The sequence below is a fragment of the Saimiri boliviensis genome, chromosome 11 (genome assembly GCF_048565385.1).
Source record: "Saimiri boliviensis isolate mSaiBol1 chromosome 11, mSaiBol1.pri, whole genome shotgun sequence".
Taxonomy (NCBI): Eukaryota; Metazoa; Chordata; class Mammalia; order Primates; family Cebidae; genus Saimiri; species Saimiri boliviensis.
Window position 1 is genome coordinate 62,018,031 of NC_133459.1, and position 1,072,435 is coordinate 63,090,465.

At 40.6% G+C, this 1,072,435-nt stretch overlaps 3 protein-coding genes, 4 non-coding genes and 4 pseudogenes across 7 annotated transcripts; 4 read left to right on the forward strand and 7 right to left on the reverse strand.

Moving 5' to 3' along the window:
* The first annotated feature begins 24,795 nt into the window (after nt 1-24,795).
* LOC120366025 (large ribosomal subunit protein uL4 pseudogene) lies at nt 24,796-26,221 on the forward strand (annotated as a pseudogene).
* A 70,610-nt stretch (nt 26,222-96,831) lies between these two features.
* Nucleotides 96,832-512,534, forward strand: ROR1 (receptor tyrosine kinase like orphan receptor 1). The gene is made up of 9 exons (XM_039474389.2): nt 96,832-97,362; nt 330,553-330,624; nt 367,726-368,013; nt 368,719-368,749; nt 458,857-458,984; nt 461,441-461,758; nt 463,750-463,995; nt 480,415-480,626; nt 499,141-512,534. Exons 1-9 carry the CDS (start codon nt 97,272-97,274, stop codon nt 500,566-500,568), a joined length of 2,814 nt encoding a protein of 937 aa, XP_039330323.1. The 5' UTR covers nt 96,832-97,271; the 3' UTR covers nt 500,569-512,534.
* On the reverse strand, nt 165,223-208,125 carry LOC104653222 (cofilin-1-like; annotated as a pseudogene).
* LOC120366150 (U6 spliceosomal RNA) lies at nt 345,917-346,023 on the reverse strand. The gene has a single exon (XR_005580898.2). It is a non-coding gene; the product is annotated as a U6 spliceosomal RNA (small nuclear RNA).
* Nucleotides 512,535-521,436: 8,902 nt separating the features above from the next.
* Nucleotides 521,437-588,645, forward strand: UBE2U (ubiquitin conjugating enzyme E2 U). Its single transcript, XM_039474196.2, has 10 exons — nt 521,437-521,943; nt 523,637-523,718; nt 524,766-524,858; nt 527,111-527,208; nt 531,490-531,607; nt 538,300-538,348; nt 552,835-552,923; nt 560,981-561,062; nt 578,551-578,645; nt 586,326-588,645. The coding sequence occupies exons 1-10, from the start codon at nt 521,878-521,880 to the stop codon at nt 586,523-586,525; spliced, it is 972 nt and encodes a 323-aa protein (XP_039330130.1). The 5' UTR covers nt 521,437-521,877; the 3' UTR covers nt 586,526-588,645.
* Nucleotides 546,197-546,304, reverse strand: LOC120366145 (U6 spliceosomal RNA). Its single transcript, XR_005580893.1, has one exon. It is a non-coding gene; the product is annotated as a U6 spliceosomal RNA (small nuclear RNA).
* A 17,888-nt stretch (nt 588,646-606,533) lies between the features above and the next one.
* On the reverse strand, nt 606,534-608,287 carry LOC141580447 (ataxin-2 pseudogene; annotated as a pseudogene).
* A 205-nt stretch (nt 608,288-608,492) lies between these two features.
* LOC101028113 (ataxin-2 pseudogene) lies at nt 608,493-609,285 on the reverse strand (annotated as a pseudogene).
* Nucleotides 609,251-609,357, reverse strand: LOC120366133 (U6 spliceosomal RNA). Its single transcript, XR_005580882.1, has one exon. It is a non-coding gene; the product is annotated as a U6 spliceosomal RNA (small nuclear RNA).
* A 101,446-nt stretch (nt 609,358-710,803) lies between these two features.
* Nucleotides 710,804-710,864, reverse strand: LOC120366201 (U7 small nuclear RNA). The gene has a single exon (XR_005580940.1). It is a non-coding gene; the product is annotated as a U7 small nuclear RNA (small nuclear RNA).
* Nucleotides 710,865-796,924: 86,060 nt separating this feature from the next.
* CACHD1 (cache domain containing 1) lies at nt 796,925-1,023,358 on the forward strand. Its single transcript, XM_003921472.4, has 27 exons — nt 796,925-797,784; nt 878,202-878,264; nt 908,169-908,317; nt 930,363-930,469; nt 956,589-956,715; nt 959,850-959,994; nt 961,298-961,514; nt 968,337-968,486; nt 973,554-973,787; nt 978,146-978,295; nt 980,048-980,171; nt 980,971-981,088; nt 984,985-985,153; nt 990,342-990,484; nt 991,140-991,321; nt 992,390-992,500; nt 998,064-998,186; nt 999,601-999,700; nt 999,791-999,907; nt 1,002,261-1,002,421; nt 1,002,757-1,002,843; nt 1,003,727-1,003,843; nt 1,004,982-1,005,133; nt 1,006,398-1,006,559; nt 1,008,074-1,008,151; nt 1,008,817-1,008,918; nt 1,018,039-1,023,358. Exons 1-27 carry the CDS (start codon nt 797,539-797,541, stop codon nt 1,018,275-1,018,277), a joined length of 3,873 nt encoding a protein of 1,290 aa, XP_003921521.2. The 5' UTR covers nt 796,925-797,538; the 3' UTR covers nt 1,018,278-1,023,358.
* Nucleotides 1,023,359-1,072,435: the final 49,077 nt, after the last annotated feature.

Below are 1,072,435 nucleotides of genomic sequence, written 5' to 3' on the forward strand. Positions count from 1 at the left end.
GAGGCTGGCACCTCCCTTGTCTCCTTGCTTCTACTGTCAGCATGTGATCTCTGCACACACTGGCTATACTTTATCTTCTACCATGAATGGAAGCAACCTGAAGCCCTCACCAGAAGCAAGTGCTGACACCATGCTTCCTGTACGGCCTGCAGACCTGAGAGCCAAATAAACCTCCTAAAAAAAATAAATTACCCAGCCTCAAGTACACCTTTATAACAACACAAATGGAGTAAGACAACGACTTTACCCATTGTGTCTAAATCTTTCTTTTTTCTTCATTATCTCAGGATACAATTAGACCATCCACTCAAACTGTCTTATTCATTATGGATGATTGTGTTTCATCACCTTGAGTAGGCTGCTAACTCTCTGAGAACAAGTTAAATATGTTTGATGCTTTGGTGTCATGCCCTTCTCATGGGAACTTGTGAAGCCCAGGTGAGCTGATGTTAAGTTTTGTGTCCCAAAAGTCAGAGTTGGGCACAGAACTCTCACCACAATGACCAGGAGTACAAACCACTAGAAGAAGGGCCGAGCCAGAGTTCTTGGAATTATCCAAAGATCAAACTGCAGAACTATTATTTTGGTGCAAAAGTCATTGCATTTTTCATAATTGTGTTTTTTGCAATTAAAAGAAATTGCAAAGGCTGCAGTTACTTTTGCACCAACCTAATATCTCTATGGGTGCCCTGAACAGGAGCATGTGGCATCAGGATCTGGACAGAAATGGGCTCTTCTCTTCTCAGGCATTCAGACTTGGACTGGAGCTATACCACCAGCTCTCCTCAGTCTCTAGTTGCCACTGTAGATCTCAGACTTCTCAGCTTCCATAATCACATGAGCCAATTTCTCTCTCTCTCTCTCTCTCTCTCTCGTGTGTGTGTGTGTGTGTGTGTGTGTGTGTGTGTGTGTGTGCGCGCGTGTGTGTTCTGTTTCTCTGGAGAACCCAGACCAATATATATAGTTTGTCCCATCTCAATAAATAATCCCCAGGCATCCAGATGCTCAGGCCAAAAATCTAGGACCTATCCTTCAATTCTTTCCGTTCAGTGTACCTGAGAGTATCATCAACTTGACCTCAGAAATATACTAAACTCTCCACTTTTCTCCGCTGGTGCCACCACAATTTGAGGTACCTGGATTACAGCAATGGATAATCCACAGCTTCCATTCCTACCTTGCCCCCATTCTCCACACAGTAGCCAAAATGAACTCTTAAAAACAAAACCACAGCATGCCACTCTCTTTTTAAAAACCTCTAATGACTTCACAACACACTTGAAATAAAAACCAAACATCTAGCCCCAGCTCATAAACCTTGCAGGATCTCACCCTGATGACCTTTTCAACCTCCTCGCCTGGTGCTCTGGCTGCCCTGGCCTTTCATGGGTTCCTTGCACACTTTGAGCTTCTTTTTATTGAGACAAAGTCTCATTCTGTCACCCAGGCTGGAGTGCAGTGGCACGATCTTGGCTCACTCCAACCTCTGCCCCCCCAGTTCAAATGATTCTCATGCCTGAGCCTCCTGAGTAGCTGGGATTACAGGCATGAGCCACCACATCCAGCTAATTCTGTATTTTTAGTAGAGATGGGATTTCATCATGTTGTCCAGGCTGGTCTTGAATTCCTGAACTTAAGTGATCTGCTTGCCTTGGCCTCTCAAAGTGCTGAGATTCTAGGTGTGAGCCACCGCACCCAGCCTCAAGCTCCTTTTTGATGGACTCTGCACTAGCTGCTTCCTTTTTGCAGAATCCCCTTCATGTCAAAATTCTCATGATGTCTCCGTGAACTTCAGATCTCTGCAAATGCCACCTCCTCAGAGAAGTCTTCCCTGACCAGACATCCTGAAGCAGCTGCTTCCTCAGTTACATCCCCACAGTGCAATTGTCAGTGTGAGTGGTATCCACTACTAGCAAACAAGTTGTCTTGTGTTTTTGTGTGTTCATTTCTTTATTTATTGTCTCCCCGTTACAAGAGTATACAGTTCCTGAGAGAGAGACAAGGTCTGCCTTGATCACCATTCTCTATTCCGTTCTGAGACAATACCAGAGCCATGGTGAGGGCCTGACAGGCATTTGTTGAATGACTCCTCTGTGGCTTTGAGATGTATATTCATGGCTCTTTGGATTATGCAGGTGGATCAGCCTGTTTTAAAAACAGAGGGTTGGACAGACATTGGCTCCTGATACATGGTTGATATGTGACAAGCATTCCTGAGGGCCCATGCCACAGCCCCAGAGCCCACCTCTGATTTCAGCTGCAGCTGTGGTGGGCAGTTCTAAACTTCCTACTCCCTAGCGTTTTTGTTTTTGCGTTTTTTGAGATGGAGTCGCACTCTGTTGCCCAAGCTGGAGTTCAGTGGCATGATCTCGGCTCACTGCAACCTCCTCCTCCTGGGTTCAAGCGATTCTCCTGCCTCAGCCTCCCAAGTAGCTGGAATTACACCAGAGGCCACCATGTCTGACTAATTTTTGTATTTTTAGTAGAGATAGGGTTTCACCATGTTGGTCAAGCAGGTTTCTAACTCCTGACCTCAAGTGATCCTCCTGCCTCAGCCTCCCAACGTGCTGGAATTACAGGCATGAGCCACTGCACCTGGCCATAACTTTTCTTAGGGCTTTTCAAGAAACAAGGCAAGGAAAAGCAAAAAGAAAAAGGTATGGTCTGGAAGAGCAAGAGAGTCTCTGCCCCTAGGACTATCTTCAACAAATGAGAGGCGAGAGTTTATGGATAAAACGCCTCCAGTCTTACAGAGGAACTATCCAAGGTGTATACTACACAGTTTTTCACAGGAGCTCCCACAGAAGTGAACCAGTCACACTCTCCTATTGGCTGATCCTCCTCTGTCTTCCTTTCCCTGTCCCCTCATCTCTGTTTTCTGGCTCACCTCCCAAATAAACTACCTGCATCCAAATCTTTGTCCTGGGCTCTGCTTTCAGGGGATAAGATAACGCTGAATAGTTTTTGGATGCATGAATGATTCAATTGTGGTAGATGATTTCAAAGCAATTGAAGAAGTATTCCTTGCCGTATACATGGAAAATATTGTGAAAAGCTATTCTCAGCTGCTTGTATAGCCTATAGATCAGTATGTTTTCTTTATGCTGTTCCTTTTTAAAAAATAGATTCTTATTTGTATGGATAATATCGATTTACAAAAGAATAATTTAGATTTACATACTTAAAATTTCTGAGGTACCTTCTTTCCCATGGAATTCATTTGACTGTTAGACTCTGATTATTCTAGTCTGTATGACCTTGACCAAAACAGTTCTCATTCTCCCTGCATATAAAATGAATGAGCTAGATACTTTCCGCTGTATATTTAGGTGCTGAGGTTCCGTAGGTCTATATGTAAGACCAGATTGTGTTTATTGAAAGCAAAACAGTCCTATTTCGAGGCAGGGGCTCCTTCCTATGACCAGAGGTGGATGTATCATGAAGCTAGTGAAGCCTAAGCTTCAGGGTCCTGCCCTTGCTCTGGCCCATGTTAAGTCCCACTGGGAAGTACCCTAGCAATGTGCTCATGGGGTTCTGTGCTTTGGTAAAATATGCAATCATAATATTGTTTCTTGTTTTTCTTGATGAAGGTCCCCAATTCTTATAAACTATGTGAGCCTGGAGCTACCCCAGGCTTTTCCTGTGCCCTGGTTAAAGTCTGTCATGACTTCTTGCTGTGGCCACAGTGTAGCTGCAATGACTGCAGCGTGAGGGGTCCCCATGGAGAGATGCAATGCACTTTTATTTGCTGTGTAAGCAAACAGTGGGTGCATTTAGGTTTCAAAATGACTATCTTCGAAGTCCCTGAATTGAAGTCCTTGAGCAGCTGAACTATTTTGGATTTTAGAATCTGGATGGTTCCAAGCCTTAATCAGCATACTTTAGTCTAGACTGCTTCTGTCTCCCTGAAAATGGTTTTAACGAATGATAGGTCATGCTTGTTAGGTAGGCTCTTGGCCACAAAAAGGCCTCAAATTAATCAGCTCAACAGTATTTATTTATATGTGAAGTTTACCTATCATTATTCAGTGTTAGGCACTGTGTTAAGAGCTTTAAATGCATTGGTTCATTCACTCCTCTGAAGAATTTTGTAAAGCATTATCCCCAACATATAGATGAAGAAACTGAGGCCCAGAGAGGTTAAGAAAATTCCCGAAAATCACAAAGCTTGGAAATGGTAAAGTATAATTTTTTTTTCTTTTTCTTTTTTAGACAGATCTTGCTCTGTTGCTTAGGCTGGAGTGCAGTGGCACGATCTCAGCTCACTGCAACCTCTGCCTCCCAGTTTCAAGCAATTCTCCTGCCTCAGCCCAGCCCAAAGTACAAATTTAAAACAAAGTTTAAAAACCCTCCTGGCAAAATATTCATAGACTTTTGGAGCTGACACATTTGAGGGACAACAGTGGTTTTCAAGTTAAGATCTTGGTATACTTGTTAAAAATCACTTCTATTTATATATTTATTTATTTATTGAGACAGTCTTGCTGTGTCATCCAGCAGGAGTGCAGTGGCATGATCTTGGCTTACTGAAACCTCTGTCTCCTGGGTTCAAGCAATTCTCCTGCCTCAGCCTCTCAAGTAGCTGGGACTGCAGGTGCGTGCTGCCATGCCTGGCTAATTTTATATTTTTAGTAGAGATGGGGTTTTGCCATGTTGACCAGGTTGGTCTTGAACTCCTGATCTCAGGTGATCCACCTGCCTTGGCCTCCCAAATTGCTGAGATTACAGGTGTAAGCCACTGCGCTCTGCCGAAAATCACTACCATTTTTGTACTCCTGTTTTATAAATGACTATCATGCCATATATGCAGTGACATCACCATTCATTCCTTCATTTATACATCCACCCCTTCATCCATTCACCTACTGATCCATCCATCCATCCATCCATCCATCCATCCATCCATCCATCCTACAATCCTCCCTGCACCAGGTCCTATTCTAGGTGCCAGACATCACACATCCATTTTCATGACACATTGTCTTTCATATTATTTCTCATGCTCAGAACAACGTCCCTCCTCCTCTCTGTCCATCCAAATATTACCAGCTCTCACACGCAATTCAGATTCCTCATCTGCCTTGAAATTTTCTCTCCCTACATTAAACCAAATAATTTCAGTTCAACTCTGGATTTGATGTAATATGAAGACCACAAGTCTGGGTGTGGCAGCTCACATCTGTGTGAGGCACTTTGGGAGGCTGGGATGGGAGGGAGGATTGCTTGAACCCAGGAATTTGAGAAAAAGTTGGGCAACATAGTGAGACCCTGTCTGTACAAAAAGAAAAAAATCAGCTGGCTGTGGTGGCATGTGCCTGTGGTCCTAGCTACTGGGGAGGCTAAGGTGGGAGGATTGCTTGAACCTAGGAGGTCAAGGCTGCAGTGAGCCATGATTGTACCACTGCATTCCAGCCTGAGTGACAGACAGAGACTCTGTCTCCCCCGCCAAAAAAAATCTGCAAGACTTAGGATTTGACAGATTTGGCTTAAAATTCCAGCTCTGCCCCTTCAATGGCTATGTAACCAAATTGTTTTATTCTCAATCTCTAGTTTCCTCATTTGTTAAATGGAAATAAGAACAATTAGCATAGTGATAATGATAATGTCTATCTTAAAGGTGATTGGAACAGTCAATGAGCAGTTGAACATGAAATACGTAGCAGGAAGTAGATGTTTAATAAAAGTTATTTTCTCTGTTTCCATGTTCCCCTTCCTTCTCCAAGAAATTGACCCAGTGGTCTATATTGCAACCGACTTAGATTCAGGCTGTTAATCATTTAATGTGTTTAAATCATTTATCTAACAAGAAGCCTATGAATTCCTCAAATCATAGACTACATCTTATGAATCTGAAACATCTTTCGCTCTGCATGTGGATCCATATGCCTCCTAGGGACATAGGCGATGCCTCCTAAGTAGTTGTCAGTTCAAATTGGATTCTGTGTTTCACTCACTTCCCTCAGTTGCCATGAAAAAAAAGAAGGAGTGAGGAAGCTGTACAGGAGGTTCTAGAGACCTCAAACCAGCCAGGGGGTCCCGCATGCCTGCTTGCTCCTGGTTCCCAGCAAGACTGCTCATGTCCTGGGGGTCTCTCTGTCATGGAGACTCTTATCTCCCACCCAGAGTTTGGGGAAGGGATGAGGGTCAGGTGGAGAGGCAGGTGGTTGCAGAAGTCATGTCCTAAGTCTGAGTCATGTGCAAGGCTCAGCTTGGCATCTGGCCGTGGAGCCCCAAAGCTCTTGTCTATCAGGAGCTCTTAATGCTGAAGGGAGGGCCACCCAGACAGCACCAAGAAGGCAGGTGAGGGTGAATGCAGGGACTGCCAGGCAGCGGACAGCCAGGATGCTGCATTACATAGGGGACCGAGACATTATGGGGTTAAACTGGCAAGATGTAAACTGGTTCTGCTCCCACCAAGGGAGATAGCGACCATCAGTGGGGATGGAATGAAGCACACTAGCTGGCCCGGGCTAATCTCTGCTGGGTTTTTGTGAAACTCAAAATTTATGTGTATGTGGGACTCTTACATAATCTGCTGAAGTTCTGAAAACCATAGGACAAATGCATGGCTTGTGCCGTTTGCTGGGAACTTTCTAATTTTCAAAAGCTTCTAAAGTGCCTCTTTAAGAAGTCCACTTCAGGAAGTCAGCAAGGAAAACCCAAGAGGGAACCAGAACTCCAGAAGGGGTGGAAATACTGTCAGATTTTCCTGAACACAGATTCTGCTTTAGCCAATAAACAAGAGGTAGTAATTAGGTTGTTTATGTAAATAGTATTTATTTGTAGGACATTTGTAGGATTTCCTGTACCCTTATGACATTTGTTTACAGGAAATCCCCAGCCCCACTTTATAGCTGTTGAATGAATAATTTGAGAATAATATTTAGTAGCACAGCAAGCGATTGCTGCCAGGGTGTGCCTCTGAGGGCAGGGATGTGAACTTTGTACTCAGTTCGCCTTGAGGGGTTTCCTCACAGGCTGACTCCAAGACTAAGATTCTGGTGCAAATGTTTTATTTAGACAGTGGTCTCAGGCAATTCTTGTAGGGGTGTAGGGAAGCGAGGGGTGGAAGGGAAGGAGGCCAGTGGAGACTGAATTTTTTAATCACCTTACCATCTGGGAAGCTGGAGCTTAACCCCAGTGGAGCATACGCTGATGACGTTATTCTCTCCCAGAGACTCTGATCTGTTGGGCTGCCCTCAAGATCCTCAGCAACTAGCACAGTAACTGTCGCAGAGCAGATAGTGAGAAATACTGTGGAATTGAATTAAGACATTTGTATTCTCCCGTGTCGATGAACTCATCACTTTCTCCCCTTCTACCCCAAAATTGGAGTTTACTTCCAATGTCCTGAGCAAGTAAAACTTGAACTGAAAGTTTACATGAAGCAAACTTCATGCACCAAGCACCAAGGTGGGGACAGATTTACCAATTTTAGCTTTGTGCCAGGCACTGGGAGCTAATGTCAAATACTGCCTTAAAGTTTACCTGCCCGAGGATTGCGGGAGCTAGAGCTGCCCCGTGGGGTGTGAATTCTAAGACTTGTCTGTCTTGTCTTGTATATGGGTACAGCAGGTTCCCTCCACTGAAAAAAAAGAAAGGCCTTAAAGCAAAGAGTCTGTTGGGTCAGTTCACCCCGAAATGAGAAGATCTGAGGGGGCATAGCAGCTCTGCCACCCTGCCCCTGTGGTATCACCAACCCCTAGCACAGTGCCTGGCCACAACAGGCACTCTGTGTTTTTCCACTAAATGAATGAATCCACAACAGCACACATTTTAGAATGGTCACAGTGAAGGCTGGAGAGGTTACACAACATGCAATGTCAGGGCACCCATGTGCAGGCATTTCTTCATAGCACAGGCTTGTGGCTACAACTATAAGATGACTTTGACTTGGGTACCTGGGATTCCATTGTGATGGAGATGAAGAAAAGACTTAAAATTCTAAAACTGGCTAAAGCTGGAGAAGAAACAAGATATTCACCCAAGTCCAGAAATCTTCCTACATATGTCCAGGAAATGCTGCCCCAGACGGATACTGTGTTTGCATCTTAGACCCAGAATCAAAAGCAGTGCCTCATTTAGGAACCAAGCCAGTTGGTGTGGGAGGCAACATTTTATGGTATTAGAATCGGATATCAGAAGAGGTGAGATGGAGAATGGGGCCAGAAGAGAGGCAGGGGTTTGAGAAGCCTAATGACCTTAATTTAAATAATGTCAGGCATTCGATTCTGCTCAGCTACAGGAAAAAGAGGAAAAGGAAAAAAATAATTTTTACCCTGATTTTAGAACCTGCTGATGAAAATTTGGAAGCATTTGTTGATGACAAAACCAAATGTGGCTTTCTGCAGTTTGCCAGGAGCTGAGAGACATACAGAAAATCTACCTCTGTTGGCCAGGTGTGGTGGCTCACGCCTGTAATCCTAGCACTTTGGAGGCCAAGGCAGGCGGATCACTTGAGCTCAGGAGTTTGAGACCATCTTGGGTAACATAGTGAGACCTCATCTCAAAAAAAAAAAAAAAAAAAAATTAAAAGAAAATCTCCTCCCTCTGGAGCTCCCTTCCTTCTCTCTTCCTTTCATGCTTTAATTAATTTCCACTACATGTATTCAGTGAACATTTATTGTGTAACCACCCTGTCTCCAAACCTGTGCTAGGTATAGAGGAAACGAAGATGAAAAATGGATTTCCTTAGGAGAAGCTCTGATGCAGTGAAATTGTAGGATATGAATATGATACAATGAAACTAAGAGTTGCGGTACAATTAGTCCTGCAGGGCTCTGAAAAGTGGGGAAAGATTTTCATTTAGGTGGGTAAATCGAGCCTGCCAAAGACTGGCAGATTTGCTATTGAAAACAAAATGTTCTTAGCTACAAAAGGAACTGAATGTTTTCAAGGCAAAAAGCCTCCGCTCCCTAGCCTTACAGAACAAGTCACCTTCCATCTGTCACCACTAGAAGGCGACAACACGATGGATTAAAACTGTCCTTGGCAAAGGAAACAAACAGGCAACATATAACTTTCTATGTAAGAGCTGGAAAAATTGCCTAGCAGTAAAATATTTTCTTTCTTTCTTTCTTTTTTCCTTGTAGAAAGCTGTTTCAAAACTTTATAATCTGTTCTCAGGGAGTAGGCCGTTATGTTAGTGAGGGAGGAAATTCACATAAAGAAATCAGGTCCAGTGTAAAATCAATGGGACTTAGGCTATAATAAAAGCCTAGGAGACCAAAAACCTTACAAAAATATTCCTTATTGTTAGATATAATATGTCTTTATGCACCAATTGGTTAACGGTATTTATGGAACAACTACTTGGTGGCATTCTAGGGACCCAGGGGTGTTCAGAAAAGGTAACCCTTCGAGAGAAATATGAATTTCAAGGTGTTTTTCTTTTAAGCACATGACATTTTTATTTTGGGCTGTACTTTATTTAGGTATGAAATGTAAATGGGATTTACAGTCACTGTTTCTGCAATGTAACTTTGGGCTGCTGGTTTATACAAACACCTCCATACTCAAAAAAAGGCAAGATTATTTCTGTAGTTGAGTCATCTTGTTAATCGACTAATTAATCAATACTGCATAAGCACCCATGTGTTAGAATACTGAGGTTTCAAAGGCACATTCTCTTTCCAGAAGGAAATTGCAATCCAGCTAGAAAAGAAAACCATGGGAACAAACGTACTATTTAATAACAAGTAAAGGCCCTGGCGTGGTGGCTCACACCTGTAATCCCAGCACTTAGGGAGGCTCACATGGGCAGATCACTTGAGGTTAGGAGTTTGAGACCAGCCTGGCCAATGTGGTGATGGACTGAGACTGTCTCAAAAAAAAGAAAGAAAAGAAAAAGAAATAATAAGAGGATGGCCACTTAAAAGGCACTCCAACATATTGCAAGCTCTGTGAGACCAGAGACCATTTTGACTGCTTCATCAAACACCTTTCAAAGAGCTGGCATTTAGCAGAAGTTCTAAACATGTTTATAGAGTCAGTGAATCAACACACACATGAATGAATGCCACAAAAAGGTAGAGAATAATTCATGAATGAAATAATGTGAGGGCCAGGCATGGTGGATTACACCTGTAATCCCAGTACTTTGGGAGACTGAGGAGGGTGGATCACTTGAGGTCACCTAGCCAACATGGCAAATCCCTGTCTCTACTAAAAATACACAAATTGACCAAGTGTGGTGGTGGTGGGGAGTGCCTGTAATCCCAGCTACTCTGGAGGCCGAGGCAGGAGAATTGCTTGGACCCGAGTGTCAGAGGTTGCAGTGAGCAGAGATCCTTCTACTGTACTCCAGCCTAAGCGACACAGTGCAACTCTGCCTCAATAAAATAAAATAAAATAAAATAAAACAACCAAGAAAAAGAACCAAGTGAGTGCTTTGGTTGGACAGTTGGGTGATGGAAGACTGTCAAGAGCAGGGGTGAAGCATGAGCTTTCAGATCAGCAGGGACCTGATTCTGCCTGTGCTTGGGGATGACCCTGGGCAAGTCATCATCCTTACTGGGAAGCGAATGGGGCTGGGTTTGATCCTGGATGTGTGACCTAATCTCTATGGAAATTTGAGTAAGTTCACCATTCTGAGCCTCAGGTTTCTTGTCAGTTCAGTGAAAATTATAGTAACAGTACCAACTTAATGAGACTGTTGTGAGGATAATCTAGATAATCCATGGAAAGAATTTAACCCACTGTCTAGTACACAATTAGCTCTTTGTTGATGGGGATTTCATCCCCTTTTCTGTAAACTGGGGATAACAACAGCCCACATTTGATAAGCCTTTTGTAAAGATTAAGTAATAAATGTGAACATATTTTACATTTATTACATATAACTAGTGCATGAATGTAAATTGGCAAGCACAGTTCTTGGCATACAACAGGTATTCAAGAACTGCTGCTAGTGAAAGTAAAGACCGCTTATGCCAGGATAGTCAGGGGAGGCTTCCTGGAGGAAAAGAGGCATGAAGGATGGATCATCTTTGGAAAGATTACAGAAGCAGGCATTCTAGCAGGGGCCCAGGCATATAAGCAAGGCATGGAGATAATATATGAAAGATATGTGCTCGAGAAAAAACAGAATCCCTAAAGGAAGCACCTGATCAAATCAGAAACTTCGAAAGGCCATTAGACTCAAGAATGGTCACACTTGCAGAAGTCAAAATTGTGACTGGGTCATGAGATGAATCACTTCAACAAGCCACTTTCCTCTCTGAGCCTCAGTTTCTGGGTTGGTAGGGTTAGTCAGGAATGGTTCCTCATCAGGGACTCTTTTAGTGCTAACATTCAGTAAGTTCAAGTTTGCTCCCACAGTGCCATGTGAGCACACGTTTATGCAACCCCAGAGGACTTTAAAATTGACGCATGAATGTCTTCAATGATTACATAGAGGCTAGGTTTCCTTCAAGCCATTCACTCATTCAGCCATTTTTCTAAGCATACTAGGCTCTGACTATGTGCAAAACATTGTTCTAGATACCAGGTTTTTCTCTCTAAAACCATGATCTGACAGCATCCCAGCCCTTCTTAGATACTTTCAGTGACTTCTCGTTCACAAGCGCAAACTCCAGGCCACACAAACCATGTCCTTTCCTATCACCATGTCTTGCTTTTGTTCCGCAGTTTTCTCTCTCTAGATTGTCCCTAAAGGTCATCCAGACTGAACAGCATCTAATGATCCAGACTCGTTTAAAATTTCCCTTCCTTTCTGAAGATGTCACCAAATCTGCTTGGTCCTTGTCCGTATCTCACACTGGTGTAGTGCTCTCTCCTCTGCACTTACACAGCACTTAGTATCACCTCTGTTACTGCGCTTGTCACTTTTTTAGTTCATTGTTTGTGTGGCTTTTTTTTCCTGCTAGATTTTCAATACCACGAGGCAGGAACAGTGTTTTATTCATCTTTGAAACCTCAGCACCTGGAGTTCTGCTTGGCACATAAGCGATAATTAAACGTTTGATGAATGAGTTTGTTGAAGCTTTGGAAGTGAAGGAGAATGGGCATATGAATAATATGACAATAATAGTGACAATTTTATATCATGTACTTCTTATACACTGAACTCTGAGCCAAGTGCTCTACATTCATGATCTGTTTAGTTTTAATCCTCACAGCATGCTGTGAGGTAGAGGCATAGGGGATTGGTGAGATATGGTGTCTCTGGAGTTAGAGAAGCCAGGTTTGAATTCTGGCTCCATGAGTGCCTTGTACACTATTGTACCTTTGATGCCTTGCAGAAGGGGGCTTGGTTAAGGAGATGAGTGGGGCTCAATGATCCCTCTGCTTACCAAACCAAGTACTCTGAAATGGGGCCGCACCTGCCCAGAGGAAAGCCAGTGCCTGCCTGTAAGGTACCTTTTTGGAAGTGGATGAGAATGGTGATTTCATATTTGAAAAAGGGTACCCTATGGGCAGGCACTGGCCTTGTCTAGCTCCAACCCATGCCAGCTGTGTGGTGTTGCACAACTTACTTAACCTGCTTTTTGCCTAGCCTTTCTCATCTTTATAATGAGAACATGATACCACTAACCTCATGGTGCTTTTTGTTAGGGTTAGGCGGGATAATGCATGTAGTATGCTTGGCACTTGTCTTAGATACGTATTCCATAGATGTTAGTTTTTATTAGCAGTAGCAATAATAGCCCTATTTGCCAAAAAAACAAAGTGAGAGAGAAAAGAGTTGGCTGAGAGCAGAATAGGGGGCCACTCCTCCATTTAGAGGCAGCACAAAGAACCAGAAGAGAGAAGGGCTGAAAACATGGTGCAAGTAAGTTAGAGGAGAGGCTGGCCAGGTGTCGGGAACTTCAGAAAGATTAAGCTGGAAAAGGCCTGCAAACAGTCCCCTGGACTTGACAGTAGGAGATCACTAATGATCTTCAAATTAGAAGTATCAAGACAGCAGTGGAAGAGGAAGCCAGATTGCTGTGGGCTAAGGCATCAGTGAGTCATCAGGTAGAAAGAATAACTGACCTTTTCATCAGAGATTAGCTTGTGAAATGCTATGGTTGAATGTTTCTGTGCCCCCAAATTCATACGTTGAAATCCCCAACCCTAAGGTGATGGTGTTAGGAGGTGGGGCCTTTGGGAGGTGATTGGATCATGAGGTTGGAGCCCTCATAGATGGAGTTAGTGCCCTTATAAAAGAAGCCTGAGGCTTGGCATAGTGGCTCATGCCTGTAATCCCAGGACTTTGGAAGGCCGAGGTGGGTGGATCACCTGAAGTCAAGAGTTTGAGACCAACCTGGCCAACATGGCAAAATCCTGTCTGTACTAGAAATACAAAAATTAGCTGGGCTTGGTGGCATGCACCTATAGTCCCAGCTAAGTGGGAGTCTGAGGCAGGAAAATTGCTTGAACCTGGGAGGCGAGGGTTGTAGTGAGCCGAGATCATGACACTGCACTTCAGCCTGGGTGAAAAAGCGAAACTCCATCTCAAAACAAAATAAAGCAAAACAAAACACAGCAAGAAACCTCTTGTCCCTTCTGCCATGTGGAAGGAGCTGTCTATAAGCCAAAAATTGGGCCCCACCAGACACTGAATCTGCCTTGATCGGGGACTCTTCAGCCTCCAGAACTGCAAGAAATAAATTCTTGTTGTTTATAAACTACTCGATTATGATATTTTGTTATAGAAGCCCAAATGGACTAAGACACAAAGGATCAGAGGCAAATAGGTCAGTTGCTTTAGGGGGATTCAAATCGGTAAACCCCTTCCACATACTTTATTTTTTAGAAATTTTACCCTCATGTTTATTTTAGGTGATAGTATCCCCTTCAAAGGGCCAGATCAGGGGAGCCCTAGGGAGACATGGACCCCTGCCCAAACCCCAAGTCTATCTGGAGAATCTGGCTATCTCTCCAGACTCCTGGTATGATAAGGAGGAGAATTTGTCTCAACTACCCAAACACTGAATGGGACTCTCTTGTATTTAAGGAGCGAAGAGAGTTGAATGTATTTTTTTAGGCACAGTACAGTCAACAGAATGCAAAGCAATAGAAGGATGAGATCAAGGTCCCAGGTGGATAGATTCATCCTGATGAGTGGTGGGCATGGAGAATGCGAGGGTGAAGACAAATAGACAAGTCAAGGATGCAGCAGAAGGAAGACGAAGGACTCTCTGATGGTCTACCTTTCTTGGGACAGAAAAAGGTAAGGTCTGCTGGGAGTGCAGGGAGCAAAAGGTGAAGGGCCGTACATTGGTCAGGACAGGTTAAATGCTTTAACAAACATTCCCCAAGTTTTAGTGGCTTAGGCTTACTATAATGAAAGTGTATTTCTCTTCATATCAAGTCCAGATAACATGGAGTTGGAGGAGCCTGTGCTCCATGCAGTGATCAAGGATCCAGTATCCATCTATTTTATGGCTCCCTCATTTTGTGGGGCCTCAAATCCTTTCCTGAACCTTCTTCATCTGCTGGCAAAAGCAGGAAAAAATAAAACATGGTTGACTGTGTAGGAGAATTTATAGGCCATACCTGGAGGTGTCACATATCACTTTTGCTTATGTTTTATTGGCCAAACCTCAGTACATGACCAATCTTATCTGCAGGGGAGGCTAGGAAGCATCATCAGTGTGCACAGTACCATCTTGTCTGTGTCCTCAGTGCCCACTGCCTTGCACAATGTGTGGGCAATAGTGTATACTCAGAAACATCATTGAATAAGGACATAGGTGAACATCATCTCATCTGGTCCTCACCATTCTCTCTACTGCCACCCTGCTTGAGGTTCAAAGACAGCATAGACCTAATGTCCTAGATATGAGCTAAAGGTTGGGCTTATGCTTCAAGCTGATCTTCCTGTGATGCTGATGTACTGCAGGGATCCACTCATACTCTCTGCACTGGCATATTTGTTAGCTGGCATTAGACCTGAAGTCTGGGGCAGAATCATACTGTATTCCTCTACGGGAAAGAAAGATCAGAGTCTTTCGTTCAAAGCCCAGCAGTATACTAAGTTGAGCTAATGAGTCTACAAGTACATTAACCAACTATAATTTCCAATCCAAATGTGAGATAACCAGCCCATGATTTGGCTAACTAGATCCTACCTGAGCCATCCAGCCCCTTGTTAAACTAGCAAGTCCCAAGATGAACAGACATGTTACTGACTGAGCTGACAAGTCCTCAGTTAAGCTAACTAGCTCCTAAGGCTACAAGATACCACTGATTCAACTGTGTCCTACAGAGAAAGTTTAAAACCCAGGCCTGGATTAATGTTCTCCATGACCTTTATAATGACCCTTTTTATGGATAAGATGCACTCCAGAAGGGAAGAAAAGGTGGTGATGTGAACCATAACTTTCCTAAAGGTCAAATAAAGGGCTCCTTATCAGGCTGGCGAAGCTTGCCTGCAAGTGCAGCCTGACGCAGAACCGCATTGGGCAGGGAATGCCAAGGATATTTTTATAAACAACTCCAGAGCCATCAATAATGTGGGGCTGGTGCAGAGATTCCCATATTTGCAGATGATATTTCATGAGCCAGGGTGCCTGTGAATGAGAGTGAGTGCCAACAAGCCCAAGAAGGAGAAGGAAGCAGAGGCAGGAAGCTCTAAAACAAGTCAGTGTTTCAGGCTTGTGGAGACATAGGGGCTGAGGCTGACATTTCTGACTCACTCAGCCTTGCATGGGGCAGTAGAGGCAGGGCTGGGTAGCAGGGTGTTGGTGGATGGGAAGGGGGTAGGGAATCCTAGTGCCAGGAGTCCTGCCCAGACTGCAGAAGGTAGCTGGGCCCATAAGGTTAAGAGTTGTGATGGCAAGGAGATGGGTATCGCATTCAAAGGGAAGATCCATGGAGCCCTCAAGGAACACGGATCCCCCCTGCCTAAACCCCAAGTCATTTGGAAAATCTGACCATCTCTCCCTCCTGAGATGACAAGGAGGATGAATTTCCTCAACTACCCAACTCCAGACAGAACTGTGTCCCGTCTCGTGATAAGGTAACTTCAAAGCAATTTAAGGTCCAGGCTTTGGAGTCAATGGAATCTAAGTCCCCAGTTACCATCTAGTAGCTATGTGGCCATGGGCAATTCATTCAACATTTCAGGGCTTCAGTTTCCTCTTCTATATAATAGTAATACTATTTTGCAGGTTAGCGAAGATTTAATGAGATTGCATGAACAAAGCCTAACCAACTGCCGAGAAAGCAGTAGGTATATAATATACAAGTTTGATTCCCTACCCCTCAAGCCTGGCTTAGTGCTCTCTGGACCAGGCTTAGGCCTTCTCTTGTCACAGTGGAGCCCTAGATAGGCCTGTGGCATCACTTCTACAGTGCCCACCTCCACTAGCCTGCCCATCAGATGTGGGATCCTGCCTTGCTTCCCTGGCCCATGTGGGCCTGCTGATGGCTTCAGCCTGCCTGGCAGGAGTTCTCAGGCTGTGATCATTCTGAGATCTTTCAGGCTTACAGAGACATAGAGGCTAAGTCCTCATTCTCAGGCTATGATCAAGACTCACACCCAGCATACTTATTCTTGGAAATAGCAGAGTACAGGAAGGCAAGGTACTGGCAGGTATGGATCAAGTCTGGGAACCTCCGCCAGACTTCACATAAAGAACTAGAGCCTGCTCATGAATGAAGGCAGGTGTGGCCGGGCTGCCCTCTCCCTCATTGTCTCTTTCTAACAATGTCCAGATTAGTGTCCCCCAGTTCTGCAGAGGAAACATTCTAAAGCATGGTAGTTTGACCTAAAGAAGGACTAAAAGTCAGGCAAAACGTCTACCATGTGATTTATATGTGCTGAGCTGATGTGGATGGGAACATGTTTGTGGTCAACCAGGGAGCCTTCTACATTCTTGAGTCAAGTTGGAGTGGTGTTTATTGTGGTGTAGGAATCTCTTTGGACAGGCAAGACTCCAGGCCAGTGTTTATGACAATGGGGGATCTTTAGAGCACCTTTCCTGGCACATGTGCATACTAAATTTTGGGATCTCTAGTCTTCCTTCTTTTTTTTTTTTTTTTGAGACAGGTTGCCCAGGCTGAAGTGCAGGGTGTGATCTCGGCTTCCTGCAACCTCTGCCTCCTGGGCTCAAGTGATTCTCCTGCCCCAGTCTCCTGAGTAGCTGGAATTATAGGCAGACACCACCACACCTGACCAATATTTGTATTTTTAGTAGAGACAGGGTTTCACTATGTTGGCCAGGCTGGTCTTGAATGCCTGACCTCAAATGATCTGCCTGCTTTGGCCTCCCAAAGTGCAAGGGTTATAGGCATGAGCCACCGCGCCTGGCTTCTCCTTCCTTCTTGACTCCATCTCCATCCTTCTCCACTCACTCTGCACCAGCCACCATGGTCTTCCCAACTGGAGCACCCTAAGCATTACCCTGGAGTCTTTGTTTCCACTTTTCCTCTTAACTGGGAACTCTTTCTTCCCTCATCTCCTTCAGGACTCACCAGAGAGCATCTCACTGACCATCCTTTATAAAACAGCACCCCCTAAACTTCTGTTCCCTTGTCATGGCGATTTTTCTTCTTACAACTTAGCTTCAGACCTATTACGACTTATTTTTTACTTACCGTCTGTCTGTCCCCCACAGAATCAAGCTCCGTGAAGACAGGTTTTTGTTTTCATTTTGTTCACTGCCATCTTCTCGGTTCTTAAAACAGCCAGGCCCCTAGTAGGTGAATAGGTGTGGGACTGGACCTTTAATTTGGTCTGTGGTCCATGTATAGTGAATTAGGTAGAAAGCTATCATTAATCACTTCACACAGATGAGGAAACTGAAGTTCAGAGGGTTAAGTGACTTGGCCAGGGTCACCAACTAATTAGAGAGAAGGTCATAACCAGAACCCAGATATCTTGAGTCTCAGTGTTACGCAAATGGTGTGAGCCATTTGTGGCTCCTTAATTCTTCAGCCCATCTCCCAAAGGACAGCGTGTCGTGTTGCCTTAAAGACTGCCTTTAAACAGAGGACTGACTCCATTTAAGCTTGACTGATTGGGCTCACAGACTTCTCAGAAATTGGAATTTAGAGGTAATAGGCAGAGACTAGTGCTTTTTAGTACAAACCACTTTTCAGTTTGCCCAGCGTCTACTCTGAACTCTGTTTATTTCACGTCTACTGCAGAAAATACATGCACTAAAAAACAAATTAAAAATAAACGATAAGTGAATTAGAAACTGCCTGAGGCTGTCAGGAACTTATGCACCGTGCTATGTGGCTTTTGAGTAAATATTTGCTTTGCAAGCCAGGAAGCAATATGTATTTACCAAGGCAGTCTCCGGCTGAAGGGCACACATGCTACTTCTGGGTCTTGGTGCAATCTCTCTAGAGCAGTGTGCATGCGGGCCTAAGCACCACAGCGTTCTACAGAGAGGAGGCAGCTTGGCATCAGAGACCTGAGTTCTTGTTTGAATTCTGTTCCTCTCTTGTTGGGCAAATTTGGGCAACTTACTATTCTCTCTGGACCTTTTTAGCCCTTAGTGTCCTATGACTTTAAGACAGGCCTGAAAGAGTTTTAACAAAATAAAAATAGTTAGAATAATAAGACCTAGTATTTGATAGCACAACAGGATGACTGTAATCAATAATAATTTCACTGAACATTTAGAAATAACAAGAAGAGTATAACTGGATTGTATCATTTATAATTATACAATATAATTACACAGATGAGGACATCAAAGTTCAGAGAGGTTAAGTGACTTGCCCAGGGTCATCAGCTAGTTAGAGAGAAGGTTGTGACCAGAACCCAGATATCTTAACACAAGACATAAATGCTTGAAGGGTTGGATACCCCATTTTCCATGATGTGTTTATTACACATTGTGTGCCTGTATTGGAACATCTCATGTACCTCATAAATATATACACCTACTATGTAGCCACAAAAATAAGAAACAATAAAATAATTAAAAGTAAAAATCATGAAATAGTTTTCTGCCTAGCAAATGGCTCGGATGTGATGGGGCAGAGAAGAGGTTTTGGCTGCTTTTCTGTCTCTTTCTTCTGTCTTTTCCGTTGAGTTAACTCTTTTCTTTCCTGTTTTCAACTCTCAATTCAAGCGTCTCTTTCTCTAAGTGCTTGTAACCAGTGCCAGAACTTTCTGAGAGCCTTTGCTGTGTTCTTAAACAAGAGATGGTACCTTTGCAAAAAACAATCTGCGCTCGCAGGATAAGTGGTCGCCTATGTGGGGTGAGGCTGCAGGCAGCCCCTAGAGGTTCCTCTGTCTAAAACATCACTCACCAGATCACACAGTGAGCAAGATGCTCACTGAACACATTCACTCAGCAGCTGCTTATTGAGCTCCTTCCGGAGGGATACACCAGCCAACGGAGCTCAGGTTGGCCCTCGTGAAGCTTAAGGTCTGGCAATGGAGAGATGGTTAGGGAATCAGCCCTAGTTCATGCTCCCGTGAAACCACTACAGGGAGCTGTAACCACAGGAGGGGTAACCCACTCCAATCTCAGTCTTGGGGAAAACTCTGGCAAACCTTTCCAAGGTATAATACACGGCCTCGTTTTAAAACAAGATCTGAAATTATTCAGATAATTTCACTTAATAACTTTAGAGAGCTGAAGTTATTCAGGCAAAGGTGAAGAGGGAGAAAGTGTTCTGGGCTGACAGTGTATGTGTGTGTGTAAATACAGAGGCCAGGCTGGGGGTGGATGGAGTGAAAGAAGGCAGAGAGCAGGGGGCAGGAGTGCAGACTGGGAGAGTGGGGCAGGAGATGAGGTCAGAGAGGAAAGGGGTGGGCTGGGTCTTGCCTAGAGCCTGTGAGCACTTGAAAGAGTTTGGGCTGGCCAGGCGCGGTGGCTCACACCTGTAATCCCAGCACTTTGGGAGGCTGAGGTGGTTGGATCACCTGAAGTCAGGAGTTTGAGACCAGCCTGTCCTACGTGGTGAAACCCTGTCTCTACTAAAAATTTAAAAATTAGCTGGGTGTGGTGGCATGCGCCTGTAGTTCCAGCTACTCAGGAGGCTGAGGCAGGAGAATCGTTTGAACTAGGAGTCAGAGGTTGCAGTGAGCTGAGATCGTGCCACTGTACTCCGGCCTGGGTGACAGAGCGAGACTCTGTCTCAAAAAAAAAAAAAAAAAAAGAGCTGCAGTGGGCAGTTCCTGGAGCTTGGGAATGTCACATTCAGATTCATACTTTAGCAAGGCCACTCCGCCTCTGCAGATTACACAGCCCCTCTCTGGAGAGAGACAAGGCTGGAAAACCAGAGACTGAGTGACTGGGTGAGAGAAATCATAGCGCAGAGGGATCTTTTGACCCAAGAGCAGGTCCAGGCTGTGGAGCTTCCAGAACAGTTTTTGTCTCCTGCCCTTTCTCAAACCCCAATGGTTCCTTTTGTCCATGTGGCCACGGCATTCTCAAACTGGATTTTAATACATTCTGGGACTTTGTCACATTAGAACAATGGGATCCAACCCCTTTGAGCATGAGAACTGTTCTTAATGTAATTCACCCCCACGTCACAGTCCTGGTGCTTTTAGTATCTGTTAATTGAGAAAATAACTAAAGAACAAAGCCTCCAGGAGATGGAGGCACACTTGAGAATTACGCCCACATCTATAAGGGAGCCAGGATTTAACCAGTCTGTTGACATGGCTGTTGTAACATAGGCATCCCTGGAGCCATCTGAAAGAACTCTGTTCTCCCCACCCCCGAGGGGTTGGGAACCATTGCGCTGGAACATGTGTGTTAAGAAGCCACATAGACATCTGTCCCCAGAGTGCAGTGCATGGCTGCCTTCTCTGTAAACTGTGGGGTGCATAAACTCAGCTGGTTCTAATTGCACAGGGCATGCCATATTGTTGCCCGATGTAATGTCAATTTTTATTTATTTGTGTTTGTGAAAAGCAGGGCTGATTAGACCACTTAAAACTACACAGGCTGGTTAGAGCTAGGCTGGCGTTAGTGATTTCAGCTGCCCTCCCTAAAGTCATCAGTGCTCCCAGCTCTCAGCCTCCCTCTGAGAATGTAAACTTGGGGCCTTGTGCTATCATGATTTCTATTTCATCCTGACTCTTATAAACTACCATATAAAAAGCAGCCGCTGATTTTTTTTTTTTTTTTACTTTTCAATTTCATTTTGAGGCTTGGAAAATCACAAAATAAAAATAGCCCTGAGAGTGGAAAGTTTGGGGGGAATTTGTTTAGCTTTCTTTGAAATGTTCTTTGCAAAGAAATAAGTCAGTCATGAGATGTCTTTTGGTGGAGTGCTTCACCGGTGGCGTAATTTTTCACATCGCTTTCTCCTGTGTAATCCTCAGGGAGACCCTGTGAAGTATGAATGATTACTATCCTCATTCTGCAAATGAGTCAGAAGCTCAGAGATATTAAAAGACTGGTCTGGGCCAAGATGGCATGACCGGGCATGGCAGAGTCGGTCCAGGTAAATCCTTACCCCAAATCCTGGCCTCTCCTTGCAATCTTACATCTCTCCATGCCCGGTTCCTGCCTTCCTCCTTCCTCAGGAGGGAGTGGGGTCCAGAACACGTCTGGACAAGCACAGGCTCTGGGTTAGTCACCAGGCATCTTATTCCCTGCCAAGAAACCTACTGCTCAGTATAAGACTATTTACTTACAGACTCTCTGGGTCCCCTTGCAGGTGGCCAGCTCCTTGAGGACAGGGCATTTGGCTTTGTCACCCCTGTGTCCTTAGGACACAGGACAGAGTTTAGTACAGAGGAGATACTTGGTAAATGTCCTCCAAATGGAAACATTGTTGAATAAGAAAGTTTAAAAAAAATCATTCTATGTCATTCCATTTTTGTCCTGATTATAAATTGGCCATTAAGAGATTGATTAAAAGTCTTGAGGTTATTACTGTGCTTATCATTTTCCAAACTGTGTTTTGAGGAATGTTCTGATACATATCAATAGGCATTCCCCCCAAATGAAAATTTCCATGGTCATAGAAGTTTGGGGAATACTGATTAAATAAATTCAACAGAGGTTTTTTAATTGCAGATGTTCTCAAAGCATGGATCCTTCTCCAGGTCTGGTTTCCTTCAAGATCTCCCCATCTGTATGAGTTGCAGGCATACTTTTCCATTCTCACGGTTGTTTAATGAGTAACTTTTAAACACACACATCTGCACTGTACAGGGAGCTTTTGTCCTGAGCAGCCCATCATTTTCAGGGCTGCTTCTCTCATGGTGTCACCAGTTCTCAGCAAAGGTGTGAGTGTGTATGTTTCTCTCCCTTACCACCTTCTCTGCCTCCATGCAGAGCCAGGCCATAGACCTCCTAGTGCCTGAAAAACTCCCTTCTCTTTCGCCTAAAAAGTATTAAAGTCTCCTTTATTTGAAGAAATATTTCCTTGTTCATACTACTTCCTCAGGCTGTGGCTCCCTTTACTTCTCTTTGACTTCAAACTTCCTTGAGGAGTTGAGCACATCCGATGTCACAACGCCTTCCTGAGCACAGTCTGCCTCCAATGAGTAGTGAACACAGAGGAGTCAAGCCAGCCTCTTTGCTCCAAGTCAGGATTACTCTGCAGGTCCAACCAAGCTCCAGAGCTCCACCTGGGATTAGCTGGGACCTTTGCTTCAACACGCCAGCTTCTTCCTCTGCCTAATTCTGTTCCTTCATGTCTGTCAAGTTATGTATTCCAAGAGTGCTCCTCAGTTCCTATATGCTGACGTCCATCTCCAAGTCTGCTTCCTAGGAAATCCGACCTGCAGCAGTTTGTTCTTGGAGTAGCCAAGAATGTAAATGTTAATGGGAAAATTTTCAGCTGAATTTTGAGCTGGCAGTAAGAACGCCATCATTGGTGGTAGACAACATAAGAGATGTCTTCTGGCACAAAGTAGCAGTACAGGTGTTAAAACTGTCACCATGCTGAGCTGGAAAGATATACACATGCAAGGAATATTGCCATGGGCCAGGTATTTGGGTAATATGGAATCATAAAGAGAATGAAGTTAGATGGATGTGGCTGAGAGTGACTGATGCTTTTGAGAAAGATAATGGAGGGCTGAGGGTAAATATTTAGCAGCATAGAAAGATATTCTCATCTCCTGAGATCCAGAATAGAAAGAGCCGAGGATCAGGCCCAGGATTTACTTATAAGAGCAGTAGAGCTTCTAGACCCAGACAGGGCTAGTCCATCAAGGTTGAGTCCCAGCTGGGAAGAAACGGAACCTGTATTATGGCAGGAGGACATCTGGGTTGATACACTTGAAAATCTTGAGTGTCCAGATTCCCCTGAATCCTTTGGGCTGGCAGAAGTAGCTCCCTGCTCCCCGTTAGAGGCTAGAGTTTCCCCCTTGCTTGTAGACAAGGTGGCAGCCACAACCCTGCAAGGTTACATATGACCTCCCTCTTTACCCACCTTTTGGCTGCCAGATTAAAAAAAAAGATAGAATTAAATCAAAACATACCCTTGCCAGGAAAGTACTGAGCCTATTCAGGGAAGAAAGAAACTATATTTCAGAGAAGCTGTAGGATCTAACCCACAAGTACAGAAGTTGGGAGAGTATGTGTGGGCCTGGACTCTGGGAGTTCTGGATCAAGGAGAGATTGACCATATACACCTGGATGAGGGAGAGTTTATAGGTATGGCAGCACTCACCCTGCCTGGGACCCTAGTAGACAGTGCTAGCACACTTCCAGGTGACTCTTAGAAGGCTAGAGAGAGCTATAACCCACATAAGTGAAGTGGAAATACCAGAGTCACTATGGAAGATACTGAAAGGAGAAACTGAATGACTCAGAGAACTGTGCATACCAGAATGAATAAACTATGTAAAGTTGGTAAATCCACCAGAAGACTGTTGGGCCCACGAGTGGGCTCCGAAAACACTTCATTTGTCACAGCAGTAAGCAACACACTGAAAAAAGACATCATCACAGAGAAGCTGAGTGATGGCTGCTCTCTACAGATCAGAGCTGTTGCTGGGAGATTTGGGCTTCTAATAGCAATAGAGATGATAGGATCTCAGTAACAGAGGCCAGGTGTCAGCATTTAACTGTGAGAAGCAAGGGAGGGGCAATTATCATAGTACATGGCAAGACAGGAAAGCCCAATTTGTATGGCGATGGCATATGTCCCCAGTAGGTCAAATACGCAGGTCTAGTTACCAAGGGGTTTGTGTAGGAGTAGCTCCCTTCTCATCAGTCTCAGTTATTCACTTGGGGCATTCATTTTCACAACCCTGGTTTCTAGAGGCTTAGCAGTGTTAGCTCACGGAGGGGAAAATGCTTCCAGCAGGGACAAAGCAAGAATCCCATTAAACGTGAAGCCCCATCTTTCTCTCTGGTCCCTTCAGGCTCTTGGCAGGAGTAACTGATCCCGATCATCAGAAAGAGGTAGCACTGATGTTACACAGTGGCGCAGGGAAGAATATGTTTGGCACCCAGCTGATCTATTTAAGTGTTTCTTGATGCTTTTTTGCCCAGTTTTGATGGTAAATAGATTAAGTGTAGCAATCGTTGCCTGAGAAGGGCAGAGTGAACAAGAGTTCAGATCCCTCGGATATGAAGGTCTGGGTCACTCCCACCAGGTAAGCCGTCTAAAGCTGCAGAGGTATAGCTGAGACTGAGGGGAGTGACAGTCTATGAAGAAGATGCTGAGCATCTGTTGTGTCCTTGGGACCAGGTGTGGAAGGCAACACATTAGTTTACAGCATTAACCTTCCTCTTTTAAGTTTCTCTAGAAAAAGAGGTCTTTCCTGAAAGACCTGCTTTCAGGAAACCCAGTAAAGGAGTGGATCTGAGCATCAGGAAGCATGGACTGGAGTGGATGCTGTGGTGCCCCAGCCAAATTCTGTCTCCCCACTCCCAGGACCAAAGCACTCCTTACCCCCGCTACTAAGAGTGTGGGTAGCTTTTCCTGTGGCAGCTGCCGGGTAGAGAGGAGCGTGGCTGTCTCCTCTCTCCGCCATGGCGTGTGCTCGCCCACTGATATCGGTGTATTCCGAAAAGGGGGAGTCATCTGGCAAAAATGTCACTTTGCCTGCTGTATTCAAGGCTCCTATTCGACCAGATATTGTGAACTTTGTTCACACCAACTTGCGCAAAAACAACAGACAGCCCTATGCTGTCAGCGAATTAGCAGGTCATCAGACTAGTGCTGAGTCTTGGGGTACTGGCAGAGCTGTGGCTCGAATTCCCAGAGTTCGAGGTGGTGGGACTCACCGTTCTGGCCAGGGTGCTTTTGGAAATATGTGTCGTGGAGGCCGAATGTTTGCACCGACCAAAACCTGGCGCCGTTGGCATCGTAGAGTGAACACAACCCAAAAACGATATGCCATCTGTTCTGCCCTGGCTGCCTCAGCCTTACCAGCACTGGTCATGTCTAAAGGTCATCGTATCGAGGAAGTTCCTGAACTTCCTGTGGTAGTCGAAGATAAAGTTGAAGGCTACAAGAAGACCAAGGAGGCTGTTTTGCTTCTTAAGAAACTTAAAGCCTGGAATGATATCAAAAAGGTCTATGCCTCTCAGCGAATGAGAGCTGGCAAGGGCAAAATGAGAAACCGTCGCCGTATCCAGCGCAGAGGCCCCTGCATCATCTACAATGAAGATAATGGTATCATCAAGGCCTTCAGAAACATCCCTGGAATTACTCTGCTTAATGTAAGCAAACTGAACATTTTGAAGCTTGCTCCTGGTGGGCATGTGGGACGTTTCTGCATTTGGACCGAAAGTGCTTTCCGGAAGTTAGATGAATTGTATGGCACTTGGCGTAAAGCTGCTTCCCTCAAGAGTAACTACAATCTCCCCATGCACAAGATGATCAATACAGATCTCAGCAGAATCTTGAAAAGCCCAGAGATCCAAAGAGCCCTTCGAGCACCACGCAAGAAGATTCATCGCAGAGTCCTAAAGAAGAACCCACTGAAAAACCTGAGAATCATGTTGAAGCTGAACCCATACGCAAAGACCATGCGCCGGAACACCATTCTTCGCCAGGCCAGGAATCACAAGCTCCGGGTGGATAAGGCGGCCGCGGCAGCAGCAGCACGAGAAGCCAAATCAGATGAGAAGGGAGTTGCAGGCAAGAAGCCTGTTGTAGTAGGTAAGAAAGGAAAGAAGGCTGCTGTTGGTGTTAAGAAGCAGAAGAAGCCTCCAGTAGGAAAAAAGGCAGCAGCAGCCAAGAAACCAGCCCTTGAAAAGAAGCCAGCAGAAAAGAAACCCACTACAGAGGAAAAGAAGCCTGCTGCATAAACTCTTAAATTTGGTTATTCCATAAAGGTCAAATCATTTTGGACAGCTTCTTCTGAATAAAGACCTGATCGAACAGGCAGAGAAAAAAAAAAAAAAAAGAGTGTGGGTAATTGACAGGGTATGGCTGAGTCCAGTCCCAGAGACTGCCCTCAGCTGAAGAGAGTGGCCTTGCTCAATGCCAACACCTTCCTTAAGGACATCCCTGAGCCTAATGGGTCATTGCTGCGCAGGCATAAAGGCTCAGCCCCATTGCCCCAGTGAAGAACAATGCTTCAGGGCTGTTCAAATGCCAGGGCTCTCCGTGGAATGGGATGAGGGCTTTTTTGTGACCACATCACAGCCCAAATTCACCTGTGCCCAATCCTATTCCTTTGCTTCCTCTGCAGCTCCCAGTTCTGAGAGCTCTCCCCAGAGTTTTTGGCATGCTAATCTTCTACTCAGAGTCTATTTTCCAGAGAACAGGGAGGCAACACAAAGCAACCCTCAGTTCCAAACCACAATAAATCCCAAGCTGAATAATCAAAAAATATGTAATGTTTGTATGTGTATATATTAATATATATGTGGATATATACATATATAGGCAAATCATGGCACAACTTCAGAAAATCCAAAAAGATATTTAGAGATGGGGAGAAGGTGAAGATAATGTCAGAAAGACAGAACTTTTCTCAAAAGAGCAGCAATTTTTCTGAGGGTTGACTTCTTTAGAGAAAATACTGAAGCCAGAAAAGGGTGAAATAATATGGTCAATGCACTGACATAAAATAACCTAGAATCTCATACTCAGGAAAAGTACCAGTCAAGAATAAGGGCAAAATACAGAAAATTTCAGGAAAAAAAAATGCAGTAAGTTTACAAACAGCAGACACTTAATAAAATGTTTGTTAAGGAATATGCCTTAGACAGAATGGATGGAGGGTGCAAGGACAGATGGTGAATGTATATTTTGGTACATTTGCAGATAAAGCTAAGAAAAATTTATGAAATAATAATAATGTTTAATGTCTTTTGGGGTCAAAGAGCCTAGAATAGCTAAACGTAGCATGCGAATTTAGAAGAGTGTGAGATCAGATTTAAGGCATCCTGAAGTCATGGTATATTTGGAGAAAAAAATACTATTTAAACTTTGTTTAAAAGAATGACATAGCAGTTTAATTACTTAATTTCAAACATGTGGGGGGAGAATTAGGCTAGGGAAGAGATAAAAGGCCATCAATCCAAAGGAGGTAGGAAGGGTGAGTGTAAAACAGGAAAGGCAGAATGAATAGAAATGATAAATAGAAAAAAGAGAGTAGAAATAAATCCAAACAAGTCAGTAATCAAAATGAAGGGAAAAAAAAAATCTGGGCATGGTGGTGCACCCCTGTAATTCCACCTACTTGGGAGGCTGAGGTGGGAGAATTGCTGTAGCTCAGGAATTCAAGACCAGCCTGGGAAATATAGCAAGACTCCCATCTTGAAAGAAAAAGAAAGCAAGAAAGCAAGAAGGAAGGAAGGAAGGAAGGAAAGGATGGATGGAGGAAGGAAAGGAGGGACGGAGGTAAGAAGGAGGGGGAAGAAAGGAAGAAAGAAAAGGAGGGAAGAAAGTCAGAAGGAAAGAAAGAGAAAGGAGGGAAGGCAGGTAGGAGAGAAGGAAGGAAAGAAGGAAGGGGAAGGAAAAAAGAAAGAGAAAAGAAAGGAAATTTAAAAAGGAAATAAGGAAGAAAGATAAAGAGATGAGACAGAAAGAAACGAAAGCAAGGAAGAAAAAGAAGGAAATGGATTAAGAGTCCTGCTAAAGCGCAAAGCCCTTCAGACTGCATAGAAACAAACTCCAGCTATGTTCTTTCTACAAGAGACTAAATAAAACAAATGAACAAAAAAAGTTTGAATGTCAAAGCCTCGAAAAAATATGCCAGGAAAATATTAACCAGAAGAAAGCAGCAGACCTACAAAACAAAACAGACTTTGAGGAAAAAAGCATTTAAAAAGATAAAGAGAATCACTGCATAATGCTAAGAGGTTCAGTTTGTTAGGAACATAACAATAAAAAAACTTATGTTTATCTACTAGTATAGCTTCAAAACATATACACAAAAACCGTTGGGTCTATGAAGAGGCATTAACAAATCCTTCACTATCTTAAGAGTGCTTTCTTGGTTATTGGTAGATCAGGTAGAAAACCATATTGGCAAGGATACTTGAGATTTGAACAGCATGATTTAAAAGCTCTCAGGACCTTGCCTTGGTTTATCACCTCCCCCAGGTCTCCACTTCACCCCATGTATACTCCCATCGCTCTTGTCCTGACGTTTTCATTTGCGCATCTCGGGGTAGTCCTTGATTTGTGTCTGTACCACCAGTTTTATTATCTGCCTCTGGTTTGTGGCTTTACTCATACTCTCAATTTTGCCTTCATAGTTTCTTGAGCAACATTTTTATCTTCCAGTATCTTAGCCAAAGAGAAGCCTAAGCAGGGCTAGGCTTTAACCCCCTCGTCTTCCTCATGCTATACAAGGAGCCAGGGACAGGCTTAGACATCCATATAAGCGTTAGTGCCTGGCACATGTTAGGTATGTGCTCGTAAATGAATGTAGAACAAAAGCAATAAATATTAACTTATTTGAAGGATTTTTCTCCCAGCATCATTTAGTTCTAGACCAAAGTGCTTAGTCATATCAGACCCGAATCCCTAAATGCAGACAGCTTTATCAGTCTTCATTCTTCCAGCCCTGCATCCCTACACATTCCAGGTCTTTATCTTTCTTCTTTAGTCCCTATCTTCTACCACTCAGTGCCAATCACAGAATGTGAGAGGCTGGGGATGGTTATTCCAGTACAGCTCATGGCAGAGACAGCAGTGGTATATGGAAAAGGCCCATATCTACCTCATATTCAGCACCCTCCTCACTGACAGCCTTCTTAGAAAATGAGAATTCATCTGGCGATAAATAACAAGGGCTACAGAGCTGTTCCTACTCTTTGACCCAGTAATTCCACTTCTGGGAATTTTCCTAAGGAAATAACTTAAGGGGAAAAAAATTCATCTATCTAAAGATGTTCATAGCAGTTCAATTCATAAGAAAAGAAAACTGGAAACAATCCAAATTCCCAATAATGGGGAAATGGCAGAGCAGACTGTGACACATTATCACAGTGGAATACACTATAGCTATTACAAAGGACAATTATACTTACTAGACCAGTTCTTGGAAGTGTACTTGTGAAGTTACATTCTGAGAGAGCAGCATACTTGAGAACTCACCATTTATAGTCTATTGCATATAAGACCATTTATAGTCTATTGCATGTAAGACCATTTATAGTCTATTGCATGTAGAAACCTGGTTCTAAGGATGAGGAAACTGAGGTTCAAGGTGTTCCATGTCCTGCCTGGAGAGAAATTGGAATTCGAGACTAGATCTCCCTGATCCCAGCATCCATGTCCTCCTATACATGTAGCTCGCAGCTGTGTCTAATTTTCCAGCAAAGTAGAAAGGGAACAGAGAGTGATCCAAGCAGATTAGAGATTTTGTTTTGTTTTGTTTTGTTTTTGTCTTTTTTGAAATGGAATCTTGCTCTGTCACCAGGCTGGAGTGCAATGGTGCAATCTTGGCTTACAGCAGCCTCTGCCTCCTGAGTTCAAGTGATTCTTCTGCCTCAGCCTCCCGAGTAGCTGGGACTATAGGCACACACCACCATGCCCAGCTAATTTTTGTGCTTTTAGTAGAGACAGGATTTCACCGTGTTGGCCAGGATGGTCTCAATCTCTTGATCTCGCGATCCGCCTGCCTCAGCCTCCCAAAGTGCTGGGATTACAGGTGTGAGCTTCTGTGACCTGCATCAAGTTTATTTTTAATTGTCTTAATAATGAGAAATATTTATACTTAAAAAATAAAAGAGGAATGAAACAGATCTGTCTCATGAAGATCAAGCCCAACCATAACTTGATCCAAGGGTCTGTGCCATGTAGACACCCACATTAACTATCTCTCCATTATGTACCCGAATAACCTGAGGGTCTTGTTCAGTGCACACACTCCTTCCCTGGACCCCTGCCCTGCATGGAACTTTATGTCTATGACATAGTGAGCTACTGCTCATGGTAGAAATATGGATATTTATTTTTGGTTTGTTTGGAGCCAGAAAGATTGAAAATCACTGGTTAAAGCATTGTCCTCAAAAGGTCCCTGTGAACCCAGGAGCTTGTGACACAGATGAGAACAATGAACATTTTCCAGTTTTCAACATATGACTTGATATGGACACATTGGGTAAAACGGAGGATGCATGGGTTTTGTGTGAATTTTGGAGTAAGAGTGATTTATGTTCAAGTCTTGGCCCAATTGTAATTGTGGGTAAGATCTATTTTAAACACACACAGACACGCACACATACACACACACATACACACACACACACACACACACACACACACACTTGCCCTTAGAAACTATTAAAACAGCATGTCTACCTTTCCCTTTACCCTGATATTGAATTTTGCGACTGAGAAAATGTCCTGTTTCTTGGGTTAATGATGTCTCAGTGAAAGATAAGAATTAGAAATACTTTGTTTCTAAAGATCTTCTGTTCTTTGGCTGATGCCTGCATTTCTGTTCCTTGTCCTTTTCTAGTACGTTCACCAACCAAAGTTGCAATGGCAGGAGCCCTTCTGACTTCCCCCAGGGCCACCTGCGCCTGCCTGTGGAAGTCTGTAGAGCTTATATCCTGTTTGGGAGAGGCAAACAATAATCTGGAAGTCAGTCCAGATAGTAACTTCCCCATTTCCTCCTTAATTACTCCTCATTAGAGAAGCAATTGGATCACATGTTTGGATTGACCGATGAATAAAAGGCAAGGGGCCACTTCGAGATATTTTCAGTCTTAAAGAAACTGTAAAACCAACCCAGACACAGCAATGGCAGGGACTCCAGGCTCCAAGGTAGTAAGTCCAGAGGACACCGTGGCATCAGTGCATAAGCTTCAGAGTCGTGCTTCTTGGCTGTTCTTCAGAGTCAGCAGTTGTTCTCTCAATGACTTTGCAGAAGTGGCAAGATGAGGTTGGTGGGGAAAAACAAGTGCCATGGGTTTCTAAGAGTCTTGCTGTCAGCTGATCCACCTGCCCTGCTAGGTTCTTGCTGCTGTGACCACATCGTTCTAGCTAAAAGTAATATTGCCTGGGCACAGTGGCTCATGCTTGTAATCTCAGCACTTTGGGAGGCCAAGGCAGGTAGATCACGAGGTCAGGAGATCGAGACTATCCTGGCCAACATGGTGAAACCCCATCTATACTAAAAATAAAAAAAATTAGCTGGTCATGGTGGCGCATGCCTGTAGTCCCAGTTACTTAGGAGGCTGAGACAGGAGAATCACTTAAACCAAGACCACAGTGAGCCAAGAGGCTGCACTGAGCTGAGATCCAGCCTGGGTGACAGAACAAGACTCAAATAATAATAATAATAATAATAAGAAGAAGAAGAAGAAGAATACTTTCCTTCATATTTTATGGTAGATAGTTGGGACTTTTACTTTGCTGTTGGAAATACACAGAAAGGAAACAATAACCCCAGGGGTGAGGAGTGGGAAGGATAATTCAAGATGTTAAAGTCAGAACTGGGTCAGTGGGCAGGAATTAGAAGAGGAAGCTTGTGCTCTACATTCGTCTAAGAGCCACCAGCAAATAGAGTGTTTATTTGCAGTATGACTTTGAGAAAAACTTAACCTTTCTGACTTTGAGGTTCCTTATCTGTAGAATGGGCTAATCTTTCCCATGATGCAGAGTTGTTATAAATATCAGAGAAAATGTGTCCAACATACCTGGCTATTAGTAGCGCAGAGTGGCCTCAATATGGAAATAGCATCTGATTGGAATGAAGGGTCCCGCCCTCCGTGTGCCCTGAACACATACACAGTATAACTACAACCATGCACTATCCCACCATATCTTCATGACATGCCATCTCTCCCACTGGCGTGTAAACTGTGAGGAGAGACTGAGTCAGCTTCATCCCTGTGTCCTCAGGGTGTAGCCAGTACCTGGCACCATGTCAGGCTCAGAGTGGATACTTTTGTACTTCGAAGTTGTGAATTAGTATTTGGATGATGAAAACACCTCATTCTTTCTCTTTTTCATCTGCATTTGCCTCTTTTGTTTTTTAAACATAAAGGAATTTGAACCAAATAGGCTTTTTCTGATAGATTGGGATAGGCTGTGTTTCAGTAACAGCCCACTCTGAAATCTCAGTGGCTTAACAAAAGTTTGTTTCTGACTCATGCAAAGTCCCCTGTGGTTATGGCGACTCTCCAGGACAGCTGTTTTCCATACAGTGGCTCAGAAGCCCCAGGCGCCTTTGATTCAGTGGCTCCATCATCTCAGCACAAGGCAAGGCAAGAGCCCATGGAGAGCTGCACCCCGCAGGCTTTGCTTCAGCCAGAAGTGCTACCCGTCACTTCCCCTGCAGAGCCCCTTGGCCAGATGTGGTCACGTGGCCACATCGAACTGCAAGACTCCTGAGAAGAGTAGTTTTTCGTGTGCCCAGGACAGAGAGGAGAACCTGGGGTGTCCTAATCATGCCCAGCATAAGGGCTCAAGCTAAAATGCAAAACGGCCCAAAGCGAAAATGGAAAAATACCCACATTTTTTGTTCCTTTTATGAAACAAATTTACTTATTTATCCAATGAATATTTGTTGAAAACCTCCAGGGTACCAAGAATTGCTGTAAGTACTGGGGCATAGTGGTGAATAAAAAAAGGTCCCTGATATCATGGGCTTATATTCTGTTTGGGAGAGGCAAACAATAAATAGGTATATAAACTCTCAGATGGTTATATGTGCTTTGAAGAAAAATAGTAAAATAAGATAAAAGCATAGAAAAGGAGAAAGGAAGTTGCTATTTTGGATATGGTGACAGAGAAAGTCCTTGCTGATAAGAGACTTGATGAAGTAAGACATGACATGCCAGTACACTGGGTAGAGGAGAGGAAGCATTGTTACAGTCAAAGGGAAGACTCAGTGCAATGATTAGTTCATTCATTCATCAAACATTTATTGACCTCTTAACACTGTGACAGACATTCTCTAATAGAGTTGGTGATACGAATGTGAATAAAACTCAGACAGCAGCCTCCAGAAGTCCACAGTTCAGAAAGGGAGATATACATGCAAGCAAATATGTACACTGAGTCATAAGGAGTCAGATGGGACACAGAAGAAAGGGTGAAGTTTCCATTTGGTTGAAGAGAGTCAATGAAGATGTTATGCAGGAGGTGACTTAGTAGTCTAAATTAGAAATTATGAAAGTGGCAATTAAGATAAAAAATGTCATATGCATTATCTTTTGCTTTATAACACGATACCCCAAATTGCAGCTTAAACTATATTTTTTTGTTTCTCATAATTCTGTGGATTGGCTGGGCTCTGCTAGACAGTTCTTCTGGCACATCTTATATTAACCAGGTCACTCATAAGGATACACTCAGCTAGGAGTCTGGCAGGGCTGAATATCCAAGATGGCTTTATTCTCATGTCTGGTGCCTCACTGGGGGTGGCTAGAACATCTGGAGATGACTAGGTCTCTCTCTCTCTCTCTCTCTCTCTCTCTCCCCCTATGTGAGGTCTCTCATCTAGACTAACTTGAACTTCTTTACATGGTAGCTAGATCCTAAGAGAATGAACAAAGGCTACAAGGTCTCTTAAGAACTGGAAGTCGGCTGGGCATGGTGGCTCATGCCTGTAATCCCAGCACTTTGGGAGGCTAAGACGTATGCATCACCTGAGGTCAGGAGTTTGCAGCCAGCCTGACCAACATGGAAAAATCCCATCTGTGCTAAAAATACAAATGTAGCTGGGTGTGGTGGTACATGCCTGTAATCCCAGCTACTCAGGAGGCTGAGGCAGGAGAATCGCTTGAACCTTGGAGGTGGAGGTTGTGGTGAGTGGAGATTGTGCCATTGCACTCCAGCCTGGGCAGCAAGAATGAAACTCTGTCTCAAAAACAAACAAATAAAACAAAACAAAAAAAACCCTGGAAGTCACAGGATCATTTCCACTGCATTTTATTGGTCAAAGCCAATCAAAAAGGCAGCCCAAGGCTGGGAGCAGTGGCTCATGCCAGTAATCCTAGCACTTTGGGAGGCTGAGGTAGGAGGATCGCTTGAGCCCAAGAATCTGAGACCAGCCTAAGCAAGATGGTGAGACCCTGTCTCTATGAAAAACAAAACAAAACACAAAAAGCAGGCATGGTGGTATCCTAGCTACTTGGGAGGCTGAGGCAAGAGGATCCCTTGAGCTCAGGAGTTTGAGGTTGCAGTGAGATTCGAGAGGAGGGGAAACAGACTGAACCTCCAAGCCTGTCGGACTGGGAGGAATTTTTGGAGGCCACGTTTTCGTATGATCTATTAATACCTTGAACATTAATGGCACAGTAAAGCAGGTATGTCTATGTGCTTTCATGCTACCTATTCCCCACTGTATGAGCCTGTGCAGAAATTACTAATTGGTTTCAGCACACTTACCACTGAGTCTAGGCTCTTTCTCAACTTAGTACCTCAGGTAGATTGTCCAGAGTTGGGGCAAGGGATGGAACTCATTTACCATCCCAACCAGAAAGGAATATAGCAACCGCCAAAATTGTATCTGTGGTATGATTATACTGACTATATCTTTCTGCAAATGAAGGAGGATAGGACAAGTAATAAGATTGTGAGTCAAGCTTTTTGTTATATTTTTGTAATAAATAGGTAGTTTAAAATGCCGAGGGGATGTAAACATTTTTAAAAAAAGGTATTATAGGGCAAAGATAGAAAAAAGATTTAAAAAGTTCTCAACAAGGGGATTGGGTGAAGCAAGCATGGCTGACCCAGAGAGAAAGGAATTTGGAGGGACCCAGGAAGGGGAGCAGGTGACACAGCTCGTCAAGGGGTTCTGGAATGAGCAACTTTGGTATGAACTCAGGAAATAGTACTTGGTTTCCAGCCAGAATGAGCTTGGCACTCCCAAGCTCTGAGGTTTGGGTAACTAGTCTAGCTGAGCTTAGAGATATAACAGATTGGAAGGCAGAGGCAGCTTTATGTGTCCAACTGTGCTAGCTGAATTCTACAGCAGGGTTCAGTGCCTGCATTTGACCTGTTTCCATGGGGTTGGAATCCCCAGATGTGTCATAATGTTTTAAAATCAATTTTGTGCTCTAAACTGCTGAGAGTGTTGTATTTTGGGCACCTCATCGTAAAAGAAGGTTATAGAGGTTAGGGCTGCACCTGTAGGGACAGAGGCAAAGAAGAAATCTATGTTATTGCTTTTGGTGGTGGTGGCAGCTGAATTAACTAAGCTCCAAAGCAAGGGGCAAGGCGTCTTCTGAGAGACTGGACATATGGCATCTCTTGACCCTTAAGATTATAGATTATTTTAGCCCTACCTCTTCTGCAAAGCAAAATCCTCATGTAGAGGGACTGTGTGTAATTTAAGGCAAAATGTCTTTCTCTTTCCCCCAGCCAGGAGTGATGTGGTGGAAAGCACGTTAGATTTGGACTCACAAGGGGGATTACCTAAACAGCGGCTGTAGTGCAGGGTGGGTTCTGGTGTCATCTGGACCTGGACTTGAAGCCAGACTCTGCCATTTCCCAGCTGGATAACTGACATGACTTAGTTGACAAGTTTGTAAAGTGGTGGTAATGACACCTACTTTTCAGAGTCGTTGTGAAGATAAATATCTTCAAAGCACTAGTGATAAAGGAGCAGCATTTGCAGAGCTCTTGTCGTCTGGTGCTGTCTCTCATCATTTTATTAGTGCTTATCAGACTGCAGGCCTTCAAATGAATGAGTTTCTTTTGTAACTAAAGCATTTGAATTTGGCTGGAACTTAGAGGAAGCTAATCCAGTTGCCAAATGGTCTCAGAAGCAGTGGTTCAGATCCTCTCCCTAACAAGCAGAGAGAGATGCTTTTGTGGGGAGGCTTCAGATCAGACTATCTGTGAGGTCAGGTCACTGTAGGTCTGGAATTCAGGGAAAAACTGTTCCCCAGATAAAACAGAAAATCGCATTTCCTGACATCTCAGCCACCATCTGGGTTTCTTTCTACGTCAAGTACCATATTTTGGCTACTGTACCCTGTTAAAACATTTACCATAAACTCTCCCTCAGGATACTTCAAGGACCCGCCCCGTAAAACTTCCTAACCAGAAAAATTCCTTGGGAATACAAGGGATGGTCATGGATTAGGAGAGGGATCGAAACACTTCCATTCTTCATATTGCAAACTTTCTCTGGTGGGGCCTTCACGGGAATGTTTTATGGGAGATTCCTTCTTCTGTTTTATTATCAGTGTAATGTCACTTAACTCCAAAATATTTCCCTATTTCCATCTGCTATAGTGTTTGTCTGGTCCCTGTCTGGGCAAGGCTCAGGGCTTAGTTCAGATTCCCTCCTAAACATTCTGGAAATGCTCCCTGTGTGTCTCGTTTCAGGGTATTTGCCATTAAGTTTCAGTCTTACTGCTGCTCATGTGCTCTGGTGGCAGAGAGAAGCTGGGGGCTTATCACATTCAAGCAAGTACTGAGAGCCTACTGCAAGCCAGGCACTGTGCTAGACAGTGGGGTGTGGAAAGCCATGAGACAGACTCAGCCCCGGGGTGTTCACAGTCTGACCAAGGGCCTTTCCTGTTCTCAGAAAGGGGGTAACCTATCATGTGTAGTGTACCTTATTGGTCTACTGACAGTCTTTGACATGGAATGAATTACTCCACAACAACTCAGAACTTTGGCATTTTGGCCTCACCTGCCATATTTAGTTGAGATAATGCTAGATGTTGCAATAAACCCTGTAAAAGTCGAATGGATCAACAGAGTAGTTCATTTCTTGCTCACATTAAGCCCAAATGCCTGTTTCCAATTGCCAAGCTGCTCTTCTCCAAGCAGAGATGCGGAGGCTCAATGATTGAAGGAGCCCCTGTTTTTCCCAGTTGCTAAAAAGTGGTTAAAGAAGGTATCTCACTTCTGGAACACTCCAGCCCAGAAGCAACAGGCATCGCTTCTGTTCACCTTCCACTGGTGAGAATAAGTTACATGGGTACACCAAGATGCAAGGGGCAAGAGAGACCTTGGCCTAGCAGTCCCTTTCTGGCGACATCTCTCCACTGTGGAAGGGGAACGTAAACCTCAGCTGGACAGCTAGCTGTCTTTATCACATCCGCCCACCCCATCCATTGGTAGGTAAAAAACTGTGATTACTTCCCCCACTGATTTGCTTGTCTGGCTCCTTTTTATATCTCTGGTCATGTATCTTACTCAATGATCTTCTAATTTTCTTTCTAGTATGTGGTGATTAAAAGAACACTGAGCTAGAATCAGAAGACCTGGGTTCTGGAATTATTCACACTTCCTCACAGGATGATCTTGAGCTAGTCATTTTCCCTCATATGTATTTTTCCTTATCTGCAAAATAAAGACATTAATAGCTACTATACAAGGATGTTAGGAAGATGAAATGTGATTCACACCCGAAGTACGTAGTACAGTGCCTGACAAATAAGAGAAACTCGACATATATTTAGTTATTAACAGTGAATGATGAAAGAAACTTTTATCAGTCATTATCCCATCACCTTCCGCTGGTCCCTGTGGCTGTGTGTCTTTTTTATTCTTATTTTATTTTATTCTTTAAAGATGGGGCTTCACTGGGATAGCCAGGCTGGTCTTGAACTCCTGACCTGTGGTGATCCACCCACCTCAGCCTCCTAAAGTGCTAGGATTATAGGCATGAGCCACCGCGCCTGGCGTGGCTGTGTGTCTTAGCATTATTTAGATATACAGGGGCATCGGGAGGTGATGGGAGGCGAACTGGAGTTTTCCAGCTACTCAGTAAAGTCACTCAAGACAAAAACTGTGTGTGAGCTCCCTTTTATAGGTCCCCCTTCACATGGAGGGGATGCCTAGTAAACCGGTGAGTGCATTTTGTTGAAACATGGATGAGTGATTACACCATTGCCTCCAAGGGGCTGAATACTGAGGCAGCCACAGTTATGGCTGCACACCAGAGCTGGGGCTGCCTCATCTCCAAGAATCACACTGTGTTTGTTCTTCTGGTTCCCGGGTAAAAGGCAACGTTTCTAAGGTGGGAAGGTCAGTCCTGGTCCTTTCCTGACTGAAAATGTGATAGGACCCTTCTGTTCACCAGGCAGATGGCTTCTGGCCTCTGAGCTGACCTCAGCAGTGCCGTTGCCCACTTGGATATTCAAAGCAGTAAGTCCTAGCAAACCATAGGCAACTGCACTTGGGCTTGAGTTTGATATTCAGGTCCTGAATGAATGGGCCACTAACTTAACAGGGCTGAGTGGTCAAGTGAAAAGAGCAGGGGCTTTGCAGTTCAACAGCGCTGGCTTCAATTCTGGGCTTGGCAGGGAGGCTTTAGGCGACTTCTTCAGCCATCACAAGACTCAGTTTCTTTGTCTGCAAAATGAGCACCACCAGCCCACCACCCTCTCTTCCTTTCTCCTTCCCATACAGGGTTGCTGAGAAGCAGATTCATATAAAGATTGAGAGGTTACGCTCAGGAGGCAGACTCCTGGCTCATGTGACTGTGGCAAATTACCTAACCTTTCTTTGCCTCAAATTCCCCATATGTAAAATGGGACAATAATACTTCCTATTGTATGTGCTTGTGAGTTAGTTTAATGTGAAATGCCTGGATTAGTGCCTGGCAATTAATAATAAGCAATCATCTGTAATAAGTAATTAATAGCTATTATTTTAAAATCATTTATTTTGTTTTTTAATTGACAAGTAATTATTGTACATATTCATGGAGTACATAGTGATGTTTTGATACATATAATGTGTTGTGATTAGGTCAGGGTAATTAGCATAGATATCATCTCAAACATTTATCATCTTGTAATGTTTCGAATATTCTATATCCTCCTAGCTATGTGAAACTAAATATATTATTGTTAACTATAGTCTTCCTACAGTTGAATAGAACACTAGAGTGTATTCCTCCTACATAGCTATAATTTTGTATCCTTTAACAAATCTTGGCCAGGCATGGTGGCTCATGCCTGCACTTTGGGAGGCCGAAGTGGAAGGATTGCTTGAGCCCAGAAGTTCAAGACCAGCCTAAGATAACATAAGAAGACAACGTAAGAAGATCTTATATCCAGAAATAGAATTTTTAAAATTAGCTGAGTGTAGTAGCACATGCCTGTAGTCCGAGCTACTTGGAAGGCTGAGATGGGAGGATTGCTGGAGCCTGGGAGGTCAAGGGTATAGTGAGCTGTGACTGTGCCACTGCACCCCAGCCTAGGAGACAGAGCAAGACTCTGTCTCAAAACAAAAGCAAAAACAAAAATAAATCCCCTCCCTCCCTCTCCCCTACCCTTTTCAGCCTTAGTATCTTCTGTCTACTTTTTACTTCTCTGAGGTCAACTTTTTTTAGCTTCCACATATGAATAAGAACATGTGGTGTTTTCTACTGGCTTATTTCACATAACATAGTGTCCTCCAGTTTCATCCACATTGCCTGGAATGACAGGATCTCATTCTTTTTTATGGCTGAATGGTATTCCATTGTGCGTATGTACCACGTGTTCTTTATCCATTCATCTCTTGTTGGGCATCTAGATTGATTCCATATCTTGTATTGTGAATAGTACTGCAATAAACATGGGGGGTGCAGATGTCTCTTAATTGCTCTTATTAGAATTATGATTACTATTAGGAGAATTCCATGAATGTAGCATTGTTTGATAACTCTGAAGTCACAACCCTTAGATTTTATTACTAAAACAAGAGGCCTTCCCTGGTCCCCACTCAGTCATGCTGCTGCTCCACCCCTATTTTCTCATCTCTTGGCAACTGTGGGAAATTTCTCAGCACCAGTGGGGGCACTTGCTTGACTTTTATGATTCTCTTTGCTGTGGCTGAGAGCTGGTGGGCTTCTCTGCATCTGGGCCTGTGTGCTGGTGTATTCTATCCTACAGTATTTAGAATACGTGTTCCCTTCAGTACAACTCATTGCACTCACTGAAGCATTTCTGAGTGTTTATACTGTCCCTGGAGTAAGAGGGAACTGGCCCCAAGCCAACACCACAGATTGCAGAGGGAAAACTGGGGTGCCGGGATCTCTTTTAGTGTGAACTGTCTTCTGATACCCTGCTCTGGGAAACTGAGGGACATGGGGTTAGAGGAGGGAAACACATGGAGGTTAAGAGGGTGGGGCTTAGGATCCGACAAATCTGCATTTGAATCTGTTTCAACTTTCCATAGTTGAGTTATATTGGCTCATTGACTTCACCCTTCTGAGCCTCAATTTCTTAATCTATAAACTGGGCATAATAATACCTATTCCAAAGTGGTGTTCTGGATCAGATGATTCAGTAGCTGGCATGTAGCAAGTTTTCAACTAAAGCCAGTCGGCTATGAGTCAGCAAAACCAGGTCCTATGAAATCAGCTACAAATGTTCTGCAAAGCACCAGGCAAGACACTTAACAACTCGGGGTCTTCATTGTCTTTATCCACAAAGTACACATGGTGGCTTTATACCATGCCAGTTTACCTAAGCTGGAATGGTGTTTCCCAGAATTCCTTTTCCTGTGTGGGATCTGATTTTAGAGTTGGCCACAACACAAATCTGTGCTGGTTCTGGAAGGCGGAAGTAAAGCAGCAGCCATTTTTCTGCTGTGGTAGGCACTGGGCAGCACACACACTGTTGCTAATCTGCTTGCTCAGCTTGGTGTGGGGCTGCCCAGGTCCCACAGCTCCTTCAGCTCCTGCAAGATCCTTTAGCTTTCTCAAGTCTCGTGCCAGGGTGTGTGCAGTTGCATGCTGTATTAGTCAGCATTCCCTAGGGGGACAGAACTAATGGGATGTATGTGTGTGTGTGTGTGTGTGTGTGTGTGTGTGTGTATGTATACACACACACACATACACATATATGTATATATGTATATACACACACACATATACACACACATATACATCATATATGTATTTTATATATATATATATGAATTATACTAAGTATTAAGTCACATGATCATAAGGTCCCACAATAGGCCGTCGGCAAGCTGAGGAGCAAGGAGAGTCAGTCTGAGTCCCACAGCTGGAGAACTTGGAGTCTGACGTTCGAGGACTGGAAGCATCCAGCACAGGAAAAAGATGTCGGCTACGAGTCTAGACCAGTCTTGTCCTCACATTTTTCTCCCGGTCTTATATTCTAGCCATGCTGGCAGCTGATTAGATGGTGCTCACCCAGATTAAGGGTGGGTCTGCCTTCCCCAGCCCACTGACTCAAATGTTAATCTCCTTTGGCAACACCCTCACAGACACACCCAGGATCAATACTTTGCATCCTTCAATCAAGTTGATACTCAGTGTTAACCATCACACGTGCAAAGGGCACAGCTTCTCCTGCAGGTCCTGCACAACACCAAAGGTGGAGGACACAGTAGACAGATGTCTTCCAGTTTACCTTCCTTATTTTCCACATAGGTTCCAGTTCATTCTTGGTCTCCATCGCTTCATGTCCAGCTGTGCTTTCTGACTTCCAGCATGGCTGACCTGTATGAACTTGAGGCACAACACCTGACACAGACACTTCAGCAGCCAATGCAATTGTGTAAGATCTAATGTCTAGAACACATCCCGTATTCTATGTCAGTTAAAACTCTAACAGATGCAGTGGGGCTAGCAGCAGCAACCTCACAAGGTTACTTGAAGGATCAGATGGGATAATGGATGAAAAAGTTCTTTGAAAAGTATAATGTGTTTTAGGTGTGCCTCTTTAAAAAAGTCGCATATGGAAAAATGTATTAATGAAATTCAAAAGGATAATTCTTTCAGATATTTTAATAACAAAACAAAACTGCAGGCAGAACTCCTGGTCTTCCTAAGCCCTGCTCCACTGTCTTCTCTCCAGTATCTGAAGCCACGTTCCTAGACAGACTTTGACACCATTCTCTCCTACACACTCCTGCTCATATACCGAGCTTATTCACGTCTCATTGCCTACACTGCTAACACCCTGGTGCAAGCCACCATGCCCCTTCTCAGGATTATGGCAGCAGTCTTCTCCCTGGCTCCTTGCTTCCACTTTTGCCCCAAGTTATCTGGTAAAAACCTGAGTTAGATTATCTCATTCTCTGCTCAAAGCTCCCAGTGGCTCCTCTTCCCTCTTGGAGGAAAATCCAGATTCTCTCAATGACATGACAGGCGCTTGGCTCTTCCTGCATCTGTCATCTCTCTTCCTACCAGCTTTTCCCTCGCTCACTCGGCTCACCAGACTGGCTTCCTTGCTGCCCTTCAGATATGCCAAGAGTGTGCCATTTCTTAAAACCCTTTTTCCTGTTTTTCAGAGAGAAGGAATCAGACCCTGACATGATGACTCTCAGATGTGACTGTTGGCTTAGACACATCTGGGAGCTTGTTTGCCACCCATACACAGGCATGTGCCAGTAAACTATATGACCACAGACCAAAGGTGGATGTCATTCTGGAAAATACTTTTTACCAGGAGTGAAATGTGAAGCGAGGTTGCTGTTAGTCTTATGGCTAACAGTGACAATTTAGATTTTATTTATTACTGTCCACAACAGTTTGCATCTCTATAGCTATCCAGGGTTTTCAAAATGCTTTCATGTCTATTATTTGCTTTGATCCTCACAGCAGCACTAACAGTTGGGTATTATTTTCCCCTTTTTTACAGATAGGAAAACTAAGGCTCAGAGGAATCAATGAACTCCAGAGTCAAAGAGGTAGTGGTTGACAAGATTAACTTTCAGGCAGATTTGCTGATTCAAGGCTCTGTACTTTCTGTGCTACAATTAGGAGCTTGCTAGGAGAATCTTATGCATAAGTAGGGTCAGGTGCAATGCGAAGAGAGTTATTCTTGCCATTGCCACTGCATATGATTCAAAATGCTCCCAGCGTGCCAAAACTTTTGAAATTTTTTGCTTTCTTTTCAGTGCAAATATTCTTGGGATTTGTGTGCAGAGTCAACCAGTTTGCTTTCCTCCTGTGGTACCACCACAGCAGAAATGGCCTTTTTAAAATTAATTCACCAGGTGTGGTGGTGAGCCTGTAATCCCAGCTATTCAGGAGGCTGAGGCAGAATTACTTGAACCCAGGAAGGTGGAGGTTGCAATGAGCCAAGATCGTGCCACCGCACTCCAGCCTGGGCAACAGAGTGAGACTCTGTCTCAAAAAAAGAAATGGCCTATTTTGTTTTATGGGAAATTGAGGAAGAAAGAAAGGAGAAGTGTTAGGTGACAACAATTCTGTGCTTAATGAGACTTTAGTTGTGCTCCTGAACCTTCTCCTGGGCCCATCTGTACACTTTCTTATAAAATCCAGGTTTAACAAGAATCCTGCTAAGTCTTTTTAGCAAGAATGCTCCACTGTTCATATGTGATCAGGTTTCTCATTCTCTACCATCCCCCAGGTGACCTCAGACCACCCTGGCCTGCCTTCAGCAAGAATCCGGTTAGGTATGTGTATTAGTCAGTTCTTGCACTGCTATACAGAGGTACTCGAGACTGGGTAATTTATTTAAAAAAAAAAAAGAGGTTTAACTGCCTCTCCATTCTGCAGGCTGCAAGGAAGCATGATACTGGAATCTGCTTGGTTTCTGAAAGGCCTCAGGAAACTTACAATCATGGCAGATGGTCAAGAGGGAGCAGCATATCACATGGCTGGAGCAGAAGGAAAAGAGAGCAAGGGGAAGAGGTGCCACACATTTTTAAGCAACCAGGTCTTGCAATGGTCTCACTCACTATCCCAAGAACAGTACCAAAGGGATGGTGCTAAACTGTTCGTGAAGGACCACCCCATGATCCAGTCACCTCCCACCAGGCCCCACCTCCAATGTTGGGGATTATAATTCAACATGAGATTTGGTGGGAGCATAGATCCAAACCATGCTAGTCAGTTTAGCCAGGATTCTCCTTACTCCACTCTCTCTCTTGCTTCCTGTCTTGCCATGTGCCATCACTGTTCCCTCTTTGCTTTTTGCCATGAGTAAAAGCTTCCTGAGGCCTCAACAGAAGCTGAGCAGATGCTGGTGCCATGCTTGTACAGCCTGCAGAACCATGAGCCAAATAAACCTCTTTTCTTTATGTTACCCAGTCTCAGGAATTACTTCATAGCAATTGAAAATGGATGAACACAGAAGTGAACGCCCCATATTTCCTTGGGGCCTCCTCTTCAGCAGGCTCCCAGCATGAGGAGAGAAGACCTCCAAGGGTCTGCTGGGTCCATTTCTCCATCATCCGTCAGCTCAAGCTCCCTTGAGTGGCTTGGATAGGGCTCCCCAGTGAACCTGTGAGGAGAGCAGCTTAGGCCCTGTGGTAGGGGAAGGCAGAGAGTGAGGCGTGGAGGCAGGCAATAAGAGAAGAGAATGCTGCTGTTCCTGGGAGGTGGGATGGAGATACCGGGAACCCCAGGCTGGGTGTCAGATTCCCAAGATGTGCTGGTTTTGCATTTACATCCCTGTGTGGGCAGGACAGGGGGCCAGGGACCCAGGCAGTGCAGTCTCAGGCTGACTGTCACAGGGGCAACACTGGCAAGCGGGGGCTGGTAGCTCGGTTCTTCCAAGGGCTCAAGGGCACCATGGACCGTCTAGAGGTTTTGTGTTCTTTCTTGTGACAAAGTGTCTAAGGCCTCCAGGCTGCCCAAGCCTCAGGTCAGCGGAGGTATGAGAGAGTGTGGGGTGGAAAGGTCTGCCCCTATCAGATGAGGATGCTTCTCCTGTCTAGAGGGCTTGTGTGTGACTGCGGCTGTGGACCTACCCAGAGATGAGTGACGAGCACTGCTCTCCAAGCAGGTAAAGCCGTCTGCTCTCCCCAGCACAAACGAACACAAAGCAGCCAGATATCAGACCCTGCATTACCTCCGGCCTCCTGGTTAGCCCAAGAAGCTCCTGCAGCATCTGGCCTGAAGAACAGAGTTTAATTTTGAGTGTTTTTCAGTTGTCATTCATTATCTTTTCTAATGCTGGAAATATAAGCTGTTCATATTATTTGGTGAAAATGAGGGAAAAGATTCTGTCTACCACAATGACTTCCACAGTGCAAAAGAGCACAGTGTCTGACACGTAATAGTTGCTCAATAAATATTTGTTGAATGGCTGAATGAAGCTCATACAGGGAAAAAGACTTGAAGGAAAAAAGTCCCTCTAAAACGTTGTTATTGGTTGATGGTAGGATTAGTGGTGATGTTTTATATTTTCTCTATCCTCTGGAGTTTTGTATTATGGTAATAAGATTATCATAATAACAGGTAATTATGACCAAAAAGAAATTAGAGCCAAAATTAAGAGGTCATTTTCGTATGAAGCACAGGCCTGCTTGTAGCATCAGCAGTTCAGCTGTGAGAACCAAGGCCTGTTGAGGGGGACACATTTTTACATCTATTTCAGGTTATCTATTTCCACCTCTGCTCTTCCTCTTCAAAAAGAAGGAAATCTATCTGTACTTCAAGTGAACATATGCTGACCTTCTTCCTCCCTAAACTAATTAGTGCCTAGTCTAAAATCCTGCTGAGATTCTAGAGAGGCAAGATTTTATAGTAGTTAAGACAAGGGGCTTTAGGATAGACAGATCATCTGGGTGCCTTATAATGTACTGATAATTCTGAAAAAATATCTTCTCATGATGTATATTTTTTTCAAAAAGCCTTTTCTCCTGCTTTTAACACTGCACTACGACCTAGCTAAAGCTGGCAGTAAACAGTTGGTCCCTTTACTATGGACTAGCACACTCCTAAAGATTGCCGTCCAACCAAGGACAGATTAGATTGCGGAAAACCCTCACCCAGGCCTCCCTGTTCTTTTATGAGGAGTTGGTCCTGAAATATTTACCCATTATCTTCCAATCCCATGATGCCCCAGGCTAAAGTGAAGCCTGCTAAGGGAGCTGTGGCCATTTGAGGATTAGGCCAGAAGAGCAGGCTCCTGCGCTATATCGAGTGACAAGATTCAGAGACAACATAGAATCACCTTGCTCATCTCCTGAGACCTAGTCGCCAACTCTACGGGAAAGTTCCAGTTGCTGTGGTAACAGGCTACATAAGGCACACTGTCAGCTGACGTGCCATTTAAAAAATAATTCCACCTTTTCTTCTTTTCTTTCCTTTTTTGTTTTGAGACAGGATCTAGCTCTGTCACCCAGGCTGGAGAGCAGTGCCACCATCACAGCTTTCTGCAGCCTCTACCCTCTGGGCTCAAGCAGTTCTCCCCTGTCAGCCTCCTAAGTAACTGGGACTACGGGCATGCACCACCACGCCCAGCTAATTTATTTTTATTTTTTGTAGAGATGGAGTCTCATTAGGTTTCCCAGGCTGGTCTCGAACTCCTGGGTTCAAGGGTTCCTCCTGGCTCAGACTCCCAAAGTGCCGGGATTATAGGCATGAGCATGAGCACTACTCCCGGCCCTCCACCTTTCCTTAGACTATTCAGAAACCCTCTTTGACACAGGGTCAGGTTAAGGTGCTTGAACTTTTGGATAAAGAGCAAGGCCGGGTGTGGTGGCTCATTTCTGTCATCCTAGCACTTTGCGAGGCTGAGGAGGATGTATCATTTGACTCCAAGAATTCAAGACCAGACTGGGCAACATGGTGAAACCCAGTTTCTACAAAAAATAACAAAAACAAATTAGCCAGGTGTCACGGTGCATGCCTGTAGTTCCAGCTACTCAGGAGGCTGAGTGGGGAGGATTCCTTGAGCCTGGGAGGTTGAGGCTGCAGTGAGCCATGGTAGCATCACTGCATTCCAGCCTGAGTGATAGAGCCAGATCCTGGCAAAGAAGAAAAAGAAGGAGAAGAAGGAGGAAGAGGAGAAGGAGAAGGAGAAGAAAAAAAGAGAAGGGAAGAAGGGAAGGGAAGGGAAGGGAAAGGAAGGGAAGGATAGCTCGCCTGAGAATTCCTGATAGAGATTCCTGGAATGCATCCTTCACACCAGGGAATTTCCGTTCCATTCTTACTGGGCAGTCGTTATAGGGATCTGGATTTATTTCTGGCTCTCTCACTAACTTTTTGGGTGACTGTCATTCAAGTCAGTTTGCTTCTTGAGGTCTCAGTTTTCTCATCTGTAAAATGGGAACAATAATCCTCATCTCACAGGGTTGTTGTGCAGATGAAGTGAGATAAGGTATGTGAGAAGACTCCCTTTCCTCCCTTCTCTATGAACTGTCAGGACTGCACCTATCACAGGAGAACAGTAACGTTCTTCTCAGTCGATTGTCAACCGCTGCACCAACCTGTGCTAAGTCTGTCCACGCATACCACCTGAGTCAGAGCTTTTCATCAATGCCAGGGGAATTCCAGCTCAGCTCCCCAAGTCGAGGAGCTCTGAGGCATATTTCATCACGGATTTATTTCAGGAGTACTTTGGGAAAGAAGGACGCGTGCTGCTCTGAGGAACTGGGGCCACACCCTGGTGCTTGGGAATTGGTGGCGGTGGTTGCATTTTGTTGTTGCTTGTTTGTTTTAAAATAGCCACATCCTGTTCCACAGCTGGAGCATTGGAGCATAAAATCAAATTTTAGTTGTGGGATTTTGTTTACTTTATTCACTAGTTGGGAGGGTCAGGAGTTTAACGGAGGTCAATGCCTTTAATGTTGCTTGGATTCTGTAAAGAGAATTCTAGCAGTTTTTGGCTACTAAATCTCCTGGTGTAAAAGAGGACTTAAAAAAAAATTGGCCCACACGGTCGGGTTGCTTTTAAGATAAATTAATTTTTGTTTGGCTTATAAAAATAATAACTTCTGAAGGTTTATATGTTTTCATTTTGCACGGGAAGCTTTGGCAATAGAAAATTTTGGTGGAAAAAATAATTAAAGAAATAAATGTGGCAACTCTCACAACTGTAAGTCATTGATTTAGCCCCATTTGTTCCAACTCCACTCCCCAAGAAAACAAGAAAGAAAGGAGGGAGAGGAAGAAAGCGAGAAAAGAAAAAGAAGGAAAGAAAGATGATTAGCCTTGTTGCCAGAGGATGGTTCCCCGCCAGTTTTCAAAAATTTTCCTCATGTCCCTTTTCACAGAACATTTCAGAGGACTGGAAAGTATTTGATTTGTAAAGGCTGAAAGTAGGCAAAGTAGAGCTTCTTAAAAATATCTTTCAAAATTGAATAACATCCTGTGCAGTTTTCATGAAAAAACATAATGCTTGTTCATTCAAGGAAAATGAGAAAATATTGAAAAGCAGAAAGGGAAAGAATCCCTGTGCCCACCTGCAACTATGACTGACATCGGGTACATGTTCCAGCAGTCTTTTTACTTTTCCTGTGCCCTGTGCCCACCTGCAACTATGGCTGACATCGGGTACATGTTCCAGCAGTCTTTTTACTTTTCCTGTGCCTCCTCCCTTGTTTCTGATGGAAATAATGACGGGCGTGTGTGCATTTGCACTCTGGGTCTTTCACATAACAGGCAGCAGCATTTGCTGAAGCCTCGCGGTATGTGGGTACTGTCTTGCCACTGCTCAGAGCCTTTAAGCCAGGCTGACAGTCTCACATATCCACCGGCTCATTATCCACCACCAACAGCAGCAGCTACAGAACCACAATTCAGTTTCTCTCTGTTTCCTTGGCACCACAACATGTGAAAACACTGGATGAATTTCACTCAGTTTGAAGGATATTTGAAGGTGGTTTCACTTCATATATGGGGTATATGACATAACAGTTTCACCATGGGAAGGCCAGGGTGAAGGGGAACCTTGGGTTTTTATTTCCACTCAGAGGGAGGACTGTGACACTTCATTCTGAAGATTTCCCTGAGTTGAGTTCAGACATTTACCTTATTTAAAGTTTGCTCTAATTTTATGGATGAGGAAGCTTCCTGGGATCATTGTATTTCCCAAAATCATCACTTTTCCCCCAATGGGTGCCTATAAGAAATTATACCGGACTGAAACCCCTTTAAAGGCATTAATTGAATATCAGGAAGAAATTTTTTGAGAAGAAAACATTTTTAGAGTCTAAAATGTTAGTCAGACTGGGAAAGATATTTGAGACCCAAAGAAGAGATATGCAGTGAGATTTCACATGGCAGCTGGCCAAGAGAGATACACTTTTCCAAGGCACCTGGGGCAGATGTCTGACCCAGGCGTGTTGAAACACCCAAGTCGATGGGTATTCATCCTCCACAGCAATGAAACGTAGGTACAAAGAGGGGCCCTTATGATGCCAATTGGAAGAGACAGGTCATTGGATTAAGCTGCCAGGGACGTACAAAACCAATAGTGGTTTCAAACATGAGGCTTCACCCCAAATTTTTCTTGGCAGTTACTCCACAATATAACAATGAAACTGTTTCTCACATGGCAGCTCCATGGACTCTTCAGGATGGAACGTGAAGATGTGTTTATACAAATCCCAACAACTAAAGTGTGTTTTGTAAAATGTAAAGACATTTTTTTACTGAGCTGAAAATTATTAGAGGTCTGTTTGAATTATTGTATCTCTGAACATTAATTTTCATGTAGTTTCTATTAAACTTGATGATTCTTCTGAACAACGATCGTTTGAAATTATAACAATGGCTGTCACACTCACTAATACTCAGTTAGAAATACGATAGATTCTGTCCTTAATACACTACATGCTTCGTTTTGAATAATCCCTACAGCAATTCCAGGAGATAGATATAGGCACATCTCATGTTATTAAGCTTCACCTTTTTATTGTATTTAAAAAAATTTTTGTGGGTACACAGTAGATGTATATACTTATGAATTGCATGAGATGTTTTGATACAGGAATACGATGTGTAAAAATCACATCAGGGTAAATGGGATATCCATTACTTCAAGCATTTATCCTTTGTGTTACAAATAATCCAATTATACTCTTTTCATTATTTGAAAATGTACAATTAAGTTTTTGTATTTTTTTGTGGAGATGGGATTTGTCATGTTGCCCAGGCTGGTCTCAAACTCCTGGGCTCAAGCTATCCACCTGCCTCATCCTCCCAAAGTGTTGGGTTTATAGGCATGAGCCACTGCACCTGGCCTCTTTTGCCCTTTTATAAATCCGATTATTAGATATTTTCCTACAGAGTTATTTGAACTCCTTATATGTGCTGGTTATTAATCCCTTGTCAGATGGATAGTTGCAAATATTTCCCTCCATTCTGTGGGTTGTCTCTTTATTTTGTTGATTGTTTTCTTTGGCACACAGAAGCTTTTTAACTTGGTGTGATCCCATTTGTCCATTTTTGCTTTGGTTGCCTGTGCTTGTAGAATATTACTTAAGAAATCTTTGCCCCAGCCAGTGCCCTGAACAGTTTCCCCAATGTTTTCTTATAGGAGTTTGATAGTTTGGGGTCTTAGATTTGAGTCTTTAATCCATTTGGATTTGATATTTGTATATGGCAAGAAATAAGAGTCTAGTTTCATTCTTCTGCATATGGATATCCAATTTTCTGAACATCATTTATTAAAGAGACTGTCATTTCCCCAGTGTGTGTTCTTGGAATCTTTGTAGAAAATCAGTTTACTGTAGATAAATGGATTTGCTTCTGGGTTCTCTGTTCTGTTCCATTGGTCTATGAGTTTGTTTTTATGCCAGTGCCATGCGGTTTTTGTTTGTGTAGCTCTGTAGAATAATTTGAAGTCAGGTAATGTCATTCTTCCAGTTTTGTTCTTTTTGCTCATGATAGCTTTGGCTATTCTGGGTCTTTTGTGGTTCCATATCAATTAAAGATTTTTTTTATTTCTGTGAAGAATTTTATTGGTATTTGGATAGGGATTGCAATGAGTCTGTAGATTGGTTTGAGTAGTATGGACAATTTAACAATATCGGTTCTTCCAATCCATGAACATGGAATGTATTTTCCATTTTTTTGCATCCTTGTCAATTTCTTTCATCAATGTTTTACAGTTTTCATTGTAGGGATCTTTCACTTTTTTGATTAAGTTAATTCCTAGGTATTTAATTTCATTTGTACCTATTGTAAATGGAATTACTTTCTTAATTTCTTTTTCAGATTGTTCATTGTTGACATATAGACATGCTACTGACTTTTACATGACAGTTGTGTATTCTGCAACTTTACTAAATTTGTTCAGTTTTAATAGTTTCTTTTGGAGTCTAGGTTTTTCCTAATATAAGATCATATCATCTACAAACAAGGATAATCTGACTTCTTCCTTTCCAGTTTTGACGCCCTTTATTTGTTTATCTTGTCTGATTGTTTTGGCTAGGAATTTCAGTACTATGCTGAATAAAAATGATGAAAGTGAGCATCCTTGTCATATTACAGATCTTAGAGGAAAGGCTTTCAGTTTCCCCCATTCAGTATGATACTAGCAATGGGTCTGTTGTATATGGCTTATCTTATGTTGAAGTATGTTCCTTTTATATCTAGTTTTTTCAAGGTTTTTTTAGTCATGAAGGGATGTTGAGTTTTATCAAATGCTTTTTCAGTATCAATTGAAATGATCATGTAAGTTTTGTCCCTTATTCTGTTGATAAGATGTGTCACTTTGATTGGTTTGCATATGTTGAATCACCCTTGCATCCCTGGGGTAAATCCCATTTGGTCGTCATGAATGATCTTTTTAAATGTCCTGTTAAATTCACTTTTCTAGTATTTTGTTGAGGATTTTTGCATCGATGCTCATTAAAACTACTGGATATTGGCTTGTAGTTTTCTTCTTTAATTATCTTTGTTTTTGATATCAAGACCTTGTAGAATGTGTTTGGAAGCATTCCCTCCTCCTCTGTTTTTCAGAATAGTTTGAGAAGAACTGGTATTAGTTCTTCTTTAAATATTTGGTAGAAATGATCAGTGAAGCCAGGCTTTTTTTTGCCGGGAGACTTTTTATTAGGCCTTCAATCTTGTTACTTGTTAATAGTCTGTTCAGGTTCTGGATTTCTTCATGGTTAATTCTTGGTAGGTTGTATGTGTCTAGAGATTTATCCATTTATTTTAGGTTTTCCAATTTATTGCCATATAGTTGCTCAAAGTGACCTCTAAAGATCCTTTGCTTTTCTATAGTCTCGGTTATAATAGCTCCATTTTCATCTCTGATTTTATTTATTTGGGTGTTTTCTCTCTCTCTCTTTTTTTAGTCTGGCTAAAGGTTTATTAATTTTGTTTATCATTTTTAAAAAACAACTTTTTGTTTTGTTGATTTTTGTATTGTTTTCTTCATTTCAGTTTCATTTATTTCTGCTTTGATTTTGATTATTTCTTTTCTTCTACTAACTTTGGGTTTGGTTTGTTCTTGCTTTTGTACTTCTTTAAGATGCATCATTAGATTGCTGACTTTAAATTTTTCCTTCTTTTTTTTTTTTTTTTTTTTTTTTTTTTTAAGATGGAGTCTCAGTCTGTCATCTAGGCTGGAGTACAGTGGCTTGCTCCCGGCTCATTGAAGCCTCAACCTGTTGGGCTTAAACTATCCTCCTCCCTCAGCCTCCTGATTAGCTGGGACTACAGGTGCATGCCACCGTACCCAACTAAGTTTTTCTTTTTTGTATTTTTGGTAGAGACAGAGTTTTGACATGTTGCCCACCCAGACTGAGGGTGGGTCTGCCTCTCCCAATCCACTGACGAATGTTAATCTCCTTTGGCAACACCCTGCAGACACACTCAGAAACAATACTTTGTATCCTTCAGTCCGATCAAGTTGACACTCAGTATTAACCATCACAAATAGAAAGATAAAAGATGAACCTATCAAAAGTAATATCTACAATAACTTTTCAAGACATAAGAAGTACAATAAGATGTAAACAAGAACAGCAAAAATTTTTTAAAAGGGGAGACAGAGTTCTTAACACTTTTCAGTATGAAGAGGGAGGTTTACGGCTAAAAGAGCCTACATTTTAAAACAAACAAACAAACAAACAAAAAACTAGAGACCAGGCATGATGGCCCATGCCTATAATTCTGCACTTTAGGAAGCTAAGGATGGAGGAACGCTTGAGCTCAGGAGTTTGAGATTAGCTTGGACAACATGCCAAAACCCTGTCTCTACCAAAAACACTAGTGTTAAGTAAGTCCAAGAGTCCAAAAGCCAAAGAACCTGGAGTCTGATGTTTGAGGGCAGGAAGCATCCAGCATGGAAGAAAGATGAAGTCCAGAAGACTCAGCAAGTCAGTCCCTTCCACTTTCTTCCTTCTGCTTTATTCTAGCCACACTGGCCGCTGATTAGATGACTGTGCATTTTCAAATGGCCTGTCGTCAAGCTCACTAATTCATTTTTCTGCTTGATTAATTCTGCTATTAAGAGACCCTGACGAATTCTTCAGTATGTTGACTGCATTTTTTAACTCCAGAAGTTCTGTTTGATTATTTTTAACTATTTTAATTTCTTTGTTAAATGTATCTGATAAAAACCTGAATTCCTTCTGTGTGTTATCTTGGATTTCTTTGAGTTTCCTCAAAACAGTGAATTCTCTGTCTCTCTGGAATTGGCCCCTGGTACCTTATTTAGCTGGTTTGTTGAGGTCATGTTTTTCCAGACGGCCTTGATGCTGTGGATGTTCATCAGTGTCTGTTGACATGCCAGTGTCTGGGCATGGAAGAGTTAAGTATTTATGATAGTTTCACAATCTGGGCTTGTTTATACCTGTCCTTCTTGGGAATGCTTTCCAGGTACTCAACGGGACTTGGGTGTTGTCACTTAAGTTTTTGGCTACTGCAGCTTTACCTGTGTTGGGGGCACCCCAAGCCCAGTAACACTGTGTTTCTTGAAGACTTGTAGTGGTACCACCTTGGAGATCTAGAATAAGGTCTGAAAGAATTCTCTGGATGACTAGGCAGAGACTCTTGTTCTCTTCCCTTACTTTCTGTTAAACAAACAGTCTCTCTGTCCATGCTAAGCTCTCTGGAGCTGGGGAAGGCATGACACAAGCACCTCTGTGGCCACTATTGCTGGGACTGCACTGGGTCAGGCCTGAAGCTAGCGTGGCACTGTGACTCACTGAAGGCCCACTGTCAAAACTACCTGGCTACCACCCATGTTCTCTAAAGGACCCAGGGCTCTATAAACAGCAGGTGGCAAAGCTAGTCAGGCTTGTGTCCTTCCTTACAAGGCAACAAGTTCCCCTAGGCCCCAGGCAGGTCCAGAGATGCCATCCAGGAGCCAAAGCATGGAGTTGAAAATCTTAGAAACTATCTTTACTATATTCTGCTGCAGGTGAGCTGGCACCCAAGCCACAAGATAAAGTCCTTCCACTCTTCCATTTCCTTTTCCCAGGCAGAAGAGTCTCTCCCTGTGTCCACCATCATCACAGACTCATGGGAAGGACTATCAGGCTACTGCCAGTGTTCGTTTAGGCCCCCGGGTTCCCCATTCAGCTTGTGGCCAATGCTGCCAGGCCTGGGACTCACTCTTCAGAGAAATGGGCTCCCCTCTTCCCCCAGACAGGTCCAGAAATACCGTCCAAAAGCCAAGGCCCAGAGCTGGGGACCCCAAGAGCCTGCTTGGTGCTCCACTCCACTGTGGCTGCACTGGTACCTAAGCTGCAAAACAAAGTCCCCTTTACTCTTCTATATGCTTTTCTAAAGCAGAAGGAGTCCCTCCTTGTAGTCACCACAGCCGTGAATGTGCTGAGTCACAGTTGAAGCCACCATGTCTCAGAGCCTCACCCAATGCCCATTTTGTTCTACCTTGGTATCACTGCTGTTTATTAAGGGCTTAAGGGCTCTTCAGTCAGCAGGTGATGAATCCTGCCAGGACTGGGTTCTTCCCTTTAAGGCACTGGGTTCCCTTATGGTCCAGGGTCTATGTTGTCCAAGAGATGGAGCCTAAAATTGAAATCTCAGGACTCTGCCTGATGCCCTCTCTTACTGTGGCCAAGCTGGTATCCAAGCTGCAAGACAAAGTCCTCTTTAATCTTCCTTCTCTCCTCAAGTGCAAGGAGGGGTCTCTTTCAGAGCTACAAGCTATGCTGCCTGGGATTGGAGAGGGGTGGTGCAAGCACTCTCTTAGCTGAGTTGGCTTGTGTCTCATTAGGTTGCATGCACCAAGTCCACTGACTCTGACCCCAGCACAGCACTGGGATTTGCCTAGGAGTTACAGTCCTTGTGGCCTAGACTGCCTTTCAAATTTATTTAGAACCCCAGAGCACTTTAGCCTGTGTTGGCAAGGCATGCTGAAACTCAAGCCCCAACTGCTGGAATAGATAATTCCCCTCTGGCTAGAACTTGTCTAAATGCTCCCTCCACGGATGTTGTTCTGCTCAGTGTTGGCAGCACTGAGTTCCAATGCAAAGTTCCACAGTCACTGTGTTCTTCTTCCCTGAGGGCCACAGATTCTCTCTTCATGCCCTGTGCCACTGCTGGAGGATTGAGGAGGGGTGGTGTTGGCAATTCAAGATTGTCTTTCCTGCCCTCTTTGTTACCTACTTCTGCAATCTATAGGTAAAATTAGGTACTGTGTTTGCTCACTTGATTTTTGGTTCTTCTGAAGGTGCTTTTTTTTGTAGGTATTAAATTTGGTGATCCTGCGGGGAGGATGATTGATGAAAGTATGGGATTATAGGTGTGAGCCACTGTGCCTGGCCAAATGTGTGTGTTCTGACTGTTCTAAAGACCCACCATTCTCCCATCTCTCCCCCTCTACTTGGGCCTCCCTATTCCCTGAGAAACAGCAATATTAAAATTAGGTCAATTAATAGCCCTACAATGGTCTCCGAGTTTTCAAGTGATAGGAAGAATCACGTCTCTCACTTTAAAAACTATAAATAATTAAGCATAACAAGGAAGACATGTTGAAAGCTAAAATAGGCCAAAAGCTAGGCCACTTGTGCTAAATAGTGACATTGTGGATGCAAAGAAAAAGTTCTTGAAGAAAATTAAAAGTTCTACTCCAAGGAACACACAAATGATAAGAAAGCAAAATTATTTATTTATTAGTGATATGGAGAAAGTTTGAGTGGTCTGGATAGAAGATCAAACCAGCCACAACCATCCCTTAAGCCCAAGCCTAATCCAGAGCAAAGTCCTAATGCTCTTTCATCCTATGAAGAGTGAAAAAAATGAGGAAGCTGCAGAAGCTAGCAGAAATTGGTTGATAAGGTTTCAGGAAGAAGAGGAAGATAATAGAAGAGGAGGAGGAAGAGAAAGTTAAGGAGAAAGAGAAGAAGAAGGAAAAGAAGAAAAGGAGAAGGTGGAAGGGGAAAGGGGAGGGGGAGGAGGGAAAGAGGGAGGGAACGGAAGAGAAAAGGAATAGAGACAGGAGGGACAAAAGGCAGCAGTAACCTGGTGTCACTTGGGGATTGTGAAGGACTGAATCGCACTAAACATTTCCCTGATGAAGAGGAGGCTAAAAGATATTTTATATCTAGGAATATGTCTAACCAAGGAGGTGAAAGATCTCTACAATGAAAACTACAAAATATTGATGAAAAATATTGCAGATGACACAAACAAATGGAAAAATATCTTATGCTCATGGATCACAAGAATGAATATTGTTAAAAATGACCATACTGCCTAAAGCAGTCCACAGATTCAATCCAATTCCTATCTAAATAACAATGTCATTTTTCACAGATTAGAAAAGGCAATCCTAAAAATCATGTAGAACCAAAAAACAGCCTGAATAGCCTAACGATGCTAAGCAAAAAGGACAAAGCTAAAGGCATCACATTGTCTGACTTCAAATTATATTATAAGGCTATGGTAACCAAAACGGCATGGTACTGGTATAAGAATAGACACATAGGTCAGTGGAACAGTAGAGAATGCAGACGTTAAACCACATATCTGCAGTCAACTGGTCTTTAACAAGAACATACACAAAGCAAAGAATACCCTTTTCAATAGATGGTGTTGAGAGAATTGGATTGTCATATGCAGAAGAATGAAACTGGACCCCTCTCTCCCACTGTACACAGAAATCAACTCAAGATGGACTAAAGATTTAAATGTCAGACGTGAAACTATAAAAATACTAGAAGAAAACCCAGGGAAAACTCTTATGAACATTGGTCTAGGCAAAGAATTTGTGACTAAGACCTCAAAAACACAAGCAACAAAACCAAAAATAGACAAATGGGATTTAATTAAAGTAAAAAGGTTCTGCACAGCATAAGAAATAATCAACAGAGTGAACAGATAGCTTGCATAGTGGCAGAAAATATTTGCAAACTATGCATCTGACAGGGAACTGATCCAGAATTTACAAGGAACTCAACTCAACAACAGAAAAGCAAATGATTGCATTAAAAAGTGGGGAAAGGACACGAATAGATATTTTTCAAAAGAAGATAGGATTTTCATAGTCTTCTATACTACAAAAGCTTGGTATAAGGAGGGTTTTGTATAGGGAATGTGGGCAGGGCACAGCACCACTGCTAGGCCATGCTGTACATTTGTGTAAGTTAGTAAAAAGGACCCCATTCTGGATGGATGCAGAAGGTAAGCAGGACACGGGCTGGTTTTTTCAGAATGTCTTGCCCCCTTAGCTTGGTGCCCTTGAGCAGGGCACAATCTATACACCCCTATCCAGTGACCAGGGCCAACATTGTGCAGGCTAGAGGTAGTAGGCATAGAAGCAGGAGCTGAAGACAGGAAACCAGGAAAATATAGACCCTGAAGAATTCACAGAAGCCATGGGAAAGGCTTTGGACTTTCACAAAGTATAGAATAGGAAGTCAATGGGCCTTATCCAGCTCTATGGGACTGAGACCTGGATTGCCTATGTAAATACAAAACCACATCAAAGTATGATAAGTGTGCCAATAGAGATAGGTACTTAGTGTTATGGAGTCCAACACCAAACCTCCCTTAGGAGATCTGGGGGGACTTCCTGAAGGAGGTGACATTCAAGATGTCAGTCAAAGGCTAAGCTTGCTAGGAGTAGAAGTAAGAAAGAGACATTTCATGGGAAAGGGCATTTTGGGTTAGGGGCATGGTGAGGAAGTGGCATATCATGGGGATGGAAGAAAACCACAGGTGACATGTAAAAGGTCATACATGCAAGGTTTTGACTATCTTGTTAAGTGCTGGACAACTACTGAAAAATGTCTAATTAGCAAATTTTCTCTGGCACCAAATGAGAAGATGAAGCAGGGAGGAAAGAGTTGCCACGTTCCAGGTGAATCGGGGTGAGACCAGAACTAAGCCAAGAGTAGCAGAAATGGAGAACATGCACGTTGGGGAAATATCAATTAATGAGGGTTGCCAGGACTTGGTAAAAGCACCTGAGAAGGAGTTCCCAAGTAAAAGTGCAAATTGCTGTGTTTTGAAGGCCCATTTGCTCCTCCATGTCTTTCCTTTCGGATAGCAGAGAAATTATTTCTCAGCTCTTGGAGGGGTTGTGCACTCTTCAGTCTCTCCAGGCACAGGGTTAAACGAAGGGGGAGCGTTGGAACGGAGTGAGTCCAACGGCAGGGAAGCCACACACAATAAGCTGACTTCTTTTTGCATGTTCAGGGGTAGAGTGGCCATCCTCCCTTTTTAGATGGTGGCTGATGAAACAGGGAGGGGACAGAAAGTAAGAAGGAGTCCCTTGATGTATCTCTACTGGCTTCTGGAGAGCAGTGCAGATTAGCTGAGCATAGCACCCAGCATGAACACAGAAGAGTATGCTAGCATGGAATTAATGACACAGACACGCAAATAGAAGAAAACTAGTAGAGCAATAACTGGATTACACTCTCTCCTTCCAAATGCCCTATCCTTGTGGGTCAGCCTGAACCAAGGCTTGTTTCCAAGAGGGTTTCAGGGACAGGAAAGCCCATCTAAGGTCTGAAGTCAAAGGATCCAGTAAAATTACTGCTGTAGGTTTGAGAGGGAATATTGCTCCCACTTTCCAGGTGGTATCTGGGCAGGAAGAGTTAAGCCAATAACTATAGACAGTGCTCTGGTGGTATGTACTCATGCGTGCATTATTCTCAGCATTTAGTTTGAATTATGTTATCCCTGTGAGGTTGGTAGTTTTATTATCCCCATTTAATAGATGGGGAAATTAAGACAAAGAGAGGTCTTAATGTAACCTACCAAAGGTTATATAGCATATATTACAGTGCCAGAATTCAAATCCAGGCAATGGGACATCAGAGCATATGCCTGACCACTATGCTCCATTGACTTCAGCACCAGCCAAGTCTTCTGATTCCAAGCCCATTGCTCTTTCCAATACATTGTAACAGTCACTTCTTGGCATAAAAATGTCAAATATCATGCCAATAGTTTTATATGTAAGGGATTTCAAAGGTGTACCTCTGGGAAGCCTATGATCTCAGCCAAATTGTAGGAAATAAATTGCAGAAGTTCAGTGTCTTAAATTCAAATCACAAACATAGTATTAACAGTGGGATGGAAGTATTAGTAAAAATTCATCTTATTAAATGAACATCTGTTTCCTGGAATTTGACAGCATTCTCATACAAGTATGGCCGGGCTGGGATGGCTCACTGAGAAAGTTTAAGTATGCTTTCTAATGAAACTTTCATAGTTATAAAAACTACAGTGATGAAGTCAGATTGTAAAGAGTCTGAATTTTAGTACCTCTGAAAAAGAAGTCAGACACATTCTTTTATCTGCCGGATTCTAGATTCATTGTATCTCTCCCTTCCCAGTCTAGTGTTAACAAGATAGACAGACTGGACAGAGAAATGGTGGTTAATGGGCAAATGTTTTTGGTAGAGAAGTGGGCATAGTCCAGAATATTGGGAAATGCCACTGCCTTTCATCTATTTTTGGGACTGCGATGGGTTTCCACGTCCGACTGGTTGCAAAAAAATGGCTGCAATTTTTCAAACACTTTGCCATGTGACTTTGCCGGCAACTCCATTAAGAAATGGAGTCTATTTCCCTACCCCTTGAATCTGGGCTGTCTTGTGACTCACTTTTAGCCAAACTGCTTACTAGCAGAACTCCATGGAATCTAGTGTCTTAGGACCTGCTCTAATCTCTAGAATGTGGCAGAGGTAGTGGTATGTCAGTTCCAAGCCTAAGGTCTTGAACCAAGACCTCTTGGTCAATTCTAAGACTGACAGTTTTTGAACACTTCTCTCTTTCACCCCTCTGCCTTTATTAAGAGAACCATCGTAAAGTAGCCTGCTGGAAGATGAGACATCACATGAAGCAGAGCTGCATTTGCCCAGCTGAGGACATCCTAGATCAGCCAACTCCAGCAGACCTTCTAGCTGTTGGCAGTCACATAACAAGCTCTGTTGCATACTTTGAGCCCATCCTGGATCAGCACAGTTACTCAACCAGCTCCTAGATGCATGAGAAAAAGGTAAATGACTGTAGTTTAAAGACACTAGACATTGGGATGGTTTGCTATGCAGCATTATTGTAGCAATAGAGAGCTGATAAAAGCACCAGAGGAAAATCTCATCGGCGACGGGAAGTCTCCTCCCCGCTATCATGCCCTCTTTCCTATGCTTGTGGCTTTTGCATTTCCTTCTAATAGTGGCTGCAGCCCCACACTCACCCAGCCCCACAGAAACTCTGCAGTCAGGTCACTGGTTACCTACTGGGGAAAGGTGACCAATGCTTACATTACAAACACACAGAAGAAACCACACTCATAGTTTCTCCAGCCCAGAATAAGAAGTCAGCAACATGTGAGAAATCCAGACCTTCCTCCCTTGTTCCTTTTGTGTTTGCACTTTGGTCAGTTTTCCACCCAATTCCCACCATGGCTCTACTTTCTATTTAAAGACAGGTGTAGCAAAGGGTTTCCAATCAAGAGATCTGCAGTTGCACAGATATGGATTCACACCCTGGCTCAGCCGGCCTCCTGCTAGCTGTCTGCTCTCAGAAAAGTCACTCAGCTCATTGAGTCTGTTTCTTTGTACATAAAATGGGGATGAGAATTCCTAACCTATAGGAATTGTGGGGATTAAGTGAAGTGTGTTACTTAAGATGTATTAAATAATACATCAATAAATGGTAGTTTTGACTAATTGATGGGCCCTATCCTTTCCAGTTCTCAACTCGAGGGCTCCTTTCAGAATTCTAGTTTGGATTCAAACTGCTTGCTAGCAGAACTCCATGGAATCTAGTGTCTGAGGACCTGCTCTAATTTCTAGTCCCTGCGGGCACCCAGGTCGATGTATTAGAGTGTCCCTGTGCATGTTCCCTTTAGAACAGAAGAGAGTCAAAGCCCTTTTGCAAGTGGGTCAGTGGGCTAGCCTGCCTCCCCACACCCCAAGCTCTGCTGACCGCCTGCAATTATTTCCACATGATGCAATGTTCCCTCGCCCCTTGGGAGCAGTATTAGGTTTCCTCCCATTCCCATACACTTCAGAGACTGCTCCCCTCTCACATTTCAGACGCTGACCTGCTCCTTTGCACTTTTCCCCTCTGCTTGTCTGGAGACCTGCATAATGAAATTCAGACAGCGGTGACTAACTTCCCCTCCAAATGGGGTGGTGAGGGCTGGCAGGGAGCGTGCTTCTCCGAAGGCTGGGACATAAAGCTGGGTGAGAGGAAGCTTGGTGACTTCATTGCTTCGTGTTAGATGAGAGGTTCTTCGCTCTGAAGGGAAAGGCAAACACTTTTGATCTGACTATGGGAGGCAGGGAGAATACATGTGGTCTATAAAATGAAAGAGGCTATCCAAAAACAACAAGGCTGAATCATAAGAACTTACGTTTGTGGAACACTCTGCCATTTCCAAGGCTCTTTTCACACGCATTGTCTCATCTGAGTCTCACAGCAGCCCTGGGAGGCACAGGGGACAAGGATTAACGTCGCTGTTAGACCAATATTCCCACTAGACCTTCGAGGGGAGTGCTGAGGTCACACAGCAAGGAGGTGGCAGAGACTGGGCCCACCTACCAGTCTCTGGACCCCCCACCCGGCACTCGATCCTTTGTGTCATGCTGGCTTCTTTCTTGCACTTCAGACCATGACTAAGGCCATTTTTAAAGCTTTCCCCCATAAACACCCCTTATGGCAGAAGGGAATGAACATTTCTGATGCAAACTTACTCTCAAATCGGTGTCTTATCTAAAAAATTCATTTGAACTATGAATTTTATTACATTGATTGCCACATTTATATTAAACATATTTTATATTCTTCATGTAAAGGTAAAGCTTTTTATTTTTGCTTCCCTTAGATACAATAAATGTTTTGGGAAGACGGCTTTGCTTAGCCTCTGGTGACTTTAGGAGTCTGGGGCACCTGGTTCTAGATGCTTTCAACCAATGTGGAAGATTAGTGTGTGACACATATGCGACCACCTGAAGAGAGATGCTTTATTGAGCCCCCACCTCAGTAAGGATGTGATTTTTTAGTCAGTATTGTTGACTGGATCTTCCTTTAAACCGTATGCCCCAAACATTCCATGCTGCGTTCTTTGTCAATGGAAAGACACATGTTTGTAAGGTGTGTTTAGTGTCTGAGAAGCTGGAGGCAGGAGCTGTCGTGCATTCCCAGATGCACTGAATGCACTTGCAGAGCAGAAAACATGCACTTGAAGGAGGAACCAACGATGGGAGCAGGCCCAGCAAGAAGACCAGCTGCGCGTGGAGCTCAGCCGAGGGGTCTGAACACAAGATTTAGGGGCTCGGAATTGTTGTAACTCTATGCCATTCCTTACATCACCCTCCAGGCAGTTCTCTCATGGAAGGGCCTTGGAGAGGACTCGCACTGTTAGCCAGGGAGCATTCTCCTCTCTGTGACTTCCAGGAGGTACAAGATCTTTAAATCGTAACTGGAACTCCACAGGGCCCTGCCGTGCAAGCCTCAGCTGACTCTGGCTAGCCTTGCCAACTCCTGCTGTCTGTCCCACAGCTGGCTCAGCCCTTGCGAGTGGGCTGTTTGCTTCAGAGAGGACTCCTGGTACCACCCATCTGCAAAGTTAGTTGAGACAATTACAGCACACTTGTCAGAACAGATGGGATCAAAATCTCAAGTTAAAGGTGAGTGAAGTGACCATCATGAGGGCCAGCTCCTTTGGCATCGGTTTGAAGCAAATGGGAATATATTCCAAAGTGGTCTTGTAATTGTTTGCAACTATGGACTTGGGATTTGCTGAAGGAAAGAAAGGGAGTAATCCACAAGGACAGTCTCAACAGCTAGCATGTACTACAGTTTCTTAAGTGTGCCAGACACGGGCCTTAGCATCTTAAGTGCATTCATTCATTTACATCTCACAACGGTCTTACAAGGTAGGTACTAGTGTGACCTGTCCCATTTACACAGATAAGAACATGAAACCACAGAGACTATAAGTAACTTGCCTAAGGTAAACAACTAATATGTGGCAGAGCTGGGATTTGAACCCAGAACCTCCATACTTTTAACTACCACACTACACCGCTTCTCACTGTCTGCCCAATGTACCCACAAGTAATAGTAAATGAACTTTCTTTAGCCCTATTTTATACCAAGCAGTGTGCTGAATGCTTGACACGCCCTGCCTCTCACAATTTCGACAACATTCCTGGAAAGGAAATACTATCATCACTTCCATTTTCTAAATGACTTCCAGCTTCAAATAAGGAAACTGAGGCTGAGATGTTAACCTGCTGTGAGTTATATAGCTAGTCAATGACCCTAAAGTTCATACTCTTAATCATTCTATTTTGCTGCCTTCTATGTAAACTGCATAAACTGCAATTACCCCCAAAACAAATGACAGGGGTTTTGTGTGTGTGTGTGTGTGTGTGTGTGTGTGTGTGTGTGTGTGTGTGTGTGTGTTTAGAGAGTGTCTTCTGTATCCTGGACACTAAATAAGTGCATACTCATTTCCAAGAAAATGCTTATAGGATTTGAGATCTGGGCGGTAGACAGTATGGTGAAAGGCAAAGAACGCTGAGCTTGCAGTCAGGAGATCTAGGTCCAAGTCCTGTCTCTGGCACTTGGCTTCGCCGTTTTCTCATTTGTAAAATGGAGCAAATGAGAAAGCCTGCCTGTGGGAACTGAATGATGAGACATATGTGGTGCCGTTTTTATTTAACATATGGAAAGAGTTCTCTTTTTAGCCCAACTCCTTTCATTTTTTGTAGATGAGAAAATAGAATCCTAGAGAGGTTAAAAAAACTTTCTTGAGTCCCACAGCTAGTTTATGACAGTCAGGACTTGAAATCAACTCTTCAGCCTTCCAGTCCAGCATGTTAGCTACTTTACTGGGCTGATTTGCTGATATGCCTTAGAGTTTGTGTTTTAAGATTCTCTTCTCATTCGTTACTTGGATCCATTTGTTAAATTCTCTTTTATCTGTGGAATTAAGGATCAAAAAGAGTTTAGATAAGGCAAATGCACACTCTCCACAACTATCTAGTGGATTCCTGGTTTCCATTTGCAGAAAAGGGCAGCTAAAAAGCCATAAAATTAATAGATAGATCTTCGTCTCTCTGTCTCCTGTTCATCTTTTGTGGATATACCACCAAATGGTGATGTGAGCAGAAAGGCAAGGAAGGCACCATAGAGCTCTCTCAGGTGGTCTTGTCTGGTCTAGTGGCAGGTGTGGTGTTGCGGGAGAGGCAATTACTATGGAAGACATCAGTAAGGATCAGTGGAAATCCCATAGTTTGGTTTAAAACATCAACTGTACCCAATGCAGGGTAACTAGAATCGTTTACACAAAAATGACCTTGAGGTTTTAGTTGTATAAGCTTAATGAGAAATAATATTGCTATGGATTGGTCTAAAAATCAATTGCAATCTGAAAGTGTGTGGTAGCTAATTTTTTTGGGTCAACTTGAGTGGGAATGCCCAGATAGTTGTCAAAACATGATTTCTAGGTGTGTCTGTGAGGATGTTTTCAGAAGAGATTAGTCTTTGAATCTGTAGTCTGAGCACAGATGATCCACCTCACCAGTGTGAGTGGGCACCATCCAGTCCACTGAAGGCCCAAATAGAACAAAAAGGTGGAGGAAGGATGAATTCGCTCTTCCTTTCCTTGAGCTTGCACAGCCATCTTCCCCTGCCCTTGAACATCTTGGTTTTTGGGTCTTCGAACTCTGGGACTTACACTAGTGGCACCCCTCCTTCCAGGTTCCCATGCCTTTGGACTTTGAATTATACTGCTGGCTTTCCTGCTTTTCCAACTTGCAGACAGCATATGATGAGACTTCTTGGCTTCCATAATTGTGTGAACCAATTCCCATAATAAATCTCCTCTTATCTATCATCCATCTATCTATCTATCTATCTATCTATCTATCTATCTATCTATCTATCAATATCATCTATCTATCATCTATCCATCTCTCTTATTGTTTCTGTTTCACTGGAAAACACTGACTAATGCAGAGTGATTTAAGAGTTACTTTCTAGTTCCGGCCAAGCACTGTGGCTACACCTGTAATCCCAGCACTTTGGTAGGCCACGGCAGGCAGATTACCTGAGGTCAGAAGTTTGAGACCAGCTTGAGCAACATGGTGAAATCTTTGACCAATAGACCAGCTACTTAGGAGGCTGAGGTGGGAGAATCTCTTGAACCTGGGAGATGAAGGCTGCAGTGAGCCAAGGTCATGCCACTGCATTCCAACCTGGGAGACAGAGTGAGACTGTCTCAAAAACAAAAGTTACTTTCTAGTCCTGACCCTTTCACAAACTGGCTGAGGAACTCAAGCAAGTGTTTTAAAGCCCTCAGAATGAGAAATGGTATAGTCCCACTGTATTCTGTACTTAAGACGATGCATAGAAAGGCCTTTTTCAAACATCATATTTTAACATTATTTATAAGCTGGAGCATAACCAGAGGCTTCAGACTCAGCACTGGAAAGAATTCACCTTTGTGGGGGCTTTCCACATAGACTGGACACTGAGGTAGGGTTTTACCTATATGGTCTTAGTTGATATGCACATCACTGCTGAAATCTTTTTATTATTCTGAAAAAAAGAGTTGTTGTTTTTTTTAAATTGAAGAAACTTGCCCAAGATCACTCCCACTGAAGTGAAAGGGCTGACTCCTAAATGCATGTCCTTCCTACTACTAGGTTAGAAAAACACCTAAAAACCATGTCATGAGAGGGCCGCTGTGAACACCGGGCATAACAATAGCTATCCAAAGAATATATGCAGGACTGTTAGGTCCAGGGAAATAGATTTATTCCTTTTGATCCTAGAGAAACTTGATCCAGGGTAGGAAAATGGGCAGTTGGTGTCCAGAAGAGCTTTCTATTAAAGGCGATTCAAACAAAGACCCAGCTTCCTTTTCTCATCCTGAACATCCTTTGGCAGAAGAGATGCTGTCAGTACCAGGCAGTGTCCCCCCAGTTTGCACCCCTGCTGGGTGTGCTGAACCAGCCTCAATTGCCAGATCCTACGAATCTTTGCTTAAGGGCTTTCTCTGGTCATTGGAGCCCACCTACTTGCATACTGGAAGTGACAGCAGAATAATCATTTCCTCCAGCAGCTGACATGGAATGACTGATGGGATAGATGCCCTGGCCTTCTTGCCCCTCGTGGGATAACTCTGGGGTGTATGATCTATGCTATTCCCCAGGGTTCCCAGGAGGATGAAACTCCAGTTGGTGGAAACTTGTTCCATTGTGTTTTTCTCTTGCCTGTCTCACTGCTGCTCAACCAGTGTTCCCTGAAATGACTTCTCAAATAAGCCACTTGCATTTGAATCTTTGCCTGGGAGTCCACTTCTGTGGAATCCCAAAGTAAGGCAATCCCTGTGATTCATGAGCACTGGACTGAAAGTTAAGGGATTTATGTTTTCATCTTGCTTCCTGACCTTGTGCTTTTGGGCACATCACTAACTCTGTCTGGCTCCTCATTTTTTCATCTGAACTAGATGAAATATATTTGTGTCATTTATGTTCATGATCATGATCATGAGTACCAAGCACTTCAGTTTGTAGAGTCTTTGGCTGCTTTTGTTTTTATTTCTTTATTTTGAGACGGAGTCTCACTCTGCTGCCTGGGCTGCACAATCACAGCTCTCTTCAGCCTTGATCTCCCAGGCTCAAGTGATTCTCCCACCTTAGCCTCTTGAGTAGCTGGGATTACAGATGTGTGCTACCATGCCCAGCTAACTTTTAAATTTTTTGTGGGGATGGGATCCCACTATGCTACCCAGGCTAGTCTTGAACTCCTGATCTCTAGGGATCTTCCTGCCTCAGCCTCCCAAGAACTGGCATCATAAACGTAAGCCACTATGCCCGGCTCCTTTGCCTGCTTTTGAAAGGCCCTTCACATCCATGTCTCGTTTGATCTTCAAAATACTTTTATGAATTACACAAGGTATGAACAACTTCGCCCATGTAGAAGATTAGGTAATTGAACACAAGGTATTAGTGTCCTTTCTTCTTGTCTAAATATTTTAACTAATTTGCTCATATTATCCCCCAGTCTGAGTGATTCTTATGCCTTATTCTTCTAAATTTCCATTTCCAACTTTGATACATAGAACAAGTTTCCTGTTTCCTGATGGCAGGGAAACATTTGGAATTGTGGCCAAAATAAGAAGAGATTCAGAACATAAAATTCTACCTTCAACAGCCTCTGCTAGGTTAAGTGCTGTGTGAGACACGCATGTGGAGGTAGACATAGTTACTGGGCTTGGTGCTGGTGGGCTGGGGAGCTATGTATGTGTACTCTGAGAAGAGGTAGCATGGGACACGTTTCAGAAGTGACATAAAGTTTGGGCTCTGTGAGAGCTGCACTATGTGTGAGTGTGAGTGTGTTTGATCTCTGTATCATCCGTTTCTAAAACTGTACCTTGGATATAGTAGGCATTAAGTAAATATTTCTTAAGTGTTAATATATGCCTGCATAAGTGAATAATGGCACCCTGGGAATTCTGGAAAGATACTGTATTACTGCTAGAGTGGTCAGGGCAGCTTGCCAGAGGGAATGGATGAAGTCTAAAGTGGGCCTTTAATGACTGTCAATACTTCTGTTGTCAGAGAGGGCGTCCCAGGTGGAAAACATGGCATGGGCACCATAAGCAGAGACAAAAATACTCTAAGTATGTTCAAGAGGGTGGCCAAAGGCCTTGTGTGGCTGATGCACAATGTTAACATGGGGTATGATGGAGCCAGATTGGTGGAGGCCTTCATGGTCAGGAGGAGTTCAGGTTGAAGTGGTGAATTGCTAAGCGTTCTGAGTGGGAGAGGCATGGTCATGTCTAGGGAGGAAGTGTATTCAGGTGTCAGTGCAGAGTATGGACAGAGGAAAGGAGAGAGAATTACAGTAATTCTGGCAGGAATGCAAGGGAGTCTGAATTAGAGAGTGGAAGTGAAAATAGAAAAGGAAGAATGGATCCAGAATTCAGTAGAATATGGATTTTAGGAGCACAGGCTTTGGGGCAAAACAGCCTGGCACAAAATTCTTTCCTCGCTGTGCAATGTTAGAATTATGTATCCTCTGTTGTCTCATTTGCAAACATGGAGGCATAGGATGGTGGCAAGAATGAAATGAGATAATGTATTTAAAGGACAAAGCAAAGTGCTGTCACATATGTGCTACATTATAGAAGTTTCAAAAAATTATTATTTTATTAAAGAAAGGAGGACTCAGCTGCTGATGAATTACCCAGCATTTAGAGATGATTATTATTAGTGCCTCATACAGTCTGTCCACGGGAACTTTGTTGGTCCCCACACTGTTTCCCTAGATCCATGAAAAATGAAGTGTATAACTAGCACAGGCCAGAAACTCTAAAGAAAGTCAGTACCATGGGGTTCATGGGCACTATGGTAGTGTATTAGCCCATTCTCACACTGCTGTAAAGAACTGCCCCAGACTGGGTAATTTATAAAGGAAAGATGTTTAATTGACTCACAATTCCGCATGGCTAGGGAGGCCTCAGGAAACTTACAATTATAGCAGAACCAGAAGTAAACACAGGATTCTTCACAGGGCATCAGGAGAGAGAAGTGCCAAGAAAAGGGGGAAAAGTCCCTTATAAACCATCAGATCTTGTGAGAATGCACTCACTATCACAAGAACAGCATGGGGGTAACTGCCCCCATGATTCAATTACCTCCCACTGGGTCCACGACACATGGGAATTATAGGAACTATGATTCAAGATGAGATTTGGATGGGGACATAGCCACACCATATCAGGTAGTTATAATAATGACCCCCCAAGGATGTCTACATTCTAATCCCTGAAACCTATACATGTGCTACTTTATGTGACAAAAGGGACTTTTGAGAGGTGATTAAATTAAGGATGTTGAGATGGGGAGATTATCCAGTGGGTGGGCCCAATGTCATCACAAGGGTCTTTATAAGAGGGAGGCAGGAGTGTCAGAGTCAGAGAAGAGAATGTGACAATGAAAGCAGAGGTCAGAGTAAGACCGCTATGAGATGAGGAATGCAGGCAGCCTCTAGAAGCTGGAAAGTCAATGAAGCATTCTCTTCTAGGTCCTCTAGAAGGAACACAGCTCTGATGGCCCATGTTAGACTTGGGACCTCCAGAACTGTAAAATAATAGATTGGTGCTGTTGTAAGCCACCACATTTGTTGCAGCAGCAATAGGAAACGAATCCAGGCAGTAGATGGTATCTTCATGTTGAGCAGGAAGGTTTTTTCTAACTAATTTTGGTTGGTTGCATGAGTAATGTTCTGTCTCCACAACAGTGTAATTTGTGTTAGTTGCAGTAACAGTAGCTGCTATTTCAAAGAGACGGCAATAAAGAGTGACTTAAAGAATATTGATGCTGTTTCTTTTTTTTTTTTTTTTTTTTTTGAGAAGGAGTTTCGCTCTTGTTACCCAGGCTGGAGTGCAATGGCGCGATCTCGGCTCACCGCAACCTCCGCCTCCTGGGTTCAGGCAATTCTCCTGCCTCAGCCTCCTGAGTAGCTGGGATTATAGGCACACACCACCATGCCCAGCTAATTTTTTGTATTTTTAGTAGAGACGGGGTTTCACCATGTTGACCAGGTTGGTCTCGATCTCTCGACCTCGTGATCCACCCGCCTCGGCCTCCCAAAGTGCTGGGATTACAGGCTTGAGCCACCGCGCCCGGCCGATGCTGTTTCTTATGTAACACTCTGCAGTGAGTGTTTCAGGCCAGCAAGTGGTTCCACTCCATAGTTACTCAGAGAACTAGGCTAGTGGCGGCATGGCCACCTTCAATACCTGACTTCCAAGACTGCTAATTGCATGTAGCAGGCAGCCCTGGTTGTGCCATGACAGACACCGGGAAGTCAGGGGTTTTGGCGGGCAGTAGAAGAGGCAGACCTCACTTGGTGAGAACTTGGTCACAAGGCCACACTAGACACAAAAAGGTCTGTGCAGCCACATTCCAGTCAGAAACTATTACCATGGATGGAAAAAGAAAGAGCAAATTTTGGGGGCCACCTAGCCATCTCTGTCACATCTGACCTTTAGACTGCTGGTTTCCCAAAGCAAGGGCTGAGCTTTTGCTCACCCATTGCATCCCCAGTACTTGGGACAAGCGGTTAATACATGGTACTGCTCAAAAACTATGTGTTGAATGAATGAAGGAGTGAAGGAGTACATAAAAGGACAAGTGGACTTTTCTTTAAGAGCTGTGTGACTTCAAGCTTATCTCTTCAGCTCCCCACACCTTTACCTCCTCATCTAGAAAATGGGCCTAATGCAGACTCTGCTTGCCTCCCGGTGTTGTTTGAAGACAAAATATAAATGTAAGGAATAACTTTAAAAAAAATTTCTCTGCAGTTTACAGAAGCTCTTTCATATCTTTGGTCTCACTTGACTCCCACGAACTTGGGGGATGCTGTTATTTGTTATCCCCATTTTGATGGGCACATGGGCTGAGTGGGACTGCATGCATGTGATCAGTGTGAAACACCCATTAGCATGTAGAGGTGGATGCACATGCGGGTTGTCATGTTCAGGCATGTTCCCTAGGCAGCTGTGTTGTATGTGTTCTGATTCTGTGTAGAGTCACTCAGAGGTACTTTCCAGAATAAGCCAGGTGCACTCTGTTAAAACTGTGCCGTCATAAAAAAAGGAAGAGCAGGCCAGGTGTGGTAGCTCATGACTGTAATCCCAGCACTTTGGGAGGCTGAGGCGGGGGTATCACCTGAGGTCAGCAGTTCAAGACCAGCCTGGCCAACATGGTGAAATCCTGTATTTACTAAAAATACAAAAATTAGCTAGGCGTGGTGGTTGGCACCTGTAATCCCAGCTACTCTGGAGGCTGAGGCAGGAGAAATGCTTGAACCTGGGAGGTGGAGGTTGCAGTGAGCTGAGACAGCACCATTGCACTCCAGCCTGGATGACAGGGTGAAACTCTTATCTCAAAAAGAAAAGAAAAGAAGAAAAGAAAAAAGAAAGAGCAAAAATGATACTACAGAGTCCTTAAGTTACTATTAGATGACCATGTGTCATTCTGTAGAGAGCAAAACCAGACTTCAGCACTCCACCAAACCTTAGCTGTCATTCTGGTCCAAATTCCTCTTGGTCCAGAGAGGGGAGATAATTTTCTGAGACTGCACTACTCCTAGAGTGACTACCCATCGTGATTTGCACTAAAATTCTCCCCTCCCAGGAAACTCCTGAGTCCTGAGCAACTCAGGATGATTGGTCACCTACAATGGGTAAATGTTTTCAGATTCCCAAGTCTCCCTGATTCCAGAGAACTACTTGTTAACCACACTAGCACTAAATGAAATCACGAGTTGTTTACTTTGCCCCTCCAATCTTAAATTTTCCATCTGTAAAATAGAGGGACTGATACTGAACTTAAAGAATTGTCACATGGATTAATTTAGAAAATACGTATAAAGTGCTCCCTAAATTATAGATACCATGACTATTTACTATTATTTACCAGAACTAGAAACAGGTTATCTGAGCCTTCCAACTAACTCTATTTCTATTACTCTTGGTGGCCTCTGGTAGGATTAATAAATCATCATTATGGGAAATAAAGATATAATTAGAAATTTTTGTACTTATATGCTCCCCCCAAAAAAGTTTAGTGAACAAAAAGTTTTTGCTGTCCTTACTTAAAACCTCACCTTCCAAAAGGAATTTAGTCTACAGCTGAGCTATACCCACATGATTTCTTTTTTAGTTGCTGAGAACAAGCTACTGTCAAATATACTATAAAATGGAAGGATTTAGATGGTTCTGGCACCAAGGGTCTAACTAATGTTTATGGTGGGAGAGAATGACTGTTTCTTATATTATATTCAGTTACGTGTAGTAAAGGCTATTTTGGATCTAGCTACCCTCTGACCACATTTTTCTGTTGTTGCTGTGCCTGCCCAGGAAAATATGCTCTGTCGCATTATATAGAGAGAATAGCAAAATCTGGCATTTCATGCTAGATTTAGAAGGCTGCCTGTTCCCCTGTTGCAGTGCTCTGAGGGAGTGGTTGAACTCTGAAACACTGAAGACTGAGTCCCTCAAACAGACTGTCTCTGTATCTCAGTAGGAAACTCTCTGCTTCTCTTCTTCAGTTTCCTCAGCTGTAAACAAGAATTCTAATAATTCCCTCTAGCCCATGGATTCTTTGAGATAGCCTGTAAAATACAGAGAGATGAAAAACCCTGTAGTGACAATGCACGCCTAGTGTTGTGAATCTACAGCTCAGAGTTCCATGGAAAAAAAAAAAAAAAAAAAAAAAGATACAGCATCCAAGAGGAAAAGTCCAGCGTGCTCTCTGCTCAAACTATGGTGGTTTGTGTATAAATGTAGGGGATCAATTTCTGTGTAAGTTCCTAGGGTGATCTTGTAAATGTTTTTCTACTCTTTTCTTTAAAGGCAGTCCTCTAAGTTTTTTTTTAGGATTCTCTAAACACATGTCTCTCTCTTTTTTTTTTTTTTGTAATAAAAAAATGAATACAGCTTTCTTGCTCATTGTGGAGAACAAATCTGTATCTCTTTGGAAGCTTGTTGATCAAAAGATTTGTGTCATCTGTGTGTAGTACATTTCTCTGAGGGGAAAAAGCAGAGTAATCAAGAATGCTTCTCTTCTGAGAGGAAAACAGATGTACTGTGTGTGTAATGGGACTATGTTTTAAAAACAAAGTCAAGAGCCTGGGAGAATTATAATAGTGATCTCTCTGAAAATGTGTGGAGATAATGGTAGCTGGAAAAGAAATCCCCACATTCCAGAGTTTGGGGTGTCTGTGGTGAAAAGCAAAATAAATGTGTCAATAAAATCCGGCATTTATTAGAGAGACAGAGAAGTCTGGAGTAAATAGTGGACTCTGAGTAAGACAAGAAAAGGAAAATAGGAACATTTCTGTACCCTGATACCAACTTTTGCCTTGGGACTGCTGGAAGCTGTGTTTATTATTTAAAATTTATAATACACATGCTTAAAATGATACTGAATTTTGGAGTGCTCCCTTCCTGGCCTGGCAGTGTTTACAAACCACACCAGACAATAGATCTTTAATAATAGATCTGTTACTAAAAAAATAATTATAATTAATGGGTTTTGTATAGTACATTTTCTCTGGGGGAATGAAATCCAGAAAAATACTGACCACAAACATTTTACCGTTTAACAAGACAAAAATTGTAGACACACAAAGAATCAGCTGATTTTCCTCCCATGGGTGGCTCTTCCATAGCTGTGTATAACTGTTGAGGGCAATTATTCTCACAGTAACCTGTTTAAAAGTGGCAAAATCCAATATGATCAGAATACTTAAAACTTCAAGTTATTCTTTGTGTTTTGTAGTTACGAGGACAGACAAATAGGAATATGTATCTGTTTCTAGAATCTGGTTTCCAAACATGTTTTTAGATAGGATAGTACTATATAGTTGCATTGCAGGCTTCCTGATTCAGTGTTTACATTGAAAGAGGCAAAATATTTTGTACTGACAGAGAATCAAGAGCAGATGTACTCCAAGGTCTCAAGCACACGTTTTAACTTACAGTTGAATGCTGTGACGGACTATCTCAGAGCCAAGAAGTGATCTGTATTCACTAATTGTAGGCAGTTTGGTAGGTTTTACGTATAAAAAATAATGTTTTATGTGTTACCGCTGTTGGTTTTCCCCTCTTTCTTCCTATGTTTTGTGTGTTTACTTCATGAGCTTACTTAAGGTTGAATGTCTCAAGTCCTAGGCTGCACTGGTTTTTACGCCCATATGTTTCCTGAGGAAATTTAATGTGGTTCTTAAATTCTCCTGTTGGAGCACAGGTCCGTGGAAATGGGGCAGTTGCCAGGTAAATTTGATCAAGTTAGAATGTCAAGTTGGTTTATATGAGAGTCAGGACCTCCAAAATAGATACACTTCCGTGTCCAAAAAAAAAACAAAAACAAAAACAAAAACAAAAAACAAAAAAACCCTGACTGCATATCTACATTGCTGTAACATGCCGGAAGGTTGCCAGATCTCCACTTCAATTGGTGTGTGTATAAACTGCTTACATATGCAGCCTAAAGGGAGTGAATTCTGTTGAATGGCTGGCCGAATGTCAACACAGCTAATTGTCATTTCTAGATAACAAATCATAAACACGGTTGGTGCCCTAGAAATGAAGGTTAACTGCATGAGGCAGAATGGTGAAAAATGTGGGGTGCAAAAATCAATGCCTGCAGGGGCTAGGTTCTTGTTATAATGAGTGACGTGGGCCTAGTGTCAGAGCTGAGGAAATGATGGGGACCGTGAGGGTCTGAGGGGACCCACCTCGTGTGAAGGGGCATCTGCTCTTCCGCTCTGGCTCTCCCCTGCCCTTCCTCCATGAGGGCTCCGTGTTGTCCGATCTGTTCATTTTTTGCAAAACAAGCAGGAAATTCAGACTTTTACTTGAAATCTCTCAAAATCTAAATGTTGGCTTGAGTTTCTTAAAACACAATGCACTCAGAGTCTAACTACTTCAGAAGGCCACATATGGCCACTGGCTGCCACTTTGAGACCCCTGAGTTAGGTGACTCTTTGAGAAGAAAAGAACCTCCTGACTTCCCACCTACAGGCTTTTTTTTTTTTTTTTTCACAGAAACCTCAGTGGGTGTCGTTTTTATAACAGAACACGGGACTAAGAGTTGGGAGACTGGGTATTCCAACTCTCCCTTTCCTAACTGCATGACCCAGGGCAAGCCCTAAATTTCTTACGTCCTTGGCTTTATAAATCTATTAATTAATATATATTTCACTACTATCTCACAGATTAAATTCACCCAAGTGATATTTATTGAAAATGTACTTGAGCATATCCTATTTTATTTAATCCTCAAGAAGGCTTTATGAGATAGATATTTCTACCATGTGTGTAGAGATAAAGAAACAGATTCTGCAAACTAAGGAAATTGCTCAAGGTCATAGAGCTAATTGGTGATGGAGTGGAAATTCAGACCAGACCTTCTGATTTTTAGTTCTGCTTTTCATTGCAAAAGCAATGCTGAAAATAGATAAGTAGCTAAAATCCATTTAAATCATCATCATCGTCATCATCATCAACAACAACAACATTATTTTGGCCTTTTCTTATCCTACCTCTAAATATTGACTTTATAAACAGAATCTGCCCATGTCAAGTTACAATATCTCTCTAGGCATCAATTTTCTTAACTCTTAAATGGCAGGAGTAAGACTTGAGCAGAGGTGGCAAATTTGCATTTTAAGGGCTGAATTTAGCTTAGTAGTGTTTGGTTAGGCCTAAATATGTTTTTTTAAAGCAGGTTATTTACATACAGCTGACATAGTATAAAGCAACGTATTTTAAGTGTATACTTTGATAAATTTTATCACATGAACACATCCATAAAACCATCACTACAATCAGGATAATGAACATATCTATCACCCACAAAAGCTTCCTTGTGACTTGTAATCCATCTGTGTCTCTCCACACCTTGTTCCCAGTTCACCAAGGATCTGTTTTCTTTCACTATATATTTGTTTGTTTTATACAAGTGGCATCATATAGAATGTACTTTTCTTCATGCCAGGCTTCTTTCAATAAGCTTAAACATTTTGCTATCTATGCTGTTGTATGTATTATTATTGGTTCATTTCTTTTGATTGCTGATTAGTATTCCACCAAATGAATGTACCATAGTTTGTTTATTCACTCACCTGTTGATGAACATTTGGGCTGTTCCAGTTTGGGGGTATTACAAATGTAGTTACCATGACCATTCGTGTATAAGTCTTTGTATGAACATATGCTTTCATTACTCTGAAGAAAAAGCCTAGGAGTTGTTTGGCTGGGTCCTGTTGTAAGTGTGTATTTAACCTTGTAAGAAATTACCAAAATGTTTTCCAAAGTTCTACCATCTTACTTTCCCACCAACAGTGTATGAAGAGTTCTAGTTTCTCCCCATTCTTGTCAACACTTGGATGCACAGTCTTTTTTTTTGTTCCAATATGTAAGCAGTGGTGCCTTATTATGATATGAATTTGAAGTCCCTTAGTAATTAATGATGTTGAGCATCTCTTCATGTGTTTATTTGCCTTCCATATATCTTCTTTGGAGATATAGCTGAGTCTTTTGCTTATTTTTATTGCATTGTTTGTTTTTTAATTATTGAGTTTTGAATATCCTTTATATATTCAGAACACAAGACTTTTATCAGATAAATTATTGCAAATATTGTTTCCCAGTCTGTGGTTTGTCTTTTCATTTTCTTGACAGTGTCCTTTGAAGAACAGGAGTTTGAATTTTGATAAAGTCAAATTTATCAATTTATTCTTTTAGAAATTGGATTTTGGTGTCATTAATTAGGAAATATTTGCCTACTCCAAGATCACAGAAAATTTCTCCTATGTTTTCTACATAATTTTAAAATTACTTGACAACATTTAAATGTTGGAAGATTTCACATGAGAAATTCAAATTTACAGTTACTCATAAAGATGGCAGAGCATTCCACAGGAAGCTTCCCCGCTGGATATAAATTGTGTTCTAGCTTAGCAAGGTCCCACTGGACTGGCCTCAGACATTTACATTCCCTTCTTTGCTTTCATGAGTACCTATCTACCACCCCACAGCTAGATGCCCTCCATAACTGTTACGGTTCTAAGCTTTGGCAATTCTACAGATTTTCCATTCATTATACCTGTGAGTCTCCCTTAGGAGGTTAAGAGAGTGAGCTACCCTGCATTGGAGCTGGAATCAACCTGGAGATTCTGGAAAGATCACTGTAGTTAGTATCTTTATTTCTACGATAAGGGTGAGGTTTAACAATCTGGGAAAATTTTTGAAGTATTAATAGTAGATATGGAAAGCAGTGGGAGACTATCCAAGTCTTTCTCATTTTGTTTTCTGCTGTTAAGTTTCAAATATATATATTTCTTTAATTTAGAGACAGAGTCTTGCTCTGTTGCCCAGGCTGGAGTGCAGTGGAGTGATCCTAGCTCATGGCAGTTCAAACTCCTGGGCTGAGGCAATCCTCCTGTCTCAGCCTTCCGAGTAACTGGGACTACAGGTGCATACCACTACACCTAGCTAATTTTTAAAAATTTTGTAAAGACAGGATCTCACTCTGTTGTCCAGGCTTAAGGAAATTTTTGAGGTATAAGTATGTACCATAAAGTGCATATAACTTAAAATGTACAATTTAATGAATTTTGGAAAATGTAACTACCACCCAGTTATAAAAAAATGTATAGCATTCCCATCCCTTGTGAAATTTCCCACCTGTTCCTGTCCAATCTATTTGTCTCCCTCTGTAGAGTTAACCATTAATTCTAACCATAGATGAGATTTCTCTCTTTTTGAAATTCATAAAAATGGAAACACAGAGTAAGTACTGTTTTGTGTCTGACTTCTTCCTCTGAGTATAAAATTTTTGAGACTCATCTATGTTGTTGCATCCATCAGTAGTTTGTCCCTTTTTATTAATGAGGAGTGTTCCATCTGATGAAATACCATTGTTTATTTATTGTTATTGGACATTTAGATTATTTCCAATGTTTTGCTATTAGGAATAAAATCCAGTGAGCATTCATGTACAAATCTTTGGGCATACACATATTTTTATTTCCTTTGGGTAAATATCCCAGAGTAAAATTGTTGAATCATGATATAGTTATATATTTAGCTTTATGAGAAGCTTCTACAAAGTTTACTATAGGAGGTGTAACATTTTTCACTCTCACCAACAATGTAAAAGAAACCCAATGACTTTCTATTCTGTCTAACATTTGGTGTTTAAAATGTTATGATTTTAATCATTCTAGTGTATATGTAATGGTAGCTTATTGTGATTTTAGTTTGCATTTCCGTGATGACTAATAACACTGAGCATTTTTTCATGAATTTATTGATCATTTACATTCATATATTTTCTTTTATAAACTGTCCAAATCTTTGCTGTATTTAAAAAATTAAGTTACTTGTCATTTTATTATTGATTTTAAGAGTTCTTTATGTAATCTAGCTTTGTGCTATGTCAGATAAATGTATATAGCAAATATATTCTCCCAGTCTGGGAATTCTCTTCTTATTTTCTTAAAGGTGTTTTTTGATGAGCAGGTAATTTAAATTTTGCTGAGTTTCAGATTATCAATTTAAAAAAAAAGTTAGAGGCAGGGTCTAAAATATTTTTAAATTATTGCTTTCTGAAAAACTTTCTGAAAGTTCTGAAAACTTTGCCTTGCCCTCAATTACAAAGATAATCATTTCTACTTTATTCTTTGAGCTTCATAGTTTTAGCTTTACATTTATGCTTTAATTTATCTTAAGTTAATTTTTCTTTATGGTATAAAGTACAGATTATGGTTGATTTTTTTTCCCAGTTGGTTCAGCATAATTTGTTAGACTGTCATTTTTTCATTGAATTACATTGGTGCCTTTGCAGAAAAATCATTGTCTATATATGTGTGATCCTATTTCTGTACTCCGTATTCTGTTCCATGGATATATTTTTCTGCCTTTATGGCATGTTTATAGTATTGAATCTTTTAACATGTATACAACTCTCCCCTTCTTTAGGTCTTCTTTCATTTCTGTTAATAATATTTTGTAGATTTTTAGTTTAGGGGTCTTTTAAATTCTTTCATAAACTTTAGTTGTGGGATTCTTTATGGGTTTTGGTGCTATTGTAAATGAAATTTATTTAAAAATTTTATTTCCAGTTGTTTATTCCTAATATATAGACATAAAATGGATTTTTTTATATTGGACATGTATCCTGAGACTCTGCTAAATTCACTTACCAATTTAGTAGTAGGGTTTTAAAAACCTTGTTGTGTTAGGCCATGTGAGGTGCGTCACACCTAAGACTGGCGTTGTGGGAGGCCAAGGCGGGAGGATCACTTGTCTCCAAGAGTTCAAGACTAGCCTGGGCAGCAAAGCAGTACCCCGTCTCTACTAAAAATTAAAAAAGATTTAGCCAGGTGCGGTGTGGCCTGTGCCTGGAGTCCCAGCTACTTGGGAGACTGAGGTGGGAGAATCCCTTAAGCCCAGGAGTTTGAGCTGTAGTGAGCTATGGTCACACCACAGTACTCCAGCCTGTGCAACACAGTGAAACCGCGTCTCAGAAAGAACACACACACACACACACACACACACACACACACACGCACAGCACCCAAAACCCAAAATGTTATTGCGTTGATTCTTTGGAGTTTTCTGCATTTATTATCATTACCTACAAAAAATAGAATTTTGTTTCTTTCTCAATATTTATGCCTCTTATTTCTCTTTCTTGCCTTTTGCATGACATGCATGACATGGCTAATACCTCCAGTGTGATATTAAATATAAATAGTGAAAGTTTACATCCTTTGCCTTGTCCCCTACATTATGTGGACCATTTTTAATATTTCACTGTCAATTATGCTAACTTTAGGGTTTCCTTAGAAGCCTTTTATCAGATTTTTTTTTTTTTTTTTTTGACAGTCTCACTCCGTCACCCAGGCTGGAGTGCAGTGGTGCAATCTCACTTACTGCAATTTCCGCCTCATAGGTTCAAGCAATTCTCATGTCTCAGCCCTCCCAAGTAGCTGGGATTGAGGTGTGCACCACCACACCCAGCTAATTATTGTATTTTTAATAGAGGCAGCGTTTCACCATGTTGGCCAGGCTGTTCTCAAACTCCTGGCCTCAAGTCATCTGCCCATCTCGGCCTCCCAAATTGCTGGGATTACAGGCATGAGCTACTGCACCTGACCCCTTTTATCAGATTTTTCAGAGGTTCTCTTGTATTTTTAGTTTTATGGGAACTATTTCAAAATACATAAATGGGTGCTGGATTCTTTTTTAAGTGCTATTTTGCAATAATCATCGGATGATTTTTATTTTCTTGAAATGTCTTCTATCATATTGTTTTGGTGTCTGGGACATAGAAACTTATACAATGAATTAGGAATTGTTCCCTTCCCCTCTCTTTTGTAAGCGTTTGCTCAATATCGGAATATTTCTTTCTAAGATATTTGATAGAATTCACCTTTAAAGTCGTCTGGGCTAGGGGTTTTCTTTGTAAAAAAGTTTTAAATTAAGATTTCAATTGTTGAATCCTGGGAAGATGGCCGCCTAAGAACAGCTCAGGACTTCAGCTCCCAGTGAAGGTGCAGAGGGTGAGTGGACGCCGCATTTCCAGACGAACTCTTATTGCCCACAGACCAGGAGATACCCAGGCAGAGGGGTCGCCAGCGTCGCAGTCCCAGCCGGTGCGGCTGTTTTGGCCCCTGTGGGGCTGATTCTGCCCGCGGGGCTGCTGTGACCACTCCCTGTTGCTGCGGTTCTCCGTACAAAAGCCACTGGTCTGGGAGCCCTCTTAGCTGGCGAGCAGAGCCCTGAGACGGCAGAGTTGCCCATTCATCTGAAATAGCGAGTCAGGCCAGGAGATTCCTAGGCAAAAAATCCACCAGGAACCGGCGCCACAGTTGGAGCCGACTCCGTGAGTCGCAGCACGGGAGATCCCGGCGCCTTTTCAGCAGGCGACCGGAACGCAGTGTTGTTCAACTTAAAAGAAAAGACTCTGAGTCAGGGAGCCAGGTGATCAGGCTCGGTTGATCCCACCCCTCCACCCCCAACAACAACGAAAACAAAAACAGTAATTGGAAACCCTCTGGGTTGAGCCCTCCAAACCAAGCACAGCTGAACCGGGACGGTCCGGCTCCGTGGGGGAGGGGCTTCCGCCATTACTGACACTCTCCACCGCTACAGAGGCAGGCTGCCGTTGCCGAGGCAACCCGCCGTTGCCGAGGCAACCTGCCACAACAGAGAGAGTGCGCCATAACAGAGGCGGGGCCACCGTTGCCGAGACAGTTCTAACTACGCCCATATAAAAAAAGGACTACAGGGAAGAGCTCAGGGCAGCTGGGCGGAGCCCACAGCAGCTCAGCAAAGCACCTGCGGGCAGGCAGAGGCTGGGCATGCTGCTAGCTGGGCGGGTCAGACCTGAAAGAAAAATCAAAAAAGGCAGTAGTGCAACGGAAACTCATAAAGCTCCAACTCCCTGGGACAGAGACAGACAATAGGTGGATAAACCCACAAAAATGGGAAGAAACCAGCGCAAAAAGGATGAAAACTCCCGAAACCAGAACACCTCTCCTCCTAAAAGGGATCACAACTCCTCACCAGCAAGGGAACCAGACCGGATGGAGAAGGAGTGTGATGAAATGACAGAATCAGACTTCAGAAGGTGGGTAGTAAGAAACGACAATGAGCTAAAAGAACATCTTCTAACCCATCGCAAAGAAAATAGGAACCTTGAAAAAAGATTGGACGAACTGCTGACGAGAATGGCCAGCATAGAGAGGAGTATAAGTGAATTGATGGAGCTGAAAAACGCAACACGAGAACTTCGTGAAGCATGCACAAGCTTCAACAGCCGAATTGACCAAGCAGAAGAAAGGATATCAGAGGTCGAAGATCAACTCAATGAAATAAAAAGAGAAGGCAAGAACAGAGAAAAAAGCACAAAAAGGAATGAACAAAATCTTCAAGAAATGTGGGACTATGTGAAAAGACCTAATCTACGTCTGATAGGTGTACCTGAATGTGATGAAGAGAATGAATCCAAGCTGGAAAATACTCTTCAGGATATTATCCAGGAAAACTTCCCCAACCTAGCAAGGTAGACCAATATTCAAATCCAGGAAATACAGAGAACACCACAAAGATATTCCTCAAGAAGAGCAACCCCAAGGCACATAATCATCAGATTCACCAGGGTTGAAATGAAAGAGAAAATGCTAAGGGCAGCCAGAGAGAAAGGTCGGGTTACCCACAAAGGGAAGCCCATTAGACTCACAGCAGATCTCTCAGCAGAAACCCTACAAGCCAGAAGAGATTGGGGGCCAATATTCAACATCCTTAAAGAAAAGAACTTTCCACCCAGAATCTCCTATCCAGCCAAACTAAGCTTCATAAGTGAAGGAAAAATAAAATCCTTTGTGAACAAGCAAGCACTCAGAGATTTCATCACTACCAAACCTGCTCTACAAGAACTCCTGAAAGAGGCTCTACACATATAAAGGAACAACCAGTACCAGCCACTTCAAAAGCACACCAAATGGTAAAAGAGCATCAACACAATCAAGAAGCTGCATCAACTAACCAACAAAACAGCCAGGTAGCATCAAAATGACGGTATCAAATTCACACATAACAATACTATCCCTAAATGTCAATGGACTAAATGCCCCAATCAAAAGACACAGACTGGCAAATTGGATAAAAAGCCAAAACCCATCAGTGTGCTGTATCCAGGAAACCCATCTTACATGCAAGGATACACAAAGGCTCAAAATAAAGGGATGGAGGAAGATCTACCAAGCAAATGGAGAGCAAAAAAAGGCAGGAGTTGCAATTCTCATCTCTGATAAAATAGACTTTAAAGCAACAAAGATCAAAAGAGACAAAGAAGGACATTACATAATGGTAAAAGGATCACTGCAACAAGAAGAGCTAACGATCCTAAATATATACGCACCCAATACAGGAGCACCCAGATACATAAGGCAAGTTCTTAATGACTTACAAAGAGACTTAGACTCCCACACAATAATAGTGGGAGACTTTCCAATATCATACTGAATGGGCAAAAACTGGAAGCATTCCCTTTGAAATCTGGCACTAGACAAGGGTGCCCTCTCTCACCACTCCTATTCAATATAGTACTGGAAGTTCTAGCCAGAGCAATCAGGCAAGAAAAAGAAATAAAGGGTATCCAAATTGGAAAGGAGGAAATCAAATTGTCTCTATTTGCAGATGACATGATTGTATATCTGGAAGACCCCATCGTCTCAGCCCAAAATCTCCTGAAACTGATAAACAACTTCAGCAAAGTCTCAGGATACAAAATCAATGTGCAAAAATCACAAGCATTCCTATACACCAGTAATAGACTTCAAGAGAGCCAAATCAAGAACGAACTGCCATTCACAATTGCTACAAAGAGAATAAAGTACCTAGGAATACAACTAACAAGGAACGTAAAGGACCTCTTCAAGGAGAACTACAAGCCATTGCTCAACGAAATAAGAGAGGATACAAACAGATGGAGAAACATTCCATGTTCATGGTTAGGAAGAATCAACATCGTGAAAATGGCCATACTGCCCAAAGTAATTTACAGATTCAACGCTATTCCCATCAAGCTACCAATGACCTTCTTCACAGAACTGGAAAAAAACACCTTAAACTTCATATGGAACCAAAAGAGAGCCCGCATAGCCAAGTCAATTCTAAGCAAAAAGAACAAAGCAGGAGGCATCACACTACCGGACTTCAAGCTATACTACAAGGCTACAGTAATCAAAACAGCATGGTACTGGTACCAAAACAGAGATATAGACCAATGGAACAGAACAGAGGTCTCAGAGGAAATACAACATACCCACAACCATCTGATCTTCGACAAACCTGACAAAAACAAGCAATGGGGAAAGGACTCCCTGTTTAATAAATGGTGTTGGGAAAACTGGCTAGCCATGTGCAGAAAGCAGAAACAGGACCCCTTCCTGACACCTTACACCAAAATTAACTCCAGATGGATTAAAGACTTAAACATCAGACCTATTACCATAAAAACCTTAGAAGAAAATCTAGGCAAAACCATTCAGGACATAGGTGTAGGCAAGGACTTCATGACCAAAACGCCAAAAGCAATGGCAACAAAAGCCAAAATAGACAAATGGGACCTAATCAAACTCCACAGCTTCTGCACGGCAAAAGAAACAGTCAGTAGAGTGAATCGGCAACCAACAGAATGGGAAAAAAATTTTTGCAGCCTACCCATCTGACAAGGGGCTGATATCCAGAATTTACAAAGAACTAAAGCAGATCTACAAGAAAAAAACAAACAAGCCTATTCAAAATGGGCGAAGGATATGAACAGATACTTTACAAAAGAAGACATACAGGAGGCCAACAAACATATGAAAAAATGCTCATCATCACTGGTCATCAGAGAAATGCAAATCAAAACCACATTGAGATACCATCTCACACCAGTTAGAATGGCGATCATTAAAAAATCGGGAAACAACAGATGCTGGAGAGGATGTGGAGAAATAGGAACACTTTTACACTGTTGGTGGGGATGTAAATTAATTCAATCATTGTGGAAGACAGTGTGGCGATTCCTCAAGGACCTAAAAATAGAAATCCCATTTGACCCAGCAATCCCATTACTGGGTATATATCCAAAGGATTATAAATCATTCTACTACAAGGACACGTGCACACGAATGTTCATTGCAGCACTGTTTACAATAGCAAAGACCTGGAACCAACCCAAATGCCCAACGATGATGGACTGGATAGGGAAAATGTGGTACATATACACCATGGAATATTACGCAGCCATCAAAAACGATGAGTTCATGTCCTTTGTAGGGACATGGATGAACCTGGAAACCATCATTCTCAGCAAACTGACACAAGAGCAGAAAATCAAACACCGTATATTCTCACTCATAGGTGGGTGTTGAACAATGAGAACACATGGACACAGGGAGGGGAGCACTACACAGTGGGGTCCGTTGGGGGGAAATGGGGGAGGGGCGGGGGGGTGGGGAGGTGGGAAGAGATAGCATGGGGAGAAATGACAGATACAGGTGAGGGGACGGAAGGCAGCAAACCACACTGCCAAGTGTGTACCTATGCAACAATCTTGCATGTTCATCACATGTACCCCAAAACCTAAAATGTAATTAAAAAAAAAAAAAGATTTCAATTGTCTTTTATAGATACATAGCTAATTAGGAATTTTACTTATTCTTCTGTCTATCCATTGTGGTGAGTTGTGTTTTTCAAGGAATTTGTCCATTTCATCTACAACTTTATGTGTTGGCATAAAGTTATTCATATTAGTCCCTTATTGTCCTCTATTGTCTAAAGAACCTGTGGTTATAATCTCTCTCTCTCATGCCCTATGTTGGTAATTTGTGGGTTTTTCTCCTCTTATTTTCTTTGATATCACTTGGAGTTTCCCAGTTGTATTAATATTTTCAAAGAACAAACTTTCAGCTTTGTTGATGTTTGTTTATTATTTACTTGGTTTTTGTTTCATTAAATTTTCTTCTTATCCTCATTATTTTCTTCTGCTCACTTTGGATTTACTTTGCTCTTCCTTTTCAAGCTTGCTTGTTTTCTAATATAAATATTTAAAATTATGAATTTTCCTCTTTATATCACTTTAGCTGTGTCCCTCAAATTTCATTAGGCTATATTTTCCTTATCATTTAGTTTACATATTTTCTAATTTTTCATGTGAATTCTTCTTTGATTCTAGAGTTATTAAAATTTTTGATTAATTTTCAAATGTAAACTGATTTTCTACATATCTTTTTGCTGTTGATTTCTAATTTACTTGTGATCAGAGAACATAGTCTATGATTTCAATCTTTTTGAAATGTATTGACACATTTTGTTGCTCAGGAGATGGTCTATCTTGATGAGTGTTATGTAAGTGCTTGAAAAGAGTATGTTCTTTAGTTGTTGGAGGTAGCATTTCATAAACATCTACTAAATCAAATTAGTTGATAATGTTCCCATCTCTTACATCCTTACTGATTTTCTATGTTCTTTCTCTATCATTTACTGAGAGAGAAGTACTCAAGTCTCCGACTATGATTGTTCATTTTCTGTTCTCCCTTTACTTTTTTCAATTTTTGCTTTTTAAGCTCTATTTTTAGAAACATACATATAAACACACAAAAATTTAGGATTTTTATGTAAATTGGTTTTTAACTCTTTGTCTTCCTTCATTTTGTGTTTTTAACAGTATTTCTGTTTTATTTTAAAAATTCTAAGTTGACTCATAAAAGTTGCACAATTTATGGGATACATAGTGATGATGTGATTCATATAATGTATGGTGCTCTTTGATGATAGTAGAACCACAATAGTTTTTTAAATGATTACTGTTTGTATGGTACTTTTTTTGTGCTTTTGCTTTCAACCTATGTCTTTATATTTCAACTGTATTATCTCTTGAGTACTGAATATAGAACTGTGCTTCCCCTTCCCCATAATCTTGGACACTGTTCCCATTGAAAGAACTCTTCCACGAAGCTCACAACAAGAGAGCCCATCAAATTTGAAAGCTATAGCTGCAGTTCAGTTACTTTAGATTCCTCATGCCAAGAGACCTGACACTGAATAAAAAAAATTACAGTCCTGGCAAGAGTAATTACCCCTGACCATAAGCAGGGGGATGCTGTTTTTTGGACAGTAATTCTTTGCTACACATGGCATGCCCCTCAGACCCTTTAGAGATCTATCCTGTGATTCTCTGATTGATGGTTACCATTAATTTCATATAACATCTTTCCCTACTACAGATACTCTCCAATAACATAGGGGCTCCTGGCTTAAAGGGGCCAAAGCAGCAACAAGTTGGACAACAACTCATACTACAGATTGGTTCTGTGGAAGAGCTCTTTCTTTAATGCACTTGCTGTGTTGTAGGGAATTTCTTCTGAGGGTCTGACCTTTCATTTAGTCAGTGTATTCTGGATCAGAAAACTGGTCCTGGCCTAAAACCAAAAAACTACTGTGATATTTCACCAGGGAAGCTGTCTTCCACCTCCTTAATTTATTTTAGCCATGTGGTTTGAACAATGCCCTTGTTGGCTGCCAACATTTCCATATACCTGCCCCTAAGAATGCTGTGTTCCATTAACCATCCCCAGCGTACCCTGGTGGCTCCTCCAATCTCACTGCTCGTCACCTTGATTGTGTCTGTGCTGCTTTCACCTGGGCTTTATTTTGAAATATTATCATCCTCATTACTATTAGCTGTCGGGAACGGTCGGGATGGCACGTCTGCCGGGGATCTCTCGATCTGCAAGAGGGTCCCAATACCTGGAAGACAGAGTGTGCTTGAAGAAATAAAGAGAGACAGGAAGCGGGGTCTGGAGGGCTGAATAGGCAGTGCCCAAAACAGCAAATTTATTTTTCGAAGGCCTGGAATAAAAATATTTTCTCTGCTCTGGTTTATGTCACTGCAAGAGGAAATGCAAATCTATACCTTACATGGCCTATACAATAGAGAAGTCAGATACACCATCAGTGGTTGTAAAAAGTAATAGAATTTCCTGTGATCACAAAGGTTATTTACATCCAGACATTATTCCTCATGGCTGCAGGTATTTTTGGTTTGATCCTGTTTTAGGACTCACATGTGAAAAGGTTTTCTGGTTTTGCTCATCAGAATATCTGTTAACCAGATTCTCCTTTGTCTGCTCCTGACTCAACTTATCTCAACTCCCCCTATTCAGGCATCTCTTTGTCTGGGATCAAAACCTTCCATATAGTGGCATTTGCTTTGCAAATATCCACATGGTAGAGTTCCCCACAGTTAAACCATTATCTAGGGTACAAGGCAGTCATGCAAGTAAAGAAAAGGTTAAAGCGATTCTTAAAGAAAGAGTCATAAAAGTTAAAAGCAGAAACTGGTTGCTGGTATGGAGTCACTCAGTCTAGCAACACCGCATAGTTTAGGCCCAAACGATATCGTGGTTGATATTAGAAACTGATCAGTCATCTTTCAGTTCCTTCTTTCCAATAGCTCGACTGCCTCCCGCAGGAAACTGTGTTTGGGATCAAGTTCACCGTATAGTGAGACCCACGCCTTTTGGGGGTCTCACACGGGAACGTTCCACACAATTAGCAATCCCAGTTTCATAACAGCATTTGCTACCTCCAGCTCTGGCCTGGCCTACGGAGGAGAGCCACTACTGAGCTTCTCAATAATGCCAGTGTCCTCTGTAATCCAGTCTCCTTTTCCGCGTCTGTTTTGTGATTGCAGTGCTTTCAGTATTTAGCTTCAGGACCTTAAATAACATATAGCTACATCTTAACATTTCAGTGGCAGTATTACCTATTGACTTTCTACTATGAAATATGACCTCTCTTTTATAACCACCACCACCACCATACATTTCCCATCCTTCTGTGCTTCCATCGTAATTAGATCATAATTTTGGCTAGATTCAGTATTTACAGTAGTATGTCTATGCAATCTCTATCAACAGCTAAGCCATGTAATATACTATGTTTACATTTGTCTTTTTTGTATAACTTTTTGTATTCCATGGAACTAATAATTGTCTTATACTTGTGTTTGTTTAGTTTTCTATATGCTCATCACCACTTCATTCCAAAACTCTTCCTCAAAGCTGAAAGTCTCTTTCAGGCCTAAATCCATCTAGTAGCCTATTTGATGGTGACTTCTCACCCAGAGCCTTAGACCTGTTCCGATCTTGGCTAATTGTCTAATCAGTTATTTAGGTTTCCTCCTGGAACCTCCCCTCCTTATCACTTTGGGAATTTCCTTCACTTCCCTTTTTCCTGGATTTCATCACCTGCTTTTTTTTTTTTTTTTGGAAGGGGAAGGTGTTGCTTTCTTGAGTAGCTGGAGTTTATCCTCTGTTAAAATCTTTAGAAAGGTATGTGGTAGGCTGAGATCTCTATATCTGAATCCTCGAAATTTGTTAAGATGTTATCTTATGTATCAAAAGAGACTTTGCAGATGTGATTAGGTAAAAATTTTGTGTTGGTGATATTATCCTGGATTATCCAAGTGGGTCCTATGTAATTTCAAGGGTCCTTATAAGAAAGAAGGCATAGTGAAGATGGAAGCAGAGAGAGTTGAAGATGCTACATTGTGCGTTTTGAAGATTGATATTGTTCTCAGCTCCAAGTTCAGACTTTAATATATGCTCTATGATAAATAATGGAATTTCTTTAAGCATTTCTCCTTTAAAGTGAACTTTTAAAATAGAGGACTCTGGAGGGATATTGCAAGAGGAAAACCTTTTTGCAATTTCCAGCATGGGCCAAGTGCTATGGGTGTGAGAACATTTGATGGAGGCTGCCTCAGCCTCAGGCCCAGAACCCACTTTCTCTGCAGTCTTCTAGCCTTGGCCTGGTGATAATATTTCTCACAGCCTTCTCAACATGAAAACCAGAGCCTCGCTGGGCGCGGTGGCTCATGCCTGTAATCCCAGCACTTTGGGAGACTGAGGCGGGCAGATCACCTAAAGTCAGGAGTTCGAGACCACCATGGCCAACATGGAGAAACCCCATCTCTACTAAAAATACAAAACAATTAGCCAGGTGCAGTGGCGCATGCCTGTAATCCCAACCAATTGGGAGGCTGAGGCAAGAGAATCTCTTGAACCCGGTAGGCAGAGGTTGCAGTGACAGAGACAGACTCTGTCTCACAGAACAACAACAACAACAACAACAAAAAAAAACAGAAAGAAAGAAAGAAAGAAAACCAGAGCCTCAGTGTGGCTTGCATGCAGTCATCAGTGATTGGAGGGTCACACGCTGAGAAGCTGCTCCTTCTATAAGTCCCTAGAGCCCACCTGCAGCTGCAGGGTGGGAAAAGTACACACAGAGCTGCTGCTTCTTTGCAAGCTCCACATTGCCCATATGTTTTGAAGGCATACTGCCCACACCAGACTTTCACTGCATGCCCATGCCATTCGTTGCTGCTCCCTAGTCAGAAATTTAGGAAATTCCCTTTGCATTTCTCCTGAGGGTGGCCTATCCTTTGCCTTAGGCTGGTGATACCAGCAAACTTCTCTACTGTCCAGGGGTTGACCATGCCTTCTCCAATGAGGTCTGAACCTTTCCAAGATTGTAATTATTTTGGTGATCTTCCTTAGGGTACCATATATAGTTGCTTTTTATTTTATGAGTATTCTTTATATTACAGTTAATATTTCTTTCTTTCTGGTAAACCTCTGCTTAATCTACTGAGTGATTTCTATCTCCTGATTGGACCCAGATTGCCACAGTAAATTTTGACACAGGTATGTACCTGTGAAACATCATCACAGTGAAGATAATGAACAAATCCATCACCCCCATAAATGCCTCTAGGCCCTTCTGTCATTCAGCCTTCTATTTCTCTCACCCTGGGTAAACAGTTAGCTATTTTTTGGTCACTATAGGTTAGTTTGCATTTTCTAGAATTTTACAGAAATGAAATCAAGTAGTATATATTCTTTTAAAACTCCAAGTTTTTCACTCAGTGTATTTTGTTATTCATCCATATGGTTATATATATTGTAACTTATTTCTTGTTTCTGCTGAGTTTTATTATATGTCTACACCAGAGTTTTCCACTCACCTGTTGATGAACAGGGTTTGTTTCCAATTTTTGGCCATAACATATGTAACTACTGTATATTTTCATGTGTAAGTCTTTATGTGGACATATGCTTCCATTTCCCTTGGGTAAATATCTAGGAATAGAATGGTTGGTTTATCTAGCAGATAAAGATTTAGCTTTTAACCGCAAAACTCTTTCCCAGAGTATCTGTATCATTTTATTTTCCCATTAGCAATATATGAAAGCTCCACTTCTTCCAGATCCTTGCCAAAACTTGATATGGTTTATCTTTTTAATTATAGCCACTGTGTTAGGTATATAGGAGTTTCTGATTATGGTTTTAATTTGCATTTCCCTGATCACGAACGTTGTATAGCATCTTTTAATGTATTTTTTTTGCCATTATATCTTCATTGATGAACTGTTACTTCAATTATGTTGCCCATTTTAAAAAGTCAAGTTCTTAGTCTTCTTATCATTGAGTTGTTGTTAAGAGTTCTTTGTATATTGCAGATGTAAGTTCTTAGTCAGATCTAAGTTTTTCAAATATTTTTCCCTAGTCTGTGGCTTACCTTTTTATTTGCATAACAATGTCTTTAAAAAAATTTAAATTTAAATTAAAAAAAATTTAAGTTCTGGGATACATGTGCTGATCGTGCAGGTTTGTTACATAGGTATACATGTGCCATGGTGGTTTGCTGCACCTATCAACCCGTCATGTAGATTTTAAGCCCTGCATGCATTAGGTATTTGTCCTAATGCTCTTCCTGCCCTTGTCCCTCACCCCTGACAGACCCCAGTGAGTGATGTTCCCCCTTCTGTAGCCATGTGTTCTCAAACAATGTCTTTTGAAAAGCAAAGGTTTCAATTATGAAGGAATTCGATCTTTCTTTTTCTTTTTCTTTCTTTTCTCTGTCTTTCTTGCTTTCTTTTTCTTGCATTCTTTTCTTCTCCTTCCTTCCTTCCTTCCTTCTGTCTTTCCTTCTTTCCTTCTTTCTTGTCTCACTCTGTCTGGCACCATCTTGGCTCACTGTAACCTTCACCTCCTGGTGAAGACAGTCACCTCAAGTGATTGTCTCACTTCAGCCTCTTCAGTAGCTGGACCTGCAGGTCCCCACCACCACACCCAGCTAATTTTGGTGTGTTTTTGTAGAGACAGGGTTTCAGCATGTTGCCCAGGCTGGTCTCAAACTCTTGAGCTCAAGCCGTCTGCCCACCTTGGCCTCTGAAAGTGCTGGGATTACAGACATCAGCAACTGTACCTCGCCTTATCAAGTTTTTCTTTTATACTTCATGGTTTTTGTGATGTCAAGAATTTTTTTCCGAATCCAAGAATTTTAAAGATTTTTCTCCATTGCTTTCTTTCAGAAGTATTATAGTCTATAATGTCTTGGTAATAGCTTCACTAACAATCTCTTATTCTTAAGTTTCTTATTCATGAATTTCTGATGACACTACACATATTGTTTTTAATCTTCTTTTCTACTCATGTACAAATTGACCTAAGAGGCTAATGGAACAAAGTATATGAAATCAAGATTGTGCCAGAAATTCAGGTTGTATCATTACCAAATTTATGCTTCTCTCCCATCTCATAATGTAGTTTTAGAGAAAAAATAATAATTAGAATTTTTTGAGTAAGTAACATGCTAAACACTGTTTTTGTTGTTGTTGTTGTTGTTGTCGTTGGTTTTCATGGAGTCTTGCTCTTATTGCCCAGGCTGGAGTACAATGGTGCGATATCAGCTCACTGCAACCTCTGTCTCTCCAGTTCAAGCCGTTCTCCTGCCTCAGCCTCTCAAGTAGCTGGGATTACAGGCATGTGCCACCACACCCGGCTAATTTTGTATTTTTAGTAGAGCCCGGGTTTCTCCGTGTTGGTCAGGCTGGTCTTGATCTCCTAACTTCAGATCCACCTGCCTCTGCTTCCAAGAGTGCTGAGATTACAGGCATGAGCCACCATACCTGGCCTACACTGTTTTTAAATATATATATATATATATATATATATATATATATATATATATATATTCCTACAGAGATGGGGGTCTTGCTATATTGCCCAGGCTGGTCTCAAACTCCTTAGCTTAACAGATCCTCTCACCTTAGCCTCCCTAGTAGCTGGGATTATAGGCATAAGCCACCATACCCAGCTCCCCAAACACTGTTTTGTGACTTTTATATTCAAAGTATAAAGTACATTATTTTATACTAACATGATTTTATATGATTGGTTCTATTATCTGTCTATCTCTTCTTTTAGCAGATGAGAATGTTGTATCATAAATAAATTGAACAACTTGTTTAGGTCATCTAGGCAGCTCTGTTTAATGTTAGAGTTCATTCTCTTAATCACTACCAATAGTAGCTCATAAATACTGGCTGCTTACTGTGTGACAAGGACTGTGCTAAATTCTTTACAGGTATTAACTAATTTAATCCTTAGAACAAAGCTACACGTAGGTATTATTATTATGCCTCTGTATAGAAGAAGAAACCAAAATACAGGGACCCAGGTGTCACAACTATTGAAAGCAGAGCAGGATTTGAATCCATGCAATCTGGCTCCTGAGCCTTTTCTGGTAACCATCACACTACACTGTTTCTCCAAGAATAATTAATGGTTGTATTTATTGGGTAAAGCAAGCGGATGGCCCAAATGAGTCCCTGCCTCCAACAACTTTTTGAAATGAAACATAGTTTCTATTTAATGCTCCCTTTGCCATCTGACCCCATTTATTTGCTATTGTACTGCTCTTGCTCCGTTTTCCCACTCTGCCTTACAGTAATAATAAACAGAACCATGTGTGCCAATGTGAGAGGCCAGGGGAGATGAGTGCCTCCGTAAGTAGCAGGAGCCTCAGCTGGCCGGTACCTCAGCTTGAGCCAGGCCCCTGGGAAGAGAGTAGCGTCACCTGGATTTTCTAATCCATTTGTGCCAACTGCTGGCTTCCTAAAAGAGAGGTCAGGGCCATAAGAGGCTTGCAAGAGAAACATTTAGGTTGCATGGAGCTTTTCTCATAGCCCACCTGGAGTGTGAGACAACAGTGTATAGTATAGAGAGATATTTGACTTGGGCTGGAGTCCTGCCTTTGTGCTTTAATTTTTTTGACTTTGGGCAAGTTTTGACAACCCATTTCGCTTAGCTCATTTTTTTATAAATGGGCTAAGACCAACCTCATTTTGATGATATAAGTAGGTTCATGTAGTAAAAAAGATAATATCTACCATTTATTAAGTGCCTCTCTGTGTCAGATACTCATAATAGCACTTTATATGAGTTAACTCAATTAACACTAACCACAGCATAAAAAAGGTGCTATTATTATCATCAGCATTTTACAGGTGAGAAACAAAAGTATAGACAACTACGATATTTATCCACAGTCACTGAGCAGCAACCAGAGAAGCTGAAGCATGAGACTAAGCAGCCCAACTCCCAGCCTGTGCTCCTAAACACTGGTATTTACTGAACTTGCATAAGTAAATAAATAAATATATATATATATATGAGGTAAAATATATATACATATGAGGTAAAATATATGTGTGGGTATACACACTCAGATATATATATATATATATATATATATATATATTATATATGTATATATATACATACATATATATTATATATAAACATACATATATTATATATATATACACACACACACATATATATATATATATATATATATATATATATATATATATATATATACTTTTTTAAATAGGAAAAACCTTTTCTAACACCCCCGCCCCTGGCTATTTTTTTTTTTTTTTTTTTTTTGAGATTGAGTCTTCCTCTGTTGCCCAGGCTGGAGTGCAGTGATGCTATCTTGGCTCACTGCAACCTCCAACTCTCAGGCTCAAGTAATTCTCATGCCTCAGCCTGTAGCCGGGATTACAGTTGTGCCACCACACCTGGCTAATTTTTTGTAGAGATGGGGTTTCACCATGTTGGCCAGGACAGTCTTGAACTTCTGACCTCAAGCACTTCACCCACCTTGGCTTTCCAACGTGCTGGGATCGCAGGCGTGAGCCCCTGAACAGGACATTTCTAACCTCTTCTTTGGGAATGTGTGTGCTGTGGCTAAATGTAAGGAATCTGGGATGACCTGATAACAGTCCTTACCCAGGTCTGGACTGGTAGGTCTAGGTCCTAGTTTTGGCTCTGGCCAGCTTTGTGACCTTGGGCAAGGCAGTTTCACCTTTCTGAGTCCCACATTTCTCCTGTGTAAAATGTTGAGGGCGTGTACTAGTTAACTTCCAAAGCCCTTTCCGGCTCTCACATTCCTTATGTCTATGATTCTGTGATTAAGGTCCTGGAAGGTTAAGTACTGATAAAAGCGCCATTAAGATCTGTATACTCAGCCCTGGCAGTCGTCTGTTACCTAAGATACCTGGGCCCAGCAGTTATAGGGTGGGGGCTGGGGACAGGGTGGGTGGACGAGAAAGGCTCCTTGTCTGACAATTGTGTGTATTGACTGTAGACAGCAGAGGACTGCCCAGCACTGTGCCGTGTAACTGAGTATCCTCTGATTTCTGGGCTGTGATCTACTAAGGCTGACCATCAAAGGCTGTTCCCAACAAGAGAACCTTGTGCAGTAAGTTCCTCAGGCAAGAAGCGAGATAATTGAGACAGGATTGAATGGATCTCAGGCAGAGAAACTTGGGGGACAGATCAATGTAACTGATGAACTGGTTGACCCAAGGCCTCTCTGTCTATCATTTTTTGACCTCAGGTCAGAGCAATAGAAAGGGGGAAAGCTCACAACACAGCTCCTGCCATGAAGTCCTGGAGAAGAATAAGTGACTGTTTGTCCCACGTGGTTTAGTCATTCACCTGCCTGAAGGCAGAGTGCTGGGAGTCTGGGGTCCATGACCTGCTGGGACACACTTCGGGCTGCATTTTTTCCCCGTTCTAATGTCTCAGCTCTCAGGGATCTGCTTTTCCTGGTGCCAAACAGTATGGGTAAAATTTTATCCCTCCTCTGTGCACCCCTACAAAACAAATATGATGAGAAGTTAATATTTTCCAAATGATGACCTAACCTTTGTTCATTAATTGAGCTCCTATTGCCTTCCAGGTACTGTTAGAAGCCAGCAAGATGCCTAGATGACTGAGACAGAGTCCTTGCCCTCCATGAAGTGACTGTTCATTATAAAACCCTAAAGCTGGGTTCTTAGAGGCTACTGCAACAGCAACAACCCTGTGTGAGTGTTTATCATATGCCAGGCTCTGATATACTTTTAGCTCTCTCATGGGAAAGTGCCTGACTACTGGCTTGGCCCGCCCCATGTCTGTGTGACTGTGGGCAAGTCATTTACTTTCTTTTTCAGTTTCAATGTCTAAAACTGTAATCTGGGGATAATAGATGTAAAACAGCTTAGAAGTATATACTTTTTAATGACTCTTTTAGTGTCAATGGAGGATTTGTGAGCAAATGCATACAAAGCACAAGGCAAACAGAAGGTATTTAGTAAGTGGCCATGTGATTATTGATAGAGTATGGGTTTCTTCCTGTTCCTCCAGGGCAAGACTGACAGGTATCCTATTACCCTTGCATCTTCAGAGCTTAGAGCAGAGCCCTGAAAACAGCAGGTGCTCACTCACTTTATATGATCAAAGGCACTCTCCACAGGGAAAGTCAAATCATCATGGGTATTTATGAATTACAAAATCCATAAAGTTAAACTAGGAGAAATGAACAAAAACACACTAATCGTAGAGGTCCTTAATGACCCCTTGGCTCATGGCAGAGCAGCTGGACAGAAAAAAAAAATTAAAAAAAAAAAAAGCAAAGATTCAGAAGCCCTGAAAAAATAATGAATATAAAGAAGATCAAATCGATACAATATTCTGTCTTCACATTGGGAAGACAGAAACATCTTCTTTCAAGAAACCATGGGACATTGACAAAAATAACCACAGATAAGCCTCAATAAATCTTGAAAGGAGGCAGTACGGATGACATTGAATTCAGTGAAACTACAAATTTAAGACAAAAAGGCAAAGTATAAATTACTTGTGTAAGAACTCTCTCAACTCTTGGGTCTAATCAAAAGGGAAATTGTATGATAGCAATAAATGTTCCATTACCCAGAGCCACACAGCTAACAGTGACAGAGCTGAGGCTGCTAGAACCTGGGTCTCCTGTCATCCAGTCGCGAACTGGCTTGAGATTCCGGACAAGTCTCTCTGAGCCTCGATTTCCCCTTCTGTCAAGTAGCCTCGAAGGTCCCCCGGGCTCGGTTCGGTGGTGAGTTTGAGGCGTGTGGGGGAGGGGAGGGAGCGTGCGCGAGACGCGGGAGCCGCTACTGCTTTCTGCGAAGTCGGGGAGGGTGCGGGCGTTGGGAGGCGGCAGCAGAGGGCGCTGGGTCGCCGGCCTGGGCCGCGTCTGCCATTGGTCGGGGCTGGGGCGCTGGGTTGGAGAGTTAGTGGAAAGTGACAAGTTGAGCGAGAGAGGGAGCGCGGAGAGCGGGAGCAGCCGCTGCCGCTGCAGCCGCCGCCGAGGGAGCCCAGGGACGGCAGCGCCTGAGCGCAGGGTGCGCTCTTCTGGGAGTCCGAGCCTGGGCCACTCACACCCGCTGGTGCGACCCGGTCAGCCCGGGACTGACCCGCCAACCCAGGCGAGGCTGCAGCCAGAGGGCTGGGGAGGGATCGCGCTCGCGGCATCCAGAGGCGGCGGGGCGGAGGCGAGGCAGCAGGTTAGAGGGACAAAGAGCTGTGCAGACGCCCCCGGCGTCCCGCGAGCGCCAGCGGCCGGGACGAGGCTGCCAGGAGCCCGGCGAGAGCCCGTGGATGTTCTGCGCGCGGCCTGGGAGCCGCCACCGCCGCCGCGAGAGGAGGAATGCACCGGCCGCGCCGCCGCGGGACGCGCCTGCCGCTTCTGGCTCTTCTGGCCGCGCTGCTGCTGACCGCGCGCGGGGCTGCTGCCCAAGGTAAGAGGCGCCCGCCGGCCCCCGTCGACCCCGACCCCCTGGCCCGCGGCCACCCTCCCGTCGGCCAGCCGGACGCGGGACACGCAGGAAGCGCCGCGCTGGCTCCGGGCGCGCCCGGCCACCCGCCACGGGACTCGCCAGCGCCGCCAGGCCAGGGTTTGCCCCGGAGCCCCGCGGCGGGCCGGGGAGCGCCCAGGGACTGGTTCCTCGGCGCACAGCAGCGGTTGTCAGCGCTGACAGGAAGCGTGGAGGGGTTTGGGGGTCCTGGGGTGATCGGGGTACTTCCGTGCAGTGCGTCCCCTCATGTCTCCCCAGACCCCTAGCGCGCCCGGCTGGTGTTCAGGCAAGTCTATCCTGCCCCCAAGTTGCAAGCCGGCCCGGAAGGCGCGGTCCGGGAGGGAATTTGGATCTTCTGTGGTACCCGCCAGAGCCCAGGCGGCTCGCGGACCGACGCAAACAAAAGCCCTGTCCTCCTAGGGCTCCGGCGGCCTCGCATCGCCACCGCTCCCGGCCCTCCGGCCCTCCCGAGGGTCACCATGGAGGCCAAAACGTGTGCGCCGCTGCAGCCGCTGCCACTTTGTGCAAAATGTGCTGTCAGAGGCGGCCTGCGGCTCCAAAGTGCTTTAGTTGTGCACGCGCGCGCGCGCGCGCGCGCGTGTGTTTGCGTGTTGCAAACTAGAGGGGGAAAAGCCATCTAATGCATACTTGATTTTGGTAATCCCCAAAGACAATCGCAACGGTTAGAGAAAGACTTCACCGCAAGCCCCAGCGTCTTAGTTCGCTGCGGGAAGCTGGGGTCCTTGCTGCGTCTGAGCGGGTACACAATGAGAGGGAAGAGCCCGGCTGCGCCTGTGGAGACAACCGATTCATTCTTTGGAGGTTGGAGGGGGAAAGTTGATTAAAGTCTCCGGGGTCTCGGGCCTCACTTTTAACATGCATCCCTTGAGGGGGTGAGAAGCCCCTAGATGCTGCCCTCCCCCACTCCCAGCCCTAAACCTAAGCGGAGAAATAGGTCTCTGCTCTTTTATCATGCATCTTTCATTTTTAAGTTAGCACTGTGTTTAGGAAAAGAAAAGGCTCTGCACTACTTAGCAGTTGAGAGAAAGATGAATTCGCTACAAGACCACGAATACAGAATTAGTTTTTACTAAAAGTTAGCTGCCTTTCTTGGTAGAAAACACACTCTGGAAAGAAGCTGCGTGTGAATTTTGATTTCTTGGAGATGGTTTTTGGGAAGCTAGAGTAGTATTTTCTGAGGATGATTTCTGAAACTGATCCTACAATGTGGTCTTGCTAATCTGGAAGCTCCTGGGGGTAAATAGGGCTTCTAATTGTAATTAAGATGTACAACAGCAGGGAGTGTACCTTCCGATGAAAAATCCTAATGAAATGTAAACAGCTTGGTCACATAGATGTTTTGCTTGATGATGCCAAACATCTGGCCCTGCGCCACAACACCTGGGTGAAAAGTAAAAATGGGCCATACTGCCTATGTAATGTAAACATCCTTCTGAAGTTGGATTGCCCAGCAAATTGAGGTGGAGATAAGCAGGGTGATTCTAACTAAGGTGGGACTTTGATTAATTCAGTTATTTCCTCTGTGGACTCCTTTACTTTGTACTTTTCTTCAGTGGTTGCTTTCAGATCATAGCCTCTTGGGGAGGTGGGGGCCTCTTGTCTTTAAATAAATGGCCCTGCAATGATTTCCCTCACTGTAAGAAACCCTTGTTATCAGCAGCCACCCCAATTCTGTCTCCTTTGACTGTTTATAGCCTTTTAGAATTGTTTAAAAAGGGTATTTTCTATTCCATACTCTTTAGTAGTGAGCTCAAATCTGTTATTACTGTCTTATTTGTTGTTTTACAAATACCTTTCCATTTCTGTGAATGTTTAATTTTTTCTCTGGGGTCGAGACTTCTGGTGGAACTGACATTTACTTTCTCTTCTTGGATTCAAGGTTCCTAAGGTAGCCCAGCCAGTGGCTCAGGAAATCAGCTTAAGGGGAGACATGTTTCATGTATTTATTTAAAAAGATACAAAGCATTTCTCCCATCATTTTTCTATTTTGTTAGCCAGGAGAAGAAAACCTTTACATTTGTTTTTTTCTGGTCTGTCCGTTGTTGATTTCTTCTCTACCTCCCTCCTATGCAAAGAAGCTTACCTTATAACCACACCCAAGCCCGGGGCTTTAGGAACTTACCTGGCCTGTCTCAGAATCCTGTAGATTCTGTGGTTTGGCTGCTTGGAGCCAGAGGGAGGTGGCCTGCTACTGTGTTTGCTATCATTTTGTAAATCTTCCACTGCCATTTAAATAGGTGTTTGTCTGTACTTTTAGAATAGGAGTCTCTTGAGGGCAATAAGACTGTCAGCGTTTCCAGTGAAAACACTGAGAACCCAAGTCCACTTAGTCCCAACTTTATTAGAGATGTCTGAAAATCTTCCCTGGCTGGCTAGGGGGAGCCACACCAAGGTGGGTTGGGCAAAGGGTGTGGTCAAACTGCCTCCATCAGTTTTGGAAATATTTAATTTCCAATATTGATTCAGCATACTTGGTGGGCTGTTTTGCTACTCTGATGCCTGGGATTATCTGCCTGATATTTAGTTAGGGATCAGCTTTGCCCTACAGCATCCTTCCTCTTCTGTATCATGAGCATAGGCCCCCAGTTAGACTTTTGGAAAGTTTCTAAAAGTGTCACTTGCTCTGAAATTAGTATCAGGTTTGGCTGTGGTTTGACGGTGAACATCTACCCGATTTCAAATATCTTTTAAAATTGTACACAGCATCCTATGGAGAATGGAACACTTTGTAAGCTATATGTACTTTGATATAAATGAATATGTACAGATATATGGCGCATATATATATATATATATACACACACACACACATATATATGTACACAAACACATATATAGTAAGTGGTCCTAGATTTTCGTTGAATGAGTAGAGAATAACTATTTTGCTTGTATGCAAAATTCTGATATTTGCTTTGCTCAGTAAAAATGCAACATGGCATATTTTCAAGGATTTTTCCTTTCTTGTCCCATCTTCTAGTATGAAAGAAGTGTAGCAGAACTTGACAGTACAGCTTAAGGGTTACAAGTACAGGCTTTGGCATTTAACAGACCTGGATTTGAATCTTTTCTCTTTTGTATAATGGGTATGTCAGTTGTTTTTTCTGAGCCTTATGAGAGTGTTATGAGATTTAAGTGAAGCCATGCCTGGAGAGAAGCACCCAGCCTAGAAGTGAGTGCATGAAATTAACTTGGGGTACATGAAATTAAGCACATGTGAACTCCCAGAAATAATATAGAAAATTTTATGTGCATTTTTATGGTTCTGTATTTATAGCTATAGCTATAATCTGATTTTTCCAAGAAAAGTGTCCACCCCTGAAAGACAGGAACTGCTGACTTGGAGTGTTTGATGCCTGAAGCAATAGGTTTGCTTTCCTGGAGAGGTTGAAAGGGGTTGAGTGTTGGTGGCCAGTTCTAGGCCTTAGCCTCTACCTCTCACCTCCCAGTTTCCCTTCCACCAGGCAGGCTGTTAACTGGGCCTGAGAGAAGCTGAAGAATTGTGCCAAGTCCTTGTCACCTCAACTAAGAAAATATGTCCCTGAATCAAGCATTCTGAGATGCAGTTTGTGCAGTTTATTTAACAAACACTTATTTAATCCTTGCAATGGGCCAATCACTCTTCTAAGCCTTTTGCAAGTGTTAACTCACTGAATCCTCACAACAACTCTATAAGGGAGATGGCATAATTAGCTCATTTTACAGATACATAAAGAGAGGTTAAGTTACTTTCTTTAGATTACACTGCTAAAAAGTGGCATTACTGGGCTTATAGGCCCTAACAGTTCATGCTATTACTTTAATGGCTGTCCTAGACATTATCTCCTTGTTTAATTCTTACAATTTACATTCTTGTAATGGATGGAACAAAGGTGGTATTTTCCAAAGTTTTCCAATAGCAGCAAAGGGAAGCTTGCTTAGCCATGATCTAGAGGTTATGAGAAATTATTGGAGAGAGACAATTTCAATTTCCTTCCAGTGCTGGAATTCCGTAAGACGGTCTTGCTGAAACTCAGAGATAGACTGGAAGCACCTTGTTGGATGGCCTGGACTTTTGGTTCTGCAATAATTACATTTTTGTAATGAGCTTCAACTTTGCTGTGGTTTGAGAAGTGTGCTTGCCAGTTCCTTCCACCTATCAGTGAGATATATTTTGATGAAATGATTTTGTATTTGCATCTTGGTGGACAAGTAGGGTGAGGAGGGGGTGATTTATTAGAGTGCTCTCTAGTGGGACAGCCAGCTTGCCAGCTCAAGGTCCCAGTGAGGACCAGACCCTGGCAAATCCAGCCCCAGCTGAGAAACACTCAAGTCTTCAAGGCCTCTTTCTCAAACAGAAGGGCCTCAGCCAGGCTTCACCCATTCCCTGGGGTGTGACAGGAGAAACTGTTCTGTAGACACTCGAAGAGAAAGGAGAGTCTGAGAAAGTTCTCTGGAGTTGAAGGAGGAGGAGGGGATGGGGGCAACTCTTCGAAAATCCTTAACTAAATGCAGCTGCTTGTTACACGGAGACTGACTTGCATGCCAGGAATATCTAAAAAGCTAACGAATACAAAATAAAAATAAACAGCAGTAAAAAGGCTCTCTCTTTGTTGCAGTAAGCTCGGTTGGGGTTTTCAGTTTGTTTAGGAATGGGATAATTGTGGCATCCACTTTATTTTGGTAAGGCAGTGAAACGTGGATTAATGTTATGTCATTGGGATGCTACCAGCACCTGAACTTTTTCCTGCATCCCCCCTCCCCGTCCGCAGCTGCACCTCCCAGAACACCCAGGCATGGACACCCATAGGGCCTGAGTCCCAAACAGTTGCCCCTGAGTGAATTACACTGGAAGAGGGCAGATAATTTAATGGGATAATCTTGGCAGGGCCAGCAAATTTCACACCTCATCTCTCACTAATAGAAAGGCAGCAGAAGGCTACAACATCCTCAGATGAAAAGGTTGTATAAAAAGGCTCTGCTTAAGAGTAACTGTCTGTCCATAAATAAGGTTTTGTAGAGTCTTGATCCAAAAGCTGTTATTAAATACTGATAAGCCAAGCCTCATAATGTTTGGTCTCCTTACATTTCCTTTTTCCCCCTTCTCTCCATAGAACTATAGATTTTTTTACTTTTTTAAGAGAGAGAAGGGGGCTAAAATATCAACAGTCCAAACTTCGTTTTTTTCAAGTATATCTATACAGGATGAACATTCTTTGATAGCTGTTTAAAGAGGTGGCATGGAGTAATGGAAATAGAATGGGATTTGAGCCTGATAGGGAATGGGGGTTTGAATTGGGGCTTTGCTGCCTACTTGGGCAAAGTTACCTAATCTTTTCAGTCTCTGTTTTCTTTTCTATAAAATGGGAAGAGCAATAATATGTGATTTCCTGGGGGGTTTTGTGAGAATAAAAGAATGTTATGAACCTATAGCACCTAACACAGCGCCATGGACTTAGTGAACATGAAGTATGTTAGCAACCATCATTTTCAAGGGCTTACAGGAGAAATCTGAAAATTTCGCTTCAGAACAATGGTCCTGCTGCAAGATAGCAACCAAGGCTCAGAGAATAGCAAGTTTTACAAGGTTTTAGGACTCTAGAGTGCTTTGTTTTATAGGGAGCATGCAGACACTCTAGATCTGAGCAGTACCCAGGCCAGTGCTGGGGACCTGGATGGAAGGGATTCCACAGTGCAGTTTTGCAAAGCCTTAAAACAAAGGCTTTCTTCAGAACAGCAAGCTCTTTGGGGAAGAGCCACCCCTCCTGGGTGCTTGGTGTAATTCCAGAATCCTACAATGGGGAATGTTACATTTCAGGGACCTCCACTTGTAATCTGACCGTTTTTAGCTTCAATATCCAAATAATCTTTCTGAGCACAACTTGAAAGAGAAGGATAATGGCCAGAGGAAAGGATCCTGAGGTGCTCTGTTTGCCATTTAAATTTTCTAAGTAGAAGAAAGAAAGTTCATGTTTCCCAAAGAGAGAAGAGTAATGAAGTGTGTGGGAAGGGGGAGGGGTGATAAAAAGGACTTCTAAAGACAAAGCAGAGTTTGGGTTTGTTATTTTTATTTTTTAACAGTGAAGCTTGTCACTCAGTGTATTTCAACTAACATTTATTATATATTTATCACATACAAGATATAGTATTCATGTCCAGGAATAAAATATTATCTTTCCCCTCAAGGAGAGAGAAGGAGAAAAATTCTCACTTTTTCGAGCACCTGCTGTATGCCAGTATCTTTATTTTTTTAAGCTACTTATGCTTCTCAGCACTCTTTAGAATTTGGACTTCTGATCCTATTTTACAGACAAGGAAATCGAGGCTCAGAAAGGTAAGTGTCTCAGCCAACCTCATACAATTATTAAATTGGGATTTGGGATTTGAATCTAGGTATTTGGACTCTCAGGTGTGTGCTCTTTTTGTGATCCTTAAAGTGTGATTGAGGAGACACCAATGAGCAGATGTGTAACCTCCACACGCAACTATCTCTCCCACAAGTGAATTACAGGAAAAGATTGTAGAAAAAATGCTGTGGGAACATGGGAAGAATACATTAATTCTCAGGGGATTAGAGGGTCAGAGGAAGAACAGGAGTGCCTCCTTCATAGGCTTATGTGATGAGTCAATGAAATAATTCATGGAACACACTCAGACCATGCCACACACACATAGTGAGCGCTCAGTGAGTGTTCTGCTCTAGTTCTATAGTCAGCGAGAGGCCTGGTCAGAATCTGTCTGCCTCTAAAATCCATGTGCTCTTGCTCCACTGTGCACTTTTTCAACAGACACGTAGTTGTTGGAAAAGTAAGTAACTGTAGTCACCAAATGAAAGGGAAGACACCAATACAGTTGCTCTTATGTCTTCTTCACCTGCCCTAATCCTGGCTTTTAGGACATGACTCTGCTTTGGGTATGGGAGGGGATTTTTATAGGCGTGGAGAGAATCAAGAGGTCTCATCATGAACTACGGCACTCCTAGAACTCAGGCCAGGATTTACCACCTGCCCTCATTCATTCATTGAACATACAGTTTCTTTTTTTTTTTGAGACGGAGTTTCACTCTTGTTACCCAGGCTGCAGTGCAGTGGCATGATCTCGGCTCACCGCAACCTCCGCCTCCTGGATTCAGGCAATTCTCCTGCCTCAGCCTCCTGAGTAGCTGGGATTACAGGCATGCGCCACCATGCCCAGCTAATATTTTGTATTTTTAGTAGAGACGGGGTTTCACCATGTTGACCAGGATGGTCTCGATCTCTTGACCTTGTGATCCATCCGCCTCTGCCTCCCAAAGTGCTGGGATTACAGGCTTGAGTCACTGCGCCCGGCCGAGCATACAGTTTCTATGTGCTTACAGTGAACCAAATATTCTGATAGTCTCACTGGAGATATAAAGATGAATAAGGTTAGGTCATTGTCTTGGAGGGCTTTACAGTAGCAGATTTATGGCAGAGATTGCTAGCTGATCCCCAAATATGTTTCCATCTCTTCCGGTCACATGACAACATTTCTCAGCTTTCTCACAGTTGAAGCCATGTGACTAAATACTAGCCAATGAAATGAAATTGGAGGTAATTGTTGTCACTTGTAAGCTTGACCCTTAAAAAACTCCCTGAGGCAGAATCACTATGATCCTTCTTTGGTGGCTTGGCAACCTTAGAAGTCATGTGTTGAAAGTGACACAACATGGAAAGAGCGTGAGATTCTCCCTTAATCACTGTGTGGTGGAAGCCACACTTGTTTAGGTTTTGTGTGAACCAAAAACAAATGTCTATTGTTAAGGCTGAAATTTTGACAATTGTTGTTGTTATAGCTGCTAATGTTACCTTAAGTAACATGAGGTTGTAAATCACAGTGTGTGGTGAGATCAATTTAGTGGGTTAGGACCAGCATTTTTAGATAGAATAAAATAGAAAACTAGTTTGTGTCTGACCACTTCATGCAGAGCCTGGGGCTCCATCCAGTAAATTAAACCCCTTCCCAAATAATTTATGACACCTGTAGGGTTCCTCTAGCACTGCGGAGAATCTGGAAGAACTAAGGCTGGCCTTAGCCCTTGTGGAGTTTACCTTTTAGGGGCAATAAAATAGGCACTTTATACAGCCAGTGAATACAGAGTTGGCAGTTATATATGCCGAATCCCGAGAAGGGAGAGGTCTTTTGGGAGGAAGTAGATATGATTTGAGCCTTGAAGGAAGGATTGAGAGGGTACGGGATTGAAGGATGGGAGACGAGAAGAGGAGTTGGACGTTCCACTGCTGGGAAAGGGCTGGAGTGCCACAGCAGCCTGCAGCTGCTCTGGTGTCTCCATGGACTTGCTGAGACTATTCTGGGTTCTTAGACCAGGCCTTCACTGTGGAATAAAGCTGGTCTTCAGGGGATGGGAGAATGAAGAAAAGAAAGACAGCGTTGAATGAAGTCTGTTGTGTTTTTAGCATATGAAGAGCGGAGGAGGAGAGGGAAGGAAGCAGTTTCACCGGGAGCCTGAAGACTTATCTTTCTTCCCAAAGGGTGTCCTAGGGAGTTAAAAATGTGGTGCATTTCAGGGCTGCTTGTCAAAGGTATATGATTGTGTCTTATTCTCTCTGCTGGGACTGTTTTGTCTTCTAGTGCAAACTAGTTAATTCTAGTCCCCCTCTTGCCTGCTTGATGAAAATTATGATAGTAGACTAATAATTAACACACAGAGTATACTGTGAGCCAAGTAAGCACTATTCTAAGTTCTGTAAGTGTTTTAACTTGCATAGTCTTCAGGTCAACCCTGTGAGGTAAGCCAGAGTTCTAGGAGCATTATAGTTCACTATTAGGCATCTTGATTCTCTCCAGCTCCCCACCTGTGTGAATTTCCTACCATGCCCAAAGCAGAGTCCAGTCTAAAAGCCAGGATTAGGGCAGGTAGAGATAAAAGAGCAACTGTCTTTCTTGGTGTCTTCCCTTCCATTTGGTAACTACACAACTACTTACTCTACAACGACCACATGTCTGTTGAAAAAGTGCACAGCAGAGCAAGAGTATACGGGCTTTAGAAGCAGATTCATGCTGACCAGGCCTCTCACTGGCTGCAGAACACTCCTTGAACACTCACAATGCATGTGGCTAGGTCCTCAGTGTGTTCCATGATATCCCCATTTTCCAGATAAGGAAACTGAGGCACAGAGAAGATAAGTAACCTGCCCAAGACCACACAGGGAGTTAAATGGGAAAACTAGGATTCGAACCTACGTATCCTGAGGCCTGAGTTTTGTTCTTAATCATTATGCCATACTGCATTGCCCTTCTTTAATGTTTCTCAAGGGCAGGGGACTTTCTTATGCTCTGTGAAGGTTAACAGGGAGTTAAATGGGAAAACTAGGATTTGAACCTACCTATCCTGAGGCCTGGGTTTTGTTCTTAATCATTATGCCATACTGCATTTCACTTTTTTAAAACTCTGTCTGATGATTAAAATTCTGAGTAAGATCCCAGCCAAATAGCTGAGTCAAAATAATTATAATTAAATCCTCCATTTGTATAGGGCTTTGCAGCTTACAAAGTCATTTATGTACAGTATTACCTTTAATTTTCCAAAAAAATACAGTGAAATAGGATTTATTTCTCTCTCCCTTTTAAAATTAGGCGAGTGAGTTTGGCAGCTCATGCAAGGTCACTCTGTAGCTGTCGGAGCCAGTCTAAAACCCAGCTCCTTCAACTTAGAGCCCATTAAACTTTCTGCTCTAAAAGACTACTTTTGTATGGAATTTGTGCCTCTAATATACAGATATAGGACTATTTTCACTATTGTTTCACCAGCAGGTGAATTTGCCTGATTTTCACTTGTTTCATCCACAAAAATCCTTAAATAGCTGTTGTTTTTAGAAATAGTTGAAAGGCGTTTGTAGATGGGACCCGGTGCTGGGATTTCTGCAACCTAAAACAGGAGTTTCCTAAGTGGTTGGTGATTGTGTCAGGGAGAGGAGCCAGGGAGAGAAGGGCTTTGGCATCAGATGGACTAGGCTTGGTAATGCTCTGCCAGGTCAGCAAACTACATAACCTCTGAGACTGACTTTCCCCACCTGTAAAATGGGAGCCATAATGGTGCCTACCTTTGCAGAATGAGAAGGACCATGGGCAGTGTTTGGCACAGTGCCTGGGCCATAGTTGGTGGTTGGTGTGTGATCGAAGCTACACCTCCGAATGGAATGGAGAGCAGCAATCCTTCATTTAAGATTTTTCACAGGATGGGCTGGGGCAAAATTGCTAGTTCTCAGCACCTTGTTAGGCATGATTTTATAATACAGTCATCTCTGAGGCGGACTTTCTTAGCACCTGGAAGTCTTAGGTTATAATTATATTAATGTTTCTCAAGGGCAGGGACTTTCTTATGCTCTGTGGACGTTAAACATCATAAGGTAAAAATAGAACATGCTGCCTGAAATCCTAGATATCTTTGAAAGGCTCTTATCTGTTCTTCAAGGGATATTGACACCATTTCCGGATGGGTTTAGACAATGTACATGAAACTAACTTATTCTATTTTTCTCCATAAGACAGATTATACCCTTGCCTCTAGGATTTAATGCCAACTGGGGTATTTCATAGTTTTTTCATAATTTCCACACCCCCTGGAGGGTATTGGCTGCTTTTCTTTTTCCTGCCTGGACTTTCAGTGTGGTGATGGAAGGTATTAGCTCTTCATATGCCTACCTTAAAGAAGTAATGCTTAACCTAGTCCTGACTGTTTTATCTCCTCCCTTCAGAGAACTGTTGTGTGATGTATAGGGATTTTCAGTCCCAAGATATTGCCTGTTGGAGATTAACAAGCAGCAACAACTTTCAACGATGTTCTTAATCTACCAGTAATTTTCTTTCTTTTTCTCTGTGTGACTCATAGCGCTTTGCCCACTCACATCTGGCTGACTCCTCTTTCTCCTTTTTCGTGCGGACTGTGTCCCTAAGTCAAAGCATTGAAAGCTTTCCCTGTGACCAGATAGTCTTTGGTGGGTTAGAGTCTGCTGTCAGGGCCTCTCAGGGGACACTTGATAACTAATGTCCCTTTTCCCCACTGAGGCAGGGAGGAGCTGAACTGAGCATGTCCAGTTTGTGCTATCCAGCTCATCCATAAGTTGCAGCCTAGGATTGTGCTCCAAGCCCCTGCAAGAAGGTGTTAGTGAAGGTACAGAGAAAGTCCAGGACTTAACACTGATGAGTCTCCCTCCCAAGAAAGCAAGCACCAGGCACAGGGAATAAAGAAAGCATTTCCCCCCTTAACGCTGGCTACAACTTGATCTTTTTTTTTTTTTTTTTTAAGGAGTAGTTGTCAGATTTGATGGTCGTGTTGGGGTTAAAACTATATAGATAAGATGCTCAAAACCTTTTACAAATAATCCTCCCACATCTTTGCCTGAGGGCTCACATTTAGAAAGTTTCTTAGCCATTCTAGGATGTGGGTGAAAGTGGCTTCCCCCAGACTCATCAAATGCACAGAGCAATTGATCTGAGTGCTGGTGGATGGGAGGGCAGGAAAGGACCGGCCCAAGAGGAAAAGCTCCACCTGCACGAGGGAGATGACCTGTGTAAACTACCAAGAAGTCCCTGGTGCTTCCGTCTGGTTAAATATTGATTTAACAACTGAAAGGGATGCAGGAGAACTATATGGTAATATCCTCTCCTGTAAGAAGTTTACTGTTTTCCTTAGAGAGGCAAGAGTGATACACCCCAAATGGTATGGGAATAATGAATTGATCCAAGTGTCAGTGTTCTGCCCTTGGTTTAGGGCCCTTTGCCTATCTTGCAGCCTCTAGGAATTTCTACCCCTGCACTGGCCCACCTCCCTGGCGTATACTGCTCAGGCTCTTTCCTCTTTTCATTTCTTCTTGCTGAATTCTTACTTGTTTTCAGCCTCTGTTGACACCTGGGAAGGCACCCTGGCCTGCTTCAGCCTCTGTCAGTCCTTTTGGCCTCACCTTCCACCAGTATTCTCACATAGGCCATCTAAATCACACCTGCTTATTCTGATTTAGCCCAACACCTTTGCAATAATTTTCACTGTCAAGTATTAAGCATTGACTGTGGACTGAGCACCTGGCAAGGCATTGGCATTTTGCACTTTATAGCGGAATCCTATTTTCTCCCTGCAGAACTATTGCTTTGAGTTCTTTCCCCCCACCCCACCCCCGCCCCCACCTTTTTTTTTGAGACAGAGTCTTGCTGTGTCACACAGGCTGGAGTACAGTGGTATGATCTCAGCTCACTGCAACCTCCGCCTCCAGGGTTCAAGTGATTCCCAGCCTCAGCCTCCTGAGTAGGTGGAATTACAGGTGACTGCCACCATGCCTGGCTAATTTTTATATGTTTAAAAAATGGTTTTGCCATGTAGGCCAGGTTGGTCTCAAAATCATAGCCTCAAGTGATCCACCCACCTTTGCCTCCCAAAGTGCTGGGATTATAGGCGTGAGCCACCATGCCCAGCCTATTGCCCTGATTTCAATTCCTCATCCCTCACTCCTCCTTCTGGAAAATGCCCCTTCGTCACTTCCAAAAAGGAACTGCTGTAGCCCACACTAATCATAGTCTTTCCTTGGGATTTAGGGGCATCCCTTCTGGGATGGGGAAGCTGAGAGATGCCCTTTGTGGTGTCTGAGCCCAGGAAGGAAGCTGTTGTGTAGGAGAGAATGACTTCATATCCAGAGGCATTGCTGAGAGGCAGAAGAGGTCTGACGACAGCCTTCCAATCTCTTTTCCACCTCCCTCGAGTTTCCTTATCTGAGCCAGTAGACGCTGCTTTCATGAGGTTATTGTGTCCCTACAATGCACACAACCTTACCTCACTAATCCTCATAACAAAATGAAGTGGGTGTTATCTTTTTTTTTTTTTAACCTAAGGGGAAACAGTTTTATTGCTTTTTCTGAGGAGAAAATTTATATCCATTAAAAGCAAATTCAGAAATGTATAATGAAAATAAATTTCATCCATTATTCTACCATTCAGAGATAACTTTTGATTGTGTTGTTTATACATGTGGATTTATAAAAGGAGGTTATGCTTTTATTGCCAAAAGAAAACTGAGGCTCAGAGATGTTAAGTAACTCCTCCAGGGTTGAAACCAGCCCAAATCACTAAAACATGTTGACTGTTGAATTCAATGTAATTAAATGCCACAAGGAAGTTACAGGCAGTAGGTTTTGTGAATCAAGAAGGAGAGAGGCTGGCATTGATTGGAATTACTGGGAGGGTTTTCTGAAGGAGGTGGGGCTTGACAGTGATCTAATATAGATAGATAGATAGATAGATAGATAGATAGATAGATAGATAGATAAAGGCTTGTTGTATTTTAATGGCTGATCTATGTAATCACGGAGGCTAGTATGTACAGACAAAGGGGAAACTTTATTTCTTGGTCTCTTTCTCTTTGACAAAGTCTTGATGATCTCTTTCTGGGCCTAGAGACCCTCTTTACAGCGGTTGCCGTGCTTCCCAGGTCTTAGACCTGTGGGCCTCAGCCTGGTTAGCCAGGAGCTTCTTGCAGGCATTGTCTGCCTTCAGCCTGTGGATGTGTTCCATGAGAATTTGCTTGTTTTTTTTTTTTTTTTTTTTTTTTTTTAATACAGAGTTTTACTTTTATTGCTCAGGCTGGAGAGCAGTGGCATCATCCCAGCTCACTGCAACCTCCGCCTTCCGGGTTCAAGTGATTGTCCTGCCTCAGCCTCCCAAGTAGCTGGGATTACAAGCATGTGACACCACACCCAGCTAATTTTGTTTTTTTTTTTTTTTTTTTTTTTTTTTTTTTTTTTTTTTTAGTAGAGACGAGGTTTTTCCATGTTGGTCAGGCTGGTCTCGAACTCCCAACCTCAGGTGATCTGCCCTCCTCGTCCTCCCAAAGTGCTGAGATTACAGGCGTGAGCCACCACACCTGCCCGAGAATCCGCTTGTTTTTGAACGCATTCCCCTTCACCTTCAGGTACAGGCTGTGATACATCGGTGATCAATCTTAGATTTACGGTATCTTCTGAGCAGCCTGCGCAGAATCCTTAGTCTCCTCACCCACGTGATCCTCTCTGGCATTCAGGCATTGGCTGAACCCTTTTGCTTACCTATGACCCGCACCTGCCCTTCCGGCGGGCCAAGGTGTTTTTCTGGCATCGAGCCCGGGAGTGGACCGTCACAGGCTTTTCTCAGACCATCTTTGAGTTGGGATTGGCGATTTCATTGGTCTCATTGGGGTCCAACCAGACCTTCTTCTTGCCGCAGAGGAGGACACTGGAGGCGAGCCTCTTCTGAAGCCTGAGCATACTCGTGACTGCGGCCGCAGCAGTGAAAGGCGAGTGATCTAATATTGACTTGATTCCTTCCATTAAATGTCCTCTGAATGGGTAAAGCCAGTGAGTGGGGACACCTGAGCACTGCCTGCTGTCGGGGCTGGGCACTGCTGAAGACAATAATTAATTTTGAGCTTTTCTGAAATGCAAAAATTAAACTGAAAATAAGTCAGTGTGAACATGGCAAAGGGACGGAGGGAGTATCTAGAAGGAAGTTGGCAGGCAACAGGGTGCCAAGAAATGAAGACCTAAAGAAATAGAGTGGAGGAGTGGGAGGGTGGGGCCACACAGTGGATTGTGGTTTTGCATTTGAATCAGGAGGAGGAGAAAAAAACACCCATCCTTCCTCTCCTGTTTTTTGGGGGGTCTGTAAACAGGCACTGTCACTCTTTTTTGGAGTTACTTGTTTTTATGTTTGTCTCTCCCTCTACACTGTGAGATCTGGGAGAGGAGGAATGTCGTTTAATTCTCATGCGTATCTTCGGTGTTCAGCACAGTGAGCCTGGCAGAAATAAAGAGACACTCATTAAATATTTTTTCAAAGCAAAGATCCACTGACATGACTTTCAGGCTGGCCCTCCCAGGCTGTCTACAGCCGTCTCTCTGGTCTCATAGGGCACCTGTGCGCATTGTGGCTTTTCATGAGCTGTTCCTTCTCACAGGAGCACCTTTCTCCTACCCATCAGCTACAGTCTTTCTGCCCTGGCTCAGGTGTCACATTCCTGACTCAACAGGTGAGCTTGAATTTCCACTCACATGCCCTCCTAGCATGCTGTATTCTTAAATAGCCTTCATTATAATTTGTCATTGAATATTTATTTGTGTAATGACTGTGTTTTGGGATCTTCTCTATCACTGGGTTGGATGCTTCTTAGGGAAGGGTTTGGTTCTGGATCTCCTGAGCCTGGGCCATTTGAATGGATTCTACTTTTACTTTCTCTAAGCTTTGTTCTTCCTTCCTAGAGGTTGAGATAACTCCAGCTTACCTTGCTGTGACTATCTAGGAATTTAAAAATGTGTCTTTGAACAACTGAAAATCTCTAGGCTATCTCTTCCAACAGTTGAGGAATCCAGCCCTGTAAAAAGTCAATCAGACTAAATGACACCTGCTGTGAGTTCTGTTTGCAGGAGAGCAGTGGCCAGCTCTAGAGCTGGGGTGTTTTCCCAACGTGGAAAGTCTGTGATAACTCGGTTTTGCAGCTGTAAATTAGGGTTACACTGCTCTTAATTGGCAGCAAATTCAGATTCTCCCTTACAATCCTCATCGTTCTCCTTTTGCGTGTGGACTGTGTTTGAGAGAAGGTGTGGAAAATCCTGGTACCGTGCTGCAGGGACACTGCGCCTGCAGGCTAGGAATAGAGGTGGTGAGTGCTGGCTGCCGGCCCTCAGTTCCTTTGTTCTCCCTCCCTCCTGCTCTGCCCTTTCCTTTTCTCAGGCATTCTGAAAGCGGGTCTCATTACTGGGGAAATATCCCCTGGGGAGCTCTTCTTCTCTCTTCTTTCTCTCAATGAGTAGAGGGGGAAGTGTGCTCAGTTTTGAACCTGCAAGCCATCTGGATGCAAAGATGACCAGAAAAGCCCCTGTGTCTTTGGATTTCCTAGAGCAACTCTGCCTTAGCCCCCCCAGTGCCATCTGCTTCAGGCTAGGACATCTTTCCTTCATGCAGGAGAAAGGGGAGCTTAATAAAACTTGGCTCGGGTTTCTTGGGGGCTGAGGCAGTGGTGGGGAGAACAGAAGCCTGAGCTGTTTGATTTCTTGCCCGCCTGCTGTGAGTCAAGAGTGGTCCTTGGTCAGCAGGCACATGGAGGGCCTGCTGTGTGCCAGCCACTGGGCAGGTGTTGGGGTGACAGGATTTTCAGCTTGGAGCTGAAAGGCTGTCCTGGTGGGCAGCATGAAAATGATGGTGACACAGTGAGAGAGTTTGGCCACAGGTCATGGGAGGTGTGGGGAGAGAGCAGCTGAGCAGGCTCCTGTTAGAACACTGAAGGCAGAATCAGGAAAGGTGACTCAGGGGAGGCTTCACTGGAAAACATGTGTCTGGCAGGCATTAAAACAAGAGCCCATTATGCATTTTAAAATGATATTAGTAATAATGTATGGGTTTATTTGGAGAAATGAATTCACAAAATTCTGCTGCCTGTAATGTTGATTCTTGACTGAGTGATAAAACTCACTTCCCAGGCCTCTTTCTGTAAGCCAGTCCCTGCCATCCCCTTGAACCTCAGCTGCCCCACCAGGGCCAAAGCAACTCAGAAGGAGGCTGAGACTCCATGCCTCGTTGTCTGATCGATGGGCATGGGGAGTGGGCATGAGGGTGGGGTTCAAGACCTAAGCCTAGCATCTGTCTTTCCAGAATATTGCTCTGACCTTTCTGGGGACCAGAGGTCTTAGTTTCTTTATCTCTACAGTAGGAATTATAACCCATTCCCTGAAGATTATGGAAGGTTATAGGAGATGAAAGATATAAAGTCACCTTGTAAACCCAAAGTTCTCTCTGAGATCGAGGGTTTAGACAGCAAGCACAATTTTGTCTTCATTTCTTGATGGATCCGTGAAGACTCCTTCATTCACTCACCAGATATATAGGCATTGATAGGCATTGTTCTTGATGCTGAAGGTAAAGCTGTGAACAAAACAAAGACCCTAGTCATGGAGGAGTCAGGAAATACAGAAATATACATGACAGCAGGTAATGGGAAAGGCTAAGAGAAATGAAGCAGGGTAAAGAGCTTGTGATGGAAGAGGGGTGGATGCTGTCACATGGGGCAGTCTGAGAGGCTTCTAGGTTTAGGGGATTTGAGCAGAGACCGGTGTGAAAGGAAAGGCTGATCCCTGAGACTGTCTGAGGGAGGAGCAGTGAGTCTGGCTCAGAGGTGGGCAGTGAATGCAAATGGCTTGAAGTGGGAGTGTTACCAGTTTATAGCAAACCAGCAATTGCTTCTACTACCACTGGTAATATTTATAGATTCTATACTGTGTGCCAGGCAGTATTCAGGCACAAAGGCAACCCTATTCGGTAGGTCCTATTTTTATCCTCTCCCCATGTCACAGGTGCGGCATCCTTGGAACAAACCGTGCATCCAGATAATGGGAAGAGGGAGCAGTTCTCACTTACGTGGGGAGTGTATAATCGCAGCCTTCCACAGAAGGAAGAGTGTATGATTTGGAGAGAAAAGAATCTCAGTTTGGGCCTGGCCTGTAACTCATCTGCTGTTAGAGCAAGATGTTTCACTTCTCTGGGCTTCTGTTTCCTAATTTATAAAATGGGCTACTGAAATCTCAGAGGATTATTATGTATATTAAGTGAGATCCAGATGAAAGAATGTGGCAAACTGCAGGGCACCATGAGACTATCACTTTATTCTTATTATTACATCAATTCTCATTCCTTGCCTCTTGCAAAGAGAAAGAATGAGAGAAAACTGGAAACTTGCAACTTACATGACTTTTTTGGTTCTTTCCCCGAAAACTTATTTTCTACTTATGTCTCTGAGAGCGAATTTAAGTACCCAGTTGAATTGGCAAGTGTTTCCTGAAAGATCAAGGGATTGTGAGATAAAGTTGGTGCCGAGGATGCTCATATTTCTAAAGGAATCACTTGAGGTGCTAGAACTCCCAGTCTACCCTTCCATGATACCAGACAACCTGTAATCCCCAGACCCAGAATCTTAGGACAGCTTTCTCTGATTTCACATCATGAAGATAGTAGGTGTACAATAAATTTATGCAAAAAAGTAAGTGGTCTCAAATGGTGCCACCCTTTAAAATTATTCTATGCATTTGTCCCAGAGTCTTGTGGGATGAATGGCTAAATACTACTGGATTCGGTGAAATGGGTATTATTATCTGGGACTATGGAATGAAAACACTCAGGTGAAGGAAGTTATCCCAAGCTTCATAACTGATGGTGAGCCTGCATACTCATTCTCAAATCTAGTGAGGCACTGTTTGACATCAGGATGGCGATGGTAAGCTCATTTGTCAACCAAATGATCGACTGGCAGTAGGGTGATGATAGTTAACAATAATCTATTGTATGTTTCAAAATAGCTAGAAGAGAATCAGAATGTTTCCAGCATAACATTATGGCTATTTCAGTTGCCCTGATTTGATCTTTACACATTCTATGAATGTACCAAAATATCACATGTGCCCTGGAAATATGTACATCTAATATGTGTCAATATAAAAAGTTAACCAAATGATCGATGAACACCTACTATGTGCCAAGGATAATGCTGGGTGCTGAGAATATGACGGTGAATGAGACAGGGATCTGGTACTTGCTTTAGGGAATGCCCTTAGGAGAAGCTCAGGGTATGTTTTATTATTTGGAATGCTTTGCCGATGCCCTTCCCAGGACCTCCAGAAAGAAGTGGTGGTTGCTTCAGTGGTCACTTGCTTATGACTGGCAGGCGTGCACCCTTGTAGCTGGCACATCTGGTGCCTGTGATCAGAGCTGAGCCATCCAGTCTGAGCTTTGTTTTCCCCAGTGCAGCAGTGGCTTCCTGCAGTAAGCTCCATCTTGGCTGTGCTGCCTTCCCCGCTGGGGTTGGGATAACAGCCTCCTGGGGACTGTGGCTAATTTCAGGAGAAGCAGAGCCCCCAGGGAAAGACTCCTGTCTCTGTTGTGTGCACCTAGGATTAGGTAGAAGTGCTGCTAATGCAGTTAGGTAAAGACAACAGCCCTGGTTGCTGGGGAACCAAGAAGCAGAGGGTGAGCCTCCCATCTGCTGTCAGGGAAGGACGTCCCTTCACTGAGCAAATGAAAACACTGCTGTCTAGGGCCAAAGAGGCCTCTGACAAAGCTAATGTGACCAAAGTCAAAATACTGGCTTTGAGAGTTAGCCAAACCCATTCAACTCCCTGTTGATCTTGGGCAAACCTCAAAGCCTCAGTTTGCTCATCTGTAAAAATTGGGGTACTAATCATATCTACCTCATTACTTTCTGGTGAGGGTAAAATTAGATAATCTGACAGACACTGGTGTGTCCTGAGTGTGCATGGTGAGCCGTCCATCAACAAGAGCGCAGATGACCATGTTCCAGGTGAGGAACCCGAGGCCCACCTTGGCCTTGATCGGAAGTAACCACCCTGAATTCCTCAGTGCTGGAGTCTGGCATCGAAACTGGCTTCCCTGGCCTCCAGCACTAGGCCATGAAGGAACCAGTTTCTTTCTGTCACTGGTAGTGGCCTGCTGTGCCCTGCTGCCTGGGTCTGGAGAGAAAGAATGAGGAGGCACTCAGGACCAGTCATCAGAGGCCAGAGGGTGGCTCTCCAGCGAGGCCACTAGCAGGTCCACAGTGATGGAATCACCTGAAGGTCTTCTTCAGTTTCCTCATCTGTAAAACGAGGTGGCTTCACGCCCCTTCCAGCCCTAAAATTGTTTTAGGAAGCCCATTGGAGGAAGTGGCAAGCAAGAAGGGAGCAGTGGAGGGAACGTATCAATGTGATGTGAGAATAATAGCTCCCATTTTGTAAGTCCTGACTGCATGCCCGGGACGGTGCTGGGATACGCAAGGTCCAGCACATTATCCACTTTCTAGGGGCTCCCAGACTCATGAAACTGGTGGTAGTGGTGGGGTGCAGTCAAATGGGGTGGATGAAGAGACAAATCACTGGGGGAATTAGAATTTGTTTTGGTACCTGCCTGAAGAGAGATCTGCACAGTGACTTGTGGACCCCAGAAGAGGCTGCCTCTATGTGCAGAGCCTCAAATGCCATGCAGTGAAGGGAAGTTGGAACTCTGCAGGCGGGGAAGGGGACTCTGTGGTTGGGAGGGCAGGTTCAGGAAGGTTTCTGGTGGGAGGGTTGGCAGCCACACTAGTGCTCCAGGGGGCTGATGAATTACATTCTTCGAGTTAGAAATCATCAGAAGCCCCGCTGAGAGGGCTCTTGTGGCTTTGGAGCTATGCTGAGGTTCCCTCTTGGAAGGGGAAAAATTGGCTGTGCCTTTAAGTGTTATCCTTCTGTCTTCTCGGTTTCCTAGTGCGGCAAGATTCAAATTCAAAGTATTTGCATCAAATTTGTTAATTTCAACCAGTGGTAGAATAGAATAAGAAGTCTACAAGCCATTTTTTTCTTCCCTTTGTGGGTTTGTTTTCTGACCTTTTAAGGAAAATCTTGTCAAAACCTTGAAAACCTGTGACTCTAGGTGGTGGATTTGACACTGGGTCAGGGACATATTGTGGACCTGTCGTGTACTTGGACCTGAGCTGAGTAAGCTCATGAAGTAAGCTCTCTTGAACTCTTAAGATCGTGAAAACACAGTTCCAAGCCGCAGGAGCCCTTTGGAGTGATTCTGAATGGTGGGAGGGCAGAGAGGCTTTGAATGCTGTTTGAACACTTAGACTGCTAAGTGCAACTCTTCAGACACTTCACATGCCTTAAATGGTCTAGTGCAAAGGATATTCAGGAACATAAAATATCCTGCCGATACTGGAATAAAGAACCCTTATCTTCTGCCTCACTGTGGATTTAGAATAATAGCTTGTTTTGAACTTTCTCCCCATAAATTAAATTTTAATTTAGAAAATGCCATTGGGGAAACTTAGTATGTAAGTAGAGAAAGTTTTGGAGATGGGGGTGGCTGTTGAGAAGGGAGTCTTTAAAGAGATGAAAAAGGTTAAAAGCATTACTCTAATTGGAACATTTCATTGCAGTCCCCATCAGATGAATCCATTAACACATAGTTTTTGAGATCTTTTGTTTGCAACTCTGTGCTGGAAACGGAGAGAGAGAGAGTTTAGCTCTTGTCCTCTATGTATGTGTATATTTATATGTGTGTGGTATTTATTGTCTTTCATGGGAAAGGACAATGGGACTCTTTTTTTTTTCCAGAAACATTTTTCCCTCCTGCAAAGGATGATATCGAAGCATAGCAGAAAGAGCTCTGGACTGAAAGTCAATAAACTTGCGTTCATCGTTCATCTCCTAGCCCTATCTCTAACTAGCTGTGTGGCCCCAGGCAAAACACTTACTTGCCTTCTCTGATCCTCAAGTTCTCATCTGCAAAGCAATAAGGTTGGACCAAGCCCTGTGTACTGGCAGTGTCAGAGTCACCTGGGAGCTTGTTAGAAATGCAGGGTCTTAGGCTCCTTTTAACACCATCCCTGGTGATTTGTATGCAAATTAAAGAATCATGGCTTTAGAGAACCATTCCTGCTCTAATAATGTATTATTTTGTGTTTTTTTTCCAATTGCATGTTAAAATAGGGTTATGAAGAATTTATTCAAGACCGCATCAAACATTCTACATAAAGTGGGTGTATCATCTCTTACCCGTCAAAAGTTTGTACTTTGTGAGAAAAAAGGTTTAAAGGCAGAAAGAGGCACCAGCAGTCATACCTTCAGTTCCAGTGCTAGATATATATATTTCTTCCTTTTGCCTCCTTTGTGTTTTGGGCCTTGACAGTGTGGTAAGGGCAGCGGTGGAGGAGGAGTTGAGGAGTCAAGGTGAGAGGGGACTGAAGGTAGAGACGGCAATGCACTGAGCCCTGAGCTGGCAGGTGGTCCAGAGAGCAGCAGGCCCCAGCCCAGCTCCTCAGAAGCATTACAAGGGTTTGAGAATCCAGCATCATCAGTGATGAGAAAAATGTTCCACATTTTTCAAACATATGTGAAAGTGCTTTGATGAATTGAATGAAAATTCATAGTGATTTTTTTGATGTTCTATATTTTTCTAATTAATTGATACTAAATGTTAAACCAGTTAGATGGGAAGAGGTCTCTACTTCATTTCTGCATTAAATGGAGTCTGTCTTACTTGAAGCTGGTGGGAACTACTGGAAGAGGGCGTAATTGTAATGATGATGATAATAACTAACACATGCTGAGAACTTTCTAGGTGCCAGGCACTGTGCCTTGCAGGGAAGGACTTTGGGCATCTGTTAATTAATTTATGGATAAGGAAACTGAGGCTCAGAATGGTGAAGTGACTTGCTCTGAGTCATCCTACAAGTAATTGGTGGTTCCAGAGCTAGAACCACAGTGTCCTGGCTACTGGGCCAGCTTTTTTCTGCTGTGCTCGATTTTGTGGTTTGTCTGTCTGGTGCCCTGGAATAGCATGTATGGGAAGGCTGATTGGAAAGGCGTGAAATTTCCTGAGTTTCTCCTCTTGGAGTCACAGACTATCAGAGTCCAGAGGACTTCAAAAGCATGCAGACCACAAACTCCATTTACAGGCTAGCATATCCAACCCAGCAAGGGAAGGGAACTTGCCCAAGGTCAAACAATTAGTAGGGTTTGTTTGTTCTGGTCTCCCTCTACCTGAAATTCAGCTCTATTTGAACAAGTGAAACAAGCCCTTCTATGAAAGCAAATGAACATAGGTTTGAATATTGTATCTTAGGTTGCTGTGAGGACTATATATATCTTTAAAAGATTTAGCATAGTTACTGGCAATTGATAAATACTCAAATAATGTTTGTTATTGTTACCATTTTTGCCAAGCTTCACATACTAAATTTAGGGTCACTTTTGTTGTTTTTAAAAGCAGGACTGATTGTAGTTTGATCTTTTTTTTCCCATGTTTATCTCAAGGATAACCCATGAGAGCGCAGACCACCAAATTCCTTTTCATGGAATACTGCACTACCTAATCATTGGAAGCTATATACTGGGAAGGGAGAAAGTTGGCCCTTTGAGAGGCTGCATTCTGCATCTTATGAGCCCATGCCATGCCAGCTGTCATGGAGCCAAGAAGCTATCTTTGGCAGTAGGTCTCCTGACCCTGAAGATTTGAATGGAACAGACATTTTCTAAGTATCAATCAGGCATCTTTTCACTTTGCATACAATTGTTACCAACCTAGAGAAGCAGGAACGGGTTGAGAATCAGAGCCAGCTTCATAGCTATGCAACCTGTGCAACTGCACAGACCATCCGCATTGGAACCCCGTGGTTGGTTTAACGCACTGTGGGGAAATTGGAATTCTTCATATTATTTTCAACAAGAGGCCCCGCTTTTTAATTTTGCACTGGGCCCGTCAACTTAAGTAGGTACTCTTGGTTAGAATAATCTAGAACAGGACCAAGAGCCTCTGAGAAGCAAGTCAGTGGGGGGGTTGCACTTTTTGGGAGAGGAGGAAGAGGTCACAGATCTGACCCCTAGTATTATGTATGCGCTTGAGCCAGGCAGCATGCGGTCCGCTGCCATAGAGAGGAGGAAAGCAGGGTGGTTTGTTGTCTTGCCCACCCATCACTTTGCCTTGCTTTTATAGACGAATTACTAACTGCCTCTGCATGTCTCCTTTGCATCCCCACCCCTGATCACACATAGTACCCAGTGCATAGTAATCACTTAGCACATTGTGGCTATTTACTTTATTGCTGCTCTACAGTGAACCCTCTCTGGACTACTTTGAAAAAATAGATGAAGCATTGTGTGAGATGCAGTATAAACTTTACTATTTTTGGTGTCACTACTATACTTTACATCTTGGCTATTCAGGTACTTTTATGTTAATTTCCCTGCCAGTAACTTCTTCTTTTATTAATTCAACCAGCTGGATTAACTTACCCAGCTTCATCATTTATTAGCCATGTAACCTTCGACACATTTGCTTAATGTTTCTGAGTCTCAGTTGCTTCATCTGTAAAGGATGGTCATGTCTACCTTGAAAGGCTGTTAGGAAAATTAGAGATAATACATGTAAAGCCCCTGGAATAATAGTGACTGGCATGTAGTAGGTTTTGAGTCACTTTTCTAATTATAAAGTTGATACACAAACAGCTTTCATTGTGTCATTTCCCTTCCTCAAAAGAATCTTCAGTGGCTCCACATTGCCATGGCCCATGGAGGATCAAAACTCGTCATGATCTAGCTATGGTCTACATTGCCTGACTTCTCTCAACAGTGTTTAAAAAATTCTCCAATAGTAGCTGTGTTTTGTTCCCCAAAGCCATTGACCTTGGCAATAGAATTCTATGTTATCACTTGAGTGCCTAGTAGTGTGCCTGTCATAGTGTCTGTACAGTTCGTTGCTAACCACAGTGTATTTCAAGAATATTGTGCAATTCTGCTTTTTTCCCATTTGTTTATAGCTCTTAGTTCCTTTGAATTGGAAATGGATTATGGTTTTGCATTTAACTCAGTGGGAGGAAAAAAACAGTTTTTCCTCTCCTGTTTTTGTTTTTTTTTTTTTTGCTTTTAAACAGCTACTGTCACTCTTTTGGGATTATTTGTTTATATGCTTGTCCCTCTCTCTAGACTGTGAGATCTGGGTGAGGAGGAATGGTGTTTCATTCTCATGCATATCTTCAGTGTTCAGCACGTTGAGCCTGGCACAAATCAAAGAGACACTCATTAAATGTTTGTCCAATCAATGAATATTGGAAAGCTCAAGTTTTTATGGCAGACAAGGGAGACAGTGGGAGCTGCCTTTTTACTGGAAAAACATTGTTTATTAGATCTGTATGGATCATTTAGAAAATATGCAGTTGGATCTTTTTTATGGTCAAAGAAAAAAATCAGTAGAAATGCTTAATTAAAAGCAGGAGCTAACATTTCCCCTAGTAATGAAGGCAGGCTTGTGAATATTTTCCTTTCCTCAGCTTAGGAGATGGGCAGGCAGCCAGACTCAAAGACGGGAATGCTTCATTGACAAGATGAGAAGGTTTGACTTAGGAAGACTGAGTCCTGGGGTTACCCTGGGTCCATTATTGCTTTCTTGTTTCTCCTTATGGATGTTGAAAATGAGAATGAAGAGTGTCAACTCCTTAAGATCTTCTGATGACAGTGCCAACCGCTTTAAAGTGATTTTGCTGTTACCTATGAAATTACCACTTGCTTGTGAATTGATTATAATGGCATATTTTCAGGAGAAGATTCTGTATTGGAGATTAAAAATCCCTAAGAAGTGTGGGTCTTTTTCTTATTCTTCTTGGTGCTCATGTGCCTGGCACAGAGCAGGCCCTTAAAAGATGTGATGCCTGGAGCTCTTGTAAAGATATGATGTCTGGAGCTGTTATCCACTAGGCATCAGCAGAGTTGGTCCTGTCCTGGGTGTAGGAAACTGTTGAGGATTAGGAGTTAGCGAGGCAGAAAGGGCAATGATATTCTGAGTGGCTTCTGCCACTGGGAGGAAGTCAGGCCCTCTGAGACAGACAGTGATTGGATGTGCTGTACAGGACAGGAGGTGTGAGGACTGGCAACATCCACATTACCGGAGAGCTTGTTGAAAACGCAGAATCTCAGATGCACCTCAGACTTACTGAATCAGACACTGCAGTTTATCAAGATCCTCAGTTGATTAATCTGCACATTAACATCTGAGACACGCTGCTCTGATGAGAAAATCTGAGGACTTCCTGAACTTTGAGTCTCGATAGTCTGGATTTTGGTAATTCTAGGATGTAGCATGGTAAAGCTTGACTGACCTTGAATCTCAGAGTTACCACTGTGGGGATGTTAATTAACCTTTTAAATCTCAGATGTTTTTCATCTATAAAAAGTATATGTTGTATATTTTCCTAGGTTTATTTTAGTTTTTTTGGTAAAGGTTAAATAATACAATGCTCTTGGCATATAATAGGAGCTTAATAAATACTGCTTGTTACTGATTTTGTTATTTTATCTAAGCCCTGGTGCAGATGGTTCAGTTATTTATTATGATGGGAGAATGGCTATATTATCATCATTACAGTGTTGTAATTTTGCATCAACTTTGTCATTTGTATGATTTAATGAGTACTCCTTAAAGATTCAATAGCTTTTGAACTCTCATTTTAAACTATTTTTGAAGCTTCTACTTTTAACATGGATGTATTATGCGGCTGTATTTACGGGCATCATTTTGTTTTGTTTTGTTTTGTTTTGAGATGGAGTCTTGCTCTGTCGCCCAGGCTGAAGTGCAGTAGCGTGATCTCAGCTCACTGCAACTTCCACCTCCAGTGTTTAAGCAATTCTTCTGCCTCAGCCTCTTGAGTAGCTGGGATTACAGGCATGCACCACCACGCCTGGCTAGTTTTTGTATTTTAGGTAGAGACTGGTTTCACCATGTTGGCCAGGCTAGCCTTGAATTCCTGACCTCAAGTGATCCACCTGCCTCAGTCTCCCAAAGTGCGGAGATTACAGGTGTGAGCCACTGCGCCCGGCTGGGTATCATGTATTTTTTAACCACCACTGAATCACTTATATCTCATTTTTTTTATATTTCATTTTTGAGATTGCTTCCTCCCATTTTTAAATCTAGAACTCATTAAACAGTTATGAAAAAGGTTAGTAAAAATAGGGAGTGGGGAAATAGTGAAGAAATGAAAGAACTTATTAAACAGTTATGAAAGAACTCATTAAACAGTTATGAAAAAGGTTAGTAAATATAGGGAGTGAGGAAATAGTGAAGAAATGAAATTAATGATTTTTATCTCACTTTAACTGCCTAGCTGTACATTCATTTAATCTTGTAGCTTTTCCTTTGAGCTGAGTCTGATGTTTGGAGGGCGCTGTCTTCTTTCACATTCACACCTGTAATATGTCTTCTGTGGTATCCAGCTTTGTTTTCTTTAAAGTGGATTAGAAACTTAAAAGACACATGTAAAGCACTCTGAATGAAGAATTCTTTTAGATATGCATAACCCCCCCACCATGTGTTTATTCTTATCTTAGAGTTAACACCGTGGTAATTATTTGGTGGTGGGGGGAGTATTTTTATTTCACTTTCCAAATAATTGAACTTAATTTTCTTAGAAGCAACAACTCCTCTTACTCGTTTCATTGCTTTAAATTCTGTAAAGAGCAAAATTTCTAAAGAATCATATAATTGAAACTATATAACAAACTTTGGGATTAGACCCTCCTGAATCTTATCAGAATAGGACTCAAGAGGTGGGAATAGTGTACAGCTTGTCCAGTAGTGTCCACGGAGCATCCTTGGAGCTCAGGTGGGGTGCTCTATAGAGGAAATGGAGAGCCCTGACCCATCTAGTGAGTTAGTTAAGTGGAGGTTGGTTAAAAAAACTTCTGTATTTGTTTATTTGCATGCTACTTTATAGTTCTCAAAGTACTTTCAAATTGATCATGTCATTTAATTTTTACAACATTATGAAATAAGCAAGGCAAGAATTTAGAGGTGGGAAATTTAGGGAGGTTTGTAGAAGTTGAATTGTGTGAATATGAATAAGTAATTTCCTTGATGATATGTTGTAATCATAGTTCAGATTTTTTCAGTCTTAAGCCAGATCTCTACCCACTTTTCTTTGTCGCCTCTTTTCATGCTGTTTTGAAAGCAGTAATGAGACTTTGGTTTTATTTAGATATTTATGATTTTCTTATAACATTATGTTACCATCACAGGGCATATCAGTAACAGTAACATGCTGCATATGTCAATGCTAGACATTAATCACCTCTAGCAACTTGCAAGCAAATGGGGACAAAACTCCTCTGGACCGGCAAATAAGATTATATTTTATATTACTGTCCAATAAAATTATAATTTGAGCTACATATGTAATTGGAAATTTTCCTTTAGGCACATCACAAAAGAAAAAAGAAACAAATAAAATTAATTATATATTTTCTTTAACCAAGTAAGTCCAAAATATCATCATTTCAACATACAATCCTTATACAATTCTTACTGGGATATTTTGAACTCTTCTTTTTGTACGAAGTCTTTGAAGTCAGGTGTGTCTGTTACTTACAGCACAGTGCAGCCCAGACTAGCTGTATTTCAGGTGCTTACTTGCCACATATATTGAAAAACATACCTCTGGACTTTGAGGAGAATATCGTCACAAACACAGGCATGTGAATACTTTGAGCTCCAAGCCGCTAATACTTTGGGGCCATTTGATTTTGAGACAAATAGTTCTACAGATTTCAGTGGCTCCTAATAATGACTCCACATAATTAAAAATAAGATTAAATTATATCCATTGTATTTAAGAGGGCCAAGTATGGTATGAAATATGTATCTAGAATACTCTCCATCAAAAACATTTTTTAAAAAGGTTTGACATACGGCCCAGCAATTGTACTCCTGGACATTTGTCCCCAAAAAATGAAAACTTATTCCACACGAAAGCCTATATAGGATTGTTCATGGCAAGCTTGCTTGTAATAGCCAAAATCTATGTTGGGCAAACCAAATGCCCTTCAGTGGATAAATGGTTAAACAAACTATGCTACGTCCATGCCATGGAATACTTCACAATAAAAAGAAATGAACTATTGATGCACTCAACAACTTAGATGGGTCCAAAGGGAATTATGCTGAGGGAACAAAAACTCAGCAAAACTCAGTGAAAATAAAGTTTTACTGGGTAAAAAATTATGAGACATTTAAAAAATGTACCCTTTTGAGATTGTGCTGAGTAATCTGTAAAGGTTCTATTTATAGTACATTCCCAAAATTACAAAATTAAAGAAATAGAGAACAGATTAATGGTTGCCACAGTTAGGGGTGCAGGAGGGGGTGTCCTGGGAGGGCGATGCCTGTGACTGTCAAGGAGGATCATGAGGCAGCTCTGTGGTGGTGAAACAGTCCTGTATGGTGATTATAATGGTGGTTACACGATCCTCTGTGTGATAAAGTTGCACAGAACACACACACAAACACACATGAGTGTATATCAAACTGGTCCAGTCTGCCTAACACTTGTGGATGTATCAATGCTGATTTCCTGATTTTTCTGTTGTATTAGTGTTATAGAAGATGTTACCAGAGGGCAAAACTGAATGGCGGGTACATGAGACCTCTCTGTGCTATTTTTGCAACTTCCTCTGAATTTATAATTATTTCAAATTTAAAAAAAAGCCTGGTGCTTGAATGATGTTCTCTTATTTGTAAAGCCTCCTTCCTAGAACTCTGCAGTGAAGAACCCCAGTGAAGATGTATGAATGAGGATGAGGGTGGACATCTCTTCAGGGCTGCTTTTTATTTTATTTTATTTTTTACTCCCCCTTCCCTTCCTTTTCCTCCCCTCCCCTCCCCTTCTTCCTTGTTTCTTCGTTTCTTTGTTTCTTCTTATACTTTAAGTTCTGGGATACATGTGCAGAATGTGCAGGTTTGTTACACAGGTATACATGTGTAGGGCTGCTTTTTCTACAAGCTTGGGGCTGGGCTCACCTCAGTACAGAAGGGAATGGTTGTGGCCTAGCCGCAAACTCTCCCCAAAATAAGAAGGTACCCCTATAGCCAACCCTCCCAAGGGCATTCTTGTTCCAGTTTCTTGCTAAGGTTACTGCAGCAGAGGATGCTATCTCTAGGCCCCTGAATCAGTGTTCCCTGAGGTGCCATTGGGCTGTTTGACCCCACCTTGGGAATGCTAGAGCCTGAGATCTTGTCGCTTGCTCTTCACATTTTCATATTAATGTGTCACTGGCTTTCAGCAGTTGCCTCTCAGTAATGCATTTAGTCCCTGATAAGCATTTCATAGCCAGATGAACTTTAATCCCTGAATGTGTTGAGAGGGAGGGTTCCTTTTCCTCTTTTGAAGATTCTGCTTCCCTGTAAGAAAAGTGCATGATTTAATTAATGGATGAAAGAAGAGGGCCCAAATGGAGCCAAAAAAAGAGTCAGCAGCATTGCCGCCCACCTGCAGACACACAATAAGATAAAAGCAGCACCTGATCCTGGAGGGGAAGGACCCAGGAGGAAGAGGGACGGGCTTGGCCAAGGGTGTAGCCCGAAGTGGGGAAGCCTGTACCCCAGGACGAGCTCAGCCGCTGGCTCAATGTGACCTTCAAGTTCAGCCTCTGTGGGTTTTGTTTTCTTATCCTTTTAAAATGCAGGTGTTAATATAGATCCTTCCTACCTCCAGAAACATGTAGACAACAGAAAGAAGAAGGGGGCAATCTATGAAAGTATAAAATGTACTATAAAAAACTATAATGCAGTTTTTAAATGATTGCTTATAATGCATCACCTGGAGTGAAGCTAGCCAGAGTAAGAGAGTTGAGGGGAAGATGCAGAACTCCATTCTTATATCTTTTTAAAAAAGCACAAAAAGATGATGTGTGTTTTAAAGAGTAGTAGTTTGACATCTCTTGTCATGATAAGAATAGAATTATAGTGGTAACTGTCCATTTATCCACTTGGGATCCAAGCATTCCAAAGTATAAGATGCTTCATTACAGGCCAAGTATGGTGGCTCATGCCTGTAACCCCAGCCACTTTGGGAGGTGGAAGCAGGAGGATCTCTTAAGGCCAGGAGTTCATGACTAACCTGGGCAACATAGCAAGATCGTGTCTCTAAAATATATTTAAAAAATTAGCCTGGTGCAGTGGAATGCACCTGTAGTCCCAGCTACTGGGAAGGCTGAGGTGTGAGGACTGCTTGAACCCAGGAGTTAGAGGCTGCAGTGCGCTATAATTGTACTCCTACACTCAAGCCTGGACAACAAAGCAAGACTCTGTCTTAAAAAATAAATAAAAATGCTCCTTGGCTGTGTAAGACATATTTTTACTGCCCTTTTGGAGATTTATAATGAGCACAGTAAACCTTTGGAAAAATCCTGCAACAGAGAAATTGGTTTCACTTTGTTGAGTTCAGTAATTCCTTAGTTTATTATCCATGGACCCCTCTCCTGTGCCCTGACTTCCACCTAACTTATTACACTGCCCAGACAAGTCCCCTGGAACAAGGGTACTGCTCTGCAGAATTCTGAACTGAGGTCCTGGGGTTTTGCTGTTAGCTATTTTGTGCCTGTCAGACCATTTACATTTTGTGAATAATTTAGTGTTTTGTTTTTATTTTGGCCTCAAGGAAACTCAAAGAAAATTTGTACCTCAGGGTTAGTTTCCATTTTAGAATATTGTGATCTTTGTATCTTTCTACTGTTTTTGAAGTTTTCTTTCCTTGTCTTGACAGATTCACAGGCCCTGACTTAAAAATTCTTGTTACTGTATTGTTTGTTGTATCATAAGCCATTTCAGAATCTCTCTGGATTGAAATGGGATATGAATATAATTAAGACAAAAAAAACCCAAACTAATACAATTATAATAACAACTCTTTTCTGGGGGTCTATTATTTTTCAGGCACTGTACTGGTTTCTTTGCATAAATGATTTCTTCCTTAATGTGATCAAGGTGTTCCTCAGTTTTGTCCTAGGAGGTTTTAGATCTCATGGTTCTAATTTAGTTTCTTAGAATCTTACAACTGGGAAGGACTTTGAGAGCATCTGACCCTAAGAAATAACCTTGAGGGAGATGAAAGTCTAAACCAGCCAGGACAGATGGTCTTCTGAGACTCTCCATGGCAACCTGCAGCTAATCTCTGCCCTTCTGCCACTTCTGGGAAAATTGCTTTACGGAAATGCTGTTTTAACTGGGACCATGAAATTACTAATGATGGGCAAGGTGGGGGTGGCTGGCTTGTGTTTGGGAAATCAAGGTTCAGTGCCTGTCTCTCTGCAGGGAGCAGCTGCTGTGTGCTGGGATTACCTAGGACAGTTTCTGCCTGATGAGAGAAGGGGACAATGCCTTCTGCCACTCAGGTGGGTGAAGCAGGACTCTCAAATGTGCTGAGTCTGTGCTAGCATTAGTCTTTTCATTGCCCTGCCTTCACCTATCCTAGCGTCTCATCTAAGATCTGACCTGCCGTCATGAGCCAAGTGATGTCATTCTTCCTCATCCAGAGGCATTTCTGGCTGTCCTAGGCTTTAGGGAGCTTTCCCTTGCTTGGCACAGGGCTTTGCAACTTTTTGTTATATAATCTTTCCATACGTAAGTCCCATCTTGTCTCCTTGTGTAGACCGGGCATTCCTGAAGGCAGGGATGATGCCTTACGCATGGTGGTTTCTCAAGTTACAGTTCAGTATGAGGCGCATATTGGTCCTGGGTTGATATTTATTATTGCTACTGACTGACGTCAATATTTGCTAAATAGAGTGCAGGGATCAGGGATCTGTGCTGGTCTCTGGAGATACAAAGATGCATGGACACTTTTCAGCTCATAATAGTAACTCTGAGCTTCTTGTGGGGAGGGACTGAGATTTATTCATCTCTATCCAGCACTGTACGTGGCATATTGAAGTGTGGCAGAGGCTGCTACTTGTTCTTCCCAATATTATTATTATTGTCAGTGGTAGTTGTAGTGATAGTATTAATAGTAGTTTTCCCTCTCCTTCTCTTTCTTCCTCTTCCTCCAACTCCTTCTCTTCCTCTCTTTCTACCTTTTTCTCCTCCTCTTCCTGTAGTAATAGGAACTTCACCTGGGCACATTTGCCAGCCTTCCTTGCAGCTGAATATGGTCATGTGAGGTTCTGGTCAAAGAGACGTGAACAGAGGTGATAATTGTAACTATCAAGTTATACTTTAAAAGGAAAGCCATGGGCCGTCTGATTTTTCTTCTTCTGTTGGGCTAGAGCACAGGTGAGCCATCTTTGACCATATGAATAAAGGTCACACTTTTGTGATGGCAGAGCAACAAAGAAGGAGTCTGGGTCCTCGTCCTCACTGCACTGTCATCATGACCCTAGACTGAATAACTGAATTGTTTTTATTTGTAAGATAACGTTTACGTGAGAGACAAATATACTTCTATCTTGTTTAAACTTTTCTACCTTAGGGTACACAACCACTTGTTATAGCTGCCTAGTCTGTATCCTGATCAATTCAGTAGCTATTGGTAAATGTCTGTTAAATGGATGAATGAATTTCTGCCTTCCCTCATTATTGTGCAGCTTTTCTTTTTCTGAGTTGGAGTCTAGCTCTGTCACCAGACTGGAGTGCAGTGGCGCGATCTCAGTTCACTGCAGCATCCGCTTCCCGGGTTCAAGCGATTCTCCTGTCTCAGCCTCCTGAGTAGCTGGGATTACAGGCACACACCACCACGCCTGATTAATTTTTGTATTTTTGGTAGAAACAGGGTTTCACCATGTTGGCCAGGACGGTCTCAAACTCCTGACCTCATTATCTGCCTGCCTTGGCCTCCCAAAGTGCAGGGATTACAGGCGTGAACCACTGTGCCCGGCCTATTGTGCAGCTTTAATAGTGGTCAGCGTGCACATTTATATTGAGAAAGGAAGTTTCCTAAGTGACTTTCACTTGTATTTCATTGGTTAGAAATGTGTCATGTGGGTCTCTCAAGCTGCAAGGAAGCTGTGGATGTGAGTTTTATTTTCCAGTCACTGTAGATGAAGAAGGCGGGAAAGGGGTTGGAAAAAGGAGGAATGAGTGAACCACAATCTATAGTACCTGTCAGCAGCCACATACAGGAAAATTAGTTTTGATTTATTGATTTATTTTTAAAGAGTATAAGCCACCTAATTTGAATATTGCCAAGAAGAGATGTGCTTCTTATCCTAGTTGAACCAGATTTTGGCAAGACAAGACGTTTTCAAAAGAATAGATAATTATCAGCATGGACCTTGGGGCTAGATATAGTCATCTTGTTACACCACTTGGCCGTTTGGAACTGACTACAAAGGGATGGATGTTGATGCTGAGGCCACCTGGTACTTCAGTGTCTTAAATACTTTCTTTGGGGCCATAGCCAATTCCAGGCAAGGCATGGCAATCCCATAGCCTGTAGGTGATATGGAAAAGGTGGCATAAGGGCAGTCAGAAACCCTTAGCAAATACTTAAATACTTCTTTGCACCAGCAATGGTGGGTGTCAGGGTTCCCGTAAATGAGCTCTCTGCCATCAAGAGGGAGATGGAGAGGTAAACCGAAGAGTGTCCCCCAGGGTAATGAATGCCATACAGATTGTCTACGATGAGCGTTGGGAACAAAGTGGGAGAACAAGACAGAAAGTTTCCCTGGAAGAGCAATAGGAGGTACCTGGAACCTCTGTGTTTAGTTGCTAAAGAGATTTCAATACAGTGGGTCCGAAATACATAATCTGCTTCCAGATTGCGTTTAAATTAGCATCTTGTATATCACATATACATTGTACTTATTTGTCTGGGGAATGGAGAGTTTCAAAGAAGTCTAGAGTTGAGGGACTGTCCTTATCTGTGTCTAGGGAAGATGCTTAAGCAAACCTGAGTCTATTTCCAGTGTGGCATCTAAGCAGAGAAACCAAGGAAAGACCAAGTTTTAATAAATGAATGTTTCTCCTTTTTATTAAAGAAAGAAAGAAAGTTGCTCATGAATATACATCACTTCAAGCAGTGGGTATGGGATCCTGAAAATACCTGTGTAAGAAAATCTTTGTAAACAAAAATCATCTTCCACACCTTTCCAAAGTCAAGAATACGTTGGACATTTAGCATTTTAGGTTTTGGATTTTCTTAGAGCAAGGCAATCAAGAAGATCAAAGAAGGTGCACTGAGGTGTTGGCAAAGAAGTTACATGGAATTCAATTCTGCGGAACTCCTTTTACCAGAGAAATTTCATAAAACAAAGTAAACTCGTCAGTGGTTTAAGTCGCGAACCCTTGGATTCCAACGCAATGAGCAGGCTGGATGTAGGCAGCGTGCCCAGGCTCAATGGAGTTTAAAGGCCAGGTGTTTGTGTAGGGGAGGGAAAACATTGTCCTGCTCAGGAAAAATATATTCAAATAAGAAACAAGAAACCCATTTTGAGAATTTAGTGCATATGTTCATTTTATAGGTGTGTTGGTAAATTATCAGCAGATGAATGGGTTTGGTCACAAAGCCTTTGGGTTGATTTGGGGGAGGAATGTTGCTTCTTGGGAAACAGCTAGAGGAGGCAAAAGATATTTTTGAGAACATTCTAAAGTTTTCTCTTTCCTCTTTTTTGTTGATGGCTTCCAAGTTGTCTAGCCCTGAACCTCTTATGTGCATTGGGGAATCACATTGTGGTAGAAGGCACGTATCATTTCTTTACTTACCTGTGTGTCCAGAACCAGTGTTGAGTTCTGGAGATGAATAGACACACTTCAGCCTTTAAAGAACTGCTAGACAGGAGGGGGACCCACACATATAATCTATTTTTTTTTTTTTTTTTTTTTTGAGACGGAGTTTCGCTCTTGTTACCCAGGCTGGAGTGCAATGGCGTGATCTCGGCTCACCGCAATCTCCGCCTCCTGGGTTCAGGCAATTCTCCTGCCTCAGCCTCCTGAGTAGCTGGGATTACAGGCACGCACCACCATGCCCAGCTAGTTTTTTGTATTTTAAGTAGAGACGGGGTTTCACCATGTTGACCAGGATGGTCTTGATCTCTTGACCTCGTGATCCACCCGCCTCGGCCTCCCAAAGTGCTGGGATTACAGGCTTGAGCCACCGCGCCCGGCCATATAATCTAAATAATGTAATGTAATGCCATAAGTCGTATAAAAGCTTGTGGTTTTGGAGAAAAGAAACTGATTTACTGTCCTGAGGACATTAGAAAAGGCTTCACAGAAAAGATGGTATCGGAACTGGATACTGAAGGATCTTGAAGATGATTGCCAGGAGGAAGGGAGGAAAGGGCACAGCAGTTGGAGGTATCCATGTGTCCAAAGGCATGGAGGTGTGAAACAGATGATACCTGGGGGATGGCTCATTTAGCTGGAACAAGGGTTTTGGGAAGTCCATGGAGGCTATTTTGGGAAATAATACTGGATCACAAATGGCATGATATGCTTGCTAGTCTACAGAACTAAACTTGATCTTTTAGTAAGGAAATAACTTCTCTGTAGGAAAATAACTACAAATGATAAAGAAAGATGTGCTTGCCAAAAAGGCCAGAACTTCCGAATATGGACCCCAGGAATTCACATGGACTATCTGGTCTCTCCCAGTTTCTGGAGGGACAGCAGAGACCTGAATTTTACCTGGAAACTGACCCTAAGAGAGACAGGAATTACTGAGAGGGCACAGACCCGACCATCTGTAGAAAACTGTGGGATTGAGGTTAACATATAATTTGCTTTAACTTGGGTGAATGCGGAGTAGGGAGAGTGGCAAAATGTTAAGTTCATACTCATCTGTTTGTAACTGTGTGCTCTGAGCACCTTTTCCTTTAAAGTGGGCTGTACCCACAGAGAAAGGAACATTCTTCACACAGTTTGGGACTATACCTGAAAAGGGCGGTCTCGGAGCATCCAGGAGCTGAGCAGCCTGTGCTGGACAGCCCCTGTTTGTAGAGGAGTTAATGATCAGTGCTCCTAAAATTCTCACATAGGCAGCTGATTATGAGAAATTGGTCAAGCTATTTAAGTTACTTTTGAGATCAAAATTTTGTGTTTCGCCAGGGGAGTGAGTTGTCAAAAATCCCATATGGTAAAGGAAAGACTAGTAGCCTGTCCTGTGCCAAAACATTTCAAGCTTCTATGGGCAGGTGATTTTGATAGACCTTATAGGGAAACCCCTCACTCCACCTTTTTTCTTCTCCTTTCTACACTGAGATGTAGCAGAAAGGACCCTGGTCTTTGGAACTGGAGGTGTGGTTAGCTGAAAGTATGGTTCTGCTAGTTCCCTGGTGAACATAGAATGGCACTTCTTTTTTCTGGGCCTCAGTCTCCTCATCTGCGCTGTAAAAACATTCAGAGACTCAGTGTTTCTTATGACACGGATAAGCTGCGGTTCCACTCACCTTTCTGGCCTGTTTTGAGTTTTCCTGTATACTCGTGAGTGGCATATGATTTAGAAAGGTCTGGGTGGCTCAAGAAGTGGGCGTGAGAAGAAGAGCTGCTCCATCTTGGGCTCTGTCTCCTTAGGTCCAGGTTAGAGTCAAGTCCAATAAGCTAAAGAAGGCTTTCGGGAAATAAAACCAGAGGTTTTTATATCAGGAGTTGGCTAACTAAGGCCTGCAGGCCAAATCTGGCCTGGGGCCTGTTTTTATAAAGTTTTGTTAGAACACATTTCATCCACACACATTGTCTGTGCTTCCATGCTGCCAGTCAGAGTTGAGTAGTTAGTTGTACCAGAGACCATGTGGCCTGCAACGGTGAAAATATTTACTAGCTAGCCCTTTATAGAAGCATTTTGCTAACCCATGTCCTAGATCATAAACTCCAGGAGAGCTGGGGATATTGAAGGTATTCAGTAAGTTTTGATTGATTGATTGAATGAATGAATGAATGGATGGATGGATGAATGGGCAGGAAATCAGAATTTGTTGAATAAGTATGTAATTTGACAACAAATTTTTTATGACATACTTCAGGTTCCAGTTTCCCTTTAAATACACTAGGAACAGTGCTACCTATGAAACAGGCAGTACTTAACAGGATTATTTCCCATTAATACAACTTTGAATGTTTAAAATGCTATTAAAATATAACTACCATCTATGAAGCTTTATATGTGTTGAGCACTTTATTAAGAGCTTTATTTTTATTACCTCATTTAGTCCTCACAGCCACCCACTGTGAGGGAGGAATTATTGATCTTAGTTTATAGATGTAGGAGCTGAGCCCAGAGGGGCTAGGTTACTTGCTGAGGTCACAGAGCTGGTAAGGGATTGAGCACGGAGTCCAACCCCAGGGTGTCTGGTTCTAAAGCCTTCCCACCATGTCCCATTGCTTCTGAGTGCTGTTAGCCTGTTTTTTAAATAAAAGAGGCAGATAGCAATTTTGGAGAAGGGTCTTCAAGATAGAAACAGTAAAATGTTTTGAAAAAAAAAAAAAAAAAAGAGAGTTGGTTATCAAATCTTTTAAACCATTTATGTGATTTAGAAAACTGTGAAATTACTTATTAGAAGTGCATTTAAAAAAATTATCTTCCTTAAGGTTCAGCTCAGTGTGCTTTATGGAGAAAGCTAAATGGGGGAGCATGTTTTCCTTGGGAAAAACAATATAGGTAAGCTTTAGGGAGTTGGAGAATTTTCATTTGTTTAGCAATGATGTATGTAGTGGTAATACACATTTAAATGCTGCCTTCTCCCAGAAACCTTCCACTAATTCCACACATTGCTCGGAACTGGGAACCTAGGACATAGCAGACATTCAATAAATATTGAATGAATGAATGAGTACCTTCTAGCATTTCACACATACTGCCTTCCAGTACAGTTGGTTTTGTGTGTATGTATGCCCTTACCTATCAGAGAGTAAGCACTAGAAGAGCACTGGTGCCCTGCCCACTTCTTTGTTACCCCCTGTGGTGCCTAGCTAGCACAAGGGCTGGCAGTGAGTAGATGCTCAATAAACATTTGTGGAGTTATGCTGATGGACAGTCTGTGGTCCCCAAAGCTTTGTGGCTCAGTGAATGGTCCATTGAAAACTAGCATGATGATCAGATGGACTTCTCTCCGTCTCAGGGCATTGATTTAGACCCACATTTAAATTGAGGGTAGAAAAAGTCCAACAAAGACAAAGGAAAACATATTTATTGCTTTAGATAGAATTCATATTTGTTTCTTTCACTCTGAAAGATATATTCACATGAGGTCATGAGCTGTTTTTTCTTCCTGCTTAGTTGCCAGTCTGTGGGTTGGTATAAACTCACATGCTTTTAGCTTTTCAGTGAAACCTTCACAGTCTATGTGGCTCTGAATTGGAATTTCCCCCCATCTGCTTCTTTTGAAGCCAATAAGTTGTTTATCTCTTTTGGGTTTTACATCTGATCTATTATTTTGCACGCTGTTTTGGATGACTGAGGTAGCAACACCCAAATAGTTTCTGTGAACATTTTAGCTTTTGGGAGTCAGGCAGCTGCTCTGGGGCCTGCTTGAATCAGGCCAGGGTCAGAAATGTGCTTCTGCTTTTGTTTCCATGGAAGAAGTTGGCCTGGAACTCTGGAGAGACATGGGCACCTTCCGCACCCTCGGGCAACCAGAAAAGTAAAGTCATTCATCAATACTCCTTTCTTGATTTGTTGCATATGATTTCAGGCAGCTCTTTTAATGCAGCTATTCAGGCTGCCTATGGCAGCAGTCCCCAATCTTTCGAGCACCAGGAACCGGTTTCTTGGAATACAGTTCTTCCACAGACAGGGGAGCAGGTGGTGGTTTGCAGATGATTCAAGCACATTACGTTTATTGTGTACTTTATTTCTCTTATTATTACATTGCAATATATAATGAAATAATTACATAACACACCATAATGTAGAATCAGTGGGAGCCCTGAGCTTGTTTTCCTTCAAGTAGATGGACCCATCTGGGAATGATGGGAGATAGTGACAGATCATCTGGCATTAGATTCTCATAAGGAGTGCACAACTATATCCCTTGTATGCACAGTTCGCAATAGGGTTTGCTGTTATGAGAATCTAATGCCACCACTGGACTGACAGGAGGTGGAGTTCAGGTGGTAATGCAGGTGATGGGGAGCAGCTATAAACACAGATGAAGCTTCACTCACTTTCCCACAGCTCACCTCCTGCTCTGCAGTCAGATTCCTAACAAGCCATGGACCAGAAGGGGACCCCTGGCCTAATGGACTAGGACAGTGGCCAGTGCTTTTAATAGCCTCTTAGTACTTCTGGTAGAGTGTCTCTATTCCCCTCAATTCCCTCCTATTCCTCTAGGAGTTTGAATCTACTTTGCTCAGTTTTCTCCTGCCAGTCTTTTTCCTTTCACTGAATTGCCTTCACTTTTTGCCTATAGCTTTGATCTCTTTGGAAAAAATGGGCACCGGAGTATTACTACTGACTCTGTTTTTACATTATAGACCAACCCCTGCACTATGATTTGTGGTTGGTCTTTTGGCTAGCCTGAGACTACCTGACCCTCAGCAGTCGTAGTTCTCCCAGGTCATTCTAGAGTTTTGCCCATTTCTTTAATTAATGTTGGTGAGAGTCTCCTAGTGATGAAGACTTTTTGGATATGGAGAAAAGCAGAACCAGAGGTATACCAGTAATTACGCTAATCTGAGAGCATTAAGTCTTCAAATATGCATTTTTGGATAAGCAATTCTGTTGTTTTTGAAGTTTGATTGTCTTTTTGTTTCTGGGTGGTGGACTATAATTTTGTATTAAGGAAAGAATGCCTACCCTTATATACTAATGTGCTGTGGAACACAGGATTGGATTTTTTTTTTTCTTTTCCTTTTTCTTTTTTTTCCCTGAGTATTCATGAAAGAAAACAAGGAGAATATTTGGGTCTAATAATATACTTCCTTGCGCATGAAGATAAAACTAATAATTATATTATTACCACCTTCAGTAGTGAAATGCTTTAACCTTTCAAAACAATTCCTTTTCTGAACTTACTGTATTAGTTGGTGTGGTGACTTCAGGGCTATCCTCCGCCGTGATGATGGATCTGTGGGAGCTTTTCTGATTGTGTGGATGAATTTGAGAGACCCCATCCCAGTCATTCTTATTCAGGGGTGAGTATGGAATCACGTGAGGAACTGCCATGAATTATATATACCCAGGTCCTGCTCAGGACCTGCTGACACAGAGAGTCCTGGGGTGGGGGACCTGCCCATTTGGAAAACTTCCTGGGACTTCCTCAACTGGACCCTAGGAGGGATTGGAGAAATGCATTGCAGTCACCTGCCCAGGGTAGTGGGGCTGCCACATCATCTGTGACCAGAAGAGAGCGATGACTCATCTTGGGATCATGTAGAACCCACAGTGGCAGTCCCTCTTGGAAGTTGACCACAGGCTGCACTTTATTCATTATTTTAACAGCAACCAAACATTTGCTGTTTGCCCACTGGTGGCCGCTGGACAGTCTTCTCACCCTTTAGCTGATGTAATCATTTAAACCAGTTTCATCACCAGAGAAATGTGTTTACCAGCCCCTTGACGGACAGTGGGCCTTCAGTTGGTTTCAGGAGGTGTGGTCTGAGGAGAGGGATTGATTTGGTTTGGCTCTGTGTCCCCACCCAAATCTCATCTTGTAGCTCCCATAACTCCTACGTGTTGTGGGAGGGACCAGGTGGGAGATAGCAGAATCATGGCGGGTGGAGGGGGGGGGGTCTTTCCTATGCTGTTCTTGTGACAGTGAATAAGTCTCATGAGATGTGATGGTTTTAAAAATGTGAGTTTCCCTGCACAAGCTCTCTCTTTGCCTGCCACCATCCCTGTAAGATGTGACTTGTTCCTCTTTGCCTTCTGCCATAATGTGAGGCCTCCTCAGCCATTTGGAACTGTAAGTCCAGTAAATCTCTTTTTTCTTTTCAGTCTTGGTTATGTCTTTATCAGCAGTGTCAAAATGTACTAATAGAGTGATTTAATGAGTTTTACCAGCATGGGTTTCTTTAGCCTCAGTTTCTTTGTCTGCAGTATATGGGCTAATGATAAAAACCTTGAGGTATTTGAGAGAAAAGAGACAGGTTCAAGTGCTGCCTTTGTCTTACCAAACTTATGAAGCCTCCTTGAGTAGCCATATCTTCATTTGCAAGATGAGAATAAAAGCACCTGTTTTATGCGCTTTGTTGTAAGGATTGCATGTGGTCATGTAACAAAACCCCCTTGTATCCTGTGTAGTACCTTGCAGATGCTCAGTTGTTGGTAGGTATTTTCCTTGATACTTTCTACCGTAGGTCTCTGTGGATGGCAGGGGTGTGTTTTCTCAGCTGTCATCCTGGAATGTTCTGCACCCCTGGTAATTGCATAGCAAATGATGCTGATAATGGTAGTAGAAAGAGCTCACTTTATTGAGTACCTATTGTGTGCCAGGCACTGTGCTGGGCACTGGACTACAACAGGAAAGATAGACATGGTTCCTGACCTCACTGAGCTTAACAAAGAGAAGGCTCTAAGAGAAAGTTTTCAAAGCCTTACCCTTCTCTGTATATATAAGAGGAAAGCTTTAATGTTATAGGATGCCTTCTAAATATGTATTTTATAACATCGTAGGTAGAATGTGGAATGCGTCTTCTGGGAGGAAACTGGAGTTTTGCGTTTCCTGCCTGCTTGTGCTTTTGAATTTGTGGCTGTAATGCTGCCCTGCCTGAGGTTTCAGCAGTTCATATTTCCCAGGGCAGCATGATGTCAATGCCCTGTGGTCTCTTATCTACAAGAAGGGTATAGCCAGGGCAGAGGGAGAGAAAGAACTATTTTCAAAGTCTCTCTTGAAGACTTTGTTGAGCTTTAACTTAAACTTTTCCCCATCTCCTTCCTCAAATGTTTGTTCCTAGTGCTTGATATGCATAAACCATGCCAGTGTTTTGGAAGATTCAAGTTCGACTACCATAAAGTGGTTCATATTTCCAGCAGGGCAGTTATTTAATTTCCTGTTGGAAGTCTACAAAATGTTGGCACTGTTTGCTCTTTGGCGAAAGACTAAAACTCAGTACAGTATCATTAGCATGCTCTGGTACATAGATTAAAGCACAATTGTCTTTAATAAGAGGCCATCCCTATTTAGGATGGGGCATGGGGGACTGCAAGGGTGCAGGGAAACACAACAGAGCTTTCTAATCAAAATCAAAGTGCATTTACTGGGACTCCGTCAAGAGAAGGGTTAGAAGGAGGGCAGAAATCCAATTTCTTGTCTCAATTTCATTTGTTTGGGTTATTTTGCTTTAGAGTCTGGGAGTTTTGGAGGTCAGGGGCGGCTGGTTTGTGGGATGTCCTGGTCTGAGGCCCCAGGCTTCCTCTGCCTTCCTCCCTCTTGGCAGTATTGCTTACGGGAGAAGCCCACCTCTGAAGCCCATAGAGAAGTGCAGAGTGTCTCTACGGAGCCCATTATAGTAACTGAAATGTTATAATGGTGGGCATTTATAGAGGCTCTGTTATCAGTGAAGCACTTTATATACACATATCCAGTCTTTACAATATTACTGTGAGATATGTATTATTATTACTATTTTGAGGATGAAATTACTGAGATGAAAAGAGATTAAAGTATCTGTAGCCAGTGAGTATCTGAGCTGGGGTTAGAACCAAGTTCTGCTGCTTGGAAAGATTCTCTTTCTGTGTATACCCTAATAAGGGCCTGGGGAAGGAAAGGGTCTGAGTTTTCAAAAAAGTTTCAGAAAAATTTGCCTAACATAAATCTTGGGGAATTATTTCTAGAGGCTTCTTACCAGATTAGCTCTGTTTTTCTTTAGCAGCGTCCTTCAATGTTGTCTCTTTGGTAGAATGAGTATAGACATGTATTTTTTTCTATGAAGATTGTATCATGAAAAATGTCACACAGATTGAAAAGTTGAACACCACCTAGATTCTACTATTGCTGTCTTATTCTATTTGCTTTATTATCTATTTCTCTATCTATCTTCCAAGATCTATTTATATTTGTTAGAATATCTTTTCCCTCTGCCCTTCTGTACCTTTGATTGATGGCAGTAGCCTGATGGGAAGTAAGTCATAAAACCAGACGGAAAGTCCATGCTTAGAACAATCTTTTTTTTTAGGAAAAAGAGAAAATTGCTCTTATGTTTAGGTAAAGCCCCAAATGGGCATTTTCCCCCTCCTTAGGTTTGTTGTAGAGAAGAATTTACAGAAATAATGGTGATGAGGCTGATGGTGAATAGATAAGGTGTAACCTATTATTATTGTCTTCTGTGCACCAGGCACAGTGCTGACTGCTTTAGTAATCTTATCTCATTGATCCTTTCAACATTCCCAATTTACAGATGAGCAAACAGCCTAGAGAGGTTGACTTTCTGAGCTGGGATTTGAGACTGGTGTGTAGAGAGTGTTGTGTGATTTCTGTATTTTAAATTATGCTTCCCTATGCTTATATTCCAGGGTCTCAATGGGAGGTCCTAGAAGGTTACCACTAGTAAGGCAAAATTGCTAAAGCCCCAGAAATTGAAGGCTACCAGAACCTTCTGAAGATTGCCTGGGGCTAGACCTCATTCCTTTGAGGATCCTCATGAGGCAGTCTCCAGGGAATGGGGAGACGTTCTGCTCTCCCCAGTGTCATAGAAAGTTTCTGTGGCTTTTGGCTTCTCATGACTGATGCACATCTTCTTCTCCAGCTTAGAAGAAAATCCAAACACTACCTTTGGATCATCAGTTGGTTAATGTTGTTTTCTTTTTGTGGTAGTATCATCTATGGCCTCCTTAGACCTACACAAATAACATCTTTTCTTCCTGGGGAAGATCTCTTAGAAGTAGGAAATGGGGAAACTCAGGTACACCTTGAAACCTGAGTAGGATTTGGATGCATGAAATGGTCCAGTTCTGAAAGATTTTTACAAATATTACCACAGAATACATTGCAGGCATCAAGAAGCATGGTTGAAACTCAAGACTCTTCTTTCTTTTAATAAAACAAAGGTAGTGAACTTGTTGAGCCAAAAGTTCCAACTTGTTCAGTAAAATGTCATTGATAAGGTATCAAAATATCAGATATCATCTTGGTTGAAGCGCCAGTTGGCGAGGACCAGAGTGGAATTGCTAAGCTGGGTGACACGTTGGAGGCGATTGTAATGTTTCAGTGATCTCCAGAAGAGACGTCATGAGGTTGGTGGCACTCCCTGCCCTCCCTGCAACCCCTGTAATCTGGCAGCATTTTCTACACACTTGTTTGGCTGTTTCATGAAATGTATCCCCCTGTACTGCTGCAGGCCACAAAGAACAGTGTTCAGTAACATGGACTTTAGAAACTGTGGAAGGCTTTCATTGTTTTGTTTTGCTTTTAGTTTATGAAGGACTCTTGGAGATTAGGAAAAGGAAAATGCCCCAGTAGAACTGAAATTCTAGTCTAGCACCTGAAAAAAGTAAATTTTGCCTTCTCTTTTTTCTCTGCTACCTTGCAGTCATTTCTGCTGTGTGCAGATTCAGGTTTGATGTGAATTTTGAGTTTAGCTGGAATTAGTTCTTTTATGGCCTTGGGGAACATGCGAATACAAGAATGAGCATACCAAGACTTGACAGTAAAATTCAAAGGTCAGGTAAGGTTCTGCATGCATCCCCCTGCCTGGAGTAGTTGTGTAGTGATAGTGTTAGGACTTTAAAAGTCCTTTTCTCATATCATCCTTATCAGGAGCCTTAGAGATAAGTATTGTTTTTATTGCTGTTGTGCAGATGAGGAATGGAGAAGTTCAATAACCTGTGTGAGGTGGTACAGCTAGGAAGTGGCAGAGTTGGGACTTGAATTCAAATCTCTGACACCTAAGCCCTTCTGGCAATTGTGGTGGGATATGTTATCTCTGTTATAGGCTTCTCTTGTAACAAGCTGTGCTTGCTAGTGCTCCATAAGGAGCCCCTGGGAGCAAGGAGAAGGGAAGGACCTTATGTTCACTTTCCATCCCAACAGTCTATTTTATTCTCAAGATTATGCCGGGGGAGGAAGCACTAGAACTACTGGTGAATTAAGTATTCACATTGTACCTTGATTAAAGCAAGGTGCTCTGCATAATTCTCACATTTAACCATGCTATCATTATCCTTAGTTTATTGATTAACTTCAGAAAGTCAAGTTCCTTGCTCCCCAGGTTCACCCAGGGAGGAAGTACTGGTGATGAGATTTGAACACAGAATGAGTCCACCATCTTGCCTCCCTCTTCGGTTTTCAGTCACGTCTCCCTGACAGTCCTATGATGGCATTGATTTCAAAGACCCTTACAATTGTTGATGGTTGATAGGATTTGGTATCCACTGGAAACTGCCAAAAGTTTTCATTGCTGCATTTGGAAGAAAATCATAGTGAGTTGACATGTTAGTGATTCAGGACTTCTGGGAAACTGAGAGCACCCGTGTGTCTTATTTTGAGTCAATACTTTATGAATGACTTTGGCCCAAAAGGAGAAAAATTTGTCTTCTGCAATGGAGTGCAGGTCTCTTAGTGGCTTACCTCAGCAGGGAGCCAGTTATTACATAAGCTGAATACCAGGTCCGTGGGTTTCCCTAGCCTGAAAAAGAAGCAGCGACTGCAGTTATGAGGAAAACAGAAAGACCCATTTCTCTGTGGCGTGACACTGAACAGGCAGCTTCAGCCGTGAGGATATTTTGGCCGGAGGAAAATGTAGCTTAAGAAAAGTCCCAGCTGGTTCAAGTAACTTAAGCCCAGCTATTCATGAAATATTATCTGACAGTTCCCCCCTCTCCTCAAGTGGCTGGGGACAGAGTCAGAATTGCCTCAGAAACCTGTGGTCTCATACAGGATTTTGGTGTTCTAGGTTTACTCTACTGTGCACACTGGACAGCTTCACGAAAAGCTGTATTTGGTGCAGACATTTTCTTGTGATGATAAAAGCATTCAGTAAATATATTGGGAAGCTTGCCATGATGAATCCTTTTGTTAGGAAATTAACCAACATTAATTTCAAATGCAGGACTGTCCCATGTGCCCAGCATTGTGCTTGCTGATGTGGGGGTTCAGAGATTATGAGACATGTGAAACACTAGAATGGAATCTCCATGAAGGCAGTGATTTGTCTATTTTGTTTGCTGATGAAACCATTGTTTATGTAACAGTGTCTGGCACGTAGTGGATGTGAAATAGATATTTGTTGAACAAGTATAAGAGCTTGCATTAATCAGTCAACTAATTATTAATGAATGAATGATTTTATTCCTTTATTCTAGTTGGTGAGCATCCTGAAGTCCTCCATTTTATTAGGATATCTTTAATTCCTTTTATTATTTAAAAAAGTAAACATATGATATGTTTGTTATAGAAAATAAGAGCAAAGATGTAAAAAGAAATAATTGAGAATTATTTTTATTTAAGCTTATATCATTAGAAACTTTTTAAATGTAAATATCTGATTTTAAAAAATGAGTTTCATTCTCTTGCAAGTTGATTTTATAACTTGCTTCCCTTCCACTTATCAGTGTTATTGTGAACAGCTTTCCATATCAAAATACAGTGTTCTCAAATCATCAATTTTTAATCATCACACAATTTACCATTGCGTGTGATTGCATCATTGTTTTCTTAATCCCCATTTTTGAATTGTTGGGCATTTTTTTTCCTCCTTTTTTCTTCCTCCTTTTCTCTCTTTTTCTTTAGTATAAACAATGCTGTGATTATCTGTTAATTTTTGTGCGTATCCGTGATTATTTTCTTGGCAATAATCCTTAGAAGTGGAATTACTGAGTCAAAAGTAGAGTCTTTTGATCTACACAATCATTGTGCCTGCCATAAAGTTACAGAAATGCATCCCTCTCTCTGTGTTTTATGGAAATAAATGTTTTTTTTCTTTACGTATACTGAGACCATGTATTGTTATTTAAAAAAATACTCAGTTTTCTGGGTTAAAAAAGGGAATATTATTGCTATTTAAATTAATATACTTTTGATTACCGGTGATGTTAAAACCCTTTTTTTAAATCATTTGTATTTCTTCTTTTGTGAGTTACTGGTTTATATCCGTTTTCTTACTCAGAGACTTTTTGAGGACAGATTTTCTTTCCTTGGTCCCTCCCAACCCATGGTGGGACTTGCCATAGCATTTAGTCCACAGTTAGCTCCCAGTAAATGTTGAATCCTCCCATGTACCCACTCACCCATCCATCCATTGATCGATATGTCAATTTGTTCAATGAGTACTGAGGACCTAATAGATAGAAGATTTATAATTTAAGGTAGTGCTTTGAAAGTTTTTTTTTGATATTGCTGCTGTCTACTACAAATATTTTTCTTTTCTTTCTTTCTTAAGAAATAGGCTCTCACTCTGTCACAAGCTAGATTGCAGTGGTGTTATCATAGCTCACTGTAACCTCAGACTTCTGGGCTCAAGTGATCTTCCTGCCTCATCTTCCTGAGTAGCTGGGACTAAAAGTGCATACCACCACACCCAGCTAGTTGTTTTATTTTTTGTTCTTGGTATGTTTCGCAGGCTGGTCCTGAACTCCTGGCTTCAAGCAATCCTCTCACCTCAGCCTCCCAAAATGTTGAAATTATAGGCACATCCAGTCCAAATCTTACCTTTTAAGAAAATACATATTAACATGAATTAATATAATGAGCAACTAATCCAAAAAGTTTTTTTTCTCCTAATGAGTTTTTTTTTTTGGATAATAAAACTGATCTTGTCTTTTCTGTGCACCCATCAGGGTTGGGTGGACAGAAATCAACAAACATTTTCTGTAAAGGTCCAGATAGTAAAGATTTCAGGCTTTGTAGGCCAATTGTAGACTCTGTTGCCACTGTTTACTCAGCTCTAACAGCAGGAAAGCAGCCATAGATAATTTGTAAACAAATGACCATGGCTGTGCTCCAATAAAAACTTATATATAGAAGTAAAATTTGAATTTTATACAGCTTTCATCTGTCACAAAATATTATTTGTCTTTTGATTTTTTCCCCCTAGTCATTTAAAAATTTAAAAACCATTCTTAAGTTTGTAGGCCATATGAAAATAGACAGTGAGCTGGTTGGCCTGGGGTTTGCTGTTTGCTGATCCCTGGGGTGAGGTCTCAGAAGCATGCTTTGAGGCTGTGAGAAACGAATCTAGTTTTGCAAATTTTCTACGAACAACCCCGGAATGGATGATTCATAAATGAATGATAGAAATGAGTTTAGCTGAGGCTTGGATAAATATCCTACCTCTTAAGGACTGGCAATGCATAATTATTAGTGTTTTAACAATATTTTAAACTTATAAAAATATTTTTGTTACATATTTACTCATAAAAATTTTACAGTTATAAAAAAAGAAAAAAATGCTTTTCTATCCTTTGTCAATATTTTGATGTGCTTTTTTTCAGTCTTCATATATGTGTAGGGCTCACATATATATAAAGTCCTTTTTAAACTATGTTGAATTCTGCTTTATTTCTCTTAATAGTTTGTGGTAAATATTTCTCAGTGTTGTTGAATATTTGAATGTAAACTCAAACCACAATAACATACCACTAAATACCCAGAGAATGGCTATAATTAAGAAAACAACTAACACAACCAAACATTGGTAAGGATGTAGAGAAACTGAAATCCTCATCCATTTCTGGTAGGAATCTAAGACAGTGCAGCCACTTGGGACAACAATTTGGCAGTTTCTTTAAAAATTAAACTTAGCATATGACCCAGGAGCTCCAGTCCTAGGTATTTATCCAAAAGAAATGAAAACACATGCCCACACAAAGATATGTCTGCAGATATTCAAAGCAGCATATTTATAATAGCTAAAAAATAGAAACAAACCAAAGATTCATCAACTGGTGAATGGATAAATGAAATGTGGAATAGAATACTATTTAGTAATTAAAAGGAGCAAAATACAGATAGGCTACAACATGGATAAACCTCAAAAACATCATGCTAAGTGAAAGAAGTCAAGCACAAAAGACCACATATTGTGTGATTGTATGTACATTACATTTCTGGAAAAGGCAAAAAACTGGAGACAGAAAGCAGATCAGTGTTTGCCTCAGGCAAGGTGGGAATGGTTAGCAGTCACTTCGTGGAGCAGCAGAACTTTTGGGGATGATGGAAATGTTCTAAAAGTCAAATGTGGTGATTGTATGACTGTATATATTTACTAAAATTATTGTACACTAACTTTAGTTAGTGGGTGAATGTTATGTGAATTATACCTCGATATAACTGGTAAAAATATTATTTGAAAGCTAAATTTTTAATAGTGTCATATTATTCCATCATGTGAATGTTTTCTTTATCCTGTGTGACTTGGGAGAAATATTCAGTGTTTATTTTCTTTTAAGCCAAAATCCATGTTCAGTAGGTTCGATTTGAGCCATTGTACTTAAACAAGAATGACACCGTGGAATGAATTCTCATCCAGTTTTCAAGAAACCTAGTGTGGTCTCAATCCTGCCTTCAGCTGGGTGGACCTCAGTTTCCTCATCTGTAAGACCTAGAAAAGAAGTAAATACAAGAAATACTGGGCTCCAGGGAATAGAGGATTAGAAATAGAAAACAGTAGTGGCAGTAATGAATAAGACTGATTTCCCTAAAAGTAGGAGACCAGGCACTGATAGTTTTTATTTATTTATTTTTTTTATTTTTTATTTTTTTTTAGCTTTTATTTTAAGTTCAGGGGTACATGTGAAGGTTTGTTACATAGGTAAATGTGTGTTATGGGGGTTTGTTGTACAGATTATTTCAACATCTGGGTAAGCCTAGTACTCACTGGTTATTTTTCCTGATCCTTTCCTTTCTCTCACCCTTCACCTTCTTATATGCCCCAGTGTGTTTTTCCCCCTCTATGTGTTTATGTGTTCCCATTATTTAGTTCCCACTTAAAAGTGAGGACGTGCAATATTTGCTTTTCTATTCCTGTGTTAATTGGCTAAGGATAATGGCCTCCAGCTCCATCCATGTCCTTGCAAAGGACATGATCTCATTCTTTTTTATGGCTGTATAATATTCCATGGTGATATATATATATATATATATATATATATATATATGTCACATTTTCTTTATCCAGTCTATCATTGATGGGTATTTGGGTTGATTCCATGTCTTTGCTATTGTGAATAGTGCTGCAGTGAATATACGCTTGCATGAATCTTTATAATAGAATGATTTCTATTCGTTTAGGTACATACCCAGTAATGGGATTGCTGGGTGGGTGATATTTCAATTTTTAGGTCTTTGAGGAGTCGTCACACTGCCTTCCACAATGGTTGAACTAATTTACACTCCCACCAATGTACATAAGCATTCCTTTTTCTCCACAACCTCATCAGCTTTTGTTATTTTTTGACTTTTTACTAATAGCCATTCTTACTGGTGTTAGATGGCATCTCACTATGGTTTTGACTTGCATTTTTCTAGTGATCAGTGATATTGAACTTTTTTTCATGTGTTTATTGGCCACATGATAGACTGGATAAAGAAAATACGGTACGTATATATCATATCCTTTTTTTCATGTGACTAATGGCTGCATGTGCATCTGTTGAGAAGTGTCTGTTTATGTTGTTTGCCCTCTTTTTAATGTTTTGTTTTTTTTTTTGTAAATTTAAGTTCCTTATAGATGCTGGATATTAGACCTTTGCTGAATGCATAGTTTGTGAAAATTTTCTCCCATTCTGTAGGCAGTCTTTTTATTCTGGTGGTAGTTTCTTTTGCTGTGCAGAAGCTCTTTAGTTTAATTAGACCCCATTTGTCAATTTTTGCTTTTGTTGCAATTGCTTTTGCTGTCGTTGTGATGAAACCTTTGCCTACAGACACTGATTATTTACGCCCCTGTCCCAACCTTACCCGACTCCCTTTTTTTTTTTTCCTGGTGGCAAGTCAGTAAAAACTGTGGGTGGGGTTCTGAGGTGATCAATACAAAGGAGAATGTAAGAAATTAGAAGGGACTCAGGGGAGATGGAATGCTGACAAGGGGTTGGATGGAATTTGTTCCGTAAACTGGAAGCATTCTGCTCAGTCTCAGCACTTGCCAAGGCATTGATGATGCACAATTTGGATGATTTAATCACCAGGAAACTATCTAGGTTTCTTGTTCTGAAGTATGAGAGGAGAGCCTATTAAAGGAAGACCAAGGCTGCATTTGGTTTCCGAGGGGAGCTAGTGACCTGTTCACTACAGGGAAATTTAAACTGGGCAAAACTGACTGGTTTCCAATTCCTTGTGTTCTCCATTTCCAGCCAAGTTCCAGGTTTTCCTAGAGTACAGCTAGGAGCATCTGCACCCAGAGAACACAAAAGAAAACTGGAAACCAAACTCGTAAACGTTTTTTTCATTAACTTCAGGCTCCCAGCCACCAATAAACTGTAGGCTTTAAAAAATTCTGTATTATTTTGTGAGTTAAGAAAATGTGTATATTCCCCTTATATATATGCTCAGGACTTTCTTAAAATGTTACACATCAAGCATTTATCTGCTTAGCCACCCCAAAAGGTAACAGCATTTTAGTTTTGTACAAAAGAGGAAAAAAAAAACCCCTCTTAATAAACTTGCTGTAACTTGAACCTGTTGGTGGTCTTGGAGGAAACCCAAATCCAGGTTTGGTTGATACTGTGTAATGTGAATGCAATTAGTAGTGGTTTTTCTAAAGTAGAAAGAGATGTAGAAAAATAATGCACAGCAAATTTAGGTCAGAGCTGGGAAGCTTGTAAATCCTTATTTTTGTTTTCATTACTTTAAGTAATAGGGCTTTTGTCTTTATTATGTAATTTCCCTAGCAATAATACATTTTAAAACATTTTTCTGTTAATTTCATACATTTGATCAGAAAGCCACAGTTCATAATAAACCCCTGTGATGTCGCAGCTGGCACTGTTTATGTACAGAAGATGACTTCTTGTTCATCCCAGGGAGGCCAATGCAAAAATTACTGATGGGGGCAGCTTTCACTACCTGTTTTTTCATTTAGTAGAAGGTTTGCAAAGCAGTTTTCAGGGGATCGACATCGTCCTGATAGGCTGAGTGAACTGACTTTTACATGCATGGTCTATTTCAGAATATGTGACTTGATTTCAGCATATTTAAACCTAAGCAACTAGATTGTAATGTCTGTAAGGACAGATAATTTGTTTTTCTTGTTTATTACTCTATTCCCCTGGCACATAGCAGGTGCTCAGGAAATATTAGCTACTATTCTCCTCTTTAAGGTTTGAGATGCAGCTACTTTTATCCAGCTGCACTGTCCTTGCTGCTCCCCCTTGAACTTGCCAGGCTACTTCTGCTTCAGCGCCTTGGAGACCACAGACAAGCAGGGATCACTCCCTTACCTCTTCCAGGTCCTTGTTCAGATTATACCGTCTCAGTGAGGCCCTACCTATCTCCTTCCTTTATGTTTTTTTCCATCATATCATTGCCTTCTATATTAAAACAACCACTATCATGATATCAGATATATTGATATACTGATGTATTGATTTATTTATTTGGGAACATGAGCACCACCAGTACAAGGGTTTCTGTCTGATTTGGTTACTGCTGTATACCCAGTGCCTAGAACATAGTTGCTGTAATTTACATGGATAAATTGAGTAAATGGATGTTCTGCCACATACTGGCTGTGTAGTAATAGCTAATGCATCTGCTCTCTTGGATCCTTTGTTTGATTCCCCATTTGATTCATATGGCATATGTGGGTCAGAGGAAATGTTGCACATGAAAGCTCTTTTATGCTATGTGTTATGCAAATGTATTCATTCGTTTATTCATTTAATCAACCAGATGCAGTTCCTGCCTTCACAGAGCTTAATAATTGGACAAATCAGTAATTTCAGCAAAGTGGGATAGCGGGTGATAGGGATAGTATGATAGGGAATGTGCAGTGCCTTATGGAAGCACCCATGAAGGATTCCTAATTCAGATGTGGGGACAAGACCCTGGAAGCCTTCCAGGAGGAAGAGGCATAGAAGCTGAGATCTGGAGATGGAATGGGCATTCAACAGGAGAAGGGAGGGTGATGTAATTGGTGGTATGGAGAGTATTGCAGGCAGGAGGAATAATATGCAGAGTCTGGAAGTGCAGAACCACACAGTACTGGTGGAAATGAAAGTAATTCCATCCTTCTGGAACATACAGTGTGGGGGCAGATAAGTTGATAGGGAGGTGGCTTGTGATATAGTCTGGGGACAGATCGGGGAGTGCTTTGCAGGCCATGCCAGGGAACTTGGACTTGATCCTAAGGACAGTGTGGAGCCATGGACGTCTTCTAAGAAAGAAGTGACTTGGTCTGACTTTCATTTTCAACAGTCATTTTATGGAGTAAGACAGCATATTTCCTCGCCAAGGAACTTGAACACAAGCTCCCAGGAAGGGAGGTTGTGAAAACAGTGAAAGGGTGTTCCAGAAAGTAAATCCTTAAGCCCCATGAAATCAGTTGAAATTCTGTTGAATCTGACTGGTGTGTATCACAGCAATGAGGCCCAAAAAAAAATTCTTCATAAAAAGCTTAATTATCTTTGGGGCTATACCTCATACTTGAGAGAAGAGACATGGTAGTGCTACAGATACAGATATTTGCATTAACTTTTACACCCCTGTGGGGCAGACAACTAAAGCGGGAGTGGAAGAGTCAGAGCAGTTTTTAATCTGCTTTTTTTTTTTTTTTTGAGACCGAGTCTTGCTCTGTCACCAGTATGAAGTGCAGTGCCGCAATCTCGGCTCACTGCAACCTCCACCTTTCGGGTTTAAGCGATTACCCTGCCTCAGCCTCCCAAGTAGCTGAGACTACAGGCGTGCACCAACACACCCAGGTAATTTTTGTTTTTTTAGTAGAGATGGGGTTTCACCATGTTGGATAGGATGGTCTCAATCTCCTGACCTCATGATCTGCCTGCCTCAGCCTCCCAAAGTGCTGAGATTACAGGCGTGAGCCACTGCGCCTGGCCTGAATCTGCTTTTAAGGCCCAGAAAGTGTTAGAGTATCTCCTACCCAGAACTAGTTGCCAAAGTGAAAGAAAGTGGCAACAATAGGGAATAACGTGGTAGAGAAGAGGCTGGGCAGACCTTGGCCATATCCTTGCTCTGCACCTTACTTATCACCAGTGTATTCGTTTGTTTTTATACTGCTATAAAGACCACCTGAGAATGGGTAATTTATAAACAAAAGAGGTTTAATTGACTCAGAGTTCTGCGTGGCTGGGGAGGCCTCAGGAAACTTGCAATCATGGCAGAAGATGAAGTTAAAGCAAGGCACATTTTACATGGCAGAGCAGGAGAGAGAGTGCTAAGAGAAAAGTGCCACTTTTAAACCATCAGATCTTGTTGGTTTAAAACAACCACTATCATGAGAATAGCATGGAGGAAACTGCCCTCATGATCCAATCATCTCCCACCAGGTCCCTCCCTCAACAGATGGGGATTACAATTCGAGATGAGATTTGGGTGGGGACACAGAGTCAAACTATATCATTTTACCCCTGGCCCCTCCCAAACCTCATGTCTTCTTCACATTTAAAAACCAATCATGCCTTCCCACCATTTCTCCAAAGTCTTAACTCATCCCATCATTAAGCCAAAAAAGTTCAAGTCCAGAGTCTCATCTGAGACAAGGCAAGTCCCTTCTGCATATGCACCTGTAAAATCAAAAGCAAGTTAATTACTTCCAAGATACAATGGTGGACAGGAATTTGGTAAATGTTCCCATTCCAAACAGTAGAAATTGGTCAAAACAAAGTGGCAGCAGGCTCCATGCAAGTCCGAAAACCAGAAGGGCAGCCATTAAATCTTAAAGATCCAAAATCATCTCCTTTGACTTCACGTCTCACATCCATGGCATGCTGATGCAAGAGGTGGGCCTCCAAGGCCTTGGGAAGCTCTCTCCCTGTGGCTTTGCAGAATACAGCCCCCTCACAGCTGCTTTCATGGGCTGGTGTTAAGTGCCTTCAGCTTTTGCAGGTGCACAGGGCAAGCTGCCAGTGGATCCACCATTCTGGGATCTCCTCTCACAGTTCTACTAGGCAGTTCTCTAGTGGCAACTTTGTGTTTGGGCTACAACTCCATATTTCCACTCTGCCTGCCTTAGTAGAGGCTCCCCATCAGGACTCTCTTCCTGCAGCAGACTTCTGCCTGGACATCTAGACATTTTCATACATCCTCTGAAATCTAGGCAAAGGCTTCCAAAGCTTAACTCTTGTCTTCTCTGCACTCAGAGGCCCAATGTCAAATGGAGCCACCAAGGCTTGGGGCTTGCACCCTCTGAAGCAACACCCGAGCTGTACCTTGGCTCCTTTTAGCCATGGCTAAAACTGGAGTGGCTGAGACTCAGGGTGCCATGTCCTGAGGCTGCAAAGAGCAGGGAGTGCAGAGAGAGGCCCCTTATCCAGGAAACCAGTTTTCCCTTCTTGGTCTCTGGGCCTGTGATAGGAGGGGCTATGAAGATCTCTGAATTGCCCTGGAGACATTTTCCCCATTGTCTTGGCTATTAACATTCAGCTTCTCTTTACTTATGCAAATTTCTGCAGCTGACAGCTTAAATTTCTCTTCAGAAAATGGGTTTTTCTTTTCTACAACATGATAAGGCTACAAATGTTCTAAACTTTTATGTTCTGCATCCCTTTTAAACATAATTCCAACTTCAGCCATCTCTTTGTGAATGCCTATGACTTTATGCCTTCAGAAAAAGCCAGGTCACATCTTGAATGCTTTGCTGCTTAGAAATTTCTTCTACCAGATACTCAGATCACCTCTCTCAAGGTTAAAGTTCCACAGGTCTCTGGAGCAGGGATAAAATGCCACCAGTCTCTTTGCTAAAGCATAGCAAGCGTGACCTTTTACTCCAGTTCACAATAAGTTCTTCATTTCCATTTGAGACCACCTCAGACTGGACCTTATTGTCCATATCACAATGAGCATTTTGGTCAAAACCGTTTAACAAATCTCTAGGAAGTTCCAACCTTTCCCACATCTTCCAGTCTTCTTCTGAGCTCTTCAAACTATCCCATTCTCTACCCATTACCCAGTTCCTAAATCACTTCCACATTTACAGGTATCTCTATAGCAATACCCGACTTCTCTCAGGACCACTTTTCTGTATTAGTCTGTTTTCACACTGTTATAAAGAACTACCTGAGACTGGGTAATGGATAAACAAAAGAGGCTTAATTGACTCACTATTCCACATGGCTGTGGAGGCCTCAAGAAACTTACAATTATGGTGGAAGGCCAGGGAGAAGCAATCCCCTCCCTCAACACGTGGGGATTACAATTTGAGATGAGATTTGGGTGGGGACACAGAGCCAAACCATATCACAGAGCCCAAAAGGTGGCTTTGGGCATCATTTAACCTCTCTAAGCCCGTTTCCTTTTCTGGAACATGAAATTAGTACTAGCTATTTTTCAGTGTTTTAAGATTCAATGAGATAAAGCACAGTCAGTGCTGCTGTAACAATTGTTTTGAAAACACACAAATTTGTTCATAGCTGATCGATGTACTCTGGAAAATTTGAGGATAGCACAAATTTTGTGTTTACTTACATAGTCAGTTACATCCATGAAAAGCACTAGGTTGACTCAGAAGATAGTACTCAGCTAAAGTGAGCTGTGTGGCAGTAGACAAACACACACACAGGAAACATCTACCAACTCCCTCAGTTCACCAGGTGTATTGAGTTACACTCATCCACATCTGCTGTTATAACTTTCTGTCCATTTTCTGATAACCAGCCCTCCATTCACCACTTCACAATAACCCATAAGCTGTAACCCCTACAATGCCCATTTCCACAAGAAAATTTCAGGGATTTTTTTCAAGGTTATATGTGAAACTTACTGATGTAGTTATATATTTCTTAATCATTTAACGTGTGCAAGACTATGCTACCATTTAAACTAGATTTCTATCTTAAGTTTTGTGTCACTGATGTTTTTGAGTAGTGTCCCCCAATCCTGTTTTCCCATAAACTCTGCTGTTTTTACTGTGCAACTTTGCATAGTATGGTGATTTTTCAAAACTCATATGTTGTGTTATAGCAGAACTGACTCTGTCTAACACAAGTCCTGGCAGACAGCAGACACTCAGTAACAGGTAGCTGTTTTATTATTAATATTAATCCACCTAAGTACCATTAATGGTTGGGATAAGGATCACTAGTTACAATGTTTAGTTGCTTTGATTGTGAGTGTTAAGTGAAATGGACTGCCTGAGTGGAAGGGTTTTGGTGCTTTTATCTTTTCTAAGATGTGCTGGTCAGACCACTCTTGGGGTATTAACAGTGACAAACCAGATACGTCCAGAAAAGACCAAGCCAGAAAAAGAGAAGGCATGACAATGATCTGTAAATAGTTAGATGGCCATCTTGGAGAAAGATTGCATTGTTTTATGGAGCTTCAGGGTGACAAGGGGAAGCTAACAGGCACCAGGGTTTTGGCTAGCTCATGGAAGAACCTCAGAATGGTTCCTAGGGGGTGATATGTTCTCCCAGCTCTGACTGGCTGCTCTGGAAGGGGAGAGGGCAGAAAGGAGTCAAGCACAGGTTTGGAGCATCTACCTATAACGTTCCTTTTCTTTTTTTTTTTTTTTTCTTTTTCCTATAAGATAGTGTGTAAGGACAGATTCTACAGGGCTGACCAGAGTAAATTTCAGACAGAAACAAAACAAACTTTTCCAGCAATATTTGGACTTCGTGTGTGTGTTTTTTTGTGTGTGTTTTTTTTTTTTTGAGTGATCTAAGAGAATAGTTAGCACATGTGCATATTTACGCACTTTATTTTTATTTTTTATTTTTTTAGTTATGCCCTTGAACGTTGAAAATATAAAGACTATGCTTTACAGATATTTATGACTTCTGGCATGCTTAGGAATAGTGAAATTACATCAATGCTTTCCATCCCAAGGACTTTTTTTTTTTTTTTTTAACTTTTCTTCTTCTTTTTTTTTTTTTTTTGGTTTGTTTTTTTCCAACTTGGGGAGAAAGCTCAGTTAGTTACTGACCTGGCATTACTTTCTCTCTAACATCCTGGGTAGCTTTTGTCCTCTCCATCTAAGTAGGCTCTTAAGCGGTAGTAATAAGAAAGATGTTATCCTGGGCTTAGACCCTCTCAGTGGAGCTGAGATGGAGTGGTGTCAGGAAGCACGGGGCATTTGAGCTGAAGGTTGGCAGAGTCTGCTTCAGATATTTAAAGTGGGTTATTCTGAGCCTGCAAACTAGAGGGTTTAGTGTAGTGTCTCTAGAAGAATTACTTTTGTACCCCTAGGTGAATTAAACAGTAATTATGTTGAGTGTTTCATCTTGCCTGTATATGGATATATAAGGTTCCAGGTTTCTATTTGTTACTACTGTTAAGAACAGAAGACGTTTCAAACATATTTGATTTTATTAAATTAGTATTCCCTGTAATCATAGGAGGGGTACTGCTGTTTACATGCTAAATCTTAACAAAACTATAAAATAGCATTTTTTAAAAATGGCAGCTTTCCTGCTCTGATGCTTTGAAAATGAATGTTATCTCTTTTTGTTTCTATGAAGAGCACAAGGGACTTAGGCTTACTCTTAAAACTGATTTTTCCAAAACCAAGTGTCATTAAATCTCTTCCTCTGAGACAGAGTATTCAGGTCTCCTCCTCTTCTAGCACTCAATCTGGAAAATGTGGATAGTCTTTCCATGTGGGAGCTCTTGTGCTACGTGCATTGGTTTCAAGGTGGCAAGTGGACTGCTTTTTCGAGATCTGGGCCTGAAGCATTCCCATGGGCTCACCTGGACTTGTATATAATGATTGATTGGAAGGAATTGGCCTGCCCTGCCATTACCACCAGCCACTACCTGGTCAATTCTGCTTGGGAAATAGCTCTAATCAACATTCTTCTAGACCTGCTGTTTATGGCTGCAGGTGGCAGGCACATTGATCAATAATTGGATGGGGTGGTTGGCCCCACTGGTCAGCCTTCCTCCTTAAGCCTGGTCTATCTGTTGCTACCTCTTCTCCTAAAGTCACACAACTTCAAGTAAGGTGGTCACATCTATGTGGGACCACCTTATTTGTTTTCCCTTCTTTGTAACCTCCCATAATGGAAAGAACACAGGTCCCAGATGCCTGGTTTTAAATCCCAGTTCTGTTATTTATCAGCTTTGTAATTTTGGGCAAGTGACTTAATCTCTCTCAGCCCCTGCTTACTCATTTTAAAATAGTGTCACTCATCTCTATCAGAGCTATTGAGAAAACATCATGCAAACCATCTTGTACAGTGCCGGGCACATAGAAGGCCTTCTAGAACTGGAATCCACACATACCTTACCAATTACTTTTTGAGTAGGTCAATTGCCAGCATGTCTCCAGAGCAAAAAGATTAGTTGATCCTGCCTTCTTCTTTGTGCCAGGCTCTGCCCAAGCCCAGGGGCTATAGAGATGAGTAAGAGGAAGTTCCTACATATAAAGGCACTCCCAGTTTTGCTCAAATTCATTTTTCAAACTTATTTTGATACCTACTGTGTGCAAAATTTGTGTGTCTTTTGGGAGGATAATGAGATGACTCAGTCACTCATTTATTACTAGGTCATCTGTTGTGTACCAGATATTTTTAGAAGCACTCTGAGTAGAAACAACAGGCAAGACATTATCCTTCCTTTTGAGAAGCTCATAGTGCAGTAAAATACACTTAATTATGGGGAAAATAGATGGAAAGAGAATATGGTCTCATTGTTAAAAGGCACTTGTGTTGTTGGACAATATAGGCTGCATACAATAATGTGGATTTCATTTTTGCAAGTATTCAGATCTTGATAGAGCTTCATTGAGACAACCCTCTGATTTTAGAGCGGAGGAAATGGAGCTTGGGAGTGGTTAATATATCACACATTTAGGTACAAATAAAGCTGAGATTACCCCCACAGCAACTTTAATTTGTGTAGTGACTAAAGTGAAAACACTCTCTTTCTTGATTCTGTTGTCATCAGTAGCAGCAGAGATTTTATCATTTGAAAACATTGTTCCTTAGGTAGCCTCAAGAGGTAGAATTTCAGATCTCCTGCTTGCTTTTTGCAAACTATTGCATTCCATCCTCCCAGCGGCCCCACTGGGATCAGGACCATATTGAACTTAAAGAACTTGCCAAAGGTCACACAACTTGATGTACAAAGTCAGGATTTGAATCCAGGTCTGCCTGATTCTGGACTCCAAGCCCTAAGCCTCAACACCATAGTCCATTCATGATTCACCCTCATTGCAGAATCTGAAGGCTTTTGAGACTTTGTAGAAAAAAGCACATCTTAAATCATTTTTAGGACCTGCTTATCTGAACCAGTGGGAAAACTAAATTTATGAACCATAAATAGAGTCTATAGGTGTTGGAATGCCAATTGAGTTAGGATGTATTAATAAGTAGGAACAAAAGTTATGATCAAACGTTGTATTTTCTTATACCTAGTTTCTTAAGATTTCATAATTAGTGGGGGAATTCTGAGTGGATGAGTATAAAAAGGCCTCTACAGGTAGCCCAAGAGACAATACTAAAGTCCAGAGGTCATAAACAGAAGGAGGAACAGACACTGCAGATTTTTCTCTACCCCATGACGTCTTCTTGCAGAAATTCTGCACTTGGCACTAATCAGACCTAAAGTTAATTTCTCAAAATCACTGATGCCTTATTTAAAGAATTTAACATTCTGCATGTAGCTGCTCCACTGCCAAACAAAAACACCCCAGGTTCTTTCGTGACCACTAATGCAATTGACTTTCCATCTTTTTAATAATGCCTCCTCCTATCCCTCCATGTTTGCCTCTCAATTAATTTATGTTTATATTATAAAAAGCTTGTGGGCCTGTTGAGTTGATATCCCAAAAGGCTGACAATCACATAGAAGTACCTCTTACAGCAATGAAGTGTGTGTGTGTGGTTGAATTTTCTGTTAAGCAGCATCAAGACATTGGTGACCTGTCTTGAATGAATGGCAGAGGAGGCTGAGCTCAACTTGGCCAAAGCAGCATGGGGCTAATAGAATGTTTCTGTTCCCCGGAAAGAAAGGTAATCAAGCATCCGTACTTACCACTCCTGCTTTGAAAATTCTACTTGCCCTGTCAGTGAGAACCACATGACAAGTGCTCAGTATGTCAGATTTGTTTTCATCTTGTACTACGTGTGAATTTGACTTCCACATTAGGGCTGTGTTAATTTCCCAAAGCTCTTTCAATAATTGTATTCTTTTTAAAAATATGCATACTATTATTCTTTTTAGGATTGTGTTATGGTTGATGTTTTGAAAGTAGTTAAAGGATTACTGGTTGCACATGGAGTAATATGTACATCGTGCACATTTCCAGATGTAAACAGCCTTCAAAGTTCACTGTGTAGTTTGCATAGCTATTCTACTCATTTCATTAGACTGAACTCAGTACTTTCTGGCCAGCAGAGTAGGTTTTTTAATTTGGCAAAATTAAGTTTAGATAACTTTTTCTGAAATCAGTTTCAGTTTGTCATATTGACATTTATTATTGTTAATTAATTGTTTGTGACTGCCAAAAGAAAGTGTGTATCTTTGCTTGAGGCCAGGAGTTCCAGATCAGCCTGGTCAACAAAGTGAGACCTTGTTTCTACAAAAATTAGCTGGGCACAGTGGTGTGTGCCTGTAGCCCCAGCTGCTTGGGAGGCTGGGGTGGGAGAATCAACAGAGCCCAGGAGGTAAACGCTGCAGTGAGCTGTGATCGTGCCACTGCACTCTAGCCTGGGTGATAGAAAAGAGATTCTGTCTCTTAAAAAAAAGTATGTATGTAATTGTGTATGAGCTAAGTTACTCTTCCTGTCACAGTTGTATGGGAGCTACTACAGTCAGGCACTACATAATCATCTTTCTTTTTTTTTTTTTTTTTTTTTTTTTGAGACGGAGTTTCACTCTTGTTACCCAGGCTGGAGGGCAATGGCGCGATCTCGGCTCACCGCAACCTCCGCCTCCTGGGTTCAGGCAATTCTCCTGCCTCAGCCTCCTGAGTAGCTGGGATTACAGGTACGTGCCACCATGCCCAGCTAATGTTTTGTATTTTTAGTAGAGACGGGGTTTCACCATGTTGACCAGGATGGTCTCGATCTCTCGACCTCATGATCCACCCGCCTCGGCCTCCCAAAGTGCTGGGATTACAGGCTTGAGCCACCGTGCCCGGCCCATAATCATCTTTCAGTCAACGTTAGACTGCCTATAAGATGGTGGTCCAATAGGGTTATAAAGAAGCTAAAAAAAACCCCTAGTGAGACTGTAGCTGTTCTAATGTTGTAGCACAGTGCATTCCTCATGTGTTTGTGGTGATGTTGGTATAAACAAACCTGCCCTGTGAGTCCTGTAAAACTATAGTTCCTCCAGTTATATACCGTATACCTAATTGTACACTGAGAATAGTATGCTTGATACTTGATAATAGTAATAAACAACTGTGTTACTGGTTTATATATTTACTATACTTTTGATTATTATTTTAGAGTGTACTCCTTTTGCTTCTAAAATAAAACGTTACCTGTAAAACAGCCTCAGGCAGGTCCTTCAGGAGGTGTTTCAGAAGAAGGCATTGTTAACATAGCAGATGGCAGCTCCTGAGTGTTATTGCCCCTTGAAGAGCTTCCAGGGGACAAGATGTGGAGGGGGAAGACAGTGATATTGATGATCCTGACCATGTGTAGGCCTAGGCTAATGTGTGTGTGTGTGTCTTTATTTTTTAATGTCAAAATGTTTAAATAGGAAAACACTTACAGAATAAGGACATAAAGAAAATATTTTTGTACAGCTGTACGGTGTGTTTCTGTTTTAAGCTAAGCGTTATGACAAAAGGGTCCAAAGTTAAAAAATAAATTAAAAGCTTATAAAGTAAAAAAGTTACAGTAAGCTAAGTTTAATTTATTATTGAAGGAAGAAAAATACTTTATAAATTTAGTGTAGCCTAGGTGTATAGTGTTTATAAAGTCTGCAGTAGTGTATAGTAATGTCCTAGGCTTTCACTTCCATTTCCACTGACTCACCCAGAGCGACTTCTAATTCCTGCAAGCTCCATTCCTGATAAGTGCTTTCTACAGGTGTAACATTTTAAATCTTTTATTCTATATTTTTACTGCATCTTTTATATGTTTAGGTATGTTTAGCTATACAAATACCATTGTGTTACAGTCACCTACAGTATTCAGTATGGTAACATGCTATACAAGTTTGTAGCCTAAGGGCAACAGGCGCTATCATAAAGCCTATGTGTGTAGTAGCCTATACCATCTGTGTTTGTTTAATTATACTCTGTGATGTTCACATGACAACAAGCATATCAACTAAGGACGCTTTTCTCTGAACATACCTCTGTTGTTAAGCGACGCATGGCTGTAAAACATGCATTAATTGGTTACCTGTACCCTCTATTTAGGGCTTCAAAAGTTGGATCTGTCCATCTAAGATGCTTTTAAGTAACGTTTACCTTGAAGAAATAGATGGTTGATTGGTTTAAAGAAAGAGACAGCTGAGTTGAATGGGGAAGCCAGATTTTGACTGTATTTCTAAGAGGAGGCATTCTGTAATGTTTTGGTAAAAGAATGTCTGTTTCCATGTCATCCATCCATCTGTGCATCTGTCCATCCATCTATCCATCTGTCCATCTGTTTATCTAATTTGTCATTTACTTATCCATTAGTCTGTCTGTAATGCAAATATTCCAAACATTAAAAAAGTATAAGAAGACTCTGTAGTGCAATGGATAGCACATTGAACTTTTTTGTTGTTTTTATATTAGTTTACTGCAATTAAAAAATGTACAAATAATATAACCAAAGAAAATTCAGAAAACAAAGCAACATTGAGAAAGTGAAAGACTATTGAATCTCTCCTAAGATCCTATTATAAACACAAAAAATTACATTTAATATTCTGGTACATTTCCTTCTAGGCATTTTTGCTCTATGCATACATTTTATTCATAGATGTAATCATCTTGTCTATGCTGTTTTGTAGCAAGCCTTTTTTCACTTAATATGTAATATTATTTTTTCCAAGTCTTTATAGATACTGTTTTTCTTTTTTTTCTTGAGATGGGGTCTTGCTAAATTGCCCAGGCTGTACTTGAACTCCTGGGATCAAGTGATCTGCCTGCCTCAGCCTCCTGAGAAGTTGGGACTTCAGGTGCATGCCACCTTGCTTGGACAAATATTATCTTTAGTGTTTGTATGATGTAACACTGAGTGAGCACAGCCTACGTGATTTATTTAGCCATCACTCAGTGGTTGGATATTTAGGGTATTTCATCTTTATTGTCTTTGAAAATTAAATAAAACAAAATTTGATGAAAGTCCAAGGTGGCCCAACACAGTGGCTGAATATATCCTGTCAGTCTGTTGCATTTTCATGTGGAAATGGAAGCATAACTCTCCAAAACTCTGCATCTGCGAGGAATGTATATTAAATTAAACTTAAGGAAGTGCTTATGAACAGTAGGAAATGAGAGTTGGTAAATGGAGTCATTTTATTTCATAAAGATGCCTCAGAGCTTTAAGCCCAAGCCCCTACACTTTGAGTCACTTTGGATTGTGTACATTTGTCCATGATGCACCATGATTTTATCTTACACAGTGTTTGGCATGAAGCATTAAATCTTCTTTCCTTCACAGTTTTCAGAATCTGTGAAATAGGACCTGAGCCAGCCTAGAAAAGTCTATCTCCTTGTCTGTTTAGTGTTTTTTTTTTTTTTTTTTGAGGAGTTTCACCCTGTCTCTCTTTTTTTGAGACGTTTTCACCGGGCTGGAGTGCAGTGGTGCGATGTCAGCTCTCTGCAACCTCTGCCTCCCTGATTCAAGCGATTCTTCTGCCTCAGCCTCCCGAATATCTGGGACTACAGGCATGCGTCACCATGCCCAGCTAATTCTTTTGTGTTTTTGGTAGAGACGGGATTTTACCATGTTGGCCAGGCTGATCTCAAACTCTTGACCTCAGGTGATCCACCCACCTTGGCCTCCCAAAGTGCTGGGATTACTGGTGTGTGCCACTGGGCCCGGCCCTTTTAATTCTGAATAGAATAGTATTTATGTAATAGTTGTGAGTTGAAGGCAAATACTTTTAAAAAGTCTAGTTCTTTTCTTTTCAAAATATAAGTCATAAAAATGCATGATTCTCCCTGAGGAGCCAGCGTGGCATCAGACTCTGGAGCCAGACAACCTGGGTTTATTTCCTGTTCCACAACTTTCTGCTGGGTGAACCCGGGCAAGTTACTCGACTTGTCTAGATGTCAGTTTTCTCATCTAGTAAATGGGAATAATACTATTATAGGTTTCTAGGATGGTTTAAATAAGTTCAAACACAGTGTTAACTCCTACTCTTCTCAACAGGTTCCTAAGGGTCTGCGTTTGTAGTGCTTTACCATGTCAATAGCACTTATAATGTTCTGCAGTATCCCTTACTGAGTGGTTTTTCTATGAGTATTTCTGTGAGTGTTTCTTCTCCAACTATTTTATGATGATACTGGCCACCACTTTTGATGGAGTATTATAATACATATTCTACATGTATTATAAAATGTAAGTCTCATTGCCATTTATAAGGTATGCATTTTTGCTGTTTTCTTTTTATAAATTTAGTAACTAAAGGTTGTAGAGGTTAAGTAACTTGCTTAAGGTCCTAAAATTGCTAAATATGGAACTTGGAACTAAATTCTGGTCTGGTGCATATGCCACCAACCGTTTTTGTAAATTCCTTTAACAAAGGGACTTTTATGCTTTTTAGATCCCTTACAGATTTCAGCACAGTTTCTTGAACATAGTAGGTCCTAAGTTTTTTGTTTGAAGGTAGAAGTGATCCTGTGGATAATAGAACTTTTTTTTTTTTTCCAATGAGAAAACCAACAATATTGCTTTTTAATGACATGAAATTATGAGTCTTAGAATTTTGTTCCACTTCCATACTACATCTAAGAGAATGATGAGTTTGTAATTATTTGTGTATGAAACTGTTTGTATTCCATGTGAAACAAATGTAGAGATCCTGTATTTGAGACTCTGATTTGAGAAAACCTGGATTAGCATTACATTGGTAGCCATTGAAGCAATTTTAATTTAAATAAGGATTCAACTAATTCTGGATCTGTTTTTAGCCATTTGTTTAACAGACATTTATTGTGCATATACTTTGTGCAAAGCCCTCTGCAGGGGATTAAGGGTTTAAGGATGAATATGTTGGTTTCTATATGTAAGAAGATTTTATCCAATATCATGAGTTTAGCTATGCCCTGATGCTAATGACTCCTACATATCATTAACCCAGCCCCCACCCTTGCCTTCATTATTCAGCTCTGTGTTGGATACTTCCACATGGATGTTTCATAGCCCTCCAAAGTGAATTTATTATCTCATCCCCAGCACGCACTATACCTCATTATATATTACATTCCTGTAGGTGTTAAATATTCCACCTCTGTTGGTAACATCACTATCTAACCATTCAAACCACTGTCCAAACTTCCACCTTAAAACAAACAAACACAAAACAGAAGTAATCTTGGATTCCTTTTTCTCCCTAACACTCTAGATTTAGCTAATCCTGCTAATTTTTCCCCCCTAATTATTATTAAGACCTGTGAAGGATTTGAGACTTTTCTTACTTGCAAATGAACTTGCTTGCCACAGTTTCATGGATGCTGGCAAACGACACAGGATTCCTGGGTTAGAGACAAAAGGACTTTATTACTCATAGCAATAGCAGTAGCCAGAGTGTCAACATATTCATTCACTGTTTCTCTAAGACCCAGCTCGCATAGGATGTCATGAAGAGAGTCGAGTGACAGCCATACATGCAGTGCATTGTGTTACAGGAGAGGAATGCCAAACTTAGGGAACCCAAATCTTTTATATTGGGCAGTAAAGATGCTTCACCTTTGCTCCAGAGGGAGATCATTTCTTCCAAGGCTGTTCTCCATATAAACATCTTTGAAAAGATAGTCTGGAACCAAGGGCAGCCAGTGCTTTGCTCACAAGATGTGCAGAAACCTAAGGGACTCCTGGAGAATGCCTCCTAGCATATATATCTTGCATCTGTTCTCTCTGCTCCTTCCTTTTTTAAAATCGAAGATCCGTTACTGCTCCTGTTTCCGTGAGTAGCAGTGACCAGGGGAATAGGGAGAGGAACCAGCTGGCAAGGGATGGGTCATCTCCACAGCATTCCATTTATACACAGAACTAAACAGACAAGCACAGAGTCACTATTGCAGTTAGAAGCTGGCAGTGTGGGAAGGTGGAGGAACAGGTGGGGGGAGTGGGGATGTTGTTAAAAAAATACAGGCCCCTTCAAAACTGGGGTGCCTGGTGGGAATTTGGTCTACTTCAACCCAAAGAGAATCAGAAGATGAAAAGCAGTTTGGGAAGGCCAGAACCATCAGGGATGGAGGGAGGAGGATAATCCAGGGGGTGAGGGGTGTGTTTGGCGACTGGGGTGAAGGGATTGCCCTCCCCTGGCTGGGATTCCCCCCAGCCCAACTGGTCTGGCAGGAAGGGGCCAGCCTGCAATCCCCAAGGGCAGGTATAGGGCTGCTAGATGCTCAAGGCAGAGTGCCAGAGGGGCTCACAAAGGCTTGCCCTCCAGGGAGATGGTGGCACTGCCCCCCAGCTTCTCTGCCGGGGTGCAGTGGTTCTTGACCTCCTCGCAGAAGTTTGCTTGTAATTCATGCTTGATCCCTGTCAGCTTCTTCTTGACTGCATCCTTGGAGCTGGCATAGATTATTTTGCTCTTAAGGGGCCCAGACTCAGGGGCCCAGAAGATAAGCACCAGGTCCTCCTTCTTGCTCTCCTTGGTCTCATAGGTTGTGTCATAGAGGATGTAGTGGCAGTCCTTATCTGGCAGCATCTTGACAAAGGTGGCCTAGGAGTCATCCAGGTCTGGCCCACATTGCCCACCAGGATCTTCTTGCCCTCCTCCAGGATGGTGTTCTTCTTGCCCTCACTCAGGCAGAAGAGCTCCACCTTCTTGTGTCTTTTCACCTCCTCCGGCATTGAAGACTTAGGCACCTTTATGTGGTTGAACACCTTTATGACACCATCGGAGACAGCCACACCGGAGACCACATTTCTGAAAGTGAAAAGGAGAGGGCGTGGAGAGCCGCAGAAGCTCCAGCGCTGCTGGGACCTGACTGCCCTCTGCTCCTTCTTTGCACCATTAGATCAGACACATTGCCCATAGGAAGATTGCAACAACTTTTTAGCTGATTTCCCTAACTCAAGGTGGGGCCCTCTTCACATTCAGTCCCCTACACCTTGCTGAAGTAGCCTCCTGAGACACAAATCTGACTCTTTCCTGCTTAAAGCCATTTACTGCCTGCCCATTATCTATACGAAAAGCCCAAGCTCCTTAGCATGACACCAAAGGGATTTTCAGACCAGCCCTTGCTGATCCCCCGAGCGTCAGGGGGCAGCATATAAGAGTAATTATCTCCCTTACTGCCCCGGTGACTTAACCTTTGTGACCTCCTTTCCTCATTGCTAAATTAGGATGATAAAACTTACCTCATGGGTTGGTGAGAATTAATCAGCTCACACATGATTAGCCTTCAGTAAATGTTGCCTGTTAGGGTTGTGTCTTTCCACTCTCTGCCTCACACTTTAAGGTCTGGCTACATGGTTTTCTGCTCACTCTGTGTCCCTTTTCACCATGGTTAGTGCCTTTATTGCTGCGACCCACCCTTCTTGCAATGTCCTACAATCCCTATTGCCTGAGTTCACGCTGGTTAGTCATATCCTCTTCCTTCTCTTGGATGCTCCATGCAATATCGGCCATTGACCTATAAATATCTACTAATAAGTCAGTCTCTGCTGCTAGATTCTCAACTTTATGGCGGTTGTTTTATTTATCTTTGTGTTGCTAGCACATGGCATGTGTTGAGAAAAATGGTGAATGAATACCTGAAAGAACAGAAGGAATTCATAGTCTCCTAGGGTGTTTGGGGTCTAGGGATGAACAGTGGAAGGCAGCTAAGTAGCTTAATAATAACAGGTGAGAGAATCTGGGTAAAGTTGGGGCTGAGGTGAAAATTAGGCCCTATAGGAGTCCAGTCTAGGGAGTTTGCTTGTTGAGTGTGGTGCATGTGGTGAGGAAGCCTGTTTAAAGTTATCTCCTCGGTGACATAAAACAGCCCCTTCTAGGCAATCTTAATTACTCCCTTCCCTGAAAGAATCTATTGCAAATGGAAGGTCATGCAATCTGTCTTCTTGTAAGATCTGTTCCTCAGAATACAATGAGTTCTCTGTTACCTGGAAGAGTGGGTAGAACGGATCTTCTTTTTAATTAAATTGTCTCTGCAGCAGAAAGTGACTTTATCCCGCTTTTTGGAGTCTCCCCGTTCTCCTTGGCCTGGCTCAGATCACTGTTCTTGAATTTATTGTTACACTAGTGCACCCTGCATTGTGAGTTATAATTTAATGTGAGCATATCTAATTCCCTAATGAGATGGAGACTCTTTGGGAATTTATGTTTTTTTTCCCCCTGAAATGTTTAATGTCATGCTTTTGAATTAAGAAGGCCTTCTACATATATTTATAGACTGGCCGAGTTTTTCCATATATGTATTAAGAACTTTCACATAATTATAACACAGCCTGAATTTCAGAATGCCAGTGATCTTCTCCAGGGCTTCAGCTTCCTGAAGGAACAACTACTCAGCACCTATTATTAAATGTTTAATGTGCCATTTTTATTAACTTTGAAATAAAAACTGAAATATTTGGAAAATGTTGATAAATGAACAAACGAAAAAGCTCTGAAATAACCCTATTATAATAGTATTTGGAGTATGTGTCTGTAGTCTCTCTTCCTTGGCTTTGTGTTTTTGCTTCTCTTTCAGTGAATGGGGTCATCTTTTATCACTCAGCTGGCAATCTGATTTCTTCCCCTTCACATCAATAGATATTTATTAAAAGTATTGATGCTGGAGAACTTCTTTTAGTTCCTGTTTCAACCCTTGACCCACTGTTTTGCCTTGTTTGCCACTACCTGTCTTTCCTTGATTTCTGTTTGTCTCTCTGGATTGACCAGTATTGTGTTCTGATCTCTGATACCTGCATGCATCTTCATAGTAGGTTCCAATTTTGGGGAGTGTCTGCTGTGCCCCAGATACTTGCATGTGTTTTACATGCTTTAAAAATCTGTTTTCTGATAGACTGGATACTAGTAGTCTCCATTTCAGAGATGAGGAATTTGCTGTAGAGATTTAATTTATAAAAGATCATGAAGCCTTAGGTGGAGCCTGAACCTATGTTTTTATACTCAGCACCCCCTCTAGTATGTGAAACTGCCATCTTTAGCTTCAAACTCCTTCTGGAATACTGGTTTTTGGGTGCTATGTCTAATCAGCTTTCAGCTCTACGGTATTCCTTGAAGGGGCCGGGCGCGGTGGCTCAAGCCTGTAATCCCAGCACTTTGGGAGGCCGAGGCGGGCGGATCACAAGGTCAAGAGATCAAGACCATCCTGGTCAACATGGAGAAACCCGGTCTCTACTAAAAATACAAAAAATTAGCTGGGCATGGTAGCGCATGCCTGTAATCCCAGCTACTCAGGAGGCTGAGGCGGGAGAATTGCCTGACCCAGGAGGCAGAGGTTGCGGTGAGCCGAGATCGCGCCATTGCACTCCAGCCTGGGTAACAAGAGTGAATCTCTGTCTCAAAAAACAAAACAAAACAAAAAGTATTCCTTGAAGGGCACCACAACCCACACCCCTGGGCCAGCATAGTGAATTTTATATTTTTTATTTGAGAGAGATATATATAGAGATAGAATATGTGTGTGTGTGTGTGTGTGTGTGTGTGTGTGTGTGTGTGTGTGTGTGTTTGGGGAATCAGCTGTGGCTCTTGCTTTCACTCCTCATGGTAAGGAGATGGTCTACCTCTCACATCTGTTTTCAGCCCCCGTTCCTCAATACCAGAATTATTTTCTGTTAACTCAATGCACCTTTTCTTTGTAATTCATGTCGATTTTCCTCCAGCCACCTGCACGGTCTCTGGCTTGCTCTCAGGCTGTGAGTAAGTTCTTTGTGTACTTGCTGTTTTTGATAACCTCGGCCTAGGATTTAATGTCAAGGTGGGGGTCCTATTAAAGATGCCATGAATCATCCTGTCTTTGTTTGAAGATTTCCGTGTTGGCAAGTGGGCAGATAGAATTAGCTGTAGGTTTCCCAACCAGATGTAGTGGTAGCTGGGATGGGGGCGTTCGGCTGAAGTACATTCCTATCATTATTTGGCAAAGAAAGAGCCACGGAGATTAAGAGCGTAATCCTCGCTTGTGATCTGGCTTCATCGACGGAATCACAGAGCCTCCATGTTGTAAAGGTCCTTAAAATCACCTGCAACTGCACAACTTGATACTTGAGGAAACTAAGGCAATAGATAAAGGAAGTGATGTAAAGTTATAGAAAGCCAAGTCTTCAAGGGACTTTTGACGTGACCTAACTCTGCGCTCTTATTTTATGGGGAAGAATAATGAGCCCTTGAGAAGCTCACTAACACTCCTAACGTGGCACAGTGAGTCCCTTCCGAGCAAGGACTCTACTGAATACAGGCCCAGGACGGGGGCCCTGCAGATGAAGGCACTAAGGGGGATCAGTAGGATGTGGCTGGATCCAAGAGCTCTCTGCTGTCTCCTCGGGGCTGGCTTCCATGGGCCTCTGTTGAATTATCAGTCCGGTGTTCTTGCCTCTGTCCCCACAGACCTGTGGAGGTCTTCTTCCACCTGACAGATGGTGACTGTCTTCTTCAGAGTGATAGGAGTGAGGAACCAGTGAGGGGAAATCGGGAAACAGGAAGCCAGGGAGAGGAGCAAGGTGTTGGGGTGGTACGTGTTGGCTCCATGCCTTGGTGTTGTGGGTTTCTAGAGGATTTTAACTTTGTAGTAAAGACAGGACTTGTGGGAATTCTCTCCGTGGTAGGAGAGGAGTGTTCTCCACAGCCTTCACAAAGCATTCCCTACAAGAACTACTCGTCCTTCACGACCTAGTTCCATCATAGCAGTTCAGTCTTCCGCTGTTTTTTCTGGTACTAGCCTATGGATTGGGTAAGGAGAAAGATCAGGTTAGTGAAGAGATCTTTCTGGTCTCTCCAGTAATAAAGCCCCTTGGACAAGGGCCAGGGAGATTCATCTCCCAGAGACTCCTGTGCTCTAGGTGGTGGTAGAGGCTTCCTGCCAGAAGGATCTGAAGCAGAGGACGTGGATGGTGCCACGTTGGCGTCTCTGTGTGTCTGGCAGCGCAACAAAGGACTTCTGTCTGCCCTGCGAGGCTGAGTCGGTAAAACCCACTTCAATTGAAAGCCACCACACTTTAGCCAACTTGATAATTAAAATTCTAATATATGAATTAAAGAAAACAAGGGGCTCTGTTCCTGCCATATTAAAATACAGCTGCAGTGATTCCACTATTTTTTTCCTTTGACAGAGCTGTGGTTTTCCTACACACCTTTGTTTGAGGCTTTGATTCAGATATACTCCCTGCAGTTAATAGGCCCCTGGTGTCTACTCACCAGTTAGATGGTGTGTGGTGATGATTCTTCTGTGATGTGGAGAATCAAATATTGTGTCTTCAAGTTACATGAGGTGGCTAAGTGACATCTCATCGAGAGCAGAGGTAACAACAAAACTCACAGAAAAGGTGCTTCCTGAACTCCCTTTTTGTTTCCCTAGTGATTAAAAACAATAAAGGCCAAATTGAAGTGAAAACTTAAGAGCCAATACAGCCGATACCTGGACTTATGGATTGATTTATTTCCATGAACATTCGGGGAAAATGCCCACTTGTTGCTCTGTTATTAATAAAAAGGTCACTTTATCATTAGGCCTTTGAATCTGCATTTAATGGTGAAAGCCAGATGGTTATAATTTCTGACTTAGTGTGGCCACCTTATTAATAAAAAAGGACTGATGGAAAGGAAAAGGCGTCTTCATTTTTAACTCCAGAAGCATAACACAAATGTGTTCCAGTCTTTCTTTGTGTGGAAAGCAGACCGAGTGACTGCAATAAGATCCTGTTACACATTGAAAAAAGACTTTTGCAGAGTGGAGGTAACTCAGTTTGAATCCTTCTTTTGTTAAACTTTAAAAGGACACTATAAACATATGCCCCTTTCCTTGAAGAAGGTATTTTGAAGGAAGCTTCAGGATTATATTTAAAAGTAAATTAATATTTTAAAAACATTAGAAAACTAAAAAACACCTAATTTATTTCAGATAGTGGAGGCCTGTGGTACTTTCTAAAATTATTCTTTTTGCTTAAACTACTATAAACTGCTTTTTTGGATTTAATTACTAGGCTTAGATGAATGTGCCATGTATCTTATTCTGGTTCTTTTTATATTCACTTGGAATTTTTAAAAAGTCAATAATGGCAAAAATGCCTGGTAGTGGATTTCTGCTTGATTTCATCCAGCCTGTATATAATGGTCGGGAATTTGAAATCATGGTTATCATCCTGGCAGTTTTTTGTCCCCAAAGGGACAAACTTACGTTCGTGAAGACAGAATGATTTAGAATCTTAATGTACCCAGTAAACTGATTGAACAGAGCAGAAAAATGCTGGGAATTCTTCACATAGGCTCAGAAGAGCTCTTTAATTCACTCAGATACCTAAAGACTTATTTATATGTCAGGCTATTGGCAGCATCCTGGGACCTGTTATGGCAATGAACTCCTGGTCTTAGGTGACAAGAATAGGATGTGTGTGCTGCGCCTGGCTCTGAGATAAAGAAAAAACATGGAATTTTAAGGATCTTAAAGTCTTTAAAGCTTTCTTTGCCTACTTGTTTTCAATCTTTGTTTAATTAATAATGCCTTTCAGAAGAGCCGTCCATGGGCCCACATTTAGAAGTGGTTTGAATTTCAAATTATTAACGGTAATTGTTTTTTTTTTTTTCTATTTTCATTAACCAAAGGCGTGTATAACACCCATTCAGTTCATTTGTTCATTGATTTGTTCATTTATTCTTCAGTATTTAGCTTCTATTTACTTTTGGCTTGGCACCATGGCATGCACAGGATTACAGAGGAGTTTGTGATGGCCAGCCTTCTTTAAAAAGCCTAAAATAGGGTCAGGAGCAGTGGCTAACACCTGTAATCACAGCATTTTGGGAGGCCGAGGCTGTAGAATCACTTGAGCCCAGGAGTTTGAGACCAGCCTTGGCAACATAGGTATCTCATCAAGAGTAGACGTAACAACATTTCTACAACAAATAAAAAAAGTTAGTCAGGTGTGGTGGTATGCACCTGTGGTCCCAGCTACTCCAGAGGCTGAGGTGGGAAGATCATACTTGAGCCCAGGAGGTCAAGGCCACAGTGAGCAGTGATGGTGTCCCACATTCCAGCCTGAGTGATGGAGTGAGACCCTGTCTCAAAAAAAAAAAAAAATCAATAAATGAAAATCAACAGTAGATGCTCCAAAACAGTGGACAGATTTTTGTTTTTCCTCACATCTCAGATTCCTGGATGTCTAGACCAATCCTTGGCTAAGCCATCATGCTTTTTTTTTAAACTTTGAAATATTTTAAGTATACGGAAAAACAAAAGTGACAAAACCCATTTCAGATACAAATAATTTTTATGTTTCAGATTTTTTAAATAAATAAAACATTATAGACACTTCAGAAGCTCCCAGTGTACCCCTCCTAAATCCTGTCTCTCTTCTTTTCCAGAGATAATCTTTCTACTAAGTGTGATGTCTTTTCATTCCCATGCATGTTTTTATATCTTTGCTCTCTGTGCATAAATGCACTAATAGTGCTACTAAAAATAGTGCTTTGCCTGTTTTTAAATTGTATATAAATGAGAACTTACTGTACCTGTCATACATCTTGCGATTTCGCTCGGTGTTGTTTTTTATATTAACCTTGTGAAATTAGGAATTACATGTTGATCTAAGAAGTTATTTTAGTTGCTGTGCAGTAAGTATACTATCGGGTGACCATTTCAAAATTAATATACCGATTCTCCTGTCTTCATTTTTTGTGTATTATAAAACAATGCTGCCATGAAAAGTTTCACTTGTCTTTCCGTAAAAATGTGGGAAGTTTTTCTATGCTAAATTCTTAGGAATAGAATAGAGTATGCATGTCTTTGGCTTTCTTAGATGTTGGAGAATTGCTCTCCAAGGGACTTATGCCTCTGTGAACTCCTTCCTACAGTGTATGAGTTCCTGTTGCTCTTTGCCCTTTCCAATACTTCCTTGTTATTGGAAGTATTTTCAGATTTTGCTTATTCAACAAATATGATATAAACTATCCTAGTTTGAATTTATAAAGATATATCAGTTGAGTAAAGATGTTAGAGCAAAGACTGGAGATTTTTTCCCCCCTTTTCCTCCTGTTCTAGCTATGTTATAGGGCAAGTTTGAGTTTCCGGTTGTGTAGAATTATTTTCAGCAAAGCCTACTTTGGCCCAAATTAGTTTCCTTTACATCCATTTTACACAAAATGCATTATGTGCCTTTCTAAGGAATCGAAGAGATGAAGTCCAAACTCATAGAACCTATGTTGGGGGTGCATAGCAGGAGATACTAGGGCCCAATTTACAGTGGATGCATTGCACTGGCCAAGGAATTCACGGACCTTGCTCTAGCAAAGGTTGCTGCCTGTGTGGGTTTTTGGGTTTTAATGTTAACAAAATGAGAGATTGCATTAGTCATTCCTTCTTCAAGTGCAGATTTTCTTTTCTGCTTTCAAACTTCCATGCTTCTAAGTGGCATTGTCCCTTGGTACTTTAAAATGTCTTAAAAATCATGAATACTCAATTGGTATTGAGAACAGAGGAACTTAATGCAGGAGCCACCACTAAGTGAAGAGTAATTAAAAATGCTCAAAAGTCACCTTCAAAATCCTAATCTAAGTTAAAATTGTGTAAAAAAAGACCATGTCACTCACGTATAAAGATGACAGGGAAAAATAACAATGAATACACTGTGGGTGATTATTCCCCTCACTGCCCTATTTTTCTGTTTTCCAAAGCTTTTTTAATGGTCATGGAGTAATATTCTAGAAAGAAAATAATAAGCATATGTGAACAATTATAAGCTCATTTGGTAGGAAAAAAATGTGATTTATACAAACATGTGCTGGGCAAAGGGGAGAACACCTGTATATGAAAAATGATTTGTAATGATTTTGTAGATAATCCCTATAATCCTTCCTTGGGTTAAGATTGGTGGATGATAAGTGCTTTTCTTTCGGTTTTGCTGTTGGAAAGATCCAGGGAAGATGGAAGACAACTAGACTGGCATCTTCCCTGAGAGCAGTGGCACAGCAGCTGGTAGAACAACTTGAGCTTCTCTCATTGGGTTTTAAGACCAAAAGAAAAGGCAGAAAGCAGAACTAAAGAGATTTTATTCATTAGGTCACATAGATATTCCTATTTCAAAGGCCTATAACAAATCCGTAAGAGTGGAATTAATCATAATGCCTACCATATATTAAGTGTTAAATATATATATATATATTTTTTTTTTTTTTTTCTGAATTCTGGAATAGCTGTGAGATGTAGGAGTAACTGTACTGACTGATAGGGGAGAGATCAAATAGGTTAAGAAACTTGCTCTAGGTGCAGAGCTCATCAGTGGTACTGCCTGGACTCAGCCGCCATCTGCTTCACTCTGCTGGGGCATACATGTGTGTATACCCTTCCCCTGGCAAACACTTCCTTTTGTAGAGCTGAAAGCACCCCCCTGCAACTTTTCCATATATTTATTCTCATCCTGCCCTCCTGAGTCCCCCCCAGCCTTAGAAGTCTGCTCCCTCTTTCACACAACAGCCCTTCATATCTTCAAAGAGGACTATCGTGTCCGTTTCCCCACTTTCCCCCTCTCAGTCTGTCATCTTGGAAAAGCTCAGAGAGGTGTTTTTATTCACAGACGCCTTGAGAAATTTCATGGTTTTTAGACTCATGCTGAGTTTGTCCAGATGTGCCAATATTTGTCTTATATGATATAAATTAATTGTCCAGAAGAGGAAGAAACCTTTGTAGGCACTTACTAATGCAAACCAGTTCCTTTGAGTATTGATGGAAGGAAAAACACTAAAAAATGAAACAGATCATTTTCACTGGGAGAGTTTACTTGTTGAATTCACATTGTACTTTTAGGACAAATCTGTAGCGTGACAGTTCAGTCTTACCACATGCATTAACCATGGGAAACCCAGGATGACCTTGGTAATAGAGCCCTGCTTTTCTGTAAGGACTTTATACAGGTGGAGGAAGTATGATACTCTTACATTTTATTACCATGTTCTTTGGCCCAGGGTTTACAGCATAAGGTAGCAAACAATTTAGCTCCACTCAGATTTGGAAGAGCAACTGTTGTTATTGTAAGTAAGGTTTAAACTTATGGACAGGTACACACTCTTTCAGGAGAATTTTAAGACTAAGATGTATCATTATCAGTACCTGGCATAAATATGTGATCTGAGTTCTCAGAGAATCATAATGGAAAAGATGTCTAATATGGTTTAACCTCAAGATATTAACATGATTGCACCTGCTTCCTGCCCCCAGCATCATAGTCTCCAACTGCGGCAACAGCTGCTGCTAATGTTTTTTGAACTCTTGCGGTATGTGTGGTGATGTACTTTATATCAGCTGGCGCATTCTCAAAACTTGGGAAAGTACTACACATACCATAGTAAGCACTATTGTTAGCCTCATTTTATAGGTGAAAAAACTGAGAGATGAAGTATGCTACCTAAGATCATACATAGGTTGGGTATTTCTAATCTGAGAATACAAAATCTGAAATGTACCAAAATCTGAAATATTTTGCATGCCAACGTCATGCTCAAAGGTGTTCCTTGGAGCATTTCAGATTTTGGATTTTTGGATTAGGAATGCTCAGCTGACATAAACACATATATTCCAGAATCTTGAAGACATCTGAAACATTTCTGATCTCAAGCACTTTGGATAAGAGAGATACTCAACCTGTAATTTGTATATAGCAGAGTGAGAGTCTAGCTTATGCTTTGATCTTATATCTTGTTTCTTTCTTCAGCAAAATAGACTTTAAATTGAACATTAAACAGTGCGCTTGGGACACAGTAAGGAATCTTTCATTGCAAGTGGAATATGAATAAAAAGTTTCCAGATACGATGTTTCCTTAGTGAAAGACTCATTTTTAGGAAAACTGTTAAACCAAGGCTTATGATAAAGCATCCATTCCACATCCAAATACACCTTTCCTGTATTAGCATAATTCTCTATTAAAATCACAGCACAAATTTGTTCACTCTAAGAGGTGGATAAAGACTACATGGTTTAATGTAAAGATGGCCAGCTTCCCAGGAGTAGGATGATGGGAATTTTAACTTGATGCTGCTACTAACCTTCCTGTGGCTGTGACCTAGGCTATTACTGTCTCTGGATCTCAGAGGTCCCGTCTGTAGAATGTGAGCATTGGCCCCTGATCACAAATGTTCCTTCTAGCTTTGTATATTGCATACTGCATGCCTGCTAGCTTCAGAAAAAATAAAATGTTTTCAATGGAAATATCAAATCACCAATTTGATGCCAGTGAATTTTTTTATTCACTGAAGCTTTATGTCATATAAAAATGTATGACATATTACTGCTCTGCTGCCCATCTATTTAAGGCATTCTTCAACAGACTTGTCAGGGCTTATCTAAATCTTAGCACCTCCGAGGTGTGGCTGATTGCTTGGCAGGAGGAGGTTCCTGCATTTTCTTCCTCTATATTGAAATCAAGGGAAAAACTGCTTGGCTTTCTGTTTCCTTTCGTGGCAGGTAGACTTCTCTACATATTTTCAAGCAGTTCTTTTTGGCAGCCAAATCTGGAAACAGGGCAGTATGGAGGTTTTAGAAATAACACAGGTGACAGTTGTTTGTCTCATGAATTTCTTCTATTTCCTCTACCTAGTGGAGTTAACTGCCTCCTACCTACAACACTCTAAATGTACTTCCATCACAGAGTATCTAGCAGTGTGACCGATAGCTATTTCTCTCTTTTACCTTTTCTGGATTCTAAACTCATCATAGGTACAGATAGAACATGTCTGTGCAATAGAACATGTCTGTGCTTAGATGGTATCTGGCACGTACAGGTTGCTCAATTAATGGTGAATGAATGAATAAAGAAGAAAAAGTTATGAAAGAAGAAAAACTACAGCCGTCCTTTGATATCTGTGGCAGGTTTGTTGCAGGACCATGATGGATGCCAAAATCCTTGGATGCTCAAGTCTCTGATATAAAATGGCATAGTATTTGCATGTAACCTATGTATATTCTCCTGTATACTTTAAATTACCTTTAGGTTACTTATAATACCTAATATAATATAAATGCTATATATAAATAGTTGTTACACTGTATTTTAAAATTTCTATTATTTCTTTTTTTCTTTTTTTTTTTTTTTTGAGACGGAGTTTCGCTCTTGTTACCCAGGCTGGAGTGCAATGGCGCGATCTCGGCTCACCGCAACCTCCGCCTCCTGGGTTCAAGCAATTCTCCTGCCCCAGCCTCCTGAGTAGCTGGGATTACAGGCACACACCACCATGCCCAGCTAATTTTTTGTATTTTTAGTAGAGACGGGGTTTCACCATGTTGACCAGGATGGTCTCGATCTCTCGACCTTGTGATCCACCCGCCTCGGCCTCCCAAAGTGCTGGGATTACAGGCTTGAGCCACCGCGCCCGGCTCTATTATTTCTTATTGTTACTATTTATGTACTTATTTTTCCAAATATCTTTAATCTGTGGTTGATTGAACTCATGAGTGTGAAACCTGGGGATATAGAGGGCTGACTCTATACACTAATGAACGCTACTTTCAATTATATGAAAATACCCACTTATGAAGTGGACAATTCAAATGTTTCCTCTTTGATTATTTTTAAACTGCCTTCCAACATGAAGTAACCTTTTCCTCTCCTCTAAACAGTTATGTGTACTATGTGTTTGGTAATTAATTATGTACTGCCTCATGACATTTTTTTCTGTTCTTGTATTTTTTTATTTTCAAATACCTTATGACTTTTTTTTATTACAATTTGTTTTCCCATCAGGATTGTAAATGCTTGGAGGCAAGGGCAATTATTAAATACTATATTTGATATTTAATTGTCTCCTCTCCTTTGGGGGCTCTAGTTACATGTATATTAGGCCAGCTGAAGTTGTTCCCGAACTCACTGATTCTGTTTATTTTTTTAATTCTCTTTTTCCCCTCCGTATCTCTTTTTTGATAGTTTTGATTTTTGTGTTTTCAAGTTTACTAATATTTATCCTCTGCAATGTCTAATCTGATGTGAATCCCACCCAGTCTATTTTTCATTGCATGCATTGTAAATTTCACCTCTAGAAGTCTGATGTAGCTCTTTTTCATATCTTCAGTGTCTCCACTTAATTTTAGAACTTAGGGAATATAGTTATAATAACCATTTTAATATTCTGTCTGCTAATATTAACATCTGTGTCAGTTTCGATTGATCTTTTCCCCTCCTCATTGGGGGTTATATTTTCCTGCTGTATGCATGCCTGGTAATTTTTGATTAGATGCCAGACATTGTGAGTTTTCCTTGTGGGTACTGGCTATTTTTGTATTTCTGTAAATATTTTTGAATTTTGTTCTGGGATGCAGTTAAGTTATTTAGAAACAGTTTGATCCTTTTGCAAAGTCTTGCTTTGAAGATTTGGAAGACTAAAATAGTTGTACTTAGCCTAGAACTAATTATTTTCCATGACAGAGAAAATTGAATCCTATTTGTTCATTCATTCATTCCTTCAACAGTACTTCTCCTCCTTGCCTGGGGAATCATGAGGTTTTCCAATCTGGAAATATCCTTTTGGATATTTCTTTCCCCAGTTTTGGGTAGTTGCCATGCATGCATGCACTGATCAGCACTCTGCTGAATACTTGAGGAGGATTCTCTGTGGCTCTTTCTGCAGCATACTTTTCTCTGATACTTTGCCTTGCAAACTCTAGTTGCCTTGGTCTCCCTGGACTGTTAGCTCAATTCACTCATCTTAGGCAGTTCACTGAGCTCTGCCTCAATTCCCCCTTTTCTCCAGACATCTTGACCTAGAAGCTCTCTCAGGCAGTAAGCTGGAGGACTTGTAGGATTAATTTCGTTTGCCTTCCTTCTTCCAGGGATCACTGCCCTTCATTGACTGTTATCCCAGTCTTGACAATTATCCTGTTACTCCAGCTTGGCCAGAAATAGAAGTGATACATTTTATTCTATCTGAAATAATCCTCCATCCCCAGTGTTTCAATACTGCCATCCTTGACTCCATGTAACTGGGTTAGGAGTTTCCCATCATACCTGTGCTTACAATAACTTAGTGCAGCATTCCTCTCCCTGCATTGTTCTTGCATTTTTAAACCCTCTCTTTCCTCATCAGATTTTATTTCCTTGAGGACAGGGAATGTCTTTAATCTTGGGATTTCTAACACCTAACACAGACTTCAGCATGTAGCAGTTGCTTAATAAGTACTTGTTGAAGGAATGAATGAATGAACAAATAGGATTCAATTTTCAAAGTATCTTTTTAAACAACATTCAGAAGGTTGTTTTTTTTTTTTTAGATATACATCTTCATGCAATTGAAATATTTCTTAAATTTCTAGATAATTAGTTGTTGTTGATGGCTTGGACATGGTTTTCACCTATTTATTTTTTGTAGCCTCTCATTAGGAGGTGTTAATAAGAGCCACCTAGTTGATACTTGAAATAACATGTGGAGGTAAAGGGAACAAGAACAAGATAATCATATTTGATAAACAAAATGAAGACAACTTTTAGGTATCTATTTTATGGTTGACACTCAGGTGTGGTATATCTCAAGTCTGCAAGGAGGTTGTTTACCTGAAGTGCCTTATCCATGTTGGATGTACTTGGATGTCTTTTATCCAAGTAGACTCAGATGGTGTGCAAATAGTTGTATGGATTTGGTATTGGAAAACCTCATGGTTCCCCAGGCCATGGGGAGAGTACATAGATGAGTGTTTTCTCTGTCATAGAGAATAAATAGCTATGAGTCGGTGCATGCTTATCAACTGAAGACAACTGACAGTGGATATGTACCACTAGGGTTATGGTCAAGTGCAAGTTCATGCTATATTTGGATCTTTAAGAGTCAGTAGAATGAACCGTATTTGGTAAACCTCTCAAGACTATCTTGCTCCATTTCCTCAGCAGCACTTGCTTACCAAAGGTGACTCTGGAGCCCCACCTCCAAGTCTCTATCCTGCACAGTTGGCATGATGGAAATGGCTTGAGGTTCTTATTCTTTCAGATTCAGTATTTTCATCCATGCAGTATGATGTTAAGTAGGATAAGATATAATTTGTCAGGTTGCTATGAGGAATAAATAAAGTAATAAATGTTACTATCACAGTTTCAGGCACATGGGAATCCTCTCCCCCATCCCCAAACTTAATTGAAAAGATAGCCATCAGCCTCTGAAGTTGAATTTTGCTCAGCAGTTGCCAACATTAAAGACATACGGAGTTATTGTATCTCTATCTTTCACTTACCAGCTTTTCCTTGAAGGTTTAATGTGTGTTCCTTTGCTTTTAGGCCACATGCTTATTTTCCTAAAATGGTGTCTTCTTGACTTAAAGTACAGTTTTTGCTTTTTTGTTCTGTTTTCACTGTTCTTGCTTGGTGATCCAGTTGTTTAAAGATATCTCCATCCTTCCCTCTCCTTCCCCCTTCAGATCTATGGCCCAGACTGGGGGTGGCTTTAACTAACAACACCACTCTGCATTAGCTAAGTAGAGTGGAATTTCTCATTCTACCTCTGAAATATTAGTGAAACCTCTCTCTGATGCACAAATTAAGACTGGGTGTATTTTGCATATTTTCCTAGAATGACATAGTGATTCTGTGGCTAAACCAAGATTAGACTCTGCCACTTTAAAAAATCTGACTTTTTGCTTAAAGAGTAAACTGTGTTGCTTCTAAAAGTACTAGCTGAATTTAACTTTCAAATGTACTTTGTATTTAAATCTGATGATAGTGTTGTTTTGCCTTTTGTCTTGTTTAGATAAGGGTATTTTCTTCACTTTCACGACCCCTAGTGCATCAGTGACCTAGGCAGCTAGGTTTTTGATGCTGTCCAGATGCAAATTAAGCTATTTATTCTCTTTAGCCCTATTTGTTTATACTTGCAATTATGTCTTCCACTATACTAAGTGCAGTACTCCACACATAAAGAAATGTGTGAGTATGTGAATGTATGGGTGAATAAATCAATATATTTCTATAGTTATTGTTTTAAATGTTTTCTATCTTGGGATGTAAGATGGGATGATTGAATAGGAAATTAGCCTGTATGTGTTAAGGTAGTCAAAGTTCTTATGCTACCTTTGTACAAACTGCCCCTTCTGTTGTATGTGCGCTGACCCACGTCATGATTCTCAGCATGACTAGAGGAGTCCTGGTGTGTTTCTGTCCTCACTTGCTCCCTGGGTTGGGCGCCTCTCTGCAGGGTACAACCACCACAGTTATATGAAGACCCTCTGACTTTTGTTTCCTGACTGGCTGGGGGTTTTGGTATTGAGTGCTTTTAAGGAGGACAGTCACTTTATCCTACTCAGTGTTTTCATGAAGCACAGGCCCTGCGAAGTTGAAGATTCCCTGCTCTGTTTTGGTGACACTTTTGTGATGCTCTTATCTGTCTCTCCAAAGTCTGATTTAATGAAAATATGCCACTGCATCACCACATTCTACAAAGCTTATTTGATTTTAAAAAAATAAATAGTAAATATATTAGTACATGTTGATGCTACCACTCAGTGCATAGTTTCTACTCAATACTTAGCTATAATTATTACTTTATTTAAACTGCTTTAATCATTCATTCAATAATCACATGTCCCCTCTGTAGGCTCTTCTCCAGATCTGGGATGCAGACGTGGGTAAAGCTTGGAGCTTGTGTACAAGCAGCAGGGTTGATTGCCTGCCAGTTCACTGGAGAGATGCCATGCTTGGAGGGTAGACTGACCGTAAGGCCCTCCTAGTTGCCGGCGTCTAGGCTTCTAAGGTACCCTCCCTCACTGTACACCTGGTCAATGCGTGGCACTAGCAAGTGCAAAGGATTCGGTGTTGGATGAGTGTGGATTTGAATTCCACTTGTGATGTGGGCTAGCTCTGAGCTTCAGTCTCTTCCTCTTAAAATGGGAATAATAGGGTAGCTGCAATGTGTCATTGTTAACTAGGCCCTGGGCTAAGTTCTTTACTTGTGATTTTTTGAAATCCTCAAATAGTCCTCTGAGGTAAATCTTGTTAATGACTGTTTCTTATAGATGAGGAGCCTGAGGCACAGAAGGGTGAAGAAACCGGCCTAAGTGGTAGAGCTTTTCGCTGGACCTAGGCCTATTAGAGAACAGAGGCCATATTCTTCACTGTTAACACAATATCATGCTATCTGTCCAGACACGTTAAGATCCCTGTCACACAGGATCAGAGCAAATCGTAGCTATTATTCTTATTACTATTAATGTTCTAAAATTCAAGTCTGTCTTCACCACACTGACACTGAGTATTATATATTGTAGCTGTTCAATAAAACTTTATTGGATTTAATTGGTTATGAATTTCATATGTGGGAAGGTGGTTAACTTTTCAGTCTGTGAAGAGGAATGCTCAATAGAATATCTTAAAATGGGGGAAGTTATGAAAATATAAAAAAATAACCAGAGAGGCAAGCCAGTTTATGAGCTTCTGTATTGGAAAGCTGGAAAGAAGTTATTAATAAGAATAGAAGCTGGGCGCAGTGGTTCATGCCTGTAATCCCAGCACTTTGGGAGGTCGAGGCAGGAGGCTCACTTGAGGTCAGGAGTTCAAGACCAGCCTGGCCAACATAGTGAAACCCCATCTCTACTTAAAAAAAAAAAAAAAAAAAAAAAAAAAAAAAAGCCAGATGTGGTGGCATGAGCTTGTAATTCCAGCTACTTGGGAAGCTGAGGCAGGAGAATCACTTGAACCTGGGTGGTGAAGGTTGCAGTGAGCCAAGAATGCATCACTGCATTCTAGCCTGGCAACAGAGCAAGACTGTCTTGCGGGGGTCGGGGGTGGGGGGGAAGAAGTAGAAGAATGTCAGGGTACAATCTGGTGATAGACAGCATTTGAAAATATTCTGGCTAGCAAATAATGTTTTTGAGTAAAAGAAATAGACATGACGAATTACTCAGTTATGTGGTATCCCTTATAGCAATGATGAACAGATAGAAGGGTGTGCAGTCTTAAAGTTTAGAAACAAATTTGTCCTTCTAACATCCTTCCCTTCTCTTGACACACTGTTGGTAACGACCAAGATTCTGTTTTGCCTGATGGAGTTTTGAGTGAATTAAGTTAGGTTGTCTTGAAAATAGCTGGGCCAGAAAATAAGAAGGTTTTTTTCTCTTTGGAAAGGGGCTTTACTCCAGGGAAGAACACAGCTGTCCAGGAGGAATCCGGTACTGTTGAGTCCAGAAACTCCGACTCTCTCCACCCTTTCCCCAGTGTTTCACTAGTAGAAAAAGAATGTTATTAAAAGTCTGTGATGAAACAAAGCTGCACACTGAGACATGGCTGCCAGAACTTTTATTTTTATGGTTCTCTTGAGTTTGGGGAGAAATAATTAAATGTTGCAAATGTAAAAATTGGGGAGTAACATTTTCCATTTTGCCAATAATCATTCTTTTGGTTTTCCTTTGGATTTTATTTATTTCTTTCCCCTTTTGGGCATTACTCTGTCATAGCCTGCATAAGTATTATATCTCTAGGAAGGCCAGAACACCAGGCTTGGATGTTACATAGCCAAGAACATTGTGTAGCAGTGCCTGGTTTTGCAACAAGACAGGTCTGTAGGAAATACCGCTGCCACTACAGTCCAGCACATTGAACTGACTGCACTCAGGCATGAGATACTTCACCAGTAGGCTTATTGGAAGGCTTGTCTTTCTGCATCCATGATTTGCAGACGGGCATATGATTGCCTTGCTGTTGGAAACATGGGAAATACTGTTTTTGGGGATTTTACTTTAAAATAATGGTACTCATCAATGAAATGGGAAATTATAGTATCAGGATGTTAAAAAGGCCTTCAAAAGATTTTAGGAAATCTTGAAAGACAAATACCCTTTCTAATTAAGCCAGTAGGTCAGTCTTCTTAGGGTTTCTGTAATAATATGGGACTTTGGAGTAGAGTGGCCTTTCCTGACAAGTCTAGGATTGATTTATGTATTTGCTAAGATTTATTAAAATAAAATTAAATGGCATATTCTATAAGAAAAATGAATATTAATGGTATTTTAATTAAGCTTAAGCAATAAATAATGGGTATTACATAATTTTTATTTGTTATTCTTTACCGTATTTCAGGATCTTTTTTCTGTGACGTTTCAACGAAGTGTTTACAAATATATTTTGCTGGCCAGGCGTGGTGGCTCATGCTTGTAATCCCAGCGCTTTGGGAGGCCAAGGCAAGTGGATCATTTGAGCTTAGGAGTTCGAGACCAGCCTGGCCAACATGGTGAGACCCTGTCTCTACTAAAAATATGCAAAATTAGCCAGGTATGTTTGCAATCCTAGCAACTCAGGAGACTGAGGCAGGAGAAGTGCTTGAACTTGGGGGGCAGAGGTTGCAGTGAGCTGAGATCATATCATAGCACTCCACATGGGAGACAGAGGGAGACTGTCTCAAAAAAAACGTTTGCTTTATTGCAGGCAGGATACATTTCAAGAGGCTTACTTCCCCTTCTCTGTCTGATCTGTCTGCCAAATATCTTGGCTTTCTATTTCCCATAACCCATCTAATCTTCATGTAGCTGTGAAAGAAGTATATCTTTGAAAGTAGAATTTCGAGTAAAGAAACCTGGAAGTTAGGGACTGATAACCAGATTGCATGGCTCCTTGTTAATTTCAGCTTCAAGCCATGCCTCTCCTTGGGCCCTTACTCTACTGTTGAGCATGTCTTTTTCTTTCTTGGTATGAATTCTGCCTCTTGGTATAGGTGGTATTTGTTAACATCACTCTGACATAAACATGGAAACTTACTGTGTCTCATTGTCATTGTCTATAAAATGGGGTTATAGGGTATTTCCTGACCTACTTAAGGTTACTGTGAGGATTAGTGATCATATACAAAGAAGAATAAGTATAGTATAAGCATAAGGTGACATACAATGAACTATAACCTTTATTATTGAATTTCACTTTGTGACCTCATAAAATTTGATTCCTTTCAGCTCTATCAAGGACAGCATCTTGCCTAGTCATATTTTTTTTTTTCTTTTTAGAAAACTTAGGTGCTTGTCCAATGTGGCAAAGCAAGTTTGGGTAAGGTAGGGTAAAAGCTCCAATCTCCTAAGTACCACACTAGCAGGATACTCAGTTGTGATTTCTGCCTTACTTTACCACTTGGGTCATCTTTCAGTGAAGGAGGTAACTGTCTCTTCTTTCTTGCATTAAAATAATACCTTAGTAGAAGCAAAGAACACTATCACTTTAATTCTTTTCAACCTTCATTTGCTGTCACCTTCTGTGTCTAGGCATGCTGAGCTGGCCTGAAGGTGACAAGACAAGTATGATATATTCTGACCTCCAACGGACTGCCAAGTCTAGTGGAAGGAGGTAAACAAATAAACAGACAGATATTTGGGAGTCTGAGTTTCCGGTGCTGCTCCTTACACACAGGGTCTATCTGGGCAACTCATGTCTGTCTTTGGGCTCTGGTTTCTTAGCTGCATGTTAAGGTCCTAGACTAAATGTGCAGAATGATCATGATCACTTGAGACCCCTTCTAATTTGTCACCATCTATGGGTCTGTGATAAACCCAAGCTGTGTGCTTGCCAACTGAAACTGAAATAAAGGAAAGCGATTAATTCATTTTACAAACTGAAAGAATGGAAATCTCTTAATCTGATGGCATATTCTTCCTAATTATTATTTGTGATAAATTTCACAGACTACTTTTTCCAACATTCAGCACTACCATTGTATTGTATTGTATTGGAACATAGATGGTGATACTTGTTCAGTTAACCAAATGGTCAACTTTGCAAAAATAGCAGAAGCGGACATCTCATGATGATTTAATACGGGGCACAAAAATCAATGCTAGCATTAACTGCTATTCTTGGCCTTTCTGTAGTGTTTTTAAGCCACCTTTCTTTTTTCCTAAAAAGTACCATAGAATAATAGCAGCTAGAATTTATTTAGTGTTTTCCTGTGTGATAGGTAAGTGTTCTTTTAACTGCTTCCCATATAAAAACTCATTTAATCTTTACATTTTGAAGTAGGCATTATCATCCCTATTTTGGAGATTAGACAACCGAGGTACAAGAAATTAAGTAAAACTTATTCACAATTACACAGCTATTAAGTGGTGGAGGCAGGATTCAAACTCAGGCAGTCAGCCTCAGGCAGTCTCATGCTTTGCGGCTGGACGATTGCCTAAATGAAAGCTGCTCACTCCCAGCCCGTTGAGAACCTGGAGAAACTGGAGTTGTTATGCGGCCACAGGCTAAGAAAGTAGTGTATCAGCTTACTTGTGGCTCTAAACTTGGCCAGATCCTCAAGTCTAAGGATTCTGAGAACTATGCACAGGTGTTCTCAGTCTGGATTCATGTCTCAGGTGACTCATGAACCCTTGGAAATTGTGTGCCAAATGCATTTACATGTCCATGTGTGTTGTGTTGGTATGACGGGGTAGGCGACTTAATGGTTTTCTGCACAATATCAGAAGAGCTCCCACTCTGTCACTGGCAGGATCCTAGCTGTGCAGGCCTTTGTCAAATCTAAATCAAGATTCTGGGCTGGGAGTTAGGATATAACTAGGCATTGAACAAGTGAGTGGCTACAGGAACCTGGAAGAACCAGGCTTTCCAAATGTCCTCCCACCCCTTGGCGCTCTGCTGCTGTGGTGCGGTTGTACAATGTCCTTTTCTCTCTTTGAAGCTTTCCAAATTTTTCAGTCTTTTTTTTTTTTGCCTCCAGATTTTTGGAAAGTCAAAATTTCAAGTTTTTTTGTTTTTTTCCTTTTGTTTTACCTCTTCCTTTCTGGCATTGTTCAGAAATCAGACATCAATAAGCTTTTTATTACTCATCCAATCTGAGTTCAGTTTCCCGTTTAACTTTTATGAATGTTTTCTTTGTTAAGATGGGTTCTTTCAAACCCTGTAAAGAATGTTTTACTATATACTAACATAAAAATGAAGTGTTAAAACTAGAAAATCCAACTGGAAACACAAGCATACATATACATTTTCCCCTAGGCAATTTAGCTTCATGGAAATTGAGTGCATCTGCAAGGGAATTTTTTTTTAAATGTTTCTGGTAGTTTCGTTACTTGTATTACCTGTTTGGTCCTAGTCTTTATATTCGATGACTCTAGGTAGGTCTTTTTAGGATTGAAAATATGTTACACATATTATGCTGGTCCCGATATTAGAGAGATGATAAAATTCTATTACAAAGTAATTTTGTCATGCTTTTGGTCTAAATGAGTCATACAACTAGCATGTCCGATGTCATTTTTTTTGCTGTAATCTTGAAAACTTTTACTGTCTATCCCATCCTTATATACTGCAACAAACTTCTGTATTATTTCAGTTGCAGTTCAGGCATTGCCCCTGACAGGCTTAAGTTCAAGTCTCAGTTCTGCTACTTAGAAGCCATATGATTTTGGGCAAGTTTATTTAATTTTTTGGAGTCTTTTTTTTTTTTTCTACAGAAGGGGAAAACAATAATTATATGTTGCTCAAAGGGTTATGAGGAGTGAGGTCAGGCATGTTACATGTTTCACTCTGGCTTTTTGCAGAGTAAGCACTTGATAAATGATGCTCGTGTTATTGCTTGTCATCATCATCCTTAATATGTGTAATGTGCTAGGTACACTGCTTGGCCTATAGTGAGCACTAAACATATTTTATGGGATTTGATTGTACATAGTTAGTGCTTGTGACTGAATCAGAGGTTGCCAGGGATAGCATTTTGCTCAGTAGATGAACAAGAAGGACATTATTGAACAGAACAAATGATGGCTCTACCTTTAAGTCAACAAATTTCGTAGTGAGGTGGTATTGAATGCAAACAATGAAATGTGGCTAGTCTAGTGGAGAAAAAAACCCTAACAACCTTGAAGCTGTTTTAAGGAGTAGCTGTTGCCTAGTCACCCCAATTGCTGAAATTTTCCTTCTCTCCCTTGAATGAGGAGAAGAGAGGGGCAGAAAGGTTACTGGTTGTGTTCATTAATTTTCTTTCAAGAACTGCCACATGTCACCAGTGGTGCCCCCCCAGCACCAGTGCTGTTTGGCGGTCTTCTCTTTGCCCCAGAGAAGCCAAACTGTTAAATTGGTGGAGCTTACTAGATCTGACAGAGAAATTCTTCACGTCTGGCCTGGATGTCTAAGTAAATTTGGTGTACTCCTTGTGGTCTGGGGCAAATGCTGGAAGCTATTAGAATTCTGAACAAAACCCTCCATTCAAAGACTGCTCGTTTCCTGCTGGGGTAATCCAAGTATCAAACATTAAGAAATATGGGCAAGGCAAATGTGGCTGCTCAATGCAAAACCCACCAAGGTGTCTACGACATCTCCCCAAATGACTTAGAATGTTACTTCCACTTGATCATCTTGAATAAGTGGTTTCTTTTGAAACCAAGAGCTCTACTTTTCCTGCAGCAAGTATAGATGAGAATTGGCTCAATTTCCTCTCGTCAGTCAAATTTAGGAGAAGAAAGCTTTCTCCTTCCCTTGAAGTTCTAGGGACCTACTTGTGTGTGTGTGTGTGTGTGTGTGTGTGTGTGTGTGTGTGTGTGTGTGTGTATGTGTTGTTTTGTTTTGTTTCCTTCTCCTTTGTTGCATTTCCTTCTGAAATTTAAAAAAAAAAAGTATCTTTCATTAGTTATAGTTATGGATCTATTGTTTTAGACTAGGCCTGCTCAGTGGCTGGAAACGATTTTATTAAGAAGGCTTTATGGAGAAGCTGTGGTTTATCTTATGAAATATCTGAGTTTGTCATAAATTGTTTCCTTTCTGTACGGAAATTTATTTTCTGTGAAATTCCAGGTGTTCTTTTACATAGACTTGAAAGGAATAGATTTGATAGTCGGTTCAGGTTTTTTTCCCTAAGAAGAATATTTCCTTGTGATGGATTAATTGAGGATGAAATCAGATTAACATAGGTGAAATCACTGGGTAGGCATAGTGAAAACCATTATTTTAATTAATCTAGCTACAGTGTTTCTACAGCCAGCTATGCAGCTGAAGGCTGACATGTAGTAGCTGCTACGCTGTTTGGCTCCTGTACTTGAGACTGTATGGGGCCTCGTTTCTTAGACAATCGCACTCCTGCTAGACTGTAAACTTCTGGAGAATAGGGATAAAGCCTTGTTCATCAGAGTTTCCTGGTGTATTCCACTCTAATAGACATAGAATTAATACTTTTAAAAAGTGAACACATGAGTAAGACATTTGTACAAAACTTGAGTGTTAGACCAGGTGGTTTCACAAAACAAAGCGTTCATGGAGCTTTACTGGTTTTCCTTCTATGTCTTTGACCTTTTCCTTAGCTTGTGTCTATGCTTTGTTTCCTGTCTATGAGATGGTGGAGATGGCGAGCCCAGATTTCTTTCATCATTAAGGGATTCAACTACATTACTTAATCGTCCCAGTCGTGTTCCTTTCCCCCAAGAATCTGTGTATGAGATGTAAAATCCATGAAAATATAATGTTGAACAGGAAAAATTAACCTACTTTGCTGACTTTTAAGGAGTTCTAACTGTGCATGATAGCTGGCGACTACCTTGTCAGTAGGCAGCAGGCCTGTGTTTTGTCAGGAGTAACAAGGTGGCTCACTTGTGGAGAGTTTTTTGTCTTTTCCTTCAAGTTATGCTGACCTCTCCGATGAAAATATTCCCCATCTAATAAAAGTCAGAGCGAATTTATGGCCCTGCCCCTGACCACTTGTCCTTTATCCTTTAAAAGAAAAAATAAATCTAGGATAAGATCCATAGGTTACTGTTGGACCATGGAAACGGTGGGCAGGGGCCAAATATCCCACTTTTTTTGGTCTGCTTATCTTTTCCCAATTCTGGCTGTCTGGGGGATGCTGAAGCTTGTGGCACGAGGGTTACTGCTGAGTGTAGTCATGCCATTAGTTCTATTTGGAAACAAGCTGTTGCTGTCCCTGCCTGGAGGGCCACACGCCTTGGCACCACACTGAAAGAGATCTCAGGCGTGGCTGAAGTGAAGCTGCTAATCAAAAAGCAGCCATGGCAGGTCAGGACGAATCAAGCACAAAGGAAGATATTCTGTAATTAAAGGTCCGAAGAAATACTAGTGCGTTTTTTGTTTGTTTTTGTTTTTCAACGCTGTGACAATTGCTCTTTCTACCTGTTCCCGTGGCTTTTCTGTCATTTTATCACACATTCAACAAGTATTTATTAAGTCTCTGCTTTCTGTATGCTGTTTACCTGTGTGCTGTTCACTGTACTTCTGCGATTACTTAAAGCAGTTCTTCAACGAATGTCCTGCTCAGGAATGAGTCGAGTCCTTAGGGATCTTGTCACCTAGTATGAGAGAGAGAAATATGAGGCAGAGGGAGCCTGGTCCATAGGATATGGCAGGAGGCAGAGCCAAGGGCTCCAGAGTCTGATAGACCTGGGATCAAATTCAGGTTCTACCACTTACGAACACGTTTGGCTTTGGGCAAGTTACTTAATCTTGAACTTCAGTTTCTAAATCTTTGAATTGTGCATAACACACACCATCCTGGAAGAGTTGCTTCAGGATTGAAATAAGCTGTGAAAAGGGTCTGGCCTAGAGTCAGCACTTGACAAGTGGCCGCTCTTATTATTTTATTATCTCCAACGAGGTACTGATAACCATGTAAGTTCAGGGGAGGCAGTCACCACCCCCTGGACAGGAGTGAGAGGATCAGCAAGGGGATCAGGAGTTTCATGGGGAACATGCATCTGCACTGAGCTTGGGAGGATGAGTAGGATTTGGGAATGTAGTAAAGGAGAACAGAAAAGAAACTGTATTTAAGACATATGTTTTCACACATTTTGTTTTGTTTTTTAGCAAATGGGGACTTACTTTGCATAATTTTTCTTTGCAGTATGTGAATCAAATTGTGAGATTACTTAAGCCTTGGCTTGAATCCAAGGGCCAATAGTAGTGTATTTCCTTCTTCTGCTTTATTTTGTTGTTCTCCCCAACCTTCTCTGAACAGCATCTATTAAGTGATTTCAGAGCCTCCTGACTTGGCTGTGTTGGAATCTCTGCATTAGTGGGGACACCCTCCCAATTCCTTGTTAGGATGAGATGTGTTTTAGAGAAGGTGTCTGAATTCCAAGTTCTCTGTTGTTTCTTGGAACCATGAAAGCCTAGAGCTGTTACAGCAGGATGTCCCTAATGTGCATGGCAAGCCCTCGACAATTATTATGGCAGTTGTTACTATTATCGATTATTTGTAACTTCTAATAATCCAGAGTTTAAGTTTGTCAAAGACACACTGCTCCTTAGTGAGTCTGAATATACTGGTATCAGCCCAGTGTCCTTCCACACTGGTCTGCGTCTCACTGTGACTGGGCCAAAACCTGGCCTCTATACCAACCCGCCGAGTCCTTGAGCTGCTATGCACCTTACTATTTCTTGTCAGGCCTACTAAGAAGGGGGCTTGTGTCCTACAGATCAAGGAAGGACACAAGCCCCCTTAGCAGGCCTGACAATAGGAAGCCCTCACCACAAACTTGATTCACAGTACTTTCTCCTCTTTGCACTTTCTGACCTGAATCTTCCTCTCTTCCATACACATTTTTTCCCCTAGTACAGGACTTAGCTTTGTGGTGCGGGGTTTTTAAGGAATTCAACTTGTATCCACTGTAGTTATAATCTTGCTGGTCTTTCTCTGTGTTGCAAAACAGCACTCATGGAAGGCCTCATTCAATTATTGTAGAACACTTGTTGAGCTCCTAGTAGAGACAGAGTGCTGTCCACCAAATTTGTGGCTGATGGCACAGAGAATGATCAAAATAAATCTTGCAACTGGACATAGTTTCTTTAGACAGAGACAGAAGTAAGTCAGTCAGTCCAGATAAGTATCCTAACTCTTATTTTCCAAATGTTAATGCTTGACTAGCATGTTATAAAGGTAATTTGTTTTTAGTTGTGCCACGTAATTATATACTCTGTATATAATATGCTTTTGAAATTATTATTTAGTGCACAAATATTACAACAGAAACTGAACTCAAAACACGAGGAAAAATGTGTGGGGGCTCACCATTTGTACAAGTAAAACTTTTAATATATTTGTATGTTCACTCATAGTTCTTATCCTTGAATTCACAACTTTTGCACACAGTGGAAATCATATTATAGATACCATTTACAATTGGGTATTCTGTTTTTCCCATTCTTCTCTCCACATACATCATAATATTATTCATGCATGCTCTAATGATCTGCATGCAGACACTTAGCTGTCCTTAGAGAGCCCATAATTTGGACCTGAGCATCTGGAGGAAGCTGCTGGCCCCAGCCCACTTAGGTACTTTCTTTTCTTTTTGTGGTGAGAATAAGAATTAGGGATAGTAGCAAGAATGCCTAGGCTTCATCGTTGAAGGCTATGTTAGTATTTTCATCAGAAATCTAGAGGCATTGCCTACTAAAGCCTCTTTGCCTTTCTCATTCAAAGAAGAGAATTTAGAAGGAAATACTTGAAGGACTCTGAGATGCCCAGGAGAAAGATTCCAACACTATTACTTTTAGTTTAGGAACTAAAACATGTAGCAATTTGGTGTGTTCTGGAATGCTCTTGACTTGGGCTGAATACATTAGATTCTCTAGGTCTTCTCGCTGTCTCTATTTCTGTCTTCTGCCTGTCATTCTCCTATAAGGGTGAGTAGTATCCCTTCCCAGACTAAGAATGGAAATGTTGAGGGGTATAAAATGATAGCTCGAAGCTTTCCAAGAGTCCCCGAAGTGTGCATAATGCATATGAAATTATCTAAAAGGAGTAGAGGGAGCTGGAAGTGCCACTGGGAGTGAGAGGCAGGGGAACCAGTGGAATAGAGAATAGCATGGCTTGAAGTCACAGAGCAAGAGTGCAAAACTTTGCTCTGGCACTAGCTTGGTGGCCTTGGGCAAATTACTTAATGTTTCTGAATCTTTCCATGAGGAAGATAATTACAGTGCCCACCTCACTTGGTTGTGGTCGGTATTAAACTGGGTAATGTAAATAATGCACTTAGCACAATGCCTGGCATAAATAAGCACTCAATAAATGTGAGATGTTATTGTTGTTATTTCCTGCTTCACATTATAATTTTATTGCTTTCCAGACTAGTGTCTCTGAACTTAGGTAGTAGTGGAGTCTGTGAGCTGTTTTCAGTATTTCAAAATCTATGAAAGGTGACAGTTCTGGTCCCCATAATAAGCACGTGACAGACGGAGTCTTTGAAACATGTTACCCACAGGGGAAGAATCCACAAGGGGTCCTTTGTGTTGAAAAGTTGAGGCCTCAAGCTGAGGAAGTTAGCAAGTGCTTCAGTGAAAGCTTGTGGGTTTCCACTAATAATGGGAGTAAATAGAGGGACATCATGAGCAAAAAACTTGATTGGTTGCTATGAGGAATCCTTCTCCTGCAGAGCATCAGAAGTTGGTGCATTCTGGAGTCCCCCGTTGCTCTGTCATGTTTACCAGGTTGTAGAGTGTGTTATCACTGCCAAGCACCTTGGAAGCAGTGAGAAAACTGCTAGACAAATGGAAACCGGTTTCTCTACCCAACTTGGTAGAACATTTGCTCCGGGCAACCAGTCAGACTCCAGGAGACATTTGTCTTTACAGTGCCTTTTTTGTAAAGCTGTAATTTAAACTGACATCACTTGATTTTGACATTGCAACAAGGTGTCTGTAGACTTTACACTATGTTCCTTTTCCCATGCTCATCCCTACTGGAGATTGATGGGTTTACACCAGCATGGAAGCTGGTTGGAATGGAAACCATCCAGAAAATGATTAGGGAGCTTGAAGCTCTCTGAAACTGGGCATAGTGTGTATTAAGTCATTATTGTTTTCATGAAACTTGTCTTAGCTAGGGTCTCTTAACTACTTGTTTTCTAGTTTTAAATAATGAGTCACTAATTTACACTAATGAGATGCTGTTGAGATTAAACACCAAGCTTATACTGCATTTGTCAAAGTATAAGAGCTAACCTGAAATGTAGGTTTGCAAAATACTTTACTAAATAAACTTGGTGGAAAAATAGCAGCAAACAAACTGATTGGTTTCAGCAGAAACTTAACAGACACATCTGTGAAGAAATTCGTGTTTAATATTGGGGTGGCCTGTTTTAGGCCCCATTAGTAAACATTTAAATTTCACCTTCCCTGGTAAATTTGAATACCTATGTGTCTGTTCTGAAATGCTATACATATCCTCTTTTGATTTTCTGCCTGTGAATTCTCTACTATGAGAATTATGTCTTAAAATTGGGAAGTGGCAAGGCATAGTAGAATATAGGCATTGGTGACACACAGATTTAGCCCAGCTCCCAGTTGGTGGCCAGGTAAGTTCTTTCACCTCTTTTTGCCTAGATTATTTTTTTCTCCCTGCAACATGGGGGTGGTAGTACTCATAGGGCCATGCTCTCCAAACACTTAGTAGAGGTGATAATGTAAGTAGTGAGCTTAGCGCCTGACATATAGTTGCTGTTCCCTAAAGGATAGATTGAAAGATATGCATACCACCCAGTTGAATTCCTCTCTGATTTGTTCAAGGCCACCCAGCCTTTCTTGGCCTTTTCTCCTATGATTGGTTAGTGTGTGTTCTTGAAGGCAGTCTGATTTTATCGTTGGCTCAGAAAGCGGGGAAATATTTAGGAAGCCAAGCCTAATGTAAGAGAACTCATCTATTTTCCTGTAGTATCAAATACAAATGGTTTTTGGATTGTCTATTATTTATCTGTTACTTCTCTTCATTAGTGGTGCTAATGGAAACATAACTATCTTCATAGATTTTCTTAGTCAAAATCTCTTGGTTTCTTCAAATCCCACAATAGCAAGAATATGTTGTGGTTTTTATAATCTCTTTTGGCTCCCCAGACACAAAGGACAATGAGAGGGTGGGAGATGATTTGAGAGGATATTTACATTCCCAGGATTTTCATATATATTTATGATTTTATTTTCTTGGAGGCAGTGTTCCAATAGAGAGTTATTCTGTCTTCTCTTTTTTCTCTTCTCTGTCTTCTCCCCAAATTAAGGTAGTAAGTGATGGGAGAGACCTACTGTGACCTGCTGTCACCAGATCCTGCTGTGATTTCCCTTTGTACTTAGTTCTGGAGTCATCAAGGCTACATGGAGACATGTACCTTCCACTGATATGTTTGCTCCTTGATTCAGGGCTGAGTGCCTGCTTGAGTGATTCTGGCTACAACTAAATGGTGTTTCTGTTTCCAATGGTATTGTAAAGAGTAGAGTAAGAATTTCTTTTTGTTGTTGTTGTTGGGAGAGCTTGTTTTTCTTCTTAGTGTATTACCTCCCACTCTGCTCCTTCAACCTATTCTTTAAAAAACAAAACAAAACAAACAAAAACTTGTATTAAGGCAACACGCAGAAGGAGTGAGCCAGCCTAGGCTGGAGTCTTATCCTGACATGGTAGAATCCTGTTACCATCTCTTTGTAGACTAATTTAAAGTGTTTTGACTGATTTATATAACTCTCTCAGTCCGTTGATGAAATCAAAAGAAACAGTATCATTAAAAACTCACAGGATTCGTTCAGGCAGAATATTCTTTATTTATGTAAAATTCATTATCCTATCTGAAAGGATGTCTTGAAATTGCAGAAGATTTTTATTATTTTTTTTTCCAAGTAATACATGGTTCAAGAAAAAAGAAATTTTAAAAAGCCACACTAAGAGCAAAACTAAAATAAGCATGAATCTTAACAGTCTACAGTAGTCCATGGGAAGTATTGTCTGCCTTGAATTCAAAACCATTGCAGTGGTTTTGACTGGTTTTTTTACTTGGAAGTTCTGGAATGTGTTTATAGATCTTGACCTCAGATACTTCTCTTGACTCAGAAATTGTAAAATGTTTTGCTAGAATGAATAGTCAGCGGTGAGAGACCACTACTGCTATATGTTGGGCTCAGGGCTAACGTGTTAGAAGCTGGTCCTGTCATTCAGGGAGAACCATGATGCTGATGCCAGTTTCTTGTTCATGTAAAAACATTTTTAAATGGTCAAGACACTAAGTACAAGATAGTTATTATTGAGATATGTTTGTGAATAAATTAATGAGAGAGGAACTTGAGGTAAAGGAAATGGAGGAGAGAAACTGCATTTTTCCTGCATAACTACTCTCTTGTTTTAGAACATAAATAGTCCTTTGGCTTATTTTCAAAGTGTGGTATGTTTCACTTTTGTTCAAATTTGTCAAATTCTCAATGTAAAAGCCATTTAAAACATTTCTTTTTCCTTCTTTTTTGAAGGTTGCTTATTTTGGCCTCTTAAAGATAATTAAGAGTTGTAATTTGTGAGGATTTTGATGACTTTTTTGGCAGTGGTAGTGCAGGACAGGATACATGAATCATAGCATCTGCTATGAGCAATGTCTCATAGATCACTTGTCCAACTTTCTATCGAGTGCTGAGATGGTTGGTCTCTGTTATCTGTTCTTCCCACTTCTGCTGGATACATTATGGAAAAAGGATTTCATTGATGAGTGGGTGTACTTCCACTTCTGAAATACAAAAGTCATTAAGCTAGGGAGCATTTCCTTCATTTGACACTTACTGAACACTCAGTAAAAATTGATGAGCAAAGGAATGATGAATGAGTAAGGTCCCAGGGCTGCTTCCTACTTCTTAGAGCGCTTAAGCCGCTCTTGAAATTTTTGGAGGATGATAAATGTGTGCCCTTGAAGTTTCCTGGTCCAGGCCAAACAGCCCCAGTTTCTCTGTCACCTTTGGACATTGTTTCTTCATTTTCTCTTCTTGCTCCCTACAGTGCAAGTTTCATTTTGTCAGTGTTTTTTATAAAATACTATAAAGTTGTCTGAATGGAGTAGACCAGATAGAGTCTGATGAGTGTAGAGTATGGTGGAGCATTTCTCTTAAGGTTCTGGGTACTGCTATTATCCTACTAGTGGAACCAGCATTTGCTGGTCCTGGGGTTAGCATGCCTTACACAGGTGGATAATGTAATGGCATAGAGAACAGCCTGAAGCCAGCTGTCTTGGTTTGAATTCAGACTCACCATTTATGAAATGTTCAACTCTGGGCAAGTTGCTTAACCTCTTTGTAAACTTGCCCTCATTTGTAAAGTTGAGGATAATCATAGTACTTATTTATAAAGTTATTAAAAGTAGTAAATAAATTAGTTTGTGCCAAGTGCCTACAACAATGCCTGGAGTGAAATAAGCACACTGTGGTAGCTTTTATTGAACTTACAATGAAAAACATCCATATCTTACTATGTGAAGTGCAGTTAATTTTTTCAGCAAGTCTCTAGAATTAGACAGGGCTATGTTTAAATCTTAGCTCTGCTGTGAGTTTTGGGGCAAACTACTTCGCCTTTCTAAGCTTCTGTTTCCTCATCTGTTAAAAGGGCATTGAAGAAAAAAAATCAGTTGAATTTCTGAGCCTTAATTAAGATCCTTGAGGGTAGAGACGTGGTTTATACTTTGCTTTTTTTTTCTTTTTTAACTTTACCTGGTATGTCAGGTTTATAGTCACTGCTAAATTAAAATAGTAAATATTTAAACTGAGTTTTGCCTTCAGTCTACCTTGTAGTAGAAAAATGTAATTCTTCTGTTACTTAAAACTGTGCACTCACAAATTTATGGTGGTGTTTTGCCTGGTTGTTCTGAAGAATGTATTCTACTTGCCACCATGAACTGGGCTTCAGGATAAATAGGCTTCCTTGATCACTTCTCTCCTCATTAACTACTGTCTGGAATTTCGAAGGAATACATAGGCTTGTAGCCACATTGCCTACTAGTCTTGCAAATGGCCTGTAAGGTGGATAAGCAATCAGGTGAGTGACAAAGGTTATAGTCAATTTTCCTGGCACTCTGGGATTTATTTTTGTGTCCTTGAAGCTTTAAGCAAGTCAGTTTTAAGGTTGTTGAGAAAGTGGGAGACTATTTTTAAAAATGATTTATAATTATTAATATTTTCAAATCTTGGTGGGATTTTAAAGGTGGGTTAAACTGCTAAAGTGAATATAAGTTAAAGCCAGTTAAATAGAGGAGTCCCTCGTTCATTCTGTCTTTGGTGTGCTTAGGATTTCATAAATTTTATGCGTTTCAAAATCTTTGCCTTGTTTTGAATGTTTCTAATAAGATGGAGTGAAATGGCTTACACCTCATGAGACATGGAACCGTTACCCAGGAATGCTGCTTGGCACACATATAAAGAAAGCACTGGTCTATTGATTCATAAAAAATGTGTGGCTGATTTTCCTGGGACATGTGCATTATTTTCACAGAAGAATTTCATTTTTTACTTCCTCCCACCCTGTGCATCACTTGCACACGTTTGCAATTCATCAACTGTGATTTCCAAAACTTCTGGCCCCTCCTCTCCCTAACCACCCCCATCCAACTACCCAAAGAGAAAGATATTAGATGGGGAGGAGGGAAATTTTCTTAAATGCCTCATTTTTGTGTCTATAAGGGGCATGGTGAACTTGAGAAATGGTCTGAATGTTAGCCCAGATGACTCTATGCAATTATGAAACAAATTGGAAGCTGTTTCCATGAAAGGGAGTATACATGCATGTGTTTTCATGGAAGAGGGTGTGTGTGTATGTGTGTGTGTGTGTGTGTGTGTGTGTGTGAACATGTGTTTAGGTCAAGTCTTTGATTCGTTCTCTTTCTTCTTCTTTTTATTGTTTCAAGGCTATATTTTAGGTTGGCTGTACAGAAATGAGGTTGCATTGTAGAGCCTCATCCTATACAGCAAGTAGAAGACTGCTTAGCTCATCCAGTGAGAATCTCATGTGTTATACTCTTACTTGTCATTGAGCTGCTGGATAAAAATGAATAGCTTTGTCTTAGAAAGCAATTACTCTTCTGCAATGAAAATAGCATTAAAAAAAACTCTACCTGGTATGCTATGTGCATTATTTTTCCTTCTGAAAAAACTTTCTTAGAAAATGAGGGCATGCAATGATTAGTGCTAACTTTCTCTTTCACATGTCCAACTTAAGATTTTCTAGTGAGGCAGAGTAATGGAAAGCGCCTGGCTTTCAGTTTTGTTCGTATTTAGCTCTCAAGACCCGAAGAGTTAGTAACTTTGCCTAAAGTTGAAAGAAAAATCCCTCTGGGCACAGTCAAACTCTGGGTGGAAGGCCATAGCGGTTAAAAACTTAGGCTTCGGAGCCAGATCGACATGGATTCAGGTGTGCCTCTGCCACCCAATGTGTGACTAGGGCAAACTGCTGAGTCCAAGTCTCAGTTTCCTCATCTGTTTGATGGGGATCATGGTGCAAGTCACCTGATGTTGTAATGGTTGCACGACAGTGTGTATAAGGTACTTGTGTAAGATCTGGCACTTGGCAAGAGTAAAATGTGTTTTAGCCTATACTTTTTACTCTTCAGTTGTAGAATTGTAGTAAAGGGCTTGGCCCTGGAGGGAGTAGGGTGACGTTGTGTTTTCAGGAAGGTAGCACGAGAGTACGGGGAGGACAATAGACATGTATAGGCTGACTGAAGACTCAGTAAGTAAATGGCATTGCCTCTTACAGCAGGCCAGAGGAGACTTCTGTGTTTTTCTTTACTAGAGAAGATTTAGGGGATATTGATTTTTTAAGGGAAGATTTATATTTCAATTTTAAAGAGGAAAATTTGTCAGCTCCTATATTCAGAAGAAACAATTTATTAGACTTTTTTTTGGGTGGGGGGAGGTAACAGTAAATGAATGAGACTGGTCCCATTTGATGTATGCTGTCAAAGTTTATAAACTATCTGATGAATTAGTAAGAACATATCAAGACAAAGAGCCTCCTTGTTAATGTGCACAGGTGAGGCTTTGCAGGCTGCTTGTGGGTGAGGGTAAAACTTTCCTTAACCTCAAGCCTGGATTCTGACCACAGAAACATCCCTCCTGAGTGAGTAGTGCTTCTAGAGTACTTTCCTCCAAGGACCTCTCCAGCATCTGGTTCAATCGCATGCCATCTTTTTCTCCTTTTCATCTGCTTCCTTGCCCCACTTTAGCACCCAGCTAGAGTGTGGGCAGACGGTGTGGCCTTGGGGACTCAGAAAGGGCTTGCTGTCATTCAGCAGCATGGAGTGTATAGCAGGTTCTGCTGCGGGAGAACCAGGGAAGTGAAAGGGCCTTACAGGACTCATGTGGAATGCTTGTGAATGCTTTATTTCCAAATATCCCTGAGCATTCGCAAGCCTTTTTATATCCCTTTATTTCCATTTTGCTTTGACAACACCATTACCATTCCTTGGCTACGAGGAACTGATTGGAAATAAACCTAATTGTTATTTCCTTAACAGTTTCAAGATCTGCAGCTTGCAGCAGTCTCCTGACAGTCTCTGTACATTTTCTCTGTCTCCTTCTAATCTATTCACCACATTGTAACTGGAGTGATTCCTTTTTTTTTTTTCTTTTTTTTCTTTTTTTCCCCAGAAACAGAAATCTAATCATGAGACTTCTTGGTTTAAAACTTCTTCACAGCTGCCATTTGCTTACAGGCTAAGGACTGAAATCCTTGCCGTGGCTTGGCTTACAGGACTCTGTGAGTCTGGCCTCTGCTGACTTTGCTCCTCAGCACCAACCTATTCATCTTTTACCCTTCCCCTTTCCAGAAAACCTAATGGTGGAGCCCTCTCTATTCCATCTGCTTCCCTGGTTACTCTCACCCAGGGCATTCATTCTCTTTTGATAAGTACTTTAGAGGCCTTTGTCACAATCTGTTACTACTGCATAGTTATGTACTTATTTCTTGCCAGTCTCCCTCACAAGGCTGCAAAGTCATGAGAGTGCAGACCGCAGTCTGTGCAGTCCCTATGAAGCTTGTTGCATTATGAGTCCTGAGCCTCCATTTGTTAAATAATGTCGTCAATTAATTTCCTCTAAAGGGTGAGGAAACCCCAACTATTAAAACTTATATTGAAAGTACAACTTAATTTATAGGAAAATAAACTTTTAGAGGAGGGAGAGATAGAAGCCCCAGAAACTTGGAATGAGTCAGGTCTTACAGCTGAGCAGGAACATAAGCTTTGAGGGAAGCTTTATTTATTTAAACAACGGTCTCATAAGGAAGGCAGAAAAAGGAATCCCAAGCAGATGACTTGGTTCCTATTATCTGCTGAGAGGAAGCTCATCTGGAGTGATGACTCTTTCCTGGCACTAAATTTGACCTGAAAATTATAAAATGAATGCATAAAGAATAAAAAAATACCTTCCTGCTCCCATTATGGATGATGTTTTTTATTGTGGGTTGCCAAATGGACAGGGTTTGCAAGAGGGAGTGAGTTGAGAAGAGGTGGAAATGAAAGCCTGTATATAACTTAGAGAGAACTTTAGGCAAACTGGGAAGATACCTGTGGTCTGAGATGAGGGCCAAGGCCACAGATGTGGGGACCACGTTCCTTTCTGGCAGCATTTTCTCATGTGGATTCTGGGGGCCTTCAAGGTATTCTGTGACAAAAGCGTTCTCCTCTAGTCAGGTAGGTTTGCAAAATACTGCGTATTATATCCTGGCTCACCCTTGAAGATGTATAATGCATATAAATAAAGATTCTGAGAACTGAGAATCTTACAGTGAAGAGATGTTTAGCTATTTAATCCAGCATTTTTCAAGCATATTTGACCTCAGAAAACATAATCATAGAACTTCCCTTAGAGTAGACCTGAGTAATGCTAATTTAGGAGTTGGAGACAGCAAGAAGTACCAGCATGAGATCAAGGTAGGGAAACTCAATTTTCTTTGTAGAAACATTTCTACTTTGAAACAGAAATAGAATCATCTGAGCTGAAATATATTTTTGTGTGTGTTTTATTATATTAGTGGTTGGAATGGGGGTCCCCAAAAAGTAAAGATTAAGGGAGTGAAGATCTTTGCTTTATGAAAATGGTATGAACCATAGTCATTTAATGGAGGATTTTAGTGGTTAGGAGGACAGACTGCTGGGTGTGAATTCATGGTCTGCCATGTTTTAGCTGGATGATGTAAGAAATGTCCTACCATCACAGTGCCTCCTTCCTCATCTGTGAAATGTGGGTAATAATAGTAATGACTACAATTGCTCTTCTAAGAGTTAAATGTGATGATGCATGTATAATGCTGAGAACAGTGCCTGGTTCAAAGAGCTTAATAAATGATAGCTATTAGTATTGCTGATTAAAGAATGCTAAGGAATTAATAAGAGTGGAAAGATTGGAGACCTTCACTTGGAACAAAATCTAGAAATGTCTAATAGCCAAAATGTTCTTCTCATGGGGCCTTTTCCAGCTTGAGGCAAATGATACTATGTTTAGAAGCTGATGGGGTAATAGTTTCCTAGCTAGAGAAAAACCTGAGGCTTCACACAAGGAGAACCACATTGTGTGTTCCTGCAGTACTGCTGGGGAAGTCATGCTGATGACTGAACCCGAAGTCTTTCTTTATAATCTTTTAAATCACCTATTTAAAAGACACTTTTCCTATAAAAGAATCTGAATCTACTCAATTTACTCATGATTTAATTTGAGCTCTGTTTGTTAATTATGCCAGGTTGTTTTTGGTTTCTAGGCAGTTGAATCAAGAGATAGAATGTCTGGTTTTCTAGTTACCTTATACATGAACTTGCATATCCATCCATCCATCCATCCATCCATCCATCCATCCTTTCATCCTTCCATCCACCCATCCATCCAGTAATTATTTATCAATAAAGTACTACTAACCACTTCCAGTTTATGAAGCATCCTCACAAAGCCCCCAAATGTGTTTTGAATATAGCACTAGGAGTTCTTTAGACCTCTGAAAGTTACTTATGAAAATGAAGGAGACTGCTCTATCTTAATTTTCTTATCCTCCTAATTTATGAGTTATGTTCTGTGTACACTGTGACACTGTAAGAAGAATGTTGGAGACTAGATTAAATCTAAGACCTAAAATATTCTGTCCATAGGCAGAGATACACAAAGAATGGCTAATTACTAAATAATTAATAATGGTCGGTGATGCTGCTGGCCCTTATTTAACGTTTACATGAGCACAGCTGCCTCTGGACTCATCCCAGAGGCTATCTTTATCAACACTAGAGTGTGATAATAAATGAGTTTCTTTAGGAATTTCTCTTTTTGGTTAAGGCACTGTCTCTGAAGAGTGTTCCATGGGAAAACAGTCTTCATGATATACACTTTTTTTTAATATAGATAAAACTTTGGCAGACCCATTTTCAACCCTGGTATTCAGACCTCCTAAAATTGCTATCAGCTAATAGAGATTTAGGATATAGAAAGCTGGGAAAGCAGTCAAATTGCTTCCAGGCCACTGAGGCCCTGCATGGATATGTATCACATGAGGGCTATGGACACCAGACCAATCAGGCCAAGCTTTTCAGGAAGCTCTGCTCAGAATCAGGTGGAGAACATTCTTAAGCAGTAGTCAATTATTATTCTTGAATATTAATCACAATTAGTGCAAAAGACTACCTCTTGACACTACCAGAATTATTTTGTATATAGAGATCTTATATGAGCATGGGAAAACCTATTTTTTAAATGCTAGCTCTCTGGTAAACAAATTTATTTTTAAAATACTAGTTCTCTGGTAAACAAAGTCATTCATTCACCAGACATTTATTGAGTTAATTTTATGACAGACATTTTGCTAGGCCTACTGATACAAAGGTGAATGAGGCATGGCATCTGCCCTTAAGGAAATATAAAATAGTATAAAATAGCATAGAGTTTCAACTTAAGTGTCAGATCTAATCTACTGATTGGTAGTGGCTGCCTGGAGGATTGTGTTGGGAAGAATTCTGAGGATTTGTCTGGACATAGTGATTGATTAGAACACTCTTCCTTGAGGGTAGGTAGGGGATAATGGCAGATGTACCACCCATTTTCTCTGCCTAGTCTTCTGAGAGACAGGCAGGCAGTTGCAGCTCCATATGTTAGGTACTATAGGAGAGGATCATACAGGGTACTCTGAACACCTAATTCTGCACATGGAGCAGATAATAGACAGTTGCAACTTTGAGCTGAGACCTGAAAATTAGTAGGAGATCCCCTGGTGAATAAAAAAGAGAGGTGCATTTCAGGCAAAGAAGCAAAGCTGGACATGGAGGCAAGGAATAGTAGGATGTGTTATGAAAGGCAAATTGTTCTTTGTACCAGGAAACTTTGCCAAGACCAGATCTCACTGAAGGATTTGGGTGTCAAGCCCAGGAGGCCATGGAGGACTGTGAGACAGCATTAAAAAATACTGATCCTTGAAAAATATTAATCTGAAAAGAATACACTGGTGGCAGGCACCCTTTAGAGCTCTGGCCTCTGGCCTATTCTGTTCAACCTCAATACTGATGGCTTGGTTAGACAAAGATGACATGCATTTTGATCAAATTAATCGAAGACACAATGTTTGGAAGGTTTGTGAACCTGTGGATGACTTAATCTGAAACCAGATGTCTCAAACAGCTTGAATGATTCCACACCAGAGGATATTTACCGGGGAAAATATAAATTCCATACTCTGGCTCAAACAACCAATTGTACAAGAGCAGGATGGAGGAATATTTAGCCTGGCAATAATATGTGTGACAAGAGTCAGATTATGGTTACAAATGTCACTGGTCCACAATGTGACATGTCCACACTGAGAAAACAGTGCTGATGGAAATGGAGAGTTCTAAGAGCCCTGATCATCTTGTCCCTTTCAGTCATGGGCTGACTACAAAAGTTGTGTTCATTTTGGTGAAGATTTGAAGGTAAAAATTAGCTGGCATGAGTCCAGAGGAAAACATCCAAGCCTGGAAGATCTTTTGGTTGATGATTTTAGGGTTACTATACCCAGAAAAACATAAGGACTGTCTTCAGATGTTTTGAAGATAATTGGTAGCCTAACACTTATGTTTATGTTGTATGGAGTGATGAAAAATGGGTAGACATTCCTGGAAAGCAAATTTCAGCCCAGGTTCTTGATGAAACCTCCAATGATGGGAGCATCTCTGAAGTGGAAAGGGCAAATAATAAGCTTCCTCTCCTGGAAGTGAGGATGCAGAGAATGGTTAACACTTGCTGGAAAGATTGTAGAGGGATTTATAGATTAGATATTGTTTGAGCTCAAAGGCTTTTCCAACTCTTAGGTTTTTTTTCATTCTAGAGGAAAAAAAAATCTCTACACTGCACTGTCTTTGAAGCCCGGAAAAGAACATCTATAAATTTGAGCCCAACCTTTAAGTTGTAAGTCTTGTTGGGGCAGGCTCTTTGACTTGCTGTGATGACAGTGGAGTCTTTCTGTCCCTCATCTGGACTTTTCTTTTTGTAGTCTTAAAAGTCCTCTCTCTCTCTCTTTTTATTTATTTATTTTTAACATCTCCTTCCTCTGTTTTCTGGGCCACTCACTCAAAGACACCCCATAAAATATTTGCCCAGGAAACAAGGCACCTTCCAATAAAAATACCCATAACCTGGAGGACAAGACACAAAAGCCTCATTTCCCAGCTCTGAGCTTTTGTTAAAACCTGTGTTATGACTGGGTGAAATGAGCTGGCCTCAGAGAAAAGGCCAGAAAACACAGGGAATCCTTTTGCTGATTGGCATCCTCTGCCATTTGTGACTCTCCATAACCCATGTTGTTGTCTCTGGCCACCAGCACCCGTCAGATGTTTTGCCAGCTTGAGTTGAGTCTGATTTCTCATGCCAGGTTCATCTCGTTGTTGCTGAATAAAGGAGGTTCCCACCATCACCATACTCCTTCCCTCACCCCTAGGAGAAATCTTCCTCCAGAGGCATGGGCGGCCATATGGCTGAATGGGTTCCTGCTCAGAGGAGGGGAGGGGAGGAAGAAGATAGTGCATGCCCTGAGCAGAGATCCAGCTCCTACTCCTGGTTTCTTCCAAAACCTGCCTGTTAATCACCTGTTTACATTGCCCAGCATGCTTGACTGGGTAATGATAGTAGGGGAAAAAGCAGTGAAAGGAACATCATAGGTTTTACTCAAGTGAAGTAATCCCTTCCTGATTTACAGGCATTTCAGTGGCTTTGGTGCAGACAGAGTGGCTGGTCTCATTCTTTTCACACCAGTGGCCAGCAGCCCCCAGAAAGCAGTTGGACTCTTTGTACCCCTTTGATGTCCCCTCTCGGGTGATTTTCACGTGGAGGGTGGTGCCAGTGGGCTTGGTTGCAGTCTGCCACCCCACCTTCCTAGTTAGTGTTCCCGCCTGCTGTTTCAGATGACTCTCAGTAAAATCAGACTGATGGTGCCTGCACCTGTGGGTATGATGTGAGGGACACATGAAGACCAGTTTGCATCAAGTCTCTTCTCTCACTGGCCTGCTCCAGTGCCAGATCCTAAGATACCACAGCTGAAAGGGAACTCAGAGGTCATCGAGTCCGACACCTTCATTTTGGCAATAAGGCAACTAAGGACCAGAGAGGTGAAGTAAGTTGCTCAAGGTCACACAGCTAGTTGGTGACAGGGACTGCAGCCTCAGCCTTTTCATTCCCAAACCAGGGATCCTTTTTCTCTCTTAGGTTAAAGCATTTCCCCTTTTTAAATGAATATATTTATTTATTCAGAAATTCAACAAATATTTGTTGATCTGTGACAGAGATGAATAGAATGTGTCTCAGCAAGCAACTCGTAGACTATGGGGAGGAGACAGGGGATTATACAAATTGACTCAATGTGGGAAATGCTGGTAAATGGAGGTAAGAATAGAACACTACTCTTTCCCTTCTATGGGAAAAGAGGGGAAAGTGCCTGACTTGTGTTTTGGTTTTGGCGATTATTTTATTTTATTTTATTTTATTTTATTTTATTTTATTTTATTTTTGAGGAGAGTCAGGAAAGTCACTAAGGTAACCTGGAGATATAAAATAGCATAGTGACCCAGGAGATAAGCTCTGGAACCAGACCGCCTTCATGTGACTCCAAGCTTTGCTGCTCCACCTGCTGAGTAACATGGGCCAAGTTGCTTACTCTCTTTGTGCCTCTGATTTCCACTCTAAAAAAGTGGAAAAATTGATAATACTTATCTCCTAGATTTATTGCAGGAGTTCATTGAGTTAATGCATGGAAAGCACTTTAAAAGTATATTGGTATATAGAAAAAAAGCATATAGTAGCTATTATTATTTTCAAAAGCTGTATTTGAGTAGTATGCTGAGCAATGAGACAGATCCCTATGTTTCAATGGGGACCAAAGATTTAGAAATGTCAGCATAGTTTCCAGTGAAAGATGCTGGTTTTGCTTGGGGCTCCTTCTAGGGAAACCAGGCACATGGGTGGAAATGGACGGGTACAGTCTGGAAGCAATTGGTGCGAAGGAATTTGGGGAAGAAGGAAGCCTGAAGCCTGGTATTTCTTTTTTCCTTCATGGTTTTGTCTAAGTTGGGGCTACAGAGGGGTGAGTATTGTTCAGTTGAATGAACAGTGAGGTATGGCAGTATTTGAGGCTTTGGGGGAGAGTGGTCGTTTCTGGGTATGGCTTTTGTTCTAAAGGAGCTTCCTTCCAGAAGTGGGGAGAAGTGTACCCGCAGACACCTGTGCCCTGAAGAGGTACAGCAACGAGGTTTCTCTTTTGGGAAAGAGGAGAGAGACCAGTATCTTACGATGTTGTCATCTGGTTCCAGTTTTCTCTCTTCGCCTCTTTAGCATCTCTTATCTAATTGTTTGCTTCCTGAAAGCATTTTTCTCCCAAGATTAGATACCCAGAGATGCCCTTGGGTGTAGAATCAATTCAACCAAGCAGATTGATTCCTCTGAACATGAACCCTTATATGTGTGATATCAGTGGTCCCCAACCTTTTTGGCACCATGGACCAGTTTCATGCAAGGCAGTTCTTCAACAGACAGGGGTGCGGGGATGGTTTAGGGATGATTCAAGCACATGACATTTATTGTGCACTTTCTATTATTATTACATTGTAATATATAATGAAATAATTCTACAACTCACTGTAATGTAGAGTCAGTGGGAGCCTTGAGCTTGTTTTTCCACAACTATTTGGTCCCATCTGGGAGTGACAGGAGACAGTGTCAGATTATCAGACGTTAGATTCTCATAAGGAGCCGCAACCTAGATCCTTCACATGCGCAGTTCACAATAGTGTCTGTACTCCTATGGGAATCTAATGCTATCGCTAGCTGATCTGACAGGAGGTGGAGCTCAGGAGGTGATGCGAGCAATGGGGCGTGGCTGTAAATAGGATGAAGCTTCGCTCACTCACCCACCACTCACCTCTTGCTGTGCAACCCAGTTCCTAACAAGCCATGGACTAGTACCAGTCTGCAGCCCCGGGAGTTGGGGACCCCTGTGTTAGACCATTTCATTACGGGCTGCATTCTTTTTTGGAAAATGAGGTAGTTGCCGTGTATGGTTCCTAAGGTCCCTTCTTAGCACAAACATTCTTGTTCTTGGGCCCTGACATTATGGATTTTACACACATGGTTTTTGCTACTTGCCAGGGATCTGGGAAGGTCTGTGGCACCCAGTAATTTATAATTCTGCTGAGGCAAGGATTTGGCAAGAAGTGGTCACATGGCTGGTGAGTCAACCTAGCTGATCACCCAATCTCCTCACTCAGTTCCTGGCACTTACTAACCGAGGTTGCAAAGGTCTCTGATCTTCTCCTTCAGAATGTTGAAGGTTGGCTGCTGCAGGATTTTCCCTTAGATTTAGCAAAGAAAAGTTTTTCTGCTAGGGCTCATATTTCTCTCTTCTTCCATAGAGGCTTTTATTTAAAATATTAGGAAAGAAAACTCTCCATACTCAACCACCCACCTCCACACTGGCACAAATCCAGCCTCAATCAGAACCCTCAGCTCACCCCGAGACGGGCTGTGGATTTTTCTGCCAGGCAGGTGGGATGGGAATGGGAGTTGAAGTTTGAGCAACTTTGAATTATGGCAGTTACCAGGATATATGATGTTTTGCTGCTCTGAATTAAGTGGGCTGGAAGGATCCTCACTCTTCCACACTCTATCCTCCTCCCAAATGAATTTCCTGTTTGTTCGAGGTGCAGGATCGACGGCCCAGGAGACCTTGTGTCTCCCGCCACCTGGGCACGCCAAACAACGGTCCATGTCGGTGGCTTGGGGCATGTCTGTGGAAAGTGGGTACAGACCACCTTTGAGGGAGAGAGGGGTGGTTGTCTGAGGGTCCTTTTAGGAGCTCACCTTCCTTTGCCCATTTCCTGTTTTGAGTTTGGGGATGGGGCGCTGGGGATGTAGCAGGCTATCCTGTTCACCCTGAGTTGCTATCCTTCCTTCCAATGTCTGAAGAAAAAAGAGGAGAGTGGGCTTGAAATTATGACAGGGGCTAACACTTATTTTGAATACATGAGGTAATTTTTTTTGTATTTTTGTTGACTTTATTCTTTTAGTTGAGGTATGATTAACATAGATGAATTATGTGTTTGGTTCTGTCAGTTTGAACAGTCATGTCCACTCGTGAAACCACTACCTAAAGCAAGTTATAGAACATTTGCATCATTCCAGAAAGTTCCTTTTTGGCCCTTTCTAGTCAGTTGTCCCCCACCCCGGCCTCCCATCCCTACTCCCGCACCTCTACCCAAAGACAGTCACTTTCTGGCTTCTATCACCATAGTTTATACACAGGGCAATTTTAAAAAGCATATATTCACTGCAACCTATGTAAATCCAAAAAGGATTACAGTTCATATGGGACTGTTTTTAAAAAAATCAGAAGGCTGTAGTTAGGAGCAGCTTTACCCCTTAACTGGAGCAAATCTTTGATGATGATGGGCCTTGGTGACCTGATCTCTAAAACAAGTATAATAATAATTCCTACCGGGCCGGGTGCAGTGGCTCACGCCTGTAATCCCAACACTTCGGGAGGCCGAGGCAGGTGGATCACGAGGTCACGAGTTCGAGTTCGAGACCAGCCTCACCAACATGGTGAAACCCCGTCTCTACTAAAAATACAAAAACCAAGTAGCCAGGTGGGGTGGTGGGCGCCTGTAATCCTAGCTACTCAGGAGGCTGAGGCAGAAGAATTGCTTGTACCTGGGAGGCGGAGGTTGCAGTGAGCCGAGATCACGCCATTGCCCTCCAGCCTGGGTGCCGGAGTGAGACTGTCTCAAATAATAATAATAATAATAATAATAATAATAATTCCTACCACATAGCAGAAAATGATAATAATAGTTGCATACCTTTATTGACCACTTCATTCTTCTGAACATTTTACTTCATTATCATATTTAATCTTCAAAGTGACACCTTGAGATATGTACCATTTTTGCTATTTTAACACATGGCAAAACCAGAGCTTTAAGAAGGGAGAAGTAACTTGCTTAGGGCCACAGCTCAGTCAGTCATAATTCAAATTAGGAGCCTTCGAGCCCAGGGCTTTAACCCAGAGCAGGTCAATGAGGCATGGACTCTTGTGAACTTAGGTAGCAGCTAAGCAGAGGTCATTATTATTTTAAAAGCAGTATCTATTGGTCAGAGAGCACAGTCTTCCTTTTTTTCTGTTTCATTACCTTTTAAATAGAAAAAAGTCTAGTTTTCAGAATGCTTAACATCAGTGGGTATCTGCAAATTAGAACTGTGGGTACTAAGTTTAAGCCTTGTGCTGCTAACAGGAAACATGAAAAAAATCTGTCAATAAGACTGATGCCCCGCTGGGCACAATGGCCCACATCTGTAATCCTGGCACTTTGGGAAGATGAGGTGGAAGGATGGCTTGAGCCCAGGAGTTTGAGACCAGCCTGGACAACATAGGGAGATCCTATTCCTACAAAAAAAAAAAAACATTAAAAATTAGCCAGGCATGGTAGCATGTGCCTGTGGTCCCAGATACTTGGGAGGCTGAGACAGGAGGATCGCTTGAGCCCAGGAGATCAAGACTGGAATGAGCTATAATGGTACCACTGCACTCCAGCGTAGGTGACAGAGCAAGACCATGTCTCCAAAAAAAAAAAAAAGTCTGATGCTTCCTTTACTAGTTTCCTTGCCAGAAAGGCATTATGATGAGTGTATAATAAAATAATATTATTTATAAATATAAACAACAATAAAACTAAATAGTGATATAATTTAAATTTTTATAGCTATCATTTGAGCTCCTAATATGTGCCATGCATATGCTCATCATTTGACATATTATTTCAACATGTAATGCATTAGAGGCATTGTATTAGTTATCTATTGCTGCATAACCAGTAACCCCCACATTTAGCAGGTTAAACCAGTAAAAGTTCATTATCTCGTATAGTTTCTAAGGATCAAGAATTCATGTGCAGCTTCACTGAGTGATTTGTGAGATGCTGTCAGCTGTATCCATAAGGCTGATTAGGACATGGCATTCCTAGTGAGCCCAAGGTGGAAATCACAGTCTTTTATAATCTAATTTACAGAAGTGACATACCATCCCTTCTACCATATACTATTAGTCATAGAGTTTGACCATGGTAAAATATGGGAGAGAACTGCATAAGGATGTGAAAGCCCCGAGCTGGGAAAGCCAGAAGGTGGGAACACTGGGGTTAGCTCAAAGGCTGCTTACCATAGGCATAATTAGCCTCATTTTACTGCTGAGAAATGCATCCTCAGAGAGATTCCGTAAGTCATCTACCTAGGAAGTGAGCAGGCTGGGATTTGACCACTGATCTGGTGAACTACACTGCCTGTGTGCTTTCCAGAATGAATGCCCAAGGCGGAGAGTCCCGGAAGAACGAAGCACATGCAGCCCTGGCCTTGGGTGTTCTAGCGTGTTTCTTAGGGTGGCCCCAGTTAGCTGTTTGCTCACAGATACCTACCCTTGTATGGTTAGCATGTCCCTGAAGAGCTGGGCATAAACCAAAGATTTGCAAATTCAATTCGTTTAAAATGCGTTAGAGAAGTTCAATATTTAAGGGACTTCTGCTTATAGCTTCCTGTATCACTTGGTAGTTTATCATTGGCTTTTAAAAAGCATTCAGATAGTGGAGTATACCAGTAGTATTGCAACTGTGGGTGAATGAAACTACCCTGAAGGAAAGATTTTGCTTTCCCCTTCTAGGGTAAATGTGGAATCCAATCTTATTTAAAACTATTTTGAGATCCAAGGAGGTTACTAATAAACCATGTGAAAGTCTAGTTATTTGTAAGATTCTAGGTGGTTGGTGTATAGATGGTGTTTTCCTATACCATCCCAAGCCACCCTGGCTTACCACATCCAGAAAAGGGCATTTTTGTAGTTGCCTCCACTGCAAGAGGACCCGACCACTGAGATAAATATTCCTGTCATGACCTACTTAAGGGAATTTCATTTTAGGGAAAGAATTTGGGAAGATCATATGGTCTCTAGCTGGCCCATTAAAAATGTAAACATTTATCTGCCTTTTAATGTCCATACCAAGCAAATAATAAAAGTTTCACATACTTCTCAAACTCTTTTCTTTGGATATCTTGGACTATTTCATAGAAATGGGGAAATGTCACCTTTCTAATCCTGTTTACCAACTCCTTTTTCTTATGAATTTGCTAATCTGTCCTGCCTAGGTTAAGGGAATTTGTTATTCATCCTACTCATTCATTCACTTAACATTTATTTTACACCTGTCCTGTGCTAAAAGTAATAGGTGTAAAATTCCATAATAGATATTAGGGAAAAAAAGATGAAAAAGACTAATTTTCTGCCCTCAGAGAGCTCATAGTTCAACGGGAGATTCAACAAAGAGAAAGATGGTTACAACTTTGATATGTGAGGGATCATGCAGCAAAGAGTAATTTACTCTGGTTAGGGAGTGCTGAAAGCTTTCTCAGGGGTGATGATGCATCTAGAAGGATGAGGAGGAGTTTGCTAAAAGAAGCAGCAAGGAAGGGAAATGAAAGTTTGGGATGGTGGTAGAGGAATGTCAGGTAGAAGAAATCATTCACAAAGGCATAAAAGGTGAGAGACAGCCTGGTCCATTTTGGAACAAGAAAGCAGGCCATAACTGATTTTTGTTTCTCTTCCTTCTGTAGTCTTAGCAACTGGAATGTTTTTCTAGGACTGTTCCAAATCCAAATGTTGTATCATTTGTCCCCCAAACTATAGTGTTTTACAAGGAACTAAAAAATGGTTAGTTCTTCTTATTCTCATTGCCATGACTAATAATGTTTTAAAATTACATTTTTCTGCCTGGTGTTCATCATGACCCTTAGAGAAATATCTGTGACATGTCACATGGGCTTATCATGAGTCAGGTATGGGAATGTCACGTATCAAACTACTTTTGTTAATCAAATACACAAAATGCGGATTCCCTCAGTGTTCTTGAGATTTGCAGCAGTTATAAGTTCTAGTTTGTTAAGAAAATCTCCTGTGCCTGATTGGTTATATTATTATTTCCATCTCTTTGCCTCATTAGGGCCCTGTTGTTAAAAGAAATAGCAAAATAAAGGTCTTTCTCTTTTTGTTGTGGTAAATTGGAAATACCCTAGAGACTGTCAAAGAGAGATGTGAAAATACTTCAGAAATATTATTTCATGCCTTGTGACTACAGGGTGGTGGTGAGGACTCCTTAGTCTGAGGCACTTAGGGCTGCTGGAGGTCTGCTGCCTAGAAATGCACCTCAGGGGAAGACTTCCAGGTGTGAGAGGTTGCCTAGGAATGTCATTCAGGACTTGCAAGTGTGATGGTTAATTTTAGGTGTCACTTGACTGGGCTAAGGGATGCCCAGATAACTGGTAAAGCGTTATTTCTGGGTGTGTCTGTGAGGGTTTCCAGAATAAATTAGCATTTGAATCAGTAGACTGAGTACAGAATATCTGCCCTCAGATATTCGTGCATCAGGAAGGCATCATCCAATCTGCTGAGGGCCCAGTAGAACAGAAAGATGTAAGATGGGCAAATTTGATGTCACTTTGAGCTAGGATACTTCTTCTGTCCATGGGCATCAAAGATCCTAGTTCCTGGGCCTTTGGATTCTGGGACTTACACCAGTACTCCCTACTCCTGGTTCTTAGACCTTTGGACTCAGACTGCATTATACCACCGACTTTCCCGGTTCTCTCACTTGGCTTTTAGAGATGGCATTATGGTGGGACTGCTCAGCCTCCATGATTGTATGAGCCAACCCCCATAATAAATTTCTACATATATATATCTTCTTGGTTCTGTTTCACTGGAGAACTCTAATTCAGCAAGTCAAAGGAGGAAGGTATATTTGCCTTTAGTTTGTCCCTATCACAGTGATTTTATTCCTTCTACTTTAATTCAATAAGCATTCATTAATTCACTTCTAATGGGCCATGAATAGTGCTAGGTGCTGGAAATGCAAAAATTAATGGACTGTGACTTAGACACAGTCCATTTCCTTGAACCTCACAGTTGAATAGGGGAAAAGGTACAAGGAACAGCTATGCTATAGCGCACAGATAGATATGTGCAGGGGAGCTGGGCACCTCATTGCATCTGGGAGATTTTGAAGGAGATACTAGCAAATTGGATCTGAAAAGATGAGTAAGAATCTATCTGACCCAGAGGTCTCATGGGTCTTTAAGCACATTAAAGAGACTTGAATGTGGTTTATAAAGTATGATTTGTACAAAAAGCACAAATCATATTCCCATAAACACTTTAAAGCATCACAGTTGCTTTAAATCCATATAGTGAGCTGTAGCTACGTTTATTGTATATTTATTGTCTATTTTACAGATTTGAAAGCCTGAGAAGGCAGATAGATAAACGTTACTTGCCCTAGGTCACTAACCAGTGATTAGCCACTCTAGGACTGAAATCCAGTATTTTTTTTCTTACTGCAAAACCCATGCTTATAGAAGTCTGTATTGGACAGCAGTCCTGCGTGTGGCTAAGCTCTGCCACCACTAATAAGCCCGTAAACTTGGACAAGTTGCCAGATTTCTCTAACCTTAGGCTTTCTCATCTGCAGAGTGGAAAGAGCAGGACTTGATGCCCTTCTAGCTATGCTGTCTGTGATTTCTAGAGACAGAACCTAGAAGGGCAATATGGGAGAGACCAGCAGCTGCCGTTGCAAAGACTAGCTTTATGGCAAGCCTCGTTTCCCAAAAGCACAGGCCCTTCAGCGGCCAGTGAAACTGATGTTTTTGGATTTATCAAGTAGCTTTGCCAAGGATCAACTGGCAGAAGAAAGCGAAAAGCAAAACGGCAGATTTAAAGATGAGTTCTTTTCTATGGTGTCAGCCCCAGAGGGTGCGGTAGAGTGGTGGACACCATCTACAGTGGGAAGCATGTTTCTTCAAGGGGAGATTGACTGTGTGCTTAGGCAGTAAACATCTTCTGGGCACAGTGTCACTGGGAGGATTTTTGTATTGAGAGGGCAGTGAGGCATGAAACCTCAGACTTCTGTGGTACTTCCTGCCACCCAGTGATGTCAGAGGCTCGCTGCTCAGAGTCCCCTGCTCAGGGCCCTGTTTCTCCAGCTCTGCTTACACTGTGTGGGAGAGGAGCAGCAGTCAGGAGAAAACCTCACTCCTATGAGGGCAGAGATGGAGACTGGGAAAAAAGGCAAGGGGTGGGGGGTAGGGGAAGAATGCATTGCATTTGGCCTTGAAGACAGTTATTTACTTGTTTGCTGTGATTGCTAATATGCCAGATGAATAGAAAAGAGGCTGATTTTTGGTGATATTATTTCAAGTGTATTCTTCATGATGTCCAGATTAAAAGGTCTTTGTGGTCTTCTTAATTTTGTTGTTTACTGATTGGGCATGGACATATGAACTCTTTTTTTTTTTCTTCCTGGTTGCCTTTGCTACATTTACAGGCTTTCGTGTTTCTAAGAAACAAAGGAAGCAGCTGTCTTTTCATAAATTAATGATATCAAAAGTATCAGTAATCTCTGGATGGTGCTATACAAACTAGTTCAAGAGATGTACAGTGGTTCACCTTTATCTGTGTCCTGGGAATATGTTCCAGGACTCTTGGTGTAGGCAGTAGGGATACGCTGGACAAAGGGGTGACTCACAATCTGGGCAGGATGGAGCAGGATGGCCCTGGATTTCATTATGTTATTGAGAATGGTATATAATTTTAAACTTACGGATTATTTCTGGAATTTTCCATTTCATATTTTCGGACCATGGTGGACCTTGGGTAACTGAAACCATGGGAAACACCCTACAGATAAAGGGGGAAACTACTATATTCTAAAAGTTTATAAGATAAAGCAATTCGATGATGATATTAAATGCCATTGCACTGATCTCTGCAAAAGCCCCTCATTCATTAATCCATTCCTACATACATACAAATATAGCCTCCCATCGTCTTCATACACCATACACACCTTACATTTGTGCACTTGATTTTGGTGAAGCTGATGTTTATTCTGATCATGTTCAGAATGGGGCTCCTATAGCACAGGGGAGGTTTTTGGGATAGGTGGGTAAGAGAAATATAAGGAAGGAAGAGCAAAAAGGATTTGATTCTTTATTGTTTATACACCAGAACCACTGCCCTGCACATAATTCCTCCTTCTGGGCACTGGGTAGTGAGTTGGCAAAATGAGAAAGACAGAAATGGTAGTTACAAATATTTTACAAATTGTTAGAATAAACACTGGTTTTCATCTGAGTTGGCCATTAGGTTGGAATCTGCTTGGCCAAAAGGTCAAAACCCTTTCTCTGGCAAGAGTGATGCATCTTAAGTGTACTTTATTTTGCCAGGTAGACTAAAGACCTTCAAATCTTTGGCAGAGGTGTGAGAAATCCTACAGTGCATGTTTTCTCTCACTCTAGAAAAACTCCTGGACATGGATTACAGGAGCTTTTAGATCTTAGAATGCTCTTTATAAAATATATTTGGATGACACATGACATGGACAAAGTCTTATGGCATACTTCTGTTTTATTTAAGTATGTGATTGGATCAGGACTTAGGAAAGTTTATCAAGCTTTTTAGATACAATCTTGTAACCTCTAAAGATAGAGATGGCATTTAATGGCATGATAGTTGGCTGATAAAGATTACTGGACAATTTAATAGCATGTTGCATTCTTGTAATATATTCTTGTTCTTCTTTGAACACAGGACTATTACTCAGATTTAGAAATACAAATAATAGCTATCTGCATTTTTCTTCATTGTCTCTGTTAGACAGTGGGATATAGTATTGTCTTTAGTTTGGCTGCATTGCTGGACTTGAAACCCTGCGTAAACGCTCATACTCACTTAAGAAAATGAACCATGTATCTTGGTCTCATGAAGGAGATGGTTAGACCTGAGAAAGAGGATGACCTTTGTTGACTAAGCTGGAATTTGAAGTGGAGGTAGCGTGAAGTCAGGGTGAGGTTTTGGCTGTTTAGTCTCCCAGATAGAAAAGATGAAGACCGAGAATTGATATTCACACATCTTGATTAGGTACCTGGCATATCATTAGCCTTTCTTGAAGTCATTGAATCACAGGCTGTTTGGGCTGTTAGTAAATTTGGAGGTGCTCTGTTAATCTCTTCTCCCTCTCATTTTCCCATGAAGGAACCAAGTCTCAGACTTGAGATCACTGACATTTACCAGCTATTAAATGGACCTGTTCTTCTTTTGGTAATTTTTGAAAAACTTTAGAATTTTTTCTTTTCATGAAAAATTTCATTCTTACTGTTTTTATTTGATTTGATACTGTTTTGTGCTCAGAAAATAATGTCCAGAGGTGTCTTGGAATTGGCATCTGTGAGATTAGAGCTATGACCCCTCTAAGTTCTGAAGACCCTCTGTTCAGTAAAAGTGCTCACAGGTTGCTACAGGGACTTAGAGGTCCTGATATTCAACCTCCTCTAAGATGAATGCTTCCACCTATAGTGCCCTAGATGAGTGGATACCCATACTTGAGTCTTTCATTCACAACGTGCTTCCTCCTTAACCAAAACAGCCACTCCCATTATTATATAATCTATTTCTTATCGTATCATATTTAGCCAGTGACTTCTACTGGATTATTTAAAAATATACAAATGAATAGCACATGTGCCCTTTCTGAAGTTATTTTGACAGCTCCTTTGATAGCAGGTGGAATTTTTAAATGACGTCTTTGATGCCTGGATTGTCAGGACTTTGCATGGATTCTGGTGGCATTTCTGGAAATGTGACTAAAGACCCCTCTAGTGTTCTAGAATCTGTGTTCAATAACTTTGAACTCCATGCCATCTGAAGCCTTCTCCAGAGTGTGTGCTGGGTCCCTTGTTTACTCTGAAAGATTTCAGTAACACTCGGTAGACACTAAGGAATGCTTCCTCCACCTTCTTCATTTTAAACTCACCTGTTGGATTTAACAGTTCCTTTCTCATCTAATCAAGGAGCCGAATTCTGTTTCCCAATAATATAATCAGGGTAAGATGGTGATGTTGGCAAAGCACCAGAAGTGACTGGCAGGACACTGGAGAAAAGCTGACCAGTCTAACGTTTCCTTAGAAGGCAGCCTGAAATTGCTTACAAGCAGACGGGAGCAGGTCACTGAAAATGTAGACTCATGTATGAACACATTTAAGCCTCTCATTTGGGGGGTGTTCGGGGCTGCTTTCTGCAAAGCCCCTTAAGTATGCCTTGCACACCCACATCTCACCTTGAAGCCTTATTTCAGATGCAGAATAAAAAGACCAGAGTTCAAGTTCTGACTCTCTATTAATTATTAGCTGTTGAGCTTGGGTAAATCCCTTAATCTCTTTGAGGTTAATGATAACTACCCCAGAGAACTATTAAATGTGTCAAATGAAGTAATAGGTATGGGAATGCTTTGTTAACTCTACAAGGTCATAAAAAGGCAAGCTGCTATTATTAACACTATTTTCTGTAAGATTTTCCTGGCTAGTCCAGCTCTCAGGATTTTGCATTTCTCTTATTCACTGTTGGTACAGCCCTTTGGCCCTTTCAGTCTGTGATGTTGGTCAACCCTTCCCCTAGATAGAAATTTTCTCTCTGGCAAGTTTATTGCTTTTGTATTTTAAATTTTATATTATTTTAGAAAATGTAACCTTTGATAAAATCAAAGGATATATATATAGCATACATAAATTTTAAAGCATAAGACTGTGTTTTAGTCAACATTTATTGAGCACCTATGAAATGCTTTACATTGTGCCAGGTCCTGGGAATACCCAGACAAATAAGACAACCCTTGCCGTGAGACCTCTCCCTGTCTGAGATTGGGTGCAGAGGGCAGTGTTCATGTTCAATAAACAGGAAAAAGGGAAGAGAGGCTTTTCCACTCAGTGAAATTGAGGCTATGTTCTGAAAGTATTTACTGTTTTTCATGTAAAGTTTCCTTGTTTCTTTGTTCCTTCATTCTTTTTCGTAAAATGTAAACTCAATGAGTCTTGAAGCTATGTCTTCCACAAATATTTTTTGAACACCTACTCTGGAGCTAGGTACCCAACAGGACCTCAGCAGCAGAAGGGCAGATATCTTTGTCACTTGTTCACTGATATATCCCCAGACAATATGTGCTATCTAGAAGTACTTAATAAATATTTATCAAATGAACTGTCACATTGTATTAGTTAGGATAATACTAGCTCTCATAACTGATAATCCTTAGTAACCCAGCTTAATAAAATAAAAGCACAATTCTTGCTCATGTAAAGCCCAACTTGAAGTAGATTGGGTGACTCTGCTCCATACAGTCATTCAGGGACCCAGCCTGACAGAGGTTCTGCCATCTTCTGTGGCTTGTTTAGTTCACTTACTGTCAATCTGCAGCCAGGAGGCAGAGGAGGGGGAAGGAGTGGAGGGTTTCAAAAGGACCTTTTTGGCCAGAGCTCATTCTGTTGCCTGACTACATTTAGACAACTGGAGGAGTTGGGGCAAGAAATATAGATCCTTGCTGGTCTTATCTCAGCAATAATTTTGCATCTTGAAAGGAGTGCACAAATCTTTGAACAGCTGGTCATCTCTACCTTATGGACAAAATGCCATTTGTTTTCAATTCTGTTATCCCTAGCTCCCAGCAGTACAGAAGGTCAACAGATGGTTTCTGAATTGACATAAAAGAATAGGTTTTCTGTTGGGTATCGGACACTATAATAGATGTTTAAATTTTTTGGATAACGGGTTTAAAAAAAGGAAAGAATAAAGGAAGAAGAAGAAGAAGAAGCCATTTGCTATAATAAAGGTCTGCAAAGCATGATACCACGTTCCAGGATGGTAGGTGTTTAAGAAACACCTATTGAAAAAAGGTGAAAGAAACAGAAGAGAAAGAAAATGAAAGATAAGACAAAGGAAGAGGGAAAGAAAGAGGGACGGAAGGAGACAAAGAGAGAGAAAAGAAAAAGGAAAGAAGAGAGAAAAAGTAGAAAAGAGACAGAGGAAAGGAGAGGATGAAAGAGAAGTTGAACAGGAGAAAGAACAGGGAATGGAGTGAAAGAGGGAAAGAAAGGAAAGAGGAGAGAATGAGAACACAGGAGTTCCTGAGAGATAAGTTGCGTGGCGCCATACTCAATGCAGAGGGAGTTTTTCCCCTGCCTAGGAGGTCAGGGAAGGCTTCCCAGAGAGCCTTGCTCTTTGGGTTCTGCTCCTCTTGGTCCTTCTGGCCTAATTTCTGTAACTTTATGATCTGCCCACCCAATAGAGGACAAAAATATCTCCCTGTTGTCTGATGGGGAAATGAAGTTAATAAATCTCCTGGAAAGTTTGTGCGTCTCCATGGAAACAGTACATAAAGTACTCCTGCCACCCACCAAGAAGCACGGGGATGGGCAAAGCTCTCCGTCACACAGGACCTGCTCCTTCAAGCCTGCAGTTTCTCAGCCCAGGTTCTGTGCAGCCGAGACGCAGTTCAGAACTGGGGTGTGGAACAGGTGGTCCCAGAGGGCCTAAGAATACTCTCTTTTCTTTGCCTTCCTCATCAGTCTCTTTCATTCCTAACTCACGGAGTTTCTCCACAAAATCCACATTCAGACGCTTTTCAGTCATTTGACTGACTGTAGCCACATATGCAGGCATGAGTATACTGTGCCCAGATGCCTGCCGGAGTCCCCCAGCCACATACCCAACACACTGATAGTTGCATCCTTGCCATATACACAGTGGGATTTTTTGCCTTTTCTTTCCTTTTGTGCCTTTAACATTCTCCCCTTTGTATCCCCTGAACTTGCATAACTTGTAGCAGTTCTTCAAAAGCAGTATTAATATGCCCATTTTATAGATGAGGGATCTGAGGCTCAGCAAGGTTGAGTGTCTTGTTTATGCTGCCTGGCATCAGTCTGAATCGCTCCGAGCCTTAAGCTAAGCCTCTTTTCAACGATGCCGCAGCACTGCTGTCAAAGATGTACTTGTGAATTCAAAACAGCCCTTAGGCATATAGGTTACATTGGCACCAGGAAAACTAAGCAGTATTTCCATGACCAAATTCTAAGTGAATTCAGCACCTCAGGAGAAGAGGAAATGTTCTTTGCTGTCTGTGTAGATACCTCTTCTGCTTGCTTGGGTTTTATAACATTCTTCTAATTTTTATGTGTGATTGGACAATGCAGTTTTGGTACTGCTATAAAACTGCTAAAACCATGGACTGTTACTCTTGGTTTTAAATATCAAACCAGGTAAAGGAGAAGGAGGAACTTCTTAATGTAGAGAAGGGAAAAATCACTTAAATATCCAAACACACACCATATGGGAGACTTTTTACCCTCTTCTCCGTTAAAAACAGTGTGTTATTTCTCCCTCTAGTTTCCAGTTACTATTGAGGGATTTAGGATTTAGTGAGACTAGTGTTGCTGAATTAGCTTTGTAAGACAAGTCTGTTTACTTTTTACACTAATTTTCATGCTTACCACGGACTGACTCTGATTTAGTTCGAAGAAAGGTATTTCTAAAAAGCTGTTATTAACATTATGTAAAGGAAAAGTTGACCAGGCATGGTGGCTCATTCTTGTAATCCCAGCACTTTGGGGTGCCAAAGCAGGCATCACCTGAGGTCAGGAGTTTGAGACCAGCCTGGCCAACATAGTGAAACCTTGTCTCTATTAAAAATACAAAAATTAGTTAGATGTGGTGGTGGGTGCCTGTAGTCCCAGCTACCTGGGAGGCTAAGGCAGGAGAATCGCTTGAATCTGGGAAGTGGAGGTTGCAGTGAGCCAAGATGGCTCCATTACACTCCCGCCTGGACAACAGAGCAAGACTCCATCTCAAAGAAAAAGAAAAGAAAAGTTAATGATTTAATTTCCTTTAGTCGGGCATCTGGTAACCATGTATCAGAAGGTGAAGCATGTGTGGTACCTTAGAGATCATGCAATGCTGTTCCCATCCCATGAGTTAGGAAATTGAGGTCTGTGTAATTAATATGAATAAGTATTACTATTTTTCTTACAATAAAACGTATTAAAAACCGTGGAGAAAGACACGGATGGTCTGCAGTTCCATGTCTAAGTGGAAGCCCCTATTAATATTTTTATTTGCACTCATCTGTTTTCTATTCATGTACACTATATATTAATTTGACATCTTACTGTACATATCTGTTTTGAAATGTAATTTTTTAAAATTTAAATGTATCATGAAGATGCCTCATGTTATGGTTTTGTTCTTCATTCAGCAAATGTTAATCACTAACACTTAATATGGCTCTGTGGACCAGTTATTCTCCTGTGCGCATTACAAACAGTAAATCATGTATCCTCATAATGAGCTTCTGAGGTGGTAGCATTACTACCCTCTTTTACGGATGAGGATGCTGAGGCCCAGAGGGGTTACGTAACCTGCAGGGTTATGCGGTTAGGAAGTGGCAGAGCCAGAATGGGCACCCATTCTGTATGACTTCTCTGTCTCCCAGGACCTGGCCTGGCCCACGGTAGGCTAGCAAACGTGTGTGCTGAGTGAGTGCTGGTGTTTACAAGACTGACATGGTTTATGAGAACAGGGTCTTCCTGGTTTGGGGAATGGTACTGATTCACACCTGACATGTGAATTATTTCCTGAAGGTTCTATGGCCAGCAGAGCTCTAAGCCGACAATGTTTCTGAACCACTGATTGCCTCCAGGTGTGCAGAGGTTATGACACAGCAGTTTTAACACTTGACTTTGGGAGTTGTCTGGTTCCCCATTATCCCCAGTTTACACACTTTCACTAAGTCAGGATTCCATGTCTGTAGCTGTAATAGCAATGGAATAGCACTGTGCTCAAGGGCCTGGAGTGTTCCTTGATGTGTTTTGGGATTTCTAGCCAAATGAACTCAGCAAAAGTTAATCTCACTTTGCAGATTCCAATGATGTCTTTAGAGATTTTGTCCTAAATCAGTGAGCAGAATTTGATTACGAGTGAATTTAATCTGGGGTGGGGGGAACCCCACGCAGATATATACTTTCCTGCTTGTAGAGTAAAATCTCTCTTTATTATTACTTTTTTTCTGAAAGGGCATAACGTTAAGCCTTTTAATTATGTCTTTTGCTTTTCTAGGGGGTCCAGCATAACCTATTCTGTACAGATTATACATACTTCTTTCCATCATATATTAATGAATACAACTCCCTTTAGATGGAGATTGTGCTAGCTAGTATACAAAGTAGATAGGCTCTGCCCCTCAAGAAGTTAGCAAGCTAGTGAGAAAGATAAACAAAGATGCTGTGTTCTGTTTCTTTATCATAAGACATATGGATAAAGAATAAACAAAGGATACATGACTCTAAATATTGCAATACAGTACAGTGGAGGAAGGTTGAGTATGAACTTAGGAATAAGAAAAGAACTTTTTTTATGGTGATGTTATTGAAACATCCAAACCATGATATATTTAAGTTATCTTTTCAATGGTTGGACTTCCAAGACTTTTTTGAATGTATTCAGTCTAAGTCTGCAGAAATAGGAAAAGGGTTTATCCCTGACCTTAACAAATTCTTTGTTCATTAAATGGAGAAGAAGGAAGAATTGTCATATGCAACATTTTAAATGTAATTCAGAGTTTCATGTGAATTAGCGGAATTAACAGTAACCAAGGAAACTTCCCAGCCTGTTTGATCAGACCCTAGTTGGCAATAATAGACTGATATGGCAGGGAAGGGAAGGATTTTGTTTGTTTGTTTGTTTGTTTGTTTGAGAGAAAGAGAGAGTCTTGCTCTGTCACCTAGGCAGGAGGGCAGTGGCTCAGTCGTGACATGCTGCAGCCTCAACCTCTCAAGCTTAAGTGATCCTCCCATTTCAGCCTCCTGAATAGCTGGGACCACAGGCACATGCTACCATACCCAGCTATTTTTTAAATAAATTATTTACTGTAGATACAAGGACCCACCAGGTTTCCCAGGCTGGTCTCAAACTCTTGGCTCCAGCAAGTCTACTGCCTCCCAAAGTGCTGAAATTACAGGCATGACCCACTGTGCCCAGCCAAAAGGTGTGAATTATAAATCTAGCTGCATCACCAGCCACAGGTGTGTTCACAATCTGCATTCAGCTGTGAATTCAGACACCTGAAAAGTATTGGCTTAATAAGTTATGGCGAGTTCCCAAAACTCTTAATTTTCTCATGTAATGAAAAGAGGAGATAGGCATTAGACATTTCCATGGAAACAGACATTTCCATCCCATAATGTCTCTGGGACCCAGACACCTTTCCTCTTTCCCCCAATTATCCTTAGTGTGTGCTTCTCATCAGTAGTCATAAGGTTGCTGATTCTCCTTCTGCCACAAGTCCATGTTTTTGTTAGAAGAATGAGGCAGGCAAAGTGTAGGCACCAGCTGAATCAGCCCTCTTTCAAAAGCTTGCTCAGAAACCCTACCTAGTTACTTCCTAGTCTCTCACGTGCCAAAACCATGTCACATGACCACCCTCAGCTCCAAGGGAGGCTGGAAAAAGTTTTTTTTAGGGGAGCAAAGTGCTGTCTCCAATAAGATCAGGGTTCTGTTAAGATAAGGGAAAAGAGGGGCAGGATATCAGGTAGGAGTCTAATAACCTCTGTCCTATCAACTGGGAAATAAACTTAAACAGCATTTAGCTAACTTTTTTGAACACACCCTTGCTGCCTTTTCTTCATTAAATCTTCACAGACGCAGGTTCAGATTAAAGTGTATTTTCTGTAGTTGAAGTTGGCGTTGGGTTACCAGGGATATTTCTCCCTTCCATTCCCTCTTGATGATGCTATTCATTTGAAATATAGTTTGGTTCGTTTATTTAGTTTGTCTTCCATTTTCGGTTTATTTTTTACCTACCTTCACTGATTTTATTTATGTTTGTCTGTATATATGTGAATCTTCATATTTTTCAAGTCAAAACTATACAGAAAGAAATTGATGTTATTTGTCTGTTTATAGGTGGAACATTCATACGTTTTAAAAGTCAGGACTCTAGAAAAAGAAATACTCAAAGACATGTTACTCTCATCTTCCTTCTACTCCTTCCACCCTCCATCATTTCCACCTCATTCCTGCTCACCTGATGCCCAAAGGTGCTCAGTCTCATTTGTTTCTGTTTTAACTCCTGTGTTTGCTTTTGCAAAATGTGTACAGATTATATAAATATATAGGTATATAAATATATATCTATGTAGTTATGTAATATATATCTTTATATATAGATATGTTTTCTCATTTCCTTTTTTTCTTACACAACAGGTAGCATACTCTTTTTTACTCAGCAGTCTACGTAGATAGTTGTAAGAAATGAAATAATGGTCAGACCAGGGAGAATGACAGTCATCCGGTAAAAGAGGTAGAACCAAACAATGCAAGGGAGAGACCTCTGCTTAGGAAAGGTTTTATGAAGGAGGCTACATTTGAGCAAAGTCTTGAGAATGGAGGATATGGCAGGGAAGTGAAGGATTTTTCTAGACATTGATAGAGGAGGAGAACAACTAGGGAATGGCAGGGAAGTGGGGCCAGGTCAGGGATATATCAATTCAGGGGAGCCCCATGGTGGAGCTGAAGAATGCAAGTCTCTAGGGAAGAGGGTGACAAGATTGCGATGATACAGGGAATAATATCTGAGTGTTGCATGCTTTTCGTGGCTTATGGGGCTTTTAGAGAATTTAGAGACCATCTAATGATTTATTTTAAACTGACGCTGTGTGCCTGTGTTATAGAGGAGGAAACTGAGGCCCAGATAAACAGGGGTCTTTCTCAAGGTCTCATAGCCAGATGTTAGCAGAGTTGGAATAGCCACCCCCTTTCCTCACAGTCCCATCCAGTTTTCCTCAGGATTTCCCCCGGAAGTCAAGTGGGCCCTGTGCTTCACAGACCTGGCAGTTTTTCCTTTGCCAGCTTGTGTCTGGACTTCCCAATTCATTTAATACCAAGTCTCCAAATTCAACCAGACTAACAGCAACTTTAAACCAGCCTGTTACGAACTGAAGTGTGTCCCTCCCTCCTTCTCTTCAAATTCGTGTATTGAAGGCCTACCCCTAGTTCCTTAGGAAGAGACTGTATTTGGAGATGGGCCTTTAAACAGATTAAGTTAAAATGAAGTCATTAGGGTGAGCCCTAATCCTATTTGACTGTTGTCCTTGTAAGAAGAGAAGATTAGGAAACTCATCCCCATAGAAGAAAGACCATGTGAAGATGCAAAGAGAAGACAGAAGACAGCCAAGGAGAGAAGCTTCAGAGGAAGCCAACCTGCTGACATCTTGATCTCAGACTCCAAGCTTCCAGAATTGTGAGACATTCCTGTTGTGTGAGTCTGTGGCACTTTGTTATAGCAGCCCTAGCATATCAACTTATGCCTTCACCTACTCTTTTTATTTATTTATTTTTTTTGAGACGGAGTCTCACTCTTGTCACCAGGCTGGAGTGCAGTGGCGTGATCTTGGCTCACTGCAACCTCCGCCTCCTGGGTTCAAGTGATTCTCCTGCCTCAGCCTCCTGAGTAGCTGAGATTACAGGTGCATTTCCCCTTGCCCAACTATTTTTGTATTTTTAGTAGAGATGAGGTTTCACCATGTTGGCCAGGATGGTCTTGATCTCTTGACCTTGTGATCTGCCCCCCTCAGCCTCCCAAAGTGCTTACAGGCGTGAGCCACCGTGCCTGGCCTTGACCTACTTTTTAACTGGCTCCTTGTGGGATCACACATCCAGGCTGGTGTCTTAGCTCCTTATCCTTTTTGTCTCTAGGAGCCCCCTCTGGGCCCTGTCTTAGGTTACCCACTCAGCCATACTGCTTCAGAGGCAAGAGAGTAGTGGAGGGGGGTTTGTCCTAGTGCAGAGAATTAGGAGTCTGATGGAACCACTCACTGGCCAGGCAGATAAATCATCTAACCTTCTGGATTCAGTAGTGCCGTTGAACTAAGAATCTCGAAGCAATTTCCATCTCCTCAATTCTATAATTAATGTGGACATGAACTCAGGGCTTTAAAGGTATTTTAGGTGCATACTCTGGGATTTAAAGGTATTTAAAATATTTTTAGCTTTTTAAATATTCTTGAATGTTCTGCTTCACCACAGACCTTAATATACCCAGGATATTAACAAGTTTTAAAAATCAGGCAATGGGATTATAAGTTTTAATTTTTTTCCTTATGCTTTAAGTTCCTCTGTATGTGAAGAAAACTAATCAACTTTCTAATGCAAATAATAATGAAACAAAGGGTATACAAGTTTGTATCAATTGACATACAGCATGTAGAAATGGATATAGATTTTAAGATAAAACACGAAAACACTAGTCAAGTTGAGGATGGAAAAAGCTATCACAAGATACCTATGATTTGTTGTTTGGGTCATGGCAAAGCATATGTGGTAACAGACTGGCACCGTCATGGAAAAGCTCATCCTGTTGATGTTCTGGTTTGGCCTTAGGAAGAAGAGGGTGCAGATAAGAGTGTAATTTAAAATTAGAAAAAATGAGCTAGATTCAGAAATTATAGACAACCAAATAGTCTCATAAGAAAAAGGAGAAAATTGGCCGGGCGCGGTAACGCACGCCTGTAATCCCAGCACTTTGGGAGGCCGAGGCAGATGGATCACCAGGTCAGGAGTTCAAGAAAAAGGAGAAAAATTTGCTATAATTTATAGCTTAATTCCTTAACTAACAGGATTTTTTAGTTACTTAACTTGATAATAATAAAAACAAAGTAATGCACTTGAGGTTATTCGAACTTTGTAGATCAGGGAATATTATAATTATTGCTGACTCTTAGCTAAATGTAATCAAATGGTTCTATTTAGAATGTTTTTAGATACTTTGTGTTCTTGTTATTTCCTATGGACATCTTATAAGCAAAGGTGAAATGCAACGTGCTTATAATACTGGGAAGAACAGATCTTGGCAAATGGGATTGTTTTGAGGCCTTGTTCTAGAGCACTAACCAAAACAAACTAGATGAAAAGCCATCCACCTCTGTGAACATTTCAGAGTCGACTGCCTGTTCTTACACGCCCTCAGCCTCATAGATACAGGTCCCGATAACCCAGAGTCCTACCCTTTGGTATTGATTACAGGAGTGAGCTCTCCTCCTGTGTCCTCTTTTGTAGAAAGCAAGGATCATTTTGTAAACATCTGGTTTCACCCTAGAAGCACACGTGCTATCAAGATTTGTGTGTGTGTATGTGTGTGTTTGTAAAAGACGTTTTATGAATGTCTGTGAATGACCTTTCCAAGAATCTTGCACAGCTTGTGGCTATTCAGGCCTGTTCCATGGATTTTTCTTCAATGCAAATCCAGCTGTGTCAGTTCCCTTAACCCCTCCTGTGCCTGCTCAAGGTTAAGCGCTGCAGTCTGCTCTTTAGTAAGTGTCCAGAGGGTAATTACCCAGGTGCATCTGGGTGGGGTTTAACCCCTTTCACCCCCACCCTCTCTGCCAGAATCATGGGGAGATTTAGATGTGCAAGAGAGACACAGTTAGTGAAATCGATTCCCCCTCTTGGGGTAATTTGATCTTGTCAAACAATGCTTTTTACAGAACATGTGTGCTTTTGTTTTATTTTAAGGTTCTGAAATACCATTCTCCATTTGGCTCACCACTGAGGCAGATGTACAAATCTGAAAACCCTCTTGTTACGGGTGAAACTTTATTACTATTATTATTTTTTTGTGTCAAAAGAAAAGTCCTAAGTTTCCCAAATCCAAACAGAGCGAATGCTTCGATATTACTTTATCCAGAGCCATAGGCAGGAGAGAAAAGTTGTGAAAATCAAATTCAGGGAAGACCAAAAGGAAAACAAAATGATGGCCTCAGAAATGAGTATTTAGCTGTTGTTTGTTGGGTGGATTTGGGAGAAGAGAAGGTAAAATGGTTTTAAAGGCAAAATATTAAACTGCTCAGATTATGGACAGCTCTCTTCATAGCTTTTGCCCCCAGATACTCTGGGTCTTATGGTGGTAGAATATCGATCATGTCTCAGAGGCTAGGACATTCTAAACTGAGAGTGGTTATTATAATGTCTTGCCCAGGAGTACGCTGTGGGGAGCAGCACATTGGACAGGGACTTGGCCATGCTCCTGAAGGTAGGGTCTGGCAAATAATGAGCGCGGGGCTTGAGCAGCCGGCTGGTGATTCTGTTGTGTGACCCCACGCAAATTGCTTAAGCTTTCTGAGCCTCAGTTTCTTTCTCTGTAAAGGAGCCATTGATTCCCACCTCCTGGGATTATTTTAAAGATGAAATAAAGACAACTATGCTAAGTGTTCATTGCTTGCCAGGCACATTACACTTAAGTGGTAGCTATTATTTTATTATTTAAAAAGATAGCTTTGCCTCAAACCAGATATGTGACATTGAGTAAGTCATGCCGTGTAGGTGGCTGGGCTTTGGTTTTCTCATGTATAAAATGTGCAATTTAGAGCTACAGACCCTTCTAATTCTAAAATTCACTGAGCCTTTGAATCCCCTCTTAAGCCTTAGTTTACTGGAATAATAGTTTCTGTGCCTAGCAGTGTGCAGAGCTGCCAAAGTTCAGATTAAATTCTTACCAAGAGGTAACTAGAACTTGAAACACTTCCTGTCCGTGGATTTGAAAGGTTAAAACGCATGTTCCAGTCCTGGGCAGTGATATATTCCAGGGTCCAAGTGGGGTTACTAGCAAGTCTTAGGTCTCAGGCAGTTCTCTTTCTTCTGATACCAAAGCTAGATAAAAATCTGCTTTATTGCTCCTCAGTCTTATATGTGAATCTAAAAATCCTTCCATATCCAAAATCTGTATTATTCTGCATCTGAAACTTTTCTGATCTTTCTTACTCCTTTACAACAAAATTATCTAATGCATAGATAATGCATGCTTGCTTCCAGAATACTTCGATTTATGTCATTACACTCACTTGCTCCTCAGAACAGCTCCATGTTGGAGGTCTGTTATCTCCCCCAATTTACAGATATGGAAACTGAAGGCTAGATTTGCTGAGATCATATAGCCAAGAGTTGTTGGATATAGGGTACATGTTCATGTCTTGCACTGCAAAACACACATTTCTTCCCCCGAAGCAAGCTCCCTTTAAAGTGCCAGAGCGTTTTGTTTATGAATGAGGAGCAGCAAAGCAAAAGATGAGGTCACAATTGGAAATAGGATACAGAAATGCTGGTTCCTTCATGTCCCATAAGCTTAGATCTGTGATTCCTAGCACCTTTTTATAGGAGGAACTATTTTCCTTTAGTAAACAGAAGTTTATTATTTTATTGTATGGGAAAAATACAGATGCGCAAAAGAGAAATATGTTCATACTCTGGTGATTATCAGTGTTGACATTTTGGTGTCTTAACTTTCCCTCCTTGTGCCCCCATTTATGTATTTATATGTATATGAATGTGTGTTCACCAGAATGTCCTTAATTTGTGCGTACTGTTTGAGAACCCATCTTTACTAACAAAATGTGATGGATTGCCCACAGATAGTTGTATGGGACCTAGATTTTTGCATCTCCCCAGATAGGCCTCCCCTGCCTGCCACTTGCTGAGTTTTGTTGGAAAGTTGTTACTACCACCTTGTACTGTCTTATTCCCCAGGACAAAACTGCAGCTTAGTGTGCATAGCTCCGGGTGCAGCAGAGCCCAGCAGTGCCAGCTGCCAGGCCTGGTCTGGCCCCAACCGTAAAAGCCCTGACGTCTCTCACCATGCCAGGACTCAGATGAAGACTGTGCCAGGGAGTGGAAGTAGTGTCTCCAGTGGCTATCCATAGGGGCTAGCTGATACAACGCAGAAGTGCAGGGAGTTAAGGCCTACGGGTGAACCTTGGCCAAGGGAAGACAGAGGCACAGGAGACTGTTCTGAGCCATATGTGGTTCCCATATAGCCTTTGTCTTGGTGACCCAGCAAACCAGTACTTTCTTGTTAAGTTGTGACAGCTTAATAACGAATGTGTCACCCTATATTTGCTCTATCTCTGTTCCTATGTTGCCTCCCCTCGTACCCCGCCACAACCTGCTTTTCACCCTGGGATCCCCACTCCTGCCCTGATAAAGCTTGAGCACAAATACTTTTCCCTAGGTTATTTTCCCCCCCACCCTTTTAACTTAGGAAACCGAGCTGATGGTCATTACGTTTATAATATCTCTATTCAGTAAGTACTTGCAAACAAAAATTCAGTCGCTTTTAGTGAATGTGGATTTTATTAATTACCACAGCATCTGTATGCAGTTGAAAAAAGTAGTATACTGATGTTATCTTCAGATGCCATTTGGTGATAAATGAATTAAAGGACTCTTGAAGCTACTCTTTGCTTCTCTCTAAGTGCATGTCCCCAAGAAGGAGCTACAGTTGGGTTGTTTAGGTGAGATACAGGTCATCATAGCTATTTTACCCTAAACTTGACCTTCTTGCTGTAGTTAAAGACTCTCAGACAGAAACCTCAGTCCACCCAGTCTCTTCCTCCAGCGGCCTTTCAAGTGCGTGAAGTTTTGAAGTCTGCACACATTTTCTCAGGGTGAGGCACTGTACACATCTGGGTCAGCTTTATTCCAGTTTTCTTTTTTTTTTTTAGATATATAAAGTCAATCAGTGTGAGTAACTGCTACATGAGACCACGGAGAAAATGAAATAAATATGTTGGAAATGCTAGAAAGTGATCTGCAGTTGTTTATTCGCCTCAGTCTCACTTCCTGGGCTTATTTTAAAACATTCAAAGGGTTTGAACCATCTTTGAGTTGTTTGGCGTGCTGCAAAAAAAAAATATGGTCTGTTCTCTAATATGAAAGAATTTTACACTGTGCTTCCTGGCCTGGAAGTGTGTGGGAGAGTGAGGAGAAGAGGGGGGAAGCTAGTCTCAAGGGATGGGACCTCTCGTGCTGATTAACATTCTCTTAATAAGACACTTAATCTATTAAATATTTCAGTGTACTTCAGCTATTATGCAGTATTCACCAGGCTTCCTTTTGTTTCTTAAGGCCGGGGATACTGTCTTGTACATCTTTGCATCCTCTAATGGTGCTACATTTAACAGGTACTGACTGAACTCTGAGTGATGAGGTGGATAGTGAACTTTTCAGCTAGGTAAGTCAATGACAGGGAGTTGCACAAGATGCCCAAGTCACAAAGAACAAATGCTAGAAACAGAATTTATATTTGGACAAATGACTGAGCAAGACAGTGTCCTTGCTTGTACCGTGGACGTTGTTCAGGCAGAGCTCATTGGTTGTATTCACAGAAAAGGCTCATTGGCTGCATTCTACATAAGAGTTTTGGTTTTTTATGTCAGAGAAAAAGAAATGACTTTTGTGTAAGTCATTGACTCTCTCCAACTTGGGGACTGCAGGCTCATTGCCTGGCCTTCGGGTGTCTGATGGAAAGGGATCAAATGGTAAACACTTTGAACTTCTCTTTTGCCCATGATGCTTGGACACAAAACTTATGGCCTCAGTTTTTTAACCCAGGAGTCTTGTGGCATAACCTCTAGAGTTAAACAGGCCTGGGTTTGAACCTTGACTGTTACTCATGTCTGTGATATGGTCTAATCTCCTTATGCCTCAGTGTTCTCATCAGTAAAACGGGCATAACAATTACTACCTCTTAGAGTTGTTTGGGGCATTAGAATGATACTCTGTCTGTTAGTTCAGGGGTTCCCAACCCTGGTACCAGTCCAGAGCTTGTTGGGAATCAAGCTGCAGGCAGAAGGTGAGTGGTAGGTGAGCTAGCATTTACTACCTGAGCTCTGCCTTGTCTCAGATCAGCGGCGGCATTGGATACTCATAGGAGCACAAACCCTATTGTGAACTGTGCATGCCAGGGATCTAGGTTCCTTACGAGAAATCTAACTAACACCTGATTACCTGAGATGGAGCAGATCCTGAAACTGCCCCTCCCCCCACCCCTGGTCCATAGAAAAACTTGTCTTTTGTGAAATTGGTCCTTGTTGCCAAAAAGGGTGGGGACTGCTACAGATAGTAGATACTGTTGGTTGTAGTATTGTGTCATTATGTTGTTTGTACTAGTGAAATCACCAAGGCTCTAGTTCCAGGGAAAAGAAGAAGCAAAAAATTGAAGAAATAAGAAGTTTAAGCCACAAAGCATTAACAGGAACACTTTGACCTGTCCAAGGAATATGCTGAGGGAAATGGGGAAGGAATTCCTTCCTTCTCAAGCTGTAGGTATCAGGCTTTGGCCATGTGAAGATGACGCTGGATTTTCTACTCGTTCAGCAAACATTTCTGGAAACCCATCACTTGCCACATTTGTGTGCAGGTGCTGTGTGGGTATACAAAGGTGAATTAGGCTGTGGTTCTGGGTTGGGGACAGTGGCTGCCACCTGTAATCCCAGCACTTTGGAAGACCAAGGTGGAAGGCTTACTTGAGCTCAGAAGTTTGACACCGACCTGAGAAACATAGTGAGACCCCCATCTTTACAAAACAAAACAAAACAAAACAAAACAAAACAAAAAACACCACTAATTAGCTGAGCATGGTGGCATGTGCCTGCAGCTACTCAGCAGGCTGAGGTGGGAGGATCGCTTGAACCCAGAAACTCAAGGCTGCAGCAAGCCATGATAGCCATGATGGTACCCCTGCACTCCAGCCTGATCAAGAGTGAGACTCTGTCTCCAAAAAAACAAAAAGACATGGTCCTGATCTCTACCTTCAGGGTTTCATACTCTATTGGGGGAAGATAAAGATATTGTTATAATGCAAGGAGAAAACTGCTCTAAATGCAGTGTTTACCAAATGCTATGAAAGCACAGGAGTCTGTTTGAGGTAAGTGGAAAAAGGCAGAGCTGTTGCCATTTAAGTTGGGTCTTGGAGGACGAGTAGGAGTTCTTCAGGAGGGATCGGAAGGATAGATAACATGTACAAAGGCAAAGCAATGGAAAAATGCAATGGCATTATGGTGGCTGTGACTGGCATGTTACATTACAGGGCTGGGGAGAGAGAGTTAGCAGAACATTCAGCTGGAGTTGCTTCCTTGGTGCTGCTGGGCTAAGAGGCTGCATTGCCTCATTTTAGTTTGAGGAAGGCTGTGGACCTTTAAAAGGGAAGGTGTGATGTGGGCTGTTCTCATCCGATCCTTGTGCTTCTCTCCTCCCTGTTCTTTTGAGTTGGACTGCAGCCATGGAAGGGCAAAGGAGGGGAAATCTTCCAGCCGTCATGGGGAGACACAGATATCCTTTATCTTCGTTGGGATTAACAAAACAAATTAACTTTGGGTGTGAGGAGAAGGGCTTCAGATAAGAAACAGGCAAACTTGGCGGGGGTGCTGATAGTGATACCACATCTTCCCTATCTTTACTTGGGGGCCATTTATTCTTACTTTCCCCCTCTTTAAAAGCTGCTGTATCTCTGGGGATCAGGGGGAAGCTTCCACCTTCAGGAATGCAGTGTGATCTTACTTCTGGTAGATGAAGAAAATTTAGCTTCTGGATTTTTCCATGCTTGATAAAGGGTATAGTGTGTAAATGTAGGATACAAAACTATCTGTAACAGGATCTCAAATTTTAGGAAAGAAACACAAAAATATGCGTATATTAATGTGTAGTAGACATTGCACTTTGGGTTGCAAGTTTTTCTTCTATATTTTCCACATTTTTTTTTTTAGTGGAGAAAAAGAAAACTATTTTTTAAAAAAAGTTCTCAGTGAGTGTGATCTCCGTATTCAATCTTGGAAACAAAAACAATTTCTTGGGAGGAGGAAGAATAAAATTGGGGGTAGGCTGTGTATTTTGGGAATAATTTGGCTTCTTTCTTGCTGATACCTTTCACTAGTTGCTGAAGATTCAGGTGGTTCTTTCATTATTCATTTTACATGTATTTATTGAGCAACTACTTATCAACCAGCGGTACGTTTCTGGACAGGCTTATTTTGCACTGAAAGGCATTCCCTAGCCTGTCCCACGGCCTCCCCCTGAGATTTTCTTAGCTGTGCTCAGCGTGGCCACAACACCCCGTGATTCTGTCATCACCTCCCTTGCTGCGAGGCTGTTCCAGAGCCCTCCATAAACAAGCTATTCAGGCTGTTTGGATAAGAGCAGGGGAAAGACAAGAATAAACTCGGGAGGTTGGCATGACCAAGGTGGTTCACACTGGAGGTTTTTAATGTTTTTTTACACATGATGAGCACTTTATTGTCTGCAGTTTTATTAAACGCTGCCCTCACACGGTGGCTCTGTGAATGCCAGCCTTTCCCGGGGAGCCTTCCCTAGCAGTGCAGCCTCAAATTCGGGGTTGTTTCTTCTGAGAACAAATATCAGAAGATCCTTTGCCTGTGTCAGGAGCTCTAGGTTAGGTGTGTAAAAGTGATGGCTAAGTTTGGGAAGCTACATGAGTCTTTTCTTAAAAAAAGTTTTAAGGTAAAAAAATTTATTAGATTTCACTCGCTCTCACTTTCTCCGTTTTAGTACTGGCTGAATAACCAGAACCCAGAGCTGAACTTGAGTATTCAGGAAGGTGAAGCATAGAGGAAAATGTTTTATTAGAAGCAGACTTTCTAGCTGTGACAAATTATATGTGAAATTTCAAGTACAGACCCGCAGGGCTGTGACGACTTCAAGAACGATCACGTGTGGCCCAGCCTAGGAGGGTGGAGGGCTGGGAACCTCATGTGCCTGGTTTTTTGTGCGGCTTCACTTCCTAGGGGAGAGGGAGGCTGGAGGAGAGAAAAAGTAGCATGCTGCAGGGTGCTGCTGAGTTCAGGCTGTGGCTCTCCCCAGTATTTCAGCTCATGCCAGCCGTCAGAAGACCTCCGGGGAAGAGGGAGGAGCTGTTATGCAAAGTTGAGAACCTGTAACTCGAGTTAGGAATAAGACAGTTCAGATCCCTTCAGATGACTCTTGGGCTTCTAAAGTCTCATCCCAATTTATCTTTCCAGATTATTCTATCAACCTGGCCAAGCACCAAATCTTTTGTGTACACATGACCCTTGAAACCCTCTTCTCTGTTTGGCAAACTCCAAACCCTCCTTCAAAAACAAGTTCAAAGTGATCAGTGCAATCAGCCATTTTAAAAAATTGGTTTAAATCTGCACCCCGCCACCCCTGTTTCTGCTTCATCTCTCCCCAAGGCAGAATCAGTCTCTCTTCTCTGTTGCTTCCATGCAGCTTGGCCGATGGACACTGTTAGAATTGACGCTCACAGCTTGGGAGAGCAGATGGGGTCTGTGAGCGCCTCCCGAGTACATGGGCATGGGATCATACAAGACAATGTGTGAAAGTCATTTGTTAATTGCAAAGCACTCTACCAGTGTGTTCATAGCTACCCTTTATTGAATACATCATGTTTGGTCTTTTCTCATCAAATCCTCACAACAACCATTTGAAAGTAGGTATTATGGTCATATTCCTTTTAAAGATACAAAAACTGAGTCTCTAAGAGGTTGATAAGTGGGGCTGCCCATGGCCACATTAGACAGTAAGTGGCAAAGTTTCATTAAACCCAGTCGTGATTCTACCATCTCAACCCATGCCACCATTTTGCTGGGCCCGTGAGCAATGCAGATGCAAGGGAGACATGATCTTTGCTGTCAAAGCTTCCAATCCGAGTTGGAGCTGAGGCAGTCACTGCCAGCTGGTGCACAGCCTAAGGTGGAATCTAGGCTCTAAGAAGAGTTCACATACAAAGTGTTTGGAGAACAATAAAGAGACTTTGTGGAGAAAGCTTTCCTTCCCTGCACCTTGAGGAATGGGCAGGGTTTTTATAGTAGCTGTGGAGAATAGGGAATGGCAGAAACTCCATGAATAAAGGCTTAGGGGAGTGTAAGAAGAATGCAGTAGAGAGAGGGGTATGAGACTAAGGTTCTCTTGGTCATGTGACTGTCACTGAGGACTTAGAGCTCATAACATCTCCCACCCTGTGACCTCCATCCTTGGTCTTTTATGATAGGAGGCAGTTGCTAGCCTGCATGTAGGGATAGCTGTGCTTATAGATAGGTTCTCACCCAGAGTAGTAATGCTTTCCTGGGTTTGGAGGCATTTTTGATTGCCACAAAGATTGGCAGGGCATGGAGTGGGTTGGATGCATGTGAAGCGGGGGTGGTGTGCTGCAATTGGCACTTGGTGCTCCCTAAACCAAATATACTAAATGTCTTACAACGGACGTGTCAGTCCTGCCCAGGGAATGATTCACCCACCCCGAAGACCAGTATCTCCTGTGTGGGATCCTCCTCTAAGAGTATACATGTCAGCTTTCCCCTGGCCACCACAGTGTCCCTCTGGGAAACATGAATCTGTTCCTGGCATCTCTCTAGACACTCTAGAATGGTTCAGTTTTATCCCTATACATACGTGACCTCCAAAACCTGCTATTTATGCCATTCCCAAAGCTTAGAGCTGAAAGCAGACATTTCTACCCTATTTTTCTTCCCTTGAAATATCCTCTGGCTCCGAGGTCGTGTAAGGAATAGGCAGCCCTGGCAAAGTCTTGTAAGCTTCCTCTTAGCATAAACAATAACTGCAAAATGATCCATCTGATCTGGCTACCGTTGTGGAAGAGAAGGGGATAAAAAGAGCATTCATTGGGCCAGGTGCCTCCTCAAGAAGGGCTCATCAAGGTGGAAAACCAAGCGGCACATACTTGTGGACAAAGTCTGAAAGAAGTAGAGGTTAAGGGAGTGGTAGGGATTGAGGAAAAGCCTAATAACATGGTAATAGGAGATAACAGACCTCAAAACCCCTGTGAAACCAGGAATAAAGGAGCCCAGTGCTTTACAAATACAAGATTGAATGAGTTTCATGTTTAATGTAAATACACCTGCCATTTCTTCTCTGAAGCACTGGTTACAGGTTTTGAGATAAAATAGTTTTGAACATTGTGCCAGTGTAGTTTGCCTTTGCCCAGGCATAGACACTTTGTTCCTGAACAGTCCCCAGAGACAGAATAGTGCTCTGACCAGCTCAAAGGTCTCACCTCCTGAGGTGAGACCTCTGCTTCCACCTGGCCTGTATCTGAGACTCCTTGGCTACAGACAGAGTAGGGGAAAGGGAGGCAGCAGCCCAGGGTGCCAGTGATCTCATGGCCAAAGTGGATCATTTTACTCTCCTGCTTTGAAGTTACCCACTGCATTAAGGGTAAAGAGCAAAATGCTCAGTTTCTCCTGTAAAGCCCCATCCAACATTTTGCTTAAGTCTCACCATTGTCTTTGCAGTTGCTCAGGCCTGCATTTAGTTCCTAGACTGTTAACTGTGCAGGGTCCAGCCTCAGGGCCTCTGCTGTTTTCTGCGGGTGAGCCATTCTCCTCCCTTCTTCAGTTTTCAGATCCTCTTTCCTTAAGTCAACACTACATATTATTTCTCTAGGGATGCTTTCCCTGAACCCAGCCTCACAGCAGAAGACAGCAGGACACCCGTTGCACTGGTCATTGTGCACCATACTTTCCCCGTGGCTCTTGTCCCAGTTTATAATGATACATTTGTGTGATTACCTGATGAATGGCTCCTCTTCCGCTGGACTGTGAGTTCCATAAGGGGAATTCTGTTACTAAATTCAAGCCTGACACCTGGCAGGTACTCAACACGTATTTGTTTATAAATTAATAATTAAATTTATCATAGATACATCAGAAGGTGCAAATAAGCAAACAGGAAGAAAAAAAGCAATTGTAATTCTACAACTAAGAAAAACCACTTTCCATTTTTTGGCATATACTTTAAATTTTTTTTTCTGTTCTACAAGATAATGTGATTTTCCCTTAATAGTGTTGTAAACAGGATTAAGCATCCACGACATTCATTTACCATCATTTTACTCAACCAACCCCTATTGCTAGACTCAAATCATATTGTACGGTCTATCGTTTCATGCACACTGATGCAAAATTGCAAAAAATGAAATCATTTTTGCTTCTCGATCAGCATTTTACTTTATCCAATATGAGTATATGATGTGAAATCAAGAGTGACTGTCCAGGAAGATGGAGACTTGGTGGATGGAGCTGCAGACCGCGTGGGGAGAGCCCTGCCACAGGAAATGGCTGTGGTTGGTGGAGGGGAAAGTGTGGGGCAGTTAAGGAGTTGCCACCTGCCCCCAGGGGAGGCAGAAGTTGTTTTGTGGAAAGTGCATGGCATTATGGCAGGGCCTCTGCGGGCTCTGTGATGTGGGCAAACAAAATGGCTGCCTTGGGATTATCTGGAAGCTTCTGAAGGTGGTAGGGTGGTGACTAATTTATTGATGCTGCCCTCCCATCCTAGTGCTGGGGAGAGAGGATGAGAAAGCCAGCTCTGGGGAGAGAACTATTGTTCCAAAGTCAGGAGTCGCCAGCACCTGTCATCTCGCAGGCTCTTGTCTAGTGCCCCCTTGTGTCCATCCTTGTTCTTAGCCCTGACTTAGGTGCCCTGGCACCTGCCATAAGCCAAGCCAGACCCAGATTGCATTTGGGTGCCTACAACAGGAAGAAACTTTAGGAATTTATGTTGCAGATTCACCATGTTGTACTTTCTGCCGAAGCGTCTCTCCCTGAGTCAGAACAGTGGAAGGCTGACTGTTTTCCACCCACCGCCATGCACTGAATGCTTGTTGTGAGCAGTACATTATACGACAGGAATCTCACAGCAAAGCGGTGAGGTCGTTACCACTGTGCTCTCCACCTTATAGATGATGTACCTGAGCTTGGAAAGTGTCAAAACCAGAATTTGAATGCAGGTCTGTCTGACCCGAGATCTTTTGCTTTTTAAGCCACTCTTTATGACGAATCTCAGTAGGTTCTTAAGAATGGGGCGTGCTACTCTCTAGAGCGTTTGTGACCCAACACTATGAATTGAAACAAGGCAAGCTCTGTGCTCCCATTTGGGGAAAGTTAATATTTCACATGCTCTCAAGAATTTAGGAGCTTGGTAAAAACTTACTATTACACAGGGCTTTTCTTTAATTCCTTTTGTTTAAAGATTTTCTTGTGAAACACTCTATGTACTGTGCCTCCCTCTGAGACGTCAGTGGTGCCAGAGACCGTTAGGGAGTTTGTGTAAATAGAGAGAGGGCCAAATGCTGCCCACACAAGTAGTGAGGCATGAGGCTGAGTGTGTGGAACAGTTCCATAGCTAGCCCCAGTCCCTGAGGATTGTCCTGAGAGCTCATCTGGGTCCCAAAATCGGTGGGCAGTTCTGTCTCCAAGAGGCAGTGACTAGCATGAGGAAATATCTGTAACCATTCATCTTTTAAAAAATTTAAGTTTGCTAAGCAAATAAAACCAGTTAGCTTTGAAAGTTCAGTATTAATGAATGTTAATGCGTATCTCGATGATTTTTTTTTTTTTAACTGACAAATCTTGCAAGAGACAGGAATATCTAGAGGGTAAATAACAGGACCAAAATGCTTTGAAACATCTGAAATAATGGTTCAATGCATAGGGTCAAAGGGTAGGACTGGTTCTCTTCAAGCATTTTTTAAAAATGCTTCATTTTAATTTAACATTGTTTTGGGAAGGAGTGCATTATATTGACACATTGAGAAAAAAATCCTTTTTGTTTTTTTAAAACTAATAGGAGCTTAGGCATTATGATTAAGGACCAAAAAGAGCCAATGCCAATGAATGCCCTCTTTCTTCAGCTGTAAAATTTAATAGCCGCCACCGAGAGGTTTTTCTTTTAATCAGCAAAAAATTTATTTTGTCCTTGACGTTTTATGCCAAAAATCAGCCCAGAGAATGTGTTTTATAGCCTGAGTTGAATTGCCCTAAAGGTAGAGTTTTCCTGTGAGCAGTGTTCATTGAATTGGCTTTTTTTTTGCACTAGATAACAAACTATATTCATTTATTAGATAATCTTTTGATTGTTTCAGCAAGATAGAGGAAACTTAGGCAGAGACAGCCGAGCATAATGGGTGAGCATCTGAGTTCTTTTGGAGGACGAGATGCTGGGTTCCATTGGCCTCACTGCCTCCTATCTCTGTGACCTCGAGTGAATTATTCTTCCAGTGCTCGTTTCTTTGTTCAACTGGGGATCATAATAGTGCCACCATCATCATGCTGTAATGGTTAATGCACCTGAAGCATTTAGCACAGCTGTCAGCCTTTGAGTATTGACTAAATATTAGTGATGCACAGCTATCTATAACTTAAAACTTTGCCTCAGAGTATGCCTTCTTATGATCTGATAATAGTGGGAATCAGCAGAAAGTAAGGTGTTTCAACTATCTGGGAAAATTACCAACTATCTGCTCAGCAGAGGCAAAATAAATGCAGCTTAAATGCAGCTGAAAATACTGAAATCTGCTTTTGTTTCTCACATGTCATATAAATGCAGTTATTTTCATTAAAAGTGATGGGAAGTCCATCTGAAATCTCTTGTCTTTCTTGTATCTGTAAAAATAGCTCAGTAGATCCATAAATGCTGAGAACCCGTTCAGTATAAGGGACATTGTTGGGCAGGAATGGGAAAATTCAAAGAAACATCAGATGCAATCCCCGCTTTGGTGGAATTTTTGGTACAACTTGGAAAATTAAATGGAAAAAAAAAATTAAACAACAAAACAGCACCTCACTGCCAAATAAGTGAGGAAGGAAAGACCCAGCTGAAGCACTGGTGATGGGAAGAGGGATGGATTTGAGCTGGTTTTTAAAGGATGGGTAGGGGGAGAATAGCAGGAAAGCCTCTCATAGGTATGGTATAATAGCAAGAGCAAAGTCAGTGTAGTGGCAAAGAACAAGGCAAGAGGGAGGAGTGGTTAGCAAGTGAAGGCTCATTAACGCTTAAGGCTACCTTTTGAACCAGAAGTGTCTGTCTGACTGGATTCAGGAGGCCTGTCCATCACTCTCCACCATCATGATTCATTACTCCAGGGTCTCTTATCTTCAAATCAAAAGCAAGACGAGAGGCAGATACAGATATGAGGAAGTGCTTTGCTTTTCGCTACTCTGCCAAACATAGTTTACATACCAACGCTGATAATCTGACAGCCCACCTCTCCTGGACACTTAATCATTTCCCTGGAATCCACTGGAATAATTTTTTTTTATGCATTATGAAGTATGCTTTGGAGTGTCTGTTTCTTAAGATGAGTTTGCATTCCCTTAACCAAGTGGCATTCCCACAAAGCTCCAAGGTGGCCTGTGTTACACATTCCTTCTCACGGCCAAAGTGGCCAGTTGTGAAGGCAGCTACCTTCGTGGCCCGTTAGTGAGAATGTTGAATGCTCGTTGGGCACTTACTATGTGCGCGATACTGTTCTCAGTGCTTTACATGACCAAATTCATTTAACTCTCCAGAAGAGGGAGCAGTGGGAGAGAAGGGTGATGAACAGACCCTACAAATGGACTAACTTATTAAATAATGAACCAGCACCTAGTTCTTCTTTCTTTTTTATCTTTTTGGGATGGAGTCTTGCTCTGTGGCCTAGGCTGGAGTGTGGTGGCATGATCTCGGCTCACTGCAACCTCTGCCTCCCAGGTTCAAGCAATTCTCCTGCCTCAGCCTCCGAAGTAGCTGGGATTACAGGTGCCCACCACCACGCCCAGCTAATTTTTGTATTTTTAGTAGAGATGGAGTTTCAACATACTGGCCCGGCTGGTCTCAAACTCCTGACCTTGTGATTGGCCCGCCTCAGCATCCCAAAGTGCTGGGATTACAGGCGTGAGCCACCGCGCCTCGCAGAATCAGCAGTTAGTTCTAAAAATGTTTATGTAGTGCCTACTGTGTGCCAGACACCATGATTAAGCAACAATCGAAGTAACTCAGTAGTCACATCTGAACTGCCAGTATGGGTATTTTATCACCTTCCATGTTCTGTATTGATGGTTTATTGAACACATTTTGAGTTTTTCAGGGCAGTGTTTATTAAACTCGATGTGCATCTGAATCACCTGGGAATCTTGTTAAAATGCAGATTCTGATTTGGAAGTGCTGTAGTGGAGCCTTTGAATTTGCATTTCTAACAAGCTCCTCGGGGATGGTGACACTGCATGTCCAAGTGACCTCTTGAAGTAGCAAGAGCTTAGAGAACCAGGTAAATGGCAGAGGAAACACAAGCAGGATAAGACAGGAACATGTTGTCACTTTCACACCGGAAGAGGCAGCAGGCCTGGATTTAGCTCCAGGCCCCAGTTTAACATGATCATTATGGTCGTTGTCACTACCATGTGCACCAAAGGAATCTAGGAACTTGGAGCCTAATGGCCCAGTGGCACAGTTTATAGTTATAACACACCTTAAAGTTAAAGGAAGAATGTAAGCTACCCTAGGTACATGGTTCGTAAGTGCAGCAGAGAAAGCGGGGTTGGCGGGGTGGGGTGGGGGGCTAGAAGTCAGGAAACCTGTGTTCTCATCAGGGCTCATTTACAGACTCACTCTGTGACCTAGTTTAATCACCGAGCCTTTCAGTGTCCTGGTTTCCTTATCTGCAAAACAGACTGGTAACATCTGTTCTACCCACCCAAGACTGCAGAGTTGAGAGAGGGTGCGCAAAAGCTCACAGGAGAACCAAAGGAGCACTGCAAATGTGAATTTTTATGATTAAAAATATAGAGTCTTCAGCAGTACGCAGGAAAGAGGGGTATCTCAGGAGCTCCCACTTTGGTTTATGTCTCTCTGAGGGCTGGTTATGCCTCTCAGCCTATTCTGTATTCAGGAGATGCATAGAGCTTCTAGGGAAGCTGGCTTCATGCTGTTTCAGAGCAGGCCACTTCTGCAATAGAAACCCCTATTGGATCACAAGGTCAGGAGTTCATGACCAGCCTGACCAAGAGAGTCCACTAAAAATACAAAAATTAGCTGAGTTCGGTGGTGCATGCCTGTAATCCCAGCTACTCAGGAGGCTGAGGCAGGAGAATTGCTTGAACCCAGGAGGTGGAGGTTGCAGTGAGCCGTCATCAGGCCATTGCACTCTAGCGTGGGTGGCAACAGAGTGAGAGTCCATCTCAAAAAAAAAAAAAGAAACCCCTAGACTATCACGGCTTGTCCTTCCTGCATTGAACCCATTAAGAATAAAGGAGGTCTCTGGGCTGTGGAGGGGAAGGGAAGGGACGTAACATTTACTGAGTATTTTATGTGAGTTATTTTACTTAATTGTCACAACACTCCTAGGAGTAAGTAGTTTGAATTATCAAATTGTTCCACTTTCATAGATGAGGCACCTAAAACTCAGGCAGGCTCACATGCCTGGGGTTTGGTTTTGTTTCTCTTTGTAAAAGATCTTTTCAATTTGGTAGCCCAAAACACGTGATTCTTTCCTTTTCATGAGATTATAAAGTTAACAACCTCTGGTGTCTGGTTAACAGTTCACTTTGCGCAGGTTATTCCAGAGGTAGAGAGCGTGAATTCAGGTCAAAGCCAAGAATTTTGTGCTAATCACCCATCTCTTTCCAATAGAATTGGAGAATTGTTTCAGAATTCTTTGAATTCTTAACTTACAGAATTTCATAAAGAGTTCCACAGCTCACTTTTCCCAGGAATAGAGGAGAGTGGCAATTGAAGATAGCAGGCTTTTCCTTTTTAGTATTGATGCTGATACTGATGACGAGCTTTAACATGGATTCTCCAGGTAACTCTCATGTAGTCCTGTGAAGTTGGTGGTTTTGTTACCCATATATTAGAGTAGAGGAAAGTGGAGACATAGAGCGTTAAGAGACTTACACAGAGCCTGACTACTCCCAAGTGTTTAGGACGAAGTGAACTTTCATCCTGGTTTTTCCAGCTCCAACTCTAAGGCTTGTTCCCATAGTCCCTCATATCTCATGCGTTAGCCAGTATTGGTGACCATCTGACTTAGGAATTAGCGGTGGCTCTCAGTGGAAAAGAGCTACTTGATTCTAATGATAATAATAATGAAAACAAATGCCAGCTTCCTCTGCTGCTGTTAGGGCCTCCTGGGTTGGCCCTGTCACATCTCATCACGTCATGGGGCATGTGAGATCACGGGGCCGAAATAACCCTGGGTGACTGATGTAAAACAGATTGCATGTGACACCTGCCCTTGGGCTTCCCAGCATGGCACTTCAGCCCCTCTTGGCTCAGAGAGCTCTTAATATACCCACAGAGTGTGTGACTCTGGAACAGGATCCCAAGCCATATTGAATCTCGAAAAGGTGAATGACACTGGAGACACAAGGTCCTGTTGGCTTGGGCTGGTTGCTTAATGTCCCTGAGTCTCAGTTTTTCATCTGTAAATGGGAATAAGGATAGTACTCTGAGTCGTGAGGGTTAATTGAGCCAATGGTGTCAGATCCACAGTAGGTACACAGGCAAAGAGGACCATTGTAGCTTACTTTCTTCTGGATTATATCATCCTTAATTTTTCTCTTTCCATCTCTTCTCAGAAGTCATCACAAATTCTGTCACTTCTAAATTATGCCTTAAGAAGTAAAGTGCCTAGGTATATGGTGCCTAGTTATGACCTTAGTCTAAATCAGCTTCATCTCTAGCCTAGATTACTGTGCTAGCCTCCCCCTGGTCTCCTGCTTGTCCTCCCACTTAACAGAGCACCTAGAGTGATTTTATTAAAATATAAGCCAGATCATTCATTTGCTTTCCTAAACCTCTCCAGTGGTTACCAACAGCACTTTGACATAGTCTGTATCTCTTAACACAATCTGTACCTCTTACCCTGCAAACTGCCACCTGCTCTAGTCCCTGCCCACTTCCCCACCTCCACTGGATGCCCCTCTCTCCCCAGCTCACTGGGCCCTAACCATGATGACCTTCTTTTTGTTCCTTGGATGCACCAACACCAGCCGGTCTGAGGACCTTTGCAAGTGCTGTTTGTCCCCTTTGCCTGGAATGCTGTTCTCCATGATCTTTGCATAGATAGAAACTTTGTAGCTCGAAACAGGTGGTTCTTTCATTTTTGTAAGACTATAAAGTTAGCAACCTCTAGTGTCTGGTTAATAGTTTACTTTGTGCAGGTTATTCCAGAGGCGGACAGCATGGGTTTAGGTTGTCATTTAGAGAGCCACCTAACTTCTCCATGGAAACTCACCACATTCTCTTGCCCAATGACTTGCTAACACATTACAGTGTTTTAATTTTCTTTATGTTCTCAGCACTACTTGAAGTTTTCTCACCTATTTGTTGGCAGTTTATTTCCACCCACTGGAAGGTATACTCTGGCCAGGGTTACAGCACTAGTTCCAAGCAGTGTCTGCTGTATAACAGGCATTCAGCAAATCTTGATTGATTAAAATAAATGTTTTTTAAATTATCTATTAAAAATAAGTAGAAACAAGTTTTAAAAAATAACAGGGAATTCTTTCAGTATCTATGTTCAAGCTGAGGTTTGGGATCCAGTGGCCGTGGACAGGCTCGATAGGAAGGGGTGGGTGGAGGAATTGCTCATCTTCAGAGCGCTGAGGGATGGTGAGAGGCCATCTCATACAGCCTGCTGACTCTAGATACTTCCATTCGCTTGTTCAGTTATTTGACAAGAAGTTGCTGTGTGCTGCTCTATGTGCTGAACTCTGGGCTCGTAGCAACTAACCATGAGAGATGTGGCTCTGCCTTTGCTGAGCTTATTGTTTGACAGTGAAGACTGGCACTGAGTGCAAGAATTTTCTGCTGAAACAAGTATTTAACAAGAGAGCGGCAAAAGAGGTCCTGGGAGCATTTTGTAGGAGGCCCTGTTCTGGAGGATCAGGGAGGCATCTCTAAAGGGGTGACATTTAATCTAAATCTGCAAATCTGCAGCACGCCTGACTCTGTCCACATTTTCTCATAAATTTCTTATCATCAGCACTTAAGGAGGATGGAAGCTTTTGCAGACTGGACCAGCAAAGGGGATGCTTGCTTTTTTTTTTTTTTTTTTTTTTTTTTTTTTTTTTTTTTTTTTTTTTTTGAATTCCACCCAGATGACATCTTTTTCTTAAAAAAAATAAAATAAAAAACAGAGTAGAGGAAGGTTGGTATCCTCAATATAGATGAGGAAGCTGTGGCTCATGGAAGTAAGGCAGATTGTTCATATTCATACCACTAGTAACTGGGTGGGTTAGGCCCATGTTTCCATGACTTCAAAGCCCCACCCCTTTTCGGACACCTGTAGGTGTACCCACTCCATTGCAATCATGAGGAATTTAAGTTTCAGGACATTCCAACTTGCTGCTTTTGTTTCCTCAACTACTAGGACTGTTCTGGATGTTTAGGAGTTAAAATGTTGGCTGATGCTCTTTTCAATCCTAACAAAACATCTCACTATCCATAGTCCTTTGAGATCCCCTGGCAAGTGAGAAACCAAAATGTAAGGGGGTCCTTTTTTTTTTCCAGCTAGCCTAATGATTTGGCATGCTGGCAACTGCGTGGTTTTGAGCCATGAGGTTGCTCTGAGTACCTGCATCCTTCTCCTCATGTAAGTCACCTAAACTGTTTGTCAAATGGCCAATACCATCTTATACAGGGAGTCGGGGAAATGCTCCTGAGATTGATCTTGAAGCACTTGGCAATTGCAAGCACCGTAAGAATCCCGGGTAGGAGTAATTAACTTATTTTGGAGGATGGATTTACTTAGGAAAGCTCCAACTGCAGTGAGGGTGGGCCCTTTTCCCGTTGCTCCTGGCATGTGCTCTTCTCCAAGTAACATTTGCAGCAGTCTGGGTGGTTTGTCTGCTTACAGCCATCCAGAAAAGTTGGTGGGAAAAGCCAAGAGGCCATTGGCACTCACAGACTGGGGTTGGCACCAGTCATAGTGAGAGGCATTGCTTTTATTAGCAACTTAGTCATTTTACAGCAGGCGTGGCAGAAATACCTCCTATGCAGATGCAAGATGCTGATGTGGTTTTTAGGGTAAGAGGAGCAGATATGCCCAGTATCCCACAAAGGTCCCAAATTATAAACACAGCACACCTTTCAACCTTTCACTAATGTGGTGATAAGACTTAGTTTATAGACGTCCAGAAAGACCTGCTTTCAGTCTCTCCTAGGTCATGTGCTGTGATGTTTGAATCCTAATTCTGCCATTACTAACTATGGGACTTCATCATCACAAGACTAACTTCCGTGTTCTCATCTGTAAAATAAGGACATTAATGGCATCTACCTACTAGTATTGTCTCAAGGGATAAATGAGTTAATACAAGTAAAGCTCTCAGAACCGTGCCTGGCACTTAGTGCTCAGTGAGTCCTTGGGATAACCCTCCAGAGAGGCCAAGGTCTGGGCTGTGCTGCGGACAGCTCTACCTCGTCCTAACAATGAAAAGACACAGTGTGCCCTCCATCAGACACTGTTAGAGGCTGAAGCTCATAAAAGTCAGAGGGAGAGCTTTGGAAATTTAACCCAGCTGGGGCATCCCAGATGAAAAGGCTTAGTATTTAAAGACTCGCTACAGTTTATACCAGCAAACACACAAATAGGCAGATTGACACTTCCTGCCTCAGGGATGCGGGGCTTCCACAGTTTCCAGACTCCACAACCCGCCTCACTGTGTGTTTTCTCTTTCTTTCCTTTTCTTGTTTAATATAATGTTTGCTTCCTTTGCCCATCCGTAAGCACTGAATATTGGGCATCCATCCTGTAGAGGACTGGGATTGCCGGTGTGATAAGGGAAAGTTGTGATTCCTGACCTTGAATAATTTTGCAACGTTACAAGCAAGCTAGGAAATATACACTTATGTGTGAGCCTGTTTACCCTGGCCAAATCCCATTTATTCTTTAAATCCCGTCTCAAATATCACCTCTGATAGGAAGCTTTCCCAGAATTCTCCTAGCATAGTTTCAGTTTTCTCTTCCTCTCTCTCTCTCTCTCTCTCTCTCTCTCTCAGTTGCAAAAAAACTTTGCCTTTTACCTTATTGGAGATGTGATTACTTGTCTGACTCATATTAGATTAGGAGCCCCTTGAGGGCAGAGACCATGGAAAAACAGCCTAGGGGGATGTTGTATAGTTCTTATTTGTCTCTATAGTCTCTAGTACTTGGCTACACAGTATATGCTTGTTGGTCAAAATGATAAATAAATGTAAATGGTAAATAATAAAATAATAGTTAACACTGAGTACCTCTTGAAAAGCAGTTTTTATTCCTTCTCTGCTATAATGGTAACTAACATTTACTACAGGCTTCCTTTTGTTCAGTGTGCTTTTTCCTTCGGTAGCTCATGTGATCATCCTGCCTTAGGAGGAAGTATAATTAACAGATTATAAATGAAGAGACAAGAGGCACATGGAAGTTTTGGGCAACTCATGCTAGAATTCTGATCCAGCAATCTAGCCCAGAACCTGGTCTCTTAAGAACTACATTAATCCGCCTCTCACTGTGAGTCTGTAGACAGAGTTTTAGGCCTTTTAATGGGTTTTTCTCTCTCTTTCTTTAATGGCAGGGATTCTGGCTTATTGGACGCTGCTGTGAACTGACCAAAGTCATTATCTATTCAACAGTGATCAGGTTCTTTCTGGTGGGATTGGGAACTACATTTCCTCCCCCAAAACCCAAGTGACAATGAAAGGAAGTCATAGACTAAATTCTTCATGAGTACAAGCATTTATTGCCAGCAAGCGTAAAAATCATCATAAATCTCTTTTCTTTAGGCTCCAAGCAATCTTTCTGTCCTTGAGGCTCATGCACCATCCTTGGATAAAAAAAAATTCAGGATAAGACAAGCATAATATTCTGATATCAGGGTTGGCCAGTCTTCCAGCTGCAACTGGTGATAGACTTACTGGGTGGGGGACACAGGACCTGACAGAATTTTGGACCTAGCTACGACTCTCAAGTCTTGTTCATGCTAGAGTGGAGATGCCCATATGATGTTGTAGGCCAATCATTTTTCCTGACCATCACTTATTTTACAAATGAAAAATTATTTCCAATGTCCCATATTAATTGATACTTGTTACTGACTCCTCAAATGCAGAGTTAGATACCAGTATGTGAATTCCTAATTAGGGTACCCAAAGTGTTAATAATCATGTTGGGAATGTAGGTCCCTGTTTAGACTATGCAAATGTTAACTATCCATCCCTCAGAGGTAGATTAAACTTAACTTAGAAACACACATTTTCATCTCACTATCAGTACTCAAGACCTTTAAAGTAAATCATAGAGGGATGGGTGCAATGGCTCAGCTCATGCCTGTAATCCCAACATTTTGGGAGGCCAAGGCAGGTGGATCACTTGAGGTCAGGAGTTTGAGACCAGCCTGGTCAACATAGCAAAACCCTGTCTCTACTCAAAAGACAAAAAAATTAGCTGAGCATAGTGGCAGGCTTCTGTAATCTCATCTACTCTGGAGGCTGAGAATAGCTTGAACCTGGGAGGCGGAGGATGCAGTGAGCTGAGATGGCGCTACTACATTCCAGCCTGGGTGTTAGAGTGAGACTCTGTCACAAAACATAAAATAAAGTAAATCACAGCCAATATAACAGAGGTGCTTAGAGGTTGTGTAGAATCTTGGAAAGAGGTGTGCTCTTAGGTCAGACAGAATGAGTTCGAATCCCAGCTTCTTTGTGGCAGTAGGCCAGTGACCACATCTCAGAACCTCGATTACAGTAGTCTTCCTTTATCCAAGGTTTTGCTTTCCAAGGTTTCAGTTACCCTAGTCAACCATGGTCCAAAAATATTAAATGGAAGATTCCAGAAATAAACAACTTATAGGTTTAAAATTATATGCTGTTCCAAGTAGTATGGTGAAATCTCACCCCTTCCTGCTCAGTTCTGCCTGGGAACTGCATCCTCATTTTATCCTGCATAACTAAGCTGTCTATAATTTCTAGGGCCTATTAGTCATTTCATAGCCATCTGAGTTATCAGCTAGATCCTCACAGTATACTTATCTTGGTATCACAGTGCTTGTGTTCAAGTAATTCTTATTTTATTTAAAAATAGCCCCAAAGTGCAAGAGTAGTGATGATGGCATATTACTACCTTCTGTTTTATTAATTATTAGTGTTAATTTCTTACTGTTCCTAATTTATAAATTACACTTCATCACAGATATGTGCGTATAGGGAAAACATAGTATATATAGGGCTCCGTATTATCCATGATTTCAGGCATCCACCAGGATCTAGGATCATACCTGCTGTGGATAAGGCGAAACTGCTGTACTCATATTATGTACTCATAATAATGCCTACCTAACATGCTTCCAGTGAGGATTAAATTCGATAATATTTATAGAGCACCTAGCTCAGGAGCTGGCACTGAGCCATCTGATACATAAAGCCAGTATTATTAACCTCAATTCCTGTCCTGTAGCAAGATGCTCAATAAACCTGAGGAGAATGAGTGAAGGGGAGGTTGCCTGGTGTGAGAGGAAGTGGGGGGAAAAGGTGGAGGGTGGTAAACAGGATTCTTGGCTGGCCTCTGGGGGCCGCAGCTGAGTGGGAATGGAGAGGAAGTGGGTTGATGGAGTCCTATTACATGCAGAAAGAGGAATTCAGAGGGGACCTCTGTTTGGGTGGAAAATGAGGTAAAAGGCAGCACTCAGGTCTTGGCAAGAATAGCCCGGCCTCCCTTCCTTCAGCCCATCTTCTGAACTGGAAAAAGGCTGTTGGGTGCTATATGAGAGGTGAGGCCTACCGATTAGAGTCATCATTGTATAAATTCCCTACCATCCTGGCTTGGTGAGTAGCATTTCTACTGCAACCAAAGTCAAGGAAGAATGACACTCCTGATGGTGCTTCTCATTTAGAAGGGACTGCAGTTTATACACATTACCTTGCCTGGTTCTCAGCAGATGTCCTCAAGATATCATGATCTATCATTATTTTCCCTGCTTTATAGAAGGGAAAACAGTCTCAGAGGAGGCAGGTGACTCCTTCAGCCAGTAAGGGACAGAGGCAAGATTTGAACCTGCATCCAGCTGACTCCGTTGCTCTTGCTGTAGAGAAGAGGCAGTATATGGGTGTTCTCCTAGCTTGCTCAGGATTCATTTCACTGATTTTTACCTGCAGCTTGAAGACTGGAACTGGATGGTGGAATGGCAGGTGTAGGGCCAGAGCTGCTAGGGTGGGTGGTGACCCTTCTTGGCCCACCTGTCTGGCAGCTCTTTATCTTTGTAGTAATTGCCAAGAGTCCTGAAAGATGCCTCTTCCCTTCCCAGTTTCAAGGCCTGAGAATTGAGCCCAGGAACCTTGCCAACCTTAATTGACTTGTGTTGAAAAGCATAAGAACGGACCCCCTTTTTAATTTTCCCTAAATTAGGCACTGTGGAAAGATAAAGTGATGGAAATGACCAAGAGTCCTGAGAAAGGGTCATCCATCTGGCATCTGATGAAATTTGAGAGGCAAGGAAGCACAGTGGTGGTACCTGCTGCATCTTATAGCTGTGGGACCTTGGCCAAGCTTCTGGACCTTTCACAGGCCTCAGATGGTTGTGACAGTCATTGAGATTCTCCATGTTACCTGCATGGTACTAGGCAGGAACTTAATCAATGGCTCTTTACATCCCCAGAAGTGGACTTAAATAGCCCAGTAGGGGTATCAAACCCTCATTCAAATGTCTGGCACATAATAGGTGCTCAATAACTATTTGCTGAATGAATAAGCATGGTTGCTTTGTTCTCTTTTGCAAGTTTCCCAACTCTGTCACAGAAGGGTTGAGACCATTAAAATCCTGCCTTTTTATGAGCCGAGATGCTAACATTTATTGAACACCAACTGCTTTATATGTTTTATCTATTTATAACAATTCTGAAAAACTTTACTATGTCTGTATTTTAAATAAGGGCCTTGAGAGGTTCATTGAGAAAACCAAGGTTACCCAGCTAATTGGTGGAGTTGGGATCTGTAGGCAGAGCTGTGACTGCAAAGCCTGTGTTCCCACCAGTGAATGCCATGCTGTGTTGAACATATACATCCCAGATGAGACATGCCCTCTGCCTGAACTGAACATACAGGATCCATAGCAAGTTCTACACCCTCCTGTCTGGATGTAGGGTCAGTATAGCTTCCTCACAGTGACAGTGAATGAGGAAGTACAGAGAAGCATGGTGAGGGTTGATGGGTGCACCAATGCTTGGGAGCTGGGCTCTGTCTCAGACTCAGCCTCCAGCTAGCTACAGCTTCGCAGGTGCAGATTCAGTTTGGGTTCTAGGTGGTGGTGAGGAGCTATGTCAGGAAGAGCAATAAAACAGTGATAAACATCTCTCATGGTAAATCCCCTATGGTAAACATAAGGGATTTGATGATAAGAAAGAAGTCAAGATGCTTTGGGTGAACTCCATGGGCATGGACCTGGGTGGCTGGTATGGGGCAAGAGGCCTTGAGCTTCCCAGTGAGGGCCTGGCTCTTAGCTAGACTTCCCTTGTTTGAACCCAGCCATACCACTCACCCTTTCTGTGACTTTGGACAAGAGACTTACACTCATTAAGGCTCAGTTTGCTCATCTGTCAGATGGACATGATGCTGGTGACACCAACCTCATGGACTTGCTTTGTGGATCAAAATGGTTATCAGGCCCATACAATCTTTAGCATAGTACCTGGCTCTTATAGTAAGCATATAACAAATGCTAGGTGCTATCATTGAGAAAAAGGACACATTTTCAGCTTCACTTATTTCCTAAATGGATCCTGTTGGATGATTTTGACAGATAAAACTGTTTACCAAATTCTTAACCCTTAACTTGGACTTGCGAGGACTGCTAGGCAGAATCTAATTTCACACTTATTTAAATTTAACAGAAAGAAAACATTTGGGTTGGCTTTGGCAGGGTTTCCTTCTTTAAAAAAGTATATTTTATAGTTTTGGCTTTTGAGATATCAGGGTCTTGAGGGACAGACAGCCTATGTCTGATGTCTGGGCCTGAGAAGATCCTTATGAGACAGGTCTAAGGGGTCAAATTGGCCTTTCAGACGGAGCCTGCCATAGATTTTCTGAGGATTTAGATGATGTGAAGGGGAGTTAACCCATCCCACACTGTAAATTATTTTTTCAAAGGAAGGATGAAGGAGCCAAGAAACAATTTATCATGCTTCTTTTACATTTTGACTTGGCAAGAATTTAGCAATCTGCCATCAATCTCCAGCTCTGTTTGATTTGGGAGATTTTTTTTTTTTTTTTTTTTTTTTGTAGAGGGGAGAATGATCATAAACCAAATGTTGAAAAGTAGCCTGTTGGTTTTTTGTTGTAGTGTATAGTTCAGTAATTCATCGCCCAGCCTCCCTCCCCTGCGACCACCACCACCAAAGAAACAAAAACTAATGTCCATGTTCCTGTACAGCAAGCATTAATTTTCAGCTTTTGGTCTGGAAAACAGAATAGAGGGAACTTCATGAATTTCATGCTTGTAACTTAGTTCTGCAAGCCCAGGAGATCGTTGGTCAGCATCAGATGAGCTAAGCTGCAGTGCTGCAACTGCTGAAGACCAGGCCCTGTTGACAAATTCAGTGAAACTGTATCTGTCTTCAAACTTGAAACTGCATCTGTCTATGAACCGTTGAATAGTTGAATACAATACTCTCAAAATACAATGAGGAATTGAAGGTTTTTTACGAAGGGGACATAGAACTTAATAATATTGATTGTGATGATGATTAGACCTTTGTAATATTGATGATGATGTTGGAAGAGGAGTTAGGAGTAACTGCCATTTATGCAGTATCTATGCCAGTAACTTTCTGGACCTCATTGAATCATCATAACAGCAAATACCTGCTTGAAGCAGATTTTTTAAGTCTCAGTTACTAAATGTGGTAGGGAAAGGTCTCTGATATTAAGCATTTTGCCCAAGTCTACAGAGGAGTGAGTCGATCAGCTTGAATTCAGATCCAAATCTGCATTTTCGAAGACTGTGCTCAAAACCCTGATGCTACAGTACTGTCCAATGACTAAAGCAATATGGAAGGAAATCACTAGAATATGGTGTCATGTACATTAAAACAATGGTGTCCAAGGTGCTTTGGGATACAGATGAGAGATGCTCATCTTTGACTGGGATGCTGGGCGGGGTCTCCTAGACGAGGTTCCACTTAACATTACGCCTGGGGGGCAAGAGAGCAGGAGTTTCCACTAGTGAGGAAGGGGAGCGAAGGACTTGCCAGCAGAAGGCACAGCCTGTGCCAAGGTACAATTAATGGGAAGTCAGAGACAGAGTGAAGTGGTCAGGTTGATTGTAGAGGGTGGCACAGATCAGGCCTAGGTGTGCTGAACTAAGGAATGTCACATTTCTCTAATGGAAACCCCAACAGTGGATAAAACACAACCTCCTACTAATTATTTACCACGTGGTTTTTAAATTCTGTGGTTAGTTTACCAAGAAGGCCTCTTAGGATTATGTATAATGTCCACATACTTGATTACTGGGAAAGGAAACAAAGACCATATTTAATCATAAACTGTACAGTATCAGACAAAGTCCTGCTATCCTGTCTTGTCACTGCCCTGAGTGGCAGTAATTTATAGCTTGAAATAGCAGCTGGAGCAGGAAGGAGCCTTTAAAGCAGTCACATTTGTTGGTTAACTTTGGTTAACCTAGAGGTCAAAAGCAGTTTCTGTCTAGCACATTAGATAACTTCTGAAACGTTTGACATATTGCAGGTAGCATTACAGGAACATCCACACTTGTGATAAAAGGAGTTATTTATGAGGTAGCTGTGGTTTCAAATGTAAAGGAGAAAAAACGTCCTGTAAATTATGAAAGCTTTGGTAACAATCCCAAGTTGGATGCTGCTGGCATTTCTGAGAGGGTGAAAGGGATATTAACCAGAAATCAAATGGGAAAGTCCATTTAAGTACAGACTGGCATGCCAGTGGCATTACCTGCTGATTGAAAGACCATTATGGAGAAAGGATTAATGCCTTCGGCCTTCCCATTGGTTGTCTTTTGTGTCATGAGTTGCTCTGAAGAACTCTACTGCTGGTGCTTTCGAGCTGACCAAGTATTATCCAGAAATAAGTGAAAAGATATATTGGTTCCAAACACGTCATCACAGAGCACTTGTAATCTATTTATTTTCTGCCTTGGTTTATCAAAGCTAAGAAAGCGGTGCTCTAAAGGGAAAAAGTAGAGACGTCAGATCCAGCTGCTTTCTGAGGTCTCCCCCCTTCTCCCACAGAACAGTCATTGTTATATTTAATAACAAAGTGCACACTTTGGGGGAAATAATGACTGTTTTTTAAAACATCCTTAACTTAAATACTGGAAGTTTTTGCTGGAATGCTAACCTTCCAGCATTTAAGGACTATATGACTAAATTAAGAATTATTTTTTAACGCATGTTATGGGAAAGTTGAAGTTAATTGGAAAGAAAGAAATTTAACTTGACACCATTAGATTCTTTTCTTCCTCCTTCTTTCCTTCCTTGTCTACATTCAAGCCACACACCACATGATGTAGTGATCTGAGAAACAGCCTTGGAATAACATGTCCTGCCGATGCCATTTTTAGCTAGAGATCTGGGAGAGCTGATATTACCCTTCTGAGCTCTGGGAAACAATAAGCACTTGCCTTAGCTCCTTGTAAGGTTGCTATCGGAACAAATGAAATCCTATGTATAAGAGTCCCTCTGAACATTTGTAAAGTACTGAGTAGAGGTACAGCGGTGAATATAAATTCCCTGAGGGCAGGGGCCATCTCTGATTTTGGCCTCTTCATATTGCCATTACCAAAAACAGGGCCAATTTGTTGACTAAATGAGGCAGTCCGCCAGTAGACAACTTTATCTCATCAATAGCCCAGTTTTTATTATGTGTCCAGTATGTTTCCTGTCTGGAGCTTTGATAGTTTTTAGAGTTAGAAGCAAATGATATGGTTTCTCAATTAGGAGATATCTGATAATTGGCCAAGGAAAGGGGCCAAGATATTATTAATTTTCTGCTTCCTTCACTTGACTATATGCTCCTTCAGGCCAGGGGTCATGTCTCATTCATCTTTCTATCTCTTAGTCACCAACGCTTAGCACAATGCTTTGTACTTCTCAGTGAGCAGGCAATGCTTCTGGACAGAATGTTCAGTGGCCCTGGGCAGTCCCTTTACTGCCATCCCAGACCTGTTGCCACTACCCGTTCTGAATTGAGATCTAAACTTCAGCAGGTTTGTGGGTTTGCTCTTCTTCCACTCTGGGAATACCCTATCAGGTGCCAACAATATGAGGTGGACCCTCCTACATTCAGTGAGTTCATTGCATAATTTCTATTGCCCACTTTAGAGCGAAGACATCCTTCTAACTTCTGCAGATGTCATTGAAGGTTTCTTTGTTTTTAATTATATGGCTGAATCATTTACACATGTGTGGTGACCACATCTCATCTTCTAGTGCAAGCTGCTCTGGATAGCCATCTTGGGCATGGCTGACTCAGAGAAGTAAGTGGTCCTAGCATTGGATAGAGAAAGGAAGGAGCCACAATGGCAGTACAGTTCTAAATCAGAGCCTAAAAGTGCTTTTGGGAAATGAGGATTATCTGAACCTAGAGGCAAGAAATATGTCAGAGGAGGAAGTTAATATTTTGTTGGTGTGTTTTTAGTGTTCATATGACATGGATTGCAAAGGAGGAACTTACTGAGTCTATAGATGTTTATTAGTTACTTGTTCCAGTGTTTATGTAGTTCCTATTGATGTAGAGCCCATGTAGACAGGCATTTAGATTTGATTACACATTCAGAAGGTTCACAGTTGGTCCACTACAGTGCTCTTCTGCCTAAATGCCACCAGATTCTCCCTAGCCCTCCTTCCAAATCCTGTCTCCCTCTGCTTCCAGTGTAAGCTGAGATTTTTTACATCCTTAGGGAAGCCTTCCCTGATACCCCCCAGAGAATATATAGTTGGCCCTCCATATGCTTGGGTTCTGGATCGATGGATTCAACCAACCTCGAATGGAAAATATTAGAAAAAAAAAATGTGTCTGTGCTGAACGTGAACAGAATTGTTTCTTCTCATTATTCCCTAGACAATACAGTATAAAAACTATTTGTATAGCACTTACATTTTATTAGATGTTATAAGTGATCTAGAGATGATTTAAAGTATACTGGAGGATATGCATAGGTTATATGCAAATACTAAGCCCTTTTATATCAGGGTCTTGAGCATCCGTGGATTTTGCTATCTGAGGGGATCCTGAAGCTAATCTCTCTTGACGCTGAAGGGTGACTATATCTGGCTTTGTGCTCCAGAGCTCCCTGCACCTCCCCTTAGTGACATTCCCCACACTGACCACCGCTTACGGCCATTACCTTTTTACTCAAAGTCCTTGAGGCCTGAGTGTGTTCACTTGCTCCCCACCATGTTCCCAGGGTCTTGTAGGAGGAGTTGCTTCATAAATACTGTCCAGATTGCTGTTCAATGAAAATCTCAATGAAGCCCATAATATTAATCACATCTTTCACTAAGGTAGGTTTCAATTTTTTGTTTGCTCTTGTAAGTTTTGTTTTTAATTTTTAAAATTTGGAATTTAGGCTGGGTGCAGTGGTTCATGCCTATAATCCTAGCACTTTGGGAGGCCAAGGCAGGAGGATTGTTTCAGCCCTAGGGTTTGACACCACCCTGAACAACATAGGGAGATCCTGTCTCTACAACAAAACAGAACAAAGAGTCAGGTATGGTGGCACATGCCCGTAGTCCCAGCTACTCAGGAGGCTGAGGTAAGAGGATCACTGGGGCCCAGGAGGTGGAGGCTGAAGCGAGCAGTGATTGTGCCATTGCACTACAGCTTGGGTGACTAAATGAAACCCTGTCTCAAACAAACAAACAAACAAATAAATAAATAAATATAAAAATCGAAATTTTGCTAAGAAGCAAATTTCTGCTTTAATTTCATTTTATGTTATACCCTGGGTCATTGTCTGAAGGAAGAAGAGTCAGGTTGATTTTCAGAATTCCTGAATCCCACCTTAAATTTCTGAAACAATCGAGAAGCAATTGTCTCTCTCAGGTTGTTTTCATTTCAGCTGGCAGTTGTTTCCAACCTTTGCTGCACATGAGAATCATATAGGCATCTTTTAAAATTCCCCATGCCCAGGTCAGCTTTAAACCAATGAAATCCGATATATAGGGATGAGAACATATTTTTAAGATCCTAGGTGGTCGTAATGTGCAGCAAAGTTAAGGAATACAGGGTATGGATTATTTTTCCATGAGGGTGGTATGCCAGGTATATAATCACTAAGGAGTAAAAAACTTTGCTTATTTTCCTGAACTCTAGAGAAAAAAAAAAAACCTAAATAAATATTTTTGAAGAACACATTCTACACTGTATTTTAATGAAAATTTTTCCTGGCATATCAGAAACAATGTTATTCACAGAAACAATGTATGTTAAAAGACACAAATGTGAAGGAAAGTATCTACCTAATGGGCTTCTATAGTGTATTTCAAAGTACGTGCTTTGAATTTGGATTCTGATTTTACAGTTCGCAAATGTGTCAGCTTGAATAGGGAACATGATACCTCTCTGAAGCATGCAGAAAATAGAGATGAAAATACCTACCATGGAGGGGTGTTATAAAGATTAGAAGGAATGTCCTTGGAGGATCTAGTACTTAATTAATATGGCTCCATTTCTCCCTCTCTTTCCTGCATGTTTTGAGTTAATACATTCAGCTTCCTTTCCTAAACCTGTTATCACAGACAGGCCTGCTGCAAGGATCCCTGAAGTTTAGAGAGATTGACTTCCCCAAGTACTTTCTCTGTTACCAAGGATGGTTCATTCAGTGGGTTTCTACACTCATTTTCTAGTGAAGGAAGAAACATGACTGGGAAGGGAGGAAGTTAGAAGTTGGACCTGAGTATCGCGCATATAGGAGTGTCTGAAGTGTACTGTCTTGATCTGTCAATCTTTGAGGAAGAGTTCGGTGATGACTTTTCTGGCTCTGTAGTGACTCATGAGCCACACACGGAAGGCAGATTTTTATTCACCCAGTTATTTGATCCACAACTACATGCCAGACCAAGAAGTATCAGTTTATACCTTTTTTCACTCTAAACAATCAGGGGTCCTTAAGAAAAAAGGCTAATTCCACAGTTTGGGCAGGTAAGATACAAATTCAGCCTGGAGCATTTTATTGTACCAGGAAGTATGCAAACATAATCAGTGATGTCAAGAAGACAGAGAAACCGGCTTGAAGGGCTTCTGCTGGCCAAATCTGGGACAATTTGAGTGATGGAATAGATAAGGACAGCAACGGATTATGAGCCATTGAATAAAATATGAAGCCACAAGTCTGTTCTGTGGTAGGTAGGTTAAGTATGCAGATAGATAGATAGGTAGGTAGGTAGACAGATAACGTGGAGGAAAGGCAAGGGCTCCTCCTTACGGCGTAACTGACATGTGACATGTGATATATGTAGAGGAAGTGTTGAATTTGTAATGTCATCATTTTGCAATCCAAGAATTGTTGGGCAAAAATCATCAATGGATGTTAAATCTAGAGGGAGAGGGGTTGATAAGGAACAGGATATTTGTATGGTTTTAAAGTATCTCCCCACATATTGCTTATTGGCTGAGGTTGGGCAAATGGTAACTATACAGCAGAGAAAATGGACAACATCTCAGCGAGATGATCAGGTTAATATCACGAATGAGAAGCATATGGACATCACGAGGCATCCAGGTGTCCAGGTGCAGGTACGTGATGCACTGAGAAGGGCACAGCATCATTTGTGCAGTATTCTGACCAACACTGCATAACCTGAATTTAATCAGAAGGAAATATCAAGCAAACTGAGTGAAGACATTCTGCATAATAACTGTCCTGTATTTGTCACAGGCCAATGTCATGAAAAACAAAGGCTGAGGAACTGTTCCAAGTTAAAGGAGACTAAAAAGACCTAGCCACTAAATGCAATAGGTAACCCTGGACTGGGTTTTGTGCTGGAGAGTAAAAAAAAAATAATGCTACAGGTTGGACATGGTGGCTCACGCCTGTAATCCCAGCTCTTTGGGAGGGCGAGGTGGGCAGATCATGAGGTCAGGAGTTTAAAAGCAGCCTGGCCAATGTGGTGAAACCCCGTTTCTACCAAAAAAAAAGAAAAAAAGAAAAAATTAGCCCGGCATGGTGGTGGACACCTGTAATCCCAGCTACTCGGGAGGCTGAGGCAGGAGAATCGTTTGAACCCAGGAGGCGGAGGTTGCAGTGAGTTGAGATAGCACCATTGCACTCCAGCCTGGGCAACAGGGCAAGACTCCATCTCAAAAAGAAAAAAAAAAAGAAAAAAAGAAATGCTATGAAGTATAGGGGGAGACTCCGTCTCAAAAACAAAGCAAAACAAAACAAAAACTGCTATGAAGTACATTACAGAAACAATTGAAAACACTAGGATATGGCCTCTGGATTTTATATATATATATGTATACATACACACATCTATATATATATATATGTATATATATATGTATATATATATAGATGTGTATATATATATACATATATACATATATATAAAGATTATACACATATATTTAAAAATACATACTGAAATATTAAGGGGCAGAGGGATATGGCATATGCAACTTATTTTTCAATAGTTTAGAAAAAATAAATAGACGTACAGAATGATATAGCCATGTTGAAATGTTGAAATTGACAAGTCTGGGTAGATAAAGGGTATATAGGAGTTGTCTGGATTACTCTGGAGTTGTCTGGATTGTTCCCTAAATTTGAAATAATTTCAAAGTAAAAGGTTTTTAAAGTATTGGAGTACAGTAAATAAGTGGAGTCCAGCAGTCTGCCACCACTTAGCTGTCTTACTTTGGACAAGTCATTGAGCATTTCTCATCTCCAGTTTCCTTTCCTTTCAAGTAAGGATAACATAATACCAGTTCTTTTTGCATGATAGGGTTGTGTGCATGACAGGCTTTCTAACTGAAAAGATGTGTAGACATAGTTGGTGACATTTTAATCTAAACCCTTCCATTCCTCCAGGACTTTGTTATTGATCATAAGGCTTTGTCTCTTTCTGTGTAGTAGACACTTGTGTTTATAAACCATGAGGAAATGATACTACTGCCAGTACCATTAATAATATCTTGGCTAGCCTTAAAAAATAATAATCATACCTAACACATACATAGTATTCCAGCTTGAATAGTACTCATGAGCCTCCAGGTGCCAGACACTGTTCCAAGCACTTTGCATGCAATATCTTATTTAATCCTTTCAAAATTATCTCTATTTTACAGAGGAGGAAACTGTGGCAAGAAGAGGAGGCAGAGTGAAGATTCAAATTCAGGCATTCTACTCTCAGTTTATGTTTTTGGCCAGAGGCCTCCAGTAAAATCTGTATTTCCTGTGCCCAGCATGCTGCCTGGCACAGTCTGGTGCAGACATGATAAATGTCTATCGAGTGAATGGTGGGAAAAGAGTGTTTAGAAAATGTAAGGGCTCTGCAACTAGATGGACCTGACCTAGAATCTTCACTCTTCCTTCAGTTGCTACACTCAGCTTTTCTGAGCCTTGGTTTCCATGATTGATAAGAATAATCTTGGCAGAGAAGAGGTATTCAACAAATGGTCATGATTCTTCTTCTCCTTTGTCTTTTTCTTCTTATCTTTCCCTCTGAATATTTCCTTTTGTATAATGTTAATGCTACTTTTAACCAGGTGTTTCTCCTCTTTTGTGTCTATTATGATTTTTGTGTTCTATTTTTTTCATATTTGTGATGTCTTATTTTACCCAAGTACCTCTGCTTAGATTTTCTTGAGAGCAAGAGCCATGCCATTTTTATCTTTGTGTTCTTATTGCTGTGTATGATGCATGGCCTTAGGAGTAGGGCCATTGTTTAGCCCATTATCTCACTTCAGTGAAATTGGGAAAAAGGCAGTTCCTTTTAGAAAAAGGTCCTGCAGGCAGGAGACCTCATGGCCTTAGGAGTAGGGCAATTGTTTAGCCCATTATCTCACTTCAGTGAAACTGGGAAAAAGGCAGTTCCTTTTAGAAAAAGGTCCTGCAGGCAGGAGACCTGGTCAGCAGATACCTGTATGTGAAGTAAAGGTACCCTGTCCTTGGAGGACCACATTCCTCTGTTAGGAGGCACAGCTTGACAAGTAAAGCTGAATTATACCTCCTACTCTTCTCCACCACTGGGCATTTTGTGTAATTCACAAAATAAATGACTAAGCAGGCTTGGCATGGTAGCTCATGCCTGTAATTCCAGCACATTGGGAAGCTGAGGCCAGAGGATCATACAAGCTTAGGAGTTTGAGACCAGACTGGACAATACAGTAAGACCCTATCTCTACAAAAAATAATAAAATTAGCCAGGTGTGTTGGAGCATGGCAATTGTCCCAGCTACTCAGGAGGCTGAAGTGGGAGGATCATTTGAGCCCAGGAGATAGAGACTGCAGCATGCTGTGATCACACCACTGCACTCCAGCCTGAGCAACAGAGCAAGGCCCTGTCTTAAAAAAGAAAGCATTGACTACAGCCATGCCTATGAACTACTCAGGACATGTTGAATGAATGAATAGGTTCACAGATGACACCTCCTTCCTGGATTCTTTTATCTTTTCAGACTTAAGACTCCCATTTTGCCACAACTCACTCAGCCAGAGATATGATCCCAAGGCTGCTTGTTGAACTGTGGGAATGGTTGCTCCTCTGCAGCCATCCTTGAGCAAAGCCCAAGGGAGGACCAAACCTGAGCCCAGGCACCAACACCCAAACCCAAATTACCCTTCCCAGGTTAGAGCAGTTGGTCTCAACATGGATGCAGCTCAAAGCAAGCCCCTGCGCTTCACAGCCTTGGTCTTTAAGAAGTCCATAGAGGAAACCAGTTCCCCTGGTCCCTCACCAGTGTGGTTTCCAGTTCCTTCCTGGAGAGCCACTCTCCCCAGGCCCAGGAAGGGAAAAAAGCCCATTTGGTAACTGCTGACATTAGCAGAGCAGATTCCAGGTGAGAGCTCTGCCTCTGCAGGCTGGATGTGGAGCCATATGGTTAACTAACTACCCACTGCCTCCAAGACGGCTGGTCACATTTGCAGAGAGAATTTTGACTTTGTCATTTGATCATAGGTAGAGGCATTCCTACTTTTCACTTGTAATTTATTATTCTTTTTCCATTAAAATAATTTTCTTTTAAGATAGATAAGTATTTGTTATAGAAAAGTGAAATGAAAGCAAAGTGAAAAGAGAGAAACAAATAATACAACTCAGATATAATCACTGTAAATACCTGAGTTGATTCTTTCAGTCTCTCTGCACACAGGCACACACACACACATACACACATACACAACATAGCATCACCTCCATTTATTCATTGCGTTTTGGAAACTTCGTTTATTGCTTGGGAATTTAGAGATTACATTGATTTGTGAAAGCAGCTGAATGATCTATGAATATGAAGTATTATTAACTTGTTGGGAATGGTGGTAAGATTTATACCTTAAATTCCACAAATATATACTTCTAGTCTATCATGCCTGAAATAAACTGGAATGTGAGCCTTTTATGCCAAGCATTTGATACACAAAGAACCTACTTCCCAGGAGATTGGCTAAACCAAGCACGTTGTGTTCCATCTTTATGATGAAATACAGATTTCCCATTAAAAGGAAAATCTCTTCCTTCCAGAAGGTTTGAAAAGATGATACAAAAAAAAAAAAGGGAAGAAGGAAAAAAAAAGAATCCAGCTGGTTAAATTTAGGGCACTGAAAGAGATCCAATTGGCAGATAATCCCTGGCCATGGGCCCACAGCATTTTCATTTGATTGTGCATTGGATACATTTTCATTCATTTTAAGCCCTTGCCTTTCAGTATTTTGTTCCTTGGAGACAGACAAACTAGTATCAATAGCTCTCTTAGCCTACATCAAATGGTTTAATTTACTTAAGTGGTCTATTTCGTTATTGTAGTGAGGAGGAACTTGTATTTGTTGATGCATTTCTGAGAATGCTTGTGAAAAGAAATGCTGAGATTCTAACCATTTTTCTTCTGTCCTCTCTTGTCCTTCTGTCTTCTGTCATGCTCTTGTGTAAAATGGAAAGGTGTTGGGTAAAATGGGGTGAGTTTGGTATATGGGATGAGGGTGCTCTGGATGCAGTCAGGAGACCGGGCTTCTTATCCAGCTCTGACACTGACATCATGGATACAGCCTTGGCCAAATCTCCTAATTGCCTTGGGCCTTAATTTCCTTGTCTGAAAAGTTGGGATAATCATCTCTTCTCTGCTTTTCCCACAGGGGTGTTATAAGGATAAAATGACCTAATTCAGTGTCTCTCAACCTCTCTTGCACATTAAAATTACCTGGGGAGGTGTTAAAAAAAAATACCTTCTGTTAGGCCCCACCCAGACCACTCAGAATCCAGGGTGACCTGGGCTTTGGTAATTTTTTATATGCCAGGAGATTCCATTGTAGCAGAAGGATTGAAAATCAGGGAACATCAAGGAGATAATCTATTGGAAGTCCCAAGAACGCAAATTATGAGAAAAGATTAAAACTACCCACATTAGTATGGTCCTCTGCAGTTTTCAAATAGTGTCACATGAAGACTTGTTAAGGGTCTATAAGGCAAACTTCTTTGACTGTTAAACTAAGAAAAATCATATCTCATTATACACATTCAATAACATGTAAAAACACTCAGTTCCGTGTAAATACAGCTTTCATGGAACAATACATTCTGTGTGTGATTCACTCTAATATTTTTTCTAATTTTCTATTTCATTGCAGCTTAGAACCAGTCCATTTCATTTATTTCATTGTACGTGGGTGAAGAGCCATGGAATTGATTTAATGATCTGTTGTACAGTCCCCTGACCTACAGTTTGAAAAACTTTGATGAAGAGATGGGCTATTTCTAGGGAGCAGGCTCACCCACTGTTTGATGTTGATTCCTTCTAGTTCCAGAATCAGTCTACTGTTGCCTGGATCAACTTTCCCAGTCTCCCTCCCTTTTATACCTTTACTTGCTACATCAAACATACCCAGCAAGGTTGTCCTGGTTCTACACTTATTTGTCCCTTAATTGGGTGGCTTGGAGTCTTGCCTTCTCTTCCGCATTCTAATCCCTGAAGTGATAGATCTCAAACATTATGCTTTATTGCTCACATGAGATTTGTGAAACAAATTCAACCCATAATGTCAGTTGAATTATATAGTTTACTATATAGATTCTTAACAAAAATACGAGAAGGTGCAGTTCATAGATAGTTGTAACTGCAACATGGTGCTAGTGATAATTTTGGTCTCTTCACTTTGGAGAACTGGGGTGCCCCGAGGTCGTATCGTGGAGGAATCATCTCCCTCCTGTTCTGCCCAGATCTTTTCTTCCATGCTTCTTGGTCCTCCTAGGCAATTGTGCTGTTAGAAGTAAGTTTGTTTCAGCTACAGAGAAATCTCAGCTTCTCTCTTGCACTCATTAAAAGTTTGGCTGTCATAGCAGACTCATCCTCTGTGACATTCTTTATCCCTGGCTTGGTACTGCTTCTGTTGGCTGTTGTGTGGCTCTGGGCAGGTGCTTGAGGCTCATGGTTCTCTCTCAGGACAGACACTGTAATATTCAACCTATTATCAAGTAGCTATTGGTTTCTTCTCTTTGCTTTACTGCCAAGGGGACTAGAAGGTTTGGGCATAAATTTGGGCAGGAAGAGAACATCTTCCAGATATAACTGTCTCTGAAAACTTCCCCCAGTTTTTTCCCCAGTGTCTGTTTAACCAGTTTTGTGTCTGCTTAATTTATGCTATATTGCCTCTAACTTTGTTTGACAGTGGCACAGAATCAAATGTATTGAAGTTAAAAAAAACAGTTTTGTGGTGTACAACATGATGATTTGATATAAAGGTACACTGTGAATGGCTAAATCGATTTAAAACATATACTAAATAAGCATGTACCTTAACTTTTGTTTTTGTCATGCAATTTTTACGGCAATCTTTGAAGAAAGATATTGTAATTTCCACTATATGGAGGAAGTAACAGAGGCTCAGAGGGGTAAGACCACTTGTATGACTATTAAGTGTCAGAGGTAGGATTTGAATTCAGGTCTTTAGATTCTAAGTCATGGCTGCTTTCTTCTGCATCCAGGCTCTGTATATCTGTGACAGACACAGGTCATCCTTGTTTCTTCAAGGTGTGTTGGATCCAAGGCAGAAAAACTGGCACAAAGGATGCCATAATGCCAGGGATGATCTTGTCAAGGGTTGAGGTGGTGGATACCACCATGTGCCTGGCCCCTAATGGAGGGAGTAAGGCTTCACCAGACCCCTGGCCCTTCGGAAGCCATACCTTTCACAGTTAGGTTTGCCTGAGGCTACTGTGATTCACCAGTATACCAAATCCTTCCTGGCAGTGGAGGCTGAATTAGACTGGGAAAGGAACCTTGTGAAAAAATAGATCTACTTCTCCTGACCTGTGCTCTCCAGGGGATTCAGGGAGTCCTCTCTCAGACGTCTGTCTCGGTTCCACGGTGATAGGCGTCCTGAGTAAATACTCTGATAGACTAAACACACATTGCCCATGTTGGCCCAGGAGCAGCAGTCCGGGAGCGCGCCCAGTACAGTCCCCTGTGCGGCAGCCCAACTTGTTAATCATTGCACTGGCAGGCTAGCCAGAATGGGGATATTTAGCTTGGGGCTTATGCATTACTGCCTATGCTAATATGGCATTCTTAGAACTATAATTTCCGTTCTGACCTCCATGGACACTCCTTATAGAGAACACAGACATAAAACAATTCTTGAAATGTCAGGAAGAAATTGCATCTAATGGTGGGTACCTCTGCCAAGGAAAACATACTTCAGTGTTAAAGCATTCCCATCCAAACAGGGAAATTTGAAAACTGCTCTTGGATCTGCACTGAAGCCTGAGCACTTTTCCATGCCCTTTAATAACCTGTAATGTATGTACCAGCCAGCTCCACTGCAGGCTCCCCACTGACCAAGCGGGCTTACTTTGAAGGAAGTGGGGTGGCCGGCGGGAGGCGATAGCTGAGACCTGTGTGAGCTGGTATCAGCGAGGAGACCTTCCTGGGGGCTAAAGCAAGAAAATTTACGATGGGAACAGATACCACATACCATAATGTCCTACCTGCATCTGCTGCAGTGGAGAATATGATCTCCAGTTGGGTCTTGAACCCTTGGCCCTCCAGATATCTGATACCAATGAAGCATATTCTCCACCCTTTAGGATTTTATATTAGGAGGCACACAATCCGTCTTCTAAAATCGTGCTGGTGAACAGATACCACTTATTAATAATCATACTATGTTGCTAATAGTTGCTGTGATTATCAGTGTGTATAGTATGCCAGGAATAAATACTTTACCTAAATCATCTCACTTTTACCCTCTCAATAACACTGCATTGAGTACTGCTGTTTTCTCCATTTTACAGAGAAAACTGCAGCACAGAATCGTTAGATTGACCAAGGTCACAGAGGTAGTAAGTGACTGACCTGGAATTTTTAAAAAAATGTATATTCTAGACCTGTTCAAGTTGATCCCCTAGGATAACAAAACAAACAAAAAGCAATTGTCTTATCCTCTACACTATTTCTATTTTATATATATGTTTTACAACAGATACTATAATAGTATAGAACTTCACGTATGTAAGTTCTGAATAAACATACATACATACGTACATAATAGAGGTTTGTGGTCTATTTTTTTTTTTTTTTTTTACTAACTTACAAACAGATTTGGAGATTGCTATACTTATCTACAAAGTTCAGTGGAAAGAAGAGAGTTTCTTTTCCTGATAACTGATATTGATAATATTATGGGAAATCTGATACTTCCAGAGGGTGTAAGATCCTTGAAGCCAGATATTTTTGTCTTATTTGCTCACCACCATATTCCCAGTACCAAGCCTAATAATGCCTGGTAGATATTCAATAAAGAAGATGGCCATAAAGTTTGGAAACCAGTGAACATACATAATGCTGACTGAATGTTTGTGTCCGCTCCCCACCGCCACAGATTCTTACATTGAAACCCTAACCCCCAATATGATGGGATTAAAAGATGGGGCCTTTGGAAGGTGATTAGGTCCATGAGGACAGCAGCCTTCTGAATGGGATTAGTGCCTTTATAAAAGAAGGCCCAGAGAGCTCCCTTATTCTTTCCGCCATGTGAGATTTATAGCAAAAAGATAGCCCTGTATGAACCAGGAAGCAAGGCCTTGCCAGACTCTGAATCTGCCTCTGCTGGTGCCCTGATCCTAGACTTGCCAGGCTCCACAACCGTGAGATTTAAGTTTCTGTTGTGTATAAGCCACCCTGTCTATGATATTCTGTTTTGCCAGCCCAGGTGAAGACACACAGTAAACTGGTATTGCTATGACATGATAACTCACGGTATATAATGAGCCAGACTTCATGTGCTTCAGTGTGCTGTGCAGGACTGCAGTGAGCCAGGTAGCCCCGCTCAAGCATCTGAACCATCTGATATAATGAAGGCAGGAGTGAGCGCTTGTACAGAAGGGGGTTAGGACAAGTCAGAGACGTGGAAAAGAGCAAAGGAAAGGCTAAAATAAATGAAATCAGGTCCATATTCAATTTCATCAGGTGATTTTTTTCCTGATTACCTATTGCTCCTCACCTTCTTACCAGTGACTTTTTTTTTTCCCCCACTCTATCCCCCCACCACCTCCAGAGAAGGAAAGGTTTTTGCCTGAGTGGAGGTAAGGGGTAAGCTTCCATGAAGGGGGAAGATTTGAGCCTGGCTTTGGATAGGCAGGAGAAGAGCCACATTTGAATAGTGTTTCTGTAGACACCTGAACTTGTTTCATTCGGTGAGATAGCCTGGTTTTCTGTCCATTTTATGAAGTAAGAAACAGAGGCTTAGAGTGTTCCAGCGGCTTGCCGAAGTGTACCTGGAGGGTTTCCTGTTTACAGGTGCTATTTTCTGCACTCCTCCAGGAGCTGGACCACATTCACAGAATGTGTCTGGAAAGTGCCGTAATTCCTCCAGGTGCTAAGGGCTTAGTGATTCACTTCTTCAGTGTCCTGCCTGGTTGTCTGAAAATTGAAAATGATTCATGCTATTTTCAGACATGCTTAAGTTTCTCAAAGGGGATAGTCTGGGAACTTGAGACCTCAGTAGCTTTTCCTTCTTGAATGCCGCTATCCAGCCAGGGCCCTAACTTGTACAAATCAAACAAAATTGTGTGGGGTGGAGGTGGGGTGAATGTTTTCATTTTCATTAGGTGATATTTGTAAACATCCTTGTTTTTCCAGGGTTGGTCCAGTTGTCTTGACTTTTGTAAGTGTCTTGAAGATTCCTTTCTTATCCAAATCTCTTGTAATCACAGCAATTTCCAAACTTGGCTAAACATCAGAACTACCTGAGGTGCTTGTAAAACACAGGGAATGTCCTGATAGCCTCTGGAGAGTCTGATTAAGTGGACCTGTTACCAGAAAGCAGTCCCAATCCAGTCCCCCATGACAGGATTCTTGGAAAGAATTCGGGGTGAGTCTACAGAGTAAAGTGAAAGCAAAGATAACATGTAATTCAGGTTTAACATTAGGGGTTCTTTTTCTTCTGTTAAATATTGATGTATGCAATAAAAAATAAAAGACAAATTGGTAAAGTGGTTTACTGAAAAAAAAAAAAGAAATTAAAGGAATAAAAGAATGACTACTCCATAGGCAGAGGAGCCCCAGGGCTGCTGTTTGGCTGTTTATAATGGTTATATCTTGATCAGATGATAAATAAGGGGTGGATTATTCATGAGTTTTCTGGGAATTCTTCCTTTTAGACCGCATAGGGTAACTTCAAGATATTGCCATGGCATTTGTGAACTCCCGTGGTGCTGGTGGGAGTGTCTTTTAGTATGGTAAGGCACTCTAATTCACATGTAATGACCAGCGAGGAGGTCAAGACATCACTTTCATCGCCATCTTGGTTTTGGCTGGCTTCTTTACTGCATCCTGTTTTAGCAGCAGGGTCTTTGTGACCTGTATCTTGTGCCAACTTCCTGTGTCATCCTGTGACTATGAATGCCTGACCTCCAGGGAATACAGCCCAGAAGGTTTCAGCCTCATTTTACTCAAGCCTATTCAAGAGTAAATATATTTTTTCCTAGGGAGTAAATTTTTTCTCTCTTGAATAGGGAGTAAATTTTGTCATGTATTCATGGAGTCACTCTGGTTCCAAGGCCTCTGACAGACCTATGGCAAGTTCCCCAAATGTTTGTTTTTAGCAAGCACAACAGGTGAATGCAAGGGCAGCCAGACTTGGGAACCACTGGGGTATTGAACACTTTTAAGGGGAATTCATGAGAGATTCCCTGCAGGAGTTAAACTATTTTGAAGCCACAGTGAAGGGAGCAGAAAATGACATTGAAATTTCATCAAAGCTATACACCTACACAGGTAAGATTACCACTCATCATAGGAAAGTGTGATGAAAATACAACTCAGAGCCTTCATCAAACAATAATCTTCACTACATTTACTAGAAAATCCTAGCATCTCCAAAAATAACATGTGAAATAAAGCCCTGAACTCTGCATCCTTTAGGAGCAAGACGTTCTCTTTGGGGATTGGCGGAAGTAGAAGGAACCCCATGAGAGTAAGTAAGTGGTTCATTGTCTGTGGTCATTAGCAAAAGAATGACCGCAGCCCACCTCCGAGGTCACAGAGAGGGGAGGTAAAAGAGGACAGGTAATTTCTTTACCGGGATCCAATTTATCACTTGTGTTTTCAGAGAACATGGGAGGTGACTGTTGGGCTTGTTTTCTTTTGCAGCAAAGCTTCTTAGCGCATGACTATGAGGCAGACATCGTTCCAGGAATCCTGCACTGTTGCACTAGACAAAGTCCCTTAAGAACTGACATTTTTGTGGTAAAGACAGATAATAAACAAGTAAATGAAATACTAATATAGATCCTGTCAATCAATGAAAGTGATATGAGGAAGATAGGGTAACAAAGTGGGGCTGGGGAGAACTCATCTCTGAGGAGGAGACAACTTTGAACGAGGCCTGGCTGGCACAGCAGGCACCATCAGGAGACCTGAGAGAGAATGGTGTCTCGCAGAGAGGCAAAAGAGATAGGAATGTGCGCAGGAGGATTTCCCAGGGAGCCATGAAGGTGATGTTCTGGGCTCCACCCAGGGAGCCTGTCCAGTGACCTAGGAGGGGCTTTAGCTATTTTGCATTTGTAATTTCTCTTAAAGACACACTCCATCTGCCTACACACACCTAGTCATAGAAGCTTCTGGCCCCATAAAACCTGGATCTGTTCCTGAGAACCAGAAGTACAAAGGCGCTGAAGTAGGAGACAAGCTTGGTGTAGTCTCAGAACCTAAAGAAAAAAGAAAATTGTTGTAGAGAGAGCTGTGCTTAAGATGGAGTTTGATGATAGATTCATTCATTCGTTGGTTTATTTATTTATTTATTAAATATCAATTTGTTGAGTGAAAAAAATAAAGTCCCTGTCCTAGTGGAGCTTCCATTCTAGTAAAGAGAAACAGAAAATAAACAAATACCTATGTAACGTCCCAGGTGGCAACGGTGAAAAATGAAACAGGCCAAGGCAGGATACAGGGTCAAGTTACAATGGGGTGGGAAAGTTTGGCTGTTTTATAAGGAATGGGAAAGGAAGTGATCTCATAGTTCTGGTGTAAGCTGAGATCCAGAGGAGGTGAGAGAGTGGGCCACATGGGGGAAGAATACTCTAGGCACTGGAATAGCTGATAGAAAGGCCCCCAAACAGGAACATGCTGGACCTTTTCGAGGAGGGTCCTAGAGAAATTGAGGAAAGCAGAACTAGGTGATGGAGGAGCTAGGTAAGGGATTTGGATTTCATTCTAAGAGCTGTGGGCAGCCTTTGGACAGCCAGTGCTGTAGAAGTCTAGGGAAGGAGAGAGCTTGAGACATCAGAGACCTCACAGCTGATTTCAAGTTAGGCTTGGAAGGATCCAGTGGGCAGAGTTCAGTGTAGAAACAAGGCCAGCAGCAGCCACTGCAGGACCCCAGGCATGGAGCTGGGAAAGGTGACCTGTCTGAGGGCCATTAACAGACCAGTGCTACCTGGAGCTGGAGTTCTCTGGGGGAGAATGCGGAGGATGAGGTTGCAAAGGTACCTTTGCCTGAAGCGTGGAGAACCTTGAAACCAGGCCAGGGATTTTGATATTAATGTGAATAGCTGAGTGCCCTGAGAAGAATAGTGAGGATTCTGAAATTTCTGTCTAGGAGCAATTCGAGTATAGCTCTCAGATGGAGGGTAAGGGTGATGGAAGGGGCAGAAGAATTGTCCTAGAGCTAGCAAGCAAAAGATTTTACCCAGGTTGTGTATTTACCTGAGAGTGGTTTTGGGAAGTGCCAGTGGTAAAGGTTTGAGGTCTTGCCCTAAAGCTACACTGCACTGCAAAGTAAACACACAGTTTTTACTTGGATGGTATCTTATTTGGATAAAGGGAGGGGGATCAATGAAAATTATGGGGCATTAATCCTTGGCTCTGTCCTGGGAGAATGAACGTTACACAATAAAAGGTGTGATTTAGAAAGGTTGACAAGAGTGAGTGTGGGGAGGCAGTCACTCGTGCATCCATACATCCACTTAGCAATTGTTTATGAGTACTCCAGTCTGCCAAGTGGCAGAATAGAACTCGTATATTCCCGTGTTCACACTCTGTCCCTACCGCTTACTACTGTGTCACCTGGGGCAGGTTTTATTTAATCTCTTAGAACCCCAGTTTCCTTATCTGTGTAATAATAATACCAGTAGTCCCCTCTTATCTGTGGGGGATATGTTCCAAGATGCTTGATGGATGCCAAAAACCATGGATAACACTGAGCCCCATATTTATTATGTTTTGTACACATGTGTACCTATGATAAAGTGTGATTTATAATTTAGGCTCTGTAAGAAATTAACAATAATAACTAATAAGATAGGACAATCATATCAATATACTTTATAAAAGTCATGTGAATGCAATCATGATCCCTCTCTCTCAAAATATTATTACACCACATGTAACTGAAACAGTAGAAAGTGAAACTGTGGATATAGGGGGACTACTGTAACATGCCTGCCATGGTGCTGATTGTGATTAGAGAGAATGTGCATACAGTGCCTAGCCCAGTGCTTGGCACCTAGTAAGGGCTCGATAAATGGTGACACCTACTGGATTGCAGTAGATGGAGAGCACTGTAGGCAGAAAGTTGTTACTGCGGCAGCACAGATTTGTCACAGTGAGGGCCTTCATTAGGGTGAGGGTAAACTTTGTAGGGCAGGAGATAGTTTTGAGAGGCTTGGAAGAACATCTTGAATGGGACTTGGGGCCTGAAGGAGAAGGTAAATTCAAAGATAATATGAAGGTCTTCAGTACAGAAAATGTAGAACTAGATGCCCGAACAGGAGGGAAAATTAGGAATAAAGTAGACTGCGGAAGGAGTCACACTTTAGGTTGAATCTGGGGCAGCAGCCAAGTGGAAAGAGTCTCTGGATTTTGGGGATACAGTGGTGTACAGGACAGTACACCTGGGCTAAGCAGTCCAGTTGATTCTAAATATCACCGTGATGGAGTACTAGTCAGGATATAAACTTGGTTGCTATAACAAAAACTCCCAGATAACCGTGACTTATGTAAGAGAGAAGTCAGAGTAATCTAGGCAGAGCTTTGGACCTTCTTCTGTGGCTCCACTTTTACTAATTGGTAGTCCTCATTTGAATGGGCCAAGGTGGCACAGCAGTGTGCCTACACTCCACTCCCAGGGAGGGGGAGGTGGGAAGAGTGAGGGCAAACTCAGCTCACTTGAGGGCACAACCTAGATATTGCATACCCAACTTCTTACATACTGCAGGCCAGACTTGGTCATATGGTCACACCTAGCTGCAAGGGAGGCTGGACAATGTATACTTTATTCCAAGAAATCTGATTCCTAGCTACAGTTCTAGTATTTTGGAAGAGGGGAAGGACAGATATTCAGGGAAGCTAGCGATCTCAGCCTCAGGCAGTATTATATAAAGCCCTGAGGTTGGGTGAGAACATGGAGAAAAAGAGTGTGACAGAAGTATGGTTGGCCCTTGGTATCCATGGGTTCTGCATCCATGGATTCAACCAAGCTGCGATCAAAATTATTGGAAAAAACACTGCGTCTATTCTCAAACTGTAGAAATTTTTTTCTTGTCATTATTTTCTAAAAAATACAGTATAACAGCTATTTACATTGCATTAACATTGTACATGGTATCAAAAATACCCTGGAGATGACTTAAAGTATATGGGAGCATGTGCATAGGTCATGTGCAAATAGTATGCCATTTTATGTCAAGGACCTGGCCATCCTTGGACTTTGGTATCTGTTGGGGGTCCTGGAACCAATCCTCCACAAATACCAAGGGACGACTGTAATTAAGTTGGATTCCATTATGGCAATGGAGAAAACTAGGAAGTTAACAAAAAACATGGAAGATAGCCAAGTAAGCAAAATGGACGGCGTGGGTTGTGGGATGGAGCAGTGGTTAGCTGTGTCTGATCATGTAGAATGTAAGATAATTCGATTTTGATTAGTAACGTATTAGGTGGGGACAAGCGAAGTCGGGACTCGGGAGGTTAAGGCATAGACAATCAGAGCCAGTGGACGTGGATGAGGCTGGAGAGGTTTAGTAAACACAAGGACCCTGGAAACCCCAGGGCCCAGCCAGGTTAAGTGAAATTAAGTTCACATGTCTGAAGGGGTTTACAGATGTTAATTTTACTTTTTTTTCTAATTAGGAAGTAGCTTTTTTAAAAAAAAAATCTTCTTAACTACAAGGACCTAATCCTTTTGGGGAGTTTGCTAATACGAGCATAAATTTTTTCTTTAGCAGTTTTTTTCCCCCATCTCCCTCAGATAACCTTATCTCAATTTTGAATCAGAAATCTTATTTATAGCTTTTCTGGAGAGAATTATTGCAAAGGGGGCAGATTCTTTGCCCTTTGGACTTACTTTCTTTTTAAAAACAGATAAGTTATCCCTCCCTTTTCTCAGGAGAGACAGTTAAATTATTAATTTAAAAATAATGATCGTGAGCTGAAAGGGGGTGTAAATCAAAGTTGGAGAAATAAATCCAGCTGCTTCCTGTTTTTGTGTTTCTTTTCTTCTTCTTCTTCTTTTGAAGGGAAACTAAAAATGCCACAGTTTCATCTATCCCTCAGGCCCAGAAGAGAACTTAGCACAGCTCACATCCTTAATAGACCTGGAATGAAACCAGGAATGGTGTAGCCTTCCAGGATCCTTCCTTCCACCCTCGACTTTTTCCCCCCACCATAGCAGTTTTCATTTTTACTGGTGTCCCAAGTACATTGCTAAGGAAGTATGACTCAGGAGACCTCTCAGCTAGAAGACTACTGAGCCGAGTTTTGAAGGCCATCTGATGCCTAGGCCTTTGTGCATGGCCCATAATTATCTCTGCAAAGATTTGTCCATCGAGTACTTGTTTGGGAAGAGGGGGCAGAAGGGCAACTGTAGCTCTCCCTGCACCTGGTGACTTGCTCTGCTGCCCCGAGCCTTTGGGGGTGAGGCCTGTGTAGGTAGTGGTAGTGCTGGTGCTCCCAGCTTTGGTAGAACACGCACAGTCGGGAGCTCAGATGAGATGCTGTTTGAGGCCTCTTTGAGCTTCCACGTACACTGGATCTTAGGAAAAGGAACTGTCACCAATGTTCCACAGGCATGGAGTGGGCAACTAGTCTCAGTCCCACAGTGAGTCCCTGTCTCTGGAAACATTTCTTCTGTATCGCTCTAGCTGGGTGGCTGGTCCTCCTCAGTTGATCAGTCCCAGCAGAGCTCATTAATAAAGAGGCCAGTCACTGATCAGCCGAGCTCAGCCCTCAGGAAGCTGAAGAGGAAAGTGGATGAAACCAGGGGCCCCAAAAGCAACAGTCCCAGATTCTTACCCGAGCCCTGGAAGCTAACCCATAGGGTTGTTGAGGAGTGAGTGAGTTAACGCAGGTGAAGGGCTTCATATAGTACCTAACGCATTGTAAGCCTTTAAGAAACATTGGCTGTTATTTATTATCAGGTGGGCCCAAGGCAGTGGCCCAAATTTTCTTAATTCCCACAAATTCAGTGTATCTGTAGGGTCCTTAACACTGGCATTGATTTACTTTGTGAATCACTCACAAACATTGTGATGCTTTGTGGAAAAAGCCTGTGGAACTAACTGTTGAAAAATACATTTTAAAAGCTTACCTTTTCAAATATTTTGAAAGTAATAGAGATGGCTGTGGCGAAAGAATTCGAACTTGACTGAAGGGTATGAAGAAGTAAGTCTTCTCCCACTCTTCCCCTAATTCTTAGTCCCATTTTTTCAACATCAAATGGTTACTTGGATATCCTTCTGAAACTTTAACTAAATGCATATGCAAACGTAATGGGTTTGAAAACACTACCTTGCAGATACGCTAAGAAAATGTAGCATCCGCTGTAACTACTTTTCCTGAGCGCTGCCTCCCTCCTAGTTGGGGAGGGCCAATAGAAGTGGGTAATAGAGTTGAAGTTAAGCCCTGGCATCTGGACTCTTGACATCCTCCGCTTCAGGTCTGGCTGGGCGTCCTGGGCTGGTGTCTATTAACAAAGTTTGTGGCTGGTGAACTTGTAGGCAGTTCTTGTGGTGGAGATTATATGCAATGACAAATGTAGCAAACATCTACTGTCAACCATTGGCTCCTTCTGCATTTTCCTGAGAGCAATGGTAGCCTTGAGGTACCCTCCTGCAGCCTGAATGTGCTCAACTGCCAGTGTTATTATGTTGTTGTAATTTTGTGCAACTGCAGGATCTTTTGGTATGGAGGTCCCTCTGTCCCTGAGGAGTTCCTTGTGGGAAGTGGGGTACATGCTCCAAGCAGCTTTCTCTTAACAAACATAACTCTGACCCCCTTCATCCTTCTGGAATTTCAGTGCCCTGTTGGAGATGTGAATCCATGATGCCAACAAGCACACGTCTTCTTTGTTGTCCCTGTGCCCCGAGAACAGAGTGTAAGAACCCCCACTTGCATCCTATTCTCCTCCTGCCCTCATTGTCCTGCGTTCCCTGAGGTGGTGGGGGAATGGCTGATGGGAAAGAAATGGAAAGCACATGGGTTGCATATCTTCAAAACATTATCTCCACTGCACGAAATCTGTCTGTCAGTCTGACCATTCATTCACCTAATGTTTCTCTTCGTAGTGTTTTGTAACTTGCTCTTTCACCAGTCGATAACTCTTATTGACCTTTTCATTGTGGCACTTACTGGAGTTCCTCATTCCTTCCAATAGCTGTATAGAATTCTGTCATGTAGCTATATCAAATTTTATTTACTCATTTTCTTATTGACATGAATTATTTATAGTTACACAAGAATGTCTGAAAAATACTTTATGCCCTCTGCCTATATTTTCTTTCCTCTTCCTTTGCAAATTTCCTTACTTGTCACCTAGCATACAAACAATAGTATGACAGTTAACTTGCTCTTTTTTTGTGAGTCCCGAAGATGCTGCCCATGCCTCCTGTACAGCTGTAATCCTTTGCTTAACGATTTGACAACAGGAACATAAGATTATGGTTTCAGGGGAAGGAGCAGCAATAATGGTAGGTAAATGTTCAAATCCCCAGGTGCATATTTCTTTCTTCTTCTTCTTTTTTTTTGTTCTTTCTTTCTTTCTTAAGTACATACTCTGAGTCCCAAGTAAAAGAGGAACATATTTAGAAAGAATTGTAAATTGTTTCTCTTTGCCAAGAAGAAGGGAAGGAGGGTCAAATTAAGTGGTTGATCAGTTAGGATAAATCCTGAATATGTAGCTTCCACAATTTAAGGTTTCTTCCTCTTACATAAAAGAGGTCTGGATGTAGGTAGCAGTCCAAGACTCATATAGTGGATCTATGAAATCATATCTTTCTGCTTTACCTATGTCTACAGTATGTAGTTTTTACCCTTAGGACCACAAAATAGCTGCTGGCACTTCATCCATCACAACAACATTCCAGGCAGGGAAAAGTAAAAGGGTAAAGGACAAATGATGCATATGTCAGCTGTCTGTCTGCCTTTTTAGGAGCTTTCACAACAGCCTACATAACACTTCTCTTTACATCTTACCAAATAGAACTTGGTCACACGCCCATAGCTACCTGTACCTAGTTACAGTGCCATCCTGAATAAAACTAGAGATCTATTAGTAAGGAATGAGGGAAGAGTTGTGTATTAGTCTGTTCTCACACTGCTAATAAAGACATACCCAAGTCTGGGTAATTTATGAAGGAAAGAGGTTTAATTGACTCACAGTTCAACATGGCTGAGGGACCCTCAGGAAACTTACAATCATGGTGGAAAGGGAAGCAAACATGTCCTTCTTCACGTGGTGGCAACAAAGAGAAGAAGAATGAGCAAAAGGGGGAAAAGCCCCTTATAAAACCATCAGATTTTGTGAGGACTCACTAACTATCATGAGAAGTGCATGAGGGTAACCACTCTGTGATTCAATCAACTCCCACCATGTCCCTCCCATGACATGTAGGGATTATGGGAACTACAAGGTAAGATTTGGGTGGGGATACAGCCAAACCATATCAAGTTGATACTGGGTAGGCAGCTAGCGGTACCTATCGCTTGTGATTTGATCCATGGTTTGGATTTCTCATTTCACCAAGTGCTGACACATGGGATAATAGTTGCAACTCAGAGCAGAGAAGTGAAATGGCTTCAATTGATTTCCTCATTCTCCCCCATCATCTGGGTTTCTTCCTCCTTCCTTCTAAGGATCTTGTCATGAACTGTTGTCTCCTGAATGATCAGGGAACCCCAGTGTAGCATTTGGCCATAATGTAGAAGTTTAAAGTTTCTCTTTCTCAACTTCCTCTTCAAAACTTACAAAACTTACCAAAGATGGTATGTGCACCATCTTTGCTGGGCACAGTTAGGCCGCTGGCTTGTTACCCAAAACAACATCAGCTAAGGAGCTAGGAATCACTGGCTTCCCATTCCAGCTCCAGCTCCCATTGCCCTCCTTATTCTTCCAAGTTCTTACCCTCCAGCTATGCCCAGTCCTCTCCCTTGGATTCCTTTGTGTCCTTCAACAAGTCCAGACACTTGCACCAGTAGTAGCCCCTTCGACCTGGGGTGTCCTCCTCATCCCTTCAGTTCTTCTGCAGACCCATCCCCAAAATTCTCTGCTCATTTTAAATGAACCACTTCAAGCCTCACCTCGCACGAGAAGGCTTCTCTAATCTCTTAGCATCAGTATCCTCTTTTGAGGTCACAGAGTCCCCCAAGTACACTGCTGTGACAGTGTTTATCACACTGGGTCATCGGAGTTAATGTACAAGCCCATTTCCCCCAGCTAGACCCTGAACTCTTCCAGGGCAGGACAGTAAATTTACCACATAACCTCTTACATCTAAAAGAAACATTGTGGCCGGGCGCGGTGGCTAAGCTTGTAATCCCAGCACTTTGGGAGGCCGAGGCGGGTGGATCATGAGGTCGAGAGATCGAGACCATCCTGGTCAACATGGTGAAACCCCGTCTCTACTAAAAATACAAAAAATTAGCTGGGCATGGTGGCGCGTGCCTGTAATCCCAGCTACTCAGGAGGCTGAGGCAGGAGAATTGCCTGAACCCAGAAGGCGGAGGTTGCGGTGAGCCGAGATCGTGCCATTGCACTCCAGCCTGGGTAACAGGAGCAAAACTCTGTCTCAAAAAAAAAAAAAAAAAAAAAAGAAAGAAACATTGTTACTTATTGAATGAAAGAGAATGAGTGACAACTTTCAGTACTTAGATCTACAGAGGGAATAATTTTCCCTCTGGCGGCAGATCTTTTGGGAATGGGAGACCTTCCTACAGCCATGTTGTGATGAAGGTATGTCCCTACTTTGTCAAAGCATAAGCATGCTTGGAATTGCTGTTATATTAAACTTCCCAGCAGCAGCTCTGTGGTCAAGACCGTCAAGGGAGAAGGTCCTGGTTTGTGCAGCTGAAGGGACTCATGAGACATCATCAGCCACTTGAATAAAATGCTGGGCTTTCTATAATGGTTTATTTTGAATAGGAGCAGGTCCTTGGCACTAATCCTGTTTGAATCCTGGATCTCTGTTTAGCAGAAAGATGAGCCGGAGACCTCAAGTTACATTTGTTGTTCAAGTTTGACCAGATACTTGTGTAAGTGTGCGTCACGCCGGACTTTGCTTAAGTAATTAACATTCCTATCAAGGCTCCTTAAAAGGGTCCTGTGTTATAGAGCCCCTCAAAAGGCTGGTTTAAACCTTTGAACTCCCAGCCTTTCCATTCACTGCCAATTACTGATATGCCTAAGTTTCATTTTTCAAAAAAATACAAAAAAGGATTAGGTTTTCTAGGAGAAATGTTTATTATTAAGACAACCAACCCTGGAAAGTAAGGCGCTTTCGAAATGAAGAGAGTTAAGTGTAGAAGTGGTATTAGAGAATGTGTTGAGGAGGGAGTCTAAAATATTTTTTAAATTAGGAAAGATGAGAATTAACATGACTATGACAGCAGCTTTCAGATATTTTATGGACTGTCATGAGGACAAGCAATTTGATGCCCCAGAGGACTGAACTAGCATTTTCTTTTCTTTTTTATCTTTCCTCTTTCTTTTTTCTTTGTCTTTTTCCCCTTCCTTGTTTCTTCCATTCATCCTTTCCTCTTTTTTTGTCATTCCCTCTTTTTTTAAACTCCTATTAGGCTCCTTTAATATTATAAGGTCTGGAACAAAAAATTACAAATGCTGGCAAGGATGTGGAAAATGGGGAACTCATACATTGTTGATGGGAATGTAAATTAGCACAGCCATTATGGAAAACAGTATGGAGATTCCTCAAAAAAGTAAAACTCGAACTGCCACGTGATCCAATAATCCTGTTACTGGGCACATAATCCAGAGGAAAGGAGATGAGTACGTTGAAGAGATGTCTGCGCTCCTGCGTTTATTGCTGCAGTATTCACAACAGTCACGATTCGGAATCAACCTAAGTGTCCATCAGTGGATGAATGAATAAAGAAAATGTGGTATATATACACAATGGAATATTATTCAGCCATAAAGATAATCAAATCTTGTCATTTGTGGCAACATGGATGAGCCTGGAGAACATTATATCAAGTAGAATAAGCCAAGCACAGGAAGACAAATGCCAGATCTTCTCACTCATATGTGGGAGCTAAAAAAAGTTGATCTCTTAGAAGTAGAGAGTAGAATCATGGCTACCAGAGGCTGGGAAGGGTAGAGGAGAGTGGGAGAGGGACTGGCTAGTTAATGGATATGAAATTACAGTTAGATAGGAGGATAAGTTCTAGTTTTCTACAGCACAGTCGGGCGATTTAGTTAAGAATAGTTTAGTGAAATTTAAAAATAACTAGAAGAAAGAAATTGAATGTTCCAAACCCAAATATATGATAAATGTTTAAGATGATGGATATTGCAATTACCCTGATTTGATCACTACACAACGTATACATACATTGAAATATGACATTTATCTCATAAATATGTACAATCATAATGTGTCATTAAAAAATTTAAAAATAAAATTATCCGGCACTTTGAGAGGCCCAGGTAGGAGGATCCCTTGAGCCCAGGAGTTCAAGACTAGCCTGGGCAACATGGCAGAACCCCATCTCTACTAAAAATACAAAAGTTAGCTGGGCATAGTAGGGTATACCAATAGTCCCAGCTACTCGGGAGGCTGAGGTGTCAGGATTGCCTGAGCCCAGGAGGCAGAAGTTGCTGTGAGCTGAGATTGTCCCACTGGACTCCAGCTTGGGTGACAGAGTAAGACTGTCTCAAAAAATAGATAAAATGAGATAAAATTATTTTTAAAAAGATTGTAAGGTCTGTAAGAATAGGAGATGGATCTAACCTGTTAATAGAGGTCCTGTCGAATAAGTGAACAGAGAAATGAATGTTATTACAATGTGCCAGGCACTGAGAATATGGAGATGAAAGACATAAACTAGAAGAGAATAATGACAAACAGTTCACTGCAATGTGGAGATGTTAAGTACCCGGAGAAGTACAGAACTGCTGAGGGAGTGGGAGAGGGTGGGCATCTGCTCCTAGCTGCAGAAAGAGGAATAGGAGTCTGAGAAAAGCCTCCCTGGAGTTGGTGATGATTTAACTGCATCTCAAGTAATGATCAGACATCCATCAGATGAGGAAGTGAGGAGAGTGCCTCAGGCAGGACCAAGCGTGAGCACAGGCCTGGAGTAGAAAATGTCACGGTGTAGGCCATGAGCCCAGACTCTCTCTTTGCTACTTGTGAGAAAGTCAAAGGCAGGCGGAATGGGAGAAGATGCTAGGAGAGGTCAGTGGGGCCACACGGTGGTATAGCAAGTGAAGGAACGTGGGTTCCCTCTGGACGTGATGGGATTCACCTGTGGATTTTAAGCAGGAGGCCAACTGGTAGCTGCATGAAGGGCATCTCTGAAGGGAAAGAGAAAATTCAGGAGCTGTTCAGTAGACCAGGCAAGGTGGTTCTCAAGACCACAAGAAGGCTGGAACTTGTACATACAGGGTAGAGATTGGAGAAGAGGGGACAGATTTGAGAAGTATTAGGACTTCCTGCTTGCTCAGGTTGGTTGACTAGGTGGACAACAGTGCCTGGTATACACTAGATGGTGGTTTTCTCAGTTGCAGATGACATCTGTTGTCTTCCCAACCTTAATCTCCAGATCAGTACCTGACACCTAGTAAGGTTTTAATTTTAATATTGTTTACTTAATAAATGCTTTAATTAATGAATTATTTAACGATACTAACTTAATGTGCCATATGTGTGAAAGAGTGCTAGTTTTTGTTTTTTTTTTTTCCCTCGCAATATTTATTTCACTTTTAGGAAAAGGAATTCTGGGCCAGGCACAGTGTCTGACGCCTGTAATCCCAACACTTTGGGAGGCTGAAGCAGGTGGATCACCTGAGGTCAGGAGTTTAAGTCCAGCCTGGCCAACATGATGAAACCCCATCTCTACTAAAAGATACAAATGTTAGGCCAGGTGCGGTGGCTCACACCTGTAATCCTAGCACTTTGGGAGGCCAAGGTGTGTGGATCACGAGGTCAGGAGTTCAAGACCAGCCTGGCCACGATGGTGAAACCCCATCTCTACTAAAAATACAAAAATTAGCCGGGCGTGATGGTGGGTGCTTGTAATCCCAGGTACTTGGGAGGCTGAGGCAGAGAATTGCTTGAACCCGGGAGGCAGAGGTTGCAGTGAGCCAAGATTGCGCCATCACACTCCAGCCTGAGCGACAGAGCAAGACTCAAAAAAAGAAAAAAAGGAAAAGAATTCTGATTTGTAGCTGAGTACGTTGCTTTCTAGTGGAAGAAATACTACATTTCCCAGGCTCCTTTACAGATAGATGTGGTCATGTGACTAAGTCCTCACCAAGGAGATCCAAGTATAAAAGTGTTTTCTGGAACCTCAAGAACAGCTCCTATAAGGTGAAGAGGAAGCACCTTTGTCCCCTCCTCTCTGCTCTCTTCTCCCTCTTTCCCGCTATCTAGAATGCAGAGGCACTGCCTAGGGTACCAGCATCCATCTTTCTAAGTATGGCAGAGCAGTAAGATAGAAGAAATCTGGCCTTTTCTGACCATGAAGCTGTTGTATCAATCTTATATTTTTTTAAGCAAGAAACACACTTCCATTTAAGCTACATATTTTAATTTTTACTTTTCGGATACATGTAGTTGAGCCTAGTCCTAACTGGGACACTTAGGAAGTGTTCAGGTATGTAATCTCTCTAGACTTTATCAGCTACCCTGTAAAATCTGATCATCCTTATTTGACAGGTGAGAAAATTGAGACTCAGAGGCATTATTTGATTTCTTTAAGCGCATGTAGCCACCTAAGTCTTCTGATAGATTTCACAGCTCTTTGCTACCAAATCTCACTTCCCTTAGCAGGCACACAGCAAATGCTTATTAACTGGAATTCACCTGAACTACACTGTCTTTCTATACCCTCTTTGGGTTGGGTTTTATAGCAAGAGGTCAGTGTCTTGTTGGCTTCCCTGGGACAAACAAAATCAATTCTATCCTCTCTCTTTACACATATACCTACGTACGTGTGTGTGTGTGTGTGTGTGTGTGTGTGTGTGTGTGTGTGTATGCAAAAACTGACATAGCAGTCTGAATTCGACTTAGCCATTCCACCAATTCTCCATCAAATATTGATAAAAATCTTATTGTATGTCTAAAGCTGTGCCAGGAGTAGGAAAACCAAAATAAACAAAAATAAAGAAATCACATTCCCTGCCCCACTCGGAGCTTGCAGTTGATCTTTGCGGGTTTTGAAGAATTTATTTCCCTTCCTAATTCTGAGGTGATAGTAGATTAATATGCCACTTCATCAGTTTGTGTGAAATTAGTTTGGCTTTTCAAAGAAAGCCTACAGCTTCAGCAGTGGGGCAGTTTTGATGGCACATGGTGTGCTGATATTAAGACGTGGTGGTCTGATTTAGGTTGTGATTCTTGGTTTCTGAATGTGTGCTGTCACATTTCACCTGCTATGTCTGAGCACCTAGTTATGTGGGCCAGAGGCATGACCTGAAGCTTCAGCAACTTTTTGAGAACTGAGGATGAATTCCTAAGCTGGACCTTAAGACGCTCAGCAGTTGAAAACCTAGGCAAGGCATGTGCTAAGAGTTTGCTAAGGTGTGAAGTTCGTGTTCAGCTTTCCTTATGACTTTATATCTCAGTAGGTACAAGGACATAGAAAGTTCTAGTATTATTATCGTTTATTGAACAGTTTTAAATATGTGGTACACTTTACATACTATCAATTATTTCATTCTAACAGCTCCATGAAGTATCATCATCTGTATTTTACAGATGAAAAAACTGAGATTCAGAGAAGTTAAGAAATTTGCCCAACATCAGTGTTAACACAGCTGGTGAATGGCAGAGTTCAAATCCAGCTCTCTGTGACTCCAAAACTGTGCACTAAACCGGTCTGCCGCTTTTGGTAACTTTAGATGTGTGTACTTAAAATCCATCCTCATCAAGGCTGGCCCAGAAGAGTAAGACCACCTGGCTTCTCAGCACTTGCTCGTGGCAAAAGTGGTCAGTACTAGCTGGTTGCTATCATGAAGAGTGTTGCTTGTTGGAAACTTTAGTAATAATGTTTCCGCATTTAACATCTCCCTAGACATTACATTTGCTTAGGAAAAAAACCAACTTGTTAAACCTGTCTTAGCAAACTGACCACAATTTGTAATATTTTCTTTAAAGGAAGAAAAATTAAACCTTGAGTTTCCGAAAGCCCATAAAGGCAATGAAAGAATTCCACCAGGGACTTGCATAGTTGCATGTGGTAGCGTCTGAGAATTAAAAGTGTTTAGAGCATTATTTTATTCTATTGTGCTGTTATCACCTCAATCAGTATAATTCTACAGCTTTACTTTTACTGTGTCTAGGGACTCAGTTTTGATGAGATCAGTTCGTTATTAAAGAAGATAGCCCTTTTTTTTGGAGACTATTGGGTTTCAGATTAGTTGACAAAGTAACGAGCAAGCTTGGGGTGATCTTAACTAAACGTGGGAGGCAGTGGTAGCAATGAGTACCACAAAGGCTGTGGAGTCGCGCAAACCTGGCTCCTCAACTCTCTAACTGTGTGACCTTGGACAAGTCACTAAACCTCTCTAAGCCTCAGTTTATTCCTCTTAAATGTGGGGATAGTACTGTTACTGATAGTAACCCCTTGTAAGATTGTTATGAGGATGAAATCCGATGTTAGAGCTTGAGTGCGGTGCCTGACACAGGGCAGAAGCTGAACACCTGCCACTCACGGTTCATTATCATTCTTATCTTCATGCTCTATCATGTAATTTCACCAATGTGGTTAAAACCAGTTAGTTCCCTTAGAAGTTGTCAGACAAGGAGACAGGCATAATATGCTGAGCAATTGAAGATGCCACCCTCTTGGTTCAATTACTCAAAGTGACAGCCAGAATTCCCTTTGTCAAGCGTCAACTGTGCATGTCAAGACTGTGCCTCCTGGGTCTCCTGCATGTATTCCTCACAGATGGCAGGGCACACGCCAGCTTGGCATGTCCACACGGTCACCACCAGGGCTTTTAATGAGAACCATTCATTGTAGACTGATGCTTTCGAGTTTTGCACAGATATAAACAGATGTCAAGGTTTGTATAATTTCCTGCTGGGTAATCTGGTACTAGAAATATGATGTATCTGGAAACTGCAAAAACGTTACCTAGTCTAAGGTGAGTTTTTACAACAGAAGAAGTTAAGGAAAGGCTGAATGGGTCTCTTATGGAATTATGCCCAAATATTGTACCCTTCACTCTCATTCAGGCTAAGTGACAATTCCATTCCATCTCATCAAAGCAGTCCTAACTTAGAACCTCTTGTTTCTTTGTTTGTTTTGTCTTTTTGTAATTAGTTACTTTTTCTGTTTGTTTGGCTGCCTTTGAAAATATTATTTTAGGGTAGTCAAGTTTTAGCTTTCCTTTCTACTGAGGTACATGGCATTGCATATGGTGAGGCTTATCTTCTTAACTGGAAAATCACCAAGCATTGAACAAACTGCTTGAAAAGTTCTTACTTCAGATCAATTTCTTATACCAAGTGATATCACCTTACTGGGAGGCCTTTGCATTTTGTTTTTCAATGACCTGTATTTCCTCTGCATATATGGTTGCATTCTACTTTGGTTAGGTGCTGCCTCAGACTGGTTTCTTAAACTCTGTCAAATTTGGTTATTTGGTCCCACCAGGTTTGGGATTTTCTAAAATTAGTTCTTAAGGGGAATTGATGTGATTTAGGAGAAGCTGAACCTAAGGGAATTACTGTAAGTAAAAGGTTTAGAATGGTGTTTGGCACATAATAGGCACTCAATAAACGTTAGCAATTGTGGTTGTTGCTATTATTGTATGATTTTATGAAACTTGTTGGATAGGTTCTGTATCCAATTGTGGGAATAAGTATAAGAAATTTTCATTCCTTCTGGAGAAATGACATCATGAGAACCCAGACAGAGAAAAAAACATTCCTGCATACAAGGCAAAGGTTGACATATTAAAGATACTATCCTACGACATTAAAAAATATATATAGTTTCCTTTAATGGCTCTTCCTTTTTTAAATTTAGAGATTGATTCTCGTTATGATGCTCAGGCTGGCTCTTGACTCCTAGGCTCTGTTGACCCTCCTGCCTCAGCCTCTTGAGTAGATGGGACTACAGGTGCATGCCACCACTCTCGGGTTCCATTTGTCTTAGGAGTTCTCCTTCTCTGTCCCCACCACTGTCATCAGCCCTGTTGTGTTTACCTGTTTTCAAGACCTAAAATAGTACATGGCATTTAGAAGATGTTTTGTTGTCACTGAACTGCTCTAAAGTGACCTGCCCTAGTCCTAATTCTGCCATATATTATCTGTGTGACTTACCACTAAAGTCAGTGATAAAATCCAATTTTGCCCTCAGGGCCCCAGCTTCCTCAATCATAGAATTGGAGCTGAAGCTTGAACTCTAGAATCTCCTGAGTTCTCCTGGCTCTGAAACTTGATGTTGTTTTGGGGCGTTTGGGTTTCTGTTGCATGGTGGTGTGCAAGAACACTTTTTGTGTAAACATTCATGTGAAGATGAAGTAGTTTTACACAAGTTTTTTATCCTGGAAAATGAAATTGGTTTAGGAAGTTCTTCTTACGTTAAATACATAAATTCCTTCTTACATTTTGTGCCCTTTAAGGCCTGTAGAAATTGGTAGCTGTGTCTGTGAGCATATGTCTGTGCAAACTTCTGCATCTGTTTGTAATTTACAGATAGATGGTAAGAATTTTTTCTATCAGATCCAAGAATGTGTATCTGAAGCTAGTCATCTACTTTTAGGAATCTGTTCTAGAGAAATAGCCTAGAATGTAGATAATTATTTATGGATAAAGTTATTATAATAATTTTATAGTACTGACAATACAAAATAAAGTGATCAGCAATCAGAGAATGATTGTATAAACTTGATATATACATAAATCAGAATATTTATACTAAAGAGCCGTATACAAAGATATTTTGTTCCATCTCACCTTTTTAAAACAGTTGATATAAAATGTAGAGGAAATAACCCCAAATGATAATGGTTATTACTGGATAGTGGGATTATAAAATATTTTTATTATCTTATTGACACATCTCTAAGTTTTTTTTACAATGAGTTTTATTCTTATGAGAAAAATTATATTTAAAATGTCAAACCTTATCTAAAATATAGAGAATCCTGATGATAAACACCAAAAATGTCAATACAGGTTTCTTCACTGCATGGGAAATACCTTGACAGAAAACAGTGAGATGGATCAAACTATCTGCTCCGGGTTTATTGTGCACACCCGCTAGTTTCATGCTTGGCATCAGGCCCTTCTCTGAAAGGTCCTAACTATAGCATCTGTTGGACTGCCTAGCTGGGCTCCATGTCCATGGCATCATGGTTATAGGCAGAAAGAGAAGGTCATCCTGTAAACTTTTCTGCCAGTGACCACAGCAGCACAGCCAGCATATGTCTTAAGTGTGCAGCAATTTGTTCAACACAGAGTTTAGTGTTTATAGAAGGGAGAGCAGACCCAGGAAATAATAAAATGAATGAATTTCATTTCCCACTAAGTGTTTTGTGATGGAGAGTATTAAATAGGAGCTTCCTTGGAATGCTATTAATGCAGCGAATCCTCTATGTCACTTTACTCCAAATCCTGGATTCTCTCAGCCTGCAGGAGGGGCGAGGGAGAAGAAATCCTATCTGAAACCATCCAGACTACTGTGGCTGTGCCAGTTTCTGATTGTGTGACCTTGGACAGTTTACTCGTTCACTCGCAAAATGTTTACTGAGTTGCTCCTTTTTGTGCCAAGTGTTTGGAATAAAAGAGTGAAGAAGATGGAGTACTTGCTGTTATAAAGATTAATGCCCATTGGGGTTGGAAAGAGATGCAGACAAGATATTTCACTTATTTAACTCTTTTTTTTTTTTTTTGTCTTTTCCTTGAACTGACTGGTTCCTCCTGGTTGGTCTCAGGCCTTCTGCCTTCTCTTACATTGTGCAATCTCACTTGAGAGTTTCAGTCTCTCCCGTCCTTGCAGGTACTGCTTGTTGCAGAAGGACTGGCCATCTGTAAGTCTAGGTGCCCTCCTAAGCTACAGACTCACAGTGCTGGTAGTCAGCTGGGTAGCTCCCCTTGGGAGTCTAACAATCATGTAGAAGTTGACTTGTTCAAAACTGAGTTTGATGTCATCTCCACCACTTCTCCCCACAAACTGGCTTCTCTTGTTTCCCATCTCCATGAATGGCCCCGTTGTCCATCCAGTGTCCAAGCCAGAAATCGCCCCTTTTTGTGTGTTTTTCTCTCTTTCATATGTGATGGACCATCCAGTTCTGTGGATTCCCCCTGCTGTGTTCATCTCATTCATTTCAGTCCCCTTCTTTTTAATCTAACTGCTACCTCTCTTCAGGTTTCCCTGCCACTCGTCTTTCACTCTTTTGCATTCCAGACAGAAGAATCTCTCTCGAATGTAACTCTATCACATGACTCCTCAGCACCATGCCTCCTGCCTGAGTGCCCACTGCCCTTTCTCTTTAACACGGCACTCCTGAGTTCTCCAGTTTCATTACTTGCCCTCTTTTTCCTCAAATCTTAAGACTTTAGTCATAAATTATTACTTTCTTTTATCCATCTCATACTCATGATACTTATAACCTTTATATATTCATGCATGCTGTTACCTCTATCTAGAATGTTCTCTCCCTTGCATATTCCTTCCCCACTCCTTCCCTCATTTATCTGGACCACTCCATTTCATTCTTCAGATATTGAATCAGACACTACTTCCTCCAGGAAATCTTTATCGAATTTTCAAGTCTAGGTTGGACACCTCTATTTCCTGTTCCCATAGACCCAGTCCCTTCTCTGTCATCACCATTAAGACACTGGTTCGTGTGTTTGCTCTCACCAGAAGACCATGGGCTTGGTGAGGGCATTCTAGAATCTAGTCTAGTAATAAGTAACTGTAGGTACTTAATAAATATTGATTAAAGATAAATTTTTGTTTTTCTAGATGACATTAATCTCAACATAAAAATAACGTGACACAATAATAGTAATAACACACCAATGGTTTTGTTTTCTTGGTCCTTCCTTGGACCAAACCCTGGTTATAACTCTTGCTTCCTTTAGGAAGCTCTTCAACCTCTCTAGCAAACTCACGTCATGTAGTTCACACCACTGAGCCCTAAGATCAACCACACTTAAAAGAAATACATTGGAATAAAAAGAATCATACCTGGGCTGCTGTCTAAGATTCTGATTAGAAAGGGGGAAAATGCCTAAATAAGAATAATAGTTAACATTCACTGAGAGCCTCTTCTGCCAGGCACCTTCTAACTACTTTACATGAATTATTTTGATCCTCCCAACAATGCTGTGAGCAAAGTATAATTATTTCCATTGTACAGATGAGAAAGCTGAGATCAGAGGAGTTAAGCAACCAGCTTCAGGGCACAAAGCAGAAGTGGTGAAACCAACGCAGTCAGTCTGATTCCATGGTCACCACCCTTGCTGCCTCCCTCTATGAACTCTGAAGAGTCTTTAGCTCTAACCTTCTATGTTTCTCTGGTTGTCAAAAGCAAAAGCAAGTCTGGCCAATAAGGCATTCGCATTTGCAGGGCTTCCACTTGCTCAACCCCATCCCTGGTTGCTGGAGGACCCAGGCAATGCAGATGGAGTCAGTCCTCTAAGCCTTCTGTGATCGCATCCTTATTTCTTAATAGATGTTCATATTCTTCATGAGAGGCAGTATAGCACAGTGGCTGAAAAGTGGACTCTGAATTCTGACTACCTGAGTGCAAACCACAACTCTTTCACTCATTAGGTCTATGACCTTGGGCAAATTATTTAACCCCCTTAGGCCTCACTTTTCTCATCTATACAAGGAGGATATTAATAATATTACTTAACCCATAAACTATTATGAGGATTAAAGGAGTTAGTAGATGTGTAGCATACTTAGAACAAGGCTGGGTCCATAATAAGCCTTGTTAATATTTACTCAAGCTGGTGTTAGAGTGCTTTAAGTACCTGGGTAGCTCAACTATCAATTGAGCTGTAGATATCTACCAGTCTTTTCATCTCATTATGGGCTTAAAAAAAGACATATGTATATTACCCAGAAATATAAAAATAAATCAACTGCAAAACCCCACTTGAAAGGTTTTCATAAATCTTGCAAAAGTTGGGCCAAGTTTAAAGATTGCTGCCTAGATTGGTTTAAAGCCCTTTATTGTCTACACTCTAATGGGGATGCTTATAAAGGGAGGACCGGGAATGGTTTGTCTGGCTGTGTGTGTGGTCACCGGAATCATGGCCTTTTATCTACCTGCTGTGTATGAGTAGGAGGAGTTGGCTCAGGCTTCAGGAACGTCAGCAGATGATAAAGCCCTTGTCCTCAGTCTTGCTCGTGCCAGCAGTTGGAGAGCTGTTATCGGGTTCTCAGACCCAGCCCAGCATTCATGGGCTACACTCCAGCCCTGATCAAATGCACCTTTCCACTGTGTACCCTTTCACACTTACTCTTTCTTCTGCCTAGAATTTTCTCACCCTATCTGAGTAAGTGTATGTGTATCTTAAGGCCCAGATTAAAAGCCACTTCATTCCTGAAGCTTTTTTCTCAGCACTCCACTGGCTGTCTTCTTTTCCTTCTTTGCACTATGCCTACGTCTCATGCCTGTTTTCCTTTTCTGTCTTTGTTGTACTTACAGGGAATTTGCCATGTAGACTGAGCTCTCAAATACTTGAATTTTTCACCTCCATTCTTTTATTTAGCCCTTAAAACAGCCCTTTGAGGAATGTAGCATTTTCATCCTCACTTTTCTGATGAGGAACCCAAGGCTCAGAGAGGTTACATTATTTGTTTAAAACACAAACCCAAGCCAGACTCCAATTTTGGTGCTCTTTTTCCTCTGCCACTGGCTCCCTCCTTGAAGTCATAGGTCATGTCTTGCTCAAGTTTGTGTCTCCCTGCAGTGCCTAGCACAGGTTTAGGCTCAATAAGTCTTTTAAATAATTTAACTTAGGTTTATTGAACCTATGAGGTGTTAGGTCTTGGATACTGGCGTTAAACAAACATAGGTATTTGCAAAATAAAAGAAGGAAAGAAGTTGATGTGGGCATTTTTATTTTACTTAGTAAGGTGGATTGCTTAGGATTCATAAGCTCGAACGCCAACCAGGGCAGGTAAAAATGAGTTTAAGAGGTTGGATGTGACCCAGTGAGGAGTAATGGGGACTCTTGCTAACTGGACATGGAAGCAACCACAACTTAATTCTAATCAATTGCTGCCATGTTGGAATATGAGCCTCGTGTTTTGAGATTTTGCATGTTCTCAAGAAAAGCTACAAGTCCAGACTTACTCTACAGTTTCTTAATAATTGTCAGTGTTGCCAGCTAATTTGTTTTTATTTTTTAATTGAACAGCTAAACAATACATGGCTTATGGTTACCACTAACTCTTTGAAATGCTGAGGATTGAGCCAACCATGCAGTCAGGGATGCCCGTGCTTCTGAGGCAGGGAGCCAGTGCTGAGGAAGGGCCTGTCTGCTGCTTTTCCCCTTCTGCTCTTCATTAGCCTCCCTGTGAGTCTCACCCACCTGCGGGCTTGTCCTGGCTTTGCAGCAATACTTCACCTCCTTGACCCTGCTCTCCTGGCTTGTCTCCCTTTCTCTCCCTGCTGTCACGGGTGGTGACTATCCTGTCGCCTTCACAGAGATCCTCCACACTGGATCTCACTCTCTAATTTAGCTCCTTGTCTTTATTGTGATGAATGAGGTTGAGCAGATGACAAGCAGAGATCCCTGGGCAGAAGATCAAATGCTCCCCTGGGCTGCCCAGAGCATATTTATGACTTTGCTGCTTTAGGAAGTTCCACCCATGATAATGTGGTGCCTGCCCAGAGTGAACTTATCTACCCTCTCCATACCTCTACTCAGTCCCAGTGAGAAAATAGAGATTTGTAAAGAAGACCTTGGAAAGAGAATCCATGACAACCTGTTTGGAATTTTCTCTTCAGCATTGTGGTTTGGTGACTATAAATTAATAGAACACTCATTTGAAATGTGAATGGAGATAGTTGTGCTAAGTGACTCTGGCTTCAGGGACTAGTCAGAGAGTCCCCAATATGTGGCCACAAGGTGGCTAAAATATTATTTTAGGGGCATCAGCAACGGACTTGCTGGATGTTTGTTAAAAAAAAAAAAAATTGAATTTCTGAACTTCATCCCAGATCTAGGGGTGGGGTGTGGGAATGTGCATCTTTACAAGTATCTCAGCAGATTCTGATGTATGTGAAGATTAGAAACCTGTGACTAATGATAATAGTGAACACAGAGCCCTAAGTGTTGTAAGTGCTGTATATTTATTTCTTACAACAGGCCTATGAGACACCTGTTTTTCTAACTGTGGAGTAGATATCACTGTTTGCATTTATTTTGGGTACCACATAGAGATACCTTTTTTAAAAAAATGTCAAAGTTACATGTTTAACTTAAATATAACACTCATATGTGTAATAAGCCCACTAACCTCATAATTTCATTGGTATTATTGCTTAAGTAAAGGTTAAGTGTATTTAAATATAAAGAGTGAATTCATTTAAAGGGAAATATTAAGTAAATAATAATTTTGGTAACAAACACTATGAGGGTAGAATGGAAAAAACTGAAGTTTGCAAAGCATTTAGGTGAGTGGAAAAGCTCTGTACTGAGTCAAAGAATTTGGGTTTAAATCTTGAACTACATTCTTACTCGTTATATGGCCTTGAGCAAATCACTTAGCCTCTCTGAGTTTTAGCTTCATTCTCAGCAAAATGGAAATATGAAAACCAACTCAGCTAGGCTATGGTGAAGAGCATATGAGAGAAAAAAGGAACACTTAACAATAGGTGGTCAAGAAACATTATTGAATATGAATATTACTCTAATCTTTCTAAAGTATTAATTCACGTTTTTCTCTTTTTTTGAGATGGAGTCTTGCTCTGTCACCTAGGCTGGAGTGCAGTGACACAATCTCAGTTCAATGCAAACTCTGCCTCCCAGGTTCAAGAGATTCTCCTGCCTCAGCCTCCAATAATATGATTTTTTAATATGGACATTACTTGAATCTCCTTTAAAATTTGTTAGAAATGTAAACTTTTTTTTTTCTTTTTTATTGTTTTTGGAGACAGGATCTTGCTCTGTCACTCAGGCTGGAGTTTAGTGGTATGATTGTAGCGTACTGTAACCTCACACTTCTGGGCTCAAGCGATCCTCCTGCCTCAGCCTCCCGAGTAATAAGGATTATATAGGTGCACACCAGCATGCCCAGCTACCAACTCTTATTTCTCATATCTTTTTCTGAGTTATGTTTTCACTACATTTACTGAGTGGTGTGAGGGGAGAGTGCTGAACTTGGGTTCCAGCTCTGCCTTTAACTATTAGTACGACCTCTGACGAGACATTTTGCCTCATTGTGCCTCTCAGTTTTATAATCTGTAAAGTGGGATTGCCGTAAAAGACTTACAGGTTTTCTCTCAACCCCTTTGCATTGGAGGTATTTCTTTATTATCCATAATAAATGGAGAATAGTCAGAGCGTAGATTAAATATCACTTTCACCCGGTAGACAATTGGCCAGAACTGCTCTACTGTGGCCCAGCTTACAGGTTTCATGTTCTCACGTTCTTTGGAGGTGCTAATGAGCAGTAAAACCAAATGGCTGGCAGAAGGAAGAGGAAAACAGAAGACACTGGAACAAGGAATCTGGATTCTCTTCAAACTTAAAGTATCTCCCAAATGAATAAAAGTTGATTATGTTTTTATAGTACTACAGTTTGACAATATGATCTATTTTTTTAAATAGAATCACACTGGCATTGGACTAGAGAGAGATTCATAATTAAATCGTGTCTATTTCTTTCTGCCTTAGAAATAGCAATGAAATCTAGATTTTTTCTTTTTATGGGGGAGCTCTTCAGTCTTTAAAAAATGCATTAATAACAAAGATGGCATAATTAGCTGCCTGGGTGAGCTCTCAGAAATCAACTTTTCTTTGGATCAGCTGTCTCCCAGTTAAGCAGTTATGCAGAAATCTTTCTTTTTCATGCCCGGAAGTATAAAACAGAAAAATCATGGGACGCTGAAATTGCTGAACACACACGAAGTGGTGCCACAGTGTCCCCACCCTGTGCCAAAGCAAATTTCTGAGCATTATATAATTTCTCCCTGGCTTTGAGCTCCCGCGATCCTGTCTGAGGTTGATGCTGTATAATCTTCTAGAGCTGAACTCTTTCAGGCACTTCCTTGGCAGGTGACATCTTGTCAATATTAGAGACCTGTGACTAGGAGAGGAAAGAGAGGTTCCCATCATTTCAGCCTACTTCCAGCACCCTGCCATTTTCCAAAATTCATGCTGGGGATTGCTAAAACAGACAGCATTTATTGGCTGAAGAGTAAATCATGATTTTCATGGGTATATCCATTCATTTGGAAAATATTTTTGATCATTCACTGGGCTAATAGTGCTGTGGGGAATTTGAAAAAATGTATTTTATATGGTTTCAAAAACAAATTCTATGGTAGAGCTTTTGCCCTCAAGGAATTTACAGTCCTTAAGAGAGCCAAGACATGCATTTGTAAGTTAAATAACAGCACTCACAAAAACTAGATACCCCTGCAATGCACTAGTGGTAAAGCTAACAAAAGGTAATGTCATAGAGTGTGAGTTCTGGTTGGCTGATCTTGTCTAATTCTCTGATGTTCCCAATGAAGAAACTGAAGCACAGAGAGGTAGGAAAGACTAACCTGAGGAAGCACAGCCAGGAAAGGATTGCATTGAGGCTTAAATGCAAATCTCCTAATGCTCTTTGCACTCTGCTTTCTGCTACCTACAGCCATGTCTCTACATCTTTAAGCATGAAAGTGGTGATTTCAGGAAACTGTTGATGTTCAGAGGAAGAAAGGTGGCCAACTTTAGGAATCCAAATTCCAATATTACTCCAGGTAATGCCAGAGAGACATAATTTGACTTAAGATTGTCCACATCTTTCTAGTCCAGTGCCAACATCATTCATTAGCTAGATATACACTATTATATACTGTAAAATCATAATCAACTTCTCACCATTTTGGAGAAATTTTTAGCATAAGGAGAATTTAGATCTCTAGTTTGTTGGTATCGTCTTTTTGCTTCCTCCTTTGTCAGTCATTTGGTCATATTGCTCGTTAGCACCTTCAAATGGATATAGGAAAATGGAACTACAGGTTCCATTTGGATAAGTATCCCTTATCCAAAAATCTTCAGACCAGAAGTGTTTTGGAGTTAAGAACGTTTTGGATTTTGGAATATTTGCATGTATATTATGAGATATTGTGGACATGGGATACAGGTCTAAACACAAAATTCATTTATGTTTCATATATACCTGTATTAGTCTATTCTCATACTGCTAATAAAGGCATACTCCAGACTGGGTAATGTATGAAGAACTGTGAGTTTAATTGACTCATAGTTCAGTATCTCTGGGGAGGCCTCAGGAAACTTACAGTCATAGCAGAAGGGAAAGCAAACATGTCCTTCTTCACATAGTGGCAACAAGGAGAAGAATGAGAGTGAAGTGAGGGAAAAGCCCCTTATAAAAAATCGGATCTCAAGTAAACTCACTATCACGAGAACAGCATGGATGTAATCGCCCCCATTATTCATTTACCTCCCACTGGGTCCCTCCCATGACACGTGGGAATTATGGGAACTACTAGTTCAAGATGAGATTTGGGTGAGGACACAGCCAAACTGTATCAACACCTTACACACACACCTTGAATATTTATACAATTTTTTTTAGTAATTTTATGCATGAGACAAAATTTTGACTGCATTTTGACTATGACCCGTCACATGAGGTCAGGTGTGGAATTTTCACCTGTGGTGTCATGTTAGCTCTCAAAAGTTTTGGGTTTTGGAGCATTTTGGATTTTGGATTTTTGGGTTCAGGATGCTCCACCTGTAGTAAGTTGGCCGTCACTCAGCAGCTCTGGAAAATTACCTGTCTTCACTGAATTTCCTCATCAGTAAAATGGAAATGATGATAGTACGGACCTTGCAGGATTATGCTAAAATTCAGAGGCATTCATGCAGCTTAGAATAGTGCCAGGCACATGGCAAGTGCTATGGCGTACTTAAGCATCTTCCTGTGGTGCCTCATCATTGCCCTGTGGTTGTGCCTTGATTATCCCTGTTTCACTTTTCAGAGGGAGCAAAGTGGCCAGCTTTAAAAATCAGAATTCCAGTATTACTCCAGGAAATACATAGAGCCAGAGAGACACAATTTTGATTTAATAATATGATCTACATCATCCCCTCAGGCTACATAGTTGTGGCATGCACATCTATACCAAGATTTTACCTTTTTTGTAAAAGGAAGATATTTATAGCTTCTATTTCGTATCTTAGATCTTTGTAAGAGCACTTAAGTTCAGCCTCCTAAGAAACTGCCGATTTTGTTGATGATGAATGTCTGCACAGATTTTCATACTATTTAGTATTGGGAGTGCCTTAGGGACCATCAACAATAGCCCCGTCATTTCATCCACGAGAACACAGAGGCCTGGAGAGGTCATTTATCCATCCTTGGTGGGTGCACACTAGAGGTTATCTGGTTAGTAGCCCAGCTAAGATGAGAACCCAGGAATTTCAATTTAATCTCAAATGACTTCTTTTATTTCTGCATCCTGGGAGGAGAAGAGGAAAGTAAACCAGCAATTCATGTTATCTATAGAAAAGTTGATCAGTTTGATTTTTCAATTGAGTTTTCTTTCGAGATGGAGCTTTGTTATTATGCCGCAGGCTGGAGTGCAGTGGTTTGATCTCGGCTCACTGCAACCTCTTCTGTCTCCCTGGTTCAAGGATTCTCTTGCCTCAGCCTCCTGAGTAGCTGGGATTATAGGCATGCGCCACCATGCCCAGCTAATTTTTGTAATTTTGGTAGAGATGGGGTTTCACCATGTTGGCCAGGCTGGTCTCGAATTCCTGAGCTCGGGTGATCCACCCGCCTCGGCCTCCTAAAGTGCTGAGATTACAGGTGTGAACCACTGCGCCCAGCCTATTAAATGATTTTTTTTCTGGGGATTATTTACAACTTTTATCTTCCTAGCCAATAATTTTCTCTAAGAGTAAAGTCATGTTCATTAAATTAGTCATATTAAGGTATTCAGTAAACTGTGTGGTGTGAACAATTTTGGTTTTGACAATAATTATACTTTTATTGGGCACTTCCTGTGTGACAGATTATTTATATTCTTTTCTGCTGAAAATTCAGGATGGGCTGGGATCACATTTATTTTGTAGATTATTCTGTCTGCAATTCCCAAATACAGTGACTGGCACATGGTAAACATTTTGTAAATAATTATAACATGTTGTAATTTTGTTATAGCATTATGCTTTATAACACTAAGAGTAAGTATATCCATCTATGATCCAGAAATTTTACTTCTGGCTATATAAATCAAAGAAATCCTTATATGGTTCTATAAGGGAACGTGTATAAGCATGTTTATCACAGCATGGTTGGTGATAGCTGGGAATTCAAGACAATCTGAATGCACATCTATATTAGTCAAGGTTCTCCAGAGAAACAGAACCAATATATATAAAGAGATTTATTACCAGAAATTGGCTCATACACTTATGGAGCCTGGAAAGTCTGAAGTCTGTGGGGAGGGCTGGCAGTTTGGAGACCTGGGATGGGCCAATGCTGTAGTTTCAAATCCAAAGGCTGTCAGTCCAAAGACCTGGGAAAGAGTGAATGTTGCAGTTCAAGTCTGAAGGTCATCTGATGGAGTAATTCCCTCTTGCTCTGGAGAGGTCAGCCTTTTGTTGTATTCAGGCCTTTAACTGATTGGATGAGGACCACCCACATTATGGAAGGCAATCTTCTTTATTCAGAATCTATCCATCTGCATTTTAATCTCATCCTAAAACACTCTCAGAAACATCAAGAATAATGTTTGACCACATATCTGGGCCCAGCCAAGTTGATGCATAAAACTAACCATCATACCATCCCTGTGAAATTATATAGTTAAAATTTAATGGCTGCTGACTCTGGAGTACTGTATCAAATAAACGTCCAAAGAAGAAAGAGATGGTATGCTCAAAAGAGTTCAACCGAAAAGAATTTAATGAAGGTGCTGCTTACGACGGTGAACAAAGTTAAAGAATCAACAGAGACAGGCACCCAGGGATTAGGAACTAGGCCCAAAGGGTAAAGGGAGAGGATGATGCAATTGGAATCCAGGGAGACAGGAGCCATGGAAGAGGACCATTCTACCGGAAGCTGTGGCCATAAAGGAATGGACCTACCACAAATGCTCAATAAGGCAGAGAGGGAGGGATAGGTGAGGAGCCAGGGTGATAGCCTGTAAACATGACCTCTTTCTTCTGGCCTTCAGTCTTCTGTGGGTGTTTCTCATTGATGAAACACAACCAGAAGCCCGTGGGCATGGGGCTCTGGGTGAGGTGTCTGTAGATATCAGCTGCAGGGGCACAGAGCTGGGCAAGGAATGACTCAGGGGCCTGGAAAGGGCACTTGATGAAAAGACCATCATAAGCAGTATGCAGCAGTTAGAAGTGATGAAGTAGATATACTCAGAGCCACATGGATGAAGTTGAAAACGTAGTGCTTGGTGAAAAAGGTAAGAAATGCAAGATCTAAAACACAATTCTAGTTATGAAAATAAAATACATATGCACAAAACAACAATGCACGTCTGCCAGACTATTTGGGAACAAAAGCATACACATCAAACACGATGGAATAGCTGCATGTGGTAGAGGAAAGTAATGTGGATTAAAGGGAATAAATAGAAGAATAAAATGAGAAGGAGAGAGAGGTCTGTCAAGGACCAATGATGATAATGTGCTGTGAACAGAGGAGAGTCATTAAGTCAACTTCCTGCATTAAGGATTCAGCTTTATTAGAAAATATATATATATCTATAAAATATATAACATATACATGTATATATTTGGTATTTTTCTGTTATATGGATGTGGTACCTCATCCATACAATTCATGCTGCCAGATTGGAGAAATCTGAGTCCTGAGGGGTTCAAGGAACCAGCCCAGGGTTATGAAGGTAGCGGGCAACCTGTTGAGGAAATGAGACACCATGGATATTTTTGATGTAGATTCTTCTCTTCAGTGACATTGCCATGACCCCGCCTCATTGAGACATTTGATCCACACGATACAGTGATTTAAGGCCTGTGTGAATGTAAATTACTGCTGTTCATTTTTGTGTTCTTGCCTGGGACCAGGGAAGAAATTCTCCAAATACAAACATCCTGCTTTCTGAGTTTGAGGACTTACTTTAGAAAAGTACTGCCATTGGCCTTATACCTATCATTAGCTAAACCTTGTGTAAATGGCATCATTTTGGGGGCAAGGTAATTGTCAGGTCAGACCTGGGTAGACATATACCTCAGCTGTTATCTCCAAGGTTGCTTTCAATCTCCTTCTCTTTTCCATCTGTCTACAGGCATCTCAACTGGTTTATGTTAACCTTAGAAAATGGGGCTTGGGTTTAGCCAGAGGGGATGGAAGATGGCCTCACCTACAAGGCTCTGGAAGGGAAGGAGGTAGGGATGAATCTAGCCACACTGCGGCTCTGTGTAAGAGGGTCAAGGAGCACTTGCCCCTCCAAGGGCATTTGTCTCTGGGGCTGTAGTTGCCACAAACCTAATCCTCTCCATTACACAGCTCCTCAGACCAGGTTTTCAGGAGACAGCAAAGACAGAACCGTTCTGTAAAGCTGTTGTGATCCTGTTAGCATGTTGTGCAAGGACTACAGATAAGGCTTTTGATCTTGGGAATTACTGGAAGAAAAAAAATAAACATTTGGGGCCAGGAAGGGATGGCTCATACCTGTAATCCCAACACTTTGCGAGGCTAAGGTGGGTGGATCATCTGAGGCTGGGAGTTTTAAGACCAGCCTGACCAACACGGAGAAACCCCATCTCTACTAAAAATACAAAATTAGCCAGGTGTGGTGGTGGGCATCTCTGATCCCAGCTACTAAGGAGGCTGAGGCAGGAGAATCGCTTGAACCCAGGAGGTGGAGGTTGCAGTGAGCCGAGATCACACCATTGCACTCCAGCCTGGGCAACATGAGCAAAACTCTGTCTCAAGAAAAAAAAAAAATTATGTTTGTCTGAATCACTCATGCTGCCAGATTGGAGAAACCTGAATCAGTTTGGTGTCATTCTGAAGCGGGAGCGGCTGTGAGAAACAGACCTCTTGGACACTGAACTAGAAAGGAAGGGGTTTTATTATTATGGCCCGGGAGCAAGACTTTTTGTCCAAATGGCCAGGCTCCCTTAATGAAGAGAAGCTCTGCCTTTACGTAGGCTTACATTCTAGATATTACATGGGAAAGGATCTTAGGTTTATAGCCTTAGAAATTACAAGTGAAAGTATCTTGGGTTTACAGCTTTAGAAATCACATATGAGGGCTGGGTACCATGGCTCATGCCTGTAATCCCAGCATTTTGGGAGGCCGAGGCAGGTGGATAATGAGGTCAAGAGATCGAAACCGTCCTGGCCAACATGGTGAAACCCCGTCTCTACTAAAAAAATACAAAAATTAGCTGGGTGTGGTGGTGCCCGCCTGTAATCCCAGCTACTTGGGAGGCTGAGGCAGGAGAATTGCTTGAACCTGATAGGCAGAGGTTGCAGTGAGCTGAAATGGCACCACTGCACTCTAGTCTGGCACCTGGTGACAGAGCAAGACTCTGTCTCAAAAAAAAAAAAAGAAAGAAATCACATATGAAAGGGTCTTAGACTTACAGTTTTAGAAATCACATATGAAAGGGTTCTGGTCGGGATGGAGGAGTTGGGTGGGGGTTTGATCTTGTTTAAGTAAAAACAATGTCTTCCGGAGAGATTTCCCCGTACCATGCCTGCTATCTTATAGGAAGGTGATTCAAGAGGCTCCGCCAGTCGGCCAGCCTTTTCTTCTGTTGAAATGCAGTGTGGAGGTCAAGGGGGAAGTGATCCTAGATGCCTGGGTCTCCTTCCTCAATTCATAACAATAATAGTAATAATAAAATCTGCCCCTACCATTTGTTTGCCTACTCTGTAGGAGGCACAGTGCTTCAAGTTTGGCATCAGTGATCTCATTCCATTTTCACACAAACTTACGTTTTGCTGGTAAGGAGACCAAAGTCAAACAGGTTAAGCAACTTACCCGAGAACAGAGCCAGAAAATGACCCAGTCCAACAGCTTCCTCAGCTCCTGCCCTGTCCTCACAAGTGGTTCTGTCCCAACTCCAGTAACCCAGTCTGTCCTGACACAGGGTGGCGTTGGAGTGGAAGCCCAGGAAGGCTGAAGCTTCCCAGGTCGGGCTAAGTAGAATGTCCTAAGGCCCAGATTAGTGCCCATTTTAAGGGCAGGCTGTCCTTGTTGGGGTTGTTCTCGCATCTTGCCTGGAAGGAGAGCCTATGTTACCTTCTGAAATGTTCCCTCAAGTAAGAAGGGAGTGCATGCTATTATATATCAGGATGTGGATCCTGCCAGACTGTGGTGAGGCAAGGCTGCCTCATGATGTCTTGAGAGCTGGTATTCTGGGATCCGTTAGCTGGGCTGGAAGGCTCTGCTGGCCCACATGAGTAGGAGGATGTGTCGGGAAGACAGGAGAGGGATGGCCTGGCATAGGGATTTAGGTTTGCTCCTAGAGAGCAGAAGCCCTGGCAAAGAAAAGGGGATTCCTGGACTGTCACAGTGAGTCCATATCAGTTTCTCTTAATCTGATACTCTTCAAAGTCCATCCAGCTGCAGTCACACACTCCTTTCTTTTGCAAGCAGTGATCAAAAGTGAATCAAGCCCACTCAAGTCAATTTGTTGTTAATGCTTGTTGCTCTCACTGGCTTCCCTTTAGGTTTTCTTTTTTTTAAGAATGTTTTGTCCTAGTAACAAATAATAAAAAAAAAATAATAATAAAGTACTACTACTGCTAATTGGCAACAAGCACCATTCTAGATGCTTTGTGTAGATGATCTCATTTGATCCTGTGCAGAACCTTATAAATTATTATCTCTAACTGGCAGATGAAGAAATCGAAGCTTGGAAAGGTTAAGAAATGAGTTCAAGGTCGCCCAGCTAGAACACTGAGGAGCAGGGAACAGAATGCTATTCTATTTTCCTTCAAAGCCTGGGTTACTCTCTGCTTGACCACATTGCCTATAAAATGAGGATGGTAATAACAGTTGCCCTGTTTGCTTTGCAAGCCTGTGGTGAGGATCAAATGAGACAGTAATTGGGAAAGCACTTTGAAAATTGCAAAGCGCTATGTAAATATATGGTATTATTCTAATGTTTCACGGGCCTACAAAAACACTGCTCAAACATTTCATTTAAGAGAAGACACACCAAACCATTATTCAATAAGATAACACCATATGTGATCCTTTCATCATTCCAAGAATGTTTATGAAGTCCACAAAATGAAAGCCATTAGGAAGGTTTTGTTTTCTGGGTAGGCACAGCGAACTTGGAGCAAGCTCAAGTAGTCTTTAAATAGTCAAGTTAAATTGAAGAGACTGCATTAAGTGTCAAATAACTGAATGCCATTATAGACTCTGGGAGTTTAAGATATATGCTTTCAATACATTAGCATATTCGTAGGAGCTGCTTTCAAGTAGTTGAATGGGAATCCCTTTGGTACTAAAGGGAGCTGTAATAATAATAATAATAGAAAATAATAGCAGTAGTTTTAACCAGTGAAGTACTATGCAGAACACTGGCTATCCGACCGGACTCCTGGTCTACTGGATATATAACCTGGAAAATTATTTAATCTCTCTGTGCCTCAGTTTTCTTACTGGTTAAATGGGAGTAGTCATAGCACTGACCTTGTAAAGGCTGATATCATGATTTAATGAGCAGTTGGAACTGAACCTGCCATATACAGTATGTACTCTGTAAAGGTTACCTCATGCTATTATTTTGCTTTCTTAACCACACAAAATATTCACGAACAACATAGAATAGAATGGTAAAGAAACTGGATTCAGCTGTAATAACTAAGGTCCTCCAATGTGCCAGGTATGATGCTCCATATTTTATATGCATTATGTCTTTAATCATCATGACAACTGTCAGGGAGAGATTTTTCTCACTCTCCCCCTCCCCATTTTACAGATATGGAAACAAAAGTTCAGAGGACTGGGTATGATCATCTGAATTGCTCTTTAGGATTTTTTAATTCTTATCTGCCAAAGCCTGGCAACTAGCAGCAAGTCCTCTGTCCCTGGATCTGATTGATCTTGAGAATCAGGAGGGCTGCCTAGTGTTCTAGCTCTGCTTACACTGCTGATGGATGGGCAATAGGGGAAGGGGGCTCCTCTAGAAGTGATGGCTGAGAAACTTGAGGCTGGACTTTCCATACCTTTTCAGGGTTCTGGAGCAAGTCAGTGTTACTCAAACCACTTAATGCTATTCTTGAAGCTGCTTTGAACCAGATTTTAAGGTTTTAGAAATATTTGGTAAGGCAGAAGTGTGGCTGGTACCCTGCAATCCCTCCAGAATGGTCTGGTTCCTAATTGGGTTGATTTAGGATGACATCACATCAGTGTTAAAACTTCCTTTAGCTCCTCATTGTCCAAAAGGACAATGTCCTTATTCTTTAATATTGTGGTTGAGTGGTATAAGTTTTGCCTTCAGAATCTAACAGATCCAGATCTGAATCTTGGCTCTGTCAAAAATGAACTGAATGATTTTGAGATAAGATAAATTTCTCAGAGCCACAGTTTCCTTATCTACTAAATAATGCTTCCTTGCCAGGTCAAATAAGATGCAAAGGGATGCAAAGTAAGTACCCCACATCCTGTGTGCCTCAGAGTGAGTACTTACTAAACATTCGTCCCCTTCCTTTCTTTTAGCAAGGCACACATAGTCCTTTCTAAACATGCCTTGGTCCATTTATTAGCATACTGTACTTTTTTTCTATGTGCCTGATAGTTTATGAAGACCAAGTTGAAACATGCCACTCTTAGTTTCGCCACAGGAATGAGATCATCTGTGTGGAATTACCTAGCTTATTGCCTGGGACAAAATAGGCTCTAAATAAGGAGGAATGAATGAAGGTGGCCAAATAGTAGGAGCTAAGAATGTTGGTAATATTTTCTCTGGAAGGATACCCAAACTTCTCTGAGAACCTCGAATTTAAGAAAGTTTATAACGGGGACGGTGCAGTGGAAGGGGTCTGATCAAGGAGAAACAGGGCACTGGGGCCTATATATTGCCCGCCCCCAGCAAAATATTTGTCTCCTCCACTCCGCAAGCCAGACCACAGCCAGCCACATTTAAAGCTTGTGGTTTGTCCATCCTTGGGAGGGTGCCACGTGGAATAGGATTATATTAAGTGCATAGTAATGGCTTTGTGGCTCAGGCAGGGAATTGTCCCTGGCTAATTTCACGGATACTCATCCTGTAAAAGTTATTAGGGTATGCAAGCTAGCTGCTACTATTAATTTTAGGTTGACTTTCTTTGTACCAAACATAAGCTCTCAAAAGAGTTCTTTGCAGAATGGCATTTAAGGGTTCGTGCAGCCTTCAGAGGTTGATTTGGGGATGCCTGGGAATTCGTCTCCTGGAATTGCATTTAGGATCCTGACTTAATGTGTAATTTCGTTCTGTTGTTTCTTTTGGTCCTATTCCATGTGTTGGATAGCTGAACATGGACAGGTATACAATATGAAGCCTCTTTGGTTTCCATAGTAACTCATTATTTGTCTGGCATTGTCAGCTCATTAACTGTTCCACCTAAGTGAATTTTCCAACTAATCAAAGCATGTCTCATTAAAGGCTAAACGGTTTGTTGTTTAATGGAAATCTTTCTTAATGGATTACCCACACACCTCTGTCTTCCGAAGGAGGGCTGTCTCTTCACAATACTGCATGGACTTCATTATGAATTTTTGGATGGCGCTGTCATATATAGTACTACACACCTGGAGTGTGTTGAACTCTGGACTAATTGCCCTAAGCTGTGAAACTTTTTGAGTCCCTGGGTCTCCGCTCTTTCTCTTGAGTGGTTTCTATTTTATCTGCCTCCATCTCCTTTCCTGATCTCAATTTATTGTGTCTAGTCAACTCCAGACTGGGAAATCTGATAACGAAGCTTATGAACAGTATGTATAAACAGCTTCTGAGTAGAAACCTCTTGAGCTTTTCTAAGGAGTAAATGCTTCAGTGCATCAAACAGGGCTGGTTCTCCACAAGCCTTGAACATTATTTTGTCAGGTATTTGTTTACCTATCCTGCTAAATTTGAGTTGTAGGAACCTAATCCAAATGTTAATTGGAATTTCTAAATCACTACAGATTGTCCATCCCTAATCAAAAAATTCTAAATGCTCCAAAAAGTAAAACATTTGAGCACCAACATTTGAGCCACAGGTGGAAAATTCCACACCTGACCTCATGCGATGGGTTGCAGTCAAAACTTTGTTTCATGCACAAAATTATTAAAAATATAGGACCAGGCCTGGTGGTTCATGCATGTAATCCCAACACTTTGGGAGGCCAAGAAAGGAGAATCACTTGAGTCTAGGAGTTTGAGACCAGCCTGAGCAACATAGAAAGATCCTGTCTCTATCTTTTTAAAACAGTAATTATACATATGCATATATATAGTTACCTTCAGACTATGTGTATATGAAACATAAATTTTGTGTTTAGATTTAGGTTTCGTCCCCAAGATATCTCATTATTTATATGCAAATATTCTAAAATCTGAAAAAATCCGAAATCTAAAACACCTCTAGTTGCAAGATTTTTGGATAAGGGATATTCAGCCTGGACTATCCAAGTGCTGGCTTTAATTGGGATGTTACAAGGCCTTCAGAAAGGTTTGTTCGATCATTTCTTCTTCACTACCAGAGGCTGAGAAAAGCACTGGTAGTTTAGATAGACATAGTCCTTGCTCTTGGGATGCTGAAAGTCTAAGTGGAGAAAAATGTAGAAATGTATAAACAAACTTGAGAAACAGTATGGAGGGGTGCATGACTAGGTTCTGCATAGCACAGAGAAGGGAATGATGTCTGCTTAGAAGAATCAAAGACCATAAACAAGAGGAGACAATTTTTCCTCTCTTTAGCTCTCTTTAAAAAATTCATTTATGTCTTTCTGTATTTCTCTCTTTCCTATGGTCAATAAACATTTATTCAACACAAACTATATTCCTTGCACTGAGATTGCAATAGCGTGTAAAACAGATATCATTCCTGTTCTCATGCTGACATCAAAGGAGGAATAGAGAGGAAAGGAAGAGGAACGAAAATGGGCATCCCACATCCCAAGAAAGAGAATCACAGATTGAAAAGGCGGGTGTGTTTCGAATGGTGAGCTGTAATTTAGCATGGCTGAAATTATGGGAAATGAGGTTATAAAGCATGCTCTGCTGAGAACTTCAAACTTTATTATATTTGCGGGAGATGCCCAGTGAGGGTCCTAACCAAGGGGTTCTTAAAAAAGTGTCACCAGGCTGGGTGTGGCAGCTTACACCTGTAACCCCAGCACTTTGGGAGGTGGAGGTGGAGGTGAGAGGATCTCTTGAGCCCAGGAGTTTGAGATCAGCCTGGGCAACATGGTGGAGACCCTGTCTCTACTAAAAAAAAAATTTATTAGCCAGACATGATGGTGTGCACCTGTGGTCCCAATTACTTTGTTACTTTGGAGGCTAAGGCAGGAGGATCACTTGAGCCCAGGAGATCATGACTGCAATAAGCCATATTCTACTCACTCCAGCCTGGGTGACAGAGTGAGATTCTGTCTCAAAAAAAAGAAAGAAAGAAAAGAAGTGTGACCATATAATAGGTGGATGTGGCATGGAAGGTGGGCAGCAGCAGAGGAGAACCAAACCCACAACGTCTAATAAATGACATATTTTCAACTTCAACTTTAGGTCTTAAATTTTTTTTTTTTTGGAGGGGGGGTGCTCATTACCCAGAGACCATCAGTGGCTTTTCTGTTGCTTCTGCCTCTGCTCTTCTTTTCCCTTAAATACTGTCACACAGATCCAAAAATCAGAGACTACAGAAACAAGTAGAGGCTGACTGACCCCTGGAGTGGGCTAATAGATGACTCAGCCATAGTGTTGCTGCAGAATGATGTTAGTGGAATTTATTAACACCTGAATTACGTCCCATGTTGTACTGGTTCTTAACCGACATCATGAAGATTAAATGAGATAATGAGTGTGAAATTCTCATGCCTGACCTATAAGCACTAAATAAACAGCAGTTGTTTTTAACCCATGTTTATTCCACTTTGTCACACTGCCTGCCAACTTAACATAGTGCCTTTTTTCAAGGTGTATGTGCTCTCAGCTTATCTTCTCTGTACTCTTAGCTCCTCAACTATGGAGTCTGGGAATGTTAATCTTTGTATCATAGTGGCTTTTAAGTTAGATTATTTACACATTTCATTCTGTTCATAATACAGAGATACACCCATACTTTCAGAAAGCAGCAGAAATTCAGTTTTAATTTATCATTGCATTGAAGCTGGAAGAAAACCTGAGGGTAGTGTTCCCAGAAGTTTTAACGAGAACAACATTCTCTTTGCATTATCAATGTTCCTCAGTCCCCACTTGGCTGGAGAAACTACCTCTGGCTTCAGTTAGCTATTTACATTCCTCTATTTTTATATAAATTGTGCTATATTAGCATATATTTTACACTGTGACCTAGTGTTTCCCAGATCCTTTAAACCAGGCTATTTGTACATTAGTCAACGTCAATGGAAGTAAAATAGCAAATTGAGTACAGACTATAGCCCTGCTGCATTGCCCACTCTGTCATGCTGAAATGGATTCCTTGTTCTAAGAAGATTTGCTGTGAAATACAGTCTATTTACATTAAGAAGACCTTTGTATATTTAAGGCATAATTGTTTCAGGACCTTCATTAATTCTTGAACTGCAAGACCTAGATTTTCTTTTCTTGTACCTTTTCTATAACAATGGAAGTCAGGGGTTTCCAAAAAAATAACAAATTGTTCCTTATTAAAATGGAACTGGAAATGGTTTTCTGGTAATGTGCTTTACAAACAGTGAGAGAATCTGACTGTAAATCAACTCCAGGACCCAGCTGTCTCTGGGTCCAGGCTGGGAAGCTCCAGGATAAAAGGTAGTCTGTATTTTTATGGAAAAATAAAACAATTTTTTACTTCTATAATTGATGAAGTGCTTATCTTGTCATACAATTTTAGAGTTGGAAGAGATTTCAGAATTCATTTAATCCAGCCCCTGCTTGGAAAATAACTTCTTCCTCGGTATCTCTGACATATGGACATTTAGTCTTTTCTTAAACACTTTTAGCCATGGGCAACTCACTCCTTTTTTAAAAAAAAAAGATTGTGGTTACACATACATAACATAAAATTACTGTTTTAACCGTTTGTAGGCATACAGTTTAGTTGCATCTTAAGTACATTTCACATTGTTGTGTAATCATTACCACCATCCAGTGCCAGAAATATTTCATCTCCTCCAAATAGAACTCTGACCCATTAAACACTAACTCATGATTCCTCCCCACTTCTCACTGCACCCCCCCACTCCACTGCCCCGCCACCTACCATCATTCTACTTTCTGTCCCTATGATTTTGACTACTCTACGTACCACATACAAGTGGAATCATACAGTATTTGTCCTTTGTGACTGGCCTATTTCAGTTGGCTTAATGTTATCAGGATTCCTCCATGTTGGAGTATGTGCTAGAATTTCCTTCCTTTTGAAGGCTGAATAATATTAGATTGTATAAGCATGCACATTTTGTTTATCCATTCATCTGCCAATATACATTTGGATTGCTTCTACCTTTTGGCTGTTATAAATGCTGCCATGAGCATGAGTATACATATATTTGAGTCCCTACTTTGAATTCTTCTGTGTATGTATACCCAAAAGTAATTCCAGAAGTGGAATTCCTGGATTATACAGTAATTGCCTTTTTAATTTTTTGTGGAACAGCCGTATTGTTTTCCACAGTGGCTACACCACTTTACATTCCAACTAGCAGTTTATAAGGGTTCCAGTTTCTCCACGTTTTTGCCAACACTTGTCATTTTCTGTTTTTATTTTTATTTTTTAACTCCTCTTTAAACAGTGTAATAGAGTTGTTAGAGCATGGTCTTTGGCTTTGAAACCTGGCTCAGCCTCATGCTAGGTGTGGGGATTCGAACAAATTATTTATTCTCTCTGAGCCTGAGGGTTTTTTGGTAAAATGTGAGTAATAGATAATATTAATTTTATAAAATTATGAGGATGAAATGAGAAAATTCATGTAAAAATACTTAGTTCTGTGTCTGAAAATAGCTGGCTATCAGTGAATATTTGCTCTTGGTTTTCTGGTGGTCATTGATTAGTCCACTAAATTTAGGGCTACTCTGATGTTAGACTGACTTCTTCATTTTGAATTAAAACCTACTTTGGTGTGGCTCCTGTGGCTTGTGTAATGGTTGCCTTTAATTCATCAGTCCTGACTCTGCTCACGTCATATGATAAATAATATCCCTTTTCCACATGTCACCTGTCTGATGTTTGAAGGCAGCTATCAGTCATTCACTAGTCTTCTCTTGCTTTGGCCAAACACTCTGGTTTCCTTCAACTGTTTCTTAAATGAGGTGGTTTCTAGATCTCTCATCAGTGTATCGATCAATTCTGAACTACAGTATAGTAGAATAGGGTAACTGGAAATCATACCATCTCTCCCCTTCTTTTTGGCTTTCCCGCCAAACAGTTATGTCCACCTGAAAGAACAGATGCATAGATCTGCATCTCTCCATCACTTCAACACAATGAGCCCTTGGCCATGCTTCCATCTGTTACTCAGACTCTCTCCCTCCTCATTGCTCAGAGTGCTTGATGTCTATAGCATTTCTTTCATTGAATTTAGGATGAGTCTTGCATAATTTCAATTTTCTCCATTTTGTTTTTTCTCTCCTGTCAGCGCCTTTAGAGAGACCAGGGACTACCTGTTCCCATACACCTTCCTCATGGTCTCACTAGCACCCAGCAGGCACAAAGGCTGTACTTTTGCAATAAAATTCAGCTGCACTCTGAAACATGGAGCTGTGTCTTCTGACACAATCACAAAAACCACAGAGGGCGTTGGCTAGAGATGAGCCTTTTCTGTTGTTGAAGCAAATACCTAAAGACTTGCCCAGGAAGAGAAGGCTAGAGTGGGAGAGTATTTTGGCTGGAACTCCAAGGAGCACTTTGAACTTGGGTCTTCAGACATGAAAGTGTAGGGAGGGCTGCGCTCCACCCCACCCTGTCCTGTAATTCATTGACTCTTCAATGCCAAGCGAAATTATCACTTTCTAAATTTGCCCCTAGGAGGGTGAACAGAGTACCTTGGAAATACCAGTGCTGTTTCTGAAAGTTCCGAAGCAGTTGAAAGAATTCTGGATATTTCTGATTTACATGCCTATCTCATCTAAATGTCTTTTCTTTATGAGCTTGTTGACATCCAAGAAGACTTTTCAGTTTTATTATGAATGTTTTTACCTTTAAAAACAAAAATCCCGGCCGGGCGCAATGGCTCAGGCCTGTAATCCCAGCACTTTGGGAGGCTGAGTCGAGTGGATCACGAGGGCGAGAGATCGAGATCATACTGGTCAACGTGGTGAAACCCCGTCTCCACTAAAAATACAAAAAAAAAAAAATAAATAGCTGGGCATGGTGGTGCGTGCCTGTAATCCCAGCTACTCAGGAGGCTGAGGCAGGAGAATTGCTTGAACCCAGGAGGCGGAGGTTGCGGTGAGCCGAGGTCGCGCCATTGCACTCCAGCCTGGGTAACAAGAGCGAAACTCCGTCTCAAAACATACACACACACACACACACACACAAATCCCAAACCACTGTTCCTGGAAGGGAAGTTATAATTTTGTCAAAGATAAAACATTTGAATGGCACTCTCTCCCAGCTCCTTCACTATGTGTTTGAAAACCTAGTTCCTCATATATTAGCCTCCCAAGCACATGTTATGTGTTTACATAAAAAAAGGGAAAAGCCAGATTCTCTTCCTTTCTTTAAAATTCGAACAAAACAAAACAAAAAGTGAAGGAGAGGGAGGAATAACTCATTTCTTGGCATTTTAATAGAGTACCCAGAATCTTCCTAATATAAGGCACTATTATAGTTGAAAGGCCCATTAAAACTTGTATAAATGAAAAACCCTGTCTTTTAGAAATTATTTATATATTAGACTGGAGTGCAGTGGTATAATAACAGCTCACTGTAACCTTGAACTCCTGGGTGCAAGTGATCCTCCTGCCTTAGCCTCCTGAATAGCTCAGATCACAGGTGTGTACCACCATGCCAGGCTTTTTTTTCTTTTTTTTGCTTTTTTTTGGTAGAGTCGGGTCTCACTATGCTGTCTAAGCTGGTCTTGAACTACTGGCCTCAGAAGATCCTCCTGACTTGGTCTCTCAAAATGCTGGGCTTACAGACTGAGCCACTGTGCCTGGCCTAAAGCCCTGTCTTTAGTAAAGGACTGGTAGATTCACTTACAATGGACATACATGAGCTTTATGGCATGAGTTTTGTGACTTCAACATTAACCACTCAGAACATTGAAAAAATGTAAAAATATAGATCAGAGCCATTTTTCAGATATTTGGAGTTGCTAGATTGCTGATACGCAGATTTTATTTTGCAAAGTCAAGGCAAAGTGATCCCTTCTTAGTTCGCCTCTTTGCCGTACATGCATTTGGAATGATGCCACACTGCCTGGTGAGGCCCCCACAAAGGTATGACTTGGTGGTATAGAACAACAGCCAATCTCCAGGGAAAGACAGAAGGAGGGAAGTCTTCACCCATGTGGTCCCATTGTCTTCCAGGTCTAATTTGGACTATGGTTGGTTTATCTGTGTGGCAGACTTCACTTTTCTTACATTAATTATTTGTGATCTGCCACCTGGGGAAGTTGGAAAACATCAGAAGTTAATGCTGTTGAGTTTCTTTAACAAGAAGAAAGTAAGGCCTAGAGGTGTCTTCACAACAAAGAAGTTAGCTATTAACCTTTAAGAGTGTTACAGAAGCCAGTATACCATCACTAATGTGGTTGTCATGAAATGCAATGACCCTTCTCTCCTCTGTCACCTGTCTCGCTTGACTAACTCTACCATTGACATTTCATGATTCAGTGTGGAGAACATGCTCTGATAATAGGAAAGGAGAATGTAAGCATCTGTAGTACTGTCTGTCTTGTGTCACCAAAATCCTTGACCTTATATTTTAACACTGTAACTTTTGGGGAGAAGTTCTTTTGATACATGTTTTCATTTTATGAACTTAAACAGCCCTTGTATATGTCAGAATATATAAGTACTGTGTGATATATTAAATAGTAGAGAATCAAACAAATATCTATGGAATAGGTTAATTATTATGATGATTATTATGTTTTGAGATGGAGTCTTGCCGTTGCCAGGCTGGAATGCAATGGCGTGATCTTGGCTCATAGCAACCTCCAGCTCTCTGGTTCAAGTGATTCTCTTGCCTCAGCCTCCCAGGTAGCTGAGATTACAGGCATGCACCACCACGCCCAGCTAACTTTTGTATTTTTAGTAGAGACGGGGTTTCAGCATGTTGGCCAGGATGGTCTCAATCTCCTGACCTCTTGATCCACCTGCCTTGGCCTCCCAAAGCACTAGGATTATAGGCGTGAGCCACCGAGCGTGGCCAGGTTAATTATTTAACACAGACTTCTGTTCAGGTATGTATGTTTATAGAGATGGACTGTATAGACACATTCTAGTACAAGGCTTGAGTTACTGATGGTTTAAACAGAAGCCACTATTGAACAGGGAAAAGAACTATTCGTTCAAGTTTCATTTGGCATCATTTTAGCAGTGACATTTGGCACATCATCCTCTAATCCTTGGTTTTGTCAACACTAAAATGGAGATGACATACCAGCAAGTGTTTGTGAAAATTTAGAAATGTGCTTTACAAACTATAATTGATAGATTACTTGTTACTAATATGATTGCTCTGCTAATGAGTGTACACTTTGCTGAAGTTCTCCTCCTCCTCCTCCTCTTCCTGCCTCTTCTTCCTGCTCATCACCATCACAACTACCCCTTATGAATCTGTGAGTCACTAGGGTAGAGTCTGCATTTCCTGACCCATGTCTTTTTCTGCCTGCCAGTTGGAGTCAGCAAATATAGATACCTAATAAGTGCCCAACATGAAGAATGTAAAGATTAGTACTTAAAATATACAAATACAGACATGCAATGATACATAAGGGACTGTTTATAGCTCCCCAAGTTAGTATGGCTCCCTGAGGCAGAAAAACTTTTGTCTACCTAGCTAATGTCTACTTATCCTTGAAACTCAACTCAAAGGTCAGTAACCCTTGGCAAACTTAAATGTTCATTTCTGTTACCCTCCAACTCACTCTTATGAGGTGTCCTTTCTATGGGGTCCTGTAAAACCCTGGGCATACCTCAGAAAAAGAACTTGTCATTTGAAAGTGGAATCTTGGAGAACTGAACTCTTTTTAATAAAAATTCTCCCATTTTGCATATGCTATAAAAAGAGTGCAAAATTATGTACAGTAAAATGTCCTTCTTGCCCCTGACTTGCAACCACCAGCTTCCCTTCTCTGGTGTAGACATTGTTCCCAATTTTGGGGTATCCCTTTTATAGATATTTTATAAAGATGTATATTTATACATGTGAGAATACGCATACACAGCATACATAGTGCATATTAAACAGTCCATATATAAGAACACATAAGTACATTTTTGTTTTTGCATAAATTATTATTGTTATATACATACCATGAGTACTTTGCTTTTATTTTTAAACCTAAGGATTTATTTTGGTGATTGTTCCAAATACAGTGCATACAGAGTTTCCTTATTTTTTATAACAGCTGCATTGTATTTCATTGTGAATTGTGGATAGCCATAATTAGGTAGTCTGCTATTGCTGGACAAGTAGGTTGTTTCCAATCTTTTTCTGTTGTAGACAATACTGCCATGAAAATGTTGTACCAATATCATTTCATATGTGTTTGAGGACATCTGTCAGATTAAATTCCTAGAAGTGGAATTGGTGTTCACATGGTTATTAACATTTTAAATTGTCATAGATATTGTCAAGTTGTACCGATTTATGCTGCTTTTGATATAAGGGTTCCTGTGTGTTCATATGTTGAGTTATCCAACTCTTCCTATTTCCAATCTGACTGGGGAGAAATAATATCTCATTGAAGTTTTGATTTACATATTTTATATTATCAGTGAGCTTAGCATGCTTCATATGTTTAACGACCACTTGTATTTCTTTATTTGTAAATTGTGCACTCATATCCTTTGTCTACTTGTCTATTACACCCTTGGATTTTGTTTCTTAATGATTGGTAGGAAGTTTTATTTACTGTATTGGAGCCCTTTGGCTTTTATGTGGCAATAATTTTGTATCCCTAGTTTGACATATGTTTTTTGATATTATTTTTGTGTTTTTCCTTGTAGAATATTTTTAATAACCCATTTATGCCTGAAATTGCAATTTTTAAAACATTTGCAGTCAGACCTTGGCGAGGACCTTGAGCAGTAGGTTATAAATAATTCTTCCATGCTTACCCTTCCAATAATGGAACACTAGGCATAAATAGTTAACACGGTCAAATTTGTTACCTTTTTAAAGGCTTTTAGATTTTGAGTCAAACTTTGAAAAGGTCTTTATACTACAAGGACCTTGAAGCAGCGGGTCAGAAAAAATGAAGACAATGGAGAAGACTTTTGGGGAAAGGCGTGAAGAAGAGGGATCCTCCTAGTAGAACAGCTCACAGTTTCACAGTGTGGGACAATGACATGAACTCAGGGGAGAGGTAGTAAAATTAAACTCATCACATTGCTTCTTTCTCCCAAGTGACTCTACCAGCCACAGCAAATTCCCCCAAATACCTCGGTCATCCCTGACTGAAAGTGCATGGCCACATTCCATGTGGGAAAGTATGCCCCACCTCTGAGCATCCTCTTATCAGCCAGAGATCAAATTGCCCATCTCAGAAGGAGATACACAGGAGGAGACAGGCTGCCTCATCCATCAAGTGCACAGTAGCTTTGGTCGTTCCTGTTCATTGCAGTTGACTGGTAGGGCCTCCTGAAATGCTTATAGCTCCGGGAGGAGGAAGAACCCTCCCTTTTCACATATGAGCAGCTCTTTGGCAAATCCAAAGGATGATCTTGGATTTTTGTGAAAAGTTCCCATGCAGGCAGTGACAAACAGCTAGGTTGTTTATAAAAGCTACAGATGAAACACCATTTCATTTTGGATGTAGATATTGACACTCGCCTACCAAGTCAAATTGTTTCCATCAGATCTAAAAGCCAAAACAGTCTCGGCAGATTGATGGCTAATGAAAAGGAGTCACAGAATTAATTATATGGAAAATTTTTTTTCTAATAAGATAGTGAAAAAATATATATTGGATAAGGGAATGACAAAATCACCAAGCTTAAAAGGCAGTTGCTATTAGCTGAACTCTACTTTGGTTGTGATGAAATCATTCTTCCCAGATCATTGTTTGAAAGAGATCTCTTATACTTTTGCCTCTCTCAAATTTGATTAAATGAGATGCCAACACAGGACCCTATCAGACTAAGATGACTCACTCTAGTAGGCAGTTCTCTGTAGCACTTCACAGCCATGAAAGTAAGTTCCTCCCTCCGTTTGTCTTTTGCCTTTAATTTCTCAAACTTATTTCTGAATGCACAAGGATTTTTGAAATCTAGTCGGTTCATTTAGTGAAATGACTGTGGGCTTTGCAATCAGAAAGACTGGATTTCAAATCCTGACTTTGCCAATCTATGGCTTTAGATTAGTTCTTAACCTCGTTGAACCTTAGTGTTCTCATCTGTAAATGGGCATGTATTACCCACAGATAATTCTATATAATAAACCATGCCAACAGTGTCTTAAAACAATGAGCATTTATTTAGCTCAAGAATAAATGAGGTATTATTTATTATTATAGCTATTATCACAAATGATTGTTTGGGCAGTTCTCTGATCTGGACTGAGCCAAGCTGATCTTGGCACATCCTGTTAGTCAAAGCAAGTCTAGATTCAGTGGTACAGAAATACACTCTATCTCTTCATTGGAGGAGATACAAAAAGATGTGGATACAGGGAGGAATGAATTGTGGGCATTTTACAATCTACTACACTACCTTATAGGAATAAATGAGGTAACATAGGGAGCATGCAGCGATCATATCACCTACACACTTAGAAAACATCTGTTGAGTGCCTACTGTGAGTTCAGTGCAACATTGATACTGTGAAAAATGTAAAAGGAAGTAAAATCTCATCCCCAGCCTTGGGAAGCATACAGTCTTAGTAAAAAGATGTACCCCCAAAGCAGCTGTAGATCACCTTATAAAAATGCAAATTCTCTTAAGGGAGGAACAGATAAAATACTATGGAGTTTCAGAAGAGGGAGAAATTAAACTAAGAGCCTCTGGGATGAGACTCTGTCCCAGCTTAAGCTCTGCTAATGTTTTCCTCTATTTAACTTTAATTATTGATCTCCCCAGGCTATTAGTAATGACATGGTACAGGAAACCCAGTCCAGACTGGTGAAACATTTTAAACTGGTGCAATTTCAGGTGAATTAAATATTTGAACATTGCCAGCCATCCAGATTCTACACGCCTAGGCTAATATGGCTGGAGCAAAACTATCTCACTATCTTGCAGGATAGTTGTAATCCTCCTAAATTTACCTCTCTGATTAAGATAATTTCCACTAATCCAGGCGTCCCTCAATCCCATTAACTTAAACACTTGGTTTCCAGGGACAGCCAGAAGGTACAAATTACACTTTCAAATATTTTTTTCTGAAAATAGTCCTTTTGTTCTCCTTTGATGCCTCACAATTTGGAGCTTTGAAATAATTGAATTAACAGTGGTGCTGGAGGGGGTTAGACAAAAACAAAATAACTGGGAAAGGGACTTTACCAGCAGTGCCGTAGAGAGCCTGAGTGGAGCCAGAATCGGGTGAGGGGAGATGATGGCTATGCTCTGGCAGTTGATGACATGTCAGGGGACCGTAGGCAAGTTCTCTGCCCGAATCTGGGTTTCTTCAAGTCCAGTGAGGGTATGATTATCTTGGGCCCTGATCCTTTGCATGTGGAGTCATGAGCTAATGTCTGTTCTGTGTATGGACCTTCCTGAAAGGAAAAGTGCTACCTAAATACAAGGTACTTGTATTACTGTAAGGTGCTTGGAATCTTAATAGCTTTCTCAACTGCATCCAAAGTGGGCTTCTCTTTGTAAATGCTTTAAGTGTCTGAGAATCAAGGCTGAAAGGGGGTTTGTTTCTCTCCCCATCTATGCCTATAGTGGGATGACTACACATTTTTAAGCCTTGACCAATTTGCCTATTTAATGGAGGGCTCCACAGACATCACAGCCATTGAAATCCTATGTAAAACAGAGAATGGTTAAGGCAATACTACACTGCTCTTTGCAGGAGAATAATTTTCTGTGTGAAAGTGTAGTTGTCGAATTCAGTGGTCAACCAGTTAAGAGAACCTTCAAGTTAAACATAAATATTTGGCTTTGAAAGACATTCAAGAGGTACCAGTTTTGTTATTGGTTAATATCCATTGAGCTATCTCAATGTTGAGCTTGCTGCCCACATTGAAATTTTATGACAAAAACAAAAGTAATGTTTTAGTTGGCTACCTCCCTTTCCCCTAGATTCTTAAATTACATTAAAGTTCTCAGTTCATTTAAAGCTTTTTGTGTTTTTCAGTTATTTTTACAGACATATTATTTGGGTTTCCCTACCCTGGTGGTTTGTCAAGGATCAATGCTAGGCTACAGGTTATATAAGACTCACCTAGGGAGATTCAGTAGTTTAGAGACAGGGATCCAAAAGTCAGTATTTTTTTTAACATGCTCCCCAGCTGAGTTTGGGAATCATTGCATTAAACACCCTTCAGGCTGTATCTATGTTTTTAGAAAAGGCTGGGCATGGTGGCTTACGCCTGTAATCCCAGCACTTTGGGAAGCTGAGGTGGGTGGATCACGAGGTCAGGAGATCGAGACCATCTTGGCTAACACAGTGAAACACCATCTCTACTAAAAATCCAAAAAATTAGCTGGATGTGGTGTTAGACCATCCTGGCTAAGACAGTGAAACATCATCTCTACTAAAAATACAAAAAATTAGCACGCACCTTTAGTCCAGTTACTCGGGAGGCTGAGGCAGGAGAATCACTTGAACCTCAGGGGCGGAGGTTGCAGTGAGCCAAGATCATGCCACTGCACTGCAGCCTGCATAACAGAGCAAGACTCTATCTCAAAAAAAAAAAAAAAAAAAAAGTCTTTACGCAATTGCGAGAGCTACTACTTCGCTAAAAGTTTACCATTTGCTGGATACCAAAGTCATCTCCAAATGTTATCCCAGTTAAGCTTCACAACAGTCCTGCAAGGTCATTAATTACTAATATGCCCATTTTATGAATGAGGAACTGAGGCTTAGAGGTATGAAGTAATTTTAAGCTGGTGTGTAACAGAGCTGGGATTTGTGTTTGAACCACACAAAGTTGACAGCTTTCATTCTTGTGCTGAACTGCCTCCCATCTCACCTATTCCAGGATCATTTTGTAATCAGTCAGGACACAAAGAAAGCATGATACATACCCTCCCTCTCACTCTCAAGCAGTTTACTAAGAAGAATGAAAGTAAGAACACATACTCACTGGTGGCCAAAGGAACATAAAATTAAGTAGCAAATTGTAAAGTAGAAAATTAGGGTAATTCTACGGTTTTTTTTTTTTTTTTGGTCTTTTCGACAGTAAACTGAGTATCATTGAATTAGGAGGTTTATTTTCTTTCCTGTTAAATTACATGGTTGTTTTGCTGTGATTTGAACATAGTGAATCAGAAGCAGCCTTCTGTTTGAGATCCCAACATTAAAAAGATTTTTATTGATGCCAGTGTTACAGTCTTTCAAGGAGATGGAATTTGTGCATCAGTATATTCTGTTTTACGTATTCTGTTTTGTCATTGGTCTCTAAACACGCAGGCTGAAGCAGAAATTATTTAACTTGTGCCTATTACCATGTCAAATGGGCAATTATTTTGTCTTTTGCAGGGGCTAAGTGTAAATCAGAAAGACGAAAGTAACTGAAAGTTTAGAACCCCTTGGACAAGTACGTCAGGCTAACCCTCCATTCTCAGCAGATATTTATGTTGCTAGGGAAACAAAAGCAAAAGAGACTCAATTCTGAAGAATCAATTTAGGACATTGATATGGTTTGGCTCTGTGTCCCCACCCAAATCTCCTCTTGAATTGTACTTTCATAATTCTCATGTGTTGATGTGCCCAGTGAGAGATAATTGAATCATGGGTGTGGTTTTCCCCATACTGTTCTCCTGAGAGTGACTAAGTCTCACGAGAGCTGATGGTTTTATAAGGGATTTCCACTTTTGCTCCTCTCTTATCCTCTCTTGCCAATGCCATGTAAAAAGTACTTTTCACCTTCCTCCATGATTGTGAGGCCTTGCCAGCCATGAGGAACTGTGAGTCCATGAAATCTATTTCTCCCCTAGTCTTCAGTATGTCTTTATCAGCAGCTTGAAAACAGACTAATACAGAAATACAGATGTCTACAGGGCCAGGGCCAAATCTCTAAAACTGAGGGAGGCATTCCCTGTTTCCAATAGAAGACTCCTTTGAGTATCCAAGTTCTGCAGGCAAAGATAGGTATGTGATTATGACAGGTGAAGATGTACCCACTGTAGACCATCTTTTCTATGAAGATCAGAGTCTCTCTAGTGGAGGTGATATCCTCACCAGGTCTCAGCTCACTGTTCACTTGTTATAGAAAATTCTGTTTTATTCAAAGGAAGAAATTAAATTATCCAGGATCCCATGTCTATCTAAATATCTCATTTGCCATAAGCCACATAAGGCTCATCATCAAAATTTTTGGTCAGGACAAGATCCTCCGGGACTGTGCTGAGCCCTTTGTTCTTCCCAGGCCCTTATCACAGCATCTGTCATACTATACTTTAATTGTTTACTTCTCTGTGTTCCTATGAGAATATGAGCTCCATGAAGTAAGGAACTGTCTCAATTTTGTTCACCATTATATCCCAGCACATAGCTAGTACTTAGCTAGTCTGGAACAGAATAGGTGCTCAATAAGTATCCATTGGTTGGATGGATGGATGGATGGACGGACGGATGGATGGATGGATGGATAAATCAATGAACAAACAAATGAATTTAATATTATGAAACTCCAAATGAACGTAAGGAGTTGTGTAGGTCCTTGTGGCCATATAGTTTTCCAAACTGTCTGCTAATATACTATGGCTTTAGGAAATGCTTAGTATAATTTCATTCTCATTGTGTATAGGATTTAACCAAGACTTCATTTATTCTGCAAGAGTCAAGAATAAACTGTCAGGCTGTCATGGAATTGCAGCTGTGAAAGCATCTTCCTTGTGTCTCTTGTTTCTTTTGAGTGGCATGTGACTTTGAATTGGCCGGAGACAGTTACTAGGTAATAAACTTTTATTATAAAATAGATTATAGAATATGAAATGAACATGTGCGTGGGCCATACAAAGGGGAAAATGAAATGGCAAACTCCATGAGACAAAGACAGATGACACAGAAGGATGAGTAAGAGGGAAAAATTGCCTGAAGGCATTTTTCAGGGGAAGTGTGTGTAAGGAAGGGCAGTCAAGTGGAAATAGGAAGAAAAGAGTAAAGTTTGTTGATGTCATTAGAAACCCGAGGTGTCCACAGCTACTGAAAGGAAATGAAATGCAACCTGTAGGGAGCTGAGACCAATTTTGGAGCAAAGCATTCTTCAGCATGCTTCCTCCCTTTTATACTCTGTCTTTGCCAGCTTCTTCTGAGGCCAGAAATAAATAAATTCTTTTATTGCACTAAGCATCCATTGAGTCTCTAATGGCACCATGGAGGAATGAGGGAGTGTTAACTTTGGGTCCACTCGTTTGAACTTCTCCTTGGGGAACAGCAAGATATGAACCATTTTGAAATTTATTTTAGGACTTTCCACTGTCCCTAAGGAGAGCCTGCCTCCTTAGTAACTAGTTGGAATGTTTCTTTCTTGTCTTCAACAAACAAACAAACCAACAAACAAACAAATTACAACAAAAACTAGAAGCCCCTGGATTGGAAAAAGTTGTTATGGCTGTCGTGGAGTGAGACCATTATTGAGTTATTTGCACTTCTTCCAATGTGCCATAGTCTTTCTAATACAGAGGTCTCCTCTTAACCCAGAACAATCTTTCAAAAATTGTTCACCACCCTCCTGACCCTTGGAATTCCTCCTCCTCAAATGGGAACATGTATTCTTCCTCAGTGCTGTCTTAGAACCCCCTGCCTACCTCTGTTGTGCCTCTTATCATGTATTTACTTTTAGGGCTAAGGCTTATTTTAAAATTTTAAGCACATTTTTCAATGTAATGGCTTATTATTGCTTCTTGCATACAACTCATTCTTTCTGAATTCAGTTTCCTTTTTACAGGAATAAATAATTTAGCACAGAAGCCTATGCATGGATCCATGACAGTTTATTTGTAACAGCCAGAAAATGGAAACCACCAAATATTTGCAGCTAATGGTTAAACAAAGTGTGGCATGTCCATACAATGGAATACTACACAGCAATAAAAACAAACAATTGATACATGCAACGAAGTAGATGACTTTCAAGGGCATTATGTTGAGTGAAAGAAGCCAGTTTTAAAAGGTCACATACTAAATGAGTCTCTTTACAATATTCCTGAAATAACAAAATTATAGCAGTGGAGAACAGATTAGTGGTTGCCAGTGGTCCGGAATGGTTGGGAGGAGGGAGATGGATAGGGCTGCAAAGGGGTTGCATATGGGAAACCTTTGTGGTGATGAAATTGTTTTATCTTGACTGTGGTAGTGGTTATTCGAATCTACACTTGCAATGAAATGGCAGAACTATATACAGGTATTCTAACAATGTCAAATTCCTGGCTTTGATACTATACCATAATTCTGTGAGCTGTAACTGTTAGTAAAAACTGGGTGAAGGGTATGCAGAATCTCTCTGGTCTTTACACACTCTTTTGATATCTTATGGAGATGTTTCCCCCAACCCCACCTAAGTCCTGAATGGACTTTCAAGAGTCCTAGCAGCTTCTCTGGACTACTGGGAAAAGTATTTCCAGCCCCTTCCCACAGGTGGGGCAGCTCTCCCAGGCTCTAGTAAAGGCTTTAGGCAGGAAGCTCAGATCTTGCTCTGGCTTAGGGCTACATCTTGGATTATTAAATGAACATTAAAACTGCAGCCCTCAGTTCACAGGGCCCATATTCATAGGCACCTTCAGCATTGGCTTCCACTTTCTAGTATCCCTTTTGGCACCAAGAATTTCCTTTTCTTTCCATCTGAGCTATGCATCTTATTTCCTTGTGACGTTTATTCAGTATTCTTCATGTTTTTAGCCTTTGTGTGTGGGAGGGGTGGCTAGGCTACCGAGAGGTTGTTTCTGCCAAGTCTTATTATTAACCCCATCACACTGTTTACAGGTCTTATTATTAACCCCATCACACTGTTTATAATTGACTGTTTGGGGCCATGTACTCCTCTCCCACCAGACTGTAAGGTTTTAGAAGGTGTTAGGGACCAGTTTGAACTTTTTCATCTGAGTTCTTACACACAGAAAGTGCTAATACATATGCATATATAATAAACGAATGAGTGAATCTCTATAGTTCCGTGGAAGAGAGCCCAAGTATGATAGTTTTCAGGAATACAGACTATTTTTACTTTAAACATGTATGTCATTGTGGTGGTTTTTGAAGCATAGTTTCTTTAAATACAAGAACGTCACCTGATCCATAAGATGACTTATCTCTGAGCCACAAGCAGAGGCTTTTTGTCAAAACCTAGGCACTTGTTCTGTCCTTTTTTTTTTCTTTCTCTTTTTCTGCAGGTCTCACTTTATAAAAATACAAATAATAGCACAAATTTTGGTATTTATGAATTTTTCTTCAATGAAGTTATGGCTTCATCACATATATAATAATTATGCTGATGATAAAGTAATTACATGGTTAAAAGATGATTTCATACTGCAATATCAGTAGTGTGACTGGGTAATTGAGCAGGGGTTTAAGGTTGCAGGATGGTGTCATCTTCTTTCTTTCTGACTATATTGTTACCTTTATATAGAGATTACATCAGAAATCTAAATTTGAAGTCACTGAGGACTAGAAGATCCTTGTAGACATTGAGCATAGCACTTTCCACTCCTGATTATCCCATATGGGATGAAGAAAACTCCAAATTTTCTTTCTCCTCATTAAGTCAACTGAGTCCCTAGTGTGGAGAGGACCCCTCCCGCAGGATCCCGGATGTGGGGCAATTGTGAGCCTAGGGCTAGAGCATGAGTCAGGCTGACTAACCCACTTGCACTGTTGGGGAATATAGCCTGCCTGCCCTTTCAAGTTACAGCAGACTCTTTTTTAAACAGACACCTTTGGCTAACGTGATTTACCTGGCTGTGGGCTTCTCCACTGAGGCACTAGAGAGAGGAAGGAAGCAGGGCTAAGAGCCTTCACCAAACAATGTCTAAAGTATCACTGAAAACCGTCAGTCTCAAAGCCATCAGCATCTTTGCCTCTTTTCCGACCACTTTCCAAGGATCACAAGTGGAGGCCTTCTTTTACCACAGGAAGAAAGTGTGCCCCTTTTATGTGACTGACCCTGGCTGCCTAGAAATTCCTAGAGTGTCTCTCAAAGCTCGGCCTCTGAGGATACATACCACATCTTAGGGCTATAGACAGCAGAACATGCAGCTCAGTGAGAAGTCAGCATGTATTTCCTTTTGAGCCACCTCTAGGGTCTGGCTCTGTCTTAGAATTTCTGTGATTTTGGCGAAGGCACTTCCCTATCAGGGGCCTCACTTGCTTCATCTGAAAAATGAGGAGATTGTACAACATAATGTTTTTTAAAAATCATTTAAAACATTGGAGCATTTTCTATAGCACCTGTAAATACAACAATATATGAAATAATAAAAGTAGAGTTGTTCCTTTTGAAGGAAGGTCTAGAGCCTTGTACTCTTGTCCTTGAGAACACCAAATCCTCTTATGTTCCTCTATAAATGGCTCCAAAAAATCCTGTGGATTCAAAGAATGTAATTTGATAAATAAGTTCTGGGCTTGAGGGCCCACTCAGGTATAACATTCTAGTACTCGGTGAGTGGTCAAGAAAGGCACTGGGGTAGCCACTTGCTTCCCTTGCGCTCAGGCTTTGCAGCTACTGGGCTGTCTGCTAGTCTTGTGAGTATGTGTGTGCCTGTGTAACCTCACGCATCACTGAATCAGGGATACAGGATGTGGCATGGCTGGGAGCTTCTTGGAAGGGCTTCCACATCCTGTGAACGTTGGGTCTCTACCTGCCACTGCTGAGATGAACCAGTAATCCTTTCAGAGAGCACAGGCTTTTATCAATGAGGAGGATTCAAGGCTTATTTTTTCCTTCCTTCCAAATAACACTCCCACTGTTGAGGCTTAAATACCAAAACCTTATGGTTTGCAGAATCAGTGCCAAAAAGTCAATCCTCTGAGAAACTGCAAAGATAATAGCTCCTATTGATCAAATCGGGAGGGAGAATAGCTTTTGAGGTTTGCCCTCCCAAAAGAGATCGAGAAAGATAAGGGCTAGAGTTTTCTAAAACAAGCTTGGTTTGCTCAAACTGCATAAAACCATATAAAAACACTTATGTTCTTAGAGAACTGGTGACCGATTCAGGAAACCTCACAAAATGAAAAGATTAGCTTGGATTAGTGAGGCATGTGAAATGCAGTGGCTTTCTAAGAGCATGGTAAATGCGCTATTTCAAATACAGACAGTGACTCAGTAGCTAACCAAGTACATCCATGCAGAGGATGGCCACTGTCTACCTTACCTGACAAAGGAGAGGTTTGAAAGCCCTTGAGTCTGTCTATGCTGGATACTGTAAAGGAGCCTTTTGGTTTATTATTTAATTTAATCATTACCTCAGTCCTTTGAGATTGCTTTTATTGTCCCCAATTTATAGGTAAGAAAATAGAGTTAAATGATGTTTAGTAACTTTCTCATCATCAAAAAACTAATAAGTGGCAGACAGTAGCATTAAAATTTAGGTGTGTATTTCCATTAAATATTTTACTGTCTTCTAAATGGCACATACACATTTGCTATTACCATAATGCTTTTGGTAAAGAGAGGCTATTAGGCTAGTGGTAAATGTATGTGGAAATATCTCATGCTTTTGCCAATGGTGAGGCGAAGAGGAATCCATTAGTGGAGATCCTACAGGTTCAAAACTGGTGGCCATGTCTCTCTCTGAAGCCACTGGTGGTCATGGAATTGATGGAGTTCACGCTGAGAGTGCTTGATTTTTCTCACTTAAACTTCACTTTTCCTTTCAGTGAAGGAGAAAAAAAAAAGATTATTAAACATTACTTTGTGAGGGGAGATTATTAATATTCAACTTTCCACATAAAATAATCAACCTTTATTTTTTAAAAATATAGCCTTGGAAGGTAATATTTTTCTGGGAAATTATTTGTATTTTAAAGTATTTTATCTGTTTTTATTATCTTTTTATCTGAAAAGCTGAATACATCATTATCTAAAGGAATGGATCTTGAGGATGAGAACAAAATTCCTCAGAATCAGCACAATCACTTAATAAACTTGCGAACTGAAATTATCTTCGCCGAAGCCCAAGAACTGAGTGGTAATTAGTGTCCAGGGACACATGGGGAACAATTTCACTGTTAACGGTGCCAAGAATCTATTCATTTGTCATCGGTACCAAATTATATTCAATCAGCAATTCAACTCGGCTTGGAAAAACCAAAAGACCTATAGCTAACTGTCTATAAAATTAACACTGTAAAATGAAACCTATATTTCTGACAGTTTCACTGTGAGCAGCAGTAAGATGAAGCTATGAAAATATTGTATGTAAATGCCGTCAAGGTCCATCTTAATCCCACCGCTTTCCAACCTGTGTTCCTTTGCCTGAAAAGCCGTCTTGGCTGCTGAGCTTCTATTCCCAAGCTCCCTGAAGTCTGAGTGTTGGAGTGTTTGATGAGCCTTTTTCATAGGCGAACCACAGTAGTCTATAATACTTCAAACAAAGGCTGTCATTACTGCAAGAGCCAAAGTGGGTGGCAGCAGCATGGGGCTTAGCGTGGAGTTGGGGTTGGAGTCATCTGTGGAGGGCCCTGAAATGTACACAATTAGCTCTTCCTGGGGAAACCACCTGCATGAAATACCTGTTCCCCAGACAATGGGTTGATAACAGAAGCATTGCTTTCCGCTAAGCATTTCCCCTACTTGGATAAAATTTTATTTTTGCCTTCATATTTTATAATTAATATCCCTGCCATACTGTCCTATCTGACTCCTGTTCCCCTTAAAAGAGTCTGTGCTATTTTTAGCTCAGGACATTGGAGGAATCAGGGCCATTGCAGGTGGGGAGGGTATGCGTGATTCATCTACTTCCTTCCCACCTGCTTCTAGGACCGGGAGAGAGGTAAGCCAAGGAGGTCTGCAAAAACCAAACAATCCTTTTGTCTCTGCTGTGGCAGGGAGATAAACTAGAAGTATACCTTTGCAAGGTCTCAGTGGGTCAACATCCTGTTCTTGTTCAAGCTCAATCAGTGATGATAACGTGGTCATTTGGCAGACAGTCACCATCAGTAAATATGGCAATACAGAAAATGTGCTTAGCTCTGTGAAAAGGTGAGGCCAGAGGTAAGGTGAAAAAAAAAAAGTCAGGTTTCACAGGCTTGAATACTGGTCAGCAGGGGCTGCCAGAAGGTGTGGCATGCTAGAGTCAGACAGACCTGGGTTTGAATTGCACTTCTTCCACTTATTAAAGTTCATCCTGCATTCCATCTCAGACTCATTTTTAGTGGCTACCTAGAGCACTGTGCTTAAAGGACTCTATGACAGATCTCAGGCCTAACAGGCAAATAGAGCCATAATGATTAAAGATGCAGCACTGGATTGAAGTGGGAGGGAGTGACAATTTGTATGGCTTATATCTAATGACCCTGAGTCCTCCAAGATCCTATCCAGACCTAATATTCTCTAATGTTCTCTCTCTCTGTGTGTGTAGACATAACCTAAGGGGAGGTCAGTGTAACCCTATTACAATATATTAATAGCATGGCTTAAATTTTCAAAAAATAAAAACAACAAACATTATTTGTATATTACAGTCTATTAAGGAGTTTTGACAGCCCGTAAGTACTTCTAACAGTCCATAAGTACTTCATAGTGTATTATGTCCTTTAGATTATTGATTTTTATGTTTGCTTTAATTTATGATGGCTTCGAAAATTATCTTTTAAGTTTAGTTACCACAAATGACTCTTTCTATTCAAATACTTAGCTTTCGTTTGTCTTGACCTAAAGTTCCAATGTAGAGAAACTAATTTCTCTATTCATAGAAATGCTACCAATTCCAAATACAACTAATGAAATCAGTTACAGGAGCAACATTGTTCTTCAATAGGAAGGCTATTAAATGTACTCGTCTAAGACAGGTCTTTCAACAAGAAAATGATGTTTAGTAATATGTGGTCATTGCAGATTTGTTTTCTTGTTAAGGTAGTATTTTGGGGTTAAAGTGTATTTTGCTCTTGTTCTTTTTTTTTTAATTTCCATTTTTATTTTAGATTCAGAGGATACATGTGCAGGCTTGTTACAAGGGTATAATGCATGATGCTGAGGTGTGGGCTTCTGTTTATCCTGTCACCCAAATAGTGAACATAGTACCCAATAGGTAGTTTTTTAACCCTTGCTCCCCTCCCTGTATCCTTTTATCATCCCAGTACCTATTGCTCCTATCTTTATATCTATGGTACCCAAGATTTTGCTCCCACTTATAAGTGTGAACACTTGATATCTGGTTTTCTGCTTCTGTGTTAATTCACTTTGCCTAATGGCCTCCATCTTTATCCATGCTGCTACAAAGAACATGATTTCATTATTTTTATGGCTGCATAGTATTCCATGGTGTATATGCACCACAATCTCTTCATCCAGTCGCCTGTTGATGGGCACCTAGGTTGATTCCATGTCTTGGCTGTTATGAATAGTGCTATGATGAACATATGAGTGCAGCTGTCTTTCTGGTAGAATATTTTCTCTTGGTTATATACCTTGTAATGTGACTGCTGGGTTAAACAGTACTATTTTTAGCTCTTTGGGAAATCTCCAAACTGCTTTCCACAGTGGTGGAACCAATTTACATTCCCCCAACAATGTATTAGCATTCCCTTTTCTGTGCATCCTTGCCAGCATATTATTTGTTGACTTTTTAATAATAGCCATTCTGACTGATATGAGATGATATCTCATTGTAGTTCTCATTTGCATTTCTCTGATGGTAAGTGATGTTGAGAAGGTTAATGTAATGTTTTACGTTTTAATTTTCAAGCCAGTGTTTTGAAGTAAAAAGCTTCAAATCTGGCCCATAGATTGTTCGTTTGGATGGCCTCTAAAATGCAGGCGCCTCTACTGGCATCCAGAGTCGCCATTCCAGTCTAATAAGCTATGGGATTGCCGTGGTCTCTCTCCAAAGGCAGGCCCTTTGGAAATCTCCTGTAATGCTTCTAACAGCCCATAAGTTACTATATTTAATGTTGCCCTTGTCTTTCTCCCTTCCCTTCTTTTTCTTTTCAGAAACAGAGCTGTCAGTCACTGCTGAGTTAGTGCCTACCTCATCATGGAACGTTTCAAGTGAACTCGACAAAGGTACACTGTGGGAGCGCAAAGGGGAGGTGAGGAGGGAGGCGTGAAACTCTGTTTTTAATCCTGGCGTGACCTTCTTTGAAATCAACTGTTTTTCAGATCACTGAAAGGAGGTGGGGTCCCAAATAAATCCCCATCTTACTTTGTCATCATTTAACATTTAATTACTTGGGATTCTATTATTTCTGGATATTTCTTCCCCCCTTGTTCCTTTCTCTTCTTCCTCTAAAATGTTCCACATGGTAAAAATGCTTCAAGATGTGAAATAGGGTCATTTCTGACCTTCCTGACACTACATCTAGTGTATCTTATTTAGGGGATTTGATTCAGCCTGAGCCAGGATTGATCAGAGCTGTTTGCTCAGTGACCTTTCACAATGAGCATTTGATGTGCTTGCAGGGTTCAGGACTGAGTATCTGGAATGTTTGTAATTGCCTGTGCATACAGATGGCAGCTTCCTGTGTGCCGGTGGGGAACAGGTGTTGTTTAGCATTAATTAAGCCCTGCCATATGCTAAGCATTGGCTCTTTTATAGATACCCTGTGTCCTGGAGTCGTACATCAGGACACATCCAAAGCCCCTGCAGTCCGGCTGAATCTACCTTTCCAGCCTTAGTTATCTTTATTCCCCATTATGCATCTCCAGTCAAATTTTTATTTCTTCTCATATGTCCTGTGCTTTTCTGATTCTCTGCTTTCGTCTTTTCACCTGGATTGCCTTTTCTTCTTTGCCAATACCCATTCTCCCCCTGTTGCAGGGTAACAAATTTCCTCTCCGTCAAGACCAAGGTTAAATTTTACATTATCCACAGTCTTGTCTAATCTCTCCAGCAGGAAGTGGCCTTTCTCTCTTTGAAACTCCCATAGCTCTATTCTCTGTTCTACTCTTCACATTTTCTATATTATATTATGGTGATTTATATACCTGTCTATCTCACCCTTGAGCCTAGAATAGAAGTTCCTTGTAGGTAGGGTTTCTATTTTGCTTTTTTCTTGGGGGGGGGTTCCCCATCACAAAATCTAGCACAAACTCTTATTCGTAAGAAACCCTCAATAAATATGTGTGGAATAATGCATCACATCTTACCTAGTGAGAAGCCATAGCTATACATATGTTGCAAATACATTCAGCAAACTTACTGAGTTGCTACTTTAGTTCAGGCATGATTCAAGGTTCTGAGATTATCATGGTAAAAGGAGCTCAAAAGTCATTGTCATAAATGGTCTTTTATGATTAGCTCTCTATTGTCCACTGATGTGGTTTGGCTGCGTTCCCACCCACATCTCATCTTGAGTTGTAGTTCCCATAATCCCCACATGTGTGGGAGGGACCAGGAGGAGATAACTGAATCATGGGGGTGGTTTTCCCCATCCTGTTCTCATGATAATGAGTTAGTTCTCATGAGATGTGATGGTTTCATAAGGGGCTTCCCCCTTCACTGGGCTGAGCACTCATTCTCTCCCCTGCTGCCCTATGAAGAGGTACCTTCTGCCATGATTTGTAAGTTTTCTGTGGCCTCCCCAGCTATGTAGAACTATGAGTCAGTTAAATCTCTTTCCTTTATAAATTACTCAGTCTTGGGAAGTTCTTTATAGCAGCATAAGAACAACTAATACATTCACTGGAAGTTATATTTCCTCTCTGAGAAGAGATAACTTTATTTTATAAAACAGCAACATGTGAAGTTATTTTGCTGGTTATACTTTACTAGGCGCTTTAGGATGGTGGAATGAAATGAGATGTCTTTTCACCTTAAATCAAAGAACATTTAGAATAATTTTTTCTATTGCTAAATTGGATCTGGACATTCTTTTTCTATTAGGTATGAAATTAGGCACTACATGTTATTCCTCTCTACCTCCAGCACCAAACACAATGCCTAGAAAGCAGTACATTTTCAACAAATATTTATAGAATATATTTAATGGAAAAGAAGAAATAAAGGACCCTAAACATTAACTTCCTACCTGCTCTGTGCCAGGGACTGTGCTGGGTGCTTTTATGTGAGCTGATTCTGCAAGTTCCTTATGGTGCCAAAAGAAAAATTTTATCATTGCACATTGCATGTTAGTGATCAGATGCCAGTTATGGCAAAAGAAAGGCATCAATGCATGCTAAGAAAGGCAGCAGAGCCAGCAGTCTAGAACCCCGCCTGCCAGACTTGGAATTTCTACCAGACCAGCACTGTAATTAGTAGTGGTTGCCCATCAAGAAGGAAGTAGTGTCTATAGTATGAACCTGCTGGCCAAAGGGAAGGATAAAGGTAAGCCCAAACTTCTTTGTTTGTTCAACACAGCCTTCCAGAGAGCATGGATGGCTTTCTGGAGGTATCAGGATGCTTGGTATTATCTTTCTCTAGAAGGCAATTAGTGTATATTCTTTAATTTCCAATTTGAATGAGAAAGAAAGAACATTCATTGGTCAAAAACTTATTGATTCCTACTCTGGTCTGGGAACTCTGTGAAAATTAGGATATAAATATAAACCAGACAAAGGCCCCTGTCCTCCATGAACTCAGAGACACATGGACAGACTGATAGCTAAATGCATAATCAAAGCCTTCTTTCAATTTGATAGACTGAGCTTTCAAGAGACACTTCTTCCAATCACAGAGAGATACTAGTGAAATATACAATGAAAGAAAAAATAATCCATTGTTGGGCTGGTACACAAAGAGGTGAAATCCATAGGCTCCAGAAATTAAGAACAAGTTCAATACTAGAGCAATGATCAGTGAGTAGGAATTAAGCAAAAGATCTCATGAAAATCTGAAAACTACGTGTACTTCCTAGGGCCTGGAGTTTCAGTATCCCATGGGGATAAGAGTTGGAGCCACAGGAAACAAACTCTCTGCATTAGGGTATGAGTGGAGAATGACTGGCCTCACTATGAAATAAGGAAAATTCTGCTGAGGATGTGATATGGAAATCTGTCAGGCACCCTGGGCCATTGGGATCACCCATGAGAAATCAAAACCTCAGCCTGTACTACATGTGGGAATGGGGTTGGGGTTCTCAGGTATTGCACAAGCCACAAACCAAGAAGATAACATAAAAGCGTGGCTTGGAATTGATTAAACTAGGAGACACAGACAGTAGCAAACCTAAAACCAGCTCTTAAAAATGTCTCAACATCCTCATGCATGAGGGTCTTCCACCAAAAACAAAATTTTTAAAATAAAAACCACCAAACAACAGTGGCAAACTCTTGCTGATGTTGGACTTACTTTAAAAAATTATAATGCCTACAAGAGAGGGGAAGAAAGCCACCATTAGCAAGTGTCAGCAGACAGAACACGTGGAAAAGTTCATACCTTAGAAACTAAAGACAGTGGACCAATTTGAGAGAGTATATGTGTTTAAAACATTTCATGGTGAAAAAGAATGTAGAAACCATGGGGCAAGTGCAAGATAAATGGCAAAAAAGGCATATTTCAAAAGAACTAAATAGACATTCTATAACTGAAGAATAGAGCTGTGGATACAAGAAAATTATCAGATGGGCTTAAAGTGATACACTCAGATGAAGAAAAATACTGATCTGGGAGATAGATGTGAGATAAAATGGTGGTTTAGAAAATGGACTTGAGCCAAGGTGACCGACTAGGTTTGAATCCTGACACCACAACCTGTTTCCTGTGACTTTTGGCAAGCCACTCAACCTGTCTGTGCTTTGGTCTTCTCCTTTGTAAGATGAGCTAATAAAAGCACCTACTGCATAGGGCCGTTGTGAAAATTCACCTGGCTAATAAATATGATAAACTCGTTGGAGAGTAAGAAGTGATATCTGTTTGGGGTTAATATGGTTATTACTTTGGGCTTGATATTAAAATATCATGGGTACTTTGACAGTCTGGTAAGGCAGGCGTATTTTAGGGTTGGGGCAGATATCTTAGAGTCTGATAAATCATCGCATTCTGGCCTTTCACACTTGAGTGTTCATTCATATAAGTGACATACTTCTTAGCTTGGCAACACAAAGTATCTTACTAATAATTTTTACCCCTACTGACTCATCTTACTTTATCTTCAGTTCCCAAATATTTAATATTCCATTTATTTGAATAGCCTGCCTCCAATTCCCTAAACATACCATTCTGTCTGCGGCCTCTATGCCTTTGTTCATGTAGCTTTCTCTGACTTCACTTGGCCAACGTCATTTGGCTAACTCTTTGTTCTTCACTTAGCTAACTCCTCTTTTACTTAAGCACACCTTACACATTCCCTCCCTCCCTGTTTCCCCACAGTGCCCTAATGGATGTGCTTCTGAATAGCACAGGCAGTATTCTTTCATTGGTGGACCTCTTGGAGAAAGAGATAGATGATTAACAAATCCTTCCATGAATCCGTTTGACCATGCCATCAACAGTGCCCCAAATTATGGGGTATCCTACTAGCCCATGTCTATTTTATCTTGTTCAGAATCCTTACCTCCCTAAATTGAAATTATCTATTTCATGCTTGTCTCTTTAAAGTCAGGGTTTGCCTTGTCTATTGCCTAATACAGTGCAGTAAGTAACATGTAGTAGGAAACGTGGCATTAAATTATTTGAGTTCAAATCCCAGTTACGGTGTGTAAATGCCTACCAGGTGTGAGGCACTTGCCAAGCAGGTTGCATGCAGCATCTGAATTCATACCACCCTTTGCAATGAACAGATAGGCAACTGAGGCTCATTTGGGTTAAATTATTTGAGGGGAAGTGCCAGGATTCCCACCAAGGCCTCAGGGCCAGGTCCAAGGACCATGTGCATTGTGACAGCCAAGTACATTCATATCCCCTCCTCTTGTGGGGCAAGTGCCCTCACACGGAGAAGCAGTAAAATGCAATCCATCTCTTGGTGGGCTTTAGTGCCTTCCTCTTCACCCAGCTGCTCTGATCCACTCGTCAGTCCCACTGCAGCTCCCCAGCCACACTCAAGCCCCTGTGTTCTGTTAAACAAGCCCAGTCACTGGCATTAACCAGTTACCTGTCTATCCTTTCCAACAGGAAATGAAATTTAAAAGAGACAAGGCCACCCTGGAAGAGCTGTTGAAAGCTACTATTGATGGCTCATGGGGGTAATTTCTGAAACAACCAAATACTACCTAAAATAAATGGATCTACAGGGGCTCAACGTCAGCTTCCCCATGAGAGTGCTGTGGGGGCGGGGTGTGATGAGGGCCTCTTTCCTCTTCTACCATCCTCAGTCACAAGAGGTCTCAGAGGTTCTCTATAGAAAGCCAAATGTTTCTTTTGGAGAAGGGACTGGAAATTGCTCCCATAGGCAGCAGAAAGGGAGGGAACCTCCTACTTAAAAAAAATACTGAGGCTTGTTTCCAACTGCAAATAGTTCCCTGTGCTGACAGACTATATTTGGGATTTTTTGTTCTGGTTTGCCTTTTTAAATGGCTTTCTTTACTAGGTTGGAGCTTTAGTAGGGAAGTGTGCAGTGTGGTTCTTATAAACATGGGCTCTAAAGTTACTATGACTCTGAGCTTCCTTTTGCTTACCTGTGGATGGAGGTATATGTATCTATTACTGTATAAGTCCATTTTCATGCAAAGACATACCCGAGACTGGGAAGAAAAAGAGGTTAATGGACTTACATTTCCACATGAATGGGGAGGCCTCACAATCATGGCAGAAGGCAGCAGGAACAAGTCAAGTCTCATCCGGATGGTGGCCGCCAAAGAGAGAGCTTGTATAGGGAAACTCCCATTTTTAAAACCATCAGATCTCATGAAACTCATTCACTATTACAAGAACAGCACAAGAAAGACCTGCCCCCATAATTCAGTCACCTCCCACCAGGTTCCTCCTAGGAATGGTAGGAGACACCTAGGAATGGTAGGAGACACATTCGAGATGAGATTTGGGTGGGTACACAGGCAAACCATATCAATGACCTAAGGTAGTTTTCCTAGCCAACTAGCATGTCTGTGGGTTTCATGCCCATGTTGTGATATATGCCCATGTTGTCTGCTTGCATGGTCACAACAGACAGATACATTCTAGACTCAGCCCCCTGGCCTGCCTCTTCCCGGGAAGCTTCACCATCAAGGCCTATGACCAGGTTCTCTAGCTCAGAAGTGGTTGCTCCCTCTTGTCCCCACTCTGTTACTTGATTTGTCCTTGGCACATCATCTATTTAAATGGTATTAACTGGCCTATTTCTGAGAGCTTGGTGCTTAGCTGGTTAGATTGGAGTCGCTGGGTCATTTTGTTGTGCTTTTCATTGCAAATATTTGGAGCTCTGGATTGAAGGTGGTAATGTAAGGATAGACTGGATCTTGCTTTGGGTCTTGGCACATGGCAAGCTGATGAACAGTCCTCCTAGGACTGAGGTGTCTGCGAGTTTATCCATCCTTGTGTTCCATCTTCAAAACTGGTAGCTGGTTGGGGTCTTAAGCAACATCTTTCTAATATTGATAGCGTCATTTTCTTTAAAGGCTGTCACCTTGCCATGATCAACTACTAAAACACTTAAAGCCTCTCTAACCTCGTATGGAAAATAGAGGAAGTGATACGGACTTGAAAGGGCCGGTGTATGAATTAAATAAAGTACAAATCCCCATCACAGTCTCTAGAATACAAAGGTATGCACTACGGGTAGTCCTCTTGACTGCCCCCTTCCCCCCAACTACCTTCTCACTCCCAAGGGGAGGACAGTATGATTTGAAAAAATAGCGCTTAACCAGGAACCTAGGTTCTACTTCCAGCAGAGCTCCATCACCAGGTCAATGACCTAGTTAAGCTCTGGGCCTGTTAAAAGGGAGGCATCAATCCTTGTTTTGGCTGCATTACCCGTTATGAGACTCCAATGCTGCGTGACACTGTATAGTAGCCACTACCCACTTGTGTCTACTGAGAATGTGAAATGTGAGGGGGAGCATCAGTGTAAAACACACTGGATCTCAAGACTTTAATATAAAAAAGAAAACATCTTACAATTTTTACATTGATTACATGTTGAAATGATATTTTCGTATATTGAATTAGTAAAATACATTAAAATTAATTTATAATACCTGGTCCTTTTTAATGTGCCTACTAGACAGTTTAAAATTACAAATATCACTTACATTTGTGGCTCACAATCTATTTCTATGAGATAACCCTGCTCTCAGGAAACAGTAGGTGAAACCTTAGGTAAATCTAACCTGTGTTTCCTCCTTGCAGCATAAAGAAATGTTCCTACATATAAAGATTTTATGTGTAAGGAATTATCATTACTGATTATAGTCTCATCACTGTTACAATTAAATTACAAATTGACCACTACTGTGATTAGGGAAAGGCAATATCTGGAGTAATTTCCCATCTGTGGAGAAAAATATTGTGGGTTAAAAGCCCAAAAACACATAGGGATTTTTTTTTTTCCTTTGGTGACAAGATCTTATTCTGTTGCCCAGGCTGGATTGCAGTGATGTGATCATGACTCACTGCAGCCTCCATCTCTCAGTCTCAAGTGATCCTCCCACTTCAGCCTCCCAAGTCACTGGGACACAAGTGCACCTCACCATGCTTTGCTAATTTTTGTATTTTTTGTAGAGACGGGGTCTCACCATGTTTCCCAGGCTTGTCGTCTCGAACTCCTAGGGTCAAGCGATCTGCCCCCTCGGCCTCCAAAAGTGCTGGGATTACAGGCATGAGCCATCACACCCAGCCAGGAACACCTTCCGGACAGGAGAGGAGGGATTCAGACATATGTGGGGAGCTTCTTGCCTGCTGTATATTTCCTGTATCCCTTGCTGGCAACCAGTTCTTACTCCCTTTGCTTATACCCAGCATAGAAGCTTGAGACATGGAAATCAGTTCCCCTTCAGCCAAGCAGCTCTCTCTCTCTGACCTGTGTTAATCCTCTTTACTTGACAAGTCTATTCATTTTAGGGAAAGGCACCAGCAAGAGGGATATGGAATTCTATCAGGAAATAGAGGGAAAATGACCCTTTATGGTCTATCTCAATTCTTCAAAACCTGCTCAAAGTGGAGAGATTTGCCATCAGCTCCCCTGCCATCCAGCCATCACCGAACCAGAAAGGGTCTTTCTCACCATGTAAGGGTCTTTCCAGCCAGTTATTCCAGCTCTTGGCACCCAGTTCCTCCTATCATTCCTCACCTCCCCATCTGCACTGTCATGGGGCATTCAACCTAGAGGAACAAGGCCCTGAGGGTGCTCTGCAGATGGCTGTGTGAGCCACACAGAACCCCACCTCCATCCTCCCAGCAGCCGCTGCCTCAGCCTTGGGCGAGCAACCGAGAAAGCTTGGAAGTGTTTGTGCTTTCATTTTTACCATTTAGAATGAGGAGAAAGCTTATCTACCTTCTATCTTGGGTCTCAGATTCCTTACTCCCTTGGTGCTATTTTCAGTAATTCCTGGCTAAGACAAGGCACATTTTTGGACTCATAAATAATAAGGCAGCCACAAAGAAAGAGCGTCTGGATTTTTCCCAGGCTGTCTTTTCCTTGCCTGTGTGTCTTTTAGTTTGCATTTAAGCCTGTCACCTCCTGTTGCACCCACTTCACAAATAGCTTTAGAATTTAACCTCAAGGTACTTCCAGAAACCTGTGGACTGGGGTCCTGTTCACAGGGATCCTGGAAATCTTTTCTAGCCCTGGGCCCATGGCTTTGGCTAACCTTATCTAAAGACTTCTGGGACTTTTGGACTTAAAAGATCTACTTGGCTAAAGGAAGGGAAAGGGAGATCATACAAAGTGCTTTACCATGGGGCTCCTGCCTCAGTTTCCTGCTTCTCCTTCTCCACCCTTACTTGTTACGCTCTAAAATCAAACTGTTCATTGTTCCTCATCCTATTTTAAGCATTTGTACAAACCTTACTGTTTGCTGTGATGAGAACACCCTCCCCCAGCCTTTTGTCATTGTTAAAGACTCAACTCAGACTTTACCACTTCCAAGAAGCCTTCCCTGACTCCACCTTCTCCCACTGGTGATCACACCTTGTTCCCCCCCATGCCAGGTGATGCTTGTTTGCATGTTTGTTCTTCTTCTCCCCATTCTTCTTTCCTCCTACAAGAAATATTATTGAAGATCTTCGTCGTTTCAAGCAAGGCCCTCATGGGTCTCCAATTCAAATAGAAGGTGACTGGGAAAAGCAGTATGGAGAGGGCTTTGAGAGAAAAAAGAACAGCATGTCAAGCTGTGAACTTCTTGAGATCAGGCGTCATGTCTTCTTTATGAGTCGTTATCTCTCCAGCATCTAGTGCAGTTGTTTGAATAAAGAGAGAAATAAATGCGTGGTGAAAATCAGAATGCCGGAGCTGAAAGATACTTTAGAGTAGATGTCCTCGAGCTTTGATGGGTGTTCGAATCACTTAGAGAGACCCAGGTTCATTGAATCAGCCGAGACCCTATTCCTCTCCATTTTTACCATCTTCCAGGTGACCCTGATGCCCACTAAAGTTTGAGGACCAGTGATAGAGCAGTAATTCTTAACCTCAGCTGTAATTGGTATCACCTGGGGAATTTTAAAAACTACTAATGCCTGGGTCTGTTCTCCTTGTTCCCCGATTTTTGTTTTATTAGTCTGGTGTGTGTGCAGCCTATGGTTTGAGAGGTTTAAAAGGTCTTCAGGTGATTCTAGTGTGCAACAAAGTTTGAGAACCACTGCTTTAGAGTTCTTCTAGGATAATCTGCCCTATAGCTTGACTCTTTCCAAAATATTCTAACAAGTGATTAATACACGATAGGTGCTTGGCACTTTGTCAATATCTGTCCTCAATTTTCTGAGGTAATATAGAAAAGACCTGAGCTTGGAGTGAGAAGTCCTTGGTTTATATTTAAGCTCTGTGGCTAACTCTAGATTCTTGAATATTGAGATCTGTTTTTTTTTTTTTTTCCATCTGTAAAATGGGGAGAATACCAGCTTTCCAGGATTATTGTAAGAATGTAACGACATTTGTGAGACAGCTGAGCACAAGCCCCAGCACTGATGAAATAAATATGGAGAAGAGTAGATAGTGACATTGATGTATTTTTTTTAAATATCTGAATGTGTTGACATAACTCCATCACTTTTTCCTTATGGACATCGGGAGTAACACCTCCCTTTCTCATGAAATAATACCAGTTATTAATAGCTACCATCTATTGAGGGCTTTTGATATGCCAAGAACCTTTTTAAGTGATTTACATGGATTGTCACATTTAATCCTCATAGTAATCCTGAGATACAGTGAAAATTCATGGATGAAAAACTGAGCCTTAGAGAAAAGTTGTATTTTGAATAGTGACCTCCTGCCCACAAAAGATATGTCCATGTCCTGAATTCTGGAACCTATGAATTTTTCTGTATTTGGAAAAGGGGTGTTTGCACATGTAATTAAACTAAGGATCTTGAGATGAGATCATCCGGTATTATCCCCAGGAGCCTAAGTGCCTACAAGTGTCCTTATAAGACAGACTCAGGGAGATTTTAGACAGACCCACAGAGGAGGAAGCACTGTGAAAATGAAAGTAGAGATTCCAGTGATGCAGCCACAAGCTCAAGAATGCCAGGGCAGCAGCCCTCACAGAAAGTAAGAGACAAAAAATGAATTCTACTCCAGGGCCCCCAGAAAGAGTGTGGCCCTGCTGGATCTTGTACTTCTACCATCCAGAAATGTGAAAGAAAAAATTCCTGTTGTTTTAAGCCACTAAGTTTGTGATAATATGTTACAGCAACGTTAGGAAACTCAGAGAGATTTAAGCAACTTGCCCTAAGTCACAAAGCTGTGAACCCAGAATTCAAACCCATTTTCTTAACCAGTATATTATATTGCCTGTAAGCTGAATTGAATTTGTCATCAAATGTCTTGGATTCATTTATTCAACAAATCTTTATTCCGTACCTACCATGGACAAGGCCTGTACTGGCTGAAGATACAGTAATGAAAAAGACAGAAACATTCTTGCCTTTGCATACTCCACAATTTAGTGGAAGAGCAAAACTTTCAGCAAGTACTTTCACATACACAAATACTGAAAATCATTTAATCCCAGCAGTGATAGATGCTGCAAAGGAGATGAATGAAAAGAATAAGACTTATCCTGGGATATAGTATCAGATCCATCTGACATAGGCCCAGCTAATGGCTGAGGTAGGGGTCAGCTCTTTATTCCCTCTGGCCTGTTTCCTGAGGGTTCGAGGGCCTACAGCTCCACTTCAGCCCTCCTGAGCTTGTGGAAGTTGGTCCACAAACAGGGCAAGTCCATTATTTGCGGAAGAAGACCCACAAAAGAAGAAAGGCAGTAAAGAGTTTGGCGGACAGCGAGCTCTGCAACCTGTTGCAGACTTTATTGTGAGACAGTGGAGTGTGTGGAAACTTCTTTTAGACAAACTTGGAAAATCTTGCCTTCCTGTACCAAGCAAGATTTCCTGTAGGGCCATGAGAAGCTCACTTATTATCTCTTTAGTTCCAAGCTATATTACTTCAGGGAAGTTTCTGACAAGGATTCATACTTAAGTATCTCTTTGTCTGGGTTTATTTTGTCAAATGCTTATTTGCTTTAAAAAAAAAAATGCCATGAGTCTTAGCTGGTCTAGCAGTTTAGGAAGTTCAAATCCCCACATACCTCAGAGGCAGAGCTCCTAGTCTCTACCTTGATTGCTGCAAATACCTTATTTTATAGCCATTTTCAGGAAATGATTCCATTCTCTGTGGGCCCAAAGTCAGGCCTAACCAACTCTCGCCATTGGACTATGGTTGTATAGAATTAAAATTGACCTACAAGAATTTTCTATCCATGACCTTTTGTTGTCTTCTGAACTCAGAAACCTAGATTATTCCCAAAGATCCTTGCCAGGACTTCAAGTTCAACTCCAATGTTCCCAGTAGTTACATTCATTTCTTCATTCAACAAGTATTTATTGAGCACCAGCCACGTGTCAGGCACTGTGCTGAGGATACAGAGGTGAAAATACAAAATTCCTCTCTCATGTGCCTTGCTTTCTGGTGGAGTCAGCAAATCCCTGTGTGGGAAGTACTATTGTACCTGACACTTCCCTGAGCACCATTTAATTTGCCATAAAAACTCCACAAGGCACATAGTATTATGTCCATTTCATAGACAGGAACACAAGTTCAAAGTAAAATGATTCAGCTAGTAAATGCAGAACCCGAACTCAAATCCAGGTTTTCCTGGCTACCAAGCCCATGTTCTCCATGACTACTTATTTCTAAAATAATGATCTGTGTATATAGGGAGGAAAGAAAGAAGGGGCTTGGAAGACTTTTTGCTGGTAGGATATCCTTTCTGGAAGGGGCTATTCTTGATTATCTTTAGGTGGTTTTTCTTATTGGTGCTTTTTCTTTGATTTTTATCTTTTCTTCAAAAAATATCTTATACTTTTGTAGTCAGATAAAAAAATATGTCAAAGACATAATCATTTTAAAACTCATATATACCCCTAAGAATTGAAAACAGGTATTTAAACAAATGCAGGTATACACATATTCACAACTGTATTACTCACAGTAGCCAAAAGATGGAAGCAGCTTAAATGTCCATCCATGGAATGACTGGTAAACCAAGAATGGGACAGACATAATGATGGAATATTATTTAGCCATAAAAATGAATGAAGTTCTGATACATGCCATAACATGGATAAATTTCAAAAACATTATGCTGAGTGAAAGAAGCCAGACCTAAAAGGTCACATGTATGATTTCATTCATGTGAAATATTCAGAAGAGATAAATGCACAGAGGCAGATATTGGATTTGTTGCCGGGGGCTGGCTAGAGCGGGAAAAGGGAGCAATCACTTTATAGAAACAGACTTCCTTTTGGGCCACCAGATGTGTTTTCCAATTGGATAGAAATGGTGATTGCACAGCATTGTCAGTGTACTAAACAAAAATAAGAAAACTCTAAATAAACAAAATAGTCACATTGAAGAGGTTTGGCCTTGCTATTCTTCTGTACTGCCAGGTCTCTGAATGTTACGAAAATAGCTTTAATATTGCAATGCTAACTGTTTTTACTTAGTGCTGCAGCCCCAGTTTCGAGTAAGAGCTCTGGCATGTCCACTAATAAAGTAACCCTGGGCCATTCACTAACCCTCTCTGGACTTCTGTGTCCTCAGTTGTCATGCAAGGGTAAAAATGTCCACTGAAGTCATTCCCAGATCCTAACATGATAACGCTGTGCTTTGTAAACTGTAAACTAACTTGAATATGTGTTTCTTTATTTTTATGTCAAGAAACAGTAGGTGATCTGAAATTATCTCTGTTTACCAAGCATCTGTGTTAAAAGAACTATGAGCATAAGGGGTAAGATCTTGGTAAAGGGTCTATTTAGAGGCCATACTTTCTGTTGATGTTCATATTGCTGTTTTTTGTTCGTGGGTGTTTTGGTTTTGTTTTTACTTTATAATAAAGTTATTCATGTAAAAAGGAATGTTTGGGGCTAGGAGAAATGTTGAGGTAATGGAAAACTCTAACAATGAGATCATACATTGAAGACAAGAGCTCAGGGAAAGCCTTTCTGCTGTTGACAGGCATTTTTCTGCGAAGAATTCCCAATAGGAATAAAATATTGCTGATGATAGTCGAGTCAGACTTTTGTCCTGGAGCACAGGCAAATCATAGGTAGACCTTGAGATACTGGCCTTGCAATGAGTATCACTTTGGTACCAAGTGACAGAGGATGCTATCATCCTGCATCGAATCAGGTGAGCCCACTGTAGCCCATCCCTCCAGTCCACCCAAACCAGTTAGACAGTGCCTTCCCAGATCTCAGCAGCCCTCATCCTGCCCAGAGAGGAATTTGGAGAAGGCCTGGGGAAATCTTGAAAAACTACCTCAGCATCCACCCAAACGGCTTAGGTCCTCTTTCCCAGGGTCAGCTCAAGCAGGAGACTTCTAGCAGGAAGATAGATGGCTCCCAGCAGCTCAGCAATTTTAAGGTAAGGTGGGCCTGATGGGTCACCTGTACCATTTATTGCTCTTATCCTTAAATCTTTTTCTTACAAACAAACAAACGGACAAAAAACACTAGCCCTTGCAAAATCTAAACATATTTATTTATTGTAGAAAATCTAGAAAATAAAATGAAGCCAAAATTATGTTACTGCTAACAGATATTCTTTTATTCTTTTAATTCTTTTAATTACGTTACTGCTAACAGATAATCTGTTATTTTTATGCATATGTTTTATAGATATATTTACTGAAATAGAATCATATTGAAGCATTCTCTTTTGTAAACAACATTTGTTTCTTACCAACAATTTCACAAACATCATTCTGTGCCTCTGTCACCAGGCTGAGTGCAGTGGCATGCTCTGGGCTCACTGCAACCTCCACCTACTGGGTTCAAGTGATTCCCCTGCCTCAGCCTCCCGAGTAGCTGGGACTGTAGGTGCCATGCCCAGCTAATTTTTTGTATTTTAGTAGAGACAGAGTTTCACCATACTGGTGAGGATGGTCTCCACGTCCTGACCTCATGATCCACCTGCCTCGGCTTCCCAAAGTGCTGGGATTACAGGTGTAAGCCACTGCGCCTGGCCTAAATTTAGTTCTTATCTAAGACACTGATATAGCTGTTAGCAGGAAAAGGATGTAGACACAGCCTCTATCATGATTACACTTTGTCTTGTTGCCAGTATGGAGAACTACCTCTCTTCTCTTACAAATGCGTATAGTTTAGATCTTGTTTTTAAAATAATTTTCACTGATTTCAGCATCTTCCTGTTTCTCTCATCTGTCCTCAAGATGCTCACAGTCTAGTGGGAGAAACAGAGCAAATGAAGTGAGCATATAATACATTTGGGGAAGTTTGGGATAAAGCTTTGTGGAGGTGACATTTGAGTTGGGTATTATAGGATGCACAGGTGTTTGCTAAATAGGAAGCAGATTAAGGACACATCTGGCCATGACCCACATCTCTCTTTAGCCCACATGAATGCCGATATTGCATGCCTATTTTCTCTCACAGTTCCTGCTGTTTTTCTGCAAGCAGTGTTTTCTCACTCACAATTAGATTTTTATTCTTGGCATTCTAAAAGATGCAGTTGTGATTCAGAAATGCTAAGAAGAAAGAATATGCTCCATTCTTTAGGTAGAGGACTTAAAAAATTTTTTGGATACATACTAGGTGTATATATTTATGGGTTATTTGAGATATTTTGGTACAGGCATGCAATGTGTAATAATTACATCTTGGAAAATTGGGTATCTATTCCCTCAAGCATTTATCCTTTGTGTTACAAACCAATTATACTCTTTTAGTTATTTTAAAATGTACATTTAAATTATTATTGTCTATAATACCCCTGTTGGGCTATCAATACTAAGTCTTATTCATTCTTTAAAAAATATGGAACACTTCATGAATTTGCATGTCATCTTTGCCCAGGGGCCATGCTAATCTTCTCTGTATTGTTCTGATTTTAGTATATGTGCTGCCACAGTAAGCCCTAGAGGAATTTTTAAGATGTATTCAGATCATTGAACATCCTGTGTCATTCATGTCTTTTTTTCAGTACTAGTTTTATGATCATTACTTCATATATATATATATATATATATATATATTTTTTAATTGTACTTTAGGTTCTGGGGTACATGTGCAGATCATGCAGCGTTGTTGCATAGGTGCATACATAACCAAGTGGTTTGCTGCCTCCATTCCCCCTTCATCTATATCTAGAATTTCTCCCCACATTATCCCTCCCCACCCTCCCCACCCCCTGCTGTCCCTCCCCTAGCTCCTATATTTATATTAATGAAAATAATTATTATTAACATACTTAGAGTACCTTCCACATGCTAGGTGCTTTGAATGATACCTTATGTTTATTATCTCCTTTTACCATTAACAAAGAAGAAATCTGAGCTCAGAGAGGTTGAGTAACCTAAGGTCATGATGCAACTCATAAAGCAGCAAAACAGATTTGAACGTTGGTTTCTCTGTCTCCTAAGCCTGACCATTTACATTTTCTTATTCTATCCAATTGTTCAATATACTCTCTGACTCTCTTTCTTGGTCTTTACCCATTGATTCTTCTCTGTAATTGCCCTTTGGATTAGTCTGCTAGGGCTGCCATAACAAGATACCACACACTGTGTGACTTAAACAACAGAAATGTATTGTATTACACTTCTGGAGGCTGGGAAGTCCAAGATCAAGGTCCAGCAGTGATCACTTTCTAGTGAAGGCTCTCCTTCTGGCTGGTGGATGGCCACTGCCTTTTTGCTCTGCCCTTGCATGGCAGAAAGAGACAGACTGACAAGTCTCTTTTATTTTCATGAGGCCAACAATCTTACCAGATTAGGGCCCCACCCTTATTACCTTATTTAATGTTACCTCCTAAAAGCCCTATCTTTTTTCTTTTTTGAGATGGAATTTTAGTCTGTTGCCTGGGCTGAGTGCAATGACACAATCTCAGCTCATGACAACTTCCACCTCCCAGGTTCAAGTGATTCTCCTGCCTCAGTCTCCTGAGTAGCTGGGATTACAGGCATGCATCACCATGCCTGACTAATTTTATATTTTTAGTAGAGACAGGGTTTCTCCATGTTGGTCAGGCTGGTCTCAAACTCCCAACCTCAGGTGATCCACCCACCTCAGCCTCCCAAAGTGCTAGGATTACAAGTGTGAGCTACAGCACCCGGCCCAAGCCCTATCTTTAAAATACAGTCACATTGGAGTTAGGCTTCAACCCTAACTTCAATATAAGTTTTGGAGAAACACAGTGCAGTCCATTGTACCATTCTTAAAATATTGCATGTATTTTTTCCATGGTTTTGCTTATGCTGTTTTACCAGCATAAGCTTTCTGTCTTTCAAAATCTTTTCAATTGTTGATTACCCAACTCAAATGTTATTTCCTATAAAGACTTCTCTGATTTTCCAGTCAAATTTAGTTGCTCTTTCTCCTACTCAGTAATGATACTTTGATGGTATTTTGATTGAGCCCTGATTTTACTCAAACTACATTATATATTTAAGCTTTTTGAAGTCAGGGACTGTGCCTTAATATGCTCCCAGTTTGCTCTCAATTTTATTGGTACTCTATAACATTTATGACTTGAGTTTTTCATTAGTTACAAAGAATGAGGGAGGCATTTGGGTGAGTTTAGGCTACATAAGAGAAATGCTTGTGCCCATCTCCCAGAGTTGGAAGTGATGACTTGCAGAAGACAGAAAAATGTTGCTTGAGGGGTTTAGACTGAGACCACCAAGTAAAAATTACAAAGAAGCAGATTTCTGCCCAATATATGAAAAAACTTTTTAACAAATTACATAACAGTGAAGGAAACTAACACTCATTGATAATCAGTTGCTAAACTGCTGCTTTACAATTTCCACTTCCACATGGCCTTATAAAATAGTTTCCATCTTTTACAGATGAAAAAACAAAAGTTCCCAAAAGTCTAAAGATCTGATATAAGGTCATGTAGTCTACCTCCTTCACTCATTTCTTCATGGAGAAGTAATCTCCCTTTCTCTAGAGAAATTGAAGCCAACTACATGACCAGTTTTCAGGAATGCCATATTAAGAATGCTCTAGGGGTGTTGGTATAACTAATATTTCAGTTTTCTTTCTTCTCTGAAGTCTTCTGACTCAGGAATTCTCCATCCCTGACATGGATTTAATGGAAATAGACCTATAAAACCTAACTTCTCCCATCCCTTTGTGGATAATATATATTATAAAACTTGTATTAAGATTATTACAAATTATCATTACATTGTTTCGTGTATGGTGGTCCTGTCAACTAGGGGTGTGTGTGTGTGTGTGTGTGTGTGTGTGTGTGTGTGTGTGGTGTGTTTTGAGACAGGATCTCACTCTTTGCCTAGGCTGAAGTTCAGTGGCATGATCGCAGCTCACTGCAGCCTCGACTTCCTGGACTCAATCGATCTTCCCCCCTCAGCCTCCTGAGCAGGTGGGATTCCAAGCACATACCACCATGCCTGGCTAAATTTTTGTGTTTTTTGTAGAGATGAAGTTTTGCCGTGTTTCCCAGGCTGGTCTCAAACTCCTGGGCTCAACTGACCCGCCCGCTTCAACCTCCCAAAATGCTGAGATTACAGGCATGAGCCACTATACCCAGCTTCTGTCAGTATTTATGAAGCTGTTTGGGGGACATAGCTTGGAAATATCCTTACTAACAAAATTGACTTGATTCTTACCAGTAGAGATTAAATTTTCAACTGAGGGCTACACTGTCAGGGGAAGAAAGTGGTAATATGCATGAGTTGTCCCCGGCTATAGAAGTCAGATGGATGAAGTACTTCGCCTTGCTATCCTGAGTGCATTCCATGCTGAAGGTGGGTCCCAGCAGCCAGAGCCCCCCAGGGTCGACTTCTGGGGCAGGCAGCCAACATTCTGATGCAGCTGCCATTTTTCTTGGCTGATTCATGTGTGAAAGTGTCTCCCCCCAAAGCATTTGGGTCTTCTTTTTCTTTTTCCCAGAGCCAGGCTCTTATCAGACTAGAAGAGTCTCTTCATACAAATGGATCCCAGTTGGGAAGTTTATGCATGTTAAGGATAGTTGTTCATTCCAAATACATAACCCTTTTTGTCTGTGGCATCTCATATTTGACTATATTGCTTTTTCTACTTAACAGAATTGGATCTTAGAATCCTGGGGTGCACATTTTGATGTGACTTCAGAGATAACTTAAAAAATGATCATGTATCTCTGTCTTCTAAATTCAGGTGGTTTAACTCATTGTTTCTTTTTTCTGATGTGAAAGCATAGCCTTGAATCTGAACACAGCTTTTGCTTGTGTGTGTGCGTGTGTGTGTGTGTGTGTGTGTGTGTGTTTGTGCATGCGCACACACATGGGCAACGTAGCATTTTGGCATGTGCTGTGAAACTCTTCTGTACTCTTTTTTTTTTTTTTTCCCCTGATCTGAAGAAAGATGACAACACTAAATCAACTGCCAGGAACATCTAAAACCAGTTCAGTATTTCCCCCTGGTTTCTTTTCCTAGGAAAAATATCACAGGTATCTTCCTCCTTTTCCATTTTCATTATATAAAATGTGTTGTTCCTGGATTGAGATTGGAGAAGGAAGAGAATGACATTTTGCAGTGTCTTTCAAGGAATAAATGCCATCAAAACACTTGAATGTGAAGTTGACACTACTTTGAAATAATGTAGCCCAGTCTACCTGAAGCTTAACAGACATGACTCAAAGAAAAAAAATGATTCACACAATATCAAGAGTACCTTGTGGCAGAGGTGGGACCAGACTTTATCCCTTGGGCTTCACTGCACAGCCTTATAACACCATAGCTTCTCAAAAGTATGCTAAGATCGCAATGAAGACCAGACCAAGCAGTCGGCCCCATTAGAGCTTGGAGGATACAATCAGGTCAGTGTGTCTTTGTTTCTTCTTAATCACAGTCTTATTATAAGCCTCAAGGATTTAGAACCAACAAAAGGAAATTCTCAATTTCCATTGCTTTTTGTACTCAACTTTTAAAGACAAAGATGGAAAAGATAAGAAAATACACAAGGGACTTTTTTTTACAAAACAATATTCTGTATGAAACTACTTATATGAGGTGTCTAGAGTAGTCAAATTCATAGATAGAAAGTAAAAGGGTGATTGCCAGGTATTGGGAGGAAAGGAGAATGGGGAGTTAGTCTTTAGTGGGCATGAGGTTTCCATTTGGGAAGATGAAAAATGTTTTGGGATGAATGGTGGTGATGGTTGCATAACAGTGTGATTGTCCTTAATTCCACTGAGCTAAACACTTAAAAATAATTAAAATGGGACATTTTGTTATGTGTATTTTACCACAGTTTTCAAAAACCACATTCTTGGTATAATCTGGAATCTCCATACCCCTATGCACATGCATCCACAGAAACAGGATATCATGTTCTAAAGAATGATAACAAATTTATGCTATTTTTAATTCACCTTAATTTTGTTGTTTTCAAAATAATTGCATATACATGATGGTATCTGATAGTCACTAAAACTGGGAGAAAAGCATGACAGATCTTTTATTTCACAGATCAGGAAACTGAGGCTCAAAGTTACACTGCTGGCAAGTAACAGAGTAGTTCTAGAACCCAGGACTTTTGATATATATTCCTGGAGCCGTGTATGATCCCATGTAAAAATTTTAAATTGATACTTAACATATTATACTTACTAATCTTGGAAAAGAGACTAATACATTTTAAAAGGATTTTCAAAAACTTGAAGTGGTTTAGAGGTGTTGAGCATGAAAATAGGTTAACTTAGTTACCTCATTGTCTGGACATTCTGATTAACTGAGGTTTTACTGTATAGTAATAATAATGACAAACCCTTATATAGAACTTCACTGTGCATCAGGTACTGCTGTAAGTGCCTTAAGTATACTAACTCATGTATTGAAATGTATTATTTGTATTTAAAATGTGTAACAAAATTTATTGAGACTTGAATGTGCCACTTTCCTTACTGCTTTATACACTTTATCTCATTTAATCCATATAACAGTCAGAAGCAACAGGTATTACTAGAGCTTGGAGGTGTGAAATAATTTGCTCAAGGATACACGAGAACAAGTGACACCGCCAGGACTCAAATCCAGGTCCACCCACCTCTTCACTATGACTCAGATGGTGTCGTGTGGGTCTTTCTAATCACTGTCATCTCTAAATATTACTTACGTCATTCAAGTAGCTAGAGCCGTGTCCAAGGAGGGATGCTGGTTGGCTCATAGTTTACTTCTTGAGAGACTTCTGAGTTTCACCCTGAAATTCTGACTTGAAATTTGATTCCATTGCTGAAAATGAAAGAAATACAGCTTTCATCTTCGTGCATAAGTTGCTTTTTAATTTTTTTTTTTTTTTTTATCCTGAGACTTACTGTAAATCACACTTTCCTAATAGTCCTGGGGGTTCTGATTATGTTCATGGGCTCTAGCTAAGAGCAAGGGCAGTAAATTACTGCCATTTTGTTTGGAAATTTTTTTAGCCACAGTACATTAGCTGCTTTTGTTTGCTTTTCCACTGGTGGTGTGCCCATTTTTATTTCAGAATTTGTGTTTCTTGAATGTCTCATATGTGAAAAATGTAGTTTCTAAAATGGAATGGTTAGAGAAGAAATATGAATGAGGGTGTCTCGTTTGGCACCTGTAAGATTTTTTTTTTTTTTTTTTTTTTTTTTTTTTTTTTTTGAGACGGAGTTTCACTCGTTACCCAGGCTGGAGTGCAATGGCGCGATCTCGGCTCACCGCAACCTCCGCCTCCTGGGTTCAGGCAATTCTCCTGCCTCAGCCTCCTGAGTAGCTGGGATTACAGGCACGCGCCACCATGCCCAGCTGATTTTTTGTATTTTTAGTAGAGACGGGGTTTCACCATATTGACCAGGATGGTCTCGATCTCTTGACCTTGTGATCCACCCGCCTCGGCCTCCCAAAGTGCTGGGATTACAGGCTTGAGCCACCGTGCCCGGCCTGATTTTAAAGCATTTATAGCAAAAATGAGTTATCGAATCTCCCACCTCTCTCTCTCATACTCTCTCTCTCTCTCTCTCTCCCTCACTTACTCATTGTCTGCATTCTCTTTCCTTCCTATTCTCTCCATTCTACTCCATTTCCCTCAAAACAAGTGCTAGATAATGACCATTGCAGTGGCTAACATCAGGTAACTACCAAGAAATGCCTTCTTTCAGGCTTTTCTAAATATTCTTTTTTATTTGAAAGATTGATAGATCAGAGGGTCAGGGGACGTGTTTTATTGTAAGTTTCTGCTCCAAATTTCCTGACATTTTCCATTAAAAATATGTAAATAAACAAGCCTTTAAAAAGCAAGGAATGGGACTAATAAGAACCAGACCCTAAAGTAATTGTCAAAATGTCAAAAGTAACTGCTTTTCCTTGATTCAGCGTCATTAATCTTCAGATAGGTACTTACCTTTCCGTAGAATCTTCCTAATAGCTTGACCTGATTCTCCTGCTGGGCTATTCCACAAATAGAGTGCGTTCTAAAGTGACACCAAAATCCTCCATAGCTTTCAGGAATTGGTGTGGGAGTTCAGTGGAGACATTTGCATATGTTTTGAAATCAAGTCTTTCGGTAAACTGATGAGAAAGGAGTCTGTGGCACATGCTAGCAGTCCGGAGTTCAAGGTCTCCTCTTGAATCTGTATTGTCCTAATGCTTGTGGGATCATCCTAAAGGTGCTAGAAAACAATGATGCTTGTGTGCAACCTAGATGAATTTGAAAATTAATTGATTTTCCTCAAGTTTGTCAGAGTTTCTAAAGTGGCTTTGGAAAGGGTACCAGTGTACATGAACAGGAAGCTTAAGTTAGAGAATTTTCATCGTTACCAATAATCCATACAAAAATTGGTTATTTCATTTTCTTGGGCTTTATATGAGACACCTTTCAGGGAGGCTGCCTACCTCATCATAACCCTCTGTTGTCTGATAGCTGCTCTCATGACCCCAACATGAAGGGCCTTCAGTAGCCATGTTTGAATTTATAACCCTGTCCTTCTGGTGAGAGTTGATTGGACCAGCAAAAGGTCACCTGGCTCAGTTTATGCCAGACTCTCTTTCCCAGGAATTTGCAAGTGGAACTCAGAGGTAGCCAGTTAGTGTTTGTCAGTTGCTGTTAGCCCCAGGAGATCAACCTGGGGCCAGAGTACTGATCTTCTACTGTGCGCATAGAAAAGCCAAGAAAGCTGGTTTTCAAAGAGAGATGTAAGCAGATTCATAAAGAGAATTATAGAGTCTGGGGGTGGAGGGAGATTCCTGATCTGGTTCCTGGCAGCTTTCCAGTTCTTGATTCTTGTTCCTCTTAAAACCTGGCCAAATATCTTGCCAGAGTTTCATAAGAAACTCTTGCATCCTGTGTTAAATTTTCCATCTACCTCATCTGCTTTTCCTCATCCTCTTCAACAGGCTTGAGTTAGTTCCTATTGCATGTAATCAAAGGGTCTTAACAAAGACAGGTTGACACTTCTCTGGTGTGTATTTGATTATAGAGATGGCCAAGTAAACACATAGATTGATGTTTATACTTGCCCTTTGGTACCCTAGAAGGTTCGAGTTGGAAACAAACCTCAGGGATCTCCTAGCCTTGTCCTCACATTAGACAGATATGAGAACTGAGGACTATAAACAGGTAAAGTCAGTGATTTATCCAGGGTCACAGAGCTAGGACTTGATCCCTGGCCTTCTGGTCATCGGGCCAGCCAATGTTCTTTGTAGGTTGGCTCCCTAGTGCCATCCATCCATCCATCCATCCAACCATCCATCCATCCATCCATCCATCCATCCAACCATCCATCCATCCATCCATCCAACCATCCATCCATCCAACCTTCCATCCATCCATCCATCCATCCATCCATCCATCCATGCATCCATCCATCCATCCAACCATCCATCCATCCTTCTATCCATCCAGTAAATATAAACTGAGCAGGATTCTGCTATATGACAGGTTCTGGGATACATGCTTTTTGTCCTCAACAAACTCACAGCATGGAAGGACCAAAGTTCTTTATGCTTATTTTTACTTCATTCCATGGGGTTCCCCATCCAGAGGGCACTTTGCTAACTTTGCTAGCCCATGATCACAGTGAGTTCATCCAAGAATCTCCCAGAATATACTCTCATCATATATTCTCTGTGCCTCTTGTGTCACTCTTGCCTAATATCTGCGATAATCCATGTTCATATTGAATCTCCCCTGGGAGATCCTTGAAACCAGGGACTGTGTGTAAGTCATTACTTTTACTTCTTAGCACAAAATCTGTCACAAGGTACTTCTCCAATAAATGTCTGCTCCTCTAAAGAATTTATTTCATTCCTTAGAATCTCAAGCGAGAGCTGTATATCAGTTAGCTCCTGCTAGGTAACAAACCACAACAAACTTAGTAGCTTGCAGCAACAATCATGTATTATTATTCTCTCTCCTGGTTCTGAGAGTTGACTGGGATCAGCTAGATGATTCTTGCACAGGGTCTCTCATGTAGTTGCAGTCACATGGTGGCTGGGTCTAGGGTCATCTTAAAGACTTTGTCATTCACATTTCTGATGTCCGAGCTGAGAGGGCACAAACAGCTGGAGTCTAGAACAGCTGGGCTGTTCCACAGAAGTGTTGTTTGCACAAGAGATGTCCAAGAGCATCTCTTTGTTCTCTCCAAGTACTCTCCATGTGGTGGCCTCAGGGTAACTGGTATCTGAAGGCTCCCAGAGGTACCGCTTCAAGCTTTTGTAAACCTGACTCTCAAGTCTCTCACACAGTGTCACTTCTGCAACATTCTGTTCTCAGAGGTCCTGCCACATGCAAGAAGGACACGATCACAGAGGTCCTGCCAGTTGCAAGGAAAGGGCACACAGACTCCACCTTCTGGTGGAAGGAGCGTCAAAAATTTGCAGATTTGATTGCTTCTTCCTGCATGAGAAATGTGAAAGAAAATGAACAACTTTTCAGGGAGCTTTCATTTCAGATGGAAGCTGTGATTTTCAGACAACTGAGAGTTTCTTGCTTCACTGACAGCCATATCCATGGCACCTAGTTTGCTAGCCCTAACCACAGTTACTCACAGAAATTTGCTAACTATGGATTTTAGTAGCCTAGGAGTTAATATGGGCAGGCAAGGTGGATCAGGGCCTCATTTTATCATGCAGTTCCTGTGTGCTGGGAACTGGTTAGGCTCTATGGTTATGAAGACCATGATGAAAAGATGCCTTGGGGCTCCTCAATGTAGTCATATATGAGTGGTTCTGTCTTTAGTTGTCACCATGTGAGGGTGTGCAGTTGACATTTCTTGAACAGGGGATTAGGGTGTTAAATACCCTACCACATGCAAGCAAACCTAAAATGCTCATAATTTCTGACCTAATGTCAGAAACACAGTGAAGTAGGAGGGAAGCTGTGAAAAGTGCTCTGTGGAGTCCTCAGCAGAAATGCATGGCACATGTTACCAAGGATGGCATCTGGTTTGTGTGCCACACTCTCTCCAACAACTGCATAGCTTTTGCCCTTCCTTTTCCCTCTGCAGCCCTGCTCTCCATCAAGGTTCAATGCAAGCACCTCCCCAACTCTTTCACACCTTCCCTGATTTCTAGAGCTGGACAAGTTCACCGTATCCTATACATAAAACATCCTTCTTCTTACCTTGTCCCTTCTTCTGATTATTTTCATAGATTTCTTTTCTGTCATTATTTTATGAGGCCAAGGAGAGATGGGACAGATCCCCCATTCATGTCCGCACAAGTGTTTAATAAGTATTTGCTTATTTATCTTCCGTTGCTCCTCTCCTGTCTACTCCTCTCCTCCCCTAAATGCCTGCACATTCCAGCAAGAGGACAGGAAGTCTGGGATTTCTCTCCCTCTCCACTCCACACTGGGTCTGGCCCACTCTGCCTGATAAAAGTCAAGGAACCATCTGGCCTCTCTGCCACCACCTCAGTAACCTTGGCCAGCCTGTTTTGATCTTAGCCTCCCTCTCTCCACCCGCTCTTGTGAACGCCTTCAGCACTCAACATCTTGACCGCACACTTGGTTTTTGATCTCACTCTGACTTGTACTTTCAGATTAGATCCCTGGAATATCTCCTTCTTCCAGAGCTTACGGGGCTCCTGAAGGACAGAGGCCATACCACCTCTTTTTAAAAAAAATTCCACCGATTGCAAGGTGTTACCCCCTTTGGAAACCCTTCTCTGACACCTCTGGCTTGAAAAATGGATTAAGTTTCCCCTTCTAGGGTTCTTTACCACCATGAACATGGCAGATCATACTTTATCATGATTGTCTCTTTACCTGCATGACTCTGTAGCCAGGGTGAGCAGTCTTTGAGCACAGAATCTTACATATGTATCTATTTATAATAAAATTAAAAAAGACTTGTTCATCTCTTCATCTAGCATTTTACACATCTATCTTTAGCAAGCCTGTGATAGGTTTAAGGAGCCACAGCAAATGAAAAAGGCATGGTCACATCCGCAAAGTTCACAACCTTGTGTGTTGAATTGATTTTTGTCTACTTTCTTGCTACAAAGAAAATAGTACCTCCTTCAATTTTCATCTCCAGATTTCTCAGTGCTTTTTTGTTTTCTTAAAAAGCAGTAGAGCAGATAATCTCTAATTATTGAGGAATTTGGTTCAAAATTTGAAGCCAAAACCGCCCCATTCATGAGAGAGAAACTTCAAGTGACAGAGACTTCACCATTGCACTGCCTTGCTAACAAGAGCTCTTGAGATGTGGTCAAGTCAGCAGATTCTTTCAAATTTTGAAATATGGATCTTGCATAATGAATGGAGAAAGGAGGAAAGAATGGCTTGTATGCCCTTTTGTGTTCCCTAAAGTTTACCTTCTGGGAGAACATGAAACTGGAATGTCAGCCTTGGTGGAACTGAGTTGGAATGCTGACTGACACACATCTTGATTAAACAGGAGTTTCCGAGATTGTATAACTATGTGATCCCCGGAGGAATAGAAACTGATGGGCCAGAATGACAAACTTTTATTTTGAAAGCCACCCAGGCTCCACTTAGAGCCATCAAATGCTTGAGAATTTATTATGACTGGGCAAGCCACTGCCTTACAGAGTCAGGCCAGGGTAGTGAAAATACACATAGATTTTGTCTTTGAAGACCCTGAATGTGGCCTAGTTCTTCCTAGCAGCAGGCTCTCTACCAGGGCTGAAAGCACAACTACTGCATTTGCATGATACAGAAGCAGCTAAAACCTTCCATGGTGAGAATCATGCATCGTGCTGATGCTGAGGCGTCTCCTGCTCATAGTACTGAAATCACAGAGGTGACATGATGTGTTCTGTTTATGTTGGCCCAAAGCCCAAACCAGAAATGTATTTCAGGCTTGGCTTTCTAGATTCTGTCTCCAGTCATTTAAAAGTTCGTTAATGATGTGGACCCACTCATCCTGTCCTGCTATAGTTAAGGTCTGTCAGCATTTTTCAGTTTATAATTCAACCACAAAGGAGAATGCAGTCTATAGGTTGCAGTGTGACCCACAAAGCTTAAGCCTAGGAGTCAGAAACTTTTATTTGTTTTTGTTTTTAAGTTATACCCTTACTAAGTTATAGTGAAGCAAAATAATAGCTGGTGGTTTTGTTGGTATTATTTGGTCTGGTTTTACAGAGATGGGAAAAGCTGCAAGTGACTTCTTGGAATGTAGATGTACCCAAACCCTAAAGAATTGTTAGGCCAATGGATTTACTAATTATCCTAGCATTCAGCTAAAGATGGGGGTTTAGTTTTTAAAAAATTATCATTTTAAAATTGGGATGGATGAGGCTGAGAAAGTTAGAAAAAAGATTGGGAATATTTCTCCAAAACTCAAGGACCAATTCTCAAGCCAGGAACTTTGTATCCAAAATTTCAGTTAAAAGACTTTGTTCATATTAAATAGAAATCAAGTCATTGGCCTGATGGTTCAGTATGTTTCTGCCCATAACTTCTAAGTATTCCAATTTAAAAATTCAAGTGAAACATGCACATATGATAAATATAAAATAACAAAATGGTACCTTCCCATAATAAAAATACTTGAAAATTTGAGGTAAAATAAATTACATGTTTAAACCCACAAAAATTCACTTTCTATGACTGTTCAGCTGCTATAGCAAACTACCACAGACTGGATGGCTTATAAAATAACAGAAATTTATTTCTTACAGTTCTTAGGCTAGAAATTCACGATCAGAACACCAGCATGATCAGGTTCTCTCTGGTGAGGGCTCACTTCCTGGTTCACAGACAGCTGTCTTCTTCTTGTGTCCTCACATGGTAGGAGAGGCAGGGGATGTCCCTGGGGTCTGTTTTATAAGGGGACTAATCCCATTCATGAAGGTACCACCCATATGACATCATTTCGCAAGACCCTACCTCATCACTCTCAGCATTGAACATACAAATTTTAGGGGGCCACAAACATTCCGAAAATAAATCCACAAAAGCTTATAATCAGGAAAAGGTCTCTTAGAGTAGCTTAATTGGTGGTTACCAAGGATCCCATTAAATAACCTGCTCCTGGGGTAAAAATAAAGACTGGTTGGTATGGGAAGGACGTTTTATCTGGATGGTCTCAGGTGAGTTAATAGTGAGAAAAGTTCTTAATGACAGTAGGTCACAAAATGCGGATTGGGAGTAGGAACAGGAGTAGAGTGTCAATGGAACTGAATTCTAGTCCTAGCTGTGTAGAGTCTAGCTATGCTAAGACCTCTATAAACCTTGGTATCTTCCTTAAAATGGGGCTGGAAAATCCTCTGTGTATCACAGAGTTCTGGTGAGGACAAAATGCAATAATGCATGTAAAATGCCTGATCGAATCAGCACCCGACACATGTTCCCTTTTCCCTATACCTGAGACTCAAAGCAATCTAAATGCTGGAGACCAGCCACTCGCATTTGGTATAGATATTTTCTTAAGAGGAAAAAGTAGTTTCCCTGAGCTCTTAAGAGTGTATTTACATACAATTGGCCTATTCGTAAAAAAGATCTACTCATTAAAATAAGCCTCTAGGTAGTGAAGTCAAAGTTTTCTTAAACTCCTTTGAGTTGCTCCTCGTGCTAAGTGGGCTTCCTAAGGAAAGACCTATAAAGGTGGCTGTCTTTCCCCATTAACCCTGATTTATAGGGGGTTTTGCTCTAAGTGCATATTTGCAGAGCCATTCCTAATGTATGTGTGTTACCTCCCCAAAAAGGAGGCACATGATTGGCCATTTGTTGTCTTTGGTCCAGTGGATACTCTTTAAACCCACTCTTAACTGCTCAGTAGTCAGTAGCCAAGCTCAGCTTGATGCATTAGTCCTTGTGTTCTCAAGAAAATGTGTTCAGACAGGACTCAGCCCAGCACAGCACTTCTTTTCTTTTCGCTTTTAATCATCACATCCCCTGGTTTCCAGCAGGTTCATTCAGCCAGAAAGTGTTTATATTCATCGTACCACCTCTGTACTTAACCTGGGGCAGAGGTTTGGATACTGGAGAGTGTAAGACGAAGGGTGGGTTGGAGATGTGATTTCACTCTTTATCAGTAATGTGACTTTAGACAACACACTTAATGTTTCAGCATTGGTTTCTTCTTCTGAAGAAGGGATTGTAGTGAATACTCCTGAGGATTTTTGAGGAACAAATTAATTACAGGGTTTAACAGGAAGCCGGGCAAGAATCACTGGTCAGGAAATGGTAGTGATAGTTACTGTAGCCAAGTATTCTCTTAGTCACTGCACAGGAGAATCGTTTGGAGAAGGGTTTTTAAAAAATGCTCATGTCTGGACTCCATCCTCGAACGATTAAATTAGAATCTCTAAGAGTGAGACCCAGGTATCAGTATATTTTTCTGGAATGCTTTTGATATTCCAAAGATGGATTATCTCCTTTAAACCCCACAACATCCCTAATGGGTAGGTATCATTATTAGCCCATTTCAGAGTTGAGGAAACTGAGACTCAGAGAGGTTGCTGTGACTTAACAGCAAGTTAGAGGTGGTGCTCTGATATAAAACCAAGCAGTCCAGCTCCAGAGCTTATGCTCTTCTTGGTTGGTGTGACATTGTCTATTATCATAAGCAGCACCTCCAATGAGATGTCCGATGAGAACTGTGATCCAGCAGGTGGGGTCATCCGATGGTCTCGGGTCCCTTCATACCCTCAGCCTACCCACCTCCTGCTCCTACCTTCAGCTCTGTGCATTCAGGACTTCCCAGCAGCCCTGTGTCAGATAATGAACTGTGGTTATTCAGAAGTCCCGTGCTATTTCGGCTGATTTTATTAAACGCAGCTTGTGGCTTCGACTCAAGAATGTGCAAGCTGATTTAGATTACGCTTTGCATTGAGTTTATTAAGATAAAAAATATTTCCCGAGATAGTGAGTCAGAAGTATTTATGGTGAAGTGTGCTGAAAGTGAATGCAGGTTGATAGCGTGAACAGAATGTTCTCTCCAAGTCAAATGCGATGACCTAACTGTGTTTGGCAGCCTTCCTTTATGTTTAGCTAAGCATTTTATTTCATGTTGGGAACCTCCTCCCTCTTCTGAAAAGCATCAGTCATGTGGGAGGCTAGGATTTTGGCATATGCCTCCTTTGATGCCGAGACCCAGGCCCTAAGCCTAATTGTGACTGGCTCCTTGGCTGACTGGTGGGTTGCCATGGCAAAGGACTGCTCAACTTTTTATATCTCGGTTTCTCTCACCTGTCAAAATGGGAATATAACTCTTGGCCCCACCTCCCTCCCTGAGGAGAGATGGGGGGGCACTTTGAAAATTAAGTAATAAATGTTGGGAAGGATTTGTGGATTTGTGGATGTGACATCTTGTCAAGTGGGTAAGTAATAAATGGGGTGTCTCCAGAGCTAGTTTGCCTAAAATTCACTTGAGCCTTCCATTTACTTCATCAACCAGCATTTATTAAATACCTACGAAGTTCACGGTAACACATGAATTGTTACCGTGAATACAAAAAAATGAAAAAAGGAGTAAATAGAGTCTCAATTCCCAGAGAGCTCAAAAACTAACTTTTTTCTTGCCGTTCCCTTTTTTTGGTTCATTAAGCCTCAGTACAGACCATGCCTGTGCTGTATTTAAAAAGCTCATTCTCAGTGATGACTTCAAGTTACATCATAAGCAACCAGTGGTGATTTAGTTGTTTTCAGTACCAGTGGGTATTGTCATGTGCTCGATGGACTCATAAAAAGGCCAGAATATTTTTTAGTCTAGGTTATGAGTAGTACAAAGGACAATGAAAGACTACAGGTTGGATTGATTGGGAATCCAGCTGCGTCAGATTATAATATGGTCTCTGCTGTTCAAAGGCCTGAGTTTGGATCCTGGCTCTGCCACTTTCTGGCTGTGTATGACTTTGGGAAATTCCTTAACTTCTCTGTGTCTCTGTTTCCTTATCTCTAAAATGAGGTTAATTTTAGAGTCTACCTCATAGGATTGTTGTCAAGTTTAAGTTAAAGTGTGTAAGATGCTCTGAATAGGCCTGGCATTTTGTAAATGCTCAGGAAACTGTTAGCTACGGTCATCACTTCCCATTGTTAATGGGAAAAAATGGTGAAACTAAAAGGATACTGGCATGTCATTTCCCTACATTGTAAAAATAACAAATCCTTTTTAATTCAGAGTCCCAAAGTTTTGCCCAAATCTGACACAATCGCTTGGGGTTGCCCCAAAGCCCCAAATGGCCGGTTTGGAAATAGAAAACATGCCATGCATGCCACTCTGCTCTCTGACTCATACTGCTCAGGGCCTGAGCTAACCCATTTTGTTCTGAAAGCCTTACACCAGTCTAGGACCACGAGGGCTGGGAAGGGGCAGTTATGGAGTGTGATGGAAAGAGCACTGGGCCTGGAGTCCAAATCCTAGCTTTGCCTTTCATTAGCTGTTAACTCTGGGATAGGCCTTTAAGTCCTCTGAACTGCAGTTTACCCATCCTAATTGTGCAAAAGCAATGGTGAGTGAAACTGCTGAAACAAATTCAGGCAGTGGCACCAAACTGTACCAAACTAGTGGTCACTGTACCCTCCACTGCCATACACTTGTAGTTAAAAAAAAAAAAAAAAAAAAAAAAGCCAATTGCACTTAAGAATGTCTTCCATGGAGCAGTAAAATTTACTAATTGTATTAAATCTGGACCCTTGAATACATATATTTCTAATATTTTCTATGGCAGATGGGCAGTATACGTAAAGTAATCCTGCCAAATACTATGACTGTTTCCAAGAAAAGCATTTGAGTTTTGAGCTGAACTAGCCACTTTTGCTTTAAAGAATGATCAACAGAAAAATTATGGTTAGTTATTCTTGAATATTCTTTAAAATGAGCAAAATGAACCGGCCACTTCAAGGAAACAGTAGTAGTAGTTGCCAATTATAAAATTTGAACTTTCAAGCAATAATTAGAATTTGACAAAACTTTTAGCCACCCTCACAAGTTTGAAAGCTTCTTCTCAATCATAACTGATGACACTGGTGGTGATATAAATGCATTTGAATTTTCTATGTTAGATAAGTAAGGGTGTCCACATTTTGAAAATGAACTTAACTCAGTAAACCAGTGTTTTCTAAATGGGTAATGCATCGTGTTACAAAATCATAGGTAGAATAACCATTCAAAGTACAAGATAAATCAATCTATTATAAGAGATTATGAAAACTTTGTTGATATGGTTTCAGATTTCACATTGCAACCAACCTTTAAGAAACTGCCACCTATCAAATTTTGATGTAGTATCAAAGAAGAATATCCTAAATTATCTGAAAGACTATTAAAAACAGTTCCCTTTTCCAGCTGTGGGAAGCCAGATTTTCTTTAACCAAAACAACATACCTCAACAGATTGAATGCTGTAACAGGAGGCTTCAGCTGTCTGGTTTTAAGGCAAATAATAGATGTGTAATCATTTTTTAAAATGCCACTTTTCTCACTATTTTTGATGTATGCGTATGGAAAATATTTTTCACTAAATATTTTTACTAAAATACTTATATTAAGCAATGGGACTGTCTTTATTTTTAAATAAGTTAATAAACAAATATTGTAAAACTTTCTCCTTGGGGGCATCAGTATTTTAAAGATTATCTAGGAGTCCTGAGACCAAAACTACATCATGGACTTTGGAGCAAAAATAATTTGTTTTAAATCTCACTTTTACTTACTGTGGGATCTTGGACAACTTTCTTACCTTCTCTGTTTCTAATGTGAAAAATGTTCATACGAATACCTGTCATGACAATAAATACCATTTAGATATTATGTATTATCACCATCATTATATCATTATCATTGTCAATGTCATCATCATCGTCATTACCAGTATTAGCACTGGGAGACATCGTTTGTTCAGTGACACAGAGCTAGAGGTGGATTCAGTGGGAATGGAATTTTTCCCTTAAGCCAGACTGTACCTACCTCCTGTTTACCATCTGCCATCTCAACATTTGCAGTCTAGGGAAGAAGGGAAAAAAGAATGAGAAATCTCCCATAGCACATATCATCAGAACTGCTGAATCAAACCACTGAAAAAGGCACAAACAGCCAGGTTTACATGTAGAAGCCAGATTGCTTTGTGTGGCATTCAAGCTCACTGGACACCTGCTACCTGTTATCCAGTGGTTCTGCAGATGTCCATACAGAAACACAAACTGTCTCAGAAGAAGCAGACCGGACCTCAAAGGCCCAGGTAATAGATTATGAATCGAAAGCCCAGGATTCATAACCTATTGATAATAGGTGTGTATTATCAATAGATTACGATAATAATCTGTTATGATAATAGATTATGATTCCAATGTGAATTGAGTCCAGTGTGAATTTCCTCTGCACCGGACACCTTTGCTGGGATGCCCAGGTGTTCTCTGAAGGGAATGACTAGTTCAGAACCAACAGTGTCACCCCGAGCTTTGGGTGTAGAGAGGAAAATGGGTCCCCCAACACATGAGGCTACTGCAGAAGGACCCAGATGGTTCTGGGAAGAGAATGGATCATGGTCAGAGGCTCGTTCACAACTGGGAAAATAAGCAGTCAGTGACAGAAACATGCATTTTTATTTGATTTTATTTCAGTCATGAAATGCTTTTGTGTTCTTTAGGCAAAAGATTGTTCTAATGCTTCTGGTCTTTGCCAAACTGAGGACCAGAGAGTCTGTTAGTTCTGCTTACTAAGTGAGCAACTACAGATGGTAAACAAATTTGAAACTTCTTCCTTGTTCGTGGAAAATTAAAACCAAATTCCTTGTTTGTGGCAAGTCTCCTTTGTTCGGTAAACACCAAGATTTATTTGCATTTCCTTTGTTCTCTCTGGAAACACACTACTTGGACCATCTACTACACTGATGTCACAGTGCCCTGCAACCCTCGTGTTTGTTTTAAGGTGTTTATTTTATGGAGCAGGTCAGGTGAGGTGCCTGCCTCTGGAGGGAAACCAGAAAGAACATCAGCTGGCACCCGGGGCTGCAGCTTAGGCCCATTAACCAGACAGTCTTGGCTGAAGTTAGGGGAAGAGCACAACCCTGTGGGTGTATGTGTGTCTGTGCCCACCTTGGTTTAGGGAGATATTCCAACTCTGTACCCAGCCTTCAATGGGTCTCATGGTACTAGAGCAGTCTGGTGGGGAGAAAAGAGTTGGGGTTGGCAGCCAGAGATATAAATTGGACCTCAGTTCTGCCACAAGGCCTCTGAGAAGTCACTTAACCTTTCTGATCCTAAGTTTCCTCATTGTAAAACAGTGATAATGACTTCTCCTTTGCAAGGTTATCATGCAGGTGAATACTAAAGTAAAGCCCTAGCATATAGTAGGACTTCAAAACAGTCCAGAACTGGCCAGCTGCCTCAAATAGACTTTCTTTAGGTGTTTGGTTGAGCGTGAGGATTAAAGGCCATTAGTGATGGAAGCTTTGGGCGGTTTCCAGTGTACCAGGGGGCAAGTCTGCTAATCTCTGAGACATGATTTCCTCATCTGCACTGGAAATTATGGTAATTAATGTGCCTTTCTTACTTCTCTAGATTGTTAAAGGATAACAGGAGACAGATGCTGTCAAAACATTTTGTAGCCTGAAAAGCAGTATACAGATTTAAAAATAATAGTGAAAATAATAGTAACAATATTAATTCACATTTTTACATGCTTCCTTTTTACCAAACACTGGTTTAAGTGCTTCCCAGATGTCACTCAATTTCATTTTAATCCTCCTCTAACAGCTCCCTCAGATGGAGCTCTGTTTATTGTTCCTGTTTTTCAGTTGGTCAGATAGGCAAGGGACTGACCTGAATTCAAACCCAGCCAATCAAATTCCAGAACCTGTCCCATGGAGTGTTAATTACTATGCTTATAGTGGCATTGTTATGTGATTACATTGCTATCTCTAAGTTTCTCTCCACAGAGGGTACATGGTTATCTATTCTCAAGGAATGAGATGGGGCTATAAAGGCATAATAATGGCTCCATAGAGCCATCTGCTAATTAGTCTTCCTCCTTTCTGGGTATACCTCAAACATCTTAGGAACATACGTGCTTACATCCATGAGCAAACACATTCGTGGATTGAGTATAGATGTATATAGACTGGAGAAACATGTCCAAAGATAGAGATCAAAATATAAATGTTAGGAAGCAAAGCATTAGCAAGATCATTTATGGGCTCTTGAATCTGTTGTGAAGGATAAGTATTCATTGGCTTAAGTGAGATGGAAAGTGTCATTATGGTAATGCAGTGCTCATGCTTAATCTCTCCTACTGCACACATGATAAATGCCATTCATATGTGAGACACACTCCTGTGAGGCTGCCCAGGCGTTAACAACGTTCCTCCTGAATTGGGGGTGGGGGGGAATTAAAGCAAATAATGAATCAATTATTTTTGGCGTTACGAACTCATTTTACAGACATTTGGGCAATTAAATTACCCAGTGAAATAGCTCCAAAAAAAGTTGCTTTTCAATAAATTCCATTAAATTCAAACAGATTTGCTGCACTCTGCCTGTGCTGTCCAATACAGTAGCCACTAGCCACATGTGACTATTTAAATTTAAAGATTGAGTTTTCAATTGCTGCAGCCATATTTCGTGCATTCAGTAAGCCCTGTGTGACTAGTGGCCACCAATCAGTGCATATTATAGAACATTTCCATGATTGCCAAAAGTTCTGGTGGATAATGCTGCTAGACAGTAGTATACACCGAGGATGCAGTGATGACCAGAACATTCCCATTTCTGCCCTTATGGGGCTCATAGCTCTCAGTGAAGACACCTGCTGAACAAGTCACCCCAGATTTGGACCTAGGAGGACATAGGACAATGAGATGGTATGGCAGGGGGTCTACCCAAGAAGGGGTGTCTAGGAAAAATGAAACCAAAGAAAGCTCCCTACACATGAATAACAGCAAATTTTTTAAATAAATCAAATGTAATTAAAAATAAATTATTTTCTCTGCAACTGGATACTACAACTAATATTAATACTGATGTTTAAATACTTTATTGAATAAGCTTAAATGAAACTTATTTTGTTATTAAAATGTATAATGCAATAAATCTTAAGAGGAACCAAATGCGAAATGTATATGCAGCATGATTCCATTTATATGAAGTTCTGAAACAGGCAAAATTAACCTATGATAATAGAAAATTATCCTATGATAATAGAAATTAGAACCTTAGTGGCTCAGAGGAGGGGTGGGAGGGAGTGGTTGGGAGCACGGACCAACTACAAAAGATTGTAGGGTTACTTTCTGGGGTGTTGGTGTTCTATCAAGGTAGGGGCATTGGTTACATGGGTGTAGGCATATACTCATGGAACTGTATAACTAAGATCTGAATAATGTACAGTATTGAATATTGAATTTATATATATATGTGATTGAAGGAATTACATATTGCAACATTAAAGTTAATGTTGATATGAGTAACATGGAAATATCCATTGCTTCATTACTCTATCTGTCTCTGACCTGGCCTTCATAACCTTATGTTGTCAGTAACAGGAAAGTTTCAGGCATCCTTTCTGATCTTGTGCCATGTAGATATGAATGTGTTACTCCTGACCCTGACAGATTCTTACCTGACCCTGGATCAACCAATGAATGACCACATCCCTGGGACAGACAGCAGAACTGCACTGCAAAGTCTCTGGGAATCCACCTCCCACCATCCACTGGTTCAAAAATGATGGTACCGTGGTCCAGGAGCCCCCAAGGATCTCCTTTCAGACCACCATCTGTGGCCCTCGGCTGCGGCTTTTTTCTATTTTTTGATGCTTTCTTCCTTATCAAAAGTAGACAGACTGGAAGGATGTTTGCCAGGATGTTAAGAATGATGTTATTTTTGGGTGAGGAGATTTGAGATGAACTTTATTTTCTCTCTCTTTTGCTATGTTGGAATTTGGAACAAGGAGTGTATATGATTTTCATGATCTGAAGCACAAAAGCTCATCCATGCAGTCATTTGGAGACTTCAGGTTTTACACTCTAATTAGTAACAATTTTTCTTCCAAGCAGCAGGCTCTATGGGTGATTATTTAGCAGTCCTGTGGTCTTGGTCAATGTGATTGTTTCATTTCTCGTCTGTCTAACCTGCTTCTCCTGCTCAGCCTCTCTGTGATCCAGAGGGTACACTAGAGGGGATTTGGCTGCTTGGAAGCACTCTGCAGCTGTCGGCCCCTCTCACCTGCCTCCTCTCTGTGTTCACAGATTCTTACCTGACCCTGGATGAACCAATGAATAACATCACCACGTCCTTGGGCCAGACAGCAGAACTGCACTGCAAAGTCTCTGGGAATCCCCCTCCCACCATCCGCTGGTTCAAAAATGATGCTCCTGTGGTGCAGGAGCCCCGGAGGATCTCCTTTCGGACTACCATCTATGGCTCTCGGCTGCGGATCAGAAACCTCGACACCACAGACACAGGCTACTTCCAGTGCGTGGCAACAAACGGCAAGAAGGTGGTTTCTACCACTGGAGTCTTATTTGTCAAGTTTGGTAAGCAGACCCCTACTGGGGATGGACTTTGACGGTCAGCCCAGTGTGGTAGGATGGCTGGAGTCCACAGGGACAGGAAGGAAGGAATGCACACTTACAGAGAATATACTCTGTGCCCACAACCCTAAACCTGGCACAGTTGTACCCATTTTACAAATAAGTAAACCAAGGCCCAGCAGTTAATTACCATGTTACCCAGCTAGTAAGCAGCAGAGCAGGAATGAGGTCTGGATCTTTCGGATCTCACAGCCCTATGTGAAACCATCATGCCATTGAGCACTTCTCAGCAAGGATGCCCCTTATCCAAGAAGTTGGAAATGTTTGCAGCATGCCTAGCCCTTTTCCTGCCATCAAGGACTAAAAAGAAGCCTCACTCACTGTTGCAAATAACACCCTCACGCAACCACTCAGCCCATTGGAAACTCCCTGCATGGTTTGAGGATGCTCACTCTATTAACTCATTTTTTAGCACTTGTCTTAGCATTTTCAGACCCCGAATTGTGAGACATAGACACATTCTCACTGGTATTTTTTTTTTTTTCATGGAGGTGGTTGGGGGAATAGAGCAAAACAATAAATTCCAGAAAAATAAATATTACCTCTGGGTGGTTGAGAATTTTAATTTGTAATGATTTGACTGTATTCATCCTCACCCTCCAGTAACCCAGGCTGACTGTTTCTTTTGTTTTTCTTTCATTTCTTCAGGTCCCCCTCCCACTGCAAGTCCAGGATACTCGTAAGTACTTTTGTCTCCTTTCTTGTCATTTCTAAGTGTTTCTCCACAGTTTTCTAGGGCAAAGGCAATGTTGTCCTCTTCTTGGGCCAAAACACTGTGTTTCCAGATGTCATTCCATTTTGCCCTGCCCTCATTCCATTTTGCTTGTTCTCTGCTGTGAATACTCACAGGAGACCACCATTGGCAGAATTCTCAAGTGTAGTAATATCGGTTCTGAATGATCAAAGCAAAAATCTTTCATTTACTATTTTAGAAGGAATTTAACATTCAGTGGTAAAAATGGATTGATTTGGTAAAAATCAAACAAAAAATGATATAGTGCTGGCCCAGGAACCTTTACTTTCAGGGTCTGTCTATATTTCTGCAAGCAGTTTTGATGCTTTAATCATTGATCGGGGCAACAGTTTGGTAATCACTTTGTTTTTCACTCCCTTTAAAGAACTCACAGTCAGAAGTTCTAACTTATACTGAGGAGGAAAGTCCCAAGGTTGGATTGAGAATTGCATGGAAGTTTGATTCATTTTGAGTCCCTTGTTAATGGAGTCTAAAGATCCAATTTCTTTCACTGATGCTATTGTTGGTTCCTCTGTCCCGGCAAAAGGTAGATACTCTTTCACTTTAAGAGTATCTACTTGGGGCATTTTTCTTTATGTATATTTTTATTTGAGTGGAAGGACCCACTTATTAAAACTCTTCCTCTGCAAGAAAAAAACCCTCCATTCTCTGTAGACTTCTGAAATAAAATTTACCGGGCTCTGCCACAAGAGCATCAAAATGTCTGATCTAGACTACACCCATGGCAAATATAACAGCCACTTAATTTGCTCCAATCCCCTCTGTGCCACTAAATTACAGTGTAGGGTATTTTAATACATTTGTGTGTGCCTGGAGGCCCAGTGGCCCACAATCCCATTAATGAAATAGGTAATGGGTAAAAATAAACATTGGCCTTCAGCCACACAGTTCTGCTATTTCACCAGCCAGTTAAAGGCAACTGTAAAAGAGTCTTTAAAATCACTCAAGTGCTAATTGCATTCTACTTGCCCAGGTAGAAAATGCCGATTCATCTTAAAACAGGTCAGAAATTTGGTCACTCGGCCTTGCATTTCTTGATGCTAATCTTTTTTTTTTTTTTTTTTTTTTTTTAATGGTTTCACCATTGGTTATATGTGGAATCCTTTTGAAGTCTTATTTAAACAAAGATTAAAACTTTTGTTACTTGTAAAAATGCCTCCCGCCCTGGTACCTTATTTGTTCCTGTTAATCTGTGTTTCAAATGTGGCTGATAATCTATATCCCAGGCTGATTAATGTGGTTCACTAATCTGCCTTTACTATTAAGTACTGTGCTGTTGACTTTCAGCCTGTTGTATTTGCATTAGAGTTCTTTTTTTATTATCAAAATTATGATTATACCCTTCTGTGTCCTTCTTGAAGTTTTCATTCTTCAGCGCCGTCTTTCTGATGAACCCAATCTAAGTCTCTCACGGTTTTTAATTTTATGCAAGGATTTTATGCCACTGTTGCGAGCTGATATCTATGGAGAGGGTATTGAAGTTCCTTAAAGATGCTCAACCACAGCTAAGAGTATCCTTTGATATCAGGCATCTGTGTTTTATATTAGCTGTCAGATTATCTATTACATTAGTCAGTAATGGTGTGAATGGTATAGTTACCATGTTTGCTTGTAGGGAGTTACAATAAATACAATTAAAATTGGAAATCCCATGGGGCCTTTTGCAGTTATGCCTCAGTTCTCTTTTTGGCATTCCTAGTTGGCATTTTGGTACCTTTTTTTCCTTTTCTGGTAATACATCCTGCTTTTATCTCTTAATTGCCACCACTTCCCCTGTCTCTAGGAGTTCTTCACTTCCTGAGACTAACTCTCAAATAGAATGCTGGTTCTCATCCCTAGCCGCAGAGTGGCCCTTAATAGGCAGCCAACCCTCTCACAAAGGGGACAGGCAGAAGATAACAAAATGATACCCATGGGAATATAACAACATTGAGGTTCCTCTGAAGATTTTTTGTCAAATTGCACACTACTATTTCCAAAAGAGGAGTGAAGTACAGTTATAAATTGCTCTGTTTATTTGACAGTGGCGCAAGGTTACTGCAGAATAAATAAAAGGAGCATCCATGATGTAACCCTAATATTCAGAACATAAGAACCATGAAATATGTTAGGCATATGAAATCTGGTGAGAGCTGAGGTCCACTGAGGCAACAGGACCACACAACTCCTGCCTGGGAAGGGCCTGTAGGGACCCTTGGGACTATGGCCCTAAAAGGTACCTGTCACTTCCTCTGAGGGATTGCATCAGGTTTCTACATGAAGCCTTCAGAATGATGTTTTAGTTTATAGTAGGAGCAGGCTTGACATTTCAGTTTGGTTTCTGTTCATAGCTTTAGTTTTCATGGGTGCTGGCCCACCCCTGACAATGACAGGGCCTGGGCCATAAGTGCAAGCAGAGGTTCACATACCATATGTCTAAATACTTTAAAGTTATAAATCAAGCTAGCAAAATTGCTAAATAAAATATGTTCTATCTTCCCACAGTGTCAAATATACTTTTATAATGATAAAATTAAAAAATACATATAAAGTTATGGGTTTTTTTAAATGACTAAGTGCCAGGAACTATCAAAAATGACTTTTAATCATTATTATGCATGTCTCTATGTTCTGTTCATGCGCCAAAGATATTATATATAATTCATAGGTTGTTATATATTAGTTCCATAAAAATTTGTTTCCCTTCCTTTCAGCAAAATGACTTCCTAAGTTATTTTATACAAGAGTTTTACAGTATATATTCTATTGATAGCATTGCTAAATTAGACCAATTTCTTTTTCTTTTCCTTTTTTTTTTTTTTTTTTTTTTGAGACAAGGCCTGGCTCTATCACCCAGGCTGGAGTGCAGTGGCGTGTGATCTCGGGTCACTGCAACCTCTGCCTCCTGGGCTTAAGCCATCCTCTCACCTCAGCCTTCTGAGTAGCTGGGACCACAGGCACGGACCACCATGCCTGACAAGTTTTTGTATGTTTTGTAGAAATGGGGTTTCTTCATGTTGGCCAGGCTGGTCTTGAACTCCTGACCTCAAGCTACCCACCTATCTTGGCCTCCCAAAGTGCTGGGATTATAGCCATTGAAGCAGGTCTGGACAAATTTCTTAAGTCCTTGTAATTCTTGCTTTTTTTTTTCCTTCTTCTTCCTCTCTCTCTTTCTCTCTGTCTCTCTCCCCCTTTCTTTTTGACAGAGTCTCATTCTGTCATCCAAGCTGCAGGGCAGTGGCATGACCTTGGCTCACCACAACCTCTGCCTGTGCATTCAATCAATTCTCCCGCCTCAGCTTCCCAAGTAGCTGGAACTACATAGCTGGGAATACAGGTGCTAGCCACCATGCCCTGCTGTAATTCTTACATTGTAAAACTAATTTTAATTTGGAGAAACTTCACTCCCCGGAGCCAGTGGAACTATAGTTATCAATAAAATTCCTAAAGTGATACTGAAATTTGTAAATGAACTAAGAATTGTACATGCCATGTTAAAAAACAGACATGGGATCATATGTGACAAATAATGATTATTGCAGAATATGTTACAAAATATTATAATTTAGTCATATAAATCAGTATCATGCTTCATACATTATCCTAGGTTTGTACAATTTAAGAATATGAATTGTTTAACATGTTAATTTTCTTGGGCTACTGGAAAGTATCACAAACTGCATGGCAAAATGATAGAAGTTTAGTATCTCATAGTTCTGGAGGCTAGAAGTATGAGATCAGTGTATTCATGGGATAAAGAGTGTGCATGGAACCCTTCGCCTCTTGGGATCTGACAATGAGTTCTCGCACAATGTAACTAAAACCTTAGACATCCACTGCTGTGACCAGCACTGTTCTGGCCCAGGGAACATTTCTCTACATGTCTTGTCCTCTGTCCTTGGAAAGGAAGGTGACCACAACCGTATACTGTCAAAGTTTTGTGTATTGTGACACTGCCAGTGGAGGAGACGAACACTTCTTAGAGCCCAGGAAAAACAGCAGTGGCAGAACCACTTCAGCAGGATAAAAGATAGGTTAACCAATTTGTCAAATTCTTCCTCTCAGTTTGAATGCAGAAGATTCTTGCACAGCAAACTATCATTCCCAATATTACCAAACATCTATTTTTATTATATTGAAATATTATATTGAAATATACAACCAGTGTTTCTGAAAGTGCTTACAGATTAGAATAACATTTCAAGAGTTATGTAAGGCTGAGAAAAACTTGGCAATATCAAGTGTTATGAGTTGAACTGTGTTATCCCCAAATATGTATCTTGAGTCCTAATTTCCAAGTACCTCAGAATGTGACCCTATTTGGAAATATGTCTTTACAGACATAATCAAGTTAAAATGAGGTCATCACGGTGGCTCCCAATACAATGTGACTGGTGTCCTTATAAAAAGGGGAAATTTAGGGCTACACATAGAGGAAGAATATCATGTGAACACAAAGACAGAGGTTGGGGAGATGCATCTATAAGCCAATGAATACAGAAAAATTCTGGCAAACTTCTAGAACTTGTAGTTCTAATATTGGTCTCAGAATACATTGGGAAGTATTCTTTTATCTTCCATTTTTTAAGAAGGTTTTTAAAGGATTTTTGTTAATTATTTAAATGTTTGGTATAATCACCAGAAAAGTAATTTGGGCCTGAATTTTTCATTGTGGAAAGTTTTTAAATTACTGATTCAGCTTTCTTACTTGTTATAGGGCTATTCAAGTTTTCTATTTCTTCTCGAGTCAGTTTTGGTCGTTTATGTCTTTCTAGAAATTTTTCCATTTCATCTACATTATCTAAGTTATTTTATTCCTTTATCATTCTCTTAATTTCTGTAATATCAGTAATGATAGTCCCTTTTTCATTCCTAATTTTAATAATTTGTGTCTTCTTTTTTTCCCCTTGGTCAGACTGGCTGTCTAAAGTTTTGCCAATTTAGTAGGCAGAGAACTAAGTTTTGTTGAAAACTGGATGTTTAAATAGTGTACTATGACAACTGTTAAAATAAGATTGCCTCTCCTCTGATGTTGCTGTGTGTTGTTTTTGCTATTTGTTTAGTGAATTTCCTGAACTAATTTTGTATAGCCTGTGTTCTCTGTCATGTACTCCCTTTAAAGAGAGAAATCTTAGCCAGGTGCAGTGGCTCACACCTGTAATCCTAGCATTTTGAGAGGCCAAGGTAAGTGGATCATGAGGTCAGGAGTTCAAGACCAGCCTGACCAACATGGTGAAATCCCATCTCTACTAAAAATATAAAAATTAGCCAGGCATGGTGGAATGGGCCTGTAATCCCAGCTACTCAGGAGGCTGAGGCAGGAGAATCACTTGAACCTGGGAGGTGGACGTTGCAGTTAGCTGATATCTCACCACTGCACTACTCTAGTCTGGGTGACAGTGAGACTCCTTCTCAGAGAGAGAGAGAGAGAGAGAGAGAGAGTGTGTGTGTGTGTGTGTGTGAGTCAGTCTCTACTCAGTCTAGTAACCAGTTAATGATTAGACAGAAATTTCCCTAAACCAGTAAGTCTCCTACTCTTTGGCAAGAGATTTAGGAAAATCTCTGTCCAATCATTAACTGAGGAGCTCCAAATTCATCCTTCCTCCTCTAGTGACTGCTGGACTGCTAGTTTTCATGGTTACTGCAGACCTTGAGAGAGGAAAATGGGAATAGGGCAAATTAAGCCATACAATTCCATTCATAACAAGCATTAGCTTTTTTTCCTATGTATCACTCTCTCTCACCTATCTTATAACATATAAGAAATCCAAACATGGGACTTGGTATATAATTAGCATTGAATGAATTTAAGTTTTCTTCCTTTTATCTTCTGTAGTCTGCTGAATCAGTCCACAAAAAGGACATGATAAAAAATAAAGTATCTATCTCATGGTGTTGTTGAGATTAAATGACATAAGATGATGCATATATAGTAGCTAGCACTGTACCTGACATATATTAGGAGTTTGATAATATTACTGATATTATCATCATCAATGTTATCTGAGCAAAGAGGCTATGCCTTTTTTCCAGCCAGAGTTCTTCTGTTGGATAATATTCCCAGCTGTGAACCCCAACCAGAGACCTTGAAGCCTTTATTTTCTTTTCTCTCCTTGGCCTTTGGCTAAAGTCCCTTTCTGCAGAGAGCAAAGTGACCAGCTTTTGATGAATTATTTTCCTCTTTTATCCATTTCCAAGTGTTAACCATAGTGAAGAAGTGTAGCTGGGTGCTAGCCCAACCGAAGAAGTGATAATGTAATATCCAACCCAAGATAAACTTAAGGATAACTTTCAACACAGCTACTCAGGCAGTTGAGGGGTGAGGCATCTTGTAGAGTGGAGACCAGGAAATCACTTGGCAGCTGGGCCAGGACACAAAGGGCTGTTGCTCCAGCGAAGCAGCTAACCTCCATCTCTTCATCAAACCACCCTAGACTCAGCACTATGCAGAGAAGGAGCAAATGGATGGAATGTGTGGAAAGATTAGATAAGAAGGATTTCCCAATCCAGTAGGGGAGTAAGCAAAAAGTACAGGAGGTTGAGAAGCCGAGCTCTTATGTCCCAGTTCACCCCCATCACTCAACAATCCCCATGTATGAATAAGGTGTGGAAAGCTTCCAGTTAAAACAGTACTTGTGAATATTGGCAAGGGGTATCTTTGTGTGCATGGCACATGTAAAGGGAGAAGGGTGAACATACATCCTTGCCTTCTAGGAGTACACTTTCTGAGAGCTTGTTCCCCAGGCTGTGAGTTTCTCAGTCTGTTTCTCACATATAGTAATGAATGTATCTTCCACTTAGCACTGCAGCTAGTACATAGTAGATGCTCAACAAATGTGTGTTAAATGGAATGTTGAAAGTTTGCATCCTAAAAGCTTTTCTTTACATATGACAAGGTTTTTTATTTGTTCAACACATTTTTACTAAGTTTTTTTCTGTGTTTCCGGTCTTTTGATTAGCTGTTTTTAAGTCAAGAAGTGGGTGTTGGCAACAAAACCAGTCAAAAGTCCTCATTCTACATCATTTACACTTTCCCTTCCTGCATTTGTAAGTTTTAGTATCAGCTTCTACAGTAGGTTCCAGAACAAGTAGTGCTCAAGGAAAGGAGAAAATGTCTACTCCAACCCTGGCTGTAGGTGAACCAAAAAAACCCAGATAAATCAAAGTGTAGTTTAGAGTAGTGTTTCTCAAATTGTAACGTGCATATAGATCACCTGGGGTTGTTGTTAAAATGCAGATTCTGAAAGAGCAGGTCTGGGAGGGGGCCTGAGACTGCATTTCTTACACTCTCCCAGCAGGTGCTAATGCTGCTGGTTCACACACTTAGAGAAGCAGGGGTTTAGAGAAGAGGTGCCTGGCCGGACGTTAGTTCTTTCTGTATAATTCACTAGCCAGTGACCCTGGGCAAATTGCTTACTTTCTTTGGGCCCCAAGTTTCTTTATTTGTAAAGTGAGGCACTTGAGCTTAAGGTCTTTTACGATTTTTTTCTATCTACATTTTATGACTAATTGAAACTCAGTATTTCTTCTATTATATTAAAGATTTTTTTCATTGCTCTGAATTTCATGCAATTTGTTCCTAGATTCTCTTTCCCTACCTTGAGGTGTTAATGACTTTCTTTTATCTGTCAGGAAGTTCTATCCTGCACATTCTAAACAAGGTCTTATCTAGTTAGTTTCAAACCGTGTGAAAGATTTTCACAGGGAACTCCCCACCTGGAAACTCTCTTTCAAATTCTGAAGTGGTTATGGTATTGTTTCCTCCTGGGTGCTGAGGAAATTTCTGTTCCTTTTGCTGGTCAGTAGAAGGCTCTACTTGCCTCCTGTTAAATAGAACAGAATTTTCTCCCCATGTTTCTTCACTAGGCTTCTGCTATGTCGGGTGAGTGCCTGTGTTTTAAATCAAATGAAAGGATTGCAGCAGGAGGCAGTGTGGTGATGGATGCAGCCTCTCAATGTCTTCATATGGATGTTTTTAAAGCACTGACCTTGTTACCTGGCTGGTAGGCTCCAAAGGCTGATAAGAAAATAGGATCTCTGGCTTTGCACGTGTGACTTATGAATGCAGGTTCGTTATTGATTCATCACATCTTCTACACTAATAGCGCTTTTTGAGGGAAACAACTGAATCTCACAACAAGCATAGCTAATAAAATGTTATGAATACTCTTGATGATGTTAAAGGGTGACTAAGCATAATGACCAGTTCTTTGCATAAATGATGCATGTAATTAGCCTTTGACTTTGTAGAGGAGAAAAGACTTTCCCCTACTCTCTTAGGTTCTGTGGCTGGAGCCTATGAAATGAATTATTGAAAGACACATTAACAGAATAAAAAACATACAATTTTTTTTGAAGTTAATATTTTTACATGACCCAGGGGGTTTCTTAGAAAGAAGTAAAACCCCAAAGATGAGGTTAGACCCAGGGGCTCATATACCATTGTAGCCAAGAATGATAAATTGTGGGGGGATGATAAGACAAAGGAAAAAGAGGTTTGGGATAGGGTGGTAAGTTGAGGGAAAGTGACTAGAAATGCGTGGAGGAAACTGATGGAAAAGAAGTGTTATATTAGCAAGGTTTGTTTGTACAGATTCATCTCATCATCAACTCATTATCTTCTGTGGCAAGAATGTTTTCTTCTTCATGGTTTAGGGAGGAGACTTTCCTCACAGGAAATTTATGCCCTGATTTTTGCTAGAAAGGAGGAAGACAGAGAGCCTTCCTGAATCTTGTTTCTCAATTGCCTTCAGCCCCAAATTATGAATATGCCAGTGAAGCGTAATGTGGGATGGCATATTCTAATGCCCCCCTGTTCGGTCTAATGTGCAGGTTTCTTCTTTCTTTGTTAAGCCTCTGGTCTTTGTCAGTGTCAATGTTTACAATTTTATCTAATTGCTCTCCTCTTTTTAAAACAATTTTTAAAAAATTGTTTATGGATAGTTTAACATCTGTTGCTCTCCTCTCTCTGTCTCTCTCTCCCATACACATCCAAACATACTCATTCACACATGCTCCAAAAGCAACAGCAGCTGGGGTCTCATTATCTAGGGCAGTGGTTCTCAACTCAGTCTTGACCTTAGATTCACCCAGGGAGCTTTATACATTGCATATACCCGGGCTCTACCCTAAATAAGTTAAATCAGAATCTCTCAAAGTGATGTCCAGTCATGATATTCTATCAAATCACCCCACGTGGTGTCATGTTCATGTAACCAGATTTGAGAAGGACCCTCTCCCATCTCCCTTCTCACCTGAAGGTAACTTGCATTAGCCCAGCTCTACCTCTCTCTCTCTCTGCCCAAATACCGTATTGTAGACACCAAAGGAGTTGCAGCAGCAGAAACTCTGTGCTCAGATGGTGACATGCATACTGCATTATCAAGGTCCAATCAGGAAAGCAGAATAAATTCTGGACCACTTAACACAGGGACTTTAATGTAGGGAATTGGTTACACAGGTGATGAAGTTTGCCAAAACAAGAAATGGTTTTGCAGCATCAGCAACAGACAGAGGCCCCAGCTACACCTAGGCTGGAGGGAAAAACAGAAGGGGTAGTTTTACCAGCGCCTAGGTTTGGGGTCATCTTTGGAGGCTTGATTGGCGGCATGTCTGTTCTTTGGGTGCTGGAGTCATGAGAAGATGCTTCTACTGCTAGGGTTATCACCGAAGGTAAAAAGAAGGGGGAGAAACAACTTGGCTGCTCTCTTCCTTCCCTCTTTCAAATGCCAGCCAGTTAGGGAAATGCTGCAAGAAACTGTATGACACAGGGAGCCTGAGAATCACAGCCTGCAGAGGTCATCTACCCTACTGACCCAAGCAGGAAATGGGCAAGGAACAGATCTGAAGACAAATAGGCCCTGCAACAGCTCTCATCCCTTGGATTGATTTCCGTGCCCTAGAAAGCTGGGCCTGGAGGTAGCCTTGGAGAAACAGGCTGGGAAGAAGATAAAGCATTCAAAGCTGCAACTCCTGCCCAGCCTTCAGGTAAAACCATTCAGTGGACAGTCTGGATTGTGGAACTGAGGCCTGGCGCAAAGGTCAAGGCTGAGGGGGCAGACATGATGGTACCTTTTTCTAAGTTGCTGGACAAAGCTTTGAAGGGAGTGAAACTCCGCAAGAAAAACTAAAAAGGAACAGGAATAAGCAGACCTCATATTTATAGTCCTGTCTGTAATTTTTAGAATATTTTTTCTTACCTCCTTTGATCTTATAGCCATCTAATAGCTTTGACTAGGTACCCTGGTGTTTTTGTTTTCTGTCTAGCACAAAAAAAAAGTTGATAAATCATCATACCTTTGCTCTTTATCATAATGAGTACTTTTCAACTGTGTAGAGGGATGCTCTGATCTAGACCTCAATATTTATGAACTCTTGAAGGCTAAAAACAGAGACAGTAAACTTGTAGATATTTGCTTCTTGGGACTCCAAAGACAGAATTTGCCAACTGAGGTAAACACTAGGTGCTACTCTGTGCCAGGCATTTTTATAAAACTTTGAACAAGAATTGATGGACTATGAGTTCCCCATTTACTCACTCAAGGAGACTCAGCAAAGGATGAAGTTTTGATTTGAGCCCATGCAGATGAACTCCAGAGCTCAGATTCTGGCCAGTCTGCTATGCTGTCTGTCCTTATTGTGGTGAGATGATCAATTGATGAATTCTTACCTAAATTACACATTTAGTCACCTTAAGTGTTTGATTGCCAAAAGGACTCACAACACTGAAATAGTTTATCCTCATGGGGTATTTTTATTACAGATGAGGGAAACAACACAGTAACAGCAGAAGACAGATAGGTAATGCAGGGGTCCCAGAGATAGCAGATACAAGCTTCTTTATCCTCCTAAAACTGGGTTGCACAGGGCACTCTTTATCTGCAGGTCTTGAACCTTTATTGGCATACATGTGCAAAACTTGGGTGCCAAGAAGTCCAGTAGTGGAGGTCACTTATAGTGAGCCAATTGCATGGGCACATTCCAGCTATGTGACATACACCTCAATGATTGAAGCCCCAAGACTCCACTGAAACCAGGTGCAAATCATACATCCAATTATAATTACTAAATAATGCTGACTGACTGATATAGCCTGCGCCAAACAACTTCAAGGCTCATAGTTTCAGAGCATCACTTACCTTTAGTAAATACATTTCATAGTGATTGCCGTTAGTTAGTGATTCTGAAGATTAGTCTGGGGTCAATTCAGGCCAGCTGGGATCACCCTGTGCTTTTCAACCCTCTTGGCCTTGCTTAGTATGTTAAGTCAGGAACCTAGTCCTAGAACTTGAACAATGGTGAAGTCATCCAGGTATAAATATTTGCCACTGGGATGGGACGTGTTCCATAGGAAAATTCTCATGATTCAGTCATTACAAATGTCTATTACTTCAGTGGATGGCCTGGTATTTCTGTGGCTAACTTCTGATGTTCTTGTCTTCTACTAATTATTCTAACACTGGCTGGGTAGCTGTCCTATGTGCTTACATGAAACCCCAACTTTCTCTCAAGGCCATTAAAATATAACATGAGGGAATGCTGTGGTACTAATCTGTGTCTCTAGAGCAATGCTGTCCACTAGAAACATCATACAGGCCACATATGTAATTTTAAACTCACTTTTAAGCCAGATATTTTAAGGCTAGTCAAGTGAAGCAGTGAGAGTGGAGAAGGAACAGCGAAGTCTGCAACTGGTTTTGATCATTCAGTTGTAAACACTACTGCACTTGCACTAGCCTTAAGATACATTTTAAAAATTTACAAGAAACACATAAAATTAATTTTAATATATACTTTATTTAACCTAACATATCTAAAATATTATTTCAACATGAAATCAATATAAAATTATTACCCAGCTTTATTGAGATATGATTGACAAGTAACAATGATATATAATTAAGGTATACAAGATAATCTTTTGATACACATATACATTATGTAATTATTATAATGGGATATCTCGTATTCTTTTTTCTAAGTCTTCAAAATCCAGTGTGTACCTGTATTTTATATTTACAGCACATCTTAATTCAGATGCTAAATTTTCATTAGAAATACTTGAGGCCAGGTGCGGTGGCTCACATCTGTTACCCCAGCACTTTGGGAGGCCCAGGTTGGTAGATCCCTTGAGCCCAGGAGTTGGATGGAGACCAGCCTGGGCAATATGGTAAAACCTTGTCTCTAATAAAAAAATACAAAAATTAGCCTGGCATGGTGGCACTTGCCAGTAGTCCCAGCTACTTGGGAAGCTGATGTGGGAAAGTTACAAGCCCAGGAGGCAGAGGTTCCAGTGAGCCAAAATTGTACCACTGTACTCCAGCCTGGGCAACAGAGGGAGACCCTATCTCACAAAAAAAAAAAAAAAAAGAAAGAAAAGAAAAGAAAAAAAGAAGGGAAAAGGAAAAAGCCATACTTGATCTGTACTTATATTTTATAACAGGAATAATTAAAAACATAGGTTCACATTCCCAAGTTATTTCAGGTATACTCAGTTTTCTAGTAACTGAATCAGATACCAAAATATTATTTTTAATTTTTGCATCACATTGACAAACTGGTTCATCATTCAATTCAGTTAGAATAACTGAATTGACTTTGATCCACAGTGTATCATTTTCCAAACTATGTCCATCCCCATTAAATAAATTCACTAAATCTTGTATCAATTCAGTATTATTTATATCAAATTCAAAGGGATATTGCACAAATTGAAAGGAAAACTAAATTCATCAATGTCAACAAAACATTTAAATTCTTCTTGTAGTTTATGCAAGCAGTTTACAAAATGCTGTTAATCACAATTAAAATCTTCGGCTTATTGATTCGTGTTAAATGTATTTTTAAAAATGATTGTTGATTTGTATTGTGAAAAGTCTGTTACAACATACATTCTTATACCCATCTAACTAGATTACAATAAGCTTTCCTTTTCCTGAAGCTGCATATTAAGTTTGTTCATATGCAATGTAGTGTCAGTGCAAAAATGTAAATCATATTGCCATTTTTTTCTTTACTTTGATTATTGAGTATTTGGCAACTATCCTACCATTTCAAGAAAGTCTTGAAGTGGAGTTAGCAGGACAGTAAACCTTTGTAAAACTCTTCTGCAGTCAAATAGCAAGCACTGGCAAAGAACTAAATCCATTGCCTTTGTTTTTTTCAATATCTCTGCAAACTGTCAATGATTCTATTTGCACATATATATGAAATGATTTTAGCAACTGTATCCATGACATCTTAATTTATAAGGTGCGTCTCAGAAAACTAAGCACGTATATTTTCAGTTTGTATCACAAAGTACAAGAAAGCAGTGAGAGAACCATCAGTTTTGTTTTAACATTTCACTAAATCTATTTTGACCTAATGGCTAGAGTACCATCCATTATGATAGAAACTATTTTTTTCATACCTAACTGAAATTCTTTGACAGATGTAAAAGATTATAAAGTACCCCACGAGTTCCATTTTACAGGCTGCAAATTGACATTTCTTTGTGAATTTGAAAGTTCTTTAACATAAACATACCTAAAATATATATTTTTGAGTTTCTCTTATATCTTATGCCTCATCAAAAGCTGAAGAAAAGTTTCTGGAATTTTTCAAAATTTTAATCAATTGATTTTGTTTTGTGAAAGGTTTTATATTCTGTAAGCTAAATAATGGCTAAAATAATAATTTCTTTTACCATCTCTTCATCTAAAAGTAGTTTTATACCTGTCCAGAGTTGCAAGTACAGATTCTGTTAAAATTTATGTAAACTTTTTTTGTAGGACATTTATTTAATTCTAATTTCAGGTGACCAGTTTCATTAATTTTTTTTTAAACTGTGGAGAGGGAACTTTTGAAAAATCAAATTCCACTGTGTATTTGCTGAAAAGGGTCTCTTTAATATTGTCCACTTTATTATCTTTAAAATTCTTTTTGCACAGCAAACAACTTTTGTTGGGCTCTGCCCAATTGAAATCCATCATGAAATTTGTGGCATATCTTCTTCCTGTCTCTCTTTTTTTTTATTACTTTGTTGTTTCGGAGAGACTTTACTTGCCCAAAACACTACCTCATAACTTCTCCAGAATAGCACATGTTTGAATCAGTTTTCTGTTTGGGGCTAAAAATAGAAATTCAGAAAACAGGAGCAGGAGTCTGAAAGGATTTCAAAGCAGCATTCAGCAGGCTACATTTCCTCTTGGGTTAAATATATGTGTGTGTGTGTGTGTGTGTGTGTGTGTGTGTGTGTGTGTGTGTGTGTGTGTATGTGTGTGTGTGCACGTGCGTGCGTGTGCGATTGTTTGGGTGATCATCGTGATTAAAGAGAAAGGGTAAATTGCAAAGAGAAACACCACGAAGCTGCAGAGTAAAATGTTATTCTTTTAAATTAGGGTTAATTTTGAAACAGCCCACCACTCTCGCAGGCAGATCCCTGCAGAGGTTCATGGCAATGGGGGAAGGCAGCCAGCGCTACAGAGGAGCCGGGGAGACCACAGCTCCTGGCCCAGTCTCCAAGCAGGTTTGGGTACCTGGCTTTCCTGGGAAATCTCCCTTTCTTTTTATTATTATCATTATTACTGTGGTAAAATATACATGACATGAAATATACAATTTTAGCCATTTTAAAGTGCACAGTTCAGTAGCACTTAGTACATTCACAATGTTGTATGATCCTTACCACTGTCTAGTTGTAGAACATTTTTATTACCCAAAAAGAAACCCTATGCCCATTAAGTGGTCACTCCCCATCTTTTCCTATCCCCAGCCCCTAGCAACCACTAATCTGCTTTCTGTCTCTATGGATCTGCCTACTCTGGACATTTCATCTAGGCACATGATCCTGCCTATGTCCAGGATCCAAATGACAGTTCATATAAATGGAATCATACATGGTATGTGGACTTCTGTGTTTGGCTTCTTTCACTCAGCATAATGTGTTCAAGGTGCATCCATGTCGTGACCTGTATCTTCCGTGTGTTTTGATGACCTTAAGAGACTTCCTGGCATAGCAATGAGAGGCCTGGCATTGAAGCCATGCATACCTGGATTTGAAACTTGTCCCGCCTTTAAGCTTCAGTTTTTTGTTTTGTTTTTTTTGAGAGGGTTTCACTCTGTCACCTAGGCTGGAGTGCAGTGGTACAATCATGGCTCATGGCAGCCTTACCCTCCTGGGCTCAAGTAATTTTCCCAAGCAGCTGGGACTACAGGCATGCACCACCACCACCAGCTAATTTTTTAAAATTTTTTGTAGAGATGGGATCCCACTATGTTGCCCACTAGGTTTGTCTGGAACTCCTTGCCTCAAGCCATCCTCCCACCTCAGCCTCCCAAAGTGCTGGGATTACAGGTGTGAACCACCATACCTGGCCTATGCTTCAGTTTTTTCATCTGCAAAATGGAAATAATGATATTCATCTCAGGAATCTTTGTGGGAGTTTGTTTGCTCATTCAAAAAATAGGGATGGAGCAGGCACTGTGTGCCATGCCAAGGCTTCAGGGATATAGTGGTGAACAATACCAGGGAAGTCCTTTTTTCTCATTGAACTTGGTTCTATCAGGAGAAATGGGCAATAAACTTGGAGACCAGTAAATAAGATAGGAAGAAGAAACGCTGATGTGTCAGAGAGTAATGTCTCGGGGTAGCAAAGGAACAACTTCAACAGCTTGGTGAGCAAAGGTTTTCTGCCAAGGGGCTGAGCTGACCTCTGAGGAACAGAATGAGTCAGGCTTGCAGAGAGCAGGGGGAAGAAATCTAGGCAAAATAACAGCAAGAACAAAGTCCATGACATGGGAAGTGGTTTTGTCACAATCATGGAACAGAAAGGCCAGTGTGGCCAAAATTGGAGGAGCAAGTGGTGAAAGTGTGACTTTGGGTTAGAAAGGTGAGCAGGAGCTACATTTTTCTGAGCTATGTAGGCCAGTGTTTGGGCATCATTCCAAGAGCCATGAAAGGCATGGGAGAGTTTCAGCTAAAGGGGTGATGTGTCCTCACATACAATGGAAAGAGCACTCTGGCATCTGTGTGGTGGGTGGATAAGAGTATGAGCAGGAACTGGAAGAGCAATAAGGAAGCTATTGCACTAGTCTAGTTGAGAAAATAGGTGGTGTGGTGACTTGGACCAGGGTGGGGTAGATGAGTTGTAAAGAAGTAAGATTTGGCTGGGCACTGTGGCTCATGCCTGTAATCTCAGCACTTTGGGAGGCTGAGGTGGGCAGATCACCTGAGGTGAGAAGTTCGAGACCAGCCTGACCAACGTGGTGAAACCCCGTTTCTACTAAAAATACAAAAATTAGCCAGGCATGGTGGTATATACCTGTAATGCCAGCTACTCAGGAGGCTGATGCAGGAGAATTGCTTGAACCCGGGAGACAGAGATTGCAGTGAGCTGAGATTGCGCCATTGCACTCCAGCCTGGGTAACAAGAGCAAAACTCTATCTAAAAAAAGAAAAAGAAAAAGAAGAAAGAGGGTTTGAGACAGCTTGAAGAGGAGACAGGTGTGGAGGGTTAAATTAAATAAATAAATAAATAGGATAAAGGGAATCAAATCAGAAAATGCATCTAAAATGCCTAACTGCTTAGAACAGAGGCGGTGATCAACTCATGTCCTGTTCTGGTTCACCCCCACGCACACACCCATAAACCTTGGTGGTTCTCTGAAGAAGTATTTATGGGTTTCATCCTCATCTGGATTTTCCCATCATCAGTAATGAGTGGCAGCTGCAGTGAGAAGGATGCGAATGTGTCTCTGATTTTCACAGCATGGAGACAGAGTAAGTCCACCATTTTCTATTCCTCTATAATCTTGGTCCCTTAGAATAGCCATAGCCTTCAGCAGTGATGGAGAAGCAGGGTTCTGTGGGATGAAGCAATTAGCCATGTTCTAGGAGAGGAGGGGAGAACCAGTAAGGAGGGTGTTCTCTCCTCTTGGTTGCCAGACTCAGCCTGAAAGGGATTCCCTTTCTCTTCTCTCCTGCCACCATGGTGCTTCCCTATGTTACACTATGCTATAGTCCATGGTTTCATTCTCCAGGCAGGACCACTCATCTTTGTAACCTCTACCCCTGGCACAAAGAGGGCCTCGATTAATGTCTAGACACTGAATAAGCAATGGAAGACACCAGTGCTTCTTGTCTTAGAGCCGAGAAACTTCTAAGGTTGCAGAATAACCTGGGAAGTTTTTTTCTTTTATGAAGATAGGAATAATAATAGCATCTATTCAAAGAATTATAAGGCACGTAAGAGATAATTCATGTCATTCACTTTGCATGGTGCCTGGCATTATGATAAGTCCTCGATAGAAGTTTGCTATTACTAGGGACCTGCTTCCTAGGGCTTCGTTAAGAGTTCTACAGAGCCTCTTTGAGGGCTCTGGATTAAGAGGGAAATATATATATGGCCAATCTCCAGGAAAGAAGGACTCTGGTGCAAGGACCCAAATAAGCCCGGTCAGTTCTCACTGCCACTAGGGGCTTGACGATGGAATTGATAAAGTGCCTTAGGTTTACTGCCATTTCCCTGACAGCCTGATTTCCCATGTATTGTATACCAGATGAGACATACGGGATTGTGAATGCGAACGGAAAGTGAGATATTGTTTACTGGGGCCAATATAAGTATGTTTGGGGAGGAGGAGAACAAAGACCTAAAGGCCTGATGCTGGCAGAAACCATGTTAGTGTTTAATACATGACCTCATCCTAGTAAAAATAATAGTTCCCACAGGCCTGCCAGAGAATGAGAGAGCCGGGGTTATCTGTACCCACACATGTCAGGAACCTCAGGGGTGCTGGCAACTGGTATATGACCCTGACCCAGCTTCCATGTAGCTCCACGGCATGTGTGAGGAGGGGCTTCATGGATGGTGTCCTCTTTGGAGTTCCAAACACGGAGGTCCCAATATCTGGATTCCACTACAGCTAGACACCAGCTTATAGCAGAGACCTTAGCTGGGAGCCTGGTTTCTCCCAAATGTAAATTCAGATAAGAATTCAATCCCCCTTAGAGTAGTTGTGATGAAAAAACAAGATGAATAAAATAAGATTTAAAGGAAATGCTAACTGCAAGAGAGCCTTTGGGGTTCATGTTAACCTCACCCACGACTGTGTGTTCGTCTCTCACCTATCAGAAGCATTGAAATTCCAGGCTTCATCTCCAGTCTCTAGCTTAGCTCCTCTGTGTAAATCTGTTTTATTTAATTGGGCCTTTTGTAAGGTGTGTGAAGGGGCTAAGAGAGTCGAAGTTCAGGGAATCCCTAATAAAATACTAGCCACTGGGGGGTTCTTATTCTTGTCCGACCAGTCAGAAGATCCCAACTACTCCTATGTGTGCATCTACCTGCTCCAGGTGCTCCTTTATTTTACCCATTTTCTCCAAGGTAAATGCAAGTGTCAGGCTTTGAAGGAACAGAAGAGCCTCTACAAGCCTGAGTGGAAATTCGCAGCCAGTAAGTGAAAGCATGACTTCAGTTTGATGAAGGCTGGGCCCTAAGAACTGGACACGATGAAGCTTACCAGTTTGCCAATCTTTACCTTCTGTTTTCTTCCCCTGAAAGTTTCCACTAGAAATTCCCCAGCTTTGGTTTGAGTGCTTGGCTCTGTAATCTTGGAGACACTCTGCATACACCCCACAATTAAGACGTTGCAACTCTATGCAGTGTTTCTTCAGAGACAGTTAGATGCAATTAGATCATTTGAAGATGGATTAGCCTGCCGTCTGCACAATATTAAGAAAAATCATGTTGGCAAATGGTGGGGCCTCTTTGAAGAGCTCTGAAGGAAAGCCACTAATGAGCTGTACACTGGGTTTCCCCCCTGTTCTCGAAGGGTTAACACAATGTGTGGGAAAGGAAAAAAATCCCCTGTGGTATTAAAATGCTGTGTCAGAGATTTGTAAGCTCCCCTTTGTAGCTCTGCCCTGGGGCCTGGCTCACTTCAGTGGAGAGAGGTTAATAAGAGCTCTGTCACTGCTTGACAGTTCTTAACAGGGTTACAGTCTGGTGCCTGACCAGTGAAGGACAGTTATTATTAAAGTGTCGAGGAATTTTATTTGATAAGGTAAGGGACATCTGTTGTGCTTGCTTGCCCAATGTCCATTTATTCTTCTTTTGACAAGAACTGCTTGCTTTTCCTTTGGGGAAAACCACCTCATGCTCATTCTCAGTCTAGGTGGAGCTGACCCTTACCTAAATAAGGGTGGTCACATGACCAAGCGAGCCCAGTTGGTGTACTCGAGTATCCAATCATGCCCCAAAGTCACTGACTTGTCAGTTCCATAAGCCTATAAACACCTTTACCCCTCAACCCTCACTTTTCTTGTTCAGCTTCTGCCAGGTGGAGTATGTACATTAACTATTTAAGGGATTAAATGGCATGGAGTATAATTAGATAGAAACTAAATTATGTGAGAGGTCAAGAGACGGAGAGGTTGATGTGGGTGGGTGGGCTTCCTGGCAGAGGCTGAACTTGAACTAGATCCTAAAGGATGGAGAGGATTAGGTAAGACCAAAAGAATGCAGAACTCTGTGCAAGGCACTGGGAGAACTTAGTTAAAATGAAGATCTGTGGACAAGAAATGAGTAGTGGAGTTTGACAGACAGAGGCAGGGAAGATGCCAGAGGACTTGAAATCCCAGGATGAGAAATTTGAACTTACCTGAATAGTTCTTCAGTGTGGACTTATGTACAGGTGGGGAAATCCACACTAGATTGTGCTGCCAGTTTGGGCAAGTATATGACTCTATGCCCTACCTGTGTTAGAGAGAGACTGGCGCAGGTGTGGACAGGGCACTAACCTTGGCTCTGCCACTTAATAACTGAGCAAAAATGGGGGAGTTACTTAACCTCCAAATCTCATTTTTTTTTCCATCTGCAAAATAAAGATAAATAATAACCAAACACTCAGTGTTTGTGAGTATAAAATGAGATAACCTATGTGGGAAATTTTGGGATGGTACCTGGCACGTGATAATAATAGTACATAATGTCTGTTGAGTGCATATTCGTGTTCCCAAGGCACTGTGCTAAGCTGCTGACATACCTTATCTCATTTAATCTCCCCAGTAGCCAGTGCTTTAAAAATGTTGGCTAAATCTGATTTGGGGTAACCTTGTAATTCCTGAACTTGATCCAACAATAAGTCAGACATTTACTGTCCCATGAGATCTGAGTATATAGTCTGAATATTCAAGTTCTAATTTCTTAATACACACCCTAAAATGTTTTACATTTAGTAAAATTACACTTCAGAGCATCTAGAGAATAGAGTAAAAAACAATGTGCATGTAACTCTGCTAACTGCAACAGAACCATGTTTTTCTAATATAGAGGGGGTTAAGATGATCTGCTTTTAGGCCCACGGGATCGCCACAGTGTGATCTGAGGCAAGTTACTTTATCTTCTCTCAGCCTTAGTTCCTCATCTGTCCTTATACAATGTTTCTAAAAGCTTCTTCACAGAGGTATTTTATTTTGGCAAGGTTTAAGAGTGATAATTCATGCTGTATGGAGCATCTGGCACATAATCCACAATCAATGTTAGCTCTTATGAATACCTTTCAGTCACTGTCTATACATTTTGCCCATGATTGCAATAACTGTATATATACAATAGCATCCTTATTTTTTCCGCTTAGCACGCTGTCTTAGATATCTGCATAAGTAATAAGATCTCCCAGTTTCTCATTCCTAATGTATGTGTTCTCCTAAAATCACTTTAAAAGTATCAACTTGCCCTTGCTTCGTCTTTTGAAAACATGTGTAAGTAACGCTGCACTCCACACCTTTACACTTATGGCTCTTTCTAAGAGTTCATGTTTTAGTGCACGATCTCTTTGAGTTCAAATTATGGTTCTGTGCACACCCTTTCAGAATATGGTGAAAAGGAATGACACCCAAGTCAGTAAATGCCTTTGACAGATTGCAGATTATGCTGGCTTGATAAGTGACCACAGGAAAGTATGATTGTCACTTTTCCAGCAGTGGGTTCCCTCCAGTGTGATATTCTGCGCCTCACCTATCAGGAGCTGCTATTGTAGGTCTTCCTGTCAGCTCAGTTTTCCCACCCTTCTTGCTGACAGAGCAAGTAGAATCCCACTACCTTTTAGTTGAAAGTTGCCGGGCGTGGTGGCTCAAGCCTGTAATCCCATCACTTTGGGAGGCCGAAGCGGGTGGATCACGAGGTCGAGAGATCGAGACCATCCTGGTCAACATGGTGAAACCCCGTCTTTACTAAAAACACAAAAAATTAGCTGGGCATGGTGGCTCGTGCCTGTAATCCCAGCTACTCAGGAGGCTGAGGCAGGAGAATTGCCTGAACCCAGGAGGCAGAGGTTGCGGTGAACCGAGATCGCGCCATTGCACTCCAGCCTGGGTAACAAGAGCGAAACTCTGTCTCAAAAAAAAAAAAGAAAGTTATTCTCCTGGTCTCTGAATCTTATTTCTTGGAGTTTGCAAGGAAACCGCAAAACAATTTGAGGCTGTTTTTCTGTTGCAAATCAAAGCCCCAACCTCTTATTTGGGTCTTAGAGTAAGAGTCCCCAAGTACTTTGAAATTGGACCCTTCTGTACACACCTGGAGTCACAAGTAAGCCTGGCCTGTAGATTCCCTGGTTGATGGACACACAAAGCTAAGGGCAAAGGTGACCTTTTCATTTCTTCTTCAGGTCCCTCAATGCCTTTGAAAGCTTTATGATCTGCACCTTCAGGGATTATGCAAACAGCTTGAGGAAATCCCAAAATTGTGTTTTCTCCAGATAAGCACCCAGGTCAAAGGAAAGACCTCTGCATGCCTTCCTGATAGAAAGAAACTTGCCTCAGTTTAGAGAAGGCCGCCAAGAACAAAACTGGCATGCAGCCATTTGCGCAGTACATTAAAACCCGGTTTACAAATAGTAGTCCCATTCTGGAAGTCTCAGACCTTATGGGCCTTGGAGAGTGTAGTGGAAGTTCACAAACTGTTTACCATCTTTCACATGTCTTACTGGTAACCATTTTGTTTTTAAAAGACAACACAGGATAACCAGAGTAACACATTTCTTTTTTTCTGCCTCAAGTTATGTCAATTAAGTAAAAATAAAATGTATTCTCATGCGAGTTAGAAGCTTTCCTTAGCACCTATATTTTGATATATTTATATGCTAATTTTAACAAATTTTGGTTAACATATCCTACAGCAGTATTTTTTTATTTGAATAACAACAAGGGCAACCATTACTTTTTTTACTAGGCTGTGAGTTACTTGAGATAATTTAAAAAACTGTGTGACCTTAAGTTGATTAACTAATACAGTTATTTATAAGATGTTTCGTCTAAAATAAGTTATTTAAACTACCTGAGCCTTAGTTTTCTCCTATAGAAAGAATATATCCTCCTCACAGGAGTGTTATAAGGGAAAAAAGGCACAGTATGCAAAGCACATAGGGAGGCAAAGTATTTGGCGCATACTACGGTTCAATAGATGAACGATTTTCCCATAGCCACTGCAAATTTATATATTAGACAAAAAACATGTCAAGTGTAAGTTCTTGAGGGCAGGGAGATGTAAGATTTTTAAATGTTCTTTGATAAAAAGGTTGGAGCACAACTCTTTGGCTCTGACCACTCCAATCTCTGACCACTCTGATCACTTAAAACAATGATCAACTCTGTCATCAGAATGAAATGTCCACTGATTCATCTCCATTTCTTAACTACCAAGGAACATTCTTTTGAGGACTTTAATACCCGTCCTCCCATATCCTTTCCACCTGAACCTCGCTGGCTGACTTTACCCCAGGCCCCAAAGGCGAGGTGGATTTGAGCTCTGTTGTCTGGGAAGAGAGAAGCTGACAGGCACATCCTCTGATCCTCCCCTAAGGGCCTGCTTTGTGAGTGGGGCATCAATGCTGCTTTTGTTCCACCACCTTCAGCGTCTGGCCCACAGCTGAACCCAAAGAGGCTGGCTGCTCAGAGCAACCCCAGCCCACAAAGGACAGACAGCACCAAGCCCAGCCAAGGGTTCACTCAAGCCCCCAAGATCCAATACGGTGGTTCTCCCAACTGGGGAGGCAGCCTCAGGGAACATTCTGTCTCCCTTTGGCATTCTAAGCCATTTCTAATTTCATGAAGTTAAGTCAGAGGTTTGAAACGTGATGTCACTGCTGAAAAGGCAGGAGCCATCAGCATAGAACCAGCATGTCCTAGTTAATTTCAATACACAATCATTGCCTTGTGTTGATGCAGTCATTTCCTCATTCATTAGCTATTAATTAAGTTCCTACTACATGTTCAACGTGATGCTCAATGTGAGAGACATTTAGGGGAAAAGATGATGTCCCTGCCCTTAACTATCTGATATACTGGCATTAAAAACTGTCACTTGCTAGGACAAATAAAACATAATATCTGGACACTGTAACAAACACCTAGAGAAGTAGAAGCAGAGGCTACCTAAGGGGCCAATAATAATCATCACTACAATTGATCGAGCATTTGCTGTGTGCCACTCACTGTGCTAAGCACTTGGTGTATATTATCTCATTTAATTCTTAAAGCACAGCTATAATAGTGGTTTGATTCTCTTCCTATCTCCCTAGGAATGGCCAGGCAAAGAGGGTCTTAAAAAAGGAATAGGAGTTTGCCAACTAGACAAGCAGGGCAGATCATTGCAGGCCCAGGAAACAAAATGGTGTTTGGAGACCCGCAGATCTTTGGGTATGTGTGAAGCAAAAGGAACACGCAGGGCCTGGTATAAGAATAGTGATTGCAGTGAAGTGAGAAATCAGAGGGTGAGGCTTCAAATGTCGATGACTCTAAGCAGAGCTACGATGTGAAGGAAGGAGACTCGGTAGGACAGTGCTCCAGTGAGAAGGAGGGATGGCCTCATTTGTTGGTTCACTTTTAAGATGGAGAGCCTACTCATAAGGTAGGCTATGAGAAGGGGACAATGAAAGGGAGAAGCTAAAAACACCAGACGAGAGAACAACGGGTGGAGGCAGGACCTCGCCCTCCTCTGATTGGAGGAAAGATAAGAAGAGAACCAAAGACAGATATGTTCGTAAGCATAGGTCTTGGGAGGCAGGTAAGAGGGAGCAGAAGGAAAAGATACAATCTTGACAACTGTACCTGCATGATGCCTGATGTTTCTGAGGTTAAAGGCAAATCCAACAAGGCGAGTGAGAGGAGACAGAGGGGCCTTGATGAAAGGGGTAAATGTTTAGAATCGTTGTTGATTATGATGATGAGGTACAGACGACACACACTCTTAATTTCGAGGAAGGAGCGTTCAAAGGAGGAAGAGGAAAATGACTGCTAGAGAGAAAGGTGACGAATGGCATGTGAAAGCAGCTGAGTGTACTGAGAATGTTGGATTACAGTGGTGAAGAGGTGATGAAGGGAAGACCGAATAGGTGATTTCAGGTTCTACCTTCAGACATCTGAATGAGGGCATGGACTTATTGCATGTAACTTCAGGGGACAGAACCAGGTCCAACAAGTGGTCATTCCTGGGAGACAGATTCTACCCCAAAACATTAAAACATGTAAGTAAGTAGTGCTATCCAGCAATGGAATAATCTGCCTCATGAAGGATTTCAATCATCTACAAAGGATGTTGTGCTGGAAATTTGGTATACTTAATTAGATGGCTTATTCTATCCTTTTTAATACTAAGATATCATAGATACTTAATACATGGAGCATCCAAATAGATAGAGGCCAGTTTTGGCATTCTTGCAGGTTGTCCTGCTGTCTGTGCAAGAGAATCTTGATTGGACTTTTTGTTTGTTTGCTTGCTTATTTGTTTGGAGACAGACTCTTGCTCTGTTGCCCAGGCTGGAGTACAGTGGTGTGATCTTGGCTCACTGCAACCTCTGTCTTCCAGGTTCAAGTGATTCTCCCACCTCAGCCTCCCAAGTAGCTGGGATTACAGACACCTGCCACCATGCCTGGATAGTTTTTGTATTTTTAGTAGAAATGGGGTTTCACCATGTTGGTCAGACTGGCCTTGAACTCCTGACCTCAAGTGATCTGCCTGCCTTGGCCTCCCAAAGTGCTGGGATTACAAGCATGAGCCACCATGCCTGGCCTTGATTGGAATTTTCTGTAAGATTTATGAAGTTCAAGCACTGTGGAAACAATGTTGGATTTTTTTTTTTTTTTTTAATTCCAGAAGGATTTTTAAGATTGGCAGAAGCCATGTTCTAGTTTGAGAACAGTACACATGGTATTACTGAGTTAATAGGCATGATGTATATATAATAATCACTATGGAGAGGGCTTCTTTCTATAATTAAGGCGGAATGCTCATCTCTTCTTACTGTGGATTTGGAGAGGACCCTTAGCTGGAATGACTAAAGGAGGAGCCTCTGTTCTTACCTGATTTGGAGTCCTCTTCTCATAGATGTTTGTGCATCTTGCATGCCCTGTACCTTTCTTTTCATTTGCCCCTGCATTTGGGATTGGTTGCTTTCTTTTTTGGACCTGTGAGACTATTCCAGCGGTTCTCAACTGAGGATGATTTTGACGCTCAGAGGGCATTTGACAATGTCCAGAGACATTTTGATTGTCGTGACTCGAGGGAGATGCTGCTGGCATCTGGTAGGTAGAGGGCAGGGATGCTGCTCAAAGCCCTACAGCTCACAGAACAGCCTCTCTCAACAAAGAATTACCCAGCCCAAAATGACAACAGTGCTGAGGTTAGGAAACTCTGGTCTGTTTTTAAGTCTTTCTTTTAAGTCAGCTGCCACCAATACCTTCTGTAAAGCTCTAGATGCCTACTTTTACTTTCTAATTTAAGAACTGTCATGTGGCTGAATACTCTGTGAACTGTACCCCTGCTCTTCCCCTTTCTTCATGCTGTAGCAAAAAGGAGGACATTTTTAACTTCCTTTGACCAGAAAAGTCACCTTTTGGTTAGGGTCCAAACAAGAAACACGTCCCTCCCTGGATAAAGGCAGAGATGCCACAGCTTGCAGAGAAATAGCACCTGACATTTCCCAATGGCAGCAGCTCTGGGCCAAGAGTACAGATGGAGGACAAGCTACAAATACAGCCACATGATGCCCTTGGTTTGCTTTTGAATAGGCACTCACACTGTCTTTAAAAGATTGGATGGTAGAGCCTAGCCATGAAGAGCCTCTGTAGCCTTTCCAAGCCAGGAGAAGACTAAAACTGGTATGAGTGCAAATGTGACTTTGGAACAAATACAGACTGAAAAATGGTACCTGCCTAGGTTACTCTTATGGCCCTCTGAGAGGCCTCACACAGCACATGCTAATATGTACCTGCACCTCTGTGTCCCAAATTAGGCTGAAGTTTTCAGTGATCCAGATCATAAATTATGCCTTTGTAGCTCTAAGATCCTCTAACCCTGAAGAATCCTAGGAAAGCCTCCCTAACTACACTTTGTGACTCAGCATTGATAGCCTGCTGCAATAGAAGTAGCCCAAGGCTGAGATTTCACTTCTCATCCCTTATGTTTTTCAGGCTGAGCAGTCATAGGAAAATCATTCAAACTCATAGAACCTAGGTTGTCTTATCTCTTAAATGACGATATTGACATTCCCATTTCTGGGAACTGTATTGAAAAAATGCTCTCAAATACGGACACAATTTTATGTACAGTTACTTATTGCTTCATTATTTAATACTAGACATTGATGTGACATAGATTCAATATGACACATTTATTGAACAGAATGTTACGTACCCATGAAAAAATAATGTATATGAAAAGTTTCATTGACTGTGAAAAATACTTGTGCTCTAATATCAAGAATAAGAAGCGCCGGGCACAGTGGCTCATACCTATAATCCCAGCACTTCAGGAGGCTGAGACGGGAGGATTGCTTGGGCTTAGGAATGCCTGAGCAACATAGAGGGACTCTACAAAAAAATTAAAAAATTATCCAGGTTTGGTGGCCCATGCCTGTGGTGCCAGCTACTCAGGAGGTTGAGATGGGAGGATTGCTTGAGCCTGGGAGATTAAGGCTGCAGTGAGCCATGATTGCATCATGGCACTGCAGCCTAGGTGACAGCATGAGACGCTGTCTCAAAAATAATAAGTAGCAAAATACACCACCTCACACACATATATACAAATACACATTTATATGCTTATAATATCTCAATTATATAAAATATGTATAGAAAAAAAGTCTGTAAGGAAACCAAACTATTACCAAGAGTTTATACTTTATGTTAGTATGTATATAACATTTTTAATAAAAATAAAGCTGAGCTATATAATAATTCTTTTCCCTTTAAAAGCAAAGCATATAACTCTCAAGCTTGAGAAACATTGATTTAGATCTTTAGACAGAACTGGGGCTAGAGATTAAAAGTTTGGAGTCCTAGATGTTTCAGTAGAGATTGATTACTGGATAAGATCATCTAGGATGAGCCTGTAGAGTGAGAAGAGATGAGGTCCAAGAATTGAACCCTAGGAAATACTGACATTTAGGGAATGGATAAGGAAGACAAGCCAGAGAAGGTAATAAGCTCGTGGTGGTAATCCATATGAGATAATAACCTATATGGATTAGCATGGTGGCATTGGAACATGCAAGGGAATGATAAAGCTGAAAAGCATTTTAAAATAAATTAAGGTTTGTAAATTACATGTATGAGATGAGGATAATGGAAAAGCCAAAGATTGCCTGAAACTCTCTATCTTGGAATATGGGAGAATGCTGATATCAAGGAAAACAATGGGATCATTGAAAGAGGTGAAAGAGATGCATATATGGTAGGAGTGGGAAAGGAGCAGTTAGGCTTAGTCTTGTATGAGTTGTGTTTGAGATCTCCCTTCAAGAAAATCACTGCTCTAAGAAGAGCAGTTATCTGAAAGTCCCTAGCTGCAGCCCCTTGGGGAAGTGCCATACCATGCAAGCTGAGGTCACCCTCTACCCAGGCACCTCTCAGCCATGACTAAGCTTAGAAGCAGCATTAGAGCTGATCCTTTCTGCCCCTGTGAGCCTCCTCTAGTCAGGAGGCAGTGCTTGCACGTGGATTCCCAACAAGGCTGGCCTAGATTCTGAGGGCTGACATTGGTTTAAGCATTTCCCATTCAATCTCCCGTCTTCACCCTCTACTTTCTCAGATATCAAGTCTGTATTATGGTCTAAATGCTCTCCCTGCCTGGTCTTCTCTCTCTCCATCTTTCTCCTCCACAAACACTGCCCACAGTAAATCTCTTGCACTTTTTTTTTTTATTGCATTTTAGGTTTGGGGGTACATGTGATGAACATGCAAGATTGTTGCAAAGGTACACACATGGCAGTGTGGTTTGCTGCCTTCCGTCCCCTCACCTGTATCTGTCATTTCTCCCCATGCTATCTCTTCCCACCACCCCACCCCCCCACCCCTCCCCCATTTCCCCCCAACGGACCCCAGTGTGTAGTGCTCCCCTCCCTGTGTCCATGTGTTCTCATTGTTCAACACCCACCTATGAGTGAGAATATACGGTGTTTGATTTTCTGCTCTTGTGTCAGTTTGCTGAGAGTGATGGTTTCCAGGTTCATCCATGTCCCTACAAAGGACATGAACTCATCGTTTTTTGATGGCTGCGTAATATTCCATGGTGTATATGTACCACATTTTCCCTATCCAGTCTATCGTCATTGGGCATTTGGGTTGGTTCCAGGTCTTTGCTATTTTAAACAGTGCTGCAATGAACATTCGTATGCACGTGTCCTTGTAGTAGAATGATTTATAATCCTTTGGATATATACCCAGTAATGGGATTGCTGTGTCAAATGGGATTTCTATTTTTAGGTCCTTGAGGAATCGCCACACTGTCTTCCACAATGGTTGAATTAATTTACATTCCCACCAACAGTGTAAAAGTGTTCCTATTTCTCCACATCCTCTCCAGCATCTGTTGTTTCCCGATTTTTTAATGATCGCCATTCTAATTGGTGTGAGATGGTATCTCAATGTGGTTTTGATTTGCATTTCTCTGATGACCAGTGATGATGAGCATTTTTTCATATGTTTGTTGGCCTCTTGTATGTCTTCTTTTGTAAAGTATCTGTTCATATCCTTCGCCCGTTTTTACTAGGCTTGTTTGTTTTTTTCTTGTAGATCTGCTTTAGTTCTTTGTAAATTCTGGATATCAGCCCCTTGTCAGATGGGTAGGCTGCAAAAATTTTTTCCCATTCTGTTGGTTGCCGATTCACTCTACTGACTGTTTCTTTTGCCGTGCAGAAGCTGTGGAGTTTGATTAGGTCCCATTTGTCTATTTTGGCTTTTGTTGCCATTGCTTTTGGCGTTTTGGTCATGAAGTCCTTGCCTACACCTATGTCCTGAATGGTTTTGCCTAGATTTTCTTCTAAGGTTTTTATGGTATTAGGTCTGATGTTTAAGTCTTTAATCCATCTGGAGTTAATTTTGGTGTAAGGTGTCAGGAAGGGGTCCTGTTTCTGCTTTCTGCACATGGCTAGCCAGTTTTCCCAACACCATTTATTAAACAGGGAGTCCTTTCCCCATTGCTTGTTTTTGTCAGGTTTGTCGAAGATCAGATGGTTGTGGGTATGTTGTATTTCCTCTGAGGCCTCTGTTCTGTTCCATTGGTCTATATCTCTGTTTTGGTACCAGTACCATGCTGTTTTGATTACTGTAGCCTTGTAGTATAGTTTGAAGTCCGGTAGTGTGATGCCTCCTGCTTTGTTCTTTTTGCTTAGAATTGACTTGGCTATGCGGGCTCTCTTTTGGTTCCATATGAAGTTTAAGGTGTTTTTTCCAGTTCTGTGAAGAAGGTCATTGGTAGCTTGATGGGAATAGCGTTGAATCTGTAAATAACTTTGGGCAGTATGGCCATTTTCACGATGTTGATTCTTCCTAACCATGATCATGGAATGTTTCTCCATCTGTTTGTATCCTCTCTTATTTCGTTGAGCAATGGCTTGTAGTTCTCCTTGAAGAGGTCCTTTACGTTCCTTGTTAGTTGTATTCCTAGGTACTTTATTCTCTTTGTAGCAATTCTGAATGGCAGTTCGTTCTTGATTTGGCTCTCTTGAAGTCTATTAGTGGTGTATAGGAATGCTTGTGATTTTTGCACGTTGATTTTGTATCCTGAGACTTTATTGAAGTTGTTTATCAGTTTCAGGAGATTTTGGGCTGAGATGATGGGGTCTTCCAGATATACAATCATATCATCTGCAAATAGAGACAATTTGATTTCCTCCTTTCCAATTTGGATACCCTTTATTTCTTTTTCTTGCCTGATTGCTCTGGCTAGAACTTCCAGTACTATATTGAATAGGAGTGGTGAGAGAGGGCACCCTTGTCTAGTGCCAGATTTCAAAGGGAATGCTTCCAGTTTTTGCCCATTCAGTATGATATTGGCTGTTGGTTTGTCATAAATAGCTTTTATTGTTTTGAGATACGTTCCATCAATACCTAGTTTATTGAGGGTTTTTGGCATAAAGGGTTGTTGAATTTTGTCAAAAGCCTTCTCTGCATCAATTGAGATAATCATGTGGTTTTTGTCTTTGGTTCTCTTTATGTGGTGAATTACGTTTATGGACTTGCGTATGTTGAACCAGCCTTGCATCCCCAGGATGAATCCTACTTGATCATGGTGGATGAGCTTTTTGATATGCTGTTGCAATCCGTTTGCCAGTATTTTATTGAAGATTTTTGCATCTATGTTCATCATGGATATTGGCCTGAAATTTTCTTTTCTTGTTGAGTCTCTGCCGGGTTTTGGTATCAGGATGATGTTTGTCTCGTAAAATGATTTGGGAAGAATTCCCTCTTTTTGGATTGTCTGGAATAGTTTCAGAAGGAATGGTATCAGCTCCTCTTTGTATGTCTGGTAGAATTCAGCTGTGAACCCATCTGGACCTGGGCTTTTTTTGGGTGGTAGGCTCTTTATTGCTGCCTTGACTTCAGACCATGTTATTGGTCTATTCAGGGTTTCAGCTTCTTCCAGGTTTAGGCTTGGGAGGATGCAGCTGTCCAGGAATTTATCCATTTCTTCCAGGTTTACTAATTTATGTACATAGAGTTGTTTGTAATAATCTCTGATGATGGTTTGGATTTCTGTGGAATCTGTGGTGATATCCCCTTATCGTTTTTTATTGCATCAATTTGGTTATTCTCTCTTTTCTTTTTTATTAATCTGGCTAGTGGTCTGTCTGTTTTGTTGATCTTTTCAAAGAACCAGCTCCTGGATTTATTGATTTTTTGAAGAGTTTTTTGTGTCTCTATTTCCTTCAGTTCTGCTCTGATCTTAGTTATTTCCTGTCTTCTGCTAGGTTTTGAGTTTTTTTGATCTTGCTCCTCTAGCTCTTTCAATTTTGATGATAGGGTGTCAATTTTAGATCTCTCCTTTCTTCTCATGTGGGCACTCATTGATATATATTTTCCTCTAGAGACTGCTTTAAATGTGTCCCAGAGATTCTGGTATGTTGTGTCTTCGTTCTCATTGGTTTCGAAGAACATCTTTATTTCTGCCTTCATTTCATTGTTTATCCAGTCAACATTCAAGAGCAAGTTGTTCAGTTTCCATGAAGCTGTGCGGTTCTGAGTTAGTTTCTGCATTCTGAGTTCTAACTCGATTGCACTGTGGTCTGAGAGACTGTTTGTTATGATTTCCGTTCTTTTGCATTTGCTGAGGAGTGATTTATTGCCAATTATGTGGTCAATTTTAGAGTAGGTATGATGTGGTGCTGAGAAGAATGTATATTCTGTGGATTTGGGGTGGAGAGTTCTGTAAATGTCTATTAGGTTTGCTTGTTCCAGGTCTGTATTCAGGTCCTGGATATCCTTGTTGATTTTCTGTCTCGATGATCTGTCTAATATTGACAATGGGGTGTTAAAGTCTCCCACTATTATTGTGTGGGAGTCTAAGTCTCTTTGTAAGTCATTAAGAACTTGCCTTATGTATCTGGGTGCTCCTGTATTGGGTGCGTATATATTTAGGATCATTAGCTCTTCTTGTTGCAGTGATCCTTTTACCATTATGTAATGTCCTTCTTTGTCTCTTTTGATCTTTGTTGCTTTAAAGTCTACTTTATCAGAGATGAGAATTGCAACTCCTGCCTTTTTTTGCTCTCCATTTGCTTGGTAGATCTTCCTCCATCCCTTTATTTTGAGCCTTTGTGTATCCTTGCATGTAAGATGGGTTTCCTGGATACAGCACATTGATGGGTTTTGGCTTTTTATCCAATTTGCCAGTCTGTGTCTTTTGATTGGGGCATTTAGTCCATTGACATTTAGGGATAGTATTGTTATGTGTGAATTTGATACTGTCATTTTGATGCTACCTGGCTGTTTTGTTGGTTAGTTGATGCAGATTCTTGATTGTGTTGATGCTCTTTTACCATTTGGTGTGTTTTTGGAGTGGCTGGTACTGGTTGTTCCTTTATATGTGTAGAGCCTCTTTCAGGAGTTCTTGTAGAGCAGGTTTGGTGGTGATGAAATCTCTGAGTGCTTGCTTGTTCACAAAGGATTTTATTTTTCCTTCACTTATGAAGCTTAGTTTGGCTGGATAGGAGATTCTGGGTTGAAAGTTCTTTTCTTTAAGGATGTTGAATATTGGCCCCCAATCTCTTCTGGCTTGTAGGGTTTCTGCTGAGAGATCTGCTGTGAGTCTAATGGGCTTCCCTTTGTGGGTAACCCGACCTTTCTCTCTGGCTGCCCTTAGCATTTTCTCTTTCATTTCAACCCTGGTGAATCTGACGATTATGTGCCTTGGGGTTGCTCTTCTTGAGGAATATCTTTGTGGTGTTCTCTGTATTTCCTGGATTTGAATATTGGTCTGCCTTGCTAGGTTGGGGAAGTTTTCCTGTATAATATCCTGAAGAGTATTTTCCAGCTTGGATTCATTCTCTTCATCACATTCAGGTACACCTATCAGACGTAGATTAGGTCTTTTCACATAGTCCCACATTTCTTGAAGATTTTGTTCATTCCTTTTTGTGCTTTTTTCTCTGTTCTTGCCTTCTCTTTTTATTTCATTGAGTTGATCTTCGACCTCTGATATCCTTTCTTCTGCTTGGTCAATTCGGCTGTTGAAGCTTGTGCATGCTTCACGAAGTTCTCGTGTTGCGTTTTTCAGCTCCATCAATTCACTTATACTCCTCTCTATGCTGTCCATTCTCGTCAGCAGTTCGTCCAATCTTTTTTCAAGGTTCCTATTTTCTTTGCGTTGGGTTAGAACATGTTCTTTTAGCTCATTGTAGTTTCTTACTACCCACCTTCTGAAGTCTGATTCTGTCATTTCATCACCCTCCTTCTCCATCCGGTCTGGTTCCCTTGCTGGTGAGGTGTTGTGATCCCTTTTAGGAGGAGAGGTGTTCTGGTTTCAGGAGTTTTCATCCTTTTTGCGCTGGTTTCTTCCCATTTTTGTGGGTTTATCCACCTGTTGTCTGTCTCTGTCCCAGGGAGTTGGAGCTTTATGAGTTTCCATTGCACTACTGCCTTTTTTGATTTTTCTTTCAGGTCTGACCCGCCCAGCTAGCAGCAAGCCTAGCCACTGCCTGCCTGCAGGTGCTTTGCTGAGCTGCTGTGGGCTCCGCCCAGCTGCCCTGAGCTCTTCCCTGTAGTCCTTTTTATATGGGCGTAGTTAGAACTGTCTGGGCAACGGTGGCCCCGCCTCTGTTATGGCGGACTCTCTCTGTTGTGGCAGGTTGCCTCGGCAACAGTGGGTTGCCTCGGCAACGGCAGCCTGCCTCTGTAGGGGTGGAGAGTCTCAGTAATGGCGGAAGCCCCTCCCCCACCGAGCGGGACCGCCGGGTTCAGCTGTGCTTGGTTTGAAGGGCTCAACCCAGAGGGTTTCCAATTACTGTTTTTGTTTTCATTGTTGTTGGGGGTGGAGGGGTGGGACCAACCGAGCCTGATCACCTGGCTCCCTGACTCAGAGTCTTTTCTTTTAAGTTGAAGGACCCCGCGTTCCGGTCGCTGTTGAAAAGGCGCCGGGATCTCCCGTGCTGCGACTCACGGAGTCGGCTCGAACTGCGGCGCTGGCTCCTGGCGGATTTTTTGCCTAGGAATCTCCTGGCCTGACTCGCTATTTCAGATGAATGGGCAACTCTGCCGTCTTAGGGCTCTGCTCACCAGCTAAGAGGGCTCCCAGACCAGTGGCTTTTGTACGGAGAACCGCAGCAACAGGGCGTGGTCACAGCAGCCGCGCGGGCGGAATCAGCCCCACAGGGGCCAAAACAGCCGCACCGGCTGGGACTGCGACGCTGGCGACCCCTCTGCCTGGGTATCTCCTGGTCTGTGGGCAATAAGAGTTCATCTGGAAATGCGGCGTCCACTCACCCTCTGCACCTTCACTGGGAGCTGAAGTCCTGAGCTGTTCTTAGGCGGCCATCTTCCCAGAATTCTCTCTTGCACTTTTAATTCCATCTTGGCAACTGCTTTCCAGAGGACCAGAACCAACACAAATGATGGTTACATATCCAAAAGAAATTATTGTGGATGGAAAATAGTACAGTTCTTGAAAGCAATCAGGATTGAGGGATAACTGAATCTCAAGAGCTTCCCTAATAGCATAATTAGAGGGAGGAGTAGAGGACAACATTTGAACCTTATGTTACACTCATAATTGGGAACAAGTACAGTTAGTCTCATAATTGGAAAGAGAATTCAGGATGGGGGGGGGAAGTTACTGAAAGAATAGAAGGAAACTCAGGGAAGTATAAGATCATAGAAACCATGAAAGAGAGAGAGAGCTTTTTAGGAACATGTGATATTCAACTGAGATGTTGTCAAAGAAAATCTGAGTAGGGACTGAGGTCTTCCATTTAGAGACTGAAACTATGGCTGGCTGGCCATCAAGTGATCATTTCACAGAAAGAATGAGAATAGGTGCCAAGTTTACAGGAATGAAGAAGAAACATAGTGGGAAATAGCTGGAGGTGATGACAGTAGACCTCATGTTGAAGTTTGACCATGAATGGGAGAAGGGAAATTGAGCTAATGAGAGTAGTAATTTCCGAGACTCTGTGTGTGTGTGTGTGTGTGTGTGTGTGTGTGTGTATGTGTATGTGTGTCTGTCTGTCTTTAAGAACACCTAAGCATTTCCAGAAGAAAGCTTTAAAGGTGCCAGAGAGAAAAAACAACCATGGTGGAATTAAAATGCTGAACGCAGTGGGAAGAGAAAAGCTACTGAGGCCAGAGATGGGGGTTAGATTTTAAACAGAAGAGATAAACCTCTTTTCTGGAACATGGCAACAAGAAGATGGCAGAAATGACAGAGATAAAAAGGGGTGAGAATGAAAAACCTCACACTTAGAATATGTTCCTAGTACAAAAGTAACAAAACCAACCTCTGAGAATAAGAGAATGAGATGAGGAAAATGTGTAAAGAGAGGAGATGATCAGGAATGGCTGGTGAGCATACTGGTATTCCTTAAGAAATGTCATGAGGCAAAGGAAAATCTTGCCTTAAATGCATGAAGTTGGATCTCTGTCAAGTGCTGGTCCAAAGGACTATGACTTTAACTGGTAAGAAAGGACCAATAAGGTCCTGGCATTTCTTTTACATCTTGAATTTTCCTAGTTCAACTCTAACTCAACTGTTCAGAGAAACAAACTGGCTTTATGCAGTCCACTTTTGTAATTATCAACAATCATAGAAAAGGAACTAGTATGTAAGTACTTGTATGCTTTTGAATGGCACTGTACTTTATCATAATGATGGGTGATAAAGATAATAAAAATGTCCAAGAACCACCATGCTCTGTGTCAGAACTAGGTGGACTGTAGAAGAGATGCTGTCTGAAGCAAAAGTTCTAAATACTCAAAGTCTGGATTTGTACAGTGGCCTTTAGGCGTTATAACTCTATGCAGGTCCCTCAATACTTACAGCTGTCAAGGAACTTTTATTAGTGATATTCTACAGAAAACAATCACGATTACGGCAAGCCTGTAAGCTCTTAAGTATTTTTCCCATGGAAATTATTGTTTTATTAATATAATATATTCAACCTTGTGCTATCTTAGGTATGCAACTATGCAGTGAGGGCAGATCAAAGGGCAGTAGCCTGAAAGCAAGTGAATGACAGAATCCATGGCATTTCTCATTAGTCTTAGCCAGACATGACTCTTTATGGAGAAGACTCACCCTGGTCTCATGAAGAGAAAAACACTGAAACTGGGAGGGAATGAGCCAGCCACATCAGTTTCTTCAAAGCTGCCAATTGATATGTCTGTGTCTACAAGGATGACTTATGCCTGTTAATTACCCCCCAAACTCCTTCAGCAAGACAAAGCTCTTTATTCTGTGGACTTTGAAGTATAACCTGGGGATGCCTTGAGAAGGTCAACCCGACAGGCCAGCTTTTGCCTTGCAGTGGGCTGTGCAGGTGCATGCTAGCTGTTGGCTTCCAGGCCTATTTTATTCCAGCCCTGGCAGAGTTTGCAGGAACGTCATGAGAAGAGATTTATAATACTTTCTGATTCCACCCAGTTCCAAATCACTTTATGAATGATCTTTCTCATAGCATACTAGTAATTCTACGAGCAGTCTTGGCCAAAATCAACGGAGTGAGCATGCTTAAGGAAATAATTTTCTTTTTCCTTTTTCAGAAATCATTTTGCTGAAGTTTTACAAACCTCATAAAAATTAAGGGTTGGTTTGAATTTGGGAGAAAGACTCACTTTATCTGAACCCATTTGCCAAAAATATTTAAATGAGCACATGCTGGATGTAAAAGTGCCAAAGCAATAGCATCAGTTATGCATTCTCAACCTTCCAGACTTTCCACAGCCATTAAAAGGCAGTGTTTTCCTACAGGTGTTAATGGGATCCTGCAAAGAGGAAGGGGTTTTAGGTAGGATTGTGACAGAGCGGTGCATGGGTTGGGTGCTATGGAACCCACTGAGGGGCTTCTGACCACAGTCCCATGCAGAGCCAACAATGGCATTCGTTGTTATAAGCAAGTGTCAGTCACGAGAGAGCTGCCATTACAGAGTGTTGCCCAGCTTTCCATATTCCCAACATGGCCAGAGGTTTCATTCTTTGAGAATGTGTTTATTCAGCCTAGTAAAAACATTAAAAAGAGGAATAAATCTCTGCCGACCCCAAAATGCTTTTCACCACAGCTGTAAACCATAAAACATTTAGAAAGGTAAGCAGGGCTAAAGATAATATAGTTCCCCCAAGCAGCATGGAGGGCAGACCTGGAGGTGGCCCTTGCAAAGACAGCTGCAGTGCACAGAGCTTCCCTGCAAAATCATTAAGAAAGGGACAGGTTCTATAAGGTGCTAAATTATTAGTAGTTTTGGTGTTTTTTTTTTAAGTGGGGGGAGGGCAATAATAAAAACCATGTGCTCAGCAGCCTGCTTAGCCATATAAAACAGAAAGGCCTGTGACTTTAAGTGTTGTAAAAGGGGTTAATTGTCGATTTCTGAATGTGGCAAGTTTACTGATCTTGTTAACAGCAACAGGGCATGTGCCGTTGGTTATCATGGCGGGAAAGAAAAACAGCTGTCCATCCCTTATTCCCTGGATGCCGTTATTAGTTTTAGAACCCCAAGTTAAGGGACATGTGAGTAAATGCAGTCTTAAAATTGCTCCTTTCCACCTGTCCCATCTCTACCCATTCTGAAGCTTCCAGTTCTGCCTTACAACTACATTTTTACTGCCATTTTTCAAGTACCTGCTGTGGATTGGTTCCTTTCACACAAAATGTGTTGTCTATTTGTATGAGTGGGCGAGAGTGGTACAGCCATTTTACAGACAAGACAGCTGAGGTTCAGAGAAGTTAAGAAACTGATCTATGGTGACAGAGCTGTGAAGCAGGGGTTCAAACCCCAGTCTTTATATTCCAAGTCCAGGGCTTTTCTACTAGTTATTCAAATCATTCATTCATTCATTTGTTCATTCATCTATGTACTCAATAGATACTTATTGGCCATGTACTAAGAGCCAGGTGCTGGTCTAGTTGTTGAGGACAGACCCCTGGACACAACTGACAATATTCCTGCCATCACAGGGCCTATGTTTTAGGAAGCACTAACCTATCTTCCAATAACCATCCTCTCTTCTAACCTACTTTCATATGTACAGTCAGCATCTGTAATTTGATATTTTATTTTGCTGTTGTGTATTGTGCATTACCTTTGAGTATTGTGTGTTACCTCTGGCTCCCCTAGCTAGATGATGAGCCCAGTGAAGGCAGGGCTATTGTCTAATATTTCTCTTTTTCACAGTCTACACAGCGCAACCCATTAAATGAATACTTTTTTTTTTTCTGCTGTAGAACATCTTTATTACTGAGATCTTCAGATCATTTGGGATTTTATTTAGAGCTTAGCTATTGCAGCTTCCATCAATGAGCACTTTGTTAAATGTTATGCTTATATTGTCTCATTAGTGCTGAAACCACCCAACTATAAGACCCATTTTACGGCTGAAGAAATTGTGGTTTATGGGGGCTGAGAAACTTGCCTGAGTTCTTAGAGTCAGTAAGAAGAAAAGCTGGGATTCTGCCAGTGGCGAAATTCAAAAGCTCAATTTCTGTGTACCATGTACTTGAGCCTGAACAGTGAGGAAATCTTTGCCCACCTGAAGCATATAAAGAATATCAAAAGATGCTATGATATGATATACATGATAAATAAGGTGAATTTAATACCAGCCATTGATTCATCCAATCACTGCAATCACTCAGACCTTCATAGGAAAGTTCATGCGACATCTTGGCTCCTGCCCCACCCTCTATTTTGTGCTTCTTAAAATGGCATCTTTTTTCAATACAATCATGTTCAAAGGAATCCCTCTGTTCCTAGAAAGGCGAAAAATCAGAGACTGACTAGCACGAGAAGGGTAGTGGAAGGTTTGCACCTGTTTGTAATAACTGGCTTATTCAAAACGTAAGTACGAACACAACGGATGGGGATTGTGTTCTGCCAATGCAGTTGGCATCCATTCTGAGAAAAGATGGCAGACCAAGGCCAGAGCATGGCCCAGTTGCTGAAAATTAGAACCACACTGGAGCCACCAGGGGTCCTGGAAACTAGGTGGAGCTGAACCGTTTCTTTCCATTTTGATGGCATAGTTTCCACTTTAAGTAATGTGGGCTTAATCTTCATTTACATTCTTCAATCTACACAGAAGTGTATTTATTATTGCCTTGTGATAAGCAGTAATGTTGATATAAAGCAGTGCTCCCTGAAACTGCAGGCAGTTTCCAAGGTCTGGGCAAAAAGAAACAAAAATGTAGGGAGGGGAGCCCTGCAGCATGACAAGAGTTTTGAAAATGAATACCCCCAAAAACTTAAAGAAAATTAATTCTAATCCTTTTGGAACTATTATCAATCAGTCTGTCAACAAGCAACTGATAATTCCTGAATGTGAAGATCTGGATAACAAATGAGTTACATGTATAACTAGGCTTTTGCTAGGTTTCTCTATGTGGATAGTGACTCAACTGGTGAGCACCATCAGAGAAAGACAGGCCAGTAGACTGGGTGTCCTGTGAATGCTTGTGTTTATTTGATGCAAGGCTCCTGGTTTTGTTGGGGATTGCTGGAAGAGTGACACACACCAAGCCTTAGTTCTCTTAGCTGTGGTTTTGAGATAACAAGGCTTAAAATTTATATGCCAAAGTTAAAAATGATGATCTCTTTCCTATAGGCACATTTTAGTTCAGTCTCTTTATGCAAAAAAATTTGACAGCAATTATTGCTTTCCAAAACTATTGAGCATGAGACAATCTAAGGAATAATCCAAAAAGGAGGATCTCTAAGTGTATACCTCATAAAGGGATCATGGATATTATTGCTATGTATGTCCAAAATAGCTCTTCTTAGTTTTGAGGAGAGAATCTCTCCAACTATTAGAGTCTTAACCAGGTGCCAACCACAGTGCCTCACATTCTTGCCACAGAGACTGGTCCATGGATAAGGGAGCAGATGACCAAGCCAGGCAACTTCTAATTCTTCCACAAATGTTTTCTAATATAGAGCTGCCAAAATTGCTCTGCTGTGTTTTTTAGGTGTATAATTGTAATATAAATCCGGAAATGCCCATGGCCGAAATGAGAGACAGCACTATCTGATTCTTTGGAGCTAGTCTTCCCAGAGCCAGCTCCACTTTTCCCATGCATTGGCTAGTGAGCCAATATTCTTTTATTGCTTAACCTAGCTTAAGTTTTGATTCTGCCATTTGTAACCAAGTGTCCTGAGTGATACATATAATTAAATCAGGTCCAGAGAAATGTGACCCTTAGTATCTGACAATTAGGAGAAACATACAAAGCATGAATTAAATGACATAAAAATAATTCATATGCAAAAGACAGTAAACCTCAAGATATCTGAGGTTGTTTTGAAATCCTTGGAAAGTAATACAGACTGCGGAATATAATTCTTGTGGGAGAATCAATCTCCACAATGTTTTCTGCAGAACTGAAAAAGTATCACCTACCCACCGGAGTAGGGGTTTAAAATGACAAATCTAGTTTGTTCTGGACACAGTGAAGAATGTTTTTTACTATGCTTTAAATGGTAAAAATATGTTTTTATTGTTATTATATACATTATAAGACTTTTATTGGTATTTTTTAGGGGCATTACTCCCGAAGTGATAAGAAATTATTGTATACAAAATTGTAACATGTTTCACCTTCGGTATGCTATTTTATTTCCTCAGCTAATGATTATCATTTGAGCAAGATTTGATAATAATAGTAAAATAATCAAACCAGGGTTTGTTTTTTTGGGGGGTTGTTTTGTTTTGTTTTGTTTTGTTTTCTGTTTTTTGTTTTTTGTTTTTTGTTTTGAGACATTGTCTCACTGTGTGACTCAGGCTGGAGTGTAGTGGCACAATCTTGGTTCACTGCAGCCTCAACTTCCCAGGCTGATGATCCTCCCACCTCAGCCTCCCCAGTAGCTGGGACTATAGGCATGTACCACCATGCCCAGCTACTTTTTTGTATTTTGGTAGAGTCAGGGTTTTGCCATGTTGCCCAGGCTGATCTTGAATTCCTGAGTTCAAGCAATGCACCAGGCCTCAAATCAGTACATTAGGAAGCATTGGTATAGGTACACTCTGTTGAGGGACATTAACCAGGGAATAAAGTGACTGGAATGGACACATTGAACTCATTTTTCATCTTCCCTGAAAATGTTAATAATAACTGGGTACATCTCTGTGTCTATATCTATACTTTTCAAAAGTGAAGAAGAATATTTGAAAATTTGGCCAAAATCTAAAGTTTTTGAATGCAGGAAAATATTTGTTATTCACAGTGGAACAGAGAAATGTAAAAAGATGATATGGTTTGGCTGTTTCCCCACCCAAATCTCATCTTGAATTGTAGCTCCCATAGTTGCCATGTGTTGTGGGAGACACCTGGTGGGAGATAATTGAGTTGTGGGGGCAGTTTCCCCCATACTGTTCTTGTCATAATGAATAAGTCTCACAAGATCTGATGGTTTTTTTTTTAAGGTTTTCATTCTCTCCTTCCTGCTAGCATGTAAGATACTTGGTTCCGATTCCCTCTTGCCTGCCTCCATGTAAAGTGTGCCTTTCACTGTCCACCATGATTATGAGCCCTCCCCAGCCATATGGAACTGTGATTCCATTAGACCTCTTTTTCTTTATAGATTACCCAGTCTCAGGTATGTCTTTATTAGCAGCATGAGAACAGACTAATACAGAAGACTTCTGCATATTGAAGAGAAAAAGCCTTTTGTCTTCTCAATGTCCAGATCAATTGCATTTATTCAAGTCTGGGGTGTCTCATTGTTCATTCAAGGAACACCAACCGTGGGTCACATGACAGGCCTTGGGGAAGAAACGTAATCATGTTCATAAATATTATTAAGAAGAGCAGAGGATCTCAGAAGTCAGATTTGGATGAACTTTAGTTGATGTATTGAAACATTAATTATGTCAAATATACCATGAATTCTAAGCTGCCTTAATGTAAAAACTCTTTGATGCTCTGCTTAGTCAGTACGCGAGCACCTTCAATTGCTGTCAAGTGTACATAGAGCAACAATTAAAGATGAACAAATAAACAAGTTGGGATATGCTGTCATCAGAGTGCAGGGAAATGACCCAAAAGCTCAATGTTTCCAAGAGGAAATTAGTTCCTACCCCATGTGGCCATTGTTACAGACTAGAATCTGGATTTTGTTTGCACTTGATTACACAAAGGAAGAAATAAAAAATAAGTTTTCCTGGTAAGAAGCAAATGGCTAGGATGGTTTTCCTCAGTGAAAATCAATGTGATGTCTTATTCCCAGGCATAAAGAAAGGACTAGAGAAAATGGGGAGGGAAGCTATTTAGTCTACCACTATCACTAAAGTTTCCCTTTTTTCCCTAGAAGACTTCCTTTTTCTGATTTCACAGCTTAGAGAACTCAGTTCTGTCTAGGGCCCCTAACATCCACTTCCCACACCCACATGGGCCTGTTGTCATCATGGCCATTTTTTAAATGTATAATGCAAGTAATCCTCAAAGCAGCCCTAATAGTTTGGTACCTTTATTGTTATCAGCCCCTTTTGAGAATCAGAAAAGTTAAATACTTTTCTGAAGATCCTTAGATGGTTAGAGGCAGCTAGGATTCAAATGCCAATCTGTCTGGATCTGAAGCCCATCTCTGAAGCCCTAAACCCACAGAAACGTGTAGTCCATTCCCACATGTGTAAGTACATCTAACCCATAAATCCTTTTTTGCAAAGTTATTAAGGATGAGCTGGTGGTGTTTCCTCCATACCCCAGCCAGTCACACGTTAGCATCATGGGGTAAGTGTGGGAAAGACCTGACTGGAGTAGAAATACAGATTGTGCCCAGCCTCAAACAAAAACATGTTTCTTTCATGTTTCACTTTAACAAACCTAAACAACTCATGAAATACCATAATCCTAGGATTATATGCCATGAGGAGCTTAAGAAACTCTTTTTAATTTATCAAAGATTCAGTATATTTGTAACCACATGTTATAAGTGAGGTTGCTGATGTAGAGGAAAAAGAAATGACAATCTTTGATCCCGTTGTACTCTAGGATCCCGAAAATCATCCTCTCAGCCTGCTGGTAGCCAGTCTGGTCTTTGGTGTTCCTGGGCACATGTCCCATTCTGAGCCATGGAAATACTCTTTCTCATGTCCTACCCTCCTACACATAATGCCCACCTGGTATTCCTCCTTCTCACCCCACACCACACTCCCCAGCTAACCACAGCCACCGTTATACTGTCTTCTTCCCTCTTCTCCTCTTCCCTGCCCTTGCCTCCTTTCTTCTCCATGTCTGTCTTCTCCTACTCTGTTCCCAACATAAGATTTAGCATGCCTATACTCCTCAAAACTGAGTTTCTCAAAGTCCAGGGTCATTCACCTCCATATCCCTGCAGCAAGTGATGGGTATGAGCAGTGTCTACTAGTTGGATGGATGGATCAATGGATGGATGGGGCTTTCAACCATGTGTTTCTTTCAAGACTTGTTGAAGTCATTGAATCTAGTGAACAAATAACCATTTTGATGTCATCTCTTTTTTCCTTTCAAATTACTTATTACAATTTTGGGTGTGGCTTTGTGGAGGGTGAGGGTAGTCGCCCATGCTTTTGAAGCTGAGGTATAATTCTTTCCTCCCTTCCTCCCTTCCTTCCTCCCTCCCTCTCTCCCTCTCTCCCTCTCTCCCTTCCAGATATTCTTTAGACAAGCAAAAAAAGAAACTTCATTGAGATTTTAAGCAGTTGATATCTGACTGTGTGACTCCTAAGAGGTGAACCGCAGGTGGTTGCAGAAGTCTTCTGGGAATGACCCCATGTTGTATAATAGTGAGAACACTGAGCTTGATATCAGGAGACCTGACTTTAGCTTTGGTCTCCCTTTCAGTATGCCCAGAATTCCGGGCAGATCTCTTGGCCTCTCTGTGCTTAGTTTTCTCATCTGTAAATAGGGAAGGTGGGACTAATGAGTGATTTTTAAGCTGTTCCTGGGAGCCCTCAAAGATTCATGGAAGTGTCTCAAGAGTCTGTCTTACAAGGGATGTTGTGGTGGAGAAGGAGGTGTTTGCATAGATCAGGCAGGGCTGATTCCCTCACTCCTACTTCAACCTGAATTAATGTACTGGTTAAACTTCTTGACTGTATCCCATTTTCAAGCTTTCTGCTAGAAAACTTACTCCAAAAAAAGTTTGAAAACTACCCAACTAGATTATCTTTAAGTTACCTTCCAGCATATCTGATTTCAATATCTAAATTATCTGTGTGTGATCTTCCTTTACAGAAATAATGGAGCCTTTCTTTTCCTCTTGTGGTTGTTGCTCTCAGAATGAATTTCTTATCAAGAGAATAATCTGCTTTTCATTCTGCTTCCTACCTAGCTCAACAGAGCACAAAATGCCCAAGCTGGATCCCTTATTCCTCTGAGAATATCTCCTGTTTAGACTCATCCATCATCGGTGGAGCTTATGACAGACATAGATGTTTTCACAGTTACCACACAGGGTCAACTGTTTTGGTAAGGGTGACCACTTAGGACAGCTTTGTGCTCTTGAGCTGTCCTCTGTTGAAGCTGGGAAATCCTAAGCTGTCATCTAAGCAACACTGGGTTGTTCATCCACTTTGAAAGAGACATCTTTATGGCCCCGATGACATTTCCTTTATTATATTAAGGATGCTTCTTAGAGAATGTGTTGGGTTTGTTTTCTGGACAAGCTGGATGAGTCTCTCTCTCTCTCTGTTTTAGCCACGGCCCTTTGTAGCGTTTGTTTTTCCTGCTGTCCCAGAATAGACGACTTAATGGGTTGCTGAAAATGTCCAGGCTGCCCCTGGCTCTGGGGGTAGCTCAGCTTCAACAATGGAAGGCATTTAGCAGAGCCTCATGTTTTAGAGCAAGAAAGACTTGAGAGAGCATCTCATCTGGTATTTTTCAAGATGCTTTTTAATTTTTTAAACAGCAAACCTTTTTTTTCCCAATACAAATCTGAGGCAAAACCTCAATTTATAAAACAGATTTTTAAAAGAGGGGTGGGAGGTAGAAATTCTACCAAATGGTACTTTCCTTGCTATTTGTCCTACGTACTGCCTCCTACCCTCCCCCCACACACACACTCACACACTTGGCCTCCCAAAAGCAACGATAAACCCTCGATCCTGAACCTCTCTTTTTTGTTTGTCAGAAAACTGAGAAACAGTGAGATACAGTGACTTGCCTAAAACCCCACAGCTAGAGATGTCAGTACCAGACCGTAACACTTCTAATCTGGTTTAATCTTCCTCTCCAGCCCTCTTTAATTTATTATACCATTTCACCTTTGAACACTGGAAAAGAGCAGAAAGAAAAAATTATGTACCAGTGTGCTTGATTCTTGTACATCTGTCTTTAATTCTCAAAGCAACTTTACAAGGTAGGCATTATTATTATACCCATTTTACAGAAAGGTTAAATCACTTGTTTAGTGAAACTCAGCCAGAAGTGGCAGAACTTAATTTGAAAGCTGGGCCTATCTGATTCCAGAGCTGTTCTTTCTGTTATACCACAGGATTAAAAAGTACCAACTATTGCTTGTCGTAAATAAAACCCTCTCTTAACATAACAAGTTTGGCTTGTAAAGCCTGACTCATAATTCATGAAATACTAAGTATCTCTTCTTAAATAACTACCATAGACTGTCCCTGTCCAAAGTTTTCTATGTCTATTGCAAGCACATTTTCCCTTTAACCAGCAACACCCCTCCTCTAGGAATCATTCCCTGTCACTCCTCTATCCTATCCCATCCAGAATTTGGGGATCTAGAAACTATGATGTTGTTTAATTCAAGTCAGGTCTTGAGTGGGCCAAGCTAGGTTGAGGAGAGAGTTAAGATGTAAAAATTTTACTCACTGTGTAGATTGAGCGCCGTGGAAAGAGAACCAAAGAGGTAAAGAGAGATCCTGTGACAACTTACATCTCCGGTTTACTTCTGCCTTTCAGTTCAGTGAAACAGCCTACTCAGCATATAATTTAGTCTGCCTTTTTCTCCTGAGGCTTTGGTGTTTTTGTGTGTATGTGTTTGGTCGTTTTTGTTTTGTTTTGTTTGAGACAGAGTCTTGCTTTGTTGTCCAGACTGGAGTACAGTGGCGCAATCTTGGCTCACTGCAACTTCCACCTCTTGGATTCAACTGATTCTTATACCTCAGACTCCTGAGTAGATGGGATTATAGGCCTGTGCCACCATGCCCAGTTGATTCTTTTTGTATTTTTAGTAGAAACAGGGTTTCCCCATGTTGGCCAGGCTGGTCTGGAACTGCTGGCCTCAAATGATCCACTCACCATGGCCTTTCAAAGTGCTGGGATTACAGCATGAGTTGCTGTGCTCAGCCTCCTTCCTGAAACTTTGAATTTATGTTACTTGCAAACCAAACAGTCCTACTGACTATATCATCAAATCTGATGGCCTGAGGATTCTTCAGGTGGGTTCAGGCTGCTTTGCTGTTGCAGTCATGCTGATTTTACAGTCACATCATACAGTGCTGTCATGATTGGAGTCCTCAGCAATCAGTTATTCCAGTCCTCTTTGTTTACACTGAAACAAGTCACTATAAAATCTCTTGTTTACACGGATAAGGTGCCGTATCCAGAGAAAGCCAATCCACTGTACCCTTACTGATTTTGTCTCTTAGGTTTCTCCCTGCTGGACAGAAAATGTAAAATAGGAATGTTCAAAATAAATAAGCCAGGGATACTCAGTTCAATTAAATAGAACAAAATGCTTTATTTTTTTATTTATTTATTTATTTATTTATTTTGAGACGGAGTTTCGCTCTTGTTACCCAGGCTGGAGTGCAATAGTGCGATCTCGGCTCACCGCAACCTCCGCCTCCTGGGTTCAGGCAATTCTCCTGCCTCAGCCTCCTGAGTAGCTGGGATTACAGGCACGCACCACCATGCCCAGCTAATTCTTTTGTATTTTTAGTAGAGACGGGGTTTCACCATGTTGGCAAGGATGGTCTCGATCTCTTGACCTCGTGATCCACCCACCTCAGCCTCCCAAAGTGCTGGGATTACAGGCATGAGCCACCGCGCCCGGCAAAATGCTTTATATTTTACAAACATTAACTTGAGACAAGAAATCTAAGTTATTATGGTCTCCAAATGGTAATAGCCCAAATTTCTATTAGCAATAAGATAGATAATTATGGTACTATAGATTCATACAGCAAAATAATGTACAGCAACAAAAAGTAATGAATTACAGTTACAGGCAGCAGCATGGGTGAACGCCATGTTAATTCCCACTTGCAATAGAAATCAAAATAACAGTTACCTTTTGAAGGGAATGACTAGGAAAGTCATAGGGGAGGTTCTTGGGTGCCATAATGTTCTATATCTTTATTTAGATGGTAGTTACAGAGGTGTGTTCACTTTGCACAAATTAATTGAATTCTATATTTATCATTCATGCACGATTATATACGTATATTATACTCAATTGTAAAAACCCCCAAAATATCTGAATTATTAGGAATTAGACATAAAACTTATTTCCTCTAGGTCATCATCTCCCATTATATAAAACAAGAAATTAAACTCAACATTCTTAAAACTGGAAGTGATCTAAGAAAGAGTATCTAGTTCAAACATGAAGTGTTTTACAAAAAGAGAGACCAGGGCCAAAGAAGTAAAGTGATAGACTATAAATTATGAAGTTTATAATTGATAGAGCCAAGACCAGTCCTTAGATCTCCTAGCTATGTTAACAAAGATAGTCTAAATAAACCTCTTAATAATATTCTACAATAATTTTCTCTGAAGGATACTTCTGTACTCGGACCAAAGGGTTTGTAAAATAAATAAATAATGTGAACAATATCCTCAGTGTTTGCATAGAAACAATATGATGTCATTCTTAAAAATAAAATCCCTTTGTCACTCACTCCATGAGATACCATCTGATTTGGTTTCTGAACATTTTGACAAAATTATACATTGCTTGAAATCTCATTCCCAGGCTGTATTTTAAATACAGTTTTTTGTGTTTTTGTTTTTGTTTTTAACTTTTAAGTTCAGGGGTACTTGTGCAGGATGTGCAGGTTTTTTACATAGGTAAATGTGTGTTATGGGTGTTCGTTGTACTAATTATTTCATCAGCCAGGTATTAAGCCTAGAATCCATTAGTTATTTTTCTTGATCCTCTCCCTCCTCTTACTCTCCACCCTCCAATAGGCCCCACTGTGTGTTGTTCCCCTCCATGTGTCCATGTGTTCTCATCATTTAGCTCCTACTAAATGAGAACTACTAGTGAGAACATATGGTATGAGCTTTTCTGTTCCTGAGTTATTTTGCTAAGGATAATAGCCTCCAGCTCCATCCATGTCCCTGCAAAGGACATGATCTCATTCTTTTTTATGGCTGCATAGTATTCCATGGAGTATATTATATATAGCACATTTTCTTTACCCAGTCAATCATTGATGGGTATTTGAGATGATTCCATGTCTTTGCTATTGTGAATAGTGCTACAATGAACATATTCATATACATGTCTTTATAATAGAATGACTATTTATGTTCCTTTGGGTACATACCCAGTAACAGGATTGCTAAGTCAAATGGTATTTCCATCTTTAGGTCTTTGAGAAATTGCCACACTGCCTTCCACAATGGTTGAACTAATTTTCACTCCCATCAACAGTATAGAAGCATTGCTTTTTTCTCCACAACCTCACCAGCATGTTATTTATTTATTTTTTAATAATAGCCATGAAATAAAGTCTTGATAATGATGATGTCAAAGATAATGACAATGTAAACAATGATGACAATGATACAATCTTATGGGTAGTATGTTAGTTTCCTAATTTGCTAAATTAGTTTTCTAATTGCTACTCTAACAAATTAGCACAAACTTGTGGACTATCTTAGAATTTTCAAAGTCAGAAGTCCAAAATGGGCCTCACTGACCTAAAATTAAGGTTCCTTCTGGAGGCTCAAGGGGAGAACCCATTTCTTTGCCATTTCCAGCCTTTAGAGGTTGCCTGCATTTCTTGGCTAGTGGGCCTTTTCCAAATTCAGTCAGCAATAGACAGTGGAATCCTTCTTAACACTGCATCATCCTGAATTCTGACTTTCCACCTCTTTCTTCTATATTTAAAGGATGTTTATATTCCATTGGACCCAGCCAGAAAATTTCAGGAGACTCTCCTTATTTTAAGGTCAGCTGATTACTGATCTTAATGCCATCTGCAGCCTTAATTTCCACTTGCCATGTAACATATTCAAATGCTATGGGGATTAAAACATTAACATTTTTAGGGGCCCTTATTCTGTTTATCACAGATAAGATTGTATTTATGCATTTTTGAAATATATATATGTATATATATATATATAAAGCATTGAGACAATGCTTTACGTAGAACAAAATTATTTAATTCTAATTATGATTATTTCCATTTTACCAAGGGGGGAGAAAAAAAGAATAAGGTGAAGCAAATTGCCTACATTTCTGGAGCTGGTTATGGCAGAGCCAGGACTGGAGGCCAGATTTCCAGACCCACTGCCAGTGTACTTAGTGAAAAGCGGTTTTCCCCAAAGTCGGCTGTTGGAATCCTCAAGCTCCAGAACCTCTGGAGGGTGAGCTGTGGCAGACAGTTTGACAATTTAAGTGGGTTTTGTTTTAGAGGTTGAAGGATTTGAGAGATGAAGGATTGGCAGTTGCTGAATAATAAGTGCTAATTCATGGACAAATTTGTGCAAAGGGCTGCATTCTCCATCAATTTACACACAATTACTACTCATCTGTAAGACTTAGCATCTGCCTCACACTCTGCTATGTTTAACCCTCAGCCTGGATCATATGCTTGTCACGAATCAATATTTCTCCGACTCTACAGGAACTTCAGCCCTTTCAGATTTGTTCCAGGTAATTTGGGGAGACTCCAGGGCAGTGATGAAATAAAGTGAAAACCCCTGATTTACTGGATCTAGAGGCTTGTGCTGTGAGTGAGAAGTAAGGGTGAAAGATCCTTGTCACAAGTTTTTGTGCTTTTAGATGCACTGTGTTCCACCCAGAGGTGGGCTCCCTGCCAACTCAGTCCCAAACCCTTCTGAAATGGGGAAAAGGGCCCAGGCTGCACAGTTCAGGCAGCACACTTGTGCTTGCAGCAAATAGAAAATCATGTTTCTGACTTGGCCCCTTTATTTTCATCATTGTTGGGGCAACCACTTATGTAGTACTGAGAGAAAATTATTTCAGGCTGATGAAGTCCCGAAGTCTAAAAGGAGTCTGACGTCTGGTCTTGGAGGTTCCACGTGCTCTCTTAAGGCTCTAACTGGCTCACCTCTGCTGCTTCTCCACATGCCAGAATTCTCAGGCAAACTAAGCTTAAGCACAAACTAGGACTCCAGGCTACATTAAAACAGGGCAGCCCAGAACTTAAAGCACTTTGCTAGGTGCAGGCCTGGCTTTGGTATGACTGTCTGTACAATTTGTCCCATTTTGTCACAGTTGTCAGTCACCCCTCCCTGTTTATTAGGATAATGGTTCCAGGGCTTTGGGATTCTTCAGGATCAGCCCTGCATAGTCCAGGCAGAGGAGAACATTGTTCCCCAAGGTGTTACAGGCCCCTTCCCTTCATCTCAGCCTACTGTGGGGCAGAATCAGCTTTGTAATATTGATAAAGAACTGAAGTGGATCCTTTCAGACTTCAGGACTTCATCAGCATGAAATAATTTTCTCTCAGTACTAAATAAATAGTTGCCCCAACAACGACGAAAAATAAATATTGGGGCTACGGGTGAAATAAGTTGCTGAAGGCAATTTAATGTTACCAATAATATGATGGAATTTTGCCCTATTTTACAGTTCATAAAGCACTTTCACACATGTTATTCATGTCACCAGGAAATGTTTGCTGGCGGGCCCCAGTGCTGTAGATACACCAGGAAGTGAAACAGAGTGAGCTCTCACAGGCCTTCTTCTGGGATTATAAAAGAGACTGCTGAGGAGTGAACCTGTAATCTTACACATTAGCATATATTTCCACTATGGAGCTATATCCTACTCACAGTGCATGTCATCACAAACAACTCCCCGAGGCAGGCAAGACTGCTAATACTACCTCCATGTCAAGGATCAGGCAACTGAGCCTTAGAGTGGTGAAGAATCTTGCCAGAACCCCACAGATTGACGTGTTAAATCTGTGCTCAATTCTGGCGATCCTTCCAGCATTCCAGTTTGTTGCAAAGCACAGTGCCTGGTCCATAGGAAACCCTCAGTAAATGTGAATACTTACTAAGTGCTCAGTCAATGTCAGCTGCTATTATACTTATCACAGTGGCGTGAGAAGGATGACAAAAGTCATTTGAACATCTGAACTCATCAGAGTCTGCCAGAGGAATATTCTGATCCAGAGCATTTGCATTCCAAGTGGAAATTGTAAAAGCAAAAATAAAATATTTATATTTTCTAGTTGGCTGTAAATAAAGAAATAATGATAAAAATAAATTAGTTGCCTAATCTAGTGTTTTAAAGTCTGCAGATTGAGTAATGTCTTTTTCCAACAGTAAATTTAGTTAACAGTTATTTGTAAAATAATTAAAATTTCAAGCAACACATGCTCATTTTGCTTAACTAAGTTTGTGGGTTTATCCTTGAAAATAAAGATCAAATAGGCCAGGCATGGTGGCTCATGCCTGTAATCCCACCACCTTGGGAGGCTGAGACAGGTGGATCATGAGGTCAGGAGTTCGAGACCAGCCTGGCCAGTATGGTGAAACCCCATCTTTACTAAAAAATACAAAAATTAGGCATGGTGGCATGTGCCTATAGTCCCAGCTACTCAGGAGGCTGAGGCAGGAGAATCACTTGAGTGAGACTCCATCTCAGAAAAAAAAAAAAAAAAATTAAATAGATTTAGTTTACTGTTCAGCTAACTAGCTATTTTAAATTTTTTCAAAAATTTAAAAATATTATCCCAGTCATACACAATAGATGTTGAGTTAAATTCAATTCAGTTGACTTTTTTCATTTGGTAATTAAAAAAAAAAGTTGGCCATGTGTGGTGGTTTGTGTCTGTGATCCCAGCACTTTGGGAAGCAGAGTTGGGAGGACAGCTTGAGACCACGAATTCAAGACCAGCCTGGGCAACATGGCAAGACCTCATCTCTACTAAGCATAGGAAATTAGCTAGGCATGGTGGTGCATTCATATAGTCCCAGCTACTCAGGAGGCAGAGGTGGGAGGATCGCTTGAGCCCAGGAGGTCGAGTCTGCAGTTAGCTGTGATCACACCACTGCACTCCAGCCTGTCTCAAAAACCAAGCAAACAAAATAAGCCTATCGGTAATATCCCCAAATGTTAATAATTGATACCTTGATTTAAAGATACTTGTATCTATTTACTTTATATCAGCATCACTTAATTTTGATAAATACTCCAAGCCTTCATTTTGTTTTTAAGTAAAAGATATAAAATTAATCTGGAAATATATCAAAACCCCTACTAGTACCTGCCCTCAAATGATGAAGCCTACACATAGCTGAGTTATAACAAATGTGTTTTAAGGGAATATCAAGCATTGGCCATCCACCCACCACAGGAAAACATCTAATTCTGTGGAGTCAAGAGTTAGTCCTCATTCTAAATGCAGATACTCTGGAGTGTGTAATTCAACCTACGTAGGTGCCCCCTCTGTGCCTGGACCATGGAATAGATTGCTTTGTAAGATTGTTGCATCTCAGGAGACGGGTCTTTTCGGGAGCACTCAATGATTAGGCCAAGTTATTTGGGAAAGCCAGTCACTATATTTATTTTTACAAGCAGATGCTGGCGCGTAGTGCATTCTTTTACAAAAATAAGAGGGATTTGGAGAAGAAGAAAGGTTCAGGGTCACAGATGAAATCATGAGGGCATTTTACACGGTTTTATGGGTAGAAATTTTTCTTTATTTTTGCCTTCTACAGTGGCTCTGAAAAGCAGTTCAGGGCTCTGTGCAGAAAGCAAACAGGGAAGAGTTTTATGCCCACAGTAGAGTAAAAACCTTAAACTGGGACTTCAAGGGACCCCATGCCTGAGGAGGTGGAGAGGCTAATAGTAACCCGGGGTAGGGAACAGGGAGTCTCTGTTCACCATGGTCCTATCTTATTCGTAAGGAGTCTTTGGGAGCCCATAGTTAAGCTGTTTTGATCAACACTAAGTAATAACTAGATATGGACATGTGGAATTGATTAAGAGAGAAGGGATTAACTAATGCACTAAATAACCCATCACACGTGGTGGGTTAGCGAGGAGGTAGAGACATAATGGTACAAGCTCCTGACCAACAAGGGCCGTGAGATTTTCCTTCAGTCACAAATATTTACTGAACACCTACTATGAGCCAGCTACTGTTCTAAGAACTAAGGATATAACAGTGAAAGAAACAGGCACAAATTCTGCTCTATTGCTTGTGGAGCTTACGGTCTTGAGGGGGATGCCAGGGAGAAACAATTGCTTAAGAAGAAATAGAAATCGCAATGAGTAGAAATAGAGTGATGTGGCAGAGGGTTGCTACTTTACATGGGTTGATTAGGGGAGGCCTCTCCAATCAGGTGACATTTGGGCAAAGGCTTGAATGAAGTGAGAGAGTGAACCATGCATTTATCTGAAAGAGAGACAGTTAATTCCAGGCAAACAGGACACTAACCTAAAAGCTTCGTGACATAAGCACGTTTGGCAGAATCAAGGAATAAAAAGGCATGTTAGAAATTGCTTGGGTAATGCTCTAAGATCAGTTTTCTTCTCCATTCAACTAGTTACAGACCCCTGCTCTTAGAGGTATACTATATAGTTATTGGTCAAACATTAAAAGCTGCTCCCCACTAATAACTGTAATACTTCCTGTATTCAGGCAATGACAAAAAGAAGGTCCTGCTCTCAAAAGGTGCAGAGTAGGGCTGGGGAGAGGTCTGGAGAGAATGGGAGGCTGAGGCACCAATAGCTAAGAAGACTACAAGTAGGTAGCAGAACCTGACCTCCACATTTCTCCTCTGTTTGTTTTAACAACTCCACTTAGCAGCACCACAAGAAGAAGTGTGGAAAGTATATGGAATCAGATCTGTTTGTGCGGTTTTTACATTTCAGGCGATTAAGTGAAATGGTAAATGAAACCAAATCTATTGCCTCTATCCCTGTCAGTGTAGGGTAAGAAGGAAAATAAACTTCAACTCCTAGTGTAGACAGCGGAAGGGTGAGACAAGCAAACCCAGCTCCTTCATACCCACTCGCTTTCTTCTCACAAAGAGAAATCCCCCTGAGTCCCTCAGAGCTTACATTGATGTGTCCAGAGAAGGGGGTTAAGGGAACCCTGGAGATTCATTGTACATTCATAGCTGTGCCTTTAGTCACCTGCCTTTTATTACATGTCCACTGTGTGCCAGCATTGTGCTGGTGATACAAGTGCTGTAATGGGAATATGCACAAAGGTCAGCTTAGAAAAAGCTTCTTGAAGAATCCAACCGATATCCCAAAGCCAGACAAGTTGGGTTTGATTGACTTCGTTTTTTTAAAACAGTTCATTCATTGTTCATCTGCTCAATTCATCTCAGATCCATGGTCTAGAGCAGGATTTTTTAACCTTGACACTACTGACACTTAAACCTGGATAATAATTTCTTGTGGTAGGGGTATATTCCCTGTATATTACAGGATGCTTAGAAGGAACCCCATTCTCTCCACAGGATGCCAGCAACCCCTCTCTCCCCAATTTCAACAACCAAAAGTGTCTCCAGACAGTGCCATGTGTCCCCTGGGATGACACTCACCCCCCCACTGTTGAGAATTATTGGTCCGGATGAGGAAGTCCCAGGCCAGGCCTGGTGTTACTTACAATCTCCAGGTACACAAGAATGAGGCTCTTCTTATGAACATCTGGTCTCATTTTCTACTGAAGCTTGAACAATAGGAAACAGGCTAAAAAAGCAGCAGGAAGATGTTAGGTTCGCTATGGAAAAGAATTTCCTGCTTAAAAAGTTAGTAAGAAACTAAAAAATCTAAATGCAACATTTATAAAATATCCTCTACTTTAGATATGTGAGCGAAACAAAACTTCATTCGAACTTCACTAAGCTGCTTATTTAAAGGGAAGTTAATCTGCAGTAGAGGACAAAGTCAGAAATGGTGGTTTTGCTTCTTAAAAAATACGTAATTGCCATTTTAATATGTTTAACTGAAATTATCAATTCAAATTTGCCTGAAATGGTTGGTGATTTAAGTGTGTTTTCTGAAGCTTTGAGAATTTAATATATTATCTGAATGTAATTGACTTTCACGTGAGTCCTTATAAGTACTATGTTTTCATAAGTAAATATATAATGTTCTCTAAGTAATTGTGGACACTGTTAATTTTTTCATATTACTAAAATGATAGATTTCAGTTCTCCCATTATAAATTAGTTGGGTCTCACTTTAAAAAAAATTCTATCTAAAAGGAGGAAAAGAATTAACATTTATTGACCACCTATTTGTCCCAGGCTTTGGGCAAGGTCAGCAGTTCTCTTCCAGGGGTGATTTTGCCATCGAGGGGACACTTTGCAATGTCTTTAAACATTTTTGGTTATCATAACTGGAAAGGTATTATATGGGAATCTAGGGGATTAAGTCCAGAGATGCCATCCTACAGTACATAGGCCAGCTTGCTACGACCAAGAACTCTCCAGCCCCAAACGTCAATAGATAGCGCTGAGGTTGAGAAACTGCACTAGACTATTTATCTAAGTTATCTTATATCACCCTTAGGACATTTCTTAAAACATTTTTACATTATTAATCCCCTACTGTAGGTGAAGAAACTCAGGCTTAGAGGGGTGAAGCAACTTGTTCAAGATTCTAAAACTAGTACATGGAAGAGTCAGGGTTCATATCCACACACCAGGTGCTGTGGGCAGCTCTCTCTACCACACTCAGCTGTCCTCCTGTAGGTGATTTTTTACTTATTATCATTATTATTTTTACTTAAAGCCACATGTGACAGGACTTTGTAAGGAGGATGCTGATGAGTCCAAAGGGAAAAAAATCACAGGTTTGCACAGTCCTCTACAAAGCAATATAGCATGAAATCAAACACATCCTGTCCCCTCATGGGTAATACACTTTTTTTTTTAAGTTCCAGGATACAGCAGGGCACTGTGGCTCATGCCTGTAATCCCAGCACTTTGGGAGGCCAAGGTGGGCGGATCATGAGGTCAGGAGATCGAGACCATCCTGGCCAATATGGTGAAACCCCGTCTCTACTAAAAACACAAAAATTATCTGGGCATGGTGGCATATGCCTGTAATCCCAGCTACTTCAGAGGCTGAGGCAGGAGAATCACTTGAACCAGGGACGTGTGCCATGGTGGTGTGCTGCACCTCTTGACCAGTCCTCTAAGTTCTGTGCCCTCCCCACCCTTCAACAGGCCCGGATGTGTATTGTTCCCCTCCCTGTGTCCATGTGTTCTCGTTAATCAACTCCCACTTAGGAGTGAGAACATGCGGTGTTTGGTTTTCTATTTCTGTGTTTGTTTGCTGAGAATTATGGCTTCCAGCTGCATCCATGTCCTTACAAAGGACATTATCTCATTCGTTTTTATGGCTGTATAATATTCCATGGTATATTTCTACCACATTTTCTTCATCCAATCTATCATTGATGGGCATATCGGTTGATTCCATGTCTTTGCTATTGTAAATAGTGCTGCAGTGAACATGCATGCATGTGTCTTTATAGTAGAATGATTTATATTCCTTTGAGTATATACCCAGTAATGGGGTTGCTGAGCCTAATGTTATTTCTGATTCTGGGTCCTTGAGGAATCACCATACTGTCTTCTACAATTGTTGAACTAATTTACATTCCCACTAACAGTGTAAAAGTGTTCCTATTTCTCCACAGCCTCACTAGCATCTATTGTTTCTTGACTTTTTAATAATTGCCATTCTGACTGGTATGAGATGGCAGTTTTGATGGTGGTTTTGATTTGCATTTCTCTAATGATCAGTAATATTGAGCTATTTTTCATATGTTTGTTTGGCCATGTAAATGTCTTCTTTTGAGAAGTCTCTTCATATTCTTTGCCCACTTTTTTATGAGTTTTTGGTTTTTTTTGTTTGTTTGTTTTTGTTTTTTTGTTAATTTGTTTAAGTTCCTTATAGATGCTGGATATTAGCCCTTTGTTGGATGGATAGATTGCAAATTTTTTCTCCCATTCTGTACATTGCCTGTTCACTCTGATAATAGTTTCTTTTGCTGTGCAAAAGCTCTTGGTTTAAATTAGATCCCATTTGTCAATTTTGGCTTTTGTTACAATTGCTTTTGGCATTTTCATCATGAAGTCTTTGCCCATGCCTATGTCCTGAATGGTATTGCCTAGGATTTCTTCTAGGATTTTTATGGTTTGGGGTTTTACACTTAAGTCTTTAATCCATCTTGAGTTAATTTTTGTATAAGGTGTAAGGAAGGGGTCCAGTTTCAGTTTCCTGCATATAGCTAAACAGTTTTCCCAGCAGCATTTATTGAATAGGAGATCCTTTCCCTATTGCTTGTTTTTGTCAGGTTTGTCAAAAATCAGATGGTTATAGATGTGTGATGTTATTTCTGAGGTCTCTGTTCTGTTGCATTGGTCTTCGTTTGTTTTGGTACCAATACTATACTGTTTTGGTTACTGTAGCCTTGTAGTATAGCTTGAAGTCAAGTAGCTTGATGCCTCTAGCTTTGTTCTTTTTGCTTAGGATTGTCTTGGCTATACAGGGTCTTCTTTGAGTCCATATGAAATTTAAGGTAGTTTTTTCTAATTCTGTGAATAATGTCAATGGTAGTTTGATGGGAATAGTATTGAATCTATAAATTACTTTGAACAATATGACCATTTTCACAATATTGATTCTTCCTATCCATGAGGATGGAATGTTTTTCCATTTATTTGTGTCCTCTCTCATTTTCTTGAGCAGTGGTTTGTAGTTCTTCTTGAAAAGGTCCTTCACATCCCTGTTAGATGTATTCCTAGGTATTTTATTCCCTTTGTAGCAACTGTGAATGGGAGTTCATTAACGATTTGGCTCTCTGCTTTTCTGCTGTTGTAAAGACAACAATAGACTATTGACTATTGTTGTCTATTGTTGTCAAGGAATGCTTGTGATTTTTGCACATTGATTTCGTATCCTGAGACTTTGCTGAAGTTGCTTATCAGCATAAGGAGTTTCTGAGCTGAGACAATTGGGTTTTCTAAATATACAATCATATTGTCTACAAACAGACAATTTGACTTCCTCTCTTCCTATTTGAATATGCTTTTTATCTTTCTCTTGCCTGGTTTCCCTGGCCGGAACTTCAGTACTGTATTGAATAGAATGGTGAGAAGAAGCCATCCTTATCTTTTACCAGTTTTCAAAGGGAATGCCTCCAGCTTTTGCCCATTCAATATGATACTGCCTGTGAGTTTGTCACAAATAGCTCTGTTTTGAGATATGTTCCATCAATACCTAGTTTACTGTAAGTTTTTAACATGAAGGGATGTTGAATTTTATCAAAGGCCTTTTCTGCATCTGTTGAGATAATCATGTGGTTTTTGTCTTTGGTTCTGTTTATGTGATGGATTACGTTTATTGATTTGCATATGTTGAGCCAGTCTTGCATCCAAGGGATAAAGCTGCCTTGATCATGGTGGATAAGTTTTTTGATGTGCCAGTAATAAGTTCTTAGCACACAGGTATGGTCTTTTGTTGCACTTTTTCTCATTATTCTATAGATGTGCCAGTTTATGCATGTCAGATGTCTAGAAGCCTTAACAGTTCCTCTGTCCAGAGTCCCCACCCTGCCACGGAGGAGTAGCATGCAGTTTCACAAGTCATGTTACCCCAAGAGCTTCGGTTTCCTCATCTGTAAAACAGGGACAATAACGCTTTTCTCACATGTTTGTTGAAATGATCATAGAACCATTTATTGTGTGTGTTATGTCCTAGGCATTATATTAAGCACCTCTACACATATTATCTCATTTAATGTTTAAAATAACTTTTGCAGTAATATGTAGAATAACCTCCATTTTGCAGACAAGAAAAGTCAGGCACTGAGAGGTTGTGTAATTGACTTGAGTGCATGTGGTCAGTAAGTAGCAGAGCCAGCATTTGAACTTAGGATGTCTGGCTCTAAGCCTCAGACTCTCTTAACCGCAAAGCCCTCTGTCAAGTGCTATACAAATGTCAGAATTATTATGAGGAATGATAGCAAGTTTAGGTGATTAAAAAGCTTTGTGTGCTTCAGAGAGTTTTCCCAGGGTAATCATCATAAATTCCTTTTTCATTTTCTTTGCTGTTCCATCTTTGTGATCCTTATGCCATGCCTGTTATGTTTTACCTTTGTGTTTTTTTTTTTTTAATTCCTTTCACAGGTTTAAATACGGGAACTCGGGGTCTTTTTTCACAGTCTGGCTTTGTCAATAAATTTTCAGAATGTACTTTAAAGTGCCAACAAATTGAGTGCTTTTCTTGATTAGTAAAGATTGTATTGGGGTTTTGTTTTTTTTTTTTTTTTCCAACAATTCACTTTTTAGATTTCTATTTTAGGCCCACTTAGAGCTGATTACAATAACCCCTATTTATAAATATAATTATACTGGGCCTCACCTCTAAGGTATTTTCAAATTTGGTCTCACTCACTCTATTACTAACTAAAATAATCATTCATCAAGTGGAGGTAGGGTAGAATAAGAGCATATTTCTGCAGCCACCTCTGTGTTCTGAGGGAGCCAGCCATAAATATTCAGCATCGGTGGTCAGAGTTTGGCTCTGCATTTAATCATAGTCATTTTACTGGCAAATAAATGACATGTTTAATTATATTGTGCAGTTGTATAAATTTTGGGTTTGATTTGGGCATTATATTTTTAACATCTGGGTTTTTTGTTTGCTTGTTTGTTTTAAAATTACTGTTCAGCTTTAAGTGCTAGGTCACAAAACGTGAGGTCACTGTGGTCTTTAAAAATCTCAGTTAACCAGAACATTCAAATCGCTGGGTGTATGCCACACTCCACTTCTGGGATGAAGAATTAAGTGACAAGGGCAGCGCTGGCCGTGGGAGTCACTGTGGGGCAAGTCACATTGAGTGGGCCTCCACTCCGCCTGTCGTAACAACCAAACACACACCCCAATACAACATTCTAAAACAAAAAGTGAGCAAAAGAGTGTTCAGCAATGACAGTCTTAAAGGAAAAAGTCAGAGAGATGAGGTCTCAAAGGGACATTCTGTATTCTGGAGATCATGTGTTGAGAGGTACAGAAAAAAGTCATTGGCAACAAGTTTCAACAAGCTTCAGATGTATGGGTCACCATTACAGGCTCGTAAGCATCCCTTGGGGGATTTTTAAAAATAGTGTTTAGGACCCTAGCCTAGTCCTACTAAATCCAAATCTCCAGAAGAACCAGGGGAAATGATTTATTTAAAGGGCCACAGGTATCTTGGACCCACCCTAGAGCTGCTGAATCACAATCTCTAGAGCTTGGGCCAGGAATCGGAATGCAGAAGAAGCTCCACAGATGCTTCTGATACAAACCCCTGGCTTAGATCTCTGGTGGTGGTTCCTGGCAATCTGCATCTTTAGCCCACCCTCTAGGTATGTCATAGAGACACCCCAGTCTGAGAGACATGGCATCAACTATTGTTCTGAGTTCTGTCAGAGCAGAGGTAGCCAAATCTCCTACACCTTGTAGATCAGCATTAATGCACAACATTGGCGTGAAAACAGCTTATATTAAAATTTACTTAGAAATTCCACATTTCCTATTTATTTTAATCTTCACAGTCTTATGCGGCTGCTGTAGCTGGAATTATAAATGAAGAAAATGAGGTTTGGAAAGGATAATTAGCTTCTCCAGGGTATTTTCTGAGCACTCTGAGCAGGTGGCGGAGTTTGGGCTCAAGTCATATCTTTTCGACTGAAGTCCTGAGCTCCATTCCTGCACTAATGGTTTGGTGCACAGTGCCTAGATAGCACTTTCACATAGAGAACCTTCCTTGAGCTATAGAAGAGCCCTGTAAAGTAGGCAGTTACTTCTTTCTGAAAATCACAGTCTCGGCTCACTGCAACCTCAACCTCCTAGGCTCAATCAATCCTTGTGCCTCAGCCTCCCAGGTAGCTTGGATTACAAACACACACCAGCAAGCCCAGATAATTTTGGTATTTTTTGTAGAGAACAGTGTCTCACTTTGTTGCCCAGGCTGGTTTCAAACTCTTGGGCTTAAGCAATCCTCTCACCTTTGCTTCCCAAAGTGCTGGGATTATAGGAGTGAGTTACCACATTCGGCCCCTCCTTCCTTCCTTTTATTATATGGTAGGGTGGGATGGGCAGAACTGTGTTGTCTTTTGGAGGCTTCTGATGTCCAGATGTCTTATTACAACAGATACAGCTCAGACCAGAGATAATCCTATCAGTTTAGACATCACTTCTTCTGTGAAGCTTTTGCTATATTCCTCCAGTAAAAGGTCACATGACTTCCTCTGCATTCCCCTGCTCCTTGTCTTTGTCCATATCACATAGGACTATCTGTTATATGAGGCCAGGTATTCTCCATATGTACAATAGGAACATAACTCTTAATTAAATATCTGTGGAATGAATGAACAAAAGCAATTCAAATCAGTGGATAAATTCTTCTAATATTCAAAGCAATGAAAGCTCACTTTTCTCCTATGCCTATTCTAAAATCAAATTATTTTCTTATTCATATTGTCTGTTTTAACTAGATTTTATGTGCATAAATGTATTGTAAAGTGGAAAGGAAGACCACTGGAGGCAAGTACTTCCTTCTTCATTTGATGATGAGGAATCTGAAGGTCAGAGACAGCAAGTAACTTTCCTAAGATCACATATCCTATCAGGTGTAGAGCTGGGTTTTGCACTCAGGTCTGTTGAACATCGAACCCTGAGGACAGCCAGCTGCTAAGTATCACAGCTGAGATTAACACTCAAGTATTCTAATTCCCATCCTCATCTTTCTTCTACTTACTTCCTGCCTAAAAAAAAAAACAGGATAACTAAGGAGGGTTGTTTCTGTTTGTAATCTCCAAGTTAGTACTCAATATATCACAAGGGTCTCTTAAATCATACAGTGTTCATTGCCTACATATACTTTGTGAGGGTTAAGCTTTGGCCTTCCTCATTTTACCAGATGGGAAACCAAGACCAGGAAGCTTTAATATTCTCCCCAGCTCTTCAGAAAGTGCATGTATCTTATAAGCAGAATGTAGGCTGGGGCTGGAGGGGCTGAGAGTAGGTAAGGAATTAGGGCCTATGTTAGGAGCAGTGGAGTAAAGACCTTTAACTTGAAACCATTTTTAAAAAACTTTCATACCATATTTTTGTGAGCCCAGGTAATGTTTGAATTTCTGATCCAAATCTTTTCCTCTAAAACGTCTGCTAAGAATTTCTGCAGGTAGGGGGTGAAGCGGGGAGGAAGAAGAAGAAACAAGAAAGGACAATGGTTCCATTCAGAAACTTGGTCCAAATCCTTGTCTCTTTCTTCTATCAGAAATCTTCTGTTGTCAGTCCCTGGCATCACCTAGAGATTTCCTTACCAGGAACATTCTTATGTTTTTACTAAAACTTCTCCTGGAAAAGCATGTTTTGCTTTTAGGAGCCAGACTCAAGAAAGTGGATCAGCGTAAAAATACATTTGGTTGTAATTTTTGTCCATGCTGCCATCTGACAGGATTTGAGGATGCTTCCATTTCTGCCAGGATAATAGCTTTGTTATCTGCCGAGATCTGCAAGAGCTCGACAGCACAGGAAATCTGTGTCTCAGCCCCCTGCTCCAAATTTAGCTCATGCATTACCTAAAATTGGGTTTACACAAGGAAAATTACTTTAGTGCTAATCCAGTTGACTTGTAAAGTAAATTTAGCTTCCTCGGGTTCCTAGTCCCATAATCTAAACTGATTTCAAAAGCAGCTTCAGGAGTCCTCCCATACTTCTTAAGAACCCTCAGGAGCATGGGTCACCAGCAAGCTGACCACAGCTACTGGTCATCTTAAAGCCAATGATGTTTGCTGCCTTGGTACACTGTCCATGGCTCCACAATCACACACTGCAGGGTAGAGCTGGGAGCAGTGGGAGAAGATAGCTTTGGGCTATTCATTTCACATTTCTGTGTCTACATCTGTAAAACCCTGGTAACAAATGAGGTGCCACATAGAGGGGAAAAGTGGAACTAAATTTTTTGAACCCAACTTAGAAAATCTGTGGAGTAAAAACCTGTGGTTACAAGTAACAAAATCTTCCTTTATTTCCCCTTGTTCCTGAATGTTAGACCTGAGTTCTCTTGCCACAATTTACGAACTAATCAAGTGTGATGATTTTTAAGACTTGTTTACAGTGGTTTCCCCAAAGCTAATCAAGGAAAAGTCTTTAAATTCCACAATCTGATCAGCTTTGCAGCAATCCCTCACCTTCTTGGGGAGGCACGTGATGTGAGTCACACAATTTTCACAGCAGCCCAGAGCGTCAGGTGCCATTACAAAGCCATGGGTGTCTTACATGAATGGGAGCCTAGCCGGGGTGTGAAGAGGCTGATCTGATCTGTGCTTCCTCAATTCAGAGGCCATGAGCTTTTGAAAATAGGCCTTTCTAGGTGGATTGGCCTGCATGTCATAGTTTGCATGTACTGAGTGCTGATCATATATCAATAATTGTTCTAAGTGCCATTGTAGGTGAGTTTTGTTGTGATGTGCTATTGTGTGTGTACTCTTGGGTAAGTGCTACTGTGATGTTTATCAGATCCTCATAAAAATCATATAAGCAGTAAAGGTATTATCTCCTGCTGGGCACAAAAAAAAAAGGGTTAAGTTGTCCAAGCCCCATAGCTAGTAAGTGGCAGGCCTAGAATTCCATCCCAGGCATTGTATCATGATTACTAGTGGCCACGAGTCAGATGATTATAGTAACTTGTCCTGGACTTGGGAGAGCTGTGTGCCGACTCACAGAGCCCCAACAATATCGTAATTGATAAGCCCAGTGGTTTCTTCTCAGTCACCAGTGAACTTTGTAGAAGGAGATGCTACTTCCATAGCATCTTTCACCCTTTTTCCCAACTCTGAGACTCTTTAGTGTGCTTTGCTGGCTTCTCTTCCTCTTTCAACCTAATAGTTGTGAATTCCCCTGAAGTTTCTGCCCCTGCCCCTCCTCCTTCCCCCACCATCTAATCTCACCTGCATAACCCATGTGCTCATCAATTCTATGGGTTCAACTGCCAGTTCTGTAAGGATGACTTAAACTTGTCAGTCGACCCTGACTCTTTTCCTGAATTCAAGACCTGCATTTCTAGCCTCTCACTGGACATTTCCCTATGGACAGCCTGCCAGCATTCCCCATTTCACCTTTCCACATTGCTGAACTAATTTGCACAGTAGCCAGTACATCATAAACGTGATAAATGAGTAATGGATGAAAGAATGCATAATTTAATGAAACAGTTGCCATCTTCCATAGATTTAATCTTCCAGACTGCTCTCAACTAAGCTACTTTCTTCCATTTTTCTGAATCCCCCCACTTACCCCTGCTCTCAGGTCCCCTTCTACACACATCTTGTGTTTCTTTTTGTTCTGGTGCCCGGTTTCTTCTCTTCTATACTCTTTTATAGTTATTCATGTAAATGTCTTTTATATTCAAGAATGTGCATACATTAAGGGAAGAGATTGCATTTTCTTCATTGATATTCACTGAAGAGTGAAACCGTAAAAGCAGTCCTAGCATTCCGCAGTTCACGGAAGGCTTCACAAGTACCATCCCTGCATTCTGCAGTAGGCTGAAGAGATAGCCATTCAGTTATTAGCCCCATTTTACAGATAAGGAAGCTGCAAGTTAGTGTGGTTGTTAACGTCTCAGAATCTCACTGCCCTTAAGCCTCCGAGCCATTCTTATGATTTTAAACTGGAAGGCAGATTATCCCCTAGGCATGACTTTCTCCTCCCTGTACTCAGGGAAAACAAGGGAGAGAGAGAAGACAACTTTGGGGTGAAAATTCTCATTAGGAACAATTACAAGTATGTCTGATTTGGTACCTTCGATGGTACAACCACTCATCAATTTTCTTTTTTTTTTTTTTCCCCTTTTATTTTATTTATTTTTTCTTGTGCAAGTTTATAAGACCGTTTTAAGTCCTTCCAGTAACAAGGTGAGGAGATCAGGGAGAGTATCCTTCTCAATCACAAGATAGTGTTATTGTTGTTGTTGTTTTTCTTTTTTAAATTTATTTATTTATTTATTTATTTATTGCATTTTAGGTTTTGGGGTACATGTGATGAACATGCAAGATTGTTGCATAGGTACACACATGGCAGTGTGATGTGCTGCCTTCCTCCCCATCACCTGTATCTGTCATTTCTCCCCATGCTGTCTCTTCCCACCTCCCCACCCCCCCGCCCCTCCCCCTATTTCCCCCAATGGACCCCAGTGTGTGATGCTCCCCTCCCTGTGTCCGTGTGTTCTCATTGTTCAACACCCGCCTATGAGTGAGAATATACGGTGTTTGATTTTCTGCTCTTGTGTCAGTTTGCTGAGAATGATGGTTTCCAGGTTCATCCATGTCCCTACAAAGGACGTGAACTCATCGTTTTTTGATGGCTGCGTAATATTCCATGGTGTATATGTACCACATTTTCCCTATCCAGTCTATCATCGTTGGGCATTTGGGTTGGTTCCAGGTCTTTGCTATTGTAAACAGTGCTGCAATGAACATTCGTGTGCACGTGTCCTTGTAGTAGAATGATTTATAATCCTTTGGATATATACCCAGTAATGGGATTGCTGGGTCAAATGGGATTTCTATTTTTAGGTCCTTGAGGAATCGCCACACTGTCTTCCACAATGGTTGAATTAATTTACATTCCCACCAACAGTGTAAAAGTGTTCCTATTTCTCCACATCCTCTCCAGCATCTGTTGTTTCCCGATTTTTTAATGATCGCCATTCTAACTGGTGTGAGATGGTATCTCAATGTGGTTTTGATTTGCATTTCTCTGATGACCAGTGATGATGAGCATTTTTTCATATGTTTGTTGGCCTCCTGTATGTCTTCTTTTGTAAAGTATCTGTTCATATCCTTCGCCCATTTTTGAATGGGCTTGTTTGTTTTTTTCTTGTAGATCTGCTTTAGTTCTTTGTAAATTCTGGATATCAGCCCCTTGTCAGATGGGTAGGCTGCAAAAATTTTTTCCCATTCTGTTGGTTGCCGATTCACTCTACTGACTGTTTCTTTTGCCGTGCAGAAGCTGTGGAGTTTGATTAGGTCCCATTTGTCTATTTTGGCTTTTGTTGCCATTGCTTTTGGCGTTTTGGTCATGAAGTCCTTGCCTACACCTATGTCCTGAATGGTTTTGCCTAGATTTTCTTCTAAGGTTTTTATGGTATTTGGTCTGATGTTTAAGTCTTTAATCCATCTGGAGTTAATTTTGGTGTAAGGTGTCAGGAAGGGGTCCTGTTTCTGCTTTCTGCACATGGCTAGCCAGTTTTCCCAACACCATTTATTAAACAGGGAATCCTTTCCCCATTGCTTGTTTTTGTCAGGTTTGTCGAAGATCAGATGGTTGTGGGTATGTTGTATTTCCTCTGAGGCCTCTGTTCTGTTCCATTGGTCTATATCTCTGTTTTGGTACCAGTACCATGCTGTTTTGATTACTGTAGCCTTGTAGTATAGTTTGAAGTCCGGTAGTGTGATGCCTCCTGCTTTGTTCTTTTTGCTTAGAATTGACTTGGCTATGCGGGCTCTCTTTTGGTTCCATATGAAGTTTAAGGTGTTTTTTTCCAGTTCTGTGAAGAAGGTCATTGGTAGCTCGATGGGAATAGCGTTGAATCTGTAAATTACTTTGGGCAGTATGGCCATTTTCACGATGTTGATTCTTCCTAACCATGATCATGGAATGTTTCTCCATCTGTTTGTATCCTCTCTTATTTCGTTGAGCAATGGCTTGTAGTTCTCCTTGAAGAGGTCCTTTACGTTCCTTGTTAGTTGTATTCCTAGGTACTTTATTCTCTTTGTAGCAATTGTGAATGGCAGTTCGTTCTTGATTTGGCTCTCTTGAAGTCTATTAGTGGTGTATAGGAATGCTTGTGATTTTTGCACGTTGATTTTGTATCCTGAGACTTTGCTGAAGTTGTTTATCAGTTTCAGGAGACTTTGGGCTGAGATGATGGGGTCTTCCAGATATACAATCATGTCATCTGCAAATAGAGACAATTTGATTTCCTCCTTTCCAATCTGGATACCCTTTATTTCTTTTTCTTGCCTGATTGCTCTGGCTAGAACTTCCAGTACTATATTGAATAGGAGTGGTGAGAGAGGGCATCCTTGTCTAGTGCCAGATTTCAAAGGGAATGCTTCCAGTTTTTGCCCATTCAGTATGATATTGGCTGTTGGTTTGTCCACTCATCAATTTTCATATGGCTTCACAGACCCTCATTTGAAGCTCCTAAGAGCAGCTCACTTCAGAAGAGACCCAGGTACCAATTTATTCTGGAGAGTTCCAGTGTTTTGTCTTAAAAAAAAAAAAAAGAAGAAGAAGAAGAAGAAAGCATGAAGTTTAAAAAGATCCAAGGATTCTTTTGGAATCTGACAGATCTGGGTTGGAGGCCCAGCTTTAAGATTTAGCAATCGCCTCCATGCTCCTTTATATAAAATGAAGATAAAAACACTCTTACTTGTGACGACAGACGTGGATTAAAGGGATAAATTTTAAAGTGCTTGGCATAGCTCCTGGCATGGGAACTCTGTCCATTTTCTCCCTCTGCTCCTGAATTGTGCCTCTGCCTTTAACTCCTTCTATATGTGGGACCATGACCAGTGAACTTGGGGCCAAGATGAGACTAACCTACCAGGGGAGAGAGTAAAAAAGCCCAAGCTGATGACTGAAGCTGGGAAGTGTTAGCTTCTTGAACAATTGCTGTCCTGTTGGAGCCGCTTGAGGCCATCTCAGCGTGCAACTTGACTGACATGCAGTTGGGTCCTTGAAATCACATCATCAGAATTCCTCAGCTTAATATGCCACTTCTTAGACAGTTAATGCCCTTTTGATATTATCAGTATGAAATGTTGAGAAGCAAAAGCTAAAAGGCTTAATTTTAGAGGAGAGAGAGCAGTTTCGAAAGGAGTGACTGATGGGAGAGAGACTCAGTCGTTGACTGTGCAGAGGTGTCCAGGGCAGGTGTGAACAACAAAGCTGGCTTCCTGAGAATAGGTAGTATTGAAAGAACACCTGCTCCACAGCCCTGCAGCACCTTTAAAGAAAGGGTGGGGTAGACATGCTTAAGTAGTTTTTTCTGCTCTACAACAGGGCCCAAGGTATTGACAGTGCTGACAGAGCAACTGAGAAGTTGTTTAGGTTGGCATTAACAAACCCGGCACATTGCCTTTTCTGATTGACACAATTCAAACGGGTATCAACTGCATTCAGTACCACTGAGAAGTGGTGAATGATGAGGGAATCATAGGGCCATCCAAGTGCATTCCTGGCAGGGACCATGAACCAGCCTTACACCTCCCCTTTACACGGGTAAGTAAGCCAAGGCTCAGGATATCATCAGATGTGCGATAAATCCTCCTTTAAATGGAACGGTCAGTTGACAAGACTTGTTTGCCTTTTATATTGTTATAGTCCAATTTTGGTTAGGTAGAGGTAAAAGGGTAAAAATAAGATGCTTGGGGTTTTTTATTATTTTATTTTTTTGAGACAGGGTCTCACCCTGCCACCTGTCACCAGGCTGGAGTGCAATGGTGCAATCATGGCTCGCTTCAGCATCTACCTCCCAGGCTCAAGCGATCCTCCTACTTCAGGCTCCCGAGTAGCTAGGACTACAGGCACTTGCCACCATGCCCAGTTAGGTTGGGGTTTTTTCACTGAAGTGATTTTAAATAATACATACAGTTTCACATCTGGTACCTTGCTCTACCATTTAGTAACTAGGTGACCTTGGACACATTTCTTTATTTTTATTTTTATGGGTTTTTTTCTTTTTTTTTTTTTTTTGCTCTGTTGCTCAGGATGGATTGCAGTGACGCAGTCATAGCTCACTGCAGCCTTGACCTCTTGGGCTCAAGGGATCCTCTTGCCTCAGCCTCCCAAAGAGCCGGGGCTACAGGCACATGTCACCATGCCTGGCTAATTTTTAATTTTAATTTTATTTTTGATAGAGACAAGTCTTGCCTTATTGCTCAAGCTGGTCTTGAAGTGCTGGCTTTAAGCAATCGTCCCACCCCAGCCTCCCAAAATATAATTCTTAAGTTCTTATATATGCCTTAGTTTACTCATCAGTATAACAGGGTAAATAAAACTTATCTCTTATGGTTGTAATGATAATTAAATGAGATAAAGGCCATATATATATATATGTGTGTGTGTGTGTGTGTGTGTGTATATCACTTTAAAAGAATAAGCACTCAATATATATTTATTATTTTATTAACACTGCTATTATCATCACTTTTGCTCATCTCTATTCCTGCCTGATGCACCTGAAGGTTGAGCGGCTTTGCAAACAGAGGGTGGCAGCATGAGCTTAGACATTGTGTGGAACTGGGTGTGAACTTGGGGAAATGGCTTCATTCTCTAAACCTCAGTTTCCTCTTCTATTAAATGGGAGGAGTAATATCTGCCTCTACATGATTCTTGTATGGAGCAAGTAAGATCATATTTATAAAGTGCTTGATACACACCTGCCAATAAATGGTCACCATGATTATGGTTAGAATAAGGATTCTAAAAGCATTATAAAGTGCCGGATCTTGAAGCTCTTCATTGATTCAGCATTTATTTCTTGAGTCCTTACTTCATGCCAGATACAGAGTTTGGCACTGGGGATGCAAATTTACAATGCGTCGAAACAAATAGGGAGTTTCTATGAACTCTTGGCCACTAGTAGATGAGACCATCCCGTTCCACCACACTTTCAAGTTAATCCATGCTCTTCTGTAGAATCCTTACATTCCAGCTGTGGGATGGCTGTGACTCATATCTCCTCAGATCAAAAAGCATTTCTGCAAATAGCGATATTGAACATTAAACTCGCTGCATCAAACTTGAAAGGTTGGGGCGGTGATTTCGTGTCACAATGTTTTTAACGTTATGTCTGGCGAATGTGCACATGGTAGATATAAAGGTTTCCATAGGGGAAGCTTTACTAGTTGGACTTTCAAATTGCCAGGCTGCATTCTTGGGAAAGCCACATAAAAGAATGCCCCTTTTTAAATGAGTAGTACCTCAGAAAGTATAGCTCTTTTATGAAAGGAATATGTTGTTCTGAAGCCTTGTCCTTGATGATTTTACTGATATTGTGATGGTTATTTCAACTAACATAAGAAGGAACCCATTCAATAACAAACATTCACAGATCTCTGCTTGCTGGGAGCTACATCCAGCAGCTCGCGGAGCTGGGCATATTTAAAGGAAAAGGGCATTTTAAATGTATAATCTACTCTTCCCTTTGACACCAATCTGTGTAGTGAGACAACACATGGCTGGGACTCGGGATCTGGCCATCAGCTTCCATTCTGCCATGACTTTGAGAGGAAACTCAATTTCCGCCTTCTCCAGGAAGTTCTCCCTGACCACCCCAGCCTACGGTGGATCTTCCTGCGCTGAATCATCTATTACACTTAGATTCCATGGTATATGATATAACACATTGCCTCTCTAGTTATTTCAACATTTTGTATCTTGCCTCTCCAGAAAGATTTCATGCTCCCTGAGGGAAGAAATCAAGTCTAACCTGCCTTTTCAACCCTCTTGGTAGTGCTAGAAAATAAATATGTCCTCAGCCAAGACCTGATTGACTAAGAAAACCAGTGATTGATCAATGATGTTGCATTATCTTCTGCTAAACATTTTTTAGGGCAGAGGATAGAGGGGTATGGGAGAATGGGGGCTCAACTCAGAGGAAACTTGGTAAAGAAGAAAAGACGTAACAGACCTGGCATTGAGTCACCATCTGGCCAATTAATCACCGAGTTACCAAATAAAGTCTACTTGATCTCTTGGACCTCATTTTCCTCATCTTTGAAATATCTGCCTCTTAGCATGATTTTGAGGATCAAATAGAGATAATATGTGGAAAATGCTTGTATGCAGGAGCCCACTTTGTAATGTTATTCATTGTTCAACTTTCAATTTGGTTTGGGTTAAGAAAAAAAGTATTCTTTTCTTTTCTCAAACCAATATGGGGGGAAAGAAATGATAAAAAACACATTTTCTAAAATTACTCATACCCCACACCTGATTTGTCTGTTGTATTCATGTAGGATTTTCTAGCTCACAAAAGCATTTTCACATGTGTTATACAAAAACCCTGTGATACGGGCACTGTGGAAGTTACGTATTTCCATTTCATTGATGAGCAAACTGAGACTCAGAGAGGCTTTAAAAATGCCCAACATCACCCTATCAGGCTGAAGGTGCCTGCCTCCCTCCAACCTTGTCCTCCTTCCACAACACCGCATTGGCTCTCCTGTGCAAATATTATACAGCTCCCACAAAATGTTCTCAGTCATAAACATGTTCTCCATCTACTTCCTAGTCAAGGAGATCAGCTCACTACTATTTTTTTTTTTTTTATAAAAATAATGAAAACAGGGCTGGGTACCTTGGCTCATACCTGTAATCCCAACACTTTGGGAGTCCAAGGCAGGGAGATCACTTGAGTTTAGGGGTTTGAGACCAGCCTCAACATGGCGAAACTTTTTTTATATAAAAAAACACAAAAATCAGCTGGGCGTAGTGGCAGGCACTTAAGATCCCAGCTACCTGTGAGGCTAAGGTGGGAGGATCACCTGAGTCTGAGAGGTCAAGGCTGCAGTGAGCCGTGATTGTGCCAGTGCATGCCTGCCTGGGTGACAGCATGAGACCCTGTGTCTCAAAACAATAATAATAATTAAAACATTCAAGCAAGATTCCATTCAGTTTATAAGTCATTAATAATTCATAATAAATGTAAACATTTTAAGCCTGGCCTTTCTGTGTTCAGCAGTATAGCAAACTGGTTAAGAATTAGATGGACCTGGCTGGGCACAGTGGCTCATGCCTGTAATTTCAGGACTTTGGGAGGCCAAGGTGGGTGGATCACAAGGTCAGGAGTTCAAGACCAGCCTGGCCAAGGTGAAACCCCATCTCTACTAAAATACAAAAATTAGCTGGGCATTGTGGCATGTGCCTGTAATCCCAGCTACTCCAGAGGCTGAGGCAGGAGAATTGCTTAAAGCAGGACCTGGAAGGCAGAGGTTGCAGTGAGCCAAGATCAGGCGACTGCACTCCAGCCTGGGCTATAGAGCGTGACTCCATCTCAAAAACAAAAACAAAAATTGGATGGGCCTGATTCTAACCCTCATTCTGATACTTGGACCAAGGGGGAAATGAGGAGTCCTTTTAGGCCTTGGTGAGTAAGAGTTAACAATACCTAGTTAACAATCCCAGTGTTGCAATGAGAGTGAAATGAGATAACACGTATATAGCACTTACTCCCCCACGTGACTCATGGATAAAAGCTGTTGGTATTTCAACTGTTCTGGGTTATATGAATTTTAAAAGATTCATGTCTAAGTGACACGTGAAGGTCCAGTACGTGGACTGTAAATGTCGTGGTTTGACAGTATTAATGAAACACTTCATCGTGTGTCAGCCAGCCTCACCTTGATGGGTCACCTCTGCCTGGTGTAACCCAAAGGCCAGTGTGAAAAGGACATTTCAGTGAGGACACGATGGAGTTGCCTTCTTTTTCTTCCTTCTTGAAGAGCCGTTTCAATTAATGTTTTTTTTCAGACATATTCCTGACCCCTTGGCCTCCCAGTAGAACGCCATAAGTGCACAACGTGAATTTTGGCATTTATTGTTTGTCCTCCGGGGGAACGTGGTCCCCCTTTTACTGCCTTTTTCAGTCCACTCCCCCTGGCAGAATTTTTCTGAGAGGCAGTGGAAGGGAAGGTATATGCCCCCTGTAGTCATATTTTTTTATCCTTCTTCATGATTCTGAACAGCTTTTTAAAAGTGATGGCTGGGAGCCTATAGTATATAATCTGAGCTGACCTATATCCATGGCACATGTGTTGAAGGTGAAACCATAGTAGGTCAGAACAGCCATGTAAGGTGTAGGTGATAATATCCTCCCCTCCCCTCGCCTCCCCTCCTCCCTCCTCTCCCCTTCTCTCCCCTCCCCTTCCCTCGCCTCCCCTACTCCCCCCTTCCCTCCCCTCCCCTACCCTCCTCTTCCCTTCCCCTCATTTCATTTCTTCTTTCTTTTGGTAAAGACCTGACCCCGAGGTGGTACACCCTGATCAGAAAGTAAACATCTCCTTGATGAGAACGTAGTCACATGACCGTATCTAGCTATGGTCAGTTGGTGGTCAGTCAATGTAAGGAGTTCTACTATTAAAATTGGGAGAGAAGAGCAGACCTTGATGGACAACTAGAAGTCTCCACCACTGTCCATCCTCCAAAATGTAAACTACCATGAGGGCAGAGATTTGGGGATGTGTTGTTCAATGTAGTAGCCCCAGCAGTGCTGTACTAAGGGCTGAGCAGTGGGAACATCCACCCTGATGAGGAAGAGTATTTTAAATGACATTGTTTGAATTGCCAGTGCATGATGGTAATAAAAAGTGGACTAACTTATAATTGGTCTCATTATTGTTTTTAAATTCTCCACAGAGTCTGCACCCCATATTGGCTGCACCAGAGCAGACTGCTCTGTTGGCTCGTCCTTGGTACACCACTGAGTCCTGGCACCTAAAATAGTGGCTAGTTGTAGTAAGCACTCAGTATCTGCAGAATGAACCAATAGATCTATCTCTGCATCTTTTCCTGCCATTTCTTCCTGACTCCTACCCTTGGGGAGGCAGCCCTTACCAGGTAGTAGCCCGTATGGCATTTCTTCATGGTTAGCTGCTTTCCTCCTCTCAACTGTGAGCTCTTTGAACACCAGAACCTGCACCAGCTGCCACAGCCTGGCACCAACCAGGTGCTCAATTAGTTCTGGCTGAAGCAACCACTACAGTTCATTGAAGACTCCTTCCCTTGGCCTCCATTAGCCTGCATTTAGTTGACTCCAAGCAGGAATTTCCTATCTGATTCTCCTTGTTTGGTCTCAGCCAGTGACGTAGAGGCTGGTAGTATAGTCAAGCTTCATTTTGCGAGCTAGCTGATGAGTCAGGTTAAGGAATTTGCACTTTATCCTAAAAACAGTAGGATTTATCAATGCAGTTTAATCAGGTGGAACTTTCATGAAACTATAACTCAGTGATGTAAGGATGGGAAAGAAGGAACTAATTGGCCCTTTCTCATCAGACCCCTTGACTTCAGCTTTCTGGGCACTGGCATTTCTACTGTTCTTCCATCATTTCTGAGGGTATCATTGGTTTACCTTCTCTATCCAAATGTTCCTCCATGGCTCCCCATTTTGATGTTCAATCTTTGAGCCATCCACTTAGGTATTCATCCATCCTTCAGTAGTCAGGTACTGGAAGCCCTTAGAAAGTATGCTCTATAAGACAGGGGTTCTGGCTTGTCCACTGCTATAGCCCCAAGAGTGGGAGGAGTGGGCTGTCAGTAGGCTACCAATAAATGTCTGTTTTCTGGCTGACCCCCATATGCTAGGAGTCTGGAGATGCAGAAGATGAGAAGGTGCTTAAAGAGCATACCTCTCTGGTAGAGGACACAGAGCTGCCTTTCAAGCATTTGAATGGTGTTCTCATTCCCCTGGAGCCTTCTCTCCAGGCTCACATCTCTAGCTCCTTCAATGATTCCTCTTATGACATCATTTTAGTTCTCTTCCCCAGCCTAGTCTCTTTGCTTCTGATGAATGATCACTGACGTGTAACCCTGATGACATCTGGTATCCACAGGGGCGCCTGATGCTCCAGGTGAAGTTGAAGTCTGGCCAGTAAGAGGGAAGGCAGAATGGCTCCTCCCTCATTTCAGAGAATACATCCTAGCCACTAGTGCCCCTAATGTCAGTTAGCTTTTTTGATAGCTACATTCCCTCACTAATCCAGTAGAATACACTATCAACTAATGTACCTTCTTGATTTACAACAGCAAGCCTCCCCTTCCTCAGCATCTCTCCTCACATGGTCTCTCCTCCAGATTTGCTTTAAGCCTCCCCCTCTGGAAGGGACACTAGGGATCATTTAAATAAAACACGTTATAGAAGTGGTTAATAGGCCACCTCTTTGTCTCTGCAAATATTCCAAGCATGATCTGGTGAGTATAATCAAAGACCAAAAAGATGTTTGATACTCATGGAGGGACACCATGTCTTGTTATACTATTGGAAATTCCCTGAGTTTTATTCATTTTGGCATTCAATGGATTTGTCTTTGACATGTTGGATTTAAGGACATTATTATTCTTGGAGTTTAGAAAAGAACACTGTGGCTGGCATGACATGAAGCCAACTTAGAAAACCCAAATTTGAATCCCATTTTTGCCACTTAACTAGCTGTGTGATCTTAGGAAAGTCAGTTAATCCCATAAAACCTCAGTGTCTTCATCTAATAAAGAATAATAATATAAACGTAGAATGGACAGAAAAAGTGCCACAAATGTACAAACAGTTTATGTAAGAACTAGCACAGATGTTTTACACACATGCGAACATATGAAAAAGATGTTTAACTTTACTAAGGATGAAAAATGAGGTATGATCTTAAAAACCGATCATACCTAGCAGGTACTTTAACAGGCACTTACAGGCACTGAGTGCAGAGAAAGAGATACTCCTCCACATCGGTAATAGAAATATAAGTTATAACAGTTTTCTTAAAAAGATATTCATAAATACTTGTAAAAACCCTGAAAACGTACATGCATTTGACCTAAAACATAAATCCACTTATTGTTTTGAGCCTAGAAAAATAGTAGAGGCATATAAGGATCCAACTACAAGGATGTTTATCTCAACGTTTTTATAAGTAATGATAAGTTGAATATAATGTTAACTGTTTAATTGAAATCACTAAAAGTAATGTTTAGAAGAATACTTGATAATGTAGAAAATACATGTTACACTAAAATGAAAAAACTGTGTCTACTATAATTCCAATTTGTAAAAATAATTTGTGTGTTTATATGTATGCATACAGAATATATGCTACATATTAACCTTAATTATCTGTGGTTTATGGATGTAGATGATTTTAATTCCCTTCTTTTCTTATTCTTCTACTCTTCAAAATTGCCATAGAAATTATTATTATTATTTATTTATTTATTTTGAGACAGAGTCTCACTCTGTAGCCCAGGCTAGAGTCTAGTGGCATGATCTCGACTCACTGCAACCTGTGCCTCCCGGGTCCCGGTTCAAGAAATTCTTCTGCCTCAGCCTCCAGAGTAGCTGGGATTATAGGCATAAACCACCATGCCCAGCTAATTTTTGTAGTTTTTGTAGAGATGGGATTTCACCATATTGGCCAGGCTGGTCTTGAATGCCTGACCTCGTGATCTGCCCACCTCAGCCTCCCACAGTGCTGAGATTACGGGAATGAGCCACTGTTCCCAGCAACAATTATTATTTTTAAAATAGGTGGAATGAGAATGCCCTGGAATATCTTATAAGAATGTGATGAAAGTCTAAATTTAAATGATAAATTACATCATGCAAATTTATTGTATTATTGTTAGATATTAGACTGATCTCAAGCTTTGCCTTTCTTTTTCTCCCTCCTTCCCTTTCTCCTTCCCTGTCTGTCTCCATCTGCCTCTTTTTCTTTTCTTCACTGTCTGCTCTCTCCTTTCCTTCTAGGCTCTGCTTTTTTCCTGCTCCTGTGCCTGGGGAGCATTGCTCAGCTGCCCGTAGGATTCAGAGTCAAGCAATTTGCTGACCCTGGTCTGAAGCTCAGTTGATCCAAACTGAGCAAGAAGTGAACAAGTTTCTTGCATTTCTTTCCAGACCTCTAGTAGCCCTGATGCACATCCTGGACTAATCAAGACTGTGTGAAACGTATGTCCATCAGTTCAGAGTTGAGCTCTTGTCATATAGGAGCAAATTACCAACATCTCAAAAACTGCCGGGGGTGGGAGGGTATTCGTTTCTTCTGCATCCCAAGTGCTGGCCGCCTCTGCCTTCCAACACTACTCAAAAATAGCTTTGTCAAACAAAGCATGAACACTAGGAGTTTCCTGACATTTTCATAACTATGAGCATATGATTTGCAGTTCATATTGAATAACGATGTAAGAAATCTGCCAAGAAAGCTCCAAATACTATTTCCAGCACTGGTTCATAACCAGTTACAGCTGCCTCACCACAGACTGTGAGCACAATAGACTACCATGTTCCATGGCCTCTTGCTTGCAAAGTTTGTATTGAGTTACTAGGAGTCATTCTAATGGGGAAGTCACTCTCCTGGAAAGCATTTAAGATGAATAAAGCAAGGAGTTTAATGTTCTAATGAAAAAATTTGTCAATATTTAAATCAAACGTGTGAACACTAAACGTTTTTACATATGTGTGCTGCAGAGGTTTCAAGGCGGTCTTTGGCTTTCCAAACTCAAATAAAGTAGATAGATGCACTGTTAAACTTTCGAACAATGACAAAGGAAAACATGGGGTAATTGCTTCACTCAAAGCCTGCCAGGAGATTAATTGCCTAAGAGATGTGTTTTATGCAGTATCTAAAAACTGCAGAATCTACAGGAGTGCCTTGCTTTCACTAGGAGAAAACATATGTCACCTCTCACCAAAGATGTTTATGTCTTTTCACAAACCTGTCTTTTTTCAGCCTAAAAACATTCCAACTGGAAATGACTACAAAGCCAGGAGTTGATAGGTTAGGGGTGTTTAGTAATGGTTGAAATACTCTCATGGAGTCGGATACGATTCTGTACTATGAGCCCTACATAACAGCAACCTGGGCCCAGGGATTGTGAAGCCTTTTCACTTCTGGTTAGAGAAATCAGTGGGAGGGGTGGGGAGTCATGAGCCTACCTTTGACCTGCCAGCTCTGAGACTAAAAGACTTAATTAAGGTTGCAGGGCTTATGGGGAGCTCGCCAAGTGCACTTAATAGGGATGGGGCCAGGCGTGGTGGCTCACACCTGTAATCCCAACACTTTGGGAGGCTGAAGTGGGCAGATCACGAGGTCAGGAGTTTGAGACCAGCCTGGCCAACATGAGGAAACCCTGTCTCTACTAAAAATACAAAACTTAGCTGGGCATGATGGTGCATGCCTGTAGTCCCAGCTACTCTGGAGGGTGAGGCAGGAGAATTGCTTAAACCTGGGAGGTAGAGGTTGCAGTGAGCCAAGATTTTGCCACAGCACTCCAGTCTGGGTGACAGAGCAAGGCTCCATCTGGGAGAAAGAAAGAAATAAAAGAAAAGAGAAAGAAAGAAAGAAAGTGGGATGGAACTTGCCTTGTTCCACCTTTGGGATTGATTCAAATGAGAGCTTGCTAACGGCTGATGGTGTTGGAATCTGGAGGAGGTCTATGTAGCCATAGCAGAGAAACATAGAGTGTACTTTTATAAACATTTATTTGGTGCCTTCTACAAACCAGTTTATATGTACTAGAGTCTGCCGGGAGTGAGATTGGAGTGGCATGATGACATCATGGTAAAGTAAGAACAGTTGCTTATTTCAGGAACATTCTGCCTGGTAGAGGAACAGACTTCTCAACAAATAATAATTATACAATGAAGGATTCTAGAGAGCACATATTTTCTCATGAACTAATCTGAAAGCTTCAGGAAAGCATCTTAAAGGAGATGAGACAGAACTGAAACTGGAAGGATGAGGGAGAGAGAGCCAGGTGAAGAAAGATGAAAATGGATTTCCTGGAAGGGAAATAGCCAAGGTGCAAACATCAGTGACAGTGTGATATGTTCAGAAATTATCAGCTGTTCTTTAATACCAGGACCTGCAGACCGAGAGGGGCAATGCAGGAGACTGGGCTGAAGAAGTCCATGGGGCAGTTATGTAGGGACCCTGTGATGGCTGTTAATGTGCTAAGACTGTTGCCAGTGGACTTTATCCAGTAGAGAGTCACGGAACATTTGTAAGAAAGAGATAATGTGATCTATTAGCTCATCATTCTACAGCAACAGTAAAGATCAATTTACAGGCTAAGAATGGAGATAGAGAGACCAGTTAGGAGATTCCTGCAGTCATCTTGGTGGGACGCACTGAGAGCTTACACTAGAGTAACGAGAAAAGGTTAGAACTGGAAAGAACACAGTTCAACTTCCGTGTTACACAAATGGAGTAACGGAGGAAAAAGAGGGCAAGTGACCCATCCGAGGCTGCGTGGAAATAACCTTGTTGGCAGCCAAAGTGGGACCAAGACCCTGACCTTCTGATTTCCAGTCCAGCGACTTTTCCACTCAGCAATGCCAAGTTCAGTCCCAGCATCATGCTTCAGTTAGGGAATGCCCCAGAGAAACTTGAAATGTACTTGGCTAGCATTTTTCCTGGCCACATCTAGGAAGTGAGAACAGCCCTTGCTGAATCGAGAGACCCTGAACCCAGCCAGACTGACGAGGAGGGATCTTTTTTCTTCACTGTCTTTCTGACTTTAGGTACCTCCCACATCTTCCACCCTCTTCTTCCCCTCTAAAAGTCTTTCTTCAGCTGCTACTTACAAATTCTTTCCCTTCTGCTGAATCTAGGCAGTTAGAACAAAACCTAACACTTTCCCTCAAGCTTGTTTCCTCAGTATTTTAACCTAACTATTGTGTCATTGTTAAGCACTTGGATACTTTCGAGGATGAATAATCCAATAAGATCAAACTATTTCCATCTAAACCCCTTCCTTATACATATAAGCATTTTACATGGCAGTGTTATTTGGGCAAATACTGTTTTATGTTGTCTCTTTTTCACTAAATCGTCTATGTACACATTTCAGAGCTGTTAGCTTTATTATATATTTTTTATAATGGACACTCCAGGAAATTTGAAGCAAGTCCTAAGGTTTTGGGAAAGAGACTTCATCTCTGGACCTAGTTCCCTCAACTATAAAATGGCGATAATACTACCTACCTTGAGGGGTTCCTGGTTCAAGACAGATGTATAGTAAGCTTCTCTCTCTCTCTTTTTCTCTCTCTCTGTCTCTCTCCTCTTTCTCTTTCCTCTGTGTGTGTGTGTTTCTGTCTCCTTCTCTGTCTCCTCTCTCTCTCTTTTGGTTGCTTCTGGTTTGGGGCAATGTAGTATTTTCATAAACATCTAGGCATGATCACAAATTATATCCATAGCTGAAAGTCAAAGGTAATTTTTTGTATGTCTTCCTCAGGCTCTGAGGATACTGTTGAGCACAGAATAAAATCATGATAATGCATGATGGTAGGTAGAAGAAATGAAGAGGAGAAAAAGAAGAAATCATTTTAACTTGAAAACCGAATTAGCTGAGATGCTTGTGAGCTTCCAATGTCATACAGGCATTCTAATAACAAGTATTTATTTGCTGTGGACCTGAGAATGGCCAGATGGTTTGTGAAGAACATCAGCCTTGGCAATGACACAGATTTCTACTTTAGATGGCCTTTTGCAGCCTTTGGAGGTTGGATTGGAAGAGTGGAAGGTTGCAGGCAGGGCTCTCAGTGAGGGGCAGCTGAGAGATGGTGGGAACCTGAGTCAGGAGGGAAGAGAGTGGTCACATTCAAGAAGTCCTTTGTTAGGTTTAATTTTCAAGGTTGCTACTCTCAGAAGCTGCCCCTCTTCTTCTCATTATTTCTTCCATTTAGCAAAACTAAATGCATGGGGAGGCCAGGTATGGTGGCTCATGCCTGTAATCTCAGCACTTAGGGAGGCCAAGGTGGGAGGATTGCTTGAGCCCAGGAGTTCAAGACCAGCCTAGGCAACATAGCAAGACCTTGTCTCTCTCTATCCAAAAAAAAAAAAAAAAAGTAAAAAAATTAGCCAGACATAGCCAGGCATGGTGATGCAAGCCTGTAGTTCCAGCTACTCAGGAGGCTGAGGTGGGAGGATCACTTAAGCCTGGAAGTTTGAGGCTGCAATGAGCCGTGATCTCACCACTGCACTCCAGCCTAGGTGACACAGTGACACCCTGTCTCGAAAAATAAAGAAAAATGCATGGGGAAGTTGGGTCGCTGTGGTGAGAAAGTAGAGAGATTGACTACACATGTCAGATTACTACAGGATCCCTCTTTGCTGCCACTACACAGAAATTAAAATAAAAAGTGGGAGAGATTTAATTCACTTATTAAACATTTATTTATTAAATATCAACAACTTGATACTTAGTAGGCACTATTCTGGCCTTTAGGGACATAGTAGTGACAAAAACAAAGTTCCTATTCCCACGAAGTCTGTTTATAAACAATAAACGATTAAACATATCAATACGGAGTATGCCCAATGATACTAAATATTAATACAATAGGTAATAAGTAAGGGTGGGGGCGAGTAATGTGGCAGCGCATGATGTCAGAGAGGAGAAGACTATGGAAGAAGATTGTAAAAGGTACCAGTTTTACTTACACTTAGCATGACAAGGGAAGCCTTTAGGAGGATTTAAACAGAGGAGGAACAGGACAGATCTGTGCATTACAAACTAATCATTATTTTAATGTGAATTGCTGCTTCTGCAATTATAAATATTTGTAAGATTCTATCTGTGAGATGGGTGGGGGTCGCTGGAGTTGAGGGTTCCGAGAGGCATCAAACTCACTGTTGCTTTTTATGGAGGCCAGTAGTCTTTTGCAAACACCATCAGCAGAAAGAATGGGAAACAAAGCTGAGATGAAACAGAAAAGCAAGAATTAGGGATTGGCTTTCACCCTGCTTCTGAGTAGTAAGATGAAATGAAAACCCTCCTAAGATGTGCCTAAATTCCGTTTACCACACTTTCCACAAACCTCCTCTTTTTTCAATCCATGGCCAAAGGCATAAAAGGAAACAGGAAAAAAAAAAAAAAAATCTAAGCAATTCCAGTAACATTTGTGGTAGAAAATCTGCCCAGCTTGGTATGTGTGAATTTCATATTAATCTGAAGTCCCATTATTCTTAATAGGCAATGTTAGGGGGTGGTTTGAATGCCTGATATTTGGAGAACAGCCAAAGCATATCCGAAGGGTTTCTAATGAGAACTCGGGGGCCCTGACCTCCGGGACTCCAAGTGTCACCTATGCATTTCCAGCTTCAGCCCAACCTAGGGGGCAAAGCAGGCCCTTCACAGAGGAAAAGTAAAAATATCCAAAGCATTCTTAGAAGGTACAAGGCCACCCTACCACGAAAACCTCAGTAAATTGAAGACAGTAAAAGTCCCTCATTCTTTAGATTAGCAATCTTCTGTATTCTTGTAAGTATTGCACTAGTGCAGTCCTATCATTTCAAATTGTGTTTAAATAGGAATAAAACATATTACGCACATCATTTTCCCTCGAATTAGGTTTGTGAGATACAAGCCTGGGTAATTCTGCTCCCGTTCCAAGTGAAATGCAAACCCTCGTGTTTCCAAACATCACTATGAAGCAAAGCCAATAGCTTCCCTTTCCTAAGCCGGACACAAGTAACTATTATGTGCTGCTCTGGAAACTATGACAGAACGTTATTCATCTGTTTGTTTTACTGGTTCATAGCCAAGGGGGAAAAAAAAAACTTTAAAAATTTAATTTTTTAAAGAAAAAAGGTGGTATGAGACAGAGGGACGGAATCTTTAGCTGAGGGCATAAATGTTAACCAAATTGTCAGTGATCAGGTGTGGGAACCAGCATGTGATATTTGACACAGTCACCTCAAAATTGCTTATGCTTACAAAGGCATTCCAATCAAAGAAAAAGGGATGTGAGAGTTAGCGGAATTCTCAGCCTTATAGATTTAAGGCTTCTCTGTGAGTCGTTGGCCCTCTGGGTTGACATGCCTTGATTGGCTCCCTTTGAAAACTGACCTTAAAGGTCAAGTATGTTAACACATACTTTTTGATGCCCACTTTCAGACTGGTCTTTAGAAAGCAGAGTTTGTGAGATAACTTTAGGATCACATATTTAACCTGTAATCTCTTGACCACAGCCAGCCTGAGGCAAAGTCTGCTTTTGGTGCTCCCGACAGCTCCCCTTCCTGGACGTTCACCCTCCCCAGCCATCCCTTCCCATGTCTCTGCCTATACCTGTCCAGATGCTCTCTCTCCCAGGGCAGTCATTTCAAGGTATGTGCAGCTAGAGCTGATAAGATTTAAATGATGCCCCCTCCTCCTGGTTAGCAGTTAAACAAGGATGCTTCCAGGCTTGAAGACTTCTCAGGAAGAGGAAGGAGGTAGTTTGGGATAGGAGGTAACTTTTCAGACCACATCCAATTGTAATCTGTTCTTAAAGTTTCCATATCTCTGATCTTCTGTCTGCATTGGAATAATTCTGCATCTTTTACTTGGATCCTTAATTTTATAACGTAGCCCCATTTTTATTAAAAGACAGGGCTGTTTTTACCTTAAGAGATCTGTTTGCACCTCCCAAGGGAGAAGAGCCCTGCCTCTGATGTGGGAAGCTTCACACTCAGCTCGAGGGTACTAGAGCCATTCTGTGGCCATGCTTTTAACCAGATCTGCTAATAGGTGGCCTGATTTACAAGTTTTAAAAAGGGATATTTTCCATTTATTTGTGGCCATGATGGTCTTTTGGTAAAGCATTAGTAAGTTGTGTTTGCTTGGGTAAAGTACTATCCACATGACAGAAAATAACTCTCACTTTAGTAAACTGCTCACTGAGCAAACCTACCGACCCTCCATCTCTTTGAGCAGTGTGGTGACTTTTTTCCTTCAAGGGTTTTAGGGGCAGGCGTCTTGTGACTTCCTCTCCGTGGCTCGAAACAGGGTCTATGAAAGGGGATGGAGGATAAATTCAGAGGTCAGAGGTGTTGGGTTATTGGATTCACTGCACTCTGACTCTGTGAGGCTGCCATGCTGTGGGCTTGCTGAGCGACTGTCCCAGGCATTCTGTTTGAAGATCCATGAGAATCAGAACAAAAGAACCTGCTGATACTGAGTAAACTGCTCATGTTTATAGCAGATTACTCTGCTTGGAAGTGACTTACAAAGCTACCCCCAAGACCTCCCTCACCCCGAGGCTTGAGTTTGCAACCATTGGCCCTCTCCCAAGGTCCCACTACCTTGGCCCTTGTGTCAGTGATATTTGTTTTAAATTAAGGTGAAATTCACATAACAGAGTTAACCATTTTATTTCATTATTTATTTTATTATCATTTTTTAAAGAGATGGTCTTGCTCTGTCACCCAGACTGGAGTGCAGTGGTGTGATCATGGCTAACATTAGCCTCAAACTCCTAGACTCAAGCAATCCTCCTGCCTCAGCCTCCTAAGTAGATAGGACTACATGCGTGTGCCACCATGTCCTGCTAATTTTTTTATTTTTATTTTTGTAGAGACAGAGTCTCACTATGTTGCCCAGGCTAGTCTTGAACTCCTGGCCTCAAGCAGATCCTCCCACCTCGATCTCCTAAAGTGCTGGGATTACAGGCATGAGCCACTGCACCCAGCCAGAATTAACCATATTAAAATGAGTATGTCAGTAGTAGTTAGTATATTCATAATGTTATATAACTACCACATCTGTCTACTTCCAAAACATTTTCATCATCCCAAAATAAAATTCCATCTCAATTAAGCAGTTACTTCTTATTCCTCCCTGTCTCCAGCCCCTAGCAACCACTAATGTGCTTTTCTCTGACGACTTGCCTTTTTAAATATTTCATATAAATGGGATCAAATAATATGTGTCCTTTTTGTTCAGCTTATTTCACTTAGCATGTTTTTGAGGCTCTCCCACATTGTAGCCTGTTTCTGTACCTCATTCCTTTTTCATGACTGAATAATAGTCTGTTGTATGTATCTACCACCTTTTGTCTCTCCCTTCATCTGTTGATGAACACCTGAGTTGTTTCCACCTTCGGGCTATTGTGAATAGTGCTGTTCTGCACATTTGTGTACAAGTGTGTGTGTGTTTGAGTACCTGTTTTCAATTCTTTGGTTTAAGTGAGATTTTATAATTAGGAAAGTCCCTCTGTATCCATTCTCTTCCCATTAAGAAGAGGTAGAAGGCCGGGTGCGGTGACTCACACCTGTAATCCTAGCACTTTGGGAAGCTGAGGCAGGTGGATCATCTGAGGTCAGGAGTTCGAGACCAGCCTGGCCAACATGGTGAAACCCAGTTGGCCCATGTTGTTAGGGCTGTAACTATGTTCTGCCAAGTTTTATGTCCTTGTAAAATAGATACTAAGTCATTTAATCCCAACAACAATCTTAGAAAGAAGGTAAAGATGTAATTATTCCCATTTTGCAGATATGAAAAGTGAGAATCAGAAAGCATAGAGAACTTATCCAAAGTTACACAGCAAGTAGAAGAGCTAGATTTGCCCCAATGCTGTCATGGGAATAGTAATTGCTCTTTACCCAATTAGTTGTGTATATATACTAAAGATACAAAAATTAGCTGGGCGTGGTAGCGCAGGCCTGTAATCCCATCTACTCAGGAAGCTGAGGAAGGAGAATCGCTTGAACCTGGGAGATGGAGGTTGTAGTGAGCTGAGATCACGCCACTGCACTGCAGCCTGTGCGATGGGTACAAGAATCCATCTCAAAAATAAAAATTAAAAAATTAAAAATAAAGAGGTAGGCATTTTAGGTGAAATTATCCCCTAAAAGAACATTTTAGGGCCAAATTTGTCAGTACTGATCAGTTCAGCTATGTCTATCCATGCTCTCTATATTCTGATGAGAAAGAAAATGACTTCTAATTTAGAGGATACTCCTGATATGGAGAAGGGTCCATATTGGTGGGCTAGCCTGCAACAGTCTCCTCATCTGTTCTAGTTCTGTTGGCTGGTCAGTGGCAGATAGGGACTAAGCAGATAAAATATTATATGAAATTGGAAACCTGTGGAATGATTTGATGAAAGCACTGGGAATGAGTGGGATTAGCGAGTAACTAACTTTCTGGGGAAGATAGGGGCATTTGGATCTTAAAGATGAGAACATTCACAAGGTGAACAAGAGGGTGCAGGACATGCTAGGCCTCAGGACGAGCATGGGCCAAGCCATGTCAATATCAAAGTGCATCCTGTGGTTTGAGACAAGCAGGATCATCCACGTCACTAGTATAGTCGGGCTTGTAGGCATGTCTGGCAGGGAAGGAAGCTGGAAAAACTGGCAACAACTAGATTATAAAGTCTCTGCATAACAGCGTTTTCTTTCCTTGCTCTGCAGTGCTTCCTAGATGGGTACTCCTTTTGCTGCTGCACTGTTCCACAATCCCTCTTAGCACTCTTTAAGTATCCTTCATAAGCTCCTTGCCCTGGGGAAGGGGGAGACCCAGGAGGTGGAGTACAGATTGCGTTTGCATTTCCCAATCCCATGGCAGGGACTATGGAAGGTTGTAGAGGCTGGCAATGTGGTAACTCAATTACGTTCCTGAGAAACATGAGTTCCCATCACAAAGCACCCCTGCACCTTGACATCATGGTGAGGTAGCCGGTGCATGCTGGTGCCAGCACTGTGATGAATGGCCAGCTTCCGTTTGCCCTTTCACAATGCAGTTTTCTCCATTGAATGCAACCTCGGGCACGCTCATTGCGAGTGCCTTTGCCCTTTTGCTGCCTTGCCACTTGCTTCATGTTTTTAATTTTCTGAGCGTGGAGTGAGGCAGGAAGACATTAATGATGAAAGAAGTGTGAGCTGGAAAAAAGCATAAAGCTAATTAATGCTGGAGGAGCATTTATTCCCCTCCAGCCAAAGCCAGGGGGGAAAAATGGAAAGGAATAAAAAGTGATTGTGATTTTATGTTTAAAAGAAAACCTTTTACCACCCAGCATACACCAAAGCTGCTTCTCAGCAAGAAAGCCCCTGTAAGCAGTGCAAAAACTCCCTCGTCAAACCACTTGGAAAGAAGCTATAGAGTGTGGTTAGAAACACTGGGGCAAATCTAGCTCTTCTACTTGCTGTGTAACTTTGGATAAGTTCTCTATGCTTTCTGATTCTCACTTTTCATATCTGCAAAATGGGAATAATTACATCTTTACCTTCTTTCTAAGATTGTTGTTGGGATTAAATGACTTAGTATCTATTTTACAAGGATATAAAACTTGGCAGTACCTGGTACAGAATTAAGACTCATTATAAGGTCTCTTTCTTGATCAGACTGATTTAACTAAGAGTAGTACTGAAAGCAGAACATAGTTACAGCCCTAACAACATGGGATAGTGGCTGACCTGGAGGTTCAGCTTAAATCCTAGCACCACCACTGACTGGCTTTGCGAATTTGAGCAAGTTACTGAACTTCTCTGAACTTGAGTTTCTCCCTCTGTAAAATAAGGATAAAAGCTAATCAGGGGCTGCTTTGAGGAAAACACCTGACATAGTACCCCCAGCCCAGAGCAGCAGACACTTAATACACATTTGGTTTTTTTAGTGCTGTGGTTCTCAACCATAGTTACATCACCTGATAGGTTTCTTTAAGCATGGATACCTAAGCCTCATCCCCAGAGACTATGATTTAATAGGTCTAAGGTAGGGTCTTGGCGTTAGTATTTCCAAAAGCGTCCCAAAGAGATTCTTTGATTCTTTTTTTTTTTTTTTTCTTTTTTGAGATGGAGTCTTACTCTGTCATCCAGGCTGGAGTGCAGTGGCATGATCTTGGTTCAATGCAACCTCTGCCTTCTGGGTTCAAGCGATTGTCCTACCTCAGCCCCCAAAGTAGCTGGGATTACAGGCATCTGCCACCATGCCCAACTAATTTTCGTATTTTTAGTAGAGATGTGGTTTTACCATGTTGACCAGGCTGGTCTCGAACTCCCGACCTCAGATGATCTGCCCACCTCGGCCTCCCAAAATACTGCCAAGGCGAATCTTATACGGAGCCAAGACTGAGAACCACTTCCCAGCAGATAACAGTACATACTGGTTTGGGTTTGTGTGTGGTGTGTGTGTTCTTTTTAAAAAATATCTGTCTCTCAAGAGCCTGACCAGGATAGTAGGAATTCTGGGAATAGTAAAAAATGTAGCACACCTGCAGCTCTAAGCTCTTGATAAGAAATGTGCAGCCAAGGAATTGCATTCCATTTTATTCTGAAAAAAGGCATTCAAAGAGTCTTTTTAAGAGTCTTGAACTGGAAAAGTGGTAAGAAGTTTAGCCTAAGCCTCACACATAAAATATGGGAACTCCCAGTAGGTTGGGGATTTATATCTGGGGGTAATTCCAGGGTTTTGTCCTCCCAAGAGATATAAATTGAAGCCTTGAGAGTTTAATGTGGAGGAGAAAGAAGTGTTCTCATAATGACACCTTAAAAATCCAGGGCTCTGCTAATGCCTAGGGATAGAACAGCATCATCTGTAATAGCAGGAGGGTGGCATGGGGGCGTATCCTGGTCTCTGTACTTAGGTTTCCAAGATCCAAGCCTAGGTCATCAAGAACCTTCTTTCTCCCCTTAGGTTTATGGTATTAGTTACCCAATAAAAGTTGGGTTAATTTTACAACCCAAGTAAAATTTAAGCCAAAAAGGCTTCAGCATTACTCTAGGATTTATGAAAGTAAACATGTGAAGTGCTTGCAGGATTGTGCAACAGTAAAATTTCAATGTCTTTATGTCAGGTATATGATATATTCATTTGTATGTGTATTTAAAGGTTCGGTTTTTAAGAACTTTGCAATACAAACTCTTTTCAAGACTAAATTGAAGAAACTTCCCCCACCTTCACCTTTAAAATGATTCTTTTGAGTAGGGAGTATAGAGAAGCAGAAAATTAGTGTTCTATCTGATGATTTTTCCACTTGGTTTGCTGCTTTACTTTGAGTTTCTAGACTCCTCCACTAGACCTTCAAGCCAGGAAGTGCAGCACCACAGCACTAAACACAGTCCCTCTTAAGACGCAGGAGCTTAGTAAAGAACTGTCTTTTAAATAAATGTCCTCTTTGGTCATTGTAAATACTCTAAGAATAGTCATATGTTATCTCTACAGTTTAGAAAACTTTTACATTATCTGATGGGATCGTCATAACTTTCCCTTGTAGGGCAGAGAAGTCGGTTACTATCTCCAACTTGTAGATGACAAAATAGTGGCTCAGAGGGCTCAGACAGCTTGCCTAAGGGTGGCCAAATGTTAAATGCAGGAAGAGAATTTTGTTCTCCTGACTTTACTCTGAGGGATCTTTACTTAGAAGAAACCAAAGAGGAAAAACAATATTTTTTTGAGATGATATATTGAGGAGGATCATCCAGGGTTGAAGTCAACCCATACCCGTAGCAGGCAGACTTTGGCTTGGCAATGGTCTACCTTGGAGAAACAGCTGGATGTTCTGTGCTCGGAGGGTTGTGTACTAATCGTAGGCCCTCGCGGGAGGGGGTGGCCTCTGCCGTTTCCGGTTGAGCCTGCCATCTTGGGTCTTCATCTCCAGCCTTAGATCTCCAGTCTTTTAACCTGGCACATGAATCATGTCATTTCTGGTGTCCTTCTGTCTTTCAGATGAAATCTACTACCCCTCCTTTTTATAAAAGTATTGTAATTTTTAAGCAGCAACATTTTAATAAGACTTTTTAAAAATTTTTAGGGAAGCATGAAAACAAAATTTCCATGGATCTTTTCTCTAGATTTCCTTGGATTCAGCGACTCAATTCAAACTCTGCAGGCCATGGTTTTCCCTGACCCTCTTTGAGCAGGGTGGAGATAATGGGGCTTAAGCAGCGAAGAGCCATGTAACTGGGCTGCCCTCGGGTTTCTTTCCAACTGCACCCAGCTTCTCACCCCATGGATCCCCCTAATTGTCATGTCAGTTGGAGTGGATCTGGTGGCTAATTCGCCCACGCCTTTGTAGCAAATGAAGCAGAAATAATCTGTGCTTAAAAAACAAAAAACTGTAGAACATGTGCCCAGATTTCCAACTCATTTCCTCTTTACTCCTATAACTACATCATCTTCCAGCCCACTACCAGCTGCGAAAATAAAAGCATTTTCTCTCATATTTAACGATGATTTTGTGCTTCAGGATGATTTTTCTGGGAGTGTAGGAAACTTGACCAATGTGACCAACAGATGTTTTAAGAACTGAGCAAAAGCCCAATTCCTTAGTCCAGTCTTTTGTATATTACGCCCAACTGTGCCCCCTAGTGATCATTTAAGGTATCGTGCAGTCAGAGCTTGCTGTATCCTCCATGCACAGGGTGCATCAGCTAATGTCTATGCTTTGTTTCAGAGATGAGTATGAAGAAGATGGATTCTGTCAGCCATACAGAGGGATTGCATGTGCAAGATTTATTGGCAACCGCACCGTCTATATGGAATCTTTGCACATGCAAGGGGAAATAGAAAATCAGATCACAGGTAGGTAGCACCAATGAAATTATATTTGTCTCTTGAATAACTGTTTTTCTCACCAAAAGTTTTATTAAGCTCCTCTCTTGACAAAGGATTAAGCTCTGCATGGGGGTTGGGAGCAGGACCATAAAAAAGCATGAGACATGATCTCTGTGCTCTGGAATTTACATTAAAGTAATTTATTGAAGGTTGCTCTTAGAGGAAAAGGAAGCTTTGCAAAATCTCACATTCATTCAAACACTCAATAAATATTATATTGAGTGCTTTCAGCGTACCAGGAACTGAACTGGGCATGGGAGATACAATGGTGTGGTGAATAAGCCAGGTATGTCTCTGCCCTCACAGTGCTTACTGTTTAGAAGCCACATGATGTAGACTGACAGCGGATGAATTTAGAGTTTAGAATTCTGGACACTCATGCCAGAACTATCATGACAGCAACTTTGGGGAAATTGCTTTTCCAAAAAGTCCCCTTCAACTGTGAGATGAGTGATGAGACAGGATGACTGACCATAGGTCTCTTCTTACCCTAGCTTTCAATATTTCACTCTTCATTTTTCTTCACTGAACGTATCCTTTGATAGAAATCTAGTAGTGAAGCACTTGCTAGCACACATGAGTTAAAGTACAGCATAGGCTACCTTGTAGGATTTTGCATGCATCATTCTGGTGATTACGGTAGCTTTGTCCACTTCCATTAGTGTAGTTATGATGCCTCTGTGTACTGTACGCTTTGCAATCCATTCAAATTGCCTTTGTGAGATTCTAATGAGGATGCCATATATAGCAAATAAAACTTCAGGATAACCAATTACATTTGAATTTCAGATAAACAACAAATAATTTTTTAGTATGAGTATGTCCTAAATATTTATCTGAAAATGACATGTAACCATTGTCTTGTTCTGGCAACCTTAGGGTTTAGGAGAGGTAAGAACAAACCCACGGCAGAAACGTAGAACGGCAAAAGGTCCAGAAGCTATGTGCTATGAGGAATGTGAAGGAACTGAGAGGAAGCCGGTGGGGGTGGGGGCATGCTTTTTGAAAAAACAAAAGAAGCAGCTATAGGAATAGGTAATTGCCATTTTCTGAAGCCCTTATTTCAACAGGAAGAGAACTCTGAAATTTCAAAGAGCAGTAGGACTGACAGGGAGGAGCTATTGAACACTGTTTCAACCTAATGTAAGAATGCCTTAATGTACTTTTAACTGAATATCCACAAAAACAAGTAGAAGTTTTGGGCTGGGCACAGTGGCTCACTCCTGTAATCCTAGCACTCTGGGAGGCTGAGGCAGATGGATCACTTGAGGCCAGGAATTTGAGATCAGCCTGGCCAATAAGCAAAACCGCATTTCTACTTTAAAAAAAATACAAAAATTCACTGGGCATGGTGGCACACGCCTGCAGTCCCAGCTACTTGGGAGGCTGAGGCATGAGAATTGCTTGAACCAGAGAGGCAGAAGTTACACTGAGCCGAGAGTGCAACCCTGCACTCCAGCCTGGGTGACAGAGTGAGACTGTCTCAAAAAAAAAAAAAAAGTGGAAGTTTTGATGTAAATAATTACTAACTTATTTATAAAAATCCTCTCTTGGAGATTTCTAACAGATATCAGCCTAGTGGAAAGTATCACAGTTTTTTAAAAAATTGATTTACCTTTGTTTATCCCAGCATTTCCCAAACTTGTTGGCTTGTTTCTCAAGCACTATTCTGTTCCACAGGGTTAATGTTCTAAGGAACATACTTTGGGAAATAATGTATCAGCAACCTTATAGGCTGCCTTGTGAGGTGTGAGCTCCTTGTCAATAGTGGTATTCAAAGGTAGGCCTGTGCACTTTTTGTGCCTCTTACCTTACTGGGTGAAAGATTAAGCTAAGGAACCACAAATATTCGATGATACACATTGGAACAATTGCACTGTGCTCTTTGAGAACATGCAAGTGAGTTGCCTCATTTTCAGAACAGGGTAGAAAGTATTCAAGCCACAAAGAAATTAAGCAAGTTACCCTAAGTCATCCAGCAACTCTTGCCATCCAGCAAGACACAGAACTAGATCCTGTGCTCAGGCTCGGCCGCTCCAGAAACAAGTTCTGCCCTACAGCTGTCCAGTGTTTTAGAAGCCTCACAAAACTAATAAAAAGCACCAGATGAAGCACAAAGTTCTATTGCTTTGTAGTAAAAAATGAAAAATATATTGTACTTTAACCTAATTAATTTTTTTATTAGGAAATGGTACATATGTAATTTAATCCTGTTTTTTTAACTTTGTAGTCAAAATGGTTTTTTTCAAGCCAGTGAAAGTAAGCTGCTTAGACATCTGAAATGAATCTCCTTCTCTGGGCCTTGCGTGTTTCAGCACAGCGGATTCCTCGTAATGTGTGTTTATATCTGATACCTGTTGACGAGATAACCAGAGAAGATAAACCGTGACCTCTGGGAGTTAATAATTGTGTTTGTTTTCCAGCTGCCTTCACTATGATTGGCACTTCCAGTCACTTATCTGATAAGTGTTCTCAGTTCGCCATCCCTTCCCTGTGCCACTATGCCTTCCCATACTGTGATGAAACTTCATCCGTCCCCAAGCCCCGTGACTTGTGTCGCGATGAATGTGAAATCCTGGAAAATGTCCTGTGTCAAACAGAGTACATTTTTGCGAGATCAAATCCCATGATTCTGATGAGGCTGAAACTGCCAAACTGTGAAGATCTCCCCCAGCCAGAGAGCCCAGAAGCTGCAAACTGTATCCGGATTGGAATTCCCATGGCAGATCCTATAAATAAAAGTAAGTGTTAAGGATCAGCAACCTCATGGCACAGGGAAAATTGGACCTTGACCCATAGTGATTTTCATACTGTTAATCAAATTATTTTCCAACAGGCTGAGTACTGTGTCTGAGCATTCAATGGTGGATTAGACATAGTTATCTTCAAGAAGCTTCATGAAGATAATAATTTTAAAATATGGGAGCCGGTTTCTCAATAACTTAAAGATAGAATTACTGTATGACCTAGCAGTTTTACTCCTGAGTATGTAATTAAAACAGCTAAAAACAGATGTTCGAACAAAAACTCATACAAGAATGTTCATAACAACACTATTTACAATAGCCAAATGTGAAAATGACTCAAATATCCATCAATAGAGGAGGGTTAAACAAATTGTGGTATATCTACACAGTAAAACATTATTTATCCATAAAAAGGAATGAAATACAGGTGCATGCTACAAACCTGGAAGAACCTGGAAAACATTATACTAAGTAAAAGAAGCCAGACACCATTGTTATGATCCATTTATATGAAATTTCCAGAATAGATAAATCCATACAGACAGAAAGGCAGATTAGTGGTTACCAGGGGCCAGGCTAGGGGTAGTGGAGAGTGACTGTTTAATAGATATGGGATTTCCTTTTAGGGTAATATAAGCATTCTAGAAACTGTGGTAGTGACGGTTGTACAATATTGTGAATGCACTAAATGAATTAATGGTACATGTTATGGTAAGTATATTATACCAAGTGTCGGTGCATTCTCATGTGGCTATAAAGAAACTCCTGAGAGTGGGTAATTTATAAAGAAAAAAGGTTTAATTGGCACATGTGTGGTTCTGCAGGCTATAGAGGGAGTATAGCGGCTTCTGCTTCTGAGGAGACGTCAGGAAGCTTCTAATCGTGGCAGAAGGTGAAGGGAGAGCGAGCTTCTTACATGGCAGGAGCAGGAACAAGAGAGAGTGAGTGGAGAGGTGCCACACACTTTTAAATGGCCATGAGAATGAGAACTCACTCATTATCCCAAGGACAGTACCAAGGGGGGTTGGTGCAAAACCATTCACAAGAAGCCTGCTCCCATGATCCAATCACCTCCCACCAGGCCCCCGCTCCAACATTATAATCCAGCATGAGATTTTGGTGGGGACACACAGCCAAACCATTTTCTACCACTATTTTAAAGGTACATATGGGTTTGCCTCCATCCCCTAACCCTTCATCACCACCAAGCAAAAGACTATTTCAGTGTACACACACTTCCCTTTCATCTAGAATTAATCTCACTGGCAATTTTTTAGTTTCCTTTTGGTCGTTAATGCTATTTTAAGAGCTAAGTAAACGAACGCATCTAAAATGCTTAGCCGTGGTAAGGGCTCAGTAGTGTTGTTATTACTGTTGTCATCACCCTTCCAAGCTCTAATTCAGTTCAACTCTACAGATTCTGCAGTGCTTTTAAGCCCCTGTGGCCACCTGGAGGGCTACATAATGGGATCTGGTTCTCAAGGGTGCCCACCCGTCAGCAAAGAGATAGCCCTCACTTTTGTTAGAAACCCAGAATGCACAGCCTCTAAAAAGCATGTTCTGTGAACTACAATACCAACCAGATTCTTCATTACATGATTCGTGTCTAAGGCTGTCAATCAGAATGGAAGGAAAAGTTTGGCTTGAACCTTCCTTGAACCGTTCACTAGGAAATTACTTCTGTGCCCCCAGGTCCCACCCCAGTTCTGATTTCTTCTGTGTTCAATGTTAAAAATACTTTTGGAAGACTCATTTTATTCCCGAAGCATAAGCTTTAAATCCCCCCAGAAATGTAACTGCAATGTAGGCCCTGGGTCCAAGCCCAGCAAAGCAGGGAGACTGCCCTGCATGGTCTCTGACCAGCAAGGAAGCTGTGGCCACCAGGTTAATTACCTGCCCTCCCCTCCAGAAACAGCTGGTGAGAGGAGAACTCCAGCATCTCCTGTGTTTCTTTGTAATTGTTTGGGCTTTTGTGTGTTTTTCAGATCACAAGTGTTATAACAGCACAGGTGTGGACTACCGGGGGACTGTCAGTGTGACCAAATCAGGGCGCCAGTGCCAGCCGTGGAATTCCCAGTATCCCCACACACACACCTTCACCGCGCTTCGTTTCCCCGAGCTGAATGGAGGCCATTCCTACTGCCGCAACCCAGGGAATCAGAAGGAAGCTCCCTGGTGCTTCACCTTGGATGAAAACTTCAAGTTTGATCTGTGTGACATCCCAGCTTGCGGTAAATAGAAGTTATTTTCCCTAATGTATTCAATCACCTTTAAAGATCCCTCTCCTACCCATCTTCATTTAGGAGAATCCTGTAAGGGGGAAAAGGAAATGGATAGTATTTATTTTATCTCAAACTGTCTTTAGGGTAAGCCTTGTTGTTGCTACAGAAAACACCTCTTAAGTTACCAAAACACACTCTTAAGAAGTCAACTGCCTTTATAACTGTAGCCTTTACACTAGTGGATTTAAGAGGGACCCAGCCTTCCAGAAGCACAGTTGAGACAGAATATCACATTGATTTTTATAGACAAAGATGTTACCCAGAATGGTCTGTGTCCAAATGGACCTTTTTAGCCAAAAAAAAGAAGAAGAAATATTAGAAGCAGAAAGAAAATTGTTTTCTGTATGCCTTAAGAAGAACCACAAGGCAGGATACATCTACAACCTTTACTTGGTCATCCAGGGCAATCTGTGGATAAACTGGGTCCTTTGTTGCATCTGTTAATACTGCAGAAGCATATAGGTGTCTAGAAAGAAAATGGAATTCCTGAGTCAGCTTGTTCCTTTTTCTAGAAAATGTTTAGAGAAAATAATGAAAATAGGCCAAGCATGGTGGCTTATGCCTGTAATCCCAACACTTTGGGAGGCCGAGGCAGGATGATCACTTGAGCCCAGGGGTTCAAGACCAGCCCAGGCAACATAGCAAGACTCCATCTCTACCAAAAAAAAAAAAAAGAAAGAAAGAAAGAAAGAAAAAAGAAAAGAAAAAGAAAATGTTGATGAAGCCTGGAGTTCGGAACTATTTTGGAACTGATTCATCTTCCTAATCCTAGTTCTCAGAGATAGCATAGATAATACTGAGTATCCCAGACAGAGTGGGAGAGTCAGGATGTCACTGCTGGGAAAGTCTCAGCAAAAGCAACAGGGTAGTAGGGTGGGCAAATAAGAGCAATAGTCATGGGTTACACAATGCAAAGTGAGCTTTGTGTTTAACTAGATGATTATTCAAGCCATTTATTCAGAATATTTGTTGAGTACCTACTGTGTGCCAAGTGCTTACTCATCTGGGCATGGAGAGATGCAAGGGACCCTAAGGAGGGAGTAGGCGTAGCATATCCACAGAGGAGCAAGGAGCCACTGAGGCGGAACAAGCAAGAGGGAGAGAAGGCTGGGTTGGGAAAGTAACAGGACCCAGTCATGTGAGGCTCCATAGGCCATTGTAGAAACTAAGCTTTGACCCTGAATGAGTTGGGAAAGCATGAGAGTGTTTTGAGCAGAAGGGTGACATAACCTGACTTACGTGTTTGAAAGCTCACCTGGGCTGCTGGGTTGAGACTAGCCTGTGCGAAGGATGCAAGAACAAAAGCCAGGAGATCAGCTGGGAAGCTACTGCAGGAACGCGGGGGAGAGATAAAGCGGGCCTTGACAGGAGGAGACATGGAGACAGAGGGATACGTGGGCAGGTTCTGGGTATGTGTCCAAACTGGAGACAAGAGGAGTCACTGATGGATCAGATGTGGCATATAAAAGATGGAAGGAATCAAGAATGACTCCAAAGCTTCTCCACGGAATTGCCTTTTGCTGAGATGGAGACAATTATAGGAGGAGTAAGGTTAGTGGGAGCTGGAGTCAGTTTTTGTTCATGCTGAGTGTGAGATGCCTTTTAGAAATCCAAAAAGAGATACTGAGGAGGCAAAGACTGAAGTCTGGTCTGGGTTTGGGGTAAGATGGATATGAAGGAAATGTCAGCATACAGACGGCATGTAAGATGATGAGACGTGAAGGAAAGAGGAGCTTATCTACTTAGCAAGAGAGAAGGAAATGTCAGTGCAAAACAACTAAAGCTGGCTTTTAGACTCTGGTCAAGGGCAGTAGCCTCAGTTCCTAATGTAATAATGACGTAACTGAGTGGCTACTATGTGCCAGATCCTATGCGAGACACCTTGCCTCTGTCACCTCATTCAATCTTCATATCCAGCTTCTATCATCCCCATTTTATGGATAGGAAAACTGATACTCAGTAACAAGCAGTTTTCTGACACTCAGCTATCAGTGACTGAATCAAGGTTTTACCTCACGTCAGCCTAACTCCCAAATCTGTTGGCTCTTTCCACTAAGCATACTCTCTTTAGAGAAAGCAAAACGAATCTGCTTAATGGCCACAATATCAGGTAAACAATATATAGTTTGTAGTAAAAGCAGTTTATTGTAATTGGTAAAGACATGGGTTCTCATGTTTGAATCTCAAGTCTTCAATGAAGTAGCTCTTAGCTCCTCCTTAGTGTGCTCTTAGCCCCTCCTAATCTCATTTTTCTTATCAGTAAAATGAGACAATAATGATACACACTTAGGATTTATTGTGAGAATAAATTAGTTGCTAACTGAAAAACCCTGTGACGTCTGAACATAGTAAATGTTTGGTACATATTATATATTATATATTATATAGCCAACATATAAAGATAAATCTATTTGAATTGTCACATAGTCAACATATGTAAAGAAATGCTTGCTCTCAGCTCAGCAAATATTGCTTGAGAGCCCACTATGGAGTGCGGAAGTTATAAGAGGAGTAAAATATGATTCATGCTTTAGAGGTATGTCAGTTACAAAGCAGTATGTATGATACAATAGAAGTTAGCACAAATGTTATGGAACAAGAAGAGGAAGGGCTAAAAAACTGCTAAAGAAATCTGTTAAGTATTAAAAATATTAAAAAGAACCCTAATGATGAAAATTTGAGAAACTCGTATTCTAGAACTTTGTTCCTACCTGTTACTTATTGTTATTTTGTCTTTACTTGCAAAATGTTTTACAGATGGTTGAACACACCAAATTTAAGAAAGATCACCACACCCCCTTTGTGTTGCTGGGATTTAATACACCGCCTTTGTATTGCTAGGCTTTAATATGCCTCCATATGTAGTACAAAGTAACCTCTTTCAGAGCCATTGTTGATCATTTCAAGGAAAATTATTCTGTATTTTTAAATGGTTTACACCTCATTTATGACATTTTCCACATATTATATTCATCAGTAATAAGAACATAGACGTAGATTTACTTAGTTGCCACATTCCTCCTCCTAAACCAGGTAAGATATGAGAGTCTACAAGAGAGTCCAGGATAAAAGCAGTACTTACTAAGCACCTTCTGTGCACCAGGCACAGTGCTAGGGTTTTCACATGCTTTCTTTATCCTCATTCTCATAGTATGACAGGTATTCACCCCATTTTTGTTGATAGAGAAGCTGAGGCTCAGAAAGCCCCATGGCCCCCCAGCTAGTAAATGGCAGTTCTGTCTGACTCCAAGCTCATCTTCTTGTTATTCTCCTGTGCTACCTCAGGTTATCGGTTGATATACAAAGGAAACCAAATGAATTGGTTTGTTTTGTTTCTTCATTCTTTGAGGTGGGATCCTGCTATGTTGCCCAGGCTGGTCCTAACTCCTTGGCCCAATCAATCATTCTGTCTCAGCTTCCTGTATAGCTGGGACTACAGGCATGCACCACCATGCCCAGTTTTAAGTGAATTATTTAAGAAAGAAATGGGTCAGGCTCGGTGGCTCATGCCTGTAATCCCAGCACTTCGGGAGGCTGAGGCAGGCAGATCACTTGAGGTCAGGAGTTCGAGACCAGCCTGGCCAACATGGTGAACCCCCATCTCTACTAAAAATACAAAAATTAGCCAGGCACAGTGGCACGCGCCTGTAATCCCAGCTATGTGGGAGGCCCAGACATGAGAATCACGAACTCAGGAGGCAGAGGATGCCATGAATGGAGATTGCACCACTGCACTCCAGCTGACTCAGTCTCAACAAAAAAGGAAGGAAGTGAGGGAGGGAGGGAGGGAGGGGAGAATTATTCGCTCCACTAGAAAACAAAGGAACAAAGGAGGGAAGGAAGGAAGGAAGGCAGGAGGGAGGGAGGGAAGGAAGGAAGGAGAGGGGAGGGAAGGAAGGAAGGAGAGAGGAGGGAGGGAGGGAGGGAAGAAAGGAAGGAAGGAGGGAAGAAAGTGGGAGGGAGGGATGGAAGGAAGGAAGGGAGGGAGGGAGGGAGGGAGGGAGGAAGGCATTATTCACTCTACCCTAGGTAAACACTGTTGTTCTTTGGGTGACTTCCGACCCTTAATTTCCAACTAATGCCCATCAGAAGTAGGGAAGTGTTTTGCCCAGAAGCTGGAAGATATATTGATACTCTGGTTCAAGGACTCAAGCCCTATTACGATTAGTTTAAGCAAAGACTACAAATTATACTGAAAAAGCACTCATTTTCATTTCAACGGCCTTCCTGAAGCATCCAGACCAAACACATGCTCTGAGGGGTGAAAGAAACCTTGGAAGGGTCTTTCAGACTGAGTAGAAAGAGGGCAATCACTTACATTACAGGATACCTATTATGTGCCTGCAAGGCACATGGTGCTTTACATAGTCACATTACTCATAACCATGCTGTGGGGGAGGTGTGATTAACATATTTTACTGAGGTTCAAAGGGACTACAGGCCTTGTCTAAAATATACAGCCAGCCATGTCTAGAGCTCTGACCAAACTCAAAGCTCATGCTCTTTTACCAGACACTCTGCTATCTTTCATTTAAAGATTTTTTCTGAAATAAATACAAGCACGACGATAGGTTCAACCTCTGGATTCCACCATGCTGATTTCCATTATACGATATGACATCAAAAACCCTCCCATCATGATGAAGAAACTACCATAGTATTACTCACTGTGTTACTATCATAGTATTAATCAGTATAGCGATGTTGAAAACACTTAGAATATTTCTTTCCTGAATATTCTGCAGAGGACACAGTTAAAATTCTGAGGACTGGTTAATTCTAGTCACATGAGAGATGAGTTTATATGAAAGTTAACTGTAGAGATGATGAGGCAGTTTTCACCACTTAGAATTTTTTTTTTTTAAAAAGAACATTTTCATTTTATTTTGAAACAAAGAATTCCTCTTGAATTCTTCAAGCCAAGCCACAAATCTACCCATTAAAGGAAAAGGAAAGCCTTGACATTTGATCAGTAAGCTGCTGGAAGGCCGGTAGCTCCAGGTGGGATTCCTGAGAAGCAGGCAGGTCATCGGTTGTGCTCAGGGGCAAACATGGCTTCTCCCAGGTGCCCTCAGCGGCCCACCTCTAACAAAGTGATCATCATGGAATACTACTTTTATATCTCCTTCGGAGCATTTGATTTTTTTTTTCTCATTTTATCCTCACAAAACCATGAAAGATCAAGTAGGAATATCCAGCCTTGTTTTTACCATATGAGAAAATCAAGGCACAGAGAATTGAGAAGACTTACCTAAGATCACAGATGAGTTCATGGAAACCAAGTCTATCTTTGGGACCAATGCTCTTTGTTCTACGACAGTGATTCTCAACCAGGGGCAACTTTGTCTTCCAGGGAACATTTGGCAGTTTCTGGAGAGATTTTGGTTATCACAAAATCTCTGGGGTTAGGGGATGCTACCTGCATCTGTTGGGTAGAGGTCAAGGATGTTGCTAAACACCCTACAATGCTCAGAACAGCCCACACAATGAATCGTCCAGCCCAAAATATTGAGTGTTGGGGTTGAGGAACTCTCTTCTACACTGTACAATTGTAAACTATAGAATAACTATAATATGCAATAGTAATTACTATATATTGTATGCTCACAATGAGCTCAAACTGTGCTGATACTTTTAGGCATTATCTCATGTTTAAATAGTTCTATCCCCTTAGGAGTACGGTTTTATTATACCCAAGAAAGAAAGCTGAAACTTGGAGAGGTTAAGTAACATGTGTCCGAGGTCACATGGTTAATAAGAAGTAGACCCAGGACTCACATCTGTAGCAAGCCTTTTAAACTGTAGTTTATGCATGTATGTTGTTGTGTATGTGTTTGTGTGTGTGGAAATAGATAAAACCTGAGAATTACTCCATTTGACAGTGAGTTGTAAGCTAGTGGAGCAGATTTGAAATGAGCCCTTTTTTTTCCTCCGTCCCGAGTGAGACAGAGTCTCATAGGAAAATTCCTGCATTCTTTAGCTAAGTCAAAGTTAAGGAGACTTCAGAATCTCCATGGGGTTTCTCATTTTCCTACTGATAACTTTTGTTTTAGTTTCAACTAAGTAAAGCTAAAAGAAGCATAGGCCTAATTAAATAGAAAATGTGAACATTTGTTGTACTTTCTGTAATAAAGGCACTTGAGAACAGTCTGCTGCAGATTATTTTCTCTGTGAACTTTTACTCCAGAGCAGAATATAAAATTAAGTACAACCAAATACGGCTGTTGTAAATTCTGGGAATTGGCTTGTCTAGGATTATATGCATATGCCCAGACAGAGCTTAGAGAAAGTGAAAAAAAAAAAAAAAAAAAAAAAAAAAAGACAAAAGATAGTTTGGGCAAGATCTGGCTTCTCATCCCCCATGTCTTTTCTTTCATGTCCCAGGCATCTAACAATTAGAATGACTAATTATATATTCATTCACTCACAGAAACGAAAATATATTGAGCTTCTGTTGTTTCTCAGACCCTGTGAACAAGCTAAATCAGATCACACCCCTGTGTAGCCTACAATCTAATGAAGGAATCAAATGGGGGAAAAAAATGAATCACATTAAATATTGTCATATTGTTCCCAATTTTATGTCTGCTCTTATGTGTGTGGCATTTTAATGATGACTGCTGCTTGTTGAATACTATGCTAAGATATTTGTGCCAGCATCTAGCCTAGGACTTAGCTGGTGCTTAATAAAATGTGTTGAATTCATTGGTTTAATTGTCACAGTAGACACAAGATAAAGGTATCATCTCCATTTTCCTAAAGGAAAAACAAGCAGTGTTAAGATTCAAACCAGTTCCAAAGAACTTCAGATCTACTCCTCCATCTGCCATACCACAACTGCTTAAACAATAGAGTCTAGATTATTTCAGAGGAACAAATATTCCTTTATTATATTCCCTTTCCCTTTGATCATTGTGATCTCTCTGGGTCTTTGGGATGCTGCCCATTGATTTTCTTATGTGCAACTCAAGGGATATAGGAATGGAGCCCCAAAGACATCTACTCTGAGAGACCCTATTATGCTCCTCTTAGACACAGCCCTGATATAGACTAGCTTGCCAGCAGCCCCACCCAGATCTCACATCTCCTTCTATCTCCTTTCTTTCTGGAAGCCCCATGTCTCCTCCAGTCCTCAAAGTTAGCCATCTTCTCTGCCTGCAAATCTTCATTCACTATGCTTTCACCTTTTGTTGTGGTCCCCTTCCAAGTCAAATATCTTGGGTTGGATGTAAACTAATTGGAAAAAGCATTTTGCCTGAGTTCTTTCTAACTGGCACCTAGCCACACTGCCTCGGTTCACCATTTCACTGAAACCCTTTATCATTGCTTTTCTGCGCAGCTCTGGAGGCGCAGCTGTGGAAACTGTCGATATCTCTGAGAGCTCCTTTTGTGACAATCTATCCATTTTACTTTGGCTGTGTTTTATTAGTACCACAAGACTTATGTTCTTCCTCTTTCTCATTTAGCTCCTCTATTTGTTTCTTCCTTGATTTGCACGGGGAGGCAGAATCCCAATTGTATTGGTGATTTTATATGTAAACCGTGGCCCTTTGTTTTGCCCTTGATCAAGTCCTGAGGCCACATTTCTTCCCCTAGCCATGCCTGCATGTCTGTTTCTCCTCTAAGTAAAGGCTTCTCCCTTTACCAAATAGAACTTCCAAGCAGCAGTATTGCTTTTACTCCTAAACCACCTTCACCGAGAGTACCCGTGATAAGAAAAGTGGTGAACCATTTGGCTCCATTTGGAGTTTTCATACCTGGCCTATTGCTTTTTTTATTTCCTTTTAAGTCACTGGCTTGCAACACTTTGCTAAAGGGCACATTGCCCAGTTTCGTGCCTCAATAGCCTTGACTTGTCCCATAACCTTACAAATACCCACCCAGGGCTCTGCTTCATCACAAACCATATTCTGCGACGTGGTGGTTTACAGTTCGGGGCAAGGCAGATGTTTTCCAGATTGTGAACACTGCCATTTTAAACTCACTCTGTCAGCAGCCTTCCCCCATATTTCATAGAAGACCTGTTGTAAGGCAATTTGTCTTCCAGCCATTTCTTCAAAATAAAATTGAACATTACAGTGAATTGGATGGTGGAGAGTGGTAAAGGAGGAAGAAATACAGCACTGTTTTATATACTTTGAAGCTTTCAAGAAGAGTTATTTTTATACTACAGAGATTTTCAAGATGTGCTTTCATTTCCAGTCTCTATATATTTTCAACAAAGTAAAGAACAATACTGACCCAATACTTAAATAGCTAAGTCATATTCCATAAACATTTTTAACCATAAAATAATTTTCTCTCAAAGGTTTGTTTTTTTATTGTTCCTAGTATTTATTGAGTCATTTACCCAGTGTGTAAGCTGCCCTACCAGTAAGCTTCTGAAAGCTCTGAACTCTTTGGGCTCACCACCATGCCAGTAAGAAGTACTTGTTGGCATCTTAACCCTTTGGCGACAGAAATCTGATATAACACCACAATGATTGTTGCCACTGGCTTTTGTAACCAAGTGTTTTTTGGTTAAGCTTCTGGCAGGAAACACATGGCACAAGCCAACAGACTAAGGAGAATTTTATAATGTAATTATTTAGGCAGGTATTGGCAGAACTAGGGGAAACCAATAAGGAAAGGTGGGAGGCCTGGAGCTAACAGGAGTGGGAGGTATTACCATCCTAGATCAGTTACCTTACCTTGTAGAATATAACTGAGGCTGGAGAGAGGGCTGTCCAGCACATGCTGTGGCCTTTGGTAGAAGAACCCTCAGCAACCTAGCAAGGAGAAAGCCAGAGGAACAAGGGTTTCAACCATACTCGTCCCCTGCCTTTCATCTCCTGCCAATGACTCCCATAGGCTCAACCTAACTGGAAACCACAGGTCAAGGGTATCCATTGATGCTATCGGTAGAGGTCGACCTCAGCAAGGAGCTGGTCAGAAAGGACTGAGACTGGATCTGGTGGGCTGAGGACACTCAGGGGAAATGTCATCACTGACTTCAAATCACTTCATAAGAGTCAAAAGTTCAGTAAGAGACAGGTGCAGTGGCTCGCACCTGTAATCCTAGCACTTTTGGAGACCATGGGGGGCAAATAATTTGAGGTCAGGAGTTTGAAACCAGCCTGGCCAACATGGTGAAACCCCATCTTTACTAAAAATACCAAAAAAAAAAAAAAAAAAATTAGTGGTGGTGGTGGGCACCTGTAATCCCAGCTACTCAGGAGACTGAGGCAGGAGAATTGCTTGAACCTGGGAGGTGGAGGTTGCAGCCAGGCAAGATCATACCACTGCACTCCAGCCTGGGCAACAGAGCGAGACTCTATCTCAAAAAAAAAAAAAAAAAGTTCAGTAAGGGCCGAAATAACCTTGGGAGCCAACATAGAAATCATTCAGCCTCTTTTGAACATTGCCAGACATCTCCAGAGATAAAGAAATCCTTCCACTCCAAAGTGGTTATGGAATGATTCCCACTGCTCCTAAGTTCTACCTTTGTAAGTTAAAAACCAAAACTTGTATACAAAATCTGATGTTTTAAATATGTTGACCACTGATTCAAATTTTTTTAAAAATCTGATAAAGAGCAAGTCTATGAACTAGATCCAAATTTTAACTTCTGGATAATTTTTTATTCAAATTTAAAGACATATATCACATCCTTCATTTGATTTTCTCTTTGGCCTAAAGATCACATGGATCCTCCTGCATTTCCTTCTGCATCCTTCTCCTCTAGGTGTTTCCTGCTGCCTCAGAACCCTTCTTTAAAATGTGGCTCTTAGAAGACACCTTTCAGTGCTTTTTACCCAGAGCAGGTAGAAGAGGACCGTGATGTTCTTGATCATTACCCAGTATTGCCAGTGAAGACTGTTAAGTTGCTTAAGTGCCATATATGAATTTGTTTGAGCAATTGCATCATGCTGTTGCTGGGTTCATCATCAGTAAAACTTATTAGTAACCTTTTGTTTGTTTGGGGACTTGTTTACATCAATATTTATTTAGTAGATTTGTCTAATTGTGGATTTTATAAACAAGGTCTTTAACCTAAAAGCAACTTAAAATATTTATTTTTAAATTTTCAACTACTGGTTTGGATTCATTATATTAGGCTGTTGTATATGATCTTCTAATACTGTATTCCATAATTAAACAATTAGGTATCCTTCCCAGATTCTGGCCATTTCAAGTTTGATAAACATATCATCAGTGATAATGTTGAGCAGGCAGGATCCCTCAAGCATAGCCCTCTACAATTTCATGTTGACTGACTGATTAACACTATTAAATAAAGGCATATGAAGAATTACAAATCCATCTGATGATATTATTATTCAACCCTTCAGCTTGTCCATAAGAATGTCATGAGTCACTCAAGTCATTTGATCAAATGTTTTGCTAAAGTTTAAATGTGCTTGGTCTACCACTAATAACCCCATCAAATGAAAGGGATTTAATTTTGTACAACCTACTGAATTTTGTCACTTAAACACTGGCTCAATTAAAAAGAGGGCAAAGAACTTGAATAGACATTCCTTCAATGAAGATACACAAATGGCCAATAAGCATATGAAAAAATATTCAATATCACTACTAATTAGAGAAATGTGAATCAAAACCCCAGTGAGATACCACCTCACACCCATTAGAATGCCACTATTAAAAAAAAAATAACAAGTGTGAAGAAATTGAAACCATTTTGATCTATTGGTAGGAATGTAAAATGGTGCACCTGCTATGGAAAACAGTATAGAGGTCCCTAAAAAAATTAAAATCAAAATTACCATCTGATCAAGTAATCCCACTTCTGAGAATTTAATCCAAAAAAATTGAAGTTGGGATCTCAAAATATTTGCATACCTATGTTCACTGCAGCATTATTCATGATAGCCACAAGGTGGAAGCAAGCCAATGTCCATCAATGGATGAATGGATAAAGAAAACATGAAATGTGCATTCAGTGGAATATTATTCAGTCTTAAAAAGAAGGAAATCCTGTCACATGTTACAACACTGTGAACCTAGAGGAAATTAGGCCAAGTAAAATACACCAGTCACAGAGAGATCGATACTGCATGATCCACTTATATGCAGTACCTAAAATAGTCAAAATCATAGAAACAGAAAGTACCATGGTAGTTGTCAGGGCTGGGGGAAGAGGGGAGTTATTCAATGGATGTAGAGTTTTATTTTACAGCATAAAAAAGTTCTAGAGATTGGTTGCACAACAAGAATATACTTTACTGGAGTGTAAAATTAAAAATGGTTAAGATGGTAAATTTTATGGTTTTTTAAATAATTAAACATTTTTTAATTATTAAAAAAGATTAGCCCAATTCTTTTATAGAGGAAGAAACTGAGGCCTTGAGAGTTTATAGAACTTGCAGTGAAATTGTGTGGATTCCAGTTACTAAGATTTTCCCCAAATGCTCACAAATGAGTTACTGCCCTTAACTTACTGTACTTAAAACCTTTTCTGCAGAGAAAAATTTTAGTCAATGTTTATGGCCTATTTGGCTTTTTTTTTTTTTTTTAAGAATTCATTTGAGAATACGTAAGGCAATAGATCGTCTACTTAGTATTTCCATCATCAAGTCAAGAGAGTGAATGCCTGGGCCCAGCCTGCCAACCGAAGGCCTAATTACCTACCCTTCTCTCTCTCGGCTTTCAGGCATTTGCCTAAATCACTAGTGCAGGACCCTATCTGCTACCAACCTGCTATTTTATAGTTTTCAAATAATAAATGGTAGTGATTCCTGTTTGTTTTCTGTGGTTTTTAAAACTTTTTCCATCAAGATTATAATTTAAACTTGTTTCATTTCCCTTGAATTTTAAAGTTCTATAAGATTTCTTCCCACCTTTGCCATATTTAAAACCAGAGCCTTTTCTTGTTTTAACTCAGAGTAATATTTCAGATGATGTTTCACTTTATTAAAAGTACCTCTTTAATGAGGAATCATGATTACTTTGCTTTAAGCTTCAGGTTAAGAAAGGAGTATTTTCTCCATTATATTTAATTACTAATCAAAGTATTAAATATCATTGTAAAAATAAAACAGGAATGTCAGATGTGAACTGTGATACCAAATTGTTGATTTTTGAAAGGAAATTAATCATGTGATCTGGACTAAGTTGTTGGTTTCAAAAATCCAAAGTATTTAACTTGATGTAACTAATATGTGCATTTAAGTATTAAAAATCTTCAGCATTCTCATTTTCAGCCAATTTTCTCTGCAATGCATTGGAGGTGTCCATTACCAAAATGACTAGTAAGAATAATGTCCATTGTTCCAAAGTGATTTCTTAAAAATAGTATGATCCCCATTAGATATTAGTCTTCTTTGAAAGAGAATGTTGGACTCTTAAGGAGAATGATGAAAAACAATTACATACAATGTTTTAGGGTAATTTTGATTAGTAATATAATTTACTAGAAGCACTGAAGGTAGACAGGCTTCCATTTCAACCCAGATTCTGCTACTTTGTAGCTTTGACAAGTTCTTCCTTTCTCAGCCTCAATTTCTCTATGTGTAAATCAAGATAACACCAAAGTGCCTGCCGGGTTAAAATGAGGAATATAAGTGCTAGGACATCAAAGAGGAGCTAGGCAGATAGTTTTCTAATTTTTCATTTGGAAAGCTTATTGTTCTATGAAATATTTTTATATGAGGTTTTCAGAGCCAGCAGAGACTGAATCCCCTTCTGGCCAAATTCAGAGAGCTGTGTAGGGAAGGAAGCACTTTGTATAGAAGATTACAATGGGCCTGAATGTGTTTCTGTCACTTCCAACATGACCACCTATTGTTTTCCTTGATTATTTCACTTGGCAAAAAGACACTGGGCCCCTTGTGCCTGTTAGCATATCCTCAGTGTAATCAGAAAGAGCCAAGCCTGACTGTTTAAAGGATTTAGCTTCTTGAAGTTTGTTCTCCTGCAGACCTACAGGGGGATTTGTCGCAGACCCCCGTTTACAATAAAAGACCCTCCGTGAATACTCTGATAGGGAATGAATACAGAATAGACTCCTTTGTTTGCCAGACAGGTGAGACCCTACTTTCTCTTGTTGCTAAAAATCTGGCCTGAAAAAATGACTAGCATTACATTAGTACTAAATTAGCCTCATTGCTTTTGTAATCATGATCCTCAAAATGATTTCACCGAAAATCCAAGAATAACAAGAGAGACTTTACCCCCTTAGGGTACTGAGAAATTTGAAAATGGTTTATAATGTTAATAATAACCATAACATCCAACAACTGTATGGCAGTTTTCAATTATCCAAGGTTCTTTCGTGAACATTATCTCATTTGATTCTCACATAAACCAAATAAGATTGGTAGAGCAGGTACTATTATTTCTGCTCTACCACTCTTATTTATTCCATTGAATAAACGAGGAAATAGAGATCAGAGAGGTTGTTCCTTGCTTAAGATTATTTAGCCCAAAACTTCCAGCCTGAAACTTTTTTTTTTTTGAGACGGAGTTTCGCTCTTGTTGCCCAGGCTGGAGTGCAATGGCGCGATCTCGGCTCACCGCAACCTCCGCCTCCTGGGTTCAGGCAATTCTCCTGCCTCAGCCTCCGGCGTAGCTGGGATTACAGGCAGGCTCCACCATGCCCAGCTAATTTTTAGTATTTTTAGTAGAGACAGGGTTTCACCATGTTGACCAGGATGGTCTCGATTTCTTGACCTTGTGATCCACCCGCCTCGGCTTCCCAAAGTGCTGGGATTACAGGCTTGAGCCACTGCGCCCGGCCCAGCCTGAACTTTTATCTGTGAATTCCCCTCTAATATAAGGGTAAAGGGTAAACCTTGAGTGGTAACTGGTACTAGAATAGATTTATTGCTTACAGCAATTCTGTGAAGTAGGTATTATTCCCATTTTACAGATGAGTTTGCTCAGAGTGGCTAAGTGTCCACTGAAGGTCACCTATATAATGACAGAGGCACTTATCATTATTCAGAGGTTTCTGCCTGCATGCCCTGTGGCAGACAGTCTTCGACTCAGGTGAATTCCTGTCTATCCACAGGCATGTAGACACAATCATTACTGATGCACCTAGTACTGACCAGAATGGCTTCCAGTGATGCCTGGATTATATATTTACTGGTAACAGTGTATAAAGCAGGGATTGCAAAAGCATCACGTATAGCAAATCTTCAGTGTTACTCCCTTCCTTTCAGATTAGCCTCATCCTTCCTACCTCCATGAAACAAGAGGAACCCTATCATGAGAAAATAGGGACAAAATTCTCCAATTATTGGCAGTGCAGTATAGTAGCTAGAATGGTGGGCAAAAAGCAAGACCGACTATGGGATCCCAGCTTTTGACTTACTAGCTCCATGTCATTGGGCAACTTACTTAACCACTCCATCTTCCAGCATCTTCACCTATAAAAATGAAGATAAGGATGTCATGTACCTTATAGAGTTGGCTGTGACATAAAATGAGTTTATGAAAAGCACCCGATCCATAGTAATAATAGCTAACATGATTTTGCACCAGTAGAAAATATTTGATAAATATTAAAATTAGGTTTGGTTTTGTTTTTTGACACAGAGTCCCACACTCTGTCGCCCAGGCTGGAGTGCAGTGGCACAATCATAGCTCACTGCAGCTTCGACCTTCTGGGCTCAGGTGATCATTCTGCCTCAGCCTCTTAAGTAGCCAGGACTACAGACATGCACCACTATCCCTGGCTAATTTTTTAATTTTTTGTGGAGACAGGGTTTTGCCAGGTTGCCCAGGCTGGTTTCAAATTCTCCTAGGCTCAGGTGATCTGCTTGCCTCAGCCTCCCAAAGTGCTGGGATTACAGGCATGAGCCACTACACCCAGCCTAAAATTGTAACTATTTTTATTCTACTCTGTAACCAGATTTAACCCCTCTCCAGACTTTTCTGGGGCCTAACTCACAGGGCATAGTCCCAACACCAGCTTTTGGTATTCCTTTCAAATAACTAACATGCCATATCTCACCTGCCAAATAGTTTCTAAACAAGGTGTGTACAAGTAAAAACTATATATGGTTTATTCTTATTTACATGTACTAGGGTAACTCATCATTTAAAGAAATTTTTTCGGTCTTTTCATCAATCTCTTTATACTTCCATTTTCGCATTTACAAGGACATGTAAGTATCTTTCTATTTTCCTTACCAGATGATAAGCTCCTTAAGGGCAGAGGACATGTCATACTGAATTTTATATTCCCATTATCTACAATAGTGCCTGGCATGCAGTAGCTTTTGTTGATTGACTTACTGAATGAGTGGAAGGACAATTGAATGGATGCATGGTTAATTCTTTTGTAAAGTAAATAATCATCTCTGAATTTTGTGTCAATCTGAGTTTTCACACTTTGGGTTTTCTTAAAGATAGCTGATCTTGGTTATCAAGTCATGTCATTGTGTGACCCCTCTAACTACTATCCCATAATTCTGTGTTTGTTTTACCAGTCAAATAATTCATTAATGACAATACATGCCTAAGTATTTGGTTTCAATGGTCAGACTCAAACTGATAAAAAGAAAAGTATGTCTCATGTTCTCCTACACATATTGTATTCTTTTCCAAGCAACAGTAAAGTGGATATAGAAGATTTCAAAATTATACTTCAGTGTTAGCACTCATAATTATTGGGTTCATAGGAAACCCTTTAAGAATTCTAGGGTTTCAATAAAGTGTCAGGTTACACAGTGCCGCCATGCTGGAAAGGCACCATCCAAAACAGACACTTCACTTTTGCAGAGGTGAAAAATGAGGCCCAGAGACATGAATGTTTTGTTCAGGGTCACACAGCTGATCAAAGATCAAACTAACCCAGACTTCAGGCCCCCATATTCTCAGGCCAGTGGCTTTTGGAACACTGGGACCAGGATTCTTTAGTGATGTTGATTCTGGAAGATGCAGGATTGGCCCCATAAGTCCAAACCAGCCAAGACCAGGGCATGATTTCTGGAACACCATGTTGTGGGGGCTGATCTGGGCTGGCGGCCAATGGAAGGAGAGCCCTGTGGTCCACATTAAGGCTGTTGGATGTATACAGCCCATTCACATGGCGTTTAACTTTTAAGGTGTTAGAGAAATGTGGGTCTGCCACAAAGGAGAGGCAACATCAGAGGGGGACCCACACACATACAAAGTCTTCATAATGCCCCTCTGCAGTTTTTAAACATTTGAACTCTAAACTTTTAAACTTCAATAAATTATGTTGAAGGTTTGATGGAAACAAATGGTAATAAGCAATGGATTCCTTTTTTTCTCACAGTGGATTTGTGTGTATAGAAGAATAGAAGAGGTGGTTCATTTTAAACTATGCAATGTAATATTATACATGTTACTTTAAAGAGTATAACTTTTGTTCTTTTTCATTTCTGCACCCAGATTCAAAAGATTCCAAGGAGAAGAATAAAATGGAAATCCTATACATACTAGTGCCAAGCGTTGCCATTCCCCTGGCCATTGCTTTACTCTTCTTCTTCATTTGCGTCTGTCGCAATAACCAGAAGTCATCGTCACCACCAGTCCAGAGGCAACCAAAACACGTCAGAGGTCAAAATGTAGAGATGTCAATGCTGAATGCATATAAACCCAAGGTAATGCTAGCAGTTCAGAGCTGCATTTGTTCCATGGGCTTCAAGTTAAAGCAACATGTTATAATCCTCTGAAGCTTACAAATCAAATTATATGGAATCAGAGTTTTGTAAGTGCTAAGGTTCATTTTAAGCAAATGCAAAGATGAACTACCTACCTCTAACTTTTCCCAAGACGCTTTCATCAGCATATCTGCTTCAGGGTTGGGCCAGCCATATCACTGCCTTGCCGTAGAGTCGCTGGGCTAGAAATGATTCCTAAGAAATCATCCTGGCCAGCCTGTCAGGACTCAGAATGTGAGCAATGGTTTAAAATTTCAAAGAGGAAATTTCATACTTTTCCATCCAAATTGCAGGAGAGAAGAAGATCCATCATTGTTCACAAACTTCACTGTCAAGAAATTCTTTTTATTGCGTAATTTACATATAGTTAAAACCACTGTACTACATACTTAAAAATGATTAGATAGTACATTTTATTGTGTTTTTTTTTTACCACAATTTAAAAAAATCCTTTTTAGGCCTAACTTTCATGTCTTTTTCTTTGGTTTAAGTGTATTTTAAGAGAAGTGTTGTCCTTCTAATAGTCTTTGAATGCTATTTTGTGATAACCCACCTTGGCTTTCCCCACTTTGAGCTAAATCAACCCCTTCTCTTGTGCTTTTTGTCTACATCTTTAAACGTTTTGAGTTGCTCAAGGTCCTGACAAGGAACCTAGGGTCACTGGCCCTTACCTTAAATGGAACCCCTGTACTACATCTCAAAACTAAAATACAACGGATTCTTTCAGGAAGGCCAGCACCGCAATCCCAGGCCTCTCAGCAAAAAGATTTCATTTAAATAATTTAGGATTCTTGCATCTAAAAGCCTGGTTTTTTTCTAATTATTCCAACTCCGTAAGAACATTCATTCATTCATTCAACAAATATTTATCTTCCCTGTGGGTTAGTAAGTGTATTATTCTTTTAACCCTCATAAAGAGGAAATACATTACTTTTAATAAACTTTTAGGAAAAAAAACAGTCTTCACACTCAAGTTAACTAATCCTCTTATCTAATATGTGGAGTAGCATAATTGAGCTGACACAGAGCCCTCATTGTTTTTTTGGATTTTTTGTTGTTTGTTTGTTTGTTTGCCTTACTATTTAGATCTTTTTATTTAAAAGGTCTTGAAAAGATTTTTGTTATTATGAAGTTGTTTTTATTAATAGGATTTGGAATTCCTTAAATGCTAAAAATTCGGTTTCTATATTCTGTATTCCGCAAAACCACTGTTCTTTTGCTGAGTGTGAATTTTTATCTTACAAAAAAAAAAAACCCTGCAGATCCTGAAGACCATAGAGTTCACACAATAGCCTGGAGGATGGGCAGAGGTGGAGATTCAACTCTTTTAACATCCCAGCTTCTAGCTGGCTGATTTACGTACATTACAGAATTTTATATAATATCACATTTAATCCTTACTACTTAGTGTTACCATAAAAGTAGGGAAAGCAAATGTGGGGGAGGTTAATATTGTTGCACATTCCCCTAGTTGATCTGGCAGATACTTTTACCTATCTCGTGGCTTCAAGCTTCTAGTGCAAGAGTCATTGTTCCATGAGACTCTTTCTCTTTCATTTCTGTTGGTGAATGTTGAGAAATCTTAGAAACACCAGAACTCTGGATGAGGGGAGACCCATTCAGTTTGGTTACAGCAGATGGCAATTTGGTGCAGCAGCCACCATCCAGGAAAGGTGTGCTCCTCATTGCCAGGGCAGGAACCATGGAAGAATCATTTCCATTTTTAGAAATTATCAATTTTGTAGGTTAGTCTCAATCTGCAATATAATTCCATTTTTAGTAGAGGTTTGTTTTGCATCACATGATAGCCAACAGAGATCCCAGAGAGCTTTGTGGCATAAATAGAAAAAAAGCTAATATCGATTAATACAAACTGTCAAGAACAATACCAGAAACTTTTCCATCCATTATCACACAGCAATTATATAAGGTCGGTATTATTATTACTATTGTACAACCAGGGTAATTGAGACGCAAACAGACTAAGTAACTTGCCTAAGGTCCAAAAGCTACTTTATTAGATAGAAGCAATAAAATGTGAATGCAGGATTTTTCACATTTTCTAAATAGAACCAGCCCTTGCTCTTGCAGAATCCATGATAACTTTTTCACAGAACAGGTCATGTAGGGAAGGAGGCAGGTGGGTTAGGCAAGCAACTGAATGTGATTCCATTTGGTCAGATTGTGCTGCAAAGCAACCACAGGCATTCTCTTGGCTTCTAACAAATCTGTAAGGGGCCTGCATGGTAGTCACTGAATGTTGTAGCCCTAGCCCTGTGAGGGACAGATATAATTTGGCTACAGCAATAATAGTTCCCCATCCTTTAAGGTCAAAGAGACAAATGTAAAATATACTGGCATGAGTTTTCCCAGAGACTGGGTGAAGTAAACAGTGTTTTCATAGTTTCTGGATCATTTCTGAGGTGTGCCTTGCTAAATCTCCCAGTGTCAAGATTTGTCCAATATGAGGCTTAGAGTTTAGCCTTAAACCATTCACAAACACTTCTGAACCCGACTGGAAGTAGAAATGGCTTAAATATTTGAATGGGTTGGGGAGGGAAAAGGAAATAACAAAAGCAAATGCTAACTTTTTTTTTTTTTTGTCTTACCCTTCTAAGGGATTTGGCTCCGATCAAATTTGAGTTATTCAATTGTTTGTTTTGGTTCTTACTGAGTGCCTTTCCTGGAAAAAGCACAAAGGACTTTGTAGACCTTAAAGAAAATTCCTAAATGTAAACAGAAAATCTCTAAAACTGCTTTGGAAGGTCACTGACACATAAATATTACATGTACCTATAAAATCTAAAAGGAAAGGACACACATAAGAAAGAAAGAAAAAAAGTCCTGAAAACAAACACTCCACCAGAGCAAAATCAAAGGACTATTTGGAGGCGGGATGAAAAAGGAGTGAAGGATAGAAACCGGTCTGCCCTAGCCGCTGTCTTATTTCCCCTTGGCCAATTCAAAAGTCAGAGACTCCCGGGTTCTTATTTATCCAAATGAATGTACCCTTCAGGGTTAAAACTCTCTGCTTCCATCTCTCTTCACTTGCTGAGCCGCTAAAATTCTCCTGAGTGTTTGGATTGAGAAGAAGAGGTTCCTGTGGGAGATTAGAAACCGATACCCTTGAGAAAGGACAATAGGGAGCTGCCGACAGACTGGCTGATGAGGCCCGGCTCGGGTCCCCAGAGAGGTAGGACGGTGCAGTTAGAAGTAAAAGCCTTTGATGAGCTATGAGTTTTTTTCTGATCTGTGGGCAAAGGAAACCAGTGGACCAGAGAGGCATCTGAACACTGAACAGTCAGGAAGATGGAGATGGTCTGGCTCCCCTGCCAAATGCTCTGTGGCTCCAAGAAGCCATCTAGCCTTTTGCAGTTCAATTTTCTCAGCTGTTCATAGGAAGTAGACTGTGTTTGAATAGAAGACTGTTTATTTTCCTGTTATTTTTTTTAGCCAAAGATTTGAAGCCATTCAATCCTCTGATGAGTACTGTAGTGATGCCTGAACTAAGCAGGATTTTCTGTACTGCATTACAAATTTTGCAATCTGAATGAGGTTTTTTTTTCTTATAGTACTGCAGAAATTGAACCTTCTCAGAGGAGCCTGGAAACTCTAAATTTTTCTCTCTGTTTCTTTTCCTTTGCCCCTACATCCCCTGCCAGGTATGACTCTGGCAAACAGCATTCTGTAAACTTGCTTGGGTCAGGGAAAGAAGCTGTGGCATGTGCTACTGTGGGAGCAGGGAGAGGGCAGAGTCTCCCCTTCAAGGAAAGGATGGGCCCCATTCAGCCAGGCCTCCTGGCTCCTCATCTACCCGGAGATAAGTCAGGCAGAGAGGTTAAAAGATAAAGGAATCTGGTAGGGTGCAGTGGCTCACACCTATAATCCTAGCATTTGGGGAAGCCAAGATGGACAGATCGCTTGAGCCCAGGAGTTTAAGACCAGCCTGGGCAACATGGGGAAACCCCATCTCTGCAAACAAACACACATACACTCACACAATTAGCCAGGCATGATAGTGCACCCCTGTACTCTGAGCTACCCGGGAGGCTAAGGTGGTAGGATTACTTGTGCCCGGAAAGTTGAGGCTGCAGTGAGCTGAGCTCATGTCACTGCACTCCAGCCTAGGTGACAGAGTGAGACCCTATCTCAAAAAAAGAAAAAAAGATGGAGGAGTCTGAGAATGGGGGCGAGGAAGAGCCAAGGCAGTCCAGGAGTGGGAGATGTAGCCAAAACCTGGATGGCCCCCAGGGGTCAAACTCCTGCAGCTCCTGGCTGCTGTAAGGAACATTGCGAGGGAAAGCAGCACTGGCCCAGCTCTCCAAAGCTGATGGCTCTATTTTACTTCTCAATTTACCCTCATCTCTTGCCAGCTTCTCTGCTTTTTCACTTCCAGACAATTCATCTCTCCATTTTTCTTTCCAGCCAAAGTAGTTGCTGAATATACTGAAACGGGATTACATTCTCTGGGCCTGTCCCTTTTGCCAGCAACACGCTTCCATCTAAAAGCCCTGCTGTAGTCTGGCTTCCCTTTTAAATTCTCTGTTCTTCCAAAATGTCACCACACTTCATGCTAAAATATCCTCAATAACTTTTCCACTCACTGCTTAAAGCCATTGTCTCACAACACTTCTGAGCTCACCATTCTGTTAACATGGGCCGGAATCACCAGTGATGTCATTTAATCCAGTGACCTTCGCCAAGTCTTCATCCCCTTTAATTTCTCTGGAGCCTTTGATATTCTTAACCACTATCTTGAAATATTTTTTTTTCCCCTTGGCTTTCCTCCTATGTCCTTCCCATACTTCCTCACTAGTTCTTTTAATTCCCTTAATGGGAGCATCCTCTGACATCCTTCAGTCCTCCTTTCCCTCTCATTCTCTGGCGCTGATTTCATCCTCTGGCATTGCTCTAGCTCCCCCTTGAGTATAATGATTTCTCAACCTGGAGGGACCAATGTCAAGTTATAAAATTCTTGCCGCCAAAATCCTGCCACCCAAAAGTCCATACTCTCTAGGCCTAGCTTACCTTCCCAGCCATGCTTTTCTCTTATTTCAGGAAGGTAGTCTGATACACTTCAAAGAGCCAGAGGCAAAGAGATATGATTACAAATCTTGGCTCCACTGTCAACTGGCCACAAGATCTTAAGCAAATAACTAACTTCTGTGAATCTTTAATTTTCTCATCTGTAAAGCAAGGATAAGAATAGTACTTAAAAGGGATATATTTTACACTTCAAGATAATGTGTCTGGTACCTCACAGGTATTTAAGAGCTAGAAATTACTATTATTGTTGTTAAACTGATGAGTACAGGTCTTTTTTTTAACTTCTATTTTCAGTTAAGGGGTACAAGAGCAGGTTTGTTATGTCAGTAAACTTGTGTCATGGGCATTTGTGGTACAGATTATTTCATCACCCAGGTCTTAAGCCTAGTACTCACTAGCTATATTTGCTGATCCTCTCCTCATGACCTCCACCCTCTGAAAGGCCCCAGGGTGTGTTGTTCCCCTCTGTGTGTCTATGAGAACAACATTTAGCTCTCACTTAAATATTAGAGCATGTGGTACTTGGTTTTCTGTTCCTGTGTTACTTTGCTAAGGATAATATTCTCCAGCTCCAACCATGCCCCTCCAAAGACATGATCTCATTCTTTTTTATGTCCACGTAGTATTCTATGGAGTATATTATATATACCACATTTTCTTTATCCAGTCTTTCATTGATGGGCATTTAAGTTGATTCCATGCTTTTGCTATTGTGAATAGTGCTGTAGTGAACATACATGTGCATGTGTCCTTATAGTAGACTGATTTATATTCCTTTGGGTATATACTCAGGATTTAAATTGCTGGATGAAATGGTATTTGTGTCTTTAGATCTTTGAGGACTCGTCACACTGCCTTCCACAATGGCTGAACTAATTTATACTCCTACAAACAGTGTATAAGGATTCCTTTTTCTCTGCAACCTTACTAGCATCTGTTGTTTTTTGACCTTTTAATAATGGCCATTCTGGCTGATGTGAGACAGTATCTCATTGTGGTTTTGATTTGCGTTTCTCAAATAATTAGTGATATTGAGCTTTTTTTCATATGTTTGTTGGCCACATGTATATCTTCTTTTGAAAAGTGTCTGTTCATGTCCTTTACCTACCTTTTAATAGGGTTGTTTTCTTCTTATAAATTTATTTAAGTTCCATATACATGCTGGATATTAGACCTTTGTCGGATGCACAGTTTGCAAAATTTTTCTCCCATTCTGTAGGTTTTCTGTTACTCTGTTGATAGTTTCTTTTGCTGTCCAGAAACTCCTTAGTTTAACTGGATCTCATTTGTCAAATTTTGCTCTTGTTGTGATTGCTTTTGGTGTCTTCATCATGAAATCTTTGTCTGTGCCTATGTCCTGCATGGTATCACTTACATTGTCTTCCAGGATTTTTATAATTTTGGATTTTGCTTTTTTTTTTATTTAATTGAGATGGAGTCTCGCTTTGTCACCCAGGCTACAGTACAGTGGAGAAATCTCAGCTCACTGCAACCTCCACCTCCTAGGTTTAAGCAGTTCTCATGCTTCAGCCTCCCAAGTGGCTGGGACTACAGGTGTGTGCCATCACGCCTGGCTAATTTTTGTCTTTTTTTGTAGAGATGAGGTTTCACCATGTTTCCCAGGCTGGTCTCAAACTCCTGGCCTCAAGTGATCCACCTGCCTCATCCTCCTAAAGTGCTGGAATGACAGGCATGAGCCACTGGGGTTTTACATTTAAGTTTTTGATTCATCTTGAATTAATTTTTCTACATGGTGTAAGGAAAGGGTCCAGTTTCAATCTTCTGCATAAAGCTAGCCAGTTATCCCAGAACCATTTATTTTAATAGGGAATCCTTTCTCCATTGATGCTTTTTGTCAGGTTTTTCAAAGGACAGGTAGTTGTAGGCATGGAGTCTTATTTCTGGGTTCTCTATTCTGTTCCATTGGTCTGTGTGTCTGTTTCTGCACCAGTACCGTACTCTTTTGGTTACTGTAGCCCTGTAGTATAGTTTGAAGTCAGGTACCATGATGCCTCCAAGCTTTGTTCTTTTTGCTTAGGATTGCCTTGGCTCTTTTTTGGTTCCATATGAATTTTTAAATAGTTTTCTCTAGTACTGTGAAGAATATAAATGGTAGTTGAATAGGAATAACATTTAATCAGTAAATTGATTTGGGCAGCATGGCCATTTTAATGATATTGATTCTTCCTATCCATGAGCATGGAATGTTTTTTCATTTGTTTGCGTCATCTCTGATTTCTTTGAGCAGTGGTTTAACTACAGATCTTTTAATGAGTCAAATGCTGTGCACACGTAGGATACTGTGGGTTGGGAGGAAGGTATAGGATCCAGAAATGCACGACATTAACTGGGGTGAGGACACAGGCAAGAGAATCCCAGCAAAGATGATAGAGGCAGCTCTTTGGACAGCTCTTGTATTCCTTGCATCCATCCTGTTAGCATACATTCTCCTGCTCCACACCCTGCTTACACCCTGGATAAATTCCATCAGGGTGGAGAAGCTCTGATAGTGAGGGCTGGGAGGCTGTTCAGTACATAACCTCAGCTTAAACCAATGTCTATAGAAACTCTATTTCTGGGAAAAACAAGTATTATAAATGAATATATTATAAATTGGCATCATAAGTGGACTAAAGTACTTCATTATTTCAATAGAATCTTTATAATAACCCTTTGAAGTAGGTACTAAGTCTGATTTTTAGGGTGAAAAATCTGAGGCTTCAGATTCAGAGTTGGCCCAAAGTCATACAATTATTAAGTGACAGCCAAAACTTGAACCCAGGTCTTCTCAGGTGCAGAGCCCAGTGCTTTTCTATTTCCCTCTACTGCCTTTATTTTCAGGCTAACTGAAATATATGAGCTCAAGTTATGAGTATGGGATGGCTCAAGCTGACATTACAATTACTGGCATCTGTTCTGTCTATTTCCAGGCAGAATAGAACCTCTCCCATTGGCATTATAAAGTAACTCCACCACAGAATCAACCCTGCTCACCACCAAACATTCAAGCTAATTATCAGAAAGTTACATTATAAAGAAAAGAAATGCTTCTGAAGTTAAATCACTTCCAGAGAAGTGCAGCTGAACTCTGAGCAAATGTGGCAAAATATTGGTTGAAACTCCCTCTAGAATTTGATTGCATAAGCCAGAAGGCACTTAATTCGGCTGTAGTCTTTGAAAATGTCCATAACCTCCCAAAACAAAATGGCTGTGGTCTCTAAGCTTTTAAAATGTAATCATTTCCATTTATGAGTAGAGTCAGTTGTTTCACAATTCTAACGCTGTTTACCTAAGAACCAGTAAAATGCACAAGAAAGGAAAATAGGTTTTGGAGTCAAGCAGGTCCATGTTAACAGCCAAGTCCAGGTACTAAGAAATCTCACAGTCATATACTCTCCAGGGCTCTCGTGCCCAATTCAGGCGAAGGTTGCCATGGACAGGTTTTGTTCATTTATCCCAGACAAACAGTAGAGACAGCTGAGCATCAACAGAGTGAGGTCTAACTAAAAAACCAGAGCGCTCTTATACCTTGAGCATTTCACTTTTACATCAATGGTCCTCATGCTTTTAAGATGTCGAGTCCTCTGAGGATCAGATGGAAACTCTGCCTCTTCTTCCCAGAAAACACTGCAACTCTGGCGTTAGACATACTTGGATTTGAATCTTGGCATCACCACTTAATAGTTGTGCTTTTTTAGGCAAGCTACTTAACCACTGAATGCCTTAATGTCTTTATCTATAAAATGGGGCAGTCCTAATATGAATCTCACAGGATTGTGATGAGGATTAAATGGGTTGACGCATTAAGCACTTATGTCAGAGAACAGACAAGGGAGTGTAGTGTAGTCATTAGCAAGGCAGGCTCTGGTGTCTGAATTGACCACCTACCACCTGTGAGACCACTTAACTGACCTGTTCTTTGGTTTTTCCATCTGAAACATAGGTATGAGTCATAGTTACCAATCTTGTGTGGTTGGTGTGAGGATGAAAGGGGCTAATATGTGTAAAGTACTTACAGCCTAACCTATACGCATTCAAAAAATCATAGCCATTATTAGGATCTCAGTGTCTGGTGCATGGCAGATATTTAATACATGGTAGGTGTTACTAAATTCAGATTACAGATATCCAGGATAGGAGTCATGTCTTCTCTCTTCATGGTTCTTTCAGGTCCCTCATATAGTAGTCTGTATGCATATTGTGTTTACAGTATATTGTGTATACAGTATCAGTTGACTGATCCAACCAGCTATTAAAATATATCCTAAATGATTGGCTCTAATTGAAACTAAAGGAAACTGGTGATATAGCCCAAGCTACAGAAAGATATATCGAAACCTTAAATCATGAATTTCACTAAGATAGCAGCCATACAGTATATAAACCTGATAAATGCTGGTTAATGGTTCTTGTATTTTTCTCTACCTGACATTTCCAAAGCATCTTTTCAAGAAGTGTATTGTTTTCTCTCACTCAGGTAAGTTTTAATTGCCCAACCAGTTTCTTCAGACACACTGTGGTCATTCATCCTGCAGAGAGAAGGGACCCAGATCACTAAGGATCCAGACTTGACTGATCCAGAAAACTACGTCTATTTAGTCCAAGGCCTCTCAAATGTGAGGCCTCTAGGCCAGCAGAAGCCTCATCAACTGAGAACTGTCAGAAATGGACAATCTCAGACCCATACAGGAACTCTGGTGGTAGAGCCTAGCAATTTGTGTTTTAACAAGTCCTCCAGGTGGCACTGAAGCCTGCTCTGATGTAGACTATGCTGGTCAGTACTTGAGATTCAGGAAGCAAGTCAGCCCATAGGGAATACAGATCTGAGAGAAAACTGTGCTTCCAAAGAGAAAAAGGACTGGGATAGCCCTTCTATTATCAAAAATACTCCTCTGATTTCAATAGGACTATGGTCTGCTCATGATTCCTCTGATGGGGCGTATTAGTCTGTTTTCACACTGCTGATAAAGACATACTCAAGACTCGGAAGAAAAAGAGGTGGAACTGGGACTTACAGTTCCATATGGCTGGGGAGACCTCACAATCATGGCAGAAGGCAAGAAGGAGCAAGTTACATCTTACATGGATGGCGGCAGGCAAAGAGAGAGCTTGTGCAGGGAAATCCCCCCTTATAGAACCATCAGATCTCATGAGATTTATTCACTATCATGAGAACAGCATGGGAAAGACCTGCTCCCATAATTCAATAACCTCCCACTGAATCCCTCCCACAACACGTGGGAATTCAAGATGAGATTTGGGTGGTGACTCAGCCAAACATATCATTCCACCTTTGGCCTCTTTCAAATCTCATGTCCTTACATTTTAAAACCAATCATGCCCTCCCAACAGACCCCCAAAGTCTCAACTCGTTTCAGAATTAATGCAAAAGTCCATAGTCCACAGTCTCATCCAAGACAAGGCAAGTCCTTTCTGCCTATGAGCCTGTAAAATCAAAAGCAAGTTAGTTACTTCTCAGATACAATGGGGGCATAAGCATTGGATAAATACAGCCAAAACAAATGTTATGGCTCTCTTATTCTCTCTTATTCCAAATGGGAGAAATTGGCCCAAACAAAGGGGCTATAGGCCCCATGCAAGTCGGAAACCTAGCAAGGTAATCAAATCTTAAAGCTCCAGGGCCGGGCGCAGTGGCTTAAGCCTGTAATCCCAGCACGTTGGGAGGCCGAGGCGGGTGGATCACGAGGTCAAGAGATCGAGACCATCCTGGTCAACATGGTGAAACCCCGTCTCTACTAAAAATACAAAAAATTAGCTGGGCATGGTGGCGTGTGCCTGTAATCCCAGCTACTCAGGAGGCTGAGGCAGGAGAATTGCCTGAGCCTAGGAGGCGGAGGTTGCGGTGAGCCAAGATCGCGCCATTGCACTCCAGCCTGGGTAAGGAGAGTGAAACTCTGTCTCAAAAAAAAAAAAAAAAATCTTTAAGCTCCAAAATGATCTCCTTTGACCTCATGTCTCACATCCAGGTCATCCTGATGGAAGAGTTGCATCAGATACCTCTGCCCCTTTGGCTTTGCAGGGTATAGTCCCCTTCCTGTGCTCATAGGGTGGTGTTGAGTGTCTGAGGCTTTTCCAGGCTCACAGTGCAAGCTGTTGGTGGATCTACCATTCTGGGGTTGAGGACAGTGGCCCTCTTCTCACAGCTCCCCTAGGCAGTGCCCAGTAGGGACTTGGTATGGGGGCTCCAACCCCACATTTCCTTTCCATACTTCCCTAACAAACAGAGGTTCTCCATGAGGGCTCTGCCCCCACAGCAAACTTCTCCCTGGCATTTCCACACAGCCTCTGAAATCTAGGAGAGATTCTCAAACCTCAATTCTTGACTTCTGTACACCCACAGGCTCAATACCACATGGAAGCTGCCAAGGCTTGGGACTTCCACCTTATGAAGCCACAGCATGAGCTGTACCTTGGCCCTTTTTAGTCAGAGCTAGAGTGGCTGGGACTCAAGGCACCAAGTCCCTAGACTGCACACAGCAGAGGGACCCTGGGCCCAGCCCACAAAACCATTTTTTCCTCCTAAACCTCTGGGCCTGTGATGGGAGGGGTTGCCATGAAGACTTCTGACGTGCCTTGGAGGCATTTTCCCCATTGTCTTCGTGATTAACATTTGGCTTCTGGCTACTTATGCAAATCTGCAGCCAGCTTGAATTTCTCTTCAGAAATTGGGATTTTATTTTCTATTGCATTGTCAGGCTGCAAATTCTCCAAACTTTTATGCTTTATTTTCCTTTTAAAACTGAATGCCTTTGTTTTCCTTTTAAAACTGAATGTTTTCCTTTTAAAACTGAATGCACCCAAGTCACATCCTGAATACTTTGCTGCTTAAACATTCCTTCTGCCATACACTCTAAGTCTTATCTCTCAAGTTCAAAGTTCCACAAATTTCTAGGGCAGGGGCAAAATGTTGCCAGTCTCTTTGCGAAAACATGACAACAGTCACCTTTGCTTCAGTTCCCAACAAGCTCTTCATCTCCATCTGAGACCACCTCAGCCTGGATTTCATTGTCCATATCATCATCAGCATTGTGGTCAAAGCCATTCAACCAGTCTCTAGGGAGTTCCAAACCTTCCTATATTTTCCTGTCTTCCTCTAAGCCCTCCAAACTGTTCCAACTTCTGCCTGTTACCCAGTTCCAAAGTCACATCCACATTTTCAGGTATCTTTTCAGCAGCATCCCACTCTACTGGTAACAATTTACTATATTAGTCAATTTTCACACTGCTGATAAAGACACAACTGAGACTGGTAAGAAAAAGAGGTTTAATGGACTTACAATTCCACATGACTGGGGAGGCCTCACAATCATGGCAGAAGGCCAGGAGGAGCAAGTCACATCTTACATGGATGTCAGTTTGCAAAGAGAGAGCTTGTGCAGGGAAACTCCCCCTTATAGAACCATCAGATCTCATAAGACTTATTCACTATCATGAGAACAACATGGGAAAAATCTGCCCCCATGACTCAGGTCCCTCCCACAACACACATGAATTCAAGATGGGATTTGAGTGGGGACACAGCCAAACCATATCATGGAGCAAGCACAAATGCCATGTGAAACCTGCTATTCTTCTGCAGACACTTGGATCCAACTAGAATCAGCTTCAAAAGAATAGTATAGATTTGAAAAGGGGCAGCAGTCAGCCTTGGGACATTAGAACATGCGGAGTGAACTGACCTTGAGTGACAGGGACCACAGGGGGACGTCTGGGGCTGACTTTTGAATGTGGGTCCTGTTTTAGCACCTACTGTTGTTAAAGCCCCCTTTCTGTCCCACAGAACCACCCTGGGCTCGATTTCCTCCACCCTAATGTAGGTCTGTTCTTTATCTGTGTGTCTACTTCAAGTTGGACTCAAAAGTAGAGCAATCTTATGGCATTATGTTGGAGGCAAAACGTGACAGCAGGCGTCATGTTGCATATAAATGTTGGTGGCCATCACAAAATCCTATAGTAATCACTTTCATAAAGTGAGCAGGAAATAGCAAATTAGTAGTAGGCTGCTTCACCAGGTGTCATTTCAAATATATTGTCACCTAAGGTATAACTTCCCAAAGATGGAAGGAAATAAAACTACTAAGTCTGCCCTCCCTATTCATCTACAGCCACCAAAGTAATTACAGTTTTTAAAAACTCTACTCATGGTTCATTGCTTTCATATCTAAAGCTAAGAGATCTAAAAGATCCCCCACATTCCCACTTAGCAGTCATCACTAAGGTGAAAAAAGCCACCAGTATCAGCATGGTCTCTCTTATCAGCAGTTTAGACAGTACTACATTTTTCCCATCTGACTCACATCTAAATGACTCGCATCTAAAATGTTTTTGCTTCATTTTCCTTCTGCAAAGAGCTTATTTAAACTCTAATACCACTGCTTTTCAAAATTTTCTAAAGAAAGAGGCATCTTGGAACAATATATCAACTTCTGCATCAACTTTTATTTTATATAATAATTTTATATAATTTTTTAAAGGCAGATGCATGTTTACTTTGAGAAGTAAAAATGTTAACATTGAAACTGAAAGCCTGTTTCAGTTTTAAGGTACTTAATTGCCTTACAGCATATAATAAACTGAGGCCATCTTGTCCTTCAACTAATGGAGGGAGTGATAAAGAGATAGGAGCCCAGGACTCTATTCATTCCAGTTTTCCTTTGTACTTGGTTTACTTTGGCACCATGCCTCATGTGTATTTTACACTTCTTTACATTTTGTACATCCCTGTATGACAAACACTTGTCAAACAAAAACTAAACAGATTTATAACCCCTTAACTTGAAATGAGCCAAAATTGAACTGCCACAACTTTATGACTTCATTTTCTTTCATAGTTTTCCACTACATTCGTTCAAACAGACAAACCCCACTTGAGGTCAAGCAGAGGTCATTTCACTTTCATTACTAAAATATAATTTACAATATGCCAGACCTAAACAAGTTTAGCCTAAAGGGTTTGTATAATGTAAACCATCTGTTCCTCAACAATACAGCTAATTTCCTGCCGTCACTGTACAGTCTACTGACTGCTTCTTTAAAGGTTTTTATGATTTTTTAACTAGTTCAGGATTTATGTAAAATTTGAAAATGAGTCTATAGTTAGGACTCATTTGTACCAAGTAACTTGAGCACCTTAAAAATGCAAATCACTGTGGAAATTGTTCCCCTGAAACCAAGTTAGGAGAATTTTTTTCTGGGCACTTCTTTGCTGGACTGCACAGGTGTCTGAAGGGAAGGTTTTTGTGGACTCTGCCATTTTAGATGCTTTCCATGCTTCTTTGCAAAGCAAAACCCCCAAATTTAGTTTTCAGTAGCTCTAGTAAATGATTTCTTGGAGAAGGCTTGGGATTATATGCTATATGGCCCACTGGGTATTGGTGAGATAGGGCAAGATATACCTTGGGGTAAAATCTGCTTTCTTTCATGTGTGAACAGGGAGAAAAAACAATTGTAATTCTGTAGAGTGACCACATACTGAAGGCCAACCCCCTAGCCCTGCAAGGTGGCAGGCCTCAAGCTGAGCCTCCAGAGACATTCGGCTTCATGCTGGGATTGCTGGCCAGCAGGCTTCTCTGGTTTCAAACAGAATGCTGTGGCCCCACACAGAGAGCCTTGGAGTTGCAAGTGGCTCTTTCTGTTCTCCTAAACATTCCTGATACTTTCTTTAGCCCCTTTCTCCATCTGTAAAATGGCAACAGTAAGAGTTCTTTTTCCAAAGGCAAAAATATGAGAAGACATTCGCTTACCTCAGTGGAGGGGAATGCAGCTAGCCTTCTTAGCCATGAAGCCCCAAGGCCATTGTGCAGTGCTGGTGCCAAGGCCCTGGCCAGCTCTTCCTCTTTTCCCACCTCCAAAAGTTTGGCTGCCTTGCTTCCTTTTTCTGTCTGCTACCATCCACTGTTCCACATGAGTTCTTGCTGCCTACACCTTCATTCACATCTCAGAGGAGCCAGCCACAGGCCACTCAACTTCTCACCCACCCTCAAGCTCCAAAACAAATTATCTGTCATTTTTAAAGGATGATTTTTTTTTTAAACTTAACAACTACAGGAGAACAGAGAAAGATTAACAGGAAGAAATTTAAACACTCTGGAACTACTTAAGGCTTAAATGGATCTAAATCATTTGCATTACTTTACTTCCTGGATGACTTTCCTAATAAGGATAATAAGAATGATTTAAAGAGCACTTATTAGATAGGAATTACTTTCATATATCGTTGTATTTAATCCCTACTGCAACAGTGCAAGATAGTATATTATTTCATAGATATGGGAACAGGTTCAGAAAAGTTAAGAAATTCACCCAAGGTCAGTGATTAATATATAAGACCTATCCCACAGGATCATGGTGTTAAATAAGTTAATATTTGCTAAGTGCTTAGAACAGTATCTGGCACAAAGTTCTATGTAAGTATTAACTATTATTAATAGAAAGCAGTGGATTCAAAATGCAAACCCAGACTTATAGGAGTCCAAAGCTCATTTGGTTTGAATTACACCATACTGCCTATGGATTCGTTTCAAGCAGTGAGGGAGGAGAGGATATTGGGTTTCTAACTCCTCATTATACCAGTCTAATATTCCATGAGTTTACTTCCTAATTCCCATTTTCCACAAAGAAGCTTTAGTACTCAGTCCCTTAACCTCTGTCTCCAAGAGCCTAGAGGTCTTGTTTAGGTCAAAAAGTAAGTGATATCTACTATGTCATTCAAGGGACCTTCACCTAAAATGGATTTATTTACATCATTAGGAAAAGTTCTGATGGAAATCCCCAATCTTAACAGCATGCAGAAAAAATTCACCTTGGGTTACTCTTGCCAGCAAAAGTAAAATCATCTGAGTGCTACAAGACAAAAAAGGAGTATTGGTTCAACTGGTTACCTTTCTCATCACTCACACCTTGCCCTCTGAAAGGATTTGCACTAGCACCCATGAGAATATAGACCCTGAAAGCAAAAGGAAAAATGGTGGATGGACTTGTAATTGCAAAAGATATTTTCTAATTCAGTGAGATGGGAATATTCTCCTGTTTTTTCAAAAATTTAATTATTTGATTTTGAGCATTGGTAATATATTCACCTGGATCAAAAATTTTAAAGCATAAAGAAGCATGAAGTATAAAATCGCTTACCTGTGCCCTCCTTTCCCTCGTTTCTACTTCCATACCCCCAATAATCAGTGCTCTCTGTTTCCCAAGTATCCTTTCATCGTTTCTTTATGTTTATACAAAGAAATATATTTCACGTGTTCTTTTTCTCCTTCTCTCTTACACAAAAGCAGCACCCAGCATTAACTGTTTTGTTGCTTTTTATTTTTAGCTGAGCAAAAGGATTTTGCAGACCTTTCCATACCAGTACATAGAAAACATCCTCATTCTTTTTTACAAATGTAAAATATTCTATTTACTAGCTCCACCATGATTGATTTAATGTGTTCTCTATGGGGACATGGAGGTCATTTATAATCTTTTGCTATTACAAGCAATACTACATTGAACAGAACTAGATCAATAAGCTTTAATTTACTGAAAGTTTAAAGCAACACATTACCATGACTTTCAGCACAAGTAAATTTTCTAAAATGCATTTCCAAATATAGACCTCAGAAAAATCTGCTTCGATGAACAAATAAGACCAATTTATAATGAGACAGATTATTTGCGTAGAAGAATTAATGTTCCAAAGAAGAATCAATGTTCCAAAATCTCCCATCCAAATGTGTCCTTTTAAGTGGGTATTTTGCTGCAAGTTTATTTACACTTACAATTAGGTTAGTGGGCATTTGCCCTGGAAAATAACAGCCTAGAACAAATCTAATCATCATGAATTCTAAATTAGTAGGGTTTGGATAAGAGAATTATTTTTTATAACCAAATTTTCTAAACTGTTGATTTAAACTCTGTACAGAGAACTCTGGATTTCATATATATTTCAACATTGTCAGTTTCAATTAGAATTTTCAGGCTAGTATTCTTTTAAAACAAAATAAGAATTTGAAGGGTGGGGATTATTTGAAAAATCAGTTTTATGTAAAATGCATTGTTTTTATTACTTTCTAACAAATGAAACATCAGACTAAATTTGAGGTAATTTTTAAAATAGTAAAAACCTATGACATTATAGACATTTGCTTGCCAAGATCAAGTGTCATGATTCAATACTTATTTTCATTGCGAGCTAGATGCCTTTACCTGTCTGTGTTAGGTTCAAGTAATAAACAACCTACTTGCTTAGCCCTGGGAATATACATTGGTATGAAGTGCAGTGCTTTCAATAAGATTTCCCTTGAAATCTGGTTGTGAGGACAAAATGCATGCATAAAAAGAACAGAAACATCACATTGATGATAATAAAAAAAGTTAAATCAAACTTAGCATGGACCGGACGTAGGTCTAAATATTAACTCATTAAAAATTTGCAATAACATGGTAAGTACAATTATTATCCCGTTTTATAGATGAAGGAATCAAGGCACAAAGTTAAATGTTGTATCCAGGGTCACACAGCTGGTAAGTGGAGAAGGCAGGATTCCAATTCAGACCGTCTGGCTACAGAGGCCACGTGTGTAATCAGCCACCACACTGCTTTGTGTCTGTGGTGGCATTCACAGTAAAGGCAAAAGAGTCTAGCAAAGAAATGACCGTAGTGGTCAGGCAAGGTTTTGGGGGAAGTGGGGCCTGCAACAGGCTTTTTAGAAAAGAAAGGATTTCAGACCTTCCCATCTCTATAGTGAGTACTTTAGAAGGACAATCTTTTGTTTTGGTTTCTCTGACTTTTAGCACAATAAGTATTCTAAGAATGATAGAATATTGGAGGAACAAAAGTATTGGGCAAGAATGTAAATGGTTTCAGGAGTGGACATTGAGTAAACCTATTTAACTAAAGTGATGCTATCACATGGAGAAGTAGCAAGAGATCATGTCAGGAAAGCGAGTTAGGACCAGATTACAAATGCTCTAAGTACCAGGCGGTAGCCTCTGCCGTAGTGCTTCTGACACCCTAATCTTCACAGAAATCACAGGGGTCTTGTTAAATGCACATGCTGATTCAGTAGGTCTGAGATGGACCCAAGAGTCTGCATTTGCAGTAAGTTTGGGTGATGCTGACGGTGCTGGTCCTCAGACCACAGTTTGAGTATCAAGACTCTAGGCAGCAGCAAGAAACCATTTTGGGTCTGAGTTGAGGGAAAGGGATAGGGGAGTGATGGAAAGTTGCCTATGGCACCTCCTTTGAGTTGCAGCCAACAATTTGAAGGATATATAGACCTACAATATTTTATTTAATTTGTTTATAGAACCTTTTTCTATATGCCCCATCCCTCCTTTCCGATGTGAAGCTGTCTTGCCTGAAGAAATGTTTTAAACCACCTTATTCCTGTCTTTCATACAGAGCAAGGCTAAAGAGCTGCCTCTCTCTGCTGTACGTTTTATGGAAGAACTGGGTGAGTGTGCCTTTGGAAAAATCTATAAAGGCCATCTCTATCTCCCAGGCATGGACCATGCTCAGCTGGTTGCTATCAAGACCTTGAAAGACTATAACAACCCCCAGCAATGGACAGAATTTCAACAAGAAGCCTCTCTAATGGCAGAACTGCACCACCCCAATATCGTCTGCCTTCTAGGTGCCGTCACTCAGGAACAACCTGTGTGCATGCTTTTTGAGTATATGAATCAGGGAGATCTCCATGAGTTTCTCATCATGCGATCCCCACACTCTGACGTTGGCTGCAGCAGTGACGAAGATGGGACTGTGAAGTCCAGCCTGGACCATGGAGATTTTCTGCACATTGCAATTCAGATTGCAGCCGGCATGGAATACCTGTCTAGTCACTTCTTTGTCCACAAGGACCTTGCAGCTCGCAATATTTTAATCGGAGAGCAACTTCATGTAAAGATTTCAGACTTGGGGCTTTCCAGAGAAATTTACTCCGCTGATTACTACAGGGTCCAGAGTAAGTCCTTGCTGCCCATTCGCTGGATGCCCCCTGAAGCCATCATGTATGGCAAATTCTCTTCTGATTCAGATATCTGGTCCTTTGGGGTTGTCTTGTGGGAGATTTTCAGTTTCGGACTCCAGCCATATTATGGATTCAGTAACCAGGAAGTGATTGAGATGGTGAGAAAACGGCAGCTCTTACCATGCTCGGAAGACTGCCCCCCCAGAATGTACAGCCTCATGACAGAGTGCTGGAATGAGATTCCTTCCAGGAGACCAAGATTTAAAGATATTCACGTCCGGCTTCGGTCCTGGGAGGGACTCTCAAGTCATACCAGCTCTACTACTCCTTCTGGGGGAAATGCCACCACACAGACAACCTCCCTCAGTGCCAGCCCAGTGAGTAATCTCAGTAACCCCAGATATCCTAATTACATGTTTCCAAGCCAGGGTATTACACCACAGGGCCAGATTGCTGGTTTCATCGGCCCGCCAATACCTCAGAACCAGCGATTCATTCCCATCAATGGATACCCAATACCTCCTGGATATGCAGCGTTCCCAGCTGCCCACTATCAGCCAACAGGTCCTCCCAGAGTGATTCAGCACTGCCCGCCTCCCAAGAGTCGGTCCCCAAGCAGTGCCAGTGGGTCGACTAGCACTGGCCATGTGACTAGCTTGCCCTCCTCAGGATCCAATCAGGAAGCAAATATTCCTTTACTACCACACATGTCGATTCCAAATCATCCTGGTGGAATGGGTATCACTGTTTTTGGCAACAAGTCTCAAAAACCCTACAAAATTGACTCAAAGCAACCATCTTTGCTGGGAGACTCCAATATTCATGGACACACCGAATCTATTATTTCTGCAGAACTGTAAAATGTAAATGTGGTATGCAGGACAAACTAGACAGCCGTAGAAAAGATTTCTATTCAAATGTTTTTATTAAAGTAAGGTTCTCATTTAGCAGACATCGCAACAAGTATCTTCTGTGAAGTTTGACTGTGTCTTACCAAGCAGGACAGACACTAGCCAGAAAACAAAAAAAAATGAAAATATTGTGGGATATGCACTCCATTGGAGTGCATGACATGGCATTGGGACTGGAACATGTGGTTTCAAGTACTGAAAACTGCAAACCAGTGAAGAGGAAAAGAACCTTGTGATTAAATGTAAAACCAAAAGTCAAATGGTGCTTTGTGTTTTAGCCTTCAGTCACCACGACTGGTCTCTCCCCCAAATGTATATACACCATAGCATTTGTCTACCTGCTGTCTTTTCTTCAGGACAGATATTCAGGAATTATATTGATTCAGTTAAGACTCTGTGCATGTTCTTATGGAAGTGATGTTCAGAATCAATGAAGAAGCTTCAGGCCAAATTTGAAACCCTGGAGGGAAACGAGCCATAACACAAGTATAACGAACCCTGAAGCCTTCCATGTCATTGGGCTTCTTTGGGAAGGTGTAGAGTGTGCCTTTTTGTGAATCCTCCTGTGATCCTGAGGGTCTTTCCCACAGTTTCTCACAGCATATTTACATAGCCCTTGAAATAACACAGGGCATCAGACCATAAGAAGGCTAGATGTGGATGCTAGAATTGATTGTTGCTTGATAGTTCACTTTGCTGGATTAGGAATGAGGCACCAAAGGAAGCACCGTGAGGAAAATGGCCCCACAGCCTAGATCAGCATCTGTGGGATCCCATGGGGACAGCCCCCAAAGGAGTTTTCTGGAACCAGTAACACTGAAAAATAAGTGTGTGGCTACAGATGAGCACAATCACCCCTTGCAACTCCCTGTTTACAAGTTGTCCGAAGCATTGGGGTGCTTATGGTCAACGGACTCTAGGGAAGTAGGAAACTCCATGATGATACCAATGTCTAGTAATTTTAGTTTCTCTCCCTTTTGTTTCTGTGCTAGAAATGTTCACAGCTTTGATTCCAGCCCCCAAAATTATAACAGTATATTCATACAGTTAGTTGGAATCCAAAGGCAATGACTTCTATTTTGCAAAATATGATGGTCTTCCTACAAAACAAGTACTGAGTTCTCATTTCAAAAGTTACCAAGAACTGAATTCTTTAACTAGCAAACAGAAACAACATGATCATTTTTGCCTCAGTGGGATGTTTCATATGTGCATCTCATGGCATTTACCTGCCAACCATCTTTGCCAAGTTTAGAATTCTTATGGGTTTCAAGTTCTATATAGAAAGTAATTTTATTTTTGATTTTTCTGTTGTTAAAAAAAAAACTTCTTTATTCTAAGAACAATGTCTCAAAGTTTCATTTTTATTTCAAAGGTATAGGAGACTTGTAAAGAGACTTACAGGATATAAAAGTAGTTCCTGGAAATGATATTTGATAAGGAAAATATAAGATAATTAAAAACACATTGATGTTTTCATTTTTTAATACAACTAGCCTGAGTAATCAAGAAAATATGTTTACCAAAATGCATTGCAATTTTCCCAAACCTGAGTCTTCAGATAGCAATCATGAACTTACAGGTACTGTGAACTCAAAGAATTGGCTATATTCAGATTTCTGGAGATAAATTAAGACATATTTTTGTGGCATAAATAAGCTGATTCAGAAGTTACATTTCTTTAGGTAGAGGAGAATATTTGTATCCTTTTGTTGCTATGCAACTGTTTAATGATGAAACTTCAAACCACAATTTTGTATATCATATGACAATCAGTTGTTTTCCAAGAATATTTATTATTTTAAGAACACAATTTCAGTGAATCTTGAGTTTTTCTAGGAGTCCCTTAAAGGGAAATTAGCATTCCATGAGCCAGTAAAATACTTACTCTGGTAAAACATTATTATGGTTAAAAAGTAAATTCAAGTTAGTTTTTTATAAAGAACTATTAACATTTATTTTAAACATTTTATAACTGAAAACATTAAGGTGAGCAAATGAAATTTCAAAACCACTTGTAATAAAGTATTTTATAATCGCACTGTGATACTATATAACACAGTCTCTTTTGTATCAAAATAGTATTTTTTTCACAAACTGAAAAATATCTTTTCCTTTGTTGACAATGTTTTGTAAGATGACTTTATTTTCAGATCTTTTTCTCTTTTTTTGCACAAAACTATGCTTATGGTTTGTGTCACAGAAGTGAAAATATATGCATTTTTATATCTTGTCTGTTTTTGTTTCCTTTGTTTTTAACTTGATATAAATTTTCTTCAAATATATAATGGCAATTTTCAAATCTCTCACCCTACCATATCTTTCCTTATTTTCACTGCATGCATTTAATCACTGTATTACTTAATGTTTGATTTGTTATTATGGGCATTTCAAATAGAGAAGCATTGAATTGTAATGACAAAAAAGCTATTTTATATTAAGGATATATGCATTTGTATTTCACACACCAGAGATGATATTAAACACTGATTATTTTATGCTGCTGTTTATTAAAAATGTTTACTATAAAATATTATTTCCTGAATATTGCTGTCCTAGAGGCATTTGGGAAATTTTAAAATTTATATTTCATAGAAAGAGTAATCACAATTCCTATTTGCTGTTATTTCATTAAATTTTTTTTTTCAGTAGGCTTTTAAAACAGACTTGAGCATTCTTTTGCTAACAACCATAGGTGGAGAGGTGAATCCTAGTGATTTCATAACTGAATACTATCCACCTATATATGGCAAGCTTTGAATTTTGGGGGGGAGGGGGCAGGGAAGAGAGAAAAAAAAAGAGAAAGAAAGAAATTAAAGAATGAAAGAGAAAGAAAGAGGAAGAGAAAGAGGGGGAGAGAACAGGAGTCTTGCTTTATTGCCCAGGCTAGAATGCAGTCTAAAAATGGGTATTGAAAACCTCTTTTATGCCAATAATTGTGCTTAACAATGGAGACAGGAAGAAATGAGGGAAGAAAATAACAAGCAGCCAACGAATATTTCATTTAAAGCCTTGAAATGCTATACAATTACTGAGGAGTGATTTAATTCCAGTTATGTAGTCACTTTTAGAGTAGGTGTGATGTGGTACTGATAAGAATGTATGTTTTGTGGATTTGGAGTGGAGAGTTCTGTAAATGTTTATTTAGTTTACTTGTTCCGGGTCCGAGTTCAAGTCCTGTATATCCTTGTTAGTTTTCTGTCACATTGATCTGTCTAATATTGACAATGTGATGTTAAAGCCTCCCACTATTATTGTGTGGGAGTCTAAGTCTCTTTATAAGTCATTAAGAACTTGCCTTATGTATCTGGGTGCTCCTGTATTGCGTGCATATATATTTAGGATCGTTAGTTCTTCTTGTTGCATTGATCCTTTTACCATTATGTAATGACCTTCTTTGCCTCTTTTGATCTTTGTTGCTTTAAAGTCTATTTTATCAGAAACTAGGATTACAACTACTGCTTTTTTTTTTACTCTCCATTTGGTTAGTAAATCTTCCTCCATCCCTTTGTTTTGAGTCTTTGTGTATCCTTGCATGTGTGATGGGTCTGGATGCAGCATACCAAAGGGTTTTGGCTTTTTGTCCAATTTGCCTATCTGTGTCTTTTGATTGGGGCATTTAGTTTATTTAAATTTAGGATTAATAACAATATATGTTAGTTTAATACTGCCATTTGATGCTAGCTGGCTGTTTTGCTCATTAGTTGATGTAGAGTCTTCATTATGTTGATGCTCTTTACTTTTTGGTATATTTTTGGAATGGCTAATACTGGTTGTTCCTTTCTATGTGTAGTGCTTCTTTCAGATGCTCTTGTAAAGCAGGCCTCATGGTGATGAAATCTCTGAGTACTTGCTTGTTCACAAAAGATTTTATTTTTCCTTCACTTATGAAGCTTACTTTGGCTGGATATTAAATTCTGGGTTGAAAGTTCTTTTCTTTAAGGATGTTGAATATTGGCCCCCACTCTCTTCTGGCTTATTGGATTTCTGCTGAGAGATCTGCTGTAAGTCTGATAGGCTTCCCTTTGTGGGTAACCGGACCTTTCTCTCTGGCTGCCCTTAGCATTTTCTCCTTCATTTCAACCCTGGTGAATCTGACAATTATGTGCCTTGAGGTTGCTCTTCTTGAGGAATATTTGTGGTGTTCTCCGTATTACCTGGAGTTGAATATTGTCCTGCCTTGTTAGGTTAGGAAAGTTTTCCTGAATAATATCCTGAAGAATATTTTCCAACTTGGATTCATTCTCTTCGTCACATTCAGGTACACCTATCAAACGTAGATTAGGGCTTTTCACATAGCCCCATATTTCTTGGAGACTTTGCTCATTCTTTTTTACCCTTCTTTCTCTAATCTTGTCTTCTCATTTTATTTCATTGAGTTGGTCTTCGACCTCTGATATCCTTTCTTCTGCTTGATCAATGTGACTGTTAAAACTTGTGCATACTTTGCAAAGTTCTCGTATTATGTTTTTCAGCTCCATTAATTCACTTATATTTCTCTCTAAATTGTCTATTCTCGTTAGCATTTCATCAAACCTTTTTTCAAGGTTCTCAGTTTCTTTGCATTGGGTTAGAACATATTCTTTTAGCTCACAGAAGTTTCTTATTATCCACCTTCTGAAGCCTGATTCTAACAATTCATCACACTCATTCTCCATCAGGCCTTGTTCCCTTGCTGATGAGGAGCTGTGATCCCCTGAAGGAGGAGAGGCAGTCTGGTTTCAGATGTTTTCAGCCTTTCTGTGCTGGTTTATTCCCATCTTTGTGGATTTATCCACCTGTCGTCTTTGTAATTGCTGACTTTCAGATTGGGTCTCTGAGTGGACATCCAGCTTGGTGGTGATGTTATTTCTGTTTCCTTGTTTTCCTTCGGTGCATGCCCCTCCCCAACAGAGCTGGACCTTCCTGGGTTCAGCTGTGTTTGCTATGAAACTCTGAACTGTCAGCATTTCCAATTGCTGTTTTTTTGTGGGAGTGGGACCAGCCAGGACCCATCACCTGGCTCCCCGCCTCAGAGCCCCCTTTTTTCTTTTCCTAATTGAATGATTGATTCTCTCCCAGGTGCCCCAGTCGCCCGCCGAAAAGGCGCTGGGATCTATGCAATTTCCTGTGTGGTGACTGCACCAGCTGAAACAGCAGTGCCGAGATTAGTGGCACTTTTCTGCCCGGGAATCTCCCGGTCTGGCTCCCAGCTTCACCCCCTCTTTCAATCAGCTGAATGGGCGACTCTGCCTTCCTGGAGCTCCAAACACCAACCAAAAGGGCACCGAGTCCTGCATACTCCACACAGAACCGCCATGCCAGGTTGCCGTGCCGGCCAAAAGAGTTGCGCTGGTGACCCGTGGGGCTCCTCCGCCTGGTCCGTAGGCAACAAAAATTCATCTGGAAGTCTGACCTCCACTCACTCCCTGCACCTTCACTGGGAGCTGCAATCCTGAGCTGCTGCTAGTTGGTGGCCATCTTGGATCTCTCTCCCAGCTTTGAATTTTTAAAATCAAAATAATATATTGAATAGTTACAACCAATGAAATGCAAAAAAAAAATTTGATTTTAAGAATACAGTTGCCTCATTTTCTGCCTTGATGTTTCCACATAACCTTAGATATCAAAAGTCACCTCTTTGGACTCTAAAGAAAAAGAGTCTATGTACATCTTATTATGTCCAACTTAGCCTCCTACCATACTGATAAAATAGATGTGGCCATTTAATTGTCACAACTTATCTTTATGACCTTATTTGCCCAAAAAAAAGAGTTCCTAACCTGGCAATTAATACACACGGTCAAGGAAAATGAATACCATTATGAAAGTTCAAAGAACTTGTCCATTTCTGCTATTTAAAATAGAAGTACAATAAAACTCTCAGTGCCTTATCCATCTGTTTTAGGTGCAGCTCTTATCACCACCTCAACAATCGAACTCAGTAAGGCAATCCCTTCACATGGCGGTGAGATCCATGTCAGGCTGGGTTTCTCCCTCTCACTTGAATTCCTCAGCCTGCCCTTCACTCCCATTTCCTTCTTATGTCTCCTACACTCTTGATTCTCCCACCATCCCCAATCTCTTCAACACTGAGATTCCCTTAATTCCCTCATCACCAATATCTGCAAACTCCTAGCATCACCTTCCCGTAATGCCTACTACAATACTGAATAAAGAGAAACTCTTTTTATCTACCCATCTTCAAAGATGATTACCTAGCCCAGTAGTTCTCAAAGTGTGGTTCCCAGGCAAAGAAACGGCAGCACCCTGGAACTGGTTAGAAATACAAATTATCAGCTGGGCGCGGTGGCTCACGCATGTAATCCCAAAATTTTGGGAGGCCAGGGCAGGCAGATCATGAAGTCAAGAGATTGAAACCATCCTGGCCAACACGGTGAAACCCCATCTCTACTAAAAGAATACAAAAATTAGCTGGCGTGGTGGGGCACGCCAGCTATTTGGGAGGCTGAAGCGGGAGAATTGCTTGAACCTGGGAGGCAGAGGTTGCAGTGAGCTGAGATCATGCCACTGAACTCCAGCCTGGTGACAGAGCGAGACTCCATCTCAAATTTAAAAATAAATGAATAAGAAAGAATGCAAATTATCAAGCCCTGTTTAGAAGTACTAAATCAAGGGATCCAAGGGAGGTGCTGGGGTGAAGTTCATCCTCTTAATTTAGACAGCATTTTTTTTTCAGCCAATAGCTCAAATACTAAAGAGGAAATTCTGGGGGTAAGACCCAGAAATTTGAGTTTTAACAAGCACTCGTGATTCTGATATACTCTAAAGATCAAGAACTGATCTAATTTAAAGGCATGGGGGTGGAAGATCATTACATTTTTAGTAATGCGTATATAAGCATTTAATAACATTTTAGCCCTTTTATTCCCCTTCAAAGAAAATCAAGTTTTGTTTTACTTTAAAATTCAGCACAAAAAGCTGTGTTAGCCATTTGACAATTAGCTTTATTTTTTGAAGTTGTTCCCTTGGATAGAAAACTGACAACATCTCATCTTTGTGATGAAGATATTACTCATCAGTTCACCTGAGACCTAAATTCTTGGATAGTGGCCATGTTTTCCTTCATACTTCAAGCTCAGAGAAGTCGGTCTCTTAGTACACGATTTTTTGACCCTCGAACTGATGATTAACAACAACAACAACAACAACAACAAAAATCCCTTCTGTGTTGCAACTTAACTAAGATAAGGTCAAGGATAGGCTGGTCTTTGGGAGGAGGGACAGGCCCAGCCCTAGTAAGCATCAAGCAGGAAGCTGCTGCAGGGGCTCCCCTCCCTCCCTTGCACTTCCTGTGATGCCCTAACCCAGCTGGCTGGATGCAGACACCTGTGGCTTGTACTGTTTTCCTTGGCCAGCTGTAGTCCATCATCAGTCCCTGGCTGGCCATGAGTGCTCCTCTGCTCCGGCTTTGCTCTCCTCTGCCTTTAAAGGGCTGAAAGCTCTGAGGAAAGACAGAAAGAGGGATCCAAGGGAGGTGCTGGGATGCAGTTCCTACTCTTCTTAACTTATACACCAATAGCTCTAATGCTAAAGAGGAAGTGCTGAATTAGAAGAGAAGGAACAAGGGAGCACACACAAGAAAGGGTTTTTGCAGCCAAAGTATGACTGCACTGAAGTTTGTTACCATAAATGCCAACAGTATTAGGACACTTTTAGTTTAAGAAAGGGAGAGCCTTACAAACCATCAGAGCACTCAAGGTCAATGTAATCCTCTGGGAAATTAGGCTGGGAAGGCTTAAAAATCTAGACATAGAGAGGGAGAAGATCTGTTGATGTATTTATGACTAGTTAAATCTTAAGCAAGTATAAATTGTTTACTCACAAACAAGTACCATAACATTTGCTGACTGGGCTTGGCAAGATACCTTCCCAAATGACTGTGTTAGTAAATACAGTCATGCGTCACTTAACAAAGGGGATACATTCTGAGAAATGTCCTTAGGTGATTTTGTCACTGTGCAAACATTACAGTGTACAATTACACACACTTAGATGGTACAGCCTACTACACACCTAGGCTATATAGAGTATGGCCTCCTGCTCCCAAGCTACAAACCTGTACAGCATGTTACGGTACTGAACACTGCAGGCCGTTGTAATACAATGGCAAGTATTTGTGAATCTAAGCACTTATCATGAATGGAGCTTGTAAGACTGGAAGTTGCTCTGGGTGAGTCAGTGAGTGGTGAGTGAATGTGAAGGCCTAGGACATTATTGTACACTGCTGTCAACTTTATAAACACTGTACATTTAAATTGCACTAAATTTATTTAAAAATTCTTCAATCATAAATTAACCTTTTTATTTATGAACTTATTTTTTTAACTTTTTGACTCTTGTAATAACATTTAGCTTCAAACACGTACAGTCGTGCAAAAATATTTTCTTTATATCTTTATGTGCTTCTTTCTATTTTTAATTTTTTAGATTTACTTTTTAAACTTTTTTGTTAAAGACTGAGACACAAACAGAGACTAGCCTAGGCCTGCACAGGATTAGGATCATCAGTATCACTGTCTTCCTCCCCCACATCTTGTCCCACTGGAAGGTCTTCCGGGACAACAGCACGTGTGGAGCCGTCATCTCCTATGACAGCAGCGCCTTCTGGAATACCTCCTGAAGGATCTGCCTGAGGCTGTTTACAGTTAACTTTTTTTTAGTAAGTAGAAGGAGTACAATATAAAATAACAATCAAAAGCATAGTACAGCAAGTACATAAGCCACTAACATAGTTGTTTATTTTCAAGTATTACACACTGTACATAATTGGATATTCTATACTCTTATGCGACTGGCAGCACAGTACATTTGTTTACACCAGCATCACCACAAACGTGAGTAATGCATTGCACTCACAATGTTATGATGGCTATGACATCATGAGGTGATGGGAATTTTTCAGCTCCATTGGTATCTTTTGGGACCACTGTTTTAACTGTGGCCTGTTGTTGACAGGAATGTCATTATGCTATGTGTTACTGAACTGAATTCTTATCTAATAATGCTTAAGAGAAAGGCCCTTTAAAATGCCCCTCTTTAAAATTAGATGGGATGTTACTTACACTTTGAAAAAGGACAATGTCTTGACCTCCTGAAATAAAGATAATTCAGAGAATATTCAATTTGAAGGAAAGCAGTTTTAAATGTCCGTCTTCATGGACTTGTGCTCCCAACTGTAAATCCAAACATACACAAAACAACAGAACTACATACACAAAGCCATAGACTAATGCTTAAGCTCTGCCCAGCCTTACAGGAATATGGACCTTGCATCAGAAATAAGTACAGGACAAACCCCATCCTCTGGCAGGTGCTCCTTACCTACTGCAATCCTTGGGCATTAGAAAAAAATTAGTCTAATTATCATTTGGGCCCATTCTAATACATCCCTGAAAGGCTTCTTTTGGGTCTACACTCACTAAAATCACTTAAAAGGGACTGAAACTCCCTAAGGGCATAATCTAGGTAGTTTACCAAGAGTCAGTCTCATAAGACTAACTAATATTCAGAAAAAATGACAGTTTAGGACTTATTTTTCTTTCCAGAGTTCACTGGGAATTGATTTTAACCTATGGATTTCAAACTGAGCCATTCCAAATTGGCCAATATTGACTGTATTGGTCAGCTTGGCTGTGGTAATAAACAACTCCAAGATCTCAGTGGCTTGCCTTTCAAGAGCAAATGTTTATTTCTCACTCATGTCCATCAACAGAAGTAGGTCTGCTGCAGTGGCCCTGCTTCCAGGTCTCTGAAGGACGAAGTGTTCTCATGGCAGAGGGAAACAGCAAGAGGCGGAACTGAAACACAATCACTCGAAAACTTCTCTCCGGACAAGCCAGATGTCACATCCTCTCAGTCAACACAAATTCTGAGGCCAAACCTGACTGCAGGACATGGACGTATCTCCGCCTGCTGAGAGGTACAGTGAGTTGCATAGTCATAAGCAGGAATATAAAATCTTCTTGCAGGGAAGGAAGTGAATAGTTGGGAACAATAATACAATCCGCCATGCAGCTGAATATCTGAGTGAATAGGGAATACACCTGTGTAGCAAACCCAGGTGTAAGGGAAATGGCCATGCTTTAGTCAGCCTTCAGGTTTCTTCCTGCCCAAGCAAGACGTTTAGGAGGCTTGTAAGAAATGCCCGGTGTGTGCTCAGGCATACCCTAAACGGAGGCAGCTGCCCAGTGTTACACAAGTGACGATAGGGCAAGTGCCCTTGACTGGATGGCAAGTAGACTACATCAGGTCACTGCCAAAGTCACAAGGGTATACGCATGTGCTGACAGCTGTGGACATGGCCACAAGCCTGTTGTTCACCTACCCTTGCAGGGTTGCTGACCAACAGCACACCATCCGAGCTCTGCAACACTTACGTGCCCTGGATGGTCGCCCTCTAGGTGTTGAGAGTAATAGGGGAACACATTTCACTGGACAACAGGTACAAAAATGGCCATAACAAATGGACATAAAGCAGGGATTCCATGTACCATACAACCTGCAAGCTGTGGATATGATTCAGTGGTATAACGGGCTCTTAAAAAAGGGGGTTACACTTGCATGTCCCACCCCTGTCTTTGTGGGGCTGGAGTTCCAGGCTGGACCTGGTACTTCAAACCTTGAATGAATAGCCATGGAAAGGTGGCCTGGCCCTGGTGGAGGCTTTGTTACAGTGGGCTGCCATCCCCATCCAGTTGCAGATAAATATACCACGGATGACCTCCTCCAACCAGGTACGGGGACAAATGGTAACATGTTATTACCAGCCCCAACGCCTCCAAAGGCAGAGGAACAGAAAACCTGGCTGTGGCCTTGGATAATTCAGATAATATTCAATTTGAAGGAAAGCAGTTTTAAATGTGGTCCCAAAAGATACTAATGGAGCTGAAAAATTCCTATCACCTCATGATGTCATAGCCATCATAACATTGTGAGTGCAATGCATTACTCACAGTGCAGCATGACTCAGTGGTTTTGTAGTGCAGGTGCACAACCCTGCATATTATGTAATCATACCACATGAAGCATAATAGCTGATCACCCATGTGAGCTTGTGCTTGGCTTGGAGCGGCTATTGTCTGTAAAACGTAGAATTACCCTGTTAATGCTGTACATACAGCTCACTTGTGCCCAGAGAGAGAGTAAAGCCATGTGAAAACTGTCTATGATTCCTCAAGTGTTTTTCCAGCTACCCATCACTTGCCCACTGACTTCCCTTGGACCGCAGTTAGAACCTGACACCCGCAACCCATCTCCTTTTCTTTCCTCAAATTCATGGCCGACATCACTAATTGGTTCTCTTCTCAACTGAACTCAGATTCAGCCTTAGAATTTTTAACATACTTGCCTTTACAACCTACCACTCAGAAATGGCACTAGAAATAAAACTTGTTAGCCATCCCTGTACTGGGGCAATAGTTGTCAAACCAGGTTATTATCACAATTGTCTGGGGGAGAATCTAAAAATTCTTAGGACCATTCCAGAATGTACCAGAAAAGATGCCTTAAAAATCTCCTATAAATCCCTGAGACATGGCATATAGCGCTGTAATCTCTAGTTCCTCCTTTTTCCTGGGACTTGGACAAAGAGAATGTGAGCATACAGCATGTATTTTTCAACTGCACTGGCAGATGAGCTAACTGACCTTGAGCAAGTAAGGCAAACTCTATTTCCTTGTGTATCAAATGATATAAATATAGCATTTATACTATTCTGAACACCAAGGTTCTGATGTCAGATTGTCTGGCTTAAATCTCCCCTTCACCCCTTGGTAACCATGTGAACTCATACAAGTTAGCGAACTGCTGTTTCTTCACCTGGAAAAGTATCTATTTTGCAGAATTGTTATGAGATTTAAACAAGATAATTCATGTAATCTGAATAAGAAGAGCATCTGCCATGAAGTCCTCAAAAAACAGTCTATATAATTTTTTCATTTTTCTATAATATTTATCTCAGCATTGGTATGAGCATTTAATGAGAATATATGTGAGTATATGAGAAGTATCTGGGCACATAGTAGGTGCTCAAAGAGTGGTAAGATTGTTATTATTCAATATGTTTTAAACAATTTTTACCAAGGGATACATTATTTTCTAATACGTTAAACAGAGCACCAAACATTCCATTTAATTATTCATGCATATGCCATCACAACACCCAGAGGACTGGTGCCAAGGAGGTGGGGGGTGGGCTTAGCCAGCCCCTCAATAATTTCTATCATCTCCCTTCAAACCACCCCTAATAAATATATACTAAGTAAAAACAGCTTCAAGACACATCCCTAAACCATATGTCATCCCTTAAACCCCCTCTTCCAAGCCTACTACCACCTCAAAGTCTCTCCATCATCCAATTCCATAATTACCCTTGGAGGCAACTGGAAGCACTATAAAAAGGTATATTAATTATGTCTTTTAAACACCGGTATACATATACTGATTGAGTCACAATTGTACTTAGATACTATTGAATGCAGTATCACTCAGCAATTGAAATTCTCATGTGGGGAAATGAATGGAGAGCTGATTTTTCTAAAACACTTCAGTGCATGTAAAGAAGGCAAGCAGGCATTGCTTTCTTTCATCACAGACACCTCTAGAATCATCTCCTAACACAATTCTAAGACTTTTTTATAATTTTGATTATGGGCTTTGAGCACCAGCCTGCCATGGAAATCGAATTGGCTGCTGCCTTTAAACACCAAGCTCCCAAAACAAGTAAACAGCCCTTGCTGACTTGTTCACATAATTCCCACCCTAAAAGGGTCCTTGATGCCCAAGCTAGTCACTACCAGTTTGCCAGGAACTGTCCCAGTTTTAGCACTGAAAAGTTCTTTGTCTCAAGCAAACCAAGTCTGTTGGTCACCCTAACTAAAGCAGAAGCAGCAAAGTAAAAGCCAGTAAGTATTGATTCTGAATTCCTCCCTGTAAACACAAATGCAGATACAAATAGTGATGGAGTGGCCCCTGCCCGTCAGGTGCCTTACAGAGAGAGCCCTAATTATTTTGTAATTAACATACTTCTGAAATGTGGGGGAGTGTACAACTCCAACTTTAAAAAGAGGAACCAAGCATTTCTTGAGCCAAGGCTTTTATAAGCTAAAACAAAATTTTTAAACAAGAAATTTCAGGAATTCAAGTCACTGAACTATGCTGCCCACCTCTTTCTTCCTGTTTGATCTTTGAAGATTAGCATTCAGTATTTTTCATGACATTTATATTGAGGAAGGAATATAAGATTATTAAAAGCAGAGAAACTCAATATTGGGAACTCACATCAAAAGGTCTTCAAGACAAAGAAGAGATCATAGGATTTGAGACCAGAGTTACTAGAAGCATGTGTGCTGCACTTCGTTTTCTAGTTAACAGCATAACCTACGTCAAAATTTGATTTAAAACACTTCTCACCGCTGAGTTGACATTTGGCAATCCTGAGCCTTCTTTTGCTCTGGAGGATGGGGGTTCAAATCCACAGGACGTTAGCACTTTGTACTGCTACATATTTCTGGTGGAGGAGGAAAATAGTCTTTTAGTTTAAGTAAAATGAAAACATCTGTTTGAGTTCTGAGGAAAAGAATTATTTTTACAAAGCGGGGAGAGGATGCCTGCTTGTTAAAGCTGGAGTCAGCCTCAGTAATATTACAAAAGGAAAATAGTTACACTGTCAGTTGCCTTGCCTTGCTCAACTAAGATGAAGAAAATGAGCACTTGAGCCTTACTTTGGTCTTCATTTTTCAGTATTCCATACCCACACTTACCTCTTTACCTTGTCTAAAGTCTTCTGCTAATATCTATAAACTAGTTTCAAGTTCTTTTCACAATAAATCAGGATAAACCCAACTTGGTCAGTGAATAACCTTTTGCCACATAACTTGTCTTGATCAGCAGCTATGAGTTCTAAGTAAGAAGTTGTATTAGTTACCTATTGCTGCATAACAAAATACCCCAAACTTGGTATCTTAAAGCAATATCCACTTATTAGCCTATAGTTCTGTCAGTCTGATCTGGGCATGGCTTGACTGGATTCTCTGTGCAGGGCCTTACAAGGTATTGGCTGGGTTCTACTGTGATCTGGAATTCAGGTCCTTTGCCTAGCTCGTGTGGTTATGGCAAAATTCAGTTCCTTGGAATTCTAGGACTAAGGCCCCAATTCTCTTGCTGGCTGTCAGCTAGTGGTCACTCTCAGCTCTTGGAGGCTACTAACATTCCTTGCCATGTGTCCCCTTCCATTTCCAAAGCTACCAACAGAGAATCTCCCTTACACAGAATCCTTCTCATGCTTTGAGTCACTAACTTCAGGAAGGGCCTAGTCCCATTTAAGGCCTCACTTGATTAGGTCAGGCTTACCCAGAATAATCTCACTTTCTTCAAGTCCAATGTGCCATATAACTTAATCACAGCAGTAAAATCCATCATCTTCACAGTCCAAGGATTGAATATGGAGTAGGGAACCTGGAAGTCATCTTAGAATCTTGCCTACCACAAAAATACAATGCAAGATTTTTCTTTTCAAACTTATAGGTCTTTCTTAGGGGGAAGAACTGGGAGAGAAGGTCCAAGAAATCATATAGTAGTACTTGATTAAATTTACTTTCCCTTAAAGGTACAAAAATATTAAAAGTTAACAGCTAAAAATTATTTTTATAAATTATAATAGTTGGTATTTTCTGAGCTACATACAGAGTACTGCAAGTATATTCATAAGTTGCAGAGGTCAAACTCAGTTCTCTAGGGATTTACAATCTAAAAGAGAAGATAGGACACACATTTAGTTAACAGATATGTACATAGGCACTATTTTTTTTTTAAGTTTTCATAGCAATCGACACAGAAACGTACTGGAGTTAGCAACACGGTGCCCAGTTCCCCTGCTGCCTGCTTTATCTGCTCTGTCTCCTAAGAGGACTGAGCTGGGGCTGGGGATGGGATGGAGCATTGCAGTTGAAGGCATTTCTGGCTTTGGAGCTATCCCTGCTGCCCCTGCACCTGCCACTTGACCTTGCTCAGACACTGGTCGGCCCCTAGTCATCCTGAGACAAGGACAACCATCACTGACACTGGAGGGAGGGTTTGCAGTGAGGCAGCCCTCAGCTGCTCTCAGCCGAGACAGGAAGGATGAGACCCACCACTCCAGGGGCTAAATAAAATCAACACATGAAGAACACGGCTGGTGGCCAGGCCCAGATACCCAAGCAGGCAGCAGAGGTCAACCCCATCCCACAGTGGGCTCCTATTGAGGACTCCTCACAGGGCTGGGGGTGTGGCAAAGGGACACAGCCACATCCAGGGTGCCTGGGCAGGGCCAGCTGAGAGTCAGGGCACCCAGACTGGTCCTGGTCTGGCCTCTGTTCCCCAGCAGCCTGGGGCTGGCACAGGCAGCATAGGAGGGACATAGAGCTGCCCAGCAGTAGCATTGTTTCTAGTCACAGTATTGGCACAGGGGACCCAGGCAGGCCCAGGTCCTGAGGTTCAGCCAGCCCGGGAGAAGGCCAGCCACGGATGGGCACTATTTTATACAGCAGTGGTCTGGCTTTCTTGGGTTTACATTTTCACGGCAGGTAGAAATGCAGCCAGAATGGTTTAAATAAATAAATAACAGCTGGACAAAAATAATCCACAACTATTGAGAGTAGCAATAATTTACTGAAGAAGGCCAGAGAGCTCACTTGTTAGAACATGAGATATTTGTGAGGCAGTGTAGTTCAGTGGCTCAAAGTATGCACTCAGGTTTGCATCCTGGCTCTGTTGCATTCCAGCTGTGTAACCTTGGGCAAATCATCTAGTGTCTCTGTGCTTCAGTTTTCCTCATCTGTGAATTAGAATCCTAAGAGAACTACCTTAGAGTTATTTGTGAGGATAAAATTAATTCCCACAGAGCACTTAGAACAGCATACACAGCACATGGGAAGTGTAGGTGTTGGCTACTATTTACTCTATGCCAGGTGGGACTGAGTCATTGGCAGGCATTATATCTTTTAATCTTCATAACGATCCTGCAAAGTATTACTATAGGCCACAAACTACAGATGAGAACATTGTAGGTATAGGGAAGCTAAGTAATTTCTTCATGACTATCTTCATAGGTTAATAAGACACAGGTTTGCCAGAACAGAACCCAGGTCTGCCTTGAAAGCACATTCTATTTACCAACAGACTAATAAATTAAAGCAGTGAAAAGACTGCAGATGGGGATTTATTTTCCCAATTGTGTTGGTTTATCTAACCCACAGCAAAACACAATGAAGCTGATGAACAAGGCAGAGAAAGACAGGGCTCAGGAGTGAGAAATCACAAGAAGATCATGGCAGCAATGATATCATGTATATGAAGAGTTTACTAAAACTAACATTTGTTGTAATAAATGGAAAGTGATTCCGTGCAGATAAAATATTTTCAGATGGGCCTCTCTTTATAAATTTCCAATTTCGAGTGACTCAGATGGCTGAACAGCTGATGCTATTAGTCTTCAGCTCCTACTGCTATAATATTAATTGTAGGAAGCAAACCTAGCCAGTTGCTACACAGATGCTAGATGCTAGGTACACATACACACACACACACACACACACACACACACACACACACAGGCACAGGATAAACTGTGCTATGATTGTGCCAAGGCACTCCAGCCTGAGCAACAGAGGAAAACTCTCTTTAAAAAGGGAGAAGGAGGCTGGGCGTGGTGGCTCACGCCTGTAATCCCAGCACTTCGGGAGGCCGAGGTAGGTGGATCACGAGGTCAAGAGATCGAGACCATCCTGGCCAACATGGTGAAACCCCATCTCTACTAAAAAATACAAAATAAAATAAAATTAGCTGGGCATGGTGGCACGTGCCTGTGGTCCCAGCTACTCGGGAGGCTGAGGTGGAAGAATCGCTTGAACCCAGGATGCAGAGGTTGCAGTGAGCTGAGATTGCATCACTGCACTCCAGCCTGGTTACAGAGCAAGACTCCATCTCAAAAAAAATTTAAAAAATAACAAATAAAAAAGAGAGAGAGAGAGAACGAGGGAAATACAAGATACTGGCCAGCCAGTGAGTACACCTGTGATCTTGCTTAGTTAATACCTCCAAACACAACAGTGCTAAACCCCCACATTGGCAGGAAGCTTTGTATTTCTCAAAAAATCCCCTCCCAAAATATTTCTGGAAATCTTAACCTATTTGTCCCCTCAGCCCCTCCAGCTGTGGGACCTTTGTAAGTGCCTTTCCCTTCCTTTTCGGAGTCCTGGGGATTTTGCTTATCATCTGTGCCCTGGCTGCAGCTCTGCAAGCCCCTTCTGCACAAGTGGCTCTTGCTCTCAAGGGTGCTCTACTTCATTGTCTACTCCGTCACTGTCCTCCAGACTTTAGCCTCCTATGTGTCATGGAGTTGGCTGAGCTTCTCCACGTCATCCACCTCTTCACATCTCTGCAATCCTCTTCCTTTGTTTATGCCTAGTTCTTTCATGAAGGGTCATTCTCCTGGCCCCAAAACTTTCTGTTCTGCTAAGTTCAATTCAATCAGCATATATTGATACCTCTTCTGAGCCAGGTGCTCGGTGCTGGGAATGCAGTGATGAATAAACAAGTGTCATGACCTGAAGAAATTATATTCTAATGGGGGAGAAAACTCCATAAACAAATAGTTTCAAAATAATGTGGTGATAATCTATAAAGATGAGCCCAGGTCAAACGAGAACACAACCCATCCTGGTAGTTCAGGATGGCTCCAAGGAGGAATTTATGTCTCTCAGGATGCCTTAAGAGCTTTTAACCATGTAAAAAAGAGGAAGAAAGGTCATGGAGAAAAGATGATGAGCCTAGGAAAGATGGGTACATACAGGAAAAAGACATGCAGTTGAATGGTGTGGGCCCTTGAAGTATGAAGCAGAGGGAGTGTCAATAAAAGAAGGGATAAATAGAAAGATATGATGGAAGGCTCTGCTTTGCTGTTTCAAGAAACTTATATTTAATTCTGTAGTGTGTGATTTCTCAAGCCAAAAAAAAAAAAGTCCATTTGCATACACATACAAACATATAGACAGACACATATAAAGTTTCCCATGATTTCAGCCATCCCACCTACATACACCCCTGGAAGTAAATCCACATGCTGAAGGTGAAGATAAGCTAAGCTGGGATGAAGGAGAATCCCTTGAAGTATTTTAAGCAGGGAATTTTATGATCACATGTTAGTTTAAATACATTACTATCAAGTTTCATGACAGGCAAGTCTGGAGTCAGGGAGTACAATACAAAGATGTTCTGTATCTAGGTAAGAGATGACAAGGTTATTAATTTGAGGATTAGTGACAAAGCTGGAGAAGAAGGTATGACAGCAGCATGTCTTGTGAGTCATGAGGAAAAAGAGGAGTCAGAGATGACTTCAAATTTCCAACTGGGATAGAAGCTTGGTTGGGAGAAACAGTAATAAGTTTATTTTTGGACATTTGAGTCTGAAATGTCTTCGGGACAAGATAGCTTGGTAATAAACAGGCAATCGGATATAAATTAGTAGGTATACTAGTCTGAAGTCCCAAGAAGAGGTCAAAGTTAGTAACACAGGTTTGGGGGTGGGGGAGTCATATGAATATCTGCCAACTTGATTTTCATTGTGCTAAAGTATCGTATGACTACAGTTAATAAAAATGTGTTGTATCCTTGAAAATGAGAATAGATTTTAGGTTTCCTCAGTATGTGAGGTAATGCTTATGTTAATTAGCTCAATTTAGCCATTCCATAATGTATACATATTTCAAAGTGTTTTCCATGACAAATATTTAAATATATAATTTTTTAAAAATACAAAAGATTCTGAATTCACTATTATAATGATCCTAGAGGGGGAGAAAGGATTGTAGCATCACGATGATATGGACAAACCTAGTTAGGATCTCCAAACCGGGTCTGTTCCCTTCTCACCTAGGTAGTCCTTTACTCACTTTCTCACTTTCGCCTGACATTTCCAGTCCTACACAAGCCCATGTTAAAATCTGATGGGATGGCAAGAAGAGCCAAAAAATTCAATTCCAGATCGTAGTTGATGTTTTCATAGGAAAACATCCTTTATATTTAGTTTTATGAAACATAGAATAAAAGCCTTTTATTGTGCCAACCTTTTAGTACAGTTACTGTATATATTCTTGGTGATTTCTAAGCTACCATACCTGGAGATGAAATTTATTGTGGGATCCTTCCAAATAGTCTCCCCTACAATTCATTCTTCATAGAGTAGCCAGAATCATCATGTAAATATAAATCAGAGCATGGCACTTTCCTGTTTAAACCCATCCAATGGATTCCCATCGCTGTTCAAACAAAGCCCAAATTTCCTACTGTGTAGTTCCCCATCTTTATCGCACCCCTTCCGGGCTCCTCCAGGACCTTCCTGACCCTCCCTTGTTCCCTTTTCAAGGCAAGCTTTCTATACTGCTTTCCTTTTCCTAGAACTCTCTGCCCTTAATATTTCGTATAGCAGGCTCCGTCTCATCTTTTTTTTTTTTTTTTTTTTTTTTTGAGACGGAGTTTCGCTCTTGTTACCCAGGCTGGAGTGCAATGGCGCGATCTTGGCTCACCGCAACCTCCGCCTCCTGGGTTCAGGCAATTCTCCTGCCTCAGCCTCCTGAGTAGCTGGGATTACAGGCACGCGCCACCATGCCCAGCTAATTTTTTGTATTTTTAGTAGATACGGGGTTTCACCATGTTGACCAGGATGGTCTCGATCTCTTGACCTTGTGATCCACCCGCCTCGGCCTCCCAAAGTGCTGGCATTACAGGCTTGAGCCACCGTGCCCGGCCCGTCTCATCTTTCATGTATGAGTTCAAAACTTCATTCCTTACAGAGGCCTTCCCTGACCACCATTTCTATCTAACCCTTAATGACCTACCCCACTCTCTAACATGTTACTGTTTTATTATTGTCACATAATGCTTATCATGATCTGAAATCATGATTTTTGTTTTGTATACTCGTTTGTTGCATATTGGAGCCATAAAGACAGTTACTACATTTGAATCTTTCACATAAGGTATCTAATAAATATTTGTAAAATGAATAGACTAATTAATTGAATATCCCCATTCCATAAAATTAGTAAGTAAACAGTAGGTAAAAAAAGAAAGCACTCTGAACAAAGATGCCAGGCTCTATAGTTGGCGCTGGCAATGGAACTATGTCTTTCAGTAGTTCCCACTCTGGTGAAGACAATAGGCACTTGATTGTGAGGCCCTAACTAGGAGGCAAATAAAGGGTCCCGTGGAATCACAAAAGAAAGGATCCCTTAAAGAGTCGTTAAAATCCGAAGGATGAGTGAGTGAAGGGAACATGAGGGCTGAAGGGGTTGAAGGAATGTGGCAAACGCCTAGGGAGCAGGGACAGTAAGTGCGAAGCTGTCCGGGGATGAGAATGTGAGACATGTTAAGCAGTTCCCTGGTCCTGGAGCACTTTCCCAGGCTGATTGTAGGATTCGATGACATAGCATACTCACTACTGTGAATGGTAACTCGCCATATAAGCTACCGTTATGAATAAACGCAGACCTGTAACTACCAGTCACTTCTTATATCTTCTGATATTCCAAGAAAAAGGAAGGATAATTTTGAAGAGATCCTTGGTGTGATGGCTTTTGTGACTTACACGCCGGGTCCCGCGACCTCACCCCATCCTCTACACTGGTTGGTGTCGCCTAGACCACGAATCTCATTGGTCTTTCCAGGTGGAAACCGCTGCGGGATTGCTGCGGGGAGAGCCAGAGGCCCGCCCCCTGTCGCTGATTGGGTGAAGGGCGGCCAAATCAGAAAACCGGCCTCCGTCTCCCGGCGGCCCCACGGGGGCCTGTTGCTTGGCAACTGATTTACTTCCTCAGTTGCGCGGCTGCCGGGCTGCACCTGTGAAGTGGAGACAACGTGCTAGGACCTTGGTGGGCGTGCACGTCTCACTCCCACTCAGGCGCCGACGACACGGGGTTGTCTGTTGCTCTTGCAAGTTCGTCTTGAGACTGGGCTGCGAGCTGGCGCTGCAGTGAAACGCCACGGACGAGGAAGTGCCCAAGTTTTCCTTCGGGAAGTTCTCGTTTAGAGGAGTTAGGAGAAAAACTCATTGTTAATCCCACATTCAGAAGCCACTTATCTTGGGAGGCTTCCGAGGTTCTAGAAAGCAGGTAACTTATGTCAGTTTACTAAATGTGGGAAGGTGACCCATAACTTGAAACATCTGCCTCAGACTAAACCTGAGGCATTTGGGGACGAGTGCCAGACCCTCCGCTGCCTATCATGAGCGGTAGGGCTTACCGCTTGCTGCAAAGAGACTTCCATGAGCTCAGGGAGAACAATTATAAGGTAAGTACTAGGCACGTGGAGGGATGTGTTTCATTGTGCAGTAATTTTTAAGAGGCAGTTTAACCCATGTTTATTCTATAAGTCGTAATTTAGTTACACCCGATTTGCCACTCCAGTATTGTTATTTAATAAATATCTCAATTAGCTGGGCATGGTGGCGCGTGCCTGTAGTCCCAGCTACTCAGGAGGCTGAGGCAGGAGAATTGCTTGAACCCAGGAGGCGGAGGTTGCTGTGAGCCGAGATCGCGCCATTGCACTCCAGCCTGGGTAACAAGAGCGAAACTCTGTCTCAAAAAATAAATAAATAAATAAATAAATAAATATCTCACGAACGTATTTCATAACAATCATTATTATTCAAAATAATAATGCCTAACAATATTGAGCATATTGTGGAAAGTAATTTATGTGGATCTAGGCGCTGAATATCAGGGTCTGTTATGTAGTTAGTGACTAGCAGGTGCAGGCTTATGCTCATTAATTATAATGCTGCAAAAGAAGTAGTACCTTTCATTTACCTACTGAAAACCTAAGGCTCCAAAACATTCTGTAAAGATTTGGCCCATGATTCCATTACAGGGTTTTCTGATTTCAAAGCTCTAGTTCTTAATTCTTGTGTTCCACTACTTACTGTCCAGTGCACTTTTACCAGCATAACACATAAATGCCTTCCTTCTGTAGTTTTAACACAAAGGAAGCAATAGCCTTGGCCTTAAATGCCACCAATGAGGTTATCAGTGTCCGTGGGTGCCACAGGCTGATTTATGGAAAATAAAAAAAATGGAAGAGAGGGCAAAGAGGGAGTGCTTAAGGGAAAGAATAGAAAGAAAGCTGTCCATAGAAGGAAGGTATAGAGTCCATCCTACCGTTGCTTCAGGTGTAGTTCAGTGGGTTGTTCAATTTTTACCTCTGCTATAAAAGTACTGCCTTCACTGGAGATAGTAGGAACAGTTAAAGCAGTGCAACAGCAAACATTCCAGAGGCATGGACGTAACATTTGATATTATTTCTGCTCATCTTGAGCTTTGTAGTTCTCTGTTGAAAGAGAATCTAATGAAGGAATATGTAAATATAGATAATAGAGATACAGTGCTGACCCAGACAAGCACTAACATACTTAAAAACTATGTGGGTGCTTGGAAGTATTTTTGTCTGTTTATGTAAGTGTATTACTTAGCACAATTCGTAAGGTTTTCCATGAAATACATTCTTGTCCCTCCATTGGAGCAATACCTCAAGTATAGGAAAACTTTGCTTTTATATACAAGTGCAATTTTGGATTTTTTCTTAATGAAAATGTTTCCACTTCATGTCATTCATGTAGAATTCATATAGCTATAAAATGTTTTGAAGAAACATGTACTTTCTATTTCTTTCTTTTAAAATTGGAATCTTAAATTGGTTATTGACTTACACAGAGAGTATATAAGCCACACATCCTAATCTTGACTTTCTAGTCCCACTGGTGACTTCTACAATTATGATTTATTCTTATTTACTATTGCATATGTTTTCTGGGATCTATATTAACTTCTGTGTCATAAGACACATAACACCTCCCCAGCAAATAAACTTATCAAAAAAAGAAAATTTCGAGTATTTAGAATTCAGTGTCAGCTGGTATGTGATTTTTTAAAACTTCAGTAAATACTTAATAAGTTGTGTGTGATTTAATTTTGTTTTTAACTTAAAGGGTATCGCTGGTAGGCCTGTAAGTGAAGATATGATGGAATGGGAAGCTGAAATTGAAGGTCTACAGAATTCAGTTTGTCAGGGTTTGTATTTTCAAAACCAATCTATTTTTTAAAAAGTCTTTATACCATTATTAGCCCACCCTCTTTTTATGTAGGATAAGGTTGCAGAATATAAATTTCCTGAAATTCTTCTTTATGTGTAAAATAAGTTTGCATTATACCAATTATCTAAAATTCTGAAAGTATTTCCATTATTTTTTCATTATATGGACAATTTTTTTGCCGTGTGTTAACATAGATGGAAATTTGGGGTATTTTTCTTTATGCCAAATCTTAATGTTATTACATTTTTAAGATGCAGACATAATAAAGCATATCAATTGAGAATATCTTCTGTCTTCCATGAGATCAGGGAATAACTATCAAAATTCCTATTGGCTTCAAAATCCCACAGTTACTTCTCATTTTTTCCTTTATGATTTTCCCTCAAATTTTTATAAATCGAAAAATCTCAAGAAGACTGAGCCACTATAAACTGTGATGATCATGTTTTCTTTCAATCATGGATTAATAAGATATTCTTTGAGTGAGGTACGGGAGACAAATATAATCAGCAGATAATTACAATAAAATATACATTATTATGGATTTTGAACAGAATACTAAAGAGGAAGAGGATTAGTTAATTATGCCTGAGGGAGTCAGAAATATCTTCCCAAGGAGACCACATTTGAGTTGGGTCCTGAAGAATGTGTAAGAGTCTGCCAGGTTCAGAAGGAGAAGGAAATTCAGGCAGAGTAAACAGCACAGCAGAGACTTGGAGGCAAGAAAGGTTGTAGCAGATTCTGGGAAGATGAGTTCAGTCAATATGAAATACAATGGAGGGGCTGAGTATTAGGGGGATAAAGGTAGCAGATGGAAAGGACTAGTGGGAAACAGACTGAAAGCATGTGATAATAGTTTGTGAAGTGTCTGTTATACTATCCAGAGGAGTCTGTATAGTCGATGAATCGATTTACTTAAAAATAAAACTGGAAAGTCTAAACCACAGGGAGAAACTCCAGTGTTAATCAGGAGTTAATCAATACAATATGACACTTTAGTAAAAATGTTATCTCTATATCATAGATTTAGTCTTCCAACTGACAATACATTTTACATCGGAGTACAACTATATTCCTCCAGTTGTGAAATTTATGACAATTCCTTATCATCCAAATGGTAAGAACTAAATGAGATTTTTATCATCAGAGGCTTTGTACCTATTATCCTTGTTTCTTATAATAATCATGTTTCTTTTTAAGAGCTTTATTATGATTATAAAAGTAAGAACTCTCATTGGGGAAAATATGAAAAGGCTGGGAAAAATTAACAATCACCTTAAATCCTAATGCAAAGAGAAAATACCGACAACATTTCACCAAATTTATTTTCTTTTATTCTATGTATGAACTTTTCTCTATGTAGTTGAGGTATTACATATGAAGTTTTGCCTCTGGGTTTTTTATTTTATTTATTTTACGTGGTTTTTTTGTTTGTTTGTTTTTGTTTTTGTTTTTTTTGAGACAAGTTTATTCTGTTGCCCAGGCTGGAGTGCAGCGGTGTGATCTTGGCTCACTGCAACCTCTGCCTCTCTGGTTCAATTGATTCTCCTGCCTCAGCCTCCCAAGTAGCTGGGACTACAGGCATGCACCACCACACTCAACTAGTTTTTGTATTTTTAGTAGAGATGGGGTTTCACCATGTTGGCCAGGCTGGTCTTGAACTCCCGACCATCCACCCACCTTGGCTCCCCATAGTGCTGAGATTACAGGGCATGAGCCACCACGCCTGGCCTAGGTTTTTAAGTTTAAAACTATATGTCTTTTTTCTGCATTGTTAAACATTTTCAAAAGATCATCTTAAATCGTTCAACAATACACTTAACCATTCCTCCGTTGTTCAATATTTTAGTTGGATCTAATTTTTCATTATTATAAAAAATGATATTTTTTAAATAAATATCATTTCCATAAAGTAGAGGGAACTTTAGTCTCTAGGAGGAAAGGTATGGGGACAACTTGTGACTGCTCTTTTGTCCCCCATCACTCCTCCCAAGGGCAGTCACTTACCTGATTAGGGAGATGGAGGAAAGAATTAAGCATTTGTGGCCCAGAATTTTCTCAACACTGTCTCTTTCTAACTATCCTGGGTACAGTCTCTTTTTCTGCCCACAGGAAATTTAGGCAGGCCTTCAGTTTGGGAGTGAAGTTCAAATCAGGGGGACTTTTATGGAGCCTGATGAAAGCCATTCATCAAGTGCATTCTCCATTTCCGTGTTATGTACAATGAAGCTGATGTTTTTACTTCCATGTTTCAATACTTGATCTATTTTATAATTACATATGAGCTTGAGGGGTTAAAAGGATTATTTACTAGCTTTCAAACCCCACCAAGGATGGCTATGTACAGTTTTGCATCTTTAGATATAAAAAGCCAAGTTGCCTTTTGGTGGTATTTATACTCCTACCAAAAAGTATATATAAAGTTCTCATTTTAGTACCTTCCAATTCTGGCCATTGAAACTTTGGATAATTTTTTTTTTTGCCAATTTGGTAAGAGCTTTGCTATTATTTTAATAAGCACTTCTTTGAATACTTGAGAAGTAAATATTTTTTCACATTTGTTGATTCTTGTTTTGTGACTTGTATGTTATAATCGACAATGTTATCACATCGTCCTAGATGCTGCAAATATTTCCTCTAATTTGTCATTAATTTTCAATTTTGTTTATGTCATTTTTTCACATGTTGGATTTAGAGATTTTTATGATTTAAAATAAATTTATATTTAAGATCTATTACTCTTGTCCCTTGGGGTTTTTGCAATTGTCTTTCATCTTAGATGATCCTTTCCCCAAACAAAATCAAATAGTCATTTTAAGTTTCTTCTAGTCCATTATATAGTTGTATTTATCTTATTTAACTCTATTATTTTTCCAAACACTAAATTAATTGTGTTAGGTCATAGGCCAAGCTTCTGTACATCTTTCCAACTTAATAATAACAGGCCAAGGCTGGAGGTTAAGTTTTGCCCATCCTCAAGGTGGAGGATTCCGTTTCTGGGACTAAAGCATTTACTCTGTCACCGTTTCCAGTCAGTGGGAAGGGGAAAAAAAGAAGGAAAACCAGCTTCCTTTAAAAAATGATTCAGAAATTGCACACTTATATTCCACAACTAAAACTTAGTCACGGGGCCACATCTTACTAGAGGAGAGGGTAGGAAAAACCGTAGGGGCACCTATATATTCAGCCAAAACAACACGGTAGTGGATGGGAACCAGGGATGGATATAGTGCTTCTTATTACAGAGAGAAGAACTAGGAAAAAGGAAGAGCAAATGCAAATCATTTTTCTGGCTTATCATTTTGATGTTTGTAGTTTTACATGATAATTTATTATATATGCCAATATTAATGTATTATTTTAATACAGTAGACCCACACACTGGTCAGCCCTGTATAACTTTTTTGGATGACCTTACGATGTGGAATACAAGCTATACATTGAGCAGCATCTTACTTGCCCTACAGGTAAGAATAGATTGCATATAATCTTTTTAATACTTTTAATTACCTAACTGTTCAAACTATAAGAATTAAAATACACAATGCATATTTCAGTATTTAAAGAATTTGAGAAGCTTATTTAAATCAATATTTCTATATGAAGGCTGCAAAGTGGAACTTATTAAATTATAAAGACTATTGTTTTAAAGTGAAATTGATAGTTAAAGCCCCTCAAGACCAAAGAATACGTATCTTATAAAAGAAGAAAATAATTATTTAGGTGGTTTCAATTCTGAAAATATAACCTTAGGTTTTCTTTTGGCTGCTGACTTCACTTCCTGGTGTTGAACAGGCCTTTTACGTCCTTCTTCATTTACGGACCTTGCCTTCCTGAGAGAGGTGGATCAACTGACTACAACTTAAAATGCTCACCTTTGTTTTTTGTTTCTGACAGTGCTAGTTAGCTACTTTCTGTCTCATTAGCATTCATATCAAACCCAGTGAACAATTATACCAAGGATTTTCTCCTCTCCTCAGATGCCTGTTTCTCAAACGCCACCTTTACCCACTGGACCCATGGTCCTTAGAAGCATACCTCAATGTTGTGCCTTTTCTTTTCTTTCTTTGTTTTTTTTTTTTTTCTTTGATAGGATCTGCCTCTGTTGTCACCCACGCTGGAGTTGCAGTGGCACAATTATGGCTCACTGCAGCCTCAACCTCCTAGGCTCAAGTGATCCTACCACCTCAGCCTCTCGAATAGTTGGGACCACATTTTTTTTTAAACTTTCTCTAGAAAATTTAATTTTTTAAATTTTAAAAATTTTTTAAAAATTTTTTCTCTAGAAATTTTAATTTTTTTATGTAAATTTTTTTTTTTTTTGACCGAGTTTCACTCATTACCCAGGCTGGAGTGCAATGGCGCGACCTTGGCTCATCGCAACCTCCGCCTCCTGGGTTCAGGCAATTCTCCTGCCTCAGCCTCCTGAGTAGCTGGGATTACAGGCACACGCCACCATGCCCAGCTAATTTTTGTATTTTTAGTAGAGATGGGGTTTCACCATGTTGACCAGAATGGTCTCGATCTCTTGACCTCATGATCCACCCGCCTCGGCCTCCCAAAGTGCTGGGATTATAGGCGTGAGCCACCGCGCCCGGCCAAAATTTTTTTTTTAATTTTCTCTAGAGAAGGGGTCTCACTATGTTGCTCAGGTTGGTCTGGAACTCCTAGGCTCAAGAGATCCTCTTACCTCAGTCTCCCAAGTTGCTGGGATTACAGGCAGCAGACACCACATCCAGCCAGTGTTGTATTATTTCAGATTCTTAAAAAAAATTCCTCATTTCTTATCTGATGCTAAAATGAATTATTTAAGTGATATTTGCTTTGACCACTTAGATCTAGCTTAGTAATAATCTATCCATGGACCTACTTATCACTAATAATGTCTGGAGATAAATTATTACATTTTGATTATCCAGAATACTTGGAATATAAAATATTCTGGCATAATTGAATTTTTAAAATATGGAATTATAAATTCAATTTCTTGTATTTCTTATTTTTGGAAAAAAATAATACTTTTTTGACTAGTCAGCATACTAAGCACATTGTAATCTTTAGAAAAGATTCAATGTTCAGTTCATTCATTCATTCTACAAATAAGTATTGAGGATCTACTTGTGTGAGACTGTGTTCTAGGAAAGAAACATTTGAGCAAAAAATTTAAGTGAATGAGTGTGATATGCAGAAATCTGGGGTTAATTCTTTAGATTCCTTTAAACAGATATATTCTGATCTCATCTATGTAAACTGGAGTCTGCTGTAAGAATAGCTAAATGATTTCAAAATGTAATGAGTATGGGCAAACCAGCATGAACTGGTGAAAATTTTGAATTGCAGAATAATTTGATCAAAGGGAAATTTGTTCTGTCACTTGCTACCTTTGTACCATTGGACAAAGTTTTCCCACTTCTCCATGCTTCAATTTCTTCGTCAGTAAAATGGGGCTATTGTTACCTCATGAAACCTGTGAGGATGAAACTATTAAATGCATGTAAAGAATTTGGAACTGTGCCTGGTCCAAGAAGAGAACTGAATAGTTAATACAGGTTGAGTGTTTCTTATTTGAAATGCTTAGGATTTGGGAATTTTTCCAGTTTTTGAATATTTGCATTATATATACCCTCCATGTGAGCATCCCAAATTTGAAAATTTGAAATCTGAAATGCTCCAGTGAGCAATTCCTTTGCACATCATGTCAGTGCTCAGAAAGTTTTGAATTTTGGAGTATTTAGGATTTCAGATTTTCAGATTTGGGATGCTGAACCTCTAGTTGTAATACTATGATTATTCTTACTATTAAACAGTAATGCAAAGTGACACTAAAGTGTTGCCAAATATATCATGGAAAGCCAGTAGATAACACAGTTTTTTGTCTCTTTATTTTTCAAAAACATTAATAAAACAAATATGCACACATTACAAAAGATTTTTAAGATGACGAGAAGGAAAAGACAATCACTGATAATTATAAAGAAAACCCTTAACTCTGCTGTTACTAGGCAAGAGCTTCCTGATCTTTTCTCCTGTGGTTCTATTTAAAATCTTTCGGTGGATTCCACCCTCTCCACAAGTGTAAGCTCTAGTTCCGTTGCATATCTAATCCTCACATCTAAACTCTCCCTAACACACCATGCAATTCTGCTCCTACTTTATCTTCATGCTTTTCTGCACTCACATTGCTTGGTTCAATTCAGATCAAAAAACATTCGTAGAGTTCTAAAATCTTAGACCTTAGTAAATTGTCAGTCTAGTTCCCCTCTGCCTGGCAACCCATTTTCTCCTCCCTTCTTCCTCTGTCTGTCCAGTAAGCAGCTGTTCATGTTGTAAGAGTTAGATCAAATGAGTCTTCCTCTAGGATACCTTTTCTGATTTATTTTCCTAGGTAGAATTAATAGCTTTGGTTTCAGGGGAGCTGTCTTTGCCACACACCCAACAGTACCCTGAGCAGGTTTCTGTTAGAACACTAATACTGCAATGCACACACTGCTTACTTGTCTGTCTTCTCCTATTGGACTACAAACTCCCCCAAATCAGGAAATAGGTCTAATTCATCCTTGATTTCCCAGTGTCTAACCAGGACAATGCTGACATTTGGTAGATATTAAATAAAATGAATGAATGAATGAATCTGAATGTTTACATTGTTGCAGTTATGGTATGTGTATTTTCATGCACTTAACAACAAGAATACATCCTGAGAAATGAATTGTTAAACATTTCATCATAGTGTGAAGATCATGGAGTGTACTTACACAAACCAAGATGGTATAGCCTAACACATACCTAGGCTATGTAGTATATATAGCCTGTTGCTCCTAGGCTACAAACCTGTACAACTTATCACTATACTAAACACTAGAGGCCATTGTAACACAATTTGTGTATCTAAATATAGAAAAAGTACAGTAAAAAACTGGTATTATTATCTTATGGGACCAGCATGGCATATGCCATCTGTCGTTGAGTGAAGCATTATTAGGTGGCACATGATTATATAAACCATATAGCCTGTTTCTTTTTCATTTAACATTGTCTTTCAAGTAACTGCCTTATGGTAACAATCAATATTTTAATAGCTGTTCAGTATTCCTTTGAAGGTCAGTGCTACCCAGTAGAACTTTCTGCATTGATGGAAATGTCCATTATATCTGCACTGTTCAATACGATAGCCACTAGTTATATGTGGCTATTGACCACTTGAAATGTTGCTACTGTGACTAAGGAACTGAATTTTTTATTTTATTTCATTTCCATTATTTTAAATTTAAATAGTCTCCGGTGGTTGTGCCTACAGTGATGGGCAACATAAGTTTAGGCCATAATTACTAACTACTTTTTTTTTTTAATAACAAACGAGATACATTTCCAATGATCACATTGTTATTCAAGGGGAAGGTACTTGAAATGTTGTTTAAAATATTTTGAAGTCTAACTATACTAACCAACTTCAACTAAAATTTTTATAATCATAATTTAAATTCAATTTAAATGTATATAATAGGAAGGAATAGATTACAGAAAGAAACTTGTAACTTGCTTTTTTATCTCTCCTGGTTTTATATCATACATGAGCCTAATATTAGGTTTCTTGAGAGTGCAGACTATGTCTCATTTTTAATCAATCTCCAGATCCATACATAGTAGGCATTTGATAAATGCTTATTGAAAGTTGTGTATATTGGTTTGTCTTTTTGCTCTAAAAAAGTTTACTTTTGAAACTCTATGTTTTCTTTGTTTTCCTATAGGTTATGCTTTCTAATCCAGTGCCAGAGAATCCAGTGAATTTGGAAGCAGCCAGAATACTGACTGAAAGTGAATGTCTGTACAGAGCAATTCTAAAACTTTTCAGCAGGCCATTACAAAGTAAGAAGTACCTACATTTTGTTACTTGGCAATTATCAATTATTTATTGGACATTTATGGCATAGTGACCTAAGAAATAATTGTTATATAAGGGAATATTTAAAATATTTTCTGTATCCATTTTCAGTAATGAAATGGTATTAAGATCCCTACTACTGTAAGTCTTTGTCACACCATCAGTGTGATCCTTTTTTAAAGATCATCAAGGATCTTAAACTCAGGATCTTTAAGTGTTATGGTCATATGCATGGATGGTGCCAAATGAAACTAGTCTACCCATCATAAAGATATGACATCTAATTTTAACTCTTCAATCTGTCGCCGACATTTTCCAGACTTCACCTGTGGTACTCCACATCTTACCAATTTGCACCACTTGTCTTCTTGATTAGCAAGATGTCAATTTTTTTTTCCAGAGAGTTCCCTCCAGGAATTCCTTCTAAGAGCACATGTGGAAATAGAGCCTGAAGCTCTTCAGTCTTTCTGCTCTACTGAGCAGTGTTTTCCTGATACCCTTGGTATCCTGCCAGCATCTTCACTGTGACTCTTAACTCCAGCGCCTCCATTGCCCCTGTACTCTGTCTCTCTCCAGGTCGTACAGCACTGCTTCTGGCTTCTTGTGCACAGAAGGGTTTTCTACAGCTGAGAGCTGGGCCCCTAGTGACATAGTTATTTCCTTTATATACTGCCCCATCTTCTTGTGGCACACAGCAACCTTGCGTAGTAGCTGGTATCGTTACCCTTCCAATCAACAGGATTTAATTTCTTTTCATTCTTTTTTTTTTTTTTTTTTTTTTACTGCATTTTAGGTTTGGGGGTACATGTGAAGAACATGCAAGATTGTTGCATAACCTAGAAATAGAAATTCCATTTGACCCAGCAATCCCATTACTGGGTATATATCCAAAGGATTATAAATCTTTTCTTTTTTTTTTGAGATGGAGTCTCATTCTGTTGCCCAGGCGGGAGTGCAGTGGTGAGATCTCAGTTCACTGCAACCTCCACCTCCCAAGTTCAAATGATTCTTCTGCCTCAGCCTTCTGAATAGCTGGGACGACAGGCACCGACCACTGTCCCCAGCTAGTTTTTGTATTTTTAGTAGAGATGGGGTTTCACCATGTTGTTCAGGCTGATCTTGCACTCCTGACCTTGTGATCCGCTCACCTCAGCCTCCCAAAGTGCTGTGATTACAGGCGTGAGCCACTGTACCCAGCTCAGGCCTTGATTTCTTATAGTACTTTTTCTCTCAGATTTCCATTGTCTCTTTTTCTCTTTCCCTTCCAGGAGCCCCAGTCCGTTACCCAGGTCTGTATAATTGTGACCAAGTTCAATTGCTCCTCCTCCACAGGGTTTTTGGGTCTGATACAAATCAAATGGTGTTGATCAAGCATCTTTTCCAGTACCATAGAACTTTATTATATGACAAAGTTCTTGGGAAAGCTATTTGATCCCAAGTTTAATGTGAAGCAGTAGTAGAAAATACCCTTCACTAAGTATGTGTTATACACTAATTTTACCCTTTTCTGGCTTGGTGTCCTTTCATCTGGAATACCAGCAGACTTGACTTGGAGCATCATATTTCTAAAGGTTGAAGAAACTGTGTATGTTTAACCAATGGAAGAAAAGATAAAGGGCTGTTGTAAAAGCTGTTTTCAAATATTCATAGGGATTTCCTATGGAAAAAGGAGGATTCTTCTCTGTTTCTTCAGAAAACTAACGTAGGACAAATACTGAAGCTACAAGTCAGTCATAGTTTCCCCAGGCCTGCTGGGTACCAGAATTGGAGTTCAGAACATGCAGATTTGGCCCTGCCTGTGTCAGAACATGCCTTAACTGTATCAGGGACTTTTCTCCCATAGTCAGTCATCTGGAATTAATGTTATTATCCTAAGTCTAAGCCTGGCATGTGATATGCAGACATGTAAATGTTGCTCATTACCCAAACTTTTCCCCATCATCTGTTATGTTCGCCTACCCTGAACAGCAAGGTCTTTGCCCCGGTGTTTTGACAAGAAGACCAAGCTAAGCTCTAAGCTCAAACCCAGTGTAGAGGTCCAACGACCTTCCCATTTCCTGGCAGCCTCCTTTCCTTGTGGCCTGGCTCCTTTTCCTTTCTTAGAGTGCTCACATGTCCCAGACTGCCTGAGACAGTCCTGGTATAATTATTTCCAGTACCTCCTTTCACTTGCAGGGTACCAGTTTAGACAATCAATTATATAGCCAAGTTGGGCGTCTAACTGATGAAATAACTCTATAGTTGCACCATTCTTAATGGTAAAGTCCATTCAGGTCCCAGTTGGCCAAATATGAGGAACAAATTTTTTTTTTAATTGCATTTTAGGTTTTGGGGTACATGTGAAGAACATGCAAGATTGTTGCATAGGTACACACTTGGCAGTGTGGTTTGCTGCCTTCCGTCCCCTCACCTGTATCTGTCATTTCTCCCCATGCTATCTCTCCCACCTCCCCACCCCCCCACCCCTCCCCCATTTCCCCCCAACAGACCCCAGTGTGTAGTGCTCCCCTCCCTGTGTCCATGTGTTCTCATTGTTCAACACCCGCTTATGAGTGAGAATATACGGTGTTTGATTTTCTGCTCTTGTGTCAGTTTGCTGAGAATGATGGTTTCCAGGTTCATCCATGTCCCTACAAAGGACGTGAACTCATCGTTTTTGATGGCTGCGTAATATTCCATGGTGTATATGTACCACATTTTCCCTATCCAGTCTATCATCGTTGGGCATTTGGGTTGGTTCCAGGTCTTTGCTATTGTAAACAGTGCTGCAATGAACATTCGTGTGCACGTGTCCTTGTAGTAGAATGATTTATAATCCTTTGGATATATACCCAGTAATGGGATTGCTGGGTCAAATGGGATTTCTATTTTTAGGTCCTTGAGGAATCACCACACTGTCTTCCACAATGGTTGAATTAATTTACATTCCCACCAACAGTGTAAAAGTGAGGAACAAATTTTTTTAACAATTCAAGTTGCTTAAAAGAATGGACAAGGCCAGGTTGGCAGTTAGTAAACTCTCTATTACTTCAAGTATGCTTTAGTAACTAGTGTTTATTTGATAGAGCTACATGACCATTTTTCAGCGTTGTTATCAAAGAGCTTCTTTGATAAAAGAAGTGCCAAGAATTGGATAAGGGGGCCTTTTAAATACCTTCCAACTTACTCTTCAGCTAGTTCAGGAAAACTCAGAGGAGGAAGTTCTGGAGACAATGTATAACAACTGTTTTCCTCACAGATTCTGAGTATTGCTACTTACTTTCTAATTTGTTATGAGCTTTCAGATGAGGTTTCATATGAGGAATTACCTGCTCCTTTTTTCAGTTCATCCTTGTAAATTTTGACTTCTAAGTAGTTGTATTGTCAAGTAATATTTACTTTCTGTTTTCACAGTTGTTTTGATATTTTAAAACCTAAGTTTTGTATAATTTTTAAAACCTTTGGTTGAAGCAAAACCCAAGAATATAAAAACAGTAAAGCTGAGTAATGGTAGCTAAATAATTATTTTTTCTTAGCCAAGTATATCGCTATTGTTTTTAATAAAAAAGGAGGATCATCTAATACATTTCAGATACTTATCAAAATAAACTATAATTGACATATGAGTCATAATATTAGAATAAAGAAGAATATAGAAATATTAGGGACATTATAATACTAATTTGTGTTGTATACTTTTTTAAAACCTGGTAATTCTATAAATACATCATATTCTGCCTATGATTAGGAAAATGTTGTGACAGACATTTGATTCTTCTCCAATTCAAGCTGCCAATTTGTTCACTGGGTTTTAAAAAATCCTTACGATAATAGAGCAATTTTAAGGCAAATTGTCTCTGCAGCGGAAGCAGGTGGTGTCTCATAGGATTTCGGGTTTCCATTTCTTTTTAAAGTGAGGATACTTCTTTGGTTAGGTGTAGGAATACCCCTTCCCCTGAGAAACATACTTTCTGGATGTCAGGGGAAAACAAAATTTAGTCCAGTAGCGTTGCTTATTTGTTAAAGAACATGAGCTTTAGCACCATCATTCAGAACCAGTTTTGTTATTGATTACAGCTTTGTTATAGATATCCTATTACTTACAAATATCATGAGATATTAAAAAACTGAGTTTAACAGCATGGTGGTAGAGTGTGGATCTATTTGCTTGGGTTACATACCTCTTTTTTCTTGTTTGTATTTCATTATACCAGCTAGTCCAATAACTTTTCAGCAAAGTTTCTAAGTTGCTAGTTTTAATGAGAAATGTTAAGTATTTATTTTCTATCAAAGAAATATATATTTATAGTTTTAGAGGACAAATAATAGGAATTGGTTTTTAATAAAATATTAAAAACCTGAATGCTGCCTGCCAGAGGCAGTCATAACTTTCAACACATTTAGCTGTTTCATCTGGGATTTACCACTACATTTCTAAGTGTATTCTGTACTAATATTTCCAGGCTTTTCAGTTTCAGATATTATTTATAGGCTTCATCTCACAAAATACAAAGATTTTGCTTTTAATACTACCATTCCTACCCATATTCCCGCTCCCTCATCCTCCTAATACGATTTGGTTACATTAATATGACTTTATAAATACTTGTCATAGATAAACCATAAATGATCATCTTTCTTTTCTTGTACAAAAGGTCTGATTTTACCTTCCTTTTTTATGTGTAAACTATCTTTTCTTCCTCTAAACTTTCTGACAAAGCTATAAAACAGCTCCCAGGTATTCGGTCAGCATTGAGTCTGTCTTGTTTTGCTTTTGAAGCCCTCTTTCCTGTGGCACTCCCTCCTTCCTCTTGAATTCTGGATTGCTGGTTCTCTTGCAGGTGTGCTGGCATGATGGACTTTTTGTCTTGAGTTCTGGATTGCTGGTTCTATTGCAGGTGTGCTGGGATGATGACCTTTTTGTCTTGAGTTCTGGATTGCCGGTTCTCTTGCGGGTGTGCCGGGTGGCCTTTTTGGTGTCTTCTGGGTGGGAGCTCCTGCTTGCTTGCTCAATCCCTCATTTTCCTGGTGGTTGGTTCTGTTCCTTTGTTTTGTTGGAGCACATCTTCTAGGAGCTTCCTAGTACATGGGAGTTAAACCTTTTATAACTCTGCATGCCTAAAAATGTAATTATGCTACTCTCATATGCTCATAGTTTGGTTAAATTTTAGTTTGGAAATAGTTTTCTTTCTAAATTGTAAATATTTTACTACCTTTTACTTTCTAGTGTGGTCTTGAGAAGTCTAATTTCATTCGATGTCCAGTCTTTCATATGTAATTTTTTTTTTTTTTTTTTTTTTTTTTTTTTTTTTTTTTTTTTTTTTTTTGCTGGAAGCTTTTTAAACCTTCCTTTTATTCCCAGTGATTTGAAATTTTTGATAACATTTGTTGGTGTATCCTCCCCTTCCCTGCCTCCACATTACATAGGACATTTGATAAGCTATCAAATTCTCAATCTCTAATCATTCACTTCTGTGATTATTTTAAAATATATGATTTATTTTATAACTTCTTCTCCCTTCATTTTCCCTATTGTCTCTTCTAGATAGAATGTTGGGTCTACTGATCTGATCCTCTACTTTTTTTAAACTAAATTTCTCCTGTTATCCATCTGTTTATTGTATATTCTGGAAGATTTTGAGAAAAATGTTTCTGTTTCCTATTTTTCTCTTTTTGTGGTTAGGATTGTTCTCTTTTATGGTACTGACCTTGCTCAAATGTCTAGTAATCTTTTACTATCTATTCATATGATGAACATGTGATGCATTTGATGAATGCACTATTAAAAAGACTGGAAGTTCTGAATACAGTCTGGGCTTGTTGACAGTTTTATTTCATAGCAGAATTATTTAGTGTGAACCTGACTATTTCATTAGACTTAACTGTTTCTCCTGAGAGGGATCTGCCAGGCTTGTGGAGGGAGAAAGAGAGATAGAGAGAAAGAGAGAGAGAGAGAGAGAGAGAGAGAGAGAGAGAGAGAGAGAGAGAGAGAGATGAGAGAGACAGAGAGAGATGAGACAGAGAGAGATGAGAGAGACAGACAGAGAGAGAGAGAGAGAGACAGACAGAGAAAGAGAGAGACAGAGACAGAGAGAGTAAGAGAGAGAGAGAGAGAGAGAGCCCTGCTAATACTCTGACAGCTGGACAGGGGAGAGAATCAGGAATCTTGTCTGTTTGATATGATTTACTCAATTTTCAGTTTCTTACCATACTCCTGTCCTGCTTTATTTCTACTGTCCTCCAGTACTCCGTCTCTCTGGCCCAGTTTTTCCAGAGGTTAAATATCCTCCCTCTTACCTGAGCAGTAGTCATGATCTGGCCACACAGAATAAGGGTATAAGTCTTTGGTGTCTGTACTCTGCCTCTCACCCTGCCTTCCAGAGGTATCTGGCATCTTCAATTCCTGAACTGTTTCTCAGGTTCTGAAGTACAAATCCATTTGCTTTTTAGTGGTCTCCTCTCATCATGCAGTTTTTTTTTTTTCAAATTTCTGTGGCCTGCTAAGACAGTTGCCACTTGATATCTGCTTTCCATCTTGAAACCTTTTCTTGTCATCTTTCTTTTGCTCTCCTTGAGATTTTATACTTTATTTTTATTCCTTTATTACCATTTTATTAAGGCTTTGGAAATAGTGCACATATAGCCATATATTCAACCTCCAAGTAAACCAGAATCCTTTCATATTTTTTCTTTGTAGTGAAAGATGACAGCCAGCAGTTACCTAAAGACCCACATAAACGTATGAGGTAAGTTTTTCTTTATACAATTTTATATCTACTTATTTACCAAAAGGACTATTTATTTATTTATTTTACAAATTAAAATAATTTATTTTAGAAGGGTTTTTAACAAGGTTTGAAAAGATAACAGGCATTCATCAATTCCTCCATTCTGACATATTACAATTAATCAACGTTTTGCTGACTTGTAACAAATGTTGTTTATTTTTGTATACCCTAAGGATTAGATTTTTTTTTTGTGGTAGGTTTTATTTATTTTTTTATTGCATTTTAGGTTTTGGGGTACATGTGAGGAACATGCAAGATTGTTGCATAGGTACACACATGGCAGTGTGATGTGCTGCCTTCCTCCCCATCACCCGTATCTGGCATTTCTCCCCATGCTATCTCTTCCCAACTCCCCACCCCCTGCTGTCCCTCCCCCATTTCCCCCCAACAGACCCCAGTGTGTGATGCTCCCCTACCTGTGTCCATGTGTTCTCATTGTTCAACACCCACCTATGAGTGAGAACATGCAGTGTTTGATTTTCTGTTCTTGTGTCAGTTTGCTGAGAATGATGGTTTCCAGGTTCATCAATGTCCCTACAAAGGACACAAACTCATCATTTTTGATGGCTGTATAATATTCCATGGTGTATATGTGCCACATTTTCCCTGTCCAGTCTATCATCGATGGGCATTTGGGTTGGTTCCAGGTCTTTGCTATTGTAAACAGTGCTGCAGTGAACATTCGTGTGCATGTGTCCTTATAGTAGAACAATTTATAATCCTTTGGATATATACCCAGTAATGGGATTGCTGGGTCAAATGGAATTTCTATTTCTAGGTCCTTGAGGAATCGCCACACTGTCTTCCACAGTGGTTGAACTAATTTACACTCCCACCAACAGTGTAAAAGTGTTCCTATTTCTCCACATCCTCCCCAGCATCTGTTGTCTCCCAATTTTTTAATGATTGCCATTCTAACTGGTGTGAGATGGTATCTCAATGTACTTTCGATTTGCATTTCTCTAATGACCAGTGATGAGCATTTTTTCACATGTTTGTTGGCCTCACGTATGTCTTCTTTTGTAAAGTGTCTGTTGATACCCTTCGCCCACTTTTAAATGGGCTTGTTTGTTTTGTTCTTGTAAATCTGTTTTAGTTCTTTGTAAATTCTGGATATTAGCCCTTTGTCAGATGGGTAGACTGCAAAAATTTTTTCCCATTCTGTTGGTTGCCAATTCACTGTAATGACTGTTTCTTTTGCTGTTCAGAAGCTGTGGAGTTTGATTAGGTCTCATTTGTCTATTTTGGCTTTTGATGCCAGTGCTTTCAGTGTTTTGGTCATGAAGTCCTTGCCTATGCCTATGTCCTGAATGGTTTTGCCTAGGTTTTTCTTCTAGATTTTTTATGGTGTTAGGTCTTATGTTTAAGTCTTTAATCTGTCTGGAGTTAATTTTAGTGTAAGGTGTCAGGAAGGGGTCCAGTTTCTGCTTTCTGCCCATAGCTAGCCAGTTTTCCCAACACCATTTATTAAACAGGGAATCCTTTCCCCATTGCTTGTTTTTGTCAGGCTTGTCAAAGATCGGATGGTTGTAGATGTGTTGCCTCCAAGTCCTCTGTTCTGTTCCATTGGTCTGTATTTCTGTTTTGGTATCAGTACCATGCTGTTTGATTACTGTAGCCTTGTAGTATAGTTTGAAGTCTGGTAGTGTGATGCCTCCTGCTTTGTTCTTTTTGCTTAGAATTGACTTGGCTATGCGGGCTCTCTTTTGGCTCCATATGAAGCTTAAGGTGGTTTTTTCCAGTTCTGTGAAGAAGGTCATTGGTAGCTTGATGGGGATAGTGTTGAATCTGTAAATTACTTTGGGCAGTATGGCCATTTTCAAGATATTGATTCTTCCTAACCATGAACATGTTTCTCCATCTGTTTGTGTCCTCTCTTATTTCGTTGAGCAGCGGTTTGTAGGACTATTTATTTAAACTCTTTGTTTTTGTCATAATTAAATCTTTGTTTTTAACTTAGAAAAGTAAGTAAATATCTTTTCTCTTATAATATCTTTTTAAAATAGTCTTTTCAGAAAGAATGTGGAAATTTTCGAATTCTTTCTAGACTGTTGAATTAAAATTAAATATAACTGTGATCTCACTTTTTTTTATATTTGAAAAGAGAAGAATGTATTGTCAACCAAATGAGCACAGATCATTATAGAGCACAAAAATTCAAGCAATTTAGGAGAAGATAAGGTTCTCGGAAAAAATTGTAAGAGTTAGGGCTGAAGCCATTGTACCTTTCGGGAGAGAGCCTGTGAATGTGGCATCAGTTTACCTTGAACACCTGAAAAAGGTATAGGCTAGAAACATACGTATGATTCTGTGGCATTTAATTTCTTGAGCATTTCCATCAGCTTTATTTTGATAGTCAATCAGATATAGAAAATAGCCGATTAACTAGTGTTGAAACCATGTTTACTTTAGCTCATATTTCCTTGACTAGCTCCATATAAAAGTTGAATAAAATTAGGTAATTTAAGTGGTTTCTTTTTGTGAAAAACTGTTGAAAAATTGCAGAAAGGTAAGCATAATCTAGTTAATGGTACACTAGGTTGGTATTCAATAGAAGGCATTGCTACCCCTTAAACGTATCAATGTGGTTGACCATCCTGGCACAAAATAGGCCTGTGATAGTCATTCAATGTATAAAGGCAGTTTTATCACCTAAAACATGAATGTCCCTAGATGTCAAAAGTTATTACTCTTTATGGCATAATTATTTGCAGTTCATAAAGATACAGTGCCAGTGTTTACTAAGAAGGCAGTAAGAACAGAGCAGAAGTGTGGTCTCAGCTTCAGCAGGTCCTCTGAGCCAAACCAAGAATAAATGGTGCTAGAACGAGGTCTGATTTGTCATACTCGCCTTGTGCCAGACTGGACTTTCTAGAGAAGCCCTTAGGTAGGACTCATTTGATGCAGTGCAGTCTAGATTTCAATGATACTCTAGACTCATGCTGTGTATCAGGCTGTACTTTGTTGTGTGTCTGTGAATTCTAATGTTTGCCCCTGGTACATTTGCTCTGAAACAGAGCTCAGTTATGTCTAGTTCTTAGTTTTTAAATAATGCATTCACAATGAGATCTTGCAGAAAGTATTCAAAGAAAGATGCTGCTGTTAGTATTGTGTGTCTAGGGCCATTTCATGAGCTGGAAGAAATGGTCTGGCTGTAGAAATGTATTCCAAAGATATATCCAGGCAGTCGGGTCCCCTGTTTCTAAAAGACATAGCAAAACTCAGGCAAGGTCTATTTAACTGGGTACAATATAGTGGGGGAATCTTGCTGATGTTTAGGAATTGAAGGTGACTTGAACTTGCACTAGTCATCTTGGATGTTTGCAGTGGTCTATAGGATACCACTTACAGGTTATGGGGCAGGTTTTCAGCCCTTGGGAGAACAGCTACTTATTCATACGCTTAGAATGAGTTCACCGAGCATATGCTGTTTGCCAGGCATTGTGCCCCAGTGTGAGGATACACATTTGATTAATAAATGATCTCTAACCTCACAAGGTTTATACTCTAGCATTGGAAGCCCTCTTCTTTTTTCCCCATTCCATAAGTACAAATTATTTATTTTGTACTAATTGTTGCATGGTATCAGAAGATGTTCCTCTTCTGAAAGGGAGGCAGTGTAAGAAGTAGGCCTGTCCAGCCTTATGGACAATGTAGAGAGCATTTGCCACCAGAGAATGTAGTTGGAAGACCACAGGGAAGGTATCAAGATCGTGACTAAGGGAAGAATTCTGAGGGCAGATTGAATCATATCTGAAATGAGTCATATTTAACAGAAACCTCTTCCCACGTGGCTTTTATTTTTTCTAAGCTTCCTTCAGAGGCCTTCATTTTTTCACGATGTCATTCATCTCCGGAGCTGCTTCTTTTAAATGGAACTGCCTCTTTTAAATGCAATCAACATTTCATTGAGCCATGCCTGTTTACTGTTGTAGTACTTAAATATAATTCAGTAAGTGCTATGATAGAGGTAAGATCAAGATGCTGGGGGGCACATAGGGAGACACATCTTACTCAGGCTTGGCAGAAATTGGGAGAGGAACACATAAAGAGCAGCTGTCAGAGAAGGTGATGCCAAAATGACTTCTAAAGGCAGAATAGGGATTCATCTATAGACTACGGGGCCAGAGGATCCTGGGGAGAGGGAACAGCACAGTCAAAAGCGTGGAGATATAACAGGACATCTTTCCCACAGTCTGACCTAGGGGAAGGCATTTTGACAACCTGAATAAAAAGTTAACATGAATTGTGAATGCCAGGGGTAACCAAAGTAAGATTATCAGGAGTTGAGATAAAAACTAGAAGAGGAAAGGATTGGTTGCTAGATAATCAAGAAAGGAGAGGAAAATGAAAGATACATGACGAGCATGCTAAATATACATTGATGTGCGAGTAGCTAAATCATTTAAAGGGGCAGGCACAAGACAAAACTTGAGGGATACAGACAGAAGAGTGTAACATTTGCATTTTATATTAAAAATCCTAAGACAAATGCATGCCTTCGACACAGCATTTCCACTTCTAGCAATGTATCTTTAAAGATTATAGAGATTCCAAAATTATTTGAAGATATAGAGATTCCAAAAATGTTAATCGTACAATTATATATAATGAGAAATTGAAAACAGAATGTGTAACAAAACTGATTGATTAAATAAATATTGGTTTAGGCAGTAATGTCCAAAAAGCAGCCTTTGGATATGATTCTGGAGACATATTTGTCAACATTAAAAGTAAGTGAGAAGTTGGACATAGAAATTCAGTGTTGCAAGATGAAGAATTTCTAGAGATCTCTTGCACAACAATGTAACTACTCTTAATACTACTGAACTGTACACTCAGAAATGGTTAAGATGATAATTTTAAAGTTATGTGTTTTTACTACAATAAGAAAGTAAATGAAAAGAGTGCATCATAAAACACTGTATATGGTATTATCACACACACACAAAACTGAGAGGCCTTTCTAGAATAGCAAGTGAAAGAATCTCAATTCTTCCATTTACTATGTGACTAAGAAAAGTTAATTTCTCTGTGTCTCAGTTTCTTCATAGATTAAATGCTAGTAATAGTACTGATTTCATAGAATTGCTATGAAGATTAAATGGGTTAAGTACATAGAAAGCAATTGTAATAACTTTAGTCAAAGATAACTCAAGAACCTTGTTATGAGGTAAACTTGTAGATGATATTATCTTAAAAAATCAAGATTTGTGAAATTGAAAGAAAAATAGAGTAAAAATTTGGGAGAGAGTGACGTGAGGACCCTAAATTGAATATGAGCATGGTGTGTTAGAGAATCAGTAAGAAGTCTCCTGTTGCTAGAACGGAGCAAGAGGGAAAAGACAAGAGTGGTAGATGGAGGTAAGAGAAGTAGGCTGGGCTAAGTCACTTAGGACTTTATAAACCATGTAAGGAATTTAGATTAGTTTTATTATACCAGGTAAGGAAATTGGGACAGAATTGAACAGCTTTTAGGAAAGGGAGAGACAGAATAAGATTTGCCTTTTAAAAGGAGTACTTTTAACTGCTATGAGGGCAATGGTTTGTGAAGGATCTAAGGTGGAAGCAAGGAGAAGAGTTATTAGATTATTTCTGTTGATTGGGGCAAGACAATGGCGATTCAGTCAAGGGTTTGGGCATAGGTATGGAGGAGGAGAAGTGAGTCGATTAAAGGCTTGTGTGGAGGAATTACTGATTCAGTGTGGGGTGTGAGAAAAAAGTGGGACTAAGGATAATTACTAGTTTTGGGGTTGGACTGGGTGGGTACTGCCGTTGCTTACTGAGATGGAAAAGATGAAGACACCATTGACTTAAATTAAGATGAATAATTCCATTTGTTGGTGAAGGTATGGAGTCATTGGAGCCTTGATGCATTGCTGCACACATTGTTTTACCACTTTACATGCCCACAACCAGTTTGAAACAGTTTAACAGTTTCTTATAATGTCAAACATTACCTTTTCTATACTCTAATAATTCTACTCCTAAGTATTTACCTAAAAGAAATGAAAACTGTGTGTTCACAAGAAGATATAACTTGTACACAAATGTTATAGCAGCTTTATTTATAACATCTCAAACCAAAAACAACCAAAATGTCAATCAACAGTTGAATGCATAAATAAATTGTACTATATTATTATATAGAATATGCTCAGCAAATAAAAATGAATAAATTATTGATACATGCAATAACAGAATAAATATGCAGGCATTATGTTGAGTGAAAGAAAACACAGTAACGAAAGAATACACACTGTATGATTCAATTTATATGAAGTTCTAGGACAGGCAAAACGAATCTGTCAGATTAATCAGATAAGCGATTGCCCACAATGTCAAGGGAGATTGACTGGGAAGGGGCAGTAGGAAATTTTCTGAAATAATGAAAATAGTCTACATCTTGTTTGGGGTAATGGTCATGCGGGTGTACACTTTTGTTTCAAAATTCATCAATCTGTACACTTAAAACATGTGCACTTTATTAAATGTAAATTATGCTTCAATAAAATTTATTTTAATAAAGTATTCAAGCCAGGTAAGGTGGCTTGGGCCTGTAATCCCAGCTGTTTGGCCAAGGTGGAAGGATTTCTTGAGCCCAGGAGTTCAAGATCAGCCTGGGCAATATTGTGAGACCCATCTCTCTCTTTTTTTTAAATTATACTTTAAGTTCTGGGGTACGTGTACAGACCTTGCAGGATTTTTGCATAGGTACACACATGCCATAGTGGTTTACTGTCTCCATCTCCCCATCACCTACATCAGGCATTTCTCCCAGTGTTATCCCCCTCCAACCTCCCCACCCCCCATCCCCCAACATACCGTAGTGTGTGATGTTCCCCTCCCTGTGCCCATGTATTCTCATTGTTCTATGAGTGAGAACATGCGGTGTTTTGTTTTCTGTTCTTGTGTCAGTTTGCTGAGAATGTTCGTTTCCAGATTCATCCATGTCCCTACAAAGGACACAAACTCATCATTTTTATGGCTGCATAGTATTCCATAGTGTATATATGCCACATTTTCTTTGTCCAGTCTATCATCAATGGGCATTTGGGTTGGTTCCCGGTCTTTGCTATTGTAAACAGTGCCACAGTGAACATACGTGTGCATGTGTCTTTATAACAGAACAATTTGTAATCCTTTGGATATATACCCAGTAATGGGATTCCTGAGTCAAATGGAATTTCTATTTCTAGACCCTTGAGGAATCGCCACACTGTCTTCCACAATGCTTGAACTAATTTACACTCCCACCAACAGTGTAAAAGAGTTCCTGTTTCTCCACATCCTCTCCAGCATCCGTTGTCTCCAGATTTTTTAATGATCACCATTCTAACTGGTGTGAGATGGTATCTCAATGTAGTTTTGATTTGCATTTCTCTAATGACCAGTGATGATATTTTTTGATATGTTTGTTGGCCTCATATATGTCTTCTTTTGAAAACTGTCTGTTCATATCCTTCACCCACTTTTGAATAGGTTTGTTTGTTTGTTTCTTGTAAATCTGTTTTAGTTCTTTGTAGATTCTGGATATTAGCCCTCTGTCAGATGGGTAGATTGCAAAATCTTTTTCCCATTCTATTGGTTGCCAGTTCACTCTAGTGATTGTTTCTTTTGCTGTACAGAAGCTCTGGAGTTTAATTAGATCCCATTTGTCTATTTTGACTTTTGTTATCAATGCTTTTGGTGTTTAGTCATGAAGTCCTTGCCTATGCCTGTGTCCTGAATGGTTTTTCCTAGGTTTTCTTCTAGGATTTTTATGGTGTTAGGTTTTATGTTTAAATCTTTAATCCATCTGTAATTAAAAATATGGAATGCTTCACGAATTTGCCTGTCATCCTTGTTCAAGGGCCATGCTCATCTTCTCTGTATAGTTCCAATTTTGTGTATGTGTGCTGCCGAGGCGAGCACAACCCATCTCTTAAGAAAAAGATATTCAGTTATCTTTAAAACACTTTAAAAATATATATTCAAACCTTTTCAATGAGTAGAGAAAATGACTGTATTTCTAAACCTCTAAACTCAGATTCTAAATTCTGAGATTACTACAAGAAAGGAAATTATCAGTCAGTAACTCCTATTAGCATAAGTGCATAAATTCTAATCAAAATATTAGTGAATTGAATCCACTGATAAATAAAAAGCTATAACAATGACCAAATGGGACTGATTATAAGAAAGCAAGATTGGTTTGATATTCAAAAATCAATTTGGGTAACACATTTTATCAGCCAAATAAAGAAAAAAGCCATAAAATTATCTCAGTGAATTCAGTATTTCTTAAAATTTAACACCCATTCATAATAATAATTTTAAAAAATCTTAGCAAACTGAAATAGAAATTCCCTTACTTCAGTAATGGGAATCTACAAAAGTTCAACAACCAATTTCATATGAAAATGTGAAATGTTGAATGCTCTTCTTCTGAGTTTAGGAATAAGGTAAGTATGCCTACTATCACCACTTCTATTCAGCATTGTACTGGAGGTCCTAGCCAGTGCAATGAGGCAAGGAAAAGAAAGAAAAATTTTAAAGTTTGGAAAGGATGAAGCAAATTATCTTTATTCATAGATAACATGATTCATGTGCATATATGTGCATAGTAAAATCCAAATGAATATAAAAAACTTGAAAATTGATTAGTGAATTTAGCAAAGTCTCATGGTACAAGATTAAAGTTAAGATTAAAAATCAACTTTATTTCCATATACCCTTAATCAACAGATAGAAACTGAAATTTTTAAAATACCATTTACAGGCCGGGCGCGGTGGCTCAAGCCTGTAATCCCAGCACTTTGGGAGGCCGAGGCGGGTGGATCACGAGGTCAAGAGATCGAGACCATCCTGGTCAACATGGTGAAACCCCGTCTCTACTAAAAATACTAAAAATTAGCTGGGCATGGTGGCGTGTGCCTGTAATCCCGGCTACTCAGGAGGCCGAGACAGGAGAATTGCCTGAACCCAGGAGGCGGAGGTTGCGGTGAGCCGAGATCACGCCATTGCACTGCAGCCTGGGCAACAAGAGCGAAACTCTGTCTCAAAAAAAAAAAAAAAAAAAAAAAAAAATACCATTTACAGCAGCATCCAAATGTAACAAAACATGTAGAAGACATCTATACTGAAAACCACAAATATTCTGAGAGAAAATGTAAAAGACGTAAAGCAGTAGAAATATCCAATGTTTGTGGCTTGGGAAACACTCAATATTATTATATTGTTAATTCTTCTGAAATTAAACTGCAGATTCAATTCAATCTCAATCCAAATTCCTGCTTTTTTAAAATGAAATTTGTGAGCAAGCTCTAAAATATATCTAAAAGTATGAAGGACATAGAATAAGAAGGCAATCTTGAAGAAAGTTAGAGCATTGATGCCCCTAGATATCAATATGTACGAGAAAACGACTATAACTTTGCTGTAATTGGATCTTTTTAGATCAAGTTCCTGTTCCTGAATTAGGCATCATGGTCAGACAGCCCTGACCCCATCAGCCTCTGATTTACAGCCAGCGGTGGGGTCAGTCCCGTCAGAGAGTATGGTATCTACATAATGCGGGAAGAATGCAAGAGCTGTTGAAGAGGCAACTACAGTGTCTGCTCTGACAACCTTCAAATGCAAAATATTTTTACTGGATCCAAACTTTGATGAGTAAGAGTTTGACAGGCACAGAGGAGACAAGAGTCTCTAGAACAGCTTTCACAGGAAGAGGAGTGTCATCCTGTGGTATGCTCAGATTAGTAGGAAATTCTCTGTGATGGAGCCTCAGGATGTGGGGATGGATAACAGAAAAAAAGGATGGAAAAGGCCAGATGGTGAAGAGCCTCAGGTTCTATTTGAAAGTATTTAGATGTCTTTGTATAGAATTATATAACCAAATGTGGTTTTCTTTTTCTTTTTCTTTTTTCTTTTTTTTTTTCTTTTTTTTCTTTTTTTTATTTTTTTTATTTTGAGACAGAATCTTGCTGTCACCCAGGCTGGAGTGCAGTGGCGCAATCTCAGCTCACTGCAACTTTTGCCTCCAGGTTCAAGCAAGTCTCCTGCCTCAGCCTCTCCAGTAGCTAGGATCACAGGCACACGCCACCATGACCAGCTAATTTTTATATTTTTAGTAGAGACGGGGTTTCACCATGTTGGCCAGGTTGGTCTCGAATTCCTGACCTCTGACCTCAGATAATCCGCCCACCTCAGTACCAAATATGGTTCTCAAGCAGAGGTATGATAACCTAGAATAGGGAGAGTTAGGGGTAGAAAAACTACAAGGAAGCTGTTTAGAGTTAATAGGAGAGAAATGATGAGGTACTTACCAAGGCAATGGAGACCAGCTGACACTAAGTGCTGACGAGGTGCTAAACTTGGTTGTTTTCATGCATGATTTCATTGAATGCTCACAACAACCACTTGAGAAAGTTTAATCTCCTGATTTTATAGAAACAGACCTGGTGAGGTTAAGTAGCTTGCTCCAGAGCCACACAGCTAACAAGCAGAAGCGCCAGAGAGTTTTAACCCAGGCCAGCTGATTCCAAACCCTGCACTCTTATCCATGATACTACCCAACTAGGCCATGACAGAAATAAAGGGTCCAACCAGAGATATTTAGGGGTTTAATTGTTAGACTTTGGTTATGGTTGGGATGTTGCTTCCATGAAATAACCATGATTTTCTTCTTCACTTAATGAACCTTTCTCTTTCCTTCACTGGCTCCTCTTAATTATAAGTTGGTTTCTGCTCTTTCTTTTCCAAATACTTTTTTGGAGGTTGTTTTCTCTAGTGGCTTCACCTATCACTGATTTTGCTGATTTAACCCAAATCTCTGATTTCTAATCTCAGTGTCTTAATCACACTCCTCAAGATCATTTTGACTTGTCTGTACTATCGCCTGAAATCTATGTCTAAAATTAAACTCCCATTTTACTTCAGTGTCTCTTGATGCTTTCTATTAACAGCAAAACTAACCAGGCTTCTGGGCTTTAGAAGAATATTTGATTGTAATATTCCTTCACTTTTCACACCCTGTCAGGCAACCAACCAGTCCAGTCAACTTTTTAGCATTGCTTCAGACTCATCTCCCTTTCATAACCTTTGCTGCCACTCTGCTATTGGCTCTCAGTGGCTCATTCTTGAATTACTATGTTTGTTTCCTATCTGGTCCTCATGCATTTAATCTCTCTTCTATACTCCACCCTGCTTATTACTTTCAAGGAAAAGTCTTGCTCCAACACGGATTTCATCATTTACTTGCCTTATTCAAGAACTACTGATGGCTATTACCCAACAAATCAAGATTACTGAATCAACTCTAACCTATTCTCTGCCTAAATTTGAGGACCCTGCACAGCCCAGTTTTGCTTATTTTATCAATTTCAACTCCTCTGAATTTGAACTCTCCATTCTAGTCAATCATCCTATTACTATTATGCTTCTTCCCCTAACCCTCTGTACATACATATCCACATGCCATGCGCTCTCCCATCTGAACAATTACTAATACTCTTCCCTTGGCCTAGAGTGTCCCCTTATTTTTTTCCAGACCTGTATCCCAAATGACTGTTTTCCTGATGACTTAAAAAAAAAGTTATATCTCCCTCCTCTGACTTCCTTGCTTATTGCCACTGCCAGAGCAAAGAAGTAACTGTAATTATATTCTCCAAATGTCTCTATTAAACCATGTAACACTTTATTGTGTTCATATATAAAGCTGTTCCATTCACTAGTCCAGGTATGTATCTTATTTTTCCAACAGGATAACAAATTCTAATGTTCAGTTTAAAATTATGTCTTCCAGTGTCATGATTCCTCAAGGACCAGAAATAGAAACTCCATTTAAGCCAGGAATCCCATTACTGGGTATATATCAAAAGGATTATAAATCATTCTGTTATAAACACACATGGACACATATGTTCATTCTGGCACTGTTTACAATAGCAAAGACCCGGAACCAACCCAAATGCCCATCAATGATAGACTAGACAAGGAAAATGTAGCACATATACACCATTGAATACTATGCAGCCATAAAAAATGATGAGTTTGTGTCCTTTGTAGGGACATGGATGAATCTGGAAATCATCATTTTCAGCAAACCGACACAAGAACAGAAAATCAAAGACCACATATTCTCACTCATAGATGGGTGTTAAACAATGAGAACACATAGACACAAGGAGGGAAGCATCACACACTAGGGTTTGTTGTTGGGGGCTAAGGGAGGGACAGGGACAGTGGGGGTTAGGGAGTTGGGGACGGATAACATGGGGAGAAATGCCAGATATAGGTGACGGGGATGGAGGCAGCAAACCACATTGCCATGTATGTACCTGTGCAACAATCCTGTATGTTCTGCACATGTACCCCAGAACCTAAAGTGCAATAAAATATATTAAAAATAATAATAAAATAATGTCTTCTACTCTTTTTGTATTCATAATGTCAATGATAATGCTCAGTAAATTCCCATGATTGGTTGCAACTATAGACACATGTATTTTTGTGCTGTATCTGTCCCCATAAGCTTAGTTTATCTGAATAAAAGTAAAATATAGTTATCGTTCTCTTTTTTTAAGGCATTGTTTCCTTTAGAGAATTGAAAATTCAAATACTCCCAAATGTATAAGACATTTTGCTTTGTATATTCAAACCACACTAAAGTTATACCTTTTAGGGTAATATTTTTAATTATTATGAAGGAAAAACCAGAAAGCCCCTGAAGGCTAACAGTTTGAAATTGAACAGGACACTCTTGGGAAGGGAAAGGGTCATGGGTCGAGGTCAAACAGACAAAAAACAATGGAGACGATTGTGCCTGAAGATGGTGTATTTTTTTTCACGAGACAGTGTGTTGACAGTTTCCTTCCTCTTGAGTCATTGTTGTGTGCTAAATGATCTGTGACAGCAAATCGATCACAAGCTTTTTCATGCAAGAGATATAATGCAGCCTTTCATTCTGTTACCTCTGTTGCCAAATGCTGAGACATTTCATTGGCAAATTCATGTTAGTTTAGTATATCATTTAGTCATCTATAGCACAGCATGCAGCTCTGGAAGCAATAATAGTAATTATTAATTTATCTTCCCCAGGTTTCAAATTTCTACCTAGGTGTGATTGTAAAAGTAATAACACATTCAAAAAATGTTAGTCTTAAAATTAGGTGTCCATATTGTTATTTAAATAAATGAATGAATTAACACATTTAGATAATGCCCGATTAATTTCAAAGTTGAGTCAAATACTTAGTTTAAGGTATCTATGATTTACCTGTAAAACTAATGCTGATATACTTTCTGACTGAAAACTTGCTGCTTCTTCCAAAGAGCTAAGAACTTAAATTGGAAAACAGGCATAAGGCATATTGCACTGAATGTTTAAGTATATGTTTAAGCCAGTTAACTAGTGATTTCACGTCTGAAAAAAATATGCTTAAGTAATATTTTGTTTACAGAGTCTTGAGAATCTCTGCATTTAAAAAGTCTGTGGGAAAAATGCTTGGTAATGCAGTTATTTAAGGGACTGCTTTATAGTTCCTGTTTAACAGCTTATAGCAATCATTGGTCTCCATTAGGACATAGTCATATTAGCCCAGGGAGGGAGAAGTAGCAGGCAGGAGTATTAGGAAAGAGTTGTTATTCCTGTCTTTGAAAACAGACAGATTCTCTGTAAAAACTAAACTAATCTCAATTATTATTATTATTATTATTATTTTTTTTTTTTTTTGAGATGGAGTTTTGCTCTTGTTACCCAGGCTGGAGTGCAATGGCGCGATCTCGGCTCACTGCAACCTCTGCCTCCTGGGTTCAGGCAATTCTCCTGCCTCAGCCTCCTGAGTGGCTGGGATTACAGGCACGTGCCACCATGCCCAGCTAATTTTTTGTATTTTTAGTAGAGACGAGGTTTCACCATGTTGACCAGGATGGTCTCGATCTCTCGACCTTGTGATCCACCCGCCTCGGCCTCCCAAAGTGCTGGGATTACAAGCTTGAGCCACCACGCCCGGCCACTAATCTCAATTATAATGCTTATATTCTGGCCTCATTATAAGAAATAAAGTTTTTTTACTAGAATTGGCATAGAAGTTCAAGAAAGATGTTTATTGTTTATTACAGAATGAGAAATTGACAGGTATAATGCTTTGCTTAAAGTTATTTTTTAATGTTAGTTAGGAAAGGCAGATGTCTTAAACCTGTATTTTTCTTTTTATAATATACACATGGATCCATATTTATATTATTGAAAAATGATTTGGACATTTTCTTTTTTGTGATTTGTATTCATTATTGCTGAAATCAATATGTTGATACATTTGTTAAAAATGCATGTTATAATTTGCAAGTCAGTTTAATATCTTGTGACAAGATATTATGTGAATAGTCCATATAACAATACAATAATTTTAAAGAGAAAATTTACAAACTACCCATTGTCTGATTTTTCTTTATATTTTCAGATCAATTAAAAGAGTCCTATTTAGTGATTACTACCAGATATGGTCTGAAATAGCTACATCAGCAGCCACAGAATACTACAGAACTCCATGTAAGGTGAACTATTCTTATCCTATGTCCTTTTGGTATATGTTAATCTGTTAACATTTATCTTGCTTTCAAAGACTAATTGGTACACATCTGCTAGGGAAGAGTAATAAACTTCTCTGTAGTTGCTATAAACTATTCATTCAACAACTATTAATTATTTTTAAAAATTCTTTTAATTTTAATTTTTTGTCTTAAGAGACAGGGTCTCACTCTGTCACCCAGGCTGGAGTGCAGTGGTGCAAACATAGCTAACTGCAGCCTCAAACTCCTGGACTCAAGCAATCTTTCTGCTTCAGCCTCATGAGTAGGGAGGATTATAGGCAAAATCCACCACACATGGCTAATTTTTTTAATTTTACATTTTAGAGATGGGGGGTCTCACTATGTTGCCCAGGCTAGTTTGAAACTCCTGGCCTCTAGCAATCCTCCTGCCTCAGCCTCTCAATAAAGAATCAAAGTTGCATAGATCCCTGGACTGAAGTCTGATTAAAAGCTAAAAGAGAGATAGTTAATTGGAGGAATAACAGAAAAGCTCTCAATCTTATGAGGTTTACTTTACTCCCTTTACCACAGAGAAAAGCCTTCACACCAGAGAGAACCTTTATATTTCTCTTCTAAGCCACAGGAAATATTAGGTAGAAATTTAGCGAGAAAATATAAGAACATAGGGCTGTTCAGTTTATCAACCTAAAAGGAAAAATCATCTGTTACCCTCATTAGGACCTAAAAAGACAGAATGGGAGAGTTGGACAACTTTCTGGCTCTATTTAATTGGATCTTTAGAGTACTGTTTCATTATCTGGATGAAAGTTAGGTTATCCAGTCTGCGTACACTTACTGAAATATGACTTTGCTTCAGCTGTCCTTCGAAAATGGTGCATTCTGCAGTAGCAGAGATTTCTGAATTCCCAGATGCAACAATTGCATTTTAGTCCTCTTCTTACTTGCACTCTCACTAGCTGTGCTCTCGTTGATTTACAGGACACCATATATCCATGCTCTTTCATCTCCCTGCCTAAGCATTGCGCTGCCTCTTCTTCCTTCAGTCCTCTCTGCTTACTCTCTCTTACAGACCTCTTCCACTACCATGGCTGCCTACGTGCCAGTGATTCCTAAAGCTGCATCGCTAGCCAGACCCCTCTTCCGAATTTTACATGCAGTTATATTTAGAACTGTGCAGGGGATATCTCACCTACATGTATTGTAGGTATGTCATATTCAAGATGTCTCAAAGTGAATTCATCATCTTGCCCCAATCTATCCTTCTTCCTTTATTTGCTCTCTTGGTTAGTGGTAGATGACCATTTTTACATTTTCTTACCTAAGCCAGAATGTTAGAAGTTTCCTACATCTCTTGATCTCTCTCATTAAGTCTTATTGATTTTATCCCCTGCAACATTATGAATGCTTCTACTCTACTCCACCCCATAACCATTGCCTTAATTTGAGGTCTCATTGTATTTTATCTCATCATTGCAATAGTTTCTTTTCGTGAAAAATAGTATCTAGTTTCAAGGCACAAATGAGGGCAAAGAATGGTACTAAGCTTAATAAATATTCTTAAAAGGTAAATTAGATCAATAACTTTTAAGAAATCACATGTTCTTTCAGGAGGTCAGCTGCAATTATTTTGTGATTATATGTTACCATCCTCATAGGTCAAAATAATTTAAGGTACATTGAGATATATAATCTTTAGCAGTTCTATCAGTATAAAATATTAATTATTTTCATACCAGAGTTCTTTAATGGCTAATTCAGGTCACAGATTTGTTAATGCAGCTTAGTCAGTTCAGCAAACACATCAGCTGTGGGTACCTACTCTGTATGAGTCACTGAGAAGCTTGTATAGGCTTTGAGGGCAATAACCCTTAATTACAGTTGAGAGTCATTAGTTGGCACACTCTAGGGAACCACTCAGAGTCAAACTTCTTCCACCAAAAAATAGATTGTTACAGGATCATGCTTTCTAGAATAACATGTAAATATATAGGGCCACTTAGAAACACCAAACTGCTAGAGGAAGAAAAAAAATAGAAGCATGTCCCAAAACTTAAAGAGATATGGGAATGCTTGTCTTGCAATAAAGAATAATTGAAAATGGAAGGAAATAATAAGGCAACCACTGACCACAGTTTCTTCCTCAAAAAGAGTTTGGCCCCCGAAATGTTTAATTTTGTTTTTTCTACATCTGTCACTAACCTAGTATGTAATTCATCCCTGTTTCTAAAGGCAATAACTGGTCATCGTTATCTCTAGCCCAAAAGAATTTCTGAGACTTTGAATCTAGCACTTGGTGCATGATTTCACAATCACCATGCCTTTTCTTCCCTTAGGGAATTGTTATAAGAATGTTTCAAGAGCTTTCCTTGAATAATAACCAGCAATTAATTTAAAAAAATTAAATGTAAACTTCACATGTGCTGCTGGCCATTTTATCTTTTGATAGTCCAGCTGGATGAGCTCCAACACTATCTTTTTTAATAGCCTAATTTCCTGGCAATAATAAAGATGAAGCTTTTAGATTATAGAATGCTTCTTCAACTACTCAGAAATAAAAGAGAAACTTATAATAACTTCATTTTCTACAGTTACATTCTTAGCATTGGAAAGATTATTAAACTCTTGAGCATATTTTTAAGAGCTTTATCTTTTATGAATAGTGGTAAGTAGTTAAATTTTGATTTTGGGTATTAACTCTTTTCCCTGTCTTGTGCCACAAATCTATATTTAGTCGTTGGTATCATAATAATAGTAAGTTTATTCTTGTATAATGCAGTTTATGAAATATATTCATTTATTTTTAGCCATCCCAGTCTATCACTCTTTTATTTATTTATTCAGCCAGTATTATTAAACACCGAATATATGTCCTGCATAGTGGTATATCAACCCTATGTGCCAGGTATTATTATTATTATTATTACTTTGTTTTAAGATGAGAAATGTAAGACCAGAAAAGCTAAGTAATTTACCTAAGGTCATACATGTGAGAAAGAATATCATATGTTGGTAAACAATGTACATCCTGAGGTCAGATTTAACAGAGTTTCATCCTGGCTCTGCCATTACTAGCTGTGTTGCTTTGGTTAAGTGTTTAACCTCTCTGTGTCCCAGTTTTCTCATCCATAAAATGAGAATAATCACAGCACCTACTTAATAGAGTTGAAGCACTTAAAACAGTGCCCAGCATGTAGTGAGTTCTCAATAAGTATGCAAATTATTAAATCGGTATGCTATGGTCCAGAGACTTGAACCACATCTTTTGACTCCACATTTGTTGCTCTTTCCCTGATACTCTACTGCCTCCATAATATGACAACAAATTGTTATCTCCGTATGTGTGAGATTGAAATTCAAACTCAGAAGTACATGTAGCATGTTTGTAAATAACTATAATTTTTAGTTCATAAGCATAGGCAATCGTGGAAAATGTACCAAGGACCCACTGTTCTTTCTCCATTGCTACAGAATGGCAAGTGAAAGATTTGGCAGAGAACAAGCCAATACATATGGTTGTGGGCAACAGTGCCTTAGTGACAGAATATGGTCCACATAAGGAAATGTTTATGTTAGAGGAAAAGAATTCCTCCAGACCAGTGTACTCTGTAATGCATAGCCTAGGCTTCCTGATGTTTGTTTGCTGTCATCAAGACAGACCAAACAGCCTGAAGCATGATGCGGATGTTTGCTTCACCCTAGGAGACTTTTATTCTTTGAGTCTTTAAGCCATCAATAAGGGCAAGTGTCTCCAAAACACATTTAGATGCAAGAAGCAGTATCATCTGACTCTAATGCTGTGGTTCTCAGTCTTGACTGCTCATTAGAACCACCTGAGGAGCTTGTAAAAATTTCAGTATAGGGGGCACACCCAAAACCAATTACATCATAATCTCTGGGAGTAGGACCAGGCAGTAGTAGTTTTTAAAGCTCCCCAGGTGACTGCAATGTGCAACCAAGGCTGGGAAGGCCCTAGTGGGAAGAGCATGATGTCAGAAGTTAGAAACTCCTTAGCCTTGTATCAGTTTTGCCATATGTAGGTAAGTGAATTTAAGGTAGTCACTTAACTCTTTGTACTTTGGTTTTCATTTCTATTGATTGACAAAAATATTCCATCCTACTTTATGTTGCTCTATGGTTAGCATGAGAGAGCATGTGTGAAAATAGAGCATGCTGAGGCAAGTCGGTGCTATTATTCTTTTTGGGATGTGACCATTCTGTAGTGGAAAAAAAATTCAGGGCAACCTGTACAGATGTTGGACAAGAGGAGTGTCACAGAAAAGAAAAAAAAAAAAAAAAAAGCAGAGTAGAAGCAATGCCCTGGAATCTGCAGAAGGCACAACAGAAAAGGAAGAACTATACGGTGGAGGCAACAGAGGATGCTTTCCTACCACAGCTTACAACAAAACTGCCACACGTGCAAGATATCACAGTGATGAAGGAATTTCAACTTGAAGAACTTCTGCTAAAATTACATGGCTCCTTTCTTCTCTGTTTCCTGTCCTCATTCTTTGATTATTTCTCTCCAATCAGTGTCATTCCTTGAGCACCTTCTATATTTAGACAATTGGCTATGCGTGGGAGACAAGAAGACATGTATTGTGTTAAGCTCTTCAGGGAGTTTACAGGCAATTGGTAGGAGACAGATGAGTGAAAAAAATCATAGGGATAAAATATGAGAAGTGTTAAAAGTTTGTACAAAGTACTGTGGCATTTTCATCTCTCAGATGATGGAGAAAGCAATGAAGAAAATGAGTCAATGATATAAAACTAATGGGACCATTCAGGAAAGATGACCGTGTCATTTGGGATTTCATAATATATAAGGAAGAGACAGCCATACATATTCAAATATAAAATGAGGAAAGGCAATCTCAAAAAGTTTAAGAAAAGATATGAATTATCCTTAAATAGAAACCTCAAAAGGAAATAGCATTCGTGAGAGATTAAATTTTAAATTTTAGCCAAGAGTAATGAAGAGTCCCAATGAGAAGACATTAATCAACCTCTCTCTGTCTGTTTGCCCACCTGTACAGTGGGTATTCTAATGGTAACCATATCTATTTTACATGTGCCCAGCATACAATAAAAATTCTGGCTGGATGCAGTGGCTCACGCCTGTATTCCCAACACTTAGAGCAGGTGTCCCCAAACTACGGCCGCATGCAGCCCCCTGAGGCCATTTATCCGGCCCCCCACCGCACTTCAGGAAGGGGCATCTCTTTCATTGGTGGTCAGTGAGAGGAGCACAGTATGTGGCGGCCCTCCAATGGTCTGAGGGACAGTGAACTGGCCCCCTGTGTAAAAAGCTTGGGGACGCCTGACTTAGACCAAAGCAGGTGGATCACTTGAGGCCAGGAATTTGAGACCAGCCTGGCCAACATGGTGAAACCTCATCTCTACTGAAAATACAAAAATTAGCCAGGCATGATAGTGCACACCTATAATTCCAGCTACTCGCTGGCTGAGGCATGAGATTCACTTAAACCTGGGAGGTGGAGGTTGCAGTAAGCCCAGATTACACCACTGCATTCCAGCCTGGGCGACAGAATGAGACTGTAAAAAAACAAAAAATCTGCTAATGTTAATTATTATAATCATCTAAAGGAAATAATGCAACCTCACAAGAACTCTGGGGAGCTAAGATTTACTTATTTAATGGAAGGGAGGAGTATATATTCAAATACCAATAAAAAGTATTAATAAAGTCTATGAGAATATGCATGTATGTGTGCTTACATCTGTTTGAGGCAAGAAAATTAAGGAACAGACAAAAACATTGTTCATGAAAATCATGTAAAAAAGGAAACTATTCAGTTACAATTTTTTTTTTCTTCCAATGGCAAATGTTATCAAACTAAAAGGGGTAAATTAATCATTATTAAGAAGAAAGCCCAGGCTGGGCATGGTTGTTCATGTCTGTAATCCCAATTGGGAGGCCAAAGCAGGAGGATTGCTTGAGCCCAGGAGTTTGAGACCAGCCTGGGCAAAATGGTGAGACTCCATCTCTACAAAAAAAATTTTTAAATTAGCCAGGCATGGTGGCATGTGCCCATAGTCCCAGCTACTTGGGAGTCTTGAGTGGGAAGATCCCTTGAGCTCGGGAACATGAGGTGGCAGTGAGCTATGGTCATGCCACTGTACTCCAGCCTGGGTGACAGGGTGAGACCCCATCTCAAAAAAAAAAAAAAAAAAAAAGAAAAGAAGAAGAGAAGAAGAGGAAGAGGAAGAGGAGGAGGAGGAGGAAGAAGGAAGAAGAAGACGAGGAGAAGAAGAGGTGGCCTCAGACAAGGCCAAGACTGGTGGAGAGCATCTAGCTGGTTAAATAGTTCAAGACCGTAAGCTAAGCTCAAAACAATAATAAAAAATAGGAAAATAGATGAAGTACATATGGGCATGTGATCTGGCTTAATAATATATCATGTAAAAATTACCAGTGCCTTAAACATAGTAGGCTTTTAATAAATCTTATGTGAATTTGATTGGAGGTGTAGGCTTGTAATTAACCACAAACTTATGAGCCAGTGGTGATGTAATGTGAATTCCAGAAAACACTAATGCGGGTCTGAGCTGAATTGATAGTGCACAGGGCAAGCGAGGTAGTAAGCCCCTTTGCATCTTTGCTTCAAACCAGTTGATCCAGTTCTAGACACAAACTTTAATAGGAACATCAAAGAGTTTATCACCAGGAAATTAAGGATGGTTAAGTTTCTAGAAAAGCATATCCTAAGAAACAGTTGAAAGAACTGAGGCTTCCCTGTGAGCTATTAGAGGGCTGTCTCCTGTGGGAGAGGGATGAACTTAGTGTCACTCCAGAGGTTAGAAGCAAGACCAGTGGAAACTCGCTGCTGTCAGATTCAGGAAGGACATTGTAACCCTTACCTGCCAATGGAGTGGGCAGTCTCCCAACTACAAAGTGATGCATTTTCTGTGGTTGACAAGTAATTCGTTCAGAGCCTGGATGATCATCTGTTGGAGATTCTGGCTCTGTGAAAGATCAAGCAAGGTCTTTAATGTCACTTCCAACTTGAAAATTTCAATTTGAATTAGAATTTTGTTAAACTATGATGTCTGGGTTTTATGTGAGTTATTTTAATACTCTCTTCATTATTGTTGCTAAAAGCAAAATTTCTCTTTTTAAATTTTTATTTATTTTTGGGAAAGGGTCTCGCTCTGTCACCCAGGCTGGAGTGCAGTGGTGTGATCTCAGCTCACTGCAACCTCCGACTCCTGGGTTCAAATAACTCTTGTGCCTCAGCCACCTGAGTAGCTGGTATTACAGGCGTGTGCCACTACGCCTGGCTAATTTTTATATTTTTCATAGAGATGGCATTTTACCATGTTGGCTAGGCTGTATTTCAATAAATTTAAAGAGCTAATTGGCTTGCATTAGTAATTCATGAATCAGGCAGCATCTCATCTTAAAAATAGATAAGTGCTCTCTGGAGCACAGCAGAACAGTTAGTTCTCATAAGGTAGCTAGAGCAGGAATAAGAAAACAGAATAATACAAAAAATGAATTGGTTTAACACAAGGCACTTCAGTTACTTTCCTTTTAAGGGTTAAAGCACAGGGGACTTCCTTATCATGCCACTTCAAGTTGACTGGGCCCCTTCTGACTGATGGCTGTGAATCTCTTCTTTCGAAAAAACTGGTCTGTTTGTAAGATTTTCCTGCTTCCTTAAAGTTTCAGTTTTATTGCATGACAGCACAAGTGACTCCATTTTGGTTTGGTCTGTTAATGCCTAGGGTACATGCTCAGTCTAAAACAATGGTCTCCTATAAATTTTATTTAACACTCTAAAGGATATATAATGTTTTTCATTATAATGAAAAAAACTCCCAAGTCACAATCTACCTATTTCAAACAATATCTAACATTACGATGTTCCAATAAAAGCAAATAATTTGGAAAGTTTCTGAGCATTGAAATATGACTTGAATTATATAGTGTATGCTATTGCCACATATCAACTTAACAAGAAGTGAATGATTTTTAACTTTTAACTATTATTAAAGAATGTATACATAGCTTCTTTTTTAATATTCTAATTTCAGTGCTCAAAGATCCAAAATTCATTGGACAGTATTACAAATGGAAGAAAATGGATCTACAGCATCATAAAGAATGGAATTTAAAGTAAGAAACATTACGTGCCTTGAATGCGTTCCTTAACTTGAATTGTCTGTTATTCCACTTTCTACTGTCCAACTTGGAAATCACAGCAGGAATGCTTGAAAATAACAACGTTCTCCCTTTTCTAAGTACAAGAACAAGAATAAGGGAAAGGATCATTTCTTGCTTTCATATGAACCCAGGAAGGAAATATCTTTGCTACATATTGGCTGCCAAAGATGGAGATAGGATACGATCCACAGTGGAGAAATCTCATAATATTCTCCCCATTATTTCTCTTACTCTAATTTCCATCATCCTTATCAACATGTGACTTAATAATGGCTTTTTTTAAAAAAAGCAAAAAATTATATATCCTCAATTAGCTTTTCATCCTTTCTGTAGCTCCAAACATTGTTTCTTCTCTCACAGATTTCTGATTCAAGAACCAAATATATTAAATGTAATGAGGAAGGATATAGCAAAATACAAACATACATTATTGTGTCTTTATAAATCATTGACTCTTAGACCACATGGAGGAAGGAAACCTAATCTTATCTTTGGTCTCTTGACACCTGAAGGCAGTTTTTCTGCTTCATCTTGTTAGAGCAAAAATGCCACTGCAGTTCTGTGGTATTAGTTGTGTGGTGCTAGTCTTTTTTTTTTTTTTTTTTTTTTTGAAGCGGAGTTTAGCTCTTGTTACCCAGGCTGGAGTGCAATGGCGCGATCTCGGCTCACCGCAACCTCCGCCTCCTGGGTTCAGGCAATTCTGCCTCAGCCTCCTGAGTAGCTGGGATTACAGGCACGCGCCACCATGCCCAGCTAATTTTTTTGTATTTTTAGTGGAGACGGGGTTTCACCGTGTTGACCAGGATGGTTTCGATCTCTGCACCTCGTGATCCACCTGGCTGGGCCTCCCAAAGTTCTGGGATTACAGGCTTGAGCCACCGCGCCCGGCCGGTGCTAGTCTTTTATTCTGGTGTGCTGATTCCAAGGTACTCAGTGAATGTGCTACTATAAAGGTTGCAGAATTAAGGATCCTGTTTTTTGCATTTCTCTCATTTATCTCAATTTTTACCTCTTTGATTAACTGTTAACCATGTGCCCTCTTTTCTAGATGAAAAGACATGATTAATAAAGATAACGTGCTGCATTTTGAATTTGTGTAGCAATTGAGGAATTGAGTGTGTGTGTGTGTGTGTGTGTGTGTGTGTGTGTATTTTTGTTTTGTTTTGTTTTGTTTTGTTGAGACAGAATCTCACTCTATTGCCCAGACTGGAGTGCAGTGGCACGATCTTGGCTCACTACACCTCTGCCTCCTGGGTTCAAGTGATTCTCTTGCCTCAATCTCCTGAGTAGCTGGGACTACAGGTGCATGCCACCATGCCTGGCTAATTTTTTGTATTTTTAGTAGAGACAGGGTTTCACTGTGTTAGACAGGATGGTCTCCATCTCCTGAACTCATGATCTGCTCACCTTGGCCTCCCAAAGTGCTGGGATTATAGGCGTGAGCCACTGTGCCTAGCCAAAATTGAGTACATTTTTTTTTAATGAATTAAGTATATTAAAATATACTTTTCTATCCTTTGACATCATATAGTTCAGACTGAGTTTTTCAGTTGGATTTTCTTTCTTCTGTTGATTCTGTAACAACTTTCCTTCAAGCTAAAGTAGAGAAAAGCTTTGGCATTTGATATACTTTTCTGCTTTCAGTATTAATTACAGGGAGTAAAAAGATCTTATCAAGCAAAACTTGAATTGAGTAGAAGCATGTTTTTTTTCTTGAAGGCATGTTTTAAGTTTCTTTTGGAGTTGAAGAAACCTACTTAGAATATAAGGTTAACTTTGCTTTGACATGACTTCCTTTTTTATTTCCTTTAACAGAACTGTTTTATTTGTTTGATCATCGATTCATTATGTAATGCCAACATCCCACAAACCCAAAAATTTAGAAAAAGTAGAACCACGTCATTTTCAATCTATCCATCTACTTCTACATATGGCTAAAATAATTGTGAGCTGTTTGAGTGCTGGAACATTTTTCCAAATACATTATTTCAAAGTTACAGGTCAAATTATCATGTGCATAGTGACCCTGTCAAAATAAAACCCTCACACCTTATGCCATCTGGTGGTTGATGAGAATATATTTAGATCAAATGATATTTGCTGCTTTGAAACAGTGGTAATGATTAGTCAAAAACCCCACTATTTAAATACAGTTTAAAAAAGATATTATATTTATCTGCATTTTATTGTGGCATAAATATTGACTATGCAAATGTTAGAGGTATAGTAAAATCTAAAAAATCTAAAGAGTGGCAAAATTCAACTTCTTTTCAAATAATTATCAAAAGTCTTGTTTCATCAAAATACATGGGGTGTGATAAGGAGGACAATTCAGAGAGACTCAAGTAGAAAAGGTTTGGGGATCTGTGCAGACGAGTAATTGGTCTGTGTTGTGCATGCCATATTATGCATCTGTCAGTTGTTAATATTCGAAAAGGCTTTTCTTACGGTGAAATTTCCTGTTTCAAAAAAAAAAACAAACAGGAAATGTAAATTGAGAACCCTTTGTTTGCACAGCATTGAAGAAAAAGAGAAACCTGTTTCTCCTGCTACTTCCTTCCCTCCTCTCATTAATCAATACACTATTCTTAAGCCACACTGAATTTGTTTTCTCACTATTATTTGGAGTCCTAAGACCTCTTTACGGCTTTGTACCTTCTGCCTGGGATCAGCAAGGTCTTTGCTGCTGGTCTAGAGTTAGGATTTGGCTAGTTAAAAGATGGAATAGGGAGCTCCTAAGTGCGGGAGCACTGGAGCCAGACTGTCTGGATTTGAATTTTGGCTCTGCCATTTACCAGCTCTGTGACCTTGAGCAAGGTCGCTGACTTTTGGACCTCAGATTTATCTGTTAAGTGGCAGTAGTAAGTGTACCTACCTCCCAGGAAAGTGTGAGGCTTAAAAAAATTAATATATGTAAAATGCTTCAAACGGTATCTGGTACATGATAAGCACTCATAAAGTTCGCTATTATTCATGCTTTTAAAACTCTATTGTGGCCCTCATTCAATTTGCAGGTCAAAAAAATCTTTCTTTGGAAGCAGTATCAGGGGCAGAGTATGAGCTTCAGAGTCAGACACATCTTGGAGAAATTCTTACCTACTCTGAACTTGTTTCCTTATCTGTTAAATGGAGGTAACCTTACCTACCTTGCAAAGTTGTTTTGCATTTGATCTCTTGAATGAAATCGTATATATAAAATAATATAGCACCACACATAGGCATTCAATAAATTATAGGTCCTGAGGAGAGGAGGAGATGGAAGTTCATGCCACCCAACTTTTCAGAGAATAAAAACAATCTGTTGGAAACATGTAAAATTTGTCTTTTCTCAGGTTAGAAAGCACCACTTAACTGCATTTATTGTAGTTCCTATATGCCTCTGGTTCTTCTTCCTTCTCCACTGCACCTCCATCATTTCTTCTGCCTGGTGAAATGCTTCACAAGGATGGTGTGAAGAGCTGGCCCAAATGTCTTTTTGTGGAGACAGTTTCTAACAAGCTCAGGCATTCCCAGTTTCACCATCCTCTCTCCATATTCTCTGTTCCCATGTCTTTGATCATGTGTGATGTGGAAATTCATCTGTTCATGAAGAGAAACCAGGGCAAGGATGTTAGTGTTCCTTTGCATTCTCTGTGCTTAGCATGGTGCCTGGGCCTGCCAAGTAGTAGACACTCAACTAATGTTAGTTGAAAGATGTGTACTCACCCTGGTTTTTCAACTAGAAGTAGGATCAAATGTGAAGGCAGTTAATTTTAGGAAAAATAAAATTAAGTTGTAGACTCTTAAGGTTCATTCTAATTAATGTGAAGATTTAGGGTTCTATTTTGAGAGTTCTACGGTGTAGTCAGAAACAGTGATTGAAAACTGGAAATGTAAATGACTGTCATGAATATTTTATGCAAAACCTCTAATTTTGCAAGTCTTTGTTACTATTAATAGAAACCTATTGTCATTATAAGCAGCTCATAAATATTCATTAACCAATCATTTGGTTTGGTTTTCCTTTCTAAGGACTTTTTTCTTTCCTATTGCCTTGAGTGTCTTTTGGCTATTCATGAATATTCTTTATTTCCGCTAAAGACGATGAATCTATAATCAGTATTTTGTATTTAAGTTCTCCAGAGAAATAGTAAAAGATATAAAATCAGAAAGCAATAAAAGCTGTTCTTTTGAGTGTTCTTGCTTATACACATTTAAACGTATATTTACTGCCATACTCTAGCTAATGATTGCTTCTGTGACAACAGAAAAATCTTTATCAGTACCTAAGCTTTGGCAGCTAGCAAATTGTCTGAATAAAACTTACCAATTCTTGTGGTGGTTTACATTCATTGTAGCTTTAGAAAAGAACGTTGCTTCTTGTTTATACCAAAGAGGTATAGAGGGAACAGGAACTAACATGGCTAAGTACTTCCTGTATGCCAGGCACTCTCCCTTCATTTCCTCATGTCATACTGGCCATCCTGTGGAGTTGATAGTCACATGCTTAAGTGTAGCCCACAATAATACCCATCAGCTTCCTTCAGAGCCACACCAAATCAACCTGTACTCCAAGTCAGACCACTTTGCTTGCCTTGCTGACAGCCTCTAGACCAGATTCCTAACCTCCTTTTCAATGGATGACTGCCCCTAAGACCCCATCCCCCAATGCCCCAGAAATTCTTTAAAGGTGTAGATGGATATCATCTCTGATTTACCAATGAGAGAAATGGAGGCACAAAGAGATTAGCAAGTTTTCCTGAGGTTATGGATAAATACAAACTTTATTTGCAAATTAAAACTAAACAACTTCTTACTTGCCTACTAATATGCACTTATTAAAAGCTTAAATTGTTCAGGGAAGTGTAAAAATATTGCCTACCCAAGTGCAAGCACAATCAAATCTACCTTTTGTGAATAAGTTGTGTTTTTTCTTAATATTAAATTTTATTATTAAACAATGTCAGTTTTTTCTTCTATATAAAAAAAGAACATCTGTACAATATTAAATACCAATAAAAATCTTTTTTGTATTTATAAATTATACTCTGGACTTAGTTGTCCTGTCTTTTAAATTAAGGGGCGGATACATATTTTTTCTACATTTCTTTGGTGTCTGATTTTGTGAGCATGTTTTAACTCACAAAAGATAAGTAATTTTTCTTTTGGAATACCTATGTTGGATCCCCTTTATATGGAAAACATTGTAGATTCTTTTAATAGATGTTTGTGCTTTCCTTTCACGGTTATTGAATTTAAACATTGTTTTTATCTGTTTACATAATTATATATTTAATGCATTTTTAAGGAGTGCTAACTTTTTTATTCCCCAAAATTAAACCTTGACTGCCATCTTGTGTTTAACAAGTGAATTAGCATTAGAATGACTATTACCTGTATTTTTAAACACAGACGGGGAAAAAATTATAAACAAAGGGGAAAAAATGACTTCTGCCGAGCAACTAGTTAGTCTCTGCTTGGATTTTTTAGAGATAGGAGGCTTGGTAATTCAAGAAACATTCAAATAGCCGTAATCCTCTTTGGTTCTGGCTTATATCTAACACCTTTTGAGAGTCAACCATTCCAGAAATGAGAAATTATCTCCATTTCATAAAGAAGATGTGCAGAAAAGGTTAAAGAAAATTCCCTAAGGTTATGTACTTCTTAACAAAGCTGAAGTTCAAATGCAGGCCTGCCAGATGCCACAAGCCACGTCTTTTCCCTTAGAACAAGCTGGTATTAGTAAGCCAGGTGCCATGTCAGACACTGAGGACCTGGGGATGGCCTTGGTGATTGGTGGAAGGCAGGATTCAAAGGAGGCTATTAGGGCAGAAAAGAAAATACTGCCACTTGTCCTTGGAAACAACACAAATAAGGCCATTTCTGCTTTGTGAAATTGCCCTTGAAATCTCAGAAGAGATTTATATCTTTCTCCTACCTCCTCTTACATCTCTTTTTTAGAATAAACACACTCAGTTCTTTCAACTGATTTTTATGAATTCGATATTCTTTGTTCATCCCTTCTTATGGATATAATTCATTCCATCAATTTCTCTCCCAGAATGTAGCCTGAAAACTTTACCATGGATTTGTCTGTAGCACAAAATCCAGTGGAACCTCCCTTATTAATAAACGCCATGGCTTAGGGCTTCTCCCTTCCTCTCTCCTGAAAAAGAGGAATTTTAATATGAGTTACAAACATATACGATGCTATTGTTTAGATGTTTGTCCCCCAAATCTCATGTTGATATTTGATCCCCAAAGTTGGAAAACAGGAGGCATTTGGGTCATGGGAGCAGATCCCTTATGAATAGACTAATGCCTTCCCTTGGGCAGGGAAGGAGGGTGGAGGAGTGTGGTGGATAAGTACGTTCTCCATTAGTCCTTGGGAAAGATGATTGTGCTTTGCAGCTGGGAATGGAGGCTCAACCCTGTAATCCCAGCACTTCAGGAGGCCAAGGTGGGAAGATTGCTTGAAGCAAGTATTTGAGATCAGCCTGAGCAATATAGTGAGACCCCATCTCTACCAAAAATTTAAAAACTAGCTGGGCCTAGTGGCACATGCCCGTGGTCCTAGCTAAATGGGAGGCTGAGGTGAGAGGAACATTTGAGCCCAGGAGGTTGAGGCTGCAATGAGCCATGGTTGTGCCTTTGCACTCTAGCCTGGGTGACAGAGCAAGACCCTGTCTCACAAAACAAACAAAGCTTGGCATCTCCTCTTCCTCTCGCCTCCTCTCTTGCCATGTGACCTCTGCACACATGGGCTCCCCTTCACTTCTGCCATAAGTGGAAACAGCTTTCACCAGATGCCCAGTCTTCCAGCCAGCAGAATTATGAGCCAAATATGCCTATTTTCCTTATAAATTACCCATTCTCAGGCATTTCTTTATAGCACCATTAAATGAACTAAGATAGTTTTAATGTGAGTCACAAATATATATGATTTTTTTTTCCTAATAGAACTCTTTCTTTGGTGTTTTGCTCCCATATTTTAAGGGGTTCTCTCTCTCTCCAGCCTTCCTCCCTCTCCTATACCTCTTTCTCTCCCTTCAGTCCCCCTTCCTGTGACCAGAGAAATAGGATACATGGGTTGGCTTAGGTCTTGCTCAGGTTCTCTGAGTAGGATTGAGGTGGGAAGGGTTGTATTCCCCAGAGTCGTATGAGATTTTATCAGAAGTCAGGAATGTAAAGGAAGCAAAAAAGTTCACTTGTCAATGTTACCGGAAGTCAAATTACTAATGGAAGGATACAGTAAGTTTTATTCTTCTTGTTATACGAGGAAAGCTCCTTTTCAAGAACATGTTACAATTTATGGTACACCAAGCTATGTGAGAAATTTAAAATGAACAAGCATTAGGATTTTTCATTTTACTTTTTTTAACTTAATATTATGACATTTTATTTCACAGTCATTTGATTTGCATTTTTTAGTGACACTAAACATTTTGTTTTTATAATTTGTGGCTTTAATATAAAGGAAAATGGTTGAATATAAAAGGAAATACTGCTTAATTTTTTGAAGAAAAAATTTGTCAATAGGGAAGAAAAGGTATAAATCAAGTTACGTTGTTTTCTAAAGTCATATTTGCCCCGAGGAATATAAGATCCTAATGATTTTTTAAACTTACATAAGCCTCACAAAGAGCGGGAAATCCTGCCAGCTGGAGTGGAGAGTCATTATAATTTAACAGATACTGACTAGAATTTAGAGGAGCTATGCTTTATAGTGGGGCCGTATTAGGTACCAAACTGATTTTCACAACAAACTGAACTGTGTGCCAGAATGAAGGACAACCAGATTTAAAGAAACGTAACAAAATTTAGCACCTAACAACCTAAAATTTACAATGTCCAGCATCCCATTAAAAAAAAAAAAAAAGTCATACAAATAAGCAGGAAAATATAACCCACAACCAAAAGAAAAATAAATTAATATAAATAGATCCATAAGTGATAGAGAAGATGGAATTAATAGATACAGATGTTAAAGCAGCTATTATACATCTTACAAAACATACTCCAGTATCTAAGGAAAAACACGAATATGATGAAAAAAATGGAAGACATATGAAAGACCAGTGAAATATCTAGAAATAAAAATAAATCAAATATTTAACAATATAATATATACTTTGTGGGAAGAACAGCAAGTTAGACATTGCAGAAGAAATGACCCATGAACTTGGATGTGTACCAATATAGTCTCTTTTTAAAAAGACAGAAAAAAGATTGAAAAGAAACAAAAGAGTCTCCATGAGCTATAGGACAATGTCAAGTGGTGTAAGAGACATATAAATGGTGTTCCAGAGGAGGGGAGAGAAAGAATATTTGAAGAAATAATTATGAGAGAAAATTTTCCAAATTTGATGAAGTCTGCAAATTCACAGACCAAGAAGTTCAATGAATCTCAAGAAACAGAAATATAAAGAAACCATACCAAAGCACATCATAATCAAATTGTTGAAATTCAGAAACAAAGAGAAAAATCTTAAAAGTAGCAAGGATAAAAAGAAACCCCACATGTTACACATACAGGAGCAAAGATAAGAATAACCAATAACTTCATGCCAGAACCCTGCAAGTCAAAATATCATAAATGACAACTTTAAAGTGCTTGAGAGGAATATTAAATATAGACTTATACCCAGTATCTCTCTAAAATTAAGGTAAAATAAAAACTTTTTCTGACTAATAAATTCAACCATGTCGTTGAAATCAACAAATTTCTTGAAAGGAAATATCTATGAAGGCTCATTTAAAAAGAAATGGATAGCCTGAATAATCCTATATCTAATAAAGGAACATATAGTTAAAAGCTTTCAAGCAAAGACAACTTTAAACCCAGATGGCTTCACTGGAGAATTTTCCGACATTTAAGGAAAACATTAATATACACAAACTCAGAAAATAGAAGGAAATGCTTCCCAGCACATGTTACAAAGTCAGTATTACCTCAATAACAAAACCAAACACAGTACACGGAAACTACAGATCAATACACCTCAAAGAGATGGGTGCAAAAATTTTAGTAAATTTAATCTAAATGTATATATAATATAGTTTTAAAATTTGTTACATTTTTTGAATGTTAAATCAAGGTTACATTCGTGATATAAACTATACTTGGTCATGATTAATTATGATAAATAATTACAATAATTCATCACGACTATCTGGAGTTTATACTAGAAATGTAACCTTGGTTTAACATTTGAAAAATCTGAACAATGTAAATTAGTATAAGAAAGAAGAACCATATGATCCTCTCAATAGGTGAAAAGAAATTCAGTATCCATTTGCAATTTAAAAAAGAAAAAAACTCAGAGCAGCGAGTGAATTTAGCACCTTCAACTGAAGTATCGAGGTTCTCACACTGGAACTGACTAGGCAATCCGTTCAACCCATGGAGAGTGAAGAAAAGCCGAGTGAGATGAGAGCCCACCTGGTAGTGGCATGAAGCCAACAAAATCCCCAGCCCCAAACAAGGGAGGCAGTGAGTGATTGTGTGACCCCATCCAGGAAACCATGCTTCTCCCACAGATCTTTGCATCTCACGGATCAGGAGATTCCCCTCACGAGCCCCTGCCACCAGGGCCTTGGGTCCAATACACAGAGCTATGTGTAATCTCAGCAGAGCAGCCATGCACACACACACAGACCCAGGTGTTTTACATACTCTGGTCCTGGAATCCCCAGTGAGGCACCAGATCCATCCATATATTCCCATAGGAAGTGGGCTGAATCCAGGGAGTCGAGCAGCACCATCCTGAGGGCCCCACTTTTACCTCACAAGTTGGGGTCCATTAGCTTGGAGTTCCAGCCAACCAGCAGTAGAAAGCTGAGTCTGCCTACGACAGGAGGGAGTTCCTGGAGGAAAAGGTGGCCACTATTTCTGCAGTTCTGTTGACTCAGCATTCCAGCCTGCCAGCTCTGGAGAGTCCAGGCATTCTGGATGAGGAGGGGGTCTCCCCACCAATTGCAACACACCTGCTTTGGACAGACTGTGCCTAGACTGCTTCTTTAAGCAGGATCCCAGTCCATTCCTTCTAACTACCTCCTTCAGGGGGCCTTCAGTCACTCCAGCCAGGCTTCTGCAGACAGAACTCTGATCTCACCCTGGGATGGAGCTCCTGGAATGAGGGGTGGCCACCATCTCTGTGGTTCAGTTGATTCAGCTGTTCCAGGCTGCTGGCTCTGGAGAGGCCAGGTGGTCCAGATGAGGAAAGGTCCCCTCTAACACAGCACACCTTCTCTACCAAAAAGCAGCCAGATGGCTTCTGTTAAATGGATCCTTGCCCTGTTCCTCCTGACTGGGTGAGACCTTCCAACAAGGGTCTCCAGACACCTCCTACAGAAGTGTTTGGGCCAACAATAGGTCAGTACCCTTCCAGGATTGAGTTTCCAGAGGAAGGAGCAGGCTGCCATCTTTGCTGTTTTGCTGCCTGCGCTGGTGATACTTCTAAGTACAGGAAAAGGGAGACAGCTAGGGTCTAGAGTGGACCCTCAGCAAACCATAGCAGCCCTACATTTGCTAACAGTCAGTGGCCTACTGGTTAAAAGAAAAACAAGCAGAAAACAGCAAAGACCCCACAAAGACTTCATTCAAAGGTAAGCAACCTCAAAGATTGAAAGTAGGTAAGCCCACAAAGATGAGAAAAAGTCAATGCAAACATGCTGAAAACTCAGAAAACCAGAGTGCCTCTTCTCCAAATGACTGCAGTACCTCTCCAGCAAGGGTACAGAACTGGGCTGAGGCTGAGATGGCTGAATTGACAGAAGCAGGGTTCAGAAGGTGGGTAATAACAAACTTCACTGAGCTAAAGGAACAGGTTGTAACTCAATGCAAGGAAGCCTAGAATCATGATAAAACAATACAGGAGCTGATAACCAGAATATCCAGTTTAGAGAGGAACACAACCAACCTGATAAACCTGAAAAACACAACATGAGAACTTCACAATGCAATCACAAGTATTGATAGCAGAACAGACCAAGTGGAGGATAGAATCTCAGAGCTTGAAGACTATCTTTCTGAAATAAGACAAGCAGACAAAAATAGAGAAAAAAGAATGAAAAGGAATGATCAAAACCTCTGAGATACATGGGGTTTTGTAAGGAGACCAAACCTACAACTGATTGGGGTAATTGAAAGAGATAGGGAAAATGGAACCAAATTGGAAAACATACTTCAGTATATCATCCAGGAGAACTTCCCTAACCTAGCAAGACAGGCAAATATTCAAATTCAGGAAATCAAGAGAACCCCAGTGAGATACTCCATAAGAATATCAACCCCAAGACACATAGTTGTCAGATTCTCTAAGGTCGAAATGAAGGGGAAAATGTCAAGGGAAGACAGAAAGGCCATGGCACCTATAAACGGAAGCCCATCTAACTAAAAGTGGACCTCTCAGCAGAAACCCTGCAAACTAGAAGAGACTGGGGACCAATATTCAATATTCTTAAAGAATTTCCAACTCAGAATTTTCTATCTGCCTAAACTAAGCTTCATAAACAAAAGATAAACAAGATCCTTTTCACACAAGCAAATGCTGAGGGAATTCATCACCACCAGGCCTGTCTTGCAAGAGCTCCTGAAGGAAGCACTAAATATGGAAAGGAAAAATTATTACCAGCCACTACAAAAACATACGGAAGTACACAGACTGGTGACACTATGAAGCAACCACATAAACTTTGCTCTTTAAAACTTCAAGCTCTAATAAAGTCTGCAAAATAACCAGCTAGCATCATAATGACAGGATCGAAATCACACAAAACAATACTAACCTTAAATACGAATGTGCTAAATGCGCCAAATAGAAGACATACAATGGCAAGCTGAATAAAGAGCCAAGACCCATCAGTATGCTGTCTTCAAGAGACACATCTCACATGAAAAGACACACATAGGCTCAAAATAAAGGGATGGATGAAAATTTACCAAGCAAATGGAAAACAGAAAAAAAGTAGGGTTTGCAATACTAGTTTCTGAAAACAGATTTTAAACCAACAAAGGTCAAAAAAAAAAGACAAAGAAGGGCATTACATAATGGTCAAGAGTTCAATTCAACAAGAAGAGCTAACTATCCTAAATATATATGCACCCAATACAATAGCACCCAGATTCATAAAGCAATTTCTTAGAGGCCTACAAAGAGACTTAGACTCCCACACAATAATAGTGGGAGACTTTAACACCCCAATTGACAATATTAGATCATCAAGACAGAAAATTAACAAAGACATTCAGTACCTGAACTCAGCTCTGGACCTGATAGATATCTACAGAACTCTCCACCCCAAAACAACAAAATATACATTCTTCTCACCGCCAAACAGCATCTACTCTAAAATTCATCACATAATTAGAAGTTAAACACTCCTCGGCAAATGCAAAAGAACTGAAATCATAACAGTCTCTCAGACCACAGCACAATCGAATTAGAACTCAAGATCAAGAAATTCACTAAAATGACACAACTAAATGGAAATAGAAGAGCCTGCTCCTGAATGACTCTTTGGTAAATAATGAAATTAAGGCAGAAATCAAGAAGTTCTTTGAAACAAATAAGAAACAGGAGACAATGTACCAGGGTCTCTGGGATACAGCTAAAGTGGTATTGAGAGGGAAATTTACAGCACTAAACACCCATTCAAAAAGCTAGAAAGATCTCAAGTCAACAATCTAACATCACAATGAAAAGAACTAGAGAACCAAAATCAAACAAACCCTAAAGCTAGTAAAAGACAAGGAATAACCAAGATCAGAGTGGAACTGAATCAGATGAAGACATGAAAAATCCTGAAAAAAAAAAGTCAAAAAAATTCAGGAGCTGTGTTTAAAAAAAAAAAAAAATCAATAAAATAGACCACTAGCTAGACTAATAAAGAAGAAAAGAGAGAAGAATCAAATAAAAACAGTCAGAAATGATAAGAGAGATATCACCACTGACCCCACAGAAACACAAACAATCATCAGAGAATACTATAAATACCTCTGTGCACATAAAATGGAAAATCTAGAAGAAATGGATACATTTCTAGACACACACACCCTCCCAAGACTGAATCAGGAAGAAATCAAATCCATGAATTGACTAATAATGAGTTCTGAAATTGAGACAATAAAACAAAACTTCAGAACCTGACAGAGTCACAGCTGAATTCTCTGAGGTACAAAGAAGAGTTGGTACCATTTCCACTGAAGCTATTAGAAAACAATAGAAGAGACTCCTCACTAACTCATTTTAAGAGACCAGCATCATCCTGATACCAAAACATGGCAGAAATACAACAAAAACAAGGAAACTTCGGGCCAATATCCCCGATGAACATCAGTGCAAAAATCCTCAATAAAATACTGGCCAACTGAATCTAGCAGCACATCAAAAAACTTACCCTTCACGATCAAGTTGGTTTTATCCTTAGGATGCAAGTTTGGTTCAACATACACAAATCAATAAATGTGGTTCATCACATAAACAAAACTACTGAACAGGCAAAAGCTGGAAGCATTCCCCTTGAAAATTGGCACAAGACAAGGATGCCCTCTCTCACCACTCCTATTCAACATAATATTGGAAGTTACGCCCAGGGAAACTAGGCAAGAGAAAGAAAGAAAGGATATTCAAATAGGAAGAGAGGAAGTTATCTTCAAATTATCTTTGTTTGCAGATGACATGATCCTATGTCTTGAAAACCCAGTCATCTCAGCCCAAAAGCTTCTTAAGCTGATAAGCAACTTCAGTAAAGTCTCAGGATATAAAATCAATGTGCAAAAATAGCTGGCATTCCTATACACCAACAACAGGCAAGCAGAGAGCTAAATCATGAATGAGCTCCCATTCACAATTGCTATAAAAAGAATAAAATACATAGGAATACAGCTAACAAGGGAAGTGAAGAACTTCTTCAAGGAGAACCCCAAACTACTGCTCAAAGAAATCAGAGGACACAAACAAATGGAAAAACATTCCATGCTCATGGATAGACAGAATCAATATCATGAAAATGGCCATACTGCCCAAAGTGATTTAAAGATTCAATGCTATTCCCATTAAGCTACAATTGACATTCTTCACAGACTTAAAAGAAACTATTTTAAAATTTGTACAGAACCAAAAAAGAGCCCAAATAGCCAAGACAATCCTAAGCAAAAAGAACAAAGCTGGAGGCATCACACTATCCCAACTTCAACTACACTGCAAGGCTACTGTAACCAAAACAGCATGGTACTAGTATAAGAACAGAGACATAGACATAGACCAATGGAACAGATTAGAGAACTCAGAAACAAGATTGCACACTTAGAACTGTCTGATCTTCACCAAACCTGACAAAAACAAGCAATGGGGAAAGGATTCCCTATTTAATAAATAGTGCTAGGAAAACTGGCTAGCTATATACAGAAAATTGAAAGTGGACCCCTTCCTTCCACCTTCCACAAAAATTAACTTAAGATGGATTAGAGACCTAAATGTAAAACTAAAAACTGTAAAAACCCTAGAAGAAAATCTAGGCAATACCATTCAGGACATAGGCACAGGCAAAGATTTCACGATGAAAATGCCAAAAGCAATTGCAACAAAGGCAAAAATTGACAAATGGGATCTAATTAAACAGCTTCTGCACTGCAAAAGAAACTTTCATCAGAGTGAACAGACAACCTAAAGAATGGGAGAAAAATTTTACCATCTATTCATCTGACAAAGGTATAATATCCAGCATCTACAAGGAACTTAAACAAATGTACAAGAAAAAAACAACCCCATTAAAAAACGGGCAAAGGATGTGAATAGAAACTTCTCAAAAGAAAATATACATGCAGCCAACATATATATTTTAAAAAGCTCAACTTTAATGATTAGAGAAATGTAAATCAAAACCACAGTGAGATATCATCCCATGCCTGTCAGAAAAGCAATTATTAAAAAGTCAAAAAGCAACAGATGCAGATTAGGTTGCACAGAAAGAATGTTTTTACACTGTTGGTGGGTGCGTAAATTAGTTCAACCATTGTGGAAGACAGTGTGGTCATTCCTCAAAAACCTACAGGCAGAAATACTATTTGACTCAGCAATTCAAATCCTGGGTATATACCCCAAAAATATAAATCATTTTATTATAAGGACACACACACACCTGTGTTCAATGTAGCACTATTCACAATAGCAAATATATGGAATCAACCCAAATACTCATCAGTGATAGACTGCATAAAGAAAGTTCACACATACACCATGGAATACTGTGCCACCACAAAAAGGAATGAGATTATGTCCTTTGCAGGGCCATAGATGGAGTCGGAAGCCGTTATCCTCAGCAAACTAATGCAGGAACAGAAAACCAAACTCCTTATGTTCTTACTTGTAAGTGGGAGCTGAATGATGAGAACTCCTGGACACATGATGAGGAACAATGCACACTGAGGCCTGTTGGTGAGAGGGGTGTGTAGGGGGAGGGATAGCATCAGAAAGAATAGCTAATGGATGCTGGGCTTAGTATTCAGGTTATGGGATGATCTATGCAGCAGATCACCATGGCACACGTTTACCTATGTAACAAACCTGCACATCCTGTACAGGCACCCTAAACTTAAAAGAAAAGTTGAAGATAAAAAAGGTGAATTACATGTTATGTGACTTTCACCTTAATGAAACTTTTCATTTAACATGGGAGAGACTGAAATAAAAGATCAAGGAAATTTTCATACATTTGAAAAAAAAGACTCAGTTAATTAAGAATAGGAAAGAACGTCCTCAACCTGATAAAACATATTTATGAAAAAACTATAGCCAATATATAATGCTAAAAAACTGAATGTTTGCCCCAAATGTCAGGGCAAGGATGTCTGCTCTCACTACTGTCACACATTTTACTGGAGACTTTATTTTCATTATAGCATGTATCACTGCTGATTTATCTTGATTTTTATACTTGTTCATTTTTGTCTTTTTCCCATGATGTCAGAGACATTGTCTGTCTTGTTCTTCCTATGATAGTGTTTGGCACAAGGTTGGTATTCAATGAATATTTATTGAATGAATGAACTTTCTGGTAGTATTGTATAAGTGAGGTACACTTGTGTGACAAAAACATTTCTATGCCACTTACTTTTCCTCATGAAAACTTTGTTACCAAAAGTTTTATTTTCATCATATATTCCCAGAAAGTAGTTGTCCACAAAAAAATTTTTGTAAAATTTTTCTCCCATATACACACTCCTTCTCCAAGGAAATTCTTTGATAGCCTGACTTTGGCTCATTGATGTCTCCCATAATATGCCTGTTGTTTTATCCAGCATGAGTCATGAATTTTTCTAATAGAATTTCTCCCTTGTGTAGTGGGTTGAATCATGTGCCCAAAAAACACCTATCCCCCGAGAACCTCAGCATATGAACTTATTTCAAAATAGGGTCTTTGCAGATGTAAATAAAAAAAAAAAAAAAAAAAAAAACAGGGTCTCACTCTATTGCTCAGGCTGGAGTGGAGTGGCATTGCAGATGTAAATTAAAAACAAACAAACAAACAAACAGGGTCTCACTCTATTGCTCAGGCTGGAGTGGAGTGACATAATCCCAGCTCACTGCAACCTCCGCCTCCCAGGTTCAAGCAATTCAGCTGCCTCAGCCTCCCAAGCAGCTGAGATTACAGGCATCCGCCACCATGCCCAGCTAAGTTTTGTATTTTTAGTAGAGACAGGATTTCACCATGTTAGTCAGGCTGATCTCAAACTCCTAATCTTGTGATCCGCCTGCCTTGGCCTCCCAAAGTGCTGGAATTACAGGCATGAGCCACCCTACCTGGCTGCTGCAGATGTAAATAGTAAGTAGTTAAGATGAGGCTCTACTAGATTAAGGTGGCCCCTAAGCCCAATGACTGTCATCCTTGTAAGAGGAGCAGAACTGCAGAGACACACACAGGAAAGAAAGGTCATGTGACATTGGAGGCAGAGACTGTAGTGATACCGCTGTAAGCCGTGGAACGTGAAGGATGGCTGAGGGCCAGCAGAAGCTGCAGAGGGGCAACAGAAGATTCTTCCCTAGGGATTTCCAAGGGAGGAAGGGAGGCCCTGCTGCCACCTCGATCCTCGATGTCTAGCCTCCAAAACTGTGAGAGAATAAATTTCCGTTATTTTAAGTCACCAAGTTTGCGGTCATTTGTTAAGGTGGCCCAAGGAAACTGGTATACCTTGCTATACCACATGATGTTTTTATTAGTTTTATAATAGTAATCTTATGTCATAATTTGCTTTTCCAACTACTATTCTGTTGGAAAGCACATGTTGAAATCATTTTACTTTACCATTAAATTAGTCAACACTCAGAATGGTTCCATATTCAAAGCTATTGTCCTACTTTTATGTTTCATTTTATTTGTTTCACTTATTTTTCTCAGAAGTAATATACCCTTACCAAAAATTCTTTTGGAAATTTAATTTTTCTTTTTCTCTGTCTAGGTATGCTGTTATCAAGTGTCAGCTTGCTAGAAAAAATAGAATGCCTCAAGAAGTCAATCACTTAATGGAAGGAATTAAGCTCTGCCCAATTCTAGGTAAATTGATTTGCCCTATTTGTTTTGCTTTTATAACTAACATACGATGAATAATATGCATAACTTTAAGCTTTTTTTCAGTTTAAATAAGTTCAAATATATGAGGGCTAGTTCTCGCGTTCTCCTTTTAACGTTGCTTTAACTTTTTCTGGCTTTCCAAATTAATTTGGTAAATTATTCACATGGTAATTGGAACTTTGAAAAAATTGAGTTACTTACATTGCCAAGCTCACTACCTTTTAATAGGTCGATATACAATTTGACATTTTAAGGCTAAATTCAAAATATGAAAAAGCAGCCAAAACACACAGAGCATGAATACACTGATTTCTAAAATTCATTGTATGTTCAAAGATACGTGCAATATGGCTGAAAAGAAAGAAACAGTGCTGAGTTGGTTTTTGTGCTCCTTTATAAGTTACAGTTTACTTGTTGGGATAGGTTGAGAGTGAGTCTTCAGCAGGAAGAGAGAGCTGGTAACTTATCATGGAAGTCAGCTAGTATAGAGGGGAAAGCACAACATTTGGGGTTAGAGAACTTAGTTTAGATCCCAGTTCTGTGCTATTATGGAAAGGTCATGTAACACTTGAACTCAGTTTTTTCATCCTCAGCTAGTAGTACTGTGTACATGGAAGATGTTCAACAAGTCCTAGTTGCTAATATACCACCCTAACTCACAGGATTCTTGTGACTAAATGACTTCATGTACATACAAGTTCTTTGTAAACTAAAAAGTACTATAAAATAATAGTTACTGTTTTTTCCTGTCACCTGGCCACTAAACATCACAGCATATAAATGCCAGGCACTGGCAATCGCCTTCTTTCAGTGATTTTCCGAGGGCCCTGCCCCCATATCTCCAAGTTTCTTTTCCCTGTTCAGTATCGACCTCCTTCCCTCGCACTTGTTTTGGTGTGCCACTCAGATTCACTCCTCTGTATTATCAGCCTCAGTCTCCTCCATTTGGCTCTGCCTTCTTCCAAATTTCAGGGTACCTGCAAGATAGGTAATGTTGCCTTCTCCGGCCTTACTCCCTGTTTTCTCCATGATTTCCCTACTCCTCTCTGCAATCTCTTTCAACATTCCCGCCGTCTTCACCAGTGGAAGAGATCATTTGGTTAAGTTGATGTGATCACAGTAATTTCTGTCTATGCTTTGTCAGACTGGTGACAAAGCTGTCTCTATAGCTTAGCTCTGCTTATGTTTTTGCCAGGTCTAAAATCCTTTCATCGTTTCCCATGTCCTTCAGGATAACATTTAGACTCTTTTAACATTGGAAAGTCCTTAATGTTCTAATACTTGTCTCTGACTTTGCGTGGCATTCCCTACCACTTTCCCCCTCACACCCTAAATGCTACACTAATCTATTGGGTCATGATTGTTCCCTCCCTCATTTCACAAAAACAATTTTGAGCAGTACACTGTGTTTTCTCATACCTCTACTCTAAATGCTCCTCTCTTCCCTTCTTTCCTTTCTAATACCTGTGCATCCTTTGAGATTCAGTTCGGGTATTACCTTCTCTAGGAAACTTTCTCTGTGGGTTATCATAGCACTTCCACCATAGCCATGTCATGCTCTATTTGTTTTCTATTGCTCTGTCACAAATTAGCACACACTGAATGCTTTAAAACAACACACATTTGTTATTTCACTGTTTCTGTGGGCCTAGAGTACAGGCACAGCTTAGCTGAATCCTCTGCTTAAGGTCTCAGAAAGCCGCAATCAAGACATCAGTTGTGCTGCATTCTCAGCCTAATGGTTTGAATGGAGGAAGACTCTGTTTCCCAGCCCAGTGAGGTTGTCCACAGATTCATTTTCTTCTATCTTTAGGAATGGACGCCCTGGCTTCTGGCTGGGTATATGCTGGAGGCTTCCCACAACTGCTGAGGGCTGCACACAGTTCCTTGCCATGTGTGCTCTCCCTGCAGCAAGGCCTCCTACTTTATCCAGCCAACAGGAAGAGTCTTTAAAAAGTCTGATAGCAAGATGGAGTCGTATATGACGTTAACACAATCATGGGAGTGAGACCTCATCACTTACGTCATATTTTATTGGTTAGAAGTCATGGGTCCCATCCACACTCAGAAAGGAGGAGTTTATATTAAGGTGTAAATACCAGACTGCAGGGATTCTGGGGGCTACCTTGGAGTCTGTCCAGCACACATGCTGGTTGTCATTCTTTTTATTGCTGATCTCCTTTGAAAAAGAGTGAGCTTCTTGAGGGAAGGGACTGCTCACCTCCAGATTTTCCACAGCACAGTGGTTGCACACAGTAGCTATCAATGCTCATGAAAAAATGAATAAATAAATAGTAGGATGAAGTAGAATTGTCATGTTTTTATCTGCCTTGTGATTTTGGGGGTGGGGGGAAGGTAAAACCCCATGATGACTGGGAAAAAGGCAAGCTGGAAAAGATAACATTTGAAGTTTAATGTGCAGAAACTGATCAGCTCTCCAGTGCTGAGCCTTGTTCTCTTTGATCACAGAATAGACTCTTCTTTATGTCTACTCTGGAAGAGACTATACCTGAGAGGTTGTGGTAAATTTGATTGTTGTTCAGAAATATTCATTCCTGCTCCACCTACATGAACAAAATATACTTCCTTGCCCTCTGACTTTGAGCTTTTCCCTGTTTTCATCAATGGAATATTAGTGGGTGTAATGTGCCCCCAGGGTTTGGAAAGGAAGTGCATGATTTGGCTTGCTCTTTTTCTCTTCTGCCGTCATCACAAGAGCATGCCTGCACTGGCCCTCTGATCAGAGAAAGATTCAAGGCATAGATCCGAGCTTGCCCAGCCAAGTTTCCCAGCCATTCCCCAGCCAGAGAAGCCAACCACCTATTGCCTGCTGACCTGTGACCAAAACAAATACATATTGCTGATGTCACTAAGCTTTTGTGGTTGTTTATCATATAGCAAGAGAGTTATTATGCAGCAAGGTTGAACTTACATAGGTTATCCAAGGAAAGTATGTCTCAGAAAAGGAAATAACTGTGTGTTCCTCTTGGAGAGAAGGATCGCATGTCATAGTTTCCCAATGGGAGAAACTCACCAGAGATTTAGCAGGTGGGAGGGAAGTGAAGCCATTATGCTTGGGAAGGTGTTCACATCAAGCATGGCAGGTTCCTCAGATATGTGTTTTCACATGTCTCTCCACAGTCTCTCTTCACAGACATGGTGGCTGCACAGATATCTTCATGAACTCATTGTTCTTTTCACACTTTGAGTGGCTAAATGTGTGCAGCTCCTTGTACTCCTTGAGCTCCTGGTTTCCCACTCATGTCAGTGCCTCAGGTTAAAGTGGGTCACAGCTGTTTTTTCAATTCTCTAGCTGTAGCTTCCAGATCTTCACTCCCCTGGGTCCTCCCATACCTGGATAATCCCGAATTCCTGTGTTAGACTCTCACTCTTGTATTACTTGTAGTGGCTCTGTTTTTGTAACTGTACCCAGACTGAAAACAGAACTTAGTAGAAATAACCCATTTGGCAACCATCAGAGCCCATCAGTCAGCACAGATTTTAGCATCTCATTAGCTAAACTATTTTCAGATTAAAAAATAAATTATCAGAGGCAGAGTTTCCATGATCCAACCCGAGAAAGGCATGCAAAATATAAGGCAGTTAGAATTTGTACTTTCATAACTTATTTTGTTAACAAAGTAACAAAATCCCCACCTTTATTACAGATTCCAACCACCAAATCCAAGGTGGATCTCAGAGGGATTTATAATGCTTAAGATTTCCTGGAGGAGAGAAATTCAAAATAATATTTTTTTATGTTGTAAAGAAACATTTCTATATTTGTTTTGCATTATACTCTGCTAATCTAGCCAGGTTTCCTTTTTTGCCTCCTGGGAGTTTTTAACAGGACAGGAATTAAGAGGGCAAATAGTCAAGGTGGTTGATTCCCAGCATTCATTCACAGCAGCAACTGATGTCAGCCAATCACAGTGATCCCATTTCCCTCTCCAGTAACTAGTTTAGAAATGGGGCTGGGCACAGTGGCTCACACTTGTAATCCCAACACTTTGGGAGGCCAGTGTGGGCTGGTCACCTGAGGTCAGGAGTTTGAGACCAGCCTGGCCAACATGATAAAACTCCATCCCTACTAAAAACACAAAAATTAGCTGGGCATGGTGGTGCATGCCTGTAGTCCCAGTTTCTTGGGAGGCTGAGGTAGGGGGATTGCTTGATCCTGGGAGGTGGAGGTTGCAGTGAGCTGAGAGCTCAGCACTGTACTCTAGCCAGGGTGACAAGAGTGAAACCTTGCTTCAAAAAAAAAAAAAAAAAAAAGAAAGAAAGAAAGAAAAGAAAAAAGAAATGGCATGTGACAGGATTCTGCCTGAGGTGAAACATGCTGGGTGCTTCAGGGGATGATTTTCCCACATCCACTCTTAAAAACCAGACCTTTTAAAATTTTTATTTATTTATTTTTATTATACTTTAAGTTCTGGGGTACATATGCAGATCATGCAAGTTTGTTACATAGGCATACATGTGCCATGGTGGTTTGCTGCATCCACCCCCTGTCATCTACATTAGATATTTCTCCTAATGTTAGCCCTCTCCCATACCCCCAGCCCCTGCTACTCCTCCCCAAACCCCCCACCCCCTGACAAGCCCCGCTGTGTGATGTTGCCCTCCCTGTGTCCATGTGTTCTCATTGTTCAACACCCACTTATAAGTGAGAACATTCGGTGTTTGGTTTTCTGTTCTTGTGTTAGTTTGCTGAGAATGATGGTTTCCAGCTTCATCCATGTCCCTGCAAAGGACATGAACTCATCCTTTTTATGGCTGCATAGTATTCCATGGTGTATATGTGACACATTTTCTTTATCTAGTCTATCATTGATGGGCATTTGGGTTGGTTCCAAGTCTTTGCTATTGTAAACAGTGCCGCAATAAACATACATGTGTATGTGTCTTTATAATTGAATGTTTTATAATCATTTGGGTATATACCCAGTAATGGGATTGCTGGGTCAAATGGTATTTCTAGTTCTAGATCCTTGAGGGATCACCACACTGTCTTCCACAATGGTTGAATTAATTTACACTCCCATCAATAGTGTAAAAGTGTTCCTATTTCTCCCCATCCTCTCCAGCATCTGTTGTCTCCTGATTTTTTAATGATTGCCATTCTAACTGGCATGAGGTAGTATCTCAATAAGGTTTTGATTTGCATTTCTCTAGTGACCAGTGATGATGAGCTTTTTTTCATATGTTTGTTGGCTGAATAAATGTCTTCTTTTGAGAAGTGTCTGTTCATACCCTTTGCCCACTTTTTGATGGGTTGTTTTTTTCTTATAAATTTTTTTAAGTTCTTTGTAGATTCTGGATATTAGCCCTTTGTCAGATGGGTAGATTGCAAAATTTTTTTTTTCTCATTCTGTTGATTGCCACTTCACTCTAATATAGTTTCTTTTGCTGTGCAGAAGCTCTTAAGTTTAATTAGATCACATTTGTCTATTTTGGCTTTTGTTGCCAATGCTTTTGATGTTTTAGTCATGAAGTCCTTGCCCATGCCTCTGTCCTGAATGGTATTGCCTAGGTTTTCTTCTAGGGTTTTTATGGTATTAGGTCTTATATTTAAATCTTTAATCTATCTGGAGTTAATATTTGTGTAAGGTGTAAGGAAGGGATCCAGTTTTAGCTTTCTACATACAGCTAGCCAGTTTTCCCAACCCCATATTAAATAGGGAACCCTTTCCCCATTGCTTGTTTTTGTCAGGTTTGGCAAGAAGACCACTTTTTCCTCTGGATTTTGCTGTGTCTGGTGTGGTTACCAGAATGGCCATAGCTCTCTTGCCGTGCATCTGAAGATGAAGACAACACCTCAGACAGTAAAGCATGCAGTGAAAAGAACTATGTCCTCCGTGACATTGTAGAGTCACTGCAACAGTCAATCCAGCCCTCCACTCTGGCTTTTCTCTTATGTGAGATAAAACATTCTCTTATTGTTTAAACCGGGTTGACTTGGCTTTATATTTCTTGTAATCAAAAGCATGTGGAGTCAGAAAGGCCCAAACATGGTTAGAAAGAGCTGGAGTTCATCCATCAGTAATATGTTCATGGAAAACAAAGTAGATATTTTTGTCAAGGCACAGACAGAATTTAGTCTTAAATTAATTACAAGTAAATATTAGTATCAAAAGTACAAAAATTAAAAATCACTGGAGGCTTCAGGATACCCATAGGATAATGGCGACTGTGTAAACTCAAATCTCTCTGTGTATCTTTCTCTCCTTTTTGTTTTGTTTTGAGATGGAGTCTCACTCTGTCACCCAGGCTGGCGTACAGTGGCTTGATCTCAGCTCACTGCAACCTCCGCCTCCTGGGTTCAAGCGATTCTCCTGGCTCAGCCTCCAGAGCAGCTGAGATTACAGGTTCCTGCCACCACACCTGGCTAGTTTTTGTATTTTTGGTAGAGACAGGGATTCACCATGTTGGCCAGGCTGGTCTCGAATCCGTGACCTCAAATGATCCACCTGCCTTGGCCTCCAAAAATGCTGGGATTACAGGTGTAAGCCACCATGCCTGGCCTCTCTATGTATCTTTCTATAAACCAAAGACAGAAAAAAACAGTCACTTGTAGCCCATGTCTATAATGTAAGGAGGCAACAAATATTACAGGGTTCATTTCATATGTAAGTGAGTGAAATAAGCACAGAAGGCAAACAGAATTTGTCCTGCAACCCATAATAGGCAGTGAACCCAGAGGCAACCAGGAAAAAGGGAAGAGAATGCAGTGATCTTTTAGAGTTAACAGAACACAAATAGTGCCAACTAGAGTTCATCCCCAGAAAGCAAGATCCCCATGCTGTATGGAAATATAGATCTAGAAACGTAGACATTAGATCTATATCCTTCTTTTGAAACGTATCATCAGTTTATTTTCCTGTTTATATGGCCTATGTGATAAAGATGAAAGTCCTTTGCATGACATATGAAGCTTTCCTGATCTGGCCTCAGCCTCCCTTCCAGCTCGACAAAACTTTTTGTGTACTATAACATTGTGTTTTTGGATAGACAAATCTAGGATGAGTCTTGTTACTAGCTGGATATCTTTGGTCAAGTTACTATAGGTTGCTCAGACTCAGTTTCCTCAGCTGTAAAATAATAATAATACCTGCCCATCATGAGTGTTGTGTCTGAGTTAAATATCATCCCTATGGACTGCTTAGCATTGCACCTGGCACAGTGGAAGTACGGGTGCATCCACTCTAATCACCCCTAACCCTGTCAAGTCCTCGCATACCTTTGTGCTTATATGATGTGTGCTATTTTTTCTATCTAATGTTTTCTCACCTCCTTTTCTGTATAGCAAACTGCTCCCCATGTTTCAAAGTCTGAGTCTGTTTTCACTTAGACATAGTGATTCCCTCCCTGGGTTCCCAAAGCAGCTTTTCCCCTGCACATCAACTGGCCCTTAGCAGGGACTCAGTAAATATATGTTCAAGAGTGGACGAACAAAGCATAAAAAGATTGAGCAAGATGGAAAGAAATGACTTATGACAAATAAAGTTACTTATAAAACACGAAGTTTAGAAAGTTTAAAAAAGGTTGCTCACATTCGTTCAGATGGTCTTTAGCATTATCCTACAAATGCAGGAGCTTCTCTTTTCATTGTTTTTCCTGTTATAACTATTAAATTTCTATTTTTCATAATTCTCACCACAGATGAAATTTTTCTTGAGTCACCAACTGCAACAAATGGCATCACAGACACTTATGAAATGGAGGAGGAGGAGGAGTGGAAGAATGACTATTCATTATATGCTTCACTATATGAAAATGACACAGACGAGCCCAGGGAAGAGGAAGTGGAAGATCTGATCTCCTGGACCAACACTCTCAATACAAATACTTTAGAAGATTAAGCAGCACAGGATTTAAAAAGTAAACAGCCTCCACCACAGCCCAGCATTGTGGAGCCGTTTTGGAAGACTCTCAGAACTTGGATTCCATTTTTTTCAAGTTGTTCTCATCCTCTCACTGCAAGTACAAATTTGAAATATAAGTACAAATCAAATATAAGTAAAGATGTTGCTTTGGCTTTTTTCAGTGCTGCTTCTTTAGAACTAACTTACCCAAGTTAGGGGTGTTCGTTGCTAGATGCTAATCAATGGGGTTACACTCCCACGGTGTCTTGCCGGCAGGAAATGGGTTGGAAAGAGGCTGGGATAGGAGGGGAGCAGTTAAGAGCCTAAGAGGCTGGACATGAACCCGAGAAGAGGGATCTATACATGGACCTACCTCTGCCTGGTTTCTTGTCTTGTTTTCTCCATATTCAAGGAATGAGATGTCACTATTTACAAATGTTCCTCTTCTGTTTTATCTTAGAGTACATCCCATTTTCTCTTCAACCTTGACCTTCTATCTCCTCACATTCTAACTGTATTTTCTCTGTCTCTTTGCCATGTTGTCTCCTGTACGCATGCTTGCATATCTCCTATTCTAAAATATGCCTCTGCCTTTGGCCCTCCATCTCTGCTTACCTCACCATTATTCACTCACGTTTCTCAGTCAGATTTCTTGATAGTAGCCTATCATTCTGTCTCTCTATTTCTTTCATACATTTCACATCTGCATCTACTGCACAATGAAATCTATCTTCCACTCATTCTGCTCCACTAAAATTTGCCGGGATCACCAGTCATTTTCTTATTGCCAAAACTCATGTTTGATATTATTGATCATCTTATTTTGAAATGTTTATTGCCATGGCTTCATGGCTTCAAAGAGACCTATTTTGAGGCCTACATACCTACACACATACATCTCCTCAAAAACGCCACACACATCTGTGTGTCTGACCTTGGGTATAGTTGTTAAATATGTCTCTCTCTCATTTCTAGGGAAACTGATTTTAGTTCTCACAGAAAAAAGAAAGCTCTGCTACATGCATCGAGTCCCTTGGCACTTTCCCGGCTAGCTAAATATTTCCGAGCCTACCTCAGACAGTAGGGCCCCAAATGACTATAGTGCCTAACTTTTGCTATCCCCCTCTAACCAGAACCACAACATTCTGACGGCTAGCCCAGATTTCCCCCTCCTTTTACAGTGCCAAAGTACAGTCATGAGCCAACTCATGGCTTGGTAACAATGAGGAGAGTTGTTTTTACACCCAAAGATAAGAACTGCTCAGAAAGGCCCATCCCATGCCTCGGTCAAACCATAGGATATAGTTGAAAGATGCATTTTGCTGATGATCCCACCAACAGAAGCCAGGACTTTGACCTTCTGTCATTCTAGAAGGACAAATACGTAGGCTGTCAACAGATAAACAGCAGTCACCAAGAAATTAAACCCAAAGGACCAAAATATTTCCTTGATACCAGCTACCACATATTCTATTTTCTATTCAATCTAAATCTTTCTTTCAAGACAGGGAAGTTACACCTGTTGCTTTTTTTTTGTTGCAGCCATGAGACCTGAGGATGGAAGCAGGGTGCTGAGGGGAGATGGGAAGATCTGAAGTTTTTGGAGTAAAGGCATTAGTCAGTAGAACAGGGGATTTATTTAATTACCTTCACAATATCGCTGGCCATTTACTGTGGATCTCCAACAGGGACCTCCTTTCTACCCCTAGCCCTTGTTGAAACGTTCTTTTGGGATCCAGCCTAATGCTCTTTTTTATACACTTTTCTTGGACAGTCTTGCCACTATCAGAGTTTTACCACCCGCTCTTGTTCTCATTCTCTGACTTGTTTCTGCCTGTTTTAAAAGACATCTTCCCTTCCATGTCTCCTATGCATCTGAAATGCAACATGCCCCAACTTAAGCTCATTTCCTCCTCCTCTTCCCACCCCCATAAGACCTCCCTGTGCCTCTTGTTCCTGCTTTCAATTAATGGAACAATCTCGAGATTAAAAACTTAGGGGGCATTGTAGACTTCTCTCTTTCACTATGGCCAGTTAGTCACTAGGACGTGCAGAATTTCCTTTTATATACGTTAAGTCCCTGTTTTCCTCCCTGTCCTTGCCATCACTCTGTATTATGAAGCCCTTTTAATTGATAGGTGATATTATACTTTTCTTTGATGACATCACTAACCTTCCTAAAATCCTTCAAAGAAACTCTGCCTAATAGATAATGTCCAAATCATAATACCCTTCATGAGTCAGCCCTCACCCACTCTTTCTACAGCTCCCCGCCTTGTGTGTCTTAGTCCATTTGGGCTGCTACAAAAAAGTATCATAAATTAGATCGTATACAAAGAGTAGAAATGTATTTCTCACACTTCTGGAAACTTGGAGATCCAAGATCAAGGTGCCAGTAGATTCGGTATCTGGTGAGAGGCTACTTCCTGGTCCGTAGATGGCCATCTTTTCATTATAACTTCACAGGGCAGAAGGGGTGAGGGGTCCCTCTTAGACCTCACAGATCCTATTTATGAGGGCTTCACTCCCATGACCAAATAATTTCCCAAAGGCCATACTGGAGAAATGGTACCTCCGGATACCATTCCCTTGGGGGTTAGGATGTCAATATGTGAATTTGGGTGGACACATACATTCAGACCACAGCGTAGTGCCTCATATTACCGAACTTGTACGCCCCCTCCTCGCCCCCACATAACAGCATTTTCCTGCTTCCCTGCCTTTGCTTGTGCCATTTCCTCTACCTAGGATTCCTTTTCTCCATCTTCTCTTGGCTAATGCCTGTTCAGCCCCTAAAACTCATCTCAGGCATCACTTCCAGAGTTTCCTCTGCACTCCACACATCCCACCCAGGCTGGGTCGCTCTCTGGCTCTCTGGCTGTCACTCTGTGGGCACCATAGCAGATGTGTATGTGTCTGCAGTTTTCTTGGAATTGTCTGTTTGCCTATTTACCTCTCCCATTAACCCATCAAAGCAGAAGCCACCCAGACAGAATCCATCCTAACAATATTTGATAATATAGGACTACATTCCAAGAGCTGCCACAGTGCCTCAAACATAAGCTCCTGTTTCACTGTGTTAGAGTCTACTGTTAAAAAATAAACTTGGAAATTTTTATCAAATAAGTGAATTCAAAAGTAACAAAAAAGGAACCTTTAATAACAAGCATAAGTACCTTGAGAGAGCTGATTCTGGAAGGAGGCACTAGGTTTTTCTTTTTTTTTTTTTTTTTTGAGACGGAGTCTTGCTCTGTCACCCAGGCTGGAGTGCAGTGGCACAATCTCAGCTCACTGCAACCTCCACCTCCTGGGTTCAAGCGATTCTTCCACCTCAGCCTCCTGAGTAGCTGGGACCACAGGTGTGTGCCACCATGCCCCTAACTTTTTTGTATTTTTAGTAGAGACAGGATTTCACCGTGTTGGCCAGGATGGTCTCGATCTCTTGACCTCATGATCCACCCGCCTCGGCCTCCCAAAGTGCTGGGATTATAGGTGTGAGCCACCACGCCCGGCCAGCACTAGGTTTTTAAAAACAGCTTTATTGAGGAATGATTGACAGGGAAGAAGTTGAACTATTTAAAGTACACAATGTAAGCTTTTGTATGTGATGCATCCATGTAATCCTGCAACTATCAATATTGGGAACATATCCATCACCCCAAAAGTTTCCCCTGCTTCATGATGATACGTCTCTCCTGCTCCTATTTTCTGCCCTTACTTTTCATCCCCTGTCAATCACTGGTCTACTTTCTGTCACTGCCAATTAGTTTGCAATTTCTAGTTTTATACAAATGAAATTATGCTGTAAATGCTTGTTTTGTGTGGCCCATTTCACTCAGCATAATTATTTTGAGATTTCTTTATCTTTTGTATATATAATTTCATTTTTATTGCTGAGTAGTATTCCACTGTATGGATATACCACAACTGGGTTATACATTCACCTATTGGTGGACATTTGTGTTATTTCCAGTTCGAGATGATTACAAATATAAAAGTTGCTATAGCAAATCCATTCTAAGATGATTGACAGTGAGTCAAACTCTTATATAATCCTTGAGTGTAAATAGAAGCTGTGTCTTCTGGTCAATAGAACATAGCAAAGGTGATGCGATGCCACTGCTGTCATTACATTATGTCATATTAGACTCCATCTTAAGCAAACTAGAGAGGGATTCTCCTGCTAGCTTAGAAGAAGTAAGCTGTCATGCGGGAAGGCGACCTGACAGGAATTGCTGGCAACTGCAGGAGCTGAGAGGAGCCACTGGCTGACAGTCAACAAGAAAATAGGGACCTTGGTCCTACGAACTCAAGAAATTGAATTCTGTCAACAACCATGTAAGCTGTTTTGACCTGCTAACTTTGTGATAATTTGTTTATAGTGATAGAAAATTAATGCAGCTTGTATGAACATTTGTGTATAAGTGTTTACATGGACTATAGTTTCTCTTGGGTAAATAGAACTGAAATGGCTGGATCATATGGTAGGTGTATGTTTAAGTTTTAAAGAAATTGTTAGGGCTGAATATGGTAGCTCACACCTATAATCCCCACACTTTGGGAGGCTGAGGCATGGGGATTGCTTGAGTTCAAGACTAGTCCTGGGCAACATAGTGAAACCCCTATCTCTATTAAAAAGAAGAAAGAAAGAAGGGAGGGAAAAGGGAGAAAGGTAGGAAATTGTTTTGTTTTGGGGTTTTTCTTGAGATGGGGGTCTCACTCTGTCACCCAGGCTGGAGTGCAGTGGCACAATCATAGCTCACTGCAGCCTCAACCTTCCAGGTTCAAATGATCCTCCCACCCCAGCTTCCCGAGTAGCTGGGACTACAGGCACCCACCACTGTGCCTGCCTAATTAAACAAATTTTTTTTTCTTTTTTTCTTTTTCTTTTTTTTTTTTTTTGTAGAGATGGGCTCTCAGTCTGTTGCCCAGACTGGTCTCGAACTCTTAGGCTTCAGCAATCCTCCTTCCTAAGCCTCCCAAAGTGCTCAAATTACAAGTGTGAGTTACTACACCCGGCCTGGTCAATCTTTTAAATGTTAGCCATTCTAAGATGTGTAGAAGATTCTCATTTTAATTTGTATTTCCCCAAAGACTGTGATGATGAGCATTTTCTTATGTGCTTATTTGCAAACCTTTTAACTTCTTTAATGAAACGTTTTATCCAAATCTTTTGCCTATTTTCTACTGGGATGTTTGTTTTCCTTTTATTAAGTTTTGAGAGTTCTTATGTATTCTGGATGCAAGTTCTTTATCAGATAAATGATTTACAGATATATAACTTGCAAACTAGTGACAAGTCTGTTTTTGTCTTTTCATTACCTTATTTATTTATTTGAGACAGAGTCACTTTGTCTCCCAGGCTGGAGTGCAGTGGTGCAATCTCAGCTCACTGCAACTTTCACCTCCCGGGTTCAAGCAATTCTCTTGCCTCAGCCTCCTGAGTAACTGGGATTACGGCATGCACCGTGATGGTCAGCTAATTTTTATCTTTTCTTTTAGTAGAGATATGGTTTTACCATGTTGGCCAGGCTGGTCTTGAACTCCTGACCTCAAGCAATCTGCCCACTTAAGCCTCCCAAAGTGCTGGGACTATAGGCATGAGCCACCATGCCCAGCCTCATTACCTTAACAATGTCTTTCAGAGAGCAGAAGTTTTGAATTTTGATAAAGTCTAACTTAATAAATTCTTTTATAGATTGTGCTTTTGATGTTCTTATAAATAATTGCCTAATCCAAAGTCACAAAGATTTTTATTTTACTGTAGAAATTTTTTAATTTTAGGTTTTCTATTTAGGTCTGTGATCCACTAAGAATTAATTTTTATATGGATTCAAGGAACTACCCATACGCATTTTTTATATGGATGCAAGGATTGGCGTTTATGTGGTTTTTTGCCTGCCTGCTCCAGTTTTTTTTTTTTAACTTCCTTCCCTCTCTTCTTTTTTTGCATATTTAATTGTTCCAACCCACTTGCTTAAAAGACTATCCTTTCTCCACTGAATTGTCTTAATGCCCTTGTTGAAAATCGATGATCTGTATATGCGTGTGTCTATTTCTAGACTACGCTGTTCTACTGATATGTGTATCTGTCTTTATGCCAATACTGCATTGTCTTGATTACTATAGCTTTATTACGTATCTAAAAATAAGGTAATGCTAACCCTCTAGCTTTGTTCTCCTTTTTAAAAGTTGTTTTAGCTATTTTACCTCCTTTACATTTCCATATAAATTTTGGAATCAGTCCATCAGTGCCTCCAAAAAATCATTTGGGGATTTTGACTGGGATTGCATTGAATCTATGGCTCAGTCTGGGGAGGGTGACATTTTATAGATTCATACACTAAGTCTTCTGTCATTAAGTCTTCATTTATTTGGGCGTTCTATAATATCTTTTAGCAATGCGTTCTAATGTTCTGTTGTCCACATGTTGCGTATCGTTTGTCAGATTTTTCCCTAAGTATTTTTTGGCACACTCTTCTAAATAGTGTTATTCTTAAATTTCTAATTATTATTTGCTAGTATATAGAAATACAATTTAGTTCTGCATGTTGATCTTGTGTCTTGCATCTTGCAATATTGCCAGTCTCATTAGTTCTAGTATCTATGTTGTCAATGTAAAGACAGTTTTGCTTCTTCCTTTTCCATCTAGCTGCACTTATTTCTTTTGTTGACTTACTGAGCTAGCTAGAATCCCTAGTATGATATTGAAAAGAATCAATGTAAACAGATGCCCTTGTCTTGTTCCTAAACTTAGGAGGAAAGCTTGTGGTCTTTTATCATTAAGTACAAAGTTAGCTGTAGATTTTTCAAAGATACCCTTTATTCAGTTGAAGAAGTTTCTGCAATTCCTAGTTTGCTGTGAGTTTTCATCAGAAATAGAAGTTAGATTCTGTTTAATGCTTTTTCTATGTCTATTAAGATGAACATACAATTTTTCTTTTTTAGTTTATTAATATGGTAACTTACATTGATTTATTTCTTTTAGAAGTTTACATCTCTGTTCTTGAGAGAAACTGGCTGTAGTTTTCTTTTCTTGAAATGTGTTTGTCTAGGTTTGGTATCAGAGTAATGCAAGCCTCATAAAATGAATTGGGAAAATTCAGTTCTCTTTAATTTTCTGAAAGAGTTTTTGTAGAATTTGTATAATTTCATCCTTATGTTTTTGGTAAAATTCACCAACATGTCACAGAAGTTTTTCATTACCAGTTTGTAATTATATTTTCTATTTTTAGGTTCAAACAGAAAAAATTAATAAATGAAAACCAAAATAGAAGTATTTTTTTTTAATTCCAGTTAAGTATATTTCCTACTCTTTAACATAGAAGAAGCAGCACGGGATGATGATTAGGAGCCCAGATTCTAGAACCAAACCGCCTGGACCCACCCCATGCTGACTAGCTGTGTGACCTTGGGCAAGTTACTTAACCTTCCTTTACCTTGGCTTCCTCATCAAGTCAAGAATAGATAATAGCCAGGCACAGTGGCTCATGCCTGTAATCCCAACGCTTTGGGAGAATGAGCTGGGAGGATCACTTGAACCCAGGAGCTCAAGACCAACCTGGGCAACATAGTGAGACTCCTGTCTCTACAAAACAATTTTTTAAAAAATTAGCCAAGTGTGGTGGCACATGCCTATAGTTCTAGCTATTCAGGAGGCTGTAGTGGGAGGATCGCTTGAAACTGGGAGATCGAGGCTGCAGTGATCTGTGATCATGCCACTACATTCCAGCCTGGATGACAGAGCAAGACCTTGTCTCAAAAAAACAAAACAAAACATAACACACCTAGGTTTCTATGGTTGTTGAGAAAACCAAATAAATGCATCAATTCTTCAATATTTATAAAGTGCTAAGAATAGCACCTGGCCTATAGTAACCACTATATATGTGTTTGATAAAATAAAAAACAAACTTTACCTTTATTTAGTTAATTGATCTCATGTACTATAAAAATAATTCAGATTCAGAGGGCCCGAACTGAAGTGTATAAAACTGCATTTAAAAAAATTATCCAGCTGATTCTGATGAAGATGATCAGTTATGACACTTTGAGACACAACGTAATTCTGAAGTTAATTTCAAATATGGTTAACATGGCATGCCAAATCATGACATTTGATAACAGAGTGTCTCATGTATAGTAAGTACAGCTCCACAACTGACTCATACCTTCCATTGGATATGATGTCAGACTTGAAGTTAAGGTTCTATAGAAACGTGAGGCCCCAGCCCCATTGTGATCAATCTGGATGGATTCTGAGAAGAGAAGAGAGAAGCAGGAAACTTCATTTTAAAAAGTGCTCTAAATTAGCGGGCGTGGTGGCGCATTCCTATAGTCTCAGCGGCTCAGGTAGCCTAGGGCACAAGAATCGCTTGAACCTGGGATACGGAGGTTGCAGTGAGCAGAGACCGTGCCACTGCACTCCAGGCTGGGTGACAGAGCAAGACTCTGTCTTAAAATTTAAAAATAAAAATAAATAAATATTCTAAAGTTTTGCATGTGCGCCGTTGTCAACCCATGTTTTTTAAACTTGCGTTGTTTAGACTCCACTCCGCCTCCAGATGGCGCCAGTTAGCTATGCCGTGCACTTAAGTCTTAAGAGGCACTCTTGGAAGCCAGGCGCCAAGCAAGTCTCCTTTAAAGGCTTGTAGGGCACATGACCACTTTCTAAGAGTGGAATGCTTTCTTTTCCCTCCCAAGGAAGATGTTTACTCAGTTCTAGGAAAGATTTACTAAAAGAAAATAACCCAAAGCCTACAAATTATTCACGTTGATAAAATCATAGAACCAACCTGGAGAAATCAGTCTTCACCACTACCTTCAGGCAGGACCACACAGAAACCACCCTCTTGTAGATGAGAATAAGCCTGTTTTTTGTTTAATGATTTCCAGTCATCAGCGCATCCACTGAGAGCTGCTTCCTCTCCTACCTGAGAGAGGGAGAGATTTCCCTAGGGGCTGACGGAGAGTTAGAAGGCTCCAGGGCCTACCTGCCACCTAGGCCTCCTTTGCCTCCCTGCTGCTCCCTTACAGACCATGGATGCCCCTAAGGAGGAAATGCACAGTGATGCTTTGTCGGCTGGGGGATGATGGGGGATCCTGTGCATCTCTGTTATTTGGCAGTTAACTAAGAATTGAAGGAGACCCAGAGTTAAATTCAAGCCACTCTCTCCAGAGAGTGAGATCTCAAACCTTATCTAAATATTCAACTCCAGTATTTAACCACCTCCCAGGAGAGAGTTCTTTCTGGCTAATCTGATTCCCAGATGCAAAAGTATAAGCCCACTTGATTTGGGGTTTTCATCATAAAAGATGGAGTGCAGCTGGCTCTCATTTTCTGAGCAATATCCTTTAATAGATCTGAAGGCTAATTTTAAATGTTCTATACCCTTCTGCGATCTGTACTAACCAACCCCAGACCTTTTTGTTTTTTGTTACGGACTCTCAATGTTCAAACCCTCTTCCCAACTCTTCATCTCACTTTCAAGTTCCAGGGACCAGACTGGAATTTAAATGAAAAGTGATCACTTGAACAGCCAAGGGTAATTATATTTACAAGTTGAATTCTGTTTCAACAAATACAATGACAACATCCAACCTGATCTCCTGAGGCGTTTTGCATGTCTCAACAACTAGCTCATGTTAACAATACTTCACTGATAGAAAGAAAACGTTTTTTTGTTGAGGAGAAAATTATATATACTAGATGTGTTCACAAGTTGCCATCCATTTTGAAGTAAAACTGTGTAACTAAGATATTGTTCTCATTAATAAGTGTATGTATATTAATTAACTTAGAATATGTCTAAAATAAACCTCAGTTTCACCAGTGAGGGCTATTAATAAGATGATATTACTTTAGTGTTCAAAATTGTGTAAAGAACTCTGAGTTCTCATAGCGTGTGACTGCTAGGAGTCAACTTTTTCCTACGTTCAGTGGCAAGTCACAAAAGATCTACTAGAGGATTAAAGACGTAGGGGCTCTTTTTTTTTTTTTTTTTTTTTCCCCCCACAAAATAAGGAACCCTTACATGGGCAGTTGCTGGGATTGGTCCAGCTAGTTGTGCAATGAAGCAATCAAAGACCAGGCTTTTTCTCTTTCCACACTGCCATTTTTAGGATGTTGGCTTTCGTCTCCATGCCTTTTGCTTCATGATTACAAGATGGCTGCTAGAAGACCGGGCAAGGTGGCTCATGCCTGTAATCCCAGCGCTTTGGAAGACCAAGACAGAAGGATTGCTTGAGTCCAGGAGTTTGAAACCAACCTGGGTAATATAGTAAGAACCTGTCTCTACTAAAAAATTTTTTTTAAGTTAGCCGAGAACGGTGGCATGTACCGCAGGAGGCTGAGGCGGGAGGATAGCTTGAGCACAAGAGCTCTAGGTTGCAGTAAGTTATGATCATGCACCACTGCACTCCAGCCTGGGCAACAGAGTAAGACTGTCTCAAAAAAGAAAAGTCGGATAGAGTTCCAGACTTCATCTGTTTGTTCAAGATAGGAAGAAGGGGAGGAGAGGGAAGGAAAGCGACGCTGGCTGTTACATCTGTGCTAGAGCGAAGGGCTACCTCAAGGTGACTCAGTGTCCTTAATGCTAGAAATCAAACTGCTAGCAAAATTTTAAAAATCGGTTCTGTTAACAACATGGTTTGTCCATACTCATTTAGTCATTCATTGCTGATTCAACAGGTAGTTGACAATGGCCTTCACCACATTTTAACATGCATTAGTAATTGGTAAGTGAAAGGATAATTTTATGTATTTTAAAAAACAGTTTACATTTTTGTGTTTTTGCACTTGCAGAAATGTCCGATTCCCTTTGAAGAAGATGGAAGACAGAGAATCTGGGCATTTACCTCTTGGTTAGGTGACCAAATAGCCTGGGTGGGCTAGGATCGGGGTTTCTAAGATTTGAAATGAGTTGACATAAAAGGGGCCCTAAAACTGGATTTTCCTTTAAGTAATTTCTTCCCAGTCTTGGATTAGAGCAAACTGTAGGGTGATTAGGCCCACTCTGCATTTCAGCATTCGTAGGTTTCAATGGAGTAAACAGTCCATTGGTACCTCGTCAATGAGGACGTGCTTAGATCACAACACAGCAGAACACAGGTAGCAGCAGTCAGGCTGGTCAGGCCCAGGTGGCCCCAGAAAGAGATGGCTTAATGTCAGCCTGCAGTGTAAGATGCAGGTCTAGGATCCAAGAGACCTAGACAGGGCCTGGGGGAACAGGGGCTCTATGATTAAGAGCAATTTGTTTAATATCTAAGAGCAATAAACTACAGTGGTCTGGACCTGAGGCTTTAGTGAAAAATAAGATTCACCATTCAAGACTTTGTTAGAAAAGCTCTGAGTTGCACAGCTGATTTCGTTCTATCGATAAGAACGTTCTGAGACTTAAGTATCCAGTCCCCCTAGACCTGGGGACGCCCAGCTGATAGCCTTATTGATAAAATTTAAAGTCCTGTGCCATTGTCCCGTATAAAACATTTAACTTTCACAAAGAGAATCAGAAAAGTTTAATAATTCTTTTTTATCTTTAACTTGGTGTTTGATTATGTTAATTTTATTAATTTGGCCAAAAATGAGAAGAGAGCCATATCAAAAGAAATCTAAAGAATGTTCTCAGGCTCTCAAGAAAGCTAAATGGACATGAACCTGAGGAGCATGCTGTATTGTTTGGTTTGAGCATAGAAATGGTATCCTGTCTCATTCTGGCAAAAAATAAAAATACAATTATGAATAAAAGATTTGGACATTGTTTTTAGTCTGAATTTTCTTACAAAGCTTGGAAAACTTAGATTCAAGTAGATGGAATCTTTTAAACCCAATTTGTCTTTTAGTTTAAAAAGAGATCATGTGAATTTAAAGAAAAATATTAATTTCTATGCTTTAAAAAACAAGCTATTTCCCCCAAATCTGTTAGTTCAGTTTATTCTAAAGCTAAGTCATAAGTACAATCTTTCTGTGAACAAGGGTTCTCTGGTTTTAGATATAGACAAATCCCTGTTAATCCATCCCAACATCTACAAGGGCATGGCAGTAGATTTATTGATCACAAAAGTTAACTTTTGCTGTGTAACAAACCACCCACAAACTTTGTGGCTCAAACAGCAGCCATTTATTTAACTCACAATGCTTCATAACAGCAGTTTGGAGCAGAGTCAGCTTCTCCGATTATAGCAGTGGGGCTCGTCCGTGTATCTGCCGTCAGCATCCAGCTTAGCTGAAGTCTGTCTGGTCTAGGGAGCCCTCAACTGGGACAGCTTGTCTTTGTTTTTCTTGGTCTTTCATCCTTCGAAAGACAGGCTTGGTCATGAGCAACTGGACAGGTATCCAGAGAGAGAAAGGAAATGTTCAAGGTCTCTTGAGGCCTGGGTTCAGAGCAGGCACAGCATTACTTCTAAATTATTGGCCAAAACAGGTCCAGACCAGACTTGAGAGGAGGGTGAATCGAGTGTTGATAGGAAGACTCTTTATAGGAAGGACTGCAAAGGCCTGTTACCAAAGAGATAAATGCAAGGGGGAGTGAAGAATTTTGATCACTTTTGCATCTAGTACAGAAAGCATAGATAAATCAATAGAACCCTCTCTCTACTACTAGGGGGAAAAAAGTCTCCAATCGTTCATTCGTGTGCCAGGCCTTGTAGTAGGCAATAGGGATAGTGCAGGAGATACTTCAATATTAGATCATTACCATGCAATGTGAATTATGAAAGGACAGGCCTGTCCTAGATAAATAGAAGCAAGTTGCCCCCAAATTTTATGCCAAGACAGGTTCTTTGTCTATTTGGCAAAAAGCAAGATACCTCTAATTTTTAATTTATATAGATTATTTTTTAAAAATTGATCATAATAACCATATTTGGAGATCTGCCTTCATTTCTCCTGGCTCTAGAATTTATGTTCCAAACAGACTGGAATTCTGTTTTTCTTAACTGCTGTAGCCTTTTTGCCTTCAACAGTGTCTGACAGGTGCTAGGTACTCAATAATTGTTTAAATCTTGCCTTAAAGTCCCTTTGTCATGGAACTATGTAGACAGCAGACAAGAGAAGGCAGTGACAATGGTGCTTTCGTGGTGGGGCAGAATCTTCTGTGTGTTCTCATTGGTGTACACGAGTTATCTTTGTTCTTTTTTGTTGCTTATATATATTTTTTCTGGCGTTATGATTTAATAAGAGGACATGTAGCAGAGTAAATATTGCTCATCTGATGCAGTGATCATTTCTAGCTATGGTTGGCAGTGGGGCGAGATTGAGGTAGGATAAGGGATACATTTTTGGTGTTTGGATCAATGTGTTTGTAAATTGGAGAATATGGCAGTCATAGCAGAGAAGAAACAGAAGAACAGACACTCCATTTTTATTCTTCCAGAACTTCAAGTCTAGGTTTTACTTTCTCACTCCTGAACAATGGCAGTGACTTTGGAGGGAACATGGGGCCATCGGCTGATTCTTTTGTTTATTCACTCACTTAGGTACGTATTCAATAAATATTTATTGAGTTGGGATAAAGAGAAGTGATGTGATAGGTGAAGTTACAGCTTGGGTTGGGAGTCATGGGGGCAGGAAGACACTTAATCCAGATTTAAGAACTCAGGAAAAGCTTCCTGCATGAAGCAGCATCCAAACTGAGTTCTGAAGAATAAGTGGAGTTAACCGAGCGATGAAGAGAATTGGGGGAGAGTGCATGGGCCAAGGGAACAGCGTACCTTGCAACCTACCAGACACAGGAGCGGGGATACAACCCCTGAGAAGACCTGAAAAGAGTTGGATGTAACTGTATTGCAGAATTGATGGGCAAGAGATGAGAGAAATGAGGTAAGACAAAGAGGCAGGGGCCTGACCATGCTGGAGACAGGAACCCAGGTGAGAAGTGATGGACATCTGCCAACCACGGACCAGAGAGAAGACAAAAAGCAGATGGATTCCAGGTTGTATAGAAGGCAAAATTAGCAAGACTTGGTGATGAATTGAACTCCAGGAAAGAGTCCAATTCTGGTTGACATGAGGGATGATGGAGACATTTACTAAAATAAAGGATTAAGAAATTTTGAATGGGATAAAATATTGCTAATAAGTTGAGATCACCACAGACAGGCTGACTATTTTTTACTTCCAGGGTCAAACTAAATATCCATTTTAATCTGATCTCAAATGGAAAAAGCTGGGTTCTGGATTCAGCCAGACTCGATTCAGACCTGTGTGCCAGGCTTTGTAATATGACCCTGGACAATTTACGGAGGATCTCTGAGCCTTACTTCCTTCATTGTGAAATGGAGAAAATAACAGTATATTTCATAGAGTCATGATTGGAGTTAAATAATAATGCATATAAAGTGCTTCACACAGTGTCAGTTTCAATAAATGCTAGCTAGAATTATTGTATCTGAAGATGGTGGAAAGAAACGGCAAGAGAATTAGGCGCAAAGGCTGCTCAGAACAGAAGCGGAGCTAGGCGGGAAACGAGAAAGAGATCAGGCCTGGGGAATCTCTGGCGAAGAGATCAGGCCTGGGGACATGCAGCGGGCTCTGACCCCTGGACTTTTGCCACGACATTTTATCCCAGTGAAAGTTTGATGCGAGATGTGCTTGCTTCCCACCCCGGAACAATCTGAGCTGCTTCCCCCCAACCCACCCAGTCCCTTATTACTCCTGCAGTAATTTTATCTGCTTCCCAAATTCCCAGCACTACATTAGATGCTAATGCTCTAGAAAGTGCACATTAAAGACTTCCTTTCAACAAGAAAGAGTTTGGGTTCTACAGCACTGCATTCAAGTGCACAGCTCTGGAGCCACACTGCCTGGACTCCCATCTAACCACCACCAAACACTGGCTGTGGTAAGCAACACCTCTATGTGCCCTGGTTCCTAATCTGATTTAAGAGTAGTAACCGCTAAGAAGGTTTATGTGAGGATTGAATGAGTTAATAGTTGTAAAGCACCTAGAGCAATTGCTAGTCCAAGTTCAAGTTAGCCCTGAGTAAGTGTTAGCTATTATCACAGTGTCGGAAGAAACCCAGGAGAGCCAGGCGAGTACCTCTTTAGGCCCTGTGTCCTGAGCCAAAGCAGTGTCCAAACCAGTGGCCAAGGAGAGGCAGCCGGTGGCGCGGGATAGCCCACCCTGTGGTGGGAGGAGATAACCATGGCAGTACTTACCAGTTCTCAGTTGCTCTTTCAGTTAAGTTCACGATTCATGGGGTAGGTATTATTCCCCTTGTAGAGACGAGGCAACTGAGGCTCAAATAAGTTAAAGATATTTGCTGACATTAGAACCCAAGACTTGATAAGGGCATTAATATTTTATTCTGCTGGGAAAAGTCAGAGGTCAACTGAAATATAGTTTGGGAGCCCATGAATGGCCAGAATCCAAATGGCACACCCAAGAAAATGAAAAATGGCAGGGAGTGGGAAACCACAATTCTGGTGTTCTTGATGGAGATTCTTTTGTTTGCGTGACAGTTGCCTCTCTGGGACCCTGCAGTGGCCCCCACCCCCTGCCTGGCTTGAGTAGGGGCTGCACGATCACATGTGCCCACCTCTTCTTCCAGCCTGGCTGACCTGGCAGGCTGCCAGCCTAACAGCCAGGGCATTTCAGGAGGCCTGATTTTAATAAATTTCTATTTCCTGCAGAAAACCGGTTTTTTCAGTGGCTTTGTAACCCAACCATTTTTGATCACATCAGGACTAAACCTGGCAGCCAGCTTGGCAGCTCGTGCACAAATTGCATACAAAGGCAGCCTGTTTAGCCTTTATTGTAATTCAAAGCAACTTAAGGAAAAGGGAGGGACAAAAAGAAAAGAAAAAGTGAAAGAAAAGAAATTAAATCCAATCATATTATATAATTACAGAATAGAGTGAATTCTTAATTGTCTTTAGAGAAAATACAGAATCAATTAACCTCTCTGTTTCCTTTTTCTCTGTCTCTCAATGTTTCTCACACAGGCACATGCACACACGCACACACACACGACAGAAAAGCAGACAAATAATGAATTCCTACTTGAAGTCTTTTTCCCCCGGTCTTCGCTTTTTCTTTACCAACACATCTCACATTCAAGGAGAGTTGGAGAAGTAAAAGCCAAGAAAATCCTGAGGGAAAGAGCATGTTTAAAGGATTTTAGAGACAAGGAAAAGAAATAAAAGTAGGTCTGAGAGAGTGAATGAGGATGGAGAAAAACTAAACGAGTAGCAATAAGAATTGGCATCTTAAAAATCATCAGATTAAGAGAGTTTGTGAAGTTAGAAATCATATACATCTCCAAATTAGAAAGTGTTAGATTTTGAATTCTCAGAAAGCGTTACATGGCGAGCTATGTTTTAGGTCTCTCTTTCTCAACTTTTCTCTGCCCTTTTCTATGTCCTTCTTGGGTCATGAACGCTTGTTTCTCAGAGTACCTGTTAGAGCCTCTGCCTAGATGCCAGACAGGCCACCTGACTAGAGCCGTGTTTTACACTTACGGCCTTCTTCTCAGCTACCTGGATAAACTAGTGTGTGCATGAGGATGTTACTATGCTCCCATGTCATGTTCACATTGTTCTGGAGAGAAGATGTACAGCCATCGTATTAGAAATTCTAGGCACCTGGGCAGATCCGTTGGGGGGATGTTTTCTGCATGAGCACTCCTCGTGTGTTTGATCATATCACAGGGTGATCCATTATTTATTTATAGCAGAACAGACCTTCTTGGGTATATATCATTAGGAAGGGCAATGTCCAGGTGCAGTGATGCATGCCTGTAATCCCAGCACTTTGGAAGGCCGAGGCGGGAAGATCGCGTAAGCCCAGGAGTCCGAGGCCAGCCTGGGCAACATAGCAAGACTCCATCTCTATTTTTATTAAAATGAATTAATTTAATTGGAAAAAAAAAAAAAGGACAAGCACAGAGTCTTATCGGCATTGAGGGTCAATGAATGGCCTGAATTATTAGAGTGCGCAAATTGAAATAATGTAGGATTCCACTGAGGATGGTTTTTGAAGGCAATGACTATGGATTTCAGGGTAGAGAGATAGCTAAATGGGCAAAAGACACAGTGACTTAAACCAAAAGATTGGACACATGGCCACGTCAAAAGATAGGCAGAAAATGAGTATGAATAAGGGAATAAAGCCAAAATTTTGATTCAACTAGGGAATAAAACAAATTTTGATTCAACTGAACAACTTTCTATTGAACAACGCCATTATGTCCCTGGCATGTGTTGGATTCAAAATTATAAGACACAGTGCTTACCATCCATGTTTCAGTCTCCTTGGGGGGAGAAGTTATTAAGTTGTGTTATACATGAAACAAGTAGAAATGGGTTTTTAACTGAGGCAGAAATGGGAAAGGTAAACATAAGAATCACCTGAGAAGCTGTTTCAAAACATATCCTAGACTTACTGAAGCAGAATCTCTGAAGGGAGGTGGAGATAAAAATGGGCTTGCCTGGTTTGAAAAGCTTCCCAGGAGATTCACATGTATTGAATTAGAATTCTTTTAATCAGGTAAGGCTGGTACTTGCTTGCCAGCCTTACCTGATTAAAAGAATCACCTGAGAATTGCTGGCAAGATGGCGGATAGGAACAGCTCCGGTCTGCAGCTCCTAGCGAGATCATCGCAGAAGGTGGGTGATTTCTGCATTTCCAACTGAGGTACCTAGTTCATTTCATTGGGACTGGTTGGGCAGTGGGTGCAGCCCAAGGAGGGTGAGCCGAAACAGTGGGGTGTCGCGTCGGCCGGGAAGCACAAGGGATCAGGGAACTCCTCCTAGCCAAGGAAAGCCATAAGGGGCTGTAGGGTGCACTCTGGCTCAGATACTGTGCTTTTCCCATGGTCTTTGCAACCCAGAGACCAAGAGATTCCTTCTGGTACCTACATCACCAGGGCCCTGGGTTTCCAGCACAAAACTGGGCAGCTGTTTGGGCAAACACCAAGTTAGCTGCAGGAGTTTGTTTTTGTTTTTGTTTTTTTAAATACCCCAATGGTGCCTGGAATGCCAGCAAGACAGAAGAGTTTACTCCCTTGGAAAGGGGGCTGAAGCCAGGGAGTCAAGTGGTCTGGCTTGGCAGGTCCCATCCCCACAAAATCCAACAAGCTAAGATGCACTGGCTTGACACTTGCTGCCAGCACAGGAGTCTAAGCTTGACCTGGGATGCTGGAGCTTGGTTGGGGGAGGGGCGTCCACCATCGCGGAAGCTTGAGTAGATGATTATACCCTCACAGTGTAAACAAAGCCACCAGGAAGTTCGAACTGGGCAGAGCCCACCCCAACTCAGCAGGACTGCTGCAGCCAGGCTATATCTCTAGATTCTCTCCTCTCTGGGCAGGGAAACTCTGAAAAAAAAGGCAGCAGCCTCAGTCAGGGACTTACAGGTAAAACCCCCACCTCCCTGGACAGAGCACCTGGGGGAAGGGGCAGTTGTGGGCGCAGCTTCAGCAGACTTAAATGTCCCTGCCTGGCAGCTCTGAAAAGAGCAGCAGGTCTCCCAGCACAGCTTTCCAGCTCTGATAAGGGACAGACTGCCTCCTCAAGTGGGTCCCTGACCCCCATGTATCCTGACTGGGAGATACCTCCTAGTAGGTGCTGACAGACACCTCATAAAGGAGAGCTTTGACTGACATTTGGCAGGTGACCTTCTAGGACAAAGCTTCCAGAGGAAGGAACAGGCAGCAATCTTTGCCGTTCTGCAGCCTACACAGGTGATACCCAGGGAAACAGGGTCTGGAGTGGACCTCCAGCAAACTCCATCGGACCTGCTGCAGAGGGGCCTGACTGTTAGAAGGCCAACTAACAAACAGGAATAGTGTCAACATCAACAAAAAAGATGTCTACTCAGAAACCCCCTCCAAAGGTCACTGACTTCAAAGACCAAAGGTAGATAAATCCATGAAGATGTGGAGAAACCAGCACAAACAGGGTGAAAATTCCAAAAACCAGAATGCCTCTTCTCCCCCAGAGGATCACAACTCCTTGCCAGCAAGGAACAAAACTGGATGGAGAATGAGTTTGACAAATTGACAGAGGTAGGCTTCAGAAGGTGCGTAATAAGAAATTCCTCTGAGCTAAAGGAGCATGTTCTAACCCAATTCAAAAAAGCTAAAAACATTGAAAAAAGGATAGACAAATTGCTAACTAGATTAACCAGTTTAGAGAAGAACATAAATGACCTGATGGTGCTGAAAAACAACACGAGAACTTCTTGAAGTATATACAAGTATCAATAGTCAAATTGATCAAGCAGAAGAAAGGATATCAGAGATTAAAGATCAACTCAATGAAATAAAATGAGACAATAAGATTAGAGAAAAAGGAGTGAAAAGAAATGAACAAAGCCTTAAGAAATATGGACTACGTGAAAAGATAAAATCTGTGTTTGATTGGTGTACCTGAAAGTGACAGGTAGAATAAAACCAACAACTAACAAGGGACGTGAAGGACCTCTTCAAGGAGAGCTACAAACCACTGCTCAAGGAAATAAGAGAGGACACAAACAAATGGAAAAACATTCCATGCTCATGGATAGGAAGAGTCAATATCATGAAAATGGCCATACTGCCTAAAGTAATTTATAGATTCAATGCTATCTCCATCAAGCTACCACTGACTTTCTTCACAGAATTGGGAAAAAAAACTACTTTTTTGATTCATACGGAATCAAAAAAGAGCCCACATAGCCAAGGCAATCCTAGGAAAAAAGAACAAAGCTGGAGTCATCACACTATGGGTCTTCAAATTATACTACAAGGCTACAGTAACAAAAACAGCATGGTATTGATACCAAAACAGATATATAGTCCAATGGAACAGAACAGAGGCCTCAGAAATAACATCACACATCTGATCTTTGACAAACCTGACAAAAACAAGCAATGAGGAAAGGATTTCCTATTTTTTGTATGGGAGGGGCCAGATCACATGTATTTGAGTGGGAAAGGGAGACAGGCAAATGGCATAGCACACAGGGTTTCCTAGCTGAGAGAGCCTCTAGGTGCTTACCTATAACCTTCATATTCTACTTCACCTTCACAGAAAGTTGGCTAAAGCTGGTTTGCCTGAGGTACGTGGACCATGTGGGGTGGATTGGTATATGCCGGCTGAACATGAGAAGGATGGATCATAAAGACAGTCTGTTGTGCTGCTGGGAACCTATTCTGTGGCAACTGCATGTTGGAGGTAGGTGTCATGGAGGGTGGGGTTGGCGCAAGCCCTGCATGGTAAATGGCTGGGGACTGCTGCTATGGACTGGCCAGATGGAGAGCCTGGGTGGCCTGGTGCTGATGGTGCTGAATAGGACTGGGTGCAGGATGACTTCCACCATGTTGGCTTTGCTGCTGTCCAGTGGGGGTAGCTGAAGGCTGAGGGTGTGGATTATGTGGGTGCGGGGTAGTATTAGGGTGTGCATACTGCTGAGCAAGGGAGCCTGTAGAAACATACATCGCATGTGTCTGCTCATGAGCCCCGTACTGAGTTGTTGAAGAAGATACTCAACCAGGCTGGGTGTGTGTTGGTGGTGCCGTCATTTTAGCATTACCCCTTATTACAGGACTATAGACATGAGAATGCTGAGACTGATAATGTGGCACCTGCTGAACAAGGGGCTGATTTGGGAACTGCTGAGCACTGTAGGCAACATATTGCGTGGTGTAAGCCGGTGGGGTGGCTGCAATCGGTGGGCCCGCTGCTGATGCTGGGTGCATCATGGCACTCTGATGATGCTGGTTTTGCTGCTGTTGGGGCATATTTGGTACATACCTCAGCAATTCCAATTCTAGGTATTTAATTTTATCCGCTCTGTATGTCTTGGCTTGATTCACTGGCATGGACATCATGGATACTGGGTCTAAAGGTTGCGTGTCTGGGCTCACTGGGACAAGATACATCATATTTTGTGCAAAACAAACAGGCTGAGTATAAACTGGAGTTGGCTATTGATGACCCACCATAGATGGGCTAGGTTGTGCTTGAGGCTGAGGTGAAGTTGGGGTAGTAGAAGGCTTTGGCTGAGGGAAGGAACGTGGGTTGAACTTCTTTGCATTGGGATTCAATGTTGATTTTCTAACTTGCTCAGCTGCATCTTTCTTCTCTTCCTTATCATCTTTCTCTTGTTTACATGCTGGACTGGAAGTCTGAACCCCTTGGGAAGTGACCTCAGGTCCCCTCTTGTGCTCCGTGTTACTAAGTATTGAAGGGGAAATGCTGGGCGTATTTGGCTTGCTGCTGCCACTGGTACAGTTGCTGCTGCTATTTTTTTATTATATATTTTTATTATGTATTGTTCTTTAGGTTCTGGGGTACATGTGCAGATCATGCAGGATTGTTGCCTAGGTACATACATGGCAATGTGCTTTGCTACCTCCATCCTTCCGTCACCTATATCTGGCATTTCTCCCCATGTTATCCCTCCCCAGCCTCCAAGAATCCTTAGCATTTGGTTCAATTTTGTCTTTGATCAAATCTCTTGATTTTTCTCCCTCTCTATTTTTGTTTAATTGATCCATAGACTCAGAAGCAGAACTTGGCAGTAACCTAAAATCATTTTTAAATGTCTTTAAATCATCAATCTATTTTCTGTGTTCAGAAACAATTGGTGATATACCTTTATTTTCAGCTTTTGAGAAGCTAGGTGATGCTTCATTGGGCTAAATATTTTCTTTATTCTCTGCAGGAGAGTTTTGCCTCTGATCTTGAAGCCTGGAATCTTTAGCCTCACCAGAAGGGGTAACAGCTCTGTTTGATGCAGGACTAGCAGGCACAGGAGATGCAGCTGGAATAGACATGGCAACAGCTTCAGTTAGAATAATACCAGCTTGGGGAGAAGCAAGAACTGGCCCACTGCGGGTATTTCCAATACTGTTCTGTCTAGGAGACCTAGGTCTGTGAGTTTTAGGGGATAATCTTAGAACCCCACTGACCACTGATCACCATGTTCCCCCTGAGGGGCTGGTGGTCCTTGCTACTGGAGGAGTAGCTGCTTCCCTGGGTGGATTGTGGGATACAAATTCTAGGCCACTGTATATGGAACCCCTCCCAGCAGAAACTCTGTGATTTCGAGGATGTCACTGGGCCTCTGGGGACATCCGTGGAGGCCCTCCATTAACCACTCTTTGGTTTGAACCAGAATTCAGGTTGAAATCTGAAGTGTGAGAAGTGGATCTTGATGGCATGGAGCCCGATCCTTTCTGGCCCATACACAGTGAATTCTGTCTCCCACTTCCCCAGGATATGACTTCTCTATGTCTTTGTCCAGGAGGAATATATTTATTTTCCCTAGTGTTTATGTTGTGCCCCTCATGTTCACTGGAATTTCTCTAAACTTCTCTGCTGTGTATTTTTCTTCCTCATTCATATCATCCTTTTCCAGGGCCACTCAAGCTTTGTACTGGGCACTTGACTCAATTTCTTCGGCTAACTGGTTTGCTCTTGCTTCCTGTTTTAAAAATTCTTCTGAGTTATCTCTTTCTAAGGGTACCATATACAAAGATAAACTGCTATCATACGTAGACACTACACCATAATTTTCTTCATTATATTGAAACATATTATTGGGATCCCATCCATTAGATACATCATTTTCCAAAGCCTCAAGTTCCTCATTGGCTGTGAGTTCACCTGCATCCCAGGACTCCAGGTCCTTCTCTTTGTGTTCGCCATCCACTTTACCACTGATAGCAGAGTCAGTTAAAGCATCTCTTTTTGCATAACTGGAGTCCATATCTTTAAACTGTACAACAACAAAGTCTAAAAATGTGGAACACTTTATGAATTTGCATGTCATCCTTGCACAGGGGCCATGCCAATCTTCTCTGTATCATTCCAATTTTAGTATATGTGCTGCCGAAGTGAGCATAGGATTCCCTATTTAATAAATGGTGTTGGGAAAACTGGCTAGCCATATGCAGAAAACCGAAACTGGATTCCTTCCTTACACCATATACAAAAATTAACTCAATATGGATTAAAGACTTAAATGTAAGACCTAAAACTATAAAAAACCATGGAAGAAAACCTAGGCAATACCATTCAGAACACAGGCATGGGCAAAGACTTCATGACTAAAACATCAAAAGCAATGGCAGTAAAAGCCAAAATAGACAAATGGGATCTAATTAAACTAAAGAGCTTCTGCACAGCAAAAGAAACTATTATCAGAGTGAACAGGCAACCTAGAGAATGGAAGAAAGTTTTTGCAATCTGTCCATCTGACAAAGGGCTAATATCCAGAATCTACAAAGAACTTAAACAAATTTACAAAAAAAAAAAACCCAAACAACCCCATCAAAAAGCAGGCAAAGGATATGAACAGACACTTCTCAAAAGAAGACATTTATGCAGCCAACAAACATGAAAAAAAGCTCATCATCACTGGTCATTAGAGAAATGCAAATCAAAACCACAGTGAGATACCATCTAATGCCTGTTAGAATGGTGATCATTAAAAAGTCAGGAAACAACAAATGCTGGAGAGGACATGAAGAAATGGGAATGCTTTCACATTGTTGGTGGGAGTGTAAATTAGTTCAGCCATTGTGGAAGACAGTGTGGCGACTCAAGAATCTATAACCAGAAACACCATTTGTCCCAGCGGTCCCATTACTGTTCTACTGTAAAGACACATGCACACGTTTATTGCAGCACTGTTCACAATAGCAAAGACTTGGAACCAACCCAAATGTTCATCAGTGATAGACTGGATAAAGAAAATTTTGCACATATACACCATGGAATACTATACAGCCATAAAAATAATGAGTTTATGTCCTTTGCAGGGACATGGATGAAGCTGGAAACCATCATTCTCAGCAAACTAACACAAGAACAGAAAACCAAACACTGCATGTTCTTACTCATAAGTAGGAGTTGAACAATGAGAACACATGGACACGGGGAGGGAAACATCACACACAGGGTCCTGTAGGGGAGTAGGGGGCTAGGGGAGGAATAGCATTAGGAGAAATACATAATGTTGATGACGGGTTGATGGGTGCAGCAAACCACCATGGCACGTGTATACCTATGTAACAAATGTACACGTTCTGCACATGTATCCCAGAATTAAAAGTATAATAAAAATAATTATCTGAAGAACTTATATAACTATAGATTTATCTAGCTCCACCCACCTCCAGAGTTACCAATTCAGCCAGTCTTGCATTGAGCACAGAAATGCTTATTTTTATTTTTCTAAAAATGACAAATATTATATATATACATATACATATACATATATATATATATATGTATATATATATATATATATAGTCTACGAATTGGCATTTTGGTATATGTATACATTGTGGAATGGCTAAATGAAGTTAATTAACCTATGTATTACCTCACACATTTATCATTTTTCTTTGTGGTGAGAACACTTAAAATCTAATGTCAGCAATTTTCAAGTAGACAGAATATTTCAGTAACTATAGTCACCACGATGTACAGTAGATCTCTTGAACTTGGTCATCCTCTCTACCGGAAGTTCTGTACCTTTTGATCCACATCCCCTCAGTTGCCCTGAGCCCCCAGCATCTGGTGACTGCGATTTCACTCTCAGCTTCTATGAGTTCAGCTTTTTCAGATTCCCATCAATACGAGATCATACAGAATTTCTGTGCCTGGCTTATTTCACTGATGTTCTTTACGTTCATTTATGTTCTTGTGAATGACAAGATTTATTTCTTTTTTTAAGGCCAAATAGTATTCAATTGTGTATGTATCCCACATTTTCTTCAGTCTTTCATCCCCTGATAAACACTTAGGTTGATTTTAAATCTTGGCGATTGTGACTAGTACTGTAACAACCATGGGAGTGCAGATATCTCTTCAACAAACTGCTTTCATAGCCTTTAAATATATACCCAGAGGTGGACTTGCTGGATGACGTGGTGGTTTTAGTTTTAGTGTTTTGAGGAAACTCCATACTGTTTCCCCTAATTGCTGTGCTAATTTATATTCCCTCCAACAGTGTACAAGGGTTTCCTTTTCTCCACATCCTTGCCAACATTTGTTATCTTCAATCTTTTCAATTACAGACATTTTAAGAGGTGAGAAGGGTGATACCTCATTGCAGTTTTAATGTGCAAGAAATATGTATTTTTAACAAGTGCCCAGGGTGATTCTTATAGATGGGTACGGTTGAAAAATACAAAATTAGATAATACTCACTTATTCAAGAACTATTCACTGAGCATCATCTATCCAGTTAAACAGAGGAATTATTAGTAGATCCATCTAATGAGTGTATGTGCTCCAAAAGATTGAGAACAGAGAACTGGCACGGGGGCCTGAATGAATGTCTCTTTGTTAGGATGGGGCAGTCATCATGTCCAGTGGAAATGCTGCAGAGTGGTGAGAGCATGGGCCACACTGCCTGGATTTGACTTCCAGCTGTGCCACTGTCTGACTGTGCAGCCAGGATGCCTTATGTAACCCAAGTGTACCTCAGTTGTTTATAAAATGGAAATGGTGACAAGTCTTCTAGGTTGCTATAAGGTTTGGATTCATACAAATACTCAATAAATGTTAGTAGTATTATTATGTTTTCCGGTGCCTCCTCCTCAGAGTTTTCACAAGCATGGATTCATTTGGTCCTCACAATAACATTGAGACACAGGCGTTACTATTAGTCTCATTTTACAAATCAGACAACTGAAGCTAAAAGAGGTCAAGAAATCCATACAAGCTAATCATAGTTTAAACTTGAACCCAGGTCTCGTAACATCATGTACTCTACTCTTTCTCTTATGACAAAATGAGGGAATCCAATTAAGAAGTTTTGAGTACCAATTTTAAAAAGTTAAACTTCATTCTACATCTGTTAGGAAACATTTAAGCAGAAGATGGAGATGTTGAAATTAGTGTGGAAAGTTGAATCTTCCGGAGGACATGGAAAATGGATACCAGTGAGGACCTTGAGAGGGAGAGCTCAGCAGTGGATTCTGAGGGTAAACAGGGTTTTAGTAGGGTGAGGTTGGTGAGTGCGAATGGAAACAGGGAGACAGAGGCAGAAAAGAAAAGGAAACATGTCCTAATAAGCAATGGCAATTGATCTACAGAATGCTTGCAAGGTGACTGTCCAACATTCAAAATTACAGCTGCTGTTTTTACTTCTAATTTTTAGGATCAAAAGCTGGGAGGGTTATATTGGTTCTCTTGTTTGTTCTGCATGCTTGAGTATTCTTTCCACAACTTTGCCTAGCGCTTTATATTTGCCAAGTGCTGTAGTCATTATTATTTATTGTTTCGAACATCAAGCGTCCAAGGTCTCAGCACTTAACTCTAAAAAGTGGCGTTAGAATGCCTCAGGGACCTGACTGTGGAGAAAGCTTTTCAGCAACCTAAGCATAAATACTTTCCAAGTAAAAGCATTGATTGGGGAGCTCGAATAGATAAAATTAACTGCTGCAACCTTAAAGATGTCTGGTTCACATCCTGGGTAAAAAGGGAAGAAGCTTTATGGAGTCCATTAACGTCAATATTAAATGACATGAAACAGCATTACGCTAACCTCCTCTCCAAAATCTCATCTATCCAGTTATGCACTCTTCCTTAGCGAGTGTCCAAAAAGGTTCCCTATTGTGGGAGTCATATGCTGCCTGCCTCCTTGTCAAGTAATGGATTTGATTTCTAGAGAGATTAAATTGATTGCTAAAGGTCACATAGCTAGTAAGTTACAGAGCCAATATTCAAACCAACTCCTCATATTGATCTTTATTGTTCTTTTAGGCTTTCTGAGAAAACTTGACATTGAAAATAATTTTTAAATCAAGTAAAAATGCTTAATTTTCATCATTTAAAATGATGATGAAAAAACTCAAATAGCTGAGAAGTGCTCAAATCAGGAATCAAAATCACCCTCCCATGCCCCTCAGAGATAATAACCATTTCAAGCTGATGACATCCTACAAGGTACCATCTATTGTGTGTGAGCATGGGTACATGTAAATCTATGTCATGTTTTCTTTGAAAAAATAAGAAGGACCATTCTATTCATATACTTCTACAATCTACTATTTTTTTCCTCAACACCAGATCCCAGGCAGCATTGACATAGAGATCTGCCTTGTTTGCTTTCAAAGCTGTTTTCCAATACAACAAAATCTATTTAACTAATTCCCTATTGATGGGCATTGAGATTGCTTTGATTTATTTTATTCTTGAAAAAAATACCTCTGTAACTGTTGTTGGCCATATTTCTTTGTGAACTAGTACTGTTATGGTGGAAACTCCTAGAAATCGAGTTGCTGGAGCAAAGGGAATGTTTATGTTTTATTTTGATGGATATTTCCAAGTGTCAGTTAGCCATCTAAAATAATTCATCCTCCAACTGAGTATAATGCTAGTTCTCCATATCCTCACCATTATGAAGTAATATTAATCTTTTCAATTTTTCCAATATGATAAGTAATATGTTCATTCATTCATTCATTCATTCAATCAACACATACATACTGAGTGCCTACCATGTGCCAGGCACCATTTTAGGTTTCCTCCAAGATACTTCAGGGTAAAATAGTAAGTTTCTGTCCACACAGACATTAATTTTTTTTAGAGGTAAAAGAGTAATAAATGTAATAACAAATATATACTGTGTATATGATAGATCGGGTGGTAATAAAAGCTGTGAAGAAAAATACAACTAGATAAGCTTTGAAATTGTTCCAAACACATATAGTTTGTTACATGAGTGACATGTTTTGCCATGATAAGAACTTGAAGTGTACTCTCCTCCTTGAGAATGTTATGTCACACCTTATCAGACCTCATCCATGAGTTACTGGACTTAACTGTGGACTCCAAAATCTCAAGAGTTTGGCAGACATCGAATGCTCAGCTAGTGGCAGTATACACTCTGGCAGTTGCTTCTTTAAGATTGCTGGCTCACGCTATAACAAGGCTATGCTTAATTAGCCTTTGAGCTTTAAAGCCTCCTCGGCTAACACTAGCACTGCCCTCTAGCATGGAGAGACCTTAGGTGCCTTCATGGATCTCTACTGTGTTGGTCAAGTCACCTCTCCTGAGAACCTCTCCTATGACCGTATGCCTCAGATTTCACTTAGACTTGACTTGCTACAGAGGCTTGCTTCTGTCCTAATTGAGCGACTAGACTTTAATAACTGGACTCTAACAAAGTTGGAACACACTGTGGTTAAGATACATCATCTATCAAGTGTATTCCCTCTAGATTTGCTCTCATTATTCTTCCCTTCTTTAAGTGATACAAAAAGAAACAAAATATTTGTGTATGGCAATACTCCATGTGATTTGTGAAATCATACTTTGATTTTTCCTGATTTTAACTATACAAGATAGAGTGATAGGAAATGCAGGGAAAGAGGGCTGGAACTTAGTACTATGCACAGGACACCTCTCTCCTCAGAGACCCTTGAACAGAAATCCGAAGCAAAAGAATGGGCCAAGCATTTGTCTATGGGAAGAGCCTTCCTGGCCTAGAGAAGGGGCAGGAGTCTATCAGTGTGCCTTATGATGGAACAAGGAAAAGGCCCACATGGCTGAGGCAGAATGAATGCAATGAGGCAGTGGCAGGAGGTCATGTAAAAACCCTGTACAGTTTTTATTTTAACCAAGTGAAATGAAAACCTTTGGAATGTTTTGAGCTGAGGCAGGACATGGTCTGACATGTTTTAAAGGACCCCATCCAGCTTCTGGGTGGTGAATAGGCTATAGAGGCAAAACTGTGAGATGAGTTGGGAAACTAGTGTAAAAATCTAAGGAAGGACGATAATGGCTTCGACCAGCGTAGGAGTAGTAAAGATGAGGAGAGCGGTCAGATGATTTTGAATGTAGAGTTTACAAGAGTTTCTGATGGTTTGGATGTAGGATATGAGAAAAATGGCAAGTCAAGAATAACCCCAAGGTTTTTTGACCTGAACAACTAAAAAGGTAGAATTGTTGTTTACTGAGATAGGGGTGATTGCAGGAGGAACAGGTTGGGAACTGGGGAAAAAATCAAGTTTAGCTTGGGTCATGGTAAGTTTGGGAAAAGACGAAAAATATGGTCAGCCAGATGGCCTGAGAGGTTCCCTTTGGGTTGCCTGGTGACCCAATCAACCTCCATTTCTGAACAGCGGAGTCAGGGTCCTGGGTGCTACTATCAGTACAGCACCCCTTTTCTCAATGAAGTGGGAAAAAATAAAAGGAAAAGGTTGTAACTGGCCATCTAGGAGAGAGGAAGGATAACTGCTGAAATAGAAAAATGTAGTAATAGCATTACTAGTTACTCTTATTTGCCTTATTTGCATTAGTAGTCAAATTCAGCAGTGTGTGTGTGTGTGTGTGTGTGTGTGTGTGTGTGTGTGTGTGTGTAATAATTACACATTAGGACTGACCTAGACAATTGTGTGTGTTTCATCTACCTCTAATTATCTGCTTCTAGGAATAAAGCATTTTTGATTTAAACCTTTTATGATATTACTATTCTCTTTTAATAAAAATATATAATTTCTTATTTTTAACATTTCAGGCTATCTCTGTTTAGTTGCCTCTTCTTTACTAGGATGATTTTACTATATTCTGTCTTTACTACATCCTCCAGCATAGACTAAGGGGCATGACAAATGGACTGATATAACCAGTGAGCAACTCCTCTTAATCTACTAGTTGCAATCCTTAAAATATAAAAGACCTATAAAGGTCTACTGTATATTGTCCTGAGCCTCACTTCAGGGGTGATTATGTTTTTAATGAACCTGGTCATTTGTGCAGCCCTCAGCACCTTCTATGTGAGCGGTACCAGAGAAAAATAAAACCTGGTTCCTGTCCCCATTTGACTTACAGTTTAATAAAGGAAAGAGGCTCAGCCGGGCGCGGTGGCTCAAGCCTGTAATCCCAGCACTTTGGGAGGCTGAGGCGGGTGGATCACGAGGTCAAGAGATTGAGACCATCCTGGTCAACAGGGTGAAACCCCGTCTCTACTAAAAATACAAAAAATTAGCTGGGCATGGTGGCGTGTGCCTGTAATCCCAGCTACTCAGGAGGCTGAGGCAGGAGAATTGCCTGAACCCAGGAGGTGGAGGTTGTGGTGAGCCGAGATCGTGCCATTGCACTCCAGCCTGGGTAACAAGAGCGAAACTCTGTCTCAAAAAAAAAAAAAAAAAAAAAAAAAAAGGAAAGAGGTTCATAAACATGATTATACCAAAATGAGGAAAATACAATTAGCATTATGATGTACACATGGGGAATGAAAAACTCACTGATTCTGGTAGAGTTGGAAAGCTTCCAATATGAAGTAGAGTAGCCAAGTCTTAAAGATGTTAGGTGGTTGTCTGGTTACATGGGACAAAAGTACCTTCCAGGAAGAGAAGACAACTTGGGGCAAAGGGGAGAAACTATGAGGAACTACAAATGCCAGTGTATCGTGGGAGCACGAGGATGAGAATGGCAAACATAAAGCCAAAGTTTCCAGCAAAAAACCCCAGTGATGGAGGGCCCCATCTGCTAGGCCCAGGAACTTGGACTTCATCCAGGGCTTGAGAAGCCAGTAGAATGATTTGGATGTGACATAAGCCAGTCAGCCTTCCCTGGCAGGACAAATGCATACGTTGTTGGACTTAACATTTGCTTTACTGAGTTTGGGCTGCTGTACCAAAATACCATAGATTGTACGGCTTGAAGAATAACAGGACTTTATTCTCATAATCCTTGATATTGGGAAATCCAAGATCAAAGTGTTGACAGATTAGGCACCCGCTGAGGACCCTCTTCCTAGTTCATAGATGGCCACCCTCTTGCTATATCCTCACATGATGAAGAGAGAGGGTTCTGGTTTCTTCTTCTTTCTTCTTTCTTTCTTCTTTCTCCTTTCTTCTTTCTTCTTTCTTCTTTCTTCTTTCTTCCTCCTCCTCCTCCTCCCCCTCCTCCTCCTCCTCCTCCTCCTCCTCCTCCTCCTCCTCCTTCTTTTTTAAAATAAGGGCACTAATCTTATCATTACCCTCATGGAAATAAACTGAATTATATCCCAAAGGGTCCCAGAGGTCCCACTTCAAAATACCATCACATTGGGAATTAGGGCTTCAACACATGAATTTTGGAGAGAAAAAAAATTCAGTCCATAGCATTACTTAAAGAGAACTCACTAATGCCCTGTCCTTTCATGTTATAAACAAAAAGCAGAATAATACAGAGAACCAAGTGAAAGACTTGGAGCCTGGCTCTTCTTATTTGTTATATAATCTTAGTGTAGTCTGAACCACAATGTTCTCTTCTGTAAAACTGAGATAAAAATCATATACTTCATGGATTTTTGTGGGATCTAAATGAACAAGAATATAACATATGTAACATAAAAGTCCTTTGTAAACTGTATTAGTTCATTCTCACACTGCTATAAAGATACTACTGGAGACTGGGAAATTTATGGAGAAAAGAGGTTTAATTGACTCACAGTTTGACATGGCTGTGGAGGCCTCAGGAAACTTAACAGTTGTGGCAAAAGGTGAAAGGGAAGCAAGGTGCATCTTACATGGCAGCAGTGGGTGGATGTGGGGTGGGCAGGGGAACTGCCAAACACTTTTCAAGCATCAGATTTCATGAGAACTATCATGAGAACAGCATGGGGGAAACCCCTCCACCATAATCTAATTACCTCCCACGAGGTTTCTTCTTAACACTTGAGGATTATAATTCAAGATGAGATTTGGGTAGGGACACAGAGCCAAATCATATCATGAACCGTTAAAGCATAATTAAATTGATAGTTATTATATTTTAATAGGTGCCCATATATCAATACCATTTTGTATGCATTTGTCTTCTCTATCATACTATGAGATCACAGAAACATTTATCTATCTTTATATCCTCATGATATGTTCCATCTTGCTCTGTCTTTACTGAATAGGTGCTTAAATAATGTTTATCGAATTGAATCAATGTTGGTGGCCACTTACCCTCCTTGTGGCTAAATTTTATAATGTATGTCTAAGAAAAATACTTAGCTCATTGAAGAATAGTCTAGGTAGTCATATACAGAATAATACTCAGGTGTTTTCAGGGAAAATGAATCATACGCATTTGTTTGCTTGGCTTTCTGCTTAGAATGAATTCGCTCCATTTTTCAAAAAAACCTGGAGATATCTTGTGCAATTAAACAAAATATTAAAGGACAATTATCATCAAACAAAATTAGTCCCATTAAGATTAACAAAGAAACCCAAAGAGCAGAGAAATATTATTAAGCACCTGACATAGGTTAGTTACTACATTTAAGGCAATTAGTGCTGAAAGCATTAATGTTTTTCTTTGTGTTATTTCTTCCTTAGTGAACAGTAGTTTTCAGGGAGGGGAAACCATTGTTTCATCTCTCATGACAGAATCTCAGATTTGTCTTTGTTCTAAGCATTCATCAATTTAATCTTTATATTCCACAGCAACTATGTATAACATGTTTGAAACCTCCCATTCCTGGCCCTGAACATAACATCTTCTTTGGTATCAAGTTACACTCATTCCGGAGGCAACAGTGCCTTAAAGTCATGGAATGATAATTGTTAAAGCACTGCAGAATTCCACTGGAAAAGCATATTACAGCCTTATTAAAACCACATTAGTTTATCATGATTTTCAGTAAGAGGACTAGGAAATGAATTACTGAGTAACTTCTTGTTAACAGAAAAGAAGTCGGTCACACTATATTATATACTGTAGTTTAAGGCATTAATTAAAGTCTTTTCAAGTAGAGTATACAAAGATGCTCTTCAATACAAATTCCCTACCACCCAAGAATGGTCATAGGCTTCCTGAGTGTTAGTGTCTGCAGAAAGATATACTTCCCAGTTAGACTCTTCACAAACTATTTATACATAAATGATATTCACACAAAGTTGTTACAATAAATATATAAATATGTGCAGGGCTGGTATGTCTCTATGGATGGGAACCAATGAGGTTTCAGTCTGCTTAACATTTCTAAGTATCAAGTTCCTATTTGCACAAGTAAAAACCTCATGAAACGGAAAGAAGCCAACAGCTATGGAGAACCTACTAGCACAGCATATACGTCTGATTTACTCTTCAAAATTACTAACTCAGTGTATTAGTCTGTTCTCGCATTGCTTTAAAGAAATACCTGAGACTGGGTAATTTATAAAGAAAAGAGGTTTAATTGCCTCATGGTTCTGCAGGCTGTACAGGAAGCATGATGCTGGCATCTGCTCAGAAGGGAGCAGATGCCAGCTCCCTCAGAAAACTTACAATCTGGGGAGACCTCAGGAAGCTTATAATCATGGCAGAGGCAGAAAGCAGAGGGGAGCAGGCACATCACATGATGAAGGCGTGAAAGCAGGCGCAAGAGAGAGAGAAGGCAAGGTGCCACACTTTCAAATGGCCGGATCCTGTGAGAAGTCACTGCCCCCAGTGGGTGGTGCTAAACCATTCATGAGAAATCCACCCCCATTATCTAATCACCTCCAGTACTGTGGATTAAATTTCAGCATGAAATTTAGGTGGGGCAAATATCCAAACTATCTCACTCAGCAACCAATTTTTAGAGAGAAAGAAACTGAAGCACAGACGGGTTAAAACATTTGCCTTTGGCCAGGCTTGGTGGCTCACACCTGTAATCCCAGCCCTTTGGGAGGCTAAATTGAGTGATCTCCTGAGATTAGGAGTTTGAGACCAGACTGACCAACATGGTAAAACCTCATCTCTACTGAAAATACAAAATTAGCTGGGTGTCATGGCACATGCCTGTAATCCAAGTACTTGGGAGGCTGAGGCAGGAGAATCGCTTGGCAGAGATTGCAGTGAGCCGAGATCACACCGTTGAACTCCAGCCTGGGCAACAAGAGTGAAACTCCGTCTCAAAAAAGAAAAAAAAAGAAAAATTGAGAGATTGAGAAAATTGAGAAAAGTTGAGAGATTCAGCTTGATCTCTGTCTGACTCCAAAGAACAGACTTCTCCATTTTCCCACAGAGCTTTTCTACTGTATCATTTCCTTTACCCATGACACTTGGAAGGAGAGGTGTATAAGATCAAGTTTTCCCTTGAGTCACAGAGAATTGAAAATGGAAGTATTTTTTAAAATATGTTGCTTTTCTACCTTAATAAACAGGATCTCTTGAACTTAGTTTAATTTTTTTTAACTAGAAGATCATTTTGATTATTATACTGAAGACATAAATTGACTGGAACCTCATGCAGACCTCATGGTGAGCCTGAACTATCAAGACAAAGCAGTATCTTATGGAAGGTCAAGTGACAACATAGAAAGATCCTGGGACTCTGAGGACTTCACAAAACAGAGCCACTATAACTACTCATATGTTTACACAGAAGAGAAATGGCTATACCAGGGATTGGAACTTTTTTCTGTAAAAGATCAGATGGTAAATATTTTAGGCCTGGCAGGACATACAATCTCTGTCTAACAAACTATAACTCTACAACAGCTACGGACAATTCATAAAGTAATGGGTGCGGTTATATTCCAATAAAAATTGATTTACAAAAACAGGTAGTGAGCCAGATTTGTTCCCAAAACGATGGTTTGCTGACTCCTGATCTATACAGTTGAAAGCATGTTATTTTAGGTGTGTTAAAGCAGTTGAATCTATATTTTGAGTTATTTAAGTGCTAATCTGAAGTTCGTTAAACCTGTTTTTCTTACCATCTGGTTGCTATCTTGCCATTTTTTTTCTCATAAAAGCAGAGAGAGAAATTTCAGTTGTGCGACCTTTTGTGTAGAGTAATATGATCACTTTTCTGTAAAATTTTTCATTGTATGAAAGATCAAAGTAGCTCATTCTTTCACTCAAAAGAATCATCATCTTCACAGTCCATATCAGTTTCTCTTTTTATTTTGGCAGAACTCAAGCATTATAATTTTTCAGCATCAGAATCCCCTTTACAAGCTTATCAGCTCCAGCCCATTTTCTTTTATTTATTTTATAAACATTTTTAGGCACACATGTGTCAGACACTGGGCTAATGCTCTTTCTTTCACTTACTGCTCTGTAAAGTGAGAAGATTAATTTTCATCGATAAAATTTTACTCCTTATGGATTTTTAAAATTAATTTGCCCTAAAACTATGAGAGCCGTTTTTAGAACTGTATTATTAAGACTTACCATCTTAGGTAACATTTAAAGAGAGTCTAGTTATTTGAACCTCTTTGGTTATATCCAAATATATTCTGGTAACCTGAGAACCTAAGATTTCTGTATATATGTTTGAGGTTTTATTGTAAGATAGAACTAATAGATGGCTTTATGAGGGAATATATGAGTCACGTATGCGGAATCTTTCTACATTTAAAATTAAATCAACTGTGGTTATAATGGAGTAACTTGTAGCAACACAATCAGATAAGGAAAAAAGCTATATTAAAAAATATTCATGAAGCCATAAGCATTGAAGAGGCATCCAGGATATGAAGGATCAAGATCCTAGAAAGAAGGATAATATTACTGCTTTGAACCTGACAGTTGGATCAGGACTTTTTCCTATTTGCTAAATATTAAGAGTGGATGAGAGACTAAGATGATGGGTGGAAGACAGCTAATAATAGAAAGAGAATACAACAGGGCTTCCAGCAATATGAGACTGAAGAAGTAAAAGTTGGGTTCCCATGTCTATGGGAATTGACACCTGAGAAACTCAAAGCCATGTGCAGAGAGTAGGTGGGAGTGCTTCTCTGTTTCCCCCACTCCACTGATATTCTGCTGATTGCTAAACTGTTGGGGAGCCCCTCTGCCCTCATGACCCAAGGCAACACTGTCAGTGGCAATTTGAGGATTTCCCAAGGACAGAACCAGGTGTCCAGCCCACTCTGGTGTGTTCACACTCCCCTCAGACCCAGACTGAGATGGTGGGTGCTATACTGGTGGTGCCACTGCCCCACCTGGGGATTTTACACTCTTAAGCCACCACACCACCAGATTCCTCATAAACATACCCCACAACCTGCTCTGACTTTGGCAAGCATGGCAGGGCCATGGGGAGTTGTGGGACACCTGGAGACCTAACCTTTGGTGTCAGCCGTCCCTAAGGAAAGAAGGAGTGCAGCTCACCACAGCCCCCTTGAAACAAAGGAAATGTGAGCACAGCACCAACCACTGAAGGTGGCAATACCAAAGTCCAGCGACAGATGTGGGGAGGGAGTCGTCTTCTGCCTCCACTCCCATACATTGTTGTGGATGCAGCAGAGGTTCTTCCTGCTGGAGACAGTGAACGTGCACTCAAAGAAAGCACTTTCCACACTTTTCACAGTGGCTCCACTCCTGCTGAAAGTGAGCCCACACCTGCCTGGACTTCCATGAAGAATGAACCCAACTCCCCTTCTCTATATAAAGCAACAGCACCCCAACAACAGAGGACAGACTGCAGAGTTGTGTGCCCTAGGCTGGAGGAAGAGGCTCTGCCCTAAGCCCCATATTAGTAGTAACCCTCAAAGAAATGTAATCATGACCCCTGGCCATATTATGGCTGGGAACCAAAGGACAAAGCCTTCATAAACAGGTCATGAGCCCTGTGACAATGCCATAATAGAAAAGCAGATCGTGTTCCTGCCACCTCAGGATAAAAAGCTGGTGCATCCCTCGTCCTTTCCCCAAGTCCTCAATGCACCCTGCCATCATCTCTTCTTACCACTTCTGTCAGAACAGGTGCTTCCACTCAGCACCAGCCTTCCTGCTAGCTATTACTCTTAAGTGTCATCTACCGGACTGCAGCCTGAACTGCACCACCAAACAAAAAAGTCTGCTATCACAAGGGCTCTGTGCTAATTCATGAAATAAGCCTCCTGAGACCTCTGGACCCTCAAACCTGCAGGAAGTAGTGTGTCAGCCCTTACATCTAATACACTGCTACAACAAGGAGCATCTGAGAAAGGAACACATATAGAGCCTTGGATCCCTGAAAACAACCAGAAGCAAAGCAAACAATCATACACTATGCAATGTACCTCATATACAACATACACCATAGTCATACCCTGAAGGGAAGAAATAATTTTAAAATTTTAAATCCCAATCAAATGATAGCAAATTCAAAGATAAGAAGTGGCAGCTTCTTCAGGTGAGAAGGAATCCGTGCAAGAATTCCAGCTGTTAAAAAGCCGGAGTGTTTTAATACCTCAAAAGGATCACACTAGCTCTCTAGCAATGAATCCTTACCAGACTGAAATGTCTGAGATGACAGACAAAGAATTCAAAATATTGGATTACAAGGAAATTCAACAAGATCCAAGACAAAATTGAAACCCAATACGAAGAAACCAGAAAAATTATTCCAATTGGAATGAAAGACCAGATAGCTATATTAAGAAAAAAAAGTCTGTAATTGAAAAGGTTATTATAGAAATTTCAGAAATACAGTTTGAAGATAGAATAATAGACTAGACCAAGCAGAAAAAAGAATTTCAAAATTTGAAGACCAGTCTTTCAAATTAACACAGACAAAAATTTTAAGATGTATATTTTTTAAAAGACAAAGCCTTTGAGAAATATGGGATTGTATAAAGTAGCTGAACCTATAACTTAATGGTACTCCTGAGAGAGAAAAGAAAAAGCAACTTTGGAGAACATATTTGAGGAAATAATTCAGGAAAATTTCCCTAATCTTGCTAGAGAGATCAACATCTGGATACAAGAAATTCAGAGAGCTTCTGTGAAATACTATTCAAGATGACCATCCCCAAGGTATGTAGTCTTCAGACTATCCAAAGTCGATGCAAAAGAAAAACTCTTAAAGGCAGCTAGAGAAAAGGGCCAAATGACAAAAAACAAATTCCCATCAGACTAATGGCAGACTTCTCAGCAGAAACCTTACAAGCCAGAGGAGATTGGGGGCAAATTTTTAGCCTTCTTTAAAAAAAGATGCCAGTCAAGAATTTCATATGCCACCAAACTAAGATTCATAAATGAAGAAAAAAATGAAGTCTTTTCCAGACAAGCAAACACTAAGAAAATTTGTCACTACCAGATCAGTCCTGTATGAAATGCTCAAAGAAGTTCTAAACATGGAAACAAATAACTAATACTTGCTACCATAAAAGCACACATAAGTACAAAGCCCATGGACCCTACAAAGCAATTGCACAATTAAGACTACAAAGCAAGTAGCTATCAACACTGTGACAGGAACAAAACCTCACATATCAATATTAATCTAGAACATAAATGCCCTAAATGCTCCACTTAAAAGACATAGAGTGACAAACTAAAAACAAAACAAAACAAACAAACAAAAAAAGATGCAGTCTTCTGCTGCCTTTAAGAGACTCATCTTACATGTGATTACATCCACAGGCTCAAAGTAAAGGGATAGTGATAGTTTTATGCAAATAGAAAACATGCAAATAGAAAACAAAAAAGAACAAAAATTTCTATTCCTGCATCAGATAAAACAGACTTTAAACCAACAATAGTTAAAAAAAAAAAAGAAGGGCATTATGTAATAATAAAGGGTTCAATGCAACAAAAATATTTTTTATTTGAAATGGAGTCTCTGTTGCCAAGGCTGGAGTGCAGTGGCAGAATCACAGTTCACTGCAGCCTTAAATTCCCAGGCTCAAATGATCTTCCAACCTAAGCCTCCTGAGTAGCTGAAACCACAGGCACAGGACAACATGCCCAGAAAATGTTTAAAAACTATTTGTAAAGATGAGGTCTCACTATATTGTCTAGGCTGGTCTCAAGCTCCTGGGCTCAAGCTATCCTTCTGCATCAGCCACCCAAAGTGCTGGGAATACAGACATGAGTCACTGTGCCTGGCCCAAGGAGATTTAACTATCCTAAATATGTATACACCCAATATCAGAGCAGCCAGAATAAAACAAATACTACTAGACCTAAGAAAAGAGAGCCATATAATAGTGGAGGACTTTAACACTCCACTGACAGCATTAGACAGATCATCAAGGCAGAAAACTAACAAACTCTGGACTTGAATTCAGCATTTGACCAGATAAACCCAAGAAAGAGACATCTATAGAATTATCCACCCAACAATCAAAGAATATAAATTCTCATCTGCACATAGAACATTCTCTAAGATTGACCCTATGTTTCACCATAAAGCAAATCTCAATAAATTCAATAAGATTGGAATCATCTAAAACATCTTCTTGGACTGCAGTGGAATAAAATTAGAAGTTAATGCCAAGAGGAGCTCTCAAAACCACACAAATACATGGAAACTAAACAACTTGCTCCTGAATGACTTCTGGGGAAACAATGAAATTAAGGCAGAAATCAAACGATTTTTTGGAGCAAATGAAAATAGAGACACAACATACCAAAACCTTTGGGATATAGCAACAGCAGGGTTACGAGGAAAGTTTATGGTTCTAGACACCTACATAAAAATGATAGAAAGATCACAAATTAACAACCTAATGTTGCACCTAAAAGAACTGGAAAAACAAGAACCAACTAAATGCAAACCTAGCAGAAGAAAAGAAATAACTAAGACCAGAGCAATATGAAATGAAATTGAGACCAAAAAAAAGAACCTTTGCACTTTGGGAGGCCGAGGCGGGTGGATCACGAGGTCAAGAGATCGAGACCATCTGGTCAACATGGTGAAACCCCGTCTCTACTAAAAATACAAAAAATTAGCTGGGCATGGTGGCGCGTGCCTGTAATCCCAGCTACTCAGGAGGCTGAGGCAGGAGAATTGCCTGAACCCAGGAGGTGGAGGTTGCGGTGAGCCGAAATCGCGCCATTGCACTCCAGCCTGGGTAACAAGAGCGAAACTCTGTCTCAAAAAAAAAAAAAAAAAAAGAACCTTTGAAAAAGAAAGTTGGTTATTTGAAAGCATAAAGATTGAAAGACTGCTAGCTAAATTCATCAAGAAGATTAACTTAAGATCCAAATAAGTACAATCGGAAATGGCAAAGGTGATATTACAACTGATACCACAGACAGTAGATCCTCAGAGACTACTATAAATATCTCTATGTGCACAAACTAGGACATGGATAGGTTTCAGGAAACGTACAACCTCCAAAGATTGAACCAGGAAGAAACTGAATTAAAATTATTTTCTGAGACAATGTCTCATTCTGTCACCCAGGCTGGGATGCAGTGGTACAATCTTAGCTCACTGCAACCTCTACATCCTGGGCTCAAGTGACCCTCCCACCTCAGCCTCCTGAGTAGCTGGGATTACAGGCGTGTGCCACCATGCCTTGCTAATTTCTATAGCCAGGTTGAGATAATTTCTGTAGCCAGATGGCAGCTATTATTAGATATTATTAGAGCCTGAAATGCAAATATTAGAAACAAAGGGTGAAAATCAATAATCTAATTTTTTAACTTTAAGAATATAAAAACACAACAAAGTAAACCTAAAGAAAATAGAAGACAATAATAATAATCAGAATAGATTAAATAGAAAACAAATGCAAAATAGAGAAAATCAAGAAAACGAAATATTCTTTAAAAACCTTTAGCAATGTAATCAAAAAAAGTAAAAGACTAATTACCAAATCTGAAATAAAAAGAGGATCATTACAGATTCAGTAGACATTAAAAAGATAATATGATATTATAAGTACTTGATGCAAACACATTTGAAATTTTAAATACAATGGCCAAAGTTTCTGAAAAGCACAGCCTAGCAAACTGACACAAGAGGAGACAAAAAATCTGAATAGTTCTATTCCTAATAAAGAAGTTAATTTTTTTTACTTAGAAACACTCTTACAATTAAATATCCAGGCCCAGCTGGCTTCACTAGTAAATTTTTCAATTATTAAAGGAAGAAATTATATCATTTTGCACTGTTTCCTATATAATAATAATGAGGAATACTTTCCAACTCATCTTATGATGCCAACACAGTCTTGAGATGAAAAATTGCAAGAACATTACTTATAGGGTAAGAAAAATCAGGCTAATCTCTCTCATACACATAAATATTAAAAATCTTAAAATGTTGGCAGATCAAATCCAGCAACATATTAAAAGTATGTCATTACCAAATCAGATTTATTCTGAGATTGTGAAGGTGATTTAATATTGAAAATCAATGTAATTCATGAATATAAATATAGAAAAGGCATTTGACAAAATTAATTACCCATTCAAGATTAAATATATTAAGAATATGGTATTTATAAAATAAAAACGAAAACCTCACCCTGTACAGTATTTAAAGCTTTTACTCTGAGACTAGAAATGAGACAGGAAAGTCTTCTATTCCTACCTCTAGTCAACATTGTCTTGCCAGAAGCTGAAGACCAGAAGAAACAGTAGGTAGCAGCCAGGTGCAGTGACTCACGCCTGCAATCTCAGCACTTTGGGAGGCTGAGGTGGGTGGATCACACTTGAGGTCAGGAGTTCAAGACCAGTCTGGCCACCATGGTGAAACCCACCTCTACTAAAAATACAAAAATTAGCCAGACATGGTGGTGGGTACCTGTAACCCCAGCTACTGGAGAGGCTGAGGCAGAAGAATCACTTGAACCAGGGAGGCAGAGGCTGCAGTTAGCTGAGATCACACCACTGAACTCAGGCCTGGGTAACAAAGTAAGACTTTGTCAGGGAAAGGAAAAGGGAAACGGAAAGGTGAAGAGGAGAGGAGCGAAGAGATGCGAAGGAAAGAAAAGAAATGAGAAAAAAGAGTAGGTAGCAACACTTCTAGAATACTGAGTGACTTAAATTGTTTCTCATTCCTACTTCATGCCCACTAATATTATTTCATATATATTTCTACCACAGCACTTATAACGTTATTTGACTGTATTTAGCTTTTCTGAAAGTTGACTTGTGTTAAGTGATCTGGAAGGTCCTTGCGAATGCGGGTCTCATCTGACTGTTTGCTGTAATCCCCAGAATCTTGCATAGTGCCCAACATACTATATTAGCTGAATGTTTCTTAACATTGTAATGTTCCCCAAGCTCCTTGTTCCAGTTACTATTGCTGTGAGACAAACTCAAAGTTGAGAGGATTAAAACATCCATTGTATTACATCTTATGGATTCTGCGGGCAAAGAATTTCAGTGGGGCATGGCTGGGCACTTCTCTGCTCCCTGGCTACAGTACTCAGCTGGCAGATGGGCTAGTCTGAAAAGTGTGAGACTGTTTCATTAATATGCCTAGTGCCATAGTGGGGATGGCTAGAAGACTAGACACATCTGTGATTGTCATCTGAAGTGTCTACATGTGGCCTCTTCAGCACAGAGATCTCAAGGCTCTTGTCAGAGCTTGCTCAAGGAGAGGCCCAAGAAAGACAGGGGGAAGATAAAGGATGTGTTTTGACTTAGCCTTGGAAACTACACTGTACCATTTCTGCTGCATTCTACTAGTTACTGGTAACTGACTCATAGGCCAGCTCAGATTCTAAGTGAAAGGCTCTACCTCTTGATAGCGGGGCATGGCAAGGTCACATTGTAAAGCAGCACGTGGGAAGGGAGACAGTGTGGTGGCCGTCTTTGGAAAACACAACCCACCACTTCTGCCTTGTCTCAGATGGTCTCCCCTACAATAGACCAGAGTTTATGACATCCCATCATTAAAAATATACTTGAATAAATATTCATAATATGTTCAAAATAAAAAATAATAGTGTAAAAAGTACTTGGAATTAACTAGGTTGTACCCTTAATAAAAAAGAATGTTAAGATTTCTCTCTAAGAAACAGAGTATAAAATCAGCTAATTTTTTCTTTTTTTTGAGATAGAGTCTCACTCTGTTGCCAAGGCTGGAGTACAGTGGTGCAATCACTGCAACCTCCACCCTCAGGGTTCAAACGATTCTGCTGCCTCAGCCTCCTGAGTAGCTGGGATTACAGGTGCCTGCCAATGTGCCTGGATAATGTTTTTGTATTTTTAGTAGAGACAGGGGTTTTGCCATGTTGGCCAGGCTGGTCTCGAACTCCTGACCTCAGCCTCCCAAAGTGCTAGGACCGTGCCCAGCAAAATCAGCATATTTTAATCAATACACCTTCTGTATGAGGAACTTGACCTAGCACCAATAAAATGGAAGCTGATTCCTCTCGTTGCTCACTTCAAAATGAAAGTTGCATGTTGTGTCTGATATCAGTGTGTGGAAACAGATGTTATAAACTTAAAATCTTTCTTTCAACCTTCACTAAAATTAAATGAAAATATAGGCCATAAGGCACAATGGCATTTAATTGGAAGGCTTGAGAGGAAATCCTCTTGTTGACATGGGTACTGTGACAGTTCAGAATACTGGACTAGTCAGTCACCTTGAAAGGCAGCTGGAAGACATTTACATTTCAGCGTCCTCAGAAGCACAAGGACCCAGAGTCTAGACAGGCGGGCGAGAGGATGTGTTGAACTGTAATATAGCCTGTTTGTGGATGACTGCGGGACCCAGGTAGAAAGGAGACCTATCATTGCTATGGCATTTATATTTTCCGTTGTTTAATCATGTGCCTATACTACCCTCATAGTAAATGATAGATTTAGAATAATACATTTAAATAAATACAACTTTTTAAAATATTGTGTTATTGAGAAGTATTGAGAAGCTTCTAGGGCCAATTGCAGTGGCTCATGCCTGTACTCTCAGCACTTTGAGAGGCCAAGGCGGGAAGATTGCTTGAGCCAGTAGTTGGAGACCAGGCAAAATGGCGAGGCCCCATCTCTACAAAAATTTTAAGAATTAGTTGAGTGTGGTAGCACACAACTGTGGTCCCAGCTATTCTGGAGGCTAAGGCAAGAGGATCCCCTGAGTTCAGGAGGCTGAGGTGGCAGTGAGACATGATCACACCACTGCACTTCAGCCTGGGCAACAGGGTGAGAACCTGTTTCAAAAAAAAAGATGATTCTAATGATATTCAAGATTTCAAAAAATTCTTTTAAGAATCTTTATTTCAGACTTCCTGTTTAATCTCACAGGAAAGTAACTTCCAACTACATAACATGGAACGACTACAAAAGCTGATAAGCATCTTATTATTCATTCATCTCCTAGCACGATTGTTGTAGAAAAAAAAAAAATCTTTTTCTCTTAAACTGCAAATCAGCCATCCAGTCTTATGTTAAACCAACCCATCTCTATATACAAAAATCAGGAAAGCTCTTCTCTTGGAAAATGGCTAAGAGATCTTAGACCTTAGACCCTTTGATCTATATTTCTCTCTTTCTCTCTCTTTATTATACAATAGAGACAGATACATTTCTCTCAGTAAACCAACACATTGACATTTGGGTTTATATTTCAGCCTTCTATGAGCTTGACTCATAGAAATAAGTTCCTGAGAGATTGGTCATGCTACCCGAGCACTTAGCCGTCAGACAGCCAGTGCCTCCCAGTGTCAAACATTCTATATGGGCCGGGCACAGTGGCTCATGCCTGTAATCCCAGCACTTTGGAAGGCCGAGGTGGGCAGGTCACTTGAGGTCAAGAGTTCAAAACCAGCCTGGCCAACGTGGCAAAACCCCATCTCTACTAAAAATACAAACATTAGCCAGTGTGATAATATGCACCTGTAATTCCAGCTACTCAAGAGGCTGAGGCAGGAGAATTGCTTGAGTCTGAGAGGTGGAAGCTGCAGTGAGCCACGATCACGCCACTGCACTCCAGCCTGGGTGACAGAATGAGACTTCATCTAAAAAAAAAAAAAAAAAAAAGAATTCTAATGTAAGTAAACCGTTCTTTCAATTATATAGAAATTTGGATGTCTATAAACAAGGGCTGAAGGATAATAGGGAAATGTAATAACAGTGATGATAATAATAGCTTCCATTAATTGAGAATGTACTTTGTGCTAGACATCACGAAGAACTATATTATTTTTTCATTTTCAAAATAACATGAAGCAGGAATTGTCACCTTATAGATTAGGAAAATGAAGCACAGAGAGATTGTGGACCTGGCCCACACTCACATAGCTAGCAAGTGTCAGCTGGGATTCCAACCCGTGCCTGTCCAAAGACAGTGACCTCAACCAGTAACTACTTCAGACAGAAAAACAGACGGTTAGGATGAAAGGATTGTGGGAAATGTTTTGTGTTTTACTAAAGGCTTTTAAAAACTTTTAAACATATTTTCAGGATTAAAATTGAAAAGGAAAGAAATGTTATCTGCTAGATTTCTAGTAAAATTGTAAATACATCTGAAGAGGGAGTATCGGTAAACCCAGCAGGAACTGTAATAGACTAGTAAAGCGGGGCTATTCTGAGAAGTCACTGTCAGCATCAGAGGTCAGGATAGGGCTTCTGAGGACCAGATATTGAGATCAGAGCTGAAATGGGTATCGGCAAGACAGGCCCAGAGCAGGGGCCCATGTCCAGGGCAGGCCAGCTCTTCTAGGGGCTTCTGCATGTAGGGAAGGCAGACAAGGCAAGGAGAAATGAGACAGCACAGAAATCAAATTGTAGCATCTGGGAACCTGACCCAGTGAGTCTTCACTTTGCCCTCCTCTCTGCCTCTTGCCATGCCACTCCTATGCCCCAGGACCACAGACGTGGCACTGCAGTAGGGGCAGCCACAGCCCAGCAGCACTTGCCCAGCTGCGGCTTTCATTGGTTTAGAGTAAGAAGATGAGGTTTTGATGCCTGTACGTACCCTCAGACAGGGTCTCTGGTCTCTGGATATTTTCTCTTGTTTACTTTATATTTCATTCTATCAGAGACTGAATATTTGTTATTAATATAAAAAATTCAAACATAAAGTAGAATGATGTTACAATTAACACCCATACACCCATCACTTAGATGTCATTATTAACATTTTGCTATGTTAACAAAATAACACTTATCTATTCATTTCTCTATTCACCTGCGATTGAGTCTCTTGAGTATTTTTTTTTTTTTTGAGACAGAGTCCTGTTCTGTCACCCAGGCTGGAGGACAGTGGCACTATCTCATCTCCCTGCAACCTCGGCCTCCCGGGTTCTAGCGATTCTCCTGCCTCAGCCTCCTAAGTGGCTGTAACTACAGGCATGCACCACCATATCTGGCTAATTCTTTATTTTTAGTAGAGACAGGGTTTCATCATGTTGGCTAGGCTGGTTTTGAGCTCCTGACCTCAGGTGAACCTCCCGCCTTGGCCTCCCAAAGTTCTGGGATTGTAGGCGTGAGCCACTGCACCTGGCCAAAATTGAGTCTTGATTCTGGATGTTTAGGATGGAGCAGAAGAGAGATCTATCCTCAGAGAGGAAGCAGCCTCCCATCAGAATATCTGTTGAAGCTCTCTGCCCTGATTATTTGTCTGGGGGTCTTAGACCCTTTCCAACTCTTCAGCTCTGGCTACTCTCAGCCTTTTTTCCCTTTCCCCATCATCATCGCTGGTTCTCAGCATCTTCACTTGTAAGATGTTGTATCCATAAAAATACTAAGCAGTAAAAAGGATTTTCAAGGTCAATAAGGTCCAACTTTTACAGAGTAAAGACACCTGTCCCTGTGTACTTATATTCTTTGAGGGACAGGCCTGTACCATAATGACAGCTTGCATTTGCACAATGCCTTGGAGTACAAAAGGCTTTCATGTGCAACCTGGCACACAGAGAAAATGATGACATCTATGAAGGACACTGGTAAAGTGAGATACTAGTCCATGAATCTGGCACGCTAGGCTCTGCCAGCTACCTCTAAGTTTAGAAAACCGGTATCTCAGCATATCAGTAACTTATTCCAGGTGTGGTTGGGAAGTTCCTTTGCTCTAGAAATTAACACCATAGGCCACTTACTAATTATGAAAGTCATCCAATGTCCCTAAGTCCCAATTTTCTCTTCTGAAGAATGGGGATGTAGATATTAACCACCTCAAACAATTACTGTGAAAACAAAATAGGATAATTCCTTGAGCCTCTTGTTAACCAATGTACTTCCCTCATAATATTTAATCCTCTCATCAACACCTTGTGGTAGATATAATTACTTTCTCCATTGTAAAGATGAGGAAGTTGAGGACCAAAAATGTTCTAATAACTTTGCCAAGGTCACACAGTTAAGCAAGGGCCAGTGCCAGTATTTGAACTCAGACTGGTCTGGCTGCAATGCTCACCCTGTTAACGTCTACCCCAGTGGGTCTCAATCAGGGGTGACATTACTTGCCAGGGTCATTTGGGAAATGTCTGGAGATATTTTTGGTTGTCGCACTGAGGGACATACTAACGGCATCTAGTGGATAGACATCAGGATGCTTCTAAGTGTCATGCAATGCACAGAGTAGCCCCTCACAATAAAGAACTATGCAGTCCAAATGTCAGTAGTGTCAAGGGTAAGAAATCCTATGCTATTTTTGTTCCCTCCAACTAGAGGAAAAACAAAATTCCAAAGATGAAGCATGGGTTTGGAAACACTGATTGTTGTTTTGGGACAAGCCACTGATGAGGGAGTCAGGCCCCCATTAGGACAAACATTCAAGTGGGGAGACCCCCATCAGGCATCTCCCCTGTGCAGCAGGCACCCTTCCTCATGCTGAGAAGCCACAGCTCTCATCTGGCAAATGTCTATGGGTCCAAAGCCATATACATCCCTTTTCTATGGTGTCTTTTGTGCCAAAGATCCTAAACTCCCTTGACAAGTAGTTGGAAGCATAGCTTTGCTGTGAAGCTCTGGGTGCTAGATAATTAGAGACAAACCAAGAATTCCATAAAGAGGGAACAAGACAAGGCAGCCAAGGAGCCAAAAGAAATTCTGTTGTCACTTTCTTTCAATGTGATTTTCTGGCAGCCGGTCTCTGCAAAGCCTCAGCAGGAAGGTTGTGGCGGAGACTGGCCGAGCAGCCTCTGGGCAGTGGGCGGCTGCCTTGGTGCCCAGCCCTGAGTCTGTGGAGGCTTTTGTTCAATTATTGATGTCTCAAGAAAGGAAGCCGGTTTGGCTGGCTGGACTAGAAAGGCAATCCACATGAAGCAGGAAAACCATCAGGAAGCGAGAAGAGGGGAAATGAGGAGCATCAAGGCTGTCTGTGTTTATCGACATATGAAAACGTGTCTGGGAGAAGCGATTAAGTGAAAAAGCAGGTTACACAGCAGCTCCAAGGATGAGATCATTACATGAGAGATGTGTGTGAGAGAGGGGGCTTTGGGTTCACCAAAAAAGTGCATAGTAGCTATTTCTAAGTGGTAGGATTTTGAGTCATTTCTATTTTCTTTAGACTTTTCTGAATTTCTCTACTAAGACGTCATTATTGCTTTTAGAACCTGAGACAGCTGTGATATTTGTGGGGATGGAGAGAAGGAGAAGGTAAAGACAAGGGTGTGTGGAGTTCCAGAAGCCAGCCATTGGGCTCTCAGACACTACTGGGACTTAACTGCCCTTCCAGGGCCAGAAGAGCTGTGTCCTGTGCTGTGTCTCTGGTTGTGACCAGAAAGAAGCTCAGAACATGTCCAAGGAACTGGGCAGCTCATCATGGCAGGTGGGAGAAAGAAACACTGTTTATTGAAACAAGAAAGGCCGCACTGCCAGTGCTGGGCCTGTGCAGCCAGAGCCTTCTCACAGCAGCTCCCGCGCATAGGCAGCTGGTACAACTGTGTGTTCTAAACCAGGCATGCCATCCTCACCAGAAAACTGTCCAGGCTCCAGTCCAGAGTCACAGGATCACAAAACCTCAGGGTGGAAGCTACACCAGAAATCATCCCGGGTCACTCCTGCTCCTCCTGAAGCTTGAATTTCCCCTATCATGTGGTTGATTATTCTGGGCTTACACCAAGCAAGTGCCAGGGCATCTTACAATTGAGGGGTCAGGTTGTTCTGGTTTAGGAAGCGTTCATTTAGGAAGTTCTTCATTTTTCTTTTTCTTTTTCTTTTTCTTTTTTTCTTTTTTTTTTGAGACGGAGTTTCGCTCTTGTTACCCAGGCTGGAGTGCAATGGCGTGATCTCGGCTCACCACAACCTCCGCCTCCTGGGTTCAGGCAATTCTCCTGCCTCAGCCTCCTGAGTAGCTGGGATTACAGGCACGCGCCACCATGCCCAGCTAATTTTTTGTATTTTTAGTAGAGACAGGGTTTCACCATGTTGACCTGGATGGTCTCGATCTGTTGACCTCGTGATCCACCCGCCTCGGCCTCCCAAAGTGCTGGGATTACAGGCTTGAGCCACCGCGCCTGGCCAGTTCTTCATTTTTCTAAGCCCGGATTGGCCTCTCTGTAATTGCCACTCTTCGGTATAGACAAAAGAATTTTGGCCCCTCTTTCTCTTTCCTGTTTTTAAATCATTCTGAGAGCCCCTGTCACCTTCAAATATGGTTTAAGCTCATGCTCTGGGTGCTCAAAATCCCTAGGAGTTTGGAGCAAGTGCTGCATATCAATGGGCTCTAATATAAGAAGGAAATGGGGGGATTGGGAGAGGCTCACAGACCTGAGGGCTGGAATGCAGGGATCTGCTGGGACCTAGAACGGAAGGAGCCTCATCATCAATCTTCCCTGCTCTCCACTGCATTTACGGTTCTTTTCCTGTCAAGGCCACGTGTCTCAAGGCCACAGGTGGACAGAATGTGGCTCCCCGCCCCGCCCCCCCCACCGTTCCTAAATGTCCTGCCTTTACTTACAACAGTCCCATCCAGACCAATCCAGAACTTCTCCGTCCTAATTCCAAATTCCTACAAGATGATTAGTGGCACAAGTTGGATCCAGTTAAGCCAACTGGGCCAGGGGAGAGGAGTAAAATGTGCACATACATAGATCCTGAGAGTCTCTATTTGAAAAAAGCACTTAAAAGGGTTATGTGAACTTTGAAGACACACAAAATTTATTATGATCTGGGCCCTAAAGATCTTGCATCATCTGTTGGCTCCTCCCTGTCTTGCTCATTCCCCAACCACTTCCTTTCCTTTTTAGAAGTCAGTAAAGCGTAGTGGTTACATCACAAGTTCCATAGTCAGACCACCTGGGTGCAAACCCAGACCTGTCATTGGTGGCTGCCTGTCCTTGGGCAAGTTACTTACCCACTCTGTATCTCCAGTTCATCTTTTTTAACTGGCTACAATAAAAATACCTGCGTTGTAGGATTGTTATGGTAATTAAATCAGTTAATAGAAGTAAAGCACTTAGAACAGTGCCTGGGGTGTAATCACTTGATCAATGTTAAGCATTATGATTCCCTGGACCCATCCCACAGCTCCAGGAATACTGGATATATTAGTCAGTGTTCTCCAGGGAACAGACCAAAAGAATATATAGGAATATGCATATGCACACTCAAACATGTAGAAATATGCATGCACCAACCAAGTCCATGTGTTTTACATGCTATGAAACATATAACATAAAAATTCAGGGCCGGGCGCGGTGGCTCAAGCCTGTAATCCCAGCACTTTGGGAGGCCGAGGCGGGTGGATCACGAGGTCGAGAGATCGAGACCATCCTGGTCAACATGGTGAAACCCCGTCTCTACTAAAAATACAAAAAAGTAGCTGGGCATGGTGGCGCGTGCCTGTAATCCCAGCTACTCAGGAGGCTGAGGCGGGAGAATTGCCTGAGCCCAGGAGGTGGAGGTTGCGGTGAGCCGAGATCGCGCCATTGCACTCCAGCCTGGGTAACAAGAGCGAAACTCTGTCTCAAAAAAAAAAAAAAAAAAAAAAAAAAAAAAAAAAAAAAAAAAAAATTCATACATATATATGGAAAGAGCTTTATTATAAGGAACTGGTTCACGTAAATATGGAGGCTGAGAAGTCCCAAGACCTGCAGTTGGCAGGCTGGAGACCCGGGGGAGCTAATGATACAGTTACAATCTGAGTCCCGAGACCTGAACACCAACAGAGCCAATGTTTTAAGTTCCACTCCAAACCTGAAGGCCTGAGACCAAGGAGAGCTGGTAGCGTAAGTTCCAAGTCAAGCGCAGGAACAGACGGATGTTCCACCTCAAAGCCAGACAGAAGTTCTCTCTCACTCAGCCACACCAGGTTTGTTCTGTTCAGGTCTTCAGGGTACAGTGTCCCAGAAGCCTAATCTCAAAATGCCCATGAGTAAGTGAAGAAAGAAAGGCTGCCTTGCAAAGGACGTTGAGTGTAGTTTTTGTCTAATGGAGTGTGCCATACTCTTGTACAAAGTTTCCAAGGGAGTTGTATTAGCATGAACCAAAACCGACAGTGACAATTCAAAATAAAGAGAAGTTTTTTTGGCTCCTGAGTTTTTTAGGAGTGAGAAGCAATCTGAGGACTCTATTCAGCTGTAAACATGGCTATTTCTTATAGAAAAGAATATCACAGAGGGCTCTCGGTCAGGAACCCAGGCTTCGCAGCTGAGAGTGAGCGCCTCCCTGAACTGTGCATCCTGGGTGCCTTGCTCACCCTACCCTAGCCCTGACCCTGGGTTCTAGCACCACTTCTGTCACTAACTATTGTATGTCCATAAGCAAGTGACTGTCTTCCTTGGCCTCTGTTTTGTCATCAGTAAAACGAGAGACATCGACTAGTGAACCTTAAAAGTTCTCTGGGAAATCTTTAAAATAATGGGGTTCTCTCTGCCACACTCTTATTCTGATGATGGAAGAATTAGACATAAACAAAAGAGGGAGAACCATGTGGCCAAAAGGTAGGAAGAAAACGGCTAAATCAACTTAAGCTTTCTTCCAAGTAAGAGCGGAGAGAATGCTTCACAGTTATCAATTTCACTATAAGTAGAAAACAAATGATTAGGGTGATAACAGAGTTGGGATCATGGCAGTCAAAGGTTCCTAATCACTGCGTATAGGTAAATGAGGTCATGGGCCAGACTTCAGAATATTACGGTGTGAGCCTTGTTGTGAAGCAAGGCCTGGTTTAAACACAAGCCTTTCATTTATAAACAAGTTCCAGCTGGAGTGGGAGAGTACGCTGTGGATTAACTAGGAAATTTCATTGACTCAAGCAAAGTTTAATTGGTAGAGGGCATGAGGATGGGTGTTCTGCCTCATACAATCTTTCAGGGACCCAGACTGATAGAGTCTCTGCCACGTCAACATGTCGCTTCCGAGCTCTAGCTGGGGACGGACACCCAGCCACCAGACAGGGAAGAAAGAAAGTGAAGGACTAGGCCTCGCGTGGCACACATCATTCTCCCTGCCTCAAAGAGAACAACTCAGAGAGGCCACCTGCCAGCGTTCAGTCACATGGCCACTCATAAGCACGTGGAGGGTGGGGACAGGTGATCTAGCTGAATGCCTGGGAGGAAGGGGAAATAGTGGACGTGGTGGTGAGACACAACTGGAAGAAATTCTGAAGGACAATGTAGTGGAGTGCATGTCAAAGTTATTATCCCAACCGCTATGGTTTGGATATTTGTCCCTCCTAATCTCATGCTGAATTGTAACCGCTGGTGTTGGAGGTGGAGTCTGGTGGGAAGTGTTCAGATTATAGGGGCAGATTCCTCATGAATGGCTTGGTGCCATCCCTTGGGTGACAAGTGAGTTCTCACTCTGAGTTCACCTGAGATCTGGTTGTTTGAAAGTGCATGGCACCTCCCCCTCCTCACTCCCACTCACTCCATGTGGCATGTCTGTACCCGCTTTGCCTTCTGCCATGATTGTAGGCTTCTAAGGGCCACACCAGAAGCAGATGCCAGAGCCGTGCTTCCTGTACAGCCTGAAAACCATAAGCCAATTAAATCTCTTTTCTTTATAAATTACCCAGCCTCGGTCTTCTTTATAACAATGCGAGAACAGCTTAATACAACAATTATTAAATTTTTTGCTTTGAAGCTTAAAAAAACCCCAGTGTTATGCAGAACCTAAATTTATAAAGCATGTGCAAGCAGAGTGTTATCTTTGAAGAACAGATTTTAGAACAGGTAAAATTGGGTTCATAGCTAGCTTCGGTCCTACATGTCCACTCCAGGCTTAGGTGACCCAGAACCTAATGGTTAAGAGCATTCATTCTGGGGCCAACCAAATCCAGGTTAACTGACGAAATGACAGTTCTCCACTTATCAGCTGTGGGATCTTGTTCTATTTTTGCAGATCTCAGTCACCTTGAATGGATACTATAAAGTGGGCACTATGTTACTCTTGTCTCACGGGGTCGTGAGGAAAATTAAATGAATATTATATAAGTTATTTACCACCTGCCCGACACATTGCAGGTAGTCAGGAAATAATAATATGTTTATTATTGCTTTTGAAAGGAGGTACCTCTGAAAGAATTCAGTTCTCCAGGCAGCAGTGCCCCAGAGATGAAAGCTGAGAGCCTTGGTCAGGATTTGCCAAATCAGCCAAAGACATGGTCTATGCCGGTAGAAGAAATAAAAGGCATTCCTGACATTTCAGTAGCAGAGGGCTTCTTGCACAGGTGCCTGGGGCTGCCTGTGACTACAGTTATACTGGAAACCTCAGTCAGATTCCCAACCCCCACCCCAGATGGCCTCAATAGTGGAGTCTGATGCTTCTCATTAAAGACTAGCTGGACTGCTTTTCATGAGCCTTCCTCTTTTTTATTGTGAGGCTCTTAATTCATCTCCATTCTTCCTACTTTCAAGTGAAATATATCTTTGACAGATAAAAGGAGACCCGATGTGGTATGCTATTTAAAAGTGCAACATCTTATTGGCCATATAATGAAACAAAGCTAACACTGGGAGATGGAAATAATTTTCAAGAAACATGGGAATTTGGAATTTTTTGTTTTGTAAAGACAATGTTATCAATATGCCTGCATTGGTTGGTATTAGGACCAGAGAATCCTTAGCACCGTCTAGTTGGTTGTTGGGATTTCAAGCCATGATATTGAGAGTTGAGTCCTGATTCTACCACTTAATGGTAATGTGACTTCAGGATAGCTTTATTTTCCTCAGCTGTAAACTGGGAGTAATAATAATACCTACTTCTCACAGTTCTGTGAGAGTCCAATGAGATTATGCACATGAAAACTGCAATATAAACTGTAAAGCCCTATGTGGACATTCAATGTTGTTTTGATTCTGTATCCTGTCAGTTCCACAAGTACCGTGACTTCTGAGACCCTCCACTGGGCACAGGAGGTGCAAAGATGAAGGAGGAACTCACAGTCTGGTGTGGGAGAGATGGAACTGAAGTGGATACAATGGCAGGAAAGGATGAGCACAGGAATGATTTTTCCATCCTGCCCCTCCACTAGAGTATCATTACTCATGGATGGTCAGACCAAGGAGCTTCCCCTGGCCACAGCCGGGCCAATCATATTTCCCTCCCAAGACTGTGGAATTGGGGCACACATTGAGCGGGTGAGCGGTAGGAGACACACCTGTGAAGTTATGGGAACCAAGGCAGAGTTGCTTTTTGGTGGAGGTGGGGAGGAACTGCATATTTTGAGGCTTTGTATACTAATGAGTAAACAGAGATATCTGGTTTGCAAAGATAAATGAGAAGCAAGCAGACATGTAGCAAGAAAAAGCAACGATAGAGCCAGTCAAACAGAGAGAGAGAGAGAGAGAGAGAGAGAGAGAGATTGAGTGAGTGAGACAATCTCCTTGGGCTTTTCCAGTTATGAAGCCAGAATGCTTTTCTGTTCTTGGGTAAAAGTGAGGTATGTATTCCTAGAGTCTTATAATATATCCTTCCCCCAACCCTCTAAATGGATTTTTTTTTTTTTTTGAGACAGTCTCACTCTGTCACCCAGACTGGAATGCAGTGGTGTGATCACTGCTCACTGCACCCTCGACCTCCTAGGCTCAAGTGATTCTCCCACCTCAGCCTCCAGAGTAGCTGAAACCACAGGCATATGCTATCACACCTGGCTATTTTTTAAATTTTTTGTAGAGAGAGGATCTTGCTATGTTGTCAGGGCTGGTCTTGAACTCCTGGGCTCAAGTGATTCTCTCACCTCGGCTGTCCAAAGTGCTGGGATTGTAGGCATGAGCCACTGCACCTGGCCTCTAAAATGATTTTGACTAGGTTTCTCTTAAAGTCAAAAAACCCAAAGTAAAACAAGATAACCCTACAAAATGTCATGGGACCATGAAAACAGTGCTGCATTCTCCCAAGACAAGCCGGGAGTTGAGAGGAGCTTATGGAGTCTAACTCCCTCTTTTTATTAAACTGGACACCAACACCCAGATTGAGGTGAAGTGATGCCCCAAGTTCACATACCCAGTAAGTGCAAAGCCAGGACTTCAACCTAGATCTGTACCCCTAGTTCAAGAGAAAGATTTGGCTCCAGGATGTCCAACAATTAAGGGAATAAGCACAAACAAGAAGCTCCCTGTCCCTCCTGTCTGCTTACCAAATCCCAAGTTAAACCTAATTGAAGCCTCCCCTCAACTCTGTGCTACCCTGGTACTTCCTTTTCCTCTGATTTGCACTCTTATCGCATGCTTCCTTTCGTTGCTCTTTGGGGTCTGATTTATCTTCCCAACTCACCTGTTGGATAAAAATAACTTGAGTCTTTGTTCTTTTTCTGGCTGGCAAGTATATAAAGCAAAGAAACAAGTCTTGAATCTTTCACTCATCTGGAAGGCAGAATTATGTGTGGAAAGGGCAGAGGGTTTTTTAGTTTTGTCTGGGATCAAATCTTTTTTTCTTCTTCTTTCTTGTTTATAACTATTTTATTTACATTATAGAAGATTTGAAAATCCATCAAACAAAATTGTTCTTATCCCACCATCAATCAACCATTTTTAACATAGTAATATCTATTTTCCCATATGGATCTCTTTCCCCAACTGCATATTATGCATGTATGTATGTATATCATTTGTATTGTTTTTCCAGATTTGTTGAGGTATCATTGACAAATAAAAATTGTAGGCTGGGCGTGGTGGTTCACGTCTATAATCCCAGCTACTTAAGAAGCTGAGCCACAAAAATCGCTTGCACCCAGGAGGCAGAGGTTGCAGTGAGCCAAGATCTTGCCACTGCACTCCAGCCTATGAAACATAGCAGGATCCGTCTCAAAAAGAAAAAAAAAGGGTATATATTTAAAATACACAATGTGATGTTTTGATACATGTATACATTGTAAAATCATTGCCACAATCAGGGTAATTAATATATCCATCAACTTACAGAGTTATCATTTCTGTGTGTGCATGGTGAGAATTCTTTTTTTTTTTTTTTTTTTTTTTTTGAGATGGAGTTTCGCTCTTGTTGCCCAGGCTGGAGTGCAATGGCACGATCTTGGCTCACCGCAACCTCCGCCTCCTGGGCTCAGGCAATTCTCCTGCCTCAGCCTCCTGAGTAGCTGGGATTACAGGCATGCGCCACCACGCCCAGCTAGTTTTTTGTATTTTTAGTAGAGATGGGGTTTCACCTTGTTGACCAGGATGGTCTCGATCTCTCGACCTCGTGATCCACCCGCCTCGGCCTCCCAAAGTGCTGGGATTACAGGCTTGAGCCACCGCGCCCGGTGAGAATTCTTAAGATCTATTCCCTTAGCAAATTTCGAGTATACAATACCATATTATTAACCATAGTCATCATGCTGGACATTAGGTCTCCAGAACTTATTCATGTCATAACTGAAAGTTTTTACATGTTGACCAACATCTCCCTACTTTCCACACCCCCTGACTCCTAGTAACCACCCTTCTGTTCTCTGTGTCTGTGAGTTCAACTTTTTTAGATTCCGCATTTGTGAGATTCTAAGGTGTTCATCTTTCTGCATCTGGCTTCTTTCACTTATCATAATGTTCTCCAGGTTTATCCATGTTGTTGCTAATGAAGACATTTTTAAGACTGAAAAACATTTCATGATCTATATCGTATCTTCTTTACTCATCCACCATGAACACCTAGATTCTCTTCGCATCTTGACTACTGTGAATAATACTGCAATAAACATGGGAGTGCAGATATCTCCTTGGGGTAGTGATATTATTTTGTTTGAATGTATACACAGAAATGAGATTGCTGGATCCATCTCATGGCAATTCTACTTTTTACTTTTTGCGGAACTTCTGTACTGTTTTCCATAATGGCTATATCAATCTACATTGTCACCAAAGGTGTATAAATGTTTCCTTTTTCTCTACATCCTTGTCAGCCATTGTTACCTTTGACTTTTGAAAACAGCCATCCTAACAGGTATGAGGTGGTATCTCATTGTGGTCTTTATTTGCATTTACCCAAGGATTAATCATATTGAACATTTTTCATATATCTGTAGGTCATTTGTGTATCCTTTTTGGAAAAACGTCTGTTCAGGTTCTTCTCCCACGAAAAAGCTTTTTTTTTTTCTTTTTTGCTTTTGAGTTGTATGAGTACCTAATATATTTTGGACATTAACCCCTAATCAGATTTATGGTTTGCAAACATTTTCTTCCATTCCATAGTTTGCTTTTCGTTTTGTTGATTGTTCCTTTTGCTGTACAGAAATGTCTTAGGTTGATGCATATGATCAAATTTGGATTCCGCCTTTTACTAATTGTATGATACTGGGACTAATGCTGGTTAGCTATGATGATAATTATTTACTAAGCATTTTCCATTTGTCAAATACCATGCTATGTGCTTTATATGTTACCTATTTAATATCCATAACAACTCTGGGAAATAGGGAGGTGATTCCATGTTCGTGAAGAAGAAACTGAGGCTTACAGAAGTGATATAGATAACTACACAGTTAACAACAGGCAGAGCTGTGATGAACAGCACCAGCCCCTCAATTTCTATTTGAGATCAGGGGTTGCAGCCTAGTTGCAAAGGAGTTCTTGGGAAATTGACTTAAATCCAAATGCATCTAACAAACACATTAAATTAGAATGTGTTACAAATTAATAAAAATTCCAAACCTTATTTCTACAAATGCTTTGACTTACTTTTATAAAAGATTGAGAAATATCGAGTTCCCATGTCAAAAACTAAGGACACCCAAATTGGTGGCTTTGGGAGTGTTGAAAACCAGGTTACAGCCCTCTCAGAAGTGTGGCCCTGAATTCCTGCTCTCCTTGGGACAGCTTGGTGCTTCTCCAAGACTGCCCAAGATGTGCATGGAGTGTCTGTTCCCGACATAAAGGACAGGAACAGAGAAGTGCAGGAGAACATCTCCTGCGGAAACAGTAAGGGAAAAAAATCATAAAGTCAGTTGAAATATTTCATCTGTGTTTAATCACTGGAAAAAAAAACAAAACATTTCTCAATAATTAGACCAAGTTAATGGGCCTAGCAAAGCCTACCATCTCTGTTCTTCATCTGTTAGTTATAAATGGAGCCACAGAAGCCTCCAGGGCTGGAGCTGGGGCCCGAGAAAAGCCTCAGTGTTTACATTATTGTTTTAATATTTGGCAACAAAAAAAGTATCTAAATCTTTGGTCATGGTTCAGATGTTAGCATTAGGAGCCTTTATAGACTCAGCACGTTTTTATTTCCTGTCCTCCAATTTAAACAGAGACATAGGAGGGAGGCTGTTGACAAGACAATGGTTATGCCAACTGCAAGCCTAGTGTTCTCCTGGGGCCTGCCAGGCCACCCCCGCCGTGGCCCTTCACCTGAGGTCCTGCATCTCAGCCTTTCCCTCTGACCTTCTAGACCCTTCCCTGAATTCATGTGTCTTACTTTTCTCTTCCTCATCTTGTTTCCTCTCCCAACTGGGCCAGTCACATGCTATCACATATGTTGGAGTATTTTGTGATTGGTATTGAATAAAAAGAGCCCCCACTTCTTAAGTATTTCCTGGGTATTTTATAGGTTTTACTTAATTGAGTCCTCACCACAAGCCTATGAGGAAGATTCTATCATCTTCTTCCTGATGAGAAATCTTCATCCTGGTCAAGAGGTTAAATAACTTCCCCAAAGTCACGGATCAGACATTCACTCCTAGGTTTTCAGAATTCTTACATTCCTGATCATACTGATTGACTTACGCTGTTGTTGTCACTAGGAATAATAATTACTGTTAATAGTTAATGTTATTAAAGATAAGACTAATAATTCTTTTGAAGACCTTAGCTCTCTGTCACTTGAATTGTTAGCCCTCCAAAGAATATTGTGTCATAATAAGCAAATGCAAGTTCCCTTTAAGATTAGCCATAAGAATCTGAAAGCATTGATCACCCATACCAGATAATGTCTTCTGTCGGTCAGTATACTCCCTATCGCTGTCTTTTGTACCACAGACACTGAAAACCTAGAAATTACGCTTCTCAGAGTCCCCTGCCAGCAGGGGCTCTGCCAGTGAGAGAGATTCACGTGAAATCTGGAAGACGAATAAGAGGAAGACATCATTTTCTAGAGGCAGCTGTGGGGTTTCTAGTGGGCACCGTCCTGAGAATCATGGCTGGGTGCTGTGGGTAGCCTAGATCCTGGTGGTGGCTTTGGCAGGATTCCTGATAAACAGACTCCTTAGTAGTGAGCAGCAGCAATCTTCCCAATCATTGTTCCCCAGCCCTTCCGATGATCTCTTCATACTAAATTCACTTCCAACCTGAAATGCCTATAGTAGCTTCCATTTTCCTGACAACCCTGACCAAAACATTGTCCAAGGTAATGAATCATTGATATTGAAATTAAAACAATAAAAAAATAAGATATATTTATTACCTAATATGTTCAGGACGTTTTTGATGTTGGAATAGCAACATTAATAAGAAAGAATCCTTTTCCTTGAAGAAGGTAAGTTTTTATGCTTCTAAAATGTTCATTGAATAAATGAATACAAACAGTAAGAGAAAGAGAAATTTAGAAATTTTATTGTCCAGAACAATAGAATGAGTTTGGACTAGCGGGGCAAGAAATAACTGGGTTCCGCAATTCACTTACTGTTTAACTACAGAATGTCACTGCAGAGCCTCTTAATAGGTTTTCCTACCTTTAGTCTCACCCTGTGGAAGCTACGTGGGTTTTCGATTTGAGTGGATCCAGATCAGCCACTCCTTAATGGTTATTGACATAGAGTAATATTTTCCATCTGTAAAATAGGTTTTAAAGGCACCAAAAGGAGTACGTAAAAACAGAAGTCAAAATTGTTCAGTTTCTGAGCAGCAAAGCATTTAATGATTGTGGCCTGGAGTGAAAAGTTTGAGTTCTTTCTTCAGGTCTTCCTCAAACATTTAAGTATTTCTGCGATGGCTGGTCCCTAGGAAGGCCCCCGGTGATTCTCACTTCCTGGTATTCATGTCCTTGTATACGTCCCTTCCCCTCAACACCAAAGAGGGTGGACTTGTGTCACTAGTTGGTTATTGCTGAAATGACTGTGTGTGACTTCTGACATTGCTGCACCCATCTTGCTATTTCCTGGATTACTCAATCGGAGGTGGGGGTGCCCATTACCATGCCATGAGGATGCTCCGTACAGAGGTCCATGTGGTGAGGAACTGAGGCCTCTTGCCCCCAGCCATGTGGGTAGGCCACCGTGAACGTGGCTCTTCTCAGCCTAGTCAAGCCTGGCCAACACCTCACTGCATGATGGACTCTGAGCCAGAACCTCCCAGCTAAGATACTACCAAACCCCTGACCCACTGAAACTGTGTGAGATCAATATTTATATTGCTTTAGCCAAGTTTTGCAATTTTTAGGTACATACCAATAGATAATGAATACAGGGTCCAAAAATTCAATTCACAGAAATGTGTTCAATCTCTTGCCCTGTCTTCTGCTCTATCACTCCATTCTTGGGAGCCAGTGACCCTTCCACCCCAAGAAAACCTTCAGTTAACAAGAGGCAGCCTTCCCTATTCCAGCTGGTTATACTGGCATCCCCTTTATCCTCACCACAGCCACTCCCACGTGACTAGTACCTGAAAAGTCACATCTTCTCACAGAGAACAGCCTGTCCAGGAATGATATTTCTTCTGTTTTCGTTGCTTTTCCCCTAAAAAAAAGTCTGTTTCTGCCACTTTTATCTTTTCTATACTTGGAGACGGGAGCATGGAGAGTGGAGAATGATTGCCAAGTGGACTAAAGAGGAATGACAGCCGGGCGTGGTGGGTCATGCCTGTAATCCCAACACTTTGGGAGACAGAGGCGGGTGAATCACCTGAGGTTGGGAGTTTGAGACCAGCCTGACCAACATCTCTACTAAAAATACAAAATTAGCTGGGCGTGGTGGCACATGCCTGTGATCCCAGCTACTTAGGAGGCTGAGGCAGGAGAATCATTTGAACCTGGGAGGCGGAGGTAGCAGTGAGCCAACATCCCACTACTGCACTCCAGCCAGGGCAACAAGAGAGAAACTTTGTCTCAAAAAAAAAAGAAAGAAAGAAAGAAAAGGAAAAAAAGGGGAGTGATAGCTGTAAAGTAGCTTATCCGTGACAGAACACATCGGGTCATTGTAGGAATTAACAGCAGTTTATCCATCACAGAACACATCAGGTCAGTGTAGGAACTAAAGAAGGTGGTAAAACCATCCCTGGTAGCGTGGCTGACAAACACACAGTCTGTCTTAGCTCCTCTCTGTCTCTCCAGGCCCTAACACCTTTCTTACAGCCAAGAGGTGAACGTTCACCTCCATCTTTCACATCTACTTGCATTGGGATTTCCTGTTCCCTCTGAAAGGAATGCTGTGTCTGCTCTTGACTATTAGATGATCTCTTAGACAATCTACAAAATCAGCCCAAGTTCTAACAGTTTTGGAAAGCCTTCTTTGTCCTCTCCAGGCCAAGAATACTGTCCACCTCTCTGCTGTGTCCCCATTTCTCAATTATTAGTATTTAACCATTGCTATAATTACCGTTCTCACATGTCATCCCTTGACTGGCCCAGGAGGGCCTCAGGGGCAGGGAATATATTCTCATTTTGTAGCTTCTGCTCCTAGCACAGAACTTGTCATAGAGAGGGGAGGGAGAGAAGATGATAAAGAAAGAGAGGAAGGAAGAAAAGGAGGTAGTAGATATTGGTTGGTGGCTCTTCAGCATCCATTTCCCCTTTTCTCTTCAGCCTTTCCATGTCAGCCCTGGTGATTGAGTGCGATTGATGCCACCCCGGGAGTGGGTTTGATTGGCCCAAAAAAAGCAAAGTATTCCAATTTCCTTACTACCAATCGGTTCAGAGATGGGTATGTAAACCAGTCAGGGACATTTTCTGAGTCTGCAGGTAAAGATGAGTCTCCTTCTCTCATGAAAGCTATCAGAGATAGTCTTCTCTTCCTGCTGATATGAATAAGGAAGAGGTAGCCCTGGCAGCTGCTGGCACCATTTTGTACTTCAAAGGGAATCCTGTCTGAGAATGAAGCAAAGATTTAGGAAGGAAAGACCAGAGATAAAGAGGGGGGGAAAAAGCAAAACTGCATCCTGATCACATTGTCTGGGCTCTGAAACAAGCCATACCTGTGAGTGTGAACCCAATGCTTTCAGATAGGAAAATCCTCTTATTATTTAAGCCAGTTTCAGTTAAGTTTTCTACTACTGGCAGCATAAAGAGTCCTAACTGATATAAGAAGAAATGAAAAAAGAGAAGTTAATTTTCTCATCTAAAATGTCTAAGAAATATAATTAGATATTTAAAGGAATACATTTCATTTACCTGGGAAATCCACTTATCTAGAATTTTTTATCCCCGAGTGATATCCAATGAGAAAGACATGCTGTATCTATCTTCCCAACTAGGTGGTAAGCCTGTTGAAGGCAGAAATTATTTCTTCATTCATTTATTCATTCAGCAAGTACAGAGCATCTTCTAAAAGTTAGGCACTGGGCTGACACAAAAAGTAGATAAGGTCCTTGTCAAGTGCAGGAGACAGACACATCCGCCCATCCTCTGTGGTGTCTGACAGGGACATCAGGGGTGGCAATTAAGATCAGTGAATCGTTTCATGACTTCTTAAGTGCAGCTGCACCACAGCTGAGAGTGGGTTACCAGGAATAGGAAGAGCCAAGAAGAGAATAGGAAATTGGAGCCTGCAAAGAATGCTAATTTGGTCCAGGTTGAAGACACTGTAAATGGAGTTATAAAAGAGAAGGCCAGTTGAGAGACCTGGTCAGTTGGGAAAGAATTGTGTTCAGGAATCAGCTGACAGAAAGGCTGACTCATTAGGAACTTGCTGAGAGTAAGAGGAGCCCCGAAAGAAAGTACAATGGATTCCAGATGGTCAGAGTGAAGAAAGTGTTTGGGAGGCCGAGGTGGGTGGATCACCTGAGGTCAGGAGTTCGAGACCAGCCTGGCCAACATGGTGGAACCCCGTCTCTACTAAAAATACAAAAATTAGCTGAGCATGGTGGCGGGCACCTGTAATCCTAACTACTCAAAAGGTTGAGGCACAAAAATTGCTTAAACCTGAGAGGCAGAGGTTGCAGTGAGCCAAGATAGCGCCACTGCATTCCAGCTTGGGTGACAGAGTGAGACTCCATCCTGGAAAAAAAAAAAAAAAGAGAAAGTGTAAGGGGACCAAGCTAGGGATGCAATAGCCAGACAGTTGTTAACCCCTGAGGATCCTCAGAAACCAAGTCAGATGGAGTCAAAGAAGATTCTGTCTGCATTCCCTACCCCCAGCTATCCTTGAAGTCCCAGCTATCGGCCACCCGGCCACCAGGATGCCCTTTCTGCAGAGCCCTGCTTACAAGCTTTCTGTGGCCCTCTCCTGCCTGCAGTATAACCTCCTTCATCTGGCATTAATGCCTGCACACATCAGTCTCCAACCAATATCTAGACTTGTTTCTAACCTTCGATCCATGTAGAATTTGGTTAATCATTTTATATTTTCTTTGCACATTTCATCTCTCCCTCTGTCCCATCGACAGGGCCTATATTGTATGTATTCCTGTGGCCCAGCACCTGACTCAGCACTTGCTAAGTGACTGGCAATGCAGTGAGGTCATATGACCAAGTGGTTAGTGAGGGCGCCCAGGTTTGATGCCTGGTTCCTGCACTTCATCACTGGGTAATTTATCTGACTTCTCTGCACTCAAAATTCCTCTACCCTACAACAGGGATCTTAGTTGCATGGACCTCTTGGTTGTTATGAGGTCATATGAAATAACACATGGAAAGCAGAAAGACCAGATGCTTAGCACAAAGAAACCTTAATTAAAACTTCGATATTATTACAAACTGAATTTGGGAAATTCAAGATTAAACTCTGACAACTTTCAAAATCCCAGCCCAACTTTAAGAGTCAGATTCTTTAAAATCAGTCATCATAACCACTAGTAATAGACATTTCTATGTAGAGCATTTTGTGATTAACAAGGCATGTTTTATCCTTTTTCAGTATCTCCCCAGCACCAGCAAGTGGGAGAACAGACTTTTAATGAATGTCTGTGCAACCGGATACAGAAAGCTGACGGCCTCTTCTCAGTGTGGGTGGACACCAGGTATTAACTTCCTGGGGCCACGCTGACAAATCACACAAAGTGAGTGGCTTAAAGCAACAGAAATTATACTCTCACATTCTGGAGGCCAGAAGTCCTAAATCAAGCTGTTGACAGAGCTGCAATCTTTTCAGAGGCTCTAGAGGGGACTCCTTCCTCACCTCTTCCAGCTTCTTGTAGCTTCAAGTGATTCTTGGCTTGTGATAGCTTAACTCCAATCTCTGCCTCTGTCTTCACGTGGCCGCTTCTGTGTGTTTGTGTCTTCTTCTGTCTTTTATAAGGACATTTGTCATTGGATTTAGGGCTTACTCAAGTAATTCATAATGATTTCATCTCAAGGTCTTTAAATTAGTTACATCTGTAAAGGCTTGTTTTCCAAATAAGGTCACATTCATGGGTTCCAGATGGACATATCTTTATGAGGTAAATAATATCATCCCATCTTACATATGAGCAAAGTGAGGTAGTAGGGAAGCCTGAGATCTGAGTTTGAACCCAGGCAGTCTGGCTCCAGATTCTAGGCTTGTCTCCACGACACACTTGCTGCCAGCCATGCTGGTTATACTGGAGAAAATGAGGGAACCTCATTTGTAGTTTTCATTTTTCTTTTTGACACAAGGTCTGGCTCTGTTGCCGAGGCTGGAGTGCAGTGATGCCATCTCAGCTCACTGCAACCTCCACCTCCCAGACTCAAGTAATCTTCACACCTCAGCCTCCCGAGTAGCTGGGATTACAGATACACACAATCACCCCTGGCTGATTTTTGTATTTTATAGAAACAAGGTTTCCCCAGGTTGCCCAGTCTGGTCTCAAACTCCTAAGTACAAGTGATCCATCCATCCAAAGTGCTGGGTTGACAGGTTGAGCCACCACACCCAGCCTAAGGGAACCTCATTTAATCCTGACAGCTTCCCTGAAAAAATAAGCAAAGCCAGGGCTTACTGTTCCCTTTGCAGATTAGAAAACTGATGCTCAGAAAAGTGAATGACAGTTAATGTCAACCAGCTAGGCTGTAGCATAGCCACTATTTGGACTTAGATCTCTGGGCCCAGGTCGGGGCCATTTCTACTTCTCAATGCTGCCTTCCCTTGAAACAACTGCCTTCCCTTGAAACACTCATGCAGGAGTGCTTGTATGTCCTGCACGTATATCCAGCAGCTAACTTCCCTCAGAAGAGTATGTCCAACAAAAAGAAAGAGGGAAGGCTGGGTTCAAGGCACTGCGGGATCTAGTGCTGACACCCTCGCATCTTCTTGGCATCCTGAACATTTATCAGGCTGTGGTTCCACACCAGGAATGTTGAGGAATTGAAAGCTCCCTGTCTGGGAATGTCTTGGTCACCAGACCCCCGACAACAGAACCAGACTGTGAATTCTTTCAAAAGCCTGTAAATGCTCAGTCCCAGCTAAAGCCTTACTACTGATTGAGAATGACAGCCTGGATGAGAGAGAAAGCTTAGGGACATTGGATTCCAGCTCCAGCCCTGACTTAATAAGCCTTATAGTCTCTCTGGGTCTCAATTTTCTCCTCTGTAAAATGAGAAAATTGGGCCTTTCAATGTCTGAGATGCTATCATATGCTAGCTTTCTAGTTACATACACACGCACAAACAGGACTCCATGATCCCCTAAATCAGTGGCCATGTCTTGACCTGTAATGGAAATTGATTTGTTATGAATAATGCTGATGTGGCTATGATTGACTATATCACATGTATTCTCACAATCACCCTGTGAGATAAGTATGAGGCTTAAAGGGTTACTTTCTGGCCCTGAAACCACACAGCCAGCAAGATTTGAACTCAGGTCTCCCTGAGGCCATAATCCAGTAGTATGCCAATTTCCATAGTACAAATCCTCCCACCATGACCAATTTCAAGCCACCACCATCATGTCCCTGAATGCAGACTTGAGAAGAGGTGCTTGCAATCAGCTCAGAACAACACCATTCTGTCTACCTCACATGGCCCCATATAGGCAGGCGTCCACACACAGCAGCCTGACCCCATGGGGCACTGCTAGTCTTGTCGGGCTCAGTCTGCCTTCTCATTGAGCTAAAAACAGAGAAATAAACAAAAATAACAACAACAACAAAAAAAGACAAGTATGTGGTCGCCTGCTAGGGCTGGAGCACCCCAGGTTATTGAAGAAGAGCTTTTCATTTCTGTTACAGAGGTGAGTGCTCTCCATCCCTGACTTCTGCTGGGCTATAGCTCCATGCTAGATCCAGCCAAATGGCCTTCTTGCTGCCAGAACCCTGGCAGCTGCCAGTTCCAGAAGATTACCAGCTACAGGTTTTGAGGTTTGCTCAGCTTTCAAGTCTGGCTACATTCAAGCCTTCGCCAGGCCTCAGGCCAGCCCAAGGAAATGCCTCTGGCTGCTGGAGCTGCATTCAAATAAAAACAACTCTTTATGACCAGTGAGAGCCCAATCCACATGGCTGGGCTCTAGACTCCGCAGACACCTGGAGATCTCAAGTCCAGCTCCTTAGTGAGGGATGCCAGCAGCCTCACAACAGGGCTGCCAATTTAGGGAAGCTCAGATCCAGCTGGAATCATACACACACACACAGAACTGCAGCCACACACTTCCTTGTGGCCCCTTCCCCCAGCATTTGCCACCTGGGCCCAGGGTGGAATCTAGCCAGTTGACTCGTTCCTCATCACCAGCCCTATAATCATCCTTCTTCCTGGAAAGGGAAGTCACATAGCAGAGTAGTTAGCTCTCCTTCTCACCATCTCTTGATTGCACGCAAGCTACTCTTGGTTCCACTTGTTCATCCCTGACCTGCTGCTTCTTACCAGTTATGTGATTCTGGGAGCTCATTTGACCTCTATGTTACTCTGTTTCCTTATCTATAAAATGAGGCTGAGAGTTGTACCTCATGGAGTTGTAGTAGCATTAAATGAGAGAATGTATATAAAGTACTTAACACAGTTTCTGGTACATAACAGCCTGTAGTGTTAACCACTGGTAATCTATAGATACCAGCCGGGCGCGGTGGCTCAAGCCTGTAATCCCAGCACTTTGGGAGGCCGAGGCGGGTGGATCACGAGGTCAAGAGATCGAGACCATCCTGGTCAACATGGTGAAACCCCGTCTCTACTAAAAATACAAAACATTAGCTGGGCGTGGTGGCATGTGCCTGTAATCCCAGCTACTCAGGAGGTTGAGGCAGGAGAATTGCCTGAACCCAGGAGGCAGAGGTTGCGGTGAACCGAGATCATGCCATTGCACTCCAGCCTGGGTAACAAGAGTGAAACTCCGTCTCAAAAAAAAAAAAAAAAAAAAAAAAAAAATCTATAGATACCAATTCAATCATTCAGTAACTAAACATCTACCTTCTGTGTATGAATATTTGCCAAGCTAACTGTGTGGTGGACTCTATACTAGGGGTTGGCAGTGCAGCTATGAAGGCCACTGCTATAGTGTTTGCCAATTTCCATAGTGTAAATCCTCCTGCCATGGCCAATTTCAAGCTACCACCATCATGTCCCTGAATGCAGACTTGAGAAGAGGTGCTCACAATCAGCTCTTGAGCCAATGCCAGCTGTGCCAGCACAGCACTACTTCTGGGGAACATCTAAGCTGCCCCTCCTGGGATTTGGACCCAAGTAATGAGAGAATCTAGGCTTCAATTGAGGCTGAATTGAGGCTTCTCCTTCCAACTCTGGGAATGGCTTGTGCTTCTCATTTCTACTTTTTCTCTACATCCTTCCCTGGAGAAATTTCTCCTGCCTATTTATGACACACTTGACCCAATCTGAGGGCTTCATATCTCAAGGCAACCTAAGGTTTCACAGCTTACCAAGTCAGACTCCCAAGGTCACTTTCAAAAATCTGATCACCCATCTTATCTTTCAGGATCAGTCTATATGAGTCACTCTATTCTCTTACCCTGGTTTACGTTCTTTATGACACATAACATTTGTTCATTTATTATCTGTCTTCCCATTTGAATGTAAGGTTTATAAAGGCAGGAACACTATATGCTAGTGCCTAGGATAGTGTCTGTCACTCAATAGGTATTTGTTGAATCAATGTATAGATGAATGATTGATCACAGGCCACTGACCAGACAGTGGTTTCCCAGCCTTGGGTCAGCTTGCTCCTCTAATCCATTGTCATGGTAAGGAAAAACTATGTGACTCACAAAGCATATTGTCATGGACATATTTAGTTCACTCATCACTCAGATAACATTCCCCACAGAAATAACATGTGTCCCTGGAAACTTGTACCCCAGGAATTTAAATAGCCCAAGAATACGCCTCAAGAATATTCAACTAGAGCATCTGTAAAATAGCCCAAGAATATTTAAATAGGACATCTCACCTGTAGAATGTGATCATTTCCTGGTTTAAGAAATTCTAGCTTGAGTGTGATCAAGGTAGCATACTTTCATGGGATTTACATGTTTTGTAGGAGACTTCTATTACGTTATCTGCCTAGTACCTTTTCTTTTATTCTGGGAGCAGAATTCCTTTTATTCTAGCAAATCCTCCTACTCCAATACCATCTACCCATTTTGAGTGGGTGTCACCACATTCTTGCAAACCCCCTTTCAGGTCATAGCTAGGTGCACCGTGGTTAAGCCAATTACTCAAGCTGAGCCCCCTGGTTTTTTTTTTCTTTTTTTAAAAATAAACTTGTCCTTTGGAATAAATAAATATATATATATATATATATATATATATATATATATATATATATATATATTTTTTTTTTTTTTCCACACAAATGAGAGAAGGTGGTTCAGTCTTTTTCTGGTGGTAGAAAGAAGTGTGAAATTTGGAAACTGTTGGTAGCCAGAGTTTCCATTAAGCAAAAAATGCTAATCTGCAGGAAAAGCTAATTAACCACAATCTGCAGAAAACTGGAGACTATGGAGGGCAGAGTAGTCCTGGCAGCATGTGGTTGACAGCCAGATGAACGTGTGTTCTTACTGTCATGTGTTCAATTCTTCCACCAGTCATTAGACCTCCCCCAGCCCCACTCCCATCACCATTCCTTTTTTGGTTTAAGGGAGTTTGCTATGGTTTGTGGCTAGTGCTGCAGCTCCAGAAAGTAAAACTGTAAACCTTGGCAGTATCTACATGATACTAATTCTACAGGCTTGCAGAAAGTGAGAGCTGTGGAGGCTTAGCAGCCTCCACCCAGATTCCAAAGGATTCAAAAGGGCCTTGGGCAGAGAACTGTTGCAGGGACAGAGCCACCATAAAGAGCCCCCACTAAAAGACTGCCTAGCAGACATGCAGGCTCAGAGTTGCTGCAGAGTCCCTACTAGGACAATGCCTTGTGGAGCCATGGGAATGGAACTGCCACCAGGCTCCTAGAACTGTGGGGTCACCGGTAGGATACAAAGCCCACCTGGAAAGCTACAGGCACTGAATGCCAATCCCTGTGAGCAACCATGTAGGCTGCACTCAGCAAAGCCATAGGGGTGGCACTGCCCGAGGCCTGTGGGGCCCAACGGCCATCCCAGTGTGCCCAGGGAGCAGCACATGGAGTATGAGGTTACTTTGAAGCTTCAAGATTTAATATCTGCCCTCCTGAATTTCAGCCTTGCGTGGAGTCCGTTACCACTTTCTTTTGGCTGATTTCTCCCTTTTGGAATGAGAATGTTTACCCAATGCCTGCACAACCATTGTTTCATGAGAATAAATAATTTGGTTTTGATGTTAGAGGACCGTAACTAGAAAAGAACTTTCCTTGAGTCTCAGATGAGACAGTGGACTTTGGACTTCTAAGATGATGCTGGAACAAGTTGAGACTCTGGGGACTGTTGGGATAGAATGAATGCGGTGCTGCATGTGAGTAGGACATGACTTTTGGGAGACCAGAGGTGGAATGCTATGGTTTGGATATGGCTTGGTGGTGCTCACCAGAACTCATGTTGAAATTTGATCCCTCTGTGGCAAGGTTGGGAGGGGGGCCTAATGTGATGTGTTTGGGGTGTGAGGGCAGATCCCTCATGAATGGCGTGGTAGTGAGTGAGTTCTGCATTTGTGGATTAGTTGCCACAAGAGTGATTGCTTAAAGCTAGTTTATAAAGCCCTTCTGTTTTCCCCACTTTCCATGTGTTCGCCCCCACTTTTGACCTTCTTTAGTTACCATGTCATAAGGCAGCATGAAAGTCCTCACCAGAAGCCAGGGCCATGCCCTTGAAGTTCTCAGCCTAAAGAACCATGAGCTAAATAAACCTCTTTTCTTTGTAAATCACTCCGTCTTGGGTATTCTTTTACAGCAATGCAAAACAGATGAAGACAGAGTTCTAAGGCTGATTGTCTGCCACTTTGGCTGGATTTTTGCTGACTCAAACGCCCATCATCTTCCTTCCCATTTTTAAGATTGAACACACTCCTGCGGGCAATCAAAAAGGTCCCTCTCAGTCAGCTTTCTAGAAACAAACCCTGAAATGACAGTGCTAGAAGCAGCCTTCTTGTCAGTATTTGAAGTGGGGATGGGGGAACAGAATATGAAAAGATAGAATAAGGAAACTACAGAATATCTATTTTATGCCATGCTTCCTGATTTATTATGTTATTAATCTTTACAATAACTGTAAGAGGAAACATTGCTATCTTCATATTATGAAAGATAAAACAGAGGTTTGGACAGATTAAGTAATTTGCCTAAGGCCAATTCATGATTGAGGTGAAGCCAGGATTTCAACCGAGTTTAGCTGGCTCCAAACACCTTATCTGCTCCACCCGCCCAGTCCCCAGGAGTTAAACTAACAGGAAAATCCAAGAATCTTTGAGGGCAGAGGAACAACCCTCTCCCTGCCTGCTTCAAGGCCAGCATTTCCACCTGCTGCCTGGTTCTGCTTGACAAAGAGACTGCCCTGCTTCTCTAAGCTCTCACCTTTCTGTTCCATGTGTTTTCCTGCCTCCCAACTCTGACTTTTTTCTCATGGGTGCCCAGCCAGGTGCACTGCCACAAAATTAGCAATGGATAGGTGTGGCCAGAAACGAACACTCCCTACCTGCATCTCCAGGCCTGCTTCACCTCTAACCACTTTAAGCATGTAAGTAACCAGCCTATTTAATGAAAGAGTACTAGCGCAAGGGATTCTGTACCCAGCTTTAGTAATAGTTCTCAGTTCTCTGCAGTCCTTAGAAATGAGTTGACTCTCATAAATACCAAACATCACTCTTGCTGCTGCAATAAAAGCCAGGATGAAAAGAGCGCATGTTAGAGTCAGGCAGACATAAGTGCAAGTACTGGGTCTACCTCTCTGTGTGATCCTGGGCAAGTTACTTTATCTTTCTGTGTCTGTGCCTTGATTGCCTCATTTAAAGAAAAAAAAAGGGGGGCCAGGCACAGTGGCTCACACCTGTAATCTCAGCACGTTGGGAGGCCAAGGTGGGCGAATCACTTGAGGTTAAGAGTTCAGGACCAGTATGGCCAACATGGCAAAACTCCATTTCTACTGAAAATATAAAAATTAGCTGGGTGTGGTGGCAGGCGCCTGTAATCTCAGCTATTCAGGAAGCTGAGGCAGGAGAGTTGCTTGAACCTGGGAAGCAGAGGTTGTAGTGAGCTGAGATGGTGCCACTGCACTCCAGCCTGAGCAACAGAATGAGACTCTGCCTCAAAAAAAAAAAAAAAAGAGAAGACAATATCCACCTGAGAAGATTCTAGTAAAAATAATACAACATAATGTGTACAAATTCCTGGCTCACAGTAGTTATGAATGTTATTTTTTTTCTTATCCTTCATGGAAATAAGGTATATTACCATGTAAGAGTCAAAGGAATGTGTTCTCCAAAAATGAAAGAATAAAAATTCCTCAAGAATCCTAATCAGTCACTCTGACAAACGCTCTTCTCTGTGATCATGGTCTGGTGCAGGCATGGGAGGGGATTAAAACATGTAAACTTCTCTGATTCTTTTTCTTAATCAAGAGACCAAGATGATTTTTGACCCCAGGTGAGGAGACCTTCAAATGAGTCTTTGCTCTGATTGTCCTCATGTGGATGGATATCTTTTTCTAAGAATGTTCTAATGCAATAACTTTCATACATTTTTAGTGGTGGAATCCTTCAATCAAATGAAAACTTATGAAGAACTGAAATAGCTAAAACATTAATTTATTTATTGAGTGCCTGTTTTGTGCCAGACTCTCTTCTAGGCACCGATCAAAACAGAGGATAGTGGAACTTCCTGAGGTCAAGGTGATGAAGGCCTGCGGCCTGCCCATTTCTATTCCCATTTTCACCAATTGGTCTCAGAGATATTCCCACAAATTCCAGGGGTTCCATGATCCACAGTTTAGAAACTACTTTCCCAAGGCACCTGTGGAAGGTAGCTTCTCAGAGCACTAAGAGACGGGAGGAGGAAACTCATGCAGTTTCCACTGACTACGGAAGAAACTTTCAGCATTGTTCCCTGTCGAAGATTAAGTCTAGAACTGATAAATTATTTTCTAGAGTGTTCTGAACAAAGCTGTTGAGTTGCAAACTTGCCCTCCCCTTACCTGCTACTCCCAATGAACTGTGCCTTTTCTCTGGAATTTGTGGTTTGTATTCTGGCTGCCTTTAGAACAGAAGTCCTGTACTGGCTCTTAAACCATTTGCTGAAACTCTGATCTCTTGTCACCTCCTATTATATATTAAACTCTCCAGCCATGGGCCATGGTCTGCTTTAACCAAGATACTACTAATCACCAATCACGAGACCCCTCTGATTCCTTAATACAATGGGCATCCAAGACAAGTAACGGAAGAAAACTCTTCTCAGAGGCAGAGACAAAAGGATCTGGGGCCATGCTAAGGTCACCGAGTCTCTTGATCATCGAACCCTAAAGCTTCCCTGCCCCTGGGCTTCTCATTGGTGAGCTAATATTGCTTAAGCCATTTTTAGTTGGATTTTCTTCTGCCCAGAGATAAAAGCATCTTTGCTGATACCAGAGTTGCTGTGCATTGCCATTTGGCTCCTGGACCCCATCTAGCAGAAGAGCAGCTATGCTTTCTGGCTGGTGCCCTCACCATCAATATGATACAGATTAAGCATCCCAAATCTGACAATCCAAAACCCAAAATGCTCCAGTGAGCATTTCCTTTGAGCATCATGTTGGCATTCAAAAGTTTCAGATTTTAGATCATGCTGGATTTCATATTTTTAGATTTGGGATGCTCAACCAGTAAATACATATAATAGGTATTCCAAACTCTAAAACATTTCTGCTCTCGAGCATTTTGGATAAAACATACTCAACTTGAATAATGATTAAAATCTCTAGCTCTGGAGACCAAGTTTAAATTCCATCTCTTCCACTTAATAGGTGGGCAAATTTTCCTGGGCAAATTTGTTTACACATTTGTAAAACAGACATAATAGTAGTGTTACTCTCGAAGGACTGTTGCAAGGATTAAATGAGATAAAGCACAGGGAGCTCGTAATGCAGGACCTGGCACAGTGGCCATTAGAAATTGCAGTGACATATTAAGTTTGGCCCTATCTGTTTCCACCTTCCAGTGTGTTTTGCAGCAGCAGTCAAGTGGGTAACAGCTGGGATGACCATATAATTTATCATCTAAATCAGAATGCTTTTGTCTGGGATAAATGCTAAACAAGAATACAGGGACAATCTGTCCCAGGGAAACCTGGATATGTGATCACTTTGGTAATGTCAAATTACCAAATGGATCATTTGGTAATGGGTCCTAGAGCATATCATTTTTCAGGAAGGGTCATCAACCTAAGATATGATTATTGGGTTCAGCAGTAACTTCCCAGGGGATCCAGGAGTATAAAATTGTGATCCGTGATGAATGAGAGTTCTTTATAAGGAGGCCATTCTTAGAAGAGCTAGATTTCAGCATAAAGCTAACATCTAGCATATTTCCTTTCTGCATTTATAACAACGGAAACTTTTTACAAGCTCTTTTTGCAGACAGCTCTCAGCTTTCCTCTAATCCCGTATCTGTAATGCATTTCAGAGAGATGTTGGGAGGACAGTATTTGAGGGCCCATCTTAATGTAATTATGTGAGATGGATTCTTACCCCAAGTTGAAAAGATGACTCTCTTTATTCTGTGCCAAAGAAAATGTCAGGAAATTAGTTCAAGCTGGAATCTCCCCTGCTGCCACCTCCGCAGCTGTGTGACAGAGTTCCAGGACCAAGATCACATGCCCTGGCCAGCAGTGCCAGGTTAAAGTTGGCCATCTGCATGGACCATGAGAAATCCTTTATACTTCAAATGAGGCCCTTCATTTTTCACTCTGCAAGTTTTCAGGGGAAAAACTGCCTGACTTCCGGTGCAGGTTGAGAGGAAAATGTCTTTCTTATGATGCTGTCAAATTGTGTGTCCTTAGAAGCATGCCACAGGGAAATGCATTTGCTGTTTCTCAACAGGCACCTCCAGTGGCAAGTGATTTCTAAACTTGACCCGAGATCCTTCCTTAATATTACCAGATCAGAAGGGACCCACTTTGGAAAACAGTTTAATTCAGTCCCTTCCGATGCTAGACTGGTGGGCATCTCCACAACATCCATTCCCCACACATCCCTGTGGTGTTACTGTCATGCTGTTTGGATGGACTTGATCCCATTGGCTCCAGGGCTCCAAGCCCTCAGGGCCATCTCATTGCCCTTTGCCACCGTGGTTCAGGAGTGGACATGTGACCTTCCTTGGCCCAAACAGAGAGATGCTTGGGGTTTTCTTTGAATGTTTGTGAGAGTATCCCTCCCCCTCACTGGACAGGCAAACGTGTTGCCCCAAGAGTTGCTGACAGCCATCTTCATACCTTGAGGGAAGCCAGTTAGCATGAGGCATTCTCACAGAGGAGGCCAATATGGAGAGAATGGCTGGGAAATAAAACCGAATTCCTGGACAAGCTATACCTAAAGCCTTCCCTACTTCAGGACGTTTGATTTCGTGTACCTACAAACATCACTTAATGTTATATTGGTTTGAATTAGATTTCTTCTTCCTTGCACCTAAAAGCCTTCTAAGTTGTGTGTTTCTTCACAGGTGCTTATGTGGGTGGGAAGCCCCTTCTGGCCCCCAATTCTGGCCATTAAAGTCACAGCTGCTCTCCTAATGGTTGCTCCTTTGCAGCAACAGGATTGTCACAGAGCTTTAGAGATGTTCTTCACTTGAATCATATGAAGTCACCAATACTTGGTCATTTTGGGCCCACAAAATGGCAATTTTGGGAAAGACACACAGGCAAAGAGATAGCTACAGGACCATCTAGAACCATAAGATGAATTGGTTATGATAAAAGTCTAAATATCTCAAACAAAGAAAGCCAATAACACAGTGGCTTAAGGAACAAAGAAGTGTATTTCTCTCTTATGTAGCAAATCCAGAGTGGGGAAGTTTCTGCCCCACACTGTCATTCAGGGACCCAGGTTCCTTCCATTCTTTATTCTACCAGCTCACGTGGTATTGCCTTCATCTGCGTGACTGAAGGTGGGGGGCAACACATCTGTGCTCCCACTTGTAGAAAGGGAGAAGGTTATGAAGGAGCAGGAGCAAAACATTTAAAGGCCCAGAAATGGAAGTAAGCATATCATTGACATGATATTGACATGAACTTAGTTACATAAACACACCTAACTGCAAAGTGGGCTGGGCAGTACAGTTTCTGGCTGCAGGTCATGTACCACGGGTCCAGGCTCCACTCCATTGTTAGAGAAGGAGAAAAGAGATGTTGTGGACAACTAGCCTTCTCTACCAGATAAGCAAGAATGCAATTGAAACACATGAAAGATGTTTTTGTGAGGGAACAAAGGAAGTTGTGGCAGAAGAAATGTCCCTTGAGCTGCGTCTTGAAGGATGAGTAGGACTTGATCATTCTGATGAGGTGGCAGAGTGTTCCAGGCCTCTGTGAAGCACCCCTAGTCTAATAGGACCATAATTCAAGAAGATGGATGAAGTCAAAGTCATATTTCATAGTTTCTTCAGTCTTTCTGAGATGATACAAAGTCCAGGCCAAGCTAGTCCAGTATGTAATCAAACTTCAAACTCAGCCAGTGTGAATCTTCTCCCCTGCTCTAGACCTGGACGATGACAAGAGGAGGGTGCATGACTGTGTCTTTCCTCTTTCCTTGCTCTACTTCTTGCCTCCCTGCCACCCAAGTTGGTTACTGCTCTGGGCCCTGTGATCATAAGAAGGAAGGAAGAAGAAGGAAGGGATAAGAACTGTCTTACTTGGCTGATACAGCTGGGCTCTGGCTTTGGGCTTTCCTAGTGTGGCAGAGGCATCATTGCTGGCTCTTTCTTCTGTAAGGCACTTTGATGGGTCCCTTGGAGATTAGCTGCCGGAGGCATCCTTTCTAAAGACAGGCACTGCCTTCTCCAACTGACCACTGGGTGCTGTGCAGTGATGTGATCTTGGCTCAAACAACCTCTGCCTCCTAGGATCAAGCAATTCTCCTGCCTCAGTCTCCCAAGTAGCTGGGACTATAGGTGTGTGCCACCACGCTGTTAGATATAGTGAACTCCAAGTTTCTCTTTAAAGAATCAGTATGTCAGTATGTTCAGCTCTCTTATTCTTTAATTCTCTATTTTAAAGTTTAACTTCCTGGTTCTCTGGACCCCCATGAGTCTAGTTTTGGTAAACAACTTTCCTGACAGTTCTAATCAGTAGTTCACATCTGTTCCCCTGGTTACCTGCTTTGACCTGAGTCACCCCTGGTCACCTGCTGTGGCTTTAGTTACCCCTGGTCACCTGCTCTGACCTGTTCCATAACCATCCTTCCCATCAAACTATCTACTTTGCCACTCTGGCTTGTACTTCTGTTCTCTTTAAAATAGCCAATCAGAATTAGTTTAGACTGTGCAGTCCAACCCTAGCCAATAGGGGAATGACATAGCAGTAGGGGCTGCCTGCATCAGAAATAAGAACCCCTTCCCTTCCCTTGTCTAGGAGTGCACTCACCATTGCTCCATCTGTGAGACATACCCTTCTATGGAAGTAAATTGCCTTGCTGAGAAAATTTATATTGGAGTGCTGCTTCTTTTGCAGCACTGAAAATTTACATATAACAATTGGTGGCCCATATGGGGACCCATTCCCCTCTGGGGTGGTCTCTGTTTCTCTCTCCTGAGGAGGGACACCCACTGCCTCATTGTGGTGGTCTCAGGAGTGAGGAATTAGGACTTACCTGGTGCAAGGAATAAACCTGGACCCTCAGCAACACAGAAAGAAACTAGCCAGTGACCTGGGGTAAAGGATTCTTGCATACGATGACAACCATGCAAATCTGTGCACAGACCAAGGAAGGAAATGCCCGGAAGCTGGCAAAGTATTTCCTTGGTGGTCAGGACAGATCAAGGTAAGAGAAGCCAAGGGGGACTGGGGGGCAGTGAAGTATCCTTGGTCAGGCTGTCTGGGGAGGGGGTTAAAAGAGGCAAGACATTTTCATGAAGGGAAATTGAGCCTCACCCCAAAAAATGAGAAGTACCCAAAGTGAGGTAAGGGATAAAAAGGATAAAGCCAGCAACTATAATATTCCCCCTAATAATCCCCTAGGGTAGTGTTAAAACACTAGAAGAATAACAAAAGGACCAAAAACAAGAAAAAGCAGCTGCTGTCCCAGACCCTTCTCCTATCCCTGATGTCCCCCTCCTTGTAACCCTGTCTCTTGGGAATCATCCCAAGAGCCCACTCACTACCAGCCTGAGTACCCTTCCCTAAAAGGACTTCAGTGCAAGACAGAGCAATATAAAGAAGATACTCAGAACTTTTCTTTCCCCTCTTCTCAGGGGAAGAAAGAGGCATGATTCGTAGAGCGGCTATTGGAGCCTAGGAAAGTGAACAGCCCCTCTGGCCAAAACAGTGGACCAAAATTTTTCTGCCCAAGACCCCCAGTGGGACAACAATAATGCAGCCCACCGAGAAAATATGCAGGAAAATATGCTGATCTAGGTCACAAGGATCCTCTTGGGCAGGGAATGTTAAAACTTCATTTCGTCACTAACGATCAGCCAAATATTAACAAGAAATTACAAAAAATAAAGAACTGGAAAGATAAACATGTAAAAGAGCTTCTAAGAGAAAAAAAAATCTTAGAGGAGAGAGAAGGACTGACAGGGAACAGAGGAAGTCAGAGAGAAAGAGTCAAAGAGTGAGTGAGAGAAAGGGAGAAATAGAAGTAGTAAGGAGAAAGCAATGTACCCTATTCCTTAAAAAGCCAGGGTAAATTTAAAACCTGTAATTAATAATTAAATGTCTTCTCCAGGATGGGCTTCTTAAACCCTGTATGTCTCCCTGTAACACTCCTATACTACCTGTAAAGAAACCAGATGGGTCATACTGGTTAGTGGAAGACCTTGAAGCTATTAATCAAATAGTCCAAACTACCCACCCTGTTGTTCCCAATCCTTATACTATCACAATCACCAGTTGTTTACTGTAATAGATTTAAAAGATGCCTTCTGGACTTGTCCATTGGCGGAGGACAGCCAGAACCGATTTGCCTTTGAGTGAGAAGATCCTCACTCCAGTTGAAAATAGCAATACCAATGGACAGTCTTACCCCAAGGGTTTACGGAGTCTCCAAATTTATTTAATCAAATATTAGAACAAGTTATTTAATTAGCAAAGGCAAACAAAAAATTGAGCTTGAATGGATTAAAGGCATCATATTCTTGCCTCTGCTGGAAACTAAACAAGAACTTAGAAAATTTTAGAATTAGTTGGATACTGTCATCTCCATCTATACCAATTCTAAGTATGCCTTTAAAGTGGCTTATACATTTGGAAAAAAAAAATTTGGACTGAATGAGGTCTTATTAATAGCAAAGGATAATTAAAATCCCAAACTTATGAGGTTTTCAGCAAAAATAAAGTTTGCTGAAAATTAACAGTGTAATATGTATTATCCTAACTTCTAATCTTGTGGCCTTAGACAGTCTAGTCCACAGACACGAGGGAGTTTGCTTTGGAAAAGAACAGTTATCATTGTTGACAAAAAAAAAAAGAGTTTATGTAAAAAGAATCTTATATGGTAAATTCTTGTCCCAAAATAAATTAACTGGCTGTGTAAAGACAGGGATGTTTACAACAAGTCAGAAAGTTGAGGCATGTCAAAGATTGTCTGTGAAAGTGAAAATGTTATAAAAGGGAAAGTCATGAAAAATGTTATAAAAGGAAATTTATACAAGATATGTTGTATAATTTAAAAGTAATTAGGCCTCCTGAATGTAAAATGATTGAAGAAACAGTTTATGTGCAAGATGTGTAAGGAAAGTAAAATACACTTTTGGGTCCGGGCGCAGTGGCTCACGCCTGTAATCCCAGCACTTTGGGAGGCCGAGGCAGGTGGATCACAAGGCCAAGAGATCAAGACCATCCTGTACAACATGGTGAAACCCTGTCTCTACTAAAAATACAAAAAATTAGCCGGGCATGGTGGCTACTCAAGAGGCTGAGACAGGAGAATCGCTTGAACCCAGGAGGTGGAGGTTGCAGTGAGCCAAGATTGCGCCATTGCACTCCAGCCTGGGCAACAAGAGCAAAAAAACTCCGTCTCAAAAAAAAAAAAAATACACTTTTGGTAAAAGGATTATAAGGAGGCATAAGAATGTGGATTTTTACCTACATTCAAAAAAATTAAAGGAAATTCTGTGTGTAAACATATTGGCTAAAGTTAAAGGGGTATCATCCAGATTTTCTATAAGTTGGACATTAAAATAAAAGCACAACAGTGTTTTTGTTTGTTTTTAAAGCACTTACCTGCTCTTTAACAAAATTTATACAGTGTTAAAAAGAGTCCATAAAAATCTTACCTTATGGTCAGACATTAAAATTGCATAAATATGTCTATAAGTTTTTATTAAAATTAAGTTTAACATTAATAGCATACTAATATAAAGGTGAAATTTAGCTTATCTGGTATAAAATCATACAGGAAGCATTGTCAAATATAAAATGGCGTTTGGCCTTTTTTGGTCTAAAAGCTAATAAAAGTAGGTGCTAAAGAGAGTTCAAAAGGAAAATGGATATTGCCAGACCAGAGAGAAATATTATTCAAACTCCTTATGAGGGGAATCTGGTTCCGACTGCATCAAGGGACCCACTGGGGGGCCCAAGCCATGTGTGACACAGTCCTCAGAGTTTATGGGTGCATACCCTGGCCAGACAGGTTACAGACAGTTGCTTAACACATAAGAAAACTAATAAACAAACTATTAAAAAATTACCCCTTGAGGGAATGAATCCAGGCTTAAGGCCATTCCAAAGTATCCAGATTGATTACACAGAGATGCCTCCAACTGGTCATCTAAAGTATTTATTAGTAATAGTAGATCACCTTACTCATTAGGTAGAAACTATTTCCTTTTCAAGTACAACTGCTAATAATGTAGTCAAGGCATTAGTTGAAAATATTATACCCAAGTTTAAATTAATAGAGAGAACATTGATTAAGATAATAGGACTCATTTTACTCCACATATCATAAGAAATTAGCCCAGATACTGTACATAACATGGAAATATCATACTCTCTGGCACCCACCTTCATCAGAGAAAGTAGGAAGGCCTCTTACCCTGTTAAGAGTATGAAGTGCTCCCCAAAAATACATAGGCCTATCCCATTATGAGATACTTTATGGATCGACTTATCTACATTTTACTACTGATCTCTCCACATATGAAACAATATATCAGTTTCTCAGAAATTATATGCTTGGTTTATCTTCCACTTTCCCTTCCCTCAGAACTAGAGATCCTTTAGCTCATGTGCCACCCAGAGTTTTCACACCAGCATCAGCCTGGGGACCACATCCTTGTCAAAAGTTGGAGAGAAGGGAAAGCTCAAAGGAGCCTGGGAAGGACCTTACCTAGTGCTCCTAACTACTAAAACAGCAGCCCAGACAGCAGAAAAAGGATGGATCCATCAAACCCCAGTCAAGAAAGCGCCGACCCCTCCAGAGTCATGGGTCATAGCCCCAGGGGAAAATCCTACCAAGCTAAAGCTAAGAAAAATCTAACTCTCTTTCATCTATTCTATTACTCCTTCTTTTTTCCTTGCTCTAACTAGTTATTAATGTAACCAAGTCAATTTTGCCTCAAACCATTACATTTGATGCTTGCCTTATTATACCCTATGGAGACTTGCCAAGTCAGAGGCAACTCTCCACTTCAGAAAAGTATCTTCATCCTTCCTAATGCTCCTCAGACTAAAGAAAAAATATGGTAACTGGAATAAATTAGTTTGAAAAGTGTTTGACAAAGATTCCGGTATAAACTGGAAATCTTGTCCTCCTAGAACAGAACTTCTCTGCCAAAGTTGGTCCCATGCTCTGTAAAATACTAAAGAGCAAGGATGGACCACCCCAACTAGTACTTACAGTTTCCTAAAACAATATATTCATTTTATTAAAGGAGTTACCCCTCCCCATTGTCAGCTAAACCAGTGTAATATAGTATAGATTACCATCTCTGCTTCCCAGAGTTCTTTCCCTTCATTAAGCCATTTCTGTGGTATAGGAGCAGAAGTCTCAGGGAAGGACCCCATAGGATCCTTAGAAATGAGCTTCACTGCCTCCTCAACTTCTGCACCCCCTTCTCCCTCTCCTAAGTTTGTAGGGCTTAAAAATTTAAAACAAACTATAGCAATTGAAACAGGGTATCAGGATACAAATGCTTGGCTGGAATGGATTAGATATTCTGTTCACATACTAAACAAGAGCAACTGTTACACTTTTGCAACAGGAGGGCAGAGACCCAGATTATCCCCTTTCCATGTGGGTGGTCCTCTCACGGGCCTGGCATGAGCTGTATAGTAGCTCTCATCCAGAACCCCACAGCCCGAGGCAATGAGTCATGCAAGACCCTTTCACGGCTGTTCCCTCAGGTTAGGAGCCCTACGGGTCAACCCCCGAGGGTTATCCAGCCTCCGACCCCTGAAGTTAACTTTACCTTGTGCCTCTCACAGCTAGGGGTAAAGTTGGCATTTCTTGAAGACTTAACAGGATGCAGTAAAACCAAGCCTTTTCAAGAGCTTACCAATCAGTCTGCCCTTGTTCATCCCCAAGCAGATGTGTAGTGGTATTGCAGGGGACTATTGCTGGGTACTCTGCCAATTAATTAGAGCAGCACTCATGCTCTAGACCAATTGGCCATCCCTTTCACCCTAGCATTCCATCAAAACAATAAAAAAGGAAAAGAAAAATCGTAAAAAAGAAGTGCTTCACATGGGGTCTTTAACCCCCATGTTTATGTAAACACTATTGGAGTTACCAAATAAATCTAAAGCCCAAGATAAAATAGCTGCAGGATTTAAGTCAATATTTTTGTAAGTGGCAATTAATAAAAATTTAAATTAAATAAATTACATCGATTATGATCAGCAGCAGTTTATTCATTACTGGGAGGCTGTCAAAGGGATAGCAGAACAACTAAGCTAAGACATGTTAAGGAAGTTTGAAGAGAAAACTGTGAACATTCAAGATGGGGGATTGTTAGATATAGTGAACTCCAAGTTTCTCTTCAAAGCATCAGTATGTCAGTGTGTTCAGCTCTCTTATTCTTTAATTCTTCATTTTAAAGTTTAACTTCCTAGTTCTCTGTGCCCCCTTGCCTCTAGTTTCAGTAAACAGCTTTCCCACCAGTTCTAATCAGTATTTCCCATCTATTCCCCTGGTCACCTGCTCTGATCTGTTTCATAACTGTCCTTTCCGTCAAACTACCCACCCTGCCACTCAGGCTCATACCCCTGTTCTCTTTAAAATAGCCAATCAGAATTAGTTTAGACTGTGACGTCCAACCCTCCCAATAAGGGAACAACATGGCAGTAGGAGCTACCTGTGTCAGGAATAAGAACCCCTTCCCCTCCCTTGTCCAAGAGCACACTCGCCATTGCTCCATCTGTGAGACACACTTTTCTATAGAAGTAAATTACCTTGCTGAGAGAATTTATATTGTAGTGCTACTTCTTTTGTGTCACCAATAGTTTACATATAACAATGTCCAGCTAATTTTTCTATATTTTTACTAGAGACGGGGTTTCACCATATTGACCAGGCTGGTCTCAAACTCCCAACCTCAAGTGATTCACCTACCTCAGCCTCCCAAATTTCTGGGATTACAGGCATGAGTCACCACACCCACCAGTTTCCTTTCAAAATAATCCCAGAATAGTCCTTTTATAAAACCTTTATCCAGTTTATAAGAACTGTACCCCTTGGCTTTCCACAGCTAGAAGTGCAGCTGTCAGTATATCAGTATAAGTCTTTCTGTATTTCATTCTGCCACATATAGCAGCCTTTATATTTCTCCCTTGAGAGTTGCTGGGTCCTGCAAGTTCCAGGGAACCCACATCAAGTTGTCTGAAGGATTCTCTAGAAACTCACTTCACATGGTCCAACATAAGAGGAAAGTACCACAGAAAGGAAAGCCAAAAATCAGCATACCTAAAACTGTCTCCAAAACAGTCCTTCCAGATGACCTCTTTAACTTGCTCTTCTAAAGTCTAGAGGTGGTTATGAGCTGGTGCCATGAGAAACCCTTCACAAGTCAGGCACAGGTATTCTAGCAAAACTAGGCACAGGATGTGAGTGTTCTTAGCCTTTAGTCCTTTAATGAAACTCCAAGAAATCAGGAAAAGTCTCTTTTGACATCCAATTAACATACTCATTGAAACTTTTTTTTTTAAATAGGTGGTATTTGAAGTTTTTCAATATTGCTTTCATGGTATTTTTTTTAAATCATTGGCTCATCCAAATAGTGGATTATCATTTAAGTTGGGGCCACTGTTAAACAGTTGCTACTTTCGAAATGAAAATGAGAATGAGGGTAATTCACATGCTAACCCACCATTATAGAGAAGGCATTGTATACCCTCTTGGTCAACCACCCCACCTCCTGATGCCTGGTTCTCTCCTCACCCCTCCTCCAATCTCAGGGATGGTCATTCATCTAACAAACATTTACTGAGCCACCTACACTATGCTGGGCACTGTCCTAGGTGCTAAGGATACATTTGTGTATAAAACAGATAACATTTCTGCACTCAGAGCATGTGTTTTAGTTAGGGCAAGACAATAAACAAATAAGTGAAATACATAATAAATATTATGTGATAAGTGCTCTAGTAAGTCATTCCCACTTGTTTTAGATGTGGGAGAGATTTATAATATAAGATCTGCAGTCCTGAGAGCTGGCATTCTAGAGAAGAACAGTATGTAAACACAATTATAATACAATGCTGCTTAAGTGAGTCAGATAGCAGGGGTGTGTACAGAATGCTAAGTGACTAACCCTGCTTGAGGGCTTTAGGAAAGGTTTCACAGGCTTTCTGTTTGGAGAACACAGTATTGTATTATAGAGAAGTAGCGATAACTATCTTCAACTGTAAGCTCCTGGCAGCTTTCCCCAGAGCCCCAGGCAGTTACCACCAGCCCTCCCACTGCTTGCTTCAGCTTGTGCCTTCATTCCTTTCTCAGGTTCAACACTGAGGCCAGAAGCAATGCTAGGTGGAGAGTTCCTTCTTCCAAAAGGTAGCACTCCGATAAAACAAACAGAAAAACACCTTGGAGGAAGCAGTAGGAAATATGATCTTATGTCTATGGTCAGTCCACAAGACCCATAAAGGCAGTGGTCAGCTGACAATGTTTTTCCATGCTTGCCTCCATCTGACCTCCAGTCAAAGGCTCACTCTCTGTGAAGCTGGAGCCAGCTGGGCCACTATACTCAACTGTGTCTCTTTTTAGAGGGGGAAGCTCCTGGCAAGCACTTACTGACTTACATACATCTTTGCATGAGCCCCCAAAGCTGGCACAAGGCCTCCCCCACAGCAGTATCTCAGTAAATAAAGTTGAAAGGCAAAGAAATGAATTGTTCCAAAGACAAAGATTTTGTCCTTGGAACACACTGTTTCTTATTGGGATGATTTTGGATTCAGACAGACTAGGATTCTAATCCTGATCTTCTCCATGTTGCCAAATTACTTCACCTCTCTGAGTCTCTTCCCTGTATTTGTAGATAAGATAAATTTGTTGTAATGATTAAACAAGGTAATTAGATAATGCTTAGCACAGAGCCAGGCATATAATACTAGCTCAGCACAGGGCCACTATCACTATTATCAAGGCTAGAAACTACCATGAGGGTGGTTTGAACTCATTAAAAAGCTATTTAGTCATTGCAGTTCACCAAAAGTCTAAATGTTTTCTTTGAGAGGTAGTGAGCCCTCCATCACGGGAGGGATTCAAGTAGTAAGACTGGATAACAGTTTCTACATCAGAAATTTCTGTGCTTTGGTGACAGGTAGGAGTAGCTATGCTTCTTACCCCTTGCAAGGTAACGTCAGCTGAGGTTGATTCTGGAGGAGAGATTAATAGTTGAGAACATAGCCTTTGGAGGCATCCAGGCTGGCTTCAAATCCTGTCTCTGCCACTTCACTAGCTCTGTCATGTAAGGAAAGTAACTTATATGTGCCTTCGTTTCCTTCTTTGTAAAATAGTGGTACTAATGGAACCCCAGCGTGCAGAATTATCACAGGATTTAAAAAGTCATTCTTTGTGGAGCATGACTCATCTTCTGGCTTCAGACAGACAGTGCCTCCCAATACCTGCATGGTGACCTACTGTAGGAATCAATGGACTGTGACTTGGTGAAGGTCTCAGCTAGTCCCCCGCCCCATAAAATCCACACTTTGATTAAATTAAATTATTAAAGAAAATGTTAACACAATAGAATCAGTACTTTGGGGGCAAATAAGCAGAATCCACATCAAAGTTTTGAACGCTGGAAAGTGCATGAAGATGAGGGCTGTCCAATGCCTTCAAGTCTCCTGGCGGCCAGAACATGTTAATTTAATACTTCCCGAATAACAACTCCCACCCCCACCCCTTCTTAGCTCTCAGAGCCAAGGTAGCTTGTTCATCCCATGGGATCTTGTCAAATGGGTTTGCAGAGCAATCTCCCAGTTAAAAAGCCCCAGGAGAAAAACTCCTTTACATAATGCCAGCATTTACACACACACACACACACACACACACACACACACACACACACACACATCTTATCTTGAGAAAATCATGCTGAGTGAATCACAGTATTAGGAGTTGTGACTAAGACACTGCTGAGACCATTCATATCACCCGGTGCATTCAATGAAAACATGGCCAGCTTAGACAGAATGGTTCACATCTTGAAGCATGTCCTGAGCATTCTTCGCTTCCTTTTTTATCCCTCCTTTTCCCTGATGCCAGAAAACTCTGGCTACATCTTATGGCCCCTCTGTCATCTTGCTCTCTACATCCCTTTCTTCCAGAACAGAAAAAGGATTAGACATACATTATCAATTAGCTGAAGACACTTTGCCTGGCACTCCAGCACACTAACGTGTTCTCTCAACCAGATGCTGAGCCCCGGGAACAGGAGCTTAAGGTCTCTGAGGACCCTGTAACTGATTCCACTTCTCTGGAAACAGCTCTTCAACCCCAGACCACATGGATCAGGTAGACTTAACTCTTCTCCCAGAACTCAGAGGCCAGCACATTACCCTGACATGATGTATAGGAGTACCACATGCCTATGGCCACAGAGAAGAGTCAAGAGGTTGGCACAAGACCCGTGATGGCCAGTGAAAGCGAATGAACATCAACCTTAGGAGTTCTGTGACAGGCTGTCATCCTAAACTGCTAGGGATGAAGCAGGAGATAACCCTGTAGATAGAGCTCTTTTGAGAATGAAGCCAGCACTAGGGAAAATGATCTGGGACACATAAAAACACTAAGTTACAATGGCATTGCTTGCACACCCAGATCCAACTACATCTGAAGCTTATTAACCTTGAAATTTTCATTACATGAGCCAGTAGATTCCTATTTGCATTTATGGAAAAAATCTGACTTTTGAACAGAGGGTTTTTTTCTCTTTGCCAAAAAAAATAGTAATTTTAGAAAAACTATGGATTTTTTTTTTTTTGAGACTTGTCACCCAGATTGGTTGGAGTATGGTGGTGCAATCTTGGCTCACTGTAACCTCCACCTCCCAGGCTTAACTGATCCTTCCACCTCAGCCTCCCGGGTAGCTAGGACCACAGGTGTGCACCACCATGCCCAGCTAACTTTTTGTATGTTTTGGTAGAGATGGGGTTTCACCACGTTGCACAGGCTGGTCTCAAACTCCTGAGCTCAAGCAATCCACCTGCCTCTGACTCCCAAAGTGCTGGGATTATAGGCATGACCCACCATGCCCGGCCATGGAGGCTATTTTTCAAATGAAGATACGTACTGGGAGGGTAGCCTACCATGTGGTCTGACACTGCCTGAGAGAAGAAACCTGTCTTAAGGAGCTAGTACCTGACAAAGACCTGGTGCTTGGGTAGGAACTGGGTAGATGAAATGCAAAGCCCAGTGGAGAGAGTTAGAGCCTAAATAAGGGTCATTAGAAAGCAAAGAAGGAATATCCAGGATCATGAGCAGTTTCTTTCATAAAGTAATCACTTCCCCCTTTAAAGGAAAGTATTTGGAAAACACCAGACACAAAGCAAGAATGCAAAGATTATCATTATCATCATTACTTTTATTAGTATTCTTTATGGATAGTGGTGGGGGCAAAGCAACTCAAGACCGTCCAGTGGTGCATTAGTCAGAGCTCATCTGTGTTCAAGCGAGCTTAAGGAGGAAGGGAGACCTTGTTCAAAGCTCAGGATGGGGCTTAGCTGGCCCTCAAGGCAACCGAAACCATGGACTGAAACCCTACAGAATTCTTTCCTCCACTCAACTGCATTTCCCTTGGTGTGTCTGCCCCATTTTCTCCTCTACTAGTCTGGATTTATTCAAGCAGCGGGAGGAAGTCTGGAAGTGACATTTGTTCAGCCTCTTTATTTCCAAGTTCCCAAATCCCAGGGAAGGCATGTGATAGGCCCACCGTGGGATGGGCACGGAAGGCTGAGGAAGGGGCCAAGCTTGGCAACCTATGGAGGACACTGTCAGTGTGACCCAGATCTTTCTAACCATTTCCAGCTCGCTAGCATCTGCATCCCTGTTTCCAAGGGCTTTGCTTTCAGAACTGTGAAAGGCCGCTCTGGGGGACTCCAAGCTCCTGGAAATAGCCCTCAACCGAAGACCATTTGGAATTGGTATATAAATAGTCCAACTCCCTGGCTCCCTGGCTCCCTGGCTCCCTGGCTCCAAGGCTCGTGGTTTGTTCTGTTTCCCAGAGCTCCCTCATAGAGTGCTACTCCAGTTGCCCCCCAGGGTAACTGACTTCACAAGGCACACAGTGTTGCCTGCCTTCCCTACCCTTGGTGACTCTCTTAAAAAGGTCCCTTACACCCCCCAATTAAACCATTAGCTCAAGTGCTGCTTCTGGGGAAACTCAAGCTAACACACAAGCCAAGGCAGAACCCAAATCAAGTACCCAAAGGCCAAGTATGAAGCCAGGAGAATCAGGAAGGCAGGTTCAGTACATCAAGGAGAAGCTGGTCCCGGGCAAAACACCGGTGATAGGGGCTGCTCTGCAGTCCTGCGGGACAATACCAAAGCCAGGACAGATATCTCTGTGCCTTTTGTTTCACTGAATTCTGGACCTGGGAGGCTCTGCAGTTCAGGTCATATGGAGTGCATGTATGTCTGGTTTGCAGGGGCGCGAGTACGGTGTGGGTATAGGCGTGTTCAGCGGGGTGGTGGGGGTGTAGAAGTGGTCCTCTTCACTTCACCTCTGCACATGCAGCAGTGACTTATGAGATGCAGTCATTTCATCAGGAAGGGAGAAAATGAGGCCCTGGAGATGAGACAGGAACTTTGAAGGCTGTGGTGCTCCATCTACTTGTCAGGAAAACCTTTAATAAATAAAAAAGGAAAGGGGGTAGTGTGGGGTGACAGCGACAGGGAGAGAAAGATGAAATGTGAAGGCTTCTGTTCCTGGCTCTGAACCAAAGCATTTTTGGTTCTGAGATGAAAGGCAGTCAAAATGGTTGGTGGCCAGGCCTCCCTCTGCTCTGCAGCAGCCCCCAGGCCATCGGCAAGTGCAGCTTACACCTTCCTGCACACAGGGAGAAGCAGGTGACCTATTTTCCCAGAGAAGCTCTTGTCTGGGGCTGGTGATGTAGAAAGTGCCCCACAGGGAGGGGGCCTGTAGGAAACACAGGGCATGGCCCTGGCTGTGCTGGTCGTGTGTGTGTGTGTATGTGTGTGCACGTGTGCACATATGTGCTGTGTGCATGTGTGGTGTGTGTGAGAGTGGTGTGTGTGGTATGTTGGTGGTGTATGTATGTGTGTATGTGTGCATGTGTGGGATGTGTGATGTGTGTCTTGTGTGTGTATGGTATGTGTGGTGTGTGTATGTGTACTGTATCTGTGGTGTGTATGTGTGTGGTGTGTGTGGTATGTGTGTGATGTGTGTGTGGGTGGTGTGTACAATGTGATATGTGTGGTGTATGTGGCGTGTATGTGCAGCATGGTGTGGGGGGTGTGTGTGTGTGTGAGATATCTGTAGTGTGTGTGTGGGTGGTATGTGAAAGGTGGCGTGTGTGGCGTATGCAGCGTGTATGAGCAGTAGGTGTGTGTATGTGTGATGTGTGTGTATATAATATAGTGTGTGCGGTGTGGTATATGTGTGTAATGTGTATGTGGTGTATATGTATGTGTGGTGTGTGGTGTGTATGTGGTGTGTGTGGTGTAAATGTGGGGTGTGTGTGGTGTTTGTGTGGTATGATGTATGTGGTATATATGTGTGGTGTGTACATGGTATGGTATGTGTGGTATATATGTGGTGTGTGTGGGTATTTGTGTGCGCGTGCACGCGTGTGCACCCTGGGGCAGAGATGCTTCCTAGCACTCTCAGTGTCCCAGCACATAACAAAAACAGTTCCTATTCACCTTGTGCCAGACCTGATCCTAAAATTAGGAACACAGCACTTCTGCACTTTGATTTGACTTTTCTGGCTACGGGTTTTTGAAGCTGAGCATTTTCCTTCATTCAAGTTCACTTTTTCTTGTTGGCAAAATGTGAGTTATGATACCTGGCCTGCCTACTTCTTAAGATTGTCATAAGGATTGTCATGAGTATGACAGTGACACACTACTTGCAAAGTCACTTTTTAAACCGTAAAACTACTCGGCACTCCAATTATTTCATGAATAGGGAGTCTCTCTCTCCAAAGTTATAAAAACTTCTCCCTACTACAAATGAAAGGAATAAAAAGAGCAGCCATTTATTAACTGTCTACTATGTACCAGATACTTTTCACTCATCCATCATTCATTCCCTAATTCATTCCAAACATATTTATTAAGCATGGAAATTCCATTGTTATGTGAGTATACAGTGGAATAAAAATTAAAAGCAATATCCCTGCTCTCCTAGAGATGGCTTTTTTATAAGGGAGGCAAACAGTAAAGAAGAGAACAAAGACCGGGAGGGTAAAAGGACAAGTGGTCATAATTTTAGGAAGAGGAAGAGCAGGGCAAGGTGGGAAGTGTATTGAGGATGGGTGTGGTCTGTATTCACTGGAAGTGCCCAGGGCTTATTAGACTTTTGAACATTTGTTTATTTCACGTATAATAATGGGGGATGGTTAGGGTTTTTAAGCATGAATATGACAATCGAATTTAAGTTTCAGAGAATGCTGAGCAAGAAACACTGCTTAGGAGGCATTTACAATCAATACATACAACATCTCCTGTGATCGGTATTATTATTCCCATTTTCTTGGGAAACAGGTTCAGAAAAGTGGGGCGATTCACCCAGGCTTTTCTCGTAAGTGTCAGAGCTGGGACTCACAGCCAGATGTCTCCCACTGGAGACCAGGCTTAACCATTGGCATTGGCATCCACGGTTCTAATTTCTTACAGATTTCCTTTGTAACCACCTTCTCTATCCTAATTCCGAGCCATTCCCAGTACTGAATACAGTGCACCACTGGTTCTGGAAAGATCTGTTGAATATATTTTTGTTTTGTCCTTTAAAATTCAATTCCCAAAAGAAATCCCTAAAGCAACCTCTCCCAGCCCTCTCCAGGTCCAGCCTCCTCCCCAGCCTCAAGATTGCGCTCTCTTCCTCCCGGCTGGAGGCTGCTGTGCCACCTTCCCACTGCTAGCAAGGCTTTGAAATGAAAATGAAATCATAAAGTCTCATCTAATCTGTTCAACTTCCTGTCCCTTTTCATATGCCTTTCCATGGATATTCAAGAGCCAATCCCCAATAGGTTGTAAATCTGCTTGGGGGTTGCAATCAGAGCGATTTCATAGGAAAGAGAAAAATTCTTTCCTCCTGGGAGCCTGCTCTGCCCTTGTAAGCCGCCTTGGAGATGCAAGAGTAGGGGGCCTTCCCCACACCTGACAGTCCCCAAGCCCAGCCCAAGGAGGATGGGATCCATGCTGCTGCTGCCTCCCCAGTGTTCCGTTTCCCCACTGGGGCCTCAACAGGGTTTTAGGGCATCCAACAGTGCCTCGCAGAGGAGACACTGCATAACGATATATAAATTAACAAATTTGGCTCTGAAAAGTGGGCCATAATAGTAGGTACCTCACAGCATTGGTGAGGCATTAAAGTAACAGAGCTGAAAATTCGTAGCAGAGAACGTTGCCTTCCCTCTTTCTGTTCCTTTCCTTCTCTTCCTCCTTCACTCCCTCTAGGCCATTAGGAGCCACATCTCCTTCAGCCCCTTTCTGCTTTCTGCTTTTGAACCTCTTCCTCCTGCTGCTAAGCTGGCAGAGGTGCTGAGAGCAAAACTTTTCAAAGGAATCCCCCCTCCCAGGGTCGGGGGTCTCTTGACAGCCCTCCAGCCAGGTGTGGGAAGATGTTGGGGCTCAGGAGAGGCCTTCCCCTGGGTGTTTCCCACCACCTGTTAGGGGCTGGTAGAGGGTAGTGCTGTTCCTTTGGCCTTTCTTCCCGGAAGTATTTCAGGGGGAGTGAGGACACAGTAAGGTTTCTGACTTGGTTTGCCTGTGGGAAAAAACAAAGCGGAACTTCACTTGCCACCCCACCTCCAAACATCATGAAATGTAAACTGATCTTGCATTCTACCGGCGATCATCAGCTCTAGCTCTCTATTTTAGCATTTATGACTGAAACTATGGTTTCACTGGTCTATAATAGAGGCTTGTCTCTCCACCCACTCAGTTTCTCAGGATAAAGGTTTGTCTTTTTCATTTTGGTGCTAGTATCTGGTATGCTAGTGGGTCTCAAAAAACAAGCCTGTTGAACAAATGTGAGTTTGTTTAGTGCCTATTATATCCAAGACCCTGCTATATAAAAGTAAAAGCAAAAAGAGTCCAGAACTCAAGAAACTTGCAACCTTCCAGGGAAGACACATCACACATACACGAGTAGCTGTCGTTTGATAACAGTAGATGCTATGTTACAGAATCTGGAATTTAGAACTAATCAGTCCATCTATCAGTACTTACTCCTTAAAATATAGTCAGCGGGGGGTGGGCGCAGTGGCTCACGCCTGTAATCCCAGCACTTTGGGAGGCTGAGGAGGGTGGATCACCTAAGGTTGGGAGTTTGAGACTAGCCTGACCAATATGGAGAAACCCCATCTCTACTAAAAAAAAAAGCAAAAATTAGCCAGGTGTGGTGGCACATGCCTGTAATCCCAGCTACTCAGGAGGCTGAGGCAGGACAATCACTTGAACCACGAGGTGGACATTGTGGTGAGCAGAGATCCTGCCTTTGCACTCCAGCCTGAGCAACAAGAGAAAACTCCGGTTTAAAAAAAAAAATATATATATATATATATAGTCAGCGCCTGCCAACAGAAACCCATTTACCCATTTCTCATCAGCAGGGACAGAAAAAGTGTCATGAGAGCTGATCATTTTGCAGTTTTTATAATATTATGCTGATGAAACCAAACCAAACTGACACCTTTTTGCCAGGTGAGTGGGCACTCCAGGATTCATTAGCGTTTCACTGGTATTATTTATAATACGGGGAACAATGTTGCCTCGGAATGGAGTGATAGACATAAGTCAGGTTTAAAGTTACCTAGGTGTAGTATCATTCTCGAGATTTCTTTTGAATACCTATTTAATGATTTCTGTCCCTTCCTTCCTCCTCCTTCATCACCATCATCACGAAAACAAATCAGAAGTTCTAAGTCCTGCCGGAAGCTTGCTGTGGAAACTGTCTGCCTGTTTCTTACTGCACACTTCCTTTGAGGTTTCGATGTAATCTTTAGTTGCTGTCAGCTCTAAAAGGCAAAAAAAAAAAAAAAAAAAAAAAAAAAATCAGCATGGTATTATGTTGAAATCCATAAGGGATGTTTTTCAGTTGCCTCCTTGGAGATTGAATCTACAGGTTGGAAATGGACCGTGAAGCAGTTACATACTCCGATTTTCAGCTGGGAACTCATAATTCATTGTGATCCGTGATACGTGGCAGGAGAGCTTGTGCTACAAGACGGCATGTTAAATATAAGGCATGAAAAGGTCATAACAGCAGATTCCTCCCTCTGCAAAACTAATCAGGCATCCCCAAGGGTTTGGCATCTTAATAACAAAAGAACTTGTATGGGGGAACCACTAAGATATTCAGACATGAAAAACTTGTGCCATCTCACTCCCCTCTAGAAGGATTAGACTAGCTTCCAGGATAGGACCAGCTAACAGTCATGGACACTGTCTGTAATCAATTTCAAATAAAAGCTTGCAATCAGAGAACCTTCTAGAAACCTGGCCAAGGTCAGTGATAATCTTATTCTCCATTATCAGGGTCACCAAATATTGCCTGACAGCTGCTTTCATGTTTTGTATCAAGACCATTCTAATCTTAAGCCAGTGAATTTCCTGGGAACAAGTAGTTCACATTTGGTACAAGAATTCCCACCTCTTTCCTGGCTTAGAGTATTTCTCCTCCCAATTTCCCTGGCTTGTATCATGGTAGCTGCCCTCTTCTGTTTTAACTTTGGAACTGCTGCTTTGGCCTAACCCAGACAGATGACCTATATTTTAAATGGTCTTTTAGGAGCAGTTTCACCTCTGAGTCTACAGTTATCTTGTTTATAACGTGACTGTAACAGTACCCTCCTCACAGGGTCATGGTGAAAATTCTTAGCTTTAAATTTGGCTCATGGTAGGGACTCATTAAAGGTTAGCACTTTCACAACTAATGGTGTATAAAAAAGAAGAAGGTGGCTGGGGCGTAGTGGCTCATACCTGTAATCCCCTTTGGGAGGCTGAGGTGGGCAGATCACCTGAGGTCAGGAGTTTGAGACCAGCCTAGCTAACATGATGAAACCCCATCTCTACTAAAAATACAAAAGTTAGCCAGGCATGGTAGTAGGGCCTGTAATCCCAGCTACTCGGAAAGATGAAGCAGGAGAATCACTTGAACCTGGGAGGCAGAAGTTACAATGAGCTGAAATTGTGCCATTGCACTCCAGCCTGGGCAATAAGAGTGAAAGTCCATCTAAAAAAAAAAAAAAAAAAAAAAAAGAAGGAAAAGAAAAAGGGATCAATCATTTCCGTTTGATAGTGTGTCCTCAGTTAAGAAAAGAAAATAATAGCTAGACATGGTGGTTTCACACCTATAATTCTAACTCTTTGGGAGGTTGAAGAGGAAGGATCATTTGAGGCCTGAAGTTCAAGATCAGGCTGGGCAACAGTGAGACTCCATCTCTACAAAAAATAAAAAATTAGCCAGGCATGGTGGTACATGCCTGTAATCCCAGTTATGTGGGAGGCTGAGGTGAGAGGATCACTTGAGCCAAGGAATTCGAGGCTGCAGTGAGCTGTGATGACACCACTGCACTCCAACTGAGTGACATAGTGAGACCCTGTGTCCAAATAATAAGAAAAGATAAGAAAAATAATATACATTTGCCTTTATTGTTTGCACATAATATAAACTGTTACAATGAATAAATTCAGCAAAGTTGTGTAATAAAAATTTTTTTTGCTATATGTATTTTATATAGCATTTATTGCTATATAAATTTAAAAAATTAATGCACAATAGTCTGTTGCATTTCAATACACCAAAGATAGGCAACTAAAAAAGGAAATTAATTCTATGTACAATAGCATCAAAAAGAATAAAATACTTACAAACAAACTATCAAGGAAGCTAAAGACTTATACACTCAAAACTACAAAATTTTGCTAAAAGAAATAAAAGAAGACTAATAAATGGAAAGACAGCCCACATTCATAGACTGGAAAACTTACTAGTGTTAAGATATTACTACCACACAAATGATCTACAGATCCAATGCAGTCCTATTAAAATTTAAATGATGTTTTTGCAGAAATAGAAAAACCCATCCTAAAATTCATATGGCATCTCATGGGACTCCATATAGCCAAATGTTGAAAAAGAAGAATATTGGTCTCACATTTCCTGATTTCAAAATTTTCTGCAGTGCTACAATAATCAACACAGTGTGGTACTGGCATAAAGACATACATATGGAGCAAGGAAATAGAATAGAAAGCCCAGAAGTAAATTCTCCCACTTAAGGTCAAATGATTTTCAACAAGGGGGTCAAGACCATTCAATAGGGAAAGGATAGTCTTTCCAACAAATAGTGTCGGGAAACTTGTATATCCACATGCAAAAGAATAAAGTTGGACTCTTACTTTCTGCCACATATAAAATTAACTCAAAATGGATCAAACATAAGAGCTAAAGCTATAAAATTTTTAGGAGAAAAACACAGGGTAAAACCTTCGTTGTACTGGATTTAGCAATGATTCCTTGGATATGAAACCAAAGTACAAGCAACAAAAGAAAAGATAGGTAAATTGGATTTTATCAAAATTAAAAACTTCTGTGCATCAAAAAAATACCATCAACAAAGTAAAAAGGTAGTCCACCAGAATGGGAGAAAATATTTACAAATCACATATCTGATAAGGAATTAATGTTCAGGATATATAAATAACCCCTACAACTCAATGACAAGAAACACACAAATAAAGCAGTTCAAAAATTGAGCAAATATTTGAATAGACATTTCTCCAAAGAAGATATACAAATGGCTAATAAGCGCATAAGAAGATGCTCAACATTTCTAATCATAAAGGAAATGCAAATCAAAACCACAATGAGACACCACTTCACACCCATTAGAATGATTATTGTCAGAAAACAGAAAATAACAAATGTTGGCAAGGATGTGGATAAAATGGAACCCTTGTGCATTGCTGGTGAAAATGTAAAATGGTAGTCACTGTGAAAAACAGTATGGCAGTTCCTAAAAAAATTTAAACATAGAATTACTGTATAATCCAGCAACTCCACTTCTGGGTACATATCAAAAGCATTGAAATCAAGACTCAACCTAATGTTTGTATACAAATGTTCATAGCAGCAATATTCACAATAGCCAAATGGTAGAAAAATCTAAATGTCAATCTACAGATGAATTAATAAACAAAATGTGATATATACATACAACAGAATATTCTCCAGCCTTAAATAAAGAAGAAAATTTCCAGACTGGGCAACCAAATGAGACCCTGTCTCTACAAAAAATTTAAAAATTAGCTGGGCATGGTAGCTTGTGCCTGTGGTCCCAGCTACTTGGGAGGCTGAAATAGAGGGACTGCTTGTGCCCAGGAGGTCAAGACTGCAGTAAGCCATGATCGTGCCACTTCACTCCAGCCTGGGTGACAGGGTGAGAGAAAGAAAAGAGAAGCACATCACACTGCCATGTGTGTACCTCTGCAACAATCTTGCATGTTCTTCGCATGTACCCCAAAAACTAAAATGCAATTAAAATAAATAAAATAAAAGAGAAAAGAAAGAAGGGAAAGAGGGAAGGAAGGAAGGAAGGAAGGAAGGAGAGAAGCAGGGAAAAGAGAGAAAGAAGGAAAAAAGGGAGGGAGGGAGGGAATTCTGACACATACTATAACACAGATTAACCTTGAAGACAAATAAGCCAGTCACAAAAGGACAAATATTCCGATTCCCCTTAAATGTGGTACCTGGAGCAGTCAAATTCATAGAGACAGGAAGTAAAGTGATGGTTGCCAAGAGCTTAATGGAGAGAAGAATGGGAAGTTGTTCTTTAATGGGTAGAGAGTTTCATTTTGGGAAGATGAAGTTCTAAAGATGAATGGTGGTGATGATTACACAACATTGTGAATGTACTTAATGCTGTTACCCACTACAGTTAAAAATGTTTACAGTGGTATGATTAATGTTTATGTAGATTCTACTACAACTTAAAAAAAAATATCACTGTATTGTCTGGAAGAAAAAACCTGCCCAGGCTGTGGCCACTCTTGGATAATAATAAATTCTGAGAAGACTGAGAACTTTGAATTTTATTTGGGACACAATTTCCCCAGATACATCTATCCTTGAGAATTATGTGAATTATACCTCTACAAAATACAACTGTATTTCATGAATACATTTTGACTCAGTAGGACAGTGGGTGGCCAGTTTGAGTACAAAATAGCATGTTTATTTTCTTTTAGAGAACACTGTGAAATGACTCAGGAAAATTCTGAAAAGAATCAAATTCATTACAGAAGTGCATGAGAATCCTCTTTAGAAATACTGAAACCAATTGTAGATGATAACTGCAGTAGAAGAGCCTTATATTATTACATATTATATAATATATAATACTGCATAATTAATATATAACACACTATATAATTATATAATATTATATATATTATGACAAAAACCACAATTACTTTCACACTAATCTAGATTAAGTGGTCCAAGCCTTCATTTAAAAAGGAAAATTATTGACATAAGGAACAAGAGGAATAGAAATGGAAATCCTGCCTTAGGGTGTAGGCGGGTAAGGCACACTCAGTAGCTCTGCTCATGCACAAAGCAATTCATGGGCAGTCACACTTTTCTCATGGGAACAGTAGCAGCCCACCTCTTGAGAGGCCTGACTGTTTGGTATTCATTAGCTTGGTGAGATCTCTAAGGGCCAGATTCTGGCCCAAGCGTTTCCCGCTTACATACCCGATGTGTCCCCACACTGACAGCAGGTCCAGCTCTCAGGGGCTGACTCACCTTAACTCTGCTCATGGAATGGGAATAGGGGAAAGAGAATGTCAATTCATGAACTTAGTGTGATTTAGAAATCTCACAGGGACCAAGAATATTCAGAGTCATTTTCAGCCACACATGTTTATCCCTGTTAAACAAATCTGTCTGGGAAGCCAAATATTCATCACAGAAGATTGCTTGGTGAGCATGAAGTCAAAAGTGAGGCACTCAGTGTTCACTGACTTCAGGCTAAAGCAGTGTTTCTCAGCTCTCAGAGTTTGATTTGATTGTTCTGGATTTCAGCCTGGGCACAGGTTTATCTTTAAAATCTGCCCAGTGATTTTAATAAAAAAAAAAACTGAATTTTGAACTACTGTCCTTTGGCAAAGGTTCCCTGTCTGAATAGTGCTTGGGTACTGCCCATGTCTGCCTCTGAGACTCTTTTGTTCTGTCACTGGTGCCAATGCCCCTCCCTTTTTTCCTTCTAAGTGCTTGTTTCACAGAAGCATGAAGCAGCAGAGTGACTTGCCTAAGGCTATACAATTAGAGGCAGGATCAGAACTAAAATTACAGTTCTTCTGAATTTCATTCTAAGGCTTTTCTTTTTCACCTGGCCTTCATTCAGAGAGATTGGCAGGGACTTTACAGTGAAGGGTTGCCTTGAAGCAACTCAGGTCAGGCACCCATAGTTCACATGTCATCTGTTTTTAGTTTCTTGAGGTATGGGTTCAGGCGAAGCAAGATTAATGTAAGACATATTTGAAGTTATTGAATTCTAAGGGTGCCGTTCCTCTGTGCGCCCCACTATCTTGTGTGTGTATTTCTCTCATACCAAGCAGTTTCGTTGTCTAATTATATGTCCATTGCAGCCCCTATCTTATTTATCTTGGTACCCCTAATTTCTGGCAAGTGCCAGTTGCATAAGTTAGCCATGCAGTCATTCTGCAATGGATTTCAGGTCCTAGAGCTGAGAGAGAGGTCGGGGCTGAAGATGTCTATAGAGACAGCCAATGAATTGTGTGAAGGGTGAGATTCCATCAGGGAAAGCACCTATCTTCCAGGCCCATAAAGCGAATCCTGCTCTAGTCTCTGAGCCTATCTTACAAACCTGGAGAACATTACTGCCTTGTGGGGTCATTTTTCAGTGAGGGAAAATAGGGAGTTCAGGTGTGAAATCGTTCACAAGTGGAATGATGTCAGCATTCAGAAAGTGTTGGATGTGAGGGCATTTCGGATTTGGGATTTTGGATTTTCAGATTAGAGGTGCCCAATCTGTGTTTGTATTTAAGGATTAAGTCCTCTCAACACTCATCTCAGACACACATGTCATGAAACTGGGAAGTTTCCACAGTCCTTACTATAATTATTTTGTTCCAGCATTATTGGGATATAATCGGCAAATAAATATTGTATGCATTGAAAGTGTTGATTGATGTATGTATACATTGTGAAATGAAATGATTGCCACAATCAAGCTAGTTAACACATCCATCACCTCACCTAATTAGATGCATGTGTGCTTGTCTATATCTGTGTGTGGAAAGAACACTTAAGATTTACTCTCTCAGCAAATTTCAAGTATACAGTACAGTATTATATGATATAGTCATTATGCAACAAATTAGATCCCCAGAATTACTTTTATTCTTTCAAAAAGGTACCTAAACATATTTTATTGGTTTATTTAACTTTAGTTTTCCCATCATCTTAAATTTCAGAATGAGAATCTTTACATTGTTTTTTAATTAAATTTTTTATTAAATCATATTTGAAAGTCATTTTTTATATTAGAATTTTGTCTGTAAAGGCCTATAGAAAGGTGTGATAAAAAGGAGATAAGCATTTATTTTCCCCATTTAGGACAATAAAAACAAGGATCCTACTTCACAAAAGAATTTGTCTCCAGTTTCTGCAATAAATTAAAATGCTACGATTCACAGAGAAGCAGTGGACACCAGATTTCTGGGTCTTCATTACCCAAAGCACAGTACCAGTTTGGAGGATCACTGTCTTCTATTCCTCCTCTTTATTCCCATTGACACAAGGGCAAACACATACTTAAAACAGTGAGATTAAGTTGAGATAGATCTTAGCAGCAGTCATATAACACTATAGAATCAAAGAAACTTAGGAATAATTAATAGAGCATTTCACTTAGGGATGGCAAAAATGTGATGGGTGATGCAGCTCCTCACCGCTACCTTGGCAGACATCACTGATCAATTATTGAACCAAAATATGGCCCAATAGATCTTTTCTACCTGATGCCCCCAGAAGCTAATACCATGTAATTGGAGTTGTCAGTGAGGCCCTACCTAGGTTAATCTAATGCTTTTACATTATGAGAACATTGAGGCCCATAAAGGTAAAGTGATTTGCCCAAAGTCATTCAGAGACATGCAGAGCTGGGACAGGAACCCTAATTCTGTATAATCCTAAAATCCAGTCTCTCTTATAAGCCTTGTGTCAACTGATAGTGACCCAGAATTCAGCAAGGGTAAACAGGAATCTGTACAGTATGGATCATTTCTACTTGGAAAGACAGGCAAGTGTCCATGGCATCAAGAAACTCAAAGCAGCAGCCGGGGACAGATGGCAGAACATTACTGCTCCTCCTCCTTTCCCGAGGGAAGCAGGGGATAGAGAAGGAAATGGAGATCTTTCCCTCAGCCTTATAATTGTGGAGGTTTTGTTTCTGTTTTTGTTTGTTTGCTTGCTTGTTTTTGAGACAGGGACTCACTCCGTCACCCAGGCTGGAGTGCAGTGGCACATCAGGGCTCACTTGATCTTTCAGGCTCAAGCGATCCTCCCACCTCAGCCTCCCGAGTAGGTGGGGCTGCAGACACAGGCCACCATGCCTGGCTAATTTTTTAATTTTCTGTAGAAATGAGGTCTTCCTATGTTCCCCACACTCATCTCGAATTCCTGGGCTCAAGGAATCTGCATGCCACAGCCTTCCAAAATGTTGAGATTACAGGCGTGAGCCACTGCGCTCAGCCAATTGTGGAGTCTTTGACGCTGTCCCATCAGGTATCGGGGAAGGAAGGAAGATGTCCTTATATACAAACAGCAGTCCACAACAGGGGCCACCCAACTGCCTTGCTACTTGTTCAGGTTCCCACAACCAGGGCTTTGGAAGTTCTTAGAATCTAAAAACCTCTCATTCTCTGTATTAGAGCTGGAGATAATGAAATGATTGGTTGTGGTGGGACTTTGACTGGACATAGGGATACGAAGTTGCCATGATGAGGGGTCTGGCTGGTTGTGGAGTCATTTCTAAGAAAGCAGAGAACCCATGGCTGTTATTGTACCAGCTCCAAAAGTCCCCAGAGCAGATGTTCAGTCATGACGGGAGCGTGCGAAGTGGGTTTGGCAGCATAGGCATCTAAAGCTGATTTTCCCTTTGAGCTCTAGGTGGGCTTTACGGTCCCCGTAATTCAGAGTGAAGATTGGTGGGCAGCAAAGCTCTCTCAGAGAGTCCCCAGGGACTTGAAACCTAGCCTTTGGGCGCTTTTAAAGGGCTGGGGGAAAGGTGGCAATAGGACAAAGGCAGATTTTGGCATGGTTCATTTTTATCCAGTTTCACCGGCCACCTATAAGGTGCCATGAAACTGTTCTCCACTGAACAGACATAGACTTTAGGGTGCAAACATAAGCAGCAGTAGGAGGTCTTGAGAGGATTAGGTGCAACTGTGGAGAAAAATGTGAAAGATTCCAGACAGTAAGACCAAATTTTCCTTCCCCTAAAGACTGTGACTGTAGGTGTGGAGAAATGTTATTTCCATCTGGGATAGTCTAAGTATGGTTAACTTTTGAGAGTTAAACTCTCACCTTCCCCCGGAATTCAAGAATTGGCAAATGTAATGGCTGTGAATTGAATAAAAGGGAGGGAGCCTCCTTAAACCTATCTGGCACAGGGCAGCTGTTTACAGGCCCACAGACATTCCATGCCAGTTGATACATAGATTTTGCTTTGCCAACATATCTTAATCTCAAAAAAGAAACAGTGACTCAATAGGCTTTCTCAGTCCTTTGTGGTCCTTTGGGGGATGTCTTGTTCTTTTACCCAGCTTGAAAGGACCAGAAATTAATTTAATGTGCACTTGAGACAAGAGCACCTATTATTTTTGTTATTTTTATGGATTACCATGTGCTGAGCACATAAGCAGTTTACATGCATACTCTCCTGTTCATCCTCACAACACATCCTTACTATGGATGCGTATTAGTGCCATTTTCCAATCAAACACTGAGGCTCAGAGAGGTTAGCAGCCTAGCCCAAAATTGCACAGCTCCCAGAGTCGGAGCTGAGACTAGAAGTCAGGTCTGCCTGATACCACACCTCAGCTCTGACCAGCATAACCATGCAGTAGTCCTATTTGGGATATCAATTTTCTGTGAGACACTAACATTTTTTAATAACATGGAAAAAATAGAAAACAACAGAGAACATCCTACATAAAGAGTAAGCATTGGTTTGTGATACATTTGTTTTCATTACATATAGGTGTATGGTGTCCTTAGTAGTGAGATAACATTGATTTCTTACTGTGGATCATGGTCAAAAACATTTTAAGGCCACCATCCTAAACCACTTGGCAATCTTGCTTTCATGGGTATGTGGGAGTTATCAGACCCACTTACTGGGCTTTTAAGGAAGATTTGTAGAGAGAAAGCAAAGGGTGGACTCCTCAGAAAGCACAAAGAGTGATGGTATTAGTTTTCACCTCTAGAACTGGGGTCAGCAAACTTTTTCTTAAAGAGACAGGTAGTAAAAACTTTAGGCTTACTGGCCAGATAATCTCTGTGGCCACTACTCAATTCTGCAAAGCAACCATAGACAATATGTGAATGAATGGGCAGGTCTGTGTTCCAATCTAAATCCATAGTTACAGAAACAGACAGCCGGCCCGTGGGCTGTAGTTTGCTGACTGCTACTCTGTAGTCTTAGATAAATAAAGTACTTGAATTGCCACAGTATTGGTCTGTAACAATTGAATGTCCCCAAATTTTAAGAACAGCCCAATTTCAAATGATCTTTCTAAGGTTACACATTCCCATTTTTGCCCCTCATGATATTGTTCCTTCATAATGTATTTATTTGTTATACACTGCTATGTAAAATATTTACCCCAAAATGTTATAGCATAAAATAGCAAATACTTATTATCTCATAGTTTCTCTGGATCAGGAATTTGGGCCTGGCTTAGCTGAGTGCCTGTGCCTCAAAGACTCTCACAAAGCTTAAAACAACTTACATCAACTGGGGCTGTGGTCTCATCTGAAAGTTTGACTGAGAGGAAATCCTATTTCAAACTCACTCAGATGTTAGCAAGATTAAGCTCTTTAGAGCCTTCTCTCAGTTCCTTGCCATGCAGGTCTTTCCAAGGGGCAGCTCACAACACAGCAGCTGGCTTCCCATCAGAGGGAGCAAGTGAGAGAGCAAGAAAGGGCAAAGATATGGAAGTCAGAGTCCTTGTGCAATAACCCAATCTTTATAACATCCCATCACTTTTTTTCACTTTGTATGAACCACAAGTAAGTCACTAAGACCAACCCATGCTTGGGGGGAGGAGATTATACAAGGGTCCAAATACCAGAGGCCAGAAAACATTTGCAGCCATTTTAGAGGCTGCCCACCATGTAAGGGCTAGGTATTTCATTCATTCCTTCACAAATATTTATTGAGTACCTGTTATGTGCAAGACACTACAGTAGGCAGTACACAGAACAGAAAAAATTTGCCATTCCCATTCTGGTGAGAGAAGACAGACGATAAACAAGAAAAGGGAATTAATACAAAACGTCAGCCGGTATAATGAAATGAATGTGCCCCTTCAAAATTCATATGTTGAAGCCCTGATCCCCAGCGTGGCTCTCTTTGGATGGGGCTGCTAAGGAGGTCATTAAGGTGAAATGAGGTCTTAATGGTGGGTCTGTGATCTGATAGAATATGTGTTCTTATAGGAGACACAAGAAAGTTTGCTCACTCTCTCTTATCTCATGGGGAAAGGCCCCAGATGAGGACAGTGAGAAGGCAGTTGTCTACAAGCCAGGAAGAAAGGCCTCGCCAGAAATGAAATTTGTTGGCATGCCGATCATGGACTTCCAGCTTCCAGAACTGTGACAAGATAAATATCTGTTGTTCAAGCCATCTGGTCTGTGGTATTTTGTTATGGAAGCCTGAACATGTAAATTTAGGTGGCATTTAGTACCATGGAGAAAAATAAAGCAGGGTAGAACTGGAGAAGGGTTTGCAACTTTAAATTGAGTAGTTAGTGCAGGCCCCACGGAGTTGACATCTGAGCAAAGTGTGTAGGAGGTGACAGGGTAAGCCAATACAAATATGGGAGTTTCAGAGGGAACAGCTAGTGCACGGACCGTGAGACTGGGAGCATGTTGTTCAGGGAGTGGCGAGGAAGCCATCCTATTTGGAACAAAATGTATGTAGGGGGTTAGGAGGAAAACGTGTGAAGTACTATCAGTATTGTAAAAATTTTGCCTTTTACTCTTAATCAAATAGGGAGTCACTGCAGGGTTTTAAACTGAGCAATGCCATGATCTGACTGACATTTTGATGTGGCCCTCTGGCTGCTGTGTGGAGAAGAGATTAGGTGGAAAGGCAAGATTGGATACAGGAAGGCCAGTGGGAAGAATATGGCAGCCTGGTTGGAAATGGAGGTGGTAATGGGTGGAGCTAGTGAGAAGTCAGCCATTTACTTTCCCTCTCAGCAGCAAAATGCTAGTTTAGAAGCCTCTTCATTAGCAGAGCCTAATTGATACAGGTGTGATGTGGAAAGAGCGCCAGACCGGAGGCCAACAGACCAGGTCCTAGTGTGGACTCCATCAGGTTAGCGGAGTGATAAAAGACGAATCATGGTGGCTCACACCTGTAATCCCAGGACTTTGGGTGGCCAAGGCAGGCGGATCATGAGGTCAAGAGATCAAGACCATCCTGGCCAACATGGTGAAACACTGTCTCTACTGAAAATACAAAAATTAACCGGGCATGGTGGCAGACGCCTGTAATCCCAGCTACTTGGGAGGCTGAGGCAGGAGAATTGCTTGAACCCAGGAGGCAGAGGTTGCAGTGAGCCGAGATGGCACCATTGCACTCCATCCTGGGCAACAGAACGAGACTTAATCTCAAGAACAAAAACAAAAACAAGACAAATCAGTCAACCTCTGGATCCCTGAGTCTCTCTCAGTAAAATAAGATGTTTGAACAAGGTCCTCTCTAATTCTACAAGTATAATTTTATGAGACTCAGTGGAAAGTAGATTTGGAACAAATGAACAGTTCTATTACTGTTCACTTTAAGCTTGATCATTGCTTGTGAGAGAAGAAAAAACAAAAAATGCAGAGCTGGGCCTTCAGGAAAATTAAAAAACAATTACAGGCAAAATAATATCCTTGAGAAAAACTCCATGTTTAATCTGTAGGTACCCTGGGACCTAAGTACACTGAGGGATGTACATCAGTGAATTTTCCCAATGCAGAACAAAACAAAATTCAGCCCGAAAACAGACAAGATCCTATTCTTTAGGGAGGGAAATGATATAATAGTTTTACAGACAGTTCAGTGACTCTAATCTCTCTCCATGTTCCCACATGTCAAGTCCAATGCACCTTGACAAGGCGTTGCCCCTCAAATAGAGGGATTAAGGATTATTACTTGCCACCCCCTGGAAATGCACCTGAAGAAACTGGTAGGAACCAAAGAAAGCGTCCTTAAACACTCATGTGAAACAGGTCGAGACTTGGTAATGTCTCCTTCCAGAAAGCCATCAGGCAGTTTTCCAAGCAGAAACCTCATCCATGCCACCAAATATCTTTGTTAGCAACAAAATTACCATTTTAAACTGGCTGGAGGGTAGTGCAGGAGATTGCCACTAGCATTTTTGGACTGCCCATTGCCTACCAGGCGTATGTAGATGTTCACTCATTTATTCCTGACAATGATTTGGGAGGTAAGATATGATTATCTGTTTTGCAGAAGTGGGAACTGAGCCTGACTTGCCTAAGGACATGCAGCTAGGAAGTGCAGAGCAGAGATTGCTTATAATACCCAAGTTCTTGCTCCGCAGTGTTGCCATGCTAATCTGTTTTGTCTCAGGGGTTGGTGCTGATCACTACATTCTTAATATTCACTGAGCACTGAATTGAACGTCACATATTATTCATGTTCTAGTTGTTTTTATTCTTAGAGCTAATGTCAGCAGTGCATTGGGGAATTTAGGAGCACCAAATAATTTCAGAAACGATGCCAGGCTGTCGAGCTGCAAAATAAGTTATGAGTGTGCAGAGAATGGTTTAGAGGGTGGCAGTGGCCTCCACAGTTCAGCTTAGTAGCCATGTGACCTTGGTCAAGTTGCTTAACCTCTCTGAGCCTGAGCTTCATTTATAAAAGACGAGCAATAATGGTGTGTGCCTCATTAGGTTCCATGTATCTTTATAATATGAAAATTTACATAAATTTCTTACAGTAGCACCTAACACATGGTAACCACTGAATAAATGTTATAGAGTATTATTGTTTACCTAGAAGATAACCTTCTTTGAGGTTGCTAAAACTATTTATTTGACCCTGCTGAGTTTTCTGGCTTTATGTTTCATGTATATATTTTTTTTTAATAACAAATCTGAGACCGACTGATATAATTATTTTGTTCCAAAATTATACCTAGTCTTGATCTTCATGGTCTAATTCTCACTGAACTGGTGATATATTGCTTGTCAATTCAAACCTGACATAGAAAAATAATCTGTCCCACAACTCTGGTGTTAAATCCACCAAGGCTGGAATTATAAGCAAGCTTCTATTTAAGGACTCTCCACAATGTGATGCTGTAAATGGCCTCCCAGGAATGTGCTCTTGTCTTTCCAGAGGCTTTTCTGGTCTCATAAATAAGCACAATGATCAGGGTGGGAAGCATTGCCAACTGAGGCTTGCATAAATTATCCGAAAGAGTTTGTCACCAAATGACTTCTGATCAGCTTTTGCCTTGACAGGCCTAATTTTTCAAGAGTGGCCAGAAATGAGGATTTTGGAATATTTGTCTGTAGCAAAAATCCTATGCTTTCCAAATGTTGGCAACTAATTCAGGTGGGAGGCAAAGGCAAGCAATTAAATATTGCTAAATAATTCAGTGTTGACAGCTAACCAAGATGGGATTCATACGCCAAAAGTTTTTTTAATGTCTGATCTAGGATAGCTCAGAGGTCTCATCTGGTTTGAAAATTTGAGATTATTAATAAAAGAATAAAAATTAAAAGAATGAAAATTGTCTCAGCAAAACTGATTTAAAATTTTAAGAATGTTTTCTAGACGTATTGGTTTGGGCCCAAAAAACTACCCGCAGGAAAAGGGTCTCCTAATTATTTTGCCAGTACAGAACCACTTGGAAACACGTGACAGGGGTCACCTTGAGCCTGCGGAAAATAGCTGGTCCCTCCACAGTTTTCCATTTAACTTGAAAGCAGAATGGATCTCTGATGATTAGTAATGATGAGCATCTTTTCAGGTGTTTACTAGCTATTTGTATGTCATCGTTGGAGACATGTCTCTTCAGACTTTTGCTCATTTTAAAATCAGCTTATTTGATGTTTTTGTAATTGTAGGAGCTCTTTACATATTCCAGATATTAACCCTCATTAAATCTGTGATGAACAAATATTCTCTTTCTTTCTGTAAACTTTCTGATATATAAAAATATATGTGGTAAGATGACATGAAACCCTCTCTTCCTTTGGTGGTTGGAAGAGGAACTTGGTGTTAAAAGAGAAGCATTTTGTGCCCAGTGCTATTCACAGTGAAGTGATTTGAAGACATTTTGTAATGAGACCCAGAACAGAGAGGATGTGATTATGTCTACTTTCTATATTCATATTTAGGCCCAGGGTCTTGGTTCTGTTACAGAATTGTGACCTTCCAGATAAGTCTAAGATAACCAATTTATGGAAGACAGCATATTTCTACAACAACCGACATATAAAAATATAGGTGAAGACCAAAAGAAGGGCAAAAAGATGATGCATTTTAATAACTTCCTGCTCTTCCAGGGACAAGGGAAAAGAGATTCAACTAATCCCAGTACTTTGCTAACAACATTCAAGACAAAGTTAACAAATATGTTCCAAGTGTGATCCATAGGAATAATGGGACTTTTACTAGGCTGGAACTGTTTTTCTCCAAAATAGCTAAAACCAACACAATGTGCAACAACAAATACTCCTCTATTTTGTGAAGATGATGCCATCTAACCATGGAAATTCATATTACTAACATCAAGGATGTTGGAGCAGTGTCTCGTGTCTGTAATCCCAGCACTTTGGGAGGCTAAGGAGAGAGGATTGCTTGAAGCCAGAAGTTCAAAACCACCCTGGGCAACAAAACAAGACCTCATCTTTGAAAAAAAAAAAAAAAGTTTAAATTAGCCAGGTGAGGTGGTGCATATCTGTGGTTCCAGCTACTTAGGAGGCTGAGACTGAAGGATCATTTGAAGCCAAGTGTTAAAGACTAAGATCATACCACTGTACTCCAGCCTGGGTGACAGAGTGGCTCTGTCTCAAAAAAAAAAAAAAAAAAAAAAGTTAATCTTTTTTTTTTTAATTTAAAATTTTTATTGGTACATAGCAGGTATATGTATTTATGGGTTACATGAGATGAGATGTTTTGATACAGGTATGCAGTGTGTAATACTTACATAATGGAGAATGGGGTATCCATCCCCTCAAGCATTTAATCCTTTGTGGTACAAACCATCCAATTATACTCTTTTAGTTATTTTTAAATGTGCCAATTCAGCTGTTATTGATTATAGTCACCCTGTTGTGCTGTCACATAGTAGGTCTTATTCATACATTCTTTTTTTTTTGTACCCATTAACCATCCCCTCTTCCCTACACCCCAACCCCCTCACTACCCTTCCCAGCCTCTGGTAATCATCCTTTTACTTTCTTTTTTTTTCAAAAGGATGCTGTTTATTCAACAGAAGGCACAAAAACTAATTCTCCTTCCTGGAATATGACTAATTCCTCTGTTTTTCAGCTATTCATCAATAAAACAATACTGGGACTATTCTTAACACAGAAAAACCACAGCACGTTAGCCACCTTTGCAGGGCATCAAAGGATAACTGAAGCCCAGGGCCAAGGACATTCAGGGAGGTCAAGTGCCTGAAGATACTAAGGAATGGTTTTGAAAACCAAAAGTCAAGTATACTTCACTATCTTTATGTTTAAAAATAACTAAAAAATAGCCTCAGAAAAAGCTCATATATATATTAATGTACATATGTATCTGTGTGACCCATCATGATAAATGTTGACTTCTATTATTTACACTCAAATTTTACATTTTCTTTTGTTAGACTACTTCAAGACTGGAATTGTTTTGTTTTGTTGTTTTTAATGAGAGGGTCTCACTGTGTTGCCCAGGCTGGTCTTGAACTCCCGGGCTCAAGTGATCTGCCTGCCAAAGTGCTGGGGATTACAGGCAAGAGCCACTACATTTGGCCAAGACTGGACTGTTTTTAGTAAAATATTCACAATTGTGAAATCCCTTATTTTCCTCTAGTCTGAAAGGACAGCTTTCAGAGATGTGATTCTTCTCGGATGTCTCCGAGTTTTGATTTCCACAGAAAGCGAACTGGAGGCATCCACCAAGTTAGGGAATAGCTATGCCCTTGGCGGTTCATCTGTGGCACTGGAATCAGCTGTCGTCTTCCAAATCTGAGATCCCTAAATCTGCTGTCTTGATTGTTCTTTTGCCAGTTGTCAACAAGCTCTTCTCAAATTCTTCTTCAGTTATTTTGCCTTTTTAAAGTTTTTTCAAGAGTCTTGTGTCATTGAGAAGTTCTTCCATGTCCTCATCTTCAATATCAGAACCCTCTTCCCTTTTCCTTTTCTCATTCATTTTTTTCTTCTTTTCTTTTTTGGCCTTCTGCTTCGACCAAGCTTTATTTTTTATAAATTTTCTCCTCTTATCATTTTCTGTTTTCTCTTTTCTTTGTTGCTTCGGGAGTTTCTGCCTCTGCTTTTCTCTAATTTTATCTTTAAATGGAATGTCCATGAGTTCAAGTATTTTGATTTTTAGATCCCACAAAGAAGTGAGAACATGAAATGTTTGTCTTTCTGTGCCTGGCTTGTTTCACTTAACATAATGATCTCCAGTTTCATCCATGTTGTTGCAGATGGCAGGATCACATTCTTTTTATGGATTAACAGTACTCCATTGTATATATGTACCACATTTTCTTTATCCATTCATCTGCTGATGGACACTGAGGTTGCTTCCAAATCTTGGCTATTGTGAACAGTGGTGCTGCAAACGGTGCAGATATCTCTTTGATATACTGATTTCCTCTCTTTGGGGAATATACTCAGCAGTGGGATTGCCGGATACTGTGGTTGCTCTAGTTTTAGTTTTTTTGAGGAAATTTCAAACTATTCTCCATAGTGGTTATATTAATTTACATTTCCACCAACAGTATAGGAAGCTTTCCTTTTCTCCACATCCTCACCAGCATGTTATTGCCTGTTTCTTAACTGGGGTGGGATGATACCTCATTGTTGTCTTGATTTGCATCTCTTTGATTATCAATGAGGTTGAGCACCTTTTCATATGCCTATTTGCCATTTATGTATCTTCTTTTGAGAAATGTCTATTAAAATATTTTGCTCATTCTTTGATTGGATAATTAGATTTTTTTTCTGTAGAGTTCTTTGAACTCCTTATATATTCTGGTTATTAATCCCTTGTCAGATGGGTTGTTTGCAGATATTTTCTCCTTTTCTGTAGGTTGTCTTTTGACTTTGCTGATTGTTTTCTTTGTCATGCAGGAGATTTTTAATTTGATGTCATCTCATTTGTCCATGTGTGCTTTGGTTGCCTGTGCCTGTGGGGTATTGATCAAGAAATCTTTGCCCAGACCCAATGTCTTAGAGATTTTCCCTGATGTTTTCTTGTCAAGGTTTCATAGTTTCAGGTCTTAGATTTAAGTCTTTAATTCATTTTAATTTGATGTTTGTATATGGCAAAAGGTAGGAATCTAGTTTCATTCTTCAGCATATGGATATCCAGTTTTCCCAAGACCACTTATTGAAGAGACTATCTTTTTCCCAGGGTATGTTTTTGGCACCTTGTTGAAAATGAGTTTATTGTAGGTGTGTGAATTTGTTTCTGGGTTCTCTATTCTATTCCATTGGTCTATGTGTCTGTTTTTATGCCAATACCATGCTGTTTTGTTTCCTATAGCTCTGTAGTATAATTTGAAGTTAGGTATTGCAGTTTCGTTCTTTTTTCTTAGGATAGCTTTGGTTATTCTAGGTCTTTTGTGGTTTTTAAATAAATCATAGGATTGTTTTTTTCTCTTTGAAGAATGTCATTGGTTTACATTGAATCTGTAGATTGGGAAGTATGGCTATTTTAGCAATATTGACTCTTCCAGTCCATGAACATGGGATATCTTTCCAGTTTTTGGTGTCCTCTTCAATTTCTTTCATTGATGTTTTATAGTTTTCATCGTAGAGAGATCTTTCAATTCTTTGGTTAAGTTGATTATTGGGCATTTAATTTTACTTGTGGCTATTGTAAATAGGATTACTTTATTTCTTTTTCAGATTGTTTACTGTTGGCATATAGAAATGCTACTGATTTTTGTATCTTGATTTTGTATTATTTTATTTCTTGTGAAAGATTAAGTCTGGCCATTATTATGCTAAAAATAATGCATTTTCCCCTCTTTTTATCCTGGGTTCCATTACAAATATTCTTCACATTCACTAACAATGGATGGTACCATTATAAAATGGTACCGTTTTATAAAATACCCTAGTTCTTAAATTTCTTCTCTGACCCTGGAAGAAGTTAAAGAAGTGGGTAGGGAAAAGCATGTACTCTAATACACATGTAGATAAAAAGGAAATACCATAGTAGCTTGGTGGGCTGGGTGGGATGGGACTGGGGACCTCTATGTGAAACTGAGAAAGCTAGTCCACTTCTTTCCTAAGACTTTATTCATATAATTAAACTTATTACAGGTTTTTACAACCTCTCTGAAAGTCCAAATACCTTACTGACATTTCTCAATTTGGATGTATAATATTTCAGCCCACACCAACTTTTCTCTCTTCTGCTCTATAATTCTAAACCTGAGGGTCCACATATTGATTTTCCCAGAATACCTTGACAACTGGCTGTGGTTGTTGTTGTTGTTGTTGTTTTCTGTCTGTCAAGGATATTGGCAAGACGTAGAAAATAAAAAGATGGAGAATCCACTCTTCCTCCTCCCCATTTTCTTCTAGACCTCCTTTGCAAGTGGCTGTATCCTTCTGCTACCCACATTATCTCCACAGTAGTGGTATCAGCCATGAATTCTAGCACAGCCAAACAGCCCTTCTCTGCACATCTGGACTCCAGTAACACCATATTCATGCTTTTGTCTCCCAGACCTAAGAATTGTTGCTTCGTGCAGTTACTAAACTGTTGTTTAGTAACCACTCCACCCCCTTTTATTCTAAATCTTTCTCTCTCTCTTTTTCTCTTTCATTCCATTACCCATGTCACTAGTTCCTTGTATTAAATTTCTTCTATATAAAATATCTAGAAATATTTGTCTTTCTTTTGACCTGGATCCTGATTAACTCCAACCTACCTTTCTAGTCTTATCTCTTTCATACCATTAAAATCAAACACTACCTCTTACACTGACCCACATGTCATATGCTCCAGTCATACTCTACTTGCTTCTGTTTCACCTAAGTCGTATGTCACATTTCAAAAAAAAAAAAAAAAATCAGAAACAACTTTGATTGAAAAAATATAAGCTTTTAGATTTACCACAGGAAGAAAGAATATTGCCATGATAGAGTCTTTGTAACATCTATGAGAGGAAGTCAGAGAAGGAGCAATGATAGGTTTTTAAGGCTTAGACTAGATGATTTTTAGAAAGGTCTTGTAAGATAAGAACTTGTTGGGATTGGGCAGAGTTTATGACATCAGAGCTTGGATTGGTGGACACAGTGATGTATGTTACCTAATTTAAAGTTTGTTAACAGTGTTATATTCCAGAAGCAAATATTTCCTCGAGAAAGTTGCCAAGTTATTTTGCTGGATCTTAGTATTTTTTAAGATAAAAGAAGGATAGGATACATTCATGGTTCATGTTTTGTTTAACACAGAGAGAGGAATTATGTTGATTTCAGTTCTTTCTAAGCCACTTTTCTATTTTGTATCTTGATTTACAATGTTTCTTGACCTTGGAATATATTTTACCTTTTATTATATGTTAATTCATTCAATATCCATTTATAGAGCATTTACTGTATGGCAGGCACTATTCTAGGCATTGGGAACACAGAGTTGAAAAAGAAAGACCTGTTGCCCTCATGGAGCTTATACCCTAGTAGGAGAAATATACAATGGTGGCTCACACCTATAATCCCAGCACTTTGGGAGGCCAAGGCAGGTGGATCACGATGTCAAGAGATCGAGACCATCCTGGTCAACATGGTGAAACCCCGTCTCTTCTACAAATACAAAAATTAGCTGGGCATGATGGCGCACGCCTGTAGTCCCAGCTACTCGGGAGGCTGAGGCAGGAGAATTGCTTGAATCCAGGAGGCAGAGGTTGCAGTGAGCAGAGATCACACCATTGCATTCCAGCCTGGGTAACAAGAGCGAAACTCCATCTCAAAAAAAAAAAAGTAATACCAGACAGTAAAAAATCCTATGAAAAATGTAAGTTTGAATAAGAAGAATGTGACTGTGATTGGGAGATGGGTGGTTTATTTTTAGATGTGCTGAAATCCTATCCATGCTTCTAACAGTCAACTAAATTAGCACTTTTTCAATAAGTCATTGCCAACTAAGTGATATTTTGAAATATTGACTCATGGTGTTTTCCTCTTAGTAATTTATTTTTACCCTCCAGAACGTACACTATTAAAATTTCACCTTTAGACTAAGCTTATTGTTTCAGCAAGAACAAAGACTAAGATCCTAAATCTTGGCTTTAAGTTCTGCAATATCAAAAGTAACACCTTGAAAGATTCATATGATGTAATCTATACCATAAACCAACAGACAGGAAGATTGCATGGAGACATAAAATCACAGACAGAATACAAGAATACTTTCTGGGCTTGGAATGTTGGGGGTCAACTGAGATACAGAAGAAAAGGGGAGAAAGTGATCTTAGAGGTGAGAGGAGGATCCTGGTCCCTTATCCCCTTTGAGATCAGTCCTGGAGGAACCATGTCACCAATCACAGATAAGTTTGGGGAGATCTCAGAGCAACATGCTTGCACCTCACCTCTCTAAGGAGATTCAAGCTTTGGAGAAACTCTTTAACCACGATGGCACCAACACAGCAGAGCAGCAATGGGTAAAAAAATGAACCTGGGCACTCTCAGAAATTCGTGGGTACTCCTGAGTGGCACAGGCTAGTAGCCAAATATTTCCATGCTCCCAGAAGCAGAGAGGACTAAAGGATGAAAGAAGCTTCAGGAACATCACATGGAGACCTAATCAGTGTATCATGTACGTATCATGCAAGTTCAAGGAACATGATGGGACTTCATACATTGCCAACAATAGCAATAAAGAAAAAAAAACATCCACAAAGTATATACGAAGCCTAGGCCTCAGGGGAATCCAGGGATGTCACATGGCCCCAGGTGTTCCTCTCCCAGTACTGGGTGTATTTCTTTGCTAGGGCTGCCTGAACAAAGCACCAAAACCTGGTGGCTTAAACAAGATAAATGTATTGTTTCACAGATCTGGAAGTCAGAAGGCGGGGATCAATGTGCCTCTAGGGTTGGTATCTTCTGAAAGCCATGAGGGAAAATCTGTTCCCATGCCTCTGCCCTAGCTTCTGGTGATTTGCTGCAATCTTTGGCGCCCCTTGTCTTACAGAAGCATTACCTCTGTCTTCATTTTAGCATGGTATTCTCCCGTGTGCATATCTGTCACCAAATTTCCCCTTTTTATAAGGACATCAATCATATTGTACAGGGCTCACCCCAGGGGCCTCATTTTAACTTGATTACCTCTATAAAGAATCTATCTCGGCCCTGTGCATTGGTTCACACTTGTAATCCCAGTGCTTTGGGATGCTGAGGCAGAAAGATCCCAAAGGTAGGAGTTTGAGACAAGCACGAGCAACATTGCAAAACCCCCATCTCTACAAAAATTAAACAGATTGGCAGAGTGTGGTAGCTCACATCTGTAGTCCTAGCACTTGGGAGCCTGAGGTGCGAGGATCACTTGGGCCCAGAAGTTCGAGGCTGCAGTAAGCCATAATTATACCATGGCATTCCAGCCTGGGCAACAGAGTGAGAGCCTGTCTTTAAAAACAATAAATAAAAAGAAAGAAAGAAAGAATCTGTATCTAAATAAGGTCACATTCTGAGGTATTGGGTATTAGGACTTCAACATATGATTTTTGGAGGGACACAATCTAATTTATAACATTGTTTATATAAAACAATGTGAGAATAGAAAGGAAATCTGAATTTGGCTGGAGAGTTAACAGATAGATTGGTTGAAATGCATGACTGAGTTACCTCGTATGTTGAACAGGCTTAACAGCCCCCATAATCCCCACCTCCTGATATTCATGCCTTTGTATAATCCCCTCACCTTCAGTGTGGGTGGGACCTGTGACTTGCTTCTAACCAGTAAAATATGTCAAGGCAATAGGATGGCACTCCTGTGATTCTGCTACTTATGTAAGATCCCATCTTGCTAATAATCTCACTCTTTTTCACTTCCTGGCTTTGAAGAAGTAAGATGCTGTGTTGTAAGACAGCTCATGGAGGGAGCTTATGAAAATGGCAAGGAACTTCAGGTGATCCCTAGGAGCTGAGAGTGACAGACAGCAAGAAGCCAGGGCTCTGTCTTACTACTACATGAAAATGAATTCACCAGCAGTAGATTCAATGTCAAATGAGCCTCCGGATGAGCCCAGCACTTGCCAACACACTCAGCAATCCTGCAGCCTTGCTGAGAACCCAGCTCAACCATGCTCACATTCTGCCCCAGACCATGAGATAATAAATGTGTGCTATTTTAAACTGTTTCATTTGTGATAATTTTTAAATTTTTATTTTATTGTGATTAGAGCAATTAATACAAGACCTACTATCAACATGTTTTTAATATAATACAGTATTGTAAGTATAGGCACAGTGTTGTACAGCAGATCACTAGAACACATGCATTTTATGTAACTGAGACTTCGTACTCATTAAACTGAAACTCCCCATTTTGTCCTACCTCGGCCCCTGAAACCATCATTCCACTCTGCTTCTATGAGTTTATACTTTAGATACCTCATATAAGTAGAATCATGCAATATTTGTCTTTCTGTAACTGGCTTATTTCACCCAGCAAAATGTCCTCAAGGCTCATCCATGTTGTTGCATGTTGCATGATATTCTTCCTACTTAAGGTCAGATAATATTCTCTTGCATATATATATATATCATATATTCTTTTGTTGTTTGTTTTTGAGACAGAGTTTCGTACTTGTTGTCCAGGCTGGAGTGCAATGACGCAATCTCGGCTCACTGCAACCTTCACCTCCCAGGCTCAAGCAATTCTCCTGCCTCAGCCTCCCGAGTCGCTGAGATTACAGACATGTGCCACCACACCTGGCTCATTTTGTATTTTTAGTAGAGACAGGTTTTCTCCATGTTGGTCAGTCTGGTCTTGAACTCCCACCTCAGCCTCCTGAAGTGCTGGGATTACAGGTGTGAGCCACTGTACCTGGCCTATATCATATATTCTTTATGCATTCAGACATCAATGGACTTTCTGGTTGTTTCTACTTCTTGGCTATTGTGAATAGTGTTTCAGTGAACATGGGTATCTCTTCAAGATCCTGATTTAAATTATTTCCAATAAATGCCTAGAGTGGGATTACTGGATCACATGGTAGTTCTATTTTCAATTTTCTTTTTTTGAGAAAACTTCATACTGTTTTCCATAGTAACTGCGCCATTTTATATTCCCACCAATGTGCATTTGAGTTCTGGTTTTTCTACAGTGGTAATTTTTTATATAGTAATAGAAAACTCATCACCTTTTATATAGTAATAGAAAAATCACCTTCTGTTGATGATTTTAAAAGTTTTGTTATCGGATTAAGAATTTGTGGGGCTGAGGCTGTGAAAGACTGAGGATATAGCTACTTTTAGTCATAGAGAAATAAAGAAAATTACATTTGCAACTGTGAATGCTTAATGACAATCGTACTTGCACTACCCTATATCAAATTAATTTCTTCTTTCTCTCTTTCCATTACTCTCCCTTACCCTTGAATTTTAACATAGACTTTGGCATAATAACTTATTGTTCCTCAGTTTAATTACTCAAGAAAAAAACCCAAGTTCTATGACCTGGTAGTTGATCATTTTGATCCTGAGTACGCTGGAGATGGTGCAAAACCAAAATGGTTTATTGGGGCGTGAGGCTGGCAGAGCAGTGGCTCCCACATTTCTCTATGGGAGCGGCTTAGAGGATACAATCTGGTTTGTAGGTCTTGCTTGGCCAACATTAGGTTAACTTTGATAAAAACAAAAGCAGTATTTTCTTAAGATATATGTATTCACTCTTAATAAGAGAATCAGAGAATGTCAGTTGTCCATATCAAATAATTCTCTATTATTACTGTTATTAATTGAGTGTCTTGGAAGGGGACTTTTAGAAAGGCAAGTATTTGCTCTCTATTGCTATTACTGCCAGCGGCCTGCCAGACCAGAAGCGGAGCTCGATGTGGCTCTGTTGTTCTCTTCTCATTACCAAGTATGCAGTAACTCTAAGAATGTAGCAAAAATATTCTGTGTGAGAAGAAAGCCAACTGATAGGGCTGATGATGGCAGTAAAGAGAACTAAAGTCTGAGAAAGTGAAAGTATTTCCATATGGAAGATTAGCAACTGTTTCAGATACATATACTGTGAATGTCAATAAAGTATTCTAAAATGTAGATTGCAGAAAATTTGGAAAGAGGAGGGAGCACACCCATAATCCCATAATTCCAAAATAGCAAGATGAACATTTTGGAATACATATTTTTAGCTGGTTGGTTTTCTATGTGTTATAAATATTCAGGTAATAGTATTTTACCTTTTTCATTGAACATTACTAATTTACACTAATGAATATATCAATAAAGACACTGCTGACAGATAAATTTTAACAGATATATTCTATTCCACTGCATTAAAATAATATGATTTACTCAATTATTCTCCTAATCAACCACTAATTTTTCTAATTTCATTACCATTATAACACTGTAGTGACCATTTTATAAATAAATTTTAACTGAAACTCCACAACCTTAGGGATATGTGTGTATATATATATATATATGTACACATGCACGTATGTAGATATACATACACCATGTACATACATGTACGTGTGTAAGTGAAATTATTAAATCAAAAAATTGTGAATATTTTAAAATCTATTAATTCATATTACAAAATGTTATCCAGAGATGTTAGACTAATTTGTATCCCCAAATAAGAGAGTATTTATCTCACTATAATCTTGCTAACATCGAGTATTATCATTTTTAATAATTAGGTCTTAGTGATGATATGACAGAAAAATTATCTAAATCTGTTTTGTGATGTTTTAATAACTATTTGTTGAATAAACTGTCCTTTTACCACTGATTAAATTTATCTCTTTTATTATTAAATGATTAGGTAGAATAGGGTCCTTATGGACTCTTTCTTTCTGTTCTATCCATCTAATTTTCATATCGATACCACAAACACTTATTTACTATAATTCTATAATGTATTTTACTCTGTGATAACACGTTATTAGTCTTTTTGGCATAGTTCTAAGCTAATTTCACTTCTTAGAACACTTTTGATTTTACTTCCGCTATCGCACACTGTGTTTTACCTTAAATTATGGCTGCATAACATCTCCCAGAAGAAACAGAAAACTTGTTTAGTCTTTTTTACTGTCTCCCTTTCCGATTCACAGTTATTTATCACAAAAATATAGCAAAGGACTTTCAACTGCTGGCAAATGATTTGTTAGAACCAACATCAAAATAGTCCATATTCTCCTCCTTTATGAATTTCCTGGAATCTTGAGAAAGCTCCTTCATCACCGCTATTTCACTTCCCTCAATCACCATCCCGTCATATCCAACAATTCCTTAAGCAAGAACATAAAGAACTGACAATTGCTTCTGAGGGTAATTTGTTCAGCACATTGACCTATATATATCCTACCCACTAGTAAGCACTATTGAAAGACAGACTAATAGATCATTATTATCCTACAGGATAAGTGGAGATGCAGCTAAAGAGTAATGAATTGATTTGGTAATTGCCCACATAAGAGAAAAAAATTATCATTTAAAAGAACTGTAGTTACTAATTAGTTACTAACTCTACCTGTCATCTGTGACATTTATTGTCTCTAAAAATAGTACAGAAGTTTACTGGGGACATTCAAAAACCAAGTAGGTGGCCCTTTATTTGTTTAAGAAATTAATTTGCCGGGCGCGGTGGCTCAAGCCTGTAATCCCAGCACTTTGGGAGGCCGAGGCGGGTGGATCACGAGGTCAAGAGATCGAGACCATCCCGGTCAACATGGTGAAACCCCGTCTCTACTAAAAATACAAAAAATTAGCTGGGCGTGGTGGCGTGTGCCTGTAATCCCAGCTACTCAGGAGGCTGAGGCAGGAGAATTGCCTGAACCCGGGAGGCGGAGGTTGCGGTGAGCCGAGATCGTGCCATTGCACTCCAGCCTGGGTAACAAGAGCGAAACTCCATCTCCAAAAAAAAAAAAAAAAAGAAATTAATTTGATCAAAGAAGTAGTTCCTAAATCAAAGTATGCTTTGGAAACACCTAATGATTTAAAATATAGATTCCTTCCTACCACAGAGAAAGCTTGACTTCATAAGGCCAGTGTTGGAACCAGGAATCTGTGTTTTGTTTTTTGTTTTTGTTTTTTAACTCACTAGATGATTCTAGTATAGCTGTTTGGAAACTACTATAGAACATGTTATTAATGAGGCTGAGATCATTGCAATACATTCATTCTATTTTATGTATTTTTAAAATTGCATTTTAGGTTTTGGGGTCCATGTGCAGAACATGCAGGATTGTTGCATAGGTACACACATGGCAGTGTGATTTGCTGCCTTCCTCCCCATCACCTGTATCTGGCATTTCTCCCCATGCCATCTCTCCCCACCTCCCCACCCCTCACTGTCCCTCCCCTGTTCCTCCCCTCCGACAGACCCCACTGTGTGATGCTCCTCTCCCTGTGTCCATGTGTTCTCATTGTTCAACACCCACCTACGAGTGAGAACATGGAGTGTTTGATTTTCTGTTCTTGTGTCAGTTTGCTGAGAATGATGATTTCCAGGTTCATCCATGTCCCTACAAAGGACACGAACTCATCGTTTTTTATGGCTGCATAGTATTCCATGGTGTATATGTGCCACATTTTCCCTGTCCAGTCTGTCATCGATGGGCATTTGGGTTGGTTCCAGGTCTTTGCTATTGTAAACAGTACTGCAATGAACATTTATGTGTATGTGTCCCTATAGTAGAATAATTTATAATCCTTTGGATATATACCCTGTAATGGGATTGCTGGGTCAAATGAACTTTCTAGTTCTAGGTCCTTGAGGAATCGCCACACTGTCTTCCACAATGGCTGAACTAATTTACACTCCCACCAACAGTGTGAAAGTGTTCCTATTTCTCCACATCCTCTCCAGCATCTGTTGTCTCCCAGTTTTTTAATGATCGCCATTCTAACTGGTGTGAGATGGTATCTCAATGTAGTTTTGATTTGCATTTCTCTAATGACCAGTGATGATGAGCATTTTTTCATATGTTTGTTGGCCTCATGTATGTCTTCTTTTGTAAAGTGTCTGTTCATATCCTTTGCCCACTTTTGAGTGGGCTTATTTGTTTTTTCTTGTAAATCTGTTTTAGTCTTTGTAGATTCTGGATATTAGCCCTTTGTCAGATGGGTAGATTGCAAAAATTTTTTCCCATTCTGTTGGTTGCCAATTCACTCTACTGACTGTTTATTTTGCTGTGCAGAAGCTGTGGAGTTTGATTAGGTCCCATTTGTCTATTTTGGCTTTTGTTGCCATTGCTTTTGGTGTTTTGGTCATGAAGTCCTTGCCTATGCCTATGTCCTGAATGGTTTTGCCTAGGTTTTCTTCTACAGTTTTTATGGTGTTAGGTCTTATGTTTATATCTTTAATCCATCTGGAGTTAATTTTAGTATAAGGTGTCAGGAAGGAGTCCAGTTTCTGCTTTCTGCACATGGCTAGCCAGTTTTCCCAACACCATTTATTAAACAGGGAATCCTTTCCCCATTGCTTGTTTTTGTCAGGTTTGTCAAAGATCAGATGGTTGTAGATGTATGGAGTTGCCTCTGAGGCCTCTGTTCTGTTCCATTGGTCTATATCTCTGTTTTGGTTCCAGTACCATGCTGTTTTGATTACTGTAGCCTTGTAGTATAGTTTGAAGTTTGGTAGTGTGATACCTCCCACTTTGTTCTTTTTGCTTAGAATTGACTTGGCTATGCAGACTCTCTTTTGGTTCTATATGAAGTTTATTTCTGAGAAAGGATCTGGCTCTATCGTCCACACTGGAGTGCAGTCTCACTACAACCTCAAACTTCTGGGCTCAAGCAATGCTCTCACCTCTGCCTCCTGAGTGGCTGGGACTACAGATATGCACCACCATGCCCACCTAATTTTTCTGTAGAGAAGGAGTTTCACCCTGTTGCCCAGGCTGGTTTACTCTATTTTTCTTTTTTTAGGACATAAATATTCTACAGGATGCTATTCAAAACCATTAGCAAAGTAGTTTTGAATAGGGGCCCCAGAGGAGTTGATTCCCAGGGTAACCTGACATTCTCATAGAAGTGATGAGAAAAATACACAAGGGGCATCCATGCTGGAATCATTTATCTTTCAAATCTTCATAGGCTATATATATATATATATATATATATTTTTTTTTTTTTTTTTTGAGACGGAGTTTCGCTCTTGTTACCCAGGCTGGAGTGCAATGGCGCGATCTCGGCTCACCGCAACCTCCGCCTCCTGGGTTCAGGCAATTCTCCTGCCTCAGCCTCCTGAGTAGCTGGGATTACAGGCACGCACCACCACGCCCAGCTAATTTTTTGTATTTTTAGTAGAGACGGGGTTTCACCATGTTGACCAGGATGGTCTCGATCTCTCGACCTCGTGATCCACCCGCCTCGGCCTCCCAAAGTGCTGGGATTACAGGCTTGAGCCACCGCGCCCGGCCTTCATAGGCTATATTTTAACTCTTGGATCAGAACAGCATGCCTGGCATTGGTCTTCATGTAGACCAAGGAGGGAATTCCAGATTGAATGGAAGGATACCAGATAGGTACCATCCCTTCCCATCCACTCCCACTCCACCAGCCTTTTTGGCAAATTATGTCCCCTATTGCCAGTATAACAGAGATCTTATATTTAAAACTTGATTCCTTCCATTTACTCCCTAATTATTCTCTTCATTCTATATCACAACTGAACATGCATAAATTACTAGACAGGATGCTAATCTCTGGCAAGAGGGCTACAAGCAACTCAATCCCAATCCTCAGGGAGTTGAAATCCAGAGTGGGATGCAGCCCTATTCATCTATAACACAATGATACATGCACTGGGAGAAGAGGGCTCTCTGAACCCAGATGAGAAGGTAAAATGAAGTGAGAACCCACAGGCACACCATATTAATTGTGCTCTGCTTTATTGCACTTCTTTGTATTGCACTTCACAGATACTGCATTTCTTTACAAATTAAAGGTTTATAAAGAGCCCAGCACAGTGGTTCATGCCTGTAATCCCAGCACTTTGGGAGACCAAAGCAGGCGGATCACCTGAGGTTGGGTGTTCGAGACCAGCCTGAATAACATGGAGAAACCCTATTTCTACTAAAAATACAAAAAAAAAAAAAAAAAAAAAAAATAGCCAGGTGTGTGGAGCACACCTGTAATCCCAGCTACTTGGGAATCACTTAAACCCAGGAGATGGAGGTTGCAGTGAGCTGAGATCGTGCCATTGCACTTCAGCCTGAGCAATAAGAGCAAAACTCTGTCTCAAAAAAACAAAACAGAAAAAAAAAAATAATAATAAAGGTTTGTGGCAATGCTGTGTTGAGCGGGCCTGTTGGCACCATTTTTCCAACAACATGTGCTGACTTCATGTCTGTGTCATATTTTGGCAATTCTTACAATATTTCAAACTTACACATTATTATTATATCTGTTATAGTGATCTGTGATCCGTGATCTCTGATGTTACTGTTGTAATTGGGCCAGCATGGACCACACCCGTGTAAGATGGTGAACTCAACTGATCAAATGCCTGGTGGGTTCTGACTCATCCGCCAACCGACTTCCCCCTCATTCCTCCTTTCCTCAGGCTTCTCTATTACCTATGACGCAAAAATATTGAAATTAGGCCGATTAATAACCTGCAATGGCCTCTAAGCATTCAAGTGAAAGAGTCACATATATCTCATTTTATTTATTTATTTATTCATTTATTTTTATTTATTTATTTTTTGGAGACAGAGTCTTACTCTGTCACCCAAGCTGGAGTACAGTGGCATGACTTCAATTCACTGCAAATTCCGCCTCTCCAGTTCAAACGATTCTCCTGCCTCAGCCTCCTGAGTAGCCGGCGCCGGCCAACACGCTCGGCTAATTTTTGTATTTTTAGTAGGAACAGTTTTACCATGTTGGCCAGGCTGGTCTCAAACTCCTGACCTCAAATGATCCACATGCTTCGGCCTTCTAAAGTGCTGGGATTATAGGCATGAACCACCGTGCCTGGCCTCATCTCTCATTTTAAATCAAAAACTGGAAATGATTAAGCTTTGTCGGAAAGGCATGTCAAAAGCTGAGACAGCCTGAAAGCTAGGCCTCTTGCACATAGCAGCATTCTTTGTGAATGCAAAGAAAATGATCTTGAAGGAAATTGAAAGTGCTACTCCAGTGAACACATTAATAATATGAAAGAGAAACAGCATAATTGCTGATATAGAGAAAGTTTGCGTGGTCTGGGTAGAAGATCAAACCAGCCACAACATTCCCTTAAGCCAAAGCCTAATCCAGAACAAGGGCCTAACTCTCTTCAATTCTATGAAGGCTGAGAGAGGTGAGAAAGCTGCAGAAGAAGTTTGAAGGTAACAGAGGGTGGTTCGTGAGGTAAAGAAGCCACCTCCATAACAGAAAAGGTGAAGTCGCAAGTGCTATTGTAAAAACTGCAACAAGTTATCTGGAAGATCTAGCTAAGGTCATTGATGAAGGTGGCTACACTAAACAGATTTTCCTCTCCGCCCCCACCCCATGGAGGTTTTTGGGTGAACACCAGAAAACCTGCTAGACAAATTTAAAAGAGCTATAACACTAACAGATTCTCAATGTAGGTAAAGTCGTCTTCTATTGAAAGATGCCATCTAGTATTTTCATAGCTAAAGAGGAAAAGTCCATGACTGGCTTCACAGCTTCAAAGGACAGGCTAACTCTCGTTAGAGGCTAATGCACTGATGACTTTAAATTGAAGTCAATGCTCATTTGCCATTCTGAAAATCCTAACACCCTTCAGAATTACGCTAAATCTACTGCGCCTGTGCTCCAGAAATTGCAGAGCAAAGCCTGGATGACAGCACATCTGTTTACGGTATGGTTTAATGAATATTTTAAGCCCATTGTTGAGACCTACAGCTAAAAAGAGAAAAGATTTATTTCAAAATATTACTGACCATTAGCAATGCAGCTGGTCAGCCAAGAGTTCTGATGGAGATATGCAAGAAGATTAACGCTGTTTTTGTATTTTTGGAGACAGAGTCTCACTCTGTTACCCAGGCAGGAATGTAGTTGTGGAATCTCAGCTCACTGCAACCTCCACCTTCCAGGTTCAACCAATCCTCTTGCCTCAGCTTCCCAAATAGCTGAGATTTAAGGTGCATGCTACCGCACCTGGCTAATTTTTGTGTTTTTAGTAGATACAGGGTTTTGCCATGTTGGCTAAGTAGGCCTCAAACTCCTGACCTCAGGTGATCTATCTGCCTCAGCCTTCCAAAGTGCTGAGATTACAGGCATGAGCCACTGTGCCTAGCCTAATGTTTTTATGCCCACTAACACAACATGCATTCTGTAGCCCATAGACCAAGAAGTACTTTTTACTTGCAAGTCTTAATATTTAGGAAATTAACTTCATAAGGTTGTAGCTGTCATGGTGATTCCTCTGACGGACTTGGACAAAGTAAATTAAAACCAAAGGATTTGCCATTCTTTTTTTTTTTTTTCTTTCCAAAGCAGCAAAAGTTTCTTACACACAGTATTACACTCTCAAAGGGGAGAGTGAACAGTGAACAGACCCCTGCGAAATGAGATCAGCCCCAACCTGGTGTAGCTTGGGTCTGTTTATATGTTTTTTTTCTCTTCTCTTCCCTAGCTGCCTAATCTCTAACCAGTGTCTGCCTTTTGATTGGTAAGTGGGTTGCATCATTACTTTGGCCCTTGTGCACTTGTGCGTTGCCTCCATGCCGTAATTTAAATACGTGCATAATATATAGTCCATATGCATGAACCTTAAATAGCAAATTACCATAGGGGGTCATTTTCAGAATACTTTTTCTCTCTAGTGCACATGCCCATCTCTGCGGAGCTGCCCCTCACACGTTTGGTCTGGATCTAGCCGGCTATGGGAGTTCCTTACTTCTTTTTTTTTGTCTTCGACTTTCATGTTAAGTTCAGGGGTAATGAGCAGGATGTGCAGATTTGTTATATAGGTAAACATGTGCCATGGTGGTTTGCTACACAGATCATTCCATCACCTAGGTATTAAGCCCACCATCCATTAGCTATTCTTCCTGGTGCTCTCCCTCCCCGGCTCCAATGGGCCCCAGTGTGTGTTGTACCCCACCATGTGTTCTCATCATTCAGCTCCCATTTATTAGTTAGAACATGCAGTATTCGGTTTTCTGTTCCTATGTTAGTTTGCTAAGGATAATGGCTTCCAGCTCCATCCATGTCCCTGCAAAGAGCATGACCTTGTTCTTTTTTAGGGCTGTGTAATATTTCCTGGGGATTCGCTATTCTTGATGCCATTAAGAACATTCAGGATTTATGGGAGGAGGTCAAAATGTGAACATTAACAGGAGTTTGGAAGAAGCTGATTCCAGCCCTCGCAGATGACTTTGAGAGGCTCAAGACTTCAGTGGAGGAAGTAATTGTAGATGTGGTGACCATAGCAAAAGAAATAGAATTATAAGTGGAGCTTGAAGATCAGACTGAACTGTTGCAATCTCATGATAAAACCTGCTCATGCCTGTAATCCCAGGACTTTGGGAGGCCAAGGCGGGTAGATCACCCGAGGTCAGGAGTTCAAGACCAGCCTGGCCAACATGGTGAAACCCTGTCTCTACTAAAAATAAAAAAAAAAAAACAAAAAAATTAGCTGAGTGTCGTGGCAAGCACCTGTAATTCCAGCTACTCAGGAGGCTGAGGCAGGAGAATCGCTTGAGCCCAGGAGGTGGAGGTTGCAGTAAGCTGAGATCATGCCACTGCACTCCAGCCTGCACGACAGAGTGAGACTCTGTCTCAAAATAAAATAATAATAGTAACTTAAATAGATGAGGGGTTGCTCCTTATGGATGAGCAAAGAAAGTGGTTTCTTGAGGTGGAAACTACTCCTGGTGAAGATGCTATAAACATTGGTGAAATGACAACAAGGAATTTCGAATATTACATAAACTTAGTTGATAAAGCAGCATTAGGGTTTAAGAGGACTGATTCCAATTTTGAGAGAAGTTACACTGAGGGTAAAAATGCTATCAAACAGCATCACATGTTACAGAGAAATGTTTCATGAAAGTCATTTGATGCAGCAAACTGAATTGCTGTATTTATTTTTTTGAAACAGAGTCTCACTCTGTTGCCCAGGCTGGAGTACCGTGGCACAATCTTGGTTCACTGCAACCTCCGCCACCTGGGTTCAAACGATTCTCTTGCCACAGCCTCCTGAGTAACTGCGATTACAGGCACGTGCCACCACGCCCCGCTAATTTTTGTGTTTTTAGTAGAAACGGGGTTTCACCATGTTGATCACGCTGGTCTCGAACTCCTGGCCTTGTGATCCACCCGCCTCGGCCTCCTAAAGTTCTGGGATTACAGGTGTGAGCCACCACATCCAGACTTGCAGTATTATTTTAATAAATTGTCACAGTTACCCCAGCCTTCAGCCACCACAACCCTGATTATTCAGCAGCCATCAACATCAAGGCAAGACCCTCTGCCAGAACTCACTGAAGGCTCAGATGGTCAGTAGCATTTTTTAGCAATAAAGTGTTTTAAAATTAAAGGAGATATATATATATATATGGACATAATGCTATTTTCCACTTAATATACTACAGTATTATGTAAACATAACTTTTATATGCACTGGGAAACCAAAAATTCTTGTGACTCACTTTATTGCAATATTCACTTTCCTGCAGTGTTCTGAAACCGAACTGGAAGTATCTCCAAGGTATGCCTCCAGCAGCCCTGCTGTTAAAAAGTTTTCAAAATTCTGACCAAAGTCAATAAGGTTGTCACTGCACACAAAAACAATACAATTTGCTTGACGCTGCTGTCATTGTTACTGCAGTTCGAGGGTCCAGGGGAGAGTGGCCCAAAATCTCAGCTGTTGTCTTTTTTCGGTTCCCATTTTCCAAGGCTGCCTGGCTACGACCTCCAGACCAAAGCCCTGTGACCAGGCAAATGGCCAGAGGATGTTGGGATAGGCCAATTATGTTTTTATGAGGGCACCACAATGCATGAATTTAAGAGCTAGACTTGAAGAAGGGAGTAGGAGCGAGAGGGGCTGGAGCAGGAAGAAGTCTGTGAGACGATGAGGGTGGGGTCAATAGAGACCCTCACATTGCAGCAGGTCACCAGGGTGGTAGTGTGACAGGAAGAGTGAGATCATCGAGTCTTCTCAGGTGCAACTGAATGTTTCAAAGGAAGAGATGTCTGACTGGTGACAGCCTGCCCTGAACCATTCTGGATCCTTCTCTGTTAGCCATTTTCTAGGTTTCTGGTGTCCAAAAGATTTGCAAAGCTGGACTGTAATTGATTCCATTGTCTTCTCCAGAAATGTAACCAGTATATCATTTTGCTGTAATACAATAGGAATATCACTATCCCAGACCATACTGTATTTTTCTTGGGCATCCTTATCTGCATAAACATTCTGAACCGCCTTTTTATCTGACCCAGATGGTCTATAATAATTTCCTATTAGTCTTATGTTCCTTTTATCTTTTATATCCATGCAAACACATTTTGTCCCACTGCCAGCTTATTTATTATGTGACATTCTTTCTCCCTTCAGACACAATATCCGCCTTGACCCATGTTGGCATAATTCCTCCTAGCCTGTTGTGTCTAGCTCTTGCATAAACTTTCCATATCCAAATTATTCCACGTCTGTTTCTGGTTTTAGCCCCTCCTTAGTAGTCCTTGTTACATAATGTGTCTATTATATCTCTTGGTTTTGTTTTCTTTTAGTTCACTTCTTACCATGCATATGAAAGTCATTTGTAAGGGGAGCTGTTTAGCATTTGCTTTTATTTTTTCTTTGGTTTCTTTTAGGGTTCTGCCTCCATCCCTGGAGTTCTTTTAATCTCCAACCCTCCTCCCTCTCCCAAGCCTCCTTTATTTCCCCATAACATGCTAGTTTATACCTTCTTCTCAGATGTACGCAATTTTTGCCATTATGGCTTTGTGCATTGCTGTGTGGTTTTGCAGAAAGAGCTGGTTGTCCTACAGTAACTTTCCAGCTCCCACCATTCATTTGTTTAGCAGGAGCTCCATTCAAAACCAGTTATTCCAATCACTATCCTGAGCCTAGAGCCTGAAGGAAATTTGATAGAGACTTTTAAAAGTGCAGCAAACTCATTTTATGCTTTCATGAGACTTCAGCTGTCTACAAAAAGTCCAGATCAGTTGGTTGAAATGAATGTTATTTTAATCAACTGCCTATTTTGTCTATAAGATGTCAAGAAGTTTGAAGTATATTTTCTATCATTAAATTCTTCACTTTCTTTCCCCACTCCCTCACTCAATGGTCCTTTTGTTCTTGTATGCGCATGCAGGTGTATGTGAGAGTTTACATCACCTATCTACTTCCTTCATATTTCTGGAAAAGCTATCAAATAGGACGTCACAGATAAACCTGCACTTCCTATGTCCTTTAATACAGGCAGCAGGGGGTGGGGGTCACAGTAGAAGGAGGTTAGATAAAGCAGTTGGCATGACTGAAAGTCTAGAGGCAACTCTTAACTATTTTCCAGAAATGCAAATTTCCTTAGGGAGCAGCTATAACCTCAGTCATCTTTGTTAATCAGCCTCCCTGGGGTTCAGTTGAAAATAGAGACAATATTAATAATATCTACTCAATGGGACTTTTATAAGGATTATTAAAATACTCTCTAGGAAGAAAAATTATATTAATGATGGGCTAAATAACAACAAGACGTGACTGTGAAAGTCACCTGGGTATCATTGCATAAATTTTTGTGCAAGGGAACTAGTGAGTAATTCAATAACCTTAAGAAGAAAGTCAATTTTTCCTATGAGAGGAATTTAGTGCCTAGGAGAATCCAGATGAACATAATTAGCAAAAATCATTGTTTAAAGTACCTGAAGGCAAAATTACCCATGCTGAGATCCCATCCTGACAGCAGTACAGTTCCGAGTTCAGAGGGGACAGAAACCAGAGAAAAGAGTCTGGTTTGAATATTCCACTGTTTAGATTCATTTTTGTTTAGGCAGGTCAACAGAATTTCTAAAACTATTCTTGTTATTAAAATCATTAAGCCGCCGGGCGCGGTGGCTCAAGCCTGTAATCCCAGCACTTTGGGAGGCCGAGGCGGGTGGATCACGAGGTCAAGAGATCGAGACCATCCCGGTCAACATAGTGAGACCCCGTCTCTACTAAAAATACAAAAAATTAGCTGGGCATGGTGGCACGTGCCTGTAATCCCAGCTACTCGGGAGGCTGAGGCAGGAGAATTGCCTGAACCCAGGAGGCGGAGGTTGCGGTGAGCCGAGATCGCGCCATTGCACTCCAGCCTGGGTAACAAGAGTGAAACTCTGTCTCAAAAAAAAAAAAAAAAAAAAAAAAAAAAAAAAATCATTAAGCCAATTGTGTTTTCACTGCATTCAGAACATGACATTTTAAGGAAAAGAAACCTTCAAGTTTATGTTATTTGGATTATGAACACATATTTGGGAGTCATGCTGCTTGCATGAAAATAACAGCAGAATTATTTGCTGGCTGTGTGATTTTAGGCAAGTTACTTAACCTCCCTGAGTCTCCATTTTCTCAGATGTAAAATAGGGAAAATAATAGTACCTATCTAATAAGGCAGCGTGAGGGTTCTCATGATGCTTGGCATGTAGGAAGCACTTCGTAAAAACTTTGTGTTGTCAATTTATTTGATAATTTTTATTGTTTTTCTAAATTTTTAATTTATAATTTTTGTGGGTGCATAGTAGGTGTATATACTTGTGGGGCACATGAGATATTTTGATACAGGCATGCAGTGCATAATAATCACATCATGGAAAATGGGATATCCATCCCCTTAAGCATTTATCCATTGTGTTACAAATAATCCAACTATGTGATTTTATTTTTAAATGTATAATTGAATTATTGTGACTATAGTCACCCTGTTGTGCTACCAAATACAAGGTCTTATTCATTCTTTCTATTTGTTTGTACCCATTAACCATCCCTACTTCCCCCTTACCTCCTGTTACCATTATTTTAGAAAGCTGAAGTCCAAAGAAAATTTTGTTTACCCAGAATCTCACAAATATACTCTGCAAAGAACAAAGTCGATGTTCATCCATTTAATGTCAGCTATCGTGGCTTTTTCCACCACACTGCTATGTCCTCAATATTTGCTCTTTGTGTTCACCTTCTTCTATTATAATTTTGTCACAGCTAGTAGTCTTTTATCACTATGTAAATTATTCATGGAAGAGAGAATAGTTATTATTTCAAGCAGATCCTTTAACCATGGGTAAAGGCCATTGTCTTGGGTAAACAAGTTTGCCGTATTCACAAGTGATTGTCATGTGTTCTCTTAGCTGCTAGTCACCATTGCTCTCTCACCTTTCAAATAGTAAGTTAGCTCAGTGAGGCAGAGTCCATGTCTTGTTTATATGTACAGACCCCTGAGCCTCACCAACTTCTAGTCATCACCTATGTCTTCAAAATATGCTAGAAACTCAGTAGTAGTAATAGCAACCATATATAACACAAACTGCCTGGCATTTTTTTAAAATTATACTTTAAGTTCTGGGATACATGTGTAGAACGTGCAGGTTTGTTCCATAGGCATATATGTCCCATGGTGGTTTGCTGCACCAATAAACCCGTCATCTACATTAAGTATTTCTCCTAATGCTATCCCTCCCCTAGCATCCCACAACCCAACAGACCCCAGTGTGTGCTGTTCCCCTCCCTGTGTCCACGTATTTATGAGAGAGAACATGCAGTGTTTGGTTTTCTGTTCCTGTGTTAGTTTGCTGAGAACAATGGTTTCCAGCTTCATCCATGTCCCTGCAAAGGACATGAACTCATCCTTTTTTCCAGCTGCATAGTATTCCATAGTGTATATATGCCGCATTTTCTTTATCCATTCTATCATTGATGAACATTTGGGTTGGTTCCAAGTCTTTGCTATTGTCTTTACACTAGAATGATTTATAATCCTTTGGGTCTATACTCAGTAATGGGATTGCTTGGTCAAATGGTATTTCTAGTTCTAGATCCTTGAGGAATCACCACACTGTCTCCCACAATGGTTTAACTAATTTATAGTTCCACCAGCAGTATGAAAGCATTCCTATTTCTCCACATCCTCTCCGACATCTGTTGTTTACTGACTTTTTAATGATCACCATTCTAACTGGTGTGAGGTGGTATCTCACTGTGGTTTTGATTTGCATTTTTCTAATGACAAGTGATGATGAGCTTTTTTTCATATGTTTATTGGCCACATAAATGTCTTCTTCTGAGAAGTCTCTATTCATATCCTTTGCCCACTTTTTGATGGGGTTGTTTGGGGTTTTTTCGTAAATTTGTTTAAGTTCTTTGTAGATTCTGGATATTAGCCCTTTGTCAGATGGATAGATTGCAAAAATTTTCTCCCATTTTGTAGGTTGCCTGTTCACTCCAACGATTGTTTCTTTTGCTGTGCAGAAGCTCTTTAGTTTAATTAGATCCCATTTGTCTATTTTAGCTGTTGTTGCCATTTCTTTTGGTGTTTTAGTCATGGAGTCCTTGCCAATGCATACCTTCTGAATAGTATTGCCTAGGTTTTCTTCTAGGGTTTTTATGTTTTTAGGTCTTATGTTTAAGTCTTTAATCCATCTCGAGTTAATTTTTATATAATGTGTAAGGAAGGGGTCCAGTTTCAGTTTTCTGCAGGTGGCTAGCCAGTTTTCCCAACAGCATTTATTAAACAAGCAATGGGGAATCCTTTTCTCATTGTCAAAGATCAGATGGTTGTAGATGTGTGGTGTTATTTCCAAGGCCTCTGTTCTGTTCCATTTGTCTATGTATCTGTTTTGGTACCAGTACCATGCTGTTTGGTTACCGTAGCCTTGTAATGTAGTTTGAAGTCAGGTAGTATGATGCCTCCAGCTTTGCTCTTTTTGCTTAGGAATGTCTTGGCTATACAGGCTCCATATGAAATTTAAGGTAGTTTTTTCTAATTCTGTGAAGAAAGTCAATGGTAGCTTGATGGGGATAGCACTGAATCTATAAATTACTTTGGGCAGTATGGCCATTTTCACAATATTGATTCTTCCTATCCATTAGGATGGAATGTTTTTCATTTGTTTGTGTCCTCTCTTATTTCCTGAGCAATGGTTCGTAGTTCTCCTTCAAGGGGTCCTTCACATCCCTTGTAAGTTGTATTCCTAGGTATTTTATTCTTTCTGTAGCAATTGTGAATGAGAGTTCACTCATGAGTTGGCTGTCTGTTACAAACTGCCTAGAATTTTTATTATACATATTAACTCTTTTATTTCTCACTACCATACCTTTGTAATTGCGGATACCAAGGTTCAAAAGAGGTTCAATAACTTATCCAAGGTCACACTATTCATAAATGCCTACCAGGAACACAAGCTTAGGGTGACTGACACCAAATATTCATTAGCATAAGAAAAGATGGTGCAGGCAATTCACACACTGACTACCTATTCAGACAGTTTAATCTGATTAAAATTTCACTTCTAGTAGAATACAAACACACACACACACACACACACACACACACACACATTTTATGACAGAACAAACTTCACATGGCTCAATAAATCTCAAGCATAGGCAAGCCTATTTGCTGACACAGAATTAACTATTTATTTACCAACACCATTTATTCATTTCTTTTGTGGGTTCTGGCTGATTTTGAAGCAAAAGAAATCAGTTCAACTACAGCCTAGGATAGTGTGTGTTTAATTCAATCCATAGCACTATTTAATTATAGAAGAATCAAAGCTATCTTTTATGTGACATTTTTTCTCTCTTCAAACATGCTGTCTGTTTTGATTCATGTTGAGGTTAGTTTTTGAAAAGTCAAAAACACTTTTAACAAGTTTGTTATAAACCACTACTCTAAGAGAATCAGCTGAGTAAATTAATGTTTCAGCACAAGAAAATATTCTGAAATAATTTTAGTGTTTGAAAACAAGACCTGGAAAGCTATGACAAAAGATTGAGAGAAATAAAGCATAATTAATTCATTGCAAATTTATTTACATCTGAAATAATTAATAATAAGTATATTTTGTGAACCATCATTACCTTTTTCACCAGCCATACTTTATGACTTTGAGCAACTATATAAAAGATTTCTCTAAATCTTGAAGTCTACTTAAATATTGAGGCTAAGGGTTTATGTATTAGATGAGTAATGAGATCTCTAGAAAAATAACTTGATAAAAAATCTTTATCATTATACATTAAATATCAAGAAAATCAATAGAAAATCTTTGTTACTTGTGATTAAAAAATATACACGTGATTAAAAAACATTAATTTTCATGTTACTGTAGAGCTTTGCCTCAGCCTGACCAGTCACCATGTGAGTTATTTTGTTTCAAAACCTGGATATTAAACATCCTAGAATCTTCAGCTTTCTTATATGCACAGAAAAGGCAATTTATAGCACAGTACTTTTATAAACAAAGACATTTTATATAAACAATTTGCTACAGAATTCTCTCTCAAAGCTGACTTGAGTCTTAAGGAGAATTCTTCATTGTAGGCTCTTGATTCTACAAGTACAAAAAAAATCAGGCTAGTATCACTCTTGAAGAGAGACTTTCTATTTCTAATTTCATATTTTTCTTCCCAAAGAGAGGGTTTATATTATTCTATTTTCACTATTTTGTCATGAGTTTAGGACACTAATGGGTTGGGAAAGGCCACCAGGATTTTATTTGTTAGGGATTGTGCTGTTTTTTGGAGAATTGTTCCAAAGGGCACTGGAATGGGTTACATCTCTAGCAGGGTGAAGGAGACCCTACTAAAGAAGAATTAATAGGATCCCAGAACAAAAGAGAGCTTAGGTCCCTCAGAATGGCAATAGTCAGTTCCTACCAAAAGCCAGTACTCCCGGATTCCTGAGTCTTTGGACCTCAGCAAAGTGGATAGAAAGCAAAGCCTGGTCCTCATACTACGGCTGAGAAGGATGAAAGAAACTGGCGCCAAAGAAGATGGGAAGAGTGACAAAGCCCAAATAGAAAGAAAGAGCATGCTAAGTATGTAAATATATGGCATCATCAAAAAAATGAAAGAAAGAATAAAAGACTATATAATGCAAAAGAGAAAAACACATATGTAGCATTCCTGAGAAAATATAGCAAACAATGTGAATAAACATCCCATAGTACTTCGTGTCAGCAAAGCACTTAATAAGACTATGAGTTTAACAAAAGAAGAGTTCAGCTACAATATGATACACAATAAAAATGAAGAAAATGCAAAGCTAAGTAGACAGATTAAGAAACCAAATCATACCCTTAGAAACCCAACAAGAGAAAGACTAAAAAGAAAATTAATATAATATTAAAACACTTTACACAGTCAATATGAATGCAAAAGAACAAGGCAAAGAGATTAAGGTAACTAGAAAAAAATGATAGATATGAAAGATAATGAAGATCTGACGTGAGCATAATTAAGGTAATGATAATAGAACCTATCAAATAAAACATTAAAAAGAGACAGGGATATAATGCAATACATGTTTCCTGAAATAAAGGAAAAATTACATGCAGTTCTTTTGAATCCCTAAAAAAACTGATACAGAAAAATTTATTTAAACACGCTTCAAGGCGAAATCATAAAAATTCTAGAATTCCCTGTGAATTTGGACATCCCCCCAATCTCCACCATGCCCAAGTGTGGAGGGTCTACAAATGAGAAAAAAAAAATCAGGCTATTATCATCCCTAATTATCCTACTTTATTGCTAGCAACATTGAATGCTAGAAGACAATGGAACAATGTCTCTAATGTTCTGTGGGAAAGAAAACATATTATAACTCAGCCAAATAATTCAAGGATAGGGGCAACATAGAAGTACTTCCATGTTCTAAAGCTCGGAAGTACTTAAGGCATATGGCACGTTACTCAAAAATCCACCAAACTCCAGGAGACACAATAAAAGAAGCACCTATGATCGCTGTGATCATTTAAATGAAAAATTATGTTTAAACAATGAGAAGGGGTATGACTACAAAACAAGTAAATTTGTAAACTCTGACTAGGTTAAAATAAATCTATAGATAGGGAGTAAGGGTAAGAAAAATTATAAGAAAGCTGATTTCCACATCTTTTTCTTAGCAAGTAGTCAATCCATCTTGGCTAAAACTGGCATGTATGTAAGAAAATAAATGACTCTCCCATCTTAAAGGTTATTGCTTTCTAGCTATCTAACCATTTCTCCATCCGTCATTCCATCTATCCATCTTTTTACATATATGCATATAGATATATCTTAACTAACGACATTCATCAAATGTTAACAATACTTATTTTAGGATGATGAAATTCAGGGTGATTTATGGCTTTCCTCTTTTACTCCTCTGTATTGCTTGAATTTTTAAAAAGTGATCATTAGCACTGTACTAGACTAAAATTGACCAGAAATTCTTTGCACGTCTTCTCATCAAGAAGTGGAGTCTATCTCTCTCACTCCTTGTATCTTGGCTGGGCTTGTGGCCTGATGCCGACAAATAGAACTCAATAGAAACAATATGTTGAGACTTCCATGCTTGCCCTCTTGAAATCCTGAAACAACTATGATGCAAAGAAGTCCCAGATAAAAGACAACATGAAGTCAAGTTCCAGCCACCGCCCACCATTCCAACCATCCTAGATGAGGCCCTAGACATTTCAGTGAGACCAACTCATCCCAGCTGAGTTGTCTACATCTGCACGAGTGAGCCCAAACAGAACAAGTAGAATATTCTAGTCAATCACAGACTTATGAGACATAACAAATTGTTTTTAAGTTACTAAGCTTTGGAGTTGTTTCTTCCATAGCAATAGATAACTGATAGATTCTCTTTCATAAAAAAGAATAAATTCAGTACTCTAAAAAATCTTTTTTAAAATGCTGAAGTCTGCATAATATTCCATGGTGTGTATGTACCACATTTTCTTTATCCACTCTATCATTAATGGACATTTCGGTTGATTCCATGTCTTTGCTATTATGAGTAGTGCTGCAATGAACATACACATGCATGTATTTTTGTAATAGAATGATTTCTATTTCTTTAAAATCTAAATAAAAAATTTAAAAATAACCATTGAACACCAACTATATACCAGACTATTTGGTAAATCTTGAGAAGAATAAAATAAAAGTGAACAAAAATGTTTCCAAAAAAAGATGCTGAGGTCTGCATTCTGTATAGTAGGGAGAGTTCTCTGTAGCCTTTATTTTTTCAAGGGGTTCATGACTTCCCTGTCAATATGTGCTACAGCCTTCTTTTCCACTATTAACTACTGACATTCTCTATTACAAGCTTTGTTTATTCTCTCACCAGCCCACATCACTCCACATGGATCTAACTCAGTTGCCCTCACAGTACCACTAACACAAAGCTTGCATATATTGTATATATCTCAGATCTTTACTAAAGGTAAAAGAGGAGGTAGACCAAATATTTTAAATTGTGTATCTATTACTGTATAATAAATGACTGTAAAACTTTGCAGCTTAAAAAAAATAAAAGGTATTTGTTATTTCATGCAGTTTCTGTGGATCACGCCTTTGAGAGCAATTTAAATCGGTAGTTCTGTCTTAGGTCTCTTACAAGGTTGTAGGCAAGATGCTGGCCAGGATGAAGACATCTTGAGGCTTTCCTGGGACTGGAGAGTCTGCCTCTAGATGGCTCACTGACAGGGTTGTTGGTAGGTACTCTTCTTCGGGCTGCTTAAGAGGCCTCCTGATGTAGCAACTTGTTTCCCCCAAAGCAAATGATCCAGGAGGCCAAGAAAGAAGCTGCAGTATCTTTTATGGCAGGCATCCCCAAACTACAGCCTGCGGGCCACATGCGGCCCCCTGAGGCCATTTATCCGGCCCCCCGCCGCACTTCAGGAAGGGGCATCTCTTTCATTGGTGGTCAGTGAGAGGAGCACAGTATGTGGCGGCCCTCCAACGGTCTGAGGGACAGTGAACTGGCCCCCTGTGTAAAAAGTTTGGGGACGCCTGTTTTATGGTCTAGCCTTAGAAGTCCATTTTTCCTGGAATATTCTACTGATTACAAAGTCAAACCCATTCAGTGCAAGAGGGGACTGTACAAGGGCACAAATATCAGGAACTGGGGATCACTGGAGACTCTGTTATAGGCTGCTGAGGAAGAAAGTGATTCACACCATTAGAAATCAATGTCTAGGGTCTTTGTTTCATTAGTACACAAAACTACAAAAAATATCAATAAAATTCCCCACACAGAGTCACCATAGAGAGTTGTATAGGCTGTTGGTCATATCAGAGACCTCAGTAGAAGAATTAGCCCCGTACCTTAATGCAGGGCTATGTCTATTCAAAAAACAGGTGTCTTTTTCTGGCTGTCACATAATTTCACATAATTCTTTTTTCTTTTGTTTGTTGCCCAGGCTGCAGTCCAGGGGTGCAGTCCTGGCTCACTACAACCTCCACCTGCTGGGCTGGAAAAGGAGTTTCAGTCCAGGCTATAGAGATTGTTCTGGCCTCACTTTCAGCTGTGATCTGGGGAAATCTGAAGAAACTTAGACTGTGTCAGAGGCCTGGAATCCCACGTGGTCCAGGGAAACCAAGGCAGGAAAGTTGGGGTAAGGCTGAGTGCTGAAGTGGAGAAAGACAAGGGTGTTGGTGCAAGCCCAAGACAGATGGCCTGGAATGGGGAGGCTCCCTGAGGCAGGGGGATGGCCACAGTGATGTACCCTAAAGGCTGATCCCTCATCCAAGGTCTGGGCCAGATCTGGTATTTTTTCTGTTTGTTTGTTTTATTTTTTGAGACAGAGTTTTGCTCTTGTTGGCCAGGCTGGAGCGCAATAGCACAATCTTGGCTCACTGCAACCTCTGCCTCCCGGGTTCAAGTGAGTCTCCTGCCTCAGCCTCCTGAGTAGCTGGGATTACAGGCACCTGCCACCATGCCCAGCTAGTTTCACTTGAAAGTTTGAACATACCTTTGGTACTAAAGAAAACATAGAACTCAAACATTCATAATGAAATAAAATTATGCCAATTATAACTCCAAAACAATATGAGACTTTTGATAAATCATTGGAAAGCTATTAATAGGGGTTTATTTCTACTCAATTGCTTCAAATTGACAACTTACTGAACTTGTTTTGAAAAATTTGACCTCTTCCAAATTTAACAGCTCATCACAATGTCTAAATCACCCATCCCCTGTTAGTTCAGAGTTTGTATTACTCTGGAATTTTCTAGTGCTTTGAGATTTTTTTTTTCTTAGACTCCCTGGCATATATTTCTATGATATCCTATTCTAGGAATCAATCAAAGATAAACTCACAGAAAAAAATTCTGGGGTATTTTACAGTCAGATATCCAAGTGGAAAAAAAATTGAAATGTGAATTCAGGTATACCAATAGCCTTCTAGACTGTTGCATCAATATTCTTGGTATTCTTGGCTACCAAACATAAGGTATTTGCAATATGTAATGGTCTAAGTGCTTCTCAAATCTTTCTAGGACTATTCAATATCTGTTGCATTTTTGTTTTATCTAAGAGATCTATTGCTGGCCAGGTGTGGTGGCTCGTGTCTGTAACCCCAGGACTTTGGGAGGCCGAGGCGGGTGGATTGCTTGAGACCGGGAGTTTGAGACCAGCCTAGATGACATAGGGAAATTCCATCTTTACATTAAAGAAGAAAGAAAGAAGAGAGAAAGAGGGAGAAAGAAAGGAAGGAAAGAAGGAAGGAAGGAAGGAAGGAAGGACAGAAGGAAGGAAGGATGGAAGGAAGGAATTAGCCAAGTGCGATGGTGCATGCCTATAGTGCCAGCTGCTTGGGAGGCTGAGGTGAGAGGATTGCTTGAGCTCAGAAGGTAGAGGCTGCAGTGAGCAAAGATCATACCACTGCACTCCAACCTGGGTGACCTCCGACTCATAAATAAATAAATAAATAAATAAATAAATAAATAATAAATAAAAGAACTATTGCTGAGTCATTTCACTAACTGGCTTAATGAAAGAAGAATTGTGTGGAGTTAGAGCCACTCCCATGAAGACACTCTCAGAGTGTCAAATGATAGTTGTCTTTTGAGTCTGCTTGATTCTAAAATAAGCTTACGCTTCTGTTTCTCATGATCAACGCCACCTTTCTTTATGATACTAGAGCTGTGCTTATCTGCAAGAATGCTAAATATGAATGGCACAGGCCACAAACCTCCTTTATTTTTCCTAACTAAATGTAATTTGTGATTGTAAGTTAAATTATTGATTCCTCAGTCAAATTCTCTTCTGCTTAATCCTTCCCCTTTCTACCTGTTGGGGAAGCCTTCTGTTTCTCTGATTGTTCGGTTATAGTAAGGCATCTGGCCAGAGTCACCCTCTGTCTCCTGCTGGTATCTGATGAGCTGCACCTCTTCCCATCATGTTTTGTTCCTTGGCCTCTAGGTCCACCATCCTGTTAAGATTACCTTCATCCCACCACAGCTTCCAGCTGGCAAGTCCTCCTTACCTAATCATGAAGCTTCTTTGCATCTATAGGTCTCTCTAAGCCAGAGCCACACCCCTTCCACAAGTACAGAGCTGTCTTCTGCCTCATTGTGTGCTTTAGATGTTAATGTAACTGTGCTCAGACCCATCTGGAGAGTTCCTTCACTTGGACTTTTGCTGCTCTAAGGCTTAGCACCATGCTTCATATAGGTTTGTCTAAAAGGCTTGATTCTTCCAAATCACATGGTAGGTGACGCTCTCTTTCACTATATTTCCCCCCTGCATATTTATTTTATCTTAAAGATGGCCTCGGCCTCCCAAAGTGCTGAGATTACAGGTGTGAGCCACCGCACCCTGCCAAATTTTAGCCTTGTTTAAAGATTTATCAGAGGTTCTTTTCAACTTCTTTATTTGTCATATTAAATTTATGTACTAACTTTTACAGGATTTGTCTTTGGATTTTCAAAGCCAGGCTTTGAGAATGTGGAAAAATATTTTTACTTTCAAGAATTCCAGGTCCTACAAATCAAAAGCTCTTTGCTTTTCAAGACTATTGTTTCTGTTTAGATTTCAAACGTACTCGTTTCCTAGGGCTTCCATAACAAAATACCACAAATTGGGTGACCTAAACAACAGAAATTTATTTTCTCAGAATTCCAGAAGCCAGAAGTTCAAGATCAAGGTGCTGATGGGGCTGGTTGCTTCTGGGACCTGAATCTTTGGCTCGCAAATGGCCACTTTCTCACTCAGTCCTCACATGGTCTCCCCTCAGTCTGGGTGTTGCCTATGCCCTAATCTCCTCTTCTTACAAAGAAATCAGTCATATTAGGTAGGGATGCACCCATATGACCACATTTTACCTTAATTACTTCTTTAAAGGTCCTAACTCCAAATACAGTTGCATTCAGAGGTACTGGGCAATACAACTTCAACATATGAATTTGGGGGGTTACAATACAGCCCATAACATAAATTATTTAGATATTTGGTTGATTTATGAACATTCTTTAGGCTCTTTTGTGTCTTCTTTCTCTGTGGCAAATGAATACAGGTTGTGGTGATTGACTCAGTGGATGGAGGGAGGGTCTTAGCAATCTACATTGTTTTCTCTTCTTTTCTTTTCTTTTCTTTTTTTTTTTTTAAGATGGAGTCTGACTGTCTCCAGGCTGGAGTGCAGTGGCTTGATCTCAGCTCACTGCAACTTCCACCTTCCGGTTCAAGTGATTCTCCTGCCTCAGGCTCCTGAGTAGCTGGAATGACAGGCACATGCCACCACCCCTGGCTGATTTTTGTATTTTTAGTAGAGATGGGGTTTCAACATGTCGGCCAGGCTAATCTGCAACTCCTGACCTCAGATGATCTGCCCACCTCAGCCTCCCAAAGTGCTGGGATTACAGGTGTGAGCCACCATGCCCACCCACTATGTTCATAGATTACAAGGCACTCCACACTCTGGCTTCACTCACTCCTCCTACCTCTTCTCTCAATTCTCCCTACATTTCTCTTTCTCTCTTCCATGTAAGATTACCTTCAGAGTCTTGAAATCCCCACTGCGTCTCTTATTTCTGGGCCTTCAGAGATATTGCTCCTTCATCTTCAATGCTTTTCCTTTTTCTGTTTCCCCTTACCTTGCTAACTCCTATAAATCATTTGTGTCTCACGGTCAGCTTTTCTTGGTACCTAAAACTAGGTTATGCTTCCCTATTTGTTAACCTTCCCACAGCACATAACCATATTTACCATTGCATAGAACTTGGTCATTACACTTTTCACCAGTTATGTACTATCTGTGTGTTCTGCTAAACTGTAAGCTCCATGGTGGCAAGGACAGTGTCTGTGTTGGTCACTGCTATAGCCAGTATCTGCCGTAATGTCATATTATGTTCAGTGACTGCCACAAAGTAGATGCCCAATGCATATTTGGTCTTTGTTTTTGTTTTCCATCTTTATTGAGGTATAATTGACAAATAGAGACTCTATATATGAGGTTTGAACATTGATGTTTTGATATACATCTATATCATGAAACGATTCCCACAGTCAGGTTAATTAACATATCCATCATGTCACATAGTTACTTTTATTCATGTGTGGGGAGAAGACTTGAGATCTACTCTCTCAACAAATATCAAGTATACATTATTACTAACTGTAATCACCATGGCTACATATTAGTCTCCAGAATGTAATCATATTATAATTGAAAGTTTGTACCCTTTGACTAACATCTCCCCTTTTTCTCCATCCTGTAGTAACCACCATTCTACTCTCTTACTAAATATTCAACAATTTTTTAGATTCCACATCTGATGAATATATGTTGAATGAATGGAAACCAACTCTGTGACATTGGTGGCTTAGTGAACAAACAATTCTTCATACACAAGAATCATATGCGGAATTACACCCATTTTTAAAGACCTTGCTCTGTCAGTCAGGACTGTTAGTTGGAAGAAACATTTACTTGTGCTGATTTAAGCAGAAAAGGATATTGAGTAGCTTGCAATGTCTTCAGAAAGACAGGAGATCCAGGCTTGAAGGCTACAGAACCAGTTACAATGCCCAAAATCACAAGGTAAAACTGTTATTACCTTTGGTCACCCAGTGCCACATGTGGCACTGACAGCATCACTAGACATTGGGCACTAGAGCTTCCACTAAAACTAGTCCCTGCTGCCTCTAGAAAGCATTCCCTATTGCATAATTGCCTCCACCATCAAGGCAGCAACCATCATCACTACCTCACCCAGAGCCTCCAATGCCCACCCTAATTTCCCTGCACCCTGTCCTCATCACCCCACAATTACCTCCCTCCCCACTGCTCCACTGCCCCTGCTGCCACCTGCGTGGATCCTGCGTAGACCCTGCTTCTTCACATCACAGCTTTCCATTCAAAATCTGTTTGGCAGAGCCTAGGCTATGTGACCCATTCACTAGCTACAGTGGAGCCTGGAAAAGAAAATGTCTATTTTCATTTCTATAGCACATTACAGTTGGGAGTATGTGAGAAAATCCCAATCACAGGAAGGTGGTTCAGACACTGGAAAGCAAAAAGGTATGACAACATGTCCACTGGTTTGTTATTGCAGAAGCAAGAAGTTCCATGACCGCCAAAGGGCTGTGCCTTTATAGAGTGTGTGTGTGTATGTGTGTGTGCATATGTGTGTATGTTTAAACATCTTTCCAATCTTTAATATCAACCTCATTGCAGCACAACAACAAAATGTCCATCGAGATGCTAACACCAATGCTGAGCTTTGCAAGTGTGTAGATAGTCAGTTTCACCCTCCACCCAGAGTCAATGTTCATGCCGATCCCAGTGACCCAAATTCCCCAAATTCTTCCACTTCCACCTCCCTTTCCATAACTACTGTTTCCTTCACTATCTTCCATTCCACCTTTTAGGAACGTGAATCTTCCCAGTGTAGGAGAGCAGAGGCCATGTGCAGTGATGGTGGGGATCTAGTGCTTAGAGCAGGGTTGCACACAGGCCCCCTCTCAGCAGCCAAGTGTCCCTTGGAAACATAAGAGAGGACCCTACCTGCCCCATGCCACCTCCCTGCAGTACCAGGTTCTCCTTGGTGGTTAGGGTTTCTTGCCTTGACTGTTTCACTACCACAGATCTCAATTTACCTTTCAACACTTTCTCAAGCAGTTTCAACACCAGGAAACCTCTTTGCCCCATGTCTTCGAGCTGCTTGATCACATCTGTGTTCTTAGATCACAGCACATGGCCACCCTTCAGTCAGCATGGGGCCTTCTCCCTCCACCCTATCCCTTGGCCTCTCTACTTTAGACCTTCCATAGTTTCTCAGTCCTTTTAATTCCTGCCCCTTTCCACCAAAACCCTGCCTCCTCTGGCGTTCAGCCTCTGAGTCATCTCCTTTTTCAGGAGCTTCTGATTAATATAGAAAAATGAAGGTCAGGACCTGAGGGGATCTGGAAGAAATGGAAGGAAAGTATTCTTCATAATGAGCTGGTCTTATTTGAAATATCTTTTCAAAAAAAAAAAAATCTGTAAAGGCCTCTTATCCTGAGGCTAACCTCTTGCTAGCATAGCTAACCTTCTTTTTAAGCTGACAGACCGTCTGTCCCCTTTATAACCTTCAGTCACATTACAAAAAAAAAAAAAAAAAAAAAAAAGAAACCACTTCTATCTAAATATAATTGGAAGTAAAGGCTCCAGAAAGGAAGTTATAAGTAACCAGGCATTGTTCTGTCACAGGGCCAAAGCTTATGCCTGAGCCAGCTCACAAGCTGTCCTCAGGTCACCCTGGCCCACTCTCGAAAAGACACACCCATCATCAGTTCCTCAGTCCCCCACACAAAGGCTGGGACCCTCATTCTAAACAAGAGGTGGGTCATGTAAAATACCCTTTGTTCACTGGGTAGAACTTCTCTCTGTGGAGGCAGAAGATGGAGGAGGCATGTGGCCCTCAAAAGCAACCTGAGTAATCTGCTTCAAACACAGAATGCTGCTATTGAAAAGTCTGTAGAAGAGCATCACATATGCCAAGCTACCTGGAGCCTTGCCCAAGATCCCATATTGATTGCTTTTCTTTACTTAAAAATTGTGTGTTGAGGCCGATTCCCAGCACACAAAAAGCCTTAGGAACTGCTAGTTCCCTACTGTCACAGCAGTCACAAACCTGTATGGCAGTTATTTGCAAGGCAGGGATGGCCAGACTCCAAAAGTTTTATAACCATTTTCAGATGCTGAGTTTGATGAATTTGCAATCAGAAATTCTATTCACTTTGTATAAACAGCCACCACATTGTCACCTCACCCTGTGATTAATGGCCAGATTTGCAGAATGATGTAGCTCATCCTTCGAGTGTGGCACCCACTGCCTGGTTTATCACGACCGATCATGTCATTACTGCTTCTGAAATATAAATCAGTATAACTGAATGACCGTGCTGACCACCACTCTTCAGACTCAGATGACAGCTTCACACACACACACACACACACACACACACACACACACACACACACACCATTTCAAATCCTTTTATTAAATGGTTATTTAAAATAAACAAGTAACAAGGGCTTTCTCTGGAAGTCTCGTGTGAGTGCCTACAGTTAATTCGTCTATACCACAAAAGCAAGTGTTTTCTGTGATTTCCCTGGAGTTAGATCAAGATGGGGTTTGCCTTTATATGAGTCCATAGGACCAAAAGTTTTAAGAAAAAAAGAATGCAAGTTCTAGAAAAAACATTTCTCAAAGTGTGCTGCTCAGAATAAGGATGCCTCAGGAAATTAACAGGTGTTAGGGAAGGAGAATGTTCTGTGGTCAAGCAATTTTGAGAAACACTGCACCAAACAAGGTTAACCAAGTTAAATAGGTCTCTTTACTGCAGGACTTCTCAGAACCTTTGATAAACGAATGTGCATTTCAAATTACAAAGAAAGAGACGCATATGTTGCATTTTTAAAAATGAATTTTACCACAGAATACTTGTTGAACGTATTACAAGATGTGCTCATGAACAGACTTGAAACCTTGTTTAGAGGGTTGACATTGCCTTATTGCTCAACTTTCTTCCTCCTAAGGTAGAAAAAAAGCAGCAAGCTGTGAGAAGCATGTCTTTTGGAGCCATCTGGTGTTGATTTCTCATTTGTCAGCTGAAATGTCTCCGTCCCCATCTGAAAGAGATGTTCCATGTCACAAAGTGTTTCATCTGACTGCAATGCGCAAGCACAGACCTCCCTCCCTGTTCCTCCACTGGGCCTCCCAAGACAGCTCCAGCCCAGCCCTGTTCCTGGAATCTACTCCTCATGGCTTCACTTGCCCCCTTGGCTTCAAACTTCATGACTATCTCCATTGGGTTCTCTGCCTTGGCCTTTTGGTGGATGCCATTATTTCCAAGAAACTATTTTCTTTCTGGCTGTAAGACTTCAATCCTGCACCGTATTTTGGAAGAACTCTGCTTCCTGCTCCAAACATTACACTCCCATTCCTTTCCAGCTACCCCCATCTGCTTTCTTGCTTCCTTCTCCCCATGCATACTTTCCAGCCTCTCCGTAGATGCTCGTCCTAGCCCAGTCCTTGACCTTCACCTGTGGCTTTGACCACAGCTATATTGTAACACTGACTACTGGAGCTTGCCAGGACCACAAAATATTGGAAGGACTTCTCTTGCCACATAAAAGGTCAGCCCAGCCACAGAAGGAGTGCACCATGAGTGCTAAGCCTCAATGTTATTGTTTGGGTTCTTTTTAGTTCCCTATGGTTTGCAGCTTATACTATATTAGTCAGTGGGTTTCCTGGAGTCATTTTTACCAACAAACAATGGAGCTAGTAAAAACTTATTCTTTCTATATTTTTAATATTTTTATCTGCTACACAACACTCCATAAACCTTGCTTATTTACATGTAATTAAGAGTCATGGCAGCTCTCTGCTTGTAGATGACAGATTATGGTCGGCCTGTCATTTTATTTGATCTTCTTTTGTTTTTAGTTATTTTTCTGTTAAAGTGCCCAGAGCCCCGCAGGCAGAAGTGGCTTCAAATTAAAATGTAGCGTTAATATTCCGGACCACACACACAGGGTTCTTCATGTGACTTTGAGTTTTGCTGCTGAGATGATTGTGCATGGTATTCTGATGCTGAGAAAATGTGCCCAACTTAGCCTATTTTGCAGAACTCCTTTGTTCCCTGAGGCAAATTTGGCATGATTTTGTTGAAAGTTCAGTTGGGATAACCCATATTCCTTCCCCAAGGTCGCTTTTTAAATTCTTTGTCAATCAGTTTAATGAAAGGTAAGTAAATACCTTACTTCAGAACAGCCAAATAACTTCAGCTTCTTGGGGTGAGCATGTGTGTGCATGTGCATGTGTGTATTTAAGTGTGTGCATGTCTGTGTGAGCATGTGTATGTGTGTGGGGAGGGTTGAAGGGAGATAATAAGAACCTCATTTAGTGACATCATGAGACAAGAACACCGAAATGTCTTACAAAATGGTCAAGGTTATTTATCGATTAAGATAGGTACTATCACACACAGGCATCAGAAAGATTACTCGTTGCTTATTTTCATCAACCTGGATGAATATGTCTACAAAGAACTTAGAGTATGTTGTAGATCATATTTTTAAGGAATATGAATTCCCCAGGCTGAAGGAAGCCAAGTTCCACACATACCTCAGAGACAGCTGTTCTTGTCCACCTAAGCCTGTGTTTGTTCCTTAGACTCACTCCATCCTCCACAAGAACAGACATCTTCATGCCGGGACCATAGTCTGTTCTAAACTGTTCTGTTATAGCTTGGCTGATCTATACACACCAGCTCTCTCTTCCCCTGGGTGTATCCACATATCCTCCTCGTCTCTGAGTCAAGAGCAGTTGCCAGCTGCTACCCTTCATGGATTGACTCTCCTTCTTCTTTCTCACTAGCCAAAGCTTACTTAACTCTCAATGTCAAATTCACACAATGAAGCTTCAGTTCTAAACTCCAAAGGATAGAGGGCATATCTGTTTTATTTCCAGTTACTTAGCCAGTATTTGTCATATAATAAATTCTCGAAAAATATTTGTTGGGTAAATAACGAAAGAATGAATGAGCTTTCAACATGGACTAAGGAATCGGGAAACCCTGGTGTATTTAAGAAAAAGTCAGGCTGAGCCCTGCGCAAAGTGATAAATTCCACCGAAGCAGTTTTAATTATTTATCTATTCATTCCCTTGATATGGATTAAGCCTCAAGTCTATACCAGCACTTCACCTGGTTCTATGAGAGATACAAAGTTAAATCAGACTTGAACCCTATTCTCCAGAAACTTACAGTCTAGTGGGGGAACATAGATATGTTCATCAATAACTGGAACATAAGGTTAAAAGTGACAAAAGCCAAGATGGTCAAAGTAAGAGAGATGAGCAGAGGAAAGACATTAATTATGTAAGAGACTGTTAAATGGGACTTTGCTGTCTTACTCTGAAAATGAGATAGAAGCCAAGTACCTGAGGGTGATGCCACTGTCCCAGAGCAAGGCACCAGTCCATTTTCATAGGGCATGCTAGGGACCCAGCCTGAGAGCATGGAAGAGTTGATACAGAAAAGGCCACTGAGGGAGGATTTCTTTGCCGAAAATAGTTGGTAGGCCATGCATCTCCCTCCTGCAAATACTGTAAGGAGAAGGAAAGAGGTGGATTTCCTTCACTTGAAGCCTCTTGAGGATGCTCTATAGGCACTTAGAAGTTTGAGGAACTGGAAAACTCATATATTAACCTCATCTGTCTATTTAAAGGAAGCACCTTGCCGTCAGCAGAGTGAAGAGATGGATGTATTGGGAGCAAGCTGCAGTCCCACAAATAAAAATGGAAGATGGGAGATGTGGATTCCGCAAAATGAAAGTGATCTGGAATCTTCTCAAAACTAGTCGTGCTGAAGAGGGGTGCCCAGCAGGAGAAGGAACGTCAACTGGGAGGGTCTGTGCAGCATGTGTTTGGAAACCCAGGCCTGGGAGCATATCATAAAGCAGTCTGCTAGAGGACAAGCCTTGTGTGCATGGAGAGGCTGCCATGAAAAGCCTTCATGGGATGCTCTCCAGAAAACTCATAAAAGTACTTCATGGAAGCCAATGTCTGGATGAACCAACAGCACGTGCCAGCTACTCCGACCTTATAAAAATGGCACCATTTCCTGTATCCTCTCTGCCTTGGCCTGACTCTAAGGGCTTACACAAGCAGCCAGCGAGTGGGCAGAAGGCAGAGCCGGGAAATGGCAAAGAAGCCGAATGTGCAGCATCTCCTCTTTGGGCTTCCAAGCCTGGACCAGGCCCCAACTAGGGCAAGGGAAAAGCTTTGTGTTGGACAAGAATTTGATACTTTAACTGTTACCCTGGGCCAGGCTAAAGTTACATAATTATTAGGCTAGAGTGGACTTTGTATGCCAAAACAAAGGGACTATTATCTAAGCATGACTGAAAAAGCCATGGGACATACCCAAAATCTTATTGGGGTGAGCTTACACTAAGGAGCAGGAAACAGAAAGAGAAATGTTGCTCTCTGATTCCATCTATCTAGTGACAATTCATTCCACAAAATCAGCTATAGTTCTTCTAGCTGAGGACATCAGTGAAGAAAAGGAAGGGAAGGGGAGGAAGGGAAGGAAGGGATAGGAAGTATATCTATCATAGACGTACAGCTTGATGAACTTTCACAAGTTGGACACACCCATGTAGCCAACACCCACATCAAGCCACAACATCCCAGAAAATCCTTTTGAGCTCCCTTTCAGTCACTGCTTCTCCTGCAGGATAACCACTAGCCTAACTTCTAACAGCATAGATTAGTTTTGGCTTTTTTGTATGCTGTATATAAACAGAATCATGTACTGTGAGTATTCCATGTGGTCTTCTGTGCCTTCTTTTTCTCAGTTTGTGTTTGTGAGATTCATCCACATTGCTGTGTTATTACCTCTCTTTTATTTGGATTGCTGTATAGAATCCCCTTGTATGAATAAACCATACTTTATTTCTTCATGCTTCTACAGATGAACAATTGGGTATTCCCCGTTTGAGCTATTACGAATATTCTATGAGTGTCTTTTGGTGAACATACGTATTTCTGGGTATATACCCAGAAGTAAAATTGCTGGTCCATAGACTTTGTATATGTTTGGCATGAGTAGACAGTATCCATTTTTACTTTCCCCAGTAGTATATACAAGTATGCTACTCCATAACCTCATCAACATCTGGCATTTTCTTCCCTTTTTATCTCAGGCATGCAGATAGGTCCAGTGGTATCTCATGATGGTTTTAATTTGCTTTTTCCTGAAGACTAATGAAGCTGAACACTTTTTCATAGGCCTAGTGGCCATTTTTCTATCTCTCTTTGTGAGATGATTGTTCAGGTTTTCTCCTTTTTTTCTAAATGGATTCTCTCTCTTTTTCCTATTACTTTGTAGGTATTCGTTACAAATATTAATAAGAGCCCTTTGTGAGATAGATGTGCTATAAATATCTTCTCTCAATCTGAATTGCCTAGATTGATGAATAGGTGTTATTAATTTTGACATAGCCCATTGTATTATGTTAAATACAGATATATTCAATTTATCCAACACTATTTATGTAAAAGACTACTCTCCTCCTAGAGCATTGCCATTATTATAAGCTAGGTAACTTAAATGTGTGGTCTGTTTCTGGATTCTCTCTATTCTGTTCTATTAGTTGATGATTTATTCTTACATCAATATCAAGCTATTAAAATGATTTATTCTAGTTTTCTAATAAACATTGATATTTGGTAATAAAATTCTTTTTCAAGGATCCTTAGAAATTCTGAACTCTACATTAGCATATATGATTTAAAAATAGCTTGTACTTTCTGCAAAACAAATTCTAGGATTTCAATTAAAATTATTTCAAATTTAGACTTTAGTTTTGGGGAAAGTTGATATCTTTAAAATAGCTTTCCAATCCATAAACATGGTCTATCCCTCAATTTATTTAGTTTTTACTTATCTTCAGTTGTGTTTTCTAGTTTTTCAAGAGCACTTGCACAATTTTTGGTAGCTGTTTCCTCATGCAGTTTGTGGGAGGTTTTTTGCTTGTTTGTTTATTTTGAAACAGGGTCTTACTATGTCACCCAGGCTGGAGTGCAGTGGCGCGATCATAGCTCACTGACGCCTCAACCTCTTGGGCTCAAGTGATATTCCCACCTCAGCCTCCTGAGTAGCTAGGACCACAGCTGTGCACCACCACATCTGGCTAGTTTTTTTATTTCTTGTAGATACAGGGGTCTCACCATGTTGCCCAGGCTACTTTCAAGCTCCTGACCTCAAGCCATCCTTTCACTTTGGTCTCCCAAAGCACTGGGATTACAGGCATGTGTCACTACACTTGACTCAGTTTGCGTTTTTATGTTATTATAAATGGTACTGTTTAAACTCTTAGTTTATTTTTTTAATTTATTGTTATCAATGTTTTTAATAGAAAGAAAGTCTTACTATGTTGTACAGCCTGGTCTCAAACTCCTGACCTCATGCAGTTCTCCTGCCTTGGCCTCCCAGAGTGCTGGGATTATGAGCATGAGCCACCATGCCTAGTCTGGGATTGTTCTTTAACTTCGATTCTCTCTTATTTGTCAGCATATAGAAATACAATTTATTGTATATTGACCTGTGTGAAGAGTATTTTTTAAGAACAATTATGTGCTAAGTAGATTATATGATATTCTCATTTATAGTGTCGCTTTTAAACTTTGTCACGATTTTGCAGGTGTATTTTATCTCCATTTCTTAAAGGAGCACACTGAGGTTCAAAATAATAGAAAATTTCCCAAAGTCATTCAAACAATGGCATTTGAATTGGTTTTGCATTTCATATTTGAAAAAAGCAATGAAAACTCTATCTAAGCAAAGAAGCCATCATTAACGGAAGCAAAAATGCAGGAAAGGAAAAGTGAGATGTTCCTGTTGACTCACATCTAGAGGATATGAAATACCATGAAAAATACCAAGGAAAGGCAGTTGAGGACCAAACAGCAGAGTTTCCTAGTTGAAAATGGGAAGTTTTTATCTTAGCCCTTTACCCTCCCACCTTACGGGATTTGCCAAATCTGGAGAGGAAAACTGGCAGTGGGGTTGAGACTCAAGTTGACAATTTTGTCTCTCTAACTCTAGGCAACTTCCAAAGACTTGACTGTTTTTCTCATCCCAGGAACGCACGTCTCTCTGGGCAAAAGAGATTTTGCTTGACAAAGATCTGGCAAAATCTCTCAAAGAGAAAAGCATCTGCAGCTCCTCAGCACAGCCCTCCATGGCTGTCATCCTTTGGCGTCTCGTTCCCTCTAGTCTGCATTGCTCCCACAGTTCTCTGATGATTTAAATAGATGGCTTGGGTATTTTATCTGCCTTTTTTAGTTGTCCTCAAGAGAAGTGATGTCCAGCATTTTATTTCCCTATTCTACCCAGAGGTGAAAGCCAAACTTTGCTTTTATTTTTTTTTATTGAGAGGTTTCTTAAAAAAAAAAACTTCTAGAGAAATAATTTGTATATAGTAAATGCCAAGATCTTAAGTGTATAGTTGTTTTGACAAATGTATACATCCACGCAACCAACATCCTAATCATAATAAAGAATATTTCCATCACCTCAAAATGTTTCCTCAAGCTCCTTTTTAGGTAAAACAGAGGGAAGCTAACAGAAGAAACCACTATTCTGATTTCTGTTGTAATAGGATAGTTTTGCTTGCCCTAATAGTTAAACAGAATTACACAGTATGTTCACTATTGTGTCTGGCTTTGTTTACTCAGCATAATGTTTTTGAGATTCATATATATGTTGCGTTTATGAATAGTACATTCTTTTTCTGAGTAGAATTCAATATTATGAATACAATATTATTTTCTATCCAGTCTCCTGTTGGGAAGACATTTTGCTTATCTCCAGTTTGTCATTATTATGACTGAAGTTGCTATGAACATTCTTAAACAAGTCTTGTGGGCAGGTGTTCTCATACTCCTTGAATAAATACTTGAGCAGAATTGCTGCATCATCTAGTAAGTGTATATTTAACTTAACAAGAAATACTTATTTTAAAATATCAGCAGCAATAGAGGAGAGCTTTGGTTATTTCACACCTGTATTCGTTTCCTTGAGCTACTTTAGCAACATACCACAAAGTGGCTTAGAACAGCAGAATTTTATTATTTCACATTTCTTGAGGTTAGAAGTCCCAAATCAAGATGGTGGCAATGCCATGCTCCATCTGAAGCCTCCAGAAAAGGATTCTTCCTTGCCCTTTTCAGCATCTGGTAACCCCAGATGCTGTAGATGTATCACTCCAGTCTCTACTTCCAAATTCATATGACAGTTCTCCTTGCGTCTCTGTCATCAATGATCACCTTCTTACAACCAGACCAATCTTATTGAATTAGGGACCCACAATATGCCAGTATAATGTCATCTAATTGCATCTGCAATGACCCTATTTCCAAATAAAGTCACATTCTGACGTTCTGGGGATTAGGACTTCAACATATCTTTTTTGGTGGGACATAATTCAAGCCATAAAAACATCCCTGCTATGCTGAGCACCGTGGTTCATGCCTGTAATCCCAGCATGTTAAGAGGCTAAGGTAAGCAGATCACCTGAGGGCGGGTGTTCGAGACCAGCCTGACCAACATGGAGAAATCCCAACTCTACTAAAAATACAAAATTAGCTAGGTGTGGTGGCACGCACCTGTAATCCCAGCTACTAGGGAGGCTGAGACAGGAAAATTGCTTGAACCCGGGAGGCAGTGTTTGCAGTGAGCCAAGATTGCGCCATTGCACTCCAGCCTGGGCAACAAGAGCTAACTCTGTCTCAAAGAAAAAAAAAAAAAAAACGGAAAAGAAATCCTTTCCAACACTTGTTGCTATCAGTCTCTTAGGCTTTACAGTCTAGTGGATGTAAAGTAGTTTCTAATTGTGGTTTTTATTTGCATTTACCTGATGACTGATGATGTAAATCATCTTTTTTTTTACATATTGATCATCTATACATATCTTTTTTAGTCAGTGACTGTTCAGGTTTTTCCCTATTTAATTTTTTTTTTTGTCTTTTCAATAGCGATTTGCAGGTAATGTATATATTTTATCTCAAAATATGGCATGTGTTTTCACTTTTTAAAATTTTCTTGATGCCATGTCTAAGAAATTTTGGCTACTCAAATTGCATATAGATATTCTATATTTTCTTTCACAAGCTTTATAGTTTTAACATTTACATTTAAATCTACAATCTATTTTATTTATTTATTTATTTATTTATTTATTTATTTATTTTTAGAGACAGGGTCTCACTCTGTCACCCAGGACAGAGTACATTGGTGAAATCATAGCTCACTACAGCCTTGAAGTCCTGGCCTCAGGCTATCTCCCTACCTTAGCTTCCTAAAGTACTGGGATTATACATGAGAGCCACCACACCTAACCCTTATAATCTCTTTTAATAATGAGAACATACAGCCTTTCCCAGACATCCAGGGAAAGGATTCAGTTTTTCAGTCAGTATAATATTAGCCATAGCTTTTTTTGGATACGCATTATTAGAATGAGGAAGCTCTCTTCTAGGTCCTACTTTGCTGAGACTCTGTTATGAAAAAAAGGTGGTGAATTTTTTCAAATGCTTTTTCTGCATCTACTGAAATGATTATATCATTTTTCTCTTTTATTTAAGTAATGTGGTGAATTGCATTGATTGGTTTTTAAGTATTAAACCAATCTTACATTTTCGGGATTAACCCCCTTGATAACTAAGTATTACTCTTTCTGTATATTGTAAGATTGAACTTGCTAATGTTTTGCTAAGGATTTTTGCATCTATTGTGTTTGTCAGGTTTTGGTATCAGTATTTATTGGCCCCATAAAATGAATTGGAAAAGTTCCATCAACCTCTATTTTTGGAAATAACTTGTGTAAAATTGGTATTATTTATTCCTTAAATGCATGGTGGAGTTTACCAGTACAGCCATCTGGACCCAAATTTTCTCTATAGGAAGGCTTTTTAATGACATATTCAATAGATAAATATAGGACCCTTCAGATTTTCTATTTCTTCTTATGTAAATATTGGTAATTGGTGACTTTCAAAAAATTGTTTATTTATTTAAAAGTTGTCAAATTAATTGGTATAAAAAAGTTTATGGTATTCTTTTATTATATTATTTTAATGTCTATAGCATCTGAAGTGGTGTTTCTTTTTTCATTTCTTACTCTGGTAATTTGTATCTTTTTTTCTTCTCAGCAGAATTGATGTGGCTTATTTTGTTCATTCTTTCAAAATTCTATCGACTTTGTTCATTTTCTCCATGCTTGTCTGTTTACTATTTTTTTATTTCTACTTTATACTGTTTCTTTCTTTTATGTAATTTGTGTTTAATTTGATGTTCTTTTCTGATACCTTACATTAAAATCCTAATTGTTGCTTTTAAATCTGTCTGCTTTTCTAATACACACATTTAAAGCTATAAATTGTTTTTCTGATCACTGCTTTATCTGTATCTTACACATTTTGTCATGTTCTTATTATCATTTAATTCTAGATAATTTCTATTTTCTTTGTGACTTCTTTTACTTAATTAGAGATGTTCTGCCTATTTCTAAATATTTAGGAATGTTCTAATATTTTTGTTACTGATTTCAAATTTAATTCCATTGTGGTCAAACAACATACTCTGTATAATAGCTAACATTTGAAATCTATTGATTTTTTTTAAGGAGAGAATATTATCTGCCTTGGTCAGTGTTTCAAGTACATTTGTAAAGAATATACATACTGCCGAAGCTGTATATATTGCCCCATAAATGTCCGTTATACAATTTTGGTTGTATTACCATTATCGGTTTTTAAAAAATTACTTGTTTTATGAGTTACTGAGAAGGGGGTATTCAAATCTCCAGCTATGATTATAATTTTGTCTGTTGTTTTTTATATATATATATATTTTGGCTATTTTGCTTCATGTAGTTTTAAACTCTAAGATGTACACATATTAAGGATTGTTATGTCTTGAATTGACCTATATGTCATTATAAATTATTTCTCTTTGTCTCTGCCAGTATTCCTTATTTAGAAGTCTACCTTTTTATACGTAAGTTGTACCAGTTTTCTTGGGTTTAGCGTTTTCATGGTATAATTTCTTCATTCTCTTACTTTCAGATTATTGGTGTCTTTATATTTCACATGCATCTCTTATAAACAATGTTAAAATGGGCCGTCTATTTTATCTAGCTTAACAATCTCTGTCTTAAAATTGGGTGTTTATTCATTTCTGTTGATATTTTTGGACTTAAATCTTGCTATTTTTCCCCCTGTTCATCCCATATGTTTTAATTATTTTCCCCTCCTTTTCTATTGTCTTCTGCTTCATTGAATATATTTTAGTATTTTGTTTTAATTTCTTTCTTTTTTTTTTTTTTTTTTTTTTTTTGAGATGGAGTCTCACCCTGTCACCCAGGCTGGAGTGCAATGGTGCAATCTTGGCTCATTGCAACCTCTGCCTCCTGGGTTCAAGCAATTCTCCAGCCTCAGCCTCGCAAATAGCTGTGATTTCAGTTGCTCACCACCATTTCTAGTTAAATTCTGTCTCTACTAAAAATACAAAAGAAATTAGCTGGCATGGTGGTGCATGCCTATAATCCTAGCTACTCTGGAGGCTGATATAGGAGGACTATTTGAACCCAGGAAGCACAGGTTACAGTGAGCTGAGATCACACCACTGCATGCCCCAGCCTGGCTAAAGAACAAGACTCTGTCTCAAAAAAAAAGAAAAGAAAAGTATAAACTTGTTCACTTCCCTCTCCTCTTTGTGCTGTTATTGTTACATGTTTTACTATTATTAAATTTCACAATATGTTGTATTATTTTGTCTTTAAAATGTAATTATTCTTGAAGAAATTAAGAGAAAAAATGTAATCTGGGCCAGGTGCAGTGGTTCATGCTTGTAATCCCAACACTTTGGAAAGCCAAGACAGGAGAATCACTTGAGCTCAGAACTCAAGACCAGTCGGGGCAAAATCTAAAGACCGCATGTCTACCAAAAGAAAAAAAAATATTAGCCATGTGTGGTGGCATCTGCCTGTGGTCCCAGCTACTCAGGAAGCCAAAGTAGGAGGATGACTTGAGCCCAAGAGGTTGAGGCTGCAGTAAGCCATGATCATGCCACTGCACTCCAGCCTGTGTGACAGAGCAAGATCCTGCCTCAAAAGAAAAATGTAATCTATATGTATCCACATATTTACCACATGTGGTGCTCTTTAATCCTTTATATAGATCCACATTTCCACCTGTTATCATTTTCTTTTGACCTCAAGAACTCCTGTTAACATTTCTTTTAGTAAATATATGCAGAAAATAAATCACCTCAGCACTCTTTTTTTCTGAAAAAAAAAAAATCTTTATACTTTAAAGATATTCTATTGTGTTTTAACTTTATTTTTCTGATGAAAAATCATTATTACTCTTTATATAATGTGTATTTTTCTCTGGCCATTTAAAAATTGTTCCCCTTAACTTTATGTTTTCACAATGGAACTATGATTTACCTACATGTGGTATTCTTTTAACTTATCTTTCTAGGAACCTTTGAGCAATTCGATCTTGGTATACTTCCACTATATTAGGGAATTTAACAATCCTATTTCTTTAAAAAATATTCTACTTAACGCGTGCTGTCTCTCTCTCTCTCTCTCTCTCTCTCTCTCTCTCTCTCTCTCTCTCTCTCTCTCTCATCTCTCTCTCTCTCTTTTCTTCCTGGTATTCCAATCACACCTATTTCAGTCAGCTTGCTATTGTCCCACAGGTCACTGCAGTTTGGTTAATATTTTCTATCTTTTATTCTCTGTTCTTCAGTGTGAGTAATTTCTATTGACTTGTCTTCAAGTTGACTGATACTTTCTTTCAAAGTGTCTAATCAACTTGAATTTCCATTGAGTAATTTTTTTTTCTTTTCTGATATTGCATTTTCAGTTCTAGAATTTCAACTTGGTTCTCTTATGCTTTCCATTTCTCTTTTGGGATTCTCTGTTTACCCATTCTGCCTATCTTTTCTTTTAAAACCTTTAACATATTTAAAATAGCTGTTTAAAAATAATCATCCTAGTCTTAATATCTGTCATCTGTGGGTCTTCTCTTGTTTTGTGTTCAATTGATATTTCAGATTTTTTCCTGCTTATTTAAATGTTTAGTAATATTATATTTTATCCTAGATATTTGGGAATAATACATACGGAGATTCCGTACTCTTACTCTAAGGAATGTTGAGTTTGTACTTGCCAGCAGTTAAATTACTGATGGTTTATATTAATTTTTTTTTTTTTTCTGAGATGAAGTTGCACTCTGTTGCCCATGCTGAAGTACAGTGGCACTCACTGCAACCTCCGCCTCCTGAGTGCAAGCAATTCTCCTATCTCAGCCTCCCGAATAGCCGGGACTACAGGCACCCACTACCATACCTGGCTAATTTTTGTATTTTTAGTAGAGACAGGGTTTCACCATGTTGATCAGGCTGGTCTCAAACTTCTGACCTCAGGTGATCCATCCTCCCAAATTGCTGGGACTACAGGTGTGAGCCACCAGGCCCAGCTAGATTACTTTAATCTTAAATGTAGGCTTATTTTAGGTTTTGTTATGGTGGATTTATTTACATGTTACTTTAAATTCTAAAGTGGAGTTCATAGTCCTGGGCTTACTCATAAGGTGTGGCTTTTCTGAGGTTTTAGTGAAAAGTCTAAGATGTTTACCAGACCTTTACAACTTGGCAATTCCAAAACTTCAGTTATTTCCCCCAGCATCATGCAGCTATTAATGCTAACCTCTGCCTCCTGGCTGCTGCTTTCTGCTAGGCTTCTTGATTTCTCACTCTGTGCATTTGCACCTCCAAAGATTTTGGTGGATTTGAATGCAGTATATAACTATCCTATTAATATAAAAAGTAATAAATCGTTAGTCAGGATAGGTTAGGTTATTTTGTAATAAACAACCAGAAAATGTCACTTCTCAGTTGCTTAAAAGCAACAAAAGTTGCAGCTTGCCTTGAACTAGCACTCCAGCTGACAACAATGACAAATTCTAGACTCTGGGCTTATGTTTATTTGAAAAAACTACAGCTATCAAACCAGCTCCTTGATTTCAGTCAAATTATTGCTTAAGTTAAAATAAAGTGAGTCAATTAAAACAAAAATATGAAGAAAGTAAACTACAATTGATTCTGGAAAACAGACTAAATTACTGAGGTTTATATAACTCATTGGTGTATGAAAAATAGGGGTGTGGATTATTCCGTTAAGTCCAAAACAAATTTAGGTTAAGAAAAAGTTCATTTGAGATAGCCACTTGAACAACGACATAAATGAGTAATTAATCTTATTTTTTTCCATTAAAAATTTACTATTTTTGGTGGTGCATTATTAAGGAGGTGTGATCTTATAAAAAGATTGAGTACATTCATAAACGTTGGAGAATAATAGAGTTATTATTTAAACTATTGTAACTTGATGCTTTAATACTGCCATTAAATTTTCCAGGACTTTAGGCAAGTTGCAACCTTGGATAAGATACTTTGCATTTCTGATTCAAAAAGTACCTCTGTACTTTGAATTTCTTAGTGTCTGATTTAAAGTTTGTAGAATAAGCCATTATTTTAACATATTTTGAGATTGTGCAATAGTGGGTAGAAAGAATTAGGGTTCTTCAGCAAGCTTATATAATTTTGACTTAGGGCATGGATATTTCATTCCTTTTCAGCTCCCCTTTCTGCTATTTTTTAAGTGGCATCTCCATGCAAGATTGAGGAAAGATGGCAAAGATCCACATGCCGCTATTGTTTAAATGCAAATCCATGACAACCTGAATCTAAAATGAATGTTCGAGTCAGTGTTAATGAATCAGTACATTCATAATTGGAAAATAAGCCTTTTTCTCCCTCCTCCTGACTTGCTGATACCTCTCATTAGCTAGTGGTTCTGAGAATGCCTGTGATAAGCAACTGAAGGTAAAGTTGGATGGAGAAATATTCTAATCCTATTGATAGGAGAATAAAAGGGAAAGGAGCTGGGATTTTTCACCCAATTTATGGAATTTTAATTAAAGTGAGACTTTGTTGTGTTGTTTACAAGTAGGAGGAATACACAGGCAGCTGCATTGTACATACTGAGCAGCTATAAATAGAAGAATTAATATAGAAAAGATTAAAAAGCTATGTGGATAATGGGTGTCTGTTACCTCCTGGAACACTATTACGTTTTTATTGAAGAATGCCGGTCTGTGTACTGGCCTTTTTGAAGCTAAATTTTCTAAGCAAGAAAGACTGGCACCAGAATTCTGGGCCTGGGAACTTATAAGAGAATCTCCCTTTTAATTCTCACACATAACTCTCTAAGCACAATTTACAATTATATATAGTTACATAACTTTTTATTTAAAAACTCTCTTCGCCAACTGGTAAAGCTGTAACTCATCTGTTGTGTTCACTGCTGTAAGCCTCTGGCATAGGACCTGTCACAATGTAGGTCTTCAACAAATATTTATGGAATAAGCAAAATAAAAATTTTTAAAGATACTGACTATGAAAAAGTAGTGTGAATAATTGTTTTGTTGTAGCAAAAAAATATGTAAGGAACAAATAAAAACCTCAACATGTTAATGACAAATGAGAAAAAAAGGATGAAGTAATTCATATGCCCACTTTTTCTAATGAAAATGCTAACAGATAAAATCCCTAAGGGCTGGGACCTGGAGTTCTCATGTCCAGGTGAGGATAGCAGATGCTGCTCTGAGCTGGAGTTCTGGAGTTAGCTCACCTAACAAAATGTAGGACCTCAAAGAGCTTCCTCTGTTTTGAAAAGGGGACAAACAAAAATTCTGCTCACAGACCTAGGGAAAGTATCAAAAAATACTTGTTGCCATTCCAGAGTCTTGGATACACAGAAATGCTTCCACTTTTAAGAAATCATCTCCAAGGAAACTAATTCCAAGTTCTTGTGCATAGGGAAGAAATTATACAGACCTGTAGAAACATAGAGAGATTAACAAGAAAGTCGGCCCAGGATCATTTAAACTTACAGAGTCTACATGGAAGAAAATAATAGTGGATTCACTATATGAAGAAAAGAAGAGCTGAAAATGAGCTAACAGCAACAAAATCACAGGTGTAGAGAAAATGGGAAAATTGAAAGAGAGGTCTGAGCAAATCTCCCATAATGCAGCAGACAGAGATAAACAGATAATAAAATACATGCAGGGCAGAAAGAGAAAATCCACCACATGCCTAATAAGAGTTCCAGGAGAAGAAACTAGAGAATGTTTATTAATTCACTGAACTTTTGGTGTGTCACGCACTGAGGCTTGTGCCTCTACATATTATTTCGTTTTATCCTCCCGTAAACCTCACTGGTGGTGATTTTTACCTTTATTTTACAAGTGAATAAACTGAGGTTCAGAGAATGACATGGTAAGTACATACATAGAGCTGGTACCACTGATGGATTTCAAATTCAGGTCTTTCTAACTCCAGTGTCCGTGCTACATTACTTCAGGACTCATGATTAATCCCAGAATACTAGAGAGCTATCACAGGAAAGTTGTTCTTTTATGCCATGTCAACAAGTTAGAACACATTCGGTAAGAAAGAGGGAAGCTCTTTCCCTTGTTCTTCCTTTTCTAACCTTCTATCTTCCTCTCAAATTCCAAGCACCATATTATTTGCTGCCTCCTCTTCTCACCACGGCAGTGACCATATATTCTTGACTCTGTCCTGGAGGATGGTGATAGATCTTCACATTGTTCAATGAGAATATCCACAAGACAAGAAAACTCTCTGCTAATGCTGATTGCTTCTCCTCTTATAACTTTAAGGCATGTATTGTTAGAGTCCCTTTTTAAAAGACTTCTCTTCTTCCCTGCAGGGATGAGAATGGAGATATTAGAATCTTTTCCTGCTACATATTTAACACAAACGTTGAATAAGAAACAAGTATTTGTTAACAGAGTCTATTTTATTTATTAGTTTTAGTGTGTTTTGCATTGCTGTAACAGAATACCACAAACTGGATAATTTATGAAGAAAAGAAATTTATTTCTTACCTTTCTAAACCCTAGGAAGTTCAAGGTCAAGGGGCTTGCATCTGGTGAGGGCTTTCTTGTCGATTTTGGCCAGGTACAGTGGCTCATGCCTGTAGTCCCAGCACTTTGAGAGGCCAAGGCAGGAGGATCTCTTGAGCACAGGAGTTCAGTATCCGCCTGACAAACCTAGGGAAACCCCATCTTTACAAAATGTTTTTTTAAATTAGCCAGGCATGGTGGCACATGCCTAGTAGTCCCAGCTACTCAGGAATCTGAGGCTGGAGGATTTCTTGAGCTTGAGAGATCGAGGCTGCAGTGAGCCATGATCATGCCACTGCACTCCAGCCTAGACGATTATCTTAAAAAAAAAGAAAAAGAAAAAGAAAAAAGTGTTGTTTTAAAACAAGTATGGCAAATCTTGATATATAAAGACATATATCTGAAATAATATTAAGTGGAAAAAACAGTACACAAAGTAAAATGCATTTACTGATTACAATGTTATAAAATGCATAAAAGCCTTTTTATGAGGATAGAAGAAAATACAGAGATACTAATGGTTGAGTTTTAAAATATTTATGGTGTGGTTTTTTTTTGCTGAAAAGTTAATATATACATTTGTAGAAAAAATAAAATACTTCCAACTTGAGACAATCTGTATAACCAGTTACCAAGAAAAATTATTTACAACTTTTCTTTGACTCATAATAAAAATGTTAACTCAGTTTTGTTCTCAAGACATGGAAATGTTAATTGTTTGTTTTCAAATGGAAACCATCACACAGAGCATATTTTCTGAATTTACAGGATGAAGTTTATTTAAAGTGTGATGCATTTAAAAGAAAATATCATCTAAATCTTTGCTACAGACCAGCATATCCAGATACAATTTACTGAAACATCATGATAGCTCAGAATTATTTAGCCCAGGTTTTTAAAATAAAACCCTGTATAATGGAATTTTTTAAAATACCAAATCTAGTAAAAAATTCCAGTGGTTATTTCAGAACTCTGTGAAGATTAAACCAGAATCTGGGGATTCTGAAGAGCTCTCCAATACTGTAGTGCAAACGAAAAAAATGTTTTCTTTCAAATATCTTTAACTAGCTAATAGATACAAAGTGCTCAACAATGGGAATCAACTCAGTAATCTTTCAGTAAACTTAATTTGGAATGGCTTCAGCAAATGTTGCTTTCATGGCACATTTCAAAATTTATTCATGTAGATGTTTTCACAGATTGCAAGGGACAGGTAGAATTCATTTAATAGTTAAACTCTATCTCATGTAAATTATTGATTAGCTTTAATCTAGATACACATATAGATTGATTCATATTTGTAATCATTGTGTACATACCTTTCCTACTATATGTGCATATCTATGTGTCATCATGTTTAATGACTGTCTATTGTCAAACTTTGTTGGAAGACAGAAAATCTTTTATTAACTGTGAAAGGCTATACTGTTACCAGCCTGGAGACCAAACACCAACTAGATTGCTTCCAAATCTGTTTACGTATCACATTCCAATTTTTCAACATTTTCTTCATTTCCAATTTTTCATTTATTTAGGGGCTTGTTGAATATACCTTTATACAAATTGCCCTTCTTTTAGATTATTTCCTTATGAGAGATTCAGTAAAAGTGAGATGGAAATTCAAGCAATATTGATTGACCGCCTACTACTTGGCAGTTCTATGGTGTTTGTATATGCATGATCTTGAAAACAGACCAATTATTTACATATTGGTCTATTCTTTTCAGCGACTTTTCATCTGAATATAGATTTACTATTCATATAATGTGTACCCTGGTTTGTTTTCATGTAACTTGGATACCTTAAACATTTTCAAACTGCAGTAATAGGATCTTTATAACAGTAGTTTTTAGTGAATCAAGGATTCTCTGCACCTTTTCGATTAGTCTCAATACCACTCTTTGTATTTTTCAGCAGTTCTGAGTAGAGTCCCTGCTGGCACCTGTTCAGCAAAGTACAAGAATTTCTCCATCAGAGGATATATAAAACATCCAGAGTCTTATCATCAGCCTAAAGTTAACTCAACTTCCACCACTTGCCCCACTCACCAATTTGTATTCCAAAAAGGAGGGAATTCTGTCCATCAGGGTCAATGCTTTACCTTTTCTACCAGCGCCAACAACCCTATCTTTTAATGACTTACTTTTCTCTCTAAGTCTGCCTTTTATGTTGGTCAAGGTGAGACTGAAGGAGAAACACATGAAAGGAAGACAAATGATAAGGTAATTTGGGGGAATCCTACACCCCAGAAATCCACGAAGTCCACACTGAGATCTTCAAATATTTATACTGCAAAGCCTCTTTATGAAAACAATCAATCATCTGAGATTTGAGAGTTGATCTAAGGTTGGCAAAATTACTTTGACATTCTGTCTTGCTCTTGGCAAATTTATATACATAGAACTCATTCTTTTAATCTTTCTGGAAACAGCTCCCGAGAGGATGGAACTATCACAATTCTCAGGCAGCAAGCAAACTAATAGCTGAAAATTCTAGGTCATGTTTCTTTCCAGGGTTGTTTTTGTTTTTGTTTTTGAGACAGGGTCTTACTGTGTTGCCCAGGCACTCCAGCCTGGGCAACATAGTGATCATAGATCACTATAGCCTTCAGCTCCTGGGCTCAAACTATTCTTCTGCCCGAACTGCTAAAGTAGCTAGAGCTGTGCTCCCATGCCCAAATTCACATTTCTTTTAAAAAGCACATAAATACAGGTCCATTCTTTAAGTAGTAGTAATGTTAATTACATTCAAACCATTAAAAAGTAAATACAATTAATAAAATGTATCCATTTGTAATACAAATAAATTCTTTTGAATTAATATATACTTTTACCAAACTTCTTTCTTTACTTCCCTGATATATCATTCCTGGAGCTTATATGATACTTAATTTTCAACTAAAACATTTTTCTTAGGGAAAATATAAACCTCATTACATTCATTACTGTTTAAAGACTCAGTTTTGGCCAGGTGCAGTGGCTCACGCCTGTAATCCCAGAACTTTGGGTGGCCAAAGCGGGTAGATCACAAGGTCGGGAGTTCATGACCAGCCTGGCCAATATGGTGAAACCCCGTTTCTACTAAAAATGCAAAAATAAGCTGGATGTGGTGGCGTGTGTGCCTATAGTCCCAGTTGCTTGGGAGGCTAAGGCAGAAAAATAGCTTGAACTTGGGAGGCAGAAGTTGCAGTGAGCCAAGACAGCACCACAGCACTCCAGCCTGGATGATGGAGCAAGACTCTGTCTCAAAAAATAAATAAATAAATAAAAGACTCAGTTTCCAGGAACACATGATGTTTTATTCTGTATCCCTTCTCCTCTTAATATATCATGTTTATTTTATTTATTATTTGTATAACTTTAAATAATATTTAAAATTCTACTTTTCTATCAACATCAATCAGTATCCTGACTTGACTCTATGTAACATGAGAAATGAATTCTATCCTTTTCTTCACATCCCTCCCTAACTTCACTTTCTGTCTTCTGTCAGTTACACTTTTATACTGTAATATTAACATTTATTCTGTTTTGCATCTACAACTGACCCATGTCTTGTCTGAAGGCTGACTCTTAATGTTAAAATTTAATATATGCAATGTTAATATTTACACCTATGTAAATATTTTTTTCACATTAGTTCAAGAAATGTGCTAAGATTACATCTTTTTCTTTACTTGGTCACTATCTGACCCTCTGGCCACTTAGAAGTGAATATGCTTTACTAAAAATATTCAGTGAACTTTGGTTGATTACAATATTATTTTATTTTTGCTTTGTATTTTGACATAATTTTATTATACATTGTTTTTCCTTGAGTTTCTAATCATCACCCTTTTTTTCTCAGTCATCTATATATATGAATGAAATATTATATTCCAGGTGAAGCCACATGTCCCCTGTAAATGGAATGTGAGTGGGAAGTGAGAAGTGGAGTGGGAAGTATTTTATATATATATATATATATATATGAATTTATAAGATTCTCAGGTTGTCCTGTTCTTTCAATCACATTCACAATTTCCAGTATCCCATGCCTTCCTCTTCCTTGCTTCACTGAGTATAGTCACAATACTCTCTTGTAGTAGCACTAATTTCTTGTTGTATACCCATTTCCTAAAACTTTCTCTATTTGACCTCTGCATTTGCTCCTTGTTCAAGCCTATAGCTATGACACTGGCATTCCACTATCCATCTTGAATCATGATGTGACCCTGAGTATAAGAGCAAAATGTTAGGATGGTGGAATAGAAATTTAAGTACCTAGATCCAAGACGATAGTGTATAGACATCAAATCAGTCCTGGTCTGCCTGCCTCTGAATTTATTTTTTTCCTTTAGAATTATTTTATTAAATCATAAATGTACAACAGCCTTAACTCTACACACACACTTAAATTTTTTTAAAGGAAAAACATTATGTCTTATTACACCATGATCCTGGCTAATAGCTTTTCAAAACTTTGAGAAAAATCTTAAAAAAGGTTTCACATGTCACCTGAAACTTATAAACTTAACATTATCAAAGAAGGAATGCTTCTACCCTCTTACAAAGACCACAGCAATTAAAGAAAAAGAAAGAAACAATTAAAAAGCTAAGAAACTGTCTCAAAGGCATTTTTTTTTTTTTTTTTTACAATCCTTCCTCCATAGTAAGGTAATGCTATTGAATAATCCAATCCATTCACAAAATGGCTCTCTGCATGTGCTCTGGTGTCTTTTGCCACATCACTGCATATTTATGCATGACTGAGATAAGAGTTTCCTTAACATTGTTATTTCGATAACCTGAAGCTGTTCTGTTACCTCTGGGCTCTCATCCTCTCCTGTTCATACAGTGAAGCCCATGGCAAAGAGGAAGAAGCTCAATATTGGCTCCTCCCACCATATCCCCACTTCCTCCACTGCCATTATTTTATGTGGAAAAGCAACAAATTTCTATCTTGTCTAAATAACTGTTACTTTTTCTGTCTATTACATGCAACAAACCTAAACCTAACTGATATGGATTTAGTTTCCAGTATCCCATGCCTTTCTCTTCCTTGCTTTTCTGAATATAGTCTTAATATTCTCTTCTAGTAGCACTCATCATTTGTTTTATATCCATTTCCTAAAACTTTGTCTATTTGGAGAATTTTTTATTTTACGAATCTTGATTAAGAAAAAGAGACCACCTCACTCTGTAAAAACTGAAAATGCCAGATAATTGCAGTTAAGTCATAGATGTTTCCTAGGACATAAGAGTTAAATGCATCCAGAAGGTGGAAGAGGAAGAAAGAATGTGAAAAAGACCCAGTCTGATTCTGAAAAGCCTTGCTCTGAAAGGGAAACACATCACTTCCCACTTTCATTCAATTTACAGGAACTAGTCATATGACTTCACCTGGAAAAAGCAGTGGCTGAGAAGGGTAGTTCATAATGAAAAAGCACCAGGCCCCAGTCTGGCTAATTTCTATAATAACCTTTACTAAATTCTTCACTCTTCTTGTATTTCCATATTAAGTTTTTATATATACTAGTGTGAGGTTCTGGACTACATATTTGTTTGACACCCTCTCTCTCTTCCTCTCTCTCTCTCTCTCTTTTTTTTTTTTTTTTTTTTTTTGAGACGGAGTCAGGCTCTGTCACCCAGAGTGGAGTGAAATGGCACAATCTTGGCTCACAGCAACCTCCACCTCCAGAGTTCAGTGATTCTCCTGCCTCAGCCCCCTGAGTAGCTGGGATTATAGGCACCCACCACCACACCCGGCTAATTTTTGTATTTTTTAGTAGAGATGGGGTTTTTCCATGTTGGCCAGGCTTCTCTTGAACTCCTGACCTCAGGTGATTCACCTGCCTTGGCCTCCCAAAGTTCTGGGATTATAGGCATGAGCCACCATGCCTGGCTGACTTTCTCTCATTCTTAAGTCAGTACTACACTGCTTTAATTATTTCATTTTAACTATTAGTAGGCAATTTCTCACTTAATAGTCATCTATGTCAACAACTTGTTATTCTTATTCTTTCCTTTCTCCAGACAAATTCTCGAATTATTTTGTTAAGTTCTTAAAGTGTACAACTGAAATTTTGGTTAAAATTTTGTAAAACTCACAATTACATTTGGGAAAAAAATGACATATAAAAAATTTTAAAACACAGTCTTTCTATTCAGGAGAGAAATGTAAGGTAATAAGCAAAATTTTTTAATACCTGAGATAGTTGAGATTCGTCCTCTTTCTTTACATTCTTTATTAAGTCCTTACTTCAAAACTTCACTTCTAAAACAGTCTGCAGGATGAAAATGGCTTGCACAAAAAGATTCACTGGCACCAACTGAGGACAATAAATGAGTGGCACCTTAGTCCCATGGACCTGCTGTCGTGGTCCCTTTTGACTCATGTAAAAAACACTCGGGACAGCCCTTTCCCTTAGGGAAGGTGGCATTTTCTATCTGCCCAGCCTCTCTTTATATGTTGGAGTAAGAAGATTTTAACATGTATGTTTAATTTAGTTTTGCTTTATTAAATATATATATTTTATTGCACTTTAGGTTTTGGGATACATGCAGGATTGTTGCATAGGTACACACATGGCAGTGTCGTTTGCTGCCTTCCTCCCCATCACCTATATCTCGCATTTCTCCCCATGTTATCCCTCCCCAACTCCCTACCCCCTACCGTCCCCCTTCCAAGTCCCCCTAGCAGACCAGAGTGTGTGATGCTCCCCTCCCTGTGTCCATGTGTTCTCATTGTTCCACACCCGCCTGTGAGTGAGAACATGTGGTGTTTGATTTTCTGTTCTTGTGTCAGTTTGCTGAGAATGATGGTTTCCAGGTTCATCCATGTCCCTACAAAGGACATGAACTCATCATTTTTGATGGCTGCATACTATTCCATGGTGTATATGTGCCACATTTTCCCTGTCCAGTCTATCATCAATGGGCATTTGGGTTGGTTCCAAGTCTTTGCTATTGTAAACAGTGCCACAATGAACATTCGTGTGCATGTGTCTTTATAATAGAATGATTTATAATCCTTTGGATATATACCCAGTAATGGGATTGCTGGGACAAATGGAATTTCTATTTCCAGGCCCTTGAGGAATCGCCACCCTGTCTTCCACAATGGTTGAACTAATTTACACTCTCTTTAAGTCTGTTATTGGTGTATAGGAATACTTGAGATTTCTGCCCATTGATTTTGCATCCTGAGACTTTGCTGAAGTTGCTTATCAGTTTCAGGAGATTTGGGGCTGAGATAATGGGGGTCTTCTAAATATACAATCATGTCATCTGCAAATAGAGAAAATTTGACTTCCTCCTTTCTTAATTGAATACACTTTATTTCTTTTTCTTGCCTGATTGCTCTGGCTAGAACTTCCAATACTATATTGAATAAGAGTGGTGAGAGAGGGCATCCTTGTCTAGTGCCAGACTTCAAAGGGAATGCTTCCAGTTTTTGCTCATTCAGTATGATATTGGCTGCGGGTTTGTCATAAATAGCTTTTATTATTTTGAGATACTTTTCATCGATACCTAGTTTATTGAGAGTTTTTAGCATAAAGGACTGTTGAATTTTGTGAAAGGCCTTTGCTGCATCTATTGAGATAATCATGCGGTTTTTGGTTTTGGTTCTATTTATGTGGTGGATTACCTTTATAGACTTGCATATGTTGAATCAGCCTTGCATCCCTGGGATGAAGCCTACTTGATCATGATGGATAAGCTTTTTGATGTGCTATTGCAATGGTTTCGCCAGTATTTTATTGAAGATTTTTGCATCTATGTTCTCATGGATATTGGCCTGAAGTTATCTTTTCTTGTTGAGTTTCTGCCAGGTTTTGGTATCATGATGGTGTTGGTCTCATAAAATGATTTGGGAAGGATTCTCTCTTTTTGGATTGTTTGGAAAAGTTTCATTAGGAATGGTACCAGCTCCTCTTTGTATGTCTGGTAGAATTTGGCTGTGAACCTATCTGGAACTGGGCTTTTTTTGGTTGCTAGGCTATTAATTGCTGCCTCAACTTCAGCCCTTGTTATTGATTTATTCAGGGTTTTGACTTCTTCCTGGTTTAGACTTGGAAGGGTGCAAGTGTCCAGGAGTTTATCCATTTCTTCCAGATTTACTGGTTTATTTGCATGGAGTTGTTTGTAGTAATCTCTGATGGTAGTATGTATTTCTGTGGAATCAGTGGTGATATCCTCTTTATCGTTTTTTATTGCATCTATTTGATTCTTCTCTCTTTTCTTTTTTATTAATCTGGCCAGTGGTCTGCCTATTTTGTTGATCTTTTCAAAAAACCAGCTCTTAGATTTATTAATTTTTTGAAGGGTTTTTTGTGTCTCTGTCTCCTTCAGTTCTGCTCTGATCTTGGTTACTTCTTGTCTTCTGCTAGGTTTTGAGTTTTTTGATCTTTCTCCTCTAGCTCTTTCAATTTTGACGATAGGGTGTCTATTTTAGATCTTTCCTTGTTTCTCATGTGGGTATTTATTGCTATAAATTTCCCTCTAGACACTGCTTTAAACATGTCCCAGAGATTCTGGTACATTGTGTCTTCATTCTCGTTAGTTTCAAAGAACATCTTTATATCTGCCTTCATTTCATTGTTTATCCAGTCAACATTCAAGAGCCATTTGTTCATTTTCTATAAAGGTGTGCGGTTCTGAGTTAGCTTCTTAATCCTGAGTTCTAATTTGATCACACTATGGTCTGAGAGACTGTTTGTTGTGATTTCCGCTCTTTTGCATTTGCTGAGAAGTGATTTACTACCAATTATGCGGTCAGTTTTAGAGTATATGTGATGTGGTCCTGAGAAGAATGTATATTCTGTGAATTAGGGGTGGAGAGTTCTGTAAATGTCTATTAGTTTTGCTTGGTCCAGATCTGAGTTCAAGTCCTGAATATCCTTGTCAATTTTCTGTCTCATTGATCTGTCTAATATTGACAGTGGAGTGTTAAAGTATCCCACTATTATTGTGTGGGAGTCTAAGTCTCTCTGTAGGTCATTAAGAACTTGCTTTATGTACCTGGGTGCTCCTGTATTGGGTACATACATCTTTAGGATCATTAGCTCTTCTTGTTGCATTGATCCTTTTACCATTAGATAATGCCTTTCTTTGTCTCTTTTGATCTTTGTTGGCTTAAAGTCTATTTCATCAGAAACTAGAATTGCAACTCCTGTTTTTTTTTTTTTGCTCTCCATTTGTTTGGTAAATCTTCCTCTATCCCTTTATTTTGAGCCTTTGCGTATTCTGAGATGGGTTTCTGGATACAGCACACCTATGGGTTTTGGCTTTTTGTCCAATTTGCCAGTCTATGTCTTTTGACTGGGGCATTTAGCCCATTTACATTTAAGGTTAATATTGTTATGTGTGAATTTGATCCTGCCATTTTGACGCTAGCTGGTTGTTTTGCCCATTAGTTGACATGGTTTCTTCATTGTGTCAATGCTCTTTACTATTTGGTGTATTTTTGGAGTGGCTGGTACTGGTTGTTCCTTTCTATGTTTTGTGCTTCTTTCAGGAGCTCTTGTAAAGCAGGCCTGGTGGTGATGAAATCTCTGAGTAATTGCTTGTTCATAAAGGATTTTATTTCTCCTTCGTTTATGAAACTTAGTTTGGCTGGATATGAAATTCTAGCTTGAAAGTTCTTTTCTTTAAGAATGTTGAAAGTTCTTTTCTTTAAGAATATTGGTCCCTACTCTCTTCTGGCTTGTAGGGTTTCTGCTGAGAGATCCACTATGAGTCTGATGGACTTCCCTTTGTGGGTAATCTGACTTTCTCTCTGGCTGCCCTTAGTATTTTCTCCTTCATTTCAACCCCGGTGAATCTGATGATTATGTGCCTTGGGGTTGCTCTTTTGAGGAATATCTTTGTGGTGTTCTCTGTATTTCCTAGACTTGAATATTGGCCTGCCTTGCTAGGTTGTGGAAGTTCTCCTGGATGATACCCTGAAGAGTGTTTTCCAGTTTGGATTCATTCTCTCTGTCACATTCAGGTACACCTATCAAATGTAGATTAGGTCTTTTCACATAATCCCATATTTCTTGGAGGCTTTATTCATTTCTTGGAGGCTTTATTCATTTCTTTTCAGTTTTTTTTTTCTCTAATCTTGCCTTCTTGTTTTATTTCACTGCGTTGATCTTCAATCTATGATATCCTTTCTTCTACTTGGTTGGTACAGCTATTGAAACTTGTGTATGCTTTGTGAAGTTCTCATGTTGTTTTTCAGCTCCATCAATTCATTTATATTATTTTCTAAGCTGTTTATTCTCATTAGCATTTCATCAAACCTTTTTTCAAGGTTCTTAGTTTCTTTGCATTGGGTTAGTACATGTTCTTTTAGCTCAGAGAAGTTTGTTATTGCCCACTTTCTGAAGCCTGTTTCTGTCAATTCATCACACTCATTCTCCATCCAGCCTTATTCCCTTGCTGGTGAGGAGTTGTGATCCCTTGGAGGAGGAGAGGCATTCTGGTTTTGGATATTTTCATCCTTTTTTGCACTGGTTTCTTCCCATGTTTGTGAATTTATCTATCTGTGGTCTTTGTAGTTGGCGACTTTCAGATGGGGTCTCTGAGTGGATGTCCTGTTTGTTGATGATGAAGTTATTTCTTTCTGTTTTTTAGTTTTCTTTCTAACAGTCAGGCTCCTCTGCTTTAGGACTGCTGGAGGTCCACTCCAGACCCTGCTTGCCTGGGGATCACCTGTAGCAGCTTCAGAACAGTAAGGGTTGCTTCCAGTTTTTTCTTCTGTTATCTTTGTCCCAGAAGGATACCCACCAGATGTCAGCCTTAGCTCTCCTTTATGAGGTTTCTCTTAGGATATACAGGGGTTGGGGAGCTGCTTGAGGAGACAGTCTGTCTCTTAAAGGAGCTCATGTGCTGAGCTGTGAGCTCCATTGTACCATTCAGAGCGGCTGGGCAGGTACATTTAAGTCTACTGCAGTGGAGGTTGTAGACTCCTTTTTTCCCAGGTGCTCCATCCTGGGAAGAAGGGGCTTTATTGATAAGTTCCTGACATGCTGCTGCTTTTTTTCAGAGATGCCCTGCTCAGTGAGGAGGTGGCCTAATCACAGTCTGCCAGCAAAGGCATTGCTGAGCTGCTATGGGCTCTATCCAGCTGCTGTGTGAACTTCCTTGAGGTTTTATTTATAGAGGTATAGTTAAAACTGCCTCAGTAATGGCAGACTGTCTCTGTAATCGTGGACTGCCCCGGTAGCGGTGGACTTCCTCGGTAGTCCACCTCGGTAATTGCAGACACCCTTCCTCCCACAGAGCTGGACTGTCCCTGGTCCAGCTGTGCTTGCTGTGAAACTCTTAATCCAGAGCATTTCAGATTGCTGGTCTTTTTTGGAGTGGGACCTGCTGAGCCAGGTCACCTGGCTCCCTGTTTAGCCCCCTCTTTTTCAATTGAATGGGCAACTCTGTCTCCTAGGCTTTCCAGGGGCCAGATGAAACGGTGCCCAGATTTGTGTGAGATTTTGTGTGGAGACCTGCTGCATCAGCTGAAACAGCCGTGTTGGAGACTTGTGGCACTTTTTCGCCTGGGAACCTCCCGGTCTGTGGGCAGTAAAAATTTGTTTGGAAATGCAGCAATCACTCACCCTCTGCATTCTCACTGGGAACTGCACTCCAGAGCTGTTCCTATTCGGCCATCTTGGATCGTCCTCACTTTCTTTTGTTTTGTTCTGTTTTGTTTTGAAAAAGGGTCTCTTTCTGTTACTCTGGCTGATGTGCAGTGGCACAATCATGACTCACTCATATGTTTAGTTTTTTAAATGTAGTTTAAAAGAATAAGACATCTTAAAATCATTTGTCCATAAGCAAATATATCAGACATAGGTAACACATTAAAACAACATCAAAAATGAGTGAAGAGAAATTAAAGAGGATCCAAAACCCAGGATCTAGGTAGAAAAATAAAATGAGTATTTGATTATGGATAAGTTAAAAATGTGTAATCAACTTTCAGCCCAGTGACAGAGGGCTGATTTTTTATTTTCATATGTTGCTGTCCTTTGTGCTCCTCATGGCATGCATATTACTTTGGGTTGCAACTTTGCTATAGAGAAGGAATTCCTTCGACCCATGATTGCTATTATTTCACAGATTAGGGATTCTATGTGGAGTTCAATTGCCTGGGATATTCACTTGAGATCAAGGACCAGAAAAATAACTATAGACATGGATTCAGGGTTCCATTGGACCTTTTACAAGATGAATTCAAACCAGTGTGGCTTCCTACAGTGCCCTCTCCCCAAATTTAGGTGTTTCTTCTTCCCGAATGCATAATCACATGGACCACAAGTCCTTTTGTGGAAAAGGAAAAGGGAGATTCACGGTAGGCTCAGCAGGGTTCTTACTTAGGGGTACTCTGTCTTCTCTTCATTCAAGGAGCTCTGGATCTGGAAGCTCACTCAGGTCTGGAAATGGGTGAGAGGTTGTGACCTGATAGTGTGATGACTTATGTGAAGCCTCTGTTTAACCAGCCTGGAGGGTTTTGGGTTATACAGATCAAGACTTTAGTGGGCCACCTGTTAAATTAATTTCAGTGACCTTATGGTTAATTAACCTTATCTTAAGCAATTTGCCTAAAAGGGATTAGTGAGCTCACCATACTCCCTATTTGAATTACCATGCTCACTTTGCCACATGAGCTGGTCAATCTGGACTTCAATTTTTCTAATAGTCATCAGAACCCTTTGACTGCTAATGTCAGAAACACAATTTGAAAAACTATAATCCAGAAAACTGAATTGCTGTACTTCATGTATTCTTGAGCCTGAGAATGGTGGAAGGTGATTGGAAGCCGTGTCTCCATGCCTCTAGGAAGCCGTCAGGCAATTCTGCTTTTCTTTAATTTTCAACTTTCTTCTCTCCTGTGGCAGAATATGGGGGACCATGGCTGCAGATGGCTCTAGGTTCACATTCTACCATCTTGGGGACCCAACAATATTACCTGCCCTGACACAAATTAGAAAAGTCCCAGGAAAGGGCTCTGAATGGTCCAGCTTGAATCGCCAAGGCCAGGAGGAGATGAGAACTAAGCTGCCTGGTTTAGACCTCAGAGCGTTTGTTCACTTACTAGAAAGGTGACATCAGGAAAGATACCCTCTCTATGCTAAAGTGCCCTCATCTGGAGGAGTAGTTATCTCATAGGGTTATTATGAAGATTAAATGAGTTAATTTATATATATCACTTAGAACAGTGCCCATGCACAATAATTCTTCAAGCATAATTTGGTGTCCACCCCTTTGGCCAGAGGAAATGCCTGTTGCCAGAGAGCATGGAAGGTACAGATGTGGCTGCTGAGGCCGCTTCTCTGAGGAGGACCCATCTTCCTCCTCTCTTCATATGCCCCTTTGTGAATAAGCATCTGCACAACTGCACAACCTTGAGTCAGAGCACAGCACCAGCTTCTACCTTGGAGAAGAGAGGAAGAACAGATGAAGCAAAGACTCTTCAAAAAATGGCAAAATAATTTATGACCTTCATGTAGTCCTAGAAGCAGGAAACGGAGGAAGAAAATGGCTGGGTTTGACACTAAGGGCCAAGGTATGTCACACTGTACTGAAAATGAGGGAGCAGCCTGGGAGTAAGAGCTTACCATGTGAATGCAGGAGAAGTACCTGGAGTGTCCAGCAAAGGCATACCGTTTGACTATACAACCAACATAAAAAAGAAAATCGAAAAAGAAGGCTGGAAGCAAGTGCTGGAATTATGGCTGCAGCCATACAAGGAAACCTCACAGCTCAGTCCCTGTCCTGGTATGTAACCAATCAGATTAGCAACCCTCCAGCCATTGATGAGGATTTAGTGAGGGGAGATGAACTGAAAGCCGAAGACACTTTGCTAATGTTTTAAATGTGTACATGTTAGAATCTGTATTGTCTCTGGTAACCTCCATGGATTTCTCTTCCACATCTGGGGTTGATATGAAGCTTCCTTTCCTCTACTAGTTTTTGTAGATGCTTGCTATATAGTTCGGATGTTTGTCCCCACAAAACTCATGTTGCAATTTGATTCCCAATGTTGAAGTTGAGCCCAAATGGGAGGTGTTTGGGTCATGGGGGCAGACCCCTCATGAATGAGTGAATTTCTGCCTTTCTCATGGTAATGAATGAGTTCTCACTCTATTTGTTCCCATGAAAGCTGGCTGTTAAAAAGTGCCCACACCACCTGCCTCCACCCTTGCTTCCTCTCTTGCTACATGAACTCTGCACACACCAGCTCCCCTTTGCCTTCCACCTTGCATGGAAGCAGCCTGAGGTTTTCACCAGAAGCAGATGCTGGCTTCATACTTCTCCTATGGCCTGCAGAACCATGAGTCAAATAAATCTTTTTTTAATGATATAAATTACCTAGTCCTCTGGTATTTCTTTATATCAACACTAAGACAGTGCTCATTCAAACAATAAACACTTGTTGAATGCCTGCTATGAACCAGACTAATATTTTGAAGTATTTGAAAGTTTCTGCAATACTGAGTGTGAAATATGAGTGACTGTGAGTGTATTCTCAATACTTCAGTATAGTTGATTATCCCAAAATGTCTTAAAAGTATCCTGTCCCAAATATTATACTGCTCCAAGTTTGGAATGTATTAATTCATTTACTTTATGCATTTTTCAAATTCTATGTTCATATCCTTCTCACTCCCAAAATTAATTTGAAAATAATTTTACAAGACATGAGCACATATGATTATGAAAATAACTATGCTAAATTCTTTTAGCAGCTTAAATTTGTTTCTAGATTCTATTCTATTAAGATTTTTATTTTGCTTTTAAACTGAAGCCACGTGCTTTAATTCATTGTTGTTTCATAACAGAAGTATATAAAGCATAATGGAGGGAAAGTGTGGGTCTGAACAATGAGAACACATGGACACATTGGGGGTAAAGAACACACACTGGGGCCTGGCAGTGGGGCATCGGGGGAGGGAGAGCATCAGGAAGAATAACTCAGGGATGCTGGGCTGAATACCTAGGTGATGGGTTGACAGGTATAGCGAACCACCATGTTGCACATTTACCTATGTAACAAACCTGCACATCCTGCACGTGTACCCCAGAACTTAAAATAAAAATTCAAGAGAAAATAAAAGTTTTAATGTAAGCACTATCACCCCCTTTCTAGCCCTGGAAATGGGAGCTCTTCAAAATTCTCAACTGTAAGATGATGTACCTTGAACCTTTTTTTGGAAAAAGGCCATCTATAACTAAATCCAAAAAGTAAATAATCTCTAGAGTGCAGATAATGCCAAACCTTTTCTGATCAATCTAATCGTGTTATTGTGATGAATAAGTGAGAAAATGTGTGAAAATACTTTACAAATGGTAAGGCACCAAAAATCATTCTATCATCATCCTGAAAAAAGTGTTTTTATTCTCATAGAGTTTCTCATTTAAATAAATATATATTTATGACTTTTTAGTTTTCCAATGGGATTTTCATACTCACTTTGTCTTGTTATATAAGGTGTCTCATAGGGAGTGGTTTCAGATTAAATACACATTAACTTAGACATCATTTTTATCATAACAATATTTCATTTTCCCAAGGTCTCAAATAAGAGCCATAATGCATGTATCTGTTTATTATTTCTTCCCTTATTTCTGGCAAAATGTCTTCATAATTTCTTTTAATTAAGTCTACCTGAGCCAAATAAATATTTATTTATTTATTATTCTGAAAGAAATTCATTCATTCTTTTTATTCATCCTAATTTATAAATGTGTGTTACTAGCGTATAGCAGTGTCATTTATTTGTGAGTGAACTTAGGCTTTCACTGGATCCTTTAGGAAGCAGAGCCTTAGGCAGAGAGAAAATGCCAAAACTTTACGTGGAGGCACAAGCTCAGGGTGGTGAGGTAAATAAAGAATTAAAGGGCAAGTGAAGTAAGAAAAGAGGCAAAGCAATGTGATGAGCCACTTGGCAGTGAGCTGCAAAGTGTGTTGTTCAGCACACAGCATCTCTCCAGTAGGGCTGCAGGAAGGAACCACACTTCCATACAGCCCACAGGAAAAATAAAAATAAAAAAGAGATTGGTGGGAACATTTATTTGTGCAGCTCTCTTGATCGTCCTATTTCCTACTGGTTGAGATTGAACCCACAGGATAAGAACTCTCTTGCACTTCTAGGTCAGGTCATGCAGCCCTCCAGCAGAAGCCAGGAGTTAAAATGCCTATGACAGAGTATCATGACATCCAAGCCTGAGAGTGGAGACTAAAGGCAGTAATTCATCATGGAGAGTGTGTGGGCCATGAAATCAGGGGCTTCATCTTGACTCGAACAAGCTTTAGGAGCTCAGCAAAGGCAGTGAGGCTGGCACAGGCTTGGAGGCAGACAGCATCATTAGAAAGAAGGAAGCATGTCAGGGTATCTGAGAAGATGTGCTTGATCTGCATCTGACACAGGTGTGCGGTTTATTCCTTACGTATATTATGAGGTACGGGTGACATGTTTAGACTTTACTGTAATTTTGTTGGAATTCTCAGGAATTTAAGAATATGTCATCTGTGGACATCTGTTTTCTTGTCTTCTACATTTTAACTTCTTTTTCTCCTCAAAGTTATTATCAGTGTCTGGTAGTATGTTGAGCAGGACTAGCGTTTCAGTCCATTCAGACTGCTGTAGCAAGATACCAGAGACAGGATGGCTTATAAACAGCAGAAATTTGTTTCTTGAAGTTCTGGAGGCTGGAAGTCCAAATCCAGATGCTGACAGATGCAGTGTCTGGTGAGGGCTTGTCCTTCACAATGGCGTATTCACACTGCAGGCTCACAACATGAAAGGGAGAAAAGAGCCAGATTCCCTCAATCCCTTTACTAAAGCATTAATCCTATTCATGAGGACTCCACCCTCACGGCCTAATCACCTCCCAAAGACCCTACCTCCTAACACCTTCAAACTGGTGATTAGGTTTCAGCATCTGAATCTGGGGTCCAGGGCAGATGGCAGAGTCGAGGGGACACAAACATTCAGACCATAGCCCCTAGAAACAGAATTTGTTCTTATGTTTATGCCTGAGGAAATAACTCTGACAGGCACACATAAACTGTAAATGTAGGTCTCTGTTTTAAATATGTTATCATGTAAAAGGTATAAAAAGAAGCTCAATGGCAGAGATTTTCTACATCAGACAGTGTTCTCTTTCTTGATACACAACTTAATTACCTTTCTCAGTCCCCTGGCATCTGGAGGGAGCCATGTGACCCACCGCAGTCAGTGGAATGTGGACAGTTTGAGTGCAATCTGCATTCTCTGTCTTGACATGCCTGCTGGCTGGGTACATGGGATCCAGCAGAGGACTCAGAGCCTCTAAGGAAGTGGTCCCTTGAATGACTACATGGAACAGGGCCCTGCCCAGTCCCCTTCCCCCCATACCACACACATACCATGCCAAATGTAATGTGAACAAGAAATAAATCTGTGTTAAGCCACTACATTTGGGAGTTGTTTGTTAGAGCAATTGCAAAATCTCTCTAGTAAACTTTCCAAACTAAACTTTTTGAAAGTTTCCATCAAGAATAAAGGGTAAAGTTTACTGGGTGACTTCTTACCATCCACCGAGGTTCTTATACAATTCTTGTATTTTCATGGCTCTTGTTTTCCTTTGGTATTCTAATCTTAGATTACATCGAAAACAATTTTCTATCGCTACCATTTCAGCTGAAAGTTTCTGTTTGTTTAACTTGTGTTCGTGGGAGGTAGTATGGCTTCTTTGGAAAGACATGGATTTGCAGTTACACTGAATCCCAGTTCAGCCATAGACCCTGCTGACTTTGTCATGAGTGCATGAGTAATAATTTCTATCTTAGAGGATTTGTGTGCGTATTAAACAAAATATTATATGTAAAACACCCAATGCACAACACAGCCTTAATAAATTGTAACTATGATCATTATTATTCTTATTTTAACTTGATAAACCATTCTGTGTTTCTCTGCATCTGTGTTCACCTCCTCCATGCCCCCAACCCTTTCTCCTTCCTTCCCTCCCTTTCTCTCTCTTCACTTGTGCCCTGTTCGGACTTGGGAATGCATATACATAGGAGTTGTTAGGCACTAGGTTTAGCTCCAGTATTTCCACAAATTAGTCAGTTAGTATTCTGCTCTATCTGATGTGAATAAGACTGTTTATGCTTAGAAGCAGTATTCAAAATTTGAAGTCTATTTCTTCTCATTGCAGCCTACTGACTTTATGAATCTCCTGAAATTGTATGAAAAGTATTTCATGGATATGCATTTCCCTGGGGGAAAGGTGCATAGCTTTCATCAGATTTTCAGAGGGATCCCCAACCCCAAAAATATTACAAATTTCTGCCTTAGATCCAATCACCAATAACTTTTCTAATCTACTATGCCTCCAAGTCTGATCATTACCATATAAACCACTTGACCAGTAATATAGTCAGTCAGATTTTTGTAGCATTTATATACAGATCAGCTCATCCATCTTGGAATTCTCTTTCCTTGACATTTTGCCACTCTCTCTATCCTTGACCTCTGTTCCCCCTTACCTCTTTGACTACTTTTTCTCTGCATATCTGTCTTTCTTTTCTCAGGATAGTCTCTGAAAGCGGATGACGTCAAAATCCTTTTACCCAGCCTACTTTCCTATTGGCCATCTCTTCCTATGACAAACTCATCTATTCCTACAGCTTCTTTTTTGTTGGTGGTTGGGGGACGGAGTCTCACTCCGTCACCCAGGCTGGAGTGCAGTGGTGCAATCTTGGCTCACTGCAACCTCTGCCTCTTGGGTTCAAGCAATTCTCCTGCCTCAGCCTCCCAAGTAGCTGGGATTACAGGCGTGAGCCACCACAGCTGGCTAATTTTTGTATTTTTAGTAGAGATGGGGTTTTACTGTATTGGCCAGGCTGTTCTCAAACTCCTTACCTCAGACAATCAACCCACCTCAGTCTCCCAAAGACCTGGTATTACAGCTGTGAGCCACCGTGCCTGGCCTTTTCTACAGCTTCTGATCTCACCTCTTTGGAGATGATATCTAACACTGCCCTGCAGAACTGGTCTTTCTCCCCAGCTATATTCCTTCTTTCCAGTTTCCTGCTAAGCACTTCCATGTGGTTATTCTGCTGACACTTTGAACAAGCCCCAAACCTGCGGATTCTTCACTAATCCCCAGCCCAACTCTTTCTTCTGACTTCTTTTACTCTAAGAACATCACTTTTTCTCTGGAATTTAAGAGTATGACTTTGGAGGCTCATTTTCCTCTCTACTCTTTCTCCTCCATCAATCATGCCTAATCAGTTGCCAAGTCCTATAAATTCTAACTCCACAATGGCTCTTGAAATCATTGCCTCTTTCCCAAGAGGTGACACACTTATTCTCATCTTTACCATTCAAATAGTAGCCACTCTACTGCTGACACACATTTTTTCTCTACTTTGACCATAACATGAGCTCCTGTGCTGTTGCCACTCCCTCTAGCCTTTCCTTCACCAGTCTATCCTTTCCACAAAAATCTTCCCAAAGCATAAATTTGTTTTCACTTTTATATTCAAAACTCATCAACACCAATTTGTTCTCTTTCTGAGTTCCATGACAAACCATCACCTTGTCAGTCATGCTAGGCTCTGCATCACACAACTGTTAGATCCTTTTCAGCCTGGGTTCCACGCTAAGACAGGCCGGGGTTCAAATCCTGATTTTGCCACTTCCTAATTATGCAACCTTAGGAAGATTGCTTAATTTCTTCAAGCCTCTTTGTAAAATATTTTGTTATACTGGGGGTGATAATAATATCCATTTGTGGTAGGCTATAGATAACTACAACCTCCTTCACAGCCCCTGCCCACCCAAAGTTGGACTGTGATTTCCCACCCCTTGAATTTGGGCTGAGTTTGTGACTTACTTTGGTTGGTATATGTGGAAGCGAACTTCTGCAATTTATGAGCTTAGGCCTCAAGAAGCCTAGGGAATTCTTCTCCTACCTGCTTGAAAACCTGAGACCACCCTGTGAATGAACTCCAGCTAGCCCTCTGGAGTAGCCATCTGGAGGAGCTATGTCTTCTCTCCGCCTCCCCATCACTAGAAATGTAACTGAAACCATCTTAGACCATTCTCTCCAGTCAACCAAGCTGACTACAGCTGCAGGAGTGAGCCCAGGCCAGACCAGCCAAAGCTCCTCTCAGTTGAGCCAAGCCCACAGATTCTGAGCTAATTTAAGTCACTATGTTTTAAGGTGATGTTTTATGCAATAAAAGTTAACTGAAATATTACCTCACAGCATTGCCATGAGTATTAAATGAAAGTATACATAAAAGTGTGTAAAATGGGGTCTGACACAATAAAAGATAGTTATTACTAAATCGTTAGCTCATTACACACACATTATGAACCTGTCTAACTTGGCTATTCACTGCTACCTGAACTCATTCTGTTCTTTCTTACCTCTATACTTTGCATATAATTTTAAGACTAGAGGACTATACATCCCTCTCTCCCTCCAATGTATCTAATCCTACCCATGATTCAAGCCTCATCTTAAATGCCTGCTTCTTTATAAAACCTTTCTTAAATCACTAACTAGATAAGAGATAGCTCATCTAAAAGCCCTGCTTCTTTATAAAACCTTTCTGAAATCATTAACTAGATAAGAGTTCTTTGAAGCCAGACTGGATCTGAATTCTGACTTTTCATTATTGCTTAACCAGCTATGCAAACTTAGTTAATTTTTTTTTACTTTCCTTAACCCCACCTTCCACCCCTTTAAAAGGAGTTGTGAGGATTAAACGACAGTAGATAGCATGCAGCACTATTGGTCGAATGTGTAAGATTGACTCAACAAATACCAGCTCTTTACCTCTCCCTTTCGCTCCTCCAAATCCCCCAGCTCTCTCTACCCTGCCTTATGGTACATAACATGTTCTGCATGTGATTATAATTTTGAGTAGTCATTTTATACTCTACTTAGGGAAAAAGTGTTTTATTTATTTTGGAGTTCGATACAGGACCTTATATGGTTATTTTCACATGGTAAACACTCAATAAATATTTATTGCATTGGAATTTTTTAATTGCCAAATTATACAAGCAATGTTAGAGGAGGAAGAGCTCATTTTTACTGGGTGGTCAGGGTAGAATTTATAGAGAATTTTGATTCCAACTCATTTTTTAAAAATAGGAAGGAGGCCCTGTGCAGTGGCTTATGTCTATAATCCTAGAGCTTTGAGGGGCTAAGGCAGAAGGATCACCTAAGCCTAGGAGTATGAGATCAGCCTGAGCTAGAGTCCAAAAGGGCGAGACCAGCCTGGGCAACATGGCCAAACTTTGTCTCTACAAAAAATACAATAATTAGCCAGACACGGTGGCACATGCCTGCAGTCCCTGCTACTTGGGAGGCTGAGGCAGGAAGATCATTTTGAGCTGTGAGCCCAGATTGCACCATTGCACACCAGTTTTGGTGACAGAGCAAGACCCTCTCTTGAAAAATTTAAAATATTTTAAAAACTGAAAAAAAGATATTTTTGGCTTGTTGATTGTAACTGAAATCACAGACACCAAACCCCTGGATGAGGGGGACCACTGTATATACATGTGAATTCCCCCACTACACATACACAATATTCATTACCATTTACGAGTTCTTACCAACACTGCAAGTCTACTCCCCTGCAAGAATTATTCTAGCCTTCCCCTTCTTCATAGTCTTCCCTCTTCACCAACAACGAGACACATGGCTCCCATTATCTTCAATAAACTTATTGGCTCAATCCCACTGTACAGAACCAATCTCTCTATAACACTAGCTGTCTCCTTGGCCATCTCCCTAGCCCCTACCTCACCAGCTGCCTCCTAAGACACTTCCTCAGTCCTGGGCATGCTCACCAGTCCTCAGCCCCAACCATAATGACCCCTTCTTGGCTGCCTTCAAAGGCTGTGTGCAGTGACTCACAACTATAATCTCAGCACTTTGGGAGGCCAAGGCAGGTAGATCATGAGGTCAGGAGATCAAGACCATCCTGGCTCACACAGTGAAACCTCATCTCTACTAAAAATACAAAAAAAAATTAGCAGGGCATGGTGGCACACACCTGCAGTCCCAGCTACTTGGAGGCTGAGGCAGGAGAATTGCTTAAACCCTGGAGGTGAGGGTTTCAGTGAGCTGAAACTGCACCACTGCACTCCAGCCTGAGTGACAACGACTGTGTCACTATGTCTCAAAAAAAAAAAAAATAAGGAAGGAAGGAAAAGGTACTCTCCACTTCTCTTTTTGGATATGTGGCTGCTGTGTATTGAGTACAGGTGCTATATACTAAGTGCTCTACATGTACTCTCTCAACTAATCATCACAATTCCTGTCTAAAGTTAATTTCAGTACCCCTATTTTATAGATGAAGGTCCTGAGGCACAGAGACGTTGATTGGTCAAATAGTAGAGACCTAGGAACTGAACAGAAGGCATTTGAACCCACGTCCTCTTCAAGTTCAAAGTTTTCACTCCTAATCACTACACTCTATCCCTCCCATTGTCTATACACATATTATTTAAATGTATCAGGAGGAAGTATAAGGTAGAAATTACAATCATAATCTGTAGAACCAGATTTAAAACTTAGCTCTATGATTTATATTTGCTCTGGGACCTTGGGAAAGTTACTTAACCTCTCTCTGCCTTCATTTCATCTGTAAAATGATAGTGATTGTGCCTACCTAGATCACTCAGTGTCTCCTTCAGGAAATCTTAACCACTAGATGAATTTTAAGGATAATGGAATTTAGTGCAAGGAGTTAGGTACTCATAAAAATTGTTGGAAGAAATGGAGGAAAAGGCTATAGGCTTGGACTCCAGAAGCAACTTTTTTTTTTTTTTTTTGAGACAGAGTCTTGCTCTGTCGCCAGGCACCTGGCTGGAGTGCAGTGGCATGATCTCGGCTCACTGCAACCTCTGCCTCCTGGGTTCAAGCAATTCTCCTGCCTCAGCCTCCCGGGTAGCTGGGACTACAGGTGTGTGCCACCATGCCCAGCTAATTTTTTTGTATTTTTAGTAGAGACGGGGTTTCACCATGTTGGCCAGGATGGTCTCGATCTCTTGACCTCATGATCCACCCGCCTCAGCCTCCCAAAGTGCTGGGATTACAGACTTGAGCCACCAGAGCAAATTTCTAACATCACCACCCAAGTGTCATAGTTAGAAAGGTGGGTACTCAGGTGGCCCCTACTAGAACAATTGAATTAAAAATAAACCACCAAGCTACAATCTAGGAAATTAGTAAGACAGAGATCAGCAAAATTGCTGTTGCCTCCAGCACCAAAAGTTGAAAACTGGACACTGGAATTCTGCTCCTGGAAAACACCATGTCTCTACAAACCCGCTGGTCAGCAGAAAAGAGCCAAAAGCAGCATTAGATGCTCCACCTCACTTCTACTTTCCAGATCTCTCCTGTGTGTATGTCATTGAAAAAAACAAATTCACATCCAGAACCTTAGCTGAAGAGAAACTTGGAAATGTAGTTTGGTGACTTCGTGTCTTTCTCTTAGGTTGGTGCAAACATAATTGCCATTTTGCCATTAAAAGCAATTGCAAAAACTGCAATTATTTTTGTACCAACCTAATACAATGTTAAGACTTAACAGGAGGTGGTAGAAATGAATGCTCAGTGTCATTGCTCACCTTCATCATCCTCCCCCTCAAAAGAGTTGTAAGGATTAAACAAGTTATCCCTTCAGTGTCTAATCCAAGATAAACCTAAGTAAATGTTAGATATTAGTATTATTATATAAAAATTGAAGAATGAACTTCTGGTATATAGTCTGCTGCGGGTTTCAAAGTTAACATTGAAGCATTTTAAATAAAGACCTTGGAAGACTGCAGATTTCATTTTCTATAGACACATCACCTCAAACTCTTTGGAAACAGACAGTAATAAACTGCCTAGCAGTCACGTGCAGGATTGAAAGGAGAAAGGAAAAAGACTGGGAGATTCAATTCAGGTAAATCAGCTAAGGAACTATTGCAAATGAGTAGAAAGAAATAAAAGATTTCATCCTAGTGAGGGAAGTACAGATGCAGATAAAAAGACAAGTAATGAGAGCACTGAGTACAGAGAGACAAGAGGATCTAGAAACTTACTAAATACAAGAATAAGAGAGATGAAAGGCTCAAAAGCACTTCAGTGATTTCCTACCATTTTGGTGGAAGCATGTAACCTTGATGCCAGTTAAGTTCTCCTGGTCCCTCGAGATCAAGATAAGAATGATTCACGCACCCATTCTGCTGATCAAGGAAATCCAAAATCCTCTTGCAGTAGTCTCTGAACTCCTAGGGGAGGTGATGTTCTCTTGAACACTCTTGGCCACAGAGTCCTTCATCTCCTAGTCAATTTTATCTGTCTCACAACATAGCATCCCGGGCTTAAAATGCTGCTCCTTCCATGATGGCTACCAAAACCCCAATCACACCAAGAACTTCGGGCATTGCAGACTTTAACAGCAATTCACAAGAAAATGGGTGCCAGTTGCTGAAACAAGGAATATTTTTCATCCCATTCTATAAAGTAAGGCAAAGAGCCTGAGGGTCTGCCCACGTTGTCCTGATCCTAGGGTAGCTGGGAAGTTGAGAATGGGGTGACATAAAGACATGGATGGCTGACAATTACCCTGGGGCTATAGCACCCCAAGATGAAAGTCACCCACCTGCTCAGGCTGTCTGTTTCTTTTCTTCCTATTTTTCTCTTTTACTTTCTCAAACGAATTATCAAACATGTGCAATGGAAATGAGTTTTGAAGGCAATCTGCCTGTCCAGATTTCAAGAGGAAAAGTAGATTCCCACTACATGTTGCAAAGCTCTTAACCTCATACCTCACCTATAGAAGTCCTGGCCTGAAGCAAGGACTAGTAGGCACACGGAGTCCATCAGATACACACATTTATTCTGAGAGGCTGGCAGAGGGTAAGTGAAGTCAGCAGAGCAGGGGAGGGAAGAGGGATTAGAGAGTCTGCCTGAGGCAGGTTGTAGGGGAAGGAGCTTAAGATCCAAGGTCTTATTGTCAGAGGCTGGGAAGGTGTGATGAAGCGGGTAGGGCAGGAGAACAAGGAGGAGATAGGCGTGGAGAGGCATCAGTGTGTACCTCATACTAGGCTTCGGGTAAAGATACACAAGGGAGGTAGCAGATGCCCATGGCCCACAGGAAGCTCAGGCCCCAGGGCTAAGTTCCACCTAGGCTTAGAAAAAAAAAGAAATAAAAAGAAAGGCCAGGGCCCCAAACCTCTGTAAAAATGCTGAGAACAAGGTCAGTCCCCAATGCTAAGTAGTTCTACCTAAGCTTTAAAAAAAAAAGGAAGAAAGATCAGGGTCCAAAACCTCTGCAAAAATGCTGACAGCATGGTTTGGCACATCATATCCAAGCCCAGAAAAGTTAACTTTATTCTTTCTAACTTACTCTTAATATTTTTCTAAAATGTTCTTTCTCCAGAAATGTGGAACTGGCCACCTCCATCCAGTTCTCCCTCCGACCTGATTTAAGCATTCTGTGAATATTAAGACTAGGATAAATGAGACTGTAATTGATTAAACCGTTAGTGCATGCAAGAATATTTTTCGGATATTTTATTTCCCAATGGAATATTTTTCAAAATACGTATTTTTGTGAGTATAAGTCCTTCTTTCTGTCGGAAGGTCCTTTGTTCTGATTTGTTTTGCTTTCAGATTTCCAACAAGCTGGGTGTGCATCATAGTTATCTCTGGGCAGACTGTGTTGAAAACACTTTTGATGCTTCTCCCCAGTCCCAAGGTACTCCTGGTAAATACAGAAATCCATTTTTCATACAACATTTGTTGACAATTGCGCATGTCTACCAAAAAGAAAGAAATCTGGGAGGAAATTTGTAAAGGCAGGAGGCTAAGAGTGCAAGGGAAACGAAACAGGCAGAGATTATGCATGTGAGAATATCTGCTTCCCTCGTAGCTGGATGTGACCAGAATATTTCTTAGTGGATACCAGAATAATGTTTCTTAGAAAACATTGTCTTCTGAAGTGTAAAGATAAGGAGAAGATAAATGCAACTAAAATGTTGGCCAAAAAAAGCACCCTATGATCCTGCAAATAAGAAGTGATGAGAAAATGCTGGTTTCTGAAAGCCGGAAACTGGAATCACTGAAATAGCTGGAGAAGGGCTTTTTATGGAATACTAAGTAGACCTGCCTCCTCTGGTGTATTATTAGTCATGCCTCTTGGGCCAAGTGATTGTATCTCCAGACTCCTAAGCTGCTTTTCACACCTCAGTCGTAAATGTAGCTATATTCTGCTTTAGCCAGCGGTCCTCCCCTGCCCAAATCAGTTGTTCTGCCTTGCTTCGCCCCTCCAAACCTTTCTCAGCACTCAAGGCTGAGCTCCCACACCACTCCTCTGATGGTGCCAGCCGAGATGATCTCTGCCCCTTGGAAATCACTTTGGCACAGGGTCTAGATGGGCATCATTGGGAACTACCAGAGGGTCTGTCTGTCAGATGAATCTCATGGATGTAAGGATTAACAACTGAAATCAGAAACAAAAGGCTACAGACAGCACAATTCCATTCATGTAAAGTTCAAAAGCAGGTAGAATGAATTCATGGTGATAAAAATCATAATTGCTATTACTAAGGATGAATAGCAGCTGGGAATAAGGATGAAGGAGCCTTCTAGAAATGTTCTAGATTTTGAAATGAGTGGTAGCTAAATGAGTGTCAGTGTTTGTAAAAATTCATTGAGCTGGGGTTGGGTGTGGTGGTTCATGCCTGTAATTGAGACTCGGAGTTCAAGACTAGCCTGAGCAATATAGCAAAACCCCATCTCTACAAAAAAATACAAAAATCAACTAGGCATAGTGTCACATGCCTGTAGTCCCAGCTACTTGGGATGCTGAGGTGGGAGGATTGCTTGAGCCCAGGAGTTCGAGGCTCCAGTGAACCATAATTGTGTCACCACACTCTGGCCTGAGCAGCAGAGCAAGGGCTTGTTTCTTTAAAAAAAAATCATTGGGTTGTACACTTAAGATCTGGGCATTTTATGTATGTTATATATCAGATTCTTAAAGTTTTTAAAACCAATGTCATATTGACAATTTAGCAGAGCCAGACAATTATTGGTTCAAATTCTGTAATTTGCCAGCTAAAAGAACTTGTGCCCATTGCTTCGTATCTCTGTCTCTGTTTCCTTACATGTAAAAGGAGATAATAGTATCCATTAACTGTAAAGATTAAATGAGTTATATGCAAAATTCTTGGTGTATTGTTTGGCAAACAGTGAAGTATTATAAAAATTGCATCAATTATTAGAGCTTGGCATGGTGGCACATGCTATAGTTACTGCTACTCAGGAGGCTGAGGTGGGAAGGTCTCTTGAAGCCAGGAGTTTGAGGTTGCAGTAAGCTATGATCATGTCTGTGAATAGCCACTGCACTCCAGCCTGGGCACCACAGTAAGATCCTTTATCTTTTTTTTTTTTTTAGGTAGAGTCTCACTCTGTCTCCCAGGCTGGAGTGCAGTGGTGCAATCTTGGCTCACTGCAACCTCCACCTCCCAGGTTCAAGCAATTCACCTGCCTCAGCCTCCTGAGTAGCTGGGATTACACGCACAGGCGTGCCACCACACCTGGCTAATTTTTGTATTTTTAGAATAGACAGGGTTTCACCATGTTGGCCAGGATGGTATCAAACTCCTGACCTTGTGATTCGCCTGCCTCAGCTTCCCAAAGTCCTGGGATTACAGGTATGAGCTACCATGCTCGGCCACGCCTGGCTAATTTTTTGTATTTTTAGTAGATATGGGTTTTTACCCTCTTAACCAGGATGGTCTTGATCTCCTGACCTTGTAATCTGCCCATCTCAGCCTCCCAAAGTGCTGAGATTATAAGCAACAGCCACTGCGCCTGGCCCTGTCTCTATTTTTTAAGAAAAATTATTATACTTGGTACTATTGCTACTACTAAGTTAATCAATTATCAATGAACTATTATTACCTAATAGAAACATTAATAGTGTTCAGAATTATTAATGAATTATTATTATTATTATTTTTTTTTTGAGACGGAGTTTCGCTCTTGTTACCCAGGCTGGAGTGCAATGGCGCAATCTCGGCTCACCGCAACCTCCGCCTCCTGGGTTCAGGCAATTCTCCTGCCTCAGCCTCCTAAGTAGCTGGGATTACAGGCACGCGCCACCACGCCCAGCTATTTTTTTGTATTTTTAGTAGAGACGGGGTTTCACCATGTTGACCAGGATGATCTTGATCTCTCGACCTCGTGATCCACCCGCCTCGGCCTCCCAAAGTGCTGGGATTACAGGCTTGAGCCCCCGCGCCCGGCCTATGAATTATTAATTATCTTAAATTATTTCTATTGATACAAGAACAGAAAGAGTTTGAGCAAGCAAATGATATCTTAGAGTATACATGGATGAGAAATACATAAAACAAGATTTCCTCATACAACATGGATGATGAACATTACCAATTGATCATAGCATTCTTTCCAGGGGAGTTTAATGACTCAAAAGCCTTCTCAAAATGAACTCCAGATAGCTAACACCAATCAACCAAAGGTGATAGTAGAGCTAAACTTTTAGCCAATTCTGGATTATAATCATCTAAAGGCAAAAACAAGAATAGGCAATATGCAATTAAACACTTGATACACCTTCTCTGAGGATGCTCCTATAAGGCGTACTCTATACATCATGTGATTAACAACTTTCATTCAAGTATAAAGGAACCAAAGTTGAATGGTACCAGATTTTCATTAAAATTAAGTTGCCAAGTAGATAGCAACAGCAGGATCATTGGCAACCAGAGCCTTGGATCTAGGGCAAAGAGCTGGGGTGGTTTGGAAAAGCTGCAGCTAAGCAGGGCTTGCCAGGAAAAAGAAGCCTAGACAGAGCAGAACCTGGACAACAACAGGCAAAGCAAAACTGCAAGTCCAGAGCAGCATGAAGCAAGGATAAGACCACCACGTGAAGGTCAATTTCAGGCTACCGTCAGAATAAGTAGTTAAGCCCAAGTCAAGGCATATCAGAGAAGCAGAGATAAGATAGTCATGAGGCCAAACTTAGTAAGACAGGTGGCAATCAGGAAAACATACATTTGGAAGGGCTGGCTAAGGTGGACTTAAGAGGTTTGCGATGCCTGTTGAATATCCAAGTAGAAATGCCAAGTAGACTTGGATATTCGAGACTGAGAAAGCTGGAACTAGAGAAGTGAAGTTAGGACCTATGGTATAATATGTAAAGGTATCATGTGGAATAAGATAACCTAGAAAGTAGAGAAGTCCAAGGACTGAGACCTGGGGCCCTTCAGTGTTTCAAGGACAAACTAGAGAAAAACTAGAGGACACTGATTAAGAGAAGAGGCAGAGCCACCAAATAAAAGCAGTAGATGATCCCAAACAAAGTGAAGAAAATGCTCTCAGAACGTGTTTTGAGTGTTATCAACAGGTTTATAAGATAAGGGCTGGATATTGCAAGATAGAGGTTGCTAATCACCTTGACAAGGGCATTATCAGTGGAATAGTAACTACAAAGGCTTGGTTAAGAGTGGGTTAAGGAGAGATCTGGAGTTGTTAAAATTAGAAGAGATAAAATGTTAGAAGAGTTCTGTGAACTGTAAAATGCCATGCATACAATGATAATTTTGTCCCAACTGATTATTATGGTGAAAATTAACCTTAACACTTAAGACTTGTTGTGTAGATAAGTGAATGCTTGGTAGATAAAGATGATCAGCTGATGACAGACAGATGATTTCAGAGTCAGTGTCTTAAGAACATATTAAGGGTGCAAAAACAGTTTTTCTCCCTCTGTTCCAAATCTTTTTTAGGAAGTAGCTGGGAGTGTTTGACAAATGCAATAAGAAAAGCAGATCTTCAAAATGGAGTCCATGCGTAAGTGAATGTAGTATTTGTATATTTGTAGGTCCAAGTATACATTTAAGCAATAATTTGTTATCTTCAAATATTACACTTTGGCTAATTAGAAAGCCATGGAGACTTCTAATTGCTGTGGATAGTAATTTGATTATCTAGCAATTGCTAGCAAAAAGTGAATTGTAGATTCCTATCTATCCGTCCAAGTCATTCACTAAAATGTTATTGCATGCCTACTACATGTAAGGTTCTCTGAGCCACACCCTGCTAGTAAACATAGCCAAGTTAAACACTTTGTTGCACAAAACTCAGAGTATAGGAGAGGCTTGAAACTTTTAAATTAACTCTGATGAATTTAAAGTTATTCAGTAGCCTTAATCCCACAAGGCAAAAGGAAAATTTTACTTAAATGCATACATCAACAGTATATTTTTCCATTAAATTAGTTTAAATCTACTCTTTTCCGGGTAAATATTCACCACTCAGGGGTATTCTTTTTTAACATCTTATTCTAGGGTTACCTGGTGGAAGGATAACCTGCCTCTCCTCTTGGCGACCGAAGGGTGCTTGGTCCCCATCCTGTCCCCTGGGTCTTTGATAGCCTCTGACATAGAGCAACTGTTCTGCTCTCGTCCCTGGCATCTGGCCTGCTCCCACTGCTACAGTTTTCAGCTGAAGAAATCTCTGGCCTATTCCATGATAGCTCTAGCTGCTGATGTCTTCATGTGTTCATGTCTCTGATGCTGGTGGCCTCTTGCTTCCAGCTCTATCAGATGACACATTTTCAAATACCCTCTTGGGACTTTCTTCCCATCCTTTAGGCATTAGGAATTCCACAGAGGCAGAACCAGGGAGCTTCTGATTCCTAGTGCAGGTCCATCCAACAAGATTGTGGGGAGATGGTGGACATCCTTCCTGGTTTCTCCCACAGCCTTTTCTGGGTCCACAGGAAGCCTGGGAATTCTCTTCTTGCCAACCAGGGCTTCTTATGGAGCAAGGGAGATCACTCGTCTCCCACCTTGCTATGCCTCTCTGTCATCTCTGCCTTACAGCTTGGTAGTGCTGTCATCAAGGCAGAGACACTTCCCAGAGAAGCAAGGACAAGTCTCACAGCTTTGAGAGACTTATCTCCTCAAACTTATCTTCCTTCCTATGTTCCAGTGACACTCCATCCTCACCCTCTGGGGTTTTAGGTCATAGAAGACAGCCAGGCACATGTGTCTCATCTCCTTTCCTTACCTTCTCTCCTCTCCTCCAAAGCCCTACTTTAGGGGTCAAAGAACTATCTTTTTCTTTTCTTCCCATCTGAAAGGACTTTCCCCTACATCATATTCTCCTCCTCCACAAGGTAATTTATTTGTTCATTTTCCTGACACCAGAATGGCAAAAGAAAACTGGAAAACCAGTTGGGAGTGGTGGCTCTTGCCTGTAATCCCAGCACTTTGGGAGGCCGAGGCAAGTGGATCAGTTGAGGTCAAGAGTTCGAGACCAGCCTGGCCAACATGGTAAAACCCCATCTCTACTAAAAATACAAAAAATTAGCCAGGTGTGGTAGTGGGTGCCTGTAATACTAGCTACTAGGAAGGTTAAGACAGGAGATCGCTTGAACCAGGGAGGCAGAGGTTGCAATGAGCCAAGATAGTGCCATTGCACTCTAGCCTGGGCAACAAGAGTGAAACTCTGTCTAAAAAAGAAAGAAAGAAAGAAAACCAAGAAGCAGAACCCACTGGAAAATATTTTTAGAAAACACCGTAATTGTTTCAAAAGAACTGAGTGTATTAGAGACTGCTTGTTCTTAGAAATTTTGCAAACTAATTGGAGAGATAAGACAACATATAAAAAATAAAATAATACACAAGCTACTGCCGTACTGCAGATGCTATCATCTGTCCAGAGGCCAGCTCAGCTGGTTGGAGAGCTGAGCTATACAGAAGGCAGCAGGGAAGCCTGAATTAGCACCAGTGTGGAAGGCGAGGCTAACATCAGGAGTGGGTGGGAATCAGTAAGTTAGCAAAAGGCCTCCACAGAGCATTCTTGGCAGCATTATATTGAGTCGATTCTTTTTTTCTTCCTGAGTTGTGCTACTGTGAGCAAAAAGAATTTTGGACAGACTATCATTTTGCAAACTCATAGACTTGAACTGACTCTAGCCTTAATGGAAAAGATCCCTTATTTATTCACATCTTACTTTCAGCTGGAATGTTAACAAGTACAGGACACATTCTTCACTAATATTTCAGAAAGGAACTTCAACTGTCAAGATCAATTTAGGCTTTTCCCTATGAAGGAATGTCCTTGTACAAAGCTATGTGTCTATGGCTTATATTTCAGTCACTCTTCCTTAGATATTTGTTAGTGTGGTAAATGCAGTAACAGATATAAGCAAAGCAATTAGATTTTCTTACTTTGATGACATACATTAATTCTTCTGTTTGTCATTATTCTTTAATTTCGTGAGTTCAGTTAATATAATGGCAAAGGGGAAAAAAACAAAGAAGGCATACATGTCTATTTACATACATAGTATGCATATAATATGTATGTCTGTGTATATTTATATGCAAACATATAGCATAATTAATGCTGATATAAAATATATGTACATAGTTAAATATGTGTGCATCTATGGAAGAAAAATATATATAAATATATGTATATATGCACATTGGGTCAATATAAAAGTACTGAAGTTCATAATGAGGTATAAGCTACAGACCCCCATTTGATACAAATGAAATGTTTCATGTCTTTGCAGTTTTGCATAGACTGCTTCCTTCAGCCTGAAATGTTCTTTGAATCCCCTTCACCTCCCAAACTCCTTAGTCTTCAAGAACCAGCTCAAGATTCACGTATTCGTTATGCTGTTATTGTGGTAGATTTCACCAAATTATTTCTTTTTTGGATGGGGTGGATGGAGTCTCACTCTGTTGCCCAGGCTGGAGTACAATGATGCAGTCTCGACTCACTGCAACCTCTGCCTCCTGGATTCAAGCAATTCTCCTGCCTCAGTCTACTGAGTAGCTTGAATAACAGGTGCTTGCCACCCTGCCTGGCTATTTGGTTGTATTTGCAGCACGGACAGGGTTACACCATGTTGGTCAGGCTGGTTTTGAAGTCTTGACCTCATGGTCCACCCGCCTCAGCCTCCCAAAGTGGTGGGATTACAGATGTGAGCCACTGTGTCCAACCACTAAATTATTTCTTATATGTATGCTTCTATTATTGTATATTCCTGTCTCCTCTCCTAGACAATGAGCTCTTTGAGTATAAGAACTGGGTCTCATTCATGTTTGCTTTGCCCCAGACCTTAGCCCTCAGGCACATACTAAGCACTCAATAAACATTTTATGAATGAGTAAATGCAGTCCTTGAATAATAATTAAGACTTTGATGTGAAGGAACATAAAGCCCTCTCCTAACCAAGATTGGGGAGGGACCTTGAGGAAGGCTGGAAACTTTTTCTAAGGCAGAGAGAAGTTAAAGGACATCAGCCTGCTTGGGGAAGGTATTTGGAGGATAGAGACCACCTACTTGGGTGACACAGAGTGATGTCATATGAATAGCTTTTATATCTAGGCCTTTGCAAACTAACATAATACAATGTTTACTTTTCTAAAGCTAGAAAAATTCTGAAGAGGGTCAAGCTCTTTGAAAGTTGGATACGTAGGCAGTGACTTTGGAGATGGACATTCCTTCACTTACCACGCGACCTCTTCAGGCCATATCACTTTTCTGGAACTCAGTTTCATCCTTTGTAAGGAGGGAGTGGGGAGGAGAATAGTGCCTACCTTGCCAGGTGAGACGGAAATGAGAAATTTCACCTAACGTGCTGTGTGTGACATATTATTGAGAGTCAGGGCCTGGTCAGGAAAACTTCAACTACTTCCAAGTATTTAGACCAGAGGAAATTGAAGGCAGGGAATTTGTTAAGTAGGAGGTGGGAGAACTGAAAGCAAAGAGGTACTGTGAGCAAATCCAGAGATCAGCCATTGCAGGAAGCCACTGCTGTTTCTACACTGCAGAGATAAAGGAAGGGAATGGTGTTACAAAGACTAAGAGCTGAGGTAACCCAAAAAAAGATGAAATCATGTCCAGCAGGAACTGGGACAATGGAGGAGATGTGGCTATTGCTGGGAAGACACCCGCACCTAAAGCAGAAAGGAGAGGGAGAAACACCTGGGTTTCTTTTCCCGCTGCCCTCCTGTCTCCCACCACCACAAACCACTGTCTAAACCCAGGACTCAGCCGCTTTGCAATAGAAGGCAAAGCAGAGGCCGGGTGTGGTGGCTTACGCCTGTAATCCCAGCACTTTGGGAGGCCAAGACGGGTGGATCACGAGGTCAGGAGTTCGAGACCAGCCTGACCAACATGGTAAAACCCTGTCTCTACCAAAAATACAACAATTAGCCTGGCGTGGTGGCGCATGCCTGTAATCCCAGCTACTCAGGAGGCTGAGGCAGAAGAATCACTTCAACCTGGAAGACAGAGGTTGTAGTGAGCTGAGATTGGCCCATTGCACTCCAGCCTGGGCGACAGAGTGAGACTCCGTCTCAAAAGAAGGCAAAGCAGGAGAGTAGAGAGAAATGAATCTCAAAACAAACACACAATTCATTTACACAGTCAGATAGAGTTAGTTTTGTTCATTTAAACCACATAACTGTGGTTTAAATAAGGAAGAAGCTCATGTTTCTGGTCTGTAAAAACCCAGGTAGGTGATTAAGGTCTGTTATGGCACTTTATCCCTCGGAACCCCAGGCATCTTCCATCTTGATACTCCTTTTGTGTGGCCTTGAGCTCATGGTCCCAAATGGGGCATCTCTGTTTCAGGAGGCAGATGGTAAAATGGACAAAGAAAAAGAGAGAGAGAGAGAGAGAGAGAGAGAGAGAGAGAGAGAGAGAGAGAGAGAGGAGCACATAGACTTTGTCTGGTAGAGCTGTGGTTTTAAAACTGTGGGTCATGACTTACCAGTGGGTTGACAAGTCAACATGATGGGTAACTTTAATAAATGAAAAGGAATAGAATAGAAAGTGTCAGTACACCACTGAGGAAAGATATTTCTATGTAAAGCTTTTGTTTCAGAAATGTATAAGTGATAAATATGTAATATAAATATATTTCCTATGGTTGAAATGCTGTCCAAGGAGTTCAAAGCCACTGTTAGAAAGTTCCCGGAAACAACTCCACTTCTGTTTCAACCCACTGGCCAGAAGTTAGGCATGTGACTGTGTGAACTTGTAAGAAGAGTTGGGAAATATACCCTTTATGACAGGGAGCCATTTGTCTGACTAAAAATTAAGGATTTTATTAGTATAATAAAAAGAGAGTGGCTGGTTGCAGTGGTTCATACCTGTAATCCCAGCACTTTGGGAGGCCCAGGAGGGCAGATCACAAGGTTAGGAGATTGAGACCATCCTGGCCAACATGGTGAAACTCTGTCTCTCCTAAAAATACAAAAATTAGCTGGGTGTGGTTGTGTGTGCCTGTAATTCCAGCTACTCGGGAGGCTGAGGCAGGAGAATCGCTTGAACCAGGGAGTCGGAGGTTGCAGTGAGCTGAGATAGCACCACTGCACTCCAGTCTGGGTGACGGAGCAAGACTGCATCTCAGAAAAAGAAAGTTTTCATATTCAACGGTAAGAAGGAGTCTCGGCCACATCCACAGGCATTGTTATCACTGTCTGTTGTTATTGTTACTGTTGATGGTTATTATTGACAGAAGGCCATCCCACACAGGGGTGACTTTTGCCAGTTTAACACAGTGATGACAAGTTTGGTGCCTGAATCTACACAGTCTGTGTGTGAATCCTACTTGGCCCTTTATCTTTCTCATCTCTAAAATGGGGATAATAATTACGTCTTCCAAGTTTTTGGAAGGACTCAATGGGGATGAGAGTGGAGCAGACACATGGTACCTATGTGAGTGCTCAGTGATGCTGCGTGTAGATGTCAGCACCGGAGCCCAGAGGCAGGGCATGTGGGAGGGTAGCAGTGCGAAGGCATGCTGTGTCCAGCCAATGTCCATTCTGATGCCAAAGCAGTTGTTGAATATCTGCTAATCACCTCTGCTCCATAGCAACAGACAAGACCTGGGCCAGGAATGGGCTGCCAGCCAGCAATGAGGAACAGTGGACAACAGCAAAACATGCTGCAATTTTTGAGGGAGAAAGCTGAGGGGCACTGAGTGCATCTTTCAGGGTTCAACCAAGTTTGGAGTAACGATAACTGCAGTATTTGGCATACAGTGGGCTCTAGATTATTTGCTGGCTGAATGAATGAATGACCAAAGTAGAATTGTGAAAAAATACCTTTTTGACTATGACATAAACTTATTTTTTTCTCTGTTGCTGATGTGACATGGAAAAAACAAAGGTAATATAAATAAGAAATCACATTTAAGCTGAGTGCATTTTCAAAAATAAAATTATTGTCACACTGTTTTATTAAAAATACATAACTTTTTCTTCCACCTTCTGTATGTTATGATCACTCTTGTAACACTAATTAAACACCCACCATGTGCTAAGTGGTAAACAGAACATGTGAATAATGGTGTTTGTGCTTTCATGCTGATGGGCAAAGAAACTGGGTAGAACTCTCCACAGGAAGGATGAAGGTGAATTTGATATTTTAATATTAATCATATTGGCATAGTGTTTTCATGGAAAGTTGTGAAGCATCCTTATTTGGATATATGAAAAAAAGACAAGCCACACTTACTGGCAATCAGAGAAAGTAGATGGCTTGTCTAAGTTTCTTCTTCATCTCCAAGGAATATCATATGCTTAAACCAGAGGTAACGTTAGGCATGACACACGTTCCACATGGCCAGTGAATGCATTTGTTTTACCTGCCTGGTCCCAGACAGTATTTAATGTGATATTTCTGCAAACATTTAATAGTGTCCTGAATGTATTCATTCATGAATTCATTCATTCATTCATCCATTCATGTATTCATTTTTATTAATTCATGCATTCATCAATTCAGTAAATGCTTATAAAGTTCCTACTATATGCCATATGTTAATGAGAAGTAAACTATTAAAAGACTAAATACATACTGCTTTTCCCCTAAAGAGAATGTCTGCCCTCTGAGAAAGACAGTCAAGAGCTACCGACTGCAGTGCAGGCAGATAAAGGCGATGACTGGCACAGGGGGCATCATGGGAGCATCAGGAGGAGGCTTCTACCTCCACCTGGAGTAGAGGGCAGAGTGGTCAAGAAAAGTTCCCTAGAGGTAGGTAATTCCAAGTGAATCTTCAAAGTTAAGAATGCGTAAGCAAGGTAGCAAGGTAGGAAAAGACATTCCAAGGAGAGCCAAGGCAGGGAAGTGTAGCACCAGGGGGTCACAGTCAGAGATTCTAGTAGTTCATTTTGGCTGGTGCACAGGATGTAGGTGCATGCTGGAAGAGGGTTTTGGGGAAAACAGAGAGATACCTTTAGGTCCAGATCATGCAAATCCTAAGGATTATGTGGGATCATTGATAAATAAATACAAGCAAAATGAAATGAGTTAATCAGGTTCAAGAAAAGAGCATTCATGGATGATTTTTTAAAAAATAATCTCAACCAGGCCAGGCACGGTGGCTCAAGCCTGTAATCCCAACATTTTGGGAGGCCGAGGCGGGTGGATCACGAGGTCGAGAGATCGAGACCATCCTGGTCAACATGGTGAAACCCCATCTCTACTAAAAATACAAAAAATTAGCTGGGCATGGTGGCGCGTGCCTGTAATCCCAGCTACTCAGGAGGCTGAGGCAGGAGAATTGCCTGAACCCAGGAGGCGGAGGTTGCGGTGAGCCGAGATCGTGCCATTGCACTCCAACCTGGGTAACAAGAGCGAAACTCCGTCTCAAAAAAAAAAGAAATAATAATAATAATCTCAACTTTTATTTTAGATTTAGGGGGTTACATGTGCAGGTTTGTTATAAGGGTATGTTGTGTGATGCTGGAGTATGGATGATCCCATGACCCAGGTAGTGAGCATAGTACCGAGTAGGTAGTTTTCCTTTTTCTTTCTTTCTTTCTTTTTTTTTTTTTTGAGACAGCGTCTTGCTCTGTTGCCCATACTGGAATGCAGTGGTGCAATCTTGGCTCACTGCAACCTCTGCCTCCTGGTTTCAAGCGATTCTCCTACCCCAGCCTCCTAAGTGGCTGAGACTACAGGTGGGCACCACCACACCCAGTTAATTTTTGTGTTTTTAGTAGAGTCAGGGTTTCACCATGCCAGCCAGGATGGTCTCAATCTCATGATCCACCTGCCTCAGACTCCCAAAGTGCTAGGATTACAGGCTTGAGCCACCACGCCCAGCCTCCAGTATGTTGCTTTACAGCTCACAGGGCCCCTTTGCTCCCTCCTCTAGTAGCCCTTAGTGTCTCTTGTAAGAATGACTTTTTTATTTCAACCTTGATGTGCTCAAGTTGCCCTTGCGTGTCCCCACCTCTGAAGGTGGTCAGGCAGGAAGTAGGTCTGCCTGTCAGTGCTGTGAGCCGAGGGGAAGAATACCAATGTTAATATGCCTCATGCCTTAGAGTGACTAATCTAAATGTGTCAAAGATGACACTGAAGTAGTGGGTCCAACATGTCTTGTCAAACCCAAGGACACTGAAGGAGAGACTCTGGGGTCAAGAGTGAACTGAAACGGGCCAGGGAAAACTGGAGATGGCAGGTGGAATGAGAGGTCTTCTGGACTTGTTTTGGAGATTTCCTTTGCATGTTTTTAGTACCGCACTGGCAAAGTCTTGCTTGGGCTCTTAAGGGTTCTTGGCCCCTGGGACTGTAGGGTAAAGTTGCAATACTCAGTACACATACCCATTGCAGTAAGAATTCTGGAATTCTCCGCTGTTGTGGGGACATCAGTACAACAGGAACACTGACCTGAAAATGCCTAGCACAGTGTCTGCCCCTTATAAAATTCCTCACTTGCAGTTACTTGTTCCTGCAATTACTGTTTCAGTATCTGTCCTTGCCACCAAGCTGTAAGCACCAAAGGAAAGGGAATGTGCCTGCTACATCTCTGCTCTCTAGCATGTAACCAAGTCTCTAGTGTGACTGAATGATAAACAATTTTAAAATCTGAAGCAGGGTACAGTGGCTCACGCCTGTAATCTTAGCACTTTGGGAGGCTGAGGTGGGTGGATCATCTGAGGTCAGGAGTTCAAGACCAGCCTGACCAATGTGGCAAAACCCCATCTCTACTAAAAATACAAAAATTATCCAGGCATGGTGGCAGGCACCTATAATCCCAGCTACTTGGGAAGCTGAGGCAGGAGAATTACTTGAACCCAGGGGGAGGAGGTTGCAGTGAGCTGGGATCATGTCTCTTCACTCCAGCCTGGGCGACAGAGCGAGGCTCCATCTCAAAATAAAATAAAACAAAAAGAAAATCTGAATCTGTTTTGCCCCATTAACCACTAAGATATTTATGTACTAATTCAAGATCAAGTCAGTTGGATGACATTGATAAAATATAACATGTATACCGTTAGTGTTTCTGATCCTTCAGAACATTTTGTGGTTACGTCCCTCTATTTTGGCTTTTATACAGGCATGTTTTGATAGCCCAACTTTTCCAAGCAATAGTTTCCACCTTTGCAAGATGTATTTGATTATAATACCTAAACTGTTATAATGAGTCAGGATAGCATTGTAATTAAGAATAGTAACCTGGATTTAAATAATGACACCAACACATATTACTTCTGAAACCTTGGGTAAAAAACTCAATCTCATTAAACCTCAGTTTCCTTATCTGTAAAGTGGGTATGATTATATCTACTTAATATGTTCTCTGCAAAAATAAATAAAATAATTTGTCTAAAACACTTAATATAGTCCCTGGAAACTAGTGAGAGCACAATACATGTTAGCTATTATTATTATGACTCAGAATTTTAAGGATCAAATGAGTTCATTTCATTTAAAACATACAGCATCATGCCTAGAACCTAGTAAGCACTCAGAAAGATGGAGTACAGTAGCGTGATCTTGGCTCACTGTAACCTATAGATAACTACTAATATTAGCTATTAATATTATTTCCATATATAATCATTGTTGTCTGTGTTTTGTTCAGTTTTTTGAGACAGGGTCTTGCTCTGTCACCCAGGCTGGAGTATAGTGGTACAATCAGCGCATTGCAGCCTCGACCTCCGAGGTTCAAGCAATACTCACCTCAGCCTCCAGAATATCTGGGACTACAAGGCATGCACTACCACACCTGAATAATTCTGTTTATTTTTTTTAAAGATAAGATCTCGCTATGTTACCCAGGCTGGTCTCGAACTCCTGGGCTCCAGGGATCCTTCTGCCTTGGCCTTCCAAACTGCTGGGATCACGGGCATGAGCCACCACACCTGGCCTGCCTGTGCAATTTATTTGCTTTGTTCCATCTCTTGTATCACAGCCTCAATAAGTGGTTTAAGTCGCTTATTGCTAATTCACTTTGTATATTTCTAAGTCTTGTCTCCCTAGACAGTGAGTGAGTGCCACAATTTTCAATGGGTTTCTTGCATTTTTGCATGCCTTGTGAGCAAGATGTTAACTGTTCCTTTGTTCTGGACTGTATTTTCAAAGATTTCTGTTTACTGAACAGCCTTGGCAGGTAGAGATAATGTCTCTCTCTCTCTTTTTTTTTTTTGGTAGTCATCTTAATATTTTATTTATTTATTTATTTATTTTTGAGATGGAGTTTCACTCTTGTTACCCAGGCTGGAGTGCAATGGCGCAATCTCGGCTCACCGCAACCTCCGCCTCCTGGGTTCAGGCAATTCTCCTGCCTCAGCCTCCTGAGTAGCTGGGATTACAGGCACGCATGCCCAGCTAATTTTTTGTATTTTTAGTAGAGAAGGGGTTTCATCATGTTGACCAGGATGGTCTCGATCTCTTGACCTCATGATCCACCCGCCTCGGCCTCCCAAAGTGCTGGGATTACAGGCTTGAGCCACCGCGCCCGGCTATTTATTTATTTTTTATAGAGACAGGGTTTCACCACATTGGTCAGACTGGTCTTGAACTCCTGACCTCAGGTGATCCACCCACCTCGGCCTCCCAAAGTGCTGGGATTACAGGTGTGAGCCACCGCACCCGGCCATCTTAATATTTTAAATCCAAAAACAGATGCAACCTTACAACAGCCAGTAAATGTTAATAATTAATCAACCTCCAGTTCTTACATATTCTGTCTGTGAAAAGAGCTGCATGGTTGTGTCCTTTTTAAAGGAGTAAACAATTTGCCTGTTGTCCAGATGAGAATCACCTGGTCTCAACATAAGGCACCTGCCCTGGGCTGCTGTCTCAGGGCAGGAAAGGGAGTGGTTGGAAAGGCAAAGGGAAAATATGCTTTCTGTTCAATATATTAAACATATTTCCTTCTGGAGCAAAGGGCAGTTTTCTTTGCATTTCATCATAAAAGATTTGGGTTATCTAAGCCTGGGGTTTCTCTGTTTCAATGCTACCTGTTGTATGCAGGTGGTCACCTGGCCGTCTTCATATTGCCCTGTGGAAATTGGGTCTTGGAGGACTGGCACAAATGCTGACACTATGGCTACCACTATGGCTCTGAGCAAGAAAACCCTTTGTCTCTAACTCAGGAGTCTCGTGTCTTCTGCCAGCATCATGAGGCTGTGGCAGGTTGACTTGCTAGCTTGCAAATAGGGTAAAGTCTCAGACCTTTTGCAGTTCCTGAGAGTGAAAGCAGATATTTGAAGGAAGAGCATTCAAGACATAGGGAACAGGAAGCGGAAAGGCCATGAGGCATTTGTTGTACGTGATATTCTGTCTTGATTCTCTGTCCTTTCCAATAACTATAAAGTTCTTAAGGACAGCCAATCATATTCATCTTTATATCTCTAGCACCCAGCAAAATCATTGGCATATAGCAAACGCTCAATAAATGTTTGTTGAAATTAACAGGAAAAAATAGTTGCTGCTTTGGAAATAAAGATGTTTCTTGGGCAGCGATTCATGGGGTACCAATTAATATAATTTCTTTTTTTTTTATTCAGAAAGAGGCACATGATAGAGTTGCAAAATAATTGAGTTAGGAGTCAAACAGATGCCAGCTCTGCTGTTTCTGAACCTCAGTTTCCCTGTGTATAATATTGCAATGATCTTGTCTTCCCTATTTTGATGCTTAAATGATAGAACATAGGAAACATACTAAGAGATTAAGAAATGAGGCCAAGTGTGGTGGCTCATGCCTATAATCCCAGCACTTTGGGAGGCTGAGGCAGGTGGATCACCTGAGGTCAGGCGTTTGAGACCAGCCTGGCCAACATGGTGAAAACCTGTCTCTACTGAAAATACAAAAATTAACCAGGCATAGTGGCATGCCTATAGTCCTAGCTATGAGGCAGGAGAATTGCTTGAACCTGGGAAGCAGTGGTTGCAGTGAGCCAAAATCCCACCATTGCACTCCAGCCTGGCTGATAGAGCAAGACTCCATCTCAAGGGAAAAAAAAAAAAGGAATAATATGTTGTGTGTAATATACAGCACCTGAACATAGAAGGTTCTTGGTAACTTGTATCTGTTACTGTTATTCAACCTTTACTAGCTCCCAATTTGAATAGAAATAGGAGATCTGAAGATTTTTAAAATCACCAGGAGGAATGTGAAAAACAGAGAGAATCTATGTTCTATGATCCAATCTAGACCATTAGCCATTTCCATTTATTTAACAATAAGTCACCGGGCATGATGGCTCATGCTTGTAATCCCAGCACTTTGGGGAGCTGAGGTGGGAGGATCATTTGAGCCAGGGAATTCAAGGCTGCAGTGAGCCATGAATGTACCACTGCACATCAGCCTGGGTGACAGAAGGAGACCATGCCTCAGAAAAGGCATTTTTTAATTTTAAAATTAAAAAATAATAATGATAACTGTAAGTTACACTGGCTGAGATTTGTAGTCTGGTAGAAATTAATAAGAGAGTGCTAATTTCTGCCCTTGGAATTGGTTACCAGTTCTATTCTCCTGAGCTTCCTGAGTTCACAGGTTAAATATAGTTTGCAGCCAGTTATTGTTTTGTTTATTTTATTTTTATGTTTTTATATATTTTTTGAGACAGAGTCTCACTCTGTTGCCCAGGTTGGAGTGCAGTGGCATGATCTTGGCTCACTGCAACCTCTGCCCCCCCAGGTTCAAGTGATTCTCCCACCTCAGTCTCTCAAGTAGCTGGGATTATAGGCGCTTGCCATTACACATGGCTAATTTTTGTATTTTTAGTAGAGATTGGTCTTCACCATCTTGGCCAGGCTGGTCTTGAACTCCTGACCCCAAGTGATCTGCCCGCCTCAGCCTCCCAAAGGGCTGGGATTGCAAGCATGAGCCACCGTGCCCGGTCCAGTTACTGTTTTGAATGGGATACCTGCTTGTAGCATTAGGCTGAGAATTTGTTGCTAACTTGGGTCTTATGTCCACCAGCATGTAAAGGGAATCGTGGTAGCTTGGGAACTTCTGGAAGTCTGACCAAGAGTTCCTCAAAACAATCTGACATGGAGTTTTTCTGTGATGAAGATCTTGGACAATGGGTGCCATGAGGTGGTCTATCACTGAAGTAGCTTTATACTCCCCCAAATATGGAAGAGCAACCAGTTTGATGAAGACTCTTGGTTATTTTTTTTTATTATTCTATTTTATTTTTCCTGAGATGGAGTCTCACTTTGTCACCAGGCTGGGGTGCAGTGGTGTGATCTCAGCTCACTGCAACCTCTGACTCCCTGGTTCAAGTGATTCTCCTGCCTTGGCCTCCTGAGCAGCTGAGATTACAGAAACGGGCTGGCTACCACACACAGCTAATTTTTGTATTTTTAGTAGAGACGGGGGTTTCACTGTGTTGGCCAGGATGATCTTGATCTCCTGACTTCGTAATCCACCCGCCTCAGCCTCCCAAAGTGCTGGGATTACAGGCATGAGCCACCGCACCCGATCAACTCTTGGTTATTCTTTAGCAGTCAAGGAGCAAAATTGTTATTGCAACTCATTGCATCAGAGTTAATGATTCACGGATTTTCCTAATTTCACCCCCCCCCCCCCATTAATTGGGTCAACAATCCTCAGTTTCTACTCTGGTTCTAGAACTGTGCTAGACACTGTGGCAGTGAATAAAGCAGACACAGTTCCTAATAAGTCATTCCTCTGCAGGTCATTGAGAGAACACACTGTGAGAAACATTAAGATGGAGAAAACAGACTTGCAAATGGACACTTGCAATGCTAAGTGCTGGAGCTTCTGGAGAGGAAGCAGATAATGAACAAGTGTCCACGGCAGTCATAAGCAAGGGGTAGAAGAGTACTCTGGAGAGAAGATAAAATTATCAGGCAAATTTCACGGTGATCTATGGTCTTCTCGGGACAGTTGTGACCCACTTACCAGTCTTTTCATTATTTTGTAGTTCAAACAGCTGCACAGTCAATAGTGTCCTCTCTGTATAGAAGAGATTATTGAACTTATCTATAGAGTTACATCAAGACAAAAGACAGAAGAAAGGGTCTATTGTTAATAGAACATGTAGACTGGATTTGGAATGAGAAAGTTCTGAAATCAAGTCAGTTATGGCTCTTGGCAACAGTCTCTGTTATAGGCCATAGGTTCTATGTACTCCACACTCCCGTCTCTGATTGGCTTTCTTAGCTCATCCCGGGGGTTTGCTCCTTCACAGCTTCAGCTTGCAGAGTCACACCACTATTTATTGGGTGTGTCTATGTACCAGTTAATGTGCCTTTTCATAAAAACGTTAGGTAGCATTATTTACATTGCACAGATGAAGTAACTGAGGCTGAGAAGTTAAGTCTTACAGAGATAACAGCTAAAGAAGTATTGTCCTTGGGATCCAAACCCAGGTTTTATCCAAGATTCACACTCTCAGCTTTGCTATATGACTATGTATGTCTCTGTGTATATACATATATATACACACACATGCATATACATATATACGCACATGTATATACATATATATGTATACGTATACATATATGGCCATCTAATAGCTATATTTATTCTATATCTATATCTGGGTTCATATATATGTATAAAGAGATGTATACATACATATATGTGTGTGTATCAGGGAATATATAGCCATATATGTACATCTGTCGATATATGTGTGTTTGTGTGACTGTGTGTGTGTATATATATATATATATATATATATATATATATATGTATATATATGCCTATTTCCTGCTGTATACATTATGAGATTCATGGTGCCTATGGCCCCCTCTTATGTCACAACTACCACTTCTAACTGCTTTTTCCTCAATATTTCCTAGCTAAAATTTTTGAAAACGAAGACTTGTCCCAGTTAATATTTCTGCCATGCCTTAGGTGCTATAGATTGGTTACCTTGATGTCACATAGCTACCCTGGTCCCATCAGTTGCCCCCTGGGGAAAGAATCAACTACTACTTAGCAGAGGTTGATGGTTAGGACAATTTCACTTATATGGATGAGGAACGTTAAGGATTAGCAGCTTATCACACAACAAGCTTTTATTGGTCTATCATGTACCAGTATACATGTGGATAAATATTCTCCCTGACATCAGACTAGTAACTCAGAGCTTTTGGTTTGATATTTGAAGGCCCAGGTTTGCACACTGACATCACCATGTAAAAGTTGTATTAACTTGGGCAAAAAACTTTTTTTTTTGAGACTTTTCTCTACTGACAATGTAGGAATAGCCACATGTTCCTTTCTGGGTACTGAGAACCTCCTGGTTATAGACACTGGGCTAAATAGAGCTCCAGGATGCATGAGTTACCATCCTGGGAAGCTTGCTTGCAGTCTAGCAGTGGTTCATAAGACTAATGTGGGGTGGGGGAAGGCTGTCTATAAAATGCATATTCCAGGACCCACCCCTACCTCCAAAGAGTCTGCTTTAGTAGACCTGGAATAGAGTACAGGATTTGCAGTTTATTAAGAGTGTCCTGAGGCTACTGTGTTTGGTGGATCACACTTTGCGAAACAGGGTGGAGAAATCAAGGCTTTCAAGTGGACAATCACAATGCTGCTTTTTAAGTGCTGGGGTACATTAAGGGCTGAGACAAGAATCAAGAGATTTGGAGAACCAGAGGAGCAGTAAACTGTGGTGGTAGGTGTCACAGAAATGACATCTCAGCTGAATAGGGGACCTAAACAGTGGAGAGAAGGAGGAGGCTTTTGAGGCTTCCAGAAAGGTGTTTTCTGGGGGCAGTGAGGCAACTGAGGGGCACATTGGCTACAATAAAGCCGGAAGAGTCAAAAGGGCAGACCACAAAGGGACTTCTTTGTTAGGTTTACTTCTCTGTGATGGGGCATCAGATGTTTAGATTAGTGAATGGCAAGTTGAGATTTGACTTTTAGAAAGTTGATTTTGACTTATATGTGGAGAACAGAATGAGGGGGAACAGAGAGACTACATGGAGACCCATGAAGAGACTGGTGATAATACAGGCAAGCTGTGATAAGGAACTGACGTCAGGCCATGGGCTGCAGATGGGAGAGCAGGGGATGGATATGGGAGTTATGTCGGGAGCTGGGGTGGATGGAGAGTGGGTACCTAGCTTACAGAGTTGGTGACATCCGTCTAGATTTGCAGGCAAATATGGATTTAGATGGAATACGGGAGAAAGCAGTAATGAGTTTTCATTCAGGCATATCTAGCAGAGAAGCCAGGAAATAGCTAGAAAAATGGAGATCCAGGTTGAGCTTTATTTAGAAGTATGCCAACTCTGGTGTTTTGGTAATAATCGAAAGCATAGGTGTGGTTGAGCGTCCTCAAAAAGAACCTTAGAATGAAAAAACGGTGACATTGTATTAGAATCTCAAGAAATAAGACCTCAAGAAATACCAACATATAAAAGATGGGCAATAAATGCCTATTGTGAAGGCATTTCAGAAGGGAGTTTAGAGACGTGTGACACCTTGGTGATGGTAACCTTGGAGAATCTAACACAAAAAAATTAATAATGCTAGCTGTCATTATTATTTTTGTTCTTTACTCTTCCACTTATCACATGGACTAATGTATTGTTTTGCTGAGTATCATGTAAAAGATACAACAATTAAAAAAAAAAACCAAAACAGGAGTTAAAGGATCATCTTTCCAACAAATGTCGGCTCATCTCCAGGAATAGAAGACACACAGGTAGGTTTTTATCGTATTATTAACTCAAGAATCATTTTTCCAGTACTATTGTGTGCTTGCGTGGATGATGTGGAGGTGAAGGGATTAGTCTCCATGCTCAGCTTGTTTGCCTCAGTATGGAGGCAGCCAGTCTCGGTGGTTCACTCCTGTAATCACTCCTGTGTAACATCACAGGCCAGGCTCGGTGGTTCACTCCTGTAATACCAGCATTTTGGGAGGCTGAGGCAGGTGGATCACCTGAGGTCAGGAGTTCAAGACCAGCCTGGCCAACCTGGTGAAACCCTGTCTCTACAAAAAATATAAAAATTAGCAGAGCATGGTGACGCATGCATGTAATCCCAGCTACTCAGGTGGCTGAGGCAGTAGAATCTCTTGAACTGGGGAGGCAGAGGTTGCAGTGAGCCGAGATGGCTCCACTGCACTTCAGCCTAGGCGACAGAGCGAGACTACGTCTCAAAAAAAAAAAAAAAAAAAAAAGTTACAAAATGACAACATAATATTGCAAGGACAAAACTGATTGGGGAATTGAGAATAGAGAAGTGATCACAATGAGGTAAATACGGGCCAGGGAGAGTTTACAAGATGAGTTTTTAATACAATACAGTCAAAGACGTAAAACAGAAGGTTTTTCTGTAAAATGAAGAGAGACTAAATCCAGTTTCTAGTCGTGCTACCACCTCTGCTAGGTAGCCCCGGACTAGTCCTTTAACCTTCCAGTGTTGGCTCCGTTCTCCAGCAAACTGCAGCAGCAACCTCACAGGGCTTGGAAGGAAGAGTGGCGGTTCTTCACACACACACCCAGTTGACTTGTTCCAGGTGCTTCCAACAGGTGATTTCTCAGCGAGCCTGAGCCAGGAGTCAGGGACAAACAGGAAGGTTAACCTTGCCTCTCCATGCTTGGGAGAACAGGTGTGTGTGCGGTGGACTCTGGTTCAGTCGTTCTTTTTCTTTTTTCTTGCTTTTGATGGGATCATATGGTTCATTTCCAAAGAGAGACAGAACTCTGTCGTGTTTAGGAGCAAAAGCCTTGGAGTAAGACATAGGCTTAAATTCCGGATTTGTTTCTTATCCCCTGGGTGACCTTGGGCAATTTATTACACCTCTCTAAGCCTCTGTCTTTGTTACCTAAAAAAATTGGGATAAAGATACGTACCTCCTATGGCATGTCGCGGAGATTAAAGGATACTGTGCACACCCCCAAGCCCAGGGCCATGCACACGGTGGCTGGTTGCAACAGACTTCTGTGGGTGGAACGCGGGCTAGCCATCGTGATGGGTGACATCGAGGAGAGGGAGTGGACCCACACATGGCCGTCTTCTTCTTCCCCAACCGCTGCCAGGCAGCCAGCCAGCGTCCTAGAACTTAAAGGGACTGTGGATGGGTGGAACCTGGGCCGGGTGGGAACCCGGGCTCCCTGGCGCTGGCGGAGGCGGGGAGTGCTGGCGCGGGTCTCTGTCTCCCGCCAAGAGAAGGTCCGCGGGCTCCAGGTCCCCGAGCAGAGAGAGGCTGGTCCCCGGCCCCCAGCGTCCCGGGGGGCAGGTTCTGAGGCGGGAGCCAGGGAGAGAGGAGGGGCCACCGGGGGAATTTCCCCGCCTCTCTCGCTGGTTCCATAAATCACCGCAGCCGCCGCGGCGGCCGAGCCGGGAAGTGCGCGGAGCCGGAGCGCAGCGTGGTGGCACCAGACGCCTCCCTTTCCCCGCCGCTGGCTTTCTTTCTTTCAGTTGTGTGGGTTTGCGAAGGCTCCCCTCTCCTTGCGCGCTCCGCTCGGGTGGCTGCCCCAGCCTCGCAGCCCGGCCGCCGCTCCTCCTCCCCCGGGGGCCGCCGTCCGCCCTCGCCGCCGCCTGCTCGCTGCGCCGGGACTCGCAGGAAGCGAGAGCTGCGCGGCTCGGCTCGGGCTCCGACTCCGACTGTCAGCCCCGCGGCCCGCGCACTCCGGCCTGCGGGTGCCCGGGCTCTCCGAGACGCCCTCTGCGCCGCGGGGGCTGAGTGGGCGCCGGGCTCCCGGGACCGTTCGGGCGGCCGCTTCCTCCCCCGCCCGCCGCGGAGCTCCGCGATGGTGGCCGCCTGCTCTCCCGCGCTGTAGCCGGGCGCCCCCTAAGTTTGGGAGCCGCCGCCACCGCGGCGCGGAGCCGAGCCTACTGGAGAGGAAGAAAGTTTTTCGGGGTGCGCCGAGCGGGCCCTGAGCGCACCTCCCACGGCCCCCTCCCCGCTTCCCCGCGCCCGAAGTCCGTCGGCGGGGAGTGGGGGGAGGCAGCATGGCCCAACAGCGGGAGGAAGAGGAGACGGCCGGGGCGGCAGCCCTGGCCCGCCGTGGTCCCGACTTGTCTGGCCGCGCCGGGGCCCGGGCGCGGCGGCCGCCCCTCAGGCTGCTCTGCTTGGTAGCGTGCTGGCTCCTGGGCGCCGGGGCCGAAGCCGACTTCTCCATCCTGGACGAGGCGCAAGTGCTGGCCAGCCAGATGCGGAGGTTGGCGGCCGAGGAGCTGGGGGTCGTCACCATGCAGGTAAGTGGCCCCTGAGCTGGGCAGGCATCCCGCCTTTCTCCTTTGCGCAAAGCCCCATCCCACTCCGCGGTACAAGTCCCCTGGACTGTGTGTGCATTGGCTCCTTGCATGCACGGAGGCCCGCTTCCCGTCGGACCCCGCTGTCCTCTGCACAGACCCCCAACAATACACCAACTCTTCTTCCAGGCACTCGTCTACCCCTCCCTTTCTCCTCTGCAGAATCCCCTGCCCTCTGCACTGAACCACTTGACCCCACACAGCCCCATCTCTTCTGGTCACCGGCTCCTTCGTCTCGTCCAGGATTCTCTGGTTTCCTCGCATCTCTTCTCTAATTTGCACATACTTCCCTTGTACGCTTGTTTTCACCCTGCCACCCCTACGAACTCCCCTTCCCTCTTTGTGTCCCCATCCCAGGGCAGCCAGCCCCGCCTTGCTCGGACGATTTTCCTAAGTCCCAACCCCTAACGCTCTGACCGCGTCCTCGCGTCCCCATGACCGAGGCGCACCGACGGGCGCCGGGAGGGAAGGCGCCGCGGCGTATGCAGCTGCTCCAGGGACACCTAGGTCCCGGCGGAGAGCCGCCCTCAGAGTGGGCTCCGCGCTCCCTTCCCCGCCCGGGAGCATGGGGGAGGGGCTGGCCTGGTAGATTGCGAGTAGACTCCAGACTCTAATCCTGCGGTAGAGCTCTTTTTGTTGCATTCCGCGTTTTCTGCTGTGGTTTGCGTGCTGTCTGCTGTATGATTTGTCTTTCGTGTGTACCTTTTTGGTGTGAGGAAAGAAGCAGCAAAATGAGTAAGATTCCCATTTCTCCAGGTTGTTTATCATGTCCATACTCCTCGGGAGAGGAAAGGGGACTGACGGAAAAACTGCCTGCTGCTAGTAAGGAATCCTGATGATGTTACCCACGACCAACAATAGTAAAAATTGCCGAACACAACCATCTGGAGATTCTGTCCCGCTGTTACTTTAATCCACTTGACTGTAAAGATCCACTAGATTAGGAGAGGTTGAGATGACATTCCCAGCCTGAAACCTTTGCTATAATATTTTTAGGTAAATAAACACCATTCTCTTAAACATTCTAACAATCATCGTGATGAATGTGGTCTTCTAAAGATCGAAGTTTCCAAGAATGCGTTCTTGGAATAGGTTTCTGATTTCCATCCTACTGTGACCACTTCTTCCACCTCCCACCGGGAGAGGTGTTTTGAGTCACTTTTGGGATTTAGGTTTCTTCCTTCCTTTCCTCTTATCCCTCCTCTGCTTCCTTCTCCTCCTCTCTTCTCCTCTTTCTGCTTTCTTCCTTCTCCATCCTCCTCCTCCTCTTCTCTTCACCTTCTCTTTCTTCTTTCTTCCTTCTTCCTCTTCATCAACTTTCTTCTTGTTCTCCTTCTTCTTTTCTTCCTTCTTCTTCCCACTTTCCCGCCCGTCCCCTCCCAAGGGGTTACAGTTTTCCTAACCCAAGTTCCACAGACCTTTTAAGACCATTGGGATTTTTTTTTTTTAGGGTGACATGAGATTGAGGAGTGGATAGGTTTTGAAAGGTAATTTTGCATTTATTTGCAGACACCCGGCCCTGAAGTGCAAGGGAGTTGGATTTTCTTGATTTGCATAATAATAGATAAGCTTTTAAGATTCATCAACTGTGCCAATCTTTCGGGTTCAGATTCAGTTGTAATTTTTTCCATATGCGTTTTCGGATTTCTGATTACTGCTGAGTTCCTAGGAGTGAAGTGACATTTAGAAAAGATAGAAAACCAGAATTTAAAAAAAAAAAAGGGTGAATGTTTCCATTCAGTGCACAAACAGAATTGTATTATTGCACCGAGGCACCTCTTTTAATAAAGGAAACTGAATATATTGGAGTTGTGGACTCTGCTTGTAGGATTTGTAGGCATTTGCTACCTTCATTTTATCACTGGGGCTGGACAAGAAATCTTATGATTCCCCCACCCCATCCCACCCTCGCTTTTTCTGTGTAAGCTAAGGAATTGCTTTTTCTGAGATGCTCACAGCCGTTTAATGTTTCTCACCCAGTCCTTGACAAAAGGTGAAATTGGATCCCAACACATTGTCATTCAGGTAGGGATCCTAAGCAAATGTAGTTTTAAAAGACTTCCCTGTTGAAAAAGAGACACTTCTGAAAAAAAGGTCTGATCTGTCGGGGGTTTATGCCCAAATGGCCCTTTATCTCCTCCCAACTGGCCTCTTTCTAACACCTTTGCAACCTCATTGTGGAAATGGACCTCCTGTGGACAGGGTTTTGTCTGGCAAAATGTGAAGTGGCTTCTCTCCTTTTTTGAAAGGAGACACACATACTGTATTTAAATTCCACTTCTTGAGCTATACATTGATCTGCCACTTCTTTCTATCTGGGAAAATTGCAGAAAGTGTATCTTTTTGATTTAGTTAGACTGGTTAAAAAAAAATTAATGCTGGTTAGATTTCTCGCCTTAGAACAAAGATTTTGAGCCCCACATTCTCATCTGTAACCTTTGGGATTTGTTCAGTGGGTCTGAAATTATGTGGGTTTAGTTACCTAAAGTGTAGGTTATATAGCCCTCCCTGCGGCATGTTGGATTTTATAGATGTGGAGCTAATCTGTTTTTCAGAAGTAAGCCTCATATATAGGCTTTAAGGTGGGACTTCCTACAAAGATGGCCGGGGTGGGGGTGGAGAGGGGGACCATTGTGTCTCTTTGGAAAAGAATGTCTTCCCTTGCTTAAGGGATTGACTCCTTTCATTTGACCTTGGTATTTTGAGCATAGTACACGCCTTTCAGGACAGCATCTCACTTTATGAGAAACCTTCTATAGATCTCTTTATAGGTAAAAAGTCAATGTTTGGACTTGTATATGCTTTTGCTGAATTTCTCCAAAGACAATTTTAATTTGAGAAATTACTAAGTAGCCCTCAAACCAGGCCTGTTGTTTTGCAGCATTTCAAGTGGCAAGGGGGTAATTTTACAAAAACGAAAAGCTAGCCTTCTTTCAGCTCTGTAGTTTCCCATGACATAGTTTTTGCACTTGCTGTTAGAGAAGACAGTTTGAAAAGCGTCTATCTTGAAGATTTTCTTGGAAAATTCTCCAGTGGGGGCTGCCTATTCATGATTTTTGTTGTTCCTCTTTAATAATGCACAAAATTAAAAAAAGAAAAAAACTTAAATAAGTTGTGCCAACCAATTTTGCCAGTGCTCTGGGAAAGCTGTCACTGAATACTGTTCCCTTGGCAGCAGACATGATGCATCACAGATAGAAGTCAAAAACCTAATCAACATCTCCCCATGGGTCTGGTGCAGAGGAGCCATGGTGTTGTTTAGGTCTGGGAGCAGTACGTGGCCGTGTCTAGGGAGACTTGTTTTTGTCTATTTATTCATGCAACAAGTTTTTATCAAGCAGCATTGTGGAGTGGAAAGAGCCACAGCCCAGTGTTGGGTAGGTAGAGACCTGGATTCCAGCTCTGCCACTTGCAAGTTGGGTGATTTTATCTGTAAAATTGAGGATGGTGGTTCTGTCTTGAGATTTACTATGTGGACTTAAAGGAAATGGTGCATGTAAAGGCACCTGTTAATGTTAATCTGGGGCTGAGAAATGTTGATGTATGTGGTTGTTCTCAAATGGAGAAATAATTATTGAAAGGTTACTGAGCATGGAGCTCTATATTGGGTATTCAGGGGATTTTACAAGGACGTTTTCCAGCATTGCTCCTTAAGGAGTTTACATTCTGGAGGAGAAGATACGATTGCACAGGTAAACCAGTTAAGTAACAATGCCTGCTTGTTAGAAGGCATATCTGACTCTGGGAGCCATTTCGCCAGGCACTTATAAGGCCCATTTAACATTATATGACAATACAGGCTTCTTAACAGCAAGGGCCTGGCACATGGCCAGTGTGCCTGCCTTGATGTTAGCTCAAACACAACTCTGCTGGGCTGGGCACACTTACCATGAACTTGGCAGACAGACCAGCAGGTTGGTCAGACAGCTGCTGGATGGGGCCTGGGAGGGAGGAAGGAGCAGGGTTTCTTCCAGTCAGGGCAGAAGAAATACCAGAAGCAAGATCTGGAGCTTCAACTCCAATTGAAGAAAATGCAGCAGCTAGAACTGAGTATCTTCTGGAACTGAAGGACTCAGCTAGGGCAGAAGTATCAAATATACTTTAAAGCGTTGTCCTAAATAGTGACTACAGCTGGCAGTAAAGAGCAAGCCTTCTTTGTATGCAGTAAAACAGCAATGCACTAATTCATTATTCCAATTATTTTTTTCTTTTTTAAGAGACAGGGTCTTTGCTCTTAAGATGATCTCTGTACTTCCAGGCTGGAGTACAGTGATGTGATCATAGTTCACTGTAACCTCAAACTCCTGGGCTCAAGCAGTCCTCTTAAGTAGCTGAGACTACATGTACATACCACCACATCCTGCTAATTTTGTTATTTTTTGTAAAGATGAAGTCTTATTGTTGGCCAGGCTAGTCTTGAACTTCTGGCCTCAAGTGATCCTCGCACCTTGGCTTCCCAAAGTTCTGGAATTACAGGTGTGAGCCACCCTGTCTGTCCTGCATTATTCATTTTCCCATATATCCAACAAACTTTTGGGGAGCTTCTGCTCTATGAAGGGTCTTGGGTTATATTAAATTAGCAGTCAAAGATGACTAAAGCGTGGCCCATGCCTTTACTCTCTCAACTAATGATGGAAATCGACACAAAAAGACATTATGATACAGGTGGTTAGCGAGAGGCATAGAGGCTTTACACTGCAGTGGGTTAGTGCAGTGGCAGAGAGAGAAACAAGATGTGGGTGCATAGAGGATCCTGGCCCAAGCTCCTCTGGTGAAGTCAAGGAAGTTAGCTTCTTCTCCATCGTCCTTTTCAGTGAAATGTCCACACACAGAGGCCAGTCCTGAAAGCAGCAGTAGCAGCAGCAGCAGCAGCAGCGCAGCTTCAAACATGATGCATAGCCAAATCAGTAGTTCATCAGATGTTTCTGATTCCTTTGGTGGCACTGGACAAGGTAGCTGGTGTATCTTGAACACCTGAACAGGACTCTGACTCCTGTGCTCTCAGAGATGTCTCATTTCTTTGGCCGTTATCCTAGAGCTTCTGTGGTTATTGGACATAAATATCTTGCTGGCTCTATCATAACTGCAAGCTGATTTGCAGTCATGTTTGGTAAGATGTATAATTTCCTCTAAATCACATGCATCATATCAGGACAGGGCTGGTTTAGAATGATTTGAATGTGTAATTAACGCAATATTGAATGGTTTTAAAGGAAAAGTCACCTGTATTTGCAAATAATGTGGTTTGATTCCATGCCTTGTGTACTATATAAACCTTACTGGAAAAACTGCTGTGCCTTCTTTTGAAAATGGATATTTGGAGTAGAAGAAAACTGACCACTGACAGATGGATGACTCTGAGTTGAACTTGTTAGGAATGAACCCAAGAAAAAGCATGTTAAATGACTTCTGATAAACTGTCTCTGTTGTTCTTAGCACTTCCTCGACTTCCTTTTCAGGAATGCCTATCTTAGCTGGCCTTATTCCTTGTGCTTATTATGTTTCTCCTGCCAATAGTACTTGAGTCTGGAAGGACTTGCGGGAGGGAGAGGAGATGGTTTTACACTTTGTAACTTGTTGGTGCTATTTCTGGTTGCTGCTTGAGGAGTTCCTTCCTTGAGCTTAAGTGGATGAGCAGGCAGGAACCTTGCAGAACTGGAATTTTGATATTGGGGGAGTGGGATTTATTTTGGATCTGCTTGGACTTTGGAGTAAGAATTTATTGAAATTCAAAATATGAAGGGACAATAGGGACAAGAATTTTGACTCAGCCAGTTATTAACTGTGTAACTTCTGGCATGTTATTAAATCACTCTGAACTTTAATGTCTTTGTATTTCTTGTAGCTAATGGGGGGAAATATATTTTAAAGGGTAACCAAATGTCTAGCTCAGGGCCTAAGGTAGGAACAGTCAATAAACAGAAATATAAATATGAGAGCAGGCCAGGCGTGGTGGCTTATGCCTGTAATCCCAGCTCTTTGGGAGGCCGAGGAGGATGGATCACCTGAGGTCAGGAGTTCGAGACCAGCCTGACAACATGGAGAAACCCCGTCTCTACTGAACATACAAAATATGCCTGTAATCCCAGCTACTCGGGAGCCTGAGGCAGGAAAATCACTTGAACTCCGGAGGCAGAGGTTGCGGTGAGCCAGGATTGCACCGCTGCACTCCATCCTGGGCAATAAGAGTGAAACTCCGTCTCAAAGCAACAGCAACAACAACACAACCTATGAGAGTAGTCCATTTAGTGCCAGGGCACAGAACCTGGAAGGTAATAAACATGTAGGTCCTGAGCCTGAATGAAACTGAAATCTAATTTGCAGACCTGCGGATTTCAATATGGTCAATCCTGTCCCCAGGTTTTCAAGGTATGTTTCTGTGAACCATACCTTTGGATGTGGTATAAAACCATGCTTGGGGCTTTCTGAAGAAAATGCTAGACCTGGCATTTTCTTCAAGTATTTCTTTATTTTTAAACTACAGAGATTTTAAAACATACAAAGGTAAATAAAATAGCATTTGAATATCCACATACCTCTTACCCAGCTTAGACAGTTATTAACTGATGGTCTGGCTGGTTTCATCTCTACCTCTGCCTACACTTGCTCTTCCCCTCAGATTATTTTGAAGCAAATTCCAGGCATCAAATAATCTCATCATGACATGTTTATTGTATCCTTATTTAATTTCTATGTTTGTAATGTTTCATAATATATATAACATATTGGTACACTAGCATATAAAATTTACAGTTGACAAATAAATATAAATATTTTGGAGGTTATATAGGCTACATTTTTTTAACCATGATGATGTGCCTGAATAAAACCCTTGCTGAGTCTCCTAGACCTCTGCCAACTAGTTAATATCTTTGGCCAGCAAATTCCCCAACCTGCTAGATGTAATGTCAAGCTGCTTTGGGGAAGCTCCTCTGGGTCTGTCCCTACTTGTGCTGTCTGGCCCTCGATTTCATACCTGGCTTTCCTCACAAGGCTGGGAGGGTCCTTGTTTTCTTAAAGGCTGGCATATAGTCTAGGCACCCACATCAGACTGCTGCAACATGAACCATATCTACTGATTATCCCTGTTCTCTCCCCCTTGCAGAAGAGACAAGAGTCAGAAAAGGACTAAGCAAGATAAGCTGTAAGTGGGAGAGAAGAGGGGAGGATTGAAGAGGAAGAGCTGGACTAATACATAACGTCTTCTGATCAGTCTGTCAGCAAATATTCACTGAGTGCCTTACTGCAGGGAGACTGAGAGTAATGGACATTCAGTGCCTCCCCCTGAAACCCCAGAGCTCTGTCTTATCCAGAGAGGCTAAACCAACTTGGATAGCTCAAAACAATATAGAAAGAAATGCTAAAATATGGGATCTAGAGTACAACCTATGAGTTGAGGGGGTTGCTATATCTAATTCATGTTTCTAGTGGTCAGTTAGACAAAAATGAATGAAGTGGACCAGGTGTAGGTAAGCAGGGAGTAGTGTTGATGTTGCAAGCTGGAGGGCATGTGCCAAGGTTGAAGGAGGACAGGACCACTCAGCTACTCTGTTGCATACTAGCCATGTGGGTCCAATGTTGTCACATGACTATTTCTTAGGAGAAGCTGGATGCTTGGAGAAAGTGTCAAGGATGTTAACCTATTTATGGGCACAGAGGGATTCTGGCAGGCAGGAGTTGCTAGTCAAAGAGTGGACTTCCCACAAGGCTCCTTTTTTGAGGAAAAGCATAGCACCTTTGATGAGTGGAAAGATGGCATTATGGTTTTGGAGTTTAGAGAGATAGAGGGAAGAAAGGGCATAGATAGAGGTGGGAGAAGTAAGCAGAGGTCAAGCTGGGGAGTTATTTCTTGGATCCCTGATGTCACAAGACTTGTTACATGGTGGGCAGCGAAATGCCTAACTCACACTGGCAAGAAAGGAAGCTACTGCCCTATGCAACTGAACTGTCCGGGGTAAATCTTTCGGCCGGATTGGATTAAGGCTTAAAGCATGTGGCCAATATGCCGTTTTTCTCTCTTTGCACGTCTATTTTTTTTGAAACGGAGTCTTGCTCTGTCACCCAGGGTAGAGTGCAGTGGCGTGATCTCGGCTCACTGCAACCTTTGCCTCCTGGGTTCAAGTGATTTTCCTGCCTCATCCTCCTGAGCAGCTGGGATTCAGTGGTAACTACTACCACGCCTAGCTAATTTTTGTATTCTTAGTAGAGATGGGCTTTTGCCATTTTGGCCAGGCTGATCTCAGTCTGATCTACTTCTTAAATAGGTTCTTCCCTCTGTTTCAATGTGGCTGGCAGTGGCTTCTCAATGTTTGAGTTGTGAACTAGCTGCTGTGTGTGTGCCTAAGTTCCTTGTATTTGGAGGTGATGTGCTCTGAGGAGAAGAAACAAAAATCTGAAGAAAGCTTAGAACCTAGAAAATGCAGCTAAAGCGATTTCAGACTCAGACAGTGTTCAGCAGTCACCGGTTGCCAAGGCCTGCTATATTTCTGGGTTCTGCCTCCCTAGGTCCAGTTTGAGCCTGTAGGTGGACTCCCTGCTTCCAGTCCAAAGACAGGCTGGCTTCCCAGTGTGGTCCCTCCTGAGAAGTTGTACAAATCCAGGCTTAGCAGGCCTGCCTCGACGTGCCATTTCTCCCTGACGTCTCAGATCTACAGATCAGTGGCTGCTATGAGAACTGGGATGGACCAGAGAGATAGTCAAATCTGCCCTGCTTGTTTTACAAATGTTCATTTTACAGAAACTGAGGCCTACCAAGTAAGTGGCTCTCTGGATATCATACCAGTAGTTAAGTGATAGATTTAGTAAGTGATAGATTTTGGTCTTAGACTCGTTTTTTTGACCCTTTTCATGATATTAAACTGTAGGTACCCCATTTTTCTCTTAGAATGGAGAAGGAAAGTTGACATAGTAGTATACATTCTTCTTTTGAAAAGAAAATTTGGGCCAGGCACAATGGCTCACGCCTGTAATCCCAGCACTTCGGGAGGCCGAGACTGGTGGATCATGAGGTCAGGAGATCGAGACCATCCTGGCCAACATGGTGAAACCCCGTCTCTACTGAAATACAAAAAATTAGCTAGGCATGGTGGTGCGTACCTGTAGTCCCAGCTACTCAGGAGGCTGAGGCAGGGGAATCCCTTGAACTGGGAGGCGGAGGTTGCAGTGAGCTGAGGTGGTGCTGCTGCACTCCAGCCTGGCAACAGAGCAAGACTCCGTCTCAAAAAAAAAAAAGGAACAAAACAAAAGAAAAACCTTTAGAGGAGGAATGACTTTGTTTTGTGTTTGTTTATGTAAAAGCCACAGAGGAAAATTGCACCTGTAATTTTCAGGTAAAGTTCTATTTTGAAATTGGATTTTATGACCTACTGACCTCGTGATCCACCTGTCTTGGCCTCCCAAAGTGCTGGGATTATAGGCCTGAGCAACTGTACCCAGCCTGCATGCCTACTTCTTAAATAGGTTCTTCCCTCTATTTCAATGTGGCTGGCAGTGGCTTATCAATGTTTGAGTTGGGAACTAGTGGCTTTTGGGAACTAACTGTGTGCCTAAGTAAGTTCCTTATATTTGGAGGTAATGTGACTATCCCTAGTCATTAGGGATATGAAGTTGTTTCTCTCTCTCTCTCTCTCTCTCTCTCTCTCTCTCTCTCTCTCGGTGAAAATTACAATAGGATTACTACTTTGGAGGATTTGTTCATTTAATTTAATGATGAAACAAACTAAATGTCATTTAAATGTTTCTTTGCCTTGCCCTCTTTTTTTTCTGAGTTCAAAGGTAGCTTTTCTCTACTTCAGATTTACACGGTCAAGTGATTTCTGAGTTAATCGCAGTTCAAAAAGTTTCAACACCTAAATACTAGAGTGGGGAGTATAAAAAGTAGCTTATGGTCCATATTTCTCTGGAAATAGTATGCTTTATTGTAATTGTAGAGTTGGAAGCCAGGGGAGTAAATTCTTACCTTGTACATGATAATGTGTTGGTTCTCTTCCAACCATAACAGTTATGATAAAGATGCATTCAAAGCCCAAGACAGCAGCACTTTTTTTTTCTTGCTTCCCCTTGGATTTTTATTTTATTTTATTTTTGCATGGAGTATTTTTAAAGCTATTCAAGGCCCTGGTAGAAGGACAGTGAAAATCAGCAAGCCAGTGAAAATGAATCTGAATGTTTAATTAGGGTTTGAGTTGTTTCTTCAAAGTGTGGAGACATCATTAGTGATGTAAGTCTTGTTGCATTAGCAGAGACTGACATTTTACTTCAAACGCGGAGTGCAGCTGTCCTGTGCAGATAAAAGTCGCCAAGTATGGAATAGCAAGGTGGATTGGCAGATAATTAGCTGTCCCACATTACTGCAGTGTGGAAGAAGCCTGCCAGTCATGGCAGGAAGGAGGAATTATTAGCGAGAGAAAATCCAAGTGTGTCATAAAGCAATTTGGAATCACTTCAGCTGTGGCAGAGCTGATAAGGCGAATGTTAAGGAAAAACACCCACTGAGTGTAGTATATGGTGGCCAACTTTTCTTTCTTTTTAAAAAATTCTTAATTCAAAAAACAAATGGCTAGAAATTAATGATCTATAAATATGCTGAAATATAGATTCATCAGTCTGCTTTGACTCTGTTTATAAAATAATCAGCTCGAAATAGTTTTATTTCCACATCACTTGAAAATAAAGTGAGGATTCTATACAGGGAAAAAAAATATTACAGAGAAGCCATGAACACTTGGCAATTACTGTGCTATGTATTACCATGAAAAGATATTTGAAGAAGAAAATTGGAAGTATATTATTATCTCTGATATAAATATATAGTATTTATAAATGGTTTCAGGATATTTTCATGTCCATATTACTGGTAGCATATGTCTGTGTGTTTAAATATCTTAAGAGTTTTTCTGTGCTCATTGCATTCATTTCTTAGGGATTGGAAGTGTAGAAAGACCTATTGGGTTTCTTGTCTATTCTCTATCATTTGCCAACTCACTTCATGGGATTCCCCTACACCCCACCAACCCACTTAGATTACTCCGTGTGACTCTGCCAGGATAATACTGGCCTTCTTTGTCCTAACACAATCCGCTTTAATTGATTGGCTCTCTCTAAAGCCTATATTCTCATGATAGCCCGAAGACAGAACATGCTGAAGTGGGTTGGTTTCCACATTCTGTTTGGTGGTGCCTGAACGAGAGCTTCCCTTGGCCATTGCAAGAGAGAGTCGGTGCTTTTTGCCTCTTGTTCTGTTCTTTTCTAGGGGACTGTTAGTCATAGAGTTGTCACTGCCCTGAGTGGTTTTGGGGAAAAACCTGGAGGGTATAGATTGGGTTTGTTTGTTTGTTGCAGTCTTGGCTATTTGTTCCAGAATTGGCTTCACTGAACCATTTGTGAAAAGGGAAAATTTGCCATTTCTGTAGTCTACAGGGGGATTTGCCTGTGTTGTAGTTATGAACCAAACACATATGTTAGGAGTGTTTTCAACTTGAGACAGTATAATTTCAGATGACTGTAAAAGAGGCAAATAAATTATATACACATATTCAGATAACAATTGTAGGCAAGAGTTACAAGCAGTAAAACATCCTGGAGATTACTTATTAGAGCATGAGCTCTTGTCGGGAAGAGCACAGACTTACTCATTGGTGTAGTCCTGGTATGGTTACCACTGTCTGTGTCACATCATGAGGACTCAAAAAATGTCTAGACCACAGACATTACCCAGCAGCCTTTAAATGGTAGACTTTGTAACTTTTTAGTAGTTACTGTTACAAATGTAGCTTTTACTACTATGTTTAATGTGTCCGTTTGATTACTTTAGAATTACTTTGAAATGTCTTGCATCTTTATCTGCTACCAAAGATTAAGAAGAATGTTTCAAGTGAATAGAAGTATCTGCTACAGTATCAGGAACGTTAGGACTGTAAGCACAGTAGGACTCTAAGTATTGGTTGGTTCTAATGTTTCATTTATTCACCTAGAGAAAGTTGGGCTACACTTAGGAATGTAAAAAGTACAAAAATGTATGTGTACTTGCAAACCATATTCTTGGAGCTATTTTATCCTAGAGGTTAGATTCCATTAGTTAATTCATTTCACAATTCTTTATTGAACACAGGTCAGGTATGCTTGGATTTGAGTTTATGTTTTTACAAAGAGAGAGACATGGTTCCTACTGTTATGGAATATGCAGCTTGCTAGAGGAAATTGACATTAAACAAATAATCTTATACATAAATATAGATTGTAAATTTTGTGTAATGTTATGAAGGAAACATGGGGCCTTTAGAAAGAGTACCAAGGGAGCTAGGTGTGGTGGCTTGCGCCTGTAATCCCAGCACTTTGGGAGGCCGAGGCAGGTGGATCACCTGAGGTTGGGAATTCGAGACCAGCCTGACCAACATGGAGAAACCCTGTCTCTACTAAAATTACAAAATTATCCAGGTGTGGTGGCACATGCCTGTAATCCCAGCTACTGGGGAGGCTGAGGGAGGAGAATTGCTTGAGCCTGGGAGGTGGAGGTTGCTGTGAGCTGAGATTGAGCCATTGTACTCCAGCCTGGGCAACCAGAGCAAAACTCCATCTCAGAGAGAGAGAGAGAGAGATATATATATATATATAGAGAGAGAACGAACCAAGGACAGTCTGGCAGTCTGGTCTGGGTGTGGTGGCTCACTTTGATAATCCCAGCACTTTGGGAGGCCAAGGTGGCAGGATTCCTTGAGGCCAGGAGTTCAAGACCAGCATGGGCAACATGGTGAGACCCTGTCTCTACCCCCCTTCCCCCCACCCAAAAAAGAAGATATTTTAGAAATGTAAGTCAGATATGTCATATATATGCTTAAAACTCGTCTGGAGGTTCTCATCTGACTCAGTAAAAACCTGAATTACTGGTGGTCTTCACAGCTGGATGTGACCTGGCTCCTGCTATCTTTGTGACCTTATCTTTTACTTCCCCTCCCCGTTGCATATACTTTCAGCACTCCAAGCACATTCCTGACCCAGAACCTTTGAACTTGCTGCGAAACAGCAAGAAGTATCCTTGCCAACCCTCTTTGAAATAGCACCCTCACTTGCCCTTCCTCACTGTTTCCTACCCTGTTTCTTTTAGTGTTTGTCATACCCCCTAACCTCTCACAGGGAAACATTGTATTGTTCAATGCTATATTCCTGTAGAATGGTGCTTGGCACTTAGAATTACTCGATAAATCATTATTGGACATGGGCGAGCAGGATTGACAACTCTAAAAGGGAATCTGAAGCAGTGATGGAAAGAAGCCAATCAGGGGAGGGGCTAGGGGCCTAGCAGTAGGAGGAGCCAGTCATGGGAGAGGTTGGGAGGGGACATAGCAGAAGGAGGAGGAGCCAACCAGGGGAGAGGTCTAGGGGAGTTAGCATTCCAACAGAAGGAAGAGGCTTTGTAGAGGTCTTGAGAGACAGGACGTTGGTATAGTTTAAGAACTGAAAGAAAGCCAGGCGGCTGACAGCATACCAGCAGAAGGGTGATGCGAAGTGAAGAATTTGGATTCTTATTCCTCGTCAATTCTGGTGTATTTCCCAGTAACTCTTTTAGGTGTGGCCAAAAGTGTACAGTTCTGTGGCATTAAATACTTTCATATTGTTGTGCAACCATCATCACCATCCATCTCCAGAACTTTTTCATCTTCCCAAACTCTGTACCATTGAACAATAATGCCCCATTCCTTCCTCTCTCTAGTTCCTGGTAACCGCTGTTCTGCTTTCTATCTCTCTGAATTTAGCTACTCTAGGTGCCTCATAGAAGTGGAATTAAACAATATTTGTTCTATTGTGACTTATTTCACTTGGCATAATGTCTTCAAGGTTCATCCGTGTGTAGCATGTGTCAGAATTTCCTTTCTTTCTAAGGCTGAATAATACTCCATCATGTGTTGTATATGCCACATTTTGTTTATCTGTTCATCCATCAGCGGACACTTGGCTTGCTTCCACCTTTTGGCTACTGTGAATAATGCTACTACAAACATGAGTGTACAAATATCTGTTTGAGTCTCTGCTTTCCGTTCTTTTGAGTATATGCCCAGAAGTGAAATTGCTAGATCATATGGTTGCCATTTAATTGTTTGAGAAACTGCTGTACTGTTTTCCATAGTGCTGTACCATTTTGCTTTCCCACCAGCAACGCACAAGGGTTCTAATTTCTTTCCCACCTTACCAATACTTGCTTTTTGTTTGGTGTGTTTATTTTACAATAGCTATCCTAATGGGAGTGAAAATACACACTTTTTGTTGAAGTTTCATGAATTTTGATGCAGTCATGTAACCATCACCGGATTCAAGATATACAACAGGATCATCATCCCCCAAAATTATTTGATGCTGCCCCTTTATAGTCAGTCCTTCCCCCACCTGAAGCCCCTGGAAATCGTCAATATATTCTCCATATCTGTAGTTTTGCCTTTTCAGAAGAGGATAAATGAAAACGTTATGGTGTGCATTCTAAGCCTGGCATCTCTCATTTAACGCAATGCATTCGAGATTCATCCATGTTGTATGTATCAATAGTTAATTGCCTTTAATTGCTTAGTACCATTCTGTTGTATAGATGTGCCACAGTTTATTTATCCATTCTCCAACTAAAGAACATTTGATCTTTGGTAGTTTTTTGTTTTGTTTGTTTTGAGACAGGGTCTTGCTCTGTCACCCAGGCTGGAGTGCAGTGGTGCGATTGCAGCTCACTGCAGCCTCCACCTCCTGGGCTCAAGTGATCCTCCCATCTTAGCCCCTTGAGTATTTGGGACCACAGGCATGCACCATCATGCTCAGCTAATTTTTGTATTTTCGTAGACATAGGATTTCACCGTGTTGCCCAGGCTGGGAGTTTTTTAATGTTACAAATTTGCTATTAAAGATTCAGGTACAAGTTTTGGGTTGAATGTAAGTTTTCATATTTCTAGGGGTGGGATTACTGTGCCATATGTTAAGTGTATGTTAAACTTTATAAGAAACTGCCAGTCTGTTTTCTAAAGGGGCTACATTACTTTGTATTCCCACAAGCTATGTATGAAAGTCATGGTTGCTCCACAGCCTCACCACAACTTGGTAGAGTCTGTCATTTTAATATTAGTCACTGTAAAATGTGTGAAGTGGTATCTCATTGTGGTTTTAGTGGATAGTTCTCTAATGAACAATGATGTTGAGCATTTTATTCATGTGCCTGTTTGCCATTAGTATATCTTTTTTGGGTGAAATATCAAAATCTTTGCTAATTTTAAATTGGGCTGTTTCTTTATTATTAATTTTTAAATAATTTAATGATTTTTATTAAATTTGTAGCATTAAGCAATGAGCACCACTATCTGGTTTTATAACATTTCCATAACCCAAAAAAGTTTCCATATATTCATTTATTGTCAAGTTTTGAGAGAGTGTGCGCGCACACACACATATGTATTTGGATGTGCTTTTTATCTTCCTGATCAGGGCCAAATTTTGCTACTACAAATTGATTTTCTTTCAAGTGACATTGTTCTCACAGAAAATTTGCTTTTATTAAAATATTTAATAATGACATCCAGGATTAGAAGTATTAACGTATAATCCAGGATACATAAAAATCTTCAAGAGAGTTGTGGGTTTTACAGATCTTGTTTTCAGCTAAAAACAAAACATTGTTGAAGATTTTGGGTCAATGTAGCCTGCGTAGAATCTTGAGCTTAGTTACAGTTAGTCAATCTGAAAGAAACTATAGATTGAACTTCTGTTATGCACCAGCACAGCTTTGAGAGCTGGGAGTACACTGATGAATGGAACAGAGTCCCCTGTCTTTGAGAAGCTTACATTCTTATAAGAGGGAGATAAATATTTAAACATGCAAACATTAAGTGCAGATAATGTTGGACCCTGACCACTTCTGTTAAGGACATAAAGTAGGTTAACATGGAGTTTGAAGAAGGCCTCTTGGGGGTGCTGATATTTGGGTGGAGGCATGAATGATGAGGACCTGGAGGAAGGAATAAAGCATACTGAGACCTGCGGAGGGAAAGAGATCAGTGTGTGTGAAGGGCTGAAAGAAGGCACTGAAGAAAGGTGGGAGGGAATAAAGGAAGATGAGCAAGGGTAGGATCACTGTGGAGAACAAGTTTGGATTTTGTTCTGGCTGAAATGGGAAGCCATTGGAGGGTTTTATGCACAAGAGCAAGGGAGTTGGCTTTTGCTTAGAAGGATCCCTCTGGCTGGTTCCATTTCCTTCTCTCGCTGTCTTGGCTCTATCACCCCCTGGCTGTCAGTTTATCCTCAGGCTGGTTTTGCCTGTAGTAAAATGAGCGCAGTGATGCGAGGCTTCCCAGAGGTACAGCACACTCTTCAGCACACTTTTTTTCCCCAGGCTTTGAAGGATGCCTTGGGCTTCTCTGATTGGACCCTAATGCAATACAAGAGAATGGGATTGCATTAGTTTACGCCAATCAGGACCTACTCCTAGAGCCTAGAGAGTCTAGAGCTGGGTTGATTCTACCTACATGTCATAACCTACACAATCCAGTGATTTGGAGAGCAGAGAGGTGACACCAATCTTAACTACAATTATCACTGTTAATATTCCACTGGCAATAGAATACAGAAAATGATTTTGATCATTTTGGCTCATGTCTTCATTATGCTGCTTCCTCTTTAAAAAAACAAAACAAAACAAAATGTGACTGATTATCTACTTAGCACCTGCCATATCTAATTTCAAGACAGACATGAATATAGGAAGTACATGGTGGTGTTACATCAGTAGTAGTGCCTGGGATTGCTTAATTCATTTGGTTAATAGAAGAATCCAAATCAGTTAGTTTAGAAGACAATTCTAATACTTTATATATTTGAATATGATTTCAACTTTTTGTGAGGTGATGGTGATGGGATTGTGGTTTGGAATTGCCCATGCTGGTGGGGTTTACATTTTATAAACTTATTATTACAGATACAGCTTAACAATATGATATGCTTTATAGATAGAATTGGGTTTTTAAGTAGCTGGTGGTAGATGCTTTTATGATTTATGTTTTGTAAGTTTCAGTTCTTTGACCAATCTGTTTGTCCATCTCTGACTTCTGGTTGGCTCTGTCTGTTCTATGATGATATTGAGAAAAGTTACAGAGAATTAGTACTTTTGGATGTGGTTTTTAAACAGCTTGCAATCATTTAATCTAGTTAGTAAAACTAAATAATAGTCAATGTATTTACAAAGTAACATAAATACATGATTTTTATAAATGATTTTTGAGAGGTTTGTAGTTCCCAAAACAATTAGTTCTGAACAGTTATAGAGAATTCATTGTACAGAGAATCTCATTATGATGTAGTAACATATTATTAAGGAGGTAAAGTATGAAAAACATCCTTTTTGAGCTTATCTTCCTCATAAAAATTTGTCCACTATTTGATGCAAATCAAGATTATATAGGACTTGCATGTAACATGGTACATTTCTTGTTGAATTTTCATTTAGTGTTTTTGTTCATAAATTACTGAAGTAAGAGTATTGTGGTACTCTTTCCCAAAATGTCTGATGTTGAATGAAGAGGTGGGAGGACTACTAACGTAGTAACATGTTCCTTCATTATTCTTTCTTTCAATACACATTGTGCATACAATCCACCAAGCTGTATGCCTTTTCCAGTGAATTTAGGTATCTTCCATTTCATTAGAATTTGACTTTTGTACATTGGTTCTCTTAGTTACCAGACTGAGATCAAAATTGTATAGATAAATATTGAGCTATTCTTACTTTTATAATCACATTAGAATTTTATACATGTCTTTTTCCTCAAATCATTCACATCACTGTAGAATACCTTTAAAACATTAGAAATGATTCTCATATTAAAACAATGTAACCAGAAAAATTAAGTAAATAAGAAATTAAATAATTCTTCATTTAACATATATTTAAAGTCTGTTACTAGCCAGGTACTCTGCAGATATCTAGGATAGAAATGAAACCACATACAGCCCTGCTTTCCTGAAGTCAACATTCTACTGGGGGATTAGTTAGTAAGCAGGCTGGGAACAGCAGGGAATGAGAGTCAGCTCCAGGAAATCATGAGAAATTGTTCATAAGCAATGGTGGAGATTTTTGTTTGATGGATGTCCATGGGTCATGTGCCCTGGAGGACTGTGTTTGAGGGATTAACTCTCTTTATGCTAGTCTGTTCCAAGCTGCTGTATTTCTTATTTATGGCATTTTAGCTGTCTTTAGACAGCCCACGAGTGGCCTGTAAACAATTACTATGCTTCCCTCTTCCTCTGTGTGTTTTCTATAAACCTTCAACTTGGTTTTTTATTTCCTTTTTATAACTGAGCTGCCAGTTGCCCTGAGACTTTTTCCATTTTCCAGTCTCCCAGGACTGCCCTGCCACGAATGCTTACCTTTGTAGGCTTTGTGGATGTGCTTTTGAAGGAGGAGTGAGTCCTCCAAACTAAAAGCCATTTTTAAGTAGTGCAGGGACCCTCCCCAAACGAGGTGAGAGATATGGATGGTTCCAGCAATCCCCAGTTTACACAGAGTCTGGCTTACAAAGCTCATTTCAGAGTCTGTTGTCTGGAACAACATTCACCTAGAGGAGTTATAAAAGCAGACCCCGTTCTCAGGCAACTTACAAAAGCCTGCTTAGGAGAACTGGGATTTTAATCAAGCTTTCGTGCTATCCTTCTGAACCTCAGGTGTCTTACTTTAAAAATTGGGGCTATTTCTACTGCTATTGTAGAGTTAAACGAGGTGAGGTTTGTAAGAATATCTAGCGCAATGTCTGATGCCAGAGGTCTCAGGAATTGTTGCTTTTTCTTCATGCAAGGATACATAATGCTAAGTCTTCAGAATTTTATATTCTACTCCTCACTTCTAGATTCGAGCAGCCAGGAAGAGTCCTAGGTGTGTGGGGATGATAGATGAGGAGGATGGATCTCCTGTTATTAAGGATGAGGTAAAGTGGAAGTGTTATAATATGTTTTATTTTTATTTATTTATTTATTTTTGAGATGAATTTTAGCTCTTGTTGCCCCGGCTGGAGGGTAATGGCATGATCTCTGCTCACCGCAACTTCCGCCTCCCAAGTTTAAGTGATTTTCCTGCCTCAGCCTCCTGAATAGCTGGGATTACAGGCACACGCCACCACATCTGGCTAATTTTTTTGTATTTTTAGTAGAGACGGGGTTTCTCCATATTGGCAGACTGGTCTCAAACTTCTGACCTCAGGTGATCCACCTGCCTCGGCCTCCCAAAGTGCTGGGATTACAGGCATGAGCCACCGTGCCTAGCATGTTATAATATTATTAGTTCCTATTTATTGAGCATTTACTATATACTGCATATCATGCTAAGCACAGGTTGAGTATTGGCTATTACCACCTAACTCATACATACCCCAGTATGTCAGAATGTCTTCCTAATTGCTTTTGCCAAAGGGAGTGATACAAAGATACCTAATTCCCTTGGCCAAAGGTACAAATAGCCCTACCTCAGCCCCTGCCCACTTTCAATTTCGCCCCTGTCCACTGATCAGGAATAACTATTTGGGGACATTTTTGTCTGTCACTAAGCAGTTTCAGCCAAAAGGAAGATATTTTTCAAATTTCCAAAGGGCAGAAGCAGCCCTCTCTCTGGTAACGCAGGTCTGACTGGGCATGGTTTCCTCTTGAAATGTCTCCTTGTGATGTTATAACTTAAAAGATGGAGGGCTGTTTGATCCAAGCCCAGGATTTGTTGGCTACAGGGTTTTTGTTAATAGAAAACATTCATGCACCTCTAGGGGGGAGAAATTAAAGCACATACTTCTTCCTCTTTGACCTTCGAACCCTTGCCATTTACATCAAACACTTGCTGGGAGAGAAAGCTAAATTAATAATCTGTGATACCTCCTTCTCTAACAAGCCTCACTTTAAACTTGGCATTTTCTCCTCAAGCTGATGAGTTTCTGTCTTCTCAGAAGATGTGTGTGCCCTTCAGACATCTGAGGGGAGAGAATGTACTTTGTGGGTGGTGCAACACTTTGCTAACATCATGTTCTCCCTTCAGTGAGTTTCAAAAATATCTTGCCTTTTAATAACAATTACAAAGGAGTTGTGCAAAGGCAGAGTGACTTGGCTTTAGCAAGCCTCAATTTCTTGATCTGTGAAATAGGGATTTTACCCTACCTCAAAGGGTTGTAGTGAAGACCAAAAGCAAGAATTTAAGTACCTTGCATCATGCTTTTTCAGTTATAACATTTCATTCTCAGGGAAGTCAGCAAATGCTAGTGGGAACATAGGTGCAGGGCAACATTTTCTCTCTCTAAACATGAACTGAAAACTGTTGCCCTTTAATTTTCAGTAAACCCCCATCCGAGGGGATTCTTGTATAAAAATTAAAAGATAAAAATCTAGAAGTCTTTGCTTAAATAACTTTAAAAAAGTAAATAAATAACTTGTCTTAAAATCAAGAGTCCAATATTATATGACTGTAATATTAATAATGTCTAAAATTTGTTACCCTGCTTAAATTTGGGTAGGGATTGTTCTCAAATGGTCCAAACTATAAATGTTCAGTCCATTGATGCCAAGGTCCCTCTGTATAGTAACTAACCCAAAGCACTGGGAAAAGAAGTACGTTTCTTCAAGGACTGTTCCCTCTCACCCTCTCCCACCTTTTTTAAAAAAAATAAATGGTCTCCCTCTGTATTAGTCTGTTTTCACACTGCTATAAAGAATTACCCGAGACTGTGTAATTTATAAAGAAAACAGGTTTAATTGACTCACAGTTCTGCATGGCTGGGGAGGCCTCAGGAAACTTAATCATGGTGGAAGGAAAAGGGGAAGCAAAGCATGTCTTACATGGCAGCAGGAGAAAGAGAGCAAAGAGGAAGTGCCATACTTTTATGCCATCAGGTCTTGTGGAAACTCAAGAACTCATTAATTATCACAAGAACATCGTGGGGGAAACCCACCCCCATCATGATTCAGTCACCTCCCTCCAGGACCCTTCCCTGACACATGGGAATTACAATTTGATGTGAGATTTGGGTGGGGATACAGAATCCAATCATATCACCCTCTGTTGCCCAGGCTGGAGTGCAGTGGCATGATCTTAGCTCACTGCAGCCTTGACCTCCCACACATAAGCGATCCTCCTGCCTCAGCTTCCTGAGTAGCTGGGACTATAAGCATACACCACCACATCCAGCTAATTAAAAATTTTGTTTTTTTGTAGAGCCAGGGTCTTACTGTCTTGCCAAGGCTGGTCTCAGACTCCTGGCCTCAAGCAGTCCTCCCACCTCAGCCTCCCAAAGTACTGGGATTACAAGTGTGAGCCACTGCACCCAGCCTTTTTTTTTTTTTTTTTTTTTTTTAATTAATAAAAATTAACAGATACTAACTTTGCTGGTTTGAAATCATATACTGTACTTGACTTCCTGAAAGTATCTTTCACTAGTTTTCTTTCTTTCTTAAATCTTTTAAAAATGATTTAAAACGAACTTCCCTCAATGTTTCTGTATGAATTTTAAAAGATGGAAGCATTTTTAAAAAATGGAATAAAAGGTGGAGAAAAAAACTTATGTCAGCATTATTCATTTGGGAAAAAGAAGACAGTTGAAGAAGCTATTCTATACCTGCAGTTTAAACAACCTATATTTTGGCGATTTTTTTTTTACCTCAATGAATTGTGAGAATTTAATGAGTTAATATTTGTAAAACACCTAGTACATTTCTTGGCACACAATAAATGTTTAGCAACTATTATAGTCATTTTTATAATGGTATATTCTGTAATAAACTGACTTGTGAATTTAGTTCACCTCAATATTATGTTAATTTTAATAACATATTTAAAAATAAATACTCAATATTCTTTTTTATTTACCAGTTCCCAAGAAATATTTCCATACCCTGGGAAATAAAGATTAATGGATAATGTGAGCAAAAGTACAAGGATTTTCCTGGCATACATATGCTCAACATGCATTCACTGTTTTCATTCTTAGAATCATCCCAGTGGTCTTCCTCCTTCCTCCTCCTCATTACTCCCTCCTCCTCTTCTCCTCCCCCGCCTCTCCCCCTCCCTTTTCGTTCTCTGCCCTCTTCCTCCTCTTTTCATGTCCCTCCCCGCTTTCCCTCCTTTTTATCCCCGCCTCCTTTTCTCCTCCTCCCCCTCCCTTCTCCTCTACTTGGCCCCTCCCTTTTTCTCCTCCTCCTCCTCTCCTCTTTTCCTCTCCCTCCTTCCCTTCCCTCTCCCTCCTCTTCCACTGTCCACAGGAAAAAATAAAATTAACATTAAAATTAAAAAAGAAAAAAAAGAATCATCCCAGCGATACCATCCACCTAGAGTTAATCCCTTTCAACATTCGGGAGTATTCTTCGAGACTGTTATCTTTTTTTTATTATTATTATTGTACTTTAAGTTCTAGGGTACATGTGCAGAATGTGCAGGTTTGTTACGTATGTCTACATGTGCCATGGTGGTTTGCTGCACCCATCAACCCATCATCTACATTAGGTATTCCTCCTAATGTTATCCCTCCCCTAGCCTCCAACCCCATACAGGTTAGTGAAAGGCTAGTGGAATTCTTTATTGCTTGACGAATAAGGGCAGTTGTATAACTTGAGAAAAATACAGAGAAGGATGGCTTTTATTCTGATAGCCTGTAGCTGGGTCCCCCTATTGTTTTCTTAAAACAAGCCTTTGACAAGCATCTCTGGCTTCCATGTCCCCTTTGGCCTCTGTCCGTGGGTATATTAATGCCACTGGACAAGACCAAATGGCTCCTGGCTTCAGATCTCTCCAGGCCAATCTCACAGGATGAGTTTTCCTGCTCATCACGTTCCTTCTTGGAGATATACTCCTCCCTGTTCTGACACTTCATCATATGCCACATGGAAACAATAAGCTCCAGGTGCCCAGCAGCACTGTGCTGTTACTCCACTGATTCTTAGAGTTAACGTCAACATAAAAGTCAGCACTGCCACTGGGACTGCCTGGGTGTCCTGTCCAGTGATTTGTCTTCTGGCACAAAGGTGATTATAAGGTCTATTTTTTCTCAACCTAGTTTAATACTGGTGAGTCATAGAGGGCATGTTGATGTGAAGAGAACAGGCAATTTATCCTGAAAAATTCGCTCTGACATAGCCTTCTCTAGAAAGATGCCTGTTTTCTTATACCTAAGCTTGGATTGCCCTTGTGAGATACTTATACATCGGCTTTCTCTGAATCCTCAATACCTTCAATAATGCCCAGGACAAGACTAGGCCCTCAGTAAGTGCTGAAGGAATGAATGAATTAATTTTGAAGGAAAGACTTGGGGGTCCACTTAATCTCTCTGGTCTCTTTCCTGACTTGTAACATGAGGGTTAATAATATCTGTGTCACAGAGTTGTCGCTACACTAAACAAAATATCTCTAAAATCCCTTTGTGAATTGGGAGATTATTTGCACATCTTGCAAGTGTTTGAAAATACTTTTTGAGTGAAAGATTTTTTGTTTTATCTTATGTATAGCCAGGTAAATAAAAGGAAATTCCATTTATTACTATGGGTAAACTTGCTCTTTGTATAACTTTAATTATTCTTCAGGAGGAGGTGATCATGAAGAAATAATGAGGTGAAAAGCTGAATCATTCATGAAGCCAGTGTTATGACCCATGAGGGGCTTAATAAATATATAGTTAAGCACCTCACTTACCTATTTTGAGAAAATGCATCACACATTTTATTGGAAAATGACTTCTTACATTTTGTGCTTCCTATTTCTAAAGATTTGGGAGACAGTGTAGAAATGCATATTACCACACAGTGAATTGTTATGTCTCTCTTCTTATGACTTAGAGGAAGGAATATTTTTGCAAGGGTTATGGCCCATAGCTGGACAACGTGAGAATGCAAGTAGAGGAAAGGAATTGTGCAGATACCAAATGGCTCAACCCAGGGGTTGTGGCAGCCCCATTGGACAGTTTTGTCTACATCTTCTTTTCCCCAGGGAATTACCAAGAAGAGGGGAGGCCCCCTGCTACTAATTTTAAATTCTTCCTCCTCCCTTCCACACACACCTTTTCTCTTCCCTGCAGTGGATTTACACACATTTTGTGGGACTGATTTAGGGAGCTCGTGGTTCTCATAATCTCCTTATAGAAGTGTATGCACATTAAGGGGACCTATTTAATAGATACGGCTGCCTCTATGAAAGAATGCTTTGTGGAAGGGAGCCTTTGTGTATTTCTCCATCTCAGCAGTTCCTGGGGCGCTTCCCAAGTCTGTGACACCGAATGGCAGCGCTGGGAAGGACCTGCTCCAGAATAATGAGAGGGAGCGGTGGGGCGAGGGAGGGAGGAGGTGACCAGTGTTGGAATGTGGAGACCACGGTATTGGCACTGCAGAGCTGAGCATCTTAACATTTTCTCTTCTTCTTACCCCCAGCTGGGGACTTTGCATTTACAATGAGGCCCCACTACTCTGAGCCCTAGTGAAAGTGGATCACTTTAAGCCCACAACAATGGTGTCTTCTTATCCTCTTAGTTAATGCTTTAGATAACTTTTCTTTTAGACCAGGTAGGGGCTTGTTTGTAAAGTGGGACTGTGGCTCTGGCTTTTCCTGGTAAGATATGTGAAATTTTCTCATCTTTCCTAACTATCTTCCCTCCCCATTTTCTCTTAATTTGAAAGAAATCTCTGAATTGGTAAATGTGGACAGGTCAAGCTGTATTAGTGACGTATCTCCAGCAGTTGTCACAGACGGGATTTATTTATATAGGATAGCAATTCTTGATCTTCCCAACAATGTCCCAAAGCTTTGTTAGACAAAGAATTTACATTTCTCTTTCTTTAGTTTGATTTGGAAGCTCCAATCTAGAATTTATCCATGTTTTCATTTGCTACCTATTACCTACCAGTAAAACCACAAGGGTAGTGGAATTCTTTATTGCTTAAATTGCTAGGAAAAGGGGAAACAATTACCTAAGGACCACAGTTTATTGTGAGTAGGACTTAGCACAATAGTGCTCACTTTCTTGAGTGCTTTTTATGCGCCAGGCATTATGCTAAGCGTTAGAGTTCTATTTCTAATGCAGATAGCTACAGACTTCAGAAAGAGAAATGACTTATCTAAGATGTGAAAGCCACAAAGTGGTAGATATAGGATTCAAACCCATGACAGCTTCTGCCCGAGCACTTAGGATTATTACATTAATTGATTCAGCCTTTAGTGAGCCCCATGATATTTGCTGTCTGCATAAATCTTGTTTCTTTGTATAGGGAGCTCTGGAGAATATGGGCATGGGTTATGAGAGGAACTGATATTAGTTACAGCTCAGTCAACAGGAAATACTTTACAGATCCAGTGGTTGAAAACACATTTGTTTAGATCATGCCTGTGTTCCAAGTATGCATGTATTGGAAACCAACCTCTCCTCCCTGCTTAGGGAGAATGGAATTTATGAATGTATGTAGAAGTAATTTGAAAACTGGAAATGAATGCAAATGTAAAATATTATTGTCATCATTATTAGAGGAAGAAAAAGAGAAAAGGAAAGAAACCTGAAGATAGAATGCTAAATTCCAGCTTTAACTAAGTTTATTACAGTATACAGTGTCTATGCTATGTATATTCTGGAATTCCTTCCTCGTGTTAGGAAAAGCTCTCCCATGTAATCTTAATTTATTTCTTTTTGACCTTCTCTCTTGAAATAAAATGGCTACCATCTCTTCATATGAACTTGAAAGACTAAGTTCTTCCTTATCTTCCAAGTGTAAATGACCACACAAATGGGTGTGTTCCTAATGTACTTGGTCTATCTGCCTGGATTGAAATTGGTAGAGGGACTTTGCCCTCAGTTGTTGATAGGGAGAGAGATGGAATGATAGATTCACATGGACAGATAGAAAGGCAATACAGTGCCCTTGTTATTTGGCTCTGAGCTAAGAGAATTACCTGGTTGGTTTTTGTTTTATTTCGTTTTGTTTTGTTTTGTTACCCTTTTTGAACCTGAGTTGTTATAATGAGTTTTCAAAGGACCCTAGCACCAAAGTCCTCAAATTTCTTCATCTATGCCTACTTTTTTTCTTCTTTTTCCCCAAGCTATGGCTGTGTCTCCTTCTTTTCCACTTTCTTCCCAGGCTTGTCTTTCACAAGGAAATAGAGCAAAAGTTGGAATATTTAACCCATTAAAGGAAAAAAAAAAGGCATGTATGGACTTTTCTCCTTTGTTGGCTGGTACCTTAGTAGCTATATTTCAATTTTATTATGATATATTTGACTAGCTTTGAATGTACTGCCAAAGGCAAGAGGGCACTTAATACCTTTGCATTTTATAATGTTTTTGTTTTTTTTTTTTTTTTTTTTTTTTTTGCCAACCTGGCCCATGTCCCAGACAATGCATCCTAGAACATGGGTGGTAGTGAAAGTGACTTGATGTATGTTCAGTGCTTGTTTGAATACATTCAGGCCTATCCTTTGAAATTTGTGGTGTATTTTTCACTTCTGGTGGTAGGCTCAAGGTTCTATAAAGGATGTCACAGTGTGAAAAATTGCCCTCAGTCTTAATGAAGATATTTTGATTGCTTTTTAGCTTACATTATTATTAGTAGTAGTATTTAAGTTTAGCCAACTTAGAATATTTAAGAGGAGAACATGCTAGAGTATCAAGAAAAATCTAGTAATGTTTGAAGTAGGAAAAATTATTCTACAGCTGGCCATATATATGATGAAGCCTTGAGCTAATCACTTATCCTCTCTGTGCTAGTTTCTTCCTATAATCTACTAAATAACCTTCCCAGTCTAATTTTCTAGCATTATTTACTGACTCAAATTTTTCCAGTCTTATAGCCAATGGCATCCCTCTTGAGGTTCTTGTTCTACTTGAAACTTATAGCTTGCAAACTTCACAGACTTTGGGTGAAGCTAGAGTCGATATAGTGTGTTCTGACTAACATGAAACTTAATAGTAGAGACAGTGGACTGGGAATTGAGAATAAGAATCCGTTAGAGAGGTGAAGTAAGTCAAAGTCTCTTTCAGCTGAGTCAAACCTGGAAAGCTTTATTCATAGATCGATTTATGGGTCAGTGAAGTCACGTGACATGGACTGCCTTCCTATAGGACAGTCGTGCATGGAAGCTCAATTTCCTCAAAACCTAGATTTTCCTTAGAAGTTGCCTAAAAAAAAAAAAAAAAAAAGAGCTTTGCCTAAGTGGTTTCCTGTCCTTAAGGTTTCCATGGAGAGAGCATTTTCAAGATTAAAGGAGTCTAGCTGTCATTTTTAACCCAAGGGGGGTCTTCAGATTTATGTTTCAAAGCAGGGTGGGAATTTGGTTCTTTTAAAAAAAAAAAATCCTGTTTACTTTTTCTTCAAAAGATGCTGAGGAATTAGCCCATTGGCTACTGATTATTAGCTTTGCAATAAAGAGAGAGTGAGAAAGAGACATAGTTTGTAATTTTATGGTGCCTCGAACACTAAAATGAAGGCAGAGCTTTTTTCTTTCTGCCAAGGATACTGCAGGACTCTGGTTCACAGTGGTCATCCTTTGATTATCTACTCACTCGGCTAACTTTTTTTAGTCCCTATTCTGCGCTTCTGTCATGCCTTGGGAGGCTTTAGGGTAGATAAAGAAAAGAACACAGGCCCTGTATCTGCTTACTGTGCTTGTGGGCTGGGGGAAATCAAGAGAGTCTTTCCTAGTTTTGAGATTTCACTTTCAATTAATTATAGCCAGCAATGGTTGACAAGGAAAGTAGGGAAGGATGGAGGAGCCCCTGAACCAGGAAGAATAAGGAGATTTCAAGGCCTGTTGAAATTAATGTGATGGTTATGAGAACTGAGGCTATTTGGAGCCATCTAGTTTAGGAAAAGAAAAAAAAAAATACCTGGGAGACAGCTGGGAATCAGCAGGCATTAAATCCTGACTTGTTCTCCTGATTCTCTGTGGAAGCCCTGCTCCTGGTAAATGAGTCAGCCTCTGGGGGGAATATAATCAAAATAACATCAGGACACATCAGCATATCAAAAAAGGGCAAAGGGAGTTTATCAGGGGCCAAGAGTGAGCATAGCCTAGATCCGGAGCCCTTTGACAGGCCACCTAGCATTCCGCCTTTCTCCAGAAAACCTTCCCAGAGTCTTCTAATACTAGGGCAATATACCCCTAAACAAAACATTGTGGCTGGCTGGGCATGGTGGCTCATGCCTGTAATCCCAGCACTTTGGGAGGCGAGTGGATCACCTGAGGTCAGAAGTTTGAGACCAGCCTGGCCAACGTGGGGAAACTCTGTCTCTACTAAAAATACAAAAAGTAGCCGGGCCTGATGGCAGATGCCTGTAATCCTGGCTACGTAGGAGGCTGAGACAGGAGAATGACTTGAACACAGGAGGTGGAGGTTGCAGTGAGCTAAGATTGCACCTCAAAAACAAAACAAAACAAGTGTGGCATACCCTCATGGAGCTAACAGACAATTAAACAGGAAGTTCGGCAAAGCTCAGAGAGCTATCAGAGAGAAGGCATAGGGGAGTCACAACAGCGTATAGATGCTAACTCGTGCAACTTGTAAAATCACATATGTACAGTACCAAATGTAGCACTGTCGTTCAGCACGTTGGAACTACTTACTTCTCTTTATTTTTTCACTATTTGAAACTGAAATACTGTTTCCTAAAACATTTAGTTTAAAACTGTATTTGATTATATTCCTTGTATTATCATATTTCTGAGATTTCTAAAGTTTACTGAATCTTTTCTTTTGTGTGGGGAGGCACCTTGAAGGCTAATTTCCTTATAGAAGGAGAATCTGAAGCTCAGAGCATTGTGGCTTCTTGCCCATGTTTGCTGAAATAACTGGTGATGGGGCATAGATGAAAAGCTCAGTTTCATGACATTTGATCTAGTGGCACTTCCACCACACTATAGCATCTCTCAGTATTTGAAATGTGAAACAAGATTGAGTTTCAGGCCCCAACTTCTTGCTTTTCAAGTCTTGTATCCAGAGTCTTAATACTTCTGATCTCTTGTCTCCTTATCAGGACTGACATCTACAACTCAGTTGTTTACTACATCTCCTGTTCTTGAGTAAGGTATTGACTACCTTGCTGGGCTGATTTGACTCTTTCCCCTGGGGAAATACCCGAAAGAAAGTGCAATAATGGTGTACTTAAAGTACATTGATCATTTCTCTCTTTGCAACTTGTAGAATGGAGGAACATCTAAAAAAGTATGATTTCAGTCTTGCTGTAGCCAACCTTCCTGGGCTTATTAAATAGAACTGATTTCTCAGTAAGTTTGGGAAAGTATTCCTGAAGTGGTGCTGACCAGCTGCGGACTGGACAGCATTCTGATACAGTGGCTCCAGCATCCTGTATCAGCAATCTCCAGGTGTCATGATGTTTCTTGAAGTTATGACAAGCCTCTGGACACAGCACAGTGTTTTACCAGCTGCTTTTTGTACAACTGTTGGTTGGTTTTCCCAGACTGGATGTTGTTTATCATGTCAGAGTACTTGACTAGACCCTTATGGGCTGATTCTTATCTGTTTTCTTGACCATTGCCTTAAAGGCACCTAAGCCTCCGTAAAATTGGATTATAGCAACTGGAACAATACTCTTCCTTAGTTAATTGCAATCATATTCAAAAGTCTTTGCAGGTACACAAAATCAGTGACTGAAACTCAATGGCAGAAGACAGGCCAGAAGGGAGTTCGTCACATACACTGCAGAACACACAACCTTAGGGAGCTCAGTAGAACTTTTGCCTGAGAAGTTAGAGTATGATTGTATTAGGAGATGGTAAAACTCAGAAGTTCTTTTTCTGGGCTCCATAGAATTCAAGGAGTCCATGAACTTGATGAGGAAAAAAATAACAACACAAACCTCTAACTAAAATTAATGATTTCTTTCCATTACATTTTAGACAACAGATCCTAAGAGTATTAACAGTACATGGAACTTTATCACAGAAACAAATGTTTCATATCTAATTGTAGATTTCTACAGATAACTTGAAATGGCATAATCTTCACTACTTTGAAATTACAGTATTTGTTAGACCCATTGTTAGAGATGTTGTTGATTAATATATTAATAAACACATTACTATGTTGTAGCTTTAAAAAATTATAGTGGGTGTTCTTTATAATTCTGTGTGTTTTATGCATTTAAACATCCGATTCTGAGAGATTGTTATACTTCACTGCCCTGTCCCTGAGCTGTGTGACACAGAAGAAGCTAAGAACTCCTGGCTGAGGATAGGCTGTGGTAACAAACAAATCCTTATCTCAGTGATTTTACACATCTTTCTTGTTTAGTTAATATGTCTTTTAAGGATTGATGTGGCCCTCTTCTATCTTGAGATGGTAACATCTCAAACTGTGACTTCCAGCTTTGCCTCAAGAGGGCAAGAGAGGCATGGAGAGCTCACCCTCATTCCTGTAGGCTGTGTCTGGGTAATGACACAGGTTACTTCTGATCAGCCTCTTGGCCATGACTGATCACATGACTCCATCTACCAGCAAGGGAGCTGGAGTCTATGGGAGAGAACTTGAGAATTCCAGTAGGCAGCATACACATATCTGTTTCACAATGGTATGGTTTTCTTTGGCCAGTAGTATTTGGCCTTGTGTCTTCAACACATGTTATGTGCCTAATAAATATCTATGTTCTAAATAGTATCTTTGATTGGGCATATAAATGAGGCAAATGAAACCCAGAATAGAACTTTCATAAAATCCAGCATTGAAGTTCATCCACAAATTATAAGAATTAACTTCCTGCGGCTAGGCTCAGTAGCTACCGTCTGTAATCCCAGGACTTTGAGAAATTGAGGCAGGAGGATCCCTTAAAGCCAGAAGTTTGAGACCAGTTTGGGCAACATAGCAAGACCTTGTCTCTTAAAAAAAAAAAAAAGAGAGAGAGGCTGGGCGCAGTGGTTTATGCCTGTAATCCTACCACTTTACCACTTTGAGAGGCCGAGGCAGATGGATCACCCAAAGTCAGGAGTTAGAGACCAGCTCGGCCAACATTGCAAAACCCCATCTCTACTTAAAAAAAAAAAAAAAAAAAAAAAAAAAAAATTAGCTGAGTATGGTGGCAGGTGCCTGTAATCGCAGCTACTTGGGAGGCTGAGGTAAGAGAATTGCTTGAACCTGGGAGGCACAGGTTGCAGTGAGCCGAGAATGCACCATTGCCCTCCAGCTCGGTGACAGAGCGAGACTCTTTCTCAAGGGAAAAAAAAGAGAGTGAGATAAAATTAACCTATTTTAACCTATTGCTATGCAGATAGTAAGAGTTTATTACAATTCTTCTATAATTAAGCTACTTCTTGCAAATGAAGACTCTCTATTCCCTCCTCCTGCATTTAATAAGTAAACAACAAATTAAGAGGAAAGTGCAGTGAACTATTATTATATTCTCTAGGAAAGAAGTGAAAAGAAAAATAGCTGTAGCCAGAATAATAAGTCTTGATGCACTGACTGTATTTCTTGCCTCTCTTAGAGTTCACAACCTCTCCCTCTACCAACTCCATCTTTATTTTATGTATTGTTTCTCTTGGGATAAAACCAACTTCACTCATCATGACCAGAGGCCTTCCAGTCAGATTGGCAGCTATATTCTTGGATTTATTTTAGTCTAGGTTCACCTCTTTGAACTGATTTATGCCTTTTTGTGTTGATGCCTTCAGCAGTTAATTTCATAGTTTAACTACCTTTTCTCTAAGAAAATACTATCTGAACAGTTTCTAGAAATTACTTCTATTTCTGGCAAAAACTGCTTCTGGTGAAATGACTTCTCCTTCTGGTGTTTTTGTGCACAAAAATACCAAACTATAGTAAACATAATACAAACACCTTGAAATATTATCTACCAGTACCTTTCTCCCAAATTAGGGACTTTCTCCCTGCAAGGTGTAGAAGGATGAATATTCCACTTTCTTCCAAGGCTGATGAAAAAGAAATGGTAATGACTTCCCCTTGAAAATCATCAGCTCCATCTCACTTTGAATAAAACACAGTCGATCTCTTTTAGGGGCTTAAGTGTAGATTTAAGGTTGGCCTAGATGCCTCTTTGCTGGCACCTGTTAAGTAAACAGAGTAACTAAATGATAGATAAAGGTCTAGAACTCAGGTGTCATTACTAAAAGGTATCCATTTTTTCCCCCTTCACTTTCTTCTTCTTTTTTTCTTTTTTAAGGCTAAGAAAAAGAAGCAACAGAGATTTTTCCTTGTTTTGACTGGAGAAGACATATAACAACATAAACAGGACAGAAAACATTGCAAGTAGATGCCTTTCCCACAGTGGAGCTGTGAACTTATCCTGTAATGTACACTTCATAGCTGTCTTATTCGAGCAAATCCTCCGGAGCCCTAAAATTGATTTGTTGTATTGCTTCCACATTTTTTGCCAACAGTTATTTAGACAGAGCTGAAACATATTAAACACTGGTTGAGTTCCCCATTGTCCTGTCTGGCACTCCGTTTCCATCCATAATGTACACTGGTGTACATTAGATCACTAAGGGGCTCATTATTACTGAATTCCAGCCAGGACTTCGTTTCCTAAAAAACACGTGTGCCTGCCAGATATTGCTTAAAGGCTTTAAGCTCTACTTTTTCCTCTGTTTATGTATGTGTGTGTGTGCGCATGTGCGTGTGTGTGTCCATGCATGTGTGTTGTTCAGAGAATAGGTATAAAATCTTTTTAGATTATAATTTTTGTTTCTATTGCACATTCTCTTATGCTGGGGGAATTTCAGGTTAAAAAGGAAAATAGCAGCTCTGTCTAATTAATGTCAAAATTTAGGTGAAGTAGGTGAGGAGAGGTGGAAAATTTGTGGTAAGTAGAAGAATATGAATAAAATTAACTGCAATTAAAACCACCTAAGGTGTAGTAACATTTCCCAAATCCAAATGGCAGTCTTAAAACTGACCACTGGTCCGGGTGCGGTGGCTCACTCCTGTAATCCCAGCACTTTGGGAGGCCAAAGTGGATAGATACGAGGTCAAGAGATCGAGAGTATCCTGGCCAACATGGTGAAACCCTGTCTCTACTAAAAATACAAAAAATTAGCCAGGTATGGTGGTGCATGCTTGTAGTCTCGGCTACGCGGGAGGCTGAGGCAGGATAATTGCTTGAAACTGGAAAACGGAAATTGCAGCAAGTCGGGATCACACCACTGTACTCCAGCCTGACGATAGGGTGAGACTCCGTCTCAAAACAAAACGAAACAAAAACTGACCACTGAATTATGGAAACTGAATGGAAAAAAGGCTTTGGCTCATTGCATCAATCAAAGTATTTTTCTTTTCCCATTTTGGATGCATTGATCTCCCTGTATTCCCTGGTATTGCTGGAAAAACTTGGTCAAAAAAGATAATTACTTTATTTAGTTGCATGCTCTTCAAAAGGCAACAGCAAGTATTCATTAATTTCCATCTGATAGAGCTGAACTTTTTTTTGTGGTTAAACAATTGAAACAGGAAATGACCCAAGATACAGTTTCCATGACACCCTGTCACTTGGATCCAGTTTTCCAGAAGATGAAAGACCAAAGCCGGCTTTTGATAGTGAGTAACTAATTGGACTGGCTGATAGTGGGAGTTTTTTAATGTGAAAAATAAAGGAGAAAAAAACTGGAACAGCTGTGTTTTGGTACAGTTGTCTAATCCCCAGATAAAACACTCCAAGGACATTGAAATTGAATAGTGCCTTTAGTTAAGGGGAAAAAATCTACAATCTGCCAAAGCACTGGTTTACTTTAGAGAAAATACAGAATATATTTACGTGGAAAAGCAAAACAAGCAAACAAACAAAAATTCTAAAAATTTACAGAGCCAAGATACTAAGTGATACTTTGTTCATACAAAGTATGATTTCATACACACACACACACACACACACACATACACAGAGTTTATTTTTTATTTTATTTTATTATTATTATTATTATTTTGAGATGGAGTTTTGCTCTTGTTGCCCAGGCTGGAGCACAGTGGCGTGATCTTGGCTCACTGCAACATCTGCCCCCTAGGTCCAAGTGATTCTTCTGCCTCAGCTTCCCAGCAGCTGTGATTACAGGCATGCGCCACCACACCCGGCTTATTTTGTATTTTTAGTAGAAACGGGGTTTCTTCATGTTGGTCAGGCTGGTCTCAAACTCCCGTCCTCAGGTGATCTGTCCACCTTGGCCTCCCAAAGTGCTGGGATTACAGGTATGAGTCACCATGCCTGGCCCAATTTCATATTTTTGAGATGAATTACTACATGTGAATAAAGAGAGTAGTTGTTAGATTACTTTTTCAGTCAACATTTTCAAATGTGTCTCTGTGTGGCATGTTGGTAGACCTGATGAGTTTTGTTAGAAGGATGAAAAAGTTTTGTTTAACTCATGTTAAACAATTTCAGGTATTCAGTTAGAAGTGTTTTTAACTGATGAGTCCCCCCCATACATACATAAATGTAGGTTCCAGTTGTCTGTATTTTTAGAGCTTCTTTAGAGAATTAAATATGAATAAGCCAGGAGTTTTTTAGACTAATGGGTACAACTTCCTGTATGCTACTGGCAACATCACTGGTTTGGGCTCTAGTTCCAGGCCTTGCCAGTTATCAGCATAGTGACCTGTGATGCTGTTTCCCTTTCTTTTGTAAATGGAGAGGTTGGGGATTGTCCTTAGGTAATAGCTCTGTCCCTCTGCCTACTTTGGAAATGTAGGACAGACGCTGACCTCTTCTAACAGAAAGGTAACTCTGATGGGCACAATTGAGATGCACATGAAAAGGTGAAAATATATATATATATATTTTTTGAGACAGGGTCTCACTCTGTCACAAAGGCTGGAGTGCAGAGGTGCAATTGTGGCTCACTATAACCCCCACCTCTTGGGCTCCAGCGATCCTCCAACGTCAGGCTCCCAAGGAGCTAGGATAGCAGGTGCACACTACCACTGCCTTGCTAATTTTTTGATTTTTTGTAGACGTGGGCTTTTGCCATGTTGTCCAAGATGATCTCAAACCACTGAGCTCACACCATCCCACCTGCTTTGTCTTCCCAAAGTGCTGGGATTACAGCCATGAGCCACTGCACCCAAGCCGCTGAAAATGTCTTAAAAAGAGAAAACACCTATTTAACGTAAATGTGACACAAAATTTCATCATTGGAACTTAATGGTATACATTAGAACTGTTTCTTGAGGAACGTAGTCTTTGACTTAATGAATTTTCTAGCAGTTCTCAACCTTTCTCTTTTGGGTATACCAGAATTCTGTCGTCAGTTTTCCATTAGTTGGATTTACCTGTTGGGTTTAATTCTTTCATTTTGTATATAAGTACCTCTGCTTGGTTTCATTTTGCTTTGCTATGCAAGGGAGTAGAAACAGATGTTAAGACTGAAATTCTATATTTGAGGAGCAGGGTGGTATAGTGGAAAGATATACTGACCTGAGTATACTCATGGGCAACGAACCTATTATAAATCTCCTCCTTTGCAAATTTTACCTACTTTGGGTGGACTGCAAGTTCTGTGAGGCCTGGGACCTCCCTCCAACCCTTTTACAAAGCCCGCAGTGTAGTGCTCTGCCTGTCTGATTGAGACACTGATCAGATGTTTGAATGACTTGTGAAGACAAGGTGGGAGGATGTACCCTAGGAACACCCAGTGGGTGTCCAAGAAATGGTGATAGTTTTTTATAGTTTCATTTCCATGAATTGATATTTTAGGATACTGTTGGTCTCAAACAGCAGTCTTTGAGACCAAGACTTCTCTTTTTTTTTTTCTGGAAATATTTTTTTTTTTCCCTCACCCGGAAGGACATTTCTTTTCTGGATGTTGTTCAGATTTCTTCTAAACTGGCATCTCACTTGGTGTGAAACTACAGGTAACTTTTTATTACACCACTCAACTTGCAGTACTGGATGACCAAGCAGGAACTGCTTTTCTTTTCCTAAGGTCACCATCCCCAGTGCAGATGGAAATGGACAAGATACCAGAGGGCAGTCAAGAGCTACTGGGGAGCCCCTGGGCTGGAACCTGCTCAGCCCTGCGAGCCACAGGCATTACTCTCAGGGGGCTGCTTTATTGCTCATCTCGCAACTGTGACTATGCTGCGAGGTCTGGAGGGGAGGGGAGAGGAGGGTAGATTCCTCCTGCTGCACCTTTGGAGGCTGCGGGCTTTTCCGGGCTTCAGAGAGCGGCTCTGAGTAGGCACCCAGCTTAGGAGCCTGATAAGGGGCCTAAAATCAAGATGCATAAAATTGCTGTGGCCAGACAGGACATCCTCGCCCCTGGGCTGCGCCCCACCTTGCCACCCCTACCCCTTCCTGGGCGCACCCCGACCCCCGCTGCCCCCTCCTCTTCCCTGGGTGCATCCCATCCACGCCCACCCCTCCCCCGGGACACCGCTGCCCCTCCCCTCTTGGCCACGCCCCACCCCGCCTTCCAGGCGCCCTCCCTCTCCCGCCTGTCTTCTCCCTGACCCTCCGCCTGGCCGCACGAACCCTGCGGGCCGCAAGGCATCTCTTTGTTCCCCTGCCTTGCGCCTCGCCCCGCCCCGCCGGGTCTCCCTTCGTCCCCGGCCGCCGGCTCCTCTCTCCCCTCGTGGCTCTGCCCTTTGTCTTCCACGCCAACACCTGGCTTACCCTTTCAGCTCCTTTTGCCCTGCAACCCCCCGGGCGCAACCTCCACATCCCTTCCACTTCTACCTGCCTGCCTTGGCCTGTATTTTGTTCTTTTCAACGAAGGTTGAAATGGTAGCCCCACGCAAAGCCCTGTGGTGAGTTGAGGCACTGCCCAGTCATTGCAGTCCTTCATTCATTTGTCACCTCACACAATCCTCCTTAAGTGCCAGGTGCGTGTAAGACCGAACAGGAGCCGCCGATGGCCTTCATGTGTCAGACCGGACTGCCACCTGCCACTCATTCACTGAACTTTTAATAAGCACTGGCGTTGTGTTTGGCGTTTTGCTGGGCTCTAGAAATAAAAAATTCAGAGAGGCTAGAGTTCTTCAGGGAGGCAGACAGGTGATGGAACCATTATTGAGCACTTGCTAAGTGCTACTCTTACCTGCATTATCTTGTGTGATCTTCACAACCACACCCAAACGACAACCTATTGAATGCTCTGTGTCTGGCAGTATTCTAAACAGTTTATGTGTATTACTTTGCTTCATCTTGCCAACCACCAATGAGGCAAGTACTGTCATTTTAATGCAGAGGAGGATTATGGAGAGACAAAGGTGAAATGACTTAGAGCCACATGCTTGTGACAACAGAGCCAGGAATCAAAATCAGGAAGGATTTTTTTATTGGGTATACTGAGAGAGAGTGTGTGTGTTTTTCTTTTTGGAGTGGCGTGGATGTGTCAAGAAAGATTCAGAGGTGACTTTTATGCTAAGTATCTGGTGTATCTTGTGTCATGGTCTCGGCAGGAGCCGAGTACTCGCTGTGATTGTTTAGAGGTGTTCAAAGAGTCCCTAGAACATTGTTTTAAATAGAGTTAAAGCTGTTTAGTATTTTCACTTGCATTTTTCTGAATAAATACATCAAATTGCCTGTTCTTTGTTCAAGTAGCTCCCCCATTAGAGCATGTTTTTGGAGCAATTAGGAACCTATAGTTGTAAAGTGATTGCAGATCTTTGGTAGATAAGAGCTGAATTTGCTTTTCAGTTCTTTTTATGACTGTTGTTAGGTAAGGGTTTCAACTTACTCATCTATAAAACGAGATTAATAGTAAACTCTACCATCTCTTGTTAGATATGAATATTTTGATGTCCCAGGGACAAAGACCTTGGAACTCATGACTTGTAAATTGTATGTATTTCACACAGTCATTCTTTGAAGGTTGTTCTTGATGTGTTAGAATAGGATAGGACCAGGACACTGACTTGAGGATCACAACTACCTCCATGGAGCCTTCATTTCTCCCAGCTAGAAATGGTTCCTTTTGTTCTACTTTTGTGCCTCCATGGTACTACTTACTGGAGTCTTGCATTATAGGTAGTTGTATCCACTTCCACCTGCCCCACTATGTCATACATTCCTTGGGGCCAGGGCCTGCCCTACCCATCTTTGCTTTGCCCTTGAGTTTGAGGCCACAGTTGAGACCACAGCATATGCCAATTGAGTTGAACCTAATGGGCTGCCTGCTTAATGTTGAGATGAAAGGTGATATTTTTACATGTTGTTAATTTACTCTTTAGGGTGGAAAAAGAACATCTTGCATAGGTAGGCATGGAGTATGGGCTCTAAAGTCTCCAGGGAAGAAGCAGGGGCAGAAAAATGGGAGAACTGGAGTAGGAAACCACAGACAGCCCAGAAGATAGACAATGTGGAAACTCAGGTGGAATTAGGAAGATGAGCCAGGAATAAGTAAGAACAAGCTTTCAGGAGCTGAGAGTGAGAATGGAAATTCAGCTCCAGAGAGAAAATAGCTCCTTTTTAATATGTGAAAAATGTGATATATAGCAGAAAAAATATACTTTTAGGAGTCAGAAGACTTCAGTTCAAACCACCAGTATGTTGCCTGGGCAAATAATTTAAAGTTGGGGTCTCTAGGTCCTCATCTTTAATCTTTAACGTAGGAGAATGAATGTATCTCATCTCCGTCTGTATTAGTCCATTCTCACACTGCTGTAAAGAAATACCTGAGACTGGGTAATTTATAAAGAAAAGAGGTTTAGTTGGCTTGGGGTTTCATAGGCTGTACAGAAAACATGGCTGGGGAGGCCTCAGGAAACTTAAAACCATGGTGGAAGGTGAAGAGTAAAGCAGGCACATCTTCACTTGGCCAGAGCAAGAGGAGAAGATAGAGAAGGTGGAGGTGCTACACACGTAAACATCCAGATTTCATGAGAAGTCAGTCATTATCATGAGAACAGCCAAGGGGAAATCCACCCCCATGATCCAGTCACCTTCCACCCGGCCCCTCCTCCAACATTGGGGTTTACAATTGTACATGAGATTTGGGTGGGGACACAAATCCAAACCATACCACCTTCCTAATGTGTTTTTATAGGAATTATATAAGAATGCCTGAAGAAGTATTCTTAGTATTAAGTGTAAAGCACCACACAAATGCTGGTGAGAATGTGGGTGAGAGCTTCTGGTGGAAGAAATAGCACTGGATTCAGCAGGGGCTGTGAAAGCATATAGTCTTTTTTTTTTTTTTTGAGGGGGGGGAACCTTGGATTAGCAAATGAATCTGTCCAAACCTCAATTTCCTCATGTGTGAAATGGGGATAATCATGCCTACCTTACATGAAATGGACCTGCCAGGCTAAGCACATATGAATTGGGTCCGTCTTGGAAAACTTGTTTCAGTGATTGATGTTAAACACCTGCTACTCTTACTTAGCTATATTCCTCCCTAGTCCTTAAGTTTTTCTCTCACTAAGCCTGAAAGTGAGAGGGCTAAGACAGAGATGTACCACATGTAGAGAACCATACTCAGTCTTCTAAGACACTCCCAGATCTGACACTGGTTTACCGTCACAAGCTGTTTATTACTCTTAAGCCCAGGACAACTTCTACAGCCTGGATAAGTTGCCTCCCTAGTTCACCTTTTTATCCTTGAAAAAGGCCCAGGGCTCCCAGGCATTTCCTTTCCTTTGGTGTCACCTGCCATTCCCCACCTCCAGGATTCTTTCCTTTCTATGACTGGCTGTTACGTCCCTCATCTTTGCTGCCCAGAAGACAAGCACAAAGGAAAAAGGTCCTCCCCCCTCCCCTTTTAAGGCTTTTATTGCTAATTTTAAAAGAAAAAGCAATAGGGCAACAGGACTGAAAATTTAATGAAGTTCATAATCTTTCGTTTTCTGTTTCCTTGTTCCTAACTATAAGTGTGGATGAAAAATGCTCTCTGCTTTTATTTCTGATGGTTGGGGCTGCTCATCTCTTTGAACTGTCATTAGCAAAAGGCCTTATAACTCCCCCCACCTTGGAGCCTTTCATGCCTGTGGTACCCGCCCCTTGTAGTAAGTGTGGAGTTTTCATTTTTTAGAGATTTCCAGACTTGGTAATAACAAGTTCACTGGGCCTCAGCTCTGCCCAGGAGGGACTAATTGCAAAGTAAATCCCAGGCCATAATAAGGAATTGATGAAAGAGCACCATCTTTAATCCTTTCTTTGGCCTCAGCCCCTTGTTATTAAAAAGGTGTATTTGAATCAACTACAGATGAACAGCTTTAGTTCATTTGTCTTTCTTGGCTTAAAAAAATAGGTAGGAAGGAAAAGGATCTTAGGGTAAAACAGTCAAGTTATTCAGTAATTTTATAAGTCTTTATTTTTCTCTGACTATGAAATCAGCCCTAGGGTGCTTTTTAAAGAAGTTTTGTTAAATCTCCAAGGATAATGGGAAAACACTACAACATTATATATAAATGTAAAATTAAGACTGTGAGGTGGATTTTATGACATTTTTTCAAAGCCTAATATAGATACCTAATTTAATATTGTGACATTTGCATCCCTTCTCAGTTTGTCAACAATAGGAGAGATTTATCTAAGACATAGCAGAGATAATACAAAAATACTGTATTTTATATATTTTATGTATTTTATAAGAGTTTATGTATACTCTTAGAAGAATTTTGTCTTGTGCAACTCCTGTTAAGATTTTTCAGTTTAGGATTAGGAAGAAATAATACCTCTCAGAAATACATACTTTTTCAATGTGGAAAAACTGGCCACTCAGAACATGCCCCACATACATACATTTCACATTTATGATAGAATAGTGAAGAGAGATTACAACGTTCATATAAAACCTATATTTAGGGTGACTTAAAGTGCTAGTTAAAACTGCTTTTTAAGGAAAATCTTAATGGCAGTCAAGAACCAGGAGCCTCGGGTGGATTCTCAGTGCTGGTTCGTGACCAGCTGCGTGAACCTGAGCAAATCAGTATCTTTTCTTGTCACAAAAAAGGGATAAGGAGGTAAAGTAGAATTGCTCCAGCGGCATTAAGATGAAGATTCAGTGAAGTTTTGGACACTTACTGTTGTTTCAGCCGACTTGAATCTTTGCACCCTTTTGGCTCTAGGAGCCGGTGGGAGTTATGGGGAAGGCAAGTGATCCTCTGTCCTGCTCTTTGGCATCTGGGGCAGTATGTGTGTTACCTACACTAGGCCATTGAAGACTGTTACCTGGGACATTGGGCATTTAGGCAGCAATAGAAATGGGACAGTTAATAATTTTAAGGTTATGGAGAAAAAAGGGAGTCCAGTGACCAAACAGCCAGGTAATTACAGTGGCCTTTCAACAAGGCTGTTTAGGTGGCTTGATCTCCTGGGTGATGGTCTCAATTATGTAACCACTAAGTTGCTACCACTTGTTGTGTTTCTGATGTCTTTCTAATAAATCTTTCTTTTTCTGATTAAGTTAATTTCTGTCTTGTTATTTTGTTTTTCTGGTGTTCATTATCCATGTTTGCACAATTTTTAAATTGCTAAAACCAGAAATTGCCAGAGAGATTGGCTCACTGGGACAAAGATTAAGATACATACAGGTAATGCCAAGTGCTCCTGTAAATCTCTTACAAGATTGTGGTATGATTTAAATAAGGTGTTGCCTATTGGAATGCTGTGGGTCCTTGGAAGTTCAGTGCATGTATAATTGTTATTGCTGGAGGTTGTAATGAGGGGAATATCAATGGGAATAATATGGCTGTGGGTACATTGGGATTTAGAGTGTCAAAGAAAAGCCACTGGATTTGGTAATGGTTTTGGTCCTTGTAGTGGAGAATCCACTTTCCTTTTGCCTATATCTATGTAGCAGGTAAAATGCCTTTTAGATGATAGATATTTTGGACTGTGCTTATTTTTAGTGTGCCTGAGATCTTTACAGGTACTATAGGACATTAAAGCAGATAGTGAGAGTATGATATGTAGTAGGTTTGCAAATGAAGGACACTAATTGTACTTCTGCTGTAGAGCAGGCACTGTACTTTAATCTGTTTTTTCCTCATTTGATGTTACTTCCTCTTATTTTAAAGATGAGGAATCCTCATGAGGGGAAGTCTTAGTACCTTGTCGAGTATCAATTAACTATTGTAAGGGAGACTGAACATTCCCATCCAGTGCTTTTATATTTCAAAGCCCTTGTTCTTTCCCTTATAGCTTGCTAGGATCATGAGAAAATAAAGAAGTGGAAGAAAGACCAAAGAAAAGAGTAGAAATTGCTTAGTAAAATAAACGACCATCAGGTTCCAGAGAGAGGTTATTAGAAGATTAAGAGTTCAAAGAATCATAAAATTGCAAGATTGGAATGGACCTTAAAGAAGTGGAGCTCACCGCCTTCTCCAGCTGATCTCTCCCCTCCAGCATCTCCAAAGTGGTCTCCCAGCTACTTCCCGCCACAATGATGGGGAGTGTCTTACTGAAGAAGACAGTCTGTTCTGACCGTGTTTAGCGCTGGCCGTGAGGAAATTATTCCTTATGAACTCCAGGTTTTCCTTTGGCTCCAAGTTTACAAAGCAATAATTAGCACTTTGAATTGGGAAAGTTAGGCAGCAAAGTGGTTATGAACCCCAGCTCTAGACTCAAATTGCCTTTGTTTGAACTTGAAATGGATTTTCTCAGCTTACCAGCTGTAGCCTTACAGCTAAGCCGAAGTTTCCTCATCTGAACATGGTGGCCATCTCACAGTGTTGATATGAGGGTCAGATGAGATAAAGCATTTGGCATAGTCATTGGCATGTATAGTAAGACTTTTTAATGAGATTTTATATATGAAGTTAGTGATTGATATTTTTTAAAATAACTCTACGAGTTAGAAATTATTATTACCACTTTCGAGATCTTAGAAATTGAGAAAGCTGCCTGATGATCACAGAAAAAGCAAGCAGAGCTGGGCACAGTGGCTCAAGCCTTTAATCCCAGCATTTTGGGAGGCCAAGGCAGGCAGATCACTTGAGGTCAGGAGTTCGAGACCAACACTGCCAACATGGTGAAACCCTGTCTCTACAAAAAATAGGAAAATTAGCTGGTAATGGTGGTGTGCACCTGTAATTTCAGCTACTTGGGAGGCTGAGGCACGAGAATGGCTTTAACCCAGGAGGCAGAGATTGCAGTGAGCTGAGATCCCACCATTGTACTCTAGCCTGGACGACAGAGTGAGATTCTGTCTCAAACAAACAAACAAACAAATAAATAAATGGAAAAGTAGAAGCCCCCTGGGGTTCAAGGGCAAATGAATGAATGAATGAATGAATGAATGAATGGAGAAGCAGCAGAAGCCCCCTGGGGTTCAAGGGCAAATGATTCAGCTTCTGCTCTTCCCTTTTTAACACTTCCTGCTGTTCCTCCTCTATTTTGAGTGAATAGTGGCTACTACAGGCCAACTGGAGTAACTAAGACAAAATAACAGTCTGCAGGTGTGGTTAGGGATACACACATCCCTGCCAATTTTGGGCTAAATTAAACATTTCCACTCTTCAAGTTGCTGTACCTTCCTCTCTTCTGACTCCTAAAGCGGAATTTTCATTTGAAACTGTTATTTCAGTCATTTGTGGTCTCTGCTCATCAGCACGTGGAATTTGGTGTCACTTCATGTATTTGTTTTGAATAGCTGATACAAAGTCTTTTGGGGGAGTAGAACTTTGTTTTTGAGTATATACATGTCATAAACTTGACACACGGTTACGTTTTTTCCGTCACCATTTAAGTGGCTTCCGGACTCCTTCATGATCAGGCCATACTATGTATTTTACAAAAGATAAGATACAGTTTATATTAGTGAATGTTGATCTCTGTCCTCTGGACATTCTTTCACAAGTTCATGCTAAACAGAGGCACACATTTCCACCCTTAGCATGTTCTGTTTTTCTGTTTTCCATTTCTATTGTGCTGAGTGCTATGGAGAAAAGGGGGCAGTAACCATTTGTAAAGGTATCCTTGCTTCCCGACAGCTGTGGTGGTGGGAAGTGAAACAAGGTAGAATTTGATAAATCTCTAAGATTCAGGAGGTATTTCAAAGACAAGACATTTGACATTTGAGTTGCATCTTGCCAGGAACGGTAGAGATGAAAGGACTTAAAGGAAAGAGTGCTTAATTTCTAGTTTTTTAATGGACTGGCAGTCAGGAAATGGAAAAGTGTGAAGTAGGCCTTGAATGCCTATGACAGAAATGGAGATGGTAGGAGCTGCCTAAAGGAAACAGTTACTGTTCAGTGGAAGCCACTTGTTGGCAGCAGGAATTTTAGTCTGGGGATGCTAGATCTTCTCGTTTTTCAAAAGATGTTGGAAATCCAGATTCTTATAAGATGTGAAATTTCAAACATTAGCTCAATCTAAGACAACAACATGTGTGAGTTAAAACACCTATGCAGGTTAAATTAGGTTGCCAGTTTGCAGCTTCTGTTTCAGACAATCTTTTTAGGAGGGACATTTCTGTCATCTCTTAAAAAACAGAAGAAAAGTTAAATTGGTATGTTCCTTCATACTTTATACTCTTCATTTCCATCCGTGTGTTACTTTCTCTGTTTGAACTTTAGATATCAAGGTAAAGTTTAGATCTGAAGTGCTGCTCTAAATAAAATAACGTTTTTGGAAACTGTGAACATCCATCCCTCAGTTAAGAATTCTCCAGGGTCTTCAGCTAAAAGTGAAACCTGGAATGGTTGCCAGTGAATGCTTTCTGTGGCCTTGGAAATTCAGAGTGATTTATCACTTGTTGGTAGTAACTGGAGGCCTCTATATACAAAAAAAGAGTTAAAGGTAAAGAGGCCAAAAATAACAAGTCTAACCATATGGCTTTTTTCAAGAGGTGTCCATATGGCTATCTAGCTAAAAAGGACTCTTGCCAGATTGGCTGTGAGTTTCCTTTTTTGTAGCTTGATATAAAAGTCTTTTAGCTTTAACACTGTAAGGAAGGAATTCCTAGATTTCACTTGCAGGTTTTAAAAAACGGAACTGGGCAGTGAGGGAGGAATGTAGTCATAGGAAGCTGAGCGAGATACATAGTTGACCATAGGATCATTGGTGTTTACCACAGCAGCAAAGCTATGTGATAACTCCTATTTATATTCTTTTAAGTCTCTAGCAATAGTTTAGCTTTTTGTGATGGTGTCAAAGTTCTAAGTCTGAGAGTCTAGCTCAGTGTACCTTCTTGTTCTCAAGAATGGAACATGCAATACTTTGTCAGATGCCTTGGTGAAATCAAGATATGTATTGATCCATACAGTTTCTACCTGTATATAGCCTGATTTGTTCTTACAGAATCCAAATTTGTTCTTAGTAATTACCATGAAATAACCTATTCTATAATATCCTGAGAAAGAAGCAAAGTTGAATAGTTTCTAGGTTCCAGAGCTCATATTTGTTTCCTTGGTCATAATGGAGACATCTTGAGTGTGTAATCTCCAGATCTCTTTGTTGGTATGCTGCCATCCCTGTGATTTTGGTCATATTATACACAGTATTGGATGATTTAGGAGGAAAATACACAAATAAATGTATATGCTTATGGCATAGAAAATAAAAATTTTGTATCTAGATTAATCCAAATGATATTAATTCTTAGACTTTCCTTCCAGCAAATGCTGAATCCCCATTAATGGTAACTGTTTAACAATTTCTACTCATTTTAATTGAACCAGATACTTATAAAAAATAATGTCTCTGACATTTTATTTGGAAAACAGAATTGGGGAGCTATGGAAGTTATGTTCTGGTTGTAACAAAAACAGACAAGAAATGATACAAACCTACTACTTTGTAAGGGAGACTGAATTTAAATTACCCTAAGAGCCTCCTCAACCCAGATGTGTTTCCAATATGATTTGTGTGACATTTGTTTAGGATCTTTAGATTATAAGTGTGTGCAATTAACAATGAAAATGAGTTCCTATCCTTGCAAATTCAAAATATCTCAAAGCATTTTTTTCCCTTCTTAAATCATTTTGACTATTAGTATTTGTGTTGATATGGCTTCCTCACGTGAGAAATGCTATTATGCAACAGCTGTAGTTGTGCTGCCTGAACGCATGCCAATTCTGTTCAGATTGAACCACAGGGACTGCTTGTTAGCTCCCTAGCTGCCTGGGAGAGACGGTAATGTAAAATTAATGTATGAAGAAAGGCCTGTTATCTGACACTATTTGGGGATGCAGGTGGTCTGAAGTGGTGTGCAGAAATTAAACTAACATGCTAATATTTGTATGATTATAGAAAGGTGGCTGGGCTTCATGGTTTAAGCTCTTGGTATTAATTTAAAAAATTGGGAAGAGCATTGACTTGACTCCTTTTGCTTCCTAAACTTAAAGCATGTATACAATTTGAGATTATCAGATACTTTCATTTGTGGAATTTGGGATATGCTTCATAGTTTGGAAAATAAGTGGTAGAAGAGATTTTTAATGGGATTTTCGTATGTAGGTTGCACTTATCTGAAAAAATACTTGTTTATTCAAGTAGTCTTTTTCTTGATACGTAGCATGTAAACTAGACTGACATGGAACATTTTCAAATTAGTTTTCAGTTAAGGACAAGGTAACATGGGTTCTTCTTCAGCAGTGTACTCTCAATTCTAAATATACCTGTCCTTTTAACATTTTCTTTGTGTTCCTGGTGATTCTGCAATCACTTATCTCTATCTCTCCATTCTCATTTTAGCCAAAACAAGCAATTTTAGCATTTAATGTTAGCATTGCGTCCTATGATGTTCAGTACATAATTTGCAGTAGCATTTCTTATGTGGTTCTAGAACAGCTCTTTTGCTAATCTGCCTCATCTCTAGACTTGGAACCTGTCTTACTGTGTAATAGACCAGGTTACGGTGTTCATAAATAAAACACCTGGCATAGCGCCTCGCACACAGTAGGTGCTTAGTAAATGTTTATTCATTTATGAGATTCTGTCAGTGAGGCTGTCACACTGGAAAGAAGGAACGACCAGATAATGAGCCAGACACCATTATGCATTTTCATGAACATTATCTCATTTAATCCTTAAAACAGTCTTTCACAATAAGCATCATTATCCCTTGGTTTAGCTTAACCCACACATTAATCTCAGAGCTGGTTAGGGAATCTGAGTCTGAACCCAAGTTTTTAATCCTCTGATTATTGTTCTTTCTACTATATGATAGAAGCATATTTTATAATATAGAAACATTTCTAGGGAATTTTTTTTCTGGAGACTTGTCTCTGAATTTACAAGTAATCCTTTCTTGTACTTCAAACTGTTCCTCCTAGTAAACAATATTGCAAAACTTGCCTAGCAGAGCTGGAGTGGGAAATTTGGCACTGAACTTAACTGGAGTCAGACAGACTTGGGTTTTCATTCTTACTTCTCTGCTTACTAGCAATGTGATCTTGTGCAAGTCATTTAAGCCCCAGTTTTGTCATGTAAATTAGAGATGCTCCTATTTCATGGGATTGTGAGAATCACATGATATGAAGCAGGTAAAGTACTTGTTATATGTCTGAGACATCGTAGGTACTGAATGCTAGCTGCTGTTATTGTTAGTAAATAGGTGACATCTTATTTATTCAACAAATATTTATTACATTTGATCCTAGCCAAAAGGCCAAGAAGTGATCTGCAAATGTTTTTTCAGTATATACTATGTGCTAGGTACTTTTTGATTCTGCTAATTTATCAGTGATCAAAGCAGACGAAAATCCATTTCTTCATGGAGGTTGAATTCTATTGGGGAGAGCGAGACCATAGAAGTCATGAATACAGGGAAATAAATGATATCATATGTTGGAGAATAGCTAGTACTATTTAATAAAAAAGAAATAAAGGAGAGTAAGGAGAATCAAGTGAGTATGGGAAGGGGGAGAGTTGGCAGGGAGCTATGGGGTTGCAATGAAATAAAATAGTCACTGGAGGCCTCACTGAGAAATGATATTTGAGCAAGAGCTCAAGGAAGACAAAGGAGTTTGCCATGTGGATTCTCTGGGCAGAGCTTGGCCCAGTGGGATGAATAGCAAGGAGGCCAGTGGGGCAGGAAGAGAGTAAGAGCATCACTAGGGCTTTAAAGGCCACTGTAAGGGTAGGGGAACCTGTGGGGAACCTTGAGCTGAGGAATAATGTGATTGACTAAATTAAAATTGTGGTCATCATCACCGTGAGCTTCACCTCAGGAGGAGGGACCTGGGCAGTGTAACACCTTTACCCGATTACTCTTCTTTCTCCTATTAGCTTAACCTTTTACACTTGAAAAGTGTATTCCACCACCCCAGGGTAGCTGCCCTTCCTAGTCTATGTCATTGATTGAACGTGGCAGTCCTGTGGCTGTAATGGTTGTATTCCTTGGGAAACAAAGGAAATGATTAGATCTTAAGAGGGAAGGAAAGTAGAATCCTGTGGTAGCACAGCTTGTGATCCTCTTTGAACATGACTTGATCTCTTCCAGGCTTCTCTTTCTGAACCAGGAAACCTTTGTAGAGAATCCTGGGAGGTGTTGGTTTGGTTTAGTGTTTTCTAAATGTTTGTATCTCCTTACAATGAGAGGGATCCATTATGGAGCTTAAGTGTAGTAATTTGTCAGCTCATGATCTGTGCTTAACTTCTTTCCTCTAAGATAATAGCAGCAGACATACTCTCAGCACACATAGGGATGGAAAACATTTTTGTGCTCCTTCTCCAATGAAAATCAATGACTTCTTCTTCTTCTTTTTTTTTAAACTTGTGTGATACATGTGCAGAATGTGCAGGTTTGTTACATAGGTATACATGTGCCATGGTAGATTGCTGCATCTGTCAACCGATCATGTAGATTTTAAGCCCTGGCTTTCAACATTCAGGATGGTCTTCCGCTATTTCATTTATGTCCTATTATTCTCAATCAAGTTAATTTGAAATCCATTTTTTTAATGCATGCACAGGAATATGGCAATATCAGGGAATGCTAGAGAAAGTGCGAGCAGGTCTAAGATGTAAAATTTAACACAGAATCACATGGCTTGGTGGAGTCAGAGGATCGAGGTCCATGCCAGGTCTGTCAGAGTAGCTGTGTGATTGTGCCATGTCTAAGCCGCAGTTTCTTTGTGCCCCATGGGATAGGAATAAAGTAAGGTATACAGATATCACCAACTTAAGGTATACAAATGGCTAGTTTTGTAACCCGAATGATGGGAATCACTTTTCTGATAAAGTTATTGTTTGAGAAGGGAAAGAGCATGGGACAGTCATTCTTTAACTTTTTCTGGATAACATCAACATGTCTAATGTGGGTATTTTCCTGCTGCCTTATTTCCTGAGAGTTGGAACTTTCCTCTTTCTTTCAGGCTATTTACAACGGATTGTGTTCTAGAACACCATAGATAAGGCCCTAGTCACTTCCCTTAGCCTGTGCCTTCCAACACTAGTGGTTCTACCCATATCTTTGTGTCTCTCATAATACCCTGCATTTCCTTTCCTCATTATGTTAATTATTTGAGGTCATTTTAGAGATAGGTACCACTTAATTGAGTGAAAGCTTTACAGTGAGGGGTTACTCATTAGCAGGAACTGGGTTGTGTTTTTAATCTCATTAACCCCTTGTTACCCATTTGATAACAAAGACTTCAAGGAAGAATTTGCCCAAAAATCTCTGCAAGAGGCTAATAACTTGTTGAGCCTGACTGATAAACTTTTTGCCTTCAGCAATGAAAAAATGGGAAAATTCCAGATGCTGAATGATCTGGCTTGGACCCAGCAGGTTGAAGCAATGGAGTTTTTTGATTGAGGCACAACCCAGGACTGCTGCAAGGGAGAGGCACAACAGATACCCTAAGGAGGTCTGATTTCTGAAAGGAGTACCATAGAAAAATTATTGATCTGCCCCAGGCCTCAGTTTCCTCATCTCTAAAGTAAAAATACTGACTGACTTAGTAATAGAGAACTCAGGGGTATTTTATTCTAATAATGTAAAAAATACCTACCAAACTATCTTTTTAAACTTTTTTCCTCCCAGCAAAACAACAACAACAGCAAAAGCATTACCAGTGACTGCCCATTAACTATCAATCAGATCCTCTGAGCAGTTCAAGTCCATGAGAGTTAACCAGAGATACTAAGTGGCATAATTCCTGGCTCAAGCCAAAAATCTTGATGTTTTAGTTAGTCTTATGAAGAGCACATTTTGACTTTTTTTCTTTTAAAAAATAAAATATTGCAAACAACTATCAGGCATTACCACCTGTTGTAAGCTGACCTAAGCCAGTTTGATTATGCACACTAGGTGTTTTTTTTCTCTTGGATTTTGATAGCTGCCAAATTATTTGAGGTGAGAGGTTTTGCTACCATCCTACAACCTTGCCACTTAGTTGTAGCTAAAGCAGCCTGAGACATTCTGCTGCACATATAGATGTTGGTTAACAGCCATGTATCAGCCAGCAGGCACAAAATATTTCTGCAGCATTACTCTGTATACTTAATAAAGTCCCAGCTCTCTTCTTTTAGTTGTTCTGATAACCACTTTGCGTGAAAGCATTACTTGTAGGCATTACAACATTCCAGAGGAGAGTTCTGTTATTTTTAATAATCAGCATCAAGCAATTGGAAATCTTCCAACTTTGCTGGACTCCTGTCCACTTAGGGGCAAGCCTATAAAGGCTATGCCCTTATTGATAACAAGGGTAGAGGTATTTCTAAAATATTTTGGCCAATTCTCACAATTTGAATAAATGTTTAAGTTTATCAGGGATGGCCCATTTCTCACATTTATATTGCTAGTGAAGAAGCCATTCATCTCACATACCCACACAAATCTACCTCTGACATTCACTTTGCTAATTGGCAAAGGGTGTGGTGTGGATGAACATGGATAATGGAAATACTGCAGTGTATCTTTCTGGAGTGTGGGCTTCATGCTTAGAACACGACCTGCCTACCCCTGGAGTGCCTTCCTGAATATAGTGCCAACCACATTTGAGTTGTAGTTTAACCTAATTAACTCACACTCAATGTCTCATTACCCCTACTGAATTCTTGCTAGGTTAATTAGGCATCCTAACATTGCCTTTGGAACGCCCATTGTGGAAACCATTGTTACTAATGTCACACCGTAGGGGTACACTTTGAAATGATTTGTAAGGATTCTTTTGCTCAAAAAGCATTGATTAACTTCCACATACTCAGAACCATCTCTTGTCACTGGGTGGGGAAGCATATTAGTTACCATTTACTGAGCACTTAACATGTGTTCAGTACTTTATGCACACTGTCCCTACTCCTCCTCTCATCAACTGTGTGAAGCAGAAACTTGGCTCCATTTCGTAGATGAGAAAACTGAGGCTAAGAAAGACATGCAATGGGGAACCCTTATCTAAGCCTAGGTTTATCTCTACAGGTAGGGCTTTCCTATTAGTCCTATTGCTGGATGACAAATCACCACAAACTCAGTGGCTTAAAACAGCACAGATTTATTCTATCCCAGTTTCTTTAGGGTAGAACTCTGGGCTAGAGTCTCTGCTCAGGGTCCCACTGGACTGAAATAAAGATGGCAGTTGGTGCTTCCATTCCCACGTGGACATGGAGTCTTCTTTAAAGCTCACTGGTTGTAAGTAGAATTCATGTCCTTGTTGTCACAGGGCAGAGGTCTCTGTTTCCCTTCTTCCTGTCATCTGGGGGTTGCTCTGAGTTCATAGAGGTTATTTTGTTTCTTGCCCCGTGGCTACCATAGATGGCTCACAACATGTGTGGTGTTTGCTTCTGGGCCAGCTAGAGTGTGTCTCTGATCTCCTCTGGCCCTAGCCAAAGAAAACTCTGCTTTTAATAGATTCATATAATTAGTTTAGGCACATTGGATAATCTCTTTCTGAAAGTCGCTGTGCCGCATAACATATGTAATATGTGGTCTTTTGTGCCTGACTTTTTTCACTTAATTTAACATCTTTAAGCTTTTTCTAGGCTGTGGCACATACCATTACTTGATTCCCATTCATGACAATGATATTCAATAATATTCCATTGTATAGATATGCTGTATTTTGTTTATTCTTCAGCTGATGGACATTGGGTTGTTTCTACCTTTTGGCTACTATGAATACTACTCTAAGTGTTTGTGTAGAGTTTTGATATAAGTATGCATTTTCATTTCTTTTGGGTATGTATTTCTTTTGGGTAAGTAGTATTGCTGGCTGATATGGTAACTGTTTAATCATTTGTGTATCTTTCTGGAGAAATGTCTACTCAGATTCTTTGCCTATTTTTAAATTATCTTCTTGAGTTGTAAAGATGCTTTATATATTCTAGACACAAGTCTCATCAGATACACGATTTGCAAATATTTTCTCCCATTCTATGGGCCATCTTTTTACTTTCTTGATGGCGTCCTTTGACGCACACAAGTTTTTAATTTCAATGAAGTTTATTTTTCTTCTGTTTCTCATGTTATTTGTGTCATATTTAAGAATCATTGGCCAAATCCAAGGTAACAAAGATTTGTCCCTATGATTTGTTTTATAGATTTAGTTCTTACATTTAGATTTTCTTATCCATTTTGAATTAATTTTTACATATGGTATAAAGGTCCAACTTTATTATTTGACATGCGGATATCCAATTGTCCCAGCACTATCTTTTGAGAAGACTCTTCTTTGCTCATTGAATGGTCTTGGCACCTTTTCTCAAATCAGTTGGCCGTAGATGTGTGGGTTGAAACAAGTTCTTTTCTTCTCTCCCCAACCCCCACTTTTTTTTTTTTTTTTTTGAGATGGAGCTTGCTGTGTTACCCAGGCTGCAGTGCAGTGGCACAATCTCAGCTCACTGCAACCTCTTCCTCCCGGTTCAAGCAATTCTCCTGCCTCAGCCTCCTGAATAGCTGGGATTACAGGCGCATGCAACCGTGACCAGCTGAATTTTGTATTTTTAGTAGAGATGGGAGTTCACCATGTTAGCCAGTCTGGTCTTGAACTCCTAACTCAAGTGATCCACCTACCTCAGCCTTCCAAAGTGTTGGGATTACAGGTGTGAGCCCTGGCTGGAGCAAGTTCTTAAATTTCTGTTATGTAAGATGTTATCACTGGGGGAAGGTGGTTGAAGGATACAGGGTAACTCACTTTATTAATTTTGCAACTTGTAAGTCTGAATTTTTTTCAGAAGAAACTTTAAAAAATGTCCTTGAGGCATAGGCCAAATTCATAGATTTGGATTCATTTAATAGTTTCCTCCTAATTATGAAGTTAGGAAAATCCTAATTACGAAAATCCTAGTGAGAGAAATGGCTTCCTGTATTTTATTCTGGTGTGGTACCCCTTCCATGTGAGAGAATATTGCATCTGGGCTGCAAGAGAAAGAAACGATCCTCAGTAAAGTTTGGAATGATTTGAGTCCAGGGAACTAGACTGTACTGTGTCATAAGTGCTGGTACAGTTTTAAAACAAAAGCATAAGTAGCCATGATGGCCTTCCCTTCTGTTTACTGCTGCCTCCATCTTCCCCAGTAGAGCAGAATTTGAACCTGACTGGATATTTGATGATATTCTGGAATTGCTATTAGTGTGATAATGGTATTATTACTTTTATTTTAATAAGAGTCCTTATCTTTTAGAGTTTTATGAAGACTAGTTGTGGATGACAAAATATGCTATCTTTCATTTTATTCAGAAATAATCTAGGTTGGGGAAAGTGGGCATATGGATGAATAAGACTATGAGTTGGAAATGACTGAAACTAGGTAATGGGTATGTGGAGGTTTATTATACTGTTTTGTCTTCTTTTATAGGTTTTCCATAATTTTAAAATAAGTTTTCTGGATTATTTTTAATATAGCATTGAGGCATTTGAGTGGCATCTCCATTTGGAGTTGGTTTTGCTTTATATAAATGGGGGTCTTTCTCAGTTTGGATGCTTGTGCTACCGAGGTCTGGGAGGAGCACTTTGACAGACCTATGAACACACAGTTCCTGGAACAAACACTTCTAAGAGGCTGGGCCCATCTGAGGCTTGCTAGAGTCCTAATAGAATAAACCTGTGGCTCACAGTGCCGTTTTGGCTTCATGTGTTATTGATGTTAGTCGGCAGTGCCCTTGGTTGCAGGTTTATGTAAGTCTGTTTTCCTGAAGCCTTTTAAACCTATGATTCTATAAATCTTTGTACTTTTAAAAATGTAAGTTTATATATAAAATGTAAATTTATTTGTTTCCTATGATCTATGTTAGAGGGAAAAAAAAGAAAAAAGTAGATTTAAATATGTATAAATTTGTTAACTAGCAAAAGTCAGGAATAGATTCTGTGGAGAATCTGCTCACTTGGGGTCAAACAGTATTCTTTTCCAATGATGGATTGTGCTGTTTGTAGAAGAGACTTTTACATGCTTTATTCTTTCCTACTTCCTTTTTCTTATGGCTGTGGACCTCGGTAAATGGAGTATATGAGTTTTTATTTATCCAAGAACAAGATTCTTGCATAGAATTGTTATAGCTCTGAATTCAGATGGCTAAAGCTTTCAGAACAATGTTAAATTGAAAAATCTGTATTAAAAAAAAAGACAGCATCTGGAAATTATTCTATGCTTTATTCTTGGTTCTGCTAGCATAATGAAACGTGAGCATTCCAACTTCTCGTAATGGTTAAACTTTGTGATGTAAATGGTGCCAAGCTCTGAAAAGGCTTGTAAAGGTTTTGCTGACTCTTTTGTTTTTGTTTTTATGTGCTTTCAATGAAACTATTTGTGCTGCTTTAGATAAAAGGAGGAGCAGCTTTGAGCACCTCTGGATTATTTTAATATTTTAAATAATGACAAGCAAGTATGTGAATGAATATTGATTACTGTGTGAATAATTTGTATATAGGAAGATTTTTTATCTTTTCCCAGAAATGAGTCCATTGTAGTGTGATGGCTCCATGTCAGCTTTTGTGAAACACAGTTCTGGATCAAATAGCACCATTTACTGAGTTCGTAACTCTTGACAGTGTGACATTACCCTCATTAGTGGCCTGTTCCATGCCTCCGTTTTCTTAGCCAGGGGTATAGGAATAATGTAATGTCTGGCACTTAACTGTAAAAAAGTACTTTCAGGTATACCATATTAGCTTATCTACCTCACTAAATTTGTGAGGGTAATGAAAAAAGTAGTTCATTGCCAGAATCTAAAGAGAAGTTCTAGAAAAGAATGTTTCCAGAGATGACTTTTTGATTGCAAGAATAATTGAGGGGCAGAATTAGAAAAAGCAAATGTATCCTTGACATGTTTTAAGTTACGAAAATAACTCTGGAAGCAAAGAGACATCATGATGATGATGATGATGACGACGAGGATGATGATGATGATAGCTTTATTGTGCTCATTATATTCCTGGCCCTTTCCTTACTGCTTTCCAAGTATTGCTTTTTTTCCTCCCTTAATATAGCACTCCCATGGATGAGAGACTCATTTCCATTTTTCAGATGAGGAAACTAAATAGTGGCCAAATCACTTGCCCAAGTTGCATTGCCAGTGAGTAGAGAGCCAGGATTTGAACTTGGTGTGTCTGAAGACCCTTAACTGTTTCTCTGTACCTCCACACCCCAAAATAGTACTTTCTATAATACTGCGTCTCAGAATATTTTTCCACTCATTTCTCTTTGCTTCTAATATATATATATAATATTTTTTATATTCTGCTTTATATTATAATTCTTCTGAAGCTCCTAGAAATCTCGACAAGAAATGTTTGGTATTAGGTATCTTGCTAAGAATGGCATTGAGAAATTAGTACTCAAGACAGGGAATAAAAATGTGATCCTCTAAGGGTTTAAAGTGACAGAAATTGCAAAAGAATTTCTCAATGATTAATACATAGTAAAAGAATGTCAACTTGATATTTATCCAAGATTTGATAGCTAACCTATCAGACATTCTTTTCTTCCCTGGTGAGATGAGCAGTTCATATTAGATACTCTGAAAAATCTCATCCAGTTTTGACATGCTGGTTCTCAAGGCAGCACACTTAACTTCTTATCCTGGCTTCTTTCCTACCACACTGTATTATGACTGGTGATCAAATACAGTAACCTGCAGGGCATAAATCTTTAGAATTATTGCTGATGTTCAGTTTTAGATGTAGGTCAGACCTTAAGGTGACTGGTCGGCATTTTATTATTCTCCTAAATATAAAGGTCATCTCCACCTAATTGATTTCACATGTGCAATGGCCTTAACTAGTTAGATTTCTCTATAGACACTTTAGGTAATGGCAACATTTTCTTTAGGTAATGACAACATTGCATTTTTCAGCCTGCCTGTGAAGCTATGTAGTGAAACCTCTATGTAGAGGGGAGAATGGAGGAAGGAGAACCCTTCTAGGCACTGATGACTGCTAACGTTTTTGCTCTCCCAGAAAACTGTAGGTGAGGATGAACACACTGCCTACACAATTTTCATGTGGTTATGAAATTCTTAGGAATGTAAGCAACAGTTTTGCTGTTTTTGTTCTGGGTGTGTGCTTACCTTAAAAATTATTATTGCTTTTCAATGGACAGATGATCCAGGACCTGGAAAGAAATGAATCAGTATTAAGTGCTACTATTAGGGCCAAATAAAAATCTATGCCAGCATTGCTTTCTTTGATTTATGAACAGTGTCAACTTCCTGGGATTTAGGGCCAGACGATGGTGATTTTCAGCTGATCCCGTTTTGGACAAGCCACAGCCCCTCAGAACCTGTGTGTTGGTTGGTAAAGTAGGCATAATTGTAACGGTGTTCACCATCAAATATGACCATATGAATTGTCTTCTTTAAAGGTTTTCTATGAGATGTGGATTCCTGAGCCACAGTTAAGGTGCAAGCAAGATTCTGAGTTATAAACGGGTTCTCTTCTCTATGGCCCCTTTTTTTAATTCATCTTTTAATAGTGAAAACTGTCTAAAAAATGATTCATGTCTACCCAAATCTCTGGGGCCACTAGGACTGCAAGTGCCTTTTTTTTTTTTTTTTTTTTTAAGCCTTTTGAGAAAGAGAAAAACAAAAATAATTAATAAGAGTAACAACGTTATTCCCAGAAGAAGAGGTTCCAGCCTGCTATGACTTATTTTGGAATCTGAAAAGTCCTGAGAGGGCTGATTTCTCTGTAACAGGGTTTCTTTTAGACGCTCAAGTTTTTTAAACTCTCAAGTCTTTTTAAGACTTGGAGAGAGAGGGGTGAGGAGAGCACGTCAGGGAAAGCAGCAATTAAATTAAAATTTCAAAATTGATGAAGTGAAGCAATTTCCCATTCCTGCTAACGCAAAAAGCTCTGCAGATTTTGTTTATTTATTTTCCCTGTAAGTCAGAAACCTGTTCTTTTCCTTCTAGGCATCTGGCACCCTGCTGTATGAGAGTCCCAGCTCTTGCTGGGGTCCTTTCTTCCATCTTCCTGTCCTTCTTTCCTCTGCCCCGCCCACCTCTGGTTTGGGTTTTTGTCGCTGGGTGGTAGAATATAGGCCTCAATTTATTACTGCAATTCTTTCGGAAAAACCATTTATTCCTCCAGGGAAAGGAAAACCACGTGAGCCGTCTAGCCAGAGGGTCATGAAAGATTTCCTTGGTGGAATAGTTCCAGATGCTTAGTATTCATTTGCTCTGTAGCGAGCAGTTCGGAGTCAGTAGATCCTACCTGATTTCTTTTCTTGGGTAGAAAGAAAGAACAACATAGGAATTTAAAGACAGCGTTGCTTTTTAAGGGCATCTTTGGTAAAATTGGCCAGGAAAATAACCAACTTGATTCTTATTATGGCATAAAGTGGATGAGTGCAAGTGCAGGACTGTGGAGTGGCACAGATGCAGATCCCTTTGCTTTCAAGAAATGGGGTACTGCTTGCCTTGAAGCTGGGATCCATCAAGGACACCCCAAATCATTCAGTGCGGCCCATGTGACTTCTTGCTGGCATTTCTAAAGAGTGCTTGTTTACATTTCAGTCCTGAAACATTGTGAAGCCACCACATTCTTTTTGATGTGATCTCTCACAGCACATCTGAATTTCATCCTCCCAACTTTAGGTGAGACAGTAGGCCTTTCTTCGGGCAGTCTTGTGATATGTGTTTTGTGTGGTAACAGTGTCAACATGCTCTTGTGTGGTCTTGTGAATCATTGTGTGCGATGGCATTTGCTGCATTTTTAGGGTCTGGAGGAGGTGAATTTTGACCCGAGGCCGGCCAGTGTCTCACAAATTCTCGAAGATTTTATATTCTTCCTTTTGTTTATAACTTCATCTGTTTTCCTAATGACTATAGTTTAAAACCAATTTCCTTTCTGTTTAAAAGTAAAGCAGATGTTACTAACATATTAATATTGCACTCAATATACAAATCTATAAAAGGATTATATTTTATTTTTTATAGTGGGTGTTAGCAAGTACTGATGTTGATCTGATGGCCAATACTGTGATCTCAGAGTACTTGATTTGTACCAAAATCAAAATGAGTTTTCTAAGTCCCCTTCTTAATTAGGGTCCAACCGTGAGCTGTATTTCCCAGTTGTCTTTATATGGCTAACTGTCCCAGTGCTTGTGGAATCTCACTGTTTCTGCTTCTGCTAATGTTGACTTCTCACATATATTCTTCACGTTAATGTATGTTGCACGACACAGAATGAATTCTGGAAAGGAGAGGGTAATGAGTTTCTGAAAGATTGTCTCCATTTATAATGTGAGCAGCACTACTTGAGAATTCTACCATTCTTAATAAGCCTGGTATTTAGAATCAAATCTTACATGGTCTAATTATGGAGATGGATATTATTATCTCAACATCCTCATATGAGTTAAGTTTGAAGACCGTTTTCTTTACTGTTTCTGAAAGGAGGTCCAGCTAATTTACTGCAAACGAAATAAGAAGTATTTTGGAGGAATAGGTTGACATTTAGCATTCTGGTTTGAAAACCCTCTGACTGTTAAATATTTAATGTGCTGCAAAGCATCCTTAAAAATTAAATATGAATGAGTTTTAGAAAACCTTGCAGTGGCATAAAAAATTGAGATCCCCCCAACCCCATTTCAAGTGTGAGTGTCTGCCTAGGGATTCTTATTTTTAATGAAGATGACATTATATATTTGATCAGCGTGGGGACATCCTAAATAACAAAATTAATATAAATAGGATCCTTCTGAATAATATCACAGCAGAGATTTACTTTGAATAAATAATTAGTTTTGTCTTTGGAGGTTAATCACTCTACCCTCTTTTTATTTTTTGTTTAATGTTAAGAGTAAAATCAAATGACCAGAGAAAGTGCTTTTGTTGGAAATAAGTTTTCCTAGGTTTGCTACTTTCTTATAAGTAGTGGCTTACTTACATAGACTTACGAGATTTAGAGTATTATAAACATTTTGTGGGGGAGATCTCTGAAAAGAAGCATTAGCATTAATATTAAGAATAACTTTGTTGATGTTGTTATTTGTAATCACATTTTTTTCTGTTTAAAAAATATCCTAATAACTGATGTATTCTCCCAATTTAATGGCATTGAAATTAAATGCAAGACTTTTGAATCTGTTTTACAATGCTGACATCTGACGTTTAAAAAATTTATACCTATATTTTCTTATTATGCTCTCCTATCTTTCATTGGGTTATCTTCTATTCTAGTTGCATACTGTTTTAAGTATCTGTTATGATTTGGAGAAATGGGATTTGAATTAATCAGTATATAGTCTGATGTTTGTTTTTATAAAAAAGTGTAAGTTACATGTTTCAAAAAATGTTTTTAATTAAATTCCATGAATTTTTCTTGAAATTCCTTTTCTATGAGAAGTGGCTTGATGTCTGTACCCTGTTTGAAAAAGATGGGACAACCTTCAGTAACAGTACTTTTAATTTTTTTCTGCCTTTGTAATAACCATGGAAAATTATTGCTTATTTCTCTATCTGTTTCTCTCATTTTGACCAGGTAAAAACCAACACACTCAAAATGGAACCTATCATTACTGGTCCTGTAATTACCCAGCTTTCAACCTTTCTGGCATTTTTATTCTCAATACTCCATTTATTCTCGATACTCCACAACCAATTCACAACAGAGCTCAAAAATGCCTCTTGTATCCATTATCCTTCCTTTGGTGCTAGAACCATCACCTTATTCTAGTTTTCCAGTTCTGGTTTGGTTTATTACAATAGCAACGATAAAAGCTGTTACTTATTGAACACTTACCATATGATGGCTACTGTGTTACTGTGATAAATGAATTATCTTTAGGTGATACAACAGTCCTATGAAGTGGGAGGAAAGGAACTTAAGGCTTAGGTAATGTGCCCTTGGCCACTCAGCTAGCGACAGAGCTGGGATTTGAATCCACGACAGCCTTTGGTCTTAGTATTCATATTCTAACCTATGTTATGTTTTCATTTTTGAATAGGTTTTTCTGCCAAGAACTGTTCTACAGGCCCATATCAGATCAATTCATTCCCCTGCTCTATAATGTTACTTTAGAGGGTCCTTATTTATTTCCAAATTTTAAGTCTTGCCTCTAGGTCTTCTATGATTTTGGCTAAATCTACTTTTTCATCCTTATAGTTGTTTACAGTTGGTAAAGATTTACTGACTAGAACAAAACAAAAGATGCCCTCATAGCTAACATTGATGATTCTATAGTGAGGCTCATTTGGCGTCTACTGAAGGAGCACAGTGCCTGGCAATAAAAGAGTAAGGCATCCTTCATGGTCAGGATTTAGTAACACAGAACCCTGCCTTTAAATCAGAAAATTATGTTTAGGATTTTGCTCCATAGCTTAATGGGAAGAACACTGGGCACCTGCTTCAGTGCTGATTCCCGGTGCTTGAACAGTTTAGCACTTCTGCGGGGCCATTTAACTTTTGCAAATCCTAACCTCAGCAGTAGAGGGTGCTTCTATCACCTTATTCCCATCATTCCTTCCTAGAGACTTAAGAATTGCAACTTCTTAAATAGTCAGTGAGAACATAGTTTTAAGAAATAATAATTGAGAAGGAACTAAGGCCATTGATAATATCTTAGAAATCTTTGTGTATACATCTGGGGAAAAAAAGTTGGAGGATCAAGTTCAAAAATAGTAAAGATATAAAGTGAAACATACCTTTAGCCTTATTTACCTGGTCATGGTGAAGAGTTGTTTTGTTTTGTTTTTGTTTTTTTGGCCATTATTAATGAACTGACTCTTCCCTGGAATGGTTAAATAAATGAGCTCAGATGTGTATCAACATTTCATTGTCCGTTTTTGGAAGGAAGAATGAATTAAAACAAGTGTTCATTTCCTAAGCCTCAATGTCTCTAGGAATTTGTTTTTAAAAATCCAAGGAAAACCTTATTGGCAATGAACTTTATAATCAGATTCAGCCAGTTCCATAATACAGCACAAGTCTGTTAATTACATGGAATGCATCTCTGCTGGCTTCATTCCTTAAACCTGAAATTAATGCATTGTGGATAGAATGAAAAGCATCCTTATTTCCTGCCTGCCCCAAACCCCCTTTATAGGAAACATTCTAGAGATCTGTAAGCTGGACAGTTTCAGAGAATCCAATTCATTGTGGTTGGATGCAGTCCTCCTCTCCCATGCTGACATTAAGCAAACTGGTTTCACCTGCCTGTATTTGCATAGTGTTTGTGGCTTCTTCCAGGTTCCCTGATTGTTAATTAGGGTTGAAGAGATTGAAAAGGGAGGAATCCTGGCAAATGTCTAATTTACGTCAAGAGTTTAATCTGAGGACAAGTAACTGTCTTCTACTGTACCTTTGCTTTTCATTAGTTAATGACTTACATGAACGTGTGTGGGGTGGGAAGGGGGACGAGAGGAGGAGGAGGGCCAGAGCAATGACAGAGAAGACCATCTTTAAGAACTTATTTTGGGAAAGTAAACAGGGTCAACAAGACCATAATTCTGACAGAACCAATATCTACAAACGTGTTCGGAGTGATTCTTAGCTTATTAACTTGCACGTTACCACCTGTTGTCTCTTTGTTGCTCAAACATAGAGAAGCGTTTGCTACACTAGCACAGGCTGGGTGTGTTTATTCACTGATGGGTTTGGTTGGTGGTACTGTACTTTGTGGTGGGAAAATCTATGCTACGGTTTAATGCCAGACTCATACCGTTACCTAAATACTGGAAGCTTCTGCAGGACATATAAGAAGGTAGCACTATGCCGTATATTAAAATATGACAAGCCACTGTGTACTGGGAATAGAAAGGTAAGTAAGAATGAGTTCCTGTGTTCTAGAAACTTATAGGATAGGGATAAGTGTGGGGAGGACTAGATATGTAAACAAATAATAGCAATGCATTTTGTAAAGTATTAGAATAGTGTGAGACCCTCAATGCATAAAGATCAGAAAATACTTTCCAAGCAGGTGAAAATTAAGAAAGTCTTAAGGATAAAAACTTATCAGGGAAATTAGAGGCAAAGTGCATTCTAAGTAGCAGAGACAGCCTCTTTGAGTGGGTCTCTGTTATGAATTTCCAGTGGGTTATCGTTCATTCATAGGAGATGTACAACTTGGGCCCTTCTTGTGAATTAATTAATTGAATCCTACTACAGGCTGGTTCTAGGCACTGGGGACACTGGGAACAACAACAACAAAAAGCCCTTGTGCTCAGGCAGTGTGCCTACCAGTATGTGGAGACCGCAGTCAAGTAGGGTATTTTGGATGGGATGAGCTATTGGAGTTGCTATTTTGCATAAAATGGGGCATTTGAGCAGAAGCCTGGAGGTAGGCTGGGAGAAAGTCCATCTCAAGGAAATATGTTTCAGAAAGAAAAATGGGGAGTGTCAAGGCCCTGCGGGGTGGGGTGGCGGGGAGGAGATGGGAAAGAAAAGAAGAGCCAAGGACTGGGGAGAAGCTCAAAGGGTGTGAATGATGTAGGGGGCTGTAATCTGGGATCTAGATCTTTTGGTCCTTCCAGGAGCTGAAGTAGGTGATGAGCTTCCATTGTCCTAGCTTCAGCTTTCTTTAGCTGAATGTTCTAGAAATGCTCACTTGCCAATCATGGCACAACTCTGTTTCCTGTTACTGAGCACAGACTATGGGCCAGCCTCGAGATAGGCTCTAGGGGATGCAGCACTAAGACAGTCCTGTCCTTGAATTGCTCAGAGGGCAAGGGAGAAGAGCAGATGCAAGCAGATACTGCAGGATATGTAGTGGGAAGTGTGAGAAAGGGGCATTCCATTAAATATCACATAAAGTCACCAGGAGCCTCAGGCTCAGCATTCAACAGGGAATATTATTAAGGCCTGATGTGCAGAGTGGGGGAGATAACAGGAGGGTTTTTTGTTTGTTTACCTGGCCTTCATATTTCATATTCATCAAGAGCCCCAAATCTATACTTTTGATCTTCTCTCCTAATGAGATTTTACACACAGTCAGAGATAAAATAACACAATAGAAAGAAAAAGATGGCTGGGCGCAGTGGCTCACCCCTGTAATCTCAGCACTTTGAAAGGCCAAGGTGGGTGGATCACCTGAGGTCAGAAGTTCAAGACCAGCCTGGCTAACATGGTGAAATCCCGTCTCTACTAAAAATACAAAAATTAGCAGGGCATGATGGTGCACATCTGTAATCCCAGCTACTTGGGAGGCTGAGGCAGGAGAAATGCTCCAACCCAGGAGGCAGAGGTTGCAGCTTGCCCTTGGGAAGCCTGGAGTTGTGAGATTGCAGTTTCACTCTTCTGCATATTTGATACAGGACTTTGGTGGAAGTTGCTTTGTCATGTGTTCTGCCAAGTCTTAAGTTTCCTCATTGTAAAACAGGTATAGCAGTAGATACTTTTCAGGTTGGTTAAGGCAGAGACATTACAAATCAAAGTGCCCTTTCCTCCTCTTTCTCCTGCCCTCTCAGGACACCCCCTAAACCTTATTTCATCTCTAATTTTGAACTGGTGGACACAAGTAGAAAGTGGTTGTTAGTACCTAAAGATTGGGAATATGTCCCTTTTGCCCCCCCAAGTGGGTTAGCAACAGTAGATACTACTTTCTTCTCTCTCCCTCTCGTCTTCTCTACATTATTGTTAAGAAACTTCTTTCAGCCAGAACTTACGTTTAAGTATATTTGATGAGAATTTGAATGATTTTTTTTTTTTTTTTTTTTTTTTTTTTTTTTTTTGGAGATGGAGTTTTGCTTTTGTTGCCCAGGCTGGAGTGCAATGGTGTGATCTTGGCTCACTGCGACCTCCACCTACCGGATTCAAGTGATTCTCCTGCCTCAGCCTTTCAAGTAGCTGGGATTACATGCATGTGCCACACGCCCAGCTAATTTTGTATTTTTAGTAGAGACGGGGTTTCGCCATGTTATCCAGGCTGGTCTTGAACTCCTGACCTTGTGATCCACCTGCCTCGGCCTCCCAAAGTGCTAGGAAAACAGGTATGAGCCACTGTGCCCAGTCCTGGGAATTGGATTTATACAGAAATTCAATATAGGGAGACCATTACTGACATTTCAAGAAATTGACAGTAGAAATGTCTCCATTTGAAAGGTCCCCTAGTATATGACTTTTAAATTAGTGTTTTCTAGGCCACTTCCCTCAGAGCCACCTCCATAATTCTTACACATGCTGACCTCCACTGACTTCTGCCAGCCTCTGGACTCATCTGTGGAGGTGGGGGGCCAAGGAAGCTGCCTTTTATAATAAGCAATCCAAGATGTGTTTTGTACCCTTAAGTTTGATAACCACTACCTTCGTGACAGAAATCCAGTTTATATCACTGTTACTGAGCACCTATGATGTGCTCCTCATCATATTGCTCACATAGGTAATAACTAAGTCCTCAAAACTATGACCATAAGGTTGATATTATTGAGATAGTTTACATTTCATAAAACCTCACATTTAAAGTATACAATTCAGTGGTTTTTAGTAAGTTTCTAGTTATGCAATGATCACATGATCTAATTTATAACATTTTTCATCATTCCTAAAAGAAACGTTGTATTCCTTCCTTAGTAGTCACTCCCTAAACATAGATTTATTATGCTCATTTTTGGAGATAGGAAAATGGAGTTTCTGGGCATTTAAACAACATGCCTTCAACTCTAGAGTAAATGTGGAGCCAGCAGCCAGAGTCCAACTTCCTTGCTTCCAGAACCCATGCTGTCTCCACTACCACCATACTCCCTTCCAGGAACTCAAGCCAAATTAAATATTTACTTGGTGGGGAGAATAATTTGATGTTCTGGTTTTGTCCTTGTTCAGTAGTTGGGATAGTGAATTTTCCCTTTCCGTTCCAACTGGCATAGACGGGTAAATAAATATCATTTAGTTTTAGATTGGTATGCAATGCAGCCAGATTTTGAAAATTACAAGAGGAATTCGCATGGTAAAAAATTTAATAGTGGGAGGCTGAGAGTTAGAAGTATTCGGTCCTGCTTCTGGTTGGTCACTTACCACATACCTCATGGATGCTTGATTTCCTCTTCTGTGAAATGAGTAATTGTACCAAATGTTTTAGTTAGACATTAAACATTTACTGAACATGTATGGGTGATAACACTGGATGCTGGATATTCAGAGAAAATGACAACAGTTTTAATACCAGCTACACTTAATTGGGCAAAAACAATATGCCAGGTGCTGTCTTAGCTGGTCATCCCACTTAATTCGAAGAGCAAACCTCATAGGTGGCGATGATAAATCTATTCTGTCTCTGTGGGTTTGGAAGCATGTTGCTGAAATTCTCATGAAACAGGCTCAAAAGGTTTGGATCATTTGTTCTAGATCACACACATCTGACAAGCTGAAGTCTGAAAGATCCAAAGCCCAGATCTTTGTCCCCATGCTAGACTGCCTCCCTAGGTGAGCAGGAGTCGTTTTGCCCTCTGCGAGGGTCACTGTGTTTGCAGTCTGATGTGAAAGTAACTATTCAGTGACAGCACCAATATGGGTTTAATCTTTTTTGACTCTGTTTGTGTAGACCTGGGAAGGTATCTCAGACCAGCTCTCCTATTTAGTTTAAGGAATAGCCGATGATTGTATTTTCCCCTCGCCAGTATTTATGCTGCCCTGTCCCCAAAAAGGAATTGTTTGTTGAGCAGTGCCAGACTGGGAGGGACCAGCACCTCTGCAACATATTTCTTAACTTTAGTTTACTCCTTTGTCCTCCTTGGCTTGTGCATCCAAAGCCTTGGGCTAAACTAGAGATTTGGCTCGTTCTCAGACAGGTGTTCCCATCAAGTCTTATAAAAAGGGGGAAAAAAATCACTTTCTCAAGGACCCAACTTGAATTTAACGAGGCCAGTTTGTAGAGACTGGGAGCAGAGCTTATAAAGGCACTGGAAGCTGCCATTGTCACAGCTGGATCTTTAATGTCACAGCCGTTTCCTGAAAATGTATAGCTTTGTGAAAGTCTTGTCACTTCCGAAGGCTTCAGAAATGTTGATTTGAAGGAGTTCCTGTCATTGAGAATGAGACTTACATAGTCCAAACATTATTTCTGTGAAGACATGTTCTTTTTGAAGGATTTTTAAAAATTAACTATTTATTGAGCTCTTACTATATGCAAAAAATAAGTGCTATGCTTGTATTGAGCCTCACAAAAAGCAGTGATGTAGCTATTGTCAACTGCATTTTGTGAATAAGGAAATGGAGGCAAATCTAACCTCTCCAAGGCCACCCTGCTGATAAGCAGCAAGATTTTTTTTAACTCCTATTTTAGGTTTCTTTTATTTTTAACCCTAAAAATTTTAAGAAAATTTCTACCCAGCATTTACTTATTAAAATTATATTGTGCATCTGAGTCCAGAAAGCCATCATTTAGTCAAGATGTTAGTTAATAATTACTCTTGAGAGTCATGGCATGTGGTTCTGCAGCCTTTACAGGCAGGGGCTGTTACTATGGCATTCGATATGTGTGACAGGCATCCTGGCTGTGAGAGCCTGAAAACCGATACAGTCAGGAGGACCTGGGAGTCATTTATGTAATCACATTAGCATCACATTTATTCCATAAAGGCTAACTGCTTTGACTCATGGCTTCAATTTCCACATTTAAACTCATAATTTTCAAGATTGATTCTGTTTACATTTTCATCTTAAAACATTCATTGCATCAGTATTTGGGTACTCCCTCTGAAGCAGTTTCAGAGATATATTTATAATTATTATGATTTTTTTTTTTTTTTTTTTTTTTGAGACGGAGTTTCGCTCTTGTTACCCAGGCTGGAGTGCAATGGTGCGATCTCGCCTCACCGCAACCTCTGCCTCCTGAGTTCAGGCAATTCTCCTGCCTCAGCCTTCTGAATAGCTGGGATTACAGGCATGCGCCACCATGCCCAGCTAATTTTTTGTATTTTTAGTAGAGACGGGGTTTCACCATGTTGACCAGGATGGTCTCGATCTCTTGACCTCATGATCCACCCGCCTTGGCCTCCCAAAGTGCTGGGATTACAGGCTTGAGCCACCGCGCCTGGCCTATAATTATTTTTAAACAATTTAAGTCAGCAAATATAATTTTCTTGAGACATCCATATGACAGAAAGACTGTTAGCATTAGCAGCTTTTTGAAAGTCTAACAATTGGCATGTCAGTAAAATTCCAGCACAAAGGTAGAGTGGAAATTTTAGGTTCACGGTATTTTATAGAATCTAACCCAGTTTCTTCTTTTTTTATGTGAGGGGAACTAAGCCCAGGGAGGAGGCTAAATGACTTGATCAGACTGTAGAGCTCGTTCCTTCAGAGCTGCAATTTCATATTATTAGTTATTTAGGTTTTGTGATGTTTTGATTTATAGTTTCTGTACTTAATGATTGTACTGAAAAAGCATTTATTTGAATAAAGGAATATACCAGAATCATATTTATGAAAACTGTCTCTGGATGTGATATAAACAAACATTTCTTGGGAAAAACATCCAAAACAGCCCCACAGTTAGTAGTGTATTTTGAAGTGTTGAAAACTTACCTTCATCTCAGAATGCAACATTGCAACTGTGTCTTAAACCCCAACAGTTGTTTTCCATTAAGTTATTTTGAAATCATTTTTTTGAACAAGTATTTCTCAGTCTCATTCTACAATACTACTCCATGCAAGTGCTATAGGGATTGCAAGACTGACTAAAACTGTCCCCCAGAGGACTTTACAATCTTTTGGAGGAGATAAGACACAAGGGAAACTCCACGTCAGAGCCTCTCAAGCATCATATGAGAAGATAATGCAGTTCATTTGGTTCTTAGAGTTGTCACAGACCCTTGGGATGCTAATGGATTTCTAAATGGACTGTATTTTTTTCTTTGTGAAAAGACTTAGAAACAGTTTAGGAAAGTGAGTGCCTGGCCCTGAGCATGTGCAATATAAACATTCTTAAAGCACCTATTTTATCATGTCACTCCCCAGTTAAAAATCCTTTTAACGGCTATTTATTTCTTGGCAAATATACATTTATTCATTTACCCATTCAAAAAAATATTTACTAAGTGCCTACCACATGCACGAAAGCCAACTCCTCTCCCCAGCTTGAAAACCCTCCACAGTCTATATATTCCATTTAGTTCAGCTTTATTTCCAAAAGCACCCTTTAAGAAGCTTGGCTTTCTGTTACCACATAAAACTTTGTATCCTAATCATTGGCTTCAGGGCTTCTCTAGAATGTGAACTTTTTCAGGCAAGAAATGGTGTCCTTATCTTTGAACACTCCATTTCCAAGTATGCAGGCCAGTGTGTGGTGAGTCCCTGTAAATTGAGGCCAGGGGGACTAGAATGTAGGGTCCAATCGGGCAGGGATTTTTCTCTGTTAACACCCACTCCTGTGTCTCTAGAGTCTAGAACAGTACCTGGGCCAATGTGGGGCTTAATAAATATTTTCTTTTAAACGTATACTAAGTGCCAGACTTTCTTTGTGAATACTCTGAAATGCTCTCTCACCCAGGCTTGCTTTCTCTTTTCCTGTTTAAATCCTACCTCAAAGGCAAGTCCAGGTTTCTCCCCTGCTGAACTTTGACAGCACCTTGGGCCTGTGCCAAGCGTATTGAGTTCATACCAGAGTCTGTATTGCATTGTTCACTGTTGCTTCTTATTTTTTTATTCCTAATTTCTCTTTTCAACTAAAGGGTGAGTTTCTTAAGGGTATGGGACCATATTTTATATAGCTTCTGACTCCTTTAGAAAGGACTTGATTGATTGCCTGAGACACTAATTAAACACCGGTCACTTAAGTCTGGAAGATTAAGCATCTCAGGTTTTCCAGTTCCCTTTGTCCTTAATGGATAGATTCCCAGAGACCTAAGCATTTGTGTGGGGTTCGTGTACACACAGAACACTGAATATTGAAGGCTTATAGAAAGTGCCACCCTCCAAGAATACATGTATAGCCACTAAACACCTCTTGTTTTTTCCTTTCAAAGTGAAACAAAAATTGCCTTAATGGAGATCTACGGGGTAGGGGGTGGAGGAATTTGGCATTGGAGAGTGAAAATAGGGGAGTGGAAATTTGGCACCATCTGCAAAGAGTTTGGGCAACTTGCTTTCCATTTCTGAGAGGTTACCATGTGCGTTGTCATGAATGTTACTTTTAGTCAACTTACACGGGCTAACGGGACTCTTTCCAACATGTGGAACTGATTTATTTGACTTTTTACCTCTTATCTTCTTTAAAAGTCAAAACAACAACAAAAAACCAATAACCCTTCAGAACCTTTACTGCATTTAGGGAAGCGTTTCCGTCTTGGTTTGCCTGCCTTTGTTTTCTAGGTTCATGTTTACCCACCCGTTCTCCTGGTTTTGAATGCTGCAACAGGAAATCAAGTGATCAAGACTAGAACTCTTCTTGCTGAGATGATTGCTTTAGATTTTCCCTGCTAAATCAGAGTATAGGCTGTTCCTTTTTCCCCTGTAATTTCTTTTGAGGGTTGGAGTGGACCAAAACAGGCAGCCCTTTGTAAAGGTGATGCTTGTCAGTAAATTGTGACTCTCCCACATGCTTGCTTACTATTCAGAGCTCATGTTGGCTTGTAGGGTGTTAAAGTTAAATGCCACCAGACTAAGGAATTCATAATTTGAGTTCTTTGGCAAACTTGAAGTATCCAAGTGTCTGTGAGTGTGTGTGTGTGTGTGTGTGTATGCCTGCATGGGTGCATGCACATATACATACTTAGAGCTAAAAGAGGACAGGGAAGAAAAAATGGAAGGAGAGACTTGTTAATAGATTGTTGAGAGAAGGGGAACATTTTTTAGCCTAAGGAGAAAGGACTATCTTCCTGTTTTTGCCAGCTGGTTGAGTACCCAACCAAAATAAAATAATGATCCGTATAATTTAATACCTGGATTAGTGGATACACAATGCTCAAATGCTTAATTTATGCTTTCTGTGTACAGTGCACTGTGTTAAGGAATCATGGCATGGGCCAGTTGTCGAGGAATTTAAAGTTAAGACCTACAAATTCTAAAGACCTAGAAATAAAGTAAAATGTAAATCATAATGGTTTTTACTGAGTAGACAAATACAGATTTTTTTCCTTTATAATATAATTTTCAAGTGTTCTATAATGGGCATATTACTTTGATTGTAGCATAGACAATCTTTGCTGTAGAACTTTAGAAAACTGAGAAATTGCCATTGGTGGGAAGTTAAGAATGAGGTATGGGGCTGGGAGTGGTAGCTCACGCCTGCAATCTCAGCACTTTGGGAAGCTGAGGTGAGCGGATCCCTTGAGCCTAGAAGTTTAAGACCAGCTAGACAACATGGTGACACCCTGCCTCTACCGGAAAAAAAAAAAAAATTAGCCAGGCATGCTGGCACACTCCTGTAATTCCAGCTACTCAGGAGGCTGAGGCAAGAGGATCACTTGAGCCTAGGAGGTCAAAGCTGCAGTGAGCTATGATCATGCCACTGCACTCCATCTGCCTAGGTGATAAAAAAGAAAAAAGAAAAAAAGAAAAAGAAAACAGAATGAGGTGGGAGTTGAGTTGATAAATACCTAAACAGGTATTTTTGCTCCCCCCGATACCTCCAACTATCATAGAATAACTGTCATTAAGAGAGTGTTATTATATTCTTAAAAGATTAACTATAGTAAAATAGATTAATAGTAGATAACTATCATAATGGTGTTTGAAGTACATTTGTAATATTCTTAGTGCACTCTATATGAATTCATCTTCTCATTTATGAGTTAAATGAGTTATGTAAAGTACTTAATGCCTGACAGATAGTAAGAACTATAAAAGCATTAGCTATTATCATTATTTATAGCAACATTAAAACAAAATAAGGAAGTCTGTTGAACTGGGACATGTGTACTTGTGGGTACAGTTTGATTTGCACAAGGTCATCTATTGTGTCACTGATTCATTTTGTTTTAAATTCCCAGTGTAAGCCTCTTCCTTTGCCACAGTTTTCAGTAACTAAGCATTTCCCTTTGTTATATAAACTGGAGTAGCCTGGTTTCTCGCAAGTTACTGTGCCATTCAAGACATGCATTTTATAGTGAGCATCAAACATAAGCCCCTGAATTTATTTTCTCCTCAGAAAGCTCTTGAGGTGGTATAGAGTCTAGTTGTAACTTTGGATGTATGTTGCTTTTCTGAGTTTGACAACTCTGAAAAATGTTTGTCTTTCTCTGTTATATGTTCAATTTTAAGATTTGTGAGGGAAGAAAGGAAAATATATACATATTATAAATATATTATTTATTGCAAGCCCTGTTACTATTTTGGTCAAGTTATAGATGTTAGGTAAGTTTTCTCTATTAAACTCTATTCTCTATTAAAGATGATCTTTGCATAAGGGATTACACATAAATTTAGGAGTAAGACAAGCTTTGTATTCAAACTTGACCATGTACTTACTAATATTCAGCTTTGTCAAGTTAATCACTCAGGACCTCAATTCGCTCATCTGCAAAATGAGAACATAGTTATAAAGGGTTATTGTAAATATTAAATGAGATAATGTGTTGCAAAGCACCTGAGTGCATTCCAGGCCCTTGGTGGGATACATGGTAACGTTCTGATACATAGTATATCCACACACACACACAAAATTAGAATAATATTTATATCTTTAAGTGCTGCTTTACACATATTAACAATACATTTTTATAGATATGCTCTTAATAGCTGCACAATGTTTTTGATTGGATGAAGGGTCTTTTAATTGGTTTCCTATTGTTGGATACTTAGGTTACTTTCTATTTTTCTTTCTAGTGGTAACCTTTTCAATACTCTTGGCAAACTATTTTTTTGAGCCACCTGTATCCAAAATGAACGAGTTCTGAGATTAAAAATCCAGGCATGGTGACTCATTCTTGTAATCCCAGCACTTTGGGAGGCCAAGGTGGAAGATTGCTTGAGGCTAGAAGTTTGAGACTAATCTTAGCAACATAGTGAGATACTATCTCAAAAAATAATTAGCCGGCAGTGGTGATGGACACCTGTAGTCTTAGCTGCTTGGGAGGCTGAGGTGGGAGGATCACTTGAGCCCAGGAATTCAAAGCTGCAGTGAGCTAGGATCGTGCTCTCCAGCCTGGGTGGCGCACAGTAAGACCATGTCTTTGAAACAATAATAATTTTTAAAATGACCAAGATCTATAGCAACAGATTTTTGACCTCAGAATGCAGAATAATTGGCCTCATCAGAAAATGCCATTTTTTCTTGGGCCTTCCATGTGTTTAATAGTATTAGGTTAAATAGTCTGACAAAAATCAGATGATATCTAATCTGGGCAGGAGGGATCCCTTCAAACCTGGTAAAAGATTATTCGTGGGGCATACTTAAGGAAGAATACAGTCATACACATTTTATTTCTTGAATCACTTAAGTAGTCATTAATTCTCTTTTCAGTGATTTCTTTATTTTTATTTTATTTTTATTTTTAGTAGAGATGGGATTTCACCATGTTGGCCAGGCTGGTCTTGAGCTCCTGACTTCAAGTGATCCACCAGCCTCAGCTTCCCAAAGTGCTAGGCACTTATAGGCATGTTTATAAGCATGATTATAGGCATGAGCCACCACACCTGGTGATTTAAAAAAATTTTTTTTTCGTTTAAATAACAGCATTTTTTCTTTTAGTAGTTAGCGTTGGCCAACTTCTTGCGATAACTGTGGTGATCTATATTTTCCTCCCCTTTAACCACAATGCCTGGAATCATAGGAACAGATCCAGAGCTGAATGAAGCTATTACCGAGCTGTCAGCCATATGTGTGCTTGCCACAGAGACCCATAAATAGCAAGAGAATAAACTTTGGAATAAAAACTCAGTCCACATTTTCTTAGCAAAGATCAGGGAGGGAGACCCACAGAATCTCATTAGGTTTGCAGAGGTATTTATTTCTTCGCTGTGATATTCTGCTGTAGCATTCATTTCAATATCTAGTTAAAATTTGGCAGAGCTGTTGGTGGCATGAAGGTTGGGCCAACTGTCTGGACTGACCATCTTATTAAACATACCTGTAATTATCCTTGTTGCAGCAAAATGGAATTCTGTTGCCATCTGTCAAGCAGGCTCAATTAATTTGGGAGATTTGGGAAGGGAGGAAATGATGGGTTGGGAGGGTGGGTCAGTGGATGGAGAGTCGGAAGAACTAAGGTGCAGCCAGTATAAGGTGGTGAAAAGCAGGCTACCAATACACATACACCCACACGAACATCTGCGTGTGCATGCGCACATGGGCGCGCACGTGCGCGCACACACACACACACACACACATACACAGACACCAGGTTTTTTTGTCCTTTATTTTATTTTTTTTTTTGGAGTAGAGGTAGGGGGAACTGCATTCAGTTGTTATTATGTGAGTCTAATTTTTAACTTTATTTGTGTTGAATCTGCTCTTTTGGGGAGGGAAGGAGAAGGCAGTGATTAGGGAATTAAAGAAAGGAATGTGTAAAGAGATTTGATTTAATTATGTGACATACATTTAGAAGATCTAGGTTGGATGAAACTCTGTAAAGATACCCCTTTTCTTGCTGAAAATTCAGGTTTGTACAATACCGTTAGATGAGAAGCTGGAGAACTGAGCAATGTTATTTATACTTAAAGTGTTGGGGAGCAATTAAGATGTAGCCTCGGGGAAGGCTCAGGAGACCTTATCTGTGAATTGCTAGGTGACTCTTCAGTTAACATAGCCCTGGTTTTATCTGGATTATGGATTGGGGTTTAGATTTTTCTTTGAGTTTTTATAATAACCCAGTTAATAGAGTCTTGCCCTTCTTTTTTTAAAATGCATAGTTTTAAAAATATACAAAAGCATTTGAGTAGAGTATATTTTAGAGACTTCCTAGAATGTATGTTTAAAGTAAATTTATTGAAGTATAGCCTACAGAAGAATGCACAATCTTAAGTGTACATCTTGATAAATTCTCACGAAAGTGAACACATATGGTAACCAGCAACCACATCAAGAAACAGAAAATTTCAGCATCCCAGAAGTCCCTTTTATGCCCTATTCTATTCATTCACCCACAAAGAATAACCACTATCCTGACTTTCAACAGGATAGTTTTGCTTGGTTTTGAACTTTATATAAATGGAATTATACACTTTGTATGCTAGTGTCTGGCATCTTTCACTCAGTATCATGTTTGTAAGATACGTCATGTTGATGCATGTTGCAAGTGCCTTTCATTCTCATCACTGAATATTCTGTTATGCGAAATCACCACAATTTAATTTTCTATTGCTTATAGGCATTTAGTATTCCAGGTAGGGGCTATTAAGAGTAGTCGTGCTGTGTGAACATTGTTATACTGTACTTATCTTTTGATGAACACACAACCATGTTTCTGCAAGGTGTATATCTAGGATTCGAATCGCTGAGTCATAAATATGTGTATAATTAACTTTAGAAGATACTGCCAGTTTTCTAAAGTGCATGCATTAATGAGAGAAAGGTCAATTTTGTCTCTAAATCAGAGTGCTCAGTTACCATGCACATAAGAATAAGACATTTTGTTCTTGTTTTCTTTTAATTATGGAAAGAAATAAAGAAGATTCTGTGAAATGTTTCTTTTTAAAATAACATTTAAAAACTCCTCACCTATTTTAATCTTTTCACTGTATACTAAAACATATTTTTAGTTTTAGTATTTGTTGAAGAATTTTAAGAACAAGAAAGTAATGGGAATGGCTGGGCAGTATCTTTGGTTTCATTTCCAGGGATTTGCAAAGTGAAGAGAGTTAACTTCTGACTTACTTCCAATTGTGTTCACTTTAAGAGTTCAAATTTCTGGGATTCCTTTAGCCTTCCAGGGAGCTGGGATAAGGGAAAGTGACAACTTGGAATAGAAAGCAGAATGTTCACCCTGCTTACCCATACCCTAACCCTGTAACTGTTAGTAAATCATCCAAGAGGACTGAAGGATCAGTCCTGTCATGATGGCTCTTCATTTTCTTTTCTTTTCTTTCTTTTTTTTTTTTTTTTTTTTGAGGCAAAGTCTGACTCTATTACCCAGGCTCGAGTACAATGGTGTGATCTTGGCTCACTGCAGGCTCTGCCTCCCAGGCTTAAGCGATTCTCCCACCCTTGCCTCCTGAGTAGCTGAGGCTATCCGTTGGAGCCATAATATCTGGCTAATTTTCATGTTTTTTCATATAGATGGTATTTCACCATGTTGGACAACCTGGTCTTGAACTCCTAAGCTCAAGTGATCCACCTGCCTCAGCCTCCCAAAGTCCTGGGATTACAGGCATGAGCCACTGCGCCCAGTGGCTTATCATTTTCATGTTTTAGGAAAATGTTCCTTTCCATTTCCATTTTCCAAATCTTATATTAACCAGGAAAATCTTTACCCTGAAGTCACAAAAACATCTGCTAGGTGTATCATTTTGAATTCCTGGCTCTCAAATTAAAAACAAAAGCCCATATTCTGTTTCTTTTATAATTTTATGTAGCAATAGAAAGTAATAAAAAATAAAACTTTTGTCTGGGATTATTTAATTGCCCTGGACAATATATCTTGCTTAAAATACGATGAATAGAACCTCCCACCCACCATATGCTCATTTTTTTTCTTTTTTTCCTACATGCAGGTATTAGGATTCCTATACTATACAGAAGAAGAAGGTGATATGAATGAATTTGTTTAATAGCTTTGCTAAATACAGTGCCTGCTTTTAACTCGAGACCTAGATTCAGGCTTCAATGCTTCGACTTTTTACGCATGATATATTTTGTACCTTTGGAGGTATAGTTTTTTAGTCTATAAAATGTGGTTTCAGACCCCTGCCCTGCCTTCATGTACAGTTGTTGTGAAGATTAAATGTAATAATTTATGTGAAGTTGTAAAGTATCAAAGTACTAAGACTTTGGGAACTGGACTTAGCAGGCCCTGTGTGTTAAGAAAGACGATTATTATCCATTGACCTAGAGCATAGTGAAAATTCACCCTGTACTTTGAGATCATGTGCACACACATAAGTCTGAACTTTTCTTCTTCTTCTTCTTCTTCTTCTTTTTTTTTTTAAGACGGAGTTTCCCTCTTGTTACCCAGGCTGGAGTGCAATGGCGCGATCACGGCTCACAGCAACCTCCACATCCTGGGTTCAGGCAATTCCCCTGCCTCAGTCTCCTGAGTAGCTGGGATTACAGGCATGCGCCACCATGCCCAGCTAATTTTTGTATTTTTAGTAGAGATGGGGTTTCACCATGTTGACCAGGGTGGTCTCCATCTCTTAACCTCGTGATCCACCTGCCTTGGCCTCCCAAAGTGCTGGGATTACAGGCGTGAGCCACTGTGCCTGTTTTTTTTTTTTTTTTTTTTTTTTTTAGACAGAGTCTCACTCTTGTTGCCCAAGCTGGAGTGCAATGGTACCATCTTGGCTCACTGTAACCTGCGCCTCCCGAGTTCAAGCGATTCTCCTGCCTCTGCCTCCAGAGTAGCTGGAATTTTAGACACGTGCCACCGCATCCAGCTAATTTTTTGTATTTTTAGTAGAAACGGTATTTTACCATGTTAGCCAGGCTGGTCTTGAACTCCTGACCTTGAGTGATCCACCTGCCTTGGCCTCCCAAAGTGCTGGGATTAGGGGCGTGAGCCACCACACCCGGCTTAAGCCTGAACTTTTAACCTTGCAACAGATGTGGCTGATGGGTTAAGTCATGAGTTATTTGTCTAGGTTCTTCTGGCTTCCCATGGCATCTCACTAAAGTTCTTAAAGCTCTTCTCCATCCCACACTCCAACTACTTGAGGAAGGAGAAAGGGAAAAAAAAAAAAAAAGTTTGCATCGGTGATAGCCCCAAACTATGACTTAACATATCCCCTTTCACTTCTGGGGTAGATACAGGGTTATAAAAAATAGGTGTCTACGGAATCAACACTGCTCATATTTAAAACGTCTTTCTTGCTTTTAAAATTTTCTTTTGCCCACCCACATTTATTAAATATAGAGAATATAAAAATGCTTATATCATAAAAATATCTATTAAGATAAAAATATTAGTAATCACTCCGTTAAGATAATAAATGAGTAAAATAGGGACTGAAACATGGGGTCTCAAACTCTTCCAGGCATATATTTCTTATTACTACTGAGGAATTCACCTTTATTTTAACAAAAAGGAGAAGAAAGTATCTGATCTGGCCCTTTGTGGGTATTGGTTTGAGCAGGGTGGATCTGGAGTAGTTCATGCCTCCTTCCTCAGTCAGCTCTGGTGGAAGCATCTGCCAAGATAGAACAGACACTGTATCAATTGGAATATCACTGCCAGAAAGGAAATAAGAAATTGACTGTGTTTATCAAGATATGGAGTCACTACATGACTTAATGTTATTTTTAATAAAAATATGTTATTGGTACTACTGAACAGTTTTTGAAAATCAAATTGTATAACAGGAGAGAATATATTCTGGGGGCATGGGTGGCAATGACATTGACTAGGACTCTAAGAGCGTTATAATAGTGAACTAAGATGTTTCCCAAAGATCTGGGAACATGAAGTTGTAAGAATGGGGTTCTCTAGGTTCTTAATCCTGCTTGCAAAATGAGCATTTCAGGATTTAGCATCCTAATGCCCCCGTAAAACACCTGTAGTGAGATCTAGAACAGAGCCCCATAATCAAATACATTGGTTGAGGTCTGCATCAAAATGTATGAGTATCACACTAAGGGGTTTAATAAGGACTATACATACACATCAGTTCAAGTTAGGATTTACTGCCAAATAAGTTCACGCTATTTCATATTTTGCTAACAAATGTTTTATGTAAAACTTGATTTTCAGAGCCTTTTGAATTTTGAAATTACACAGGAATTGTTAATCTACATTATGTTAAGGTGTTAGCTCCTTACCGGAGTGTATTTTAATATATGTAAAGCAACCATATAGCTAATTCTTTTTTTTTTTTAAAGACAGAGTCTCCCTTTGTTGCCCAGGCTGTAGTGCAGTGGTGTGACCTCGGCTCACTGCAACCTCCACCTCCTGGGTTCAAGCAATTCTCCTGCCTCAGTCTTCCAAGTAGCTGGGATTATAGGCACCTACCACCACACCCAGCTAATTGTTGTATTTTTAGTAGAGATGGTGTTTCATCATGTTGGCCAGGCTGGTCTTGAACTCCTGACCTCGTGATCTGTCCACCTGGGCCTCCCAAAGTGCTGGTTTTACAGGCGTGAGCCACTGTGCCTGGTTGCAAATTCTTATAAGACAGCTGAGTTAGGAGCACCAGATCTGAAGTCACATTGCCTGGTTTCAGATTCCAGCCTTGCTAGATCATTAGGGGGTATGTTATTTAATCTCCCAGATGCTTAGTTTTTCATCTTTAAAGCTGCAGTAATTTTGAAATGAAGACTAAATAAAATATACGTGTGAGGCACAGAATTTGCATTGGCCTAGACACTCAGTAAATATGCTTCAGTTTCCTCATCTATGTGGAGATAATAGTGTTATCTATATAGAGATAATAGTGTCATCTACATAGAGAAAATAGTGTTATCACAAAGGTGTTTTATAAGAGTTAAGTAAATTTAATGTGCTTAGAATAGTGTCTACTCCATGGTAAGTATTCAGTAAATATTAGCCAGTGTTAATATCATTATGAACATTACTAGAAACCTGTAATGACCTTTCCTATCTATAGAGTCATTTTCAGAAGAGAAAATGACCATAAACGTCTGTTGAATGAATGGCACATTGGAGAATGATGGGAGGCACCATGATGATTTGTAATTATAATTTTTCAGACTGTAATTTCATCCCAGTCCTTCTCAAGTTTATTTGCTTCCCTCCACCTTGCACTCCACCCCCCAGCCCCTCCAAAACCTCCCTGTAATCCCCAGCAGCTTAATCTTCCATCATTTGGTCTGTTTAGATGTACAGCGCATGATGAACTTGGCTTCACTTGCCTTCTATACCACAACCATGCGTTATGTTAGGTGGGTTAGGCTGTCTGGGAAGCTGTCCCAGATGTAGACAAACCCTTGGCAGTAGGATAGAAAGGAAGAAAGAAATTTTGGCTGGTATCTCCAGGTCTGACTCCTTACTCATCTGGAAAGTTCAGTGATGTCTTTAAAGCTTAAAGATAGGCCAGGCGCAGTGGCTCATACCTGTAATCCCAGCACTTTGGAAGGCTGAGGCAGATGGATCACCTGAGGCTGGGAGTTTGAGACCAGCCTCACCAACATAGAGAAACTCTATCTCTACTAAAAATACCAAATTAGCGGGGCGTGGTGGCACATGACTGTAATCCCAGCTACTATGGAGGCTGAGGCAGGAGAATCACTTGAACCCTGGAGGCGGACGTTGCAGTGAGCCAAGATCACACCATTGCATTCCAGCCTGGGCAACAAGAGCGAAACTCCATCTCAAAAAGAAAAGAAAAGCTTGAAGATAAATGATGAAGCTGCTGCTCTTTTTTTTTTCTCCTCTAACAGATACATAACTTGGATTCTCATTTTTTAGTTTGTTGTGTGTTAACCTTTTGTGATTACTCAGTAACAGTGCAGTCTGGTAAAGTCATAAGTCTGCAGAGACATTTTAAATAGAGGCAATGTATGGAGTAATAGGTACCCGCTAGGGAGAATCCAGTGGAAGAATGTGTGTGCTTGTGTGCTGTAGTTTGGCCTAATGTCTTGGCATGGCTGTCATATTTCCTGGCATGTAAGAACTGAATCTTCTCTTAAGTCCACACATATTTGGCAAATCCTATTATGTTACTCTCCTGAGGGGGTGCTTGAGTAACCAAGGTGATAGATAATATTGGGTAGATACTGGCTGAACAGGGACGTGAGAGAATATGGAAAGAATCCCTTTTAAAGAGCTTTATTGCATTAGATGTTAGTGTCTGTAAACAATTACAGCATTCAGGGAATGCAGGATTTAAATGAGAAACACAACTTTGTCAGATTATACTGATCGGATAAAATGGCATGAACTCCGGAAATCTATAATTAAATGTTTTTTGAAAATGAAAATTATAGTGTAACATCTGGTTTATTTCACTACAGAGGTGCCTGGGTATTGCTTACATAAACGTGATTGACTTTGGCTGATACTTGGGTTTCTGTCTGTAAAATTACTGCATTTTAATTAAATTTTTTTTTCTACTGGATTCTATTTGTTGTAAACAATTATTCACATACTCATATGGAAAATGATTTATTTAGAAAATCTAATGTTCGTTTTCTTTTCATTACAGCGGATATTCAATTCTTTTGTTTACACTGAGAAAATCTCAAATGGAGAAAGTGAAGTGCAGCAGGTAAGAGGCTATGACACTCCCTGTCTTTGTCTTGCTTTTGGATGGCTTCATCACTCTTTCCAAGCAGTCTCCACTTGAGGTTTCCTGTTCTTTCTCTCTATATAATTTCACATGCATGGCATGCGTAATGGTGACAACTTTACACTTTGAATCCTTAGAGGTGGTTAAAAAGTTATGTGCATGGTTTTCTGCTATCCATGCTATAATTTGGAACTATTTAATTCCTTTTTGTTTTAAAAATTCCTAAATGAGTCAAATATAAAAACATTGAAAATTATCTGATGTAGAAAATAAGTGCCCAGGCTTTGGAATCAGACAGACCCCATGTCAATTTCAGGTTTTCCTCCTTACTTTGTGGCCCCAGTAAGCAATTTAGCCTTTTTGAGCTGCCGTTTCTCAGTCTTAAATAAGAGGAATTTATATTTGTTTCTCAGTCTTAAATAAGAGAAATATTGCCTTATGGGGTGGTGAAAATTAAATGATGACAAATTGACCAGGAATCAAATAAAATTGTCTGTGGGAAATTCTGGCATAGAAGCAGTTCATTGGATGTTAGCTTCTCGTTCTTTTCTTTTTCTTTCCTCTTTTTTTTTTTTTTTTGTTTTCTTCTTTTGCTTCTCTCCTCCCATCTTCTTTCAGTTCTCTGTGGAATCAAGAAGTTTTGAGGTCAGAGTCTATTTACTTTATTTATAGCTGAATTCAAATGGGCTGCCTCCTAAAACAAAGTGTTGGTGAACCTGGTTATAAATAATTGATCTGTGCTTGAAAAGAAGAGTGGTAAATACGAGTTGGTTTTAATTTCAGCGAATCCACCAACTTCTTTACAGTATGTGATCATCAACTAGTAATTCGAAGCTAGGTTTGAAACTCAAGTAAAAAACAGAACCAAGCTAAAAACCAGAATGTAGCAGAGTGCTTCAAGATAACTGTGGTAAACTGCACACCATTTTAAACTCTCTGAGATTCCACCATTATTGTGTTCATGGAGAAGAGTTTGACTTGATCTGAACTTCAAAAGTACTATACAAGAAGAAAAGATGTGCAAGTGTCATTATAGTGAAGTTGTTTGTAGGATACTTATTTACTTATAAGAATTTACTGTGGTTTAATCTTGAAGTGCAGCATTGCCTGTTTATAGACATTGACTTTTAAAAGATTGGGTTCTGCAGGTTAAATATAGAGGATATAAGTAGTCACATATATGTATACTCTTTTTCTTAGTTTTAGATAATTTTAAAAGCTAATGCCCTGAGTATTTATTTATTGTAGTAAATATGGTGTGGTTTGCTATGCCAAGCTTATCTTCATAATTCCTGTCTTATTTTTATTTCAGCAAACTAGAAAGTTCTTTATGGTCATGAAATTTAAGAAATTTTTTATGGGAGAACAAAGTTCAAGTAAACTTTCTGGGAGGCCAGAGGCCGCTTGATAACATTTTAAAGAAACTGATCTAGGGGTATCAGTTTTGTCTCTTTCCTTGACGTAACAGATAGAAGTTCTTACTTAGGCTGTTTTCAAATGTGAAAGCTTTTTTTTTTCCCCCCTTGCACTGATGTCATTTTTTTATCTAGCTAGGAACAAGTTTAGAAGCCTTTAATAATAATTTTAGAAATTATAGCTGCTGATTGAGTACTTATGGAATATCAGTGCTAGGCAACTTCCATATATATCATACTGATTTTTACCAAATAACCTTGAAAGAAAAGTTTCTTATTACAGATTAGGAAATTGGAACTCCAAGAGGTAATATCCATCTAGTTGATGGATATTAAGTAGGACAGCTAGCTTTTGAAATAAATATGACAGAAGGTTATATTATTTTATTTTATTTTGAGACAGGGTCTTGCTCTGTCGCTCATGCTGGAGTGCAGTGTTGTGATCATAGCTCCTAGCATCTTCCATCTTCCAGGCTTAATCAAGTGATCCTCCTATTTCAGCCTCTCAAGTAGCTGGGACTACAGGCACATGCCCATGTGCCTGGCTGATTTGCTGCTGTTGCTGTTTAAGTAAAGATGATATCTTGCCACATTGCTCAGGCTAGTGTCAAACTCCTGAGCTCAAGCAGTCCTCCTGTCGTGGCATCCCAAAATGCTGGGATTACTGACATGGGCCACTGTGCCCAGCCTATGATCTGTATTTTTAATTTAACACAGTTTATTTTTAAAATATATGTCTTCATTAGATACAGGAGTCTCTGCTAAATTCTGTCTTTATCCGAATAATTCAAGTGCAAGGGAATTATCATATAGTCTGTTCTATGTGTCATCTCACTGATTGTCAAAAGTTCTCTTTTATATTGAACCAGAAGGGTACTGACTTAAATTCCTCCGTTCTCTCCAGTCCACCCTCTGGAAGAACCCTTAACAAAAAGATCTATGTCTGTTTCTTATCTCAAAAATGAGGACAGTTATGTCATTTTTATTATCATTTAGCCTAAATTTTAGTATAAACAGGTCTTAAGTTCTTCCGTGACATGATTTTTCAGATCTTTTTAATGCTGTGGTCATTATTACAACATAACAATAAAAGCTTATATTTACACATTTATTGAAAAATTTGCTTTCACTTCTTTTTTTTTTTTTCATAAAAGGAATTTTTACTTCTTGCTTTTAAACAGAGATATATATATATATTTTTGTCCCTAGAAACGAGGTCTCACTATGTTGCCCAGGCAGGTCTAAAACTCCTGGCCTCTAATGATCCTCCCGCCTCAGCCTCCCAAGGTGCTGGGATTACAGGCATGAGCCACCATGCCCAGCCCAATGCTGTCACTTCTTTATGATGGTTCTCCCATGGTTGAAGTGAACACGAGATTTTCTCACTTCTACAGTGAGAACACAGAGACCTCAATACCTTCTTGACTTTAATAACTGCTTAGACACTCTGGACTCTGTGGTCCTGGACAGTACCCAGAATGAAATCATTAGGGAAATGCTTAACTCATCTGTTTTCTCTTCTGTAAAATATACACCTTCACAATCACTCACACTTCTATCGCCTTTGAACTTCAGAGCAACTCTATGGGGTAGGTGGTAGTATTATTATTAGCAATATTCGGAAAGATCCAGCTAGTAGATATTTAAACTGGCTTTTTAAAAAATTGTGGCATTTATCAAATATATAGAGATATGTGTAAAACATATGTTTAAAGAACTATATTAAAATGAACATCTTATTACCCAGCTAAGGAAATGAAGCATTACCAAACTTAGAAGGCTTTTGTATGACCTTAGCAATGTTCGGAAAAGCCATGGATTCCAGCTAGTAATAATTAAGCTGGCTTTTTAAAAAATCGTGAAATTTATCAACTATACAGAGACATGTATAAAACACACATATAAAGAAATATATTAAAATGAACATCTTAGTACCCGGCTAAGGAAATGAAGTATTACCAATTCGTAAGGCCCTTGTATGACCTTGCAAAAAGAGTATCTTCCTCCCTCCCTCTCAGAGGTAGCTTTATCCTAATTTTTTTGTTAGCAATTCCCTTGCAGTTTTTTATATTTGTTTTATATGTACTTATCCCCATGTTAGTTTTGAGTTTGACTATTTTTGTTCTTTATATACATTCTGAGGGTATGTTATATTCATATATCTTGCTAGCTTCACTCAGTTTCATATTCCTTAGAAGCACCCACATTGACATCTGTAATTAAGGGTCATTTATTTCCAATTCTATGGTATTCATTTATATGCAATTTATGTATCCATTTTATAGCTGATGTTGTTTGGACTGTTTCTAATTTTGTTGTTGTTTTGTTTTTTAAGAGACAGGTTCTCACTCTGTTGCCCAGGCTGGAGTGCGGTGGCATGATCATTGCTCATTGCAGCCTCAAACTCCTGAGCTCAAGCAATCCTCCTGCCTCAGCCTCCCAGATAGTTGGGGCTATGTGTGCACTCCTAGACCTGGCTTACTTTTTTATTTTTTCTAATGTTTTTTTTTTGTTGTTGTTGTTGTTGTTGTTCATAACCTCTGGACACAGTACAGATGGAATAATTCCTTTAATTGCAGGAATTTTGTTATCCCTGGCCTCCTGCTAACTTAGTGATGGTAGAACTGTGTATTGTATATGTGTCTCCACACACATTTCCAAGTGCCCTAAATGGTGAGTCAGGGGACACTATTCAGCTCAGGAGGACAATCACTTCTCTAGAGTAGAAGTGCTGGGTGTCAGTGTTCAACATGGCTGGATAATGCCAAACTGCCTCCCCAGTTGGTTGTTATGGGTCACTTGCTTATCTGCATCTCCTTTAATATCTGATATTATCTGATTTTTAATCCTTTGCCAAATGTGGGGTGTCCAAAATGGTATCAGGTTTTATTTGCTTCCCTCTGATTACTAATGAGGTTGAAATACCTTTTTGCATGTTTATACTTCATTTTTGTGTTTTTGTTCTGTTAAATGTCTATTAATGCTCCATGTCCATTTTTTTCATTGTTTAATTTAGAAGTTTAAAAATGCTGTATATGTTCTAGATCAGTGCTGTCCAAAGAGAACTTTCTGAGATGATGATGTATCGTTATCAGTGCAAGTAGAGTAGCTACCAGCCACATATGACTACTGAGTACCTGAAATGTGTCTAGAGCTACTGATAATTAAATTTTCAATAAAATAGCTACATGTGGCTGGTACTTACCATATTAGATTGCTGTGCAGATTTATGATACATAAATAAGTCCTTTCAGTTTTTGCCTTGTCTTTTAATCTCATTTTATTGTTTTTATGTTTTGTTTTATTTTGAGATAGGGTTTCGCTCTGTCTTCCCAGATTGAGTTTAGTGGTACAGTCATGACTCACTGCAGCCTTCACCTGTGGGGCTCAAGCAATCCTCCCACTTCTGCCTCCCAAATGGCTGGGACCACAGGCAGACACCACCACGCCCAGCTACTTTTTATATTTTTTTGTGGATTTAGGGTTTTGCCATGTTGCCTGGGCTGGTCTTGAACTCCTGAGATCAAGCAATCCATCGTTCTTGGCCTTCCAAAGTACTGGGATTACAGGCATGAGCCACTGCACGGGGTCTCGTTTTATCTTTTAAAGAATTAAGGTTTTAATTTTAACTCAGTTTATTTTTTTTAATTGGCGAATATTGGAGAATAAAAGTATTCTCCTATATTGCCTTCTAAAACTTCTCCCTCTAATTTAGATTTTTTTTTTTTTTTTTTTTTTTTTTTTGAGATGGAGTCTCACCCTGTCACCCAGGCTGAGTTCAATCTCAGCTCGCTGCAACCTCCGTCTCCTGGGTTCAAAGGATTCTTCTTCTCTAAGTCTCCCGAGTAGCTGAGACTACAGGTGCCCACAACCATGCCTGGCTAATTTTTGTATTTTTAGTAGAGATGGGGTTTTGCCATGTTGACTAGGCTGGTCTCAAACTCCTGACCTCAGGTAATCTGCCTGCCTCGGCCTCCCCAAGTGCTGGGATTACAGGCATGAGCCACCATGCCTGGATTCATTTAAGACTTTTATCCACCTGGAATTGATTTTGGTGTTGGATATGAAGTAGGTATCCAATTTCCTTTTCTTCCCCCATGTGTGCTTTCAAATGTTCTATCTCTGTCTATGGAACAATCAGTCCTTTATTTGTTTTCAGTGTGTTTTCTGACATTAGTTGAGTTCCTGTGTATGTATGAATTTGATTTGGTTCCCTTAGTCTATTTATCTATCCGTGTGCCAATACCATATTATCTTAGTGACTAGTTTTATAACAAGTTTTGAAATCTGGTTCGGTAACACTCCCTCCATTTAGATTCCTTGGTTTCCTATCTTGGCCAAACTCTGAGGCCTATCTCCTGTCCCTGATGCTCTGTGCTATCATCAAAGTAGAAGCTCAAGGTCTCCAGATTATGCCCACATTCTCAAGGAGAAAGCAGGGTGTGACATGGGCTTACCCTCTAGATTTCCTGCTTCCACCTTATTTGAGAACTCAGTCTTCCTAACAGCCCTTCAGCACTTTCCCCGCTTAATAGTTATAAGAACAATTGTAACTGCTTATAGGATTTATTTGATAAACTAAAAATAGGTTAGTTATTCAAAGCAGATTATTGACCTATGTGCTGTTTTAGCTCACAACCTTTAGGTGAAAGGAAACCGTTTCTTTATGTTTGGTTTTGTATATTTTGTATTATGTAAAATTCTGGCTTGCGTTTTCTATCCATCATTTTTCCTTTCGGTTAATGAAAACTAGATCCCCATGGGTTCTTGCCCTCCCTCTTTACTAATCAAATCTTGTTGAGAGTGGGATCTTTCTTGTGCATAGTATCTAACTTGGCAGAAACTCTAACATGTTGTTAATATCTTCTGGTTAGGGGAGCAAAGGAATGAACAGTAATAAAAAACATTTTGTGATTTTTTTTTTTTTTTTTTTTTTTACTCTTACCGCAATACTCTCTAGGATATACACTTTCCCTTGCTTTTTACTCATTATTTCTTTTAAACTAAACTTCAGAGTGTGGTTCTAAATTGTCTATCAATATGTATTAAATCCTTAATTAGTTCACTATATGTAGTTTTGTTGCCAAAGAAACTATGGCAACAGTCTTGGAAAAATTTAAATTCCATGTACACATTCTGGTGTGGAACACCTCCCATAGACTTCATTTTTGAATACTTTAAGAAATTAAGTTGTGTGTGCATGTAAAGTTCTTACATGAAGTTGAACCTGAATCAAGAAAAATAAATTTTTGAGCAAGTGCCTCAAAGTAGCAAAATATGATGTATAAAGCATAAAGAAGAAACAAAAGGAGAAAGAGCTTCTTGGGGTGCTTCATTGGATCATTAAATGGATCAGAGCCACCTTGGACTTGTTTCAAGAGTTCACCCTAACTTTTTTTCAAATGCTCTAGTAATTATTTCTCTTAATAATTTACTCAATGAAATAGTAAGCATATTTTCATAGTGTTGCAGAAACTATTGAATTGATGGCAGGGTTTTAGAGGATTTCAGAATTCTTTTGAAATGGGTCAAAGAGAAAGAACTAAGAGAACTGCTTAGATAGGAGACATACCTGACATTTGGTCAAGGGCATTCCTCTAGTAGGCCTCCCTGCTCTTCTGTGGTTTTTAATCTCTTTTGGATCATATCCATCACCATGTAAACACATTTCATCTATATTAAACCAACAAAAGACCCTTTTCTTGACCCCACTTTCCTCTCCAACTGCTGTTTCATTTCTTTCTTTCCCTTTGAGTCACAGCCTATCAAAAGAGGTGTCCACACTCATTAGATCCAGTTCTGCCATTTTCTCTTCAGCCTACTTCAGTCCTGCAAGTCGCACAAAACTGCTCTCTAAGGTTACCAAGGACCGCTACTTTTGCTAATTCCTCATTTACTTAACTAACAGTAGTGTTGAACAGTTGATCCTTTTCATCTTCCTTGATAGAGCTTCCTAACTTGGGTCTTCAGAACAGCATGCTTCCCTCCTTGCCTTTCTAGTCACATTCCTTTACATAAGGTGCTGTTCAGACAAAGCTCCCTGTGGGCCCTCACCTCCTTCAATTCTGTTCTCCCATGTCACCTTCTCAATGAGGTGAGCACCATATTCAAAGCTGCAGCCCACGCTGCTTCCGTGCTCTTTTCCTTTTCCTTACTCCATGTTTCCTTTTTTCCCATATCACTTGTCACTTTTTGGATTTAGGGTACTGACTTGATAAAACTAGTTTGGCTATGAAAAGCCTGGAAGACAAGCTAGGCAGTAACCATCTTGAACATTGGAACAGGCAAAGATTTCACGACAAAGACACCAAGAGCAATTTCAATAAAAGCAAAAATTGACAAATGGGATCTAATTGAACTTAAGAGCCTCTGCACTGCAAAAGAAGCTACCAACAGAGTAAACAGACAACTTACAAAATGGAAGAAAATTTTTGCAAACTATACATGTGACAAAGGTGTAGCATCCAGCATCTATAAGGAACTTAAACAAATTTACAAGAGAAAAACAAACAACCCATTAAAAAGTAGGCAAAGGACATGCACAGACATATGATGTAATTCTATCATCATTCATTTTTAAGTATTTTCTGATTCTCTTGCGATTTTTAAATTTTTGACCCATGAATTACTTTTAAGTATGCTGTTCAATTTTGAAAACATTTGGAGTCTTTAGATATCTTATTGTTACTGATTTCTAATTTAATACCATTGTAATCAGATAACATACTCTGTTTCATTTCAGTCCTTTTTAATTAACTGAGACCTGGGTATTATGGCTCCACATATGGATCAATCTTGGTGGATATACCAAGTGAACTTGAAAAGAACATGTGTTGTGCAGTTTTTAAGTGTTCTTTATGTATTAAAGCGATTGATAGTGTTGTTCAAATCATTTGTGTTTTGGCTGATTTTTATTTTGTTTGATTTTTATTTTCTATCATTTATTGAAAGGGATGTAAAATGTTCAAGTATAATGGTGGAATTGTATTTTTTTTCTTTAATTCTGTCCATTTTTGCCTGATATGTTCTTATATACACATTTAAGATGATCATGTCTTCCTGTTGAGTTGTGAATTAGAACATTATGAAATGTTATTCTCCAGTAATATTATTCTCTCCTTGAAGTCTGTTTTACTTGATGTTGATATAGCACCTCCATCCTTTATATACTTACTGTTCACATTGTGCACCTTTTCAGAAGCATTCACTTTCAATTATAGATAGCATGTAGTTGAGACTTGCTTTTTAAAAATCTATTCTGAAAATTTCTGATATTTTTATTGGAAATATTTAATAAATTAACATTTATTTTACTTTTTTTCTGTTTTTTTTTTTTAATTAGCTTCTCTTTCCCAACCCACTTTTGAATTTTATCTATTAATATTCTATCAACTTCACACAAAATCTAAAACACTTGCAACTTACAGGTTCATTTCCCTTACACTATCCTTTATGCTAGTTATATCTGTTACATCAGCATATATTACAAACTGCACAAGAAAATGTTACAGCTTTTGCTCTAAATTGCCATATTTGGTGAAATTAAAATTTAAAAAACATTGTGTGTTCTCACATAATTACTATTATGTTTTTTGTTTCTTTAAAGATAGCAACTGATATTGAATCTGAAGGTCCTTTAGTATTTCTTGTAGTAAAGATACTCTAGTGACCAATTAGCTTAGTTTTTTATTATTTTGTGTACACAGTAAATGTTTCTCAGATAGGTGCTGTGGCTTACAACTGTAATCCCAGCATTTTGAGAAGCTGAGGTGGGAGGATTGCTTGAGCCCAGGAGTTTAAGACTAGCCCAGGCAACATAGGGAGACCCCCAACTCTACAAAAAAAATAAATATTTTTAACTAGCTAGGGTTGGTGGCACTTGCCTGTAGTCCCAGTTACAGGAGGCTGACGTGGGAGGATTGGTAGAACCAAGGAGGTTGAGGCTACAGTAAGCTATGATGGTGCCACTGCACTTCAGCCTGGGTAACAGAGCAAGACCCTGTCTCAAAACAAAACAAAAAGTTTCTATTTTGCCTATTTTCTTAAAAGATGTTTTTGCTTTAGATAGAATTCTGAACTGACAGTTTGTTTTTTTGAACACTAAAAATGTTCCACTCTGTTGGACTCCATAGTTTCTGACAGTAAATCAGTGAAGTTTTTGTTACCCCATATGCAGTGGTTTTTGTTTGTTTGTCTATTCATTTGATTTTTCTGGCTGCTCTCAAGATTTTTCTATGCTTCCTGGTTTTCAGCAATTTGACTATGATTATGCCTCCTTAGACATAACAGTTTTAATATTTATTCTGCTTAGTGTTTGTTGAGCTTTTCGAATCTGTAAATTTGTGTCTTTCATCAAATTTGGGGACTTTGGGACCATTATTTTTTCAAATATATTTTCTATCTCATTCTTTGCTCTCCTTCTAGGTCTCTGATTACAGGTATGTTAGATCTTTTGATGTCTTACTACAAATCCCAAGACAATGCCTTTCCTTCTCTTTTCTTTTTTAATTTATTTCTTTTGGATATTCATATTATATAAAGGTAGTTTATTCTTCTTATCTTCATTCTGCTACTAACTTCAGATATAATTTTCAGGTATAGTATTTTTGTGGCTACAGAGAATTTCCATTTGTTTCTTTTTAATCTATTTATCTACTGAAATTTCTTGTTTTATTCAAGCATATTATCTTTGCATTCTTGAGAATATTTATAATAGCAGCTTTAAAATTTTGGCTGCTCATTATAACATCTAAAAATGCTTTGAGGTTTATCTCTGTTGACTGTGTTTTTTCTTGAGAACTGGTCACACTGCTTTTTTCTTCTATGTCAAAAATTTTTGGTTGTATCCTGGTATTATGGAAAAATCTAGATTCTGTTATATTCCTGTGAGAAGTGTTTTTTTTTGTTGTTGTTGTTTTAGTAGGCAATTAACTTGACTGGACTCAAACTGCTCATCTATATTTTAGACAACTGCTCAAATCTCATCTCAGTTTATCTTTAGATAGAGTTTGCCCTGCACACATAGTGTTCAGAAATTTAAGAATTTTTCTGCAACCCCCCCCCCCCCCCGCCCACCACCCATACTCTAGCATTTAAAGTATATTCTGACAGACAGTTTTTTGGATTATTTTTCTGAATTGTTATTTGATAATCAAAATTTTACCAGAAAGGTTTAAAATGTAATGTTTTATTTCTCCAAATATCTGCTGGGACATAGTTAAGGAGAAGCAGTTTGGTTTTATAAGAAAATGGTACTTAGCAGGTATTAATACTCCAGATAATTATTTTACTCAAATATAAACTCAAGGCTCTAGACATGAAGAATTCGGACAAGGTCAAAGCAATGAACTAGAATTCATCTGAAAGCAAGGTCTACATCTAGATTGTATCCTTTTATTCATAAGAGAATAAAGATGCCGTGTAGCAGAACAACTTACATGTGGCTACAAACACAGAATAGCTCTTTCTTTAAGAAAATTTTGAATTGACGGTGAACCTTAAAGAGACAGCACTTTATGTGCCCCAGTATGAATCATAAATCCTAACTAATGTGATGTTTTAGAATTCTAGAGCTGAGAGGATCTCAGATAGGAGACAAGGCCAAAGAGGTTAGGAAACTTTTCTCTGCTCTTTTTGGACAGCCCCAGTAAGCGTAGCATGGGATCCAGAATTAAAGAGCCTCATCTTTGAGATGGAAGACTCAAGGTCCAAGCAAGACTCTGTCATTTACTGTTCAATTTTTAGCTGGTATTTAGCCTTTCAGTGTCTACATAAATTTTATCTACAAAATGTAGATACCAGGTTGTTTAAAAGTTTATGTGGTTGCCTACTCTGTAGCAGGCATTCAGTATTTTGTATTCTGTTTCTAGAATACAAAAGGGTGCTCTAATGTCAATATAAGGCTACCGGAAGAGTTTATAAAATGTCATCCCAGAATATTACTTTGAACTGAGGGCACTTGGGGAACAGCAGGTGCAAGGAGAGGTTTTCTCTGAGTACCCCTTGCATGCAGAGCCTTTTCTCTGAGCTTCTCTTATCTGTCTAAAGACAGATCCTCCAAAAGGAATTCAATTGTCATGAATCCCTCCCTGGGAATTTTTATCAACCAGGGAATTAACTTGGAACACAGGAGGGGAGACGAGAGGTTGACCTTATGCCCAGACAGACTATTACCTCTACTGAGGGCTGCTTAGAAATAACTTTTATTACCGACTTTTTATCTGTATAACAAGGCAACCTTTATTCCCCATACATTTCCTCCCCTCACCCTCCCATAACTTGTGTCACCACCCCCTCCCCCAGAAGCCCCAAGCCCCCATGCCTTTCTGTAACTTGGGATGCTGTATCAGTATCAATCATCTGACCTTCTTTGAGGCTTCTATTTTGTGAGACTCCTGTGCATACTTATGTAATTAAATATTTACATAAGTCTTTCTTCTGTCTTATGTCAGTTTAATTTGTAACCCAGCCAAGGAACCTAGAAGGGTAGAGGGATGCCATTTTCCTCTCCCCTGCTGTGTGCTACAGAGAAGATTGCTATTCTTGATTTGTTATTTAATCCTCTTGGGTAAGGCCTAGAAGGAAAAATCTATAAACTTTAAAAGGGGAATTTTCAGGAGAGAATATTCACAGAAAGGCCCTGGAAGGGGCGAGTGGAAGCTTTAAGTAGAACCCAAACTAACTGAGAAGTGTGAGACTGGACATTATATTAGCTTTGCATTTGTATTACTCCTGTATTTCTACTCTCAAACACTTTCCACTGTAGGAAAGTTTGATTGTGTTCTTGAATTGTGTACTGGGCCACAAGAAGAAAAGGGACAGTGGTTAGACAAGGAAGAGCAGGTGCAGAAGAGTGGGGCACTAGGCAGGCATTTAATACATATTTGGAATAATGACTGGAGATACTCTGGCACCTCAATATTCATATTTCCAGGATCTGGATTTGGGGTTGCCTTGCCAAGTATAATCTAGTGTGGTGGTAGCCTGAGGGGCCTCATTTTGTTTACAGTTTTACCTACCAAAGTATGTTAGAGGCTCAGACTTGTCCAGGCGACAGGAATCTGGAAAGTGGGGTGGATGAATCCCATTCTTTCTTTGTCCTCAACTTTTCCCTCATCTGTCCCCAGGGAATTTGTTCAGGTTGGGTCTTGGTTTAGTTCACCCTCTTACCCAGATCCACACTGGGCTCTGTGTTGATTGTGCTTGCTAAATGTTTATTGAATGAGCCAGTGGAAGGCATTAAATCTGTAAGAAGGCAAAAGAAAGCTTGAGAGGTATTGATGCCACCCAGATGGGGAATTATCAGAGAATCAGGCAAGGACCAGAGTAAACAGGGGGCTGTTCTGTCCAGCCAGAGCCCTGGCAAGTTTACCAGATTTAGTGTTTATGTTTCCTTGATTGGAAATCAATCTATGTCTGTCTTAGCTCTTACTGTTGTTGGTCTGACTCTACAGAAAAGCTAGTTTTTATTATCTTAGAAACCCTCTTCCTGAGCCACTTATCAAATCACTGTATTCCTTGTGAGTAAGATAGGATGGTTGTCTGTCATTTCCAAAAGAGAGCCTTAGAGGAGACGTGATTGTGCTAATATTTATGTTTCTTTATTGGTTTTCTTTGTGCTTCTACACACATTTTCTCATTTTATCCTCTTAATGACATAAGAAGAACAGATATTATTATCCTGTTTTCCATAGAAATAAACTGTTTCAGAGAGGTAATAACTATATATGGTCCAAGACCTCAGAAATGAATGTGGCAGTAACAGGATGTTTAAATCTAACTTTAGTGTTTTGTTTTTATTGTACTGGCTGTGTAATAATCAGCATTATTTTTTGAACATATGATTAATTAAGCACTATGATTAAATCTTTTCTCACATAATCACTTGGCTGGTTCCCTTACATCCTTTTATTCTTGGCTGAAATGATACCTCTCAGGTTCCTTGACCACACATTTATAAATTGTATTAATTGAATCTCTCTTTATTTCTTACCCCCTTCTCTGTTTTATCTCCTTACAGTTTATCATATAGGACATAGATATGTAATTATGTTTTTAACTATGTATCTTTCCCTAATAGAATAGAAGCTCCATGAGGACATGGATTTTGGTCTATTTCATTTCTTGATGTGCCCCACCGCACTATTAAAACTCTGTCCATGTAGTATATGGTAGGCGCTCAGTAAAAACTTGCTGCATGAATTAATAATCCTCAAAAATAACTCTTCCATATTTACTAACAAGGAAAATTATGCACAAAGAAATTCCCTTTCCAAGGTCACCCAAGTAGGGGGTTAGAGAACTGATTTTAAATTCAATTGTATTTAGATTCAGTGCTCCACTAGATGTTTTCAATTTTTTTTTTTTTTTTTTGCCCAAGGTTTAGGGGAAGTACTGCCTATCTTACCACAGAATGGAGGGGGCTAGGTTCTGTCCTCCTCACTTCTTCCCCAACAATTCGTCTTATTTGTTTGATATATTGAAGCTTAGTATGAGGCTTTTAAAAAATTTAAAAAAAATAAAAAGAAGTCTTTCCTTTTCCCCCAGCAATTCCTCTTATTTGCTTGGTATATTGAGGCTTAGAATGAGGCATTTTTTTTTTTTTTTTAAATAAAGGTCTTTTTTTTTTTTTTTTTTTTTTAGAAAAGATTTATAAACAATTACACTATAGCAAAAATTATGCAAAACTGAATTTAAATTTCTTTTTAAAATATACAACAATATTGTGATTGGGGATGCTCTTTAAAGTTTGGAAGAGGCAAGAAAATATTAAATATTAGAACTAAAAGCTAATATGTTCACATGTATGTATGAGAGCTTTTAGCTTGAGTTAAATATTATTAAGATATGTATATGTTTCTTGCAGAGAGTAAATGGTATGTGTTGCCTCCTCTAAAAGCCAAAATTAGGTTTCTTGTGCAAGTTAAACTTCTGAGTACAGGGACCACAACAGAATAATTCATACTGTAGTACTTTGTAGATATTGGGGAATGAGTGGATAAACTAGATTATGATCTCTTTGAGGGAGAGATTCTGAGCATACCTCTAGTAAGTGGTAGGCAGGTGATGAACTCAGCACACATTTGTTGAGTTATTATATACTTGGCATTGTAGGAAGATAAACAAAGAGCTTATCCGAAGGACATTGTTAAATTGCAAGAGCCATTTGTTCATGCATGTGATATTTCTTGCTAGTCTCTTGAGGGCGACTCCCTGGTGGACTGTGGATCTCATGTAGTGTGGCATTACCTTCAGATCTGTTCAAATTATGTGTCTGTCTCTAGAATCCTAACAAATGCCAAATGAGTGCAAGAATTAGTAGAGGTAGATTGTGTTGCATTTTGGAAAAGATTTTATTTATTCAACCTGATAGTTTGTATTTATTTAACAAATACTGCCCACATAAGTTATCTCATTAAATTCATGACACAACCCTTTGATACAAATACAGTTCTTTTCCCCATTTTGAGGAAATTGAGACTCAGAGACATCCTAAAATCATGGTTGATAGGATTGGGATTTTAGCCAGAATGGTCCAACTCTAAAACCCATGTTCTTAACCATGTTCTAAAAACATATGCTGTGTTGCCTTTTATACTTTTTCTACTGCAGGTTCATCTGTACATTTTCAATTTTTAAAATAAAGGTGGTTTATTTTCTCGAGAGTCTTATATCAACTGATACAATACATCTAAACATTGTAAGTACTGTGATGAAAACTTAGCTGCTAAATGAGGAAAAGATCAAGTTTAAATCCTCAGTTGTCAGGAGTAAAACAATGGTGGAGGGTGCCTTTTGTGCTGTTAGCAACAAGCTTTTAGCTCTCATAAATCATAAGGATGTAACTGGAGCCTTAGGAGGAAGCGCATTATATTACTAATGGATCATCCTGCGGGAACATAAAAAGACATAAAAATAAGTGAAGTCCTTGATGACTCTTTTGTCTTTCTTCCCAATCATCATTATTCCATTATTAACATAATCTTAAGACAGTTGGTTATAATTTGTAACCATGTGGAATTTCTGTTGGGCTATTGGGGTTTTGTTTTGTTTTGAAGTAAGTACCTCATAAATAAGAACTTTTAGCTAATTAAGTGAATGAAAAACTGCAGTTGTTAGACCAGTACGTGGATCTGTGAAAGTGTAACATCACGAGCTTCCTTTCTGTCACTCACGAGAAGCTGATAACTAATTGGCATTCTTAGTGTACAACTATGATTGTTAAGCTTCTGTTAGTACGGTTTTCCTGGAGAATATAGCAACCCTTAGATGCCTCTCAGAACTTCCGGATCTCTCTTCCCTTACGAAGCCTGGACAATAGTCAGGATGCTTGGAGTACTGGTCAGCCAGGAAAGAATGAGGTGGGTACAGAGAGAGGAAGCCACCTGACAGCTCCCCATATCCCCACCCATTTGGGATTTGGGGCCATCTTGTTTCTGTTTTAAGGAAAACATACATGTAACCTCTGTTCTGTATTCACACACACACACACATATATATTTGCAAGTTAAAATATATGTGATTGCATGCATGAAAGCTTAAATTTCTGTCCTAAATATAGACCTATTGACTCCAGGGGTGTGTATAGTACATTAGTCAATGTATGTGCCTGGTACTGAGGTAAACTGAGATAATCCTGCTTACATACAGCCATGCACACACCTTGTGTATATACACATTTATGTAATATATTATCTATGTACACTAAAAAGCAGTATACATCTATTGTTTACAGTTATTAATTGTACTCCAGGCACAAATTTACTCTTTGTATGCCCAGTATTTTTATATTTGTAAAAACAGAAATACAAATATAAAGGTACATTTATAAAAACACGCAAATATACAGATGTAAAAATATACACCTCTACCGTCTATAGAAAACAGCATCTTTAAATCTCTCACATCACTACCACTACCACACACACATTTAAGTCTTGGAAATTCTGGTTACATGGTTTTTTTGGTGGTGGTGGTGTCTGAGCAAAACCACAGATCAGTCCATTTCCTCATTTCCTTGATTCTCATGAGTTTGTGTTCCCGCTCTAAGGAAACAAATGAAGGGGCTGGTACTGGTTCTTTAGGGGGAGTGGGTGTTGCAGACTGGCCCAGCTGGAGAGGAGTGGGTGGGGCCTTGAGGCAGGGCAGGAAGAGACATGTAACTTCCACTCTGGTGTGCCTCATTCCATGTTCCAGCTGTAGGTAACACACTGGGTATTACGTAAGCAGCCATTAGTTTAGTTTTATAAAAGTCATTTTTTCACATAGCTCTGGAGTCCATGTGTGTGCAGATGCCTTCTTTTAGTGAAGCAGACTCTTGGAAAAAAAAACATGGGTCTGGGCTTTCTACTCAAATAGAGAAACTTCACTTAACTAAAAGGGAATAGGCTGAGTCCAAGTCCTTATTCTAAAGGCCAGGACTGCATCATGAGAAATGAACATTCCACTCAAAATGGAAACAAGCAAGCCCATTTTACATGCATTTCCAATATCTCAAGGTTGAATAGTATTTGGAAATGCTGGTAAGGTAGCAGCCAAGACTTCTCTAGCCATCTCCCTACCCCAGCCCTACCTGACTCCATCCTCCACCTAAAACCCCTGCTCAAATTATCTGTACTGGCAGAATGAGTAAACAGAAACTCATCTGAGAGCATGTTATAAAACCTGCCGAGCAACTTAAGAACAGGGACCACCCGTCCCTAACATATCCCATGGTGCAACAGGAAATACTTTGGTAATGATGTGAAGGAATTAATTGCTACTCTTATCAGGATCCCCTCAATTGGGTAAATGCTTTGAAAATCTGGACCCCTGAAATAAAATGTGGCGTGGTAAAACTGGAAACCTTCCAGGAACTAGAGCTTTATTTTAATATTAAAAGACTCCGGGCAGGTAGGGATTGTGTTGGAATAGCTGCTCATGGGCATTCACACTCGGTGTTACTTTAGCAGCCATTAGTTTAGTCCTTTTACATGCTGCAGCATCATCAGGAAGTGTCACTGTCACATCTGCTGACATGCATGTCAGGCCTACCATGGCACCAGCCTCTAAAGAAAGGTGTTAGCAGTGAATCCTAAGAGCAGGCATGCCCCAGTTCTGTTTGCAGTTTGCCCTGTCATCAGATTGGGGATGAGAAGACCTTCCTAAATCCAACTGTGACTTAGAGAGTGATATTAGATGCAGCTTGGCAGGGGAACACACAGAGTAGTTCAGAGAAGGATATAATAAAATTGTTGTGGTTCGGGCAAATATCCTCATTCCTCTGGCAGGGAACCCATACGGGAAACATTTTTGTTGTTGTTTCAAGCAAGTCTTAATAGCAGGCAACCTACTCCCCAGCAACACCCAACATTTGCACCTCATCGAAGTTGTGGGAGAGGCGGGGGTGATGGTGCTGTTGTTGTTGGCTTGAAACAGTTTTTTCCTAATGATGTTTTAAAAAAACTTGTACCTCTGGATCAGCACTTGTAGCTATATGCCTGCATGGTAAACAGGAGTTGCTTTGCCACTGCTAAAGTTTCTTGAAACTGAAGCCTAGAAAGGCCTTTCCTCTATTGGGTGATACTAGCACATTACAACTGTCTTCCTTGTTCAAAGGTAAGGAGAGAAAGTGCTCCTGCCTCCTAATGCCACATCATACTCAGGTAATATGGATACTCAAGGCCAGTTTTTAACAGTTGAAGAAGCCAATCATTCATAAGATGCCTCCTTTTATACTATTTTTCTCTCCTTAGTTTTAAAGAGAATCTACTTTGTGCAAATTTATCACTCTAAATATAGAACTCTACTACACATGAGGCTCTGTCTTGAAATCATCTTTTTAAATGGGGCACTAAGAGGGAGAGACCTTGCAATTACTGTAATTGAGCTCATCGTATCAATGAAATCCTGAAATGGCACAATACTATATTTCATTGGAAAGGCAAGCTAATATTATTTTAAAATGGGGAAATAGAAACACCTAGATTTTTGAAAATTTTAGAGGTCATTGTGTCTCAAGATTATCATCCCGGGACTTGGATTTAGTAAGTACTTGGCCAGTGTGAGGGTAAGGAAGTGCTTAGTGGTAAAAGATCCTTGTTTCCTTGCCAGTGTCATCTTTCCACTCCATTGCTGAGTTAATTGACACTTGCTGGTGGCAAGTGTTTGATCGACATACTCTCAAAGGGGCCCTTGAGGAACCCTAAAATGCTGTGGTCGGTTATCCTCTCACTGGAGGCTAGGTCAGGTTTCGTCCTTCATTTATGCAGGAAATGTTTACCTGAGTGTCTGCATCGTGTGCCAGGCTCTGGCCCAGGTCACAGGTTGGTTTGTGGCAAGATATTATTTGCATTGGGTCTGAAGAAGAGGAGTCTAGGCTCTGTGAAATTTCAGGCTCCCAGAGCCCTTCCGACCTTTCCATCTCCATTCTCTAGTGGCCTCCCTTTCATTTGAAATGCGTCTATGTTACACTTAAGAGTTTGTTAAGCTATGCACAGATATTTGTTCTCCAAGTAAGAGTTTAATGAGGTAAGAGAGTGGGTTTATTTTTCTTTTCCACAGTTGAGGGTCTCTTTCACAGGCCACCAGAGAATCCCCAAGTTTACGAACCCGTAGTATTTTTCCCCTTTCCCTCGTAATTAATATTATACACAAAGTTAGGTCAAAAATTGTGACATAAAATGTTAGCGATTATTCTGTGGCTCCTGCTCTCTCCTCTTCCCACTTCTCAGCTTCTCGATTTTTTTTCTGAGGTCAAGAAAGGTTCTTTTTCCTTGTGAAGGAATAGATGGTAAACTTTCCAGGCCTGGGCTTATTTCAGATGTGAAGGAATCTCAGGGGCTCCTGTTACAGAGTGAAGTGAGGAGAAGACGGCTGAAGCCTGCCTTTCCTTTTGTCTCTTTTGTTATGATCTGGTTGTTAAGGGTAGAGTGGGGTGAAAAATGGGACAAGAGCCCATTGAGCCCTTGAGATGATAACCTTGGCTTTTGGGAGGCTTGGGTGTGTACTACAGTGACTCTCCTGGAATTCCCAATACAAACTGCTACCCAAACCAACCCCTTTATAACATTTAAAGCAAACGTTCATTTTGGATGAAAAAAAAGAAGCTGCTGGTCTCAACTGTTTCCCAGGGCTCAGCCTCCCTGAGTTCTCTGGCATGTCAGCACTTGCCTTCTGTTTTTTCCATTGTACTCCCCCCAGCTCAGCACAGGGGCCCCATCTCTCACAGGATCAGGGTATGTGACCCCGGAGCCCAGACAGCCTTGCACATAAATCTTCTGGTCCACCTGCAGATCGTCTGTCAGCAGCTGCCCTGCTTCTCTGTTGGATGGGATATTCTCTCACATCTGTCAAACTACCCTGAAGTCTCCATGGGCCAGTGGAAATTCAGACTGACCCTATTGCATCTCCAGGTCTTCACTGTCTTGTCCTGCATCATTGCCTGCCATGCCCAGGCTCTGTCCTACTGAGTAATTTTATGAGGTACAAACTAGTGGTGATGAGCAGTCTTATCATGACAGTGGCCAGTGTCCATCAGTATACCCTTCTGAACAGGTGCTCTTTTGGAGGCAAGTATGGACTGAATGTTTATGTCTTCCCCAAATTCATATGCTGAAGTCCTAACCCCCAATGAGCTGCCCAAGACTGTAATTACCTATCCTATATGACCCAGTGCTTTAGAAGAGTCACTGACAGCTGTAGTAAGGTCATAACCTACTGCTGACACATTCACCCAGACTGTGTTGACTACTCACCCTTATCCAAGTACAGAGAATGTTCTTTGGATTTTCGGAGTACCTAGGTATTTGGAGGTGGGGCCTTTGGGAGGTTTTTTGGGTTAGATGAGGTGATCAGGCTAGAGCCTCTATGATGGGATTTAAGCTTTTTTAAGAAGAGACAGAAACACCGGAGTACTCTGTATAAGAAGAGGAAGAGGCCAGGCGCGGTGGCTCATGCCTATAATCCCATTATACATTATATATATATATATTTTTTTTTTTTTTTGAGACGGAGTTCCGCTCTTGTTACCCAGGCTGGAGTGCAATGGCACGATCTCAGCTCACCGCAACCTCCGCCTCCTGGGTTCAAGCAATTCTCCTGCCTCAGCCTCCTGAGTAGCTGGGATTACAGGCACGTGCCACCATGCCCAGCTAATTTTTTGCATTTTTAGTAGAGACGGGGTTTCACCATGTTGACCAGGATGGTCTCAATCTCTCGACCTCATGATCCACCCGCCTCGGCCTCCCAAAGTGCTGGGATTACAGGCTTGAGCCACTGCGCCCGGCCTTAATCCCATTATATTATAGGCTCAGCACTTTGGGAGGCTGAGGCGGGTGGATGACGAGGTCAGGAGATCGAAACCATCCTGGCCAACGTAGTGAAATTCCTGTCTCTACTAAAATACAAAAAAACTAGCCGGGCATGGTGATGTGCACTTATAGTCCCAGCTACTTGGAAGGCTGAGTCAGGGGAATGGCTTAAACTTGGGAGGCAGAGGTTGAAGTGAGCCAAGATTGTGCCACTGCACTCCAGCCTGGTAGCAGAGCGAGACCCTGTCTCAAAAAAAAAAAAAAAAAAAAAAAAAAAAAGAGAAGAGACAGACACTCTGTTTGCCATGCGTGGATACAAGAAGGTTACTATCTGCAAGCTAGGAAGGAGGGCCCTCACCACATACTGAATCTGCTGGCATCTTGATCTTGGACTTCCCACTTTATAGAACTATGAGAAATAAATATTTGTTGTTTAAGCGACTCTATGATATTTGTAGAGTAACTGGAGCTAAGACAGCAAGACTTGCTTTAGAGCAGCTGATGTTACCTAGGAAGCAGGTCAAGATAGGGAACTAGACAGGCCTGAGGTTTCTGATTGGCTTGAACCAGCTATGAGTAATAGTCATAGATTATCTGCCTTTGTCTAGACTCAGAGGAAGATTTTTCCAGTGTGGCCAATAATGGTATATTGTGTGGAGGCATGTGGCATTAACATCTTTAAGTCTCTTCTACATGCTAAGCAACAAATAAAAATGCATAGTGCAGTGGCTCAAGAGGATGAATTTGATCTAATTATTCTGTTTATTAGCTGGATGACCTTGGGCAAGTTAATCCATTGGAATCATCCATTAAAAATAGCATAGGGTGATTACCAAGGGCTGCTGTGAAGATTAAAAGGCATCAGGTAAAGTCACATGTCACACAGTGCCCTAAACATAGTCAGTAATCAATTAGTTCTAATTATTGTCTTGTTATTGGTTTGCTGGGAAAAACGGGGTCTTCAAATGAGGAAAAAACAAGAACAGTGTGAAGCAGAGAGTGAATGGAACAAATGGTGAGTCCTAGGAAATTTGGAAAAGAAGGACTGAGAAGGTTTCAAAGAGGTTGAAATTGGGCTGGAACCAGAAGAAATTAGTAGAATTTAGATAATTTGATCTGGGAGAGTTCACATTTTTCTTCAGTTTGAGGGAGGAATTGAGAAGAAAGAGAATTGAGCTAGGGATTAGAAGAAATGGTCTTTTTGTTTTCTACCTTTACCCAGCATGAGCTTGGGCAAACCACTGAGCCTCGATTTCCTTGACTGTAAAACTGGGACAGAGAGACTATCTGCTCTGCCTAGTTTTCAGGGTTGTTATAAGGCACAAATGAGACAATTCAGCTAAAAATGCTTTGAAAATGGTAAAATGCAACAACACAAGAGTAAGGTCATTATTAGATTCTTAAAATAAGATCCCATAAAATGTCTGAGCTGCCCAAGACTGTAATTACCTATCCTGTATGACCCAGTGCTTTAGAAGAGTCACTGACAGCTGTCGTAATGTCATAACCTACTGCTGACATTCCACCCTGACTGTGTTGACTACTCACCCTTATCCAAGTACAGAGAATGTTCTTTGGATTCTCCATTGTGAGTACCTAGCCAGTTGTTAAGTTCCTCAAACAATAATAACCGCTACAATAATAGTAAACAGCCACTACTGTTTATTTGGCACTTATAATGCATTAGACACTCTGCTAAATACTTTACAAACTTTATCCCACTTAGTTTGGAAACAACATCACAAAGCAGCTATTTATTATTGTATCCAATTTAGAGATGATTAAGTTGAGGCTTTAGAGAAATAACTTGCCTTGTCTCCTTTAGCTAGTAAATGACAGAGCTGAATTTAACTGAAACTTCTCTTGGACTCCAGCCCTCTGTGCCATTTTGCTTTCAATCTAAGAAAAAATGTTTTTCCCCACAAGACCTTGTGCTGGATTTCCCATTTAGAATTAACCATGTGGATGAATTAAATGAATAAAATGGTTAGTTAACATTGAGCTTATTACTTACAGATTTATCTCTTTATTTCTAGCTCCATTGTTAGAAAATTTAAGCCCCACAGTATTTCCCCAGTTATGACTACATTTGTAGGCCAGAGACTGTCCACTGTGACAGTAAGAATACTTCCTTGTATTTGTCCTAGTCTTAGTACATTCACTGTGTTTCATTTGAACATCACAATAAGTGCTTTAAGGGATATTATTTCTGTTTTACTCATGAGGAACTGATGCTAAGGGAAGTCAAGGAATTTGCCCAAATTCCTGGCTAATAAATGAGAGAGCTCTATGTCTGTCTGAACCATTACAACTATTACTAATAATAGCAGAGATTTGGAGCATTTTTTATATCCTGTATATGATGTACAACATGAAACAATGAGAATATTTTCTATGAACTTTGAAATGCAGTGATGTGATGTTCAGAGTCGTTAAATATTTGTGCTTAAAATTATTTTTATGTCACATCTGTTCAAATATCTAAACCTTGAAACTTATAGCAAACAAAACGCAAGGTTTATTCTTGAGTAATAAGGCTAGAGTTGAAGGAAAGAAGGATCAACTATTAAATTCTTATCATGGCACAAAGGTTTTTGAATATCCAATGTTAAACTCCTCTACATTCAATAGGAATTTTGCTGTGAATCTTCAGTCCCTAGGGTACATTTCCTGTCTGTGCCTGTCAGCTTCATTGTTATGTATTTTAAATAAAGCTTTCCCTAACATTCAAAACTCCTTCCGGCCCTTCCTTTTAGGAAGGAGACATAGATAAAGTGCACAGTATGCCTTTGCGGTTTTGTTTTCTTTTACCTTTTCCTAACCATGTGCCCACCCCACCCCCAATCTTCTGAAGTGTAAAGCTAAGGTAAAAAGAGCTTTTAGAAAAGGGCTCTGGGGATGTATGCAAATGACAGAAATGTCTATGGGAAAATTAGGGGAAAAGAAATTCAGCAAGAAAGAAATTCATTGATGTTGTGATGAAACGTTGTCACTGGAGATGATGACAAATTAGAATCCGTTCCCATGGGGACCGCGCGCTACCTACTGATCATTTGACCCATGGCTGGATGTTGGCTAGCCTGAGAATTGACCCAAAAGATGACAAGATGGTTTTAGTCCTGTTGTCTCATCAGCATTCAGGAACCCCTTAGGGGATGAAGGGGAAAGGATAAAGAAGGATAAAAGATGAAAGCTGAGCTGTGGAAAGAAAAATGTTTTTAATTACACTGAGGAGGATTGTGGTTCCACCTGTAGCTTTCTGTTGAGAATGTCTTTGTTTTCTTCTGTCTGCAGGGATCATGGCAGGATGCAGACCCAGAATCTGTCTGGTCTCTTGTAAGGTTCTACATTGGTCAGTCGGTCCTCTTCAGTTTATTGGATACATTCAGGATTAACCTCTCTGTGGGTTATCTTTACTCTGAGATTCTGTTATGCTTGCCAAGCAACCTGGGTTTGGTTGGCGTGCTAAAAGAGATTGCTTTTAGAGGGAGGAAAAAAAATCGCAATAGTGGAGCATGAGATGAGGTTTCTATAGTGTATCACTGTCACATTCCTCATCAGAAGGACACAGGGAGCTCGTGTCAGGCAGTGAGGTGGAGGGAGGCAAGAATACCCCCTGGTAGTCAAGAGACTTTTAAGCTCCAGATGCCTCAGTTTCTTCACTTAAAAACTGGGAATCACAATGTTCTTTTACTATCCTATGATGGTAGATAAGTAAGGTGAAATTCTTTCAGAAAATACTGGATTCTGAAGAAAAGGAACAATACAACCACTCTGTTCTCTTGCTGGATTACTAACAAAGCAACTAAACCCCCTTGGATAATTTGAACAATTTAAAATAGTTGAATGTAATTTATTCCACAGTACTCAGGTAATATTAGGTAGGCATCGATTTGGTCGTTTTTTTTTTTTTTTTTTTTTTTTTGGTAGGGGGGATTCTTTATAATAAATGTGGTCATATCTTTCCCACCCCCTTTCTCGGGGGGTGGGGACAGGGTATCACAGGGTGGAGTACAGTGGCACAATCATGGCTCACTGCAGCCTCAACCTCCCAGGCTCAGATGATCCTCTCACTCAGCCCCCTGGATAGCTGGAACTACAGGGGCACACCAATATTCCTGGCTAATTTTTTGTATTTTTTTTTTTTAAGAGAAAGTGTTCCACTATGTTACCCAGGCTGCTCTCGAATTCCTGGGCTTAAGTGATCGCCTGCCTCAGCCTCCCAAAGTGTTGGGATTACAGGTGAGAGCCACTGTGCCTGGCCCTTTTTTATATTGGTGGTAAAATTTAACAATTTGCAGCTTCTTCCAAGTACTTGATTTTCATAGGAATTTTGAAGAATATTATTAGAAATCATATCAATTTTTAAAAATCTAATTTTTATTATAAAGTAATGAGACTGTGCATAGCTTATGGTATCCTGCCAGGCATTTCACAGCATTTGTTAAAATTGATTTGAAAAGAAATGTGGGGAGAGGGTTGATCTCTATATTGCAAAGCGAAGCAATGTTGCATAAAGGTTGAAGGCTTAGGCTCTGAAGTCAGAATATGGGTTTGAATTTCAGCCATGCCACTTACTAGCTTTGTAATGAGCAAATTACTTACTCCTTAGTGTCTACTTCTGGAAAATGGAAGTGTGCACCTAACAGGATCCTTCAAAGGACTAAGTTGATGTATGCATGTGAGATGCATAAAATTGTGACTTGTACTAGTTGGCACTCAGCAGATGTTGGCATTTTTACTTTTCTTAGTAAGGCAAGATAGGGTGTCACTACATGAAAGATAGGAGAATTTCTGACTGGCAGCTGTGAATCCTGGTAGACAGAGCATGGATTTGACATTTTTTGTTAAGTACCATAGGTATCTGGATTTTGAATTCTTGGTGCTTACTGTCTCTATTGATGAATAATGCAACTAAAGGGCCACCCTAACCAGGAAGGCAAAGGCATACACTCTACCCCACCCCAATCCCCAATAAAACAGACTTCTACCAGGGCCCCTCTCCCATCAACTGGTCACCCTGCAACCCCAAGGAGAATTCAGTTCCACAGCCAGCCCAGAGCTGAGGACCTTTTAACACTCTGCTTTTTGCCTTGTCTGATTACATTAACAGGAATTCCCAGCCTGTGTGATTTGTCGTATTTTAATATTTCAAGCCACCATTGCAGCTTCTTTTAGGTTTGGTTTGTCTGAGGCACCAGCCAGCGAGTGAGCACATTGATTTTGAATTTGTGTAAGTGAATGACTGTTTACCTTATTTTGTGGCTTTGGGCTCGTCACTTAACTCATTGATATAAGAAAACTCACACTGTAAGGTCCTGGTAGCTGTTAAAATTTTCTGAAGTACCCTGAAATCTCTTGCAACAGGTTTAAAACCTACAGAGTATAATCTTGGTAATTTAGATGCAGTGCCTACATTTAGGAGCTTTGTTTCACTTCGCGTCAGTATGCGTATCCTAGGATGGAATTCAGCCAATCCTGCGTTTTCCAGTTTCCTGTTGTTGCAGACAACACCCCAAACCACCCAACACTTTGTGGCATAAACAAACATGCTTACAAATTCTATGGGTCGGGGTTTTGACAAGGCACAGTAAAGATGGCTTATCTCTGCTTCATGATGCCCATGGCTTCATCAAGGGGCCACTGTGGGGGGCTGAAATTACCTGGGAATTTTTTGGTTCATGCCACAAACTTGGGCTGGGATGACTTGAAAGACATGCTAAGCTAAGGAGCTGCCAACTAAGCACTGACTGTGGCCTCTCCATGTGTCTTGGACTTCTTATAGCTTCATAGCTGAGAGCTACCAAGAGTATGCATTCCAGGAGAGAGGCATGTCCTTTTATGACTAGCTTTAGAAGTCACGTAGTATCACTTTCTCTGTACTTCACTAGTAGAAGCAAGCCATCATAAGCCGACCCAGATTTAAGCGGTGGTGATGGGGGGAAATATAGACCTCCACCTGCCAAAGGGAAAGACCTATTAAAGAATTTGCAGCAAATTTTTATAAAACTACCACACTGGGATTATGATACCACATTGGGATTATGGTTTCATCTGGGGATAAATGAGGGCCCCTGACTTCCACCTATAGCAAAGCAGGCCATACAGACTCTTCCAGCTACTCAACCTGCCATTATAAAATGAAAGCAGCCACAAACAACATGTAAACAAATGACTGTGTTCCAATAAATATTACAGTAAAATTAGAATTTCATTATTAAATATTAAAAATATTCTTCTTAAAAAAATTTAGAAGTGTAAGAATCATTCTTAGCTCATGGCCCATATAGAAACGGGCAGTGGACCATATTATAATATCTGACGTTAGCTAAATCTGACTCTTTAAAGTTAGAATCTGCCGAATGGGTAGAAGAGACCCTTGGGCATTTCTCAAGTGGAGTTAAATATTAAGAGTGTGTATGAGAGAGAAGGATATATGATTACAAATTTTGTTTTTATTTTGAAGTGAATTTGTGAAGATGTTTCAAAATTTAGTTCTTTTAATTATATCTTCATTATGTCACACAAAATTTATTTCCAAGGGCAATAAAGGACTATACACTCTTAATACTCCTAGGTGGGAAATTAATGATATTTACTTTTTTGTAATTAATGATATTTACTACTTTGTAGTCACGACCTACAAAGAAAGCTGTAACTTGTTTTCCTGATGGAACTTCCAGAAATACATATGGTTGTATATTTTAAAAATAAATATGTTTTAAAAGAGTTTGTTATTAGAACAGAAGATAGGGTTGATGACTCTCATGAGTGAATGTTAAAAATCTTTGTCACTTCATTAAATATTTTTTCTATGCCTGCAATGTCAGGCAGTGTGCTGGAGCCTGAAGATACTATGGTGAACAAAAACATATATCGTATGTCATCTTTTAACATCTGCCTATCTTACGAGACCTTATGTCCTTACAGTGCATGTAGTCTCATGAAATAGCCAAATGTTAAAAAAGATAACAGCATTAAATGTAATGTGTGTTATGAGAGGGTTATGCAGGGCATTATGAGAATATATATTAAATTTTCAAGCTGGGCCTATTGCCCTCGCATCCTCTACTGCCCATTGACTGTGAAAGTCTATGAAAAGAAGATTGTTAGATTACTTGCAAGCTGCTGTTTAAAAACCACGTTAACACTTCTGATAATGAGTGAATAGTCCACTCTTCATATGTGGGCCACATGTGATGTCCTGTTTTATATTACTTTGGGGAAGGAAAAACAAAGAATGAAAAAATTTGCAATTGTTGAAATGTACTAGATTTTTTTCCCCCTGTTAAGGTATCATTTTGGATGGGTGGAGAATTCAAATAGAAGAACAGTTTGGAACCTATTGCCTGAATTGAAAATTGGGATAATTAACTGATTTTTCTCTAATCAAAGTTTTGCTGCATGACAAAATCATTTGTACACCAAACCCTAGTAACACACAATTTACCCATGTAAAAAACGTGCTTATGTACCCCCTGAACCTAAAATAAATGTTGGAAAGAAAAAATAAATTGGTCAGAATTCATACCCAAGAATAGCCCTTAAATAAAACTTCTGGTTAATATTTGACTACAAACAGAGGATACTGCTAAAGATTTTTAGAGACCCTGAAAAGGTTATATTAATATCCTTAATAAAATATGAATTTTTTGTTTAAAAAGTTATTTTCCAGCACCTGTTAAAAAAGCAATCAATCGAGATTTTGAGATTTCTCATCTGGGCCATTGGTGACATTTGAGCCAGATAATTCTTGGTTTTGGAATGCTGTCCTGTGTATTGTAGGATGTTTAAGAGAATCCCTGGCCTCTACCTATCTACTTTGTAGCATTCTACACCAAGTTGTAACAATCAAAATTTTCTCCAAATGTCCCCTGAGAGTGGCAAAGCCACCAGACATCTAAATTAATCTGGGTTTATATCTTTTAATGCAATGACCTCAATGAGGAAAACCTACTTTATTTTAATAGTAAGAAGTCTAGGTCAGGGAGCATTGTGAGTTGTCTTATAAATTTTCAAGACACACAACCCCTCCTTTGAAAATAATAAAATGAACTTGGACAACCCATTATCCAATTAAACATTATACTCATATCCCTTTGTTATGTCTGGAAGTTTTTCTAAACTTTATAGTTTATGTAATTTCTAGCAAGGCTGAGACCCTCAATTATTTAATTGAGCTATAGAATATCCCTGGAACAAAATCAACATTTAAAATTGGCTTGAATATAACAAATGAAGATATTTTGATTTGACTCCATGCTCTCAGCCTGGAAGCTATTGGATTGTGTGAGACACATGACCCAAAGGAGATTATTAGTTTTCCTCCAGTGAGTTGATAATGAATAGCACTACAAAACCAATTAGCTACAATTCTATCAGTCATTTCATTTGGGTAAGATTTTGTTTTAAGGGGAGGAAAAAAACAACACAGTTTTCCTTGGAGATCTGTGATGAAGCCGTGGTATTTGATGGGAACAATGGAGGAAAAAGCAATATGCTCACCAATTTGCTTTTATTATTCCCACATCAAAGTAAATCATGATGAAGTGTTCTGTTTACAGCAGTTAAAAAAGACATTTGTCCATCTTAAATGTGTAACAAACCAAGCACAAGTGTATTTCTAACTGTACATTTCATTTTATATGGATTGTACAACTCCAGGGAATTGCCATTCACATGCAAGACTGAGAATGGCATCCCCTGGGGCTGTGTAGCAGAAGGTACTGAATGTTTTTTCCTTTCCTTCTTGTATTACCCCCCTTGAAAACCGGTGACTCCAGAACCACAAATAACAGATAATTCTATTTTGTCCCAGTTGTTATTGCTCTGTAACATGCAGTGCCCACAGTCACATTGACAATAATAACGTCAACAGTCTTTGTTTTCCTTTTTCCAGCAAGGTGTTTTATGGATGGGTATTGTTCTATTTAATGTGCTATCATCTGTTATAAGAAGATACAATTTTACCGTTGTCTGAGTATCCTTCTGTGACTTCTAGGCATTGTGCAATTTTTATCTCGACCCACACAGTGGAATATAATGTGGGTGTGTGTTGTTTTATTTGAATTTTAATATATGCAGGTTGTGACACATTTTATTAATTAGCTATTAGGAAAAAAATACAATGGGTTATTGCCTTGAACTTTCTATTTATTTTGCTCACTGTCATCCCACAGCTAGCCAAAAAAATCCGAGAGAAGTTCAACCGTTACTTGGATGTGGTCAATCGCAACAAGCAAGTTGTAGAAGCATCCTATACAGCTCACCTGACCTCTCCCCTGACTGCAATTCAAGACTGCTGTACTATCCCACCTTCCATGATGGAGTAAGACTTTAAAACTTTTTGTTGTTGTATAAACCAGAAATGGAATGGCTTATACTTTTCATTTCATTTTAAAAATACCTGTGTTTATTTATTGCAAATTGTATTGCAAATTGTGTAACTCAAGTCATTTCCCGCTTGTTAAGATAAGCCCTTTATCTTTAGACAAGTAATTTTTAAAGAAATGTGATTCAGTGTTCTCTAGCCAGGAAATTCCTGGACCCTCCCTACTCACATTTTAGTGCTGAAGAAATTCAGGTTGAAGAGTACCAACTATTTATTTGAGTACAGAATCTAAACCTAGAAAATTAAAAATTGGAAATACTTCGTCCTGAGTCAACTATTAAGCCATGTCACTTGCTTAATTTAATTAAGGGAGTGCCTTTTGTCTTTAAAAGGTAACCAAAAAAAATCCCACTACCTTAGTAGATACTATCTTTAAAACTCCTATGGGAAATGCGGTTTCAGATTGTATTGAAAAGATTTGTATCTGCATGGTTGAGGATATTTTTATTTGTTGACCTAGTGATATTTATATCTGGAGGGATATAGGGCTATGGGATGCTGAAAATTGTAGTGGAAGGAACACTTACATAGAGGTGCAAAGAGCATAGTTTTAAGTTTGACTTGGGCTTGAATTAGCTGTGTGTCCTTCATCGAGTTACTTAATGTTTGTTTTTATGCTCAGTTTTCTACCAATGTGGAAAGTAATTTTATACTAACTTTCTAGTGCTATTTAGAATAAATAAAAGATGTTAATATGTTTTAAAGTATGAGTGTAAGTGTTAATTAGTATTCTTTCTCTTTTTGCATAACAAGTACTCTTATGGCTAGGCAAAGAATGGATATAACATTTTTCTGTGGTTAAATGATGCTTTGTTTCCATAAGCAAGTTTTTACTTATGGTTTCTTGCTGGGCTTGTAGGTAGCAGGGCGTCTTCAAGTCATTTTATTTCTCCATTTATATGATGTTAAGATGAGACTTTGTTTGGCTTACACTGTCTGTGGCCTGAAGAAACTCATACTAATTGTTCTTTAAGCTAAATGGAAAGCATATATAGTTTGGAATGAGACTGTTAGGTAGGAATTCTACCTCTAACACTCAGTACCCACATGATCTTTGGATATTTGATGTCTTTGAGCAACCCTGTCTTTATTTCTGGAATGGGAACAATAACTAATATTGCAGGATGTTGTAAACATTCAGTGAAGTCAAATGTGAAAATATTTTGTAAACTGAAATGTTCTAAACAGTATTAGCTGTAATATTAAATATTTGTATATCTTCATATCAGAGTGAACATTTCAATTTTTGTTTGTTAGGTATTAGTTCCTTCTCACACTGCTAATAAATACATACTTGAGACTAGGTAATTTATAAAGGAAAAGAGGTTTAATGGACTCACAGTTCCACATGGCTGGGGAGGCCTCATAATCATGGGGGAAGATAAAGGACGAGCAAAGACACATCTTACATGGTGACAGGAAAGAGAGCATGTGCAGGGGATACTGCCCTTTATAAAACCATCAGATCTCGTGAAACTTATTTACTATCATGAGAATAGCACAGGAAAACCCATCCCCGTGATTCAAGTACCTCCCACTAGGTCCCTCCCATGACACATGGGGATTATGGGAGCTACAATTCAAGATGAGATTTAGGTGGGGGACACAACCAAACCATATAAGATATAATCAAAGATTATGTTTTATAGTGGGCCAACATTAACTTAATGTTTTGACAAGCTTGTCACTATCTAAAAATAAGATGAGGGTCCAGTTGGGTTTTGGGCCTCAAGAAGAAATCATTTTCAGGACAGGGAGAAAAGATAGTAAGGTAAGGAGAAGTTCTTAGAGCTAGATTAATGCATTTTTCTCCTAGGGAAAGACATGTGGCAATGTCCAGACACATTTTCATCTGTCACAACTTAAAGGCTGGAGGAAATGGTTGCTCCAGGCATCTAGTGAGAAGAGTCCAGGGATACTGCTACACATCCTATAATATACAGGACAGCTCCCCAAGACAAAGAATTACTTTGTCCAAAATGTCAGTAGTGCCAAGACTGAAAAACCCTGCCTTAGCAGATTAGGGTCTTCATAAATTCCTAGGTAGAACTAGTGCTCTAGAGGGGAAAAAACCCTAAACTTGAATTGGCTGGCTGCTGCTGGTGAACCTACCCAATCACTTGGCCTACCTGGTGAATTTCTATGAATGTTTCAAGGAGCAACTCAACATTTGCCCTTTCTCCAAAGCCTCCAATTGCCTTTTCTTTCCTCTCCTTACTGTCTTTTGTTCCTGGAATCTTTGTTCCCATAGTAATTTCCATACAGCTCTATATAGTATAGAACTTCATGTATCAGACTGTGTTGTGAGTCGGCCTCCCCTTCTGTTCTGGGCAGGAATTACACCTCATCCTGTTTTACCCGTAGCACCTGGACATTGTATTTAATTTTTATACTATTTGTTGGAATCCGAATTGATTTAAATATAGGAATGTATAAGAGTGTGTCTACTCTCTTATGTGTAAGTTAATGTGCAAGTTAATGGGTGGTGGAGTGGCAAATACTGAGCATAATTAATAGGGCAAAATGTGACATAGCAGAGAGGTATTGTGGTTCCTCAAAGCAGAGAACTATACCAGATAGGTTGTATCAGAAATGCTTTTACAAACTTTAGAAATATGCCTCTTCATCTGGCCATTAGGAAGAACGTCATAAAAAATATATAAACATGTAAAGAAAAATATCATAGAACCATTTATAATAGAGAAAATTATACTCTAAATTTCTAACAATAGAAGATTAGTTATGAAAATTGTATCACATACATATATATGAGATGGTAAGAGGCAGTCGTGTTGAAGCTGAATTGTGAGAATGGTCATACATACATACATACATACACATACACATGCATACATTACACTTGACATTAGCCAAAAAGCCAAGAACACACATGTGTGCATTAAGTTTGGGAGTAAAGATAGTGACTTCCATTTTGAATATATTGAGATGAGGCGTCAGGTCTGGGACAGAAGTCATTTAACTTGGCAAAACCCGGTAGTCAACCTTTTTGTTAATACAATCAAACATAAACTGTAGTTTCTGCCCCTTAGGAACTTCTTATTTAGTTTAGTTGAACATCCATGAGACCTTAACTGTACCTTATCTAGTAAGCAGATTAATAGGAGAGAATGTTTCTCCTTCAGAGGTGGCAGTCTTATCTCCCGGCCAGGAGTAGTTGACAGAGCCAAGAACTACTTGGGGTAGATCTTGGAAAACCAAGGCAGTTCTGAAGGTAAAGTCAAACAATCAAAGAATGTACAGATAAGCAATACAGGTGGAACCTCCTTCGACAAATTTAAAAGATACCTAACAGCAGAGATCTTTTGCAATAGGAAGCAGCCTGTGAGGACTGCCATCTATAACACTACATCTACTTGGCTTTGAATGGAGCCCACTTTCAGGGAAATGTGTGGAGGAATTTTGGGAGTGAACCCTGAGCTGATGCTTTTTTCTAGACGTTGGCTGAACACAAGCATTTTCTAAAATCACAGGAGCCCCTCAGTTTATTAGTGAAAATTTAAAAATGGAAACGATGTTGGGGTGAACAAGGGTATGAATCCTCAGCTAGCCACTTTGGTTCCAGTCCCTCCCAAAGTGCCTTATCTGCATTTTCTAAGGGCTGGGGTACCTTCTGAACACATTTCAGTTGTTCACCCCTTCCTTTTCTTTTTCTTTTTTCTTTCTAATTTTTTTTTTTCCTTTTGGAGATAGAGTCTCACTCTGTCGCCCAGGCCAGAGTGCAATGGTGCCATCTCAGTTCCCTGCAACCTGCAACCTCCACCTCCCAAGCTCAAGTGCTTCTCTTGCCTCAGTCTCCCAGGTAGCTGGGTTTACAGGGGTGCACCACCATGCCCAGACAATTTTTGTGTTTTTAGTAGAGATGAGGTTTCACCATGTTGGCCAGGCTGTTCTCAAACTCCTGACCTCAGGTGATCCACCCACCTTGGCCTCCCAAAGTGTTGGGATTACAGGCATGAGCCACTGTACCCAGCTGACACTTTCCTATATTCCAATCCTTCCAAAAAGTCTCCATTTGAATCTCAGCGGCTTCATGTTGGAGTTACGTGAGGGAAGGAAAATCTAGTCTTTTGGAGCACTTTAAGGGTGTGATTAAAAACTTTTAATGCTGGGGAGATTTGGTTTTGAATCTCATGTACTCATGTGGACCTTTGGAAGTCACTTATTCTGAGCCTCAGTTTCCTCATCAGTGAAATGAGAATAATGAGAGTACCTACCTCACATGGTTGTTATAGGGGAGATGTTTTTAGGTTGTACTTAGACTTTTTTTTTATTTGATTATGTATTTATTTCAATATTCACTATGTCAACAGTGAATATTGAATATCTAATGGTAATAACATTTCTTTTTGAAATAAATGTAGCTAATAAAAATTGAATTATTTTAAATAAAGGCAATAAGTGAATGTGACCAAGTGTTTGAAAGTGATAGAGAGGTAATAGTGACTAACGTTCATGAAAAATGGGCTCAACATTATTGCTAAAGTCCTTCTAAACTGTAAGATATTATAGTTGTATAAAGCAAACTCTTTAAAACTGTTTATGCCTGCGGACTGTATCTGGCCATATGTATATGTATTCATACTGTCTTTATAATAAATATAAGCAATTGGACCTCAAGTAAGAGACCTCCAGTCTTAGTTCTGAATCTCTTGTTAATTCTTAAGTCATCTGGGCCTTACAAACTTTATTTTCTTTTTTTAACTCAGCACTGACCCAGTGGTATGATGGCTGTTTGTTACTAACGTTTTAACTGCCTGTGGCCTAGTGACCTTGCTTCTTTTCCAAATGTATTAAATATTAGTTAGAACTAGACAATGTGTTTAGAAGTAATTTTAACTAATGGCTAATTTTTACTTTTTGTCTCAGGTGTAACTTTTCATTGTTAATGATTTATAATCCATATTTGGTTTTCTTCATTAGTGCTTAAAAGTGCGTATTTTTAAAAAATAAAATGTCCAGTTCTGAAGAGAGAGGAACTTTGAAGAGCTCTACTACAGAGCATTCTGCTCAGTACACCCTGAAGGCTGTAGTATGATGACAACTGAGAGAACCTGTAAAGTGGCAGAAAATTAATTTTTCAGATGGGTTTGATACTTTCCTTCTCAGACCAGTCAACTCTTAACATTCTTGCACAGGAACCTTAGAAGTTAATTATTCTGCACAAGACCCTGCATAGTGATTAGGTATGCTGTCAAGGTTTGTTGTTGAAGGAATGATCTGAAGAATTTGCATTATTCAGTATGGAAAAAAATAGGCTAAGTTTAATCAAAAACAAACTCATTTTCAGTGGTATCACTTAAAAAACACAGTTTTGAGAGTGGACTCATTTATTCATATAATTTAATTGGCAACTCCCTTTGTGTTCCTTTAGGTTAGTTGCTAGGGATGCAGGAGATCCTAGGCTCTCCCACAAGGAGTGAACAAATGCAAAGTTATACCCATAAACTAAATCTGGCCTGTAGGTGAATTTTTTCGGCCCTCAGGTGTTTTAAGGTTTTTAAATTTGTAAGTTTTTTAATCTGTTGCCAGCATTTAAACTTTGAAAGATTAGCAATTAAAAAACCCAAATATCTGTCTTCTCTTGAAAAATCAGAAGATTTGGCAATACTGGATCCACACTGCTACTTGTGAACAGTCTGCTTTCATGAAGAGCAGCTCCCCTTTCAAGCAGGGGATGCAGTCTCCTGTTCACCACAGTTGCCAGGAGTTCCTGATCTGATGTGTTACACCCAACCCATTTTCCTGATTTTTATTACCTGCTTGGCCCACCTTAGCATGTGAATTTGCAATGCCTGATCTTAAAAGACCACACAGTGTGAATAGAGTTGACTTGAGAAAAACGTCTTATTCATGTGCATTCCCTGCTTTGCCAACTTAATGTCCATACTCATTCTCTCAAGTTTTAAACAATATAACTCCTTTAAGTATAACACTAAGAATAGCTATCCCTGAAACTCAGCTTGCCACAGACATGAGGTTCTGGTATGTGCTTCTAAAGCGATTGGTTATTCAGCAGGCCCTACTGATCCTTGGCTTTTATATAAACAATAATTTTATTTTCCACATCACTTAATTGATTATTTATTTCCCCAGTTTCTTCTATAGATGTTACTACCTGTTGATATTCTTATTTTTTTAATTTTTGGTGTCTTTATTTAAAAAGAAAGGGGCAAAAGGGAGGATAAGCTAGGGAGGAAATACTGGAATGATGAACTTAGATTTTTTTTATATCTCTAATTGGGGTTCATTGCTGTTATCCTTGTTTAGTTAATGCATGTTAATTGGATAGTCATGGTAAGAACTGGCATTAAGGCATCTAGGTCTGGCTTGATGAGCAAATGATGCTCTGATGGAGCTAGAGTAAGTAAGCAACTTCTCTCCAGGGTTCTCTGAAACCAGACACCTGGAGCTGGAAGACTTCAACTGAATAGATAATTCTCTCATACCCATCAGGGGAGACTTAAAAAGCTTCACTGATTCCAGAAATGAAGAAACTCTTGGAACCATTGTCAAATTGGATTCCTGCTATTTTACAGGGAGCTCTTTGAGTTGGGGCTTTCACTAAGATTGATATAGTCACTGTGGAAGGCAGATAGGACTCGTCTCATCTTCTAAGAATATGAATTTAGTGCATTTCCAGCTGACACCCACTTGAATTATATGATTTCAGGAGTCCCATCTTATTCAACCTCTTAAGGGTATTGTGCTGCAGTGAAAGCAACTAGCATAAGTTCGGATGCAAGAACACAGGCTCCTGACGGTAGTAATTCTCATGAATAGCCACCAGCTGTTATAACCCTGGTGTTAGATGGGTCTCCAGAGAAATAGAACCAATAGGGTGGGGGGTGTGTGTGTGTGTGTACATACAGAGAGATGGATATTTATTGTTAGAGTTTAGGATTGTGGAGGTACAAGTCCAAAATACATGGTAGGATGACAAGCTGGAGACCCAAAGAAGAGTTGCAGTTTGAGTTCAAAGGCAGTCTGCTAAAGAAATTTCTTCTTGCTTAGGGAATGTCTGTCTACTAAGTCCTTTAATTAATGAGGCCCACTGATGTTATGGAGAATAATTGGCTTTACACATAACCCTCTATTTAAATGTTAATATCTTCGAAAACTTTTGCTTCACAGAAACGTATAAAATAGTGTTTGGCCAAACCTATCTAGGTAACATATCCTAGCCAAGTTGATATAAAGTAATCCTCCTGTCCTTTTATCCCTTTTATCTTTAGAATGAATACAAAATTGTACTGCCAAACCTATCATTAAGTTTTTGTTAACCTTCAGATTTAGACTGGAGAAGGCTAAACTCTTACTTCTAGAACTTTCTACTGTATTCTCCTACACTGCTTCTCTTAAAACAGTTAATGCTCATGTAACTGAGCTGCCTAGAAAGGAATCTCAGCATTTGAGTAATTCTTTCTTCCCTGTAAACTGGTTGTGTATTTTGTAGCATGCTTTAGATGTTGTATACATTTCTTTAATAGGATTTCAAGTTCTTTAAGTATTATTGACATCATATGAGCCAGAGGTAACTTAGAGATTTGTTTTTAATTTTGGTGATTAACATGCTGACCCATAATGTTGGAATTTCTGTACTTAGCTCTTTAGAAATTTATAGCAGATTTAAAGGATACAATTTCTATTCTTATGGGACTTAGCTTTAAGTGAAGGACTTTTTGTGTGTTTTTTGGTTTTGTTTTGTTTTTTGTTTGTTTTTTGAGACAGTCTTGCTCTGTCACCCAGGCTAGAGTACAGTGGCGTGATCTCAGGTCACTGCAACCTTTGCCTCCCAGGTTCAAGCGATTCTCCTGCCTCAGCCTGCAGAGTGGCTGGGACTACAGGCGCATGCGACCACGCCCAGCTAGTTTTTTGCATTTTTAGTAGAGACGGGTTTCACCATGTTAGCCAGGATTACTTGTTTTTAAACTGAACTCGAACCTGAGCTGCTCTCATTTCTAAGAAGAGGCAAGTCTTTTTATTTTATTTGCAGCTCAGTCTCTACCATGGTGCAAAAGAAGTATCATAAGCAGTAGGTTCAGTTGTAATGTAAATTATACCTGAGTCACGTAGTACAAAGAGTGGTTGGGCCTCCACTCTGCCGTTTTGCCATGTAATCTTGGGACGTTCACTTAACATCTTTGGTCCTCAGTTTTCTCAGCTGTAGAATTAGCAGTTTGAGCTATATTTCAGAGATTCTTCCAACTTTGAAGACTAATTTAATTTGCCTCAAACTTCTTAGAAGGTGTGTGTGTGTGTTTTTAAACTGGAGGCATTTGCCATTATAGGCAACTTTTCCTACTGCTCAAATTAATCAGTTCTGGATTTCATGAGACAGTTTGTCTTTATCTTTTTGAGAGTGACCTTGTGTGGGGGGATAAAAGATGATATGCAGCAAGACTTACAGAGGTTAAATCACTCTTTCATCCATTCATTTGAAAAAATAAAGGCTTGTGGAATGGTTTATGGAAGAAGCATTTTAGCTGGGTATTTAAGCAGGAAGAGGATTTGAATATATGGAGAAATGGAGGAAGAGCTTTCCAGGAGAGGAAGCTCAATATGAAGAAAACCCCATTCCTAGAAATGACCGGGGCACTGAAGAGAGACTCGCATATGGAGCAAGTGATGGAAGGGGCAGCTAAGAAGTTGGATTAATATTAGATCATAGGGATCCTCAGATGCTGGACTGGAGAATTTAAACTTTATTCAATGCAGTTTAGGCTCCTTAAGTGAAGTAAAGAACAATGTCTATCTTTCTCTTGCTTCTATATCTGCAGTCCAACACATAGTAGATACTCAATACAAATTGGCTGCTTGAATGAGGGAATTAATTTAAGATTCTTGAGAAAGGGAGTAAAATGATGAGGCCTGAACTTTAACGGAATTTCACTTCTTACTCATGCGACAACTAGAAGACCTATCTGATTTCATTTATGTAGGCAAAAAGCAAGAGGAGGCGTGGACTTGGATGTTGGCTCCTACTTCTTGAGTTTTGAAAGAGGGAGGAATCCTAGGTGGCTGAAGTTGATTTTGGGTAACTGAGAGTGATGGTATCAGGTGCTAAGGCATATTTGTTCTTTATGTACTCTCTCATCTTTCTTAGTTACTTTAGTTCAGGGACCCTGTCAGATATAACTGTATCCAATACCTTGTTATAATAGGTCCCTGATAAATATTTGCCAAAGGAGTTAGTTTGTAGTACCAAAACTGATTTTGTCTTTAGTTTTTGAGTCTCAGTCATTATGATGCCATCAGAATTAACAAGCTAATTCCCTCCTGGGCAGAAATTGAACAATATTATTAAAGACTCTCTTGCCTATTCGTAATAGTCATTGTTTTCATCTGAACAGTGTTACTACAATCTCTGATGTGAAACTTGTTTGATATTGATTTAGTTTTATCAGTTATGCTTAATAATTTTGTTATATGCATGATGAATTTAAAAAATATACATTCCCAAACACTTACATACATGTATATCTTTTCAACTCAACTTGTCTGTACCATGTTCAAGGCAGTTAATATATGAGACATTGTACTAGATACTCTCTGATGGACAAAGATGAATAACACAGTATGTACCTTCAGGAGCTCACAGGACACGTATAGAGTAAGCTAAGGCAGTCTGTGGCAAATATCATGAAAGAAATCCAAAGACTTTCTTTTAGAGGAGGAAGAGATTATGAACAAAGGCCTCTGAATGCTCAAACTTGGTGAGAAAGTGGTAGTCAAGGCCTTGAAGAGTGGAACTTCCACAGGTAGATCTAGGGGAAGAATGTTTCAGACCAGAAAACAGCAAGTGTCCATACAGCAATTGAGGATGGGGAGGTGGAAGACTCAGCTGGCACAATGGATAAGAGAAACACCATGGTGGGCTTGAAACACTAGGTCGGCTATGCAAATTTCTCTTGGTAAGCAGTAGTTTTTTTGTTTTTTTTGTTTGTTTGTTTCTGCATTTTAGGTTTTGGGGTACATGTGAAGAACATGTAAGATTGTTGCATAGGTACACCCATGGCAGTGTGATTTGCTGCCGTCTTCCCCTTCACCTATATCTGGCATTTCTCCCCATGCTCTCTCTCCCCATTCCCCACCCACCACTGTCCCTCCCCTATTTCCCCGCAACAGACCCCAGTGTGTGATGCTTCCCTGCCTGTATCCATGTGTTCTCGTTGTTCAACACCTGCCTATGAGTGAGAACATGCAGTGTTTGATTTTCTGTTCTTGTGTCAGTTTGCTGAGAATGATGGTTTCCAGGTTCATCCATATTCCTACAAAGGACACGAACTCATCGTTTTTTATGGCTGCATAGTATTCCATGGTGTATATGTGCCACATTTTCCCTTTCCAGTCTATCATCAATGAGCATTTGGGTTGGATCCAGTTTACACAGCTATTGTAAACTGTGCCGCAATGAACATTCATGTGCATGTGTCCTTACAGTAGAACGATTTATAATCCTTTTGATATATACCCAGTAATGGGATTGCTGGGTCAAATGGAATTTCTAGTTCCAGGTCCTTGAGGAATCGCCACCCTGTCTTCCACAATGGTTGAACTAATTTACACTCCCACCAACAGTGTAAAAGTGTTCCGATTTCTCCACATCCTCTCCAGCATCTGTTGTCTCGATTTTTTAATGATTGCCATTGTAACTGGCGTGAGATGGTATCTCAATGCAGTTTTGATTTGCATTTCTGTAATGACCAGTGATGATGAGCATTTTTTGATATGTTTGTTGGCCTCATGTATGTCTTCTTTTGTAAAGTGTCTGTTCATATCCTTTGCCCACTTTTGAATGGGCTTGTTTGTTTTTTTCTTGTAAATCTGTTTTAGTTCTTTGTAAATTCTGGATATCAGCCCTTTGTCAAATGGGTAGACTGCAAAAGTTTTTTCCCATTCTGTTGGTTGCCGATTCACTCTAATGACTGTTTCTTTTGTTATGCAGAAGCTGTGGAGTTTGATTAGGTCCCATTTGTCTATTTTGGCTTTTGTTGCCAATGCTTTTGGTGTTTTGGTCATGAAGTCCTTGCCTATGCCTATGTCATGAATGGTTTTGCCTAGATTTTCTTCTAGGGTTTTTATGGTGTTACGTCTTATGTTTAAGTCTTTAATCCGTCTGGAGTTAAATTTTAGTGTAACGTGTCAGGAAGGGGTCCAGTTTCTGCTTTCTGCCCATGGCTAGCCAGTTTTCCCAACACCATTTATTAAACAGGGAATCCTTTCCCTATTGCTTGTTTTTGTCAGGTTTGTCAAAGATTGGATGGTTGTAGATGTGTGGCATTGCCTCCGAGACCTCTGTTCTGTTCCATTGGTCTATGTCTCTGTTTTGGTACCAGTACCATGCTGTTTTGATTACTGTAGCCTTGTAGTATAGTTTGAAGTCCGGTAGTGTGATGCCTCCCACTTTGTTCTTTTTGCTTAGAATTGACTTGGCTATGTGGGCTCTCTTTTGGTTCCATATGAAGTTTTAGGTGGTTTTTTTCCAATTCTGTGAAGAAGGTCATTGGTAGCTTGAGGGGGCTAGCATTGAATCTGTAAATTACTTTGGGCAGTATGGCCATTTTCACGATACTGATTCTTCCTAACCATGAACATGGAGTGTTTCTCCATCTCTTTGTGTCCTTTCTTATTTCATTTAGCAGTGGTTTGTAGTTCTCCTTGAAGAGGTCCTTTACGTTCCTTGTTAGTTATATCCCTAGGTATTTTATTCTCTTTGTAGCAATTGTGAATGGCAGTTTGTTCTTGATTTGGCTCTCTTTAAATCTGTTATTGGTGTATAGGAATGGTAAGCAGTAGTTTTAAAGCAAGGAACGGCTTGGGCAAATTAGTTGACAAATGAAGAATAAATTACGGTAGAAAGGCAAGTTGCTTGTCACGTTGGGCCAGTTAGATAATTACAGAGAAAAGTAATGATACCTTAAGAGGCAAATGTACAAAAGCAAAGATGCCTAGGGGCTGGTGCATTATATCGAGTGTTAGAATATGGAAGTACAATATGTGGAATTTGGCAACTAGGTTTTCTCGGAGAGGTTTAGTAAGGAGGAAGATTATAAAAGATGGCTCCAAATTTTAAATTGAGCATTTTAGAAAATGGGAATCTATTAACTAAAGGGTGAATATAGGAGCAAAAGAAGATTTTTAAGAGGAAAATGATGGATCCAGTATAATCCTGCTGATTTGGAGTTGCACATAGATCATTCTTAGGGGGTTGTTTCCTAAGCAGCTGAGATTAACCTACAGCACCATTTTATTTTCATCCCACAGATACTTTTACCCCCATAACCGCATCATGTGCATGGCAGTTCAGATGAGAGAGAAATTTGAGATACCTACTTTTAATGTGTTAATGTACAGTTTCGTATAGAATGATGTTTCAAGATGTTACAGCTGACCTATAAGTTGGCAACTCCTATTTTTTTCTAATCCAATTTTAAGGTAGTGCACATGAAAAATATGATATCAAACGTTTCACTTTATATACATCTTATTTCTTATTATTACATTTTTATGAGAAATAAAACATTGTGACTTAGCTATGTGTTTATAATTTTTGTTCCTTTGTTATCTCTGTGTCACAGGGTCAAATAATGTGAAAAGCTTGGTCCTGAACAACTGAGTTTAAATTTATTGCAAGTCATATTATCTCTCCATGAAGATGTGTTTTGTGTTTATGCCCATGAAGTGTTGTATGGCAAGTCTTAGTCTTTCAAGTCATTTTCACTGCCTTATCTCACACTTCCATTTCCAGTGCCTTTAAAAATTATTATTACCTGCAGGCTGACTAAATGTTACAGATAGTCTCTCTGGATATTGGTACCAGAAGGACTGGAGTTGAGCTCAACATTTAACAAAGATATTGCAGAAAGCTTTGTATTCATGAAAACCTAGTTACATTATTTAACTTATATAAAAAAAAGTTACGTATGTTTATACTTTAGTGAAATACTTTTTTAGGCCTGTTCTTCTGCAAACATTATGTTACTTACATTGCATTCTTCATATGTTCCTCTGACCAACCTGGAAGGGTAGAAACTGTCTCTGCCCGCCTCCCTCATCTCTACTTTTACAGATTAGGAAATAGGCTTAGAAAGTTTATGGCAGGATAATCCCAGTACTTTGGGAGGCCGAGGTGGATGGGTCACCTGAGGTCAGGAGTTTGAGACCAGCCTTGCCAACATGGTGGAACCCCATCTCTACAAAAACACAAAAATTAGCTGGGCGTGGTGGTGGGTGCCTGTAATCCCAGCTACTTGGGAGGCTGAAGTGAGATAATTGCTTGAACCCAGGACACGGAGGTTGCAGTGAGCTGAGATCATGCCTTTGCACTCCCACCTGGGCAACAAGAGTGAAACTCCATCTCACAAGAAAGAAAGAAAGGTTACGGCAAGACTTAGTGGAGCCAGGTCTGGAATTTAGGTTTCCTGATTCCAAATGCTGTTTTCTTTTAATGGTACTTTGACCAGTAGTAAAATTAGAATGGCTCATCTGCCACATAAAATGCTAAACTATGTGTTCCTTCTTAGAATTCCACTCGAGGCTACTAGATGACCCTCCAAAGTTTCTAAATTGGCTGACTTGCAGCCGTTTGTGTCGTTTCCTTACGTGTCATTTCCATGTGTGTGCTTGAGTGTGTGCGTGTGCGTGTGTATAGATAGAGGTCTGTATCTGTAGGAGTCTTGATGAGTACCCTTATAGCAGAAAGCACCTGCATTTGGATCTGCTGAGAGTCTAGCTTCTTGCATTTTTTTATGTGACCTTCATTGAAGGAAGAATGGGAAACCTGCCTCACTGCTTACACTATTGAATTTTACCAGCTGCCTTTTATGGATTTTAAATAGAGATGGTTTTGTGATTTTTCTTTCTTTTTAAAATCTGCTGTCTGTAGAAAATGGGCTAGCAGACTATACCAGCTTTAAGAAATAGAACCTGTCTTAGCTGAAAACCAGAACCATTTTGTGCATTTTTATTGTGAAAAATACCAAAGCAATTTAAAAGAAGGCCCACATTTGAAAATCTATCTAAAATCTCTTTCTGGGGACTTGACGTATCTGGTATGATGATGTAGGCATCTGTCTTTACACTCTAGCTTTATTAACTTGTTAATATTGGGTTGGTATTCCTTTTGTGGAATCGGCTGTAAGTGTTCAGCATCTTATATTTTTCTGTTTCTTTAACAGAACAGGGAGATGTGTGGAAAGGACTCTTCCCTCCTCAGTCCATGTGTGCTGAGAGAAGGAACCAGTTAATCTCCAAGGTCATCTGCTAACACTTCATAGTGCTTCTCTTTCGTGTGTCATACCACTCACAGATGTCTGCTGTGTACTAAATACTCAGTGTGTATGAGGAGAGAGAACACACCCAATTTACAGTCTCTGGTCTCTAGTCCTGGGAAATCTCAGCCTCTTGGGCTTTCTATATGTAGTTATCTGGCAGACATTGACTAAACTTTTGCTCTTCACAAGAAGACTCTGAGCTAGGCCTTGGGTATAAAGACACATAAGACCCCCTCCCTTGTGTCTTACCAAGTGAGGGAGAAGCGTATATAAATAAATAACCGTAAAGTGTGTCAAGTCCCTATTAGATGTCAAGTGGCAGGATGGACAGGGGTGTTATGGGACGGCACAGGGGCATCCTACAGACCCCACTAGACTGCTCTCCCTGGCCTGTTCTCTCTTTGATTTTCCAGATACCCGTCTTTCTTCTTGTGCCCCCACTAATCTAACCTGGTGATGAGGAAGATAAGGATAAATGTTTAATGTGGTTGTGTGTCCATTTCGAGTTTCCCCTAGATGTCACCTGTGCAATTTTCCAAGCTTTTATGAGAAAGTGAATTGAATGATAATACCATCTGTTTGAATATGGAAGTGAGACACAGGGTCACAGCAGGGCCTCCTCTACATAATCTGTAGTGGTGCAGAAATGGTGAAAAAGAAATAAGGTTGGTCTGTGTGATACTTAGACTTAATAGAGAGGGAGACACTTTATTGCTCTGAAAGCCTTTCCTTCCAAGGGCATTTGAAACCAGCCCTTGTTTCCAATCTGGTGGAGTTGCTGAACCCTGAAGGTTTAATCCTTATTACTGATAAGGGAAAAAAAATGTGACTTATCACTCCAATCTCTGCAGAGATGTAAGGAAAAACCATTTCTCAGAACATGATTACCCGTTACTTGACAGGTTTTTGGTTTGCCCATTTATTTAGGTGTTTGAATAAGTAAACTCTGTCGAGGGGGGGTTGAGTATTATTTACTTTATAAATGTGATAGTTCCTTTTTGAAGTGATCCTGCTCTTGCCCCTTTCCTCTACCATTCAAACAGAGTTTAAATATTTGCCAGTGCAGATGTTTGATTTTTATCTTAGCTCTTTCTTTGTTTAACTTTATTCTCTTGGGTGGTTAAGTGGAAGATAAGGAGGTTCTTGTTTAATTCTTTTCAACTGGTGTTGCTCAAATATTTGGAGAGCAGATGCTTCCCAGAAAGAATGAGCAGGAACCTGGTTGAATAGAGGTGAAGAGATATGTCTCCATGTCATATCACAGTAAACTAGACACTGTTAGGCTGTTACTAGGGCCCAGGGGCCTAGAAGGCCTGGGTGTTTCTCAGTGTCCAGAACCTCCCTTCAGCAGCTCCTGCAGCTCCTGTGAAGGGTTTTTGCAGCCTTTGTTTTCCAGGAAAATGTCTGCTGTTCTGAAGACAAAGCTTGGTAATTCAGTGGCACTTGCAGCAAAGGCCTGCTTGTAGTGTGAACTCCATCGGAAGCCTCTCAGCATTTCTTCCATACCCACTTCTGATCTGATACCAAGTTTTGCTTTCAGAAGAAAGGGTATTTTTTTAACCTTTTGCATTTATGTCAGCATTTTAGCAGTGATTAAAAACAAGCAAACAAGTAAAGAATATTCCCTACCCTATTAGCTATCATTACATTGGCTTTGTGTGTAGACTTGATGATCCATTTCCACAGGGATTTGCTTTTTAATCATTACCTTAAAAATGTTTCCATGAACAGCTTCACATTTCACCACTGCCGTTGGAACTGACACTGTGGGTGTGACTTTTGTGTGCTATGTGATAAATCAGGCAGACTTCTCTGGAAATATTGAGAAAAACCCAGGTTTCTGAGGCAAATCACCTTCCCTAGGAAATTTAAACAAAGACCAAGAAAGGAAGTAAACCCAACTGGTGTTTATGTGTGTTGGGGGTTGTGGGGGTCCTTTATATCTTTCTAAACTGAGACTCCACTGAAAAGTTGATTTACACTGTGAATCGAGGCTGAATGAAATCCAATTGGAACTCACTTGAATACTGTTTTGATGTAAGATTCAAAGCTTCTGCAAATTTATTTTATCTTCTACATTTGCTGATCTCCTGCTTGTAAATCCTGTTGAAGGAGAATAAAAATGACTGCAGCCTGATGGGAATTAAATGTCTGAAGTTCAAAGCAGTTTGCACATCAGAGCAAACGTCAATCAAATGAACATCTTGCAAGCCAGGCAGGGAGTGAATTTCTCCATGGGGAAGAGATCAAAGTGGGAGTCACAGTTCTGTTTTCTCCCTCGGGATGCAGTTTCGATCAGTTGTTCATGAAAGTAAATCCAGAAGGAAGTTTTTTTTTTTTTTTTTAACTTACCAGGGTAGGAGAGATGGTGTTATTTCTCTTGAAACTGAATTTCAGGCATGGTTTTATCTTATGAAAATGAGTATAGAATGCAGTTATAATCCAATATCTCCTTTTTTATAGTCAGGGTCTAAAGCAGATTTAGATCAGATTTTTCTATTGTCATTGCTAACTTGTAAAAAGCATGAGGAATGAAGCAAACCAAATCTCTTAAGTTGAGTTGCCCACTCATTTTATATGAAAATCTATGATTTTACTAGTTCTTGGCCTTCCCATAAACCAGGAATTATAATGTGACTGGCAGCTCACATACTCTTTAATGAAAAATCTTTTAGGTAACCCCTAAGAATAACTGACATGTTTTTATAAAATGTCTTAAGTATGAGCTTTATATTTCTCACTTTCTCTAAATCAGGGCAGATAGCCTGTTTCTTTTTATAAGTCACTTTTCTCAAAGGCACATGGGCATAAAATGCATTTCTGTCTTTGGCAAAGTGACTCTCCCTCTGGAGACCAGAGGTAGCTAATGTAACGAGGATGGCTGAGCATGTTTTACTCTTGTGTGTGGAGTCCAGAGTCCAGAGAAAGCAGCAGGCGTTAGTGTGTGAGTGAAGGGTAGAAACATAAGCACTCTTCACTTTTGCTTCCAGTGGTTACTTCTGCTAACCTAGCCAGTCCACCAGCCCTGTATCTCTTCAGCCCCTATTGACACCTCCTTTCTCATCTGACTGGCACATCAGTGATAGTAAGAAAAGCAGCAGAGTGCAGATGATTTCTAGGCTTTTCATGCTAACTTGACTGGCGAGTGAACGCTGCACAGCTGAAATTCAGCACATGTCAGAGAACTCAAGGCAGTTGAGACTCTTGTGAAATATAGTAGGTGTTCAACGAATATTATAAAATAAAATACTGAGAGCTTTCTGGTGACTTAACTCTCTGCCCTTTCTCTTTACTCAGTCAACCAGTAAGAATTTATGGAATGCCCCACCTTCCAGCAATTGTGCTATACATGAGAGAGAAGTATAAATCCTCTAGTAACCTACAGTCCCATTAGGGGAAGCTAAAATTTCTCAAGTGCATAAAAGGTTTTAGAGAGAATTGAGAATTCAAGAGCTACGTGATAGGGTTTAGTCAAATAGGGGTTCCAAGATAAAATATTTTGGCATTTCACCCCCATATAATACACATTTATTTGGTATGGGGGAAGGCAAAATGAGTAAGATAATTTGTTCATTGTTTATAACAAATCTCATTTTTACATTTTATCGATGATATGGTCTGAATGTTTGTCTTCTCTCTCCCAAATATGTATGTTGGAAACTAATCACTAACATGATCATATTAGGAGGAGGGGTCTTTGGGAAATTATTTTATCATGAAGGCAGAGCCCCCATGGATGGCATTAGTGCCCTTACAAAAGAGGTCCCAGAGAGCTGCCTTGCCCCTGTCAGTGAGGACACAGTGAAAAGGCCACATCTATGAACCAGAAAGTGGCCTCTCACCAGACACTAAATCTGCCAGTACCTTAATGATGAACTTCCCATGTGGTTTGTCTGTGGAAAGGAGTTGAGTGATGGGTTCAAGTATCTTGTAGGTCCCTGATTTGCTATGTGATCTTTGGGGTCATTTTTCTCAACTGTGAAATGGGTAGGAGAAAGGCTTCGTTACTTGGACAGCAAAATCCAGAAGTGAGCTGCAGGCGTACTTCATTTCTCACTCCAAACCTATGAGAAATGAATTTCTGTTGTTCGTGAACCACCTAGTTTATAGTCCAAATGGACTAAGACAATTGGTTAATGTTTTATTGGTATCTTTTTTTAAAAAAATCTGTATCTAACAGATAGGGCTGTGATATGATGTTATTTGATTTCAAAACAAGAGAAATAGGAAGAAGACACAGACATATAGTTAAGAAGCAGAATGGCACTAGTCAGCTTGGAGGAGGAAGGACTCATCATAGACCAGTACTAGGGAGAAATTTGGAAGAGGAAGAAGAGTTGAGCTGGGCTTTGGAGAGTGGGTAGAATGAACACTGGAAAGCATCACAATCGGGGTCAAACAGGAAAAGCACATAGGGAGGGGCAAGTTAGGTTAGAAGTGTAGGATAGGAGAAGGTGGAAAGAGAAGGTCAGGTGGATTAGTGATGATAAGTACCACATCGTGAAAATGTTTTATGACCCACAAATGTTTGTCAACCACCTACTTTTGTTAATGAGTCGCTGTCATTTTTATTATTAATAAAAACATTTTCTTTAATGCTCTTGGAGATGATCTTTTCAGCAAAGGAATTAAAACAACTTATAATAATACTTCCCTGATGTCCCTGGTCCTACTTAGCCAGCTTGCATTTCACAAAGGTCCAGAAAAATCTATGTATCCTCAGCACTGTACTTCATCCCTGTCAAGGGGTGAGGCTGAAAGCAAGGTGCTGTCTGTGGAGACTTCATCCAGGCAGACAAGGGCTCTCTCCAGGTTTATACATTTCCTGGGAAGATTTGTCAGTAACTGTCTTGAGTTGTCTATTTCAGCAAGTTCTTCTTTCTGTATCATTTATGCAGAATGGTATATGGTTTGTCTCTGGAAAGGAGAGGAGTGATGGGTTCAAGTCTCTCTTAAGTCCCCGACTTGCTATGTGATCTTTGGTGTCATTTTTCTCAACTGTAAAATAGATAGGAGAAAGGGTTCAAAACTTGGACAGCAAATTCCAGATGTGAGCTGCAGACATACCTCAGAACTAATGTATTCTCTTGATCTAAGTCAAATCAGAAGACCCTGTGTCTTCAGTCTCTTTGAGGTATTCAGGGAAGTAGCTGTGCTCATGAGAAAGCCATTCCTCTGCTTTATTTCTAAAAGAATCTGCATAGCATGATTGGAGGGCACTTTTCATTCCTCCAGAGCCCGTGAAAGTCAGATTCCTTGGCCTTACCCCAGGCTCACTAAGTCAGAGTCTCTAACGGTGTGTCCCAGGAATCTGCATTCCAACATTCATCCTAGGTGGTTCTGAAGTATATAGACTTTCAGTATAGGAACCATTCAACTGAGTCATGGTCCTCACTTGCTAAGATTTCTTAGAGCCTTCAGGGGAGCCCAGAACAGGATTAAGCACCCTGGATGGCATGGATGGTCATGAAAGACCAGTTAATATGAGCACTTAACTTATGATCAGAATAATGCTAAGCAATGTATGCAATGGTGAACAAAATCAATAAGACATGGTCCTACCTTCATGGCACTCTTGTCTATTTATGGAACCTGATCCATAAAACACATGAATAGAACTGTAAATTCAAAATTATGGCACATGCCTGGACAGAATATGGAGGCATTTGACATGGACTTGGGAAGTCGTCACAATCAGGAAAGGCCTTTCTGAGGAAGGGATATGTGAACAGAGACCTGAAGGATTACTAGGCAAATAATCAGGAGAACCTACTAGTCTTCCATTGTCCAATATGGTATCCACTCTTCAGTGACTATTTACAAATTAAGATGAAATAAAATAGAAAATTTAGTGACTCTGTTATGCTAGCCACATTTCAAATGCTCAGTAGCCACATGTGTCTACCATGTTGGGCAGTGCAAAAATAATACATTTTCATCATTCCAGAGACTTCTCTTGGACTTCCATGGTCTAGACCAGGAGTGGTGAAACAGGTCTGGAATACCACCTGTTTTTGAAAATTAAGTCTTATTGGAACACAGCCATATTCAATCTTTTATGTATTTTCAATAGCTGCTTTCACACTACAGTGACAGAGTAGTTGCAACAGTCTTTATGGCCCACAAAGCCTAAACTGTTATCTGTCCTTTTATAAAAACATCTGGGAGGCAATACACTTAGTGTGGCTAGCTATAACATAGAAAGAAGTGAGGTTATAGTGTTAGTGCCTTGCCAGCATGGACACAGCAGCTGCTGCTGTATTAATCTCTTCTCTTCCCTCCATCTGTGGCTTCTGAGGCCGCAGTCTTCTCATCTAGACAAACTGGAGCAGGTTCAAGGAAGGGCAGCCACATTGGTGAAGCAACTCTGCCCTTTGGGGCACAGTTGACATTGTTGGTGTAACTCTGCACTAGGTTACAGCCTGGACTAACGGTATCCTATAATTCACTTATTTCCTTCTTTGAGATGATATGAAATAACTGTTTTTAGTTATTGCTACTAACACCAGTATGCCATGTGAAAACCCAGTCCCCTTGCTTGTACAATCAGTTCCATGTAATAGTTCTTATGTGTTCTGAGATGTGATCAAGAGATAATTAAACTTCATGCCAGTTGTCAAATGGATATTGCTTTTTAGGAATGTTCCTCCTAGCCTAGAGATTCGCTACCTGGGTTCGTGGAGTTTCATTAGTGGCTCCTGATGTTTACATTTTAAACACAAATTTTTAAAAATCTCATTTCAAGTTGCATTTACTTGGGGATTTCTTAGAAACTTTATGAGTCCCCTCAGGATCTGAAATCCTAAATAGTTTACTTAGAAGTTCAAGATCTTTTGCTTTGTTACTTCTGGATAAAAATACTCTTAGTGACTATATATAAATAAACTGGTATGTTTTCCTATTATATTCTTTCAGATTGTTGGTTGCTGTAGCAATGGATCATTAATTCCGTTAATATTGATCAGCTACTAGCTAGAATAATAGTGTTGTAGTACTAGCATTACACTACCACTGGAAATCAAAAGACTTTTGCCTTGTTTGTATGACCACCTAACAGGTACAAGCTATGTGTCATGTACTATAAGAGGAACTTCCATACATTACTTTTAATTTTTTGATGGCTTTGGAAAATAAGTTTTATCATTTTTTTTTCGGATAAGAAAACTGAGGTCCAGAAAAATTGAATAATCTTTCTAATAGTGACAGAGCAGGGTTTCAAAACTAGACCATTCCTACTCTACACCCATTCTTTATCCTTCACCACTGTCTATTTTTGTACTTGGTCATTGATTTTCAAATAGGATAATTTAAAGAATTCTGTTTACATCAGAACTCCTGTGTGATTTTTTTTTTTTTTTTTTTGAAGCTCCACTTTGGATTTTGTCATCTATTTTCTATATGATTTTATCAATAGTACTGACTTCAGTTCATTGGAGAAAAGTTGATTTGAAGAATGGTTGTTTGTTTTTATCTTAGAACTGAATTTGATTTCTAAAACCTTCTGGATACAGGTGTTCCCCCCACATCCTCACACACATACAGTTCTGAAATGATTTTTTTGAGTATTTAAATCTAAATCACAATTGTACTGTTTATGGGCTAACCTATTCTGTACACAGTGTAAACCATTATTTTTGTTGGTTTCTCTGGACTGAATGAGTATTGCTAATTCTCTTCTATTGTTTCAGATTCGATGGGAACTTTAATACCAATGTGTCTAGAACAATTAGTTGTGATCGACTTTCTACTACTGTTAACAGCCGGGCCTTCAACCCAGGACGAGACTTAAATTCAGGTCAGTAATCTGTTGGTTTTATAAAGATAAACTGTATTCTACCACATTCAAGTTGAATAAATATATTGCTTAAAATATTTTTCTTTCATTTTTGAAGAGAAGTATTATATACTTAAAATTGGCTATTTCTTTCTGGAAAGTTAACCCTCAAAAGAGGGTTAACATCAAGCTTACATCTTTTTTTTTTTTTTTTTTTTTTTTTTTTTTTTTTTTTTTTGAGGAGGAGTTTCGCTCTTGTTACCCAGGCTGGAGTGCAATGGCGCAATCTTGGCTCACCGCAACCTCCGCCTCCTGGGTTCAGGCAATTCTCCTGCCTCAGCCTCCTGAGTAGCTGGGATTACAGGCACGTGCCACCATGCCCAGCTAATTTTTTGTATTTTTAGTAGAGACACGGTTTCACCATGTTGACCAGGATGGTCTCGATCTCTTGACCTCGTGATCCACCTGCCTCGGCCTCCCAAAGTGCTGGGATTACAGGCTTGAGCCACCGCGCCCGGCCCAAGCTTACATCTTAAACTTCTACTAGATAGCTACATATGGCACCTGCCAATTACCTTTCTAGGCTTTTCAGTCTATTACCTCATTTATCACAAGTTTTACTAAAATAACTCACGTTATTTTAAAGGCTATATTAGAGACTCAGTTATCTTTGCAATAGGAGGTATTGGATTTTCTTTGCTTCCCCTAGTTACAATTTTTAATCTATTTTGGGATTTTTTAATCCTGTGAGAGCTTTTCTACTAATAAACTTAGGGCCATAATACTATGTACCAAGGCTGAACTTTCTTCCTACTCTCATTGGAACTCAGCTGTAGGCCGTGGTAAGAACTACTGGGTACTTGTATTTGTATAGATACCAATAGCTACAGAGTGATACAGTATTTCCACTTTCTTGCCCTAGAGTTACACTCCATATTTCTCTTTCTTTTTCTCCTATGTACTCTTGTTGACTGATACACCTCAGTACCTGGAGGCTTCATTGTTTAAGAGCTGGAAGGAACTTTAGAAATAATACCATCTCCAGTCCTCAGATTTTACCAAGAAAAACAATCTAAAGCATAGGAACCTCCTAAGACTTTCCTTATTGCTGGAAAAACAAAGCATCCTTAAATATAAAGAACCATACTTCCCAAATTCCAGGTCTCTTGTAGACATATAAAGCCCAAAAGGAAGTCAGAGGACCAGAATATTTACTTTTAGGGCCCCAGTAGGTCTCAGTTTGGGGCAGATACTGTATGTAGTCTTTGGGAATTGTCTACACAAATCATGTTATCTATTAGGTCTAAAAAGAATAAGCTGTAAGTTTTATGTTTCTTAGGCATAATAAAACTATAGCTGCTAGATAAATGATCCAATCTAAATCTGCTAGGCATATCTTTTTTTTACCAGTCAGATCATCTGGAAGCCTCTGTAGCAGGTGAGGTTTACTACTAGAAGGGAAGCTAAATGAGAATAGTTTTCATTACAAAAATAACAAAAGAAGGCAGACAAGGGCATGGAATGGGCAGATAAATTAATGGGGAGGATTCCACAACTGGCACAGGATGCAAAGTTGGAACTTGAGTCTCTAGGTTTCCAAATTTAGTTTTTTCCCTAAAACATTCCCAGGTACACGAGAGATGTCGCTGGGTCTGAGGACTTGAGGTTGAAATAACAATCTCTGAATAGGGTCAGATGTGAGCGGTCCAGAAATACATACTGTAATCCAACATTGTATGTAGTTAAATTTTTTACAACTCATGGTAATTCGTGGGATTTTTTTGTTTTTGTTTTTGTGTTTTTTGAGACAGAGTCCTGTTCTGTCACCCAGGCTGGAGTGCAGTGGTGCAATCTCGGCTCACTGTAATCTCTGCTTCCTGGGTTCAAGCCATTCTCCTGCCTCAGCCTCCCGAGTAGCTGGGATTACAGGCACCCACCACCTGCCCCACTAATTTTTGTATTTTTAGTAGGGATAAAGTTTCACCATGTTGGCCAGGCTAGTCTCAAACTCCTGACGTTAGGTGATCCCACCCACCTCAGCCTCCCAAAGTGCTGGGATTACAGGCATGAGCCATGGCGCCTGGCACAGATTTAAGAATTCATGTGCATTTATATGAGAATTAATATTTAAAAATTATTGTGTATTTATATAAAATCTAGGTGGATCACACATGAATGTTGTTATCTTTTAATGATGAAACAGTGGGATGTTTTTACTTCCTTATTAATTTTCTTAATTTTAAATTAAGCATTTGTTATTTTTATAATTGGGAAAAAATAAAACAAGAAGGAATTATGGACTACTTTCAAATGCATTTTCACTCCTTTCTAGTAGACAGTACCTTCCTTAACACATTTCCGATAATAAATCCTAAGTCTGGTGTTGAGGTTCTAGAAGCTCCATTACCCTCCTGGCTGTGTGACTGGGACAATAAGAAAGGGCAGAATGAGGGTGGGGTGTGCTCACTTGGGATCCAGAATAAGGGTCCCCTGTGAGAACCAGTCACCTCAGTCGGCCAGACCTTAGAGCATCTGGAAGCTGTGGCAGCCAGGGCCTCATCCTCATTGCCTTATTTTTCATCTATTCATTATTTCTGATAAAGAGCATGTTGTCGATATCTAGCTTCATTGTTAGAAGTAGTGTTACTTTTTCTTAGTGAATGCACAGGCCATTCTTCCAGGTTATGGAAGAGGCCATTCTTTAGCTTTTGCTCTGAATGAGTCAGAAAGCCATTGGGGAAGTTCACCCAAGGGAATCTGGTAGAATGACCTCTCTAGTATATGGCCATAACTGGGAAGAATGGCCTCCTACGTATGAAGTGGAAGGATTAAGTACAACTAGAAGTCATTTGACAAATATTATTAAATGCCTTCTGCATAGTAAATGCTTTTTTTTGTTATAGGTCAGGAGCTGTAAAACTCTCTCTCACACACACACACACACACACATACAGCATATAGTCTGGGAGCCAGGGGCTGAGAGACACAGAAACAAGTGACATGTTAGAAGATGATGGATGCTATCAAGGAAAAGTAAAGCAGAGATGAGACATAGGGAATACTGTTGGCTGGTGGGGGAAAGAGGAGATGACTTACTGTTTCATCTAAGGGCTCCTGGGTAAGATCTGAATAAGTGGGATTGTAAACTGTGAGTTTATCTGGAGGCAGCTGTAAGCTATGAGTTTATCTGGAGGTAGCATATCCTGGACAAAGGCCTTTAATTGGGTGACTGGTGTGCTTGGAAACTGCAAGAAGACCACTGTAACTGTGGTGGTGTGAAAGAGTGGGGAGCAGTTAGGCCAGAGAGGCAGTAGGGGGCCAGGACGCCAAGAGCCTTATTTTACTGGCCATTATAAGGATGAATGAGATAGAAAGCCATCACGTGGTGGGAGAGTTACACAAGGAAGTGACGTGATTTGACTTAGGTTAAACGGTTTACTGGCCACTGAGCCGAGACTAGGGTGGACAAGGCAAAGGTGGAAGTAGAGGAAGACAATTTAGAAAGTTACTCCAAAATCGAGGCAGCAGATGATGGTAGCGTTAATAAGGCAGTGACAGTGGAGGTGGTGAGAAGCGGTTGAATTCTAAATATGTTTTGAACGTAGAATCAATAGGATTTTCTGGTTCGTTGTATGGTGGGGCAGGATGGGGGACTGGGTGTGTGAGAGTAAGAGAGGAGGCCAGAAGGACTTCTAAGATCCTTGAACTTACAAGGAGAAGTACAGAGTTGTCATTTACTGTGACGGGGAATGCTGGGAGAAGAGCAGGTTTGTGTGGGAGGCAAGTTATTAAAAGTTACGTTTGAGATGCTCATTGGATATCTCAGTAGAAGGGCCTCATAAGCAGTTGAATGTACAAGTCTGCAGTCCAGGGAATGGCCAAGGCTAGAGGGTCATTGTGTGTAGGTAGTACTAAAATTATGAGGCTTATTTAGATCTTTAGCAAGTGACCATGGGTAGAAAAGAAAAAGGCTCCAGGGACTGAGTCTTGGGGTGCTTTACTGCTGAGGTGACACTGAGATGAAGAGGAAGCAGGGAAGGGAGCTGAGAAGGGCAGTCAGGCAGGTAAAAAGAAGATCAGGAAGGCTGTCCCCCTGAAGCCAAGTGTTGGAAGAAAGAGGGAGAAATCAACTTCGTCACCTAATCCCTGTATGCTGAGGGTCTAGAAAACCTGCCATACGATTTAGCAATGTAGAGGCTATGGGTGAGCTTATCAAGGGTTGTTTGGTAGAATAGTAGCATAGAATGATGCTACTATTCTCTACTATTCTCCGCCATTCCTAGAGGGTTCAAGCTCTGGAGAATGGAGGAGAAAATAAGGACTAGAACTCCTGAGGTTTGCTCAAAGGAAAGTTGGAAGGCCAGATGAGATCAAGAAGATAGTTTTTAATTGAGAGAAATTATACCCAGTTTATGTGCCAAAGGTCAATCCAGTAGAGATTGACATAGGAGCAAGGGGAGAAGATTGCTAGAGCTTTTTGCTTGATGAGGTAGGAGATGGTGCATCACTAGCAGAGGACCTAGAAGCTTAGAGAGTTCATTCATAGCAAGAAAAGGAAAGGAAGAGTACATGGATGGAGATGCTCATTTGATGATGGATGTGAACTTGGGGACACTCCCTTCTTTGTGATTCTGTTTTTTCAGAGAATTAGAAAATAAGGTCATCAGCTGAGAGTAAGGACCAGGGAATAATAAGCATTTAAGACCTATTGGTGGTACTAAGATTACCTCCTATTACTGAGGTTTAGAGTGAAACTCAGTGCACAAATAATCCCAACAAAATGCTGATGTATTTCAGTGTGTGTTTGTTAAGGAAGAGAGTTCAGATAGATTGAAAACTCAGAGGGTGGGAAAGAAGAGTGTGGAGAGGGCAGAGGTTAGTAGAATATAAAGACCAGATCTTGAATTTTTATGTTTCTTTGAGGATGTCTCAAGTATAACCTACTACATAACAAGAGTTGTTTTCAGCACAGGTGACACAGCTAGGTTTACAAGCAGATTTTGGCAATATTCAGGTGTTTTAAAACTGGCTTGCTTTTGAAATTTTGTGACATTCTACTAGGCAGTGGCTACATCCCAAAGTCCACATACTTGAGCAGTTATTTGTAATATGAGAGGAGTGGGATATGGTGAAAGTTGACCTCAGAGTTCTCCTTTTTCCTCCTGTACAGCTCATGCCCCTTTTCAGAGCAGAATTAATGTACTTCATAGGTTATCACATGTCTGATATTTACATCCGTAAGATGTCCAGCCTTAGGCTCTTTCAGACTGTGTATAATTCATCAATGGGCCCCTAATTGATAACACAGTTTCAGATTGCCTCTCAGACTAGCTGGAAGCAGACTCACATAAATTATAAACCATTCTTAGCTTCATTTATCCAAAACTAGGTCATGTGTCCATTCATCCAACACACATGTGTATTCTTCTTCTTAAAACCATCCCTGCCAGATTCCTACTTTCTAAATTGACTCCTTGTCCCTGAGTCTATTCAAATAACTAAAGTTTGACAGTGCATGTGTTATATTATGGTTCTGGTAATGTTTTGCTCAGGTTCTTTCCTGCTTTTATCCCTACTTTCTCACTCTCTCTCTCTTTTTTTTCTTTTAAATTCCTGCTGAGCTATTTTCTTGTGCATGGCCTGATCCCTAAAGAGAGTTTATTTGAAGAGTCCAAGAGAAGTTGCCTCTTGCTCTCTTGAGTTATGCAATTGAGGTGAGAGTGAAGTAGGAGTTAGTCTTTCTCACTGAAAGAAAAAGCCTCTGGACTTTCTTTATTGCGTTTGATTTTAAAGAGCATTTGAAGTTGCAAACTTCGATCTTGGTAACGTTGCAGTCTTCATTGAGAAACGGAATTCACGGGGTGTAAGGGGCATTTATAAGTCACATTACAGAGGTAAATGCTGTAGGATAGGATGAACAGGTGGGCCTTAGAGGCTGTAGACTGTTCAGCTAATTTTGGTGGCTTCATTTCCTCCTATGAATGATAATGAGTAACTATGTATTATAGGTTTTTCTCTTTAAAATACCAAGAAAATTACCTATTAAATACGCATTAGAAAAATTTTCCTGGTAATAATGCAATGAAGAGGCCATGTTCTACCTAAAATAAAGAAGAAAAATCAACCAAGCTAGAAATTTCTCATTCCTTTTTATGCCCAGTTGCTCCAGCTTCATGATTGCATTAGTGTCATGAAAGATGCAATTATTTATATAACATTTAAAAACTGTTTAGTCACTGAGAAATCTAGTTTTTTGAGCTTATAGGATTCAGTTTATATTTAATGTATATGTGTGTATACTTATGTATGTGCACTCACAGAATTAAGGAACTAAACAAACAAGGTCCCTTTGTTTACCTGATTTCCCCTTCAAACTCTATCCTGTACTGCAAGCTGTATCAAAGTTTGGTCTTTCTTATAGTTTCTCGTAACCCTATTACACTGACTTCAGAAGATTTTGTTGGCCATATACTGGCATATGTACATATATAGACAAAATATATATATATACACACACACACACACACACACACACTTATACTATATATCATAATGATATAGCCTTTTTTTAACTTAGCAAATATATCCTGAACATTTTTTCCATAAAATAAGATTTTATGTGGTAAAATCTTATTGCATAGATTTACCACAATGTTCTGAAAAAAATAGATTGTATAGACCTTAATTTATTTAAGCTCCCACATTTAGACATACTGTGGAAATATGAGGAAGCAGGAGAGGGAGCTGATAAGGGCAGTCAGGCAGGTAGAAAGAGAACCAAGAGGGCTGTCTCCCTGAAGCCAAGCAAAGAAAGTGTTTCAACAAAGAGGGAGAAATCACCTTTGTCACGTAGTCCCTGTATGCTGAGGATCTAGAAAGACCAGCCATATGATTTAGCAACATAGAGGCTATGGGTGAGCTTGTCAAGCATTGTTTGGTGGAATAGTAGCCTAGAATGAAAGGCTGATCCTAGAGGGTTCAAGCTCTGGAGAACGGAGGGGAGGAGTCAGAGAAAATAAGGACTTTAGCTGCTGAGATTTGCTCAAAGGAGTTGGAAGGCTAGATTTTATGCAGTAAAATCTTATTCATAGATATGCCACAATGTTCTGAAAAATAGATTGTATAGACCTTAATTTGTTTATTTAAACTCCCACATTTAGACATATTGTGGAACTATGAGGAAGCAAGAAAGGGAGCCGAGCAGGGCAGACAGAGGACCAAGGGGGCTGTCTCCCAGAAGCTGAGTGAGCAGCACTGCTAATAAAGACATATTCTCATGCTGCTAATAAAGATACACCTCAGACTAGGGATTTATAAGGGAAAGAGATTTAATTGACTCACAGTTTAGCATGGCTGGGAAGGCCTCAGGAAACTTACAACCATGGTGAAAGGAGAAGCAAACAAGTCTTTATTCACATGGCAGCAGCAAGGAGAAGTGCAGAGTGAGGCAGAAAGGAAAAGCCCCTTATAAAACAATCAAATCTCCTGAGAACTCACTCACTATCACAAGAGCAGCATGAAGGTAACCACCCTCATGATTCGGTTACTTCCTACTGGGTCCCTCCCATGACACATGGGGATTATGGGAACTACAGTTCAAGATGACATTTGGGTGAGGACATAGCCAAACCATTTCATTCTGCCCCAGCCCCTCCTAAATCTAATGTCCTCACAATTCAAAGCACAATCATGCCCTTCTAAGAGTTCCCCAAAGTCTTAACTCATTCCAGGATTAACTCAAAAGTCTAAGTCCAAAGTCTCATCTGAGACAAAGCAAGTCCCTTCCATCTACAAGCCTGTAAAATCAAAAGCAAGTTAGTTACTTCCTAGATACAGTGGGGGTACAGGCGTTGGTTAAATTGACCTCTTACAAATGGGAGAAATTGGCCAAAACAGAGGGACTACAGGCCCCATGGAAGTCCAAAATCCAATAGGACAGTCATTAAACAAGTTCCAAAATGATCTCCTTTGACTCCATGTCTCACATCCAGGGCATGCTGATACAAGCGGTGGGCTCCCGTGACCTTGGGCGGCTTCACTCCTGTGGCTTTGCAGGATAAGCCCGCCTCCTGGCTGCTTTCACAGGCTAGCCTTGAGTGTGGCTTTCCCAAGTGCATGGTACAAGCTATCAGTGGATCTACCATTCTGGGGTCTGGAGGATGGTGGCCCTCTTCTCATTACTCCACTAGGCAGTGCCCCAGTGGGGACTCTGTGTGGGGGCTCCCATCCCACATATTCCTTCCACACTGCCCTAGCAGAGGTTCTCCATGAGGTCCCTGCCCCTACAGCATACTTCTGTCTGGACATCCAGATGTTTCCATACATCCTCTGAAATCTAGGCATAGTCTCCCAAACCTCAGCTCTTGTTGCCTGCACACCCACAGGCCCAATACCACATGGAACCTACCAAGGCTTGGGGCTTGCACCCTCTAAAGCAATGGCCTGAGCTGCACCTTGGTCCCTTTTAGCCATGGCTGGAACTTGAGTGGCTGGAACACAGGGCACCACATCTTGAGGCTGCACAGAGCAGTGGGGGCCCTGGGCCTGGCCCAAGAAGCCATTTATTACTCCTAGGCCTCTGGGCCTGTGATGGGAGGAGCTGCTCTGAAGGTCTCTAACATGCCCTGGAGACATTTTCCTCATTGTCTTGGAGATTAACATTCAGTTCCTTGTTACTTAGGCAAATTTCTGCAGCTGCCTTAAATTTCTCCCCAGGAAATGGGTTTTTCTTTTCTACCACATGGTCAGGCTGCACATTCTCCAGACTTTTATGCTCTGCTTACCTTTTAAAAGTAAATTCCAGGTTCAGATAATCTCTTTGTTCATACATACAAACATACAATTTTAGAAACAGCCAGGTCAACTCTTGAATGCATTGTTGCTTTAAAATTTCTTCGCCAGATACCCTAAATCATCTCTCTCAAGTTGAAAGTTTCACAGATTGCTAGGGCAGAAGCAAAATGCTGCTAGTCTTTGTTAAAGCATGGCAAGAGTGGCCTTTGCTCCAGTTCCCAATAAGTTCCTCATCCACATGTGAGACCACCTCAGCCTGGACCTCATTGTCCATATCACTGTCAGCATATTGGTTCAAGCCATTCAACAAGTCTCTTGCAAGTTCCAGACTTTCCCTCATCTTCCTGTTTTCTTCAGAGTCTTTCAAACTGTTCCAACCTCTGCTGGTTACCCAGTCTCAAAGTCACTTCCACATTCTCAGGTATCTTTATAGCAATGCCTGACTACCTCAGCGCCCGTTTTCTGTATTAGTTTGTTATCACACTGCTATAAAGATACTACCTGAGACTGGGGACTGTGTGAAGAAAAGAGGCTTAATTAACTCACAGTTCCACATGGCTGTGGAGGCCTCAGGAAACTTGTAATCATGTTGGAAGGCAAAGGGCAAGCAAGGCATGGCTTACATGGCAGCAGGAGTGGCAGCGGGGGAAACTGCCAAATACTTTTAATGAATCAGATTTAGTGAGATCTTAATATCATGAGAATAGTATGGGGGAAACTGTCCCACGATCCAATTACCTCATGGCAGGTTTCTCCCTAACACGTGAAGATTATAATTCAAGATGAGGTTTGGGTGGGGACACAGAGTCAAACCATACCATGAACTATAAAAGTATAAATCAAATGAAAGTTATTATATTATCTTAATACAAAGCATCTCTATAATAGAAGTTTTTTTCATAAGAGTCTATATATCAATACCATTTTTGTATGCATTTGCCTTCTCTGTCATACTATGAGATCACAGAAGCATTTATCTATTTTTATATCCTCATGGTTACATCTCTTTCTGTCTTCACTGTATAGGTGCTTATATAATGTTGATTGATTTGAATCAAGCTTGGTGGTCACTTACCTCCTTGTTACTAACTTTTATAATGTGTATGTAAGGAAAATACCTAGGTCATCGAAGGATAAGTCTAGGCAGTAGTATATAGAACAATACTCAGATGTTTTCAGGGAAAATGAGTTATATGCATTTGTTTGTTTGGCTTTCTGCTTAGAATTAATTATCTTCCTTTTTGTGAAAAAACCTAGAGGCATCTGTTTACAGCATGTTTTACTGAATAGTTTAAGCCCACTACGGAGCCCTGCTGCTTAAAAAAAAAAAAAAAAAAAAAAAGATTTCTCTCTAAATTTTACTACCCATTGACAATGCACCTGGTCACCCAAGAGCTCTGATGGAGATGTACAAGGAGATTAATGTTGTTTTCATGCCTGCTAACACAATGTCCATTCTGCAGCCTATGGATCAAGGAGTGATTTTTACTTTCATGTCTAATTATTTAAGAAATACATTTCATAAGGCTATAGCTATCATAGATAGTGATTCCTCTGATGGATCAGGGCAAAATAAATTAAAACCTTCTGGAAATGATTCACCTTTCTAGGAACATTTGGGATTCATGGAAGGTCAAAATATCAACATTAAAAGGAGTTTGGAAGAAGTCGATTCTAACCTTCATGGATGACTCTGAGGGAGCAAGAGTTCAGTGGAGGAAGTCACTGCAAATGTGTTAGAAATATCAGGAAAACTAGAATTAGAAGAAGAGCCTAAAGAAGTGTCTCAATTGGTACAATCTCATTATAAAACTTAGACAGATGAGGAGTTGCCTGTTATGAATGAGTAAAGAAAATAGTTTCTAGAGATGGAATGTACTAGTGAAGATGCTGTGAACATTGTTGAAATAACAAAAAGGGATTTAGAATGTTGGATGAATTTAGTCGATGAAACAGCAGCAGGGTTTGAGAGGATTGGCTCCAGTTTTTTAAAGGAGTTCTACTATAGGTAAAATGCTGTCATATAACATCACATGCTACAGAGAAATCTTTTGTGAAAGGAAGTCAGTCTATGTAGCAAACTTTATTATTGTCTTATTTTAAGAAATTCCCACAGCTACCCCAACCTTCAGCTACCACCTGATCAGTTGGCAGCCACCAACATCAAGGCAAGACCGTCCACCAGCAAGAAGACTATAGTTTGCTGAAGGCTTAAATGATCATTGGCATTTTTTAGTAATAAAATATTTTGTAATTAAGGTACGACTATTTTTAAGACATCAGGCTATTGCATACTTAACAGACTATAGTATAGTACAAAAATAACTTTTATATGCACTGGGAAACCAAAAACTTCTTGTGACTCACTTTATTGCTTTACTTACTTTGTTGCAGGGTTCTAGAAATGAGCTGCACTATCTCCAAGGTATGGCTATGTGTTTAAAATGCAGGATACCATTGCTTCATAGAAGGATTTCAAGTAACTCCTCTATAATTTTACTTGACTAGTTTGTAGTAGTTGGCATGTAAGCCTCTTTTTTGAAACTCTCTTATCCTTTGGCTTCTATAAAATTATTTTCTGCTATTTATCCTCTTATGTCTTTGCTTAATCCTTATTGTTTTTCTTCTGGGGCTCATTATTGTTTATTCTGTTGCTCAGAGTAGATGTCCCCACATATCCTCTCTTACCATCCTCACCTCAATAATCGTTATCTTCCTGAATGTTCTAAGTTTAACCAGCTTCCCAGCTCCTGCCAGACGCTGGTGAATTCACAGTCTCTAGCTCCAGACCTGATTGATTTCTGAGTTTACTTACTGAATAACCAACTTCAGGACACACATCTCTCTGTGATTGTCCTGTAGGTACTGCAAAACAAACTTTCCTCTGAGTTTGCTTCACAGTCTGGGTTCCCTGTCATAATCAGTATTGTCTTCGTTCTGGTTACACTGAGAATTTTTGCCTCAGCATTTTCCACTCAGTACTTCTCTAGGTTTTATTCATTTTGACCTAACTCACATCATTGTCCAAGTGAGAGTGTGAATAAATGAGTGAATATTTGTCAAGTATTGACTAAGTACTAGACCCCTGGCTGGGCATCTCCCTGTGCATTGTTCCCGTTGGATAGACACCTGGCTGAGCATCTGCCTGTGGGTTGTTCTTGTTTTGTCTAGACACCTGGCTGGGCATCTGCCTGTGAGTTTCTCTTCTCCCTTGGTCTAGACACCCTGCTGGGCATCTGCCTATGGATTGCTTTTTTTGCTTGGTCTAGACACCTGGTTGGGCATCTCCCTGTGTGTTGCTCTCGTTTGGTCTACACACCTGGCTAGACACCTGCCTGTGGGTTGTTCTTGTTGTGGTCTAAATACCTTGCTGGACATTTGCCCATAAGTTGCTCTTTGTTCTGTATGCCTTGCTGGACATCTGCCTATGAGTTGTTCTTGTTTATTCTAGACACCCTGCTGGATATCTGCCTGTGGGTTGTTCCTGTGGTCTAGATACCCTGCTGGACATTTGCCTATAGCTTGCTCTTGTTTGGTCTAGACACCCTGCTGGGCAGCTGCTTATGCACTGGTCTTCTCGTTAGGCTTATGCATCTGCCTGTGTATTGCTCTTGTTTGGTCTAGACACTGGCTAGGCATCTGCCTATGAGTGGCACTTGTTTGGTACACTGACTTGTGACATAGGTCTCATTGTCCTCTATTCATCGAAAAGGAAATTTGGCTCAGATTCTGGAGTCTAACAGTGAGTCTTGAAGCCCCTTTCTTTTTCCCCTGCTACTGTGGTAAATTTAGATCCTCATTTCTTTTCTAGAAGAATAATTAATGTAGAAGCCTCCCAAAAGGTTTTCCTGCTTTTTTCCCCTCTTTTTCCATACATCCTGAACACACACTGAGTATTTTTGAAAAATCTCCTCTGTAACTGCATTTCCCAGAAGCCTCTGATGGTTCTCCTTACATCTAAGCTCAAGTTGGAGACCCTGCAGCCCTATCTTCTGCTCCCTTTCCTTAAGTCCTCTGGGCTGTAGCCTCAGGAAATCCCTTTCATTTCTTCAGAATCGCCCATCTCATCTCTGCTCCATACTTTTGATCACATTGTTCTTTCATCCTACAGCACACTGCCAGCTGTCTCTGATATGTAAAACATTGCTTATTCCTCAGGACCCAACTTCCTTGTCACCTTCCCTGACCCTTCTGGATAAGAATTTCTCGTTTGCTGTAGCAGCTTGGCTTTCTTAGGAAGCAGACCATGAGATGGACCTTGGCAGCCTGTGGGGAAAGGAAGGAAAGCAGAATTGAGAGTGGGAGAGAGCAGGGCTTCAACACAGTCTCAGCGAAGGCCTCCACCAACCCCAGGACTGCTTGGAAGCTGGGGTGTCCCTCCAGGGTTGTGTTGGCTCAGCTCCGACTCTTCATGACTTTACTCTGTGGCACATTCTTACTGAAGATTTTTGATTTTTTAAATTGGATACCTGCTTGACCTTGTGCTTCTTTTTATTTATTTATTGTATGCCAAGTACCCAATCCAACGCCTTGCCCATAGCAGGTATACAGTAAATTCTTATTGAAAGAAAGAATGAAAGGCACTAGGGTTGTTGTGGTTTTGTTTTCTCTTCTGTATAACAGAATAACCAAGATTTTTGAAGGACTTCCGTGAAAAAAGGATCATGATCGTGATTTTCTGTAAGTTGGCAGTGGTTTCCCTAGCTAAGTAGCAAATCAGCACACGTAAATGTCCCATAATATGGAGTCACACAGACTATACAGATGAATAATGGTATTCTAGAGTCACATGAAACTGTCTGTGATGAGTCCAAACACTCAATGTATTCCAGACAATCTGTCCATTGCTTCTTAGTACCTCATAAACCATTTTATGCTTTCATTTATTCTTACTATAGATATGAAGCGCAATTATAATCTTCATTTTTTTAGAGGAGACGTTAACTGATCTATAGGGGAAGCAAAAGAGCTTTATGGAAAATAGAAGGAAGTATGGTTAGCCTGGAAGAAGGAGTACCTGGGACCAGACTATGAAGGTCATCCAAGAGTGCAAGGAAGGCAGTGGAAAGGGGCCATGGCATAAACAAGATGGCTAGCTGCAGGTTGGGTGTGATGGCAAGAAGTAGAGAATCCGTGTAGACCACTCTTCTTAGTTGTGTAGCTGAGACAAGGGGAAAGATTACTGATAACATAGGATCTAGGAATGTTTTTCATTGTTATTGCTAATTTTTTTTAAGTTAGAGAAACTTGAAAACATTTATATGCCAAAGACAGAGAAAGAAGCTAAGCAAACAGATGGGAAAATTGAGTTTAAGGTCTTGGATTACTTGCCCCAAACCAAACAGAACATCAAGTTACTTGGGCTACTTTGCAAACAGAACATAACAAAACAAAACAAAACAAAAAAACAACAACAAAACTATTCTTCAGCCACCACCCAGATATAGTAAATCAGAATGTTGGCTTGGTAATCTGTGGGTTCCAAAAATTGTGATGATCATCTAGGCTTGAGAACTACAGTTCTGTTAATTTTCTGTTGTTTTTTTTATAAACGTTTGAAGATCACCTGGACCTTTGGGTCCCCTGGGAATGTTAGGAAGAAGCCCCACTGTTTTGGATTATCACAGAAGTTTATTCTAGATTCCCTGAGCCCGTGACCAGGCTGTCTCAAGTGAATCAAGGACAGAACGGACTGGTTATTTTTGTATTATATAATTAACCTAGAATGGACACAAAGAGCTGTGAGCTCTGAACAGAATCAGGGATTTGAGGATGCCTGCTCTTTATTCTTAGACTAAAATAATAACAAGGAGATAGGAAAGGATCATTGAGTTGCCCCCAGGAGTAGGCTTGGCCAACTGTCATTAGTTTAACTTTTGCAATGGGCCTTAACTAGCATCATCAGTGTGGTGGAAAATGAGCAACATGGTCTAGGTCCCTTTCGGGGCTTAGGGTTTAAGTCACTCTTCCCTTTCTGAACCAGAATATCCTTAGCTTAGAAAATGGTAATAATGGTCGGGCACTGTGGTTCATGCCTGTAATCCCAGCACTTTGGAAGGCCGAGGCAGGCAGATCACCTGAGGTCAGGAGTTTGAGACCAGCCTGGCTAACATGGTGAAACCCCATTTCTACTGAAATTACAAAAAATTAGCCAGGTGTGGTGGAATGCACCTGTAATCCCAGCTATTCAGGAGGCTGAGGCAGGAGAATTGCTTGAACCCAGGAGGCGGAGGTTGTAGTGAGCTGAGATCATGCTACTGCATTCCAGCTTGGCCAACAGGAGTGAAACTTGAAGAGAGAGAGAGAGAGAGAGAGAAAGAGAGAGAGAGGAAAAAAAAAGGAAAGAAGAAAATTATAACAATTACATCTCTTTGGTCAACTACACATTCTGGCTAGTTATTAAATACTTGGAAAATTAACCCATCTATGCCTTGGTTTCCTGAATAAAAAATAAAACGTATCTCATAGGGTGGTTGTTGTAGTAATTAACTGAGGCAATGCAAATAAAAGCCTTTCCTGGTACATGGTCAGTTGCTCAATATGCTTACCACTTCTGGAGCAGCATAAAGCATATCCAGTGGTCCCTAAAATATATGGCCCCTCCAGAATCGAATATGATGAAACAGTACTCAAGATATAAGTGAGAGATGTGAACTAGGAAGGTGGGATAAGGTATGATGCTGGAGATTTTGTTTGGAATCCTCAGAATGTTAATTTATTTTCTTCTCCTCCCAAAATATTTGCCATTGCACAGAACATTACTAACAGGTGCTAAGTCAATTTTGTTCTGTTGAAGAAGTATGTGTATTTTCGTGTGTCTGTGCCTCTGTGTATTTAGGATAGCTATCGCATTTTCTATTTGGCAAGCTGCGGAAGGTCGACAGCTTGGTGTGTTTTTCTGAGTAGTGTTGGGCTAGGCATGAGGAAGCCCAGAACTCCTTGAGGTGGGAGGCAATGAGCTTCCATTGCGAGCATGTTTTGTGTGTCCCTACCTCTGGTGGACAATATTGTTGAGAAAAACAAAAGTCACAACCCAACAAAAATTCATCTTTTTCCCCTAGATGAGGTGGTTTAAGCATTAAAGAGAACAGGCAAGGAGTTTGGGGGACATGGTTGGTTTTGTTTTTGACTGCAGAGGCTGATGACATAAGAACCAGTTAGATGATGGAAGGAAAATGTCTGGGGTCAGGGAATCTGGGGCCCATCTGTTAGAATTATTCATGGAGAGTTTAGTATACTGTATGCTGGAGGGTCTCGAGACTCAACAAATGGAAAGTAAGAATACTTGAAAGGAGGAAGGCATATTTTTTCAGCTGCTTATCTGACAACAGTTTGTGTGCTGTGGCTGAAGAAAAATAAGCCGGTGGTTATTACAAAATTATGGGGTTTTGCTTAGAATTAGCATAGTAACTCTAAGAAATAGTCAACTTGTTGAAGTCCTTACTCGAAGGATGATGGAGAGAACAGAGCTTGTCAGAAGACCAGTTTCTATTTTATATTACTTTGTCAGTATTTTATAGTGTGAGGATCAGATAGAGCCTATATTTGAGAGCCTTACCTGTTGGGATACTCTGGGCAAGAGCATCTTGGAATGGTGGTAAGCACTGGAGGTCAGATCTAAGAGCATCTCTCTCTCAAGTACCCTCATCTGTGTTCTCACAGCTGCATGCCATGAATCTTCCCTTGGCTTAATAGAAAGTGTTGTAGACCCAAAAGCAGAGGGCATGATCCCTACACTATGCCTTACACATAATCAGGACTCCATAAAATATTTGATAAGGCAAGAAGGAGGGGGAAAAAGCAAGCTGACCTACTAGATCTATTGGTCAGAGTTTGCCTCCTCTAGTTATGATAACTGTATGGACATAGGTAAGTTGCTTCCCCATCTCAGTTTCAGTTTTCTGCTTTGTAAAATGACAGTAATTATATTGACTTTATAAAATAAATTGTTACAAGACTTCAAAAATATATAAGCAAAATATCTAGAATGAGGCCTGATCTGTTATTGTGAATTTTATCTAAATCCCATCTCCTTGTTTACTTATCATCGTCTACTTGGCACCCTGGGAATTTTTAGTTGGTAAAGGTTTGGAGAAGGAGAAGCGGGCTGGCAGCACTATATCTTACCAGCTTTTTCATCCAGCCATCATAGGCCTTAAACGTTTTAATTTCTTAAAGCAGTTTGATTTTTTCTGAGCTGCTGTGAACTTAATATAAAATAGAGAACGTATTGACTTTGGAAACAGTGAGTATAGAGATATCTTCCTGCCCCACCTACATGTAACTGTTTAGAAATACAACTTAATAAGAGTGATTACCACAGAAGTGCCCTTACAGTGAAGCCTCCTTTGTAAGCAGATTTCTAAATCATATGAATATCAAAATCAACAAGAGTGCATTGTCCCTTAGAGACAGACCTCATCCCCTCCTAAAGAGTTCACAGATAGAATTAAGAGAATCATGCATTCCGATGTTAAATAAATTAGAACTTTAATTAATCTCTAATTCAATCATAAATTAAGGTAACAATCCATAGTGTTCTTTTCATACCAGTGATTTTTGTCATCAAAGAAGTCATGGCGATTTTTATCTCACATAACAGTTGTTGACTATGTCTTGAAATATCGTATATGCTCATCATGATTTCCAGCTTACGGAAGGTATGAGACCTACCATAATCTTTCTTTCTTAATGCATTAATCTTTCTTAATGCATTAGTAAAGAAACACATATATTATCATAAACTTAAATTTGTAATATTTTGGAAGCTATTTTTTATAATAGGCTTCCTTTATAATCTTAAATGTTTTATTTGTATGTTTTACAAAGATTCTGTCTTTTCTAGACTACCAAAGCATTTATGGAACAGAAACTATTAAGATCCTGTGCCTTAGAGTTGATTGGAGGAGGATTGTCCTGAACTAACAGGCAAATAGAAAGATTCCCACTACCCAGTCTGCAGCAAAATTCGAAAGCAAAATTTTTAGGGCCAAATTCACCTTCCACCGGCCCACTGATAGTCTGCTGGACTCTATCCAAATAATCTTAAATTACTAGGCATCATTCTGGCTTGTAAGAGCTTTACAGCAAAAGATTTTATGGTTGCTCCAATAATTAATACTTGAAATCACAAATACTTAAAATGCTCCTAATGGGAATACTTGAAACAAGAAAATGTTTCCTCTTGCCTTTGCTCATCAGTGATCACAATGAGCTACCTGTGATGGCTTCGTGTTTTTAAAAAACTAACGTTAAGTTTCCTCCATATGTTCATTTAAATAACCTTTCCCTGGTACCACTTGGACATTCCATATGTATGTATAGTCTTGGGCCACTGATAATGGTCTCATAGTGCTGACTTATATCTTCTAAGTCAGTAGGAGCGAGTATGCTCCCTTTTCCCCCTTTTTTTGTATAAACTTGATCAAAGCCAGTTGGAAGTTTATTCTTCCTCTTTAGATGTAAATCTGTATACTTCCTTCCCTGTGGAGCTTACAGCTCCTCTATGTAAGAGATACTAACACATAGCTACATAAAGAATACACAGGACATTACCAGTTCTTGCTATGAAGAAAAATACCGGGTACTGTAAGAGAGGATAAGAATCAAGAGTGGTCAGGGAAGGATCTCTGAGAAAGTAGAATTTCAGGCAAAACCGGAAGGATAAAAAAGAGCTATATGACAAGTGAAGAAAGAGTTTTTCCAGGCCTAAGGATCATCTTGTACCAAGGGCACATTTGTGGAACTGAAAGAATTGGCTCTTGATGTACAGTGTAGTGAGTTGAAGAGGGAAGAGGTGAGGTTGGAGAATAGGAAGAAGCCAGGTCATGCAGGGCCTTGTAGAGTTTGAATTTAATACTAAGTATAGTACAGTAGGGAACCTTTGAAAGGTTCTAAGTAAAGCAATAGGGGATTTGATTTACATTTTAGAAAGAAACCTTTGGATGCTAGATAGAGAGTAAATTTAAGGTCAGACAGTTTGCCAGTCTTAAGAGATGGGACTTGAACTTGTGGCTTTTCATTCCCAGTCCATTCTGATTTACCAGGGCCTTTTTTCTAGTTGATAAGTACCAACCTGAATTAAATAGAAAGTGCAAAATAGCACCAGGCCGTTTCCAAATGGCTTTCTTATACTTGCTCAAGTTGATAGTGAAAAATAAAATCCATCTAATGCACATGTCTCTAACCCGTTGAACACCTCAAAATGATTAAGAGCACAACTACTATCTCAGTTATATAAAAACCCCATCTCTTATCTAACTTATGCTATTTAGTGTTTAAGGTTGCTTGGAGTCACATATGCTATAATTACTACCAGTTCTGCCTATTAAGCAGTAGCTTGTGTCTGTGCAATTTTCCAGGCAAGCCAGCCTGAACTACCCAGCTAGTGTGTGCCAGTTGTAGCTGTTCAGCAGTTTCAGCAGTTTAGTGGTCAGTTTCGCCTTCGGTTTTATTCCAATTATAAAATTATTTTATTTTGTTAGACATTTCCTTACTTATACTTATTTACATTGTATATTTACAAACAAATAAATCTGTTATTTTGATTGAGAAATACCTGCATGTTTTTACATTTATTCTGCCTCTCAAAAATACTCAGTAAGTTTTTTATCTGTTGATTGCCAATTTACCCAGCATGTATTTCTTAGCACACGGCAGTACTATATGTAGTGTTAGAGGCAGGCATACCTAAATCAATCAAATCATGCTGTGTTCTTGCAGCCTTGAGCGTGTTAGTTCTGCATCTGTAAGATGGGAATGTAATAACAAACCCATAGAGTAATTATAAAAAGTAGTACACCATATATGAAACTGTTTTGTATGATGCTCAATACATTTTCACTGTTTGATTATCAAAACCATTTTATTGATGTATAATTGACATCCAGTACACTTCACATGTTTAACATGTATAGTTAGTACACTTTGACATGTATAGACCCATGAACTCACATAAGAAGACTTTTTATCTCTCCGTTTACCTAACTATTTCTGTGCTGGTTGCATTGGCAGACTTTCTTAAGTGTTTGGAGAAGGGAGTGTCTAGCATTTTAAAACCTATTTAAAATTATCATTGCTTCTATATTGATGTAGTCATAATATTTAATTTATTTATTTTATTAAGTTTGGCATTAGACTGGGTTTGGTGGCTCATGCCTGTAATTAGCACTTTGGGAGGCTGAAGTGGGCAGATGACCTGAGGTTAAGAGTTCGAGACCAGCCTGGCCAACATGGTGAAACCCCATCTCTACTAATAGTGCAAAAATGAGCTGAGCATGGTAACCAGCCCCTGTAATCCCAGCTACTCAGAAGGCTGAGGCAGGAGAATCGCTTGAACCTGGGAGGCAGTGGTTGCAGTGAGCCAAGATTGCACTCCAGCATGGGCAACAGAGCAAGACTCCGTCTCAAAAATAACAATAAATAATAATAATAATTAATAATAATTGGCCTTAAAAGAAAGTAAGATCTTAGAACTTAACACACAAAAGTATAGATCATTCCAGCCTGTGTGCTACAGATACCAATCCTGCAGTTCTCAAAGAGTATGTGCCTCAATGTGAAAAGAACTGGGAGTCTCTGCTTTAGGATACAGAGATGAGGCAGGTATAGATCTTGCCCTCAAGGATCTTAGAATCTAGGGATGGAGGAGCTAGAATGTAGCTATAACAACGATAATGCAGAGTAGAAGGTAGGAAGAGGTAAAACACCAGAGGAAGACTTAAGCGAATGCAGTAACTCTAACTTGGGGATAAACTGCACTTAGGAAAAAACCATTTATTGCCTCCTGTACATGTGTCTGTCTGAGGTAGGTGTGCAGAGCAATGTAGACAGATACAGACCCTGCCCATGAATCGCCTGAAGCCTAATGCTGTGCATCAGCGCTCGACGGGTTGGGCGTCTGCCCAGCTTTGTTCCTGGACCACTTCCAACATTTTTGAGGAAAGGGTGAGTGTGCAGGACCCTGTAGTTGGACACCAGCCCAAGTTATCCAGCGGCTAGACACCTAACTGACTCATAGGAATGGGGGAAGCCCCTTCTGAGTTGCCTGTGTGGATAATAAGGCTCTCATTCACCTCCACATCTAGGTCAGAGAGGGGCCGCCTGGGATGCACAGCACATTGATAGATTACTTCTGGGCCCCGGGGGCCTCATTACCATCATATCCATCATCTTTTGCTAGTACCAAATAATGGATGTAATTTAATCAGATGCCAAAGGAGTCCTCAGCAGGCGAATTGGAGAAACCCTGCCTGAAACTGTGCTATAGTGTTGGAATGATTATAATGAACCAGAATGATCTTTTGTGGTGAGACTGAATGTATCATGCACTATATGAGTTCTGATTTATTTTTAAAACATTCTTGCTCCCATTGGCTCCCCTTTTAATAGTTTCACTGTAGCCTGTTTATTGTTACAGATGTTACTTTTAAATGAGGTCATTGAGCTTTCCTTTACTTCCAAAGGCAATGTTTGCCTTTTTATTAAGGGGTTGGCAGGGCTGTCTGGAGAACAGTGCTAATGTGAGATCAAGGTTAAAGCTTCAGACCCCAGGAGACTAGGTGGAGAAAAAGCCTCTTCCATGTTTACACACACTCATGTCAGCCAGATGTCTCACAAAGGGCAAGTTTCCTGGCAGAGAGGCAAGAAGACAGGCATTGTGGTCACTGACTGCCTTGACTCTCCTGGCCCCTTCTTGCCCACTGTGAAACCTCAGGCATGTCAGAAGCAAGCTCCCCAAGCCTGTTTCCTCAGCTGTCACTTGGAGATAATAATTTTTACTCCTAGGACTTTTGTGGGGATAAAATGTGTTACAGCCTCTTGGTATGCATGAGGGATCTAGGAAGGGAAAGGGATGTAACAGCTAAAATTCTAAGACTTTGGAAATACTTTAAGTCCTATGTGTAGTATGTTTTGCATAGCTTTGTTGGAGGACTGCTGAACAAATCTAGCTTGCCAGTGATTTTTGTAAATAAACTTGTATTGGCACACAGCCCATTCATTCATTTACAAACGTCTATGTCTGCCATCTCAAGGACAGATTTGGGTCATTATGACAAAGACCTTATGGTCTGCAAAGCCAGAAATATTTACTATCTGGCCCATTACAGAAGTTGGCGGATCACTGTGCCAGACTGAAGGAAAGTTTCTATACAGAGATCTGATCATTTAAAGTAGTTAGGGATAGGGGATGAGTGGGAATTCTGAAGTGTTCCTGCAGAAAGTCGAATACTGAATGTTGTCACAAATAAGTGGGAGCTAAATAATATGTGGATTTGGAGAGAGAGAGTGAAATGATAGACATTGGAGACTTAGAAAGGTGAGAGGGTGGGAGGCGGGTGAAGGATGAGAAATGACCTAGTGAGGACAGGTGCGGTGGCTCATGCCTGTAATACCAGCACTTCGAGTAGCTCAGGCAGCCAGATCACTTGAGGTTGGGAGTTCAAGACCAGCCTGGCCAACATGGTGAAACCCTGTCCCTACTAAAAATACAAAAATTAGGTGGACACGATGGCAGATGCCTGTAATCCCAGCTACTTGGGAAGCTGAGGTGGGAGAATCACTTGAACCCAGGAGGCAGAGGTTGTAGTGAGCTGAGATCATGCCACTGCTCTCCTACCTGGGTGATAGAGTGAGACTCAGTCTCAAAAAAAAGAAAGGGGGGAAAAAAAAAGGAAAGAAAAGGAAGTTACCTAATGGGTACAATGCATACTATTTGTGTAATGGTTACACTAAAAGCTCAGACTTCACCACTACACAATATATCCACGTAACAAAACTGCATTTGTACCCTCTAAATGTATAAAATTTAACAATTAATTTTTAAAAAGTGTTCCTGAGTGTCTATGGAGTTCCCTCCATTCTAGTTGAAACACCTGAAAACTTAGTGCATGTTATAAGACTGGTTTGCTGAGGTGGTAATTAAATGGTATATGTGGGAGCCTAAGCACAAAGCCGGCACGTGCAGATACCTGGTAGATGTTTGCTAGAGTTGAGTCTCCATTTTGTTTCATCAGACCCCACATAGGTATAACTCTGTTTGGCTCCGGGCATATGTTTCAGGTAGTGGGCAGGTTGATAGAGGCAGCACCATGGAGCGTCTTTATGGTCCAGTCACATGTTGTCCCAGCATTTTCTTCTGTGTCAGTCATTGTTAACGATTAGCCTAAAATGAGGTTTATTGACCAATGTCTTTATCTTGCCTCATGCTTTGAAGCTGTTCCAGTGATAGGTGGAGCCAGCACTAAAGTCATACCTGAGTATGTACATGCAGGAAATAAAGATGAAACTGGCATTTTAGCACCAACCACATATTTTCATGGCTGTCACATGTGTTAATTTTTGGAAAGCAATCAAAATATTTGCCATGGCTCGAAAAGATAGTCCTCAGAAAACATTGTTAGTGGCAGAAAGACCTCTGCAAAGTAAATAAAACATTAAAAATGGTGAGCCTCACTTGGATGGAGAAAAGGAAAGGAGTTGAATATATTGTCACTTTGTGCTCTGCATCATATGTAGATGGCAACAGCAAATGTTGTATACTTATATGTACATTGTCTTCCAACAAGTCATTGAGAGGAACTTGGCCTCTGGCTTCCTGTCTTGCTAACTGAACGCACTCTGTAGTGACCCTGCTATAAAGTTCTACTCCCCTCCTCTTGCACATTGGTCACCTTGGGAGGTAGGTGTGTTCTCAGTGTACATGCCCAAATGGCAAAAGTCCACCATACTGTGTAGAAGGCACCTAGCATAATGCCTAGAGGGTCATAGATGCTCACTCAGCACTTGTTCCCAACACCATCTCAATGACAACAGGTAGATCTTTCCTATCTTTGGATTTCCATAGCCATTCTCTGTACCTCACCCAAGCTTTTAATCAGACACTATGATAATTATTAATTAAAGGTTTAATGTATATTTCCAGTCTCCCTCAATTAGTCTTTCTTTTGTAGATAAGGATTTAATATTTTCCCTCTCCTTACTTCCATCCCAAAAAGCAGTTCCCTGCCCATGGTAGGTGAAGAACAAATCATGAAAAGTTGGTCAAAGCCAAGCAGATATCAGGATAATAGTGGATGTAAATGCAGTGAACCAGAGATAGTGGAGACTGGAAGCAAGGCCTGTCTGTCTCAAATAAAATCTCAGGGCTGGGCACGGTGGCTCATGCCTGTAATCCTAATACTTTGGAAGGCCAAGAGTTTGAGGCCAGCCTGAGCAACATGATGACACCCTGTCTCTACAAACATAAAAAAAATTAGCTGAGTGTGGTGGTACCCACCTATAGTCTTAGCTACTCAGGACACTGAGTCAAGAGGATTTGCTTGAGCCCAGGAGATCAAGGCTGCAGTGAGCTGTAATTGCACCACTGCATTCCTGTCTGGGTGACAGAGTGAGACCCTGTCTCAAAAAAAATTTAGAAATACAAAGATAGAATAGGAATTCAGTCCTGCTAATATAACAAACCTCCAGGACAGGACAGCCACTGTCCTGAGTGTCAAGGAGACAGAGTAGACCATCATCTTACCTTCTCGGAGTTCATGATGCTCTAGAGGAGGGGAGGCAGGCACGTGACTGTTGCTCCTGAGTTCCCAGGGAACCGTCACCCCCACAATATCCTGCAAATCTTTGCAGCTCCCATTTCAGGATGTAATTCCTGATGCTACGTATGCTATAAAAACATAATACTATAATTAGTCCACCCACTAGTATTTGAAGCCAAAATTTGGTGAGAAACAGAGTCAGAAGAGCTATGTTCAAGACATGATCTTATCACCTGCTAGATGTGGATATTCATTTGTGTAGGAACTACTTACACTCAATGCGCATGCATCGTTCTAGCCTATATGGGGGACAAGGCCAAGTTCTTCTGTGCATGGACCTTAACATTTAACTGGGGCTGGGGAGGGAGAAGAGAAGGATGAACTAGTATTAAGCAAATGATAATTCAGATGGTGATAAGTGCTATGAAGAAAATAAAACGTGGCAATGTTATAAGGGACCATTTAATTTCTTTGGGCTTAAGTTTCCTCATTTGCCATATGAATATAAGACTACATATCATGTATTATATGTTGAAATTTAAATATCCTGTGTGAAAGCTCTCTGTCTACAATAGAGGTAAAGATCCGTCATTGTTGTTAGAGTCATGCCTCAGCCCTGAAAGTCATACAAACAGATCCTTATTTGATCACGTGGATGTTTAAAGCTTAATATATTTTCTGGTCAAATACACCTCATGCATTCCTTCCTTTTTACTTTTGCTCAGAATCTTCCCTCCACTGAATTTCTTTTTGTTCCATTTCCATCTGTGTATTTGTTCCATTTCCAACTCTGCTTGTGTATCAGTTATTACAATAAGGCTTGTTTTTTGCTCCTCTTTGTATATCTTGCTGAATGTAAAGCAGTGACCAACACATAGTAAGTGTGTGATAAATAGCTGAGTCAGAATGGAGCAGAGCAAAAGATTCTAAGGGCTCAGAAAAGAGAGGGAATTCTGATTGCAGGAGAGGGTAAGAAAGACTTCATGGAGGTTGTGGGATAGGATTGCACACAACAAGGCAGCTGGCACTTGGGCTGAGGGAATGGCAGACAGGTCAGTGGTAGGATTGCTGCGTAGATAGGAAGGAAGGCAGTACAGCATGATGTAAGGAGCACAGGAGTCAGGACAGCCACGTTTGAATCCCAGCGTGGCCACTTACTGATGAGGTCTTTGACAAATCACTTAGGCATATTTTCTCAACTCCAAAGTATTGATAACAGTACCAGCTTCATCTTGGGGTTGCTTTATGGATGACATGAGGTAATGTAAGGAAGCTTGTATCCCAGCACCTGGCACAGAGAAGTCATTCCATAAGTAACAGCTTTACCGAATGATTATGGCCTGTCTTTTTAAGTGCTGTGTATGCTGTTTCCTTCATTGTGAAGTAAAGGCAAGGTTAAGGTCACAGGGCTAGTCCCTCTGGCGATGAGGCCTATTAGCATCATTGTTTTCCACAGTTAGAGACTGTACCCCAAGCCAGCTAGTGTATGCTAGCCCAACAGGGACCAGCTCAGTGTGGGCAGAGACTAATGCAAATGAATCATTTGCACTGGAAAAATAATCCAAGACATATAATGTCACGTTACAATATTAAGAGTAATAACTTCACTTAGCCAAAACATTATGTTTTCTGTTCTTGGGGTAGTTTTTAAGAGACAGAAAGAAAATGCTTCATAGAAAATTTACAACCTTGTATCTAGTGGGATTTCTTCATACTACAAGCAGTTTATGCAAAACAGATGCCTGAGGAGTGGTGCCTGCATGCACCTGTGGATTTGGCAGTTTTATTTCATTTTCCTCACCCTTTAGTTCTTGCAGACAACCTGAAATCCAACCCTGGAATTAAGTGGCAATATTTCAGTTCAGAAGAAGGAATTTTCACTGTTTTCCCAGCACACAAGTTCCGGTGTAAGGGCAACTATGAACACCGTAGTAGGTATGTTGACTTGCATGCTAAAGTTTTTCATTATTGCTTCAGAGTGATCTACATGAAAGATAAAACTTCTCATTTCTGCTTATGGCTCTGCCTCTAAGCCGTGGATTCAGAAATCTGCAGTTGTTCTGAAGTGAATTCACCATTTAGTATGTGTGGATATGAAATGCCAGGGAATGGTAAATTACAAAACCCAGAGCTTTTCTATAGCTATCTAATGTACCATGTAAAAAATTCCACTTTACTAGTGAAGTCAAATTGTGTGAAGCACCTGGAATGTTTATAGAGTTTCAGACTTCTTTTTTGAAATGTAAGTGATGGTATCTTCTCTATAGTGCAGCCCTAGAACATATCTCAGAGTAGAGTTTGTGATACTCAACTCCCCTTTCCATGGTGACATGCTTGGCCATACTGGATGAAATTTACATGCAGATTTTAACTACTAGAAGTTTTGAGGTGTGCAGAAAGCATTGGATTAAAGATCGCTCACATCCTGCTTTTCTCACTCACAGACATGACTTGAGATTCTACCATGTAGCCAGAAGGGCAATAATGGTGAGATAATTTGTATGACAAGACTCATTAATTATAGAACCCCCAAAGCAAATACACTTTCCCATTTAATCCCGACAGTTTCCTGTTTGTGGTACCAGAGCATCTGGAGCTCTAGTGCAGGGTGCCCACTTTTCACACCATTTTCTGGAGTCTACACAATTACTTTAGCTTCATCTTTACTTTAAATTGTATCTTGAATTTTTCCCCAAGGAAAGTACTTCATCTGTGCTTTTTCTAAGACACACACACACACAAACACACACACACTCTTTTCCCTGAGACAGAGTTTTTTGCTCTTGTTGCCCGGGCTGGAGTGAATGGAGTGATCTTGGCTCACTGCAACTCCGTCTCCCAGGTTCAAGTGATTCTCCTGCCTCAGCCTCCTGAGTAGCTGGGATTACAGGTGCGCCACCACGCCCAGCTAATTTTTGTACTTTTAGTAGAGATGGGGTTTTGCCATGTTGGCCAGGCTGGTCTCAAACTTCTGACCTCAGGTGATCCGCCTGCCTCAGCCTCCCCAAAGTGCTGGGATTACAGGCATGAGCCACTGTATCCGGCCATCCTAAGATATTTTTATTGTGTGTTTGGTTTCTTCTTTTCCCTCCCCACATATTCTGATGAAGACTTGGGTGTCTTGGAGACCAGAGCAGAAGTCATGACCATGGATTCTCACAAGAACAAAGGCCACCATGAACCATGTAATTCTCATTTGCTTCTAAGAAGCGATAGGCTAGATGACATGTTGATTTTAACCAAGCACTGGTGAAAGAAAATTTAAAAGAGAAAGCAAAACTTTGTCAAAAATCAGCATCACCCTACAGAAGGCAATTTGGAAAATGTTCATGTATCTCTACCCTAAATCTGCACTAATTAGCCATTGGACCTCTTTTCCCTTGGCTAAATAATCCACATTTCTCTCCTCATAGATTGCTATTTTCATATCTTGTCCTAACTGCTTTCTTCTTATGCCTTTGTAAGTTCTCTACATCCATTGAAAGTATGGAGTGGATTTCAGGACATAGCAACACAAGAAAGGAACTGGTGGGATACCAGTCATGCTATGAGGACTGCCCCCCAGTTTGTACATCTAATGTTACTATTTATATATCCCACTAAAGCAGCTTTTAACAACTTAATGTGACAATGCCAACACATATCCCAAGTTTCATTTATGTGAATTGAATTTGAACAAAGGAAGTGTGTCATTTTAAAGAAAATCCATCCACCTAGCTTAGAGGATCTTAGAAGTTAAATAGTTGACCTACTTGTCAGTGTTGAGATGATCAGATTTTCCTTCTTTTCTGTTTTCTGTTTCATTTCTGTAGCCACCTCTCCCGGATTCTTTTTACATTGGTATTGACTAGTGAAAATATAGTGGTACTTTAGCAATTACTGCAAGACTTTGGGCTTGAGAACAACTAGTGTAAATTTGGCCAGATTTTGAGGGTTTTTGGGACTTTGCCTCCATTTCTTAATTTATGCCCAGGCTTTTGTGATTCAGCTGGCATCTAACATTTCACAGGAAAATCTAGTGTTTTAGGGGTGTTATTAAAGCAGAGAATTCTCTTGAGGCTGATTTGCTTTCTTAAACTCTAATTTGTTCCAGCTTTAAAACTGTGAATAGAGACCTCATTAAACCTCTTCTCGCAAACCTTCCTGCACTGCACATGAGCAGAAGGCTGCTTTAATAGAAGGCATTTCTCCTTTGTGTCTGCCCCCACTCTCCCTTTTTTTAATGTGGGCAAACAAAAACCTGGCAAGAAGAGTGGCTATCACAGACTTGGACAAATTTTGATGGCACAGTTTTAAATACTCAGATAAGGGGCCTTTTGGTGGCTGACCTATGTGAATTGTTTCAGTCCAGAAAGGAAAGGGGCCTCTTAGCAGGAGCCTTTATATGAGAAGAGAGAAACCAAACTTGCCATTCAAAGCTGCTCAGCATGCTCACGGTTTCTAGGCTGCCTCACTTCTAGCCAAGCCCCATTGTGCAAATCTGCAGAGGAAAATCCAACCCTGGTGAGGGGACCTATTTCTCCTTGGCTGGTCTCTCAGCCCAAGGGGCTGCTACTTCCATATCCTTTAGCAAAACAGGTACACTGGGCAATACCAAACGGAGGCTGTGCGTAATTTACATGTAGATTTTAACTACTAGAAGTTTTGAGTTGTACAGAAAGCATTGGATTAAAGATCACGAAGTCCTGCTTTTCTCTGGAAAAAAAACAAAAAACAAAAAACAAACAAACAAAAAAAAAACACAAGAGAGAAAGGAAAGCAGGATGTTAGTGGTGCTGAAAAAGCCAACCTCCTAAAGGGTTTGCTGCTGAAAAACTTCTCTTGTCTGCTTTGATCTTTAAAGGCATAAATTACCCATCCCTGTTCTACAGACACACTTTGTTGTCTTAGGTATTATTTTCAATGCACCAGTATGGCTTTTCCTTCCATGTGGATCTCTCCATCTTTGTGCCATCCTTGGGAGAACACAGAGACCAACATGCCCATGCACTGTAGTGTTAACAGCTGTGTTAAGTTGAGGCCCTTTACCTAAACCAAGACTGACCTCAGAGAGCTTCTCCTCCTTCCAGACCCATCTACGTCTCTACAGTCCGGCCGCAGTCAAAACACATAGTAGTGATTCTGGACCACGGGGCTTCAGTCACAGACACCCAGCTTCAGATCGCCAAGGACGCAGCTCAGGTCATCCTCAGCGCCATCGATGAACATGACAAGGTGACTGTGACCCCTGCGGCGTGGTGTTCTCCTTCAGTGCCTCTTTTAAAGTACTTTATTGTTTTGTGATATACAGATCCTCCTTGACTTACAGTGGGGTTTCATCCTGATCAATCCAGTAAGTTGAAAATGCATTAATACACCTGAGCTACATCACAACTTGGGCTAGCCTACCTTAAACATCATCATAACGCATAGGTTAGCCCTCAGTTATGGTAAATCATCTAACGCAAAGCCTATTTTATACCATAATAAAGTATTAACTATCTCGTATAATTTATTGAATACAGTACACTGCAGAATACTGTATCAGTGGTTTTCCTTTGTGATTGCATGGCTGACTGGGAGCTGCGGCTTGCTGCCACTGCCCAGCACCATGAGAGAGTATCAGGAGCCTGGGAAAAGATCAAAATTCCAAGTACACCTTCACTGCCCACCTGTCGCTTTTGTACCAACGTAAAGTCAAGCCATTGTATATCAGGGACCATCTGTATATTTTTTAAATCCATCTTTAAAAGGACTTTGGGAAAAGAATAGTTTAGTTTTTATTCTAGTATTTGAAGAACCAGCCACCAATCCAAAAATCTCTCTTGTAACTACCACCAAGTTTAATCTTATACTTCTTTATGGCTCATGGTAAGGTTTCTAATTAGCCATGACTTACACACTGGAAGTTACGCTGAGGAGAAGAGGGGTGGGGGATTTGGATACTGGTGGATGCCTGAACTTTATCTCAGGATTGATGGGAAGTGAGGGAGAAGGGAAAGCTGCCAGTGGCTTACTAATCTCTGGGACACCTCAGAGAGAGAGGTGTGGGTACAGCTAATGATAATCTATTGCCTGTGGACATTTTCTGCTTCATCATTTTGACTTTGCCAACTCCAGAGGTTTTGCTCACTAACCTAGTGGCTTAAAACACACACACCTCACTCTCTTACCCTCACTTTCACCTCCAGTTTGAAAACCAGGACAGTTCATTCTTGCTATGACTTTTCTCTGCATAAAATTGTGTGTGTGTGTGTGTGTGTGTGTGTGTATGTGTGTATGTTTAAGGTTACATGTGAACATAATACTACTACTTCATCTTGGAACAAAAAGCAAACTCTAGAGGTTTCCCCACTTTATCAGTCCTTACAGATCCTTTTCAAATTTGATAGATTGATGGCTCCAGGCATTTATTTTGAAACGCTCAAAATCTGTTCTGTAGACCTTCTCACTCCTTGGCCTCTTCTGTTACATAAATAAATAAACCTTTAAATGGTAGGATAACAAGTTTTTCTTTTTATTTTTTTCTTTCCTCCAGATTTCTGTGTTAACTGTGGCAGATACCGTCCGGACTTGCTCACTAGACCAATGCTATAAGACCTTCTTGTCTCCAGCCACCAGTGAGACAAAAAGGAAAATGTCCACCTTTGTTAGCAGCGTGAAGTCTTCAGACAGTCCTACCCAGCATGCAGTGGGATTCCAAAAGGCATTTCAGCTGATTCGAAGTACAAACAATAACACAAAGTTTCAAGCAAGTGAGTACATTCTCTCAGAGGACTGAAAAGCATAGCAGATGAAGGTGGCAATAAGAATATATTCTAAATTGATCAAACAATGATGTTTAGAGATTTTATTTATTTATTTATTTACCTTGAGACAGGGGCTTTCTCTGTCATCCAGGCTGGAATGCAGTGGTGTAATCATGGCACAGCTCACTGTAGCCTCAACTTCCTGGGCTCCAGCAATCTTCCTACCTCAGCCTCCCAAGTAGCTGGGACCACAGGCATATGCCACCATGCCCGGCTAACTTTTGTATTTTTGGTAAAGACAGAGTTTCATTGGCTGAGACCTGTCTGATCTCAAACTTCTGAGCTCAAGCAATCCACCTGCCTTGGCTTCCCAAAGTGCTGGAATTACAAGCATAAACCACTGCGCCCAGAATAAAGGGATTTTTTTAAAAAAATTGATTTGGGATAAAATTGTCTCGTGTTGTCTTCATGATCATCTCATACTAGGATATTACTGAATTTTTCTCATCTTTTCAAATCAAAGATGGTTGGTCTGTACAATTTCTTGACTCGCAGAGCCTTCTTCTTACCCCTTTATTTAGATCATGTTTCCACTTATTTCCCAAGGGAATCTCCACATCCTTTCTAATGCTAATTGTCAGTTTTGCTTCCTCTTTGACTTGGAGTGGAAGTCTGCTTGTGCACATGTGGATGAGAAGCAGACAGCAGGAATTCTTGCCTGGATCCTTCCTTCTAACCATCTGTCATTTAGATGAGCATAGCCCTTCAAATGTACAAAGGCACTCTAATTTAATTTTGTTTCTGTGTTTTTGTTTTTGTTTTGTTTTGTTTTTTTTTGAGACAGAGTCTCGCTCTGTCACCCAGGCTGAAGTACAATGGTACAATCTCGGCTCACTGCAACCTCTGCCTCCCGGATTCAAGCAATTCTCCTGCCTCAGCCTCCTGAGTAGCTGGGATTACAAGTGTGTGCCACCATGCCTGGCTAATTTTTGTATTTTTAGTAGAAACAGGGTTTCACCATGTTGACCAGGCTGATCTCGAACTCCTGACTTTGTGATCCGCCTGCCTCAGCATCTCAAAGTGCTGGGATTACAGGCATGAGCCACCACACCCAGCCTCTAATTTAATTTTTATGTGTTAAAGAAAATCTGGAATTAGGATGCATGCTAAAGAAAAGGAAATGATATTTGAATTGGGGCTCGTGCTTTGAAACTAATGAAAGGACTCTATTTCATTTTCCCTTTTATATTCAAAAATCTGTGTGTAGTTTTTTTCTTTGTTTCAAAACATTAATGTATCTTATTGAGATAAATTTTAAAAATACATTTCCAAGCCCTTCACTGTGTCTGTTTAAGGACTGATTAATGCAAAGCATAGTGCCTAGCACACAATGGATCCTCAAAAGAAGGAAGCTACTATAATTATAACTACTGATGGTACTTGGTATGTTAGTTTTATGTTTTGGCATAACAAATTACCACAAACTTAGCAGTTTAACACAATATACATTTGTTATCTCACAGATTTGCAGGTCAGGAGTCCAGGTACAGCGTAGCTGAGTCTTCTGTTTAGGGTCTCACAACGCTACCATCAAAGTGTCAGCAGGACTACAGTTCGTTCAGAGTCCTCTTCTGAGCTCACATGTTTGTTGGCAGAGTTCATTTCCTTGCAACTATAAAACTCATTTCATCTACTTCTTCAAGGCCAATAGAAGAGCATCTCTTCAAATCCCTGGTTTCAGAGAAGGCTTGGGCCCTCTTTTAACAAGCTCATCTGCTTAGACCAGATGAGCCCCATTTTCCCTTTTGATTTAATCAGATTACTCTCCCTTGTGATTGACTCAAAGTGAGTTTATCAGGGACATCAGCAAACACATCCATCTATCTTTGCAAGGATAGTATAATCATGGGAGTAATGGCTCATACTTGCCATATTCCTCTTCTTAGATGCAAGTTACAGGTTATGCCCACATTCAGCGTATACAGGATATTGCTCATTTAGATTATCTTAGAATTTGGCCTACCAGCTTTGGCAAGCATTAGCTATCCACAGGCCAATGTTATGGGGTGGCTGGGTGTAAAGTTGCTCTTGGTTCAGTTAGGTCAGTCAACAAGGCTGAACTTCAGTACTCAAGGCAGATCAGCCTGTTGGTCAGTGCCACCCACCTGTCAGCATTCCTCACTAGAAGTTTTCTTTCTACTGGATTCTTCTGTCATCAAACCATCTTTAAAGTCTAATTTTGATTATTATACTTCACAAATGATGGAGAGAAATGTTAGACTAGCAGTTGGAAACTCAGATGCCCACAGTGGCCAGGCAATGAATGTGAGTCAAGTGAGCTAGGGGAAGGTAATGAGGATGCGTTGGAGAATATGATCACACAGACACATGCACCATCCAGAGGGCAACTGCTCCTCTGTTCAGTCCATTTAGCAGGAATGTATGCCCAGTGCTGCCAGATCTTCTGTTTCAAGAGAAGCCAGAAATCTGGATTTTTATATGAAGTCCCTTGATTTTCAAATGTTGACATTTGTTCCAGTTTTAAAACTGTGAATAGAGACCTCATTAAATCTCTTCTCACAAGACATTCCTGCATTGCACATTAGCAGAAGGCTGGTTTAATGGGGAGCATTTCTCCTCTGGATTTTTCTGTGTTTGCTTTTCTAAATATCGGCAAACAAAAACATGGCAAGAAGATTGACCATTAGAGACCTGGACAAATTTTGAAGTCACAGTTTTCTAAATACTCAGAGGAGCCCTTTTAAGGCCAAGGGAGATGTTTCTAAGGCTTAGCTCACTGGCCTCTAGGTTACAGCTTTTACTGACATTTTAGAGAAAAAATAACCTAGATTAGTTTGAATAAAGAAAGGCTTCAGGAATGAGCATTGTCCAGTTTGTTAAGGAATGGTCCCCGGGTACTCTCAGGCAATGTAGCACAGGAGTTAAGTATGTGGGTTATGGATTTTAACCACTGTTCTACTCTGAAATTTTTCTAGTCTTGTAAATTTGTCTATAGTGTTTTATTTCTCCAGACCTGGATTCTTTATCTGTAAATGGAGGGGTGCCTAATATCCAGGATTCCATCATAAATATCCAGTGCATATTCACTGTGATTATTACAATATTCAATTTCTTATAAGACTTCTAGCTCCAGCTAAACTAGATCAGATACCCAAGATGTCCTAAGTTGACCTCAAGCCCAAAGATGGCCAAGGCCTAGGCAGCAGTGTATCGAGTGGTCTGTATACACTTCCTAGAAGTTTATTCTAGTGTAAACTCTATATGCCACTATTTCTCTTTACTCTACAGATAATTCTATAATGCCTACTGTGTATCTGGTGCTGTTTTAAGTGCCATGTGCAAGGTTATTCAAATAAATAAGACCTACTCTTGACAATTGTTGTAAAGATTAGTCTGTACATGAAAGTAAAGTAATGCCCGCTTTGGTAGCCATATAAAAAGAAGCTACATGTTATAAAATCATTGTTGGTTGATACTAACTTGCCTTGTACCAATCAGAAGATCTAAAAAATTTGTCCAATGCTGACCCTTTCTTCAGTCTTGTGGTAGATCTTTAACTGACAGCATTAACATTTTGGAGTTCTTTGTTTTGAATTTGTTATGGAGCTGATTAATTGAGGATCATAATGAATCTCAATTAAAGTTGGTTAAGAGTAGACACCTAATGGTATGGGCAAAGCCCAAATTTGAGTTGCTATTCCCTTTTTGATGTTGACCCCAAGACATGCCAGGTATAGAGAGACTCACCAAATGGAGAGCTATTATATTTTCTTCCAGTTACATGCTGCATCTGTCTTCTACCCCAAGACCCTATAATTACTCACCCCTAAAATTGCTCTAACTGGGTGACTAGAAAGGGAATATTCAATGCATTAAAAAACAAATCAAACGAAATTTGACAGATATAAGAATGAAAAATAACTCAATTTTTCTTGAGGATAAGGTGGGAATGGAGTCAGGAGCTGGGCAGAGCCAGGAAGGATACTTACAGAGTCTACATCTTATTGTTGGAATGGAAAGAAAATGTGCTTGGCTACTGAAGGAGGTCAAGGGCTGCAAGCCTTCTGGCTTTCCAAAAACGGACCTTTGCCCTAGAAACAGGTCTAAATGACAATGTATTTTATGCAGAATCATAAGGCTAAGTGAGAAAACTTAGAGACTAGGGTCCTCTTTTAGGTCAGCCTAAGTGTGTCCAGGCATTTATCACACATGTACTTTTGCCATGAGGAGATGGTTTGTCTCATATCATAGATCGTCCTCATGCTGTATCTTTCTATATCTAAATCTATATCTGTATCTATATTCCCCCCAACTAGGGACTCAAGCAGTTTTTGTGTTTTTCAGTCTGCAGTTTAAATGAGCTGTTTAGGGTCCTTATAAAATAATTTACCAAACTGTATATACAACTTTGAAAAAATATTGACATCTGGTTTGTTGACATCTAATTTACGATAGGAATGCTCCTAAAACATGTTGATTTTCTTTTTGCATCAGCATTCACTTCCTAATCCCTAATAATAGTGAAATTTAAATGTGCAGTTAATATTCACTAGAGAATGTTCAAGTATCAAAATTAGCATTAAGTATTAGGAGTAAATAAGAGGAATTTTGAATGCACTTATTTCTTAGAGTCAAATTTTGTTAAACTGAGTTCAGTTATTGATGGCATTTATACAATATAAGTTAACTGTTCAATTCTGTATGATAAAGAATACTTCCATCTAAAATGGAAATTTATAAACTGAAGGAAATTCAAGCTTTGTTTCTTCACCATTAGGATAATTTTTTAAAGGGTAACTGTATTCATTATCTATTGCTCTGTAACAAATTATGCCAACACTCTGTGTCTTAATACTACATATTTATTGTCTCATGGATTCTATACATCAGGAATCTAGGCACAGCATAGCTGGGTGCCTCTGGCCCAACGAGTTTCTTGAGATTGTAGTCAACCTATTGATGAGCTGCTGTCATCTCAAAGTTCAACTAGGGAAATAGCTGTTTCCAATCTCATTCACACTTTTGCTGGCAGGATATTCAGTTCTGAGGGCCTCTGTTCCATGTCTCTCCATGGGACTGTTTAAAACCTGCCAGCTGGCTTTCTTCAGAGTGAGAAAGCCCACCCCCTGCAGAAGCTACAAGCTTTTTGTAACCCAGTCTTGGTCTTGATGTCCCATCACCTCTCCTGCATTCTAGTCATTATAAGTGAGTCACTAAATCCAGCCACACTCAAGGGAGGCACCTACCCCAGGAGATGAATGAATATCAGGAGATGGACTCACTAAGGGACCAAGTTTGAGGTTGCCTGCCACAGTCACTACAGAGCAACCTCATCTAAAAAACAGTAACAGAAACCTGAAAGAATAAGTGTATAACATATTATATAAATATTTATTTCTCAATAAAAAGACAAATATGTAAGATGTCCTAAAAATATGTAGGATGTCTTGAGGACAAGGCAGGCAGATCACTTGAGGTCAGGAGTTCAAGACCCTGACCAACAGTGAAACCCCATCTCTACTAAAAATACAAAAAATTAGCTGGGTGTGGTGGTGTGTGCCTGTAGTCCCAGCTACTTGGTAGTCTGAGGCATGAGAATTGCTTTAACCCTGGAGGGGGAGGTTGCAGTAAGCTGATATTGCACCACTGCACTCCAGCCTGGGTGACAAAGCAAGACTCAGTCTTAAAATACACACACACACACACACACACACACACACACACACACCCCCTATATATGTATATGTATGTTAAATCAAAGAATTGCAGATTAGAAAGAGAATGTAAAAGTCCAGCTCTGACTCCCCTCTTTTTATTGTGGTAATTTATCCTCTGCTTATTTATCTCTAATTGTAGGAAATTCTTCATCTTTTATTTTTTTCAGTCAGTCCACTTGACAGTTCTACTGGGCCAAAATTAACTCTCAGTTTTTTCTACCTCTCAGCCCTATTTGGAGAATAATTTTGATTCTAACTCAAGGGTGCTACTTCAATCCAAAGGCACAGTTTTTGTTTTCATTTTGTTTGTGTGTGTGTGTGTGTGTGTGAATTTCTTTTTTCTCTTTTACCCTCTTTCTGTCATCACCTTTTTGCCGATAGTCTTTACTTAAAATAACCAATTATTCTTCACAGCAGCACTATTAAGTCAGTCCTGTCATTACTCTCATTTTATAGACAAAGAAAATTAGGTGTAGAGAGGTTGAGAAATTTGCTTCAATTACCCAGATACAGCTTATAAGTAGCAGAGCTGGGCTTTGAACACAGGCAACTGGCTTCTAAGTCCATGTTTTACTGCTCTACTGATGAGATTTTTAAATGAAAATTACCTAGAGATATTTAGTATAGGAGAAAATAGCATTATATGCCTGAAGAGCCCTGAAAGCATCGTTTTAAAGCCTAGTCCTCAAGAAACAAGCATTCATGATGGTGATCCTGCATCACGGAGGAAAGGATAAGTCACATTCTGCATCATCTGTTTCAGAAGGCAGGAGAGATTTCCATTTGGATTGGCTTAAATTACTATAACCATGGGTGCCTAAAGGAAATCACCTCCTTTTATCTGGTAAATATATTAGGACCATCTCTTTATCTGATGTTGCATAAATGAGATTTCATTGTCCAGAAAGGGTGGGATGGAAGAAAGGCAGAAGCAGGAGGATGAAAGCCATAACATCAAATGGGAGGGACTAGAAACAGTGAGCTAGGTGGGTCCTCGAGGTAGGGAAGTCCAAGGAAATGGACAGGAAACTGAACTGCTGCCTTTAGCCAGAATCCAAACAGAGCATTCAATTGATGTGTTTTTGTTTAGATACAGACATGGTCGTCATTTACCTGTCAGCTGGCATTACATCAAAGGACTCTTCGGAAGAAGATAAAAAGGCAACTCTCCGAGTCATCAATGAAGAAAATAGTTTTCTAAACAACTCTGTAATGATTCTCACCTATGCTCTCATGAACGGTAGGTAGTGTTTTGAGATTTTCCTTTCAGATCAAAGATCCCTCTAAGTGTATGCTGCTTTAAAAAGAGGAAGAGGAAGAATCGTAGCAGTGAGCTTGGATGAAGGCTACGGGAAAAGGCAACCTGTTTCCCTACCTGATATTGGTATTCAGGGCATGTTAGAAGGTTCCTTTCTCTTCATCTCTCCAGCTAACTGCTTCTTTCCAAACCTCTTCTCCACTTACGTAGTCTTGCAGAGGATTTTATACAGCACCCTGCCCCACACCCCCCACACACACCATTTTTTTTTTTTTCAGTTCTCCTTCATATTCTAGGATTATCTAAGGTTTTAACTTATCTCATTGGTTTAAGCAGCCGGAAGCAAAGCACTAACCTAGATTCTTCTGTACAACCAATCTGTGAATATTACATTTTCCTGCAGAATCACCACCTGAAGCCTCTTCTGCCACTTTCTCCACCTCAGCTTCCTTAGCTGTGAAATGGAGATAAGCATTATCTACTTTGCAGTGTTGTTGTGAGGATTAGCCTTAATGTACAGTAAACGCTCATTAAAATGGATTGTGCCGCTGTTGAATGACAGAACGTAAAAGGGTTTAGTAAATTGGCAAATTCAAGCTACCTCTTCATCTTTTCCCTTCTGCTCTTCAACCTGTCCTCTAGTCTGAGTGTAGCAGTTTTCTAGCCTCTGTGCCGCATCGTATCTCTCCGGCTATTAATACATTGCTTTTCTCTCATGACATCATCAGGCCCCTTGCTCTCAGTATTCAAAGTGGCCATCTTCTCTTGTGTTTAAGAGGCTGTGTCTTGATGGAGCAGCCTTTCCCACCTACTGCCTGTCATTTCTCTTGTCAACTGTGAAATTTCCATGGAGAACCATATGGTTTTAGGGCAGTGGTTCTCATATTCTGATGTGCTAAGGATTACTTGGGGCATGGCTTTAAAATGCAGATTTCTAGGCATTGCTCTCAGATTCTTATTCAGACTCTCTTAGAAGGGGTTCAGGAGTCTACGTTTTGGCCAGGGTGATTCTCTTACAAATGTTTTCTAGACCACACTGGAGAGAACACAGGCTCTGACATCTAGTGGTCGTTAGCTGCTGTCCACATTTACTAGTCATGTGCCTTGTGGTAAGTTACTTAATCTCTTTAGACTGGAGTTTTATCTGTGAAAAGAAAAAGTAAAATCTACTGCACAGGGTTGTTATAATAATAAATAAGCAAAATATGATTGCATTTAAAGTTCTTAACATAGTACCTGGTAAAGAACAGGTCCTCAAAGCCTGTTGAAGGAGTATATGAAAACTTATATGGTTTCCTGTCTCAGAGGTAGAGCTCTGCCATCCAGGGCCAGAACTCTGTTCAGTCCTCTCTCCCCTGGCACCTTGTACCCAATTCTGATAAGCATGTCTCCCATTATACTGTAGTAAGGTGCTCACATACTGTCCTCTCTTTCTTCTCCCTCCACTTTCCACAAGAACGTGAGCTTCTCAGGCATGAACTACATCTTAGTTTTCTTTGCATTCTGAGTGCTTAGCACAGGACTGAACGCAGCTGGGGTGGGTGAGGATGCCTGGGCACATGCCCATCGGTGTCATCTCTGATTGTCTGTTGTTCTTTTCTTTTTTGTATTGGCTCCTTTCATTCATGAGAGATAGGAAGGGAGGGAGAAAAGGAGGAAGGGAGGAAAATAAAATTTACTGACCACCTACCATGTACAACGTAGGGTACTGAGGTTTCACAGCTGTATTATACAAAGTTTCTGTCTGCAAGGTGCTTATGACCCAGTGAGGAAGATAGGTAGACATGGTGGATAAATGAAATGCAATAGTGGAGGAGTAAGGAGACCCAAAAGGAAGGGATCACTTCTTTTCCATTAGATTTGAAGGTCTGCCCAGGCAGATGCTTCCTTACTTCCTTGCTGTTAGCCATTCCTTCACTGGTCTTAAATTCTTCAACCAGAGTCTCTTACACACTTTCTGTGTTCCAGTAATTACATACTTTACAATCTCTAGTTACTTCCATCTCATCATCCTTTTCTCTTCTCTTTCTTCCTTTAATGTAGCCAGCCACACATTCTCACTGCCAGTTTTCTCTCTCTTTCTCAGAATGCTATTTCTAAGTGTCCTTCGCTAGTGTAGACACAGTTACCGTACTTACAAATCGGAAAGCAGAATGGCTAAGAGAATCTTGGAATAAATAATTTATTGTCAGCTAAAAATTAAAACACTTGAGCCAAGCGCGGTGGTTCACGCCTGTAATCCCAGCACTTTGGGAGGCTGAGGCAGGTGGATCACCTCAGGTCAGGAGTTCAAGACCAGCCTGGCCAACATGGTGAAACCCCATCTCTCCTAAAATACAGAAATTAGCTGAGTGTGGTGGCACATGCCTGTATTCCCAGCTACTCAGGAGGCTGAGGCGCAAGAATTGCGTGATCCTGGGAGGCAGAGGTTGCAGTGAGCCAAGATGGCACCACTGCACTCCAGCCTGGGCAATAAAGTGAGACTCTGTTTCCACAAATAAATAAATAAATAAATAAAACACTCGAACTCCTGGAGATAGAGAGTAGACTGATAGCTACCAGGGACTCGGAAGGGCACCAGAGAAGTGGAGGGATTAGGAATGGTTAATGGGTACAAAAATATAGTTAGATAGAATGAGTAAGATCTAGTATTTGATAATATAACAGGGTGACTGTAGTCAACAGTAATTTATTATACATTTTAGAATAACTAATACAATGGAAGTTTGATGTTCCTAATAGTACAAAGAAATGATAAATGATTGAAGTGATGAATACCTCAATTACTCTGCTATGATTATTACACATTGCTCACCTGTATCAAAACATTGCAAGTACACCATAAATATATGCACCTACTATGTATCCCTAAAAATTAAATTTAAAAAAGAATTTATTGTCAGAATTAGAATGCACACAATTGTGGAAGAAACTGGGAGAAAATTGTGGGAGAAAAACAGAGATGGACATCTCAGAAAGTTTAGTAACCAAGCTAAGGCCTGCTGGGAGGTCTGGAAGCTAGGAACATGGACGACCACTTAGGAGACTTGGTGTAGAAGTTCATGGAAGGTTGTTGAACTGAACACAGAGAATGTAGGACAAACTGAAGCATTCTGGCCCCTCAGTGTCTGTCTCTCACCACTTCTTACTTTGCCATGCAAATCTTTTCCATGCATGCTGGAAAAGAGGATCCTGGGAAATGTAGTTTCTAGCATGATCATGTTTATAATAGGCAGCCCAGCATACTTAACCAATCTGCTACCCTATTGACCCTCCTGCCACCCCTGCATAACATCTCATGATGGAGTAACAAATCATATTCAATCCTTCATAACCTTCCATCCCATGCAACTCTTCTTTGCCTAGTAGATATTCTTGTTTGTCACTTATATTTTACATTTTGAGAGAGTCAAGCAATACATGATAAAGAAAGGAAATTTATTTATTGCTCAAGTTTTCTTCTTTTATTGTTTTACTTCTGTGAGCTTCTCAAGGATATAAAGTTAGCAATCAGTCGTACCTTTGGTGTTATCTTTTACTCTGGAGTATAAACCTCACCTCCCATCTCAGCTCTGTGCTATGCAAAGGGAACAGTATCTGATTCTGACTTAATTTGGCCCAGGTATTTTTTCTTTTCCTTTAGCATTGCATGAGTGGAGCAAAAGTCAAGTTTATTTAAATATAATGCGTTTCTTTCAAGAAAGAAATTATAGGCCAAGCATAGTGACTTAACACCTGTAATCCCAGCCATTTGGGAGGCCAAGGCGGGCAGATCACTTGAAGCCAGTAGTTTGAGACCAACCTGGCCAACATGGTGAAATCCCATTTTTACCAAAAATACAAAAATAGCCGGGAGTAGTGGTATATGCCTGTGATCCCAGCTACTTGGGAGGCTGAGGCGTGAGAATTGCTTGAACCCGGGAGGTAGAGGTTGCAGTGAGCCAAGATTGTCCGCTGCACTCCAGCTGGGTGACAAAGGGAAACTCTGTCTCCAAAAAAATAAGGTGAGAGTGGGAAGAATAAATTAATATTTATTTTATTCTGCCGTGACTTTAGAAGTGGACTTCCAGTGCTAGAAATATGTACACTCTCTATGTAGAAATGCTAAAGACATATGTGGTAGATGAATCATGAAAGCTTCAGATTCTTTTTAATGACTGAATAGTTCATGGTTTGCTACTGAAATCTTCAAGAACATGAGACAAAACCTTTTTAAAATGCAATGGTAGACTCTCAGTAGTGACTCAAGTAATTTTGAATTCATTTACAGTGGTGCCTGTATGCAATTTCTAATCCTTTTGACTATGTTCCAACAATAGCAAACTAAAAAAAAGTTTATTAAATTTATTTTTGTGCTCTTGATTACAGATGTTGTAGAACAATATGTCCCAGTATGCCTAAATCTTGTACAAAATTTTCAAAACCCTCTAAATGTAAAAAATATATATATTAAATAAATCAAATTCAGTGTTATCCTAGCAATGTCAAGCATGAAAATGCTTGCAATTAAAATGAGCTTAACGAAACAAGATTTGGAGGCATCAGTAAATGCAATCCATAATTCTTTCATTTAGTTGCGTGAGACTTAGGCAAGTGGTTTTATAGGTGAAGAGATCAGGAATGAAAGGATAAACCTCTATCCTTTAAAACTCTTACAGTTTCATCTACTACATTAAATTAAATGCAGACTTGTGAATTATTACTTTTGCTTTTAAATATTAAATGCAGAAAATGAATTTTCATTTTATAATTAAACTTTTTGGGGAGAACACATTCTTACAGAATGGAAGTCCTTTATTTATGCACGTGTTTTTCATCATTGCCCTGTGAAGAACCCCTTTACCCTCTTGACTATTTCAGGAAAGACCATGCCTCAGGCTTTGTTTCCTCAGCAGGAACTGGTATTTCTGTCCAGAGTCCACACTGTCTCTGCAAAAACCCCTCTGGTGTTACAAGACCTCATCCATACCTGCATTTGATCTAAATGGCAAGATGTATGGATATAAACAATTTTGCTTTCCATGGTCTTCTCTTGGCTTTCCATTTTAGATGGGGTGACTGGTTTGAAAGAGCTGGCTTTTCTGAGGGATCTAGCTGAACAGAACTCAGCGAAGTACGGTGTACCAGACCGGACGACTTTGCCTGTGATTAAGGGCAGCATGATGGTACTGAACCAGTTGAGCAACCTGGAGACCACAGTGGGCAGGTTCTACACAAACCTTCCCAACCGGATGATTGACGAAGCCGTCTTCAGTCTCCCCTTCTCTGATGAGATGGGAGATGGTGAGTTTGAATAAACTTTCTGTTAAAGGAAGGGGAAAAGAATTGGATGGATAGAAATGGGTACTTCTTCCTCAGGAGCATAGGGTTCTTTAGCACCCCCCTACCCCCGCCCCGCCATCTATCCTATAGCTCTGTATTATACAGCAGAAATCCCCAGCCCAGGTTCTTTCTTATTACTCTGGCCACAGTAGACATAATGTTGTATCCTCTGGGGAGGCTTTGTGAGGATTCCTGAATATCCAAAAGTCTGTGAATTAGGACTAAAGTTTAGCTTTGTATCATGGCACCTGGGAAATGAAGCTCAGAAGTGCTGAGGATTCAGCCTCAGAGACAAGTCAATGTGCCGTCGTCACACAAACATGGGCCTGGCATCAGATGGGCTTTCAGATTCTGTTCTTCCACTTGAGGTGTTGTCCTTGGTAAGTTATTTACTGGTATTCATTCTCCATGCGGTCACTTGTAAAATGGGTTAGTAAATCTTTCAGATTATTAGGATTAACTAGATAACGTATATGACCTGTCATTATCTAGTTAATCTAGAATCACTTAGCTATTATAAATAAACGATAACTCATGACCATCATACCATCGAGTTAAAATTACTGTTTCCATTTTACGTATTAAATGTAATTTACCTTTGTTGTTACCATTGTTACTATTACTAACATCAGCGGCATCATCATTCTCATCCCTAAGTTACCCGTAACAGGATGTTGAGTAAAGCACTGAACCTTCTCAGGATTCAATTTCCTGGCCTATAAAATATAATCTGGAAAATATAACAAAAAATACAACATTCCCCTCAAGACAGTGGCGACGATTAAATGCAATAATAATAAAACATCTAGAACAATGCCTGGCTAACAGTATATTTTCAGTAAAATCATAGTCTTTTTCTTTTTATCCTCTATGTTTTTACTTATGCTTTTCTGTATATCCTCTTCTGTCTCCTTTCTTGACAGAGTAGAAGACTGAAGAAGTAGCAAATTACTAGCCAGAGACACACCATTGCTATTTGAGATATTATTTTTATGTTTTGTTATCTAGGAACCCTCACAAATATGGATTAAAAAAAAAACAAAACAAAACTCGTGTAAAATGTAACAAGCCTCTAGAGATGTTTTCTAGAAACTAGGTGAATATTATCTTTCTATAAGGAAGAAATAAGCCAACTGCCATTATACCTCAATTTTTATTTTTTTTTTTAATTTTAATTTTTATTTATTTATTTTTTTTGAGACAGAGTTTCACTCTTGTTACCCAGGCTGGAGTGCAATGGCACGATCTCGGCTCACCGCAACCTCCGCCTCCTGGGTTCAGGCAATTCTCCTGCCTCAGCCTCCTGATTAGCTGGGATTACAGGCACACGCCACCATGCCCAGCTAATTTTTTTGTATTTTTAGTAGAGACGGGGTTTCACCATGTTGACCAGGATGGTCTCGATCTCTTGACCTCGTGATCCACCCACCTCGGCCTCCCAAAGTGCTGGGATTACAGGCTTGAGCCACCGCGCCCGGCCTTTTATTTTTATTTTTAAAGAGACCAGGCCTCTCTCTCACCCAGGCTGGAGTGCAGTGGTGTGATCATAGCTCACTGCAGCCTCAACCTCCTGGCCTTAAGCAATTTTTCCACTTGGCCTCCTAAAGTGCTGGGATTACAGATGTGGGCCACCATACCCAAACTCACTTTTTTTTTTAATCTGCCAAGCATTTTGCCGGGCAGTGATGAGTGAGGCTCACCTCCCACCTTCAGTAAGCTTGTAAATCTGATAAAAGAAAGATAAATCAATAATTCCTGTTAATGCTTTGTGAAAGGGTCAAAGGAAGATGTAGAAATCCAGGTTTTCACCAACTCAGAAGATTATATAGCCAAATTGTATTAGCAATAGTGGTATCAGGTAGGGTAGGACTCCCTCCTAAATCCAGAGAGCTACACTGAATGCTTTAAACCAAATCACATGCTTTGGCCACCTGCTGCCTGATATCATCCACATTTTGTTCCTTGGAACCTGTGTTAGGAATCCTGTGCAGTGGATTTCAGTGATTGGTTTGCAGATCTATTGAATGCCTCTGCTAGAGTATGTCTGTCTTTTCATCTTTGTGTTTTCAGTTCCTAGAATTATTGAGTGACACATCCTCTGACTCCATGACACGAGGCTTGAGTCTAGGGAAACCCATGTTTACATGGCTCTAATTCAAAACCTACACAGATTAAAATATCAGTTACTGAACATAATTCTTTTTAAAAAGTAAATCTATGTGATTTAGGTTAAAGTAGAGAAAGTGATTGAGGATTTTGTCAGTATAACAAAAGCTTAGCATACTTTATTTGCCATAATGGGATCAAGAGTCTTCTGTCCCAGTTGATAATTGAAAAGTAAGATTGTGTTTCTTTTTTAAGACTTTGTTCTCAACCTTTCCAGAGGAGAATAGAAATTCGAAGCAAGCAGGCATCCCAGGCACAGAGTATTTCTGTTGTACTTTACTGATCTATGAAAATGGCTTTAATCCTAGAGTAAAGCTCAGGGGACTGGTGGGCAGATGGTGACCTCTGTCTTCATGCTAGTCCCCACAGCCTGTTCCTGCTGCTTACCACCTATTTATCCTGGGAGACCTGAGCAAAAACCTTCTCCAAAATGCATTTCTAAAACCTTCTTAAATACCTGTTATTTTTAAACATTTTAAGACAGATAGATAGCATTCTAAATGTGAACTGCTTAAAAATGCCTTTGAAACTATAATAGAGACCCGTTGCATGACTTTTCAGAAGTCTTTTTCAGTGATGTGGCCACTTCTTTTTATCAAGTGGTGCATTTAGTTGGCCTCTGCAACCATAGCAACTCCATAATACCTCAAGTGGACATCATATGCTGTTCTCTGTGTAGAAGCTTATTCTTTGTAGAAGACTTCAGGAGTGTTAAATCCCTTTACTGGGTATTTCTAGAAGAATGGCTTTCTGATAGGCTGATAGACAAGAACATGACATCAAGCACAGGAAAACACAAAATCAAGGTAAAGATAAAGAATCCATCTTTTTGTTTAGAGTTTTCTTTAGAGCCATAGGATTGTAAAATTGTTGGGGATCGTAAAGATCATTTTATCTCACCTCCTCGTCTGATACATGGAGAGACTCATTCCAAGACATGGCACAGCTTACCAAACCCAGCAGGGAAGCCAGGAGGAGAAACTAGGTGTCTCGATCTCGGGATCATGCATTGACCCATCATCTGTGCTCTCTCTTTCTGCATTTTCCTCCCGTGTCCTTTGCCCTTTCCCTAGTTATCCTATTGTTATTTTTAACGGTCTTGGTTATCTAAACATGGGCTTTATGTTTTGAAAAGGTTATTTTATATATATATATATATATATATATATATATATATATATATATGCACTAGAGACTATGTAGCCCACAAAGCCTGAAATATTTCCTGTCTGACCCCTTACATAAAAATTTGGGAACTTCTGGCCTGAATGACTGGAAATACATTCCTTCGAAACTTAATTTCTCCTTCAGCTACTGGAAGTTCTGTATGTTCAGATACTGTACCTTTCTAAGTTTTTTCCCCTTATCTTCACATTTTTTTAAAGGATGCATTAATGGGGTATAGTAATAATACCTTTTAAGCATTCCTTTTTCCACAGTCTCTTTTGATCTGACATTTCCTCAGTAAAACAGTCAGTGCTGTGTCCTTTAAACAGGTGTTTGAGCCAGGCACAGTGGCTCATTCACATAATCCCAGCTACTTGGGAAGCTCAGGAGGGAGGATTGCTTGAGCGCAGGCCGTTTCAACCACTGTAAGCTATGATCGTACCACTGCATTCCAACGTGGGTGACAGAGTGAGACCCCATCTCAAAATATTAAAATTTAAAAAATAAACAGATGCGTGAACCAAGGCTCAGAGAAATTATGTCTGCTGTCACCTGTACAATACAAAAGAGGTACAGCTGGACTATAACTACAGTTATTAGATTCATTGCCCATTGATCTTTCAAGTTCACCTAAATCTACCCTCTTGAGGAAATAGAAATATGTATTTAGTGCTGCTATTTTGCACTGATTGTCTTGTCTTGTCTTTTTAGGTGAAAAAATAGTGGAATACATAGAAATTGCCTTCATTTAAATTAACTGCTCAATATATGAGCTGCGAAAGGATGCTCTTTCCCTCCCACTCAAACTCATTTATTAGGCTGTCTGCAAAGGCAGTGCTTGATTACTGGATCACATGGGAAACTTTCCTTCCAAACAAAATTGAGACAGCTGATGGAAGCCTTCATGATTCACCGGAGCGCAGTTCCAGTCTTTGTCCAGTTGCTTCTCTGCTATTCTTTAGATTTATTTTGTTTTTAACCCATAGGTTTAATCATGACTGTGAGTAAACCCTGTTATTTTGGAAACCTACTTCTGGGAATTGTAGGTGTGGATGTGAATCTGGCTTACATTCTTGAAGACGTGACTTATTACCAAGACTCTTTGGCTTCCTATACTTTTCTCATAGATGACAAAGGTAATCTGCTAAATGTTCATCCTAAGAATGCTTTTTTAGAAACCTAAAGAAAGGTATAGATATCCTTCAAACAAAATAGGGAAATGATAGTATAAAGAAAACCATTGTGGCTAAGATTGCTCATTTGTAGTAGAACACCATAAAGATGGCAGAGTAAATCTCCAAATTACACATGTGTTTCTATGTTGTTTGAGGAGTAGGGAACAGTTATTTATAACATCAGGAAATTAGACTCAAGAATTGAATGACACATAGAATGCCATCCTTTGACATGAACAGATACTTTTCAAAAGAAGACATAATGCAGCCAACAAACATATGAAAAAAATCTGAATATCCCTGATCATTAGAGAATGCAAATCAAAACCACAATGAGATACCATCCTACACCTGTCAGAATGGCTATTATTAAAAAGTCAAAAAATAACAAATGTTGGTGAGGTTGCAAAGGATAGGGGACACTTGAACACTGTTGGTTTGAATGTAAATGAGGTCAGCCATTGTGGAAAGCAGTGTGATGATTCCTCAAAGAGATGAAAATAGAACTACCATTCAACCTAGCAATCCCATTACTGGATATATATATCCAAAGAAATATAAATCATTCTATCATAAAGACACATGTATGTTCATTGCAGTGCTATTCACAATAGCCAAGACATGAAATCATCCTAAATGCCCCTCAGTGGTAGACTGGATAAAGAAAATGTGGTACATATGGAATACTATGCAGCTATATAAAAAGAATAAGATTGGTTGGACATGGTGGCTCACGCCTGTAATCTCAACACTGGGAGGCCGAGGTGGGTGGATCACCTGAGGTCAGGAGTTCGAGATAAGCCTGGCCAACATGGTGGAGCCCTGTCTCTACTAAGAGTACAAAAATTAGCCAGGCTTAGTGGTAGGCACTAGTAATCTCAGCTTCTCAGGAGACTGAGGCAGGAGAATTGCTGGAACCCGGGAGGCAAAGGTTGCAGTCAGCTGAGATCGTACCATTTCACTCCAGCCTGGTGACCACCATGAGACTCCGTCTCAAAAGAAAAAAAAAAAATGAATGAGATCATGTCCTTTGCAGGAACATGGATAAGGCTAGAGGTCATTATCCTTAGCAAACTAACTCAGGAACAGAAAACTAAATACTGCATGTTCTCACTTATAAGTGGGAGCTAAACAATGAGAACACATGGACACAAAGACGAGGACAACAGGCACGGAGGCCTACCTAAGGGTGGAAGGTGGGAGGAGGGAAAGAAGCAAAGAAAATAACTATTGGGTATGATGCCTAGCACCTGGGTAACAAAATGATCTGTGCAACAAACCCCCGTAACCCAAGTTTACCTATATAATAAACCTGCACATGTATCCCTGAAGGTAAAAAAAAAGTTTAAAAAAAAAGTTATCCTTTGGATCTTTTTTTTTTTTTTTTTTTTTTTTACTAAATTGTTATCTTAGATTTACTGGCGTTAAGATTTATGTGGTAGATTAGAATGTTTTATGAAACAAAAAACAATGAATACCTCCAAAATATTCTTGATTAAACAGATGTATGATAATTTAAGACATCTTTCCACGCTTCAAGAGTTTTATGTAAGCACAGATAAAACAGGTTCAATTTTTATTGGACTGGTGAGTTGCACAATGAGAAGTTGAGTATTGGGCAGCTAGCCCGGAGAACCCCATATTTCAAAATAGTGATTCAGAACTTCCTACAACGTGTTTCTTATTAGCATGCATTTTGTTTTCTTATTGCAGGATATACACTTATGCACCCATCTCTTACCAGGCCATATTTATTGTCAGAGGCCCCACTTCATACCGACATCATACATTATGAAAATATTCCAAAATTTGAATTAGTTCGGCAAAATATCCTAAGGTAAGGAAAAGGTGAGGGTCATAGGATTGTTTTTCTCTGAGAATGGGACCCATCAAGGCCACATATGAGTATTTACTCTAGAATATAAAACAAATTATTTTAATGTTATCGAAAGTATTCACAGTAGTGTTCTCATAAGAATAGCACCCATGATTTTGCTTACTTTGTATCACAGATAAGGTCTCTTGGAGCTATTATTTGAGAATAATGTCTTGTAAGTCAAATTCTATGTTCACATTGGCTTTCATTGTAAAATCAGATATATTTCATCTCATTTTCAAAAAAAAGTTACAGTGATACCAAATCGAAAAATGTTGGCAAAATAAAAGGCTAAGTTGAGGACCAGCTTTATCGCACTTGCCAAAAAAAGTAGCCTGGCAAAGTAGTGTCCATTCCAAGTTGACAGCACAATCTTATACCTTGTTTTTTCTTAAAATAAAAAACAGATTGGATTTTTTCCAACTGTGATACATTATTTTGGCAGATGGTAACCTGTAGAGGAATGATTTTTTGTGCTCATTGGTTGAAAATTAATGACTGAGTGATTTGAGACAGGTTAGTCTCTGGAAAGAATTAGAGTTGGGGAGCAGGAATGGAGAGTAACGAATGTTTTTAATGCAGAGCTGACATAATGCTTTTACAGAATTGAAAATCTCACATTATCTCTTTCAAAACTGATGAGTTTCATTGCTATTCAAAATCAGGAGGTGGCCATTGACTCACAGCTTCTTCCTTGCCTTTAATTAAGTGCTTAATTTTATCTTTTGCCTGAAATATTTAATTCTATTTGCCAACACAGCCTCCCTCTGGGCAGCCAGATTATCGCAGTCCCTGTGAACTCATCCCTGTCTTGGCACATAAACAAGCTGCGAGAAACTGGAAAGGAAGCCTACAATGTTAGCTATGCCTGGAAGATGGTGAGTGAGAGGAAGTTGTTTTTGCTTGAAGAGCTACAGGGTACAGTGCTCTTCTTCATGTGGGAATTCTCAGGCAGTGGATGGCACTTGAGTCTGAGAATGTGTCTCATAATGTGTCTAATCAGTTTTTAAAGTGATTGTGGAAAGAAGGCATTCCACGATGTGTATAATTATTTTTCCTTTTATGTTTATAAAGCTGGTCATTGTTCATGATGAATTTGTCAAACCATATAAAAGGACATAAAGTAGAAAGTAAACTATCCCCAGCCTGGACAATATGACAAAAAAAATCCCATCTCTATAAAAGATGTAAAAATTAGCCAGTGACACATGCTGCTATTCCAGCTACTCAGGAGGCTGAGGTGAGAGGATTGCTTAAGCCTGAGAGGTTGAAGCTGCAGCGAGCTGTGATAGCACCAAAATTATCCACTTCCTTCCTTCCTTTGACTTTCCATTCCCCGTAAGTAGCCACTTAGATCAATTTCCAGAAAATGTGTATATCCAGATAGGCATATATATGTGTGTGTATATATACATTCAAACCTGCCTTTAATGGCTATATAGTATTGCATTGTATAGATGACCCAAATTTCTTTAAACACTACCCTATTAATGCACATTTAGATTACATCCAGTTGGTTTTCTTCAGTTCAACTCAGATTGTAGAGGTTGGGAGTTTAAAAGGAGACATGAAAGCATAAATACCCTCTGATACTCTCTAAGGAAAAGACAATTTTGGATTAGAAATTGGATTATTCATGTTCAACACAAGCAGATGGAAAGTTTGATCATAACTTCTGGCACTCATTTCTGCTTTCTCTTACCAGATTCATTCAAACACCAGGCTTCAAAGAATCCTAGAGAAAGAGGATCTAACACACACTGTTCATGTTACCTGTGTTTCTCTTCTCTCCTCTTCCTTCCCAACATAGCATAGCAATGCTACTGAGGACCCTAAATACTGTACATGACCAAAAGGAGAGTAGACTTTTATTTTTATTATCAAATTTTAATCACTGAACATAAAATACAGTCATACATGAGATTTTTCTTGGATGGAAAAAATCTGATGTTTAATCTTTTGACCCCCAATAGATCCATTTAATCATCCCTTTACAAACTACTTATTGAACATTTTCTGTGTACTAAGAAGGATAAAGAAGATTGATACTCCCTCTGCCTTCATAGAGTATCCAGCCTAGTGGCAGATGCAGACAGTCAAACAGCAACTCAATTTAGTGTCTGTGCCTGTATCAATTGGATCAGGAAAGAGGAATTGGAATTAGCCAGAATGCCTTTAGGCAGGAGTCTCTTCCAACCTTCTGATTTGGTTCTTAAAGTATTATTATGGCAATAGCAATTACTAAAATACAAATGAAGCAAACAAAATAATAAATGAAACTATTTGAGAAACTTACGTTTACAAGTCTAATTCTACTGGTAGTTTATTGTTTGGTAATACAGATTAGAGGAAGGTAAAAGCCTATTTTGAAATTCTCTTAGCCAACTCATTTCTGGAATTTTTTTTAGAATGATAGCACCATCTGCCCTTATATTTATATCATTTTTAAAGATAAATTACTTAATTTTCATATCAGAAAGGGTGAGCCAGCCACCAAAATTCTCAATTAGAAAACAGACTTTTGTACTTGAAAGTTTACCTCCAGCATATCCTAATTGGAATCAACTCAGTTACATCCTGAGAAAATATCTGCATAGTTGTTGGCATTAAAAGGGAAAGGAGGAAATGTAGACATTTGTGTGACCTTCTTGTTACAGTAAAGAGCTCCAGTGTTAGCATGTGTTTTTCAATGATGCTACTAAATTCTGGCTATTCTCCCTAGGCAAATTGGATGTAGTAATCATGTAGTCACTTCAGGTAGCAGTGTTAGCTTTCTCAGAGTTCTAAAATTGTTGAGCAGATGGCTATAAGTGAAAACTTAAGGGCATAATAAATAATGAGATTGGAGACTTAAAAAAAAGGCTAGGCTGGTTAACTAGTAATAAGGGTAAATATTTTTAAGGTCTCGAGTTACTTTGTTGGTGAGGAAGGTAAGTAATCATCTTGTCCTAAAAATAAAATGGTTTCTCCTAATATAATCCAAATAGAGTTAGCTTATCCTGAGAATAATTGGCTAAACTACTTAGCATCCATAGATACAGCAGATATTGAGGGATTATTTCACTGAATCAATTTAAATATAACTTGAGAGATTATGTTAGCACGTTAAGAGATTACTTTGTCACTGTGTAACCCAAGTGCATTTTTTAGCATTTTGGGAGGCTATTTGCTATGACAGAAAGAAATGTTGACTACTAGAAGGTATTCACATGTTCCCATGTTACACGGGCTGCTTCACTTCAAAACACGTTTCCCATGTTATAATCAGTGAAAAAAAAAAAAACCCACTCCCGAGCCATAGACAGCCCTTCTAAAAATGTAGTTCTTTTAATGCAGAGACTACTTTTTTCAGCTAAGAACATGATAGAAAGACCTATATTGAAATCTGCTTCCCTAAGAACTATTTATGAAGTGCTACTTTTAGAAGCTTAGGGTAACTTTATTTTTCTCTTACAGAGTAGACCCAATTATAAAATCATATTCTAGTCATTCTGGTAGGGTTTTGTCTTTTGGTTCCTTGAAACAAACAACAAAGGAAAACAAACTTAAAGGATAACTGTGAGATTGAGAAGACAGAAAATAGTGCCACTTCAGAGCACCTTGTCAATTTAAAATTTGGGGAATGGAGGAAGAGGATTAAATTTGTTAATCTAATTGAATATCTTTGCCAGCAGTACTTGAAAGCAATTCCAGGAAGATGCAAATTGCTTCTGCGACCATCCTCACAAATCCTAAATTTCACTTAACTCTAACCTGCCTAGTTACAGTTTTCTCCTTCATCTAACTTGTACTTTTACTTCATTAAGTAAATCACTTGAGCCGCTTTATAAGGCACTGTTCTTTAGTTCTGATTTCGCTAGTCATCACCCTCTTCGTTTATTTGTAAACCACCTTTAAATAACTTCTGTCTTTCTTCTAATATAATAGGATTATAATAGAGGAATTTGGCTTTTTTTTTATTTTTTATTTTTAAGTCTTTCTTAAGCAGCTAGACTTGGGTAGATTGACAATTGACTTTTGATTCTGCAGTGGTCATTGTCCCTACTAAATTTTGTTGAAGCATCCATTTCTAGGTACAAAGTGAATCTGAAAATACTATTGTTTCTACATATGAGCTTAATAAATTAGACTTATGCTGTGGCACACTTGCCTGGGATGGTCTGAAATGACAAATCAGGCACACTCTGCAGGAGTGCCGTAGGGTTTGTGTTTTTCATGAGTTTACGTAGTGATGTTGGTCTTTTCCATCCAGGACAAAAGAAAGTGTTAGTTGGAATAGAATGAATAAACTAGATTCTATATGGGCTGCTCCTCAGTCCTTTCTTTTAAATTGAAATTTCACTAATGGCTTGAAAAATAGGCAATTCTCAGAACACTTATTCCAGAACCAATTATGTATTTTTAAGGGCATTTCAGATTCAAATAGAAATAAGTATCATATTATTATGTCCTTTTCTAGCTTGTGCTCATTAACCCACATTAGCACAAAAAGGCTAGGGTCACGGTTTCAAAGGGACTCCTTTCCTATCCTTTCATTAGCCCCATGATTTTCTGTTACGTAAGTCCCCTTAACAAGAAGAGAAAACCGAAAATACAAAATTAGATGCCTTCTATCACCCTATCCTCATGTCTTCATTCATTCATCATTTATTTAATGAACACTTTCCATGTGAGGATAGAAGATAGAGAGGCAGCAGAAAATAATGTATGCAAAGTCCCTGTCTCCATGGAACCCTCATTTTCTGTGTTAGAAAATCTTTATTGATTTTTACAGGTACAAGACACTTCCTTTATTCTGTGTATTGTGGTGATACAACCGGAAGTACCTGTGAAACAACTGAAGAACCTCAACACTGTTCCCAGCAGCAAGCTGCTCTACCACCGGCTGGATCTCCTGGGCCAGCCCAGCGCTTGCCTCCACTTCAAACAGCTGGCAACCCTAGGTAAAGCCCTTACGTTTCCTTCACGTTCTTACTCTTAGCAGCTCACTGTAAATATCCTTTTGAATCCCATCCACCCCACACCCACAAAAAAGATACTGAATGCCCTCAGAGACAGCTGCTTTGGGGATGCAAATGTGAAAATGATTGGAAGCCTAGCCAAGAATCACATCGTCTAGCAGACATTGAGACAAAGCTTTGTGTGCTGGTGATTTATACAGGATGGGCTTTGAGAAACCAATGAGGAAGTGAGGGAAACAGGACAAGGAAGGTAAAAAAGACAAGTTTTATATTGAGTAAAGTTCTAACTTCAGCCTGGTCTTCTAGGGGGGCTCTGGAGTATAAATTATACCAATAGAGTTTGCCCAGACTCAATGAAGAGAACTCAGCTTTCTTCTAATGCTAGGCACAGAGTTTTCAGTAGCCCAAAGTCCATATAGAAGGAGGCACAGATACAGCCCCATTAAAGGTAAATATATAAGCCTGGGCATATTGAGGTGGGGTGGGGTAGAATAACAATAAAATGCCTCCAAAGCAATCTATGTAGCATTATGAACAGAAATCTACCACAGATCCCTATCTTCAGAAGGGCTTAGGAATATGAATATAAATCAAAGAAAGCAATAAGGAATTCATGTTTATTATGGACCATATGTTTTATATTTTTCACCTGAGTTGGTATGTGATCAATTTGAATTTACCAGAGATAAATAAGTTTTCCCCAGATCACTTAAAATGTAGCAAAGCTGCGATCTGACTCATGCACCTCTGGTCTGCCATGTGCCAGACGCATACTAGGCATTTGTGGTCTTTGTTGTCATTATACCACAGACTACTCTCAGTACACTAAAATGGGTGTTCTCTTTTTCACTGTTGAGCAGACTTAGGGTTCAAAACAGTTAATAACTAAGAATCATCACACAACTGGCAAACTGAAAAGAAGGGAAACAGATGGGAATAGAATCAAGGCTAGAGGTCTGCAGTCTCTAAATTCCAAATGATAGCACTCGAAATTGGGTTCCTCCCTTAAATTCCATCCTAGAGAGTTCTGCCTGGACATGAGATCAGAAGAGCAGGCTGGACTAAGTGGTCTCTTCTGGGACTCCTCCCACGAGTGTTGACAATTTGGATAGAGCCAGTGATCCAAGAAGGCAGGATTTTATATTTCTTTGTTTTGATTTGGTCTTTGGGGTTTTGTTTTTATACAAAAAAAAAGTATGTTGAAAATTTCATATTTTTAAGAAATGCTATACTGAAACGCTAATGTGTGCATGTCTCTTTTAAGTTCTGTGTGAGCAAGCTAAATACAACTGCTGGTGAAAATTGGTTACTGTTTTGAAATTTGAGACAGTAAAGTACAATCCTTTTCTTGATGAAAAAGAAGCTCAAGCCTAGATTTTTTTATTTCCTTTGCGTAATCTCCCATAGCTGCAGTTTCCAGTATGGCAGCCACTAGCCACATGTAGCTATTGGGCACTTTAAATATGGCTAGTCCAAATTTAGGTGTATGGTAAGTGTGAAGTTCATATTTAATTTTTATATTGATGACATGTTAAAATTATAGTGCTATTGTGGATATACTGGATTCCATAAGCATATTATTAAAATTAACTTAACCTACTTTTTGCTTTGCCCTTTTTTTTTGGACGCAGAGTTTGGCAGTTGTCACCCAGGCTGGAATACAGTGATACGATCTTGGCTCACTGCAACCTCCGTCTCCTGGGTTCAAGTGATTCTCCTGCCTCAGACTCCGAGAAGCTGGGGTTACAGGTGTGCGCCACCACGCCTGGCTAACTTTTGTATTTCGGGTACAGATGGGGTTTTGCCATGTTGGCCAGACTGGTCTCAAACTCCTGACCTCAGGTGATTCTCCCACCTTTGCCTCCCAAAGTGCTGGGATTATAAGCACCGCCATGCCCGGCCACTTTTTGCTTTTCTTAATTGGGCTACTGGAAAATTTTAAATTACATCTGTGGATTGCACTGTATGTCAGTTGGACAGCAAGCTCTGCCTCACAGAGATTATTCAGATAATGTCGTTTATGAACTTAATTTTTATTTATTTATTTATTTATTTTTGAGAGAGAGTTTTGCTCTTGTTGCCCAGGCCTGAGTGCAATGGCACAATCTCAGCTCACCACAACCTCTGCCTCCAGGGTTCAAGTGATTCTCCTGTCTCATCCTCCCAAGTAGCTGGGATTATAGGCATGTGCCACCATGCTCAGCTAACTTTATATTTTTAGTAGAGACAGCGTTTTCCATATTGGTCAGGCTGGTCTCAAACTCCCGACCTCAGGTGATCCTCCTGCCTCAGTTTCCCACAGTCCTGGGATTATAGGTGTGAGCCATGCACCTGGCCTCTGAACTTAATTATTTTATACACAATTAACAAACAGACCATAAGCCAGTGTCTTGACTTTCACTGGGAGTTCTTGTCACCCTTCCTCACCTGGATGGTAAGGCCCAAGGGTAAGAGGAAGAGGTAATCAAGGACATCTCAGTTAGGATCAGTTGGCAATGAAAATGAACCAAGATAGGCTGGGCGCGGTGGCTCAAGCCTGTAATCCCAGCACTTTGGGAGACCGAGGCGGGTGGATCACGAGGTCAAGAGATCGAGACCATCCTGGTCAACATGGTGAAACCCCGTCTCTACTAAAAATACTAAAAATTATCTGGGCATGGTGGCGTGTGCCTATAATCCCAGCTACTCAGGAGGCTGAGGCAGGAGAACTGCCTGAACCCAGGAGGCGGAGGTTGCGGTGAGCCGAGATCGCGCCATTGCACTCCAGCTTGGGTAACAAGAGTGAAACTCCGTCTCAAAAAAAAAAGAAAAGAAAGAAAATGAACCAAGATAATTAAAATACAATAAAAAGAGAGTGGGAAATATGGGAAGCAATGGTAGAGAAGTGGTTTCCTTTTGATTTCATTGATGTGGGCATTTAAAGGCCAGCTCTTAAATGTATGTCACCTGTGTTCAAGTGAGCTGACGAAAGCACATCATCTTTCTTGGTACAGAGACAAAGAATAATTTTTAAGAGTACATCATCTAAGGCAATCAAATATGTATATGTGTGTACAAATAAGCATGTCTACCTCCTAGACACAAAGCTTTGGGTCCTGTATCTTGATTCTTTTTCTCTCTTTGTGCTCAGCCCATCTTACTGCTCTAGCCTTTTCTAAAAATGCCAGTCTCTGTCACTACAAGAGACCCGCTCCCCAAGCCATCTCTCCTTCTCTTTACTCCAGCCCCATGGCGACTCTCTTGTCTCTAAAGAGGATGTATGCCTTTGACACTTCTTATATTATTGTGTTATTCTTATGTTGTTATTTTTCTCTATTTTCCTTATCACCTGTCACTCCAATTGGATCCTAACTGCTTTGAGTTCAGGAACTACTCTCTCTTTCTGGCACATCCTTGCGTGGAGGGGCTGCACAAGAATATATACATGAATCCACAGCATGCTGCTAAGCACCCTAACCTTTTCTAGCCCTTGGTTGTCTTTGCTTTGGTTAATTAATATAATAATAATCTTCCAAGGTAGCCCATGAAGATATCATCAGAATTAAATGAAACATAACATTATTTAATGTTTTCTGGGAATAGCAGACTAGGTGATTCTAACCCAACCTACTGAGGTCAACTATTTAATAAAATTCCTGGATGGAAACATAATCCTGAATTAAAATCCTGGAAAGCATCAGAGCTAACATGATAGAGAGGAATTACTGGGCAAAAATCTCAGAGAAAATAAGAACCCAGAGAAGAGAGCCAACACTCAAAGCCACTATTGCAATGTACATATCTACCAATCCAGGAGAAACAGCTGTGAAATTAAACAGTGCTTTAAGTAGCTACTTCAATCAAGGAAGAGAAACAAAAATCAAATCCAGGGTCCACTAAAGGTAGAGACTCTAATAAATGAAACTACTCTTTTCACTCTCAGCCTCACCCACATACATGCTTTTAGCAGAGACTCTAAAAGACTACATCTTTAGGGGAAGGCCTGAAGTTGAATCCAGCCTTCACTTGGGATTCCTATCATCTGAGTGGTTTGGGGAACTTCAGCCATTAGCCTTTGAAAGAGGATGGTCATGGATTAGTTGAAGTCACGCAGTGCTTAGGTCAGTATCCTGCCTCCTAACTGGGAACCGTTTCCAGCACCCCACCTGCTACATCTTACAATGTGGCACCGGACAGGATGAAGCAGTAGTCCTCTCTGGAGAAAGATCCACTTATCTTCTTAGGCCTCAAGCTATTTCTACCAGTTAGTTTTTAAGTACAATGTTCAGCACAATCAGAGATCACTAGGCTATAAGGAGACAAAACAAGATGTGTGAGAACTAACAAAAGAAGTAGAAAATGCCCTACGTGTTTAAATGAGATAGGACACATGGTCATGCTTTCTAAAACTTCTAAAAATATGATAAGGTTGAACAGTAGAACATCTCAAAGACAAACATTTAATGTTTTTCTTTTGTACTATGATTCATTGTGAGGATTTTTATCTTAAATAGAGAACTAAGGTTTTCCTGTTAGATCAGACCAATAATAAAACGTGTACATTAAGTACTGTATTTCTAGAAGCTTTTGTTTATGTCAAGTTTTGCTGCCACTATCTGAGTGAATAATTTTTTATTTGATTTTTGCATTGATTTCACTGTTCCATCTTTCCTTCTTAAATATTACTACTACTATGAATAATGATAGTTAATACTCATTTGCTTTACAAATATTAACTCACTGAATTCTCACCTTGTCTTTATAAAGTTGCTGCTATTACCTTCCCCACCATGCAAATGAGAGAAACACAACCTGCCCAACATCACACAGCCTGGAAATGGTGAAGCCTAGATTTAATCCAGGCTGGCTTCGTGCGTGTCCGAAGCTATCCCCTCACTCCTCATAAGATATTATATGTAGATCTCAGATAGTTTGAAGAATCTTCACTCCCAGTACTTGTGTTTATTGGTGCATGTCTTTAGCAGTTCATTCTTGGGACCATAAGCTCCCTGAAGGGAGGGAACGTAGCCTTTTTCCTTTTTAGCTCCTCTCAGCGCTGGGCTCTTTGTTTCCTGGTGGAAGATATTAAGCCACCATTGCTGACAGATTGGCAGAGCCCGAGTGATGCTTTTGTTTGGGATGACATGGAGTCTCCGCATTCTCAGGCCTGCTTTGTTTGCTTCTTTTTCAGAAAGTCCAACCGTCATGCTGTCTGCTGGCAGCTTTTCCTCCCCCTATGAGCATCTTAGCCAGCCAGAGACAAAGCGCATGGTGGAGCACTATACCGCCTATCTCAGCGACAACACCCGCCTCATTGCTAACCCAGGCCTTAAAGTAAGCGCTGGCATGGGGCCCCATTTCTAGTGTCCCTCTCCACAGGCCCAGCAGGGGGTGCTGGCAGTGAACCTTTGAAGTAGGAATCCCAGCTCTGCATCTGTGCCTCTCAGCTGGAGAGCTGCAGAGTGTGTGGCCCAGGGGGAGGCTGGTCAGCAGTGACCCTTCTGATGGATTAAGAAGCCCTGTGGGCCACATGGAGAATCTGCAGGCCCCAGAAGCAACGGTTTCCAGTGATATTAGGGGGGATGTGATTTAGAAACTAGTGAAACTTTCCCAGCCCTGTCTTACCCCGGGGGGAAGAGGTGCCTCTGCTGTCTCTTGAGATAAATATAAATAGAAAGTGTAAAGAACAAAGCTTTAGGGTTGGTGTGTATATTGTGTGTATATTAATGACTTGCTATAGGTTTTTTCTTTGCAAACTCAGAAAGCCTAGCTAGAGTGAACAATTGGGTGATCATTTATCTGCTGACTGTATTTCTGCAAGCTTTTGTTTTCACCAAGTTTGGCTGCATCCGTCTGCTGTGAAAAGATTTTTTAAAAGTAATTGGGCTTGGCTTCTTTGCAACAGAGCTTTGGGAAGCCCTGCCAGCAGCCTACTCTCTTTTCATATGAATTTTAAAGGATCCCTGCTATGTCTTCCTTTGTTTCCCAGTTCTCTGTCAGAAATGAAGTAATGGCTACCAGCCACGTCACAGATGAATGGATGACACAAATGGAAATGAGTAGCCTGAACACTTACATTGTCCGCCGTTACATAGCAACGCCCAATGGTGTCCTCAGAATTTATCCTGGTTCCCTCATGGACAAAGCATTTGATCCTACTAGGAGACAATGGTGAGTTTTAGGGCTTCCATTATCAAAAGTTCCCCCCAAATCCTGGAGAGACATGGTAAATACATACAATAAAGCAACTTCAGGCCATTAAACTAAAGAAGATACCTTTGTGATGGTGAAAAATGTTTCTGAATAGTTTTTTCAATGCAGCATTAACAACAGCTGTGTGGGTTTGTTTTTGTTTGTTTGTTTGTTTGTTTGTTTTTCCTGTGTTTTTATCTCTTCATTGAAATTTTGAGCCTGAAATTTTTTATGCTTGGCCATTTTAATTCCTAGTGGTTTGCTGGATTCCTACCTTATGCAAAATGTGTCCCTAGTGGATAGACTTCATTTTACTACACATGATTATGGAATCAAGTTACAGCTTATATATGACCTGTAAAAAATGAACACATAAATTAAAAAACATTCTTTAACTTCTAGGCTTCATTTTGACTTTAATTTTCAAAAGCAAAAGCTAACAGTATGCTATAGCAGGGGAGCCAATTGGACATAAGAACAGAAATTCTAGTTTGTCTTTAAAACATCTATACCTGTAACCCTAGCACTTTGGGAGGCCAAGGCAGGTGGATTGCTTGAGCCTAGGAGTTCGAGACCAACCTGGGTAACATAGCAAAACCCCATCTTTTAAAAAAATATATAAAAATTAGTTGGGCATGGTGGTTCACACCTGTAATCCCAGCTACTCAGGAGGCTGTGGTGGGTGGATTGCTTAAGCCTAAGAGTTCGAGGTTTCAGTGTGCCAAGATCACGCCACTGCACTCCAGCCTGGGCAACAGAATAAGACCCTGTCTAAAAGAAAAACAAACTATACTAAGATCTTAGTAAATGCCCAGATATATATTGAGTTCAGTGTCTCTTTTTAAAGTAAGAAGGAATATCAGATTTTTTTACTTCTTGTGTTGATACTACAGTCAGATATAAAACATGAGAATCCTTTTGCATTTCAGTGTAACACAAACAATTTATCATAAATATTTTTAGAGTGATAAGCTCACTTTTCTTTGAAATTTACAGAGTAGAGGTGCATAAATAACATGACTTTCTTTGGTCTCAATTACCTATTAGGTATCTCCATGCAGTTGCTAATCCAGGGTTGATTTCTTTGACTGGTCCTTACTTAGATGTTGGAGGAGCTGGTTATGTCGTGACAATCAGTCACACAATTCATTCATCCAGGTAATACTTTAATTAACTTTATAGCCATTTCTTAAATATATCAAGGATATTTTGGAAATCTGAATAGAAGAGTACTGGCACCAAAGCTTAGAGGTAGAAGCATGACCTTTGAATGAAGCAGGCTGGGATTTGAACATCTCTCTGTGTGTCACCTTCAATTCCCTAGCTTTCTCCTGACGTCTATAAAATGGGAATGATACCTATCTCACAAGGCGGTCATGTAAATTGAGTCAGTGAAAGGCTGTTAGCCCTGTTCTTGGCAGCCATGATGACCTTTATGGAGAAGAAAAAAGATGTTGGAGTCTAAAGAGCCATTTGAAGAAACATCCACTTTAAACTGATGAAAGAAGTATCAATAGGAACCTGGCAATTATGATTGCCAGAGAGTGTTTCCCAAGAAAAGGAGAATTTTTAATGAAGAAAAACAGGCCAGGTTCATTGGCTCACACTTGTAATCCAGCACCTTGAGAGGCTGAGGTGGGCAGATTACTTCAGACCAGGAGTTCCAGACCAGCCTGGGCAACATAGTGAGACCCTGTCTCTACAAAATATGAAATAGTCAGGCATGATGGTGTACACTTGCATTCCTAGTTACTCCAGAGGCTGAGGCAGGATGCTTGCTTGAGCCCCAGGAGTTCAAGGCTGCACTCTAGCCTGGGTGACAGTGTGAGACCCTGTCCCCCTGCCCCTCAAAAAAAGAGAGAGAAAGAAAAGGTACCAAGACATCAAATTTATTGCCTTTTGTAGTTGAGTATAACTCTTTAAAATTAAATAAGTTGTTTATTTGGTTTTCTTTTTTAAAAAAAGAAAATATGTCCTTGAAACTGTCTCTTGAAAAATTACTTTTGGAAAATTGATTTTCCTGGAATGCTATATCAATATCACTGTACATGTATTTGGAGTGCTTTGTATTTCCTGCTTTTAAGGTTTCAGTTTCAGCTACAGATGTCAGTGAAATGTTGGGTGGGGAAGCAAGTCACACACATTATTTTAATCCCTTCATTATACAAATAGCTATTTTTTCCTAGCAACCAAGAAAGACCATATTTTGACTGGTACCTGTAATGATGCCTTAACATTTATAGGAGACAGATTTTCTTGCTCAAGTCTGTGCTTTTCACTGGTGCTCATTATATGTCAAATGACTGACATTCAGTAGAATTCCTCTAACAGGAGTTCACTGGGAGCAAGAATTGGGAGGCCGTAGGTATGGAATTTCAATATCATGGCCTATGTCTCTGTGGGAAACGGAGCCCTACAGCCAGCCAAATGTTGACTCCTTTGTAGGGTATGATATCTGTCTGACTGTCGGCTTCTCCCTTCATATAATATTTCACATGCAAACAAGTAAACAGTTACTTAGAACAGATCCCTCAGTGTTTTCATTAACAGACCATGTGTGAAGCACATGCCTATTGATGTCTAAATAAAGTGACTTGTCATCCCTCCCATATATTCTAATGAGTTGAGGAAAAGTAAACAAAGTCTGTTTCTTTTGAGGGGACTGCAGTCACCTTGGTCTTTGGTTACAATGAAATGGGCCAGAACTGCCAGAACTGGGCTTTTGAAAATGTTATAGAGCAGGGAATCAAAACCCAGGTGTGTCTTAGTCTTTAGGTGACCTAAGTGGCTCTCCTCACCTGGTAGCTTATTATCAAGAGCCATTCACTTTTCTGTCTAGACACATTCTTTTTTGTTCAGGAGGGGAAGTGTAGGGGCAGATGTTTATGCTTGTATATGTATGTTTACATGTTTTTCTTGGGATTCAAATGGGTGGAAGAATTTTTATTTGGTTTGTTTAGAAATATTTATTGTGTCAGTCCAAGTGAATCACAATGGAAATATGATGGATTTTCAAGTTAGAAAAGCCCAGGTTCAGCTGAGTGCAGTGGCTCACGCCTGTAATCCCAGCATTTTGGGAGGCCAAGGTGGGCAGATCACCTGAGGTCAGGAGTTTAAGACCAGCCTGGCCGACATGGTAAAAGCCTGTCTCTACTCAAAAATAAAAATAAAAAATGAGCCGTGTAGTGGCACATGCGTGCAATCCCAGCTACTTGGGAGGCTGAGGCACTAGACTCACTTGAACCTGGGAGGCAGAGGTTGCAGTGAGCCAACATTGAGCCACTGCACTCCAGCCTGGGCAACAGAGTGAGACTCTGTCTCAATAAAAAAGGAAAAACCCAGGTTCATATCCCTCATGTGGTTACTTTTACATCATGGGTTGAACCTACACAAGTTTAACTAGAATATAACAAGAGCAAGAAATGGCAGTTGAAATCCTAGATTCTGTCTCCTGAGTCACTCAGTGAGTGTATATTCCCTGAATAAGTGTCTGCTTTTGCCCTGCATAATATGCAATCCCATGCATCTGGTTGTTTGAATATTCTGCTTACCAGAATGTGATTTTACTATTCAGAGCTGTGTATTTTTCTTTTTCTTAATTTTTAAAAATTATTATTATACTTTAAGTTCTGGGATACATGTGCAGAACGTGCAAGTTTGTTACATAGGTAACACCATACGTGCTGTGGTGGTTTGCTGCATCCATCACCCCCATCATCTACATTAGGTGTTTCTCTTAATGTTAGGCCTCCTCTATCCCCAGCAGCAGGCCCCGGTATGTGATGTTCCCCTCCCTGTGTCCATGTGTTCTCATTGTTCAACACCCACTTAGGAGTGAGAACATGCAGTGTTTGGTTTTCTGTTCTGTGTCGGTATTTTTCAATCAACAGAGTTTAGAATGCAAGTCAGCTACTACTTAGGGTGCTCAAGCAGAGCAGCTGTGACTTTGATGGATGTATGGATAGATAGGCTTTGCAAAGGTATTTTTTTCAAATGATTACTGGTGATTTTGGCCTTCGGTGCCAGCTTGAGAACGTCATCCCTCCTAACATGTGGTTCTACTCCCATAAAGTAGATTTTCCATTTATTATTTGCATGACTAGAAACAAATTCCTTTTTACCTTCGATTCCCCACTTAGGAAAGTGAGATATTAGCGCCTATCTCAAATGATTATTTTTAAGGATTAAAGTAAATAATATATGTCAATCTCTTAGAATAGTGCCTGGTATCTGGTAAGGGCTCAATAAATGTTAAGCACTTTTATAATAATGTTCTGTGACCTCTCTGATGTCATGTGAAACAGAGGCTGTAATACTTTCATTCAACTGATAGGATGAAAATTAGAGATTATGCATGTCAAGTGCGTAGTACTGTACTTAAAAGGTTGAGTCCCATATAGATGGCAGTTATTTTTATCATGCTATTTTTGCTTTAAACCTCTGGCATTTTAACAGATCAGAAGAGAAAGTTTAAGCTAATATTCAGCTTGTCATGAAGCAGTCCCACGCACTCAGTTTTCAGAAGTGGTTTGGCTGAGAATTAGAGACATTTTCTAATTCAACACTCACTTGTCAGTTACTCCTAGTAGCTCTCTTGTGATTCTTTCATGCACATTTTTAGTACCCTGAGAATCTGGGTTAGCATTCTTTGGAGAACGGTGATGCTGCTAGAGATGAAGTACAATCACTGAGTAAAGGACTGGTTAGATGTGTCTTTGGCCGTGAAAATCTCACGAAAGTATCATAAACAACCTGGTCTGCTGTGCTTAGAAATGTAGGTTTGGTGTGATTTTGTTTATTTGTTTCCAATGGCATTCTTTATGAGTTGCTATGATAACAGTGTGCCTATCTGAAATGCAGGTGAAAATATGAATCCTAGACTTACATAGGCAATATGCATGCTGTTGCTTAAGCATGTTTTTTGTTTTGAAGCAGATAGCAGTTATACAAGGGAAGTTTAGAAATAAATTGCCTTATACCAAAACACCTACCGGGTATTTTTCACTGAGGTAGCTATAGTATTGTAGAAAGAGCTAGATGTGGGTACTGGTCTCTCTATACCATAAATAAAAGGTGATCTGATCTGTCTTTTGCATTTTTGCCATTCTGAGCCTAATCTTGTCATTTATAAAACCAGAACTATGATTCCATTCTGGCTTTTTCACAGATAATTAAATGGTGTAAAGTTGCTTGGAAACTCTTGAATGCTCTGCAGATCTAAAAAGGCAGTATAACTTCATGGTTAAGAGTATATACTTTGAAGTTGAAGACACTAAGTTTAAATCCCTGATTCCACCAGCCCATTGTTGGGTGTCTAGAGTTCCAGCTACTTGAGACTGGGGCAGGAGGATTGCTTGAGCTCCCAGGAGCGTGAATCTAGCCTGGGCAACATAGGAAGACCCCATCTCCTACAAAAATAATAAATAAATTTTTGCTTCTACTAGTTATTTACTGTGTGACCTTGACAAATACCTAATTTCTCCAAGCTTCAGTTTTCTGGAAATTATAATACCATGTAAGATTGCTATGAGAAATAATTAAGATTCTTGTGATTTTTCTTTGAATTTTTTTAATAAAGAAATTAGGCAGGTAGATGATGGGAAACGATAGGCTCTTAGAAAGTCCCTATGTTGGGTAAACTGCAAATTCTAAGCCACAAGAGTAAGGGAGTTCATTGGTCAAATAGCACATGCCTTCCCAGTTACCCATGAGCATAGATTAAAAAGAGCCAAGGTTCCAAGTGAGAAGTCCACATTTCTGACACACTTAGCAATGTCTTGAAGTGCATTTTCTCTGAAAGAGTAATATGTTTATTGTCAACCCATGCCTGAGGGCTCAACTTTACTGTTTAGTTTTCTTTAGCTTAAATTCTTTTTTTTTTTTTTTTTTGATATTCACTGTAAATATACCATCTCATTTAATCCCAATAACAGCCTTATAAAGTAGGTACTATTATTGACTGCACTTTCAGATGAGAAAACTGAAGATTAGAAAGGTTAAACAGCATTCCATAAGCCACATATATAGAAAGCAAGAGGGTCAAGTTTGACTTCAGATCTGCTGATTCCAGAGCCAACAATGTTAGCACCGTGTTTTACTGCCCAGCTTTCTCTTCCTTGGCTGTTGAGAGTACCAGGGTGGAATGGAGCAAGTACTGGCCTATGGACCAGGAGAGTCTCATTCTAGAATATGAGCTGTGCTCTGAGCAGAGTCAACCTTCATGTTGTGGAAAGAAAACTAGACTAGACATTGTTCCTCCTCAGTTTTCTATGACTTTATACCAGTCAGTTAACCTTTGTGATATCTGTTTTCTTATCTACAAAATGAGTAAATAATAAGGGTGTTGCTTAGGGGAATTGTTCTTCATCTAGAGGTCTGTTGGAAGTAACCATAGTACTCATGCATCCAACCTCTCACCTGATGCCTCTGCACTCATATATTTGTCAGTCAAGCCACTCTCTGAACATCATATTTCACAACTGCTCAGGTTTTGGGCCAGTCTTATTTAGACAGTCCTACATTAAGTCTTAAATTTTTTGCTGTCTTAAAATTTCCATGTTGTGTTAAATCAGTCACTTAGTTGATCGTTTTTGTTGTGGGAGAGGTAGGGAGAAACAGTGGAAGGTATTTCTAATACCAAACAATGTCCCTGTGATTGAACATAGTTTTTATCTTTAAATAAGCCATGCCTGTGGTTCTCATTGATCTTTTTCACCTAAAGTACACAGCTATCTTCCGGGCACACTGTGGCTGTGATGGGCATTGACTTCACGCTCAGATACTTCTACAAAGTTCTGATGGACCTGTTACCAGTGTGTAACCAAGATGGTGGCAACAAAATAAGGTAAGCCCTTTTAGGGATGCTATTTCTTTTCTAGCTGCAGAAATTTAAAAATAGATGTCAGGTATCTGTAGTTGAATGGTCAAGCTAGAAATTGAATTTATAGCTTGAGTGTCCTATTAAGAAGGTTTTTGTTCTTTTTCTCTTCTTTCATTTTTCTAAGATTTCCTTTAGGATTTAAACAGACTGACTTCGCACACAACAAGAAAATAACTGCAGCATGGAATGTACCAAAAGCTCTTGTTTCCCTGAAAGTCAGTAATTAGAGGCTTCCCCTATCTTTGGTACTAGAAAGACCAGAGGGAACTCTTGGGTTGGACTTTTGATGTTCACTTTGTCATTAAACCAGTCTTTGTGACATTTTCAGCTGCTTAGACTGTTCCTTTTACATTTTCTCAAAAAGGGACCATGGAACCAAAACTCTCTGCCTCCTGAATTTCAAAAGAACATGTCTGATCAAAGCAAGGGCATTCCCTTGATTTAATGCAGGCCGCTTTTAAAAATAGCTTTCTTAGTTCCATCTCATGGTTCACTTTGTGTCATTGGTCCTGATGGGGAAATGTGGAATTCCTGGCAAACTGATATCACTAATGTAAAATAAAATAAAGCAACATATAGTCTTGATTAAAGCAGTTCTAGCTTCATTTATTGTTTCTATCAGATATAGTAGTCCCCCTCTTATCTTTGGTGTCGCTTTGCAAAGCTTCCGTTACCCACAGCGTAATACAATAGAGAGAGAGAAAGACCGCATTCACATAGCTTTTATTACTGTTATAATTGTTCTATTTTATTATTAGTTAATGTTGTTAATCTCTTACTGGGCCTAGTTTATAAATTAAACTATCATCGGTAAGTATATATAGGGAAAAAACCATATATATAAGGTTCAGTACTATCGGCACTTTCAGGCATCCATTGGGGGTCTTGGAACATATCTTCCACAGATAAGGGAGCAGGACGACTATATATTTTTATACATCCCCTGCATGTTGTTACTTTATGTGTATTTATCATTGGAAGAAGACATTATATGGTTTACTTAAAATCTGTTGGTATAAGTACCTAAGTCTACTTCCTTCAAGATCTGCCTCCCTGGAAAAAAGAACAAACTTCCCACTCATACATCCTTGCAAAAGGTCTGAGTCCATCTTACTTGGACTAGGGGGGCACATTCTTTATGGGCACATTCTGGTGTAACTCTCACCTTTGCCTGTATCCTTGGTGATCCACAACCTCAAAAATCACGTACCTCTCTACCTGCCTGTAAGCTTCCCTTCATTTTTCCAATGAGTAGTTACTGAGAACCTGGGATAAATCCAATTTGTTTCAGGGCTGGCAAAATAAATACTCTCTGAATACATTTAAAAAAACAAAAAATAGCTGATATGCATGAGGGGCATCACTTGTTTTGGTACAGGTGCTTCATAATGGAGGACAGGGGTTATCTGGTGGCACACCCAACTCTCATCGACCCCAAAGGACATGCACCTGTGGAGCAGCAGCACATCACCCACAAGGTATTTGTCACAAAGCTGAGCAGCTCAGTTCTCCAGCCACCTGCAGCTCACTACATGGCATATGTCTTCTGTTCTCTTTGGCCTTGGTAGGAGCCCCTGGTAGCAAATGATATCCTCAACCACCCCAACTTTGTAAAGAAAAACCTGTGCAATAGCTTCAGTGACAGAACAGTCCAGAGGTTTTATAAATTCAACACCAGCCTTGTGGTAAGTTGATCTGATTAACACTCTCATTTTTCCATCCCATTATGGAGCATGAACTGGAATAATGGCTAATGTCTAAATATTATCCTTACCTGTTTCATTGCCTTAGAATTACAGAATGATAGGAAGAGACAGGATCTTCATTCTTGTTTCCAGTTTGGTGATTGGTAGATACAAAGCTCAGAGTAGAAAAGTGAATGTCTTAAGGTCTCACAGTTGGTGTTTTGTTTTGGTTTTGTTTGTTTAAAGACTTACCCAATCTAAGCCCTTTGAAATATCTGCTGAAGTTGGTTCCCACACTCTTGTGTAAATATATGTGGCACCATGTGTTCCTCTCTTCCTGTCTTCTAGAGATCCCTCGGGCTCCTTAAATTCCCAAGGCCAAGTTAGGTCAGTTCTTGATCATTTACCCTATGAGATGGGAACTTTCATGTAAATCATCTGAACATAATGTCTTTTTTTTTTTTCGCTTAGAGTACTCTGTATAATTTGAGTTGCTGCAAATTTACCTGGTTATAGTTAAAGATCTTAAGAACATTCTCATTAATTTATAAATAATCCTAGTTGGAAGAAAGCAAAAATGGGGAATGATAGAACATTCAAAAAGCTACTTACAGGAAGTAGGTTTTTTATTTCGAATAGGCATTTATGTCAGTCATTAAGTGTGTAACTTTTAAAAAGTACTGGGTAAAGGAAATGTGGCATATATATATACCATGGGATACTATGCAGCCATAAAAAACGATGAGTTCATGTCCTTTGCAGGGACATGGATGAATCTGGAAACCATCATTCTCAGCAAACTGACACAAGAACAGAAAACCAAACACTGCATGTTCTTACTCATAAGTGGGTGTTGAATACTGAGAACATGTGGATACAGGGAGGGAAACATCACACTCTGGGGTCTGTTGGGGTGTGGAGAGCTAGGGGAGCAATAGCAGGGGGTGGGGAGGTTGGGGAGGGCTAACATTAGGAGAAATACCTCATGTAGGTGAATGGGGGATGGAGGCAGCAAACCACCATGGCATATGTAACAATCCTGCAGGATCTGTACATGTACCTCAGAACTTGAAGTATAATTTTTTTTAAAAATTGAAAATTATATAATATGGAAAAAAATCCTAAACTGAGTCTCAAAAACTCTATTGCAGAAAGCAATTATCTGGTGGAAAAGAAGAGTTTAAAAAATGAATATGTTAATAGAATAATGTGTTCAAAGCAAGGGAAGTCATTATTACCCTGCTCAGATTCCATACCGTTTTGAGGAGCACTCTCTTTAAAGGAATCATTGACAATTGAGACTGCCAAGTAAAGGTGTCATAGGAAAGTCTGACTTATTCTGTATATCTTCTGTCATTTATGCAATAGTTTCTGGAGTCTTCAGCACCCAAAGCCAGGATACTCAGGTAGATAGTGTTCAAAAGGCTAATTTGAATAATTTAACAGCCCAGGTTATTCCCAAATGGAATTAGAGCATTCCTGGGTATTGGCACTATCAGGACTCCAAGCCTGTGTAATTGCTTGTATTCTAGAAATGGGTGTCTTCCAGGCAGTAAGAAATTCATGTAGACCTCTAAAAACCCATTCAGTGCTATGACTCTCAGAACTAAGCTCCTCCTCACCATGCATATATATAGGATGAATGGCATGGAAACAAGCCTGGGGTAAAATAATTTGCCTAGTGTATCTGACACACATGCAGAAAAATGATTACACACAACTCTACAATACCACTTTGTAATCTTTGATTTTCTAATACAGTAAACAAAATTGGCAATTCAAGAAACTTGCTATCACATTTTCTTGTTATGGAATGAAGAAAAGGGATGCTTGCTTTAGTTGGATTATTTAAATATTCTAGAAGCAGAAACTTACCTCTTATAGAGATTTGATTTTTAAATAATTTTATTATTCTATAAGGAAAAAGATTCATCATCCCAAAAACAAAATGCATGATTTGTGGTTAATTAGATTTGCATGTGAATACATTTTAAATTATTCCTTACCTGAAAATTGTCTTTCATTGCTTCTTGAAGTGTTCATTTTCCTGATATATTGTTTGTGTTCAGAAAAAACACATTCTAAAAACAGCTATAAAATTTATATTTGTGTAAGCATAGATAAAAGAATACATAATATATGCACAGCTGTTCAGTGGGCATTATCTGTGATAAGATTATGAGTAATTTTTTCTAAATTTTTAACAATGACTATTTTTTTAACAGTGACTTGAAATCAGAAACATTTTATATTAAGCTATTTTCCACAGGTAGTTGAAGAGTTGCTTTCACCAAGGTAGGGTTGAGTCTTGGCATTGCTGTCTGTTGTTTCTAATATCTTGATTGTTCTGTAGGGGGATTTGACAAACCTTGTGCATGGCAGCCACTGTTCCAAATACAGACTAGCAAGGATCCCAGGAACCAATGCATTTGTTGGCATTGTCAATGAAACCTGCGACTCCCTTGCCTTCTGTGCCTGCAGCATGGTGGACCGGCTCTGTCTCAACTGTCACCGGTAAAAATGCAATGCATCATAGTCTATGTTCACCGCACTATTTAATATTTCAACTGATGTCAGGCATTCTGAAGTGCAAAATAAACAGGAAGTGCTGGTGTGCACCCTGAAGAAAAGTCACAGTTACAAAGGCATTTAGAGCTGTGCTGTTGGCAGCATCCCTGGCCAAAGAACAATGGATTAAGGCCAATTACGTATTTAACCTTTGGCTGTAACTTCTTTTTCACTATCCTTTTAAACTAGCTCAGAGCTTCATTATTTTGCTTCTCTAGTACATGTGAAACATACAGTTTGCTATTGACCTTCTGCATAATAACTTTATTTTTGCCTTTCAGAATGGAACAAAATGAATGTGAATGTCCTTGTGAGTGCCCTCTGGAGGTCAATGAGTGCACTGGCAACCTCACCAATGCAGAGAATCGGTAAGATAATTAACACTAATAATAATAATACATGTATATTACTGTGGGTCTCTCACAGATTTGTTTTCAGTTAGGGTGTATAAAGATGATTCATTCTAATATTGGAACTGTTCAGTGAGCCAGAATTCAAGCTCCATAGTACCACAAAATGATGTCTTGTTTCGAGATTTAAATTTAAATGCTGTAAAAGTATTAAGAATGTATGTGCTACATACAAAAAAATTGAAACGGTTTCAAGCATTTACTAAGTGCCTACTGTATGTTGAGTACTTTATGCACATTAAGTCACTTAGTGTTTTAATTGATCCTGTGATAAATATGCAAGTGTTTTCACACACGTATTACGTGTTCACACATAATGCAGCTTTATTTATTTATATCAGTGACAAGTTTTAACACCAGGAAAATAAATTGTGATAAACCCCTTCTCTAGAAATGAAGAGTGTCATGTGTGTTAGTATTGTGTATGTATGTTTGTTTCTTGAGATAGAGTCTTGCTCTGTTGCTCAGGCTGGAGTACAGTGGCACGATCATGACTCACTGCATTCTCTGCCTCCAAGGCTCAAGCCATGCTCCCACCTTGCCACCTCCCTAGTAGCTGGGACTACAGGCATGTGATTCCCAAGCCTGTCTAAATTTCTTGTTGTTATAGTACTTTTTGTAGAGGCGAAGTTTCATCATGTTGCCTAGGCTATTTGTACATAAAGATAAATAAATTGAAGCTCAGAGTTGTTAAGTAATCAATCCAAGGTTATACTAAGTGTCAAGGTCAGGATTCAAACCCAAATCTGTCTGACTGCTGTTAAGGACCAGGAGCATGGGTCTGCAATGTGGGTGATGGTGATGGTGATGGTCTTAACCCCCAGACTTGTCTCCTGCACAGAAACCCGAGCTGTGAGGTGCACCAGGAGCCGGTGACGTACACAGCTATTGACCCTGGCCTGCAAGATGCTCTTCACCAGTGTGTCAATAGCAGGTGCAGTCAGAGGCTGGAAAGCGGGTAAGCAAAACCTAGTAAAGAATTAAGCTTTTCCAGCTAATATTTATTATTCCCACTCATCACGTTTTAAATGTATATCAGTTTTTCAGATCTGAAACTGATTTCTGTAAGCCTTTTATCCACCAGATTAAATGTTGTCCTGCTCCCACTTACTACTCCTATTTAGCTTGTATACCATGTGTTAGTAGCCCCATCTGTGAGTGGGAGTTTTTCTTGAAATAAAAGAAGTGTGAGGGGCCATGGCATAAAGCAGCAAGGCAAGGGAATAGGAACCTGTGAGGTCCAGAAGCAGAACCCAGTGGTCAAGGCTCTAGGTGTGATATTTTGAAGCTCATTTATTTTCCTTTCTTAGGAAACATCTGCTTCATGAGAGTTTTGAGAACTAAAAACGACATGTTCCCTGCTCTCTCCCTACTCCTCAGGTGGGATTAGGGGGCTTTGGCACTAGACATTATGTAAATAGTGGCTGTGGTAGACGAAGTGAAGGTAAATTGGTGATAAGTTCATTGTAGCTGCAGGTTGCCATTTTATTAAACAGTGTTTAGAAGGAATAGCTTACTCTATTTTGGGTATGTATTTTAGCAAAGGAATTGTGGCATCAAACTGATTAATTTGGAATGTTATACGTAGCCCGAAGTCAATTAGGTTTGGGAAATGCTGACACCGCTTATATTCTCTTAAGGCAGTCACAATGCGTGTAACACACTAAAGGCTCTAAGAAATTGGCAGTGAGGAAATCTGTGGTAACTAGCCAAGTATTTCCAAATGTATTTGACTTTCTAATTATTTTTCTAAATAACCACACACTTGAGAGATGTTAGGCCAAAGTCTGACAGACATTGGGGTCATTTCTACTTGGTCTTCTAAGATGATTTTGAATAGCCCTGCATTAACCCGTGATGTGTGAATGTCATAATTTAATTCACAGAGAGCAGTTTTATTTCTCTCCTTTCCAAGTTGTTAAAAGGCATAAAACAGTTGTCCTCTGCAGTCTATTGCTGTTCTCATTTTATAAGCTCAAGAAATTCACAGCACTAGTACGTAGTGGAGATCCTGAGAACGGTCTGATGGCCAAGCTTAAGCACTGTCCCCTGCCCCACACTGCTTTGTAGAAGGCTAAATATTGTCTTTCTGGCAGGGACTGTTTTGGGGTGCTGGATTGTGAATGGTGCATGGTGGACAGTGATGGAAAGACTCACCTGGACAAATCCTACTGTGCACCCCAGAAAGAATGCTTCGGGGGGATTGTGGGAGCCAAAAGTCCCTACGTTGATGACATGGGAGCAATAGGTATGTTTGTTGGATGCCCCAACAATTTAATTCTTAAATATACAATTTCCTGCCTATATACTAGGACGTCTTAAAATAATTCTCTACCCAACTTCCCTGATTCCTTTGCTGGTAGTCTTTAGTTACAAAACCAAAGCAGATAAATACCTTCACAGCTGGTTAAATACTCTGTGCAGAGAGAATGAGTGACCATCTGTCCTGCCAAATTTTGCAAGCCTGGAATTCATTCCCATAAAGCTTGTTCTGAGAACTATTAGGCCTGGTTTCTGCATGGCCGAACTCTGGAGTCTGTTTGGATATGCATGCCAGCTGTTAGAAGCACAGGGCCGTGTACAGAGCGATCACCGCATATCTAGTTCCTGCTAACACCCTCACTCACAACTTTTACAAGGTAGAAGTCTTAGGGCTACAAATCAGTATTTGGTACCTTGGAGTCAACAGAAGCCAGAGCTAGCCAGTACAGCTGGGACAGCTTAGGATGAAGCACAGCCCCTGGGATCAGTCTCCAAGACCTCAAAAATACTGCCAAGATTAGATCACTCACCTGAGATTTTTTTTCAGTGTCTTTGTAGAATTAGCACCAAGTCCTAATTCTTCGATGGCAGTAGAGTCAAATATTTAAATCCTTAGTTAATACCTTGATTTTTAACATCACTTCCATCAGCCCACCTAGAAGAAGAAAAGTTCATATGTGAGGAAAGATTTTGAGCAAGTATGTTACTACTGAACCTAGGTGAGGGTACAGTGAAAGTGACTTCGCTCCAAGAAATGACTTTGTATGCCCACCTGCAGTTTCCTATCTAGAAAGCACAAATGGCCTTTGAAAGGCACCCTACAGCTTTGAAATTTGGTCTGGTTAGCACATATTTATTGGACTTGGTGCCTTGTATTTCAGTGGTTACTCTGTACTAGGTGACTTTTCCTCTCTTCCAAGAGTAACTCACGCCCCAGGGAGCTAGGACTCTGTTGGTGTTGGGTGCTGCCTGTGTAAGCAGTCCTTCTGGTCTACTCACTCTTTGCGGCAGTCCTTGCCATTTGTGCTCCTGGTCTGCCTAGCAACCAACACTGGAGAACCAGGAATTGAACAGAGCCTCTCGTCCCACATTCCCATGCCTCGTGTTTGAGGAACTCAAAGCCTAACTGAGCATCTGTTTATCTTCCCCCAAACCCCTTCCCACTCTGTTCCCTCCGATCTCACCACCCCCACTTTCTTCCCCACTTGGGAAATCTTAACAAGGAACATCTTCTTGCTATTTCACTGAAGGTGATGAGGTGATCACATTAAACATGATTAAAAGCGCCCCCGTGGGTCCTGTGGCTGGAGGGATCATGGGATGCATCATGGTTTTGGTCCTGGCAGTGTACGCCTACCGCCACCAGATTCATCGCCGGAGTCATCAGCATATGTCTCCTCTTGCTGCCCAAGGTGAGTTCAAAATGAATCCCACAGGGGAGGCAGCAGCCAGGCTAGGACAGTGGCCAGTTGTGTCAGCTTCTAGGAATTGTCAGAACGTGCTACATTTTCAGCTTCTGTGGAGTCATTTTGGAAGTCCCCAAAGCCTGCTTTCTTCTTCAGTGCCTAAACCCTGCAAGCTCTATCTATGTTGATCCCCAGAAAAATCCATGGATCTTCTCCTTACCAGCATTAGCCCCCAGTGGCCTGCATCTGCAATAAGTCTATCTGGGGAGCTGGGATGCTGAGTGGGAAATTTTGTTTATCACTTGTGCTGCCCTTGCAATTTCAAAAAGATGAGCAAATCAGAGATACCCCAGATCACTAATAGCAAGAATATAATCTTTTCTATTGCAGCTGCCATTATGTAGTGTAAATAAACACACATTTGAATAATCTCATCTCTTAAAATAGGGTAAGTCCGCCAGGCACAGTGGCTCACGCCTGTAATCCCAGCACTTTGGGAGGCTGAGGTGGGTGGATCATTTGAGGTCAGGAGTTCAAGTCCAGCCTGGCCAACATGGTGAAACCCCGTCTGTACTAAAAATACAAAAATTAGCCAGGCGTGCTGGCACACAGCTGTATTCTGAGCTACTTGGAAGGCTGAGGCAGGAGAATAGCTTGAACCCAGGAGGTGGAGGCTGCAGTGAGCCAAGATCACACCACTGCACTCCATTCTGGGCAACAGAGTGAGACTCCATCTGAAAAAAAAAAAAAAAAAAAAAAAAAACAGAAGTCATCAAAGCCAAGTACAAAATGATTCACCTATAATCATGGCCTCAATACCATGTGCAGTATCTATACTCTGTTTAAGTGCAGTATCTATACTCTGTTTGCAGGGAACAAAACCATTTAATGGCCATCTTCATCATCCTAAAACCCCAGCCCCCAGGGTTATGTTGACCTGACCTTTTTGGAGATGAGGTTAACTCATCTTCCTGGCCACTTAGCTCACTCTAACAGCTGTAATGACAGGTTGATGTTAAAACATTTCACCATGGCCACAAGCCGGAAGGGGGATCATGGAGTAATGTTGCCTGATTTAGTAACAGGGATAATCACCATGTGCTTTCCCCTTGGTGAGATTCAACTAGACTGAGGATGACTGTCATCTAGTGTTAGCTTATGCCTGGCCTTTTAGAGGCTTTTGTTGCATCATTTCACCAACAGTGAGTCATGTTTTCGATCCCTTTCCTTCTGTTTTAGTATTTAGTAGAGGATTAAAGATTTCTTGGCCTCAGTCATCAACTTTTCCTCCTTTTTCAGAAATCAGTTTCAGGTTCTCTCTTGATTATTTGTTCTTGTTTGGATTCCTGCTCATCCTTTAAAAAAAAAAATGGGGCATCAGTTCATTCCCTTCTAAGATGGGATTCATTCTTGATGGAATGCTGTCACCCAGCCATCAAACGAGTGCTCAGCGGGGTATTAAAGTGGGTGATTTTTGTTTGATTAAATAGTCATGTTCCTCTCTTTTTAATGATGGGTAGAAATGTCAGTGCGTATGTCCAACCTGGAGAATGACAGAGATGAAAGAGACGACGACAGCCACGAAGACAGAGGCATCAGTGAGTATTCAGCTGCCTTGCTGCAGAACGTGTCAGCAGGAGGCTAATCCAGAATAAATATTCTTTCTTATATCCTTTTGGCTTGTATTAAAATTTAAGAAGCTTTGACACAGTGGCTGGGTTGTTTTTTTTTTAGTTGTTTTTTTCCATCTTTTTTGTTAGGAATGTGTGTAAATCTTTGCTTTGTTTTAGAGAATCTCGAAAGATTTTATGATGTTATTTTTTGCATTAAGTATATTGGCCTAAAACAGCTCACCATTAACTTTCTTTCTCTTGCTCATATTTTCCAACCATAGTAATTTAGAAAAGGAAGTTTCAGGTATGCATTTTCTTTTTTAACTCCCTTAACTAGTATATGTAACTCAGGGAGGGAAAAAGAGCATTTTCTTTATCAAAAGAGAGTTCCATTAGTGTTAAGACACCCTGGCCTTCACCTACTGGAGCATACCTTCCTGATGCATGTTGGAGATACATAATTAAGTACCTCTCACTGCACCAGTTCTAAAATCAGCACCCCAGTCCCCATGATTATTAAAAAATTATTTATTCTGGCTTTCCAAAGAGAATTCTCCCAGGATATGAATGAGCCCTCCCAGAGCAAATGTGCTTGAAACAACTGAGACACTGGCATAAGAGTGACATTCACTGTCCTTGACTTCCCACAGTCAGCAACACTCGGTTTATAGCTGCAGTCATCGAACGACATGCACACAGTCCAGAAAGAAGGCGTCGCTACTGGGGTCGATCAGGAACAGAAAGTGATCATGGTAAGGTCTAGCTTCCTACATTTGAAGCCCTGAGGAACCCGGTGTACTCCTGTGGGATGGTGCTCACACCCACCTCCCTCTCTTCTCATTCCATGCTTAAGTAAGTTATTTTGACATGGTTTTCCAAAAAGACACACACCCCAGCATGCCACTGGTTTCTAAGAGTGCAAGGACAGTTTTGCTTATGTCTCAGCACTCCTCTGGGCACACGGATTGCTTCCAAGTTTTTCTCCATACAGAAGGATTCATACTGTTTAAATGGAGCCTGCTTGCCACCCCACTTGCTTTTCCATAAAATCAGCATCCTCTTAGGTCCTGCTCCAGTGTTGGCTGGCAAACAGCAGGATCTTTAAGGACTTTTTCAGCCATGTCCCCTTGTGGCATGACAAGAATCTATGCTGTCCTCCAGCATTCTCTTGCCCTGACCTCTGGCATGGTCTGAGAAGCTCAGAGAAGGCTTCACCAAAGAAGCAAGAAGCAACATTTGCACTGAGCCTTGAGGGGTGATTAGAGAAAAGGTAGGGGCAAAGAATATTAGAGGCCAAAGGACCAGTGTGCACAAAGTCATGGGGTGGTATAAGTGCTTATAAGATGCTCAGGAAGGGTCAAGGCTGAATCCTGAAGAGGCGCCAAGTACTAGGCAGCTTACGAAATCCACGTGCTCTGCCAAAGACTTGGCCATCCCACGTGGCTTCTCTCCTTCTCAGCGTCCATATTGCTCAATGTTGCAAAGAACAGCAGATGTATCCCAGTCTGTGAGCATCACTGCCACAGTTCCACAAAAATATAACAGGCGTGGGTAGTGTTTTTCCTGCCCTTGTAAAATCTTTTCATTTTTTTAAGATAGCTGTTTAATTTTCGAGAAATTTGTATTTTCCTCTCAGAATCAGGTCCTTTTTTAAATACATAAATGATATATTTAAGCCTTTTTTACTTAGCCTAAGTATATTGGCCTAAAACACCTCACCATTAACTTTTCCCACACCTATCTTGGTGTGTGTTGGGGGGGTGATAATAGTCCTCAAACAGTATGTTCCCTGCACCTATGCTAAAAAAAAAAGGAGAAATAGATACTCCTCAAAGCAATCCATGTTACCTTTTACACTACAACCAGGTCCCGAAACTCCCTTTGGCAAACAGGAGCAGCTAAAGCTCTGTTTTATAAATTGGGGACTGTTAATTTGGGCTTTGAATGACATTATTCCCACCAACTAAATAGAAACTTTAGGTTTCTATGGAGAACCACAGAAGCACTTAAATTTTTCAGTTTCTTTGACTTTGGGCTTTTTCCCCTACAAACCTCTGAACCTGCATAAATTCCTGCTGCCAGGCAGTTCTGTGCCTTCTCCTTTGAATAATAAAACAGGTTTGAGGCTACTAAAGTTCAACAGAAATAATTTCTTATTCAACAGAAACACTGAATCCTTTTCCTCTCTCAAGTACTGAATCCTTTTTCTCTCTCTCCCTCAGTAGAAATTGCATCAATACCAAATTGGGATTCTGAGTGATATTTATGATGTTCTACCAGCCTCTCCTATTGTCTTAGTAAATGGCCTATGAAGCAACAGCTTAGATAAAAGGAAGGGTTCGATGTCAGTATCTGAACACCAAGGCATCTGGCTCAGGGCTTGGTTCCTTTCATTTTTCACCATAATCGTATCCTTGTTATCCCCAAGCAATGAAAATAGTTCCTCGTGCAGACAGAATGCAACACTAAAGAAAGGGGAAGGCATTGACACTCCCCGTATTCCAAATGCATCATAAAATCAATAGAATTTAAGTGCATGTTGGCACCCCTTGAACCTGTACGTGGGTCACTAAAAATGGTGGCATTGAGTTAATGTCCCTGTGGTGCCTAGAGGCGAAGATATATACATACATTAAACAAGGAAATCTAACTGTTCTGTCAGCACACTTCTTGCTCATCTGCGTGTGCTCTACTCTCCTACTTGGCGAATGTAGTGGCATCTGCTATGCATAGCTATGCACTGCATAACAACACTTCACATATACTGCAGGAATCCCATAGATTATAATGGAGCTGAAAAATTGCTATTGCCTAGTGACATCTTGATGATCCTGATCCTGTGTAGGCCTGGGCTAATGTGTGTGTGTGTGTGTGTGTTGTTTTCTTTTTTTTTTTTCTTTTTCTTTTTTTTTTTTTTTTTTTTTTTTTGAGATGGAGTCTTGCTCTTGTCACCCAGGCTAGAATGCAAAGGTGCGATCTTGGCTCACTGCACTTCAAAACTGTATCATTTCTTACATATTAAGGATCTCATTTGTGGTAAAATTATTATTATTTTTTTGGTGTGTTATCTGTCATTTAGTTATAATCATGGATTTTGGGGTTTTTTTTGGAGACACTGTTTTTTATGTCGCCCCAGGCTGGAGTGCAATGACATGATCTTGGCTCACTGCAGTCTACATCTGCCGGGTTCAAGCAATTCTTCTGCCTCAGCCTCCTGAGTAGCTGGGATTACAGGTGCTCACCACCACACCTGGCTAATTTTTATATTTTTAGTAGAAATAGGATTTCACCATGTTGGCCAGGCTGGTCTTGAACTCCTGACCTCAGGTGATCTCTCCATCTCAGCCTCCCAAAGTGCTGGAATTACAGGCGTGAGCCACTGCACCTGGCTGTATCTTAGTTTTTGACCAAAAGTTTTAAAAGTAAAATGTAAAAAATTTTGAAGTAGAAGAAAAGCTTATAGAATAAAGATATAATGAAAGAAAATACTTTTGCACAGCTGTACCTTGTATCTGTATTTTAACCTGTTATTACAAAATAGTCAAAAAGTTTAAAAGTTTATAAAGCAAAAAAGTTACAGTAAACAAATGTTTATTATTGAAGGAAGAAAAAACTGTTTAATAATTAAATTGAGTGTGTAGTGTTTCTAAAGTCTACAGTAGTGTACACTAATGCCCTAGGGCTTCACATTCACTGACCACTCACTGGCTCACACAGAGCAACTACCAGTTCTGCAAGCTCCATTTATGGAAGTGCTCTATACAGGTGTACCATCTTTTAAAATCTTTTATACCATATTTTTCTTATACCTCTTCTGTGTTTAGATACATAAGCAGCTATAGTATTACCTACAGTATTGTGTGCAATTGTGTTGCAGCTGCCTGCAGTATTCAGTACAGTAACATGTAGTACAGGTTTGTAGCCTAGAAGAATAGGTTACACCTATTCAGATAGCCCAGGTGTGTAGTAGGCTATACTATCCAGGTTTGTGTAAGTACACTCTGACACTTGTGCCATGATGAAATTGCCTAAATTTCTCAGAATGTCTCTCTGTCATTAAACAAGGCATGGCTATAACCTCGTATACTGTGGAGGGGGCTACAGATGGAAGTTGTTGTTTCCTCAAGACAGCTTGGTATAGGGGAGGAACTTAGGACATAGGGTCAAGCCAGTTCACTTTGAAGCCTACTTCTTCCACTTTTTTTTCCCACAAGCTGTTGAGACCTTAGGGAGCTACCTTAGACCTCAATTTCCTAATACTTAAAGGTAGGATTAAAAATTCTTACTGCAGTCTGGGCAATATCGTGAGGCCCTGTCTCTACAAACTGAAAACATTAGCCCAGCATGGTGGTGCGTGCCTGTAGGCCCAGCTACTCAGGAGACTGAGGTGGGAAGATCACTTGAGCCCCGGAGGTTGAGGTTGCAGTGAGACATGTTTGCACCACTGCACTCCAATCCAGAGCTCTTTGAGACAGAGCTGTTTCAAAAAAAAAAAAAAAAGCAAAAACAAACAAACAAAACCTGCTGAGTGAAGTTGCAGTGAGGATTAAATGCAATGACCTGTGATAGGGTTGACTTTCCTACCTCTGTGCCCACCCTGCCCTGAAGGAATTTACAGTCTAGGAGGAAGCTATAAATGAATGCAGGTATTCATATGATTGATCAAAGGTGAAATATGACAGCTTCCTTTAAAAGAGTGGAACAAAGAAGGAAAGGGGCAAGAGTTCACTTTTATCTGCGAGTAAATTATGAGAGACCCCATGGAGGAACATGGTATTGGCTGGCCCTTGAATGGTAGGATTGTGGTGCCATGATTCTGTGCTCCCTGATAAGCATATTTCCATGTGAATCCTCGAGTATGTTACACAAACGGAAACTCAAAAGAATTAAGTATATAAATACATGACTGCAGAATGGCCTAGGCTCTTATGCCATGGTTCAGAGTTGGGATCCTAGAATTGAATTAAAATTGAGTGTTACCAAGCTAAACTTAGAAACTTTAGGGTGTGTTTTTATTTAGAAATATTTTATGTGGCCAGCAGAATTTTGTTTTTCAAAAGAATCTAATTTTAATTGTTGTATCTTAAGAAAAACTACTCAAATTGAGAATGTTTTTTGAAAGTAGAATCATTTTGGTCAATAGGCTAAGACCACTTAGAGTGACTGGTTTTCAGCAGTGTTACCCTCACAATTACTCCTTGTGTATGTTTTTAACTATCTATCTGCTGTGCCCATTTCTCTTAAAAATATCATGTTCTGTCCAATCATCTATCTATTGGCTTATTTTTAAGTCAAAGAACACCATTATATTATTTGCTCCTTGTAAACTTGTATTTTGGTTACTATCTCATCAGAAACTTTATGTAAGTGTATATTAGGCAACACTTTTTTCTTTGTAGAGGAAGAGTTCCCCCTAGTTCGTGGCAAATTCCAAAATACTTAAAAAGTAAATGCTGAACCTTAAAAATCTGGCCAAAAAACTGTGTAGGTGAACATAAGACCCATTTTCTAGAGGTGCAGTTATTCTCCTGCAGTTACTCACTGTGGCCACGAGATGGTGAGTGAGTCCCCAGAGGGACCTCACATCCTTTATAATCAAACAAGTTTCTTAGGAACCATCAGACAAATATATAAGCAGACTGTCAAAAAACAAAAACCTAATCTTGGCACTTCTTTAGAAACACCTGACCTCCTTTCTAAAGCCCATTTCTCACTTGAGATTGTCTTTGCAGACACTTTGCTGCATAAGCCTTTGGATAGCAAAGGAATTTTTCCTTGAAAGTGTTTGCAGATATCCTTTGTGTTTGTATAGTGCTTCTTCCTTCATGAGTCAGGGACTATGTCTCTCTTAATTCATCACCCTTCCCAGTGCTCTACAGAATTGCCTGGCACTGAGTAAACAATTCGTTGAATAAGAAAATGTGTTTGTCTTTCTCCTGCTTCTCCACAACTTGCTGTTCCCTTCTTCGCCGGCCCCTTCAGATTTCCATTAATTATTGAAATAAGAAGAAGTTACAGAAGGGTTGAGCAATGGTATCATGGTTAAGAAATTAAACAGAATGGCCTTAGTATGAGACTTTTACTCTGAAAGCACCTCTGTTGAGGTTCTTAGCAGATAGCAGTAGCAGAAGAGATGGGGGTGCCATCCTAAGATGAAGAGATAGGTGCCCTTTTAAGTTGCCTTGGAGACAGCTGCACCATCACTACCATCCTGGGTATGAACCCAGGACCTGTGACCAGCCAGCTTAGAGTGTCAGTGGATTCTGTTATAACCCCTAGATACAGCCCAGTGTATCATAGAATGTCTTTATTATTAGATGAGACTAGTGGATGTCATACCAGGCAAAGCCACAGATAACTACAAAATTCATTGATGTCATTGTCTTGGCAGTATAACATATGTTGGCAGTGGGGGCGAGGGGGGACAGCAGTTGTTTTTAAGTGCCTGCTTTGTGTGCGTCACTGTGTTACATACTAGGGGTACAAAGATAAACAAGAACATTATTTAAGAAAGAATTTGCTAATAGATAGATATATTTTTATTATAATATGGCAAAATGTAAGAGATGTGCATGGAATGCATGTAAAATCACAGAAGGGGCACCAGCCCCCATGTGGGCGGGCAGGACTGGAGGTGGGTGGGGGAAATAGGTTGGGAAAGCTTCCCAGAGAAGACTTTCCAACTGAAACATGAGGAACAACAGCAAAATGAGGGAAGGTGGGAGGGTGAGCCAAGCATAAGGGCCACCATGAATCTAACACCTCAAATGCTAACATGAATTACCAGTTCGTGTGTGGGTGCTTATAAATGAGCAGAGATGGGAAGCTATCCAGGAAGCGTTTGAATAATCACTGAGATTTTGCTAAAATCATGTTTTCTACTTTAATCCTTTACATGTATAGCATAAGGTGTTTTCAACATACACAGCAGTTTGTGACTTAGGTTTTGGAGCCTAGCATCGAATCTAACACTCCAGACTTAGCACTGCTAAAGCTGAGAAACTGATTCTGGCTCCTGGTCTTTTAATCCTGGGTAAAGGCATCACTTTTTGCTCAGCGTCTGAACCTAGAAACCTCGACCTTTTCCAAGGATGTCAACTCCCTGGCATCTTCACCAGGCAAGTCCATCTGGACACCAAATCCAGCCTACTCTACACTTGAACAATCTACATACTGTGACTGCCCTACCTCAGGTACTTGCCATCTCCTCCAGGCCCATGCTCCAGCACTGTGTCCTTTGAGCCTATGATCCAACCTTCCATCTGTCCAGCCTCTCCCTTGCCTCCTGCCCACTCCCACTGTCCACTACAAGATCATAGCTCATAGCTTCAGCCAGCCTTCTTAACCTGGCCTTAGCCTGTCTGACCAGTGCTATCTCCCACCACTCCCACCCCCAGCACCCAGCTTTCACCATTCCCAAAAGCCACCAGAGCCCTTCCAGCTGTTGTGCCATTGCATGTGTTTGCACCCTGCTGGAAGTGCCTTTACACCCTTGTCTTTACCTACTGAACCCCTTTTCTCCCATCAGGACTGCCTAATTGTCACCTCCTCAAGGATCTAAACCAAGTTCACTGGTTTTGGAATTCCTTTTGTGTGCTTCTGTTTTAGCTCATGGGTATTTCCCCTTCTTGCCCATGGGCCTCTCAGGAACCGAGGCTTCAGCTTAGCACTTTCCTGTCCAGCCGCTAGACTGGCACCTGGCACCAAGAAGTACTCAGTCATGGTGGGCACTTATGTCAGTGAACACTTCCTCTTCTGCCCTGAATTTGCAGATGACACTTCTGAGATTCTGGCTCAACATCTCCACACAGTGACCCACAGACTCTCAAAATCAAGATGTGCATAAACAAAATTTGCCTTCTTTCCTGAGACTCACTCTGTGAATTATCCTTTCTTATCATTATAACTTGAAGTCGTAGTCACCTTTCACCACTCCCCACTCCCACAGTCGCCCACATCTAATGACTTACCAACTTCTCTTGTCTCAAACACTGAGGTAGCTTTTAAATCTGTTCAGTCCCACTGCCTTAGTTTTAATTCTCTATCCCTCACCTGGGCTGTTGAAATAACCTCCTAACTGCTCCCTGTGTTTCATCTCTTAAACCTCCATCCTCTAAACACAATCATGCCATTTTTTGGTCTGCTCAGAATCTTGTATGGTCTCTCCATTTGCCACTCTTTGGCATGGGCTTTCTGATCTGACTTGACTTTCTGCCTCCCACCTGCCCTACTCTCCAGCTACCTGCTAGCACTCATGCAAGCCATGTGGAATAGGGATGGCCTTTATATCCACACCTCTATAGCTGTGCTTATCCTGTTCCTTTATAGCCACTTATCAAATTCCTATTCATCCACTTAAGCCCAACTAAAGTATACATTCCCTGAAGATTCCTTATTCCCCTAGTCAGAGTTAAATATTCCCTCTTCTAGATTTTAGTTATACCTCAGTTATCACACTTAACATTATCTGGGCAAGTTTCTTACCATTGTCTATGGAAGAGGAAGCTTTGCTTTGTGAGCATCTCTCAAACTCGACTATAAAGTCATTAAGGAAAGGTGACGTCTCTTATTCAATATTTTCCTTCATCTCCCACTCCAGCCCCATAATGGCCTTCAATAAATGAATACTTGAATGACCAATGCTTATATTTGTTTCACTTCCCAAACCCTAGCTTTTGAGCTCCCTGTGCAGGGACCACACTTTCATCTTTGTATGTCTTCTGGTGCCCAAGACAGTGACCTGTACATTGTAGGTACACAGTAAATATTTGTTAAGTTGGACTGACAGCTAAATAATGCTATCATTTGTGTAATGTTTCATTGAGGACAGAATTTTTGCACAGAGCATACAGTTTCAACCACAAATGACTCCTGCTTGGCTGCATGCAAGAGCGTCAGTTTTGCAGCCATGAATATGACTAGCACTACCCACGGGTAAGAGCTGATTGATGCTAACTGTAGATGCAGTGGAAATATTAATGAGCTGTCACTTCTCAAAATGTTTAAAGGAGATTTTTGCAATATTTAAAAACATGCCAGGGATCTCAGAATGGAATCCTTTGATCAGCAAGAGCATTTGCCTTTGAAACATGTATTACTTAGAGTTCCAAAAAAAATTAAACTTTGAATACGGTGAGCCAGCTAACACAGAACAGTTGATTCCACAGCTAGTTGCTGTGGGTTTATGTGGAATTAGTGTTTCTTTAGGTACTAGAACTTTGGGCAAGTTCCTAACCACTCTGATCATCATTTCCCTGAATTGTAAAATGGATGTTAAAATATGTCACCATTGGTGTGCAAGAATTACCTGACACAGGTGCCTGCTACTGAGCAAGTGTGCAGGTGATGGTGATAGTTCTTTTTGTTCTATTGCAGCATCACATTCAGGCATTTTGAAGCCTAGATTTCCCCACCAGTCCCAACTGATCTGAGTCCTGTTCAGATCTTCTTGAAGCTGCCTGTTTTTTATATTTCTTTAATAGAAAAGGATCATCTTTATCTCAGGTAGAAGTGTAGAGAGATATGTCCCCAGTGGTGGCTATCCAGGGAGGATGGAATGTAGGGTGATTTTCATTTTTGTGTTTCCATTTTGGGGATTTTAAATGACGGTTCTTGTTTATTTTTTTCTCCGCTATACTTTCTCAGCTGTCTGATTACGTATTTATTGTGTCATTGTTTTAAAGGGAAAAAAAGAGTTATCACCGAATCTCTTTAAAAGTAAATTACTTTAGCATCTACTGACAGTCTGCCAATATTTGTACCTATGTATTGCAAAGACAGGAATACCTACCAGCGCCCTAGAAATTGTAAGTGAAATCTTCTCTCTGCGTCTTGAGGCTCTCCGCTGCATGTTTGTTCTGTTCTTTTTCTAGGTTACAGCACCATGAGCCCACAGGAGGACAGTGAAAATCCTCCATGCAACAATGACCCCTTGTCAGCCGGGGTCGACGTGGGAAACCATGATGAGGACTTAGACCTGGATCCCCCCCCTCAGACTGCTGCCCTCCTAAGTCACAAGTTCCACCGCTACCGGTCACACCACCCCACGCTTCATCAGAGCCACCACTTACAGGCGGCCGTGACAGTACACACTGTTGATGCAGAATGCTAACGATCTCACCTCCACGCCAAGACGAGATCTGGGAGCTACGGAATGTTCTGGAAGGAAAAAGCCAGCTTAAAACCCACAGCAAGAGACCTCCCTTGTGTTTGTACTTTGTGCAGAGTTGTTTGAGTCATTTCCTGCCTGTCGACATGGTTAAAAAGAGAGAAACGACAACAAAATCCCATTTGTGAAGAAGTGAGGCCGGTTCTGAAATGGAGGGGAAATAAGCCTTGATACACAAACCTGCCATAACACTAATGGAAGGGAACAGAAGGTGAACCTCCAAACACAGACAGACCCTGCAAGTGAAGCTGAGCCAGAGGAATGTTCCGAAGAGCCACAAGCATTCAGCTCCCTTAACTGGAAGAGAGAAAAATCTGCTCACCCAGAGACTGGAATGTGGCACACACAGAAACAAATGTGTGCGTTGAAGATTTTGCTTTGTTTCTTAGCGGTACCTGGATACCACAATTGCTGTATGGAACTCATGTTATGCTCTAAATGATGCATCTCAAAATTTCTAAGTAAAGGATTATTTTTCTACTATTTATTGAACTTTCAAACATTCTCAAACTTTGGGGAAAAGGAAAGGAAACACAGGAGAAGTTTTCAGCAGTTACCCTGAGCTGTTTTGTGTGTGATGAGTGGTTCTTCGATTAAGGAGCTCTGTTTCTTATTTAACTGATATCCCACTGCCCCACTCCACAAAATAGGAAAATGAAGAAATCTTTCTCTCCGACTTGTTTACATCATTTCGTGGAAACACATCTTTATTTGTAATGCAGTATTCTTTCTCTGTGTTTGACAGAGATGGGGAGGGGTAGAGAAATCCAAGAGGTTTTAAAAGAAATGTTGTGTTTCTTATGACTTGTTTCCACTCCTGGTACAATGCTTTTCTTAGGTTTCTAGGAAACCTAATTTTACAGCCGCATCCTTTCAGCTAAGGGAGGGTTGGATTTATTTTCCTTGTTTTAGAGACTACAAATTTTTAAATGTCCCATTTTGACTGAGAATATTGACACATAAAGGAAGAAGTTTTCTAAATTGTGAAAGTCTGGTTCTTAATTAAACATTTTTTTTGATATCACAGTTAAAAGCTGCCACCAGTTATCCAAGACTCTGTCCACCAAACTGCTTTGTGATTTACACAGGAATTAATCAAATCTGGCTACTATAACATGGGGCATTGTAATTTTAAAGTAGTGTTTTAATTACAGTGATGTATTTTAGACTCACATGTTGTGATTCAAATATGTTATAAAGACATTCTTGCACCATGGTAAAGAATGTGTGTGGTAAATCTCCGTTTATATGTAGTTGGAAAAAAGTCACTGAATAATGTTTTAATGAATAGGATATTACGATACAATGTAAAAAACAATTGGTTCTTCAGCAGTACAGAAAGTAAACTATATATGTGCTATCAGGAAACCCCTTCATACTGTGTATAAAATTGCAATCTAATGAAATAAACTGTATGCAAGAGATCATTTTAGTGGCTACAGTGATTTGTTAAGTACCACTCCTTGTGCCTCAAGGCAAATTACTTTCACTTTGTAACCTAGCAGGTCAGTTGCCAAACTGAAAGTTGACCTCCTTTCAATGCTGCAGTCAGCTTCGGGGCGCTTCATGACCATCTAGATCAAACATGCAAACAATTTAACAATATAAAGGAATACATATGTGTAGAACATAGCTCACCCTTCCTGAGCATCTAAATTCATGTCACTAATAAGTGGTTCTTCTCTAAGTGCTAGAAGGATTGAATGAGTTTCCTGCCTTCCCAGAAAATTAAACTTCTTCATGTGATACTGGTTTGTTTACTAAGATTGAGAAACTCTGTGTTACAAAATTGACTGAAGAGGGAGAAGTGGAGTGGAAACTTGGTGTTTTCAAGAAAAGAATTACAAAACTTAGAGCTTTAATAGGAAATAGGTACCAACATACAAACACAATAACAAAACGCATTTTGTATATTTTTTGGTTTTTTGTTGTTGGTTTTAGGGTTTTTTTGTCTGTTTTCATTTTTGAGATGGGTCTTGCTCTGTCACCCAAGCTGGAGTTCAGCAGTGTGATCTCTCAGCTCACTGCAACCTCTGCCTTGTGGGTTCAAGTGATTCTCCTGCCTCAGCCTTTGAGTAGCTGGGATTATAGGTACTCGCCACCACATCTGGCTAATTTTTGTAATTAGCTCATTATATTTAGGGTTAATATTGTTATGTGTGAATTTGATCCTGCCATTTTGATGCTAGCTGGTTGTTTTGCCTGTTAGTTAATGCAGTTTCTTCATTGTGTCGATACTCCTTACCATTTGGTATGTTTTTGGAGTGGCTGGTACTGGTTGTTCATTTCTGTGTTTAGTGCTTCTTTCGGGAGCTCCTGTAAAGCAGGCCTGGTGGTGATGAAATCTCTGAGTAATTGCTTGTTCGTAAAGGATTTTATTTCACCTTCACTTATGAAGCTTAGTTTGGCTGGATATGAAATTCTAGGTTGAAAGTCCTTTTCTTTAAGGATGTTGAATATTGGCCCCTACTCTCTTCTGGCTTGTAGGCTTTCTGCTGAGAGAGCCACTGTGTGTCTGATGGGCTTCCCTTTGTGGGTAATGTGACCTTTCTCTCTGGCTGCCCTTAGCATTTTCTCCTTCATTTCAACCCTGGTGAATCTGACAATTATGTGCCTTGGGGTTGCTCTTCTTGAGGAGTATCTTTGTGGTGTTCTCTTTATTTCCTGGACTTGAATATTGGCCTGCCTTGCTAGGTTGGGGAAGTTTTCCTGGATAATATCTTGAAGAGTGTTTTCCAGCTTGGATTCATTCTCTCCATCACATTCAGGTACACCTATCAAACATGGATTAGGTCTTTTCACATAATCCCATATTTCTTGGAGGCTTTGTTCATTTCTTTTTACTCTTTATTCTCTAATCTTGCCTTCTCATTTTATTTCATTGAGTTGATCTCCAGCCTCTGATATCCTTTATTCTGCTTGGTCAATTCGGCTACTAAAGCTTGTGTATGCTTTGCGAAGTTCTCATGTTTTGTTTTTCAGCTCCATCAATTCATTTATATTCCTCTCTAAGCTGTTTATTCTCGTTAGCATTTCATCAAATCGTTTTTCAAGGTTCTTAGTTTCTTTGCATTGGGTTATAACATGTTCTTTTGGTTCAGAGAAGTTTCTTATTTCCCACCTTCTGAAGTCTGTTTCTGTCAATCGTCAGACTTATTCTCCATCTAGCCTTGTTCCCTTGCTGATGAGGAGTTGTGATCCCTTAGAGGAAGATAGGCATTCTGGTTTGGGGTGTTTTCATCCTTTTTGTGCTGGTTTCTTCCCATCTTTGTGGATTTAGTTACCTGTGGTCTTTGTAGTTGGTGACTTTCAGATGGGGTCTCTCAGTGGACATCCTGTTTGTTGGTGATAAAGTTATTCCTTTCTGTTTCTTAGTTTTCCTTCTAACAGTCAGGCCCCTCTGCTGTAGGACTGGTGGAGGTCCACTCCACACCCTGCTTACCTGGGGATGACCTGCAGTAGCTGCAGAACAGTAAGGGTTGCTGCCAGTTTCTTCTGCTGCTTTCTTTGTCCCAGAAGGATACTCGCCAGATGTCAGTCTGAGCTCTCCTTTATGAGGTGACTCTTTGGATATACAAGTTTCAGGGAGCTGCTTGAGGAGACAGTCTGTCCTTTATAGGAGCTCAAGTGGTGAGCTGTGAGCTCCATTGTTCCGTTCAGAGCTGCTGGGCAGGTACATTTAAGTCTGCTGCAGCAGAACTCATAACCGCCTTTTTTTTCCCCCAGGTGCTCTATCCCAGGAAGGTAGGGCTTTATTTGTAAGTTTCTGTCCTGCTGCTGCCTTTTTTCAGGAATGATCTGCCCAGCGAGGAGGCAGCCTAGTCACAGTCTGCCAGCAGAGGTGTTGCTGAGCTGCCATTGGCTTTGTCCAGCTGCAATGTGAACTTCCCTGCAGTCCTGATGATAGGGGTATAGTTAGAACTGCCTCAGCAATGGTGGGGCCTGCCTCTGTAATGGCAGACTGTCTCTGTATTGGAGGACTGACTTGGCAATGGCAGACCGCCTCAGCAATGGCGGACTACCTTAGTAGTGTTGGACTGCCTTGGAAATGGTGGGCCGCCTTGGCAATGGCAGACTACCTTGGTAGTGGTGGACTGCCTTGGTAGTGGTAGACTGCCTCGGTAATGGCAGACGGCCCTCCCCCACAGAACTGGACCATCCTGGGTTCAGCTGTGCTTGCTGTGAAACTCTCAATCCAGAGATTTTCCAGTTACTAGTTTTTGTTGGGGTGGGATTGGCCAAGCCTGATCACCTGGCTCCCTGCCTGAGACCCCTTTTTTTTTTTCAGATGAATGGGTAACTCTGTCTTCCAGGCATTGTAGTCACCAGTTGAAACAGCACCTGGATTTGTGTGAGTCCTTGTGCAGAGGCCCACTGTGCCAGCTGAAACAGCCATGCTGGAGACTTGTGGCACTTTTTCACCCAGGAATCTCCTCGCCTGGCTCCCTGTTTCTGTCCCCTTTTTATCAGTTAAATGGGTGACTCTGTCTCCCAGGTGTTCCAGTCGCTGGTTGAAAAGGTGCCCGCATTTGTGTGAGTTTTTGTGTGGAGACCCACTGTGCCAGCGGAAACAGCTGCTCTGGAGACTTGTGGCACTTTTCCGCCTGGGAATCTCCTGGCCTGGCTACCTGTTTCAGTCCCCTTTTTGTAAGTTGAATAGGCAGTGTCTCCCAAGCATTCAAGTCACCTGTTGAGAAGGCGCCCGAATTTGTGTGAAATTTTGTGTGGAGACCTGCTGCACCGGCTGAAACAGCTGCGCTGCAGGCTTGTGGCACTTTTTCACCCAGGAATCTCCTGGCCTGGCTCCCTGTTTCATTCCCCTTTTTATCAGTTGAATGGGTGACTGTGTCTCCCAGGCGCTGCAGTCACCAGCTGAAATGGCGACCAGACTCATGTGAGTTTTGTGCAGCGACCCACCGCGCCAGCTGAAACAGCCATGCTGGAGACTTGTGGCGCTCCTCCGCCCGGGAATCTCCTGGTCTGTGGGCAATAAAAATCCATCTGGAAATGCAGCAACCACTCACCATCCCCGCTCTCACTGGGAGCTGCGATCCAGAGCTGCTCCTAGTCAGCCATCTTGGAACCACCTCCTAATTTTTCTTTTCTTTTCTTTTCTTTTTTTTTTTTTTTTTTGAGACAAGAGTTTTGCTCTTGTTACCCAGGCTGGAGTTCAATGGCGCGATCTTGGCTCATCGCAACCTCTGCCTCCTGGGTTCAGGCAATTCTCCTGCCTCAGCCTCCTGAGTAGCTGGGATTACAGGCATGCGCCACCGTGCCCAGCTAATTTTTTGTATTTTTAGTAGAGACGGGGTTTCACCGTGTTGACCAGGATGGTCTCAATCTCTTAACCTCGTGATCCACCCACCTCGGCATCCCAAAGTGCTGGGCCTAATTTTTGTATTTTTAATAGAGACCAGGTTTCACCATGTTGGCCAGGCTAGTCTCAAACTCCTGACCTCAAGTGATGCACTTGCCTTGGCCTTCCAAGATTACAGATGTGAGCCACCGTGTCCAGCCTGTTTTGTATCTTTTGTGATAAGAGCTTTTCCTATTCCGAACTTAAGGGGAAAGTAATTGAATGTTTATACCTAAACCAAAACATAACTGAGTTTTAAAGATCCTGTGAAATATGACATATATATTTGAGACCCTTTCTGGAAAAAAAAAAAAAAAAACTATATCAGCCAGGTTTCATCTATGTTCCTTTTGATCTGTTTCAGAAGAGAGGAGTAGTGATTTTCCTGGTTGAGATAGAATGCCATATTCAGAATTTTTTTTTCTAATGTTTTAGTTAAAAAAAAACTTGAAGTTGAAGGATATATTTCCATATCTATTACTTAGTAACTATAATTAGATTTTTTTAATAGTTAAGTACACACACACATTGAGATTGATATTTTTCTGGTTTTCCTCAATTCTTCCTCATCAGCCCTAAATTGCCCATTGGGGCCCCTTCCTTCTCTTGTCCCTTAATTCAGTGTTTCTAATTTTTATTAATTATTGCTCTTTGTCCTTGAGGAAGAGATTTTAATTTAATTTAATTTAATTTATCCGTAACAAGGGAAATTAAATACTAGAGGATAAGGTTTTGTTGGATTGGGTTGCACTTCGGAGAGGGACAAATCATTGTCATCTCTGTTTTCCTTCTGCAAGAATTCATTTGCACTCCTTCATGGGCAGCATCTCCTCCACTGAGAATGCGTGCCCTAAATAAAGGGATTCTCAAAAGTTTTGACCTCAGCCCCTTTTTTCAGTACTAGCTGTTGCCTTCCATCTCTTTTTTAAGCTACACATGCTTTCTTGTCATTGCTTAGAGTGGTAGAGCACCGAATTAAAAACAAGAAGGCCTGAAGTTGAATATATAGTAATGAATGAAACAGGCATGATCCCTTTCCATATTGAATGTGGCGATGTAAGTGGATAACAGGGTTGACTCCGCAGTATTGGACTCCCAGGATTGTTTATCCCACAGTACCTCCATGGTATAATAGTGATTCAGTTCCCTTGACCTCAGTCGTAGGGTTGGATTTCTTAGTCCTATGACAAGAATAATAAATTCATCCTACTTAACTTGGTCAGAAACGAAGACACTGCAAACAGCATAAAGCATTGTTTGTTCCTGATGATAGTTAGGGGGAACATGTGACCTACTTCGGTTCAATCTGACTGAAAGGATTTTGGTTGCAAGGAAAAACTGTTTCCCAGTAAATGTGAAGAAGCCAGCAGGTGGCATCCATCCCAGCTTGCTGCCATCTTTCACCAGTGCCAGCAGCTTCAGGGTGACGCCGATGCTGTGGACAGTGGAATGCAGAGAATGAAAGAATAGGACTTTTTTTTTTTTTTTTTTTTGAGGTGGTGTTTCTCTCTTGTTGCCCAGGCTAGAGGGCAATGGTGTGATCTCAGGTCACTGCAACCTCCACCTCCCGGCTTCAAGTGATTCTCCTGCCTCAGCCTCCAGAGTAGCTGGGATTACAGGCATGCATCACCACACCCAGCTAATATTGTATTTTTAGTAGAGATGGAGTTTCTCCATGTTGGTCAAGCTGATCTCAAACTCCCGACCTCGGGTGATCCACCCGCTTCAGCCTCCCAAAGTGTTGGGATTACAGGCGTGAGCCATCGCACCTGGCAAGAATAGGATATCTTAAACTGCTGACCCAGTGAGCTCTGAATCCCATCCTACCTCTGGATTTCCACTTATGGGAGATAATAAAATGTCCTGTTGTTTAAGAACAGTTGAATTGGCTTTTTAAAACCTCTACCTGAAATCATCCAGTATAGGTATTAAACAGGCAAATACAAAAATGTAAGTACATGTTTGCATAGGGCTCTTTGCTGTGAGGGCATTGGAAGAGTGGTGAGTGAATTAGCCCACAATGGGAGTTGGGAGGGATGGAACCTGTTTTAGATTTGATGCTTGTGGGAAGCCTCTGAGAAGGTGATGTTGAAGCTGCCACCTGAAGAATGAGAAAGATCCAGATAGTCAAGGGTACAGTGGGCAGGCAGATATTTCAGGCAGATGAAATAGAATATCAGTGGGCCTGAGCTAGGAAAGCATGAGGTCTAGCACACTGGTCAACAAAGGGAAAGCAAAATTCAGTGAGAATGAAGAGGCAGGAAAATAAAGTCAAGCCATGTCAAGAAAAATGGTGAAGTAAATGGGAAGCTATTAGAGTCTTTTAATAAGCGAGGGGAGGGTGAGATTTCTAAATACATATATTTAGAAATGGGGTCTCAGTATGTTGCCCAAGCTGGAAGGCAGCTATCATAGCACACTACAGCCTCAAATTCTTGGGCTCAAGCAATCCTAAGTAGCTGGGACTACAGGTGCATAACACCATGCCCAGCTGTCTATATTCTCATAAAGACCATTCTGAATTGAAAATACATTGTAGGGTAGCAAAAATGGAAATGTGGACAAGAAACCATTGCAGAAGTCTAAGTAAATGCAGGATGATGACAGTAAAGACAAAGGAAAATGGAATGGTGAAAAATATATTTTGGAAGCAGAAAGAATAGGGCCTGGTTGGTTATAGGCTGGATATAGAGAGTGGTGAGAAAAGGGTTCCTGGTTTGAACAATTACATCACTTGCTGTGCTGAAGGACGTAAGCAGAAACGGTTTGGTGAGAAGGATAAGGGATGAAGAGTCAATGTTTGATGTTTGGCATAAAGTGCTAGAGGTGTCAAGTTCATTCTGCACACCTCAGCCCAGTAACAGTAATGCTGATGTTGCACGTTGAACTCTTGCTTTGTAATAGGCATGTGATCAGGTCTTTCTGTGTGCTAGTTCATTCAATATGCTTTAGCTCTGATTGGTCCATACTGTAGAAGAGCTGTCAGTCTAGCCTCTTTCTCTACCTAATTCTCCTAATGGCTTGCTCCACAGCTCATACCCTGCTTAAATTCAAAGCCTCATGCTACTACTACCCCTGGCACATCTCTGCTATTCTCCAGCCAGCCGGTCCACTGACCAGACACCTTCTGACTTTCTTGATGTGGTATGTGTCTTTATGTGTTTTGGTCTTCTTGTGTGTTCTCTTCTGCTCTTAAGAAAAAAAACCATTCTCTTCACCCCAGCAAGTTTCAATTCAAATACACTTTAGTCCATGGTCAGGTTTCTTAACTACCCCACTTACCTAACCCTATATCTGATTTTTAAAGTGAGCTCTAACCCTTTGAATGTTCCAAAGCTGTTACTTCTCCACCAGTCATGAGCTTCTAGTTCGTCTCGCTTGGATATTAGCTGCGTTTTCATATGAACTGGTTTTTTTTTTTTTGGCGGGGGCCGGGGTTTGAGACTGTCTTGCTCTGTCACCCAGGCTGTAGTACTGGCACCATCTCGGCTCACTGCAACCTCCACCTCCCGGGTTCAAGGAATTCTCATGCCCCAGCACCCCCAAGTAGCTGGGACCACAGGCATGCGCTACCACACTTCACTAATTTTTGTGTCTTCAACAGAGACAGGGTTTTGCCATGTTGACCAGGCTGGTCTCAAACACTTAACCAAAGTTCTGGGATTTCAGGCATGAGCCAGCACACTTGGCCCTCCTTTTCGTGTGAACTCTTATAGCCCCAACTAGACATCAGCTTTCTCAGGGCAGAGACTATTCTTTATTCCACTTTGTAGTGCTCATGGTACCACACCCTGGACTTAGACAATTAAATTTCTAGAGTGTCAACTGCAGTCATAATTAGTTGCAAGTTATAATAATATATATAATATTTAAAGCAGTGAATGAAACCAATCAATTTCTTCAAGGCATATGCTTAATCAATTAGTACAAAAAAATTTTAGTAGATTATGCTAACAGTTTACATAATGTTGTAGGTTTGAGTTTTTTTAATGATATCTCTGGTATGAAAACCCTCAACAACTTCCTAAAACATAGTTTTGGTAGATGGGCCTTTCAAAAGTGGCCTATATTTTATTATAATAATTTATATGACATAGATACACTCCTAAATAAAAAAATAATTTCTAATGGCTAATTTAAATTTTAGTTATCTATTCAAAATAGTTTCTTTTGCAATGGAAGCTTATATATGGAAGATTTTCAAATCCTATTTCTTATAATACTTCTTGTATTTCTTTTACACCATTCCCATTCTATTTCAGTGCGGCTTGATTAAAGTATTTTATGTAAGACTATACCCACCAGGATTACTGTCTTAGTTCTTAGGCCTAGTACTTTTGAAAAAAATATATATATATACATAATGAGATGCTTGGCTCCCATCCAAAGGTATGTTCTTGACTTTCAGGGATCCTTGGCAATCCTTTATCCAGACTCAGTTTACTTACTTGTACTTCCTTCTAAAATCCCTTCCCGTGGAAGGGCACAGTGGCTCACGCCTGTAATCCCAGCACTTTGGGAGGCCGAGGCAGGTGGATCACCTGAGGTCAGGAGTTTAAGACCAGCCTGGCCAACATGGTAAAACCCCGTCCCTATTAAAAATTAGCGAGGCATGCTGGCAGGCACCTGTTATCCCAACTACTCAGGAGGCTGAGGCAGAGAATCACTTGAACCCAGGAGGCAGAGGTTGCAGTGAGCTGACAGCCTGGGCAACAAGAGTGGGACTCTGTCTCAAAAGAAAAAAAAAAAAAAAAAAAAAAACCTTTCCAAACATGTCCACATCCTTTGCCCCTATACTCTTTCCTGCCACAGTTTCTCCAAAGCTGCCCTTGGCTTCTACCCTCACATTTGAGTAGAAATCTCGTAACTTTTATCCCTCCCATATAAAAATTGCTCTCAGACATCATCCTCTCTCTCTGTTCTCTCTTAGAGGAAGGAATGTTCCTGCTCCCTTGCAAGGCCAGCCTGTACACTTTTGATCTAGTTGCATCAAAAATGCATAGCCTCAGCTCCACTTTCCCACCGATGGTTCTTACTCTTTGAACCTAATGCACGTTCAGTTACCCTCTAGCCTAAAAATACAAAACTTCCTTAGCTTTGCTTTCCCCTCACATTAGTGTTCATGTTTCTCTGTCTTTCTGGGCTCATGCTTTAAAATTGTAGTGTTCGCTCAAGAACTCATGAACAGCCTCCTCCCATGGCCACATTACTGCGCGTGCTCCCCCTGCTGAGTTCATCCTGGACCGTCACATCCCCCAGAAGCTGTAGCTTCCTCCTCCCAGGTCTGCACCCCTACCTCTGCCCCTCTCTGTTTCCTAAAATCCTGACCCCTTTTGCAGTTGTCTGTGTGGTTCTCCCATGAGTATCTCCCCAGCAATTCCAGCACCAGAGATCCCATTGCCCCTTCCCTGCTCCCAGGTGCTGTTGCTGTTCACCTGGACACTGCAGCAGCCGCAGCCCTGTTGTTCATTCCTTCTTTCTTTCTTTCTTTTCTTCCTTCCTTCTTTCTTTCTCTCTTTCTCTTTCTCTTTCTTTCTCTCTCTCTTTCTTTCTTGCTTGCTTTCTTTTTCTTTCCTTCTTTCTTTTCTTTCATTTTTGACAAAGTCTTGCTCTGTCGCCCAGGCAGGAGTGCAATGGTGCAATCTTGGCTCACTGCAACCTCCACCTCCTGGGTTCAAGCCGTTCTCATCTATCAGCCACCCCACAAATAGCTGGAATTACAGTCTTCCTCTCCAAGCCCCTCTCTCCCAGCCCCATCTCTCACCTGGATAACAACCACTCCTCAGATCTCTGCTTCCATGCTACTTTCTCAGTGACTACCCGCACTCCACTAGCATGCAAAACAATTTACTTAAACACAAAACTGAGTTTGGTAGCTCCTCCCTGCTAACAAGAGAGGATAGCATAATTCTTATCAAAGGGAAAATCCATCTGTATGCTGGCCCTTTCCACTTATAGAGGGAAACAAGAAAACGCTGAAACTCTGACTCACCTGCCAATTTTTTCTGTGCTACTAAAGGAGGAGCCTCTTTTTTTTTTTTTTTTTTTTTTTTTTTTTTTTTTTTTTTTTTTTTTTTTTTTTGAGACAGAGTCTCACTTTGTGGCCCAGGCTGGAGTGCAGTGGCATGATCTTGGCTCACTGCAACCTCCGCCACCCTGGTTCAAGCAATTCTCTGGCCTCTGCCTCCCAAGTCGCTGGCATTACAGGCGAGTGCCACCACGCCTGGCTAATTTTTGTACTTTTAGTAGAGACGGGTTTTTGACATGTTGGCCAGTTTGGTCTCAAACTCCTGACCTCAAGTGATCCACCCACCTCAGCCATCCAAAGTTCTGGAATTATAGGCATGAACCACTACATCCGGCCAGAGGAGCCTTTTTATTACATGACATGGGTCTGCATCATAAACTGGGGTAAACTGAGCTTCTGAATCAAGAAGCTGGGAGATATGTGGAAAGTCTTGAGGCAGAAACAGGACCCCAAGCACAAAGGCGCTGGCACCCACCAAGAAAGGTGACTGGTGAGCACCATGACAGGCACCAGTGGAAGAGGGCTGAAGGAGTGTTGAGTATAAATCTCCTCAAAGTTTCACTGAAGTTTCATAAACACGTGCCCCAAGTGAGTGATTTGAGGGGACATCAAGGAGAATGAACCAAGTTCAAATGGGCCAGGGCAGAGCAGAGAGAAGAGAACAGCTGCAGGGATGGGAGACAAGTGAACAGAATTGAGTGGGACAAAAGCTCAGAGCCAAGGATAGCAAAGCCCTGAGGAATTCACAGGAATCTTGAAAAGGTTATTGGACTTCCTGCAAGACATCGGATGAAAGGTCCAAGCTAATTTTATTTAAGTCTCCAAGGACAGCGTGACCTCAGTGGACATCTGGATATGTGGCAGCACCCTATGCTAGATGTCTACTTCTTGGCTCTCATCACACGTACTGTTACTGGTTTGATTTCTGCCTTCTCACCAGCCTGTAGGCACTGCCTGGTCAGGGGGAATCGGGCTTCATACTGCATCCTGATGCCTATCTCAAGCAGGCATGCGAAAGATATTTACTGAGTGAATACGATATTTTTGTCTGAACAGAATTTAAACTATATTTTATTTAATTTTTAATGTTTGTGGATACATGACATATATACTTATGGCTTACATGAGATGTTTTGATACAAGCATGCAATATATAATAATCACATCAAGGTAAATAGGGTACCCATCACCTCAATCATTTATCCTTTCCATTTCAAGCAATCCTATTATAGTCTTTTAGTTATTTTTAAATGAACAACTAAATTATTTTTTACTGTAGTCACCCAGTTGTGCCAACAAATACTAGGTCTTACTTATTCTATCATCTGTACCCAATAACTGTGTTCCCTCCCTCCCCACCTCACCCTAACTACCCTTGCCAGCATCTGTTAACCATCCTTCTACCCTCTATCTCCATGAGTTCAATTGTTTTAAATTTTAGCTCCCACAGATAAGTGGGAACATGCGATGTTTGTCTTTCTGTGCCTGGCTTATTTCATTTAATGTGATAACCTCCAGTTCCATCCATGTTGTTGCCAATGAGAGGATATCCTTTTTTATATCTGAATAGTACTCCACTGTGTATATGTACCACCTTTTCTTTATCTGTTAATCTGTTGATGGACATTTAGGTTGCATCCAAATGTTGGATATTGTTACAGTAGATTTTAAAGAGGAACACAAGACCCTAAAATAGGATAATTTTATATTGTTTATTTGGCCTCCCCACTGAAACCCCTCTTACTACCAAACTGGAAATAGGGTGAAAGACACAACTGAAAATTCAGGATACCTGAAGTTGTAGGAATATGTTTACTTGCTAAAAGACTGGAAGAGATTTGGGTTGCTTTATTTATCCAAATGTCCCATAAGCATATCAAAATCAACCTACAACTATAAAAATATCAGAAGGAAATAAAACCCTATGCTTATGACCTTAAAGTGAAGACCTTCTTAAACAAAGCCTGAAAATGGAAAACTCATACCCCAAAGATTGTGGTAATTTAAAAGTTTTGTACCACAAAAATAGCCTCTCCGCCCCCCCCCCCCCCCCACAAAATGGGGTTGTTTTAAAAACTGCAAAAAATAGAAGAAAGGTTTGGCACTTAGAATACTAATGTATATTGTAGTATAGGTGTGGAGAAGCAGAATTTCTGAGTCAGAGAGTGATGTATATTTAAATTTCAATAGATTTGCCAAAGTATCTACATAAAGGTTGAAATATGTGGCAGCACCCTATATACTATAGGAGTTAGTTTTATTATAAAACTAACTACTATAAACCTAGCAAGTAAAAGATAAATGACCCAATAGAAACACCGAACTGAGTTTCTCTTCAGTGAAAACACAAATAGCTAGTAATCATAAGAAAAAAAAATTCAACCTTTTTAGAATTAGTGAAATACAAATTAAAATGGGGTAAGATTTTTTTCAACCATAGATAAGCCAAACTTTCAAAGTTTTATAACACTCTAAGCATTAGTGGGAGTATATACATTTATGTAGATACTTTGGCAAATCTATTGAAATTTAAATGTACACAACTCTCTGACTCAGAAATTCTGCTTCTCCACAGTTATACTACAAAAACACATGGGGCCAGGCACAGTGACTCATGCCTGTATCCCAGCACTTTGGGAAACCAAGGCAGGCAGACTTTTTGAGCCCAGGAATTGGAGACCTGCCTGAACAACATAGTGGGACTGTCTCTACCAAAAAAAAAATAAAAGCCAGATGTGGTAGTATGTGCATGTAGTTCCAGCTACTCAGGAGGCTGAGATGGGAGGATTGCTTGAGCCCAAGAGGCAGAGATGGCAGTGAGCCAAGATTGTGCCACTGGGCAACAGAGGCACACTCTCTAAAACCAAACAAAACAAAATAAAAACACATGTGCACCAGGAAATTTGGGAAATAGATTTACTGCAGCATTTGTTGAAATGAAAAAAACTGGAAACCATCTCAATAATGACTCAAAATGTAGAATATCTATATTATGAAATGCTATGCAGCATTTTCAAAAATAAGGTAAATTTCTATACTCAAACATGGTTATATCTATGCTATATTGTTGAGTAAAAAAAGCGACTGGGCATGGTGGCTCACACCTGTAATACCAGCACTTTGGGGGGCAGAGGTGGGTGGATTGCTTGAAGCCAGCAGTTCGAGACCAGGCTAGTCAGCATGGTGAAACCCCATCTCTAGAAAAAATACAAAAGGCACACGCCTTTAATCCCAGCTGCTCAGGAGGTTGAGGCACGAGAATTACTTAAATCTGGGAGGTGGAGGCTGCAGTGAGCTGAGATTGTGCCACTGCACTTCAGCCTAGGCAACAGAGGAAGACCCTGTCTCAGAAAAAAAAAAAAAGCAAATTGCAGATATATATACAAACACACACACACACACACACACACACACACACACACACACATTGTGATGCCTGCCGTCTAAAAAAACAGTAAAATCACATGTTTTCTAAAAGAATAGATACATGTTTGTGAATACATAGAAAGAAAAAAATTATTAGGCTCTGCACCAACAGACCCCAGTTATTACCTCTGGGTGGGGATAAGAAGAGGCAGCAGTGAGCAAAAGATATTAGACTTCTGATCCCTCATGTTTCACATTTTTGCAAGATAAAATGTAAACATATATTTCTATTAAAATAATTTGAAATTCAAAATTAAATATATAAAAATAAGATACTACTCAGCAATAAGAAGTCATGAACATGATATATATACATCACGACTGAGTCTTATGGTGTTATACTAAGCAAAAGAACCCAAACAATGCATTTGGGATAGATCTTTTGACAGAAAATGCAAGAAATATATTTAGATAATAGAAATAATTGTAGGTAAAATTAATCTGTAGTGAAAAAACAAAATCCAAGCTGTGGTTTCTTCTGAGGGTGTGAGGCTGACTGGTGAGGGCACTGGGGTTATGAAAAGATGTAGGTCATCTGAGTGAATCCATTTGTTAAAATTGTATAGTTGTGATTGGTGCATTTTGATGGATGTACATTCATCCTCAAAAAATAAAATTAACAAAATTGAGTGTCTAGTGTTGTGTCTATCTTGATACAATGTTTTAAAATCCATTTTACTGGCCAGATACGGTGGCTCACACCTGTAACCCCAGCACTTTGGGAGGCTGAGGTGGGCGTATCATGAGGTCAGGAGATCAAGACCATCCTGGCCAACATGGTGAAACCCTGTTTGTACTAAAAATACAAAAAAATTAGCTGGGTGTGGTGGTGTATACCTGTAATCCCAGCTATTCGGGAGGCTGAGGCAGGAGAATTATTTGAACACGGGAAGTGGAGATTGCAGTGAGCTGAGATTGAGCCACTGCACTTCAGCCTGGCAACAAATTGAGACTCTGTCTCAAAAAAAAAAAATTTTTTTTTTTAAATCCTTTTTACTGTCAGATGCAATGGTTCATGCCTGTAATCCCAGCACTTTGGGAGGCCGAGGCGGGTGGATCATGAGGTCAGGAGATTGAGACCATCCTGGCCAATATGGTGAAACCCCATCTCTACTAAAAATACGAAAATTAGCTGGGCGTGCTGTTGCCATGCCTGTAATCCCAGCTACTGGGGAGGGTGAGGCAGGAGAATCCCTTGAACCAGGGAGTTGGAGGTTGCAGTGAGCCAAGATCATGCCACTGCACTCCAGCCTGGTGACAGAGTGAGACTCTGTCAAAACAAAACAAAAAAAATCCATTTTACCCAAAATTAAACTACCAGTTCTTCACCAAACATGGTCATTCTGTAATTCCCATCTCTGCCATCCTCTTGTTGATTACGAGTTACCCAAGACTGAATATGAGGATGGCCGGGCAGCTATGGCCACACACAGGAACAGGGTTTGAGGAGAGGAATATGTTAAAATCTGTCAAACATGAGCAGTTGGCAGGGGTTTTATTTGTGGAGAATGAGTCGTGAGTGCCGAATGGCCAGCCCCACCAAGGGGACACAGGAGAGGAATTGTGAGTCACTTACTGTCCTAACTGATCAGCATATGTCAGGAATCAGTTTACAGAGAAGGGAAGCAGAATAGATTAATAGGAAAGGGATACCATTCAGCCTTTTAATTATGGAAAAGTTGGAAAGGGCAGAGAAACAAAGCAAATGGGCATGTATGTGCAAGAGAAAAAGGCAGCCTTAGAGCTGTAGTTCTCTGTTGGCCTCCAAAGGGCAATAGCCTTTTTATTGAGTCCTCTTTTTATATTTTGTAGGAACTGGGATGCAAATGTGGAATTTCAGGAGATAGCATCTATGCTGGTGGTGGGGAGAGGGGAAAGGTAGATACCTTTCCTCCTAAGCTGATGAATGCCTAACAAAGGGTAAGAACTTCCAACCAAGTTTGTCATAAGGTTTGAAATATAAAATACTTGGGAGGTGTTATGAGGATTAAATGGTTCCATAAATTAAGAACATTACCGGGCATTAAATAGCAATCAATAATATTACTTAGACCAGCAGTCATAGCAGTAGTAATATGAAGCAAAATTAAATTCAGACTGTTTTTGCTTTTTGCAAACACTTCTTAGTTAACTTCATTTATTAAGAACGCTAACCTTTCTCAGCTAGAAGAAAAGACAAAGAGAAAATCGAATACTTTTACAATTTGATTCAGATTGACAGAATAGTTAGAAATTGCTAGTTTCCTTTTTGAGGTTAGAGATGGATGGCATGGACAGTCTGGAGACTCAAGCAGTCTTTGCCACTGGGGAGGCTGGGGCAGGCAGTGAAATAGTATCCAGACAAGAAGGGTATGAGAGAGGCCATGGGGGCAGAGTACCTTTGAACCAGAGCCATCCACATAAGCTGCACTGTGGTCTATTTTCTCCATTTCTCACTGTCCAATAAGCCTCATTCATTAATGGATTAAATAGCTGATCCTGAATATTGGAGGACAATGTTTGAATCTATGCAGGTACTTTCTTTTTTTTTTTTTTTTTTTTTTTTTTTTTTTTTTTTTGAGACAGAATTACACTCTGTCACCCAGGCTGAAGTGCAATGGTGCAATCTCAGCTCACTGAAACCTTTGTTTCCTGGGTTCAAGCAATTCTGCTGCCTCAGCCTCCCAAGTAGTTGGGATTACAGGTTCATGCCACCATGCCCAGCTAATTTTTTATATTTTTAGTAGAGATGGGGTTTTGCTATGCTGGCCAGGCTCATCTCCAATTCCTGGCCTCAAGTGATCCAGTCACCTTGAACTCCCAAAGTGCTGGGATTACAGGTGTGAGCCACCGCACCCGGCCTATGTAGGTACTTTAAAAAATGTTTTTATTACTATAAAACATATACAACATAACTTTTCCTATTTTAACCATTTTTAAGTATGCGATTCAGTGGCATTAAGTACATCCAAAATGTGCAGCCACCATCACTATTTCCAAAACTTTCTCATCATCCCAATGTATGGGTTCTTTTTACTTCCTCTGATCTGCAGAATGATAATTTCATGACTGAATGTTGGAGCTAGAAGGAAATTGAAGATTATCTCCAATCACTGCATTCATACAAATAAGGAAATTGACATTCTTAAAGGTTTTACTCAAGGCCACAAATCTAGATGATGGCAGGAGCTGGAACTCAAATGCAGGTTTCTTGATTCCTAACCACAAGGGAGCAGTTTGAATAGTGAATTAATGTCTAACAACCTGGAGAGGTTAATAAATTCCCTCATCTAAACAAGGACAGCTAATTTTAACTTGTTATCGCCATAGATGGTATCAATTTTTTAAAGAAAAAGAAAACACATCTGAATATAAATAATATTAAATATTGTGTGTGGGAGAAAACATGTTTAGAAGGTGTAATGGTTAATTTTATGTGTCAACTTGACTGGGCCACAAGGCACCCAGATATTTAGTCAAATATTCTGGATATTTCTATCAGGGTGTTTTGAATGAGATTAACATTTAAATGAGGAGGCTGAGTAAAACAGACAACCCTCCATAAAGTGAGTAGGCCTCAGCTGATTTGTTGAAAGACTGACAGAACAAAAAGCCTGGTCCTCTCTTGAGTAACAGAAAATTCTTCCTGCCTGACAGCTTTCAAAATGTGATACTGGCTTCCTGCCTTCCGACTCAAACTGAAATATAGACTCTTTCTGGGTGTTGAGCTTTCTGGCGTCTGGATTGAAACTATACCATTATCTATCTTAGTTCTCAGGTATTTGAAATTAGACTGAAACTAGACCATTGGCTCTTCTGGGTCTCCAGCTTGTCAAATCACCCTGTAGATTTTGGGACTTGTCAGCCTCCATGATCATGTGAGACGATTCCTTATAATATATAAAGATACTCTGTTGGTTCTGTTTCTCTGTACAATCCTGACTAATACAGGATTGAGTCAATGTTAAGGCCCCTGGACCCCCAGCAATCTAGGTGTGTGGGAATCACTGAAGAGTATGAGTCCCCAGGAGCTATCAAAGTGCCTGGCCTGGAATAGGCATTCGGTGTTTACTGGGAAAACAAAGTGACTATATCATGGATAAACTCTATCATTTTCACCACAGGCTAGAACTCTGGAGCTATATTCAGGAAAAGCCTGCAGTAAAAATGTTTGTCTTCAGTGGGAAGTTAAATAATTGATCAGTCAAGTTACTTACTTATTTATGCATTCATTTGTTGACCCACTGATGTATTAATCATATACTGTATGCTGTACTAAGCACAGTGCTAGATATTGAATATGTAAAGAACAAGGATACACAGCCCTTGCCCTCCAGGAACTTGCAAATTCACATAAAGAATTATAGCATAGTGCCATATATGTTACTAGAAAGATGGTGCCCCACGCAGGTGTGATGGAAGTGTACAAGTAGGGGTATATCTGAGGGGCTCACAAAAAGGCAGGAGGGCCAGAAAAAAATGAGTAATGGTCTACCAGTGACAGATTGCAAATAGAAGATGAAAAAGAGGAGATGGTTGGGTAGACAGTGATTATTGCTCTAAAATTCTACATTCCTCTTGTCTGTATCAGGAATGCTGCTCATGAATAGTGGTAAGAACAGTTGTTCAATTAAGCTATTGCTATAATGCCCTGAAACTACAGATACCACTGAAATCTTACGTTTTTGTCCTCTTTTTTATCAACTAAAAGTAATACCTATAGAAGTACATCAGGATTTATTTACAAGGATATTTACTTTCTGATATGGTTTGGATGTGAGCTGCCTCCAAATCTCATGTCCAGTTGTGATCTCCAATGTTGGAGGAGGGACCTGGTGGGAAGTGATAGGATCATGGGGAAGATTTCCTCTTGCTGTTCTCATGATAGTGAGTGAGTTCTTATAAGATCTGGTTGTTTGAAAGTGTGTAGTACCCCCCCCCTTTCTTGCTTCCCCTGTGCCGTTTACCGTGATTGTAAGTTTCTTGAGGCCTCCCAGCTATTTTTCCTGCAGATCCTGCAGAACTGTGAGCCAATTAAACCTCTTTTCCTTATAAATTACCCAGTCTTGGGTATTTCTTTATAGCAGTCTGAAAATGGACTAATACACTATCAAATTATCTCAATGTTTTCAATAGTAAACATTTGGAAATGAGAAAATCATGGAGAATTGATTAAACAAATTATTATGCAATTGAATACCTTGCAATCACTTAAATTGTTTTTAAAGAATATATAATTGCATGGGGAAATGTACAAAATGTAAATTTTGAAAGGATAAAAAATTGTATGTTTAAAACGAGATTTAAAAATATATAGACAGACCAATTTGCATAGGTAAAAAAAGTAAAATGCAAATGGTAACAGTGGCTTTTTGAATGTTATGAATGTTACAGATATTTAAAATTTCCTCTATATGTCTTTGTTTTCTAAACTTGTAACAATGGTTATTATTTCTTTAGTAAAGAAAAAAAGTTATTTTACGATGTTATTTTGGACACATTGTGGTTAGCCAGACAGACAATTTTACTGGAAAGTTCCCCAAACTCCTACCCTAAATCCACAAATTCACAGAGGTAACTCCAGGATCCACGAGTGTACAAAATGACCCTACACCCTTGGCTATTGCCAGTTGGTCCATAGGTGGGCATCTGACCAAGCTAAGCCAATCAGATGACATATTCTGAAAATTTGGAGGTTAGAATGATTACCAAACCAAGTGTTCCTTTGAATGGAAGAGATACAAACTTCAGAAGTGGAGGGTGACCTTTTTTTCTGCCTTATAGACTAAGTAACAGAGAAAACTAGTTTTCAGGAAAAAAAAAAAAAAGAATGTTGCCAATGTATAGAGAGAAACACAGGAGAGAGATAGCAGCAAGGAGCTGCCAGATTTTCATGACAGATGTGACCCCACTTTTTATCCTTCCTGAGGCTTTACATTCCGTGAGATATCCACATGACTTATAAGATTTTTCCTTTTCTCACTTAATCTGAATCATTTTAGCTTTTTTTTCCCTTGAAATCAAGAAGTCTATTAATGCAATATCTTTGGGAGCATAAGGAGAGAAGCCATACTCCTAAAAGAGCTTCAAATAATACTAACCCATGAGGACAACAACTGCCTTTCTCAACTCAGGTTTCAATTGCCTAGCCCAATTTCAAGCATAGAGCTGATGCCATTACAAGCCTGCTGACTGACAGCCTGGAGGAATGAATGATGTATTGCTGTGCCTTTACCCCCTTGCCCTGCATTCCTATTTAATAATTAGTAAGGGTACATCAGGGTTAATGAAAAGGACATATCTGAGCCCCTCTCTGTTCCCTCTTATAGGAAAAGCACTCAATGTAGGTGGCTTGGGAAATGTTATCTTTGATTTAACTCCACTGTAATATGGTTGATGCTCAAATTCACTTGTAATTAAAGGTTAGGTGTAGCTGAAAACCTCTCCTTAATTGCTTAGGAGCAAAAAGTCTTCATTTGGAAAACACCAAAAGTTTCTCATTAAAGAAAAGCAATGCAAAGTAATATAGAAAGGTAATCAAATGATACTTTCTATAATTTATTATTCCTTTGCTCAGGCCTTCAAGAGCAGCCATAATGTGCACCTTGCTGCCAGACCATTCTCTATGTTAAACATTATGGTGAGTTAGAAAAATAATGTGCAGAGCACATCAATTGAGTCTTTTCTCCCACGGCAATAGAAAAAAATATGAATGGTACATAAATAGGGTGACTTGTAAGCATTTTGAGTGTTTTTAAAATGATGAAACCTAATCAAATTTCTCAAGTTTCCAGCAACTCCAAAATCTTGCTTTGGAAATGGGAACATATGTTTTAAAGTTGAGAAACCACTTGCATTAACAGCATGACTGAATGTTGTAACAGTGTGAAGTCTTTAAGAAGTTGTCTGACCTACTAAACTTAATTAAGAGCTTTTAAAGGCTCTGGACATTGCATAATGGACTGCCTTCAAACTGCAATGTCAGGCTGTTAATTGATGGGTTCTGTGGCTAATTTAAAACTCTTCTATCACACCTATGGCTTATACAATCATATAACTCTGAAGGGAGAAGTTGATAGGACCAACAGCAAGAAAACAGAAACAGTGTGAATCACAGCTATCCAAATATTTTAAGTGTACAGTTTTAAGTCTTTGGGAAATAGATTTGTAAGTTTCATTCACAGTCTTTATACGCTGAAAGTTGACATTTGTGTTAAATTTCTCTTCAGAATCATGAAGATATTCGTTAGGCCTTCGCCACATATCCAGTGCAGTGCTGAGTAATGGAAATATAACAATGAACAAAAGGGGCAAGCTCTGCTCACATGGACTTCCTGATAAACGTCCTTCAGATTAGGATCAGAAGGATGAATATGATCATACCAAAAAGGAAAGCAAAGCTGTTCCAAGCCAGGGGAGAGCATATCAAAAGACCTGAATGAAACAGAGTTTCCTGAGTTACAGTTTTAAACTGTAACTCAAGTATAAGGAACCTGGTGAAATACTGCTCCACCCAAAGTTAACTAATTTCCAGAGACTGCCAACAACCTACCTGTGAGCATGCCTTTGATATGCAACCCAACCAATCCTGAGCTCACCTAGCCCTCTGACCTAAATTACATCAGTGCCAGGTACAGGACAACTAAGGACCTCTCCCTATAGCCCAGAGCCTATCACAATATTCAAACTGGCCAATCCTAAATTTATGTACCCTTCCTTGCCTTTTTCCCTGCAAAGACCACAATAAAGGCCAGTGCCATGTTTCCCCCTCACTCCTGCCTCCTGATCACCCTGGCACTTTCCCATGTGGCCTAACATAGCATGGCATTCTCTCGCCTCTTGGGAACTATGAATAACAAACTATCTTTTCAACAGCAGTCATCTCCTGATTTTTGGCCTTGCCATACCTGAGTGAAAAAATCCTGGATACATTTTAAAGCAGTACCTAACTCATATGTTCTCACAGAATAATCAAAATTGAAAAAATGTTATCAGGATAAACACTGACAAGAGAAATATTAGTAAATACACTACTAAAATGATTTTAAATACAAAACTGCAAAAAGGTTCTTAGAGAAATGTCATGAATAAGAAAGAGTGGCACTCATTCATTATGTATTTATTGAGCATGCTATGTGCCAGGGACTGAACTGGTACTTGGATGCAATAGTGAACAAAACAAAGCTCCTTGTGGAGCTTATGTTCTAGTGAGGAAGAAAGAAGATAGGTGGAACAAAAACCCATAAGCTATACAAATATAAAAACGTAGTGAATGCTAATCCCAGCTACTCAGGAGGCTGAGGAAGGAGAATCGCTAGAACCCGGGAGGTGGAAGTTCCAGTGATCTGAGATCTTGCCACTGTACTCCAGCCTGGGCAACAGAGTGAGACTCTGTCTCAAAAAAATAAATAAATAAATAAAAATAAAAAGATGATAATTTTTAAAAGGCCCTAAGATGTGATTGTGTGTGGCTGAGCTAGAAAACTGTGGCTCAAACAAGGTGAAGGAGGTGGAGAGGGCTGACCAGATGACAAAAGCGACAATGTTCGAGAGGTAAGACTGGCTTTGGGGGAAGGGAAGTTTGTGCTGGGCCCTTTGTTTCATTTTAAGCACGTTGGCTTTCACTGTGGTGAGATGGAGACTTATTGGAGGGTTTTGAGCAGGAAATGACCTAATCTTAGTGAGGTTTATGAAGGACAATTTTGGATCCTATGTTGAGACGGTAAAATAGAGCACAAGGGTGGAAGAAAGCCTTTTGAGACAACTGCTGAACTAATCCGGGCAACTGGAATGGTAGCAGTGAAGAGTACAAGAAGTGAGCAGAGTTTAGATAATTTTGAAGGTTGAGTCAACAGAATTTTGTGACACACTGGATGCAAAATGTGAAAGAGTCAAGAATAATGCCAAGGTTCTGGCTGAACAACTAACTGGAAGGAGGAAGTTGCCATCAACAAAGATGAAAACAACTGTGATGAACAGACAATTAAATATAGAAATCTGCAGAGGAGAGAGAGGTCCATGTTGGTGATATAAATTTAGGAGTTGTCATCATATAGATATTTAAAGTCATGAGCTGGGTTGAGAATGACTGCAAATGGAGAACATTGCTGGTACCTCTGCAGAACACTTTCCTCTACCCTGCAAGGTCAACTCCTCTTATCTCTTTCATGTCATTGCTCAAATGTCACCTCAGTACAACCTATCCCCTCCACCTGACCGCATAATTCTCTTTTTAAAGCCAATATCCTGCTCTTTTTAAAGCCAATCAGTTATCATCTTCTAACATCCTCTGTAACTTATTTATGCTTATTACTTGTTTTCCACTTGCCCATGCTGCATGAGGGCAGAGATTTGTATTTTTATTTTTGTTCACTGCTGTATTCCAGGTGCCTAAAACAGTACCAGCTTATAGTAAATATTTACTGTCGACTTGCCCCATTACCATAGGGTACGTTTTCTATGGGCCTCTTAGCAGCCCATCAACTCAGTGTTGACCCAAGTTCTTACTCTGGTAAACTAGGAAAGAGATGATAACAGCTACAGTTAATTGAGTGCTCACTCTGTGCCAGACACTGTTCTAAGGGCATCACATGGAAGTATATCATTTAATTCTCTCAATAACCCTCTGAGATGAGTGCCATCATTTGCCTCATTATAGGGGAGGAAGCTGAGACACAGAAAGGTTAAGATTTATGTCCAACGTCACACAGCCTCGGAGAGGCAGAGTCCATATATCAACCCAGAGAGACTGGAACCAGTTGATATTCCCCATTACTCTCTATACCCCTCGGAAGCAGGGGCATTCAGGGAATAAAGCCCTGATGTAACTCTGGATGCTAGAATCATGACCAGTATTTGCTGAAGGTGCAAATGGCCTCCTTTTGGCATCATCCCCGATGACTTCAATGATTGTTCAGAGTATTTCCCATTCACGAAATTTTAAAAGATCAAATTAGTAAAGATTTGTTTCAATATTTTAACATTTCTTTGTTTTTGTCTCATTGGTAGAAAGAAAAAAACTATCTTCCCCAGCATTCACCTGAAAAATATTCATATGCTTCTGTCAGTAAATTACTTTCCAAATAAAATTCTTGCTTCAATCATTTTTGTATTAATGGGAAAATACATTTTTAAGGAAATCCCAATCCTGATATTAATAATAATACTAAATGGAATATATATTATAGGGTCACTAATTGAATATATATGCCTTGGAAGTATTTTTTTGGCTATGAGAAATAAGTGGCATAATGTGCTCTGCAGAACTTATTTCTAAAAAATGGAAATAGGTTAAATTGGTCTTTCCAGTGCTGTTCGGATATTTTTATTGCTCCACTAGTGAGAGATTTTATATAGTTCTTTCCTTCTGTGTTCATCTTCCATGATGATTAAAAATTTAAATAAGTTTGCCAGAAGGTCTGTTTGGCAGCTGTCATGCCTATTAAATAGAGTGCATCCTTAGAGCATTTCATTCACTGCTAAAAGGAAAGGATTTTAGAGAAAAATAACCTAAGTTCCTGGCGGGTGAGGAAGTTATACATGCTTCAAGTGATAGCTAAGATGCAATGGATTCGTTGTGAATACATATCACTGTAATCGTCAAGAACCTCAGGTCTAATTATAACTTTGTGATTCAAACTTCTTTGGTTGTGGTGAATTTAACTGAGACAGCAGTTGATGTGTCTACCTTTCTTTGTGACCTCTGAAATTCTGAATTCAACAAAAGCAGGTTCAAAGTGAAAAACTCCATTACCTCAATACTTGGCCCATGTGAAATATCTGGAAATCACAGAGCTAGTTATTGCTTGAGTCCTGTTCTTGTTGCCCAGGCTGGAGTGCAGTGGTACAATCTCAGCTCAGTGCAATCTCCACCTCGTAGATTCAAGCAATTCTCCTGCCTCAGCCTCCCAAGTAGTTGGAATTGGAATTACAGGTGCGCACCACCACACCTACCTAATTTTGTGTGTGTGTGTGTGTGTGTGTGTGTGTGTGTGTGTGTGTGTGTTTTCACCATGTTGGCCAGACTGGTCTCGAACTCCTGACCTCAGATGATCCACCTGCCTTTGCCTTCCAAGGTGCTGGGATTACAGGCATCAGCAACCACGCCTAGCCTATTGTCATATTTATCAGAGGAATAAGAAGTGCTATTCCTTTTGCAGAAGGGCACTGTAAGTGTACATAGGAATTGTCGAAATAGTGCTGCTATATCTGAGCTCCTCGGGTATAAGTAGTGTATAATTACTATTAAGAAAAATCATAACATTAGTATCATATTTAACTATTGTTTTCAATAAAATCACTAATGTTGAAGATATTTATATAAGGAAAGTATTTAAACTGGGGCTGAATTCGCTAGGTAAGAATTACCTAGAGAGCTTTTTTAAAATGCAGAGTACTGGGGAACATTCTCAAAAATTCTCATTCAATTGGCTGCAGTGGGCCTAGGAATCTAGATTTCTAAAAGTACACCAAGCTGATTTTGTGTAATCATGTATAAGAGCCAAGGTTTGAAGACTTTCGTATAGTCCTATCATAGATTCTTAGTCCCTAGCCACTGCTAAGATGGTGAGCAATTTGAGATAGATTGTCTTACATACATTATACGCCCTCAATGCCCAGCACATAAAGATTTGCTGAGTTTATTTGAAGTGCATTGCTTTGACATGGGAAGGTAATGCCTGGAAATGAACACATTGCCATAGAAATCTTCATCCCCTTTGCGTAAAGCAATCTGTTAGGTGAGTGAGTGAGTCAGTTATCACCCCCCACAATCACCCTGTGGAAAAGAGTTTGGACTTGAGAGTCAGACCTGGGTATAAGAATTGACTCTTGCCCTTGACTACTTATAATACTTAACCTTTTTCATCCTGTTTCTTCATCTGTTAAATGGGCATAATACCAATCATATAAGATCATTGTAAGGATTAAGCGACAAAATGCATGTTAGATTCTTGCTACAAATAATGTGCTAAATATATGTAAACTGTCTACATTATGTCTTTATTTTCTTTTGTGTGGAGCTGAAAATCATGATTCTGTAATGAGAATAGAAGAACAGCCCTGGCAACATAGCAAGACCTTGTCTCTACACAATTTTATTTCAAAATTAGCTGGTGTGCTAGCACATGCTTATAGTCCCAGCTACTTAGAAGGCTGAGGTGGGAAGATTGCTTGAGCCTGGGAGGTTGAGGCTGCAGTGAGCTGTGGTCAAACCATTGCATTCCAATCTCTGATCATGCCATTGCACTCCAATCTGGGTGACAGAGCTGAAAACTTATATCATGATTCAGTTACCTCCCACAACATGTGGGAATTGTGGGAGCTACAATTCAAGATAAGATGTGGGTGGGGACACAACTAGAGCATATCATGGCATAACTCCAATTCCTGCCTCTATCTTCACATGGCCTTCTTCTTTGTGTCTCTTTGTATGCTCTCCTCTTCTTATAAGAACACCAGTTTTTTTATTTGGGGCCATTCTAAATCAGGGATGATTTCTTCTCAAAACTTTAACCAATTACATCTGCAAAGACCCTGTTTCCAAAGGAGGTCACACACAACCTCAGATTGTGACCTTCTTTGGAAATAGGGTCTTTGCAGATGTAATTGGTTCAACCCCCTATACTAACCATTTGTGATACAGATTGCTAAATATCTTGCTACTTTTTTTTCTTAGCAATATGTCAATCTCAATTCTTAGTTAGATTCGGCTATCCAAAGTAAAGATATCATTTCCCAGCCCCACAACTAAGAATATGATCATGTGACTGAGTTCTGGCCAATAAGATGTAATCAGAAGTATAGTGTGAATCCTTAAAGAAAAGAAACATGTTCTTCTACCCTCTTACTCTTTCTTGTTTCCTGGAATGTAGATGTGGTAACTTTACTTAAGCAGCCATTTTTTATTATAACAAATAAGGCACATGTTGAGAATGGTAGCGCGTGGGTTCCTGACAACTTTAAGAAGTTGCCATGGCCGGGCATGGTGGCTCATGCCTGTAATCCCAGCACTTTGGAAGGCCAAGGTGGGTAGGTCTCTTGAGCCCAGGGGTTGGAGACCAGCCTGTGTAGCATGGCAAAACCCCATGTCTAGAGAAGAGGGGAGGGGAGGGGAGGGGAGGGGAGAGGAGAGGAGGGGAGAGCAGAGGAGAGGGGAGAGAAGAGAATAAGAAAATTAGTGGGGCATGGTGGTGTGTGCCTGCAGCACCAGCTGCTCAGGAGGCTGTGGTGGGAGGATCACTTGAGTCCAGGAAGGTCCAGGCTATAGCGAGCTGTGATCACCCCAGGCTGGGTGGCAGAGCGAGACCCTATCTCAAAAAAAAAAAAAAGCCCCCAAAAAAACAAAAAAGAAGCTGCCCTATTCTGGGCTGTGCTTTACTGAACTTTTATGTAACAAAGAAGTACATTTGTCTTATGTAAGTCTTGTTTGTATAAGTCGCTGTTATTTAGGACTTTTCTGCCACTTTTCTTCTGGACCTAATCTTAACAAGTAGACTCTGTTTTCTCTTACAAGAAGGAATTTGGGGTTTAAAACCTCAGAAGAAAACATTAGAATTGAATTGAGCTTTTTTTTTTTTTGGTGATCATTTTAATAAAAACCTTTGTGGTTCCAAATAATCAGCCCTCCATCTCAGGGTCTTATTTTCATTATAACTAGATTAACTTAGTTAATAATTTAGCAAAACTTTATGTTATAGTTACTGGTTCTGCTTACGTTCTACCTTCCTTGTTATAAGACAAACCAAATAAGATAATTTTCATGCTATGCCTCTAGCTCCTTACTTGGCTGGGCCACAGCATTGTCAAAATCCAGGGATGCCATTCACAGGGTAGCATTCTCAGGGCATCATTGCAATGTGAATGGTGTGTCCCTTGGAAGTGTGCAATATTTTTCCCATCACACATGGAGCCTAGCAGCAGAGCTACTAGGCTCCATGCGTGATGGGAAGAATTTAAAAAGCAGAAGATGGGTATGATCCTATAAATTTAACCATGTTTAGTTTTTAAACTGTATGTCAGTGTCACATTCCTGAAAATAATCACTTAGGGCTCAATTGCAGACAACAAAATTCACTCCAGATAGTTTAAGAAAGGAACGACATACTGAATTAACAGCATGACTTGGGCTGTACTGAGGCAACCAACAGCCTCCAAATCTCATTCTGTAGAAGAAATAGTTCTATTTCTCACACATACTATGTGAACATTGTGGGTTGATTGGTGATTTCAATTTGTACCGTCCTCCTTCCAATTAGAGGAGCACCCAATTTCTGGTAAATTGCTGTTACCCATAGTAGATAAGAGAGAGATGATGAATTGTGCACTGTTTCTTGAAGCTTGCATCCAGAAGGCACACTTTTGTTCTTGTTTCATTGGCTCAAGCAAGTCAGATAGCCAAATCAATTCCAAGGGAGCAGATGGAGCAATCCTACCCTTTGCCTGGACAATAGAAAACCAGAAATATATTTGATAAAGAGCACTAATGACTTTTTTGCTTACCCAAGCACTGGAAGGACTGGAAGATAAACATCTAGGTTGAGCTTTCACAAATAGCTCTCAGAACAACTGCAGAACTGACCCATCGAGGGTGCCTCTGCTAAGACAACTGATTCTACCACCACACAGCCTCAGGCTTATTGTTTCTAAAACAATCTCTTTCTTAGGATTTCAAGGCACATTATCAGCCTCCAAATACCTACAAGGGTAAGGAGTAGATACTAGAACATTGGCTACCACTGCTGCAGGAAAAAAAAAAAATGGCCTTGGGAAAATTGGCAGACATACGCTCTCCCGTTTACAAGAGCCACTTTCACCTTCCAGTTTTTGTGTAATATATCTCCGTGGCAGAAGTGAAGCTACATGTGGAAAGTGAGATGTAAGATAGTCTGAAACATGCAGGCTTGAGCTTTCCAGACTTGATTGCTCAGTGAGGTATTTGTACAGGGAGGTTGGAATGAAGGCAGACATACATGTTACTTTTCATGCATTCAGTATTCCTTATCTTTCATACATTATTTCATCCATCTTTTCATTTGTTCTTTCATCTGATACTGAATGAATTCTTACTGTTTCTGGACACTACTAGATGGTTGGGTGGGATGCCCAGTGAGGAGCTGTGTCAGAGAAAGAGACAGAAATACTGACCTGCTTTGAAATTATGTCTAAGAACATTTCCAGATCAAATTTAGCAATCCATGTAATTAAACCTGGAAACAAGTTTGAAATGAAGGTGTGGAAACACATCTTTTTTACACATACCAGAGGAAGTTGTTTTTTAAAAAATAATCACCCAAAATTAAATAAATCAAAGGTTTACATATCCAGAGGGGAGTGATGGTTGTTGCTGCAGCAAAGTACTTGAGTGGGAGTTGGGAGACCAAAAGCACTTAGCAGATTAGTTCCTTGTAAATGCTAACTGGTACCTTTAGGGTTTTTCCTAGTGTAAGCAATGAAATATATAAAATTCAGTTTAATTAGCTGTATAAATAGCACCAGGAGAGCAAGTTAAGCCTCTTGTTCACCACGAAGAGGAGAAGTAGTATTCATTTGAGAATGCAAAAATGCTTATAAAATTTTAGAGCCCTGTGAACATATCTACTTTGTTGAATGAAAAAACACAGCTGTCCAAGCACCATTATTCTTCACACTGAGACAACATTCCCGTTCTTCTCATCCCCCCAACCCCTGTACACCTGTACTAGCATCCCGCAGCCTACCAGCAGCTCTGCATTGAATTGTAGCATAGTTATGTGAGTTTGTTTTCTTTTGGAGATGAAAAAATTACTGCTGAAAACCATTTAAACTCCTATTCTCAACTAGTTCCTTTTTTATTAGTACTTAAACCTGATCAAGTCTTTCACTGTAAAAAATAAACCTTCATCCCACTCCCATGTTCCCCTTGAGCCCCCCTTACCTCTCCCCGTCACAGCCACACTGCTTGATGTGTGCTTGCAATGATGGCTGTCCGGACCCTCTCACCTCCCTCTCACTCCTCAGCCCACAGTTACGTAACTCACTCCCCATCGTTCTACTAAAACCATCCTTGGCAAGGCAATTGCATTTTCCCTCGGATCCAGTGAACACTTTTCTGTTCTTATTTTGCTTGGCCTTTCAACAGATTTCAAACTGTTGGAATCCTTCTTTCTTTTGGAAACTCTCTCCCTGGCTCCCAAGAATCTATGCCCTCCTGATTTTCTTTCTACCTATGGTAGTTCATCCTCAGTCCATTTGGAGATATGAGAAAATGCTAAATGAGACTCACCCTGATGTCTAAAATTTAAGCTGAAAACAAATGACATGTACTCCTTTCTTCTTCAAGAGAGAAGCATAACTTCCTAAGAGTGGACAGATATTGTCCTGTGTGTCTTTGCTCACTTAGGAATTCACTGGAAGATTTCTTGAAAGAGAGCTGCTGGCCAAGTATGGAGTGCTGTGGCTTGTTTCTGATCACACAGAGGAGGTAAGGGGTGTGCTACTCCACTTGAAGCTAAATGAGAGAGGCAGAAAGTGAAGGCTCAGAGAAGTTTAGGGTTGCTGTTTTTCCACAAATCAATGGCCTCTTCCTTTTAGTTAGATGATCACTGAAATGTAAAAACTCCTTGGCCCACCTTCAGGCTCTTACTAGAGCCAAACATAAAATTTTGGAGACCCTGCCATGGCCTTCAAAGAGTTTAAGAGTCTGTGTGATAAAGACAGAAGCGGCCAGGTGCGGTGGCTCAAGCCTGTAATCCCAGCACTTTGGGAGGCCGAGGCGGGTGGATCACAAGGTCAAGAGATCGAGACCATACTGGTCAACATGGTGAAACGCAGTCTCTACTAAAAATACAAAACATTAGATGGGCATGGTGGCACGTGCCTGTAATCCCAGCTACCCAGGAGGCTGAGGCAGGAGAATTGCCTGAACCCAGGAGGCGGAGGTTGCGGTGAGCCGAGATCGCGCCATTGCACTCCAGCCTGGGTAGCAAGAGTGAAACTCAGTCTCAAAAAAAAAAAAAAAAAAAAAAAAGACAGAAGCCGGCTGAAAAGGCTCTGTCAGTGGAATGAGCAGGAAGGTGGGAGAGACGATGGGAGCAGCCTATGCTCCCAGGGTTTAGAATTCCCAGGCTCCACCTAGACCATGTGCAGATACGGTAGTCATCAGGTTGTTTAAAAATATTCTAATACTTCTCTCTATCTGGGCCTGTGGATTGTACTTTCTTACCCTCTTTCAAGTTAGCCTTGTATATGTGACCAGCTTTGGCTCATGAAATGTGGGCAGAAAGAGAGGTATCACTTCTGGGTAGGAGCTTGAAGACTCAGGGTAGCATTCACTGTGGTTTTTTTTTCTACCTGCTATGGTTATCATAGAAGCATGAGTCAAGAGGCACTCTCTATCATCCTGGGTCCACGAACGACTACAATAAGCAGAACCTTGCTGTTAACCTGAAATGGTCAGGTAGAATGAATGAGACTGAGTATCTGCTGAAATTTAGGAGCAAGTAGCATAGCGTAGCCTATCCTGACTAATAAAGGAAAGCAGCATAATCTTGCAAGGATCCTACCCAAGAAGCAGACCATGTAGGAGCTAATGACCCCAGCTAGAAAAATAAAAAGGTAGAGATTGTGGGTAATGGTAAGAAACCAGTTGGATAATGAATTGTTTGAGTCAAGGAAGAGTAGAGGTCCCCAGAAGTTTGGCGGGGGGGATGATGAGTAATAAGCATCCTTAGAGAGCTCACAAGGTCCCCCACACAAGGAAGGTCATTTTATTATTGGTCATGGCAGGGGGCATCTGACGGCCAACTGCAAAAGAAATGTGTTTTACATGTTTTCCCTTATCACACCTTCCTATCTTAACCTGGAGGGAACCAAGAGCGAGAGAGGAATGGGGGAAAATGCAGACCAAAGAAAGTGAAAGAACAGAACATAACCCTTTCCACTCCGTGATTGGGATCCTGGATCAGGCTCACGCTGGAGGAGGGAAGAAAGTTTGGACTGGATGTGAGATGGAAGTTTTAACTTAGATCGATCTGAATGTTTTAGTGTATGAAAATGGGACTATTTGCATACCAATACATTAACAAAAATTCATGCATTGTGCTCAAGATATTATCCCCACGTATAATGGTTTTAATGCAATGATGGGAGAAAAAGAAAGCTATTTTCTAAATGTACCCTACCAAATGCAACAAGTTTAATAAACAAGTTCTAATTCCTTTGGGGAAAAAAAACCAGAACCTTAAATGTAGATAATCCTCAGAGTTTTATCCTAGGCTCTCATCTCACAGGCTGCTTTCATATATTTACATGACTGCAAATTTCTGTGGCTATGCCTTCCCAAACCTGTTTTTCAGGCACAGGCCATTGTTCTGCATTCTGAGTTACTGAACTGATATGCATAATTGCCTACAGGGTATTGATATTGGATAGCTCATGGGAATTCATGCTAGCTGAACTCATTATCATGTACCTGTGGTCGCCTAAACCTGTTCCCCCTCAGGGTTCTTTTTCTCCTTCCATTACCCAAGGTGGAAATGTTAACTTTTTGCCTCTGCATGGCTCCTAATATTCAATCAGTCACCAAGTCCTAACTACCCTCCCTTCTACGTATGTCTCAAATCTGTCCATTTCGCCACATCCTCACTGTGACTGCATTGGCCTGAGTCATCTTCATCTCTCACTTGAAGAACTGTAGTGCTGTCCATCTGGACTCTGCTTCTAGTCCCACTGAACTCCAATGTATACTTTTCATTGCAACTACCAGTGATCCTTATAAAATGAGCCCTTCATTCAATGAATATGTATTTCATGCCCACTGTGTGCCAGGACCTGTGTTAAGTTTTGGGGATAGGTTCAGAGCACAAAACAGAGACCTTATTCTCATGGGGTTTGTTTTTATTTATTTATTTATTTATTTATTTATTTATTTAAAGACCCTGTGTTCAGCAAAATGAGCAGAAGGTAAATATTGAAGGAACAAAATGATCCGTAACAGGGGTCAATAAAGGATTTTAAAATCTATAATTATGTAGTTAAGTATACTTGGAACTTTTCTGTGTATGATGTTTGTGTCTGTGCTACATTAACAGAAATACCTGTTTAGAAATACCTGAGTTTAGAAGAATGTGTTTCAACTAATAAAGACATAGACGAGATAAATAGATATAAGTCGTTTACATTTTACAACCCCATAATTGAGATAAACTAAGCCTTTGAGAATTTGACAACTAGAGCCGAGTGTCCTGCTAAGACTCCATTGTGCCAGCAACATTCCCAGCTGCCTCTGCTACAGGCTCACATCCCCTTCCCTGCATGGCAATAATGGCACAGGGAGAAGAGCCACATGCAAGTGAAGCCAGCTATCATAAGGAAAGGAATGATCTCCAGAATTTTCTAGGGATTCAAGACCTGTTATAGGTCCCACAGATTTGATCACAACTAGTGTAAACACACTAGATGGAGGGTTTTTTGTTTGTTTGTTGTTTCGTTTTGTTTTGTTTTCAGACAGGATCTCATTCTGTCACCCAGGCTGGAGTCTAGAAGTGCAATCATACTAGTGGTGCAGCTTCAAGCTCCTGGGCTCAAGTGATTCTCCCTCCTTAGCCTCCTTAATAGCTGAAACTAAAGGTGTGTGCCATCACACCTGGCTAATGTATTTTTGCAGAGACAGGGTCTTGCTATGTTGCCCAGGCTGGTCTTGAACGCATGGCCTCAAGTAATCCTCCCACTTTGGCCTCCCAAAGTGTTGACAGTACAAGGATGAGCCATCACACCTGGCCCAGATCAGATATTTTTAAGTCTGTTTTGCCTGGCCACATCACTTCCTGGAAGGAGCCTTGGATTAGGAGACAGAAAAATCTAACTTTCCTGTTTGCTTTTGTCATTAGCTTGGGTTAGAAATTGGTAACTTGATGCCTGGTTGCTTTCCTACTATACCAACCCAAGAGGGAGTAAGCTTACCCAAGGTATAAAGAAGATATGAGGTTGCATTAGTCATAATAGACTGGATTTGCTACAGTAATCAACAATCTACAGATTTCAGAAGCTCAGCACATAAAAAATTATTTCCCATTCATACTAAGGCTGTTGTAGGTTGACAGCGAGGTGCTCTGCTTCCTCTGGTCATTCAGGGACCTACATGTCAGAGGGCTGTCATCTGGAATGTTGCTGGCCACTTTGTCATGGGAAGAGTGAGGGATTGGAGAACCACAGAGGGTCTTTCACTGCCTCAGCCAGGAAGTGACTCACATCACTTCTGCTTACATTTTATTAGCTAGCTACATGGCCTAATTAATTACAAAGGAGCCAGAAAGTGTAGCTTTCCATATGTTCAGGAAGGGAAAGAGAACTGGGTATTGGTGAGCACCAGAAATGCCTACTACCTAAGCCGACAGTCACTTTGTTGAGAGCCTTTCCTGAACAACACTCCTCAGTTTCCAGACTAGGTATGACGTTGCTTTGATGTGCTTTCCTAGTCCCTGTACATCTGCTTCTAAATTAGTTAGTGTGCATTACTTTACTGCTTGGTTATGTTCTTGCCTTCTTTTATCTCCTCTCTGCCTGAAACACTCTTGCTCCTGTACTTAACCGGCTTTGACTTAGCCTTGGATATCAGTTCAAATTAATTCCAATAGTCATGAGGAAAAATACAGTCTGAACCCCTGGTCCCCATAGTTCTTTTCTTAAAAAAAATTCTTCAGTAAAGAACTAAGGCTCCCTGTAAGGTTTATGGTACCAGATCTTAGGTGAGGACAAAGCAAGAAGAGCCTGATACATCTTATTGCTGTCAGACACTAACGATGTTTTTCGAAATGCCTAATTAGGTGTTAAAAATAAGACAGTGCGGCCGGGCACGGTGGCTCAAGCCTGTAATCCCAGCACTTTGGGAGGCCGAGGCGGGTGGATCACAAGGTCGAGAGATCGAGACCATCTGGTCAACATGGTGAAACCCCGTCTCTACTAAAAATACAAAAAAATTAGCTGGGCATGGTGGCACGTGCCTGTAATCCCAGCTACTCAGGAGGCTGAGGCAGGAGAATTGCCTGAGCCCAGGAGGCGGAGGTTGCGGTGAGCCGAGATCGCGCCATTGCACTCCAGCCTGGGTAACAAGAGCGAAACTCCGTCTCAAAAAAAAAAAAAAAAAAAAAAAAAAGACAGTGCAGCCTAGAGAGAATAGTCACTGGACAAAAGGTGACAAAACTGGCATTAAAAATGATCACGATAATTAGAAAATATTCAGTCTGTTTTTGTTTTCATTTTTTATAGAGACAGGATCTTGCTATGTTGCCCAGATGGGTCTCAAACTCCTGGGCTCAAGCAATATTCAGTTTATTAAAGAAGCTATGAGTTTATTATAATTTTCAGAAGATAGAAGCTGTATAGTTTTTGTATGAATTTTGTGAAAAATTGTTAAAAGGATGGTTTGAGGTTAATAAATAGGTATTGAATTAAAGAATGAGTTGTATTTTGGAAAAATGGTAGTTTACACAAAATTGTATATGAAATAAATAGTTACAATTTGGGGGAATATGTTTGCCCATTGTGTAAAAATACCCATAAAAAGAATTTTAGTAGGGCACGGTGGCTCACACCTGTAATCCCAGCACTTTGGGAGGACAAGGCAGTCGATTACTTTGGGTCAGGAGTTCGAGACCAGCCTGGCCAACATAGTGAAACCCCGACTCTACTAAAAAAGTACAAAAATTATCAGGGTGCGATGGTGCGTGGCTGTGATCCCAGCTATTTGGGATGCTGAGGCGAGAGAATCACTTGAACTCAGGAGGTGGAGGTTGCAGTGAGCCAAGATTGCACCACTGCACTCCAGCCTGGGCTACAAAGTGAGACTCAGTCTCAAAAAAAGAATTTTAAATTTCTGTATCAGACATAATAAAAAACGGATTTGAGCTACAACAGATAAATTTTTATAATCAAAGAAGAAATTTCAGTCTGTACTCTAGGGTGAGATTGTTGATTAATTTTTCTGGGGAACATTTTGTTCCACCTGGTTGTGTCTGTAAAATTCTGCCTGAAAACGGGAGAAAACAGTAGAACTGAAACTCATTCAGGGATATGATTCTCTAAGATAGTTATTTTGAGGCAGTTACAGATAAGCATATACTATGTTAGAATCAATTCAGTGGAAACCTGGGTGAGCTTTGTGAATGAACATTTTGTAGGTAAAATACAATTGCATCAATGTGCAGTTGCATCAAAGATAGGTTCTATAATCATAGGTACCTGGGAAGCTTTCAACTGTATATATGGAATTAGCACTAACCTAGTTTACTGAGATTTTCTTTGTTATGCCCTATCTTGGAATCTTTTTCTGTGTTAGAAAAGAATTCACCAGCTGAAAAGTATATTAAGAAAAAGATCTGTACTCATGTGAAAACTATTCTGGAACATTACGACTTCAAAGGTTGGGTTTCTCTTACTTGGTGAATAAAAGCAAAATGCTGCCCGTAAATGGACAATTGAGTGCAAAAGCAGAAGGAGTAATGGAATATTACAACAAAAATGAAATGGAAGAGCTGGCAAGAGAACTGGGATACAGCAAAATGGAGAAATATAAAATTAGCTGAAAACAGAGGCAATTGTAGGAACACTCCTTTTGAGTGGGCAGCTCAAATGTTAACGATTCTACAATAAATTCATGCTTTAACTAGAGAATCCTAGGAATTTAGATCCAGCAATATATTTGGAAAGGTGTGGGGAAAATTAACTTGAAAACCCACACCTCAGTTGGCTCAGAGGGAATGTGTGAATGTAGAATCTGTGAAAAGAGTTTAATATGTTTTTGAAAACTGTCTGCTAAATGATATCAGATAATGTATGCATTGATGATGTGAAGCACCTGTTAGCTTAATTTCAAAAGCAATAATGGTCCAGGGTCGGTAATGTTATTACAAATTAACTGTAAGACTCTTGTCAGGACTGACCTAATTGGATATGGTCTTTGAAAGTATGCCTGAATGCCATGCCAGATTCCAGTATAGATTCACAAAAACAGCCAGGAAATGTGCCAGGGGTAGAAGACTCAAGGGGTGAAACTAAAGGAGTAAAACTGAAGTGGATTTATCTAAGATAGCAGAAGAATAAAGCAAGAATTAACACATATTGCTATGTTTTGAATGTTTCGTTCTCACCAAATTCAAATATTGGAATCTGAGACCCAATGCAATAGTGTCAAGAGATGAGCCTTGCTGAGGCAGGTGGGTCACCTGAGGTTGGTAGTTTGAGACCAGCCTGACCAACACGGTGAAACCCCATCTCTACCAAAACAAAAAACAAAAACCAAAAAAACCTCCACAAAATTAGTTGGTTGTGGTGGCATGCATCTATCATCCCAGCTACTAGGGAGGCTGAGGCAGGAGAATCACTTAAACATGGGAGGTGGAGGTTGTGGCTAGCCGAGATTGCACCATTGCACTCCAGCCTGGGCAACAAGAGCAAAACTCCATCTCAAAAAAAAAAAAGAGAGAGAGGGAGATGAGCCTTTAGGAGGTGATTAAGTTATGAGGGCCATGCCCTCATGAAGGGATTAGTACCCACAAGAAGGGCTTGAGGGAACTAGCTAGCCCTTTGATGCCCTTCCACCTTCTGCCATGTGAGGACACAGCAAGAAGGTACTATCTTAGAAACAGAGCAGTCCTCATCAGTCACTGAATTTGCCAGCACCTTCATCTTGGGTTTCTCAGCTTCCAGACCTGTAAGCAATAAATTTCTGTCTTTTATAAATTACCTAGACTCTGGTATTTTGGTAGAGCAGTACAAAAGAACTAAGACATATATCAAAGTTTGCAGGAGATTCTAAATATCAAAAGATAATTTGTCTTGGTTCAAGTCCTCCAAGAAGCAAGACACCAAGAAAGAATGAGATGCGTAGGAGATTTTTGGGGGAAATGTCTGTGAAGGAAAAAGGAGAGAGGGAGCAAGAGTAGGGGAGGTATCACAAAATACAAGTTTGACTCGTGCAAAGAGAGAAGAAAGGAAGGAGGACCTTGTGGAAAGAGCCCTGGACTACAGTGTAACCAGGCCAATGGCAAGTGTAACCAGGCCAATGGCAAGTGTGCCCTAGCATGGAACGTTCATTATAGCAGTCACGCACTGGAGAGCAATGGCCCAGTGCTAGTGTCCTCACTGTTCTCTGTCATTAGCCAGGAGCAGCCTGGGGACAGTGTGGCTTTAGCACAAATGCTGTGCCAGGTTAGAACATGCAGCAGCTAGATGTTGTCAGCCAGCTGTGATCTTCACAGCAGGTTTTTGGAAGGGACATCTTGTTGGCACACCACATGGCTGCTACAACCTAACTTGTACACAGATACATGTTCCCACACATGTTCATGGGGCAGTCCTCCATGGTTCCTTTGAGCCTTTCTTCCTGAGAGGAAAGTTCCAACAGGGAGGTTAGCAGTACCAACGACACCCCTAGAAGCTGCAGCTGATCTCAGAACCGTAGCTGGTATTCATTGTCTCTTTCTTCCACTGTTCTTTCTAAATCCCTCTCACTCTTGATCACCTCTGCCTTTCCTGGTGGCTTACCTGGTGGTATGACCCAAACTCCCATGCCTGAAGGATCCGATTCCTTGGTCATCACACCTTCTCAGGCTAATATGTCCATTCATGTGTCTATTCATAAGTATAACTGGGCAAAGCAGCACCAAGAAGTGCCCAAGCAGACTGTATTGTGGAAACGCAGCCCTACTTCCTCCTGCTTCCCTGAGTCTATTACCCTCACGAAGATTGTCACTTCTCTTTCCTGCTTGTTTCTGGACACAAGGAGTCCAGAATGCTCTGGGAGCAGCCATAGTTGTGGTTAAGTGGGACCTGTCCCATCCCACTAGCAAGAGTGTGCTTCTTTGGGGATGACAACCTCACTCCCTCTGAGCTCAGAGATGTGGGGACAGGAAGCAAAATATTCTCCAGTAGGTCATTGAGAGCGATAGTAAGTGGGCCACAGCTACTTCTACTCTCCAGTTCCTATACTCATGTATTGTTTCACTTGGAGACTCAGTGTCAGATGGAGGGCTCTGGTTGAATGCAAATACTGCACCCTGAATAATGTCGCCCCACCTGTCTTAATCTGTTTTGTGTTACTATTACAGAATACTTGAGCCTAGGTAATTTTTAAAGAAAAGAGGTTTATTTGACTCATGGTTCTGGTGCTGGGAGGTTGAAGACTGGGCAGCTGCATCTGGTGAGGGCCTCAGATTGCTGCAACGCATGGCAGAAAATGGAAGGGGAGTGGGCGTGTTCAAAGAGATCACATGGTAAGAGAGGAAGCAGGAGACAGAAAGCAAGGAAGGACTCCTTTAACAACCCACTCACAGGAAGTAATTCATTCCCTCAAGAGCAAGAACTCATTCACCCTTAAGGGAGGGCATTAATCTGTTCACAAGCTCTCTGCCCCTATGACCCAAACCCCTTCCACGAGGCCCCACCTCTGCCACATTAGAGATCCAATTTCAACATGGGTTTTGATGGGGACAAACCACATCCAAACCATAGCACTATCCTTCAGATTATTGCCTGAGTTGGTTCTTCACCTGGGCTTCTGTGGACTCTTCCAACACTTGAACCAGCTGGCTACTTTGGGATGGTGAAGATCAGTGGATTCCATGGACGAGAGCTTACTCTCGCACCTTTTTCACTTTAAAGCAGCTTCCCTGGTCAAATGGCATGTTGTATGGAATTCTGTGCCTGTGAATCATGTATTCTATACACCATTGGATAATAATGCTGGCTGCAGCTCTTGAGGCAGAAAAGGCAAACCCAGATCTAGTGTATATCACGCTGAGCATGAACTACTGGCTTTTCTAGGACAGAAGAGCTCAATAGCACCAAATAGCTATGGGTCTTCTTGAGGAATAGTGCGATATCAGCCTTCGTGTTGGTTTATGTTGCTGATAGTTTGCATATCTTGAGGCAGAAGTAGTTAGATTGGCATAAGTAAAGAAGGATTCGTTTACAGGGCCCATCCTTGCTACCACAGCCATTCAATTCATGTGCTCATTGTTGCAATTCTGGAATGGCCATCGATGATGGCTAGCTCTTGTCAACTGGCTGAGTCATTTTGACTATTTGGTTTTTCAGTGCCTTTTCCAAGATGGATGCTCTCTGGGGGCATTAACATGTAACACAAAATAATCTTCTCGCTTTATGTCGCCTCTCTATGTCTATCCACATGCTTCTGTGGCAGACTTCCTCGTCTTCCAGTGGTAGGAGTGCAGGAACTGCAGCCTGAGCCTTCGGAGCTCTTTTTTTGCTCCAATTTCTACCCAAAGCTGGCTGTCTTCCATATCACCCAGTTTACAGGCTGAAGCTGTATTAGTTCCAATATTAAGTGTGGACAGGGTTGCCTCCAGAACCCAGAGAAGTCCAGCAGGTGTTGTGTTTCCTTATTCTTAGTAGGAGATATAAGATGCAGCAACTTGTCTTTTACTTTGGAGAAGAAGTCCTGGGCCTGGCCCTGGTCACTGAACTCTTAAAAACTTTACTGAAGTGGTAGGTCCCTGGTTCTATAGCAGTCTTATCTCCAGCCTTCTAGAGCTCATGTACCTTCCCAAGGCCTCTAGCACACAAGACACTTCTTGCTAGTCCTGCCAGATCACCATTATATCACAGATATATTGGATCAATGTGATGCTACAGACACTTTAAACTCAATGGTGACAGAGGGTAACACGAACGTAGTCCGGGGGACAAAACTGTAAGTTAATCTTGTTGTCCACTTCGTGCCAGTGTGAACTGATTTGGATCCTCTTTTCTGATAGGAATAGATAAGAATACAATTGCCAAGTCAGTGGCAGCATACTCTAAAACTGAGGCCTGACAGATTTACCATCAACATCATGTCTCACACAGCAGCTATGATTGGAGCTACTACTTGGTTGAACATGTGGAAATCTATAGTCATTCTCCAGAATCCATGTGGTTTCTATAGATGTCAGATTAGAGATTTCAATGAAGTTAATGGAAATATGATTGGGACCACCTCATCCTTTATATCTTTAATGGTGGTTGGATTAGTCAGGGTTCTCCAGAGCAACAAAACCAATAAAGGATGTGTGTGTGTGTGTGTGTGTGTGGAGAGAGAGAGAGAGAGAGAGAGAGAGAGAGAGAGAGAGAGAGGTTTTAAGGAATTGGCCCATATGATTGTAGAAGCTTGATAAATCCAAAATCTGATAGGGGAGGCTGGCAGGCTGGAGATCCAGGAATGAGTCCCAGTTCAAGTCTGAAGGCAGTCTGCTGGCAAGCTAGGAAGAGAAGATGTTGCAGATGAAGTCCGAACAAAGTCTGTTGTGAGAATTTGCTCTTGCTCTGAAGCAGTTTTTTCTTCCATTAGGGCCTTTAACCAAGTGGATGAAGTCCACTCACATTATGGATAGCAATGTGTTTTACTTATTGTCCACTGATTTAAATATAAATCTTACCTAAAAACATCTGAAATAATATTTGACCAAATATCTGTGCACTGTGGCCCAGCCAAGTTGACACATAATGTTACTCATCACAGTGGCACTAATGTCTGTCATCATTTCTGGGATGCAACATTATTTTTGGGTTCATTAATAGGGTTCACTATCTTGGCTCAGGAAAGTGGTTGTTTCAGAGGCTTCCTCTTGGTCTTCCACAGTATGATGGTTCTTACCCCACTAGCTAAGGATCTACATGGTAAGCCCCAAATCTAACAGGGTCCCATGATGACACTTTAAGTCTTCAAGTGTCAATGTCAGCTCAGGCAGCATGCCCAAAGCCCTCTGTATGTGTTTATTCTTCTTTTTCCAGTGCATAGTCACATAAGTAAATGTGCACAGGTCCCTTTGGGGCAGGACTGTGGAAGTCATTACAGTTTATACTTACGGTGTTGCATAGTGGTTCCTTAGGAGCAGCCATCTCTCCATCACTGCATTATGGGTCTGAAAATCATCTCAGATGCCGGAACTGAAGAGTGAATTATGAATTTTTATTGGCACAATCACCTTTGTCCTGCTGCATCTCTGTTCTTGCCTGTTTCTGATGATAGACGGCAAATGGCAATCTCTTTGGCTGCCCTTCTAATTTTCCCCTGGAGACACCAGATTCTGTAAGTCATTTCCACAACTTCTTGTGGGTCATGCCCCTTGACAGCTATTCCAATATTGCTGGCAGTTACAGTCATGGCACCCCTCTGACTTCTGGCAGTTCAGCATTATTACCTGACCTCTACCTTCTTGCTATTGTCCCTATTGCTATTAATGAACCCAATTCTGTGACAGCTTCAGTTCTGGCCCACAAGGACAGCCACCACTACACTGCTTACTGATGCTAGTACCCCTCTCACCAATGCTTTCCTGATGGCCTTGGAGAATAACGTGTTCTCTGAGCCTTGCTATGGAACATAATGCGCAATGCTGTGGCTTTCTGGCCTTGCATTATGAATCCACTTCCAGCAACCTTTATATTTTTCTTCCTCTACCATTTGCCATGACAGCTCCAGTATTTCCAGTTCACTCAGAGCAGGCCATTGCTGTCTCTAGGCTTCTGAGAGATATTATGCTGTGAGTTCGCCCCATCTTTGCGGGTAGAGATGAGGTTTTCATTGCAACGATGTTTAACTCCTTGACGCAAGAAAGTGCTCCAGGTTAAACAACCTCTCTGTCTGTCATACTTTGCCATTTTTTGTTTTATTATTTCTCAGTTTCTCATCCCTCTGCAGGAATCCATAGAACTTTGAAATAACCAGTCAGTAGCACTATTCTTGTAAACATCACTCTTCCTATATCTCCCAAGTGCCTAAATATTTACATTAGCAAAGCTGTTCCCCTCCACCAGGATGCATTCCCAAGCAGTATTCATTTCTCACATTCCACTCGGGATCAGATCCTCCTTGCCAGCCAGACATGAGTGAGCAGTCCCCAACTCTAATTTTACTGCCTGATTTCTCAGGCCATTTTTTTCCAAGAGTGTCAGTTCACAGCGTCTAGCAGACACCAATGTGACAACAATGTTTTGGTGAAAACATCTATGAAAAATTAAGGGGAGAGGAGCAGGAGTAGGTGGGAAGAGATTTCAAACCACAAAGCAGGTGTGACACTTGCGAAAGAAAAGAGGGAAGGAGAAAAAAATGGGGTAGGAAGAGCTCCAGGCTGCAGTGGAGCTCTGAGAAGTCTTGACCAGGTGATTGGGAAGGCCTCTAGCAAAGATCATCCATTAGAAGAAGCTTGTGTCAGGTTGACATGGTTCAACAATAGTACCCCACTCTATCCAGGCATTGTCTAGGAGCAGTGTCAGGGAGAGGGAGGGAGGCCTGAGTATGAATGCTGCAGCTCTGGAGGGGTAGCCACTAGCTGGAGGCTGCTGGTCAACTACACTCAGACAGCATGCTCTTGAGTGGCACACCTACACAATCAGGAGTTCAAGTTGCAGGAGCAGTAAGAAATGAAGCCAAGACCAGGAGGCCAGGTGGAAAATGGAATGGGAGCCTGCAAAGGAGCATTGTAGGTAATAAGCAAGGGCATGTGCAAATAATACCTTTATTTACATATGCATGGGTGTAGTGGATGGATTTAGTGTATGAGTGTATGGACAGGTTTAATGTTACAACAAGCATGAATGAATTCATGCGAGTAAATGGACAGCCATGAGAAATGTGCATTGATAAGGAAGCAGACAAAAAAAAAATCTCTAAAATGCAGACACAGTAATAAAAAAGGCATAGCTTTATGGAGCCATTTAATATTAAGGGAAATCATCTGATAATTCTCAATATACCCAGAGGACAATCACTCTCTATTATTGGAATCATCACTAAAGGGCATTCAAGTTGAATGTCATCTATTTTGGGATATAAATACGTACATCTTAATATATGTTATTTTAAAAGCGTTTCAACAAAATGAGTTTTAATGTCACATGCTTAAATGGTAAGTCCCTCCATTCTATACAAAATTTTTATAATTTAAAAAGACTTATTTCCCTGATAGATAGCTGTGTTATACTTTATTACCTTTCAAACATTCATGCTGCCTACTCCATGGCTTTTTCTATAATTTTATAGCTACCATTCTGCCAGTTTTATAAATTACATTTCTGATAGGCAAGTGTACTATTCTCTTAGATTTCCACAATTCAGAAAGCAAGTGCCAAAAGAATTTAAACTTTAATGTCCAAAAGTACAATTCTTTTTATGTCACTTAATATAATTCAAGATTCAAAGGAAGTGTTTGTGGTTTGCATATTTATAATTTTCATAATATCTTCCATAACTGTACAAATAAAAATAAATATAAATCTATATTGGAGTTAAGGCTTAAAATATTTTTAAGGTATGTTTAGATTATGACAAAAGAATAGTCTTGAATGACACTCTGTGGCTAAATTTAAACTAAGAAAAGTCATTTGTATTAAGTAGGATCATTAGTTGTAAGTACTCAGAGGCACTGTGTTTTATGGCATAAAGTTAGATATGAGGCAATGATTGCAGTTAAATTTTGAGCAGCGGAAATTTCATTCCTCTGTTATCATCAGTACCACCGATACATCTTCCTCATCATTGTTACTATTACTATATACTTATATATAAGTAATAATATTTATACTACTGCTGCTACTACTACTACCGTAATCACATCTATGCTTTCACATTCCCCTTGGCGGCTTTAAATCTGAATGCTTTAAGAAAAGTGGAGAATGTGGGGACAGACCTGGGTTTGAGTACTAAATTTGCCTCATACTTGTTGTATGACTTTAGGCAGTTTTCTTAACTTGATTATGTCAGGTGCCTTATTTATAATGTGGGGATAATAACACCCACTCCAAACAGTAGTTGTGCGAATTAAACCTATGTAAATCACCTATGAAGATTACAAATTTTAATTTCCTGCTAAACTTTCCCCACCATCAGAGGATGATTCCTTCTGCTTCTGGAGAAAATTAGAAGGTTTAAAGTTTATTCCAGTATTTTTTTCAATAGGTCGCTCTCCCCTACTCTCTCCCCTTCTAGAAACAGGCCTGTTTATTGATGTTACTCTCATTCAAAGGCATCAGGAGCTTCCTAACTGCCAAATCCAGTTATAGTCATGTGCCGCCTAATGATGTTTCAGTCAACAATGAACCATATGTAGGATGGTGGTCCCGTAAGATTATAATGGAGCTGAAAAATTCCTACCACCTAGTGCTGTCCTAGCCGTCATACAATCACAACACAATGCATTACATATGTGTTTATAGTGTTGCTGGTGTAAATAAACATACTCCTCAAGAAGAGCCCCAGGCAGGTCCTTCAGGAGGCATTCCAGAAGAAGGCATTGCTGTCGCAGAAGATGACAACTCTACACGTGTTTTCGCCCTGAAGATCTCGCAATGGGACAAGATGTGGAGGCAGAAGACAGCAATGCTGATGATCCTGCTCCTAAGGAGGCCTAGGCTGTTGTGTGTGTTTCTGTTTTAAAAAACACTTGAGAAGTAGAATAAATAAATAAATTTTAAGTAGAAAAACGCTTAAGAATAAGGATATGAAGAAATATTTTCGTACAGCTGTATAATGTGTTTGTGTTTTAAGCTACAAAAGAGTTAAAAAAGTTAAAAATTTTTAAAGTTTATAAAGTAAAAGTTACAGTAAGCTAAGTTTATTATCAAAGAAATAAAATTAAAAAAAAATAAATTTAGCGTAGCCCAAGCGTACAGTAGTTATAAAGTCTACAGTGTACAGTCATATCCCAGGTCTTCCCATTCACTCACTCCCTTCACTCACTCGCCCAGAGCTTCCAGTCTCACAAGTTCCATTCATGGCAAGTAGCCTATACAGGGGTACCATTTTCTTATCCTTTATATCATATACTTGCTGTATTTTTTCTGTGTTTAGATGCACAAATACCATTGCGTTACAATAGCTTACAGTATTCAGTACGGTAACATGCTGTACAAGTTTGTAGCCTAGGAGCAATAGGCCATGCCATGTAGCTTAGGTGTGGAGTAGGCTGCACCATCTAGGTTTGTTTAAGTACATTTTATGGTGTCTGCACAGCAATGAAATTGCCTGATGATGCATTTCTCAGAACATATCTCCCTCATGAAGATATGCATGACTGCATCTCCTTTAGAGTCCTCATTCTATTTGTCCTCTTTGCTGCATGGATGTATTGACCACTCTCCTTGAAACCTTTTGCTTCCTTGGCTTCTTGAAGCCACTCTTTCTTTGTTCATTTCCTTTTTTCCCCTTTAATCTTGGGTTTTTTAATAGTAGGTATGACACGGAATGCAAGGTCAGTAGCAGAAAGCCGTGCATGGTAAGTTGGTTCTGCTTGTGATCCAAGAAGGAAGTCAAAGACATTCAAAGTAAATACTGTGAAGACACAGAAGTCAAGGAGGTGATGTACCAGAAGCTATCGTGGAAAGCTGGGGCCAAGGATTAGGAGCTGAACACCACTAAGGTAAGAGGAGATAGGAATACAGGGAACAATACCTAACGTAACCCTGCTAGTTTTGCCTGACATCTTTTTCATTTTTACCTGGGTCTCATTTTGTGGGCTGGGCACATAAATAGTGCAAGCGGAATCTTAACAGAAGTGCCAAATACTTTCCACTTTCTTTCCTTTTTGTCCTGTAACTTGGTTCTGATAGTCCTATTTCCTGGACTGATCTTTCAATCTAAAGGACTTGTCTTCCAGCCTCATTTTTAAACTACCAAGTTCTCCTACACTTTCTAAACTATCTTCTGGGTCTGTGGTTTTGTGTTTTTGTTTTGTTTTGTTTTGGTGAGATAGGATGATCTCACTCTGTCACCCAGGCTGGAATGCAGTGGTGTGATCATGGTTTACTGAAACCTCAGCCTCCCAGGCTCAATCCTCCTGCCTCGGCCTCCTTAGTAGCTGGGACTATACGTATGGGCCACCATGCCTGGCTAAGCTTTTGGGTCTTTTAAATCTACATGCCCGACTGGGCGCGGTGGCTCAAGCCTGTAATCCCAGCACTTTGGGAGGCCGAGGCGGGTGGATCACAAGGTCAAGAGATCGAGACCATCCTGGTCAACATGGTGAAACGCCGTCTCTACTAAAAATACAAATGATTAGCTGGGCATGGTGGTGCGTGCCTATAATCCCAGCTACTCAGAAGGCTGAGGCAGGAGAATTGCCTGAACCCAGGAGGCGGAGGTTGCAGTGAGCCAAGATCGTGCCATTGCACTCCAGCCTGGGTAACGAGCGAAACTCCGTCTCAAAAAAAAAAAAAAATCTATATGCCCTGAAGTATTTGAAGCTCAGTTGCTTTAATCAAGTTTGGAAACATTACTTCCTAAATGGCTACCTCTTTCAGTTGCAGCATCACCACTGTATAATCTTTTATGTAAGAAAGCATAATATATCATTTTATTTGATGACATCCAATATGTCACCAAGAGAGCCGACTGCAACAGCACATCAAAAAGCTTATCCACCATAATCAAGTAGGATTCATCCAAGGGATGCAAGGCTGGTTCAACATACGCAAGTCTATACACATAATTCACCACATAAACAGAACCAAAGACAAAAACCACATGATTATCTCAACTGATGCAGAGAAGGCCTTTGACAAAATTCAACAGCCCTTTATGCTAAAAACCCTCAATAAACTAGGTATTGATGGAATGTATCTCAAAATAATAAAAGCTATTTATGACAAACCAACAGCCAGTATCATACTGAATGGGCAAAAACTGGACGCATTCCCTTTGAAATCTGGCACTAGATAAGGATGCCCTCTCTCACCACTCCTATTCAACATATTACTAGAAGTTCTAGCCAGAGCAATCAGGTAAGAAAAAGAGATAAAGGGTATTCAAATAGGAAAGAAGGAAGTCAAATTGTCTCTATTTGCAGAAGACATGATTGTATATCTAGAAGACCCCATCTTCTCAGCCCAAAATCTCCTGAAACTGATAAGCAACTTCAGCAAAGTCTCAGAATACAAAATCAATGTGCAAAAATCACAGGCACTCCTATACACCAATAACAGACTTAAAGAGAGCCAAATCAAGAACGAACTGCCATCCACAATTGCCACAAAGAGAATAAAATACCTAGGAATACAACTAACAAGGAACGTAAAGGATCTCTTCAAGGAGAACTACAAGCCACTGCTCAATGAAATAAGAGAGGACACAAACAGATGGAGAAACATTCCATGTTCATGGATAGGAAGAATCAGTATCGTGAAAATGGCCATACTGCCCAAAGTAATTTACAGATTCAACGCTATCCCCATCAAGCTATCAATGACCTTCTTGACAGAACTGGAAAAAAACACCTTAAACTTCATATGGAACCAAAAGAGAGCCCACATAGCCAAGTCAATTCTAAGCAAAAAGAACAAAGCGGCGGGCATCACACTACTGGACTTCAAACTATACTACAAGGCTACAGTAATCAAAACAGCATGGTACTGGTACCAAAACAGAGACATAGACCAATGGAACAGAACAGAGGCCTCGGAGACAACACAATATATCTACAACCATCTGATCTTTGACAAACCTGACAAAAACAAGCAAAGGGGAAAGGATTCCCTGTTTAATAAATGGTGTTGGGAAAACTGGCTAGCCATGTGCAGAAAGCAGAAACTGGACCCCTTCCTGACACCTTACACTAAAATTAACTCCAGATGTATTAAAGACTTAAACATAAGACATAACACCATAAAAACCCTAGAAGAAAATCTAGGCAAAACCATCCAAGACATAGGTGTAGGCAAGGACTTCATGACCAAAACACCAAAAGCATTGGCAACAAAAGCCAAAATAGACAAATGAGACCTAATGAAACTCCACAGCTTCTGCACGACAAAAGAAACAGTCATTAGAGTGAATCAGCGACCAACATATTGGGAAAAAATTTTTGCAGTTTACCCATCTGACAAAGGGCTGATATCCAGAATTTACAAAGAACTAAAACAGATTTACAAGAAAAAAACAAACAAGCCCATTCAAAAGTGGGCAAAGGATATGAACAGATACTTTACAAAAGAAGACATACAGGAGGCCAACGAACATATGAAAAAATGCTCATCATCACTGGTCATGAGAGAAATGCAAATCAAAACTACATTGAGATACCATCTCATGCCAGTTAGAATGGCGATCATTAAAAAATCCGGAGACAACAGATGCTGGAGAGGATGTGGAGAAATAGGAACACTTTTACACTGTTGGTGGGAGTGTAAATTAGTTCAACCATTGTGGAAGACAGTGTGGCGATTCCTCAAGGACCTAGAAATAGAAATTCCATTTGACCCAGCAATCCCATTACTGAGTATATATCCAAAGGATTATAAATCGTTCTACTATAAGGACACATGCACACGAATGTTCATTGCAGCACTATTTACAATAGCAAAGACCTGGAACCAACCCAAATGCCCATCGATGACAGACTGGAGAGGGAAAATGTGGCACATATATACCATGGAATACTATGCAGCCATAAAAAACGATGAGTTCATGTCCTTTGTAGGGACATGGATGAACCTGGAAACCATCATTCTCAGCAAACTGACACAGGAGCAGAAAGTCAAACACCGCATGTTCTCACTCGTAGGTGGGTGTTGAACAATGAGAACACATGGACACGGCGGTGGGGGGAGCACTACACACTGGGGTCTGTTGGGGGGAAATAGGGGAGGGACAGTGGGGGGTGGGGAGTTGGGGAGAGAGAGCATGGGGAGAAATGCCAGATATTGGTGATGGGGAAGAAGGCAGCAAATCACACTGCCACCTGTGTACCTAAGCAACAATTTTGCATGTTCTTCATATGTACCCCAAAACCTAAAATGCAATTAAAAAAAAAAAGACCAAAAAAAAATTTTTTTTTTGTAGAGATAGAGTCTCCCTTTGTTGCCTAGGCTGGTCTCAAACACCTGGCCTCAAGCAATCCTTCCACCTTGGCATTCCAAAGTGCTGGGATTATAGGGATGAGCTGCTGTGCCTGGCCTAAGGTTTTTAAAAATATTTATTATAATTGTTAATCTTTCAACATGACTTTTTTTTTTTTTTTTTTTGTAGCCCTTGAGCTAAGCACTCTGCTATCCCTTTATATACAGTACCTCATCTTGGCTGGGAGCGGTGACTCACACCTGTAATCCTAGCACTTTGGGAGACTGAGGCAGGCAGATGGCTTGAGCTCAGGAGTTTGAGGCCAGCCTAAGTAACATGGTGAAACCCCATCCCTACAAAAAACAGCTGGGTGTAGTGGCACAGGTGTGTAGTCCCAGCTGCTTGAGGGGCTGAAGCAGGAGGATCGCTTGAGCCCAGGAGGTCAAGGATGCAGTGAGCTGTGATAGTGGGAATGCACTCCAGCCTGAGTGACAAACTGAGACCCTGTCTCATAAATAGATAGATAGAACCTCATCTAATTTTCATAACAGCCTTTAATGATTAGCCTTATAGGTTTTGTAATCATCTCTGTTTCAGGGATAAAGAGTCTAAGGCTCAGCATATTTAAAATAGGCTGTCATGCTTTAAATACTAGGTTGGTGCACAAGTGATTGTGGTTTTTGCCATTTAAAATAATGGTAAAAACCACAATCACTTGTGCACCAACCTAATGGTTGTTCTAGTTACACGAAATGGAATTCAGGTGGTTTGACTCTAGATCCTGCTCTCTTGCCACCGTATTCTGCTGTTTCTTTGCTCTCTGTGTTTCTCTCAGAAAAGTCTCAGATCCAGCTCCTCCTCTGGCTACAGTTTACACAATGTTACATACCTGGGCTCCAAAAGCAGATGGATTTGCACTGGAACCCTAGGGCTCCTGTTTGCTGTGTGACTTTGAAGAAGGCTCCTGACCTTCTCCGCCTTTGATTCCTCATTGGTAAATAGATACATACTAGCGACATCACAGGTTTGTTATGAAATCACATCACAAGTTTTAAATGAAATAATGTAAAGAAAAAGGGAATGAATAAAAGCTTAGCTTAACCTACATAAAGCTCTATATACTTAATTGTTGTTACTCTTATTATTCAATGCCACTATAAGCCCTCAAGGGTTTTCAATGTGTTTTAAAAGATTTCTAACTGGTCTCCCTAACGTAAGACCGAATAAATTCATTGTCTTGATTGTCAGAATTATATTTTAAAGAGCTAAATCTGATCATGTCACTTCCCTGCCCCAAAGCCTCTAATATTCTTGTTCTCTATGTGACTGCCTTTTATGCCATGCTGAAGTATCGACTTAAAATGGAATCAACTTCTTAAAACTGAAACCACATCTTCTGCCTTTCTCGTTTATTTCCTGCTACTCTCCCAGAAGAAGTATAGTCCTCATAAACACCAAACCTATTCTTTCATAGACCTACCAGTCCCTTTGAGGCCGTTGGGCCTCCTTCTGTTTCCTGTTTCAGTACTTGCCCCATTTCATCTAGAAAATTCCTACTTGTCCTTAAGACCTAGGGATGGCTTCCTCTAAGTCAAAATCGAATGCCTCTCGGTGCTATGAAGAGAACTTTATTCACAGCATTTGTGACACGGAATTCACAATTACTGAACTGCAATTACTTTCCCCAGGGAACAGTCCATTTGTGAATAAAAATCAATCAAATCTGGTGTGGTGTTGTACAGTCTAATATATTACAGACATTTAATAAATACTGCTGCTAAATGAATAATGTGTAATATTTACAGTTTACAATGTTTCTTCACATACTTATTTTCATCATATTATCTTAACATAGAAGCATAAGATAGTTTGATACAAGAAGTTATTATTATTAAACTGAGACTTAGTAAACATTTCTAGCATTTTCCCCAATTGCAAATCTTTAAAAATACACAAAAATTCCCACCAATATTTTTTTTTAAAAGACCAAAGCTAGCATAGGGCTCATATTTTAAGAACACAGTCATTATATAGATCATGATAATTACCTGTGGGTATTGGTAAATACATTGCAGCTTGATAATTGTACTCCACATCAAGTTCAGATTAAAGTGTTCCTTTAGTATGCCATGGAAGTAGCTATTTAAAGAGTCAGGATAAACCTGGAATGAGAGGAACTCTTTGGAATTCCAGTAGCATTCCAAAGTCTTTGCAGTTTCCATCCATTTATTTTATGTGGCAATAACAATTAACTGTTTAAAATTATTTTTAACTAGTAGATTCTGCCATTTCCCCTAATTCCTTGACAACAGTTGAGCAAATGTAACAAGATACTTCTTACTCAAAATCTAGGGCAGTGTTTATCAAAATGTGAGTAAGGACTCATTAGTGACATACAAAATCAACTGTGTCATCCAAGCAATTTAAAAATGGGATAGAATAGAATAGGAAATACTAGAATGTGCTACATAATGTAGGGGTATGATGTTTTGTGAAATCTTCATTTTGATTATGTGTGTGTTTACTGAATTGTGACAAAATATACTTCCCACTGTGGCAGACATTTCTCACTAGATTGGGTCAAAAAAGGTTGAAAGTCACTACCCTACACAATATAGCCATATTGCACAAGGAGTGGGATCAATTCCAAGTAGTCACTTAATAAAATTGATTTAATAACTTGATAAAATTGTAATCATGTCCCCATTGGGGCCAAAGCTGTAATTACATTATTATAACCCCCAAAACATAATCAACACCTGATTCATTCACCAGATTTAACCTCAAATAACATTTAATTATTTCCAAAAATTAAACCCATCTCTAAGAGGTATTTGCTACCACAAAAACTAGCAGACGAATTTGCCATAGATTATAAAGTCAATACCAAAAAAGCACTTTGGGGCTGGGCATGGTGGCTCATGCCTGTAATCCCAGCACATTGGGAGGCTGAGGCAGGAGGATCATGAGGTCAGGAGATCGAGACCATTCTGGCTAACACGGTGAAAACCCATCTCTACTAAAAATACAAAAAATTAGCTGGGTGTGGTGGCATGCATCCGTAGTCCCAGCTACTCAGGAGGCTGAGGCAGAAGAATAGCTTAAACCCAGGAGGTGGAGGTTGCAGTGAGCCGAGATCATGTCACTGCACTCCAGCTTGGGTGACAGAGCAAGATTCTGTCTCAGGAAAAATAAAATAAAAAAGGCACTTTGGAAAATGTTTTGAGCAAAAGCAATCACTAAAGTTAGATTCAGATCACTATCTGTTTGCATATTTACTATATTTAATTATAATCATTGCATAATTTTCTCTTAATGAGAATGAGCCCCTATTGTACAGGAGCATTATTTTACTATCTGTATTCTTAGTTCCTTTATATAATCTAGCACAAAAGAGACATTTAATAAATGTTTGTCAAGGAGGTGGTATTCATTTGGATAAGTATATGTTCTGAAACATAATGAATGATGCAAGGTTACCGCCTATGCTAAGGCTATTCATGCTTCTT

Bases quoted from the DNA above. Each gene is read 5' to 3' on its own strand.
- ROR1 (XM_039474389.2), top strand. From the start codon at position 97,272: ATGCACCGGCCGCGCCGCCGCGGGACGCGCCTGCCGCTTCTGGCTCTT. The intron at 97,363-330,552 runs GTAAGAGGCGCC...TTTTCTTTTCAG, and splicing joins GCGCGGGGCTGCTGCCCAAG to AAACAGAGCTGTCAGTCACT. The intron at 368,750-458,856 runs GTAAGTACTTTT...GCTTTGTTTCAG, and splicing joins ACTGCAAGTCCAGGATACTC to AGATGAGTATGAAGAAGATG.
- UBE2U (XM_039474196.2), top strand. From the start codon at position 521,878: ATGAGCGGTAGGGCTTACCGCTTGCTGCAAAGAGACTTCCATGAGCTC. The intron at 527,209-531,489 runs GTAAGAATAGAT...GTTTTCCTATAG, and splicing joins GCATCTTACTTGCCCTACAG to GTTATGCTTTCTAATCCAGT. The intron at 538,349-552,834 runs GTAAGTTTTTCT...TTATATTTTCAG, and splicing joins GACCCACATAAACGTATGAG to ATCAATTAAAAGAGTCCTAT.
- CACHD1 (XM_003921472.4), top strand. From the start codon at position 797,539: ATGGCCCAACAGCGGGAGGAAGAGGAGACGGCCGGGGCGGCAGCCCTG. The intron at 961,515-968,336 runs GTGAGTACATTC...GTTTTTGTTTAG, and splicing joins TAACACAAAGTTTCAAGCAA to ATACAGACATGGTCGTCATT. The intron at 980,172-980,970 runs GTAAGGAAAAGG...TTGCCAACACAG, and splicing joins GTTCGGCAAAATATCCTAAG to CCTCCCTCTGGGCAGCCAGA.